This window comes from Rattus norvegicus, chromosome 18, assembly GCF_021556685.1.
Source record: "Rattus norvegicus strain SHRSP/BbbUtx chromosome 18, alternate assembly SHRSP_T2T, whole genome shotgun sequence".
Taxonomy (NCBI): domain Eukaryota; kingdom Metazoa; phylum Chordata; class Mammalia; order Rodentia; family Muridae; genus Rattus; species Rattus norvegicus.
In genome coordinates this window covers 36,861,201-38,014,633 of record NC_141551.1, presented here as the reverse complement: position 1 = coordinate 38,014,633, position 1,153,433 = coordinate 36,861,201, and the positions used below count along the sequence as shown (strand labels likewise).

General features: G+C 39.3%; 3 protein-coding genes and 1 pseudogene across 12 annotated transcripts; 2 read left to right on the top strand and 2 right to left on the bottom strand.

Moving 5' to 3' along the window:
- Window positions 1-610,625: 610,625 nt before the first annotated feature.
- Ythdc2 (YTH N6-methyladenosine RNA binding protein C2) lies at window positions 610,626-675,891 on the bottom strand. Of its 3 annotated transcripts, NM_001427202.1 has the most exons (30): window positions 675,514-675,891; window positions 674,160-674,250; window positions 671,244-671,440; window positions 669,715-669,914; window positions 666,516-666,682; window positions 664,830-664,932; window positions 663,685-663,841; window positions 660,254-660,361; window positions 658,858-659,006; window positions 656,823-656,958; window positions 653,500-653,626; window positions 653,239-653,304; window positions 650,128-650,306; window positions 649,813-649,909; window positions 649,636-649,723; window positions 649,472-649,552; window positions 646,113-646,195; window positions 643,248-643,353; window positions 641,516-641,635; window positions 640,955-641,227; window positions 639,942-640,068; window positions 638,247-638,452; window positions 637,743-637,938; window positions 628,122-628,231; window positions 626,243-626,535; window positions 623,976-624,153; window positions 618,145-618,348; window positions 617,055-617,237; window positions 612,688-612,775; window positions 610,627-612,594 (listed from the first exon to the last, which is right to left on the bottom strand). In NM_001427202.1, the coding sequence occupies exons 1-29, from the start codon at window positions 675,710-675,712 to the stop codon at window positions 612,695-612,697; spliced, it is 4,305 nt and encodes a 1,434-aa protein (NP_001414131.1). In that variant the 5' UTR covers window positions 675,713-675,891; the 3' UTR covers window positions 610,627-612,594; window positions 612,688-612,694. The 3 variants fall into 3 exon arrangements, with proteins under 3 accessions (XP_087448965.1, XP_087448966.1, NP_001414131.1); XM_087592839.1 differs by lacking the exons at window positions 664,830-664,932; window positions 666,516-666,682; window positions 669,715-669,914; ... (1 more) ...; window positions 674,160-674,250; window positions 675,514-675,891 and having other exon boundaries at window positions 610,626-612,594; window positions 662,961-663,841; XM_087592840.1 differs by lacking the exons at window positions 660,254-660,361; window positions 663,685-663,841; window positions 664,830-664,932; ... (3 more) ...; window positions 674,160-674,250; window positions 675,514-675,891 and having other exon boundaries at window positions 610,626-612,594; window positions 656,823-656,954; window positions 658,858-658,936.
- Mcc (MCC regulator of WNT signaling pathway) lies at window positions 675,464-1,148,093 on the top strand. Of its 5 annotated transcripts, none has more exons than XM_087592842.1 (20): window positions 675,464-676,200; window positions 687,128-687,405; window positions 759,413-759,657; window positions 801,268-801,479; window positions 1,019,802-1,019,915; window positions 1,042,360-1,042,502; window positions 1,064,448-1,064,590; window positions 1,078,301-1,078,464; window positions 1,080,463-1,080,669; window positions 1,096,239-1,096,385; window positions 1,097,383-1,097,472; window positions 1,098,825-1,098,973; window positions 1,103,975-1,104,115; window positions 1,108,642-1,108,745; window positions 1,113,073-1,113,256; window positions 1,123,065-1,123,299; window positions 1,126,492-1,126,698; window positions 1,129,497-1,129,594; window positions 1,141,952-1,142,074; window positions 1,143,432-1,148,093. In XM_087592842.1, exons 2-20 carry the CDS (start codon window positions 687,197-687,199, stop codon window positions 1,143,610-1,143,612), a joined length of 3,096 nt encoding a protein of 1,031 aa, XP_087448968.1. In that variant the 5' UTR covers window positions 675,464-676,200; window positions 687,128-687,196; the 3' UTR covers window positions 1,143,613-1,148,093. The 5 variants fall into 5 exon arrangements, with proteins under 5 accessions (XP_087448968.1, XP_087448967.1, XP_087448969.1 ...); XM_087592841.1 differs by having other exon boundaries at window positions 675,464-676,230; XM_087592843.1 differs by lacking the exon at window positions 759,413-759,657.
- Window positions 695,388-869,160, bottom strand: LOC147999768 (uncharacterized). Of its 4 annotated transcripts, XM_087593678.1 has the most exons (4): window positions 868,481-868,801; window positions 857,437-857,498; window positions 856,759-856,786; window positions 852,155-852,408 (listed from the first exon to the last, which is right to left on the bottom strand). In XM_087593678.1, exons 1-4 carry the CDS (start codon window positions 868,714-868,716, stop codon window positions 852,336-852,338), a joined length of 399 nt encoding a protein of 132 aa, XP_087449804.1. In that variant the 5' UTR covers window positions 868,717-868,801; the 3' UTR covers window positions 852,155-852,335. The 4 variants fall into 4 exon arrangements, 3 of the variants coding, with proteins under 3 accessions (XP_087449806.1, XP_087449805.1, XP_087449804.1); XM_087593680.1 differs by lacking the exons at window positions 852,155-852,408; window positions 856,759-856,786; window positions 857,437-857,498 and adding exons at window positions 695,388-696,103; window positions 731,441-731,510 and having other exon boundaries at window positions 868,481-869,160; XM_087593679.1 differs by lacking the exons at window positions 852,155-852,408; window positions 856,759-856,786; window positions 857,437-857,498 and adding exons at window positions 720,440-721,186; window positions 731,441-731,510 and having other exon boundaries at window positions 868,481-869,160.
- On the top strand, window positions 1,086,640-1,087,309 carry LOC147999767 (S-phase kinase-associated protein 1 pseudogene; annotated as a pseudogene).
- Window positions 1,148,094-1,153,433: the final 5,340 nt, after the last annotated feature.

The window sequence follows — 1,153,433 nt, the reverse complement described above, 5'->3', positions numbered from 1 at the left end:
AGGAACGGACTCTAAGTATCATGGTGAATTCAGTAGGTTCCCAATAGGATTCGCATGTAATAAGCTTGTTGTTCAAGATAGAGCAACGTTTTAAGGTACGGAAACACTGTTTCTCTGTGAATTCAGTTAGTTCCCAGTAGCAGGCTCTTGTAATATGCCTACTTCCAAAGATTTATCAAAATTTGGTGTGCCGAATCTGAGTAACATGGTGAATTCGGTTAGTCCCAATAGGCCGCAGTAGTAATAAGTGGACTGTTCGGGATATAGAAAAATTTTCACGAATGGAATCAAAATTTCTAGGCGAATTCAGTGAGTTCCCAATGAGACATGCTTGTGTGAGTGTGCTTTTCAATATGTAACAACATTTTAAGGAATGGATTCTAAGTATCATGGTGAATGCAGTAGGTTCCCAATAGGATTCGCATGTAATAAGCTTGTTATTCAAGATAGAGCAGCGTTTTAAGGAACGGAAACACTGTTCTCTGTGAATTCAGTTAGTTCCCAGTAGCAGGCTCTTGTAATATGCGTACTTCCAAAGATTTATCAAAATTTGGTGTGCCGAATCTGAATAACATGGTGAATTCGGTTAGTTCCCAATAGGCCGCAGTAGTAATAAGTGGACTGTTCGGGATATAGAAAAATTTTCACGAATGGAATCAAAATTTCTAGGCGAATTCACTGAGTTCCCAATGGGACATGCTTGTATGAGTGTGCTTTTCAATATGTAACAACATTTTAAGGAACGGACTCTAAGTATCATGGTGAATTCAGTAGGTTCCCAATAGGATTCGCATGTAATAAGCTTGTTATTCAAGATAGAGCAATGTTTTAAGGAACGGAAACACTGTTTCTCTGTGAATTCAGTTAGTTCCCAGTAGCAGGCTCTTGTAATATGCTACTTCTAAAGATTTATCAAAATTTGGTGTGCCGAATCTGAGTAACATGGTGAATTCGGTTAGTTCCCAATAGGCCGCAGTAGTAATAAGTGGACTGTTCGGGATATAGAAAAATTTTCACGAATGGAATCAAAATTTCTAGGCGAATTCAGTGAGTTCCCAAAGGGACACGCTTGTATGAGTGTGCTTTTCAATATGTAACAACATTTTAAGGAACGGACTCTAAGTATCATGGTGAATTCAGTAGGTTCCCAATAGGATTCGCATGTAATAAGCTTGTTATTCAAGATAGAGCAGCGTTTTAAGGTACGGAAACACTGTTTGTCTGTGAATTCAGTTAGTTCCCAGTAGCAGGCTCTTGTAATATGCGTACTTCTAAAGATTTACCAAAATTTGGTGTGACGAATCTGAGTAACATGGTGAATTCGGTTTGTTCCCAATAGGCCGCAGTAGTAATAAGTGGACTGTTCGGGATATAGAAAAATTTTCACGAATGGAATCAAAATTTCTAGGCGAATTCAGTGAGTTCCCAATGGGACATGCTTGTATGAGTGTGCTTTTCAATATGTAACAACATTTTAAGGAACGGACTCTAAGTATCATGGTGAATTCAGTAGGTTCCCAATAGGATTCGCATGTAATAAGCTTGTTGTTCAAGATAGAGCAACGTTTTAAGGTACGGAAACACTGTTTCTCTGTGAATTCAGTTAGTTCCCAGTAGCAGGCTCTTGTAATATGCGTACTTCCAAAGATTTATCAAAATTTGGTGTGCCGAATCTGAGTAACATGGTGAATTCGGTTAGTTCCCAATAGGCCGCAGTAGTCATAAGTGGACTGTTCGGGATATAGAAAAATTTTCACGAATGGAATCAAAATTTCTAGGCGAATTCAGTGAGTTCCCAATGGGACATGCTTGTGTGAGTGTGCTTTTCAATATGTAACAACATTTTAAGGAATGGATTCTAAGTATCATGGTGAATGCAGTAGGTTCCCAATAGGATTCGCATGTAATAAGCTTGTTATTCAAGATAGAGCAGCGTTTTAAGGAACGGAAACACTGTTTCTCTGTGAATTCAGTTAGTTCCCAGTAGCAGGCTCTTGTAATATGCGTACTTCCAAAGATTTATCAAAATTTGGTGTGCCGAATCTGAATAACATGGTGAATTCGGTTAGTTCCCAATAGGCCGCAGTAGTAATAAGTGGACTGTTCGGGATATAGAAAAATTTTCACGAATGGAATCAAAATTTCTAGGCGAATTCACTGAGTTCCCAATGGGACATGCTTGTATGAGTGTGCTTTTCAATATGTAACAACATTTTAAGGAACGGACTCTAAGTATCATGGTGAATTCAGTAGGTTCCCAATAGGATTCGCATGTAATAAGCTTGTTATTCAAGATAGAGCAATGTTTTAAGGAACGGAAACACTGTTTCTCTGTGAATTCAGTTAGTTCCCAGTAGCAGGCTCTTGTAATATGCTACTTCTAAAGATTTATCAAAATTTGGTGTGCCGAATCTGAGTAACATGGTGAATTCGGTTAGTCCCAATAGGCCGCAGTAGTAATAAGTGGACTGTTCGGGATATAGAAAATTTTCACGAATGGAATCAAAATTTCTAGGCGAATTCAGTGAGTTCCCAAAGGGACACGCTTGTATGAGTGTGCTTTTCAACATGTAACAACATTTTAAGGAACGGACTCTAAGTATCATGGTGAATTCAGTAGGTTCCCAATAGGATTCGCATGTAATAAGCTTGTTATTCAAGATAGAGCAGCGTTTTAAGGTACGGAAACACTGTTTCTCTGTGAATTCAGTTAGTTTCCAGTAGCAGGCTCTTGTAATATGCGTACTTCTAAAGATTTATCAAAATTTGGTGTGCCGAATCTGAGTAACATGGTGAATTCGGTTAGTTCCCAATAGGCCGCAGTAGTAATAAGTGGACTGTTCGGGATATAGAAAAATTTTCACGAATGGAATCAAAATTTCTAGGCGAATTCAGTGAGTTCCCAAAGGGACACGCTTGTATGAGTGTGCTTTTCAATATGTAACAACATTTTAAGGAACGGACTCTAAGTATCATGGTGAATTCAGTAGGTTCCCAATAGGATTCGCATGTAATAAGCTTGTTATTCAAGATAGAGCAGCGTTTTAAGGAACGGAAACACTGTTTCTCTGTGAATTCAGTTAGTTCCCAGTAGCAGGCTCTTGTAATATGCGTACTTCTAAAGATTTATCAAAATTTGGTGTGACGAATCTGAGTAACATGGTGAATTCGGTTAGTTCCCAATAGGCCGCAGTAGTAATAAGTGGACTGTTCGGGATATAGAAAAATTTTCACGAATGGAATCAAAATTTCTAGGCGAATTCACTGAGTTCCCAATGGGACATGCTTGTGTGAGTGTGCTTTTCAATATGTAACAACATTTTAAGGAACGGACTCTAAGTATCATGGTGAATTCAGTAGGTTCCCAATAGGATTCGCATGTAATAAGCTTGTTGTTCAAGATAGAGCAACGTTTTAAGGTACGGAAACACTGTTTCTCTGTGAATTCAGTTAGTTCCCAGTAGCAGGCTCTAGTAATATGCGTACTTCTAAAGATTTATCAAAATTTGGTGTGCCGAATCTGAGTAACATGGTGAATTCGGTTAGTCCCAATAGGACACAGTAGTAATAAGTGGACTGTTCGGGATATAGAAAAATTTTCACGAATGGAATCAAAATTTCTAGGCGAATTCAGTGAGTTCCCAATGGGACATGCTTGTATGAGTGTGCTTTTCAATATGTAACAACATTTTAACGAACGGACTCTAAGTATCATGGTGAATTCAGTAGATTCCCAATAGGATTGGCATGTAATAAGCTTGTTATTCAAGATAGAGCAGCGTTTTAAGGTACGGAAACACTGTTTCTCTGTGAATTCAGTTAGTTCCCAGTAGCAGGCTCTTGTAATATGCGTACTTCTAAAGATTTATCAAAATTTGGTGTGCCGAATCTGAGTAACATGGTGAATTCGGTTAGTTCCCAATAGGCCGCAGTAGTAATAAGTGGACTGTTCGGGATATAGAAAAATTTTCACGAATGGAATCAAAATTTCTAGGCGAATTCAATGAGTTCCCAATGGGACATGCTTGTATGAGTGTGCTTTTCAATATGTAACAACATTTTAAAAAGGGACTCTAAGTATCATGGTGAATTCAGTAGGTTCACAATAGGATTCGCATGTAATAAGCTTGTTATTCAAGATAGAGCAGCGTTTTAAGGAACGGAAACACTGTTTCTCTGTGAATTCAGTTAGTTCCCAGTAGCAGGCCTTTGTAATATGCGTACTTCTAAAGACTTATCAAAATTTGGTGTGCCGAATCTGAGTAACATGGTGAATTCGGTTAGTTCCCAATAGGCCACAGTAGTAATAAGTGGACTGTTCGGGATATAGAAAAATTTTCACGAATGGAATCAAAATTTCTAGGCGAATTCAGTGAGTTCCCAATGGGACATGCTTGTATGAGTGTGCTTTTCAATATGTAACAACATTTTAAGGAACGGACTCTAAGTATCATGGTGAATTCAGTAGGTTCCCAATAGGATTCGCATGTAATAAGCTTGTTATTCAAGATAGAGCAGCGTTTTAAGGAACGGAAACACTGTTTCTCTGTGAATTCAGTTAGTTCCCAGTAGCAGGCTCTTGTAATATGCTACTTCTAAAGATTTATCAAAATTTGGTGTGCCGAATCTGAGTAACATGGTGAATTCGGTTAGTCCCAATAGGCCGCAGTAGTAATAAGTGGACTGTTCGGGATATAGAAAATTTTCACGAATGGAATCAAAATTTCTAGGCGAATTCAGTGAGTTCCCAAAGGGACACGCTTGTATGAGTGTGCTTTTCAACATGTAACAACATTTTAAGGAACGGACTCTAAGTATCATGGTGAATTCAGTAGGTTCCCAATAGGATTCGCATGTAATAAGCTTGTTATTCAAGATAGAGCAGCGTTTTAAGGTACGGAAACACTGTTTCTCTGTGAATTCAGTTAGTTTCCAGTAGCAGGCTCTTGTAATATGCGTACTTCTAAAGATTTATCAAAATTTGGTGTGCCGAATCTGAGTAACATGGTGAATTCGGTTAGTTCCCAATAGGCCGCAGTAGTAATAAGTGGACTGTTCGGGATATAGAAAAATTTTCACGAATGGAATCAAAATTTCTAGGCGAATTCAGTGAGTTCCCAAAGGGACACGCTTGTATGAGTGTGCTTTTCAATATGTAACAACATTTTAAGGAACGGACTCTAAGTATCATGGTGAATTCAGTAGGTTCCCAATAGGATTCGCATGTAATAAGCTTGTTATTCAAGATAGAGCAGCGTTTTAAGGAACGGAAACACTGTTTCTCTGTGAATTCAGTTAGTTCCCAGTAGCAGGCTCTTGTAATATGCGTACTTCTAAAGATTTATCAAAATTTGGTGTGACGAATCTGAGTAACATGGTGAATTCGGTTAGTTCCCAATAGGCCGCAGTAGTAATAAGTGGACTGTTCGGGATATAGAAAAATTTTCACGAATGGAATCAAAATTTCTAGGCGAATTCAGTGAGTTCCCAATGGGACATGCTTGTGTGAGTGTGCTTTTCAATATGTAACAACATTTTAAGGAACGGACTCTAAGTATCATGGTGAATTCAGTAGGTTCCCAATAGGATTCGCATGTAATAAGCTTGTTGTTCAAGATAGAGCAACGTTTTAAGGTACGGAAACACTGTTTCTCTGTGAATTCAGTTAGTTCCCAGTAGCAGGCTCTAGTAATATGCGTACTTCTAAAGATTTATCAAAATTTGGTGTGCCGAATCTGAGTAACATGGTGAATTCGGTTAGTCCCAATAGGACACAGTAGTAATAAGTGGACTGTTCGGGATATAGAAAAATTTTCACGAATGGAATCAAAATTTCTAGGCGAATTCAGTGAGGTCCCAATGGGACATGCTTGTATGAGTGTGCTTTTCAATATGTAACAACATTTTAACGAACGGACTCTAAGTATCATGGTGAATTCAGTAGGTTCCCAATAGGATTGGCATGTAATAAGCTTGTTATTCAAGATAGAGCAGCGTTTTAAGGAACGGAAACACTGTTTCTCTGTGAATTCAGTTAGTTCCCAGTAGCAGGCCTTTGTAATATGCGTACTTCTAAAGACTTATCAAAATTTGGTGTGCCGAATCTGAGTAACATGGTGAATTCGGTTAGTTCCCAATAGGCCGCAGTAGTAATAAGTGGACTGTTCGGGATATAGAAAAATTTTCACGAATGGAATCAAAATTTCTAGGCGAATTCAGTGAGTTCCCAATGGGACATGCTTGTATGAGTGTGCTTTTCAATATGTAACAACATTTTAAGGAACGGACTCTAAGTATCATGGTGAATTCAGTAGGTTCCCAATAGGATTCGCATGTAATAAGCTTGTTATTCAAGATAGAGCAGCGTTTTAAGGAACGGAAACACTGTTTCTCTGTGAATTCAGTTAGTTCCCAGTAGCAGGCCTTTGTAATATGCGTACTTCTAAAGACTTATCAAAATTTGGTGTGCCGAATCTGAGTAACATGGTGAATTCGGTTAGTTCCCAATAGGCCGCAGTAGTAATAAGTGGACTGTTCGGGATATAGAAAAATTTTCACGAATGGAATCAAAATTTCTAGGCGAATTCAGTGAGTTCCCAATGGGACATGCTTGTATGAGTGTGCTTTTCAATATGTAACAACATTTTAAGGAACGGACTCTAAGTATCATGGTGAATTCAGTAGGTTCCCAATAGGATTCGCATGTAATAAGCTTGTTATTCAAGATAGAGCAGCGTTTTAAGGAACGGAAACACTGTTTCTCTGTGAATTCAGTTAGTTCCCAGTAGCAGGCTCTTGTAATATGCTACTTCTAAAGATTTATCAAAATTTGGTGTGCCGAATCTGAGTAACATGGTGAATTCGGTTAGTCCCAATAGGCCGCAGTAGTAATAAGTGGACTGTTCGGGATATAGAAAATTTTCACGAATGGAATCAAAATTTCTAGGCGAATTCAGTGAGTTCCCAAAGGGACACGCTTGTATGAGTGTGCTTTTCAACATGTAACAACATTTTAAGGAACGGACTCTAAGTATCATGGTGAATTCAGTAGGTTCCCAATAGGATTCGCATGTAATAAGCTTGTTATTCAAGATAGAGCAGCGTTTTAAGGTACGGAAACACTGTTTCTCTGTGAATTCAGTTAGTTTCCAGTAGCAGGCTCTTGTAATATGCGTACTTCTAAAGATTTATCAAAATTTGGTGTGCCGAATCTGAGTAACATGGTGAATTCGGTTAGTTCCCAATAGGCCGCAGTAGTAATAAGTGGACTGTTCGGGATATAGAAAAATTTTCACGAATGGAATCAAAATTTCTAGGCGAATTCAGTGAGTTCCCAAAGGGACACGCTTGTATGAGTGTGCTTTTCAATATGTAACAACATTTTAAGGAACGGACTCTAAGTATCATGGTGAATTCAGTAGGTTCCCAATAGGATTCGCATGTAATAAGCTTGTTATTCAAGATAGAGCAGCGTTTTAAGGAACGGAAACACTGTTTCTCTGTGAATTCAGTTAGTTCCCAGTAGCAGGCTCTTGTAATATGCGTACTTCTAAAGATTTATCAAAATTTGGTGTGCCGAATCTGAGTAACATGGTGAATTCGGTTAGTTCCCAATAGGCCGCAGTAGTAATAAGTGGACTGTTCGGGATATAGAAAAATTTTCACGAATGGAATCAAAATTTCTAGGCGAATTCAGTGAGTTCCCAATGGGACATGCTTGTGTGAGTGTGCTTTTCAATATGTAACAACATTTTAAGGAACGGACTCTAAGTATCATGGTGAATTCAGTAGGTTCCCAATAGGATTCGCATGTAATAAGCTTGTTGTTCAAGATAGAGCAACGTTTTAAGGTACGGAAACACTGTTTCTCTGTGAATTCAGTTAGTTCCCAGTAGCAGGCTCTAGTAATATGCGTACTTCTAAAGATTTATCAAAATTTGGTGTGCCGAATCTGAGTAACATGGTGAATTCGGTTAGTCCCAATAGGACACAGTAGTAATAAGTGGACTGTTCGGGATATAGAAAAATTTTCACGAATGGAATCAAAATTTCTAGGCGAATTCAGTGAGTTCCCAATGGGACATGCTTGTATGAGTGTGCTTTTCAATATGTAACAACATTTTAACGAACGGACTCTAAGTATCATGGTGAATTCAGTAGGTTCCCAATAGGATTGGCATGTAATAAGCTTGTTATTCAAGATAGAGCAGCGTTTTAAGGTACGGAAACACTGTTTCTCTGTGAATTCAGTTAGTTCCCAGTAGCAGGCTCTTGTAATATGCGTACTTCTAAAGATTTATCAAAATTTGGTGTGCCGAATCTGAGTAACATGGTGAATTCGGTTAGTTCCCAATAGGCCGCAGTAGTAATAAGTGGACTGTTCGGGATATAGAAAAATTTTCACGAATGGAATCAAAATTTCTAGGCGAATTCAATGAGTTCCCAATGGGACATGCTTGTATGAGTGTGCTTTTCAATATGTAACAACATTTTAAAAAGGGACTCTAAGTATCATGGTGAATTCAGTAGGTTCCCAATAGGATTCGCATGTAATAAGCTTGTTATTCAAGATAGAGCAGCGTTTTAAGGAACGGAAACACTGTTTCTCTGTGAATTCAGTTAGTTCCCAGTAGCAGGCCTTTGTAATATGCGTACTTCTAAAGACTTATCAAAATTTGGTGTGCCGAATCTGAGTAACATGGTGAATTCGGTTAGTTCCCAATAGGCCGCAGTAGTAATAAGTGGACTGTTCGGGATATAGAAAAATTTTCACGAATGGAATCAAAATTTCTAGGCGAATTCAGTGAGTTCCCAATGGGACATGCTTGTATGAGTGTGCTTTTCAATATGTAACAACATTTTAAGGAACGGACTCTAAGTATCATGGTGAATTCAGTAGGTTCCCAATAGGATTCGCATGTAATAAGCTTGTTATTCAAGATAGAGCAGCGTTTTTAGGAACGGAAACACTGTTTCTCTGTGAATTCAGTTAGTTCCCAGTAGCAGGCCTTTGTAATATGCGTACTTCTAAAGACTTATCAAAATTTGGTGTGCCGAATCTGAGTAACATGGTGAATTCGGTTAGTTCCCAATAGGCCGCAGTAGTAATAAGTGGACTGTTCGGGATATAGAAAAATTTTCACGAATGGAATCAAAATTTCTAGGCAAATTCAGTGAGTTCCCAATGGGACATGCTTGTATGAGTGTGCTTTTCAATATGTAACAACATTTTAAGGAACGGACTCTAAGTATCATGGTGAATTCAGTAGGTTCCCAATAGGATTCGCATGTAATAAGCTTGTTATTCAAGATAGAGCAGCGTTTTAAGGAACGGAAACACTGTTTCTCTGTGAATTCAGTTAGTTCCCAGTAGCAGGCTCTTGTAATATGCGTAATTCTAAAGATTTATCAAAATTTGGTGTGCCGAATCTGAGTAACATGGTGAATTCGGTTAGTTCCCAATAGGACGCAGTAGTAATAAGTGGACTGTTCGGGATATAGAAAAATTTTCACGAATGGAATCAAAATTTCTAGGCGAATTCAGTGAGTTCCCAATGGGACATGCTTGTGTGAGTGTGCTTTTCAATATGTAACAACATTTTAAGGAACGGACTCTAAGTATCATGGTGAATTCAGTAGGTTCCCAATAGGATTCGCATGTAATAAGCTTGTTGTTCAAGATAGAGCAACGTTTTAAGGTACGGAAACACTGTTTCTCTGTGAATTCAGTTAGTTCCCAGTAGCGGGCTCTAGTAATATGCGTACTTCTAAAGATTTATCAAAATTTGGTGTGCCGAATCAGAGTAACATGGTGAATTCGGTTAGTTCCCAATAGGCCGCAGTAGTAATAAGTGGACTGTTCGGGATATAGAAAAATTTTCACGAATGGCATCAAAATTTCTAGGCAAATTCAGTGAGTTCCCAATGGGACATGCTTGTATGAGTGTGCTTTTCAATATGTAACAACATTTTAAGGAACGGACTCTAAGTATCATGGTGAATTCAGTAGGTTCCCAATAGGATTCGCATGTAATAAGCTTGTTATTCAAGATAGAGCAGCTTTTTTAGGAACGGAAACACTGTTTCTCTGTGAATTCAGTTAGTTCCCAGTAGCAGGCTCTTGTAATATGCGTACTTCTAAAGATTTATCAAAATTTGGTGTGCCGGTTCTGAATAACATGGTGAATTCGGTTAGTTCCCAATAGGCCGCAGTAGTAATAAGTGGACTGTTCGGGATATAGAAAAATTTTCACGAATGGAATCAAAATGTCTAGGCGAATTCAGTGAGTTCCCAATGGGACATGCTTGTATGAGTGTGCTTTTCAATATGTAACAACATTTTAAGGAACGGACTCTAAGTATCATGGTGAATTCAGTAGGTTCCCAATAGGATTCGCATGTAATAAGCTTGTTATTCAAGATAGAGCAGCGTTTTAAGGAACGGAAACACTGTTTCTCTGTGAATTCAGTTAGTTCCCAGTAGCAGGCTCTTGTAATATGCGTACTTCCAAAGATTTATCAAAATTTGGTGTGCCGAATCTGAGTAACATGGTGAATTCGGTTAGTTCCCAATAGGCCGCAGTAGTAATAAGTGGACTGTTCGGGATATAGAAAAATTTTCACGAATGGAATCAAAATTTCTAGGCGAATTCAGTGAGTTCCCAATGGGACATGTTTGTGTGAGTGTGCTTTTCAATATGTAACAACATTTTAAGGAATGGATTCTAAGTATCATGGTGAATGCAGTAGGTTCCCAATAGGATTCGCATGTAATAAGCTTGTTATTCAAGATAGAGCAGCGTTTTAAGGAACGGAAACACTGTTCTCTGTGAATTCAGTTAGTTCCCAGTAGCAGGCTCTTGTAATATGCGTACTTCCAAAGATTTATCAAAATTTGGTGTGCCGACTCTGAATAACATGGTGAATTCGGTTAGTTCCCAATAGGCCGCAGTAGTAATAAGTGGACTGTTCGGGATATAGAAAAATTTTCACGAATGGAATCAAAATTTCTAGGCGAATTCACTGAGTTCCCAATGGGACATGCTTGTATGAGTGTGCTTTTCAATATGTAACAACATTTTAAGGAACGGACTCTAAGTATCATGGTGAATTCAGTAGGTTCCCAATAGGATTCGCATGTAATAAGCTTGTTATTCAAGATAGAGCAATGTTTTAAGGAACGGAAACACTGTTTCTCTGTGAATTCAGTTAGTTCCCAGTAGCAGGCTCTTGTAATATGCTACTTCTAAAGATTTATCAAAATTTGGTGTGCCGAATCTGAGTAACATGGTGAATTCGGTTAGTTCCCAATAGGCCGCAGTAGTAATAAGTGGACTGTTCGGGATATAGAAAAATTTTCACGAATGGAATCAAAATTTCTAGGCGAATTCAGTGAGTTCCCAAAGGGACACGCTTGTATGAGTGTGCTTTTCAATATGTAACAACATTTTAAGGAACGGACTCTAAGTATCATGGTGAATTCAGTAGGTTCCCAATAGGATTCGCATGTAATAAGCTTGTTATTCAAGATAGAGCAGCGTTTTAAGGTACGGAAACACTGTTTGTCTGTGAATTCAGTTAGTTCCCAGTAGCAGGCTCTTGTAATATGCGTACTTCTAAAGATTTACCAAAATTTGGTGTGACGAATCTGAGTAACATGTTGAATTCGGTTTGTTCCCAATAGGCCGCAGTAGTAATAAGTGGACTGTTCGGGATATAGAAAAATTTTCACGAATGGAATCAAAATTTCTAGGCGAATTCAGTGAGTTCCCAATGGGACATGCTTGTATGAGTGTGCTTTTCAATATGTAACAACATTTTAAGGAACGGACTCTAAGTATCATGGTGAATTCTGTAGGTTCCCAATAGGATTCGCATGTAATAAGCTTGTTGTTCAAGATAGAGCAACGTTTTAAGGTACGGAAACACTTTTTCTCTGTGAATTCAGTTAGTTCCCAGTAGCAGGCTCTTGTAATATGCGTACTTCCAAAGATTTATCAAAATTTGGTGTTCCGAATCTGAGTAACATGGTGAATTCGGTTAGTCCCAATAGGCCGCAGTAGTAATAAGTGGACTGTTCGGGATATAGAAAAATTTTCACGAATGGAATCAAAATTTCTAGGCGAATTCAGTGAGTTCCCAAAGGGACACGCTTGTATGAGTGTGCTTTTCAATATGTAACAACATTTTAAGGAACGGACTCTAAGTATCATGGTGAATTCAGTAGGTTCCCAATAGGATTCGCATGTAATAAGCTTGTTATTCAAAATAGAGCAGCGTTTTAAGGTACGGAAACACTGTTTCTCTGTGAATTCAGTTAGTTCCCAGTAGCAGGCTCTTGTAATATGCGTACTTCTAAAGATTTATCAAAATTTGGTGTGCCGAATCTGAGTAACATGGTGAATTCGGTTAGTTCCCAATAGGCCGCAGTAGTAATACGTGGACTGTTCGGGATATAGAAAAATTTTCACGAATGGAATCAAAATTTCTAGGCGAATTCAGTGAGTTCCCAAAGGGACACGCTTGTATGAGTGTGCTTTTCAATATGTAACAACATTTTAAGGAACGGACTCTAAGTATCATGGTGAATTCAGTAGGTTCCCAATAGGATTCGCATGTAATAAGCTTGTTATTCAAGATAGAGCAGCGTTTTAAGGAACGGAAACACTGTTTCTCTGTGAATTCAGTTAGTTCCCAGTAGCAGGCTCTTGTAATATGCGTACTTCTAAAGATTTATCAAAATTTGGTGTGCCGAATCTGAGTAACATGGTGAATTCGGTTAGTCCCAATAGGACGCAGTAGTAATAAGTGGACTGTTCGGGATATAGAAAAATTTTCACGAATGGAATCAAAATTTCTAGGCGAATTCAGTGAGTTCCCAATGGGACATGCTTGTATGAGTGTGCTTTTCAATATGTAACAACATTTTAACGAACGGACTCTAAGTATCATGGTGAATTCAGTAGGTTCCCAATAGGATTCGCATGTAATAAGCTTGTTATTCAAGATAGAGCAGCGTTTTAAGGTACGGAAACACTGTTTCTATGTGAATTCAGTTAGTTCCCAGTAGCAGGCTCTTGTAATATGCGTACTTCTAAAGATTTATCAAAATTTGGTGTGCCGAATCTGAGTAACATGGTGAATTCGGTTAGTTCCCAATAGGCCGCAGTAGTAATAAGTGGACTGTTCGGGATATAGAAAAATTTTCACGAATGGAATCAAAATTTCTAGGCGAATTCAATGAGTCCCCAATGGGACATGCTTGTATGAGTGTGCTTTTCAATATGTAACAACATTTTAAAAAGGGACTCTAAGTATCATGGTGAATTCAGTAGGTTCCCAATAGGATTCGCATGTAATAAGCTTGTTATTCAAGATAGAGCAGCGTTTTAAGGAACGGAAACACTGTTTCTCTGTGAATTCAGTTAGTTCCCATTAGCAGGCCTTTGTAATATGCGTACTTCTAAAGACTTATCAAAATTTGGTGTGCCGAATCTGAGTAACATGGTGAATTCGGTTAGTTCCCAATAGGCCGCAGTAGTAATAAGTGGACTGTTCGGGATATAGAAAAATTTTCACGAATGGAATCAAAATTTCTAGGCGAATTCAGTGAGTTCCCAATGGGACATGCTTGTATGAGTGTGCTTTTCAATATGTAACAACATTTTAAGGAACGGACTCTAAGTATCATGGTGAATTCAGTAGGTTCCCAATAGGATTCGCATGTAATAAGCTTGTTATTCAAGATAGAGCAGCGTTTTAAGGAACGGAAACACTGTTTCTCTGTGAATTCAGTTAGTTCCCAGTAGCAGGCCTTTGTAATATGCGTACTTCTAAAGACTTATCAAAATTTGGTGTGCCGAATCTTAGTAACATGGTGAATTCGGTTAGTTCCCAATAGGCCGCAGTAGTAATAAGTGGACTGTTCGGGATATAGAAAAATTTTCACGAATGGAATCAAAATTTCTAGGCAAATTCAGTGAGTTCCCAATGGGACATGCTTGTATGAGTGTGCTTTTCAATATGTAACAACATTTTAAGGAACGGACTCTAAGTATCATGGTGAATTCAGTAGGTTCCCAATAGGATTCGCATGTAATAAGCTTGTTATTCAAGATATAGCAACGTTTTAAGGAACGGAAACACTGTTTCTCTGTGAATTCAGTTAGTTCCCAGTAGCAGGCTCTTGTAATATGCGTAATTCTAAAGATTTATCAAAATTTGGTGTGCCGAATCTGAGTAACATGGTGAATTCGGTTAGTTCCCAATAGGCCGCAGTAGTAATAAGTGGACTGTTCGGGATATAGAAAAATTTTCACGAATGGAATCAAAATTTCTAGGCGAATTCAGTGAGTTCCCAATGGGACATGCTTGTGTGAGTGTGCTTTTCAATATGTAACAACATTTTAAGGAACGGACTCTAAGTATCATGGTGAATTCAGTAGGTTCCCAATAGGATTCGCATGTAATAAGCTTGTTATTCAAGATAGAGCAGCTTTTTTAGGAACGGAAACACTGTTTCTCTGTGAATTCAGTTAGTTCCCAGTAGCAGGCTCTTGTAATATGCGTACTTCTAAAGATTTATCAAAATTTGGTGTGCCGGTTCTGAATAACATGGTGAATTCGGTTAGTTCCCAATAGGCCGCAGTAGTAATAAGTGGACTGTTCGGGATATAGAAAAATTTTCACGAATGGAATCAAAATGTCTAGGCGAATTCAGTGAGTTCCCAATGGGACATGCTTGTATGATGTGCTTTTCAATATGTAACAACATTTTAAGGAACGGACTCTAAGTATCATGGTGAATTCAGTAGGTTCCCAATAGGATTCGCATGTAATAAGCTTGTTATTCAAGATAGAGCAGCGTTTTAAGGAACGGAAACACTGTTTCTCTGTGAATTCAGTTAGTTCCCAGTAGCAGGCTCTTGTAATATGCGTACTTCCAAAGATTTATCAAAATTTGGTGTGCCGAATCTGAGTAACATGGTGAATTCGGTTAGTTCCCAATAGGCCGCAGTAGTAATAAGTGGACTGTTCGGGATATAGAAAAATTTTCACGAATGGAATCAAAATTTCTAGGCGAATTCAGTGAGTTCCCAATGGGACATGCTTGTGTGAGTGTGCTTTTCAATATGTAACAACATTTTAAGGAATGGATTCTAAGTATCATGGTGAATGCAGTAGGTTCCCAATAGGATTCGCATGTAATAAGCTTGTTATTCAAGATAGAGCAATGTTTTAAGGAACGGAAACACTGTTTCTCTGTGAATTCAGTTAGTTCCCAGTAGCAGGCTCTTGTAATATGCTACTTCTAAAGATTTATCAAAATTTGGTGTGCCGAATCTGAGTAACATGGTGAATTCGGTTAGTTCCCAATAGGCCGCAGTAGTAATAAGTGGACTGTTCGGGATATAGAAAAATTTTCACGAATGGAATCAAAATTTCTAGGCGAATTCAGTGAGTTCCCAAAGGGACACGCTTGTATGAGTGTGCTTTTCAATATGTAACAACATTTTAAGGAACGGACTCTAAGTATCATGGTGAATTCAGTAGGTTCCCAATAGGATTCGCATGTAATAAGCTTGTTATTCAAGATAGAGCAGCGTTTTAAGGTACGGAAACACTGTTTCTCTGTGAATTCAGTTAGTTCCCAGTAGCAGGCTCTTGTAATATGCGTACTTCTAAAGATTTACCAAAATTTGGTGTGACGAATCTGAGTAACATGTTGAATTCGGTTTGTTCCCAATAGGCCGCAGTAGTAATAAGTGGACTGTTCGGGATATAGAAAAATTTTCACGAATGGAATCAAAATTTCTAGGCGAATTCAGTGAGTTCCCAATGGGACATGCTTGTATGAGTGTGCTTTTCAATATGTAACAACATTTTAAGGAACGGACTCTAAGTATCATGGTGAATTCAGTAGGTTCCCAATAGGATTCGCATGTAATAAGCTTGTTGTTCAAGATAGAGCAACGTTTTAAGGTACGGAAACACTGTTTCTCTGTGAATTCAGTTAGTTCCCAGTAGCAGGCTCTTGTAATATGCGTACTTCCAAAGATTTATCAAAATTTGGTGTGCCGAATCTGAGTAACATGGTGAATTCGGTTAGTCCCAATAGGCCGCAGTAGTAATAAGTGGACTGTTCGGGATATAGAAAAATTTTCACGAATGGAATCAAAATTTCTAGGCGAATTCAGTGAGTTCCCAAAGGGACACGCTTGTATGAGTGTGCTTTTCAATATGTAACAACATTTTAAGGAACGGACTCTAAGTATCATGGTGAATTCAATAGGTTCCCAATAGGATTCGCATGTAATAAGCTTGTTATTCAAGATAGAGCAGCGTTTTAAGGTACGGAAACACTGTTTCTCTGTGAATTCAGTTAGTTCCCAGTAGCAGGCTCTTGTAATATGCGTACTTCTAAAGATTTATCAAAATTTGGTGTGCCGAATCTGAGTAACATGGTGAATTCGGTTAGTTCCCAATAGGCCGCAGTAGTAATAAGTGGACTGTTCGGGATATAGAAAAATTTTCACGAATGGAATCAAAATTTCTAGGCGAATTCAGTGAGTTCCCAAAGGGACACGCTTGTATGAGTGTGCTTTTCAATATGTAACAACATTTTAAGGAACGGACTCTAAGTATCATGGTGAATTCAGTAGGTTCCCAATAGGATTCGCATGTAATAAGCTTGTTATTCAAGATAGAGCAGCGTTTTAAGGAACGGAAACACTGTTTCTCTGTGAATTCAGTTAGTTCCCAGTAGCAGGCTCTTGTAATATGCGTACTTCTAAAGATTTATCAAAATTTGGTGTGCCGAATCTGAGTAACATGGTGAATTCGGTTAGTTCCCAATAGGCCGCAGTAGTAATAAGTGGACTGTTCGGGATATAGAAAAATTTTCACGAATGGAATCAAAATTTCTAGGCGAATTCAGTGAGTTCCCAATGGGACATGCTTGTGTGAGTGTGCTTTTCAATATGTAACAACATTTTAAGGAACGGACTCTAAGTATCATGGTGAATTCAGTAGGTTCCCAATAGGATTCGCATGTAATAAGCTTGTTATTCAAGATAGAGCAGCGTTTTAAGGAACGGAAACACTGTTTCTCTGTGAATTCAGTTAGTTCCCAGTAGCAGGCCTTTGTAATATGCGTACTTCTAAAGACTTATCAAAATTTGGTGTGCCGAATCTGAGTAACATGGTGAATTCGGTTAGTTCCCAATAGGCCGCAGTAGTAATAAGTGGACTGTTCGGGATATAGAAAAATTTTCACGAATGGAATCAAAATTTCTAGGCAAATTCAGTGAGTTCCCAATGGGACATGCTTGTATGAGTGTGCTTTTCAATATGTAACAACATTTTAAGGAACGGACTCTAAGTATCATGGTGAATTCAGTAGGTTCCCAATAGGATTCGCATGTAATAAGCTTGTTATTCAAGATAGAGCAACGTTTTAAGGAACGGAAACACTGTTTCTCTGTGAATTCAGTTAGTTCCCAGTAGCAGGCTCTTGTAATATGCGTAATTCTAAAGATTTATCAAAATTTGGTGTGCCGAATCTGAGTAACATGGTGAATTCGGTTAGTTCCCAATAGGCCGCAGTAGTAATAAGTGGACTGTTCGGGATATAGAAAAATTTTCACGAATGGAATTCAAAATTTCTAGGCGAATTCAGTGAGTTCCCAATGGGACATGCTTGTGTGAGTGTGCTTTTCAATATGTAACAACATTTTAAGGAACGGACTCTAAGTATCATGGTGAATTCAGTAGGTTCCAAATAGGATTCGCATGTAATAAGCTTGTTATTCAAGATAGAGCAGCTTTTTTAGGAACGGAAACACTGTTTCTCTGTGAATTCAGTTAGTTCCCAGTAGCAGGCTCTTGTAATATGCGTACTTCTAAAGATTTATCAAAATTTGGTGTGCCGGTTCTGAATAACATGGTGAATTCGGTTAGTTCCCAATAGGCCGCAGTAGTAATAAGTGGACTGTTCGGGATATAGAAAAATTTTCACGAATGGAATCAAAATGTCTAGGCGAATTCAGTGAGTTCCCAATGGGACATGCTTGTATGAGTGTGCTTTTCAATATGTAACAACATTTTAAGGAACGGACTCTAAGTATCATGGTGAATTCTTTAGGTTCCCAAGAGGATTCGCATGTAATAAGCTTGTTATTTAAGATAGAGCAGCGTTTTAAGGAACGGAAACACTGTTTCTCTGTGAATTCAGTTAGTTCCCAGTAGCAGGCTCTTGTAATATGCGTACTTCCAAAGATTTATCAAAATTTGGTGTGCCGAATCTGAGTAACATGGTGAATTCGGTTAGTTCCCAATAGGCCGCAGTAGTAATAAGTGGACTGTTCGGGATATAGAAAAATTTCACGAATGGAATCAAAATTTCTAGGCGAATTCAGTGAGTTCCCAATGGGACATGCTTGTGTGAGTGTGCTTTTCAATATGTAACAACATTTTAAGGAATGGATTCTAAGTATCATGGTGAATGCAGTAGGTTCCCAATAGGATTCGCATGTAATAAGCTTGTTATTCAAGATAGAGCAATGTTTTAAGGAACGGAAACACTGTTTCTCTGTGAATTCAGTTAGTTCCCAGTAGCAGGCTCTTGTAATATGCTACTTCTAAAGATTTATCAAAATTTGGTGTGCCGAATCTGAGTAACATGGTGAATTCGGTTAGTTCCCAATAGGCCGCAGTAGTAATAAGTGGACTGTTCGGGATATAGAAAAATTTTCACGAATGGAATCAAAATTTCGAGGCATTCAGTGAGTTCCCAAAGGGACTCGCTTGTATGAGTGTGCTTTTCAATATGTAACAACATTTTAAGGAACGGACTCTAAGTATCATGGTGAATTCAGTAGGTTCCCAATAGGATTCGCATGTAATAAGCTTGTTATTCAAGATAGAGCAGCGTTTTAAGGTACGGAAACACTGTTTCTCTGTGAATTCAGTTAGTTCCCAGTAGCAGGCTCTTGTAATATGCGTACTTCTAAAGATTTACCAAAATTTGGTGTGACGAATCTGAGTAACATGGTGAATTCGGTTTGTTCCCAATAGGCCGCAGTAGTAATAAGTGGACTGTTCGGGATATAGAAAAATTTTCACGAATGGAATCAAAATTTCTAGGCGAATTCAGTGAGTTCCCAATGGGACATGCTTGTATGAGTGTGCTTTTCAATATGTAACAACATTTTAAGGAACGGACTCTAAGTATCATGGTGAATTCAGTAGGTTCCCAATAGGATTCGCATGTAATAAGCTTGTTGTTCAAGATAGAGCAACGTTTTAAGGTACGGAAACACTGTTTCTCTGTGAATTCAGTTAGTTCCCAGTAGCAGGCTCTTGTAATATGCGTACTTCCAAAGATTTATCAAAATTTGGTGTTCCGAATCTGAGTAACATGGTGAATTCGGTTAGTCCCAATAGGCCGCAGTAGTAATAAGTGGACTGTTCGGGATATAGAAAAATTTTCACGAATGGAATCAAAATTTCTAGGCGAATTCAGTGAGTTCCCAAAGGGACACGCTTGTATGAGTGTGCTTTTCAATATGTAACAACATTTTAAGGAACGGACTCTAAGTATCATGGTGAATTCAATAGGTTCCCAATAGGATTCGCATGTAATAAGCTTGTTATTCAAGATAGAGCAGCGTTTTAAGGTACGGAAACACTGTTTCTCTGTGAATTCAGTTAGTTCCCAGTAGCAGGCTCTTGTAATATGCGTACTTCTAAAGATTTATCAAAATTTGGTGTGCCGAATCTGAGTAACATGGTGAATTCGGTTAGTTCCCAATAGGCCGCAGTAGTAATAAGTGGACTGTTCGGGATATAGAAAAATTTTCACGAATGGAATCAAAATTTCTAGGCGAATTCAGTGAGTTCCCAAAGGGACACGCTTGTATGAGTGTGCTTTTCAATATGTAACAACATTTTAAGGAACGGACTCTAAGTATCATGGTGAATTCAGTAGGTTCCCAATAGGATTCGCATGTAATAAGCTTGTTATTCAAGATAGAGCAGCGTTTTAAGGAACGGAAACACTGTTTCTCTGTGAATTCAGTTAGTTCCCAGTAGCAGGCTCTTGTAATATGCGTACTTCTAAAGATTTATCAAAATTTGGTGTGCCGAATCTGAGTAACATGGTGAATTCGGTTAGTTCCCAATAGGCCGCAGTAGTAATAAGTGGACTGTTCGGGATATAGAAAAATTTTCACGAATGGAATCAAAATTTCTAGGCGAATTCAGTGAGTTCCCAATGGGACATGCTTGTGTGAGTGTGCTTTTCAATATGTAACAACATTTTAAGGAACGGACTCTAAGTATCATGGTGAATTCAGTAGGTTCCCAATAGGATTCGCATGTAATAAGCTTGTTGTTCAAGATAGAGCAACGTTTTAAGGTACGGAAACACTGTTTCTCTGTGAATTCAGTTAGTTCCCAGTAGCAGGCTCTAGTAATATGCGTACTTCTAAAGATTTATCAAAATTTGGTGTGCCGAATCTGAGTAACATGGTGAATTCGGTTAGTCCCAATAGGACGCAGTAGTAATAAGTGGACTGTTCGGGATATAGAAAAATTTTCACGAATGGAATCAAAATTTCTAGGCGAATTCAGTGAGTTCCCAATGGGACATGCTTGTATGAGTGTGCTTTTCAATATGTAACAACATTTTAACGAACGGACTCTAAGTATCATGGTGAATTCAATAGGTTCCCAATAGGATTCGCATGTAATAAGCTTGTTATTCAAGATAGAGCAGCGTTTTAAGGTACGGAAACACTGTTTCTCTGTGAATTCAGTTAGTTCCCAGTAGCAGGCTCTTGTAATATGCGTACTTCTAAAGATTTATCAAAATTTGGTGTGCCGAATCTGAGTAACATGGTGAATTCGGTTAGTTCCCAATAGGCCGCAGTAGTAATAAGTGGACTGTTCGGGATATAGAAAAATTTTCACGAATGGAATCAAAATTTCTAAGCGAATTCAGTGAGTTCCCAAAGGGACACGCTTGTATGAGTGTGCTTTTCAATATGTAACAACATTTTAAGGAACGGACTCTAAGTATCATGGTGAATTCAGTAGGTTCCCAATAGGATTCGCATGTAATAAGCTTGTTATTCAAGATAGAGCAGCGTTTTAAGGAACGGAAACACTGTTTCTCTGTGAATTCAGTTAGTTCCCAGTAGCAGGCTCTTGTAATATGCGTACTTCTAAAGATTTATCAAAATTTGGTGTGCCGAATCTGAGTAACATGGTGAATTCGGTTAGTTCCCAATAGGTCGCAGTAGTAATAAGTGGACTGTTCGGGATATAGAAAAATTTCACGAATGGAATCAAAATTTCTAGGCGAATTCAGTGAGTTCCCAATGGGACATGCTTGTGTGAGTGTGCTTTTCAATATGTAACAACATTTTAAGGAATGGATTCTAAGTATCATGGTGAATGCAGTAGGTTCCCAATAGGATTCGCATGTAATAAGCTTGTTATTCAAGATAGAGCAATGTTTTAAGGAACGGAAACACTGTTTCTCTGTGAATTCAGTTAGTTCCCAGTAGCAGGCTCTTGTAATATGCTACTTCTAAAGATTTATCAAAATTTGGTGTGCCGAATCTGAGTAACATGGTGAATTCGGTTAGTTCCCAATAGGCCGCAGTAGTAATAAGTGGACTGTTCGGGATATAGAAAAATTTTCACGAATGGAATCAAAATTTCGAGGCGAATTCAGTGAGTTCCCAAAGGGACACGCTTGTATGAGTGTGCTTTTCAATATGTAACAACATTTTAAGGAACGGACTCTAAGTATCATGGTGAATTCAGTAGGTTCCCAATAGGATTCGCATGTAATAAGCTTGTTATTCAAGATAGAGCAGCGTTTTAAGGTACGGAAACACTGTTTCTCTGTGAATTCAGTTAGTTCCCAGTAGCAGGCTCTTGTAATATGCGTACTTCTAAAGATTTACCAAAATTTGGTGTGACGAATCTGAGTAACATGGTGAATTCGGTTTGTTCCCAATAGGCCGCAGTAGTAATAAGTGGACTGTTCGGGATATAGAAAAATTTTCACGAATGGAATCAAAATTTCTAGGCGAATTCAGTGAGTTCCCAATGGGACATGCTTGTATGAGTGTGCTTTTCAATATGTAACAACATTTTAAGGAACGGACTCTAAGTATCATGGTGAATTCAGTAGGTTCCCAATAGGATTCGCATGTAATAAGCTTGTTGTTCAAGATAGAGCAACGTTTTAAGGTACGGAAACACTGTTTCTCTGTGAATTCAGTTAGTTCCCAGTAGCAGGCTCTTGTAATATGCGTACTTCCAAAGATTTATCAAAATTTGGTGTTCCGAATCTGAGTAACATGGTGAATTCGGTTAGTCCCAATAGGCCGCAGTAGTAATAAGTGGACTGTTCGGGATATAGAAAAATTTTCACGAATGGAATCAAAATTTCTAGGCGAATTCAGTGAGTTCCCAAAGGGACACGCTTGTATGAGTGTGCTTTTCAATATGTAACAACATTTTAAGGAACGGACTCTAAGTATCATGGTGAATTCAATAGGTTCCCAATAGGATTCGCATGTAATAAGCTTGTTATTCAAGATAGAGCAGCGTTTTAAGGTACGGAAACACTGTTTCTCTGTGAATTCAGTTAGTTCCCAGTAGCAGGCTCTTGTAATATGCGTACTTCTAAAGATTTATCAAAATTTGGTGTGCCGAATCTGAGTAACATGGTGAATTCGGTTAGTTCCCAATAGGCCGCAGTAGTAATAAGTGGACTGTTCGGGATATAGAAAAATTTTCACGAATGGAATCAAAATTTCTAGGCGAATTCAGTGAGTTCCCAAAGGGACACGCTTGTATGAGTGTGCTTTTCAATATGTAACAACATTTTAAGGAACGGACTCTAAGTATCATGGTGAATTCAGTAGGTTCCCAATAGGATTCGCATGTAATAAGCTTGTTATTCAAGATAGAGCAGCGTTTTAAGGAACGGAAACACTGTTTCTCTGTGAATTCAGTTAGTTCCCAGTAGCAGGCTCTTGTAATATGCGTACTTCTAAAGATTTATCAAAATTTGGTGTGCCGAATCTGAGTAACATGGTGAATTCGGTTAGTTCCCAATAGGCCGCAGTAGTAATAAGTGGACTGTTCGGGATATAGAAAAATTTTCACGAATGGAATCAAAATTTCTAGGCGAATTCAGTGAGTTCCCAATGGGACATGCTTGTGTGAGTGTGCTTTTCAATATGTAACAACATTTTAAGGAACGGACTCTAAGTATCATGGTGAATTCAGTAGGTTCCCAATAGGATTCGCATGTAATAAGCTTGTTGTTCAAGATAGAGCAACGTTTTAAGGTACGGAAACACTGTTTCTCTGTGAATTCAGTTAGTTCCCAGTAGCAGGCTCTAGTAATATGCGTACTTCTAAAGATTTATCAAAATTTGGTGTGCCGAATCTGAGTAACATGGTGAATTCGGTTAGTCCCAATAGGACGCAGTAGTAATAAGTGGACTGTTCGGGATATAGAAAAATTTTCACGAATGGAATCAAAATTTCTAGGCGAATTCAGTGAGTTCCCAATGGGACATGCTTGTATGAGTGTGCTTTTCAATATGTAACAACATTTTAACGAACGGACTCTAAGTATCATGGTGAATTCAATAGGTTCCCAATAGGATTCGCATGTAATAAGCTTGTTATTCAAGATAGAGCAGCGTTTTAAGGTACGGAAACACTGTTTCTCTGTGAATTCAGTTAGTTCCCAGTAGCAGGCTCTTGTAATATGCGTACTTCTAAAGATTTATCAAAATTTGGTGTGCCGAATCTGAGTAACATGGTGAATTCGGTTAGTTCCCAATAGGCCGCAGTAGTAATAAGTGGACTGTTCGGGATATAGAAAAATTTTCACGAATGGAATCAAAATTTCTAGGCGAATTCAGTGAGTTCCCAAAGGGACACGCTTGTATGAGTGTGCTTTTCAATATGTAACAACATTTTAAGGAACGGACTCTAAGTATCATGGTGAATTCAGTAGGTTCCCAATAGGATTCGCATGTAATAAGCTTGTTATTCAAGATAGAGCAGCGTTTTAAGGAACGGAAACACTGTTTCTCTGTGAATTCAGTTAGTTCCCAGTAGCAGGCTCTTGTAATATGCGTACTTCTAAAGATTTATCAAAATTTGGTGTGCCGGTTCTGAGTAACATGGTGAATTCGGTTAGTTCCCAATAGGCCGCAGTAGTAATAAGTGGACTGTTCGGGATATAGAAAAATTTTCACGAATGGAATCAAAATTTCTAGGCGAATTCAGTGAGTTCCCAATGGGACATGCTTGTGTGAGTGTGCTTTTCAATATGTAACAACATTTTAAGGAACGGACTCTAAGTATCATGGTGAATTCAGTAGGTTCCCAATAGGATTCGCATGTAATAAGCTTGTTATTCAAGATAGAGCAGCTTTTTTAGGAACGGAAACACTGTTTCTCTGTGAATTCAGTTAGTTCCCAGTAGCAGGCTCTTGTAATATGCGTACTTCTAAAGATTTATCAAAATTTGGTGTGCCGGTTCTGAGTAACATGGTGAATTCGGTTAGTTCCCAATAGGCCGCAGTAGTAATAAGTGGACTGTTCGGGATATAGAAAAATTTTCACGAATGGAATCAAAATGTCTAGGCGAATTCAGTGAGTTCCCAATGGGACATGCTTGTATGAGTGTGCTTTTCAATATGTAACAACATTTTAAGGAACGGACTCTAAGTATCATGGTGAATTCAGTAGGTTCCCAATAGGATTCGCATGTAATAAGCTTGTTATTCAAGATAGAGCAGCGTTTTAAGGAACGGAAACACTGTTTCTCTGTGAATTCAGTTAGTTCCCAGTAGCAGGCTCTTGTAATATGCGTACTTCCAAAGATTTATCAAAATTTGGTGTGCCGAATCTGAGTAACATGGTGAATTCGGTTAGTTCCCAATAGGCCGCAGTAGTAATAAGTGGACTGTTCGGGATATAGAAAAATTTTCACGAATGGAATCAAAATTTCTAGGCGAATTCAGTGAGTTCCCAATGGGACATGCTTGTGTGAGTGTGCTTTTCAATATGTAACAACATTTTAAGGAATGGATTCTAAGTATCATGGTGAATGCAGTAGGTTCCCAATAGGATTCGCATGTAATAAGCTTGTTATTCAAGATAGAGCAGCGTTTTAAGGAACGAAAACACTGTTCTCTGTGAATGCAGTTAGTTCCCAGTAGCAGGCTCTTGTAATATGCGTACTTCCAAAGGTTTATCAAAATTTGGTGTGCCGAATCTGAATAACATGGTGAATTCGGTTAGTTCCCAATAGGCCGCAGTAGTAATAAGTGGACTGTTCGGGATATAGAAAAATTTTCACGAATGGAATCAAAATTTCTAGGCGAATTCACTGAGTTCCCAATGGGACATGCTTGTATGAGTGTGCTTTTCAATATGTAACAACATTTTAAGGAACGGACTCTAAGTATCATGGTGAATTCAGTAGGTTCCCAATAGGATTCGCATGTAATAAGCATGTTATTCAAGATAGAGCAGCGTTTTAAGGAACGGAAACACTGTTTCTCTGTGAATTCAGTTAGTTCCCAGTAGCAGGCTCTTGTAATATGCGTACTTCCAAAGATTTATCAAAATTTGGTGTGCCGAATCTGAGTAACATGGTGAATTCCGTTAGTTCCCAATAGGCCGCAGTAGTAATAAGTGGACTGTTCGGGATATAGAAAAATTTTCACGAATGGAATCAAAATTTCTAGGCGAATTCAGTGAGTTCCCAAAGGGACACGCTTGTATGAGTGTGCTTTTCAATATGTAACAACATTTTAAGGAACGGACTCTAAGTATCATGGTGAATTCAGTAGGTTCCCAATAGGATTCGCATGTAATAAGCTTGTTATTCAAGATAGAGCAGCGTTTTAAGGAACGGAAACACTGTTTCTCTGTGAATTCAGTTAGTTCCCAGTAGCAGGCTCTTGTAATATGCGTACTTCTAAAGATTTATCAAAATTTGGTGTGCCGAATCTGAGTAACATGGTGAATTCGGTTAGTTCCCAATAGGCCGCAGTAGTAATAAGTGGACTGTTCGGGATATAGAAAAATTTTCACGAATGGAATCAAAATTTCTAGGCGAATTCAGTGAGTTCCCAATGGGACATGCTTGTATGAGTGTGCTTTTCAATATGTAACAACATTTTAACGAACGGACTCTAAGTATCATGGTGAATTCAGTAGGTTCCCAATAGGATTCGCATGTAATAAGCTTGTTATTCAAGATAGAGCAGCGTTTTAAGGAACGGAAACACTGTTTCTCTGTGAATTCAGTTAGTTCCCAGTAGCAGGCTCTTGTAATATGCGTACTTCCAAAGATTTATCAAAATTTGGTGTGCCGAATCTGAGTAACATGGTGAATTCGGTTAGTTCCCAATAGGCCGCAGTAGTAATAAGTGGACTGTTCGGGATATAGAAAAATTTTCACGAATGGAATCAAAATTTCTAGGCGAATTCAGTGAGTTCCCAATGGGAAATGCTTGTGTGAGTGTGCTTTTCAATATGTAACAACATTTTAAGGAATGGATTCTAAGTATCATGGTGAATGCAGTAGGTTCCCAATAGGATTCGCATGTAATAAGCTTGTTATTCAAGATAGAGCAGCGTTTTAAGGAACGGAAACACTGTTCTCTGTGAATTCAGTTAGTTCCCAGTAACAGGCTCTTGTAATATGCGTACTTCCAAAGATTTATCAAAATTTGGTGTGCCGAATCTGAATAACATGGTGAATTCGGTTAGTTCCCAATAGGCCGCAGTAGTAATAAGTGGACTGTTCGGGATATAGAAAAATTTTCACGAATGGAATCAAAATTTCTAGGCGAATTCACTGAGTTCCCAATGGGACATGCTTGTATGAGTGTGCTTTTCAATATGTAACAACATTTTAAGGAACGGACTCTAAGTATCATGGTGAATTCAGTAGGTTCCCAATAGGATTCGCATGTAATAAGCTTGTTATTCAAGATAGAGCAATGTTTTAAGGAACGGAAACACTGTTTCTCTGTGAATTCAGTTAGTTCCCAGTAGCAGGCTCTTGTAATATGCGTACTTCTAAAGATTTATCAAAATTTGGTGTGCCGAATCTGAGTAACATGGTGAATTCGGTTAGTTCCCAATAGGCCGCAGTAGTAATAAGTGGACTGTTCGGGATATAGAAAAATTTTCACGAATGGAATCAAAATTTCTAGGCGAAATCAGTGAGTTCCCAAAGGGACACGCTTGTATGAGTGTGCTTTTCAATATGTAACAACATTTTAAGGAACGGACTCTAAGTATTATGGTGAATTCAGTAGGTTCCCAATAGGATTCGCATGTAATAAGCTTGTTATTCAAGATAGAGCAGCGTTTTAAGGTACGGAAACACTGTTTGTCTGTGAATTCAGTTAGTTCCCAGTAGCAGGCTCTTGTAATATGCGTACTTCTAAAGATTTACCAAAATTTGGTGTGACGAATCTGAGTAACATGGTGAATTCGGTTTGTTCCCAATAGGCCGCAGTAGTAATAAGTGGACTGTTCGGGATATAGAAAAATTTTCACGAATGGAATCAAAATTTCTAGGCGAATTCAGTGAGTTCCCAATGGGACATGCTTGTATGAGTGTGCTTTTCAATATGTAACAACATTTTAAGGAACGGACTCTAAGTATCATGGTGAATTCAGTAGGTTCCCAATAGGATTCGCATGTAATAAGCTTGTTGTTCAAGATAGAGCAACGTTTTAAGGTACGGAAACACTGTTTCTCTGTGAATTCAGTTAGTTCCCAGTAGCAGGCTCTAGTAATATGCGCACTTCTAAAGATTTATCAAAATTTGGTGTGCCGAATCTGAGTAACATGGTGAATTCGGTTAGTCCCAATAGGACGCAGTAGTAATAAGTGGACTGTTCGGGATATAGAAAAATTTTCACGAATGGAATCAAAATTTCTAGGCGAATTCAGTGAGTTCCCAATGGGACATGCTTGTATGAGTGTGCTTTTCAATATGTAACAACATTTTAACGAACGGACTCTAAGTATCATGGTGAATTCAGTAGGTTCCCAATAGGATTCGCATGTAATAAGCTTGTTATTCAAGATAGAGCAGCGTTTTAAGGTACGGAAACACTGTTTCTCTGTGAATTCAGTTAGTTCCCAGTAGCAGGCTCTTGTAATATGCGTACTTCTAAAGATTTATCAAAATTTGGTGTGCCGAATCTGAGTAACATGGTGAATTCGGTTAGTTCCCAATAGGCCGCAGTAGTAATAAGTGGACTGTTCGGGATATAGAAAAATTTTCACGAATGGAATCAAAATTTCTAGGCGAATTCAATGAGTTCCCAATGGGACATGCTTGTATGAGTGTGCTTTTCAATATGTAACAACATTTTAAAAACGGACTCTAAGTATCATGGTGAATTCAGTAGGTTCCCAATAGGATTCGCATGTAATAAGCTTGTTATTCAAGATAGAGCAGCGTTTTAAGGAACGGAAACACTGTTTCTCTGTGAATTCAGTTAGTTCCCAGTAGCAGGCCTTTGTAATATGCGTACTTCTAAAGACTTATCAAAATTTGGTGTGCCGAATCTGAGTAACATGGTGAATTCGGTTAGTTCCCAATAGGCCGCAGTAGTAATAAGTGGACTGTTCGGGATATAGAAAAATTTTCACGAATGGAATCAAAATTTCTAGGCGAATTCAGTGAGTTCCCAATGGGACATGCTTGTATGAGTGTGCTTTTCAATATGTAACAACATTTTAAGGAACGGACTCTAAGTATCATGGTGAATTCAGTAGGTTCCCAATAGGATTCGCATGTAATAAGCTTGTTATTCAAGATAGAGCAGCGTTTTAAGGAACGGAAACACTGTTTCTCTGTGAATTCAGTTAGTTCCCAGTAGCAGGGTCTTGTAATATGCGTACTTCCAAAGATTTATCAAAATTTGGTGTGCCGAATCTGAGTAACATGGTGAATTCGGTTAGTTCCCAATAGGCCGCAGTAGTAATAAGTGGACTGTTCGGGATATAGAAAAATTTTCACGAATGGAATCAAAATTTCTAGGCGAATTCAGTGAGTTCCCAATGGGACGTGCTTGTGTGAGTGTGCTTTTCAATATGTAACAACATTTAAAGGAATGGATTCTAAGTATCATGGTGAATGCAGTAGGTTCCTAATAGGATTCGCATGTAATAAGCTTGTTATTCAAGATAGAGCAGCGTTTTAAGGAACGGAAACACTGTTTCTCTGTTAATTCAGTTAGTTCCCAGTAGCAGGCTCTTGTAATATGCGTACTTCCAAAGATTTATCAAAATTTGGTGTGCCGAATCTGAGTAACATGGTGAATTCGGTTAGTTCCCAATAGGCCGCAGTAGTAATAAGTGGACTGTTCGGGATATAGAAAAATTTTCACGAATGGAATCAAAATTTCTAGGCGAATTCAATGAGTTCCCAATGGGACATGCTTGTATGAGTGTGCTTTTCAATATGTAACAACATTTTAAAAACGGACTCTAAGTATCATGGTGAATTCAGTAGGTTCCCAATAGGATTCGCATGTAATAAGCTTGTTATTCAAGATAGAGCAGCGTTTTAAGGAACGGAAACACTGTTTCTCTGTGAATTCAGTTAGTTCCCAGTAGCAGGCCTTTGTAATATGCGTACTTCTAAAGACTTATCAAAATTTGGTGTGCCGAATCTGAGTATCATGGTGAATTCGGTTAGTTCCCAATAGGCCGCAGAAGTAATAAGTGGACTGTTCGGGATATAGAAAAATTTTCACGAATGGAATCAAAATTTCTAGGCGAATTCAGTGAGTTCCCAATGGGACATGCTTGTATGAGTGTGCTTTTCAATATGTAACAACATTTTAAGGAACGGACTCTAAGTATCATGGTGAATTCAGTAGGTTCCCAATAGGATTCGCATGTAATAAGCTTGTTATTCAAGATAGAGCAGCGTTTTAAGGAACGGAAACACTGTTTCTCTGTGAATTCAGTTAGTTCCCAGTAGCAGGCTCTTGTAATATGCGTACTTCCAAAGATTTATCAAAATTTGGTGTGCCGAATCTGAGTAACATGGTGAATTCGGTTAGTTCCCAATAGGCCGCAGTAGTAATAAGTGGACTGTTCGGGATATAGAAAAATTTTCACGAATGGAATCAAAATTTCTAGGCGAATTCAGTGAGTTCCCAATGGGACGTGCTTGTGTGAGTGTGCTTTTCAATATGTAACAACATTTAAAGGAATGGATTCTAAGTATCATGGTGAATGCAGTAGGTTCCCAATAGGATTCGCATGTAATAAGCTTGTTATTCAAGATAGAGCAGCGTTTTAAGGAACGGAAACACTGTTCTCTGTGAATTCAGTTAGTTCCCAGTAGCAGGCTCTTGTAATATGCGTACTTCCAAAGATTTATCAAAATTTGGTGTGCCGAATCTGAGTAACAAGGTGAATTCGGTTAGTTCCCAATAGGCCGCAGTAGTAATAAGTGGACTGTTCGGGATATAGAAAAATTTTCACGAATGGAATCAAAATTTCTAGGCGAATTCACTGAGTTCCCAATGGGACATGCTTGTATGAGTGTGCTTTTCAATATGTAACAACATTTTAAGGAACGTACTCTAAGTATCATGGTGAATTCAGTAGGTTCACAATAGGATTCGCATGTAATAAGCTTGTTATTCAAGATAGAGCAGCGTTTTAAGGAACGGAAACACTGTTTCTCTGTGAATTCAGTTAGTTCCCAGTAGCAGGCTCTTGTAATATGCGTACTTCCAAAGATTTATCAAAATTTGGTGTGCCGAATCTGAGTAACATGGTGAATTCGGTTAGTTCCCAATAGGCCGCAGTAGTAATAAGTGGACTGTTCGGGATATAGAAAAATTTTCACGAATGGAATCAAAATTTCTAGGCGAATTCAGTGAGTTCCCAATGGGACATGCTTGTGTGAGTGTGCTTTTCAATATGTAACAACATTTTAAGGAATGGATTCTAAGTATCATGGTGAATGCAGTAGGTTCCCAATAGGATTCGCATGTAATAAGCTTGTTATTCAAGATAGAGCAGCGTTTTAAGGAACGGAAACACTGTTCTCTGTGAATTCAGTTAGTTCCCAGTAGCAGGCTCTTGTAATATGCGTACTTCCAAAGATTTATCAAAATTTGGTGTGCCGAATCTGAATAACATGGTGAATTCGGTTAGTTCCCAATAGGCCGCAGTAGTAATAAGTGGACTGTTCGGGATATAGAAAAATTTTCACGAATGGAATCAAAATTTCTAGGCGAATTCACTGAGTTCCCAATGGGACATGCTTGTATGAGTGTGCTTTTCAATATGTAACAAAATTTTAAGGAACGTACTCTAAGTATCATGGTGAATTCAGTAGGTTCCCGATAGGATTCGCATGTAATAAGCTTGTTATTCAAGATAGAGCAATGTTTTAAGGAACGGAAACACTGTTTCTCTGTGAATTCAGTTAGTTCCCAGTAGCAGGCTCTTATAATATGCGTACTTCTAAAGATTTATCAAAATTTGGTGTGCCGAATCTGAGTAACATGGTGAATTCGGTTAGTTCCCAATAGGCCGCAGTAGTAATAAGTGGACTGTTCGGGATATAGAAAAATTTTCACGAATGGAATCAAAATTTCTAGGCGAATTCAGTGAGTTCCCAAAGGGACACACTTGTATGAGTGTGCTTTTCAATATGTAAGAACATTTTAAGGAACGGACTCTAAGTATCATGGTGAATTCTGTAGGTTCCCAATAGGATTCGCATGTAATAAGCTTGTTATTCAAGATAGAGCAGCGTTTTAAGGAACTGAAACACTGTTTCTCTGTGAATTCAGTTAGTTCCCAGTAGCAGGCTCTTGTAATATGCGTACTTCTAAAGATTTATCAAAATTTGGTGTGCCGAATCTGAGTAACATGGTGAATTCGGTTAGTTCCCAATAGGCCGCAGTAGTAATAAGTGGACTGTTCGGGATATAGAAAAATTTTCACGAATGGAATCAAAATGTCTAGGCGAATTCAGTGAGTTCCCAATGGGACATGCTTGTATGAGTGTGCTTTTCAATATGTAACAACATTTTAAGGAACGGACTCTAAGTATCATGGTGAATTCAGTCGGTTCCCAATAGGATTCGCATGTAATAAGCTTGTTATTCAAGATAGAGCAGGGTTTTAAGGAACGGAAACACTGTTCTCTGTGAATTCAGTTAGTTCCCAGTAGCAGGCTCTTGTAATATGCGTACTTCCAAAGATTTATCAAAATTTGGTGTGCCGAATCTGAGTAACATGGTTAATTCGGTTAGTTCCCAATAGGCCGCAGTAGTAATAAGTGGACTGTTCGGGATATAGAAAAATTTTCACGAATGGAATCAAAATTTCTAGGCGAATTCAGTGAGTTCCCAATGGGACATGCTTGTATGAGTGTGCTTTTCAATATGTAACAACATTTTAAGGAACGGACTCTAAGTATCATGGTGAATTCAGTAGGTTCCCAATAGGATTCGCATGTAATAAGCTTGTTATTCAAGATAGAGCAGCGTTTTAAGGAACGGAAACACTGTTTCTCTGTGAATTCAGTTAGTTCCCAGTAGCAGGCTCTTGTAATATGCGTACTTCCAAAGATTTATCAAAATTTGGTGTGCCGAATCTGAGTAACATGGTGAATTCGGTTAGTTCCCAATAGGCCGCAGTAGTAATAAGTGGACTGTTCGGGATATAGAAAAATTTTCACGAATGGAATCAAAATTTCTAGGCGAATTCAGTGAGTTCCCAATGGGACGTGCTTGTGTGAGTGTGCTTTTCAATATGTAACAACATTTAAAGGAATGGATTCTAAGTATCATGGTGAATGCAGTAGGTTCCCAATAGGATTCGCATGTAATAAGCTTGTTATTCAAGATAGAGCAGCGTTTTAAGGAACGGAAACACTGTTCTCTGTGAATTCAGTTAGTTCCCAGTAGCAGGCTCTTGTAATATGCGTACTTCCAAAGATTTATCAAAATTTGGTGTGCCGAATCTGAGTAACAAGGTGAATTCGGTTAGTTCCCAATAGGCCGCAGTAGTAATAAGTGGACTGTTCGGGATATAGAAAAATTTTCACGAATGGAATCAAAATTTCTAGGCGAATTCACTGAGTTCCCAATGGGACATGCTTGTATGAGTGTGCTTTTCAATATGTAACAACATTTTAAGGAACGTACTCTAAGTATCATGGTGAATTCAGTAGGTTCCCAATAGGATTCGCATGTAATAAGCTTGTTATTCAAGATAGAGCAGCGTTTTAAGGAACGGAAACACTGTTTCTCTGTGAATTCAGTTAGTTCCCAGTAGCAGGCTCTTGTAATATGCGTACTTCCAAAGATTTATCAAAATTTGGTGTGCCGAATCTGAGTAACATGGTGAATTCGGTTAGTTCCCAATAGGCCGCAGTAGTAATAAGTGGACTGTTCGGGATATAGAAAAATTTTCACGAATGGAATCAAAATTTCTAGGCGAATTCAGTGAGTTCCCAATGGGACATGCTTGTGTGAGTGTGCTTTTCAATATGTAACAACATTTTAAGGAATGGATTCTAAGTATCATGGTGAATGCAGTAGGTTCCCAATAGGATTCGCATGTAATAAGCTTGTTATTCAAGATAGAGCAGCGTTTTAAGGTACGGAAACACTGTTCTCTGTGAATTCAGTTAGTTCCCAGTAGCAGGCTCTTGTAATATGCGTACTTCCAAAGATTTATCAAAATTTGGTGTGCCGAATCTGAATAACATGGTGAATTCGGTTAGTTCCCAATAGGCCGCAGTAGTAATAAGTGGACTGTTCGGGATATAGAAAAATTTTCACGAATGGAATCAAAATTTCTAGGCGAATTCACTGAGTTCCCAATGGGACATGCTTGTATGAGTGTGCTTTTCAATATGTAACAAAATTTTAAGGAACGTACTCTAAGTATCATGGTGAATTCAGTAGGTTCCCAATAGGATTCGCATGTAATAAGCTTGTTATTCAAGATAGAGCAATGTTTTAAGGAACGGAAACACTGTTTCTCTGTGAATTCAGTTAGTTCCCAGTAGCAGGCTCTTATAATATGCGTACTTCTAAAGATTTATCAAAATTTGGTGTGCCGAATCTGAGTAACATGGTGAATTCGGTTAGTTCCCAATAGGCCGCAGTAGTAATAAGTGGACTGTTCGGGATATAGAAAAATTTTCACGAATGGAATCAAAATTTCTAGGCGAATTCAGTGAGTTCCCAATGGGACGTGCTTGTGTGAGTGTGCTTTTCAATATGTAACAACATTTAAAGGAATGGATTCTAAGTATCATGGTGAATGCAGTAGGTTCCCAATAGGATTCGCATGTAATAAGCTTGTTATTCAAGATAGAGCAGCGTTTTAAGGAACGGAAACACTGTTCTCTGTGAATTCAGTTAGTTCCCAGTAGCAGCTCTTGTAATATGCGTACTTCCAAAGATTTATCAAAATTTGGTGTGCCGAATCTGAGTAACAAGGTGAATTCGGTTAGTTCCCAATAGGCCGCAGTAGTAATAAGTGGACTGTTCGGGATATAGAAAAATTTTCACGAATGGAATCAAAATTTCTAGGCGAATTCACTGAGTTCCCAATGGGACATGCTTGTATGAGTGTGCTTTTCAATATGTAACAACATTTTAAGGAACGTACTCTAAGTATCATGGTGAATTCAGTAGGTTCCCAATAGGATTCGCATGTAATAAGCTTGTTATTCAAGATAGAGCAGCGTTTTAAGGAACGGAAACACTGTTTCTCTGTGAATTCAGTTAGTTCCCAGTAGCAGGCTCTTGTAATATGCGTACTTCCAAAGATTTATCAAAATTTGGTGTGCCGAATCTGAGTAACATGGTTAATTCGGTTAGTTCCCAATAGGCCGCAGTAGTAATAAGTGGACTGTTCGGGATATAGAAAAATTTTCACGAATGGAATCAAAATTTCTAGGCGAATTCAGTGAGTTCCCAATGGGACATGCTTGTATGAGTGTGCTTTTCAATATGTAACAACATTTTAAGGAACGGACTCTAAGTATCATGGTGAATTCAGTAGGTTCCCAATAGGATTCGCATGTAATAAGCTTGTTGTTCAAGATAGAGCAACGTTTTAAGGTACGGAAACACTGTTTCTCTGTGAATTCAGTTAGTTCCCAGTAGCAGGCCTTTGTAATATGCGTACTTCTAAAGACTTATCAAAATTTGGTGTGCCGAATCTTAGTAACATGGTGAATTCGGTTAGTTCCCAATAGGCCGCAGTAGTAATAAGTGGACTGTTCGGGATATAGAAAAATTTTCACGAATGGAATCAAAATTTCTAGGCAAATTCAGTGAGTTCCCAATGGGACATGCTTGTATGAGTGTGCTTTTCAATATGTAACAACATTTTAAGGAACGGACTCTAAGTATCATGGTGAATTCAGTAGGTTCCCAATAGGATTCGCATGTAATAAGCTTGTTATTCAAGATATAGCAACGTTTTAAGGAACGGAAACACTGTTTCTCTGTGAATTCAGTTAGTTCCCAGTAGCAGGCTCTTGTAATATGCGTAATTCTAAAGATTTATCAAAATTTGGTGTGCCGAATCTGAGTAACATGGTGAATTCGGTTAGTTCCCAATAGGCCGCAGTAGTAATAAGTGGACTGTTCGGGATATAGAAAAATTTTCACGAATGGAATCAAAATTTCTAGGCGAATTCAGTGAGTTCCCAATGGGACATGCTTGTGTGAGTGTGCTTTTCAATATGTAACAACATTTTAAGGAACGGACTCTAAGTATCATGGTGAATTCAGTAGGTTCCCAATAGGATTCGCATGTAATAAGCTTGTTATTCAAGATAGAGCAGCTTTTTTAGGAACGGAAACACTGTTTCTCTGTGAATTCAGTTAGTTCCCAGTAGCAGGCTCTTGTAATATGCGTACTTCTAAAGATTTATCAAAATTTGGTGTGCCGGTTCTGAATAACATGGTGAATTCGGTTAGTTCCCAATAGGCCGCAGTAGTAATAAGTGGACTGTTCGGGATATAGAAAAATTTTCACGAATGGAATCAAAATGTCTAGGCGAATTCAGTGAGTTCCCAATGGGACATGCTTGTATGAGTGTGCTTTTCAATATGTAACAACATTTTAAGGAACGGACTCTAAGTATCATGGTGAATTCAGTAGGTTCCCAATAGGATTCGCATGTAATAAGCTTGTTATTCAAGATAGAGCAGCGTTTTAAGGAACGGAAACACTGTTTCTCTGTGAATTCAGTTAGTTCCCAGTAGCAGGCTCTTGTAATATGCGTACTTCCAAAGATTTATCAAAATTTGGTGTGCCGAATCTGAGTAACATGGTGAATTCGGTTAGTTCCCAATAGGCCGCAGTAGTAATAAGTGGACTGTTCGGGATATAGAAAAATTTTCACGAATGGAATCAAAATTTCTAGGCAAATTCAGTGAGTTCCCAATGGGACATGCTTGTATGAGTGTGCTTTTCAATATGTAACAACATTTTAAGGAACGGACTCTAAGTATCATGGTGAATTCAGTAGGTTCCCAATAGGATTCGCATGTAATAAGCTTGTTATTCAAGATAGAGCAACGTTTTAAGGAACGGAAACACTGTTTCTCTGTGAATTCAGTTAGTTCCCAGTAGCAGGCTCTTGTAATATGCGTAATTCTAAAGATTTATCAAAATTTGGTGTGCCGAATCTGAGTAACATGGTGAATTCGGTTAGTTCCCAATAGGCCGCAGTAGTAATAAGTGGACTGTTCGGGATATAGAAAAATTTTCACGAATGGAATTCAAAATTTCTAGGCGAATTCAGTGAGTTCCCAATGGGACATGCTTGTGTGAGTGTGCTTTTCAATATGTAACAACATTTTAAGGAACGGACTCTAAGTATCATGGTGAATTCAGTAGGTTCCCAATAGGATTCGCATGTAATAAGCTTGTTATTCAAGATAGAGCAGCTTTTTTAGGAACGGAAACACTGTTTCTCTGTGAATTCAGTTAGTTCCCAGTAGCAGGCTCTTGTAATATGCGTACTTCTAAAGATTTATCAAAATTTGGTGTGCAGGTTCTGAATAACATGGTGAATTCGGTTAGTTCCCAATAGGCCGCAGTAGTAATAAGTGGACTGTTCGGGATATAGAAAAATTTTCACGAATGGAATCAAAATGTCTAGGCGAATTCAGTGAGTTCCCAATGGGACATGCTTGTATGAGTGTGCTTTTCAATATGTAACAACATTTTAAGGAACGGACTCTAAGTATCATGGTGAATTCAGTAGGTTCCCAATAGGATTCGCATGTAATAAGCTTGTTATTTAAGATAGAGCAGCGTTTTAAGGAACGGAAACACTGTTTCTCTGTGAATTCAGTTAGTTCCCAGTAGCAGGCTCTTGTAATATGCGTACTTCCAAAGATTTATCAAAATTTGGTGTGCCGAATCTGAGTAACATGGTGAATTCGGTTAGTTCCCAATAGGCCGCAGTAGTAATAAGTGGACTGTTCGGGATATAGAAAAATTTCACGAATGGAATCAAAATTTCTAGGCGAATTCAGTGAGTTCCCAATGGGACATGCTTGTGTGAGTGTGCTTTTCAATATGTAACAACATTTTAAGGAATGGATTCTAAGTATCATGGTGAATGCAGTAGGTTCCCAATAGGATTCGCATGTAATAAGCTTGTTATTCAAGATAGAGCAATGTTTTAAGGAACGGAAACACTGTTTCTCTGTGAATTCAGTTAGTTCCCAGTAGCAGGCTCTTGTAATATGCTACTTCTAAAGATTTATCAAAATTTGGTGTGCCGAATCTGAGTAACATGGTGAATTCGGTTAGTTCCCAATAGGCCGCAGTAGTAATAAGTGGACTGTTCGGGATATAGAAAAATTTTCACGAATGGAATCAAAATTTCGAGGCGAATTCAGTGAGTTCCCAAAGGGACACGCTTGTATGAGTGTGCTTTTCAATATGTAACAACATTTTAAGGAACGGACTCTAAGTATCATGGTGAATTCAGTAGGTTCCCAATAGGATTCGCATGTAATAAGCTTGTTATTCAAGATAGAGCAGCGTTTTAAGGTACGGAAACACTGTTTCTCTGTGAATTCAGTTAGTTCCCAGTAGCAGGCTCTTGTAATATGCGTACTTCTAAAGATTTACCAAAATTTGTTGTGACGAATCTGAGTAACATGGTGAATTCGGTTTGTTCCCAATAGGCCGCAGTAGTAATAAGTGGACTGTTCGGGATATAGAAAAATTTTCACGAATGGAATCAAAATTTCTAGGCGAATTCAGTGAGTTCCCAATGGGACATGCTTGTATGAGTGTGCTTTTCAATATGTAACAACATTTTAAGGAACGGACTCTAAGTATCATGGTGAATTCAGTAGGTTCCCAATAGGATTCGCATGTAATAAGCTTGTTGTTCAAGATAGAGCAACGTTTTAAGGTACGGAAACACTGTTTCTCTGTGAATTCAGTTAGTTCCCAGTAGCAGGCTCTTGTAATATGCGTACTTCCAAAGATTTATCAAAATTTGGTGTGCCGAATCTGAGTAACATGGTGAATTCGGTTAGTCCCAATAGGCCGCAGTAGTAATAAGTGGACTGTTCGGGATATAGAAAAATTTTCACGAATGGAATCAAAATTTCTAGGCGAATTCAGTGAGTTCCCAAAGGGACACGCTTGTATGAGTGTGCTTTTCAATATGTAACAACATTTTAAGGAACGGACTCTAAGTATCATGGTGAATTCAATAGGTTCCCAATAGGATTCGCATGTAATAAGCTTGTTATTCAAGATAGAGCAGCGTTTTAAGGTACGGAAACACTGTTTCTCTGTGAATTCAGTTAGTTCCCAGTAGCAGGCTCTTGTAATATGCGTACTTCTAAAGATTTATCAAAATTTGGTGTGCCGAATCTGAGTAACATGGTGAATTCGGTTAGTTCCCAATAGGCCGCAGTAGTAATAAGTGGACTGTTCGGGATATAGAAAAATTTTCACGAATGGAATCAAAATTTCTAGGCGAATTCAGTGAGTTCCCAAAGGGACACGCTTGTATGAGTGTGCTTTTCAATATGTAACAACATTTTAAGGAACGGACTCTAAGTATCATGGTGAATTCAGTAGGTTCCCAATAGGATTCGCATGTAATAAGCTTGTTATTCAAGATAGAGCAGCGTTTTAAGGAACGGAAACACTGTTTCTCTGTGAATTCAGTTAGTTCCCAGTAGCAGGCTCTTGTAATATGCGTACTTCTAAAGATTTATCAAAATTTGGTGTGCCGAATCTGAGTAACATGGTGAATTCGGTTAGTTCCCAATAGGCCGCAGTAGTAATAAGTGGACTGTTCGGGATATAGAAAAATTTTCACGAATGGAATCCAAATTTCTAGGCGAATTCAGTGAGTTCCCAATGGGACATGCTTGTGTGAGTGTGCTTTTCAATATGTAACAACATTTTAAGGAACGGACTCTAAGTATCATGGTGAATTCAGTAGGTTCCCAATAGGATTCGCATGTAATAAGCTTGTTGTTCAATATAGAGCAACGTTTTAAGGTACGGAAACACTGTTTCTCTGTGAATTCAGTTAGTTCCCAGTAGCAGGCTCTAGTAATATGCGTACTTCTAAAGATTTATCAAAATTTGGTGTGCCGAATCTGAGTAACATGGTGAATTCGGTTAGTCCCAATAGGACGCAGTAGTAATAAGTGGACTGTTCGGGATATAGAAAAATTTTCACGAATGGAATCAAAATTTCTAGGCGAATTCAGTGAGTTCCCAATGGGACATGCTTGTATGAGTGTGCTTTTCAATATGTAACAACATTTTAACGAACGGACTCTAAGTATCATGGTGAATTCAATAGGTTCCCAATAGGATTCGCATGTAATAAGCTTGTTATTCAAGATAGAGCAGCGTTTTAAGGTACGGAAACACTGTTTCTCTGTGAATTCAGTTAGTTCCCAGTAGCAGGCTCTTGTAATATGCGTACTTCTAAAGATTTATCAAAATTTGGTGTGCCGAATCTGAGTAACATGGTGAATTCGGTTAGTTCCCAATAGGCCGCAGTAGTAATAAGTGGACTGTTCGGGATATAGAAAAATTTTCACGAATGGAATCAAAATTTCTAGGCGAATTCAGTGAGTTCCCAATGGGACATGCTTGTGTGAGTGTGCTTTTCAATATGTAACAACATTTTAAGGAACGGACTCTAAGTATCATGGTGAATTCAGTAGGTTCCCAATAGGATTCGCATGTAATAAGCTTGTTGTTCAAGATAGAGCAACGTTTTAAGGTACGGAAACACTGTTTCTCTGTGAATTCAGTTAGTTCCCAGTAGCAGGCTCTAGTAATATGCGTACTTCTAAAGATTTATCAAAATTTGGTGTGCCGAATCTGAGTAACATGGTGAATTCGGTTAGTCCCAATAGGACGCAGTAGTAATAAGTGGACTGTTCGGGATATAGAAAAATTTTCACGAATGGAATCAAAATTTCTAGGCGAATTCAGTGAGTTCCCAATGGGACATGCTTGTATGAGTGTGCTTTTCAATATGTAACAACATTTTAACGAACGGACTCTAAGTATCATGGTGAATTCAGTAGGTTCCCAATAGGATTCGCATGTAATAAGCTTGTTATTCAAGATAGAGCATCGTTTTAAGGTACGGAAACACTGTTTCTCTGTGAATTCAGTTAGTTCCCAGTAGCAGGCTCTTGTAATATGCGTACTTCTAAAGATTTATCAAAATTTGGTGTGCCGAATCTGAGTAACATGGTGAATTCGGTTAGTTCCCAATAGGCCGCAGTAGTAATAAGTGGACTGTTCGGGATATAGAAAAATTTTCACGAATGGAATCAAAATTTCTAGGCGAATTCAGTGAGTTCCCAATGGGACATGCTTGTGTGAGTGTGCTTTTCAATATGTAACAACATTTTAAGGAACGGACTCTAAGTATCATGGTGAATTCAGTAGGTTCCCAATAGGATTCGCATGTAATAAGCTTGTTATTCAAGATAGAGCAGCTTTTTTAGGAACGGAAACACTGTTTCTCTGTGAATTCAGTTAGTTCCCAGTAGCAGGCTCTTGTAATATGCGTACTTCTAAAGATTTATCAAAATTTGGTGTGCCGGTTCTGAGTAACATGGTGAATTCGGTTAGTTCCCAATAGGCCGCAGTAGTAATAAGTGGACTGTTCGGGATATAGAAAAATTTTCACGAATGGAATCAAAATGTCTAGGCGAATTCAGTGAGTTCCCAATGGGACATGCTTGTATGAGTGTGCTTTTCAATATGTAACAACATTTTAAGGAACGGACTCTAAGTATCATGGTGAATTCAGTAGGTTCCCAATAGGATTCGCATGTAATAAGCTTGTTATTCAAGATAGAGCAGCGTTTTAAGGAACGGAAACACTGTTTCTCTGTGAATTCAGTTAGTTCCCAGTAGCAGGCTCTTGTAATATGCGTACTTCCAAAGATTTATCAAAATTTGGTGTGCCGAATCTGAGTAACATGGTGAATTCGGTTAGTTCCCAATAGGCCGCAGTAGTAATAAGTGGACTGTTCGGGATATAGAAAAATTTTCACGAATGGAATCAAAATTTCTAGGCGAATTCAGTGAGTTCCCAATGGGACATGCTTGTGTGAGTGTGCTTTTCAATATGTAACAACATTTTAAGGAATGGATTCTAAGTATCATGGTGAATGCAGTAGGTTCCCAATAGGATTCGCATGTAATAAGCTTGTTATTCAAGATAGAGCAGCGTTTTAAGGAACGAAAACACTGTTCTCTGTGAATGCAGTTAGTTCCCAGTAGCAGGCTCTTGTAATATGCGTACTTCCAAAGGTTTATCAAAATTTGGTGTGCCGAATCTGAATAACATGGTGAATTCGGTTAGTTCCCAATAGGCCGCAGTAGTAATAAGTGGACTGTTCGGGATATAGAAAAATTTTCACGAATGGAATCAAAATTTCTAGGCGAATTCACTGAGTTCCCAATGGGACATGCTTGTATGAGTGTGCTTTTCAATATGTAACAACATTTTAAGGAACGGACTCTAAGTATCATGGTGAATTCAGTAGGTTCCCAATAGGATTCGCATGTAATAAGCATGTTATTCAAGATAGAGCAGCGTTTTAAGGAACGGAAACACTGTTTCTCTGTGAATTCAGTTAGTTCCCAGTAGCAGGCTCTTGTAATATGCGTACTTCCAAAGATTTATCAAAATTTGGTGTGCCGAATCTGAGTAACATGGTGAATTCCGTTAGTTCCTAATAGGCCGCAGTAGTAATAAGTGGACTGTTCGGGATATAGAAAAATTTTCACGAATGGAATCAAAATTTCTAGGCGAATTCAGTGAGTTCCCAAAGGGACACGCTTGTATGAGTGTGCTTTTCAATATGTAACAACATTTTAAGGAACGGACTCTAAGTATCATGGTGAATTCAGTAGGTTCCCAATAGGATTCGCATGTAATAAGCTTGTTATTCAAGATAGAGCAGCGTTTTAAGGAACGGAAACACTGTTTCTCTGTGAATTCAGTTAGTTCCCAGTAGCAGGCTCTTGTAATATGCGTACTTCTAAAGATTTATCAAAATTTGGTGTGCCGAATCTGAGTAACATGGTGAATTCGGTTAGTTCCCAATAGGCCGCAGTAGTAATAAGTGGACTGTTCGGGATATAGAAAAATTTTCACGAATGGAATCAAAATTTCTAGGCGAATTCAGTGAGTTCCCAATGGGACATGCTTGTATGAGTGTGCTTTTCAATATGTAACAACATTTTAACGAACGGACTCTAAGTATCATGGTGAATTCAGTAGGTTCCCAATAGGATTCGCATGTAATAAGCTTGTTATTCAAGATAGAGCAGCGTTTTAAGGAACGGAAACACTGTTTCTCTGTGAATTCAGTTAGTTCCCAGTAGCAGGCTCTTGTAATATGCGTACTTCCAAAGATTTATCAAAATTTGGTGTGCCGAATCTGAGTAACATGGTGAATTCGGTTAGTTCCCAATAGGCCGCAGTAGTAATAAGTGGACTGTTCGGGATATAGAAAAATTTTCACGAATGGAATCAAAATTTCTAGGCGAATTCAGTGAGTTCCCAATGGGAAATGCTTGTGTGAGTGTGCTTTTCAATATGTAACAACATTTAAAGGAATGGATTCTAAGTATCATGGTGAATGCAGTAGGTTCCCAATAGGATTCGCATGTAATAAGCTTGTTATTCAAGATAGAGCAGCGTTTTAAGGAACGGAAACACTGTTCTCTGTGAATTCAGTTAGTTCCCAGTAACAGGCTCTTGTAATATGCGTACTTCCAAAGATTTATCAAAATTTGGTGTGCCGAATCTGAATAACATGGTGAATTCGGTTAGTTCCCAATAGGCCGCAGTAGTAATAAGTGGACTGTTCGGGATATAGAAAAATTTTCACGAATGGAATCAAAATTTCTAGGCGAATTCACTGAGTTCCCAATGGGACATGCTTGTATGAGTGTGCTTTTCAATATGTAACAACATTTTAAGGAACGGACTCTAAGTATCATGGTGAATTCAGTAGGTTCCCAATAGGATTCGCATGTAATAAGCTTGTTATTCAAGATAGAGCAATGTTTTAAGGAACGGAAACACTGTTTCTCTGTGAATTCAGTTAGTTCCCAGTAGCAGGCTCTTGTAATATGCGTACTTCTAAAGATTTATCAAAATTTGGTGTGCCGAATCTGAGTAACATGGTGAATTCGGTTAGTTCCCAATAGGCCGCAGTAGTAATAAGTGGACTGTTCGGGATATAGAAAAATTTTCACGAATGGAATCAAAATTTCTAGGCGAATTCAGTGAGTTTTAAGGTACGGAAACACTGTTTCTCTGTGAATTCAGTTAGTTCCCAGTAGCAGGCCTTTGTAATATGCGTACTTCTAAAGATTTATCAAAATTTGGTGTGCCGAATCTGAGTAACATGGTGAATTCGGTTAGTTCCCAATAGGCCGCAGTAGTAATAAGTGGACTGTTCGGGATATAGAAAAATTTTCACGAATGGAATCAAAATGTCTAGGCGTATTCAGTGAGTTCCCAATGGGACATGCTTGTATGAGTGTGCTTTTCAATATTTAACAACATTTTAAGGAACGGACTCTAAGTATCATGGTGAATTCAGTAGGTTCCCAATAGGATTCGCATGTAATAAGCTTGTTATTCAAGATAGAGCAGCGTTTTAAGGAACGGAAACACTGTTTCTCTGTGAATTCAGTTAGTTCCCAGTAGCAGGCTCTTGTAATATGCGTACTTCTAAAGATTTATCAAAATTTGGTGTGCCGAATCTGAGTAACATGGTGAATTCGGTTAGTTCCCAATAGGCCGCAGTAGTAATAAGTGGACTGTTCGGGATATAGAAAAATTTTCACGAATGGAATCAAAATTTCTAGGCGAAATCAGTGAGTTCCCAAAGGGACACGCTTGTATGAGTGTGCTTTTCAATATGTAACAACATTTTAAGGAACGGACTCTAAGTATCATGGTGAATTCAGTAGGTTCCCAATAGGATTCGCATGTAATAAGCTTGTTGTTCAAGATAGAGCAACGTTTTAAGGTACGGAAACACTGTTTCTCTGTGAATTCAGTTAGTTCCCAGTAGCAGGCTCTAGTAATATGCGCACTTCTAAAGATTTATCAAAATTTGGTGTGCCGAATCTGAGTAACATGGTGAATTCGGTTAGTCCCAATAGGACGCAGTAGTAATAAGTGGACTGTTCGGGATATAGAAAAATTTTCACGAATGGAATCAAAATTTCTAGGCGAATTCAGTGAGTTCCCAATGGGACATGCTTGTATGAGTGTGCTTTTCAATATGTAACAACATTTTAACGAACGGACTCTAAGTATCATGGTGAATTCAGTAGGTTCCCAATAGGATTCGCATGTAATAAGCTTGTTATTCAAGATAGAGCAGCGTTTTAAGGTACGGAAACACTGTTTCTCTGTGAATTCAGTTTGTTCCCAGTAGCAGGCTCTTGTAATATGCGTACTTCTAAAGATTTATCAAAATTTGGTGTGCCGAATCTGAGTAACATGGTGAATTCGGTTAGTTCCCAATAGGCCGCAGTAGTAATAAGTGGACTGTTCGGGATATAGAAAAATTTTCACGAATGGAATCAAAATTTCTAGGCGAATTCAATGAGTTCCCAATGGGACATGCTTGTATGAGTGTGCTTTTCAATATGTAACAACATTTTAAAAACGGACTCTAAGTATCATGGTGAATTCAGTAGGTTCCCAATAGGATTCGCATGTAATAAGCTTGTTATTCAAGATAGAGCAGCGTTTTAAGGAACGGAAACACTGTTCTCTGTGAATTCAGTTAGTTCCCAGTAGCAGGCTCTTGTAATATGCGTACTTCTAAAGATTTATCAAAATTTGGTGTGCCGAATCTGAGTAACATGGTGAATTCGGTTAGTTCCCAATAGGCCGCAGTAGTAATAAGTGGACTGTTCGGGATATAGAAAAATTTTCACGAATGGAATCAAAATTTCTAGGCGAAATCAGTGAGTTCCCAAAGGGACACGCTTGTATGAGTGTGCTTTTCAATATGTAACAACATTTTAAGGAACGGACTCTAAGTATCATGGTGAATTCAGTAGGTTCCCAATAGGATTCGCATGTAATAAGCTTGTTGTTCAAGATAGAGCAACGTTTTAAGGTACGGAAACACTGTTTCTCTGTGAATTCAGTTAGTTCCCAGTAGCAGGCTCTAGTAATATGCGCACTTCTAAAGATTTATCAAAATTTGGTGTGCCGAATCTGAGTAACATGGTGAATTCGGTTAGTCCCAATAGGACGCAGTAGTAATAAGTGGACTGTTCGGGATATAGAAAAATTTTCACGAATGGAATCAAAATTTCTAGGCGAATTCAGTGAGTTCCCAATGGGACATGCTTGTATGAGTGTGCTTTTCAATATGTAACAACATTTTAACGAACGGACTCTAAGTATCATGGTGAATTCAGTAGGTTCCCAATAGGATTCGCATGTAATAAGCTTGTTATTCAAGATAGAGCAGCGTTTTAAGGTACGGAAACACTGTTTCTCTGTGAATTCAGTTAGTTCCCAGTAGCAGGCTCTTGTAATATGCGTACTTCTAAAGATTTATCAAAATTTGGTGTGCCGAATCTGAGTAACATGGTGAATTCGGTTAGTTCCCAATAGGCCGCAGTAGTAATAAGTGGACTGTTCGGGATATAGAAAAATTTTCACGAATGGAATCAAAATTTCTAGGCGAATTCAATGAGTTCCCAATGGGACATGCTTGTATGAGTGTGCTTTTCAATATGTAACAACATTTTAAAAACGGACTCTAAGTATCATGGTGAATTCAGTAGGTTCCCAATAGGATTCGCATGTAATAAGCTTGTTATTCAAGATAGAGCAGCGTTTTAAGGAACGGAAACACTGTTTCTCTGTGAATTCAGTTAGTTCCCAGTAGCAGGCCTTTGTAATATGCGTACTTCTAAAGACTTATCAAAATTTGGTGTGCCGAATCTGAGTAACATGGTGAATTCGGTTAGTTCCCAATAGGCCGCAGTAGTAATAAGTGGACTGTTCGGGATATAGAAAAATTTTCACGAATGGAATCAAAATTTCTAGGCGAATTCACTGAGTTCCCAATGGGACATGCTTGTATGAGTGTGCTTTTCAATATGTAACAACATTTTAAGGAACGGACTCTAAGTATCATGGTGAATTCAGTAGGTTCCCAATAGGATTCGCATGTAATAAGCTTGTTATTCAAGATAGAGCAGCGTTTTAAGGAACGGAAACACTGTTTCTCTGTGAATTCAGTTAGTTCCCAGTAGCAGGCTCTTGTAATATGCGTACTTCCAAAGATTTATCAAAATTTGGTGTGCCGAATCTGAGTAACATGGTGAATTCGGTTAGTTCCCAATAGGCCGCAGTAGTAATAAGTGGACTGTTCGGGATATAGAAAAATTTTCACGAATGGAATCAAAATTTCTAGGCGAATTCAGTGAGTTCCCAATGGGACGTGCTTGTGTGAGTGTGCTTTTCAATATGTAACAACATTTAAAGGAATGGATTCTAAGTATCATGGTGAATGCAGTAGGTTCCTAATAGGATTCGCATGTAATAAGCTTGTTATTCAAGATAGAGCAGCGTTTTAAGGAACGGAAACACTGTTCTCTGTGAATTCAGTTAGTTCCCAGTAGCAGGCTCTTGTAATATGCGTACTTCCAAAGATTTATCAAAATTTGGTGTGCCGAATCTGAGTAACAAGGTGAATTCGGTTAGTTCCCAATAGGCCGCAGTAGTAATAAGTGGACTGTTCGGGATATAGAAAAATTTTCACGAATGGAATCAAAATTTCTAGGCGAATTCACTGAGTTCCCAATGGGACATGCTTGTATGAGTGTGCTTTTCAATATGTAACAACATTTTAAGGAACGTACTCTAAGTATCATGGTGAATTCAGTAGGTTCCCAATAGGATTCGCATGTAATAAGCTTGTTATTCAAGATAGAGCAGCGTTTTAAGGAACGGAAACACTGTTTCTCTGTTAATTCAGTTAGTTCCCAGTAGCAGGCTCTTGTAATATGCGTACTTCCAAAGATTTATCAAAATTTGGTGTGCCGAATCTGAGTAACATGGTGAATTCGGTTAGTTCCCAATAGGCCGCAGTAGTAATAAGTGGACTGTTCGGGATATAGAAAAATTTTCACGAATGGAATCAAAATTTCTAGGCGAATTCAATGAGTTCCCAATGGGACATGCTTGTATGAGTGTGCTTTTCAATATGTAACAACATTTTAAAAACGGACTCTAAGTATCATGGTGAATTCAGTAGGTTCCCAATAGGATTCGCATGTAATAAGCTTGTTATTCAAGATAGAGCAGCGTTTTAAGGAACGGAAACACTGTTTCTCTGTGAATTCAGTTAGTTCCCAGTAGCAGGCCTTTGTAATATGCGTACTTCTAAAGACTTATCAAAATTTGGTGTGCCGAATCTGAGTATCATGGTGAATTCGGTTAGTTCCCAATAGGCCGCAGTAGTAATAAGTGGACTGTTCGGGATATAGAAAAATTTTCACGAATGGAATCAAAATTTCTAGGCGAATTCAGTGAGTTCCCAATGGGACATGCTTGTATGAGTGTGCTTTTCAATATGTAACAACATTTTAAGGAACGGACTCTAAGTATCATGGTGAATTCAGTAGGTTCCCAATAGGATTCGCATGTAATAAGCTTGTTATTCAAGATAGAGCAGCGTTTTAAGGAACGGAAACACTGTTTCTCTGTGAATTCAGTTAGTTCCCAGTAGCAGGCTCTTGTAATATGCGTACTTCCAAAGATTTATCAAAATTTGGTGTGCCGAATCTGAGTAACATGGTGAATTCGGTTAGTTCCCAATAGGCCGCAGTAGTAATAAGTGGACTGTTCGGGATATAGAAAAATTTTCACGAATGGAATCAAAATTTCTAGGCGAATTCAGTGAGTTCCCAATGGGACGTGCTTGTGTGAGTGTGCTTTTCAATATGTAACAACATTTAAAGGAATGGATTCTAAGTATCATGGTGAATGCAGTAGGTTCCCAATAGGATTCGCATGTAATAAGCTTGTTATTCAAGATAGAGCAGCGTTTTAAGGAACGGAAACACTGTTCTCTGTGAATTCAGTTAGTTCCCAGTAGCAGGCTCTTGTAATATGCGTACTTCCAAAGATTTATCAAAATTTGGTGTGCCGAATCTGAGTAACAAGGTGAATTCGGTTAGTTCCCAATAGGCCGCAGTAGTAATAAGTGGACTGTTCGGGATATAGAAAAATTTTCACGAATGGAATCAAAATTTCTAGGCGAATTCACTGAGTTCCCAATGGGACATGCTTGTATGAGTGTGCTTTTCAATATGTAACAACATTTTAAGGAACGTACTCTAAGTATCATGGTGAATTCAGTAGGTTCCCAATAGGATTCGCATGTAATAAGCTTGTTATTCAAGATAGAGCAGCGTTTTAAGGAACGGAAACACTGTTTCTCTGTGAATTCAGTTAGTTCCCAGTAGCAGGCTCTTGTAATATGCGTACTTCCAAAGATTTATCAAAATTTGGTGTGCCGAATCTGAGTAACATGGTGAATTCGGTTAGTTCCCAATAGGCCGCAGTAGTAATAAGTGGACTGTTCGGGATATAGAAAAATTTTCACGAATGGAATCAAAATTTCTAGGCGAATTCAGTGAGTTCCCAATGGGACATGCTTGTGTGAGTGTGCTTTTCAATATGTAACAACATTTTAAGGAATGGATTCTAAGTATCATGGTGAATGCAGTAGGTTCCCAATAGGATTCGCATGTAATAAGCTTGTTATTCAAGATAGAGCAGCGTTTTAAGGAACGGAAACACTGTTCTCTGTGAATTCAGTTAGTTCCCAGTAGCAGGCTCTTGTAATATGCGTACTTCCAAAGATTTATCAAAATTTGGTGTGCCGAATCTGAATAACATGGTGAATTCGGTTAGTTCCCAATAGGCCGCAGTAGTAATAAGTGGACTGTTCGGGATATAGAAAAATTTTCACGAATGGAATCAAAATTTCTAGGCGAATTCACTGAGTTCCCAATGGGACATGCTTGTATGAGTGTGCTTTTCAATATGTAACAAAATTTTAAGGAACGTACTCTAAGTATCATGGTGAATTCAGTAGGTTCCCAATAGGATTCGCATGTAATAAGCTTGTTATTCAAGATAGAGCAATGTTTTAAGGAACGGAAACACTGTTTCTCTGTGAATTCAGTTAGTTCCCAGTAGCAGGCTCTTATAATATGCGTACTTCTAAAGATTTATCAAAATTTGGTGTGCCGAATCTGAGTAACATGGTGAATTCGGTTAGTTCCCAATAGGCCGCAGTAGTAATAAGTGGACTGTTCGGGATATAGAAAAATTTTCACGAATGGAATCAAAATTTCTAGGCGAATTCAGTGAGTTCCCAAAGGGACACACTTGTATGAGTGTGCTTTTCAATATGTAAGAACATTTTAAGGAACGGACTCTAAGTATCATGGTGAATTCTGTAGGTTCCCAATAGGATTCGCATGTAATAAGCTTGTTATTCAAGATAGAGCAGCGTTTTAAGGAACTGAAACACTGTTTCTCTGTGAATTCAGTTAGTTCCCAGTAGCAGGCTCTTGTAATATGCGTACTTCTAAAGATTTATCAAAATTTGGTGTGCCGAATCTGAGTAACATGGTGAATTCGGTTAGTTCCCAATAGGCCGCAGTAGTAATAAGTGGACTGTTCGGGATATAGAAAAATTTTCACGAATGGAATCAAAATGTCTAGGCGAATTCAGTGAGTTCCCAATGGGACATGCTTGTATGAGTGTGCTTTTCAATATGTAACAACATTTTAAGGAACGGACTCTAAGTATCATGGTGAATTCAGTCGGTTCCCAATAGGATTCGCATGTAATAAGCTTGTTATTCAAGATAGAGCAGGGTTTTAAGGAACGGAAACACTGTTCTCTGTGAATTCAGTTAGTTCCCAGTAGCAGGCTCTTGTAATATGCGTACTTCCAAAGATTTATCAAAATTTGGTGTGCCGAATCTGAGTAACATGGTTAATTCGGTTAGTTCCCAATAGGCCGCAGTAGTAATAAGTGGACTGTTCGGGATATAGAAAAATTTTCACGAATGGAATCAAAATTTCTAGGCGAATTCAGTGAGTTCCCAATGGGACATGCTTGTATGAGTGTGCTTTTCAATATGTAACAACATTTTAAGGAACGGACTCTAAGTATCATGGTGAATTCAGTAGGTTCCCAATAGGATTCGCATGTAATAAGCTTGTTATTCAAGATAGAGCAGCGTTTTAAGGAACGGAAACACTGTTTCTCTGTGAATTCAGTTAGTTCCCAGTAGCAGGCTCTTGTAATATGCGTACTTCCAAAGATTTATCAAAATTTGGTGTGCCGAATCTGAGTAACATGGTGAATTCGGTTAGTTCCCAATATCCGCAGTAGTAATAAGTGGACTGTTCGGGATATAGAAAAATTTTCACGAATGGAATCAAAATTTCTAGGCGAATTCAGTGAGTTCCCAATGGGACGTGCTTGTGTGAGTGTGCTTTTCAATATGTAACAACATTTAAAGGAATGGATTCTAAGTATCATGGTGAATGCAGTAGGTTCCCAATAGGATTCGCATGTAATAAGCTTGTTATTCAAGATAGAGCAGCGTTTTAAGGAACGGAAACACTGTTCTCTGTGAATTCAGTTAGTTCCCAGTAGCAGGCTCTTGTAATATGCGTACTTCCAAAGATTTATCAAAATTTGGTGTGCCGAATCTGAGTAACAAGGTGAATTCGGTTAGTTCCCAATAGGCCGCAGTAGTAATAATTGGACTGTTCGGGATATAGAAAAATTTTCACGAATGGAATCAAAATTTCTAGGCGAATTCACTGAGTTCCCAATGGGACATGCTTGTATGAGTGTGCTTTTCAATATGTAACAACATTTTAAGGAACGTACTCTAAGTATCATGGTGAATTCAGTAGGTTCCCAATAGGATTCGCATGTAATAAGCTTGTTATTCAAGATAGAGCAGCGTTTTAAGGAACGGAAACACTGTTTCTCTGTGAATTCAGTTAGTTCCCAGTAGCAGGCTCTTGTAATATGCGTACTTCCAAAGATTTATCAAAATTTGGTGTGCCGAATCTGAGTAACATGGTGAATTCGGTTAGTTCCCAATAGGCCGCAGTAGTAATAAGTGGACTGTTCGGGATATAGAAAAATTTTCACGAATGGAATCAAAATTTCGAGGCGAATTCAGTGAGTTCCCAATGGGACATGCTTGTGTGAGTGTGCTTTTCAATATGTAACAACATTTTAAGGAATGGATTCTAAGTATCATGGTGAATGCAGTAGGTTCCCAATAGGATTCGCATGTAATAAGCTTGTTATTCAAGATAGAGCAGCGTTTTAAGGAACGGAAACACTGTTCTCTGTGAATTCAGTTAGTTCCCAGTAGCAGGCTCTTGTAATATGCGTACTTCCAAAGATTTATCAAAATTTGGTGTGCCGAATCTGAATAACATGGTGAATTCGGTTAGTTCCCAATAGGCCGCAGTAGTAATAAGTGGACTGTTCGGGATATAGAAAAATTTTCACGAATGGAATCAAAATTTCTAGGCGAATTCACTGAGTTCCCAATGGGACATGCTTGTATGAGTGTGCTTTTCAATATGTAACAAAATTTTAAGGAACGTACTCTAAGTATCATGGTGAATTCAGTAGGTTCCCAATAGGATTCGCATGTAATAAGCTTGTTATTCAAGATAGAGCAATGTTTTAAGGAACGGAAACACTGTTTCTCTGTGAATTCAGTTAGTTCCCAGTAGCAGGCTCTTATAATATGCGTACTTCTAAAGATTTATCAAAATTTGGTGTGCCGAATCTGAGTAACATGGTGAATTCGGTTAGTTCCCAATAGGCCGCAGTAGTAATAAGTGGACTGTTCGGGATATAGAAAAATTTTCACGAATGGAATCAAAATTTCTAGGCGAATTCAGTGAGTTCCCAATGGGACGTGCTTGTGTGAGTGTGCTTTTCAATATGTAACAACATTTAAAGGAATGGATTCTAAGTATCATGGTGAATGCAGTAGGTTCCCAATAGGATTCGCATGTAATAAGCTTGTTATTCAAGATAGAGCAGCGTTTTAAGGAACGGAAACACTGTTCTCTGTGAATTCAGTTAGTTCCCAGTAGCAGGCTCTTGTAATATGCGTACTTCCAAAGATTTATCAAAATTTGGTGTGCCGAATCTGAGTAACAAGGTGAATTCGGTTAGTTCCCAATAGGCCTCAGTAGTAATAAGTGGACTGTTCGGGATATAGAAAAATTTTCACGAATGGAATCAAAATTTCTAGGCGAATTCACTGAGTTCCCAATGGGACATGCTTGTATGAGTGTGCTTTTCAATATGTAACAACATTTTAAGGAACGTACTCTAAGTATCATGGTGAATTCAGTAGGTTCCCAATAGGATTCGCATGTAATAAGCTTGTTATTCAAGATAGAGCAGCGTTTTAAGGAACGGAAACACTGTTTCTCTGTGAATTCAGTTAGTTCCCAGTAGCAGGCTCTTGTAATATGCGTACTTCCAAAGATTTATCAAAATTTGGTGTGCCGAATCTGAGTAACATGGTTAATTCGGTTAGTTCCCAATAGGCCGCAGTAGTAATAAGTGGACTGTTCGGGATATAGAAAAATTTTCACGAATGGAATCAAAATTTCTAGGCGAATTCAGTGAGTTCCCAATGGGACATGCTTGTATGAGTGTGCTTTTCAATATGTAACAACATTTTAAGGAACGGACTCTAAGTATCATAGTGAATTCAGTAGGTTCCCAATAGGATTCGCATGTAATAAGCTTGTTGTTCAAGATAGAGCAACGTTTTAAGGTACGGAAACACTGTTTCTCTGTGAATTCAGTTAGTTCCCAGTAGCAGGCTCTAGTAATATGCGTACTTCTAAAGATTTATCAAAATTTGTTGTGCCGAATCTGAGTAACATGGTGAATTCGGTTAGTCCCAATAGGCCGCAGTAGTAATAAGTGGACTGTTCGGGATATAGAAAAATTTTCACGAATGGAATCAAAATTTCTAGGCGAATTCAGTGAGTTCCCAATGGGACATGCTTGTATGAGTGTGCTTTTCAATATGTAACAACATTTTAACGAACGGACTCTAAGTATCATGGTGAATTCAGTAGGTTCCCAATAGGATTCGCATGTAATAAGCTTGTTATTCAAGATAGAGCAGCGTTTTAAGGTACGGAAACACTGTTTCTCTGTGAATTCAGTTAGTTCCCAGTAGCAGGCTCTTGTAATATGCGTACTTCTAAAGATTTATCAAAATTTGGTGTGCCGAATCTGAGTAACATGGTGAATTCGGTTAGTTCCCAATAGGCCGCAGTAGTAATAAGTGGACTGTTCGGGATATAGAAAAATTTTCACGAATGGAATCAAAATTTCTAGGCGAATTCAGTGAGTTCCCAATGGGACATGCTTGTATGAGTGTGCTTTTCAATATGTAACAACATTTTAAGGAACGGACTCTAAGTATCATGGTGAATTCAGTAGGTTCCCAATAGGATTCGCATGTAATAAGCTTGTTATTCAAGATAGAGCAGCGTTTTAAGGAACGGAAACACTGTTTCTCTGTGAATTCAGTTAGTTCCCAGTAGCAGGCTCTTGTAATATGCGTACTTCCAAAGATTTATCAAAATTTGGTGTGCCGAATCTGAGTAACATGGTGAATTCGGTTAGTTCCCAATAGGCCGCAGTAGTAATAAGTGGACTGTTCGGGATATAGAAAAATTTTCACGAATGGAATCAAAATTTCTAGGCGAATTCAGTGAGTTCCCAATGGGACGTGCTTGTGTGAGTGTGTTTTTCAATATGTAACAACATTTAAAGGAATGGATTCTAAGTATCATGGTGAATGCAGTAGGTTCCCAATAGGATTCGCATGTAATAAGCTTGTTATTCAAGATAGAGCAGCGTTTTAAGGAACGGAAACACTGTTCTCTGTGAATTCAGTTAGTTCCCAGTAGCAGGCTCTTGTAATATGCGTACTTCCAAAGATTTATCAAAATTTGGTGTGCCGAATCTGAGTAACAAGGTGAATTCGGTTAGTTCCCAATAGGCCGCAGTAGTAATAAGTGGACTGTTCGGGATATAGAAAAATTTTCACGAATGGAATCAAAATTTCTAGGCGAATTCACTGAGTTCCCAATGGGACATGCTTGTATGAGTGTGCTTTTCAATATGTAACAACATTTTAAGGAACGTACTCTAAGTATCATGGTGAATTCAGTAGGTTCCCAATAGGATTCGCATGTAATAAGCTTGTTATTCAAGATAGAGCAGCGTTTTAAGGAACGGAAACACTGTTTCTCTGTGAATTCAGTTAGTTCCCAGTAGCAGGCTCTTGTAATATGCGTACTTCCAAAGATTTATCAAAATTTGGTGTGCCGAATCTGAGTAACATGGTGAATTCGGTTAGTTCCCAATAGGCCGCAGTAGTAATAAGTGGACTGTTCGGGATATAGAAAAATTTTCACGAATGGAATCAAAATTTCTAGGCGAATTCAGTGAGTTCCCAATGGGACATGCTTGTGTGAGTGTGCTTTTCAATATGTAACAACATTTTAAGGAATGGATTCTAAGTATCATGGTGAATGCAGTAGGTTCCCAATAGGATTCGCATGTAATAAGCTTGTTATTCAAGATAGAGCAGCGTTTTAAGGAACGGAAACACTGTTCTCTGTGAATTCAGTTAGTTCCCAGTAGCAGGCTCTTGTAATATGCGTACTTCCAAAGATTTATCAAAATTTGGTGTGCCGAATCTGAATAACATGGTGAATTCGGTTAGTTCCCAATAGGCCGCAGTAGTAATAAGTGGACTGTTCGGGATATAGAAAAATTTTCACGAATGGAATCAAAATTTCTAGGCGAATTCACTGAGTTCCCAATGGGACATGCTTGTATGAGTGTGCTTTTCAATATGTAACAAAATTTTAAGGAACGTACTCTAAGTATCATGGTGAATTCAGTAGGTTCCCAATAGGATTCGCATGTAATAAGCTTGTTATTCAAGATAGAGCAATGTTTTAAGGAACGGAAACACTGTTTCTCTGTGAATTCAGTTAGTTCCCAGTAGCAGGCTCTTATAATATGCGTACTTCTAAAGATTTATCAAAATTTGGTGTGCCGAATCTGAGTAACATGGTGAATTCGGTTAGTTCCCAATAGGCCGCAGTAGTAATAAGTGGACTGTTCGGGATATAGAAAAATTTTCACGAATGGAATCAAAATTTCTAGGCGAATTCAGTGAGTTCCCAATGGGACGTGCTTGTGTGAGTGTGCTTTTCAATATGTAACAACATTTAAAGGAATGGATTCTAAGTATCATGGTGAATGCAGTAGGTTCCCAATAGGATTCGCATGTAATAAGCTTGTTATTCAAGATAGAGCAGCGTTTTAAGGAACGGAAACACTGTTCTCTGTGAATTCAGTTAGTTCCCAGTAGCAGGCTCTTGTAATATGCGTACTTCCAAAGATTTATCAAAATTTGGTGTGCCGAATCTGAGTAACAAGGTGAATTCGGTTAGTTCCCAATAGGCCGCAGTAGTAATAAGTGGACTGTTCGGGATATAGAAAAATTTTCACGAATGGAATCAAAATTTCTAGGCGAATTCACTGAGTTCCCAATGGGACATGCTTGTATGAGTGTGCTTTTCAATATGTAACAACATTTTAAGGAACGTACTCTAAGTATCATGGTGAATTCAGTAGGTTCCCAATAGGATTCGCATGTAATAAGCTTGTTATTCAAGATAGAGCAGCGTTTTAAGGAACGGAAACACTGTTTCTCTGTGAATTCAGTTAGTTCCCAGTAGCAGGCTCTTGTAATATGCGTACTTCCAAAGATTTATCAAAATTTGGTGTGCCGAATCTGAGTAACATGGTGAATTCGGTTAGTTCCCAATAGGCCGCAGTAGTAATAAGTGGACTGTTCGGGATATAGAAAAATTTTCACGAATGGAATCAAAATTTCTAGGCGAATTCAGTGAGTTCCCAATGGGACATGCTTGTGTGAGTGTGCTTTTCAATATGTAACAACATTTTAAGGAATGGATTCTAAGTATCATGGTGAATGCAGTAGGTTCCCAATAGGATTCGCATGTAATAAGCTTGTTATTCAAGATAGAGCAGCGTTTTAAGGAACGGAAACACTGTTCTCTGTGAATTCAGTTAGTTCCCAGTAGCAGGCTCTTGTAATATGCGTACTTCCAAAGATTTATCAAAATTTGGTGTGCCGAATCTGAATAACATGGTGAATTCGGTTAGTTCCCAATAGGCCGCAGTAGTAATAAGTGGACTGTTCGGGATATAGAAAAATTTTCACGAATGGAATCAAAATTTCTAGGCGAATTCACTGAGTTCCCAATGGGACATGCTTGTATGAGTGTGCTTTTCAATATGTAACAAAATTTTAAGGAACGTACTCTAAGTATCATGGTGAATTCAGTAGGTTCCCAATAGGATTCGCATGTAATAAGCTTGTTATTCAAGATAGAGCAATGTTTTAAGGAACGGAAACACTGTTTCTCTGTGAATTCAGTTAGTTCCCAGTAGCAGGCTCTTATAATATGCGTACTTCTAAAGATTTATCAAAATTTGGTGTGCCGAATCTGAGTAACATGGTGAATTCGGTTAGTTCCCAATAGGCCGCAGTAGTAATAAGTGGACTGTTCGGGATATAGAAAAATTTTCACGAATGGAATCAAAATTTCTAGGCGAATTCAGTGAGTTCCCAAAGGGACACACTTGTATGAGTGTGCTTTTCAATATGTAAGAACATTTTAAGGAACGGACTCTAAGTATCATGGTGAATTCTGTAGGTTCCCAATAGGATTCGCATGTAATAAGCTTGTTATTCAAGATAGAGCAGCGTTTTAAGGAACTGAAACACTGTTTCTCTGTGAATTCAGTTAGTTCCCAGTAGCAGGCTCTTGTAATATGCGTACTTCTAAAGATTTATCAAAATTTGGTGTGCCGAATCTGAGTAACATGGTGAATTCGGTGAGTTCCCAATAGGCCGCAGTAGTAATAAGTGGACTGTTCGGGATATAGAAAAATTTTCACGAATGGAATCAAAATGTCTAGGCGAATTCAGTGAGTTCCCAATGGGACATGCTTGTATGAGTGTGCTTTTCAATATGTAACAACATTTTAAGGAACGGACTCTAAGTATCATGGTGAATTCAGTCGGTTCCCAATAGGATTCGCATGTAATAAGCTTGTTATTCAAGATAGAGCAGGGTTTTAAGGAACGGAAACACTGTTCTCTGTGAATTCAGTTAGTTCCCAGTAGCAGGCTCTTGTAATATGCGTACTTCCAAAGATTTATCAAAATTTGGTGTGCCGAATCTGAGTAACATGGTTAATTCGGTTAGTTCCCAATAGGCCGCAGTAGTAATAAGTGGACTGTTCGGGATATAGAAAAATTTTCACGAATGGAATCAAAATTTCTAGGCGAATTCAGTGAGTTCCCAATGGGACATGCTTGTATGAGTGTGCTTTTCAATATGTAACAACATTTTAAGGAACGGACTCTAAGTATCATGGTGAATTCAGTAGGTTCCCAATAGGATTCGCATGTAATAAGCTTGTTGTTCAAGATAGAGCAACGTTTTAAGATACGGAAACACTGTTTCTCTGTGAATTCAGTTAGTTCCCAGTAGCAGGCTCTAGTAATATGCGTACTTCTAAAGATTTATCAAAATTTGGTGTGCCGAATCTGAGTAACATGGTGAATTCGGTTAGTCCCAATAGGACGCAGTAGTAATAAGTGGACTGTTCGGGATATAGAAAAATTTTCACGAATGGAATCAAAATTTCTAGGCGAATTCAGTGAGTTCCCAATGGGACATGCTTGTATGAGTGTGCTTTTCAATATGTAACAACATTTTAACGAACGGACTCTAAGTATCATGGTGAATTCAGTAGGTTCCCAATAGGATTCGCATGTAATAAGCTTGTTATTCAAGATAGAGCAGCGTTTTAAGGTACGGAAACACTGTTTCTCTGTGAATTCAGTTAGTTCCCAGTAGCAGGCTCTTGTAATATGCGTACTTCTAAAGATTTATCAAAATTTGGTGTGCCGAATCTGAGTAACATGGTGAATTCGGTTAGTTCCCAATAGGCCGCAGTAGTAATAAGTGGACTGTTCGGGATATAGAAAAATTTTCACGAATGGAATCAAAATTTTTAGGCGAATTCAGTGAGTTCCCAATGGGACATGCTTGTATGAGTGTGCTTTTCAATATGTAACAACATTTTAAGGAACGGACTCTAAGTATCATGGTGAATTCAGTAGGTTCCCAATAGGATTCGCATGTAATAAGCTTGTTATTCAAGATAGAGCAGCGTTTTAAGGAACGGAAACACTGTTTCTCTGTGAATTCAGTTAGTTCCCAGTAGCAGGCTCTTGTAATATGCGTACTTCCAAAGATTTATCAAAATTTGGTGTGCCGAATCTGAGTAACATGGTGAATTCGGTTAGTTCCCAATAGGCCGCAGTAGTAATAAGTGGACTGTTCGGGATATAGAAAAATTTTCACGAATGGAATCAAAATTTCTAGGCGAATTCAGTGAGTTCCCAATGGGACGTGCTTGTGTGAGTGTGCTTTTCAATATGTAACAACATTTAAAGGAATGGATTCTAAGTATCATGGTGAATGCAGTAGGTTCCCAATAGGATTCGCATGTAATAAGCTTGTTATTCAAGATAGAGCAGCGTTTTAAGGAACGGAAACACTGTTCTCTGTGAATTCAGTTAGTTCCCAGTAGCAGGCTCTTGTAATATGCGTACTTCCAAAGATTTATCAAAATTTGGTGTGCCGAATCTGAGTAACAAGGTGAATTCGGTTAGTTCCCAATAGGCCGCAGTAGTAATAAGTGGACTGTTCGGGATATAGAAAAATTTTCACGAATGGAATCAAAATTTCTAGGCGAATTCACTGAGTTCCCAATGGGACATGCTTGTATGAGTGTGCTTTTCAATATGTAACAACATTTTAAGGAACGTACTCTAAGTATCATGGTGAATTCAGTAGGTTCCCAATAGGATTCGCATGTAATAAGCTTGTTATTCAAGATAGAGCAGCGTTTTAAGGAACGGAAACACTGTTTCTCTGTGAATTCAGTTAGTTCCCAGTAGCAGGCTCTTGTAATATGCGTACTTCCAAAGATTTATCAAAATTTGGTGTGCCGAATCTGAGTAACATGGTGAATTCGGTTAGTTCCCAATAGGCCGCAGTAGTAATAAGTGGACTGTTCGGGATATAGAAAAATTTTCACGAATGGAATCAAAATTTCTAGGCGAATTCAGTGAGTTCCCAATGGGACATGCTTGTGTGAGTGTGCTTTTCAATATGTAACAACATTTTAAGGAATGGATTCTAAGTATCATGGTGAATGCAGTAGGTTCCCAATAGGATTCGCATGTAATAAGCTTGTTATTCAAGATAGAGCAGCGTTTTAAGGAACGGAAACACTGTTCTCTGTGAATTCAGTTAGTTCCCAGTAGCAGGCTCTTGTAATATGCGTACTTCCAAAGATTTATCAAAATTTGGTGTGCCGAATCTGAATAACATGGTGAATTCGGTTAGTTCCCAATAGGCCGCAGTAGTAATAAGTGGACTGTTCGGGATATAGAAAAATTTTCACGAATGGAATCAAAATTTCTAGGCGAATTCACTGAGTTCCCAATGGGACATGCTTGTATGAGTGTGCTTTTCAATATGTAACAAAATTTTAAGGAACGTACTCTAAGTATCATGGTGAATTCAGTAGGTTCCCAATAGGATTCGCATGTAATAAGCTTGTTATTCAAGATAGAGCAATGTTTTAAGGAACGGAAACACTGTTTCTCTGTGAATTCAGTTAGTTCCCAGTAGCAGGCTCTTATAATATGCGTACTTCTAAAGATTTATCAAAATTTGGTGTGCCGAATCTGAGTAACATGGTGAATTCGGTTAGTTCCCAATAGGCCGCAGGAGTAATAAGTGGACTGTTCGGGATATAGAAAAATTTTCACGAATGGAATCAAAATTTCTAGGCGAATTCAGTGAGTTCCCAAAGGGACACACTTGTATGAGTGTGCTTTTCAATATGTAAGAACATTTTAAGGAACGGACTCTAAGTATCATGGTGAATTCTGTAGGTTCCCAATAGGATTCGCATGTAATAAGCTTGTTATTCAAGATAGAGCAGCGTTTTAAGGAACTGAAACACTGTTTCTCTGTGAATTCAGTTAGTTCCCAGTAGCAGGCTCTTGTAATATGCGTACTTCTAAAGATTTATCAAAATTTGGTGTGCCGAATCTGAGTAACATGGTGAATTCGGTTAGTTCCCAATAGGCCGCAGTAGTAATAAGTGGACTGTTCGGGATATAGAAAAATTTTCACGAATGGAATCAAAATGTCTAGGCGAATTCAGTGAGTTCCCAATGGGACATGCTTGTATGAGTGTGCTTTTCAATATGTAACAACATTTTAAGGAACGGACTCTAAGTATCATGGTGAATTCAGTCGGTTCCCAATAGGATTCGCATGTAATAAGCTTGTTATTCAAGATAGAGCAGGGTTTTATGGAACGGAAACACTGTTCTCTGTGAATTCAGTTAGTTCCCAGTAGCAGGCTCTTGTAATATGCGTACTTCCAAAGATTTATCAAAATTTGGTGTGCCGAATCTGAGTAACATGGTTAATTCGGTTAGTTCCCAATAGGCCGCAGTAGTAATAAGTGGACTGTTCGGGATATAGAAAAATTTTCACGAATGGAATCAAAATTTCTAGGCGAATTCAGTGAGTTCCCAATGGGACATGCTTGTATGAGTGTGCTTTTCAATATGTAACAACATTTTAAGGAACGGACTCTAAGTATCATGGTGAATTCAGTAGGTTCCCAATAGGATTCGCATGTAATAAGCTTGTTGTTCAAGATAGAGCAACGTTTTAAGGTACGGAAACACTGTTTCTCTGTGAATTCAGTTAGTTCCCAGTAGCAGGCTCTAGTAATATGCGTACTTCTAAAGATTTATCAAAATTTGGTGTGCCGAATCTGAGTAACATGGTGAATTCGGTTAGTCCCAATAGGACGCAGTAGTAATAAGTGGACTGTTCGGGATATAGAAAAATTTTCACGAATGGAATCAAAATTTCTAGGCGAATTCAGTGAGTTCCCAATGGGACATGCTTGTACGAGTGTGCTTTTCAATATGTAACAACATTTTAACGAACGGACTCTAAGTATCATGGTGAATTCAGTAGGTTCCCAATAGGATTCGCATGTAATAAGCTTGTTATTCAAGATAGAGCAGCGTTTTAAGGTACGGAAACACTGTTTCTCTGTGAATTCAGTTAGTTCCCAGTAGCAGGCTCTTGTAATATGCGTACTTCTAAAGATTTATCAAAATTTGGTGTGCCGAATCTGAGTAACATGGTGAATTCGGTTAGTTCCCAATAGGCCGCAGTAGTAATAAGTGGACTGTTCGGGATATAGAAAAATTTTCGCGAATGGAATCAAAATTTCTAGGCGAATTCAATGAGTTCCCAATGGGACATGCTTGTATGAGTGTGCTTTTCAATATGTAACAACATTTTAAAAACGGACTCTAAGTATCATGGTGAATTCAGTAGGTTCCCAATAGGATTCGCATGTAATAAGCTTGTTATTCAAGATAGAGCAGCGTTTTAAAAACGGAAACACTGTTTCTCTGTGAATTCAGTTAGTTCCAAGTAGCAGGCCTTTGTAATATGCGTACTTCTAAAGACTTATCAAAATTTGGTGTGCCGAATCTGAGTAACATGGTGAATTCGGTTAGTTCCCAATAGGCCGCAGTAGTAATAAGTGGACTGTTCGGGATATAGAAAAATTTTCACGAATGGAATCAAAATTTCTAGGCGAATTCACTGAGTTCCCAATGGGACATGCTTGTATGAGTGTGCTTTTCAATATGTAACAAAATTTTAAGGAACGTACTCTAAGTATCATGGTGAATTCAGTAGGTTCCCAATAGGATTCGCATGTAATAAGCTTGTTATTCAAGATAGAGCAATGTTTTAAGGAACGGAAACACTGTTTCTCTGTGAATTCAGTTAGTTCCCAGTAGCAGGCTCTTATAATATGCGTACTTCTAAAGATTTATCAAAATTTGGTGTGCCGAATCTGAGTAACATGGTGAATTCGGTTAGTTCCCAATAGGCCGCAGGAGTAATAAGTGGACTGTTCGGGATATAGAAAAATTTTCACGAATGGAATCAAAATTTCTAGGCGAATTCAGTGAGTTCCCAAAGGGACACACTTGTATGAGTGTGCTTTTCAATATGTAAGAACATTTTAAGGAACGGACTCTAAGTATCATGGTGAATTCTGTAGGTTCCCAATAGGATTCGCATGTAATAAGCTTGTTATTCAAGATAGAGCAGCGTTTTAAGGAACTGAAACACTGTTTCTCTGTGAATTCAGTTAGTTCCCAGTAGCAGGCTCTTGTAATATGCGTACTTCTAAAGATTTATCAAAATTTGGTGTGCCGAATCTGAGTAACATGGTGAATTCGGTTAGTTCCCAATAGGCCGCAGTAGTAATAAGTGGACTGTTCGGGATATAGAAAAATTTTCACGAATGGAATCAAAATGTCTAGGCGAATTCAGTGAGTTCCCAATGGGACATGCTTGTATGAGTGTGCTTTTCAATATGTAACAACATTTTAAGGAACGGACTCTAAGTATCATGGTGAATTCAGTCGGTTCCCAATAGGATTCGCATGTAATAAGCTTGTTATTCAAGATAGAGCAGGGTTTTATGGAACGGAAACACTGTTCTCTGTGAATTCAGTTAGTTCCCAGTAGCAGGCTCTTGTAATATGCGTACTTCCAAAGATTTATCAAAATTTGGTGTGCCGAATCTGAGTAACATGGTTAATTCGGTTAGTTCCCAATAGGCCGCAGTAGTAATAAGTGGACTGTTCGGGATATAGAAAAATTTTCACGAATGGAATCAAAATTTCTAGGCGAATTCAGTGAGTTCCCAATGGGACATGCTTGTATGAGTGTGCTTTTCAATATGTAACAACATTTTAAGGAACGGACTCTAAGTATCATGGTGAATTCAGTAGGTTCCCAATAGGATTCGCATGTAATAAGCTTGTTGTTCAAGATAGAGCAACGTTTTAAGGTACGGAAACACTGTTTCTCTGTGAATTCAGTTAGTTCCCAGTAGCAGGCTCTAGTAATATGCGTACTTCTAAAGATTTATCAAAATTTGGTGTGCCGAATCTGAGTAACATGGTGAATTCGGTTAGTCCCAATAGGACGCAGTAGTAATAAGTGGACTGTTCGGGATATAGAAAAATTTTCACGAATGGAATCAAAATTTCTAGGCGAATTCAGTGAGTTCCCAATGGGACATGCTTGTACGAGTGTGCTTTTCAATATGTAACAACATTTTAACGAACGGACTCTAAGTATCATGGTGAATTCAGTAGGTTCCCAATAGGATTCGCATGTAATAAGCTTGTTATTCAAGATAGAGCAGCGTTTTAAGGTACGGAAACACTGTTTCTCTGTGAATTCAGTTAGTTCCCAGTAGCAGGCTCTTGTAATATGCGTACTTCTAAAGATTTATCAAAATTTGGTGTGCCGAATCTGAGTAACATGGTGAATTCGGTTAGTTCCCAATAGGCCGCAGTAGTAATAAGTGGACTGTTCGGGATATAGAAAAATTTTCGCGAATGGAATCAAAATTTCTAGGCGAATTCAATGAGTTCCCAATGGGACATGCTTGTATGAGTGTGCTTTTCAATATGTAACAACATTTTAAAAACGGACTCTAAGTATCATGGTGAATTCAGTAGGTTCCCAATAGGATTCGCATGTAATAAGCTTGTTATTCAAGATAGAGCAGCGTTTTAAAAACGGAAACACTGTTTCTCTGTGAATTCAGTTAGTTCCAAGTAGCAGGCCTTTGTAATATGCGTACTTCTAAAGACTTATCAAAATTTGGTGTGCCGAATCTGAGTAACATGGTGAATTCGGTTAGTTCCCAATAGGCCGCAGTAGTAATAAGTGGACTGTTCGGGATATAGAAAAATTTTCACGAATGGAATCAAAATTTCTAGGCGAATTCACTGAGTTCCCAATGGGACATGCTTGTATGAGTGTGCTTTTCAATATGTAACAACATTTTAAGGAACGTACTCTAAGTATCATGGTGAATTCAGTAGGTTCCCAATAGGATTCGCATGTAATAAGCTTGTTATTCAAGATAGAGCAATGTTTTAAGGAACGGAAACACTGTTTCTCTGTGAATTCAGTTAGTTCCCAGTAGCAGGCTCTTGTAATATGCGTACTTCCAAAGATTTATCAAAATTTGGTGTGCCGAATCTGAGTAACATGGTTAATTCGGTTAGTTCCCAATAGGCCGCAGTAGTAATAAGTGGACTGTTCGGGATATAGAAAAATTTTCACGAATGGAATCAAAATTTCTAGGCGAATTCAGTGAGTTCCCAATGGGACATGCTTGTATGAGTGTGCTTTTCAATATGTAACAACATTTTAAGGAACGGACTCTAAGTATCATGGTGAATTCAGTAGGTTCCCAATAGGATTCGCATGTAATAAGCTTGTTGTTCAAGATAGAGCAACGTTTTAAGGTACGGAAACACTGTTTCTCTGTGAATTCAGTTAGTTCCCAGTAGCAGGCTCTAGTAATATGCGTACTTCTAAAGATTTATCAAAATTTGGTGTGCCGAATCTGAGTAACATGGTGAATTCGGTTAGTCCCAATAGGACGCAGTAGTAATAAGTGGACTGTTCGGGATATAGAAAAATTTTCACGAATGGAATCAAAATTTCTAGGCGAATTCAGTGAGTTCCCAATGGGACATGCTTGTATGAGTGTGCTTTTCAATATGTAACAACATTTTAACGAACGGACTCTAAGTATCATGGTGAATTCAGTAGGTTCCCAATAGGATTCGCATGTAATAAGCTTGTTATTCAAGATAGAGCAGCGTTTTAAGGTACGGAAACACTGTTTCTCTGTGAATTCAGTTAGTTCCCAGTAGCAGGCTCTTGTAATATGCGTACTTCTAAAGATTTATCAAAATTTGGTGTGCCGAATCTGAGTAACATGGTGAATTCGGTTAGTTCCCAATAGGCCGCAGTAGTAATAAGTGGACTGTTCGGGATATAGAAAAATTTTCGCGAATGGAATCAAAATTTCTAGGCGAATTCAATGAGTTCCCAATGGGACATGCTTGTATGAGTGTGCTTTTCAATATGTAACAACATTTTAAAAACGGACTCTAAGTATCATGGTGAATTCAGTAGGTTCCCAATAGGATTCGCATGTAATAAGCTTGTTATTCAAGATAGAGCAGCGTTTTAAAAACGGAAACACTGTTTCTCTGTGAATTCAGTTAGTTCCAAGTAGCAGGCCTTTGTAATATGCGTACTTCTAAAGACTTATCAAAATTTGGTGTGCCGAATCTGAGTAACATGGTGAATTCGGTTAGTTCCCAATAGGCCGCAGTAGTAATAAGTGGACTGTTCGGGATATAGAAAAATTTTCACGAATGGAATCAAAATTTCTAGGCGAATTCACTGAGTTCCCAATGGGACATGCTTGTATGAGTGTGCTTTTCAATATGTAACAACATTTTAAGGAACGTACTCTAAGTATCATGGTGAATTCAGTAGGTTCCCAATAGGATTCGCATGTAATAAGCTTGTTATTCAAGATAGAGCAATGTTTTAAGGAACGGAAACACTGTTTCTCTGTGAATTCAGTTAGTTCCCAGTAGCAGGCTCTTGTAATATGCGTACTTCTAAAGATTTATCAAAATTTGGTGTGCCGAATCTGAGTAACATGGTGAATTCGGTTAGTTCCCAATAGGCCGCAGTAGTAATAAGTGGACTGTTCGGGATATAGAAAAATTTTCACGAATGGAATCAAAATTTCTAGGCGAATTCAGTGAGTTCCCAAAGGGACACACTTGTATGAGTGTGCTTTTCAATATGTAAGAACATTTTAAGGAACGGACTCTAAGTATCATGGTGAATTCTGTAGGTTCCCAATAGGATGCGCATGTAATAAGCTTGTTATTCAAGATAGAGCAGCGTTTTAAGGAACGGAAACACTGTTTCTCTGTGAATTCAGTTAGTTCCCAGTAGCAGGCTCTTGTAATATGCGTACTTCTAAAGATTTATCAAAATTTGGTGTGCCGAATCTGAGTAACATGGTGAATTCGGTTAGTTCCCAATAGGCCGCAGTAGTAATAAGGGGACTGTTCGGGATATAGAAAAATTTTCACGAATGGAATCAAAATTTCTAGGCGAATTCAGTGAGTTCCCAAAGGGACACGCTTGTATGAGTGTGCTTTTCAATATGTAACAACATTTTAAGGAACGGACTCTAAGTATCATGGTGAATTCAGTAGGTTCCCAATAGGATTCGCATGTAATAAGCTTGTTATTCAAGATAGAGCAGCGTTTTAAGGAACGGAAACACTGTTTCTTTGTGAATTCAGTTAGTTCCCAGTAGCAGGCTCTTGTAATATGCGTACTTCTAAAGATTTATCAAAATTTGGTGTGCCGAATCTGAGTAACATGGTGAATTCGGTTAGTTCCCAATAGGCCGCAGTAGTAATAAGTGGACTGTTCGGGATATAGAAAAATTTTCACGAATGGAATCAAAATTTCTAGGCGAATTCAGTGAGTTCCCAATGGGACATGCTTGTATGAGTGTGCTTTTCAATATGTAACAACATTTTAACGAACAGACTCTAAGTATCATGGTGAATTCAGTAGGTTCCCAATAGGATTCGCATGTAATAAGCTTGTTATTCAAGATAGAGCAGCGTTTTAAGGAACGGAAACACTGTTTCTCTGTGAATTCAGTTAGTTCCCAGTAGCAGGCTCTTGTAATATGCGTACTTCCAAAGATTTATCAAAATTTGGTGTGCCGAATCTGAGTAACATGGTGAATTCGGTTAGTTCCCAATAGGCCGCAGTAGTAATAAGTGGACTGTTCGGGATATAGAAAAATTTTCACGAATGGAATCAAAATTTCTAGGCGAAATCAGTGAGTTCCCAAAGGGACACGCTTGTATGAGTGTGCTTTTCAATATGTAACAACATTTTAAGGAACGGACTCTAAGTATCATGGTGAATTCAGTAGGTTCCCAATAGGATTCGCATGTAATAAGCTTGTTATTCAAGATAGAGCAGCGTTTTAAGGAACGGAAACACTGTTTCTCTGTGAATTCAGTTAGTTCCCAGTAGCAGGCTCTTGTAATATGCGTACTTCTAAAGATTTATCAAAATTTGGTGTGCCGAATCTGAGTAACATGGTGAATTCGGTTAGTTCCCAATAGGCCGCAGTAGTAATAAGTGGACTGTTCGGGATATAGAAAAATTTTCACGAATGGAATCAAAATTTCTAGGCGAATTCAGTGAGTTCCCAATGGGACATGCTTGTATGAGTGTGCTTTTCAATATGTAAGAACATTTTAACGAACGGACTCTAAGTATCATGGTGAATTCAGTAGGTTCCCAATAGGATTCGCATGTAATAAGCTTGTTATTCAAGATAGAGCAGCGTTTTAAGGAACGGAAACACTGTTTCTCTGTGAATTCAGTTAGTTCCCAGTAGCAGGCTCTTGTAATATGCGTACTTCCACAGATTTATCAAAATTTGGTGTGCCGAATCTGAATAACATGGTGAATTCGGTTAGTTCCCAATAGGCCGCAGTAGTAATAAGTGGACTGTTCGGGATATAGAAAAATTTTCACGAATGGAATCAAAATTTCTAGGCGAATTCACTGAGTTCCCAATGGGACATGCTTGTATGAGTGTGCTTTTCAATATGTAACAACATTTTAAGGAACGGACTCTAAGTATCATGGTGAATTCAGTAGGTTCCCAATAGGATTCGCATGTAATAAGCTTGTTATTCAAGATAGAGCAGCGTTTTAAGGAACGGAAACACTGTTTCTCTGTGAATTCAGTTAGTTCCCAGTAGCAGGCCTTTGTAATATGCGTACTTCTAAAGACTTATCAAAATTTGGTGTGCCGATCTGAGTAACATGGTGAATTCGGTTAGTTCCCAATAGGCCGCAGTAGTAATAAGTGGACTGTTCAGGATATAGAAAAATTATCACGAATGGAATCAAAATTTCTAGGCGAATTCAGTGAGTTCCCAATGGGACATGCTTGTATGAGTGTGCTTTTCAATATGTAACAACATTTTAAGGAACGGACTCTAAGTATCATGGTGAATTCAGTAGGTTCCCAATAGGATTCGCATGTAATAAGCTTGTTATTCAAGATAGAGCAGCGTTTTAAGGAACGGAAACACTGTTTCTCTGTGAATTCAGTTAGTTCCCAGTAGCAGGCTCTTGTAATATGCGTACTTCCACAGATTTATCAAAATTTGGTGTGCCGAATCTGAATAACATGGTGAATTCGGTTAGTTCCCAATAGGCCGCAGTAGTAATAAGTGGACTGTTCGGGATATAGAAAAATTTTCACGAATGGAATCAAAATTTCTAGGCGAATTCACTGAGTTCCCAATGGGACATGCTTGTATGAGTGTGCTTTTCAATATGTAACAACATTTTAAGGAACGGACTCTAAGTATCATGGTGAATTCAGTAGGTTCCCAATAGGATTCGCATGTAATAAGCTTGTTATTCAAGATAGAGCAGCGTTTTAAGGAACGGAAACACTGTTTCTCTGTGAATTCAGTTAGTTCCCAGTAGCAGGCCTTTGTAATATGCGTACTTCTAAAGACTTATCAAAATTTGGTGTGCCGATCTGAGTAACATGGTGAATTCGGTTAGTTCCCAATAGGCCGCAGTAGTAATAAGTGGACTGTTCAGGATATAGAAAAATTATCACGAATGGAATCAAAATTTCTAGGCGAATTCAGTGAGTTCCCAATGGGACATGCTTGTATGAGTGTGCTTTTCAATATGTAACAACATTTTAAGGAACGGACTCTAAGTATCATGGTGAATTCAGTAGGTTCCCAATAGGATTCGCATGTAATAAGCTTGTTATTCAAGATAGAGCAGCGTTTTAAGGAACGGAAACACTGTTTCTCTGTGAATTCAGTTAGTTCCCAGTAGCAGGCTCTTGTAATATGCATACTTCTAAAGATTTATCAAAATTTGGTGTGCCGAATCTGAGTAACATGGTGAATTCGGTTAGTTCCCAATAGGCCGCAGTAGTAATAAGTGGACTGTTCGGGATATAGAAAAATTTTCACGAATGGAATCAAAATTTCTAGGCGAAATCAGTGAGTTCCCAAAGGGACACGCTTGTATGAGTGTGCTTTTCAATATGTAACAACATTTTAAGGAACGGACTCTAAGTATCATGGTGAATTCAGTAGGTTCCCAATAGGATTCGCATGTAATAAGCTTGTTATTCAAGATAGAGCAGCGTTTTAAGGAACGGAAACACTGTTTCTCTGTGAATTCAGTTAGTTCCCAGTAGCAGGCTCTTGTAATATGCGTACTTCTAAAGATTTATCAAAATTTGGTGTGCCGAATCTGAGTAACATGGTGAATTCGGTTAGTTCCCAATAGGCCGCAGTAGTAATAAGTGGACTGTTCGGGATATAGAAAAATTTTCACGAATGGAATCAAAATTTCTAGGCGAATTCAGTGAGTTCCCAATGGGACATGCTTGTATGAGTGTGCTTTTCAATATGTAAGAACATTTTAACGAACGGACTCTAAGTATCATGGTGAATTCAGTAGGTTCCCAATAGGATTCGCATGTAATAAGCTTGTTATTCAAGATAGAGCAGCGTTTTAAGGAACGGAAACACTGTTTCTCTGTGAATTCAGTTAGTTCCCAGTAGCAGGCTCTTGTAATATGCGTACTTCCACAGATTTATCAAAATTTGGTGTGCCGAATCTGAATAACATGGTGAATTCGGTTAGTTCCCAATAGGCCGCAGTAGTAATAAGTGGACTGTTCGGGATATAGAAAAATTTTCACGAATGGAATCAAAATTTCTAGGCGAATTCACTGAGTTCCCAATGGGACATGCTTGTATGAGTGTGCTTTTCAATATGTAACAACATTTTAAGGAACGGACTCTAAGTATCATGGTGAATTCAGTAGGTTCCCAATAGGATTCGCATGTAATAAGCTTGTTATTCAAGATAGAGCAGCGTTTTAAGGAACGGAAACACTGTTTCTCTGTGAATTCAGTTAGTTCCCAGTAGCAGGCTCTTGTAATATGCGTACTTCTAAAGATTTATCAAAATTTGGTGTGCCGAATCTGAGTAACATGGTGAATTCGGTTAGTTCCCAATAGGCCGCAGTAGTAATAAGTGGACTGTTCGGGATATAGAAAAATTTTCACGAATGGAATCAAAATTTCTAGGCGAATTCAGTGAGTTCCCAAAGGGACACACTTGTATGAGTGTGCTTTTCAATATGTAAGAACATTTTAAGGAACGGACTCTAAGTATCATGGTGAATTCTGTAGGTTCCCAATAGGATGCGCATGTAATAAGCTTGTTATTCAAGATAGAGCAGCGTTTTAAGGAACGGAAACACTGTTTCTCTGTGAATTCAGTTAGTTCCCAGTAGCAGGCTCTTGTAATATGCGTACTTCTAAAGATTTATCAAAATTTGGTGTGCCGAATCTGAGTAACATGGTGAATTCGGTTAGTTCCCAATAGGCCGCAGTAGTAATAAGGGGACTGTTCGGGATATAGAAAAATTTTCACGAATGGAATCAAAATTTCTAGGCGAATTCAGTGAGTTCCCAAAGGGACACGCTTGTATGAGTGTGCTTTTCAATATGTAACAACATTTTAAGGAACGGACTCTAAGTATCATGGTGAATTCAGTAGGTTCCCAATAGGATTCGCATGTAATAAGCTTGTTATTCAAGATAGAGCAGCGTTTTAAGGAACGGAAACACTGTTTCTTTGTGAATTCAGTTAGTTCCCAGTAGCAGGCTCTTGTAATATGCGTACTTCTAAAGATTTATCAAAATTTGGTGTGCCGAATCTGAGTAACATGGTGAATTCGGTTAGTTCCCAATAGGCCGCAGTAGTAATAAGTGGACTGTTCGGGATATAGAAAAATTTTCACGAATGGAATCAAAATTTCTAGGCGAATTCAGTGAGTTCCCAATGGGACATGCTTGTATGAGTGTGCTTTTCAATATGTAACAACATTTTAACGAACGGACTCTAAGTATCATGGTGAATTCAGTAGGTTCCCAATAGGATTCGCATGTAATAAGCTTGTTATTCAAGATAGAGCAGCGTTTTAAGGAACGGAAACACTGTTTCTCTGTGAATTCAGTTAGTTCCCAGTAGCAGGCTCTTGTAATATGCGTACTTCCAAAGATTTATCAAAATTTGGTGTGCCGAATCTGAGTAACATGGTGAATTCGGTTAGTTCCCAATAGGCCGCAGTAGTAATAAGTGGACTGTTCGGGATATAGAAAAATTTTCACGAATGGAATCAAAATTTCTAGGCGAAATCAGTGAGTTCCCAAAGGGACACGCTTGTATGAGTGTGCTTTTCAATATGTAACAACATTTTAAGGAACGGACTCTAAGTATCATGGTGAATTCAGTAGGTTCCCAATAGGATTCGCATGTAATAAGCTTGTTATTCAAGATAGAGCAGCGTTTTAAGGAACGGAAACACTGTTTCTCTGTGAATTCAGTTAGTTCCCAGTAGCAGGCTCTTGTAATATGCGTACTTCTAAAGATTTATCAAAATTTGGTGTGCCGAATCTGAGTAACATGGTGAATTCGGTTAGTTCCCAATAGGCCGCAGTAGTAATAAGTGGACTGTTCGGGATATAGAAAAATTTTCACGAATGGAATCAAAATTTCTAGGCGAATTCAGTGAGTTCCCAATGGGACATGCTTGTATGAGTGTGCTTTTCAATATGTAAGAACATTTTAACGAACGGACTCTAAGTATCATGGTGAATTCAGTAGGTTCCCAATAGGATTCGCATGTAATAAGCTTGTTATTCAAGATAGAGCAGCGTTTTAAGGAACGGAAACACTGTTTCTCTGTGAATTCAGTTAGTTCCCAGTAGCAGGCTCTTGTAATATGCGTACTTCCACAGATTTATCAAAATTTGGTGTGCCGAATCTGAATAACATGGTGAATTCGGTTAGTTCCCAATAGGCCGCAGTAGTAATAAGTGGACTGTTCGGGATATAGAAAAATTTTCACGAATGGAATCAAAATTTCTAGGCGAATTCACTGAGTTCCCAATGGGACATGCTTGTATGAGTGTGCTTTTCAATATGTAACAACATTTTAAGGAACGGACTCTAAGTATCATGGTGAATTCAGTAGGTTCCCAATAGGATTCGCATGTAATAAGCTTGTTATTCAAGATAGAGCAGCGTTTTAAGGAACGGAAACACTGTTTCTCTGTGAATTCAGTTAGTTCCCAGTAGCAGGCCTTTGTAATATGCGTACTTCTAAAGACTTATCAAAATTTGGTGTGCCGATCTGAGTAACATGGTGAATTCGGTTAGTTCCCAATAGGCCGCAGTAGTAATAAGTGGACTGTTCAGGATATAGAAAAATTATCACGAATGGAATCAAAATTTCTAGGCGAATTCAGTGAGTTCCCAATGGGACATGCTTGTATGAGTGTGCTTTTCAATATGTAACAACATTTTAAGGAACGGACTCTAAGTATCATGGTGAATTCAGTAGGTTCCCAATAGGATTCGCATGTAATAAGCTTGTTATTCAAGATAGAGCAGCGTTTTAAGGAACGGAAACACTGTTTCTCTGTGAATTCAGTTAGTTCCCAGTAGCAGGCTCTTGTAATATGCATACTTCTAAAGATTTATCAAAATTTGGTGTGCCGAATCTGAGTAACATGGTGAATTCGGTTAGTTCCCAATAGGCCGCAGTAGTAATAAGTGGACTGTTCGGGATATAGAAAAATTTTCACGAATGGAATCAAAATTTCTAGGCGAAATCAGTGAGTTCCCAAAGGGACACGCTTGTATGAGTGTGCTTTTCAATATGTAACAACATTTTAAGGAACGGACTCTAAGTATCATGGTGAATTCAGTAGGTTCCCAATAGGATTCGCATGTAATAAGCTTGTTATTCAAGATAGAGCAGCGTTTTAAGGAACGGAAACACTGTTTCTCTGTGAATTCAGTTAGTTCCCAGTAGCAGGCTCTTGTAATATGCGTACTTCTAAAGATTTATCAAAATTTGGTGTGCCGAATCTGAGTAACATGGTGAATTCGGTTAGTTCCCAATAGGCCGCAGTAGTAATAAGTGGACTGTTCGGGATATAGAAAAATTTTCACGAATGGAATCAAAATTTCTAGGCGAATTCAGTGAGTTCCCAATGGGACATGCTTGTATGAGTGTGCTTTTCAATATGTAAGAACATTTTAACGAACGGACTCTAAGTATCATGGTGAATTCAGTAGGTTCCCAATAGGATTCGCATGTAATAAGCTTGTTATTCAAGATAGAGCAGCGTTTTAAGGAACGGAAACACTGTTTCTCTGTGAATTCAGTTAGTTCCCAGTAGCAGGCTCTTGTAATATGCGTACTTCCACAGATTTATCAAAATTTGGTGTGCCGAATCTGAATAACATGGTGAATTCGGTTAGTTCCCAATAGGCCGCAGTAGTAATAAGTGGACTGTTCGGGATATAGAAAAATTTTCACGAATGGAATCAAAATTTCTAGGCGAATTCACTGAGTTCCCAATGGGACATGCTTGTATGAGTGTGCTTTTCAATATGTAACAACATTTTAAGGAACGGACTCTAAGTATCATGGTGAATTCAGTAGGTTCCCAATAGGATTCGCATGTAATAAGCTTGTTATTCAAGATAGAGCAGCGTTTTAAGGAACGGAAACACTGTTTCTCTGTGAATTCAGTTAGTTCCCAGTAGCAGGCCTTTGTAATATGCGTACTTCTAAAGACTTATCAAAATTTGGTGTGCCGAATCTGAGTAACATGGTGAATTCGGTTAGTTCCCAATAGGCCGCAGTAGTAATAAGTGGACTGTTCAGGATATAGAAAAATTATCACGAATGGAATCAAAATTTCTAGGCGAATTCAGTGAGTTCCCAATGGGACATGCTTGTATGAGTGTGCTTTTCAATATGTAACAACATTTTAAGGAACGGACTCTAAGTATCATGGTGAATTCAGTAGGTTCCCAATAGGATTCGCATGTAATAAGCTTGTTATTCAAGATAGAGCAGCGTTTTAAGGAACGGAAACACTGTTTCTCTGTGAATTCAGTTAGTTCCCAGTAGCAGGCTCTTGTAATATGCATACTTCTAAAGATTTATCAAAATTTGGTGTGCCGAATCTGAGTAACATGGTGAATTCGGTTAGTTCCCAATAGGCCGCAGTAGTAATAAGTGGACTGTTCGGGATATAGAAAAATTTTCACGAATGGAATCAAAATGTCTAGGCGAATTCAGTGAGTTCCCAATGGGACATGCTTGTATGAGTGTGCTTTTCAATATGTAACAACATTTTAAGGAACGGACTCTAAGTATCATGGTGAATTCAGTAGGTTCCCAATAGGATTCGCATGTAATAAGCTTGTTATTCAAGATAGAGCAGCGTTTTAAGGAACGGAAACACTGTTTCTCTGTGAATTCAGTTAGTTCCCAGTAGCAGGCTCTTGTAATATGCGTACTTCCAAAGATTTATCAAAATTTGGTGTGCCGAATCTGAGTAACATGGTGAATTCGGTTAGTTCCCAATAGGCCGCAGTAGTAATAAGTGGACTGTTCGGGATATAGAAAAATTTTCACGAATGGAATCAAAATTTCTAGGCGAATTCAGTGAGTTCCCAAAGGGACACGCTTGTATGAGTGTGCTTTTCAATATGTAACAACATTTTAAGGAACGGACTCTAAGTATCATGGTGAATTCAGTAGGTTCCCAATAGGATTCGCATGTAATAAGCTTGTTATTCAAGATAGAGCAGCGTTTTAAGGAACGGAAACACTGTTTCTCTGTGAATTCAGTTAGTTCCCAGTAGCAGGCTCTTGTAATATGCGTACTTCTAAAGATTTATCAAAATTGGGTGTGCCGAATGTGAGTAACATGGTGAATTCGGTTAGTTCCCAATAGGCCGCAGTAGTAATAAGTGGACTGTTCGGGATATAGAAAAATTTTCACGAATGGAATCAAAATTTCTAGGCGAATTCAGTGAGTTCCCAATGGGACATGCTTGTGTGAGTGTGCTTTTCAATATGTAACAACATTTTAACGAACGGACTCTAAGTATCATGGTGAATTCAGTAGGTTCCCAATAGGATTCGCATGTAATAAGCTTGTTATTCAAGATAGAGCAGCGTTTTAAGGAACGGAAACACTGTTTCTCTGTGAATTCAGTTAGTTCCCAGTAGCAGGCTCTTGTAATATGCGTACTTCCAAAGATTTATCAAAATTTGGTGTGCCGAATCTGAGTAACATGGTGAATTCGGTTAGTTCCCAATAGGCCGCAGTAGTAATAAGTGGACTGTTCGGGATATAGAAAAATTTTCACGAATGGAATCAAAATTTCTAGGCGAATTCAGAGAGTTCCCAATGGGACATGCTTGTGTGAGTGTGCTTTTCAATATGTTACAACATTTTAAGGAATGGATTCTAAGTATCATGGTGAATGCAGTAGGTTCCCAATAGGATTCGCATGTAATAAGCTTGTTATTCAAGATAGAGCAGCGTTTTAAGGAACGGAAACACTGTTCTCTGTGAATTCAGTTAGTTCCCAGTAGCAGGCTCTTGTAATATGCGTACTTCCAAAGATTTATCAAAATTTGGTGTGCCGAATCTGAGTAACATGGTGAATTCGGTTAGTTCCCAATAGGCCGCAGTAGTAATAAGTGGACTGTTCGGGATATAGAAAAATTTTCACGAATGGAATCAAAATGTCTAGGCGAATTCAGTGAGTTCCCAATGGGACATGCTTGTATGAGTGTGCTTTTCAATATGTAACAACATTTTAAGGAACGGACTCTAAGTATCATGGTGAATTCAGTAGGTTCCCAATAGGATTCGCATGTAATAAGCTTGTTATTCAAGATAGAGCAGCGTTTTAAGGAACGGAAACACTTTCTCTGTGAATTCAGTTAGTTCCCAGTAGCAGGCTCTTGTAATATGCGTACTTCCAAAGATTTATCAAAATTTGGTGTGCCGAATCTGAGTAACATGGTGAATTCGGTTAGTTCCCAATAGGCCGCAGTAGTATTAAGTGGACTGTTCGGGATATAGAAAAATTTTCACGAATGGAATCAAAATTTCTAGGCGAAATCAGTGAGTTCCCAAAGGGACACGCTTGTATGAGTGTGCTTTTCAATATGTAACAACATTTTAAGGAACGGACTCTAAGTATCATGGTGAATTCAGTAGGTTCCCAATAGGATTCGCATGTAATAAGCTTGTTATTCAAGATAGAGCAGCGTTTTAAGGAACGGAAACACTGTTTCTCTGTGAATTCAGTTAGTTCCCAGTAGCAGGCTCTTGTAATATGCGTACTTCTAAAGATTTATCAAAATTTGGTGTGCCGAATCTGAGTAACATGGTGAATTCGGTTAGTTCCCAATAGGCCGCAGTAGTAATAAGTGGACTGTTCGGGATATAGAAAAATTTTCACGAATGGAATCAAAATTTCTAGGCGAATTCAGTGAGTTCCCAATGGGACATGCTTGTATGAGTGTGCTTTTCAATATGTAACAACATTTTAACGAACGGACTCTAAGTATCATGGTGAATTCAGTAGGTTTCCAATAGGATTCGCATGTAATAAGCTTGTTATTCAAGATAGAGCAGCGTTTTAAGGAACGGAAACACTGTTTCTCTGTGAATTCAGTTAGTTCCCAGTAGCAGGCTCTTGTAATATGCGTACTTCCAAAGATTTATCAAAATTTGGTGTGCCGAATCTGAATAACATGGTGAATTCGGTTAGTTCCCAATAGGCCGCAGTAGTAATAAGTGGACTGTTCGGGATATAGAAAAATTTTCACGAATGGAATCAAAATTTCTAGGCGAATTCACTGAGTTCCCAATGGGACATGCTTGTATGAGTGTGCTTTTCAATATGTAACAACATTTTAAGGAACGGACTCTAAGTATCATGGTGAATTCAGTAGGTTCCCAATAGGATTCGCATGTAATAAGCTTGTTATTCAAGATAGAGCAGCGTTTTAAGGAACGGAAACACTGTTTCTCTGTGAATTCAGTTAGTTACCAGTAGCAGGCCTTTGTAATATGCGTACTTCTAAAGACTTATCAAAATTTGGTGTGCCGAATCTGAGTAACATGGTGAATTCGGTTAGTTCCCAATAGGCCGCAGTAGTAATAAGTGGACTGTTCGGGATATAGAAAAATTTTCACGAATGGAATCAAAATTTCTAGGCGAATTCAGTGAGTTCCCAATGGGACATGCTTGTATGAGTGTGCTTTTCAATATGTAACAACATTTTAACGAACGGACTCTAAGTATCATGGTGAATTCAGTAGGTTCCCAATAGGATTCGCATGTAATAAGCTTGTTATTCAAGATAGAGCAGCGTTTTAAGGAACGGAAACACTTTCTCTGTGAATTCAGTTAGTTCCCAGTAGCAGGCTCTTGTAATATGCGTACTTCCAAAGATTTATCAAAATTTGGTGTGACGAATCTGAGTAACATGGTGAATTCGGTTAGTTCCCAATAGGCCGCAGTAGTAATAAGTGGACTGTTCGGGATATAGAAAAATTTTCACGAATGGAATCAAAATTTCTAGGCGAATTCAGTGAGTTCCCAAAGGGACACGCTTGTATGAGTGTGCTTTTCAATATGTAACAACATTTTAAGGAACGGACTCTAAGTATCATGGTGAATTCAGTAGGTTCCCAATAGGATTCGCATGTAATAAGCTTGTTATTCAAGATAGAGCAGCATTTTAAGGAACGGAAACACTGTTTCTCTGTGAATTCAGTTAGTTCCCAGTAGCAGGCTCTTGTAATATGCGTACTTCTAAAGATTTATCAAAATTTGGTGTGCCGAATCTGAGTAACATGGTGAATTCGGTTAGTTCCCAATAGGCCGCAGTAGTAATAAGTGGACTGTTCGGGATATAGAAAAATTTTCACGAATGGAATCAAAATTTCTAGGCGAATTCAGTGAGTTCCCAATGGGACATGCTTGTATGAGTGTGCTTTTCAATATGTAACAACATTTTAACGAACGGACTCTAAGTATCATGGTGAATTCAGTAGGTTCCCAATAGGATTCGCATGTAATAAGCTTGTTATTCAAGATAGAGCAGCGTTTTAAGGAACGGAAACACTGTTTCTCTGTGAATTCAGTTAGTTCCCAGTAGCAGGCTCTTGTAATATGCGTACTTCCAAAGATTTATCAAAATTTGGTGTGCCGAATCTGAATAACATGGTGAATTCGGTTAGTTCCCAATAGGCCGCAGTAGTAATAAGTGGACTGTTCGGGATATAGAAAAATTTTCACGAATGGAATCAAAATTTCTAGGCGAATTCACTGAGTTCCCAATGGGACATGCTTGTATGAGTGTGCTTTTCAATATGTAACAACATTTTAAGGAACGGACTCTAAGTATCATGGTGAATTCAGTAGGTTCCCAATAGGATTCGCATGTAATAAGCTTGTTATTCAAGATAGAGCAGCGTTTTAAGGAACGGAAACACTGTTTCTCTGTGAATTCAGTTAGTTACCAGTAGCAGGCCTTTGTAATATGCGTACTTCTCAAGACTTATCAAAATTTGGTGTGCCGAATCTGAGTAACATGGTGAATTCGGTTAGTTCCCAATAGGCCGCAGTAGTAATAAGTGGACTGTTCGGGATATAGAAAAATTTTCACGAATGGAATCAAAATTTCTAGGCGAATTCAGTGAGTTCCCAATGGGACATGCTTGTATGAGTGTGCTTTTCAATATGTAACAACATTTTAAGGAACGGACTCTAAGTATCATGGTGAATGCAGTAGGTTCCCAATAGGATTCGCATGTAATAAGCTTGTTATTCAAGATAGAGCAGCGTTTTAAGGAACGGAAACACTGTTCTCTGTGAATTCAGTTAGTTCCCAGTAGCAGGCTCTTGTAATATGCGTACTTCCAAAGATTTATCAAAATTTGGTGTGCCGAATCTGAGTAACATGGTGAATTCGGTTAGTTCCCAATAGGCCGCAGTAGTAATAAGTGGACTGTTCGGGATATAGAAAAATTTTCACGAATGGAATCAAAATTTCTAGGCGAATTCACTGAGTTCCCAATGGGACATGCTTGTATGAGTGTGCTTTTCAATATGTAACAACATTTTAAGGAACGTACTCTAAGTATCATGGTGAATTCAGTAGGTTCCCAATAGGATTCGCGTGTAATAAGCTTGTTATTCAAGATAGAGCAGCGTTTTAAGGAACGGAAACACTGTTTCTCTGTGAATTCAGTTAGTTCCCGGTAGCAGGCTCTTGTAATATGCGTACTTCCAAAGATTTATCAAAATTTGGTGTGCCGAATCTGAGTAACATGGTGAATTCGGTTAGTTCCCAATAGGCCGCAGTAGTAATAAGTGGACTGTTCGGGATATAGAAAAATTTTCACGAATGGAATCAAAATTTCTAGGCGAATTCAGTGAGTTCCCAATGGGACATGCTTGTGTGAGTGTGCTTTTCAATATGTAACAACATTTTAAGGAATGGATTCTAAGTATCATGGTGAATGCAGTAGGGTCCCAATAGGATTCGCATGTAATAAGCTTGTTATTCAAGATAGAGCAGCATTTTAAGGAACGGAAACACTGTTCTCTGTGAATTCAGTTAGTTCCCAGTAGCAGGCTCTTGTAATATGCGTACTTCCAAAGATTTATCAAAATTTGGTGTGCCGAATCTGAATAACATGGTGAATTCGGTTAGTTCCCAATAGGCCGCAGTAGTAATAAGTGGACTGTTCGGGATATAGAAAAATTTTCACGAATGGAATCAAAATTTCTAGGCGAATTCAGTGAGTTCCCAATGGGACATGCTTGTATGAGTGTGCTTTTCAATATGTAACAACATTTTAAGGAACAGACTCTAAGTATCATGGTGAATTCAGTAGGTTCCCAATAGGATTCGCATGTAATAAGCTTGTTATTCAAGTTAGAGCAATGTTTTAAGGAACGGAAACACTGTTTCTCTGTGAATTCAGTTAGTTCCCAGTAGCAGGCTCTTGTAATATGCGTACTTCTAAAGATTTATCAAAATTTGGTGTGCCGAATCTGAGTAACATGGTGAATTCGGTTAGTTCCCAATAGGCCGCAGTAGTAATAAGTGGACTGTTCGGGATATAGAAAAATTTTCACGAATGGAATCAAAATTTCTAGGCGAATTCAGTGAGTTCCCAAAGGGACACACTTGTATGAGTGTGCTTTTCAATATGTAAGAACATTTTAAGGAACGGACTCTAAGTATCATGGTGAATTCTGTAGGTTCCCAATAGGATTCGCATGTAATAAGCTTGTTATTCAAGATAGAGCAGCGTTTTAAGGAACGGAAACACTGTTTCTCTGTGAATTCAGTTAGTTCCCAGTAGCAGGCTCTTGTAATATGCGTACTTCTAAAGATTTATCAAAATTTGGTGTGCCGAATCTGAGTAACATGGTGAATTCGGTTAGTTCCCAATAGGCCGCAGTAGTAATAAGTGGACTGTTCGGGATATAGAAAAATTTTCACGAATGGAATCAAAATGTCTAGGCGAATTCAGTGAGTTCCCAATGGGACATGCTTGTATGAGTGTGCTTTTCAATATGTAACAACATTTTAAGGAACGGACTCTAAGTATCATGGTGAATTCAGTAGGTTCCCAATAGGATTCGCATGTAATAAGCTTGTTATTCAAGATAGAGCAGCGTTTTAAGGAACGGAAACACTGTTTCTCTGTGAATTCAGTTAGTTCCCAGTAGCAGGCTCTTGTAATATGCGTACTTCCAAAGATTTATCAAAATTTGGTGTGCCGAATCTGAGTAACATGGTGAATTCGGTTAGTTCCCAATAGGCCGCAGTAGTAATATGTGGACTGTTCGGGATATAGAAAAATTTTCACGAATGGAATCAAAATTTCTAGGCGAATTCAGTGAGTTCCCAAAGGGACACGCTTGTATGAGTGTGCTTTTCAATATGTAACAACATTTTAAGGAACGGACTCTAAGTATCATGGTGAATTCAGTAGGTTCCCAATAGGATTCGCATGTAATAAGCTTGTTATTCAAGATAGAGCAGCGTTTTAAGGAACGGAAACACTGTTTCTCTGTGAATTCAGTTAGTTCCCAGTAGCAGGCTCTTGTAATATGCGTACTTCTAAAGATTTATCAAAATTTGGTGTGCCGAATCTGAGTAACATGGTGAATTCGGTTAGTTCCCAATAGGCCGCAGTAGTAATAAGTGGACTGTTCGGGATATAGAAAAATTTTCACGAATGGAATCAAAATTTCTAGGCGAATTCAGTGAGTTCCCAATGGGACATGCTTGTATGAGTGTGCTTTTCAATATGTAACAACATTTTGACGAACGGACTCTAAGTATCATGGTGAATTCAGTAGGTTCCCAATAGGATTCGCATGTAATAAGCTTGTTATTCAAGATAGAGCAGCGTTTTAAGGAACGGAACAGTGTTTCTCTGTGAATTCAGTTAGTTCCCAGTAGCAGGCTCTTGTAATATGCGTACTTCCAAAGATTTATCAAAATTTGGTGTGCCGAATCTGAGTAACATGGTGAATTCGGTTAGTTCCCAATAGGCCGCAGTAGTAATAAGTGGACTGTTCGGGATATAGAAAAATTTTCACGAATGGAATCAAAATGTCTAGGCGAATTCAGTGAGTTCCCAATGGGACATGCTTGTGTGAGTGTGCTTTTCAATATGTAACAACATTTTAAGGAATGGATTCTAAGTATCATGGTGAATGCAGTAGGTTCCCAATAGGATTCGCATGTAATAAGCTTGTTATTCAAGATAGAGCAGCGTTTTAAGGAACGGAAACACTGTTCTCTGTGAATTCAGTTAGTTCCCAGTAGCAGGCTCTTGTAATATGCGTACTTCCAAAGATTTATCAAAATTTGGTGTGCCGAATCTGAGTAACATGGTGAATTCGGTTAGTTCCCAATAGGCCGCAGTAGTAATAAGTGGACTGTTCGGGATATAGAAAAATTTTCACGAATGGAATCAAAATGTCTAGGCGAATTCAGTGAGTTCCCAATGGGACATGCTTGTATGAGTGTGCTTTTCAATATGTAACAACATTTTAAGGAACGGACTCTAAGTATCATGGTGAATTCAGTAGGTTCCCAATAGGATTCGCATGTAATAAGCTTGTTATTCAAGATAGAGCAGCGTTTTAAGGAACGGAAACACTGTTTCTCTGTGAATTCAGTTAGTTCCCAGTAGCAGGCTCTTGTAATATGCGTACTTCCAAAGATTTATCAAAATTTGGTGTGCCGAATCTGAGTAACATGGTGAATTCGGTTAGTTCCCAATAGGCCGCAGTAGTAATAAGTGGACTGTTCGGGATATAGAAAAATTTTCACGAATGGAATCAAAATTTCTAGGCGAAATCAGTGAGTTCCCAAAGGGACACGCTTGTATGAGTGTGCTTTTCAATATGTAACAACATTTTAAGGAACGGACTCTAAGTATCATGGTGAATTCAGTAGGTTCCCAATAGGATTCGCATGTAATAAGCTTGTTATTCAAGATAGAGCAGCGTTTTAAGGAACGGAAACACTGTTTCTCTGTGAATTCAGTTAGTTCCCAGTAGCAGGCTCTTGTAATATGCGTACTTGTAAAGATTTATCAAAATTTGCTGTGCCGAATATGAGTAACATGGTGAATTCGGTTAGTTCCCAATAGGCCGCAGTAGTAATAAGTGGACTGTTCGGGATATAGAAAAATTTTCACGAATGGAATCAAAATTTCTAGGCGAATTCAGTGAGTTCCCAATGGGACATGCTTGTATGAGTGTGCTTTTCAATATGTAACAACATTTTAACGAACGGACTCTAAGTTTCATGGTGAATTCAGTAGGTTCCCAATAGGATTCGCATGTAATAAGCTTGTTATTCAAGATAGAGCAGCGTTTTAAGGAACGGAAACACTGTTTCTCTGTGAATTCAGTTAGTTCCCAGTAGCAGGCTCTTGTAATATGCGTACTTCCAAAGATTTATCAAAATTTGGTGTGCCGAATCTGAGTAACATGGTGAATTCGGTTAGTTCCCAATAGGCCGCAGTAGTAATAAGTGGACTGTTCGGGTTATAGAAAAATTTTCACGAATGGAATCAAAATTTCTAGGCGAATTCAGTGAGTTCCCAAAGGGACACGCTTGTATGAGTGTGCTTTTCAATAGGTAACAACATTTTAACGAACGGCCTCTAAGTATCATGGTGAATTCAGTAGGTTCCCAATAGGATTCGCATGTAATAAGCTTGTTATTCAAGATAGAGCAGCGTTTTAAGGAACGGAAACACTGTTTCTCTGTGAATTCAGTTAGTTCCCAGTAGCAGGCTCTTGTAATATGCGTACTTCCAAAGATTTATGAAAATTTGGTGTGCCAAATCTGAGTAATATGGTGAATTCGGTTAGTTCCCAATAGGCCGCAGTAGTAATAAGTGGACTGTTCGGGTTATAGAAAAATTTTCACGAATGGAATCAAAATTTCTAGGCGAATTCAGTGAGTTCCCAATGGGACATGCTTGTATGAGTGTGCTTTTCAATATGTAACAACATTTTAAGGAATGGATTCTAAGTATCATGGTGAATGCAGTAGGTTCCCAATAGGATTCGCATGTAATAAGCTTGTTATTCAAGATAGAGCAGCGTTTTAAGGAACGGAAACACTGTTCTCTGTGAATTCAGTTAGTTCCCAGTAGCAGGCTCTTGTAATATGCGTACTTCCAAAGATTTATCAAAATTTGGTGTGCCGAATCTGAGTAACATGGTGAATTCGGTTAGTTCCCAATAGGCCGCAGTAGTAATAAGTGGACTGTTCGGGATATAGAAAAATTTTCACGAATGGAATCAAAATTTCTAGGCGAATTCAGTGAGTTCCCAATGGGACATGCTTGTATGAATGTGCTTTCAATATGTAACAACATTTTAAGGAACGGACTCTAAGTATCATGGTGAATTCAGTAGGTTCACAATAGGATTCGCATGTACTAAGCTTGTTATTCAAGATAGAGCAGCGTTTTAAGGAACGGAAACACTGTTTCTCTGTGAATTCAGTTAGTTCCCAGTAGCAGGCTCTTGTAATATGCGTAGTTCTAAAGATTTATCAAAATTTGGTGTGCCGAATCTGAGTAACATGGTGAATTCGGTTAGTTCCCAATAGGCCGCAGTAGTAATTAGTGGACTGTTCGGGATATAGAAAAATTTTCACGAATGGAATCAAAATTTCTAGGCGAATTCAGTGAGTTCCCAAAGGGACACGCTTGTATGAGTGTGCTTTTAAATATGTAACAACATTTTAAGGAACGGACTCTAAGTATCATGGTGAATTCAGTAGGTTCCCAATAGGATTCGCATGTAATAAGCTAGTTATTCAAGATAGAGCAGCGTTTTAAGGAACGGAAACACTGTTTCTCTGTGAATTCAGTTAGTTCCCAGTAGCAGGCTCTTGTAATATGCGTACTTCTAAAGATTTATCAAAATTTGGTGTGCCGAATCTGAGTAACATGGTGAATTCGGTTAGTTCCCAATAGGCCGCAGTAGTAATAAGTGGACTGTTCGGGATATAGAAAAATTTTCACGAATGGAATCAAAATGTCTAGGCGAATTCAGTGAGTTTCCAATGGGACATGCTTGTATGAGTGTGCTTTTCAATATGTAAGAACATTTTAAGGAACGGACTCTAAGTATCATGGTGAATTCAGTAGGTTCCCAATAGGATTCACATGTAATAAGCTTGTTATTCAAGATAGAGCAGCGTTTTAAGGAACGGAAACACTGTTTCTCTGTGAATTCAGTTAGTTCCCAGTAGCAGGCTCTTGTAATATGCGTACTTCCAAAGATTTATCAAAATTTGGTGTGCCGAATCTGAGTAACATGGTGAATTCGGTTAGTTCCCAATAGGCCGCAGTAGTAATAAGTGGACTGTTCGGAATATAGAAAAATTTTCACGAATGGAATCAAAATTTCTAGGCGAATTCAGTGAGTTCCCAATGGGACATGCTTGTATGAGTGTGCTTTTTAATATGTAACAACATTTTAAGGAATGGATTCTAAGTATCATGGTGAATGCAGTAGGTTCCCAATAGGATTCGCATGTAATAAGCTTGTTATTCAAGATAGAGCAGCGTTTTAAGGAACGGAAACACTGTTCTCTGTGAATTCAGTTAGTTCCCAGTAGCAGGCTCTTGTAATATGCGTACTTCCAAAGATTTATCAAAATTTGGTGTGCCGAATCTGAATAACATGGTGAATTCGGTTAGTTCCCAATAGGCCGCAGTAGTAATAAGTGGACTGTTCGGGATATAGAAAAATTTTCACGAATGGAATCAAAATTTCTAGGCAAATTCACTGAGTTCCCAATGGGACATGCTTGTATGAGTGTGCTTTTCAATATGTAACAACATTTTAAGGAACGGACTCTAAGTATCATGGTGAATTCAGTAGGTTCCCAATAGGATTCGCTTGTAATAAGCTTGTTATTCAAGATAGAGCAATGTTTTAAGGAACGGAAACACTGTTTCTCTGTGAATTCAGTTAGTTCCCAGTAGCAGGCTCTTGTAATATGCGTACTTCTAAAGATTTATCAAATTTGCTGTGCCGAATCTGAGTAACATGGTGAATTCGGTTAGTTCCCAATAGGCCGCAGTAGTAATAAGTGGACTGTTCGGGATATAGAAAAATTTTCACGAATGGAATCAAAATTTCTAGGCGAATTCAGTGAGTTCCCAATGGGACATGCTTGTATGAGTGTGCTTTTCAATATGTAACAACATTTTAAGGAACGGACTCTAAGTATCATGGTGAATTCAGTAGGTTCCCAATAGGATTCGCATGTAATAAGCTTGTTATTCAAGATAGAGCAGCGTTTTAAGGAACGGAAACACTGTTTCTCTGTGAATTCAGTTATTCCCAGTAGCAGGCTCTTGTAATATGCGTACTTCCAAAGATTTATCAAAATTTGGTGTGCCGAATCTGAGTAACATGGTGAATTCGGTTAGTTCCCAATAGGCCGCAGTAGTAATAAGTGGACTGTTCGGGATATAGAAAAATTTTCACGAATGGAATCAAAATTTCTAGGCGAATTCAGTGAGTTCCCAATGGGACATGCTTGTATGAGTGTGCTTTTCAATATGTAACAACATTTTAAGGAACGGACTCTAAGTATCATGGTGAATTCAGTAGGTTCCCAATAGGATTCGCATGTAATAAGCTTGTTATTCAAGATAGAGCAGCGTTTTAAGGAACGGAAACACTGTTTCTCTGTGAATTCAGTTAGTTCCCAGTAGCAGGCTCTTGTAATATGCGTACTTCCGAAGATTTATCAAAATTTGGTTTGCCGAATCTGAGTAACATGGTGAATTCGGTTAGTTCCCAATAGGCCGCAGTAGTAATAAGTGGACTGTTCGGGATATAGAAAAATTTTCACCAATGGAATCAAAATTTCTAGGCGAATTCAGTGAGTTCCCAAAGGGACACGCTTGTATGAGTGTGCTTTTCAATATGTAACAACATTTTAAGGAACGGACTCTAAGTATCATGGTGAATTCAGTAGGTTCCCAATAGGATTCGCATGTAATAAGCTTGTTATTCAAGATAGAGCAGCGTTTTAAGGAACGGAAACACTGTTTCTCTGTGAATTCAGTTAGTTCCCAGTAGCAGGCTCTTGTAATATGCGTACTTCTAAAGATTTATCAAAATTTGGTGTGCCGAATCTGAGTAACATGGTGAATTCGGTTAGTTCCCAATAGGCCGCAGTAGTAATAAGTGGACTGTTCGGGATATAGAAAAATTTTCACGAATGGAATCAAAATGTCTAGGCGAATTCAGTGAGTTCCCAATGGGACATGCTTGTATGAGTGTGCTTTTCAATATGTAACAACATTTTAAGGAACGGACTCTAAGTATCATGGTGAAATCAGTAGGTTCCCAATAGGATTCGCATGTAATAAGCTTGTTATTCAAGATAGAGCAGCGTTTTAAGGAACGGAAACACTGTTTCTCTGTGAATTCTGTTAGTTCCCAGTAGCAGGCTCTTGTAATATGCGTACTTCTAAAGATTTATCAAAATTTGGTGTGCCGAATCTGAGTAACATGGTGAATTCGGTTAGTTCCCAATAGGCCGCAGTAGTAATAAGTGGACTGTTCGGGTTATAGAAAAATTTTCACGAATGGAATCAAAATTTCTAGGCGAATTCAGTGAGTTCCCAAAGGGACACGCTTGTATGAGTGTGCTTTTCAATATGTAACAACATTTTAACGAACGGACTCTAAGTATCATTGTGAATTCAGTAGGTTCCCAATAGGATTCGCATGTAATAAGCTTGTTATTCAAGATAGAGCAGCGTTTTAAGGAACGGAAACACTGTTTCTCTGTGAATTCAGTTAGGTCCCAGTAGCAGGCTCTTGTAATATGCGTACTTCCAAAGATTTATGAAAATTTGGTGTGCCGAATCTGAGTAACATGGTGAATTCGGTTAGTTCCCAATAGGCCGCAGTAGTAATAAGTGGACTGTTCGGGATATAGAAAAATTTTCACGAATGGAATCAAAATTTCTAGGCGAATTCAGTGAGTTCCCAATGGGACATGCTTGTATGAGTGTGCTTTTCAATATGTAACAACATTTTAAGGAACGGACTCTAAGTATCATGGTGAATTCAGTAGGTTCCCAATAGGATTCGCATGTAATAAGCTTGTTATTCAAGATAGAGCAGCGTTTTAAGGAACGGAAACACTGTTTCTCTGTGAATTCAGTTAATTCCCAGTAGCAGGCTCTTGTAATATGCGTACTTCCAAAGATTTATCAAAATTTGGTGTGCCGAATCTGAGTAACATGGTGAATTCGGTTAGTTCCCATTAGGCCGCAGTAGTAATAAGTGGACTGTTCGGGATATAGAAAAATTTTCACGAATGGAATCAAAATTTCTAGGCGAATTCAGTGAGTTCCCAATGGGACATGCTTGTATGAGTGTGCTTTTTAATATGTAACAACATTTTAAGGAATGGATTCTAAGTATCATGGTGAATGCAGTAGGTTCCCAATAGGATTCGCATGTAATAAGCTTGTTATTCAAGATAGAGCAGCGTTTTAAGGAACGGAAACACTGTTCTCTGTGAATTCAGTTAGTTCCCAGTAGCAGGCTCTTGTAATATGCGTACTTCCAAAGATTTATCAAAATTTGGTGTGCCGAATCTGAATAACATGGTGAATTCGGTTAGTTCCCAATAGGCCGCAGTAGTAATAAGTGGACTGTTCGGGATATAGAAAAATTTTCACGAATGGAATCAAAATTTCTAGGCAAATTCAGTGAGTTCCCAATGGGACATGCTTGTATGAGTGTGCTTTTCAATATGTAACAACATTTTAAGGAACGGACTCTAAGTATCATGGTGAATTCAGTAGGTTCCCAATAGGATTCGCATGTAATAAGCTTGTTATTCAAGATAGAGCAGCGTTTTAAGGAACGGAAACACTGTTTCTCTGTGAATTCAGTTAATTCCCAGTAGCAGGCTCTTGTAATATGCGTACTTCCAAAGATTTATCAAAATTTGGTGTGCCGAATCTGAGTAACATGGTGAATTCGGTTAGTTCCCATTAGGCCGCAGTAGTAATAAGTGGACTGTTCGGGATATAGAAAAATTTTCACGAATGGAATCAAAATTTCTAGGCGAATTCAGTGAGTTCCCAATGGGACATGCTTGTATGAGTGTGCTTTTTAATATGTAACAACATTTTAAGGAATGGATTCTAAGTATCATGGTGAATGCAGTAGGTTCCCAATAGGATTCGCATGTAATAAGCTTGTTATTCAAGATAGAGCAGCGTTTTAAGGAACGGAAACACTGTTCTCTGTGAATTCAGTTAGTTCCCAGTAGCAGGCTCTTGTAATATGCGTACTTCCAAAGATTTATCAAAATTTGGTGTGCCGAATCTGAATAACATGGTGAATTCGGTTAGTTCCCAATAGGCCGCAGTAGTAATAAGTGGACTGTTCGGGATATAGAAAAATTTTCACGAATGGAATCAAAATTTCTAGGCAAATTCAGTGAGTTCCCAATGGGACATGCTTGTATGAGTGTGCTTTTCAATATGTAACAACATTTTAAGGAACGGACTCTAAGTATCATGGTGAATTCAGTAGGTTCCCAATAGGATTCGCATGTAATAAGCTTGTTATTCAAGATAGAGCAATGTTTTAAGGAACGGAAACACTGTTTCTCTGTGAATTCAGTTAGTTCCCAGTAGCAGGCTCTTGTAATATGCGTACTTCTAAAGATTTATCAAAATTTGCTGTGCCGAATCTGAGTAACATGGTGAATTCGGTTAGTTCCCAATAGGCTGCAGTAGTTATAAGTGGACTGTTCGGGATATAGAAAAATTTTCACGATTGGAATCAAAATTTCTAGGCGAATTCAGTGAGTTCCCAAAGGGACACACTTGTATGAGTGTGCTTTTCAATATGTAAGAACATTTTAAGGAACGGACTCTAAGTATCATGGTGAATTCAGTAGGTTCCCAATAGGATTCGCATGTAATAAGCTTGTTATTCAAGATAGAGCAGCGTTTTAAGGAACGGAAACACTGTTTCTCTGTGAATTCAGTTAGTTCCCAGTAGCAGGCTCTTGTAATATGCGTACTTCTAAAGATTTATCAAAATTTGGTGTGCCGAATCTGAGTAACATGGTGAATTCGGTTAGTTCCCAATAGGCCGCAGTAGTAATAAGTGGACTGTTCGGGATATAGAAAAATTTTCACGAATGGAATCAAAATTTCTAGGCGAATTCAGTGAGTTCCCAATGGGACATGCTTGTATGAGTGTGCTTTTCAATATGTAACAACATTTTAAGGAACGGACTCTAAGTATCATGGTGAATTCAGTAGGTTCCCAATAGGATTCGCATGTAATAAGCTTGTTATTCAAGATAGAGCAGCGTTTTAAGGAACGGAAACACTGTTTCTCTGTGAATTCAGTTAGTTCCCAGTAGCAGGCTCTTGTAATATGCGTACTTCCAAAGATTTATCAAAATTTGGTTTGCCGAATCTGAGTAACATGGTGAATTCGGTTAGTTCCCAATAGGCCGCAGTAGTAATAAGTGGACTGTTCGGGATATAGAAAAATTTTCACCAATGGAATCAAAATTTCTAGGCGAATTCAGTGAGTTCCCAAAGGGACACGCTTGTATGAGTGTGCTTTTCAATATGTAACAACATTTTAAGGAACGGACTCTAAGTATCATGGTGAATTCAGTAGGTTCCCAATAGGATTCGCATGTAATAAGCTTGTTATTCAAGATAGAGCAGCGTTTTAAGGAACGGAAACACTGTTTCTCTGTGAATTCAGTTAATTCCTAGTAGCAGGCTCTTGTAATATGCGTACTTCCAAAGATTTATCATAATTTGGTGTGCCGAATCTGAGTAACATGGTGAATTCGGTTAGTTCCCATTAGGCCGCAGTAGTAATAAGTGGACTGTTCGGGATATAGAAAAATTTTCACGAATGGAATCAAAATTTCTAGGCGAATTCAGTGAGTTCCCAATGGGACATGCTTGTATGAGTGTGCTTTTTAATATGTAACAACATTTTAAGGAATGGATTCTAAGTATCATGGTGAATGCAGTAGGTTCCCAATAGGATTCGCATGTAATAAGCTTGTTATTCAAGATAGAGCAGCGTTTTAAGGAACGGAAACACTGTTCTCTGTGAATTCAGTTAGTTCCCAGTAGCAGGCTCTTGTAATATGCGTACTTCCAAAGATTTATCAAAATTTGGTGTGCCGAATCTGAATAACATGGTGAATTCGGTTAGTTCCCAATAGGCCGCAGTAGTAATAAGTGGACTGTTCGGGATATAGAAAAATTTTCACGAATGGAATCAAAATTTCTAGGCAAATTCAGTGAGTTCCCAATGGGACATGCTTGTATGAGTGTGCTTTTCAATATGTAACAACATTTTAAGGAACGGACTCTAAGTATCATGGTGAATTCAGTAGGTTCCCAATAGGATTCGCATGTAATAAGCGTGTTATTCAAGATAGAGCAATGTTTTAAGGAACGGAAACACTGTTTCTCTGTGAATTCAGTTAGTTCCCAGTAGCAGGCTCTTGTAATATGCGTACTTCTAAAGATTTATCAAAATTTGCTGTGCCGAATCTGAGTAACATGGTGAATTCGGTTAGTTCCCAATAGGCTGCAGTAGTTATAAGTGGACTGTTCGGGATATAGAAAAATTTTCACGATTGGAATCAAAATTTCTAGGCGAATTCAGTGAGTTCCCAAAGGGACACACTTGTATGAGTGTGCTTTTCAATATGTAAGAACATTTTAAGGAACGGACTCTAAGTATCATGGTGAATTCAGTAGGTTCCCAATAGGATTCGCATGTAATAAGCTTGTTATTCAAGATAGAGCAGCGTTTTAAGGAACGGAAACACTGTTTCTCTGTGAATTCAGTTAGTTCCCAGTAGCAGGCTCTTGTAATATGCGTACTTCTAAAGATTTATCAAAATTTGGTGTGCCGAATCTGAGTAACATGGTGAATTCGGTTAGTTCCCAATAGGCCGCAGTAGTAATAAGTGGACTGTTCGGGATATAGAAAAATTTTCACGAATGGAATCAAAATTTCTAGGCAAATTCAGTGAGTTCCCAATGGGACATGCTTGTATGAGTGTGCTTTTCAATATGTAACAACATTTTAAGGAACGGACTCTAAGTATCATGGTGAATTCAGTAGGTTCCCAATAGGATTCGCATGTAATAAGCTTGTTATTCAAGATAGAGCAATGTTTTAAGGAACGGAAACACTGTTTCTCTGTGAATTCAGTTAGTTCCCAGTAGCAGGCTCTTGTAATATGCGTACTTCTAAAGATTTATCAAAATTTGCTGTGCCGAATCTGAGTAACATGGTGAATTCGGTTCGTTCCCAATAGGCTGCAGTAGTTATAAGTGGACTGTTCGGGATATAGAAAAATTTTCACGATTGGAATCAAAATTTCTAGGCGAATTCAGTGAGTTCCCAAAGGGACACACTTGTATGAGTGTGCTTTTCAATATGTAAGAACATTTTAAGGAACGGACTCTAAGTATCATGGTGAATTCAGTAGGTTCCCAATAGGATTCGCATGTAATAAGCTTGTTATTCAAGATAGAGCAGCGTTTTAAGGAACGGAAACACTGTTTCTCTGTGAATTCAGTTAGTTCCCAGTAGCAGGCTCTTGTAATATGCGTACTTCTAAAGATTTATCAAAATTTGGTGTGCCGAATCTGAGTAACATGGTGAATTCGGTTAGTTCCCAATAGGCCGCAGTAGTAATAAGTGGACTGTTCGGGATATAGAAAAATTTTCACGAATGGAATCAAAATTTCTAGGCGAATTCAGTGAGTTCCCAATGGGACATGCTTGTATGAGTGTGCTTTTCAATATGTAACAACATTTTAAGGAACGGACTCTAAGTATCATGGTCAATTCAGTAGGTTCCCAATAGGATTCGCATGTAATAAGCTTGTTATTCAAGATAGAGCAGCGTTTTAAGGAACGGAAACACTGTTTCTCTGTGAATTCAGTTAGTTCCCAGTAGCAGGCTCTTGTAATATGCGTACTTCCAAAGATTTATCAAAATTTGGTTTGCCGAATCTGAGTAACATGGTGAATTCGGTTAGTTCCCAATAGGCCGCAGTAGTAATAAGTGGACTGTTCGGGATATAGAAAAATTTTCACCAATGGAATCAAAATTTCTAGGCGAATTCAGTGAGTTCCCAAAGGGACACGCTTGTATGAGTGTGCTTTTCAATATGTAACAACATTTTAAGGAACGGACTCTAAGTATCATGGTGAATTCAGTAGGTTCCCAATAGGATTCGCATGTAATAAGCTTGTTATTCAAGATAGAGCAGCGTTTTAAGGAACGGAAACACTGTTTCTCTGTGAATTCAGTTAATTCCCAGTAGCAGGCTCTTGTAATATGCGTACTTCCAAAGATTTATCAAAATTTGGTGTGCCGAATCTGAGTAACATGGTGAATTCGGTTAGTTCCCAATAGGCCGCAGTAGTAATAAGTGGACTGTTCGGGATATAGAAAAATTTTCACGAATGGAATCAAAATTTCTAGGCGAATTCAGTGAGTTCCCAATGGGACATGCTTGTATGAGTGTGCTTTTTAATATGTAACAACATTTTAAGGAATGGATTCTAAGTATCATGGTGAATGCAGTAGGTTCCCAATAGGATTCGCATGTAATAAGCTTGTTATTCAAGATAGAGCAGCGTTTTAAGGAACGGAAACACTGTTCTCTGTGAATTCAGTTAGTTCCCAGTAGCAGGCTCTTGTAATATGCGTACTTCCAAAGATTTATCAAAATTTGGTGTGCCGAATCTGAATAACATGGTGAATTCGGTTAGTTCCCAATAGGCCGCAGTAGTAATAAGTGGACTGTTCGGGATATAGAAAAATTTTCACGAATGGAATCAAAATTTCTAGGCAAATTCAGTGAGTTCCCAATGGGACATGCTTGTATGAGTGTGCTTTTCAATATGTAACAACATTTTAAGGAACGGACTCTAAGTATCATGGTGAATTCAGTAGGTTCCCAATAGGATTCGCATGTAATAAGCTTGTTATTCAAGATAGAGCAATGTTTTAAGGAACGGAAACACTGTTTCTCTGTGAATTCAGTTAGTTCCCAGTAGCAGGCTCTTGTAATATGCGTACTTCTAAAGATTTATCAAAATTTGCTGTGCCGAATCTGAGTAACATGGTGAATTCGGTTAGTTCCCAATAGGCTGCAGTAGTTATAAGTGGACTGTTCGGGATATAGAAAAATTTTCACGATTGGAATCAAAATTTCTAGGCGAATTCAGTGAGTTCCCAAAGGGACACACTTGTATGAGTGTGCTTTTCAATATGTAAGAACATTTTAAGGAACGGACTCTAAGTATCATGGTGAATTCAGTAGGTTCCCAATAGGATTCGCATGTAATAAGCTTGTTATTCAAGATAGAGCAGCGTTTTAAGGAACGGAAACACTGTTTCTCTGTGAATTCAGTTAGTTCCCAGTAGCAGGCTCTTGTAATATGCGTACTTCTAAAGATTTATCAAAATTTGGTGTGCCGAATCTGAGTAACATGGTGAATTCGGTTAGTTCCCAATAGGCCGCAGTAGTAATAAGTGGACTGTTCGGGATATAGAAAAATTTTCACGAATGGAATCAAAATTTCTAGGCGAATTCAGTGAGTTCCCAATGGGACATGCTTGTATGAGTGTGCTTTTCAATATGTAACAACATTTTAAGGAACGGACTCTAAGTATCATGGTGAATTCAGTAGGTTCCCAATAGGATTCGCATGTAATAAGCTTGTTATTCAAGATAGAGCAGCGTTTTAAGGAACGGAAACACTGTTTCTCTGTGAATTCAGTTAGTTCCCAGTAGCAGGCTCTTGTAATATGCGTACTTCCAAAGATTTATCAAAATTTGGTTTGCCGAATCTGAGTAACATGGTGAATTCGGTTAGTTCCCAATAGGCCGCAGTAGTAATAAGTGGACTGTTCGGGATATAGAAAAATTTTCACCAATGGAATCAAAATTTCTAGGCGAATTCAGTGAGTTCCCAAAGGGACACGCTTGTATGAGTGTGCTTTTCAATATGTAACAACATTTTAAGGAACGGACTCTAAGTATCATGGTGAATTCAGCAGGTTCCCAATAGGATTCGCATGTAATAAGCTTGTTATTCAAGATAGAGCAGCGTTTTAAGGAACGGAAACACTGTTTCTCTGTGAATTCAGTTAGTTCCCAGTAGCAGGCTCTTGTAATATGCGTACTTCTAAAGATTTATCAAAATTTGGTGTGCCGAATCTGAGTAACATGGTGAATTCGGTTAGTTCCCAATAGGCCGCAGTAGTAATAAGTGGACTGTTCGGGTTATAGAAAAATTTTCACGAATGGAATCAAAATTTCTAGGCGAATTCAGTGAGTTCCCAAAGGGACACGCTTGTATGAGTGTGCTTTTCAATATGTAACAACATTTTAACGAACGGACTCTAAGTATCATGGTGAATTCAGTAGGTTCCCAATAGGATTCGCATGCAATAAGCTTGTTATTCAAGATAGAGCAGCGTTTTAAGGAACGGAAACACTGTTTCTCTGTGAATTCAGTTAGTTCCCAGTAGCAGGCTCTTGTAATATGCGTACTTCCAAAGATTTATGAAAATTTGGTGTGCCGAATCTGAGTAACATGGTGAATTCGGTTAGTTCCCAATAGGCCGCAGTAGTAATAAGTGGACTGTTCGGGTTATAGAAAAATTTTCACGAATGGAATCAAAATTTCTAGGCGAATTCAGTGAGTTCCCAATGGGACATGCTTGTATGAGTGTGCTTTTCAATATGTAACAACATTTTAAGGAATGGATTCTAAGTATCATGGTGAATGCAGTAGGTTCCCAATAGGATTCGCATGTAATAAGCTTGTTATTCAAGATAGAGCAGCGTTTTAAGGAACGGAAACACTGTTCTCTGTGAATTCAGTTAGTTCCCAGTAGCAGGCTCTTGTAATATGCGTACTTCCAAAGATTTATCAAAATTTGGTGTGCCGAATCTGAGTAACATGGTGAATTCGGTTAGTTCCCAATAGGCCGCAGTAGTAATAAGTGGACTGTTCGGGATATAGAAAAATTTTCACGAATGGAATCAAAATTTCTAGGCGAATTCAGTGAGTTCCCAATGGGACATGCTTGTATGAATGTGATTTCAATATGTAACAACATTTTAAGGAACGGACTCTAAGTATCATGGTGAATTCAGTAGGTTCACAATAGGATTCGCATGTACTAAGCTTGTTATTCAAGATAGAGCAGCGTTTTAAGGAACGGAAACACTGTTTCTCTGTGAATTCAGTTAGTTCCCAGTAGCAGGCTCTTTTAATATGCGTAGTTCTAAAGATTTATCAAAATTTGGTGTGCCGAATCTGAGTAACATGGTGAATTCGGTTAGTTCCCAATAGGCCGCAGTAGTAATTAGTGGACTGTTCGGGATATAGAAAAATTTTCACGAATGGAATCAAAATTTCTAGGCGAATTCAGTGAGTTCCCAAAGGGACACGCTTGTATGAGTGTGCTTTTAAATATGTAACAACATTTTAAGGAACGGACTCTAAGTATCATGGTGAATTCAGTAGGTTCCCAATAGGATTCGCATGTAATAAGCTAGTTATTCAAGATAGAGCAGCGTTTTAAGGAACGGAAACACTGTTTCTCTGTGAATTCAGTTAGTTCCCAGTAGCAGGCTCTTGTAATATGCGTACTTCTAAAGATTTATCAAAATTTGGTGTGCCGAATCTGAGTAACATGGTGAATTCGGTTAGTTCCCAATAGGCCGCAGTAGTAATAAGTGGACTGTTCGGGATATAGAAAAATTTTCACGAATGGAATCAAAATGTCTAGGCGAATTCAGTGAGTTCCCAATGGGACATGCTTGTATGAGTGTGCTTTTCAATATGTAACAACATTTTAAGGAACGGACTCTAAGTATCATGGTGAAATCAGTAGGTTCCCAATAGGATTCGCATGTAATAAGCTTGTTATTCAAGATAGAGCAGCGTTTTAAGGAACGGAAACACTGTTTCTCTGTGAATTCTGTTAGTTCCCAGTAGCAGGCTCTTGTAATATGCGTACTTCCAAAGATTTATCAAAATTTGGTGTGCCGAATCTGAGTAACATGGTGAATTCGGTTAGTTCCCAATAGGCCGCAGTAGTAATAAGTGGACTGTTCGGGTTATAGAAAAATTTTCACGAATGGAATCAAAATTTCTAGGCGAATTCAGTGAGTTCCCAAAGGGACACGCTTGTATGAGTGTGCTTTTCAATATGTAACAACATTTTAACGAACGGACTCTAAGTATCATGGTGAATTCAGTAGGTTCCCAATAGGATTCGCATGCAATAAGCTTGTTATTCAAGATAGAGCAGCGTTTTAAGGAACGGAAACACTGTTTCTCTGTGAATTCAGTTAGTTCCCAGTAGCAGGCTCTTGTAATATGCGTACTTCCAAAGATTTATCAAAATTTGGTGTGCCGAATCTGAGTAACATGGTGAATTCGGTTAGTTCCCAATAGGCCGCAGTAGTAATAAGTGGACTGTTCGGGTTATAGAAAAATTTTCACGAATGGAATCAAAATTTCTAGGCGAATTCAGTGAGTTCCCAATGGGACATGCTTGTATGAGTGTGCTTTTCAATATGTAACAACATTTTAAGGAATGGATTCTAAGTATCATGGTGAATGCAGTAGGTTCCCAATAGGATTCGCATGTAATAAGCTTGTTATTCAAGATAGAGCAGCGTTTTAAGGAACGGAAACACTGTTCTCTGTGAATTCAGTTAGTTCCCAGTAGCAGGCTCTTGTAATATGCGTACTTCCAAAGATTTATCAAAATTTGGTGTGCCGAATCTGAGTAACATGGTGAATTCGGTTAGTTCCCAATAGGCCGCAGTAGTAATAAGTGGACTGTTCGGGATATAGAAAAATTTTCACGAATGGAATCAAAATTTCTAGGCGAATTCAGTGAGTTCCCAATGGGACATGCTTGTATGAATGTGATTTCAATATGTAACAACATTTTAAGGAACGGACTCTAAGTATCATGGTGAATTCAGTAGGTTCACAATAGGATTCGCATGTACTAAGCTTGTTATTCAAGATAGAGCAGCGTTTTAAGGAACGGAAACACTGTTTCTCTGTGAATTCAGTTAGTTCCCAGTAGCAGGCTCTTGTAATATGCGTAGTTCTAAAGATTTATCAAAATTTGGTGTGCCGAATCTGAGTAACATGGTGAATTCGGTTAGTTCCCAATAGGCCGCAGTAGTAATTAGTGGACTGTTCGGGATATAGAAAAATTTTCACGAATGGAATCAAAATTTCTAGGCGAATTCAGTGAGTTCCCAAAGGGACACGCTTGTATGAGTGTGCTTTTAAATATGTAACAACATTTTAAGGAACGGACTCTAAGTATCATGGTGAATTCAGTAGGTTCCCAATAGGATTCGCATGTAATAAGCTAGTTATTCAAGATAGAGCAGCGTTTTAAGGAACGGAAACACTGTTTCTCTGTGAATTCAGTTAGTTCCCAGTAGCAGGCTCTTGTAATATGCGTACTTCTAAAGATTTATCAAAATTTGGTGTGCCGAATCTGAGTAACATGGTGAATTCGGTTAGTTCCCAATAGGCCGCAGTAGTAATAAGTGGACTGTTCGGGATATAGAAAAATTTTCACGAATGGAATCAAAATGTCTAGGCGAATTCAGTGAGTTTCCAATGGGACATGCTTGTATGAGTGTGCTTTTCAATATGTAACAACATTTTAAGGAACGGACTCTAAGTATCATGGTGAATTCAGTCGGTTCCCAATAGGATTCGCATGTAATAAGCTTGTTATTCAAGATAGAGCAGCGTTTTAAGGAACGGAAACACTGTTTCTCTGTGAATTCAGTTAGTTCCCAGTAGCAGGCTCTTGTAATATGCGTACTTCCAAAGATTTATCAAAATTTGGTGTGCCGAATCTGAGTAACATGGTGAATTCGGTTAGTTCCCAATAGGCCGCAGTAGTAATAAGTGGACTGTTCGGAATATAGAAAAATTTTCACGAATGGAATCAAAATTTCTAGGCGAATTCAGTGAGTTCCCAATGGGACATGCTTGTATGAGTGTGCTTTTTAATATGTAACAACATTTTAAGGAATGGATTCTAAGTATCATGGTGAATGCAGTAGGTTCCCAATAGGATTCGCATGTAATAAGCTTGTTATTCAAGATAGAGCAGCGTTTTAAGGAACGGAAACACTGTTCTCTGTGAATTCAGTTAGTTCCCAGTAGCAGGCTCTTGTAATATGCGTACTTCCAAAGATTTATCAAAATTTGGTGTGCCGAATCTGAATAACATGGTGAATTCGGTTAGTTCCCAATAGGCCGCAGTAGTAATAAGTGGACTGTTCGGGATATAGAAAAATTTTCACGAATGGAATCAAAATTTCTAGGCGAATTCACTGAGTTCCCAATGGGACATGCTTGTATGAGTGTGCTTTTCAATATGTAACAACATTTTAAGGAACGGACTCTAAGTATCATGGTGAATTCAGTAGGTTCCCAATAGGATTCGCCTGTAATAAGCTTGTTATTCAAGATAGAGCAATGTTTTAAGGAACGGAAACACTGTTTCTCTGTGAATTCAGTTAGTTCCCAGTAGCAGGCTCTTGTAATATGCGTACTTCTAAAGATTTATCAAATTTGCTGTGCCGAATCTGAGTAACATGGTGAATTCGGTTAGTTCCCAATAGGCCGCAGTAGTTATAAGTGGACTGTTCGGGATATAGAAAAATTTTCACGATTGGAATCAAAATTTCTAGGCGAATTCAGTGAGTTCCCAAAGGGACACGCTTGTATGAGTGTTCTTTTCAATATGTAAGAACATTTTAAGGAACGGACTCTAAGTATCATGGTGAATTCTGTAGGTTCCCAATAGGATTCGCATGTAATAAGCTTGTTATTCAAGATAGAGCAGGGTTTTAAGGAACGGAAACACTGTTTCTCTGTGAATTCAGTTAGTTCCCAGTAGCAGGCTCTTGTAATATGCGTACTTCTAAAGATTTATCAAAATTTGGTGTGCCGAATCTGAGTAACATGGTGAATTCGGTTAGTTCCCAATAGGCCGCAGTAGTAATAAGTGGACTGTTCGGGATATAGAAAAATTTTCACGAATGGAATCAAAATTTCTAGGCGAATTCAGTGAGTTCCCAATGGGACATGCTTGTATGAGTGTGCTTTTCAATATGTAACAACATTTTAAGGAACGGACTCTAAGTATCATGGTGAATTCAGTAGGTTCCCAATAGGATTCGCATGTAATAAGCTTGTTATTCAAGATAGAGCAGCGTTTTAAGGAACGGAAACACTGTTTCTCTGTGAATTCAGTTAATTCCCAGTAGCAGGCTCTTGTAATATGCATACTTCCAAAGATTTATCAAAATTTGGTGTGCCGAATCTGAGTAACATGGTGAATTCGGTTAGTTCCCAATAGGCCGCAGTAGTAATAAGTGGACTGTTCGGGATATAGAAAAATTTTCACGAATGGAATCAAAATTTCTAGGCGAATTCAGTGAGTTCCCAATGGGACATGCTTGTATGAGTGTGCTTTTTAATATGTAACAACATTTTAAGGAATGGATTCTAAGTATCATGGTGAATGCAGTAGGTTCCCAATAGGATTCGCATGTAATAAGCTTGTTATTCAAGATAGAGCAGCGTTTTAAGGAACGGAAACACTGTTCTCTGTGAATTCAGTTAGTTCCCAGTAGCAGGCTCTTGTAATATGCGTACCTCCAAAGATTTATCAAAATTTGGTGTGCCGAATCTGAATAACATGGTGAATTCGGTTAGTTCCCAATAGGCCGCAGTAGTAATAAGTGGACTGTTCGGGATATAGAAAAATTTTCACGAATGGAATCAAAATGTCTAGGCGAATTCAGTGAGTTTCCAATGGGACATGCTTGTATGAGTGTGCTTTTCAATATGTAAGAACATTTTAAGGAACGGACTCTAAGTATCATGGTGAATTCAGTAGGTTCCCAATAGGATTCACATGTAATAAGCTTGTTATTCAAGATAGAGCAGCGTTTTAAGGAACGGAAACACTGTTTCTCTGTGAATTCAGTTAGTTCCCAGTAGCAGGCTCTTGTAATATGCGTACTTCCAAAGATTTATCAAAATTTGGTGTGCCGAATCTGAGTAACATGGTGAATTCGGTTAGTTCCCAATAGGCCGCAGTAGTAATAAGTGGACTGTTCGGAATATAGAAAAATTTTCACGAATGGAATCAAAATTTCTAGGCGAATTCAGTGAGTTCCCAATGGGACATGCTTGTATGAGTGTGCTTTTTAATATGTAACAACATTTTAAGGAATGGATTCTAAGTATCATGGTGAATGCAGTAGGTTCCCAATAGGATTCGCATGTAATAAGCTTGTTATTCAAGATAGAGCAGCGTTTTAAGGAACGGAAACACTGTTCTCTGTGAATTCAGTTAGTTCCCAGTAGCAGGCTCTTGTAATATGCGTACTTCCAAAGATTTATCAAAATTTGGTGTGCCGAATCTGAATAACATGGTGAATTCGGTTAGTTCCCAATAGGCCGCAGTAGTAATAAGTGGACTGTTCGGGATATAGAAAAATTTTCACGAATGGAATCAAAATTTCTAGGCGAATTCACTGAGTTCCCAATGGGACATGCTTGTATGAGTGTGCTTTTCAATATGTAACAACATTTTAAGGAACGGACTCTAAGTATCATGGTGAATTCAGTAGGTTCCCAATAGGATTCGCATGTAATAAGCTTGTTATTCAAGATAGAGCAATGTTTTAAGGAACGGAAACACTGTTTCTCTGTGAATTCAGTTAGTTCCCAGTAGCAGGCTCTTGTAATATGCGTACTTCTAAAGATTTATCAAATTTGGTGTGCCGAATCTGAGTAACATGGTGAATTCGGTTAGTTCCCATTAGGCCGCAGTAGTTATAAGTGGACTGTTCGGGATATAGAAAAATTTTCACGATTGGAATCAAAATTTCTAGGCGAATTCAGTGAGTTCCCAATGGGACATGCTTGTATGAGTGTGCTTTTCAATATGTAACAACATTTTAAGGAACGGACTCTAAGTATCATGGTGAATTCAGTAGGTTCCCAATAGGATTCGCATGTAATAAGCTTGTTATTCAAGATAGAGCAGCGTTTTAAGGAACGGAAACACTGTTTCTCTGTGAATTCAGTTAATTCCCAGTAGCAGGCTCTTGTAATATGCATACTTCCAAAGATTTATCAAAATTTGGTGTGCCGAATCTGAGTAACATGGTGAATTCGGTTAGTTCCCAATAGGCCGCAGTAGTAATAAGTGGACTGTTCGGGATATAGAAAAATTTTCACGAATGGAATCAAAATTTCTAGGCGAATTCAGTGAGTTCCCAATGGGACATGCTTGTATGAGTGTGCTTTTTAATATGTAACAACATTTTAAGGAATGGATTCTAAGTATCATGGTGAATGCAGTAGGTTCCCAATAGGATTCGCATGTAATAAGCTTGTTATTCAAGATAGAGCAGCGTTTTAAGGAACGGAAACACTGTTCTCTGTGAATTCAGTTAGTTCCCAGTAGCAGGCTCTTGTAATATGCGTACCTCCAAAGATTTATCAAAATTTGGTGTGCCGAATCTGAATAACATGGTGAATTCGGTTAGTTCCCAATAGGCCGCAGTAGTAATAAGTGGACTGTTCGGGATATAGAAAAATTTTCACGAATGGAATCAAAATGTCTAGGCGAATTCAGTGAGTTTCCAATGGGACATGCTTGTATGAGTGTGCTTTTCAATATGTAAGAACATTTTAAGGAACGGACTCTAAGTATCATGGTGAATTCAGTAGGTTCCCAATAGGATTCACATGTAATAAGCTTGTTATTCAAGATAGAGCAGCGTTTTAAGGAACGGAAACACTGTTTCTCTGTGAATTCAGTTAGTTCCCAGTAGCAGGCTCTTGTAATATGCGTACTTCCAAAGATTTATCAAAATTTGGTGTGCCGAATCTGAGTAACATGGTGAATTCGGTTAGTTTCCAATAGGCCGCAGTAGTAATAAGTGGACTGTTCGGAATATAGAAAAATTTTCACGAATGGAATCAAAATTTCTAGGCGAATTCAGTGAGTTCCCAATGGGACATGCTTGTATGAGTGTGCTTTTTAATATGTAACAACATTTTAAGGAATGGATTCTAAGTATCATGGTGAATGCAGTAGGTTCCCAATAGGATTCGCATGTAATAAGCTTGTTATTCAAGATAGAGCAGCGTTTTAAGGAACGGAAACACTGTTCTCTGTGAATTCAGTTAGTTCCCAGTAGCAGGCTCTTGTAATATGCGTACTTCCAAAGATTTATCAAAATTTGGTGTGCCGAATCTGAATAACATGGTGAATTCGGTTAGTTCCCAATAGGCCGCAGTAGTAATAAGTGGACTGTTCGGGATATAGAAAAATTTTCACGAATGGAATCAAAATTTCTAGGCGAATTCACTGAGTTCCCAATGGGACATGCTTGTATGAGTGTGCTTTTCAATATGTAACAACATTTTAAGGAACGGACTCTAAGTATCATGGTGAATTCAGTAGGTTCCCAATAGGATTCGCATGTAATAAGCTTGTTATTCAAGATAGAGCAATGTTTTAAGGAACGGAAACACTGTTTCTCTGTGAATTCAGTTAGTTCCCAGTAGCAGGCTCTTGTAATATGCGTACTTCTAAAGATTTATCAAATTTGCTGTGCCGAATCTGAGTAACATGGTGAATTCGGTTAGTTCCCAATAGGCCGCAGTAGTTATAAGTGGACTGTTCGGGATATAGAAAAATTTTCACGATTGGAATCAAAATTTCTAGGCGAATTCAGTGAGTTCCCAAAGGGACACGCTTGTATGAGTGTTCTTTTCAATATGTAAGAACATTTTAAGGAACGGACTCTAAGTATCATGGTGAATTCTGTAGGTTCCCAATAGGATTCGCATGTAATAAGCTTGTTATTCAAGATAGAGCAGGGTTTTAAGGAACGGAAACACTGTTTCTCTGTGAATTCAGTTAGTTCCCAGTAGCAGGCTCTTGTAATATGCGTACTTCTAAAGATTTATCAAAATTTGGTGTGCCGAATCTGAGTAACATGGTGAATTCGGTTAGTTCCCAATAGGCCGCAGTAGTAATAAGTGGACTGTTCGGGATATAGAAAAATTTTCACGAATGGAATCAAAATTTCTAGGCGAATTCAGTGAGTTCCCAATGGGACATGCTTGTATGAGTGTGCTTTTCAATATGTAACAACATTTTAAGGAACGGACTCTAAGTATCATGGTGAATTCAGTAGGTTCCCAATAGGATTCGCATGTAATAAGCTTGTTATTCAAGATAGAGCAGCGTTTTAAGGAACGGAAACACTGTTTCTCTGTGAATTCAGTTAATTCCCAGTAGCAGGCTCTTGTAATATGCATACTTCCAAAGATTTATCAAAATTTGGTGTGCCAAATCTGAGTAACATGGTAAATTCGGTTAGTTCCCAATAGGCCGCAGTAGTAATAAGTGGACTGTTCGGGATATAGAAAAATTTTCACGAATGGAATCAAAATTTCTAGGCGAATTCAGTGAGTTCCCAATGGGACATGCTTGTATGAGTGTGCTTTTTAATATGTAACAACATTTTAAGGAATGGATTCTAAGTATCATGGTGAATGCAGTAGGTTCCCAATAGGATTCGCATGTAATAAGCTTGTTATTCAAGATAGAGCAGCGTTTTAAGGAACGGAAACACTGTTCTCTGTGAATTCAGTTAGTTCCCAGTAGCAGGCTCTTGTAATATGCGTACCTCCAAAGATTTATCAAAATTTGGTGTGCCGAATCTGAATAACATTGTGAATTCGGTTAGTTCCCAATAGGCCGCAGTAGTAATAAGTGGACTGTTCGGGATATAGAAAAATTTTCACGAATGGAATCAAAATTTCTAGGCAAATTCAGTGAGTTCCCAATGGGACATGCTTGTATGAGTGTGCTTTTCAATATGTAACAACATTTTAAGGAACGGACTCTAAGTATCATGGTGAATTCAGTAGGTTCCCAATAGGATTCGCATGTAATAAGCTTGTTATTCAAGATAGAGCAATGTTTTAAGGAACGGAAACACTGTTTCTCTGTGAATTCAGTTAGTTCCCAGTAGCAGGCTCTTGTAATATGCGTACTTCTAAAGATTTATCAAAATTTGCTGTGCCGAATCTGAGTAACATGGTGAATTCGGTTAGTTCCCAATAGGCCGCAGTAGTTATAAGTGGACTGTTCGGGATATAGAAAAATTTTCACGATTGGAATCAAAATTTCTAGGCGAATTCAGTGAGTTCCCAAAGGGACACACTTGTATGAGTGTGCTTTTCAATATGTAAGAACATTTTAAGGAACGGACTCTAAGTATCATGGTGAATTCAGTAGGTTCCCAATAGGATTCGCATGTAATAAGCTTGTTATTCAAGATAGAGCAGCGTTTTAAGGAACGGAAACACTGTTTCTCTGTGAATTCAGTTAGTTCCCAGTAGCAGGCTTTTGTAATATGCGTACTTCTAAAGATTTATCAAAATTTGGTGTGCCGAATCTGAGTAACATGGTGAATTCGGTTAGTTCCCAATAGGCCGCAGTAGTAATAAGTGGACTGTTCGGGATATAGAAAAATTTTCACGAATGGAATCAAAATTTCTAGGCGAATTCAGTGAGTTCCCAATGGGACATGCTTGTATGAGTGTGCTTTTCAATATGTAACAACATTTTAAGGAACGGACTCTAAGTATCATGGTGAATTCAGTAGGTTCCCAATAGGATTCGCATGTAATAAGCTTGTTATTCAAGATAGAGCAGCGTTTTAAAAAACGGAAACACTGTTTCTCTGTGAATTCAGTTAGTTCCCAGTAGCAGGCTCTTGTAATATGCGTACTTCCAAAGATTTATCAAAATTTGGTTTGCCGAATCTGAGTAACATGGTGAATTCGGTTAGTTCCCAATAGGCCGCAGTAGTAATAAGTGGACTGTTCGGGATATAGAAAAATTTTCACCAATGGAACCAAAATTTCTAGGCGAATTCAGTGAGTTCCCAAAGGGACACGCTTGTATGAGTGTGCTTTTCAATATGTAACAACATTTTAAGGAACGGACTCTAAGTATCATGGTGAATTCAGTAGGTTCCCAATAGGATTCGCATGTAATAAGCTTGTTATTCAAGATAGAGCAGCGTTTTAAGGAACGGAAACACTGTTTCTCTGTGAATTCAGTTAGTTCCCAGTAGCAGGCTCTTGTAATATGCGTACTTCCAACGATTTATGAAAATTTGTTGTGCCGAATCTGAGTAACATGGTGAATTCGGTTAGTTCCCAATAGGCCGCAGTAGTAATAAGTGGACTGTTCGGGTTATAGAAAAATTTTCACGAATGGAATCAAAATTTCTAGGCGAATTCAGTGAGTTCCCAATGGGACATGCTTGTATGAGTGTGCTTTTCAATATGTAACAACATTTTAAGGAATGGATTCTAAGTATCATGGTGAATGCAGTAGGTTCCCAATAGGATTCGCATGTAATAAGCTTGTTATTCAAGATAGAGCAGCGTTTTAAGGAACGGAAACACTGTTCTCTGTGAATTCAGTTAGTTCCCAGTAGCAGGCTCTTGTAATATGCGTACTTCCCAAGATTTATCAAAATTTGGTGTGCCGAATCTGAGTAACATGGTGAATTCGGTTAGTTCCCAATAGGCCGCAGTAGTAATAAGTGGACTGTTCGGGATATAGAAAAATTTTCACGAATGGAATCAAAATTTCTAGGCGAATTCACTGAGTTCCCAATGGGACATGCTTGTATGAGTGTGCTTTTCAATATGTAACAACATTTTAAGGAACGGACTCTAAGTATCATGGTGAATTCAGTAGGTTCCCAATAGGATTCGCATGTAATAAGCTTGTTATTCAAGATAGAGCAAAGTTTTAAGGAACGGAAACACTGTTTCTCTGTGAATTCAGTTAGTTCCCAGTAGCAGGCTCTTGTAATATGCGTACTTCTAAAGATTTATCAAAATTTGGTGTGCCGAATCTGAGTAACATGGTAAATTCGGTTAGTTCCCAATAGGCCGCAGTAGTAATAAGTGGACTGTTCGGGATATAGAAAAATTTTCACGAATGGAATCAAAATTTCTAGGCGAATTCACTGAGTTCCCAATGGGACATGCATGTATGAGTGTGCTTTTCAATATGTAACAACATTTTAAGGAACGGACTCTAAATATCATGGTGAATTCAGTAGGTTCCCAATAGGATTCGCATGTAATAAGCTTGTTATTCAAGATAGAGCAATGTTTTAAGGAACGGAAACACTGTTTCTCTGTGAATTCAGTTAGTTCCCAGTAGCAGGCTCTTGTAATATGCGTACTTCTAAAGATTTATCAAAATTTGGTGTGCCGAATCTGAGTAACATGGTGAATTCGGTTAGTTCCCAATAGGCCGCAGTAGTAATAAGTGGACTGTTCGGGATATAGAAAAATTTTCACGAATGGAATCAAAATTTCTAGGCGAATTCAGTGAGTTCCCAATGGGACATGCTTGTATGAGTGTGCTTTTCAATATGTAACAACATTTTAAGGAACGGACTCTAAGTATCATGGTGAATTCAGTAGGTTCCCAATAGGATTCGCATGTAATAAGCTTGTTATTCAAGATAGAGCAGCGTTTTAAGGAACGGAAACACTGTTTCTCTGTGAATTCAGTTAGTTCCCAGTAGCAGGCTCTTGTAATATGCGTACTTCCAAAGATTTATCAAAATTTGGTTTGCCGAATCTGAGTAACATGGTGAATTCAGTTAGTTCCCAATAGGCCGCAGTAGTAATAAGTGGACTGTTCGGGATATAGAAAAATTTTCACGAATGGAATCAAAATGTCTAGGCGAATTCAGTGAGTTCCCAATGGGACATGCTTGTATGAGTGTGCTTTTCAATATGTAACAACATTTTAAGGAACGGACTCTAAGTATCATGGTGAAATCAGTAGGTTCCCAATAGGATTCGCATGTAATAAGCTTGTTATTCAAGATAGAGCAGCGTTTTAAGGAACGGAAACACTGTTTCTCTGTGAATTCTGTTAGTTCCCAGTAGCAGGCTCTTGTAATATGCGTACTTCTAAAGATTTATCAAAATTTGGTGTGCCGAATCTGAGTAACATGGTGAATTCGGTTAGTTCCCAATAGGCCGCAGTAGTAATAAGTGGACTGTTCGGGTTATAGAAAAATTTTCACGAATGGAATCAAAATTTCTAGGCGAATTCAGTGAGTTCCCAAAGGGACACGCTTGTATGAGTGTGCTTTTCAATATGTAACAACATTTTAACGAACGGACTCTAAGTATCATGGTGAATTCAGTAGGTTCCCAATAGGATTCGCATGTAATAAGCTTGTTATTCAAGATAGAGCAGCGTTTTAAGGAACGGAAACACTGTTTCTCTGTGAATTCAGTTAGTTCCCAGTAGCAGGCTCTTGTAATATGCGTACTTCCAAAGATTTATGAAAATTTGGTGTGCCGAATCTGAGTAACATGGTGAATTCGGTTAGTTCCCAATAGGCCGCAGTAGTAATAAGTGGACTGTTCGGGTTATAGAAAAATTTTCACGAATGGAATCAAAATTTCTAGGCGAATTCAGTGAGTTCCCAAAGGGACACGCTTGTATGAGTGTGCTTTTCAATATGTAACAACATTTTAACGAACGGACTCTAAGTATCATGGTGAATTCAGTAGGTTCCCAATAGGATTCGCATGTATTAGCTTGTTATTCAAGATAGAGCAGGGTTTTAAGGAACGGAAACACTGTTTCTCTGTGAATTCAGTTAGTTCCCAGTAGCAGGCTCTTGTAATATGCGTACTTCTAAAGATTTATCAAAATTTGGTGTGCCGAATCTGAGTAACATGGTGAATTCGGTTAGTTCCCAATAGGCCGCAGTAGTAATAAGTGGACTGTTCGGGATATAGAAAAATTTTCACGAATGGAATCAAAATTTCTAGGCGAATTCAGTGAGTTCCCAATGGGACATGCTTGTATGAGTGTGCTTTTCAATATGTAACAACATTTTAAGGAACGGACTCTAAGTATCATGGTGAATTCAGTAGGTTCCCAATAGGATTCGCATGTAATAAGCTTGTTATTCAAGATAGAGCAGCGTTTTAAGGAACGGAAACACTGTTTCTCTGTGAATTCAGTTAATTCCCAGTAGCAGGCTCTTGTAATATGCATACTTCCAAAGATTTATCAAAATTTGGTGTGCCGAATCTGAGTAACATGGTGAATTCGGTTAGTTCCCAATAGGCCGCAGTAGTAATAAGTGGACTGTTCGGGATATAGAAAAATTTTCACGAATGGAATCAAAATTTCTAGGCGAATTCAGTGAGTTCCCAATGGGACATGCTTGTATGAGTGTGCTTTTTAATATGTAACAACATTTTAAGGAATGGATTCTAAGTATCATGGTGAATGCAGTAGGTTCCCAATAGGATTCGCATGTAATAAGCTTGTTATTCAAGATAGAGCAGCGTTTTAAGGAACGGAAACACTGTTCTCTGTGAATTCAGTTAGTTCCCAGTAGCAGGCTCTTGTAATATGCGTACCTCCAAAGATTTATCAAAATTTGGTGTGCCGAATCTGAATAACATGGTGAATTCGGTTAGTTCCCAATAGGCCGCAGTAGTAATAAGTGGACTGTTCGGGATATAGAAAAATTTTCACGAATGGAATCAAAATTTCTAGGCAAATTCAGTGAGTTCCCAATGGGACATGCTTGTATGAGTGTGCTTTTCAATATGTAACAACATTTTAAGGAACGGACTCTAAGTATCATGGTGAATTCAGTAGGTTCCCAATAGGATTCGCATGTAATAAGCTTGTTATTCAAGATAGAGCAATGTTTTAAGGAACGGAAACACTGTTTCTCTGTGAATTCAGTTAGTTCCCAGTAGCAGGCTCTTGTAATATGCGTACTTCTAAAGATTTATCAAAATTTGCTGTGCCGAATCTGAGTAACATGGTGAATTCGGTTAGTTCCCAATAGGCCGCAGTAGTTATAAGTGGACTGTTCGGGATATAGAAAAATTTTCACGATTGGAATCAAAATTTCTAGGCGAATTCAGTGAGTTCCCAAAGGGACACACTTGTATGAGTGTGCTTTTCAATATGTAAGAACATTTTAAGGAACGGACTCTAAGTATCATGGTGAATTCAGTAGGTTCCCAATAGGATTCGCATGTAATAAGCTTGTTATTCAAGATAGAGCAGCGTTTTAAGGAACGGAAACACTGTTTCTCTGTGAATTCAGTTAGTTCCCAGTAGCAGGCTCTTGTAATATGCGTACTTCTAAAGATTTATCAAAATTTGGTGTGCCGAATATGAGTAACATGGTGAATTCGGTTAGTTTCCAATAGGCCGCAGTAGTAATAAGTGGACTGTTCGGGATATAGAAAAATTTTCACGAATGGAATCAAAATTTCTAGGCGAATTCAGTGAGTTCCCAATGGGACATGCTTGTATGAGTGTGCTTTTCAATATGTAACAACATTTTAAGGAACGGACTCTAAGTATCATGGTGTATTCAGTAGGTTCCCAATAGGATTCGCATGTTATAAGCTTGTTATTCAAGATAGAGCAGCGTTTTAAGGAACGGAAACACTGTTTCTCTGTGAATTCAGTTAGTTCCCAGTAGCAGGCTCTTGTAATATGCGTACTTCCAAAGATTTATCAAAATTTGGTTTGCCGAATCTGAGTAACATGGTGAATTCGGTTAGTTCCCAATAGGCCGCAGTAGTAATAAGTGGACTGTTCGGGATATAGAAAAATTTTCACCAATGGAATCAAAATTTCTAGGCGAATTCAGTGAGTTCCCAAAGGGACACGCTTGTATGAGTGTGCTTTTCAATATGTAACAACATTTTAAGGAACGGACTCTAAGTATCATGGTGAATTCAGTAGGTTCCCAATAGGATTCGCATGTAATAAGCTTGTTATTCAAGATAGAGCAGCGTTTTAAGGAACGGAAACACTGTTTCTCTGTGAATTCAGTTAGTTCCCAGTAGCAGGCTCTTGTAATATGCGTACTTCTAAAGATTTATCAAAATTTGGTGTGCCGAATCTGAGTAACATGGTGAATTCGGTTAGTTCCCAATAGGCCGCAGTAGTAATAAGTGGACTGTTCGGGATATAGAAAAATTTTCACGAATGGAATCAAAATGTCTAGGCGAATTCAGTGAGTTCCCAATGGGACATGCTTGTATGAGTGTGCTTTTCAATATGTAACAACATTTTAAGGAACGGACTCTAAGTATCATGGTGAAATCAGTAGGTTCCCAATAGGATTCGCATGTAATAAGCTTGTTATTCAAGATAGAGCAGCGTTTTAAGGAACGGAAACACTGTTTCTCTGTGAATTCTGTTAGTTCCCAGTAGCAGGCTCTTGTAATATGCGTACTTCTAAAGATTTATCAAAATTTGGTGTGCCGAATCTGAGTAACATGGTGAATTCGGTTAGTTCCCAATAGGCCGCAGTAGTAATAAGTGGACTGTTCGGGTTATAGAAAAATTTTCACGAATGGAATCAAAATTTCTAGGCGAATTCAGTGAGTTCCCAAAGGGACACGCTTGTATGAGTGTGCTTTTCAATATGTAACAACATTTTAACGAACGGACTCTAAGTATCATGGTGAATTCAGTAGGTTCCCAATAGGATTCGCATGTAATAAGCTTGTTATTCAAGATAGAGCAGCGTTTTAAGGAACGGAAACACTGTTTCTCTGTGAATTCAGTTAGTTCCCAGTAGCAGGCTCTTGTAATATGCGTACTTCCAAAGATTTATGAAAATTTGGTGTGCCGAATCTGAGTAACATGGTGAATTCGGTTAGTTCCCAATAGGCCGCAGTAGTAATAAGTGGACTGTTCGGGTTATAGAAAAATTTTCACGAATGGAATCAAAATTTCTAGGCGAATTCAGTGAGTTCCCAAAGGGACACGCTTGTATGAGTGTGCTTTTCAATATGTAACAACATTTTAACGAACGGACTCTAAGTATCATGGTGAATTCAGTAGGTTCCCAATAGGATTCGCATGTATTAGCTTGTTATTCAAGATAGAGCAGGGTTTTAAGGAACGGAAACACTGTTTCTCTGTGAATTCAGTTAGTTCCCAGTAGCAGGCTCTTGTAATATGCGTACTTCTAAAGATTTATCAAAATTTGGTGTGCCGAATCTGAGTAACATGGTGAATTCGGTTAGTTCCCAATAGGCCGCAGTAGTAATAAGTGGACTGTTCGGGATATAGAAAAATTTTCACGAATGGAATCAAAATTTCTAGGCGAATTCAGTGAGTTCCCAATGGGACATGCTTGTATGAGTGTGCTTTTCAATATGTAACAACATTTTAAGGAACGGACTCTAAGTATCATGGTGAATTCAGTAGGTTCCCAATAGGATTCGCATGTAATAAGCTTGTTATTCAAGATAGAGCAGCGTTTTAAGGAACGGAAACACTGTTTCTCTGTGAATTCAGTTAATTCCCAGTAGCAGGCTCTTGTAATATGCATACTTCCAAAGATTTATCAAAATTTGGTGTGCCAAATCTGAGTAACATGGTGAATTCGGTTAGTTCCCAATAGGCCGCAGTAGTAATAAGTGGACTGTTCGGGATATAGAAAAATTTTCACGAATGGAATCAAAATTTCTAGGCGAATTCAGTGAGTTCCCAATGGGACATGCTTGTATGAGTGTGCTTTTTAATATGTAACAACATTTTAAGGAATGGATTCTAAGTATCATGGTGAATGCAGTAGGTTCCCAATAGGATTCGCATGTAATAAGCTTGTTATTCAAGATAGAGCAGCGTTTTAAGGAACGGAAACACTGTTCTCTGTGAATTCAGTTAGTTCCCAGTAGCAGGCTCTTGTAATATGCGTACCTCCAAAGATTTATCAAAATTTGGTGTGCCGAATCTGAATAACATTGTGAATTCGGTTAGTTCCCAATAGGCCGCAGTAGTAATAAGTGGACTGTTCGGGATATAGAAAAATTTTCACGAATGGAATCAAAATTTCTAGGCAAATTCAGTGAGTTCCCAATGGGACATGCTTGTATGAGTGTGCTTTTCAATATGTAACAACATTTTAAGGAACGGACTCTAAGTATCATGGTGAATTCAGTAGGTTCCCAATAGGATTCGCATGTAATAAGCTTGTTATTCAAGATAGAGCAATGTTTTAAGGAACGGAAACACTGTTTCTCTGTGAATTCAGTTAGTTCCCAGTAGCAGGCTCTTGTAATATGCGTACTTCTAAAGATTTATCAAAATTTGCTGTGCCGAATCTGAGTAACATGGTGAATTCGGTTAGTTCCCAATAGGCCGCAGTAGTTATAAGTGGACTGTTCGGGATATAGAAAAATTTTCACGATTGGAATCAAAATTTCTAGGCGAATTCAGTGAGTTCCCAAAGGGACACACTTGTATGAGTGTGCTTTTCAATATGTAAGAACATTTTAAGGAACGGACTCTAAGTATCATGGTGAATTCAGTAGGTTCCCAATAGGATTCGCATGTAATAAGCTTGTTATTCAAGATAGAGCAGCGTTTTAAGGAACGGAAACACTGTTTCTCTGTGAATTCAGTTAGTTCCCAGTAGCAGGCTTTTGTAATATGCGTACTTCTAAAGATTTATCAAAATTTGGTGTGCCGAATCTGAGTAACATGGTGAATTCGGTTAGTTCCCAATAGGCCGCAGTAGTAATAAGTGGACTGTTCGGGATATAGAAAAATTTTCACGAATGGAATCAAAATTTCTAGGCGAATTCAGTGAGTTCCCAATGGGACATGCTTGTATGAGTGTGCTTTTCAATATGTAACAACATTTTAAGGAACGGACTCTAAGTATCATGGTGAATTCAGTAGGTTCCCAATAGGATTCGCATGTAATAAGCTTGTTATTCAAGATAGAGCAGCGTTTTAAAAAACGGAAACACTGTTTCTCTGTGAATTCAGTTAGTTCCCAGTAGCAGGCTCTTGTAATATGCGTACTTCCAAAGATTTATCAAAATTTGGTTTGCCGAATCTGAGTAACATGGTGAATTCGGTTAGTTCCCAATAGGCCGCAGTAGTAATAAGTGGACTGTTCGGGATATAGAAAAATTTTCACCAATGGAACCAAAATTTCTAGGCGAATTCAGTGAGTTCCCAAAGGGACACGCTTGTATGAGTGTGCTTTTCAATATGTAACAACATTTTAAGGAACGGACTCTAAGTATCATGGTGAATTCAGTAGGTTCCCAATAGGATTCGCATGTAATAAGCTTGTTATTCAAGATAGAGCAGCGTTTTAAGGAACGGAAACACTGTTTCTCTGTGAATTCAGTTAGTTCCCAGTAGCAGGCTCTTGTAATATGCGTACTTCCAAAGATTTATGAAAATTTGTTGTGCCGAATCTGAGTAACATGGTGAATTCGGTTAGTTCCCAATAGGCCGCAGTAGTAATAAGTGGACTGTTCGGGTTATAGAAAAATTTTCACGAATGGAATCAAAATTTCTAGGCGAATTCAGTGAGTTCCCAATGGGACATGCTTGTATGAGTGTGCTTTTCAATATGTAACAACATTTTAAGGAATGGATTCTAAGTATCATGGTGAATGCAGTAGGTTCCCAATAGGATTCGCATGTAATAAGCTTGTTATTCAAGATAGAGCAGCGTTTTAAGGAACGGAAACACTGTTCTCTGTGAATTCAGTTAGTTCCCAGTAGCAGGCTCTTGTAATATGCGTACTTCCCAAGATTTATCAAAATTTGGTGTGCCGAATCTGAGTAACATGGTGAATTCGGTTAGTTCCCAATAGGCCGCAGTAGTAATAAGTGGACTGTTCGGGATATAGAAAAATTTTCACGAATGGAATCAAAATTTCTAGGCGAATTCACTGAGTTCCCAATGGGACATGCTTGTATGAGTGTGCTTTTCAATATGTAACAACATTTTAAGGAACGGACTCTAAGTATCATGGTGAATTCAGTAGGTTCCCAATAGGATTCGCATGTAATAAGCTTGTTATTCAAGATAGAGCAAAGTTTTAAGGAACGGAAACACTGTTTCTCTGTGAATTCAGTTAGTTCCCAGTAGCAGGCTCTTGTAATATGCGTACTTCTAAAGATTTATCAAAATTTGGTGTGCCGAATCTGAGTAACATGGTAAATTCGGTTAGTTCCCAATAGGCCGCAGTAGTAATAAGTGGACTGTTCGGGATATAGAAAAATTTTCACGAATGGAATCAAAATTTCTAGGCGAATTCACTGAGTTCCCAATGGGACATGCATGTATGAGTGTGCTTTTCAATATGTAACAACATTTTAAGGAACGGACTCTAAATATCATGGTGAATTCAGTAGGTTCCCAATAGGATTCGCATGTAATAAGCTTGTTATTCAAGATAGAGCAATGTTTTAAGGAACGGAAACACTGTTTCTCTGTGAATTCAGTTAGTTCCCAGTAGCAGGCTCTTGTAATATGCGTACTTCTAAAGATTTATCAAAATTTGGTGTGCCGAATCTGAGTAACATGGTGAATTCGGTTAGTTCCCAATAGGCCGCAGTAGTAATAAGTGGACTGTTCGGGATATAGAAAAATTTTCACGAATGGAATCAAAATTTCTAGGCGAATTCAGTGAGTTCCCAATGGGACATGCTTGTATGAGTGTGCTTTTCAATATGTAACAACATTTTAAGGAACGGACTCTAAGTATCATGGTGAATTCAGTAGGTTCCCAATAGGATTCGCATGTAATAAGCTTGTTATTCAAGATAGAGCAGCGTTTTAAGGAACGGAAACACTGTTTCTCTGTGAATTCAGTTAGTTCCCAGTAGCAGGCTCTTGTAATATCCGTACTTCCAAAGATTTATCAAAATTTGGTTTGCCGAATCTGAGTAACATGGTGAATTCGGTTAGTTCCCAATAGGCCGCAGTAGTAATAAGTGGACTGTTCGGGATATAGAAAAATTTTCACGAATGGAATCAAAATGTCTAGGCGAATTCAGTGAGTTCCCAATGGGACATGCTTGTATGAGTGTGCTTTTCAATATGTAACAACATTTTAAGGAACGGACTCTAAGTATCATGGTGAAATCAGTAGGTTCCCAATAGGATTCGCATGTAATAAGCTTGTTATTCAAGATAGAGCAGCGTTTTAAGGAACGGAAACACTGTTTCTCTGTGAATTCTGTTAGTTCCCAGTAGCAGGCTCTTGTAATATGCGTACTTCTAAAGATTTATCAAAATTTGGTGTGCCGAATCTGAGTAACATGGTGAATTCGGTTAGTTCCCAATAGGCCGCAGTAGTAATAAGTGGACTGTTCGGGTTATAGAAAAATTTTCACGAATGGAATCAAAATTTCTAGGCGAATTCAGTGAGTTCCCAAAGGGACACGCTTGTATGAGTGTGCTTTTCAATATGTAACAACATTTTAACGAACGGACTCTAAGTATCATGGTGAATTCAGTAGGTTCCCAATAGGATTCGCATGTATTAGCTTGTTATTCAAGATAGAGCAGGGTTTTAAGGAACGGAAACACTGTTTCTCTGTGAATTCAGTTAGTTCCCAGTAGCAGGCTCTTGTAATATGCGTACTTCTAAAGATTTATCAAAATTTGGTGTGCCGAATCTGAGTAACATGGTGAATTCGGTTAGTTCCCAATAGGCCGCAGTAGTAATAAGTGGACTGTTCGGGATATAGAAAAATTTTCACGAATGGAATCAAAATTTCTAGGCGAATTCAGTGAGTTCCCAATGGGACATGCTTGTATGAGTGTGCTTTTCAATATGTAACAACATTTTAAGGAACGGACTCTAAGTATCATGGTGAATTCAGTAGGTTCCCAATAGGATTCGCATGTAATAAGCTTGTTATTCAAGATAGAGCAGCGTTTTAAGGAACGGAAACACTGTTTCTCTGTGAATTCAGTTAATTCCCAGTAGCAGGCTCTTGTAATATGCATACTTCCAAAGATTTATCAAAATTTGGTGTGCCAAATCTGAGTAACATGGTGAATTCGGTTAGTTCCCAATAGGCCGCAGTAGTAATAAGTGGACTGTTCGGGATATAGAAAAATTTTCACGAATGGAATCAAAATTTCTAGGCGAATTCAGTGAGTTCCCAATGGGACATGCTTGTATGAGTGTGCTTTTTAATATGTAACAACATTTTAAGGAATGGATTCTAAGTATCATGGTGAATGCAGTAGGTTCCCAATAGGATTCGCATGTAATAAGCTTGTTATTCAAGATAGAGCAGCGTTTTAAGGAACGGAAACACTGTTCTCTGTGAATTCAGTTAGTTCCCAGTAGCAGGCTCTTGTAATATGCGTACCTCCAAAGATTTATCAAAATTTGGTGTGCCGAATCTGAATAACATTGTGAATTCGGTTAGTTCCCAATAGGCCGCAGTAGTAATAAGTGGACTGTTCGGGATATAGAAAAATTTTCACGAATGGAATCAAAATTTCTAGGCAAATTCAGTGAGTTCCCAATGGGACATGCTTGTATGAGTGTGCTTTTCAATATGTAACAACATTTTAAGGAACGGACTCTAAGTATCATGGTGAATTCAGTAGGTTCCCAATAGGATTCGCATGTAATAAGCTTGTTATTCAAGATAGAGCAGCGTTTTAAGGAACGGAAACACTGTTTCTCTGTGAATTCAGTTAGTTCCCAGTAGCAGGCTTTTGTAATATGCGTACTTCTAAAGATTTATCAAAATTTGGTGTGCCGAATCTGAGTAACATGGTGAATTCGGTTAGTTCCCAATAGGCCGCAGTAGTAATAAGTGGACTGTTCGGGATATAGAAAAATTTTCACGAATGGAATCAAAATTTCTAGGCGAATTCAGTGAGTTCCCAATGGGACATGCTTGTATGAGTGTGCTTTTCAATATGTAACAACATTTTAAGGAACGGACTCTAAGTATCATGGTGAATTCAGTAGGTTCCCAATAGGATTCGCATGTAATAAGCTTGTTATTCAAGATAGAGCAGCGTTTTAAAAAACGGAAACACTGTTTCTCTGTGAATTCAGTTAGTTCCCAGTAGCAGGCTCTTGTAATATGCGTACTTCCAAAGATTTATCAAAATTTGGTTTGCCGAATCTGAGTAACATGGTGAATTCGGTTAGTTCCCAATAGGCCGCAGTAGTAATAAGTGGACTGTTCGGGATATAGAAAAATTTTCACCAATGGAACCAAAATTTCTAGGCGAATTCAGTGAGTTCCCAAAGGGACACGCTTGTATGAGTGTGCTTTTCAATATGTAACAACATTTTAAGGAACGGACTCTAAGTATCATGGTGAATTCAGTAGGTTCCCAATAGGATTCGCATGTAATAAGCTTGTTATTCAAGATAGAGCAGCGTTTTAAGGAACGGAAACACTGTTTCTCTGTGAATTCAGTTAGTTCCCAGTAGCAGGCTCTTGTAATATGCGTACTTCCAAAGATTTATGAAAATTTGTTGTGCCGAATCTGAGTAACATGGTGAATTCGGTTAGTTCCCAATAGGCCGCAGTAGTAATAAGTGGACTGTTCGGGTTATAGAAAAATTTTCACGAATGGAATCAAAATTTCTAGGCGAATTCAGTGAGTTCCCAATGGGACATGCTTGTATGAGTGTGCTTTTCAATATGTAACAACATTTTAAGGAATGGATTCTAAGTATCATGGTGAATGCAGTAGGTTCCCAATAGGATTCGCATGTAATAAGCTTGTTATTCAAGATAGAGCAGCGTTTTAAGGAACGGAAACACTGTTCTCTGTGAATTCAGTTAGTTCCCAGTAGCAGGCTCTTGTAATATGCGTACTTCCCAAGATTTATCAAAATTTGGTGTGCCGAATCTGAGTAACATGGTGAATTCGGTTAGTTCCCAATAGGCCGCAGTAGTAATAAGTGGACTGTTCGGGATATAGAAAAATTTTCACGAATGGAATCAAAATTTCTAGGCGAATTCACTGAGTTCCCAATGGGACATGCTTGTATGAGTGTGCTTTTCAATATGTAACAACATTTTAAGGAACGGACTCTAAGTATCATGGTGAATTCAGTAGGTTCCCAATAGGATTCGCATGTAATAAGCTTGTTATTCAAGATAGAGCAAAGTTTTAAGGAACGGAAACACTGTTTCTCTGTGAATTCAGTTAGTTCCCAGTAGCAGGCTCTTGTAATATGCGTACTTCTAAAGATTTATCAAAATTTGGTGTGCCGAATCTGAGTAACATGGTAAATTCGGTTAGTTCCCAATAGGCCGCAGTAGTAATAAGTGGACTGTTCGGGATATAGAAAAATTTTCACGAATGGAATCAAAATTTCTAGGCGAATTCACTGAGTTCCCAATGGGACATGCATGTATGAGTGTGCTTTTCAATATGTAACAACATTTTAAGGAACGGACTCTAAATATCATGGTGAATTCAGTAGGTTCCCAATAGGATTCGCATGTAATAAGCTTGTTATTCAAGATAGAGCAATGTTTTAAGGAACGGAAACACTGTTTCTCTGTGAATTCAGTTAGTTCCCAGTAGCAGGCTCTTGTAATATGCGTACTTCTAAAGATTTATCAAAATTTGGTGTGCCGAATCTGAGTAACATGGTGAATTCGGTTAGTTCCCAATAGGCCGCAGTAGTAATAAGTGGACTGTTCGGGATATAGAAAAATTTTCACGAATGGAATCAAAATTTCTAGGCGAATTCAGTGAGTTCCCAATGGGACATGCTTGTATGAGTGTGCTTTTCAATATGTAACAACATTTTAAGGAACGGACTCTAAGTATCATGGTGAATTCAGTAGGTTCCCAATAGGATTCGCATGTAATAAGCTTGTTATTCAAGATAGAGCAGCGTTTTAAGGAACGGAAACACTGTTTCTCTGTGAATTCAGTTAGTTCCCAGTAGCAGGCTCTTGTAATATCCGTACTTCCAAAGATTTATCAAAATTTGGTTTGCCGAATCTGAGTAACATGGTGAATTCGGTTAGTTCCCAATAGGCCGCAGTAGTAATAAGTGGACTGTTCGGGATATAGAAAAATTTTCACGAATGGAATCAAAATGTCTAGGCGAATTCAGTGAGTTCCCAATGGGACATGCTTGTATGAGTGTGCTTTTCAATATGTAACAACATTTTAAGGAACGGACTCTAAGTATCATGGTGAAATCAGTAGGTTCCCAATAGGATTCGCATGTAATAAGCTTGTTATTCAAGATAGAGCAGCGTTTTAAGGAACGGAAACACTGTTTCTCTGTGAATTCTGTTAGTTCCCAGTAGCAGGCTCTTGTAATATGCGTACTTCTAAAGATTTATCAAAATTTGGTGTGCCGAATCTGAGTAACATGGTGAATTCGGTTAGTTCCCAATAGGCCGCAGTAGTAATAAGTGGACTGTTCGGGTTATAGAAAAATTTTCACGAATGGAATCAAAATTTCTAGGCGAATTCAGTGAGTTCCCAAAGGGACACGCTTGTATGAGTGTGCTTTTCAATATGTAACAACATTTTAACGAACGGACTCTAAGTATCATGGTGAATTCAGTAGGTTCCCAATAGGATTCGCATGTATTAGCTTGTTATTCAAGATAGAGCAGGGTTTTAAGGAACGGAAACACTGTTTCTCTGTGAATTCAGTTAGTTCCCAGTAGCAGGCTCTTGTAATATGCGTACTTCTAAAGATTTATCAAAATTTGGTGTGCCGAATCTGAGTAACATGGTGAATTCGGTTAGTTCCCAATAGGCCGCAGTAGTAATAAGTGGACTGTTCGGGATATAGAAAAATTTTCACGAATGGAATCAAAATTTCTAGGCGAATTCAGTGAGTTCCCAATGGGACATGCTTGTATGAGTGTGCTTTTCAATATGTAACAACATTTTAAGGAACGGACTCTAAGTATCATGGTGAATTCAGTAGGTTCCCAATAGGATTCGCATGTAATAAGCTTGTTATTCAAGATAGAGCAGCGTTTTAAGGAACGGAAACACTGTTTCTCTGTGAATTCAGTTAATTCCCAGTAGCAGGCTCTTGTAATATGCATACTTCCAAAGATTTATCAAAATTTGGTGTGCCAAATCTGAGTAACATGGTGAATTCGGTTAGTTCCCAATAGGCCGCAGTAGTAATAAGTGGACTGTTCGGGATATAGAAAAATTTTCACGAATGGAATCAAAATTTCTAGGCGAATTCAGTGAGTTCCCAATGGGACATGCTTGTATGAGTGTGCTTTTTAATATGTAACAACATTTTAAGGAATGGATTCTAAGTATCATGGTGAATGCAGTAGGTTCCCAATAGGATTCGCATGTAATAAGCTTGTTATTCAAGATAGAGCAGCGTTTTAAGGAACGGAAACACTGTTCTCTGTGAATTCAGTTAGTTCCCAGTAGCAGGCTCTTGTAATATGCGTACCTCCAAAGATTTATCAAAATTTGGTGTGCCGAATCTGAATAACATTGTGAATTCGGTTAGTTCCCAATAGGCCGCAGTAGTAATAAGTGGACTGTTCGGGATATAGAAAAATTTTCACGAATGGAATCAAAATTTCTAGGCAAATTCAGTGAGTTCCCAATGGGACATGCTTGTATGAGTGTGCTTTTCAATATGTAACAACATTTTAAGGAACGGACTCTAAGTATCATGGTGAATTCAGTAGGTTCCCAATAGGATTCGCATGTAATAAGCTTGTTATTCAAGATAGAGCAGCGTTTTAAGGAACGGAAACACTGTTTCTCTGTGAATTCAGTTAGTTCCCAGTAGCAGGCTCTTGTAATATGCGTACTTCTAAAGATTTATCAAAATTTGGTGTGCCGAATCTGAGTAACATGGTGAATTCGGTTAGTTCCCAATAGGCCGCAGTAGTAATAAGTGGACTGTTCGGGATATAGAAAAATTTTCACGAATGGAATCAAAATGTCTAGGCGAATTCAGTGAGTTCCCAATGGGACATGCTTGTATGAGTGTGCTTTTCAATATGTAACAACATTTTAAGGAACGGACTCTAAGTGTCATGGTGAAATCAGTAGGTTCCCAATAGGATTCGCATGTAATAAGCTTGTTATTCAAGATAGAGCAGCGTTTTAAGGAACGGAAACACTGTTTCTCTGTGAATTCAGTTAGTTCCCAGTAGCAGGCTCTTGTAATATGCGTACTTCTAAAGATTTATCAAAATTTGGTGTGCCGAATCTGAGTAACATGGTGAATTCGGTTAGTTCCCAATAGGCCGCAGTAGTAATAAGTGTACTGTTCGGGATATAGAAAAATTTTCACGAATGGAATCAAAATGTCTAGGCGAATTCAGTGAGTTCCCAATGGGACATGCTTGTATGAGTGTGCTTTTCAATATGTAACAACATTTTAAGGAACGGACTCTAAGTATCATGGTGAAATCAGTAGGTTCCCAATAGGATTCGCATGTAATAAGCTTGTTATTCAAGATAGAGCAGCGTTTTAAGGAACGGAAACACTGTTTCTCTGTGAATTCAGTTAGTTCCCAGTAGCAGGCTCTTGTAATATGCGTACTTCTAAAGATTTATCAAAATTTGGTGTGCCGAATCTGAGTAACATGGTGAATTCGGTTAGTTCCCAATAGGCCGCAGTAGTAATAAGTGGACTGTTCGGGATATAGAAAAATTTTCACGAATGGAATCAACATTTCTAGGCGAATTCAGTGAGTTCCCAAAGGGACACGCTTGTATGAGTGTGCTTTTCAATATGTAACAACATTTTAAGGAACGGACTCTAAGTATCATGGTGAATTCAGTAGGTTCCCAATAGGATTCACATGTAATAAGCTTGTTATTCAAGATAGAGCAGCGTTTTAAGGAACGGAAACACTGTTTCTCTGTGAATTCAGTTAGTTCCCAGTAGCAGGCTCTTGTAATATGTGTACTTCCAAAGATTTATCAAAATTTGGTGTGCCGAATCTGAGTAACATGGTGAATTCGGTTAGTTCCCAGTAGGCCGCAGTAGTAATAAGTGGACTGTTCGGGATATAGAAAAATTTTCACGAATGGAATCAAAATTTCTAGGCGAATTCAGTGAGTTCCCAAAGGGACACGCTTGTATGAGTGTGCTTTTCAATATGTAACAACATTTTAAGGAACGGACTCTAAGTATCATGGTGAATTCAGTAGGTTCCCAATAGGATTCGCATGTAATAAGCTTGTTATTCAAGATAGAGCAGCGTTTTAAGGAACGGAAACACTGTTTCTCTGTGAATTCAGTTAGTTCCCAGTAGCAGGCTCTTGTAATATGCGTACTTCCAAAGATTTATCAAAATTTGGTGTGCCGAATCTGAGTAACATGGTGAATTCGGTTAGTTCCCAATAGGCCGAAGTAGTAATAAGTGGACTGTTCGGGTTATAGAAAAATTTTCACGAATGGAATCAAAATTTCTAGGCGAATTCAGTGAGTTCCCAAAGGGACACGCTTGTATGAGTGTGCTTTTCAATATGTAACAACATTTTAAGGAACGGACTCTAAGTATCATGGTGAATTCAGTAGGTTCCCAATAGGATTCGCATGTAATAAGCTTGTTATTCAAGATAGAGCAGCGTTTTAAGGAACGGAAACACTGTTTCTCTGTGAATTCAGTTAGTTCCCAGTAGCAGGCTCTTGTAATATGCGTACTTCTAAAGATTTATCAAAATTTGGTGTGCCTAATCTGAGTAACCTGGTGAATTCGGTTAGTTCCCAATAGGCCGCAGTAGTAATAAGTGGACTGTTCGGGATATAGAAAAATTTTCACGAATGGAATCAAAATGTCTAGGGGAATTCAGTGAGTTCCCAATGGGACACGCTTGTATGAGTGTGCTTTTCAATATGTAACAACATTTTAAGGAACGGACTCTAAGTATCATGGTGAATTCAGTAGGTTCCCAATAGGATTCGCATGTAATAAGCTTGTTATTCAAGATAGAGCAGCGTTTTAAGGAACGGAAACACTGTTTCTCTGTGAATTCAGTTAGTTCCCAGTAGCAGGCTCTTGTAATATGCGTACTTCCAAAGATTTATGAAAATTTGTTGTGCCGAATCTGAGTAACATGGTGAATTCGGTTAGTTCCCAATAGGCCGCAGTAGTAATAAGTGGACTGTTCGGGTTATAGAAAAATTTTCACGAATGGAATCAAAATTTCTAGGCGAATTCAGTGAGTTCCCAATGGGACATGCTTGTATGAGTGTGCTTTTCAATATGTAACAACATTTTAAGGAATGGATTCTAAGTATCATGGTGAATGCAGTAGGTTCCCAATAGGATTCGCATGTAATAAGCTTGTTATTCAAGATAGAGCAGCGTTTTAAGGAACGGAAACACTGTTCTTGGGAATTCAGTTAGTTCCCAGTAGCAGGCTCTTGTAATATGCGTACTTCCCAAGATTTATCAAAATTTGGTGTGCCGAATCTGAGTAACATGGTGAATTCGGTTAGTTCCCAATAGGCCGCAGTAGTAATAAGTGGACTGTTCGGGATATAGAAAAATTTTCACGAATGGAATCAAAATTTCTAGGCGAATTCACTGAGTTCCCAATGGGACATGCTTGTATGAGTGTGCTTTTCAATATGTAACAACATTTTAAGGAACGGACTCTAAGTATCATGGTGAATTCAGTAGGTTCCCAATAGGATTCGCATGTAATAAGCTTGTTATTCAAGATAGAGCAATGTTTTAAGGAACGGAAACACTGTTTCTCTGTGAATTCAGTTAGTTCCCAGTAGCAGGCTCTTGTAATATGCGTACTTCTAAAGATATATCAAAATTTGGTGTGCCGAATCTGAGTAACATGGTAAATTCGGTTAGTTCCCAATAGGCCGCAGTAGTAATAAGTGGACTGTTCGGGATATAGAAAAATTTTCACGAATGGAATCAAAATTTCTAGGCGAATTCACTGAGTTCCCAATGGGACATGCATGTATGAGTGTGCTTTTCAATATGTAACAACATTTTAAGGAACGGACTCTAAATATCATGGTGAATTCAGTAGGTTCCCAATAGGATTCGCATGTAATAAGCTTGTTATTCAAGATAGAGCAATGTTTTAAGGAACGGAAACACTGTTTCTCTGTGAATTCAGTTAGTTCCCAGTAGCAGGCTCTTGTAATATGCGTACTTCTAAAGATTTATCAAAATTTGGTGTGCCGAATCTGAGTAACATGGTGAATTCGGTTAGTTCCCAATAGGCCGCAGTAGTAATAAGTGGACTGTTCGGGATATAGAAAAATTTTCACGAATGGAATCAAAATTTCTAGGCGAATTCAGTGAGTTCCCAAAGGGACACGCTTGTATGAGTGTGCTTTTCAATATGTAACAGCATTTTAAGGAACGGACTCTAAGTATCATGGTGAATTCAGTAGGTTCCCAATAGGATTCGCATGTAATAAGCTTGTTATTCAAGATAGAGCAGCATTTTAAGGAACGGAAACACTGTTTCTCTGTGAATTCAGTTAGTTCCCAGTAGCAGGCTCTTGTAATATGCGTACTTCTAAAGATTTATCAAAATTTGGTGTGCCGAATCTGAGTAACATGGTGAATTCGGTTAGTTCCCAATAGGCTGCAGTAGTAATGAGTGGACTGTTCGGGATATAGAAAAATTTTCACGAATGGAATCAAAATGTCTAGGGGAATTCAGTGAGTTCCCAATGGGACATGCTTGTATGAGTGTGCTTTTCAATATGTAACAACATTTTAAGGAACGGACTCTAAGTATCATGGTGAATTCAGTAGGTTCCTAATAGTATTCGCATGTAATAAGCTTGTTATTCAAGATAGAGCAGAGTTTTAAGGAACGGAAACACTGTTTCTCTGTGAATTCAGTTAGTTCCCAGTAGCAGGCTCTTGTAATATGCGTACTTCCAAAGATTTATCAAAATTTGGTGTGCCGAATCTGAGTAACATGGTGAATTGGGTTAGTTCCCAATAGGCCGCAGTAGTAATAAGTGGACTGTTCGGGATATAGAAAAATTTTCACGAATGGAATCAAAATTTCTAGGCGAATTCACTGAGTTCCCAATGGGACATGCTTGTATGAGTGTGCTTTTCAATATGTAACAACATTTTAAGGAACGGACTCTAAATATCATGGTGAATTCTGTAGGTTCCCAATAGGATTCGCATGTAATAAGCTTGTTATTCAAGATAGAGCAATGTTTTAAGGAACGGAAACACTGTTTCTCTGTGAATTCAGTTAGTTCCCAGTAGCAGGCTCTTGTAATATGCGTACTTCTAAAGATTTATCAAAATTTGGTGTGCCGAATCTGAGTAACGTGGTGAATTCGGTTAGTTCCCAATAGGCCGCAGTAGTAATAAGTGGACTGTTCGGGATATAGAAAAATTTTCACGAATGGAATCAAAATTTCTAGGCGAATTCAGTGAGTTCCCAAAGGGACACACTTGTATGAGTGTGCTTTTCAATATGTAACAACATTTTAAGGAACAGACTCTAAGTATCATGGTGAATTCAGTAGGTTCCCAATAGGATTCGCATGTAATAAGCTTGTTATTCAAGATAGAGCAGCGTTTTAAGGAACGGAAACACTGTTTCTCTGTGAATTCAGTTAGTTCCCAGTTGCAGGCTCTTGTAATATGCGTACTTCTAAAGATTTATCAAAATTTGGTGTGCCGAAAATGAGTAACATGGTGAATTCGGTTAGTTCCCAATAGGCCGCAGTAGTAATAAGTGGACTGTTCGGGATATAGAAAAATTTTCACGAATGGAATCAAAATGTCTAGGCGAATTCAGTGAGTTCCCAATGGGACATGCTTGTTTGAGTGTGCTTTTCAATATGTAACAACATTTTAAGGAATGGACTCTAAGTATCATGGTGAATTCAGTAGGTTCCCAATAGGATTCGCATGTAATAAGCTTGTTATTCAAGATAGAGCATCGTTTTAAGGAACGGAAACACTGTTTCTCTGTGAATTCAGTTAGTTCCCAGTAGCAGGCTCTTGTAATATGCGTACTTCCAAAGATTTATCAAAATTTGGTGTGCCGAATCTGAGTAACATGGTGAATTCGGTTAGTTCCCAATAGGCCGCAGTAGTAATAAGTGGACCGTTCGGGATATAGAAAAATCTTCACGAATGGAATCAAAATTTCTAGGCGAATTCAGTGAGTTCCCAAAGGGACACGCTTGTATGAGTGTGCTTTTCAATATGTAACAACATTTTAAGGAACGGACTCTAAGTATCATGGTGAATTCAGTAGGTTCCCAATAGGATTCACATGTAATAAGCTTGTTATTCAAGATAGAGCAGCGTTTTAAGGAACGGAAACACTGTTTCTCTGTGAATTCAGTTAGTTCCCAGTAGCAGGCTCTTGTAATATGTGTACTTCCAAAGATTTATCAAAATTTGGTGTGCCGAATCTGAGTAACATGGTGAATTCGGTTAGTTCCCAGTAGGCCGCAGTAGTAATAAGTGGACTGTTCGGGATATAGAAAAATTTTCACGAATGGAATCAAAATTTCTAGGCGAATTCAGTGAGTTCCCAAAGGGACACGCTTGTATGAGTGTGCTTTTCAATATGTAACAACATTTTAAGGAACGGACTCTAAGTATCATGGTGAATTCAGTAGGTTCCCAATAGGATTCGCATGTAATAAGCTTGTTATTCAAGATAGAGCAGCGTTTTAAGGAACGGAAACACTGTTTCTCTGTGAATTCAGTTAGTTCCCAGTAGCAGGCTCTTGTAATATGCGTACTTCTAAAGATTTATCAAAATTTGGTGTGCCGAATCTGAGTAACATGGTGAATTCGGTTAGTTCCCAATAGGCCGCAGTAGTAATAAGTGGACTGTTCGGGATATAGAAAAATTTTCACGAATGGAATCAAAATGTCTAGGCGAATTCAGTGAGTTCCCAATGGGACATGCTTGTATGAGTGTGCTTTTCAATATGTAACAACATTTTAAGGAACGGACTCTAAGTGTCATGGTGAAATCAGTAGGTTCCCAATAGGATTCGCATGTAATAAGCTTGTTATTCAAGATAGAGCAGCGTTTTAAGGAACGGAAACACTGTTTCTCTGTGAATTCAGTTAGTTCCCAGTAGCAGGCTCTTGTAATATGCGTACTTCTAAAGATTTATCAAAATTTGGTGTGCCGAATCTGAGTAACATGGTGAATTCGGTTAGTTCCCAATAGGCCGCAGTAGTAATAAGTGTACTGTTCGGGATATAGAAAAATTTTCACGAATGGAATCAAAATGTCTAGGCGAATTCAGTGAGTTCCCAATGGGACATGCTTGTATGAGTGTGCTTTTCAATATGTAACAACATTTTAAGGAACGGACTCTAAGTATCATGGTGAAATCAGTAGGTTCCCAATAGGATTCGCATGTAATAAGCTTGTTATTCAAGATAGAGCAGCGTTTTAAGGAACGGAAACACTGTTTCTCTGTGAATTCAGTTAGTTCCCAGTAGCAGGCTCTTGTAATATGCGTACTTCTAAAGATTTATCAAAATTTGGTGTGCCGAATCTGAGTAACATGGTGAATTCGGTTAGTTCCCAATAGGCCGCAGTAGTAATAAGTGGACTGTTCGGGATATAGAAAAATTTTCACGAATGGAATCAAAATTTCTAGGCGAATTCAGTGAGTTCCCAAAGGGACACGCTTGTATGAGTGTGCTTTTCAATATGTAACAACATTTTAAGGAACGGACTCTAAGTATCATGGTGAATTCAGTAGGTTCCCAATAGGATTCACATGTAATAAGCTTGTTATTCAAGATAGAGCAGCGTTTTAAGGAACGGAAATACTGTTTCTCTGTGAATTCAGTTAGTTCCCAGTAGCAGGCTCTTGTAATATGTGTACTTCCAAAGATTTATCAAAATTTGGTGTGCCGAATCTGAGTAACATGGTGAATTCGGTTAGTTCCCAGTAGGCCGCAGTAGTAATAAGTGGACTGTTCGGGATATAGAAAAATTTTCACGAATGGAATCAAAATTTCTAGGCGAATTCAGTGAGTTCCCAAAGGGACACGCTTGTATGAGTGTGCTTTTCAATATGTAACAACATTTTAAGGAACGGACTCTAAGTATCATGGTGAATTCAGTAGGTTCCCAATAGGATTCGCATGTAATAAGCTTGTTATTCAAGATAGAGCAGCGTTTTAAGGAACGGAAACACTGTTTCTCTGTGAATTCAGTTAGTTCCCAGTAGCAGGCTCTTGTAATATGCGTACTTCCAAAGATTTATCAAAATTTGGTGTGCCGAATCTGAGTAACATGGTGAATTCGGTTAGTTCCCAATAGGCCGAAGTAGTAATAAGTGGACTGTTCGGGTTATAGAAAAATTTTCACGAATGGAATCAAAATTTCTAGGCGAATTCAGTGAGTTCCCAAAGGGACACGCTTGTATGAGTGTGCTTTTCAATATGTAACAACATTTTAAGGAACGGACTCTAAGTATCATGGTGAATTCAGTAGGTTCCCAATAGGATTCGCATGTAATAAGCTTGTTATTCAAGATAGAGCAGCGTTTTAAGGAACGGAAACACTGTTTCTCTGTGAATTCAGTTAGTTCCCAGTAGCAGGCTCTTGTAATATGCGTACTTCTAAAGATTTATCAAAATTTGGTGTGCCTAATCTGAGTAACCTGGTGAATTCGGTTAGTTCCCAATAGGCCGCAGTAGTAATAAGTGGACTGTTCGGGATATAGAAAAATTTTCACGAATGGAATCAAAATGTCTAGGGGAATTCAGTGAGTTCCCAATGGGACACGCTTGTATGAGTGTGCTTTTCAATATGTAACAACATTTTAAGGAACGGACTCTAAGTATCATGGTGAATTCAGTAGGTTCCCAATAGGATTCGCATGTAATAAGCTTGTTATTCAAGATAGAGCAGCGTTTTAAGGAACGGAAACACTCTTTCTCTGTGAATTCAGTTAGTTCCCAGTAGCAGGCTCTTGTAATATGCGTACTTCCAAAGATTTATGAAAATTTGTTGTGCCGAATCTGAGTAACATGGTGAATTCGGTTAGTTCCCAATAGGCCGCAGTAGTAATAAGTGGACTGTTCGGGTTATAGAAAAATTTTCACGAATGGAATCAAAATTTCTAGGCGAATTCAGTGAGTTCCCAATGGGACATGCTTGTATGAGTGTGCTTTTCAATATGTAACAACATTTTAAGGAATGGATTCTAAGTATCATGGTGAATGCAGTAGGTTCCCAATAGGATTCGCATGTAATAAGCTTGTTATTCAAGATAGAGCAGCGTTTTAAGGAACGGAAACACTGTTCTTGGGAATTCAGTTAGTTCCCAGTAGCAGGCTCTTGTAATATGCGTACTTCCCAAGATTTATCAAAATTTGGTGTGCCGAATCTGAGTAACATGGTGAATTCGGTTAGTTCCCAATAGGCCGCAGTAGTAATAAGTGGACTGTTCGGGATATAGAAAAATTTTCACGAATGGAATCAAAATTTCTAGGCGAATTCACTGAGTTCCCAATGGGACATGCTTGTATGAGTGTGCTTTTCAATATGTAACAACATTTTAAGGAACGGACTCTAAGTATCATGGTGAATTCAGTAGGTTCCCAATAGGATTCGCATGTAATAAGCTTGTTATTCAAGATAGAGCAATGTTTTAAGGAACGGAAACACTGTTTCTCTGTGAATTCAGTTAGTTCCCAGTAGCAGGCTCTTGTAATATGCGTACTTCTAAAGATTTATCAAAATTTGGTGTGCCGAATCTGAGTAACATGGTAAATTCGGTTAGTTCCCAATAGGCCGCAGTAGTAATAAGTGGACTGTTCGGGATATAGAAAAATTTTCACGAATGGAATCAAAATTTCTAGGCGAATTCACTGAGTTCCCAATGGGACATGCATGTATGAGTGTGCTTTTCAATATGTAACAACATTTTAAGGAACGGACTCTAAATATCATGGTGAATTCAGTAGGTTCCCAATAGGATTCGCATGTAATAAGCTTGTTATTCAAGATAGAGCAATGTTTTAAGGAACGGAAACACTGTTTCTCTGTGAATTCAGTTAGTTCCCAGTAGCAGGCTCTTGTAATATGCGTACTTCTAAAGATTTATCAAAATTTGGTGTGCCGAATCTGAGTAACATGGTGAATTCGGTTAGTTCCCAATAGGCCGCAGTAGTAATAAGTGGACTGTTCGGGATATAGAAAAATTTTCACGAATGGAATCAAAATTTCTAGGCGAATTCAGTGAGTTCCCAAAGGGACACGCTTGTATGAGTGTGCTTTTCAATATGTAACAGCATTTTAAGGAACGGACTCTAAGTATCATGGTGAATTCAGTAGGTTCCCAATAGGATTCGCATGTAATAAGCTTGTTATTCAAGATAGAGCAGCGTTTTAAGGAACGGAAACACTGTTTCTCTGTGAATTCAGTTAGTTCCCAGTAGCAGGCTCTTGTAATATGCGTACTTCTAAAGATTTATCAAAATTTGGTGTGCCGAATCTGAGTAACATGGTGAATTCGGTTAGTTCCCAATAGGCTGCAGTAGTAATGAGTGGACTGTTCGGGATATAGAAAAATTTTCACGAATGGAATCAAAATGTCTAGGGGAATTCAGTGAGTTCCCAATGGGACATGCTTGTATGAGTGTGCTTTTCAATATGTAACAACATTTTAAGGAACGGACTCTAAGTATCATGGTGAATTCAGTAGGTTCCTAATAGTATTCGCATGTAATAAGCTTGTTATTCAAGATAGAGCAGAGTTTTAAGGAACGGAAACACTGTTTCTCTGTGAATTCAGTTAGTTCCCAGTAGCAGGCTCTTGTAATATGCGTACTTCCAAAGATTTATCAAAATTTGGTGTGCCGAATCTGAGTAACATGGTGAATTGGGTTAGTTCCCAATAGGCCGCAGTAGTAATAAGTGGACTGTTCGGGATATAGAAAAATTTTCACGAATGGAATCAAAATTTCTAGGCGAATTCACTGAGTTCCCAATGGGACATGCTTGTATGAGTGTGCTTTTCAATATGTAACAACATTTTAAGGAACGGACTCTAAATATCATGGTGAATTCTGTAGGTTCCCAATAGGATTCGCATGTAATAAGCTTGTTATTCAAGATAGAGCAATGTTTTAAGGAACGGAAACACTGTTTCTCTGTGAATTCAGTTAGTTCCCAGTAGCAGGCTCTTGTAATATGCGTACTTCTAAAGATTTATCAAAATTTGGTGTGCCGAATCTGAGTAACATGGTGAATTCGGTTAGTTCCCAATAGGCCGCAGTAGTAATAAGTGGACTGTTCGGGATATAGAAAAATTTTCACGAATGGAATCAAAATTTCTAGGCGAATTCAGTGAGTTCCCAAAGGGACACACTTGTATGAGTGTGCTTTTCAATATGTAACAACATTTTAAGGAACAGACTCTAAGTATCATGGTGAATTCAGTAGGTTCCCAATAGGATTCGCATGTAATAAGCTTGTTATTCAAGATAGAGCAGCGTTTTAAGGAACGGAAACACTGTTTCTCTGTGAATTCAGTTAGTTCCCAGTTGCAGGCTCTTGTAATATGCGTACTTCTAAAGATTTATCAAAATTTGGTGTGCCGAAAATGAGTAACATGGTGAATTCGGTTAGTTCCCAATAGGCCGCAGTAGTAATAAGTGGACTGTTCGGGATATAGAAAAATTTTCACGAATGGAATCAAAATGTCTAGGCGAATTCAGTGAGTTCCCAATGGGACATGCTTGTTTGAGTGTGCTTTTCAATATGTAACAACATTTTAAGGAATGGACTCTAAGTATCATGGTGAATTCAGTAGGTTCCCAATAGGATTCGCATGTAATAAGCTTGTTATTCAAGATAGAGCATCGTTTTAAGGAACGGAAACACTGTTTCTCTGTGAATTCAGTTAGTTCCCAGTAGCAGGCTCTTGTAATATGCGTACTTCCAAAGATTTATCAAAATTTGGTGTGCCGAATCTGAGTAACATGGTGAATTCGGTTAGTTCCCAATAGGCCGCAGTAGTAATAAGTGGACCGTTCGGGATATAGAAAAATCTTCACGAATGGAATCAAAATTTCTAGGCGAATTCAGTGAGTTCCCAAAGGGACACGCTTGTATGAGTGTGCTTTTCAATATGTAACAACATTTTAAGGAACGGACTCTAAGTATCATGGTGAATTCAGTAGGTTCCCAATAGGATTCACATGTAATAAGCTTGTTATTCAAGATAGAGCAGCGTTTTAAGGAACGGAAACACTGTTTCTCTGTGAATTCAGTTAGTTCCCAGTAGCAGGCTCTTGTAATATGTGTACTTCCAAAGATTTATCAAAATTTGGTGTGCCGAATCTGAGTAACATGGTGAATTCGGTTAGTTCCCAGTAGGCCGCAGTAGTAATAAGTGGACTGTTCGGGATATAGAAAAATTTTCACGAATGGAATCAAAATTTCTAGGCGAATTCAGTGAGTTCCCAAAGGGACACGCTTGTATGAGTGTGCTTTTCAATATGTAACAACATTTTAAGGAACGGACTCTAAGTATCATGGTGAATTCAGTAGGTTCCCAATAGGATTCGCATGTAATAAGCTTGTTATTCAAGATAGAGCAGCGTTTTAAGGAACGGAAACACTGTTTCTCTGTGAATTCAGTTAGTTCCCAGTAGCAGGCTCTTGTAATATGCGTACTTCTAAAGATTTATCAAAATTTGGTGTGCCGAATCTGAGTAACATGGTGAATTCGGTTAGTTCCCAATAGGCCGCAGTAGTAATAAGTGGACTGTTCGGGATATAGAAAAATTTTCACGAATGGAATCAAAATGTCTAGGCGAATTCAGTGAGTTCCCAATGGGACATGCTTGTATGAGTGTGCTTTTCAATATGTAACAACATTTTAAGGAACGGACTCTAAGTGTCATGGTGAAATCAGTAGGTTCCCAATAGGATTCGCATGTAATAAGCTTGTTATTCAAGATAGAGCAGCGTTTTAAGGAACGGAAACACTGTTTCTCTGTGAATTCAGTTAGTTCCCAGTAGCAGGCTCTTGTAATATGCGTACTTCTAAAGATTTATCAAAATTTGGTGTGCCGAATCTGAGTAACATGGTGAATTCGGTTAGTTCCCAATAGGCCGCAGTAGTAATAAGTGTACTGTTCGGGATATAGAAAAATTTTCACGAATGGAATCAAAATGTCTAGGCGAATTCAGTGAGTTCCCAATGGGACATGCTTGTATGAGTGTGCTTTTCAATATGTAACAACATTTTAAGGAACGGACTCTAAGTATCATGGTGAAATCAGTAGGTTCCCAATAGGATTCGCATGTAATAAGCTTGTTATTCAAGATAGAGCAGCGTTTTAAGGAACGGAAACACTGTTTCTCTGTGAATTCAGTTAGTTCCCAGTAGCAGGCTCTTGTAATATGCGTACTTCTAAAGATTTATCAAAATTTGGTGTGCCGAATCTGAGTAACATGGTGAATTCGGTTAGTTCCCAATAGGCCGCAGTAGTAATAAGTGGACTGTTCGGGATATAGAAAAATTTTCACGAATGGAATCAAAATTTCTAGGCGAATTCAGTGAGTTCCCAAAGGGACACGCTTGTATGAGTGTGCTTTTCAATATGTAACAACATTTTAAGGAACGGACTCTAAGTATCATGGTGAATTCAGTAGGTTCCCAATAGGATTCACATGTAATAAGCTTGTTATTCAAGATAGAGCAGCGTTTTAAGGAACGGAAACACTGTTTCTCTGTGAATTCAGTTAGTTCCCAGTAGCAGGCTCTTGTAATATGTGTACTTCCAAAGATTTATCAAAATTTGGTGTGCCGAATCTGAGTAACATGGTGAATTCGGTTAGTTCCCAGTAGGCCGCAGTAGTAATAAGTGGACTGTTCGGGATATAGAAAAATTTTCACGAATGGAATCAAAATTTCTAGGCGAATTCAGTGAGTTCCCAAAGGGACACGCTTGTATGAGTGTGCTTTTCAATATGTAACAACATTTTAAGGAACGGACTCTAAGTATCATGGTGAATTCAGTAGGTTCCCAATAGGATTCGCATGTAATAAGCTTGTTATTCAAGATAGAGCAGCGTTTTAAGGAACGGAAACACTGTTTCTCTGTGAATTCAGTTAGTTCCCAGTAGCAGGCTCTTGTAATATGCGTACTTCCAAAGATTTATCAAAATTTGGTGTGCCGAATCTGAGTAACATGGTGAATTCGGTTAGTTCCCAATAGGCCGAAGTAGTAATAAGTGGACTGTTCGGGTTATAGAAAAATTTTCACGAATGGAATCAAAATTTCTAGGCGAATTCAGTGAGTTCCCAAAGGGACACGCTTGTATGAGTGTGCTTTTCAATATGTAACAACATTTTAAGGAACGGACTCTAAGTATCATGGTGAATTCAGTAGGTTCCCAATAGGATTCGTATGTAATAAGCTAGTTATTCAAGATAGAGCAGCGTTTTAAGGAACGGAAACACTGTTTCTCTGTGAATTCAGTTAGTTCCCAGTAGCAGGCTCTTGTAATATGCGTACTTCTAAAGATTTATCAAAATTTGGTGTGCCTAATCTGAGTAACCTGGTGAATTCGGTTAGTTCCCAATAGGCCGCAGTAGTAATAAGTGGACTGTTCGGGATATAGAAAAATTTTCACGAATGGAATCAAAATGTCTAGGGGAATTCAGTGAGTTCCCAATGGGACATGCTTGTATGAGTGTGCTTTTCAATATGTAACAACATTTTAAGGAACGGACTCTAAGTATCATGGTGAATTCAGTAGGTTCCTAATAGTATTCGCATGTAATAAGCTTGTTATTCAAGATAGAGCAGAGTTTTAAGGAACGGAAACACTGTTTCTCTGTGAATTCAGTTAGTTCCCAGTAGCAGGCTCTTGTAATATGCGTACTTCCAAAGATTTATCAAAATTTGGTGTGCCGAATCTGAGTAACATGGTGAATTCGGTTAGTTCCCAATAGGCCGCAGTAGTAATAAGTGGACCGTTCGGGATATAGAAAAATCTTCACGAATGGAATCAAAATTTCTAGGCGAATTCAGTGAGTTCCCAATGGGACATGCTTGTATGAGTGTGCTTTTCAATATGTAACAACATTTTAAGGAACGGACTCTAAGTGTCATGGTGAAATCAGTAGGTTCCCAATAGGATTCGCATGTAATAAGCTTGTTATTCAAGATAGAGCAGCGTTTTAAGGAACCGAAACACTGTTTCTCTGTGAATTCAGTTAGTTCCTAGTAGCAGGCTCTTGTAATATGCGTACTTCTAAAGATTTATCAAAATTTGGTGTGCCGAATCTGAGTAACATGGTGAAATCGGTTAGTTCCCAATAGGCCGCAGTAGTAATAAGTGGACTGTTCGGGATATAGAAAAATTTTCACGAATGGAATCAAAATGTCTAGGCGAATTCAGTGAGTTCCCAATGGGACATGCTTGTATGAGTGTGTTTTTCAATATGTAACAACATTTTAAGGAACGGACTCTAAGTATCATGGTGAAATCAGTAGGTTCCCAATAGGATTCGCATGTAATAAGCTTGTTATTCAAGATAGAGCAGCGTTTTAAGGAACGGAAACACTGTTTCTCTGTGAATTCAGTTAGTTCCCAGTAGCAGGCTCTTGTAATATGCGTACTTCTAAAGATTTATCAAAATTTGGTGTGCCGAATCTGAGTAACATGGTGAATTCGGTTAGTTCCCAATAGGCCGCAGTAGTAATAAGTGGACTGTTCGGGATATAGAAAAATTTTCACGAATGGAATCAAAATTTCTAGGCGAATTCAGTGAGTTCCCAAAGGGACACGCTTGTATGAGTGTGCTTTTCAATATGTAACAACATTTTAAGGAACGGACTCTAAGTATCATGGTGAATTCAGTAGGTTCCCAATAGGATTCACATGTAATAAGCTTGTTATTCAAGATAGAGCAGCGTTTTAAGGAACGGAAACACTGTTTCTCTGTGAATTCAGTTAGTTCCCAGTAGCAGGCTCTTGTAATATGTGTACTTCCAAAGATTTATCAAAATTTGGTGTGCCGAATCTGAGTAACATGGTGAATTCGGTTAGTTCCCAGTAGGCCGCAGTAGTAATAAGTGGACTGTTCGGGATATAGAAAAATTTTCACGAATGGAATCAAAATTTCTAGGCGAATTCAGTGAGTTCCCAAAGGGACATGCTTGTATGAGTGTGCTTTTCAATATGTAACAACATTTTAAGGAACGGACTCTAAGTATCATGGTGAATTCAGTAGGTTCCCAATAGGATTCGCATGTAATAAGCTTGTTATTCAAGATAGAGCAGCGTTTTAAGGAACGGAAACACTGTTTCTCTGTGAATTCAGTTAGTTCCCAGTAGCAGGCTCTTGTAATATGCGTACTTCTAAAGATTTATCAAAATTTGGTGTGCCGAATCTGAGTAACATGGTGAATTCGGTTAGTTCCCAATAGGCCGCAGTAGTAATAAGTGGACTGTTCGGGATATAGAAAAATTTTCACGAATGGAATCAAAATGTCTAGGCGAATTCAGTGAGTTCCCAATGGGACATGCTTGTATGAGTGTGCTTTTCAATATGTAACAACATTTTAAGGAACGGACTCTAAGTATCATGGTGAAATCAGTAGGTTCCCAATAGGATTCGCATGTAATAAGCTTGTTATTCAAGATAGAGCAGCGTTTTAAGGAACGGAAACACTGTTTCTCTGTGAATTCTGTTAGTTCCCAGTAGCAGGCTCTTGTAATATGCGTACTTCCAAAGATTTATCAAAATTTGGTGTGCCGAATCTGAGTAACATGGTGAATTCGGTTAGTTCCCAATAGGCCGCAGTAGTAATAAGTGGACTGTTCTGGTTATAGAAAAATTTTCACGAATGGAATCAAAATTTCTAGGCGAATTCAGTGAGTTCCCAAAGGGACACGCTTGTATGAGTGTGCTTTTCAATATGTAACAACATTTTAACGAACGGACTCTAAGTATCATGGTGAATTCAGTAGGTTCCCAATAGGATTCGCATGTAATAAGCTTGTTATTCAAGATAGAGCAGCGTTTTAAGGAACCGAAACACTGTTTCTCTGTGAATTCAGTTAGTTCCCAGTAGCAGGCTCTTGTAATATGCGTACTTCCAAAGATTTATCAAAATTTGGTGTGCCGAATCTGAGTAACATGGTGAATTCCGTTAGTTCCCAATAGGCCGCAGTAGTAATAAGTGGACTGTTCGGGTTATAGAAAAATTTTCACGAATGGAATCAAAATTTCTAGGCGAATTCAGTGAGTTCCCAAAGGGACACGCTTGTATGAGTGTGCTTTTCAATATGTAACAACATTTTAACGAACGGACTCTAAGTATCATGGTGAATTCAGTAGGTTCCCAATAGGATTCGCATGTAATAAGCTTGTTATTCAAGATAGAGCAGCGTTTTAAGGAACGGAAACACTGTTTCTCTGTGAATTCAGTTAGTTCCCAGTAGCAGGCTCTTGTAATATGCGTACTTCTAAAGATTTATCAAAATTTGGTGTGCCGAATCTGAGTAACATGGTTAATTCGGTTAGTTCCCAATAGGCCGCAGTAGTAATAAGTGGACTGTTCGGGATATAGAAAAATTTTCACGAATGGAATCAAAATTTCTAGGCGAATTCAGTGAGTTCCCAATGGGACATGCTTGTATGAGTGTGCTTTTCAATATGTAACAACATTTTAAGGAATGGATTCTAAGTATCATGGTGAATGCAGTAGGTTCCCAATAGGATTCGCATGTAATAAGCTTGTTATTCAAGATAGAGCAGCGTTTTAAGGAACGGAAACACTGTTCTCTGTGAATTCTGTTAGTTACCAGTAGCAGGCTCTTGTAATATGCGTACTTCCAAAGATTTATCAAAATTTGGTGTGCCGAATCTGGGTAACACGGTGAATTCGGTTAGTTCCCAATAGGCCGCAGTAGTAATAAGTGGACTGTTCGGGATATAGAAAAATTTTCACGAATGGAATCAAAATTTCTAGGCGAATTCACTGAGTTCCCAATGGGACATGCTTGTATGAGTGTGCTTTTCAATATGTAACAACATTTTAAGGAACGGACTCTAAATATCATGGTGAATTCAGTAGGTTCCCAATAGGATTCGCATGTAATAAGCTTGTTATTCAAGATAGAGCAATGTTTTAAGGAACGGAAACACTGTTTCTCTGTGAATTCAGTTAGTTCCCAGTAGCAGGCTCTTGTAATATCGTACTTCTAAAGATTTATCAAAATTTGGTGTGCCGAATCTGAGTAACATGGTGAATTCGGTTAGTTCCCAATAGGCCGCAGTAGTAATAAGTGGACTGTTCGGGATATAGAAAAATTTTCACGAATGGAATCAAAATTTCTAGGCGAATTCAGTGAGTTCCCAAAGGGACACACTTGTATGAGTGTGCTTTTCAATATGTAAGAACATTTTAAGGAACGGACTCTAAGTATCATGGTGAATTCAGTAGGTTCCCAATAGGATTCGCATGTAATAAGCTTGTTATTCAAGATAGAGCAGCGTTTTAAGGAACGGAAACACTGTTTCTCTGTGAATTCAGTTAGTTCCCAGTTGCAGGCTCTTGTAATATGCGTACTTCTAAAGATTTATCAAAATTTGGTGTGCCGAAAATGAGTAACATGGTGAATTCGGTTAGTTCCCAATAGGCCGCAGTAGTAATAAGTGGACTGTTCGGGATATAGAAAAATTTTCACGAATGGAATCAAAATGTCTAGGCGAATTCAGTGAGTTCCCAATGGGACATGCTTGTATGAGTGTGCTTTTCAATATGTAACAACATTTTAAGGAATGGACTCTAAGTATCATGGTGAATTCAGTAGGTTCCCAATAGGATTCGCATGTAATAAGCTTGTTATTCAAGATAGAGCAGCGTTTTAAGGAACGGAAACACTGTTTCTCTGTGAATTCAGTTAGTTCCCTGTAGCAGGCTCTTGTAATATCGTACTTCCAAAGATTTATCAAAATTTGGTGTGCCGAATCTGAGTAACATGGTGAATTCGGTTAGTTCCCAATAGGCCGCAGTAGTAATAAGTGGACCGTTCGGGATATAGAAAAATCTTCACGAATGGAATATAAATTTCTAGGCGAATTCAGTGAGTTCCCAAAGGGACACGCTTGTATGAGTGTGCTTTTCAATATGTAACAACATTTTAAGGAACGGACTCTAAGTATCATGGTGAATTCAGTAGGTTCCCAATAGGATTCGCATGTAATAAGCTTGTTATTCAAGATAGAGCAGCGTTTTAAGGAACGGAAACACTGTTTCTCTGTGAATTCAGTTAGTTCCTAGTAGCAGGCTCTTGTAATATGTGTACTTCCAAAGATTTATCAAAATTTGGTGTGCCGAATCTGAGTAACATGGTGAATTCGGTTAGTTCCCAGTAGGCCGCAGTAGTAATAAGTGGACTGTTCGGGATATAGAAAAATTTTCACGAATGGAATCAAAATTTCTAGGCGAATTCAGTGAGTTCCCAAAGGGACACGCTTGTATGAGTGTGCTTTTCAATATGTAACAACATTTTAAGGAACGGACTCTAAGTATCATGGTGAATTCAGTAGGTTCCCAATAGGATTCGCATGTAATAAGCTTGTTATTCAAGATAGAGCAATGTTTTAAGGAACGGAAACACTGTTTCTCTGTGAATTCAGTTAGTTCCCAGTAGCAGGCTCTTGTAATATGCGTACTTCTAAAGATTTATCAAAATTTGGTGTGCCGAATCTGAGTAACATGGTGAATTCGGTTAGTTCCCAATAGGCCGCAGTAGTAATAAGTGGACTGTTCGGGATATAGAAAAATTTTCACGAATGGAATCAAAATTTCTAGGCGAATTCAGTGAGTTCCCAAAGGGACACACTTGTATGAGTGTGCTTTTCAATATGTAAGAACATTTTAAGGAACGGACTCTAAGTATCATGGTGAATTCAGTAGGTTCCCAATAGGATTCGCATGTAATAAGCTTTTTATTCAAGATAGAGCAGCGTTTTAAGGAACGGAAACACTGTTTCTCTGTGATATAGTTAGTTCCCAGTTGCAGGCTCTTGTAATATGCGTACTTCTAAAGATTTATCAAAATTTGGTGTGCCGAAAATGAGTAACATGGTGAATTCGGTTAGTTCCCAATAGGCCGCAGTAGTAATAAGTGGACTGTTCGGGATATAGAAAAATTTTCACGAATGGAATCAAAATGTCTAGGCGAATTCAGTGAGTTCCCAATGGGACATGCTTGTATGAGTGTGCTTTTCAATATGTAACAACATTTTAAGGAATGGACTCTAAGTATCATGGTGAATTCAGTAGGTTGCCAATAGGATTCGCATGTAATAAGCTTGTATTTCAAGATAGAGCAGCGTTTTAAGGAACGGAAACACTGTTTCTCTGTGAATTCAGTTAGTTCCCAGTAGCAGGCTCTTGTAATATCGTACTTCCAAAGATTTATCAAAATTTGGTGTGCCGAATCTGAGTAACATGGTGAATTCGGTTAGTTCCCAATAGGCCGCAGTAGTAATAAGTGGACCGTTCGGGATATAGAAAAATCTTCACGAATGGAATCAAAATTTCTAGGCGAATTCAGTGAGTTCCCAAAGGGACACGCTTGTATGAGTGTGCTTTTCAATATGTAACAACATTTTAAGGAACGGACTCTAAGTATCATGGTGAATTCAGTAGGTTCCCAATAGGATTCGCATGTAATAAGCTTGTTATTCAAGATAGAGCAGCGTTTTAAGGAACGGAAACACTGTTTCTCTGTGAATTCAGTTAGTTCCCAGTAGCAGGCTCTTGTAATATCGTACTTCTAAAGATTTATCAAAATTTGGTGTGCCGAAAATGAGTAACATGGTGAATTCGGTTAGTTCCCAATAGGCCGCAGTAGTAATAAGTGGACTGTTCGCAATATAGAAAAATTTTCACGAATGGAATCAAAATGTCTAGGCGAATTCAGTGAGTTCCCAATGGGACATGCTTGTATGAGTGTGCTTTTCAATATGTAACAACATTTTAAGGAATGGACTCTAAGTATCATGGTGAATTCAGTAGGTTCCCAATAGGATTTGCATGTAATAAGCTTGTTATTCAAGATAGAGCAGCGTTTTAAGGAACGGAAACACTGTTTCTCTGTGAATTCAGTTAGTTCCCAGTAGCAGGCTCTTGTAATATCGTACTTCCAAAGATTTATCAAAATTTGGTGTGCCGAATCTGAGTAACATGGTGAATTCGGTTAGTTCCCAATAGGCCGCAGTAGTAATAAGTGGACCGTTCGGGATATAGAAAAATCTTCACGAATGGAATATAAATTTCTAGGCGAATTCAGTTAGTTCCCAAAGGGACACGCTTGTATGAGTGTGCTTTTCAATATGTAACAACATTTTAAGGAACGGACTCTAAGTATCATGGTGAATTCAGTAGGTTCCCAATAGGATTCGCATGTAATAAGCTTGTTATTCAAGATAGAGCAGCGTTTTAAGGAACGGAAACACTGTTTCTCTGTGAATTCAGTTAGTTCCTAGTAGCAGGCTCTTGTAATATGTGTACTTCCAAAGATTTATCAAAATTTGGTGTGCCGAATCTGAGTAACATGGTGAATTCGGTTAGTTCCCAGTAGGCCGCAGTAGTAATAAGTGGACTGTTCGGGATATAGAAAAATTTTCACGAATGGAATCAAAATTTCTAGGCGAATTCAGTGAGTTCCCAAAGGGACACGCTTGTATGAGTGTGCTTTTCAATATGTAACAACATTTTAAGGAACGGACTCTAAGTATCATGGTGAATTCAGTAGGTTCCCAATAGGATTCGCATGTAATAAGCTTGTTATTCAAGATAGAGCAATGTTTTAAGGAACGGAAACACTGTTTCTCTGTGAATTCAGTTAGTTCCCAGTAGCAGGCTCTTGTAATATGCGTACTTCTAAAGATTTATCAAAATTTGGTGTGCCGAATCTGAGTAACATGGTGAATTCGGTTAGTTCCCAATAGGCCGCAGTAGTAATAAGTGGACTGTTCGGGATATAGAAAAATTTTCACGAATGGAATCAAAATTTCTAGGCGAATTCAGTGAGTTCCCAAAGGGACACACTTGTATGAGTGTGCTTTTCAATATGTAAGAACATTTTAAGGAACGGACTCTAAGTATCATGGTGAATTCAGTAGGTTCCCAATAGGATTCGCATGTAATAAGCTTGTTATTCAAGATAGAGCAGCGTTTTAAGGAACGGAAACACTGTTTCTCTGTGATATAGTTAGTTCCCAGTTGCAGGCTCTTGTAATATGCGTACTTCTAAAGATTTATCAAAATTTGGTGAGCCGAAAATGAGTAACATGGTGAATTCGGTTAGTTCCCAATAGGCCGCAGTAGTAATAAGTGGACTGTTCGGGATATAGAAAAATTTTCACGAATGGAATCAAAATGTCTAGGCGAATTCAGTGAGTTCCCAATGGGACATGCTTGTATGAGTGTGCTTTTCAATATGTAACAACATTTTAAGGAATGGACTCTAAGTATCATGGTGAATTCAGTAGGTTGCCAATAGGATTCGCATGTAATAAGCTTGTTATTCAAGATAGAGCAGCGTTTTAAGGAACGGAAACACTGTTTCTCTGTGAATTCAGTTAGTTCCCAGTAGCAGGCTCTTGTAATATCGTACTTCCAAAGATTTATCAAAATTTGGTGTGCCGAATCTGAGTAACATGGTGAATTCGGTTAGTTCCCAATAGGCCGCAGTAGTAATAAGTGGACCGTTCGGGATATAGAAAAATCTTCACGAATGGAATCAAAATTTCTAGGCGAATTCAGTGAGTTCCCAAAGGGACACGCTTGTATGAGTGTGCTTTTCAATATGTAACAACATTTTAAGGAACGGACTCTAAGTATCATGGTGAATTCAGTAGGTTCCCAATAGGATTCGCATGTAATAAGCTTGTTATTCAAGATAGAGCAGCGTTTTAAGGAACGGAAACACTGTTTCTCTGTGAATTCAGTTAGTTCCCAGTAGCAGGCTCTTGTAATATGTGTACTTCCAAAGATTTATCAAAATTTGGTGTGCCGAATCTGAGTAACATGGTGAATTCGGTTAGTTCCCAGTAGGCCGCAGTAGTAATAAGTGGACTGTTCGGGATATAGAAAAATTTTCACGAATGGAATCAAAATTTCTAGGCGAATTCAGTGAGTTCCCAAAGGGACACGCTTGTATGAGTGTGCTTTTCAATATGTAACAACATTTTAAGGAACGGACTCTAAGTATCATGGTGAATTCAGTAGGTTCCCAATAGGATTCGCATGTAATAAGCTTGTTATTCAAGATAGAGCAGCGTTTTAAGGAACGGAAACACTGTTTCTCTGTGAATTCAGTTAGTTCCCAGTAGCAGGCTCTTGTAATATGCGTACTTCTAAAGATTTATCAAAATTTGGTGTGCCGAATCTGAGTAACATGGTGAATTCGGTTAGTTCCCAATAGGCCGCAGTAGTAATAAGTGGACTGTTCGGGATATAGAAATATTTTCACGAATGGAATCAAAATGTCTAGGCGAATTCAGTGAGTTCCCAATGGGACATGCTTGTATGAGTGTGCTTTTCAATATGTAACAACATTTTAAGGAACGGACTCTAAGTATCATGGTGAAATCAGTAGGTTCCCAATAGGATTCGCATGTAATAAGCTTGTTATTCAAGATAGAGCAGCGTTTTAAGGAACAGAAACACTGTTTCTCTGTGAATTCAGTTAGTTCCCAGTAGCAGGCTCTTGTAATATGCGTACTTCCAAAGATTTATCAAAATTTGGTGTGCCGAATCTGAGTAACATGGTGAATTCGGTTAGTTCCCAATAGGCCGCAGTAGTAATAAGTGGACTGTTCGGGATATAGAAAAATTTTCACGAATGGAATCAAAATTTCTAGGCGAATTCACTGAGTTCCCAATGGGACATGCTTGTATGAGTGTGCTTTTCAATATGTAACAACATTTTAAGGAACGGACTCTAAGTATCATGGTGAATTCAGTAGGTTCCCAATAGGATTCGCATGTAATAAGCTTGTTATTCAGGATAGAGCAGCGTTTTAAGGAACGGAAACACTGTTTCTCTGTGAATTCAGTTAGTTCCCAGTAGCAGGCTCTTGTACTATGCGTACTTCTAAAATTTATCAAAATTTGGTGTGCCGAATCTGAGTAACATGGTGAATTCGGTTAGTTCCCAATAGGCCGCAGTAGTAATAAGTGGACTGTTCGGGATATAGAAAAATTTTCACGAATGGAATCAAAATTTCTAGGCGAATTCAGTGAGTTCCCAAAGGGACACACTTGTATGAGTGTGCTTTTCAATATGTAAGAACATTTTAAGGAACGGACTCTAAGTATCATGGTGAATTCAGTAGGTTCCCAATAGGATTCGCATGTAATAAGCTTGTTATTCAAGATAGAGCAGCGTTTTAAGGAACGGAAACACTGTTTCTCTGTGAATTCAGTTAGTTCCCAGTTGCAGGCTCTTGTAATATGCGTACTTCTAAAGATTTATCAAAATTTGGTGTGCCGAATCTGAGTAACGTGGTGAATTCGGTTAGTTCCCAATAGGCCGCAGTAGTAATAAGTGGACTGTTCGGGATATAGAAAAATTTTCACGAATGGAATCAAAATGTCTAGGCGAATTCAGTGAGTTCCCAATGGGACATGCTTGTATGAGTGTGCTTTTCAATATGTAACAACATTTTAAGGAATGGACTCTAAGTATCATGGTGAATTCAGTAGGTTCCCAATAGGATTCGCATGTAATAAGCTTGTTATTCAAGATAGAGCAGCGTTTTAAGGAACGGATTCACTGTTTCTCTGTGAATTCAGTTAGTTCCCAGTAGCAGGCTCCTGTAATATGCATACTTCCAAAGATTTATCAAAATTTGGTGTGCCGAATCTGAGTAACATGGTGAATTCGGTTAGTTCCCAATAGGCCGCAGTAGTAATAAGTGGACCGTTCGGGATATAGAAAAATTTTCACGAATGGAATCAAAATTTCTAGGAGAATTCAGTGAGTTCCCAAAGGGACACGCTTGTATGAGTATGCTTTTCAATATGTAACAACATTTTAAGGAACGGACTCTAAGTATCATGGTGAATTCAGTAGGTTCCCAATAGGACTCGCATGTAATAAGCTTGTTATTCAAGATAGAGCAGCGTTTTAAGGAACGGAAACACTGTTTCTCTGTGAATTCAGTTAGTTCCCAGTAGCAGGCTCTTGTAATATGTGTACTTCCAAAGATTTATCAAAATTTGGTGTGCTGAATCTGAGTAACATGGTGAATTCGGTTAGTTCCCAATAGGCCGCAGTAGTAATAAGTGGACTGTTCGGGATATAGAAAAATTTTCACGAATGGAATCAAAATGTCTAGGCGAATTCAGTGAGTTCCCAATGGGACATGCTTGTATGAGTGTGCTTTTCAATATGTAACAACATTTTAAGGAACGGACTCTAAGTATCATGGTGAAATCAGTAGGTTCCCAATAGGATTCGCATGTAATAAGCTTGTTATTCAAGATAGAGCAGCGATTTAAGGAACGGAAACACTGTTTCTCTGTGAATTCAGTTAGTTCCCAGTAGCAGGCTCTTGTAATATGCGTACTTCCAAAGATTTATCAAAATTTGGTGTGCCGAATCTGAGTAACATGGTGAATTCGGTTAGTTTCCAATAGGCCGCAGTAGTAATAAGTGGACTGTTCGGGATATAGAAAAATTTTCACGAATGGAATCAAAATGTCTAGGCGAATTCAGTGAGTTCCCAAAGGGACACGCTTGTATGAGTGTGCTTTTCAATATGTAACAACATTTTAAGGAACGGACTCTAAGTATCATGGTGAATTCAGTAGGTTCCCAATAGGATTCGCATGTAATAAGCTTGTTATTCAAGATAGAGCAGCGTTTTAAGGAACGGAAACACTGTTTCTCTGTGAATTCAGTTAGTTCCCAGTAGCAGGCTCTTGTAATATGCGTACTTCCAAAGATTTATCAAAATTTGGTGTGCCGAATCTGTGTAACATGGTGAATTCGGTTAGTTCCCAATAGGCCGCAGTAGTAATAAGTGGACTGTTCGGGATATAGAAAAATTTTCACGAATGGAATCAAAATTTCTAGGCGATTCAGTGAGTTCCCAATGGGACATGCTTGTATGAGTGTGCTTTTCAATATGTAACAACATTTTAAGGAATGGATTCTAAGTATCATGGTGAATGCAGTTGGTTCCCAAGAGGATTCGCATGTAATAAGCTTGTTATTAAAGATAGAGCAGCGTTTTAAGGAACGGAAACACTGTTCTCTGTGAATTCAGTTAGTTCCCAGTAGCAGGCTCTTGTAATATGCGTACTTCCAAAGATTTATCAAAATTTGGTGTGCCGGATCTGAGTAACATGGTGAATTCGGTTAGTTCCCAGTAGGCCGCAGTAGTAATAAGTGGACTGTTCGGGATATAGAAAAATTTTCACGAATGGAATCAAAATTTCTAGGCGAATTCACTGAGTTCCCAATGGGACATGCTTGTATGAGTGTGCTTTTCAATATGTAACAACATTTTAAGGAACGGACTCTAAGTATCATGGTGAATTCAGTAGGTTCCCAATAGGATTCGCATGTAATAAGCTTGTTATTCAAGATAGAGCAATGTTTTAAGGAACGGAAACACTGTTTCTCTGTGAATTCAGTTAGTTCCCAGTAGCAGGCTCTTGTAATATGCGTACTTCTAAAGATTTATCAAAATTTGGTGTGCCGAATCTGAGTAACATGGTGAATTCGGTTAGTTCCCAATAGGCCGCAGTAGTAATAAGTGGACTCTTCGGGATATAGAAAAATTTTCACGAATGGAATCAAAATTTCTAGGCGAATTCAGTGAGTTCCCAAAGGGACACACTTGTATGAGTGTGCTTTTCAATATGTAAGAACATTTTAAGGAACGGACTCTAAGTATCATGGTGAATTCAGTAGGTTCCCAATAGGATTCGCATGTAATAAGCTTGTTATTCAAGGTAGAGCAGCGTTTTAAGGAACGGAAACACTGTTTCTCTGTGAATTCAGTTAGTTCCCAGTAGCAGGCTCTTGTAATATGCGTACTTCTAAAGATTTATCAAAATTTGGTGTGCCGAATCTGAGTAACATGGTGAATTCGGTTAGTTCCCAATAGGCCGCAGTAGTAATAAGTGGACTGTTCGGGATATAGAAAAATTTTCACGAATGGAATCAAAATGTCTAGGCGAATTCAGTGAGTTCCCAATGGGACATGCTTGTATGAGTGTGCTTTTCAATATGTAACAACATTTTAAGGAATGGACTCTAAGTATCATGGTGAATTCAGTAGGTTCCCAATAGGATTCGCATGTAATAAGCTTGTTATTCAAGATAGAGCAGCGTTTTAAGGAACGGAAACACTGTTTCTCTGTGAATTCAGTTAGTTCCCAGTAGCAGGCTCTTGTAATATGCGTACTTCCAAAGATTTATCAAAATTTGGTGTGCCGAATCTGAGTAACATGGTGAATTCGGTTAGTTCCCAATAGGCCGCAGTAGTAATAAGTGGACCGTTCGAGATATAGAAAAATTTTCACGAATGGAATCAAAATTTCTAGGCGAATTCAGTGAGTTCCCAAAGGGACACGCTTGTATGAGTGTGCTTTTCAATATGTAACAACATTTTAAGGAACGGACTCTAAGTATCATGGTGAATTCAGTAGGTTCCCAATAGGATTCGCATGTAATAAGCTTGTTATTCAAGATAGAGCAGCGTTTTAAGGAACGGAAACACTGTTTCTCTGTGAATTCAGTTAGTTCCCAGTAGCAGGCTCTTGTAATATGCGTACTTCCAAAGATTTATCAAAATTTGGTGTGCCGAATCTGAGTAACATGGTGAATTCGGTTAGTTCCCAATAGGCCGCAGTAGTAATAAGTGGACTGTTCGGGATATAGAAAAATTTTCACGAATGGAATCAAAATTTCTAGGCGAATTCAGTGAGTTCCCAATGGGACATGCTTGTATGAGTGTGCTTTTCAATATGTAAGAACATTTTAAGGAATGGATTCTAAGCATCATGGTGAATGCAGTAGGTTCCCAATAGGATTCGCATGTAATAAGCTTGTTATTCAAGATAGAGCAGCGTTTTAAGGAACGGAAACACTGTTTCTCTGTGAATTCAGTTAGTTCCCAGTAGCAGGCTCTTGTAATATGCGTACTTCTAAAGATTTATCAAAATTTGGTGTGCCGAATCTGAGTAACATGGTGAATTCGGTTAGTTCCCAATAGGCCGCAGTAGTAATAAGTGGACTGTTCGGGATATAGAAAAATTTTCACGAATGGAATCAAAATTTCTAGGCGAATTCACTGAGTTCCCAATGGGACATGCTTGTATGAGTGTGCTTTTCAATATGTAACAACATTTTAAGGAACGGACTCTAAATATCATGGTGAATTCAGTAGGTTCCCAATAGGATTCGCATGTAATAAGCTTGTTATTCAAGATAGAGCAATGTTTTAAGGAACGGAAACACTGTTTCTCTGTGAATTCAGTTAGTTCCCAGTAGCAGGCTCTTGTAATATGCGTACTTCTAAAGATTTATCAAAATTTGGTGTGACGAATCTGAGTAACATGGTGAATTCGGTTAGTTCCCAATAGGCCGCAGTAGTAATAAGTGGACTGTTCGGGATATAGAAAAATTTTCACGAATGGAATCAAAATTTCTAGGCGAATTCAGTGAGTTCCCAAAGGGACACACTTGTATGAGTGTGCTTTTCAATATGTAAGAATATTTTAAGGAACGGACTCTAAGTATCATGGTGAATTCAGTAGGTTCCCAATAGGATTCGCATGTAATAAGCATGTTATTCAAGATAGAGCAGCGTTTTAAGGAACGGAAACACTGTTTCTCTGTGAATTCAGTTAGTTCCCAGTTGCAGGCTCTTGTAATATGCGTACTTCTAAAGATTTATCAAAATTTGGTGTGCCGAATCTGAGTAACATGGTGAATTCGGTTAGTTCCCAATAGGCCGCAGTAGTAATAAGTGGACTGTTCGGGATATAGAAATATTTTCACGAATGGAATCAAAATGTCTAGGCGAATTCAGTGAGTTCCCAATGGGACATGCTTGTATGAGTGTGCTTTTCAATATGTAACAACATTTTAAGGAATGGACTCTAAGTATCATGGTGAATTCAGTAGGTTCCCAATAGGATTCGCATGTAATAAGCTTGTTATTCAAGATAGAGCAGCGTTTTAAGGAACGGAAACACTGTTTCTCTGTGAATTCCGTTAGTTCCCAGTAGCAGGCTCTTGTAATATGCGTACTTCCAAAGATTTATCAAAATTTGGTGTGCCGAATCTGAGTAACATGGTGAATTCGGTTAGTTCCCAATAGGCCGCAGTAGTAATAAGTGGACCTTTCGGGATATAGAAAAATTTTCACGAATGGAATCAAAATTTCTAGGCGAATTCAGTGAGTTCCCAAAGGGACACGCTTGTATGAGTGTGCTTTTCAATATGTAACAACATTTTATGGAACGGACTCTAAGTATCATGGTGAATTCAGTAGGTTCCCAATAGGATTCGCATGTAATAAGCTTGTTATTCAAGATAGAGCAGCGTTTTAAGGAACGGAAACACTGTTTCTCTGTGAATTCAGTTAGTTCCCAGTAGCAGGCTCTTGTAATATGTGTACTTCCAAAGATTTATCAAAATTTGGTGTGCCGAATCTGAGTAACATGGTGAATTCGGTTAGTTCCCAATAGGCCGCAGTAGTAATAAGTGGACTGTTCGGGATATAGAAAAATTTTCACGAATGGAATCAAAATTTCTAGGCGAATTCACTGAGTTCCCAAAGGGACACGCTTGTATGAGTGTGCTTTTCAATATGTAACAACATTTTATGGAACGGACTCTAAGTATCATGGTGAATTCAGTAGGTTCCCAATAGGATTCGCATGTAATAAGCTTGTTATTCAAGATAGAGCAGCGTTTTAAGGAACGGAAACACTGTTTCTCTGTGAATTCAGTTAGTTCCCAGTAGCAGGCTCTTGTAATATGTGTACTTCCAAAGATTTATCAAAATTTGGTGTGCCGAATCTGAGTAACATGGTGAATTCGGTTAGTTCCCAATAGGCCGCAGTAGTAATAAGTGGACTGTTCGGGATATAGAAAAATTTTCACGAATGGAATCAAAATTTCTAGGCGAATTCACTGAGTTCCCAATGGTACATGCTTGTATGAGTGTGCTTTTCAATATGTAACAACATTTTAAGGAACGGACTCTAAGTATCATGGTGAATTCAGTAGGTTCCCAATAGGATTCGCATGTAATAAGCTTGTTGTTCAAGATAGAGCAACGTTTTAAGGTACGGAAACACTGTTTCTCTGTGAATTCAGTTAGTTCTCAGTAGCAGGCCTTTGTAATATGCGTACTTTTAAAGATTTATCAAAATTTGGTGTGCCGAATCTGAGTAACATGGTGAATTCGGTTAGTTCCCAATAGGCCGCAGTAGTAATAAGTGGACTGTTCGGGATATAGAAATATTTTCACGAAGGGAATCAAAATTTCTAGGCGAATTCAGTGAGTTCCCAAAGGGACACGCTTGTATGAGTGTGCTTTTCAATATGTAACAACATTTTAAGGAACGGACTCTAAGTATCATGGTGAATTCAGTAGGTTCCCAATAGGATTCGCATGTAATAAGCTTGTTATTCAAGATAGAGCAGCGTTTTAAGGAACAGAAACACTGTTTCTCTGTGAATTCAGTTAGTTCCCAGTAGCAGGCTCTTGTAATATGCGTACTTCCAAAGATTTATCAAAATTTGGTGTGCCGAATCTGAGTAACATGGTGAATTCGGTTAGTTCCCAATAGGCCGCAGTAGTAATAAGTGGACTGTTCGGGATATAGAAAAATTTTCACGAATGGAATCAAAATGTCTAGGCGAATTCAGTGAGTTCCCAATGGGACATGCTTGTATGAGTGTGCTTTTCAATATGTAACAACATTTTAAGGAATGGACTCTAAGTATCATGGTGAATTCAGTAGGTTCCCAATAGGATTCGCATGTAATAAGCTTGTTATTCAAGATAGAGCAGCGTTTTAAGGAACGGAAACACTGTTTCTCTGTGAATTCAGTTAGTTCCCAGTAGCAGGCTCTTGTAATATGCGTACTTCTAAAGATTTATCAAAATTTGGTGTGCCGAATCTGAGTAACATGGTGAATTCGGTTAGTTCCCAATAGGCCGCAGTAGTAATAAGTGGACTGTTCGGGATATAGAAAAATTTTCACGAATGGAATCAAAATTTCTAGGCGAATTCACTGAGTTCCCAATGGTACATGCTTGTATGAGTGTGCTTTTCAATATGTAACAACATTTTAAGGAACGGACTCTAAATATCATGGTGAATTCAGTAGGTTCCCAATAGGATTCGCATGTAATAAGCTTGTTATTCAAGATAGAGCAATGTTTTAAGGAACGGAAACACTGTTTCTCTGTGAATTCAGTTAGTTCCCAGTAGCAGGCTCTTGTAATATGCGTACTTCTAAAGATTTATCAAAATTTGGTGTGACGAATCTGAGTAACATGGTGAATTCGGTTAGTTCCCAATAGGCCGCAGTAGTAATAAGTGGACTGTTCGGGATATAGAAAAATTTTCACGAATGGAATCAAAATTTCTAGGCGAATTCAGTGAGTTCCCAAAGGGACACACTTGTATGAGTGTGCTTTTCAATATGTAAGAATATTTTAAGGAACGGACTCTAAGTATCATGGTGAATTCAGTAGGTTCCCAATAGGATTCGCATGTAATAAGCATGTTATTCAAGATAGAGCAGCGTTTTAAGGAACGGAAACACTGTTTCTCTGTGAATTCAGTTAGTTCCCAGTTGCAGGCTCTTGTAATATGCGTACTTCTAAAGATTTATCAAAATTTGGTGTGCCGAATCTGAGTAACATGGTGAATTCGGTTAGTTCCCAATAGGCCGCAGTAGTAATAAGTGGACTGTTCGGGATATAGAAATATTTTCACGAATGGAATCAAAATGTCTAGGCGAATTCAGTGAGTTCCCAATGGGACATGCTTGTATGAGTGTGCTTTTCAATATGTAACAACATTTTAAGGAATGGACTCTAAGTATCATGGTGAATTCAGTAGGGTCCCAATAGGATTCGCATGTAATAAGCTTGTTATTCAAGATAGAGCAGCGTTTTAAGGAACGGAAACACTGTTTCTCTGTGAATTCCGTTAGTTCCCAGTAGCAGGCTCTTGTAATATGCGTACTTCCAAAGATTTATCATAATTTGGTGTGCCGAATCTGAGTAACATGGTGAATTCGGTTAGTTCCCAATAGGCCGCAGTAGTAATAAGTGGACCGTTCGGGATATAGAAAAATTTTCACGAATGGAATCAAAATTTCTAGGCGAATTCAGTGAGTTCCCAAAGGGACACGCTTGTATGAGTGTGCTTTTCAATATGTAACAACATTTTATGGAACGGACTCTAAGTATCATGGTGAATTCAGTAGGTTCCCAATAGGATTCGCATGTAATAAGCTTGTTATTCAAGATAGAGCAGCGTTTTAAGGAACGGAAACACTGTTTCTCTGTGAATTCAGTTAGTTCCCAGTAGCAGGCTCTTGTAATATGTGTACTTCCAAAGATTTATCAAAATTTGGTGTGCCGAATCTGAGTAACATGGTGAATTCGGTTAGTTCCCAATAGGCCGCAGTAGTAATAAGTGGACTGTTCGGGATATAGAAAAATTTTCACGAATGGAATCAAAATTTCTAGGCGAATTCACTGAGTTCCCAATGGGACATGCTTGTATGAGTGTGCTTTTCAATATGTAACAACATTTTAAGGAACGGACTCTAAATATCATGGTGAATTCAGTAGGTTCCCAATAGGATTCGCATGTAATAAGCTTGTTATTCAAGATAGAGCAATGTTTTAAGGAACGGAAACACCGTTTCTCTGTGAATTCAGTTAGTTCCCAGTAGCAGGCTCTTGTAATATGCGTACTTCTAAAGATTTATCAAAATTTGGTGTGCCGAATCTGAGTAACATGGTGAATTCGGTTAGTTCCCAATAGGCCGCAGTAGTAATAAGTGGACTGTTCGGGATATAGAAAAATTTTCACGAATGGAATCAAAATTTCTAGGCGAATTCAGTGAGTTCCCAAAGGGACACACTTGTATGAGTGTGCTTTTCAATATGTAAGAACATTTTAAGGAACGGACTCTAAGTATCATGGTGAATTCTGTAGGTTCCCAATAGGATTCGCATGTAATAAGCTTGTTATTCAAGATAGAGCAGCGTTTTAAGGAACGGAAACACTGTTTCTCTGTGAATTCAGTTAGTTCCCAGTTGCAGGCTCTTGTAATATGCGTACTTCTAAAGATTTATCAAAATTTGGTGTGCCGAATCTGAGTAACATGGTGAATTCGATTAGTTCCCAATAGGCGGCAGTAGTAATAAGTGGACTGTTCGGGATATAGAAAAATTTTCACGAATGGAAACAAAATGTCTAGGCGAATTCAGTGAGTTCCCAATGGGACATGCTTGTATGAGTGTGCTTTTCAATATGTAACAACATTTTAAGGAACGGACTCTAAGTATCATGGTGAATTCAGTAGGTTCCCAATAGGATTCGCATGTAATAAGCTTGTTATTCAAGATAGTGCAGCGTTTTAAGGACCGGAAACACTGTTTCTCTGTGAATTCAGTTAGTTCCCAGTAGCAGGCTCTTGTAATATGTGTACTTCCAAAGATTTATCAAAATTTGGTGTGCCGAATCTGAGTAACATGGTGAATTCGGTTAGTTCCCAATAGGCCGCAGTAGTAATAAGTGGACCGTTCGGGATATAGAAAAATCTTCACGAATGGAATCAAAATTTCTAGGCGAATTCAGTGAGTTCCCAAAGGGACACGCTTGTATGAGTGTGCTTTTCAATATGTAACAACATTTTAAGGAACGGACTCTAAGTATCATGGTGAATTCAGTAGGTTCCCAATAGGATTCGCATGTAATAAGCTTGTTATTCAAGATAGAGCAGCGTTTTAAGGAACAGAAACACTGTTTCTCTGTGAATTCAGTTAGTTCCCAGTAGCAGGCTCTTGTAATATGCGTACTTCCAAAGATTTATCAAAATTTGGTGTGCCGAATCTGAGTAACATGGTGAATTCGGTTAGTTCCCAATAGGCCGCAGTAGTAATAAGTGGACTGTTCGGGATATAGAAAAATTTTCACGAATGGAATCAAAATGTCTAGGCGAATTCAGTGAGTTCCCAATGGGACATGCTTGTATGAGTGTGCTTTTCAATATGTAACAACATTTTAAGGAATGGACTCTAAGTATCATGGTGAATTCAGTAGGTTCCCAATAGGATTCGCATGTAATAAGCTTGTTATTCAAGATAGAGCAGCGTTTTAAGGAACGGAAACACTGTTTCTCTGTGAATTCAGTTAGTTCCCAGTAGCAGGCTCTTGTAATATGCGTACTTCTAAAGATTTATCAAAATTTGGTGTGCCGAATCTGAGTAACATGGTGAATTCGGTTAGTTCCCAATAGGCCGCAGTAGTAATAAGTGGACTGTTCGGGATATAGAAAAATTTTCACGAATGGAATCAAAATTTCTAGGCGAATTCACTGAGTTCCCAATGGGACATGCTTGTATGAGTGTGCTTTTCAATATGTAACAACATTTTAAGGAACGGACTCTAAATATCATGGTGAATTCAGTAGGTTCCCAATAGGATTCGCATGTAATAAGCTTGTTATTCAAGATAGAGCAATGTTTTAAGGAACGGAAACACTGTTTCTCTGTGAATTCAGTTAGTTCCCAGTAGCAGGCTCTTGTAATATGCGTACTTCTAAAGATTTATCAAAATTTGGTGTGACGAATCTGAGTAACATGGTGAATTCGGTTAGTTCCCAATAGGCCGCAGTAGTAATAAGTGGACTGTTCGGGATATAGAAAAATTTTCACGAATGGAATCAAAATTTCTAGGCGAATTCAGTGAGTTCCCAAAGGGACACACTTGTATGAGTGTGCTTTTCAATATGTAAGAATATTTTAAGGAACGGACTCTAAGTATCATGGTGAATTCAGTAGGTTCCCAATAGGATTCGCATGTAATAAGCATGTTATTCAAGATAGAGCAGCGTTTTAAGGAACGGAAACACTGTTTCTCTGTGAATTCAGTTAGTTCCCAGTTGCAGGCTCTTGTAATATGCGTACTTCTAAAGATTTATCAAAATTTGGTGTGCCGAATCTGAGTAACATGGTGAATTCGGTTAGTTCCCAATAGGCCGCAGTAGTAATAAGTGGACTGTTCGGGATATAGAAAAATTTTCACGAATGGAATCAAAATGTCTAGGCGAATTCAGTGAGTTCCCAATGGGACATGCTTGTATGAGTGTGCTTTTCAATATGTAACAACATTTTAAGGAACGGACTCTAAGTATCATGGTGAATTCAGTAGGTTCCCAATAGGATTCGCATGTAATAAGCTTTTTATTCAAGATAGTGCAGCGTTTTAAGGAACGGAAACACTGTTTCTCTGTGAATTCAGTTAGTTCCCAGTAGCAGGCTCTTGTAATATGCGTACTTCCAAAGATTTATCAAAATTTGGTGTGCCGAATCTGAGTAACATGGTGAATTCGGTTAGTTCCCAATAGGCCGCAGTAGTAGTAAGTGGACTGTTCGGGATATAGAAAAATTTTCACGAATGGAATCAAAATGTCTAGGCGAATTCAGTGAGTTCCCAATGGGACATGCTTGTATGAGTGTGCTTTTCAATATGTAACAACATTTTAAGGAACGGACTCTAAGTATCATGGTGAATTCAGTAGGTTCCCAATAGGATTCGCATGTAATAAGCTTGTTATTCAAGATAGAGCAGCGTTTTAAGGAACGGAAACACTGTTTCTCTGTGAATTCAGTTAGTTCCCAGTAGCAGGCTCTTGTAATATGCGTACTTCAAAAGATTTATCAAAATTTGGTGTGCCGAATCTGAGTAACATGGTGAATTCGGTTAGTTCCCAATAGGCCGCAGTAGTAATAAGTGGACTGTTCGGGATATAGAAAAATTTTCACGAATGGAATCAAAATTTCTAGGCGAATTCAGTGAGTTCCCAAAGGGACACGCTTGTATGAGTGTGCTTTTCAATATGTAACAACATTTTAAGGAACGGACTCTAAGTATCATGGTGAATTCAGTAGGTTCCCAATAGGATTCGCATGTAATAAGCTTGTTATTCAAGATAGAGCAGCGTTTTAAGGAACGGAAACACTGTTTCTCTGTGAATTCAGTTAGTTCCCAGTAGCAGGCTCTTGTAATATGCGTACTTCTAAAGATTTTTCAAAATTTGGTGTGCCGAATCTGAGTAACATGGTGAATTCGGTTAGTTCCCAATAGGCCGCAGTAGTAATAAGTGGACTGTTCGGGATATAGAAAAATTTTCACGAATGGAATCAAAATGTCTAGTCGAATTCAGTGAATTCCCAATGGGACATGCTTGTATGAGTGTGCTTTTCAATATGTAACAACATTTTAAGGAACGGACTCTAAGTATCATGTTGAATTCAGTAGGTTCCCAATAGGATTCGCATGTAATAAGCTTGTTATTCAAGATAGTGCAGCGTTTTAAGGAACGGAAACACTGTTTCTCTGTGAATTCAGTTAGTTCCCAGTAGCAGGCTCTTGTAATATGCGTACTTATAAAGATTTATCAAAATTTGGTGTGCCGAATCTGAGTAACATGGTGAATTCGGTTAGTTCCCAATAGGCCGCAGTAGTAATAAGTGGACTGTTCGGGATATAGAAAAATTTTCACGAATGGAATCAAAATTTCTAGGCGAATTCACTGAGTTCCCAATGGGACATGCTTGTATGAGTGTGCTTTTCAATATGTAACAACATTTTAAGGAACGGACTCTAAATATCATGGTGAATTCAGTAGGTTCCCAATAGGATTCGCATGTAATAAGCTTGTTATTCAAGATAGAGCAATGTTTTAAGGAACGGAAACACCGTTTCTCTGTGAATTCAGTTAGTTCCCAGTAGCAGGCTCTTGTAATATGCGTACTTCTAAAGATTTATCAAAATTTGGTGTGCCGAATCTGAGTAACATGGTGAATTCGGTTAGTTCCCAATAGGCCGCAGTAGTAATAAGTGGACTGTTCGGGATATAGAAAAATTTTCACGAATGGAATCAAAATTTCTAGGCGAATTCAGTGAGTTCCCAAAGGGACACACTTGTATGAGTGTGCTTTTCAATATGTAAGAACATTTTAAGGAACGGACTCTAAGTATCATGGTGAATTCAGTAGGTTCCCAATAGGATTCGCATGTAATAAGCTTGTTATTCAAGATAGAGCAGCGTTTTAAGGAACGGAAACACTGTTTCTCTGTGAATTCAGTTAGTTCCCAGTTGCAGGCTCTTGTAATATGCGTACTTCTAAAGATTTATCAAAATTTGGTGTGCCGAATCTGAGTAACATGGTGAATTCGGTTAGTTCCCAATAGGCCGCAGTAGTAATAAGTGGACCGTTCGGGATATAGAAAAATCTTCACGAATGGAATCAAAATTTCTAGGCGAATTCAGTGAGTTCCCAAAGGGACACGCTTGTATGAGTGTGCTTTTCAATATGTAACAACATTTTAAGGAACGGACTCTAAGTATCATGGTGAATTCAGTAGGTTCCCAATAGGATTCGCATGTAATAAGCTTGTTATTCAAGATAGAGCAGCGTTTTAAGGAACAGAAACACTGTTTCTCTGTGAATTCAGTTAGTTCCCAGTAGCAGGCTCTTGTAATATGCGTACTTCCAAAGATTTATCAAAATTTGGTGTGCCGAATCTGAGTAACATGGTGAATTCGGTTAGTTCCCAATAGGCCGCAGTAGTAATAAGTGGACTGTTCGGGATATAGAAAAATTTTCACGAATGGAATCAAAATGTCTAGGCGAATTCAGTGAGTTCCCAATGGGACATGCTTGTATGAGTGTGCTTTTCAATATGTAACAACATTTTAAGGAATGGACTCTAAGTATCATGGTGAATTCAGTAGGTTCCCAATAGGATTCGCATGTAATAAGCATGTTATTCAAGATAGAGCAGCGTTTTAAGGAACGGAAACACTGTTTCTCTGTGAATTCAGTTAGTTCCCAGTAGCAGGCTCTTGTAATATGCGTACTTCCAAAGATTTATCAAAATTTGGTGTGCCGAATCTGAGTAACATGGTGAATTCGGTTAGTTCCCAATAGGCCGCAGTAGTAATAAGTGGACAGTTCGGGATATAGAAAAATTTTCACGAATGGAATCAAAATTTCTAGGCGAATTCAGTGAGTTCCCAAAGGGACACGCTTGTATGAGTATGCTTTTCAATATGTAACAACATTTTAAGGAACGGACTCTAAGTATCATGGTGAATTCAGTAGGTTCCCAATAGGACTCGCATGTAATAAGCTTGTTATTCAAGATAGAGCAGCGTTTTAAGGAACGGAAACACTGTTTCTCTGTGAATTCAGTTAGTTCCCAGTAGCAGGCTCTTGTAATATGTGTACTTCCAAAGATTTATCAAAATTTGGTGTGCCGAATCTGAGTAACATGGTGAATTCGGTTAGTTCTCAATAGGCCGCAGTAGTAATAAGTGGACTGTTCGGGATATAGAAAAATTTTCACGAATGGAATCAAAATGTCTAGGCGAATTCAGTGAGTTCCCAATGGGACATGCTTGTATGAGTGTGCTTTTCAATATGTAACAACATTTTAAGGAACGGACTCTAAGTATCATGGTGAATTCAGTAGGTTCCCAATAGGATTCGCATGTAATAAGCTTGTTATTCAAGATAGAGCAGCGTTTTAAGGAACGGAAACACTGTTTCTCTGTGAATTCAGTTAGTTCCCAGTAGCAGGCTCTTGTAATATGCGTACTTCCAAAGATTTATCAAAATTTGGTGTGCCGAATCTGTGTAACATGGTGAATTCGGTTAGTTCCCAATAGGCCGCAGTAGTAATAAGTGGACTGTTCGGGATATAGAAAAATTTTCACGAATGGAATCAAAATTTCTAGGCGATTCAGTGAGTTCCCAATGGGACATGCTTGTATGAGTGTGCTTTTCAATATGTAACAACATTTTAAGGAATGGATTCTAAGTATCATGGTGAATGCAGTTGGTTCCCAATAGGATTCGCATGTAATAAGCTTGTTATTAAAGATAGAGCAGCGTTTTAAGGAACGGAAACACTGTTCTCTGTGAATTCAGTTAGTTCCCAGTAGCAGGCTCTTGTAATATGCGTACTTCCAAAGATTTATCAAAATTTGGTGTGCCGAATCTGAGTAACATGGTGAATTCGGTTAGTTCCCAATAGGCCGCAGTAGTAATAAGTGGACTGTTCGGGATATAGAAAAATTTTCACGAATGGAATCAAAATTTCTAGGCGAATTCACTGAGTTCCCAATGGGACATGCTTGTATGAGTGTGCTTTTCAATATGTAACAACATTTTAAGGAACGGACTCTAAGTATCATGGTGAATTCAGTAGGTTCCCAATAGGATTCGCATGTAATAAGCTTGTTATTCAAGATAGAGCAATGTTTTAAGGAACGGAAACACTGTTTCTCTGTGAATTCAGTTAGTTCCCAGTAGCAGGCTCTTGTAATATGCGTACTTCTAAAGATTTATCAAAATTTGGTGTGCCGAATCTGAGTAACATGGTGAATTCGGTTAGTTCCCAATAGGCCGCAGTAGTAATAAGTGGACTCTTCGGGATATAGAAAAATTTTCACGAATGGAATCAAAATTTCTAGGCGAATTCAGTGAGTTCCCAAAGGGACACACTTGTATGAGTGTGCTTTTCAATATGTAAGAACATTTTAAGGAACGGACTCTAAGTATCATGGTGAATTCAGTAGGTTCCCAATAGGATTCGCATGTAATAAGCTTGTTATTCAAGGTAGAGCAGCGTTTTAAGGAACGGAAACACTGTTTCTCTGTGAATTCAGTTAGTTCCCAGTAGCAGGCTCTTGTAATATGCGTACTTCTAAAGATTTATCAAAATTTGGTGTGCCGAATCTGAGTAACATGGTGAATTCGGTTAGTTCCCAATAGGCCGCAGTAGTAATAAGTGGACTGTTCGGGATATAGAAAAATTTTCACGAATGGAATCAAAATGTCTAGGCGAATTCAGTGAGTTCCCAATGGGACATTCTTGTATGAGTGTGCTTTTCAATATGTAACAACATTTTAAGGAATGGACTCTAAGTATCATGGTGAATTCAGTAGGTTCCCAATAGGATTCGCATGTAATAAGCTTGTTATTCAAGATAGAGCAGCGTTTTAAGGAACGGAAACACTGTTTCTCTGTGAATTCAGTTAGTTCCCAGTAGCAGGCTCTTGTAATATGCGTACTTCCAAAGATTTATCAAAATTTGGTGTGCCGAATCTGAGTAACATGGTGAATTCGGTTAGTTCCCAATAGGCCGCAGTAGTAATAAGTGGACCGTTCGAGATATAGAAAAATTTTCACGAATGGAATCAAAATTTCTAGGCGAATTCAGTGAGTTCCCAAAGGGACACGCTTGTATGAGTGTGCTTTTCAATATGTAACAACATTTTAAGGAACGGACTCTAAGTATCATGGTGAATTCAGTAGGTTCCCAATAGGATTCGCATGTAATAAGCTTGTTATTCAAGATAGAGCAGCGTTTTAAGGAACGGAAACACTGTTTCTCTGTGAATTCAGTTAGTTCCCAGTAGCAGGCTCTTGTAATATGCGTACTTCCAAAGATTTATCAAAATTTGGTGTGCCGAATCTGAGTAACATGGTGAATTCGGTTAGTTCCCAATAGGCCGCAGTAGTAATAAGTGGACTGTCCGGGATATAGAAAAATTTTCACGAATGGAATCAAAATTTCTAGGCGAATTCAGTGAGTTCCCAATGGGACATGCTTGTATGAGTGTGCTTTTCAATATGTAAGAACATTTTAAGGAATGGATTCTAAGCATCATGGTGAATGCAGTAGGTTCCTAATAGGATTCGCATGTAATAAGCTTGTTATTCAAGATCGAGCAGCGTTTTAAGGAACGGAAACACTGTTTCTCTGTGAATTCAGTTAGTTCCCAGTAGCAGGCTCTTGTAATATGCGTACTTCTAAAGATTTATCAAAATTTGGTGTGCCGAATCTGAGTAACATGGTGAATTCGGTTAGTTCCCAATAGGCCGCAGTAGTAATAAGTGGACTGTTCGGGATATAGAAAAATTTTCACGAATGGAATCAAAATTTCTAGGCGAATTCACTGAGTTCCCAATGGGACATGCTTGTATGAGTGTGCTTTTCAATATGTAACAACATTTTAAGGAACGGACTCTAAATATCATGGTGAATTCAGTAGGTTCCCAATAGGATTCGCATGTAATAAGCTTGTTATTCAAGATAGAGCAATGTTTTAAGGAACGGAAACACTGTTTCTCTGTGAATTCAGTTAGTTCCCAGTAGCAGGCTCTTGTAATATGCGTACTTCTAAAGATTTATCAAAATTTGGTGTGCCGAATCTGAGTAACATGGTGAATTCGGTTAGTTCCCAATAGGCCGCAGTAGTAATAAGTGGACTGTTCGGGTTATAGAAAAATTTTCACGAATGGAATCAAAATTTCTAGGCTAATTCAGTGAGTTCCCAAAGGGACACACTTGTATGAGTGTGGTTTTCAATATGTAAGAACATTTTAAGGAACGGACTCTAAGTATCATGGTGAATTCAGTAGGTTCCCAATAGGATTCGCATGTAAGAAGCATGTTATTCAAGATAGAGCAGCGTTTTAAGGAACGGAAACACTGTTTCTCTGTGAATTCAGTTAGTTCCCAGTTGCAGGCTCTTGTAATATGCGTACTTCTAAAGATTTATCAAAATTTGGTGTGCCGAATCTGAGTAACATGGTGAATTCGGTTAGTTCCCAATAGGCGGCAGTAGTAATAAGTGGACTGTTCGGGATATAGAAAAATTTTCACGAATGGAATCAAAATGTCTAGGCGAATTCAGTGAGTTCCCAATGGGACATGCTTGTATGAGTGTGCTTTTCAATATGTAACAACATTTTAAGGAATGGACTCTAAGTATCATGGTGAATTCAGTAGGTTCCCAATAGGATTCGCATGTAATAAGCTTGTTATTCAAGATAGAGCAGCATTTTAAGGAACGGAAACACTGTTTCTCTGTGAATTCCGTTAGTTCCCAGTAGCAGGCTCTTGTAATATGCGTACTTCCAAAGATTTATCAAAATTTGGTGTGCCGAATCTGAGTAACATGGTGAATTCGGTTAGTTCCCAATAGGCCGCAGTAGTAATAAGTGGACCGTTCGGGATATAGAAAAATTTTCACGAATGGAATCAAAATTTCTAGGCGAATTCAGTGAGTTCCCAAAGGGACACGCTTGTATGAGTGTGCTTTTCAATATGTAACAACATTTTATGGAACGGACTCTAAGTATCATGGTGAATTCAGTAGGTTCCCAATAGTATTCGCATGTAATAAGCTTGTTATTCAAGATAGAGCAGCGTTTTAAGGAACGGAAACACTGTTTCTCTGTGAATTCAGTTAGTTCCCAGTAGCAGGCTCTTGTAATATGTGTACTTCCAAAGATTTATCAAAATTTGGTGTGCCGAATCTGAGTAACATGGTGAATTCGGTTAGTTCCCAATAGGCCGCAGTAGTAATAAGTGGACTGTTCGGGATATAGAAAAATTTTCACGAATGGAATCAAAATTTCTAGGCGAATTCACTGAGTTCCCAATGGGACATGCTTGTATGAGTGTGCTTTTCAATATGTAACAACATTTTAAGGAACGGACTCTAAATATCATGGTGAATTCAGTAGGTTCCCAATAGGATTCGCATGTAATAAGCTTGTTATTCAAGAAAGAGCAATGTTTTAAGGAACGGAAACACTGTTTCTCTGTGAATTCAGTTAGTTCCCAGTAGCAGGCTCTTGTAATATGCGTACTTCTAAAGATTTAACAAATTTGGTGTGCCGAATCTGAGTAACATGGTGAATTCGGTTAGTTCCCAATAGGCCGCAGTAGTAATAAGTGGACTGTTCGGGATATAGAAAAATTTTCACGAATGGAATCAAAATTTCTAGGCGAATTCAGTGAGTTCCCAAAGGGACACACTTGTATGAGTGTGCTTTTCAATATGTAAGAACATTTTAAGGAACGGACTCTAAGTATCATGGTGAATTCAGTAGGTTCCCAATAGGATTCGCATGTAATAAGCATGTTATTCAAGATAGAGCAGCGTTTTAAGGAACGGAAACACTGTTTCTCTGTGAATTCAGTTAGTTCCCAGTTGCAGGCTCTTGTAATATGCGTACTTCTAAAGATTTATCAAAATTTGGTGTGCCGAATCTGAGTAACATGGTGAATTCGGTTAGTTCCCAATAGGCCGCAGTAGTAATAAGTGGACTGTTCGGGATATAGAAAAATTTTCACGAATGGAATCAAAATGTCTAGGCGAATTCAGTGAGTTCCCAATGGGACATGCTTGTATGAGTGTGCTTTTCAATATGTAACAACATTTTAAGGAATGGACTCTAAGTATCATGGTGAATTCAGTAGGTTCCCAATAGGATTCGCATGTAATAAGCTTGTTATTCAAGATAGAGCAGCGTTTTAAGGAACGGAAACACTGTTTCTCTGTGAATTCCGTTAGTTCCCAGTAGCAGGCTCTTGTAATATGCGTACTTCCAAAGATTTATCAAAATTTGGTGTGCCGATTCTGAGTAACATGGTGAATTCGGTTAGTTCCCAATAGGCCGCAGTAGTAATAAGTGGACCGTTCGGGATATAGAAAAATTTTCACGAATGGAATCAAAATTTCTAGGCGAATTCAGTGAGTTCCCAAAGGGACACGCTTGTATAAGTGTGCTTTTCAATATGTAACAACATTTTATGGAACGGACTCTAAGTATCATGGTGAATTCAGTAGGTTCCCAATAGGATTCGCATGTAATAAGCTTGTTATTCAAGATAGAGCAGCGTTTTAAGGAACGGAAACACTGTTTCTCTGTGAATTCAGTTAGTTCCCAGTAGCAGGCTCTTGTAATATGTGTACTTCCAAAGATTTATCAAAATTTGGTGTGCCGAATCTGAGTAACATGGTGAATTCGATTAGTTCCCAATAGGCCGCAGTAGTAATAAGTGGACTGTTCGGGATATAGAAAAATTTTCACGAATGGAATCAAAATTTCTAGGCGAATTCAGTGAGTTCCCAAAGGGACACGCTTGTATAAGTGTGCTTTTCAATATGTAACAACATTTTATGGAACGGACTCTAAGTATCATGGTGAATTCAGTAGGTTCCCAATAGGATTCGCATGTAATAAGCTTGTTATTCAAGATAGAGCAGCGTTTTAAGGAACGGAAACACTGTTCTCTGTGAATTCAGTTAGTTCCCAGTAGCAGGCTCTTGTAATATGCGTACTTCCAAAGATTTATCAAAATTTGGTGTGCCGAATCTGAGTAACATGGTGAATTCGGTTAGTTCCCAATAGGCCGCAGTAGTAATAAGTGGACCGTTCGAGATATAGAAAAATTTTCACGAATGGAATCAAAATTTCTAGGCGAATTCAGTGAGTTCCCAAAGGGACACGCTTGTATGAGTGTGCTTTTCAATATGTAACAACATTTTAAGGAACGGACTCTAAGTATCATGGTGAATTCAGTAGGTTCCCAATAGGATTCGCATGTAATAAGCTTGTTATTCAAGATAGAGCAGCGTTTTAAGGAACGGAAACACTGTTTCTCTGTGAATTCAGTTAGTTCCCAGTAGCAGGCTCTTGTAATATGCGTACTTCCAAAGATTTATCAAAATTTGGTGTGCCGAATCTGAGTAACATGGTGAATTCGGTTAGTTCCCAATAGGCCGCAGTAGTAATAAGTGGACTGTTCGGGATATAGAAAAATTTTCACGAATGGAATCAAAATTTCTAGGCGAATTCAGTGAGTTCCCAATGGGACATGCTTGTATGAGTGTGCTTTTCAATATGTAAGAACATTTTAAGGAATGGATTCTAAGCATCATGGTGAATGCAGTAGGTTCCTAATAGGATTCGCATGTAATAAGCTTGTTATTCAAGATCGAGCAGCGTTTTAAGGAACGGAAACACTGTTTCTCTGTGAATTCAGTTAGTTCCCAGTAGCAGGCTCTTGTAATATGCGTACTTCTAAAGATTTATCAAAATTTGGTGTGCCGAATCTGAGTAACATGGTGAATTCGGTTAGTTCCCAATAGGCCGCAGTAGTAATAAGTGGACTGTTCGGGATATAGAAAAATTTTCACGAATGGAATCAAAATTTCTAGGCGAATTCACTGAGTTCCCAATGGGACATGCTTGTATGAGTGTGCTTTTCAATATGTAACAACATTTTAAGGAACGGACTCTAAATATCATGGTGAATTCAGTAGGTTCCCAATAGGATTCGCATGTAATAAGCTTGTTATTCAAGATAGAGCAATGTTTTAAGGAACGGAAACACTGTTTCTCTGTGAATTCAGTTAGTTCCCAGTAGCAGGCTCTGGTAATATGCGTACTTCTAAAGATTTATCAAAATTTGGTGTGCCGAATCTGAGTAACATGGTGAATTCGGTTAGTTCCCAATAGGCCGCAGTAGTAATAAGTGGACCGTTCGGGATATAGAAAAATTTTCACGAATGGAATCAAAATTTCTAGGCGAATTCAGTGAGTTCCCAAAGGGACACGCTTGTATGAGTGTGCTTTTCAATATGTAACAACATTTTATGGAACGGACTCTAAGTATCATGGTGAATTCAGTAGGTTCCCAATAGTATTCGCATGTAATAAGCTTGTTATTCAAGATAGAGCAGCGTTTTAAGGAACGGAAACACTGTTTCTCTGTGAATTCAGTTAGTTCCCAGTAGCAGGCTCATGTAATATGTGTACTTCCAAAGATTTATCAAAATTTGGTGTGCCGAATCTGAGTAACATGGTGAATTCGGTTAGTTCCCAATAGGCCGCAGTAGTAATAAGTGGACTGTTCGGGATATAGAAAAATTTTCACGAATGGAATCAAAATTTCTAGGCGAATTCACTGAGTTCCCAATGGGACATGCTTGTATGAGTGTGCTTTTCAATATGTAACAACATTTTAAGGAACGGACTCTAAATATCATGGTGAATTCAGTAGGTTCCCAATAGGATTCGCATGTAATAAGCTTGTTATTCAAGATAGAGCAATGTTTTAAGGAACGGAAACACTGTTTCTCTGTGAATTCAGTTAGTTCCCAGTAGCAGGCTCTTGTAATATGCGTACTTCTAAAGATTTAACAAATTTGGTGTGCCGAATCTGAGTAACATGGTGAATTCGGTTAGTTCCCAATAGGCCGCAGTAGTAATAAGTGGACTGTTCGGGATATAGAAAAATTTTCACGAATGGAATCAAAATTTCTAGGCGAATTCAGTGAGTTCCCAAAGGGACACACTTGTATGAGTGTGCTTTTCAATATGTAAGAACATTTTAAGGAACGGACTCTAAGTATCATGGTGAATTCAGTAGGTTCCCAATAGGATTCGCATGTAATAAGCTTGTTATTCAAGATAGAGCAGCGTTTTAAGGAACGGAAACACTGTTTCTCTGTGAATTCAGTTAGTTCCCAGTTGCAGGCTCTTGTAATATGCGTACTTCTAAAGATTTATCAAAATTTGGTGTGCCGAATCTGAGTAACATGGTGAATTCGGTTAGTTCCCAATAGGCGGCAGTAGTAATAAGTGGACTGTTCGGGATATAGAAAAATTTTCACGAATGGAATCAAAATGTCTAGGCGAATTCAGTGAGTTCCCAATGGGACATGCTTGTATGAGTGTGCTTTTCAATATGTAACAACATTTTAAGGAACGGACTCTAAGTATCATGGTGAATTCAGTAGGTTCCCAATAGGATTCGCATGTAATAAGCTTGTTATTCAAGATAGTGCAGCGTTTTAAGGAACGGAAACACTGTTTCTCTGTGAATTCAGTTAGTTCCCAGTAGCAGGCTCTTGTAATATGTGTACTTCCAAAGATTTATCAAAATTTGGTGTGCCGAATCTGAGTAACATGGTGAATTCGGTTAGTTCCCAATAGGCCGCAGTAGTAATAAGTGGACTGTTCGGGATATAGAAAAATTTTCACGAATGGAATCAAAATTTCTAGGCGAATTCAGTGAGTTCCCAAAGGGACACACTTGTATGAGTGTGCTTTTCAATATGTAAGAACATTTTAAGGAACGGACTCTAAGTATCATGGTGAATTCAGTAGGTTCCCAATAGGATTCGCATGTAATAAGCATGTTATTCAAGATAGAGCAGCGTTTTAAGGAACGGAAACACTGTTTCTCTGTGAATTCAGTTAGTTCCCAGTTGCAGGCTCTTGTAATATGCGTACTTCTAAAGATTTATCAAAATTTGGTGTGCCGAATCTGAGTAACATGGTGAATTCGGTTAGTTCCCAATAGGCCGCAGTAGTAATAAGTGGACTGTTCGGGATATAGAAAAATTTTCACGAATGGAATCAAAATGTCTAGGCGAATTCAGTGAGTTCCCAATGGGACATGCTTGTATGAGTGTGCTTTTCAATATGTAACAACATTTTAAGGAATGGACTCTAAGTATCATGGTGAATTCAGTAGGTTCCCAATAGGATTCGCATGTAATAAGCTTGTTATTCAAGATAGAGCAGCGTTTTAAGGAACGGAAACACTGTTTCTCTGTGAATTCCGTTAGTTCCCAGTAGCAGGCTCTTGTAATATGCGTACTTCCAAAGATTTATCAAAATTTGGTGTGCCGAATCTGAGTAACATGGTGAATTCGGTTAGTTCCCAATAGGCCGCAGTAGTAATAAGTGGACCGTTCGGGATGTAGAAAAATTTTCACGAATGGAATCAAAATTTCTAGGCGAATTCAGTGAGTTCCCAAAGGGACACGCTTGTATAAGTGTGCTTTTCAATATGTAACAACATTTTATGGAACGGACTCTAAGTATCATGGTGAATTCAGTAGGTTCCCAATAGGATTCGCATGTAATAAGCTTGTTATTCAAGATAGAGCAGCGTTTTAAGGAACGGAAACACTGTTTCTCTGTGAATTCAGTTAGTTCCCAGTAGCAGGCTCTTGTAATATGTGTACTTCCAAAGATTTATCAAAATTTGGTGTGCCGAATCTGAGTAACATGGTGAATTCGATTAGTTCCCAATAGGCCGCAGTAGTAATAAGTGGACTGTTCGGGATATAGAAAAATTTTCACGAATGGAATCAAAATTTCTAGGCGAATTCAGTGAGTTCCCAATGGGACATGCTTGTATGAGTGTGCTTTTCAATATGTAACAACATTTTAAGGAATGGATTCTAAGCATCATGGTGAATGCAGTAGGTTCCCAATAGGATTCGCATGTAATAAGCTTGTTATTCAAGATAGAGCAGCGTTTTAAGGAACGGAAACACTGTTTCTCTGTGAATTCAGTTAGTTCCCAGTTGCAGGCTCTTGTAATATGCGTACTTCTAAAGATTTATCAAAATTTGGTGTGCCGAATCTGAGTAACATGGTGAATTCGGTTAGTTCCCAATAGGCGGCAGTAGTAATAAGTGGACTGTTCGGGATATAGAAAAATTTTCACGAATGGAATCAAAATGTCTAGGCGAATTCAGTGAGTTCCCAATGGGACATGCTTGTATGAGTGTGCTTTTCAATATGTAACAACATTTTAAGGAACGGACTCTAAGTATCATGGTGAATTCAGTAGGTTCCCAATAGGATTCGCATGTAATAAGCTTTTTATTCAAGATAGTGCAGCGTTTTAAGGAACGGAAACACTGTTTCTCTGTGAATTCAGTTAGTTCCCAGTAGCAGGCTCTTGTAATATGCGTACTTCCAAAGATTTATCAAAATTTGGTGTGCCGAATCTGAGTAACATGGTGAATTCGGTTAGTTCCCAATAGGCCGCAGTAGTAGTAAGTGGACTGTTCGGGATATAGAAAAATTTTCACGAATGGAATCAAAATGTCTAGGCGAATTCAGTGAGTTCCCAATGGGACATGCTTGTATGAGTGTGCTTTTCAATATGTAACAACATTTTAAGGAACGGACTCTAAGTATCATGGTGAATTCAGTAGGTTCCCAATAGGATTCGCATGTAATAAGCTTGTTATTCAAGATAGAGCAGCGTTTTAAGGAACGGAAACACTGTTTCTCTGTGAATTCAGTTAGTTCCCAGTAGCAGGCTCTTGTAATATGCGTACTTCCAAAGATTTATCAAAATTTGGTGTGCCGAATCTGAGTAACATGGTGAATTCGGTTAGTTCCCAATAGGCCGCAGTAGTAATAAGTGGACTGTTCGGGATATAGAAAAATTTTCACGAATGGAATCAAAATTTCTAGGCGAATTCAGTGAGTTCCCAAAGGGACACGCTTGTATGAGTGTGCTTTTCAATATGTAACAACATTTTAAGGAACGGACTCTAAGTATCATGGTGAATTCAGTAGGTTCCCAATAGGATTCGCATGTAATAAGCTTGTTATTCAAGATAGAGCAGCGTTTTAAGGAACGGAAACACTGTTTCTCTGTGAATTCAGTTAGTTCCCAGTAGCAGGCTCTTGTAATATGCGTACTTCTAAAGATTTTTCAAAATTTGGTGTGCCGAATCTGAGTAACATGGTGAATTCGGTTAGTTCCCAATAGGCCGCAGTAGTAATAAGTGGACTGTTCGGGATATAGAAAAATTTTCACGAATGGAATCAAAATGTCTAGTCGAATTCAGTGAATTCCCAATGGGACATGCTTGTATGAGTGTGCTTTTCAATATGTAACAACATTTTATGGAACGGACTCTAAGTATCATGGTGAATTCAGTAGGTTCCCAATAGTATTCGCATGTAATAAGCTTGTTATTCAAGATAGAGCAGCGTTTTAAGGAACGGAAACACTGTTTCTCTGTGAATTCAGTTAGTTCCCAGTAGCAGGCTCTTGTAATATGTGTACTTCCAAAGATTTATCAAAATTTGGTGTGCCGAATCTGAGTAACATGGTGAATTCGGTTAGTTCCCAATAGGCCGCAGTAGTAATAAGTGGACTGTTCGGGATATAGAAAAATTTTCACGAATGGAATCAAAATTTCTAGGCGAATTCACTGAGTTCCCAATGGGACATGCTTGTATGAGTGTGCTTTTCAATATGTAACAACATTTTAAGGAACGGACTCTAAATATCATGGTGAATTCAGTAGGTTCCCAATAGGATTCGCATGTAATAAGCTTGTTATTCAAGAAAGAGCAATGTTTTAAGGAACGGAAACACTGTTTCTCTGTGAATTCAGTTAGTTCCCAGTAGCAGGCTCTTGTAATATGCGTACTTCTAAAGATTTAACAAATTTGGTGTGCCGAATCTGAGTAACATGGTGAATTCGGTTAGTTCCCAATAGGCCGCAGTAGTAATAAGTGGACTGTTCGGGATATAGAAAAATTTTCACGAATGGAATCAAAATTTCTAGGCGAATTCAGTGAGTTCCCAAAGGGACACACTTGTATGAGTGTGCTTTTCAATATGTAAGAACATTTTAAGGAACGGACTCTAAGTATCATGGTGAATTCAGTAGGTTCCCAATAGGATTCGCATGTAATAAGCTTGTTATTCAAGATAGAGCAGCGTTTTAAGGAACGGAAACACTGTTTCTCTGTGAATTCAGTTAGTTCCCAGTTGCAGGCTCTTGTAATATGCGTACTTCTAAAGATTTATCAAAATTTGGTGTGCCGAATCTGAGTAACATGGTGAATTCGGTTAGTTCCCAATAGGCGGCAGTAGTAATAAGTGGACTGTTCGGGATATAGAAAAATTTTCACGAATGGAATCAAAATGTCTAGGCGAATTCAGTGAGTTCCCAATGGGACATGCTTGTATGAGTGTGCTTTTCAATATGTAACAACATTTTAAGGAACGGACTCTAAGTATCATGGTGAATTCAGTAGGTTCCCAATAGGATTCGCATGTAATAAGCTTGTTATTCAAGATAGTGCAGCGTTTTAAGGAACGGAAACACTGTTTCTCTGTGAATTCAGTTAGTTCCCAGTAGCAGGCTCTTGTAATATGTGTACTTCCAAAGATTTATCAAAATTTGGTGTGCCGAATCTGAGTAACATGGTGAATTCGGTTAGTTCCCAATAGGCCGCAGTAGTAATAAGTGGACTGTTCGGGATATAGAAAAATTTTCACGAATGGAATCAAAATTTCTAGGCGAATTCAGTGAGTTCCCAAAGGGACACACTTGTATGAGTGTGCTTTTCAATATGTAAGAACATTTTAAGGAACGGACTCTAAGTATCATGGTGAATTCAGTAGGTTCCCAATAGGATTCGCATGTAATAAGCATGTTATTCAAGATAGAGCAGCGTTTTAAGGAACGGAAACACTGTTTCTCTGTGAATTCAGTTAGTTCCCAGTTGCAGGCTCTTGTAATATGCGTACTTCTAAAGATTTATCAAAATTTGGTGTGCCGAATCTGAGTAACATGGTGAATTCGGTTAGTTCCCAATAGGCCGCAGTAGTAATAAGTGGACTGTTCGGGATATAGAAAAATTTTCACGAATGGAATCAAAATGTCTAGGCGAATTCAGTGAGTTCCCAATGGGACATGCTTGTATGAGTGTGCTTTTCAATATGTAACAACATTTTAAGGAATGGACTCTAAGTATCATGGTGAATTCAGTAGGTTCCCAATAGGATTCGCATGTAATAAGCTTGTTATTCAAGATAGAGCAGCGTTTTAAGGAACGGAAAAACTGTTTCTCTGTGAATTCCGTTAGTTCCCAGTAGCAGGCTCTTGTAATATGCGTACTTCCAAAGATTTATCAAAATTTGGTGTGCCGATTCTGAGTAACATGGTGAATTCGGTTAGTTCCCAATAGGCCGCAGTAGTAATAAGTGGACCGTTCGGGATATAGAAAAATTTTCACGAATGGAATCAAAATTTCTAGGCGAATTCAGTGAGTTCCCAAAGGGACACGCTTGTATAAGTGTGCTTTTCAATATGTAACAACATTTTATGGAACGGACTCTAAGTATCATGGTGAATTCAGTAGGTTCCCAATAGGATTCGCATGTAATAAGCTTGTTATTCAAGATAGAGCAGCGTTTTAAGGAACGGAAACACTGTTTCTCTGTGAATTCAGTTAGTTCCCAGTAGCAGGCTCTTGTAATATGTGTACTTCCAAAGATTTATCAAAATTTGGTGTGCCGAATCTGAGTAACATGGTGAATTCGATTAGTTCCCAATAGGCCGCAGTAGTAATAAGTGGACTGTTCGGGATATAGAAAAATTTTCACGAATGGAATCAAAATTTCTAGGCGAATTCAGTGAGTTCCCAAAGGGACACGCTTGTATAAGTGTGCTTTTCAATATGTAACAACATTTTATGGAACGGACTCTAAGTATCATGGTGAATTCAGTAGGTTCCCAATAGGATTCGCATGTAATAAGCTTGTTATTCAAGATAGAGCAGCGTTTTAAGGAACGGAAACACTGTTCTCTGTGAATTCAGTTAGTTCCCAGTAGCAGGCTCTTGTAATATGCGTACTTCCAAAGATTTATCAAAATTTGGTGTGCCGAATCTGAGTAACATGGTGAATTCGGTTAGTTCCCAATAGGCCGCAGTAGTAATAAGTGGACCGTTCGAGATATAGAAAAATTTTCACGAATGGAATCAAAATTTCTAGGCGAATTCAGTGAGTTCCCAAAGGGACACGCTTGTATGAGTGTGCTTTTCAATATGTAACAACATTTTAAGGAACGGACTCTAAGTATCATGGTGAATTCAGTAGGTTCCCAATAGGATTCGCATGTAATAAGCTTGTTATTCAAGATAGAGCAGCGTTTTAAGGAACGGAAACACTGTTTCTCTGTGAATTCAGTTAGTTCCCAGTAGCAGGCTCTTGTAATATGCGTACTTCCAAAGATTTATCAAAATTTGGTGTGCCGAATCTGAGTAACATGGTGAATTCGGTTAGTTCCCAATAGGCCGCAGTAGTAATAAGTGGACTGTTCGGGATATAGAAAAATTTTCACGAATGGAATCAAAATTTCTAGGCGAATTCAGTGAGTTCCCAATGGGACATGCTTGTATGAGTGTGCTTTTCAATATGTAAGAACATTTTAAGGAATGGATTCTAAGCATCATGGTGAATGCAGTAGGTTCCTAATAGGATTCGCATGTAATAAGCTTGTTATTCAAGATCGAGCAGCGTTTTAAGGAACGGAAACACTGTTTCTCTGTGAATTCAGTTAGTTCCCAGTAGCAGGCTCTTGTAATATGCGTACTTCTAAAGATTTATCAAAATTTGGTGTGCCGAATCTGAGTAACATGGTGAATTCGGTTAGTTCCCAATAGGCCGCAGTAGTAATAAGTGGACTGTTCGGGATATAGAAAAATTTTCACGAATGGAATCAAAATTTCTAGGCGAATTCACTGAGTTCCCAATGGGACATGCTTGTATGAGTGTGCTTTTCAATATGTAACAACATTTTAAGGAACGGACTCTAAATATCATGGTGAATTCAGTAGGTTCCCAATAGGATTCGCATGTAATAAGCTTGTTATTCAAGATAGAGCAATGTTTTAAGGAACGGAAACACTGTTTCTCTGTGAATTCAGTTAGTTCCCAGTAGCAGGCTCTTGTAATATGCGTACTTCTAAAGATTTATCAAAATTTGGTGTGCCGAATCTGAGTAACATGGTGAATTCGGTTAGTTCCCAATAGGCCGCAGTAGTAATAAGTGGACCGTTCGGGATATAGAAAAATTTTCACGAATGGAATCAAAATTTCTAGGCGAATTCAGTGAGTTCCCAAAGGGACACGCTTGTATGAGTGTGCTTTTCAATATGTAACAACATTTTATGGAACGGACTCTAAGTATCATGGTGAATTCAGTAGGTTCCCAATAGTATTCGCATGTAATAAGCTTGTTATTCAAGATAGAGCAGCGTTTTAAGGAACGGAAACACTGTTTCTCTGTGAATTCAGTTAGTTCCCAGTAGCAGGCTCATGTAATATGTGTACTTCCAAAGATTTATCAAAATTTGGTGTGCCGAATCTGAGTAACATGGTGAATTCGGTTAGTTCCCAATAGGCCGCAGTAGTAATAAGTGGACTGTTCGGGATATAGAAAAATTTTCACGAATGGAATCAAAATTTCTAGGCGAATTCACTGAGTTCCCAATGGGACATGCTTGTATGAGTGTGCTTTTCAATATGTAACAACATTTTAAGGAACGGACTCTAAATATCATGGTGAATTCAGTAGGTTCCCAATAGGATTCGCATGTAATAAGCTTGTTATTCAAGATAGAGCAATGTTTTAAGGAACGGAAACACTGTTTCTCTGTGAATTCAGTTAGTTCCCAGTAGCAGGCTCTTGTAATATGCGTACTTCTAAAGATTTAACAAATTTGGTGTGCCGAATCTGAGTAACATGGTGAATTCGGTTAGTTCCCAATAGGCCGCAGTAGTAATAAGTGGACTGTTCGGGATATAGAAAAATTTTCACGAATGGAATCAAAATTTCTAGGCGAATTCAGTGAGTTCCCAAAGGGACACACTTGTATGAGTGTGCTTTTCAATATGTAAGAACATTTTAAGGAACGGACTCTAAGTATCATGGTGAATTCAGTAGGTTCCCAATAGGATTCGCATGTAATAAGCTTGTTATTCAAGATAGAGCAGCGTTTTAAGGAACGGAAACACTGTTTCTCTGTGAATTCAGTTAGTTCCCAGTTGCAGGCTCTTGTAATATGCGTACTTCTAAAGATTTATCAAAATTTGGTGTGCCGAATCTGAGTAACATGGTGAATTCGGTTAGTTCCCAATAGGCGGCAGTAGTAATAAGTGGACTGTTCGGGATATAGAAAAATTTTCACGAATGGAATCAAAATGTCTAGGCGAATTCAGTGAGTTCCCAATGGGACATGCTTGTATGAGTGTGCTTTTCAATATGTAACAACATTTTAAGGAACGGACTCTAAGTATCATGGTGAATTCAGTAGGTTCCCAATAGGATTCGCATGTAATAAGCTTGTTATTCAAGATAGTGCAGCGTTTTAAGGAACGGAAACACTGTTTCTCTGTGAATTCAGTTAGTTCCCAGTAGCAGGCTCTTGTAATATGTGTACTTCCAAAGATTTATCAAAATTTGGTGTGCCGAATCTGAGTAACATGGTGAATTCGGTTAGTTCCCAATAGGCCGCAGTAGTAATAAGTGGACTGTTCGGGATATAGAAAAATTTTCACGAATGGAATCAAAATTTCTAGGCGAATTCAGTGAGTTCCCAAAGGGACACACTTGTATGAGTGTGCTTTTCAATATGTAAGAACATTTTAAGGAACGGACTCTAAGTATCATGGTGAATTCAGTAGGTTCCCAATAGGATTCGCATGTAATAAGCATGTTATTCAAGATAGAGCAGCGTTTTAAGGAACGGAAACACTGTTTCTCTGTGAATTCAGTTAGTTCCCAGTTGCAGGCTCTTGTAATATGCGTACTTCTAAAGATTTATCAAAATTTGGTGTGCCGAATCTGAGTAACATGGTGAATTCGGTTAGTTCCCAATAGGCCGCAGTAGTAATAAGTGGACTGTTCGGGATATAGAAAAATTTTCACGAATGGAATCAAAATGTCTAGGCGAATTCAGTGAGTTCCCAATGGGACATGCTTGTATGAGTGTGCTTTTCAATATGTAACAACATTTTAAGGAATGGACTCTAAGTATCATGGTGAATTCAGTAGGTTCCCAATAGGATTCGCATGTAATAAGCTTGTTATTCAAGATAGAGCAGCGTTTTAAGGAACGGAAACACTGTTTCTCTGTGAATTCCGTTAGTTCCCAGTAGCAGGCTCTTGTAATATGCGTACTTCCAAAGATTTATCAAAATTTGGTGTGCCGAATCTGAGTAACATGGTGAATTCGGTTAGTTCCCAATAGGCCGCAGTAGTAATAAGTGGACCGTTCGGGATGTAGAAAAATTTTCACGAATGGAATCAAAATTTCTAGGCGAATTCAGTGAGTTCCCAAAGGGACACGCTTGTATAAGTGTGCTTTTCAATATGTAACAACATTTTATGGAACGGACTCTAAGTATCATGGTGAATTCAGTAGGTTCCCAATAGGATTCGCATGTAATAAGCTTGTTATTCAAGATAGAGCAGCGTTTTAAGGAACGGAAACACTGTTTCTCTGTGAATTCAGTTAGTTCCCAGTAGCAGGCTCTTGTAATATGTGTACTTCCAAAGATTTATCAAAATTTGGTGTGCCGAATCTGAGTAACATGGTGAATTCGATTAGTTCCCAATAGGCCGCAGTAGTAATAAGTGGACTGTTCGGGATATAGAAAAATTTTCACGAATGGAATCAAAATTTCTAGGCGAATTCAGTGAGTTCCCAATGGGACATGCTTGTATGAGTGTGCTTTTCAATATGTAACAACATTTTAAGGAATGGATTCTAAGCATCATGGTGAATGCAGTAGGTTCCCAATAGGATTCGCATGTAATAAGCTTGTTATTCAAGATAGAGCAGCGTTTTAAGGAACGGAAACACTGTTTCTCTGTGAATTCAGTTAGTTCCCAGTTGCAGGCTCTTGTAATATGCGTACTTCTAAAGATTTATCAAAATTTGGTGTGCCGAATCTGAGTAACATGGTGAATTCGGTTAGTTCCCAATAGGCGGCAGTAGTAATAAGTGGACTGTTCGGGATATAGAAAAATTTTCACGAATGGAATCAAAATGTCTAGGCGAATTCAGTGAGTTCCCAATGGGACATGCTTGTATGAGTGTGCTTTTCAATATGTAACAACATTTTAAGGAACGGACTCTAAGTATCATGGTGAATTCAGTAGGTTCCCAATAGGATTCGCATGTAATAAGCTTTTTATTCAAGATAGTGCAGCGTTTTAAGGAACGGAAACACTGTTTCTCTGTGAATTCAGTTAGTTCCCAGTAGCAGGCTCTTGTAATATGCGTACTTCCAAAGATTTATCAAAATTTGGTGTGCCGAATCTGAGTAACATGGTGAATTCGGTTAGTTCCCAATAGGCCGCAGTAGTAGTAAGTGGACTGTTCGGGATATAGAAAAATTTTCACGAATGGAATCAAAATGTCTAGGCGAATTCAGTGAGTTCCCAATGGGACATGCTTGTATGAGTGTGCTTTTCAATATGTAACAACATTTTAAGGAACGGACTCTAAGTATCATGGTGAATTCAGTAGGTTCCCAATAGGATTCGCATGTAATAAGCTTGTTATTCAAGATAGAGCAGCGTTTTAAGGAACGGAAACACTGTTTCTCTGTGAATTCAGTTAGTTCCCAGTAGCAGGCTCTTGTAATATGCGTACTTCCAAAGATTTATCAAAATTTGGTGTGCCGAATCTGAGTAACATGGTGAATTCGGTTAGTTCCCAATAGGCCGCAGTAGTAATAAGTGGACTGTTCGGGATATAGAAAAATTTTCACGAATGGAATCAAAATTTCTAGGCGAATTCAGTGAGTTCCCAAAGGGACACGCTTGTATGAGTGTGCTTTTCAATATGTAACAACATTTTAAGGAACGGACTCTAAGTATCATGGTGAATTCAGTAGGTTCCCAATAGGATTCGCATGTAATAAGCTTGTTATTCAAGATAGAGCAGCGTTTTAAGGAACGGAAACACTGTTTCTCTGTGAATTCAGTTAGTTCCCAGTAGCAGGCTCTTGTAATATGCGTACTTCTAAAGATTTTTCAAAATTTGGTGTGCCGAATCTGAGTAACATGGTGAATTCGGTTAGTTCCCAATAGGCCGCAGTAGTAATAAGTGGACTGTTCGGGATATAGAAAAATTTTCACGAATGGAATCAAAATGTCTAGTCGAATTCAGTGAATTCCCAATGGGACATGCTTGTATGAGTGTGCTTTTCAATATGTAACAACATTTTAAGGAACGGACTCTAAGTATCATGTTGAATTCAGTAGGTTCCCAATAGGATTCGCATGTAATAAGCTTGTTATTCAAGATAGTGCAGCGTTTTAAGGAACGGAAACACTGTTTCTCTGTGAATTCAGTTAGTTCCCAGTAGCAGGCTCTTGTAATATGCGTACTTATAAAGATTTATCAAAATTTGGTGTGCCGAATCTGAGTAACATGGTGAATTCGGTTAGTTCCCAATAGGCCGCAGTAGTAATAAGTGGACTGTTCGGGATATAGAAAAATTTTCACGAATGGAATCAAAATTTCTAGGCGAATTCACTGAGTTCCCAATGGGACATGCTTGTATGAGTGTGCTTTTCAATATGTAACAACATTTTAAGGAACGGACTCTAAATATCATGGTGAATTCAGTAGGTTCCCAATAGGATTCGCATGTAATAAGCTTGTTATTCAAGATAGAGCAATGTTTTAAGGAACGGAAACACCGTTTCTCTGTGAATTCAGTTAGTTCCCAGTAGCAGGCTCTTGTAATATGCGTACTTCCAAAGATTTATCAAAATTTGGTGTGCCGAATCTGAGTAACATGGTGAATTCGGTTAGTTCCCAATAGGCCGCAGTAGTAATAAGTGGACCGTTCGGGATATAGAAAAATTTTCACGAATGGAATCAAAATTTCTAGGCGAATTCAGTGAGTTCCCAAAGGGACACGCTTGTATGAGTGTGCTTTTCAATATGTAACAACATTTTATGGAACGGACTCTAAGTATCATGGTGAATTCAGTAGGTTCCCAATAGTATTCGCATGTAATAAGCTTGTTATTCAAGATAGAGCAGCGTTTTAAGGAACGGAAACACTGTTTCTCTGTGAATTCAGTTAGTTCCCAGTAGCAGGCTCTTGTAATATGTGTACTTCCAAAGATTTATCAAAATTTGGTGTGCCGAATCTGAGTAACATGGTGAATTCGGTTAGTTCCCAATAGGCCGCAGTAGTAATAAGTGGACTGTTCGGGATATAGAAAAATTTTCACGAATGGAATCAAAATTTCTAGGCGAATTCACTGAGTTCCCAATGGGACATGCTTGTATGAGTGTGCTTTTCAATATGTAACAACATTTTAAGGAACGGACTCAAAATATCATGGTGAATTCAGTAGGTTCCCAATAGGATTCGCATGTAATAAGCTTGTTATTCAAGATAGAGCAATGTTTTAAGGAACGGAAACACTGTTTCTCTGTGAATTCAGTTAGTTCCCAGTAGCAGGCTCTTGTAATATGCGTACTTCTAAAGATTTAACAAATTTGGTGTGCCGAATCTGAGTAACATGGTGAATTCGGTTAGTTCCCAATAGGCCGCAGTAGTAATAAGTGGACTGTTCGGGATATAGAAAAATTTTCACGAATGGAATCAAAATTTCTAGGCGAATTCAGTGAGTTCCCAAAGGGACACACTTGTATGAGTGTGCTTTTCAATATGTAAGAACATTTTAAGGAACGGACTCTAAGTATCATGGTGAATTCAGTAGGTTCCCAATAGGATTCGCATGTAATAAGCTTGTTATTCAAGATAGAGCAGCGTTTTAAGGAACGGAAACACTGTTTCTCTGTGAATTCAGTTAGTTCCCAGTTGCAGGCTCTTGTAATATGCGTACTTCTAAAGATTTATCAAAATTTGGTGTGCCGAATCTGAGTAACATGGTGAATTCGGTTAGTTCCCAATAGGCGGCAGTAGTAATAAGTGGACTGTTCGGGATATAGAAAAATTTTCACGAATGGAATCAAAATGTCTAGGCGAATTCAGTGAGTTCCCAATGGGACATGCTTGTATGAGTGTGCTTTTCAATATGTAACAACATTTTAAGGAACGGACTCTAAGTATCATGGTGAATTCAGTAGGTTCCCAATAGAATTCGCATGTAATAAGCTTGTTATTCAAGATAGTGCAGCGTTTTAAGGAACGGAAACACTGTTTCTCTGTGAATTCAGTTAGTTCCCAGTAGCAGGCTCTTGTAATATGTGTACTTCCAAAGATTTATCAAAATTTGGTGTGCCGAATCTGAGTAACATGGTGAATTCGGTTAGTTCCCAATAGGCCGCAGTAGTAATAAGTGGACTGTTCGGGATATAGAAAAATTTTCACGAATGGAATCAAAATTTCTAGGCGAATTCAGTGAGTTCCCAAAGGGACACACTTGTATGAGTGTGCTTTTCAATATGTAAGAACATTTTAAGGAACGGACTCTAAGTATCATGGTGAATTCAGTAGGTTCCCAATAGGATTCGCATGTAATAAGCATGTTATTCAAGATAGAGCAGCGTTTTAAGGAACGGAAACACTGTTTCTCTGTGAATTCAGTTAGTTCCCAGTTGCAGGCTCTTGTAATATGCGTACTTCTAAAGATTTATCAAAATTTGGTGTGCCGAATCTGAGTAACATGGTGAATTCGGTTAGTTCCCAATAGGCCGCAGTAGTAATAAGTGGACTGTTCGGGATATAGAAAAATTTTCACGAATGGAATCAAAATGTCTAGGCGAATTCAGTGAGTTCCCAATGGGACATGCTTGTATGAGTGTGCTTTTCAATATGTAACAACATTTTAAGGAATGGACTCTAAGTATCATGGTGAATTCAGTAGGTTCCCAATAGGATTCGCATGTAATAAGCTTGTTATTCAAGATAGAGCAGCGTTTTAAGGAACGGAAACACTGTTTCTCTGTGAATTCCGTTAGTTCCCAGTAGCAGGCTCTTGTAATATGCGTACTTCCAAAGATTTATCAAAATTTGGTGTGCCGAATCTGAGTAACATGGTGAATTCGGTTAGTTCCCAATAGGCCGCAGTAGTAATAAGTGGACCGTTCGGGATATAGAAAAATTTTCACGAATGGAATCAAAATTTCTAGGCGAATTCAGTGAGTTCCCAAAGGGACACGCTTGTATAAGTGTGCTTTTCAATATGTAACAACATTTTATGGAACGGACTCTAAGTATCATGGTGAATTCAGTAGGTTCCCAATAGGATTCGCATGTAATAAGCTTGTTATTCAAGATAGAGCAGCGTTTTAAGGAACGGAAACACTGTTTCTCTGTGAATTCAGTTAGTTCCCAGTAGCAGGCTCTTGTAATATGCGTACTTCCAAAGATTTATCAAAATTTGGTGTGCCGAATCTGAGTAACATGGTGAATTCGGTTAGTTCCCAATAGGCCGCAGTAGTAATAAGTGGACTGTTCGGGATATAGAAAAATATTCACGAATGGAATCAAAATTTCTAGGCGAATTCAGTGAGTTCCCAATGGGACATGCTTGTATGAGTGTGCTTTTCAATATGTAACAACATTTTAAGGAATGGATTCTAAGCATCATGGTGAATGCAGTAGGTTCCTAATAGGATTCGCATGTAATAAGCTTGTTATTCAAGATCGAGCAGCGTTTTAAGGAACGGAAACACTGTTTCTCTGTGAATTCAGTTAGTTCCCAGTAGCAGGCTCTTGTAATATGCGTAATTCTAAAGATTTTTCAAAATTTGGTGTGCCGAATCTGAGTAACATGGTGAATTCGGTTAGTTCCCAATAGGCCGCAGTAGTAATAAGTGGACTGTTCGGGATATAGAAAAATTTTCACGAATGGAATCAAAATGTCTAGTCGAATTCAGTGAATTCCCAATGGGACATGCTTGTATGAGTGTGCTTTTCAATATGTAACAACATTTTAAGGAACGGACTCTAAGTATCATGTTGAATTCAGTAAGTTCCCAATAGGATTCGCATGTAATAAGCTTGTTATTCAAGATAGTGCAGCGTTTTAAGGAACGGAAACACTGTTTCTCTGTGAATTCAGTTAGTTCCCAGTAGCAGGCTCTTGTAATATGCGTACTTATAAAGATTTATCAAAATTTGGTGTGCCGAATCTGAGTAACATGGTGAATTCGGTTAGTTCCCAATAGGCCGCAGTAGTAGTAAGTGGACTGTTCGGGATATAGAAAAATTTTCACGAATGGAATCAAAATTTCTAGGCGAATTCAGTGAGTTCCCAATGGGACCTGCTTGTATGAGTGTGCTTTTCAATATGTAACAACATTTTAAGGAACGGACTCTAAGTATCATGGTGAATGCAGTAGGTTCCCAATAGGATTCGCATGTAATAAGCTTGTTATTCAAGATAGTGCAGCGTTTTAAGGAACGGAAACACTGTTTCTCTGTGAATTCAGTTAGTTCCCAGTAGCAGGCTCTTGTAATATGCGTACTTCCAAAGATTTATCAAAATTTGGTGTGCCGAATCTGAGTAACATGGTGAATTCGGTTAGTTCCCAATAGGCCGCAGTAGTAGTAAGTGGACTGTTCGGGATATAGAAAAATTTTCACGAATGGAATCAAAATTTCTAGGCGAATTCAGTGAGTTCCCAATGGGACATGCTTGTATGAGTGTGCTTTTCAATATGTAACAACATTTTAAGGAATGGATTCAAAGTATCATGGTGAATGCAGTAAGTTCCCAATAGGATTCGCATGTAATAAGCTTGTTATTCAAGATAGAGCAGCGTTTTAAGGAACGGAAACACTGTTCACTGTGAATTCAGTTAGTTCCCAGTAGCAGGCTCTTGTAATATGTGTACTTCCAAAGATTTATCAAAATTTGGTGTGCCGAATCTGAGTAACATGGTGAATTCGGTTAGTACCCAATAGGCCGCAGTAGTAATAAGTGGACTGTTCGGGATATAGAAAAATTTTCACGAATGGAATCAAAATTTCTAGGCGAATTCAGTGAGTTCCCAATGGGACATGCTTGTATGAGTGTGCTTTTCAATATATAACAACATTTTAAGGAATGGATTCTAAGCATCATGGTGAATGCAGTAGGTTCCCAATAGGATTCGCATGTAATAAGCTTGTTATTCAAGATAGAGCAGCGTTTTAAGGAACGGAAACACTGTTTCTCTGTGAATTCAGTTAGTTCCCAGTTGCAGGCTCTTGTAATATGCGTACTTCTAAAGATTTATCAAAATTTGGTGTGCCGAATCTGAGTAACATGGTGAATTCGGTTAGTTCCCAATAGGCGGCAGTAGTAATAAGTGGACTGTTCGGGATATAGAAAAATTTTCACGAATGGAATCAAAATGTCTAGGCGAATTCAGTGAGTTCCCAATGGGACATGCTTGTATGAGTGTGCTTTTCAATATGTAACAACATTTTAAGGAACGGACTCTAAGTATCATGGTGAATTCAGTAGGTTCCCAATAGGATTCGCATGTAATAAGCTTTTTATTCAAGATAGTGCAGCGTTTTAAGGAACGGAAACACTGTTTCTCTGTGAATTCAGTTAGTTCCCAGTAGCAGGCTCTTGTAATATGCGTATTTCCAAAGATTTATCAAAATTTGGTGTGCCGAATCTGAGTAACATGGTGAATTCGGTTAGTTCCCAATAGGCCGCAGTAGTAATAAGTGGACTGTTCGGGATATAGAAAAATTTTCACGAATGGAATCAAAATGTCTAGGCGAATTCAGTGAGTTCCCAATGGGACATGCTTGTGTGAGTGTGCTTTTCAATATGTAACAACATTTTAAGGAACGGACTCTAAGTATCATGGTGAATTCAGTAGGTTCCCAATAGGATTCGCATGTAATAAGCTTGTTATTCAAGATAGAGCAGCGTTTTAAGGAACGGAAACACTGTTTCTCTGTGAATTCAGTTAGTTCCCAGTAGCAGGCTCTTGTAATATGCGTACTTCCAAAGATTTATCAAAATTTGGTGTGCCGAATCTGAGTAACATGGTGAATTCGGTTAGTTCCCAATAGGCCGCAGTAGTAATAAGTGGACTGTTCGGGATATAGAAAAATATTCACGAATGGAATCAAAATTTCTAGGCGAATTCAGTGAGTTCCCAATGGGACATGCTTGTATGAGTGTGCTTTTCAATATGTAACAACATTTTAAGGAATGGATTCTAAGCATCATGGTGAATGCAGTAGGTTCCTAATAGGATTCGCATGTAATAAGCTTGTTATTCAAGATCGAGCAGCGTTTTAAGGAACGGAAACACTGTTTCTCTGTGAATTCAGTTAGTTCCCAGTAGCAGGCTCTTGTAATATGCGTAATTCTAAAGATTTTTCAAAATTTGGTGTGCCGAATCTGAGTAACATGGTGAATTCGGTTAGTTCCCAATAGGCCGCAGTAGTAATAAGTGGACTGTTCGGGATATAGAAAAATTTTCACGAATGGAATCAAAATGTCTAGTCGAATTCAGTGAATTCCCAATGGGACATGCTTGTATGAGTGTGCTTTTCAATATGTAACAACATTTTAAGGAACGGACTCTAAGTATCATGTTGAATTCAGTAAGTTCCCAATAGGATTCGCATGTAATAAGCTTGTTATTCAAGATAGTGCAGCGTTTTAAGGAACGGAAACACTGTTTCTCTGTGAATTCAGTTAGTTCCCAGTAGCAGGCTCTTGTAATATGCGTACTTATAAAGATTTATCAAAATTTGGTGTGCCGAATCTGAGTAACATGGTGAATTCGGTTAGTTCCCAATAGGCCGCAGTAGTAGTAAGTGGACTGTTCGGGATATAGAAAAATTTTCACGAATGGAATCAAAATTTCTAGGCGAATTCAGTGAGTTCCCAATGGGACCTGCTTGTATGAGTGTGCTTTTCAATATGTAACAACATTTTAAGGAACGGACTCTAAGTATCATGGTGAATGCAGTAGGTTCCCAATAGGATTCGCATGTAATAAGCTTGTTATTCAAGATAGTGCAGCGTTTTAAGGAACGGAAACACTGTTTCTCTGTGAATTCAGTTAGTTCCCAGTAGCAGGCTCTTGTAATATGCGTACTTCCAAAGATTTATCAAAATTTGGTGTGCCGAATCTGAGTAACATGGTGAATTCGGTTAGTTCCCAATAGGCCGCAGTAGTAGTAAGTGGACTGTTCGGGATATAGAAAAATTTTCACGAATGGAATCAAAATTTCTAGGCGAATTCAGTGAGTTCCCAATGGGACATGCTTGTATGAGTGTGCTTTTCAATATGTAACAACATTTTAAGGAATGGATTCAAAGTATCATGGTGAATGCAGTAAGTTCCCAATAGGATTCGCATGTAATAAGCTTGTTATTCAAGATAGAGCAGCGTTTTAAGGAACGGAAACACTGTTCACTGTGAATTCAGTTAGTTCCCAGTAGCAGGCTCTTGTAATATGCGTACTTCCAAAGATTTATCAAAATTTGGTGTGCCGAATCTGTGTAACATGGTGAATTCGGTTAGTTCCCAATAGGCCGCAGTAGTAATAAGTGGACTGTTCGGGATATAGAAAAATTTTCACGAATGGAATCAAAATTTCTAGGCGATTCAGTGAGTTCCCAATGGGACATGCTTGTATGAGTGTGCTTTTCAATATGTAACAACATTTTAAGGAATGGATTCTAAGTATCATGGTGAATTCAGTAGGTTCCCAATAGGATTCGCATGTAATAAGCTTGTTATTAAAGATAGAGCAGCGTTTTAAGGAACGGAAACACTGTTCTCTGTGAATTCAGTTAGTTCCCAGTAGCAGGCTCTTGTAATATGCGTACTTCCAAAGATTTATCAAAATTTGGTGTGCCGAATCTGAGTAACATGGTGAATTCGGTTAGTTCCCAATAGGCCGCAGTAGTAATAAGTGGACTGTTCGGGATATAGAAAAATTTTCACGAATGGAATCAAAATTTCTAGGCGAATTCACTGAGTTCCCAATGGGACATGCTTGTATGAGTGTGCTTTTCAATATGTAACAAATTTTAAGGAACGGACTCTAAGTATCATTGTGAATTCAGTAGGTTCCCAATAGGATTCGCATGTAATAAGCTTGTTATTCAAGATAGAGCAATGTTTTAAGGAACGGAAACACTGTTTCTCTGTGAATTCAGTTAGTTCCCAGTAGCAGGCTCTTGTAATATGCGTACTTCTAAAGATTTATCAAAATTTGGTGTGCCGAATCTGAGTAACATGGTGAATTCGGTTAGTTCCCAATAGGCCGCAGTAGTAATAAGTGGACTCTTCGGGATATAGAAAAATTTTCACGAATGGAATCAAAATTTCTAGGCGAATTCAGTGAGTTCCCAAAGGGACACACTTGTATGAGTGTGCTTTTCAATATGTAAGAACATTTTAAGGAACGGACTCTAAGTATCATGGTGAATTCAGTAGGTTCCCAATAGGATTCGCATGTAATAAGCTTGTTATTCAAGATAGAGCAGCGTTTTAAGGAACGGAAACACTGTTTCTCTGTGAATTCAGTTAGTTCCCAGTAGCAGGCTCTTGTAATATGCGTACTTCTAAAGATTTATCAAAATTTGGTGTGCCGAATCTGAGTAACATGGTGAATTCGGTTAGTTCCCAATAGGCCGCAGTAGTAATAAGTGGACTGTTCGGGATATAGAAAAATTTTCACGAATGGAATCAAAATGTCTAGGCGAATTCAGTGAGTTCCCAATGGGACATTCTTGTATGAGTGTGCTTTTCAATATGTAACAACATTTTAAGGAATGGACTCTAAGTATCATGGTGAATTCAGTAGGTTCCCAATAGGATTCGCATGTAATAAGCTTGTTATTCAAGATAGAGCAGCGTTTTAAGGAACGGAAACACTGTTTCTCTGTGAATTCAGTTAGTTCCCAGTAGCAGGCTCTTGTAATATGCGTACTTCTAAAGATTTATCAAAATTTGGTGTGCCGAATCTGAGTAACATGGTGAATTCGGTTAGTTCCCAATAGGCCGCAGTAGTAATAAGTGGACTGTTCGGGATATAGAAAAATTTTCACGAATGGAATCAAAATTTCTAGGCGAATTCACTGAGTTCCCAATGGGACATGCTTGTATGAGTGTGCTTTTCAATATGTAACAACATTTTAAGGAACGGACTCTAAATATCATGGTGAATTCAGTAGGTTCCCAATAGGATTCGCATGTAATAAGCTTGTTATTCAAGATAGAGCAATGTTTTAAGGAACGGAAACACTGTTTCTCTGTGAATTCAGTTAGTTCCCAGTAGCAGGCTCTTGTAATATGCGTACTTCTAAAGATTTATCAAAATTTGGTGTGCCGAATCTGAGTAACATGGTGAATTCGGTTAGTTCCCAATAGGCCGCAGTAGTAATAAGTGGACTGTTCGGGATATAGAAAAATTTTCACGAATGGAATCAAAATTTCTAGGCTAATTCAGTGAGTTCCCAAAGGGACACACTTGTATGAGTGTGCTTTTCAATATGTAAGAACATTTTAAGGAACGGACTCTAAGTATCATGGTGAATTCAGAGGTTCCCAATAGGATTCGCATGTAATAAGCATGTTATTCAAGATAGAGCAGCGTTTTAAGGAACGGAAACACTGTTTCTCTGTGAATTCAGTTAGTTCCCAGTTGCAGGCTCTTGTAATATGCGTACTTCTAAAGATTTATCAAAATTTGGTGTGCCGAATCTGAGTAACATGGTGAATTCGGTTAGTTCCCAATAGGCCGCAGTAGTAATAAGTGGACTGTTCGGGATATAGAAAAATTTTCACGAATGGAATCAAAATGTCTAGGCGAATTCAGTGAGTTCCCAATGGGACATGCTTGTATGAGGGTGCTTTTCAATATGTAACAACATTTTAAGGAACGGACTCTAAGTATCATGGTGAATTCAGTAGGTTCCCAATAGGATTCGCATGTAATAAGCTTGTTATTCAAGATAGAGCAGCATTTTAAGGAACGGAAACACTGTTTCTCTGTGAATTCCGTTAGTTCCCAGTAGCAGGCTCTTGTAATATGCGTACTTCCAAAGATTTATCAAAATTTGGTGTGCCGAATCTGAGTAACATGGTGAATTCGGTTAGTTCCCAATAGGCCGCAGTAGTAATAAGTGGACCGTTCGGGATATAGAAAAATTTTCACGAATGGAATCAAAATTTCTAGGCGAATTCAGTGAGTTCCCAAAGGGACACGCTTGTATGAGTGTGCTTTTCAATATGTAACAACATTTTATGGAACGGACTCTAAGTATCATGGTGAATTCAGTAGGTTCCCAATAGTATTCGCATGTAATAAGCTTGTTATTCAAGATAGAGCAGCGTTTTAAGGAACGGAAACACTGTTTCTCTGTGAATTCAGTTAGTTCCCAGTAGCAGGCTCTTGTAATATGTGTACTTCCAAAGATTTATCAAAATTTGGTGTGCCGAATCTGAGTAACATGGTGAATTCGGTTAGTTCCCAATAGGCCGCAGTAGTAATAAGTGGACTGTTCGGGATATAGAAAAATTTTCACGAATGGAATCAAAATTTCTAGGCGAATTCACTGAGTTCCCAATGGGACATGCTTGTATGAGTGTGCTTTTCAATATGTAACAACATTTTAAGGAACGGACTCTAAATATCATGGTGAATTCAGTAGGTTCCCAATAGGATTCGCATGTAATAAGCTTGTTATTCAAGATAGAGCAATGTTTTAAGGAACGGAAACACTGTTTCTCTGTGAATTCAGTTAGTTCCCAGTAGCAGGCTCTTGTAATATGCGTACTTCTAAAGATTTAACAAATTTGGTGTGCCGAATCTGAGTAACATGGTGAATTCGGTTAGTTCCCAATAGTCCGCAGTAGTAATAAGTGGACTGTTCGGGATATAGAAAAATTTTCACGAATGGAATCAAAATTTCTAGGCGAATTCAGTGAGTTCCCAAAGGGACACACTTGTATGAGTGTGCTTTTCAATATGTAAGAACATTTTAAGGAACGGACTCTAAGTATCATGGTGAATTCAGTAGGTTCCCAATAGGATTCGCATGTAATAAGCTTGTTATTCAAGATAGAGCAGCGTTTTAAGGAACGGAAACACTGTTTCTCTGTGAATTCAGTTAGTTCCCAGTTGCAGGCTCTTGTAATATGCGTACTTCTAAAGATTTATCAAAATTTGGTGTGCCGAATCTGAGTAACATGGTGAATTCGGTTAGTTCCCAATAGGCGGCAGTAGTAATAAGTGGACTGTTCGGGATATAGAAAAATTTTCACGAATGGAATCAAAATGTCTAGGCGAATTCAGTGAGTTCCCAATGGGACATGCTTGTATGAGTGTGCTTTTCAATATGTAACAACATTTTAAGGAACGGACTCTAAGTATCATGGTGAATTCAGTAGGTTCCCAATAGGATTCGCATGTAATAAGCTTGTTATTCAAGATAGTGCAGCGTTTTAAGGAACGGAAACACTGTTTCTCTGTGAATTCAGTTAGTTCCCAGTAGCAGGCTCTTGTAATATGTGTACTTCCAAAGATTTATCAAAATTTGGTGTGCCGAATCTGAGTAACATGGTGAATTCGGTTAGTTCCCAATAGGCCGCAGTAGTAATAAGTGGACTGTTCGGGATATAGAAAAATTTTCACGAATGGAATCAAAATTTCTAGGCGAATTCAGTGAGTTCCCAAAGGGACACACTTGTATGAGTGTGCTTTTCAATATGTAAGAACATTTTAAGGAACGGACTCTAAGTATCATGGTGAATTCAGTAGGTTCCCAATAGGATTCGCATGTAATAAGCATGTTATTCAAGATAGAGCAGCGTTTTAAGGAACGGAAACACTGTTTCTCTGTGAATTCAGTTAGTTCCCAGTTGCAGGCTCTTGTAATATGCGTACTTCTAAAGATTTATCAAAATTTGGTGTGCCGAATCTGAGTAACATGGTGAATTCGGTTAGTTCCCAATAGGCCGCAGTAGTAATAAGTGGACTGTTCGGGATATAGAAAAATTTTCACGAATGGAATCAAAATGTCTAGGCGAATTCAGTGAGTTCCCAATGGGACATGCTTGTATGAGTGTGCTTTTCAATATGTAACAACATTTTAAGGAATGGACTCTAAGTATCATGGTGAATTCAGTAGGTTCCCAATAGGATTCGCATGTAATAAGCTTGTTATTCAAGATAGAGCAGCGTTTTAAGGAACGGAAACACTGTTTCTCTGTGAATTCCGTTAGTTCCCAGTAGCAGGCTCTTGTAATATGCGTACTTCCAAAGATTTATCAAAATTTGGTGTGCCGAATCTGAGTAACATGGTGAATTCGGTTAGTTCCCAATAGGCCGCAGTAGTAATAAGTGGACCGTTCGGGATATAGAAAAATTTTCACGAATGGAATCAAAATTTCTAGGCGAATTCAGTGAGTTCCCAAAGGGACACGCTTGTATAAGTGTGCTTTTCAATATGTAACAACATTTTATGGAACGGACTCTAAGTATCATGGTGAATTCAGTAGGTTCCCAATAGGATTCGCATGTAATAAGCTTGTTATTCAAGATAGAGCAGCGTTTTAAGGAACGGAAACACTGTTTCTCTGTGAATTCAGTTAGTTCCCAGTAGCAGGCTCTTGTAATATGTGTACTTCCAAAGATTTATCAAAATTTGGTGTGCCGAATCTGAGTAACATGGTGAATTCGGTTAGTTCCCAATAGGCCGCAGTAGTAATAAGTGGACTGTTCGGGATATAGAAAAATTTTCACGAATGGAATCAAAATTTCTAGGCGAATTCAGTGAGTTCCCAATGGGACATGCTTGTATGAGTGTGCTTTTCAATATGTAACAACATTTTAAGGAATGGATTCTAAGCATCATGGTGAATGCAGTAGGTTCCCAATAGGATTCGCATGTAATAAGCTTGTTATTCAAGATAGAGCAGCGTTTTAAGGAACGGAAACACTGTTTCTCTGTGAATTCAGTTAGTTCCCAGTTGCAGGCTCTTGTAATATGCGTACTTCTAAAGATTTATCAAAATTTGGTGTGCCGAATCTGAGTAACATGGTGAATTCGGTTAGTTCCCAATAGGCGGCAGTAGTAATAAGTGGACTGTTCGGGATATAGAAAAATTTTCACGAATGGAATCAAAATGTCTAGGCGAATTCAGTGAGTTCCCAATGGGACATGCTTGTATGAGTGTGCTTTTCAATATGTAACAACATTTTAAGGAACGGACTCTAAGTATCATGGTGAATTCAGTAGGTTCCCAATAGGATTCGCATGTAATAAGCTTTTTATTCAAGATAGTGCAGCGTTTTAAGGAACGGAAACACTGTTTCTCTGTGAATTCAGTTAGTTCCCAGTAGCAGGCTCTTGTAATATGCGTACTTCCAAAGATTTATCAAAATTTGGTGTGCCGAATCTGAGTAACATGGTGAATTCGGTTAGTTCCCAATAGGCCGCAGTAGTAGTAAGTGGACTGTTCGGGATATAGAAAAATTTTCACGAATGGAATCAAAATGTCTAGGCAAATTCAGTGAGTTCCCAATGGGACATGCTTGTATGAGTGTGCTTTTCAATATGTAACAACATTTTAAGGAACGGACTCTAAGTATCATGGTGAATTCAGTAGGTTCCCAATAGGATTCGCATGTAATAAGCTTGTTATTCAAGATAGAGCAGCGTTTTAAGGAACGGAAACACTGTTTCTCTGTGAATTCAGTTAGTTCCCAGTAGCAGGCTCTTGTAATATGCGTACTTCCAAAGATTTATCAAAATTTGGTGTGCCGAATCTGAGTAACATGGTGAATTCGGTTAGTTCCCAATAGGCCGCAGTAGTAATAAGTGGACTGTTCGGGATATAGAAAAATTTTCACGAATGGAATCAAAATTTCTAGGCGAATTCAGTGAGTTCCCAATGGGACACGCTTGTATGAGTGTGCTTTTCAATATGTAACAACATTTTAAGGAACGGACTCTAAGTATCATGGTGAATTCAGTAGGTTCCCAATAGGATTCGCATGTAATAAGCTTGTTATTCAAGATAGAGCAGCGTTTTAAGGAACGGAATCACTGTTTCTCTGTGAATTCAGTTAGTTCCCAGTAGCAGGCTCTTGTAATATGCGTACTTCTAAAGATTTTTCAAAATTTGGTGTGCCGAATCTGAGTAACATGGTGAATTCGGTTAGTTCCCAATAGGCCGCAGTAGTAATAAGTGGACTGTTCGGGATATAGAAAAATTTTCACGAATGGAATGAAAATGTCTAGTCGAATTCAGTGAATTCCCAATGGGACATGCTTGTATGAGTGTGCTTTTCAATATGTAACAACATTTTAAGGAACGGACTCTAAGTATCATGTTGAATTCAGTAGGTTCCCAATAGGATTCGCATGTAATAAGCTTGTTATTCAAGATAGTGCAGCGTTTTAAGGAACGGAAACACTGTTTCTCTGTGAATTCAGTTAGTTCCCAGTAGCAGGCTCTTGTAATATGCGTACTTATAAAGATTTATCAAAATTTGGTGTGCCGAATCTGAGTAACATGGTGAATTCGGTTAGTTCCCAATAGGCCGCAGTAGTAGTAAGTGGACTGTTCGGGATATAGAAAAATTTTCACGAATGGAATCAAAATTTCTAGGCGAATTCAGTGAGTTCCCAATGGGACATGCTTGTATGAGTGTGCTTTTCAATATGTAACAACATTTTAAGGAACGGACTCTAAGTATCATGGTGAATGCAGTAGGTTCCCAATAGGATTCGCATGTAATAAGCTTGTTATTCAAGATAGTGCAGCGTTTTAAGGAACGGAAACACTGTTTCTCTGTGAATTCAGTTAGTTCCCAGTAGCAGGCTCTTGTAATATGCGTACTTCCAAAGATTTATCAAAATTTGGTGTGCCGAATCTGAGTAACATGGTGAATTCGGTTAGTTCCCAATAGGCCGCAGTAGTAGTAAGTGGACTGTTCGGGATATAGAAAAATTTTCACGAATGGAATCAAAATTTCTAGGCGAATTCAGTGAGTTCCCAATGGGACATGCTTGTATGAGTGTGCTTTTCAATATGTAACAACATTTTAAGGAATGGATTCAAAGTATCATGGTGAATGCAGTAAGTTCCCAATAGGATTCGCATGTAATAAGCTTGTTATTCAAGATAGAGCAGCGTTTTAAGGAACGGAAACACTGTTCACTGTGAATTCAGTTAGTTCCCAGTAGCAGGCTCTTGTAATATGCGTACTTCCAAAGATTTATCAAAATTTGGTGTGCCGAATCTGAGTAACATGGTGAATTCGATAGTTCCCAATAGGCCGCAGTAGTAATAAGTGGACTGTTCGGGATATAGAAAAATTTTCACGAATGGAATCAAAAAATCTAGGCGAATTCAGTGAGTTCCCAATGGGACATGCTTGTATGAGTGTGCTTTTCAATATGTAACAACATTTTAAGGAACGGACTCTAAGTATCATGGTGAATTCAGTATGTTCCCAATAGGATTCGCATGTAATAAGCTTGTTTTTCAAGATAGTGCAGCGTTTTAAGGAACGGAAACACTGTTTCTCTGTGAATTCAGTTAGTTCCCAGTAGCAGGCTCTTGTAATATGCGTACTTCCAAAGATTTATCAAAATTTGGTGTGCCGAATCTGAGTAACATGGTGAATTCGGTTAGTTCCCAATAGGCCGCAGTAGTAGTAAGTGGACTGTTCGGGATATAGAAAAATTTTCACGAATGGAATCAATATGTCTAGGCTAATTCAGTGAGTTCCCAATGGGACATGCTTGTATGAGTGTGCTTTTCAATATGTAACAACATTTTAAGGAACGGACTCTAAGTATCATGGTGAATTCAGTAGGTTCCCAATAGGATTCGCATGTAATAAGCTTGTTATTCAAGATAGAGCAGCGTTTTAAGGAACGGAAACACTGTTTCTCTGTGAATTCAGTTAGTTCCCAGTAGCAGGCTCTTGTAATATGCGTACTTCCAAAGATTTATCAAAATTTGGTGTGCCGAATCTGAGTAACATGGTGAATTCGGTTTGTTCCCAATAGGCCGCAGTAGTAATAAGTGGACTGTTCGGGATATAGAAAAATTTTCACGAATGGAATCAAAATGTCTAGGCGAATTCAGTGAGTTCCCAAAGGGACATGCTTGTATGAGTGTGCTTTTCAATATGTAACAACATTTTAAGGAACGGACTCTAATTATCATGGTGAATTCAGTAGGTTCCCAATAGGATTCGCATGTAATAAGCTTGTTATTCAAGATAGAGCAGCGTTTTAAGGAACGGAAACACTGTTTCTCTGTGAATTCAGTTAGTTCCCAGTAGCAGGCTCTTGTAATATGCGTACTTCTAAAGATTTATCAAAATTTGGTGTGCCGAATCTGAGTAACATGGTGAATTCGGTTAGTTCCCAATAGGCCGCAGTAGTAATAAGTGGACTGTTCGGGATATAGAAAAATTTTCACGAATGGAATCAAAATGTCTAGGCGAATTCAGTGAGTTCCCAATGGGACATGCTTGTATGAGTGTGCTTTTCAATATGTAACAACATTTTAAGGAACGGACTCTAAGTATCATGGTGAATGCAGTAGGTTCCCAATAGGATTCGCATGTAATAAGCTTGTTATTCAAGATAGTGCAGCGTTTTAAGGAACGGAAACACTGTTTCTCTGTGAATTCAGTTAGTTCCCAGTAGCAGGCTCTTGTAATATGCGTACTTCCAAAGATTTATCAAAATTTGGTGTGCCGAATCTGAGTAACATGGTGAATTCGGTTAGTTCCCAATAGGCCGCAGTAGTAGTAAGTGGACTGTTCGGGATATAGAAAAATTTTCACGAATGGAATCAAAATGTCTAGGCGAATTCAGTGAGTTCCCAATGGGACATGCTTGTATGAGTGTGCTTTTCAATATGTAACAACATTTTAAGGAATGGATTCAAAGTATCATGGTGAATGCAGTAGGTTCCCAATAGGATTCGCATGTAATAAGCTTGTTATTCACGATAGAGCAGCGTTTTAAGGAACGGAAACACTGTTCTCTGTGAATTCAGTTAGTTCCCAGTAGCAGGCTCTTGTAATATGCGTACTTCCAAAGATTTATCAAAATTTGGTGTGCCGAATCTGAGTAACATGGTGAATTCGGTTAGTTCCCAATAGGCCGCAGTAGTAATAAGTGGACTGTTCGGGATATAGAAAAATTTTCACGAATGGAATCAAAATGTCTAGGCGAATTCAGTGAGTTCCCAATGGGACATGCTTGTATGAGTGTGCTTTTCAATATGTAACAACATTTTAAGGAACGGACTCTAAGTATCATGGTAAATTCAGTAGGTTCCCAATAGGATTCGCATGTAATAAGCTTGTTATTCATGATAGTGCAGCGTTTTAAGGAACAGAAACACTGTTTCTCTGTGAAATCAGTTAGTTCCCAGTAGCAGGCTCTTGTAATATGCGTACTTCCAAAGATTTATCAAAATTTGGTGTGCCGAATCTGAGTAACATGGTGAATTCGGTTAGTTCCCAATAGGCCGCAGTAGTAGTAAGTGGACTGTTCGGGATATAGAAAAATTTTCACGAATGGAATCAAAATGTCTAGGCGAATTCAGTGAGTTCCCAATGGGACATGCTTGTATGAGTGTGCTTTTCAATATGTAACAACATTTTAAGGAACGGACTCTAAGTATCATGGTGAATTCAGTAGGTTCCCAATAGGATTCGCATGTAATAAGCTTGTTATTCAAGATAGAGCAGCGTTTTAAGGAACGGAAACACTGTTTCTCTGTGAATTCAGTTAGTTCCCAGTAGCAGGCTCTTGTAATATGCGTACTTCCAAAGATTTATCAAAATATGGTGTGCCGAATCTGAGTAACATGGTGAATTCGGTTAGTTCCCAATAGGCCGCAGTAGTAATAAGTGGACTGTTCGGGATATAGAAAAATTTTCACGAATGGAATCAAAATTTCTAGGCGAATTCAGTGAGTTCCCAAAGGGAAACGCTTGTATGAGTGTGCTTTTCAATATGTAACAACATTTTAAGGAACGGACTCGAAGTATCATGGTGAATTCAGTAGGTTCCCAATAGGATTCGCATGTAATAAGCTTGTTATTCAAGATAGTGTAGCGTTTTAAGGAACGGAAACACTGTTTCTCTGTGAATTCAGTTAGTTCCCAGTAGCAGGCTCTTGTAATATGCGTACTTCCAAAGATTTATCAAAATTTGGTGTGCCGAATCTGAGTAACATGGTGAATTCGGTTAGTTCCCAATAGGCCGCAGTAGTAGTAAGTGGACTGTTCGGGATATAGAAAAATTTTCACGAATGGAATCAAAATTTCTAGGCGAATTCAGTGAGTTCCCAATGGGACATGCTTGTATGAGTGTGCTTTTCAATATGTAACAACATTTTAAGGAATGGATTCAAAGTATCATGGTGAATGCAGTAGGTTCCCAATAGGATTCGCATGTAATAAGCTTGTTATTCAAGATAGAGCAGCGTTTTAAGGAACGGAAACACTGTTCTCTGTGAATTCAGTTAGATCCCAGTAGCAGGCTCTTGTAATACGCGTACTTCCAAAGATTTATCAAAATTTGGTGTGCCGAATCTGAGTAACATGGTGAATTCGGTTAGTTCCCAATAGGCCGCAGTAGTAGTAAGTGGACTGTTCGGGATATAGAAAAATTTTCACGAATGGAATCAAAATGTCTAGGCGAATTCAGTGAGTTCCCAATGGGACATGCTTGTATGAGTGTGCTTTTCAATATGTAACAACATTTTAAGGAACGGACTCTAAGTATCATGGTGAATGCAGTAGGTTCCCAATAGGATTCGCATGTAATAAGCTTGTTATTCAAGATAGTGCAGCGTTTTAAGGAACGGAAACACTGTTTCTCTGTGAATTCAGTTAGTTCCCAGTAGCAGGCTCTTGTAATATGCGTACTTCCAAAGATTTATCAAAATTTGGTGTGCCGAATCTGAGTAACATGGTGAATTCGGTTAGTTCCCAATAGGCCGCAGTAGTAGTAAGTGGACTGTTCGGGATATAGAAAAATTTTCACGAATGGAATCAAAATTTCTAGGCGAATTCAGTGAGTTCCCAATGGGACATGCTTGTATGAGTGTGCTTTTCAATATGTAACAACATTTTAAGGAATGGATTCAAAGTATCATGGTGAATGCAGTAGGTTCCCAATAGGATTCGCATGTAATAAGCTTGTTATTCAAGATAGAGCAGCGTTTTAAGGAACGGAAACACTGTTCTCTGTGAATTCAGTTAGTTCCCAGTAGCAGGCTCTTGTAATATGCGTACTTCCAAAGATTTATCAAAATTTGGTGTGCCGAATCTGAGTAACATGGTGAATTCGGTTAGTTCCCAATAGGCCGCAGTAGTAATAAGTGGACTCTTAGGGATATAGAAAAATTTTCACGAATGGAATCAAAATGTCTAGGCGAATTCAGTGAGTTCCCAATGGGACATGCTTGTATGAGTGTGCTTTTCAATATGTAACAACATTTTAAGGAACGGACTCTAAGTATCATGGTGAATTCAGTAGGTTCCCAATAGGATTCGCATGTAATAAGCTTGTTATTCAAGATAGTGCAGCGTTTTAAGGAACGGAAACACTGTTTCTCTGTGAATTCAGTTAGTTCCCAGTAGCAGGCTCTTGTAATATGCGTACTTCCAAAGATTTATCAAAATTTGGTGTGCCGAATCTGAGTAACATGGTGAATTCGGTTAGTTCCCAATAGGCCGCAGTAGTAGTAAGTGGACTGTTCGGGATATAGAAAAATTTTCACGAATGGAATCAAAATTTCTAGGCGAATTCAGTGAGTTCCCAATGGGACATGCTTGTATGAGTGTGCTTTTCAATATGTAACAACATTTTAAGGAATGGATTCAAAGTATCATGGTGAATTCAGTAGGTTCCCAATAGGATTCGCATGTAATAAGCTTGTTATTCAAGATAGAGCAGCGTTTTAAGGAACGGAAACACTGTTCTCTGTGAATTCAGTTAGTTCCCAGTAGCAGGCTCTTGTAATATGCGTACTTCCAAAGATTTATCAAAATTTGGTGTGCGGAATCTGAGTAACATGGTGAATTCGGTTAGTTCCCAATAGGCCGCAGTAGTAATAAGTGGACTGTTCGGGATATAGAAAAATTTTCACGAATGGAATCAAAATGTCTAGGCGAATTCAGTGAGTTCCCAATGGGACATGCTTGTATGAGTGTGCTTTTCAATATGTAACAACATTTTAAGGAACGGACTCTAAGTATCATGGTGAATTCAGTAGGTTCCCAATAGGATTCGCATGTAATAAGCTTGTTATTCAAGATAGTGCAGCTTTTTAAGGAACGGAAACACTGTTTCTCTGTGAATTCAGTTAGTTCCCAGTAGCAGGCTCTTGTAATATGCGTACTTCCAAAGATTTATCAAAATTTGGTGTGCCGAATCTGAGTAACATGGTGAATTCGGTTAGTTCCCAATAGGCCGCAGTAGTAGTAAGTGGACTCTTCGGGATATAGAAAAATTTTCACGAATGGAATCAAAATGTCAAGGCGAATTCAGTGAGTTCCCAATGGGACATGCTTGTATGAGTGTGCTTTTCCATATGTAACAACATTTTAAGGAACGGACTCTAAGTATCATGGTGAATTCAGTAGGTTCCCAATAGGATTCGCATGTAATAAGCTTGTTATTCAAGATAGAGCAGCGTTTTAAGGAACGGAAACACTGTTCTCTGTGAATTCAGTTAGTTCCCAGTAGCAGGCTCTTGTAATATGCGTACTTCCAAAGATTTATCAAAATTTGGTTTGCGGAATCTGAGTAACATGGTGAATTCGGTTAGTTCCCAATAGGCCGCAGTAGTAATAAGTGGACTGTTCGGGATATAGAAAAATTTTCACGAATGGAATCAAAATGTCTAGGCGAATTCAGTGAGTTCCCAATGGGACATGCTTGTATGAGTGTGCTTTTCAATATGTAACAACATTTTAAGGAACGGACTCTAAGTATCATGGTGAATTCAGTAGGTTCCCAATAGGATTCGCATGTAATAAGCTTGTTATTCAAGATAGTGCAGCGTTTTAAGGAACGGAAACACTGTTTCTCTGTGAATTCAGTTAGTTCCCAGTAGCAGGCTCTTGTAATATGCGTACTTCCAAAGATTTATCAAAATTTGGTGTGCCGAATCTGAGTAACATTGTGAATTCGGTTAGTTCCCAATAGGCCGCAGTAGTAGTAAGTGGACTGTTCGGGATATAGAAAAATTTTCACGAATGGAATCAAAATGTCTAGTCGAATTCAGTGAGTTCCCAATGGGACACGCTTGTATGAGTGTGCTTTTCAATATGTAACAACATTTTAAGGAACGGACTCGAAGTATCATGGTGAATTCAGTAGGTTCCCAATAGGATTCGCATGTAATAAGCTTGTTATTCAAGATAGTGCAGCGTTTTAAGGAACGGAAACACTGTTTCTCTGTGAATTCAGTTAGTTCCCAGTAGCAGGCTCTTGTAATATGCGTACTTCCAAAGATTTATCAAAATTTGGTGTGCCGAATCTGAGTAACATGGTGAATTCGGTTAGTTCCCAATAGGCCGCAGTAGTAGTAAGTGGACTGTTCGGGATATAGAAAAATTTTCACGAATGGAATCAAAATTTCTAGGCGAATTCAGTGAGTTCCCAATGGGACATGCTTGTATGAGTGTGCTTTTCAATATGTAACAACATTTTAAGGAATGGATTCAAAGTATCATGGTGAATGCAGTAGGTTCCCAATAGGATTCGCATGTAATAAGCTTGTTATTCAAGATAGAGCAGCGTTTTAAGGAACGGAAACACTGTTCTCTGTGAATTCAGTTAGTTCCCAGTAGCAGGCTCTTGTAATATGCGTACTTCTAAAGATTTATCAAAATTTGGTGTGCCGAATCTGAGTAACATGGTGAATTCGGTTAGTTCCCAATAGGCCGCAGTAGTAATAAGTGGACTGTTCGGGATATAGAAAAATTTTCACGAATGGAATCAAAATGTCTAGGCGAATTCAGTGAGTTCCCAATGGGACATGCTTGTATGAGTGTGCTTTTCAATATGTAACAACATTTTAAGGAACGGACTCTAAGTATCATGGTGAATGCAGTAGGTTCCCAATAGGATTCGCATGTAATAAGCTTGTTATTCAAGATAGTGCAGCGTTTTAAGGAACGGAAACACTGTTTCTCTGTGAATTCAGTTAGTTCCCAGTAGCAGGCTCTTGTAATATGCGTACTTCCAAAGATTTATCAAAATTTGGTGTGCCGAATCTGAGTAACATGGTGAATTCGGTTAGTTCCCAATAGGCCGCAGTAGTAGTAAGTGGACTGTTCGGGATATAGAAAAATTTTCACGAATGGAATCAAAATTTCTAGGCGAATTCAGTGAGTTCCCAATGGGACATGCTTGTATGAGTGTGCTTTTCAATATGTAACAACATTTTAAGGAAAGGACTCTAAGTATCATGGTGAATTCAGTAGGTTCCCAATAGGATTCGCATGTAATAAGCTTGTTATTCAAGATAGAGCAGCGTTTTAAGGAACGGAAACACTGTTTCTCTGTGAATTCAGTTAGTTCCCAGTAGCAGGCTCTTGTAATATGCGTACTTCCAAAGATTTATCAAAATTTGGTGTGCCGAATCTGAGTAACATGGTGAATTCGGTTAGTTCCCAATAGGCCGCAGTAGTAGTAAGTGGACTGTTCGGGATATAGAAAAATTTTCACGAATGGAATCAAAATTTCTAGGCGAATTCAGTGAGTTCCCAATGGGACATTCTTGTATGAGTGTGCTTTTCAATATGTAACAACATTTTAAGGAACGGACTCTAAGTATCATGGTGAATGCAGTAGGTTCCCAATAGGATTCGCATGTAATAAGCTTGTTATTCAAGATAGAGCAGCGTTTTAAGGAACGGAAACACTGTTTCTCTGTGAATTCAGTTAGTTCCCAGTAGCAGGCTCTTGTAATATGCGTACTTCCAAAGATTTATCAAAATTTGGTGTGCCGAATCTGAGTAACATGGTGAATTCGGTTAGTTCCCAATAGGCCGCAGTAGTAGTAAGTGGACTCTTCGGGATATAGAAAAATTTTCACGAATGGAATCAAAATGTCAAGGCGAATTCAGTGAGTTCCCAATGGGACATGCTTGTATGAGTGTGCTTTTCCATATGTAACAACATTTTAAGGAACGGACTCTAAGTATCATGGTGAATTCAGTAGGTTCCCAATAGGATTCGCATGTAATAAGCTTGTTATTCAAGATAGAGCAGCGTTTTAAGGAACGGAAACACTGTTCTCTGTGAATTCAGTTAGTTCCCAGTAGCAGGCTCTTGTAATATGCGTACTTCCAAAGATTTATCAAAATTTGGTGTGCGGAATCTGAGTAACATGGTGAATTCGGTTAGTTCCCAATAGGCCGCAGTAGTAATAAGTGGACTGTTCGGGATATAGAAAAATTTTCACGAATGGAATCAAAATGTCTAGGCGAATTCAGTGAGTTCCCAATGGGACATGCTTGTATGAGTGTGCTTTTCAATATGTAACAACATTTTAAGGAACGGACTCTAAGTATCATGGTGAATTCAGTAGGTTCCCAATAGGATTCGCATGTAATAAGCTTGTTATTCAAGATAGTGCAGCGTTTTAAGGAACGGAAACACTGTTTCTCTGTGAATTCAGTTAGTTCCCAGTAGCAGGCTCTTGTAATATGCGTACTTCCAAAGATTTATCAAAATTTGGTGTGCCGAATCTGAGTAACATGGTGAATTCGGTTAGTTCCCAATAGGCCGCAGTAGTAGTAAGTGGACTCTTCGGGATATAGAAAAATTTTCACGAATGGAATCAAAATGTCAAGGCGAATTCAGTGAGTTCCCAATGGGACATGCTTGTATGAGTGTGCTTTTCCATATGTAACAACATTTTAAGGAACGGACTCTAAGTATCATGGTGAATTCAGTAGGTTCCCAATAGGATTCGCATGTAATAAGCTTGTTATTCAAGATAGAGCAGCGTTTTAAGGAACGGAAACACTGTTCTCTGTGAATTCAGTTAGTTCCCAGTAGCAGGCTCTTGTAATATGCGTACTTCCAAAGATTTATCAAAATTTGGTGTGCGGAATCTGAGTAACATGGTGAATTCGGTTAGTTCCCAATAGGCCGCAGTAGTAATAAGTGGACTGTTCGGGATATTGAAAAATTTTCACGAATGGAATCAAAATGTCTAGGCGAATTCAGTGAGTTCCCAATGGGACATGCTTGTATGAGTGTGCTTTTCAATATGTAACAACATTTTAAGGAACGGACTCTAAGTATCATGGTGAATTCAGTAGGTTCCCAATAGGATTCGCATGTAATAAGCTTGTTATTCAAGATAGTGCAGCGTTTTAAGGAACGGAAACACTGTTTCTCTGTGAATTCAGTTAGTTCCCAGTAGCAGGCTCTTGTAATATGCGTACTTCCAAAGATTTATCAAAATTTGGTGTGCCGAATCTGAGTAACATGGTGAATTCGGTTAGTTCCCAATAGGCCGCAGTAGTAGTAAGTGGACTGTTCGGGATATAGAAAAATTTTCACGAATGGAATCAAAATGTCTAGTCGAATTCAGTGAGTTCCCAATGGGACACGCTTGTATGAGTGTGCTTTTCAATATGTAACAACATTTTAAGGAACGGACTCTAAGTATCATGGTGAATTCAGTAGGTTCCCAATAGGATTCGCATGTAATAAGCTTGTTATTCAAGATAGTGCAGCGTTTTAAGGAACGGAAACACTGTTTCTCTGTGAATTCAGTTAGTTCCCAGTAGCAGGCTCTTGTAATATGCGTACTTCCAAAGATTTATCAAAATTTGGTGTGCCGAATCTGAGTAACATGGTGAATTCGGTTAGTTCCCAATAGGCCGCAGTAGTAGTAAGTGGACTGTTCGGGATATAGAAAAATTTTCACGAATGGAATCAAAATTTCTAGGCGAATTCAGTGAGTTCCCAATGGGACATGCTTGTATGAGTGTGCTTTTCAATATGTAACAACATTTTAAGGAATGGATTCAAAGTATCATGGTGAATGCAGTAGGTTCCCAATAGGATTCGCATGTAATAAGCTTGTTATTCAAGATAGAGCAGCGTTTTAAGGAACGGAAACACTGTTCTCTGTGAATTCAGTTAGTTCCCAGTAGCAGGCTCTTGTAATATGCGTACTTCCAAAGATTTATCAAAATTTGGTGTGCCGAATCTGAGTAACATGGTGAATTCGGTTAGTTCCCAATAGGCCGCAGTAGTAATAAGTGGACTGTTCGGGATATAGAAAAATTTTCACGAATGGAATCAAAATGTCTAGGCGAATTCAGTGAGTTCCCAATGGGACATGCTTGTATGAGTGTGCTTTTCAATATGTAACAACATTTTAAGGAACGGACTCTAAGTATCATGGTGAATTCAGTAGGTTCCCAATAGGATTCGCATGTAATAAGCTTGTTATTCAAGATAGTGCAGCGTTTTAAGGAACGGAAACACTGTTTCTCTGTGAATTCAGTTAGTTCCCAGTAGCAGGCTCTTGTAATATGCGTACTTCCAAAGATTTATCAAAATTTGGTGTGCCGAATCTGAGTAACATGGTGAATTCGGTTAGTTCCCAATAGGCCGCAGTAGTAGTAAGTGGACTCTTCGGGATATAGAAAAATTTTCACGAATGGAATCAAAATGTCAAGGCGAATTCAGTGAGTTCCCAATGGGACATGCTTGTATGAGTGTGCTTTTCCATATGTAACAACATTTTAAGGAACGGACTCTAAGTATCATGGTGAATTCAGTAGGTTCCCAATAGGATTCGCATGTAATAAGCTTGTTATTCAAGATAGAGCAGCGTTTTAAGGAACGGAAACACTGTTTCTCTGTGAATTCAGTTAGTTCCCAGTAGCAGGCTCTTGTAATATGCGTACTTCCAAAGATTTATCAAAATTTGGTGTGCGGAATCTGAGTAACATGGTGAATTCGGTTAGTTCCCAATAGGCCGCAGTAGTAATAAGTGGACTGTTCGGGATATAGAAAAATTTTCACGAATGGAATCAAAATGTCTAGGCGAATTCAGTGAGTTCCCAATGGGACATGCTTGTATGAGTGTGCTTTTCAATATGTAACAACATTTTAAGGAACGGACTCTAAGTATCATGGTGAATTCAGTAGGTTCCCAATAGGATTCGCATGTAATAAGCTTGTTATTCAAGATAGAGCAGCGTTTTAAGGAACGGAAACACTGTTTCTCTGTGAATTCAGTTAGTTCCCAGTAGCAGGCTCTTGTAATATGCGTACTTCCAAAGATTTATCAAAATTTGGTGTGCCGAATCTGAGTAACATGGTGAATTCGGTTAGTTCCCAATAGGCCGCAGTAGTAGTAAGTGGACTGTTCGGGATATAGAAAAATTTTCACGAATGGAATCAAAATGTCTAGGCGAATTCAGTGAGTTCCCAATGGGACACGCTTGTATGAGTGTGCTTTTCAATATGTAACAACATTTTAAGGAACGGACTCTAAGTATCATGGTGAATTCAGTAGGTTCCCAATAGGATTCGCATGTAATAAGCTTGTTATTCAAGATAGAGCAGCGTTTTAAGGAACGGAAACACTGTTTCTCTGTGAATTCAGTTAGTTCCCAGTAGCAGGCTCTTGTAATATGCGTACTTCCAAAGATTTATCAAAATATGGTGTGCCGAATAGAGTAACATGGTGAATTCGGTTAGTTCCCAATAGGCCGCAGTAGTAATAAGTGGACTGTTCGGGATATAGAAAAATTTCCACGAATGGAATCAAAATTTCTAGGCGAATTCAGTGAGTTCCCAAAGGTACACGCTTGTATGAGTGTGCTTTTCAATATGTAACAACATTTTAAGGAACGGACTCTAAGTATCATGGTGAATTCAGTAGGTTCCCAATAGGATTCGCATGTAATAAGCTTGTTATTCAAGATAGTGCAGCGTTTTAAGGAACGGAAACACTGTTTCTCTGTGAATTCAGTTAGTTCCCAGTAGCAGGCTCTTGTAATATGCGTACTTCCAAAGATTTATCAAAATTTGGTGTGCCGAATCTGAGTAACATGGTGAATTCGGTTAGTTCCCAATAGGCCGCAGTAGTAGTAAGTGGACTGTTCGGGATATAGAAAAATTTTCACGAATGGAATAAAAATTTCTAGGCGAATTCAGTGAGTTCCCAATGGGACATGCTTGTATGAGTGTGCTTTTCAATATGTAACAACATTTTAAGGAACGGACTCTAAGTATCATGGTGAATTCAGTAGGTTCCCAATAGGATTCGCATGTAATAAGCTTGTTATTCAAGATAGTGCAGCGTTTTAAGGAACGGAAACACTGTTTCTCTGTGAATTCAGTTAGTTCCCAGTAGCAGGCTCTTGTAATATGCGTACTTCCAAAGATTTATCAAAATTTGGTGTGCCGAATCTGAGTAACATGGTCAATTCGGTTAGTTCCCAATAGGCCGCAGTAGTAGTAAGTGGACTGTTCGGGATATAGAAAAATTTTCACGAATGGAATCAAAATTTCTAGGCGAATTCAGTGAGTTCCCAATGGGACATGCTTGTATGAGTGTGCTTTTCAATATGTAACAACATTTTAAGGAATGGATTCAAAGTATCATGGTGAATGCAGTAGGTTCCCAGTAGGATTCGCATGTAATAAGCTTGTTATTCAAGATAGAGCAGCGTTTTAAGGAACGGAAACACTGTTCTCTGTGAATTCAGTTAGTTCCCAGTAGCAGGCTCTTGTAATATGCGTACTTCCAAAGATTTATCAAAATTTGGTGTGCCGAATCTGAGTAACATGGTGAATTCGATTAGTTCCCAATAGGCCGCAGTAGTAATAAGTGGACTGTTCGGGATATAGAAAAATTTTCACGAATGGAATCAAAATGTCTAGGCGAATTCAGTGAGTTCCCAATGGGACACGCTTGTATGAGTGTGCTTTTCAATATGTAACAACATTTTAAGGAACGGACTCTAAGTATCATGGTGAATTCAGTAGGTTCCCAATAGGATTCGCATGTAATAAGCTTGTTATTCAAGATAGAGCAGCGTTTTAAGGAACGGAAACACTGTTTCTCTGTGACTTCAGTTAGTTCCCAGTAGCAGGCTCTTGTAATATGCGTACTTCCAAAGATTTATCAAAATTTGGTGTGCCGAATCTGAGTAACATGGTGAATTCGGTTAGTTCCCAATAGGCCGCAGTAGTAGTAAGTGGACTCTTCGGGATATAGAAAAATTTTCACGAATGGTATCAAAATGTCAAGGCGAATTCAGTGAGTTCCCAATGGGACATGCTTGTATGAGTGTGCCTTTCCATATGTAACAACATTTTAAGGAACGGACTCTAAGTATCATGGTGAATTCAGTAGGTTCCCAATAGGATTCGCATGTAATAAGCTTGTTATTCAAGATAGAGCAGCGTTTTAAGGAACGGAAACACTGTTTCTCTGTGAATTCAGTTAGTTCCCAGTAGCAGGCTCTTGTAATATGCGTACTTCCAAAGATTTATCAAAATTTGGTGTGCGGAATCTGAGTAACATGGTGAATTCGGTTAGTTCCCAATAGGCCGCAGTAGTAATAAGTGGACTGTTCGGGATATAGAAAAATTTTCACGAATGGAATCAAAATGTCTAGGCGAATTCAGTGAGTTCCCAATGGGACATGCTTGTATGAGTGTGCTTTTCAATATGTAACAACATTTTAAGGAACGGACTCTAAGTATCATGGTGAATTCAGTAGGTTCCCAATAGGATTCGCATGTAATAAGCTTGTTATTCAAGATAGTGCAGCGTTTTAAGGAACGGAAACACTGTTTCTCTGTGAATTCAGTTAGTTCCCAGTAGCAGGCTCTTGTAATATGCGTACTTCCAAAGATTTATCAAAATTTGGTGTGCCGAATCTGAGTAACATGGTGAATTCGGTTAGTTCCCAATAGGCCGCAGTAGTAGTAAGTGGACTCTTCGGGATATAGAAAAATTTTCACGAATGGAATCAAAATGTCAAGGCGAATTCAGTGAGTTCCCAATGGGACATGCTTGTATGAGTGTGCTTTTCCATATGTAACAACATTTTAAGGAACGGACTCTAAGTATCATGGTGAATTCAGTAGGTTCCCAATAGGATTCGCATGTAATAAGCTTGTTATTCAAGATAGAGCAGCGTTTTAAGGAACGGAAACACTGTTTCTCTGTGAATTCAGTTAGTTCCCAGTAGCAGGCTCTTGTAATATGCGTACTTCCAAAGATTTATCAAAATTTGGTGTGCCGAATCTGAGTAACATGGTGAATTCGGTTAGTTCCCAATAGGCCGCAGTAGTAATAAGTGGACTGTTCGTTATATAGAAAAATTTTCACGAATGGAATCAAAATTTCTAGGCGAATTCAGTGAGTTCCCAAAGGGACACGCTTGTATGAGTGTGCTTTTCAATATGTAACAACATTTTAAGGAACGGACTCTAAGTATCATGGTGAATTCAGTAGGTTCCCAATAGGATTCGCATGTAATAAGCTTGTTATTCAAGATAGTGCAGCGTTTTAAGGAACGGAAACACTGTTTCTCTGTGAATTCAGTTAGTTCCCAGTAGCAGGCTCTTGTAATATGCGTACTTCCAAAGATTTATCAAAATTTGGTGTGCCGAATCTGAGTAACATGGTGAATTCGGTTAGTTCCCAATAGGCCGCAGTAGTAGTAAGTGGACTCTTCGGGATATAGAAAAATTTTCACGAATGGAATCAAAATGTCAAGGCGAATTCAGTGAGTTCCCAATGGGACATGCTTGTATGAGTGTGCTTTTCCATATGTAACAACATTTTAAGGAACGGACTCTAAGTATCATGGTGAATTCAGTAGGTTCCCAATAGGATTCGCATGTAATAAGCTTGTTATTCAAGATAGTGCAGCGTTTTAAGGAACGGAAACACTGTTTCTCTGTGAATTCAGTTAGTTCCCAGTAGCAGGCTCTTGTAATATGCGTACTTCCAAAGATTTATCAAAATTTGGTGTGCCGAATCTGAGTAACATGGTGAATTCGGTTAGTTCCCAATAGGCCGCAGTAGTAATAAGTGGACTGTTCGGGATATAGAAAAATTTTCACGAATGGAATCAAAATTTCTAGGCGAATTCAGTGAGTTCCCAAAGGGACACGCTTGTATGAGTGTGCTTTTCAATATGTAACAACATTTTAAGGAACGGACTCTAAGTATCATGGTGAATTCAGTAGGTTCCCAATAGGATTCGCATGTAATAAGCTTGTTATTCAAGATAGAGCAGCGTTTTAAGGAACGGAAACACTGTTTCTCTGTGAATTCAGTTAGTTCCCAGTAGCAGGCTCTTGTAATATGCGTACTTCTAAAGATTTATCAAAATTTGGTGTGCCGAATCTGAGTAACATGGTGAATTCGGTTAGTTCCCAATAGGCCGCAGTAGTAATAAGTGGACTGTTCGGGATATAGAAAAATTTTCACGAATGGAATCAAAATGTCTAGGCGAATTCAGTGAGTTCCCAATGGGACATGCTTGTATGAGTGTGCTTTTCAATATGTAACAACATTTTAAGGAACAGACTCTAAGTATCATGGTGAATTCAGTAGGTTCCCAATAGGATTCGCATGTAATAAGCTTGTTATTCAAGATAGTGCAGCGTTTTAAGGAACGGAAACACTGTTTCTCTGTGAATTCAGTTAGTTCCCAGTAGCAGGCTCTTGTAATATGCGTACTTCCAAAGATTTATCAAAATTTGGTGTGCCGAATCTGAGTAACATGGTGAATTCGGTTAGTTCCCAATAGGCCGCAGTAGTAGTAAGTGGACTGTTCGGGATATAGAAAAATTTTCACGAATGGAATCAAAATTTCTAGGCCAATTCAGTGAGTTCCCAATGGGACATGCTTGTATGAGTGTGCTTTTCAATATGTAACAACATTTTAAGGAATGGATTCAAAGTATCATGGTGAATGCAGTAGGTTCCCAATAGGATTCGCATGTAATAAGCTTGTTATTCAAGATAGAGCAGCGTTTTAAGGAACGGAAACACTGTTCTCTGTGAATTCAGTTAGTTCCCAGTAGCAGGCTCTTGTAATATGCGTACTTCCAAAGATTTATCAAAATTTGGTGTGCCGAATCTGAGTAACATGGTGAATTCGGTTAGTTCCCAATAGGCCGCAGTAGTAATAAGTGGACTGTTCGGGATATAGAAAAATTTTCACGAAAGGAATCAAAATGTCTAGGCGAATTCAGTGAGTTCCCAATGGGACATGCTTGTATGAGTGTGCTTTTCAATATGTAACAACATTTTAAGGAACGGACTCTAAGTATCATGGTGAATTCAGTAGGTTCCCAATAGGATTCGCATGTAATAAGCTTGTTATTCAAGATACTGCAGCGTTTTAAGGAACGGAAACACTGTTTCTCTGTGAATTCAGTTAGTTCCCAGTAGCAGGCTCTTGTAATATGCGTACTTCTAAAGATTTATCAAAATTTGGTGTGCCGAATCTGAGTAACATGGTGAATTCGGTTAGTTCCCAATAGGCCGCAGTAGTAGTAAGTGGACTGTTCGGGATATAGAAAAATTTTCACGAATGGAATCAAAATGTCTAGGCGAATTCAGTGAGTTCCCAATGGGACATGCTTGTATGAGTGTGCTTTTCCATATGTAACAACATTTTAAGGAACGGACTCTAAGTATCATGGTGAATTCAGTAGGTTCCCAGTAGGATTCGCATGTAATAAGCTTGTTATTCAAGATAGAGCAGCGTTTTAAGGAACGGAAACACTGTTTCTCTGTGAATTCAGTTAGTTCCCAGTAGCAGGCTCTTGTAATATGCGTACTTCCAAAGATTTATCAAAATTTGGTGTGCCGAATCTGAGTAACATGGTGAATTCGGTTAGTTCCCAATAGGCCGCAGTAGTAATAAGTGGACTGTTCGGGATATAGAAAAATTTTCACGAATGGAATCAAAATTTCTAGGCTTATTCAGTGAGTTCCCAAAGGGACACGCTTGTATGAGTGTGCTTTTCAATATGTAACAACATTTTAAGGAACGGACTCTAAGTATCATGGTGAATTCAGTAGGTTCCCAATAGGATTCGCATGTAATAAGCTTGTTATTCAAGATAGAGCAGCGTTTTAAGGAACGGAAACACTGTTTCTCTGTGAATTCAGTTAGTTCCCAGTAGCAGGCTCTTGTAATATGCGTACTTCCAAAGATTTATCAAAATTTGGTGTGCCGAATCTGAGTAACATGGTGAATTCGGTTAGTTCCCAATAGGCCGCAGTAGTAATAAGTGGACTGTTCGGGATATAGAAAAATTTTCACGAATGGAATCAAAATGTCTAGGCGAATTCAGTGAGTTCCCAATGGGACATGCTTGTATGAGTGTGCTTTTCAATATGTAACAACATTTTAAGGAACGGACTCGAAGTATCATGGTGAATTCAGTAGGTTCCCAATAGGATTCGCATGTAATAAGCATGTTATTCAAGATAGTGCAGCGTTTTAAGGAACGGAAACACTGTTTCTCTGTGAATTCAGTTAGTTCCCAGTAGCAGGCTCTTGTAATATGCGTACTTCCAAAGATTTATCAAAATTTGGTGTGCCGAATCTGAGTAACATGGTGAATTCGGTTAGTTCCCAATAGGCCGCAGTAGTAGTAAGTGGACTGTTCGGGATATAGAAAAATTTTCACGAATGGAATCAAAATTTCTAGGCCAATTCAGTGAGTTCCCAATGGGACATGCTTGTATGAGTGTGCTTTTCAATATGTAACAACATTTTAAGGAATGGATTCAAAGTATCATGGTGAATGCAGTAGGTTCCCAATAGGATTCGCATGTAATAAGCTTGTTATTCAAGATAGAGCAGCGTTTTAAGGAACGGAAACACTGTTCTCTGTGAATTCAGTTAGTTCCCAGTAGCAGGCTCTTGTAATATGCGTACTTCCAAAGATTTATCAAAATTTGGTGTGCCGAATCTGAGTAACATGGTGAATTCGGTTAGTTCCCAATAGGCCGCAGTAGTAATAAGTGGACTGTTCGGGATATAGAAAAATTTTCACGAATGGAATCAAAATGTCTAGGCGAATTCAGTGAGTTCCCAATGGGACATGCTTGTATGAGTGTGCTTTTCAATATGTAACAACATTTTAAGGAACGGACTCTAAGTATCATGGTGAATTCAGTAGGTTCCCAATAGGATTCGCATGTAATAAGCTTGTTATTCAAGATAGTGCAGCGTTTTAAGGAACGGAAACACTGTTTCTCTGTGAATTCAGTTAGTTCCCAGTAGCAGGCTCTTGTAATATGCGTACTTCCAAAGATTTATCAAAATTTGGTGTGCCGAATCTGAGTAACATGGTGAATTCGGTTAGTTCCCAATAGGCCGCAGTAGTAGTAAGTGGACTGTTCGGGATATAGAAAAATTTTCACGAATGGAATCAAAATTTCTAGGCGAATTCAGTGAGTTCCCAATGGGACATGCTTGTATGAGTGTGCTTTTCAATATGTAACAACATTTTAAGGAATGGATTCAAAGTATCATGGTGAATGCAGTAGGTTCCCAATAGGATTCGCATGTAATAAGCTTGTTATTCAAGATAGAGCAGCGTTTTAAGGAACGGAAACACTGTTCTCTGTGAATTCAGTTAGTTCCCAGTAGCAGGCTCCTGTAATATGCGTACTTCCAAAGATTTATCAAAATTTGGTGTGCCGAATCTGAGTAACATGGTGAATTCGGTTAGTTCCCAATAGGCCGCAGTAGTAATAAGTGGACTGTTCGGGATATAGAAAAATTTTCACGAAAGGAATCAAAATGTCTAGGCGAATTCAGTGAGTTCCCAATGGGACATGCTTGTATGAGTGTGCTTTTCAATATGTAACAACATTTTAAGGAACGGACTCTAAGTATCATGGTGAATTCAGTAGGTTCCCAATAGGATTCGCATGTAATAAGCTTGTTATTCAAGATACTGCAGCGTTTTAAGGAACGGAAACACTGTTTCTCTGTGAATTCAGTTAGTTCCCAGTAGCAGGCTCTTGTAATATGCGTACTTCTAAAGATTTATCAAAATTTGGTGTGCCGAATCTGAGTAACATGGTGAATTCGGTTAGTTCCCAATAGGCCGCAGTAGTAGTAAGTGGACTGTTCGGGATATAGAAAAATTTTCACGAATGGAATCAAAATGTCTAGGCGAATTCAGTGACTTCCCAATGGGACATGCTTGTATGAGTGTGCTTTTCCATATGTAACAACATTTTAAGGAACGGACTCTAAGTATCATGGTGAATTCAGTAGGTTCCCAATAGGATTCGCATGTAATAAGCTTGTTATTCAAGATAGAGCAGCGTTTTAAGGAACGGAAACACTGTTTCTCTGTGAATTCAGTTAGTTCCCAGTAGCAGGCTCTTGTAATATGCGTACTTCTAAAGATTTATCAAAATTTGGTGTGCCGAATCTGAGTAACATGGTGAATTCGGTTAGTTCCCAATAGGCCGCAGTAGTAATAAGTGGACTGTTCGGGATATAGAAAAATTTTCACGAATGGAATCAAAATTTCTAGGCTTATTCAGTGAGTTCCCAAAGGGACACGCTTGTATGAGTGTGCTTTTCAATATGTAACAACATTTTAAGGAACGGACTCTAAGTATCATGGTGAATTCAGTAGGTTCCCAATAGGATTCGCATGTAATAAGCTTGTTATTCAAGATAGAGCAGCGTTTTAAGGAACGGAAACACTGTTTCTCTGTGAATTCAGTTAGTTCCCAGTAGCAGGCTCTTGTAATATGCGTACTTCCAAAGATTTATCAAAATTTGGTGTGCCGAATCTGAGTAACATGGTGAATTCGGTTAGTTCCCAATAGGCCGCAGTAGTAATAAGTGGACTGTTCGGGATATAGAAAAATTTTCACGAATGGAATCAAAATGTCTAGGCGAATTCAGTGAGTTCCCAATGGGACATGCTTGTATGAGTGTGCTTTTCAATATGTAACAACATTTTAAGGAACGGACTCTAAGTATCATGGTGAATTCAGTAGGTTCCCAATAGGATTCGCATGTAATAAGCTTGTTATTCAAGATAGTGCAGCGTTTTAAGGAACGGAAACACTGTTTCTCTGTGAATTCAGTTAGTTCCCAGTAGCAGGCTCTTGTAATATGCGTACTTCCAAAGATTTATCAAAATTTGGTGTGCCGAATCTGAGTAACATGGTGAATTCGGTTAGTTCCCAATAGGCCGCAGTAGTAGTAAGTGGACTGTTCGGGATATAGAAAAATTTTCACGAATGGAATCAAAAATTCTAGGCGAATTCAGTGAGTTCCCAATGGGACATGCTTGTATGAGTGTGCTTTTCAATATGTAACAACATTTTAAGGAATGGATTCAAAGTATCATGGTGAATGCAGTAGGTTCCCAATAGGATTCGCATGTAATAAGCTTGTTATTCAAGATAGAGCAGCGTTTTAAGGAACGGAAACACTGTTCTCTGTGAATTCAGTTAGTTTTCAGTAGCAGGCTCTTGTAATATGCGTACTTCCAAAGATTTATCAAAATTTGGTGTGCCGAATCTGAGTAACATGGTGAATTCGGTTAGTTCCCAATAGGCCGCAGTAGTAGTAAGTGGACTGTTCGGGATATAGAAAAATTTTCACGAATGGAATCAAAATGTCTAGGCGAATTCAGTGAGTTCCCAATGGGACATGCTTGTATGAGTGTGCTTTTCCATATGTAACAACATTTTAAGGAACGGACTCTAAGTATCATGGTGAATTCATTAGGTTCCCAATAGGATTCGCATGTAATAAGCTTGTTATTCAAGATAGAGCAGCGTTTTAAGGAACGGAAACACTGTTTCTCTGTGAATTCAGTTAGTTCCCAGTAGCAGGCTCTTGTAATATGCGTACTTCCAAAGATTTATCAAAATTTGGTGTGCCGAATCTGAGTAACATGGTGAATTCGGTTAGTTCCCAATAGGCCGCAGTAGTAATAAGTGGACTGTTCGGGATATAGAAAAATTTTCACGAATGGAATCAAAATTTCTAGGCTTATTCAGTGAGTTCCCAAAGGGACACGCTTGTATGAGTGTGCTTTACAATATGTAACAACATTTTAAGGAACGGACTCTAAGTATCATGGTGAATTCAGTAGGTTCCCAATAGGATTCGCATGTAATAAGCTTGTTATTCAACATAGAGCAGCGTTTTAAGGAACGGAAACACTGTTTCTCTGTGAATTCAGTTAGTTCCCAGTAGCAGGCTCTTGTAATATGCGTACTTCCAAAGATTTATCAAAATTTGGTGTGCCGAGTCTGAGTAACATGGTGAATTCGGTTAGTTCCCAATAGGCCGCAGTAGTAATAAGTGGACTGTTCGGGATATAGAAAAATTTTCACGAATGGAATCAAAATTTCTAGGCGAAATCAGTGAGTTCCCAATGGGACATGCTTGTATGAGTGTGCTTTTCAATATGTAACAACATTTTAAGGAACGGATTCTAAGTATCATGGTGAATGCAGTAGGTTCCCAATAGGATTCGCATGTAATAAGCTTGTTATTCAAGATAGAGCAGCGTTTTAAGGAACAGAAACACTGTTCTCTGTGAATTCAGTTAGTTCCCAGTAGCAGGCACTTGTAATATGCGTACTTCCAAAGATTTATCAAAATTTGGTGTGCCGAATCTGAGTAACATGGTGAATTCGGTTAGTTCCCAATAGGCCGCAGTAGTAATTAGTGGACTGTTCGGGATATAGAAAAATTTTCACGAATGGAATCAAAATTTCTAGGCGAACTCAGTGAGTTCCCAATGGGACATGCTTGTATGAGTGTGCTTTTCAATATGTAACAACATTTTAAGGAACGGACTCTAAGTATCGTGGTGAATTCAGGAGGTTCCCAATAGGATTCGCATGTAATAAGCTTGTTATTCAAGATAGAGCAGCGTTTTAAGGAACGGAAACACTGTTTCTCTGTGAATTCAGTTAGTTCCCAGTAGCAGGCTCTTGTAATATGCGTACTTCTAAAGATTTATCAAATTTGGTGTGCCGAATCTGAGTAACATGGTGAATTCGGTTAGTTCTCAATAGGCCGCAGTAGTAATAAGTGGACTGTTCGGGATACAGAAAAATTTTCACGAATGGAATCAAAATTTCTAGGCGAATTCAGTGAGTTCCCAATGGGACATGCTTGTATGAGTGTGCTTTTCAATATGTAACAACATTTTAAGGAACGGACTCTAAGTATCATGGTGAATTCAGTAGGTTCCCAATAGGATTCGCATGTAATAAGCTTGTTATTCAAGATAGAGCAGGGTTTTAAGGAACGGAAACACTGTTCTCTGTGAATTCAGTTAGTTCCCAGTAGCAGGCTCTTGTAATATGCGTACTTCCAAAGATTTATCAAAATTTGGTGTGCCGAATCTGAGTAACATGGTGAATTCGGTTAGTTCCCAATAGGCCGCAGTAGTAATAAGTGGACTGTTCGGGATATAGAAAAATTTTCACGAATGGAATCAAAATTTCTAGGCGAATTCAGTGAGTTCCCAATGGGACATGCTTGTATGAGTGTGCTTTTCACTATGTAAGAACATTTTAAGGAACGGACTCTAAGTATCATGGTGAATTCAGTAGGTTCCCAATAGGATTCGCATGTAATAAGCTTGTTATTCAAGATAGAGCAGCGTTTTAAGGAACGGAAACACTGTTTCTCTGTGAATTCAGTTAGTTCCCAGTAGCAGGCTCTTGTAATATGCGTACTTCTAAAGATTTATCAAAATTTGGTGTGCCGAATCTGAGTAACATGGTGAATTCGGTTAGTTCCCAATAGGCCGCAGTAGTATTAAGTGGACTGTTCGGGATATAGAAAAATTTTCACGAATGGAATCAAAATTTCTAGGCGAATTCAGTGAGTTCCCAATGGGACATGCTTGTATGAGTGTGCTTTTCAATATGTAACAACATTTTAAGGAACGGACTCTAAGTATCATGGTGAATTCAGTAGGTTCCCAATAGGATTCGCATGTAATAAGCTTGTTATTCAAGATAGAGCAACGTTTTAAGGAACGGAAACACTGTTTCTCTGTGAATTCAGTTAGTTCCCAGTAGCACGCTCTTGTAATATGCGTACTTCTAAAGATTTATCAAAATTTGGTGTGCCGAATCTGAGTAACATGGTGAATTCGGTTAGTTCCCAATAGGCCGCAGTAGTAATAAGTGGACTGTTCGGGATATAGAAAAATTTTCACAAATGGAATCAAAATTTCTAGGCGAATTCAGTGAGTTCCCAAAGGGACACGATTGTATGAGTGTGCTTTTCAATATGTAACAACATTTTAAGGAACGGACTCTAAGTATCATGGTGAATTCAGTAGGTTCCCAATAGGATTCGCATGTAATAAGCTTGTTATTCAAGATAGAGCAGCGTTTTAAGGAACGGAAACACTGTTTCTCTGTGAATTCAGTTAGTTCCCTGTAGCAGGCTCTTGTAATATGCGTACTTCTAAAGATTTATCAAAATTTGGTGTGCCGAATCTGAGTAACATGGTGAATTCGGTTAGTTCCCAATAGGCCGCAGTAGTAATAAGTGGACTGTTCGGGATATAGAAAAATTTTCACGAACGGAATCAAAATTTCTAGGCGAACTCAGTGAGTTCCCAATGGGACATGCTTGTATGAGTGTGCTTTTCAATATGTAACAACATTTTAAGGAACGGACTCTAAGTATCGTGGTGAATTCAGTAGGTTCCCAATAGGATTCGCATGTAATAAGCTTGTTATTCAAGATAGAGCAGCGTTTTAAGGAACGGAAACACTGTTTCTCTGTGAATTCAGTTAGTTCCCAGTAGCAGGCCTTTGTAATATGCGTACTTCTAAAGACTTATCAAAATTTGGTGTGCCGAATCTGAGTAACATGGTGAATTCGATTAGTTCCCAATAGGCCGCAGTAGTAATAAGTGGACTCTTCGGGATATAGAAAAATTTTCACGAATGGAATCAAAATTTCTAGGCGAATTCAGTGAGTTCCCAATGGGACATGCTTGTATGAGTGTGCTTTTCAATATGTAACAACATTTTAAGGAACGGACTCTAAGTATCATGGTGAATTCAGTAGGTTCCCAATAGGATTCGCATGTAATAAGCTTGTTATTCAAGATAGAGCAACGTTTTAAGGAACGGAAACACTGTTTCTCTGTGAATTCAGTTAGTTCCCAGTAGCAGGCTCTTGTAATATGCGTACTTCTAAAGATTTATCAAAATTTGGTGTGCCGAATCTGAGTAACATGGTGAATTCGGTTAGTTCTCAATAGGCCGCAGTAGTAATAAGTGGACTGTTCGGGATATAGAAAAATTTTCACGAATGGAATCAAAATTTCTAGGCGAATTCAGTGAGTTCCCAATGGGACATGCTTGTATGAGTGTGCTTTTCAATATGTAACAACATTTTAAGGAACGGACTCTAATTATCATGGTGAATTCAGTAGGTTCCCAATAGGATTCGCATGTAATAAGCTTGTTATTCAAGATAGAGCAGGGTTTTAAGGAATGGAAACACTGTTCTCTGTGAATTCAGTTAGTTCCCAGTAGCAGGCTCTTGTAATATGCGTACTTCCAAAGATTTATCAAAATTTGGTGTGCCGAATCTGAGTAACTTGGTGAATTCGGTTAGTTCCCTATAGGCCGCAGTAGTAATAAGTGGACTGTTCGGGATATAGAAAAATTTTCACGAATGGAATCAAAATTTCTAGGCGAATTCAGTGAGTTCCCAATGGGACATGCTTGTATGAGTGTGCTTTTCAATATGTAACAACATTTTAAGGAACGGACTCTAAGTATCATGGTGAATTCACTAGGTTCCCAATAGGATTCGCATGTAATAAGCTTGTTATTCAAGATAGAGCAACGTTTTAAGGAACGGAAACACTGTTTCTCTGTGAATTCAGTTAGTTCCCAGTAGCACGCTCTTGTAATATGCGTACTTCTAAAGATTTATCAAAATTTGGTGTGCCGAATCTGAGTAACAATGTGAATTCGGTTAGTTCCCAATAGGCCACAGTAGTAATAAGTGGACTGTTCGGGATATAGAAAAATTTTCACGAATGGAATCAAAATTTCTAGGCGAATTCAGTGAGTTCCCAAAGGGACACGATTGTATGAGTGTGCTTTTCAATATGTAACAACATTTTAAGGAACGGACTCTAAGTATCATGGTGAATTCAGTAGGTTCCCAATAGGATTCGCATGTAATAAGCTTGTTATTCAAGATAGAGCAGCGTTTTAAGGAACGGAAACACTGTTTCTCTGTGAATTCAGTTAGTTCCCTGTAGCAGGCTCTTGTAATATGCGTACTTCTAAAGATTTATCAAAATTTGGTGTGCCGAATCTGAGTAACATGGTGAATTCGGTTAGTTCCCAATAGGCCGCAGTAGTAATAAGTGGACTGTTCGGGATATAGAAAAATTTTCACGAATGGAATCAAAATTTCTAGGCGAATTCAGTGAGTTCCCAATGGGACATGCTTGTATGAGTGTGCTTTTCAATATGTAACAACATTTTAAGGAACGGACTCTAAGTATCATGGTGAATTCAGTAGGTTCCCAATAGGATTCGCATGTAATAAGCTTGTTATTCAAGATAGAGCAGCGTTTTAAGGAACGGAAACACTGTTTCTCTGTGAATTCAGTTAGTTCCCAGTAGCAGGCTCTTGTAATATGCGTACTTCTAAAGATTTATCAAATTTGGTGTGCCGAATATGAGTAACATGGTGAATTCGCTTAGTTCCCAATAGGCCGCAGTAGTAATAAGTGGACTGTTCGGGATATAGAAAAACTTTCACGAATGGAATCAAAATTTCTAGGCGAATTCAGTGAGTTCCCAATGGGACATGCTTGTATGAGTGTGCTTTTCAATATGTAACAACATTTGAAGGAACGGACTCTAAGTGTCATGGTGAATTCAGTAGGTTCCCAATAGGATTCGCATGTAATAAGCTTGTTATTCAAGATAGAGCAGCGTTTTAAGGAACGGAAACACTGTTTCTCTGTGAATTCAGTTAGTTCCCAGTAGCAGGCTCTTGTAATATGCGTACTTCTAAAGATTTATCAAAATTTGGTGTGCCGAATCTGAGTGACATGGTGAATTCGGTTAATTCCCAATAGGCCGCAGTAGTAATAAGTGGACTGTTCCGGATATAGAAAAATTTTCACGAATGGAATCAAAATGTCTAGGCGAATTCAGTGAGTTCCCAATGGGACATGCTTGTATGAGTGTGCTTTTCAATATGTAACAACATTTTAAGGAACGGACTCTAAGTATCATGGTGAATTCAGTAGGTTCCCAATAGGATTCGCATGTAATAAGCTTGTTATTCAAGATAGAGCAGCGTTTTAAGGAACGGAAACACTGTTTCTCTGTGAATTCAGTTAGTTCCCAGTAGCAGGCTCTTGTAATATACGTACTTCTGTAGATTTATCAAAATTTGGTGTGCCGAATCTGAGTAACATGGTGAATTCGGTTAGTTCCCAATAGGCCGCAGTAGTAATAAGTGGACACTTCGGGATATAGAAAAATTTTCACGAATGGAATCAAAATTTCTAGGCGAATTCAGTGAGTTCCCAATGGGACACGCTTGTATGAGTGTGCTTTTCAATATGTAACAACATTTTAAGGAACGGACTCTAAGTATCATGGTGAATTCAGTAGGTTCCCAATAGGATTCGCATGTAATAAGCTTGTTATTCAAGATAGAGCAACGTTTTAAGGAACGGAAACACTGTTCTCTGTGAATTCAGTTAGTTCCCAGTAGCAGGCTCTTGTAATATGCGTACTTCCAAAGATTTATCAAAATTTGGTGTGCCGAATCTGAGTAACATGGTGAATTCGGTTAGTTCCCAATAGGCCGCAGTAGTAATAAGTGGACTGTTCGGGATATAGAAAAATTTTCACGAATGGAATCAAAATTTCTAGGCGAATTCAGTGAGTTCCCAATGGGACATGCTTGTATGAGTGTGCTTTTCAATATGTAAGAACATTTTAAGGAACGGACTCTAAGTATCATGGTGAATTCAGTAGGTTCCCAATAGGATTCGCATGTAATAAGCTTGTTATTCAAGATAGAGCAGCGTTTTAAGGAACGGAAACACTGTTTCTCTGTGAATTCAGTTAGTTCCCAGTAGCAGGCTCTTGTAATATGCGTACTTCCAAAGATTTATCAAAATTTGGTGTGCCGAATCTGAGGAACATGGTGAATTCGGTTAGTTCCCAATAGGCCGCAGTAGTAATAAGTGGACTGTTCGGGATATAGAAAAATTTTCACGAATGGAATCAAAATTTCTAGGCGAATTCAGTGAGTTCCCAATGGGACATGCTTGTATGAGTGTGCTTTTCAATATGTAACAACATTTTAAGGAACGGACTCTAAGTATCATGGTGAATTCAGTAGGTTCCCAATAGGATTCGCATGTAATAAGCTTGTTATTCAAGATAGAGCAACGTTTTAAAGAACCGAAACACTGTTTCTTTGTGAATTCAGTTAGTTCCCAGTAGCAGGCTGTTGTACTATGCGTACTTCTAAAGATTTATCAACATTTGGTGAGACGAATCTGAGTAACATGGTGAATTCGGTTAGTTCCCAATAGGCCACAGTAGTAATAAGTGGACTCTTCGGGATATAGAAAAATTTTCACGAGCGGAATCAAAATTTCTAGGCAAATTGAGTGAGTTCCCAATGGGACATGCTTGTATGAGTGTGCTTTTCAATATAGAGCAACATTTTAAGGAACGGAATCTAAGTATCATGGTGAATACAGTAGGTTCCCTATAGGATTCGCATGTGATAAGCTTGTTATTCAAGATAGAGCAACGTTTCAACGAACTGAAACAGTGTTTCTCTGTGAATTCAGTTAGTTCCCAGTAGCACGCTCTTGTAATATGCGTACTTCTAAAGATTTATCAAAATTTGGTGAGCCGAATCTGAGTAACATGGTGAATTCGGTTAGTTCCCAATAGGCCGCAGTAGTAATAAGTGGACTGTTCGGGATATAGAAAAATTTTCACGAATGGAATCAAAATGTCTTGGCGAATTCAGTGAGTTCCCAAAGGGACATGCTTGTATGAGTGTGCTTTTCACTATGTAAGAACATTTTAAGGAACGGACTCTAAGTATCATGGTGAATTCAGTAGGTTCCCAATAGGATTCGCATGTAATAAGCTTGTTATTCAAGATAGAGCAGCGTTTTAAGGAACGGAAACCCTGTTTCTCTGTGAATTCAGTTAGTTCCCAGTAGCAGGCTCTTGTAATATGCGTACTTCTAAAGATTTATCAAAATTTGGTGTGCCGAATCTGAGTAACATGGTGAATTCGGTTAGTTCCCAATAGGCCGCAGTAGTATTAAGTGGACTGTTCGGGATATAGAAAAATTTTCACGAATGGAATCAAAATTTCTAGGCGAATTCAGTGAGTTCCCAATGGGACATGCTTGTATGAGTGTGCTTTTCAATATGTAACAACATTTTAAGGAACGGACTCTAAGTATCATGGTGAATTCACTAGGTTCCCAATAGGATTCGCATGTAATAAGCTTGTTATTCAAGATAGAGCAACGTTTTAAGGAACGGAAACACTGTTTCTCTGTGAATTCAGTTAGTTCCCAGTAGCACGCTCTCGTAATATGCGTACTTCTAAAGATTTATCAAAATTTGGTGTGCCGAATCTGAGTAACATGGTGAATTCGGTTAGTTCCCAATAGGCCGCAGTAGTAATAAGTGGACTGTTCGGGATATAGAAAAATTTTCACAAATGGAATCAAAATTTCTAGGCGAATTCAGTGAGTTCCCAAAGGGACACGATTGTATGAGTGTGCTTTTCAATATGTAACAACATTTTAAGGAACGGACTCTAAGTATCATGGTGAATTCAGTAGGTTCCCAATAGGATTCGCATGTAATAAGCTTGTTATTCAAGATAGAGCAGCGTTTTAAGGAACGGAAACACTGTTTCTCTGTGAATTCAGTTAGTTCCCTGTAGCAGGCTCTTGTAATATGCGTACTTCTAAAGATTTATCAAAATTTGGTGTGCCGAATCTGAGTAACATGGTGAATTCGGTTAGTTCCCAATAGGCCGCAGTAGTAATAAGTGGACTGTTCGGGATATAGAAAAATTTTCACGAACGGAATCAAAATTTCTAGGCGAACTCAGTGAGTTCCCAATGGGACATGCTTGTATGAGTGTGCTTTTCAATATGTAACAACATTTTAAGGAACGGACTCTAAGTATCATGGTGAATTCAGTAGGTTCCCAATAGGATTCGCATGTAATAAGCTTGTTATTCAAGATAGAGCAGCGTTTTAAGGAACGGAAACACTGTTTCTCTGTGAATTCAGTTAGTTCCCAGTAGCAGGCCTTTGTAATATGCGTACTTCTAAAGACTTATCAAAATTTGGTGTGCCGAATCTGAGTAACATGGTGAATTCGATTAGTTCCCAATAGGCCGCAGTAGTAATAAGTGGACTCTTCGGGATATAGAAAAATTTTCACGAATGGAATCAAAATTTCTAGGCGAATTCAGTGAGTTCCCAATGGGACATGCTTGTATGAGTGTGCTTTTCAATATGTAACAACATTTTAAGGAACGGACTCTAAGTATCATGGTGAATTCAGTAGGTTCCCAATAGGATTCGCATGTAATAAGCTTGTTATTCAAGATAGAGCAACGTTTTAAGGAACGGAAACACTGTTTCTCTGTGAATTCAGTTAGTTCCCAGTAGCAGGCTCTTGTAATATGCGTACTTCTAAAGATTTATCAAAATTTGGTGTGCCGAATCTGAGTAACATGGTGAATTCGGTTAGTTCTCAATAGGCCGCAGTAGTAATAAGTGGACTGTTCGGGATATAGAAAAATTTTCACGAATGGAATCAAAATTTCTAGGCGAATTCAGTGAGTTCCCAATGGGACATGCTTGTATGAGTGTGCTTTTCAATATGTAACAACATTTTAAGGAACGGACTCTAATTATCATGGTGAATTCAGTAGGTTCCCAATAGGATTCGCATGTAATAAGCTTGTTATTCAAGATAGAGCAGGGTTTTAAGGAACGGAAACACTGTTCTCTGTGAATTCAGTTAGTTCCCAGTAGCAGGCTCTTGTAATATGCGTACTTCCAAAGATTTATCAAAATTTGGTGTGCCGAATCTGAGTAACTTGGTGAATTCGGTTAGTTCCCAATAGGCCGCAGTAGTAATAAGTGGACTGTTCGGGATATAGAAAAATTTTCACGAATGGAATCAAAATTTCTAGGCGAATTCAGTGAGTTCCCAATGGGACATGCTTGTATGAGTGTGCTTTTCAATATGTAACAACATTTTAAGGAACGGACTCTAAGTATCATGGTGAATTCACTAGGTTCCCAATAGGATTCGCATGTAATAAGCTTGTTATTCAAGATAGAGCAACGTTTTAAGGAACGGAAACACTGTTTCTCTGTGAATTCAGTTAGTTCCCAGTAGCACGCTCTTGTAATATGCGTACTTCTAAAGATTTATCAAAATTTGGTGTGCCGAATCTGAGTAACAATGTGAATTCGGTTAGTTCCCAATAGGCCACAGTAGTAATAAGTGGACTGTTCGGGATATAGAAAAATTTTCACGAATGGAATCAAAATTTCTAGGCGAATTCAGTGAGTTCCCAAAGGGACACGATTGTATGAGTGTGCTTTTCAATATGTAACAACATTTTAAGGAACGGACTCTAAGTATCATGGTGAATTCAGTAGGTTCCCAATAGGATTCGCATGTAATAAGCTTGTTATTCAAGATAGAGCAGCGTTTTAAGGAACGGAAACACTGTTTCTCTGTGAATTCAGTTAGTTCCCTGTAGCAGGCTCTTGTAATATGCGTACTTCTAAAGATTTATCAAAATTTGGTGTGCCGAATCTGAGTAACATGGTGAATTCGGTTAGTTCCCAATAGGCCGCAGTAGTAATAAGTGGACTGTTCGGGATATAGAAAAATTTTCACGAATGGAATCAAAATTTCTATGCGAACTCAGTGAGTTCCCAATGGGACATGCTTGTATGAGTGTGCTTTTCAATATGTAACAACATTTTAAGGAACGGACTCTAAGTATCATGGTGAATTCAGTAGGTTCCCAATAGGGTTCGCATGTAATAAGCTTGTTATTCAAGAGAGAGCAGCGTTTTAAGGAACGGAAACACTGTTTCTCTGTGAATTCATTAGTTCCCAGTAGCAGGCCTTTGTAATATGCGTACTTCTAAAGACTTATCAAAATTTGGTGTGCCGAATCTGAGTAACATGGTGAATTCGATTAGTTCCCACTAGGCCGCAGTAGTAATAAGTGGACTGTTCGGGATATAGAAAAATTTTCAAGAATGGAATCAAAATTTCTAGGGGAATTCAGTGAGTTCCCAATGGGACATGCTTGTATGAGTGTGCTTTTCAATATGTAACAACATTTTAAGGAACGGACTCTAAGTATCATGGTGAATTCAGTAGGTTCCCAATAGGATTCGCATGTAATAAGCTTGTTATTCAAGATAGAGCAACGTTTTAAGGAACGGAAAAACTGTTTCTCTGTGAATTCAGTTAGTTCCCAGTAGCAGGCTCTTGCAATATGCGTACTTCTAAAGATTTATCAAAATTTGTTGTGCCGAATCTGAGTAACATGGTGAATTCGGTTAGTTCCCAAGAGGCCGCAGTAATAATAAGTGGACTGTTCGGGATATAGAAAAATTTTCACGAATGGAATCAAAATGTCTAGGCGAATTCAGTGAGTTCCCAATGGGACATGCTTGTATGAGTGTGCTTTTCAATATGTAACAACATTTTAAGGAACGGACTCTAAGTATCATGGTGAATTCAGTAGGTTCCCAATAGGATTCGCATGTAATAAGCTTGTTATTCAAGATAGAGCAGCGTTTTAAGGAACGGAAACACTGTTTCTCTGTGAATTCAGTTAGTTCCCAGTAGCAGGCTCTTGTAATATGCGTACTTCTAAAGATTTATCAAATTTGGTGTGCCGAATCTGAGGAACATGGTGAATTCGGTTAGTTCCCAATAGGCCGCAGTAGTAATAAGTGGACTGTTCGGGATATAGAAAAATTTTCACGAATGGAATCAAAATTTCTAGGCGAATTCAGTGAGTTCCCAATGGGACATGCTTGTATGAGTGTGCTTTTCAATATGTAACAACATTTGAAGGAACGGACTCTAAGTGTCATGGTGAATTCAGTAGGTTCCCAATAGGATTCGCATGTAATAAGCTTGTTATTCAAGATAGAGCAGCGTTTTAAGGAACGGAAACACTGTTTCTCTGTGAATTCAGTTAGTTCCCAGTAGCAGGCTCTTGTAATATGCGTACTTCTAAAGATTTATCAAAATTTGGTGTGCCGAATCTGAGTGACATGGTGAATTCGGTTAGTTCCCAATAGGCCGCAGTAGTAATAAGTGGACTGTTCCGGATATAGAAAAATTTTCACGAATGGAATCAAAATGTCTAGGCGAATTCAGTGAGTTCCCAATGGGACATGCTTGTATGAGTGTGCTTTTCAATATGTAACAACATTTAAGGAACGGACTCTAAGTATCATGGTGAATTCAGTAGGTTCCCAATAGGATTCGCATGTAATAAGCTTGTTATTCAAGATAGAGCAGCGTTTTAAGGAACGGAAACACTGTTTCTCTGTGAATTCAGTTAGTTCCCAGTAGCAGGCTCTTGTAATATACGTACTTCTGTAGATTTATCAAAATTTGGTGTGCCGAATCTGAGTAACATGGTGAATTCGGTTAGTTCCCAATAGGCCGCAGTAGTAATAAGTGGACACTTCGGGATATAGAAAAATTTTCACGAATGGAATCAAAATTTCTAGGCGAATTCAGTGAGTTCCCAATGGGACACGCTTGTATGAGTGTGCTTTTCAATATGTAACAACATTTTAAGGAACGGACTCTAAGTATCATGGTGAATTCAGTAGGTTCCCAATAGGATTCGCATGTAATAAGCTTGTTATTCAAGATAGAGCAACGTTTTAAGGAACGGAAACACTGTTCTCTGTGAATTCAGTTAGTTCCCAGTAGCAGGCTCTTGTAATATGCGTACTTCCAAAGATTTATCAAAATTTGGTGTGCCGAATCTGAGTAACATGGTGAATTCGGTTAGTTCCCAATAGGCCGCAGTAGTAATAAGTGGACTGTTCGGGATATAGAAAAATTTTCACGAATGGAATCAAAATTTCTAGGCGAATTCAGTGAGTTTCCAATGGGACATGCTTGTATGAGTGTGCTTTTCAATATGTAAGAACATTTTAAGGAACGGACTCTAAGTATCATGGTGAATTCAGTAGGTTCCCAATAGGATTCGCATGTAATAAGCTTGTTATTCAAGATAGAGCAGCGTTTTAAGGAACGGAAACACTGTTTCTCTGTGAATTCAGTTAGTTCCCAGTAGCAGGCTCTTGTAATATGCGTACTTCCAAAGATTTATCAAAATTTGGTGTGCCGAATCTGAGGAACATGGTGAATTCGGTTAGTTCCCAATAGGCCGCAGTAGTAATAAGTGGACTGTTCGGGATATAGAAAAATTTTCACGAATGGAATCAAAATTTCTAGGCGAATTCAGTGAGTTCCCAATGGGACATGCTTGTATGAGTGTGCTTTTCAATATGTAACAACATTTTAAGGAACGGACTCTAAGTATCATGGTGAATTCAGTAGGTTCCCAATAGGATTCGCATGTAATAAGCTTGTTATTCAAGATAGAGCAACGTTTTAAAGAACCGAAACACTGTTTCTTTGTGAATTCAGTTATTTCCCAGTAGCAGGCTGTTGTACTATGCGTACTTCTAAAGATTTATCAAAATTTGGTGAGACGAATCTGAGTAACATGGTGAATTCGGTTAGTTCCCAATAGGCCACAGTAGTAATAAGTGGACTCTTCGGGATATAGAAAAATTTTCACGAGCGGAATCAAAATTTCTAGGCAAATTGAGTGAGTTCCCAATGGGACATGCTTGTATGAGTGTGCTTTTCAATATAGAGCAACATTTTAAGGAACGGAATCTAAGTATCATGGTGAATTCAGTAGGTTCCCTTAGGATTCGCATGTGATAAGCTTGTTATTCAAGATAGAGCAACGTTTCAACGAACTGAAACAGTGTTTCTCTGTGAATTCAGTTAGTTCCCAGTAGCACGCTCTTGTAATATGCGTACTTCTAAAGATTTATCAAAATTTGGTGAGCCGAATCTGAGTAACATGGTGAATTCGGTTAGTTCCCAATAGGCCGCAGTAGTAATAAGTGGACTGTTCGGGATATAGAAAAATTTTCACGATTGGAATCAAAATTTCTAGGGGAATTCAGTGAGTTCCCAATGGGACATGCTTCTATGAGTGTGCTTTTCAATATAGAGCAACACTTTAAGGAACAAAATCTAAGTATCATCGTGAATTCAGTAGGTTCGCAATAGGATTCGCATGTAATAAGCTTGTTATTCAAGATAGAGCAACGTTTCAACGAACTGAAACACCGTTTCTCTGTGAATTCAGTTAGTTCCCAGTAGTAGGCTCTTGTACTATGTCTACTTCTAAAGATTTATGAAAATTTGGTGAGCCGAATCTGAGTAACATGGTGAATTCGGTTAGTTCCCAATAGGCCGCAGTAGTAATAAGTGGACTGTTCGGGATATAGAAAAATATTCACGAATGGAATCAAAATTTTAGGCGAATTCAGTGAGTTCCCAATGGGACATGCTTGTATGAGTGTGCTTTTCAATATAGAGCAATATTTTAAGAACGGAATCTAAGTATCATGGTGAATTCAGTAGGTTCCCAATAGGATTCTCATGTAATAAGCTTGTTATTCAAGAAAGAGCAACGTTTCAAAGAACCGAAACACTGATTCTTTGTGAATTCAGTTAGTTCCCAGTAGCAGGCTGTTGTAATATGCGTACTTCTAAAGATTTATGAAAATTTGGTGAGCCGAATCTGAGTAACATGGTGAATTCGGTTATTTCCCAATAGGCCGCGGTAGTAATAAGTGGACTGTTCGGGATATAGAAAAATTTTCACGAATGGAATCAAAATTTCTAGGCGAATTCAGTGAGTTCCCAATGGGACATGCTTTATGAGTGTGCTTTTCAATATAGAGCAACATTTTAAGGAACAGAATATAAGTATCACGGTGAATTCAGTAGGTTCCCAATAGGATTCGCATGTGATAAGCTTGTTATTCAAGATAGAGCAACGTTTTAACGAACTGAAACAGTGTTTCTCTGTGAATTCAGTTAGTTCCCAGTAGCACGCTCTTGTAATATGCGTACTTCTAAAGATTTATGAAAATTTGGTGAGCCGAATCTGAGTAACATGGTGAATTCGGTTAGTTCCCAATAGGCCGCGGTAGTAATAAGTGGACTGTTCGGGATATAGAAAAATATTCACGAATGGAATCAATATTTCTAGGCGAATTCAGTGAGTTCCCAAAGGGACATGCTTGTATGAGTGTGCTTTTCAATATAGAGCAACATTTTGAGGAAAGGAAATTAAGTATCATGGTGAATTCAGTAGGTTCGCAATAGGATTCGCATGTAATAAGCTTGTTATTCAAGACAGAGCAACGTTTCAACGAACTGAAACACTGTTTCTCTGTGTATTCAGTTAGTTCCCAGTAGTAGGCTCTTGTACTATATCTACTTCTAAAGATTTATGAAAATTTGGTGAGCCGAATCTGCGTAACATGGTGAATTCGGTTAGTTCCCAGTAGGCCGCGGTAGTAATAAGTAGATTGTTCGTGATATAGAAAATTTTCACGAACGGAATCAAAATTTCTAGGCTAATTCAGTGAGTTCCCAATAGGACATGATTGTATGAGTGTGCTTTTCAATATAGAGCAACATTTTAAGGAACGGACTCTAAGTATCATGGTGAATTCAGTAGGTTCCCAATAGGATTCGCATGTAATAAGCTTGTTATTCAAGATAGAGCAGCGTTTTAAGGAACGGAAACACTGTTTCTCTGTGAATTCAGTTAGTTCCCAGTAGCAGGCTCTTGTAATATGCGTACTTCCAAAGATTTATCAAAATTTGGTGTGCCGAATCTGAGGAACATGGTGAATTCGGTTAGTTCCCAATAGGCCGCAGTAGTAATAAGTGGACTGTTCGGGATATAGAAAAATTTTCACGAATGGAATCAAAATTTCTAGGCGAATTCAGTGAGTTCCCAATGGGACATGCTTGTATGAGTGTGCTTTTCAATATGTAACAACATTTTAAGGAACGGACTCTAAGTATCATGGTGAATTCAGTAGGTTCCCAATAGGATTCGCATGTAATAAGCTTGTTATTCAAGATAGAGCAACGTTTTAAAGAACCGAAACACTGTTTCTTTGTGAATTCAGTTATTTCCCAGTAGCAGGCTGTTGTACTATGCGTACTTCTAAAGATTTATCAAAATTTGGTGAGACGAATCTGAGTAACATGGTGAATTCGGTTAGTTCCCAATAGGCCACAGTAGTAATAAGTGGACTCTTCGGGATATAGAAAAATTTTCACGAGCGGAATCAAAATTTCTAGGCAAATTGAGTGAGTTCCCAATGGGACATGCTTGTATGAGTGTGCTTTTCAATATAGAGCAACATTTTAAGGAACGGAATCTAAGTATCATGGTGAATTCAGTAGGTTCCCTTAGGATTCGCATGTGATAAGCTTGTTATTCAAGATAGAGCAACGTTTCAACGAACTGAAACAGTGTTTCTCTGTGAATTCAGTTAGTTCCCAGTAGCACGCTCTTGTAATATGCGTACTTCTAAAGATTTATCAAAATTTGGTGAGCCGAATCTGAGTAACATGGTGAATTCGGTTAGTTCCCAATAGGCCGCAGTAGTAATAAGTGGACTGTTCGGGATATAGAAAAATTTTCACGATTGGAATCAAAATTTCTAGGGGAATTCAGTGAGTTCCCAATGGGACATGCTTCTATGAGTGTGCTTTTCAATATAGAGCAACACTTTAAGGAACAAAATCTAAGTATCATCGTGAATTCAGTAGGTTCGCAATAGGATTCGCATGTAATAAGCTTGTTATTCAAGATAGAGCAACGTTTCAACGAACTGAAACACCGTTTCTCTGTGAATTCAGTTAGTTCCCAGTAGTAGGCTCTTGTACTATGTCTACTTCTAAAGATTTATGAAAATTTGGTGAGCCGAATCTGAGTAACATGGTGAATTCGGTTAGTTCCCAATAGGCCGCAGTAGTAATAAGTGGACTGTTCGGGATATAGAAAAATATTCACGAATGGAATCAAAATTTTAGGCGAATTCAGTGAGTTCCCAATGGGACATGCTTGTATGAGTGTGCTTTTCAATATAGAGCAATATTTTAAGAACGGAATCTAAGTATCATGGTGAATTCAGTAGGTTCCCAATAGGATTCTCATGTAATAAGCTTGTTATTCAAGAAAGAGCAACGTTTCAAAGAACCGAAACACTGATTCTTTGTGAATTCAGTTAGTTCCCAGTAGCAGGCTGTTGTAATATGCGTACTTCTAAAGATTTATGAAAATTTGGTGAGCCGAATCTGAGTAACATGGTGAATTCGGTTATTTCCCAATAGGCCGCGGTAGTAATAAGTGGACTGTTCGGGATATAGAAAAATTTTCACGAATGGAATCAAAATTTCTAGGCGAATTCAGTGAGTTCCCAATGGGACATGCTTTATGAGTGTGCTTTTCAATATAGAGCAACATTTTAAGGAACAGAATATAAGTATCACGGTGAATTCAGTAGGTTCCCAATAGGATTCGCATGTGATAAGCTTGTTATTCAAGATAGAGCAACGTTTTAACGAACTGAAACAGTGTTTCTCTGTGAATTCAGTTAGTTCCCAGTAGCACGCTCTTGTAATATGCGTACTTCTAAAGATTTATGAAAATTTGGTGAGCCGAATCTGAGTAACATGGTGAATTCGGTTAGTTCCCAATAGGCCGCGGTAGTAATAAGTGGACTGTTCGGGATATAGAAAAATATTCACGAATGGAATCAATATTTCTAGGCGAATTCAGTGAGTTCCCAAAGGGACATGCTTGTATGAGTGTGCTTTTCAATATAGAGCAACATTTTGAGGAAAGGAAATTAAGTATCATGGTGAATTCAGTAGGTTCGCAATAGGATTCGCATGTAATAAGCTTGTTATTCAAGACAGAGCAACGTTTCAACGAACTGAAACACTGTTTCTCTGTGTATTCAGTTAGTTCCCAGTAGTAGGCTCTTGTACTATATCTACTTCTAAAGATTTATGAAAATTTGGTGAGCCGAATCTGCGTAACATGGTGAATTCGGTTAGTTCCCAGTAGGCCGCGGTAGTAATAAGTAGATTGTTCGTGATATAGAAAATTTTCACGAACGGAATCAAAATTTCTAGGCTAATTCAGTGAGTTCCCAATAGGACATGATTGTATGAGTGTGCTTTTCAATATAGAGCAACATTTTAAGGAACGGTTATCTAAGTATCATGGTGAATTCAGTAGGTTTCCAATAGGATTCGCATGTGATAAGCTTGTTATTCAAGATAGAGCAACGTTTTAACGAACTGAAACAGTGTTTCTCTGTGAATTCAGTTAGTTCCCAGTAGCACGCTCTTGTAATATGCGTACTTCTATAGATTTATCAAAATTTGGTGAGCCGAATCTGAGTAACATGGTGAATTCGGTTAGTTCCCAATAGGCCGCAGTAGTAATAAGTGGACTGTTCGGGATATAGAAAAATTTTCACGAATGGAATCAAAATTTCTAGGGGAATTCAGTGAGTTGCCAATGGGACATGCTTCTATGAGTGTGCTTTTCAATATAGAGCAACATTTTAAGGAACAGAATCTAAGTATCATGGTGAATTCAGTAGGTTCCCAATAGGATTCGCATGTAATAAGCTTGTTATTCAAGATAGAGCAACGTTTTAAAGAACTGAAACACTGTTTCTTTGTGAATTCAGTTATTTCCCAGTAGCAGGCTGTTGTACTATGCGTACTTCTAAAGATTTATCAAAATTTGGTGAGACGAATCTGAGTAACATGGTGAATTCGGTTAGTTCCCAATAGGCCACAGTAGTAATAAGTGGACTCTTCGGGATATAGAAAAATTTTCACGAGCGGAATCAAAATTTCTAGGCAAATTGAGTGAGTTCCCAATGGGACATGCTTGTATGAGTGTGCTTTTCAATATAGAGCAACATTTTAAGGAACGGAATCTAAGTATCATGGTGAATTCAGTAGGTTCCCTTAGGATTCGCATGTGATAAGCTTGTTATTCAAGATAGAGCAACGTTTCAACGAACTGAAACAGTGTTTCTCTGTGAATTCAGTTAGTTCCCAGTAGCACGCTCTTGTAATATGCGTACTTCTAAAGATTTATCAAAATTTGGTGAGCCGAATCTGAGTAACATGGTGAATTCGGTTAGTTCCCAATAGGCCGCAGTAGTAATAAGTGGACTGTTCGGGATATAGAAAAATTTTCACGAACGGAATCAAAATTTCTAGGCGAACTCAGTGAGTTCCCAATGGGACATGCTTGTATGAGTGTGCTTTTCAATATGTAACAACATTTTAAGGAACGGACTCTAAGTATCATGGTGAATTCAGTAGGTTCCCAATAGGATTCGCATGTAATAAGCTTGTTATTCAAGATAGAGCAGCGTTTTAAGGAACGGAAACACTGTTTCTCTGTGAATTCAGTTAGTTCCCAGTAGCAGGCCTTTGTAATATGCGTACTTCTAAAGACTTATCAAAATTTGGTGTGCCCAATCTGAGTAACATGGTGAATTCGATTAGTTCCCAATAGGCCGCAGTAGTAATAAGTGGACTCTTCGGGATATAGAAAAATTTTCACGAATGGAATCAAAATTTCTAGGCGAATTCAGTGAGTTCCCAATGGGACATGCTTGTATGAGTGTGCTTTTCAATATGTAACAACATTTTAAGGAACGGACTCTAAGTATCATGGTGAATTCAGTAGGTTCCCAATAGGATTCGCATGTAATAAGCTTGTTATTCAAGATAGAGCAACGTTTTAAGGAACGGAAACACTGTTTCTCTGTGAATTCAGTTAGTTCCCAGTAGAAGGCTCTTGTAATATGCGTACTTCTAAAGATTTATCAAAATTTGGTGTGCCGAATCTGAGTAACATGGTGAATTCGGTTAGTTCTCAATAGGCCGCAGTAGTAATAAGTGGACTGTTCGGGATATAGAAAAATTTTCACGAATGGAATCAAAATTTCTAGGCGAATTCAGTGAGTTCCCAATGGGACATGCTTGTATGAGTGTGCTTTTCAATATGTAACAACATTTTAAGGAACGGACTCTAATTATCATGGTGAATTCAGTAGGTTCCCAATAGGATTCGCATGTAATAAGCTTGTTATTCAAGATAGAGCAGGGTTTTAAGGAACGGAAACACTGTTCTCTGTGAATTCAGTTAGTTCCCAGTAGCAGGCTCTTGTAATATGCGTACTTCCAAAGATTTATCAAAATTTGGTGTGCCGAATCTGAGTAACTTGGTGAATTCGGTTAGTTCCCAATAGGCCGCAGTAGTAATAAGTGGACTGTTCGGGATATAGAAAAATTTTCACGAATGGAATCAAAATTTCTAGGCGAATTCAGTGAGTTCCCAATGGGACATGCTTGTATGAGTGTGCTTTTCAATATGTAACAACATTTTAAGGAACGGACTCTAAGTATCATGGTGAATTCACTAGGTTCCCAATAGGATTCGCATGTAATAAGCTTGTTATTCAAGATAGAGCAACGTTTTAAGGAACGGAAACACTGTTTCTCTGTGAATTCAGTTAGTTCCCAGTAGCACGCTCTTGTAATATGCGTACTTCTAAAGATTTATCAAAATTTGGTGTGCCGAATCTGAGTAACAATGTGAATTCGGTTAGTTCCCAATAGGCCACAGTAGTAATAAGTGGACTGTTCGGGATATAGAAAAATTTTCACGAATGGAATCAAAATTTCTAGGCGAATTCAGTGAGTTCCCAAAGGGACACGATTGTATGAGTGTGCTTTTCAATATGTAACAACATTTTAAGGAACGGACTCTAAGTATCATGGTGAATTCAGTAGGTTCCCAATAGGATTCGCATGTAATAAGCTTGTTATTCAAGATAGAGCAGCGTTTTAAGGAACGGAAACACTGTTTCTCTGTGAATTCAGTTAGTTCCCTGTAGCAGGCTCTTGTAATATGCGTACTTCTAAAGATTTATCAAAATTTGGTGTGCCGAATCTGAGTAACATGGTGAATTCGGTTAGTTCCCAATAGGCCGCAGTAGTAATAAGTGGACTGTTCGGGATATAGAAAAATTTTCACGAATGGAATCAAAATTTCTATGCGAACTCAGTGAGTTCCCAATGGGACATGCTTGTATGAGTGTGCTTTTCAATATGTAACAACATTTTAAGGAACGGACTCTAAGTATCATGGTGAATTCAGTAGGTTCCCAATAGGGTTCGCATGTAATAAGCTTGTTATTCAAGAGAGAGCAGCGTTTTAAGGAACGGAAACACTGTTTCTCTGTGAATTCATTAGTTCCCAGTAGCAGGCCTTTGTAATATGCGTACTTCTAAAGACTTATCAAAATTTGGTGTGCCGAATCTGAGTAACATGGTGAATTCGATTAGTTCCCACTAGGCCGCAGTAGTAATAAGTGGACTGTTCGGGATATAGAAAAATTTTCAAGAATGGAATCAAAATTTCTAGGGGAATTCAGTGAGTTCCCAATGGGACATGCTTGTATGAGTGTGCTTTTCAATATGTAACAACATTTTAAGGAACGGACTCTAAGTATCATGGTGAATTCAGTAGGTTCCCAATAGGATTCGCATGTAATAAGCTTGTTATTCAAGATAGAGCAACGTTTTAAGGAACGGAAAAACTGTTTCTCTGTGAATTCAGTTAGTTCCCAGTAGCAGGCTCTTGCAATATGCGTACTTCTAAAGATTTATCAAAATTTGTTGTGCCGAATCTGAGTAACATGGTGAATTCGGTTAGTTCCCAAGAGGCCGCAGTAATAATAAGTGGACTGTTCGGGATATAGAAAAATTTTCACGAATGGAATCAAAATGTCTAGGCGAATTCAGTGAGTTCCCAATGGGACATGCTTGTATGAGTGTGCTTTTCAATATGTAACAACATTTTAAGGAACGGACTCTAAGTATCATGGTGAATTCAGTAGGTTCCCAATAGGATTCGCATGTAATAAGCTTGTTATTCAAGATAGAGCAGCGTTTTAAGGAACGGAAACACTGTTTCTCTGTGAATTCAGTTAGTTCCCAGTAGCAGGCTCTTGTAATATGCGTACTTCTAAAGATTTATCAAATTTGGTGTGCCGAATCTGAGGAACATGGTGAATTCGGTTAGTTCCCAATAGGCCGCAGTAGTAATAAGTGGACTGTTCGGGATATAGAAAAATTTTCACGAATGGAATCAAAATTTCTAGGCGAATTCAGTGAGTTCCCAATGGGACATGCTTGTATGAGTGTGCTTTTCAATATGTAACAACATTTGAAGGAACGGACTCTAAGTGTCATGGTGAATTCAGTAGGTTCCCAATAGGATTCGCATGTAATAAGCTTGTTATTCAAGATAGAGCAGCGTTTTAAGGAACGGAAACACTGTTTCTCTGTGAATTCAGTTTGTTCCCAGTAGCAGGCTCTTGTAATATGCGTACTTCTAAAGATTTATCAAAATTTGGTGTGCCGAATCTGAGTGACATGGTGAATTCGGTTAGTTCCCAATAGGCCGCAGTAGTAATAAGTGGACTGTTCCGGATATAGAAAAATTTTCACGAATGGAATCAAAATGTCTAGGCGAATTCAGTGAGTTCCCAATGGGACATGCTTGTATGAGTGTGCTTTTCAATATGTAACAACATTTAAGGAACGGACTCTAAGTATCATGGTGAATTCAGTAGGTTCCCAATAGGATTCGCATGTAATAAGCTTGTTATTCAAGATAGAGCAGCGTTTTAAGGAACGGAAACACTGTTTCTCTGTGAATTCAGTTAGTTCCCAGTAGCAGGCTCTTGTAATATACGTACTTCTGTAGATTTATCAAAATTTGGTGTGCCGAATCTGAGTAACATGGTGAATTCGGTTAGTTCCCAATAGGCCGCAGTAGTAATAAGTGGACACTTCGGGATATAGAAAAATTTTCACGAATGGAATCAAAATTTCTAGGCGAATTCAGTGAGTTTCCAATGGGACATGCTTGTATGAGTGTGCTTTTCAATATGTAAGAACATTTTAAGGAACGGACTCTAAGTATCATGGTGAATTCAGTAGGTTCCCAATAGGATTCGCATGTAATAAGCTTGTTATTCAAGATAGAGCAGCGTTTTAAGGAACGGAAACACTGTTTCTCTGTGAATTCAGTTAGTTCCCAGTAGCAGGCTCTTGTAATATGCGTACTTCCAAAGATTTATCAAAATTTGGTGTGCCGAATCTGAGGAACATGGTGAATTCGGTTAGTTCCCAATAGGCCGCAGTAGTAATAAGTGGACTGTTCGGGATATAGAAAAATTTTCACGAATGGAATCAAAATTTCTAGGCGAATTCAGTGAGTTCCCAATGGGACATGCTTGTATGAGTGTGCTTTTCAATATGTAACAACATTTTAAGGAACGGACTCTAAGTATCATGGTGAATTCAGTAGGTTCCCAATAGGATTCGCATGTAATAAGCTTGTTATTCAAGATAGAGCAACGTTTTAAAGAACCGAAACACTGTTTCTTTGTGAATTCAGTTATTTCCCAGTAGCAGGCTGTTGTACTATGCGTACTTCTAAAGATTTATCAAAATTTGGTGAGACGAATCTGAGTAACATGGTGAATTCGGTTAGTTCCCAATAGGCCACAGTAGTAATAAGTGGACTCTTCGGGATATAGAAAAATTTTCACGAGCGGAATCAAAATTTCTAGGCAAATTGAGTGAGTTCCCAATGGGACATGCTTGTATGAGTGTGCTTTTCAATATAGAGCAACATTTTAAGGAACGGAATCTAAGTATCATGGTGAATTCAGTAGGTTCCCTTAGGATTCGCATGTGATAAGCTTGTTATTCAAGATAGAGCAACGTTTCAACGAACTGAAACAGTGTTTCTCTGTGAATTCAGTTAGTTCCCAGTAGCACGCTCTTGTAATATGCGTACTTCTAAAGATTTATCAAAATTTGGTGAGCCGAATCTGAGTAACATGGTGAATTCGGTTAGTTCCCAATAGGCCGCAGTAGTAATAAGTGGACTGTTCGGGATATAGAAAAATTTTCACGATTGGAATCAAAATTTCTAGGGGAATTCAGTGAGTTCCCAATGGGACATGCTTCTATGAGTTGCTTTTCAATATAGAGCAACACTTTAAGGAACAAAATCTAAGTATCATCGTGAATTCAGTAGGTTCGCAATAGGATTCGCATGTAATAAGCTTGTTATTCAAGATAGAGCAACGTTTCAACGAACTGAAACACCGTTTCTCTGTGAATTCAGTTAGTTCCCAGTAGTAGGCTCTTGTACTATGTCTACTTCTAAAGATTTATGAAAATTTGGTGAGCCGAATCTGAGTAACATGGTGAATTCGGTTAGTTCCCAATAGGCCGCAGTAGTAATAAGTGGACTGTTCGGGATATAGAAAAATATTCACGAATGGAATCAAAATTTTAGGCGAATTCAGTGAGTTCCCAATGGGACATGCTTGTATGAGTGTGCTTTTCAATATAGAGCAATATTTTAAGAACGGAATCTAAGTATCATGGTGAATTCAGTAGGTTCCCAATAGGATTCTCATGTAATAAGCTTGTTATTCAAGAAAGAGCAACGTTTCAAAGAACCGAAACACTGATTCTTTGTGAATTCAGTTAGTTCCCAGTAGCAGGCTGTTGTAATATGCGTACTTCTAAAGATTTATGAAAATTTGGTGAGCCGAATCTGAGTAACATGGTGAATTCGGTTATTTCCCAATAGGCCGCGGTAGTAATAAGTGGACTGTTCGGGATATAGAAAAATTTTCACGAATGGAATCAAAATTTCTAGGCGAATTCAGTGAGTTCCCAATGGGACATGCTTTATGAGTGTGCTTTTCAATATAGAGCAACATTTTAAGGAACAGAATATAAGTATCACGGTGAATTCAGTAGGTTCCCAATAGGATTCGCATGTGATAAGCTTGTTATTCAAGATAGAGCAACGTTTTAACGAACTGAAACAGTGTTTCTCTGTGAATTCAGTTAGTTCCCAGTAGCACGCTCTTGTAATATGCGTACTTCTAAAGATTTATGAAAATTTGGTGAGCCGAATCTGAGTAACATGGTGAATTCGGTTAGTTCCCAATAGGCCGCGGTAGTAATAAGTGGACTGTTCGGGATATAGAAAAATATTCACGAATGGAATCAATATTTCTAGGCGAATTCAGTGAGTTCCCAAAGGGACATGCTTGTATGAGTGTGCTTTTCAATATAGAGCAACATTTTGAGGAAAGGAAATTAAGTATCATGGTGAATTCAGTAGGTTCGCAATAGGATTCGCATGTAATAAGCTTGTTATTCAAGACAGAGCAACGTTTCAACGAACTGAAACACTGTTTCTCTGTGTATTCAGTTAGTTCCCAGTAGTAGGCTCTTGTACTATATCTACTTCAAAAGATTTATGAAAATTTGGTGAGCCGAATCTGCGTAACATGGTGAATTCGGTTAGTTCCCAGTAGGCCGCGGTAGTAATAAGTAGATTGTTCGTGATATAGAAAATTTTCACGAACGGAATCAAAATTTCTAGGCTAATTCAGTGAGTTCCCAATAGGACATGATTGTATGAGTGTGCTTTTCAATATAGAGCAACATTTTAAGGAACGGTTATCTAAGTATCATGGTGAATTCAGTAGGTTTCCAATAGGATTCGCATGTGATAAGCTTGTTATTCAAGATAGAGCAACGTTTTAACGAACTGAAACAGTGTTTCTCTGTGAATTCAGTTAGTTCCCAGTAGCACGCTCTTGTAATATGCGTACTTCTATAGATTTATCAAAATTTGGTGAGCCGAATCTGAGTAACATGGTGAATTCGGTTAGTTCCCAATAGGCCGCAGTAGTAATAAGTGGACTGTTCGGGATATAGAAAAATTTTCACGAATGGAATCAAAATTTCTAGGGGAATTCAGTGAGTTGCCAATGGGACATGCTTCTATGAGTGTGCTTTTCAATATAGAGCAACATTTTAAGGAACAGAATCTAAGTATCATGGTGAATTCAGTAGGTTCCCAATAGGATTCGCATGTAATAAGCTTGTTATTCAAGATAGAGCAACGTTTTAAAGAACTGAAACACTGTTTCTTTGTGAATTCAGTTATTTCCCAGTAGCAGGCTGTTGTACTATGCGTACTTCTAAAGATTTATCAAAATTTGGTGAGACGAATCTGAGTAACATGGTGAATTCGGTTAGTTCCCAATAGGCCACAGTAGTAATAAGTGGACTCTTCGGGATATAGAAAAATTTTCACGAGCGGAATCAAAATTTCTAGGCAAATTGAGTGAGTTCCCAATGGGACATGCTTGTATGAGTGTGCTTTTCAATATAGAGCAACATTTTAAGGAACGGAATCTAAGTATCATGGTGAATTCAGTAGGTTCCCTTAGGATTCGCATGTGATAAGCTTGTTATTCAAGATAGAGCAACGTTTCAACGAACTGAAACAGTGTTTCTCTGTGAATTCAGTTAGTTCCCAGTAGCACGCTCTTGTAATATGCGTACTTCTAAAGATTTATCAAAATTTGGTGAGCCGAATCTGAGTAACATGGTGAATTCGGTTAGTTCCCAATAGGCCGCAGTAGTAATAAGTGGACTGTTCGGGATATAGAAAAATTTTCACGATTGGAATCAAAATTTCTAGGGGAATTCAGTGAGTTCCCAATGGGACATGCTTCTATGAGTGTGCTTTTCAATATAGAGCAACACTTTAAGGAACAAAATCTAAGTATCATTGTGAATTCAGTAGGTTCGCAATAGGATTCGCATGTAATAAGCTTGTTATTCAAGATAGAGCAACGTTTCAACGAACTGAAACACCGTTTCTCTGTGAATGCAGTTAGTTCCCAGTAGTAGGCTCTTGTACTATGTCTACTTCTAAAGATTTATGAAAATTTGGTGAGCCGAATCTGAGTAACATGGTGAATTCGGTTAGTTCCCAATAGGCCGCAGTAGTAATAAGTGGACTGTTCGGGATATAGAAAAATACTCACGAATGGAATCAAAATTTTAGGCGAATTCAGTGAGTTCCCAATGGGACATGCTTGTATGAGTGTGCTTTTCAATATAGAGCAATATTTTAAGAACGGAATCTAAGTATCATGGTGAATTCAGTAGGTTCCCAATAGGATTCTCATGTAATAAGCTTGTTATTCAAGAAAGAGCAACGTTTCAAAGAACCGAAACACTGATTCTTTGTGAATTCAGTTAGTTCCCAGTAGCAGGCTGTTGTAATATGCGTACTTCTAAAGATTTATGAAAATTTGGTGAGCCGAATCTGAGTAACATGGTGAATTCGGTTATTTCCCAATAGGCCGCGGTAGTAATAAGTGGACTGTTCGGGATATAGAAAAATTTTCACGAATGGAATCAAAATTTCTAGGCGAATTCAGTGAGTTCCCAATGGGACATGCTTTATGAGTGTGCTTTTCAATATAGAGCAACATTTTAAGGAACAGAATATAAGTATCACGGTGAATTCAGTAGGTTCCCAATAGGATTCGCATGTGATAAGCTTGTTATTCAAGATAGAGCAACGTTTTAACGAACTGAAACAGTGTTTCTCTGTGAATTCAGTTAGTTCCCAGTAGCACGCTCTTGTAATATGCGTACTTCTAAAGATTTATGAAAATTTGGTGAGCCGAATCTGAGTAACATGGTGAATTCGGTTAGTTCCCAATAGGCCGCGGTAGTAATAAGTGGACTGTTCGGGATATAGAAAAATATTCACGAATGGAATCAATATTTCTAGGCGAATTCAGTGAGTTCCCAAAGGGACATGCTTGTATGAGTGTGCTTTTCAATATAGAGCAACATTTTGAGGAAAGGAAATTAAGTATCATGGTGAATTCAGTAGGTTCGCAATAGGATTCGCATGTAATAAGCTTGTTATTCAAGACAGAGCAACGTTTCAACGAACTGAAACACTGTTTCTCTGTGTATTCAGTTAGTTCCCAGTAGTAGGCTCTTGTACTATATCTACTTCTAAAGATTTATGAAAATTTGGTGAGCCGAATCTGCGTAACATGGTGAATTCGGTTAGTTCCCAGTAGGCCGCGGTAGTAATAAGTAGATTGTTCGTGATATAGAAAATTTTCACGAACGGAATCAAAATTTCTAGGCTAATTCAGTGAGTTCCCAATAGGACATGATTGTATGCATGTGCTTTTCAATATAGAGCAACATTTTAAGGAACGGTTATCTAAGTATCATGGTGAATTCAGTAGGTTTCCAATAGGATTCGCATGTGATAAGCTTGTTATTCAAGATAGAGCAACGTTTTAACGAACTGAAACAGTGTTTCTCTGTGAATTCAGTTAGTTCCCAGTAGCACGCTCTTGTAATATGCGTACTTCTATAGATTTATCAAAATTTGGTGAGCCGAATCTGAGTAACATGGTGAATTCGGTTAGTTCCCAATAGGCCGCAGTAGTAATAAGAGGACTGTTCGGGATATAGAAAAATTTTCACGAATGGAATCAAAATTTCTAGGGGAATTCAGTGAGTTGCCAATGGGACATGCTTCTATGAGTGTGCTTTTCAATATAGAGCAACATTTTAAGGAACAGAATCTAAGTATCATGGTGAATTCAGTAGGTTCCCAATAGGATTTGCATGTAATAAGCTTGTTATTCAAGATAGAGCAACGTTTCAACGAACTGAAACACTGTTTCTCTGTGAATTCAGTTAGTTCCCAGTAGTAGGCTCTTGTACTATGTCTACTTCTAAAGATTTATGAAAATTTCCGGAGCCGAATCTGAGTAACGTTGTGAATTCGGTTAGTTCCCAATAGGCCGCAGTAGTAATAAGTGGACTGTTCGGGATATAGAAAAATATTAACGAATTGAATCAAAATTTCTAGGCGAATTCAGTGACTTCCCAATGGGACATGCTTTTTTGAGTGTGCTTTTCAATATAGAGCAACGTTTTAAGGAACGGAATCTAAGTATCAAGGTGATTTCAGTAGGTTCACAATAGGATACGCATGTAATAAGCTTGTTATTCAAGATAGAGCAACGTTTTAACGAACTGAAACAGTGTTTTCTGTGAATTCAGTTAGTTCCCAGTAGCACGCTCTTGTAATATGCGTACTTCTAAAGATTTATCAAAATTTGGTGAGCCGAATCTGAATAACATGGTGAATTCGGTTAGTTCCCAGTAGGCCGCAGTAGTAATAAGTGGACTGTTCGGGATATAGAAAAATTTTCACGAATGGAATCAAAATTTCTAGGCGAATTCAGTGAGTTCCCAATGGGACATGCTTGTATGAGTGTGCTTTTCAATATAGAGCAACATTTTAAGGAACGGAATCTAAGTATCATGGTGAATTCAGTAGGTTCCCAATAGGATTCGCATGTGATAAGCTTGTTTTTCAAGATAGAGCAACGTTTTAACGAACTGAAACAGTGTTTCTCTGAATTCAGTTAGTTCCCAGTAGCATGCTCTTGTAATATGCGTACTTCTAAAGATTTATGAAAATTTGGTGAGACGAATCTGAGTAACATGGTGAATTCAGTTAGTTCCCAATAGGCCGCAGTAGTAATAAGTGGACTCTTCGGGATATAGAAAAATTTTCACGAATGGAATCAAAATTTCTAGACGAATTCAGTGAGTTCCCAATGGGACATGCTTGTATGAGTGTGCTTTTCAATATAGAGCAACATTTTAAGGAACGGAATCTAAGTATCATGGTGAATTCAGTAGGTTCCCAATAGGATTCGCATGTGATAAGCTTGTTATTCAAGATAGAGCAACATTTTAACGAACTGAAACACTTTCTCTGTGAATTCAGTTAGTTCCCTTTAGTAGGCTCTTGTATATGTCTACTTCTAAAGATTTATGAAAATTTGGTGAGCCGAATCTGAGTAACATGGTGAATTCGGTTAGTTCCCAAAAGGCCGCGGTAGTAATAAGTGGACTGTTCGGGATATAGAAAAATTTTCACGAATGGAATCAAAATTTCTAGGCGAATTCAGTGAGTTCCCAATGGGACATGCTTGTATGAGTGTGCTTTTCAATATGTAACAACATTTTAAGGAACGGACTCTAAGTATCATGGTGAATTCAGTAGGTTCCCAATAGGATTCGCATGTAATAAGATGTTATTCAAGATAGAGCAGCGTTTTAAGGAACGGAAACACTGTTTCTCTGTGAATTCAGTTAGTTCCCAGTAGCAGGCTCTTGTAATATGCGTACTTCTAAAGATTTATCAAAATTTGGTGTGCCGAATCTGAGTAACATGGTGAATTCGGTTAGTTCCCAATAGGCCGCAGTAGTAATAAGTGGACTGTTCGGGATATAGAAAAATTTTCACGAATGGAATCAAAATTTCTAGGCGAATTCAGTGAGTTCCCAATGGGACATGCTTGTATGAGTGTGCTTTTCAATATGTAACAACATTTTAAGGAACGGACTCTAAGTGTCATGGTGAATTCAGTAGGTTCCCAATAGGATTCGCATGTAATAAGCTTGTTATTCAAGATAGAACAGCGTTTAAAGGAACGGAAACACTGTTTCTCTGTGAATTCAGTTAGTTCCCAGTAGCAGGCTCTTGTAATATGCGTACTTCTAAAGATTTATCAAAATTTGCTGTGCCGAATCTGAGTAACATGGTGAAATCGGTTACTTCCCATTAGGCCGCAGTAGTAATAAGTGGACTGTTCGGGATATAGAAAAACTTTCACGAATGGAATCAAAATTTCTAGGAGAATTCAGTGAGTTCCCAATGGGACATGCTTGTATGAGTGTGCTTTTCAATATGTAACAACATTTTAAGGAACGGACTCTAAGTATCATGGTGAATTCAGTAGGTTCCCAATAGGATTCGCATGTAATAAGATGTTATTCAAGATAGAGCAGCGTTTTAAGGAACGGAAACACTGTTTCTCTGTGAATTCAGTTAGTTCCCAGTAGCAGGCTCTTGTAATATGCGTACTTCTAAAGATTTATCAAAATTTGGTGAGACGAATCTGAGTAACATGGTGAATTCGGTTAGTTCCCAATAGGCCACAGTAGTAATAAGTGGACTCTTCGGGATATAGAAAAATTTTCACGAGCGGAATCAAAATTTCTAGGCAAATTGAGTGAGTTCCCAATGGGACATGCTTGTATGAGTGTGCTTTTCAATATAGAGCAACATTTTAAGGAACGGAATCTAAGTATCATGGTGAATTCAGTAGGTTCCCTTAGGATTCGCATGTGATAAGCTTGTTATTCAAGATAGAGCAACGTTTCAACGAACTGAAACAGTGTTTCTCTGTGAATTCAGTTAGTTCCCAGTAGCACGCTCTTGTAATATGCGTACTTCTAAAGATTTATCAAAATTTGGTGAGCCGAATCTGAGTAACATGGTGAATTCGGTTAGTTCCCAATAGGCCGCAGTAGTAATAAGTGGACTGTTCGGGATATAGAAAAATTTTCACGATTGGAATCAAAATTTCTAGGGGAATTCAGTGAGTTCCCAATGGGACATGCTTCTATGAGTGTGCTTTTCAATATAGAGCAACACTTTAAGGAACAAAATCTAAGTATCATCGTGAATTCAGTAGGTTCGCAATAGGATTCGCATGTAATAAGCTTGTTATTCAAGATAGAGCAACGTTTCAACGAACTGAAACACCGTTTCTCTGTGAATGCAGTTAGTTCCCAGTAGTAGGCTCTTGTACTATGTCTACTTCTAAAGATTTATGAAAATTTGGTGAGCCGAATCTGAGTAACATGGTGAATTCGGTTAGTTCCCAATAGGCCGCAGTAGTAATAAGTGGACTGTTCGGGATATAGAAAAATACTCACGAATGGAATCAAAATTTTAGGCGAATTCAGTGAGTTCCCAATGGGACATGCTTGTATGAGTGTGCTTTTCAATATAGAGCAATATTTTAAGAACGGAATCTAAGTATCATGGTGAATTCAGTAGGTTCCCAATAGGATTCTCATGTAATAAGCTTGTTATTCAAGAAAGAGCAACGTTTCAAAGAACCGAAACACTGATTCTTTGTGAATTCAGTTAGTTCCCAGTAGCAGGCTGTTGTAATATGCGTACTTCTAAAGATTTATGAAAATTTGGTGAGCCGAATCTGAGTAACATGGTGAATTCGGTTATTTCCCAATAGGCCGCGGTAGTAATAAGTGGACTGTTCGGGATATAGAAAAATTTTCACGAATGGAATCAAAATTTCTAGGCGAATTCAGTGAGTTCCCAATGGGACATTTTTATGAGTGTGCTTTTCAATATAGAGCAACATTTTAAGGAACAGAATATAAGTATCACGGTGAATTCAGTAGGTTCCCAATAGGATTCGCATGTGATAAGCTTGTTATTCAAGATAGAGCAACGTTTTAACGAACTGAAACAGTGTTTCTCTGTGAATTCAGTTAGTTCCCAGTAGCACGCTCTTGTAATATGCGTACTTCTAAAGATTTATGAAAATTTGGTGAGCCGAATCTGAGTAACATGGTGAATTCGGTTAGTTCCCAATAGGCCGCGGTAGTAATAAGTGGACTGTTCGGGATATAGAAAAATATTCACGAATGGAATCAATATTTCTAGGCGAATTCAGTGAGTTCCCAAAGGGACATGCTTGTATGAGTGTGCTTTTCAATATAGAGCAACATTTTGAGGAAAGGAAATTAAGTATCATGGTGAATTCAGTAGGTTCGCAATAGGATTCGCATGTAATAAGCTTGTTATTCAAGACAGAGCAACGTTTCAACGAACTGAAACACTGTTTCTCTGTGTATTCAGTTAGTTCCCAGTAGTAGGCTCTTGTACTATATCTACTTCTAAAGATTTATGAAAATTTGGTGAGCCGAATCTGCGTAACATGGTGAATTCGGTTAGTTCCCAGTAGGCCGCGGTAGTAATAAGTAGATTGTTCGTGATATAGAAAATTTTCACGAACGGAATCAAAATTTCTAGGCTAATTCAGTGAGTTCCCAATAGGACATGATTGTATGAGTGTGCTTTTCAATATAGAGCAACATTTTAAGGAACGGTTATCTAAGTATCATGGTGAATTCAGTAGGTTTCCAATAGGATTCGCATGTGATAAGCTTGTTATTCAAGATAGAGCAACGTTTTAACGAACTGAAACAGTGTTTCTCTGTGAATTCAGTTAGTTCCCAGTAGCACGCTCTTGTAATATGCGTACTTCTATAGATTTATCAAAATTTGGTGAGCCGAATCTGAGTAACATGGTGAATTCGGTTAGTTCCCAATAGGCCGCAGTAGTAATAAGAGGACTGTTCGGGATATAGAAAAATTTTCACGAATGGAATCAGAATTTCTAGGGGAATTCAGTGAGTTGCCAATGGGACATGCTTCTATGAGTGTGCTTTTCAATATAGAGCAACATTTTAAGGAACAGAATCTAAGTATCATGGTGAATTCAGTAGGTTCCCAATAGGATTTGCATGTAATAAGCTTGTTATTCAAGATAGAGCAACGTTTCAACGAACTGAAACACTGTTTCTCTGTGAATTCAGTTAGTTCCCAGTAGTAGGCTCTTGTACTATGTCTACTTCTAAAGATTTATGAAAATTTCCGGAGCCGAATCTGAGTAACGTTGTGAATTCGGTTAGTTCCCAATAGGCCGCAGTAGTAATAAGTGGACTGTTCGGGATATAGAAAAATATTAACGAATTGAATCAAAATTTCTAGGCGAATTCAGTGACTTCCCAATGGGACATGCTTTTTTGAGTGTGCTTTTCAATATAGAGCAACGTTTTAAGGAACGGAATCTAAGTATCATGGTGATTTCAGTAGGTTCACAATAGGATACGCATGTAATAAGCTTGTTATTCAAGATAGAGCAACGTTTTAACGAACTGAAACAGTGTTTTCTGTGAATTCAGTTAGTTCCCAGTAGCACGCTCTTGTAATATGCGTACTTCTAAAGATTTATCAAAATTTGGTGAGCCGAATCTGAATAACATGGTGAATTCGGTTAGTTCCCAGTAGGCCGCAGTAGTAATAAGTGGACTGTTCGGGATATAGAAAAATTTTCACGAATGGAATCAAAATTTCTAGGCGAATTCAGTGAGTTCCCAATGGGACATGCTTGTATGAGTGTGCTTTTCAATATAGAGCAACATTTTAAGGAACGGAATCTAAGTATCATGGTGAATTCAGTAGGTTCCCAATAGGATTCGCATGTGATAAGCTTGTTTTTCAAGATAGAGCAACGTTTTAACGAACTGAAACAGTGTTTCTCTGAATTCAGTTAGTTCCCAGTAGCATGCTCTTGTAATATGCGTACTTCTAAAGATTTATGAAAATTTGGTGAGACGAATCTGAGTAACATGGTGAATTCAGTTAGTTCCCAATAGGCCGCAGTAGTAATAAGTGGACTCTTCGGGATATAGAAAAATTTTCACGAATGGAATCAAAATTTCTAGACGAATTCAGTGAGTTCCCAATGGGACATGCTTGTATGAGTGTGCTTTTCAATATAGAGCAACATTTTAAGGAACGGAATCTAAGTATCATGGTGAATTCAGTAGGTTCCCAATAGGATTCGCATGTGATAAGCTTGTTATTCAAGATAGAGCAACATTTTAACGAACTGAAACACTTTCTCTGTGAATTCAGTTAGTTCCCTTTAGTAGGCTCTTGTATATGTCTACTTCTAAAGATTTATGAAAATTTGGTGAGCCGAATCTGAGTAACATGGTGAATTCGGTTAGTTCCCAAAAGGCCGCGGTAGTAATAAGTGGACTGTTCGGGATATAGAAAAATTTTCACGAATGGAATCAAAATTTCTAGGCGAATTCAGTGAGTTCCCAATGGGACATGCTTGTATGAGTGTGCTTTTCAATATGTAACAACATTTTAAGGAACGGACTCTAAGTATCATGGTGAATTCAGTAGGTTCCCAATAGGATTCGCATGTAATAAGATGTTATTCAAGATAGAGCAGCGTTTTAAGGAACGGAAACACTGTTTCTCTGTGAATTCAGTTAGTTCCCAGTAGCAGGCTCTTGTAATATGCGTACTTCTAAAGATTTATCAAAATTTGGTGTGCCGAATCTGAGTAACATGGTGAATTCGGTTAGTTCCCAATAGGCCGCAGTAGTAATAAGTGGACTGTTCGGGATATAGAAAAATTTTCACGAATGGAATCAAAATTTCTAGGCGAATTCAGTGAGTTCCCAATGGGACATGCTTGTATGAGTGTGCTTTTCAATATGTAACAACATTTTAAGGAACGGACTCTAAGTGTCATGGTGAATTCAGTAGGTTCCCAATAGGATTCGCATGTAATAAGCTTGTTATTCAAGATAGAACAGCGTTTAAAGGAACGGAAACACTGTTTCTCTGTGAATTCAGTTAGTTCCCAGTAGCAGGCTCTTGTAATATGCGTACTTCTAAAGATTTATCAAAATTTGCTGTGCCGAATCTGAGTAACATGGTGAAATCGGTTACTTCCCAATAGGCCGCAGTAGTAATAAGTGGACTGTTCGGGATATAGAAAAACTTTCACGAATGGAATCAAAATTTCTAGGAGAATTCAGTGAGTTCCCAATGGGACATGCTTGTATGAGTGTGCTTTTCAATATGTAACAACATTTTAAGGAACGGACTCTAAGTATCATGGTGAATTCAGTAGGTTCCCAATAGGATTCGCATGTAATAAGATGTTATTCAAGATAGAGCAGCGTTTTAAGGAACGGAAACACTGTTTCTCTGTGAATTCAGTTAGTTCCCAGTAGCAGGCTCTTGTAATATGCGTACTTCTAAAGATTTATCAAAATTTGGTGTGCCAAATCTGAGTAACATGGTGAATTCGGTTACTTCCCAATAGGCCGCAGTAGTAATAAGTGGACTGTTCGGGATATAGAAAAATTTTCACGAATGGAATCAAAATTTCTAGGCGAATTCACTGAGTTCCCAATGGGACATGCTTGTATGAGTGTGCTTTTCAATATGTAACAACATTTTAAGGAACGGACTCTAAGTGTCATGGTGAATTCAGTAGGTTCCCAATAGGATTCGCATGTAATAAGCTTGTTTTTCAAGATAGAACAGCGTTTTAAGGAACGGAAACACTGTTTCTCTGTGAATTCAGTTAGTTCCCAGTAGCAGGCTCTTGTAATATGCGTACTTCTAAAGATTTATCAAAATTTGGTGAGCTGAATCTGAGTAACATGGTGAATTCGGTTAGTGCCCTATAGGCCGCAGTAGTAATAAGTGGACTGTTCGGGATATAGAAAAACTTTCACGAATGGAATCAAAATTTCTAGGCGAATTCAGTGAGTTCCCAATGGGACATGCTTGTATGAGTGTGCTTTTAAATATGTAACAACATTTTAAAGGAACGGACTCTAAGTGTCATGGTGAATTCAGTAGGTTCCCAATAGGATTCGCATGTAATAAGCTTGTTATTCAAGATAGAGCAGCGTTTTAAGGAACGGAAACACTGTTTCTCTGTGAATTCAGTTAGTCCCCAGTAGCAGGCTCTTGTAATATGCGTACTTCTAAAGATTTATCAAAATTTGGTGTGCCAAATCTGAGTAACATGGTGAATTCGGTTAGTTCCCAAGAGGCCGCAGTAGTAATAAGTGGACTGTTCGGGATATAGAAAAACTTTCACGAATGGAATCAAAATTTCTATGCGAATTCAGTGAGTTCCCAATGGGACACGCTTGTATGAGTGTCCTTTTCAATATGTAACAACATTTTAAGGAACGGACTCTAAGTATCATGGTGAATTCAGTAGGTTCCCAATAGGATTCGCATGTAATAAGCTTGTTATTCAAGATAGAGCAGCGTTTTAAGGAACGGAAACACTGTTTCTCTGTGAATTCAGTTAGTTCCCAGTAGCAGGCTCTTGTAATATGCGTACTTCTAAAGATTTATCAAAATTTGGTGTGCCGAATCTGAGTAACATGGTGAATTCGGTTAGTTCCCAATAGGCCGCAGTGGTAATAAGTGGACTGTTCGAGATATAGAAAAATTTTCACGAATGGAATCAAAATTTCTAGGCGAATTCAGTGAGTTCCCAATGGGACACGCTTGTATGAGTGTGCTTTTCAATATGTAACAACATTTTAAGGAACGGACTCTAAGTATCATGGTGAAATCAGTAGGTTCCCATAGGATTCGCATGTAATAAGCTTGTTATTCAAGATAGAGCAGCGTTTTAAGGAACGGAAACTCTGTTTCTCTGTGAATTCAGTTAGTTCCCAGTAGCAGGCTCTTGTAATATGCGTACTTCTAAAGATTTATCAAAATTTGGTGTGCCGAATCTGAGTAACATGGTGAATTCGGTTAGTTCCCAATAGGCCGCAGTAGTAATAAGAGGACTGTTCGGGATATAGAAAAATTTTCACGAATGGAATCAAAATGTCTAGGCGAATTCAGTGAGTTCCCAATGGGACATGCTTGTATGAGTGTGCTTTTCAATATGTAACAACATTTTAAGGAACGGACTCTAAGTATCATGGTGAATTCAGTAGGTTCCCAATAGGATTCGCATGTAATAAGCTTGTTATTCAAGATAGAGCAGCGTTTTAAGGAACGGAAACACTGTTTCTCTGTGAACTCAGTTAGTTCCCAGTAGCAGGCTCTTGTAATATGCGTACTTCTAAAGATTTATCAAAATTTGGTGTCCTGAATCTGAGTAACATGGTGAATTCGTTTAGTTCCCAATAGGCCGCAGTAGTAATAAGAGGACTGTTCGGGATATAGAAAAATTTTCACGAATGGAATCAAAATTTCTAGGCGAATTCAGTGAGTTCCCAATGGGACATGCTTGTATGAGTGTGCTTTTCAATATGTAACAACATGTTAAGGAACGGACTCTAAGTATCATGGTGAATTCAGTAGGTTCCCAATAGGATTCTCATGTAAAAAGCTTGTTATTCAAGATAGAGCAGCGTTTTAAGGAACGGAAACACTGTTTCTCTGTGAATTCAGTTAGTTCCCAGTAGCAGGCTCTTGTAATATGCGTACTTCTAAAGATTTATCAAAATTTGGTGTGCCGAATCTGAGTAACATGGTGAATTCGGTTAGTTCCCTATAGGCCGCAGTAGTAATAAGTGGACTGTTCGGGATATAGAAAAACTTTCACGAATGGAATCAAAATATCTAGGAGAATTCAGTGAGTTCCCAATGGGACATGCTTGTATGAGTGTGCTTTTCAATATGTAACAACATTTTAAAGGAACGGACTCTAAGTGTCATGGTGAATTCAGTAGGTTCCCAATAGGATTCGCATGTAATAAGCTTGTTATTCAAGATAGAGCAGCGTTTTAAGGAACGGAAACACTGTTTCTCTGTGAATTCAGTTAGTCCCCAGTAGCAGGCTCTTGTAATATGCGTACTTCTAAAGATTTATCAAAATTTGGTGTGCCAAATCTGAGTAACATGGTGAATTCGGTTAGTTCCCAAGAGGCCGCAGTAGTAATAAGTGGACTGTTCGGGATATAGAAAAACTTTCACGCTGGAATCAAAATTTCTATGCGAATTCAGTGAGTTCCCAATGGGACACGCTTGTATGAGTGTGCTTTTCAATATGTAACAACATTTTAAGGAACGGACTCTAAGTATCATGGTGAATTCAGTAGGTTCCCAATAGGATTCGCATGTAATAAGCTTGTTATTCAAGATAGAGCAGCGTTTTAAGGAACGGAAACACTGTTTCTCTGTGAATTCAGTTAGTTCCCAGTAGCAGGCTCTTGTAATATGCGTACTTCTAAAGATTTATCAAAATTTGGTGTGCCGAATCTGAGTAACATGGTGAATTCAGTTAGTTCCCAATAGGTCGCAGTGGTAATAAGTGGACTGTTCCAGATATAGAAAAATTTTCACGAATGGAATCAAAATTTCTAGGCGAATTCAGTGAGTTCCCAATGGGACACGCTTGTATGAGTGTGCTTTTCAATATGTAACAACATTTTAAGGAACGGACTCTAAGTATCATGGTGAAATCAGTAGGTTCCCATAGGATTCGCATGTAATAAGCTTGTTATTCAAGATAGAGCAGCGTTTTAAGGAACGGAAACTCTGTTTCTCTGTGAATTCAGTTAGTTCCCAGTAGCAGGCTCTTGTAATATGCGTACTTCTAAAGATTTATCAAAATTTGGTGTGCCGAATCTGAGTAACATGGTGAAATCGGTTAGTTCCCAATAGGCCGCAGTAGTAATAAGAGGACTGTTCGGGATATAGAAAAATTTTCACGAATGGAATCAAAATGTGTAGGCGAATTCAGTGAGTTCCCAATGGGACATGCTTGTATGAGTGTGCTTTTCAATATGTAACAACATTTTAAGGAACGGACTCTAAGTATCATGGTGAATTCAGTAGGTTCCCAATAGGATTCGCATGTAATAAGCTTGTTATTCAAGATAGAGCAGCGTTTTAAGGAACGGAAACACTGTTTCTCTGTGAATTCAGTTAGTTCCCAGTAGCAGGCTCCTGTAATATGCGTACTTCTAAAGATTTATCAAAATTTGGTGTGCCGAATCTGAGTAACATGGTGAATTCGGTTAGTTCCCAATAGGCCGCAGTAGTAATAAGAGGACTGTTCGGGATATAGAAAAATTTTCACGAATGGAATCAAAATTTCTAGGCGAATTCAGTGAGTTCCCAATGGGACATGCTTGTATGAGTGTGCTTTTCAATATGTAACAACATGTTAAGGAACGGACTCTAAGTATCATGGTGAATTCAGTACGTTCCCAATAGGATTCGCATGTAATAAGCTTGTTATTCAAGATAGAGCAGCATTTAAGGAACGGAAACACTGTTTCTCTGTGAATTCAGTTAGTTCCCAGTAGCAGGCTCTTGTAATATGCGTACTTCTAAAGATTTATCAAAATTTGGTGTGCCGAATCTGAGTAACATGGTGAATTCGGTTAGTTCCCAATAGGCCGCAGTAGTAATAAGTGGACTGTTCCGGATATAGAAAAATTTTCACGAATGGAATCAAAATTTCTAGGCGAAATCAGTGAGTTCCCAATGGGACATGCTTGTATGAGTGTGCTTTTCAATATGTAACAACATTTTAAGGAACGGACTCTAAGTATCATGGTGAATTCAGTAGGTTCCCAATATGATTCGCATGTAATAAGCTTGTTATTCAAGATAGAGCAGTGTTTTAAGGAACGGAAACACTGTTTCTCTGTGAATTCAGTTAGTTCCCAGTAGCAGGCTCTTGTAATATGCGTACTTCTGAAGATTTATCAAAATTTGGTGTGCCGAATCTGAGTAACATGGTGAATTCGGTTACTTCCCAATAGGCCGCAGTAGTAATAAGTGGACTGTTCGGGATATAGAAAAATTTTCACGAATGGAATCAAAATTTCTAGGCGAATTCAGTGAGTTCCCAATGGGACATGCTTGTATGAGTGTGCTTTTCAATATGTAACAACATTTTAAGGAACGGACTCTAAGTATCATGGTGAATTCAGTAGGTTCCCAATAGGATTCTCATGTAAAAAGCTTGTTATTCAAGATAGAGCAGCGTTTTAAGGAACGGAAACACTGTTTCTCTGTGAATTCAGTTAGTTCCCAGTAGCAGGCTCTTGTAATATGCGTACTTCTAAAGATTTATCAAAATTTGGTGTGCCAAGTCTGAGTAACATGGTGAATTCGGTTAGTTCCCAATAGGCCGCAGTAGTAATAAGTGGACTGTTCTGGATATAGAAAAATTTTCACCAATGGAATCAAAATTTCTAGGCGAATTCAGTGAGTTCCCAATGGGACATGCTTGTATGAGTGTGCTTTTCAATATGTAACAACATTTTAAGGAACGGACTCTAAGTATCATGGTGAATTCAGTAGGTTCCCAATAGGATTCGCATGTAATAAGCTTGTTATTCAAGATAGAGCAGCGTTTTAAGGAACGGAAACACTGTTTCTCTGTGAATTCAGTTAGTTCCCAGTAGCAGGCTCTTGTAATATGCGTACTTCTAAAAATTTATCAAAATTTGGTGTGCCGAATCTGAGTAACATGGTGAATTCGGTTAGTTCCCAATAGGCCGCAGTAGTAATAAGTGGACTGTTCGGGATATAGAAAAATTTTCACGAATGGAATCAAAATTTCTAGGCGAATTCAGTGAGTGCCCAATGGGACATGCTTGTATGAGTGTGCTTTTCAATATGTAACAACATTTTAAGGAACGGACTCTGAGTATCATGGTGAATTCAGTAGGTTCCCAATAGGATTCGCATGTAATAAGCTTGTTATTCAAGATAGAGCAGCGTTTTAAGGAACGGAAACACTGTTTCTCTGTGAATTCAGTTAGTTCCCAGTTGCAGGCTCTTGTAATATGCGTACTTCTAAAGATTTATCAATATTTGGTGTGCCGAATCTGAGTAACATGGTGAATTCGGTTACTTCCCAATAGGCCGCAGTAGTAATAAGTGGACTGTTCGGGATATAGAAAAACTTTCACGAACGGAATCAAAATTTCTAGGCGAATTCAGTGAGTTCCCAATGGGACATGCTTGTATGAGTGTGCTTTTCAATATGTAACAACATTTTAAGGAACGGACTCTAAGTGTCATGGTGAATTCAGTAGGTTCCCAATAGGATTCGCATGTAATAAGCTTGTTATTCAAGATAGAACAGCGTTTAAAGGAACGGAAACACTGTTTCTCTGTGAATTCAGTTAGTTCCCAGTAGCAGGCTCTTGTAATATGCGTACTTCTAAAGATTTATCAAAATTTGCTGTGCCGAATCTGAGTAACATGGTGAATTCGGTTACTTCCCAATAGGCCGCAGTAGTAATAAGTGGACTGTTCGGGATATAGAAAAACTTTCACGAATGGAATCAAAATTTCTAGGAGAATTCAGTGAGTTCCCAATGGGACATGCTTGTATGAGTGTGCTTTTCAATATGTAACAACATTTTAAGGAACGGACTCTAAGTATCATGGTGAATTCAGTAGGTTCCCAATAGGATTCGCATGTAATAAGATGTTATTCAAGATAGAGCAGCGTTTTAAGGAACGGAAACACTGTTTCTCTGTGAATTCAGTTAGTTCCCAGTAGCAGGCTCTTGTAATATGCGTACTTCTAAAGATTTATCAAAATTTGGTGTGCCAAATCTGAGTAACATGGTGAATTCGGTTACTTCCCAATAGGCCGCAGTAGTAATAAGTGGACTGTTCGGGATATAGAAAAATTTTCACGAATGGAATCAAAATTTCTAGGCGAATTCAGTGAGTTCCCAATGGGACATGCTTGTATGAGTGTGCTTTTCAATATGTAACAACATTTTAAGGAACGGACTCTAAGTGTCATGGTGAATTCAGTAGGTTCCCAATAGGATTCGCATGTAATAAGCTTGTTTTTCAAGATAGAACAGCGTTTTAAGGAACGGAAACACTGTTTCTCTGTGAATTCAGTTAGTTCCCAGTAGCAGGCTCTTGTAATATGCGTACTTCTAAAGATTTATCAAAATTTGGTGAGCCGAATCTGAGTAACATGGTGAATTCGGTTAGTGCCCTATAGGCCGCAGTAGTAATAAGTGGACTGTTCGGGATATAGAAAAACTTTCATGAATGGAATCAAAATTTCTAGGCGAATTCAGTGAGTTCCCAATGGGACATGCTTGTATGAGTGTGCTTTTCAATATGTAACAACATTTTAAAGGAACGGACTCTAAGTGTCATGGTGAATTCAGTAGGTTCCCAATAGGATTCGCATGTAATAAGCTTGTTATTCAAGATAGAGCAGCGTTTTAAGGAACGGAAACACTGTTTCTCTGTGAATTCAGTTAGTCCCCAGTAGCAGGCTCTTGTAATATGCGTACTTCTAAAGATTTATCAAAATTTGGTGTGCCAAATCTGAGTAACATGGTGAATTCGGTTAGTTCCCAAGAGGCCGCAGTAGTAATAAGTGGACTGTTCGGGATATAGAAAAACTTTCACGAATGGAATCAAAATTTCTATGCGAATTCAGTGAGTTCCCAATGGGACACGCTTGTATGAGTGTGCTTTTCAATATGTAACAACATTTTAAGGAACGGACTCTAAGTATCATGGTGAATTCAGTAGGTTCCCAATAGGATTCGCATGTAATAAGCTTGTTATTCAAGATAGAGCAGCGTTTTAAGGAACGGAAACACTGTTTCTCTGTGAATTCAGTTAGTTCCCAGTAGCAGGCTCTTGTAATATGCGTACTTCTAAAGAATTATCAAAATTTGATGTGCCGAATCTGAGTAACATGGTGAATTCGGTTAGTTCCCAATAGGCCGCAGTGGTAATAAGTGGACTGTTCGAGATATAGAAAAATTTTCACGAATGGAATCAAAATTTCTAGGCGAATTCAGTGAGTTCCCAATGGGACACGCTTGTATGAGTGTGCTTTTCAATATGTAACAACATTTTAAGGAACGGACTCTAAGTATCATGGTGAAATCAGTAGGTTCCCATAGGATTCGCATGTAATAAGCTTGTTATTCAAGATAGAGCAGCGTTTTAAGGAACGGAAACTCTGTTTCTCTTTGAATTCAGTTAGTTCCCAGTAGCAGGCTCTTGTAATATGCGTACTTCTAAAGATTTATCAAAATTTGGTGTGCCGAATCTGAGTAACATGGTGAATTCGGTTAGTTCCCAATAGGCCGCAGTAGTAATAAGAGGACTGTTCGGGATATAGAAAAATTTTCACGAATGGAATCAAAATGTCTAGGCGAATTCAGTGAGTTCCCAATGGGACATGCTTGTATGAGTGTGCTTTTCAATATGTAACAACATTTTAAGGAACGGACTCTAAGTATCATGGTGAATTCAGTAGGTTCCCAATAGGATTCGCATGTAATAAGCTTGTTATTCAAGATAGAGCAGCGTTTTAAAGAACGGAAACACTGTTTCTCTGTGAACTCAGTTAGTTCCCAGTAGCAGGCTCTTGTAATATGCGTACTTCTAAAGATTTATCAAAATTTGGTGTGCCGAATCTGAGTAACATGGTGAATTCGGTTAGTTCCCAATAGGCCGCAGTAGTAATAAGAGGACTGTTCGGGATATAGAAAAATTTTCACGAATGGAATCAAAATTTCTAGGCGAATTCAGTGAGTTCCCAATGGGACATGCTTGTATGAGTGTGCTTTTCAATATGTAACAACATGTTAAGGAACGGACTCTAAGTATCATGGTGAATTCAGTAGGTTCCCAATAGGATTCTCATGTAAAAAGCTTGTTATTCAAGATAGAGCATCGTTTTAAGGAACGGAAACACTGTTTCTCTGTGAATTCAGTTAGTTCCCAGTAGCAGGCTCTTGTAATATGCGTACTTCTAAAGATTTATCAAAATTTGGTGTGCCGAATCTGAGTAACATGGTGAATTCGGTTAGTTCCCTATAGGCCGCAGTAGTAATAAGTGGACTGTTCGGGATATAGAAAAAATTTCACGAATGGAATCAAAATATCTAGGAGAATTCAGTGAGTTCCCAATGGGACATGCTTGTATGAGTGTGCTTTTCAATATGTAACAACATTTTAAAGGAACGGACTCTAAGTGTCATGGTGAATTCAGTAGGTTCCCAATAGGATTCGCATGTAATAAGCTTGTTATTCAAGATAGAGCAGCGTTTTAAGGAACGGAAACACTGTTTCTCTGTGAATTCAGTTAGTCCCCAGTAGCAGGCTCTTGTAATATGCGTACTTCTAAAGATTTATCAAAATTTGGTGTGCCAAATCTGAGTAACATGGTGAATTCGGTTAGTTCCCAAGAGGCCGCAGTAGTAATAAGTGGACTGTTCGGGATATAGAAAAACTTTCACGAATGGAATCAAAATTTCTATGCGAATTCAGTGAGTTCCCAATGGGACACGCTTGTATTAGTGTGCTTTTCAATATGTAACAACATTTTAAGGAACGGACTCTAAGTATCATGGTGAATTCAGTAGGTTCCCAATAGGATTCGCATGTAATAAGCTTGTTATTCAAGATAGAGCAGCGTTTTAAGGAACGGAAACACTGTTTCTCTGTGAATTCAGTTAGTTCCCAGTAGCAGGCTCTTGTAATATGCGTACTTCTAAAGATTTATCAAAATTTGGTGTGCCGAATCTGAGTAACATGGTGAATTCAGTTAGTTCCCAATAGGTCGCAGTGGTAATAAGTGGACTGTTCCAGATATAGAAAAATTTTCACGAATGGAATCAAAATTTCTAGGCGAATTCAGTGAGTTCCCAATGGGACACGCTTGTATGAGTGTGCTTTTCAATATGTAACAACATTTTAAGGAACGGACTCTAAGTATCATGGTGAAATCAGTAGGTTCCCATAGGATTCGCATGTAATAAGCTTGTTATTCAAGATAGAGCAGCGTTTTAAGGAACGGAAACTCTGTTTCTCTGTGAATTCAGTTAGTTCCCAGTAGCAGGCTCTTGTAATATGCGTACTTCTAAAGATTTATCAAAATTTGGTGTGCCAAGTCTGAGTAACATGGTGAATTCGGTTAGTTCCCAATAGGCCGCAGTAGTAATAAGAGGACTGTTCGGGATATAGAAAAATTTTCACGAATGGAATCAAAATGTCTAGGCGAATTCAGTGAGTTCCCAATGGGACATGCTTGTATGAGTGTGCTTTTCAATATGTAACAACATTTTAAGGAACGGACTCTAAGTATCATGGTGAATTCAGTAGGTTCCCAATAGGATTCGCATGTAATAAGCTTGTTATTCAAGATAGAGCAGCGTTTTAAGGAACGGAAACACTGTTTCTCTGTGAATTCAGTTAGTTCCCAGTAGCAGGCTCCTGTAATATGCGTACTTCTAAAGATTTATCAAAATTTGGTGTGCCGAATCTGAGTAACATGGTGAATTCGGTTAGTTCCCAATAGGCCGCAGTCGTAATAAGAGGACTGTTCGGGATATAGAAAAATTTTCACGAATGGAATCAAAATTTCTAGGCGAATTCAGTGAGTTCCCAATGGGACATGCTTGTATGAGTGTGCTTTTCAATATGTAACAACATGTTAAGGAACGGACTCTAAGTATCATGGTGAATTCAGTACGTTCCCAATAGGATTCGCATGTAATAAGCTTGTTATTCAAGATAGAGCAGCATTTAAGGAACGGAAACACTGTTTCTCTGTGAATTCAGTTAGTTCCCAGTAGCAGGCTCTTGTAATATGCGTACTTCTAAAGATTTATCAAAATTTGGTGTGCCGAATCTGAGTAACATGGTGAATTCGGTTAGTTCCCAATAGGCCGCAGTAGTAATAAGTGGACTGTTCCGGATATAGAAAAATTTTCACGAATGGAATCAAAATTTCTAGGCGAAATCAGTGAGTTCCCAATGGGACATGCTTGTATGAGTGTGCTTTTCAATATGTAACAACATTTTAAGGAACGGACTCTAAGTATCATGGTGAATTCAGTAGGTTCCCAATATGATTCGCATGTAATAAGCTTGTTATTCAAGATAGAGCAGTGTTTTAAGGAACGGAAACACTGTTTCTCTGTGAATTCAGTTAGTTCCCAGTAGCAGGCTCTTGTAATATGCGTACTTCTGAAGATTTATCAAAATTTGGTGTGCCGAATCTGAGTAACATGGTGAATTCGGTTACTTCCCAATAGGCCGCAGTAGTAATAAGTGGACTGTTCGGGATATAGAAAAATTTTCACGAATGGAATCAAAATTTCTAGGCGAATTCAGTGAGTTCCCAATGGGACATGCTTGTATGAGTGTGCTTTTCAATATGTAACAACATTTTAAGGAACGGACTCTAAGTATCATGGTGAATTCAGTAGGTTCCCAATAGGATTCTCATGTAAAAAGCTTGTTATTCAAGATAGAGCAGCGTTTTAAGGAACGGAAACACTGTTTCTCTGTGAATTCAGTTAGTTCCCAGTAGCAGGCTCTTGTAATATGCGTACTTCTAAAGATTTATCAAAATTTGGTGTGCCAAGTCTGAGTAACATGGTGAATTCGGTTAGTTCCCAATAGGCCGCAGTAGTAATAAGTGGACTGTTCGGGATATAGAAAAATTTTCACCAATGGAATCAAAATTTCTAGGCGAATTCAGTGAGTTCCCAATGGGACATGCTTGTATGAGTGTGCTTTTCAATATGTAACAACATTTTAAGGAACGGACTCTAAGTATCATGGTGAATTCAGTAGGTTCCCAATAGGATTCGCATGTAATAAGCTTGTTATTCAAGATAGAGCAGCGTTTTAAGGAACGGAAACACTGTTTCTCTGTGAATTCAGTTAGTTCCCAGTAGCAGGCTCTTGTAATATGCGTACTTCTAAAGATTTATCAAAATTTGGTGTGCCGAATCTGAGTAACATGGTGAATTCGGTTAGTTCCCAATAGGCCGCAGTAGTAATAAGTGGACTGTTCGGGATATAGAAAAATTTTCACGAATGGAATCAAAATTTCTAGGCGAATTCAGTGAGTGCCCAATGGGACATGCTTGTATGAGTGTGCTTTTCAATATGTAACAACATTTTAAGGAACGGACTCTGAGTATCATGGTGAATTCAGTAGGTTCCCAATAGGATTCGCATGTAATAAGCTTGTTATTCAAGATAGAGCAGCGTTTTAAGGAACGGAAACACTGTTTCTCTGTGAATTCAGTTAGTTCCCAGTAGCAGGCTCTTGTAATATGCGTACTTCTAAAGATTTATCAATATTTGGTGTGCCGAATCTGAGTAACATGGTGAATTCGGTTACTTCCCAATAGGCCGCAGTAGTAATAAGTGGACTGTTCGGGATATAGAAAAACTTTCACGAACGGAATCAAAATTTCTAGGCGAATTCAGTGAGTTCCCAATGGGACATGCTTGTATGAGTGTGCTTTTCAATATGTAACAACATTTTAAGGAACGGACTCTAATTGTCATGGTGAATTCAGTAGGTTCCCAATAGGATTCGCATGTAATAAGCTTGTTATTTAAGATAGAGCAGCGTTTTAAGGAACGGAAACACTGTTTCTCTGTGAATTCAGTTAGTTCCCAGTAGCAGGCTCTTGTAATATGCGTACTTCTAAAGATTTATCAAAATTTGCTGTGCCGAATCTGAGTAACATGGTGAATTCGGTTACTTCCCAATAGGCCGCAGTAGTAATAAGAGGACTGTTCGGGATATAGAAAAATTTTCACGAATGGAATCAAAATTTCTAGGCGAATTCAGTGAGTTCCCAATGGGACATGCTTGTATGAGTGTGCTTTTCAATATGTAACAACATTTTAAGGAACGGACTCTAAGTATCATGGTGAATTCAGTAGGTTCCCATAGGATTCGCATGTAATAAGCTTGTTATTCAAGATAGAGCAGCGTTTAAAGGAACGGAAACACTGTTTCTCTGTGAATTCAGTTAGTTCCCAGTAGCAGGCTCTTGTAATATGCGTACTTCTAAAGATTTATCAAAATTTGGTGTGCCGAATCTGAGTAACATGGTGAATTCGGTTAGTTCCCAATAGGCCGCAGTAGTAATAAGTGGACTGTTCCGGATATAGAAAAATTTTCACGAATGGAATCAAAATTTCTAGGCGAAATCAGTGAGTTCCCAATGGGACATGCTTGTATGAGTGTGCTATTCAATATCTAACAACATTTTAAGGAACGGACTCTAAGATTCATGGTGAATACAGTAGGTTCCCAATGTGATTCGCATGTAATAAGCTTGTTATTCAAGATAGAGCAGCGTTTTAAGGAACGGAAACACTGTTTCTCTGTGAATTCAGTTAGTTCCCAGTAGCAGGCTCTTGTAATATGCGTACTTCTAAAGATTTATCAAAATTTGGTGTGCCGAATCTGAGTAACATGGTGAGTTCGTTTAGTTCCCAATAGGCCGCAGTAGTAATAAGTGGACTGTTCGGGATATAGAAAAATTTTCACGAATGGAATCAAAATGTCTAGGCGAATTCAGTGAGTTCCCCATGGGACATGCTTGTATGAGTGTGCTTTTCAATATGTAACAACATTTTAAGGAACGGACTCTAAGTATCATGGTGAATTCAGTAGGTTCCCAATAGGATTCGCATGTAATAAGCTTGTTATTCAAGATAGAGCAGCGTTTTAAGGAACGGAAACACTGTTTCTCTGTGAATTCAGTTAGTTCCCAGTAGCAGGCTCTTGTAATATGCGTACTTCTAAAGATTTATCAAAATTTGGTGTGCCGAATCTGAGTAACATGGTGAATTCGGTTAGTTCCCAATAGGCCGCAGTAGTAATAAGTGGACTGTTCGGGATATAGAAAAACTTTCACGAATGGAATCAAAATTTCTAGGCGAATTCAGTGAGTTCCCAATGGGACATGCTTGTATGAGTGTGCTTTTCAATATGTAACAACATTTTAAGGAACGGACTCTAAGTATCATGGTGAATTCAGTAGGTTCCCAATAGGATTCGCATGTAATAAAGTTGTTATTCATGATAGAGCAGCGCTTTAAGGAACAGAAACACTGTTTCTCTGTGAATTCAGTTAGTTCCCAGTAGCAGGCTCTTGTAATATGCGTACTTCTAAAGATTTATCAAAATTTGGTGTGCCGAATCTGAGTAACATGGTGAATTCGGTTAGTTCCCAATAGGCCGCAGTAGTAATAAGAGGACTGTTCGGGATATAGAAAAATTTTCACGAATGGAATCAAAATTTCTAGGCGAATTCAGTGAGTTCCCAATGGGACATGCTTGTATGAGTGTGCTTTTCAATATGTAACAACATTTTAAGGAACGGACTCTAAGTATCATGGTGAATACAGTAGGTTCCCAATGTGATTCGCATGTAATAAGCTTGTTATTCAAGATAGAGCAGCGTTTTAAGGAACGGAAACACTGTTTCTCTGTGAATTTAGTTAGTTCCCAGTAGCAGGCTCTTGTAATATGCGTACTTCTAAAGATTTATCAAAATTTGGTGTGCCGAATCTGAGTAACATGTTGAATTCGGTTACTTCCCAATAGGCCGCAGTAGTAATAAGTGGACTGTTCGGGATATAGAAAAACTTTCACGGCCGGAATCAAAATTTCTAGGCGAATTCAGTGAGTTCCCAATGGGACATGCTTGTATGAGTGTGCTTTTCAATATGTAACAACATTTTAAGGAACGGACTCTAATTGTCATGGTGAATTCAGTAGGTTCCCAATAGGATTCGCATGTAATAAGCTTGTTATTCAAGATAGAGCAGCGTTTTAAGGAACGGAAACACTGTTTCTCTGTGAATTCAGTTAGTTCCCAGTAGCAGGCTCTTGTAATATGCGTACTTCCAAAGATTTATCAAAATTTGGTGTGCCGAATCTGAGTAACATGGTGAATTCGGTTAGTTCCCAATAGGCCGCAGTAGTAATAAGAGGACTGTTCGGGATATAGAAAAATTTTCACGAATGGAATCAAAATTTCTAGGCGAATTCAGTGAGTTCCCAATGGGACATGCTTGTATGAGTGTGCTTTTCAATATGTAACAACATTTTAAGGAACGGACTCTAAGTATCATGGTGAATTCAGTAGGTTCCCATAGGATTCGCAAAGTAATAAGCTTGTTATTCAAGATAGAGCAGCGTTTTAAGGAACGGAAACACTGTTTCTCTGTGAATTCAGTTAGTTCCCAGTAGCAGGCTCTTGTAATATGCGTACTTCTAAAGATTTATCAAAATTTGGTGTGCCGAATCTGAGTAACATGGTGAATTCGGTTAGTTCCCAAAAGGCCGCAGTAGTAATAAGTGGACTGTTCCGGATATAGAAAAATTTTGAATGGAATCAAAATTTCTAGGCGAAATCAGTGAGTTCCCAATGGGACATGCTTGTATGAGTGTGCTATTCAATATGTAACAACATTTTAAGGAACGGACTCTAAGATTCATGGTGAATACAGTAGGTTCCCAATGTGATTCGCATGTAATAAGCTTGTTATTCAAGATAGAGCAGCGTTTTAAGGAACGGAAACACTGTTATTCTGTGAATTCAGTTAGTTCCCAGTAGCAGGCTCTTGTAATATGCGTACTTCTAAAGATTTATCAAAATTTGGTGTGCCGAATCTGAGTAACATGGTGAGTTCGGTTAGTTCCCAATAGGCCGCAGTAGTAATAAGTGGACTGTTCGGGATATAGAAAAATTTTCACGAATGGAATCAAAATTTCTAGGCGAATTCAGTGAGTTCCCCATGGGACATGCTTGTATGAGTGTGCTTTTCAATATGTAACAACATTTTAAAAAACGGACTCTAAGTATCATGGTGAATTCAGTAGGTTCCCAATAGGATTCGCATGTAATAAGCTTGTTATTCAAGATAGAGCAGCGTTTTAAGGAACGGAAACACTGTTTCTCTGTGAATTCAGTTAGTTCCCAGTAGCAGGCTCTTGTAATATGCGTACTTCTAAAGATTTATCAAAATTTGGTGTGACAAATCTGAGTAACATGGTGAATTCGGTTAGTTCCCAATAGGCCGCAGTAGTAATAAGTGGACTGTTCGGGATATAGAAAAATTTTCACGAATGGAATCAAAATGTCTAGGCGAATTCAGTGAGTTCCCAATGGGACATGCTTGTATGAGTGTGCTTTTCAATATGTAACAACATTTTAAAAAACGGACTCTAAGTATCATGGTGAATTCAGTAGGTTCCCAATAGGATTCGCATGTAATAAGCTTGTTATTCAAGATAGAGCAGCGTTTTAAGGAACGGAAACACTGTTTCTCTGTGAATTCAGTTAGTTCCCAGTAGCAGGCTCTTGTAATATGCGTACTTCTAAAGATTTATCAAAATTTGGTGTGCCGAATCTGAGTAACATGGTGAATTCGGTTAGTTCCCAATAGGCCGCAGTAGTAATAAGTGGACTGTTCGGGATATAGAAAAATTTTCACGAATGGAATCAAAATTTCTAGGCGAATTCAGTGAGTTCCCAATGGGACATGCTTGTATGAGTGTGCTTTTCAATATGTAACAACATTTTAAGGAACGGACTCTAAGTATCATGGTGAATTCAGTAGGTTCCCAATAGGATTCGCATGTAATAAGCTTGTTATTCATGATAGAGCAGCGCTTTAAGGAACAGAAACACTGTTTCTCTGTGAATTCAGTTAGTTCCCAGTAGCAGGCTCTTGTAATATGCGTACTTCTAAAGATTTATCAAAATTTGGTGTGCCGAATCTGAGTAACATGGTGAATTCGGTTAGTTCCCAATAGGCCGCAGTAGTAATAAGAGGACTGTTCGGGATATAGAAAAATTTTCACGAATGGAATCAAAATTTCTAGGCGAATTCAGTGAGTTCCCAATGGGACATTCTTGTATGAGTGTGCTTTTCAATATGTAACAACATTTTAAGGAACGGACTCTAAGTATCATGGTGAATACAGTAGGTTCCCAATGTGATTCGCATGTAATAAGCTTGTTATTCAAGATAGAGCAGCGTTTTAAGGAACGGAAACACTGTTTCTCTGTGAATTCAGTTAGTTCCCAGTAGCAGGCTCTTGTAATATGCGTACTTCTAAAGATTTATCAAAATTTGGTGTGCCGAATCTGAGTAACATGGTGAATTCGGTTACTTCCCAATAGGCCGCAGTAGTAATAAGTGGACTGTTCGGGATATAGAAAAACTTTCACGGCCGGAATCAAAATTTCTAGGCGAATTCAGTGAGTTCCCAATGGGACATGCTTGTATGAGTGTGCTTTTCAATATGTAACAACATTTTAAGGAACGGACTCTAATTGTCATGGTGAATTCAGTAGGTTCCCAATAGGATTCGCATGTAATAAGCTTGTTATTCAAGATAGAGCAGCGTTTTAAGGAACGGAAACACTGTTTCTCTGTGAATTCAGTTAGTTCCCAGTAGCAGGCTCTTGTAATATGCGTACTTCCAAAGATTTATCAAAATTTGGTGTGCCGAATCTGAGTAACATGGTGAATTCGGTTAGTTCCCAATAGGCCGCAGTAGTAATAAGAGGACTGTTCGGGATATAGAAAAATTTTCACGAATGGAATCAAAATTTCTAGGCGAATTCAGTGAGTTCCCAATGGGACATGCTTGTATGAGTGTGCTTTTCAATATGTAACAACATTTTAAGGAACGGACTCTAAGTATCATGGTGAATTCAGTAGGTTCCCATAGGATTCGCAAAGTAATAAGCTTGTTATTCAAGATAGAGCAGCGTTTTAAGGAACGGAAACACTGTTTCTCTGTGAATTCAGTTAGTTCCCAGTAGCAGGCTCTTGTAATATGCGTACTTCTAAAGATTTATCAAAATTTGGTGTGCCGAATCTGAGTAACATGGTGAATTCGGTTAGTTCCCAAAAGGCCGCAGTAGTAATAAGTGGACTGTTCCGGATATAGAAAAATTTTGAATGGAATCAAAATTTCTAGGCGAAATCAGTGAGTTCCCAATGGGACATGCTTGTATGAGTGTGCTATTCAATATGTAACAACATTTTAAGGAACGGACTCTAAGATTCATGGTGAATACAGTAGGTTCCCAATGTGATTCGCATGTAATAAGCTTGTTATTCAAGATAGAGCAGCGTTTTAAGGAACGGAAACACTGTTATTCTGTGAATTCAGTTAGTTCCCAGTAGCAGGCTCTTGTAATATGCGTACTTCTAAAGATTTATCAAAATTTGGTGTGCCGAATCTGAGTAACATGGTGAGTTCGGTTAGTTCCCAATAGGCCGCAGTAGTAATAAGTGGACTGTTCGGGATATAGAAAAATTTTCACGAATGGAATCAAAATTTCTAGGCGAATTCAGTGAGTTCCCCATGGGACATGCTTGTATGAGTGTGCTTTTCAATATGTAACAACATTTTAAGGAACGGACTCTAAGTATCATGGTAATTCAGTAGGTTCCCAATAGGATTCTCATGTAAAAAGCTTGTTATTCAAGATAGAGCAGCATTTTAAGGAACGGAAACACTGTTTCTCTGTGAATTCAGTTAGTTCCCAGTAGCAGGCTCTTGTAATATGCGTACTTCTAAAGATTTATCAAAATTTGGTGTGACAAATCTGAGTAACATGGTGAATTCGGTTAGTTCCCAATAGGCCGCAGTAGTAATAAGTGGACTGTTCGGGATATAGAAAAATTTTCACGAATGGAATCAAAATGTCTAGGCGAATTCAGTGAGTTCCCAATGGGACATGCTTGTATGAGTGTGCTTTTCAATATGTAACAACATTTTAAAAAACGGACTCTAATTATCATGGTGAATTCAGTAGGTTCCCAATAGGATTCGCATGTAATAAGCTTGTTATTCAAGATAGAGCAGCGTTTTAAGGAACGGAAACACTGTTTCTCTGTGAATTCAGTTAGTTCCCAGTAGCAGGCTCTTGTAATATGCGTACTTCTAAAGATTTATCAAAATTTGGTGTGCCGAATCTGAGTAACATGGTGAATTCGGTTAGTTCCCAATAGGCCGCAGTAGTAATAAGTGGACTGTTCGGGATATAGAAAAATTTTCACGAATGGAATCAAAATTTCTAGGCGAATTCAGTGAGTTCCCAATGGGACATGCTTGTATGAGTGTGCTTTTCAATATGTAACAACATTTTAAGGAACGGACTCTAAGTATCATGGTGAATTCAGTAGGTTCCCAATAGGATTCGCATGTAATAAGCTTGTTATTCATGATAGAGCAGCGCTTTAAGGAACAGAAACACTGTTTCTCTGTGAATTCAGTTAGTTCCCAGTAGCAGGCTCTTGTAATATGCGTACTTCTAAAGATTTATCAAAATTTGGTGTGCCGAATCTGAGTAACATGGTGAATTCGGTTAGTTCCCAATAGGCCGCAGTAGTAATAAGAGGACTGTTCGGGATATAGAAAAATTTTCACGAATGGAATCAAAATTTCTAGGCGAATTCAGTGAGTTCCCAATGGGACATTCTTGTATGAGTGTGCTTTTCAATATGTAACAACATTTTAAGGAACGGACTCTAAGTATCATGGTGAATACAGTAGGTTCCCAATGTGATTCGCATGTAATAAGCTTGTTATTCAAGATAGAGCAGCGTTTTAAGGAACGGAAACACTGTTTCTCTGTGAATTCAGTTAGTTCCCAGTAGCAGGCTCTTGTAATATGCGTACTTCTAAAGATTTATCAAAATTTGGTGTGCCGAATCTGAGTAACATGGTGAATTCGGTTACTTCCCAATAGGCCGCAGTAGTAATAAGTGGACTGTTCGGGATATAGAAAAACTTTCACGGCCGGAATCAAAATTTCTAGGCGAATTCAGTGAGTTCCCAATGGGACATGCTTGTATGAGTGTGCTTTTCAATATGTAACAACATTTTAAGGAACGGACTCTAATTGTCATGGTGAATTCAGTAGGTTCCCAATAGGATTCGCATGTAATAAGCTTGTTATTCAAGATAGAGCAGCGTTTTGAGGAACGGAAACACTGTTTCTCTGTGAATTCAGTTAGTTCCCAGTAGCAGGCTCTTGTAATATGCGTACTTCTAAAGATTTATCAACATTTGGTGTGCCGAATCTGAGTAACATGGTGAATTCGGTTAGTTCCCAATAGGCCGCAGTAGTAATAAGAGGACTGTTCGGGATATAGAAAAATTTTCACGACTGGAATCAAAATTTCTAGGCGAATTCAGTGAGTTCCCAATGGTACATGCTTGTATGAGTGTGCTTTTCAATATGTAACAACATTTTAAGGAACGGACTCTAAGTATCATGGTGAATTCAGTAGGTTCCCAATAGGATTCGCAGGTAATAAGCTTGTTATTCAAGATAGAGCAGCGTTTTAAGGAACGGAAACACTGTTTCTCTGTGAATTCAGTTAGTTCCCAGTAGCAGGCTCTTGTAATATGCGTACTTCTAAAGATTTATCAAAATTTGGTGTGCCGAATCTGAGTAACATGGTGAATTCGGTTAGTTCCCAATAGGCCGCAGTAGTAATAAGTGGACTGTTCCGGATATAGAAAAATTTTCACGAATGGAATCAAAATTTCTAGGCGAAATCAGTGAGTTCCCAATGGGACATGCTTGTATGAGTGTGCTTTTCAATATGTAACAACATTTTAAGGAACGGACTCTAAGTATCATGGTGAATACAGTAGGTTCCCAATGTGATTCGCATGTAATAAGCTTGTTATTCAAGATAGAGCAGCGTTTTAAGGAACGGAAACACGGTTTCTCTGTGAATTCAGTTAGTTCCCAGTAGCAGGCTCTTGTAATATGCGTACTTCTAAAGATTTATCAAAATTTGGTGTGCCGAATCTGAGTAACATGGTGAATTCGGTTAGTTCCCAATAGGCCGCAGTAGTAATAAGAGGACTGTTCGGGATATAGAAAAATTTTCACGAATGGAATCAAAATTTCTAGGCGAATTCAGTGAGTTCCCAATGGGACATGCTTGTATGAGTGTGCTTTTCAATATGTAACAACATTTTAAGGAACGGACTCTGAGTATCATGGTGAATTCAGTAGGTTCCCAATAGGATTCGCATGTAATAAGCTTGTTATTCAAGATAGAACAGCGTTTTAAGGAACGGAAACACTGTTTCTCTGTGAATTCAGTTAGTTCCCAGTAGCAGGCTCTTGTAATATGCGTACTTCTAACGATTTATCAAAATTTGGTGTGCCGAATCTGAGTAACATGGTGAATTCGGTTACTTCCCAATAGGCCGCATTAGTAATAAGTGGACTGTTCGGGATATAGAAAAACTTTCACGAACGGAATCCAAATTTCTAGGCGAATTGAGTGAGTTCCCAATGGGACATGCTTGTATGAGTGTGCTTTTCAATATGTAACAACATTTTAAGGAACGGACTCTAATTGTCATGGTGAATTCAGTAGGTTCCCAATAGGATTCGCATGTAATAAGCTTGTTATTCAAGATAGAGCAGCGTTTTAAGGAACGGAAACACTCTTTCTCTGTGAATTCAGTTAGTTCCCAGTAGCAGGCTCTTGTAATATGCGTACTTCTAAAGATTTATCAAAATTTGGTGTGCCGAATCTGAGTAACATGGTGAATTCGTTTAGTTCCCAATAGGCCGCAGTAGTAATAAGAGGACTGTTCGGGATATAGAAAAATTTTCATGAATGGAATCAAAATTTCTAGGCGAATTCAGTGAGTTCCCAATGGGACATGCTTGTATGAGTGTGCTTTTCAATATGTAACAACATTTTAAGGAACGGACTCTAAGTATCATGGTGAATTCAGTAGGTTCCCAATAGGATTCGCATGTAATAAGCTTGTTATTCAAGATAGAGCAGCGTTTTAAGGAACGGAAACACTGTTTCTCTGTGAATTCAGTTAGTTCCCAGTAGCAGGCTCTTGTAATATGCGTACTTCTAAAGATTTATCAAAATTTGCTGTGCCGAATCTGAGTAACATGGTGAATTCGGTTAGTTCCCAATAGGCCGCAGTAGTAATAAGTGGACTGTTCCGGATATAGAAAAATTTTCACGAATGGAATCAAAATTTCTAGGCGAAATCAGTGAGTTCCCAATGGGACATGCTTGTATGAGTGTGCTTTTCAATATGTAACAACATTTTAAGGAACGGACTCTAAGTATCATGGTGAATACAGTAGGTTCCCAATGTGATTCGCATGTAATAAGCTTGTTATTCAAGATAGAGCAGCGTTTTAAGGAACGGAAACACGGTTTCTCTGTGAATTCAGTTAGTTCCCAGTAGCAGGCTCTTGTAATATGCGTACTTCTAAAGATTTATCAAAATTTGGTGTGCCGAATCTGAGTAACATGGTGAATTCGGTTAGTTCCCAATAGGCCGCAGTAGTAATAAGTGGACTGTTCGGGATATAGAAAAACTTTCACGAATGGAATCAAAATTTCTAGGCGAATTCAGTGAGTTCCCAATGGGACATGCTTGTATGAGTGTGCTTTTCAATATGTAACAACATTTTAAGGAACGGACTCTAAGTATCATGGTGAATTCAGTAGGTTCCCAATAGGATTCGCATGTAATAAGCTTGTTATTCATGATAGAGCAGCGCTTTAAGGAACAGAAACACTGTTTCTCTGTGAATTCAGTTAGTTCCCAGTAGCAGGCTCTTGTAATATGCGTACTTCTAAAGATTTATCAAAATTTGGTGTGCCGAATCTGAGTAACATGGTGAATTCGGTTAGTTCCCAATAGGCCGCAGTAGTAATAAGAGGACTGTTCGGGATATAGAAAAATTTTCACGAATGGAATCAAAATTTCTAGGCGAATTCAGTGAGTTCCCAATGGGACATGCTTGTATGAGTGTGCTTTTCAATATGTAACAACATTTTAAGGAACGGACTCTGAGTATCATGGTGAATTCAGTAGGTTCCCAATAGGATTCGCATGTAATAAGCTTGTTATTCAAGATAGAACAGCGTTTTAAGGAACGGAAACACTGTTTCTCTGTGAATTCAGTTAGTTCCCAGTAGCAGGCTCTTGTAATATGCGTACTTCTAACGATTTATCAAAATTTGGTGTGCCGAATCTGAGTAACATGGTGAATTCGGTTACTTCCCAATAGGCCGCAGTAGTAATAAGTGGACTGTTCGGGATATAGAAAAACTTTCACGAACGGAATCCAAATTTCTAGGCGAATTGAGTGAGTTCCCAATGGGACATGCTTGTATGAGTGTACTTTTCAATATGTAACAACATTTTAAGGAACGGACTCTAATTGTCATGGTGAATTCAGTAGGTTCCCAATAGGATTCGCATGCAATAAGCTTGTTATTCAAGATAGAGCAGCGTTTTAAGGAACGGAAACACTGTTTCTCTGTGAATTCAGATAGTTCCCAGTAGCAGGCTCTTGTAATATGCGTACTTCTAAAGATTTATCAAAATTTGGTGTGCCGAATCTGAGTAACATGGTGAATTCGTTTAGTTCCCAATAGGCCGCAGTAGTAATAAGAGGACTGTTCGGGATATAGAAAAATTTTCATGAATGGAATCAAAATTTCTAGGCGAATTCAGTGAGTTCCCAATGGGACATGCTTGTATGAGTGTGCTTTTCAATATGTAACAACATTTTAAGGAACGGACTCTAAGTATCATGGTGAATTCAGTAGGTTCCCAATAGGATTCTCATGTAAAAAGCTTGTTATTCAAGATAGAGCAGCGTTTTAAGGAACGGAAACACTGTTTCTCTGTGAATTCAGTTAGTTCCCAGTAGCAGGCTCTTGTAATATGCGTACTTCTAAAGATTTATCAAAATTTGGTGTGCCAAATCTGAGTAACATGGTGAATTCGGTTAGTTCCCAATAGGCCGCAGTAGTAATAAGTGAACTGTTCGGGATATAGAAAAATTTTCACGAATGGAATCAAAATGTCTAGGCGAATTCAGTGAGTTCCCAATGGGACATGCTTGTATGAGTGTGCTTTTCAATATGTAACAACATTTTAAGGAACGGACTCTAAGTATCATGGTGAATTCAGTAGGTTCCCAATAGGATTCGCATGTAATAAGCTTGTTATTCAAGATAGAGCAGCGTTTTAAGGAACGGAAACACTGTTTCTCTGTGAATTCAGTTAGTTCCCAGTAGCAGGCTCTTGTAATATGCGTACTTCTAAAGATTTATCAAAATTTGGTGTGCCGAATCTGAGTAACATGGTGAATTCGGTTAGTTCCCAATAGGCCGCAGTAGTAATAAGTGGACTGTTCCGGATATAGAAAAATTTTCACGAATGGAATCAAAATTTCTAGGCGAAATCAGTGAGTTCCCAATGGGACATGCTTGTATGAGTGTGCTTTTCAATATGTAACAACATTTTAAGGAACGGACTCTAAGTATCATGGTGAATACAGTAGGTTCCCAATGTGATTCACATGTAATAAGCTTGTTATTCAAGATAGAGCAGCGTTTTAAGGAACGGAAACACTGTTTCTCTGTGAATTCAGTTAGTTCCCAGTAGCAGGCTCTTGTAATATGCGTACTTCTAAAGATTTATCAAAATTTGGTGTGCCAAATCTGAGTAACATGGTGAATTCGGTTAGTTCCCAATAGGCCGCAGTAGTAATAAGTGGACTGTTCGGGATATAGAAAAATTTTCACGAATGGAATCAAAATGTCTAGGGGAATTCAGTGAGTTCCCAATGGGACATGCTTGTATGAGTGTGCTTTTCAATATGTAACAACATTTTAAGGAACGGACTCTAAGTATCATGGTGAATTCAGTAGGTTCCCAATAGGATTCGCATGTAATAAGCTTGTTATTCAAGATAGAGCAGCGTTTTAAGGAACGGAAACACTGTTTCTCTGTGAATTCAGTTAGTTCCCAGTAGCAGGCTCTTGTAATATGCGTACTTCTAAAGATTTATCAAAATTTGGTGTGCCGAATCTGAGTAATATGGTGAATTCAGTTAGTTCCCAATAGGCCGCAGTAGTAATAAGTGGACTGTTCCGGATATAGAAAAATTTTCACGAATGGAATCAAAATTTCTAGGCGAAATCTGTGAGTTCCCAATGGGACATGCTTGTATGAGTGTGCTTTTCAATATGTAACAACATTTTAAGGAACGGACTCTAATTATCATGGTGAATACAGTAGGTTCCCAATGTGATTCGCATGTAATAAGCTTGTTATTCAAGATAGAGCAGCGTTTTAAGGAACGGAAACACTGTTTCTCTGTGAATTCAGTTAGTTCCCAGTAGCAGGCTCTTGTAATATGCGTACTTCTAAAGATTTATCAAACTTTGGTGTGCCGAATCTGAGTAACATGGTGAATTCGGTTACTTCCCAATAGGCCGCAGTAGTAATAAGTGGACTGTTCGGGATATAGAAAAACTTTCACGGACGGAATCAAAATTTCTAGGCGAATTCAGTGAGTTCCCAATGGGACATGCTTGTATGAGTGTGCTTTTCAATATGTAACAACATTTTAAGGAACGGACTCTAATTGTCATGGTGAATTCAGTAGGTTCCCAATAGGATTCGCATGTAATAAGCTTGTTATTCAAGATAGAGCAGCGTTTTAAGGAACGGAAACACTGTTTCTCTGTGAATTCAGTTAGTTCCCAGTAGCAGGCTCTTGTAATATGCGTACTTCTAAAGATTTATCAAAATTTGGTGTGCCGAATCTGAGTAACATGGTGAATTCGGTTAGTTCCCAATAGGTCGCAGTAGTAATAAGAGGACTGTTCGGGATATAGAAAAATTTTCACGAATGGAATCAAAATTTCTAGGCGAATTCAGTGAGTTCCCAATGGGACATGCTTGTATGAGTGTGCTTTTCAATATGTAACAACATTTTAAGGAACGGACTCTAAGTATCATGGTGAATTCAGTAGGTTCCCAATAGGATTCGCATGTAATAAGCTTGTTATTCAAGATAGAGCAGCGTTTTAAGGAACGGAAACACTGTTTCTCTTTGAATTCAGTTAGTTCCCAGTAGCAGGCTCTTGTAATATGCGTACTTCTAAAGATTTATCAAAATTTGGTGTGACAAATCTGAGTAACATGGTGAATCCGGTTAGTTCCCAATAGGCCGCAGTAGTAATGAGTGGACTGTTCGGGATATAGAAAAACTTTGCGAATGGAATCAAAATTTCTAGGCGAATTCAGTGAGTTCCCAATGGGACATGCTTGTATGAGTGTGCTTTTCAATATGTAACAACATTTTAAGGAACGGACTCTAAGTATCATGGTGAATTCAGTAGGTTCCCAATAGGATTCGCATGTAATAAGCTTGTTATTCATGATAGAGCAGCGCTTTAAGGAACAGAAACACTGTTTCTCTGTGAATTCAGTTAGTTCCCAGTAGCAGGCTCTTGTAATATGCGTACTTCTACAGATTTATCAAAATTTGGTGTGCCGAATCTGAGTAACATGGTGAATTCGGTTAGTTCCCAATAGGCCGCAGTAGTAATAAGAGGACTGTTCGGGATATAGAAAAATTTTCACGAATGGAATCAAAATTTCTAGGCGAATTCAGTGAGTTCCCAATGGGACATGCTTGTATGAGTGTGCTTTTCAATATGTAACAACATTTTAAGGAACGGACTCTGAGTATCATGGTGAATTCAGTAGGTTCCCAATAGGATTCGCATGTAATAAGCTTGTTATTCAAGATAGAACAGCATTTTAAGGAACGGAAACACTGTTTCTCTGTGAATTCAGTTAGTTCCCAGTAGCAGGCTCTTGTAATATGCGTACTTCTAACGATTTATCAAAATTTGGTGTGCCGAATCTGAGTAACATGGTGAATTCGGTTACTTCCCAATAGGCCGCAGTAGTAATAAGTGGACTGTTCGGGATATAGAAAAACTTTCACGGACGGAATCAAAATTTCTAGGCGAATTCAGTGAGTTCCCAATGGGACATGCTTGTATGAGTGTGCTTTTCAATATGTAACAACATTTTAAGGAACGGACTCTAATTGTCATGGTGAATTCAGTAGGTTCCCAATAGGATTCGCATGTAATAAGCTTGTTATTCAAGACAGAGCAGCGTTTTAAGGAACGGAAACACTGTTTCTCTGTGAATTCAGTTAGTTCCCAGTAGCAGGCTCTTGTAATATGCGTACTTCTAAAGATTTATCAAAATTTGGTGTGCCGAATCTGAGTAACATGGTGAATTCGTTTAGTTCCCAATAGGCCGCAGTAGTAATAAGAGGACTGTTCGGGATATAGAAAAATTTTCACGAATGGAATCAAAATTTCTAGGCGAATTCAGTGAGTTCCAAATGGGACATGCTTGTATGAGTGTGCTTTTCAATATGTAACAACATTTTAAGGAACGGACTCTAAGTATCATGGTGAATTCAGTAGGTTCCCAATAGGATTCTCATGTAAAAAGCTTGTTATTCAAGATAGAGCAGCGTTTTAAGGAACGGAAACACTGTTTCTCTGTGAATTCAGTTAGTTCCCAGTAGCAGGCTCTTGTAATATGCGTACTTCTAAAGTTTTATCAAAATTTGGTGTGCCGAATCTGAGTAACATGGTGAATTCGGTTAGTTCCCAATAGGCCGCAGTAGTAATAAGTGGACTGTTCGGGATATAGAAAAATTTTCACGAATGGAATCAAAATTTCTAGGCGAAATCAGTGAGTTCCCAATGGGACATGCTTGTATGAGTGTGCTTTTCAATATGTAACAACATTTTAAGGAACGGACTCTAAGTATCATGGTGAATACAGTAGGTTCCCAATGTGATTCGCATGTAATAAGCTTGTTATTCAAGATAGAGCAGCGTTTTAAGGAACGGAAACACTGTTTCTCTGTGAATTCAGTTAGTTCCCAGTAGCAGGCTCTTGTAATATGCGTACTTCTAAAGTTTTATCAAAATTTGGTGTGCCGAATCTGAGTAACATGGTGAATTCGGTTAGTTCCCAATAGGCCGCAGTAGTAATAAGTGGACTGTTCGGGATATAGAAAAATTTTCACGAATGGAATCAAAATTTCTAGGCGAATTCAGTGAGTTCCCAATGGGACATGCTTGTATGAGTGTGCTTTTCAATATGTAACAACATTTTAAGGAACGGACTCTAAGTATCATGGTGAATTCAGTAGGTTCCCAATAGGATTCTCATGTAAAAAGCTTGTTATTCAAGATAGAGCAGCGTTTTAAGGAACGGAAACACTGTTTCTCTGTGAATTCAGTTAGTTCCCAGTAGCAGGCTCTTGTAATATGCGTACTTCTAAAGATTTATCAAAATTTGGTGTGACAAATCTGAGTAACATGGTGAATTCGGTTAGTTCCCAATAGGCCGCAGTAGTAATAAGTGGACTGTTCGGGATATAGAAAAATTTTCACGAATGGAATCAAAATGTCTAGGCGAATTCAGTGAGTTCCCAATGGGACATGCTTGTATGAGTGTGCTTTTCAATATGTAACAACATTTTAAGGAACGGACTCTAAGTGTCATGGTGAATTCAGTAGGTTCCCAGTAGGATTCACATGTAATAAGCTTGTTATTCAAGATAGAGCAGCGTTTTAAGGAACGGAAACACTGTTTCTCTGTGAATTCAGTTAGTTCCCAGTAGCAGGCTCTTGTAATATGCGTACTTCTAACGATTTATCAAAATTTGGTGTGCCGAATCTGAGTAACATGGTGAATTCGGTTACTTCCCAATAGGCCGCAGTAGTAATAAGTGGACTGTTCGGGATATAGAAAAACTTTCACGAATGGCATCAAAATTTCTAGGCGAATTCAGTGAGTTCACAATGGGACGTGCTTGTATGAGTGTGCTTTTCAATATGTAACAACATTTTAAGGAACGGACTCTAAGTATCATGGTGAATTCAGTAGGTTCCCAATAGGATTCGCATGTAATAAGCTTGTTATTCATGATAGAGCAGCGCTTTAAGGAACAGAAACACTGTTTCTCTGTGAATTCAGTTAGTTCCCAGTAGCAGGCTCTTGTAATATGCGTACTTCTAAAGATTTATCAAAATTTGGTGTACCGAATCTGAGTAACATGGTGAATTCGGTTAGTTCCCAATAGGCCGCAGTAGTAATAAGAGGACTGTTCGGGATATAGAAAAATTTTCACGAATGGAATCAAAATTTCTAGGCGAATTCAGTGAGTTCCCAATGGGACATGCTTGTATGAGTGTGCTTTTCAACATGTAACAACATTTTAAGGAACGGACTCTGAGTATCATGGTGAATTCAGTAGGTTCCCAATAGGATTCGCATGTAATAAGCTTGTTATTCAAGATAGAACAGCGTTTTAAGGAACGGAAACACTGTTTCTCTGTGAATTCAGTTAGTTCCCAGTAGCAAGCTCTTGTAATATGCGTACTTCTAACGATTTATCAAAATTTGGTGTGCCGAATCTGAGTAACATGGTGAATTCGGTTACTTCCCAATAGGCCGCAGTAGTAATAAGTGGACTGTTCCGGATATAGAAAAATTTTCACGAATGGAATCAAAATTTCTAGGCGAATTCAGTGAGTTCCCAATGGGACATGCTTGTATGAGTGTGCTTTTCAATATGTAACAACATTTTAAGGAACGGACTCTAAGTATCATGGTGAATACAGTAGGTTCCCAATGTGATTCGCATGTAATAAGCTTGTTATTCAAGATAGAGCAGCGTTTTAAGGAACGGAAACACTGTTTCTCTGTGAATTCAGTTAGTTCCCAGTAGCAGGCTCTTGTAATATGCGTACTTCTAAAGATTTATGAAAATTTGGTGTGACAAATCTGAGTAACATGGTGAATTCGGTTAGTTCCCAATAGGCCGCAGTAGTAATAAGTGGACTGTTCGGGATATAGAAAAATTTTCACGAATGGAATCAAAATGTCTAGGCAAATTCAGTGAGTTCCCAATGGGACATGCTTGTATGAGTGTGCTTTTCAATATGTAACAACATTTTAAAAAACGGACTCTAAGTATCATGGTGAATTCAGTAGGTTCCCAATAGGATTCGCATGTAATAAGCTTGTTATTCAAGATAGAGCAGCGTTTTAAGGAACGGAAACACTGTTTCTCTGTGAATTCAGTTAGTTCCCAGTAGCAGGCTCTTGTAATATGCGTACTTCTAAAGATTTATCAAAATTTGGTGTGCCGAATCTGAGTAACATGGTGAATTCGGTTAGTTCCCAATTGGCCGCAGTAGTAATAAGTGGACTGTTCGGGATATAGAAAAACTTTCACGAATGGAATCAAAATTTCTAGGCGAATTCAGTGAGTTCCCAATGGGACATGCTTGTATGAGTGTGCTTTTCAATATGTAACAACATTTTAAGGAACGGACTCTAAGCATCATGGTGAATTCAGTACGTTCCCAATAGGATTCGCATGTAATAAGCTTGTTATTCATGATAGAGCAGCGCTTTAAGGAACAGAAACACTGTTTCTCTGTGAATTCAGTTAGTTCCCAGTAGCAGGCTCTTGTAATATGCGTACTTCTAAAGATTTATCAAAATTTGGTGTGCCGAATCTGAGTAACATGGTGAATTCGGTTAGTTCCCAATAGGCCGCAGTAGTAATAAGAGGACTGTTCGGGATATAGAAAAATTTTCACGAATGGAATCAAAATTTCTAGGCGAATTCAGTGAGTTCCCAATGGGACATGCTTGTATGAGTGTGCTTTTCAATATGTAACAACATTTTAAGGAACGGACTCTAAGTATCATGGTGAATACAGTAGGTTCCCAATGTGATTCGCATGTAATAAGCTTGTTATTCAAGATAGAGCAGCGTTTTAAGGAACGGAAACACTGTTTCTCTGTGAATTCAGTTAGTTCCCAGTAGCAGGCTCTTGTAATATGCGTACTTCTAAAGATTTATCAAAATTTGGTGTGCCGAATCTGAGTAACATGGTGAATTCGGTTACTTCCCAATAGGCCGCAGTAGTAATAAGTGGACTGTTCGGGATATAGAAAAACTTTCACGGCCGGAATCAAAATTTCTAGGCGAATTCAGTGAGTTCCCAATGGGACATGCTTGTATGAGTGTGCTTTTCAATATGTAACAACATTTTAAGGAACGGACTCTAATTGTCATGGTGAATTCAGTAGGTTCCCAATAGGATTCGCATGTAATAAGCTTGTTATTCAAGATAGAGCAGCGTTTTAAGGAACGGAAACACTGTTTCTCTGTGAATTCAGTTAGTTCCCAGTAGCAGGCTCTTGTAATATGCGTACTTCTAAAGATTTATCAAAATTTGGTGTGCCGAATCTGAGTAACATGGTGAATTCGGTTAGTTCCCAATAGGCCGCAGTAGTAATAAGAGGACTGTTCGGGATATAGAAAAATTTTCACGAATGGAATCAAAATTTCTAGGCGAATTCAGTGAGTTCCCAATGGGACATGCTTGTATGAGTGTGCTTTTCAATATGTAACAACATTTTAAGGAACGGACTCTAAGTATCATGGTGAATTCAGTAGGTTCCCAATAGGATTCGCATGTAATAAGCTTGTTATTCAAGATAGAGCAGCGTTTTAAGGAACGGAAACACTGTTTCTCTGTGAATTCAGTTAGTTCCCAGTAGCAGGCTCTTGTAATATGCGTACTTCTAAAGATTTATCAAAATTTGGTGTGCCGAATCTGAGTAACATGGTGAATTCGATTAGTTCCCAATAGGCCGCAGTAGTAATAAGTGGACTGTTCCGGATATAGAAAAATTTTCACGAATGGAATCAAAATTTCTAGGCGAAATCAGTGAGTTCCCAATGGGACATGCTTGTATGAGTGTGCTTTTCAATATGTAACAACATTTTAAGGAACGGACTCTAAGTATCATGGTGAATACAGTAGGTTCCCAATGTGATTCGCATGTAATAAGCTTGTTATTCAAGATAGAGCAGCGTTTTAAGGAACGGAAACACTGTTTCTCTGTGAATTCAGTTAGTTCCCAGTAGCAGGCTCTTGTAATATGCGTACTTCTAAAGATTTATCAAAATTTGGTGTGCCGAATCTGAGTAACATGGTGAATTCGGTTAGTTCCCAATAGGCCGCAGTAGTAATAAGTGGACTGTTCGGGATATAGAAAAACTTTCACGAATGGAATCAAAATTTCTAGGCGAATTCAGTGAGTTCCCAATGGGACATGCTTGTATGAGTGTGCTTTTCAATATGTAACAACATTTTAAGGAACGGACTCTAAGTATCATGGTGAATTCAGTAGGTTCCCAATAGGATTCGCATGTAATAAGCTTGTTATTCATGATAGAGCAGCGCTTTAAGGAACAGAAACACTGTTTCTCTGTGAATTCAGTTAGTTCCCAGTAGCAGGCTCTTGTAATATGCGTACTTCTAAAGATTTATCAAAATTTGGTGTGCCGAATCTGAGTAACATGGTGAATTCGGTTAGTTCCCAATAGGCCGCAGTAGTAATAAGAGGACTGTTCGGGATATAGAAAAATTTTCACGAATGGAATCAAAATTTCTAGGCGAATTCAGTGAGTTCCCAATGGGACATGCTTGTATGAGTGTGCTTTTCAATATGTAACAACATTTTAAGGAACGGACTCTGAGTATCATGGTGAATTCAGTAGGTTCCCAATAGGATTCGCATGTAATAAGCTTGTTATTCAAGATAGAACAGCGTTTTAAGGAACGGAAACACTGTTTCTCTGTGAATTCAGTTAGTTCCCAGTAGCAGGCTCTTGTAATATGCGTACTTCTAACGATTTATCAAAATTTGGTGTGCCGAATCTGAGTAACATGGTGAATTCGGTTACTTCCCAATAGGCCGCAGTAGTAATAAGTGGACTGTTCGGGATATAGAAAAACTTTCACGAACGGAATCCAAATTTCTAGGCGAATTGAGTGAGTTCCCAATGGGACATGCTTGTATGAGTGTGCTTTTCAATATGTAACAACATTTTAAGGAACGGACTCTAATTGTCATGGTGAATTCAGTAGGTTCCCAATAGGATTCGCATGTAATAAGCTTGTTATTCAAGATAGAGCAGCGTTTTAAGGAACGGAAACACTGTTTCTCTGTGAATTCAGTTAGTTCCCAGTAGCAGGCTCTTGTAATATGCGTACTTCTAAAGATTTATCAAAATTTGGTGTGCCGAATCTGAGTAACATGGTGAATTCGTTTAGTTCCCAATAGGCCGCAGTAGTAATAAGAGGACTGTTCGTGATATAGAAAAATTTTCATGAATGGAATCAAAATTTCTAGGCGAATTCAGTGAGTTCCCAATGGGACATGCTTGTATGAGTGTGCTTTTCAATATGTAACAACATTTTAAGGAACGGACTCAAAGTATCATGGTGAATTCAGTAGGTTCCCAATAGGATTCGCATGTAATAAGCTTGTTATTCAAGATAGAGCAGCGTTTTAAGGAACGGAAACACTGTTTCTCTGTGAATTCAGTTAGTTCCCAGTAGCAGGCTCTTGTAATATGCGTACTTATAAAGATTTATCAAAATTTGGTGTGCCGAATCTGAGTAACATGGTGAATTCGGTTAGTTCCCAATAGGCGGCAGTAGTAATAAGTGGACTGTTCCGGATATAGAAAAATTTTCACGAATGGAATCAAAATTTCTAGGCGAAATCAGTGAGTTCCCAATGGGACATGCTTGTATGAGTGTGCTTTTCAATATGTAACAACATTTTAAGGAACGGACTCTAAGTATCATGGTGAATTCAGTAGGTTCCCAATAGGATTCTCATGTAAAAAGCTTGTTATTCAAGATAGAGCAGCGTTTTAAGGAACGGAAACACTGTTTCTCTGTGAATTCAGTTAGTTCCCAGTAGCAGGCTCTTGTAATATGCGTACTTCTAAAGATTTATCAAAATTTGGTGTGCCGAATCTGAGTAACATGGTGAATTCGATTAGTTCCCAATAGGCCGCAGTAGTAATAAGTGGACTGTTCCGGATATAGAAAAATTTTCACGAATGGAATCAAAATTTCTAGGCGAAATCAGTGAGTTCCCAATGGGACATGCTTGTATGAGTGTGCTTTTCAATATGTAACAACATTTTAAGGAACGGACTCTAAGTATCATGGTGAATACAGTAGGTTCCCAATGTGATTCGCATGTAATAAGCTTGTTATTCAAGATAGAGCAGCGTTTTAAGGAACGGAAACACTGTTTCTCTGTGAATTCAGTTAGTTCCCAGTAGCAGGCTCTTGTAATATGCGTACTTCTAAAGATTTATCAAAATTTGGTGTGCCGAATCTGAGTAACATGGTGAATTCGGTTAGTTCCCAATAGGCCGCAGTAGTAATAAGTGGACTGTTCGGGATATAGAAAAACTTTCACGAATGGAATCAAAATTTCTAGGCGAATTCAGTGAGTTCCCAATGGGACATGCTTGTATGAGTGTGCTTTTCAATATGTAACAACATTTTAAGGAACGGACTCTAAGTATCATGGTGAATTCAGTAGGTTCCCAATAGGATTCGCATGTAATAAGCTTGTTATTCATGATAGAGCAGCGCTTTAAGGAACAGAAACACTGTTTCTCTGTGAATTCAGTTAGTTCCCAGTAGCAGGCTCTTGTAATATGCGTACTTCTAAAGATTTATCAAAATTTGTTGTGCCGAATCTGAGTAACATGGTGAATTCGGTTAGTTCCCAATAGGCCGCAGTAGTAATAAGAGGACTGTTCGGGATATAGAAAAATTTTCACGAATGGAATCAAAATTTCTAGGCGAATTCAGTGAGTTCCCAATGGGACATGCTTGTATGAGTGTGCTTTTCAATATGTAACAACATTTTAAGGAACGGACTCTGAGTATCATGGTGAATTCAGTAGGTTCCCAATAGGATTCGCATGTAATAAGCTTGTTATTCAAGATAGAACAGCGTTTTAAGGAACGGAAACACTGTTTCTCTGTGAATTCAGTTAGTTCCCACTAGCAGGCTCTTGTAATATGCGTACTTCTAACGATTTATCAAAATTTGGTGTGCCGAATCTGAGTAACATGGTGAATTCGGTTACTTCCCAATAGGCCGCAGTAGTAATAAGTGGACTCTTCGGGATATAGAAAAACTTTCACGAACGGAATCCAAATTTCTAGGCGAATTGAGTGAGTTCCCAATGGGACATGCTTGTATGAGTGTGCTTTTCAATATGTAACAACATTTTAAGGAACGGACTCTAATTGTCATGGTGAATTCAGTAGGTTCCCAATAGGATTCGCATGTAATAAGCTTGTTATTCAAGATAGAGCAGCGTTTTAAGGAACGGAAACACTGTTTCTCTGTGAATTCAGTTAGTTCCCAGTAGCAGGCTCTTGTAATATGCGTACTTCTAAAGATTTATCAAAATTTGGTGTGCCGAATCTGAGTAACATGGTGAATTCGTTTAGTTCCCAATAGGCCGCAGTAGTAATAAGAGGACTGTTCGTGATATAGAAAAATTTTCATGAATGGAATCAAAATTTCTAGGCGAATTCAGTGAGTTCCCAATGGGACATGCTTGTATGAGTGTGCTTTTCAATATGTAACAACATTTTAAGGAACGGACTCAAAGTATCATGGTGAATTCAGTAGGTTCCCAATAGGATTCGCATGTAATAAGCTTGTTATTCAAGATAGAGCAGCGTTTTAAGGAACGGAAACACTGTTTCTCTGTGAATTCAGTTAGTTCCCAGTAGCAGGCTCTTGTAATATGCGTACTTATAAAGATTTATCAAAATTTGGTGTGCCGAATCTGAGTAACATGGTGAATTCGGTTAGTTCCCAATAGGCGGCAGTAGTAATAAGTGGACTGTTCCGGATATAGAAAAATTTTCACGAATGGAATCAAAATTTCTAGGCGAAATCAGTGAGTTCCCAATGGGACATGCTTGTATGAGTGTGCTTTTCAATATGTAACAACATTTTAAGGAACGGACTCTAAGTATCATGGTGAATACAGTAGGTTCCCAATGTGATTCGCATGTAATAAGCTTGTTATTCAAGATAGAGCAGCGTTTTAAGGAACGGAAACACTGTTTCTCTGTGAATTCAGTTAGTTCCCAGTAGCAGGCTCTTGTAATATGCGTACTTCTAAAGTTTTATCAAAATTTGGTGTGCCGAATCTGAGTAACATGGTGAATTCGGTTAGTTCCCAATAGGCCGCAGTAGTAATAAGTGGACTGTTTGGGATATAGAAAAATTTTCACGAATGGAATCAAAATTTCTAGGCGAATTCAGTGAGTTCCCAATGGGACATGCTTGTATGAGTGTGCTTTTCAATATGTAACAACATTTTAAGGAACGGACTCTAAGTATCATGGTGAATTCAGTAGGTTCCCAATAGGATTCTCATGTAAAAAGCTTGTTATTCAAGATAGAGCAGCGTTTTAAGGAACGGAAACACTGTTTCTCTGTGAATTCAGTTAGTTCCCAGTAGCAGGCTCTTGTAATATGCGTACTTCTAAAGATTTATCAAAATTTGGTGTGCCAAATCTGAGTAACATGGTGAATTCGGTTAGTTCCCAATAGGCCGCAGTAGTAATAAGTGGACTGTTCGGGATATAGAAAAATTTTCACGAATGGAATCAAAATGTCTAGGCGAATTCAGTGAGTTCCCAATGGGACATGCTTGTATGAGTGTGCTTTTCAATATGTAACAACATTTTTAGGAACGGACTCTAAGTATCATGGTGAATTCAGTAGGTTCCCAATAGGATTCGCATGTAATAAGCTTGTTATTCAAGATAGAGCAGCGTTTTAAGGAACGGAAACACTGTTTCTCTGTGAATTCAGTTAGTTCCCAGTAGCAGGCTCTTGTAATATGCGTACTTCTAAAGATTTATCAAAATTTGGTGTGCCGAATCTGAGTAACATGGTGAATTCGGTTAGTTCCCAATAGGCCGCAGTAATAATAAGTGGACTGTTCCGGATATAGAAAAATTTTCACGAATGGAATCAAAATTTCTAGGCGAAATCAGTGCGTTCCCAATGGGACATGCTTGTATGAGTGTGATTTTCAATATGTAACAACATTTTAAGGAACGGACTCTAAGTATCATGGTGAATACAGTAGGTTCCCAATGTGATTCGCATGTAATAAGCTTGTTATTCAAGATAGAGCAGCGTTTTAAGGAACTGAAACACTGTTTCTCTGTGAATTCAGTTAGTTCCCAGTAGCAGGCTCTTGTAATATGCGTACTTCTAAAGATTTATCAAAATTTGGTGAGCCAAATCTGAGTAACATGGTGAATTCGGTTAGTTCCCAATAGGCCGCAGTAGTAATAAGTGGACTGTTCGGGATATAGAAAAATTTTCACGAATGGAATCAAAATGTCTAGGCGAATTCAGTGAGTTCCCAATGGGACATGCTTGTATGAGTGTGCTTTTCAATATGTAACAACATTTTAAGGAACGGACTCTAAGTATCATGGTGAATTCAGTAGGTTCCCAATAGGATTCGCATGTAATAAGCTTGTTATTCAAGATAGAGCAGCGTTTTAAGGAACGGAAACACTGTTTCTCTGTGAATTCAGTTAGTTCCCAGTAGCAGGCTCTTGTAATATGCGTACTTCTAAAGATTTATCAAAATTTGGTGTGCCGAATCTGAGTAACATGGTGAATTCGGTTAGTTCCCAATAGGCCGCAGTAGTAATAAGAGGACTGTTCGGGATATAGAAAAATTTTCACGAATGGAATCAAAATTTCTAGGCGAATTCAGTGAGTTCCCAATGGGACATGCTTGTATGAGTGTGCTTTTCAATATGTAACAACATTTTAAGGAACGGACTCTGAGTATCATGGTGAATTCAGTAGGTTCCCAATAGGATTCGCATGTAATAAGCTTGTTATTCAAGATAGAACAGCGTTTTAAGGAACGGAAACACTGTTTCTCTGTGAATTCAGTTAGTTCCCAGTAGTAGGCTCTTGTAATATGCGTACTTCTAACGATTTATCAAAATTTGGTGTGCCGAATCTGAGTAACATGGTGAATTCGGTTACTTCCCAATAGGCCGCAGTAGTAATAAGTGGACTGTTCGGGATATAGAAAAACTTTCACGAACGGAATCCAAATTTCTAGGCGAATTGAGTGAGTTCCCAATGGGACATGCTTGTATGAGTGTGCTTTTCAATATGTAACAACATTTTAAGGAACGGACTCTAATTGTCATGGTGAATTCAGTAGGTTCCCAATAGGATTCGCATGTAATAAGCTTGTTATTCAAGATAGAGCAGCGTTTTAAGGAACGGAAACACTGTTTCTCTGTGAATTCAGTTAGTTCCCAGTAGCAGGCTCTTGTAATATGCGTACTTCTAAAGATTTATCAAAATTTGGTGTGCCGAATCTGAGTAACATGGTGAATTCGTTTAGTTCCCAATAGGCCGCAGTAGTAATAAGAGGACTGTTCGTGATATAGAAAAATTTTCATGAATGGAATCAAAATTTCTAGGCGAATTCAGTGAGTTCCCAATGGGACATGCTTGTATGAGTGTGCTTTTCAATATGTAACAACATTTTAAGGAACGGACTCTAAGTATCATGGTGAATTCAGTAGGTTCCCAATAGGATTCGCATGTAATAAGCTTGTTATTCAAGATAGAGCAGCGTTTTAAGGAACGGAAACACTGTTTCTCTGTGAATTCAGTTAGTTCCCAGTAGCAGGCTCTTGTAATATGCGTACTTCTAAAGATTTATCAAAATTTGGTGTGCCGAATCTGAGTAACATGGTGAATTCGGTTAATTCCCAATAGGCGGCAGTAGTAATAAGTGGACTGTTCCGGATATAGAAAAATTTTCACGAATGGAATCAAAATTTCTAGGCGAAATCAGTGAGTTCCCAATGGGACATGCTTGTATGAGTGTGCTTTTCAATATGTAACAACATTTTAAGCAACGGACTCTAAGTATCATGGTGAATACAGTAGGTTCCCAATGTGATTCGCATGTAATAAGCTTGTTATTCAAGATAGAGCAGCGTTTTAAGGAACGGAAACACTGTTTCTCTGTGAATTCAGTTAGTTCCCAGTAGCAGGCTCTTGTAATATGCGTACTTCTAAAGTTTTATCAAAATTTGGTGTGCCGAATCTGAGTAACATGGTGAATTCGGTTAGTTCCCAATAGGCCGCAGTAGTAATAAGTGGACTGTTCGGGATATAGAAAAATTTTCACGAATGGAATCAAAATTTCTAGGCGAATTCAGTGAGTTCCCAATGGGACATGCTTGTATGAGTGTGCTTTTCAATATGTAACAACATTTTAAGGAACGGACTCTAAGTATCATGGTGAATTCAGTAGGTTCCCAATAGGATTCTCATGTAAAAAGCTTGTTATTCAAGATAGAGCAGCGTTTTAAGGAACGGAAACACTGTTTCTCTGTGAATTCAGTTAGTTCCCAGTAGCAGGCTCTTGTAATATGCGTACTTCTAAAGATTTATCAAAATTTGGTGTGCCAAATCTGAGTAACATGGTGAATTCGGTTAGTTCCCAATAGGCCGCAGTAGTAATAAGTGGACTGTTCGGGATATAGAAAAATTTTCACGAATGGAATCAAAATGTCTAGGCGAATTCAGTGAGTTCCCAATGGGACATGCTTGTATGAGTGTGCTTTTCAATATGTAACAACATTTTTAGGAACGGACTCTAAGTATCATGGTGAATTCAGTAGGTTCCCAATAGGATTCGCATGTAATAAGCTTGTTATTCAAGATAGAGCAGCGTTTTAAGGAACGGAAACACTGTTTCTCTGTGAATTCAGTTAGTTCCCAGTAGCAGGCTCTTGTAATATGCGTACTTCTAAAGATTTATCAAAATTTGGTGTGCCGAATCTGAGTAACATGGTGAATTCGGTTAGTTCCCAATAGGCCGCAGTAATAATAAGTGGACTGTTCCGGATATAGAAAAATTTTCACGAATGGAATCAAAATTTCTAGGCGAAATCAGTGAGTTCCCAATGGGACATGCTTGTATGAGTGTGCTTTTCAATATGTAACAACATTTTAAGGAACGGACTCTAAGTATCATGGTGAATACAGTAGGTTCCCAATGTGATTCGCATGTAATAAGCTTGTTATTCAAGATAGAGCAGCGTTTTAAGGAACGGAAACACTGTTTCTCTGTGAATTCAGTTAGTTCCCAGTAGCAGGCTCTTGTAATATGCGTACTTCTAAAGATTTATCAAAATTTGGTGAGCCAAATCTGAGTAACATGGTGAATTCGGTTAGTTCCCAATAGGCCGCAGTAGTAATAAGTGGACTGTTCGGGATATAGAAAAATTTTCACGAATGGAATCAAAATGTCTAGGTGAATTCAGTGAGTTCCCAATGGGACATGCTTGTATGAGTGTGCTTTTCAATATGTAACAACATTTTAAGGAACGGACTCTAAGTATCATGGTGAATTGAGTAGGTTCCCAATAGGATTCGCATGTAATAAGCTTGTTATTCAAGATAGAGCAGCGTTTTAAGGAACGGAAACACTGTTTCTCTGTGAATTCAGTTAGTTCCCAGTAGCAGGCTCTTGTAATATGCGTACTTCTAAAGATTTATCAAAATTTGGTGTGCCGAATCTGAGTAACATGGTGAATTCAGTTAGTTCCCAATAGGCCGCAGTAGTAATAAGTGGACTGTTCCGGATATAGAAAAATTTTCACGAATGGAATCAAAATTTCTAGGCGAATTCAGTGAGTTCCCAAAGGGACACGATTGTATGAGTGTGCTTTTCAATATGTAACAACATTTTAAGGAACGGACTCTAAGTATCATGGTGAATTCAGTAGGTTCCCAATAGGATTCGCATGTAATAAGCTTGTTATTCAAGATAGAGCAGCGTTTTAAGGAACGGAAACACTGTTTCTCTGTGAATTCAGTTAGTTCCCTGTAGCAGGCTCTTGTAATATGCGTACTTCTAAAGATTTATCAAAATTTGGTGTGCCGAATCTGAGTAACATGGTGAATTCGGTTAGTTCCCAATAGGCCGCAGTAGTAATAAGTGGACTGTTCGGGATATAGAAAAATTTTCACGAATGGAATCAAAATTTCTAGGCGAATTCAGTGAGTTCCCAATGGGACATGCTTGTATGAGTGTGCTTTTCAATATGTAACAACATTTAAGGAACGGACTCTAATTGTCATGGTGAATTCAGTAGGTTCCCAATAGGATTCGCATGTAATAAGCTTGTTATTCAAGATAGAGCAGCGCTTTAAGGAACGGAAACACTGTTTCTCTGTGAATTCAGTTAGTTTCCAGTAGCAGGCTCTTGTAATATGCGTACTTCTAAAGATTTTTCAAAATTTGGTGTGCCGAATCTGAGTAACATGGTGAATTCGGTTAGTTCCCAATAGGCCGCAGTAGTAATAAGAGGACTGTTCGGGATATAGAAAAATTTTCACGAATGGAATCAAAATTTCTAGGCGAATTCAGTGAGTTCCCAATGGGACATGCTTGTATGAGTGTGCTTTTCAATATGTAACAACATTTTAAGGAACGGACTCTAAGTATCATGGTGAATTCAGTAGGTTCCCAATAGGATTCGCATGTAATAAGCTTGTTATTCAAGATAGAGCAGCGTTTTAAGGAACGGAAACACTGTTTCTCTGTGAATTCAGTTAGTTCCCAGTAGCAGGCTCTTGTAATATGCGTACTTCTAAAGGTTTATCAAAATTTGGTGTGCCGAATCTGAGTAACATGGTGAATTCAGTTAGTTCCCAATAGGCCGCAGTAGTAATAAGTGGAATGTTCCGGATATAGAAAAATTTTCACGAATGGAATCAAAATTTCTAGGCGAAATCTGTGAGTTCCCAATGGGACATGCTTGTATGAGTGTGCTTTTCAATATGTAACAACATTTTAAGGAACGGACTCTAAGTATCATGGTGAATACAGTAGGTTCCCAATGTGATTCGCATGTAATAAGCTTGTTATTCAAGATAGAGCAGCGTTTTAAGGAACGGAAACACTGTTTCTCTGTGAATTCAGTTAGTTCCCAGTAGCAGGCTCTTGTAATATGCGTACTTCTAAAGATTTATCAAAATTTGGTGTGCCGAATCTGAGTAACATGGTGAATTCGGTTACTTCCCAATAGGCCGCAGTAGTAATAAGTGGACTGTTCGGGATATAGAAAAACTTTCACGGACGGAATCAAAATTTCTAGGCGAATTCAGTGAGTTCCCAATGGGACATGCTTGTATGAGTGTGCTTTTCAATATGTAACAACATTTTAAGGAACGGACTCTAATTGTCATGGTGAATTCAGTAGGTTCCCAATAGGATTCGCATGTAATAAGCTTGTTATTCAAGATAGAGCAGCGTTTTAAGGAACGGAAACACTGTTTCTCTGTGAATTCAGTTAGTTCCCAGTAGCAGGCTCTTGTAATATGCGTACTTCTAAAGATTTATCAAAATTTGGTGTGCCGAATCTGAGTAACATGGTGAATTCGGTTAGTTCCCAATAGGCCGCAGTAGTAATAAGAGGACTGTTCGGGATATAGAAAAATTTTCACGAATGGAATCAAAATTTCTAGGCGAATTCAGTGAGTTCCCAATGGGACATGCTTGTATGAGTGTGCTTTTCAATATGTAACAACATTTTAAGGAACGGACTCTAAGTATCATGGTGAATTCAGTAGGTTCCCAATAGGATTCGCATGTAATAAGCTTGTTATTCAAGATAGAGCAGCGTTTTAAGGAACGGAAACACTGTTTCTCTGTGAATTCAGTTAGTTCCCAGTAGCAGGCTCTTGTAATATGCGTTCTTCTAAAGATTTATCAAAATTTGGTGTGACAAATCTGAGTAACATGGTGAATCCGGTTAGTTCCCAATAGGCCCCAGTAGTAATGAGTGGACTGTTCGGGATATAAAAATATTTTCACGAATGGAATCAAAATGTCTAGGCGAATTCAGTGAGTTCCCAATGGGACATGCTTGTATGAGTGTGCTTTTCAATATGTAACAACATTTTAAGGAACGGACTCTAAGTATCATGGTGAATTCAGTAGGTTCCCAATAGGATTCGCATGTAATAAGCTTGTTATTCAAGATAGAGCAGCGTTTTAAGGAACGGAAACACTGTTTCTCTGTGAATTCAGTTAGTTCCCAGTAGCAGGCTCTTGTAATATGCGTACTTCTAAAGATTTATCAAAATTTGGTGTGCCGAATCTGAGTAACATGGTGAATTCGGTTAGTTCCCAATAGGCCGCAGTAGTAATAAGTGGACTGTTCGGGATATAGAAAAACTTTGCGAATGGAATCAAAATTTCTAGGCGAATTCAGTGAGTTCCCAATGGGACATGCTTGTATGAGTGTGCTTTTCAATATGTAACAACATTTTAAGGAACGGACTCTAAGTATCATGGTGAATTCAGTAGGTTCCCAATAGGATTCGCATGTAATAAGCTTGTTATTCATGATAGAGCAGCGCTTTAAGGAACAGAAACACTGTTTCTCTGTGAATTCAGTTAGTTCCCAGTAGCAGGCTCTTGTAATATGCGTACTTCTACAGATTTATCAAAATTTGGTGTGCCGAATCTGAGTAACATGGTGAATTCGGTTAGTTCCCAATAGGCCGCAGTAGTAATAAGTGGACTGTTCGGGATATAGAAAAATTTTCACGAATGGAATCAAAATTTCTAGGCGAATTCAGTGAGTTCCCAATGGGACATGCTTGTATGAGTGTGCTTTTCAATATGTAACAACATTTTAAGGAACGGACTCTGAGTATCATGGTGAATTCAGTAGGTTCCCAATAGGATTCGCATGTAATAAGCTTGTTATTCAAGATAGAACAGCATTTTAAGGAACGGAAACACTGTTTCTCTGTGAATTCAGTTAGTTCCCAGTAGCAGGCTCTTGTAATATGCGTACTTCTAACGATTTATCAAAATTTGGTGTGCCGAAACTGAGTAACATGGTGAATTCGGTTACTTCCCAATAGGCCGCAGTAGTAATAAGTGGACTGTTCGGGATATAGAAAAACTTTCACGGACGGAATCAAAATTTCTAGGCGAATTCAGTGAGTTCCCAATGGGACATGCTTGTATGAGTGTGCTTTTCAATATGTAACAACATTTTAAGGAACGGACTCTAATTGTCATGGTGAATTCAGTAGGTTCCCAATAGGATTCGCATGTAATAAGCTTGTTATTCAAGATAGAGCAGCGTTTTAAGGAACGGAAACACTGTTTCTCTGTGAATTCAGTTAGTTCCCAGTAGCAGGCTCTTGTAATATGCGTACTTCTAAAGATTTATCAAAATTTGGTGTGCCGAATCTGAGTAACATGGTGAATTCAGTTAGTTCCCAATAGGCCGCAGTAGTAATAAGTGGAATGTTCCGGATATAGAAAAATTTTCACGAATGGAATCAAAATTTCTAGGCGAAATCTGTGAGTTCCCAATGGGACATGCTTGTATGAGTGTGCTTTTCAATATGTAACAACATTTTAAGGAACGGACTCTAAGTATCATGGTGAATACAGTAGGTTCCCAATGTGATTCGCATGTAATAAGCTTGTTATTCAAGATAGAGCAGCGTTTTAAGGAACGGAAACACTGTTTCTCTGTGAATTCAGTTAGTTCCCAGTAGCAGGCTCTTGTAATATGCGTACTTCTAAAGATTTATCAAAATTTGGTGTGCCGAATCTGAGTAACATGGTGAATTCGGTTACTTCCCAATAGGCCGCAGTAGTAATAAGTGGACTGTTCGGGATATAGAAAAACTTTCACGGACGGAATCAAAATTTCTAGGCGAATTCAGTGAGTTCCCAATGGGACATGCTTGTATGAGTGTGCTTTTCAATATGTAACAACATTTTAAGGAACGGACTCTAATTGTCATGGTGAATTCAGTAGGTTCCCAATAGGATTCGCATGTAATAAGCTTGTTATTCAAGATAGAGCAGCGTTTTAAGGAACGGAAACACTGTTTCTCTGTGAATTCAGTTAGTTCCCAGTAGCAGGCTCTTGTAATATGCGTACTTCTAAAGATTTATCAAAATTTGGTGTGCCGAATCTGAGTAACATGGTGAATTCGGTTAGTTCCCAATAGGCCGCAGTAGTAATAAGAGGACTGTTCGGGATATAGAAAAATTTTCACGAATGGAATCAAAATTTCTAGGCGAATTCAGTGAGTTCCCAATGGGACATGCTTGTATGAGTGTGCTTTTCAATATGTAACAACATTTTAAGGAACGGACTCTAAGTATCATGGTGAATTCAGTAGGTTCCCAATAGGATTCGCATGTAATAAGCTTGTTATTCAAGATAGAGCAGCGTTTTAAGGAACGGAAACACTGTTTGTCTGTGAATTCAGTTAGTTCCCAGTAGCAGGCTCTTGTAATATGCGTACTTCTAAAGATTTATCAAAATTTGGTGTGCCGAATCTGAGTAACATGGTGAATCCGGTTAGTTCCCAATAGGCCGCAGTAGTAATGAGTGGACTGTTCGGGATATAGAAATATTTTCACGAATGGAATCAAAATGTCTAGGCGAATTCAGTGAGTTCCCAATGGGACATGCTTGTATGAGTGTGCTTTTCAATATGTAACAACATTTTAAGGAACGGACTCTAAGTATCATGGTGAATTCAGTAGGTTCCCAATAGGATTCGCATGTAATAAGCTTGTTATTCAAGATAGAGCAGCGTTTTAAGGAACGGAAACACTGTTTCTCTGTGAATTCAGTTAGTTCCCAGTAGCAGGCTCTTGTAATATGCGTACTTCTAAAGATTTATCAAAATTTGGTGTGCCGAATCTGAGTAACATGGTGAATTCGGTTAGTTCCCAATAGGCCGCAGTAGTAATAAGTGGACTGTTCGGGATATAGAAAAACTTTGCGAATGGAATCAAAATTTCTAGGCGAATTCAGTGAGTTCCCAATGGGACATGCTTGTATGAGTGTGCTTTTCAATATGTAACAACATTTTAAGGAACGGACTCTAAGTATCATGGTGAATTCAGTAGGTTCCCAATAGGATTCGCATGTAATAAGGTTGTTATTCATGATAGAGCAGCGCTTTAAGGAACAGAAACACTGTTTCTCTGTGAATTCAGTTAGTTCCCAGTAGCAGGCTCTTGTAATATGCGTACTTCTACAGATTTATCAAAATTTGGTGTGCCGAATCTGAGTAACATGGTGAATTCGGTTAGTTCCCAATAGGCCGCAGTAGTAATAAGAGGACTGTTCGGGATATAGAAAAATTTTCACGAATGGAATCAAAATTTCTAGGCGAATTCAGTGAGTTCCCAATGGGACATGCTTGTATGAGTGTGCTTTTCAATATGTAACAACATTTTAAGGAACGGACTCTGAGTATCATGGTGAATTCAGTAGGTTCCCAATAGGATTCGCATGTAATAAGCTTGTTATTCAAGATAGAACAGCATTTCAAGGAACGGAAACACTGTTTCTCTGTGAATTCAGTTAGTTCCCAGTAGCAGGCTCTTGTAATATGCGTACTTCTAACGATTTATCAAAATTTGGTGTGCCGAATCTGAGTAACATGGTGAATTCGGTTACTTCCCAATAGGCCGCAGTAGTAATAAGTGGACTGTTCGGGATATAGAAAAACTTTCACGGACGGAATCAAAATTTCTAGGCGAATTCAGTGAGTTCCCAATGGGACATGCTTGTATGAGTGTGCTTTTCAATATGTAACAACATTTTAAGGAACGGACTCTAATTGTCATGGTGAATTCAGTAGGTTCCCAATAGGATTCGCATGTAATAAGCTTGTTATTCAAGATAGAGCAGCGTTTTAAGGAACGGAAACACTGTTTCTCTGTGAATTCAGTTAGTTCCCAGTAGCAGGCTCTTGTAATATGCGTACTTCTAAAGATTTATCAAAATTTGGTGTGCCGAATCTGAGTAACATGGTGAATTCGTTTAGTTCCCAATAGGCCGCAGTAGTAATAAGAGGACTGTTCGGGATATAGAAAAATTTTCACGAATGGAATCAAAATGTCTAGGCGAATTCAGTGAGTTCCCAATGGGACATGCTTGTATGAGTGTGCTTTTCAATATGTAACAACATTTTAAGGAACGGACTCTAAGTATCATGGTGAATTCAGTAGGTTCCCAATAGGATTCTCATGTAAAAAGCTTGTTATTCAAGATAGAGCAGCGTTTTAAGGAACGGAAACACTGTTTCTCTGTGAATTCAGTTAGTTCCCAGTAGCAGGCTCTTGTAATATGCGTACTTCTAAAGTTTTATCAAAATTTGGTGTGCCGAATCTGAGTAACATGGTGAATTCGGTTAGTTCCCAATAGGCCGCAGTAGTAATAAGTGGACTGTTCGGGATATAGAAAAATTTTCACGAATGGAATCAAAATTTCTAGGCGAAATCAGTGAGTTCCCAATGGGACATGCTTGTATGAGTGTGCTTTTCAATATGTAACAACATTTTAAGGGACGGACTCTAAGTATCATGGTGAATACAGTAGGTTCCCAATGTGATTCGCATGTAATAAGCTTGTTATTCAAGATAGAGCAGCGTTTTAAGGAACGGAAACACTGTTTCTCTGTGAATTCAGTTAGTTCCCAGTAGCAGGCTCTTGTAATATGCGTACTTCTAAAGATTTATCAAAATTTGGTGTGCCGAATCTGAGTAACATGGTGAATTCGGTTAGTTCCCAATAGGCCGCAGTAGTAATAAGTGGACTGTTCGGGATATAGAAAAATTTTCACGAATGGAATCAAAATGTCTAGGCGAATTCAGTGAGTTCCCAATGGGACATGCTTGTATGAGTGTGCTTTTCAATATGTAACAACATTTTAAGGAACGGACTCTAAGTATCATGGTGAATTCAGTAGGTTCCCAATAGGATTCGCATGTAATAAGCTTGTTATTCAAGATAGAGCAGCGTTTTAAGGAACGGAAACACTGTTTCTCTGTGAATTCAGTTAGTTCCCAGTAGCAGGCTCTTGTAATATGCGTACTTCTAAAGATTTATCAAAATTTGGTGTGCCGAATCTGAGTAACATGGTGAATTCGGTTAGTTCCCAATTGGCCGCAGTAGTAATAAGTGGACTGTTCGGGATATAGAAAAACTTTCACGAATGGAATCAAAATTTCTAGGCGAATTCAGTGAGTTCCCAATGGGACATGCTTGTATGAGTGTGCTTTTCAATATGTAACAACATTTTAAGGAACGGACTCTAAGTATCATGGTGAATTCAGTAGGTTCCCAATAGGATTCGCATGTAATAAGCTTGTTATTCATGATAGAGCAGCGCTTTAAGGAACAGAAACACTGTTTCTCTGTGAATTCAGTTAGTTCCCAGTAGCAGGCTCTTGTAATATGCGTACTTCTAAAGATTTATCAAAATTTGGTGTGCCGAATCTGAGTAACATGGTGAATTCGGTTAGTTCCCAATAGGCCGCAGTAGTAATAAGAGGACTGTTCGGGATATAGAAAAATTTTCACGAATGGAATCAAAATTTCTAGGCGAATTCAGTGAGTTCCCAATGGGACATGCTTGTATGAGTGTGCTTTTCAATATGTAACAACATTTTAAGGAACGGACTCTAAGTATCATGGTGAATACAGTAGGTTCCTAATGTGATTCGCATGTAATAAGCTTGTTATTCAAGATAGAGCAGCGTTTTAAGGAACGGAAACACTGTTTGTCTGTGAATTCAGTTAGTTCCCAGTAGCAGGCTCTTGTAATATGCGTACTTCTAAAGATTTATCAAAATTTGGTGTGCCGAATCTGAGTAACATGGTGAATCCGGTTAGTTCCCAATAGGCCGCAGTAGTAATGAGTGGACTGTTCGGGATATAGAAATATTTTCACGAATGGAATCAAAATGTCTAGGCGAATTCAGTGAGTTCCCAATGGGACATGCTTGTATGAGTGTGCTTTTCAATATGTAACAACATTTTAAGGAACGGACTCTAAGTATCATGGTGAATTCAGTAGGTTCCCAATAGGATTCGCATGTAATAAGCTTGTTATTCAAGATAGAGCAGCGTTTTAAGGAACGGAAACACTGTTTCTCTGTGAATTCAGTTAGTTCCCAGTAGCAGGCTCTTGTAATATGCGTACTTCTAAAGATTTATCAAAATTTGGTGTGCCGAATCTGAGTAACATGGTGAATTCGGTTAGTTCCCAATAGGCCGCAGTAGTAATAAGTGGACTGTTCGGGATATAGAAAAACTTTGCGAATGGAATCAAAATTTCTAGGCGAATTCAGTGAGTTCCCAATGGGACATGCTTGTATGAGTGTGCTTTTCAATATGTAACAACATTTTAAGGAACGGACTCTAAGTATCATGGTGAATTCAGTAGGTTCCCAATAGGATTCGCATGTAATAAGGTTGTTATTCATGATAGAGCAGCGCTTTAAGGAACAGAAACACTGTTTCTCTGTGAATTCAGTTAGTTCCCAGTAGCAGGCTCTTGTAATATGCGTACTTCTACAGATTTATCAAAATTTGGTGTGCCGAATCTGAGTAACATGGTGAATTCGGTTAGTTCCCAATAGGCCGCAGTAGTAATAAGAGGACTCTTCGGGATATAGAAAAATTTTCACGAATGGAATCAAAATTTCTAGGCGAATTCAGTGAGTTCCCAATGGGACATGCTTGTATGAGTGTGCTTTTCAATATGTAACAACATTTTAAGGAACGGACTCTGAGTATCATGGTGAATTCAGTAGGTTCCCAATAGGATTCGCATGTAATAAGCTTGTTATTCAAGATAGAACAGCATTTCAAGGAACGGAAACACTGTTTCTCTGTGAATTCAGTTAGTTCCCAGTAGCAGGCTCTTGTAATATGCGTACTTCTAACGATTTATCAAAATTTGGTGTGCCGAATCTGAGTAACATGGTGAATTCGGTTACTTCCCAATAGGCCGCAGTAGTAATAAGTGGACTGTTCGGGATATAGAAAAACTTTCACGGACGGAATCAAAATTTCTAGGCGAATTCAGTGAGTTCCCAATGGGACATGCTTGTATGAGTGTGCTTTTCAATATGTAACAACATTTTAAGGAACGGACTCTAATTGTCATGGTGAATTCAGTAGGTTCCCAATAGGATTCGCATGTAATAAGCTTGTTATTCAAGATAGAGCAGCGTTTTAAGGAACGGAAACACTGTTTCTCTGTGAATTCAGTTAGTTCCCAGTAGCAGGCTCTTGTAATATGCGTACTTCTAAAGATTTATCAAAATTTGGTGTGCCGAATCTGAGTAACATGGTGAATTCGTTTAGTTCCCAATAGGCCGCAGTAGTAATAAGAGGACTGTTCGGGATATAGAAAAATTTTCACGAATGGAATCAAAATGTCTAGGCGAATTCAGTGAGTTCCCAATGGGACATGCTTGTATGAGTGTGCTTTTCAATATGTAACAACATTTTAAGGAACGGACTCTAAGTATCATGGTGAATTCAGTAGGTTCCCAATAGGATTCTCATGTAAAAAGCTTGTTATTCAAGATAGAGCAGCGTTTTAAGGAACGGAAACACTGTTTCTCTGTGAATTCAGTTAGTTCCCAGTAGCAGGCTCTTGTAATATGCGTACTTCTAAAGTTTTATCAAAATTTGGTGTGCCGAATCTGAGTAACATGGTGAATTCGGTTAGTTCCCAATAGGCCGCAGTAGTAATAAGTGGACTGTTCGGGATATAGAAAAATTTTCACGAATGGAATCAAAATTTCTAGGCGAAATCAGTGAGTTCCCAATGGGACATGCTTGTATGAGTGTGCTTTTCAATATGTAACAACATTTTAAGGGACGGACTCTAAGTATCATGGTGAATACAGTAGGTTCCCAATGTGATTCGCATGTAATAAGCTTGTTATTCAAGATAGAGCAGCGTTTTAAGGAACGGAAACACTGTTTCTCTGTGAATTCAGTTAGTTCCCAGTAGCAGGCTCTTGTAATATGCGTACTTCTAAAGATTTATCAAAATTTGGTGTGCCGAATCTGAGTAACATGGTGAATTCGGTTAGTTCCCAATAGGCCGCAGTAGTAATAAGTGGACTGTTCGGGATATAGAAAAATTTTCACGAATGGAATCAAAATGTCTAGGCGAATTCAGTGAGTTCCCAATGGGACATGCTTGTATGAGTGTGCTTTTCAATATGTAACAACATTTTAAGGAACGGACTCTAAGTATCATGGTGAATTCAGTAGGTTCCCAATAGGATTCGCATGTAATAAGCTTGTTATTCAAGATAGAGCAGCGTTTTAAGGAACGGAAACACTGTTTCTCTGTGAATTCAGTTAGTTCCCAGTAGCAGGCTCTTGTAATATGCGTACTTCTAAAGATTTATCAAAATTTGGTGTGCCGAATCTGAGTAACATGGTGAATTCGGTTAGTTCCCAATTGGCCGCAGTAGTAATAAGTGGACTGTTCGGGATATAGAAAAACTTTCACGAATGGAATCAAAATTTCTAGGCGAATTCAGTGAGTTCCCAATGGGACATGCTTGTATGAGTGTGCTTTTCAATATGTAACAACATTTTAAGGAACGGACTCTAAGTATCATGGTGAATTCAGTAGGTTCCCAATAGGATTCGCATGTAATAAGCTTGTTATTCATGATAGAGCAGCGCTTTAAGGAACAGAAACACTGTTTCTCTGTGAATTCAGTTAGTTCCCAGTAGCAGGCTCTTGTAATATGCGTACTTCTAAAGATTTATCAAAATTTGGTGTGCCGAATCTGAGTAACATGGTGAATTCGGTTAGTTCCCAATAGGCCGCAGTAGTAATAAGAGGACTGTTCGGGATATAGAAAAATTTTCACGAATGGAATCAAAATTTCTAGGCGAATTCAGTGAGTTCCCAATGGGACATGCTTGTATGAGTGTGCTTTTCAATATGTAACAACATTTTAAGGAACGGACTCTAAGTATCATGGTGAATACAGTAGGTTCCTAATGTGATTCGCATGTAATAAGCTTGTTATTCAAGATAGAGCAGCGTTTTAAGGAACGGAAACACTGTTTGTCTGTGAATTCAGTTAGTTCCCAGTAGCAGGCTCTTGTAATATGCGTACTTCTAAAGATTTATCAAAATTTGGTGTGCCGAATCTGAGTAACATGGTGAATCCGGTTAGTTCCCAATAGGCCGCAGTAGTAATGAGTGGACTGTTCGGGATATAGAAATATTTTCACGAATGGAATCAAAATGTCTAGGCGAATTCAGTGAGTTCCCAATGGGACATGCTTGTATGAGTGTGCTTTTCAATATGTAACAACATTTTAAGGAACGGACTCTAAGTATCATGGTGAATTCAGTAGGTTCCCAATAGGATTCGCATGTAATAAGCTTGTTATTCAAGATAGAGCAGCGTTTTAAGGAACGGAAACACTGTTTCTCTGTGAATTCAGTTAGTTCCCAGTAGCAGGCTCTTGTAATATGCGTACTTCTAAAGATTTATCAAAATTTGGTGTGCCGAATCTGAGTAACATGGTGAATTCGGTTAGTTCCCAATAGGCCGCAGTAGTAATAAGTGGACTGTTCGGGATATAGAAAAACTTTGCGAATGGAATCAAAATTTCTAGGCGAATTCAGTGAGTTCCCAATGGGACATGCTTGTATGAGTGTGCTTTTCAATATGTAACAACATTTTAAGGAACGGACTCTAAGTATCATGGTGAATTCAGTAGGTTCCCAATAGGATTCGCATGTAATAAGGTTGTTATTCATGATAGAGCAGCGCTTTAAGGAACAGAAACACTGTTTCTCTGTGAATTCAGTTAGTTCCCAGTAGCAGGCTCTTGTAATATGCGTACTTCTACAGATTTATCAAAATTTGGTGTGCCGAATCTGAGTAACATGGTGAATTCGGTTAGTTCCCAATAGGCCGCAGTAGTAATAAGAGGACTGTTCGGGATATAGAAAAATTTTCACGAATGGAATCAAAATTTCTAGGCGAATTCAGTGAGTTCCCAATGGGACATGCTTGTATGAGTGTGCTTTTCAATATGTAACAACATTTTAAGGAACGGACTCTGAGTATCATGGTGAATTCAGTAGGTTCCCAATAGGATTCGCATGTAATAAGCTTGTTATTCAAGATAGAACAGCATTTCAAGGAACGGAAACACTGTTTCTCTGTGAATTCAGTTAGTTCCCAGTAGCAGGCTCTTGTAATATGCGTACTTCTAACGATTTATCAAAATTTGGTGTGCCGAATCTGAGTAACATGGTGAATTCGGTTACTTCCCAATAGGCCGCAGTAGTAATAAGTGGACTGTTCGGGATATAGAAAAACTTTCACGGACGGAATCAAAATTTCTAGGCGAATTCAGTGAGTTCCCAATGGGACATGCTTGTATGAGTGTGCTTTTCAATATGTAACAACATTTTAAGGAACGGACTCTAATTGTCATGGTGAATTCAGTAGGTTCCCAATAGGATTCGCATGTAATAAGCTTGTTATTCAAGATAGAGCAGCGTTTTAAGGAACGGAAACACTGTTTCTCTGTGAATTCAGTTAGTTCCCAGTAGCAGGCTCTTGTAATATGCGTACTTCTAAAGATTTATCAAAATTTGGTGTGCCGAATCTGAGTAACATGGTGAATTCGTTTAGTTCCCAATAGGCCGCAGTAGTAATAAGAGGACTGTTCGGGATATAGAAAAACTTTCACGGCCGGAATCAAAATTTCTAGGCGAATTCAGTGAGTTCCCAATGGGACATGCTTGTATGAGTGTGCTTTTCAATATGTAACAACATTTTAAGGAACGGACTCTAAGTATCATGGTGAATTCAGTAGGTTCCCAATAGGATTCTCATGTAAAAAGCTTGTTATTCAAGATAGAGCAGCGTTTTAAGGAACGGAAACACTGTTTCTCTGTGAATTCAGTTAGTTCCCAGTAGCAGGCTCTTGTAATATGCGTACTTCTAAAGTTTTATCAAAATTTGGTGTGCCGAATCTGAGTAACATGGTGAATTCGGTTAGTTCCCAATAGGCCGCAGTAGTAATAAGTGGACTGTTCGGGATATAGAAAAATTTTCACGAATGGAATCAAAATTTCTAGGCGAAATCAGTGAGTTCCCAATGGGACATGCTTGTATGAGTGTGCTTTTCAATATGTAACAACATTTTAAGGAACGGACTCTAAGTATCATGGTGAATTCAGTAGGTTCCCAATAGGATTCGCATGTAATAAGCTTGTTATTCAAGATAGAGCAGCGTTTTAAGGAACGGAAACACTGTTTCTCTGTGAATTCAGTTAGTTCCCAGTAGCAGGCTCTTGTAATATGCGTACTTCTAAAGATTTATCAAAATTTGTTGTGCCGAATCTGAGTAACATGGTGAATTCGGTTAGTTCCCAATAGGCCGCAGTAGTAATAAGTGGACTGTTCGGGATATAGAAAAACTTTCACGAATGGAATCAAAATTTCTAGGCGAATTCAGTGAGTTCCCAATGGGACATGCTTGTATGAGTGTGCTTTTCAATATGTAACAACATTTTAAGGAACGGACTCTAAGTATCATGGTGAATTCAGTAGGTTCCCAATAGGATTCGCATGTAATAAGCTTGTTATTCATGATAGAGCAGCGCTTTAAGGAACAGAAACACTGTTTCTCTGTGAATTCAGTTAGTTCCCAGTAGCAGGCTCTTGTAATATGCGTACTTCTAAAGATTTATCAAAATTTGGTGTGCCGAATCTGAGTAACATGGTGAATTCGGTTAGTTCCCAATAGGCCGCAGTAGTAATAAGAGGACTGTTCGGGATATAGAAAAATTTTCACGAATGGAATCAAAATTTCTAGGCGAATTCAGTGAGTTCCCAATGGGACATGCTTGTATGAGTGTGCTTTTCAATATGTAACAACATTTTAAGGAACGGACTCTGAGTATCATGGTGAATTCAGTAGGTTCCCAATAGGATTCGCATGTAATAAGCTTGTTATTCAAGATAGAACAGCGTTTTAAGGAACGGAAACACTGTTTCTCTGTGAATTCAGTTAGTTCCCAGTAGCAGGCTCTTGTAATATGCGTACTTCTAAAGATTTATCAAAATTTGGTGTGCCGAATCTGAGTAACATGGTGAATTCGGTTAGTTCCCAATAGGCCGCAGTAATAATAAGTGGACTGTTCCGGATATAGAAAAATTTTCACGAATGGAATCAAAATTTCTAGGCGAAATCAGTGAGTTCCATATGGGACATGCTTGTATGAGTGTGCTTTTCAATATGTAACAACATTTTAAGGAACGGACTCTAAGTATCATGGTGAATACAGTAGGTTCCCAATGTGATTCGCATGTAATAAGCTTGTTATTCAAGATAGAGCAGCGTTTTAAGGAACGGAAACACTGTTTCTCTGTGAATTCAGTTAGTTCCCAGTAGCAGGCTCTTGTAATATGCGTACTTCTAAAGATTTATCAAAATTTGGTGAGCCAAATCTGAGTAACATGGTGAATTCGGTTAGTTCCCAATAGGCCGCAGTAGTAATAAGTGGACTGTTCGGGATATAGAAAAATTTTCACGAATGGAATCAAAATGTCTAGGCGAATTCAGTGAGTTCCCAATGGGACATGCTTGTATGAGTGTGCTTTTCAATATGTAACAACATTTTAAGGAACGGACTCTAAGTATCATGGTGAATTCAGTAGGTTCCCAATAGGATTCGCATGTAATAAGCTTGTTATTCAAGATAGAGCAGCGTTTTAAGGAACGGAAACACTGTTTCTCTGTGAATTCAGTTAGTTCCCAGTAGCAGGCTCTTGTAATATGCGTACTTCTAACGATTTATCAAAATTTGGTGTGCCGAATCTGAGTAACATGGTGAATTCGGTTACTTCCCAATAGGCCGCAGTAGTAATAAGTGGACTGTTCGGGATATAGAAAAACTTTCACGGACGGAATCAAAATTTCTAGGCGAATTCAGTGAGTTCCCAATGGGACATGCTTGTATGAGTGTGCTTTTCAATATGTAACAACATTTTAAGGAACGGACTCTAATTGTCATGGTGAATTCAGTAGGTTCCCAATAGGATTCGCATGTAATAAGCTTGTTATTCAAGATAGAGCAGCGTTTTAAGGAACGGAAACACTGTTTCTCTGTGAATTCAGTTAGTTCCCAGTAGCAGGCTCTTGTAATATGCGTACTTCTAAAGATTTATCAAAATTTGGTGTGCCGAATCTGAGTAACATGGTGAATTCGTTTAGTTCCCAATAGGCCGCAGTAGTAATAAGAGGACTGTTCGGGATATAGAAAAACTTTCACGGCCGGAATCAAAATTTCTAGGCGAATTCAGTGAGTTCCCAATGGGACATGCTTGTATGAGTGTGCTTTTCAATATGTAACAACATTTTAAGGAACGGACTCTAAGTATCATGGTGAATTCAGTAGGTTCCCAATAGGATTCTCATGTAAAAAGCTTGTTATTCAAGATAGAGCAGCGTTTTAAGGAACGGAAACACTGTTTCTCTGTGAATTCAGTTAGTTCCCAGTAGCAGGCTCTTGTAATATGCGTACTTCTAAAGTTTTATCAAAATTTGGTGTGCCGAATCTGAGTAACATGGTGAATTCGGTTAGTTCCCAATAGGCCGCAGTAGTAATAAGTGGACTGTTCGGGATATAGAAAAATTTTCACGAATGGAATCAAAATTTCTAGGCGAAATCAGTGAGTTCCCAATGGGACATGCTTGTATGAGTGTGCTTTTCAATATGTAACAACATTTTAAGGAACGGACTCTAAGTATCATGGTGAATTCAGTAGGTTCCCAATAGGATTCGCATGTAATAAGCTTGTTATTCAAGATAGAGCAGCGTTTTAAGGAACGGAAACACTGTTTCTCTGTGAATTCAGTTAGTTCCCAGTAGCAGGCTCTTGTAATATGCGTACTTCTAAAGATTTATCAAAATTTGTTGTGCCGAATCTGAGTAACATGGTGAATTCGGTTAGTTCCCAATAGGCCGCAGTAGTAATAAGTGGACTGTTCGGGATATAGAAAAACTTTCACGAATGGAATCAAAATTTCTAGGCGAATTCAGTGAGTTCCCAATGGGACATGCTTGTATGAGTGTGCTTTTCAATATGTAACAACATTTTAAGGAACGGACTCTAAGTATCATGGTGAATTCAGTAGGTTCCCAATAGGATTCGCATGTAATAAGCTTGTTATTCATGATAGAGCAGCGCTTTAAGGAACAGAAACACTGTTTCTCTGTGAATTCAGTTAGTTCCCAGTAGCAGGCTCTTGTAATATGCGTACTTCTAAAGATTTATCAAAATTTGGTGTGCCGAATCTGAGTAACATGGTGAATTCGGTTAGTTCCCAATAGGCCGCAGTAGTAATAAGAGGACTGTTCGGGATATAGAAAAATTTTCACGAATGGAATCAAAATTTCTAGGCGAATTCAGTGAGTTCCCAATGGGACATGCTTGTATGAGTGTGCTTTTCAATATGTAACAACATTTTAAGGAACGGACTCTGAGTATCATGGTGAATTCAGTAGGTTCCCAATAGGATTCGCATGTAATAAGCTTGTTATTCAAGATAGAACAGCGTTTTAAGGAACGGAAACACTGTTTCTCTGTGAATTCAGTTAGTTCCCAGTAGCAGGCTCTTGTAATATGCGTACTTCTAAAGATTTATCAAAATTTGGTGTGCCAAATCTGAGTAACATGGTGAATTCGGTTAGTTCCCAATAGGCCGCAGTAGTAATAAGTGGACTGTTCGGGATATAGAAAAATTTTCACGAATGGAATCAAAATGTCTAGGCGAATTCAGTGAGTTCCCAATGGGACATGCTTGTATGAGTGTGCTTTTCAATATGTAACAACATTTTTAGGAACGGACTGTAAGTATCATGGTGAATTCAGTAGGTTCCCCTAGGATTCGCATGTAATAAGCTTGTTATTCAAGATAGAGCAGCGTTTTAAGGAACGGAAACACTGTTTCTCTGTGAATTCAGTTAGTTCCCAGTAGCAGGCTCTTGTAATATGCGTACTTCTAAAGATTTATCAAAATTTGGTGTGCCGAATCTGAGTAACATGGTGAATTCGGTTAGTTCCCAATAGGCCGCAGTAATAATAAGTGGACTGTTCCGGATATAGAAAAATTTTCACGAATGGAATCAAAATTTCTAGGCGAAATCAGTGAGTTCCATATGGGACATGCTTGTATGAGTGTGCTTTTCAATATGTAACAACATTTTAAGGAACGGACTCTAAGTATCATGGTGAATACAGTAGGTTCCCAATGTGATTCGCATGTAATAAGCTTGTTATTCAAGATAGAGCAGCGTTTTAAGGAACGGAAACACTGTTTCTCTGTGAATTCAGTTAGTTCCCAGTAGCAGGCTCTTGTAATATGCGTACTTCTAAAGATTTATCAAAATTTGGTGAGCCAAATCTGAGTAACATGGTGAATTCGGTTAGTTCCCAATAGGCCGCAGTAGTAATAAGTGGACTGTTCGGGATATAGAAAAATTTTCACGAATGGAATCAAAATGTCTAGGCGAATTCAGTGAGTTCCCAATGGGACATGCTTGTATGAGTGTGCTTTTCAATATGTAACAACATTTTAAGGAACGGACTCTAAGTATCATGGTGAATTCAGTAGGTTCCCAATAGGATTCGCATGTAATAAGCTTGTTATTCAAGATAGAGCAGCGTTTTAAGGAACGGAAACACTGTTTCTCTGTGAATTCAGTTAGTTCCCAGTAGCAGGCTCTTGTAATATGCGTACTTCTAAAGATTTATCAAAATTTGGTGTGCCGAATCTGAGTAACATGGTGAATTCGGTTAGTTCCCAATAGGCCGCAGTAGTAATAAGAGGACTGTTCGGGATATAGAAAAATTTTCACGAATGGAATCAAAATGTCTAGGCGAATTCAGTGAGTTCCCAATGGGACATGCTTGTATGAGTGTGCTTTTCAATATGTAACAACATTTTTAGGAACGGACTCTAAGTATCATGGTGAATTCAGTAGGTTCCCAATAGGATTCGCATGTAATAAGCTTGTTATTCAAGATAGAGCAGCGTTTTAAGGAACGGAAACACTGTTTCTCTGTGAATTCAGTTAGTTCCCAGTAGCAGGCTCTTGTAATATGCGTACTTCTAAAGATTTATCAAAATTTGGTGTGCCGAATCTGAGTAACATGGTGAAATCGGTTAGTTCCCAATAGGCCGCAGTAATAATAAGTGGACTGTTCCGGATATAGAAAAATTTTCACGAATGGAATCAAAATTTCTAGGCGAAATCAGTGAGTTCCCAATGGGACATGCTTGTATGAGTGTGCTTTTCAATATGTAACAACATTTTAAGGAACGGACTCTAAGTATCATGGTGAATTCAGTAGGTTCCCAATAGGATTCGCATGTAATAAGCTTGTTATTCAAGATAGAGCAGCGTTTTAAGGAACGGAAACACTGTTTCTCTGTGAATTCAGTTAGTTCCCAGTAGCAGGCTCTTGTAATATGCGTACTTCTAAAGATTTATCAAAATTTGGTGTGCCGAATCTGAGTAACATGGTGAATTTGGTTAGTTCCCAATAGGCCGCAGTAGTAATAAGAGGACTGTTCGGGATATAGAAAAATTTTCACGAATGGAATCAAAATTTCTAGGCGAATTCAGTGAGTTCCCAATGGGACATGCTTGTATGAGTGTGCTTTTCAATATGTAACAACATTTTAAGGAACGGACTCTAAGTATCATGGTGAATTCAGTAGGTTCCCAATAGGATTCGCATGTAATAAGCTTGTTATTCAAGATAGAGCAGCGTTTTAAGGAACGGAAACACTGTTTCTCTGTGAATTCAGTTAGTTCCCAGTAGCAGGCTCTTGTAATATGCGTACTTCTAAAGATTTATCAAAATTTGGTGTGACAAATCTGAGTAACATGGTGAATCCAGTTAGTTCCCAATAGGCCGCAGTAGTAATGAGTGGACTGTTCGGGATATAGAAATATTTTCACGAATGGAATCAAAATGTCTTGGCGAATTCAGTGAGTTCCCAATGGGACATGCTTGTATGAGTGTGCTTTTCAATATGTAACAACATTTTAAGGAACGGACTCTAAGTATCATGGTGAATTCAGTAGGTTCCCAATAGTATTCGCATGTAATAAGCTTGTTATTCAAGATAGAACAGCGTTTTAAGGAACGGAAACACTGTTTCTCTGTGAATTCAGTTAGTTCCCAGTAGCAGGCTCTTGTAATATGCGTACTTCTAAAGATTTATCAAAATTTGGTGTGCCGAATCTGAGTAACATGGTGAATTCGGTTAGTTCCCAATAGGCCGCAGTAGTAATAAGTGGACTGTTCGGGATATAGAAAAACTTTCACGAATGGAATCAAAATTTCTAGGCGAATTCAGTGAGTTCCCAATGGGACACGCTTGTATGAGTGTGCTTTTCAATATGTAACAACATTTTAAGGAACGGACTCTAAGTATCATGGTGAATTCAGTAGGTTCCCAATAGGAATCGCATGTAATAAGCTTGTTATTCAAGATAGAGCAGCGTTTTAAGGAATGGAAACACTGTTTCTCTGTGAATTCAGTTAGTCCCCAGTAGCAGGCTCTTGTAATATGCGTACTTCTAAAGATTTATCAAAATTTGGTGTGCCTAATCTGAGTAACATGGTGAATTCGGATAGTTCCCAATAGGCCGCAGTAGTAATAAGTGGACTGTTCGGGATATAGAAAAATTTTCACGAACGGAATCAAAATTTCTAGGCGAATTCAGTGAGTTCCCAAAGGGACACGCTTGTATGAGTGTGCTTTTCAATATGTAACAACATTTTAAGGAACGGACTCTAAGTATCATGGTGAATTCAGTTGGTTCCCAATAGGATTCGCATGTAATAAGCTTGTTATTCAAGATAGAGCAGCGTTTTAAGGAACGGAAAAACTGTTTCTCTGTGAATTCAGTTAGTTCCCAGTAGCAGGCTCTTGTAATATGCGTACTTCTAAAGATTTATCAAAATTTGGTGTGCCGAATCTGAGTAACATGGTGAATTCGGTTAGTTCCCAATAGGCCGCAGTAGTAATAAGTGGACCGTTCGGGATATAGAAAAATTTTCACGAATGGAATCAAAATGTCCAGGCGTATTCTGTGAGTTCCCAATGGGACATGCTTGTATGAGTGTGCATTTCAATATGTAACAACATTTTAAGGAACGGACTCTAAGTATCATGGTGAATTCAGTAGGTTCCCAATAGGATTCACATGTAATAAGCTTGTTATTCAAGATAGAGCAGCGTTTTAAGGAACGGAAACACTGTTTCTCTGTGAATTCAGTTAGTTCCCAGTAGCAGGCTCTTGTAATATGCGTACTTCTAAAGATTTATCAAAATTTGGTGTGCCGAATCTGAGTAACATGGTGAATCCGGTTAGTTCCCAATAGGCCGCAGTAGTAATAAGTGGACTGTTCGGGATATAGAAAAATTTTCACGAATGGAATCAAAATTTCTAGGCGAATTCAGTGAGTTCCCAATGGGACATGCTTGTATGAGTGTGCTTTTCAATATGTAACAACATTTTAAGGAACGGACTCTAAGTATCATGGTGAATTCAGTAGGTTCCCAATAGGATTCGCATGTAATAAGCTTGTTATTCAAGTTAGAGCAGCGTTTTAAGGAACGGAAACACTGTTTCTGTGTGAATTCAGTTAGTTCCCAGTAGCAGGCTCTTGTAATATGCGTATCTAAAGATTTATCAAAATTTGGTGTGCCAAATCTGAGTAACATGGTGAATTCGGTTAGTTCCCAATAGGCCGCAGTAGTAATAAGTGGACTGTTCGGGATATAGAAAAATTTTCACGAATGGAATCAAAATGTCTAGGCGAATTCAGTGAGTTCCCAATGGGACATGCTTGTATGAGTGTGCTTTTCAATATGTAACAACATTTTTAGGAACGGACTCTAAGTATCATGGTGAATTCAGTAGGTTCCCAATAGGATTCGCATGTAATAAGCTTGTTATTCAAGATAGAGCAGCGTTTTAAGGAACGGAAACACTGTTTCTCTGTGAATTCAGTTAGTTCCCAGTAGCAGGCTCTTGTAATATGCGTACTTCTAAAGATTTATCAAAATTTGGTGTGCCGAATCTGAGTAACATGGTGAAATCGGTTAGTTCCCAATAGGCCGCAGTAATAATAAGTGGACTGTTCCGGATATAGAAAAATTTTCACGAATGGAATCAAAATTTCTAGGCGAAATCAGTGAGTTCCCAATGGGACATGCTTGTATGAGTGTGCTTTTCAATATGTAACAACATTTTAAGGAACGGACTCTAAGTATCATGGTGAATACAGTAGGTTCCCAATGTGATTCGCATGTAATAAGCTTGTTATTCAAGATAGAGCAGCGTTTTAAGGAACGGAAACACTGTTTCTCTGTGAATTCAGTTAGTTCCCAGTAGCAGGCTCTTGTAATATGCGTACTTCTAAAGATTTATCAAAATTTGGTGAGCCAAATCTGAGTAACATGGTGAATTCGGTTAGTTCCCAATAGGCCGCAGTAGTAATAAGTGGACCGTTCGGGATATAGAAAAATTTTCACGAATGGAATCAAAATGTCCAGGCGTATTCTGTGAGTTCCCAATGGGACATGCTTGTATGAGTGTGCATTTCAATATGTAACAACATTTTAAGGAACGGACTCTAAGTATCATGGTGAATTCAGTAGGTTCCCAATAGGATTCACATGTAATAAGCTTGTTATTCAAGATAGAGCAGCGTTTTAAGGAACGGAAACACTGTTTCTCTGTGAATTCAGTTAGTTCCCAGTAGCAGGCTCTTGTAATATGCGTACTTCTAAAGATTTATCAAAATTTGGTGTGCCGAATCTGAGTAACATGGTGAATCCGGTTAGTTCCCAATAGGCCGCAGTAGTAATAAGTGGACTGTTCGGGATATAGAAAAATTTTCACGAATGGAATCAAAATTTCTAGGCGAATTCAGTGAGTTCCCAATGGGACATGCTTGTATGAGTGTGCTTTTCAATATGTAACAACATTTTAAGGAACGGACTCTAAGTATCATGGTGAATTCAGTAGGTTCCCAATAGGATTCGCATGTAATAAGCTTGTTATTCAAGTTAGAGCAGCGTTTTAAGGAACGGAAACACTGTTTCTGTGTGAATTCAGTTAGTTCCCAGTAGCAGGCTCTTGTAATATGCGTATCTAAAGATTTATCAAAATTTGGTGTGCCAAATCTGAGTAACATGGTGAATTCGGTTAGTTCCCAATAGGCCGCAGTAGTAATAAGTGGACTGTTCGGGATATAGAAAAATTTTCACGAATGGAATCAAAATGTCTAGGCGAATTCAGTGAGTTCCCAATGGGACATGCTTGTATGAGTGTGCTTTTCAATATGTAACAACATTTTTAGGAACGGACTCTAAGTATCATGGTGAATTCAGTAGGTTCCCAATAGGATTCGCATGTAATAAGCTTGTTATTCAAGATAGAGCAGCGTTTTAAGGAACGGAAACACTGTTTCTCTGTGAATTCAGTTAGTTCCCAGTAGCAGGCTCTTGTAATATGCGTACTTCTAAAGATTTATCAAAATTTGGTGTGCCGAATCTGAGTAACATGGTGAAATCGGTTAGTTCCCAATAGGCCGCAGTAATAATAAGTGGACTGTTCCGGATATAGAAAAATTTTCACGAATGGAATCAAAATTTCTAGGCGAAATCAGTGAGTTCCCAATGGGACATGCTTGTATGAGTGTGCTTTTCAATATGTAACAACATTTTAAGGAACGGACTCTAAGTATCATGGTGAATACAGTAGGTTCCCAATGTGATTCGCATGTAATAAGCTTGTTATTCAAGATAGAGCAGCGTTTTAAGGAACGGAAACACTGTTTGTCTGTGAATTCAGTTAGTTCCCAGTAGCAGGCTCTTGTAATATGCGTACTTCTAAAGATTTATCAAAATTTGGTGAGCCAAATCTGAGTAACATGGTGAATTCGGTTAGTTCCCAATAGGCCGCAGTAGTAATAAGTGGACTGTTCGGGATATAGAAAAATTTTCACGAATGGAATCAAAATGTCTAGGCGAATTCAGTGAGTTCCCAATGGGACATGCTTGTATGAGTTTGCTTTTCAATATGTAACAACATTTTAAGGAACGGACTCTAATTGTCATGGTGAATTCAGTAGGTTCCCAATAGGATTCGCATGTAATAAGCTTGTTATTCAAGATAGAGCAGCGTTTTAAGGAACGGAAACGCTGTTTCTCTGTGAATTCAGTTAGTTCCCAGTAGCAGGCTCTTGTAATATGCGTACTTCTAACGATTTATCAAAATTTGGTGTGCCGAATCTGAGTAACATGGTGAATTCGGTTAGTTCCCAATAGGCCGCAGTAGTAATAAGAGGACTGTTCGGGATATAGAAAAATTTTCACGAATGGAATCAAAATTTCTAGGCGAATTCAGTGAGTTCCCAATGGGACATGCTTGTATGAGTGTGCTTTTCAATATGTAACAACATTTTAAGGAACGGACTCTAAGTATCATGGTGAATTCAGTAGGTTCCCAATAGGATTCGCATGTAATAAGCTTGTTATTCAAGATAGAGCAGCGTTTTAAGGAACGGAAACACTGTTTTTCTGTGAATTCAGTTAGTTCCCAGTAGCAGGCTCTTGTAATATGCGTACTTCTAAAGATTTATCAAAATTTGGTGTGACAAATCTGAGGAACATGGTGAATCCGGTTAGTTCCCAATAGGCCGCAGTAGTAATGAGTGGACTGTTCGGGATATAGAAATATTTTCACGAATGGAATCAAAATGTCTAGGCGAATTCAGTGAGTTCCCAATGGGACATGCTTGTATGAGTGTGCTTTTCAATATGTAACAACATTTTAAGGAACGGACTCTAAGTATCATGGTGAATTCAGTAGGTTCCCAATAGTATTCGCATGTAATAAGCTTGTTATTCAAGATAGAACAGCGTTTTAAGGAACGGAAACACTGTTTCTCTGTGAATTCAGTTAGTTCCCAGTAGCAGGCTCTTGTAATATGCGTACTTCTAAAGATTTATCAAAATTTGGTGTGCCGAATCTGAGTAACATGGTGAATTCGGTTAGTTCCCAATAGGCCGCAGTAGTAATAAGTGGACTGTTCGGGATATAGAAAAACTTTCACGAATGGAATCAAAATTTCTAGGCGAATTCAGTGAGTTCCCAATGGGACACGCTTGTATGAGTGTGCTTTTCAATATGTAACAACATTTTAAGGAACGGACTCTAAGTATCATGGTGAATTCAGTAGGTTCCCAATAGGAATCGCATGTAATAAGCTTGTTATTCAAGATAGAGCAGCGTTTTAAGGAATGGAAACACTGTTTCTCTGTGAATTCAGTTAGTCCCCAGTAGCAGGCTCTTGTAATATGCGTACTTCTAAAGATTTATCAAAATTTGGTGTGCCTAATCTGAGTAACATGGTGAATTCGGATAGTTCCCAATAGGCCGCAGTAGTAATAAGTGGACTGTTCGGGATATAGAAAAATTTTCACGAACGGAATCAAAATTTCTAGGCGAATTCAGTGAGTTCCCAAAGGGACACGCTTGTATGAGTGTGCTTTTCAATATGTAACAACATTTTAAGGAACGGACTCTAAGTATCATGGTGAATTCAGTTGGTTCCCAATAGGATTCGCATGTAATAAGCTTGTTATTCAAGATAGAGCAGCGTTTTAAGGAACGGAAAAACTGTTTCTCTGTGAATTCAGTTAGTTCCCAGTAGCAGGCTCTTGTAATATGCGTACTTCTAAAGATTTATCAAAATTTGGTGTGCCGAATCTGAGTAACATGGTGAATTCGGTTAGTTCCCAACAGGCCGCAGTAGTAATAAGTGGACCGTTCGGGATATAGAAAAATTTTCACGAATGGAATCAAAATGTCCAGGCGTATTCTGTGAGTTCCCAATGGGACATGCTTGTATGAGTGTGCATTTCAAAATGTAACAACATTTTAAGGAACGGACTCTAAGTATCATGGTGAATTCAGTAGGTTCCCAATAGGATTCACATGTAATAAGCTTGTTATTCAAGATAGAGCAGCGTTTTAAGGAACGGAAACACTGTTTCTCTGTGAATTCAGTTAGTTCCCAGTAGCAGGCTCTTGTAATATGCGTACTTCTAAAGATTTATCAAAATTTGGTGTGCCGAATCTGAGTAACATGGTGAATCCGGTTAGTTCCCAATAGGCCGCAGTAGTAATAAGTGGACTGTTCGGGATATAGAAAAATTTTCACGAATGGAATCAAAATTTCTAGGCGAATTCAGTGAGTTCCCAATGGGACATGCTTGTATGAGTGTGCTTTTCAATATGTAACAACATTTTAAGGAACGGACTCTAAGTATCATGGTGAATTCAGTAGGTTCCCAATAGGATTCGCATGTAATAAGCTTGTTATTCAAGTTAGAGCAGCGTTTTAAGGAACGGAAACACTGTTTCTGTGTGAATTCAGTTAGTTCCCAGTAGCAGGCTCTTGTAATATGCGTACTTCCAAAGATTTATCAAAATTTGGTGTGCCGAATCTGAGTAACATGGTGAATTCGGTTAGTTCCCAATAGGCCGCAGTAGTAATAAGTGGACTGTTCGGGATATAGAAAAATTTTCACTAATGGAATCAAAATTTCTAGGCGAATTCAGTGAGTTCCCAGTGGGACATGCTTGTAAGAGTGTGCTTTTCAATATGTAACAACATTTTAAGGAACGGACTCTAAGTATCATGGTGAATTCAGTAGGTTCCCAATAGGATTCGCATGTAATAAGCTTGTTATTCAACATAGAACAGCGTTTTAAGGAACGGAAACACTGTTTCTCTGTGAATTCACTTAGTTCCCAGTAGCAGGCTCTTGTAATATGCGTACTTCTAAAGATTTATCAAAATTTGGCGTGCCGAAACTGAGTAACATGGTGAATTCGGTCAGTTCCCAATAGGCCGCAGTAGTAATAAGTGGACTGTTCGGGATATAGAAAAACTTTCACGAATGGAATCAAAATTTCTAGGCGAATTCAGTGAGTTCCCAATGGGACATGCTTGTATGAGTGTGCTTTTCAATATGTAACAACATTATAAGGAACGGACTCTAAGTATCATGGTGAATTCAGTAGGTTCCCAATAGGATTCGCATGTAATAAGCTTGTTATTCAAGATAGAGCAGCGTTTTAAGGAACGGAAACACTGTTTCTCTGTGAATTCAGTTAGTTCCCAGTAGCAGGCTATTGTAATATGTGTACTTCTAAAGATTTATCAAAATTTGGTGTGCCGAATCTGAGTAACATGGTGAATTCCGTTAGTTACCAATAGGCCGCAGTAGTAATAAGTGGACTGTTCGGGATATAGAAAAATTTTCACGTATGGAATCAAAATTTCTAGGCGAATTCAGTGAGTTCCCAATGGGATATGCTTGTATGAGTGTGCTTTTCAATATGTAACAACATTTTAACGAACGGACTCTAAGTATCATGGTGAATTCAGTAGGTTCCCAATAGGATTCGCATGTAATAAGCTTGTTATTCAAGATAGAGCAACGTTTTAAGGAACGGAAACACTGTTTCTCTGTGAATTCAGTTAGTTCCCAGTAGCAGGCTCTTGTAATATGCGTACTTCTAAAGATTTATCAAAATTTGGTGTGCCGAATCTGAGTAACATGGTGAATTCGGTTAGTTCCCAAGGCCGCAGTAGTAATAAGTGGACTGTTCGGTATATAGAAAAATTTTCACGAATGGAATCAAAATTTCTAGGCGAATTCAGTGAGTTCCCAATGGGACACGCTTGTATGAGTGTGCTTTTCAATATGTAACAACATTTTAAGGAATGGACTCTAAGTATCATGGTGAATTCAGTAGGTTCCCAATAGGATTCGCATGTAATAAGCTTGTTATTCAAGATAGAGCAGCGTTTTAAGGAATGGAAACACTGTTTCTCTGTGAATTCAGTTAGTCCCCAGTAGCAGGCTCTTGTAATATGCGTACTTCTAAAGAATTATCAAAATTTGGTGTGCCTAATCTGAGTAACATGGTGAATTCGGATAGTTCCCAATAGGCCGCAGTAGTAATAAGTGGACTGTTCGGGATATAGAAAAATTTTCACGAACGGAATCAAAATTTCTAGGCGAATTCAGTGAGTTCCCAAAGGGACACGCTTGTATGAGTGTGCTTTTCAATATGTAACAACATTTTAAGGAACGGACTCTAAGTATCATGGTGAATTCAGTTGGTTCCCAATAGGATTCGCATGTAATAAGCTTGTTATTCAAGATAGAGCAGCGTTGTAAGGAACCGAAACACTGTTTCTCTGTGAATTCAGTTAGTTCCCAGTAGCAGGCTCTTGTAATATGCGTACTTCTAAAGATTTATCAAAATTTGGTGTGCCGAATCTGAGTAACATGGTGAATTCGGTTAGTTCCCAATAGGCCGCAGTAGTAATAAGTGGACTGTTCGGGATATAGAAAAATTTTCACGAATGGAATCAAAATTTCTAGGCGAATTCAGTGAGTTCCCAATGGGACATGCTTGTATGAGTGTGCTTTTCAATATGTAACAACATTTTAAGGAACGGACTCTAAGTATCATGGTGAATTCAGTAGGTTCCCAATAGGATTCGCATGTAATAAACTTGTTATTCAAGATAGAGCAGCGTTTTAAGGAACGGAAACACTGTTTCTCTGTGAATTCAGTTAGTTCCCAGTAGCAGGCTCTTGTAATATGCGTACTTCTAAAGATTTATCAAAATTTGGTGTGCCGAATCTGAGTAACATGGTGAATTCGGTTAGTTCCCAACAGGCCGCAGTAGTAATAAGTGGACCGTTCGGGATATAGAAAAATTTTCACGAATGGAATCAAAATGTCCAGGCGTATTCTGTGAGTTCCCAATGGGACATGCTTGTATGAGTGTGCATTTCAATATGTAACAACATTTTAAGGAACGGACTCTAAGTATCATGGTGAATTCAGTAGGTTCCCAATAGGATTCACATGTAATAAGCTTGTTATTCAAGATAGAGCAGCGTTTTAAGGAACGGAAACACTGTTTCTCTGTGAATTCAGTTAGTTCCCAGTAGCAGGCTCTTGTAATATGCGTACTTCTAAAGATTTATCAAAATTTGGTGTGCCGAATCTGAGTAACATGGTGAATCCGGTTAGTTCCCAATAGGCCGCAGTAGTAATAAGTGGACTGTTCGGGATATAGAAAAATTTTCACGAATGGAATCAAAATTTCTAGGCGAATTCAGTGAGTTCCCAATGGGACATGCTTGTATGAGTGTGCTTTTCAATATGTAACAACATTTTAAGGAACAGACTCTAAGTATCATGGTGAATTCAGTAGGTTCCCAATAGGATTCGCATGTAATAAGCTTGTTATTCAAGTTAGAGCAGCGTTTTAAGGAACGGAAACACTGTTTCTGTGTGAATTCAGTTAGTTCCCAGTAGCAGGCTCTTGTAATATGCGTATCTAAAGATTTATCAAAATTTGGTGTGCCAAATCTGAGTAACATGGTGAATTCGGTTAGTTCCCAATAGGCCGCAGTAGTAATAAGTGGACTGTTCGGGATATAGAAAAATTTTCACGAATGGAATCAAAATGTCTAGGCGAATTCAGTGAGTTCCCAATGGGACATGCTTGTATGAGTGTGCTTTTCAATATGTAACAACATTTTTAGGAACGGACTCTAAGTATCATGGTGAATTCAGTAGGTTCCCAATAGGATTCGCATGTAATAAGCTTGTTATTCAAGATAGAGCAGCGTTTTAAGGAACGGAAACACTGTTTCTCTGTGAATTCAGTTAGTTCCCAGTAGCAGGCTCTTGTAATATGCGTACTTCTAAAGATTTATCAAAATTTGGTGTGCCGAATCTGAGTAACATGGTGAAATCGGTTAGTTCCCAATAGGCCGCAGTAATAATAAGTGGACTGTTCCGGATATAGAAAAATTTTCACGAATGGAATCAAAATTTCTAGGCGAAATCAGTGAGTTCCCAATGGGACATGCTTGTATGAGTGTGCTTTTCAATATGTAACAACATTTTAAGGAACGGACTCTAGGTATCATGGTGAATACAGTAGGTTCCCAATGTGATTCGCATGTAATAAGCTTGTTATTCAAGATAGAGCAACGTTTCAAAGAACCGAAACACTGATTCTTTGTGAATTCAGTAGTTCCCAGTAGCAGGCTGTTGTAATATGCGTACTTCTAAAGATTTATCAAAATTTGGTGAGCCGAATCTGAGTAACATGGTGAATTCGGTTAGTTCACAATAGGCCGCGGTAGTAATAAGTGGACTGTTCGGGATATAGAAAAATTTTCACGAATGGAATCAAAATTTCTAGGCGAATTCAGTGAGTTCCCAATGGGACATGCTTGTATGAGTGTGCTTTTCAATATAGAGCAACGTTTTAAGGAACAGAATATAAGTATCACGGTGAATTCAGTAGGTTCCCAATAGGATTCGCATGTGATAAGCTTGTTATTCAAGATAGAGCAACGTTTTAACGAACTGAAACAGTGTTTCTCTGTGAATTCAGTTAGTTCCCAGTAGCACGCTCTTGTAATATGCGTACGTCTAAAGATTTATCAAAATTTGGTGAGCCGAATCTGAGTAACATGGTGAATTCGGTTATTTCCCAATAGGCTGCAGTAGTAATAAGTGGACTGTTAGGGATATAGAAAAATTTTCACGAATGGAAGCAAAATTTCTAGGGGAATTCAGTGAGTTCCCAATGGGACATGCTTCTATGAGTGTGCTTTTCAATATAGAGCAACATTTTAAGGAACGGAATCTAAGTATCATGGTGAATTCAGTAGGTTCGCAATAGGATTCGCATGTAATAAGCTTGTTATTCAAGATAGAGCAACGTTTCAACGAACTGAAACACTGTTTCTCTGTGAATTCAGTTAGTTTCCAGTAGTAGGCTCTTGTACTATGTCTACTTCTAAAGATTTATGAAAATTTGTTGAGCCGAATCTGAGTAACATGGTGAATTCGGTTAGTTCCCAATAGGCCGCAGTAGTAATAAGTGGACTGTTCGGGATATAGAAAAATTTTCACGAATGGAATCAAAATTTCTAGGGGAATTCAGTGAGTTGCCAATGGGACATGCTTCTATGAGTGTGCTTTTCAATATAGAGCAACATTTTAAGGAACAGAATCTAAGTATCATGGTGAATTCAGTAGGTTCCCAATAGGATTCGCATGTAATAAGCTTGTTATTCAAGATAGAGCAACGTTTTAAAGAACCGAAACACTGTTTCTTTGTGAATTCAGTTAGTTCCCATTAGCAGGCTGTTGTAATATGCGTACTTCTAAAGATTTATCAAAATTTCGTGTGCCGAATCTGAGTAACATGATGAATTCGGTTAGTTCCCAATATGCCGCAGTAGTAATAAGTGGACTGTTCGGGATATAGAAAAATTTTCACGAATGGAATCAAAATTTCTAGGGGAATTCAGTGAGTTCCCAATGGGACATGCTTCTATGAGTGTGCTTTTCAATATAGAGCAACATTTTAAGGAACAAAATCTAAGTATCATGGTGAATTCAGTAGGTAAGCAATAGGATTCGCATGTAATAAGCTTGTTATTCATGACAGAGCAACGTTTCAACGAACTGAAACACTGTTTCTCTGTAAATTCAGTTAGTTCCCAGTAGTAGGCTATTGTACTATGTCTACTTCTAAAGATTTATCAAAATTTCCGGAGCAGAATCTGAGTAACGTTGTGAATTCGGTTAGTTCCCGATAGGCCGCAGTAGTAATTAGTGGACTGTTCGGGATATAGAAAAATATTAACGAATGGAATCAATATTTCTAGGGGAATTCAGTGAGTTCCCAATGGGACATGCTTGTATGAGTGTGCTTTTCAATATAGAGCAACATTTTAAGGAACGGAATCTAAGTATCATGGTGAATTCAGTAGGTTCGCAATAGGATTCTCATGTAATAAGCTTGTTATTCAAGACAGAGCAACGTTTCAACAAACTGAAACACTGTTTCTCTGTAAATTCAGTTAGTTCCCAGTAGCAGGCTCTTGTAATATGCGTACTTCTAAAGATTTATCAAAATTTGGTGAGCCGAATCTGAGTAACATGGTGAATTCGGTTAGTTCCCAATAGGCCGCAGTAGTAATAAGTGGACTCTTCGGGATATAGAAAAATTTTCACGATTGGAATCAAAATTTCTAGGGGAATTCAGTGAGTTCCCAATGGGACATGCTTCTATGAGTGTGCTTTTCAATATAGAGCAACATTTTAAGGAACAAAATCTAAGTATCATCGTGAATTCAGTAGGTTCGCAATAGGATTCGCATGTAATAAGCTTGTTATTCAAAATAGAGCAACGTTTCAACGAACTGAAACACCGATTCTCTGTGAATTCAGTTAGTTCCCAGTAGTAGGCTCTTGTACTATGTCTACTTCTAAAGATTTATGAAAATTTGGTGAGCCGAATCTGAGTAACATTGTGAATTGGGTTAGTTCCCAATAGGCCGCAGTAGTAATAAGTGGACTGTTCGGGATATAGAAAAATATTCACGAATGGAATCAAAATTTTAGGCGAATTCAGTGAGTCCCAATGGGACATGCTTGTATGAGTGTGCTTTTCAATATAGAGCAACATTTTAAGAACGGAATCTAAGTATCATGGTGAATTCAGTAGGTTCCCAATAGGATTCTCATGTAATAAGCTTGTTATTCAAGAAAGAGGAACGTTTCAAAGAACCGAAACACTGATTCTTTGTGAATTCAGTTAGTTCCCAGTAGCAGGCTGTTGTAATATGCGTACTTCTAAAGATTTATGAAAATTTGGTGAGCCGAATCTGAGTAACATGGTGAATTCGGTTAGTTCCCAATAGGCCGCGGTAGTAATAAGTGGACTGTTCGGGATATAGAAAAATATTCACGAATGGAATCAATATTTCTAGGCGAATTCAGTGAGTTCCCAAAGGGACATGCTTGTATGAGTGTGCTTTTCAATATAGAGCAACATTTTGAGGAAAGGAAATTAAGTATCATGGTGAATTCAGTAGGTTCGCAATAGGATTCGCATGAAATAAGCTTGTTATTCAAGACAGAGCAACGTTTCAACGAACTGAAACACTGTTTCTCTGTGTATTCAGTTAGTTCCCAGTAGTAGGCTCTTGTACTATATCTACTTCTAAAGATTTATGAAAATTTGGTGAGCCGAATCTGAGTAACATGGTGAATTCGGTTAGTTCCCAGTAGGCCGCGGTAGTAATAAGTAGACTGTTCGGGATATAGAAAATTTTCACGAACGGAATCAAAATTTCTAGGCGAATTCAGTGAGTTCCCAATAGGACATGCTTGTATGAGTGTGCTTTTCAATATAGAGCAACATTTTAAGAAACGGAATCTAAGTATCATGGTGAATTCAGTAGGTTTCCAATAGGATTCGCATGTGATAAGCTTGTTATTCAAGATAGAGCAAAGTTTTAACGAACTGAAACAGTGTTTCTCTGTGAATTCAGTTAGTTCCCAGTAGCACGCTCTTGTAATATGCGTACTTCTATAGATTTATCAAAATTTGGTGAGCCGAATCTGAGTAACATGGTGAATTCGGTTAGTTCCCAATAGGCCTCAGTAGTAATAAGTGGACTGTTCGGGATATAGAAAAATTTTCACGAATGGAATCAAAATTTCTAGGGGAATTCAGTGAGTTGCCAATGGGACATGCTTCTATGAGTGTGCTTTTCAATATAGAGCAACATTTTAAGGAACAGAATCTAAGTATCATGGTGAATTCAGTAGGTTCCCAATAGGATTTGCATGTAATAAGCTTGTTATTCAAGATAGAGCAACGTTTCAACGAACTGAAACAGTGTTTCTCTGAATTCAGTTAGTTCCCAGTAGTAGGCTCTTGTACTATGTCTACTTCTAAAGATTTATCAAAATTTCCGGAGCCGAATCTGAGTAACGTTGTGAATTCGGTTAGTTCCCAATAGGCCGCAGTAGTAATAAGTGGACTGTTCGGGATATAGAAAAATATTAACGAATGGAATCAAAATTTTTAGGCGAATTCAGTGACTTCCCAATGGGACATGCTTTTTTGAGTGTGCTTTTCAATATAGAGCAACGTTTTAAGGAACGGAATCTAAGTATCATGGTGATTTCAGTAGGTTCCCAATAGGATACGCATGTAATAAGCTTGTTATTCAAGATAGAGCAACGTTTTAACGAACTGAAACAGTGTTTTCTGTGAATTCAGTTAGTTCCCAGTAGCACGCTCTTGTAATATGCGTACTTCTAAAGATTTATCAAAATTTGGTGAGCCGAATCTGAATAACATGGTGAATTCGGTTAGTTCCCAGTAGGCCGCAGTAGTAATAAGTGGACTGTTCGGGATATAGAAAAATTTTCACGAATGGAATCAAAATTTCTAGGCGAATTCAGTGAGTTCACAATGGGACATGCTTGTATGAGTGTGCTTTTCAATATAGAGCAACATTTTAAGGAACGGAATCTAAGTATCATGGTGAATTCAGTAGGTTCGCAATAGGATTCCCATGTAATAAGCTTGTTATTCAAGATAGAGCAACGTTTTAACGAACTGAAACAGTGTTTCTCTGTGAATTCAGTTAGTTCCCAGTAGCACGCTCTTGTAATATGCGTACTTCTATAGATTTATCAAAATTTGGTGAGCCGAATCTGAGTAACATGGTGAATTCGGTTAGTTCCCAATAGGCCGCAGTAGTAATAAGTGGACTGTTCGGGATATAGAAAAATTTTCACGAATGGAATCAAAATTTCTAGGGGAATTCAGTGAGTTGCCAATGGGACATGCTTCTATGAGTGTGCTTTTCAATATAGAGCAACATTTTAAGGAACAGAATCTAAGTATCATGGTGAATTCAGTAGGTTCGCAATAGGATTCCCATGTAATAAGCTTGTTATTCAAGATAGAGCAACGTTTTAACGAACTGAAACAGTGTTTCTCTGTGAATTCAGTTATTTCCCAGTAGCAGGCTGTTGTAATATGCGTACTTCTAAAGATTTATGAAAATTTGGTGAGACGAATCTGAGTAACATGGTGAATTCGGTTAGTTCCCAATAGGCCGCAGTAGTAATAAGTGGACTCTTCGGGATATAGAAAAATTTTCACGAATGGAATCAAAATTTCTAGGCGAATTCAGTGAGTTCCCAATGGGACATGCATGTATGAGTGTGCTTTTCAATATAGAGCAACATTATAAGGAACGGAATCTAAGTATCATGGTGAATTCAGTAGGTTCCCAATAGGATTCTCATGTGAGAAGCTTGTTATACAAGATAGAGCAACGTTTCAACAAACTGAAACACTGTTTCTCTGTGAATTCAGTTTGTTCCCAGTAGAAGGCTCTTGTACTATGTCTACTTCTAAAGATTTATGAAAATTTGGTGAGCCGAATCTGAGTAACATGGTGAATTCGGTTAGTTCCCAATAGGCCGCGGTAGTAATAAATGGACTGTTCGGGATATAGAAAAATTTTCACGAATGGAATCAAAATTTCTAGGCGAATTCAGTGAGTTCCCAATGGGACATGCTTGTATGAGTGTGCGTTTCAATATAGAGCAACGTTTTAAGGAACGGAATCTAAGTATCATGGTGATTTCAGTAGGTTCCCAATAGGAATCGCATGTAATAAGCTTGTTATTCAAGATAGAGCAACGTTTTAACCTACTGAAACAGTGTTTCTTTGTGAATTCAGTTAGTTCCCAGTAGCAGGCTCTTGTAATATGCGTACTTCTAAAGATTTATCAAAATTTGGTGAGCCGAATCTGAGTAACATGGTGAATTCGGTTAGTTCCCAATAGGCCGCAGTAGTAATAAGTGGACTGTTCGGGATATAGAAAAATATTCACGAATGGAATCAAAATTTCTAGGGGAATTCAGTGAGTTTCCAATGGGACATGCTTGTATGAGTGTGCTTTTCAATATAGAGCAATATTTTAAGGAACGGAATCCAAGTATCATGGTGAATTCAGTAGGTTCGCAATAGGATTCGCATGTAATAAGCTTGTTATTCAAGACAGAGCAACGTTTCAACGAACTGAAACACTGTTTCTCCGTAATTTCAGTTAGTTCCCAGTAGCAGCCTCTTCTACTATGTCTACTTCTGAAGATTTATCAAAATTTGGTGAGCCGAATCTGAGTAACATGGTGAATTCGGTTAGTTCCCATTAGGCCGCAGTAGTAATAAGTGGACTGTTCGGGATAGAGAAAAATTTTCACGAATGGAATCAAAATTTTAGGCGAATTCAGTGAGTTCCCAATGGGACATGCTTGTATGAGTGTGCTTTTCAATATAGAGCAACATTTTAAGGAACGGAATCTAAGTATCATGGTGAATTCAGTAGGTTCCCAATAGGATTCGCATGTGACAAGCTTGTTATTCAAGATAGAGGAACGTTTTAGCGAACTGAAACACTGTTTCTCTGTGAATTCAGTTAGTTCCCAGTAGTAGGCTCTTCTACTATGTCTACTTCTAAAGATTTATGAAAATTTGGTGAGCCGAATATGAGTAACATGGTGAATTCGGTTAGTTCCCAATAGGCCGCGGTAGTAATAAGTGGACTGTTCGGGATATAGAAAATTTTCACGAATGGAATCAAAATTTCTAGGCGAATTCAGTGAGTTCCTAATGGGACATGCTTGTTTGAGTGTGCTTTTCAATATATAGCAACATTTTAAGGAACGGAATCTAAGTATCATGGTGAATTCAGTAGGTTCCCAATAGGATTCGCATGTAATAAGCTTGTTATTCAAGATAGAGCAACGTTTTAAAGAACCGAAACACTGTTTCTTTGTGAATTCAGTTATTTCCCAGTAGCAGGCTGTTGTAATATGCATAATTCTAAAGATTTATCAAAATTTGGTGAGCCGAATCTGAGTAACATGGTGAATTCGGTTAGTTCCCAATAGGCCGCAGTAGTAATAAGTGGACTGTTCGGGATATAGAAAAATATTCACGAATGGAATCAAAATTTCTAGGGGAATTCAGTGAGTTTCCAATGGGACATGCTTGTATGAGTGTGCTTTTCAATATAGAGCAACATTTTAAGGAACGGAATCTAAGTATCCTGGTGAATTCAGTAGGTTCGCAATAGGATTCGCATGTAATAAGCTTGTTATTCAAGACAGAGCAACGTTTCAACGAACTGAAACACTGTATCTCTGTAAATTCAGTTAGTTCCCAGTAGCAGGCTCTTGTACTATATCTACTTCTAAAGATTTATCAAAATTTGGTGAGCCGAATCTGAGTAACATGGTGAATTCGTTAAGTTCCCAGTAGGCCGCAGTAGTAATAAATGGACTGTTCGGGATATAGAAAAATTTTCACGAATAAAATCAAAATTTCTAGGCGAATTCAGTGAGTTCCCAATGGGACATGCTTGTATGAGTGTGCTTTTCAATATAGAGCAACATTTTAAGGAACGGAATCTAAGTATCATGGTGAATTCAGTAGGTTCCCAATACGATTCGCATGTGATAAGCTTTTTATTCAAGATAGAGCAACGTTTTAACGAACTGAAACAGTGTTTTCTGTGAATTCAGTTAGTTCCCAGTAGCACGCTCTTGTAATATGCGTACTTCTAAAGATTTATCAAAATTTGGTGAGCCGAATCTGAGTAACATGGTGAATTCGGTTAGTTCCCAATAGGCCGCGGTAGTAATAAGTGGACTGTTCGGGATATAGAAAAATTTTCACGAATGGAATCAAAATTTCTAGGCGAAATCAGTCAGTTCACAATGGGACATGCTTGTTTGAGTGTGCTTTTCAATATAGAGCAACATTTTAAGGAATGGAATCTAAGTATCATGGTGAATTCAGTAGGTTCGCAATAGGATTCGCATGTAATAAGCTTGTTATTCAAGACAGAGCAATGTTACAACGAACTGAAACGCTGTTTCTCTGTAAATTCAGTTAGTTCCCAGTAGTAGGCTCTTGTACTATGTCTACTTCTAAAGATTTATCAAAATTTTGTGAGCTGAATCTGAGTAACATGGTGAATTCGGTTAGTTCCCAGTAGGCCGCAGTAGTAATAAGTGGACTGTTCGGGATATAGAAAAATTTTCACGAATGGAATCAAAATTTCTAGGCGAATTCAGTGAGTTCCCAATGGGACATGCTTGTATGAGTGTGCTTTTCAATATAGAGCAACATTTTAAGGAACGGCCTCTAAGTATCATGGTGAATTCAGTAGGTTCCCAATAGGATTCGCATGTGATAAGCTTGTTATTCAAGATAGATCAACGTTTCAACGAAATGAAACCCTGTTTCTCTGTGAATTCAGTTAGTTCACAGTAGTAGGCTCTTCTACTATGTCTACTTCTAAAGATATATGAAAATTTGGTGAGCCGAATCTGAGTAACATGGTGAATTCGGTTAGTTCCCAATAGGCCGCAGTAGTAATAAGTGGACTGTTCGGGATATAGAAAAATTTTCACGAATGGAATCAAAATTTCTAGGGGAATTCAGTGAGTTTCCAATGGGACATGCTTGTATGAGTGTGCTTTTCAATATAGAGCAACAATTTAAGGAACGGAATCTAAGTATCATGGTGAATTCAGTAGGTTCGCATAGGATTCGCATGTAATAAGCTTGTTATTCAACAGAGCAACGTTTCAACGAACTGAAACACTGTTTCTCTGTAAATTCATTTAGTTCCCAGTAGCATGCTCTTGTACTATGTCTACTTCTAAAGATTTATCAAAATTTGGTGAGCCGAATCTGAGTAACATGGTGAATTCGGTTAGTTCCCAGTAGGCCGCAGTAGTAATAAGTGGACTGTTCGGGATATAGAAAAATTTTAAAGAATGGAATCAAAATTTCTAGGCGAATTCAGTGAGGTCCCAATGGGACATGCTTGTATGAGTGTGCTTTTCAATATAGAGCAACATTTTAAGGAACGGAATCTAAGTATCATGGTGAAATCAGTAGGTTCCCAATAGGATTCGCATGTAATAAGCTTGTTATTCAAGATAGAGCAACGTTTTAAAGAACCGAAACACTGTTTCTTTGTGAATTCAGTTATTTCCCAGTAGCAGGCTGTTGTAATATGCGTACTTCTAAAGATTTATCAAATTTGGTGAGCCGAATCTGAGTAACATGGTGAATTCGGTTAGTTCCCAATAGGCCGCTGTAGTAATAAGTGGACTCTTCGGGATATAGAAAAATTTTCACGAATGGAATCAAAATTTCTAGGCGAATTGAGTGACTTCGCAATGGGACATGCTTGTATGAGTGTGCTTTTCAATATAGAGGAACATTTTAAGGAACGGAATCTAAGTATCATGGTGAATTCAGTAGGTTCCCAATAGGATTCGCATGTGATAAGCTTGTTATTCAAGATAGAGCAACGTTTCAACGAACTGAAACAGTGTTTCTCTGTGAATTCAGTTAGTTCCCAGTAGCATGCTCTTGTAATATGCGTACTTCTAAAGATTTATCAAAATTTGGTGAGCCGAATCTGAGTAACATGGTGAATTCGGTTAGTTCCCAATAGGCCGCAGTAGTAATAATTGGACTGTTCGGGATATAGAAATAATTAACGAATGGAATCAAAATTTCTAGGCAAATTCAGTGACTTCCCAATGAGACATGCTTGTTTGAGTGTGCTTTTCAATATAGAGCAACATTTTAAGGAACGGAATCTAAGTATCATTGTGAATTAAGTAGGTTCCCAGTAGGATTCGCATGTAATAAGCTTGTTATTCAAGATAGAGCAACGTTTTAAAGAACCGAAACACTGTTTCTTTGTGAATTCAGTTATTTCCCAGTAGCAGGCTCTTGTAATATGCGTAATTCTAAAGATTTATGAAAATTTGAAGAGACGAATCTGAGTAACATGGTGAATTCGGTTAGTTCCCAATAGGCCGCAGTAGTAATAAGTGGACTCATCGGGATATAGAAAAATTTTCACGAATGGAATCAAAATTTCCAGGCGAATTGAGTGAGTTCCCAATGGGACATGCTTGTATGAGTGTGCTTTTCAATATAGAGGAACATTTTAAGGAACGGAATCTAAGTATCATGGTGAATTCAGTACGTTCCCAATAGGATTCGCATGTGATAAGCTTGTTATTCAAGATAGAGCAACGTTTCAACGAACTGAAACACTGTTTCTCTGTGAATTCAGTTAGTTCCCAGTAGTAGGCTCTTGTACTATGTCTACTTCAAAAGATTTATGAAAATTTGGTGAGCCGAATCTGAGTAACATGGTGAATTCGGTTAGTTCCCAGTAGGCCGCGGTAGTAATAAGTGGACTGTTCGGGATATAGAAAAATTTTCACGAATGGAATCAAAATTTCTAGGCGAATTCATTGAGTTCCCAATGGGACATGCTTGTATGAGTGTGCTTTTCAATATAGAGGAACATTTTAAGGAACGGAATCTAAGTATCATGGTGAATTCAGTAGGTTCCCAATAGGATTCGCATGTGATAAGCTTGTTATTCAAGATAGAGCAACGTTTTAACGAACTGAAACACTGTTTCTCTGTGAATTCAGTTAGTTCCCAGTAGTAGGCTCTTGTACTATGTCTACTTCTAAAGATTTATGAAAATTTGGTGAGCCGAATCTGAGTAACATGGTGAATTCGGTTAGTTCCCAATAGGCTGCGGGAGTAATAAGTGGACTCTTCGGGATATAGAAAAATTTTCACGAATGGAATCAAAATTTCTAGGCGAATTCAGTGAGTTCCCAATGGGACATGCTTGTATGAGTGTGCTTTTCAATATAGAGCAACGCTTTAAGGAACGGAATCTAAGTATCATGGTGAATTCAGTAGGTTCCCAATAGGATTCCCATGTGATAAGCTTGTTATTCAAGATAGGGCAATGTTTCAACGAACTGAAACAGTGTTTCTCTGTGAATTCAGTTAGTTCCCAGTAGCATGCTCTTGTAATATGCGTACTTCTAAAGATTTATCAAAATTTGGTGAGCCGAATCTGAGTAACATGGTGAATTCGGTTAGTTCCCAATAGGCCACGGTAGTAATAAGTGGACTGTTCGGGATATAGAAAAATTTTCACGAATGGAATCAAAATTTCTAGGCGAAATCAGTCAGTTCACAATGGGACATGCTTGTTTGAGTGTGCTTTTCAATATAGAGCAACATTTTAAGGAACGGAATCTAAGTATCATGGTGAATTCAGTAGGTTCGCAATAGGATTCGCATGTAATAAGCTTGTTATTAAAGACAGAGCAACGTTACAACGAACTGAAACGCTGTTTCTCTGTAAATTCAGTTAGTTCCCAGTAGTAGGCTCTTGTACTATGTCTACTTCTAAAGATTTATCAAAATTTTGTGAGCCGAATCTGAGTAACATGGTGAATTCGGTTAGTTCCCAGTAGGCCGCAGTAGTAATAAGTGGACTGTTCGGGATATAGAAAAATTTTCACGAATGGAATCAAAATTTCTAGGCGAATTCAGTGAGTTCCCAATGGGACATGCTTGTATGAGTGTGCTTTTCAATATAGAGCCACATTTTAAGGAACGGCCTCTAAGTATCATGGTGAATTCAGTAGGTTCCCAATAGGATTCGCATGTGATAAGCTTGTTATTCAAGATAGAGCAACGTTTCAACGAAATGAAACACTGTTTCTCTGTGAATTCAGTTAGTTCACAGTAGTAGGCTCTTCTACTATGTCTACTTCTAAAGATTTATGAAAATTTGGTGAGCCGAATCTGAGTAACATGGTGAATTCGGTTAGTTCCCAATAGGCCGCAGTATTAATAAGAGGACTGTTCGGGATATAGAAAAATTTTCACTAATGGAATCAAAATTTCTAGGGGAATTCAGTGAGTTCCCAATGGGACATGCTTGTATGAGTGTGCTTTTCAATATAGAGCAACATTTTAAGGAACGGAATCTAAGTATCATGGTGAATTCAGTAGGTTCCCAATAGGATTCGCATGTGATAAGCTTGTTATTCAAGATAGAGCAACGTTTTAACGAACTGAAACAGTGTTTCTCTGTGAATTCAGTTAGTTCCCAGTAGCACGCTCTTGTAATATGCGTACTTCTAAAGATTTATCAAAATTTGGTACCCGAATCTGAGTAACATGGTGAATTCGGTTAGTTCCCAATAGGCCGCAGTAGTAATAAGTGGACTGTTCGGGATATAGAAAAATTTTCACGAATGGAATCAAAATTTCTAGGGGAATTCAGTGAGTTTCCAATGGGACATGCTTGTATGAGTGTGCTTTTCAATATAGAGCAACATTTTAAGGAACGGAATCTAAGTATCATGGTGAATTCAGTAGGTTCGCAATAGGATTCGCATGTAATAAGCTTGTTATTCAACAGAGCAACGTTTCAACGAACTGAAACACTGTTTCTCTGTAAATTCAGTTAGTTCCCAGTAGCAGGTCTTGTACTCTATCTACTTCTAAAGATTTATCAAAATTTGGTGAGCCGAATCTGAGTAACATGGTGAATTCGGTAAGTTCCCAGTAGGCCGCAGTAGTAATAAATGGACTGTTCGGGATATAGAAAAATTTTCACGAATGGAATCAAAATTTCTAGGCGAATTCAGTGAGTTCCCAATGGGACATGCTTGTATGAGTGTGCTTTTCAATATAGAGCAACATTTTAAGGAACGGAATCTAAGTATCATGATGAATTCAGTAGGTTCCCAGTACGATTCGCATGTGATAAGCTTGTTATTCAAGATAGAGCAACGTTTTAACGAACTGAAACAGTGTTTCTCTGTGAATTCAGTTAGTTCCCAGTAGCACGCTCTTGTAATATGCGTACTTCTAAAGATTTATCAAAATTTGGTGAGCCGAATCTGAGTAACATGGTGAATTCGGTTAGTTCCCAATAGGCCGCGGTAGTAATAAGTGGACTGTTCGGGATATAGAAAAATTTTCACGAATGGAATCAAAATTTCTAGGCGAAATCAGTCAGTTCACAATGGGACATGCTTGTTTGAGTGTGCTTTTCAATATAGAGCAACATTTTAAGGAACGGAATCTAAGTATCATGGTGAATTCAGTAGGTTCGCAATAGGATTCGCATGTAATAAGCTTGTTATTGAAGACAGAGCAACGTTACAACGAACTGAAACGCTGTTTCTCTGTAAATTCAGTTAGTTCCCAGTAGTAGGCTCTTGTACTATGTCTACTTCTAAAGATTTATCAAAATTTTGTGAGCCGAATCTGAGTAACATGGTGAATTCGGTTAGTTTCCAGTAGGCCGCAGTAGTAATAAGTGGACTGTTCGGGATATAGAAAAATTTTCACGAATGGAATCAAAATTTCTAGGCGAATTCAGTGAGTTCCCAATGGGACATGCTTGTATGAGTGTGCTTTTCAATATAGTGCAACATTTTAAGGAACGGCCTCTAAGTATCATGGTGAATTCAGTAGGTTCCCAATAGGATTCGCATGTGATAAGCTTGTTATTCAAGATAGAGCAACGTTTCAACGAAATGAAACACTGTTTCTCTGTGAATTCAGTTAGTTCACAGTAGTAGGCTCTTCTACTATGTCTACTTCTAAAGATTTATGAAAATTTGGTGAGCCGAATCTGAGTAACATGGTGAATTCGGTTAGTTCCCAATAGGCCGCAGTATTAATAAGTGGACTGTTCGGGATATAGAAAAATTTTCACTAATGGAATCAAAATTTCTAGGGGAATTCAGTGAGTTCCCAATGGGACATGCTTGTATGAGTGTGCTTTTCAATATAGAGCAACATTTTAAGGAACGGAATCTAAGTATCATGGTGAATTCAGTAGGTTCCCAATAGGATTCGCATGTGATAAGCTTGTTATTCAAGATAGAGCAACGTTTTAACGAACTGAAACAGTGTTTCTCTGTGAATTCAGTTAGTTCCCAGTAGCACGCTCTTGTAATATGCGTACTTCTAAAGATTTATCAAAATTTGGTGACCCGAATCTGAGTAACATGGTGAATTCGGTTAGTTCCCAATAGGCCGCAGTAGTAATAAGTGGACTGTTCGGGATATAGAAAAATTTTCACGAATGGAATCAAAATTTCTAGGGGAATTCAGTGAGTTTCCAATGGGACATGCTTGTATGAGTGTGCTTTTCAATATAGAGCAACAATTTAAGGAACGGAATCTAAGTATCATGGTGAATTCAGTAGGTTCGCATAGGATTCGAATGTAATAAGCTTGTTATTCAACAGAGCAACGTTTCAACGAACTGAAACACTGTTTCTCTGTGAATTCAGTTAGTTCCCAGTAGCATGCTCTTGTAATATGCGTACTTCTAAAGATTTATCAAAATTTGGTGAGCCGAATCTGAGTAACATGGTGAATTCGGTTAGTTCCCAATAGGCCGCGGTAGTAATAAGTGGACTGTTCGGGATATAGAAAAATTTTCACGAATGGAATCAAAATTTCTAGGCGAAATCAGTCAGTTCACAATGGGACATGCTTGTTTGAGTGTGCTTTTCAATATAGAGCAACATTTTAAGGAACGGAATCTAAGTATCATGGTGAATTCAGGAGGTTCGCAATAGGATTCGCATGTAATAAGCTTGTTATTCAAGACAGAGCAACGTTACAACGAACTGAAACGCTGTTTCTCTGTAAATTCAGTTAGTTCCCAGTAGTATGCTCTTGTACTATGTCTACTTCTAAAGATTTATCAAAATTTTGTGAGCCGAATCTGAGTAACATGGTGAATTCGGTTAGTTCCCAGTAGGCTGCAGTAGTAATAAGTGGACTGTTCGGGATATAGAAAAATTTTCACGAATGGAATCAAAATTTCTAGGCGAATTCAGTGAGTTCCCAATGGGACATGCTTGTATGAGTGTGCTTTTCAATATAGAGCAACATTTTAAGGAACGGCCTCTAAGTATCATGGTGAATTCAGTAGGTTCCCAATAGGATTCGTATGTGATAAGCTTGTTATTCAAGATAGAGCAACGTTTCAACGAAATGAAACACTGTTTCTCTGTGAATTCAGTTAGTTCACAGTAGTAGGCTCTTCTACTATGTCTACTTCTAAAGATTTATGAAAATTTGGTGAGCCGAATCTGAGTAACATGGTGAATTCGGTTAGTTCCCAATAGGCCGCAGTATTAATAAGTGGACTGTTCGGGATATAGAAAAATTTTCACTAATGGAATCAAAATTTCTAGGGGAATTCAGTGAGTTCCCAATGGGACATGCTTGTATGAGTGTGCTTTTCAATATAGAGCAACATTTTAAGGAACGGAATCTAAGTATCATGGTGAATTCAGTAGGTTCCCAATAGGATTCGCATGTGATAAGCTTGTTATTCAAGATAGAGCAACGTTTTAACGAACTGAAAGAGTGTTTCTCTGTGAATTCAGTTAGTTCCCAGTAGCACGCTCTTGTAATATGCGTACTTCTAAAGATTTATCAAAATTTGGTACCCGAATCTGAGTAACATGGTGAATTCGGTTAGTTCCCAATAGGCCGCAGTAGTAATAAGTGGACTGTTCGGGATATAGAAAAATTTTCACGAATGGAATCAAAATTTCTAGGGGAATTCAGTGAGTTTCCAATGGGACATGCTTGTATGAGTGTGCTTTTCAATATAGAGCAACAATTTAAGGAACGGAATCTAAGTATCATGGTGAATTCAGTAGGTTCGCATAGGATTCGAATGTAATAAGCTTGTTATTCAACAGAGCAAAGTTTCAACGAACTGAAACACTGTTTCTCTGTAAATTCATTTAGTTCCCAGTAGCATGCTCTTGTACTATGTCTACTTCTAAAGATTTATCAAAATTTGGTGAGCCGAATCTGAGTAACATGGTGAATTCGATTAGTTCCCAGTAGGCCTCAGTAGTAATAAGTGGACTGTTCGTGATATAGAAAAATTTTCACGAATGGAATCAAAATTTCTAGGCGAATTCAGTGAGTTCCCAATGGGACATGCTTGTATGAGTGTGCTTTTCAATATAGAGCAACATTTTAATGAATGGAATCTAAGTATCATGGTGAAATCAGTAGGTTCCCAATAGGATTCGCATGTAATAAGTTTGTTATTCAAGATAGAGCAACGTTTTAAAGAACCGAAACACTGTTTCTTTGTGAATTCAGTTATTTCCCAGTAGCAGGCTGTTGTAATATGCGTACTTCTAAAGATTTATCAAATTTGGTGAGCCGAATCTGAGTAACATGGTGAATTCGGTTAGTTCCCAATAGGCCGCAGTAGTAATAAGTGGACTCTTCGGGATATAGAAAAATTTTCACGAATGGAATCAAAATTTCTAGGCGAATTGAGAGAGTTCCCAATGGGACATGCTTGTATGAGTGTGCTTTTCAATATAGAGGAACATTTTAAGGAACGGAATCTAAGTATCATGGTGAATTCAGTAGGTTCCCAATAGGATTCGCATGTGATAAGCTTGTTATTCAAGATAGAGCAACGTTTTAACGAACTGAAACACTGTTTCTCTGTGAATTCAGTTAGTTCCCAGTAGTAGGCTCTTGTACTATGTCTACTTCTAAAGATTTATGAAAATTTGGTGAGCCGAATCTGAGTAATATGGTGAATTCGGTTAGTTCCCAATAGGCTGCGGTAGTAATAAGTGGACTCTTCGGGATATAGAAAAATTTTCACGAATGGAATCAAAATTTCTAGGCGAATTCAGTGAGTTCCCAATGGGACATGCTTGTATGAGTGTGCTTTTCAATATAGAGCAACGCTTTAAGGAACGGAATCTAAGTATCATGGTGAATTCAGTAGGTTCCCAATAGGATTCCCATGTGATAAGCTTGTTATTCAAGATAGGGCAATGTTTCAACGAACTGAAACAGTGTTTCTCTGTGAATTCAGTTAGTTCCCAGTAGCATGCTCTTGTAATATGCGTACTTCTGAAGATTTATCAAAATTTGGTGAGCCGAATCTGAGTAACATTGTGAATTCGGTTAGTTCCCAATAGGCCGCAGTAGTAATAAGTGGACTGTTTGGGATATAGAAAAATATTCACTAATGGAATCAAAATTTCTAGGGGAATTCAGTGAGTTTCCAATGGGACATGCTTGTATGAGTGTGCTTTTCAATATAGAGCAACATTTTAAGGAACGGAATCTAAGTATCATGGTGAATTCAGTAGGTTCGCAATAGGATTCGCATGTAATAAGCTTGTTATTCAAGACAGAGCAACGTTTCAACGAACTGAAACACTGTTTCTCTGTAAATTCAGTTAGTTCCCAGTAGCAGGTCTTGTACTCTATCTACTTCTAAAGATTTATCAAAATTTGGTGAGCCGAATCTGAGTAACATGGTGAATTCGGTAAGTTCCCAGTAGGCCGCAGTAGTAATAAATGGACTGTTCGGGATATAGAAAAATTTTCACGAATGGAATCAAAATTTCTAGGCGAATTCAGTGAGTTCCCAATGGGACATGCTTGTATGAGTGTGCTTTTCAATATAGAGCAACATTTTAAGGAACGGAATCTAAGTATCATGATGAATTCAGTAGGTTCCCAATACGATTCGCATGTGATAAGCTTGTTATTCAAGATAGAGCAACGTTTTAACGAACTGAAACAGTGTTTCTCTGTGAATTCAGTTAGTTCCCAGTAGCACGCTCTTGTAATATGCGTACTTCTAAAGATTTATCGAAATTTGGTGAGCCGAATCTGAGTAACATGGTGAATTCGGTTAGTTCCCAATAGGCCGCGGTAGTAATAAGTGGACTGTTCGGGATATAGAAAAATTTTCACGAATGGAATCAAAATTTCTAGGCGAAATCAGTCAGTTCACAATGGGACATGCTTGTTTGAGTGTGCTTTTCAATATAGAGCAACATTTTAAGGAACGGAATCTAAGTATCATGGTGAATTCAGTAGGTTCGCAATAGGATTCGCATGTAATAAGCTTGTTATTCAAGACAGAGCAACGTTACAACGAACTGAAACGCTGTTTCTCTGTAAATTCAGTTAGTTCCCAGTAGTAGGCTCTTGTACTATGTCTACTTCTAAAGATTTATCAAAATTTTGTGAGCCGAATCTGAGTAACATGGTGAATTCGGTTAGTTCCCAGTAGGCCGCAGTAGTAATAAGTGGACTGTTCGGGATATAGAAAAATTTTCACGAATGGAATCAAAATTTCTAGGCGAATTCAGTGAGTTCCCAATGGGACATGCTTGTATGAGTGTGCTTTTCAATATAGAGCAACATTTTAAGGAACGGCCTCTAAGTATCATGGTGAATTCAGTAGGTTCCCAATAGGATTCGCATGTGATAAGCTTGTTATTCAAGATAGAGCAACGTTTCAACGAAATGAAACACTGTTTCTCTGTGAATTCAGTTAGTTCACAGTAGTAGGCTCTTCTACTATGTCTACTTCTAAAGATTTATGAAAATTTGGTGAGCCGAATCTGAGTAACATGGTGAATTCGGTTAGTTCCAAATAGGCCGCAGTATTAATAAGTGGACTGTTCGGGATATAGAAAAATTTTCACTAATGGAATCAAAATTTCTAGGGGAATTCAGTGAGTTCCCAATGGGACATACTTGTATGAGTGTGCTTTTCAATATAGAGCAACATTTTAAGGAACGGAATCTAAGTATCATGGTGAATTCAGTAGGTTCCCAATAGGATTCGCATGTGATAAGCTTGTTATTCAAGATAGAGCAACGTTTTAACGAACTGAAACAGTGTTTCTCTGTGAATTCAGTTAGTTCCCAGTAGCACGCTCTTGTAATATGCGTACTTCTAAAGATTTATCAAAATTTGGTGACCCGAATCTGAGTAACATGGTGAATTCGGTTAGTTCCCAATAGGCCGCAGTAGTAATAAGTGGACTGTTCGGGATATAGAAAAATTTTCACGAATGGAATCAAAATTTTTAGGGGAATTCAGTGAGTTTCCAATGGGACATGCTTGTATGAGTGTGCTTTTCAATATAGAGCAACAATTTAAGGAACGGAATCTAAGTATCATGGTGAATTCAGTAGGTTCGCATAGGATTCGAATGTAATAAGCTTGTTATTCAACAGAGCAACGTTTCAACGAACTGAAACACTGTTTCTCTGTAAATTCATTTAGTTCCCAGTAGCATGCTCTTGTACTATGTCTACTTCTAAAGATTTATCAAAATTTGGTGAGCCGAATCTGAGTAACATGGTGAATTCGGTTAGTTCCCAGTAGGCCGCAGTAGTAATAAGTGGACTGTTCGGGATATAGAAAAATTTTCACGAATGGAATCAAAATTTCTAGGCGAATTCAGTGAGTTCCCAATGGGACATGCTTGTATGAGTGTGCTTTTCAATATAGAGCAACATTTTAATGAATGGAATCTAAGTATCATGGTGAAATCAGTAGGTTCCCAATAGGATTCGCATGTAATAAGCTTGTTATTCAAGATAGAGCAACGTTTTAAAGAACCGAAACACTGTTTCTTTGTGAATTCAGTTATTTCCCAGTAGCAGGCTGTTGTAATATGCGTACTTCTAAAGATTTATCAAATTTGGTGAGCCGAATCTGAGTAACATGGTGAATTCGGTTAGTTCCCAATAGGCCGCAGTAGTAATAAGTGGACTCTTCGGGATATAGAAAAATTTTCACGAATGGAATCAAAATTTCTAGGCGAATTGAGTGAGTTCCCAATGGGACATGCTTGTATGAGTGTGCTTTTCAATATAGAGCAACGCTTTAAGGAACGGAATCTAAGTATCATGGTGAATTCAGTAGGTTCCCAATAGGATTCCCATGTGATAAGCTTGTTATTCAAGATAGGGCAACGTTTCAACGAACTGAAACAGTGTTTCTCTGTGAATTCAGTTAGTTCCCAGTAGCATGCTCTTGTAATATGCGTACTTCTAAAGATTTATCAAAATTTGGTGAGCCGAATCTGAGTAACATGGTGAATTCGGTTAGTTCCCAATAGGCCGCAGTAGTAATAAGTGGACTGTTCGGGATATAGAAATAATTAACGAATGGAATCAAAATTTCTAGGCGAATTCAGTGACTTCCCAATGGGACATGCTTGTTTGAGTGTGCTTTTCAATATAGAGCAACATTTTAAGGAACGGAATCTAAGTATCATGGTGAATTAAGTATGTTCCCAGTAGGATTCGCCTGTAATAAGCGTGTTATTCAAGATAGAGCAACGTTTTAAAGAACCGAAACACTGTTTCTTTGTGAATTCAGTTATTTCCCAGTAGCAGGCTGTTGTAATATGCGTACTTCTAAAGATTTATGAAAATTTGGTGAGACGAATCTGAGTAAATGGTGAATTCGGTTAGTTCCCAATAGGCCGCAGTAGTAATAAGTGGACTCATCGGGATATAGAAAAATTTTCACGAATGGAATCAAAATTTCTAGGCGAATTCACTGAGTTCCCAATGGGACATGCTTGTATGAGTGTGCTTTTCAATATAGAGGAACATTTTAAGGAACGGAATCTAAGTATCATGAGAATTCAGTAGGTTCCCAATAGGATTCGCATGTGATAAGCTTGTTATTCAAGATAGAGCAACGTTTCAACGAAATGAAACACTGTTTCTCTGTGAATTCAGTTAGTTCACAGTAGTAGGCTCTTCTACTATGTCTACTTCTAAAGATTTATGAAAATTTGGTGAGCCGAATCTGAGTAACATGGTGAATTCGGTTAGTTCCCAATAGGCCGCGGTAGTAATAAGTGGACTGTTCGTGATATAGAAAAATTTTCACGGATGGAATCAAAATTTCTAGGCGAAGTGAGTGAGTTCCCAATGGGACATGCTTGTATGAGTGTGCTTTTCAATATAGAGCAACGTTTTAAGGAACGGAATCTAAGTATCATGGTGATTTCAGTAGTTTCCCAATAGGAATCGCATGTAATAAGCTTGTTATTCAAGATAGAGCAACGTTTTATCGAACTGAACCAGTGTTTCTTTGTGAATTCAGTTAGTTCCCTGTAGCAGGCTCTTGTAATATGCGTAATTCTAAAGATTTATCAAAATTTGGTGAGACGAATCTGAGTAACATGGTGAATTCGGTTAGTTCCCAATAGGCCGCAGTAGTAATAAGTGGACTGTTCGGGATATAGAAAAATATTCACTAATGGAATCAAAATATCTAGGGGAATTCAGTGAGTTCCCAATGGGACAAGCTTCTATGAGTGTGCTTTTCAATATAGAGTAACATTTTAAGGAACGAAATCTAAGTATCATGGTGAATTCAGTAGGTTCCCAATAGGATTCGCATGTGATAAGCTTGTTATTCAAGATAGAGCAACGTTTTAACGAACTGAAACAGTGTTTCTCTGTGAATTCAGTTAGTTCCCAGTAGCACGCTCTTGTAATATGCGTACTTCTAAAGATTTATCAAAATTTGGTGAGCCGAATCTGAGTAACATGGTGAATTCGGTTAGTTCCCAATAGGCCGCAGTAGTAATAAGTGGACTGTTCGGGATATAGAAAAATTTTCACGAATGGAATCAAAATTTCTAGGGGAATTCAGTGAGTTTTCAATGGGACATGCTTGTATGAGTGTGCTTTTCAATATAGAGCAACATTTTAAGGAACGGAATCTAAGTATCATGGTGAATTCAGAAGGTTCGCATAGGATTCGCATGTAATAAGCTTGTTATTCAACAGAGCAACGTTTCAACGAACTGAAACACTGTTTCTCTGTAAATTCATTTAGGTCCCAGTAGCATGCTCTTGTACTATGTCTACTTCTAAAGATTTATCAAAATTTGGTGAGCCGAATCTGAGTAACATGGTGAATTCGGTTAGTTCCCAGTAGGCCGCAGTAGTAATAAGTGGACTGTTCGGGATATAGAAAAATTTTCACGAATGGAATCAAAATTTCTAGGCGAATTCAGTGAGTTCCCAATGGGACATGCTTGTATGAGTGTGCTTTTCAATATAGAGCAACATTTTAAGGAACGGAATCTAAGTATCATGGTGAAATCAGTAGGTTCCCAATAGGATTCGCATGTAATAAGCTTGTTATTCAAGATAGAGCAACGTTTTAAAGAACCGAAACACTGTTTCTTGGTGAATTCAGTTATTTCCCAGTATCAGGCTGTTGTAATATGCGTACTTCTAAAGATTTATCAAAATTTGGTGAGACGAATCTGAGTAACATGTTGAATTCGGTTAGTTCCCAATAGGCCGCAGTAGTAATAAGTGGACTCTTCGGGTTATAGAAAAATTTTCACAAATGGAATCAAAATTTCTAGGCGAATTGAGTGAGTTCCCAATGGGACATGCTTGTATGAGTGTGCTTTTCAATATAGAGGAACATTTTAAGGAACGGAATCTAAGTATCATGAGAATTCAGTAGGTTCCCAATAGGATTCCCATGTGATAAGCTTGTTATTCAAGATAGAGCAACGTTTCAACGAACTGAAACACTGTTTCTCTGTGAATTCAGTTAGTTCCCAGTAGTAGGCTCTTGTACTATGTCTACTTCTAAAGATTTATGAAAATTTGGTGAGCCGAATCTGAGTATCATGGTGAATTCGGTTAGTTCCCCATAGGCCGCGGTAGTAATAAGTGGACTGTTCGGGATATAGAAAAATATTCACGAATGGAATCAAAATTTCTAGGGAAATTCAGTGAGTTTCCAATGGGACATGCTTGTATGAGTGTGCTTTTCAATGTAGAGCAACATTTTAAGGAACGGAATCTAAGTATCATGGTGAATTCCGTAGGTTCGCAATAGGATTCGCATGTAATAAGCTTGTTATTCAAGACAGAGCAACGTTTCAACGAACTGAAACACTGTTTCTCTGTGAATTCAGTTAGTTCCCAGTAGCAGGCTCTTGTCATATGCGTAATTCTAAAGATTTATCAAAATTTGGTGAGCCGAATCTGAGTAACATGGTGAATTCGGTTAGTTCCCAGTAGGCCGCAGTAGTAATAAGTGGACTGTTCGGGATATAGAAAAATTTTCACGAATGGAATCAAAATTTCTAGGCGAATTCAGTGAGTTTCCAATGGGACATGCTTGTATGAGTGTGCTTTTCAATATAGAGCAACGTTTTAAGGAACGGAATTTAAGTATCATGGTGATTTCAGTAGGTTCCCAATAGGAATCGCATGTGATAAGCTTGTTATTCAAGTTGAGCAACGTTTTAACGAACTGAAACAGTGTTTCTTTGTGAATTCAGTTAGTTCCCAGTAGCAGGCTCTTGTAATATGCGTAATTCTAAAGATTTATCAAAATTTGGTGAGCCGAAACTGAGTAACATGGTGAATTCGGTTAGTTCCCAATAGGCCGCAGTAGTAATAAGTGGACTGTTCGGGATATAGAAAAATATTCACGAATGGAATCAAAATTTCTAGGGGAATTCAGTGACTTCCCAATGGGACATGCTTGTTTGAGTGTGCTTTTCAATATAGAGCAACATTTTAAGGAACGGTATCTAAGTATCATGGTGAATTAAGTAGGTTCCCAGTAGGATTCGCATGTAATAAGCTTGTTATTCAAGACAGAGCAACGTTTCAACGAACTGAAACACTGTTTCTCTGTGAATTCAGTTAGTTCCCAGTAGCAGGCTCTTGTACTATATCTACTTCTAAAGATTTTTCAAAATTTGGTGAGCCGAATCTGAGTAACATGGTGAATTCGGTTAGTTCGCAGTAGGCCGCAGTAGTAATAAATGGACTGTTCGGGATATAGAAAAATTTTCACGAATGGAATCAAAATTTCTAGGCGAATTCAGTGAGTTCCCAATGGGACATGCTTGTATGAGTGTGCTTTTCAATATAGAGCAACATTTTAAGGAACGGAATCTAAGTATCATGGTGAATTCAGTAGGTTCCCAATACGGTTCGCATGTGATAAGCTTGTTATTCAAGATAGAGCAACGTTTTAACGAACTGAAACAGTGTTTCTCTGTGAATTCAGTTAGTTCCCAGTAGCACGCTCTTGTAATATGCGTACTTCTAAAGATTTATCAAAATTTGGTGAGCCGAATCTGAGTAACATGGTGAATTCGCTTAGTTCCCAATAGGCCGCGGTAGTAAAGAGTGGACTGTTCGGGATATAGAAAAATTTTCACGAATGGAATCAAAATTTCTAGGCGAATTCAGTGAGTTCCCAATGGGACATGCTTGTTTGAGTGTGCTTTTCAATATAGAGCAACATTTTAAGGAACGATATCTAAGTATCATGGTGAATTCAGTGGGTTCGCAATAGGATTCGCATGTAATAAGCTTGTTATTCAAGACAGAGCAACGTTACAACGAACTGAAACACTGTTTCTCTGTAAATTCAGTTAGTTCCCAGTAGTAGGCTCTTGTACTATGTCTACTTCTAAAGATTTATCAAAATTTCCGGAGCCGAATCTGAGTAACGTTGTGAATTCGGTTAGTTCCAAATAGGCCGCAGTAGTAATAAGTGGACTGTTCGGGATATAGAAAAATTTTCACGAATGGAATCAAAATTTCAAGGCGAATTCAGTGACTTCCCAATGGGACATGCTTGTATGAGTGTGCTTTTCATTATAGAGCAACGTTTTAAGGAACGACATCTAAGTATCATGGTGATTTCAGTAGGTTCCCAATAGGAATCGCATGTAATAAGCTTGTTATTCAAGATAGAGCAACGTTTTAACGAACTGAAACAGTGTTTCTTTGTGAATTCAGTTAGTTCCCAGTAGCAGGCTCTTGTAATATGCGTAATTCTAAAGATTTATCAAAACTTGGTGAGCCGAATCTGAGTAACATGGTTAATTCGGGTAGTTCCCAATAGGCCGCAGTAGTAATAAGTGGACTGTTCGGGATATAGAAAAATATTCACGAATGGAATCAAAATTTCTAGGGGAATTTGTGAGTTTCCAATGCGACATGCTTGTATGAGTGTGCTTTTCAATATAGAGCAACATTTTAAGGAACAGAATCTAAGTATCATGGTGAATTCAGTAGGTTCGCAATAGGATTCGCATGTGATAAGCTTGTTATTCAAGATAGAGCAACGTTTCAACGAACTGAAACACTGTTTCTCTGTGAATTCAGTTAGTTCCCAGTAGTAGGCTCTTGTACTATATCTACTTCTAAGATTTATGAAAATTTGGTGAGCCGAATCTGAGTAACATTGTGAATTCGGTTAGTTCCCAATAGGCCGCATTAGTAATAAGTGGACTGTTCGGGATATAGAAAAATATTCACGAATGGAATCAAAATTTTAGGCGAATTCAGTGAGTTCCCAATGGGACATGCTTGTATGAGTGTGCTTTTCAATATAGAGCAACATTTTAAGGAACGGAATCTAAGTATCATGGTGAATTCAGTAGGTTCCCGATAGGATTCGCATGTGATTAGCTTGTTATTCAAGATAGAGCAACGTTTCAACGAACTGAAACACTGTTTCTCTGTGAATTCAGTTAGTTCCCAGTAGTAGGCTCTTGTACTATGTGTACTTCTAAAGATTTATGAAAATTTGGTGAGCCGGATCTGAGTAACATGGTGAATTCGGTTAGTTGCCAATAGGCCGCAGTAGTAATAAGTGGACTCTTTGGGATATAGAAAAATTTTCACGAATGGAATCAAAATTTCTAGGCGAATTGAGTGAGTTCCCAATGGGACATGCTTGTATGAGTGTGCTTTTCAATATAGAGCAACGTTTTAAGTAACGGAATCTAAGTATCATGGTGTTTTCAGTAGGTTCCCAATAGGAATCGCATGTAATAAGCTTGTTATTAAAGATAGAGCAACGTTTTAACGAACTGAAACAGTGTTTCTTTGTGAATTCAGTTAGTTCCCCGTAGCAGGCTTTTGTAATATGCGTAATTCTAAAGATTTATCAAATATGGTGAGCCGAATCTGAGTAAATGGTGAATTCGGTTAGTTCCCAATAGGCCGCAATAGTAATAAGTGGACTGTTCGGGATATAGAAAAATATTCACGAATGGAATCAAAATTTCTAGGGGAATTCAGTGAGTTTCCAATGGGACATGCTTGTATGAGTGTGCTTTTCAATATAGAGCAACGTTTTAAGGAACGGAATCTAAGTATCATGGTGATTTCAGTAGTTTCCCAATAGGAATCGCATGTAATAAGCTTGTTATTCAAGATAGAGCAACGTTTTAACGAACTGAAACAGTGTTTCTTTGTGAATTCAGTTAGTTCCCAGTAGCAGGCTCTTGTCATATGCGTAATTCTAAAGATTTATCACATTTGGTGAGCCGAATCTGAGTAACATGGTGAATTCGTTTAGTTCCCAATAGGCCGCAGTAGTAATAAGTGGACTGTTCGGGATATAGAAAAATATTCACTAATGGAATCAAAATTTCTAGGGGAATTCAGTGAGTTCCCAATGGGACAAGCTTCTATGAGTGTGCTTTTCAATATAGAGTAACATTTTAAGGAACGGAATCTAAGTATCATGGTGAATTCAGTAGGTTCCCAGTAGGATTCGCATGTAATAAGCTTGTTATTCAAGATAGAGCAACGTTTTAAAGAACCGAAACACTGTTTCTTTGTGAATTCAGTTATTTCCCAGTAGCAGGCTGTTGTAATATGCGTACTTCTAAAGATTTATGAAAATTTGGTGAGACGAATCTGAGTAACATGGTGAATTCGGTTAGTTCCCAATAGGCCGCAGTAGTAATAAGTGGACTCATCGGGATATAGAAAAATTTTCACGAATGGAATCAAAATTTCTAGGCGAATTGAGTGAGTTCCGAATGGGACATGCTTGTATGAGAGTGCTTTTCAATATGGAGGAACATTTTAAGGAACGGAATCTAAGTATCATGGTGAATTCAGTAGGTTCCCAATAGGATTCGCATGTGATAAACTTGTTATTCAAGATAGAGCAACGTTTCAACGAACTGAAACACTGTTTCTCTGTGAATTCAGTTAGTTCCCAGTACTAGGCTCTTGTACTATGTCTACTTCTAAAGATTAATGAAAATTTGGTGAGCCGAATCTGAGTAACATGGTGAATTCGGTTAGCTCCCAATAGGCCGCGGTAGTAATAAGTGGACTGTTCAGGATATAGAAAAATTTTCACGAATGGAATCAAAATTTCTAGGCGAATTGAGTGAGTTCCCAATGGGACATGCTTGTATGAGTGTGCTTTTCAATATAGAGCAACGTTTTAAGGAACGGAATCTAAGTATCATGGTGATTTCAGTAATTTCCCAATAGGAATCGCATGTAATAAGCTTGTTATTCAAGATAGAGCAACGTTTTAACGAACTGAAACAGTGTTTCTTTGTGAATTCAGTTAGTTCCCAGTAGCAGGCTCTTTTAATATGCGTAATTCTAAAGATTTATCAAAATTTGGTGAGCCGAATCTGAGTAACATGGTGAATTCGGTTAGTTCCCAATAGGCCGCAGTAGTAATAAGTGGACTGTTCGGGATATAGAAAAATATTCACTAATGGAATCAAAATACTAGGGGAATTCAGTGAGTTCCCAATGGGACATGCTTCTATGAGTGTGCTTTTCAATATAGAGCAACATTTTAAGGAACGGAATCTAAGTATCATGGTGAATTCAGTAGGTTCCCAATAGGATTCGCGTGTGATAAGCTTGTTATTCAAGATAGAGCAACGTTTTAACGAACTGAAACAGTGTTTCTCTGTGAATTTATTTACCAGTTGCACGCTCTTGTAATATGCGTACTTCTAAAGATTTATCAAAATTTGGTGAGCCGAATCTGAGTAACATGGTGAATTCGGTGAGTTCCCAATAGGCCGCAGTAGTAATAAGTGGACTCTTCGGGATATAGAAAAATTCTCACGAATGGAATCAAAATTTCTAGGCGAATTGAGTGAGTTCCCAATGGGACATGCTTGTATGAGTGTGCTTTTCAATATAGAGCAACGTTTTAAGGAACGGAATCTAAGTATCATGGTGATTTCAGTAGGTTCCCAATAGGAATCGCATGTAATTAGCTTGTTATTAAAAATAGAGCAACGTTTTAACGAACTGAAACAGTGTTTCTTTGTGAATTCAGTTAGTTCCCCGTAGCAGGCTCTTGTAATATGCGTAATTCTAAAGATTTATCAAATTTGGTGAGCCGAATCTGAGTAAATGGTGAATTCGGTTAGTTCCCAATAGGCCGCAATAGTAATAAGTGGACTGTTCGGGATATAGAAAAATATTCACGAATGGAATCAAAATTTCTAGGGGAATTCAGTGAGTTTCCAATGGGACATGCTTGTATGAGTGTGCTTTTCAATATAGAGCAACGTTTTAAGGAACGGAATCTAAGTATCATGGTGATTTCAGTAGTTTCCCAATAGGAATCGCATGTAATAAGCTTGTTATTCAAGATAGAGCAACGTTTTAACGAACTGAAACAGTGTTTCTTTGTGAATTCAGTTAGTTCCCAGTAGCAGGCTCTTGTCATATGCGTAATTCTAAAGATTTATCAAAATTTGGTGAGCCGAATCTGAGTAACATGGTGAATTCGGTTAGTTCCCAATAGGCCGCAGTAGTAATAAGTGGACTGTTCGGGATATAGAAAAATATTCACTAATGGAATCAAAATTTCTAGGGGAATTCAGTGAGTTCCCAATGGGACAAGCTTCTATGAGTGTGCTTTTCAATATAGAGTAACATTTTAAGGAACGGAATCTAAGTATCATGGTGAATTCAGTAGGTTCCCAATAGGATTCGCATGTGATAAGCTTGTTTTCAAGATAGAGCAACGTTTTAACGAACTGAAACAGTGTTTCTTTGTGAATTCAGTTAGTTCCCAGTAGCAGGCTCTTGTAATATGCGTACTTCTAAAGATTTATCAAAATTTGGTGAGCCGAATCTGAGTAACATGGTGAATTCGGTTAGTTCCCAATAGGCCGCAGTAGTAATAAGTGGACTGTTCGGAATATAGAAATAATTAACGAATGGAATCAAAATTTCTAGGCGAATTCAGTGACTTCCCAATGGGACATGCTTGTTTGAGTGTGCTTTTCAATATAGAGCAACATTTTAAGGAACGGTATCTAAGTATCATGGTGAATTAAGTAGGTTCCCAGTAGGATTCGCATGTAATAAGCTTGTTATTCAAGATAGAGCAACGTTTTAAAGAACCGAAACACTGTTTCTTTGTGAATTCAGTTATTTCCCAGTAGCAGGCTGTTGTAATATGCGTACTTCTAAAGATTTATGAAAATTTGGTGAGACGAATCTGAGTAACATGGTGAATTCGGTTAGTCCCCAATAGGCCGCAGTAGTAATAAGTGGACTCATCGGGATATAGAAAAATTTTCACGAATGGAATCAAAATTTCTAGGCGAATTGAGTGAGTTCCCAATGGGACATGCTTGTATGAGTGTGCTTTTCAATATGGAGGAACATTTTAAGGAACGGAATCTAAGTATCATGGTGAATTCAGTAGGTTCCCAATAGGATTCGCATGTGATAAGCTTGTTATTCAAGATAGAGCAACGTTTCAACGAACTGAAACACTGTTTCTCTGTGAATTCAGTTAGTTCCCAGTAGTAGGCTCTTGTACTATGTCTACTTCTAAAGATTTATGAAAATTTGGTGAGCCGAATCTGAGTAACATGGTGAATTCGGTTAGTTCCCAATAGGCCGCGGTAGTAATAAGTGGACTGTTCAGGATATAGAAAAATTTTCACGAATGGAATCAAAATTTCTAGGCGAATTGAGTGAGTTCCCAATGGGACATGCTTGTATGAGTGTGCTTTTCAATATAGAGCAACGTTTTAAGGAACGGAATCTAAGTATCATGGTGATTTCAGTAGTTTCCCAATAGGAATCGCATGTAATAAGCTTGTTATTCAAGATAGAGCAACTTTTTAACGAACTGAAACAGTGTTTCTTTGTGAATTCAGTTAGTTCCCAGTAGCAGGCTCTTGTAATATGCGTAATTCTAAAGATTTATCAAAATTTGGTGAGCCGAATCTGAGTAACATGGTGAATTCGGTTAGTTCCCAATAGGCCGCAGTAGTAATAAGTGGACTGTTCGGGATATAGAAAAATATTCACTAATGGAATCAAAATACTAGGGGAATTCAGTGAGTTCCCAATGGGACATGCTTCTATGTGTGTGCTTTTCAATATAGAGCAACATTTTAAGGAAGGGAATCTAAGTATCATGGTGAATTCAGTAGGTTCCCAATAGGATTCGCGTGTGATAAGCTTGTTATTCAAGATAGAGCAACGTTTTAACGAACTGAAACAGTGTTTCTCTGTGAATTTATTTACCAGTTGCACGCTCTTGTAATATGCGTACTTCTAAAGATTTATCAAAATTTGGTGAGCCGAATCTGAGTAACATGGTGAATTCGGTGAGTTCCCAATAGGCCGCAGTAGTAATAAGTGGACTCTTCGGGATATAGAAAAATTTTCACGAATGGAATCAAAAATTCTAGGGGAATTCAGTGAGTTCCCAATGGGACATGCTTCTATGAGTGTGCTTTTCAATATATAGCAACATTTTAAGGAACAGAATCTAAGTATCACGGTGAATTCAGTAGGTTGGCAATAGGATTCGCATGTGATAAGCTTGTTATTCAAGATAGAGCAAAGTTTCAACGAACTGAAACACTGTTTCTCTGTGAATTCAGTTAGTTCCCAGTAGTAGGCTCTTGTACTATATCTACTTCTAAAGATTTATCAAAATTTTGTGTGCCGAATCTGAGTAACATGGTGAATTCGGTTAGTTCCCAGTATGCCGCAGTAGTAATAAGTGGACTGTTCGGGATATAGAAAAATTTTCACGAATGGAATCAAAATTTCTAGGCGAATTGAGTGAGTTCCCAATGGGACATGCTTGTATGAGTGTGCTTTTCAATATAGAGCAACATTTTAAGGAACGGAATCTAAGTATCATGGTGAATTCAGTAGGTTCCCGATAGGATTCGCATGTGATTAGCTTGTTATTCAAGATAGAGCAACGTTTCAACGAACTGAAACACTGTTTCTCTGTGAATTCAGTTAGTTCCCAGTAGTAGGCTCTCGTACTATGTGTACTTCTAAAGATTATGAAAATTTGGTGAGCCGGATCTGAGTAACATGGTGAATTCGGTTAGTTGCCAATAGGCCGCAGTAGTAATAAGTGGACTCTTTGGGATATAGAAAAATTTTCACGAATGGAATCAAAATTTCTAGGCGAATTGAGTGAGTTCCCAATGGGACATGCTTGTATGAGTGTGCTTTTCAATATAGAGCAACGTTTTAAGGAACGGAATCTAAGTATCATGGTGATTTCAGTAGGTTCCCAATAGGAATCGCATGTAATAAGCTTGTTATTAAAGATAGAGCAACGTTTTAACGAACTGAAACAGTGTTTCTTTGTGAATTCAGTTAGTTCCCCGTAGCAGGCTCTTGTAATATGCGTAATTCTAAAGATTTATCAAATTTGGTGAGCCGAATCTGAGTAAATGGTGAATTCGGTTAGTTCCCAATAGGCCGCAATAGTAATAAGTGGACTGTTCGGGATATAGAAAAATATTCACGAATGGAATCAAAATTTCTAGGGGAATTCAGTGAGTTTCCAATGGGACATGCTTGTATGAGTGTGCTTTTCAATGTAGAGCAACATTTTAAGGAACGGAATCTAAGTATCATGGTGAATTCCGTAGGTTCGCAATAGGATTCGCATGTAATAAGCTTGTTATTCAAGACAGAGCAACGTTTCAACGAACTGAAACACTGTTTCTCTGTAAATTCAGTTAGTTCCCAGTAGCAGGCTCTTGTACTATGTCTACTTCTAAAGATTTATCAAAATTTGGTGAGCCGAATCTGAGTAACATGGTGAATTCGGTTAGTTCCCAGTAGGCCGCAGTAGTAATAAGTGGACTGTTCGGGATATAGAAAAATTTTCACGAATGGAATCAAAATTTCTAGGGGAATTCAGTGAGTTCCCAATTGGACATGCTTCTATGAGTTTGCTTTTCAATATAGAGCAACGTTTTAAGGAACGGAATCTAAGTATCATGGTGAATTCAGTAGGTTCCCAATAGGATTCGCATGTAATAAGCTTGTTTTCAAGATAGAGCAACGTTTTAACGAACTGAAACACTGTTTCTTTGTGAATTCAGTTAGTTCCCAGTAGCAGGCTCTTGTAATATGCGTACTTCTAAAGATTTATCAAAATTTGGTGAGCCGAAACTGAGTAACATGGTGAATTCGGTTAGTTCCCAATAGGCCGCAGTAGTAATAAGTGGACTGTTCGGGATATAGAAAAATTTTCACGAATGGAATCAAAATTTCTAGGCGAATTCAGTGAGTTTCCAATGGGACATGCTTGTTTGAGTGTGCTTTTCAATGTAGAGCAACATTTTAAGGAACGGAATCTAAGTATCATGGTGAATTCAGTAGGTTCGCAATAGGATTCGCATGTAATAAGCTTGTTATTCAAGACAGAGCAACGTTACAACGAACTGAAACACTGTTTCTCTGTAAATTCAGTTAGTTCCCAGTAGTAGGCTCTTGTACTATGTCTACTTCTAAAGATTTATCAAAATTTGGTGAGCCGAATCTGAGTAACGTGGTGAATTCGGTTAGTTCCCAGTAGGCCGCAGTAGTAATAAGTGGACTGTTCGGGATATAGAAAAATTTTCACGAATGGAATCAAAATTTCTAGGGGAATTCAGTGAGTTCCCAATGGGACATGCTTCTATGAGTTTGCTTTTCAATATAGAGCAACGTTTTAAGGAACGGAATCTAAGTATCATGGTGAATTCAGTAGGTTCCCAATAGGATTCGCATGTAATAAGCTTGTTTTCAAGATAGAGCAACGTTTTAACGAACTGAAACACTGTTTCTTTGTGAATTCAGTTAGTTCCCAGTAGCAGGCTCTTGTAATATGCGTACTTCTAAAGATTTATCAAAATTTGGTGAGCCGAAACTGAGTAACATGGTGAATTCGGTTAGTTCCCAATAGGCCGCAGTAGTAATAAGTGGACTGTTCGGGATATAGAAAAATTTTCACGAATGGAATCAAAATTTCTAGGCGAATTCAGTGAGTTTCCAATGGGACATGCTTGTTTGAGTGTGCTTTTCAATGTAGAGCAACATTTTAAGGAACGGAATCTAAGTATCATGGTGAATTCAGTAGGTTCGCAATAGGATTCGCATGTAATAAGCTTGTTATTCAAGACAGAGCAACGTTACAACGAACTGAAACACTGTTTCTCTGTAAATTCAGTTAGTTCCCAGTAGTAGGCTCTTGTACTATGTCTACTTCTAAAGATTTATCAAAATTTCCGGAGCCGAATCTGAGTAAATGGTGAATTCGGTTAGTTCCCAATAGGCCGCAGTAGTAATAAGTGGACTGTTCGGGATATAGAAAAATATTCACGAATGGAATCAAAATTTCTAGGGGAATTCAGTGAGTTTCCAATTGTACATGCTTGTATGAGTGTGCTTTTCAATGTAGAGCAACATTTTAAGGAACAGAATCTAAGTATCATGGTGAATTCCGTAGGTTCGCAATAGGATTCGCAAGTAATAAGCTTGTTATTCAAGACAGAGAAACGTTTCAACGAACTGAAACACTGTTTCTCTGTAAATTCAGTTAGTTCCCAGTAGCAGGCTCTTGTACTATGTCTACTTCTAAAGATTTATCAAAATTTGGTGAGCCGAAACTGAGTAACATGGTGAATTCGGTTAGTTCCCAATAGGCCGCAGTAGTAATAAGTGGACTGTTCGGGATATAGAAAATTTTCACGAATGGAATCAAAATTTCTAGGCGAATTCAGTGAGTTCCCAATGGGACATGCTTGTATGAGTGTGCTTTTCAATATAGAGCAACATTTTAAGGAACGGAATCTAAGTATCATGGTGAATTCAGTAGGTTCGCAATAGGATTCGCATGTAATAAGCTTGTTATTCAACAGAGCAACGTTTCAACGAACTGAAACACTGTTTCTCTGTAAATTCAGTTAGTTCCCAGTAGTAGGCTCTTGTACTATGTCTACTTCTAAAGATTTATCAAAATTTTGTGTGCCGAATCTGAGTAACCTGGTGAATTCGGTTAGTTCCCAGTAGGCCGCAGTAGTAATAAGTGGACTGTTCGGGATATAGAAAAATTTTCACGAATGGAATCAAAATTTCTAGGCGAATTGAGTGAGTTCCCAATGGGACATGCTTGTATGAGTGTTCTTTTCAATATAGAGCAACATTTTAAGGAACGGCCTCTAAGTATCATGGTGAATTCAGTAGGTTCCCAATAGGATTCGCATGTGATAAGCTTGTTATTCAAGATAGAGCAATGTTTCAACGAACTGAAACACTGTTTCTCTGTGAATTCAGTTAGTTCCCAGTAGTAGGCTCTCGTACTATGTCTACTTCTAAAGATTTATGAAAATTTGGTGAGCCGAATCTGAGTAACATGGTGAATTCGGTTAGTTCCCAATAGGCCGCAGTAGTAATAAGTGGACTGTTCGGGATATTGAAAAATTTTCACGAATGGAATCAAAATTTCTAGGCGAAATCAGTGAGTTCCCAATGGACATGCTTGTATGAGTGTGCTTTTCAATATAGAGCAACATTTTAAGGAACGGAATCTAAGTATCATGGTGAATTCAGTAGGTTCCCAATAGGATTCGCATGTGATAAGCTTGTTATTCAAGATAGAGCAACGTTTTAACGAACTGAAACAGTGTTTCTCTGTGAATTCAGTTAGTTCCCAGTAGCACGCTCTTGTAATATGCGTACTTCTAAAGATTTATCAAAATTTCTTGAGCCGAATCTGAGTAACATGGGGAATTCGGTTAGTTCCCAATAGGCCGCAGTAGTAATAAGTGGACTGTTCGGGATATAGAAAAATTTTCACGAATGGAATCAAAATTTCTAGGCGAATTCAGTGAGTTTCCAATGGGACATGCTTGTTTGAGTGTGCTTTTCAATGTAGAGCAACATTTTAAGGAACGGAATCTAAGTATCATGGTGAATTCAGTAGGTTCGCAATAGGATTCGCATGTAATAAGCTTGTTATTCAAGACAGAGCAACGTTACAACGAACTGAAACACTGTTTCTCTGTAAATTCAGTTAGTTCCCAGTAGTAGGCTCTTGTACTATGTCTACTTCTAAAGATTTATCAAAATTTGGTGAGCCGAATCTGAGTAACGTGGTGAATTCGGTTAGTTCCCAGTAGGCCGCAGTAGTAATAAGTGGACTGTTCGGGATATAGAAAAATTTTCACGAATGGAATCAAAATTTCTAGGGGAATTCAGTGAGTTCCCAATGGGACATGCTTCTATGAGTTTGCTTTTCAATATAGAGCAACGTTTTAAGGAACGGAATCTAAGTATCATGGTGAATTCAGTAGGTTCCCAATAGGATTCGCATGTAATAAGCTTGTTTTCAAGATAGAGCAACGTTTTAACGAACTGAAACACTGTTTCTTTGTGAATTCAGTTAGTTCCCAGTAGCAGGCTCTTGTAATATGCGTACTTCTAAAGATTTATCAAAATTTGGTGAGCCGAAACTGAGTAACATGGTGAATTCGGTTAGTTCCCAATAGGCCGCAGTAGTAATAAGTGGACTGTTCGGGATATAGAAAAATTTTCACGAATGGAATCAAAATTTCTAGGCGAATTCAGTGAGTTTCCAATGGGACATGCTTGTTTGAGTGTGCTTTTCAATGTAGAGCAACATTTTAAGGAACGGAATCTAAGTATCATGGTGAATTCAGTAGGTTCGCAATAGGATTCGCATGTAATAAGCTTGTTATTCAAGACAGAGCAACGTTACAACGAACTGAAACACTGTTTCTCTGTAAATTCAGTTAGTTCCCAGTAGTAGGCTCTTGTACTATGTCTACTTCTAAAGATTTATCAAAATTTCCGGAGCCGAATCTGAGTAAATGGTGAATTCGGTTAGTTCCCAATAGGCCGCAGTAGTAATAAGTGGACTGTTCGGGATATAGAAAAATATTCACGAATGGAATCAAAATTTCTAGGGGAATTCAGTGAGTTTCCAATTGTACATGCTTGTATGAGTGTGCTTTTCAATGTAGAGCAACATTTTAAGGAACAGAATCTAAGTATCATGGTGAATTCCGTAGGTTCGCAATAGGATTCGCAAGTAATAAGCTTGTTATTCAAGACAGAGAAACGTTTCAACGAACTGAAACACTGTTTCTCTGTAAATTCAGTTAGTTCCCAGTAGCAGGCTCTTGTACTATGTCTACTTCTAAAGATTTATCAAAATTTGGTGAGCCGAATCTGAGTAACATGGTGAATTCGGTTAGTTCCCAGTAGGCCGCAGTAGTAATAAGTGGACTGTTCGGGATATAGAAAATTTTCACGAATGGAATCAAAATTTCTAGGCGAATTCAGTGAGTTCCCAATGGGACATGCTTGTATGAGTGTGCTTTTCAATATAGAGCAACATTTTAAGGAACGGAATCTAAGTATCATGGTGAATTCAGTAGGTTCGCAATAGGATTCGCATGTAATAAGCTTGTTATTCAACAGAGCAACGTTTCAACGAACTGAAACACTGTTTCTCTGTAAATTCAGTTAGTTCCCAGTAGTAGGCTCTTGTACTATGTCTACTTCTAAAGATTTATCAAAATTTTGTGTGCCGAATCTGAGTAACATGGTGAATTCGGTTAGTTCCCAGTAGGCCGCAGTAGTAATAAGTGGACTGTTCGGGATATAGAAAAATTTTCACGAATGGAATCAAAATTTCTAGGCGAATTGAGTGAGTTCCCAATGGGACATGCTTGTATGAGTGTTCTTTTCAATATAGAGCAACATTTTAAGGAACGGCCTCTAAGTATCATGGTGAATTCAGTAGGTTCCCAATAGGATTCGCATGTGATAAGCTTGTTATTCAAGATAGAGCAATGTTTCAACGAACTGAAACACTGTTTCTCTGTGAATTCAGTTAGTTCCCAGTAGTAGGCTCTCGTACTATGTCTACTTCTAAAGATTTATGAAAATTTGGTGAGCCGAATCTGAGTAACATGGTGAATTCGGTTAGTTCCCAATAGGCCGCAGTAGTAATAAGTGGACTGTTCGGGATATTGAAAAATTTTCACGAATGGAATCAAAATTTCTAGGCGAAATCAGTGAGTTCCCAATGGACATGCTTGTATGAGTGTGCTTTTCAATATAGAGCAACATTTTAAGGAACGGAATCTAAGTATCATGGTGAATTCAGTAGGTTCCCAATAGGATTCGCATGTGATAAGCTTGTTATTCAAGATAGAGCAACGTTTTAACGAACTGAAACAGTGTTTCTCTGTGAATTCAGTTAGTTCCCAGTAGCACGCTCTTGTAATATGCGTACTTCTAAAGATTTATCAAAATTTCTTGAGCCGAATCTGAGTAACATGGGGAATTCGGTTAGTTCCCAATAGGCCGCAGTAGTAATAAGTGGACTGTTCGGGATATAGAAAAATTTTCACTAATGGAATCAAAATTTCTAGGGAATTCAGTGAGTTTCCTTGGGACATGCTTGTATGAGTGTGCTTTTCAATATAGAGCAACATTTTAAGGAACGGAATCTAAGTATCATGGTGAATTTAGTAGGTTCGCATAGGATTCGCATGTAATAATCTTGTTATTCAACAGAGCAACGTTTCAACGAACTGAAACACTGTTTCTCTGTAAATTCAGTTAGTTCCCAGTAGCATGCTCTTGTACTATGTCTACTTCTAAAGATTTATCAAAATTTGGTGCGCCGAATCTGAGTAACATGGTGAATTCGGTTAGTTCCCAGTAGGCCGCAGTAGTAATAAGTGGAATGTTCGGGATATAGAAAAATTTTCACGAATGGAATCAAAATTTCTAGGGGAATTCAGTGAGTTCCCAATGGGACATGCTTCTATGAGTTTGCTTTTCAATATAGAGCAACATTTTAAGGAACGGAATCTAAGTATCATGGTGAATACAGTAGGTTCCCAATAGGATTCGCATGTAATAAGCTTGTTTTCAAGATAGAGCAACGTTTTAACGAACTGAAACACTGTTTCTTTGTGAATTCAGTTAGTTCCCAGTAGCAGGCTCTTGTACTATGCGTACTTCTAAAGATTTATAAAATTTGGTGAGCCGAATCTGAGTAACATTGTGTATTCGGTTAGTTCCCAATAAGCCACAGTAGTAATAAGTGGACTGTTCGGGATATAGAAAAATTTTCACGAATGGAATCAAAATTTCTAGGCGAATTCTGTGACTTCCCAATGGGACATGCTTGTTTGAGTGTGCTTTTCAATATAGAGCAACATTTTAAGGAACGGAATCTAAGTATCATGGTGAATTCAGTAGGTTCCCAGTAGGATTCGCATGTAATAAGCTTGTTATTCAAGATAGAGCAACGTTTTAAAGAACCGAAACACTGTTTCTTTGTGAATTCAGTTATTTCCCAGTAGCAGGCTGTTGTAATATGCGTACTTCTAAAGATTTATGAAAATTTGGTGAGACGAATCTGAGTAACATGGTGAATTCGGTGAGTTCCCAATAGGCCGCAGTAGTAATAAGTGGACTCTTCGGGATATAGAAAAATTCTCACGAATGGAATCAAAATTTCTAGGCGAATTGAGTGAGTTCCCAATGGGACATGCTTGTATGAGTGTGCTTTTCAATATAGAGGAACATTTTAGGGAACGGAATCTAGGTATCATGGTGAATTCAGTAGGTTCCCAATAGGATTCGCATGTGATAAGCTTGTTATTCAAGATAGAGCAACGTTTCAACGAACTGAAACACTGTTTCTCTGTGAATTCAGTTAGTTCCCAGTAGTAGGCTCTTGTACTATGTCTACTTCTAAAGATTTATGAAAATTTGGTGAGCCGAATCTGAGTAACATGGTGAATTCGGTTAGTTCCCAATAGGCCGCGGTAGTAATAAGTGGACTGTTCGGGATATAGAAAAATTTTCACGAATGGAATCAAAATTTCTAGGCGAATTGAGTGAGTTCCCAATGGGACATGCTTGTATGAGTGTGCTTTTCAATATAGAGCAACGTTTTAAGGAACGGAATCTAAGTATCATGGTGATTTCAGTAGTTTCCCAATAGGAATCGCATGTAATAAGCTTGTTATTCAAGATAGATCAACGTTTTAACGAACTGAAACAGTGTTTCTTTGTGAATTCAGTTAGTTCCCAGTAGCAGGCTCTTGTAATATGCGTAATTCTAAAGATTTATCAAATTTGGTGAGCCGAATCTGAGTAAATGGTGAATTCGGTTAGTTCCCAATAGGCCGCAGTAGTAATAAGTGGACTGTTCGGGATATAGAAAAATATTCACGAATGGAATCAAAATTTCTAGGGGAATTCAGTGAGTTTCCAATGGTACATGCTTGTATGAGTGTGCTTTTCAATGTAGAGCAACATTTTAAGGAACAGAATCTAAGTATCATGGTGAATTACGTAGGTTCGCAATAGGATTCGCATGTGATAAGCTTGTTATTCAAGATAGAGCAACGTTTTAACGAACTGAAACAGTGTTTCTCTGTGAATTCAGTTAGTTCCCAGTAGCACGCTCTTGTAATATGCGTAGTTCTAAAGATTTATCAAAATTTGGTGAGCCGAATCTGAGTAACATGGTGAATTCGGTTAGTTCCCAGTAGGCCGCAGTAGTAATAAGTGGACTGTTCGGGATATAGAAAAATTTTCACAAATGGAATCAAAATTTCTAGGCGAATTCAGTGAGTTCCCAATGGGACATGCTTGTATGAGTGTGCTTTTCAATATAGAGCAACATTTTAAGGAACGGAATCTAAGTATCATGGTGAATTCAGTAGGTTCCCAATAGGATTCGCATGTGATAAGCTTGTTATTCAAGATAGAGCAACGTTTCAACGAACTGAAACACTGTTTCACTGTGAATTCAGTTAGTTCCCAGTACTAGGCTCTTGTACTATGTCTACTTCTAAAGATTTATGAAAATTTGGTGAGCCGAATCTGAGTAACATGGTGAATTCGGTTAGTTGCCAATTGGCCGCAGTAGTAATAAGTGGACTGTTTGGGATATAGAAAAATTTTCACGAATGGAATCAAAATTTCTAGGCGAATTCAGTGAGTTCCCTATGGGACATGCTTGTTTGAGTGTGCTTTTCAATATAGAGCAACATTTTAAGGAACGGAATCTAAGTATCATGGTGATTTCAGTAGTTTCCCAATAGGAATCGCATGTAATAAGCTTGTTATTCAAGATAGAGCAACGTTTTAACGAACTGAAACAGTGTGTCTTTGTGAATTCAGTTAGTTCCCAGTAGCAGGCTCTTGTAATATGCGTAATTCTAAAGATTTATCAAATTTGGTGAGCCGAATCTGAGTAAATGGTGAATTCGGTTAGTTCCCAATAGGCCGCAGTAGTAATAAGTGGACTGTTCGGGATATAGAAAAATATTCACGAATGGAATCAAAATTTCTAGGGGAATTCAGTGAGTTTCCAATGGTACATGCTTGTATGAGTGTGCTTTTCAATGTAGAGCAACATTTTAAGGAACAGAATCTAAGTATCATGGTGAATTCCGTAGGTTCGCAATAGGATTCGCAAGAAATAAGCTTCTTATTCAAGACAGAGAAACGTTTCAACGAACTGAAACACTGTTTCTCTGTAAATTCAGTTATTTCCCAGTAGCAGGCTCTTGTACTATGTCTACTTCTAAAGATTTATCAAAATTTGGTGAGCCGAATCTGAGTAACATGGTGAATTCGGTTAGTTCCCAGTAGGCCGCAGTAGTAATAAGTGGACTTTTCGGGATATAGAAAATTTTCACAAATGGAATCAAAATTTCTAGGCGAATTCAGTGAGTTCCCAATGGGACATGCTTGTATGAGTGTGCTTTTCAATATAGAGCAACATTTTAAGGAACGGAATCTAAGTATCATGGTGAATTCAGTAGGTTCGCAATAGGATTCGCATGTAATAAGCTTGTTATTCAACAGAGCAACGTTTCAACGAACCGAAACACTGTTTCTCTGTAAATTCAGTTAGTTCCCAGTAGTAGGCTCTTGTACTATGTCTACTTCTAAAGATTTATCAAAATTTTGTGTGCCGAATCTGAGTAACATGGTGAATTCGGTTAGTTCCAAGTAGGCCGCAGTAGTAATAAGTGGACTGTTCGGGATATAGAAAAATTTTCACGAATGGAATCAAAATTTCTAGGCGAATTGACTGAGTTCCCAATGGGACATGCTTGTATGAGTGTTCTTTTCAATATAGAGCAACATTTTAAGGAACGGCCTCTAAGTATCATGGTGAATTCAGTAGGTCCCCAGTAGGATTCGCATGTGATAAGCTTGTTATTCAAGATAGAGCAATGTTTCAACGAACTGAAACACTGTTTCTCTGTGAATTCAGTTAGTTCCCAGTAGTAGGCTCTCGTACTATGTCTACTTCTAAAGATTTATGAAAATTTGGTGAGCCGAATCTGAGTAACATGGTGAATTCGGTTAGTTCCCAATAGGCCGCAGTAGTAATAAGTGGACTGTTCGGGATATTGAAAAATTTTCACGAATGGAATCAAAATTTCTAGGCGAATTCAGTGAGTTCCCAATGGACATGCTTGTATGAGTGTGCTTTTCAATATAGAGCAACATTTTAAGGAACGGAATCTAAGTATCATGGTGAATTCAGTAGGTTCCCAATAGGATTCGCATGTGATAAGCTTGTTATTCAAGATAGAGCAACGTTTTAACGAACTGAAACAGTGTTTCTCTGTGAATTCAGTTAGTTCCCAGTAGCACGCTCTTGTAATATGCGTAGTTCTAAAGATTTATCAAAATTTGGTGAGCCGAATCTGAGTAACATGGTGAATTCGGTTAGTTCCCAGTAGGCCGCAGTAGTAATAAGTGGACTGTTCGGGATATAGAAAAATTTTCACAAATGGAATCAAAATTTCTAGGCGAATTCAGTGAGTTCCCAATGGGACATGCTTGTATGAGTGTGCTTTTCAATATAGAGCAACATTTTAAGGAACGGAATCTAAGTATCATGGTGAATTCAGTAGGTTCCCAATAGGATTCGCATGTGATAAGCTTGTTATTCAAGATAGAGCAACGTTTCAACGAACTGAAACACTGTTTCACTGTGAATTCAGTTAGTTCCCAGTACTAGGCTCTTGTACTATGTCTACTTCTAAAGATTTATGAAAATTTGGTGAGCCGAATCTGAGTAACATGGTGAATTCGGTTAGTTGCCAATTGGCCGCAGTAGTAATAAGTGGACTGTTTGGGATATAGAAAAATTTTCACGAATGGAATCAAAATTTCTAGGCGAATTCAGTGAGTTCCCAATGGGACATGCTTGTTTGAGTGTGCTTTTCAATATAGAGCAACATTTTAAGGAACGGAATCTAAGTATCATGGTGATTTCAGTAGTTTCCCAATAGGAATCGCATGTAATAAGCTTGTTATTCAAGATAGAGCAACGTTTTAACGAACTGAAACAGTGTGTCTTTGTGAATTCAGTTAGTTCCCAGTAGCAGGCTCTTGTAATATGCGTAATTCTAAAGATTTATCAAATTTGGTGAGCCGAATCTGAGTAAATGGTGAATTCGGTTAGTTCCCAATAGGCCGCAGTAGTAATAAGTGGACTGTTCGGGATATAGAAAAATATTCACGAATGGAATCAAAATTTCTAGGGGAATTCAGTGAGTTTCCAATGGTACATGCTTGTATGAGTGTGCTTTTCAATGTAGAGCAACATTTTAAGGAACAGAATCTAAGTATCATGGTGAATTCCGTAGGTTCGCAATAGGATTCGCAAGTAATAAGCTTCTTATTCAAGACAGAGAAACGTTTCAACGAACTGAAACACTGTTTCTCTGTAAATTCAGTTAGTTCCCAGTAGCAGGCTCTTGTACTATGTCTACTTCTAAAGATTTATCAAAATTTGGTGAGCCGAATCTGAGTAACATGGTGAATTCGGTTAGTTCCCAGTAGGCCGCAGTAGTAATAAGTGGACTTTTCGGGATATAGAAAATTTTCACAAATGGAATCAAAATTTCTAGGCGAATTCAGTGAGTTCCCAATGGGACATGCTTGTATGAGTGTGCTTTTCAATATAGAGCAACATTTTAAGGAACGGAATCTAAGTATCATGGTGAATTCAGTAGGTTCGCAATAGGATTCGCATGTAATAAGCTTGTTATTCAACAGAGCAACGTTTCAACGAACTGAAACACTGTTTCTCTGTAAATTCAGTTAGTTCCCAGTAGTAGGCTCTTGTACTATGTCTACTTCTAAAGATTTATCAAAATTTTGTGTGCCGAATCTGAGTAACATGGTGAATTCGGGTAGTTCCAAGTAGGCCGCAGTAGTAATAAGTGGACTGTTCGGGATATAGAAAAATTTTCACGAATGGAATCAAAATTTCTAGGCGAATTGAGTGAGTTCCCAATGGGACATGCTTGTATGAGTGTTCTTTTCAATATAGAGCAACATTTTAAGGAACGGCCTCTAAGTATCATGGTGAATTCAGTAGGTCCCCAGTAGGATTCGCATGTGATAAGCTTGTTATTCAAGATAGAGCAATGTTTCAACGAACTGAAACACTGTTTCTCTGTGAATTCAGTTAGTTCCCAGTAGTAGGCTCTCGTACTATGTCTACTTCTAAAGATTTATGAAAATTTGGTGAGCAGAATCTGAGTAACATGGTGAATTCGGTTAGTTCCCAATAGGCCGCAGTAGTAATAAGTGGACTGTTCGGGATATTGAAAAATTTTCACGAATGGAATCAAAATTTCTAGGCGAATTCAGTGAGTTCCCAATGGACATGCTTGTATGAGTGTGCTTTTCAATATAGAGCAACATTTTAAGGAACGGAATCTAAGTATCATGGTGAATTCAGTAGGTTCCCAATAGGATTCGCATGTGATAAGCTTGTTATTCAAGATAGAGCAACGTTTTAACGAACTGAAACAGTGTTTCTCTGTGAATTCAGTTAGTTCCCAGTAGCACGCTCTTGTAATATGCGTACTTCTAAAGATTAATCAAAATTTCTTGAGCCGAATCTGAGTAACATGGGGAATTCGGTTAGTTCCCAATAGGCCGCAGTAGTAATAAGTGGACTGTTCGGGATATAGAAAAATTTTCACTAATGGAATCAAAATTTCTAGGGAATTCAGTGAGTTTCCTTGGGACATGCTTGTATGAGTGTGCTTTTCAATATAGAGCAACATTTTAAGGAACGGAATCTAAGTATCATGGTGAATTTAGTAGGTTCGCATAGGATTCGCATGTAATAAGCTTGTTATTCAACAGAGCAACGTTTCAACGAACTGAAACACTGTTTCTCTGTAAATTCAGTTAGTTCCCAGTAGCATGCTCTTGTACTATGTCTACTTCTAAAGATTTATCAAAATTTGGTGCGCCGAATCTGAGTAACATGGTAAATTCGGTTAGTTCCCAGTAGGCCGCAGTAGTAATAAGTGGAATGTTCGGGATATAGAAAAATATTCACGAATGGAATCAAAATTTCTAGGGGAATTCAGTGAGTTTCCAATGGTACATGCTTGTATGAGTGTGCTTTTCAATGTAGAGCAACATTTTAAGGAACAGAATCTAAGTATCATGGTGAATTACGTAGGTTCGCAATAGGATTCGCATGTGATAAGCTTGTTATTCAAGATAGAGCAACGTTTTAACGAACTGAAACAGTGTTTCTCTGTGAATTCAGTTAGTTCCCAGTAGCACGCTCTTGTAATATGCGTAGTTCTAAAGATTTATCAAAATTTGGTGAGCCGAATCTGAGTAACATGGTGAATTCGGTTAGTTCCCAGTAGGCCGCAGTAGTAATAAGTGGACTGTTCGGGATATAGAAAAATTTTCACAAATGGAATCAAAATTTCTAGGCGAATTCAGTGAGTTCCCAATGGGACATGCTTGTATGAGTGTGCTTTTCAATATAGAGCAACATTTTAAGGAACGGAATCTAAGTATCATGGTGAATTCAGTAGGTTCCCAATAGGATTCGCATGTGATAAGCTTGTTATTCAAGATAGAGCAACGTTTCAACGAACGGAAACACTGTTTCACTGTGAATTCAGTTAGTTCCCAGTACTAGGCTCTTGTACTATGTCTACTTCTAAAGATTTATGAAAATTTGGTGAGCCGAATCTGAGTAACATGGTGAATTCGGTTAGTTCCCAATAGGCCGCAGTAGTAATAAGTGGACTGTTTGGGATATAGAAAAATTTTCACGAATGGAATCAAAATTTCTAGGCGAATTCAGTGAGTTCCCAATGGGACATGCTTGTTTGAGTGTGCTTTTCAATATAGAGCAACATTTTAAGGAACAGAATCTAAGTATCATGGTGATTTCAGTAGTTTCCCAATAGGAATCGCATGTAATAAGCTTGTTATTCAAGATAGAGCAACGTTTTAACGAACTGAAACAGTGTGTCTTTGTGAATTCAGTTAGTTCCCAGTAGCAGGCTCTTGTAATATGCGTAATTCTAAAGATTTATCAAATTTGGTGAGCCGAATCTGAGTAAATGGTGAATTCGGTTAGTTCCCAATAGGCCGCAGTAGTAATAAGTGGACTGTTCGGGATATAGAAAAATATTCACGAATGGAATCAAAATTTCTAGGGGAATTCAGTGAGTTTCCAATGGTACATGCTTGTATGAGTGTGCTTTTCAATGTAGAGCAACATTTTAAGGAACAGAATCTAAGTATCATGGTGAATTCCGTAGGTTCGCAATAGGATTCGCAAGTAATAAGCTTCTTATTCAAGACAGAGAAACGTTTCAACGAACTGAAACACTGTTTCTCTGTAAATTCAGTTAGTTCCCAGTAGCAGGCTCTTGTACTATGTCTACTTCTAAAGATTTATCAAAATTTGGTGAGCCGAATCTGAGTAACATGGTGAATTCGGTTAGTTCCCAGTAGGCCGCAGTAGTAATAAGTGGACTGTTCGGGATATAGAAAATTTTCACGAATGGAATCAAAATTTCTAGGCGAATTCAGTGAGTTCCCAATGGGACATGCTTGTATGAGTGTGCTTTTCAATATAGAGCAACATTTTAAGGAACGGAATCTAAGTATCATGGTGAATTCAGTAGGTTCGCAATAGGATTCGCATGTAATAAGCTTGTTATTCAACAGAGCAACGTTTCAACGAACTGAAACACTGTTTCTCTGTAAATTCAGTTAGTTCCCAGTAGTAGGCTCTTGTACTATGTCTACTTCTAAAGATTTATCAAAATTTTGTGTGCCGAATCTGAGTAACATGGTGAATTCGGTTAGTTCCAAGTAGGCCGCAGTAGTAATAAGTGGACTGTTCGGGATATAGAAAAATTTTCACGAATGGAATCAAAATTTCTAGGCGAATTGAGTGAGTTCCCAATGGGACATGCTTGTATGAGTGTTCTTTTCAATATAGAGCAACATTTTAAGGAACGGCCTCTAAGTATCATGGTGAATTCAGTAGGTTCCCAATAGGATTCGCATGTGATAAGCTTGTTATTCAAGATAGAGCAATGTTTCAACGAACTGAAACACTGTTTCTCTGTGAATTCAGTTAGTTCCCAGTAGTAGGCTCTCGTACTATGTCTACTTCTAAAGATTTATGAAAATTTGGTGAGCCGAATCTGAGTAACATGGTGAATTCGGTTAGTTCCCAATAGGCCGCAGTAGTAATAAGTGGACTGTTCGGGATGTTGAAAAATTTTCACGAATGGAATCAAAATTTCTAGGCGAATTCAGTGAGTTCCCAATGGACATGCTTGTATGAGTGTGCTTTTCAATATAGAGCAACATTTTAAGGAACGGAATCTAAGTATCATGGTGAATTCAGTAGGTTCCCAATAGGATTCGCATGTGATAAGCTTGTTATTCAAGATAGAGCAACGTTTTAACGAACTGAAACAGTGTTTCTCTGTGAATTCAGTTAGTTCCCAGTAGCACGCTCTTGTAATATGCGTACTTCTAAAGATTTATCAAAATTTGGTGAGCCGAATCTGAGTAACATGGGGAATTTGGTTAGTTCTCAATAGGCCGCAGTAGTAATAAGTGGACTGTTCGGGATATAGAAAAATTTTCACTAATGGAATCAAAATTTCTAGGGAATTCAGTGAGTTTCCTTAGGACATGCTTGTATGAGTGTGCTTTTCAATATAGAGCAACATTTTAAGGAACGGAATCTAAGTATCATGGTGAATTTAGTAGGTTCGCATAGGATTCGCATGTAATAAGCTTGTTATTCAACAGAGCAACGTTTCAACGAACTGAAACACTGTTTCTCTGCAAATTCAGTTAGTTCCCAGTAGCATGCTCTTGTACTATGTCTACTTCTAAAGATTTATCAAAATTTGGTGCGCCGAATCTGAGTAACATGGTGAATTCGGTTAGTTCCCAGTAGGCCGCAGTAGTAATAAGTGGAATGTTCGGGATATAGAAAAATTTTCACGAATGGAATCAAAATTTCTAGGGGAATTCAGTGAGTTCCCAATGGGACATGCTTCTATGAGTTTGCTTTTCAATATAGAGCAACATTTTAAGGAACGGAATCTAGGTATCATGGTGAATACAGTAGGTTCCCAATAGGATTCGCATGTAATAAGCTTGTTTTCAAGATAGAGCAACGTTTTAACGAACTGAAACACTGTTTCTTTGTGAATTCAGTTAGTTCCCAGTAGCAGGCTCTTGTACTATGCGTACTTCTAAAGATTTATAAAATTTGGTTGAGCCGAATCTGTGTAACATTGTGTATTCGGTTAGTTCCCAATATGCCACAGTAGTAATAAGTGGACTGTTCGGGATATAGAAAAATTTTCACGAATGGAATCAAAATTTCTAGGCGAATTCAGTGACTTCCCAATGGGACATGCTTGTTTGAGTGTGCTTTTCAATATAGAGCAACATTTTAAGGAACGGAATCTAAGTATCATGGTGAATTCAGTAGGTTCCCAGTAGGATTCGCATGTAATAAGCTTGTTTTCAAGATAGAGCAACGTTTTAAAGAACCGAAACACTGTTTCTTTGTGAATTCAGTTATTTCCCAGTAGCAGGCTGTTGTAATATGCGTACTTCTAAAGATTTATGAAAATTTGGTGAGACGAATCTGAGTAACATGGTGAATTCGGTTACTTCCCAATAGGCCGCAGTAGTAATAAGTGGACTCTTCGGGATATAGAAAAATTTTCACGAATGGAATCAAAATTTCTAGGCGAATTGAGTGAGTTCCCAATGGGACATGCTTGTATGAGTGTGCTTTTCAATATAGAGGAACATTTTAAGGAACGGAATCTAAGTATCATGGTGAATTCAGTAGGTTCCCAATAGGATTCGCATGTGATAAGCTTGTTATTCAAGATAGAGCAACGTTTCAACGAACTGAAACACTGTTTCTCTGTGAATTCAGTTAGTTCCCAGTAGTAGGCTCTTGTACTATGTCTACTTCTAAAGATTTATGAAAATTTGGTGAGCCGAATCTGAGTAACATGGTGAATTCGGTTAGTTCCCAATAGGCCGCGGTAGTAATAAGTGGACTGTTCGGGATATAGAAAAATTTTCACGAATGGAATCAAAATTTCTAGGCGAATTGAGTGAGTTCCCAATGGGACATGCTTGTATGAGTGTGCTTTTCAATATAGAGCAACGTTTTAAGGAACGGAATCTAAGTATCATGGTGATTTCAGTAGTTTCCCAATAGGAATCGCATGTAATAAGCTTGTTATTCAAGATAGAGCAACGTTTTAACGAACTGAAACAGTGTGTCTTTGTGAATTCAGTTAGTTCCCAGTAGCATGCTCTTGTAATATGCGTAATTCTAAAGATTTATCAAATTTGGTGAGCCGAATCTGAGTAAATGGTGAATTCGGTTAGTTCCCAATAGGCCGCAGTAGTAATAAGTGGACTGTTCGGGATATAGAAAAATATTCACGAATGGAATCAAAATTTCTAGGCGAATTCAGTGAGTTCCCAATGGGACATGCTTGTATGAGTGTGCTTTTCAATATAGAGCAACATTTTAAGGAACGGAATCTAAGTATCATGGTGAATTCAGTAGGTTCCCAATAGGATTCGCATGTGATAAGCTTCTTATTCAAGATAGAGCAACGTTTCAACGAACTGAAACACTGTTTCACTGTGAATTCAGTTAGTTCCCAGTACTAGGCTCTTGTACTATGTCTACTTCTAAAGATTTATGAAAATTTGGTGAGCCGAATCTGAGTAACATGGTGAATTCGGTTAGTTGCCAATTGGCCGCAGTAGTAATAAGTGGACTGTTTGGGATATAGAAAAATTTTCACGAATGGAATCAAAATTTCTAGGCGAATTCAGTGAGTTCCCAATGGGACATGCTTGTTTGAGTGTGCTTTTCAATATAGAGCAACATTTTAAGGAACGGAATCTAAGTATCATGGTGAATTCAGTATGTTCGCAGTAGGATTCGCATGTAATAAGCTTCTTATTCAAGATAGAGCAACGTTTTAAAGAACCGAAACACTGTTTCTCTGTGAATTCAGTTATTTCCCAGTAGCAGGCTGTTGTAATATGCGTACTTCTAAAGATTTATGAAAATTTGGTGAGCCGAATCTGAGTAACATGGTGAATTCGATTAGTTCCCAATAGGCCGCGGTAGTAATAAGTGGACTGTTCGGGATATAGAAAAATTTTCACGAATGGAATCAAAATTTCTAGGCGAATTGAGTGAGTTCCCAATGGGACATGCTTGTATGAGTGTTCTTTTCAATATAGAGCAACGTTTTAAGGAACGGAATCTAAGTATCATGGTGATTTCAGTAGTTTCCCAATAGGAATCGCATGTAATAAGCTTGTTATTCAAGATAGAGCAACGTTTTAACGAACTGAAAAACTGTTTCTTTGTGAATTCAGTTACTTCCCAGTAGCAGGCTGTTGTACTATGTCTACTTCTAAAGATTTATCAAAATTTGTTGAGCTGTATCTGAGTAACATGGTGAATTCGGTTAGTTCCCAGTAGGCCGCAGTAGTAATAAATGGACTGTTCGGGATATAGAAATATATTCACGAATGGAATCAAAATTTCTAGGGGAATTCAGTGAGTTTCCAATGGGACATGCTTGAATGAGTGTGCTTTTCAATGTAGAGCAACATTTTAAGGAACGGAATCTAAGTACCATGGTGAATTCAGTAGGTTCCCAATAGGATTCGCATGTGATAAGCTTGTTATTCAAGATAGAGCAACGTTTCAACGAACTGAAACACTGTTTCTCTGTGAATTCAGTTAGTTCCCAGTAGTAGGCTCTTGTACTATGTGTACTTCTAAAGATTTATGAAAATTTGATGAGCCGGATCTGAGTAACATGGTGAATTCGGTTAGTTGCCAATAGGCCGCAGTAGTAATAAGTGGACAGTTTGGGATATAGAAAAATTTTCACGAATGGAATCAAAATTTCTAGGCGAATTCAGTGAGTTCCCAATGGGACATGCTTGTATGAGTGTGCTTTTCAATATAGAGCAACGTTTTAAGGAACGGAATCTAAGTATCATGGTGATTTCAGTAGGTTCCCAATAGGAATCGCATGTAATAAGCTTGTTATTCAAGATAGAGCAACGTTTTAACGAACTGAAACAGTGTTCCTTTGTGAATTCAGTTAGTTCCCAGTAGCAGGCTCTTTTAATATGCGTAATTCTAAAGATTTATCAAAATTTGGTGAGCCGAATCTGAGTAACATGGTGAATTCGGTTAGTTCCCAATAGGCCGCAGTAGTAATAAGTGGACTCTTCGGGATATAGAAAAATATTAACGAATGGAATCAAAATTTCTAGGCGAATTCAGTGACTTCCCAATAAGACATGCTTGTTTGAGTGTGCTTTTCAATATAGAGCAACATTTCAAAGTACGTAATCTTAGTATCATGGTGAATTCAGTAGGTTCCCAATAGGATTCTCATATAATAAGCTTGTTATTCAAGATAGAAGAACGTTTTAAAGAACCGAAACACTGTTTCTTTGTGAATTCAGTTATTTCCCAGTAGCAGGCTGTTGTAATATGCGTACTTCTAAAGATTTATCAAAATTTGGTGAGACGAATCTGAGTAACATGGTGAATTCGGTTAGTTCCCAGTAGGCCACAGTAGTAATAAGTGGACTCTTTGGGATATAGAAAAATTTTCACGAATGGAATCAAAATTTCTAGGGGAATTCAGTGAGTTCCCAATGGGACATGCTTGTATGAGTGTGCTTTTCAATATAGAGCAACATTTTAAGGAACGGAATCTAAGTATCATGGTGAATTCAGTAGGTTCCCAATAGGATTCGCATGTGATAAGCTTGTTATTCAAGATAGAGCAACGTTTCAACGAACTGAAACACTGTTTCTCTGTGAATTCAATTAGTTCCCAGTAGTAGGATCTTGTACTATGTGTACTTCTATAGATTTATGAAAATTTGGTGAGCCGGATCTGAGTAACATGGTGAATTCGGTTAGTGCCAATAGGCCGCAGTAGTAATAAGTGGACTGTTTGGGATATAGAAAAATTTTCACAAATGGAATCAAAATTTCTAGGCTAATTCAGTGAGTTTCCAATGGGACATGCTTGTATGAGTGTGCTTTTCAATATAGAGCAACATTTTAAGGAACGGAATCTAAGTATCATGGTGAATTCAGTATGTTCCCTATAGGATTCACATGAGATAAGCTTGTTATTCAAGATAGAGCAACGTTTCAATGAACTGAAACACTGTTTCTCTGTGAATTCAGTTAGTTCCCAGTAGTAGGCTCTTGTACTATGTGTACTTCTATAGATTTATGAAAATTTGGTGAGCCGGATCTGAGTAACATGGTGAATTCGGTTAGTTGCCAATAGGCCGCAGTAGTAATAAGTGGACTGTTTGGGATATAGAAAAATTTTCACGAATGGAATCAAAATTTCTAGGCGAATTGAGTGAGTTCCCAATGGGACATGCTTGTTTGAGTGTGCTTTTCAAATATAGAGCAACATTTTAAGGAACGGAATCTAAGTATCATGGTGAATTCAGTAGGTTCCCAGTAGGATTCACATGTAATAAGCTTGTTATTCAAGATAGAGCAACGTTTTAAAGAACCGAAACACTGTTTCTTTGTGAATTCAGTTATTTCCCAGTAGCAGGCTGTTGTAATATGCGTACTTCTAAAGATTTATGAAAATTTGGTGAGACGAATCTGAGTAACATGGTGAATTCGGTTAGTTCCCAATAGGCCGCAGTAGTAATAAGTGGACTATTCGGGATTTAGAAAAATTTTCACGAATGGAATCAAAATTTCTAGCCGAATTCAGTGAGTTCCCAATGGGACATGCTTGTATGAGTGTGCTTTTCAATATAGAGCAACATTTTCAGTAACGGAATCTAAGTATCATGGTGAATTCAGTAGGTTCCCAATAGGATTCGCATGTGATAAGCTTGTTATTCAAGATAGAGCAACGTTTCAACGAACTGAAACACTGTTTCTCTGTGAATTCCGTTAGTTCCCAGTAGTAGGCTCTTGTACTATGTGTACTTCTAAAGATTTATGAAAATTTGGTGAGTCGGATCTGAGTAACATGGTGAATTCGGTTAGTTGCCAATAGGCCGCATTAATAATAAGTGGACTGTTCGGGATATAGAAAAATATTCACTAATGGAATCAAAATTTCTAGGGGAATTCAGTGAGTTTCCAATGGGACATGCTTGTATGAGTGTGCTTTTCAATATAGAGCAACATTTTAAGGAATGGAATCTAAATATCATGGTGAATTCAGTAGGTTCGCAATAGGATTCGCATGTAATAAGCTTGTTATTCAAGACAGAGCAACGTTTCAACGAACTGAAACACTGTTTCTTTGTGAAATCAGTTAGTTCCCAGTAGTAGGCTCTTGTACTATGTGTACTTCTAAAGATTTATGAAAATTTGGTGAGCCGGATCTGAGTAACATGGTGAATTCGGTTAGTGCCAATAGGCCGCAGTAGTAATAAGTGGACTGTTTGGGATATAGAAAAATTTTCACGAATCTAATCAAAATTTCTAGGCGAATTCAGTGACTTCCCAATGGGACATGCTTGTATGAGTGTGCTTTTCAATATAGAGCAACATTTTAAGGAACGGAATCTAAGTATCATGGTGATTTCAGTAGGTTCCCAATAGGATTCGCATGTAATAAGCTTGTTATTCAAGATAGAGCAACGTTTTAACGAACTGAAACAGTGTTTCTTTGTGAATTCAGTTAGTTCCCAGTAGCAGGCTCTTGTACTATGTGTACTTCTATAGATTTATGAAAATTTGGTGAGCCGGATCTGAGTAACATGGTGAATTCGGTTAGTTGCCAATAGGCCGCAGTAGTAATAAGTGGACTGTTTGGGATATAGAAAAATTTTCACGAATGGAATCAAAATTTCTAGGCGAATTCAGTGAGTTCCCAATGGGACATGCTTGTTTGAGTGTGCTTTTCAATATAGAGCAACATTTTAAGGAACGGAATCTAAGTATCATGGTGAATTCAGTAGGTTCCCAGTAGGATTCGCATGTAATAAGCTTGTTATTCAAGATAGAGCAACGTTTTAACGAACCAAAACACTGTTTCTTTGTGAATTCAGTTATTTCCCAGTAGCAGGCTGTTGTAATATGCGTACTTCTAAAGATTTATGAAAATTTGGTGAGACGAATCTGAGTAACATGGTGAATTCGGTTAGTTCCCAATAGGCCGCAGTAGTAATAAGTGGACTATTCGGGATTTAGAAAAATTTTCACGAATGGAATCAAAATTTCTAGGCGAATTCAGTGAGTTCCCAATGGGACATGCTTGTATGAGTGTGGTTTTCAATATAGAGCAACATTTTCAGTAACGGAATCTAAGTATCATGGTGAATTCAGTATGTTCCCAATAGGATTCGCATGTGATAAGCTTGTTATTCAAGATAGAGCAACGTTTCAACGAACTGAAACACTGTTTCTCTGTGAATTCAGTTAGTTCCCAGTAGTAGGCTCTTGTACTATGTGTACTTCTAAAGATTTATGAAAATTTGGTGAGTCGGATCTGAGTAACATGGTGAATTCGGTTAGTTGCCAATAGGCCGCAGTAGTAATAAGTGGACTGTTCGGGATATAGTAAAATATTCACTATTGGAATCAAAATTTCTAGGGGAATTCAGTGAGTTTCCAATGGGACATGCTTGTATGAGTGTGCTTTTCAATATAGAGCAACATTTTAAGGAACGGAATCTAAATATCATGGTGAATTCAGTAGGTTCGCAATAGGATTCGCATGTAATAAGCTTGTTATTCAAGACAGAGCAACGTTTCAACGAACTGAAACACTGTTTCTCTGTAAATTCAGTTAGTTCCCAGTAGCAGGCTGTTGTACTATGTCTACTTCTAAAGATTTATCAAAATTTGTTGAGCTGTATCTGAGTAACATGGTGAATTCGGTTAGTTCCCAGTAGGCCGCAGTAGTAATAAATGGACTGTTCGGGATATAGAAAAATATTCACGAATGGAATCAAAATTTCTAGGGGAATTCAGTGAGTTTCCAATGGGACATGCTTGTATGAGTGTGCTTTTCAATGTAGAGCAACATTTTAAGGAACGGAATCTAAGTATCATGGTGAATTCAGTAGGTTCCCAATAGGATTCGCATGTGATAAGCTTGTTATTCAAGATAGAGCAACGTTTCAACGAACTGAAACACTGTTTCTCTGTGAATTCAGTTAGTTCCCAGTAGTAGGCTCTTGTACTATGTGTACTTCTAAAGATTTATGAAAATTTGGTGAGCCGGATCTGAGTAACATGGTGAATTCGGTTAGTGCCAATAGGCCGCAGTAGTAATAAGTGGACTGTTTGGGATATAGAAAAATTTTCACGAATCTAATCAAAATTTCTAGGCGAATTCAGTGACTTCCCAATGGGACATGCTTGTATGAGTGTGCTTTTCAATATAGAGCAACGTTTTAAGGAACGGAATCTAAGTATCATGGTGATTTCAGTAGGTTCCCAATAGGATTCGCATGTAATAAGCTTGTTATTCAAGATAGAGCAACGTTTTAACAAACTGAAACAGTGTTTCTTTGTGAATTCAGTTAGTTCCCAGTAGCAGGCTCTTGTAATATGCGTAATTCTAAAGATTTATCAAAATTTGGTGAGCCGAATCTGAGTAACATGGTGAATTCGGTTAGTTCCCAATAGGCCGCAGTAGTAATGAGTGGACTGTTCGGGATATAGAAAAATATTAAGGAATGGAATCAAAAATTCTAGGCGTATTCAGTGACTTCCCAATGGGACAACTTGTTTGAGTGTGCTTTTCAATATAGAGCAACATTTCAAGGTACGGAATCTTAGTATCATGGTGAATTCAGTAGGTTCCCAATAGGATTCGCATGTAATAAGCTTGTTATTCAAGATAGAGAAACGTTTTAAAGAACCGAAAAACTGTTTCTTTGTGAATTCAGTTATTTCCCAGTAGCAGGCTGTTGTAATATGCGTACTTCTAAAGATTTATCAAAATTTGGTGAGACGAATCTGAGTAACATGGTGAATTCGGTTAGTTCCCAATAGGCCGCAGTAGTAATAAGTGGACTCTTCGGGATATAGAAAAATTTTAACGAATGGAATCAAAATTTCTAGGGGAATTCAGTGAGTTCCCAATGGGACATGCTTCTATGAGTGTGCTTTTCAATATAGAGCAACATTTTAAGGAACAGAATCTAAGTATCATGGTGAATTCAGTAGGTTCGCAATAGGATTCGCATGTAATAAGCTTGTTATTCAAGATAGAGCAACGTTTCAACGAACTGAAACACTGTTTCTCTGTGAATTCAGTTAGTTCCCAGTAGTAGGCTCTTGTACTATATCTACTTCTAAAGATTTATGAAAATTTGGTGAGACGAATATGAGTAACATGGTGAATTCGGTTAGTTCCCAATAGGCCGCAGTAGTAATAAGTGGACTGTTCGGGCTATAGAAAAATATTCACGAATGGAATCAAAATTTTAGGCGAATTCAGTGAGTTCCCAATGGGACATGCTTATATGAGTGTGCTTTTCAATATAGAGCAACATTTTAAGGAACGGAATCTAAGTATCATGGTGAATTCAGTAGGTTCCCAATAGGATTCGCATGTGATAAGCTTGTTATTCAAGATAGAGCAACGTTTCAACGAACTGAAACACTGTTTCTCTGTGAATTCAGTTAGTTCCCAGTAGTAGGCTCTTGTAATATGTCTACTTCTAAAGATTTATGAAAATTTGGTGAGCCGAATCTGAGTAACATGGTGAATTCGGTTAGTTCCAAGTAGGCCGCAGTAGTAATAAGTGGACTGTTCGGGATATAGAAAAATTTTCACGAATGGAATCAAAATTTCTAGGCGAATTCAGTGAGTTCCCAATGGGACATGCTTGTATGAGTGTGCTTTTCAATATAGAACAACATTTTAAGGAACAGAATCTAAGTATCATGGTGAATTCAGTAGGTTCGCAATAGGATTCGCATGTGATAAGCTTGTTATTCAAGATAGAGCAACGTTTTAACGAACTGAAACAGTGTTTCTCTGTGAATTCAGTTAGTTCCCAGTAGCACGCTCTTGTAATATGCGTACTTCTAAAGATTTATCAAAATTTGGTGGGCCGAATCTGAGTAACATGGTGAATTCAGTTAGTTCCCAATAGGCCGCAGTAGTAATAAGTGGACTGTTCGGGATATAGGAAAATATTAACGAATGGAATCAAAAATTCTAGGCGTATTCAGTGACTTCCCAATGGGACAACTTGTTTGAGTGTGCTTTTCAATATAGAGCAACATTTCAAGGTACGGAATCTTAGTATCATGGTGAATTCAGTAGGTTCCCAATAGGATTCGCATGTAATAAGCTTGTTATTCAAGATAGAGCAACGTTTTAAAGAACCGAAAAACTGTTTCTTTGTGAATTCAGTTATTTCCCAGTAGCAGGCTGTTGTAATATGCGTACTTCTAAAGATTTATCAAAATTTGGTGAGACGAATCTGAGTAACATGGTGAATTCGGTTAGTTCCCAATAGGCCGCAGTAGTAATAAGTGGACTCTTCGGGATTTAGAAAAATTTTCACGAATGGAATCAAAATTTCTAGGGGAATTCAGTGAGTTCCCAATGGGACATGCTTCTATGAGTGTGCTTTTCAATATAGAGCAACATTTTAAGGAACAGAATCTAAGTATCATGGTGAATTCAGTAGGTTCGCAATAGGATTCACATGTGATAAGCTTGTTATTCAAGATAGAGCAACGTTTCAACGAACTGAAACACTGTTTCTCTGGGAATTCAGTTAGTTCCCAGTAGTAGGCTCTTGTACTATGTGTACTTCTATAGATTTATGAAAATTTGGTGAGCCGGATCTGAGTAACATGGTGAATTCGGTTAGTTGCCAATAGGCCACAGTAGTAATAAGTGGACTGTTTGGGATATAGAAAAATTTTCACGAATGGAATCAAAATTTCTAGGCGAATTCAGTGAGTTCCCAATGGGACATGCTTGTATGAGTGTGCTTTTCAATATAGAGCAACAATTTAAGGAACGGAATCTAAGTATCATGGTGAATTCAGTAGGTTCCCAGTAGGATTCGCATGTAATAAGCTTGTTATTCAAGATAGACCAACGTTTTAAAGAACCGAAACACTGTTTCTTTCTGAATTCAGTTATTTCCCAGTAGCAGGCTGTTGTAATATGCGTACTTCTAAAGATTTATGAAAATTTGGTGAGACGAATCTGAGTAACATGGTGAATTCGGTTAGTTCCCAATAGGCCGCAGTAGTAATAAGTGGACTATTCGGGATATAGAAAAATTTTCACGAATGGAATCAAAATTTCTAGGCGAATTCAGTGAGTTCCCAATGGGACATCCTTGTATGAGTGTGGTCTTCAATATAGAGCAACATTTTCAGTAACGGAATCTAAGTATCATGGTGAATTCAGTAGGTTCCCAATAGGATTCGCATGTGATAAGCTTGTTATTCAAGATAGAGCAACGTTTCCACGAACTGAAACACTGTTTCTCTGTGAATTCAGTTAGTTCCCAGTAGTAGGCTCTTGTACTATGTGTACTTCTAAAGATTTATGAAAATTTGGTGAGTCGGATCTGAGTAACATGGTGAATTCGGTTAGTTGCCAATAGGCCGCACTAGTAATAAGTGGACTGTTCGGGATATAGAAAAATATTCACTAATGGAATCAAAATTTCTAGGGGAATTCAGTGAGTTTCCAATGGGACATGCTTGTATGAGTGTGCTTTTCAATATAGAGCAACATTTTAAGGAACGGAATCTAAATATCATGGTGAATTCAGTAGGTTCGCAATAGGATTCGCATGTAATAAGCTTGTTATTCAAGACAGAGCAACGTTTCAACGAACTGAAACACTGTTTCTCTGTAAATTCAGTTAGTTCCCAGTAGCAGGCTGTTGTACTATGTCTACTTCTAAAGATTTATCAAAATTTGTTGAGCTGTATCTGAGTAACATGGTGAATTCGGTTAGTTCCCAGTAGGCCGCAGTAGTAATAAATGGACTGTTCGGGATATAGAAAAATATTCACGAATGGAATCAAAATTTCTAGGGGAATTCAGTGAGTTTCCAATGGGACATGCTTGTATGAGTGTGCTTTTCAATGTAGAGCAACATTTTAAGGAACGGAATCTAAGTATCATGGTGAATTCAGTAGGTTCCCAATAGGATTCGCATGTGATAAGCTTGTTATTCAAGATAGAGCAACGTTTCAACGAACTGAAACACTGTTTCTCTGTGAATTCAGTTAGTTCCCAGTAGTAGGCTCTTGTACTATGTGTACTTCTAAAGATTTATGAAAATTTGATGAGCCGGATCTGAGTAACATGGTGAATTCGGTTAGTTGCCAATAGGCCGCAGTAGTAATAAGTGGACAGTTTGGGATATAGAAAAATTTTCACGAATGGAATCAAAATTTCTAGGCGAATTCAGTGAGTTCCCAATGGGACATGCTTGTATGAGTGTGCTTTTCAATATAGAGCAACGTTTTAAGGAACGGAATCTAAGTATCATGGTGATTTCAGTAGGTTCCCAATAAGAATCGCATGTAATAAGCTTGTTATTCACGATAGAGCAACGTTTTAACGAACTGAAACAGTGTTTCTTTGTGAATTCAGTTAGTTCCCAGTAGCAGGCTCTTTTAATATGCGTAATTCTAAAGATTTATCAAAATTTGGTGAGCCGAATCTGAGTAACATGGTGAATTCGGTTAGTTCCCAATAGGCCGCAGTAGTAATAAGTGGACTCTTCGGGATATAGAAAAATATTAACGAATGGAATCAAAATTTCTAGGCGAATTCAGTGACTTCCCAGTGGGACATGCTTGTTTGAGTCTGCTTTTCAATATAGAGCAACATTTCAAAGTACGTAATCTAAGTATCATGGTGAATTCAGTAGGTTTCCAATAGGATTCGAATGTGATAAGCTTGTTATTCAAGACAGAGCAACGTTACAACGAACTGAAACACTGTTTCTCTGTAAATTCAGTTAGTTCCCAGTAGTAGGCTCTTGTACTATGTCTACTTCTAAACAGTTATCAAAATTTCCGGAGCCGAATCTGAGTAACGTTGTGAATTTGGTTAGTTCCAAATAGGCCGCAGTAGTAATAAGTGGAGTTTTCGGGATATAGAAAAATTTTCACAAATGGAATCAAAATTTCTAGGCGAATTCAGTAACTTCCCAATGGGACATGCTTGTTTGAGTGTGCTTTTCAATATAGAGCAACATTTTAAGGAACGGAATCTAAGTATCATGGTGAATTCAGTAGGTTCCCAATAGGATTCGCATGTGATAAGCTTGTTATTCAAGATAGAGCAACGTTTTAACGAACTGAAACAGTGTTTCTCTGTGAATTCAGTTAGTTCCCAGTAGCACGCTCTTGTAATATGCGTACTTCTAAAGATTTATCAAAATTTGGTGAGCCGAATCTGAGTAACATGGTGAATTCGGTTATTTCCCAATAGGCCATAGTAGTAATAAGAGGTCTTTTCGGGATATAGAAAAATATTCACGAATGGAATCAAAATTTCTAGGCGAATTCAGTGAGTTCCCAATGGGACATGCTTGTATGAGTGTGCTTTTCAATATAGAGCAACATTTTAAGGAACGGAATCTAAGTATCATGGTGAATTCAGTAGGTTCGCAATAGGATTCGCATGTAATAAGCTTGTTATTCAAGACAGAGCAACGTTTCAACGAACTGAAACACTGTTACTCTGTAAATTCAGTTAGTTCCCAGAGGTAGGCTCTTGTACTATGTCTACTTCTAAAGATTTATCAAAATTTCCAGAGCCGAATCTGAGTAACGTTGTGAATTCGGTTAGTTCCCACTAGGACACAGTAGTAATAAGTGGACTGTTCGGGATATAGAAAAATATTAACGAATGGAATCAAAATTTCTAGGCGAATTCAGTGACTTCCCAATGGGACATGCTTTTTTGAGTGTGCTTTTCAATATAGAGCAACATTTTAAGGAACGGAATCTAAGTATCATGGTGAATTCAGTAGGTTCCCAATAGGATTCGCATGTAATAAGCTTGTTATTCAAGATAGAGCAACGTTTTAAAGAACCGAAACACTGTTTCTTTGTGAATTCAGTTATTTCCCTGTAGCAGGGTGTTGTAATATGCGTACTTCTAAAGATTTATGGAAATTTGGTGAGACGAATCTGAGTAACATGGTGAATTCTGTTAGTTCCCAATAGGCCGCAGTAGTAATAAGTGGACTCTTCGGGATATAGAAAAATTTTCACGAATGGAATCAAAATTTCTAGGCGAATTGAGTGAGTTCCCAATGGGACATGCTTGTATGAGTGTGCTTTTCAATATAGAGCAACATTTTAAGGAACAGAACCTAAGTATCATGGTGAATTCAGTAGGTTCCCAATAGGATTCGCATGTGATAAGCTTGTTATTCAAGATAGAGCAACGTTTTAACGAACTGAAACCGTGTTTCTCTGTGAATTCAGTTAGTTCCCAGTAGCACGCTCTTGTAATATGCGTACTTCTAAAGATTTATCAAAATTTGGTGATCCGAATCTGAGTAACATGGTGAATTCGGTTAGTTCCCAATAGGCCGCAGTAGTAATAAGTGGACTCTTCGGGATATAGAAAAATTTTCACGAATGGAATCAAAATTTATAGGCGAATTCAGTGAGTTCCCAATGGGACATGCTTCTATGAGTGTGCTTTTCAATATAGAGCAACATTTTAAGGAACAGAATCTAAGTATCATGGTGAATTCAGTAGGTTCGCATAGGATTCGCATGTAATAAGCTTGTTATTCAACAGAGCAACGTTTCAACGAACTGAAACACTGTTTCTCTGTAAATTCAGTTAGTTCCCAGTAGCATGCTCTTGTACTATGTCTACTTCTAAAGATTTATCAAAATTTGGTGAGCCGAATCTGAGTAACATGGTGAATTCGGTTAGTTCCCAGTAGGCCGCAGTAGTAATAAGTGGACTGTTCGGGATATAGAAAAATTTTCACGAATGGAATCAAAATTTCTAGGCGAATTCAGCGAGTTCCCAATGGGACATGCTTGTATGAGTGTGCTTTCAATATAGAGCAACATTTTAAGGAACGGAATCTAAGTATCATGGTGAATTCAGTAGGTTCGCAATAGGATTCGCATGTAATAAGCTTGTTTTCAAGATAGAGCAACGTTTTAACGAACTGAAACAGTGTTTCTTTGTGAATTCAGTTAGTTCCCAGTAGCAGGCTCTTGTAATATGCGTACTTCTAAAGATTTATGAAAATTTGGTGAGACGAATCTGAGTAACATGGTGAATTCGGTTAGTTCCCAATAGGCCGCAGTAGTAATAAGTGGACTCTTCGGGATATAGAAAAATTATCACGAATGGAATCAAAATTTCTAGGCGAATTGAGTGAGTTCCCAATGGGACATGCTTGTATGCGTGTGCTTTTCAATATAGAGCAACATTTTAAGGAACGGAATCTAAGTATCATGGTGAATTCAGTAGGTTCGCAATAGGATTCGCATGTAATAAGCTTGTTATTCAAGACAGAGCAACGTTTCAACGAACTGAAACACTGTTTCTCTGTAAATTCAGTTAGTTCCCAGTTGTAGGCTCTTGTCCTATGTCTACTTCTAAAGATTTATCAAAATTTCCCTAGCCGAATCTGAGTAACGTTGTGAATTCGGTTAGTTCCCAATAGGCCGCGGTAGTAATAAGTGGACTGTTCGGGATATAGAAAAATATTAACGAATGGAATCAAAATTTCTAGGCGAATTCAGTGACTTCCCAATGGGACATGCATGTTTGAGTGTGCTTTTCAATATAGAGCAACATTTTAAGGAACGGAATCTAAGTATCATGGTGAATTCAGGAGGTTCCCCATAGGATTCGCATGTAATAAGCTTGTTATTCAAGATACAGAAACGTTTTAAAGAACCGAAACACTGTTTCTTTGTGAATTCAGTTATTTCCCAGTAGCAGGCTGTTGTAATATGCGTACTTCTAAAGATTTATCAAAATTTGGTGAGCCGAATCTGAGTAACATGGTGAATTCGGTTAGTTCCCAATAGGCCGCTGTAGTAATAAGTGGACTCTTCGGGATATAGAAAAATTTTCAGGAATGGAATCAAAATTTCTAGGCGAATTGATTGAGTTCCCAATGGGACATGCTTGTGTGAGTGTGCTTTTCAATATAGAGCAACATTTTAAAGAACGGAATCTAAGTATCATGGTGAATTCAGTAGGTTCCCAATAGGATTCGCATGTGATAAGCTTGTTATTCAAGATAGAGCAACGTTTTAACGAACTGAAACAGTGTTTCTCTGTGAATTCAGTTAGTTCCCAGTAGCACGCTCTTGTAATATGCGTACTTCTAAAGATTTATCAAAATTTGGTGAGCCGAATCTGAGTAACATGGTGAATTCGGTTAGTTCCCAATAGGCCGCAGTAGTAATAAGTGGACTCTTCGGGATATAGAAAAATTTTCACGAATGGAAACAAAATTTCTAGGGGAATTCAATGAGTTCCCAATGGGACATGCTTCTATGAGTGTGCTTTTCAATATAGAGCAACATTTTAAGGAACAGAATCTAAGTATCATGGTGAATTCAGTAGGTTCGCAATAGGATTCACATGTAATAAGCTTGTTATTCAAGATAGAGCAACGTTTCCACGAACGGAAACACTGTTTCTCTGTGAATTCAGTTAGTTCCCAGTAGTAGGCTCTTGTACTATATCTACTTCTGAAGATTTTGAAAATTTGGTGAGCCGAATCTGGGTAACATGGTGAATTCGGTTGGTTCCCAATAGGCCGCAGTAGTAATAAGTGGACTGTTCGGGCTATAGAAAAATATTCACGAATGGAATCAAAATTTTAGGCGAATTCAGTGAGTTCCCAATGGGACATGCTTATATGAGTGTGCTTTTCAATATAGAGCAACATTTTAAGGAACGGAATCTAAGTATCATGGTGAATTCAGTAGGTTCCCAATAGGATTCGCATGTGATAAGCTTGTTATTCAAGATAGAGCAACGTTTCAACGAACTGAAACACTGTTTCTCTGTGAATTCAGTTAGTTCCCAGTAGTAGGCTCTTGTAATATGTCTACTTCTAAAGATTTATGAAAATTTGGTGAGCCGAATCTGAGTAACATGGTGAATTCGTTTAGTTCCCAATAGGCCGCAGTAGTAATAAGTGGACTGTTCGGGATATAGAAAAATATTCACGAATGGAATCAAAATTTCTAGTCGAATTCAGTGACTTCCCAATGGGACATGCTTGTTTGAGTGTGCTTTTCAATATAGAGCAACATTTTAAGGAACGGAATCTAAGTATCATGGTGAATTCAGTAGGTTCCCAATAGGATTCTCATGTAATAAGCTAGTTATTCAAGATAGAGCAACGTTTTAAAGAACCGAAACACTGTTTCTTTGTGAATTCAGTTAGTTCCCAGTAGCAGGCTGTTGTAATATGCGTACTTCTAAAGATTTATGAAAATTTGGTGAGCCGAATCTGAGTAACATTGTGAATTCGGTTAGTTCCCAATAGGCCGCGGTAGTAATAAGTGGACTGTTCGGGATATAGAAAAATTTTCACGAATGGAATCAAAATTTCTAGGCGAATTCAGTGAGTTCCCAATGGGACATGCTTGTATGAGTGTGCTTTTCAATATAGAACAACATTTTAAGGAACAGAATCTAAGTATCATGGTGAATTCAGTAGGTTCGCAATAGGATTCGCATGTGATAAGCTTGTTATTCAAGATAGAGCAACGTTTTAACGAACTGAAACAGTGTTTCTCTGTGAATTCAGTTAGTTCCCAGTAGCACGCTCTTGTAATATGCGTACTTCTAAAGATTTATCAAAATTTGGTGGGCCGAATCTGAGTAACATGGTGAATTCAGTTAGTTCCCAATAGGCCGCAGTAGTAATAAGTGGACTGTTCGGGATATAGGAAAATATTAACGAATGTAATCAAAAATTCTAGGCGTATTCAGTGACTTCCCAATGGGACAACTTGTTTGAGTGTGCTTTTCAATATAGAGCAACATTTCAAGGTACGGAATCTTAGTATCATGGTGAATTCAGTAGGTTCCCAATAGGATTCGCATGTAATAAGCTTGTTATTCAAGATAGAGCAACGTTTTAAAGAACCGAAAAACTGTTTCTTTGTGAATTCAGTTATTTCCCAGTAGCAGGCTGTTGTAATATGCGTACTTCTAAAGATTTATCAAAATTTGGTGAGACGAATCTGAGTAACATGGTGAATTCTGTTAGTTCCCAATAGGCCGCAGTAGTAATAAGTGGACTCTTCGGGATATAGAAAAATTTTCACGAATGGAATCAAAATTTCTAGGGGAATTCAGTGAGTTCCCAATGGGACATGCTTCTATGAGTGTGCTTTTCAATATAGAGCAACATTTTAAGGAACAGAATCTAAGTATCATGGTGAATTCAGTAGGTTCGCAATAGGATTCACATGTGATAAGCTTGTTATTCAAGATAGAGCAACGTTTCAACGAACTGAAACACTGTTTCTCTGGGAATTCAGTTAGTTCCCAGTAGTAGGCTCTTGTACTATGTGTACTTCTATAGATTTATGAAAATTTGGTGAGCCGGATCTGAGTAACATGGTGAATTCGGTTAGTTGCCAATAAGCCGCAGTAGTAATAAGTGGACTGTTTGGGATATAGAAAAATTTTCACGAATGGAATCAAAATTTCTAGGCGAATTCAGTGAGTTCCCAATGGGACATGCTTGTTTGAGTGTGCTTTTCAATATAGAGCAACATTTTAAGGAACGGAATCTAAGTATCATGGTGAATTCAGTAGGTTCCCAGTAGGATTCGCATGTAATAAGCTTGTTATTCAAGATAGAGCAACGTTTTAAAGAACCGAAACACTGTTTCTTTCTGAATTCAGTTATTTCCCAGTAGCAGGCTGTTGTAATATGCGTACTTCTAAAGATTTATGAAAATTTGGTGAGACGAATCTGAGTAACATGGTGAATTCGGTTAGTTCCCAATAGGCCGCAGTAGTAATAAGTGGACTATTCGGGATATAGAAAAATTTTCACGAATGGAATCAAAATTTCTAGGCGAATTCAGTGAGTTCCCAATGGGACATCCTTGTATGAGTGTGGTCTTCAATATAGAGCAACATTTTCAGTAACGGAATCTAAGTATCATGGTGAATTCAGTAGGTTCCCAATAGGATTCGCATGTGATAAGCTTGTTATTCAAGATAGAGCAACGTTTCAACGAACTGAAACACTGTTTCTCTGTGAATTCAGTTAGTTCCCAGTAGTAGGCTCTTGTACTATGTGTACTTCTAAAGATTTATGAAAATTTGGTGAGTCGGATCTGAGTAACATGGTGAATTCGGTTAGTTGCCAATAGGCCGCACTAGTAATAAGTGGACTGTTCGGGATATAGAAAAATATTCACTAATGGAATCAAAATTTCTAGGGGAATTCAGTGAGTTTCCAATGGGACATGCTTGTATGAGTGTGCTTTTCAATATAGAGCAACATTTTAAGGAACGGAATCTAAATATCATGGTGAATTCAGTAGGTTCGCAATAGGATTCGCATGTAATAAGCTTGTTATTCAAGACAGAGCAACGTTTCAACGAACTGAAACACTGTTTCTCTGTAAATTCAGTTAGTTCCCAGTAGCAGGCTGTTGTACTATGTCTACTTCTAAAGATTTATCAAAATTTGTTGAGCTGTATCTGAGTAACATGGTGAATTCGGTTAGTTCCCAGTAGGCCGCAGTAGTAATAAATGGACTGTTCGGGATATAGAAAAATATTCACGAATGGAATCAAAATTCCTAGGGGAATTCAGTGAGTTTCCAATGGGACATGCTTGTATGAGTGTGCTTTTCAATGTAGAGCAACATTTTAAGGAACGGAATCTAAGTATCATGGTGAATTCAGTAGGTTCCCAATAGGATTCGCATGTGATAAGCTTGTTATTCAAGATAGAGCAACGTTTCAACGAACTGAAACACTGTTTCTCTGTGAATTCAGTTAGTTCCCAGTAGTAGGCTCTTGTACTATGTGTACTTCTAAAGATTTATGAAAATTTGATGAGCCGGATCTGAGTAACATGGTGAATTCGGTTAGTTGCCAATAGGCCGCAGTAGTAATAAGTGGACAGTTTGGGATATAGAAAAATTTTCACGAATGGAATCAAAATTTCTAGGCGAATTCAGTGAGTTCCCAATGGGACATGCTTGTATGAGTGTGCTTTTCAATATAGAGCAACGTTTTAAGGAACGGAATCTAAGTATCATGGTGATTTCAGTAGGTTCCCAATAAGAATCGCATGTAATAAGCTTGTTATTCACGATAGAGCAACGTTTTAACGAACTGAAACAGTGTTTCTTTGTGAATTCAGTTAGTTCCCAGTAGCAGGCTCTTTTAATATGCGTAATTCTAAAGATTTATCAAAATTTGGTGAGCCGAATCTGAGTAACATGGTGAATTCGGTTAGTTCCCAATAGGCCGCAGTAGTAATAAGTGGACTCTTCGGGATATAGAAAAATATTAACGAATGGAATCAAAATTTCTAGGCGAATTCAGTGACTTCCCAGTGGGACATGCTTGTTTGAGTCTGCTTTTCAATATAGAGCAACATTTCAAAGTACGTAATCTAAGTATCATGGTGAATTCAGTAGGTTTCCAATAGGATTCGAATGTGATAAGCTTGTTATTCAAGACAGAGCAACGTTACAACGAACTGAAACACTGTTTCTCTGTAAATTCAGTTAGTTCCCAGTAGTAGGCTCTTGTACTATGTCTACTTCTAAACATTTATCAAAATTTCCGGAGCCGAATCTGAGTAACGTTGTGAATTTGGTTAGTTCCAAATAGGCCGCAGTAGTAATAAGTGGAGTTTTCGGGATATAGAAAAATTTTCACAAATGGAATCAAAATTTCTAGGCGAATTCAGTAACTTCCCAATGGGACATGCTTGTTTGAGTGTGCTTTTCAATATAGAGCAACATTTTAAGGAACGGAATCTAAGTATCATGGTGAATTCAGTAGGTTCCCAATAGGATTCGCATGTGATAAGCTTGTTATTCAAGATAGAGCAACGTTTTAACGAACTGAAACAGTGTTTCTCTGTGAATTCAGTTAGTTCCCAGTAGCACGCTCTTGTAATATGCGTACTTCTAAAGATTTATCAAAATTTGGTGAGCCGAATCTGAGTAACATGGTGAATTCGGTTATTTCCCAATAGGCCATAGTAGTAATAAGAGGTCTTTTCGGGATATAGAAAAATATTCACGAATGGAATCAAAATTTCTAGGCGAATTCAGTGAGTTCCCAATGGGACATGCTTGTATGAGTGTGCTTTTCAATATAGAGCAACATTTTAAGGAACGGAATCTAAGTATCATGGTGAATTCAGTAGGTTCGCAATAGGATTCGCATGTAATAAGCTTGTTATTCAAGACAGAGCAACGTTTCAACGAACTGAAACACTGTTACTCTGTAAATTCAGTTAGTTCCCAGAGGTAGGCTCTTGTACTATGTCTACTTCTAAAGATTTATCAAAATTTCCAGAGCCGAATCTGAGTAACGTTGTGAATTCGGTTAGTTCCCACTAGGACACAGTAGTAATAAGTGGACTGTTCGGGATATAGAAAAATATTAACGAATGGAATCAAAATTTCTAGGCGAATTCAGTGACTTCCCAATGGGACATGCTTTTTTGAGTGTGCTTTTCAATATAGAGCAACATTTTAAGGAACGGAATCTAAGTATCATGGTGAATTCAGTAGGTTCCCAATAGGATTCGCATGTAATAAGCTTGTTATTCAAGATAGAGCAACGTTTTAAAGAACCGAAACACTGTTTCTTTGTGAATTCAGTTATTTCCCTGTAGCAGGGTGTTGTAATATGCGTACTTCTAAAGATTTATGGAAATTTGGTGAGACGAATCTGAGTAACATGGTGAATTCTGTTAGTTCCCAATAGGCCGCAGTAGTAATAAGTGGACTCTTCGGGATATAGAAAAATTTTCACGAATGGAATCAAAATTTCTAGGCGAATTGAGTGAGTTCCCAATGGGACATGCTTCTATGAGTGTGCTTTTCAATATAGAGCAACATTTTAAGGAACAGAACCTAAGTATCATGGTGAATTCAGTAGGTTCCCAATAGGATTCGCATGTGATAAGCTTGTTATTCAAGATAGAGCAACGTTTTAACGAACTGAAACAGTGTTTCTCTGTGAATTCAGTTAGTTCCCAGTAGCACGCTCTTGTAATATGCGTACTTCTAAAGATTTATCAAAATTTGGTGATCCGAATCTGAGTAACATGGTGAATTCGGTTAGTTCCCAATAGGCCGCAGTAGTAATAAGTGGACTCTTCGGGATATAGAAAAATTTTCACGAATGGAATCAAAATTTATAGGCGAATTCAGTGAGTTCCCAATGGGACATGCTTCTATGAGTGTGCTTTTCAATATAGAGCAACATTTTAAGGAACAGAATCTAAGTATCATGGTGAATTCAGTAGGTTCGCATAGGATTCGCATGTAATAAGCTTGTTATTCAACAGAGCAACGTTTCAACGAACTGAAACACTGTTTCTCTGTAAATTCAGTTAGTTCCCAGTAGCATGCTCTTGTACTATGTCCTCTTCTAAAGATTTATCAAAATTTGGTGAGCCGAATCTGAGTAACATGGTGAATTCGGTTAGTTCCCAGTAGGCCGCAGTAGTAATAAGTGGACTGTTCGGGATATAGAAAAATTTTCACGAATGGAATCAAAATTTCTAGGCGAATTCAGCGAGTTCCCAATGGGACATGCTTGTATGAGTGTGCTTTCAATATAGAGCAACATTTTAAGGAACGGAATCTAAGTATCATGGTGAATTCAGTAGGTTCGCAATAGGATTCGCATGTAATAAGCTTGTTTTCAAGATAGAGCAACGTTTTAACGAACTGAAACAGTGTTTCTTTGTGAATTCAGTTAGTTCCCAGTAGCAGGCTCTTGTAATATGCGTACTTCTAAAGATTTATGAAAATTTGGTGAGACGAATCTGAGTAACATGGTGAATTCGGTTAGTTCCCAATAGGCCGCAGTAGTAATAAGTGGACTCTTCGGGATATAGAAAAATTATCACGAATGGAATCAAAATTTCTAGGCGAATTGAGTGAGTTCCCAATGGGACATGCTTGTATGCGTGTGCTTTTCAATATAGAGCAACATTTTAAGGAACGGAATCTAAGTATCATGGTGAATTCAGTAGGTTCGCAATAGGATTCGCATGTAATAAGCTTGTTATTCAAGACAGAGCAACGTTTCAACGAACTGAAACACTGTTTCTCTGTAAATTCAGTTAGTTCCCAGTTGTAGGCTCTTGTACTATGTCTACTTCTAAAGATTTATCAAAATTTCCCTAGCCGAATCTGAGTAACGTTGTGAATTCGGTTAGTTCCCAATAGGCCGCGGTATTAATAAGTGGACTCTTCGGGATATAGAAAAATTTTCAGGAATGGAATCAAAATTTCTAGGCGAATTCAGTAACTTCCCAATGGGACATGCTTGTATGAGTGTGCTTTCAATATAGAGCAACATTTTAAGGAACGGAATCTAAGTATCATGGTGAATTCAGTAGGTTCGCAATAGGATTCGCATGTAATAAGCTTGTTATTCAAGATACAGAAACGTTTTAAAGAACCGAAACACTGTTTCTTTGTGAATTCAGTTATTTCCCAGTAGCAGGCTGTTGTAATATGCGTACTTCTAAAGATTTATCAAAATTTGGTGAGCCGAATCTGAGTAACATGGTGAATTCGGTTAGTTCCCAATAGGCCGCTGTAGTAATAAGTGGACTCTTCGGGATATAGAAAAATTTTCAGGAATGGAATCAAAATTTCTAGGCGAATTGATTGAGTTCCCAATGGGACATGCTTGTGTGAGTGTGCTTTTCAATATAGAGCAACATTTTAAAGAACGGAATCTAAGTATCATGGTGAATTCAGTAGGTTCCCAATAGGATTCGCATGTGATAAGCTTGTTATTCAAGATAGAGCAACGTTTTAACGAACTGAAACAGTGTTTCTCTGTGAATTCAGTTAGTTCCCAGTAGCACGCTCTTGTAATATGCGTACTTCTAAAGATTTATCAAAATTTGGTGAGCCGAATCTGAGTAACATGGTGAATTCGGTTAGTTCCCAATAGGCCGCAGTAGTAATAAGTGGACTCTTCGGGATATAGAAAAATTTTCACGAATGGAAACAAAATTTCTAGGGGAATTCAATGAGTTCCCAATGGGACATGCTTCTATGAGTGTGCTTTTCAATATAGAGCAACATTTTAAGGAACAGAATCTAAGTATCATGGTGAATTCAGTAGGTTCGCAATAGGATTCACATGTAATAAGCTTGTTATTCAAGATAGAGCAACGTTTCCACGAACGGAAACACTGTTTCTCTGTGAATTCAGTTAGTTCCCAGTAGTAGGCTCTTGTACTATATCTACTTCTGAAGATTTTGAAAATTTGGTGAGCCGAATCTGGGTAACATGGTGAATTCGGTTGGTTCCCAATAGGCCGCAGTAGTAATAAGTGGACTGTTCGGGATATAGAAAAATATGAACGAATGGAATCAAAATTTTAGGCTAATTCAGTGAGTTCCCAATGGGACATGCTTGTATGAGTGTGTTTTTCAATATAGAGCAACATTTTAAGGAACGGAATCTAAGTATCATGGTGATTTCAGTAGGTTCCCAATAGGATTCGCATGTGATAAGCTTGTTATTCAAGATAGAGCAACGTTTCAACGAACTGAAACACTGTTTCTCTGTGAATTCAGTTAGTTCCCAGTAGTAGGCTCTTGTACTATGTCTACTTCTAAAGATTTATGAAAATTTGGTGAGCCGGATCTGAGTAACATGGTGAATTCGGTTAGTTCCCAATAGGCCGCGGTAGTAATAAGTGGACTGTTCGGGATATAGAAAAATTTTCACGAATGGAATCAAAATTTCTAGGCGAATTCAGTGAGTTCCCAATGGGACATGCTTGTATGAGTGTGCTTTTCAATATAGAGCAACATTTTAAGGAAAAGAATCTAAGTATCATGGGGAATTCAGTAGGTTCCCAATAGGATTTGCATGTAATAAGCTTGTTATTCAAGATAGAGCAAAGTTTCAATGAACTGAAACACTGTTTCTCTGTGAATTCAGTTAGTTCCCAGTAGTAGGCTCTTGTACTATGTCTACTTATAAAGATTTATGAAAATTTGTTGAGCCGAATCTGAGTAACATGGTGAATTCGGTTAGTTCCCAATAGGCCGCAGTAGTAATAAGTGGACTGTTCGGGATATAGAAAAATATTAACGAATGGAATCAAAATTTTAGGCGAATTCAGTGTGTTCCCAATGGGACATGCTTGTATGAGTGTGCTTTTCAATATAGAGAAACATTTTAAGGAAAGGAATCTAAGTATCATGGTGAATTCAGTAGGTTCCCAATAGGATTCGCATGTGATAAGCTTGTTATTCAAGATAGAGCAACGTTTTAACGAACTGAAACAGTGTGTCTCTGTGAATTCAGTTAGTTCCCAGTAGCACGCTCTTGTAATATGCGTACTTCTAAAGATTTATCAAAATTTGTTGAGCCGAATCTGAGTAACATGGTGAATTCGGTTAGTTCCCAATAAGCCGCAGTAGTAATAAGTGGAATGTTCGGGATATAGAAAAATATTCACGAATTGAATCAAAATTTCTAGGCGAATTCAGTGAGTTCCGAATGGGACATGCTTGTATGAGTGTGCTTTTCAAAATAGAGCAACATTTTAAGGAACGGAATCTAAGTATCATGGTGAATTCAGTAGGTTCGCAATAGGATTCGCATGTAATAAGCTTGTTATTCAAGACAGAGCAACGTTTCAACGAACTGAAACACTGTTTCTCTGTAAATTCAGTTAGTTCTTGTAGTAGTAGGCTCTTGTAATATGCGTACTTCTAAAGATTTATCAAAATTTGGTGAGCCGAATCTGAGTAACATGGTGAATTCAGTTAGTTCCCAATAGGCCCCAGTAGTAATAAGAGGACTGTTCGGGATATAGAAAAATTATCGCGAATTGAATCAAAATTTCTAGGCTAATTCAGTGAGTTCCCAATGGGACATGCTTGTATGAGTGTGCTTTTCAATATAGAGCAACATTTTAAGGAACGGAATCTAAGTATCATGGTGAATGCAGTAGGTTCCCAATAGGATTCGCATGTGATAAGCTTGTTATTCAAGATAGAGCAACGTTTTAACGAACTGAAACAGTGTTTCTCTGTGAATTCAGTTAGTTCCCAGTAGCACGCTCTTGTAATATGCGTACTTCTAAAGATTTATCAAAATTTGGTGAGCCGAATCTGAGTAACATGGTGAATTCGGTTAGTTCCCAATAAGCCGCAGTAGTAATAAGTGGACTCGTCGGGATATAGAAAAATTTTGACGAATGGAATCAAAATTTCTAGGGGAATTCAGTGAGTTCCCAATGGGACATGCTGCTATGAGTGTGCTTTTCAATATAGAGCCACATTTTAAGGAACAGAATCTAAGTATCATGGTGAATTCATTAGGTTCGCAATAGGATTCGCATGTAATAAGCTTGTTATTCAAGATACAGCAACGTTTCAAGAACTGAAACACTGTTTCTCTGTGATTTCAGTTAGTTCCCAGTAGTAGGCTCTTGTACTATGTCTACTTCTAAAGATTTATGAAAATTTGGTGAGCCGAATCTGAGTAACATGGTGAATTCGGTTAGTTCCCAATCGGCCGCAGTAGTAATAAGTGGAGTCTTCAGGATATAGAACAATATTCACGAATGGAATCAAAATTTCTAGGCGAATTCAGTGAGTTCCCAATGGGACATGCTTGTATGAGTGTGCTTTTCAATATAGAGCAACATTTTAAGGAACGGAATCTAAGTATCATGGTGAATTCAGTAGGTTTCCAATAGGATTCGAATGTGATAACCTTGTTATTCAAGATAGAGCAACGTTTCAACGAACTGAAACACTGTTTCTCTGTGAATTCAGTTAGTTCCCAGTAGTAGGCTCTTGTACTATGTCTACTTCTAAAGATTTATGAAAATTTGGTGAGCCGAATCTGAGTAACATGGTGAATTCGGTTAGTTCCCAATAGGCCGCAGTAGTAATAAGTGGACACTTCGGGATATAGAAAAATTTTCACGAATGGAATCAAAATTTCTAGGCGAATTCAGTGATTTCCCAATGGGACATGCTTGTATGAGTGTGCTTTTCAATATAGAGCAACATTTTAAGGAACGGAATCTAAGTATCATGGTGAATTCAGTAGGTTCCCAATAGGATTCGCATGTGATAAGCTTTTTATTCAAGATAGAGCAACGTTTCAACGAACTGAAACAGTGTTTCTCTGTGAATTCAGTTAGTTCCCAGTAGCACGCTCTTGTAATATGCGTACTTCTAAAGATTTATGAAAATTTGGTGAGCCGCATCTGAGTAACATGGTGAATTCGGTTAGTTCCCAATAGGCCGCAGTAGTAATAAGTGGACTGTTCGGGATATAGAAAAATTTTCACGAATGGAATCAAAATTTCTAGGGGAATTCAGTGAGTTCCCAATGGGACATGCTTCTATGAGTTTTCTTTGCAATATAGAGCAACATTTTAAGGAACAGAATCTAAGTATCATGGTGAATTCAGTAGGTTCGCAATAGGATTCGCATGTAATAAGCTTGTTTTCAAGATAGAGCAACGTTTTAACGAACTGAAACAGTGTTTCTTTGTGAATTCAGTTAGTTCCCTTTAGCAGGCTCTTGTAATATGCGTACTTCTAAAGATTTATCAAAATTTGGTGAGCCGAATCTGAGTAACATGGTGAATTCGGTTAGTTCCCAATAAGCCGCAGTAGTAATAAGTGGACTCGTCGGGATATAGAAAAATTTTCACGAATGGAATCAAAATTTCTAGGGGAATTCAGTGAGTTCCCAATGGGACATGCTGCTATGAGTGTGCTTTTCAATATAGAGCCACATTTTAAGGAACAGAATCTAAGTATCATGGTGAATTCATTAGGTTCGCAATAGGATTCGCATGTAATAAGCTTGTTATTCAAGATACAGCAACGTTTCAAGAACTGAAACACTGTTTCTCTGTGATTTCAGTTAGTTCCCAGTAGTAGGCTCTTGTACTATGTCTACTTCTAAAGATTTATGAAAATTTGGTGAGCCGAATCTGAGTAACATGGTGAATTCGGTTAGTTCCCAATAGGCCGCAGTAGTAATAAGTGGAGTCTTCGGGATATAGAAAAATATTCACGAATGGAATCAAAATTTCTAGGCGAATTCAGTGAGTTCCCAATGGGACATGCTTGTATGAGTGTGCTTTTCAAAATAGAGCAACATTTTAAGGAACGGAATCTAAGTATCATGGTGAATTCAGTAGGTTCGCAATAGGATTCGCATGTAATAAGCTTGTTATTCAAGACAGAGCAACGTTTCAACGAACTGAAACACTGTTTCTCTGTAAATTCAGTTAGTTCTTGTAGTAGTAGGCTCTTGTAATATGCGTACTTCTAAAGATTTATCAAAATTTGGTGAGCCGAATCTGAGTAACATGGTGAATTCGGTTAGTTCCCAATAGGCCGCAGTAGTAATAAGTGGACTGTTCGGGATATAGAAAAATATTAACGAATGGAATCAAAATTTCTAGGCGAATTCAGTGACTTCCCAATGGGACATGCTTGTTTGAGTGTGCTTTTCAATATAGAGCAACATTTTAAGGAACGGAATCTAAGTATCATGGTGAATTCAGTAGGTTCCCAATAGGATTCGCATGTGATAAGCTTGTTATTCAAGATAGAGCAACGTTTTAACGAACTGAAACAGTGTTTCTCTGTGAATTCAGTTAGTTCCCAGTAGCACGCTCTTATAATATGCGTACTTCTAAAGATTTATCAAAATTTGGTGAGCCGAATCTGAGTAACATGGTGAATTCGGTTAGTTCCCAATAGGCCCCAGTAGTAATAAGAGGACTGTTCGGGATATAGAAAAATTTTCACGAATGGAATCAAAATTTCTAGGCGAATTCAGTTAGTTCCCAATGGGACATGCTTGTATGAGTGTGCTTTTCAATATAGAGCAACATTTTAAGGAACGGAATCTAAGTATCATGGTGAATTCAGTAGGTTCCAAATAGGATTCGCATGTGATAAGCTTGTTATTCAAGATAGAGCAACGTTTTAACGAACTGAACAGTGTTTCTCTGTGAATTCAGTTAGTTCCCAGTAGCACGCTCTTGTAATATGCGTACTTCTAAAGATTTATCAAAATTTGGTGACCCGAATCTGAGTAACATGGTGAGTTCAGTTAGTTCCCAATAGGCCCCAGTAGTAATAAGAGGACTGTTCGGGATATAGAAAAATTATCGTGAATTGAATCAAAATTTCTAGGCTAATTCAGTGAGTTCCCAATGGGACATGCTTGTATGAGTGTGCTTTTCAATATAGAGCAACATTTTAAGGAACGGAATCTAAGTATCATGGTGAATGCAGTAGGTTCCCAATAGGATTCGCATGTGATAAGTTTGTTATTCAAGATAGAGCAACGTTTTAACGAACTGAAACAGTGTTTCTCTGTGAATTCAGTTAGTTCCCAGTAGCACGCTCTTGTAATATGCGTACTTCTAAAGATTTATCAAAATTTGGTGAGCCGAATCTGAGTAACATGGTGATTTCGGTTAGTTCCCAATAAGCCGCAGTAGTAATAAGTGGACTCGTCGGGATATAGAAAAATTTTCACGAATGGAATCAAAATTTCTAGGGGAATTCAGTGAGTTCCCAATGGGACATGCTGCTATGAGTGTGCTTTTCAATATAGAGCCACATTTTAAGGAACAGAATCTAAGTATCATGGTGAATTCATTAGGTTCGCAATAGGATTCGCATGTAATAAGCTTGTTATTCAAGATACAGCAACGTTTCAAGAACTGAAACACTGTTTCTCTGTGATTTCAGTTAGTTCCCAGTAGTAGGCTCTTGTACTATGTCTACTTCTAAAGATTTATGAAAATTTGGTGAGCCGAATCTGAGTAACATGGTGAATTCGGTTAGTTCCCAATAGGCCGCAGTAGTAATAAGTGGAGTCTTCGGGATATAGAAAAATATTCACGAATGGAATCAAAATTTCTAGGCGAATTCAGTGAGTTCCCAATGGGACATGCTTGTATGAGTGTGCTTTTCAATATAGAGCAACATTTTAAGGAACGGAATCTAAGTATCATGGTGAATTCAGTAGGTTTCCAATAGGATTCGAATGTGATAAGCTTGTTATTCAAGATAGAGCAACGTTTCAACGAACTGAAACACTGTTTCTCTGTGAATTCAGTTAGTTCCCAGTAGTAGGCTCTTGTACTATGTCTACTTCTAAAGATTTATGAAAATTTGGTGAGCCGAATCTGAGTAACATGGTGAATTCGGTTAGTTCCCAATAGGCCGCAGTAGTAATAAGTGGACTCTTCGGGATATAGAAAAATTTTCACGAATGGAATCAAAATTTCTAGGCGAATTCAGTGATTTCCCAATGGGACATGCTTGTATGAGTGTGCTTTTCAATATAGAGCAACATTTTAAGGAACGGAATCTAAGTATCATGGTGAATTCAGTAGGTTCCCAATAGGATTCGCATGTGATAAGCTTTTTATTCAAGATAGAGCAACGTTTCAACGAACTGAAACAGTGTTTCTCTGTGAATTCAGTTAGTTCCCAGTAGCACGCTCTTGTAATATGCGTACTTCTAAAGATTTATGAAAATTTGGTGAGCCGCATCTGAGTAACATGGTGAATTCGGTTATTTCCCAATAGGCCGCAGTAGTAATAAGTGGACTGTTCGGGATATAGAAAAATTTTCACGAATGGAATCAAAATTTCTAGGGGAATTCAGTGAGTTCCCAATGGGACATGCTTCTATGAGTTTTCTTTTCAATATAGAGCAACATTTTAAGGAACAGAATCTAAGTATCATGGTGAATTCAGTAGGTTCCCAGTAGGATTCGCATGTAATAAGCTTGTTATTCAAGATAGAGCAACGTTTTAAAGAACAGAAACACTGTTTCTTTTTGAATTCAGTTATTTCCCAGTAGCAGGCTGTTGTAATATGCGTACTTCTAAAGATTTATCAAAATTTGGTGAGACGAATCTGAGTAACATGGTGAATTCGGTTAGTTCCCAATAGCCCGCAGTAGTAATAAGTGGACTCTTCGGGATATAGAAAAATTATCACGAATGGAATCAAAATTTCTAGGCGAATTGAGTGAGTTCCCAATGGGACATGCTTGTAAGAGTGTGCTTTTCAATATAGAGCAACATTTTAAGGAAAAGAATCTAAGTACCATGGTGAATTCAGTAGGATCCCAATAGGATTTGCATGTAATAAGCTTGTTATTCAAGATAGAGCAAAGTTTCAATGAACTGAAACACTGTTTCTCTGTGAATTCAGTTAGTTCCCAGTAGTAGGCTCTTGTACTATGTCTACTTCTAAAGATTTATGAAAATTTGGTGAGCCGCATCTGAGTAACATGGTGAATTCGGTTAGTTCCCAATAGGCCGCAGTAGTAATAAGTGGACTCTTCGGGATATAGAAAAATATTCACGAATGGAATCAAAATTTTAGGCGAATTCAGTGTGTTCCCAATGGGACATGCTTGTATGAGTGTGCTTTTCAATATAGAGAAACATTTTAAGGAACGGAATCTAAGTATCATGGTGAATTCAGTAGGTTCCCAATAGGATTCGCATGTGATAAGCTTGTTATTCAAGATAGAGCAACGTTTTAACGAACTGAAACAGTGTGTCTCTGTGTATTCAGTTAGTTCCCAGTAGCACGCTCTTGTAATATGCGTACTTCTAAAGATTTATCAAAATTTGTTGAGCCGAATCTGAGTAACATGGTGAATTCGGTTAGTTCCCAATAGGCCGCAGTAGTAATAAGTGGAATGTTCGGGATATAGAAAAATATTCACGAATTGAATCAAAATTTCTAGGCGAATTCAGTGAGTTCCGAATGGGACATGCTTGTACGAGTGTGCTTTTCAAAATAGAGCAACATTTTAAGGAACAGAATCTAAGTATCATGGTGAATTCAGTAGGTTCGCAATAGGATTCGCATGTAATAAGCTTGTTATTCAAGACAGAGCAACGTTTCAACGAACTGAAACACTGTTTCTCTGTAAATTCAGTTAGTTCCCAGTAGTAGGCTCTTGTAATATGCGTACTTCTAAAGATTTATCAAAATTTGGTGAGCCGAATCTGAGTAACATGGTGAATTCGGTTAGTTCCCAATAAGCCGCAGTAGTAATAAGTGGACTGTTCGGGATATAGAAAAATATTAACGAATGGAATCAAAATTTCTAGTCGAATTCAGTGACTTCCCAATGGGACATGCTTGTTTGAGTGTGCTTTTCAATATAGAGCAACATTTTAAGGAACGGAATCTAAGTATGATGGTGAATTCAGTAGGTTCCCCATAGGATTCGCATGTAATAAGCTTGTTATTCAAGATAGAGCAACGTTTTAAAGAACCGAAACACTGTTTCTTTGTGAATTCAGTTATTTCCCAGTAGCAGGCTGTTGTAATATGCGTACTTCTAAAGATTTATCAAAATTTGGTGAGACGAATCTGAGTAACATGGTGAATTCGGTTAGTTCCCAATAGGCCGCAGTAGTAATAAGTGGACTCTTCGGGATATAGAAAAATTTTCACGAATGGAATCAAAATTTCTAGGCGAATTGAGTGAGTTCCCAATGGGACATGCTTGTATGAGTGTGCTTTTCAATATAGAGGAACATTTTAAGGAACGGAATCTAAGTATCATGGTGAATTCAGTAGGTTCCCAATAGGATTCGAGTTGTGATAAGCTTGTTATTCAAGATAGAGCAACGTTTCAACGAACTGAAACACTGATTCTCTGTGAATTCAGTTAGTTCCCAGTAGTAGGCTCTTGTACTATGTCTACTTCTAAAGATTTATGAAAATTTGGTGAGCCGAATCTGAGTAACATGGTGAATTCGGTTAGTTCCCAATAGGCCGCGGTAGTAATAAGTGGACTGTTCGGGATATAGAAAAATTTTCAACAATGGAATCAAAATTTCTAGGCGAATTCAGTGAGTTTCCAATGGGACATGCTTGTATGAGTGTGCTTTTCAATATAGAGCAACATTTTAAGGAACGGAATCTAAGTATCATGTTGAATTCAGTAGGTTCCCAATAGGATTCGCATGTGATAAGCTTTTTATTCAAGATAGAGCAACGTTTCAACGAACTGAAACAGTGTTTCTCTGTGAATTCAGTTAGTTCCCAGTAGCACGCTCTTGTAATATGCGTAATTCTAAAGATTTATGAAAATTTGGTGAGCCGAATCTGAGTAACATGGTGAATTCGGTTAGTTCCCAATAGGCCGCAGTAGTAATAAGTGGACTGTTCTGGATATAGAAAAATTTTCACGAATGGAATCAAAATTTCTAGGGGAATTCAGTGAGTTCCCAATGGGACATGCTTCTATGTTTTGCTTTTCAATATAGAGCAACATTTTAAGGAACAGAATCTAAGTATCATGGTGAATTCAGTAGGTTCGCAATAGGATTCGCATGTAATAAGCTTGTTTTCAAGATAGAGCAACGTTTTAACGAACTGAAACAGTGTTTCTTTGTGAATTCAGTTAGTTCCCAGTAGCAGGCTCTTGTAATATGCGTACTTCTAAAGATTTATCAAAATTTGGTGAGCCGAATCTGAGTAACATGGTGAATTCGGTTAGTTCCCAATAGGCCGCAGTAGTAATAAGTGGATTGTTCGGGATATAGAAAAATATTAACGAATGGAATCAAAATTTCTAGGGGAATTCAGTGACTTCCCAATTGGACATGCTTGTTTGAGTGTGCTTTTCAATATAGAGCAACATTTTAAGGAATGGAATCTAAGTATTATGGTGAATTCAGTAGGTTCCCAGTAGGATTCGCATGTAATAAGCTTGTTATTCAAGATAGAGCAACGTTTTAAAGAACTGAAACAGTGTTACTCTGTGAATTCAGTTAGTTCCCGGTAGCACGCTGTTGTAATATGCGTACTTCTAAAGATTTATCAAAATTTGGTGAGACGAATCTGAGTAACATGGTGAATTCGGTTAGTTCCCAATAGGCCGCAGTAGTAATAAGTGGACTCTTCGGGATATAGAAAAATTATCACGAATGGAATCAAAATTTCTAGGCGAATTCAGTGTGTTCCCAATGGGACATGCTTGTATGAGTGTGCTTTTCAATATAGAGAAACATTTTAAGGAACGGAATCAAAGTATCATGGTGAATTCAGTAGGTTCCCAATAGGATTCGCATGTGATAAGCTTGTTATTCAAGATAGAGCAACGTTTTAACGAACTGAAACAGTGTGTCTCTGTGAATTCAGTTAGTTCCCAGTAGCACGCTCTTGTAATATGCGTACTTCTAAAGATTTATCAAAATTTGGTGAGCCGAATATGAGTAACATGGTGAATTCTGTTAGTTCCCAATAGGCCGCAGTAGTAATAAGTGGAATGTTCGGGATATAGAAAAATATTCACGAATTGAATCAAAATTTCTAGGCGAATTCAGTGAGTTCCCAATGGGACATGCTTGTATGAGTGTGCTTTTCAATATAGAGCAACATTTTAAGGAACGGAATCTAAGTATCATGGTGAATTCAGTAGGTTCGCAATAGGATTCGCATGTAATAAGCTTGTTATTCAAGACAGAGCAACGTTTTAACGAACTGAAACAGTGTTTCTCTGTGAAGTCAGTTAGTTCCCAGTAGCACGCTCTTGTAATATGAGTACTTCTAAAGATTTATCAAATTTGGTGAGCCGAATCTGAGTAACATTGTGAATTCGGTTAGTTCCCAATAGGCCCCAGTAGTAATAAGTGGACTCTTCGGGATATAGAAAAATTTTCACGAATGGAATCAAAATTTCTAGGGGAATTCAGTGAGTTCCCAGTGGGACATGCTTCTATGAGTGTGCTTTTCAATATAGAGCAACATTTTAAGGAACAGAATCTAAGTATCATGGTGAATTCAGTAGGTTCCCAATAGGATTTGCATGTAATAAGCTTGTTATTCAAGATAGAGCAACGTTTCAACGAACTGAAACACTGTTTCTCTGTGAATTCAGTTAGTTCCCAGTAGTAGGCTCTTGCACTATGTCTACTTCTAAAGATTTATGAAAATTTGGTGAGCCGAATCTGAGTAACATGGTGAATTCGGTTAGTTCCCAATAGGCCGCAGTAGTAATAAGTGGACTATTCGGGATATAGAAAAATATTCACGAATGGAATCAAAATTTTAGGCGAATTCAGTGTGTTCCCAATGGGACATGCTTGTATGAGTGTGCTTTTCAATATAGAGAAACATTTTAAGGAACGGAATCAAAGTATCATGGTGAATTCAGTAGGTTCCCAATAGGATTCGCATGTGATAAGCTTGTTATTCAAGACAGAGCAACGTTTCAACGAACTGAATCACTGTTTCTCTGTAAATTCAGTTAGTTCCCAGTTGTAGGCTCTTGTTCTATGTCTACTTCTAAAGATTTATCAAAATTTGGTGAGCCGAATCTGAGTAACATGGTGAATTCGGTTAGTTCCCAATAGGACGCAGTAGTAATAAGAGGACTGTTCGGTATATTGAAAAATTTTCACGAATGGAATCAAAATTTCTAGGCGAATTCAGTGAGTTCCCAATGGGACATCCTTGTATGAGTGTGCTTTTCAATATATAGCAACATTTTAAGGAACGGAATTTAAGTATCATGGTGAATTCAGTAGGTTCGCAATAGGATTCGCATGTGATAAGCTTGTTATTCAAGATAGAGCAACGTTTTAACGAACTGAAACAGTGTTTCTCTGTGAATTCAGTTAGTTCCCTGTAGCACGCTCTTGTAATATGCGTACTTCTAAAGATTTATGAAAATTTGGTGAGCCGAATCTGAGTAACATGGTGAATTCGGTTAGTTCCCAATAGGCCGCAGTAGTAATAAGAGGACTTTTCGGGATATAGAAAAATATTCACGAATGGAATCAAAATTTCTAGGCGAATTCAGTGAGTTCCCAATGGGACATGCTTGTATGAGTGTGCTTTTCAATATAGAGCAACATTTTAAGGAACGGAATCTAAGTATCATGGTGAATTCAGTAGGTTCGCAATAGGATTCGCATGTAATAAGCTTGTTATTCAAGACAGAGCAACGTTTTAACGAACTGAAACAGTGTTTCTCTGTGAATTCAGTTAGTTCCCAGTAGCAGGCTCTTGTACTATGTCTACTTCTTAAGATTTATCAAAATTTCCGGAGCCGAATCTGAGTAACGTTGTGAATTCGTTACTTCCCAATAGGCCGCAGTAGTAAGAAGTGGACTGTTCGGGATACAGAAAAATTTTCAGGAATGGAATATAAATTTCTAGGCAAATTCAGTTAGTTCCCAATGGGACATGCTTGTATGAGTGTGCTTTTCAATATAGAGCAACATTTTAAGGAACAGAATCCAAGTATCATGGTGAATTCAGTAGGTTCCCAATAGGATTTGCATGTAATAAGCTTGTTATTCAAGATAGAGCAACGTTTCAACGAACTGAAACACTGTTTCTCTGTGAATTCAGTTAGTTCCCATTAGTAGGCTCTTGTACTATGTCTACTTCTAAAGATTTATGAAAATTTGGTGAGCCGAATCTGAGTAACATGGTGAATTCGGTTAGTTCCCAATAGGCCGCAGTAGTAAGAAGTGGACTATTCGGGATATAGAAAAATATTCACGAATGGAATCAAAATTTTAGGCGAACTCAGTGTGTTCCCAATGGGACATGCTTGTATGAGTGTGCTTTTCAATATAGAGAAACATTTTAAGGAACGGAATCAAAGTATCATGGTGAATTCAGTAGGTTCCCAATAGGATTCGCATGTGATAAGCTTGTTATTCAAGATAGAGCAACGTTTTAACGAACTGAAACAGTGTGTCTCTGTGAATTCAGTTAGTTCCCAGTAGCACGCTCTTGTAATATGCGTACTTCTAAAGATTTATCAAAATTTGGTGAGCCGAATATGAGTAACATGGTGAATTCTGTTAATTCCCAATGGGCCGCAGTAGTAATAAGTGGACTGTTCGGGATATAGAAAAATTTTCACGAATGGAATCAAAATTTCTAGGGGAATTCAGTGAGTTCCCAATGGGTCATGCTTCTATGAGTTTGCTTTTCAATATAGAGCAACATTTTAAGGAACAGAATCTAAGTATCATGGTGAATTCAGTAGGTTCGCAATAGGATTCGCATGTAATAATCTTGTTATTCAAGACAGAGCAACGTTTTAACGAACTGAAACAGTGTTTCTTTGCGAATTCAGTTAGTTCCCAGTAGCAGGCTCTTGTACTATGTCTACTCCTTAAGATTTATCAAAATTTCCGGAGCCGAATCTGAGTAACGTTGTGAATTCGTTACTTCCCAATAGGCCGCAGTAGTAAGAAGTGGACTGTTCGGGATACAGAAAAATTTTCAGGAATGGAATATAAATTTCTAGGCAAATTCAGTGAGTTCCCAATGGGACATGCTTGTATGAGTGTGCTTTTCAATATAAAGCAACATTTTAGGAACGGAATCTAAGTATCATGGTGAATTCAGTAGGTTTCAAATAGGATTCGCATGTGATAAGCTTGTTATTCAAGATAGAGCAACGTTTCAACGAACTGAAACACTGTTTCTCTGTGAATTCAGTTAGTTCCCAGTAGTAGGCTCTTGTACTATGTCTACTTCTAAAGATTTATGAAAATTTGGTGAGCCGAATCTGAGTAACATGGTGAATTCGGTTAGTTCCCAATAGGCCGCGGTAGTAATAAGTGGACTGTTCGGGATATAGAAAAATTTTCACGAATGGAATCAAAATTTCTAGTCGAATTCAGTGAGTTCCCAATGACATGCTTGTATGAGTGTGCTTTTCAAAATAGAGCTACATTTTAAGAACGGAATCTAAGTATCATGGTGAATTCAGTAGGTTCCCAATAGGATTCGCATGTATGAAGATTGTTATTCAAGATAGAGCAACGTTTCAACGAACTGAAACACTGTTTCTCTGTGAATTCAGTTAGTTCCCAGTAGCAGGCTCTTGTACTATGTCTACTTCTAAAGATTTATCAAAATTTCCAGATCCGAATCTTAGTAACATGGTGAATTCGGTTAGTTCCCAATAGGCCGCAAGTAAGAAGTGGACTGTTCGGGATATAGAAAATTTACACGAATGGAATCAAAATTTCTAGGCGAATTCAGTGAGTTCCCAATGGGACATGCTTGTATGAGTGTGCTTTTCTATATAATGCAACATTTTAAGGAACAGAATCTAAGTATCATGGTGAATTCAGTAGGTTCCCAATAGGATTCGCATGTGATAAGCTTGTTATTCAAGATAGAGCAACGTTTTAACGAACTGCAACAGTGTTTCTCTGTGAATTCAGTTAGTTCCCAGTAGCACGCTCTTGTAATATGCGTACTTCTAAAGATTTATGAAAATTTGGTGAGCCGAATCTGAGTAACATGGTGAATTCGGTTAGTTCCCAATAGGCCCCAGTAGTAATAAGAGGACTGTTCGGGATATACAAAAATTTTCAACAATGGAATCAAAATTTCTAGACAAATTCAGTGATTTCCCAATGGGACATCCTTGTATGAGTGTGCTTTTCAATATATAGCAACATTTTAAGGAACGGAATTTAAGTATCATGGTGAATTCAGTAGGTTCGCAATAGGATTCGCATGTGATAAGCTTGTTATTCAAGATAGAGCAACGTTTTAACGAACTGAAACAGTGTTTCTCTGTGAATTCAGTTAGTTCCCAGTAGCACGCTCTTGTAATATGCGTACTTCTAAAGATTTATCAAAATTTGGTGAGCCGAATCTGAGTATCATGGTGAATTCGGTTAGTTCCCAATAGGCCGCAGTAGTAATAAGAGGAATTTTCGGTATATAGAAAAATATTCACGAATGGAATCAAAATTTCTAGGCGAATTCAGTGAGTTCCCAATGGGACATTCTTGTATGAGTGTGCTTTTCAATATAGAGCAACATTTTAAGGAACGGAATCTAAGTATCATGGTGAATTCAAGGTTCGCAATGGGATTCGCATGTAATAAGCTTGTTATTCAAGACAGAGCAACGTTTTAACGAACTGAAACAGTGTTTCTTTGTGAATTCAGATAGTTTCCAGTAGCACGCTCTTGTACTATGTCTACTTCTAAAGATTTATCAAAATTTGGTGAGACGAATCTGAGTAACATGGTGAATCTGGTTAGTTCCCAATAGGCCGCAGTAGTAATAAGTGGACTCTTCGGGATATAGAAAAATTTTCACGAATGGAATCAAAATTTCTAGACGAATGCAGTGAGTTCATAATGGGACATGCTTGTATGAGTGTGCTTTTCAATATAGAGCAACATTTTAAGGAACGGAATCTAAGTATCATGGTGAATTCATTAGGTTCCCAATAGGATTCGCATGTGATAAGCTTGTTATTCAAGATAGAGCAACGTTATAACGAACTGATACAGTGTTTCTCTGTGAATTCAGTTAGTTCCCAGTAGCACGCTCTTGTAATATGCGTACTTCTAAAGATTTATCAAAATTTGGTGAGCCAAATCTGAGTAACATGGTGAATTCGGTTAGTTCCCAATAGGCCGCAGAAGTAATAAGAGGACTGTTTGGAATATAAAAAAATTTTCACGAATGGAATCAAAATATCTAGGGGAATGCACTGAGTTCCCAATGGGACATGATTGTAAGACTGTGCTTTTCAATATAAAGCAACATTTTAAGGAACGGACTCTAAGTATCATGGTGAATTCAGTAGGTTCCCAATAGGATTCGCATGTAATAAGCTTGTTATTCAAGATAGAGCAACGTTTTAACGAACTGAAACACTGTTTCTTTGTGAATTCAGTTAGTTCCCAGTAGCAGGCTCTTGGAATATGCGTACTTCTAAAGATTTATCAAAATTTGGTGACCCGAATCTGAGAAACATGGTGAATTCGGTTAGTTCCCAATAGGCCGCAGTAGTAATAAGTGGACTGTTCGTGATATAGAAAATTTTCACGAATGGAATCAAAATTTCTAGGCGAATTCAGTGAGTTCCCAATGCGACATGCTTGTATGAGTGTGCTTTTCTATATAATGCAACATTTTAAGGAACGGAATTTAAGTATCATGGTGAATTCAGTAGGTTTCCAATAGGATTCTCATGTAATAAGCTTGTTATTCAAGATAGAGCAACGTTAAACGAACTGAAACACTGTTTCTCTGTGAATTCAGTTAGTTCCCAGTAGTAGACTCTTGTACTATGTCTACTTCTAAAGATTAATCAAAATTACCGGATCCGAATCTGAGTAACATGGTGAATTCGGTTAGTTACCAATAGGCCGCAGTAGTAATAAGTGTACTGTTCGGGATATAGAAAATTTACACGAATGGAATCAAAATTTCTAGGCGAATTCAGTGAGTTCCCAATGGGACATGCTTGTATGAGTGCGCTTTCTATATAATTCCACATTTTAAGGAACGGAATCTAAGTATCATGGTGAATTCAGTAGGTTCCCAATAGGATTCGCATGTAATAAGCTTGTTATTCAAGATAGAGCAACGTTTCAACGAACCGAAACACTGTATCTCTGTGAATTCAGTTAGTTCCCAGTAGCAGGCTCTTGTACTATGTCTACTTCTAAAGATTTATCAAAATTTGGTGAGCCGAATCTGAGTAACATGGTGAATTCGGTTAGTTCCCAATAGGCCGCAGTATTAATAAGTGGACTGTTCGGGTTATTGAAAAATTTTCACGAATGGAATCAAAATTTCTAGGGGAATGCAGTGAGTTCCCAATGGGACATGCTTGTATGACTGTGCTTTTCAATATAGAGCAACATTTTAAGGAACGGAATCTAAGTATCATGGTGAATTCAGTAGGTTCCCAATAGGATTCGCATGTAATAAGTGTGTTATTCAAGATAGAGCAACGTTTTAACGAACTGAAACACTGTTTCTCTGTAAATTCGGTTAGTTCCCAGTAGCAGGCTCTTGTACTATGTCTACTTCTAAAGATTTATTTAAATTTGGTGAGCCAATTCGGAGTAACATGGTGAATTCGGTTATTTCCCAATAGGCCGCAGTAGTAATAAGTGGACTGTTCGGGATATAGAAAAATTTTCACGAATGGAATCAAAATTTCTAGGGGAATTCAGTGAGTTCCAAATGGGACATGCTTGTATGAGTGTGCTTGTCAATATACAGCAACATTTTTAGGAACGGAATCTAAGTATCCTGGTGAATTCAGTAGTTCGCAATAGGATTCACATGTAATAAGCTTGTTATTCAAGACAGAGCAACGTTTCAACGAAATGAAACACTGTTTCTCTGTGAATTCAGTTAGTTCCCAGTAGCAGGCTCTTCTACTATGTCTACTTCTAAAGATTTATCAAAATTTGGTGAGCCGAATCTGAGTAACATAGTGAATTCGGTTAGTTCCCAATAGTCCGCAGTAGTAATAAGTGGACTGTTCGGGATATAGAAAAATTTTCACGAATGGAATCAAAATGTCTAGGCGAATTCAGTGAGTTCCCAATTGGACATGCTTATATGAGTGTGCTTTCAATATAGAGCAACATTTTAAGGAACGGAATATAAGTATCATGGTGAATTCAGTAGGTTCGCAATAGGATTCGCATGTAATAAGCTTGTTATTCAAAATAGAGCAACGTTTCAACGAACTGAAACACTGTTTCTCTGTGAATTCAGTTAGTTCCCAGTAGTAGGCTCTTGTACTATGTCTACTTCTAAAGATTTATCAAAATTTCCCGTTCAGAATCTGAGTAACATGGTGAATTCGGTTAGTTCCCAATAGGCCGCAGTAGTAATAAGTGGACTGTTCGGGATATAGAAAATTTACACGAATGGAATCAAAATTTCTAGGCGAATTCAGTGAGTTCCCAATGGGACATGATTGTATGACTGTGCTTTTCAATATAGAGCAACATTTTAAGGAACGGAATCTAAGTATCATGGTGAATTCAGTAGGTTCCCAATAGGATTCGCATGTAATAAGTTTGTTATTCAAGATAGAGCAACGTTTTAACGAACTGAAACACTGTTTCTTTGTGAATTCAGTTAGTTCCCAGTAGCAGGCCCTTGTAATATGCGTACTTCTAAAGATTTATCAAAATTTGGTGAGACGAATCTGAGTAACATGGTGAATTCGGTTAGTTCCCAATAGGACGCAGTAGTAATAAGTGGACTGTTCGGGATATAGAAAAATATTCACGAATGGAATCAAAATTTCTAGGCGAATTCAGTGAGTTCCCAATGGGATATGCTTGTATGAGTGTGCTTTTCAATATAGAGCAACATTTTTAGGAACGGAATCTAAGTATCCTGGTGAATTCAGTAGGTTCGCAATAGGATTCGCATGTAATAAGTTTGTTATTCAAGACAGAGCAACGTTTCAACGAACTGAAACACTGTTTCTCTGTAAATTCGGTTAGTTCCCAGTAGCAGGCTCTTGTACTATGTCTACTTCTAAAGATTTATCAAAATTTGGTGAGCCGAATCTGAGTAACGTGGTGAATTCGGTTAGTTCCCAATAGGCCGCAGTAGTAATAAGTGGACTGTTCGGGATATAGAAAATTATTCACGAATGGAATCAATATTTCTAGGCGAATTCAGTGAGTTCCAAATGGGATATGCTTTTATGAGTGTGCTTGTCAATATAGAGCAACATTTTTAGGAACGGAATCTAAGTATCCTGGTGAATTCAGTAGGTTCGCAATAGGATTCGCATGTAATAAGCTTGTTATTCAAGACAGAGCAACGTTTCAACGAAATGAAACACTGTTTCTCTGTGAATTCAGTTAGTTCCCAGTAGCAGGCTCTTGTACTATGTCTACTTCTAAAGATTTATCAAAATTTGGTGAGCCGAATCTGAGTAACATGGTGAATTCGGTTAGTTCCCAATAGGCCGCAGTAGTAAGAAGTGGACTGTTCGGGATATAGAAAAATTTTCACGAATGGAATCAAAATTTCTTAGGGAATTCAGTGAGTTCCCAATGGGACATGCTTATATGAGTGTGCTTTTCAATATAGAGCAACATTTTAAGGAACGGAATCTAAGTATCATGGTGAATTCAGTAGGTTCGCAATAGGATTCGCATGTAATAAGCTTGTTATTCAAGATAGAGCAACGTTTCAACGAACTGAAACACTGTTTCTCTGTGAATTCAGTTAGTTCCCAGTAGTAGGCTCTTGTACTATGTCTACTTCTAAAGATTTATCAAAATTTCCGGATCCGAACCTGAGTAACATGGTGAATTCGGTTAGTTCCCAATAGGCCGCAGTAGTAAGAAGAGGACTGTTCGGGATATAAAAAATTTACACGAATGGAATCAAAATTTCTAGGCGAATTCAGTGAGTTCCCAATGGGACATGCTTGTATGAGTGTGCTTTTCTATATAATGCAACATTTTAAGGAACGAAATCTAAGTATCATGGTGAATTCAGTAGGTTCCCAATAGGATTCGCATGTAATAAGCTTGTTATTCAAGATAGAGCAACGTTTTAAAGAACCGAAACACTGTTTCTTTCTGAATTCAGTTATTTCCCAGTAGCAGGCTGTTGTAATATGCGTACTTCTAAAGATTTATGAAAATTTGGTGAGCCGAATCTGAGTAACATGGTGAATTCGGTTAGTTCCCAATAGGCCGCAGTAATAATAAGTGGACTGTTCGGGATATAGAAAAATTTTCACGAATGGAATCAAAATTTCTAGGGGAATGCAGTGAGTTCCCAATGAGACATGCTTGTATGAGTGTGCTTGTCAATATAGAGCAACATATTTAGGAACGGAATCTAAGTATCCTGGTGAATTCAGTAGGTTCGCAGTAGGATTCGCATGTAATAAGCTTGTTATTCAAGACAGAGCAACGTTTCAACGAACTGAAACACTGTTTCTCTGTAAATTCAGTTAGTACCCAGTAGCAGGCTCTTGTACTATGTCTACTTCTAAAGATTTATCAAAATTTGGTGAGCCGAATCTGAGTAACATGGTGAATTCGGTTAGTTCCCAATAGGCCGCAGTAGTAATAAGTGGACTGTTCGGGATATAGAAAAATTTTCACGAATGGAATCAAAATTTCTAGGGGAATTCAGTGAGTTCCCAATGGGACATGCTTCTATGAGTGTGCTTTTCAATATAGAGCAATATTTTAAGGAACGGAATCTAAGTATCATGGTGATTGCAGTAGGTTACCAATAGGATTCTCATGGAATAAGCTTGTTATTCAAGATAGAGCAACGTTTTAACGAACTGAAACACTGTTTCTCTGTGAATTCAGTTAGTTCCCAGTAGTAGGCTCTTGTACTATGCCTACTTCTAAAGATTTATCAAATTTTCCAGATCCCAACCTGAGTAACATGGTGAATTCAGTTAGTTCCCAATAGGCCGCAGTAGTAAGAAGAGGACTGTTCGGGATATAGAAAATTTACACGAATGAATCAAAATTTCAAGGCGAATTCAGTGAGTTCCCAATGGGACATGCTTGTATGAGTGTGCTTTTCTATATAATACAACATTTTAAGGAACGAAATCTAAGTATCATGGTGAATTCAGTAGTTTCCCAATAGGATTCGCATGTAATAAGCTTGTTATTCAAGATAGAGCAACGTTTCAACGATCTGAAACACTGTATCTCTGTGAATTCAGTTAGTTCCTAGTAGCAGGCTCTTGTACTATGCCTACTTCTAAAGATTTATCAAAATTTCCTGAGCCGAATCTGAGTAACGTGGTGAATTCGGTTAGTTCCCAATAGGCCGCAGTAGTAATAAGTGGACTGTTCGGGATATAGAAAAATATTCACGAATGGAATCAAAATTTCTAGGCGAATTCAGTGAGTTCCCAATGGGACATGCTTGTATGAGTGTGCTTGTCAATATAGAGCAACATTTTTAGGAACGGAATCTAAGTAACCTGGTGAATTCAGTAGGTTCGCAATAGGATTCGCATGTAATAAGCTTGTTATTCAAGACAGAGCAACGTTTCAACGAACTGAAACACTGTTTCTCTGTAAATTCAGTTAGTACCCAGTAGCAGGCTCTTGTACTATGTCTACTTCTAAAGATTTATCAAAATTTGGTGAGCCGAATCTGAGTAACATGGTGAATTCAGTTAGTTCCAAATAGGCGGCAGTAGTAATAAGTGGACTGTTCGGGATATAGAAAAATTTTCACGAATGGAATCAAAATTTCTAGGGGAATTCAGTGAGTTCCCAATGGGACATGCTTCTATGAGTGTGCTTTTCAATATAGAGCAACATTTTAAGGAACGGAATCTAAGTATCATGGTGAATTCAGTAGGTTCGCAATAGGATTCGCATGTAATAAGCTTGTTATTCAAGATAGAGCAACGTTTCAACGAACTGAAACACTGTATCTGTGAATTCAGTTAGTTCCCAGTAGTAGGCTCTTGTAATATGTCTACTTTAAAGATTTATCAAAATTTGGTGACACGAATTTGAGTAACATGGTGAATTCGGTTAGTTCCCAATAGGCCGCAGTAGTAAGAAGTGGACTGTTCGGGATATAGAAAAATTTTCACGAATGGAATCAAAATTTCAAGGCGAATTCAGTGAGTTCCCAATGGGACATGCTTGTATGAGTGTGCTTTTCAATATGTAACAACATTTTAAGGAACGGACTCTAAGTATCACGGTGAATTCAGTAGGTTCCCAATAGGATTCGCATGTAATAAGCTTGTTATTCAAGATAGAGCAGCGTTTTAAGGAACGGAAACACTGTTTCTCTGTGAATTCAGGTAGTTCCCAGTAGCAGGCTCTTGTAATATGCGTACTTCTAAAGATTTATCAAAATTTGGTGTGCCGAATCTGAGTAACATGGTGAATTCGGTTAGTTCCCAATAGGCCGCAGTAGTAATAAGTGGACTGTTCGGGATATAGAAAAATTTTCACGAATAAAATCAAAATTTCTAGGCGAATTCAGTGAGTTCCCAAAGGGACTCGCTTGTATGAGTGTGCTTTTCAATATGTAACAACATTTTAAGGAACGGACTCTAAGTATCATGGTGAATTCAGTAGGTTCCCAATAGGATTCGCATGTAATAAGCTTGTTATTCAAGATAGAGCAGCGTTTTAAGGAACAGAAACACTGTTTCTCTGTGAATTCAGGTAGTTCCCAGTAGCAGGCCCTTGTAATATGCGTACTTCTATAGATTAATCAAAATTTTTGAGACGAATCTGAGTAACATGGTGAATTCGGTTAGTTCCCAATAGGCCGCAGTAGTAATAAGTGGACTGTTCGGGATATAGAAAAATTTTCACGAATGGAATCAAAATTTCTAGGGGAATTCAGTGAGTTCCCAATGGGACATGCTTCTATGAGTGTGCTTTTCAGTATAGAGCAACATTTCAAGGAACGGAATATAAGTATCATGGTGAATTCAGTAGGTTCGCAATAGGATTCGCATGTAATAAGCTTGTTATTCAAGATAGAGCAACGTTTCAACGAACTGAAACACTGTTTCTCTGTGAATTCAGTTAGTTCCCAGTAGTAGGCTCTTGTACTATGTCTACTTCTAAAGATTTATCAAAATTTGGTGAGCCGAATCTGAGTAACATGGTGAATTCGGTTAGTTCCCAATAGGCCGCAGTAGTAAGAAGTGGACTGTTCGGGATATAGAAAAATTTTCACGAATGGAATCAAAATTTCTAGGCGAATTCAGTGAGTTCCCAATGGGACATGCTTGTATGAGTGTGCTTTTCAATATAGAGCAACGTTTTAAGGAACGGAATCTAAGTATCATGGTGATTGCAGTAGGTTCCCAATAGGATTCTCATGGAATAAGCTTGTTATTCAAGATAGAGCAACGTTTTAACGAACTGAAACAGTGTTTCTTTGTGAATTCAGTTAGTTCCCAGTAGCAGGCTCTTGGAATATGCGTACTTCTAAAGATTTATCAAAATTTGGTGACCCGAATCTTAGTAACATGGTGAATTCGGTTAGTTCCCAATAGGCCGCAGTAGTAATAAGTGGACTGTTCTGGATATTGAAAAATTTTCACGAATGGAATCAAAATTTCTAGGCGAATTCAGTTAGTTCCCAATGCGACATGCTTGTATGAGTGTGCTTTTCTATATAATGCAACATTTTAAGTAACGGGATCTAAGTATCCTGGTGAATTCAGTAGGTTCGCAGTAGGATTCGCATGTAATAAGCTTGTTATTCAAGACAGAGCAACGTTTCAACGAACTGAAACACTGTTTCTCTGTGAATTCAGTTAGTTCCCAGTAGTAGGCTCTTGTACTATGTCTACTTCTAAAGATTTATCAAAATTTCCAGATCCGAATCTGAGTAACATGGAATTCAGTTAGTTCCCAATAGGCGGCAGTAGTAAGAAGAGGACTGTTCGGGATATAGAAAATTTACACGAATGGAATCAAAATTTCTAGGCGAATTCAGTGAGTTCCTAATGGGACATGCTTATATGAGTGTGCTTTTCAATATAGAGCAACATTTTAAGGAAAGGAATCTAAGTATCATGGTGAATTCAGTAGGTTCCCAATAGGATTCGCATGTAATAAGCTTGTTATTCAAGATAGAGCAAAGTTTCAACGAACTGAAACACTGTATCTCTGTGAATTCAGTTAGTTCCCAGTAGCAGGCTCTTGTACTATGTCTACTTCTAAAGATTTATCAAAATATGGTGAGCCGAATCTGAGTAACATGGTGAATTCGGTTAGTTCCCAATAGGCCGCAGTAGTAATAAGTGGACTGTTCGGGATATAGAAAAATTTTCACGAATGGAATCAAAATTTCTAGGGGAATGCAGTGAGTTCCCAATGGGACATGATTGTATGTTTGTGCTTTTCAATATAGAGCAACATGTTAAGGAACGGAATCTAAGTATCATTGTGAATTCAGTAGGTTCACAATAGGATTCGCATGTAATAAGCTTGTTATTCAAGACAGAGCAACGTTTCAACGAACTGAAACACTGTTTCTCTGTGAATTCAGTTAGTTCCCAGTAGCAGGCTGTTGTAATATGCGTACTTCTAAAGATTTATCAAAATTTTTGAGACGAATCTGAGTAACATGGTGAATTCGGTTAGTTCCCAATAGGCCACAGTAGTAATAAGTGGACTCTTCGGGATACAGAAAAATTTTCACGAATGGAATCAAAATTTCTAGGCGAATTCAGTGAGTTCCCAATGGGACATGCTTGTATGAGTGTGCTTTTCATATAGAGCAACATTTTAAGGAACGGAATCTAAGTATCATGGTGAATTCAGTAGGTTCCCAATAGGATTCGCATGTTATAAGCTTGTTATTCAAGATAGAGCAACGTTTCAACGAACTGAAACACTGTTTCTCTGTGAATTCAGTTTGTTCCCAGTAGTAGGCTCTTGTACTATGTCTACTTCTAAAGATTTATGAAAATTTGGTGAGCCGAATCTGAGTAACATGGTGAATTCGGTTAGTTCCCAATAGGCCGCGGTAGTAATAAGTGGACTGTTCGGGATATAGAAAAATTTTCACGAATGGAATCAAAATTTCTAGGCGAATTCAGTGAGTTCCCACTGGGACATGCTTGTATGAGTGTGCTTTTCAATATAGAGCAACATTTTAAGGAACGGAATCTAAGTATCATGGTGATTTCAGTTGGTTCCCAATAGAAATCGTATGTAATAAGCTTGTTATTCAAGTTGAGCAACGTTTTAACGAACTGAAACAGTGTTTCTTTGTGAATTCAGGTAGTTCCCAGTAGCAGGCTCTTGTAATATGCGTACTTCTAAAGATTTATGAAAATTTGATGAGCCGAATCTGAGTAATATGGTGAATTCGGTTAGTTCCCAATAGGCCGCAGTAGTAATAAGTGGACTGTTCGGGATATAGAAAAATTTTCACGAATGGAATCAAAATTTCTAGGGGAATTCAGTGAGTTCGCAATGGGACATGCTTCTATGAGTGTGCTTTTCAATATAGAGCAACATTTTAAGGAACAGAATCTAAGTATCATGGTGAATTCGATAGGTTCGCAATATGATTCGCATGTAATAAGCATGTTTTCAAGATAGAGCAACGTTTTAACGAACTGAAACAGTGTTTCTTTGTGAATTCTGTTAGTTGCCCGTAACAGGCTCTTGTAATATGCGTACTTCTAAAGATTTATCAAAATTTGGTGAGCCGAATCTGAGTAACATGGTGAATTCTGTTAGTTCCCAATAGGCCGCAGTAGTAATAAGTGGACTGTTCGGGATATAGAAAAATATTAACGAATGGAATCAAAATTTCTAGGCGAATTCAGTGAGTTCCCAATGGGACATGCTTGTTTGAATGTGCTTTTCAATATAGAGGAACATTTTAAGGAACGGAATCTAAGTATCATGGTGAATTCAGTAGGTTCCCAATAGGATTCGCATAGGATAAGCTTGTTATTCAGGATAGAGCAACGTTTCAACGAACTGAGACACTGTTTCTCTGTGAATTCAGTTAGTTCCCAGTAGTAGGCTCTTGTACTATGTCTACTTCTAAAGATTTATGAAAATTTGGTGAGCCGAATCTGAGTAACATGGTGAATTCGGTTAGTTCCCTATAGGCCGCAGTAGTAATAAGTGGACTGTTCGGGATCTAGAAAAATATTCACGAATGGAATCAAAATTTTAGGCGAATTCAGTGAGTTCCCAATGGGACATGGTTGTATGAGTGTGCTTTTCAATATAGAGCAACATTTTAAGGAACGGAATCTAAGTATCATGGTGAATTCAGTAGGTTCCCAATAGGATTCGCATGTGATTAGCTTGTTATTCAAGATAGAGCAACGTTTCAACGAACTGAAACACTGTTTCTCTGTGAATTCAGTTAGTTCCCAGTAGTAGGCTCTTGTACTATGTCTACTTCTAAAGATTTATCAAAATTTGGTGAGCCGAATCTGAGTAACATGGTGAATTCGGTTAGTTCCCAATAGGCCGCGGTAGTAATAAGTGGACTGTTCGGGATCTAGAAAAATTATCACGAATGGAATCAAAATTTCTAGGCGAATTCAGTGAGTTCCCAATGGGACATGCTTGTATGAGTGTGCTTTTCAATATAGAGCAACGTTGTAAGGAACGGAATCTAAGTATCAAGGTGAATTCAGTAGGTTCCCAATAGGATTCGCATGTGATAAGCTTGTTATTCAAGATAGAGCAACGTTTTAACGAAATGAAACACTGTTTCTCTGTGAATTCAGTTAGTTCCCAGTAGCACGCTCTTGTAATATGCGTACTTCTAAAGATTTATGAAAATTTGATGAGCCGAATCTGAGTAACATGGTGAATTCGGTTAGTTCCCAATAGGCCGCAGTAGTAATAAGTGGACTGTTCGGGATATAGAAAAATTTTCACGAATGGAATCAAAATTTCTAGGGGAATTCAGTGAGTTCCCAATGGGACATGCTTCTATGAGTTTGCTTTTCAATATAGAGCAACATTTTAAGGAACAGAATCTAAGTATCATGGTGAATTCAGTAGGTTCGCAATAGGATTCGCATGTAATAAGCTTGTTTTCAAGATAGAGCAACGTTTTAACGAACTGAAACAGTGTTTCTTTGTGAATTCAGTTAGTTCCCAGTAGCAGGCTCTTGTAATATGCGTACTTCTAAAGATTTATCAAAATTTGGTGAGCCGAATCTGAGTAACATGGTGAATTCGGTTAGTTCCCAATAGGCCGCAGTAGTAATAAGTGGACTGTTCGGGATATAGAAAAATTTTCACGAATGGAATCAAAATTTCTAGGCGAATTCAGTGAGTTCCCAATGGGACATGCTTGTATGAGTGTGCTTTTCAATATAGAGCAACATTTTAAGGAACAGAATATAAGTATCATGGTGAATTCAGTAGGTTCCCAATAGGATTCGCATGTGATAAGCTTGTTATTCAAGATAGAGCAACGTTTCAACGAACTGAAACACTGTTTCTCTGTGAATTCAGTTAGTTCCCAGTAGTAGGCTCTTCTACTATGTCTACTCCTAAAGATTTATGAAATTTGGTGAGCCGAATCTGAGTAACATGGTGAATTCGGTTAGTTCCCAATAGGCCGCAGTAGTAATAAGTGGACTGTTCGGGATATAGAAAAATATTCACGAATGGAATCAAAATTTTAGGCGAATTCAGTGAGTTCCCAATGGGACACGCTTGTATGAGTGTGCTATTCAATATAGAGCAACATTTAAGGAACGGAATCTAAGTATCATGGTGAATTCAGTAGATTCCCAATAGGATCGCATGTGATAAGCTTGTTATTCAAGATAGAGCAACGTTTTAACGAACTGAAACAGTGTTTCTCTGTGAATTCAGTTAGATCCCAGTAGCACGCTCTTGTAATATGCGTGCTTCTAAAGATTTATCAAAATTTGGTGAGCCAAATCTGAGTAACATGGTTAATTCGGTTAGTTCCCAATAGGCCGCAGTAGTAATAAGTGGACTGTTCAGGATATAGAAAAATATTAACGAATGGAATCAAAATTTCTAGGCGAATTCATTGACTTTCCAATGGGACATGCTTGTTTGAGTGTGCTTTTCAATATAGAGCAACATTTTAAGGAACGGAATCTAAGTATCATGGTGAATTCAGTAGGTTCCCAATAGGATTCGCATGTGATAAGCTTGTTATTCAAGATAGAGCAACGTTTTAACGAACTCAAACAGTGTTTCTCTGTGAATTCAGTTAGATCCCAGTAGCACGCTCTTCTAATATGCGTACTTCTATAGATTTATCAAAATTTGGTGAGCCGAATCTGAGTAACATTGTGAAATCGGTTAGTTCCCAATAGAACGCAGTAGTAATAAGTGGACTGTTCGGGATATAGAAAAATTTTCACGAATGGAATCAAAATTTCTAGAAGAATTCAGTGAGTTCCCAACTGGACATGCTTCTATGAGTTTGCTTTTCAATATACAGCAACATTTTAAGGAACAGAATCTAAGTATCATGGTGAATTCAGTAGGTTCGCAATAGGATTCGCATGTAATAAGCTTGTTATTCAAGACAGAGCAACGTTTCAACAAACTGAAACACTGTTTCTCTGTGAATTCAGTTAGTTCCCAGTAGTAGGCTCTTCTACTATGTCTACTTCTAAAGATTTATCAAAATTTGGTGAGCCGAATCTGAGTAACATGGTGAATTCTGTTAGTTCCCAATAGGCCGCAGTAGTAATAAGTGGACTGTTCGGGATATAGAAAAATATTCACGAATGGAATCAAAATTTTAGGCGAATTCAGTGAGTTCCAAATGGGACATGCTTGTATGAGTGTGCTTTTAAATATAGAGCAACATTTTAAGGAACGGAATCTAAGTATCATGGTGAATTCAGTAGGTTCCCAATAGGATTCGCATGTGATAAGCTTGTTATTCAAGATAGAGCAACGTTTTAACGAACTGAAACAGGGTTTCTCTGTGAATTCAGTTAGTTCCCAGTAGCACGCTCTTGTAATATACGTACATCTAAAGATTTATCAAAATTTGGTGAGCCGAATCTGAGTAACATGGTGAATTCGGTTAGTTCCCAATAGGCCGCAGTAGTAATAAGTGGACTATTCGGGAAATAGAAAAATATTCACGAATGGAATCAAAATTTCTAGGCGAATTCAGTGAGTTCCCAATGGGACATGCTAGTATGAGTGTGCTTTTCAATATAGAGCAACATTTTGAGGAACGGAATCTAAGTATCATGGTGAATTCAGTAGGTTCGCAAAAGGATTCGCATGTAATAAGCTTGTTATTCAAGACAGAGCAACGTTTCAACGAACTGAAACACTGTTTCTCTGTAAATTCAGTTAGTTCCCAGTAGTCGGCTCTTGTCCTATGTCTACTTCTAAAGATTTATCAAAATTTCCGGAGCCGAATCTGAATAACGTTATGAATTCGGTTAGTTCCCAATAGGCCGAGTAGTAATCAGTGGACTGTTCGGGTTATAGATAAATTTTCACGAATGGAATCAAAATTTCTAGGCGAATTGAGTGAGTTCCAAATGGGACATGCTTGTATGAGTGTGCTTTTCAATATAGAGCAACATTTTAAGGAACAGAATCTAAGTATCATGGTGAATTCAGTAGGTTCCCAAAAGGATTCGCATGTTATAAGCTTGTTATTCAAGACAGAGCAACGTTTCAACGAACTGAAACACTGTTTCTCTGTAAATTCAGTTAGTTCCCAGTAGTAGGCTCTTGTCCTATGTCTACTTCTAAAGATTTATCAAAATTTGGTGAGCCGAATCTGAGTAACATGGTGAATCCTGTTCGTTCCCAATAGGCCGCAGTAGTAATAAGTGGACTGTTCGGGATATAGAAAAATTTTCACGAATGGAATCAAAATTTCTAGGCGAATTCAGTGAGTTCTCAATGGGACATGCTTGTATGAGTGTGCTTTTCAATATAGAGCAACATTTAAAGGAACAGAATTTAAGTATCATGGTGAATTCAGTAGGTTCCAAATAGTATTCGCCAGTAATAAGCATGTTATTCAAGATAGAGCAACGTTTTAACGAACTGAAACATTGTTTCTTTGTGAATTCAGTTAGTTCCCAGTAGCACATTCTTGTAATATAGGTACTTCTAAAGATTTATCAAAATTGGTGAGCCGAATCTGAGTAACATGGTGAATTCGGTTAGTTCCCAATAGGCCGCAGTAGTAATAAGAGGACTATTCGGGATATAGAAAAATTTTGACGAATGGAATCAAAATTTCTAGGCGAATTCAGTGAGTTCCCAATGGGACATGCTTGTATGAGTGTGCTTTTCAATATAGAGCAACATTTTAAGGAACGGAATCTAAGTATCATGGTGAATTCAGTAGGTTCCCAATAGGATTCGCATGTGATAAGCTTGTTATTCAAGATAGAGCAACGTTTTAACGAACTGAAACAGTGTTTCTCTGTGAATTCAGTTAGTTCCCAGTAGCACGCTCTTGTAATATGCGTACTTCTAAAGATTTATCAAAATTTGGTGAGCCGAATCTGAGTAACATGGTGAATTCGGTTAGTTCCCAATAGGCCGCAGTAGTAATAAGAGGACTGTTCGGTATATAGAAAAATTTTCACGAATGGAATCAAAATTTCTAGGCGAATTGAGTGAGTTCCCAATGGGACATGCTTGTATGAGTGTGCTTTTCTATATAGAGCAACATTTTAAGGAACGGAATCTAAGTATCATGGTGAATTCAGTAGGTTCCCAATAGGATTCGCATGTGATAAGCTTGTTTTTCAAGATAGAGCAACATTTAAACGAACTGAAACACTGTTTCTCTGTGAATTCAGTTAGTTCCCAGTAGTAGGCTCTTGTACTATGTCTACTTCTAAAGATTTATGAAAATTTGGTGAGCCGAATCTGAGTAACATGGTGAATCCTGTTCGTTCCCAATAGGCCGCTGTAGTAATAAGTGGACTGTTCGGGATATAGAAAAATTTTCACGAATGGAATCAAAATTTCTAGGCGAATTCAGTGAGTTCCCAATGGGACATGCTTGTATGAGTGTGCTTTTCAATATAGAGCAACGTTTTAAGGAACAGAATCTAAGTATCATGGTGATTTCATTAGGTTCCCAATAGGATTCGCATGTAATAAGCTTGTTATTCAATAGAGCAACGTTTTAACGAACTGAAACAGTGTTTCTCTGTGAATTCAGTTAGTTCCCAGTAGCACGCTCTTGTAATATGCGTACTTCTAAAGATTTATCAAAATTTGGTGAGCCGAATCTGAGTAACATGGTGAATTCGGTTAGTTCCCAATAGGCCGCAGTAGTAATAAGTGGACTGTTCGGGATCTAGAAAAATATTCACGAATGGAATCAAAATTTTAGGCGAATTCAGTGAGTTCCCAATGGGACATGGTTGTATGAGTGTGCTTTTCAATATAGAGCAACATTTTAAGGAACGGAATCTAAGTATCATGGTGAATTCAGTAGGTTCCCAATAGGATTCGCATGTGATTAGCTTGTTATTCAAGATAGAGCAACGTTTCAACGAACTGAAACACTGTTTCTCTGTGAATTCAGTTAGTTCCCAGTAGTAGGCTCTTGTACTATGTCTACTTCTAAAGATTTATCAAAATTTGGTGAGCCGAATCTGAGTAACATGGTGAATTCGGTTAGTTCCCAATAGGCCGCGGTAGTAATAAGTGGACTGTTCGGGATCTAGAAAAATTATCACGAATGGAATCAAAATTTCTAGGCGAATTCAGTGAGTTCCCAATGGGACATGCTTGTATGAGTGTGCTTTTCAATATAGAGCAACGTTGTAAGGAACGGAATCTAAGTATCAAGGTGAATTCAGTAGGTTCCCAATAGGATTCGCATGTGATAAGCTTGTTATTCAAGATAGAGCAACGTTTTAACGAAATGAAACACTGTTTCTCTGTGAATTCAGTTAGTTCCCAGTAGCACGCTCTTGTAATATGCGTACTTCTAAAGATTTATGAAAATTTGATGAGCCGAATCTGAGTAACATGGTGAATTCGGTTAGTTCCCAATAGGCCGCAGTAGTAATAAGTGGACTGTTCGGGATATAGAAAAATTTTCACGAATGGAATCAAAATTTCTAGGGGAATTCAGTGAGTTCCCAATGGGACATGCTTCTATGAGTTTGCTTTTCAATATAGAGCAACATTTTAAGGAACAGAATCTAAGTATCATGGTGAATTCAGTAGGTTCGCAATAGGATTCGCATGTAATAAGCTTGTTTTCAAGATAGAGCAACGTTTTAACGAACTGAAACAGTGTTTCTTTGTGAATTCAGTTAGTTCCCAGTAGCAGGCTCTTGTAATATGCGTACTTCTAAAGATTTATCAAAATTTGGTGAGCCGAATCTGAGTAACATGGTGAATTCGGTTAGTTCCCAATAGGCCGCAGTAGTAATAAGTGGACTGTTCGGGATATAGAAAAATTTTCACGAATGGAATCAAAATTTCTAGGCGAATTCAGTGAGTTCCCAATGGGACATGCTTGTATGAGTGTGCTTTTCAATATAGAGCAACATTTTAAGGAACAGAATATAAGTATCATGGTGAATTCAGTAGGTTCCCAATAGGATTCGCATGTGATAAGCTTGTTATTCAAGATAGAGCAACGTTTCAACGAACTGAAACACTGTTTCTCTGTGAATTCAGTTAGTTCCCAGTAGTAGGCTCTTCTACTATGTCTACTCCTAAAGATTTATGAAATTTGGTGAGCCGAATCTGAGTAACATGGTGAATTCGGTTAGTTCCCAATAGGCCGCAGTAGTAATAAGTGGACTGTTCGGATATAGAAAAATATTCACGAATGGAATCAAAATTTTAGGCGAATTCAGTGAGTTCCCAATGGGACACGCTTGTATGAGTGTGCTATTCAATATAGAGCAACATTTAAGGAACGGAATCTAAGTATCATGGTGAATTCAGTAGATTCCCAATAGGATCGCATGTGATAAGCTTGTTATTCAAGATAGAGCAACGTTTTAACGAACTGAAACAGTGTTTCTCTGTGAATTCAGTTAGATCCCAGTAGCACGCTCTTGTAATATGCGTGCTTCTAAAGATTTATCAAAATTTGGTGAGCCAAATCTGAGTAACATGGTTAATTCGGTTAGTTCCCAATAGGCCGCAGTAGTAATAAGTGGACTGTTCAGGATATAGAAAAATATTAACGAATGGAATCAAAATTTCTAGGCGAATTCATTGACTTTCCAATGGGACATGCTTGTTTGAGTGTGCTTTTCAATATAGAGCAACATTTTAAGGAACGGAATCTAAGTATCATGGTGAATTCAGTAGGTTCCCAATAGGATTCGCATGTGATAAGCTTGTTATTCAAGATAGAGCAACGTTTTAACGAACTCAAACAGTGTTTCTCTGTGAATTCAGTTAGATCCCAGTAGCACGCTCTTCTAATATGCGTACTTCTAAAGATTTATCAAAATTTGGTGAGCCGAATCTGAGTAACATTGTGAATTCGGTTAGTTCCCAATAGAACGCAGTAGTAATAAGTGGACTGTTCGGGATATAGAAAAATTTTCACGAATGGAATCAAAATTTCTAGAAGAATTCAGTGAGTTCCCAACTGGACATGCTTCTATGAGTTTGCTTTTCAATATACAGCAACATTTTAAGGAACAGAATCTAAGTATCATGGTGAATTCAGTAGGTTCGCAATAGGATTCGCATGTAATAAGCTTGTTATTCAAGACAGAGCAACGTTTCAACAAACTGAAACACTGTTTCTCTGTGAATTCAGTTAGTTCCCAGTAGTAGGCTCTTCTACTATGTCTACTTCTAAAGATTTATCAAAATTTGGTGAGCCGAATCTGAGTAACATGGTGAATTCTGTTAGTTCCCAATAGGCCGCAGTAGTAATAAGTGGACTGTTCGGGATATAGAAAAATATTCACGAATGGAATCAAAATTTTAGGCGAATTCAGTGAGTTCCAAATGGGACATGCTTGTATGAGTGTGCTTTTAAATATAGAGCAACATTTTAAGGAACGGAATCTAAGTATCATGGTGAATTCAGTAGGTTCCCAATAGGATTCGCATGTGATAAGCTTGTTATTCAAGATAGAGCAACGTTTTAACGAACTGAAACAGGGTTTCTATGTGAATTCAGTTAGTTCCCAGTAGCACGCTCTTGTAATATACGTACATCTAAAGATTTATCAAAATTTGGTGAGCCGAATCTGAGTAACATGGTGAATTCGGTTAGTTCCCAATAGGCCGCAGTAGTAATAAGTGGACTATTCGGGAAATAGAAAAATATTCACGAATGGAATCAAAATTTCTAGGCGAATTCAGTGAGTTCCCAATGGGACATGCTAGTATGAGTGTGCTTTTCAATATAGAGCAACATTTTGAGGAACGGAATCTAAGTATCATGGTGAATTCAGTAGGTTCGCAAAAGGATTCGCATGTAATAAGCTTGTTATTCAAGACAGAGCAACGTTTCAACGAACTGAAACACTGTTTCTCTGTAAATTCAGTTAGTTCCCAGTAGTCGGCTCTTGTCCTATGTCTACTTCTAAAGATTTATCAAAATTTCCGGAGCCGAATCTGAATAACGTTATGAATTCGGTTAGTTCCCAATAGGCCGAGTAGTAATCAGTGGACTGTTCGGGTTATAGAAAAATTTTCACGAATGGAATCAAAATTTCTAGGCGAATTGAGTGAGTTCCAAATGGGACATGCTTGTATGAGTGTGCTTTTCAATATAGAGCAACATTTTAAGGAACAGAATCTAAGTATCATGGTGAATTCAGTAGGTTCCCAAAAGGATTCGCATGTTATAAGCTTGTTATTCAAGACAGAGCAACGTTTCAACGAACTGAAACACTGTTTCTCTGTAAATTCAGTTTGTTCCCAGTAGTAGGCTCTTGTCCTATGTCTACTTCTAAAGATTTATCAAAATTTGGTGAGCCGAATCTGAGTAACATGGTGAATCCTGTTCGTTCCCAATAGGCCGCAGTAGTAATAAGTGGACTGTTCGGGATATAGAAAAATTTTCACGAATGGAATCAAAATTTCTAGGCGAATTCAGTGAGTTCCCAATGGGACATGCTTGTAGGAGTCTGCTTTTCAATATAGAGCAACATTTTGTGGAACGGAATCTAAGTATCATGGTGAATTCAGTAGGTTCCCAATAGGATTCGCATGTAATAAACTTGTTATTCAAGATAGAGCAACGTTTTAACGAACTGAAACACTGTTTCTCTGTGAATTCAGTTAGTTCCCAGTAGCCTGCTCTTGTACTATGTGTACTTTTAAAGATTTATCAAAATTTGGTGAGCCGAATCTGAGTAACATGGTGAATTCGGTTAGTTCCCAGTAGGCCGCAGTAGTAATGAGTGGACTGTTCGGGATATAGAAAAATTTTCACGAATGGAATCAAAATTTCTAGGCGAATTCAGTGAGTTCCCAATGGGACATGCTTCTATGAGTGTGCTTTTCAGTATAGAGCAACATTTCAAGGAACGGAATATAAGTATCATGGTGAATTCAGTAGGTTCCAATAGGATTCTCATGTAATAAGCTTGTTATTCAAGATAGAGCAACGTTTTAACGAACTGAAACACTGTTTCTCTGTGAATTCAGTTAGTTCCCAGTAGCCTGCTCTTGTACTATGTGTACTTTTAAAGATTTATCAAAATTTGGTGAGCCGAATCTGAGTAACATGATGAATTCGGTTAGTTCCCAGTAGCCCGCAGTAGTAATGAGTGGACTGTTCGGGATATAGAAAAATTTTCACGAATGGAATCAAAATTTCTAGGCGAATTCAGTGAGTTCCCAATGGGACATGCTTATATGAGTCTGCTTTTCAATATAGAGCAACATTTTGTGGAACGGAATCTAAGTATCATGGTGAATTCAGTAGGTTCCCAATAGGATTCGCATGTAATAAGCTTGTTATTCAAGATAGAGCAACGTTTTAACGAACTGAAACACTGTTTCTCTGTGAATTCAGTTAGTTCCCAGTAGCCTGCTCTTGTACGATGTCTACTTTTAAAGATTTGTCAAAATTTGGTGAGCCGAATCTGAGTAACATGGTGAATTCGGTTAGTTCCCAGTAGGCCGCAGTAGTAATGAGTGGACTGTTCGGGATATAGAAAAATTTTCACGAATGGAATCAAAATTTCTAGGCGAATTCCGGAGGTTCCCAATGGGACATGCTTGTATGAGTGTGCTTTTCAATATAGAGCAACATTTTAAGGAACGGAATCTAAGTATCATGGTGAATTCAGTAGGTTCCCAATAGGATTCGCATGTGATAAGCTTGTTATTCAAGATAGAGCAACGTTTTAACGAACTGAAACAGTGTTTCTCTGTGAATTCAGTTAGTTCCCAGTAGCACGCTCTTGTAATATGCGTACTTCTAAAGATTTATCAAAATTTGGTGAGCCGAATCTGAGTAACATGGTGAATTCGGTTAGTTCCCAATAGGCCGCAGTAGTAATAAGAGGACTGTTCGGTATATAGAAAAATTTTCACGAATGGAATCAAAATATCTAGGCGAATTGAGTGAGTTCCCAATGGGACATGCTTGTATGAGTGTGCTTTTCTATATAGAGCAACATTTTAAGGAACGGAATCTAAGTATCATGGTGAATTCAGTAGGTTCCCAATAGGATTCGCATGTGATAAGATTGTTTTTCAAGATAGAGCAACATTTAAACGAACTGAAACACTGTTTCTCTGTGAATTCAGTTAGTTCCCAGTAGTAGGCTCTTGTACTATGTCTACTTCTAAAGATTTATGAAAATTTGGTGAGCCGAATCTGAGTAACATGGTGAATCCTGTTCGTTCCCAATAGGCCGCTGTAGTAATAAGTGGACTGTTCGGGATATAGAAAAATTTTCACGAATGGAATCAAAATTTCTAGGCGAATTCAGTGAGTTCCAAATGGGACATGCTTGTATGAGTGTGCTTTTCAATATAGAGCAACGTTTTAAGGAACAGAATCTAAGTATCATGGTGATTTCATTAGGTTCCCAATAGGATTCGCATGTAATAAGCTTGTTATTCAAGATAGAGCAACGTTTTAACGAACTGAAACAGTGTTTCTCTGTGAATTCAGTTAGTTCCCAGTAGCACGCTCTTGTAATATGCGTACTTCTAAAGATTTATCAAAATTTGGTGAGCCGAATCTGAGTAACATGGTGAATTCGGTTAGTTCCCAATAGGCCGCAGTAGTAATAAGTGGACTGTTCGGGATATAGAAAAATATTCACGAATGGAATCAAAATTTCTAGGGGAATTCAGTGAGTTTCCAATGGGACATGCTTGTATGAGTGTGCTTTTCAATATAGAGCAACATTTTAAGGAACGGAATCTAAGTATCATGGTGAATTCAGTAGGTTCGCAATAGGATTCGCATGTAATAAGCTTGTTATTCAAGACAGAGCAACCTTTCAACGAACTGAAACATTGTTTCTCTGTAAATTCAGTTAGTTCCCAGTAGCAGGCTCTTGTACTATGTCTACTTCTAAAGATTTATCAAAATTTGGTGAGCCGAATCTGAGTAACATGGTGAATTCGGTTAGTTCCCAGTAGGCCGCAGTAGTAATAAATAGACTGTTCGGGTTATAGAAAAATTTTCACGAATGGAATCAAAATTTCTAGGCGAATTCAGTGAGTTCACAATGGGACATGCTTGTATGAGTGTGCTTTTCAATATAGAGCAACATTTTAAGGAACGGAATCTAAGTATCATGGTGAATTCAGTAGGTTCCCAATACGATTCGCATGTGATAAGCTTGTTATTCAAGATAGAGCAACGTTTTAACGAACTGAAACAGTGTTTCTCTGTGAATTCAGTTAGTTCCCAGTAGTAGGCTCTTGTACTATATCTACTTCTAAAGATTTATGAAAATTTGGTGAGCCGAATCTGAGTAACATGGTGAATTCGGTTAGTTCCCAATAGGCCGCGGTAGTAATAAGTGGACTGTTCGGGATATAGAAAAATTTTCACGAATGGAATCAAAATTTCTAGGCGAATTCAGTGAGTTCACAATGGGACATGCTTGTTTGAGTGTGCTTTTCAATATAGAGCAACATTTTAAGGAACGGAATCTAAGTATCATGGTGAATTCAGTAGGTTCCCAATAGGATTCGCATGTGATAAGCTTGTTATTCAAGATAGAGCAACGTTTCAACGAACGGAAACACTGTTTCTCTGTGAATTCAGTTAGTTCCCAGTAGTAGGCTCTTGTACTATATCTACTTCTAAAGATTTATGAAAATTTGGTGAGCCGAATCTGAGTAACATGGTGAATTCGGTTAGTTCCCAATAGGCCGCGGTAGTAATAAGTGGACTGTTCGGGATATAGAAAAATTTTCACGAATGGAATCAAAATTTCTAGGCGAATTCAGTGAGTTCCCAATGGGACATGCTTGTATGAGTGTGCTTTTCAATATAGAGCAACGTTTTAAGGAACGGAATCTAAGTATCATGGTGATTTCAGTAGGTTCCCAATAGGAATCGCCTGTAATAAGCTTGTTATTCAAGTTGAGCAAGGTTTTAACGAACTGAAACAGTGTTTCTTTGTGAATTCAGTTAGTTCCCAGTAGCAGGCTCTTGTAATATGAGTAATTCTAAAGATTTATCAAAATTTGGTGAGCCGAATCTGAGTAACATGGTGAATTCGGTTAGTTCCCAATAGGCCGCAGTAGTAATAAGTGGACTGTTCGGGATATAGAAAAATATTCACGAATGGAATCAAAATTTCTAGGGGAATTCAGTGAGTTTCCAATGGGACATGCTTGTATGAGTGTGCTTTTCAATATAGAGCAACGTTTTAAGGAACGGAATCTAAGTATCATGGTGAATTCAGTAGGTTCGCAATAGGATTCGCATGTAATAAGCTTGTTATTCAAGACAGAGCAACGTTTCAACGAACTGAAACACTGTTTCTCTGTAAATTCAGTTAGTTCCCAGTAGCAGGCTCTTGTACTATGTCTACTTCTAAAGATTTATCAAAATTTGGTGAGCCGAATCTGAGTAACATGGTGAATTCGGTTAGTTCCCAGTAGGCCGCAGTAGTAATAAATAGACTGTTCGGGATATAGAAAAATTTTCACGAATGGAATCAAAATTTCTAGGCGAATTCAGTGAGTTCCCAATGGGACATGCTTGTTTGAGTGTGCTTTTCAATATAGAGCAACATTTTAAGGAACGGAATCTAAGTATCATGGTGAATTCAGTAGGTTCCCAATACGATTCGCATTTGATAAGCTTGTTATTCAAGATAGAGCAACGTTTTAACGAACTGAAACAGTGTTTCTCTGTGAATTCAGTTAGTTTCCAGTAGCACGCTCTTGTAATATGCGTACTTCTAAAGATTTATCAAAATTTGGTGAGCCGAATCTGAGTAACATGGTGAATTCGGTTAGTTCCCAATAGGCCGCGGTAGTAATAAGTGGACTGTTCGGGATATAGAAAAATTTTCACGAATGGAATCAACATTTCTAGGCGAATTCAGTGAGTTCACAATGGGACATGCTTGTTTGAGTGTGCTTTTCAATATAGAGCAACATTTTAAGGAACGGAATCTAAGTATCATGGTGAATTCAGTAGGTTCGCAATAGGATTCGCATGTGATAAGCTTGTTATTCAAGATAGAGCAACGTTTCAACGACTGAAACACTGTTTCTCTGTGAATTCAGTTAGTTCCCAGTAGTAGGCTCTTGTACTATGTCTACTTCTAAAGATTTATGAAAATTTGTTGAGCCGAATCTGAGTAACATGGTGAATACGGTTAGTTCCCAATAGGCCGCGGTAGTAATAAGTGGACTGTTCGGGATATAGAAAAATTTTCACGAATGGAATCAAAATTTCTAGGCGAATTCAGTGAGTTCCCAATGGGACATGCTTGTATGAGTGTGCTTTTCAATATAGAGCAACGTTTTAAGGAACGGAAACTAAGTATCATGGTGATTTCAGTAGGTTCTCAATAGGAATCGCATGTAATAAGCTTGTTATTCAAGACAGAGCAACGTTACAACGAACTGAAACACTGTTTCTCTGTAAATTCAGTTAGTTCCCAGTAGTAGTCTCTTGTACTATGTCTACTTCTAAAGATTTATCAAAATTTCCGGAGCCGAATCTGAGTAACGTTGTGAATTCGGATAGTTCCCAATAGGCCGCAGTAGTAATAAGTGGACTGTTCGGGATATAGAAAAATTTTCACGAATGGAATCAAAATTTCTAGGCGAATTCAGAGCCTTCCCAATGGGACATGCTTGTTTGAGTGTGCTTTTCAATATAGAGCAACATTTTAAGGAACGGAATCTAAGTATCATGGTGAATTCAGTAGGTTCCCAAGAGGATTCGCATGTAATAAGCTTGTTATTCAAGATAGAGCAACGTTTTAAAGAACCAAAACACTGTTTCTTTGTGAATTCAGTTATTTCCCAGTAGCAGGCTGTTGTAATATGCGTACTTCTAAAGATTTATGAAAATTTGGTGAGACGAATCTGAGTAACATGGTGAATTCGGTTAGTTCCCAATAGGCCGCAGTAGTAATAAGTGGACTCTTCGGGATATAGAAAAATTTTCACGAATTGAATCAAAATTTCTAGGGGAATTCAGTGAGTACCCAATGGGACATGCTTCTATGAGTGTGCTTTTCAATATAGAGCAACATTTTAAGGAACAGAATCGAAGTATCATGGTGAATTCAGTAGGTTCGCAATAGGATTCGCATGTAATAAGCTTGTTATTCAAGATAGAGCAAAGTTTCAACGAACGGAAACACTGTTTCTCTGTGAATTCAGTTAGTTCCCAGTAGTAGGCTCTTGTACTATATCTACTTCTAAAGATTTTGAAAATTTGTTGAGCCGATTCTGAGTAACATGGTGAATTCGGTTAGTTCCCAATAGGCCCCAGTAGTAATAAGTGGACTGTTCGGAATATAGAAAAATATTCATGAATGGAATCAAAATTTTAGGCTAATTCAGTGAGTTCCCAATGGGATATGCTTGTATGAGTGTGCTTTTCAATATAGAGCAACATTTTAAGGAACGGAATCTAAGCATCATGGTGAATTCAGTAGGTTCCCAATACGATTCGCATGTGATAAGCTTGTTATTCAAGATAGAGCAACGTTTTAACGAACTGAAACAGTGTTTCTCTGTGAATTCAGTTAGTTCCCAGTAGCACGCTCTTGTAATATGCGTACTTCTAAAGATTTATCAAAATTTGGTGAGCCGAATCTGAGTAACATGGTGAATTCGGTTAGTTCCCAATAGGCCGCAGTAGTAATAAGTGGACTCTTCGGGATATAGAAAAATTTTCACGAATGGAATCAAAATTTCTAGGGGAATTCAGTGAGTACCCAATGGGACATGCTTCTATGAGTGTGCTTTTCAATATAGAGAAACATTTTAAGGAACAGAATCTAAGTATCATGGTGAATTCAGTAGGTTCGCAAAAGGATTCGCATGTAATAAGCTTGTTATTCAAGATAGAGCAACGTTTCAACGAACGGAAACACTGTTTCTCTGTGAATTCAGTTAGTTCCCAGTAGTAGGCTCTTGTAGTATATCTACTTCTAAAGATTTTGAAAATTTGGTGAGCCGAATCTGAGTAACATGGTGAATTCGGTTAGTTCCCAATAGGCCGCAGTAGTAATAAGTGGACTGTTCGGGATATAGAAAAATTTTCACGAATGGAATCAAAATTTCTAGGCGAATTCAGTGAGTTCCCAATGGGACATGCTTGTATGAGTGTGCTTTTCAATATAGAGCAACGTTTTCAGGAACGGAATCTAAGTATCATGGTGATTTCAGTAGGTTCCCAATAGGAATCGCATGCAATAAGCTTGTTATTCAAGACAGAGCAACGTTACAACGAACTGAAACACTGTTTCTCTGTAAATTCAGTTAGTTCCCAGTAGTAGGCTCTTGTACTATGTCTACTTCTAAAGATTTATCAAAATTTCCGGAGCCGAATCTGAGTAACATGGTGAATTCGGTTAGTTCCAAATAGGCCGCAGTAGTAATAAGTGGACTGTTCGGGATATAGAAAAATTTTCACGAATGGAATCAAAATTTCTAGGCGAATTCAGTGACTTCCCAATGGGACATGCTTGTTTAAGTGTGCTTTTCAATATAGAGCAACATTTTAAGGAACGGAATCTAAGTATCATGGTGAATTCAGCAGGTTCCCAATAGGATTCGCATGTAATAAGCTTGTTATTCAAGATATAGAAACGTTTTAAAGAACCGAAACACTGTTTCTTTGTGAATTCAGTTATTTCCCAGTAGCAGGCTGTTGTAATATGCGTACTTCTAAAGATTTATGAAAATTTGGTGAGACGAATCTGAGTAACATGGTGAATTCGGTTAGTTCCCAATAGGCCGCAGTAGTAATAAGTGGACTCTTCGGGATATAGAAAATTTTTCACGAATTGAATCAAAATTTCTAGGCGAATTGAGTGAGTTCCCAATGGGACATGCTTGTATGAGTGTGCTTTTCAATATAGAGCTACATTTTAAGGAACAGAATCTAAGTATCATGGTGCATTCAGTAGGTTCCCTATAGGATTCGCATGTGATAAGGTTGTTATTCAAGATAGAGCAACGTTTTAACGAACTCAAACAGTGTTTCTCTGTGAATTCAGTTAGTTCCCAGTAGCAGGCTCTTGTACTATGTCTACTTGTAAAGATTTATCAAAATTTGGTGAGCCGAATCTGAGTAACATGGTGAATTCGGTTAGTTCCCAGTAGGCCGCAGTAGTAATAAATAGACTGTTCGGGATATAGAAAAATTTTCACGAATGGAATCAAAATTTCTAGGCGAATTCAGTGAGTTCCCAATGGGACATGCTTGTTTGAGTGTGCTTTTCAATATAGAGCAACATTTTAAGGAACGGAATCTAAGTATCATGGTGAATTCAGTAGGTTCCCAATACGATTCGCATGTGATAAGCTTGTTATTCAAGATAGAGCAACGTTTTAACGAACTGAAACAGTGTTTCTCTGTGAATTCAGTTGGTTTCCAGTAGCACGCTCTTGTAATATGCGTACTTCTAAAGATTTATCAAATTTTGGTGAGCCGAATCTGAGTAACATGGTGAATTCGGTTAGTTCCCAATAGGCCGCGGTAGTAATAAGTGGACTGTTCGGGATATAGAAAAATTTTCACGAATGGAATCAACATTTCTAGGCGAATTCAGTGAGTTCACAATGGGACATGCTTGTTTGAGTGTGCTTTTCAATATAGAGCAACATTTTAAGGAACGGAATCTAAGTATCATGGTGAATTCAGTAGGTTCGCAATAGGATTCGCATGTGATAAGCTTGTTATTCAAGATAGAGCAACGTTTCAACGACTGAAACACTGTTTCTCTGTGAATTCAGTTAGTTCCCAGTAGTAGGCTCTTGTACTATGTCTACTTCTAAAGATTTATGAAAATTTGTTGAGCCGAATCTGAGTAACATGGTGAATACGGTTAGTTCCCAATAGGCCGCGGTAGTAATAAGTGGACTGTTCGGGATATAGAAAAATTTTCACGAATGGAATCAAAATTTCTAGGCGAATTCAGTGAGTTCCCAATGGGACATGCTTGTATGAGTGTGCTTTTCAATATAGAGCAACGTTTTAAGGAACGGAAACTAAGTATCATGGTGATTTCAGTAGGTTCTCAATAGGAATCGCATGTAATAAGCTTGTTATTCAAGACAGAGCAACGTTACAACGAACTGAAACACTGTTTCTCTGTAAATTCAGTTAGTTCCCAGTAGTAGTCTCTTGTACTATGTCTACTTCTAAAGATTTATCAAAATTTCCGGAGCCGAATCTGAGTAACGTTGTGAATTCGGATAGTTCCCAATAGGCCGCAGTAGTAATAAGTGGACTGTTCGGGATATAGAAAAATTTTCACGAATGGAATCAAAATTTCTAGGCGAATTCAGAGCCTTCCCAATGGGACATGCTTGTTTGAGTGTGCTTTTCAATATAGAGCAACATTTTAAGGAACGGAATCTAAGTATCATGGTGAATTCAGTAGGTTCCCAAGAGGATTCGCATGTAATAAGCTTGTTATTCAAGATAGAGCAACGTTTTAAAGAACCAAAACACTGTTTCTTTGTGAATTCAGTTATTTCCCAGTAGCAGGCTGTTGTAATATGCGTACTTCTAAAGATTTATGAAAATTTGGTGAGACGAATCTGAGTAACATGGTGAATTCGGTTAGTTCCCAATAGGCCGCAGTAGTAATAAGTGGACTCTTCGGGATATAGAAAAATTTTCACGAATTGAATCAAAATTTCTAGGGGAATTCAGTGAGTACCCAATGGGACATGCTTCTATGAGTGTGCTTTTCAATATAGAGCAACATTTTAAGGAACAGAATCGAAGTATCATGGTGAATTCAGTAGGTTCGCAATAGGATTCGCATGTAATAAGCTTGTTATTCAAGATAGAGCAAAGTTTCAACGAACGGAAACACTGTTTCTCTGTGAATTCAGTTAGTTCCCAGTAGTAGGCTCTTGTACTATATCTACTTCTAAAGATTTTGAAAATTTGTTGAGCCGATTCTGAGTAACATGGTGAATTCGGTTAGTTCCCAATAGGCCGCAGTAGTAATAAGTGGACTGTTCGGAATATAGAAAAATATTCATGAATGGAATCAAAATTTTAGGCTAATTCAGTGAGTTCCCAATGGGATATGCTTGTATGAGTGTGCTTTTCAATATAGAGCAACATTTTAAGGAACGGAATCTAAGCATCATGGTGAATTCAGTAGGTTCCCAATACGATTCGCATGTGATAAGCTTGTTATTCAAGATAGAGCAACGTTTTAACGAACTGAAACAGTGTTTCTCTGTGAATTCAGTTAGTTCCCAGTAGCACGCTCTTGTAATATGCGTACTTCTAAAGATTTATCAAAATTTGGTGAGCCGAATCTGAGTAACATGGTGAATTCGGTTAGTTCCCAATAGGCCGCAGTAGTAATAAGTGGACTGTTCGGGATATAGAAAAATTTTCACGAATGGAATCAAAATTTCTAGGGGAATTCAGTGAGTACCCAATGGGACATGCTTCTATGAGTGTGCTTTTCAATATAGAGAAACATTTTAAGGAACAGAATCTAAGTATCATGGTGAATTCAGTAGGTTCGCAATAGGATTCGCATGTAATAAGCTTGTTATTCAAGATAGAGCAACGTTTCAACGAACGGAAACACTGTTTCTCTGTGAATTCAGTTAGTTCCCAGTAGTAGGCTCTTGTAGTATATCTACTTCTAAAGATTTTGAAAATTTGGTGAGCCGAATCTGAGTAACATGGTGAATTCGGTTAGTTCCCAATAGGCCGCAGTAGTAATAAGTGGACTGTTCGGGATATAGAAAAATTTTCACGAATGGAATCAAAATTTCTAGGCGAATTCAGTGAGTTCCCAATGGGACATGCTTGTATGAGTGTGCTTTTCAATATAGAGCAACGTTTTCAGGAACGGAATCTAAGTATCATGGTGATTTCAGTAGGTTCCCAATAGGAATCGCATGCAATAAGCTTGTTATTCAAGACAGAGCAACGTTACAACGAACTGAAACACTGTTTCTCTGTAAATTCAGTTAGTTCCCAGTAGTAGGCTCTTGTACTATGTCTACTTCTAAAGATTTATCAAAATTTCCGGAGCCGAATCTGAGTAACATGGTGAATTCGGTTAGTTCCAAATAGGCCGCAGTAGTAATAAGTGGACTGTTCGGGATATAGAAAAATTTTCACGAATGGAATCAAAATTTCTAGGCGAATTCAGTGACTTCCCAATGGGACATGCTTGTTTAAGTGTGCTTTTCAATATAGAGCAACATTTTAAGGAACGGAATCTAAGTATCATGGTGAATTCAGCAGGTTCCCAATAGGATTCGCATGTAATAAGCTTGTTATTCAAGATAGAGAAACGTTTTAAAGAACCGAAACACTGTTTCTTTGTGAATTCAGTTATTTCCCAGTAGCAGGCTGTTGTAATATGCGTACTTCTAAAGATTTATGAAAATTTGGTGAGACGAATCTGAGTAACATGGTGAATTCGGTTAGTTCCCAATAGGCCGCAGTAGTAATAAGTGGACTCTTCGGGATATAGAAAATTTTTCACGAATTGAATCAAAATTTCTAGGCGAATTGAGTGAGTTCCCAATGGGACATGCTTGTATGAGTGTGCTTTTCAATATAGAGCTACATTTTAAGGAACAGAATCTAAGTATCATGGTGCATTCAGTAGGTTCCCTATAGGATTCGCATGTGATAAGGTTGTTATTCAAGATAGAGCAACGTTTTAACGAACTCAAACAGTGTTTCTCTGTGAATTCAGTTAGTTCCCAGTAGCACGCTCTTCTAATATGCGTACTTCTAAAGATTTATCAAAATTTGGTGAGCCGAATCTGAGTAACATGGTTAATTCGGTTAGTTCCCAATAGGCCGCAGTAGTAATAAGTGGACTGTTCGGGATATAGAAAAATATTCACGAGTGGAATCAAAATTTCTAGGCGAATTCAGTGAGTTCCCAATGGGACATGCTTGTATGAGTGTGCTTTTCAATATAGAGCAACATTTTGAGGAACGGAATCTAAGTATCATGGTGAATTCAGTAGGTTCGCAATAGGATTCGCATGTAATAAGCTTGTTATTCAAGACAGAGCAACGTTACAACGAACTGAAACACTGTTTCTCTGTGAATTCAGTTAGTTCCCAGTAGTAGGCTCTTGTACTTTATCTACTTCTAAAGATTTATCAAAATTTGGTGAGCCGAATCTGAGTAACATGGTGAATTCGGTTAGTTCCCAGTAGGCCGCAGTAGTAATAAGTGAACTGTTCGGGATATAGAAAAATTTTCACGAATGGAATCAAAATTTCTAGGCGAATTCAGTGAGTTCCCAATGGGACATGCTTGTATGAGTGTGCTTTTCAATATAGAGCAACATTTTAAGGAACGGATTCTAAGTATCATGGTGAATTCAGTAGGTTCCCAGTAGGATTCGCATGTGATAAGCTTGTTATTCAAGATAGAGCAACGTTTTAACGAACTGAAACAGTGTTTCTCTGTGAATTCAGTTAGTTCCCAGTAGCACACTCTTGTAATATGCGTACTTCTAAAGATTTATCAAAATTTGGTGAGACGAATCTGAGTAACATGGGGAATTCGGTTAGTTCCCAATAGGCCGCAGTAGTAATAAGTGGACTGTTCGGGATATAGAAAAATATTCAGAATGGAATCAAAATTTCTAGGCGAATTCAGTGAGTTCCCAATGGGACATGCTTGTGTGAGTGTGCTTTTCAATATTGAGCAACATTTTAAGGAACGGAATCTAAGTATCATGGTGAATTCAGTAGGTTCGCAATAGGATTCGCATGTAATAAGCTTGTTATTCAAGACAGAGCAACGTTTCAACGAACTGAAACACTGTTACTCTGTAAATTCAGTTAGTTCCCAGAGGTAGGCTCTTGTACTATGTCTACTTCTAAAGATTTATCAAAATTTCCAGAGCCGAATCTGAGTAACGTTGTGAATTCGGTTAGTTCCCACTAGGACACAGTAGTAATAAGTGGACTGTTCGGGATATAGAAAAATATTAAAGAATGGAATCAAAATTTCTAGGCGAATTCAGTGACTTCCCAATGGGACATGCTTTTTTGAGTGTGCTTTTCAATATAGAGCAACATTTTAAGGAACGGAATCTAAGTATCATGGTGAATTCAGTAGGTTCCCAATAGGATTCGCAGGTAATAAGCTTGTTATTCAAGATAGAGCAACGTTTTAAAGAACCGAAACACTATTTCTTTGTGAATTCAGTTAGTTCCCAGTAGCAGGCTGTTGTAATATGCGTACTTCTAAAGATTTATGAAAATTTGGTGAGACGAATCTGAGTAACATGGTGAATTCGGTTAGTTCCCAATAGGCCACAGTAGTAATAAGTGGACTCTTCGGGATACAGAAAAATTTTCACGAATGGAATCAAAATTTCTTGGCGAATTCAGTGAGTTCCCAATGGGACATGCTTGTATGAGTGTGCTTTTCAATATAGAGCAACATTTTAAGGAACGGAATCTAAGTATCATGGTGATTTCAGTTGGTTCCCAATAGAAATCGTATGTAATAAGCTTGTTATTCAAGTTGAGCAACGTTTTAACGAACTGAAACAGTGTTTCTTTGTGAATTCAGTTAGTTCCCAGTAGCAGGCTCTTGTAATATGCGTACTTCTAAAGATTTATTAAAATTTGATGAGCCGAATCAGAGTAATATGGTGAATTCGGTTAGTTCCCAATAGGCCGCAGTAGTAATAAGTGGACTGTTCGGGATATAGAAAAATTTTCACGAATGGAATCAAAATTTCTAGGGGAATTCAGTGAGTTCCCAATGGGACATGCTTCTATGAGTGTGCTTTTCAATATAGAGCAACATTTTAAGGAACAGAATCTAAGTATCATGGTGAATTCAGTAGGTTCTCAATATGATTCGCATGTAATAAGCATGTTTTCAAGATAGAGCAACGTTTTAACGAACTGAAACAGTGTTTCTTTGTGAATTCAGTTAGTTCCCAGTAGCAGGCTCTTGTAATATGCGTACTTCTAAAGATTTATCAAAATTTGGTGAGCCGAATCTGAGTAACATGGTGAATTCGGTTAGTTCCCAATAGGCCGCAGTAGTAATAAGTGGACTGTTCGGGATATAGAAAAATATTAACGAATGGAATCAAAATTTCTAGGCGAATTCAGTGACTTCCCAATGGGACATGCTTGTTTGAATGTGCTTTTCAATTAGAGCAACATTTTAAGGAACGGAATCTAAGTATCATGTTGAATTCAGTAGGTTCCCAGTAGGATTCGCATGTAATAAGCTTCTTATTCAAGATAGAGCAACGTTTTAAAGAACCGAAACACTGTTTCTTTGTGAATTCAGTTATTTCCCAGTAGCAGGCTGTTGTAATATGCGTACTTCTAAAGATTTATGAAAATTTGGTGAGACGAATCTGAGTAACATGGTGAATTCGGTTAGTTCCCAATAGGCCGCAGTAGTAATAAGTGGACTCTTCGGGATATAGAAAAATTTTCACGAATCGAATCAAAATTTCTAGGGGAATTCAGTGAGTTCCCAATGGGACATGCTTCTATGAGTGTGCTTTTCAATATAGAGCAACATTTTAAGGAACGGAATCTAAGTATCATGGTGAATTCAGTAGGTTCCCAATAGGATTCGCATGTGATTAGCTTGTTATTCAAGATAGAGCAACGTTTCAACGAACTGAAACACTGTTTCTCTGTGAATTCAGTTAGTTCCCAGTAGTAGGCTCTTGTACTATGTCTACTTCTAAAGATTTATGAAAATTTGGTGAGCCGAATCTGAGTAACATGGTGAATTCGGTTAGTTCCCAATAGGCCGCGGTAGTAATAAGTGGACTGTTCGGGATATAGAAAAATTTTCACGAATGGAATCAAAATTTCTAGGCGAATTCAGTGAGTTCCCAATGGGACATGCTTGTATGTGTGTGCTTTTCAATATAGAGCAACGTTGTAAGGAACGGAATCTAAGTATCAAGGTGAATTCAGTAGGTTCCCAATAGGATTCGCATGTGATAAGCTTGTTATTCAAGATAGAGCAACGTTTTAACGAAATGAAACACTGTTTCTCTGTGAATTCAGTTAGTTCCCAGTAGCACGCTCTTGTAATATGCGTACTTCTAAAGATTTATGAAAATTTGATGAGCCGAATCTGAGTAACATGGTGAATTCGGTTAGTTCCCAATAGGCCGCAGTAGTAATAAGTGGACTGTTCGGGATATAGAAAAATTTTCACGAATGGAATCAAAATTTCTAGGGGAATTCAGTGAGTTCCCAATGGGACATGCTTCTATGAGTTTGCTTTTCAATATAGAGCAACATTTTAAGGAACAGAATCTAAGTATCATGGTGAATTCAGTAGGTTCGCAATAGGATTCGCATGTAATAAGCTTGTTTTCAAGATAGAGCAACGTTTTAACGAACTGAAACAGTGTTTCTTTGTGAATTCAGTTAGTTCCCAGTAGCAGGCTCTTGTAATATGCGTACTTCTAAAGATTTATCAAAATTTGGTGAGCCGAATCTGAGTAACATGGTGAATTCGGTTAGTTCCCAATAGGCCGCAGTAGTAATAAGTGGACTGTTCAGGATATAGAAAAATATTAACGAATGGAATCAAAATTTCTAGGCGAATTCAGTGACTTCCCAATGGGACATGCTTGTTTGAATGTGCTTTTCAATATAGAGCAACATTTTAAGGAACGGAATCTAAGTATCATGGTGAATTCAGTAGGTTCCCAGTAGGATTCGCATGTAATAAGCTTCTTATTCAAGATAGAGCAACGTTTTAAAGAACCGAAACACTGTTTCTTTGTGAATTCAGTTATTTCCCAGTAGCAGGCTGTTGTAATATGCGTACTTCTAAAGATTTATGAAAATTTGGTGAGACGAATCTGAGTAACATGGTGAATTCGGTTAGTTCCCAATAGGCCGCAGTAGTAATAAGTGGACTCTTCGGGATATAGAAAAATTTTCACGAATCGAATCAAAATTTCTAGGGGAATTCAGTGAGTTCCCAATGGGACATGCTTCTATGAGTGTGCTTTTCAATATAGAGCAACATTTTAAGGAACAGAATCTAAGTATCATGGTGAATTCAGTAGGTTCGCAATAGGATTCGCATGTGATAAGTTTGTTATTCAAGGTAGAGCAACGTTTCAACGAACTGAAACGCTGTTTCTCTGTGAATTCAGTTAGTTCCCAGTAGTAGGCTCTTGTACTATATCTACTTCTAAAGATTTATGAAAATTTGGTGAGCCGAATCTGAGTAACATTGTGATTTCGGTTAGTTCCCAATAGGCCGCAGTAGTAATAAGTGGACTGTTCAGGATATAGAAAAATATTCACGAATGGAATCAAAATTTTAGGCGAATTCAGTGAGTTCCCAATGGGACATGCTTGTATGAGGGTGCTTTTCAATATAGAGCAACATTTTAAGGAACAGAATCTAAGTATCATGGTGAATTCAGTAGGTTCCCAATAGGATTCGCATGTGATTAGCTTGTTATTCAAGATAGAGCAACGTTTCAACGAACTGAAACACTGTTTCTCTGTGAATTCAGTTAGTTCCCAGTAGTAGGATCTTGTACTATGTGTACTTCTAAAGATTTATGAAAATTTGGTGAGCCGGATCTGAGTAACATGGTGAATTCTGTTAGTTGCCAATAGGCCGCAGTAGTAATAAGTGGACTGTTTGGGATATAGAAAAATTTTCACGAATGGAATCAAAATTTCTAGGCGAATTGAGTGAGTTCCCAATGGGACATGCTTGTATGAGTGTGCTTTTCAATATAGAGCAACGTTTTAAGGAACGGAATCTAAGTATCATCGTGATTTCAGTAGGTTCCCAATAGGAATCGCATGTAATAAGCTTGTTATTCAAGATAGAGCAACGTTTTAACGAACTGAAACAGTGTTTCTCTGTGAATTCAGTTAGTTCCCAGTAGCAGGCTCTTGTAATATGCGTAATTCTAAAGATTTATCAAATTTGGTGAGCCGAATCTGAGTAAATGTTGAATTCGGTTAGTTCCCAATAGGCCGCAGTAGTAATAAGTGGACTGTTCGGGATATAGAAAAATTTTCACGAATGGAATCAAAATTTCTAGGGGAATTCAGTGAGTTCCCAATGGGACATGCTTCTATGAGTTTGCTTTTCAATATAGAGCAACATTTTAAGGAGTAGAATCTAAGTATCATGGTGAATTCAGTAGGTTCGCAATAGGATTCGCATGTAATAAGCTTGATTTCAAGATAGAGCAAAGTTTTAACGAACTGAAACAGTGTTTCTTTGTGAATTCAGTTAGTTCCCAGTAGCAGGCTCTTGTAATATGCGTACTTCTAAAGATTTATCAAAATTTGGTGAGCCGAATCTGAGTAACATGGTGAATTCGGTTAGTTCCCAATAGGCCGCAGTAGTAATAAGTGGACTGTTCGGGATATAGAAAAATATTAACGAATGGAATCAAAATTTCTAGGCGAATTCAGTGACTTCCCAATGGGACATGCTTGTTTGAATGTGCTTTTCAATATAGAGCAACATTTTAAGGAACGGAATCTAAGTATCATTGTGAATTCAATAGGTTCCCAATAGGATTCGCGTGTGATAAGCTTGTTATTCAAGATAGAGCAACGTTTTAACGAACTGAAACAGTGTATCTCTGTGAATTTAGTTAGTTCCCAGTTGAACGCTCTTGTAATATGCGTACTTCTAAAGATTTATCAAAATTTGGTGAGCCGAATCTGAGTAACATGGTGAATTCGTTTAGTTCCCTATAGGCCCCAGTACTAATAAGAGGACTGTTCGGGATATAGAAAAATTTTCACGAATGGAATCAAAATTTCTAGGCGAATTCAGTGAGTTCCCAATGGGACATGCTTGTATGAGTGTGCTTTTCAATATAGAACAACATTTTAAGGAACGGAATCTAAGTATCATGGTGAATTCAGTAGGTTCCCAATAGGATTCACATGTAATAAGCTTGTTATTCAAGATAGAGCAACGTTTTAACGAACTGAAACAGTTTTTCTCTGTGAAGTCAGTTAGTTCCCAGTAGCACGCTCTTGTAATATGCGTACTTCTAAAGATTTATCAAAATTTGGTGAGCCGAATCTGAGTAACATGGTGAATTCGGTTAGTTCCCAATAGGCCGCAGTAGTAATAAGTGGACTCTTCGGGATATAGAAAAATTTTCACGAATGGAATCAAAATTTCTAGGCGAATTCAGTGAGTTCACAATGGGACATGCTTGTTTGAGTGTGCTTTTCAATATAGAGCAACATTTTAAGGAACGGAATCTAAGTATCATGGTGAATTCAGTAGGTTCGCAATAAGATTCGCATGTAATAAGCTTGTTATTCAAGACAGAGCAACGTTACAACGAACTGAAACACTGTTTCTCGGTAAATTCAGTTAGTTCCCAGTAGTAGGCTCTTGTACTATGTCTACTTCTAAACATTTATCAAAATTTCCGGAGCCGAATCTGAGTAACGTTGTGAATTCGGTTAGTTCCAAATAGGCCGAAGTAGTAATAAGTGGACTGTTCGGGATATAGAAAAATTTTCACAAATGGAATCAAAATTTCTAGGCGAATTCAGTAACTTCCCAATGGGACATGCTTGTTTGAGTGTGCTTTTCAATATAGAGCAACATTTTAAGGAACGGAATCTAAGTATCATGGTGAATTCAGTAGGTTCCCAATAGGATTCGCATGTAATAAGCTTGTTATTCAAGATAGAGCAACGTTTTAAAGAACCGAAACACTGTTTCTTTGTGAATTCAGTTATTTCCCAGTAGCAGGGTGTTGTAATATGCGTACTTCTAAAGATTTATGAAAATTTGGTGAGACGAATCTGAGTAACATGGTGAATTCTGTTAGTTCCCAATAGGCCGCAGTAGTAATAAGTGGACTCTTCGGGATATAGAAAAATTTTCACGAATGGAATCAAAATTTCTAGGCGAATTGAGTGATTTCACAATGGGACATGCTTGTATGAGTGTGCTTTTCAATATAGAGCAACATTTTAAGGAACAGAACCTAAGTATCATGGTGAATTCAGTAGGTTCCCAATAGGATTCGAATGTGATAAGCTTGTTATTCAAGATAGAGCAACGTTTTAACAAACTGAAACAGTGTTTCTCTGTGAATTCAGTTAGTTCCCAGTAGCACGCTCTTGTAATATGCGTACTTCTAAAGATTTATCAAAATTTGGTGAGCCGAATCTGAGTAACATGGTGAATTCGGTTAGTTCCCAATAGGCCGCAGTAGTAATAAGTGGACTCTTCGGGATATAGAAAAATTTTCACGAATGGAATCAAAATTTCTTGGCGAATTCAGTGAGTTCCCAATGGGACATGCTTGTATGAGTGTGCTTTTCAATATAGAGCAACATTTTAAGGAACGGAATCTAAGTATCATGGTGATTTCAGTTGGTTCCCAATAGAAATCGTATGTAATAAGCTTGTTATTCAAGTTGAGCAACGTTTTAACGAACTGAAACAGTGTTTCTTTGTGAATTCAGTTAGTTCCCAGTAGCAGGCTCTTGTAATATGCGTACTTCTAAAGATTTATTAAAATTTGATGAGCCGAATCTGAGTAATATGGTGAATTCGGTTAGTTCCCAATAGGCCGCAGTAGTAATAAGTGGACTGTTCGGGATATAGAAAAATTTTCACGAATGGAATCAAAATTTCTAGGGGAATTCAGTGAGTTCCCAATGGGACATGCTTCTATGAGTGTGCTTTTCAATATAGAGCAACATTTTAAGGAACAGAATCTAAGTATCATGGTGAATTCAGTAGGTTCTCAATATGATTCGCATGTAATAAGCATGTTTTCAAGATAGAGCAACGTTTTAACGAACTGAAACAGTGTTTCTTTGTGAATTCAGTTAGTTCCCAGTAGCAGGCTCTTGTAATATGCGTACTTCTAAAGATTTATCAAAATTTGGTGAGCCGAATCTGAGTAACATGGTGAATTCGGTTAGTTCCCAATAGGCCGCAGTAGTAATAAGTGGACTGTTCGGGATATAGAAAAATATTAACGAATGGAATCAAAATTTCTAGGCGAATTCAGTGACTTCCCAATGGGACATGCTTGTTTGAATGTGCTTTTCAATTAGAGCAACATTTTAAGGAACGGAATCTAAGTATCATGTTGAATTCAGTAGGTTCCCAGTAGGATTCGCATGTAATAAGCTTCTTATTCAAGATAGAGCAACGTTTTAAAGAACCGAATCACTGTTTCTTTGTGAATTCAGTTATTTCCCAGTAGCAGGCTGTTGTAATATGCGTACTTCTAAAGATTTATGAAAATTTGGTGAGACGAATCTGAGTAACATGGTGAATTCGGTTAGTTCCCAATAGGCCGCAGTAGTAATAAGTGGACTCTTCGGGATATAGAAAAATTTTCACGAATCGAATCAAAATTTCTAGGGGAATTCAGTGAGTTCCCAATGGGACATGCTTCTATGAGTGTGCTTTTCAATATAGAGCAACATTTTAAGGAACGGAATCTAAGTATCATGGTGAATTCAGTAGGTTCCCAATAGGATTCGCATGTGATTAGCTTGTTATTCAAGATAGAGCAACGTTTCAACGAACTGAAACACTGTTTCTCTGTGAATTCAGTTAGTTCCCAGTAGTAGGCTCTTGTACTATGTCTACTTCTAAAGATTTATGAAAATTTGGTGAGCAGAATCTGAGTAACATGGTGAATTCGGTTAGTTCCCAATAGGCCGCGGTAGTAATAAGTGGACTGTTCGGGATATAGAAAAATTTTCACGAATGGAATCAAAATTTCTAGGCGAATTCAGTGAGTTCCCAATGGGACATGCTTGTATGTGTGTGCTTTTCAATATAGAGCAACGTTGTAAGGAACGGAATCTAAGTATCAAGGTGAATTCAGTAGGTTCCCAATAGGATTCGCATGTGATAAGCTTGTTATTCAAGATAGAGCAACGTTTTAACGAAATGAAACACTGTTTCTCTGTGAATTCAGTTAGTTCCCAGTAGCACGCTCTTGTAATATGCGTACTTCTAAAGATTTATGAAAATTTGATGAGCCGAATCTGAGTAACATGGTGAATTCGGTTAGTTCCCAATAGGCCGCAGTAGTAATAAGTGGACTGTTCGGGATATAGAAAAATTTTCACGAATGGAATCAAAATTTCTAGGGGAATTCAGTGAGTTCCCAATGGGACATGCTTCTATGAGTTTGCTTTTCAATATAGAGCAACATTTTAAGGAACAGAATCTAAGTATCATGGTGAATTCAGTAGGTTCGCAATAGGATTCGCATGTAATAAGCTTGTTTTCAAGATAGAGCAACGTTTTAACGAACTGAAACAGTGTTTCTTTGTGAATTCAGTTAGTTCCCAGTAGCAGGCTCTTGTAATATGCGTACTTCTAAAGATTTATCAAAATTTGGTGAGCCGAATCTGAGTAACATGGTGAATTCGGTTAGTTCCCAATAGGCCGCAGTAGTAATAAGTGGACTGTTCAGGATATAGAAAAATATTAACGAATGGAATCAAAATTTCTAGGCGAATTCAGTGACTTCCCAATGGGACATGCTTGTTTGAATGTGCTTTTCAATATAGAGCAACATTTTAAGGAACGGAATCTAAGTATCATGGTGAATTCAGTAGGTTCCCAGTAGGATTCGCATGTAATAAGCTTCTTATTCAAGATAGAGCAACGTTTTAAAGAACCGAAACACTGTTTCTTTGTGAATTCAGTTATTTCCCAGTAGCAGGCTGTTGTAATATGCGTACTTCTAAAGATTTATGAAAATTTGGTGAGACGAATCTGAGTAACATGGTGAATTCGGTTAGTTCCCAATAGGCCGCAGTAGTAATAAGTGGACTCTTCGGGATATAGAAAAATTTTCACGAATCGAATCAAAATTTCTAGGGGAATTCAGTGAGTTCCCAATGGGACATGCTTCTATGAGTGTGCTTTTCAATATAGAGCAACATTTTAAGGAACAGAATCTAAGTATCAGGGTGAATTCAGTAGGTTCGCAATAGGATTCGCATGTGATAAGTTTGTTATTCAAGGTAGAGCAACGTTTCAACGAACTGAAACGCTGTTTCTCTGTGAATTCAGTTAGTTCCCAGTAGTAGGCTCTTGTACTATATCTACTTCTAAAGATTTATGAAAATTTGGTGAGCCGAATCTGAGTAACATTGTGAATTCGGTTAGTTCCCAATAGGCCGCAGTAGTAATAAGTGGACTGTTCAGGATATAGAAAAATATTCACGAATGGAATCAAAATTTTAGGCGAATTCAGTGAGTTCCCAATGGGACATGCTTGTATGAGTGTGCTTTTCAATATAGAGCAACATTTTAAGGAACGGAATCTAAGTATCATGGTGAATTCAGTAGGTTCCCAATAGGATTCGCATGTGATTAGCTTGTTATTCAAGATAGAGCAACGTTTCAACGAACTGAAACACTGTTTCTCTGTGAATTCAGTTAGTTCCCAGTAGTAGGATCTTGTACTATGTGTACTTCTAAAGATTTATGAAAATTTGGTGAGCCGGATCTGAGTAACATGGTGAATTCTGTTAGTTGCCAATAGGCCGCAGTAGTAATAAGTGGACTGTTTGGGATATAGAAAAATTTTCACGAATGGAATCAAAATTTCTAGGCGAATTGAGTGAGTTCCCAATGGGACATGCTTGTATGAGTGTGCTTTTCAATATAGAGCAACGTTTTAAGGAACGGAATCTAAGTATCATCGTGATTTCAGTAGGTTCCCAATAGGAATCGCATGTAATAAGCTTGTTATTCAAGATAGAGCAACGTTTTAACGAACTGAAACAGTGTTTCTCTGTGAATTCAGTTAGTTCCCAGTAGCAGGCTCTTGTAATATGCGTAATTCTAAAGATTTATCAAATTTGGTGAGCCGAATCTGAGTAAATGTTGAATTCGGTTAGTTCCCAATAGGCCGCAGTAGTAATAAGTGGACTGTTCGGGATATAGAAAAATTTTCACGAATGGAATCAAAATTTCTAGGGGAATTCAGTGAGTTCCCAATGGGACATGCTTCTATGAGTTTGCTTTTCAATATAGAGCAACATTTTAAGGAACAGAATCTAAGTATCATGGTGAATTCAGTAGGTTCGCAATAGGATTCGCATGTAATAAGCTTGATTTCAAGATAGAGCAAAGTTTTAACGAACTGAAACAGTGTTTCTTTGTGAATTCAGTTAGTTCCCAGTAGCAGGCTCTTGTAATATGCGTACTTCTAAAGATTTATCAAAATTTGGTGAGCCGAATCTGAGTAACATGGTGAATTCGGTTAGTTCCCAATAGGCCGCAGTAGTAATAAGTGGACTGTTCGGGATATAGAAAAATATTAACGAATGGAATCAAAATTTCTAGGCGAATTCAGTGACTTCCCAATGGGACATGCTTGTTTGAATGTGCTTTTCAATATAGAGCAACATTTTAAGGAACGGAATCTAAGTATCATTGTGAATTCAATAGGTTCCCAATAGGATTCGCGTGTGATAAGCTTGTTATTCAAGATAGAGCAACGTTTTAACGAACTGAAACAGTGTATCTCTGTGAATTTAGTTAGTTCCCAGTTGAACGCTCTTGTAATATGCGTACTTCTAAAGATTTATCAAAATTTGGTGAGCCGAATCTGAGTAACATGGTGAATTCGTTTAGTTCCCTATAGGCCCCAGTACTAATAAGAGGACTGTTCGGGATATAGAAAAATTTTCACGAATGGAATCAAAATTTCTAGGCGAATTCAGTGAGTTCCCAATGGGACATGCTTGTATGAGTGTGCTTTTCAATATAGAACAACATTTTAAGGAACGGAATCTAAGTATCATGGTGAATTCAGTAGGTTCCCAATAGGATTCACATGTAATAAGCTTGTTATTCAAGATAGAGCAACGTTTTAACGAACTGAAACAGTTTTTCTCTGTGAAGTCAGTTAGTTCCCAGTAGCACGCTCTTGTAATATGCGTACTTCTAAAGATTTATCAAAATTTGGTGAGCCGAATCTGAGTAACATGGTGAATTCGGTTAGTTCCCAATAGGCCGCAGTAGTAATAAGTGGACTCTTCGGGATATAGAAAAATTTTCACGAATGGAATCAAAATTTCTAGGCGAATTCAGTGAGTTCACAATGGGACATGCTTGTTTGAGTGTGCTTTTCAATATAGAGCAACATTTTAAGGAACGGAATCTAAGTATCATGGTGAATTCAGTAGGTTCGCAATAAGATTCGCATGTAATAAGCTTGTTATTCAAGACAGAGCAACGTTACAACGAACTGAAACACTGTTTCTCGGTAAATTCAGTTAGTTCCCAGTAGTAGGCTCTTGTACTATGTCTACTTCTAAACATTTATCAAAATTTCCGGAGCCGAATCTGAGTAACGTTGTGAATTCGGTTAGTTCCAAATAGGCCGAAGTAGTAATAAGTGGACTGTTCGGGATATAGAAAAATTTTCACAAATGGAATCAAAATTTCTAGGCGAATTCAGTAACTTCCCAATGGGACATGCTTGTTTGAGTGTGCTTTTCAATATAGAGCAACATTTTAAGGAACGGAATCTAAGTATCATGGTGAATTCAGTAGGTTCCCAATAGGATTCGCATGTAATAAGCTTGTTATTCAAGATAGAGCAACGTTTTAAAGAACCGAAACACTGTTTCTTTGTGAATTCAGTTATTTCCCAGTAGCAGGGTGTTGTAATATGCGTACTTCTAAAGATTTATGAAAATTTGGTGAGACGAATCTGAGTAACATGGTGAATTCTGTTAGTTCCCAATAGGCCGCAGTAGTAATAAGTGGACTCTTCGGGATATAGAAAAATTTTCACGAATGGAATCAAAATTTCTAGGCGAATTGAGTGATTTCACAATGGGACATGCTTGTATGAGTGTGCTTTTCAATATAGAGCAACATTTTAAGGAACAGAACCTAAGTATCATGGTGAATTCAGTAGGTTCCCAATAGGATTCGAATGTGATAAGCTTGTTATTCAAGATAGAGCAACGTTTTAACAAACTGAAACAGTGTTTCTCTGTGAATTCAGTTAGTTCCCAGTAGCACGCTCTTGTAATATGCGTACTTCTAAAGATTTATCAAAATTTGGTGAGCCGAATCTGAGTAACATGGTGAATTCGGTTAGTTCCCAATAGGCCGCAGTAGTAATAAGTGGACTCTTCGGGATATAGAAAAATTTTCACGAATGGAATCAAAATTTCTAGGCGAATTCAGTGAGTTCCCAATGGGACATGCTTCTATGAGTGTGCTTTTCAATATAGAGCAACATTTTAAGGAACAGAATCTAAGTATCATGGTGAATTCAGTAGGTTCGCATAGGATTCGCATGTAATAAGCTTGTTATTCAACAGAGCAACGTTTCAACGAACTGAAACACTGTTTCTCTGTAAATTCAGTTAGTTCCCAGTAGCATGCTCTTGTACTATGTCTACTTCTAAAGATTTATGAAAATTTGGTGAGCCGAATCTGAGTAACATGGTGAATTCGGTTAGTTCCCAGTAGGCCGCAGTAGTAAGAGGTGGACTGTTCGGGATATAGAAAAATTTTCACGAATGGAATCAAAATTTCTAGGCGAATTCAGCGAGTTCCCAATGGGACATGCTTGTATGAGTGTGCTTTTCAATATAGCGCAACATTTTAAGGAACGGAATCTAAGTATCATGGTGAATTCAGTAGGTTCCCAATAGGATTCACATGTGATAAGCTTGTTATTCAAGATAGAGCAACGTTTTAACGAACTGAAACACTGTTTCTCTGTGAATTCAGTTAGTTCCCAGTAGCACGCTCTTATAATATGCGTACTTCTAAAGATTTATGAAAATTTGATGAGCCGAATCTGAGTAACATGGTGAATTCGGTTAGTTCCCAATAGGCCGCAGTAGTAATAAGTGGACTGTTCGGGATATAGAAAAATTTTCACGAAAGGAATCAAAATTTCTAGGGGTTTCAGTGAGTTCCCAATGGGACATGCTTCTATGAGTTTGCTTTTCAATATAGAGGAACATTTTAAGGAACAGAATCTAAGTATCATGGTGAATTCAGTAGGTTCACAATAGGATTCGCATGTAATAAGCTTGTTTTCAAGATAGAGCAACGTTTTAACGAACTGAAACAGTGTTTCTTTGTGAATTCAGTTAGTTCCCAGTAGCAGGCTCTTGTAATATGCGTACTTCTAAAGATTTATCAAAATTTGGTGAGCCGAATCTGAGTAACATGGTGAATTCGGTTAGTTCCCAATAGGCCGCAGTAGTAATAAGTGGACTGTTCGGGATATAGAAAAATATTAACGAATGGAATCAAAATTTCTAGGCGAATTCAGTGACTTCCCAATGGGACATGCTTGTATGAGTGTGCTTTTCAAAATAGAGCAACATTTTAAGTAACGGAATCTAAGTATCATGGTGAATTCAGTAGGTTCCCAGTAGGATTCGCATGTAATAAGATTCTTATTCAAGATAGAGCAACGTTTTAAAGAACCGAAACACTGTTTCTTTGTGAATTCAGTTATTTCCCAGTAGCAGGTTGTTGTAATATGCGTACTTCTAAAGATTTATGAAAATTTGGTGAGACGAATCTGAGTAACATGGTGAATTCGGTTAGTTCCCAAAAGGCCGCAGTAGTAATAAGTGGACTCTTCGGGATATAGAAAAATTTTCACGAATGGAATCAAAATTTCTAGGCGAATTGAGTGAGTTCCCAATGGGACATGCTTGTATGAGTGTGCTTTTCAAAATAGAGCCACATTTTAAGGAACGGAATCTAAGTATCATGGTGAATTCAATAGGTTCCCAATAGGATTCGCGTGTGATAAGCTTGTTATTCAAGATAGAGCAACGTTTTAACGAACTGAAACAGTGTTTCTCTGTGAATCTAGTTAGTTCCCAGTTGCACGCTCTTGTAATATGCGTACTTCTAAGGATTTATCAAAATTTGGTGAGCCGAATCTGAGTAACATGGTGAATTCGATTAGTTCCCAATAGGCCCCAGTAGTAATAAGAGGACTGTTCGGGATATAGAAAAATTTTCACGAATGGAATCAAAATTTCTAGGCGAATTCAGTGAGTTCCCAATGGGACATGCTTGTATGAGTGTGCTTTTCAATATAGAGCAACATTTTAAGGAACAGAATCTAAGTATCATGGTGAATTCAGTAGGTTCGCAATAGGATTCGCATGTGATAAGTTTGTTATTCAAGATAGAGCAACGTTTCAACGAACTGAAACGCTGTTTCTCTGTGAATTCAGTTAGTTCCCAGTAGTAGGCTCTTGTACTATATCTACTTCTAAAGATTTATCAAAATTTGGTGAGCCGAATCTGAGTAACATGGTGAATTCGGTTAGTTCCCAGTAGGCCGCAGTAGTAGTAAATGGACTGTTCGGGATATAAAAAAATTTCCACGAATCGAATCAAAATTTCTAGGCGAATTCAGTGAGTTCCCAATGGGACATGCTTGTATGAGTGTGCTTTTCAATATAGAGCAACATTTTAAGGAACGGAATCTAAGTATCATGGTGAATTCAGTAGGTTCCCAATACGATTCGCATGTGATAAGCTTGTTATTCAAGATAGAGCAACGTTTTAACGAACTGAAACAGTGTTTCTCTGTGAATTCAGTTAGTTCCCAGTAGCACGCTCTTGTAATATGCGTACTTCTAAAGATTTATCAAAATTTCGTGAGCCGAATCTGAGTAACATGGTGAATTCGGTTAGTTCCCAATAGGCCGCGGTAGTAATAAGTGGACTGTTCGGGATATAGAAAAATTTTCACGAATGGAATCAAAATTTCTAGGCGAATTCAGTGAGTTCACAATGGGACATGCTTGTTTGAGTGTGCTTTTCAATATAGAGCAACATTTTAAGGAACGGAATCTAAGTATCATGGTGAATTCAGTAGGTTCGCAATAAGATTCGCATGTAATAAGCTTGTTATTCAAGACAGAGCAACGTTACAACGAACTGAAACACTGTTTCTCTGTAAATTCAGTTAGTTCCCAGTAGTAGGCTCTTGTACTATGTCTACTTCTAAACATTTATCAAAATTTCCGGAGCCGAATCTGAGTAACGTTGTGAATTTGGTTAGTTCCAAATAGGCCGCAGTAGTAATAAGTGGCGTTTTCGGGATATAGAAAAATTTTCACAAATGGAATCAAAATTTCTAGGCGAATTCAGTAACTTCCCAATGGGACATGCTTGTTTGAGTGTGCTTTTCAATATAGAGCAACATTTTAAGGAACGGAATCTAAGTATCATGGTGAATTCAGTAGGTTCGCAATAGGATTCGCATGTAATAAGCTTGTTATTCAAGATAGAGCAACGTTTTAAAGAACCGAAACACTGTTTCTTTGTGAATTCAGTTATTTCCCAGTAGCAGGGTGTTGTAATATGCGTACTTCTAAAGATTTATGGAAATTTGGTGAGACGAATCTGAGTAACATGGTGAATTCTGTTAGTTCCCAATAGGCCGCAGTAGTAATAAGTGGACTCTTCGGGATATAGAAAAATTTTCACGAATGGAATCAAAATTTCTAGGCGAATTGAGTGAGTTCCCAATGGGACATGCTTGTATGAGTGTGCTTTTCAATATAGAGCAACATTTTAAGGAACAGAACCTAAGTATCATGGTGAATTCAGTAGGTTCCCAATAGGATTCGCATGTGATAAGCTTGTTATTCAAGATAGAGCAACGTTTTAACGAACTGAAACAGTGTTTCTCTGTGAATTCAGTTAGTTCCCAGTAGCACGCTCTTGTAATAAGCGTACTTCTAAAGATTTATCAAAATTTGGTGAGCCGAATCTGAGTAACATGGTGAATTCGGTTAGTTCCCAATAGGCCGCAGTAGTAATAAGTGGACTCTTCGGGATATAGAAAAATTTTCACGAATGGAATCAAAATTTATAGGCGAATTCAGTGAGTTCCCAATGGGACATGCTTCTATGAGTGTGCTTTTCAATATAGAGCAACATTTTAAGGAACAGAATCTAAGTATCATGGTGAATTCAGTAGGTTCGCATAGGATTCGCATGTAATAAGCTTGTTATTCAACAGAGCAACGTTTCAACGAACTGAAACACTGTTTCTCTGTAAATTCAGTTAGTTCCCAGTAGCATGCTCTTGTACTATGTCTACTTCTAAAGATTTATCAAAATTTGGTGAGCCGAATCTGAGTAACATGGTGAATTCGGTTAGTTCCCAGTAGGACGCAGTAGTAATAAGTGGACTGTTCGGGATATAGAAAAATTTTCACGAATGGAATCAAAATTTCTAGGCGAATTCAGCGAGTTCCCAATGGGACATGCTTGTATGAGTGTGCTTTTCAATATAGAGCAACGTTTTAAGGAACGGAATCTAAGTATCATGGTGAATTCAGTAGGTTCGCAATAGGATTCGCATGTAATAAGCTTGTTTTCAAGATAGAGCAACGTTTTAACGAACTGAAACAGTGTTTCTTTGTGAATTCAGTTAGTTCCCAGTAGCAGGCTCTTGTAATATGCGTACTTCTAAAGATTTATGAAAATTTGGTGAGACGAATCTGAGTAACATGGTGAATTCGGTTAGTTCCCAATAGGCCGCAGTAGTAATAAGTGGACTCTTCGGGATATAGAAAAATTATCACGAATGGAATCAAAATTTCTAGGCGAATTGAGTGAGTTCCCAATGGGACATGCTTGTATGAGTGTGCTTTTCAATATAGAGCAACATTTTAAGGAACGGAATCTAAGTATCATGGTGAATTCAGTAGGTTCGCAATAGGATTCGCATGTAATAAGCTTGTTATTCAAGACAGAGCAACGTTTCAACGAACTGAAAACTGTTTCTCTGTAAATTCAGTTAGTTCCCAGTAGTAGGCTCTTGTACTATGTCTACTTCTAAAGATTTATCAAAATTTCCAGAGCCGAATCTGAGTAACGTTGTGAATTCGGTTAGTTCCCACTAGGACACAGTAGTAATAAGTGGACTGTTCGGGATATAGAAAAATATTCAGAATGGAATCAAAATTTCTAGGCGAATTCAGTGAGTTCCCAATGGGACATGCTTGTGTGAGTGTGCTTTTCAATATTGAGCAACATTTTAAGGAACGGAATCTAAGTATCATGGTGAATTCAGTAGGTTCGCAATAGGATTCGCATGTAATAAGCTTGTTATTCAAGACAGAGCAACGTTTCAACGAACTGAAACACTGTTACTCTGTAAATTCAGTTAGTTCCCAGAGGTAGGCTCTTGTACTATGTCTACTTCTAAAGATTTATCAAAATTTCCAGAGCCGAATCTGAGTAACGTTGTGAATTCGGTTAGTTCCCACTAGGACACAGTAGTAATAAGTGGACTGTTCGGGATATAGAAAAATATTAAAGAATGGAATCAAAATTTCTAGGCGAATTCAGTGACTTCCCAATGGGACATGCTTTTTTGAGTGTGCTTTTCAATATAGAGCAACATTTTAAGGAACGGAATCTAAGTATCATGGTGAATTCAGTAGGTTCCCAATAGGATTCGCAGGTAATAAGCTTGTTATTCAAGATAGAGCAACGTTTTAAAGAACCGAAACACTATTTCTTTGTGAATTCAGTTAGTTCCCAGTAGCAGGCTGTTGTAATATGCGTACTTCTAAAGATTTATGAAAATTTGGTGAGACGAATCTGAGTAACATGGTGAATTCGGTTAGTTCCCAATAGGCCACAGTAGTAATAAGTGGACTCTTCGGGATACAGAAAAATTTTCACGAATGGAATCAAAATTTCTTGGCGAATTCAGTGAGTTCCCAATGGGACATGCTTGTATGAGTGTGCTTTTCAATATAGAGCAACATTTTAAGGAACGGAATCTAAGTATCATGGTGATTTCAGTTGGTTCCCAATAGAAATCGTATGTAATAAGCTTGTTATTCAAGTTGAGCAACGTTTTAACGAACTGAAACAGTGTTTCTTTGTGAATTCAGTTAGTTCCCAGTAGCAGGCTCTTGTAATATGCGTACTTCTAAAGATTTATTAAAATTTGATGAGCCGAATCAGAGTAATATGGTGAATTCGGTTAGTTCCCAATAGGCCGCAGTAGTAATAAGTGGACTGTTCGGGATATAGAAAAATTTTCACGAATGGAATCAAAATTTCTAGGGGAATTCAGTGAGTTCCCAATGGGACATGCTTCTATGAGTGTGCTTTTCAATATAGAGCAACATTTTAAGGAACAGAATCTAAGTATCATGGTGATTTCAGTAGGTTCTCAATATGATTCGCATGTAATAAGCATGTTTTCAAGATAGAGCAACGTTTTAACGAACTGAAACAGTGTTTCTTTGTGAATTCAGTTAGTTCCCAGTAGCAGGCTCTTGTAATATGCGTACTTCTAAAGATTTATCAAAATTTGGTGAGCCGAATCTGAGTAACATGGTGAATTCGGTTAGTTCCCAATAGGCCGCAGTAGTAATAAGTGGACTGTTCGGGATATAGAAAAATATTAACGAATGGAATCAAAATTTCTAGGCGAATTCAGTGACTTCCCAATGGGACATGCTTGTTTGAATGTGCTTTTCAATTAGAGCAACATTTTAAGGAACGGAATCTAAGTATCATGTTGAATTCAGTAGGTTCCCAGTAGGATTCGCATGTAATAAGCTTCTTATTCAAGATAGAGCAACGTTTTAAAGAACCGAAACACTGTTTCTTTGTGAATTCAGTTATTTCCCAGTAGCAGGCTGTTGTAATATGCGTACTTCTAAAGATTTATGAAAATTTGGTGAGACGAATCTGAGTAACATGGTGAATTCGGTTAGTTCCCAATAGGCCGCAGTAGTAATAAGTGGACTCTTCGGGATATAGAAAAATTTTCACGAATCGAATCAAAATTTCTAGGGGAATTCAGTGAGTTCCCAATGGGACATGCTTCTATGAGTGTGCTTTTCAATATAGAGCAACATTTTAAGGAACGGAATCTAAGTATCATGGTGAATTCAGTAGGTTCCCAATAGGATTCGCATGTGATTAGCTTGTTATTCAAGATAGAGCAACGTTTCAACGAACTGAAACACTGTTTCTCTGTGAATTCAGTTAGTTCCCAGTAGTAGGCTCTTGTACTATGTCTACTTCTAAAGATTTATGAAAATTTGGTGAGCCGAATCTGAGTAACATGGTGAATTCGGTTAGTTCCCAATAGGCCGCGGTAGTAATAAGTGGACTGTTCGGGATATAGAAAAATTTTCACGAATGGAATCAAAATTTCTAGGCGAATTCAGTGAGTTCCCAATGGGACATGCTTGTATGTGTGTGCTTTTCAATATAGAGCAACGTTGTAAGGAACGGAATCTAAGTATCAAGGTGAATTCAGTAGGTTCCCAATAGGATTCGCATGTGATAAGCTTGTTATTCAAGATAGAGCAACGTTTTAACGAAATGAAACACTGTTTCTCTGTGAATTCAGTTAGTTCCCAGTAGCACGCTCTTGTAATATGCGTACTTCTAAAGATTTATGAAAATTTGATGAGCCGAATCTGAGTAACATGGTGAATTCGGTTAGTTCCCAATAGGCCGCAGTAGTAATAAGTGGACTGTTCGGGATATAGAAAAATTTTCACGAATGGAATCAAAATTTCTAGGGGAATTCAGTGAGTTCCCAATGGGACATGCTTCTATGAGTTTGCTTTTCAATATAGAGCAACATTTTAAGGAACAGAATCTAAGTATCATGGTGAATTCAGTAGGTTCGCAATAGGATTCGCATGTAATAAGCTTGTTTTCAAGATAGAGCAACGTTTTAACGAACTGAAACAGTGTTTCTTTGTGAATTCAGTTAGTTCCCAGTAGCAGGCTCTTGTAATATGCGTACTTCTAAAGATTTATCAAAATTTGGTGAGCCGAATCTGAGTAACATGGTGAATTCGGTTAGTTCCCAATAGGCCGCAGTAGTAATAAGTGGACTGTTCAGGATATAGAAAAATATTAACGAATGGAATCAAAATTTCTAGGCGAATTCAGTGACTTCCCAATGGGACATGCTTGTTTGAATGTGCTTTTCAATATAGAGCAACATTTTAAGGAACGGAATCTAAGTATCATGGTGAATTCAGTAGGTTCCCAGTAGGATTCGCATGTAATAAGCTTCTTATTCAAGATAGAGCAACGTTTTAAAGAACCGAAACACTGTTTCTTTGTGAATTCAGTTATTTCCCAGTAGCAGGCTGTTGTAATATGCGTACTTCTAAAGATTTATGAAAATTTGGTGAGACGAATCTGAGTAACATGGTGAATTCGGTTAGTTCCCAATAGGCCGCAGTAGTAATAAGTGGACTCTTCGGGATATAGAAAAATTTTCACGAATCGAATCAAAATTTCTAGGGGAATTCAGTGAGTTCCCAATGGGACATGCTTCTATGAGTGTGCTTTTCAATATAGAGCAACATTTTAAGGAACAGAATCTAAGTATCATGGTGAATTCAGTAGGTTCGCAATAGGATTCGCATGTGATAAGTTTGTTATTCAAGGTAGAGCAACGTTTCAACGAACTGAAACGCTGTTTCTCTGTGAATTCAGTTAGTTCCCAGTAGTAGGCTCTTGTACTATATCTACTTCTAAAGATTTATGAAAATTTGGTGAGCCGAATCTGAGTAACATTGTGAATTCGGTTAGTTCCCAATAGGCCGCAGTAGTAATAAGTGGACTGTTCAGGATATAGAAAAATATTCACGAATGGAATCAAAATTTTAGGCGAATTCAGTGAGTTCCCAATGGGACATGCTTGTATGAGGGTGCTTTTCAATATAGAGCAACATTTTAAGGAACAGAATCTAAGTATCATGGTGAATTCAGTAGGTTCCCAATAGGATTCGCATGTGATTAGCTTGTTATTCAAGATAGAGCAACGTTTCAACGAACTGAAACACTGTTTCTCTGTGAATTCAGTTAGTTCCCAGTAGTAGGATCTTGTACTATGTGTACTTCTAAAGATTTATGAAAATTTGGTGAGCCGGATCTGAGTAACATGGTGAATTCTGTTAGTTGCCAATAGGCCGCAGTAGTAATAAGTGGACTGTTTGGGATATAGAAAAATTTTCACGAATGGAATCAAAATTTCTAGGCGAATTGAGTGAGTTCCCAATGGGACATGCTTGTATGAGTGTGCTTTTCAATATAGAGCAACGTTTTAAGGAACGGAATCTAAGTATCATCGTGATTTCAGTAGGTTCCCAATAGGAATCGCATGTAATAAGCTTGTTATTCAAGATAGAGCAACGTTTTAACGAACTGAAACAGTGTTTCTCTGTGAATTCAGTTAGTTCCCAGTAGCAGGCTCTTGTAATATGCGTAATTCTAAAGATTTATCAAATTTGGTGAGCCGAATCTGAGTAAATGTTGAATTCGGTTAGTTCCCAATAGGCCGCAGTAGTAATAAGTGGACTGTTCGGGATATAGAAAAATTTTCACGAATGGAATCAAAATTTCTAGGGGAATTCAGTGAGTTCCCAATGGGACATGCTTCTATGAGTTTGCTTTTCAATATAGAGCAACATTTTAAGGAACAGAATCTAAGTATCATGGTGAATTCAGTAGGTTCGCAATAGGATTCGCATGTAATAAGCTTGATTTCAAGATAGAGCAAAGTTTTAACGAACTGAAACAGTGTTTCTTTGTGAATTCAGTTAGTTCCCAGTAGCAGGCTCTTGTAATATGCGTACTTCTAAAGATTTATCAAAATTTGGTGAGCTGAATCTGAGTAACATGGTGAATTCGGTTTGTTCCCAATAGGCCGCAGTAGTAATAAGTGGACTGTTCGGGATATAGAAAAATATTAACGAATGGAATCAAAATTTCTAGGCGAATTCAGTGACTTCCCAATGGGACATGCTTGTTTGAATGTGCTTTTCAATATAGAGCAACATTTTAAGGAACGGAATCTAAGTATCATTGTGAATTCAATAGGTTCCCAATAGGATTCGCGTGTGATAAGCTTGTTATTCAAGATAGAGCAACGTTTTAACGAACTGAAACAGTGTATCTCTGTGAATTTAGTTAGTTCCCAGTTGAACGCTCTTGTAATATGCGTACTTCTAAAGATTTATCAAAATTTGGTGAGCCGAATCTGAGTAACATGGTGAATTCGTTTAGTTCCCTATAGGCCCCAGTACTAATAAGAGGACTGTTCGGGATATAGAAAAATTTTCACGAATGGAATCAAAATTTCTAGGCGAATTCAGTGAGTTCCCAATGGGACATGCTTGTATGAGTGTGCTTTTCAATATAGAACAACATTTTAAGGAACGGAATCTAAGTATCATGGTGAATTCAGTAGGTTCCCAATAGGATTCACATGTAATAAGCTTGTTATTCAAGATAGAGCAACGTTTTAACGAACTGAAACAGTTTTTCTCTGTGAAGTCAGTTAGTTCCCAGTAGCACGCTCTTGTAATATGCGTACTTCTAAAGATTTATCAAAATTTGGTGAGCCGAATCTGAGTAACATGGTGAATTCGGTTAGTTCCCAATAGGCCGCAGTAGTAATAAGTGGACTCTTCGGGATATAGAAAAATTTTCACGAATGGAATCAAAATTTCTAGGCGAATTCAGTGAGTTCACAATGGGACATGCTTGTTTGAGTGTGCTTTTCAATATAGAGCAACATTTTAAGGAACGGAATCTAAGTATCATGGTGAATTCAGTAGGTTCGCAATAAGATTCGCATGTAATAAGCTTGTTATTCAAGACAGAGCAACGTTACAACGAACTGAAACACTGTTTCTCGGTAAATTCAGTTAGTTCCCAGTAGTAGGCTCTTGTACTATGTCTACTTCTAAACATTTATCAAAATTTCCGGAGCCGAATCTGAGTAACGTTGTGAATTCGGTTAGTTCCAAATAGGCCGAAGTAGTAATAAGTGGACTGTTCGGGATATAGAAAAATTTTCACAAATGGAATCAAAATTTCTAGGCGAATTCAGTAACTTCCCAATGGGACATGCTTGTTTGAGTGTGCTTTTCAATATAGAGCAACATTTTAAGGAACGGAATCTAAGTATCATGGTGAATTCAGTAGGTTCCCAATAGGATTCGCATGTAATAAGCTTGTTATTCAAGATAGAGCAACGTTTTAAAGAACCGAAACACTGTTTCTTTGTGAATTCAGTTATTTCCCAGTAGCAGGGTGTTGTAATATGCGTACTTCTAAAGATTTATGAAAATTTGGTGAGACGAATCTGAGTAACATGGTGAATTCTGTTAGTTCCCAATAGGCCGCAGTAGTAATAAGTGGACTCTTCGGGATATAGAAAAATTTTCACGAATGGAATCAAAATTTCTAGGCGAATTGAGTGATTTCACAATGGGACATGCTTGTATGAGTGTGCTTTTCAATATAGAGCAACATTTTAAGGAACAGAACCTAAGTATCATGGTGAATTCAGTAGGTTCCCAATAGGATTCGAATGTGATAAGCTTGTTATTCAAGATAGAGCAACGTTTTAACAAACTGAAACAGTGATTCTCTGTGAATTCAGTTAGTTCCCAGTAGCACGCTCTTGTAATATGCGTACTTCTAAAGATTTATCAAAATTTGGTGAGCCGAATCTGAGTAACATGGTGAATTCGGTTAGTTCCCAATAGGCCGCAGTAGTAATAAGTGGACTCTTCGGGATATAGAAAAATTTTCACGAATGGAATCAAAATTTCTTGGCGAATTCAGTGAGTTCCCAATGGGACATGCTTGTATGAGTGTGCTTTTCAATATAGAGCAACATTTTAAGGAACGGAATCTAAGTATCATGGTGATTTCAGTTGGTTCCCAATAGAAATCGTATGTAATAAGCTTGTTATTCAAGTTGAGCAACGTTTTAACGAACTGAAACAGTGTTTCTTTGTGAATTCAGTTAGTTCCCAGTAGCAGGCTCTTGTAATATGCGTACTTCTAAAGATTTATTAAAATTTGATGAGCCGAATCTGAGTAATATGGTGAATTCGGTTAGTTCCCAATAGGCCGCAGTAGTAATAAGTGGACTGTTCGGGATATAGAAAAATTTTCACGAATGGAATCAAAATTTCTAGGGGAATTCAGTGAGTTCCCAATGGGACATGCTTCTATGAGTGTGCTTTTCAATATAGAGCAACATTTTAAGGAACAGAATCTAAGTATCATGGTGAATTCAGTAGGTTCTCAATATGATTCGCATGTAATAAGCATGTTTTCAAGATAGAGCAACGTTTTAACGAACTGAAACAGTGTTTCTTTGTGAATTCAGTTAGTTCCCAGTAGCAGGCTCTTGTAATATGCGTACTTCTAAAGATTTATCAAAATTTGGTGAGCCGAATCTGAGTAACATGGTGAATTCGGTTAGTTCCCAATAGGCCGCAGTAGTAATAAGTGGACTGTTCGGGATATAGAAAAATATTAACGAATGGAATCAAAATTTCTAGGCGAATTCAGTGACTTCCCAATGGGACATGCTTGTTTGAATGTGCTTTTCAATTAGAGCAACATTTTAAGGAACGGAATCTAAGTATCATGTTGAATTCAGTAGGTTCCCAGTAGGATTCGCATGTAATAAGCTTCTTATTCAAGATAGAGCAACGTTTTAAAGAACCGAAACACTGTTTCTTTGTGAATTCAGTTATTTCCCAGTAGCAGGCTGTTGTAATATGCGTACTTCTAAAGATTTATGAAAATTTGGTGAGACGAATCTGAGTAACATGGTGAATTCGGTTAGTTCCCAATAGGCCGCAGTAGTAATAAGTGGACTCTTCGGGATATAGAAAAATTTTCACGAATCGAATCAAAATTTCTAGGGGAATTCAGTGAGTTCCCAATGGGACATGCTTCTATGAGTGTGCTTTTCAATATAGAGCAACATTTTAAGGAACGGAATCTAAGTATCATGGTGAATTCAGTAGGTTCCCAATAGGATTCGCATGTGATTAGCTTGTTATTGAAGATAGAGCAACGTTTCAACGAACTGAAACACTGTTTCTCTGTGAATTCAGTTAGTTCCCAGTAGTAGGCTCTTGTACTATGTCTACTTCTAAAGATTTATGAAAATTTGGTGAGCCGAATCTGAGTAACATGGTGAATTCGGTTAGTTCCCAATAGGCCGCGGTAGTAATAAGTGGACTGTTCGGGATATAGAAAAATTTTCACGAATGGAATCAAAATTTCTAGGCGAATTCAGTGAGTTCCCAATGGGACATGCTTGTATGTGTGTGCTTTTCAATATAGAGCAACGTTGTAAGGAACGGAATCTAAGTATCAAGGTGAATTCAGTAGGTTCCCAATAGGATTCGCATGTGATAAGCTTGTTATTCAAGATAGAGCAACGTTTTAACGAAATGAAACACTGTTTCTCTGTGAATTCAGTTAGTTCCCAGTAGCACGCTCTTGTAATATGCGTACTTCTAAAGATTTATGAAAATTTGATGAGCCGAATCTGAGTAACATGGTGAATTCGGTTAGTTCCCAATAGGCCGCAGTAGTAATAAGTGGACTGTTCGGGATATAGAAAAATTTTCACGAATGGAATCAAAATTTCTAGGGGAATTCAGTGAGTTCCCAATGGGACATGCTTCTATGAGTTTGCTTTTCAATATAGAGCAACATTTTAAGGAACAGAATCTAAGTATCATGGTGAATTCAGTAGGTTCGCAATAGGATTCGCATGTAATAAGCTTGTTTTCAAGATAGAGCAACGTTTTAACGAACTGAAACAGTGTTTCTTTGTGAATTCAGTTAGTTCCCAGTAGCAGGCTCTTGTAATATGCGTACTTCTAAAGATTTATCAAAATTTGGTGAGCCGAATCTGAGTAACATGGTGAATTCGGTTAGTTCCCAATAGGCCGCAGTAGTAATAAGTGGACTGTTCAGGATATAGAAAAATATTAACGAATGGAATCAAAATTTCTAGGCGAATTCAGTGACTTCCCAATGGGACATGCTTGTTTGAATGTGCTTTTCAATATAGAGCAACATTTTAAGGAACGGAATCTAAGTATCATGGTGAATTCAGTAGGTTCCCAGTAGGATTCGCATGTAATAAGCTTCTTATTCAAGATAGAGCAACGTTTTAAAGAACCGAAACACTGTTTCTTTGTGAATTCAGTTATTTCCCAGTAGCAGGCTGTTGTAATATGCGTACTTCTAAAGATTTATGAAAATTTGGTGAGACGAATCTGAGTAACATGGTGAATTCGGTTAGTTCCCAATAGGCCGCAGTAGTAATAAGTGGACTCTTCGGGATATAGAAAAATTTTCACGAATCGAATCAAAATTTCTAGGGGAATTCAGTGAGTTCCCAATGGGACATGCTTCTATGAGTGTGCTTTTCAATATAGAGCAACATTTTAAGGAACAGAATCTAAGTATCAGGGTGAATTCAGTAGGTTCGCAATAGGATTCGCATGTGATAAGTTTGTTATTCAAGGTAGAGCAACGTTTCAACGAACTGAAACGCTGTTTCTCTGTGAATTCAGTTAGTTCCCAGTAGTAGGCTCTTGTACTATATCTACTTCTAAAGATTTATGAAAATTTGGTGAGCCGAATCTGAGTAACATTGTGAACTCGGTTAGTTCCCAATAGGCCGCAGTAGTAATAAGTGGACTGTTCAGGATATAGAAAAATATTCACGAATGGAATCAAAATTTTAGGCGAATTCAGTGAGTTCCCAATGGGACATGCTTGTATGAGTGTGCTTTTCAATATAGAGCAACATTTTAAGGAACGGAATCTAAGTATCATGGTGAATTCAGTAGGTTCCCAATAGGATTCGCATGTGATTAGCTTGTTATTCAAGATAGAGCAACGTTTCAACGAACTGAAACACTGTTTCTCTGTGAATTCAGTTAGTTCCCAGTAGTAGGATCTTGTACTATGTGTACTTCTAAAGATTTATGAAAATTTGGTGAGCCGGATCTGAGTAACATGGTGAATTCTGTTAGTTGCCAATAGGCCGCAGTAGTAATAAGTGGACTGTTTGGGATATAGAAAAATTTTCACGAATGGAATCAAAATTTCTAGGCGAATTGAGTGAGTTCCCAATGGGACATGCTTGTATGAGTGTGCTTTTCAATATAGAGCAACGTTTTAAGGAACGGAATCTAAGTATCATCGTGATTTCAGTAGGTTCCCAATAGGAATCGCATGTAATAAGCTTGTTATTCAAGATAGAGCAACGTTTTAACGAACTGAAACAGTGTTTCTCTGTGAATTCAGTTAGTTCCCAGTAGCAGGCTCTTGTAATATGCGTAATTCTAAAGATTTATCAAATTTGGTGAGCCGAATCTGAGTAAATGTTGAATTCGGTTAGTTCCCAATAGGCCGCAGTAGTAATAAGTGGACTGTTCGGGATATAGAAAAATTTTCACGAATGGAATCAAAATTTCTAGGGGAATTCAGTGAGTTCCCAATGGGACATGCTTCTATGAGTTTGCTTTTCAATATAGAGCAACATTTTAAGGAACAGAATCTAAGTATCATGGTGAATTCAGTAGGTTCGCAATAGGATTCGCATGTAATAAGCTTGATTTCAAGATAGAGCAAAGTTTTAACGAACTGAAACAGTGTTTCTTTGTGAATTCAGTTAGTTCCCAGTAGCAGGCTCTTGTAATATGCGTACTTCTAAAGATTTATCAAAATTTGGTGAGCCGAATCTGAGTAACATGGTGAATTCGGTTAGTTCCCAATAGGCCGCAGTAGTAATAAGTGGACTGTTCGGGATATAGAAAAATATTAACGAATGGAATCAAAATTTCTAGGCGAATTCAGTGACTTCCCAATGGGACATGCTTGTTTGAATGTGCTTTTCAATATAGAGCAACATTTTAAGGAACGGAATCTAAGTATCATTGTGAATTCAATAGGTTCCCAATAGGATTCGCGTGTGATAAGCTTGTTATTCAAGATAGAGCAACGTTTTAACGAACTGAAACAGTGTATCTCTGTGAATTTAGTTAGTTCCCAGTTGAACGCTCTTGTAATATGCGTACTTCTAAAGATTTATCAAAATTTGGTGAGCCGAATCTGAGTAACATGGTGAATTCGTTTAGTTCCCTATAGGCCCCAGTACTAATTAGAGGACTGTTCGGGATATAGAAAAATTTTCACGAATGGAATCAAAATTTCTAGGCGAATTCAGTGAGTTCCCAATGGGACATGCTTGTATGAGTGTGCTTTTCAATATAGAACAACATTTTAAGGAACGGAATCTAAGTATCATGGTGAATTCAGTAGGTTCCCAATAGGATTCACATGTAATAAGCTTGTTATTCAAGATAGAGCAACGTTTTAACGAACTGAAACAGTTTTTCTCTGTGAAGTCAGTTAGTTCCCAGTAGCACGCTCTTGTAATATGCGTACTTCTAAAGATTTATCAAAATTTGGTGAGCCGAATCTGAGTAACATGGTGAATTCGGTTAGTTCCCAATAGGCCGCAGTAGTAATAAGTGGACTCTTCGGGATATAGAAAAATTTTCACGAATGGAATCAAAATTTCTAGGCGAATTCAGTGAGTTCACAATGGGACATGCTTGTTTGAGTGTGCTTTTCAATATAGAGCAACATTTTAAGGAACGGAATCTAAGTATCATGGTGAATTCAGTAGGTTCGCAATAAGATTCGCATGTAATAAGCTTGTTATTCAAGACAGAGCAACGTTACAACGAACTGAAACACTGTTTCTCGGTAAATTCAGTTAGTTCCCAGTAGTAGGCTCTTGTACTATGTCTACTTCTAAACATTTATCAAAATTTCCGGAGCCGAATCTGAGTAACGTTGTGAATTCGGTTAGTTCCAAATAGGCCGAAGTAGTAATAAGTGGACTGTTCGGGATATAGAAAAATTTTCACAAATGGAATCAAAATTTCTAGGCGAATTCAGTAACTTCCCAATGGGACATGCTTGTTTGAGTGTGCTTTTCAATATAGAGCAACATTTTAAGGAACGGAATCTAAGTATCATGGTGAATTCAGTAGGTTCCCAATAGGATTCGCATGTAATAAGCTTGTTATTCAAGATAGAGCAACGTTTTAAAGAACCGAAACACTGTTTCTTTGTGAATTCAGTTATTTCCCAGTAGCAGGGTGTTGTAATATGCGTACTTCTAAAGATTTATGAAAATTTGGTGAGACGAATCTGAGTAACATGGTGAATTCTGTTAGTTCCCAATAGGCCGCAGTAGTAATAAGTGGACTCTTCGGGATATAGAAAAATTTTCACGAATGGAATCAAAATTTCTAGGCGAATTGAGTGATTTCACAATGGGACATGCTTGTATGAGTGTGCTTTTCAATATAGAGCAACATTTTAAGGAACAGAACCTAAGTATCATGGTGAATTCAGTAGGTTCCCAATAGGATTCGAATGTGATAAGCTTGTTATTCAAGATAGAGCAACGTTTTAACAAACTGAAACAGTGTTTCTCTGTGAATTCAGTTAGTTCCCAGTAGCACGCTCTTGTAATATGCGTACTTCTAAAGATTTATCAAAATTTGGTGAGCCGAATCTGAGTAACATGGTGAATTCGGTTAGTTCCCAATAGGCCGCAGTAGTAATAAGTGGACTCTTCGGGATATAGAAAAATTTTCACGAATGGAATCAAAATTTCTAGGCGAATTCAGTGAGTTCCCAATGGGACATGCTTCTATGAGTGTGCTTTTCAATATAGAGCAACATTTTAAGGAACAGAATCTAAGTATCATGGTGAATTCAGTAGGTTCGCATAGGATTCGCATGTAATAAGCTTGTTATTCAACAGAGCAACGTTTCAACGAACTGAAACACTGTTTCTCTGTAAATTCAGTTAGTTCCCAGTAGCATGCTCTTGTACTATGTCTACTTCTAAAGATTTATGAAAATTTGGTGAGCCGAATCTGAGTAACATGGTGAATTCGGTTAGTTCCCAGTAGGCCGCAGTAGTAAGAGGTGGACTGTTCGGGATATAGAAAAATTTTCACGAATGGAATCAAAATTTCTAGGCGAATTCAGCGAGTTCCCAATGGGACATGCTTGTATGAGTGTGCTTTTCAATATAGCGCAACATTTTAAGGAACGGAATCTAAGTATCATGGTGAATTCAGTAGGTTCCCAATAGGATTCACATGTGATAAGCTTGTTATTCAAGATAGAGCAACGTTTTAACGAACTGAAACACTGTTTCTCTGTGAATTCAGTTAGTTCCCAGTAGCACGCTCTTATAATATGCGTACTTCTAAAGATTTATGAAAATTTGATGAGCCGAATCTGAGTAACATGGTGAATTCGGTTAGTTCCCAATAGGCCGCAGTAGTAATAAGTGGACTGTTCGGGATATAGAAAAATTTTCACGAAAGGAATCAAAATTTCTAGGGGTTTCAGTGAGTTCCCAATGGGACATGCTTCTATGAGTTTGCTTTTCAATATAGAGGAACATTTTAAGGAACAGAATCTAAGTATCATGGTGAATTCAGTAGGTTCACAATAGGATTCGCATGTAATAAGCTTGTTTTCAAGATAGAGCAACGTTTTAACGAACTGAAACAGTGTTTCTTTGTGAATTCAGTTAGTTCCCAGTAGCAGGCTCTTGTAATATGCGTACTTCTAAAGATTTATCAAAATTTGGTGAGCCGAATCTGAGTAACATGGTGAATTCGGTTAGTTCCCAATAGGCCGCAGTAGTAATAAGTGGACTGTTCGGGATATAGAAAAATATTAACGAATGGAATCAAAATTTCTAGGCGAATTCAGTGACTTCCCAATGGGACATGCTTGTATGAGTGTGCTTTTCAAAATAGAGCAACATTTTAAGTAACGGAATCTAAGTATCATGGTGAATTCAGTAGGTTCCCAGTAGGATTCGCATGTAATAAGATTCTTATTCAAGATAGAGCAACGTTTTAAAGAACCGAAACACTGTTTCTTTGTGAATTCAGTTATTTCCCAGTAGCAGGTTGTTGTAATATGCGTACTTCTAAAGATTTATGAAAATTTGGTGAGACGAATCTGAGTAACATGGTGAATTCGGTTAGTTCCCAAAAGGCCGCAGTAGTAATAAGTGGACTCTTCGGGATATAGAAAAATTTTCACGAATGGAATCAAAATTTCTAGGCGAATTGAGTGAGTTCCCAATGGGACATGCTTGTATGAGTGTGCTTTTCAAAATAGAGCCACATTTTAAGGAACGGAATCTAAGTATCATGGTGAATTCAATAGGTTCCCAATAGGATTCGCGTGTGATAAGCTTGTTATTCAAGATAGAGCAACGTTTTAACGAACTGAAACAGTGTTTCTCTGTGAATCTAGTTAGTTCCCAGTTGCACGCTCTTGTAATATGCGTACTTCTAAGGATTTATCAAAATTTGGTGAGCCGAATCTGAGTAACATGGTGAATTCGATTAGTTCCCAATAGGCCCCAGTAGTAATAAGAGGACTGTTCGGGATATAGAAAAATTTTCACGAATGGAATCAAAATTTCTAGGCGAATTCAGTGAGTTCCCAATGGGACATGCTTGTATGAGTGTGCTTTTCAATATAGAGCAACATTTTAAGGAACAGAATCTAAGTATCATGGTGAATTCAGTAGGTTCGCAATAGGATTCGCATGTGATAAGTTTGTTATTCAAGATAGAGCAACGTTTCAACGAACTGAAACGCTGTTTCTCTGTGAATTCAGTTAGTTCCCAGTAGTAGGCTCTTGTACTATATCTACTTCTAAAGATTTATCAAAATTTGGTGAGCCGAATCTGAGTAACATGGTGAATTCGGTTAGTTCCCAGTAGGCCGCAGTAGTAGTAAATGGACTGTTCGGGATATAAAAAAATTTCCACGAATCGAATCAAAATTTCTAGGCGAATTCAGTGAGTTCCCAATGGGACATGCTTGTATGAGTGTGCTTTTCAATATAGAGCAACATTTTAAGGAACGGAATCTAAGTATCATGGTGAATTCAGTAGGTTCCCAATACGATTCGCATGTGATAAGCTTGTTATTCAAGATAGAGCAACGTTTTAACGAACTGAAACAGTGTTTCTCTGTGAATTCAGTTAGTTCCCAGTAGCACGCTCTTGTAATATGCGTACTTCTAAAGATTTATCAAAATTTCGTGAGCCGAATCTGAGTAACATGGTGAATTCGGTTAGTTCCCAATAGGCCGCGGTAGTAATAAGTGGACTGTTCGGGATATAGAAAAATTTTCACGAATGGAATCAAAATTTCTAGGCGAATTCAGTGAGTTCACAATGGGACATGCTTGTTTGAGTGTGCTTTTCAATATAGAGCAACATTTTAAGGAACGGAATCTAAGTATCATGGTGAATTCAGTAGGTTCGCAATAAGATTCGCATGTAATAAGCTTGTTATTCAAGACAGAGCAACGTTACAACGAACTGAAACACTGTTTCTCTGTAAATTCAGTTAGTTCCCAGTAGTAGGCTCTTGTACTATGTCTACTTCTAAACATTTATCAAAATTTCCGGAGCCGAATCTGAGTAACGTTGTGAATTTGGTTAGTTCCAAATAGGCCGCAGTAGTAATAAGTGGCGTTTTCGGGATATAGAAAAATTTTCACAAATGGAATCAAAATTTCTAGGCGAATTCAGTAACTTCCCAATGGGACATGCTTGTTTGAGTGTGCTTTTCAATATAGAGCAACATTTTAAGGAACGGAATCTAAGTATCATGGTGAATTCAGTAGGTTCCCAATAGGATTCGCATGTAATAAGCTTGTTATTCAAGATAGAGCAACGTTTTAAAGAACCGAAACACTGTTTCTTTGTGAATTCAGTTATTTCCCAGTAGCAGGGTGTTGTAATATGCGTACTTCTAAAGATTTATGGAAATTTGGTGAGACGAATCTGAGTAACATGGTGAATTCTGTTAGTTCCCAATAGGCCGCAGTAGTAATAAGGGGACTCTTCGGGATATAGAAAAATTTTCACGAATGGAATCAAAATTTCTAGGCGAATTGAGTGAGTTCCCAATGGGACATGCTTGTATGAGTGTGCTTTTCAATATAGAGCAACATTTTAAGGAACAGAACCTAAGTATCATGGTGAATTCAGTAGGTTCCCAATAGGATTCGCATGTGATAAGCTTGTTATTCAAGATAGAGCAACGTTTTAACGAACTGAAACAGTGTTTCTCTGTGAATTCAGTTAGTTCCCAGTAGCACGCTCTTGTAATAAGCGTACTTCTAAAGATTTATCAAAATTTGGTGAGCCGAATCTGAGTAACATGGTGAATTCGGTTAGTTCCCAATAGGCCGCAGTAGTAATAAGTGGACTCTTCGGGATATAGAAAAATTTTCACGAATGGAATCAAAATTTATAGGCGAATTCAGTGAGTTCCCAATGGGACATGCTTCTATGAGTGTGCTTTTCAATATAGAGCAACATTTTAAGGAACAGAATCTAAGTATCATGGTGAATTCAGTAGGTTCGCATAGGATTCGCATGTAATAAGCTTGTTATTCAACAGAGCAACGTTTCAACGAACTGAAACACTGTTTCTCTGTAAATTCAGTTAGTTCCCAGTAGCATGCTCTTGTACTATGTCTACTTCTAAAGATTTATCAAAATTTGGTGAGCCGAATCTGAGTAACATGGTGAATTCGGTTAGTTCCCAGTAGGACGCAGTAGTAAGAAGTGGACTGTTCGGGATATAGAAAAATTTTCACGAATGGAATCAAAATTTCTAGGCGAATTCAGCGAGTTCCCAATGGGACATGCTTGTATGAGTGTGCTTTTCAATATAGAGCAACGTTTTAAGGAACGGAATCTAAGTATCATGGTGAATTCAGTAGGTTCGCAATAGGATTCGCATGTAATAAGCTTGTTTTCAAGATAGAGCAACGTTTTAACGAACTGAAACAGTGTTTCTTTGTGAATTCAGTTAGTTCCCAGTAGCAGGCTCTTGTAATATGCGTACTTCTAAAGATTTATGAAAATTTGGTGAGACGAATCTGAGTAACATGGTGAATTCGGTTAGTTCCCAATAGGCCGCAGTAGTAATAAGTGGACTCTTCGGGATATAGAAAAATTATCACGAATGGAATCAAAATTTCTAGGCGAATTGAGTGAGTTCCCAATGGGACATGCTTGTATGAGTGTGCTTTTCAATATAGAGCAACATTTTAAGGAACGGAATCTAAGTATCATGGTGAATTCAGTAGGTTCGCAATAGGATTCGCATGTAATAAGCTTGTTATTCAAGACAGAGCAACGTTTCAACGAACTGAAAACTGTTTCTCTGTAAATTCAGTTAGTTCCCAGTAGTAGGCTCTTGTACTATGTCTACTTCTAAAGATTTATCAAAATTTCCCTAGCCGAATCTGAGTAACGTTGTGAATTCGGTTAGTTCCCAATAGGCCGCGGTAGTAATAAGTGGACTGTTCGGGATATAGAAAAATATTAACGAATGGAATCAAAATTTCTAGGCGAATTCAGTGACTTCCCAATGGGACATGCATGTTTGAGTGTGCTTTTCAATATAGAGCAACATTTTAAGGAACGGAATCTACGTATCATTGTGAATTCAGTAGGTTCCCCATAGGATTCGCATGTAATAAGCTTGTTATTCAAGATACAGAAACGTTTTAAAGAACCGAAACACTGTTTCTTTGTGAATTCAGTTATTTCCCAGTAGCAGGCTGTTGTAATATGCGTACTTCTAAAGATTTATCAAAATTTGGTGAGCCGAATCTGAGTAACATGGTGAATTCGGTTAGTTCCCAATAGGCCGCAGTAGTAATAAGTGGACTCTTCGGGATATAGAAAAATTTTCAGGAATGGAATCAAAATTTCTAGGCGAATTGAGTGAGTTCCCAATGGGACATGCTTGTGGGAGTGTGCTTTTCAATATAGAGCAAGATTTTAAAGAACGGAATCTAAGTATCATGGTGAATTCAGTAGGTTCCCAATAGGATTCGCATGTGATAAGCTTGTTATTCAAGATAGAGCAACGTTTTAACGAACTGAAACAGTGTTTCTCTGTGAATTCAGTTAGTTCCCAGTAGCACGCTCTTGTAATATGCGTACTTCTAAAGATTTATCAAAATTTGGTGAGCCGAATCTGAGTAACATGGTGAATTCGGTTAGTTCCCAATAGGCCGCAGTAGTAATAAGTGGACTGTTCGGGATATAGAAAAATTTTCACGAATGGAAACAAAATTTCTAGGGGAATTCAATGAGTTCCCAATGGGACATGCTTCTATGAGTGTGCTTTTCAATATAGAGCAACATTTTAAGGAACAGAATCTAAGTATCATGGTAAATTCAGTAGGTTCGCAATAGGATTCACATGTAATAAGCTTGTTATTCAAGATAGAGGAACGTTTCCACGAACGGAAACACTGTTTCTCTGTGAATTCAGTTAGTTCCCAGTAGTAGGCTCTTGTACTATATCTACTTCTGAAGATTTTGAAAATTTGGTGAGCCGAATCTGGGTAACATGGTGAATTCGGTTGGTTCCCAATAGGCCGCAGTAGTAATAAGTGGACTGTTCGGGATATAGAAAAATATGAACGAATGGAATCAAAATTTTAGGCTAATTCAGTGAGTTCCCAATGGGACATGCTTGTATGAGTGTGTTTTTCAATATAGAGCAACATTTTAAGGAACGGAATCTAAGTATCATGGTGAATTCAGTAGGTTCCCAATAGGATTCGCATGTGATAAGCTTTTTATTCAAGATAGAGCAACGTTTCAACGAACTGAAACACTGTTTCTCTGTGAATTCAGTTAGTCCCCAGTAGTAGGCTCTTGTACTATGTGTACTTCTAAAGATTTATGAAAAAATGGTGAGCCGGATCTGAGTAACATGGTGAATTCGGTTAGTTCCCAATAGGCCGCAGTAGTAATAAGTGGACTGTTTGGGACATATAAAAATTTTCACGAATGGAATCAAAATTTCTAGGCGAATTCAGTGAGTTCCCAATGGGACATGCTTGTATGAGTGTGCTTTTCAATATAGAGCAACGTTTTAAGGAACGGAATCTAAGTATCATGGTGATTTCAGTAGGTTCCCAATAGGATTCGCATGTGATAAGCTTGTTATTCAAGATAGAGCAACGTTTCAACGAACTGAAACACTGTTTCTCTGTGAATTCAGTTAGTTCCCAGTAGTAGGCTCTTGTACTATGTCTACTTCTAAAGATTTATGAAAATTTGGTGAGCCGAATCTGAGTAACATGGTGAATTCGGTTAGTTCCCAATAGGTCGCGGTAGTAATAAGTGGACTGTTCGGGATATAGAAAAATTTTTACGAATGGAATCAAAATTTCTAGGCGAATTCAGTGAGTTCCCAATGGGACATGCTTGTATGAGTGTGCTTCTCAATATAGAGCAACATTTTAAGGAACGGAATCTAAGTATCATGGTGAATTCAGTAGGTTCCCAGTAGGATTCGCATGTAATAAGCTTGTTATTCAAGATAGAGCAACGTTTTAAAGAACCGAAACACTGTTTCTTTGTGAATTCAGTTATTTCCCCGTAGCAGGCTGTTGTAATATGCGTACTTCTAAAGATTTATGAAAATTTGGTGAGACGAATCTGAGTAACATGGTGAATTCGGTTAGTTCCCAATAGGCCGCAAGAGTAATAAGTGGACTCTTCGGGATATAGAAAAATTATCACGAATTGAATCAAAATTCCTAGGCGAATTGAGTGAGTTCCCAATGGGACATGCTTGTATGAGTGTGCTTTTCAATATAGAGCAACATTTTAAGGAAAAGAATCTAAGAACCATGGGGAATTCAGTAGGTTCCCAATAGGATTTGCATGTAATAAGCTTGTTATTCAAGATAGAGCAAAGTTTCAATGAACTGAAACACTGTTTCTCTGTGAATTCAGTTAGTTCCCAGTAGTAGGCTCTTGTACTATGTCTACTTATAAAGATTTATGAAAATTTGTTGAGCCGAATCTGAGTAACATGGTGAATTCGGTTAGTTCCCAATAGGCCGCAGTAGTAATAAGTGGACTGTTCGGGATATAGAAAAATATTCACGAATGGAATCAAAATTTTAGGCGAATTCAGTGTGTTCCCAATGGGACATGCTTGTATGAGTGTGCTTTTCAATATAGAGAAACATTTTAAGGAAAGGAATCTAAGTATCATGGTGAATTCAGTAGGTTCCCAATAGGATTCGCATGTGATAAGCTTGTTATTCAAGATAGAGCAACGTTTCAACGAACTGAAACACTGTTTCTCTGTGAATTCAGTTAGTCCCCAGTAGTAGGCTCTTGTACTATGTGTACTTCTAAAGATTTATGAAAAAATGGTGAGCCGGATCTGAGTAACATGGTGAATTCGGTTAGTTCCCAATAGGCCGCAGTAGTAATAAGTGGACTGTTTGGGACATAGAAAAATTTTCACGAATGGAATCAAAATATCTAGGCGAATTCAGTGAGTTCCCAATGGGACATGCTTGTATGAGTGTGCTTTTCAATATAGAGCAACGTTTTAAGGAACGGAATCTAAGTATCATGGTGATTTCAGTAGGTTCCCAATAGGATTCGCATGTGATAAGCTTGTTATTCAAGATAGAGCAACGTTTCAACGAACTGAAACACTGTTTCTCTGTGAATTCAGTTAGTTCCCAGTAGTAGGCTCTTGTACTATGTCTACTTCTAAAGATTTATGAAAATTTGGTGAGCCGAATCTGAGTAACATGGTGAATTCTGTTAGTTCCCAATAGGTCGCGGTAGTAATAAGTGGACTGTTCGGGATATAGAAAAATTTTTACGAATGGAATCAAAATTTCTAGGCGAATTCAGTGAGTTCCCAATGGGACATGCTTGTATGAGTGTGCTTCTCAATATAGAGCAACATTTTAAGGAACGGAATCTAAGTATCATGGTGAATTCAGTAGGTTCCCAGTAGGATTCGCATGTAATAAGCTTGTTATTCAAGATAGAGCAACGTTTTAAAGAACCGAAACACTGTTTCTTTGTGAATTCAGTTATTTCCCCGTAGCAGGCTGTTGTAATATGCGTACTTCTAAAGATTTATGAAAATTTGGTGAGACGAATCTGAGTAACATGGTGAATTCGGTTAGTTCCCAATAGGCCGCAATAGTAATAAGTGGACTCTTCGGGATATAGAAAAATTATCACGAATTTAATCAAAATTCCTAGGCGAATTGAGTGAGTTCCCAATGGGACATGCTTGTATGAGTGTGCTTTTCAATATAGAGCAACATTTTAAGGAAAAGAATCTAAGTACCATGGGGAATTCAGTAGGTTCCCAATAGGATTTGCATGTAATAAGCTTGTTATTCAAGATAGAGCAAAGTTTCAATGAACTGAAACACTGTTTCTCTGTGAATTCAGTTAGTTCCCAGTAGTAGGCTCTTGTACTATGTCTACTTATAAAGATTTATGAAAATTTGTTGAGCCGAATCTGAGTAACATGGTGAATTCGGTTAGTTCCCAATAGGCCGCAGTAGTAATAAGTGGACTGTTCGGGATATAGAAAAATATTCACGAATGGAATCAAAATTTCTAGGCGAATTCAGTGTGTTCCCAATGGGACATGCTTGTATGAGTGTGCTTTTCAACATAGAGAAACATTTTAAGGAAAGGAATCTAAGTATCATGGTGAATTCAGTAGGTTCCCAATAGGATTCGCATGTGATAAGCTTGTTATTCAAGATAGAGCAACGTTTTAACGAACTGAAACAGTGTGTCTCTGTGAATTCAGTTAGTTCCCAGTAGCACGCTCTTGTAATATGCGTACTTCTAAAGATTTATCAAAATTTGGTGAGCCGAATCTGAGTAACATGGTGAATTCGGTTAGTTCCCAATAAGCCGCAGTAGTAATAAGTGGAATGTTCGGGATCTAGAAAAATATTCACGAATTTAATCAAAATTTCAAGGCGAATTCAGTGAGTTCCGAATGGGACATGCTTGTATGAGTGTGCTTTTCAAAATAGAGCAACATTTTAAGGAACGGAATCTAAGTATCATGGTGAATTCAGTAGGTTCGCAATAGGATTCGCATGTAATAAGCTTGTTATTCAAGACAGAGCAACGTTTCAACGAACTGAAACACTGTTTCTCTGTAAATTCAGTTAGTTCTTGTAGTAGTAGGCTCTTGTAATATGCGTACTTCTAAAGATTTATCAAAATTTGGTGAGCCGAATCTGAGTAACATGGTGAATTCGGTTAGTTCCCAATAGGCCGCAGTAGTAATAAGTGGACTGTTCGGGATATAGAAAAATATTAACGAATGGAATCAAAATTTCTAGGCGAATTCAGTGACTTCCCAATGGGACATGCTTGTTTGAGTGTGCTTTTCAATATAGAGCAACATTTTAAGGAACGGAATCTAAGTATCATGGTGAATTCAGTAGGTTCCCAATAGGATTCGCATGTGAAAAGCTTGTTATTCAAGATAGAGCAACGTTTTAACGAACTGAAACAGTGTTTCTCTGTGAATTCAGTTAGTTCCAAGTAGCACGCTCTTGTAATATGCGTACTTCTAAAGATTTATCAAAATTTGGTGAGCCGAATCTGAGTAACATGGTGAATTCGGTTAGTTCACAATAAGCCGCAGTAGTAATAAGTGGACTCGTCGGGATATAGAAAAATTTTCACGAATGGAATCAAAATTTCTAGGCGAATTCAGTGACTTCCCAATGGGACATGCTTGTTTGAGTGTGCTTTTCAATATAGAGCCACATTTTAAGGAACAGAATCTAAGTATCATGGTGAATTCATTAGGTTCGCAATAGGATTCGCATGTAATAAGCTTGTTATTCAAGATACAGCAACGTTTCAAGAACTGAAACACTGTTTCTCTGTGATTTCAGTTAGTTCCCAGTAGTAGCCTCTTGTACTATGTCTACTTCTAAAGATTTATGAAAATTTGGTGAGCCGAATCTGAGTAACATGGTGAATTCGGTTAGTTCCCAATAGGCCGCAGTAGTAATAAGTGGAGTCTTCGGGATATAGAAAAATATTCACGAATGGAATCAAAATTTCTAGGCGAATTCAGTGAGTTCCCAATGGGACAGGCTTGTATGAGTGTGCTTTTCAATATAGAGCAACATTTTAAGGAACGGAATCTAAGTAACATGGTGAATTCAGTAGGTTTCCAATAGGATTCGAATGTGATAAGCTTGTTATTCAAGATAGAGCAACGTTTCAACGAACTGAAACACTGTTTCTCTGTGAATTCAGTTAGTTCCCAGTAGTAGGCTCTTGTACTATGTCTACTTCTAAAGATTTATGAAAATTTGGTGAGCCGAATCTGAGTAACATGGTGAATTCGGTTAGTTCCCAATAGGCCGCAGTAGTAATAAGTGGACTGTTCGGGATATAGAAAAATATTAACGAATGGAATCAAAATTTCTAGGCGAATTCAGTGACTTCCCAATGGGACATGCTTGTTTGAGTGTGCTTTTCAATATAGAGCAACATTTTAAGGAACAGAATCTAAGTATCATGGTGAATTCAGTAGGTTCCCAGTAGGATTCGCATGTAATAAGCTTGTTATTCAAGATAGAGCAACGTTTTAAAGAACAGAAACACTGTTTCTTTTTGAATTCAGTTATTTCCCAGTAGCAGGCTGTTGTAATATGCGTACTTCTAAAGATTTATGAAAATTTGGTGAGACGAATCTGAGTAACATGGTGAATTCGGTTAGTTCCCAATAGGCCGCAGTAGTAATAAGTGGACTCTTCGGGATATAGAAAAATTATCACGAATGGAATCAAAATTTCTAGGCGAATTGAGTGAGTTCCCAATGGGACATGCTTGTATGAGTGTGCTTTTCAATATAGAGCAACATTTTAAGGAAAAGAATCTAAGTACCATGGTGAATTCAGTAGGTTCCCAATAGGATTTGCATGTAATAAGCTTGTTTTCAAGATAGAGCAAAGTTTTAACGAACTGAAACAGTGTTTCTTTGTGAATTCAGTTAGTTCCCAGAAGCAGGCTCTTGTAATATGCGTACTTCTAAAGATTTATCAAAATTTGGTGAGCCGAATCTGAGTAACATGGTGAATTCGGTTAGTTCCCAGTAGGCGCAGTAGTAATAAGTGGACTGTTCGGGATATAGTAAAATATTAACGAATGGAATCAAACTTTCTAGGCGAATTCAGTGACTTCCCAATGGGACATGCTTGTTTGAGTGTGCTTTCAATATAGAGCAACTTTTTAAGGTACGGAATCTAAGTATCATGGTAAATCAGTAGGTTCCCAATAGGATTCGCATGTAATAAGCTTGTTATTCAAGATAGAGCAACGTTTTAAAGAACCGAAACAGTGTTTCTTTGTGAATTCAGTTATTTCCCAGTAGCAGGCTGTTGTAATATGCGTACTTCTAAAGATTTATCAAAATTTGGTGAGACGAATCTGAGTAACATGGTGAATTCGGTTAGTTCCCAATAGGCCGCAGTAGTAATAAGTGGACTCTTCGGGATATAGAAAAATTTTCACGAATGGAATCAAAATTTCTAGGCGAATTGAGTGAGTTCCCAATGGGACATGCTTGTATGAGTGTGCTTTTCAATATAGAGGAACATTTTAAGGAACGGAATCTAAGTATCATGGTGAATTCAGTAGGTACCCAATAGGATTCGAGTTGTGATAAGCTTGTTATTCAAGATAGAGCAACGTTTCAACGAACTGAAACACTGATTCTCTGTGAATTCAGTTAGTTCCCAGTAGTACGCTCTTGTACTATGTCTACTTCTAAAGATTTATGAAAATTTGGTGAGCCGAATCTGAGTAATATGGTGAATTCGGTTAGTTCCCAATAGGCCGCGGTAGTAATAAGTGGACTGTTCGGGATATAGAAAAATTTTCAACAATGGAATCAAAATTTCTAGGCGAATTCAGTGAGTTTCCAATGGGACATGCTTGTATGAGTGTGCTTTTCAATATAGAGCAACATTTTAAGGAACGGAATCTAAGTATCATGGTGAATTCAGTAGGTTCCCAACAGGATTCGCATGTGATAAGCTTTTTATTCAAGATAGAGCAACGTTTCAACGAACTGAAACAGTGTTTCTCTGTGAATTCAAATAGTTCCCAGTAGCACGCTCTTGTAATATGCGTACTTCTAAAGATTTATGAAAATTTGGTGAGCCGAATCTGAGTAACATGGTGAATTCGGTTAGTTCCCAATAGGCCGCAGTAGTAATAAGTGGACTGTTCTGGATATAGAAAAATTTTCACGAATGGAATCAAAATTTCTAGGGGAATTCAGTGAGTTCCCAATGGGACATGCTTCTATGAGTTTGCTTTTCAATATAGAGCAACATTTTAAGGAACAGAATCTAAGTATCATGGTGAATTCAGTAGGTTCGCAATAGGATTCGCATGTAATAAGCTTGTTTTCAAGATAGAGCAACGTTTTAACGAACTGAAACAGTGTTTCTTTGTGAATTCAGTTAGTTCCCAGTAGCAGGCTCTTGTAATATGCGTACTTCTAAAGATTTATCAAAATTTGGTGAGCCGAATATGAGTAACATGGTGAATTCTGTTAGTTCCCAATAGGCCGCAGTAGTAATAAGTGGACTGTTCGGGATATAGAAAAATTTTCACGAATGGAATCAAAATTTCTAGGGGAATTCAGTGAGTTCCCAATGGGACATGCTTGTATGAGTGTGCTTTTCAATATAGAGCAACATTTTAAGGAACGGAATCTAAGTATCATGGTGAATTCAGTAGGTTCGCAATAGGATTCGCATGTAATAAGCTTGTTATTCAAGACAGAGCAACGTTTCAACGAACTGAATCACTGTTTCTCTGTAAATTCAGTTAGTTCCCAGTAGCAGGCTCTTGTAATATGCGTACTTCTAAAGATTTATCAAAATTTGGTGAGCCGAATCTGAGTAACATGGTGAATTCGGTTAGTTCCCAATAGGACGCAGTAGTAATAAGAGGACTGTTCGGTATATTGAAAAATTTTCACAAATGGAATCAAAATTTCTAGGCGAATTCAGTGAGTTCCCAATGGGACATCCTTGTATGAGTGTGCTTTTCAATATATAGCAACATTTTAAGGAACGGAATTTAAGTATCATGGTGAATTCAGTAGGTTCGCAATAGGATTCGCATGTGATAAGCTTGTTATTCAAGATAGAGCAACGTTTTAACGAACTGAAACAGTGTTTCTCTGTGAATTCAGTTAGTTCCCTGTAGCACGCTCTTGTAATATGCGTACTTCTAAAGATTTATCAAAATTTGGTGAGCCGAATCTGAGTAACATGGTGAATTCGGTTAGTTCCCAATAGGCCACAGTAGTAATAAGAGGACTTTTCGGGATATAGAAAAATATTCACGAATGGAATCAAAATTTCTAGGCGAATTCAGTGAGTTCCCAATGGGACATGCTTGTATGAGTGTGCTTTTCAATATAGAGCAACATTTTAAGGAACGGAATCTAAGTATCATGGTGAATTCAGTAGGTTCGCAATAGGATTCGCATGTAATAAGCTTGTTATTCAAGACAGAGCAACGTTTTAACGAACTGAAACAGTGTTTCTTTGTGAATTCAGTTAGTTCCCAGTAGCAGGCTCTTGTACTATGTCTACTTCTTAAGATTTATCAAAATTTCCGGAGCCGAATCTGAGTAACGTTGTGAATTCGTTACTTCCCAATAGGCCGCAGTAGTAAGAAGTGGACGGTTCGGGATACAGAAAAATTTTCAGGAATGGAATATAAATTTCTAGGCAAATTCAGTGAGTTCCCAATGGGACATGCTTGTATGAGTGTGCTTTTCAATATAGAGCAACATTTTAAGGAACGGAATCTAAGTATCATGGTGAATTCAGTAGGTTTCAAATAGGATTCGCATGTGATAAGCTTGTTATTCAAGATAGAGCAACGTTTCAACGAACTGAAACACTGTTTCTCTGTGAATTCAGTTAGTTCCCAGTAGTAGGCTCTTGTACTATGTCTACTTCTAAAGATTTATGAAAATTTGGTGAGCCGAATCTGAGTAACATGGCGAATTCGGTTAGTTCCCAATAGGCTGCGGTAGTAATAAGTGGACTGTTCGGGATATAGAAAAATTTTCACGAATGGAATCAAAATTTCTAGTCGAATTCAGTGAGTTCCCAATGACATGCTTGTATGACTGTGCTTTTCAATATAGAGCAACATTTTAAGGAACGGAATCTAAGTATCATGGTGAATTCAGTAGGTTCCCAATAGGATTCGCATGTAAGAAGATTGTTATTCAAGATAGAGCAATTTTCAACGAACTGAAACACTGTTTCTCTGTGAATTCAGTTAGTTCCCAGTAGCAGGCTCTTGTACTATGTCTACTTCTAAAGATTTATCAAAATTTCCAGATCCGAATCTGAGTAACATGGTGAATTCGGTTAGTTCCCAATAGGCCGCAAGTAAGAAGTGGACTGTTCGGGATATAGAAAATTTACACGAATGGAATCAAAATTTCTAGGCGAATTCAGTGAGTTCCCAATGGGACATGCTTGTATGAGTGTGCTTTTCAATATAGAGCAACATTTTAAGGAACGGAATCTAAGTATCATGGTGAATTCAGTAGGTTCCCAATAGGATTCGCCTGTGATAAGCTTGTTATTCAAGATAGAGCAACGTTTTAACGAACTGAAACAGTGTTTCTCTGTGAAGTCAGTTAGTTCCCAGTAGCACGCTCTTGTAATATGAGTACTTCTAAAGATTTATCAAATTTGGTGAGCCGAATCTGAGTAACATTGTGAATTCGGTTAGTTCCCAATAGTCCCCAGTAGTAATAAGTGGACTCTTCGGGATATAGAAAAATTTTCACGAATGGAATCAAAATTTCTAGGGGAATTCAGTGAGTTCCCAATGGGACATGCTTCTATGAGTGTGCTTTTCAATATAGAGCAACATTTTAAGGAACAGAATCTAAGTATCATGGTGAATTCAGTAGGTTCCCAATAGGATTTGCATGTAATAAGCTTGTTATTCAAGATAGAGCAACGTTTCAACGAACTGAAACACTGTTTCTCTGTGAATTCAGTTAGTTCCCAGTAGTAGGCTCTTGCACTATGTCTACTTCTAAAGATTTATGAAAATTTGGTGAGCCGAATCTGAGTAACATGGTGAATTCGGTTAGTTCCCAATAGGCCGCAGTAGTAATACGTGGACTATTCGGGATATAGAAAAATATTCACGAATGGAATCAAAATTTTAGGCGAATTCAGTGTGTTCCCAATGGGACATGCTTGTATGAGTGTGCTTTTCAATATAGAGAAACATTTTAAGGAACGGAATCAAAGTATCATGGTGAATTCAGTAGGTTCCCAATAGGATTCGCATGTGATAAGCTTGTTATTCAAGACAGAGCAACGTTTCAACGAACTGAATCACTGTTTCTCTGTAAATTCAGTTAGTTCCCAGTAGCAGGCTCTTGTACTATGTCTACTTCTAAAGATTTATCAAAATTTGGTGAGCCGAATCTGAGTAACATGGTGAATTCGGTTAGTTCCCAATAGGACGCAGTAGTAATAAGAGGACTGTTCGGTATATTGAAAAATTTTCACGAATGGAATCAAAATTTCTAGGCGAATTGAGTGAGTTCCCAATGGGACATGCTTGTATGAGTGTGCTTTTCAATATAGAGCAACATTTTAAGGAACGGAATTTAAGTATCATGGTGAATTCAGTAGGTTCGCAATAGGATTCGCATGTGATAAGCTTGTTATTCAAGATAGAGCAACGTTTTAACGAACTGAAACAGTGTTTCTCTGTGAATTCAGTTAGTTCCCTGTAGCACGCTCTTGTAATATGCGTACTTCTAAAGATTTATGAAAATTTGGTGAGCCGAATCTGAGTAACATGGTGAATTCGGTTAGTTCCCAATAGGCCGCAGTAGTAATAAGAGGACTTTTCGGGATATAGAAAAATATTCACGAATGGAATCAAAATTTCTAGGCGAATTCAGTGAGTTCCCAATGGGACATGCTTGTATGAGTGTGCTTTTCAATATAGAGCAACATTTTAAGGAACGGAATCTAAGTATCATGGTGAATTCAGTAGGTTCGCAATAGGATTCGCATGTAATAAGCTTGTTATTCAAGACAGAGCAACGTTTTAACGAACTGAAACAGTGTTTATTTGTGAATTCAGTTAGTTCCCAGTAGCACGCTCTTGTAATATGTCTACTTCTTAAGATTTATCAAAATTTCCGGAGCCGAATCTGAGTAACGTTGTGAATTCGTTACTTCCCAATAGGCCGCAGTAGTAAGAAGTGGACTGTTCGGGATACAGAAAAATTTTCAGGAATGGAATATAAATTTCTAGGCAAATTCAGTTAGTTCCCAATGGGACATGCTTGTATGAGTGTGCTTTTCAATATAGAGCAACATTTTAAGGAACAGAATCCAAGTATCATGGTGAATTCAGTAGGTTCCCAATAGGATTTGCATGTAATAAGCTTGTTATTCAAGATAGAGCAACGTTTCAACGAACTGAAACACTGTTTCTCTGTGAATTCAGTTAGTTCCCATTAGTAGGCTCTTGTACTAAGTCTACTTCTAAAGATTTATGAAAATTTGGTGAGCCGAATCTGAGTAACATGGTGAATTCGGTTAGTTCCCAATAGGCCGCAGTAGTAATAAGTGGACTATTCGGGATATAGAAAAATATTCACGAATGGAATCAAAATTTTAGGCGAATTCAGTGTGTTCCCAATGGGACATGCTTGTATGAGTGTGCTTTTCAATATAGAGAAACATTTTAAGGAACGGAATCAAAGTATCATGGTGAATTCAGTAGGTTCCCAATAGGATTCGCATGTGATAAGCTTGTTATTCAAGATAGAGCAACGTTTTAACGAACTGAAACAGTGTGTCTCTGTGAATTCAGTTAGTTCCCAGTAGCACGCTCTTGTAATATGCGTACTTCTAAAGATTTATCAAAATTTGGTGAGCCGAATATGAGTAACATGGTGAATTCTGTTAGTTCCCAATAGGCCGCAGTAGTAATAAGTGGACTGTTCGGGATATAGAAAAATTTTCACGAATGGAATCAAAATTTCTAGGGGAATTCAGTGAGTTCCCAATGGGACATGCTTCTATGAGTTTGCTTTTCAATATAGAGCAACATTTTAAGGAACAGAATCTAAGTATCATGGTGAATTCAGTAGGTTCGCAATAGGATTCGCATGTAATAAGCTTGTTATTCAAGACAGAGCAACGTTTTAACGAACTGAAACACTGTTTCTCTGTGAATTCAGTTAGTTCCCAGTAGCAGGCTCTTGTACTATGTCTACTTCTAAAGATTTATCAAAATTTCCAGATCCGAATCTTAGTAACATGGTGAATTCGGTTAGTTCCCAATAGGCCGCAAGTAAGAAGTGGACTGTTCGGGATATAGAAAATTTACACGAATGGAATCAAAATTTCTAGGCGAATTCAGTGAGTTCCCAATGGGACATGCTTGTATGAGTGTGCTTTTCTATATAATGCAACATTTTAAGGAACGGAATCTAAGTATCATGGTGAATTCAGTAGGTTCCCAATAGGATTCGCATGTGATAAGCTTGTTATTCAAGATAGAGCAACGTTTTAACGAACTGCAACAGTGTTTCTCTGTGAGTTCAGTTAGTTCCCAGTAGCACGCTCTTGTAATATGCGTACTTCTAAAGATTTATGAAAATTTGGTGAGCCGAATCTGAGTAACATGGTGAATTCGGTTAGTTCCCAATAGGCCCCAGTAGTAATAAGAGGACTGTTCAGGATATAGAAAAATTTTCAACAATGGAATCAAATTTTTAGGCGATTTTAGTGAGTTGCCAATGGGACATGCTTGTATGAGTGTGCTTTTCAATATAGAGCAACATTTTAAGGAACGGAGTCTAAGTATCATGGTGAATTCAGTAGGTTCCCAATAGGATTCGCCTTTGATAAGCTTGTTATTCAAGATAGAGCAACGTTTTAACGAACTGAAACAGTGTTTCTCTGTGAAGTCAGTTAGTTCCCAGTAGCAAGCTCTTGTAATATGCGTACTTCTAAAGATTTATCAAAATTTTTGAGACGAATCTGAGTAACATGGTAAATTCGGTTAGTTCCCACTAGGCCCCAGTAGTAATAAGTGGACTCTTCGGGATATAGAAAAATTTTCACGAATGGAATCAAAATTTCTAGGCGAATTGAGTGAGTTCCCAATGGGACATGCTTCTATGAGTGTGCTTTTCAATATAGAGCAACATTTTAAGGAACAGAATCTAAGTATCATCGTGAATTCAGTAGGTTCCCAATAGGATTCGCAGGTAATAAGCTTGTTATTCAAGATAGAGCAACGTTTCAACGAACTTAAACACTGTTTCTCTGTGAATTCAGTTAGTTCCCAGTAGTAGGCTCTTGTACTATATCTACTTCTAAAGATTTATGAAAATTTGGTGAGCCGAATCTAAGTAACATGGTGAATTCGGTTAGTTCCCAATAGGCCGCAGTAGTACTAAGTGGACTGTTCGGGATATAGAAAAATATTCACGAATGGAATCAAAATTTTAGGCGAATTCAGTGTGTTCCCAATGGAACATGCTTGTATGAGTGTGCTTTTCAATATAGAGCAACATTTTAAGGAACGGAATCTAAGTATCATGGTGAATTCAGTAGGTTCCCAATAGGATTCGCATGTGATAAGCTTGTTATTCAAGATAGAGCAACGTTTTAACGAACTGAAACAGTGTTACTCTGTGAATTCAGTTAGTTCCCGGCAGCACGCTCTTGTAATATGCGTAGTTCTAAACATTTATCAAAATTTGTTAAGCCGAATCTGAGTAACATGGTGAATTCGGTTAGTTCCCAATAGGCCGCAGTAGTAATAAGTGGACTGTTCGGGATATAGAAAAATTTTCACGAATGGAATCAAAATTTCTAGGGTAATTCAGTGAGTTCCCAATGGGACATGCTTCTATGAGTGTGCTTTTCAATATAGAGCAACATTTTAAGGAACGGAATCTAAGTATCATGGTGAATTCAGTAGGTTTCCAATAGGATTCGCATGTGATAAGCTTGTTATTCAAGATAGAGCAACGTTTCAACGAACTGAAACAGTGTTTCTTTGTGAATTCAGTTAGTTCCCAGTAGCAGGCTCTTGTAATATGCGTACTTCTAAAGATTTATCAAAATTTGGTGAGCCGAATCTGAGTAACATGGTGAATTCGGTTAGTTCCCAATAGGCCGCAGTAGTAATAAGTGGACTGTTCGGGATATAGAAAAATATTCACGAATGGAATCAAAATTTCTAGGCGAATTCAGTGAGTTCCCAATGGGACATGCTTGGATGAGTGTGCTTTTCAATATAGAGCAACATTTTAAGGAACGGAATCTAAGTATCCTGGTGAATTCAGTAGGTTCGCAATAGGATTCGCATGTAATAAGCATGTTATTGAAGACAGAGCAAAGTTCCAACGAACTGAATCACTGTTTCTCTGTAAATTCAGTTAGTTCCCAGTAGCAGGCTCTTGTACTATGTCTACTTCTAAAGATTCATCAAAATTTGGTGAGCCGAATCTGAGTAAAATGGTGAATTCGGTTAGTTCCCAATAGGACGCAGTAGTAATAGGAGGACTGTTGGGGATATTGAAAAATTTTCACGAATGGAATCAAAATTTCTAGGCGAATTCAGTGAGTTCCCAATGGGACATCCTTGTATGAGTGTGCTTTTCAATATATAGCAACATTTTAAGGAACGGAATTTAAGTATCATGGTGAATTCAGTAGGTTCGCAATAGGATTCGCATGTGATAAGCTTGTTATTCAAGATAGAGCAACGTTTTGACGAACTGAAACAGTGTTTCTCTGTGAATTCAGTTAGTTCCCAGTAGCACGCTCTTGTAATATGCGTACTTCTAAAGATTTATCAAAATTTGGTGAGCCGAATCTGAGTATCATGGTGAATTCGGTTAGTTCCCAATAGGCCGCAGTAGTAATAAGAGGAATTTTCGGTATATAGAAAAATATTCACGAATGGAATCAAAATTTCTAGGCGAATTCAGTGAGTTCCCAATGGGACATGCTTGTATGAGTGTGCTTTTCAATATAGAGCAACATTTTAAGGAACGGAATCTAAGTATCATGGTGAATTCAAGGTTCGCAATGGGATTCGCATGTAATAAGCTTGTTATTCAAGACAGAGCAACGTTTTAACGAACTGAAACAGTGTTTCTTTGTGAATTCAGATAGTTTCCAGTAGCACGCTCTTGTACTATGTCTACTTCTAAAGATTTATCAAAATTTGGTGAGACGAATCTGAGTAACATGGTGAATCTGGTTAGTTCCCAATAGGCCGCAGTAGTAATAAGTGGACTCTTCGGGATATAGAAAAATTTTCACGAATGGAATCAAAATTTCTAGACGAATGCAGTGAGTTCATAATGGGACATGCTTGTATGAGTGTGCTTTTCAATATAGAGCAACATTTTAAGGAACGGAATCTAAGTATCATGGTGAATTCAGTAGGTTCCCAATAGCATTCGCATGTGATAAGCTTGTTATTCAAAATAGAGCAACGTTATAACGAACTGATACAGTGTTTCTCTGTGAAGTCAGTTAGTTCCCAGTAGCACGCTCTTGTAATATGCGTACTTCTAAAGATTTATCAAAATTTGGTGAACCAAATCTGAGTAACATGGTGAATTCGGTTAGTTCCCAATAGGCCGCAGTAGTAATAAGAAGACTGTTTGGAATATAAAAAAATTTTCACGAATGGAATCAAAATATCTAGGGGAATGCACTGAGTTCCCAATGGGACATGATTGTAAGACTGTGCTTTTCAATATAGAGCAACATTTTAAGGAATGGACTCTAAGTATCATGGTGAATTCAGTGGGTTCCCAATAGGATTCGCATGTAATAAGCTTGTTATTCAAGATAGAGCAACGTTTTAACGAACTGAAACACTGTTTCTTTGTGAATTCAGTTAGTTCCCAGTAGCAGGCTCTTGGAATATGCGTACTTCTAAAGATTTATCAAAATTTGGTGACCCGAATCTGAGAAACATGGTGAATTCGGTTAGTTCCCAATAGGCCGCAGTAGTAATAAGTGGACTGTTCGGGATATAGAAAATTTACACGAATGGAATCAAAATTTCTAGGCGAATTCAGTGAGTTCCCAATGCGACATGCTTGTATGAGTGTGCTTTTCTATATAATGCAACATTTTAAGGAACGGAATTTAAGTATCATGGTGAATTCAGTAGGTTTCCAATAGGATTCTCGTGTAATAAGCTTGTTATTCAAGATAGAGCAACGTTAAACGAACTGAAACACTGTTTCTCTGTGAATTCAGTTAGTTCCCAGTAGTAGACTCTTGTACTATGTCTACTTCTAAAGATTAATCAAAATTACCGGATCCGAATCTGAGTAACATGGTGAATTCGGTTAGTTACCAATAGGCCGCAGTAGTAATAAGTGTACTGTTCGGGATATAGAAAATTGACGAATGGAATCAAAATTTCTAGGCGAATTCAGTGAGTTCCCAATGGGACATGCTTGTATGAGTGCGCTTTCTATATAATTCCACATTTTAAGGAACGGAATCTAAGTATCATGGTGAATTCAGTAGGTTCCCAATAGGATTCGCATGTAATAAGCTTGTTATTCAAGATAGAGCAACGTTTCAACGAACCGAAACACTGTATCTCTGTGAATTCAGTTAGTTCCCAGTAGCAAGCTCTTGTACTATGTCTACTTCTAAAGATTTATCAAAATTTGGTGAGCCGAATCTGAGTAACATGGTGAATTCGGTTAGTTCCCAATAGGCCGCAGTATTAATAAGTGGACTGTTCGGGTTATTGAAAAATTTTCACGAATGGAATCAAAATTTCTAGGGGAATGCAGTGAGTTCCCAATGGGACATGCTTGTATGACTGTGCTTTTCAATATAGAGCAACATTTTAAGGAACGGAATCTAAGTATCATGGTGAATTCAGTAGGTTCCCAATAGGATTCGCATGTAATAAGTGTGTTATTCAAGATAGAGCAACGTTTTAACGAACTGAAACACTGTTTCTCTGTAAATTCGGTTAGTTCCCAGTAGCAGGCTCTTGTACTATGTCTACTTCTAAAGATTTATTTAAATTTGGTGAGCCCATTCTGAGTAACATGGTGAATTCGGTTATTTCCCAATAGGCCGCAGTAGTAATAAGTGGACTGTTCGGGATATAGAAAAATTTTCACGAATGGAATCAAAATTTCTAGGGGAATTCAGTGAGTTCCAAATGGGACATGCTTGTATGAGTGTGCTTGTCAATATACAGCAACATTTTTAGGAACGGAATCTAAGTATCCTGGTGAATTCAGTAGTTCGCAATAGGATTCACATGTAATAAGCTTGTTATTCAAGACAGAGCAACGTTTCAACGAAATGAAACACTGTTTCTCTGTGAATTCAGTTAGTTCCCAGTAGCAGGCTCTTCTACTATGTCTACTTCTAAAGATTTATCAAAATTTGGTGAGTCGAATCTGAGTAACATAGTGAATTCGGTTAGTTCCCAATAGTCCGCAGTAGTAATAAGTGGACTGTTCGGGATATAGAAAAATTTTCACGAATGGAATCAAAATTTCTAGGGGAATTCAGTGAGTTCCCAATTGGACATGCTTATATGAGTGTGCTTTTCAATATAGAGCAACATTTTAAGGAACGGAATCTAAGTATCATGGTGAATTCAGTAGGTTCGCAATAGGATTCGCATGTAATAAGCTTGTTATTCAAAATAGAGCAACGTTTCAACGAACTGAAACACTGTTTCTCTGTGAATTCAGTTAGTTCCCAGTAGTAGGCTCTTGTACTATGTCTACTTCTAAAGATTTATCAAAATTTCCCGTTCAGAATCTGAGTAACATGGTGAATTCTGTTAGTTCCCAATAGGCCGCAGTAGTAATAAGTGGACTGTTCGGGATATAGAAAATTTACACGAATGGAATCAAAATTTCTAGGAGAATTCAGTGAGTTCCCAATGGGACATGATTGTATGACTGTGCTTTTCAATATAGAGCAACATTTTAAGGAACGGAATCTAAGTATAATGGTGAATTCAGTAGGTTCCCAATAGGATTCGCATGTAATAAGTTTGTTATTCAAGATAGAGCAACGTTTTAACGCACTGAAACACTGTTTCTTTGTGAATTCAGTTAGTTCCCAGTAGCAGGCCCTTGTAATATGCGTACTTCTAAAGATTTATCAAAATTTGGTGAGACGAATCTGAGTAACATGGTGAATTCGGTTAGTTCCCAATAGGCCGCAGTAGTAATAAGTGGACTGTTCGGGATATAGAAAAATATTCACGAATGGAATCAAAATTTCTAGGCGAATTCAGTGAGTTCCCAATGGGATATGCTTGTATGAGTGTGCTTTTCAATATAGAGCAACATTTTTAGGAACGGAATCTAAGTATCCTGGTGAATTCAGTAGGTTCTCAATAGGATTCGCATGTAATAAGTTTGTTATTCAAGACAGAGCAACGTTTCAACGAACTGAAACACTGTTTCTCTGTAAATTCGGTTAGTTCCCAGTAGCAGGCTCTTGTACTATGTCTACTTCTAAAGATTTATCAAAATTTGGTGAGCCGAATCTGAGTAACGTGGTGAATTCGGTTAGTTCCCAATAGGCCGCAGTAGTAATAAGTGGACTGTTCGGGATATAGAAAAATATTCACGAATGGAATCAATATTTCTAGGCGAATTCAGTGAGTTCCAAATGGGATATGCTTTTATGAGTGTGCTTGTCAATATAGAGCAACATTTTTAGGAACGGAATCTAAGTATCCTGGTGAATTCAGTAGGTTCGCAATAGGATTCGCATGTAATAAGCTTGTTATTCAAGACAGAGCAACGTTTCAACGAAATGAAACACTGTTTCTCTGTGAATTCAGTTAGTTCCCAGTAGCAGGCTCTTGTACTATGTCTACTTCTAAAGATTTATCAAAATTTGGTGAGCCAAATCTGAGTAACATGGTGAATTCGGTTAGTTCCCAATAGGCCGCAGTAGTAATAAGTGGACTGTTCGGGATATAGAAAAATTTTCACGAATGGAATCAAAATATCTAGGGGAATTCAGTGAGTTCCCAATGGGACATGCTTATATGAGTGTGCTTTTCAATATAGAGCAACATTTTAAGGAACGGAATCTAAGTATCATGGTGAATTCAGTAGGTTCGCAATAGGATTCGCATGTAATAAGCTTGTTATTCAAGATAGAGCAACGTTTCAACGAATTGAAACACTGTTTCTCTGTGAATTCAGTTAGTTCCCAGTAGTAGGCTCTTGTACTATGTCTACTTCTAAAGATTTATCAAAATTTCCGGATCCGAACCTGAGTAACATGGTGAATTCGGTTAGTTCCCAATAGGCCGCAGTAGTAAGAAGAGGACTGTTCGGGATATAGAAAATTTACACGAATGGAATCAAAATTTCTAGGCGAATTCAGTGAGTTCCCAATGGGACATGCTTGTATGAGTGTGCTTTTCTATATAATGCAACATTTTAAGGAACGAAATCTAAGTATCATGGTGAATTCAGTAGGTTCCCAATAGGATTCGCATGTAATAAGCTTGTTATTCAAGATAGAGCAAGGTTTCAACGAACCGAAACACTGTATCTCTTTGAATTCAGTTAGTTCCCAGTAGCAGGCTCTTGTACTATGTCTACTTCTAAAGATTTATCAAAATTTGGTGAGCCGAATCTGAGTAACATGGTGAATTCGGTTAGTTCCCAATAGGCCGCAGTAGTAATAAGTGGACTGTTCGGGATATAGAAAAATTTTCACGAATGGAATCAAAATTTCTAGGGGAATGCAGTGAGTTCCCAATGAGACATGCTTGTATGAGTGTGCTTGTCAATATAGAGCAACATATTTAGGAACGGAATCTAAGTATCCTGGTGAATTCAGTAGGTTCGCAGTAGGATTCGCATGTAATAAGCTTGTTATTCAAGACAGAGCAACGTTTCAACGAACTGAAACACTGTTTCTCTGTAAATTCAGTTAGTACCCAGTAGCAGGCTCTTGTACTATGTCTACTTCTAAAGATTTATCAAAATTTGGTGAGCCGAATCTGAGTAACATGGTGAATTCGGTTAGTTCCCAATAGGCCGCAGTAGTAATAAGTGGACTGTTCGGGATATAGAAAAATATTCACGAATGGAATCAATATTTCTAGGCGAATTCAGTGAGTTCCAAATGGGATATGCTTTTATGAGTGTGCTTGTCAATATAGAGCAACATTTTTAGGAACGGAATCTAAGTATCCTGGTGAATTCAGTAGGTTCGCAATAGGATTCGCATGTAATAAGCTTGTTATTCAAGACAGAGCAACGTTTCAACGAAATGAAACACTGTTTCTCTGTGAATTCAGTTAGTTCCCAGTAGCAGGCTCTTGTACTATGTCTACTTCTAAAGATTTATCAAAATTTGTTGAGCCTAATCTGAGTAACATGGTGAATTCGGTTAGTTCCCAATAGGCCGCAGTAGTAAGAAGTGGACTGTTCGGGATATAGAAAAATTTTCACGAATGGAATCAAAATTTCTTAGGGAATTCAGTGAGTTCCCAATGGGACATGCTTATATGAGTGTGCTTTTCAATATAGAGCAACATTTTAAGGAACGGAATCTAAGTATCATGGTGAATTCAGTAGGTTCGCAATAGGATTCGCATGTAATAAGCTTGTTATTCAAGACAGAGCAACGTTTCAACGAACTGAAACACTGTTTCTCTGTGAATTCAGTTAGTTCCCAGTAGTAGGCTCTTGTACTATGTCTACTTCTAAAGATTTATCAAAATTTCCGGATCCGAACCTGAGTAACATGGTGAATTCGGTTAGTTCCCAATAGGCCGCAGTAGTAAGAAGAGGACTGTTCGGGATATAAAAAATTTACACGAATGGAATCAAAATTTCTAGGCGAATTCAGTGAGTTCCCAATGGGACATGCTTGTATGAGTGTGCTTTTCTATATAATGCAACATTTTAAGGAACGAAATCTAAGTATCATGGTGAATTCAGTAGGTTCCCAATAGGATTCGCATGTAATAAGCTTGTTATTCAAGATAGAGCAAGGTTTCAACGAACCGAAACACTGTATCTCTTTGAATTCAGTTAGTTCCCAGTAGCAGGCTCTTGTACTATGTCTACTTCTAAAGATTTATGAAAATTTGATGAGCCGAATCTGAGTAACATGGTGAATTCGGTTAGTTCTCAATAGGCCGCAGTAGTAATAAGTGGACTGTTCGGGATATAGAAAAATTTTCACGAATGGAATCAAAATTTCTAGGGGAATGCAGTGAGTTCCCAATGAGACATGCTTGTATGAGTGTGCTTGTCAATATAGAGCAACATATTTAGGAACGGAATCTAAGTATCCTGGTGAATTCAGTAGGTTCGCAGTAGGATTCGCATGTAATAAGCTTGTTATTCAAGACAGAGCAACGTTTCAACGAACTGAAACACTGTTTCTCTGTAAATTCAGTTAGTACCCAGTAGCAGGCTCTTGTACTATGTCTACTTCTAAAGATTTATCAAAATTTGGTGAGCCGAATCTGAGTAACATGGTGAATTCGGTTAGTTCCCAATAGGCCGCAGTAGTAATAAGTGGACTGTTCGGGATATAGAAAAATTTTCACGAATGGAATCAAAATATCTAGGGGAATTATGTGAGTTCCCAATGGGACATGCTTCTATGAGTGTGCTTTTCAATATAGAGCAACATTTTAAGGAACGGAATCTAAGTAACATGGTGAATTCAGTAGGTTCGCAATAGGATTCGCATGTAATAAGCTTGTTATTCAAGATAGAGCAACGTTTCAACGAACTGAAACACTGTATCTGTGAATTCAGTTAGTTCCCAGTAGTAGGCTCTTGTACTGTGTCTACTTCTAAAGATTTATCAAAATTTGGTGAGCCGAATCTGAGTAACATGGTGAATTCGGTTAGTTCCCAATAGGCCGCAGTAGTAAGAAGTGGACTGTTCGGGATATAGAAAAATTTTCACGAATGGAATCAAAATTTCTAGGCGAATTCAGTGAGTTCCCAATGGGACATGCTTGTATGAGTGTGCTTTTCAATATAGAGCAACGTTTTAAGGAACGGAATCTAAGTATCATGGTGATTGCAGTAGGTTACCAATAGGATTCTCATGGAATAAGCTTGTTATTCAAGATAGAGCAACGTTTTAACGAACTGAAACACTGTTTCTCTGTGAATTCAGTTAGTTCCCAGTAGTAGGCTCTTGTACTATGCCTACTTCTAAAGATTTATCAAAATTTCCAGATCCGAACCTGAGTAACATGGTGAATTCAGTTAGTTCCCAATAGGCCGCAGTAGTAAGAAGAGGACTGTTCGGGATATAGAAAATTTACACGAATGAATCAAAATTTCTAGGCGAATTCAGTGAGTTCCCAATGGGACATGCTTGTATGAGTGTGCTTTTCTATATAATGCAACATTTTAAGGAACGAAATCTAAGTATCATGGTGAATTCAGTAGTTTCCCAATAGGATTCGCATGTAATAAGCTTGTTATTCAAGATAGAGCAACGTTTCAACGATCTGAAACACTGTATCTCTGTGAATTCAGTTAGTTCCTAGTAGCAGGCTCTTGTACTATGCCTACTTCTAAAGATTTATCAAAATTTCCTGAGCCGAATCTGAGTAACGTGGTGAATTCGGTTAGTTCCCAATAGGCCGCAGTAGTAATAAGTGGACTGTTCGGGATATAGAAAAATATTCACGAATGGAATCAAAATTTCTAGGCGAATTCAGTGAGTTCCCAATGGGACATGCTTGTATGAGTGTGCTTGTCAATATAGAGCAACATTTTTAGGAACGGAATCTAAGTAACCTGGTGAATTCAGTAGGTTCGCAATAGGATTCGCATGTAATAAGCTTGTTATTCAAGACAGAGCAACGTTTCAACGAACTGAAACACTGTTTCTCTGTAAATTCAGTTAGTACCCAGTAGCAGGCTCTTGTACTATGTCTACTTCTAAAGATTTATCAAAATTTGGTGAGCCGAATCTGAGTAACATGGTGAATTCAGTTAGTTCCAAATAGGCCGCAGTAGTAATAAGTGGACTGTTCGGGATATAGAAAAATTTTCACGAATGGAATCAAAATTTCTAGGGGAATTCAGTGAGTTCCCAATGGGACATGATTCTATGAGTGTGCTTTTCAATATAGAGCAACATTTTAAGGAACACAATCTAAGTATCATGGTGAATTCAGTAGGTTCGCAATAGGATTCGCATGTAATAAGCTTGTTATTCAAGATAGAGCAACGTTTCGACGAACTGAAACACTGTATCTGTGAATTCAGTTAGTTCCCAGTAGTAGGCTCTTGTAATATGTCTACTTCTAAAGATTTATCAAAATTTGGTGACACGAATCTGAGTAACATGGTGAATTCGGTTAGTTCCCAATAGGCCGCAGTAGTAAGAAGTGGACTGTTCGGGATATAGAAAAATTTTCACGAATGGAATCAAAATTTCTAGGCGAATTCAGTGAGTTCCCAATGGGACATGCTTGTATGAGTGTGCTTTTCAATATGTAACAACATTTTAAGGAACGGACTCTAAGTATCACGGTGAATTCAGTAGGTTCCCAATAGGATTCGCATGTAATAAGCTTGTTATTCAAGATAGAGCAGCGTTTTAAGGAACGGAAAAACTGTTTCTCTGTGAATTCAGGTAGTTCCCAGTAGCAGGCCCTTGTAATATGCGTACTTCTATAGATTAATCAAAATTTTTGAGACGAATCTGAGTAACATGGTGAATTCGGTTAGTTCCCAATAGGCCGCAGTAGTAATAAGTGGACTGTTCGGGATATAGAAAAATTTTCACGAATGGAATCAAAATTTCTAGGGGAATTCAGTGAGTTCCCAATGGGACATGCTTCTATGAGTGTGCTTTTCAGTATAGAGCAACGTTTTAAGGAACGGAATCTAAGTATCATGGTGATTGCAGTAGGTTCCCAATAGGATTCTCATGGAATAAGCTTGTTATTCAAGATAGAGCAACGTTTTAACGAACTGAAACAGTGTTTCTTTGTGAATTCAGTTAGTTCCCAGTAGCAGGCTCTTGGAATATGCGTAATTCTAAAGATTTATCAAAATTTGGTGACCCGAATCTGAGTAACATGGTGAATTCGGTTAGTTCCCAATAGGCCGCAGTAGTAATAAGTGGACTGTTCTGGATATTGAAAAATTTTCACGAATGGAATCAAAATTTCTAGGCGAATTCAGTTAGTTCCCAATGCTACATGCTTGTATGAGTGTGCTTTTCTATATAATGCAACATTTTAAGGAACGGAATCTAAGTATCCTGGTGAATTCTGTAGGTTCGCAGTAGGATTCGCATGTAATAAGCTTGTTATTCAAGACAGAGCAACGTTTCAACGAACTGAAACACTGTTTCTCTGTGAATTCAGTTAGTTCCCAGTAGTAGGCTCTTGTACTATGTCTACTTCTAAAGATTTATCAAAATTTCCAGATCCGAATCTGAGTAACATGGAATTCAGTTAGTTCCCAATAGGCCGCAGTAGTAAGAAGAGGACTGTTCGGGATATAGAAAATTTACACGAATGGAATCAAAATTTCTAGGCGAATTCAGTGAGTTCCAAATGGGACATGCTTGTATGAGTGTGCTTTTCAATATAGAGCAACATTTTAAGGAAAGGAATCTAAGTATCATGGTGAATTCAGTAGGTTCCCAATAGGATTCGCAAGTAATAAGCTAGTTATTCAAGATAGAGCAAAGTTTCAACGAACTGAAACACTGTATCTCTGTGAATTCAGTTAGTTCCCAGAAGCAGGCTCTTGTACTATGTCTACTTCTAAAGATTTATCAAAATATGGTGAGCCGAATCTGAGTAACATGGTGAATTCGGTTAGTTCCCAATAGGCCGCAGTAGTAATAAGTGGACTGTTCGGGATATAGAAAAATTTTCACGAATGGAATCAAAATTTCTAGGGGAATTCAGTGAGTTCCCAATGGGACATGCTTGTATGAGTGTGCTTTTCAGTATAGAGCAACATTTCAAGGAACGGAATATAAGTATCATGGTCAATTCAGTAGGTTCGCAATAGGATTCGCATGTAATAAGCTTGTTATTCAAGATAGAGCAACGTTTCAACGAACTGAAACAGTGTTTCTCTGTGAATTCAGTTAGTTCCCAGTAGTAGGCTCTTGTACTATGTCTACTTCTAAAGATTTATCATAATTTGGTGAGCCGAATCTGAGTAACATGGTGAATTCGGTTAGTTCCCAATAGGCCGCAGTAGTAAGAAGTGGACTGTTCGGGATATAGAAAAATTTTCACGAATGGAATCAAAATTTCTAGGCGAATTCAGTGAGTTCCCAATGGGACATGCTTGTATGAGTGTGCTTTTCAATATAGAGCAACGTTTTAAGGAACGGAATCTAAGTATCATGGTGATTGCAGTAGGTTCCCAATAGGATTCTCATGGAATAAGCTTGTTATTCAAGATAGAGCAACGTTTTAACGAACTGAAACAGTGTTTCTTTGTGAATTCAGTTAGTTCCCAGTAGCAGGCTCTTGGAATATGCGTACTTCTAAAGATTTATCAAAATTTGGTGACCCGAATCTGAGTAACATGGTGAATTAGGTTAGTTCCCAATAGGCCGCAGTAGTAATAAGTGGACTCTTCGGGATATAGAAAAATTTTCACGAATCGAATCAAAATTTCTAGGGGAATTCAGTGAGTTCCCAATGGGACATGCTTCTATGAGTGTGCTTTTCAATATAGAGCAACATTTTAAGGAACAGAATCTAAGTATCATGGTGAATTCAGAAGGTTCGCAATAGGATTCTCATGTGATAAGTTTGTTATTCAAGATAGAGCAACGTTTCAACGAACTGAAACGCTGTTTCTCTGTGAATTCAGTTAGTTCCCAGTAGTAGGCTCTTGTACTATATCTACTTCTAAAGATTTATGAAAATTTGGTGAGCCGAATCTGAGTAACATTGTGAATTCGGTTAGTTCCAAATAGGCCGCAGTAGTAATAAGTGGACTGTTCAGGATATAGAAAAATATTCACGAATGGAATCAAAATTTTAGGCGAATTCAGTGAGTTCCCAATGGGACATGCTTATATGAGTGTGCTTTTCAATATAGAGCAACATTTTAAGGAACGGAATCTAAGTATCATGGTGAATTCAGTAGGTTCCCAATAGGATTCGCATGTGATTAGCTTGTTATTCAAGATAGAGCAACGTTTCAACGAACTGAAACACTGTTTCTCTGTGAATTCAGTTAGTTCACAGGAGTAGGATCTTGTACTATGTGTACTTCTAAAGATTTATGAAAATTTGGTGAGCCGGATCTGAGTAACATGGTGAATTCGGTTAGTTGCCAATAGGCGGCAGTAGTAATAAGTGGACTGTTTGGGATATAGAAAAATTTTCACGAATGGAATCAAAATTTCTAGGCGAATTGAGTGAGTTCCCAATGGGACATGCTTGTATGAGTGTGCTTTTCAATATAGAGCAACGTTTTAAGGAACGGAATCTAAGTATCATGGTGATTTCAGTAGGTTCCCAATAGGAATCGCATGTAATAAGCTTGTTATTCAAGATAGAGCAACGTTTTAACGAACTGAAACAGTGTTTCTCTGTGAATTCAGTTAGTTCCCAGTAGCAGGCTCTTGTAATATGCGTAATTCTAAAGATTTATCAAATTTGGTGAGCCGAATCTGAGTAAATGGTGAATTCGGTTAGTTCCCAATAGGCCGCAGTAGTAATAAGTGGACTGTTCGGGATATAGAAAAATATTCACGAAGGGAATCAAAATTTCTAGGGGAATTCAGTGAGTTTCCAATGGGACATGCTTGTATGAGTGTGCTTTTCAATGTAGAGCAACATTTTAAGGAACGGAATCTAAGTATCATGGTGAATTCCGTAGGTTCGCAATAGGATTCGCATGTAATAACCTTGTTATTCAAGACAGAGCAACGTTTCAACGAACTGAAACACTGTTTCTCTGTAAATTCAGTTAGTTCCCAGTAGCAGGCTCTTGTACTATGTCTACTTCTAAAGATTTATGAAAATTTGGTGAGCCGAATCTGAGTAACATGGTGAATTCGGTTAGTTCCCAATAGGCCGCGGTAGTAATAAGTGGACTGTTCGGGATATAGAAAAATATTCACGAATGGAATCAAAATTTCTAGGCGAATTCAGTGAGTTCCCAATGGGACATGCTTGTATGAGTGTGCTTTTCAATATAGAGCAACGTTTTAAGGAACGGAATCTAAGTATCATGGTGATTTCAGTAGGTTCCCAATAGGATTCGCATGTGATAAGCTTGTTATTCAAGATAGAGCAACGTTTTAACGAACTGAAACAGTGTTTCTCTGTGAATTCAATTAGTTCCCAGTAGCACGCACTTGTAATATGCGTACTTCTAAAGATTTATGAAAATTTGATGAGCCGAATCTGAGTAACATGGTGAATTCGGTTAGTTCCCAATAGGCCGCAGTAGTAATAAGTGGACTGTTCGGGATACAGAAAAATTTTCACGAATGGAATCAAAATTTCTAGGGGAATTCAGTGAGTTCCCAATGGGACATGCTTCTATGAGTTTGCTTTTCAATATAGAGCAACATTTTAAGAAACAGAATCTAAGTATCATGGTGAATTCAGTAGGTTCGCAATAGGATTCGCATGTAATGAGCTTGTTTTCAAGATAGAGCACAGTTTTAACGAACTGAAACAGTGTTTCTTTGTGAATTTAGTTAGTTCCCAGTAGCAGGCTCTTGTAATATGCGTACTTCTAAAGATTTATCAAAATTTAGTGAGCCGAATCTGAGTAACATGGTGAATTCGGTTAGTTCCCAATAGACCGCAGTAGTAATAAGTGGACTGTTCGGGATATAGAAAAATATTAACGAATGGAATCAAAATTTCTAGGCGAATTCAGTGACTTCCCAATGGGACATGCTTGTTTGAATGTGCTTTTCAATATAGAGCAACATTTTAAGGAACGGAATCTAAGTATCATTGTGAATTCAATAGGTTCCCAATAGGATTCGCGTGTGATAAGCTTGTTATTCAAGATAGAGCAACGTTTTAACGAACTGAAACAGTGTTTCTCTGTGAATTTAGTTAGTTCCCAGTTAAACGCTCTTGTAATATGCGTACTTCTAAAGATTTATCAAAATTTGGTGAGCCGAATCTGAGTAACATGGTGAATTCGGTTAGTTCCCTATAGGCCCCAGGACTAATAAGAGGACTGTTCGGGATATAGAAAAATTTTCACGAATGGAATCAAAATTTCTAGGCGAATTCAGTGAGTTCCCAATGGGACATGCTTGTATGAGTGTGCTTTTCAATATAGAGCAACATTTTAAGGAACGGAATCTAAGTATCATGGTGAATTCAGTACGTTCCCAATAGGATTCACATGTAATAAGCTTGTTATTCAAGATAGAGCAACGTTTTAACGAACTGAAACAGTTTTTGTCTGTGAAGTCAGTTAGTTCCCAGTAGCACGCTCTTGTAATATGCGTACTTCTAAAGATTTATCAAAATTTGGTGAGCCGAATCTGAGTAACATGGTGAATTCGGTTAGTTCCCAATAGGCCGCAGTAGTAATAAGTGGACTCTTCGGGATATAGAAAAATTTTCACGAATGGAATCAAAATTTCTAGGCGAATTCAGTGAGTTCACAATGGGACATGCTTGTTTGAGTGTGCTTTTCAATATAGAGCAACATTTTAAGGAACGGAATCTAAGTATCATGGTGAATTCAGTAGGTTCGCAATAAGATTCGCATGTAATAAGCATGTTATTCAAGACAGAGCAACGTTACAACGAACTGAAACACTGTTTCTCTGTAAATTCAGTTAGTTCCCAGTAGTAGGCTCTTGTACTATGTCTACTTCTAAACATTTATCAAAATTTCTGGAGCCGAATCTGAGTAAAGTTGTGAATTCGGTTAGTTCCAAATAGGCCGCAGTAGTAATAAGTGGACTGTTCGGGATATAGAAAAATTTTCACAAATGGAATCAAAATTTCCAGGCGAATTCAGTAACTTCCCAATGGGACATGCTTGTTTGAGTGTGCTTTTCAATATAGAGCAACATTTTAAGGAACGGAATCTAAGTATCATGGTGAATTCAGTAGGTTCCCAATAGGATTCGCATGTAATAAGCTTGTTATTCAAGATAGAGCAACGTTTTAAAGAACCGAAACACTGTTTCTTTGTGAATTCAGTTATTTCCCAGTAGCAGGGTGTTGTAATATGCGTACTTCTAAAGATTTATGAAAATTTGGTGAGACGAATCTGAGTAACATGGTGAATTCTGTTAGTTCCCAATAGGCCGCAGTAGTAATAAGTGGACTCTTCGGGATATAGAAAAATTTTCACGAATGGAATCAAAATTTCTAGGCGAATTGAGTGAGTTCACAATGGGACATGCTTGTATGAGTGTGCTTTTCAATATAGAGCAACATTTTAAGGAAGAGAACCTAAGTATCATGGTGAATTCAGTAGGTTCCCAATAGGATTCGCATGTGATAAGCTTGTTATTCAAGATAGAGCAACGTTTTAACGAACTGAAACAGTGTTTCTCTGTGAATTCAGTTAGTTCCCAGTAGCACGCTCTTGTAATATGCGTACTTCTAAAGATTTATCAAAATTTGGTGAGCCGAATCTGAGTAACATGGTGAATTCGGTTAGTTCCCAATAGGCCGCAGTAGTAATAAGTGGACTCTTCGGGATATAGAAAAATTTTCACGAATGGAATCAAAATTTCTAGGCGAATTCAGTGAGTTCCCAATGGGACATGCTTCTATGAGTGTGCTTTTCAATATAGAGCAACATTTTAAGGAACAGAATCTAAGTATCATGGTGAATTCAGTAGGTTCGCATAGGATTCGCATGTAATAAGCTTGTTATTCAACAGAGCAACGTTTCAACGAACTGAAACACTGTTTCTCTGTAAATTCAGTTAGTTCCCAGTAGCATGCTCTTGTACTATGTCTACTTCTAAAGATTTATCAAAATTTGGTGAGCCGAATCTGAGTAACATGGTGAATTCGGTTAGTTCCCAGTAGGCCGCAGTAGTAAGAAGTGGACTGTTCGGGATATAGAAAAATTTTCACGAATGGAATCAAAATTTCTAGGCGAATTCAGCGAGTTCCCAATGGGACATGCTTGTATGAGTGTGCTTTTCAATATAGAGCAACATTTTAAGGAACGGATCTAAGTATCATGGTGAATTCAGTAGGTTCGCAATAGGATTCGCATGTAATAAGCTTGTTTTCAAGATAGAGCAACGTTTTAACGAACTGAAACACTGTTTCTCTGTGAATTCAGTTAGTTCCCAGTAGCAGGCTCTTGTACTATGTCTACTTCTAAAGATTTATCAAAATTTCCAGATCCGAATCTGAGTAACATGGTGAATTCGGTTAGTTCCCAATAGGCCGCAGTAGTAATAAGTGGACTGTACGGGATATAGAAAAATTTTCACGAATGGAATCAAAATTTCTAGGGGTTTCAGTGAATTCCCAATGGGACATGCTTCTATGAGTTTGCTTTTCAATATAGAGGAACATTTTAAGGAACAGAATCTAAGTATCATGGTGAATTCAGTAGGTTCACAATAGGATTCGCATGTAATAAGCTTGTTTTCAAGATAGAGCAACGTTTTAACGAACTGAAACAGTGTTTCTTTGTGAATTCAGTTAGTTCTCAGTAGCAGGCTCTTGTAATATGCGTACTTCCAAAGATTTATCAAAATTTGGTGAGCCGAATCTGAGTAACATGGTGAATTCGGTTAGTTCCCAATAGGCCGCAGTAGTAATAAGTGGACTGTTCGGGATATAGAAAAATATTAACGAATGGAATCAAAATTTCTAGGCGAATTCAGTGACTTCCCAATGGGACATGCTTGTATGAGTGTGCTTTTCAAAATAGAGCAACATTTTAAGTAACGGAATCTAAGTATCATGGTGAATTCAGTAGGCTCCCAGTAGGATTCGCATGTAATAAGCTTCTTATTCAAGATAGAGCAACGTTTTAAAGAACCGAAACACTGTTTCTTTGTGAATTCAGTTATTTGCCAGTAGCAGGCTGTTGTAATATGCGTACTTCTAAAGATTTATGAAAATTTGGTGAGACGAATCTGAGTAACATGGTGAATTCGGTTAATTCCCAAAAGGCCGCAGTAGTAATAAGTGGACTCTTCGGGATATAGAAAAATTTTCACGAATGGAATCAAAATTTCTAGGCGAATTGAGTGAGTTCCCAATGGGACATGCTTGTATGAGTGTGCTTTTCAAAATAGAGCCACATTTTAAGGAACGGAATCTAAGTATCATGGTGAATTCAATAGGTTCCCAATAGGATTCGCGTGTGATAAGCTTGTTATTCAAGATAGAGCAACGTTTTAACGAACTGAAACAGTGTTTCTCTGTGAATCTAGTTAGTTCCCAGTTGCACGCTCTTGTAATATGCGTACTTCTAAAGATTTATCAAAATTTGGTGAGCCGAATCTGAGTAACATGGTGAATTCGGTTAGTTCCCAATAGGCCCCAGTAGTAATAGGAGGACTGTTCGGGATATAGAAAAATTTTCACGAATGGAATCAAAATTTCTAGGCGAATTCAGTGAGTTCCCAATGGGACATGCTTGTATGAGTGTGCTTTTCAATATAGAGCAACATTTTAAGGAACAGAATCTAAGTATCATTGTGAATTCAGTAGGTTCGCAATAGGATTCGCATGTGATAAGTTTGTTATTCAAGATAGAGCAACGTTTCAACGAACTGAAACGCTGTTTCTCTGTGAATTCAGTTAGTTCCCAGTAGTAGGCTCTTGTACTATATCTACTTCTAAAGATTTATGAAAATTTGGTGAGCCGAATCTGAGTAACATTGTGAATTCGGTTAGTTCCCAATAGGCCGCAGAAGTAATAAGTGGACTGTTCAGGATATAGAAAAATATTCACGAATGGAATCAAAATTTCTAGGCGAATTCAGTGAGTTCCCAATGGGACATGCTTGTATGAGTGTGCTTTTCAATATAGAGCAACGTTTTAAGGTTCGGAATCTAAGTATCATGGTGATTTCAGTAGGTTCCCAAAAGGAATCGCATGTAATAAGCTTGTTATTCAAGATAGAGCAACGTTTTAACGAACTGAAACAGTGTTTCTTTGTGAATTCAGTTAGTTCCCAGTAGCAGGCTCTTGTAATATGCGTAATTCTAAAGATTTATAAAATTTGGTGAGCCGAATCTGAGTAAATGGTGAATTCGGTTAGTTCCCAATAGGCCGCAGTAGTAATAAGTGGACTCTTCGGGATATAGAAAAATATTCACGAACAGAATCAAAAGTTCTAGGGGAATTCAGTGAGTTTCCAATGGGACATGCTTGTATGAGTGTGCTTTTCAATGTAGAGCAACATTTTAAGGAACTGAATCTAAGTATCATGGGGAATTCCGTAGGTTCGCACTAGGATTCGCATGTAATAAGCTTGTTATTCAAGACAGAGCAACGTTTCAACGAACTGAAACAGTGTTTCTCTGTAAATTCAGTTAGTTCCCAGTAGCAGGCTCTTGTACTATATCTACTTCTAAAGATTTATCAAAATTTGGTGAGCCGAATCAGAGTAACATGGTGAATTCTGTTAGTTCCCAGTAGGCCGCAGTAGTAATAAATGGACTGTTCGGGATATAAAAAAATTTCCACGAATGGAATCAAAATTTCAAGGCGAATTCAGTGAGTTTCCAATGGGACATGCTTGTATGAGTGTGCTTTTCAATATAGAGCAACATTTTAAGGAACGGAATCTAAGTATCATGGTGAATTCAGTAGGTTCCCAATACGATTCGCATGTGATAAGCTTGTTATTCAAGATAGAGCAACGTTTTAACGAACTGAAACAGTGTTTCTCTGTGAATTCAGTTAGTTCCCAGTAGCACGCTCTTGTAATATGCGTACTTGTAAAGATTAATCAAAATTTCGTGAGCCGAATCTGAGTAACATGGTGAATTCGGTTAGTTCCCAATAGGCCGCGGTAGTAATAAGTGGACTGTTCTGGATATAGAAAAATTTTCACGAATGGAATCAAAATTTCTAGGCGAATTCAGTGAGTTCACAATGGGACATGCTTGTTTGAGTGTGCTTTTCAATATAGAGCAACATTTTAAGGAACGGAATCTAAGTATCATGGTGAATTCAGTAGGTTCGCAATAAGATTCGCATGTAATAAGCTTGTTATTCAAGACAGAGCAACGTTACAACGAACTGAAACACTGTTTCTCTGTAAATTCAGTTAGTTCCCAGTAGTAGGCTCTTGTACTATGTCTACTTCTAAACATTTATCAAAATTTCCGGAGCCAAATCTGAGTAACGTTGTGAATTCGGTTAGTTCCAAATAGGCCGCAATAGTAATAAGTGGACTGTTCGGGATATAGAAAAATTTTCACGAATGGAATCAAAATTTCTAGGCGAATTCAGTAACTTCCCAATGGGACATGCTTGTTTGAGTGTGCTTTTCAATATAGAGCAACATTTTAAGGAACGGAATCTAAGTATCATGGTGAATTCAGTAGGTTCCCAATAGGATTCGCATGTAATAAGCTTGTTATTCAAGATAGAGCAACGTTTTAAAGAACCGAAACACTGTTTCTTTGTGAATTCAGTTATTTCCCAGTAGCAGGGTGTTGTAATATGCGTACTTCTAAAGATTTATGAAAATTTGGTGAGACGAATCTGAGTAACATGGTGAATTCTGTTAGTTCCCAATAGGCCGCAGTAGTAATAAGTGGACTCTTCGGGATATAGAAAAATTTTCACGAATGGAATCAAAATTTCTAGGCGAATTGAGTGAGTTCCCAATGGGACATGCTTGTATGAGTGTGCTTTTCAATATAGAGCAACATTTTAAGGAACAGAACCTAAGTATCATGGTGAATTCAGTAGGTTCCCAATAGGATTCGCATGTGATAAGCTTGTTATTCAAGATAGAGCAACGTTTTAACAAACTGAAACAGTGTTTCTCTGTGAATTCAGTTAGTTCCCAGTAGCACGCTCTTGTAATATGCGTACTTCTAAAGATTTATCAAAATTTGGTGAGCCGAATGTGAGTAACATGGTGAATTCGGTTAGTTCCCAATAGGCCGCAGTAGTAATAAGTGGACTCTTCGGGATATAGAAAAATTTTCACGAATGGAATCAAAATTTCTAGGCGAATTCAGTGAGTTCCCAATGGGACATGCTTCTATGAGTGTGCTTTTCAATATAGAGCAACATTTTAAGGAACAGAATCTAAGTATCATGGTGAATTCAGTAGATTCGCATAGGATTCGCATGTAATAAGCTTGTTATTCAACAGAGCAACGTTTCAACGAACTGAAACACTGTTTCTCTGTAAATTCAGTTAGTTACAAGTAGCATGCTCTTGTACTATGTCTACTTCTAAAGATTTATCAAAATTTGGTGAGCCGAATCTGAGTAACATGGTGAATTCGGTTAGTTCCCAGTAGGCCGCAGTAGTAATAAGTGGACTGTTCGGGATATAGAAAAATTTTCACGAATGGAATCAAAATTTCTAGGCGAATTCAGCGAGTTCCCAATGGGACATGCTTGTATGAGTGTGCTTTTCAATATAGAGCAACATTTTAAGGAACGGAATCTAAGTATCATGGTGAATTCAGTAGGTTCGCAATAGGATTCGCATGTAATAAGCTTGTTTTCAAGATAGAGCAACGTTTTAACGAACTGAAACAGTGTTTCTCTGTGAATTCAGTTAGTTCCCAGTAGCACGCTCTTGTAATATGCGTACTTCTAAAGATTTATGAAAATTTGGTGAGCCGAATCTGAGTAACATGGTGAATTCGGTTAGTTCCCAATAGGCCGCAGTAGTAATAAGTGGACTCTTCGGGATATAGAAAATTTTTCACGAATGGAAACAAAATTTCTAGGGGAATTCAATGAGTTCCCAATGGGACATGCTTCTATGAGTGTGCTTTTCAATATAGAGCAACATTTTAAGGAACAGAATCTAAGTATCATGGTGAATTCAGTAGGTTCGCAATAGGATTCGCATGTAATAAGCTTGTTATTCAAGATAGAGCAACGTTTCCACGAACGGAAACACTGTTTCTCTGTGAATTCAGTTAGTTCCCAGTAGTAGGCTCTTGTACTATATCTACTTCTAAAGATTTTGAAAATTTGGTGAGCCGAATCTGGGTAACATGGTGAATTCGGTTGGTTCACAATAGCCCGCAGTAGTAATAAGTGGACTGTTCGGGATATAGAAAAATATAACGAATGGAATCAAAATTTTAGGCTAATTCAGTGAGTTCCCAATGGGACATGCTTGTATGAGTGTGTTTTTCAATATAGAGCAACATTTTAAGGAACGGAATCTAAGTATCATGGTGAATTCAGTAGGTTCCCAATAGGATTCGCATGTGATAAGCTTGTTATTCAAGATAGAGCAACGTTTCAACGAACTGAAACACTGTTTCTCTGTGAATTCAGTTAGTCCCCAGTAGTAGGCTCTTGTATTATGTGTACTTCTAAAGATTTATGAAAATTTGGTGAGCCGGATCTGAGTAACATGGTGAATTCGGTTAGTTCCCAATAGGCCGCAGTAGTAATAAGTGGACTGTTTGGGACATAGAAAAATTTTCACGAATGGAATCAAAATTTCTAGGCGAATTCAGTGAGTTCCCAATGGGACATGCTTGTATGAGTGTGCTTTTCAATATAGAGCAACGTTTTAAGGAACGGAATCTAAGTATCATGGTGATTTCAGTAGGTTCCCAATAGGATTCGCATGTGATAAGCTTGTTATTCAAGATAGAGCAACGTTTCAACGAACTTAAACACTGTTTCTCTGTGAATTCAGTTAGTTCCCAGTAGTAGGCTCTTGTACTATGTCTACTTCTAAAGATTTATGAAAATTTGGTGAGCCGAATCTGAGTAACATGGTGAATTCGGTTAGTTCCCAATAGGCCGCGGTAGTAATAAGTGGACTGTTAGGGATATAGAAAAATTTTCACGAATGGAATCAAAATTTCTAGGCGAATTCAGTAACTTCCCAATGGGACATGCTTGTTTGAGTGTGCTTTTCAATATAGAGCAACATTTTAAGGAACGGAATCTAAGTATCATGGTGAATTCAGTAGGTTCCCAATAGGATTCGCATGTAATAAGCTTGTTATTCAAGATAGAGCAACGTTTTAAAGAACCGAAACACTGTTTCTTTGTGAATTCAGTTATTTCCCAGTAGCAGGGTGTTGTAATATGCGTACTTCTAAAGATTTATGAAAATTTGGTGAGACGAATCTGAGTAACATGGTGAATTCTGTTAGTTCCCAATAGGCCGCAGTAGTAATAAGTGGACTGTTCGGGATATAGAAAAATTTTCAGGAATGGAATCAAAATTTCTAGGCGAATTGAGTGAGTTCCCAATGGGACATGCTTGTATGAGTGTGCTTTTCAATATAGAGCAACATTTTAAGGAACAGAACCTAAGTATCATGGTGAATTCAGTAGGTTCCCAATAGGATTCGCATGTGATAAGCTTGTTATTCAAGATAGAGCAACGTTTTAACGAACTGAAACAGTGTTTCTCTGTGAATTCAGTTAGTTCCCAGTAGCACGCTCTTGTAATATGCGTACTTCTAAAGATTTATCAAAATATGGTGAGCCGAATCTGAGTAACATGGTGAATTCGGTTAGTTCCCAATAGGCCACAGTAGTAATAAGTGGACTCTTCGGGATATAGAAAAATTATCACGAATGGAATCAAAATTTCTAGGCGAATTGAGTGAGTTCCCAATGGGACATGCTTGTATGAGTGTGCTTTTCAATATAGAGCAACATTTTAAGGAACGGAATCTAAGTATCATGGTGAATTCAGTAGGTTCGCAATAGGATTCGCATGTAATAAGCTTGTTATTCAAGACAGAGCAACGTTTCAACGAACTGAAACACTGTTTCTCTGTAAATTCAGTTAGTTCCCAGTAGTAGGCTCTTGTACTATGTCTACTTCTAAAGATTTATCAAAATTTCCGGAGCCGAATCTGAGTAACGTTGTGAATTCGGTTAGTTCCCAATAGGCCGCGGTAGTAATAAGTGGACTGTTCGGGATATAGAAAAATATTAACGAATGGAATCAAAATTTCTAGGCGAATTCAGTGACTTCCCAATGGGACATGCATGTTTGAGTGTGCTTTTCAATATAGAGCAACATTTTAAGGAACGGAATCTAAGTATCATGGTGAATTCAGTAGGTTCCCCATAGGATTCGCATGTAATAAGCTTGTTATTCAAGATACAGAAACGTTTTAAAGAACCGAAACACTGTTTCTTTGTGAATTCAGTTATTTCCCAGTAGCAGGCTGTTGTAATATGCGTACTTCTAAAGATTTATCAAAATTTGGTGAGCCGAATCTGAGTAACATGGTGAATTCGGTTAGTTCCCAATAGGCCGCAGTAGTAATAAGTGGACTCTTCGGGATATAGAAAAATTTTCAGGAATGGAATCAAAATTTCTAGGCGAATTGAGTGAGTTCCCAATGGGACATGCTTGTGTGAGTGTGCTTTTCAATATAGAGCAACATTTTAAAGAACGGAATCTAAGTATCATGGTGAATTCAGTAGGTTCCCAATAGGATTCGCATGTGATAAGCTTGGTATTCAAGATAGAGCAACGTTTTAACGAACTGAAACAGTATTTCTCTGTGAATTCAGTTAGTTCCCAGTAGCACGCTCTTGTAATATGCGTACTTCTAAAGATTTATCAAAATTTGGTGAGCCAAATCTGAGTAACATGGTGAATTCGGTTAGTTCCCAATAGGCCGCAGTAGTAATAAGTGGACTCTTCGGGATATAGAAAAATTTTCACGAATGGAAACAAAATTTCTAGGGGAATTCAATGAGTTCCCAATGGGACATGCTTCTATGAGTGTGCTTTTCAATATAGAGCAACATTTTAAGGAACAGAATCTAAGTATCATGGTGAATTCAGTAGGTTCGCAATAGGATTCGCATGTAATAAGCTTGTTATTCAAGATAGAGCAACGTTTCCACGAACGGAAACACTGTTTCTCTGTGAATTCAGTTAGTTCCCAGTAGTAGGCTCTTGTACTATATCTACTTCTAAAGATTTTGAAAATTTGGTGAGCCGAATCTGGGTAACATGGTGAATTCGGTTGGTTCACAATAGGCCGCAGTAGTAATAAGTGGACTGTTCGGGATATAGAAAAATATGAACGAATGGAATCAAAATTTTAGGCTAATTCAGTGAGTTCCCAATGGGACATGCTTGTATGAGTGTGTTTTTCAATATAGAGCAACATTTTAAGGAACGGAATCTAAGTATCATGGTGAATTCAGTAGGTTCCCAATAGGATTCGCATGTGATAAGCTTGTTATTCAAGATAGAGCAACGTTTCAACGAACTGAAACACTGTTTCTCTGTGAATTCAGTTAGTCCCCAGTAGTAGGCTCTTGTACTATGTGTACTTCTAAAGATTTATGAAAATTTGGTGAGCCGGATCTGAGTAACATGGTGAATTCGGTTAGTTCCCAATAGGCCGCAGTAGTAATAAGTGGACTGTTTGGGACATAGAAAAATTTTCACGAATGGAATCAAAATTTCTAGGCGAATTCAGTGAGTTCCCAATGGGACATGCTTGTATGAGTGTGCTTTTCAATATAGAGCAACGTTTTAAGGAACGGAATCTAAGTATCATGGTGATTTCAGTAGGTTCCCAATAGGATTCGCATGTGATAAGCTTGTTATTCAAGATAGAGCAACGTTTCAACGAACTGAAACACTGTTTCTCTGTGAATTCAGTTAGTTCCCAGTAGTAGGCTCTTGTACTATGTCTACTTCTAAAGATTTATGAAAATTTGGTGAGCCGAATCTGAGTAACATGGTGAATTCGGTTAGTTCCCAATAGGCCGCGGTAGTAATAAGTGGACTGTTCGGGATATAGAAAAATATGAACGAATGGAATCAAAATTTCTAGGCGAATTCAGTAACTTCCCAATGGGACATGCTTGTTTGAGTGTGCTTTTCAATATAGAGCAACATTTTAAGGAACGGAATCTAAGTATCATGGTGAATTCAGTAGGTTCCCAATAGGATTCGCATGTAATAAGCTTGTTATTCAAGATAGAGCAACGTTTTAAAGAACCGAAACACTGTTTCTTTGTGAATTCAGTTATTTCCCAGTAGCAGGGTGTTGTAATATGCGTACTTCTAAAGATTTATGAAAATTTGGTGAGACGAATCTGAGTAACATGGTGAATTCTGTTAGTTCCCAATAGGCCGCAGTAGTAATAAGTGGACTGTTCGGGATATAGAAAAATTTTCAGGAATGGAATCAAAATTTCTAGGCGAATTGAGTGAGTTCCCAATGGGACATGCTTGTATGAGTGTGCTTTTCAATATAGAGCAACATTTTAAGGAACAGAACCTAAGTATCATGGTGAATTCAGTAGGTTCCCAATAGGATTCGCATGTGATAAGCTTGTTATTCAAGATAGAGCAACGTTTTAACGAACTGAAACAGTGTTTCTCTGTGAATTCAGTTAGTTCCCTGTAGCACGCTCTTGTAATATGCGTACTTCTAAAGATTTATCAAAATTTGGTGAGCCGAATCTGAGTAACATGGTGAATTCGGTTAGTTCCCAATAGGCCGCAGTAGTAACAAGTGGACTCTTCGGGATATAGAAAAATTTTCACGAATGGAATCAAAATTTCTAGGCGAATTCAGTGAGTTCCCAATGGGACATGCTTGTATGAGTGTGCTTTTCAATATAGAGCAACATTTTAAGGAACAGAATCTAAGTATCATGGTGAATTCAGTAGATTCGCATAGGATTCGCATGTAATAAGCTTGTTATTCAACAGAGCAACGTTTCAACGAACTGAAACACTGTTTCTCTGTAAATTCAGTTAGTTCCCAGTAGCATGCTCTTGTACTATGTCTACTTCTAAAGATTTATGAAAATTTGGTGAGCCGAATCCGAGTAACATGGTGAATTCTGTTAGTTCCCAGTAGGCCGCAGTAGTAAGAAGTGGACTGTTCGGGATATAGAAAAATTTTCACGAATGGAATCAAAATTTCTAAGCGAATTCAGCGAGTTCCCAATGGGACATGCTTGTATGAGTGTGCTTTTCAATATAGAGCAACATTTTAAGGAACGGAATCTAAGTATCATGGTGAATTCAGTAGGTTCGCAATAGGATTCGCATGTGATAAGCTTGTTTTCAAGATAGAGCAACGTTTTAACGAACTGAAACAGTGTTTCTTTGTGAATTCAGTTAGTTCCCAGTAGCAGGCTCTTGTAATATGCGTACTTCTAAAGATTTATGAAAATTTGGTGAGACGAATCTGAGTAACATGGTGAATTCGGTTAGTTCCCAATAGGCCGCAGTAGTAATAAGTGGACTCTTCGGGATATAGAAAAATTATCACGAATGGAATCAAAATTTCTAGGCGAATTGAGTGAGTTCCCAATGGGACATGCTTGTATGAGTGTGCTTTTCAATATAGAGCAACATTTTAAGGAACGGAATCTAAGTATCATGGTGAATTCAGTAGGTTCGCAATAGGATTCGCATGTAATAAGCTTGTTATTCAAGACAGAGCAACGTTTCAACGAACTGAAACAGTGTTTCTCTGTGAATTCAGTTAGTTCCCAGTAGTAGGCTCTTGTACTATGTCTACTTCTAAAGATTTATCAAAATTTCCGGAGCCGAATCTGAGTAACGTTGTGAATTCTGTTAGTTCCCAATAGGCCGCGGTAGTAATAAGTGGACTGTTCGGGATATAGAAAAATATTAACGAATGGAATCAAAATTTCTAGGCGAATTCAGTGACTTCCCAATGGGACATGCATGTTTGAGTGTGCTTTTCAATATAGAGCAACATTTTAAGGAACGGAATCTAAGTATCATGGTGAATTCAGTAGGTTCCCCATAGGATTCGCATGTAATAAGCTTGTTATTCAAGATACAGAAACGTTTTAAAGAACCGAAACACTGTTTCTTTGTGAATTCAGTTATTTCCCAGTAGCAGGCTGTTGTAATATGCGTACTTCTAAAGATTTATCAAAATTTGGTGAGCCGAATCTGAGTAACATGGTGAATTCGGTTAGTTCCCAATAGGCCGCAGTAGTAATAAGTGGACTCTTCGGGATATAGAAAAATTTTCAGGAATGGAATCAAAATTTCTAGGCGAATTGAGTGAGTTCCCAATGGGACATGCTTGTGTGAGTGTGCTTTTCAATATAGAGCAACATTTTAAAGAACGGAATCTAAGTATCATGGTGAATTCAGTAGGTTCCCAATAGGATTCGCATGTGATAAGCTTGGTATTCAAGATAGAGCAACGTTTTAACGAACTGAAACAGTATTTCTCTGTGAATTCAGTTAGTTCCCAGTAGCACGCTCTTGTAATATGCGTACTTCTAAAGATTTATCAAAATTTGGTGAGCCGAATCTGAGTAACATGGTGAATTCGGTTAGTTCCCAATAGGCCGCAGTAGTAATAAGTGGACTCTTCGGGATATAGAAAAATTTTCACGAATGGAAACAAAATTTCTAGGGGAATTCAATGAGTTCCCAATGGGACATGCTTCTATGAGTGTGCTTTTCAATATAGAGCAACATTTTAAGGAACAGAATCTAAGTATCATGGTGAATTCAGTAGGTTCGCAATAGGATTCGCATGTAATAAGCTTGTTATTCAAGATAGAGCAACGTTTCCACGAACGGAAACACTGTTTCTCTGTGAATTCAGTTAGTTCCCAGTAGCAGGCTCTTGTACTATGTCTACTTCTAAAGATTTATCAAAATTTCCAGATCCGAATCTGAGTAACATGGTGAATTCGGTTAGTTCCCAATAGGCCGCAAGTAAGAAGTGGACTGTTCGGGATATAGAAAATTTACACGAATGGAATCAAAATTTCTAGGCGAATTCAGTGAGTTCCCAATGGGACATGCTTGTATGAGTGTGCTTTTCTATATAATGCAACATTTTAAGGAACGGAATCTAAGTAGCATGGTGAATTGAGTAGGTTCCCAATAGGATTCGCATGTGATAAGCTTGTTATTCAAGATAGAGCAACGTTTTAACGAACTGCAACAGTGTTTCTCTGTGAATTCAGTTAGTTCCCAGTAGCACGCTCTTGTAATATGCGTACTTCTAAAGATTTATGAAAATTTGGTGAGCCGAATCTGAGTAACATGGTGAATTCGGTTAGTTCCCAATAGGCCGCAGTAGTAATAAGTGGACTGTTTGGGACATAGAAAAATTTTCACGAATGGAATAAAAATTTCTAGGCGAATTCAGTGAGTTCCCAATGGGACATGCTTGTATGAGTGTGCTTTTCAATATAGAGCAACGTTTTAAGGAACGGAATCTAAGTATCATGGTGATTTCAGTAGGTTCCCAATAGGATTCGCATGTGATAAGCTTGTTATTCAAGATAGAGCAACGTTTTAACGAACTGAAACAGTGTGTCTCTGTGAATTCAGTTAGTTCCCAGTAGCAGGCTCTTGTACTATGTCTACTTCTTAAGATTTATCAAAATTTCCGGAGCCGAATCTGAGTAACGTTGTGAATTCGTTACTTCCCAATAGGCCGCAGTAGTAAGAAGTGGACTGTTCGGGATACAGAAAAATTTTCAGGAATGGAATATAAATTTCTAGGCAAATTCAGTGAGTTCCCAATGGGACATGCTTGTATGAGTGTGCTTTTCAATATAGAGCAACATTTTAAGGAACGGAATCTAAGTATCATGGTGAATTCAGTAGGTTTCAAATAGGATTCGCATGTGATAAGCTTGTTATTCAAGATAGAGCAACGTTTCAACGAACTGAAACACTGTTTCTCTGTGAATTCAGTTAGTTCCCAGTAGTAGGCTCTTGTACTATGTCTACTTCTAAAGATTTATGAAAATTTGGTGAGCCGAATCTGAGTAACATGGTGAATTCGGTTAGTTCCCAATAGGCCGCGGTAGTAATAAGTGGACTGTTCGGGATATAGAAAAATTTTCACGAATGGAATCAAAATTACTAGTCGAATTCAGTGAGTTCCCAATGACATGCTTGTATGAGTGTGCTTTTCAATATAGAGCAACATTTTAAGGAACGGAATCTAAGTATCATGGTGAAATCAGTAGGTTCCCAATAGGATTCGCATGTAAGAAGATTGTTATTCAAGATAGAGCAACGTTTCAACGAACTGAAACACTGTTTCTCTGTGAATTCAGTTAGTTCCCAGTAGCAGGCTCTTGTACTATGTCTACTTCTAAAGATTTATCAAAATTTCCAGATCCGAATCTGAGTAACATGGTGAATTCGGTTAGTTCCCAATAGGCCGCAGTAGTAATAAGTGGACTGTACGGGATATAGAAAAATTTTCACGAATGGAATCAAAATTTCTAGGGGTTTCAGTGAATTCCCAATGGGACATGCTTCTATGAGTTTGCTTTTCAATATAGAGGAACATTTTAAGGAACAGAATCTAAGTATCATGGTGAATTCAGTAGGTTCACAATAGGATTCGCATGTAATAAGCTTGTTTTCAAGATAGAGCAACGTTTTAACGAACTGAAACAGTGTTTCTTTGTGAATTCAGTTAGTTCTCAGTAGCAGGCTCTTGTAATATGCGTACTTCCAAAGATTTATCAAAATTTGGTGAGCCGAATCTGAGTAACATGGTGAATTCGGTTAGTTCCCAATAGGCCGCAGTAGTAATAAGTGGACTGTTCGGGATATAGAAAAATATTAACGAATGGAATCAAAATTTCTAGGCGAATTCAGTGACTTCCCAATGGGACATGCTTGTATGAGTGTGCTTTTCAAAATAGAGCAACATTTGAAGTAACGGAATCTAAGTATCATGGTGAATTCAGTAGGCTCCCAGTAGGATTCGCATGTAATAAGCTTCTTATTCAAGATAGAGCAACGTTTTAAAGAACCGAAACACTGTTTCTTTGTGAATTCAGTTATTTCCCAGTAGCAGGCTGTTGTAATATGCGTACTTCTAAAGATTTATGAAAATTTGGTGAGACGAATCTGAGTAACATGGTGAATTCGGTTAATTCCCAAAAGGCCGCAGTAGTAATAAGTGGACTCTTCGGGATATAGAAAAATTTTCACGAATGGAATCAAAATTTCTAGGCGAATTGAGTGAGTTCCCAATGGGACATGCTTGTATGAGTGTGCTTTTCAAAATAGAGCCACATTTTAAGGAACGGAATCTAAGTATCATGGTGAATTCAATAGGTTCCCAATAGGATTCGCGTGTGATAAGCTTGTTATTCAAGATAGAGCAACGTTTTAACGAACTGAAACAGTGTTTCTCTGTGAATCTAGTTAGTTCCCAGTTGCACGCTCTTGTAATATGCGTACTTCTAAAGATTTATCAAAATTTGGTGAGCCGAATCTGAGTAACATGGTGAATTCGGTTAGTTCCCAATAGGCCCCAGTAGTAATAGGAGGACTGTTCGGGATATAGAAAAATTTTCACGAATGGAATCAAAATTTCTAGGCGAATTCAGTGAGTTCCCAATGGGACATGCTTGTATGAGTGTGCTTTTCAATATAGAGCAACATTTTAAGGAACAGAATCTAAGTATCATTGTGAATTCAGTAGGTTCGCAATAGGATTCGCATGTGATAAGTTTGTTATTCAAGATAGAGCAACGTTTCAACGAACTGAAACGCTGTTTCTCTGTGAATTCAGTTAGTTCCCAGTAGTAGGCTCTTGTACTATATCTACTTCTAAAGATTTATGAAAATTTGGTGAGCCGAATCTGAGTAACATTGTGAATTCGGTTAGTTCCCAATAGGCCGCAGTAGTAATAAGTGGACTGTTCAGGATATAGAAAAATATTCACGAATGGAATCAAAATTTCTAGGCGAATTCAGTGAGTTCCCAATGGGACATGCTTGTATGAGTGTGCTTTTCAATATAGAGCAACGTTTTAAGGTTCGGAATCTAAGTATCATGGTGATTTCAGTAGGTTCCCAAAAGGAATCGCATGTAATAAGCTTGTTATTCAAGATAGAGCAACGTTTTAACGAACTGAAACAGTGTTTCTTTGTGAATTCAGTTAGTTCCCAGTAGCAGGCTCTTGTAATATGCGTAATTCTAAAGATTTATAAAATTTGGTGAGCCGAATCTGAGTAAATGGTGAATTCGGTTAGTTCCCAATAGGCCGCAGTAGTAATAAGTGGACTCTTCGGGATATAGAAAAATATTCACGAACAGAATCAAAATTTCTAGGGGAATTCAGTGAGTTTCCAATGGGACATGCTTGTATGAGTGTGCTTTTCAATGTAGAGCAACATTTTAAGGAACTGAATCTAAGTATCATGGGGAATTCCGTAGGTTCGCACTAGGATTCGCATGTAATAAGCTTGTTATTCAAGACAGAGCAACGTTTCAACGAACTGAAACAGTGTTTCTCTGTAAATTCAGTTAGTTCCCAGTAGCAGGCTCTTGTACTATATCTACTTCTAAAGATTTATCAAAATTTGGTGAGCCGAATCTGAGTAACATGGTGAATTCTGTTAGTTCCCAGTAGGCCGCAGTAGTAATAAATGGACTGTTCGGGATATAAAAAAATTTCCACGAATGGAATCAAAATTTCAAGGCGAATTCAGTGAGTTTCCAATGGGACATGCTTGTATGAGTGTGCTTTTCAATATAGAGCAACATTTTAAGGAACGGAATCTAAGTATCATGGTGAATTCAGTAGGTTCCCAATACGATTCGCATGTGATAAGCTTGTTATTCAAGATAGAGCAACGTTTTAACGAACTGAAACAGTGTTTCTCTGTGAATTCAGTTAGTTCCCAGTAGCACGCTCTTGTAATATGCGTACTTCTAAAGATTAATCAAAATTTGGTGAGCCGAATCTGAGTAACATGGTGAATTCGGTTAGTTCCCAATAGGCCGCGGTAGTAATAAGTGGACTGTTCTGGATATAGAAAAATTTTCACGAATGGAATCAAAATTTCTAGGCGAATTCAGTGAGTTCACAATGGGACATGCTTGTTTGAGTGTGCTTTTCAATATAGAGCAACATTTTAAGGAACGGAATCTAAGTATCATGGTGAATTCAGTAGGTTCGCAATAAGATTCGCATGTAATAAGCTTGTTATTCAAGACAGAGCAACGTTACAACGAACTGAAACACTGTTTCTCTGTAAATTCAGTTAGTTCCCAGTAGTAGGCTCTTGTACTATGTCTACTTCTAAACATTTATCAAAATTTCCGGAGCCAAATCTGAGTAACGTTGTGAATTCGGTTAGTTCCAAATAGGCCGCAATAGTAATAAGTGGACTGTTCGGGATATAGAAAAATTTTCACGAATGGAATCAAAATTTCTAGGCGAATTCAGTAACTTCCCAATGGGACATGCTTGTTTGAGTGTGCTTTTCAATATAGAGCAACATTTTAAGGAACGGAATCTAAGTATCATGGTGAATTCAGTAGGTTCCCAATAGGATTCGCATGTAATAAGCTTGTTATTCAAGATAGAGCAACGTTTTAAAGAACCGAAACACTGTTTCTTTGTGAATTCAGTTATTTCCCAGTAGCAGGGTGTTGTAATATGCGTACTTATAAAGATTTATGAAAATTTGGTGAGACGAATCTGAGTAACATGGTGAATTCTGTTAGTTCCCAATAGGCCGCAGTAGTAATAAGTGGACTCTTCGGGATATAGAAAAATTTTCACGAATGGAATCAAAATTTCTAGGCGAATTGAGTGAGTTCCCAATGGGACATGCTTGTATGAGTGTGCTTTTCAATATAGAGCAACATTTTAAGGAACAGAACCTAAGTATCATGGTGAATTCAGTAGGTTCCCAATAGGATTCGCATGTGATAAGCTTGTTATTCAAGATAGAGCAACGTTTTAACGAACTGAAACAGTGTTTCTCTGTGAATTCAGTTAGTTCCCAGTAGCACGCTCTTGTAATATGCGTACTTCTAAAGATTTATCAAAATTTGGTGAGCCGAATGTGAGTAACATGGTGAATTCGGTTAGTTCCCAATAGGCCGCAGTAGTAATAAGTGGACTCTTCGGGATATAGAAAAATTTTCACGAATGGAATCAAAATTTCTAGGCGAATTCAGTGAGTTCCCAATGGGACATGCTTCTATGAGTGTGCTTTTCAATATAGAGCAACATTTTAAGGAACAGAATCTAAGTATCATGGTGAATTCAGTAGATTCGCATAGGATTCGCATGTAATAAGCTTGTTATTCAACAGAGCAACGTTTCAACGAACTGAAACACTGTTTCTCTGTAAATTCAGTTAGTTACAAGTAGCATGCTCTTGTACTATGTCTACTTCTAAAGATTTATCAAAATTTGGTGAGCCGAATCTGAGTAACATGGTGAATTCGGTTAGTTCCCAGTAGGCCGCAGTAGTAATAAGTGGACTGTTCGGGATATAGAAAAATTTTCACGAATGGAATCAAAATTTCTAGGCGAATTCAGCGAGTTCCCAATGGGACATACTTGTATGAGTGTGCTTTTCAATATAGAGCAACATTTTAAGGAACGGAATCTAAGTATCATGGTGAATTCAGTAGGTTCGCAATAGGATTCGCATGTAATAAGCTTGTTTTCAAGATAGAGCAACGTTTTAACGAACTGAAACAGTGTTTCTCTGTGAATTCAGTTAGTTCCCAGTAGCACGCTCTTGTAATATGCGTACTTCTAAAGATTTATGAAAATTTGGTGAGCCGAATCTGAGTAACATGGTGAATTCGGTTAGTTCCCAATAGGCCGCAGTAGTAATAAGTGGACTCTTCGGGATATAGAAAATTTTTCACGAATGGAAACAAAATTTCTAGGGGAATTCAATGAGTTCCCAATGGGACATGCTTCTATGAGTGTGCTTTTCAATATAGAGCAACATTTTAAGGAACAGAATCTAAGTATCATGGTGAATTCAGTAGGTTCGCAATAGGATTCGCATGTGATAAGCTTGTTATTCAAGATAGAGCAACGTTTCAACGAACGGAAACACTGTTTCTCTGTGAATTCAGTTAGTTCCCAGTAGTAGGCTCTTGTACTATATCTACTTCTAAAGATTTTGAAAATTTGGTGAGCCGAATCTGGGTAACATGGTGAATTCGGTTGGTTCACAATAGGCCGCAGTAGTAATAAGTGGACTGTTCGGGATATAGAAAAATATAACGAATGGAATCAAAATTTTACGCTAATTCAGTGAGTTCCCAATGGGACATGCTTGTATGAGTGTGTTTTTCAATATAGAGCAACATTTTAAGGAACGGAATCTAAGTATCATGGTGAATTCAGTAGGTTCCCAATAGGATTCGCATGTGATAAGCTTGTTATTCAAGATAGAGCAACGTTTCAACGAACTGAAACACTGTTTCTCTGTGAATTCAGTTAGTCCCCAGTAGTAGGCTCTTGTACTATGTGTACTTCTAAAGATTTATGAAAATTTGGTGAGCCGGATCTGAGTAACATGGTGAATTCGGTTAGTTCCCAATAGGCCGCAGTAGTAATAAGTGGACTGTTTGGGACATAGAAAAATGTTCACGAATGGAATCAAAATTTCTAGGCGAATTCAGTGAGTTCCCAATGGGACATGCTTGTATGAGTGTGCTTTTCAATATAGAGCAACGTTTTAAGGAACGGAATCTAAGTATCATGGTGATTTCAGTAGGTTCCCAATAGGATTCGCATGTGATAAGATTGTTATTCAAGATAGAGCAACGTTTCAACGAACTTAAACACTGTTTCTCTGTGAATTCAGTTAGTTCCCAGTAGTAGGCTCTTGTACTATGTCTACTTCTAAAGATTTATGAAAATTTGGTGAGCCGAATCTGAGTAACATGGTGAATTCGGTTAGTTCCCAATAGGCCGCGGTAGTAATAAGTGGACTGTTCGGGATATAGAAAAATTTTCACGAATGGAATCAAAATTTCTAGGCGAATTCAGTAACTTCCCAATGGGACATGCTTGTTTGAGTGTGCTTTTCAATATAGAGCAACATTTTAAGGAACGGAATCTAAGTATCATGGTGAATTCAGTAGGTTCCCAATAGGATTCGCATGTAATAAGCTTGTTATTCAAGATAGAGCAACGTTTTAAAGAACCGAAACACTGTTTCTTTGTGAATTCAGTTATTTCCCAGTAGCAGGGTGTTGTAATATGCGTACTTCTAAAGATTTATGAAAATTTGGTGAGACGAATCTGAGTAACATGGTGAATTCTGTTAGTTCCCAATAGGCCGCAGTAGTAATAAGTGGACTGTTCGGGATATAGAAAAATTTTCAGGAATGGAATCAAAATTTCTAGGCGAATTGAGTGAGTTCCCAATGGGACATGCTTGTATGAGTGTGCTTTTCAATATAGAGCAACATTTTAAGGAACAGAACCTAAGTATCATGGTGAATTCAGTAGGTTCCCAATAGGATTCGCATGTGATAAGCTTGTTATTCAAGATAGAGCAACGTTTTAACGAACTGAAACAGTGTTTCTCTGTGAATTCAGTTAGTTCCCAGTAGCACGCTCTTGTAATATGCGTACTTCTAAAGATTTATCAAAATATGGTGAGCCGAATCTGAGTAACATGGTGAATTCGGTTAGTTCCCAATAGGCCGCAGTAGTAATAAGTGGACTCTTCGGGATATAGAAAAATTATCACGAATGGAATCAAAATTTCTAGGCGAATTGAGTGAGTTCCCAATGGGACATGCTTGTATGAGTGTGCTTTTCAATATAGAGCAACATTTTAAGGAACGGAATCTAAGTATCATGGTGAATTCAGTAGGTTCGCAATAGGATTCGCATGTAATAAGCTTGTTATTCAAGACAGAGCAACGTTTCAACGAACTGAAACACTGTTTCTCTGTAAATTCAGTTAGTTCCCAGTAGTAGGCTCTTGTACTATGTCTACTTCTAAAGATTTATCAAAATTTCCGGAGCCGAATCTGAGTAACGTTGTGAATTCGGTTAGTTCCCAATAGGCCGCGGTAGTAATAAGTGGACTGTTCGGGATATAGAAAAATATTAACGAATGGAATCAAAATTTCTAGGCGAATTCAGTGACTTCCCAATGGGACATGCATGTTTGAGTGTGCTTTTCAATATAGAGCAACATTTTAAGGAACGGAATCTAAGTATCATGGTGAATTCAGTAGGTTCCCCATAGGATTCGCATGTAATAAGCTTGTTATTCAAGATACAGAAACGTTTTAAAGAACCGAAACACTGTTTCTTTGTGAATTCAGTTATTTCCCAGTAGCAGGCTGTTGTAATATGCGTACTTCTAAAGATTTATCAAAATTTGGTGAGCCGAATCTGAGTAACATGGTGAATTCGGTTAGTTCCCAATAAGCCGCAGTAGTAATAAGTGGACTCTTCGGGATATAGAAAAATTTTCAGGAATGGAATCAAAATTTCTAGGCGAATTGAGTGAGTTCCCAATGGGACATGCTTGTGTGAGTGTGCTTTTCAATATAGAGCAACATTTTAAAGAACGGAATCTAAGTATCATGGTGAATTCAGTAGGTTCCCAATAGGATTCGCATGTGATAAGCTTGGTATTCAAGATAGAGCAACGTTTTAACGAACTGAAACAGTATTTCTCTGTGAATTCAGTTAGTTCCCAGTAGCACGCTCTTGTAATATGCGTACTTCTAAAGATTTATCAAAATTTGGTGAGCCAAATCTGAGTAACATGGTGAATTCGGTTAGTTCCCAATAGGCCGCAGTAGTAATAAGTGGACTCTTCGGGATATAGAAAAATTTTCACGAATGGAAACAAAATTTCTAGGGGAATTCAATGAGTTCCCAATGGGACATGCTTCTATGAGTGTGCTTTTCAATATAGAGCAACATTTTAAGGAACAGAATCTAAGTATCATGGTGAATTCAGTAGGTTCGCAATAGGATTCGCATGTAATAAGCTTGTTATTCAAGATAGAGCAACGTTTCCACGAAAGGAAACACTGTTTCTCTGTGAATTCAGTTAGTTCCCAGTAGTAGGCTCTTGTACTATATCTACTTCTAAAGATTTTGAAAATTTGGTGAGCCGAATCTGGGTAACATGGTGAATTCGGTTGGTTCACAATAGGCCGCAGTAGTAATAAGTGGACTGTTCGGGATATAGAAAAATATGAACGAATGGAATCAAAATTTTAGGCTAATTCAGTGAGTTCCCAATGGGACATGCTTGTATGAGTGTGTTTTTCAATATAGAGCAACATTTTAAGGAACGGAATCTAAGTATCATGGTGAATTCAGTAGGTTCCCAATAGGATTCGCATGTGATAAGCTTGTTATTCAAGATAGAGCAACGTTTCAACGAACTGAAACACTGTTTCTCTGTGAATTCAGTTAGTCCCCAGTAGTAGGCTCTTGTACTATGTGTACTTCTAAAGATTTATGAAAATTTGGTGAGCCGGATCTGAGTAACATGGTGAATTCGGTTAGTTCCCAATAGGCCGCAGTAGTAATAAGTGGACTGTTTGGGACATAGAAAAATTTTCACGAATGGAATCAAAATTTCTAGGCGAATTCAGTGAGTTCCCAATGGGACATGCTTGTATGAGTGTGCTTTTCAATATAGAGCAACGTTTTAAGGAACGGAATCTATCATGGTGATTTCAGTAGGTTCCCAATAGGATTCGCATGTGATAAGCTTGTTATTCAAGATAGAGCAACGTTTTAACGAACTGAAACAGCGTGTCTCTGTGAATTCAGTTAGTTCCCAGTAGCAGGCTCTTGTACTATGTCTACTTCTTAAGATTTATCAAAATTTCCGGAGCCGAATCTGAGTAACGTTGTGAATTCGTTACTTCCCAATAGGCCGCAGTAGTAAGAAGTGGACTGTTCGGGATACAGAAAAATTTTCAGGAATGAAATATAAATTTCTAGGCAAATTCAGTGAGTTCCCAATGGGACATGCTTGTATGAGTGTGCTTTTCAATATAGAGCAACATTTTAAGGAACGGAATCTAAGTATCATGGTGAATTCAGTAGGTTTCAAATAGGATTCGCATGTAATAAGCTTGTTATTCAAGATAGAGCAACGTTTCAACGAACTGAAACACTGTTTCTCTGTGAATTCAGTTAGTTCCCAGTAGTAGGCTCTTGTACTATGTCTACTTCTAAAGATTTATGAAAATTTGGTGAGCCGAATCTGAGTAACATGGTGAATTCGGTTAGTTCCCAATAGGCCGCGGTAGTAATAAGTGGACTGTTCGTGATATATAAAAATTTTAACGAATGGAATCAAAATTACTAGTCGAATTCAGTGAGTTCCCAATGACATGCTTGTATGAGTGTGCTTTTCAATATAGAGCAACATTTTAAGGAACGGAATCTAAGTATCATGGTGAATTCAGTAGGTTCCCAATAGGATTCGCATGTAAGAAGATTGTTATTCAAGATAGAGCAATGTTTCAACGAACTGAAACACTGTTTATCTGTGAATTCAGTTAGTTCCCAGTAGCAGGCTCTTGTACTATGTCTACTTCTAAAGATTTATCAAAATTTCCAGATCCGAATCTGAGTAACATGGTGAATTCGGTTAGTTCCCAATAGGCCGCAAGTAAGAAGTGGACTGTTCGGGATATAGAAAATTTACACGAATGGAATCAAAATTTCTAGGCGAATTCAGTGAGTTCCCAATGGGACATGCTTGTATGAGTGTGCTTTTCTATATAATGCAACATTTTAAGGAACGGAATCTAAGTAGCATGGTGAATTCAGTAGGTTCCCAATAGGATTCGCATGTGATAAGCTTGTTATTCAAGATAGAGCAACGTTTTAACGAACTGCAACAGTGTTTCTCTGTGAATTCAGTTAGTTCCCAGTAGCACGCTCTTGTAATATGCGTACTTCTAAAGATTTATGAAAATTTGGTGAGCCGAATCTGAGTAACATGGTGAATTCGGTTAGTTCCCAATAGGCCGCAGTAGTAATAAGTGGACTGTTTGGGACATAGAAAAATTTTCACGAATGGAATAAAAATTTCTAGGCGAATTCAGTGAGTTCCCAATGGGACATGCTTGTATGAGTGTGCTTTTCAATATAGAGCAACGTTTTAAGGAACGGAATCTAAGTATCATGGTGATTTCAGTAGGTTCCCAATAGGATTCGCATGTGATAAGCTTGTTATTCAAGATAGAGCAACGTTTTAACGAACTGAAACAGTGTGTCTCTGTGAATTCAGTTAGTTCCCAGTAGCAGGCTCTTGTACTATGTCTACTTCTTAAGATTTATCAAAATTTCCGGAGCCGAATCTGAGTAACGTTGTGAATTCGTTACTTCCCAATAGGCCGCAGTAGTAAGAAGTGGACTGTTCGGGATACAGAAAAATTTTCAGGAATGGAATATAAATTTCTAGGCAAATTCAGTGAGTTCCCAATGGGACATGCTTGTATGAGTGTGCTTTTCAATATAGAGCAACATTTTAAGGAACGGAATCTAAGTATCATGGTGAATTCAGTAGGTTTCAAATAGGATTCGCATGTGATAAGCTTGTTATTCAAGATAGAGCAACGTTTCAACGAACTGAAACACTGTTTCTCTGTGAATTCAGTTAGTTCCCAGTAGTAGGCTCTTGTACTATGTCTACTTCTAAAGATTTATGAAAATTTGGTGAGCCGAATCTGAGTAACATGGTGAATTCGGTTAGTTCCCAATAGGCCGCGGTAGTAATAAGTGGACTGTTCGGGATATAGAAAAATTTTCACGAATGGAATCAAAATTACTAGTCGAATTCAGTGAGTTCCCAATGACATGCTTGTATGAGTGTGCTTTTCAATATAGAGCAACATTTTAAGGAACGGAATCTAAGTATCATGGTGAATTCAGTAGGTTCCCAATAGGATTCGCATGTAAGAAGATTGTTATTCAAGATAGAGCAACGTTTCAACGAACTGAAACACTGTTTCTCTGTGAATTCAGTTAGTTCCCAGTAGCAGGCTCTTGTACTATGTCTACTTCTAAAGATTTATCAAAATTTCCAGATCCGAATCTGAGTAACATGGTGAATTCGGTTAGTTCCCAATAGGCCGCAAGTAAGAAGTGGACTGTTCGGGATATAGAAAATTTACACGAATGGAATCAAAATTTCTAGGCGAATTCAGTGAGTTCCCAATGGGACATGCTTGTATGAGTGTGCTTTTCTATATAATGCAACATTTTATGGAACGGAATCTAAGTATCATGGTGAATTCAGTAGGTTCCCAATAGGATTCGCATGTGATAAGCTTGTTATTCAAGATAGAGCAACGTTTTAACGAACTGAAACAGTGTGTCTCTGTGAATTCAGTTAGTTCCCAGTAGCAGGCTCTTGTACTATGTCTACTTCTTAAGATTTATCAAAATTTCCGGAGCCGAATCTGAGTAACGTTGTGAATTCGTTACTTCCCAATAGGCCGCAGTAGTAAGAAGTGGACTGTTCGGGATACAGAAAAATTTTCAGGAATGGAATGTAAATTTCTAGGCGAATTCAGTGAGTTCCCAATGGGACATGCTTGTATGTGTGTGCTTTTCAATATAGAGCAACATTTTAAGGAACGGAATCTAAGTATCATGGTGAATTCAGTAGGTTTCAAATAGGATTCGCATGTGATAAGCTTGTTATTCAAGATAGAGCAACGTTTCAACGAACTGAAACACTGTTTCTCTGTGAATTCAGTTAGTTCCCAGTAGTAGGCTCTTGTACTATGTCTACTTCTAAAGATTTATGAAAATTTGGTGAGCCGAATCTGAGTAACATGGTGAATTCGGTTAGTTCCCAATAGGCCGCGGTAGTAATAAGTGGACTGTTCGGGATATAGAAAAATTTTCACGAATGGAATCAAAATTACTAGTCGAATTCAGTGAGTCCCAATGACATGCTTGTATGAGTGTGCTTTTCAATATAGAGCAACATTTTAAGGAACGGAATCTAAGTATCATGGTGAATTCAGTAGGTTCCCAATAGGATTCGCATGTAAGAAGATTGTTATTCAAGATAGAGCAATGTTTCAACGGACTGAAACACTGTTTCTCTGTGAATTCAGTTAGTTCCCAGTAGCAGGCTCTTGTACTATGTCTACTTCTAAAGATTTATCAAAATTTCCAGATCCGAATCTGAGTAACATGGTGAATTCGGTTAGTTCCCAATAGGCCGCAAGTAAGAAGTGGACTGTTCGGGATATAGAAAATTTACACGAATGGAATCAAAATTTCTAGGCGAATTCAGTGAGTTCCCAATGGTACATGCTTGTATGAGTGTGCTTTTCTATATAATGCAACATTTTAAGGAACGGAATCTAAGTATCATGGTGAATTCAGTAGGTTCCCAATAGGATTCGCATGTGATAAGCTTGTTATTCAAGATAGAGCAACGTTTTAACGAACTGCAACAGTGTTTCTCTGTGAATTCAGTTAGTTCCCAGTAGCACGCTCTTGTAATATGCGTACTTCTAAAGATTTATGAAAATTTGGTGAGCCGAATCTGAGTAACATGGTGAATTCGGTTAGTTCCCAATAGGCCCCAGTAGTAATAAGAGGACTGTTCGGGATATAGAAAAATTTTCAACAATGGAATCAAAATTTTAGGCGAATTCAGTGAGTTCCCAATGGGACATGCTTGTATGAGTGTGCTTTTCAATATAGAGCAACATTTTAAGGAACGGAATCTAAGTATCATGGTGAATTCAGTAGGTTCCCAATAGGATTCGCCTGTGATAAGCTTGTTATTCAAGATAGAGCAACGTTTTAACGAACTGAAACAGTGTTTCTCTGTGAAGTCAGTTAGTTCCCAGTAGCACGCTCTTGTAATATGAGTACTTCTAAAGATTTATGAAAATTTGGTGAGCCGAATCTGAGTAACATTGTGAATTCGGTTAGTTCCCAATAGGCCCCAGTAGTAATAAGTGGACTCTTCGGGATATAGAAAAATTTTCACGAATGGAATCAAAATTTCTAGGGGAATTCAGTGAGTTCCCAATGGGACATGCTTCTATGAGTGTGCTTTTCAATATAGAGCAACATTTTAAGGAACAGAATCTAAGTATCATGGTGAATTCAGTAGGTTCCCAATAGGATTTGCATGTAATAAGCTTGTTATTCAAGATAGAGCAACGTTTCAACGAACTGAAACACTGTTTCTCTGTGAATTCAGTTAGTTCCCAGTAGTAGGCTCTTGCACTATGTCTACTTCTAAAGATTTATGAAAATTTGGTGAGCCGAATCTGAGTAACATGGTGAATTCGGTTAGTTCCCAATAGGCCGCGGTAGTAATAAGTGGACTATTCGGGATATAGAAAAATATTCACGAATGGAATCAAAATTTTAGGCGAATTCAGTGTGTTCCCAATGGGACATGCTTGTATGAGTGTGCTTTTCAATATAGAGAAACATTTTAAGGAACGGAATCAAAGTATCATGGTGAATTCAGTAGGTTCCCAATAGGATTCGCATGTGATAAGCTTGTTATTCAAGACAGAGCAACGTGTCAACGAACTGAATCTCTGTTTCTCTGTAAATTCAGTTAGTTCCCAGTAGCAGGCTCTTGTACTATGTCTACTTCTAAAGATTTATCAAAATTTGGTGAGCCGAATCTGAGTAACATGGTGAATTCGGTTAGTTCCCAATAGGACGCAGTAGTAATAAGAGGACTGTTCGGTATATTGAAAAATTTTCACGAATGGAATCAAAATTTCTAGGCGAATTCAGTGAGTTCCCAATAGGACATGCTTGTATGAGTGTGCTTTTCAACATAGAATAACATTTTAAGGAACGGAATCTAAGTATCATGGTGAATTCAGTAGGTTCCCAATAGGATTCACATGTAATAAGCTTGTTATTCAAGATAGAGCAACGTTTTAACGAACTGAAACAGGTTTTCTCTGTGAATTCAGTTAGTTTCCTGTAGCACGCTCTTGTAATATGCGTACTTCTAAAGATTTATGAAAATTTGGTGAGCCGAATCTGAGTAACATGGTGAATTCGGTTAGTTCCCAATAGGCCGCAGTAGTAATAAGAGGACTTTTCGGGATATAGAAAAATATTCACGAATGGAATCAAAATTTCTAGGCGAATTCAGTGAGTTCCCAATGGGACATGCTTGTATGAGTGTGCTTTTCAATATAGAGCAACATTTTAAGGAACGGAATCTAAGTATCATGGTGAATTCAGTAGGTTCGCAATAGGATTCGCATGTAATAAGCTTGTTATTCAAGACAGAGCAACGTTTTAACGAACTGAAACAGTGTTTCTTTGTGAATTCAGTTATTTCCCAGTACCAGGCTCTTGTACTATGTCTACTTCTTAAGATTTATCAAAATTTCCGGAGCCGAATCTGAGTAACGTTGTGAATTCGTTACTTCCCAATAGGCCGCAGTAGTAAGAAGTGGACTGTTCGGGATACAGAAAAATTTTCAGGAATGGAATATAAATTTCTAGGCAAATTCAGTGAGTTCCCAATGGGACATGCTTGTATGACTGTGCTTTTCAATATAGAGCAACATTTTAAGGAACGGAATCTAAGTATCATGGTGAATTCAGTAGGTTTCAAATAGGATTCGCATGTGATAAGCTTGTTATTCAAGATAGAGCAACGTTTCAACGAACTGAAACACTGTTTCTCTGTGAATTCAGTTAGTTCCCAGTAGTAGGCTCTTGTACTATGTCTACTTCTAAAGATTTATGAAAATTTGGTGAGCCGAATCTGAGTAACATGGTGAATTCGGTTAGTTCCCAATAGGCCGCGGTAGTAATAAGTGGACTGTTCGGGATATAGAAAAATTTTCACGAATGGAATCAAAATTACTAGTCGAATTCAGTGAGTTCCCAATGACATGCTTGTATGAGTGTGCTTTTCAATATAGAGCAACATTTTAAGGAACGGAATCTAAGTATCATGGTGAATTCAGTAGGTTCCCAATAGGATTCGCATGTAAGAAGATTGTTATTCAAGATAGAGCAACGTTTCAACGAACTGAAACACTGTTTCTCTGTGAATTCAGTTAGTTCCCAGTAGCAGGCTCTTGTACTATGTCTACTTCTAAAGATTTATCAAAATTTCCAGATCCGAATCTGAGTAACATGGTGAATTCGGTTAGTTCCCAATAGGCCGCAAGTAAGAAGTGGACTGTTCGGGATATAGAAAATTTACACGAATGGAATCAAAATTTCTAGGCGAATTCAGTGAGTTCCCAATGGGACATGCTTGTATGAGTGTGCTTTTCTATATAATGCAACATTTTATGGAACGGAATCTAAGTATCATGGTGAATTCAGTAGGTTCCCAATAGGATTCGCATGTGATAAGCTTGTTATTCAAGATAGAGCAACGTTTTAACGAACTGAAACAGTGTGTCTCTGTGAATTCAGTTAGTTCCCAGTAGCAGGCTCTTGTACTATGTCTACTTCTTAAGATTTATCAAAATTTCCGGAGCCGAATCTGAGTAACGTTGTGAATTCGTTACTTCCCAATAGGCCGCAGTAGTAAGAAGTGGACTGTTCGGGATACAGAAAAATTTTCAGGAATGGAATGTAAATTTCTAGGCGAATTCAGTGAGTTCCCAATGGGACATGCTTGTATGTGTGTGCTTTTCAATATAGAGCAACATTTTAAGGAACGGAATCTAAGTATCATGGTGAATTCAGTAGGTTTCAAATAGGATTCGCATGTGATAAGCTTGTTATTCAAGATAGAGCAACGTTTCAACGAACTGAAACACTGTTTCTCTGTGAATTCAGTTAGTTCCCAGTAGTAGGCTCCTGTACTATGTCTACTTCTAAAGATTTATGAAAATTTGGTGAGCCGAATCTGAGTAACATGGTGAATTCGGTTAGTTCCCAATAGGCCCCGGTAGTAATAAGTGGACTCTTCGGGATATAGAAAAATTTTCACGAATGGAATCAAAATTTCTAGGGGAATTCAGTGAGTTCCCAATGACATGCTTCTATGAGTGTGCTTTTCAATATAGAGCAACATTTTAAGGAACAGAATCTAAGTATCATGGTGAATTCAGTAGGTTCCCAATAGGATTTGCATGTAATAAGCTTGTTATTCAAGATAGAGCAACGTTTCAACGAACTGAAACACTGTTTCTCTGTGAATTCAGTTAGTTCCCAGTAGTAGGCTCTTGCACTATGTCTACTTCTAAAGATTTATGAAAATTTGGTGAGCCGAATCTGAGTAACATGGTGAATTCGGTTAGTTCCCAATAGGCCGCGGTAGTAATAAGTGGACTATTCGGGATATAGAAAAATATTCACGAATGGAATCAAAATTTTAGGCGAATTCAGTGTGTTCCCAATGGGACATGCTTGTATGAGTGTGCTTTTCAATATAGAGAAACATTTTAAGGAACGGAATCAAAGTATCATGGTGAATTCAGTAGGTTCCCAATAGGATTCGCATGTGATAAGCTTGTTATTCAAGACAGAGCAACGTGTCAACGAACTGAATCTCTGTTTCTCTGTAAATTCAGTTAGTTCCCAGTAGCAGGCTCTTGTACTATGTCTACTTCTAAAGATTTATCAAAATTTGGTGAGCCGAATCTGAGTAACATGGTGAATTCGGTTAGTTCCCAATAGGACGCAGTAGTAATAAGAGGACTGTTCGGTATATTGAAAAATTTTCACGAATGGAATCAAAATTTCTAGGCGAATTCAGTGAGTTCCCAATGGGACATGCTTGTATGAGTGTGCTTTTCAACATAGAATAACATTTTAAGGAACGGAATCTAAGTATCATGGTGAATTCAGTAGGTTCCCAATAGGATTCACATGTAATAAGCTTGTTATTCAAGATAGAGCAACGTTTTAACGAACTGAAACAGGTTTTCTCTGTGAATTCAGTTAGTTTCCTGTAGCACGCTCTTGTAATATGCGTACTTCTAAAGATTTATGAAAATTTGGTGAGCCGAATCTGAGTAACATGGTGAATTCGGTTAGTTCCCAATAGGCCGCAGTAGTAATAAGAGGACTTTTCGGGATATAGAAAAATATTCACGAATGGAATCAAAATTTCTAGGCGAATTCAGTGAGTTCCCAATGGGACATGCTTGTATGAGTGTGCTTTTCAATATAGAGCAACATTTTAAGGAACGGAATCTAAGTATCATGGTGAATTCAGTAGGTTCGCAATAGGATTCGCATGTAATAAGCTTGTTATTCAAGACAGAGCAACGTTTTAACGAACTGAAACAGTGTTTCTTTGTGAATTCAGTTATTTCCCAGTACCAGGCTCTTGTACTATGTCTACTTCTTAAGATTTATCAAAATTTCCGGAGCCGAATCTGAGTAACGTTGTGAATTCGTTACTTCCCAATAGGCCGCAGTAGTAAGAAGTGGAGTGTTCGGGATACAGAAAAATTTTCAGGAATGGAATATAAATTTCTAGGCAAATTCAGTGAGTTCCCAATGGGACATGCTTGTATGAGTGTGCTTTTCAATATAGAGCAACATTTTAAGGAACAGAATCTAAGTATCATGGTGAATTCAGTAGGTTCCCAATAGGATTTGCATGTAATAAGCTTGTTATTCAAGATAGAGCAACGTTTCAACGAACTGAAACACTGTTTCTCTGTGAATTCAGTTAGTTCCCATTAGTAGGCTCTTGTACTATGTCTACTTCTAAAGATTTATGAAAATTTGGTGAGCCGAATCTGAGTAACATGGTGAATTCGGTTAGTTCCCAATAGGCCGCAGTAGCAATAAGTGTACTATTCGGGATATAGAAAAATATTCACGAATGGAATCAAAATTTTAGGCGAACTCAGTGTGTTCCCAATGGGACATGCTTGTATGAGTGTGCTTTTCAATATAGAGAAACATTTTAAGGAACGGAATCAAAGTATCATGGTGAATTCAGTAGGTTTCCAATAGGATTCGCATGTGATAAGCTTGTTATTCAAGATAGAGCAACGTTTTAACGAACTGAAACAGTGTGTCTCTGTGAATTCAGTTAGTTCCCAGTAGCACGCTCTTGTAATATGCGTACTTCTAAAGATTTATCAAAATTTGGTGAGCCGAATATGAGTAACATGGTGAATTCTGTTAGTTCCCAATAGGCCGCAGTAGTAATAAGTGGAATGTTCGGGATATAGAAAAATATTCACGAATTGAATCAAAATTTCTAGGCGAATTCAGTGAGTTCCCAATGGGACATGCTTCTATGAGTGTGCTTTTCAATATAGAGCAACATTTTAAGGAACGGAATCTAAGTATCATGGTGAATTCAGTAGGTTCGCAATAGGATTCGCATGTAATAAGCTTGTTATTCAAGACAGAGCAACGTTTCAACGAACTGAATCACTGTTTCTCTGTAAATTCAGTTAGTTCCCAGTAGCAGGCTCTTGTACTATGTCTACTTCTAAAGATTTATCAAAATTTGGTGAGCCGAATCTGAGTAACATGGTGAATTCGGTTAGTTCCCAATAGGACGCAGTAGTAATAAGAGCACTGTTCGGTATATTGAAAAATTTTCACAAATGGAATCAAAATTTCTAGGCGAATTCAGTGAGTTCCCAATGGGACATCCTTGTATGAGTGTGCTTTTCAATATATAGCAACATTTTAAGGAACGGAATTTAAGTATCATGGTGAATTCAGTAGGTTCGCAATAGGATTCGCATGTGTTAAGCTTGTTATTCAAGATAGAGCAACGTTTTAACAAACTGAAACAGTGTTTCTCTGTGAATTCAGTTAGTTCCCTGTAGCACGCTCTTGTAATATGTGTACTTCTAAAGATTTATCAAAATTTGGTGAGCCGAATCTGAGTAACATGGTGAATTCGGTTAGTTCCCAATAGGCCATAGTAGTAATAAGAGGACTTTTCGGGATATAGAAAAATATTCACGAATGGAATCAAAATTTCTAGGCGAATTCAGTGAGTTCCCAATGGGACATGCTTGTATGAGTGTGCTTTTCAATATAGAGCAAGATTTTAAGGAACGGAATCTAAGTATCATGGTGAATTCAGTAGGTTCGCAATAGGATTCGCATGTAATAAGATTGTTATTCAAGACAGAGCAACGTTTTAACGAACTGAAACAGTGTTTCTTTGTGAATTCAGTTAGTTCCCAGTAGCAGGCTCTTGTACTATGTCTACTTCTAAAGATTTATCAAAATTTGGTGAGCCGAATCTGAGTAACATGGTGAATTCGGTTAGTTCCCAATAGGACGCAGTAGTAATAAGAGGACTGTTCGGTATATTGAAAAATTTTCACGAATGGAATCAAAATTTCTAGGCGAATTCAGTGAGTTCCCAATGGGACATGCTTGTATGAGTGTGCTTTTCAATATAGAATAACATTTTAAGGAACGGAATCTAAGTATCATGGTGAATTCAGTAGGTTTCCAATAGGATTCACATGTAATAAGCTTGTTATTCAAGATAGAGCAACGTTTTAACGAACTGAAACAGTTTTTCTCTGTGAATTCAGTTAGTTCCCAGTAGCACGCTCTTGTAATATGCGTACTTCTAAAGATTTATGAAAATTTGGTGAGCCGAATCTGAGTAACATGGTGAATTCGGTTAGTTCCCAATAGGCCGCAGTAGTAATAAGAGGACTTTTCGGGATATAGAAAAATATTCACGAATGGAATCAAAATTTCTAGGCGAATTCAGTGAGTTCCCAATGGGACATGCTTGTATGAGTGTGCTTTTCAATATAGAGCAACATTTTAAGGAACGGAATCTAAGTATCATGGTGAATTCAGTAGGTTCGCAATAGGATTCGCATGTAATAAGCTTGTTATTCAAGACAGAGCAACGTTTCAACGAACTGAATCACTGTTTCTCTGTAAATTCATTAGTTCCCAGTAGCAGGCTCTTGTACTATGTCTACTTCTAAAGATTTATCAAAATTTGGTGAGACGAATCTGAGTAACATGGTGAATTCGGTTAGTTCTCAATAGGACGCAGTAGTAATAAGAGGACTGTTCGGTATATTGAAAAATTTTCAGAAATGGAATCAAAATTTCTAGGCGAATTCAGTGAGTTCCCAATGGGACATCCTTGTATGAGTGTGCTTTTCAATATATAGCAACATTTTAAGGAACGGAATTTAAGTATCATGGTGAATTCAGTAGGTTCGCAATGGGATTCGCATGTGATAAGCTTGTTATTCAAGATAGAGCAACGTTTTAACGAACTGAAACAGTGTTTCTCTGTGAATTCAGTTAGTTCCCTGTAGCACGCTCTTGTAATATGTGTACTTCTAAAGATTTATCAAAATTTGGTGAGCCGAATCTGAGTAACATGGTGAATTCGGTTAGTTCCCAATAGGCCATAGTAGTAATAAGAGGACTTTTCGGGATATAGAAAAATATTCACGAATGGAATCAAAATTTCTAGGCGAATTCAGTGAGTTCCCAATGGGACATGCTTGTATGAGTGTGCTTTTCAATATAGAGCAACATTTTTAGGAACGGAATCTAAGTATCATGGTGAATTCAGTAGGTTCGCAATAGGATTCGCATGTGATAAGCTTGTTATTCAAGATAGAGTAACGTTTTAACGAACTGAAACAGTGTTTCTCTGTGAATTCAGTTAGTTCCCTGTAGCACGCTCTTGTAATATGCGTACTTCTAAAGATTTATCAAAATTTGGTGAGCCGAATCTGAGTAACATGGTGAATTCGGTTAGTTCCCAATAGGCCATAGTAGTAATAAGAGGACTTTTCGGGATATAGAAAAATATTCACGAATGGAATCAAAATTTCTAGGCGAATTCAGTGAGTTCCCAATGGGACATGCTTGTATGAGTGTGCTTTTCAATATAGAGCAACATTTTAAGGAACGGAATCTAAGTATCATGGTGAATTCAGTAGGTTCGCAATAGGATTCGCATGTAATAAGCTTGTTATTCAAGACCGAGCAACGTTTTAACGAACTGAAACAGTGTTTCTTTGTGAATTCAGTTAGATCCCAGTAGCAGGCTCTTGTACCATGTCTACTTCTTAAGATTTATCAAAATTTCCGGAGCCGAATCTGAGTAACGTTGTGAATTCGTTACTTCCCAATAGGCCGCAGTAGTAAGAAGTGGACTGTTCGGGATACAGAAAAATTTTCAGGAATGGAATATAAATTTCTAGGCAAATTCAGTGAGTTCCCAATGGGACATGCTTGTATGAGTGTGCTTTTCAATATAGAGCAACATTTTAAGGAACAGAATCTAAGTATCATGGTGAATTCAGTAGGTTCCCAATAGGATTTGCATGTAATAAGCTTGTTATTCAAGATAGAGCAACGTTTCAACGAACTGAAACACTGTTTCTCTGTGAATTCAGTTAGTTCCCATTAGTAGGCTCTTGTACTATATCTACTTCTAAAGATTTATGAAAATTTGGTGAGCCGAATCTGAGTAACATGGTGAATTCGGTTAGTTCCCAATAGGCCGCAGTAGCAATAAGTGTACTATTCGGGATATAGAAAAATATTCACGAATGGAATCAAAATTTTAGGCGAATTCAGTGTGTTCCCAATGGGACATGCTTGTATGAGTGTGCTTTTCAATATAGAGCAACATTTTAAGGAACGGAATCAAAGTATCATGGTGAATTCAGTAGGTTCCCAATAGGATTCGCATGTGATAAGCTTGTTATTCAAGATAGAGCAACGTTTTAACGAACTGAAACAGTGTGTCTCTGTGAATTCAGTTAGTTCCCAGTAGCACGCTCTTGTAATATGCGTACTTCTAAAGATTTATCAAAATTTGGTGAGCCGAATATGAGTAACATGGTGAATTCTGTTAGTTCCCAATAGGCCGCAGTAGTAATAAGTGGAATGTTCGGGATATAGAAAAATATTCACGAATTGAATCAAAATTTCTAGGCGAATTCTGTGAGTTCCCAATGGGACATGCTTGTATGAGTGTGCTTTTCAATATAGAGCAACATTTTAAGGAACGGAATCTAAGTATCATGGTGAATTCAGTAGGTTCGCAATAGGATTCGCATGTAATAAGCTTGTTATTCAAGACAGAGCAACGTTTCAACGAACTGAATCACTGTTTCTCTGTAAATTCAGTTAGTTCCCAGTAGCAGGCTCTTGTACTATGTCTACTTCTAAAGATTTATCAAAATTTGGTGAGCCGAATCTGAGTAACATGGTGAATTCGGTTAGTTCCCAATAGGACGCAGTAGTAATAAGAGGACTGTTTGGTATATTGAAAAATTTTCACAAATGGAATCAAAATTTCTAGGCGAATTCAGTGAGTTCCCAATGGGACATCCTTGTATGAGTGTGCTTTTCAATATATAGCAACATTTTAAGGAACGGAATTTAAGTATCATGGTGAATTCAGTAGGTTCGCAATAGGATTCGCATGTGATAAGCTTGTTATTCAAGATAGAGCAACGTTTTAACGAACTGAAACAGTGTTTCTCTGTGAATTCAGTTAGTTCCCTGTAGCACGCTCTTGTAATATGCGTACTTCTAAAGATTTATCAAAATTTGGTGAGCCGAATCTGAGTAACATGGTGAATTCGGTTAGTTCCCAATAGGCCATAGTAGTAATAAGAGGACTTTTCGGGATATAGAAAAATATTCACGAATGGAATCAAAATTTCTAGGCGAATTCAGTGAGTTCCCAATGGGACATGCTTGTATGAGTGTGCTTTTCAATATAGAGCAACATTTTAAGGAACGGAATCTAAGTATCATGGTGAATTCAGTAGGTTCCCAATAGGATTCGCATGTAATAAGCTTGTTATTCAAGACAGAGCAACGTTTTAACGAACTGAAACAGTGTTTCTTTGTGAATTCAGTTAGTTCCCAGTAGCAGGCTCTTGTACTATGTCTACTTCTTAAGATTTATCAAAATTTCCGGAGCCGAATCTGAGTAACGTTGTGAATTCGTTACTTCCCAATAGGCCGCAGTAGTAAGAAGTGGACTGTTCGGGATACAGAAAAATTTTCAGGAATGGAATATAAATTTTTAGGCAAATTCAGTGAGTTCCCAATGGGACATGCTTGTATGAGTGTGCTTTTCAATATAGAGCAACATTTTAAGGAACGGAATCTAAGTATCATGTTGAATTCAGTAGGTTTCAAATAGGATTCGCATGTGATAAGCTTGTTATTCAAGATAGAGCAACGTTTCAACGAACTGAAACACTGTTTCTCTGTGAATTCAGTTAGTTCCCAGTAGTAGGCTCTTGTACTATGTCTACTTCTAAAGATTTATGAAAATTTGGTGAGCCGAATCTGAGTAACATGGTGAATTCGGTTAGTTCCCAATAGGCCGCGGTAGTAATAAGTGGACTGTTCGGGATATAGAAAAATATTCACGAATGGAATCAAAATTTTAGGCGAATTCAGTGTGTTCCCAATGGGACATGCTTGTATGAGTGTGCTTTTCAATATAGAGAAACATATTAAGGAACGGAATCAAAGTATCATGGTGAATTCAGTAGGTTCCCAATAGGATTCGCATGTGATAAGCTTGTTATTCAAGATAGAGCAACGTTTAACGAACTGAAACAGTGTTTCTCTGTGAATTCAGTTAGTTCCCTGTAGCACGCTCTTGTAATATGCGTACTTCTAAAGATTTATGAAAATTTGGTGAGCCGAATCTGAGTAACATGGTGAATTCGGTTAGTTCCCAATAGGCCGCAGTAGTAATAAGAGGACTTTTTGGGATATAGAAAAATATTCACGAATGGAATCAAAATTTCTAGGCGAATTCAGTGAGTTCCCAATGGGACATGCTTGTATGAGTGTGCTTTTCAATATAGAGCAACATTTTAAGGAACGGAATCTAAGTATCATGGTGAATTCAGTAGGTTCGCAATAGGATTCGCATGTAATAAGCTTGTTATTCAAGACAGAGCAACGTTTTAACGAACTGAAACAGTGTTTCTTTGTGAATTCAGTTAGTTCCCAGTAGCAGGCTCTTGTACTATGTCTACTTCTTAAGATTTATCAAAATTTCCGGAGCCGAATCTGAGTAACATTGTGAATTCGTTACTTCCCAATAGGCCGCAGTAGTAAGAAGTGGACTGTTCGGGATACAGAAAAATTTTCAGGAATGGAATATAAATTTCTAGGCAAATTCAGTGAGTTCCCAATGGGACATGCTTGTATGAGTGTGCTTTTCAATATAGAGCAACATTTTAAGGAACGGAATCTAAGTATCATGGTGAATTCAGTAGGTTTCCAATAGGATTCGAATGTGATAAGCTTGTTATTCAAGATAGAGCAACGTTTCAACGAACTGAAACACTGTTTCTCTGTGAGTTCAGTTAGTTCCCAGTAGTAGGCTCTTGTACTATGTCTACTTCTTAAGATTTATCAAAATTTCCGGAGCCGAATCTGAGTAACATTGTGAATTCGTTACTTCCCAATAGGCCGCAGTAGTAAGAAGTGGACTGTTCGGGATACAGAAAAATATTCACGAATGGAATCAAAATTTCTAGGCAAATTCAGTGAGTTCCCAATGGGACATGCTTGTATGAGTGTGCTTTTCAATATAGAGCAAGATTTTAAGGAACGGAATCTAAGTATCATGGTGAATTCAGTAAGTTTCCAATAGGATTCAAATGTGATAAGCTTGTTATTCAAGATAGAGCAACGTTTCAACGAACTGAAACACTGTTTCTCTGTAAGTTCAGTTAGTTCCCAGTAGTAGGCTCTTGTACTATGTCTACTTCTAAAGATTTATGAAAATTTGGTGAGCCGAATCTGAGTAACATGGTGAATTCGGTTAGTTCCCAATAGGCCGCAGTAGTAATAAGTGGACTCTTCGGGATATAGAAAAATATTCACGAATGGAATCAAAATTTCTAGGCGAATTCAGTGAGTTCCCAATGGGACATGCTTGTATGAGTGTGCTTTTCAATATAGAGCAACATTTTAAGGAACGGAATCTAAGTATCATGGTGAATTCAGTAGGTTTCCAATAGGATTCGCATGTGATAAGCTTGTTATTCAAGATAGAGCAATGTTTCAACGAACTGAAACAGTGTTTCTTTGTGAATTCAGTTAGTTCCCAGTAGCAGGCTCTTGTAATATGCGTACTTCTAAAGATTTATCAAAATTTGGTGAGCCGAATCTGAGTAACATGGTGAATTCGGTTAGTTCCCAATAGGCCGCAGTAGTAATAAGTGGAATGTTCGGGATATAGAAAAATATTCACGAATTGAATCAAAATTTCTAGGCGAATTCTGTGAGTTCCCAATGGGACATGCTTGTATGAGTGTGCTTTTCAATATAGAGCAACATTTTAAGGAACGGAATCTAAGTATCCTGGTGAATTCAGTAGGTTCGCAATAGGATTCGCATGTAATAAGCATGTTATTGAAGACAGAGCAAAGTTCCAACGAACTGAATCACTGTTTCTCTGTAAATTCAGTTAGTTCCCAGTAGCAGGCTCTTGTACTATGTCTACTTCTAAAGATTCAACAAAATTTGGTGAGCCGAATCTGAGTAACATGGTGAATTCGGTTAGTTCCCAATAGGACGCAGTAGTAATAAGAGGACTGTTGGGGATATTGAAAATTTTCACGAATGGAATCAAAATTTCTAGGCGAATTCAGTGAGTTCCCAATGGGACATCCTTGTATGAGTGTGCTTTTCAATATATAGCAACATTTTAAGGAACGGAATCTAAGTATCATGGTGAATTCAGTAGGTTCGCAATAGGATTCGCATGTGATAAGCTTGTTATTCAAGATAGAGCAACGTTTTAACGAACTGAAACAGTGTTTCTCTGTGAATTCAGTTAGTTCCCAGTAGCACGCTCTTGTAATATGCGTACTTCTAAAGATTTATCAAAATTTGGTGAGCCGAATCTGAGTATCATGGTGAATTCGGTTAGTTCCCAATAGGACGCAGTAGTAATAAGAGGAATTTTCGGTATATAGAAAAATATTCACGAATGGAATCAAAATTTCTAGGCGAATTCAGTGAGTTCCCAATGGGACATGCTTGTATGAGTGTGCTTTTCAATATAGAGCAACATTTTAAGGAACGGAATCTAAGTATCATGGTGAATTCAGTAGGTTCGCAATGGGATTCGCATGTAATAAGCTTGTTATTCAAGACAGAGCAACGTTTTAACGAACTGAAACAGTGTTTCTTTGTGAATTCAGATAGTTTCCAGTAGCAGGCTCTTGTACTATGTCTACTTCTAAAGATTTATCAAAATTTCCGGAGCCGATTCTGAGTAACCTTTTGAATTCGGTTAGTTCCCAATAGGCCGCAGTAGTAAGAAGTGGACTGTTCGGGATACAGAAAAATTTTCAGGAATGGAATCAAAATTTCTAGGCAAATTCAGTGAGTTCCCAATGGGACATGCTTCTATGAGTGTGCTTTTCAATATAGAGCAACATCTTAAGGAACAGAATCTAAGTATCATGGTGAATTCAGTAGTTTCGCAATAGGATTCGCATGTAATAAGCTTGTTATTCAAGATAGAGCAACGTTTCAACGAACTTAAACACTGTTTCTCTGTGAATTCAGTTAGTTCCCAGTAGCAGGCTCTTGTACTATATCTACTTCTAAAGATTTATGAAATTTGGTGAGCCGAATCTAAGTAACATGGTGAATTCTGTTAGTTCCCAATAGGCCGCAGTAGTACTAAGTGGACTGTTCGGGATATAGAAAAATATTCACGAATGGAATCAAAATTTTAGGCGAATTCAGTGAGTTCCCAATGGGACATGTGTATGAGTGTGCTTTTCAATATAGAGCAACATTTTAAGGAACGGAATCTAAGTGTCATGGTGAATTCAGTAGGTTCCCAATAGGATTCGCATGTAATAAGCTTGTTATTCAAGATAGAGCAACGTTTTAACGAACTGAAACAGTGTTACTCTGTGAATTCAGTTAGTTCCCGGTAGCACGCTGTTGTAATAAGCGTACTTCTAAAGATTTATCAAAATTTGGTGAGACGAATCTGAGTAACATGGTGAATTCGGTTAGTTCCCAATAGGCCGCAGTAGTAATAAGTGGACTGTTCGGGTTATAGAAAAATATTCATGAATGGAATTAAAATTTCTAGGCGAATTCAGTGAGTTCCCAATGGGACATGCTTGTATGAGTGTGCTTTTCAATATAGAGCAACATTTTAAGGACGGAATCTAAGTATCGTGGTGAATTCAGTAGGTTTGCAATAGGATTCGCATGTAATAAGCTGTTTTTCAAGACACAGCAACGTTTCAACGAACTGAAACAGTGTTTCTCTGTAAATTCAGTTAGTTCCCAGTAGTAGGCTCTTGTACTATGTCTACTTCTAAAGATTTATCAAAATTTCCGGAGCCGAATCTGAGTAACGTTGTGAATTCGGTTAGTTCCCAATAGGCCGCAGTAGTAATAAGTGGACTGTTCGGGATATAGAAAAATATTCACGAATGGAATCAAAATTTCTATGCGAATTCAGTGACTTCCCAAATGGACATTCTTGTTTGAGTGTGCTTTTCAATATAGAGCAACATTTTAAGGAACGGAATCTAAGTATCACGGTGAATTCACTAGGTTCCCAATAGGATTCTCATGTAATAAGCTTGTTATTCAAGATAGAGCAATGTTTTAAAGAACCGAAACATTGTTTCTTTGTGATTTAGTTATTTCCCAGTAGCAGGCTGTTGTAATATGCGTACTTCTAAAAATTTATCAAAATTTGGTGAGACAATCTGAGTAACATGGTGAATCTGGTTAGTTCCCTATAGGCCGCAGTAGTAATAAGTGGACTCTTCGGGATATAGAAAAATTTTCACGAATGGAATCAAAATTTCTAAACGAATGCAGTGAGTTCCCAATGGGACATGCTTGTATGAGTGTGCTTTTCAATATAGAGCAACATTTTAAGGAACGGAATCTAAGTATCATGGTGAATTCAGTAGGTTCCCAATAGGATTCGCATGTGATAAGCTTGTTATTCAAGATAGAGCAACGTTTTAACGAACTGAAACAGTGTTTCTCTGTGAAGTCTGTTAGTTCCCAGTAGCACGCTCTTGTAATATGCGTACTTCTAAAGATTTATCAAAATTTGGTGAGCCAAATCTGAGTAACATGGTGAATTCGGTTAGTTCCCAATAGGCCGCAGTAGTAATAAGAGGACTGTTTGGAATATAAAAAAATTTTCACGAATGGAATCAAAATATCTAGGGGAATGCACTGAGTTCCCAATGGGACATGATTGTAAGACTGTGCTTTTCAATATAGAGCAACATTTTAAGGAACGGACTCTAAGTATCATGGTGAATTCAGTAGGTTCCCAATAGGATTCGCATGTAATAAGCATGTTATTCAAGATAGAGCAACATTTTAACGAACTGAAACACTGTTTTTTTGTGAATTCAGTTAGTTCCCAGTAGCAGGCCCTTGTAATATGCGTACTTCTAAAGATTTATCAAAATTTTTGAGACGAAACTGAGTAACGTTGTGAATTCGGTTAGTTCCCAATAGGCCACAGTAGTATTAAGTGGACTGTTCGGGATATAGAAAAATATTCACGAATGGAATCAAAATTTCTAGGCGAATTCAGTGACTTCCCAATGGGACATGCTTGTATGAGTGTGCTTTTCAATATAGAGCAACATTTTAAGGAACGGAATCTAAGTATCATGGTGAATTCAGTAGGTTCGCAATAGGATTCGCATGTAATAAGCTTGTTATTCAAGACAGAGCAACGTTTCAACGAACTGAATCACTGTTTCTTTGTGAATTCAGTTATTTCCCAGTAGCAGGCTCTTGTACTATGTCTACTTCTTAAGATTTATCAAAATTTCCGGAGCCGAATCTGAGTAACGTTGTGAATTCGTTACTTCCCAATAGGCCGCAGTAGTAAGAAGTGGAGTGTTCGGGATACAGAAAAATTTTCAGGAATGGAATATAAATTTCTAGGCAAATTCAGTGAGTTCCCAATGGGACATGCTTGTATGAGTGTGCTTTTCAATATAGAGCAACATTTTAAGGAACAGAATCTAAGTATCATGGTGAATTCAGTAGGTTCCCAATAGGATTTGCATGTAATAAGCTTGTTATTCAAGATAGAGCAACGTTTCAACGAACTGAAACACTGTTTCTCTGTGAATTCAGCTAGTTCCCATTAGTAGGCTCTTGTACTATGTCTACTTCTAAAGATTTATGAAAATTTGGTGAGCCGAATCTGAGTAACATGGTGAATTCGGTTAGTTCCCAATAGGCCGCAGTAGCAATAAGTGTACTATTCGGGATATAGAAAAATATTCACGAATGGAATCAAAATTTTAGGCGAAATCAGTGTGTTCCCAATGGGACATGCTTGTATGAGTGTGCTTTTCAATATAGAGAAACATTTTAAGGAACGGAATCAAAGTATCATGGTGAATTCAGTAGGTTCCCAATAGGATTCGCATGTGATAAGCTTGTTATTCAAGATAGAGCAACGTTTTAACGAACTGAAACAGTGTGTCTCTGTGAATTCAGTTAGTTCCCAGTAGCACGCTCTTGTAATATGCGTACTTCTAAAGATTTATCAAAATTTGGTGAGCCGAATATGAGTAACATGGTGAATTCTGTTAGTTCCCAATAGGCCGCAGTAGTAATAAGTGGAATGTTCGGGATATAGAAAAATATTCACGAATTGAATCAAAATTTCTAGGCGAATTCAGTGAGTTCCCAATGGGACATGCTTCTATGAGTGTGCTTTTCAATATAGAGCAACATTTTAAGGAACGGAATCTAAGTATCATGGTGAATTCAGTAGGTTCGCAATAGGATTTGCATGTAATAAGCTTGTTATTCAAGACAGAGCAACGTTTCAACGAACTGAATCACTGTTTCTCTGTAAATTCAGTTAGTTCCCAGTAGCAGGCTCTTGTACTATGTCTACTTCTAAAGATTTATCAAAATTTGGTGAGCCGAATCTGAGTAACATGGTGAATTCGGTTAGTTCCCAATAGGACGCAGTAGTAATAAGAGGACTGTTCGGTATATTGAAAAATTTTCACAAATGGAATCAAAATTTCTAGGCGAATTCAGTGAGTTCCCAATGGGACATCCTTGTATGAGTGTGCTTTTCAATATATAGCAACATTTTAAGGAACGGAATTTAAGTATCATGGTGAATTCAGTAGGTTCGCAATAGGATTCGCATGTGATAAGCTTGTTATTCAAGATAGAGCAACGTTTTAACGAACTGAAACAGTGTTTCTCTGTGAATTCAGTTAGTTCCCTGTAGCACGCTCTTGTAATATGTGTACTTCTAAAGATTCATCAAAATTTGGTTAGCCGAATCTGAGTAACATGGTGAATTCGGTTAGTTCCCAATAGGCCATAGTAGTAATAAGAGGACTTTTCGGGATATAGAAAAATATTCACGAATGGAATCAAAATTTCTAGGCGAATTCAGTGAGTTCCCAATGGGACATGCTTGTATGAGTGTGCTTTTCAATATAGAGCAACATTTTAAGGAACGGAATCTAAGTATCATGGTGAATTCAGTAGGTTCGCAATAGGATTCGCATGTAATAAGCTTGTTATTCAAGACAGAGCAACGTTTTAACGAACTGAAACAGTGTTTCTTTGTGAATTCAGTTAGTTCCCAGTAGCAGGCTCTTGTACTATGTCTACTTCTAAAGATTTATCAAAATTTGGTGAGCCGAATCTGAGTAACATGGTGAATTCGGTTAGTTCCCAATAGGACGCAGTAGTAATAAGAGGACTGTTCGGTATATTGAAAAATTTTCACGAATGGAATCAAAATTTCTAGGCGAATTCAGTGAGTTCCCAATGGGACATGCTTGTATGAGTGTGCTTTTCAATATAGAATAACATTTTAAGGAACGGAATCTAAGTATCATGGTGAATTCAGTAGGTTCCCAATAGGATTCACATGTAATAAGCTTGTTATTCATGATAGAGCAACGTTTTAACGAACTGAAACAGTTTTTCTCTGTGAATTCAGTTAGTTCCCTGTAGCACGCTCTTGTAATATGCGTACTTCTAAAGATTTATGAAAATTTGGTGAGCCGAATCTGAGTAACATGGTGAATTCGGTTAGTTCCCAATAGGCCGCAGTAGTAATAAGAGGACTTTTCGGGATATAGAAAAATATTCACGAATGGAATCAAAATTTCTAGGCGAATTCAGTGAGTTCCCAATGGGACATGCTTGTATGAGTGTGCTTTTCAATATAGAGCAACATTTTAAGGAACGGAATCTAAGTATCATGGTGAATTCAGTAGGTTCGCAATAGGATTCGCATGTAATAAGCTTGTTATTCAAGACAGAGCAACGTTTCAACGAACTGAATCACTGTTTCTCTGTAAATTCATTAGTTCCCAGTAGCAGGCTCTTGTACTATGTCTACTTCTAAAGATTTATCAAAATTTGGTGAGACGAATCTGAGTAACATGGTGAATTCGGTTAGTTCTCAATAGGACGCAGTAGTAATAAGAGGACTGTTCGGTATATTGAAAAATTTTCACAAATGGAATCAAAATTTCTAGGCGAATTCAGTGAGTTCCCAATGGGACATCCTTGTATGAGTGTGCTTTTCAATACATAGCAACATTTTAAGGAACGGAATTTAAGTATCATGGTGAATTCAGTAGGTTCGCAATGGGATTCGCATGTGATAAGCTTGTTATTCAAGATAGAGCAACGTTTTAACGAACTGAAACAGTGTTTCTCTGTGAATTCAGTTAGTTCCCTGTAGCACGCTCTTGTAATATGTGTACTTCTAAAGATTTATCAAAATTTGGTGAGCCGAATCTGAGTAACATGGTGAATTCGGTTAGTTCCCAATAGGCCATAGTAGTAATAAGAGGACTTTTCGAGATATAGAAAAATATTCACGAATGGAATCAAAATTTCTAGGCAAATTCAGTGAGTTCCCAATGGGACATGCTTGTATGAGTGTGCTTTTCAATATATAGCAACATTTTTAGGAACGGAATCTAAGTATCATGGTGAATTCAGTAGGTTCGCAATAGGATTCGCATGTGATAAGCTTGTTATTCAAGATAGAGCAACGTTTTAACGAACTGAAACAGTGTCTCTCTGTGAATTCAGTTAGTTCCCTGTAGCACGCTCTTGTAATATGCGTACTTCTAAAGATTTATCAAAATTTGGTGAGCCGAATCTGAGTAACATGGTGAATTCGGTTATTTCCCAATAGGCCATAGTAGTAATAAGAGGACTTTTCGGGATATAGAAAAATATTCACGAATGGAATCAAAATTTCTAGGCGAATTCAGTGAGTTCCCAATGGGACATGCTTGTATGAGTGTGCTTTTCAATATAGAGCAACATTTTAAGGAACGGAATCTAAGTATCATGGTGAATTCAGTAGGTTCGCAATAGGATTCGCATGTAATAAGCTTGTTATTCAAGACCGGCAACGTTTTAACGAACTGAAACAGTGTTTCTTTGTGAATTCAGTTAGATCCCAGTAGCAGGCTCTTGTACCATGTCTACTTCTTAAGATTTATCAAAATTTCCGGAGCCGAATCTGAGTAACGTTGTGAATTCGTTACTTCCCAATAGGCCGCAGTAGTAAGAAGTGGACTGTTCGGGATACAGAAAAATTTTCAGGAATGGAATATAAATTTCTAGGCAAATTCAGTGAGTTCCCAATGGGACATGCTTGTATGAGTGTGCTTTTCAATATAGAGCAACATTTTAAGGAACAGAATCTAAGTATCATGGTGAATTCAGTAGGTTCCCAATAGGATTTGCATGTAATAAGCTTGTTATTCAAGATAGAGCAACGTTTCAACGAACTGAAACACTGTTTCTCTGTGAATTCAGTTAGTTCCCATTAGTAGGCTCTTGTACTATATCTACTTCTAAAGATTTATGAAAATTTGGTGAGCCGAATCTGAGTAACATGGTGAATTCGATTAGTTCCCAATAGGCCGCAGTAGCAATAAGTGTACTATTCGGGATATAGAAAAATATTCACGAATGGAATCAAAATTTTAGGCGAATTCAGTGTGTTCCCAATGGGACATGCTTGTATGAGTGTGCTTTTCAATATAGAGCAACATTTTAAGGAACGGAATCAAAGTATCATGGTGAATTCAGTAGGTTCCCAATAGGATTCGCATGTGATAAGCTTGTTATTCAAGATAGAGCAACGTTTTAACGAACTGAAACAGTGTGTCTCTGTGAATTCAGTAGTTCCCAGTAGCACGCTCTTGTAATATGCGTACTTCTAAAGATTTATCAAAATTTGGTGAGCCGAATATGAGTAACATGGTGAATTCTGTTAGTTCCCAATAGGCCGCAGTAGTAATAAGTGGAATGTTCGGGATATAGAAAAATATTCACGAATTGAATCAAAATTTCTAGGCGAATTCTGTGAGTTCCCAATGGGACATGCTTGTATGAGTGTGCTTTTCAATATAGAGCAACATTTTAAGGAACGGAATCTAAGTATCATGGTGAATTCAGTAGGTTCGCAATAGGATTCGCATGTAATAAGCTTGTTATTCAAGACAGAGCAACGTTTCAACGAACTGAATCACTGTTTCTCTGTAAATTCAGTTAGTTCCCAGTAGCAGGCTCTTGTACTATGTCTACTTCTAAAGATTTATCAAAATTTGGTGAGCCGAATCTGAGTAACATGGTGAATTCGGTTAGTTCCCAATAGGACGCAGTAGTAATAAGAGGACTGTTCGGTATATTGAAAAATTTTCACAAATGGAATCAAAATTTCTAGGCGAATTCAGTGAGTTCCCAATGGGACATCCTTGTATGAGTGTGCTTTTCAATATATAGCAACATTTTAAGGAACGGAATTTAAGTATCATGGTGAATTCAGTAGGTTCGCAATAGGATTCGCATGTGATAAGCTTGTTATTCAAGATAGAGCAACGTTTTAACGAACTGAAACAGTGTTTCTCTGTGAATTCAGTTAGTTCCCTGTAGCACGCTCTTGTAATATGCGTACTTCTAAAGATTTATCAAAATTTGGTGAGCCGAATCTGAGTAACATGGTGAATTCGGTTAGTTCCCAATAGGCCATAGTAGTAATAAGAGGACTTTTCGGGATATAGAAAAATATTCACGAATGGAATCAAAATTTCTAGGCGAATTCAGTGAGTTCCCAATGGGACATGCTTGTATGAGTGTGCTTTTCAATATAGAGCAACATTTTAAGGAACGGAATCTAAGTATCATGGTGAATTCAGTAGGTTCCCAATAGGATTCGCATGTAATAAGCTTGTTATTCAAGACAGAGCAACGTTTTAACGAACTGAAACAGTGTTTCTTTGTGAATTCAGTTAGTTCCCAGTAGCAGGCTCTTGTACTATGTCTACTTCTTAAGATTTATCAAAATTTCCGGAGCCGAATCTGAGTAACGTTGTGAATTCGTTACTTCCCAATAGGCCGCAGTAGTAAGAAGTGGACTGTTCGGGATACAGAAAAATTTTCAGGAATGGAATATAAATTTTTAGGCAAATTCAGTGAGTTCCCAATGGGACATGCTTGTATGAGTGTGCTTTTCAATATAGAGCAACATTTTAAGGAACGGAATCTAAGTATCATGTTGAATTCAGTAGGTTTCAAATAGGATTCGCATGTGATAAGCGTGTTATTCAAGATAGAGCAACGTTTCAACGAACTGAAACACTGTTTCTCTCTGAATTCAGTTAGTTCCCAGTAGTAGGCTCTTGTACTATGTCTACTTCTAAATATTTATGAAAATTTGGTGAGCCGAATCTGAGTAACATGGTGAATTCGGTTAGTTCCCAATAGGCCGCGGTAGTAATAAGTGGACTGTTCGGGATATAGAAAAATTTTCACGAATGGAATCAAAATTTCTAGTCGAATTCAGTGAGTTCCCAATGACATGCTTGTATGAGTGTGCTTTTCAATATAGAGCAACATTTTAAGGAACGGAATCTAAGTATCATGGTGAATTCAGTAGGTTCCCAATAGGATTCGCATGTAAGAAGATTGTTATTCAAGATAGAGCAACGTTTCAACGAACTGAAACACTGTTTCTCTGTGAATTCCGTTAGTTCCCAGTAGCAGGCTCTTGTGCTATGTCTACTTCTAAAGATTTATCAAAATTTCCAGATCCGAATCTGAGTAACATGGTGAATTCGGTTAGTTCCCAATAGGCCGCAAGTAAGAAGTGGACTGTTCGGGATATAGAAAATTTACACGAATGGAATCAAAATTTCTAGGCGAATTCAGTGAGTTCCCAATGGGACATGCTTGTATGAGTGTGCTTTTCTATATAATGCAACATTTTAAGGAACGGAATCTAAGTATCATGGTGAATTCAGTAGGTTACCAATAGGATTCGCATGTGATAAGCTTGTTATTCAAGATAGAGCAACGTTTTAACGAACTGCAACAGTGTTTCTCTGTGAATTCAGTTAGTTCCCAGTAGCACGCTCTTGTAATATGCGTACTTCTAAAGATTTATGAAAATTTGGTGAGCCGAATCTGAGTAACATGGTGAATTCGGTTAGTTCCCAATAGGCCCCAGTAGTAATAAGAGGACTGTTCGGGATATAGAAAAATTTTCAACAATGGAATCAAAATTTTAGGCGAATTCAGTGAGTTCCCAATGGGACATGCTTGTATGAGTGTGCTTTTCAATATAGAGCAACATTTTAAGGAACGGAATCTAAGTATCATGGTGAATTCAGTAGGTTCCCAATAGGATTCGCCTGTGATAAGCTTGTTATTCAAGATAGAGCAACGTTTTAACGAACTGAAACAGTGTTTCTCTGTGAAGTCAGTTAGTTCCCAGTAGCACGCTCTTGTAATATGCGTACTTCTAAAGATTTATCAAAATTTGGTGAGCCGAATCTGAGTAACATTGTGAATTCGGTTACTTCCCAATAGGCCCCAGTAGTAATAAGTGGACTCTTCGGGATATAGAAAAATTTTCACGAATGGAATCAAAATTTCTAGGGGAATTCAGTGAGTTCCCAATGGGACATGCTTCTATGAGTGTGCTTTTCAATATAGAGCAACATTTTAAGGAACAGAATCTAAGTATCATGGTGAATTCAGTAGGTTCCCAATAGGATTTGCATGTAATAAGCTTGTTATTCAAGATAGAGCAACGTTTCAACGAACTGAAACACTGTTTCTCTGTGAATTCAGTTAGTTCCCAGTAGTAGGCTCTTGTACTATGTCTACTTCTAAAGATTTATGAAAATTTGGTGAGCCGAATCTGAGTAACATGGTGAATTCGGTTAGTTCCCAATAGGCCGCAGTAGTAATAAGTGGACTATTCGGGATATAGAAAAATATTCACGAATGGAATCAAAATTTTAGGCGAATTCAGTGTGTTCCCAATGGGACATGCTTCTATGAGTGTGCTTTTCAATATAGAGAAACATATTAAGGAACGGAATCAAAGTATCATGGTGAATTCAGTAGGTTCCCAATATGATTCGCATGTGATAAGCTTGTTATTCAAGATAGAGCAACGTTTAACGAACTGAAACAGTGTTTCTCTGTGAATTCAGTTAGTTCCCTGTAGCACGCTCTTGTAATATGCGTACTTCTAAAGATTTATGAAAATTTGGTGAGCCGAATCTGAGTAACATGGTGAATTCGGTTAGTTCCCAATAGGCCGCAGTAGTAATAAGAGGACTTTTTGGGATATAGAAAAATATTCACGAATGGAATCAAAATTTCTAGGCGAATTCAGTGAGTTCCCAATGGGACATGCTTGTATGAGTGTGCTTTTCAATATAGAGCAACATTTTAAGGAACGGAATCTAAGTATCATGGTGAATTCAGTAGGTTCGCAATAGGATTCGCATGTAATAAGCTTGTTATTCAAGACAGAGCAACGTTTTAACGAACTGAAACAGTGTTTCTTTGTGAATTCAGTTAGTTCCCAGTAGCAGGCTCTTGTACTATGTCTACTTCTTAAGATTTATCAAAATTTCCGGAGCCGAATCTGAGTAACATTGTGAATTCGTTACTTCCCAATAGGCCGCAGTAGTAAGAAGTGGACTGTTCGGGATACAGAAAAATTTTCAGGAATGGAATATAAATTTCTAGGCAAATTCAGTGAGTTCCCAATGGGACATGCTTGTATGAGTGTGCTTTTCAATATAGAGCAACATTTTAAGGAACGGAATCTAAGTATCATGGTGAATTCAGTAGGTTTCCAATAGGATTCGAATGTGATAAGCTTGTTATTCAAGATAGAGCAACGTTTCAACGAACTGAAACACTGTTTCTCTGTGAGTTCAGTTAGTTCCCAGTAGTAGGCTCTTGTACTATGTCTACTTCTTAAGATTTATCAAAATTTCCGGAGCCGAATCTGAGTAACATTGTGAATTCGTTACTTCCCAATAGGCCGCAGTAGTAAGAAGTGGACTGTTCGGGATACAGAAAAATTTTCAGGAATGGAATATAAATTTCTAGGCAAATTCAGTGAGTTCCCAATGGGACATGCTTGTATGAGTGTGCTTTTCAATATAGAGCAAGATTTTAAGGAACGGAATCTAAGTATCATGGTGAATTCAGTAGGTTTCCAATAGGATTCAAATGTGATAAGCTTGTTATTCAAGATAGAGCAACGTTTCAACGAACTGAAACACTGTTTCTCTGTAAGTTCAGTTAGTTCCCAGTAGTAGGCTCTTGTACTATGTCTACTTCTAAAGATTTATGAAAATTTGGTGAGCCGAATCTGAGTAACATGGTGAATTCGGTTAGTTCCCAATAGGCCGCAGTAGTAATAAGTGGACTCTTCGGGATATAGAAAAATATTCACGAATGGAATCAAAATTTCTAGGCGAATTCAGTGAGTTCCCAATGGGACATGCTTGTATGAGTGTGCTTTTCAATATAGAGCAACATTTTAAGGAACGGAATCTAAGTATCATGGTGAATTCAGTAGGTTTCCAATAGGATTCGCATGTGATAAGCTTGTTATTCAAGATAGAGCAATGTTTCAACGAACTGAAACAGTGTTTCTTTGTGAATTCAGTTAGTTCCCAGTAGCAGGCTCTTGTAATATGCGTACTTCTAAAGATTTATCAAAATTTGGTGAGCCGAATCTGAGTAACATGGTGAATTCGGTTAGTTCCCAATAGGCCGCAGTAGTAATAAGTGGAATGTTCGGGATATAGAAAAATATTCACGAATTGAATCAAAATTTCTAGGCGAATTCTGTGAGTTCCCAATGGGACATGCTTGTATGAGTGTGCTTTTCAATATAGAGCAACATTTTAAGGAACGGAATCTAAGTATCCTGGTGAATTCAGTAGGTTCGCAATAGGATTCGCATGTAATAAGCATGTTATTGAAGACAGAGCAAAGTTCCAACGAACTGAATCACTGTTTCTCTGTAAATTCAGTTAGTTCCCAGTAGCAGGCTCTTGTACTATGTCTACTTCTAAAGATTCAACAAAATTTGGTGAGCCGAATCTGAGTAACATGGTGAATTCGGTTAGTTCCCAATAGGACGCAGTAGTAATAAGAGGACTGTTGGGGATATTGAAAATTTTCACGAATGGAATCAAAATTTCTAGGCGAATTCAGTGAGTTCCCAATGGGACATCCTTGTATGAGTGTGCTTTTCAATATATAGCAACATTTTAAGGAACGGAATCTAAGTATCATGGTGAATTCAGTAGGTTCGCAATAGGATTCGCATGTGATAAGCTTGTTATTCAAGATAGAGCAACGTTTTAACGAACTGAAACAGTGTTTCTCTGTGAATTCAGTTAGTTCCCAGTAGCACGCTCTTGTAATATGCGTACTTCTAAAGATTTATCAAAATTTGGTGAGCCGAATCTGAGTATCATGGTGAATTCGGTTAGTTCCCAATAGGACGCAGTAGTAATAAGAGGAATTTTCGGTATATAGAAAAATATTCACGAATGGAATCAAAATTTCTAGGCGAATTCAGTGAGTTCCCAATGGGACATGCTTGTATGAGTGTGCTTTTCAATATAGAGCAACATTTTAAGGAACGGAATCTAAGTATCATGGTGAATTCAGTAGGTTCGCAATGGGATTCGCATGTAATAAGCTTGTTATTCAAGACAGAGCAACGTTTTAACGAACTGAAACAGTGTTTCTTTGTGAATTCAGATAGTTTCCAGTAGCAGGCTCTTGTACTATGTCTACTTCTAAAGATTTATCAAAATTTCCGGAGCCGATTCTGAGTAACCTTGTGAATTCGATTAGTTCCCAATAGGCCGCAGTAGTAAGAAGTGGACTGTTCGGGATACAGAAAAATTTTCAGGAATGGAATCAAAATTTCTAGGCAAATTCAGTGAGTTCCCAATGGGACATGCTTCTATGAGTGTGCTTTTCAATATAGAGCAACATCTTAAGGAACAGAATCTAAGTATCATGGTGAATTCAGTAGTTTCGCAATAGGATTCGCATGTAATAAGCTTGTTATTCAAGATAGAGCAACGTTTCAACGAACTTAAACACTGTTTCTCTGTGAATTCAGTTAGTTCCCAGTAGCAGGCTCTTGTACTATATCTACTTCTAAAGATTTATGAAATTTGGTGAGCCGAATCTAAGTAACATGGTGAATTCTGTTAGTTCCCAATAGGCCGCAGTAGTACTAAGTGGACTGTTCGGGATATAGAAAAATATTCACGAATGGAATCAAAATTTTAGGCGAATTCAGTGAGTTCCCAATGGGACATGTGTATGAGTGTGCTTTTCAATATAGAGCAACATTTTAAGGAACGGAATCTAAGTGTCATGGTGAATTCAGTAGGTTCCCAATAGGATTCGCATGTAATAAGCTTGTTATTCAAGATAGAGCAACGTTTTAACGAACTGAAACAGTGTTACTCTGTGAATTCAGTTAGTTCCCGGTAGCACGCTGTTGTAATAAGCGTACTTCTAAAGATTTATCAAAATTTGGTGAGACGAATCTGAGTAACATGGTGAATTCGGTTAGTTCCCAATAGGCCGCAGTAGTAATAAGTGGACTGTTCGGGTTATAGAAAAATATTCATGAATGGAATTAAAATTTCTAGGCGAATTCAGTGAGTTCCCAATGGGACATGCTTGTATGAGTGTGCTTTTCAATATAGAGCAACATTTTAAGGACGGAATCTAAGTATCGTGGTGAATTCAGTAGGTTTGCATTAGGATTCGCATGTAATAAGCTTGTTATTCAAGACACAGCAACGTTTCAACGAACTGAAACAGTGTTTCTCTGTAAATTCAGTTAGTTCCCAGTAGTAGGCTCTTGTACTATGTCTACTTCTAAAGATTTATCAAAATTTCCGGAGCCGAATCTGAGTAACGTTGTGAATTCGGTTAGTTCCCAATAGGTCGCAGTAGTAATAAGTGGACTGTTCGGGATATAGAAAAATATTCACGAATGGAATCAAAATTTCTATGCGAATTCAGTGACTTCCCAAATGGACATTCTTGTTTGAGTGTGCTTTTCAATATAGAGCAACATTTTAAGGAACGGAATCTAAGTATCACGGTGAATTCAGTAGGTTCCCAATAGGATTCTCATGTAATAAGCTTGTTATTCAAGATAGAGCAATGTTTTAAAGAACCGAAACATTGTTTCTTTGTGATTTAGTTATTTCCCAGTAGCAGGCTGTTGTAATATGCGTACTTCTAAAAATTTATCAAAATTTGGTGAGACAATCTGAGTAACATGGTGAATCTGGTTAGTTCCCAATAGGCCGCAGTAGTAATAAGTGGACTCTTCGGGATATAGAAAAATTTTCACGAATGGAATCAAAATTTCTAAACGAATGCAGTGAGTTCCCAATGGGACATGCTTGTATGAGTGTGCTTTTCAATATAGAGCAACATTTTAAGGAACGGAATCTAAGTATCATGGTGAATTCAGTAGGTTCCCAATAGGATTCGCATGTGATAAGCTTGTTATTCAAGATAGAGCAACGTTTTAACGAACTGAAACAGTGTTTCTCTGTGAAGTCTGTTAGTTCCCAGTAGCACGCTCTTGTAATATGCGTACTTCTAAAGATTTATCAAAATTTGGTGAGCCAAATCTGAGTAACATGGTGAATTCGGTTAGTTCCCAATAGGCCGCAGTAGTAATAAGAGGACTGTTTGGAATATAAAAAAATTTTCACGAATGGAATCAAAATATCTAGGGGAATGCACTGAGTTCCCAATGGGACATGATTGTAAGACTGTGCTTTTCAATATAGAGCAACATTTTAAGGAACGGACTCTAAGTATCATGGTGAATTCAGTAGGTTCCCAATAGGATTCGCATGTAATAAGCATGTTATTCAAGACAGAGCAACGTTTCAACGAACTGAAACACTGTTTCTCTGTAAATTCAGTTAGTTCCCAGTAGCAGGCTCTTGTACTATGTCTACTTCTAAAGATTTATCACAATTTGGTGAGCCGAATCTGAGTAACATGGTGAATTCGGTTAGTTCCAAATAGGCCGCAGTAGTATTAAGTGGACTGTTCGGGATATAGTAAATTTTCACGAATGGAATCAAAATTTCTAGGCGAATTCAGTGAGTTCCCAATGGGACATGCTTGTATGAGTGTGCTTTTCAATATAGAGCAACGTTTTAAGGAACGGAATCTAAGTATCATGGTGTTTGCTGTAGGTTCCCAATAGGATTCACATGTAATAAGCTTGTTATTCAAGATAGAGCATCGTTTTAACTTACTGAAACACTGTTTCTTTGTGAATTCAGTTAGTTCCCAGTAGCAGGCTCTTGGAATATGCGTACTTCTAAAGATTTATCAAAATTTGGTGACCCGAATCTGAGAAACATGGTGAATTCGGTTAGTTCCCAATAGGCCGCAGTAGTAATAAGTGGACTGTTCGTGATATAGAAAATTTTCACGAATGGAATCAAAATTTCAAGGCGAATTCAGTGAGTTCCCAATGCGACATGCTTGTATGAGTGTGCTTTTCTATATAATGCAACATTTGAAGGAACGGAATCTAAGTATCATGGTGAATTCAGTAGGTTTCCAATAGGATTCTCATGTAATAAGCTTGTTATTCAAGATAGAGCAACGTTAAACGAACTGAAACACTGTTTCTCTGTGAATTCAGTTAGTTCCCAGTAGTAGACTCTTGTACTATGTCTACTTCTAAAGATTAATCAAAATTACCGGATCCGAATCTGAGTAACATGGTGAATTCGGTTAGTTCCCAATAGGCCGCAGTAGTAATAAGTGTACTGTTCGGGATATAGAAAATTTACACGAATGGAATCAAAATTTTTAGGCGAATTCAGTGAGTTCCCAATGGGACATGCTTGTATGAGTGCGCTTTCTATATAATTCCACATTTTAAAGAAAGGAATCTAAGTATCATGGTGAATTCAGTAGGTTCCCAATAGGATTCGCATGTAATAAGCTTGTTATTCAAGATAGAGCAACGTTTCAACGAACCGAAACACTGTATCTCTGTGAATTCAGTTAGTTCCCAGTAGCAGGCTCTTGTACTATGTCTACTTCTAAAGATTTATCAAAATTTGGTGAGCCGAATCTGAGTAACATGGTGAATTCGGTTAGTTCCCAATAGGCCGCAGTATTAATAAGTGGACTGTTCGGGTTATTGAAAAATTTTCACGAATGGAATCAAAATTTCTTGGGGAATGCAGTGAGTTCCCAATGGGACATGCTTGTATGACTGTGCTTTTCAATATAGAGCAACATTTTAAGGAACGGAATCTAAGTATCATGGTGAATTCAGTAGGTTCCCAATAGGATTCGCATGTAATAAGTGTGTTATTCAAGATAGAGCAACGTTTTAACGAACTGAAACACTGTTTCTCTGTATATTCGGTTAGTTCCCTGTAGCAGGCTCTTGTCCTATGTCTACTTCTAAAGATTTATCAAAATTTCCTGAGCCGAATCTGAGTAACGTGGTGAATTCGGTTAGTTCCCAATAGGCCGCAGTAGTAATAAGTGGACTGTTCGGGATATAGAAAAATATTCACGAATTGAATCAATATTTCTAGGCGAATTCAGTGAGTTCCAAATGGGAAATGCTTGTATGAGTGTGCTTGTCAATATAGAGCAACATTTTTAGGAACGGAATCTAAGTATCATGGTGAATTCAGTAGGTTCACAATAGGATTCGCATGTAATAAGCTTGTTATTCAAGACAGAGCAACGTTTCAACGAAATGAAACACTGTTTCTCTGTGAATTCAGTTAGTTCCCAGTAGCAGGCTCTTGTACTATGTCAACTTCTAAAGATTTATCAAAATTTGGTGAGCCGAATCTGAGTAACATGGTGAATTCGGTTAGTTCCCAATAGGCCGCAGTAGTAATAAGTGGACTGTTCGGGATATAGAAAAATTTTCAGGAATGGAATCAAAATTTCTAGGCAAATTCAGTGAGTTCCCAATGGGACATGCTTGTATGAGTGTGCTTTTCAATATAGAGCAACATTTTTAGGAACGGAATCTAAGTATCCTGGTGAATTCAGTAGGTTCGCAATAGGATTCGCATGTAATAAGTTTGTTATTCAAGACAGAGCAACGTTTCAACGAACTGAAACACTGTTTCTCTGTAAATTCGGTTAGTTCCCAGTAGCAGGCTCTTGTACTATGTCTACTTCTAAAGATTTATCAAAATTTCCTGAGCCGAATCTGAGTAACATGGTGAATTCGTTTAGTTCTTAATAGGCTGCAGTAGTAATAAGTGGACTGTTCGGGATATAGAAAAATTTTCACGAATGGAATCAAAATTTCTAGGCGAATTCAGTGAGTTCCCAATGGGACATGCTTGTATGAGTGTGCTTGTCAATATAGAGCAACAATTTTAGGAACGGAATCTAAGTATCCTGGTGAATTCAGTAGGTTCGCAATAGGATTCGCATGTAATAAGCTTGTTATTCAAGACAGAGCAACGTTTTAACGAACTGAAACACTGTTTCTCTGTAAATTCAGTTAGTACACAGTAGCAGGCTCTTGTACTATGTCTACTTCTAAAGATTTATCAAAATTTGGTGAGCCGAATCTGAGTAAATTGGTGAATTCGGTTAGTTCCCAATAGGCCGCAGTAGTAATAAGTGGACTGTTCGGGAAATAGAAAAATTTTCACAAAGGAATCAAAATTTCTAGGCGAATTCAGTGACTTCCCAATGACATGCTTGTATGACTGTGCTTTTCAATATAGAGCAACATTTTAAGGAACGGAATCTAAGTATCATGGTGAATTCAGTAGGTTCCCAATAGGATTCGCATGTAATAAGTTTGTTATTCAAGATAGAGCAACGTTTTAACGAACTGAAACACTGTTTCTTTGTGAATTCAGTTAGTTCCCAGTAGCAGGCCCTTGTAATATGCGTACTTCTAAAGATTTATCAAAATTTGGTGAGTCGAATCTGAGTAACATGGTGAATTCGGTTAGTTCCCAATTGGCCGCAGTAGTATTAAGTGGACTGTTCGGGATATAGAAAAATTTTCACGAATGGAATCAAAATTTCTTGGGGAATTCAGTGAGTTCCCAATGGGACATGCTTGTATGAGTGTGCTTTTCAATATAGAGCAACATTTTTAGGAACGGAATCTAAGTATCCTGGTGAATTCAGTAGGTTCGCAATAGGATTCGCATGTAATAAGTTTGTTATTCAAGACAGAGCAACGTTTCAACGAACTGAAACACTGTTTCTCTGTAAATTCGGTTAGTTCCCAGTAGCAGGCTCTTGTACTATGTCTACTTCTAAAGATTTATCAAAATTTCCTGAGCCGAATCTGAGTAACGTGGTGAATTCGGTTAGTTCCCAATAGGCTACAGTAGTAATAAGTGGACTGTTCGGGATATAGAAAAATTTTCACGAATGGAATCAAAATTTCTAGGCGAATTCAGTGAGTTCCCAATGGGACATGCTTGTATGAGTGTGCTTGTCAATATAGAGCAACAATTTTAGGAACGGAATCTAAGTATCCTGGTGAATTCAGTAGTTTCGCAATAGGATTCGCATGTAATAAGCTTGTTATTCAAGACAGAGCAACGTTTTAACGAACTGAAACACTGTTTCTCTGTAAATTCAGTTAGTACACAGTAGCAGGCTCTTGTAGTATGTCTACTTCTAAAGATTTATCAAAATTTGGTGAGCCGAATCTGAGTAAATTGGTGAATTCGGTTAGTTCCCAATAGGCCGCAGTAGTAATAAGTGGACTGTTCGGGATATAGAAAAATATTCACGAATGGAATCAAAATTTCTAGGCGAATTCAGTGAGTTCCCAATGGGATATGCTTGTATGAGTGTGCTTTTCAATATAGAGCAACATTTTTAGGAACGGAATCTATGTATCCTGGTGAATTCAGTAGGTTCGCAATAGGATTCGCATGTAATAAGTTTGTTATTCAAGACAGAGCAACGTTTCAACGAACTGAAACACTGTTTCTCTGTAAATTCGGTTAGTTCCCAGTAGCAGGCTCTTGTACTATGTCTACTTCTAAAGATTTATCAAAATTTGGTGAGCCGAATCTGAGTAACGTGGTGAATTCGGTTAGTTCCCAATAGGCCGCAGTAGTAATAAGTGGACTGTTCGGGATATAGAAAAATATTCACGAATGGAATCAATATTTCTAGGCGAATTCAGTGAGTTCCAAATGGGATATGCTTGTATGAGTGTGCTTGTCAATATAGAGCAACATTTTTAGGAACGGAATCTAAGTATCATGGTGAATTCAGTAGGTTCGCAATAGGATTCGCATGTAATAAGCTTGTTATTCAAGATAGAGCAACGTTTCAACGAACTGAAACACTGTTTCTCTGTGAATTCAGTTAGTTCCCAGTAGTAGGCACTTGTACTATGTCTACTTCTAAAGATTTATCAAAATTTCCGGATCCGAACCTGAGTAACATGGTGAATTCGGTTAGTTCCCAATAGGCCGAGGTAGTAAGAAGAGGACTATTCGGGATATAGAAAATTTACACGAATGGAATCAAAATTTCTAGGCGAATTCAGTGAGTTCCCAATGGGACATGCTTGTATGAGTGTGCTTTTCTATATAATGCAACATTTTAAGGAACGAAATCTAAGTATCATGGTGAATTCAGTAGGTTCCCAATAGGATTCGCATGTAATAAGCTTGTTATTCAAGATAGAGCAAGGTTTCAACGAACCGAAACACTGTATCTCTTTGAATTCAGTTAGTTCCCAGTAGCAGGCTCTTGTACTATGTCTACTTCTAAAGATTTATCAAAATTTGGTGAGCCGAATCTGAGTAACATGGTGAATTCGGTTAGTTCCCAATAGGCCGCAGTAGTAAGAAGAGGACTGTTCGGGATATAGAAAATTTACACGAATGAATCAAAATTTCTAGGCGAATTCAGTGAGTTCCCAATGGGACATGCTTGTATGAGTGTGCTTTTCAATATAGAGCAACATTTTTAGGAACGGAATCTAAGTATCCTGGTGAATTCAGTAGGTTCGCAATAGGATTCGCATGTAATAAGTTTGTTATTCAAGACAGAGCAACGTTTCAACGAACTGAAACACTGTTTCTCTGTAAATTCGGTTAGTTCCCAGTAGCAGGCTCTTGTACTATGTCTACTTCTAAAGATTTATCAAAATTTCCTGAGCCGAATCTGAGTAACGTGGTGAATTCGGTTAGTTCCCAATAGGCTGCAGTAGTAATAAGTGGACAGTTCGGGATATAGAAAAATTTTCACGAATGGAATCAAAATTTCTAGGCGAATTCAGTGAGTTCCCAATGGGACATGCTTGTATGAGTGTGCTTGTCAATATAGAGCAACAATTTTAGGAACGGAATCTAAGTATCCTGGTGAATTCAGTAGGTTCGCAATAGGATTCGCATGTAATAAGCTTGTTATTCAAGACAGAGCAACGTTTTAACGAACTGAAACACTGTTTCTCTGTAAATTCAGTTAGTACACAGTAGCAGGCTCTTGTACTATGTCTACTTCTAAAGATTTATGAAAATTTGGTGAGCCGAATATGAGTAAATTGGTGAATTCGGTTAGTTCCCAATAGGCCGCAGTAGTAATAAGTGGACTGTTCGGGAAATAGAAAAATTTTCACGAATGGAATCAAAATTTCTAGGCGAATTCAGTGACTTCCCAATGACATGCTTGTATGACTGTGCTTTTCAATATAGAGCAACATTTTAAGGAACGGAATCTAAGTATCCTGGTGAATTCAGTAGGTTCGCAATAGGATTCGCATGTAATAAGTTTGTTATTCAAGATAGAGCAACGTTTTAACGAACTGAAACACTGTTTCTTTGTGAATTCAGTTAGTTCCCAGTAGCAGGCCCTTGTAATATGCGTACTTCTAAAGATTTATCAAAATTTGGTGAGACGAATCTGAGTAACATGGTGAATTCGGTTAGTTCCCAATAGGCCGCAGTAGTAAGAAGTGGACTGTTCGGGATATAGAAAAATATTCACGAATGGAATCAAAATTTCTAGGCGAATTCAGTGAGTTCCCAATGGGATATGCTTGTATGAGTGTGCTTTTCAATATAGAGCAACATTTTTAGGAACGGAATCTAAGTATCCTGGTGAATTCAGTAGGTTCGCAATAGGATTCGCATGTAATAAGTTTGTTATTCAAGACAGAGCAACGTTTCAACGAACAGAAACACTGTTTCTCTGTAAATTCGGTTAGTTCCCAGTAGCAGGCTCTTGTACTATGTCTACTTCTAAAGATTTATCAAAATTTGGTGAGCCCTATCTGAGTAACGTGGTGAATTCGGTTAGTTCCCAATAGGCCGCAGTAGTAATAAGTGGACTGTTCGGGATATAGAAAAATATTCACGAATGGAATCAATATTTCTAGGCGAATTCAGTGAGTTCCAAATGGGACATGCTAGTATGAGTGTGCTTGTCAATATAGAGCAACATTTTTAGGAACGTAATCTAAGTATCCTGGTGAATTCAGTAGGTTCGCAATAGGATTCGCATGTAATAAGCTTGTTATTCAAGACAGAGCAACGTTTCAACGAAATGAAACACTGTTTCTCTGTGAATTCAGTTAGTTCCCAGTAGCAGGCTCTTGTACTATGTCTACTTCTAAAGATTTATCAAAATTTGGTGAGCCGAATCTGAGTAAATTGGTGAATTCGGTTAGTTCCCAATAGGCCGCAGTAGTAAGAAGTGGACTGTTCGGGATATAGAAAAATTTTCACGAATGGAATCAAAATTTCTAGGGGAATTCAGTGAGTTCCCAATGGGACATGCTTATATGAGTGTGCTTTTCAATATAGAGCAACATTTTAAGGAACGGAATCTAAGTATCATGGTGAATTCAGTAGGTTCCCAATAGGATTCGCATGTAATAAGCTTGTTATTCAAGATAGAGCAAGGTTTCAACGAACCGAAACACTGTATCTCTTTGAATTCAGTTAGTTCCCAGTAGCAGGCTCTTGTACTATGTCTACTTCTAAAGATTTATCAAAATTTGGTGAGCCGAATCTGAGTAACATGGTGAATTCGGTTAGTTCCCAATAGGCCGCAGTAGTAATAAGTGGACTGTTCGGGATATAGAAAAATTTTCACGAATGGAATCAAAATTTCTAGGGGAATGCAGTGAGTTCCCAATGAGACATGCTTGTATGAGTGTGCTTGTCAATATAGAGCAACATTTTTAGGAACGGAATCTAAGTATCCTGGTGAATTCAGTAGGTTCGCAGTAGGATTCGCATGTAATAAGCTTGTTATTCAAGACAGAGCAACGTTTCAACGAACTGAAACACTGTTTCTCTGTAAATTCAGTTAGTACCCAGTAGCAGGCTCTTGTACTATGTCTACTTCTAAAGATTTATCAAAATTTGGTGAGCCGAATCTGAGTAACATGGTGAATTCGGTTAGTTCCCAATAGGCCGCAGTAGTAATAAGTGGACTGTTCGGGATATAGAAAAATTTTCACGAATGGAATCAAAATTTCTAGGCGAATTATGTGAGTTCCCAATGGGACATGCTTCTATGAGTGTGCTTTTCAATATAGAGCAACATTTTAAGGAACGGAATCTAAGTAACATGGTGAATTTAGTAGGTTCGCAATAGGATTCGCATGTAATAAGCTTGTTATTCAAGATAGAGCAACGTTTCAACGAACTGAAACACTGTATCTGTGAATTCAGTTAGTTCCCAGTAGTAGGCTCTTGTACTATGTCTACTTCTAAAGATTTATCAAAATTTGGTGAGACGAATCTGAGTAACATGGTGAATTCGGTTAGTTCCCAATAGGCCGCAGTAGTAAGAAGTGGACTGTTCGGGATATAGAAAAATTTTCACGAATGGAATCAAAATTTCTAGGCGAATTCAGTGAGTTCCCAATGGGACATGCTTGTATGAGTGTGCTTTTCAATATAGAGCAACATTTTAAGGAACGGAATCTAAGTAACATGGTGAATTTAGTAGGTTCGCAATAGGATTCGCATGTAATAAGCTTGTTATTCAAGATAGAGCAACGTTTCAACGAACTGAAACACTGTATCTGTGAATTCAGTTAGTTCCCAGTAGTAGGCTCTTGTACTATGTCTACTTCTAAAGATTTATCAAAATTTGGTGAGACGAATCTGAGTAACATGGTGAATTCGGTTAGTTCCCAATAGGCCGCAGTAGTAAGAAGTGGACTGTTCGGGATATAGAAAAATTTTCACGAATGGAATCAAAATTTCTAGGCGAATTCAGTGAGTTCCCAATGGGACATGCTTGTATGAGTGTGCTTTTCAATATAGAGCAACGTTTTAAGGAACGGAATCTAAGTATCATGGTGATTGCAGTAGGTTACCAATAGGATTCTCATGGAATAAGCTTGTTATTCAAGATAGAGCAACGTTTTAACGAACTGAAACACTGTTTCTCTGTGAATTCAGTTAGTTCCCAGTAGTAGGCTCTTGTACTATGCCTACTTCTAAAGATTTATCAAAATTTCCAGATCCGAACCTGAGTAACATGGTGAATTCAGTTAGTTCCCAATAGGCCGCAGTAGTAATAAGTGGACTGTTCGGGATATAGAAAAATTTTCACGAATGGAATCAAAATTTCTAGGCGAATTCTGTGAGTTCCCAATGGGACATGCTTCTATGAGTGTGCTTTTCAATATAGAGCAACATTTTAAGGAACGGAATCTAAGTAACATGGTGAATTTAGTAGGTTCGCAATAGGATTCGCATGTAATAAGCTTGTTATTCAAGATAGAGCAACGTTTCAACGAACTGAAACACTGTATCTGTGAATTCAGTTAGTTCCCAGTAGTAGGCTCTTGTACTATGTCTACTTCTAAAGATTTATCAAAATTTGGTGAGACGAATCTGAGTAACATGGTGAATTCGGTTAGTTCCCAATAGGCCGCAGTAGTAAGAAGTGGACTGTTCGGGATATAGAAAAATTTTCACGAATGGAATCAAAATTTCTAGGCGAATTCCTTGAGTTCCCAATGGGACATGCTTGTATGAGTGTGCTTTTCAATATAGAGCAACGTTTTAAGGAACGGAATCTAAGTATCATGGTGATTGCAGTAGGTTACCAATAGGATTCTCATGGAATAAGCTTGTTATTCAAGATAGAGCAACGTTTTAACGAACTGAAACACTGTTTCTCTGTGAATTCAGTTAGTTCCCAGTAGTAGGCTCTTGTACTATGCCTACTTCTAAAGATTTATCAAAATTTCCAGATCCGAACCTGAGTAACATGGTGAATTCAGTTAGTTCCCAATAGGCCGCAGTAGTAAGAAGAGGACTGTTCGGGATATAGAAAATTTACACGAATGAATCAATATTTCTAGGCGAATTCAGTGAGTTCCCAATGGGACATGCTTGTATGAGTGTGCTTTTCTATATAATGCAACATTTTAAGGAACAGAATCTAAGTATCATGGTGAATTCAGTAGGTTCCCAATAGGATTCGCATGTAATAAGCTTGTTATTCAAGATAGAGCAACGTTTCAACGAACTGAAACACTGTATTTCTGTGAATTCAGTTAGTTCCCAGTAGCAGGCTCTTGTACTATGTCTACTTCTAAAGATTTATCAAAATTTGGTGAGCCGAATCTGAGTAACATGGTGAATTCGGTTAGTTCGCAATAGGCCGCAGTAGTAATAAGTGGACTCTTCGGGATATAGAAAAATTTTCACGAATGGAATCAAAATTTCTAGGGGAATGCAGTGAGTTCCCAATGGGACATGATTGTATGACTGTGCTTTTCAATATAGAGCAACATTTTAAGGAACGGAATCTAAGTATCATGGTGAATTCAGTAGGTTCCCAATAGGATTCGCATGTGATAAGCTTGTTATTCTAGATAGAGCAACGTTTTAACGAACTGAAACACTGTTTTTTTGTGAATTCAGTTAGTTCCCAGTAGCAGGCCCTTGTAATATGCGTACTTCTATAGATTAATCAAAATTTTTGAGACGAATCTGAGTAACATGGTGAATTCGGTTAGTTCCCAATAGGCCGCAGTAGTAATAAGTGGACTGTTCGGGATATAGAAAAATATTCACGAATGGAATCAAAATTTCTAGGCGAATTCAGTGAGTTCCCAATGGGACATGCTTGTATGAGTGTGCTTGTCAATATAGAGCAACATTTTTAGGAACGGAATCTAAGTATCCTGGTGAATTCAGTAGGTTCGCAGTAGGATTCGCATGTAATAAGCTTGTTATTCAAGACAGAGCAACGTTTCAACGAACTGAAACACTGTTTCTCTGTAAATTCAGTTAGTTCCCAGTAGCAGGCTCTTGTATTATGTCTACTTCTAAAGATTTATCAAAATTTGGTGAGTCGAATCTGAGTAACATGGTGAATTCGGTTAGTTCACAATAGGCCGCAGTAGTAATAAGTGGACTGTTCGGGATATAGAAAAATTTTCACGAATGGAATGAAAATATCTAGGGGAATTCAGTGAGTTCCCAATGGGACATGCTTCTATGAGTGTGCTTTTCAATATAGAGCAACATTTTAAGGAACGGAATCTAAGTATCATGGTGAATTCAGTAGGTTCGCAAAAGGATTCGCATGTGATAAGCTTGTTATTCAAGATAGAGCAACGTTTCAACGAACTGAAACACTGTTTCTCTGTGAATTCAGTTAGTTCCCAGTAGTAGGCTCTTGTACTATGTCTACTTTTAAAGATTTATCAAAATTTGGTGAGCCGAATCTGAGTAACATGGTGAATTCGGTTAGTTCCCAATAGGCCGCAGTAGTAAGAAGTGGACAGTTCGGGATATAGAAAAATTTTCACGAATGGAATCAAAATTTCTAGGCAAATTCAGTGAGTTCCCAATGGGACATGCTTGTATGAGTGTGCTTTTCAATATAGAGCAACGTTTTAAGGAACGGAATCTAAGTATCATGGTGATTGCAGTAGGTTCCCAATAGGATTCACATGTAATAAGCTTGTTATTCAAGATAGAGCAAAGTTTTAATGGACTGAAACAGTGTTTCTTTGTGAATTCAGTTAGTTCCCAGTAGCAGGCTCTTGGAATATGCGTACTTCTGAAGATTTATCAAAATTTGGTGTGCCGAATCTGAGTAACATGGTGAATTCGGTTAGTTCCCAATAGGCCGCAGTAGTAATAAGTGGACTGTTCGGGATATAGAAAAATATTCACGAATGGAATCAAAATTTCTAGGCGAATTCAGTTAGTTCCCAATGCGACATGCTTGTATGAGTGTGCTTTTCTATATAATGCAACATTTTAAGGAACGGAATCTAAGTATCCTGGTGAATTCAGTAGGTTCGCAGTAGGATTCGCATGTAATAAGCTTGTTATTCAAGACAGAGCAACGTTTCAACGAACTGAAACACTGTTTCTCTGTGAATTCAGTTAGTTCCCAGTAGCAGGCTCTTGTACTATGTCTACTTCTAAAGATTTATCAAAATTTCCAGATCCGAATCTGAGTAACATGGTGAATTCAGTTAGTTCCCAATAGGCCGCAGTAGTAAGAAGAGGACTGTTCGGGATATAGAAAATTTACACGAATGGAATCAAAATTTCTAGGCGAATTCAGTGATTTCCCAATGGGACATGCTTGTATGAGTGTGCTTTTCTATATAATGCAACATTTTAAGGAACAGAATCTAAGTATCATGGTGAATTCAGTAGGTTCCCAATAGGATTCGCATGTAATAAGCTTGTTATTCAAGATAGAGCAAAGTTTCAACGAACTGAAACACTGTATCTCTGTGAATTCAGTTAGTTCCCAGTAGCAGGCTCTTGTACTATGTCTACTTCTAAAGATTTATCAAAATTTGGTGAGCCGAATCTGAGTAACATGGTGAATTCGGTTAGTTCCCAATAGGCCGCAGTAGTAATAAGTGGACTGTTCGGGATATAGAAAAATTTTCACGAATGGAATCAAAATTTCTAGGGGAATGCAGTGAGTTCCCAATGGGACATGATTGTATGACTGTGCTTTTCAATATAGAGCAACATTTTAAGGAACGGAATCTAAGTATCATGGTGAATTCAGTAGGTTCGCAATAGGATTCGCATGTAATAAGCTTGTTATTCAAGATAGAGCAACGTTTTAACGAGCTGAAACACTGTTTCTTTGTGAATTCAGTTAGTTCCCAGTAGCAGGCCCTTGTAATATGCGTACTTATAAAGATTTATCAAAATTTCCAGATCCGAATCTGAGTAACATGGTGAATTCAGTTAGTTCCCAATAGGCCGTAGTAGTATTAAGTGGACTGTTCGGGATATAGAAAATTTTCACGAATGGAATCAAAATTTCTAGGCGAATTCAGTGAGTTCCCAATGCGACATGCTTGTATGAGTGTGCTTTTCTATATAATGCAACATTTTAAGGAACGGAATCTAAGTATCATGGTGAATTCAGTAGGTTCCCAATAGGATTCGCATGTAATAAGCTTGTTATTCAAGATAGAGCAACGTTTCAACGAACTGAAACACTGTTTCTCTGTGAATTAAGTTAGTTCCCAGTAGCAGGCTCTTGTACTATGTCTACTTCTAAAGATTTATCAAAATTTCCAGATCCGAATCTGAGTAACATGGTGAATTCAGTTAGTTCCCAATAGGCCGCAGTAGTAAGAAGAGGACTGTTCGGGATATAGAAAATTTACACGAATGGAATCAAAATTTCTAGGCGAATTCAGTGAGTTCCCAATGGGACATGCTTGTTTGAGTGTGCTTTTCTATATAATGCAACATTTTAAGGAACGGAATCTAAGTATCATGGTGAATTCAGTAGGTTCCCAATAGGATTCGCATGTAATAAGCTTGTTATTCAAGATAGAGCAACGTTTCAACGAACTGAAACACTGTATCTCTGTGAATTCAGTTAGTTCCCAGTAGCAGGCTCTTGTACTATGTCTACTTCTAAAGAATTATCAAAATTTGGTGAGCCGAATCTGAGTAACATGGTGAATTCGGTTAGTTCACAATAGGCCGCAGTAGTAATAAGTGGACTGTTCGGGATATAGAAAAATTTTCACAAATGGAATCAAAATTTCTAGGGGAATGCAGTGAGTTCCCAATGGGACATGATTGTATCACTGTGCTTTTCAATATAGAGCAACATTTTAAGGAACGGAATCTAAGTATCATGGTGAATTCAGTAGGTTCCCAATAGGATTCGCATGTGATAAGCTTGTTATTCAAGATAGAGCAACGTTTTAACGAGCTGAAACACTGTTTCTTTGTGAATTCAGTTAGTTCCCAGTAGCAGGCCCTTGTAATATGCGTACTTCTATAGATTAATCAAAATTTTTGAGACGAATCTGAGTAACATGGTGAATTCGGTTAGTTCCCAATAGGCCGCAGTAGTAATAAGTGGACTGTTCGGGATATAGAAAAATTTTCACGAATGGAATCAAAATTTCTAGGGGAATTCAGTGAGTTCTCAATGGGACATGCTTCTATGAGTGTGCTTTTCAATATAGAGCAACATTTTAAGGAACGGAATCTAAGTATCATGGTGAATTCAGTAGGTTCGCAATTGGATTCGCATGTAATAAGCTTGTTATTCAAGGTACAGCAACGTTTCAACGAAGTGAAAAACTGTTTCTCTGTGAATTCAGTTAGTTCCCAGTAGTAGGCTCTTGTACTATGTCTACTTCTAAAGATTTATCAAAATTTGGAGAGCCGAATCTGAGTAACATTGTGAATTCGGTTAGTTCCCAATAGGCCGCAGTAGTAATAAGTGGACTGTTCGGGATATAGAAAAATTTTCACGAATGGAATCAAAATTTCTAGGCAAATTCAGTGAGTCCCCAATGGGACATGCTTGTATGAGTGTGCTTTTCAATATAGAGCAACGTTTTAAGGAACGGAATCTAAGTATCATGGTGATTGCAGTAGGTTCCCAATAGGATTCACAAGTAATAAGCTTGTTATTCAAGATAGAGCAACGTTTTAACGGACTGAAACAGTGTTCCTTTGTGAATTCAGTTAGTTCCCAGTAGCAGGCTCTTGTACTATGTCTACTTCTAAAGATTTATCAAAATTTGGTGAGCCGAATCTGAGTAACATGGTGAATTCGGTTAGTTCCCAATAGGCCGCAGTAGTAATAAGTGGACTGTTCGGGATATTGAAAAATTTCACGAATGGAATCAAAATTTCTAGGCGAATTCAGTGAGTTCCTAATGCGACATGCTTGTATGAGTGTGCTTTTCTATATAATGCAACATTTTAAGGAACGTAATCTAAGTATCCTGTTGAATTCAGTAGGTTCGCAGTAGGATTCACATGTAATAAGCTTGTTATTCAAGACAGAGCAACGTTTCAACGAACTGAAACACTGTTTCTCTGTGAATTCAGTTAGTTCCCAGTAGTAGGCTCTTGTACTATGTCTACTTCTAAAGATTTATCAAAATTTCCAGGTCCGAATCTGAGTAACATGGTGAATTCAGTTAGTTCCCAATAGGCCGCAGTAGTAAGAAGAGGACTGTTCCGGATATAGAAAATTTACATGAATGGAATCAAAATTTCTAGGCGAATTCAGTGAGTTCCAAATGGGACATGCTTGTATGAGTGTGCTTTTCTATATAATGCAACATTTTAAGGAACGGAATCTAAGTATCATGGTGAATTCAGTAGGTTCGCAATAGGATTCGCATGTATTAAGCTTGTTATTCAAGATAGAGCAAAGTTTCAACGAACTGAAACACTGTATCTCTGTGAATTCAGTTAGTTCCCAGTAGCAGGCTCTTGTACTATGTCTACTTCTAAAGATTTATCAAAATTTGGTGAGCCGAATCTGAGTAACATGGTGAATTCGGTTAGTTCCCAATAGGCCGCAGTAGTAAGAAGTGGACTGTTCGGGATATAGAAAAATTTTCACGAATGGAATCAAAATTTCTAGGGGAATGCAGTGAGTTCCCAATGACATGATTATATGACTGTGCTTTTCAATATAGAGCAACATTTTAAGGAACGGAATCTAAGTATCATGGTGAATTCAGTAGGTTCGCAATAGGATTCGCATGTAATAAGCGTGTTATTCAAGATAGAGCAACGTTTTAACGAGCTGAAACACTGTTTCTTTGTGAATTCAGTTAGTTCCCAGTAGCAGGCCCTTGTAATATGCGTACTTCTAAAGATTTATAAAAATTTTTGAGACGAATCTGAGTAACATGGTGAATTCGGTTAGTTCCCATGGGCCGCAGTAGTAATAAGTGGACTGTTCGGGATATAGAAAAATATTAACGAATGGAATCAAAATTTCTAGGCGAATTCAGTGAGTTCCCAATGGGACATGCTTGTATGAGTGTGCTTTTCAATATAGAGCAACATTTTAAGGAACGGAATCTAAGTATCATGGTGAATTCAGTAGGTTCGCAATAGGATTCGCATGTGATAAGCTTGTTATTCAAGATAGAGCAACGTTTTAACGAACTGAAACAGTGTTTCTTTGTGAATTCAGTTAGTTCCCATTAGCAGGCTCTTGGAATATGCGTACTTCTAAAGATTTATCAAAATTTGGTGACCCGAATCTGAGTAACATGGTTAATTCGGTTAGTTCCCAATAGGCCGCAGTAGTAATAAGTGGACTGTTCGGGATGTAGAAAATTTTCACGAATGGAATCAAAATTTCTAGGCGAATTAGTGAGTTCCCAATGCGACATGCTTGTATGAGTGTGCTTTTCTATATAATGCAACATTTTAAGGAACGGAATCTAAGTATCATGGTGAATTCAGTAGGTTCCCAATAGGATTCGCATGTAATAAGCTTGTTATTCAAGATAGAGCAACGTTTCCACGAACTGAAACACTGTTTCTCTGTGAATTAAGTTATTTCCCAGTAGCAGGCTCTTGTACTATGTCTACTTCTAAAGATTTATCAAAATTTCCAGATCCGAATCTGAGTAACATGGTGAATTCGGTTAGTTCCCAATAGGCCGCAGTAGTAAGAAGTGGACTGTTTGGGATATAGAAAATTTACACGAATGGAATCAAAATTTCTAGGCGAATTCAGTAGGTTCCCAATGCGACAGGCTTGTATGAGTGTGCTTTTCTATATAATGCAAAATTTTAAGGAACAGAATCTAAGTATCATGGTGAATTCAGTAGTTTCCCAATAGGATTCGCATGAAATAAGCTTGTTATTCAAGATAGAGCAACGTTTCAACGAACTGAAACACTGTATCTCTGTGAATTCAGTTAGTTCCCAGTAGCAGGCTCTTGTACTATGTCCACTTCTAAAGATTTATCAAAATTTGGTGAGCCGAATCTGAGTAACATGGTGAATTCGGTTAGTTCCCAATAGGCCGCAGTAGTAATAAGTGGACTGTTCGGGATACAGAAAAATTTTCACGAATGGAATCAAAATTTCTAGGGGAATGCAGTGAGTTCCCAATGGGACATGATTGTATGACTGTGCTTTTCAATATAGAGCAACATTTTAAGGAACGGAATCTAAGTATCATGGTGAATTCAGTAGGTTCCCAATAGGATTCGCATGTGATAAGCTTGTTATTCAAGATAGAGCAACGTTTTAACGAACTGAAAGACTGTTTCTTTGTGAATTCAGTTAGTTCCCAGTAGCAGGCCCTTGTAATATGAATACTTCTATAGATTAATCAAAATTTTTGAGACGAATCTGAGTAACATGGTGAATTCGGTTAGTTCCCAATAGGCCGCAGTAGTAATAAGTGGACTGTTCGGGATATAGAAAAATATTCAAGAATGGAATAAAATTTCTAGGCGAATTCAGTGAGTTCCCAATGGGACATGCTTGTATCAGTGTGGTTTTCAATATAGAGCAACATTTTAAGGAACGGAATCTAAGTATCCTGGTGAATTCAGTAGGTTCGCAATAGGATTCGCATGTAATAAGCTTGGTATTAAAGATAGAGCAACGTTTTAACGAACTGAAACACTGTTTCTGTTTGAATTCAGTTAGTTCCCAGTAGTAGGCACTTGTACTATGTCTACTTCTAAAGATTAATCAAAATTTCCGGATCCGAATCTGAGTAACGTGGTGAATTCGGTTAGTTCCCAATAGGCCGCAGTAGTAATAAGTGGACTCTTCGGGATATAGAAATATTTTCACGAATGGAATCAAAATTTCTAGGCGAATTGAGTGAGCTCCCTATGGGACATGCTTGTATGAGTGTGCTTTTCAATATAGAGCAACATTTTAAGGAACGGAATCAACGTATCATGGTGAATTCAGTAGGTTCCCAATAGGATTCGCATGTGATAAGCTTGTTATTCAAGATAGAGCAACGTTTTAATGAACTGAAACAGTGTTTCTCTGTGAATTCAGTTAGTTCCCAGTAGCACGCTCTTGTAATATGCGTACTTCTAAAGATTTATCAAAATTTGCTGAATCGAATCTGAGTAACATGGTGAATTCGGTTAGATCCCAATAGGCCGCTGAAGTAATAAGTGGACTGTTCGGGATATTGAAAACTTTCACGAATGGGATCAAAATTTCTAGGCGAATTCAGTGAGTTCCCAATGGGACATGCTTGTATGAGTGTGCTTTTCAATATAGAGCAACATTTTAAGGAACAGAATCTAAGTATCATGGTGAATTCAGTAGGTTCGCAATAGGATTCGCATGTAATAAGCTTGTTATTCAAGATAGAGCAACGTTTCAACGAACTGAAACACTGTTTCTCTGTGAATTCAGTTAGTTCCCAGTAGTAGGTTCTTGTACTATGTCTACTTCTAAAGACTTATGAAAATTTGGTGAGCCGAATCTGAGTAACGTGGTGAATTCGGTTAGTTCCCAATAGGCCGCAGTAGTAATAAGTGGACTGTTCGGGATATAGAAAAATATTCACGAATGGAATCAAAATTTCTAGGCGAATTGAGTGAGTTCCCAATGGGACATGCTTGTATGAGTGTGCTTTTCAATATAGAGCAACATTTTAAGGAACGGAATCTAAGTATCATGGTGAATTCAGGAGGTTCCCAATAGGATTCTGATGTAATAAGCTTGCTATTCAAGATAGAGCAACGTTTTAACGAACTGAAGCACTGTTTCTTTGTGAATTCAGTTAGATCCCATTAGCAGGCTCTTGTAATATGCGTACTTCTAAAATTTATCAAAATTTGGTGAGCCGAATCTGAATAACATGGTGAATTGGGTTAGTTCCCAATAGGCTGCAGTAGTATTAAGTGGACTATTCAAGATATAAAAAATTTTCATGAATGGAATCAAAATTTCTAGGCGAATTCAGTGAGTTCCCAATGGGACATGCTTGTATGAGTGTGCTTTTCAATATAGAGCAACATTTTAAGGAACGGAATCTAAGTATCATGGTGAATTCAGTAGGTTCCCAATAGGATTCTCATGTAATAAGCTTGTTATTCAAGATAGAGCAATGTTATAAAGAACCGAAACACTGTTTCTTTGTGAATTCAGTTATTTCCCAGTAGCAGGCTGTTGTAATATGCGTACTTCTAAAGATTTATCAAAATTTGGTGAGACGAATCTGAGTAACATGGTGAATTCGCTTAGTTCCCAATAGGCCGCAGTAGTAATAAGTGGACTCTTCGGGATATAGAAAAATTTTCACGAATGGAATCAAAATTTCTAGGGGTTATTCAGTGAGTTCCCAATGGGACATGCTTCTATGAGTGTGCTTTTCAATATAGAGCAACATTTTAAGGAACAGAATCTAAGTATCATGGTGAATTCAGTAGGTTCGCAATAGGATTCGATGTAATAAGCTTGTTATTCATTGGGCAACGTTTCAACGAAATGAAACACTGTTTCTCTGTGAATTCAGTTAGTTCCCAGTAGTAGGCTCTTGTACTATGTCTACTTCTAAAGATTAATCAAAATTTCCGGATCCGAATTTGAGTAACATGGTGAATTCGGTTAGTTCCGAATAGGCCGCAGTAGTAATAAGTGGACTGTGCGGGATATAGAAAATTTACACGAATGGAATCAAAATTTCTAGGCAAATTCACTGAGTTCCCAATGGGACATGCTTGTATGAGTGTGCTTTTCTATATAGTGCAACATTTAAGGAAAGGAATCTAAGTATCATGGTGAATTCAGTAGGTTCCCAATAGGATTCGCATGTAATAAGCTTGTTATTCAAGATAGAGCTACGTTTCAACGAACTGAATCACTGTATCTCTGTGAATTCAGTTAGTTCCCAGTAGCAGGCTCTTGTACTATGCCTACTTCTAAAGATTTATCAAAATTTGGTGAGCCGAATCTAAGTAACATGGTGAATTCGGTTAGTTCCCAATAGGCCGCAGTAGTAATAAGTGGACTGTTCGGGATATAGAAAAATTTTCACGAATGGAATCAAAATATCTAGGCGAATTCAGTGAGTTCCCAATGGGACTTGCTTGTATGAGTGTGCTTTTCAATATAGAGCAACGTTTTAAGGAACGGAATCTAAGTATCATGTTGATTTCAGTAGGTTCCCAATAGGATTCGCATGTAATAAGCTTGTTATTCAAGATAGAGCAACGTTTTAATGAATTGAAAAAGTGTTTCTTTTTGAATTGAGTTAGTTCCAGTAGCAGGCTCTTGGAATATCCGTACTTCTAAAGATTTATCAAAATTTGGTGAGACGAATCTGAGTAACATGGTGAATTCGGTTAGTTCCCAATAGGCCGCAGTAGTAATAAGTGGACTGTTCGGGATATAGAAAAATATTCACGAATGGAATCAAAATTTCTAGGCAAATTCAGTGAGTTCCCAATGGGACATGCTTGTATGAGTGTGCTTTTCATTATAGAGCAACATTTTAAGGAACGGAATCTAAGTATCATGGTGAATTCAGTAGGTTCCCAATAGGATTCTCATGTAATAAACTTGTTATTCAAGATAGAGCAACGTTTTAACGAACTGAAACACTGTTTCTCTGTGAATTCAGTTAGTTCCCAGTAGTAGGCTCTTGTACTATGTCTACTTCTAAAGATTTATCTAAATTTCCGGATCCGAATCTGAGTAACATGGTGAATTCGGTTAGTTCCCAATTGGCCGCAGTAGTAATAAGTGGACTGTTCGGGATCTAGAAAATTTACACGAATGGAATCAAAATTTCTAGGCGAATTCATTGAGTTCCCAATCGGACATGCTTGTATGAGTGTGCTTTTCTATATAATGCAACATTTTAAGGAACGGAATCTAAGTATCATGGTGAATTCAGTAGGTTCCCAATAGGATTCGGATGTAATAAGCTTGTTTTTCAAGATAGAGCAACGTTTCAACGAACTGAAACACTGTATCTCTGTGAATTCAGTTAGTCCCAGTAGCAGGCTCTTATGCTATGTCTACTTCTAAAGATTTATCAAAATTTGGTGAGCCGAATCTGAGTAACATGGTGAATTCGGTTAGTTCCCAATAGGCCGCAGTAGTAAAAAGTGGACTGTTCGGGATATAGAAAAATATTCACGAATGGAATCAAAATTTCTAGGCGAATTCAGTGAGTTCCCAATGGGACATGCTTGTATGAGTGTGCTTTTCATTATAGAGCAACATTTTAAGGAACGGAATCTAAGTATCATGGTGAATTCAGTAGGTTCCCAATAGGATTCTCATGGAATAAGCTTGTTATTCAAGATAGAGCAACGTTTTAACGAACTGAAACACTGTTACTCTGTGAATTCAGTTAGTTCCCAGTGTCAGTCTCTTGTACTATGTCTACTTCTAAAGATTTATCAAAATTTGGTGAGCCTAATCTGAGTAACATGGTGAATTCGCTTACTTCCCAATAGGCCGCAGTAGTAATAAGTGGACTGTTCGGGATATAAAAAAATATTCAAGAATGGAATCAAAATTTCTAGGCGAATTCAGTGAGTTCCCAATGGGACATGCTTGTATGAGTGTGGTTTTCAATATAGAGCAACATTTTAAGGAACGGAATCTAAGTATCATGGTGAATTCAGTAGGTTCCCAATAGGATTCGCATGTGATTAGCTTGTTATTCAAGATAGAGCAACGTTTCAACGAACTGAAACACTGTTTCTATGTGAATTCAGTTAGTTCCCAGTAGCAGGCTCTTGTACTATGCCTACTTCTAAAGATTTATCAAAATTTGGTGAGCTGAATCTGAGTAACATGGTGAATTCGGTTAGTTCCCAATAGGCCGCAGTAATATTAAGTGGACTGTTCGAGATATAGAAAAATTTTCACGAATGGCATCAAAATTTCTAGGCGAATTCAGTGAGTTCCCAATGGCACATGCTTGTATGAGTGTGCTTTTCAATATAGAGCAACATTTTAAGGAACGGAATCTAAGTATCATGTTGATTTCAGTAGGTTCCCAATAGGATTCTCATGTAATAAGCTTGTTATTCAAGATAGAGCAATGTTATAAAGAACCGAAACACTGTTTCTTTGTGAATTCAGTTATTTCCCAGTAGCAGGCTGTTGTAATATGCGTACTTCTAAAGATTTATCAAAATTTGTTGAGACGAATCTGAGTAACATGGTGAATTCGCTTAGTTCCCAATAGGCCGCAGTAGTAATAAGTGGACTCTTCGGGATATAGAAAAATTTTCACGAATGGAATCAAAATTTCTAGGGGTTATTCAGCGAGTTCCCAATGGGACATGCTTCTATGAGTGTGCTTTTCAATATAGAGCAACATTTTAAGGAACAGAATCTAAGTATCATGGTGAATTCAGTAGGTTCGCAATAGGATTCGCATGTAATAAGCTTGTTATTCATTGGGCAACGTTTCAACGAAATGAAACACTGTTTCTCTGTGAATTCAGTTAGTTCCCAGTAGTAGGCTCTTGTACTATGTCTACTTCTAAAGATTAATCAAAATTTCCGGATCCGAATTTGAGTAACATGGTGAATTCGGTTAGTTCCGAATAGGCCGCAGTAGTAATAAGTGGACTGTGCGGGATATAGAAAATTTACACGAATGGAATCAAAATTTCTAGGCAAATTCAGTGAGTTCCCAATGGGACATGCTTGTATGAGTGTGCTTTTCTATATAGTGCAACATTTAAGGAAAGGAATCTAAGTATCATGGTGAATTCAGTAGGTTCCCAATAGGATTCGCATGTAATAAGCTTGTTATTCAAGATAGAGCTACGTTTCAACGAACTGAAACGCTGTATCTCTGTGAATTCAGTTAGTTCCCAGTAGCAGGCTCTTGTACTATGCCTACTTCTAAAGATTTATCAAAATTTGGTGAGCCGAATCTAAGTAACATGGTGAATTCGGTTAGTTCCCAATAGGCCGCAGTAGTAATAAGTGGACTGTTCGGGATATAGAAAAATTTTCACGAATGGAATCAAAATTTCTAGGCGAATTCAGTGAGTTCCCAATGGGACATGCTTGTATGAGTGTGCTTTCTATATAAGGCAACATTTTAAGGAAAGGAATCTAAGTATCATGGTGAATTCAGTAGGTTCCCAATAGGATTCGCATGTAATAAGCTTGTTATTCAAGATAGAGCAACGTTTCAACGAACTGAAACACTGTATCTCTGTGAATTCAGTTAGTTCCCAGTAGCAGGCTCTTGTACTATGTCTACTTCTAAAGATTTATCAAAATTTGGTGAGCCGAATCTGAGTAACATAGTGAATTCGGTTAGTTCCCTATAGGCCGCAGTAGTAATAAGTGGACTGTTCGGGATATAGAAAAATTTTCACGAATGGAATCAAAATATCTAGGCGAATTCAGTGAGTTCCCAATGGGACTTGCTTGTATGAGTGTGCTTTTCAATATAGAGCAACGTTTTAAGGAACGGAATCTAAGTATCATGTTGATTTCAGTAGGTTCCCAATAGGATTCGCATGTAATAAGCTTGTTATTCAAGATAGAGCAACGTTTTAATGAATTGAAAAAGTGTTTCTTTTTGAACTGAGTTAGTTCCAGTAGCAGGCTCTTGGAATATCCGTACTTCTAAAGATTTATCAAAATTTGGTGAGACGAATCTGAGTAACATGGTGAATTCGGTTAGTTCCCAATAGGCCGCAGTAGTAATAAGTGGACTGTTCGGGATATAGAAAAATATTCACGAATGGAATCAAAATTTCTAGGCAAATTCAGTGAGTTCCCAATGGGACATGCTTGTATGAGTGTGCTTTTCATTATAGAGCAACATTTTAAGGAACGGAATCTAAGTATCATGGTGAATTCAGTAGGTTCCCAATAGGATTCTCATGTAATAAACTTGTTATTCAAGATAGAGCAACGTTTTAACGAACTGAAACACTGTTTCTCTGTGAATTCAGTTAGTTCCCAGTAGTAGGCTCTTGTACTATGTCTACTTCTAAAGATTTATCTAAATTTCCGGATCCGAATCTGAGTAACATGGTGAATTCGGTTAGTTCCCAATTGGCCGCAGTAGTAATAAGTGGACTGTTCGGGATCTAGAAAATTTACACGAATGGAATCAAAATTTCTAGGCGAATTCATTGAGTTCCCAATCGGACATGCTTGTATGAGTGTGCTTTTCTATATAATGCAACATTTTAAGGAACGGAATCTAAGTATCATGGTGAATTCAGTAGGTTCCCAATAGGATTCGGATGTAATAAGCTTGTTTTTCAAGAAAGAGCAACGTTTCAACGAACTGAAACACTGTATCTCTGTGAATTCAGTTAGTTCCCAGTAGCAGGCTCTTATGCTATGTCTACTTCTAAAGATTTATCAAAATTTGGTGAGCCGAATCTGAGTAACATGGTGAATTCGGTTAGTTCCCAATAGGCCGCAGTAGTAAAAAGTGGACTGTTCGGGATATAGAAAAATATTCACGAATGGAATCAAAATTTCTAGGCGAATTCAGTGAGTTCCCAATGGGACATGCTTGTATGAGTGTGCTTTTCATTATAGAGCAACATTTTAAGGAACGGAATCTAAGTATCATGGTGAATTCAGTAGGTTCCCAATAGGATTCTCATGGAATAAGCTTGTTATTCAAGATAGAGCAACGTTTTAACGAACTGAAACACTGTTACTCTGTGAATTCAGTTAGTTCCCAGTGTCAGTCTCTTGTACTATGTCTACTTCTAAAGATTTATCAAAATTTGGTGAGCCGAATCTGAGTAACATGGTGAATTCGCTTACTTCCCAATAGGCCGCAGTAGTAATAAGTGGACTGTTCGGGATATAAAAAAATATTCAAGAATGGAATCAAAATTTCTAGGCGAATTCAGTGAGTTCCCAATGGGACATGCTTGTATGAGTGTGGTTTTCAATATAGAGCAACATTTTAAGGAACGGAATCTAAGTATCATGGTGAATTCAGTAGGTTCCCGATAGGATTCGCATGTGATTAGCTTGTTATTCAAGATAGAGCAACGTTTCAACGAACTGAAACACTGTTTCTATGTGAATTCAGTTAGTTCCCAGTAGCAGGCTCTTGTACTATGCCTACTTCTAAAGATTTATCAAAATTTGGTGAGCTGAATCTGAGTAACATGGTGAATTCGGTTAGTTCCCAATAGGCCGCAGTAATATTAAGTGGACTGTTCGAGATATAGAAAAATTTTCACGAATGGCATCAAAATTTCTAGGCGAATTCAGTTAGTTCCCAATGGGACATGCTTGTAGGAGTGTCCTTTTAATATAGAGCAACATATTAAGGAACGGAATCTAAGTATCATGGTGAATTCAGGAGGTTCCCAATAGGATTCTGATGTAATAAGCTTGTTATTCAAGATAGAGCAACGTTTTAACGAACTGAAACACTGTTTCTTTGTGAATTCAGTTAGATCCCATTAGCAGGCTCTTGTAATATGCGTACTTCTAAAATTTATCAAAATTTGGTGAGCCGAATCTGAATAACATGGTGAATTGGGTTAGTTCCCAATAGGCCGCAGTAGTATTAAGTGGACTATTCAAGATATAAAAAATTTTCATGAATGCAATCAAAATTTCTAGGCGAATTCAGTGAGTTCCCAATGGGACATGCTTGTATGAGTGTGCTTTTCAATATAGAGCAACATTTTAAGGAACGGAATCTAAGTATCATGGTGAATTCAGTAGGTTCCCAATAGGATTCGCATGTAATAAGATTGTTATTCAAGATGGAGCAACGTTTTAACGACTAAAACAGTGTTTCTTTGTGAATACAGTTAGTTCCCAGTAGCAGGCTCTTGTAATATGCGTACTTCTAAAGATTTATCAAAATTTGGTGAGCTGAATCTGAGTAACATGGTGAATTCGGTTAGTTCCCACAGGCCGCAGTAGTATTAAGTGGACTGTTTGAGATATAGAAAAATTTTCACGAATGGAATCAAAATTTCTAGGGGAATGCAGTGAGTTTCCAATGGGACATGATTGTATGACTGTGCTTTTCAATATAGAGCAACATTTTAAGGAACGGAATCTAAGTATCATGGTGAATTCAGTAGATTCCCAATAGGATTCTGATGTAATAAGCTTGTTATTCAAGATAGAGCAATGTTTTAACGAACTGAAACACTGTTTCTTTGTGAATATAGTTAGTTCCCAGTAGCAGGCTATTGTAATATGCGTACTTCTAAAGATTTATCAAAATTTGGTGAGCCGAATCTGAGTAACATGATGAATTCGGTTAGTTCCCAATAGGCCGCAGTAGTAATAAGTGGACTGTTCGGGATATAGAAAAATATTCACGAATGGAATCAAAATTTCTAGGCGAATTCAGTGAGTTCCCAATGGGACATGGTTGTATGAGTGTGCTTTTCAATATATAACAACATTTTAAGGAACGGAATCTAAGTATCATGGTGAATTCAGTAGGTTCCCAATAGGATTCTGATGTAATAAGCTTGTTGTTCAAGATAGAGCAACGTTTTAACGAACTGAATCACTGTTTCTTTGTGAATTCAGTTAGTTCCCATTAGCAGCCTCTTGTAATATGCGTACTTCTAAAGATTGATCAAAATTTGGTGAGCCAAATCTGAGTAACATGGTGAATGGAGTTAGTTCCCAATAGGCCGCAGTAGTATTGAGTGGACTGTTCGAGATATAGAAAAAATTTCACGAATGGAATCAAAATTTCTAGGCGAATTCCGTAAGTTCTCAATGGGACATGCTTGTAGGAGTGTGCTTTTCAATATAGAGCAACATTTTACGAACGTAATCTAAGTATCATGGTGAATTCAGTAGGTTCCCAATAGGATTCCCATGTAATAAGATTGTTATTCAAAATAGAGCAACGTTTTAACGATCTGAAACACTGTTTCTCTGTGAAATCAGTTAGTTCCCAGTAGCAGGCTCTTGTAATATGCGTACTTCTAAAGATTTATCAAAATTTGGTGAGCCGAATCTGAGTAACATGGTGAATTGGATTAGTTCCCAATAGGCCGCAGTAGTATTAAGCGGACTGTTCGAGATATAGAAAAATTTTCACGCATGGAATCAAAATTTCTAGGCGAATTCAGTGAGTTGCCAATGGGACATGCTTGTATGAGTGTGCTTTTCAATATATAACAACATGTTAAGGAACGGAATCTAAGTATCATGGTGAATTCAGTAGGTTCCCAATAGGATTCTGATGTAATAAGGTTGTTATTCAAGATAGAGCAACGTTTTAACGAACTGAAACACTATTTCTATGTGAATTCAGTTAGTTCCCAGTAGCAGGCTCTTGTACTATGTATACTTCTAAAGATTTATCAAAATTTGGTGAGCCGTATCTGAGTAACATGGTGAATTCGGTTAGTTCCCAATAGGCCGCAGTAATATTAAGTGGACTGTTCGAGATATAGAAAAATTTTCACGAATGGCATCAAAATTTCTAGGCGAATTCAGTTAGTTCCCAATGGGACATGCTTGTAGGAGTGTCCTTTTAATATAGAGCAACATATTAAGGAACGGAATCTAAGTATCATGGTGAATTCAGGAGGTTCCGAATAGGATTCTGATGTAATAAGCTTGTTATTCAAGATAGAGCAACGTTTTAACGAACTGAAACACTGTTTCTTTGTTAATTCAGTTAGATCCCATTAGCAGGCTCTTGTAATATGCGTACTTCTAAAATTTATCAAAATTTGGTGAGCCGAATCTGAATAACATGGTGAATTGGGTTAGTTCCCAATAGGCCGCAGTAGTATTAAGTGGACTATTCAAGATATAAAAAATTTTCATGAATGGAATCAAAATTTCTAGGCGAATTCAGTGAGTTCCCAATGGGACATGCTTGTATGAGTGTGCTTTTCAATATAGAGCAACATTTTAAGGAACGGAATCTAAGTATCATGGTGAATTCAGTAGGTTCCCAATAGGATTCGCATGTAATAAGATTGTTATTCAAGATGGAACAACGTTTTAACGACTAAAACAGTGTTTCTTTGTGAATACAGTTAGTTCCCAGTAGCAGGCTCTTGTAATATGCGTACTTCTAAAGATTTATCAAAATTTGGTGAGCTGAATCTGAGTAACATGTTGAATTCGGTTAGTTCCCACAGGCCGCAGTAGTATTAAGTGGACTGTTTGAGATATAGAAAAATTTACACGAATGGAATCAAAATTTCTAGGGGAATGCAGTGAGTTTCCAATGGGACATGATTGTATGACTGTGCTTTTCAATATAGAGCAACATTTTAAGGAACGGAATCTAAGTATCATGGTGAATTCAGTAGATTCCCAGTAGGATTCTGATGTAATAAGCTTGTTATTCATGATAGAGTAACGTTTTAACGAACTGAAACACTGTTTCTTTGTGAATATAGTTCGTTCCCAGTAGCAGGCTCTTGTAATATGCGTCCTTCTAAAGATTTATCAAAATTTGGTGAGCCGAATCTGAGTAACATGATGAATTCGGTTAGTTCCCAATAGGCCGCAGTAGTAATAAGTGGACTGTTCGGGATATAGAAAAATATTCACGAATGGAATCAAAATTTCTAGGTGAATTCAGTGAGTTCCCAATGGGACATGGTTGTATGAGTGTGCATTTCAATATATAACAACATTTTAAGGAACGGAATCTAAGAATCATGGTGAATTCAGTAGGTTCCCAATAGGATTCTGATGTAATAAGCTTGTTGTTCAAGATAGAGCAACGTTTTAACGAACTGAAACACTGTTTCTTTGTGAATACAGTTAGTTCCCAGTAGCAGGCTCTTGTCCTATGTCTACTTCTAAAGATTTATCAAAATTTGGTGTGCCGAATCTGAGTAACATGGTGAATTAGGTCAGTTCCCAATCGGCCGCAGTAGTATTGAGTGGACTGTTCGAGATATAGAAAAATTTTCACGAATGGCATCAAAATTTCTAGGCGAATTCAGTTAGTTCCCAATGGGACATGCTTGTAGGAGTGTCCTTTTAATATAGAGCAACATATTAAGGAACGGAATCTAAGTATCATGGTGAATTCAGGAGGTTCCCAATAGGATTCTGATGTAATAAGCTTGTTATTCAAGATAGAGCAACGTTTTAACGAACTGAAACACTGTTTCTTTGTGAATTCAGTTAGATCCCATTAGCAGGCTCTTGTAATATGCGTACTTCTAAAGATTTATCAAAATTTGGTGAGCCGAATCTGAGTAACATGGTGAATTCGGTTAGTTCCCAATAGGCCGCAGTAGTATTAAGTGGACTATTCAAGATATAAAAAATTTTCATGAATGGAATCAAAATTTCTAGGCGAATTCAGTGAGTTCCCAATGGGACATGCTTGTATGAGTGTGCTTTTCACTATAGAGCAACATTTTAAGGAACGGAATCTAAGTATCATGGTGAATTCAGTAGGTTCCCAATAGGATTCGCATGTAATAAGATTGTTATTCAAGATGGAGCAACGTTTTAACGACTAAGACAGTGTTTCTTTCTGAATACAGTTAGTTCCTAGTAGCAGGCTCTTGTAATATGCGTACTTCTAAAGATTTATCAAAATTTGGTGAGCTGAATCTGAGTAACATGGTGAATTCGGTTAGTTCCCACAGGCCGCAGTAGTATTAAGTGGACTGTTTGAGATATAGAAAAATTTTCACGAATGGAATCAAAATTTCTAGGGGAATGCAGTGAGTTTCCAATGGGACATGATTGTATGACTGTGCTTTTCAATATAGAGCAACATTTTAAGGAACGGAATCTAAGTATCATGGTGAATTCAGTAGGTTCCCAATAGGATTCTGATGTAATAAGCTTGTTATTCAAGATAGAGCAATGTTTTAACGAACTGAAACACTGTTTCTTTGTGAATATAGTTAGTTCCCAGTACCAGGCTTTTGTAATATGCGTACTACTAAAGATTTATCAAAATTTGGTGAGCCGAATCTGAGTAACATGATGAATTCGGTTAGTTCCCAATAGGCCGCAGTAGTAATAAGTGGACTGTTCGGGATATAGAAAAATATTCACGAATGGAATCAAAATATCTAGGCGAATTCAGTGAGTTCCCAATGGGACATGCTTGTATGAGTGTGCTTTTCAATATATAACAACATTTTAAGGAACGGAATCTAAGTATCATGGTGAATTCAGTAGGTTCCCAATAGGATTCTGATGTAATAAGCTTGTTGTTCAAGATAGAGCAAAGTTTTAACGAACTGAAACACTGTTTCTTTGTGAATTCAGTTAGTTCCCATTAGCAGCCTCTTGTAATATGCGTACTTCTAAAGATTTATCAAAATTTGGTGAGCCGAATCTGAGTAACATGTTTAATGGGGTTAGTTCCCAATAGGCCGCAGTAGTATTGAGTGGACTGTTCGAGATATAGAAAAATTTTCACGAATGGAATCAAAATTTCTAGGCGAATTCCGTAAGTTCTCAATGGGACATGCTTGTAGGAGTGTGCTTTTCAATATAGAGCAACATTTTACGAACGTAATCTAAGTATCATGGTGAATTCAGTAGGTTCCCAATAGGATTCGCATGTAATAAGCTTGTTTTCAAGATAGAGCAACGTTTTAACGAACTGAAACAGTGTTTCTTTGTGAATTCAGTTAGTTCCCATTAGCAGGCTCTTGTAATATGCGTACTTCTAAAGATTGATCAAAATTTGGTGAGCCGAATCTGAGTAACATGGTGAATTCGGTTAGTTCCCAATAGGCCGCAGTAGTAATAAGTGGACTGTTCGGGATATAGAAAAATTTTCACGAATGGAATCAAAATTTCTAGGCGAATTCACTGAGTTCCCAATGGGACATGCTTGTATGAGTGTGCTTTTCAATATAGAGCAATATTTTAAGGAACGGAATCTAAATATCATGGTGAATTCAGTAGGTTCCCAATAGGATTCTGATGTAATAAGCTTGTTATTCAAGATAGAGCAACGTTTTAACGATCTGAAACACTGTTTCTCTGTGACATCAGTGAGTTCCCAGTAGCAGATTCTTGTAATATGCGTACTTCTAAAGATTTATCAAAATTTGTTGAGCCGAATCTGAGTAACATGGTGAATTCGGTGAGTTCCCAATAGGCCGCAGTAGTAATAAGTGGACTGTTCGGTATATAGAAAAATTTTCACGAATGGAATCAAAATTTCTAGGCGAATTCAGTGAGTTCCCAATTGGACATGCTTGTATGAGTGTGCTTTTCAATATATAACAACATTTTAAGGAACGGAATCTAAGTATCATGGTGAATTCAGTAGGTTCCCAATAGGATTCTGATGTAATAAGCTTGTTGTTCAAGATAGAGCAACGTTTTAAAGAACTGAAACACTGTTTCTTTGTGAATTCAGTTAGTTCCCATTAGCAGGCTCTTGTAATATGCGTACTTCTAAAGATTTATCAAAATTTGGTGAGCCGAATCTGAGTAACATGATGAATTCGGTTAGTTCCCAATAGGCCGCAGTAGTAATAAGTGGACTGTTCGGGATATAGAAATATATTCACGAATGGAATCACAATATCTAGGCGAATTCAGTGAGTTCCCAATGGGACATGGTTGTATGAGTGTGCTTTTCAATATAGAGCAACATTTTACGAACGGAATCTAAGTATCATGGTGAATTCAGTAGGTTCCCAATAGGATTCGCATTTAATAAGCTTGTTGTTCAAGATAGAGCAACGTTTTAACGAACTGGAACAGTGTTTCTTTGTTAATTCAGTTAGTTCCCAGTAGCAGGTTCTTGTAACATGCGTACTTCTAAAGATTTATCAAAATTTGGTGAGCCGAATCTGAGTAACATGGTGAATTGGATTAGTTCCCAATAGGCCGCAGTAGTATTAAGCGGACTGTTCGTTATATAGAAAAATTTTCACGCATGGAATCAAAATTTCTAGGCTGATTCAGTGAGTTGCCAATGGGACATGCTTGTATGAGTGTGCTTTTCAATATATAACAACGTGTTAAGGAACGGAATCTAAGTATCAAGGTGAATTCAGTAGGTTCCCAATAGGATTCTGATGTAATAAGCTTGTTATTCAAGATAGAGCAACGTTTTAACGAACTGAAACACTGTTTCTAAGTGAATTCAGTTAGTTCCCAGTAGCAGGCTCTTGTACTATGTATACTTCTAAAGATTTATCAAAATTTCGTGAGCCGAATCTGAGTAACATGGTGAATTCGGTTAGTTCCCAATAGGCCGCAGTAATATTAAGTGGACTGTTCGAGATATAGAAAAATTTTCACGAATGGCATCAAAATTTCTAGGCGAATTCAGTTAGTTCCCAATGGGAAATGCTTGTAGGAGTGTCCTTTTAATATAGAGCAACATATTAAGGAACGGAATCTAAGTATCATGGTGAATTCAGGAGGTTCCCAATAGGATTCTGATGTAATAAGCTTGTTATTCAAGATAGAGCAACGTTTTAACGAACTGAAACACTGTTTCTTTGTGAATTCAGTTAGATCCCATTAGCAGGCTCTTGTAATATGCGTACTTCTAAAATTTATCAAAATTTGGTGAGCCGAATCTGAATAACATGGTGAATTGGGTTAGTTCCCAATAGGCCGCAGTAGTATTAAGTGGACTATTCAAGATATAAAAAATTTTCATGAATGGAATCAAATTTCTAGGCGAATTCAGTGAGTTCCCAATGGGACATGCTTGTATGAGTGTGCTTTTCAATATAGAGCAACATTTTATGGAACGGAATCTAAGTATCATGGTGAATTCAGTAGGTTCCCAATAGGATTCGCATGTAATAAGATTGTTATTCAAGATGGAGCAACGTTTTAACGACTAAAACAGTGTTTCTTTGTGAATACAGTTAGTTCCCAGTAGCAGGCTCTTGTAATATGCGTACTTCTAAAGATTTATCAAAATTTGGTGAGCTGAATCTGAGTAACATGGTGAATTCGGTTAGTTCCCACAGGCCGCAGTAGTATTAAGTGGACTGTTTGAGATATAGAAAAATTTTCACGAATGGAATCAAAATTTCTAGGGGAATGCAGTGAGTTTCCAATGGGACATGATTGTATGACTGTGCTTTTCAATATAGAGCAACATTTTAAGGAACGGAATCTAAGTATCATGGTGAATTCAGTAGATTCCCAATAGGATTCTGACGTAATAAGCTTGTTATTCAAGATAGAGCAACGTTTTAACGAACTGAAACACTGTTTCTTTGTGAATATAGTTAGTTCCCAGTAGCAGGCTCTTGTAATATGCGTACTTCTAAAGATTTATCAAAATTTGGTGAGCCGAATCTGAGTAACATGATGAATTCGGTTAGCTCCCAATAGGCCGCAATAGTAATAAGTGGACTGTTCGGGATATAGAAAAATATTCACGAATGGAATCAAAATTTCTAGGCGAATTCAGTGAGTTCCCAATGGGACATGGTTGTATGAGTGTGCTTTTCAATATATAACAACATTTTAAGGAACGGAATCTAAGTATCATGGTGAATTCAGTAGGTTCCCAATAGGATTCTGATGTAATAAGCTTGTTGTTCAAGATAGAGCAACGTTTTAACGAACTGAAACACTGTTTCTTTGTGAATTCAGTTAGTTCCCATTAGCAGCCTCTTGTAATATGCGTACTTCTAAAGATTGATCAAAATTTGGTGAGCCAAATCTGAGTAACATTGTGAATGGGGTTAGTTCCCAATAGGCCGCAGTAGTATTGGGTGGACTGTTCGAGATATAGAAAAATTTTCACGAATGGAATCAAAATTTCTAGGCGAATTCCGTAAGTTCTCAATGGGACATGCTTGTAGGATTGTGCTTTTCAATATAGAGCAACATTTTACGAACGTAATCTAAGTATCATGGTGAATTCAGTAGGTTCCCAATAGGATTCCCATGTAATAAGCTTGTTATTCAAGATAGAGCAACGTTTTAACGAACTGAAACACTGTTTCTATGTGAATTCAGTTAGTTCCCAGTAGCAGGCTCTTGTACTATGTATACTTCTAAAGATTTATCAAAATTTGGTGAGCCGAATCTGAGTAACATGGTGAATTCGGTTAGTTCCCAATAGGCCGCAGTAATATTAAGAGGACTGTTCGAGATATAGAAAAATTTTCACGAATGGCATCAAAATTTCTAGGCGAATTCAGTTAGTTCCCAATGGGACATGCTTGTAGGAGTGTCCTTTTAATATAGAGCAACATATTAAGGAACGGAATCTAAGTATCATGGTGAATTCAGGAGGTTCCCAATAGGATTCTGATGTAATAAGCTTGTTATTCAAGATAGAGCAACGTTTTAACGAACTGAAACACTGTTTCTTTGTGAATTCAGTTAGATCCCATTAGCAGGCTCTTGTAATATGCGTACTTCTAAAATTTATCAAAATTTGGTGAGCCGAATCTGAATAACATGGTGAATTGGGTTAGTTCCCAATAGGCCGCAGTAGTATTAAGTGGACTATTCAAGATATAAAAAATTTTCATGAATGGAATCAAAATTTCTAGGCGAATTAGGTGAGTTCCCAATGGGACATGCTTGTATGAGTGTGCTTTTCAATATAGAGCAACATTTTAAGGAACGGAATCTAAGTATCATGGTGAATTCAGTAGGTTCCCAAAAGGATTCTGATGTAATAAGCTTGTTGTTCAAGATAGAGCAACGTTTTAACGAACTGAAACACTGTTTCTTTGTGAATTCAGTTAGTTCCCATTAGCAGCCTCTTGTAATATGGGTACTTCTAAAGATTGATCAAAATTTGGTGAGCCAAATCTGAGTAACATGGTGAATGAGGTTAGTTCCCAATAGGCCGCAGTAGTATTGAGTGGACTGTTCGAGATATAGAAAAATTTTCACGAATGGAATCAAAATTTCTAGGCGAATTCCGTAAGTTCTCAATGGGACATGCTTGTAGTAGTGTGCTTTTCAATATAGAGCAACATTTTACGAACGTAATCTAAGTATCGTGGTGAATTCAGTAGGTTCCCAATAGGATTCTGATGTAATAAGCTTGTTATTCAAGATAGAGCAACGTTTTAACGATCTGAAACACTGTTTCTCTGTGACATCAGTTAGTTCCCAGTAGCAGATTCTTGTAATATGCGTACTTCTAAACATTTATCAAAATTTGGTGAGCCGAATCTGAGTAACAAGGTGAATTCGGTTAGTTCCCAATAGGCCATAGTAGTATTAAGGGGACTGTTCGAGATACAGAAAAATTTTCACGAATGGAATCAAAATTTCTAGGCGAATTCAGTGAGTTCCCAATGGGACATGCTTCTATGAGTGTGCTTTTCAATATAGAGCAACATTTGAAGGAACGGAATCTAAATATCCTGGTGAATTCAGTAGGTTCGCAATAGGATTCGCATGTAATAAGCTTGTTATTCAAGATAGTGCAACGTTTTAACGAACTGAAACACTGTTTCTTTGTGAATTCAGTTAGTTCCCATTAGCAGGCTCTTGTAATATGCGTACTTCTAAACATTTATCAAAATTTGGTGAGCCGAATCTGAGTAACATGGTGAATTGGGTTAGTTCCCAATAGGCCGCAGTAGTATTGAGTGGACTGTTCGAGATATAGAAAAATTTTCACGAATGGAATCAAAATTTCAAGGCGAATTCAGTGAGTTCCCAATGGGACATGCTTGTATGAGTGTGCTTTTCAATATAGAGCAACATTTTACGAAAGTAATCTAAGTATCATGGTGAATTCAGTAGGTTCCCAATAGGATTCCCATGTAATAAGCTTGTTATTCAAGATAGAGGAACGTTTTAACGATCTGAAACACTGTTTCTCTGTGAAATCAGTTAGTTCCCAGGAGCAGGCTCTTGTAATATGCGTACTTCTAAAGATTTATCAAAATTTGGTGAGCCGAATCTGAGTAACATGGTGAATTCGGTTAGTTCCCAATAGGCCGCAGTAGTAATAAGTGTACTGTTCGGGATATAGAAAAATTTTCACGAATGGAATCAAAATTTCTAGGGGAATGCAGTGAGTTTCCAATGGGACATGATTGTATGAGTGTGCTTTTCAATATAGAGCAACATTTTAAGGAACGGAATCTAAGTATCGTGGTGAATTCAGTAGGTTCCCAATAGGATTCTGATGTAATAAGCATGTTATTCAAGATAGAGCAACGTTTTAACGAACTGAAACACTGTTTCTTTGTGAATTCAGTTAGTTCCCATTAGCAGGCTCTTGTAATATGCGTACTTCTAAAGATTGATCAAAATTTGGTGAGCCGAATCTGAGTAACATGGTGAATTCGGTTAGTTCCCAATAGGCCGCAGTAGTAATAAGTGGACTGTTAGGGATATAGAAAAATTTTCACGAATGGAATCAAAATTTCTAGGCGAATTCACTGAGTTTCCAATGGGACATGCTTGTATGAGTGTGCTTTTCAATATAGAGCAATATTTTAAGGAACGGAATCTAAGTATCATGGTGAATTCAGTAGGTTCCCAATAGGATTCTGATGTAATAAGCTTGTTATTCAAGATAGAGCAACGTTTTAACGATCTGAAACACTGTTTCTCTGTGACATCAGTTAGTTCCCAGTAGCAGATTCTTGTAATATGCGTACTTCTAAAGATTTATCAAAATTTGTTGAGCCGAATCTGAGTAACATGGTGAATTCGGTGAGTTCCCAATAGGCCGCAGTAGTAATAAGTGGACTGTTCGGTATATAGAAAAATTTTCACGAATGGAATCAAAATTTCTAGGCGAATTGAGTGAGTTCCCAATTGGACATGCTTGTATGAGTGTGCTTTTCAATATATAACAACATTTTAAGGAACGGAATCTAAGTATCATGGTGAATTCAGTACGTTCAAAATAGGATTCTGATGTAATAAGCTTGTTATTCAAGATAGAGCAACGTTTTAAGGAACGGAAACACTGTTTCTTTGTGAATTCAGTTAGTTCCCAGTAGCAGGCTCTTGTATTATGCGTACTTCTAAAGATTTATCAAAATTTGGTGAGCCGAATCTGAGTAACATGGTGAATTGGTTTACTTCCCAATAGGCGGCAGTAGTATTAAGTGGACTGTTTAGATACAGAAAAATTTTCACGAATGGAATCAAAATTTCTAGGCGAATTCAGTGAGTTCCCAAAGGGACGTGCTTGTACGAGTGTCCTTTTAATATAGAGCAACATTTTAAGGAACGGAATCTAAGTATCATGGTGAATTCAGTAGGTTCCCAATAGGATTCTGATGTAATAAGCTTGTTATTCAAGATAGAGCAACGTTTTAACGAACTGAAACACTGTGTCTCTGTGAATTCAGTTAGTTCCCATTAGCAGGCTCTTGTAATATGCGTACTTCTAAAGATTTATCAAAATTTGGTGAGCCGAATCTGAGTAACATGGTGAATTCGGTTAGTTCCCAATAGGCCGCAGTAGTATTAAGTGGACTGTTCGAGATATAGAAAAATTTTCAGGAATGGAATCAAAATTTTTAGGCGAATTCAGTGAGTTCCCAATGGGACATGCTTGTATGAGTGTGCTTTTCAATATAGAGCAACATTTTAAGGAACGGAATCTAAGTATCCTGGTGAGTTCAGTAGGTTCCCAATAGGATTCTCATGTAATAAGCTTGTTATTCAATATAGAGCAACGTTTTAACGAACTGAAACACTGTCTCTCTGTGAAATCAGTTAGTTCCCAGTAGCAGGCTCTTGTAATATGCGTACTTCTAAAGATTTATCAAAATTTGGTGAGCCGAATCTGAGTAACATGGTGAATTCGGTTAGTTCCCAATAAGCCGCAGTAGTAATAAGTGTACTGTTCGGGATATAGAAAAATTTTCACGAATGGAATCAAAATTTCTAGGCGAATTCAGTGAGTTCCCAATGGGACATGATTGTATGAGTGTGCTTTTCAATATAGAGCAACATTTTAAGGAACGGAATCTAAGTATCATGGTGAATTCAGTAGGTTCGCAATAGGATTCTCATGTAATAAGCTTGTTATTCAAGATAGAGCAACGTTTTAACGAACTGAAACACTGTTTCTTTGTGAATTCAGTTAGTTCCCAGTAGCAGGCTCTTGTACTATGTCTACTTCTAAAGATTTATAAAAATTTCCGGAGCCGAATCTGAGTAACATGGTGAATTCGGTTAGTTCCCAATAGGCCGCAGTAGTATTAAGTGGACTGTTCGGGATATAGAAAAATATTCACGAATGGGATCAAAATTTCTAGGAGAATTCAGTGAGTTCCCAATGGGATATGCTTGTATGAGTGTGCTTTTCAATATAGAGCAGCATTTTAAGGAACGGAATCTAAGTATCATGGTGAATTCAGTAGTTTCCCAATAGGATTCACATGTAATAAGCTTGTTATTCAAGATAGTGCAACGTTTTAAAGAACCAAAACACTGTTTCTTTGTGAATTCAGTTAGTTCCCAGTAGCAGGCTCTTGTAATATGCGTACTTCTAAAGATTTATCAAAATCTGGTGAGCCGAATCTCAGTAATATGGTACATTGTTTTAGTTCCCAATAGGCGGCAGTAGTATTAAGTGGACTGGTCGGGATATAGAAAAATATTCACGAATGGTTCAAAATTTCTATGCGAATTCAGTGAGTTCCCAATGGGACATGCTTCTATGAGTGTGCTTTTCAATATAGAGCTACTTTTGAAGGAACGGAATCTAAGTATCCTGGTGAATTCAGTAGGTTCGCAATAGGATTCGCATGTGATAAGCTTGTTATTCAAGATAGAGCAACGTTTTAACGAACTGAAACACTGTTTCTCTGTGAATTCAGTTAGTTCCCATTAGCAGGCTCTTGTAATATGAGTACTTCTAAAGATTTATCAAAATTTGGTGAGCCGAATCTGAGTAACATGGTGAATTCGGTTAGTTCCCAATAGGCCGCAGTAGTATTAAGGGGACTGTTCGGGATACAGAGAAATTTTCACGAATGGAATTAAAATTTCTAGGCGAATTCATTGAGTTCCCAATGGGACATGCTTGTATGAGTGTGCTTTTCAATATGTAACAACATTTTAAGGAACGGAATCTAAGTATCATGGTGAATTCAGTAGGTTCGCAATAGGATTCACATGTAATAAGCTTGTTATTCAAGATGGAGCAACGTTTTAACGAACTGAAACAGTGTTTCTTTGTGAATACAGTTAGTTCCCAGTAGCAGGCGCTTGTAATATGCGTACTTCTAAACATTTATCAAAATTTGGTGAGCCTAATCTGAGTAATATGGTGAATTCGGTTAGTTCCCACAGGCCCAGTAGTATTAAGTGGACTGTTCGTGATATAGAAAAATTTTCACGAATGGAATCAAAATTTCTAGGCGAATTCAGTGAGTTCCCAATGGGACATGTTTGTATGAGTGTGCTTTTCAATATAGAGCAACATTTTAAGGAACGGAATCTAAGTATCATGGTGAAATCAGTAGGTTCCCAATAGGATTCTCATGTAATAAGCTTGTTATTCAAGATAGAGCAACGTTTTAACGAACTGAAAAACTGTTTCTCTGTGAAATCAGTTAGTTCCCAGTAGCAGGCTCTTGTAATATTCGTACTTCTAAAGATTTATAAAAATTTGGTGAGCCGAATCTGAGTAACTTGGTGAATTCGGTTAGTTCCCAATAGGCCGCAGTAGTATTAAGTGGACTGTTCGGGATATAGAAAAATTTTCACGAATGGAATCAAAATTTCTAGGCGAATTCAGTGAGTTCCCAATGGGACACGCTTGTATGAGTGTGCTTTTCAATATAGAGAAACATTTTAAGGCACGGAATCTAAGTATCATGGTGAAATCAGTAGGTTCCCAATAGGATTCTCATGTAATAATCTTGTTATTCAAGATAGAGCAACGTTTTAACGAACTGAAAAACTGTTTCTTTGTGAATTCAGTTACTTCCCAGTAGCAGGCTCTTGTACTATGTCTACTTCTAAAGATTTATCAAAATTACCGGAGCCGAATCTGAGTAACATGGTGAATTCGGTTAGTTCCCAATAGGCCGCAGTAGTATTAAGTGGACTGTTCGGGATATAGAAAAATATTCACGAATGGGATCAAAATTTCTAGGCGAATTCAGTGAGTTCCCAATGGGATATGCTTGTATGAGTGTGCTTTTCAATATAGAGCAGCATTTTAAAGAACGGAATCTAAGTATCATGGTGAATTCAGTAGTTTCCCAATAGGATTCACATGTAATAAGCTTGTTATTCAAGATAGAGCAACGTTTTAAAGAACCAAAACACTGTATCTTTGTGAATTCAGTTAGTTCCCAGTAGCAGGCTCTTGTAATATGCGTACTTCTAAAGATTTATCAATATTTGGTGAGCCGAATCTCAGTAACATGGTGAATTGTTTTAGTTCCCAATAGGCGGCAGTAGTATTAAGTGGACTGTTTAGATACAGAAAATTTTTCACGAATGGAATCAAAATTTCTAGGCGAATTCAGTGAGTTCCCAATGGGACATGCTTGTATGAGTGTCCTTTTAATATAGAGCAACATTTTAAGGAACGGAATCTAAGTATCATGGTGAATTCAGTAGGTTCCCAATAGGATTCGCATGTAATAAGCTAGTTATTCAAGATAGAGCAACGTATTAACGAACTGAAACAGTGTTTCTTTGTGAATACAGTTAGTTCCCAGTAGCAGGCTCTTGTACTATGTCTACTTCTAAAGATTTATCAAAATTTCCGGAGCCGAATCTGAGTAACATGGTGAATTGGGTTAGTTCCCAATAGGCCGCAGAGGTGTTAGGTGGACTGTTCGAGATATAGAAAAATTTTCACGAATGGAATCAAAATTTGTAGGCGAATTCAGTGAGTTCCCAATGGGACATGCTTGTTTGAGTGTGCTTTTCAATATAGAGCAACATTTTATGAAATGGAATCTAAGTATCATGGTGAATTCAGTAGGCTCCCAATAGGATTCTCATGTAATAAGCTTGTTATTCAAGATAGAGAAACGTTTTAACGAACTGAAACACTGTTTCTTTGGGAATTCAATTACTTCCCAGTAGCAGGCTCTTGTACTATGTCTACTTCTAAAGATTTATCAAAATTTCCGGAGCCGAATCTGAGTAACATGGTGAATTCTGTTAGTTCCCAATAGGCCGCAGTAGTATTAAGTGGACTGTTCGGGATATAGAAAAATATTCATGAATGGAATCAAAATTTCTCGGCGAATTCAGTGAGTTCCCAATGGGACATGCTTCTATGAGTGTGCTTTTCAATATAGAGCAACATTTTAAGGAACGGAATCTAAGTATCATGGTGAATTGAGTAGGTTCCCAGTAGGATTCGTATGTACTAAGCTGGTTATTCAAGATAGAGCAACGTTTTAACGAACTGAAACACTGTTTCTTTGTGAATTCAGTTAGTTCCCAGTAGCAGGCTCTTGTAATATACGAACTTCTAAAGATTTATCAAAATTTTGTGAGCCGAATCTGAGTAACATGGTGAATTCGGTTAGTTCCCAATAGGCCGCAGTAGTATTAAGGGGATTGTTCGAGATACAGAAAAATTTTCACGAATGGAATCAAAATTTCTAGGCGAATTCAGTGAGTTCCCAATGGGACATGCTTGTATGAGTGTGCTTTTCAATATAGAGCAGCATTTTAAGGAACGGAATCTAAGTATCATGGTGAATTCAGTAGGTTCCCAATAGGATTCTCATGTAATAAGCTTGTTATTCAAGATAGAGCAACGTTTTAACGAACTGAAACACTGTTTCTTTGTGAATTCAGTTAGTTCCCAGTAGCAGGCTCTTGTAATATACGAACTTCTAAAGATTTATCAAAATTTGGTGAGCCGAATCTGAGTAACATGGTGAATTCGGTTAGTTCCCAATAGGCCGCAGTGGTAATAAGTGGACTGTTCGGGATATAGAAAAATATTCACGAATGGAATCAAAATTTCTAGGCGAATTCATTGAGTTCCCAATGGGACATGCTTGTATGAGTGTGCTTTTCAATATAGAGCAACATTTTAAGGAACGGAATCTAAGTATCATGGTGAATTCAGTAGGTTCGCAATAGGATTCACATGTAATAAGCTTGTTATTCAAGATGGAGCAACGTTTTAACGAACTGAAACAGTGTTTCTTTGTGAATACAGTTAGTTCCCAGTAGCAGGCGCTTGTAATATGCGTACTTCTAAACATTTATCAAAATTTGGTGAGCCGAATCTGAGTAATATGGTGAATTCGGTTAGTTCCCACAGGCCCAGTAGTATTAAGTGGACTGTTCGAGATATAGAAAAATTTTCACGAATGGAATCAAAATTTCTAGGCGAATTCAGTGAGTTCCCAATGGGACATGTTTGTATGAGTGTGCTTTTCAATATGTAACAACATTTTAAGGAACGGACTCTAAGTATCATGGTGAATGCAGTAGGTTCCCAATAGGATTCTCATGTAATAAGCTTGTTATTCAAGATAGAGCAACGTTTTAACGAACTGAAAAACTGTTTCTCTGTGAAATCAGTTAGTTCCCAGTAGCAGGCTCTTGTAATATTCGTACTTCTAAAGATTTATAAAAATTTGGTGAGCCGAATCTGAGTAACTTGGTGAATTCGGTTAGTTCCCAATAGGCCGCAGTTGTATTAAGTGGACTGTTCGGGATATAGAAAAATTTTCACGAATGGAATCAAACTTTCTAGGCGAATTCAGTGAGTTCCCAATGGGACACGCTTGTATGAGTGTGCTTTTCAATATAGAGCAACATTTTAAGGCACGGAATCTAAGTATCATGGTGAATTCAGTAGGTTCCCAATAGGATTCTCATGTAATAATCTTGTTATTCAAGATAGAGCAACGTTTTAACGAACTGAAAAACTGTTTCTTTGTGAATTCAGTTACTTCCCAGTAGCAGGCTCTTGTACTATGTCTACTTCTAAAGATTTATCAAAATTACCAGAGCCGAATCTGAGTAACATGGTGAATTCGGTTAGTTCCCAATAGGCCGCAGTAGTATTAAGTGGACTGTTCGGGATATAGAAAAATATTCACGAATGGGATCAAAATTTCTAGGCGAATTCAGTGAGTTCCCAATGGGATATGCTTGTATGAGTGTGCTTTTCAATATAGAGCAGCATTTTAAGGAACGGAATCTAAGTATCATGGTGAATTCAGTAGTTTCCCAATAGGATTCACATGTAATAAGCTTGTTATTCAAGATAGAGCAACGTTTTAAAGAACCAAAACACTGTATCTTTGTGAATTCAGTTAGTTCCCAGTAGCAGGCTCTTGTAATATGCGTACTTCTAAAGATTTATCAATATTTGGTGAGCCGAATCTCAGTAACATGGTGAATTGTTTTAGTTCCCAATAGGCGGCAGTAGTATTAAGTGGACTGTTTAGATACAGAAAATTTTTCACGAATGGAATCAAAATTTCTAGGCGAATTCAGTGAGTTCCCAATGGGACATGCTTGTATGAGTGTCCTTTTAATATAGAGCAACATTTTAAGGAACGGAATCTAAGTATCATGGTGAATTCAGTAGGTTCCCAATACGATTCGCATGTAATAAGCTAGTTATTCAAGATAGAGCAACGTATTAACGAACTGAAACAGTGTTTCTTTGTGAATACAGTAGTTCCCAGTAGCAGGCTCTTGTACTATGTCTACTTCTAAAGATTTATCAAAATTTCCGGAGCCGAATCTGAGTAACATGGTGAATTGGGTTAGTTCCCAATAGGCCGCAGTAGTGTTAAGTGGACTGTTCGAGATATAGAAAAATTTTCACGAATGGAATCAAAATTTGTAGGCGAATTCAGTGAGTTCCCAATGGGACATGCTTGTTTGAGTGTGCTTTTCAATATAGAGCAACATTTTATGAAATGGAATCTAAGTATCATGGTGAATTCAGTAGGCTCCCAATAGGATTCTCATGTAATAAGCTTGTTATTCAAGATAGAGAAACGTTTTAACAAACTGAAACACTGTTTCTTTGGGAATTCAATTACTTCCCAGTAGCAGGCTCTTGTACTATGTCTACTTCTAAAGATTTATCAAAATTTCCGGAGCCGAATCTGAGTAACATGGTGAATTCTTTTAGTTCCCAATAGGCCGCAGTAGTATTAAGTGGACTGTTCGGGATATAGAAAAATATTCACGAATGGAATCAAAATTTCTCGGCGAATTCAGTGAGTTCCCAATGGGACATGCTTCTATGAGTGTGCTTTTCAATATAGAGCAACATTTTAAGGAACGGAATCTAAGTATCATGGTGAATTGAGTAGGTTCCCAGTAGGATTCGTATGTACTAAGCTGGTTATTCAAGATAGAGCAACGTTTTAACGAACTGAAACACTGTTTCTTTGTGAATTCAGTTAGTTCCCAGTAGCAGGCTCTTGTAATATACGAACTTCTAAAGATTTATCAAAATTTTGTGAGCCGAATCTGAGTAACATGGTGAATTCGGTTAGTTCCCAATAGGCCGCAGTAGTATTAAGGGGATTGTTCGAGATACAGAAAAATTTTCACGAATGGAATCAAAATTTCTAGGCGAATTCAGTGAGTTCCCAATGGGACATGCTTGTATGAGTGTGCTTTTCAATATAGAGCAGCATTTTAAGGAACGGAATCTAAGTATCATGGTGAATTCAGTAGGTTCCCAATAGGATTCTCATGTAATAAGCTTGTTATTCAAGATAGAGCAACGTTTTAACGAACTGAAACACTGTTTCTTTGTGAATTCAGTTAGTTCCCAGTAGCAGGCTCTTGTAATATACGAACTTCTAAAGATTTATCAAAATTTGGTGAGCCGAATCTGAGTAACATGGTGAATTCGGTTAGTTCCCAATAGGCCGCAGTGGTAATAAGTGGACTGTTCGGGATATAGAAAAATATTCACGAATGGAATCAAAATTTCTAGGCGAATTCAGTGAGTTCCCAATGGGACATGCTTGTATGAGTGTGCTCTTCAATATAGAGCAACATTTTAAGGAACGGAATCTAAGTATCATGGTGAATTCAGTAGGTTCCCAATACGATTCGCATGTGATAAGCTTGTTATTCAAGATAGAGCAACGTTTTAACGAACTGAAAAACTGTTTCTCTGTGAAATCAGTTAGTTCCCAGTAGCAGGCTCTTGTAATATGCGTACTTCTAAAGATTTATAAAAATTTGGTGAGCCGAATCTGAGTAACTTGGTGAATTCGGTTAGTTCCCAGTAGGCCGCAGTAGTATTAAGTGGACTGTTCGGGATATAGAAAAATTTTCACGAATGGAATCAAAATTTCTAGGCGAATTCAGTGAGTTCCCAATGGGACATGCTTGTATGAGTGTGCTTTTCAATATAGAGCAACATTTTAAGGAACGGAATCTAAGTATCATGGTGAATTCAGTAGGTTCCCAATAGGATTCTGATGTAATAAGCTTGTTATTCAAGATAGAGCAACGTTTTAACGAAATGAAACACTGTTTCTTTGTGAATTCAGTTAGTTCCCAGTAGCAGGCTCTTGTAATATACGAACTTCTAAAGATTTATCAAAATTTGGTGAGCCGAATCTGAGTAACAAGGTGAATTCGGTTAGTTCCCAATAGGCCATAGTAGTATTAAGGGGACTGTTCGAGATACAGAAAAATTTTCACGAATGGAATCAAAATTTCTAGGCGAATTCAGTGAGTTCCCAATGGGACATGCTTGTATGAGTGTGCTTTTCAATATAGAGCAGCATTTTAAGGAACGGAATCTAAGTATCATGGTGAATTCAGTAGTTTCCCAATAGTATTCACATGTAATAAGCTTGTTATTCAAGATAGAGCAACGTTTTAAAGAACCAAACACTGTTTCTTTGTGAATTCAGTTAGTTCCCATTAGCAGGCTCTTGTAATATGCGTACTTATAAGATTGATCAAAATTTGGTGAACCGAATCTGAGTAACATGGTGAATTGGTTTAGTTCCCAATAGGCGGCAGTAGTATTAAGTGGACTGTTTAGATACAGAAAAATTTTCACGAATGGAATCAAAATTTCTAGGCGAAGTCAGTGAGTTCCCAATGGGACATGCTTGTACGAGTGTCCTTTTAATATAGAGCAACATTTTAAGGAACGGAATCTAAGTATCATGGTGAATTCAGTAGGTTCCCAATAGGACTCGCATGTAATAAGCTTGTTATTCAAGATAGAGCAACGTTTTAACGAACTGAAACACTGTTTCTCTGTGAATTCAGTTAGTTCCCATTAGCAGGCTCTTGTAATATGAGTACTTCTAAAGATTTATCAAAATTTGGTGAGCCGAATCTGAGTAACATGGTGAATTCGGTTAGTTCCCAATAGGCCGCAGTAGTATTAAGTGGACTGTTCGAGATATAGAAAAATTTTCAGGAATGGAATCAAAATTTTTAGGCGAATTCAGTGAGTTCCCAATGGACATGCTTGTATGAGTGTGCTTTTCAATATAGAGCAACATTTTAAGGAACGGAATCTAAGTATCCTGGTGAGTTCAGTAGGTTCCCAATAGGATTCTCATGTAATAAGCTTGTTATTCAATATAGAGCAACGTTTTAACGAACTGAAACACTGTTTCTCTGTGAAATCAGTTAGTTCCCAGTAGCAGGCTCTTGTAATATGCGTACTTCTAAAGATTTATCAAAATTTGGTGAGCCGAATCTGAGTAACACGGTGAATTCGGTTAGTTCCTAATAAGCCGCAGTAGTAATAAGTGGACTGTTCGGGATATAGAAAAATTTTCACGAATGGAATCAAAATTTCTAGGTTTATTCAGTGAGTTCCCAATGGGACATGCTTGTATGAGTGTGCTTTTCAATATAGAGCAACATTTTAAGGAACGGAATCTAAGTATCATTGTGAATTCAGTAGGTTCCCAATAGGATTCTGATGTCATAAGCTTGTTATTCAAGATAGAGCAACGTTTTAACGAACTGAAAAACTGTCTCTTTGTGAATTCAGTTAGTTCCCAGTAGCAGGCTCTTGTAATATGCGTACTTCTAAAGAATTATCAAAATTTGGTGAGCCGAATCTGAGTAACATGGTGAATTCGGTTAGTTCCCACAGGCCGCAGTAGTATTAAGTGGACTGTTCGAGATATAGAAAAATTTTCACGAATGGAATCAAAATTTCTAGGCGAATTCAGTGAGTTCCCAATGGGACATGCTTGTATGAGTGTGCTTTTCAATATAGAGCAACATTTTAAGGAACGGAATCTAAGTATCATGGTGAATTCAGTAGGTTCCCAATAGGATTCTGATGTAATAAGCTTGTTATTCAAGATAGAGCAACGTTTTAACGAACTGAAACACTGTTTCTTTGTGAATTCAGTTAGTTCCCAGTAGCAGGCTCTTGTAATATACGAACTTCTAAAGATTTATCAAAATTTGGTGAGCCGAATCTGAGTAACATGGTGAATTCGGTTACTTCCCAATAGGCCGCAGTAGTAATAAGTGGACTGTTCGGGATATAGAAAAATATTCACGAATGGTTCAAAATTTCTAGGCGAATTCAGTGAGTTCCCAATGGGACATGCTTCTATGAGTGTGCTTTTCAATATAGAGCAACATTTGAAGGAACGGAATCTAAATATCCTGGTGAATTCAGTAGGTTCGCAATAGGATTCGCATGTAATAAGCTTGTTATTCAAGATAGTGCAACGTTTTAACGAACTGAAACACTGTTTCTTTGTGAATTCAGTTAGTTCCCATTAGCAGGCTCTTGTAATATGCGTACTTCTAAACATTTATCAAAATTTGGTGAGCCGAATCTGAGTAACATGGTGAATTCGGTTAGTTCCCACAGGCCCAGTAGTATTAAGGGGACTGTTCGAGATACAGAAAAATTTTCACGAATGGAATCAAAATTTCTAGGCGAATTCAGTGAGTTCCCAATGGGACATGCTTGTATGAGTGTGCTTTTCAATATAGAGCAGCATTTTAAGGAACGGAATCTAAGTATCATGGTGAATTCAGTAGGTTCCCAATAGTATTCACATGTAATAAGCTTGTTATTCAAGATAGAGCAACGTTTTAAAGAACCAAACACTGTTTCTTTGTGAATTCAGTTAGTTCCCATTAGCAGGCTCTTGTAATATGCGTACTTATAAGATTGATCAAAATTTGGTGAACCGAATCTGAGTAACATGGTGAATTGGTTTAGTTCCCAATAGGCGGCAGTAGTATTAAGTGGACTGTTTAGATACAGAAAAATTTTCACGAATGGAATCAAAATTTCTAGGCGAAGTCAGTGAGTTCCCAATGGGACATGCTTGTACGAGTGTCCTTTTAATATAGAGCAACATTTTAAGGAACGGAATCTAAGTATCATGGTGAATTCAGTAGGTTCCCAATAGGACTCGCATGTAATAATCTTGTTATTCAAGATAGAGCAACGTTTTAACGAACTGAAAAACTGTTTCTTTGTGAATTCAGTTACTTCCCAGTAGCAGGCTCTTGTACTATGTCTACTTCTAAAGATTTATCAAAATTACCGGAGCCGAATCTGAGTAACATGGTGAATTCGGTTAGTTCCCAATAGGCCGCAGTAGTATTAAGTGGACTGTTCGGGATATAGAAAAATATTCACGAATGGGATCAAAATTTCTAGGCGAATTCAGTGAGTTCCCAATGGGATATGCTTGTATGAGTGTGCTTTTCAATATAGAGCAGCATTTTAAAGAACGGAATCTAAGTATCATGGTGAATTCAGTAGTTTCCCAATAGGATTCACATGTAATAAGCTTGTTATTCAAGATAGAGCAACGTTTTAAAGAACCAAAACACTGTATCTTTGTGAATTCAGTTAGTTCCCAGTAGCAGGCTCTTGTAATATGCGTACTTCTAAAGATTTATCAATATTTGGTGAGCCGAATCTCAGTAACATGGTGAATTGTTTTAGTTCCCAATAGGCGGCAGTAGTATTAAGTGGACTGTTTAGATACAGAAAATTTTTCACGAATGGAATCAAAATTTCTAGGCGAATTCAGTGAGTTCCCAATGGGACATGCTTGTATGAGTGTCCTTTTAATATAGAGCAACATTTTAAGGAACGGAATCTAAGTATCATGGTGAATTCAGTAGGTTCCCAATAGGATTCGCATGTAATAAGCTAGTTATTCAAGATAGAGCAACGTATTAACGAACTGAAACAGTGTTTCTTTGTGAATACAGTTAGTTCCCAGTAGCAGGCTCTTGTACTATGTCTACTTCTAAAGATTTATCAAAATTTCCGGAGCCGAATCTGAGTAACATGGTGAATTGGGTTAGTTCCCAATAGGCCGCAGTAGTGTTAAGTGGACTGTTCGAGATATAGAAAAATTTTCACGAATGGAATCAAAATTTGTAGGCGAATTCAGTGAGTTCCCAATGGGACATGCTTGTTTGAGTGTGCTTTTCAATATAGAGCAACATTTTATGAAATGGAATCTAAGTATCATGGTGAATTCAGTAGGTTCCCAATAGGATTCTCATGTAATAAGCTTGTTATTCAAGATAGAGAAACGTTTTAACGAACTGAAACACTGTTTCTTTGGGAATTCAATTACTTCCCAGTAGCAGGCTCTTGTACTATGTCTACTTCTAAAGATTTATCAAAATTTCCGGAGCCGAATCTGAGTAACATGGTGAATTCTGTTAGTTCCCAATAGGCCGCAGTAGTATTAAGTGGACTGTTCGGGATATAGAAAAATATTCATGAATGGAATCAAAATTTCTCGGCGAATTCAGTGAGTTCCCAATGGGACATGCTTCTATGAGTGTGCTTTTCAATATAGAGCAACATTTTAAGGAACGGAATCTAAGTATCATGGTGAATTGAGTAGGTTCCCAGTAGGATTCGTATGTACTAAGCTGGTTATTCAAGATAGAGCAACGTTTTAACGAACTGAAACACTGTTTCTTTGTGAATTCAGTTAGTTCCCAGTAGCAGGCTCTTGTAATATACGAACTTCTAAAGATTTATCAAAATTTTGTGAGCCGAATCTGAGTAACATGGTGAATTCGGTTAGTTCCCAATAGGCCGCAGTAGTATTAAGGGGATTGTTCGAGATACAGAAAAATTTTCACGAATGGAATCAAAATTTCTAGGCGAATTCAGTGAGTTCCCAATGGGACATGCTTGTATGAGTGTGCTTTTCAATATAGAGCAGCATTTTAAGGAACGGAATCTAAGTATCATGGTGAATTCAGTAGGTTCCCAATAGGATTCTCATGTAATAAGCTTGTTATTCAAGATAGAGCAACGTTTTAACGAACTGAAACACTGTTTCTTTGTGAATTCAGTTAGTTCCCAGTAGCAGGCTCTTGTAATATACGAACTTCTAAAGATTTATCAAAATTTGGTGAGCCGAATCTGAGTAACATGGTGAATTCGGTTAGTTCCCAATAGGCCGCAGTGGTAATAAGTGGACTGTTCGGGATATAGAAAAATATTCACGAATGGAATCAAAATTTCTAGGCGAATTCATTGAGTTCCCAATGGGACATGCTTGTATGAGTGTGCTTTTCAATATAGAGCAACATTTTAAGGAACGGAATCTAAGTATCCTGGTGAGTTCAGTAGGTTCCCAATAGGATTCTCATGTAATAAGCTTGTTATTCAATATAGAGCAACGTTTTAACGAACTGAAACACTGTTTCTCTGTGAAATCAGTTAGTTCCCAGTAGCAGGCTCTTGTAATATGCGTACTTCTAAAGATTTATCAAAATTTGGTGAGCCGAATCTGAGTAACACGGTGAATTCGGTTAGTTCCTAATAAGCCGCAGTAGTAATAAGTGGACTGTTCGGGATATAGAAAAATTTTCACGAATGGAATCAAAATTTCTAGGTTTATTCAGTGAGTTCCCAATGGGACATGCTTGTATGAGTGTGCTTTTCAATATAGAGCAACATTTTAAGGAACGGAATCTAAGTATCATTGTGAATTCAGTAGGTTCCCAATAGGATTCGCATGTAATAAGCTTGTTATTCAAGATAGAGCAACGTTTTAACGAACTGAAACACTGTTTCTCTGTGAATTCAGTTAGTTCCCAGTAGCAGGCTCTTGTAATATGCGTACTTCTAAAGATTTATCAAAATTTGCTGAGCCGAATCTGAGTAACATGGTGAATTCGGTTAGTTCCCAATAGGCCGCAGTAGTATTAAGTGGAATGTTCGAGATATAGAAAAATGTTCAGGAATGGAATCAAAATTTTTAGGCGAATTCAGTGAGTTCCCAATGGGACATGCTTGTATGAGTGTGCTTTTCAATATAGAGCAACATTTTAAGGAACGGAATCTAAGTATCCTGGTGAGTTCAGTAGGTTCCCAATAGGATTCTCATGTAATAAGCTTGTTATTCAATATAGAGCAACGTTTTAACGAACTGAAACACTGTTTCTCTGTGAAATCAGTTAGTTCCCAGTAGCAGGCTCTTGTAATATGCGTACTTCTAAAGATTTATCAAAATTTGGTGAGCCGAATCTGAGTAACACTGTGAATTCGGTTAGTTCCTAATAAGCCGCAGTAGTAATAAGTGGACTGTTCGGGATATAGAAAAATTTTCACGAATGGAATCAAAATTTCTAGGTTTATTCAGTGAGTTCCCAATGGGACATGCTTGTATGAGTGTGCTTTTCAATATAGAGCAACATTTTAAGGAACGGAATCTAAGTATCATGGTGAATTCAGTAGGTTCCCAATAGGATTCGCATGTAATAAGCTTGTTATTCAAGATAGAGCAACGTTTTAACGAACTGAAAAACTGTCTCTTTGTGAATTCAGTTAGTTCCCAGTAGCAGGCTCTTGTAATATGCGTACTTCTAAAGAATTATCAAAATTTGGTGAGCCGAATCTGAGTAACATGGTGAATTCGGTTAGTTCCCACAGGCCGCAGTAGTATTAAGTGGACTGTTCGAGATATAGAAAAATTTTCACGAATGGAATCAAAATTTCTAGGCGAATTCAGTGAGTTCCCAATGGGACATGCTTGTATGAGTGTGCTTTTCAATATAGAGCAACATTTTAAGGAACGGAATCTAAGTATCATGGTGAATTCAGTAGGTTCCCAATAGGATTCTGATGTAATAAGCTTGTTATTCAAGATAGAGCAACGTTTTAACGAACTGAAACACTGTTTCTTTGTGAATTCAGTTAGTTCCCAGTAGCAGGCTCTTGTAATATACGAACTTCTAAAGATTTATCAAAATTTGGTGAGCCGAATCTGAGTAACATGGTGAATTCGGTTAGTTCCCAATAGGCCGCAGTAGTAATAAGTGGACTGTTCGGGATATAGAAAAATATTCACGAATGGTTCAAAATTTCTAGGCGAATTCAGTGAGTTCCCAATGGGACATGCTTCTATGAGTGTGCTTTTCAATATAGAGCAACATTTGAAGGAACGGAATCTAAATATCCTGGTGAATTCAGTAGGTTCGCAATAGGATTCGCATGTAATAAGCTTGTTATTCAAGATAGTGCAACGTTTTAACGAACTGAAACACTGTTTCTTTGTGAATTCAGTTAGTTCCCATTAGCAGGCTCTTGTAATATGCGTACTTCTAAACATTTATCAAAATTTGGTGAGCCGAATCTGAGTAACATGGTGAATTGGGTTAGTTCCCAATAGGCCGCAGTAGTATTAAGGGGACTGTTCGAGATACAGAGAAATTTTCACAAATGGAATTAAAATTTCTAGGCGAATTCAGTGAGTTCCCAATGGGACATGCTTGTATGAGTGTGCTTTTCAATATAGAGCAACATTTTAAGGAACGGAATCTAAGAATCATGGTGAATTCAGTAGGTTCCCAATAGGATTCGCATGTAATAAGCTTGTTATTCAAGATAGAGCAACGTTTTAACGAACTGAAACACTGTTTCTCTGTGAATTCAGTTAGTTCCCAGTAGCAGGCTCTTGTAATATGCGTACTTCTAAAGATTTATCAAAATTTGCTGAGCCGAATCTGAGTAACATGGTGAATTCGGTTAGTTCCCAATAGGCCGCAGTAGTAATAAGTGGACTGTTCGGGATATAGAAAAATATTCACGAATGGTTCAAAATTTCTAGGCGAATTCAGTGAGTTCCCAATGGGACATGCTTGTATGAGTGTGCTTTTCAATATAGAGCAACATTTGAAGGAACGGAATCTAAATATCCTGGTGAATTCAGTAGGTTCGCAATAGGATTCGCATGTAATAAGCTTGTTATTCAAGATAGAGCAACGTTTTAACGAACTGAAACACTGTTTCTTTGTGAATTCAGTTAGTTCCCATTAGCAGGCTCTTGTAATATGCGTACTTCTAAATATTTATTAAAATTTGGTGAACCGAATCTGAGTAACATGGTGAATTGGGTTAGTTCCCAATAGGCCGCAGTAGTATTAAGGGGACTGTTCGAGATACAGAGAAATTTTCACGAATGGAATTAAAATTTCTAGGCGAATTCAGTGAGTTCCCAATGGGACATGCTTGTATGAGTGTGCTTTTCAATATAGAGCAACATTTTAAGGAACGGAATCTAAGTATCATGGTGAATTCAGTAGGTTCCCAATAGGATTCGCATGTAATAAGCTTGTTATTCAAGATAGAGCAACGTTTTAACGAACTGAAACACTGTTTCTCTGTGAATTAAGTTAGTTCCCAGTAGCAGGCTCTTGTAATATGCGTACTTCTAAAGATTTATCAAAATTTGCTGAGCCGAATCTGAGTAACATGGTGAATTCGGTTAGTTCCCAATAGGCCGCAGTAGTATTAAGTAGACTGTTCGAGATATAGAAAAATTTTCAGGAATGGAATCAAAATTTTTAGGCGAATTCAGTGAGTTCCCAATGGGACATGCTTGTATGAGTGTGCTTTTCAATATAGAGCAACATTTTAAGGAACGGAATCTAAGTATCATGGTGAATTCAGTAGGTTCCCAATAGGATTCTGATGTAATAAGCTTGTTATTCAAGATAGAGCAACGTTTTAACGAACTGAAACACTGTTTCTTTGTGAATTCAGTTAGTTCCCATTAGTAGGCTCTTGTAATATGCGTACTTCTAAAGATTTATCAATATTTGGTGAGCATAATCTGAGTAACATGGTGAATTGGGTTAGTTCCCAATAGGCCGCAGTAGTATTAAGGGGACTGTTCGAGATACAGAAAAATTTTCACGAATGGAATCAAAATTTCTAGGCGAATTCAGTGAGTTCCCAATGGGACATGCTTGTATGAGTGTGCTTTTCAATATGTAACAACATTTTAAGGAACGGAATCTAAGTATCATGGTGAATTCAGTAGGTTCGTAATAGGATTCGCATGTAATAAGCTTGTTATTCAAGATGGAGCAACTTTTTAACGAACTGAAACAGTGTTTCTTTGTGAATACAGTTAGTTCCCAGTAGCAGGCTCTTGTACTATGTCTACTTCTAAAGATTTATCAAAATTTCCGGACCCGAATCTGAGTAACATGGTGAATTCGGTCAGTTCCCAATAGGCTGCAGTAGTAATAAGTGGACTGTTCGGGATATAGAAAAATATTCACGAATGGAATCAAAATTTCTAGGCGAATTCAGTGAGTTTCCAATGGGACATGCTTGTATGAGTGTGGTTTTCAATATAGAGCAACATTTTAAGGAACGGAATCTAAGTATCATGGTGAATTCAGTAGGTTCCCAATAGGATTCGCTTGTAATAAGCTTGTTATTCAAGATAGAGCAACGTTTTAAAGAACCGAAACTCTGTTTCTTTGTGAATTCAGTTAGTTTCCAGTAGCAGGCTCTTGTAATATGCGTACTTCTAAAGATTTATCAAAATTTGGTGAGCCGAATCTGAGTATATAAACTGCTTGCAATGAATTAAGAATAATAAATTTAAAATTCTGTCAAAATGGAAGGACTGACGGATATCAGGTTTCTCAGGTACTATTTTCTACAAAGATATGGGAAAGTGATAACTGACAAACAGCAAGTATTTCATGTTTGGTAGGTCTGGCTTTTGAAGATGAGGTACTCTTTCAATATTCACAAAAAGTTTCAGCATATAAATCTCCACTTTCAAATAGTTAATTGTCAACCATTTTTATGCTAAAGTGTTTAAAGGTTTTATACTAAACACTTCTTGACATTTTTGCCATTGAAAGAAGGTTACTGACATATGTATGGTGGATATTCTTCAAGGTAACTGAAATTCATTGATTTCTCAGAAAGTATTATTAGTTATGGCTACACTTTAGTCTTATGCAAGTTTGAAACAAAAAACCCATAAAGACTATAATTATAAAATAATTAAAATGTTGCTACACGGGAGCGGGAAAAGATATTTTACGTACACAAGATCTGAATAACTTTATAGTATTTCATTTAATAAGTATGTTTAAAATTCATTTCTTCAAAAGACAGTACTTTAATTACATTCAAATTATATCCACTCTACCAACAAGCCCATCATTTATTTACAAGGTTAGATATTACAAAACAAGAAACATTTAAACAAGTTTTATTTCTTTAAAAGTTCTTCCAAATTTAGAATCCTGAAAACCTCTACATATATACCTTAAAAAATGTATACATTTTCAGGAAAATTGTAAGTTTCAAAAGAAATGTAATACACATACAATGAAGCATAATTTACTTTGGCTCAGCTATACAGGTATGTCTCAAAGTGTATGAATGAGTGGGTGTGTGTGTACATATATGCATTCATATATCATATATATATGTATATATGTCTATATATGTATATATACATCACAATTTCTAATATAGGCAAAAGTTCTAGCTGGTATCTTAAAGCAATGCATCAATACATTTTCTCAGAGAAAGTAGAAGAGTTCTCAAGGCTTCATGCCAATCCATGATTTTTCACATCTTTGCCCTCAAATACTGAACAAGACATTTGTTTTCTTTTTCATCTTTAAATTAAATTTATTTTCAAATGCTATGAAAAGTACCATCAAGCCTCTCCATTTAGAATTCAGTAACAAAGACGTGTCTGATGTTTAAGGATAAACACTTCTACTTTATTTTCAAAGAGTATCAAAAAAGAAAAAAAAACAAAAAAACAAACAAAACCTGTAACCAATGGTGGTAAAGAAATCAAAGAAAGTAACTCTGAGATGGTAAAGAGACATGAGACTTAGTTAACATAGACTTAGAAAAATAAATGCCCCATTGACATAAAATAGGTGAGAGAAAAAGACTAAAAAATAATTGGAAAAAGACATAAAGAATTATGGGTTGTGAGAGCTTTAGTTTCAAAGATATACTGTACCCAAGCTATCAATAACTGCTGAGCATTTTTTAAAACTTGTATGAATTTCCATAAATTTTAGTTGTTTTAAATTGGGTTTCTGTAGCAAAACAAAGAGGTCATAATAGTAATAGTTATGTGAAAGTTGCTTCATAGAATTAAAAAAAAAAGGATGAATATATTGTACGTAAGATTAAAAGAGACAAGATTAGGAATGAAATTAAGCACTGATCTCATCAAAAGTAGAGAGAAATTACCTTTCTTCAGATTTTATCTCATTCTGTAATCAGAGAAAATAGCACTCCTTCTGTTTTCTTTACTGTATCTCAGGTTAAAAATATCAATGAATAGCCCTTATGTACACTTGTTCTATAAGAGATAATCTAAAGTTTTAGTGTGTTGGCTTATTTTTTTTGTTTTAATGAAAAAACCTAAGAGCTGAATCTTCCAGAATGGTTCTTAGATGTAGTGATATATCTATGACTTTCCTGAATTAAAAAGTAAGGCTGGAGAGATGACTCAGCCATTAAAGGATAGGCTCATAACCAAAAAGTCAACAATAAGAGTTTGGCATATCAGGCAGTGGTGGTGCAAGGCTTTAATTCCAGCAGTCAGGAGGCAAAAGCGGGCAGATATCTGTGAGTTCGAGGTCACCCTGGTCTTATAGAGCTAGTTCCAAGACAGTTGAGGCTACACAAAGAAAGAAACCCTATCTGGATAAAACAAAAAGAAAAAAATTTGGCATCAACAGTCATTAACTGAATATTTTAAAGAAATGCTTACATTCAAATTAAATTAAATTAAGTGCTGTTGTATCAAATACCAAAATTGCTATTTTGTTCATCTGAAACAGATAATTAACAAACATTATATAATAATTTCCTAAAAACCACTACAAAAATTTAAATTATCTTTTCCTCTATTCATACAGATGATGATTCTGAAGGAATACTTTATGCTATAAATCCACTCATGGCATACAACACTTCATCAAGGTTTTCAGAAAAATCAGTGCATTCTGTAGCTACAACAGGCACAATGCTCTTCCATAGCCAGGAGTTCTGAAAAGTTTAAAGAAAAAAGGTAAATAATCTGAAAGTCATCCTAAAGATAACAAATACTGGTAATAGTGCTCAAACTGAATATTGTATGACCTGAATATCAATCAGATGTAGTTTTTTCCCCCAATGGGAGACGCTCCCATAACTGGAGTAACTGTTCCCCAACCAGAGGTTCTAGCTCCTAGACAAGGAAAAAGAGAAAATAATCATTAAAACAATATCTGGGCTGACAGTTTTTAATCAGTATACATATATGTAGACAAAAAGGCAAAAAAAGTCACTTTAAATTTCACCTTTACAAAGTCAGATCTGCTAATATTAAATGGTTAATAACATTTCTTTTCTTTCTTTCTTTTTTTTTTTTATTAACTTGAATATTTCTTATATACATTTCGAGTGTTATTCCCTTTCCCGGTTTCCGGGCATACATCCCCCTAATCCCTCCCCCTCCCCTGTTTGTGGGTGTTCCCCTTCCCATCCTCCCCCCATTGCCGCCCTCCCCCCAACAATCTAGTTCACTGGGGGTTCAGTCTTAGCAGGACCCAGGGCTTCCCCTTCCACTAGTACTCTTACTAGGATATTCATTGCTACCTATGGGGTCAGAGTCCAGGGTCAGTCCATGTATAGTCTTAGGTAGTGGCTTAGTCCCTGGAAGCTCTGGTTGCTTGGCATTGTTGTACATATGGGGTCTCGAGCCCCTTGTTAATAACATTTCTAATTCTCTGCTTTTATAAAGTCGACATTTAAATTTGAATTCTACTTAATGTGAAAAATCTTACAGTTTTATAACAAACTGGCAAAAGATTTCCAGGTTATCTCTCAATTTTGTCTAGATGGAAACAAATTTTCAACACACATTCATGACAAAAGTCCTGGAAAGAATAGGAACTCAAGGCCCATACCTAAACATAGTAAAAGTCATATACACCAAACCAGTAGCTAACATTAAACTAAATGGAGAGAAACTTGAAGCAATCCCACTAAAATCAGGGACAAGACAAGGCTGCCCACTCTCTCCCTACTTATTCAATATAGTTCTTGAAGTTCTAGCCAGAGCAATCAGACAACAAAAGGAGCCAAAGGGATACAGATTGGAAAAGAAGAAGTCAAAATATCACTATTTGCAAACCACATGATAGTATATTTAAGTGATCCCAAAAGTTCCACCAGAGAACTACTAAACCTGATAAACATCTTCAGCAAAGTGGCTGGGTATAAAATTAACTCAAATAAATCAGTAGACTGCCTCTACACAAAAGAGAAACAAGCCGAGAAAGAAATTAGGGAAACGACATCCTTCATAACAGTCTCAAATAATATAAAGTACCTAGGTGAGACTTTAACTAAGCAAGTCAAAGATCTGTACGATAAGAACTTCAAGCTTCTGAAGAAAGAAATTGAAGATCTCAGAAGATGGAAAGATCTCCCATGCTCATGGATTGGCAGGATTAATATAGTAAAAATGGCTATTTTACCAAAAGTGATCTACAGATTCAACGCAATCCCCATCAAAATACCAATCCAATTCTTCATAGAGTTAGACAGAACAATTTGCAAATTCATCTGGAACAACAAAAAACCCAGGAGAGCTAAAACTATTCTCAACAATAAAAGGACTTCCGGGGGAATCACTATCCCTGAACTCAAGCAGTATTACAGAGCAATAGTAATAAAAACTGCATGGTATTGGTACAGAGACAGACAGACAGACCAGTAGAATAGAATTGAAGACCCAAAAAGGAACCCACACACCTAAGGTCACTTGATTTTTGACAAAGGAGCCAAAACTATTCAGTGGAAAAATAGATAGCATTTTCAGCAAATGGTGCTGGTTCAACTGGAGGTCAACATGGACAAGAATGCAGATCGATCCATTCTTATCACCCTGTACAAAGCTTAAGTCCAAGTGGATCAAGGACCTCCACATCAAACCAGATACACTCAAAGTAATAGAAGAAAAACTTGGGAAGAATCTCGAACACATGGGCACTGGAGAAAATTTCCTGAACAAAATACCAATGGCTTATGCTCTAAGATCAAGAATCAACAAATGAAATCTCATAAAACTGCAAAAGTTCTGTAAGGAAAAGGACACTCTGATTAGGACAAAACGGCAACCAACAAATTGGGAAAAGATCTTTACCAATCATACAACTGATAGAGGGCTTATATCCAAAATATACAAAGACCCCATGAAGTTAGACTGCAGGGAGACAAATAACCCTATTAAAAAATGGGATTCAGAGCTAAACAAAGAATTCACAGCTGAGGAATGCCGAATGGCTGAGAAACATGTAAAGAAATGTTCAACATCTTTAGTCATAAGGGAAATGCAAATCAAAACAACCCTGAGATTTCACCTCACACCAGTCAGAATGGCAAAGATCAAAAACTGAGGTGAAGGCAGATGCTGGCAAGGATGTGGAGAAAGAGGAACACTCCTCCATTGTAGGTGGGATTGCAGACTGGTACAACCATTCTGGAAATCAGTCTGGAGGTTCCTCAGAAAATTGGACATTGAACTACCGGAGGACCCAGCTATACCTCTCTTAGGCATATACCCAAAAGATGCCCCAACATATAAAAAAGACACGTGCTCCACTATGTTCATCGCAGCCTTATTTATAATAGCCAGAAGCTGGAAAGAACCCAGATGCCCTTCAACAGAGGAATGGATACAGAAAATGTGGTACATCTACACAATGGAATATTACTCAGCTATCAAAAACTTTATGACTTTATGAAATTCATAGGCAAATGGATGGAACTGGAAAATATCATCCTGAGTGAGGTAACCCAATCACAGAAAAACACACATGGTATGCACTCATTGATAAGTGGATATGAGCCCAAATGCTCGAATTGCCCTAGATGTATAGAACACATGAAACTCAAGAAGGATGACCAAAATGCGAGTGCTTCACCCCTTCTTTAAAAGGGGAACAAGAATACCCTTGGGAGGGAATAGGGAGGCAAACTTTAGAACAGAGGCAGAAGGAACACCCATTCAGAGCCTGCCCCACATTTGTCCCATACCTCTACAGCCACCAAACTAGCTAAGATGGATGAAGCAAAGAAGTGAATCAACAGGAACCAGATGTAGATCTCTCCTGAGAGACACAGCCAGAGTACAGCAAATACATACGCGAATGTCATCATTAAACCACTGAACTGAGAATGGGACCCCCGTTGAAGGAATCTTAGAAAGGACTGAAAGAGCTTGAAGGGGCTTGATACCCCATATGAACAACAATGCCAACCAACCAGAGCTTCCAGAGACTAAGCCACTACCCAAAGAATATACATGGGCTGATCCTGGTCTCCAACCTCATAGGTAGCAGTGAATAGCCTAGTAAGAGCACCAGTAGAAGGGGAAGCCCTTGGTCCTGCCAAGACTGAACCCCCAGTGAACGTGATTGTTGTGGGGAGGGCGGTAATGGGGGGAGGATGAGAGGGGAAAACCCATAGAAAAGGGGAGTGGAGGGGTAGGGGGATGTTGGCCCGGAAACCGGGAAAGGGAATAACAATCGAAATGTAAATAAGAAATACCCAATTTAATAAAGATTAAAAAAAAAATAAAAGAAACTATATAGAATCACAAAAAAAAAAAAATAAGAGAAATGGAGATTCAACAACATTCAATTTAAACTTCTAAAGGTTTGAAACCCAGATGTTTCTAGGCCTTCTCCCCAAAATAAAGCATCTTAAGTGACTTCCTAATCTTACCTTAAAAATTATTTAACTTTAAATCAAAATTAATAAATTAAAATATCAGAACATGAATAAAAATAAGGCTACTTTTTTTTTTTGGGTCCTCCTGTGGCATGTGTGTTACCTCTAAAGAGCACAAAGAAAGAACTCAACTCTTATCGCAGGGTAGTTTGAAGTAAGCCACAATGCTTCAAATAAATTATTTGAATATAATTTTGGTAAAGCTGACCCTGGAATATGCTTCCTTAATGTAAACTTGGATCAAGAGTTCACTGTACTTTTGGTAAGAACAGACTACATGATGCAGCCTGCATAGCATTATGGCATTATTTGTTAACTCTCATAGTGCTGCTAGTTTAAATGTACAAAGACAGCATCAAAAAAGCAAAGGACCCTGAAATAAAGGAAGTCACTAGAATATTACAAGGCTGCTATTTATATAATGTGCTTAAACAACAAGGAAGCTGACAATGCTGTCAAACAACCGCAGGATGGTGATCTGGTCATACATGTCGTTACACAACAGAAACCTAACCAAGTGTCTTAGGAGAGATTTCATAAAACAAGATTTTAACAAAATGTATAAAGAATATATAAGACATCTGGAAGCACACTTTTATGTTTTTTATAAACCAAAACCACTGTTGCTCATGTGCATAATGGTATCTACAATTTATATTTATACATTTGAACAGTAACAACAACAACAACAAAATCAGAAGAAAATAATGTAAGATGTCGGTATATACCTGCCCATCTCTGCTTATCTGTACTTTCTTGTTGTCATTCCAAGGATTGAGTAAATGGTGTGCAAACTGAAAGGGAAGGCTTTCTTTGCGTATCCATTCCACTTTGAATACTCCACCTAGTCCAGCTGACCCCCAGTCTTGGCTCTTCTCCCTTCCTATCTCAGAAGACATCCTAGAAAATCCCTGTACAAAAGTGAGGGAAAAGGATGAGAGCAAAGATGATATTAAAATATCTATATCTGATAAGGCTAATTATTTTTAAAGAATTTTAAAGAAAAGATCTAATATCAAAATAATGCAAATTTATCAAGAACCAAAAAGAGTTGCTTTACCAAATTTTGGAAGATAAATTCTAGCCTAATATAATTTCAAATCTTAACAGTTTCTTTGTAATGTATCAACAGTTATAAATCAGCATTTATATAAAAATACAATAAGCAAGCCTATAATTTTATTTATGACTACTATAACTATGAAATAATTCAGCACTTTTAAAGTTCAGATATACATAAATTCAAATTAATGTTAAGAAACTGTTTCAGAGTTAGCAATGACTCAATGGTGAAGAGCACTACCTGCTCTTCCAGAGAACCTAGGATCTATTCCCAGCACCCACGTGGTAGCTCTATGAACATCTGTAACTCTAGTTCCAGGGGATCTGACTCCCTCCTCTTCGGATCTCCACAGGTACTGCATGCACCTGGTGCACAGACTGACATGCAGGCAAAACACTCATACAACATAACATAATTTCAATTCTTTTCTAAAAAGAATCATGGTCTTTTTGTTGTCAATAACATTACCAGTCCATATAAACATTTACGAAGGCAAAGGTTCTTGTATTTAATCCACTAACAGATCCAAAGTTTCTGTCAGAAGAACTACTCATTAGGCAACATCCTAGTGAGTCAAGGTAAAGGGGTTCTATCTGGCCCTTGCAGAAATGTGGAATAGACCTCACCACCAGTCCCACTACAGACAATTTTCTTGGACAATGGAAAGCTAGGCTTTGGTTTTGGTTTTTCTCTGATCTTGAGAGTCTAACTTATAAGCAAAACAAAGCCCATTTTATTGATTCAGGATGGCTTACCTGGAAATGTCCAGATCCTTGAACAGAAAATACCAAGTAAACCATGCTGCTCTCCCAAAACGCTCGATTTAGCTTCCGCTCATTACTAGGGGTTGTAGACCAGATACCCTTCTGCTGAGAAATTTCAAGGTTTCTCAGATTGCTACTCTTCATTATGAAGTAACGAATAGGCATATTTGGTCTTGGTGAAGGAGATTTTGAGCCCTATGAAAGAATGCATAAGTTCTTGAAAGGTAATTTGACCTTTCAAACACAGTAGGCTCTCATAAATAACAACTTGATAAACATGTAAATGTTACCAAATATCCAACAAATGCAAACTAAACCTTTTCATGGCTTAATCAAAAAGCCAAAAAGAAGCACTTATTTCCAAAGCAGCTAAAATGTATTGTACCAAGTAACTATTAATTTTAATTTACACTTAGAATGAATTATCATGTTTTATAAAACTTCCTATTCTGAAAACAAAATGACAATTATTCCAGTTTACTGTCTTAAGTCAATTTTAAGATGATAAAACAGAACAGTCTGATGATCTCACTGGCATCATAGGGACTAGAATGAGTATAGTAATGTAAAAAGGAGTTATACAAAGTCCCAGAGGAACTGCAGAAGAATCACCAAAAGTGAGTCGCTAGGCACGGACCTGATCAATAGTTCACATAAAATGGGCTGTGAGTAGGCAAAGACTAGAAGGAAAGCAGCACACTAACTAAATAACTCCCACATCTCACAAGTGCTTGGGAATACTTGGTATCCTCAGCCAGAGCAGATACCTTGTAATATAAAGTGCCCCTGCCCTTAGAAGAGTCAAACCCTAGTACTAGAAAGAAACTAGTAACAGAATAAAAACTCCTCAGAACCTACTGTAGCACTTCTTTTAATCCAACCTCAAAAGAACTAAACCAGTAAGGTAGTTCAGCAAGTTAAAGGGCATGCCAAGAAAACATAATAATGTAAGTTTGATCCCTGGAACCCATGGTGGAAGAAGAGAACTAACTCCTGAAAGTTGTCTTCTGACCTTCATATAGTTGCCTTGGCATGTGGGTGCACACACACACAAGCTTATACATGCACATGCACACATACAAATAATTTTTTGAAAGTTAAAAAAGTATTAATTTTTATTTACCTCGATAGTAGAACAAAATCTAGCACTATTTAAGGGAACACACTCACACATACACACACACATATGAAAATCTAGCAGCCAAAGAAATTTATAAGAAATATGAAAAAAATAAAGAATAGGATGTATAACCAGGAAAAAAATCAATACAAGCAGACTGAGAGCAGATTTCGGAGACAGTAGACAAGAATGGCAAAATACCTATAAAAAATCAAGGGAATGATGTTTTAGAAGGTAAAGGAAAACATGATCACCATAAAAAGCATTATTTTTTAAATAGCAGGTGATATTAAAGACACAAGGGGAATCTTGAGACATAAAATAATAACTGCAAATAATGACATTACAAAAAATGAATAGTTTACCCTCTTAAACTAAAGGTATCATTGAATGAAGAGTACAGAGAGAATCTCGTGTCCCTGTGGATGTGGCATGTGTCAATGATTATCTGATGGCCTATGGCTTAGGGAGGAAATAGGAGGTGTAACATCCAGGAGATAGAAAGAATTCTGGGATAATGCCAGATGTAGGAGATTTGCCCCAGAAGCTGTAATGAGACAGACATATGATACATAAGCACAAGTAGCCAACCACAAGGCAGAATGTAGATTAAAATAAGTGTGTTATTTTATGTTATGATCTAATCAGAGCAGAGTCTAGCTATATGGCCAAGGTATTTTAAAATATATTTTGAGTCTTATTTCTGGGTGCATAGGAATGGAAAGAATAAGGACCAAATTTCCACAGAAGAGATAGCAATATAATTACCTAAAATGAAGCCAAGAGGGAGATAGGATTAGAAAGAAAATTTTAAAAAGAACTATGAAATATTGAGTGATCCTATATACTCACATACACAGATATAGACACACACACACAGATACCAAGCAAGAGCTCCAGAAAAGAGGAAGGGTAGATATGAGAACTAGTGTGAAGAAATAATAGGCTTAGACTTTTAAAAAGCAGATGGAATTTATTGATAAATTGAAAACGAGAATCATAGGAGGCAATACCAAAACCCAGTTCCTTAAAAACAATGATTAAAAAGAAAATCCTAAATACAGCTAAAGGAAACAAGGACCAGTAAACCTCCCATCAATAGTTCCTGGGTTCTAAACACTTACCCTTTATATCCACAAATAAAGGTAGTACTCAACCCACCAAAAAAACTTTTTGCACCAGCCAGAGGCTTTTGCATCCACAACTGGTCAAAATGCAAAGAATAACTAACTGTTGGAGTCCCAGTCACAAATGATACATATACAATGCAAAACCTTTTGCAGGATATTTGATCACACAGTGAACCTGAAGATTGTGTTATTTACTGGGGGAAAAAACTTTCTAGTTATAGTGTGGCTCAGCTCTTAACACATACGTTTAATCCCTCTGGCTGGAATACATACATGCCCTTAGTACACACTTTTAATCCCAAACAACGAAAGTAAAGTAAGCTTATAGAAGGAAGCACCCATGTTTGAGAGTGACATCTGAGTGACAAAGTGATGAATCAGAGAAAGATTTGACAGAATAGGATATGCAGAACTCTCACAAGAACAGAGAGAAAAAAAGAGGCTACTAAGAGAGACCAGTGTGAAAGAAAGGAAGCAGTTTTATGAGGACGGTTGTACAGAGACAAATTGCAGAAAGAGAACAAGTTAGACACATGTGAAGACAGAACGGCCCAGAGAATGAAAAGGAGTCAGAAGATCAGAACAGATTGCTAGAGTTAGTTTGAGGCCAAGCGGAGCAATTCTGGAGAAATGGAGAAGCCAGATTGAATTAATCAAGTTTGGAGAGGCGTTTCAGCAAGAACAGCTGATTTAAACCAGCCAGCCAGAGCTCAGAAAGAACTACGGAGGGTGAGCTTATTCACCAATAAGCCTCCAAGATGACAATTAAAGCAGGAGAATAAAAGATACTTTAACAAACCCTTATACCTAAAGCTCAGGGAACATCACTGAAGAAGGGGCAGAAATATTCTAGGAGCAACAGGGGACCAGTATAGCCAGCGTTTTGGCTACTTTGTGGGTTCTTTTTTCTTTTACCCTTCTCTACCTCTCTTCCTCAGCATATCAACTCCCTACTACTAGGTAGGAGAGGAAAAAAAAAAGGTTAGAGGGGAAAGTGGCCAACTTTCATGGAGAGCAGGGGTTGAGTTCCTTGAACAAGTTTGATTTTCACTGTCAGTGTATCTAATTTCTTCTTTTTGTCTCTTCACACACAACTACTTGACAAATCAGAACAAGCCACACCAACAGCATCCAACCACCAATTGCTCAACCAGCCCCTTCTATTAAGGTTCTAGCATTTATATATCCTCTGAAAAGTCCCCAGAATTCCAAACATCACACACTCACAGAAACTATCCTGAACTGGCATAACCATGCCCCTGCTAGAGCACTAGGCAAACCACAGTCACATGCTGTGAAGCAATCCCATAGCACAAAAACATATTCCCATATTTCAGTGTTTTTAGAAACAGAAATTCTCAATACAAACCAGGGTGCCTGCTGCTAGATAGTGTCTTATACACATGATAGAAAATCTACTCCACCCATGAAATCTCAATAATATGGTTATATAACCAAGACCTGGATTAAAAAAAAGTACAAACTGACATGACTATGTGGACGGGGGGATAATTTTGCAAGGCCTTGTCTCTAGATAGAGTGCTGTAGGCAATAGATGGCTGTGGAATAAACAAAAATCAGTTTTCACATGGACAAAGCCCCTGATAGGTACCATAATAGGGTATATGTACATCGGTATATGTGTAATAATAGTTACAGAAGAAGAGATCATGAATTTGAGAGGGAGTGGTATGGTCATAGAAGTTGTAGGAGTGGAGAGTTTGAGGGGTAGAATTTATAAAATTCTCAAAAATAATTAAATTTCAAAATGTCTTTACTAGTGAATTCTACCACAAGGAAAGGAGAAAATAACACCAATTTTGTTGTAAGGGACTTTTGTTGTCAGTGTTGTTCATGAGGGATATTATTCAGTACTCCTGTTTATTTCTTGTAGAGTTTTAAACTCTTGTAGAGTTTTAAAACAAGGCGTAATAATTTGAATGAGAATGGCCCACATAGGCTTATGCATTTGAATGCCTAGTCATCAGTTGGTGGACTGTTTGAGATGAATTAGCTGAATTAGGTGTGGTCTTGTTGGAGGAAATGTGCCACTGAGGTTGGACTGAAGTTTCAAAAAACAAAAACACAAGCCAGGCTGTTTCTCTCTCTTTTCAAGCTACCTTTGGTTCAGCTACCACCACAGTAACCATGCCTGTCTGCCACCATGTTCCCCACCATGACTGCAATGGACTAATCTTCTGAAATTGTAAGCAAGTCCCCATTTAAATCATTTCTTGTTTAAGAGTTGTCTTGATCATGGTGTCTCTTCATAGAACAGTAACTAGGCATTCAAATAAGTGAGACCATGGTGGTCATACTCATTCTAAACATTATACCTGGTTGCAAAACTCTGTTACAAAAGTAACGCAAGAAAAATAGAGTACTGAATAACAACATGGGGGTAGGATGGGGAGGGGAACATCCATATAGAAGGAGAGGAGGAGGGGTTAGGGGGATGTTGGCCTGGAAACCGGGAAAGGGAATAACAATTGAAGTGTAAATAAGAAATACCCAATTTAATAAAGATGGAGAAAAAAATAAAAAATAAAATCAAAAGCTGCTTGAAGAAAAAAAACAGTATAGATGAACTTTAAAGTACTGCATTAAGTAAAATAAACTAGACAGAAAAGCAGAATTTCACTTACAAGATATTTAAGAAAAATGAACAGTGATTACTGGGCTACTAAGGTAACAGAGATGTTGGTGCTAACTGTGGTGTCAGTACACAGTTAGATACATTTGCCAAAATCACTAAGTTGTTCAGTTTAAACTGATAGTTTCTCTATTTTTCTATTTCTATATTTACTTGTTTATGTGAAGAGGGGACTGCTCATATCACAGCACATTCATATAGAAAAGACAACCTGTGGGACTCCAGTCTCTCACTCAACCATCAGGTCCCAGGAATCAAACTCAAGTCACAAGGGGTGGCGGAAAGCACTTTCACCCACTGAGCCATCTCAATATCAAGCACTTTCACCCACTGAGCCATCTCAATATCACTTAAACTAGTAAGATTTTTTGAACAAAGAATACCTTAGGAAAGGCATTTAAAATACCCCTACATACAAAATAAAACCTAAGAATACAAATTCACTTTCTTCTTATTTAGCAAGTGTTCAGCAGACATTGTTCATCGAATCACAACTATGGAGCTCACCATCATACTCTTAGTCACATTCCAGTACCATGAGTAAAAAGAAGCACATGTGAAACCATTCACATCATTAGTTTTAAAAGACAGTTTCCAATCCCATATCAAAATTTTCTGTCTTCTATTTTATGAGTTTAAAATAATCATTGAGCCACAGAAAACACTTGAAAAAATTATAAAACAAAATTTTTATCAATGTAGTATTCTTGTTTAAACTAAAAACTTCTAGAGATATGAAGAAGAAAAAAATAGGCTGTATAGAGCTATATGCGATTGATAACTAATCAGTGAGATTAAAATATAGTGTTAGTATTTAGAACACAGGCCAGTTATTACAAAGGTACATGGTTATAATTCTGTATAATTACAACTATGAAATATGCTGCGAACCTTCTGAGACAGACTGTAGCTGCCCTACCTTTCCTGAGGATGGAGGAGAGGGGCTAGCACAAGGACTTGGGTAACTGCTGCTGTCTGTGGATTTCACAGACGATTGATCTGACCGGTCATCCGTGCTCCGTTTAGGATGTAAAATGCCTCTATCTTTGTACTTCTGAGGTGGATGTAAGGCAGGAGATGGAGATTTCATCAGTACTCTTGAGCAAGAAGAAGCACAGGTCAGTTATATATAAGTTTATAGTACAAAGAGAATGCTATTTCCATCCAAAATCCCAATGTCTACAATGTATGAAACACTTTTAAGAAAAATTCATTTTTTTCTATTAATCATCAAAAAGAAAAAAAAACAAATTAAAACTGGGCTAGGAGTGTAACTTAGTGATATAGCACTGCCTAAGGCCCTGGGTTTAATCCCCAGCATCAATGAATAAATAATAAAATATATAAATAAACTCAGAAATAAGAAAGAGTTGAGGAGTAGGAACACAGCTCAGTTAGTAGAGTGCTTATTGTATATTGTGTTTGAATATAAAACATCATCATTGGCTCAACACTGGTACCCAACTGGTAACCTTGTTCAGCAAAAACTGGAGACTTATTGGAAAAAATAAGCCACTGGGGCAAGCTCTGAGACTTTATGCCTCACTACACTTCTTGTTCTTTGATGAAATGTGAGTAGCCAACTTCCTGTTCCTACTTCCATGCCTTTCCTCCCTGTTGCCATGTCTTCTCCACCAGGATGGGCAAGCTGCCTTCTGTCAAGTATTTTATCATGGCAACATAAAAGAAATTGATATACCATGCAATCATGAGGATCTGAATTCTAAAAAGATAGAAAGCTGGGTGCGGCAGCATGTCTCTAATCTCAGAACTAGGATGCCACAGAGAAGCAAATCCTTGGATCTTGCTCCCCAGCTCCCCAAATATGTGAGGTGTAAGTTTACTGAGAGACCAAGTCTCAAAAATGAAGGTGGAAATATACTAAAGAAGGCATCCAATTTCAATTTCTGACATTTCTCATGCGTACACGCTCCCTCCCCCCAACACTCCAATCTCCCACCACCCCCAAAAGCCCCACAGACTATAGGGTACATTTAAATGTGAAGTAAGTCACATTTTGAAAAATAAGAAATGGTATTGTGTAAAACTAAAAATCATACTGTGCTAACATGAGAAGAATACTGGACTAGAGCAGACAGAAATCTATATATTAGAGCAATAACTGTACAACTATCTAACATATAATCCTGTTCATGTCTCTGAACTTTAAATTATTTGTTATATTAAAATGTGATCTTAGTTGTTTTCTTTATTTACATTCCAGGTTTACATGGAAAAATATTTGGTAATTGCTACGGTTTGAATTTTACATAAAAGTAATGAGTTGAAAAAAATAAATAAAAGGTTATCTTAGATGAATTCTAAGATTTTCCTAAAATTCTAGAAATGCCATAAATATATCATTTAAGGTTTTCTTTAATTTTAAAAAATGTACAGTATGTACTCTGTGGTACAATCAGACAGTATATTCTGGTTGCAGTGTAAGGTTTCTAATACCATCTAAAAACACTCTGTGAAAACAAGGGATATAATCAAACCATGAAAGCTAACTATTAATTCACAGAGAATAAACAGAGTATAAGATTGAATGATATAATCTGGAAAAAGGCAAGCCCAATATGCTGGGCATCTCACAGTAGCACTGACCTAGTCTCCTCCAAAAGGTAATTAAAAATACAAAAACAAAAAACCCTTAACACCCTACCTTAACCCATGGATTTAAATAAATCTACAATTTATGGCAAGTGGGAAAATTGCAGTTTTGCTAGAATGAAAAAACTGTGTTTTCTGGCCTGCTGTCCTCACATTTGGCAGGCATGCAATGCACCACTGAACAGGCAGCATACTCTTCAGTCGGAATGCTAGCCTATAACACCGACAGTAGGTAGTGGTGTAGGGCAACCCTTCTTTAAACAGCACTGTCAGCTAGGCGTCTAGGAATAATGTCATCTGACACATACATGCCCACTAAGATGGATCATTTTAGAATTTGCTATCTTCCAAAGACACTTTAAATTTATAAATTCTGGTTATGCAACATTTTTAGCTTTTTCCTGAATGACTAGCCTTATTAAATCATAAGCACCTGCTTAAAATCATTTCCATTCCCTTAGTACTTATAAGAAATATCTTTAATAAACTCAATATTCAATATTTAATGAAATAGTATAAATAGTTCACTGTCCTGGAGAAAACGTATCTATCTAAAAAAAATTGCAGATTTACCTTTCTGCAGCAGTAGATCCATCAGAAAACTCAGTGTCAGCTGAACTTTTCCTACTATTATTAGATCTCCAGGATGAAGCCAAAGGAAGTTCTTCTGAAGACATGGGTCTTGGCCTCTGGCCAATTCCAGATGGTTGCTGTAAACCAGCAGACTGCTCTTCAGTGCTTAATACAGCTATAATTGCTCGTATGGTAGCTTCATCGACTTGAGACCAAGGTTTAGATGGCGCTCTCATTCGGCGTAAAAACAAGCTATGCCACTTCTGTCTGAGCTGTAGCAATAAACTGGCAGCCTGTAATCAATTCAAATACAAGTAAAATGGATATCACATATGTAAGGAGTTTCTTTATATATTAGTTATGGCCTACAACTATCTCTAGTGAACTATCTTACATTCAATATAATTTTCTATTCATTTCTTTCATTCATTCTGTTGTATAATTGAAAATTTTAGTCATCATATTCTAGGTACTACTAATGCAGAATGAAACAAAACAGCAAACACAGGGGAAAGTAAGCATTGCAGATGATATGTGTTGTTAATACTGAAAAAGCACTATGTGGGGTAAACAAGGAAAGATGTACTTAGTCTATTCATTTCATCTACAGACCATCCAAATGGTGACGGCCAGGAGGCACAAAGGAATATATAACATAGAGACAGACTTGAGAGATATAAGTGCTGTCAGTTCTAAATCTACACAGAGAAATAGCAGAAATTGTGCAGAGTGAAGAAAAGAGCAAGGTACATAGAGGTAGAAAATTTAAAGTACAAGCACCTAAAATGTAAAGAAATGACCACAAAGGCAGAAGAACAAAAAAGGGTTTACTTAACACCAAAAATTTGGAGCGGGATTGAGGAGGAAAAAAAAAAAATAAACGGAGACTGCAGAATTAAAAAGGGAGTCAGTACACAGTAGCAGGAAGTATGAGAGAAGATTATCAGAGAGAGACTGAAGTGTAACATGGAAGGCACACTGGTCTTTGGCAAATGCAATTTGATTGGTGTGAATGGGAATAAGATTGCAGTATGCTCACATGATACATACATGAATAAATAGAGCAACAGTTAAGAGTAACCTGACCCAGTGCTGACCACTCACAGTTCGGTAGCCACCCCAAAATTAACAGAGAGTGATTATTAAAAAAGACCAACAATAACAAAAGTCTGTCAAGAAAATCTTAAATATGAATAGTAAAATTGTATCTCTCCCAATTCACTTATGAAAATAAAAAAGGAATGAATGTCTTTCTTCAGAAATGGTAAAAATAAATGGTGCTCTGTACTCTATACTCAATATTTTATATTTCCAGAAATATTAAAATATTACTACTATGGCTTAGGCGGTTTTGATCCCTGTAAAAATTCACATTGCAACAGTGCAACCGTGTTGGATGGTAAGACCTTAAGGAGCTGACACTGCCTGACACCCTTCTGAAAAGGCTTGAGCGATGGAGACTTTCTCCCCTGCCCTTCAGCTTTCCATCATGCATGGCATACCATTCTTCACCACTGATGGCACAGGGTTTAAGGTGTCACCTGGTAGAGAAGTAATTCCCACCAGCACCATAATCTTAGACTGAAGAATATCTGCTTATTACAAATTACCCAGCCCATGGTACTCTGCTGTAACAACACAAATAGAATGAGATGAATGCCATACATAGACACTTGGGCCATATCTATGTTGTTCTGCATCCTCTGACAAAGAAAAACATCATGTGGCAGAGAATGCATGAAAGGTCTATGAAAACTGAAAACCAAGCCAAAGGTATTTTTTAATATTAAAGAATCAATATTGAAGATAGAAATTTTAATGTGCTATCTCAATTCATATTAACTAAAAGAAATTTATGTCCTATTACAAAGCAACTTACCTCTGGCTCTAACTTGAAGTTAAGCCATTCATCAAGTTTCAAAGCAGCCAAATTGGCGGTAGTTCTATCTTCCATCTCACTGTCACTGCTATCATTGGGAATGCCATCCGCTGTCACAACACACATTGGAAAATTAACCTCCATTTAATATTACAAAATGGCAGCGAGCAGCAGGACAGATACTCCTCCTTACAGTCTAACAGTTCATGTGGGACGTTCATAAAATCAAACGGAATATAAACTTAATCTAAATATATAAAATACAAACAAACAAGATGTCTCAGCACTGCACAAGTATTGTTTGATGCCCAGAACCCATGGAGGAAGAAGAGACTACAAAAATATGCCCGATCTTTATGACAAAGTACTACTGATTTTAATACACGGTATAGATAAATACAACATACTGAACTTTCTGAGAAAAAAATTAATTAAAATGAAAAAAAGGAGCTGTTGCATTCAAAAGTGAATTCAAGACAACTCCTGAATTATAAAAAGAGGGATAATTATCAAAAAATATTTTAGCAATATAAGGGCAACAAAGCATTACAGGTAGGTCTTTCCCTAACACACTAACTCTACATGATAACAAAAGCACTAAATGAGGGTACAGAGTAAATGTAATTAATAGCTATATTGAAAAAGATATAGAATATACCCAAAGCTTAAAGATTCCAAATTTAAGAGGCATCTTTAAGCATTCTAAAAAGGTTTAATAAGTACTATTTAATAAGTAGTGCAGATAAAAGAGAAACACTCCCAGAAGGGGAGGGAAATACTTTAGCACAAGTCTAACTCATTAAGAAAAATAAATCTTAAAAGTTAAATTATAGAAAGCAAAAACAGTATTTATCACTGCAACTGAAGAATTACATTTCTTGCTCTGAAAGTAATTAGTGTAAGATTAATCAATCTGAATATACAGTAATCTAAACAACTTAAAATGTGATCAAAAGGATAAGAGCTTTAAAGCTAAAAGCCATTTTCCTAGGCTAGCAGGATTAATATTGTGAAAATGCCTAAACTATTAAAAAGCAATCTATAAATTCAATATGATCTCTACTGAGATTTCAAAGAACAGAGCTAAAATTGAAGAACAGAGCTAAACTAAAAGAAAAAAATCCTAAAATTAATATGGAAATACATACACATACAAATAAAAAATCATCCAAAAATGGATAAAAAAGCAGCTTTAAGCAGAAAGAATACAGTTGAAGATCTCAATGTTACTCAACCTCAAACTATGTTACGAAGTCACAATGATAAAGACAGCATGGAATTCACACAAACGCAAACATGTAACAGATGACTAATGGATGCCACAGATCACCTAGAGACAAACCCAAACAGCTATGGACACCTAACTTTTAACAAAGGTAAAACCACCACCACCAACAACAAAGAAACAAAAACCCACCAAACCCCACAGGAATAAAAGGAAGCCTTTGCAACAAATAGTACTTACAAACTTGATTATCTACTGGCAGAATGAAATTAGATATGCATCTCTCACTCTGCATAAAAATCAACTTAAAGTAGACCAAAGACTTTAACCTAAAACAAAATACGCTTAGAACACTAAAGAAAATCACAGGGAAAATACATCAAGACATATGCCAAATTCCTGAATAGAGTCCCCATAGCACAGGAAAAGAGCCTCATCAACTGACAAATGTGATTACATAAAAAATTTCTGTACAGCAAAACAATTTATCAAAACAGCCTTCAGAAAGGGCTTAATTTCTAAAATAAATAATGGCAAAAATTAAGCAAACAAGCAAACTCCTGCCAATCAATACTGGCCAATGATCTTAAAAAAGTTCTCAAAAGAAACAACATAAACATGGACTAGTTCCTTCCAGCCCACAACTTCTGTAAGCCTGGTTGTGATGCACCTCCCAGCACCCAGGAGGTGCATCACAACCAGGCTCACAGAAGAGACACTCCCACTCCCACCCCATACCCCCAATCCCAACACCTGGCCTAACTGAGACTCCTACGGGCAGTCATTAAAAGTCTCCCAAATAAACAAACAAGTCCAGGGCTACATGGTTTTAGTGCAGAATTCTATCAGGCCTTCAAAGAAGACCTAATACCAATACTTCTCAAACTATTCCACAAAACAGAAACAGAAGGAATACTACCTCCTTATTCATTCTATGAAGCCAATTATTCTGGTACCTAAAGACCCAACAAAGAAAGAGAACTTCAGACAAATTTCACTTATGAATATCGATGCAAAAATTCTCAATAAAATTGTAGCAAAGAGAATCCAAGAATACCTCAAAACCATCATTCACAACTAAGTAGGCTTTATTCCAGGAATGCAGGTATGGTTCAATATACAGAAATCCATCACCATAATCCACTGCTTAAAGGAAAAAAAAATCACAGGATCATCTCATTGGAATCAATGGATCAATGGAATAGTATAAGACCCAGAAATAAACCCACACACCTATGGTCACTGGATCTTTGACATAGAAGCCAAAACCATACAGGAGGGAAAAATCACTTCAACAAGTAGTCTAACTTGCTGTCTGCATGTAGAATGCAAATTGGCCCATATTTATCACCCTGCACAAAGCTCAAGTCAAGTGGGTATAGGACCTCAACATAAAACCAGATACACTAAATCTAATAGAAGAGAAAGTGTGAAATGGGCACAGGGGAAAATTTTCTGAACAGAACATAAATGGCTCAGGCTCTAAGATCAACAATTGAAAAACTGGGACCTCATGAAACTGAAAAGCTTCTGTAAAACAAAGGATATTGTCAAAAGGACAAAACAGCAACCTACAGATTTGGAAAAGATCTTTATCAACCCTACATCCAATTAGAGGGCTGATATCCAAAATATACAAAGAACTCAAGAAGTTAGACTCCAGAAAACCAAATAACCCAATTAAAAAATGGGGTACAGAGCTAAACAAAAAATTCTCAACTGAGGAATACCAAATGGCTGAGAAGTACCTTAAGAAATGTTCAACATCCTTAGTCATCAGGAAAATGAAAATCAAAACAGCTCTGAGATTCCACCTTAAATCAATCAGAATGGCTAAGAAAAAAAAACTAAGGTGATAGCATATGCCGGAGAGGATATGGAGAAAGAGGAACACTCCTCCATTGCTGATGAGATTGCAATCTGGTGAACCACTTTGGAAATCAATCTGGTGGTTCAGAAAATTGGAAATACTTCTACCTGAGGACCCTGCTATACCACTTCTGGGCATATGCCCAAAAGATACTCTAACATATAACAAGAACATGTGCTCCACTATGCTCATAACAATCTTATTTATTATAGCCAGAAGCTGGAAAGAACTCAGATGTCCTTCAACAGAGGAATTGATACAGAAAATGTGGTACATTTACACAATGGAGTACTACTCAGCTATTAAAAACATCATGAAATTTGCAGACAAATAGATGGAACTAGAAAATGTCATCTTGAATGAGGTAACCCAAACCCAAAAGCACATAATGGTATGTACTCACTGTTAAGTGGATATTATTCTAAAGCTCAGAATACCCATGATACACAATTCACAGACCATATGAAGCCTAACAAGAAGGAAGACCAAAGTGTGGATGCTTCAAACTCACTTAAAAGGAGGAACAATATAATCATGGGAGGCAGAGGGAGGGAGGGATCTGGGTGGGTGAGGGAAGGGGGAGGAAAAAGAGGGGGCAGGACCAGGTATGGGAAGAGCCAGGAGAGGAGTCCAGAGGGTCAGGAGAATGAATAAAAATAAGTAGCAGTGGGGGTTGGGGAACTTGGGAGAACCACTATAAAGTCTCAGATGTCAGGAATGCAAGAGGCTCCCAGGACCCAATGGGGATGACACTAGCTGAAATACACAACAGCAGGGAGACTGAACCTCAAGAGACCACCTCCAGTAGATAGTCATGGCCCCCAGTTGAGGGATTTTTTCACCCAGATTTAAAGGAAATGCAGGGGAAAAAATAGAGCAGAGGCTGAAGGAAAGGCCATCCAGAGACTGCCCCACCTTAGGATCCATTCCATTTGTAGACATCAAACCCTGACACTATTGCTGATGTCAAGATTTGTTTGCAAACAGGAGTCTAGTATGGCTGTCCTCTGAAAGGCTCTGCCAGCATCTAAGACAGATGCAGATACAGCCAACCATTGGACTGAGCCAGGGTTCCCCAATGAATGAATGTTGTGGTTTTCCCTGAAGTTACTGTATTTTGATGCTAATTCCACTGCCCCAAGGACAGCTGCCTAGTCAAGGACTCAGAACTCAGGTGACTTCACCAGAACCACCTCTCCATTGAATTTGTAAAGTACTGGTGAGGGGCAGGTACAGGATAGAAGGAGGCCTGTCATTGGAGGAGAAGGAAGGATGGGTGGGAGAGAAGTTTGAAGGAAGAGGAGAAGACTAAGAGGAGAAGAAGAGACGGAGAGAGGGGAGAAGCCATGGCAGGTGATGTTAAGATTCTGCTCTGTGTATTTACAGGTTGTTATTAATGTTCTCAAGGGATGGATGGTACTGGGCTTTGTATGTTTAAGTGGGCAATTATATCTTACCAATTGGATCTAAGATTATTGTGTTGTGTGTTCTTTTATGTAAAGGTTTGAGTGTAGGAAAGTGTGTGGCTGGGCTGTGATATCCGCCAAGATATCTAGAAGATATCTTGGGACACCGCGGCGTGGACCTAGCAGGGTAAAAGACTATTACTTATTTATTTATATATTTTTACAACAGATGGTGCGCCAAGGTGATGGACAAGAATCCACTAGGAATCCTGAGAGTTGAGAGAAAGTTTTTATTTTCTAAGTAAGAGGAGGCTGGCGCCATGTTAAGTCATGTGATATCTTAAGCACAGGGAATTCAAACAAAGAAAGGGAAAGCCACTCTGGCTGACAGGCTGTAGGTCCCCTGCTGTGTGATAAATAATGACAGATCACAGAGTCAGAGATTAAAAGCTGCTTTTTAAAGAAAGTTGTTTAGAAAGTCTTTCAGGATACTCATATTCTTTTTAACATGGGCTCCACGGGAATTTTGGGTTGAAATCCTAGTTAGACAAGCTACCTCTTAATTACAGGTATTATTAAAAGGTGATTGAGTTTGTTTTTAGAAAGAAGAGAGTAAAGAGATTACCTGAATTAAGTGGGGATTTTCATCCACAGTTCAGAACTTAGGGAAAAATTAGTCACTAACTCCAAGTAGAGAGTTGTGATGAAACGTCTGTAACACCAAGGAGAGTGAATGCAGGCATATATTTTAGAAGTTATTAAGGTTAAAGAAAAATCTGTGGCTCTGGGTAGAGAGCTTAACAGATTGAGATATTTTGGGCTAAAGTCCTGGTTTGATGTGTTGCTTATTGATACTGGAATTGATAAAAGGTATTTGGTTTGTTTTATGAATTACACCACTAAAGGGCATATAGCTCGTTGATGCCGGCTAGTGAGGGTTTGTGGTGACTTTTGATATATACCACAACAGGAAGCTCGAATTCTCTTAACGTGGGCTCCACGGGAACTTTGGGATAATTTCCCGATATCAAAGAGTACAAAAGCCTATCAGGCTCATTGTTTAGCTTACTTCCTTTTTTAAAAAACTGTTTAATATTCATGATGGCTGTGACTTTGAGTTTTATGGTTATATTATTACTCTGGGAGAGAGTTCAAGATACAAGCTTTTCTGGTTTAAGACTAAGGAATACAGTATTTTGGGAGAAAGATTTTGTCTTTGTGTTTTTAAAAAGTGTGATTAGGCTCTGGAAACCTCACAGAGTCATACTGATCAGATGTGATAGAGGTAGACCGCCTGAAAAATTTATTCAGGAGAATCAAACAAAAAGATATCTCGATTCTAAACTTTTGTCTTCAGAGTTGTATTTTACAGAGTGTGCCTACTTGGAATCCTGGTCTCAAGGACTTTCAGCTGGGTCCAGTCAGGATACATCCTGCTACAGCATTTGCTTCATTCTTCCTACCCCCTACCCCTAAGGATATCTCGACGCCCATGAACAGCTTGAAGAAGTTATAGAGGAGTCGTCGTCCCAATTCCCTGGACTTTAGGGGGGCTGAAAGTGGTTATTCTAAAATTGTTTTTCTGAGGTACTTAAAATTGGTTGTAATTTAACTGGGAGGAATTAGCTAGATTGAATTGTATGGTCATAATCTCATTTGGTAACTAAGCTAAAATCATATCTTTGCTTTGATATAAAATTTATTTGTTAAAAGAGTTTAAAAGTACAAGGTTTAGAGCCAGTCCTTTTATTGTTGTCATTATAAATTTCTGAGTTGATTACACCTGTGAGTTAAGATTCAAATAGCAAAGTCATGGCTCTGAGTTTGTGAGAGTACTTTCAAGATAAAATTTAGGATATGGAGACAACAGTCCAGATTGTCTTATATAGGGAGATGGTTTTCAAAAACGTCAGAAATGCACAAAATTTGAGATTTAAAGTTATTTATCTTTTGTTGAGACATATCTGCTCCTAACAGTTACCCTTTGGTGGATTTAATGAAGAATGTGAACATCTCTACCTCCAGGTGAGGCAATACTTTGTGGCTAGGCAGCCACTACACAAAACTGCCTGTTTCATCTGCAGACTAGTACTGTCCAGAAAAGGACAAATTATGCAGAATAGTTGACTGATAAACTCTGCCAAGACAGGGTGATCAGCCCTTCAAAATCTGCATTTCAAGAGTCTGTCAGTTGATTTTGGGCCAGAAGGCTGAAGATTTGTGCTCACATGTTGCTAACAGGGGACTGTGCTTTGTATGTTTAAGTGGGCAATTATATCTTACCAATTGGATCTAAGATTATTGTGTTGTGTGTTCTTTTATGTAAAGGTTTGAGTGTAGGAAAGTGTGTGGCTGGGCTGTGTTTCCGCCAAGATACCTAGCAGATATCTTGGGGCACCGTGGTACAGAGCTAGCAGGGTAAAAGACACCGTTACTCTTTATTATTCTTATACTTTTACAACAACAAATGAACTATGGGAAAGCCTGAAGAAGCTGAAGGCGATTGCAACTTCATAGGAAGAACAACAATATCAACCAACCAGACCCCCTAGAGCTCCCAGAAACTAAACCACCAACCAAAGAGTACACATGGGCGGGTCCATGGCTCCTGCTACATATGTAGCAGAAGACTGCCTTATCTCCCATCAGTGGGAGGGAAGGCTCTTGGTCCTGAGGAGGCTTGATACCCCAGAGAAGGTGAATGATAGAGGAGTAAGACACAAGTGGGTGGGTAGGCAGAGGAGCACTGTCTTAGAGGCAAAGAGGAGGTGGAAGGGTGGGAGGGCTTTGGAGGGGAGACATTTGAAATGTAACAAATAAAATGATAATTAAAAAACAAAATAAGCACTAAACACTTTAGAAAGTCTTCAACATTTATCCACCAAAAATGCAAATTAAAACTACACTGAGATTCGATTTCATCCTTGTCAGAATGGCCATCATCAAACAAAAGGAAAAAGAAAAAGAAAACAAAGACAATAAATGCTGGCAAGGTTGGATAAAAAGAGACATCATCTAGTAAAGCCACTGTGGAAATCAGGGTGGGGGGATCTCAAAAAGCTAATCTAGAAGTAGCATATGCCCAGCTATACCAACCATATGCATATACTCAAGAGTTCCTTGTATCCTACTGTAGAGCTGTGTTGATCTATTCTTTTCACAAGTGCAAGGAAGTGGAATCAGCCTAAATGTTCATCAATAGAGCAATGGAAATGTGGAATATAACTACAATGGGAGTTGCCCCACCCCAGAGAAACATGGAAAATCCATGGAACTGGAAAACATGTTAAGCAAGGTAAATCCAGCCTCTAACTGTGCAGATCCTATCCTCTGTTAAATATGTCTATCTAGATAATAGTGAATATAGACAAGGGCCAGAAAACTAGAACAGAGTCTATTTGACTGGGAGAAAAAAAGAAAAGAGCCTTAAGGGCAAGGGAAGACAATACAACAGAAGGGAAGCGAAGCCTGTGGTCAGAAGTTATTGAGAGGCAGGGTATTGAGAGGAAGGCAGAGAGATGAGAGCAGAGTAGCACTGCACAGAATCAACTAAGCATGTATGAAAACCCCAGATGGAAACCTATAAGCTAATTTATACAATAAAATAGTGATACAAAATTAAAATATATTTCAAGTTTTATAGAAAAAGAGCATGTAATTTAAGTAAATGGGTAAAAGATGAAATAAACAATTCAGTAAGAAATAAATGACTATAAGGAGATTTATTTCTTAAAAAGAATAGAACCAAAAGAGCAAAGGAAATCTTTAATTTTTTAAAAATAGCATTCTAAAAATCTACCAAAACCTAACTAACAAAATGAATGAATGAATAAATAAATAAACAAACAAACAAACAAATAGTCATTTACTCAAGATGGCCTGGATATAAGGAAGAGCCATAACATTTACATGCTTTTTATAAGTAATTACTTGATATATATTAAACCAAGGAAATTATTAAATAAATGAAAAGAAGGAACGATAGCAATGAACCAAGACTCCCACCATAGCCACTCTCTTAGGAGTTACTTGCCATGTATTTTTGGGAGTGGGGGTTGAAACGGTACCTCATTGTGTAGCCCTGACTAGAACTCACTGTGTAAACCAGACTGTCCTTGAACTTACAACACTCCTGACTGCCTCTGCCACCTAAGGGATAGAATTACAACGGGGTATTACTATACTGGGTTCCTATCATGTCAATCCTACTATCATGAAATTCTGAGCTCATCTGTCATTGACACTCTTCTCGACAAGACAACTGATAAACACCATATTACAAAACCCAACCTACAATTTTCAGTCTATATTTTTTCATTCAAATAACAGTTAACAGAACCAACCATTTTTTAAAATATATTTACCTTTAACACTTTTTTCCTCTTCTCTAAAAACTTATGCCTTTAAAATATTTACAATCTGATAACTCTGAAATGTGTACTTTCCACACCTCTTTCCTAAATCTAAGAGATACAGATAGCCAAACACCTAACATCACTTCACTTAGGGTCTCCTAATTATCTCAGCCTTAAACATACCTAAAAAGACCTCTTGTCTTATAATGTATACAGCCCCTAGGTTTCTTCCTACATTCCTTCTAGTTTTTCAATCTCAAATAAGTGGTAACATGGGCTCCATGATTAAGGATGTCAGAGCACATTCACAATGACCAGAGTTAGGATTCCAGCACACACAGTAACACAGCAGGTGTTTTGCCCACAGAAAATCATGGAGCTTTTCTGCCTCCCAGCCTAGCTGAGAAAGCACAAGCCACAGGTTTAGGGAGAGCCTGCCTCAAAGGAACAGGCAGCATGAATGACAGATGAAGACACCTAATGCTATCTTCTGACATTCCTCCAACACTTGCACATTTATATTCTTATACACCCCAACATACAAAATAAACAAAAATGGGCATCATTACTCAGCAACCTAAAATTAAAATATATAAGTAGAAAAACATATTAAAATGTATTTGCATAAAGGTAAGAATATTACTTTCTAAAATATAACTCAGTATTTTCTGTGTCATGCTATAAACAAACCACACAAATTTTTATATTTTATGATACTGACTTAGTTTATTTCATATACATTTTACTTCTTTATACGACATTTACCTCTAAAGGATGAAGGTTCCTGAAGAGCGTTACTTGTCAGTCTGGCTGGTCCACAGAACACCAGAACAGTAACAGGTGTCACTGCTGAACAACATCTGATATTAGCAATTCTATGGGCTCTGGTCATTTCATCATAAATAAGCCAATCTGTGGGCAATGCCTGAATTGCTGCAGCCTGACCATTGGCTGGAGGAATCTATTAAGATAGTTAAAAAAATTAATCCCTTAATTATTCATAATACTTTAAGTTCTTTAGTAAAACAAATAATGCACGTTAGTATTCAAAAACAGAAGCAAGCCCTTGTTCTTCTGGTTTATACAGATTCCCTCACTACTTTTCCAATGTTACTTCTAACATTTATTATTTATTTATTATTAGTTATTTCTAAGATTTAATATTTTATTATATATATTTTCCAAATTATCTTGCTAAAGCAGAAGTAGTTGGAGTATTTTTGTTTATCTTCACTACCACAGGGTCTAAGAGCATTAAAAATGTTTTACCTTTTTGTACTGAGGCTGACTGAGAACTGAAGTGGGATGAAAGCGTACTTTTTTTTCCTTTGGCCCTGTCAATACTACATTCTCTCTGTCCACATGGACTAAATTAGGATACATGCCTGCTACCAATGCAGCTTTAACAACAGCCCAATTCTCGGAGTTTGTGTTAACATCTCGAATGTCACCACCACCTCGTGCTCTAACAAAACCTAGGTGGACAAAAAGAGTACACTAATCTTTTATATTACACAAAAGGCACTTTAACATTTATGTACATTTAACAACAAGAAACTGTAACATCATATAACATCTAACTCCATGATTAATACTATCCACTTTGGCAAGTGTGAAGTATAGAACTAATAAAGCAAAGTTTAGATCTGTTCAGGCTAGATTAGGTATATGAGCTATTGGGAAAAGATATCATATGTAACCCCGACCAAATGGATTTCCCCGTTTGTTGTCCTGAGCATTTGGGATGTTGGTAGTGGCTATTATGCCTCACTCTATATGTACATTCTTCGGTAAAACCATTGATCAGTTGCTGTGTTGGTTAGCTTTTTGTCAACCTGACAAGCTGTAGTCATCTAAGAAGGGGGAACCTCACTTAAGAAAATATCCCCAACAGACTGGCCTGTTGACAAGTCTGTGAGGTATTTTCTTGATTTCTGATTGCTGTGGAAGGGGTAGTCCATTTTGGGCAGTGCCATCACTTGGCAGGTAGTCCTGGATGGTGCAGAAAGCAGGCTGAGCAAGCAATGAAGAAGAAGTCAGCAAGCAACAGTTTTCCAGAGCCTCTGTCTAGTTCCTGTCCTGACTTCCTATGGTGACATAACAACTAAAAGGTGAAATAAGCCTATTCTTCCCCAGGTTGCTTTTAATCGTGGTCTTTATCATAGCAAAAGAAACCAAATTAGACACTGCTATCATAAACATTCTCCAAGTTTACAACTTGAAACCCAAACCATTCTTTTCACTTTTATCAATATTTTCATTTTCTCAAACATCAACTCTAAAGGTATGGTTAAGTATGTAGGCTGTATGCTAAAATTTTAAAACTCCTTCATATTTTCGCATATTTGAAACAAATCTAAATTCTTAATTATCTTGTTTCCTCTCATACTTAGACTAACCTATAAAACCAAATTTGGATACTAATGATTATCACTTCAGTTAACTATGTTACTTAAAAAAACAGAAACAAAACAAAACCATCAAAGAAGCCATTCTAAAAGAAAACAGAAACATTAGAGTCCTCTCAAAAAATTGTACTTTCAAGTTATTACCAATCATTTTAGTGTTCCACATGTATGTAGCAGCCATGTTAATCTACCTAAATTCTTATAATTGCAATTTTACAGATAAATCTAAGAGTCAAAAGTAAATATAACAAATTATATATAAATTAATCATTAACAAAAATTAGAATTTGCTCTGCCAACATTATCAAAAGGGTATACTGATCATGCTCATATACTTTTACACACAGTTTTACATATATACTTCATAAAGTTTCACACAAGCAGTATAATATTTTACTTCATCAATAAGCAAAGTACAGAAGAGAAAAGATAGAGAAGTGCACACATCAGCTCATGAATATAGACTTACAGTGTGATGTAAAGAGAACAGGAACTAGCATCACTTTAAATCTGGAAACATGAAATAAAATTATGGTGCTATGTAGGAAAACCTTACCTGATGCTCTAAGCTGACCAAGCAACTGTGTTCTCATGCCTATAATGATTTCCATAGTAGCTTGTGAAAGAAAATTCTTTTCACAAAAGGCTCGCTCCCACCCATCACTTCGTGCTTTCTGCCATGCCTACAAAAGAAAAAGAAAAAAAAACAAATAAACAACAACAACAACAACAACAAAAAACCCACAGAATATCTACCAATCACATCTAAATGAGGGAACAAAGTAATGCCACTGTATTAATCACTCCAGGTAAAGTATTATCCTGATAGTTTTACAAAAGTCTAATATTTTATAATCAAATTAGACATTGTCATTTAGTTTATATACAACTGCTATCATGGCAATTGAGTTTCAAATTCTCCCATATACTCCGTTTTGCTCTCATTTTGATATTCATGGCCTCTTTCTTCGTTGTTACATGTACACACACACACACACACACACACACACACACACACACACTCACTCTTAAATATAAAATGCTCAATCTGTATAATGTATGTACATTTTCAGGGCTGACCATTGGGTATTGAATAGTGAGTTGGGGAGTTCTTTCCTGGAGAAGACTATTTTTCCCACTCTCAGTCTTCTTTACTTGCCTGTACTTTGTGTAGAGTTGAGGCCTCATGGTCTTTTCCCATCCACTTCTGCTCTACTGATAAAATATAACTTCTGAGACTGGAGGTGGCTCAGTAGTTAAGAGCATTTGTTGCTCTGTGGAGGACCCAGGTTCAGGTTCTAAGCACTGACAGGGTGGCTCATAACCATCTGTAACCCTACTTCCAGGGAATCAAACCCTGCTTCCTTCCTCCACAGACACCAGGTCCACACGCAGAAAAAATACTCATATAAAAATAAATAAATCTTAAATAAAAGTAAATCAATGCAGCTTCCCAAGTAGAACAAAATTAACAGAGTATTTAATATTTATTTTAATTTTTAAATTGCTACACCTGCCCCAGAATGTATTAAATACAGCATGTTCAACAATAAACAAAAGTAATAGTACCTGAAATGCTCTCAGAAGTGCCATGTGGTCACTGAAAGTCCCTGCCGTGAAACGTTTCCTACAAAGCATAGCTGCACGTTTTTGAGAGGCCTGGGTAGGCAGTACAAAAGGATCACGATAAGCTAGCGTGCAGGCGATTGTAAGGATGGGGTCCAGACACTTTAAAACAACAGCACACAGGACCATTTTCCCAAGATGTGGTTCTACTGGCAAATCAGCCAAATGATAGCCAAGTTCAGTCAGATCTTCCCATGCATCCATTGCATCTATTGTCTAGGCAAAAGGATGAAAAAAAGATTGACATAGCCCAAAATTATGCTTAAATTAAAAACCCAGTGAGTATGAAATAATGCAAATGTTCTTTTGCTATCATATTATGTAAAAATATTTTGTATTAAATGTATACATATAATAACTATATCTACCATTTTAAATTATAAAGGCACTCAAGTATTAATCAAGTAACAATTTTTAAAAGAATAAAATTATTTAAAACATATGCTCATGTAGCTTAAATTTTAAGTTGAAAAAACAAACAAGTAAAATAATTACAATACCAACCTTGAGCATCTGAACAGCGTTTCTTACAATTAAGGCTGGAGGTGGTTCAGGAGCTTTCATAAGGAAGTCAGCAATGGTACAATTGACTGGGGCTAACAGCTTGGTATGCAAACAAAGCTCCTGTAAACCACGATGGCAAAACAATTATGAAGAGCAAAACTCTAACACTGACTTTTATATTAAAACAGCCAAGAGAACTATGTGTCCCAATCACAAACTAGCAAAGACTCAGAGTCAAAGGAATGTGGGAAGAACATCTTCAGTGAAACTTGCTTGTAACACCCTCAATCAGCTTATACCAAAATGATCACTGCCCCTTCTGGCAACATTTTTTTCACCATTTTTACCCACACTCTCAAAGAGAAACTAACCAGACAGTAAGTCACTTTCTTCCCTTTATGATCACTTCATTCTATCATCTTTTTCCATTCAACAAATATCCAGGAGCTTTTGACAGTTAGGCATATGCCTGCTTTTCTGTAGTTTATAGTAAAGTGAAAACCAGACCTTAGATTACTTTAGCACATCATTATTTATAATTACTTACATCTGTGCTAAGTGCTATGAAGGATACTGGGTACTACAGGCATGGGGGCAGTGCATACATTGTAATTAAGTTCGAGAAGGAGCTGGAGAAGGAGGCTAGAAGTGAAAGACAGTTTCCAAGAAGAAATGACACACTAAGATGTATATAATAGGAGTTTAATCATAAAGTAAGTAAGGGAAAGGAATTTAGAAATTGGTTAGCACACATGAAAGCAAAAGAAATAAATATAACTTTAAAGAACACAAAATCTAATGAGAGTAGAATCATGAGGATAAGGGATTGGAAACATTGAAGAGTTTATTTAGTAATTTAGGTTCCAAAAGTTTTTAATTATAAATCAGAGGAAGAAAAAAATCTTGCAAAGACATTGGGAATAGGAAACCATGGGGATATGAATGTCAAAAACATGATTCTGTATCTAGAAAGTATCTAGGCTAAGAGACTAAAAAACCAACGGGGGCTGGACAGATGGCTGAGTGGTTAAAGGACTTGCTGCAGAGCAGTGGAGCCAGGCTAAGTTCCCAGCACCACATCAGGCAGCTTAGAGCATTCTGCCTCTCTACCTCCAGGGGACATGAGGACACGTGCTGGCTTCTAAAGGCAACACATACATGGGCATGCTTACATGCAGACACACAAACTTGCACATAAAAATAAAATAGAATGAGCCAATCTTTCAAAGACAGAATCAAACTGATATTCTTCTAGTTTTCCATGAAGACAGAAAACTCAAAGAAAAGCAATGAAGATTTGGAGATCTCAGTAAATACAGAATTACAAGGGTAGAGGCTCAGCATCTTACATTATGCTATTGGGATTACCTTCTACAACTTAAATGATTTAGTTTCTAATTCTATCTAGAATTTTCAAAACCCAAACTACATATCTGAGACTCTTACAATGCTAGAATTAAGTGCGCACGCGTGTGTGCGCGCACACACACACAAACACACACACACAAACACACACACACACAAACACACACACACTTTGGAATGGCTCCCATAATGTATTCCAATAACTTGAAAAACTATCTGAAGGTTCTTTATTGTGATATATCCCACTTCATAAAACTTATGATTTTACTTTGTAAACTGAATTTATTCAAGCTCAATCAGTAGAAACTGAAATGGGACCTGTTTGCTCTGCTCACCCACACACAAAGTCTTAGAGCTGTAGGTCTACCTGCAATGGCATTCTCAAGAGTTCTGGAGTCTGAAATTCCAGCATGTTCTGAAATCGAAGTCTACTAAACAGTCGGAAACAAATTCCAGGTCTACATCGTCCAGCTCTTAAAATAAAACATAAAATTAAGACTCAGATAAGGAATAAAGACAATAATAATGAAACTTCACACTAATGTGATTTAGGAGATAGAAGAGTGAATCATGATCAAGACATCTGAGTTCTAATCTTTATTTGACCCCCATGAATACATTTAAAAGGTGTTTTGTGCTCTGGGACTCAATATTATTTACTGAGCAAGATTCACAAATATGCCATCTACAGTTATAGGTAAAAACAAACAAAAAACCAAAGGTAGTAATATAAACTGGAAATCAAGTGAAATTCAAAGCATAAATGCTTAGTAATTTAAATGTCAATCAATTTCACTGAGATGGTATCAGGCAGTGTGTTCAGGCCCACTGATCAGAGTTGTGGGTTACATAACAACAGAGCTCTGACATTTACCCCATCACCACAGAGACAGTTTTTGGAAAGATCAGAAAACATAGTGAAGCAGTCTCCTTTTAGTTCTCCTAATCAGAGAAATAGCTAGTGTCTGGATGGATGACAGATACTTCCAACCTTATGGAGTTCACAATCCAGAAAGGATAAAGGCAAAAAAATACAACGGTACATAATCTGATGTTCCACCCAAATCTCCTGATGTTTATTATAAGCCTACACTTCAGAAGCTTCTTGGACAGCTCCACCTAGACTTTCTAGTCAACTAAGACACATGGCGTCCAAAGGTATTTATTCTTCTCAACAGAATTCTTACCAACCTCTCTATCTGACAACTAATTTTCTAACTGCCCAATTTTCTAAAACATCCTGGATAACATTTAATTTTTTAATTCTACTATTATGTGTTTGGGGGGTTGTGTGCATAGATATGCCATAGAGTCAGCGAGCAACTTTCAAGAATAGATTCTCTCCTTTTACCATGGGTTCCAGGACTAAACTCAGGTTTGCAGCCTTGCATGGCAAGTGCTTATAGGACCCCCCCCCCCTTATTTTTAATCAATCCAGCATTTTTAATATTACAAGATTCCTTACCCCTCACCTCATACATATAAAAACATGCCCAATATTACTTTAGTATATCTCAAATTGTCCATCTCTGTTTTCAACCTGCTACAATAATCCTATCCGCTGTCTCTCTCTTATGGAAATGAAACTACTAATAAACCCATTCTCTAAAGAGCTGAAAAGAATGCTAGCTAGCATCATATCACCACTTTTTTAGATAGCCCAAGGGCTATCTAAGAGTGACTTCTGCTGGTGTGGAGGACCCAAGTTCCCTCCTTATAAACTCCAGCTCCAGGAGTTTAGCACTTCTGGCCTCCACAAAGCACCTACATACACTATCACTATAAAAAAATAAAAATGGTCCTTAAGAACTTGTTCAAAACTTCAGGTTATTTTTGACCATCTTCTTTCAGATTAAACTAAATAAACAACTTTTGTGCTCATTTTGACCCATGTGCCTTTATCTGACTCTTCCTTAACCTTTCAGGAATGCCTTTCCTTAATTCATCTTTTTCCTTATGTTCCTTAAATTCATGCAGCACTCCTCTAGGAGCAATATCCTGTTACACTAATTCAACATGGATTATAGCACTGATGTTTAACTATGTTAATCCTATCCATGAGCATGAAGATCTTTCCATCTTCTGCTATCTTCTTCAATTTCCTTCTTCAAAGACTTGAAGCTTTTATCATACGGGTCTTTTACTTGCTTGGTTAGAGTTGCTCCAAGATACTTTATTTTACTTGTGACTATTGTGAAGGGTGTTGTTTCCCTGATTTCTTTCTCAGCTCGTTTGTCATTTGTATAAACAAGGGTTGCCGGTTTGTTATTGTTGTTCTTGTTGGTTGATTTGGTTTGGTTTTGAGTTGATCTGTACCCAGCCACTTTGCCAAAAGAAGTTCCATGGTAGAATTTTTCGGGTTGCTTATATATATACTGTATCATCTACAAATATTAATATTTTTGACTTCTTCCTTTACAATTTGTAATGCTTTTATCTTCTTAAGTTGTCTTATTACTCTAGGTAGAACTTCAAGTGTTATATTGAATAGATATATAGAGAGTAAACAGCCTTGTCTTATTCCTGATTTTAGTGGAATTGTTTTGAGTTTCTCTCCATTCAATTTGATGTGGACTACAGGCTTGCTGTAAATTGTCTTTATTATGTTTGAGTATGCCCCCCACCCCCAAAAAACCTTTAAGACCAATTTGTGCTATCCAAAACATGGTCAACTTAAGCAGGAGCCACAACCTTGAAGAAAGCCCCTCCCTCTCCCAGCGGCTAACAGCTGCCAATAGCTCCACAGGTACAAGTGGGGATATGTGCTCAATTCCCCTCTCCCTCCATGCTGATGTTTGATGTAACTTGGGCTGGCAACATAGCTCAATTTAACTTTTGAAAAATTACCCCAAAAGGACCAGTAAGATAGCTTAGGGGTTATAAGCATTTGTCATCAAGCCCAGACCTTAGTTCTATTCTCAGGAACTACATGGTAGTTTCAATTCCTGAAAGATATAATCTTAATACTACACGTGTGCCATAGCAGGTATATGCCTCTGACAAACATTCAAAATAAATTAAGTAAAGGAATGTAATTTAAATTTTTCTAGTTATTTTTAAAGTATCAAAACAGTTTGCTTGGCAAAGACACTATAAAATTAAGACTACTATGAAAACTAACATAAAAGGAAGACTATATGACAAATATGTAATGCATATGGTAATATTACTATCACAGGCAATTAGATAAGTAGAAATTATGCATGTAATTATAACATAAAATGTACATTACCTGCCTTTGCGCTGTATGGCACTAGCTTTGGAAATCCATACCATTTTTAACATTGTAACAAAATTCAGTGCATCAAAGGATTTCTGTAATATTTAAATCATTTTTATGTTAAAACATGATCTATAAATAATGAGGATATAAAAATATTACCGACATATTTTTACATACAGAGTTAAATTTAAAGTCCTCTCTTGACTAGAAGAAACTGTTTCTTAAAAATTCAGGTTTCCTGGTTATAAGTACTCTAATAAAAAACAGTAAATGGCCAACTAAACTTAGAAGACCTATACAACTCCCCATGCCGTACTGTGCAGAGCTGTTTGTAGTTCTCTACTACAGCTTAATAATTGATTCTCAAGAGATACCAAGACTTTATTGTGACATCAACATGGCTACCTAGACATAAACTGAACAAGAACAACATCAACAGACATTTTGCCATGGAATGGAGAAAGCCTGCTGGGCCTCAACTCTAGACCAAGAAATACAGGTAACTGGGGAATACTGAGAGCAGAAGACATGGCCTTCCCCAGACAAGAACACACCAATTAGTGGTCAGTCCTGAGATCACATAAGTACAGATTATATTATACACACTAAGCAGGATGGATTCATATATTTAGGAATGTGTGTGTGTGTGTGTGTGTGTGTGTGTGTGTGTGAAACAATGAAAAAGAGGTCATAAATTTGAAACAGGGAGTAGCCAGGGATGAGTCAGAGGAAAGAAAGGAAAGAGAGGAAATGATGTGATTATCGTGTCAAAAAAAATAAATAAAACCTTTAAACAACAAAACAAAGTGTAAAAATGTAAAAATAGGTTTCTCTGATAATTATTTTTATCATATTATATCATTTTAAGAAATAGGAGTGACAAAAAAAAGATATTTGCTGAGATACTTCTCAAGAAGTAAATTTCTATAAAAATAATTTACCAAACAAAACATTTCAAAGTAAAGCATTTTTAACCCTTTCTACTTAACATCCTGCTGAGTTACCAAGAAGTAAACCTTTCCTGAGTATTTCAAAGGAAAATATAAAAAGATGCCAGCCTGCCTCAAAGTGCCTAAAGTGAATGAATATCTATCTTCTGGAGGAGTAATTTTTTGTTTGTTTTTGTTTGTTTTGTTTTTTTTTGAGACTGTGTAGCTTTGGCTGCCCTGGAACTCACTCTGTAGACCAGGCTGGCCTCAAACACAGAGGTCTGCCTGCTTCTACCTTACAAGAGCTTGGATTATATGCATGAACAACCACCACCTGGCTATGAGAAATATTTTTAAATATGTATCTAAGTAAAATACATTATTTCAAGCATTCAGTGTCCTTGTTTTCTCTTATAAAAATTAATTACAGAGAGCAAATATAATGTATTCTTTAATAAGTTTAGTAAGGGACTTTTGAAAATATGCTGCTTAGCTTGTAATATTTGTTTTATTTGTGAGTTTTGTATATAAAATAACTTCTGATACTATCTCTGCATAAGTCATGATTTGATAACACCTAAAGAAATTAATTTCTAAAATACTTCTTTCAGATTTAAATAATTTAAGAGCAATAAATCTGCACATTTTGTTTTCTCCTCTCTGAGACAAGTTCTTGCCATGTAGCCAAGCTAGCTTTGAACCCTAAACTGTCCTATATCAATCTCCCCAATGCAGGGAACACAGGTATGCAGCACATCTGGTAAGTGTTGATATTTAAAGGCTTAGCACTTATTTTTATTGACACTATCATAGGAGAAACAGTTTATTCTTCCTTTAAAATGAATTTGACCAAAATCTATAATAAATTTTATTCTCTGTAAGATAAACCTAAAATTATATTGGAAACATTAATTTTAACACTAAAAATTACTTATATCTGCTTAGTCATCTCTTCCTTAAAACCAATTACCTCTATTATATGATCTACCAAAATTAGTAGCACTGGAACTGTTTGCCATGTTAATACTGAAAGGATGTAGGATGATGTCATTATGCAGGTGAAGGCAGGTACAAGGTAAAACAAGGCCTGTCATTGGACAAAAAGGAAGGATGGGTGGGAGAGAAGTTTTAGAGAAGAGGAGGAGACTGAGAGAACATGGAGGCGGATTCCTCTCTGAACGTTTACGGGTTGTTATGAATATTCTTAAGGTATGGATGTGTACAGGGCTTTGTCTGTATAGATGGGCAGTTATATATTTATCAACTGGATCAGAGGATATTGTGTTGTGTGTTCTTTCATGTGGTGATTTAACTGAATTCAAGAGAGTATGTGGTGGCTAGAGACACTAGGGTGCCATGGAATTGGGATGTGTATATCTGGTATGGTGGCAACTTGCCTTGGGAACTAGATAGGTAGAGGGATTGTTACCAGGCTCAGAGAGAAGCCATCAGCAGTGTGATATGGGATGGAGCAAAGCGGGTGAGACGCTTTGCTGACTGAGATGAAGATATCTGCCAGATATCTTGGGGCATTGTGGTACCAGACCTAGAGTGGGATAAAAGGCAGCTTTTTATTTTAACTTTACAGCAACAAAAGGAAACAAATGTTATCACTTATTTATCATAGAAGTTTATCTTTGCAAAGAGACCAGTAGTAAATATTGTAGACTTTGAGGCCTTTGCTGCAATTTATGAAATGCCATAATGGTATGAAAGAACCAACAGATAGCCAGGTAGGGATCTGCACTGTTGAATGAATGTTGTGGTGTTCACCCTGATTTATGTTGTTCTTGGTTGTTATGTATATGTCTGTGCATATGTGTGGGTGAGTGTGCATCTGGAAGCCACAGGTCCACAGCATACATTTTTTCCAATTGCTCTCCACTATAGTTTTTGAGACAGCTCTGGAGCTCACTGATTTGTCTCCATCTTCCTAGCATTGGGGATTGCAAGGACAAAGTGACGTGCTCACCCTTTTACTTAGGTGATGGGGACTGGAACTCTGGTTCTCACACTTAAAGAACTGAGCCATTCGCCCCAGCTCTAGTTCCCTGGATTTTGTTTTCCTTTGTTAATCAAGGTTCTCTTAATAAAAATCTTCAAAACATCTACTATACACTATCTATGAGGCATTAGATGATATCAATGAACAAGAGGAATACGACCCATCCCCACATATAGGAGGAAAACAGAAAATATATAATCATATTGCCACAATGTGACAAATTTTTACTGTAACTATTCGAACTCTTTACTTTCATAGTAGTAGTTAGTTTTTGTTTAATTTGCTGGAACACCAAAATATATCTCACATACTAAATCTAAGCTAAAATAGTTTAGTAAAAACAACATACATTGCGTTAAATTTATCTATAAATTTTCCCATAAATGAATTCTTTTAGTCTTTATTAAGTACAAATATAACATCTTTATACATACCTCTTTCACCTTACCAGAATCTATAACAAAGACAACATCATTGACAGTGATGCTTGTTTCAGCAATATTGGTGGAAAGGATCTGCAATGGAATATTATTTTATGATTAGCATGAAAATAGAATAAGAAATTAAAACAGAACATAAAGGATCTTATGATGCTTACTATTTTTCGGACACCTGCAGGTGGATTTTTTAATACCTTCTTTTGATCAGATGTCTGCATATTTGAATGAAGCATAAAGACTTGATATCTGTTTACAATTAAAAAGAAAAAATGTACTGTAGTACCTGTCTGTGAGTATAAGGAACAAGTACGAGTCTTTATCTATGTGTATTTTACCTATGTGTATTGTCAGCAAAACGCTTGTCATCAAAGAGGATGCGATCCCTCAAACCAACAATTTCATCATATCCAGGTAGAAAAATTAATATTGCACCTTGGAGAAAAACATTTTTAATATTTAGTCTTATGAAATCAAACACAATCAACAAAACTACTCATAAAGAATAATATGATGTGGTTTTAGATATTGATATAGGATTATAAAAGAATCACTATTTGCATATGACTATCAACAGAATTACAGAAAAATTTTTACAACCAAACACTAATTTTTCAATAGAGTTTCCTCCAGTTCTTTCAAACAGTACTCACCAGCATCACAACTATGGCAGATATTATATAGAAGATGCATGATCAAATCCAAGTCTACCTTTTCATCATCAAAACTATGATGGTAAGCTTTCAACAGCTCTCTGTCTTCTGCACTGAGGTCATTTCCATTGGTTTGAACCAAGGAACTTTCGTCTAGATTTCCAAATTCCAATGAAGCACTAAGAAAAATACCAAATTAGTTTCTATTGAAAAAAGTAAGACTTAAGACCAAGGTTTCTCATTATTCCCAATGAATTCCCAATATACACTAGGGATGTTGCCACTTCATGTATTATCTATAGTCAATTTGTGTGTTGATTGTAAGCATATTATTCAATTAAACTTAAGAAGTACTTTTAGAAAAATTATAAACTGAAGGTACTTTATTAAAAAATACAAAAATGGCCTATAAATATATCAAGATGCTTAACATGAATTGTCACTAAGGAAATATAATCCCAAACTATAAAAGTGCCATTCCACAACTAAAAGGCTAACATCAAAAAGGCAGTTAAGTTATATGGATGGTACAGAAATACTAAAACACTCCTAGAAAAAATGTAGACTGATACAGAAATTTTGGAATACTGGCAGTTCTCCAAATGATAAACACAGTGTTTACCACATCGCCTAGCAATTTCATCCCTGGGTACAGATGGAAGAGAAATGGAAATAGATGAATAAATGGATGGATGGATGGATGGATGGATGGATGGATAAATAGATGGGTGGATGGATGGGTGGATGGATAGATGAATGGATAGACAGGGTTAGATATCTATATTAACTGTCAATTTAAATATTTGTGTTCCTATTTATAGTAGTCAAGAATGAAAATAACCCAAATATTCATAAACTGACAAACCATGGCATATCAACAGAAGGGTCTATTGGTTGGAAATAAAACACATAAACTTTGAAATTTGTGAAATTAAAGAGAAAAGCTACAAGACTACATATCATATTGCTCTATTTACACACACTGCACAGAACAGACTAAGTTACAGAAAGAGGAAATAAACTAGTGGCTAGCCTAAGAACTAGGAAAGTTAGGTGGGAAAGTTTTGTGTGTAATTAAAATGCTCTACTATTGACTGTGGTGACTCTGAACACTTAAAAAATAGTCACTAACTGTGAATTAAGGCACAGGCAATATTTCAATAAATTTTATAAAATGAAGTTTTTTTATGGTCTTGAATAAAGTGCCTTTGCTACATTTTAACCTCAAACTCCATTATTTAAGTTTTTTGAGAATTTTTTTTTTTTTTGTTCTTTTTTTCGGAGCTGGGGACCGAACCCAGGGCCTTGCGCTTCCTAGGCAAGCGCTCTACCACTGAGCTAAATCCCCAACCCCTTTTGAGAATTTTTAATGTAGGAAATATAGCTATATGAGTTTTTAAATAGGATAAAATAAAATACAAGCCATCAATGTATTACAAAATACATTAAAATCTACTTTAGTATCTAAAAAATCTGTGAAATTTATCTAAATAGCTGACTAAAATTATCTAAAATTTCTAATGAAAGATAATTTGGGACCAGAGACATAGATCTATGAAAGAATGTTCATATAGCATGTTCATGTCCTGGGTCCAATCTTCAGACAGACAGACACACACACACATACAGACACACACACTCCCTGAGGGAAATACACCCATATTGCACTGGTGGTTTTTCTTGTTTTGTTTGTTAGTCAAAATAATATATGCAGTATTAATAAGAAAAATAAGTTCATGAAAATTTAATTAAAACCCACAGTCACATGATCCAGGTCCCTTTTCAATATTTTTAGCCATTTCTTTTTATTTACTGCCATATATCTGCTACTATATTTCAATGTATGGTCTGTACCTTTTATTAAACCCATTTTCGGTTTGATAACTTATCCCCACTTCCCAGTGTACCCAGTAACCTGATGGTCAAAGTTTAAGCCTAAAGTCTCTATAGCTTGATTGCTAATGAACCTCCCATTCCTGCCAAAGAGGAAGAAACATCATGTGGGTACAGGAGATGGTCTGGCATGCTATAAACATATCAAAGAGAACATATTTTAGCCCTTTGTCCTTAAAAGGTCATGGAACAAGTATATACAGAGTTCTGACACTAAAATGAGCTTGTTTCTCACTGGTACTGTGAGTTGCCTTAGCTTTGCTAAGTTAGTTATTTCTAATCAGCATGAAATACCTACTATATCAAAACATATTAAGAAAATCCATCAGCTACTTCATGTCCTCTCTGCTTGTTGGTTTCAAACTTCCATTTTTTTCAAGATCTATTTTTATTTATGTGTATATGTATGGTGTGTGCTTGGAGGCCAGTGAGAGCATCAAACACCTTGGAGCTAGAATTATAAAAAGTCTTGAGTCCCCTTATATGAGTGCTGAAATCTGTAGGAAGCACTCTTAACCACTGAGTTATCTACATGAGCCCCAAAATGTTCATACTTTAAAAAAAAAAAAATCACCATTCTAGTGAAGTGTAGGTGAAATACAGAGACAAACATACATTTGAATCTACCATGTCTTGGATGTGTGTATATATGTGTTTATGGATTTATGCACGATCACCTGTGTATAGGTGTTCATGTGCATGTGAGCATTATGTATGGAAGCCAGGGGTCAACCTCATTTTTCATTTCTTAGATATCATCCCCATTTTTTTGAATCGGGGTCTCTTCCTGGGGCATGGAGCTTGCCCAGTAAACAGTAGGTTGGGTAGTCAGGGAGTTCCATTCATCTTCCTGTCTCCATCTCTCTAGTACTGAGACTACAAAAATGTACCATCACATGGGCTTTTATGTGGGCTCTGGAGACCAAAGTTAGGTCCTCCTGCTTGCTCAGTGAGCACATTACTGACTGACCTACCTGCCCATTCTCCATATACAATGTTTAAGTGGAAATATCCTTTCCAAATTTCCAAAGAAATTTTTAAATAAGGTAAATTTAATAGAATATATCTTATTAACAATCTGAAGAAAATTATTTTACCATTACAAAAGTAAATCTCCAGGTAAAAAAGTATAAGTGCCTTGCCTTTTATAGACTCTGATTTACTTGGCTTAGATTTTTTTATAAGGTAGAATTAATTTTAAATAATGTAAGGTTTTACCTGTAAGATTCTAGAAGATCCACAATTTCAGTCTGTCCAAAGTGCTTAGCCCAATCTAAAGCCATCCTGCAAATTTCAAAGATATCAGACTGAGAAATAATTTGTTTTCAAATTACGTAACTAGTCACTCAAAATTATTTAGTCAGTTGTGCAATCAGTTACTATATAAGAGATTATAAAATAAGGACAATCATAAGAAAATTTCAAAGGTATGTGAAACTACATCATGATATACAAAGAATGGATACAATCTAAAATTACCAGCCATTTGATGCTTTACTGTGTACATTGGCTCCCATACTAATTAATTGCTCTACTTGGCTCGTAAAACCCCGTCCTGCCGCAACCATCAGAGCTGTTGCACTGGTCTCACTATGCCTATAATCAACTAAAAGAAGAAAAAGATATGTTAAATGTTCAAATATCAAAGACTTCCATTGTTTTAGTTAAGTAGTAGAACTGACTATCACAATTAATCTATGACTGGTTCCTTCATTTTAAATGACAGCGACATTATATAACTTTCAACTCTCCCATTCACAAAGAAATCCGAGATGTTCTGGCATAAACAGGGTAGAATAAAGTCTATCTTTGGAAGAATATGAAGACATTATTTAAAGTTTCTTAATTATATAATTAAGAAAAAAAGAAAGCTATTGGCTTGCAGAACCCTTCAATGCTTTTTATCTACATATTGCCATGTTTACTAGATAACAGGATATAGAATTTAAAAAATTAATTAATAAATTAATTAACTGCTTTATTAATATTTTAAAGCAATGTAGTAGACAAAGCGATAAACCAACAATAGGTTGAATTAATAAACATATAAATATAGTAATTTTAACTGCCAGCAGTGGTGTCATTGCTCACATTTAATCCCCCAACTAAGGAAGCAGGGGCAGGAAAACACTGAGTTAGAGGACAGTCTGGTCTACAGAGTGAGTTCCAGGACAACCAGAGCTATACAGCAAACCCCTGTCTCAATAGATAGATAGATAGACAGACAGACAGACAGACAGACAGACAGATCGTAATTTTAAAAAGAATAGAAGCTTTTAGGTCAACAGACCTAGTATATCCTAAGGTGTTCACTAAGAAAATAAGCTCAGAACCAGAGAGTATGTGTTTAAATTTTTTTACATTTATTTACTAATTTGAGGAACACATGACATGGCATCTGTGAGGGCAGAGAATAACCTGAGAGGAGTCTGTTCTCTCTTTCCCCTACATAGAATCTGAGAATCAAAAATCATATCCTTGGGCTTTACAGTAAGCCTTTATTCCCACTGTGCAATCTCCCCAGTCCCAGCTATATTTCTTGAGAAGGTTTATAAGTTAATTTACATTCAAAAGTGATGCAAACCAGGGAAATTAGGGACTAGATAGGTATCAAAATAAAGTAAGTATGGTTGGTTGAGAAAACCTTAAAAGGGAAAACTAACTTCACAGTTTAGAAATAGAAAGTCTTTCAGATATAAACACACACTAAATCTCTTGGCACATCAGAAGCAGAAAGAGACAGATGGTATATATTAGCATATTAATGGACAATTAAAACAATACAAAGTTAAAAATCACCCTCATATAAGAATGTTGCAAGGTATGGTGGTGGTATCCACATTTAACTACAGCACTTAGGCAGCTGAGGCAGGAAGATCGTGAGTATAAGGTTGGGCTGATTTACACAGCCAAATCCTCTCCAATAAGCAAACAAACAAACCCACAAGAAAAAAGAAGAAAGGAAAGGAGAGAGGCAAGGAGCTTCCTGTCACTTTCCATATCAGACATTACCATCTGATAAAAATGCTTAAAAGTAGCATTATTGAACAAGCATGTAAGCACTTATTATGATCCTTGGGACCAAGAGGTGAGTAAAACTGACCAAATTCTGCCTTCACAGAGTTTGCATTCTAGTGTAAGATGGGTAGTGAACAATAATAATAAATTACAAATGATTAAAACCATTAAAAATTAACAAAGTAGAGTAACAAAATAGTAAGCAAAGGATACGGTTTTATTAACCAAAGAAGCCTCTATGAGAGGCAATAACTAACCAAAGGCCTAGAAGGCAGGGTCAGTGAAATGGCTTAGCAAGGAAAGGCGATTGCCCACCAGGCTTGACCTGAAAACTAGGCATATCCCAGAACCCACAGAGAGGAAAGACAAACAAATCCTACTTGTTTTTCACCTTCAAAAATTGGCCATAGCATGTGTGCACCCAAATACACACATTTGGCAGTAAGAACACAGCAGGACAGGAAGCAGGGATGGGCCATAAAAGACTGAAGGCTCACCCAGTGTTAACTTCCTCTAACAAGGTTCTATTTCCAAAAGATTCCACAACTTCCCCAGCAGTGCCACAGGCAAGGACCAAATATTCAAACGCATGTGCCTACAGTAAACATTTCAAATTTAAAGCCCCAATAGTCCCAATTATGTAAAGGACTTTGAGGGTTTTTTTTCTTCACAGTATTATCAGACGCAATTGAAAACTACTAGGCCAATGGTGCTGCCCACAGTGGGCCTGGGTCTTGTTACACCAATTCCGGCAATCCTCCCACAGACCAACCCAATGCAGATAATCACTCATTGAGAATCTCTTTCCAAGGTGATTTAAGATTAGGTCAAACTAACAAAGCTAACCATCATAGCCATTGATAGACAGCCATTAATGATTAACATCTAAAAAATAAATGTAAACAGAAATAATAAAATGAAGGTCCGTGTACTTGAAGATGGGGGTTGGGGGTACTTTCTGCCAGAAAAATCTAAAATTAATAGATTAAAAAATTTTTTTTCTCCTAAGAAAAAAAAGGAAATTTCCTGAGGAGCCTGAGGCTGCTGCTAGCTGTACAAAGTGCAGCACAAAGAAAAAGAAAAAGTCCCAGAAGGCGCAGGAAGATTAGAACGTACTTGCTTGTTGGGAGGGGCATACGTTATGGTGGCAGTTCCCGCCCATGATAAACCCCAATAAAAAACACAAAACCAGGAAAAAAAAAAATTTTAAAAGCCAAGTGGAAACATCAGAAGCTAAAGAAAGTGTTTAAAAAAACAGAATCGTTAATAATTTTAACACTACCTAGAAACCTACAGAATTATATCTGTTCATATCTGGTTGCCAATATCCATTAAAATCAACTAGTAAAACAAGGATAACTCATTAATGAAGACATATCCCATGACATAATTTGTTAGTGGATGTAGATCAGAACCTGAGTCCATACACTTAAATGAAAAAAAAATTCATCATTTACTAAATGACTCCAGGAATCCCAAAGTTATTACCCATTTTTCATCCATTTCTTTTTCAATCACAAACCTCGTTGAGATACTTTTTTCTGCAGCACAGGGTCAATGACCAGATTAATATAGATACATACAACACAAATTTATAAAAGCATTTTGGTAAATAACTGTTGTATCTGGGGGAGTTTAGGAAATCTCTCTGAAGATACTAACAAAATTTTAAACAATATAAAGCCTTCCAAAATAAAATCAATGACAGTAAATAAAATGCGCCATACATACTTTTTAAAGATTGTATTTGTACCACAAATAATGGCAAGGGAAAATAAACTTACCACTAACATTTTCAGTTAAAATAAGATGAAAGACCTGAGCAAAAGCATCGACATCTTTATGTAGCCATATGTCAGAAAGGCAGGCATCCATTTCCTTGATTAACCATGGTTCAAGGCAATTCACATCTTTTTCTGTCTTTTAAAAACAAAAAAGCAAAGATTATAAATTATTTAATTGCTTAATATCTGTTTGCTGCTGAGGTGCCCTTCCCATAAACAGTGCTGGAGAGCTTGCTCTGGTGATGTGGATAAGGGGAGCCGACTGCTGCCAGGCTCAGCTACCACCCAAGCCAGGTCCACCCAAAATCTGTGTCCTCTAAGAACAGTGAGACTGCAGGATCGCCATGACACAGGGCAACAACAGAAAAACTGAGAAGAGTCCCGAGGAGATGCAACATTGATAGTGTCACAGAACCCAGAGATCTCAAACCAGACCAACCAAGATGTGTAGACAGAGGGATAAACTGTGGGACATTATGTGAGATAGCTTACACATTGAGATGTTTCCTGTGCTTTATTTTTTCTTGTTGTTGGCGTGCGTGTGTGTGTGTGTGTGTGTGTGTGTGTGTGTGTGTGTGTATGCATGTATGTATTGGTTTGTTTTGTTTTTTGCAGGAGAGATTGCAAGGGTGAAAGACAGATATGAGGGAACCCCTGGGACTGGGGTACAACATGATGTAAAACAAAGAATCAATAAAAAATTAAAAAAAATATATTTGCTGCAAAGAAAATAAAATGCCTACAATCATCAGAGGAACTAGATAACATATAGCATACATATGCTATCACTAATTTCATCTTTCAAACATTATCTTTCATAATACTGAATTACAATCATCTTTTATCTGAAAATGAGCTTGTCGACAAAGAACCATGATCCAGCCACAAGAACTAATTAATTGTTTAGTGGTAAGTAGCACAGGTTTCTTTTCCAGCTACTTCAGAGAAAACATTACCCTAGAACTTCTTAACACTAAACCGGTTTTGCTTTGTATCAAGCACATTTATAATCCCAGCAACTGAAGAAGTTGAGGCAGAAGAATAAAAGTTTCCTTGTATTGGCTACCCCATGCTACATCGCACGTTCCAGACAACTTGGGCTGTCTCAAAAGCCCAAAAGAATTTCTTTTCTTACCCCTACCCCTACCCCTACCCCTACCCCTACCCCTACCCCTACCCCTACCCCTACCCCTACCCCTACCCCTACCCCTACCCCTCAAAGCAGCACTGCTGGCAGGGAAACAGATTCCACCAAGCTTTAGAGATTTCTCCTATGTATAGTGTCCAATGTGGTTCTTAAAAACACAAGTTTACACAGTCAAATTCGTGGCCTGGAGAGACTGCTCAGCCATTAAAGACTAGGCTCATAGTCAAAATGTCAAAATGATGATTGCTAACTCAAATGGATCTTCCCTACAGTAAACAATTTTAAAACATCCTTCAGAAGCCTCTTTTAAAACTCAAGTATAATTCTTCTGGATATATCAGAATTAAAATACTAGTATAGAATGTTAAGCACTGTCTATCTTCTCATAAAAAAAAAAAAAAAGCACTAAATTTGGGACTGAAGAGACAGTTCAGCAGTTAGGAGCACTTGCAGCTTTTACAGAGGACCCAAGTCCGGTTCCCAGCAGCACTTACATGGTGGAGCATAATCACCCATAACTCCAGTTCCAGAGGATCCCATTCCCTGCCTCTGAAGGTATCTACACCAATGTGCACACAAATGCATGCAGGCAAAACATTCTTACATATGAAGTAAAAAGAAATAAATCTTTTTTTAAAATAGCTAAAATATGTTTCTAAAGACTAAGTTAGGGATCATAAGTATAGCTTAGTAGTGCTTACATGGCCCTAGATTTACTCTCCAACCCTCTAAAAAATGAAGAATTAGGTTATTCTGAAAATATGTTATAGTCTAAAACAAAGAAATTTATCCTCTAGTAACAAAATAAAAAGTACTATTACTTCATTAAAGTTGTTTAACCTACAAAATTTTTACTCAAAATATCATTATGAACCAGTAACATCTTACCAGCTGACTGAAGACAGCATCACCTCCATCATCCAATAAGTCATACTCCTCAGACACACTAGCAACAGCTCTCTGTCTCTGAGATTCAGGCTTGAAAGTATTCTCTTGAGCTGAGTACCATTCTGTGAGGGTGGTCTGTTGCTTTTCCTCTAAATTAGAAAAGAAAAAATAAATAAGTATTTGGCCCTTTCCTTTTGATAACGTATTCCTTTTGCTTAAACAAATAAACCTAAGTGAATGTTGTATCACTTAAAAGTGGGCTTTACGTTGGAGTCGCTTTTAAAAATTACAGTGAGTCTTTGATAAAGTTGTTGTAATATAATAAAGCTACATAAAAACATTCATTCTTCTATCAGTAAAGATTTGGCTTCTAACCCAGAAATTCAGAAACAACATCTTTACCTGTGCTGTATCTACTATATAAATTATTGACTAATACAGCACTTTGTATTAAATTATTTATTAAACTTATATCATCATGTCAACTGTTTGACATATAAAAATCAGAAGTTCCAAACATTTTAACATCTACAAGTTTCATAATTTACATATCAGACACAATGAACTTTTGCAGTGATACAGGGAATTGTTAATTACATATTCAAGTGGAAGATCAAGAATTTTGTGCCTATGATCATACATAGTAAAAAAAGAAATAAGACTACAAAAAGTATACTATAAAAGGAATATAAACTTCAGATAATTCATACACTGAAACACAGAGTGCCACTGTAAGAACTTCTTAAGGCAAGTATTGATAAAATGGAAATAAAAACACAACCCTATAATAATACTGATTTGTAAATCTTTCTGGGAATAGAAAACATGCTGCAATTCTAGCATTTAGTAGGCAGAGGGAAAAGATTAACCAAGTTTCAGGCCTATGTGAGCTATAAAGTGAGATTATGTCTCGGAAAATAAATTGTAAAACTTGGAAAGAAAACCAAGCCTGCCGTCATCATTTAGAGAATCCTTTGACCCTTCCCATCCATTTCTTAATTCTACCCACTGAGGTAAGCTGTGTAGAGACAGCATACATTTCACTGCTTTCTTAAATCACTATGATTCAAGATTCAGACTCACTTAACCTCAATCCCAGCATGCATCCCAGCATCCCAATTCTGTGATCTCTCTTGGCACAACATGCTTATGGTGCATAGGCATACATGTGAGCAAAACACTCACACATTTAATAACAATAAACAAATCTTTCTTTAAAAAGTGTATTTGGGACAAAAATTATCACATAATTTTACCTAATTATATGCAAGAGAATATATGTTCAAGTGTACTAGTTCTTTTGTAAGCTTAAGATAGTAAAGGTGAACTTATAATCTTACACAGAAATAATTTAATAATTATCAATAGCAAATTCTTAAGAAAAAAAAAACCCTACCTCGTTGCTTTTCCTTTTTGTACTTTAACATTTCTTTGTTTGTATATCCGGTAGTTCTTAAAATATCTTCCAGAAACATTTCTTTTACTTCAAATGGTCTTCCCTGTACTAAAGAATAAGAATTTTTAAATATCTAATTTGCATCCTATAGATAATTCACAAAACAGAATTCCTACATTTAATGAAGCATCTTGTACTATGCAAAAGTTGTTCCAAATCTCTAGTGGCTCTCCTGATGCTTCCTGTTAACTGTAACTTTTCTCTCTATAGACAGCAATCTAGAATGGACAACTGGCTTCCTAGTCTAGACAAGTGCTCACATGCTTTCCCCTACTGCTTACTACCTACTTGCCATGAGCCTGCCATCACATGAAGGGCCAGGAATACGCTCTCTTACTCCCCTCTTACCACCTCTTGCTCTTTGTTCTTCACTGCTCTTGCCCCCTTTCCCATCCCCCCACCCCCCATGTGCCCATGGCCAGCTGCCTTTCCACTCCTCTACTCTTCCTTTCTTATTAAACCTCTCCACATGGAAAAAGGAAAAAACAAACAAACAAAAAAAAAAAAAACAGGAATACTGTGCTAAGTACAAATAGCAGTACTTCCTACTTCTGTGAGGCAGGGAGGACTAGCAACATGAAAAGAGAATGGAAAAAGAATGCTGTGCAAAATCTAATGAAAAAGTCCTATAAGAAAGAAGTACAGGATGTTGTGACAGTTTACCAAAGAGTGACCACAACAAGAAAATATTTTTACTGATTCATGAAGGAGGAGGCAAAACAACTGGCTTCACAGAAAGTAAGTAGTATATGAAGAAAATAAAACATACACAAAGTCACTAGAGTGGAACCAAAATGAGGCTGTTTTCAAGAAACTAAAAGGCAAGCAGAAAAATAAGAGAGAAGTTGAAGACAGAGAAATGAATGAAGTCATATTAAGGAGCTGTGTCCTGAAATAAAGGTCATTGAAGACTTGGTGTTCAACATCAACAAAATTTTACTTCACAAAGAATCATAATGGCAATAATTTGAAAAATTAATTTTAAAAAACCAGAATAAAACCATACCAGGCAACAACATGTATAGTAGGTCAGGTAATACATGAAGTCAGGTTAAATAATAATGATAATGAAGATTTAAGATATCTAAAAACCTAGATAGATTATTGAAACAGGAAAATGAAGAGAAATCATAATTACATCTGTTATGAAAATAATTTTTTTAAGTTGGCTTGCCCAACAAGAGTATTTCTTTGAAAATCAAGGAAAGCTAAAGAGAAATAAGTTGACCCGTGAAAGCTGACATTTCCTTTCACACTATCAAAGGTGAGAAGTCAAATCTGACTTTCAGTTAGCACAGGTATCAACTGTATGTGCTCAATCATCCAAGGAAATGCTACTACCACACAAATGTACAACTTTGAGATTTAAATAACTTTAGGTATCACCCAAAATATGCAAGACAAAAAGAAACCAAAATTTATACACTAAATATCCAGCTTTGGACATATTAGAAGTGATGTCTATAAATTTTACATCCAAAACTCTGGAGAATAATCATTAGTACACAACAGAAAATAGAAGCCACGAGCATTGGGGTGGGGGAGGGGGCAATTAAATGTGCATCTGTCATAGCTAGTAGAGTTGTAAAAAAAAAAAAACAGAAAGAAAATAAGAATGAATAGAAACAGACAGGAAAGAGATTAAGGGAACAAAGGCATATATATATATACATATATATAGATATGTATGTATGTATGTGTGTATATATATCAGTACATGCAAATGAAAAGAAGCCCAGGGAGAAAACACAATAATGTAGAAGACTCAAGAAGCAATGATCCCAATCAGAGATCTGAGAATTCACACACACACAAAAACCATGAGATGTCATAGAATATATATATAAAACTTTTGCCTAAAAACTAAATATTGGGCTTAGTAATTAAATTACTGCCAAAATAATATTGCTAAAAATTCCTAAATGGTGTTCCACGTTAGATAGGAGAGAATCAATTCCCATAAGCTGCCCTATGAACTGCTCTCAAGTACTACAGCATCTGTGTGTGCGTGCATGTATGCACGTGTGCACACACGTGCACACACACACGTACACACACACAGATACAAAAATGAATAAAATTATTTTTCAATAAAAATGTTAAGTGAACAGGTCTTAACAATTCAAAAATGTAAATCAGTCATCCTTTAGTCCTTCAGATAATTTGTACAGTGAATCTATTCATAAAGTAATGATGAGGAGACCTCTGGATACAATGGTAGACTAGAAGATACCTTCCTTTGACCTGAAGAAGACCAAGATAAGAAAATTAAGTATGGGCTTTGAAAACATACAAGGGAAGTCCTAGTATGGTTGAAATGTAGTGAAACAAAACCAAAAACAAGGAGAAAGGATGCACAGGTCTCTAGCAGATGGAAGGGAAGCAGAGCCACATGCAGAAGATAAACTGGCCAGCCCAGGAGAAAAGGGGCTACAGTTTTTCTACCCAAAGAACTCAATTCCAGTTTTATTACTGGGACATATGACTTCTCTAGCAGGACAGGTGAGGAGTGGAAAGGGCCTCCTCCCACCCCACTTAGAGGTGGTGGGTAATACTAATAGAAAATCTAACTGGAAGATTCTATGCTCCTACTCGACCCCAGGGGGCTGAAGCAGCCCTGTAAGGAGAAGAAAGGAAATCATCTTACAGGGCAATTCCATTGTGCTCCCTTTCCTTTGCTAAGTCATGCATCTGAGAAGGTGATATTTTAACTGATTCTGCACTTCCGTAAATAAATGTCATAGCTAAAGAAAAAAGAGAAAATAGAAAATCAATTAAAAGTGACAAAACTTGGGGGACCTGAAATCAAAATTATTCAAGTGAGAATTCAGTAAGTAAGGTTGAATTCAAACTGCAATTCTCAGGATGAGAGACAACATAAAGAGGTAGCTGGGCCAGATGCTGACAAGACAAAATGTGAAGGAAATAAGAGGTATAGCTCAAGCAGTAAAGTGTACAGGGAAAGGAAGCCTAATGATGGTGGCTTAGAATAGACCTCACTGAGAATAAGTGGAGTTTGACAGCCCTGAGTCTGGGGTTTGCAACTGGATGAACAAGACGGTATAGAAGACTGTTTCAAGGGAGCAAGCAATAAAGTGCAGCGCGGTGTTTAAAGAGAAACACAGGACAAAAAGAAGCTCATTTCTTTTTAATGTTAGATCACTGAATTTGCTATACGGCATCAGAGAGCTACAAATGCAAAAGAGAGGTCAAAGTAGAGGCAGACTACTGTAAAGCTGTCTCATGGGAAACATAAATGCATATCCTCTTCTTCAGAGTATTTCAAGTTTCTGTTAAAAATTAAGAATTAAAAAACATAATCACACTACAAAGTTTTATTTCAAAGAAATTATAGAAAATAACAGTCATACTATATATCACTGGACAACTTCCAAAATATCTTATGAAGAGATTCACATCCAAAGCAGCACTAGAAAGAATTAATTTCAAAGTTGGGTGCTTTTGCAACAAATCTCTTAACTTTGTAAGTAAAAAATCACTGAATCGATCCCTTTCATGCACTTCATCCTGCAACAAACAGAAAGAGAAACAAAACCATGGGTCAGGTAAAAAACACTGTGGACAATTCATCTTCATCAGAAAACATTGCTGGATTTATATTGTTCAAATTAAATAAGGAAAGGTCAATCAATACCACAGATCAGTTTGCATTATGCATAATACAGAAATCATCATACATTAACAACTTACTGTAAATGACAAAGTACTACTCTTTTTCATAGACTGTAAAACTACGAAAACTATTAAAAACTCTAAATTATCTCAGTCTATTAAATGCAGTCTTAACATAAAATCAATTTAAATATATGTCTGGCTAGGCATGGTAGCTCATCCTTGTAATCTCAGCTGCTGAGGAGGCTGAAGCTAGAAGATGGTAAAATGAAGCCTAAAGAATATAGCAAAAGCCTGTCTCAAACCAAGGCAAAAATTAAATAAAGAAAAATCCGTGTATATGTAACTTTTAGTACTAGGGTCAAGTGAGAGCTCTGGTTAGGCAAGGTTTCCAAAGCATGGCTTATTAAAGACTACTACAACTCAATCTACTTTTTACTGAATCAAACTTGAAAAATAAGCTTAGAATATTTTAGTAATAGAGTAGTTTTTACCTAACAAATAGCTAATTAATTTTGCAACTTAACCACAAAATTAAATGACTATAAAGTATATAGTTGCAATTTGTAAATCTGTGATATTAAAGGATTAATTAGAAAGCTAATTATAGAGGCTAAAACTTTCTAGAAAATTCTAATTATGTACATCATTGTCATAGATAAGCACTATATTTCAAAAACCATCCTATATGGTTATTTCTGCAATAAAACCGAAAGGTAATAGCACCTTTATATAAGATATATTTCTAGTAATTATACCAAATTACCTTGAACACAATGTACTAAAAACAATAATTCATTTTCCTTTTACTCTAAAGATATCATTATGTAATTAAATATTAAGCTGTCTCAGCAACACATGGCAAATTCAGCAATATTCTTACCACAATAACATGAGTCACAGTTGACAATGTGCTATCACCTGCCATCAATGTACGAAGCAATACCCCATTAGTGCAAAATGTCAGAAGTGTCTTTGGTGAAACCCTTTTTAAAAATCAAAATGAAGTGCACAATTATAAATCTTTTACATCATTAAAATACAACTACTTTAAACGTTTGCTGTATATACAGTTTAACAAATATTATGAATATAATATGTATACTATTATTTTGAGTATTATGAATACACTGGTATATGTGGCTTGTTAGAAAAGTTATATGTATGTAATGTCTAACAATCACAAATTTCATCAATAACAGCTTTTAATTACATATTTTGTTAAAGAATATAAGAAGTTTAAAAACTTTAAAAATTTTAATTCAGTTAAAAAAATTAGAGTAAAAGTGAAAAAACTTTATTGCTACAAACCAAGAAATGCTAACATTGTCAGAAGTCTACAACTTAAACATCCTCAGTCTAGAAATCCAAACTCTCAGATGTCTCACTTCAGATTTCAGACACTCCATAAGCTAAAGAAGTAAAGTTTACTTTACAATAATATCCAAATCCAAACTATTCTAAAATCTGATGCACTTGTTCCCAAGCACTGTGAATAAGGGATACTCAGTTATACACTATCACTAAAACTGAATAACTAACTCAACTTACTAAGTTGAGTTCCTATCTCAACTCAGTAAATCAATATTCTAGACTTTAGATGGTACAGTACCCTCAATAAAAAGCCAACTAAGTCTCAGTAAGGTGAAACAGCATATACTTGATCGTAACACTGAAATAGGATTTATACTACAGCTCAGCTGTTCAAAACCTCATTAAGTTTAGGTATGGTTTCAATATCTGAATACAGATTTACTGATAACAAAACTATCAGTTAACTTTTTGTCTTCTGTGACCTTTAGTTTTTTTATGTATTAAATAAAACATAACTAAATCTGGCACAGCCATATCTAATGGGAACAGTGAAAGCCATAAAGCCAGCATGGGCACCTGACAAAGATCCAGCAACATGCCATCACCATCATGCCATCTTCCACGTGTTGCATACTTACAGGGCTTTTAGTATTTACACAATTTGGGGAAATTGGGTTGATGGGAAATTGCTTATGATTCATTCATGCCTTCTCCCAGGAGTACTGGACTCTAAGCTTCCCCAGGAAAGTCCTAAGCATACAACCCCTCCCGCTTTTAGGAAGATATCCTTATCTGACGCTACTAGAAAGGTCTTCCTTATGCACTAGAGAAAGAGGGAGAATTAAGTGGTCAGCTCTGAACCCATGAACAACAAAACTGGACTTAGCAGGTCATCTTGAGCTATTTGTGCACATGTATGTAACAATAATAAAAAGGGTATCATTTGAGAAAGTGTGGAACATGGGAGGGGATGGCTGGAGGGAGGAAAGGGAGAGGGAAATGACTTATGCTGGGAACCATCCCCAGCAATGGCCAGCTGAACTCCATGCCTGACTCACCTCTCCCTCTCAGACTCCTTATCTCCTCTGCAGACCTGGCCACTGCCTCTCTCCAGAGTCATTCATTCTGTGTTCTCTGTCCAAGGGTAGGACTTTCCCCCTCCCATTTCACATGATTATTTAATCCTCTATTTTTAGTTAAATATATACACATAGCTAGCTTAACACATGATAAAAGATAAGAAGACTGTCTTTACCTGCTTTCTAATCGGATCTGATAACCAATTGTTTGACCAATCCTTTCCCTTCTCTCTGCAGCAACTCTTTCAGCCACAGCAATAGCTGCTAATCGTCTCGGTTGAGTACAAAATATTCGGCAGGGGATGCCATTTTTAAAGCAATCATCTAACAGGAACTGAGGAATCTAAACCAAAAATTTTAAAACACCATAAAATGATACTCATTTTATATACCCAGAAATATCAAACCAAATCAAATAAAAATCAAATTTCAAATTTCCATCCTATGTCAAGACATTAATCTTCAAGTCAATAAGTCTCATACAACTGCTAAGAATCAATGAGAAAGTGTAGTTGTAAAAGATTTTTGTTCACATTGAAAACTAAACATAAATGTTTTAAATGAAATGTACCAAGAAATATTTAAGGTAAAAAAAGACCTTCAAATACTATTGAAAACCAAAAAGGATCAGAGTATACTGAGAAATGTAATTTTGGATATTAATGGTCATTATTGTAGGTTAACTTCCCCCAAAATATGGATGAAAGCAATGAAATGACAAAGTCCCACAGGGATTTTAATAGTCAAAATCATCAAGAAAATAAAAATACCTGATAATCCTAGAATGTCAGATACTTTTCTATGATAAAATTCAGGAGGGTCAAAAATATTTAAAGTAAGAAGTCCTATTGGGAATAGAAAGATGGCTCAGTAGTTAAGAGCACTCACTATCCTTCCTGAGGACCTGGGTTCATTCAATTCCCAGCATACATTGAAGTTCACAATCATCTGTAACTCCAGACCCTGAGGATCTGAGACCTTCATCTGTTCTCTGTGGGCACTGCATGCATGTGGTACAAAATCATACTGAGATAACTCAGAGCCAGAAAGACAAGTGCTGTAAATTCTCTCTCACACATGTATGATAACTACAGTGTGAATTGTAATACCAACAGAAGGGAGTAAACTAAGGGCAATGAGGGTAGGAGGGTTCAAGGGGAAGGACATAGAACACATTGGAAAGGAATGTGTAATGGAATAAGAAGGGTTCAATGGATGTGGGGAAGCAGGGAGCAAGGTAGAGGAGAGAGTATGAGAAGAAATAACACTAAAGACCTCTAAAAATGCTACTTGAAAACCTACTACTGTACAAGCTTCCTAAAATACTTACCCATTATATAAAAGGAGTTTAAATGGAGTTGCCTATTATGAGGGACAATGCTTCTCCCAGACACCAAGTGTTCTCAAAAAGAACAGTGGGGTTATATCTTTTTGAGTCGTTGGTCAGTGGGGTTCCATTACATTACAGATTATTGCCACCATTGTTGGTTACCCTCCAGAACTTGGTGAGACCCTATTACTGAAGATACCACATATTTGAGGCACAGGACATAGAAAAATCAAGCTGGTGCTGACCTGAAAGCATTCTCCTACTGACCAGTGCTAAGATACTATGCATGTTACTAGGGGAGAAAAATAATCAATAGTCTTACCCAGACTTGAGTCCTATGAGCTATAATAACTAATGGCCTAGCAAGATACAACCACTGCAACAACAGTGGTGTCAATTTTATGGAAGTACACCACTAATTACTGCTCTGTAAGACAGAACTCATGCCTGCTATTGCTAAATGGGCCAAAATCCTAACGCTGGCTAGATCATAGGCCCTGGACAATGATTTTAAAAAGTATTATTCTGTTAAATGGATATAGTAAAAAGTTCCCCTGTTCTTATTTTTATACATGTAGGTCAGTATATCTCTAAACCCTGTCAGAGAAGCTTCTTTACCCAGTAGAGTGTGATTCCCAGAGAGACCTACAACTGGCCAATGTGCAGAGAATAAAAGAGTATAGAGTGCTCAGCTCTATATAGGGCAGCAATATCACACTCTACCCCAAAGCTCAAGAATCACTGTAACCAGAACAGAAAGACTCTAACAGCCACAGGCGTAGATTTCTGCAGCCAAACACTATTTTCTAAACATGTCTGTGCTACTGTACCCAGTACTGTACATAGAAGCTGTGACTACTTGCATAAGATCTGCACAAGATCAAGCCAGTCAAAATCTCAGCATGGATATGAGAAAGGCTCATTAAGTTCTACTGATGGCTGGTGGTAAAAGAAAAGTCAGTTTTCTACAGGGATGCAGTCCCTGAGAGGCATACTAAGTGAACTGAGTAGGTTTTTTAAAAGTACATCAAGTTGGGAAGAAATCCTGGCAAGGGATGGGAGAGAATTAGAGGGGAAGGAAAGATAGATTTAATTAAAATGCATTATAAGCATGTATAAAATTCTAAAAAAAATGAATAAATTCTTTCAGTTTCTCTCCATGTCACTTATAAACGTGAATAAGGACAATACTGAAAAAATATTTTACTTCCTGAAACTGGCTAAAGTCTTCTTTAAATTCTGTCTAGGTTTGTGGTACACAGAACAGAAACATCACGAAAAATTTTAGTGGCATCTTAGCATTAAAGTAAATCCTACCAGTAAGAGCTAGTTAGTATTTTATATAAGGCATTCTATAAAGATTATCTCTAAATCTCACTCTAAAATGAACTAAGTATCAGTTCCATTTTATAAATGAAAAACAGGCTTACAATAGTTTACAGGGTTACAATGCTAGATGAAGAGTTCATGTCTAATAGATAAAATAATAGGAATTTGATTTCCAGGCTGTCTCCCAAAATAAAAAAATCACATAACTTCTGTTTCTTAAAAAGCAAATGAACTAGTTTAAAAATAAATATAAGGCAGAGTGTGGAGGTACACGCCTTTAGTCCCAGTATTCAGAGGCAGCAACTGAAGATCTCTGTGAGTTCCAACCCAGCCTGTTCTACATAGTAAGTGTCAGGACAGACAGAACTATACAGAAAGACCCTGTCTCAAAAACAAATAAATAGGGTTGGGGATTTAGCTCAGTGGTAGAGCGCTTGCCTAGGAAGCGCAAGGCCCTGGGTTCGGTCCCCAGCTCCGAAAAAAAAAAGAACCAAAAATAAATAAATAAATAAATAAATAAATAAATAAATAAAGTAATAAAGTAATAAAGACTTCCTTCCTATAGATTCTTTATATGCACTCAGGAACAATCTGTGTATGGAATAACTAAGTAGAATAACCAGAGGTTCGTTTGTACACATAGTATAAATTTGACATAAAACTATGAAATGGAATAACTTTGATTTCCTCCTGTAAACAATAAAGAAAAAACAAACCTGTGTGGTCTTTCCAGACCCAGTTTCTCCTACAATCAAAACTACTTTATTTTCCTTAATTATTTTAACAATTTCTTCTTGTTTCTCAAAAACTGGTAAAGACTGCCTGAATGAGTCAAATTCAGACTCTCCCCTTTTCACAGGAACTTGAGGTATGCCATTGTTGAGTCGCCCGCTTGTCTTGCTCATTTCTCGGTTTTCTTCAAAAGTGAATAAACAGACAGAAAGTTTATGATCAACACTGACATGACACATTAAAAATGGAGCTACATAATTTCCTGTGCTCCTCTGAATGTTCTTCTCTCCTGTCTTTACTACCCAGCACCTCAGCTACCACCCTCCTGCATGTGTGAGTTTACAGACTACCAGTTTCAGCAATTACACGGAGTCTTTCTCTAGTGTTTCCAATGCATAATGTATAAACACCAAAATTAATTACTCCATAATCACTAAACAAAACATAAATTATTTTCACATTTATCATAAAGCTTCTATCAGTAATGTCAAAACATTTTTTAAGCAGGAAATAATGTGCATTGTAAAACCTGTTACAGATAATATAACATTACAAAATAGAAAAATACATGGTTAAAATGACACATGTACAATTAAATGACTAATAGAATAATATTTGTAAATACAAAGTTCTAATGATTAATGAATTTTCCAACTCAGCATTTCAGCCAATATTCACATATGACAAAGCAGGTATTCACATATGACAAAGAAAGTATTGTCCAAATAGCTCAAACTATTTCTGTATTCACACTTAAGATACTTTCTTTACGGCCCAGGATATAGCTCAATGGTAGAATGCTTGCAGACCCCATGAACCCCACATATCAAAACAACCAAACCTTTAAAGATAAAGATTTGATATCTAGGATCATGTATGCTCTATGAGCTATGGACCTGCTCCTGAACACAACAATAACCACGTAAGTCTACACTGGGCAGTTAGATCACTTTCTTACCTTGGAAGCTATTTTTTGAATAAAATGATGACTTCATTTTATAATTCATATATCAACTGTCTGAGTAATCTAGCATACAGAAGATTCTTCCCCACCCCTTCTCAGAAGCCAAAGCCCCAGTTTAAAGCACCACACGGAAGATTAGCACATCAAGGCACTGAGTGACACAGAAAGTCACAGACTCTGGAGTCACATCTCAGCAGTGTTCAGTGGCTAGCTAAGCTTGAATGGATCATTTCACTCTTCTGAACTCCAGCTTCTACATCGCTCACATCTTACCACCCAGAGGTTGCTTCTGTGAGGCTAGGAGTGAGGATACTGCCAAGCACATGCGAACAGGAGCTCTTATCACAATCTTTAAAAAACTTGGCTCAATTGAACAATATGCCTTAATACTTTATTCCAAAACCTCCATTAATCTTAGTCACCTCTAATACACTATTAAAACTGAAAAAAAATTTGTACCATATTAGCTCTCAAAATTAAATCTAAGGTGGGAAAAAAATAATCTCTAAGTAAGAGAGTAAATAAGGCAGCTCCCTGGAAAATACATACCAGCTTCAACTGCAAACACATTTCCTCTTTCTGTTTTAGGTAGAAGTTCAGTACGTTCTTTATTGGTGACAGGAAATCTCTGAATTAGGCTCCTAACAGCATGTTTTGTATTATGAGTCAAATTACAGGTCATCATTGCATGAGCTGTTTCTGATCCATCTTTCTTCTTCACAGTTAGGTATCTATTTGCTCCCTTTCTGAATATTAATAGAAATAATTTATTTACTATACATAGTTGGCTTATTCACACATGATGTATGCCTACTTAGAAAATAATCTCAAACGAAACAATGAAAAAAATTCTGAGATATTAAAAGTCCCCCCCAAAAAACAATAAAAAACAATAAAGTAGTAAAAAAGGAGTATCTTCAATTAAAATATCAAAGTACTACAAACCTATTCCTTAAATCAACAATAACAAATGGGGAAAAAAGCCTAATTTATCCATAAATATTAAAATTTATATTTAGCAGACTTCTTGGTAGGTACAACCTCGCCAGTTAAAACATACCGGGAAGCATATAAAGGTGGTAAAATCTAAACAAAAGTCCCTAAATATATTGAAAAGGTGATGGCTGACTGTTCATAATAATATGTCCCACAGGATGCTTTGGAAACGTGTTTATCACATTCCCAGGAGAGCCTGGTAAAAGAGCCATTTTTAATAGCTGAAGCTCAACTGTGTAACACAGCTTTGCCATTAATTACTTGAAGCACATTCTTTGTAAATGAAAAGAATTTTTTCCCCAAAACTTGTGACTATACAACTCTGTCATAGCTCAAGTTCCTGACTGTCTGTCTAATTCATAAAGAACTGACCATATCTTTTCTGTCTTCTTTATAAAACCAAGAGTCCCAGGTAAAATGTTATAAACACAATAAGTCCCAAATGTACTCCGAAAGGTTTAATAATATATGCCTGAATTTAGTCAAGTTGGACTTATTAAAGCACAGACTTGGGTGGGAATCCTAGCTTTACTGTTTGTTAGTGGTGAGAACATAAGTAAACTATGAATAGCTCTAAACCCAAGTTAATAATACCTACTTTCAAGTTGATTAAGAAGTTAGATGTAAATTATAGCATCTGTCACAAAACAGACTTTAAATAAGTGAAAGCTATTACAATAAAAAATAATTTCATAGTTAATGAAAATATTTCATACAACACTTTCATTTGATAATGTAACTATTATAATGAAATCAGCAACGGAACCACAAATTGGTGAAAATAATATTTTCTGATTTCCCCAATTTTCATTATATTTAAATTTTGTCACTAATATCTTCCCCATAAGAATATTAAACTAGAGTCAGACTTGCTGACAACCCTGACAACCTGAGGTCAATCCTGGGAATCCACATGATAGATGGAGAGAACCAACTTCTGCAAGTTGCCAGTGGACAATCATACATGTGCCACAGCATGTGTGCACATGTTTGTGTCCTCACATGTATAAATCCATAAGTGTAAAATAAAGAAGATATAAAGAACATTAAACTGAGGGCTACACTGTAGTTTTTGCTGTAGGTCTTCTAAGTACAGCTCTTACTTTACTAACATTTAAATTTCTGCATGTTCCTTAGTGAATACCAGAATGAACTGTACGCTCTCAATGCTGTCACCTGCCCTGATAAGATAAATTGGTCTAAATTAGCGTGTGGTGACATCTAACTGTATTTGCAGCACTCCAGAGGTGAGAATCATAGACTTCAAGGCTAGCCTGGGCTACCTGAAACTTTGAATCAAGAGAAAAAAACCTGATCTAAAAATTGTCATTTCCACAGCAAACTGGAATCACTAGATTCTAAACATATTCTCTGTAGTAGGTTCTTTTCCCCTGTGTTGTTCCTCATTGTCTGAAATTTCGGTGCATAAAGGGGCAACTATTCATTTCCCTGTGCTGTTCACTTCATAAAATTTTAACCACACAGGATAGAAATAATGTTGGAATGAAATAAGCATGACAAAAGAAGTTTGAGGTTGGTGGTCTTTTTAATTAACTATATAATCAAAAGTATATCATTTTAATTCTATAACACTGTATCCTGGTTAATATCTCTTAACATGTCCGTGATACCAAGATGCTTTAATTTCTCCAAAGATATCTTGTGAAGCTTTGTTATGTTTTACCTTTGCCTAATTTTTTTTTTCTGAAAATACTCATAATTCATGAACTTTCACCAGACACTATGGTAGAGGCTATGATTACAAAACTGAATAAATAGTGGTCTTTCCTGAAGCCCAAAACCAAACTGATAAATCAAACTAAAACTTCTCTAACAGACTACATCTGTGTCTATAAATAAGCAGGTTCAAGTTTACATTTCCACTGAAAAGTATCTGTCATTTACAGACCAAGAACCTAACATGAAAAATGAAACTATATTCACCTTTTAAAAATATTTATACTTCTGAACATGTATAAATTCGGGGATCCACAGGAAGGTCATTGAACAACTACTAGTAGTCCATTCTCTCCTTTCCCCTACTTAAGGCTCGGTCTCTCTTATTTCTACCTCTGTGTAAACTTCTGGCCCATTCTGCAGTCTCCTGCTCCCATTTCACCATAGGAGTACGTAGTTACCATTGTTTTAACCACGGTGAGCTTTACTTGTCTCTCTTTGCTCAGGGCAGGTTCTGTGGATGGAACTCAGGTTGTTTGGCTTATACAACAGATGCTTTACAAGATGAGCTGCATCCCAGGAGCTAACTTATGTATGTTCTGCACCTGGGAGGTAAGGTGGATTGGAAGAAGAAAAGCTGATCTTGGTATAGACCTAAACGAGTTTATCTATACATACTATTTATAAGAATGTAAAGTTAAAACAGAAACAATGATTTAAATGTAGTCAGACACATGCATACTTTTCTGTAGTAAATATTTTTGAACAAAGTAAGAAAAGTTGTACACTTACCCTTTACTTTTAGAAACTAAACCAAGAGATTGACTTAGTCGGTGAATAAAAGCTCTTTCCGTACTGGTCAGAGAAGAAGGAAATTCCATTTCTACATAGGAAAAAAGGTTCCACTTATAGACAATTACAGGTATAAAAATGAAAAATACATATAAGTATAAATCAAATTACACATTTTATATGAAAAATGTATTTACTCAGTAACTCACACCTAATAGGATTCTGATACTAACTATTAATATTTATTTACTTAATTGTGAGAGAGAGAGAGAGTGTGTGTGTGTGTGTGTGTGTGTGAGAGAGAGAGAGAGAGAGAGAGAGAGAGAGAGAACCATATATGTGCACTGACCACAGGTCAGAAGAAGCATCAGATCCCCTGAAGCTGACTTGATGGTTTTGAGCCATCATCGGGTGCTGAGAATCAAACCTGGGACTTCTGCAAGAGGAACTACTGAGCCATCTCTTCAGCCCAGAATTCTGATATTATGAAGTTACACATACAACCTAAATATGATAAAGGACTTGAAAGTTCATCAAAGATTACTACCTGTGTTGAGATCGATATAACTATGGACATATTTTATCAATTTAAATTATTCTTGCCTTGCTTAACAAAATTCTATTTCCTTCAATAATGAGGTATGTTCATTCAAGCATTAAGAATTCTCAAACTGAAACTCCCATGTTTCTGTTCTCAAAACTGTAGAGGGCTCTTCCTCAATATTTCAGACTGGATTTGTTGTGACATTTTGCCAAGGCTTTGCTGCTGTTAAAAATATATGTTCAAAACCTTTTCAGACAATAAGCCTCAGCAGCAAGGGTCTACTAGCTATCCCAGCAAATTAAAATGAGCATTCAACAGTAAACTCAGTTGTATATTATGAGGCCTGTACTAAATAGGTATCTGACCTGATAAAGTACAAAACACACAAGTTTGTGTTTGATTTGATGCATCTAGAATTTCAATAAAGTCTATAAATACAATAAATTCAAAGCCTCCTCTGAAGTTTTTTAAGCTTAAAATAAGGCTACACCTCAATAATGAGGAAGACAGTGGGGGCTTAATAACTCCTTAAAAAAAATAACGTTGACTTAGCAGCCTTGGGTTGCAGAAAAGTACCTGAGGACATTTTCCCACCTGGGAGTAACCTAGCCTTTCCACCTTCTGATGCCTTAACTTCTGATTCTCTATCCTCCCTAAACTCACCGACCCACTGGGCTTCCCACTCGGTGACCAACAGTCACTAGACGGCGCTGGTTTCGCCTCTGCGGCCCGGCTCTGGGTTCCTCTGCCCATCAGGGGCGGGCCTGGGGGCGGGTGTCAGCCCGCAAGGTCCCCCGTCAGAATCCTCACCTCTCTGGTCACCGTATCGGAAGCGCTCCAGAGCAATGTTGACAGCGATCTTCACCTCCTCGTCGATACGAATGTCTTTGAGGCCTTTGGCCCGGCCACCGCTTCCAGGACCACACGAAGCCGGGCCGCCGCCACCGCCTCCGGTGCCGCCTCCGCTAGGAGCTGGCGGACGCGGCGAGACGCTGCTCGGCCTGGACATGGCCCTGAGGAGAAGCTCGCTCCGCGTGGGAGCGGCCAGGCCTGCTGCCAGCGAGCAGTGACAGAGACAGAGAGCCCGTGGGAGCGCGGCGGACCTACCGCTAGAAAGTCAACGCCGGGAGAGACTAGCGGGAAAGCGTCACTCACAGTAGCGGTGAAAGCGAAAGCGCTGGCACCACTACAGCCCAGAGAAGCCTTGGGTGCGCGGGTGATGACGTCAAGAGTGAGCGCCGCGCACGGCCCCAGAACGCGGGACCTCTGACTATGCTGGAGCAGCCCCGGGGGATGCGGTCCCTGGAGGCTGTAATGCGGTCCTCACGACCCTGAGGCTTTGGTTGTCAAAAAATATCATTAAATTGGAGGACATATTATTCGGTTATCCACTGGATCATTTAATGCTTCATTCCTTTCTTCAGAGCGGGCTTCTGCCCAGCGCTTGATTCACAAACTCGAACACTCTGGAAACAAGGGTTTTACCGCAATTCTGAGGTTCGTGGTCCAGTGGGTCAAATAAGTACAGTGAGTAGACCACTTGGTTTGATTTTAAGTAACGACTAACTTCTTAATGTATGTCTTTCATTCTGAAACACATTGAAAACTTGGTTACCTGAAATAAAGATCTAACTGTGTTTTACCTCGAAACCCTAAAAAGTGGTAACAGTCCTTAAACGTTAAAAGAAAAATGCTTATATGATAGTTATTAAAGTGTTCACTGTTTTAGGTAACAGCCCATCGTGAGTGTGGAACGCATAGCAATGAGAATAGTTATGTTTTGTGGCAAGATTAAGTTTAAGGAGGAACTTATCAAGAGTTGCGGGAGGAGGGGGGGGGGTTGGGGACAGAAGGTGGCAAATGCCTTTAATCCCAGAACTTGGGAGGCAGAGGTAGGTGAATCTCTTAAGTTTGATGCCAGCCCTGTCTACAGAGTGAGTTCTAGAATAGCCAAGGCTATAAGAGAAACCCTGTCTCAAAAAACAAACAAAAAAGGAGTTGGGAAGATTATGAGAATTGCCATTGGTTCAAATAGAGTCCTATGAACATAAATCTAATTCCAATGACCTGAATTGCTTCCACTGTAGTGCCACTATTGTCACTCTCCGAAGAGCAACAGACATGATTGTTTCCTTTTTTCAAAATGAGAACCAGAGTGTACTAAGATGCCCTCATATGCAGCCTTCCAGTTTCTCTCCTCTGCAACTAGAACAAACCATAAATTTCTCAATATCAAGAGCACTCAAGATCTTCTAGGATACCTACACTCACGGTGATGCTAACACTTACCCTCACACTGCTCAGATACACTTAATTTTGTTGTTTGGTTTTTGTCTTGCATGGTTTTTGTCTTGGAGAAGGCAGTCTTCCTCTGAGAATTCCTCTGTACCATAGTTTAAAACATAATTGTGGCCCTTACACAGGCATGCTTTCAAATCTTGTGTTATCATTTGCAACATTTGAAAGTATCTTATTTTCTCTTGCAAAAGTTATAAACTACTAAGAAAATGAATGTTATCTTGAATTGTCCTCATTCCTTCACACGAGTAATTTTCTCTCATGTAGCCTGGTCTACAGAGCAAGTCCCAGGACAGCCATGGCTATACAGAGTAAACTGTCTCCAAAAAAAAGAAAAAAGAAAAAAAAAGAAAGAAGGGAAAAAGAAAAGAAAAGGAGGGGCAGGGAAAAGGAAGGAAGGAAAAATAGAAAAGAATTGGTATTTCAACTCTCAGAACTTTTTAGTTGTTGTCTTTGGGCTACCTATTTCTTTGATTAGTTTTGATAAGTAGGGATGAAACTAAACTAACTCTGTCCCTATCTAAAACAAGTAACTAGCTCTGAGGTAGACTAAGAGAATTCCCAGAAGATATATTACAAACTTTGTTTTGAAGAACCAGAAAATATACCACAGAGAACAATTTTCTCCAGCACCAACAAAGAAAAGGCCATGGTAACGATACACATCTACACAGAAGCTGAGCAGAGGAGCCCTTCAGAGTCATTCACAGTTTGGATTCTGTCAAATGAGTCTGTGTATTCACAGGTTGGATTTTTTTGATAGATGGGATCTTACCCAAAGGGCACCTTTCTTCTATCCCAGTGTAACTGGTTTCACTCTAGAGGTATATGTAGTCTCAATTATAGCGGTTTTCTCTGCACCTGCCTTATTTGCAGCTTCACACTGCCTTGCACTCCTTTCCTTAGCAAACCACATTTCTCAGATCTTACTGTTCAGACTCAGTGTCTCAAACAGGCTGTAGATTTATATCAGAGGGGTACGTAATAACCACGCCACAGCTTGAATGATACCGTATCTTTGAATTTCCTCCAACAATTTAGTCCACTTCTTTTGTTGTTGTTGTTGTTGTTGTTGTTGTTGTTGAGTTTCACTCAGTTTCTTAGGACTTGAGCAATATGAACCCAGATTCTTTGCCAGAATATAATCCAAATGGTCTTTAGCCCAGTTCTTGACTCAATCTTTGCTCTCCACTAACCTGAAACTACACATTAGTAGGTCAGCCACAAGGTGGTAGTATAAAGCTATCTTTTGCCTGAAATCCCATTTTATATCACTAATTTCTACATAGAGCTTCCGTGAACTATTTTAGCAGTAACTGTTAAAAAAAAATAAGATAGCCACAGTGGGGTAAAGCGACACATAATTAAAACCATAAAACTAAACTCTTCAGAAAATGCTGTCGACTGGTTTTTGTCCTTCCTCCTTTTCTTACCCGCAACTATGTCATTAGATACCTTAATTATCATTCAAAACATCAAAAACTAGCATATTTCACACATGTTTTTAAAATTTATTATATCCCACAAATACTTAAAAAGACTAAAAGACATGTATTCTTATATTTTAAACTTTTGAAATTCTTCTTTAGAGGATATGTTATAACATATGGAGAATACCCTTAAACTATATTATGAACACTAAAATCCCAGTCCCCAATGTGAATGAGTACAGCATGTTAGGAAATGTGCAGCATAGCAGACAGAGCACCTGTTATCTTCAGGGGAAGACTGAAGAAAGAAGGAAAACTCCCTTCCCCTAGCAGTTCTTGCAGTTCCCCCTTTTCATTGTTTATCTTTTTCATTCGATGTGGTATTAAGAGACATAAGAGGGGGTTGTGGATTTAGCTCAGTGGTAGAGCGCTTGCCTAGGAAGCGCAAGGCCCTGGGTTCGGTCCCCAGCTCCGAAAAAAAAGAACCAAAAAAAAAAAAAAAAAAAAGAGAGAGAGAGAGAGAGACATAAGAGGAGAGAAGAGAGTGGGAAAATCGCACAGGAAGAATTCGCTATGCAGAACAGTTCTGTGTAAGAGAAGTCACCATGTCACAACACAAAATGAAAAACTCCTGCTTGGGCTTTGCATGCAGTGTTACAATGGAGCTTTTTCACTGGGGTTTACGGTTTTCTTGTTTGAAATGAGTTTGATCCCTCACTGAATATGGTTGTTCAATTTAAACACAAATACCCAGGCTCCTTACAAGACATATGTAGCTAGGGATGACTTAAATTCAACTCACATCAAACATCTGCCAAGTGGTTCACAGCTAGCCCAACACACCAGAGTAGAGGTGGAGAGGGATGGAAAGCCAGTCACCTGGAGGAGTGCTAAGAAAATGCTGATGATGCATAGCCATGTGTAGTCAGCTCGCTCCAAATATCCCCTGCAGGGTTTGCCACAGAATAAGAAACGTTTTTCCTGCATCTGAGCATGGGATTTGGAATAGAAACCATCAGTCTGGAGCCATAGCTCAGCAATTTTCAAAGCAATTGTTGCTTTGGGCTCTGAAAATGAGCCTTTGCCATGAGGACCTGGGTTTGGTACCCAGGATCCACATAATGGTTAACAACAGTCTGTAACTAAATTTAGTTCTTAATCACCATGCAAGGAACCTTGTAGAATAAAGAGTGCTTTGGCTTACAGTTCCAGAGTGTGAGTCCATGATGGCAGAGTGAAAGCAGGGTGGTAAGAGCAGGAAGCTGAGGGCTCACATCATGTTCTCTAAGAATGAAGCTGGGAGAGCACACTGGCACTGGTACTAGGCTTTGAAACATTAAAACCTGCCCCCAGTGCATACTTCCTCCAGAAAGGCCACACCTCTGAACCTTGCCCAAATAATGCTACTAATTGGGGACCACAAGTTTAAATACCTGAGAATATAGGAGATCTTGTTCAAGCAACAATGCTGTAATCCAAGGGAGAGGGAGCACCCTCTTCTGGCCTTGAGGCCACAGCATGTACATGGCGCATGGATATACATGCAGGCAACACTCATACACATTAAGTTTTAAAAGAATGGAAAATATTTTAAAAGAGGATCTGGTGACATCTGATCTCAAACAATAAATGTGCTGAAATGTGATATGTAAGCTGATATTGTTGCCATATATAAATTCCATTGGGCTCTTTCCAGGAGTGCATGTCCTAAATGAATAATTTACAAAACCCCTATGAAATTAATGTTATTATAATCTCTGTTTTGCAGACATTTACCCCAAACCAGTCTATGCCATATACATTTTGAAATATATTTGGATAGAAATAACTCACCTCCCCATTCCCTGAATAAACTCTATTCTATACTAAACAAACAAACAAACAAACAAAAAAATCAACTCTCACTCTCTTGCTCTTGCTCCTGCTTCCTCTTGCCCCTTTGTCTCTTCTCTCCCCCCTCCCCGTTCCCCTCCCCCACTTCTCTCCACTTGCTCATGGCCTGCCTCTACTCCTCTGCTTCTCTACTCTACTCTCTCTCTTTCTCTGCCCTACTGCCCTCTTATCTCCCCTCCCCATGCCCTGAATAAACTCTATTCAATACTAAAAAAAAGAAAAGAAAAGAAATTGTCCACCAGGGGGAGGTTTTATGGTTGTTAAATAGGAGAAGAAACATTACTTTTCATTGTGTGTACATGCAGCTCAAAGTATTTGTGTGTGTGTGTGTGTGTGTGTTGGGTGGGTGGGTGGGTGGGGTTCTAGGTTGCTAATAGCTTTCTACAGTCATTGCTAGAATAGGGGTTCATAATACATGATCATAATACATGTCGGTGATGTTCTAGGGTCACTAAGTGCATTGTTAGAAAGCAGGTGTGTGTACAGCCTAAGCGAAGTGGAGTCCTACTTGCTAAAATATTTCTAATACCTTCCTACCTTTGATTCTTAATGAAGGTGATAAATCACATTACAGGACACAGAATATACCATAAACCAAAAACTTTATGTCGGCTATGTCCTCAAAAAGAAGGTCACATAGGTCTGTGAAGAAGTTAGAAACAGGAGTAATCACTTTTAATTGAATTCCAATTATTGATTTCATAATTTTGTTCCTGCTACCACTAAAACTCTGGGCTCAGTGTTTGATGTTCTGATATTCCAAAGTACTAATTCTCCAGCAACAATACAGCAAGAGTTTCATGTACTCCCTGGAGGCTTTGTGTTCCTTATGTCCAGAAGTCATCAGTAAAGAAGAGTCCTCCTGGCTGAGTAAGTGAGCCGGATCATGAAGAGGAACAGAGCTTCCTCTTCAAATCCAGTTAGGGAGGAGCATATTTAGAGTACAGGCAACTGCTGTGGATAACTCCTGGCATTCTCCCATCCAGTTCTAAGAGTAAATGCACATGTGCAGCCATGTCAGGCTTGGCAGAAATGAGCACGTGGGTTGTGCCAATTGGCAAGTAGCCTAAGTCTGCTCTCTGAGAGAGAGGCAAGTCAAGATTCATTAGTATAGGAAGGAAAGAAAAATTATCCGTTGGGACCCCAAGATCTGAAGCTGTGATAAAGACTAGAGTTCTCTCACTAAATTTCCTCTTTTAAGGTCCTGCAAGAAGGACTGGGATGTAGTATCCTGGTATATAGAGCCACCATTCAACATTTTTAAAAAGTCCTAGGAGTTAAAGAGCTAGTTAAGAGCTCTTATAATTCTAACAGAGAACCTGAATTCAGTTCCCAGAACCCATGTGTCAGGCCACAACCATCTATAGCTCCAGTTCTAGGGAATATGATTCCCTTTTCTGGTCTCTGCGGACACTAGGTGTGCACATTGTATACATACATACACACAAACACACATACACATGAAATAAAAAGAAAAATTTAAATGTTAAAAAAAAATTCCCCCAGAGATGGAAGCTCTTCAAAATCCAGGAATAGTTCTTTCCCAATCTGAAATGGACCCACATGACTTAGGGATGGACTTGTGGGGAGATGCACTACTTAGCTCTCCCTCCAGACAGGAGCTTGCGTCTCAGCAGTTAAGAATGCTGTCATAAATCCTTCAGCTGTTAACCCCTTTGGGAAACTCACGATACTATGGAGACACCTTTCCTGTGCTATAAATCTAGATTCTCTGGATCTCTGTCTGATGATCACCTAAAGCATGAGTGTAAAGGCCTAGACATTCTGTATTTATGACGGATAACCTAGTAGATTGGGCAGACACGCAGTTGCTGCCATCTCGACCCCAATCTCCAGAATCTATAAAATGTCCTCATGGCAAAACTGCAGATAGAATCAGTGTTGCTAGTTGGCTGGCCTTGAAGTACACATAATCTTCAGTGATTTGGGTGAGACCAGTGTTCATGGGGCCCTCAAATAAGAGGATGAAAAGTTAATCACATTTGAAAACACTCATCAGTTCCCTTTGAAGACTGTAAGAGTCAAGGAATGCAGACATCCTCCAACAGCTGGCAAAGAGAATGGATTTCTACCTCAGGAACATGTCCAGCCAACACTTAGATCTTAACTCAATGAGACTCATTTCAGAATTTGGGCCTCCAGAACTGGATCATAAGAAATATATCGTTAAAAATAATAAAACTGTGCTCTGGACGTTTGTTGCAGCAGCCATATAAAATGAATCCAGTCTGTCTTAGAATTCTCTGTAAGGAGCTGGAGAGATGCCTCAATGCTTCAGAGCACCTGTTGCCCTGGCTGAGGACCTAGGTTCAGTTCCTAACACTTCCATAATATGGAACCCTACTCCCTATATCTGGCTAACAACCAGCTGTAATTCCGGTTCCAGGGGATCCAACACCCTCTTCTGCCCACTGGGGGGTACCAGGCATAATGTGGTGCAATATATACATATATACATAGACACTATACATATATACACATATATACTATGCACATATGTACATATATGTACATATATACACACATATGCACATATATACATATGTACATCACATATACATATATAATACACATGCACATATATGTGTATGTATATATATACATGTGTACATATATATACATATACAAATATACATATATACATATGCCAGAACTCTCAAACACATAAAATAAGCAACTCTAACATACAGAAAAAAATTCTGTCATCTAGAACCTGGGCACTCTCAGGCTTGCATCACAATGCAGCTCTCCCCATTGTCTCATCCTGCTTCCTATGCTTTTTCCACCTAGGTTGAAGTATTTAATATCTTATACCTGAAACTGCCTTGTTCGTGGCTGGTGGTTATGAGCTCAACTCCAGCTGCTTCCTGTACTTGGGCCCCCTATGTAGCCTATTTGAGTTGAATTACATCTTCCACCTCCCACATACTCTTCTACCTCTCACACAATGGCTAAAGTGTAAATAAATAAATAAATAAATAAATAAATAAATAAGATATATTATATATATTATATATTATAGTGAATGAATGAATGAATGAATGAATAAGATAGTTAGGGTATATCCTCAGTACATTGCATTAAGGGAGCTTCAAAGGGCATCAATAACTTGTGATAAGAACTTTGTAAAAGTTGACTTGACTTCCTTGACTTTACCTCAGTATTTTCTCTCAGAAATTTGCAGCCTCATTTAATGATAATTGACACTAACAGACAAGAGAGGCTGGAAGACAATTCACAATTTCACCATAGGATTCTTCCTTACATGTTGTGTACTTCAAACTAAGAAAGCCCTGGGAGAGTGAGGTGACTTTTGGAAAGTTACAGGAATTTTGCAAAGGTTATTATACTAAGAAAAAACATGAGGGGGGTTGCAGACAGCTCCAAGGAACCCTGCTCCAGCATTTGCATGTAGTCTTGGTGCGTTTAAGAGTTTGGAAGCATGAGCAAGAGATAATTAGGTTTGCAAAGTGCTTTACTCACTTCCTTTAACTGGTAACTTTACATAAATGAGTCCATGTACCTTGCAATATTTGTAGATACATTGAAATGCTCTACATAAATATGGAAGGAAATTATAACTGAGAAGAATAAAAGCAAAACTAGAGAAGGAGAAGAAAGCTGTGCACCCACTTCAAATAAATGCATAGACCTTTCAGAATTATGACATAAACAGCAGTTATATTTATGGCCATGGCTATTGCTCCTGTTCCAAGTTCCTAGCTTATGTTTGTCATCTTATATTCATATGGCATCTCTAGCCTCCATTACCTTGCAAATATCATCCTCTCACATAACCTCTTCAGTGTAAATTTCACATGTTTTATATCAACTCAGAAACAAAATCTCCTATGAAAAGTTGAATCTATTTGATTAGCCATTTCTAAGTTATCCAAGCATAGGAAAATGGTGTTTAGGAAATTTGTCAAGATCCTCTTTAAGAATATTCAGATTTAATCTAAAATTACTTAGATGTAAATCTCAAGAGCTATTGTACACATTCTCTAATAAGAAAAACATTGTCTTAGAAATATTACCAGTTGGTAGTTAAATCTCTACTTTCTGTAGACATGAAGTTACAGAAAGACCCACTTAAAACTTGGAAAGATTTCTGGGTTTCCAGGCCCCTTTATACATTTTATATCTAGAAAAAATACTTTTAAATCTCAAATCACAGTGTCAAGGTGGGTTTGAAGGCTGTGGTGGTCGGCATAGGTATGGCCCCCATAGACTCTAGTGTTTGAATGCTTGGCCTATAGGGGAGTGGCACTATTAGGAGTTGTGGCCTTGTTGGAGTAGGTGTGGTCTTGTTAAAGGAAGTGTTAGTGTTGGGGTGGGCTTTGGGGTCTCCTATGCTCAAGCTGTGCCCAGTGTGGCAAATAGTCTCCTTCTCCTACCTGTGAATCGAGATGTAGAACTCTTGGCTTCTCCAGCACCATGTCTGCCTGCACACTGCCATGCTTCCTGCCGTGATGATAATAAATTAGATTTCTGAAACCGTAAGCCATTCTCAAAATAAGTGTTTTCCTTTATAAGAGTTGCCATGCTCATGATATATTTTTTCCACAATAAAGCCCAAACTAAGACAAAGGCAAACAACTCTTGTGATGACAAAGATTTTATTCTATAAAAATTGAAACATAAAAGTTTAAATTTTGTACAATATAAGCATGCCCCTTCAGAATATTGATGGTGTTGGTAGCACCTTTTTGGCAAATATTATTGGGTATATTTGCAACATTTTTCTAAAGAGATATTCCATTTGTGGGAAATATTAATACAATTTCCTATCAAAGGGTTAGATGAGACAAAGAAAGCTCCGTCTTTAAAGACATTTGTAAAGATGCCATCTGGCAAAACCTCTTCTCTAGTCAGTATTTCTGTAAGGTCAAAATATGTGGTCAAGGCTACTTCCTATTCTCAAAAGGTATGCTTTGATTATCGGCTGTGCTGATGTATGAGGCCAAATTCTGACCATTCACAGTGAGAAATGGACCCCTGTCCATTAGGAATAAAAACCCAGAGTAACCCCTCATGTGCATGGCTGTAACCTTTTACAGAAATAAAACTTTAAAAAAAGATTTGTTTGTGTGTGGTTATGAATGTGTTGTGAGCATGGCTGGTGACCACAGGAATCAGCAGAAGGCTCTAGATTCCCTGGAACTGGATTCAAGGATGGTTGTAAGCGGCTATGCTGGTGGTTGGAACCAAACCTAGGTTCTCTGCAAGAACAGCAACTGCTCTCCATTGCTGAGCCATCTCTTCTGTCCAGAAGTCAAACTTTTTGCCTGGTTGGAGTTTTTGATTTTGTGGTTACTTTTTGAGACACCAGACTCATTTCTAACACACTCACTATCTGATTACAAGTACCTCAAATATCTGAAATGTTTGGAACTTGCAGAACTAAAAAGAACTAAAGTAGGAATAGTTAGATGGAATGAAAAGAAAGAGAAAAGGGCAAAGATCCCTTCCTGCTGACCTTGTAGTCAATGCCAAGAGAGATGGACTTATTCCAAGTACTTACTGCTAAACAAATACACCACCCTAAAATTCAATGATTTAAAACCACGACAGACCTTTATAGTTATCATCAGAGCTCTGGAGTGTTGGCTAAGCTCTGATAGGCTCTGGTTTTACTTATGGATTTGCAATATCTAGAGAAAGCATATCTCATTCATATCTGGCTCCAGGTCAGAGAAGGCCCAAACATCTGGAGGCTGTTTGACATCTTTAGTTTTTACATGGTCTCTTTGCATGGATTCTCCAGCAGAGCAGCTTCTGGATAGACAAACTTCTTTCAGAGAGGATTGTAGTATCCAAGGTTCTTGTCCCCCAAAGAAAGACGGGTAGAATCCACTACTATTTTAAAGCCAGCTTCAGAAGTCAAGGTAGTTACAAAGTCCCAGCCAGGTTCAGGAGGAGAAAGCATTCTCCACCTTCTGATGAGACATGTTTTTAAACTACCTCAGAACTTCATAGACCCCTGGCAGAAAGCCTGGAACAGAATAATGAATCATTCACTAAACCACAAGTTGTTTGGTTATGGTTCCTTTGCCTCTTGCTATGATAGGTTAGTGTGGTGTTTAAGGGCTCCTGATCTGGAGTTATGAATGCCTAGGCTTGCCTCTATGCTAACACAAGGCTTGGAACCTGGAGCAAGTCTAAGTACCTCAGCAACCCTACCTGCGAATCAGGATTGGTGTTCACTGAGCTCGCAGCTGTAGCTAGGTGTTGTCCTGCATTGTGTACTATCTCTTTTATCCTTAAGATAACCCGTTAACTTTATCTACTTCCCAAGTGAGGGGTTTTCTAGATCTGTGGTGTGATGTGATTTAGGCAATTGGGATAAAGTCGATTGCAGCCAGCCCAGCAGAGCACTGTTACCAGAAACCGATCCAAAGTGCAGAACAATCCCACTGAAAGGCAGATCATTCCAGTGAAAGACAAATTTGGGCTAAGTTTAGTTGCATGTCAGATGCAAACTTTAAAATGCCAGCCTTTCTGGGTCTCATTCCGGGCGGCAGAATCAGAATCCAGCACGCTCTGGAAAGTGGGATCACACGCAGAGTTTTGAGCCAGCAACGTGGGAATCCTGTCCCAGGCCCCCAGCCCACCCCCCTGCACACCCGCACGAAAAGGAATCCCCTACTCTGCGCACTAGTGCCAGAAGATCACCGCGGTCTGCCTGAATCATCCCTTAGTGTCAGAGGTCTGAAGTCTTCTTTGGCCTCCAGGTAGGCATCCCAGGTTCTGTGATTTCCAGAGCAAATCTCATTCCGCAGGTGCCACTTGGGCGATTGCGGTAAAACCCGGAAAGGTGGAATCCGTCGCTCCTGGGGCGGCCACTGGGCATGCTCCGTCGTCGGGCAGGTTCAGGGCTGTCCGCAGCTGTGAGCAGTGCAGGTCCTGCTGTTCCTCCCTGGGGCGGGAGCGCGATGGCGGCTGCAAGCGCTTGCAGCAGCAACGGTAGCAGCAGCGACACGTCCAGCACCGACGAGGAGGAGCGTCTGCGGCGGCTCTTCCAGACGTGCGACAGCGACGGCGATGGCTTCATCAGCTGGTAAGCGACCCTCCCAACTTCAGCCAAGTTCCTGGCGCGCTCGCTAGGAAAGTTTGGTTCCCGGAGCTGTGGCTAGGCCACAGAGTCAAGGGCCTCTTCAGGCTGCCTGCGGGTCCCAGATAGAAGGCGCTGCTCTCCTGGGGCTGCTGAGACACCACAGGCTCCAGGGCGCGGTGGAGGACAGGTGGGCAACCCAGGTAGGGGCGCTGTCAGTGAGACTCATGCAGAAAAATAACTTAGGAAAAACACCCGAATCCCAAACTTAGAGTCCAGGGAGAATTTGTCCCCAAGTAGCAATGTGAACACACTACTCTAGGGCACAGGAAGCCACCAGGAACAAGCTAGGGTTTGAAGAGTCTGAAATATAGACCCTCCCTACTCCCCACCCCGTTCAAAGGTGTGTCCTCTCACCTCTATTCACTGTTAGCTTCAAGAGAGATCTAGGCCTGGTGATGTGGTTTAGCCTACAGCCCTGGATCAAATGATGAGTACTGCCCATATCTGTAAGCCTTAGAAGCTGAAGGTGAAGTGCAGACTGTAAAGTTGCAATCTGTTTTTATGGGGGAAAAAAGTTTGCTCCGAATTTTGGATTGCCTTCAACAAAGCAGGCAGTCTAGCTTTTGTATACTCCCTTTCTTTAAACACTGTCTTGGGGATGCTCAATATCCATTCGGGAAATTTGAGGGTGCTCGCTTGCCATTTGACCTTGCCTACCTAAAGGAAACAGGAATCAAGGAATATTTTCTTACTGAAAAGCTCTCTGAAATAGGTAATAAATTACCTGCAACAATTTGGCAGGTACAAAAAACATCATTAATTTGAGACTTGATTCAATTATCAATGTTGATGAAGTTTTCTTATTTATTTTTGCAAAAACGTTAAAAATACTATAAAGACAGAAAAAGTAGTAATTCTGTTCTGAAATGAAAACAGTATGCAACTCCGATAGATTCCCACCTAGGGTGTTATGGGTTTTGCTTTCGCTTTTCTTCATTTGCTTATTTGTTTTTTTTTTTCATTTTTTCCTCCATCTTTATTAACTGGGGTATTTATTATTTACATTTCAATTGTTATTCCCTTTCCCGGTTTCCAGGCCAACATCCCCCTAACCCCTCCAACTCCCCTTCTCTATGGGTGTTCCCCACCCCATCCTACCTCATTACCTCCCTCCCCCCAACAATCACGTTCACTGGGGGTTCAGTCTTGGCAGGACCAAGGGCTTCCCCTTTCACTGGTGCTCTTACTAAGCTATTCATTGCTACCTATGCAGTTGGTGCCCAGGGTCAGTCCATGTACAGTCTTTGGGTAGTGGCTTAGTCCCTGGAAGCTCTGGTTGCTTGGCATTGTTGTTCATATGGGGTCTGAAGCCCCTTCAAGCTCTTTCAGTCCTTTCTCTGATGCCTTCAACAGGGGTCCCATTCTCAGTTCAGTGGTTTGCTGCTGGCATTCACCTATGTATTTGCTGTATTGTGGCTGTGTCTCTCAGGAGAGATCTACATTCAGTTCCTGTCAGCCCGCACATCTTTGCTTCATCCACCTTATCTAGTTTGGTGGCTGTATATGTGTGGGCCACATGTGGGGCAGGCTCTGAATGGGTGTTCCTTCAACCTCTGTTCTAAACTTTGCCTCCCTATTCCCTCCCAAGGGTATTCATGTTCCCCTTCTAAAGAAGGAATGAAGCATCCACATATTGGTCATCCTTCTTGAGTTTCATGTGTTCTGTGCATCTAGGGTAATTCGAGCATTTGGGCTAATATCCACTTATCAGTGAGTGCATGCTATGTGTGTTTTTCTGTGATTGGGTTACCTCACTCAGGATGATATTTTCCAGTTCCATCCATTTCCCTATGAATTTCAAAAAGTCATTGTTTTTGATAGTTGAGTAATATTCCATTGTGTAGATGTACCACATTTTCTGTATCCATTCCTCTGCTGAGGGGCATCTGGGTTCTTTCCAGCTTCTGGCTATTATAAATAAGGTTGCTATGAACATAGTGGAGCATGTCTCTGTTATATGCTGGGGCATATTTGGGTATATGCCCAAGAGAGGTATAGCTGGGTCTTCAGGTAGCTCAATGTCCAATTTTCTGAGGAACCTCCAGACTGATTTCCAGAATGGTTGTACCAGTCTGCAATTCTACCAACAATGGAGGAGTATTCCTCTTTTTCCACATCCTGGCCAGCATCTGCTGTCACCTGAGTTTTTGATCTTAGCCATTCTGACTGGTGTGAGGTGAAATCTCAGGATTGTTTTGATTTGCATTTCCCTTATGACTAAAGATGGTGAACATTTCTTTAGGTGTTTCTCAGTCATTCGGCATTCCTCAGCTATGAATTCTTGGTTTAGCTCTGAATCCCAATTTTTAATATTTTATATTTTAATTTGTCTCCCTGCAGTCTAACTTCGTGAGTTCTTTGCATATTTTGGATATAAGCCCTCTATCAGTTGTAGGATTGGTAAAGATCTTTTCCCAGTCTGTTCGTTGCTATTTGTCCTAACAATAGTGTCCTTTGCCTTACAGAAGCTTGGCAGTTTTATGAGATCCCATTTTTTGATTCTTGATCTTAGAGCATAAGGCATTGGTGTTTTGTTCAGGAAATTTTCTCCAGTGCCCAGGTGTTAAAGATTCTTCCCCACCTTTTCTTCTGTTAGTTTGAGTGTATCTGGATTGATGTGGAGGTCCTTGATCCACTTGGACTTGAGCTTTGTACAGGGTGTTAAGAATGGATCAATCTGCATTCTTCTACATGCTGACCTCTAGTTGAACCAGCACCATTTGCTGAAAATACTTTTTTCCATTGGATGGTTTTGGCTCCTTTGTCAAAAATCAAGTGACCATAGGTGTGTGGGTTCATTTCTGGGTCTTCAATACTATTCCACTGGTCTATGTCTGTCTCTGTACCAATACCATACATTTTTTTTATCACTATTGCTCTGTAATATTGCTTGAGTTCAGGGAAGTGATTCCCCCAGACCTCCTTTTATTGTTGAGGATAGTTTTAGCTCTCCTGGGTTTTTTGTTATTCCAGAAGAATTTGCAAATTGTTCTGTCTAACTCTATGAAGAATTGGGTTGGATTTTTAATGGGGATTGCATTGAATCTGTAGATCAGTTTTGGTAAAATGGCCATTTTTACTATATTAATCCTGCCAATCCATGAGCATGGGAGATCTTTCCATCTTCTGAGATCTTCTTCAATTTCTTTCTTCAGAGGCTTGAAGTTCTTATAATACAGATCTTTCACTTGATTGGTTAAAGTTACACGGTGGTATTTTATATTAATTGGGACTATTATGAAGGGTGTCATTTCCCTAATTTCTTTCTCGACTTGTTTCTCTTTTGTGTAGAGGAAGGCTACTGATTTATTTGAGTTAATTTTATACCCAGTTACTTTGCTGAAGGTGTTTATCAGGTGTAGTAGTTCTCTGGTAGAACTTTTGGGATCACTTAAGTATACAATCATATCGTCTGCAAGTAGTGATATTTTGACTTCTTCCTTTCCAATCTGTAATCCCTTGATCTCCTTTTGTTGTCTGATTGCTCTGGCAAGACTTCGAGAACTATATTGAATAAGTAGGGAGAGAGTGGGCAGCCTTGTCTAGTCCCTGATTTTAGTGGGATTGCTTCAAGTTTCTCTCCATTTAGTTTAATATTAGCTACTGGTTTGTTGTATATGGCTTTTACTATGTTTAGGTATAGGCCTTGAAATCCTGTTCTTTTCAGGACTTTTATCATGAAGGGGTGTTGAATTTTGTCAAATGCTTTCTCAGCATCTAATGAAATGATCATGTGGTTTTTATCTCTCAGTTTGTTTATATAGTGGATTACATTGATGGTTTTCCATATATTAAACCATCCCTGCATCCCTGGAATGAAGCCTACTTTATTATGATGCATGATTCTTTTGATGTGCTCTTGGATTCGGTTTGCAAGAATTTTATTAAGTATCTTTGTGTCGATATTCATAAGGGAAATTGGTCTGAAGTTCTCTTTCTTCATTGGTTCTTTGTGTGGTTTAGGTGTAAGAGTAATTGTGGCTTCATAGAAGGAATTCGGGAGCGCTCCATCTGTTTCAATTTTGTGGAATAATTTGGATAGTATTGGTATGAGGTCTTCTATGACGTTCTGATAGAATTCTGCACTGAACCCATCAGGACCTGGGCTCTTTTTGGTTGGGAGAATTTTAATGACTGCTTCTATTTCTTTAGGAGTTATGGGGTTGTTTAAATGGTTTATTTGTCACAGATTTAACTTAGGTACCTAGTATCTATCTAGGAAATTGTACATTTCCTGCAGATTTCAAGTTTTGTTGAATATAGGCTTTTGCAGTAGGATCTGATGATTTTTTTTTTAATTTCCTCTGACTCGGTTGTTATGTCTCCCTTTTCATTTCTGATTTTGTTAATTTGGACACACTCTCTGTGTTTTCTCGTTAGTCTGGCTAAGGGTTTACCTATCTTGTTGATTTTCTCAAAGAACCAGCTTTTGGTTCTGTTGATTTTTGTATAGTACTTTTGCTTCTACTTGGTTGATTTCAGCTCTGAGTTTGATTATTTCCTGCCTTCTACTCCTCCCGGTTGTATTTGCTTCTTTTTGTTCTAGAGCTTTTAGGTGTGCTGTCAAGTTGCTGATCCATGCTCTCTCCTGTTTCTTGCTGCAGGCACTCAGAACTATGAGTTTTCCCCTTAGCACAGCTTTCATTGTGTCCCATAAGGTTGGGTATGTTGTACCTTCACTTTCATTAAATTCGAAGAAGTCCTTAATTTCTTTCTTTATTTCTTCCTTGACCAGGTTATCATTGAGTTGAGCATTTTCAACTTCCATGTATATGTGGACATTCTTTCCTTATTGTTATTGAAGGCCAGCTTTAGCCTGCAGTGGTCTGATAGGACGCAAGGGATTATTTCTATCTTTCTGTATCTGTTAAGGCCTCTTTTATGACCGATTATATTGTCAGTTTTGGAGAAAGTACCAGGAGGTGGTGAACAGAAGGTGTATTCTTTTGTTTTAGGATAGAATGTTCTATAAATATCTGTTAAATCCATTTGGTTCATGACGTCTCTTAGTTTGTCTATGTCTTTGTTTAATTTCTGTTTCCATGATCTGTCCATTGATGAGAGTGGGGTGTTGAAATCTCCTACTATTATTGTGTGAGGTACAATGTGTGCTTTGAGCTTTAGTAAGGTTTCTTTTATGTATGTAGGTGCCCTTGTATTTGGAGCATAGATATTTAGGATTGAGAGCTCATCTTGGTGGATTTTTCCTTTGATGAATATGAAGTGTCCTTCCTTATCTTTTTTGATGACTTTTGGTTGAAAATCAATTTTATTCGATATCAGCATGCCTACCCCAGCTTGCTTTTTCAGACCATTTCCTTAGAAAGTTGTTGTCCAACCTTTTACTCTGAGGTAGTGTCTGTCTTTGTTTCTGAGGTGTGTTTCCTGTAGGCAGCAAAATGTTGGGTCCTCATTGTGTATCCAGTTTATTAATCTATGTCTTTTTATTGGGGAATTGAGTCCATTGATGTTGAGAGATATTAAGAAATAGTAATTGTTGCTTCCTGTTTTATTGGTGGTTGGATGTGAGATTATGTTTGTGCTTGTCTTCTCTTTGTTTTCTTGCAAGACAATTAGTTGCTTTTTCTAGGGTGTAGCTTGCCTCCTTGTGTTGGACTTTACCCTTCATTATCCTTTGTAGAGCTGGATTTGTAGAAAGATATTCTGTAAATTTGGTTTTGTCATGGAATATCTTGGTTTCTCCATCTATGTTAATTGAGAGTTTTATTGGATACAGTAACCTGGGCTGGCATTTGTGTTCTCTTACGGTCTGTATGACATCTGTCCAGGATCTTCTAGCTTTCATAGTCTCTGGTGAGAAATCTGGTACAATTCTGATATGTCTGCCTTTATGTGTTACTTGATCTTTTCCCCTTACTGCTCTTAATATTCTTTCTTTGTTTTGTGCATTTGGTGTTTTGACTATTATGTGATGGGAGGAGTTTCTTTTCAGGTCCAATCTATGTGGAATTCTGTAGGTTTCTTGTATGTCTGTGGGCATCTCTTTCTTTAGGTTAGGGAAGTTTTCTTCTATGGTTTTGTTGAAGATATTTACTGGTCCTTTGAGCTGGGAGTCTTCACTCTCTTCTATACCTATTATCCTTAGGTTTGATCTTCTCATTGTGTCCTAGATTCCCTGTATGTTTTGGGTCAGTAGCTTTTTTCATTTTCCATTATCTTTGACAGTTGTGTCGATGATTTCTATGGAATCTTCTGCTCCTTTATTCTCTCTTCTATCTCTTGTATTCTGTTGGTGATGCTTGTATGTACAGCTCCTTGTCTCTTCCTTTGGTTTTCTATATCCAGGGTTGTCTCCCTTTGTGCTTTCTTTATTGCTTCTATTTCCATTTTTAATTCCTTCACCTGTTTGATTGTGTTTTCCTGTATTTCTTTCAGAGACTTTTGAATTTTTTTCTCTATAGGCTTCTGCTTATTTATTTGTGTTTTCCTGCATTTCTCTAAGGGAGTTCTTTATGTCTTTCTTAAAGTCCTCCATCATCATGATCAAATGTGATTTTAAATCTAGATCTTGCTTTTCTGGTGTGTTTGGATATTCATTGTTTGCTTTGGCCGGAGAATAGGTCTCCGATGATGCCATGTAGTCTTGGTTTCTGTTGCTTGGGTTCCTGCGCTTGCCTCTGGCCATCTGATTGTCTCTGGTGTTACTTTGTTCTGCTATTTCTGACAGTGGTTAGACTGTCCAATAGGCCTGTGTGTCAGGAGTGCTGTAGACCTGTTTTCCTATTCTCTTTCACCCCTTTATGGGAACAAAGTGTTCTGCTCTCAGGCATGTAGTCGTTCCTGTCTACTGGTCTTCAAGTGTTCCTGTGGGTGTGTGTTCTGAGTCCACCATGCATTTCACTTGGAGCAGTAAAGTTGGCCCTACCAGAGGTCTCAGGCCTCAAGTCGCTTCTCAGAGCCAGGTGTCAGCTCTCGGTGAGGGCAGGAACCAGAAGGGTCTACCCTGCTTTTGCTCAAGACCCTGTGTATAGGGGGCCCAGATAGCACTAGGCGTTTTCCTCTAGAATCAGAAATGCGGGCAGAGAACAGTCTCCTCTGGCTTTCCAGGCATGTCTGTCCCTCTGATGGTCAAGATCTCCCTCCCACCGGATTTGGGTGCAGGGAGCTTTTTGACTGGGTCCCTTCAGATCCGGGTGGTGTCTTGACCACTGCGTTGAGTGCCCCTATCTTCCTGTTCTCAGAGGCCCTGTACAGTTTCCTCTTGGGCCAGGGAGGTGGGCAGGGGTCGGCAGAACTGGTGGTCTCTCCTGCCCTGCAGTCTCAGGAGTGCCCACCTGTCTGGGTGGTGAGCTCTCTTTCCCATGGGGTTTGGTAGCAGGGAATTGTGGGCCGGGCTCAGCGAGGTTTTGGCCCCAGCTAGAAACTGGAAGTGCCCAGTCCCAGAGGAATTTTGCCTTTGTGCGTCCTGAGTCCACCAGGCAGGTCACTTGGAGCAGAAAAATTGATCTTACCTCTGGTCTTGAGCCTGGAGTCTCTTCTCAGAGCCGGGTTTCAGCTCTCTGTGAGGGCAGCAACCAGAAGGTCCTGCCCAGCCTTTGCTCGGGACCCTGTGCACAGGGGGCCCAGATGGCACTAGGAGTTTTCCTCTAGAATCAGAGGAAATGTGGGCAGAGAGTAGTCTCCTCTGGCTTCCCAGGCGTGTCTGCCCCTCTGAAGTTCTAGCTCTCCCTCCCATGGGATATGTGTGCAGGGAGCTGTTTGACCAGGTCCCTTCAGCTGTTTTTTATTTTTTTTATTTATTTTTTTCATTTGTAGCTTGAATTCAATGTTGTGATTTTTTTTAATTTTATTATAGTCTGTGCTTTAGGGCTATTATAGTTGTGGTTTTGGGTGTAGTCTATAGTTTGCCTATGTGAAAGGACATTTTCTCACTGTAATAATAATAAAAGCAGTCTACATTCAAGTTGGAGTGCAAAAGGAATTTAATTTCACACAAGCAAGAATGCATACAGGAAATTAACAACGTTCTTATCTTACCCTTCCTAATTTGGCCCATTAATATGCTGCTGTATGTGATCTAGACTTAACTGCTTAAATACTAATTTTAGTTTTGATAATGGATCTATTTATCCTAGACAATAATGAATTCTCTAAACAAAGTCTGAGGACTTTGTTTTGAAAATTGAAAACTTCCTTCATTAAACACGAGAGTTGGAGTTTCTACACTGAAACCTTATCAATGCCACAGGGCCATCAGTGCCCAGCTTCCTTCTTCCTTTCCCCAGCACGATTCTTCATAGAAAGTACCCATAATTATCTCACAACACAAAGATAATTGACCTAGCTCCAGCTTCACCCCCAAGTTCTAGAGGAAGATATAAAAGAGCAGTGTCTATATTATTGCAACAAGACTTACCCATACGTTATTTTTCAAATTACAACCCTTTTGCCACCTCTCTTTGCAACAGCATGTGAGGGAAATTGTAATTCACCTAGGTACAGTGATCCATAAACAAAATCTGAGTTCCTTCACTAAGAACAAGCAGTAGGTCTTGGATCGGAAAGTAGTGATCAGTCCATGTAAGCTCCCCTCCTCCAGAATAATCTTCACTTGACGATATTGGCTCTAGTCCTCTACATAGTCCTTATCCTAAACTGGGGCAGGCTGGCAGCCTTATGTCTGGAGGAAAGAAAATGAAAAGAGAGAAGCAGTCAGGGTGAATGTCAGAGTTAAAAGATGGGACTTCCTGCTATCAATGTTCTCCTGGCATAGTCTTCCCCACCAGGAAAGATGCTGGCTAACTGAAGATTCTTGGGATTGGCGATTCTAGTAAGGAACCTCTAAACTGCCAAAGGGATGCAGAACCATCCCCAATCAGTAGCTGAGATGGTCCACGAAATTATCGTCAAGCATCTTATCCTGGACAGGACAGGATTGGGGTTGTGCAGTGATTTTGAGGCAGGCTCTTCTAGTACACTTCCTTAGTATTATAATGACTTATCGCCCTGTTTCACAGTAGTGAATTCTGGACCCCATGTGTCATATCATAGGAAGTAGTAGGGGTTAGGTTTTGTCTTTTCTCTTCAATAAAAAGCAAAAAGAAGCTGCTGCTTCTTCTGCTTCTGCTGCTTCTGCTTCTGCTTCTTCTTCTTCTTCTTCTTCTTCTTCTTCTTCTTCTTCTTCTTCTTCTTCTTTCTCTCTCTCTCTCTCTCTTTCTCTCTGTGTGTGTATGTGTTGTGCAAATGTAGGTGTTCATGTCAGTGTGTGCATATGTGTGCTTTCACATATATGGAAACCTTCATGTATATGGTAACCAGAGGTTGACATCAGGTTTATTTATTTTTAAAGCTTTTTAACTTGTGATTTTTATTTATGTATATGTATCTGTGTATGAGTATGTGTAGTAATAAACATTAAAAAAAGAATCTCTACCATCCCGTGCTATTGCCAGTACTAGTGGGCCACATGGCATCTGCAGGGTATTTTCAATCAGCAAAGCATCTCAACCAATAAGCTCCCAATCTCCATCCTATGCTGCTTCTGACTACCATCTGAGCCTGGCAGCAGCCACCCCCTTGCAACTCTATCCAAGACGGGCCGCCACCACACCAGTTCCATACAGAGTCCACCTATCTCACAGCTTTCTTTGGACTCTGCTCACATTCCCAGCATCTGCCCCCTGTGGTTATCATCACAACTTCCAGTAGCCTGTTAAAAGCAAAGCCCAATAAGCTTATAATTTAGCAATCAGATTTATACCTTAAATTAATTATCATTCCACAAAATGTCTATACAATAAACTCACAACCAATTGATAATGATATAAACTGCCCACCTAGATAAGACAAATTGTCCTATATAAGTCCATCCCTTAAGAAATATTCATAACTACCTGTGGCCATTTAAGGCCATATGGATCTGGGTCATCCTTCTCTTGGGTCTTTTTTTTCTCCTTTCTCCCACCTTACAAAAACTGTCCTGCCTTACTTTTTTCACTGCCCAATCACAGGCCTTGACTTATCTTGTGCCTGTCTTCACCTGCATAAAGACAATAATCTACAAGTATGTGCACATGAGTTCACATGAGTTCCTGCAGAAGCTGGAAGTGTTACATCCCTACTGAAGTTGAAGTTACATAATTGTGAGCCACCTATCTTGAGTGTTGGAAAATGACCTCCAGTCCTCTCTGTCATGGCTGGTGGGAATTGACTTCTAGTCCTCTGGAAAATGGGTATGTTCTCTTAACTGTTGAGTCTTTTCTCTAGTCCCTTCTCTTTTTTTGAGACAGGGTCTTTTACTGACCATGAAGCTCAGTGATTTACTGGCAGGATGGTGAGATCGAGAGATCCTAACATCTCCACTTCTTCAAACCTGAAATTGATAATATGAGTGCATGTCAGAGACCAGCTATTTATGTGGGTGCTAGTGACCCCAACTCAGTTCCTTGTGCTTGCATCATGAACACTTCAGGAATGAAGCTGCCCATTTTGAGCATATCTGACAAATATCTAAAGCCTAATACATAACCTTCCCCCTAAATCTCAGCTCAACTTTGGTGCACTGAAAACTGGACAACCCAAAACCTATAGTCTTTGGATCTCATTTCCCCATCATTCTCATTGCTCCAAACCATAGCAACCACTAATCAATTGTTTGTCTCTCTTCTGGATATTCCATATAAATGGAATTATATACGCTCTTTTGTGATTGTGGTGTTCGTTTTCCAGTTAGCTAACGCTTTCAAGTTTCTGCCTGTTTTAGTATGTATCAATGCTTTGTTACTTCTTATGGCAGTCATATTTCATTGCAATGATACAACATATGCTGTTTGTTCATCAAATGAGGGACATGTGACTACTGTTTCTGTCTTTTGATGACGTAAGTGATGCTGTCATGAACATTCATGTACACGTTCTTGTGCATGCATATTTACTTTTATTCCTAAGTATATTCCTCGAAGTAGAGTTCCTGAGTATAATGGAAATTCTAGGTTTAAGTTTTTGGAGAAGTCTTAGCTAGCTCTTCAGAGCACTTGCCCCATTTCACATCCCTACAAGCAGTTCTACCTTCTGTGTATCTTCATGGCACTAATTATTTATGGTCACCCTGCTATGCATATAGAGGTACCCCATGATAGCTTTGTTTAGCATTTTCCTAATGGCTAATGATATTGAACATCTTACTGTGTCATTATTGGCTATTTGTGTGTGTTCTTTGGAGAAGTGTCTGTTCCATTTAAAAATTTTGTTATTTATCTTTTCGTTATTAAGTTACAAAATTGCAAAGCACACCCCCAAAGTTGATCTTTAAAGAAGAAAGTTTATTTCCTTATATCAAAATGGGTTCACTCTATCACACTGATATTCTCTATAATAGTAACAAACTTTGTTTTCTAAAACATTCTTTTCACCCTGTAAATTTCAAGGTTATTTACAAATTTGATTGTTGCTATTATTCTACACTGGCTTCTGCGAGGGCAATAAGCTCTGTGTTTTGTTAAAACCCATACCTGCCATAGTTTATGATGGTATAGCACACTCAGCCAATTCCAATGGAGAAATGATCAAGTATAATCAGTGGTATATGTGTTCTTATATATTGAAAAATTGTCTGGGCATTTTTATTTTCAAACATCTTTTATCTTTATAAAATATATCAAGTGTGCATGTATTTGATACAAGGATCTTTTCCTTTAAAATGACTTCCTCTCTTATATAGAAGGTATTCCTGTCAATTTTTTGAAAAATACACAAATGTACAAAAACAAAATCCCAATTATTCATGATCCTGTCACCAAGGAGTATCACTTGTTTCCCCCAGTGACATATAGAGCATGTCAATCCTCTAGTACATTATAAATGATTGGATTTTTGGGAAGGCATCCGATGCTCATGGATAGGAAAATAGTGTTTTTAAGTTCACTCACTAAACAAGTTGGTTTACAAATTCAACTGTGTGAATATACTGAAAAATATTCGTCTCATTAAACTAGGATGAATTTTTTTTAATGTGTGAATCATTGCTCAACAAAGCTGCTCTCTTGTCCTAATTTTGTCTGTTTCAAACCTGTGCAGATCTTGTGTGTGCTGTCAGAGTCTCTGTGAGATCTCTGTGATATTCTGTGAGTATCAACCCTGTTTGGAAAATACTGTTTCTCTGACATCATCCACCACATCTGGGTTCTTATAACCCTTCTGCCTCCTCTTCCTCATCTATCCCTGAGTCTTGATAGGAAAGTTTGATAAACATATACTGCTTTCAAATGAGTGCTCCTAAGTCTCTCACACTCTGCACATTTTACAGCAGTAGGTTTCTGTGTTAATTCCCATCTAACACAATTAGAAACTTCACTAATGAGGTCTGAGTGATACACTCAGCTATGGCTATAACAATGTCAGTAGGAGTCATTTTATTGCCATGTTCCCTTAGCAGAATAATTGTCGCAAGTTTTCCCCTAGAGCCTATGACCCCTCTAGTTTCCAGGTTCTTGGCTACTTTAAGTATGTTAGGGTTGGGTCCTATATCCAGGAAAAAAGTGGTTGGTTATTAGAAGTGTCATGCTACTTGTATGAGAGATCAGATAACAACTTGTGGTAGTCATTTCTCTCCTTCTGCCATGTGGGCCTTCCTCTTCTATCTTAGTTAGGGTTTTACTGGTGTGAACAGACACCATGACCAAGGCAACTCTTATAAGGACAATATTTAATTGGAGATGGCTTACAGGTTCAGAGGTCCACTATCACCAAGGCAGCAGCACGGCAGCACCCAGGCAGGCATGATAGAAGAACTAAGAGTTCAACATCTTGTTCCGAAGGCAAACAGAAGACTGACTCCCATGTGGTTAGGAGGAGGGTCTCTTTGCCCACCCCCACAGTGACCAGTGACGCACTTCCTCCAACAAGGCTACACCTACTTCAACAAGGCCACACCTCCTAATAGTACCACTCCCTGTGCCAAACATATTCAAACCACTGCATCCTCTTGGTTTCCCTCTGACTTATCTCACTTGTCCTCTCCCTGATTTTTTTTCACTTTATAAACATCATGCTCTTAAAGACAAAACCTAGGGTTTGAGAGTACTGAGCACTTAGCACTAAGATACACCTCCAGGTTGCTAGTGGAGTCTAATGACTGTGTGTGCTTATAGAAGCTAAAGTTGAGTCACTCCGTTTTTTATGTATTCTTTGCAACAGGACTTAATATCTTTTTGAGAACCTTTTCTATCACATATACAATCCATCTAACACAAGAGAATGTGATTTCTTCTAAAGACTATTACGTTTTAATTACTAGCCCTCTATAGTGAGGATGATTCCATGTTCTAATTGGCATCTTGGCATTGGCAGATGTGGCATTTACAATCTTGGTGCAGGCATTTGCATTCTAAATGAAGTTATATTGGGATTTCAGCTGGAGATAGTCTTTGTTGCTTAGTAAATCAAAAATTTCTTCAAATCTTAGTCCCAAAGAGGAAACCCTATGGAGGGGGAAGGGCATTTCCTTGGAGAACAGTTAATTGTCAGTTTCTCATTGTCAGTTCAAAATATCAGCTTAAATATGCAAATGAGCCATTACCAAAATCATGCCATTGATTATTGATGACTCTTACTGGTGGGAGAAGCAAAAAGACAGATACCTTAACCTGAATTTGTTTCATAGTCATAAATAGATGAAATTTGCTCTGAGAATATTGCCGGTGGGCCACCTACTCTTATAAAGAACTTGTTGGCAGTTTTATATGTATTCTAGGCAAGAGATGAAAATAATGGGGCTCATCCCTACTTAAGATTTTTTAAACTGTATCTCTCTAACCAGAACTACTGTGGTATTATTCTAACCCTCTGGGTTGACTCTTTCAGGCCAATCCACTGACACTGAAGTTGATTTTCTATAATATGAAACAGAACAGACCTCCTTTACAATCCTGTAGCCTTTGCCTGTTCTTTTCAGAGAAGTTCAAACTCCTTCTTGGGGCATTTAATTTAAGGTCTTTGCCTGTTGCACAGCAACTGTACTATCTCTCCACACATTCCTCTCACACTCCAGCTTTCAGTGCTACCAGGCTGCTCCAAGCACCAAGCTCAGCATCTGCATCCCCTCTAGAAGTGCCCTTCTCTCCATCTGCCTACTCAACGAGCATTTTCTCATTTTTTCTTCCTCTTTGGCCATTTTCCTAAAGCTTGCTCCTTCTACACCCCTGCACCAGCATGCCTCATTGTCTCTTGTACTTCCCTTTTTCCCGGTACTCAGAACAGATTTATACACTCAGTGCCATAAGGAAGCTTTCTGTTAATCAACTGAAGCATGTTTTATTGTGTAATGGCCACTTCAACTGTTTGAAAACTTTTATGAACAGATTGGTTTTAAATTCAATTTAGAAGATATTTTGTTACTTACATTTAGAAATACATGCACTCTTTGAAAAAACGGAATCCAAAATACTACGATAACAGAATTCAGTTGTCCTGTTACAGAATCACCATGTGTCTTTAATCAAACTCATGTAAGACTCTCTAATCTTATTCTTGGACTTTTTATATCATGTTTTCAAGATAGAAATACCTTGATTTGATGAGTTATCAATACCAGCACAGTGTTTTAGTGGTAGCATATTCTTATAGAAAGGCATACTATTTTAGTTAGTTTAGTTAGTTAGAACAAACCTTCATGAATCCATACTTTCTCTCTAAAGTAGTTTTTGTTCAATAACCTAGATAAGCAAAGCGTTTTTTAAAAGCATTGAGCTGCTAGCTAGAATTTGTTTTAATCAGCCCCTGAATGTAGGTTATGAGATAGAGGAGACCCTAAAACTACTCCAAGCTTTGTTTCTAGTTATTAAAATTGGATAGAGAGTTGCCTTCATCATTCAGAGTGTATGAAGTACAAAGATTATCAAGTCAACATTTTTTACCTCTTCATACATAGTCTATCTTCTGATACTGTGGATATTCACAGTACGTTTTTCAAGTAACAAGTTAACGTAAACTAAATTGTAGAGTCTCAATATTTACTTAGCTTTTCCCCTCCACTAGAGTGTAAGATTCATGAATGTGACAATAGCCTCTTGGTATTTTTCACAGCGCCTGACACCATCCTTGTATATATAGAGATGTTAAGTCAACATTGAATGATGGACTTACACTTCAGGTAATTAATTAAGGTAATTGATAAATAATTAAGTTCATTACTGAATTTTTGAGGTCCGTACATGTTTGCCAGATGATGCAGAGGAAATCAGGGTTCTTAGTCTAATTAATAAAATAATTATAAGGACAGACTCAAGTGGAAGCTCAAGGACAATTTCATCACAGTTTAAAAGAAAGGAAGAGAGAGAGAGAGAGAGAGAGAGAGAGAGAGAGAGAGAGAGAGAGAGAGAAAGAGAAAGAGAGAGAGAGAGACCAAGGAAGGCCAACTGCCAATCTCAGCTGCTTGGAGAGGAAAATGGAGGAAAGAAAAAGTCATCCCATTTGAGTTACTGGCATTGAGGTCCACACAAGCCAAAGAAGGGGGTTAGAGAGTAATAAGTACTAGAAAAAGCACACTTAGGCTCTGGCCAGCCTCTAAAAGAAGGGGAGAGAGGGGGAGAGAGGGGGAGAGAGGGGGAGAGAGAGGGAGGGAGGGAGGGAGGGAGAGAGAGAGAGAGAGAGAGAGAGAGAGAGAGAGAGAGAGAGAGAGAGAGAGAGAGGTGCTTTGATGTCACTGGGATGGTATTATTAGTTTGCAGTGTCTGATCTTGCAGTTCTGCTGTGAGAGCCAGGTCTAACCCAGGAGCTTTCCTGGCTGTTGAAACTGCTCTGTGTGTCTATAGACCAACTTTTAGCAGCATCCAAATTTAAGGCAGCAAGCTGCATTGTCTCAGGAGTTTCGTTGGGATTCAACAGGCTGCATAGAAGCTGGGTTTCTGTATGGCCTGCTCCTGTGCAGCTCTGTTGATGCAGTGCCAGCTGTCGGGGATGCTGAGTACCCTGTAGGCTCACAGTCTTCCTATTGCTGCTAATGGGGAGAAGCATCATCTGGATTTTAGTTCTCTGATTGGCCAGGCTTGAGTGTGTGTTCAGAGTGATTGGGAGGAAAGGAGACAATACTGACAAGAGAAGTCACAGAGAAAGGGATAGCATTCAAATATTAGTTAATAAAAAAGTAAATAGTCCTGGTCAAAGAGAAATGTCCTGTGACTTCTTTCTTGGAGAGATCCACACTGAAAAAGTACCTCAGAGTATAGGCTAGAGCATCAGGTTTGACCTACTTCTATAGAAGTAGGCATTTCCAATGGCAAGAGGATCCTTTCTTGTAATATTTTTTCCTAAAACCACTCTGACAGTAAGAAAAAACTAAAAACAAGTTACAAACATTTAGGGAGTTTTGCATCCTTAAACAAAACCTTGTTTCTGATATAAGTGCTTTGTGTATGTAGAACTCTTCTAAGCTGCTGTTTAGCCTGTTGCCTCAGATACTTCTGCATTCTTGTATATTGTGGGAACAAAGCAGAAAAGTATAACTCCATTCCTTGTCCTAACTTATATACCTTTCTGCGTGTGTCTCTCTGTCTCTCTCCTCCCTCCCTATTTCTGTCTCTGTGGCTGTCTCTCCTTCCCCACCTCCCTGTAAGTGTGTGTTTGTGTATGTGCATGTATGAGTCCATGTGTTTGTGTGTGTTCCATGTTAATTCTAGGAGTCTTTCTTGTCATGGAATATCTGAACTGTCTATTTTCCTTTGAAGTGTTTGCCTGGTTTTGGACTCTTTGACCACATTAGGGTGGCTTAATGTAGAATAATATTTCAGCAATGTTAAGTTTTGCAGGTAGCATATGATTGCTAGGTGCTTCTGCTATGTGGGTCCCTCAAATTAGGATTTCCGTGGCCCCATCAGTATAAGTAAAACAGTATTTTTAGGTCAAATTAAAGCCAGTCAACACAGAATTCATTTTCAAAAGATGTATTTTCCTGAGTCTTTATTCATATAATTCATGTACACACACAGGCACACATGCACACATGCATACACAATGTATGCACAGAGAGAGACACAAACACAGAGACAGAGAGATAGAATGACAGAGAAACAGAGAGAGACCCTGCCTCCTTCTGTGTTTCCTCTGCTATGCAGCTCCAGCCCTCATCCTCCTTGGCTCTCTCCTTTTGCCCACATCCTCTTAAGAAAGCTGTCTGAGAGATGCTAATATAGGGCAAGCTTGAACTGGACATCTGATCTCAGGATGAGGGACTATCAATCAATAACTCTGACACACAACCAGTGGCACTTTGTTACGTGAAAAGTCTTTTATCTTCCAAGCCTTTCATCTAGGTAATTTGAAGATTCCTGTGGTCATTAGGAGACCCTTGGAACTGAGGTCTTATTAAACAGGGCAGATGGCTTTGACTTTTGCCCTTACTGGCAGATAACCATGGAGTTATATATAACCCTGCTAATCAGAGCCCTATGTCCTTTCTCCATGTGTAACCCCTCAAGTCCTCATGTCTAATTCCTAGTAGTTGACTCAGTACATCAGTAGTCCTATGTTTCTATTTTACTATCTCATATGAGAAGACAGCCCAGATTACTCTGCCCTTACACAGTTATTCAAATGCCTCATTCAGAAGTTGCATGATTTTTGTATTTGAGATTCACATTCTGTCATACCGCATCCCATCACTGGTACCTTGATATTACTAAAGGATCTATTCTTTCTATGGACAAGTGGAGTCCTAACTATGTATATCCCCAGACTCACTCAGAAGCTAACACTTAGAGTCACCAAGGGCAAACCTATTACTCAAGTGTGGTGACATGATCTAGCTACAAACCCAGCCCTGGGGGACTTAAAACAGGAAGATACTGAATTCAAGGTCAGGCCAGGTATGTATGTATTCTTTCCTTTCTCTGACGAATGTGTTCTAATATATAACAAAAAAAAGACAAAATATTTAAATAACTCCCAAAACATAATGTGTGTTCATTGATATAAGTACATGTATATGAATTCATATACATTCATATGTTCTTATGAATGTATATAGTGCATATATGAGTGTATTTTAATTCTCAAGTCATTTTATAGGTAGTAAAACTTTTAAAATTGTCTTCTAAAGCAAATATTAAATACTCCAACTTCCAGATGATACAGGAACATCTTTGAAATTTCCATGCACTTCTTATGTAATTTTTATCAGTTTTGAAGTAGGCACACATAGTAAAAACCTTTAAAATCATTAGTTAAAGCAGTCTCACCTAGAAATTTGTTATGGATGTCATTTGCTGAAAGAGAAAACTCACTGAGGAAACTGCCTCTTTGCCTTAGAGCCTTGCTTTTGCAACAGATTATATAATTTGCATGAACGCAAAAACAAGGAAAGCAATTTGCTTTTTAAAAGTGGGTTGGGGTTTTTCTTGTTAAGGTTTACATTTTAGTTTTCTATGTATTACTGCTTTGCCTGAATGTTGTGTGTACTACAAGTATGCAGTACCCCTGAAAGACAGAAGAGGGCATCAGATACTCTACAACTGGCATTATAGATTGCTATGAGCAACAATATGGATGCTGGAAACCAAACCTGGGTCCTCTGCAAGAACAGCAGTGTTCTTCACCACTGAGCCATCTCTCCAGCCCCTGCAATATAATTTTAGTAAGGAGTAGTAATAAAGTTGAAATTTCTAGTTTCTTTGGAGACTTGGTTAGGTTATAATGATATTTTGCTGGGGAAGAAAGATGAAAGAATGTTTTTACCAAAACAGACACATGAAAGAATGTTTTGCAGAAGCAGACATGGGTGAAGTGATGTTTTGCTATAGCACATATGTGAAAGGACACATGTTGTTTAGAATGAATATAAATATGACTCCACAGACAGTGGGAGCTCAGGCACTGGTTCACCTTGCTCCACTCACTAGTCTTTGCGGATGACACACATGTATGGTTAGTTTATCTTACATTGTGTTGCTGAGCTTCACTTGTGGTGACTTCATAGAGAAGAACTCACCAGAAAACTTCTCATGAGGTTCCTACAGCTTCTTGTCACTTCTGCAGACTCGAGCCAATTGGGGAGCCTTGCATGTTCCCCTGGATTAAACTGCTGTTGCTGATTTGTGTTGTGTTATCTGCCCAGCGGACTGGACTGCAGCTGTTGATTCACATTTGGTGTTTGCTAGTGCAGTAGACTGAGAAAAAGGAAGATTGGAATCACCCCCAAAGAACTATTTTTATACAGGTCCACTCCCCCTGTATCCTAATAACCTCTATTTTCCACTAGAAAATGAAGGGGAGGTTAAACCCTTATTTAAGTAGGTTTCAAAAAATAAATGCCTTCAGTGGAATGTGGGTGATTTAGAGGTACTTAAAAATTCTTTAATATACACTTGGTAGCTTAATAATTTTTAAGTTATATTATTAGCAATTATTTAAATAACCAACCAGAAATAGTCTGAAGCCTAAAACCTTTGCCCCCTTAGCTACTGGACCTCTTCACAGGGATCTTCCCTGGGACTTTCTCCTGACATCCCATCCATCTGACCTAAGGAGACACATGAAAGGATGGAAAACCTCTTAAGGCAGGCCTGATGCCTTTGCTGAGACTTTAAATGCCTTCCACAGGAGGTTCAAAGCCAGAAGGAATGCCTTTGCTGAGCAAGGTCAAAGAGTCTGCGGCAGTGCTATGTGCTCACTGCTGTGAAGCCACATTGATGAAAGCCTGGGTTGACAGTCCATTTGAGGTTCAGTTACATGAACCTCAATGAAAAATAAAATGAAAGTCTTAAATAATCTTCGCTTGTTCAAAATAGCCATTTTACAACAGTGTTTAGGGGCAGAAGTTAATGTGCATACCTATGTGTTCACATGAGTGAGTGAATGAGTGTGTGTGTGTGTGTGTGTGTGTGTGTGTGTGTGTGTGTGTGTGTGTACCTTCTTAAGAGCTGGGAATAGCTGGTATTTTATGTGAGTTAGGTCTTGGAGGAGTTTTATACCTCAAAGAGTCTCAGTTGTATGTCTGTCTAAAGAAAAAGTTTAATTGGGTGCTCACTCGATGTGCTTTCAAGCTGGGAGATTCAATAAAGCTTCCTGTACTTTCTCTGCCAAGTGGCTCCCTGCCATTAACAGTCATCAGCAAGGAGCCATGTTCAGCCAGTTATTTACAGTACTGCTTGGGGTATATTTTATCAGCCGACATTGTGCTAACATTGAGAATGTTAGCATTCGGCAGATTACTAAGTCAAATTAACGGCAGTTATATGCAATCCCAATTTTATTGTTGTGTCCCAAATAAAGGACACATAAAGCTGCAGTTGACAATGAAGACATCACCTAAAACCTACACCTGACTGTGTGTTTATAATGAAACCACAAATATGGACTTAGAGAATTAATGGAAAACTGGCATGTTCCCTGTAGTGGTTTGAATAGTTTCGGCCCCCATAGACTCATATATTTGAATATGCTTGTCCCAGAGAGTGGCACTATTAGGATGTGTGGTCTGAAAAAGCTCAAATTACCCAAGATGCAATCTACAGACCACAGGAAGCTCAAGAAGAAGGATGACCAAAATGCAGATGCTTCCACTCCTTCTTAAAAGGGGGGAGAAATATTCATAGGAGGGGATATGGAAACAAAGTTTAGAGAAGTGACTCAAGGAATGGCCATTCAAGCCTGGCACACATGTGGGCCATATATATACAGCCACCAAAACTAGATAAGATTGATGAAGCTAAAAAAATGCATGAGGAAAGGGACTGGATATAGATCTCTCCTGAGAGACACATCCAGAGCATGTCCAATACAGAGGCCAATGCTAGCAGCAAACCACTGAACTGAGAACAGGACCCCCTTCAGGGGAGAGGAATCAGAGGAAGTAGTAAAAGAGTTGAAGGAGCTTGCAACCCCATAAGAACAACAATGCCAACCAACCAGAGCTTCCAGGGATTAAACCACTACCGAAAGACTATATATGGACTGACCCAGGGCTCCAACTGCATATGTAGCAGAGAATAGCCTTGTTGGGGCACCAGTGGAAGGGGAAGCCCTTGGTCATGCCAAGGTTGGACCCTCAGTGCAGGGGGATATGGGGGAGAGCAATAAGGAGAATACTCGTATGGGGAGGGGTGGAGGGAAGGGGGTCTTATGGACAGGAAACTGGGAAGGAGAATAACTTTTGAAATGTAAGTAAAGAAATATATAATAAAAACTTCCTTCCTTAAATAGGAGAAACCATAAAAAAAGGGAGGTATGTCCTTGCTGGAGTAGGTATAGTCTTGTTCGAGGAAGTGTGTCATTGTGGAGTGGACTTTGAGACCCTCCTACTAGCTGCCTGGATGTCAGTCTGCCCTGGCTGCAGTCAGATCAAGACACAGAACTCTTAGCTCCTTCTCCAACTCTGTGTCTACCTGCACGATGCCATGCTTCCTGCAATGATTTTAATGGACTGAACCTCTGAAACAGTAAGCTAGTTAAAATTAACGGTTATCCCATATAAGAGTTGTTTTGGTCATAGTGTCTCTTCACAGTAATAAAACCCCTAACTAAGACAGTTCCCTATCGGAGTTCCAATTGTATAATGTGATAGATTATCTGCAAATATCATTCTTATTAATTTGGTCACTGTTACAAAACACTATAAAGTAGGTAGTTCAATATAGCAGAAATTGGGCTTGAGAGATGAGGGCTCAGAGTTGATTACCACGTATTGCTTTTCTACAGGATCTGTGTTCAGTTCATAGCAACCAACTGTGGCTCCCAATTACTTGTAACTACAAGCTCTAGAGAATCCAATGTCCTCTTCTGGTTTCCGTGGGCACCTTCCTATATTTATACATGAATAAAAATAATAGGTAATAGCTAAGGGTGTGTGTGAGTCCCGGTGCTAGTTCTAGGCACACATAGCTATGTCTGGCTTTTTACTGGGGGCCAGGAATTTCAATTCTGGTCTTCATGCTGGCAGAGCAAGCACTCTTATTGAATGAGCCATCTTCCCAACCCTTTGAATATTTTTCTTGGTGTTTTCCCCCTTTTCTTTCAACTTTTTCCTTTGTAAATTTGCTACAACGTGACTATACACACATATATGTATTTGTTTATTTGCAAATATGGGAGTATTTCACTATTTGAAAGTGTCTCCACTAAATTACCTAACGAAAATCATATAAATAGTAACAGGATTTGACATGACATATAGACTGTTACTTGCTTTTCACTGTAATTCTCAAAGTTACATAAACATAAAAGGCATGGAACAATGCTAACAGAAAGCAGTTAAGTGCAAATTCCTAGTATGATGATGTGGGACCATTCCCCTTCCAGTAGTCTCTGCACTAAACTAATCCCATCTCCTCTGAGCTCTCTGCACATAGTCTTCATCAGGTAATAGCTGTTAGTGTACAGGCTTCCTATGCAATGACCTTCACCTTAGTGGGCTCAAACGAATAAAGGGTAAAGCACCCCATCCAGTATGCTTACATCTTTGCAATTGAATAGGAATTTTCATTTTTGCTTATGCATTCCACTTAAGGGGAGCCAGCAGTGTTTGCATGCACTGGCGTATGAATAGGAAAGGAAAATAAACAATCGTGGAAACAGACAGATTAATGAAAATGAAAGGAGCAGGAAGGATTCATGAGGAAGAGGGACCCCAAGGATAAATCTGAAAAGCCCTCTGTTGATATATTTTGTAAAAATAAAAAATAAAAAAAAATCCTCAGCTACAGCAACTACACAACATTTTCTGGGGCACATGGAGCACGCACACCAGGAAGGAGGCAGCTTGGGAGGAGTCGGTTTTAAAAAGTACATGGAAAGGAATCCTGAATCCGCTCTGGACTGAGTGGAAATTCTGAACTGCCTTCACAGCATTTCTTAGTACAGTATATGCTGTGCAAACATTTGTGAAACTGCTTCAAAACCTTCGGGTCTCATAAGGGTCATGATGAGCAAATGATCTTTGCCAAAATGCTTTATCTCCTGGGTTCCCCCTATATTTCTGTTCATGATGCTGAAAGGTTTGTGGGCAGCATATCAGTCATTGGTGGCTATTTGCCAGAAAGAACTGTTGAGTCCCCCCAGGAATAGGCCTGCATCTAACCCCATGGCAGCAGTTAGCTCGTCTTTGCCATCTCCCAGGAATCCTCTGCACCTCTGTCTGTCTGTGGTCTCCTGGTTTGCTAAAGGCAGCACTTTGGGCAGTGATTCGTAAATCAACTCAAGGTAAGTAACTTTCAACAAGGTAGCATTAAATGTTATTTTACCTCAACTCCACATTTAATTTCCACTGTGGATTTTTCTGACTTTGGGAAATAACCCAAAAAAATTTTTTTCTTAGCAACTTTGGGGAGGGTACACACAGGAAAGGGCCCTCTAATGTCCACAATATTATATCTCCTTGTGGGACACAGGGGCTCATTATGTAGCCCAGGTACACCTTGAACTTCCCATCCTCTTCCTTTTGCCTCTCCAGTGCTAGCATTGAGGTATTCTGCACTGTGCCTGGCCTGGAAAAAAATAAAAACAAAACAAAACAAAAAAACTTTAAAGACCTACTAATAATTGACAATCTATTTGGTGAGCTGTACACAATACAGATGTAGAATGGAAAGTAAATTTTCAGAATACAAAATGTCAAACTTTACATGGAAACATGCATTCTACCTGTATAAGACCCAGATCTTGGGTTTTGTCTTTGTTTACACTTTTTCATCCCATATAGGACTATAAATTTGATGGGGAAAATAAAGGATTTCTAATCTGGCCATATGCTGTAAAATTGTGGTTTTGCAGTGGTTTGAAGACACTGCCATGATTAAGCTGAGGCTACAGTAACCACAGAGCTAAAATCATGCCCCAGTTTTGTTCCCCTTACCTCTGAAAGCTGTATGTACACTGTCCTGGACTTAGCAACCAGAGCTCATCACAGCCTTATCACAGAAGCTGCCCTGCTGCTGCTTCCAATTTGAATACCCTTATCTTGTTCTGCTGCATCCTGCCAAAAAAAGAAGGAAGAATTTCTGGGAAGCCAACTTCTTGTGGATCCTGTTGTCTTTGGAGGAGACCAGACAAAAATCATCCTGGGAAGGGTACTTGGCTTCTGCTGAGAGAATATTCTTCATCTATATTGTTAAAGGAATGAATGGCTATATGGAGGGCCCTTTTTAGCCTCCAAATATACAGTTGAACTTTTTCTATTATTGTTCATCTGATTTTATTATTGTTCTTTCTTCCGTGCCCCATTCCTGCTTTTCAAAAATACAGAAATATCATTGTTAGGACATTCTTTCTCAGGTATTGAACTACCTTCATAGCTAATCTCTTGTCCAGAATAGGGTAAACTACTGGGTAAACATATTTTATTATCCATTAAGTGGTGTTTATCCAAATTCTTGTTTAGGCATCACAATTACCTGTCTAGATATGTCCTATAAATTCAACTCCTGTTTAATTATTAAATTTATGTATCTAAAATTTAATTTTGGGTCATTTGTTGGAGCTGGAGAAACAGGAGGTCAGTGGCTAGAGGTGCTTGTTATAGAAGTGTGAGGAATTTGGATCCTCAGAACCCACATTGGAAGCTAGCTGTGAGAGCTTGCACCTATAGTCCCAGCACTAAGAGGGAAAGACAGGAGAATTTTAGGGTTCATTGGACAGAAATCCAGTTCAATTGTTGAGCCCAAGGTTCATGGAGAGAACCTATCTCAAAAATAAGGCAGAGAGTGGAAGAAGAAGACATCCAAAGGGCCTCCACATGTGCATACATAGAAACAAACGCCAGCACATGCATGCACACACATGCACATACATTCATATACCCCCCAACACAATATAAGGCATCTCAGTGTTCAGTTTATGTACCCGAATATACATTACAGACTTTCACTGAGGGAAAAATATCAAACACAAGATTGATAAGACCAAAAGCAAATGTTCCCTCGTTTGTGAAATTACTCTGGAGACATTGAAGACCTCTTGTTTTTAGGTACTTTCTTTTCCGTTCTCATTAAAAGCTGAGGACTTTAGAGTACCTATTTTAAAGATTTTTTTAATCCCAGAAAAGAAAATAGTGAGGAGGAATATCCATATGTATAAAATGGACTGCTTATTCCTGCCATCAATACAAGCTAAGGCTTAGCAATAATCACCGAGGTCTATAAGCAAGCATTCCAGCCAGAGAGGCAGAGCATCCAGTATGAAGGGTGGGAGACTGCAGGGATCTCCAGGGCACAGATGTCTGTGTGTCAGGAGGACCTGTGTGTCTGGGGAAGCATTTACTAGTACCCTTTCACTTGAGAACATTACTGCCTTTCTTTGCTCTTTTGCCCGAATTCTTGCAGTCTGGTTTTGCTTAAGCCTAATATTTAAACAAAATGTTTATCCTGGAAAGGCTTTTCTGATGTGAAGCCAGTTGTGTCTGCAACCATGATCTTTTTGCAATTTATGTATCCTTCCCAGACTCATAGCTCTTCCCCATATGTTTCCCCTTCAAAGGTTGTGCACCAGAAGGATAGGAGAAAAAACTAACCCCACTGACAGTGTGGCACCCGCCCACCCCCTGGACACTTATCTCCTGAAAGGGGCTCAGAGGCTTCTCATAATTAAAACATTTGGCATCTGAGACTAGACACATGGCAGAAAAATTCTACTGTGAGATATGTATTCTGTGCTTTATTTACAGTGACCGTGAACCTACACTTAATACAATTGTTCCTGCAATAGCTTTCATTTTCCTTCCTGCTCCTATTCCCTCTTTCCAGCCTCTCTTCTTCCTACTTCTAATAAGAGCCAGATTCAGCCTATCTGACTCCTGAATGTGAGCAAAGCTACAGTTGTTTCTCTCTGTTATCATTTGGAAATGGAATCTTACTGTATTATACAGGTTTGTCTCAAAATCCTAGGCCCAGGTGATGCTCCGGTCTTACCTCCCAAGTAAATGAGACCATTACTCAGTAGCTCTCTTCCAGAGACTGCCTAGGAATGGGGCAGTTGGCCTCCTATCTCAAAATGTTCTTCCTCAGTACCCCACATGAATAGGTAATCCTCCTAGAAGTCATAGATTACTAAACAAAAACTCCAGGGATGGATGTGATATAGCCCCCCTTTGAGTTGTTCAGGGAGTTTAGGAGTCCAGGTAGCCTCCAGAACACCCAGGCTTTTGCCATCACTCCTGGTGGCCTTCCAGAACTACATGGTGAGACTCGACTGCTGACAGTACTACGTTGGTTGAAGAGTGTAGAGAATCCAAGCTAGATTGGAACTGGGAGCTTCTTCCTTCCTTTCATAGTACTATTATTCATCTGAATGTGAGGCTTGGAGAATGCCAGCAAACAGTGTTCCTCCATGGTTTCTGCTTCCATCTCTTACCTTGAGTTTCTGCCTCTGCTTCCCATTGTGGAGGACTGTCCATTGTAAGCTGAAATGAACTCTTCCTAGTCTAAGATGTTCTTGGTCATGGTGTTTATCTCAGCAATGGAGGGTAAAGTGGGGCAACCATGGGTAGTGGAAGGGTCCAGAACCATTTCTGAAGAACTCTTGCCAATTAATGATTGCTGGGAGAAGGTTTATCCTTTGCATCAGTGATGTATCTACCTGTGCTGGAGCTCACGCTCCACCCTCCAACTCATGTGCATTCAATTCCAGCTCAGGCTCAGTCAAGCAACCCTGATAAACTCAGTGGACCAAAAAAGGGGGACACAGAAGATGTCTGCAATTGGTAGCGACTTGCAAATAAAAAAAATCATTTTCTCTGAGAGTCTTACTGGGGAAACAACCCACTCTTAAGGATAAGCCTTATTATGATCAGCAGTAGAACCCAATGGCGTCATTGGAGGTTCCTTGCTCATAAAGTTAAATCAGAGTCATTTCAAAAACCATACAGGTCCTTTGAATATCAGATTCTTGAGTGTGTAAATGTATGTGTCTTTGTATCTATATGTGTTTCTTGTGCTATTTCTTTGACTGTGTGTGTGTGTGTGTGTGTGTTCTGTGATATTATGATCTGTTTGTTATTTGATCTATCTTATTTTTTAATTATTATTAGATACCTATTTTCTAAGGAGAGATAAAAAAAAAGGCATGACTCTGGATGGGAAGGGAGGTTGGAAAGAATTGGAAGTACTATGGGAATGGAAGACCATAATCGGAATATACTTTTTTTTCAATGCAATCGAATTAGAGTCTCTTTATTACAAACTCGGGCTTGGGCTCTCCTCCAGCCCAATCCTAACACAGCATGATGGGAAGGTGGAGCAGCCTCAAACCCTCAGCAGGACAAGGTATTATAGGAAATGGGAGTAAGTGAGGGGTGTCCACTCCCGCAAGTATCTAATAGAATAATTATAAGCCGACAGGTGGGCGCTCAAAACCAAGACCATATACAGTCACAAATGGGCTGAAAGCACATCTGAAACAATCAGACTAATCTTTGATTGAGTGTTTCTAGGAAGTAGCTAGGGAGTAAATCTGGGGTATGGGTCAAGGACAATCCAAGGAGTCCTTCCTGGTACTTGGTGTAACTTGGGTTCAGCTGCAGGTCAAGTTCTCAGGCTTTTTTTTTTCTTCTTTACTTTTTTTCATCTTTATTAAATTGGGTATTTCTTTTTTACATTTCAATTGTTATTCCCCTTCCCAGTTTCCTGGGCAACGTCCCCCTAAGCACTCCCATTCCCCTTCTCTATGGGCGTTTCCATCCCCGTCCTCCCCCCATTGCCGCCCTCCCCCCAACAATCACGTTCCCTGGGGGTTCAGTCTTGGCAGGACCAAGGGCTTCCCCTTCCACTGGTGCTCCTACTAGGCTATTCATTGCTACCTATGAGGTTGGAGCCCAGGGTCAGTCCATGTACAGTCTTTGGGTAGTGACTTAGTCCCTGGAAGCTCTGGTTGGGTGGCATTGTTGTTCATATCGGGTCTCAAGCCCCTTCAAGCTCTTTCAGTTCTTTCTAAGATTCCTTCAACGGGGGTCCCATTATCAGTTCAGTGGTTTAATGATGGCATTTGCCTATGTATTTGCTGTATTCTGGCTGTGTCTCTCAGGAGAAATCTACATCTGGTTCCTGTCGGCCTGCACTTCTTTGCTTCATCCATCTTATCTAGTTTGGTGGCTGTATATGTATGGGCCACATGTGGGGCAGGCTCCGAATATGTGCCTATGTTCTAAACTTTGCCTCCCTATTCTCTCCCAAGGGTATTCTTGTACAAAGGGGTAAAGAAGGAGTGACACATTCACATTTTGGTCATCCTACTTGAGTCTAGGGTAATTCGAGCATTTGGGCTAATATCCACTTATCAATGAGTGCATACCATGTGTGTTTTTCTGTGATTGGGTTACCTCACTCAGAATGATATTTTCCAGTTCCCTCCACTTGCCTATGAATTTCACAAAGTCATAAAGTTTCTGATAGCTGAGTAATATTCCATTGTGTAGATGTACCACATTTGCTGTATCCATTCCTCTGCTGAAGGGCATCTGGGTTCTTTCTAGCTTCTGGCTATTAGAAATAAGGCTGCTATGAACATAGTGGAGTACGGGTCTTTGTTTTATGTTGGGGCATCTTTTGTGTATATGCTCAAGAGAGGTATAGCTGGGTCCTCAGGTAGTTCAATGTCCAAGTTTTTGAGGCACCTCCAGACTGATTTCCAGAATGGTTTACCAGTCTGCAATCCCACCAACAATGGAGGAGTGTTCCTCTTTCTCCACATCTTGGCTAGCATTTGCTGTCACCTGAGTTTTTGATCTTAGCCATTCTGACTGGTGTGAGGTGAAATCTCAGGGTTGTGTTGATTTGCATTTCCCTTATGAATAAAGATGTTGAACATTTCTTTAGGTGTTTATCAGTCATTCGGCATTCCTCAGCTGTGAATTCTCTGTTTAGCTCTGAACCCCATTTTTAAAAGGGTTATTTGTCTCCCTGCAGGCTAAATTCTTGAGTTCTTTGTATGTTTTGGATATAAGCCCTCTATCAGTTGTAGGGTTGGTAACGATCTTTTCCCAATCTGTTGGTTGCCATTTTGTCCTAACAACAGTGTCCTTTGCCTTACAGAAGCTTGGCAGTTTTATGAGATCCCATTAGTCCATTCTTGATCTTAGAGCATAAGGCATTGGTGTTTTGTTCAGGAAATTTTCTCCAGTGCCCATGTGTTCAAGATTCTTCCCCACTTTTTCTTCTATTAGTTTGAGTGTATCTGGATTGATGTGGAGGTCCTTGATCCACTTGGACTTAAGCTTTGTACAGGGTGATAAGAATGGATCGATCTGCATTTTTCTACATGCTGACCTCCAGTTGAACCAGCACCATTTGCTGAAAATGCTATCTTTTTTTCCATTGGATGGTTTTGGCTCCTTTGTAAAAAAAACAAATAACCAAGGTATGTGGGTTCATTTCTGGGTCTTCAATACTATTCCACTGGTCTAAATGTCTGTCTCTGTACCAATACCATGCAGTTTTTATCACTATTGCTCTGTAATACTGCTTTAGTTCAGGGATAGTGATTCCCCGAGAAGTCCTTTTATTGTTGAGTATAGTTTTAACTATCCTGGGTTGTTTGTTATTCCAGATGAATTTGCAAATTGTTCTGTCTAACTCTATGAAAAATTGGGTTGGAATTTTGATGGGGATTGCATTGAATCTGTAGATCGCTTTTGGTAAAATGGCCATTTTTGCTGTATTAATCCTGCCAATCCATGAGCATGGGAGATCTTTCAATCTTCTGAGATCTTCATCAAATTCTTTCTTCAGAGGCTTGAAGTTCTTATAATACAGATCTTTCACTTGCTTGGTTGTACCTTCATTTTCATTAAATTCGAAGAAATCTTTAATTTCTTTCTTAATTCTTCCTTGACCAGGTTATCATTGAGTAGAGCATTGTTCAATTTCCATGTATATGTGGGTGTTTTTCCCTTATTGCTGTTGAAGACCAGCTTTAGCCCATAGTGGTCTGATAGGACGCATGGGATTATTTCTATCTTTCTGTAGCTGTGGAGGCCTGTTTTATGACTGATTTTATGGTAAATTTTGGAGAGAGTACCATAAGGTGGTGAGAAGAAGGTATATCCTTTTGTTTTAGAATAGAATGTGCTATAAATATTTGTTAAGTACATTTAGTTCATGACTTCTCTTAGTCTGTCTGTCTTTGCTTAATTTCTGTTTCCATGATCTGTCCATTGATGAGAGTGGGGTGTTGAAATCTCCTACTACTATTGTGTGAGGTGCAATGTGTGCTTTGAGCTTTAGTAAGGTTTCTTTTATGTATGTAGGTGTCCTTGTATTTGGAGCATATTTAGGATTCAGAGTTCATCTTAGTGGATTTTTCCTTTGATGAAGATGAAGAGTCCTTCCTTATCTTTTTTGATGATTTTTGGTTGAAAATCAATTTTATTCAATATTAAAATTGCTACTCCATCTTGCTTCTTCAGACCATTTGCTTGGAACATTGTTTTCCAGCCTTTCACTCTGAGGTAGTGCGTGTCTTTGTCTCTGAGGTGTGTTTCCTATAGGCAGCAAAGTGCAGGGTCCTCATTGCGGATCCAGTTTGTTAATCTATGTCTTTTGATTGGGGAATTGAGTCCATTCATGTTGAGAGATATTAAGGATTAGTGATTGTTGCTTCCTGTTATATTCGTATTTGGATGTGAGGTTATGTTTGTGTGCTTTTCTTCTCTTTCTTTTGTTGCCAAGATGATTAGTTTCTTGCTTTTTCTAGGGTGTAGCTTGCCTCCTTATGTTGGGCTTTACCATTTATTATCCTTTGTAGTGCTGGATTTGTAGAAAGATATTGTGTAAATTTGGTTTTGTCATGGAATATCTTGGTTTCTCCATCTATGTTAATTGAGAGTTTTGCAGGATACAGTAACCTGGGCTGGCATTTGTGTTCTCTTAGGTTCTGTATGTCATCTGTCTAGGATCTTCTGGCTTTCATGGTCTCTGGTGAGAAGTCTGGTGTGATTCTGATAGGTCTGCCTTTATATGTTACTTGACCTTTTTCCCTTACTGCTTTTAATATTCTTTCTTTGTTTTGTGCATTTGGTGTTTTGACTATTATGTGACAGGAGGAGTTTCTTTTCTTGTCCAATCTATTTGGATTCCTGTAGGCTTCTTGTATGTTTATGGGCATCTCTTTCTTCAGGTTAGGGAAGTTTTCTTCTATGATTTTGTTGAAGATATTTATTGATCCTTTGAGTTGGGAGTCTTCACTCTCTTCTATACCTATTATCCTTAGGTTTGATCTTCTCATTGAGTCCTGGATTTCCTGTATGTTTTGGACAATTAGCTCTTTCCATTTTACATTATCTTTGACAGTTGTGTCGATGATTTCTATGGAATCTTCTGCTACTGAGATTCTCTCTTCTATCTCTTGTATTCTGTTGGTGATGCTTGTATGTACGGCTCCTTGTCTCTTCCTTTGGTTTTCTATATCCAGGGTTGTCTCCCTTGGTGTTTTCTTTATTGCTTCTATTTCCATTTTTAATTCCTTCACTTGTTGGATTTTGTTTTCCTGGAATTCTTTCAGGGATTTTTTGATTCCTTGCTGTAGGCTTCTACTTGTTTATTTATGTTTTCCTGTGTTTCCCTAAGTGTGTTCATGTCTTTCTTGAAGTCCTCCAGCATCATGATCAAATATGATTTTGAAACTAGATCTTGCTTTTCTGGTGTGTTTGGATATTCCATGTTTGTTTTGGTGGGAGAATTGGGCTCCGATGATGGCATGTAGTCTTGGTTTCTGTTGCTTGGGTTCCTGCACTTGTCTGTTGTCATCACATTGTCTCTTGTGTTACCTTGTTCTGCTATTTCTGACAGTGGCTAGACTGTTCTCTAGGCCTGTGTGTCAGGAGTGCTGTAGACAATTTTCCTGTTTTCTTTCAGCCAGTTATGGGAACAGAGTGTTCTGCTTTCTGGCGGGTAGTCTTTCCTGTCTACTTGTCTTCAGCTGTTCCTGTGGGCATGTGTCCTAAGTCCACCAGGCAGGTCACTTGGAGCAGAAAAGTTGGTCTTACCTCTAGTCCTGTGGCTGAAGTTGCTCCTGGGGGGGGGGGGGGCTGCTTTTGAGCTCTCTGTGATGGTGGTAACCAGGAAGGCCTGTGCCACCTTTTCCAGGGGACCCCGTGCACCGGGATCCCAGATGGCATTAGGTGTTTTCCTCTAGATTCAGAAATGTGGGCAGAGTGTAGTCTCTTCTGGTTTCCCAGGCGTGTCTTCCCCTCTGAAGGTTTAGCTCTCCCTCCCACGGGATTTGGGTTCAGGGAGCTGTTGATCAGGTCCCTTCAGTTCCATGCAGTGTCGGGACCACAGCGGACCTGCAGTTTGAGTGCCCAGAATATACTTGATAGGAAAAAAATCCATTTTTTTTCAATAAAAGAGAAAAGGGGAACGTTAATCCCCCTATTCTTATATGGGACGGATACTTGCTGGGAAGAAGAACTTCAGTGGGAGATGGAGGGAGGTAAGTGAGAGGGAGTGACAGGAGTGAAAAATGAATGAAAATTATAAAATGATATATGTGTAGTTGTCAAAAAATAAAAATAAACTTCAAAATGTTCTCCACTGGTGGGCCACTGTGTGGCCAGATACTGATGGAGTTTCAGCAGAAGTTCAGGGTTCATCTCAGAGGTAGTTGTGTCAGAGCACATGGAGGGGGAGGGAAGGGGAGGAGGTTGGGGAGGGGGAGACAGAGGGCGGGGAAGGGAGAGAGGGGGGGAGGGGGGAGAAAACAGGAAGCCTGTGTTTGAATTCTAGGCAATTTAATATTTTCTGTGATTTTTTTAAAAGACGGATGTATTTTTTTTTAAAAAGAACTACAACTAATCAACCTTTGCTTCATGCTTTCAGTCTATAACTACTGACCCATCTGTCTCTTCCTTTTTCTTGCTTTCATTTCTAAACATGAACTCTTTATATGCTTTAGGTTTCTTATTCCTTTTATTAAAAGTTATTTATTTATTTATGATTTGTATGTGTGTGCACACTCGCATATGTGTGATATGAGTTAATATGTACCATATGCAAGGCAGCATCAATGTAAGATGCAAGAAAAGGACCACAAGAAACAGTATATAGAATTCTGAGTTTTATTTTTTCCCATTATATCCCAATTGAAGCTTCCTTTTCTGCCTCACCTCCAAGTTCTGCCCCCATGAACCCTCCTCCATTACATCTCCTCCTGTCCTAAGAGAAGAGAAAGCCCTGGGACATCTAGTTGCAACAGGACTAAGCACCTCCTCTCCCACTAAGGCTCAACTAGGCAGTCCAGCTAGGGGAAAGGGATCCAATGAGAGGCAACAAAGGAAAATACAACCCCTACTCCTATTGTTAGGGTATCCACATGAAGACCAAGGTACAAATGTGTAGGAATTTCTAGGTCCGGCCCCTTCATGCTCCTCAGTTGGTGATTCAGTTTCAGAGTTCCCATGGACCCAGATTGGTTGACTTTGTAGCTCTTCCTGTGGTGTTCTTAAATCCTCTGTCTCACTCAATTTTTCCCCTACTCCTTCACAAGAATCCCTGTGTTCTGCTTGATGCTTGTCTATAGGTCTCTGTATCTGCTTCCATGTGCTGCTGGATGAAGCCTCTCAGGAGACAGTTATGCTAGATTCCTATCTGCAGACATAACAGAGTATCATTAAAAGTGTCTGTCACATGGGATGGGCCTCAAGTTGGGACAGTCAATTGGTGAGCCACTCCCTCAGTCTCTCCTCATCTTTATGCCTGCACATCTTATAGGAAGAAAAATTTTGGGGTTGAAGGTTTTATGGGTGGGTTGACATTCTCATCTTTCCACTGGAAGTCCTGTTTGGATGAAAAACCTAGAACAAGAATAACAGATGCAAGCATCACCAACAGAATACAGGAGTTGGAAAAGAGAATCTCTGATATAGAAGATATGATAGAAGAAATTAACACATCAAAGAAAATCTTAAATCTAAAAAATTCCTGACACAAAACACCCAGAAAATGTGGGACACTACAAAAAGACCTAACCTAAGAATAATATAAGAAGGTGAAGTGTCCCAGCTCCAAGGACCAGAAAATATTTTCAATAAAGTCTTAGAAGAAAATGTTTCCAGCCTAAGGAAAAAGATGCCTATAAACATACAAGAAGCGTACAGAATGCCAATTATATTGGACCAGTAAAGAAAATCCTCTCGTCACATAATAATCAAAACACAAAGCTTACAAAACAAAGAAAGTATATTAAAAGCTGCAAGGAGAAAAGCCAAGTAACATACAAAGGCAGACTATGAGAATTGCATCTGAATTCTCAATAGAGATATTAAAAGCTAGTAGGGCCTAGATAGATATCTTATAGCTTCTAAGACACCACAGATGTCAATCTAGACTACTATACCTAGTAAAATGTTCAATCTCCATAAGTGAAGAAAACAAGATAGTACAAGACAAACCCAAATTTAAATAGTATTTATTCATAAATCCAACCCCACAGAAAATACTTGAAGGAAAACTCCAACTCAAGGCAGTTAACTATACACAAGAAAACAGGAAATAAATAATTCCACACCAGTGAAAACACACACGCACACACACACACACACATACATAAACACACACACACACACACACACACACAACCAACATCACAATAACAGGAATAACAATCATCGCTCATTAGTAGCTCTCTACATCAATGGACTCAATTCCCCAATAAAAAAAGCATGGGATAAGAGAATGTATGCTAAAACAGGATCCATCATTCTGCTGTATACAAGTAACACACTTCACCAACAAAGATAGACATTACCTCAGAGTAAAAGGCTACAAAAAAAGTTTTCCAAGCAAATGGACCTAAAAATCAAGCTGTAATATAACACTTTGAAGGAGCTCCACATGCTGACTTCTTACTAAAGCCCTGGGCATCAGGACGCTAGACTGCCATTGTTTCTCAGTGTTAGAGAAGTAACAGCCAAGCACAATGAAATGCCTCAAGAGTCATGCAAAATTCTAATCAGAAATTTACATGAATCAAGGAAAGAGGAAATCTTGGATTGTCCTGGTGGCTCCCTCCATTTATAAGCATGTATGTTCTCCTGGAACACATTGAAATTAGTGTGCTACATTGTATTCATGCCATAAGTGCACAAAGCTTGTCCAAGGTACTAGCTGATTTGGTTTCTCCTGAGAACTTTTACTGTCTAGCAGGCAGCCACATTCCTGTCTTGTCCTCACACTGCAAAGGAATTGGAATTGGGGAAGACAGACAGATACAGAGCAGGAGAGAATGTGTCAACCAAGTCCTTTGTCCAGTTTTAGTGTTGCTTTCCCCACAGGATCCTTTCACAGGATATGTATCTGGTCTGGTAGTTTTCACTCTATTGGTCCTTGGTTCATGTATTTGAAAATATGCCTGTTAAGTTAGCTCTCAGCCATGTTGTTTCCAAATCCTGTGTGCCTCTCACCATGTGGAACTCTCTCAGAATAGACCCAGTATTCTGCCACCCTGAACTGAATATCATCAGTGGTCACACAAGACTTGTCAAATGAGTACATATGCTATTCTTGGGTTAAGAGCACTGTCCTACTGAATAAGGGAAGGAATTTTACAAAACAGGGTTCTAAAGAAGAAGTTGAGGGAAGGTAGAAGCGAAAAGCAAAAAGGGAAAAGACATGATCCAACTGAGAGTAGTAAGGAAGAGCTTAGCTTACCTCTGTGTTAGTCAGCTTAGTCTACCTTCTTGGACAGAAGACCCTAGGCTGAGTGGTTTAAACAGCAGAAGATTATTTTCTCAGAGTTCTAAAGACTCAAGTCCAACAAGATGCTAGCTGATTTAGTTCCTTGTGAGAGTTCTTACTGGCTAGCCAGAAGCCACATTCTTGCCTTGTCCTCACATTACAGAGGAATGGGAGGTGGGGAAAACAGACGGAGATAGAGAGCAGGGAAGACTATATCAACCTCCTTTATCACTTCTTCCAGGAACATGCTAAAGACCCTGATTCCAGAAACAGTCATATTGGTAACTAAGACTTTAACATATAAATGAGGAACACAATTCACTACATTCCATACTATTCCTGTCTAAAACAAACAAACTACGCACAAAAGTTTCTTTTTTTCCCCCAATAAGCTTCCTCGCCCCCAACTGTTTTGATTTAAAAAAAAAAAAGGCTCATTGGAGAGTTGGAGAGGAGATAGAGATATGTAACTAGAGATACACGTTCCAAGCAGCAGAATTTCCTTCATGTATGTTAGTTGTTATCAGCAGGACTGGGAAGCTGTCTAGCCCCAAATTATTTGGGGTATCAAAGGTACTTCTTTATTGAGAGCTTACACTTTATTTAATATGTTTTGAACTGTGAAAAAATGAACCCTAAATTTATGGTTGGTTGAAATTACCATACTTTTTAAGTAGGAAGTCAGACTATGGAATAAAGTTCCCCTACGTTCTTCCTTTTTTTTTTTTTTTTGTCTTTTTTTTTTCTTTTTTCTTTTTTTTTCAGAGCTGGGGACCGAACCCAGGGCCTTGCACTGGCAAGCGCTCTACTGCTGAGCTAAATCCCCAACCCCTCCCTAAGTTCTTCCTTAAGATGGGATTCTTCAGTTGAGTATTGTCCTAAAACATACTTGCCAAAAATCAGAATGGTTTTGTTGAAAGGCTGAGAAACTGACTCATGGTACAGTGTCTGCCATGCATGCACAAGGACCTAAATTCGTCATAATCCATATAAAAATCTAGGAGATATTAATCCTGTGAAATCAGCAGTGGGGAGAGTAGAGAGAGGCAGATTCCTGGACCCCATTGCTTGCCAGCCTAGCCAAATGGATGAGCTATGTATCCAGTGGAAGACTCTCAAAAAATTTAAGTGAAGAACAGTAGAGGGAAGACTGATGCCACCCTTGACAAATGTTTAGGAGGGACCTCTTTCTATAGAGGTAGGTGTGGTTTCCATAACCTTCCTGGATTGTTTTTCACTAAAGTTTGTGTTCATTTGGCAGCATGAGCAGAGGGGTTAAGAAGATGGAACATAACTCACTGTTGTATAAGTGCCCCTTAATATTTAGCTGTTAATTAGTTTGGTTAGGTTTAATGATCTAATTTAATAACAATATTCCTACTGAGAGTTTTATTGAGTATAAATTCTTAAATTTAATAATCGAAAACATGTCTGTGGAGTGTTAATAATAGTTTCAGAGAGTAAAATCCTGGAAGGTTATGTGTAATGGATTAATTAAATAAGAAAGCACAAAATACTTTTCAAACTGATTGTGTAATTATCTCTGCTTTGGATGAATGAATTAAATAGACCATCCCAAATGCCGTTTGTGTATATTAATTTACAAGCACCATCCAAAGCTAACGAAATTAGATCTGATGGAAACACACACAGCAAAATATCTGCTTGACAGACAAGTGCTTTGTTTTCTGTACTAATTCATTAAGTTGAATAACTTGATTTTCTTACATGATGTCAACAGTATGTTTCCTCCATATAGGGAAACTAGAGGGAACTCTTCAATCCATTTCAAAACAGCAGTAGCTTAGAACAGCAGTGGTTTTGCATAAGCATTTGGGAAATTTTTTTTTCCCAACCTGAGCATTTCCCATTCACATCTCCAGTGCCATTACCCCTCCCGGCCTCCGGGCAAACATCCCCCCAATCCCTCCCCCCCTCTATGAGCGCTACCCTCCCCATCTCCCCCCACTGCCGCCCTCCCCCCAACAATCACGTTCACTGGGGGTTCAGTCCCAGCGGGACCAAGGGCCTCCCCTTCCACTGGTGATCTCACTAGGACACTCACTGCCACCCATGAGGTCAGAGTCCAGGGTCAGTCCATGTATAGTCCTCAGGCAGTGGCTCAGTCCCTGGAAGCCCTGGCTGCTCGGCATTGTTGTCCATAAGGGGTCTCGAGCCCCTTCAAGCTCCCCCAGTTCCCTCTCTGATTCCCTCAACGGGGGTCCTATTCTCAGTTCAGTGGTCTGCCGCTGGCATTCGCCTCTGCATTTACTGTACTCTGGCAGTGTCTCTCAGGAGAGATCTACATCCGGCTCCTGTTGGCCTGCACTTCTTTGCTTCATCCATCTTGTCTAATTGAATGGCTGTATATGTATGGGCCACATGTGGGGCAGGCTCTGAATGGGTGTTCCTTCTGTGTCTGTTTTAATCTTTGCCTCTCTATTCCCTGCCAAGGGTACTCTTGTTCCCCTTTCAAAAAAGGAGTGAAGCATTCACATTTTGATCATCCGTCTTGAGTTTCATGTGTTCTATGCATCTAGGGTAATTCAAGCATTTGGGCTAATAGCCACTTATCAATGAGTGCATACCATGTGTGATTTTCTGTGATTGGGTCACCTCACTCAGGATGATATTTTCCAGTTCCAACCATTTGTCTATGAATTTCATAAAGGCATTGTTTTTGATAGCTGAGCAATATTCCATTGTGTAGATGTACCACATTTTCTGTATTGGGAAATGTTTTTAATTATTTTAATTGCATATTAGTAAAATGACACAAACTTCTTATAGTTTTTTATCAAAGTAAGCAATTCATTTAAATTAGATAAGGATTTTTTAGGCCAGCTGTGAACGTCATTTAAGTAATATATTCAAGAATAATTTTTAGCAAATTTTTGAGGTGTGGTTTATAATTCTTTATGCTAACAAACTGTCCCAGGGGAGGTCTGTCCCTCAATTTTCATGTCTACATAATAGGGCTAGAAAAATGCAAATTAGGATGTGGTAAAGCAATATGCAATTGAGTATGTAGACTTGAGTTCTCCAGAGTCCTCAAAGGCAATTGCATCTGAGGATGACTTTTGTGAGTTTTGTTTCCAGGGGTAATTATTCCAAACAGGAGTCTAGGGAGAAAATATTGAGCTCATTTTGCATTCCCTTTGGGCTACACAGGAGTGGGGATTGAGCTTTCTAAATTCTAAAAAGATTAGAAGTTGTAATTGCCAATGAATCCATTCCTACCACATTGAGAAATATGTTTATTTTATTTGAGACATCAATAATCCCAGAATAAGCCTGACACAATACTGGACCCTGCAATTTCTTAGACCTGGAGGCTGAAGCTGAGGCGGCGGGGGAGGGGGAATCATAAGTTCAAGGCCAGTGAATAAGGATAGGGAGTTAATGATACTGTCAATAAATCATTTTCCTTTACTTGTTTTTTTGGTGTTAGAAACTAAACCCAGAACCTCTCTCATATCAGACAAGTGCTCCATGAAACACTCCAGATCCCTCCCTTTTTCCTATCCTTGAGCCATCCTGACAATGTTCTCAGACTTGTTACCTCAAGATCACGAGGTGGTTCTGCCCGTACAGGTGTTCTGCATTTCCAGGTACTGTATTACAGGTATGAAGAAGAGGCTATATTACTTTCTCAGGATCCTTCAATATTTGTTTCATTGTATCTATTATTCAATGGAGCAAATGCCTCACAATTTAACAAGTGACTTTGGAAAGTTATGTCCAGGATCCAGGCAGGACCAATATTCTGAAGGAAATGAATGACCTGGGGCTCTTAGATACAATACCCACTGCTGACTTGTTGTTTGTCAAGCTTCCAAGTTTTCAGTTTTGGTTCTTCCATGGTCCTCATCTGGTAGGTTCAGCCTGATGCTGACCCTTAGCTCAAGGGGAATATAAATAATGAAAGTTCTGCTCCCTGGGCCTAAATGTCATCTTGTGTTGGCTGCCAAGCAGTCTCTGACCTCATTTCAGATACCAAGTCACCTGTGGCCTTGTTTCCTGGTCCTAAGCCCATTCCTTAGGAACCCATTCAACTCCTTGAGGACCGGTTTGCCTAGTTCTCATTTGCCTTCCTCCCCTAGGCTAATGCATGCTGGCTTGGCTTCAGAGAATCACCAGGCCCTGTGATAGATGGTCTCTGACCTCTATCCGCTCATCTTTCTCACATACCTAAATCTTATCAAAATTCTTAATTGAAATGGCATTCTTCTGTTCATCTTTCCTGTGCCTTCTTTTCCAAATAATACTGATCACACTTTTACGATGTGTTGTCTCATGTTGGTCCCTAAAGTCTATAACTTCCTTATATTACTTTCTCTTACAGTGTTCATTGATAATAGATATTGATAGATAGATATTGATTTCTACTAAAAAACAAAGTACATTTTGCATCTTCCTTCAAATGCATGCCCTCTTTCCCTTTATGTGCACTAATCACAACTGTGCACTATCAGATCAATGCTCAGACTTTTTGTTACATAAGCGAAAACCAGTTGCAGCAAACATTGCATAAGTAGAAAATAAGCCATTGGTACTGGAGGAGTCAGAAGTTCCTGTTAGGTCCTAGTCAATATATAACCTCCTCTTATTATATGTATTGATGTTTAAAGATACTATGCTTAATATGTATTACTGATTCACTGGCACTGAACTTAGCACCAACAGCACTTCAACCCATTCCTGAATGATGATCATCTAAGCAATTATCTCTGTAAGCTTAGGAAACTAGACAGGGCTTTGGCACTGTGCATGGTATGACATCAACAGCAAAACATATAAAGCCATCTGTATAAACACTTGGCACTACATAGACTGTGAAAAGGACAGTGACTTGCAGATTACCATTGTTCTAGATGGATTTCTATTGGTGTGATGAGGTGCTGCCAAAAACAGCTTGGGGAGAAAGGATTTGTTTGGCTTACAGGTTACAGTCCACTATCAAAGGAAGCCAAACTAGGAATTTGAGATAGGAACCGAGAGACAGAAATTGAATCAGAGACCATAAAGAGACATTTTTGTACCGCCTTGCTTTCCCTGGCTTGCTCAGCTACCTTTCTTATATAGCCCAGACCCACTTTCTCAGGAATACTACTGCCCACAGTAGACAGAGCCCTCCTATAACAATTAGCAATTAAGAAAATGCCTTATAGACATACCCACAGCCAATCTGATGATTCAACACTTCTTGAACTGAGAGTCCCTCTTTCCAGTTGTCTCTCGTTTGTGTAAAGTTGACAGGAACTAACCAGAACCTCCAGTGTTGATATAGATATGAGACAAAAGAAAGACTGCTATCATCTGTAACTGGTAACAGTAAAACTGACTGAGTCTTTCTACACAGTGGATTAGCAGGTGCAAGTTTTCAATCATGGTTGTTTTGATAACATTAATCCCACCCCCAGGAATTTACCAAAAGGGAATTAATCAGAAAAAAATCTTTTTTGTTTTATTTTTGTTTTAGGGTTTTTACTTTGTTTTTAAAGCCAGGGTTTCTCTGTGTAACAGCCCTGGCTGTCCTGAAACTCACTTTGTAAACCTCAATATTTTAAATTTGTATTATGTTTTGCAACTACAAGGAATTTTTTTCCTGCAACTACAAGATTTAAAAACATATATAACTGTATTTAGTACCATGACAAGATGTTTACAATTTTTGATGTGTAAAATGTGCAATCTATAAAACAGTCTTTTAGTATTATTTAATTTAGAAGGATAGATATGCAGGGATAGATACAGAGATGTATCATTAGAGAAATAAATGCCAGCACATATATAATATACACACCTAAATGTAAACCTGTGTATCTATACTTCTCAATACTTAGCTATCTACCCAGAACAATCACTGTAAGGATTCTTTCATGTTTATAGATTTATTTATTTATTTACTTATTTGCTGGGTTATTTACTTGTTTATGCTTGTATGAGGTTGTGTGCATTGTTTGTATACTGGTGCCCACAAAGGCCAGAAGAAAGCATCATATCCCCTGGAACTGGACTTTTAGGTGGTTGAGAGCTAGCATTTGGGTGCTGGGAACTATCCCAGCTCCCCTGCAGGACCAGTAAGCTCTCTTATGCACTGGGTTGTATAGGAAAGCAAGCTGAGCATGTATGTAAAGCAGAACAGTAGGCGATGTTCCCACGTTTCTTCAGTTTCTACCTCCAGCTGCCTGTCTGCCCTAAGTTCCTGCCCTACTTCCCTGATGACAGACTGTTTGTAACCCTTCCCTTCCCCTCCAGACCCACCCCTTTTGATCATGGCATTTTGTCACAGCCACGGAAAGCAAATGGGGGCCTGGGTTTTGCAGACAAAGTCACAGAGACTGAGATAAAGTGCCACATCTAGAAAGGGCAGAGATAGGAATTCAGCCTCTCTCAGAGAACAGAGAATACTTTCTGTCTGACCCAGTCACAATAGATTCACCTTCCAGCTTCCTGAACTGCTTTCATTTTCTAACTTTCACTTTGAGTCCCTAGAGAACAAGTGCATTTGGACCAAGTCTCAGTGGCTTTATAGCTGACAAGTTACCCAGTATTGCCCCATAATCCTGAGTCTCTTTACCAGCAGAAGGGAGGTAATAATAGTCTCCACACATTGATTATAGAGATTGTATAAAGTGGCAAGTACAAAGTGGGAGTTGAATAAATAATAATTATGTTGACTTATTCTGGAGTTAAAATCACTGTATACATAATTTTCAATTCTGCTTTCACTCTTAAGCAGTTTACTGCAAATGTTCATTTTGTTGTCCTCGATCTTCACACTTGTGTTTGGGGCTATATCTGGTTGCACCAACTTTACAGTTAATTACTCATCCACTGCATGAGCAACAATTAAGTTATATTACTTATTTTTTGCTGTGTGAAAGGACAGCCGTTTTAAGGAGCATATCTGAGTTAAATTTTTTAATGCCGTTGTTTTTGGTCTTGAGTTAATTGTTTGGGATTTCTGTAAATAACAATACCGCTTTTGCAGGCCAAGCTGAAGATTAATAAAGACAAACAACAGTTATAGAAGTCCTAGTGCTTTGCCAGTTACAGCATGCATTGTTAATATGGCTTAGTTCTTCCCCCTCCACACCATGGAAGTGGGGCTCACGAAGAGGGACCTTTGAGCAGACTTCACATGGCCTTGGCCCTGCTTTTTACAGTTCTTATGAATGCAAGCACACGTTCCTTTACATGAGAGTTTTCCTCATGTAGCTCTTTGCTCAAAACTACTGTAGAACATTCTCAGCAACTCTCAATTCCCTACATAAGAGTCAATTAAACCAACATGAAGTCTCAGACTTTCCTTCCTGTTTTTAAACATTCTGAATGACTATGTCTAGACTGATTTGAAACATGGCATGATTATGCTCTCACTGGTGGAACCCATGTAGAGAACAAATAGCACTAGAAAGAACTCTTTCTCCTGTCAAGTGGGGCAGTGGGCAGAGCACCAATGAAGAGTTTGAGTGGGAGCAATCTGCACTGTATTTACATAACACAATCTACCTTACAATAGAATGTGTCTTACTTGGGTAATTTAAGAAAATTCCATGGGACCCAAGTTAACATTCTATGGCCTTGATAATTGCTATTCCTAGTTCAAAATCAGATTTTCACGTGCATAAAAAGCCTTAAACTCACAAGCTTTTTCCTAAAGCTGAAAGGAAACACAACAGCCTAGAGCTGGATCCTAAGATGCAAATTGTAGGAAAGATTTGTCTGTAATTAACTTAGAAAGTACTGTTTGCGTTTAACTTCACCAAAATTCTTCAGGATGAGCAAGAGAAGGAGCGAGGCTTTTAACACACACACACACACACACACACACACACACTCACACACAAACACACACACTCACACACAAACACACACACTCACACACAAACACACACACACACTCACACACAAACACACACACACACACAAAGTAGTAATTTTGAAGATGAACCTGTGAGCTTTTAATTCATACTTCACTTTGGAGTAATTAGACCTTGAATTATCTAGCCTTTGAGATGTAATTATTTACAAAAGACATGGAGTCTGGAGAGCATCTTGATTTTCTGGGAGAAAAGCTGCTTTACATCCATCATCATAACACAATGTTCAGAAGCAGAGTTGTGTGACTAGAGTCTTACAAATAATGTTGTCTTAACATCAACAAAGAGCCTCGTCGTACAAAAGCCACAGCATCTTTTATGAGTCTCGCCTTTATCCACCTATCACTTTGCCTACTAGATATTGAATACTTTCTATCTTTACTACATTTGAGAAGTGAAAAGCATTTAAATTTCCCAACCACCAGATAATTCATTAGATTGCATTTAAATATCATAATGGTATTTATTGTATAATTAACTCACCTGTAAATGCTTGGATGGTTGTGCACTGATCGTCTCATGGCAGAGTATGAATTGCAAGCCACTGGAAACTCTGAAAGGACAAGAACCAGAGTCACTGCCACCGATCCCCTTTACAGAGGCATCTGAGTTTCCTCTTGGTAAGATTGGCTGCCAAAGCTAATCTCCTGGGATGGTTTTGTCTACTATTGCTCATTGGATACCAGGATTCAGACTCCCATCATAGAAGTGGCATTTAGCAGCATTTTAAAGTGATGTATACTATGCAAAGTTTGATTGCCAGGAAGTGGGGCGGGGCAGAGGTCAGTGAGATGGCTGAATCAGAAGTTAATGGAGCTGTCTTTGATCCCCTAGACTCATATGGTGGAAAGAGAGGATAGCTTCTAGAAGCTGGCCTCGGATTGCCACACATGCATGTGTCACACACACACACACACACACACACACACACACACACACACACACACACACACACAGGAAATCAAAATGAAATTTTTTTGTTATAAGGGTAGCTTGGTGAACAAGTCTCAGCTCTGTCCCTGTCCCATCCCTAGAGGCAAATCCCAATGTCTTCCTGTGCACCACCATTGCCTAATGCTCCTGCTGCAGCTCTCTCTTTTATTTCCTTTTTATTTTTTTTTGTGTTGATGAGTAGTATCCAAATTATGTATCCAAATTAGATACTTAAGTATAGGAAGTTAAATTCTTTTAGGTTCACCAGACATCACTGGAAAGATCGGAAAAGTAATATAAAGCATGCCATTAAAATTCCAATAAAAAATTCCAATAGCCTGGTTGTTATGACTGCCACCATTTTCAATACCAATTCTGGTTCTAGATTATTGATATTTATTGAATTGTCTTGCTTTCATTTTAATGTATTAGAGTTTGCTGTTGTGGATGTGATTGATCCAGATCCCACATTCATGCACAAATCCTAGATCATTTTACTAAGAGTTCCTCAGAAAATAGGAAGATCATAATATGCTCCTGAAGCCATCAAACACCCCAGACTCTTTATATCCCAAGGTCAAGTACACAATTATTTCTAGAGGTTTTGGATATTTCACATGAGTTTATGATAGGGCTTGAATTATTACCTTTCTTGTATTTGTTGTTGTTGATGTTAACATACTTGTACGTGATGTAAATGTGGACACTCACAGACCACAGCATACCTGTGGAGGTCACAGGAAAACTTCCTGGAATTGGCTCTTCTGTTCCACCTTCACATAGGCTGTGTAGATCTAAGTCAGGTCCTCAGTCTTAGATGGGAAGTGCTTCACCAAGTAAGACATATTTTTTTCCTCCATCTTTATTAACTTGAGTATTTCTTGCTTCCATTTCAATTGTTATTCCCTTTCCCAAGACCTGTGCCTGGTGGACTCAGGATACATGCCCACAGGAATACCTGAAGACCAGTAGACAGGAACGACTACATGCCTGAGAGCAGAACACTCTGTTCCCATAACTGGCTGAAAGAGAACAGGAAAACAGGTCTACAGCACTCCTGACACACAGGCCTATAGGACGGTCTAACCACTGTCAGAAATAGCAGAACAAGATAACACCAGAGACAACGTGATGACAAGAGGCAAGTGCAGGAACCCAAGCAACAGAAACCAAGACTACATGGATATATCGGAGCCCAATTCCCCCACCAAAGCAAACAATGAATATCCAAACACCCCAGAAAAGCAAGATCTAGATTTAAAATCACATTTGATCATGATGATGGAGGACTTCAAGAAAGACATAAAGAACTCCCTTAGAGAAACGCAGGAAAACATAAATAAACAAGTAGAAGCCTATAGAGAGGAATCACAAAAATCCCTGAAAGAATTCCAGTAAAACACAATCAAACAGAATAACAATATTGTTATTCCCTTTCCCGGTTTCCTGGCCAACATCCCCCTAACCTCTCCCCCTTCTCTTCTATATGGGTGTTCCTCACCCCATCGTCCCCCCATTGCCATCCTCCCCACCCAACAATCACATTCACTGGGGGTTCAGTCTTGGCAGGACCAAGGGCTTCCCATTCCGCTGGTGCTCTTACTAGGCTATTCATTGCTACCTATGAGGTTTGAGCCTAGGGTCAATCCATATACAGTCTTTGGGTAGTGTCTTAGTCCCTGGAAGCTCTGGTTGGAGGGCATTGCTGTTCATATGGGGTCTCAAGCCCCTTCAAGCTCTTTAAATCCTTTCTCTGATGCCTGCAACAGGGATCCCATTCTCAGTTCAGTGGTTTGCTGCTGGAATTCGCCTATGTATTTGCCTTAGTCTGACTGTGTCTCTCAGGAGAGCTCTATATCTGGTTCCTGTCAGCCTGCACTTCTTTGCTTCATCCATCTTATCTAGTTCGGTGGCTGTATATGTGTGGGCCACATGTGGGGCAAGCTCTGAATGGGTGTTCCTTCAGCCTCTGTTCTAACCTTTGCCTCCATATTCCCTGCCAAGGGTATTCTTGTTCCCCTTTTAAAGAAGGAGTGAAGGACTCACATTTTGGTCACCCTTCTTGATTTTCATGTGTTCTCTATATCTAGGGTAATTCGAGCATTTGGGCTAATATCTATATATCAATGAGTGCATACCATGTGTGTTTTACTGTGATTGGGATACTTCACTCAGGATAATATTTTCCAGATCCATCCATTTGCCTATGAATTTCATAAAGTCATTGTTTTGATAGCTGAGTAGTATTCCATTGTGTAGATGTATCACAGTTTCTGTATCCATTCCTCTGTTGAAGAACATCTGGGTTCTTCCCAGCTTCTGCCTATTATAAGTAAGGTTGCTATAAACATAGTGGAGCATGTGTCTCTGTTATATGTTGGGGCATATTTGGTATGCCTAAGAGCGGTATAGCTAGGTCCTCAGGTAGTTCAATGTCCAATTTTCTGAGGAACCTCCAGACTGAGTTCCAGAATGGTTGTACCAGTCTGCAATCCCACCAACAATGGAGGAGTGTTCCTCTTTCTCCACATCCTCGCGAGCATTTGCTGAGTTTTTGATCTTAGACATTCTGACTGGTATGAGGTGAAATCTCAGGGTTGTTTTGATTTGCATTTCCCTTATGACTAAAGATGTTGAACATTTCTTTGGGTGTTTATCAGCCATTCAGCATTCCTCAGCTGTGAATTCGTTGTTTAGCTCTGAACCCCATTTTTAATTGGGTTATTTGTCTCCCTGCAGTCTAACTTCATGAGTTCTATGTATATTTTGGATATAAGCCCTCTATCAATTGTAGGATTGGTAAAGATCTTTTTCCAAACTGTTGGTTGCCATTTTGTCCTAACAACAGTGTTCTTTGTCTTACAGAAACTTTGCAGTTTTATGAGATCCCATTTTTCGATTCTTGGTCTTAGAGCATAAGCCATTTGTGTTTTGTTCAGGAAATTTTCTCCAGTGCCCATGTGTTCAAGATTCTTCCCCACTTTTTCTTCTATTAGTTTGAGTGTATCTGGATTGATGTGGAGGTCCTTGATCCACTTGGACTTAAGCTTTGTACAGGGTGTTAAGAATGGATCGATCTGCATTCTTCTACATGCTGACCTCCAGTTGAACCAGCACCATTTGCTGAAAATGCTATCTTTTTTCCATTGGATGGTTTTGGCTCCTTTGTCAAAAATCAAGTGACCATAGGTGTGTGGGTTCATTTCTGGATCTTCAATTCTATTCCACTGGTCTATGTCTGTCTCTGTACCAATACCATACAGTTTTTATCACTATTGCTCTGTAATACTGCTTTAGTTCAGGGATAGTGATTCCCCGAGAAGTCTTTTTATTGTTGAGGATAGTTTTAGCTATCCTGGGTTTTTCGTTATTCTTGATGAATTTGCAAATTGTTCTGTCTAATTCTATGAAGAATTGGGCTGGAATGTTGATGGGGATTGCATTGAATCTGTAGATCGCTTTTGGTAAAATTACCATTTTTACTATGTTAATCCTGCCAATCCATGAGCATGGAAGATCTTTCAATCTTCTGAGATCTTCTTCAATTTCTTTCTTCAGAGGCTTGAAGTTTTATAATACAGATCTTTCACTTTCTTGGTTGAAGTTACACCGAGGTATTTTATATTATTTGGGACTATTATGAAGGGTGTTGTTTCCCTAATTTCTTTCTTGGCTTGTTTCTCTTTTTGTAGAGGAAAGCTACTGGTTTGTTTGAGTTAATTTTATAACCCGTAATTTGCTGAAGGTGTTTTTCAGGTTTATTAGTTCTCTGGTGGAACTTTTTGGATCACTTAAGTATACAATCATATCGTCTGCAAATATTGACATTTTGACTTCTACCTTTCCTATCTGTATCCCTTTTATTTCCTTTTATTTTCTGGTTGCTCTGGCTAGGAGTTCAAGAACTATATTGAATAAGTAGGGAGAGAGTGGGCAGCCTTGTCTAGTCCCCAATTTTAGTGGGATTGCTTCAAGTTTCTCTCCATTTAGTTTAATATCAGCTACTGGTTGCCGAACATGGCTTTTACTATGTATAGGTATGGGCCTTCAATTCCTGTTCTTTGAAGGACTTTTAGCATGAAGGGGTGTTTAATTTTGTCAAATGCTTTCTCAGCATCTAATGAAATGATCATGTAGATTTTATCTTTCAGTTTATTTATACAGTGGCTTACTTTGATTGTTTTCCATATATTAAAACATCCCTGCATGCCTGGAATGAAGCCTACTTGAACAGGATGGATGATTGTTTTGTTTTGTTTTGTTTTTTTAATTAACTTGAGTATTTCTTATATACATTTCGAGTGTTATTCCCTTTCCCGGTATCCGGGCAAACATCCACCTCCCCCCTCCTCTTCCTTATGGGTATTCCCCTCCCAACCCTCCCCCCATTGCCGCCCTCCCCCCCACAGTCTAGTTCACTGGGGGTTCAGTCTTAGCAGGACCCAGGGCTTCCCCTTCCACTGGTGCTCTTACTAGGATATTCATTGCTACCTATGAGGTCAGAGTCGAGGGTCAGTCCATGTATAGTCTTTAGGTAGTGGCTTAGTCCCTGGAAGCTCTGGTTGCTTGGCATTGTTGTACATATGGGGTCTCGAGCCCCTTCAAGCTCTTCCAGTTCTTTCTCTGATTCCTTCAACGGGGGTCCTATTCTCAGTTCAGTGGTTTGCTGCTGGCATTCGCCTCTGTATTTGCTGTATTCTGGCTGTGTCTCTCAGGAGCGATCTGCATCCGGCTCCTGTCAGTCTGCACTTCTTTGCTTCATTCATCTTGTCTAATTGGGTGGCTGTATATGTATGGGCCACATGTGGGGCAGGATCTGAATGGGTGTTCCTTCAGTCTCTGTTTTAACCTTTGCCTCTCCCTTCCCTGCCAAGGGTATTCTTTTTCCTCATTTAAAGAAGGAGTAAAGCATTCACATTTTGATCATCCATCTTGAGTTTCGTTTGTTCTAGGGATCTAGGGTAATTCAAGCATTTGGGCTAATAGCCATTTATCAATGAGTGCATACCATGTATGTCTTTCTGTGATTAGGTTAGCTCACTCAGGATGATATTTTCCAGTTCCAACCATTTGCCTACGAATTTCATAAACTCGTTGTTTTTGATAGCTGAGTAGTATTCCATTGTGTAGATGTATCACAGTTTCTGTATCCATTCCTCTGTTGAAGAACATCTGGGTTCTTCCCAGCTTCTGCCTATTATAAGTAAGGTTGCTATAAACATAGTGGAGCATGTGTCTCTGTTATATGTTGGGGCATATTTGGGTATATGCCCAAGAGAGGTATAGCTAGGTCCTCAGGTAGTTCAATGTCCAATTTTCTGAGGAACCTCCAGACTGAGTTCCAGAATGGTTTTACCAGTCTGCAATCCCACCAACAATGGAGGAGTGTTCCTCTTTCTCCACATCCTCGCCAGCATCTGCTGTCACCTGAGTTTTTGATCTTCGCCATTCTCACTGGTGTGAGGTGAAATCTCAGGGTTGTTTTGATTTGCATTTCCCTTATGACTAAAGATGTTGAACATTTCTTTAGGTGTTTCTCAGCCATTCGGCATTCCTCAGCTGTGAATTCTTTGTTTAGCTCTGAACCCCATTTTTTAATAGGGTTATTTGTTTCCCTGCGGTCTAACTTCTTGAGTTCTTTGTATATTTTGGATATAAGGCCTCTATCTGTTGTAGGATTGGTAAAGATCTTTTCCCAATCTATTGGTTGCCGTTTTGTCCTAACCACAGTGTCCTTTGCCTTACAGAAGCTTTGCAGTTTTATGAGATCCCATTTGTTGATTCTTGATCTTAGAGCATAGCCATTGGTGTTTTGTTCAGTAAATTTATTCCAGTGCCCATGTGTTCCAGATGCTTCCCTAGTTTTTCTTCTATTAGTTTGAGTGTATCTGGTTTGATGTGGAGGTCCTTGATCCACTTGGACTTAAGCTTTGTACAGGGTGATAAGCATGGATCGATCTGCATTCTTCTACATGTTGACCTCCAGTTGAACCAGCACCATTTGCTGAAAATGCTATCTTTTTTCCATTGGATGGTTTTGGCTCCTTTGTCAAAAATCAAGTGACCATAGGTGTGTGGGTTCATTTCTGGGTCTTCAATTCTATTCCACTGGTCTATGTCTGTCTCTGTACCAATACCATACAGTTTTTGTCACTATTGCTCTGTAATACTGCTTTAGTTCAGGGATAGTGATTCCCCGAGAAGTCTTTTTATTGTTGAGGATAGTTTTAGCTATCCTGGGTTTTTCGTTATTCTTGATGAATTTGCAAATTGTTCTGTCTAATTCTATGAAGAATTGGGCTGGAATGTTGATGGGGATTGCATTGAATCTGTAGATCGCTTTTGGTAAAATTGCCATTTTTACTATGTTAATCGTGCCAATCCATGAGCATGGGAGATCTTTCCATCTTCTGAGGTCTTCTTCAATTTCTTTCCTCAGTGTCTTGAAGTTCTTATTGTACAGATCTTTTACTTGCTTGGTTAAAGTCACACCGAGGTACTTTATATTATTTGGGTCTATTATGAAGGGTGTCGTTTCCCTAATTTCTTTCTCGGCTTGTTTCTCTTTTGTATAGAGGAAGGCAACTGATTCATTTGAGTTAATTTTATACCCAGTCACTTTGCTGAAGTTGTTTATCAGCTTTAGTAGTTCTCTGGTGGAACTTTTGGGATCACTTAAATATACTATCATGTCATCTGCAAATAGTGATATTTTGACCTCTTCTTTTCCGATCTGTATCCCCTTGATCTCCTTTTGTTGTCTGATTGCTCTGGCTAGAACTTCAAGAACTGTATTGAATAAGTAGGGAGAGAGTGGGCAGCCTTGTCTAGTCCCTGATTTTAGTGGAATTGCTTCAAGTTTCTCTCCATTTAGTTTAATGTTACCAACTGGTTTGCTGTATATGGCTTTTACTATGTTTAGGTATGGGCCTTGAATTCCTATTCTTTCCAGGACTTTTATCATGAAGGGGTGTTGAATTTTGTCAAATGCTTTCTCAGCATCTAATGAAATGATCATGTGGTTTTGTTCTTTCAGTTTGTTTATATAATGGATCATATTGATGGTTTTCCGTATATTAAACCATCCCTGCATGCCTGGGATGAAGCCTACTTGATCATGGTGGATGATTGTTTTGATGTGCTCTTGAATTCGGTTTGCCAGAATTTTAGTGAGTATTTTTGCGTCGATATTCATAAGGGAAATTGGTCTGAAGTTCTCTTTCTTTGTTGTGTCTTTGTGTGGTTTAGGTATAAGAGTAATTGTGGCTTCGTAGAAGGTATTCAGTAGTGATCCATCTGTTTCAATTTTGTGGAATAATTTGGATAATATTGGTATGAGGTCTTCTATGAAGGTTTGATAGAATTCTGCACTAAACCCGTCTGGACCTGGGCTCTTTTTGGTTGGGAGACCTTTAATGACTGCTTCTATTTCCTTAGGAGTTATGGGGTTGTTTAACTGGTTTATCTGTTCCTGATTTAACTTCGGTACCTGGTATCTGTCTAGGAAATTGTCCATTTCCTGAAGATTTTCAAGTTTTGTTGAATATAGGTTTTTATACTAAGATCTGATGATTTTTTGAATTTCCTCTGAATCTGTAGTTATGTCTCCCTTTTCATTTCTGATTTTGTTAATTTGGACGTACTCTTTGTGTCCTTTCGTTAGTCTGGCTCGAGGTTTATCTATCTTGTTGATTTTCTCAAAGAACCAACTTTTGGTTCTGTTGATTCTTTCTATGGTCCTTTTTGTTTCTACTTGGTTGATTTCAGCTCTGAGTTTGATTATTTCCTGCCTTCTACTCCTCCTGGGTGTATTTGCTTCTTTTTGTTCTAGAGCTTTTAGGTGTGCTGTCAAGCTGCTGACATATTCTCTTTCCTGTTTCTTTCTGCAGGCACTCAGAGCTATGAGTGTTCCTCTTAGCACAGCTTTCATTGTGTCCCATAAGTTTGGGTATGTTATACCTTCATTTTCAATAATTCTAAAAAGTTTTTAATTTCTTTCTTTATTTCTTCCTTGACCAGGTTATCATTGAGTAGAGCATTGTTCAATTTCCACGTATATGTGGGCATTCTTCCCTTATTGTTATTGAAGACCAGTTTTAGGCCGTGGTGGTCCGATAGCACGCATGGGATTATTTCTGTCTTTCTGTACCTGTTGAGGCCCGGTTTTTGACCAATTATATGGTCAATTTTGGAGAAAGTACCATGAGGAGCTGAGAAGAAGGTATATCCTTTTGCTTTAGGATAGAATGTTCTATAAATATCCGTTAAGTCCATTTGGCTCATGACTTCTCTTAGTCCGTCTACATCTCTGTTTAATTTCTGTTTCCATGATCTGTCCATTGATGAGAGTGGTGTGTTGAAATCTCCCACTATTATTGTGTGAGGTGCAATGTGTGTTTTGAGCTTTAGTAAGGTTTCTTTTACGTATGTAGGTGCCCTTGTATTTGGGGCATAGATATTTAGGATTGAGAGTTCATCTTGGTGGATTTTTCCTTTGATGAATATTAAGTGTCCTTCCTTATCTTTTTTGATGACTTTTAGTTGAAAATTGATTTTATTTGATATTAGAATGGCTACTCCAGCTTGCTTCTTCTGACCATTTGCTTGGAAAGTTGTTTTCCAACCTTTCACTCTGAGGTAGTGTCTGTCTTTGTCTCTGAGGTGTGTTTCCTGTACGCAGCAGAATGCAGGGTCCTCGTTGCGTATCCAGTTTGTTAATCTATTTCTTTTTATTGGGGAATTGAGGCCATTGATGTTGAGAGATATTAAGGAATAGTGATTATTGCTTCCCGTTATATTCATATTTGGATGTGAGGTTATGTTTGTGTGCTTTCATTCTCTTTGTTTTGTTGCCAAGACGATTAGTTTCTTGCTTCTTCTAGGGTATAGCTTGCCTCCTTATGTTGGACTTTACCATTTATTATCCTTTGTAGTGCTGGATTTGTAGAAAGATATTGTGTAAATTTGGTTTTGTCATGGAATATCTTGGTTTCTCCATCTATGTTAATTGAGAGTTTTGCAGGATACAGTAACCTGTGCTGACATTTGTGTTCTCTTAGGGTCTGTATGACATCAGTCCAGGATCTTCTGGCCTTCATAGTTTCTGGCGAGAAGTCTGGTGTGATTCTGATAGGTCTGCCTTTATATGTTACTTGACCTTTTTCCCTTACTGCTTTTAATATTCTTTCTTTATTTTGTGCATTTGGTGTTTTGACAATTATGTGACGGGAGGTGTTTCTTTTCTGGTCCAATGTATTTGGAGTTCTGTAGGCTTCTTGTATGCCTATGGGTATCTCTTTTTTTAGGTTAGGGAAGTTTTCTTCTATGATTTTGTTGAAGATATTTACTGGTCCTTTGAGCTGGGAGTCTTCACTCTCTTCTATACCTATTATCCTTAGGTTTGATCTTCTCATTGAGTCCTGGATTTCCTGTATGTTTTGGACCAGTAGCCTTTTCTGCTTTACATTATCTTTGACAGTTGAGTCAATGATTTCTATGAAATCTTCTGCTCCTGAGATTCTCTCTTCCATCTCTTGTATTCTGTTGGTGAAGCTTGTATCTACAGCTCCTTGTCTCTTCTTTTGGTTTTCTATATCCAGGGTTGTTTCCATGTGTTCTTTCTTGATTGCTTCTATTTCCCTTTTTAATTCCTTCAACTGTTTGTTTGTGTTTTCCTGGAATTCTTTCAGCGATTTTTGTGACTCCTCTCTATGGGCTTCTACTTGTTTATTTATGTTTTCCTGGAATTCTTTCAGGGATTTTTGCGATTCCTTTTTGTAGGCTTCTACTTGTTTATTAATGTTTTCCTGTGTTTCTCTAAGGGAGTTCTTCACGTCTTTCTTGAAGTCCTCCAGCATCATGATCAAATATGATTTTGAAACTAGATCTTGCTTTTCTGGTGTGTTTCGATATTCCATGTTTGTTTTGGTGGGAGAATTGGGCTCCGATGATGCCATGTAGTCTTGGTGTCTGTTGCTTGGGTTCCTGCGCTTGCCTCTCGCCATCAGATTATCTCTAGTGTTACTTTGTTCTGCTATTTCTGACAGTGGCTAGACTGTCCTATAAGCCTGTGTGTCAGGAGTGCTGTAGACCTGTTTTCCTCTCTTTCAGTCAGTTATGGGGACAGAGTGTTCTGCTTTCGGGCGTGTAGTTTTTCCTCTCTACAGGTCTTCAGCTGTTCCTGTGGGCCTGTGTCTTGAGTTCACCAGGCAGGTCACTTGCAGCAGAATAGTTGGTCTTACCTGTGGTCCTGAGGCTCAAGTTCGCTCGCGGGGTGCTGCCCTCGGGCTCTCTGTGGCGGCAGCAACCAGGAAGATCTGTGCCGCCCTTTCTGGGAGCTTCAGTGCATCAGGGTTCCAGATGGCCTTTGGTGTTTTCCTCTGGCGTCTGAGATGTATGTGCAGAGAGCAGTCTCTTCTGGTTTCCCAGGCTTGTCTGCCTCTCTGAAGGTTTAGCTCTCCCTCCCACGGGATTTGGGTGCAGAGAACTGTTTATCCGGTCTGTTTCCTTCAGGTTCCGGCGGTGTCTCAGGCAGGGGTCCTGCCGCTCCTGGGCCCTCCCCCACGGGAGCCCAGAGGCCTTATACAGTTTCCTCTTGGGCCAGGGATGTGGGCAGGGGTGGGCAGTGTTGGTGGTCTCTTCTGCTCTGCAGCCTCAGGAGTGCCCACCTGACCAGGCGGTGAGGTCTCTCTCCCACGGGGTCTGCGTTTTTTTTTTCTCTATTCTTTTTTTTTTTTCCGGAGCTGGGGACTGAACCCAGGGCCTTGCGCTTGCTAGGCAAGCGCTCTACCACTGAGCCAAATCCCCAACCCCAGATGATTGTTTTGATGTGCTCTTGGATTCAGTTTGCAAGAATTTTATTGAATATTTTTGCGTCAATATTCATAAAGGAAATTGGTCTGAAGTTCTCTTTCTTCTTGTGGCCTTTGTATGGTTTAGGTATAAGAGTAATTGTGGCTTCATAGACGGAATTCGGTAGCACTCCATCCGTTTCAATTTCGTGGAATAGTTTGGATAATATTGGTGGGGTTGTTTAAATGGTTTATCTGTTCCTGATTTAACTTCAGTACCTGGTATCTGTCTACGAAATTGTCCATTTCATCCAGATTTTCAAGTTTAATGAATGTAGGCTTTTGTAGTAGGATCTGATGATTTTTTTAATTTCCTCTGGCTCGGTTGTTATGTCTCCCTTTTCTTTTCTGATTCTGTTAATTTAGACACACTCTCTGTGTCCTCTCATTGCTCTGGCTAAGGGTTCATCTATCTTGTTGATTTTCTCAAAGAACCAACTTTTGGTTCTCTTGATTCTTTGTATAGTCCTTTTTGTTTCTACTTGGTTGATTTCAACTCTGAGTTTGATTATTTCCTGCCTTCTACTCCTCCTGGGTGTGTTTGCTTCTTTTTGTTCTAGAGCTTTTAGGTGTGCTGCCAAGCTGCTGATATATGCTCTCTCCTGTTTCTTTCTGCAGGCACTCAGAGCTGTGATTTTTCCTCTTAGCACAGCTTTCATTGTGTCCCATAGGTTTGTGTATGTTGTACCTTCATTTTCATTAAATTCTAACTAGTCTTTAATTGCTTTCTTTATTTCTTCCTTGACCAGTTTATCATTGATTGAGCATTATTCAACTTCCATGTATTTGTGGGCATTCTTTCCTTATTTTTTTGAAGACCAGCTTTAGCCCTTGGTGGTATGATAGGACACATGGGATTATTTCTATCTTTCTGTATCTGTTGAGGCCTGTTTTATGACCGATTATATGGTCAATTTTGGAGAAAGTATCATGAGGTGGTGAGAAGAAGGTATATCCTTTTGTTTTAGGATAGAATGTTCTATAAATATCTGTTCTATAAATATCATTTGGTTTATGACTCTTAGTCTGTCTATGTCTCTGTTTAATTTCTGTTTCCATGATCTGTCTATTGATGAGAGTGGGGTGTTGAAATCTCCTACTAATATTGTGTGAGGTCCAATGTATGCTTTGAGCTTTAGTAAGATTTATTTTATGTGTGTGGGTGCCCTTGTATTTGGAGCATAGATATTTAGAATTGAGAGTTCTTCTTGGTGGATTTTTCGTTTGATGAATATGAAGTGTCCTTCCTTATCTTTTTTGATGACTTTTGGTTGAAAATCGATTTTATTCGGTATTAGAATGGCTACTCCATCTTGCTTCTTCAGACCATTTGCTTGGAAAATTGTTTTGCTCTGAGTTAATGTCTGTCTTTGTCTCTGATGTGTGTTTCCTTTAAGCAGCAAAATGCTGGGTCCTCATTGCATACCAAGTTTGTTAATCTGTGTCTTTTTATTGGGGAATTGAGTCCATTGATGTTGAGAGATATTAAGGATTTGTGATTGTTGCTTTCCTGTTATATTCACGTTTGGATGTGAGATTATGTTTGTGCTTGTCTTCTCTTTGTTTTGTTGCAAAACGATTAGTTTCTTGCTTTGTCTAGGGCGTAACTTGCCTACTTGTTTTGGGATTTACCATTTATTATCCTTTGTAGGACTGGATTTGTAGAAAGATATTGTGTAAATTTGTTTTTGTCATGCAATATCTTGGTTTCTCCACCTATGTTGATTGAGAGTTTTGCTGGAAACAGCAACCTGTGCTGGCATTTGTGTTCTCATACGTTCTGTATGACATCTGTCCAGGATCTTCTGGATTTCATGGTCTCTGGTGAGAAGTCTGGTGGAAAGTTGATAGGTCTGCCTTTTCGTATTACTGATCTTTTCCCCTTACTACTTTTAATATTCATTTTTTTGTGTGTGCATTTGGTGTTTTGACTATTATGTGACAGATGGAGTTTCTTTTCTGGTCCAATCTATTTGGAGTCCTGTAGGCTTCTTGTATGTTTATGGGCATCTCTTTCTTTAGGTTAGGGAAGTTTTCTTCTATGATTTTGTTGAAGATATTTACTGGTCCTTTGAGTTGGGAGTCTTCACTCTCTTCTCTACCTATTATCCTTTGCTTTGATTTCATTGTGTCATGGATTTCCTGTATGTTTTGGGCCAGTAGCCTTTTCCGTTTTACATTATCTTTGACAGTTGAGTCAATGATTTCTATGAAATCTTCTGCTCCTGAGAGTCTCTATTATATCTCTTGTATTCTGTTGGTGATGCTTATATGTACAGCTGCTTGTCTCTTCCTTTGGTTTTCTATATCCAGGGTTGTCTCCCTTTATGATTTCTTTATTGCTTCTATTTCCATTTTTAATTCCTTCACCTGTTTGTGTTTTCCTCGAATTCTTTCAGGGATTTTTGTGATTCCTCTCTATAGGCTTCTACTTGTTTATTTATGTTTTCCTGCGTTTCTCTAAGGGAGTTCTTTATGTCTTTCTTGAAGTCCTTCATCATCATGATCAAATGTGATTTTAAATCTAGATCTTGCTTTTCTGGGGTGTTTGGATATTCATTGTTTGCTTTGGTGGGAGAATTGGGCTCCGATGATGCCATGTAGTCTTGGTTTCTGTTGCTTGGGTTCCTGCGCTTGTCTCTTGTCATCACATTGTCTCTGGTGTTACCTTGTTCTGCTATTTCTGACAGTGGTTAGACCGTCCTATAGGCCTGTGTGTCAGGAGTGCTGTAGATCTGTTTTCCTGTTCTCTTTCAGCCAGTTATGGGAACAGAGTGTTCTGCTCTCAGGCATGTAGTCGTTCCTGTCTACTGGTCTTCAGGTATTCCTGTGGGCATGTGTCCTGAGTCCACCAGGCACATCACTTGGAAAAGAAAAGTTGGTCTTACCTCTGGTCTCGGGCCTGGAGTCTCTTCTCAGAGCTGGGTTTCAGCTCTCCATGAAGGAGGCAACCAGAAGGGCCTGCCCAGCCTTCGCTCGGGATCCTATGCCTAGGGGGCCCAGATGGAGCTAGGTATTTTCCTCTAGAGTCAGAAATGTGGGCAGAGAGTAGCCTCCTCTGGCTTCCCTGGTGTGTCTGCCCCTCTGAAAGTCTAGCTCTCCATCCCACGGGATTTGAGTGCAGGGGCAGGTCCCTCTTTTAAACTTGAGTCATTTCCTAGGTTCTGCTACAGTTCCACCACATTCTGTTAATGGTTATTCCTTATTCATCACACCATATGGTCATAGCATCATTTACTTTTAGCTTCTCCTGTGTTGTTAGCTGAAGTCTAATTGTTTTGCTGCATTAAGTGGCAGTTCCTTCCTTGTTTTGTATACATCAACTTATCAGTAGAGGACACACATTGATAAATGAAATTGATGGATCAGACAAAAGGAACATGCATTTCTCATCTTAACAAATGCCACAGACTTTAATTAGTATAATGAGTTACGCTGCCCACAGCAAGAGCAATGGGGCAATGGAGGTGCATGTGCTGGTAAGGAGTAGGCCTGGCCTTTGACCATAGCAGGTGTTTCGTATTCCGTTGTTGTTTGTCTTTTTGATCTATTGCAGAGTCCAGATCTACCAGCTCACCTGTGGAACATTAGTGACTTCCTTATTTGCACTGAGGACTCACTTTCCAACATTGTATCCATTTTCTACTATTTGAGGACATTGCTTATAGGAAATAAGATCACTCCGACTGTGTTGACTCATAGAAAAGAGAATTGAAAGAAGTGTTAATATTTTGGAAGCCCACTGTTTTAAATAAAGTCTAATAATACCTAATATTCCTTAGTGGGGGAGGGGCCGTGATGCTAAAGTAAATGATGGGCCAGCTACATAGTGCAGTGCTTTAAGGTTCTGTGGGGTTAGTCAGTTTTCCTTGGTTGGGAAATCATAAGGCTTCTTCCTATCCTCAAATAAAGAGGCACACTGACAGTTTGGGAAATCATAAGGCTTCTTCCTATCCTCAAATAAAGAGGCACACTGACAGTTTGAATGTTAATGATAAAGTGCTGGTGGTACTATCTTCTATCACTTCATCTCTGTGCCACTCTGCTATTCAGCCACCATGTTCTCACTGTGGGAGGGAGCTCCTGACAGCAATTGATTCTCTGCATCTTCCTCTCTTCCCTTCTACCACATCTGTTTTCCCTCTCCTTCCAGGCGGTTCTGATTACTCCAGTTGGAACATAACCACTACCATTTCAGCAGTATAGCTCAGCTATGAGGTGTCACAGCAAGCCCCTCTTGACTTTTCTATCTGTAGATTCCCCTCTCCACCCTTGGTGTCTTATTATCTGTGATATTTTCATCCCAAATTCCAAGATGAAGAGAGCCATTCTTACTCAGTCATGTGGAGCAGAACATGTTCACAGCGCCCACAATGTATAATGACATGGTTGATTAGGGGATATGATGCTTTAATTAGGATTTGGACTTTTAGCTCATGAGTATTTTTAAGTAAGGAACCTTGGTGGCATTTCTGTAGGGTGTGTCATCTATATAGGGTTTATACACGTGGGTGTTACTCCTGTGTACCCTTTGCTTGGAGAGATATATCAAGGTAAACAATGATGATACGGTACCTCTGATGGTGGCATCCCAAGTTCCTTGGATTTCTGTTCCTCCCCACCTTTGTAACTGGCGTCTTATTTGTGGAGAAAGGAACTGTTCTGACCTGGCTCATGTCATCTAGGAGAGTGTTACTTTGAATGGGTTCCTCCTTAGTGCTATTCTTGCCTAGTAGCATTCAGAAACTGTCCCTACATTCTTGCAGAATTGAATCCAGTATTAAAAACTGAATCTGGGGGCTGGAGAAATGGCTCAGCAGTTCAAGTTACTGGCTGGAGGACTTGTGTGCTATTCTTTGCACTAACACAGTGGCTAACAGTGGTCTGCAACTCCAATCCTTAGGAATCTAATGCTCTTCTCTGGCCACTGAAAGTACTGATATGCCCATGGTGCACAAGCAAACATACACAAACAAAACCCCCATGCACATAAAAATAAATTACTAAAAAATAAATTTGTATTTTCTGTGATTCAGAAAATGTTTTTCCTTAATAACTTACTCTATTCAACAAATCATTAATTGATCTGAGATTCAATCTTTTAAATAATTCAAAAATGTCTTCAAATTCCAGTGATTCTGTTGTTTGTTAGTGTTATAGTTTATATATGCTCAGCCCAGGGAGTAATTCCTTTAAATTCCAGTGATACTGTTGTTTGTCAGTGTTATGGCTTGTATATACTCGGCCTAGGGAGGGGCACTGTTAGAAGGTATGGCCTTGTTGGAGTAGGTATGTCACGGTGGGCATGGGTTTAAGACCCTCACCCTAGCTGCCTGGAAGTCAGTCTTCCACTAGCAGCCTTCAGATGAAGATGTAGAACTCTTAGTTCTGCCAGCACCTTGTTCCTGCCTTGATAATAATGGATTGAACCTCTGAACCTGCAAGCCAGACCCAATTAAATGTTGTCTTTTAGACTTGCATTGGTCATGGTGTCTGTTCACAGCAGTAAAACCCTAACTAAGACAGTCAGGAAGTTTCGTTGCTGTGGTGAGACCATTGCCTTTGTTTGCTTTGGATGCATGACAGGTAAGCTCTCCAGTGAGACATGAGGAAAGGAGACACACCACAGGGTCTTTTGGTTAGGCAGCTGTTTGTGCTTGACTGCTATTAGAGCTCCTCATTTCTGTTATCAGGTTTCAAGCCCTCAGTTTTTCATGTCAGGATATTTTTATTAGGTTTCCAAGAGAGTGAGTATAAATAAGAGTGAAAATCACACATGGAAAGGCAAGTGACATTTCCCTCATGCTAGGTTTGCCCCAATGTTACTTTTCTGCCCCCAACAACCATTTTCACACATGGAAAGGCAAGTGACATTTCCCTCATGCTAGGTTTGCCCCAATGTTACTTTTCTGTCCCCAACAACCATTTATATTTTATTTTCCCAGATATTGACATTTTAAGTTAATTCTCAGAAAATCTGGAATAACCTAGTGTCATTTTCTAAAACTGGAGACCACTTTGAAGATACCCATGAAAATTTTAATGGAATGACTTTGAAAAAAAAAACCCAAAACCAAAACAAGCAAGCAGACCAAAAACCTATGACCTTCCTGTGAGCTGAATGCTTTTAAAAGGTTTTAGGAGTTTGCGAGTGGTATGTAATGGGCAAAATTGAGAAAAAGAAATAAAAGATATCTAAGGACATTTACAAGTGTCACAGAGGCAGCCACAGGGAGAAGTGTGTTTCTATCCAGGTTGTGGTGTGATCATAGGAGCCAACGTAATCACAGGGGACATCTATTTGGCTCAGAGCAGAGCTATAGAGGAAGATCAGCCATACAGTTTGTGAAGCAAGAAAAACAGAGTATGAGAGAGAGAGAGGGAGAGAGAAAGAGAGAGAGAGAGAGAGAGAGAGAGAGAGAGAGAGAGAGAGAGAGAAGGACACAGAGAGAAAGAGAGGAAGAGGAAATTAAAATAGTAACAGTGAGCTGAGAGGCTAGAACCTCTGTGGATGAACTTTCACCTTGAAAAGTCAGGATACTGAATATGTATGTAGCTCTGTGATAGACATTGCCTCAGTCTTACATTTGCATGGGAGCCTGGGCTCGAACCCCATCACTGAAGAAAACACATAAGAACAGGGAGTGGGGGAAATCCAGCATGTATTTGGAATTAGCATTACAATATCACTGCCTCATCTATTACGTAAATAGCATTTAGTAAAAGTTTTTGCTATATTCTCTTGTTCTTAAATATTTTACATTTTTACTCATCATTATTATTATAAGAGGGAGGTGGCAGCATGCGCTCCATTGCAAACCTGTAGCGATCAATGGTCAACTTCTTCTATCAGGGTAGCAGGGACCAAACCATGTCACCAGGCTTTCATGGGAAGGCTTTTTATCCACGGAGCTACCTTGCCAGCCTTTATCTCAATTACCTATTTCCTATCTACAAGAAAAAGTAAATATAATTTCAAGTTATAATTCATAGCAGGTTGTAATATTTGGCAGCTTAATTACACATTGCAATATAAATAAGTTCTTGAGATAAAAAATAAAAATGACTTCCTGCCTAGATGTAATTGTGTTTTTCATAATAATGATGCAATGTATGTCATTTTCCCAGGAGAGGAGGACCCAGAATAAGCTGAAGGGATAACAATATTGGTAGTGTTACCTTAACAATTCTTAGAGATAATTTTCAAATGTTGATACAGTTTCCAAATACTGAGAATGACTTACCCATTTGTCATGCAAACTCCAAATGCTCCAAATATTTATTAGTTAGTATATACTCACTGCAATGTGTCACATTTGTCCCTATGGTTACCAAATCCACGTTCTTTGTTCATTTGTGGATGCATCAACTTGTGGAATCTTGAGCATAATTCCAGGAACCAGAACAGGTTCCATTTATTTACATTCCCTGGAATGTGCAGAGAATATCTAAATTATTGTATGGAATAATATGTCTAAAACACCTTTGAAATGCAGGTGTCTCAACTGAGTATAATACCCACCCCACACACCAGGAATGGTTGAGATTGTTTCTGAGATATTTTTACAAATTATTCATAGAAATAAACTGAATCTTGCTTAACATAAAATGACACTTTCCTGTTTTAAAAAACAAAAACTATCCTAAAGGGGAAACACATTGAAATATTTTTTCCCATTGGAATATCAACAGGAAATGCCAAGAGAAGAGTTGCTTGGAGAATGGAGTGTCACGAAAATAAGCATAAGTAAAGAAAAGTATAGAGTAAGTGTGTGTGTGTGTGTGTGTGTGTGTGTGTGTGTGTGTGTGCGCACGCGTGCATACGCGCATGTACACAGGAACATGTAAAAGCCAGGGGTCAGCTTCAAGTGTTCTTCCATAGGAGACATCCACTCATTTGAGGAAGAACTAGATTTTTCTTTCATTGGCTCGGAGCTCTCAAGTAGGTTAGACTGGCTTGCTAGCAAGCCCCAGGATTTCCTGTCTCCTCCTTCTTAATGCTGGGGTTACAAGCACACCTTTTCACACTGCGAGCTCAGTTTCTCATGTTTGTGTTATATTGTTAGCATTATCCTGACTGAACTGTGCTCCCAGCCCATACAATGCTTGCTTTCTTTACCTAGAACTATATGTAATATAGATAGTTCCCTTGCTTGACTGGTATTATTGCCTGAAGCTATTTGAAAACAATGCACTCTATTTTCTTTTCCCGGTGCTAGCCAGTTGAACTTCCTATGATAATTAAAATAGACATGTATCTCAGATGGAGATTCCTTTTCTACTCCTGAGTTTGAAAGCTCAGAGTTTGATCCATGTCATGACAGTGGTGGTAGTGGGGTGGAGGCAGAGAGGGGGAAAAGGGAGTAGTGGAGAGTTCTATATCTGAATCCTCATGCTGCACCTGAGAGGCTCATCTCAGAGAATCCAGCTCAGCCTGCGCTATATAGTAAAGTGCTATCTAAAAAAGAAAATATAATCTATGTTGTCTGGTGCAGTACTATACCTGAGCATTTAAAAGGTTAAGCTAGCACATCTGAGGAACAATATTTTTAATACTGTTTCTAGGTTTAATTATTTTAAATTAGAATTTAAAGTATTTTAAGGTTTTATTTAGGTTTATTTATTTAGGTTTAATTAATGTAAATGCAAACTTAATCATCTGTTGCTACTGCCTGTCATGTCGAACAGGAAGGCACAAGAGATACTAATTTACACGGATTAAAATAGATGCCAGATTAGAGCATTTTAAGGAGTCTGGTGATTAGAACCTGGCTGGTGTTTCAATATTTCATTTTTTTTAAAAAACATTATACTATAAATCAGTTGCCTTGATGTATTCTTTCTTTCAATCTTAACATCTTGTTTTGTCATCCTGTTTTTTCTGTATTTTTTTTAAACCAGTGGTCATAGCTAATAAGCACTTTTTTCAGTGGGTCAAGCTACTGCAGCTGCCATTTCATGGGAAATGGACATAGGGAGAGAATGAATGCTCAGACGACCCCGAGCCAGGCTCCCACGTTGCTCTGCAGACCTGTAAGCACTTACAGACTGTCCCAGGGAGACATTTCATGCAGTGCGAGGTGTCTTTGTTTAGGTAATGGTCACAGTTAGCTTTGCCCATCTTCTATGATAGTTCATGTCCTTATATCATGTATGTTTAGATTACAGCTGACCTTTTAAAATAAAGACTGACTTTTAAAATGTGACATTTTAGTCATAGCCATGTCTTTTATCTTTCTTTTTTAAAAAAATGACATGTTATTTACTCCTTGGGAATTTCATACCTGTACAAAGCATACTTTGGCCATCTTCCATCTCCCTTCAAGTCCTCCCCAACATGATCTCTCTCAACTTAACAACTCACTGTGTGTTGGTTTGAATATATTCGACCCATGGGAAGTGCTGCCATAGGTGTGGCCTTGCTGGAGGAAGTGTGTTACTGTGGGGTTGGTTTGAGAGGTCTCCTATGGTCACACTGGCTGTGCCCAGTGTGGAAAAGAGTCTTCTCCTGGCTGACTTTGGATCAAGATATAGAACTTTCAGCTCCTCCAGCCCCATGTCTGACTGGAAATTGCCATGCTTCTGCCATGCTGATGATGGACTGGACCTCTGGGACTTTAAGCCAGCCCTAATTAAAGGTCTTCCTTTGTAAGAGTTGCTGGGTACTGCAGACCCAAAGATGAGCAAAATGTGCTATGTCCTTTAGAAATTTATAGTCTGCTACAGGCTTGCAAGTTTGTTCTCTGAATGGCCACAAAGTATGCATTTTTAATTTTATGGAAACTATCATCTCTGTCAGAGCTATTCAGATATACCATGATAGTCAGAAAGCTACCATAGATCAAGGAGTATTCTGTACTGCAATAATTAAACTTATGAAAACTTGCAACGATCTGGACTTGGCAAGAAACCTTCAACGATGATCTCTGATCTATTATAAGAGACCAATTAATTAACAGATCAATGAATGTTGTAGAGTAAGTGAGCAATCAGAGCCCAGGTGCTTTCACGAATTAGCAAAAGGACATCAAATTAACCTGGTAAGTACATGAGGGACACAGGGAGGATTTCTGAAGGTGTCCATGTCAGCTGTGAAACAGAGACTAGAGATTGGAGAAAGAGAGAGAAGAGGTGATCTAACCAGAGGGACTGTGTACAAAGCAAACACATGTAAAGAAAGGTGCCTATTATGCAATCAAAGAGGAATCCAGTGCATCTCTAGTAAAGGCGACTTTAGCATCGAAATGAGGCTAGTGAGGCAAGGCCAGACAAACTTCAATGGGCCACAGCTATGAAGCAGAACACACTGATATTCTACTGAAAGTCTCAGGGTCATAGGAACGCAAATAACAGATTGTGAATGGGCAGGCACATCACAATTTGTTAGTTCCCCACCAGAAAGAGAATACCCTATACTGAAAATTTCACAGTTCACTAAGTAGAAAGCAATGCTGGTGTTAAGAATGACCAGGAGAGATGACTCACTCTTCCAGAGGACCTGGGTTCAATTTCCAGCACCTATGTGGCAGGTTACAGCCATCTGTAATGCTAGTTCCAAAAGATATGATTCCCTTTTCTGAACTCCACAAGCATCAGGCACAAATGTAGTGTACAAACATACATGTAGACAAAACACTCATAACACAAATTAATTAAATAATAAAGAATGTCATAACTTTTTTTAAAGTATGACCAGTAAGGACAATCAAGGTGAAGCAGAAAGAGTAATATCAGAAATGGAATGACCAGTTCTTGCCAACTGATTAGGTATGGGGATGACTCTGAAGGAAGCTTCTAGATGACTAGCCAATGCAATAAGATGCTATCATTTGTGTAGACAGGAAGAATGAATGCATTTATGAAAGACTTTGGATTTGATTTAAATACATGGTGTTGACATGTAGTCACCTAGTGGAAAGTAGATTGCCTGTAATTTTAACATAACATTACAAATGGGGACCAGATATGGTGGTGCACACCGGCAATCCTAACACTTTGAGGTGAAGGTAGGAGGATCTGGAGTTCAAGGTCACTCTCAACTGAATGAGGAGCCCCAGGTCAGCCTAGGGGTCCATAAAGCCCTGTCTCCAAAAGGTTACAAATGTTTAGTATACTCTGTTTGCACATTTAATCAATTCCCTTCCTCTTCCTCACATTTTAAAATTAATCAATTTATTTATATAGAATGCCACATCTCCTCCAGGTCCCCCCTCACAGAGATCTACCACCACTGAGATTTTTAAGATCATTTTAAAAACAAAGGGCATATTCTATGATAAGGGAAATAATTTTTAGGGAAAAATGTCAGTATTTTTAAAATTGACTACTTTTAGTTTTTGTGTTTTTTAATTTTATTTTACTCTTGACTCATTCACTTTTCATCCCACTCAATGTCCCCTTCCAGGTCATTGTCACCCCTTCCCACAATCCTCCCATATGTCTCCTCTCCTCTGAGAAGGTGGGTCTCCCCTGGATATCTCTATGCCCCGATACTTCAAATCTCTGCGAGGCTAGGTGCTTCCTCTCTCACTGAGGCCAGACAAAGCCCAGCTAGAAGAACATATCCCACATACAGGCAACAGCTTTTGGGATAGCCCTGACTCCAGTTTTTTGGGACCCACATGAAAACCAAACTGCACATCTGCTATATATGTACAGGGGACCTAGGTCTAGCCTGTGTATGTTCTTTGGTTGGTGGTTCTGACTCTGCGAGCCCCAAGGGTTGAGGTTAGTTGGCTCTGTTGGTGTATGGAAGATATTTATGCTTGATGGCCTTATCTTATTACTTATACAGAAACCCTATAAATCCATATGCAGTGTGTATCAGTCTGGGTGTTGATAGAACAGGGTTAGGATAGTGCTTGTGTCATTTCTCAATTTGATATTTTCTCACTACTCACTATTGTCTGGGAAATCCATTTTAGAATTATGTCTTTCAAAAGTTCTATTCTGTTGTATTTCTATGCCAGATTGTGTCTCAGTTTACACATATACATCAACACACAAATTTCTCCGTGATAGGCATCTGTGCACACCACCTCTGTTTCTTAGCTTCCTTGCTTGAAAAATAAAGATAACAGTAGTACCAGTCTTATATGGAGATTGTGAGAATGAGATTAATGTGTGTGTATAATACGTAATATATACACCATATACATACACATACATAAATTCAGGGCTCGGGCCCTGACATACTAAACATCTAATATGCATCAGCTATTTTTGTCAGTATGATGGTTCGCATTAGGATTCAGCTGTTCCAGTTCTTTGTTATTGTGCTGGTCTCTAAGGACACACAGAGAAGTGTTACACAGTTACATGAGATTCTTTAGCACATGTAAACAGAAGGTTATTATTTGATTAGTGAGTGTGTTAGACACTCCTCTTCTTGCTGTGACTAAAGTGCTTGAACTTAAGGGATGAAGGGTTTACTTTGCCTAGGGTTCTGGGCTATAGTCCATCATATTAGGGAGGACGAGGCAGCTGGTCATGGTGCATCAGGGTCAGGGAGCATAGAGAGATGGATGCTTGTCTTTACGGACCTTTCTCCTTTTCCTTTTAAATTCAGCCAGGACTCCAGCCCATGGATTAGAACTACCCTAAATATGTGTGTGTGTGTGTGTGTGTGTGTGTGTGTGTGTGTGTGTGTGTGTGTGTGTGTGTGTTTGTGTGTGTTCCTCAATTAATTTAATCTGGTTAATCCAACATAGAAGTGGACAGAAATTTGTTTCTATGGTGATTCTAAATCCCTTCAGTTTGACACTCAAGATTAACCACCAGAGATGGTGTTTATGGTGTCATTGCAAAACTCCTCTCCAGAGATGTGGTGACTGCTTTTCTTCCTGCCATGCCATGTGCCAGTCCGTACTCCTTTGCCAGCACTTAGTAATTCTGAGGACACTACCTGAGGAGTGTTATGTATATTGAAATAGAACCTGATTTTTAAAATTGGTTTCTTCTGCATTTTCCTCACATCTGTAAGACTGATCATGTTTTCACATGCTTATCCACCGCTCAGCTTTCCATCGGGTTGGCTAATCACATTGATTGCCCATTTTTCTACTACCCCCCTTCTTATATTGTAGGAATTTTTTACATTCCTAGATAATAATCATTTTATGTCCTAATGCAAATTATGCTATCGACATATTTGACTTCTTTGAAAATGTAAAGTTATTACTTTTACCAAAATCATTCATAGAAATGATTTGAAGAAAAGATACAGAGGAGTTTGTGAAAATCATAAAACTCTGGTCTGACCTTCCTCTCTATGCCCATTGCTACACCTTAGAATTATATATATATATATATATATATATATATATATATATATATATATATATATGTATATATATATACATACACACACACACACACACACATACATATTTGAGACAGTGTCTTCCTATGTAGTTTTGGCTGTCCTGCAACTCACTTATGAAGACCAGACTGAGTTCAGATTCATAGAGATAACTCCTGAGTACTGTATTAAAGGCATGCACAACCATGACAAATTTGAAGGTAAATTTTCTAAACCTAAGGTTCCCATTCACTTTCTTTTTTCTTTTTTAATGCTCACATCTCCAAATCCAAGATTTGAACAAAATCTCTTTGCTCTGGGTTGTGAATGGGAAGGTAGCTTAAGTTCCACTTCAGTTCTCACTGCCAATCACAGCAGTTTGATCACACACCAGTACCTGGGTTGTTTCTGTTGCTCCTTATAAGCTCCTGGTTCAATAGACTAAGCATGGACCATCAGAGCCTCCATGGTCTGTCAACATGTTCCCATGTCTCTTTTTTTTTATTAGGGGGTGATTCATAGCATGATAGTAAATTTCTTTGTGGTACATTGTAACTTCTTACTCAACCTTGATACATTAAATACTCTTTAGTGGAGTGACAGATTTGAAGAATGAGCTAGTTTATAAAAGCACAAACATAAAAAGTTAGGAGCCATTGTTAATGGATGTCATTTTGTGAAACGATTATACTTAATCGCCTTATCTTGGATTCTTGCTTAGAAAAGCAAGACACTAGAAACTATTAATCTAGAAACTATTGATCAGCTCTCTTAATTTTATACCATAAATTTTTTCTTTATAATACAACGGATTTCTAAAATTATGCAGTTGGCAAATTCTTTCTTGTAATTTAGACTTTTTTTTCTTTATTAACTTGAGTATTTCTTATTTACATTTCAATTGTTATTCCCTTTCCCGGTTTCCAGGCCAACATCCTCCTAACCCCTCCTCCTCCCCTTCTATCTGGGTGTTCCCCTCCCCATCCTCCCCCCATTACTTCCCTCCCCCCAACAATCACGTTCACTGGGGGTTCAGTCTTAGCAGGACTAAGGGCTTCCCCTTCCACTGGTGCTCTTACTAGGCTATTCATTGCTACCTATGAGGTTGGAGCCCAGGGTCAGTCCATGTATAGTCTTTGTGTAGTAGCTTAGTCCCTAGAAGCTCTGGTTGGTTGGCATTGCTGTTCATATGGGGTCTCGAGCACCTTCAAGCTCTTCCAGTCCTTTCTAAGTTTCCTTCAACGGGGGGTCCCGTTCTCAGTTCGGTGGTTTGCTGCTGGCATTCACCTATGTATTTGCTGTATTCTGGCTGTGTCTCTCAGGAGAGATCTACATCTGGTTCCTGTCAGCCTGCACTTCTTTGCTTCATCCATCTTATCTAGTTTGGTGGTTGTATATGTATGGGCCACATGTGGGGCAGGCTCTGAATGGGTATTCCTTCTGCCTCTGTTCTAAAATTTGCCTCCCTTTTCCCTGCCAAGGGTATTCTTGTTCCCCTTTTGAAGAAGGAGTGAAGCATTCACATTTTGGTCATCCTTGAGTTTCATGTGTTCTGTGCATCTAGGGTAATTCAAGCATTTGGGCTAATAGCCACTTATCAATGAGTGCATACCATGTGTGTTTTTCTGTGATTGGGTTACCTCACTCAGGATGATATTTTCCAGTTCCATCCATTTGCCTATGAATTTCATAGTCAATGTTTTGATAGCTGAGTAGTATTCCATTGTGTAGATGTGCCACCTTTTCTCTATCCATTCCTCTGTTGAAGAACATCTAGGTTCTTTCCAGCTGCTGCCTATTATAAATAAGGCTGCTATGAACATAGTGGAACATGTATCTTTGTTATATGTTGGGGCATCTTTTGGGTATATGCCGAAGAGAGGTATAGCTGGGTCCTCAGGTAGTTCAATGTCCAATTTTCTGAGGAACCTAGAGACTGATTTCCAGAATGGTTGTACCAGTTTGCAATTCCACCAACAATGGAGGAGTATTCCTCTTTTTCCACATCCTGGCCAGCATCTGCTGTCACCTGAGTTTTTGATCTTAGCCATTCTCACTGGTGTGAGGTGAAATCTCAGGATTGTTTTGATTTGCATTTCCCTTATGACTAAAGATGTTGAACATTTCTTTAAGTGTTTCTCAGCCATTCGGCATTTCTCAGCTGTGAATTCTTTGTTTAGCTCTGAACCCCATTTTTAGTAAGGTTATTTGTCTCCCTGCAGTCTAACTTCATGAGTTCTATGTATATTTTGGATATAAGCCCTCTGTCAATTGTAGGATTGGTAAAGATCTTTCCCCAAACTGTTGGTTGCCATTTTGTCCTAACAACAGTGGCCTTTGTCTTACAGAAACTTTGCAGTTTTATGAGATCCCATTTTTCGATTCTTGGTCTTAGAGCATAAGCCATTGGTGTTTTGTTCAGGAAATTTTTTCCAGTGCCCATGTGTTCCACATGCTTCCCTAGTTTTTCTTCTATTAGTTTGAGTGTGTCTGGTTTGATGTGGAGGTCCTTGATCCACTTGGACTTAAGCTTTGTACAGGGTGATAAGCATGGATCGACCTGCATTCTTCTACATGTTGCCCTCCAGTTGAACCAGCACCAATTGCTGAAAATGCTATCTTTTTTTCCATTGGATGGTTTTGGCTCCTTTGTCAAAAATCAAGTGACCATAGGTGTGTGGGTTCATTTCTGGATCTTCAGTTCTATTCCATTGGTCTATCTGTCTGTCTCTGTACCAATACCATGCAGTTTTTATCACTATTGCTCTGTAATACTGCTTGAGTTCAGGGATAGTGATTCCCCCAGAAGACCTTTTATTGTTGAGGATAGTTTTAGCTATCCTGGGTTTTTTGTTAAGGAACTGTCTTTTTTATATTCCAATTACTGCCTTTGCGAGTCATGGTGCTGCACTGTACAGAAAGAAAGAAATTTTAAGGTCTTTAATTTGAAAGGAATGAAGATAGCAAGTTCAGAAGGATAGGAAGAAAAAAGAAGAAAGGGGTACCAGTACTGTCACCCTTCTAAATGGCAAATATTTTTGTCTAGAAAACCCAGATGAAACAGACTTTTGCTTGTTTTGGTGGAGACAGGGTCTCAATATGTAGCTCCAACTGGCTTGGAACTGGATATGTAGATCAGATTGGAGTTGAACTCAGAGATCCACCTGCCTCTGTCTTTCCAGTGTCAGGATTAAAGATGTGAGCCCAAACACTCAGTCACATGACTTTGTACACTACCGATTTTCTGGAAGCAATGGGAAAGTTTAAAATCAGTATACTATAGCAAGTGCATTTAAGAAACAGTTTTGTTTTGTTTTCACTCCTGACTTTTCCTAGCCCTTCTGTCATGGCCTCCTGTGTTCACTCCCACAGGAATGACTTGCTAATGGTCTGCCGACAGGTGAATATGGAAGAGTCAGTGGCTGAGATCATGAGCCAACTGGGCACAGATGAGAACGGGAAGATTTCCTTCCAAGACTTCACAAGGTGCCACACGCAGCTTGTTAGAGAGATTAGGAAGGAGGAAGTAGACCTGTTCATGAAGTCAGACAAGTCTGGTAAAAAGAAGCTGAGGGAAAGAATCACTTCCTGGCCTACGAGAAGTGACAACAGTCTGGGTAGGTATGGCCAAGTGTCAGTATGATCATGCCCCTTTGTCCCTGCAACATTAAACCAAGTGGTCGCCCCTGTCCCCTTGTGTTCATCTGAGACTTCCCTCCGGGTGACAGCTTATCTCCATTGGCTTTTTGCTTCCTAGCTTTTTTGTCTTTCAGATCAATTCTCACATTTTCCAGCTACAATAGTCCTTTTAAATTCAAATCTCTGGAGAACCACGTGTGATGCCAAAGGTCTGTAATCCCAGTGCTGAGGGGCAGGAGGCAGGGAGATTGTGAGTTTGAGTCCAGTCTAGATGATACAGCAAGACCAAGAGAGGGGGTGGGAGGATAGACAATGCAAAAGCTTGGGAAAGACTAACTTTATCAGTAGTCCTAGGATCTGCTTAGTATAGAGTTAGTTAAAATCCATCTACTTTTTAATAGATAATTTCCTCCTTTTGCGGATGTTATAATTTCTTCTGGTACAAGACAAGCCATTATAAAGGAAGTTATTAACAATTTTGATAATAACACCGGTGATAAAAAGTGACATTTCTTACACATTCTTTAGAGTACTCAAGTATAGGTATATCTTTTAAATTTTATTTAATTTTATTTTACGTGCATTGGTGTGAAGGGATCAGATACTATGGAACTGGAGTTACAGACAGTTATAAGCTGCCATGTGGTTCTGGGAATTGAACTGCAGGTCCTTTGAAAGAGCAGCCAGCACTCTTACCCACTGAGACATCTTGCCAGACCCATCTATTATGGGTTTTTTTTTAATGTTTGAAATCTTACACTACTGAAAAGCAAAAAGATGCCTTAAAAAGTAGATGGAACAAAGGGGCAAGAAAAACATAAGTATTCTACATATATTTTGTTTTTAGAGCAGGTTGGTCTTGAACTGCCTGAATGCTTCAGTTAAAAGTACGTACCACCATGCCTAGCCCTTCAGGGATTTTTTAAACCTGGAAACTGTCTCCTAGATCATTTCTCAGTTTTATGCTTTCAAGTCAAAGAAAAATGGTCAGTTCACATTGATTTTCCATCAGTTGTTTCAGTTAGGAAGTTTTGTAGGTGCCACACCATACAGATGGGTGTGGGAGAGGATACCTAGACCAATGTTCCTGACAATGTGTCATGGCAACTTTTGATTTTTGTTTTTGATTGTTTGTTTTTCAACTTGATCAAAGCTAGTAATCTGATATGAGAAACCTCAGTTAGGGAAAATCCCTCCATCAGATTGCCAATAAGCTCCTCTGTGGGGAATTTTTTTGATTAATGATTGATGTGGGAGGGTCTACCTCACTGGTGACAGTGCCATGCATGGGCATCTGGTCCTGGACTGTATAAGAAAGCAAACTGAGCAAGCCATGGGGAAGCAAGACAATAGGCCTCTGCTTCAGCTTCTGCTACAGGTTCCTGTCTTGAGTCCCTGCTGTGAATTCCTTTCATGATGGACTGAATGTAAACTCTAACATCAAAGAGGCCCTTTCCTCCCCAAATTGCTTTTGGTCATAGTCTTTATTATAGCAATAGAAAACATACTAGGCCACAGTGGAGTCATTAGAGCATTATTATTGAGTCACTGAAACAATAAAAATGTCATATTCCTGCCAGGCCTTACTACCAATATGGATTGCTCTGTAGCTCCAAAGGCTATTACAGTAATGTATGTGCTCTCAGCAAAATTTGTATACATGTTTTATTTTGAAATATTTTTCTTAACATTAAAGTAATATATGTTCACTGTAGAAAATTATGTTGGGAAAGGTAAACAATATAAAATAAAAATCATTTTAACATCACCATATAGGAATAATAAACAGTGATACATTTGGTATGTTGGCTTCTGAAGTCTTTCGTGGTTTCTGTTTCTCCATCTTTGTCTGTCTCTGTCTGTCTGTCTGTCTGTCTGTCTTTCATTGTCTCTTGCACTGTCTTCTTGGCTATGTCCCTCTGCGTGTGGTTTGTTTGTTTGTTTATTCTGCTTATTTTTCTTCTTTCCTTCCTTCTATCCTTCCTTCCTTCCTTCTTCCCTCCCACTTATTGGGTAGTAAGGACTCATCCCAGAGCTTTTGTTTGGTATCTTAAAGCTTTTCCCTTCACTTCTTCATAGTTTTATATATAATATTTGAAGACACAGTGTACAATGATTGCCTAACATAAAATGACACTGAATAAATATTAAATGAAGGAATGAAATTATTTCATTCTGCCTTGCTTTCTTTCTTTCCTTCTTTCTTTCTTTCTTTTTCTTTTCAGAACACAGATTTCTTGTATAAATACAAGTGCGTGTTTACACACTCTAAATGTATGTGTTGTGGGAGTTAAACCATGAAATATCTCAATAGTTTAATGCTATAGAGTCATTAAAACAATGGGTAAATGCATTTTCAATATGGATGTGACTGTTACAAGGCCTTTTTGTTTGGTTCTGTTCTATTTTCTAAGACAGAATCTCACTGTGTAGCCTTGGCTCACCTAGAACTCACTATGTACACCAGGCTGGCTTTAAACATACAGTAATCCTCCTGACTCTGCCTGCCCAGTGCTGGGGTTATGGGTGTATACCACCACAGCAAACTAACATTTTTCTAATTTTTATGTAATTGAAGCTGATACAAATCCTAAAAGGGAATTTCGAAAAACATTGATGGTAACATCACATTGGTTTAATCCCACAAAATTGCCTCAATAGAGAAAAGGCTGAAAAATAATTGTCTTTCAGCTTTTGATATAAATTCATGCTCTTGAAAGAGAAGAAGTGAGTGAAAAGAGATAATTACAACACATATCATGAATTGAGAAAAACAAAACAAATAATTAAACAAACCAGACAGAAGCTGTGAAACCCCCTACCAGTTTATTCTGGTCCTTGATGCTTCAGTCTGAGTGTGAATCTTTTTGTCACTTGTAGTGCCAACATAACACTCTACAAATCACTTCAACTCTCTGTGTCTCTACTTTCTCAAGTGTAGAATAGGGACAAATATTATTTGCAGAGAATGAGTTAATACACAGGTACAACTAGCAATGGCCAGTTCATACTGAGAACTGAGTGCAAGCATATTGGGCCATTGTGCATTACTTTTGATGAAATACTGAGACAAGACAGCTTTATAAAGAAAGTTTATTTAGATCACAGTTCTTAAGGTTTGAGTGCTTGCATCTGGGAATGTTCTTAGGTGTTTTCATTTGGCCTCATGGTTATAAACATGTGCATTTTAGTGCCAGTGATTTGTATATATATTTCCATGGGGTCTAGAATAAGCTAAAAGTCATATGTATTCCTGCATCACTCATAAGCATCCCAACCTGAATGCAATTAAATATAATAACTTCATTTCCTTCTATATGCTTTCTCTAAAGCCCATTCCTCCCAAAGCTATCATGATTTGGGAAATATTCAAGTCTAAGAAATGTCCCTGTCTACTTCTTTTCTCAAGCTTAAAAGTCCCATTGATGACTCTGACTCCTTCTGTCTTTTTAGTTTTTATTTTTATCATTTTATATGTATAAGTGTTTTACATGCATGTACATCTGTGTACCATATGTGTGTCTGGTGCCCAGAGAGATGGTGACCCTTCATGTGGATGCTGGGAATCAAACCTGGATCCTTTGTAAGAATCACACATTCTCTTGATCACTGTGCCAACTTTCCAGCCATCCACTGAGTCTTTTGCCAAGTAGACCCAGAACTTTGCTCTCCTGCACCATGTTGTCTAAATGACTACTATATCTGTAGGTGCCTATAAAGATTACTTAAAGTGCATTTCTACTTCTTTCCTACTCCCAACATTGTGTTCTCTGCTCTGAAGTCATGTTTGTCTTTTAACTCTGTGAAAACATGTTAAGACTAGGTCCATGTCTTTAATATTCTGCATGCTCCTTATCTCCACAAATCCAAAGTCTGGCCCATGCTTGCTATTCTGATTTGATCTCGGTGACTTACACTGTATATTCTGCTCTGGCTTTCCTGCTATTATTCCAATTCAGCAAATTCAGCCAGCTCCTCTGATTTAAAACAATGTTTTCTGCAACCTTCTTATAGTATGATTGGTTTTTTCCCTGTTACTCAGATTCAACTTACTGATAGGCTATCAGGACAGCCTTTCTCAAGCTAAAGCTCCCTCCCTTCATTTACATTTTCAAGCTTTCTTGCCCACTAACTGCATATCACATGGCCTTCCCTGACACTACAGTATGGATCTACCCCCTTCGCCCCCATACAAGAAAGCTTCTATGAGAGTACTGATGCCCTTGACTTTCTCTTTTGCTCCAACACTCCAGCATTGTAGCATTTAATAATGGTTGTCCATTTAATAGTATCCAGAATTCTTTAGGAGGCAAACCTCTGGGTGTGTCTATGGAAGACTTTCTACAAGGCTGAATGTGGTTAGAACCATCCCATGACTTGGAGATCTGCTCTGAATAAAAAAGATAAAATGAGCTGAGACCACAGCATTCATCTCTCTCTTGCTGCCTGACTGCAGAGGCTGTCATGCCTCAAATTCCTGCCAGGATAGGCTGCATCCTCAAGTTGTGAGCCAAAAGTAAACCCTGCTTTCCTTAATTTTTTTTTATGTACTTTGTCACAACAATAAGAAAGGGAACTAGTAAGGCATTTAGAAGAGTACCTGACTTTTGGGAGATGCTTGATGAGGAGATGATAAATGAATATGTGTGGACTACATCATGAGCATGGACCTTTAGGGATGCACAAAAGTGCAGTGCAAAGTTTCAGACATTAACAAATTAACAGTTTAATTGTAGAGGAAAGTATAACATGAGAAATTCAATTACAGAGCTGCAACTTGAACTCAGTCTCCTACACATTCTAGGCAAGTAGTGCTGAGCTATGTCAGTCCTGGCAATGACACTCAGATTACAAAATATGAGACACTGCACTTATATCGTCTGTAACCAGAGTTGAAAATACTGTGAGCATGAACTTTAAGAAAATGTAGGGATTTTACCTGTGGCTATAAAATGTAGGGATTTTTCTCTAAGATAGAGAAAAATAAAAAGAATGTCGAGCTGTCATGTGAAAAGCCTAAAAAACCTTGAGTTTTATGATTAACTGTCAGAGAAACTTTATTGTTGGCTCTGACATTTCACAGCACATGCATAGCAGGGAATCGAGTTGGCAGAAAAAGAACTGTCAAAACATTACATGCTCAACTTGGAAGAGGGATTTCAATAGATTCATTTATCCCAAGTGTTTCCTGTGGAATGGTGATTTCAAGGGAAGATCATAAATATTGTGAGAAGAAAGGATTCCTTTGTCAAAGAATCTGAAAAGTTTGGGTTAAAGCAGATTAATAGGATTTTTTTTCTGCAAGATGTTCCAGAATGTTTTTTAATGCGCTAATGCTTCTTGGGACTCTCCTGGAGAGGAATAAAATACATCACAGTTCCCTTGCTTAATTGACCATAGATCTTTACTCACAGAGCATTCTTGGCTCGAATATAGTTTGGGGAAAAAATAGGGAACCAGCACAACTAGGAATTACTACATTTTCATATTCATTTAAAGTCATCTTAAAAGTAATATCTTTACCAACAGACTTCAGCTGTATAGTTTGGTAATTAAAGCCATGGCAATAACAAATGGTTAAATTTACTAATATTTACTGTGTGCACTAGATGACTTTTAGGCAATTGACTTGTATTATGTGCTTGAAAGATACCAGGTCACCACTGAGTTCCTATTTGACTCAGGGTAGGTGCCTAATTATTCTGATTTTCATTTTACTTCCTTAAGTCTAAAGTTAGAGTATAAACTTTTATATTATAGTATGGTTGGGAAGATCTAATAAGCTACCACCTGTGAAGCACCTATGCAGCGCTTACTGATAGTAGGCTTTCAATAAGTGATAGTTCCCATAATGATTATCACTGTACTGACAAGTTAATAGTAGGCTCCTTCTCCCTTAGAGGAGGAAAGAGGCTCTAAGCCAAGCAAAGTGTGAAGAACATTGAAATGTTGAAAGAGATGATTCGTTGGGTCCCTAGCAACTTCAGTTTAAGAGTGGCAACTCATGTAGCTCAAGGTATCAGTGAGCTCACCAGGTCACAGAGAGTAAACTTTTGATCCTCCTACTTTTGCCCATGAATGTTGGTGTAATAAGTGTGTCTTGCCATCCCCAGTTCCAAGTAATTCTAACATAAGACGTTAGATAACCAGGATACAAGTTAAAATGAGCACTATTGTCTGGTCAAATTAGAAGGACCATTCCAAGAAATTGCAAGCACATAGTTTCCAGGGTCTTGAAGAAAGATAGGAAGTCAACTCATGTTAGCACACACCCATTTATTCATCAGCCAAGTGACTACTCTGCTAGATGAAAACAACTGAGTGTTCCGTAACTGCTTGGATTTCTTCTCCTTAGTATACAGTTACAGGCTGTAGAACCTTCTAGGGAAGAACTGAAGAAAGGCTGAAAGTAAAAATCTTAGGTATTTTAGGAAAGTCCCTCAGAGGAATCCCTTTATTCAAGGGGTTCAGGATTTGAAAACTGGCTCAAGCCTGGACATTGTTTCACAGACTAAGATTCTTATCATGACAATTCAAGGGAGCCTTTAAAAATTTATTTGTGAAAATTTCTGCTTACAGAGATCAAACAAAAACTTAGTAGGCTTCTTAACTATTTCATTCCTGAAAAGATCATGAGTGGTTAACCAATACCAAAGGGCCACACAAGCAATGCCATTGTAAAAATTCCTTTACCTGTGCAGTCTATAATGCTAACTAACCTTGCCTTTGCCCTGGGCTACTCATCTCTGCTGCTACCCACCTAGCGCCTGCTACTTTGGGGCCTAATTAAACCCACTGTGTTTAACACATCAGTCGAGCAGCAGCATCTCGCCTTCCAGAATTCTTCACCCTATCCCCCCATTTGCTTCTGAGAAGTTGCTCCCCCACTCTCCCACCCACACTCCTCATGCCTGCCAGCATCCTCCTTCCCTGGGGCATCAAGTTTATACAGGATTCGGGGCACCTTCTCCCACTGAGGCCAGACTATGCAGTCCTCTGGTACATATGTGCTGGGGGCCATGGACCAGCCCATGTATGCTTTTTGGTTAGTGTCTTAGTCTCTGGGAACTCTGAGGGGGTCCAAGTTAGTTGATACTGTTGTTCTTCCTATGGGGATGCAATCCTATTCAGCTCCTTCAGTTTTTCTCCCTAACTCTTACATAAGGGTCCTTGCGTTCAGTCAACAGTGGTTGGCTGTAAGGATGTGCATCTGTCTCAGTGAGCTGCTGGTAGGGCTCTCAGTGGACAGCCATGCTGGACTCCTGTCTGCAAGCACAACATGTCGTCAAGGTTTGGATCCTGCACATCCCAAGTAGGGCAGTCACTTGATCTCCTTTCCTTCAATCTCTTCTCCATTTCTGTTCCTGCATTTCCTTTATACAGGAACAATTGTGGTCAAACATTTTGAGGATCGGTGGGTGGTCCCATGCCTCAACTGGGGGCCCTGGCTATTTACTGGAGGTGGTCTCTTCAGGTTCCATCTCCCCACTATTGGACATTTCCACTAAGGTCATCCCCATTGATTCCTGGGAGCCTCTCACATCCCAGATCTCTAGGACTTTCTAGAGGTCACCCCCCACACACAAACATACACGGCTACATGTTCCCATTTATTCTCCTAGCCCTGTGGGATTCAATCTTGTCTCCCCCCACATACCTGATGTCACTGACCACTTATCACATGCAAGGCTCTTTGCTATTTGCCAGGAATTCATAATCTACAAGCTAAGAGAGAAATAGAAGTGAATAATGGAAGACAACAGGAGTCAAGACTACAGTGCATGCCCAGGATAGAACAAAAGCACACACACCCTTAAGATGTCCACTTGTTCAGTAGAAAACTTAGTATTTTGCTTTATGACATGCAAAACATGTATCTTCAGGTTCCCATTTACATATGCATATACATCAATGCTATTCATCTTTATTATAATATTTTGAGGATTGGGGTACACATATACAAAGAGGAGAAAGGAGCAAGATTTACAAGACTAATGGTGGGCATGTGTGCCTGCTCAGCACCCATTCTCTGTCAAGTAGTGCCAAGACCTTGACTTCCAGGTCCTTCTCTGCAACTCTCAGTCCATATGATAACAGGACATCACCCCACCAAAATTTGACAGCTTGATCATGTGATGTTGCCTGATGTTGCCCCCTTTCCCCTCCTCCTCTCTCCTACCCAAGTCCCCCTCTCAATCTATCTCCTGTGATTATTTTGTTTTCCCTTCTAAGTGGGACTGAAGTATCTACCCTTGGGCTTTTCTTCTTGTTTCATACAGTCTGTAAGTTGTGGCTAATATCCAGCTATCAGTGAGTACATTCCATGCATGTCCTTTTGAGTCTGGATTACTTCATTCACACTTTTCCTTTTATCCAGAGCTTCTAGAAACAGTCAGCTAGCTTGTCACTGTCTTTATTTTTACCCAAAGTCAAAAGTTTTATGTACAGAGTCACAAAATTCCTTGTTCCCCATAAACCCTTCAAATATTTTTATTTAGAGAATACTTTATTAGTTTTTGTAATTAAATCCATGTAGATAAGACCTTACATATTTAATATAGTATGTTACCCCTGTACAAATGGGAAAAAATTAAGTTCAACATTTCTAGACCAATATGGCTGTTAATTTCTGTACATTCTGTACAGTGCCAACTCAACTCAGTAAACTGGGATGCTTTTTTCCAAAGTTGAAAGCACAGCTAAAGTTTCCAAAAGTTCAAATTTTACATATATATATATATATATATATATATATATATATATATATATATATAGAGAGAGAGAGAGAGAGAGAGAGAGAGAGAGAGAGAATAATAGCAGTATGTTAAGCAAGAATTGCTTTTCCAGGTTCTTCAGTCATTTGAACAAATTTCTAGAGACATACAACACACTCCATTAAAAAAACAAAAGTAAAATAAAAAAAACAGCACAGTTCTGTTACTCTTGTGGTACCTGGCACCATTTTATTTTACATTAGCTTCTCAATTATCATTTACCATTGGCTTTCCTTGGTCCCCATGCTACCAGAGGAGTCTTTAGTTAGCTATAGGTGTCACTGAATTGTCTCTCCGAGATTTAGGCTGAGTCTTCCCAACTAGAAGGATCCAATAAAAGAAAATCTGTAATAGGCATGCCCAGGTGCTTGGGTTTTATTTGATTCCAGATGTACTCAAGTTGACAACCCAAATCACCCATCACCCACCCCCACAAATATCCACCAGGTCCTGACACAGGTTTCCAGATGAATGTTACTCTTAACATTTATTCTACATCTTTTTCTGTGCACATGAATTATTTTCTAATTCTTAAAACTGTTTAATACTTGAATGAATTTTTTTTCATTCTAATTGGATTGGCCTAAAATGTAAAATTCTGGCTACAAATCAAAGTGATTTACATCCCCTTTGAGCACTGAGTGAGCAATTAACAATTAGCAGAGATGACCAGGCAACTGGACCCCCACAGGGCTACATCCAGAGTCTTACATACCATCCATCTTTCACATGGGTGACTTACCTCTTCCTTCAGAATTGGCTTTCTTATTATGGCCTCTAATGAGCTCAAGCTTACACTCATTTTAGAGTAACATAAAAAAGTGATTTTTTTCTTCTAATCCATTATCATTAAAGAGGGGATACTAGGTCCACCTATATATTTGAAATTTTCACTGTAGCCAGAATACAGTTGTTAAGATATTGGCCAGGCTTTAGATCACATGATCAAGTTGTTGAATTTTGGTGGGGTGATGTCCTGTTATCATATGGACTGAGAGTTGCAGAGAAGGACCTGGAAGTCAAGGTCTTGGCACTACTTGATGGAGAATGGGTGCTGAGCAGGCAGAAATAAAACATGCCCACCACTGGTCTTGTAAATCTTGCTCCCTTCTCCTCTTTGTATATGTGTTCCCCTTATCCTCAAAATACTATAATAAAGATGAATAGCATTGATGTATATGCATATGTAATTGGAAACCTGAAGATACCTGTTTTGCATGTCATAAAGCAAAATACTAAGTTTTCTACTGAACAAGTGGACATCTTAAGGGTGTGTGTGCTTTTGTTCTATCCTGGGCATGCATTGTAGTCTTGACTCCTGTTGTCTTCCATTATTCACTTCTATTTCTCTCTTAGCTTGTAGATTATGAATTCCTGGCAAATAGCAAAAGAGCCTTGTATGTGATAAGTTGTCAGTGACTAATTAATCAATAAATGAGAATATCAGTAAACAAGTTTGATATTCACAACACCTAGTCTCAGGGATGGCAACTGTGGTGAGTTGAATAGGATCTAGTCATCAGGGACTGGTACTACTTGAGTGGAAATTATGAGGTATGGGATGATGAGGAAGTGTGTCACTGGCCCTGAGCTTTGGGGTTTCAAATGCTCAAGGCAGGCCTAGCCTTTTCTTTTCCTGTTGCCTAAGCTGTAGAGATGGAAGACTCTTAGCTTCTTGTCCAGCATGCTTATTTGTTCTTTTAGGTCACTGAGTTTTATAGTGGCTTGTAATGGAACAGTAAATGTGATGTGCATGAGAATTATCCTTTAGAAGTTTGTGAAATTAGAAGGAAACAAGACAAAATTATGACTACAGCTAATAAAGCATTAAAAGTCATCCAATGGAAAATGGGTAATGTCAAGAAAATATGCCATAGAAGAAAAGGAAAATAACCATGGGAAGACATGAAGTCAAAATGAAGAATATCAGGAAGTAACTGAAAAAAAAACTTAAGGATGTAGAGATGAAGGGATGTCCCCAGGAAGCAGCAAAGACTGCGAAGCACTTACTAGAATATGTAGCTTATCATCAAATTAAGTTTCTTTTCTTCATACAAAAGCCTGTGACCATCTAGGAGCTGCTGGCAGCATGTAAGGATAAAGAATTCTAAAAGCCCCAAGATGAAAATGTTCATTTTCTTGAGCATTGAGTTAACTGATTATTTGGTTGGAAACTGTGCACATTGGTATTTTGCTTGCAAAAAAATGGATTAAAGCAAATGCTGACATATAGGGAGAATTGAGAATGCAAGTGAATTTTCTAGATATAGTAAGAGACTTCAAAAGAAATATCGAGCTTGGAGGTGATTGTATTTATTTCCTAGACTTCATGACTCTCTTCTGCCTTTGCTGGGCTTTAGTGGAAAAGATTAAGATGCACTGTGTTGAAGGGACCCCTGAAAAGCATGAAGCTCAAAGCTTATGTCTCTTCTGCTTTGTTACTGCTGCTGACCTTTTGGGCATCTTGACGTTAGAGCTCCCATTGCTTTGGTATCAGGCAATGACTTTGAAAACCCATCTGAGTCAAGAAGGAAAAAGAACTTTAGGCTGCCTGAACACTGCTAAGATTTCCAGCAAAGGTGCTTTGGTTGATTGTTTGGTGCTTGTTTTGTTTTGTTTTTGGATTAGCTGTTGCAGTCATGTGAGTGTGTGTGTGTGTGTGTGTGTGTGTGTGTGTGTGTGTGTGTGTGTACACATGTGTGCCCCAACTCAACATATAGAGGGAAGCAATTCTGAAGTGCAAATTCATTAACACAGGGAAATCAAGACTATCCAGAGGTAGTTTACATGAGTGGCAAACCTTGCTTTCAAGTTATGAGCATAATTAAAGGTTTAATGACAATATCCTTAATAAATAGTGTTTTGTAACCTGTGAGACCAGCAGCATCCATTTAAACGGGATATTTTTATGTTCAGATTAAATGAAAATATGGAGTACTAGACTAGGAAATGTATTTAGACTTAGGTTAAGTCATGTCTTGAAGAGAAACTAAGAGATCTTGTGAAGAGAAGCAAATAATTCTGACACCTTCTCACTCCTGGCCCACTAACTTAGCTTCATTAGATATGCAAAGCACTGTGGGTTCTCAGATTCTAGGACCCACATACTAAAATGTAAGCAAAAATCATCTAGTGAATGTAAAGCCAATAGGCAACTCTAACCTCAGCTAAGTAAGGACATTGAGAGTCAAGTGTATGCTACTTATCAGAATTAATGAAAAGCTTGTCTTCAATATTTTCAGTCAATATTTATTTTTAATAATATAATAATAATAGCATTTCCTAGTGTGAGCTCTAGACTCCATATTTATGACCTCCAATTTCATTGGTGGTATACTGGATATCTTTACATTTTGTGTTCACTGCAGAATGGGGGAAATATAGGGCAATATAGACAAAGAAAGAATAGATCTTTTTCTAAACTTCTGAGACAGCACTATGAGGTCACTGAAGTCTGAGCTATTCCTTAAGATGGTGAATATTTTACATTCATCTGGTAGATTACCTTCCTGTGAGATTTAATGTTATTTATAGCTGTCTAAATTCTTTTAAAATGATGTGTCAAGCAGTACAAACCCGTACCACAACTCTCTCATTCTGCCTTTTTCTGGCCTGCTTCTCATTGCTTTCTGCTTACTTGCCTTTTGATCCCTTTTCTTTTTAAAGCTGCTTCCCAGTGGCCTTTGCTTTGGGCAGCAGAAGAGAAAAGGTTCCTGAGAACCCAGGTGTGTTTATCTCAGGTGTGGATCTGGCATGAAGGGCACCACCAGTGATTATCTGTGTTGATGAGACCTTTTGAACCACAAAGGAACACAATAAAACCATTCACCTCTTTTCCCTCTCCATCATGGTTTAACTGAAGCAATTCATTAAGTGTCACTAAATGGGTTGCTGGAGCTGTTCCAATTTCAGTGGCAGTGATACAACTTGGCATAATGTTAGATGCTTTTCATGGAAGAAAAGTGATTGCTGGCTGAGATAAAGGCTGGGTCTGCTCACAGAAACTGTTTGGTTTGGCTTGACTGTTCCATTGTCCATTGTTTCTTCTGGAGAATCTGCCAATCACCATATAATCGCTAAGCCTCAGGAAGGTTTTATTTTGCTTCCTTCTTATCTCCCAAAAGAGGACTGCAGATTCTTTGGAGAACACAGAAGAAAAAGCATTAGTAAGTGACTGTTAAAGTCAGTGAAATTTACATAGCTGTTTTGGAAGAATTTTGTATGGCTTCCAATCGATCCATTTTCATATGCCACATACAGGAAAACCATTTTTGCTTGTAGTTAAGAGTCAGAATCTGGCGCCTTGCATGTGCACGAAGGTCTCATTTCAGAGATGCGTATCTTTCAGTTCTAAAACTTTTTTTCCCATGCAAAAAATTAGCATGACAGGTTTCTTTCTTGGTTTATAGAGCCACCTTTGATGTCTATGACTTCAGAGCTTGTTAAATGTTTGCCTTGATTACAAGATTACATTTCAGAGGCTCTGTGAATTCTTTGGATTTCAGCCTATGGATAGTGTAGAGGCCCAAACATGAATTTCTAGGTCATAGTTGGAGTCTGGAACAGGACAAGAGCAGAAATAGGACTTGGGCTTCTACTATGGATGTCTTCCTCCTAGCACACCATTGTGTTCTTTCTCCCCATGTTCTCTGCTCTATGAAGAAAACCCTAGAACTGAGGGCTTTAAAATTACTTGGTGGGTGTGTGTGTGTGTGTGTGTGTGTGTGTGTGTGTGTGTGTGTGTGTGACCTTTGTTTGGAGAAATGCTACCTGAGACTCCTAAAGAGTCAGTGCAGTCTGTTTTACTGTTTTTATTTTATTTTTTACTTCGTTGTGATCTGGGCTGATATAAAAATACCACAGCTTGGGTAGTTTATGAACAATTGAAATTTATTTCTTACTCTTCTGGAAGCTGGGGAGTCTAAAGTCAAGATGTCAGCCTGTGTATCCCACAGCAGTGATTTCTGCACATCTATGCCCACTGCTATTGTATTCATAAGAGTTAAGAAATAGAATCAGCCCAGAGGGTTTTCAGCTAATGTATGGACTCAGTGCTTAAGGAAAGTGAAATTTTACAAAGATAGGGGAAATTCTGAAGTGTTATAGTGAGTGAGGTAGCAGGCTCAGCAAGACACATGCCTATTTAGCCTCTCTTATTTGCAAACCCTACCTCCAAGTTGTGTGATTCCTGTGCTTAAGCTGTATTGAGTCTTCATAGAAGCCAGAAAATAAGAAAGGACCATGGTAGATTGAACGAGGAAGAAGAGGCCTGAAGAAGGCCATGGTAAACCACATGTGACATGAAAGTTGAGTGGGGAAAATACTAGAAGAAAGGGGTAAACAGTGGCAGGGACAGATAAGATGTGCAGGGAGTGTCACCCGAAACCAAGGATATATAGAAAAGCTACATAGAAACAGATGATTTGATAATCATTTAAAAATATAATTGTTAAGTTGATGTCTTAGTTAAGGTTGCTATTGCTGCAATGAAACACCATGGCCAAAGCAACTTGAGGAGGAAATGATTTATTCAGCTTACACTTCCATCACTGTCCACCATTGAAGGAGGTCAGGATAGGAACTCAAACAAAGCACAATCTGGAGGCAGAAGGTGATGCTGAGGCCATGGAGGGGTGCTGCTGCTGGCTTGCTTCATTGGTTTGTTCAGCCTGCTTTCTTATGGAACCCCAGACCACAATCCCAGAGATGGCTGAGCTGTTTTTCATCAATCAGTAATTAAGAAAATCTTGCAGTAAAAATAAAAAATGGTGGAACCAGTTCCTGCACATACCCTGGAGGTCGATAGGTCTGGCTCCTACGGGCCATTGGAGCTAGCACTAATTAATCTCAGGGGCTCCACCCTGCCCCCATCTACTTTCTGATCTGCTGTCCAAGAGCCATTCCAACACAGCATCCTGTCAGGCCACCCTCCCCTCACTCACAACTCTCTTGGCTGGTTTCCACCACACCAGGCATACACATCCCAATTTTGTGGTGAGGGCCCAGTGCATCCAGCCACCATACACTCTCTTGAACTCAATTAAGTTGCCACATGAAAGAACACATCACACAATATCCTCTGATCCAATTGTTAAGATAGAATTTGCCCATCTAGACAACACAAAATCCTGTACATTCATCCCTTAAGAATAGTCATAACAATCTGTAATGTGTGCATAGAGGAATCTTAACGTCTGATCATGTTCTTTCAGGTACCTCCTCCTCACTCTGGCCTCCTCTCCTCTCTAAAACTTTTCTCCTGCCCATCCTTTCCTCTCGTCTAATGACAGGCCTTGTTCTATCCTGTACCTGCCTTCATCTGTATAATGACATCAACCCACAAGAAAATGCCCTACAGGCTTGCCTATAGCCCTGATCTTATATAGGCATTTTCTCAATCGAGGTTCCTTCCTTTCAAATAACTCTAGCTTACGTTGAGTGGACATAAAACTACCTAGCACAGTTGAGGAAAAATTACTGCTCAGTAAGTAAAGCCTCTTGTCAATCATCCTGATAACATCAGTTTAATTTCTAGAATTCACATGGTAGAAAAAGAGAATCATCTACTCTAAGTTGTCCTTCCAATGTCCATATGTGCACTGTGACATATATGCACATGTACGTAAACACACACACACACACACACACACACACACACACACAACTATCATTTTAGAGCTGCTAAATTCCTCTAAGATGAGAAAACAAAGTAGAAAAGAGCACGGAGACTCCCAAAAAGAACACACAAAACACCCTGAGTTAGTATATGCTAAGCAAGATTACATTTGTTTAGAAAATGATTATTAATATTCTGTATACACTAATGCTGGAAATCAATATGGCAGGAATTATTCCATGATCAGCTATTTCCCCCAAATAATGACACAGAGACCTTTTAACATTTCAAAGCTTAGGTCTTAGCTGGGCAAACTCAAAACTAGCTCAGCTAAATTAACTCAGGCACCTAGTTTCATCCAGCCATAACTTCCAGAGCCATAGTCAAGCCCTCCTATCATGTCTTCTAGAAAAAGGCCTTCCTCTTCCTTCTTCCGAGAGCCCCTTTCTCCCTTCCAGGAAGCCCCAGCTAACACCTCCTGCTTTAATTGGCCATAAGATTTTTATTAAAGCCAATAAGAGAATGCCTCAGGTAGGTTAGGAAGGACAACTTCACACAAAATAGCCCAACAGACATTCATGAAGAAAAGAACAGTAAGAAAAGCCATTTCTCATAATGCCAGGGAGTGTGCAGAGGAAACAATATAAATAAACATGGGAATGTCTTCCAGAAGGAGGAGCAGCAGGATAAGGGACTAAAGCACACTGGGCTGGCCAGAGGTCTTACATATATTCACATATAATATTAATATATATTATATTATATATTGCATATAATCCCTATGTGTTACATATATTCCATTATATATATATATATATATATGAGAGACATATACATAATCATAAAAATTCTATTAGAGATAGGATAATTTCAAAATGATAAAGGTATACATTTTTGACAAAGATGTAACAAATTAAAAATTGTCTGTAGCTCAAAGTCCCATGATTTTTAAAATATCAGGTGAAATGTCACTTAAGCATTTCTGAAGTAAAAAGCTTCCTGAGTCTTAGTGTATATTCAAAAGCAAAAGAAAGTGTTAAGTATCCATTCCAAAAAAAGAGTTGACAGCAAAGTAAACACAAAAGGTAAGAAAATATAATGAAGGTTAGAAAAATAAATTATCAGATATAAAAACGAGTAAAGATGGTTACTTAAAAAATTGATAAAGAGATACCGCCCGGATCTGAAGGGATCCAGTCAATAGCTCCCTGCACCTAAATCCCATGGGAGGGAGAGTTAACCTTCAAAGGGGCCGACACGCCTGGGAAGCCAGAAGAGACTACACTCTGCCCACAGTTCTGACTCCAGAGGAAAACACTTAACACCATCTGGGACCCCTGTGCATAGGGGTCCAGAGAAAAGGCAGGGCAGGCCGTTCTGGTTGCCGCCCTCAGAGAGAGCTCAAATGCAGCCACCCAGGAGCTACTTCAGCTCCAGTATCAGAGGTAAGACCAACTTTTCTGCTCCAGGTGACCTGCCTGGTGGACTCAGGAGTCACGCCCACAGGAACAGCTGAAGACCAGTAGGCAGGAAAGACTGCACGCCTGAAAGCAAAACACTCTGTTCCCATAACTGGCTGAAAGAAAACAGGAAAACAGGTCTACAGCACTCCTAACACACAGGCCTATAGGAAGGTCTAAACACTGTCAGAAATAGCAGAACAAGGTAACACCAGAGACAACCTGATGGTGAGAGGCAAGCACAGGAACCCACCCAACAGAAACCAAGAATACATGGCATCATAGGAGGTCAATTCTCCCACCAAAGCAAACACTGAATATCCAAACACACCAGAAAAGCAAGATCTTGATTTTAAATCACATTTGATCATGATGATGGAGGACTTTAAGAAAGACATAAAAAACTCCCATAGAGAAATGCAGGAAAACATAAATAAACAAGTAGAAGCCTATAGAGAAGAATCACAAAAATCCCTGAAAGAATTACATGAAAACACAATCAAAAAGGTGAAGGAATTAAAAATGGAAATAGAAGCAATAAAGAAAGTAAAAAGGGAGACAACCCTGAATATAGAAAACCAAACGAAGAGACAAGGAGCCGCAGATACAAGCATCACCGACAGAATACAAGAGATAGAAGAGAGACTCTCAGGAGCAGAAGATTCCATAGAAATCATTGACACAACTGTTAAAGCTAATGTAAAATGGAAAAAGCTACTGGTCAAAAACATACAGGAAATCCAGGACTCAATGAGAAGATCAAACTTAAGGATAATACGTATAGAAGAGAGTGAAGACTCCCAACTCAAAGGACCAGTAAATATCTTCAACAAAATCATAAAAGAAAATTTCCCTAACATAAAGAAAGAGATGCCCATAGGCATACAAGAAGCCTACAGAACTCCAAATAGATTGGACCAGAAGAGAAGCTCCTCCCGTCACATAATAGTCAAAACAACAAATGCACAAAACAAAGAAAGAATATTAAAGGCAGTAAGGAAAAAGGGTCAAGTAACATATAAAGGCAGACCTATCAGAATCACACCAGACTTCTGACCAGAGACTATGACAGCCAGAAGATCCTGGACAGATGTCATACAGACCGTAAGAGAACACAAATGCCAGCCCAAGTTACTGTATGCAGCAAAACCCTCAAATAACATAGATGGAGAAACCAAGATATTCCATGAGAGAACCAAATTTACACAGTATCTTTCTACAAATCCAGCGCTACAAAGGATAATAAACGGTAAAGCCCAACATGAGGAGGCAAGCTACACCCTAGAAAAAGCAAGCATCTAATCGTCTTGGCAACAAAACAAGAGAAGAAAAGCACACAGACATAATCTCACATCTAAATACGAATATAACAGGAAGCAATAATCACTATTCCTTAATATCTCTCAACATGAATGGACTCAATTCCCCAATAAAAAGACGCAGATCAACACACTGGATACCCAATGGGGACCCTGCATTCTGCCACCTACAAGAAACACATTTCAGAGAAAAAGACAGACACTACCTCAGAATGAAAGCCTGGAAAAAAAAAACTTTCCAAGCAAATGGTCTGAAGAAGCAAGATGGAGTAGCCATTCTAATATCGAATAAAATAGATTTTCAGCGAAAAGTCATCAAAAAAGATAAGGAAGGACACTTCATATTCATCAAAGGAAAAATCCACCAAGACGAACTCTCAATCCTAAATATCTATGCTCCAAATACAAGAGCACCTACATACATAAAAGAAACCTAGACCCAGAAATGAACCCACACACCTATGGTCACTTGATTTTTGACAAAGGAGCCAAAACCATCCAATGGAAAAAAGATAGCATTTTCAGCAAATGGTGCTGGTTCAACTGGAGGGCAACATGTAGAAGAATGCAGGTCGATCCATGCTTATCACCCTGTACAAAGCTTAAGTCCAAGTGGATCAAGGACCTCCACATCAAACCAGACACACTCAAACTAATAGAAGAAAAACTAGGGAAGCATCTGGAACACATGGGCACTGGAAAAAATTTCCTGAACAAAACACCAATGGCTTATGCTCTAAGATCAAGAATCGACAAATGGGATCTCATAAAACTGCAAAGCTTCTGTAAGGCAAAGGACACTGTGGTTAGGACAAAACGGCAACCAACAGATTGGGAAAAGATCTTCACCAATCCTACAACAGATAGAGGCCTTATATCCGAAATATACAAAGAACTCAAGAAGTTAGACCGCAGGGAGACAAATAACCCTATTAAAAAATGGGGTTCAGAGCTAAACAAACAAATCACAGCTGAGGAATGCCGAATGGCTGAGAAACACCTAAAGAAATGTTCAACATCTTTAGTCATAAGGGAAATGCAAATCAAAACAACCTGAGATTTCACCTCACACCAGTGAGAATGGCTAAGATCAAAAACTCAGGTGACAGCAAATGCTGGCGAGGATGCGGAGAAAGAGGAACACTCCTCCATTGTTGGTGGGGTTGCAGACTGGTACAACCATTCTGGAAATCAGTCTGGAGGTTCCTCAGAAAATTGGACACTGAACTGCCTGAGGATCCAGCTATACGTCTCTTGGGCATATACCCAAAAGATGCCCCAACATATAAAAAAGACACGTGCTCCACTATGTTCATCGCAGCCTTATTTATAATAGCCAGAAGCTGGAAAGAACCCAGATGCCCTTCAACAGAGGAATGGATACAGAAAATGTGGTATATCTACACAATGGAATATTACTCAGCTATCAAAAACAATGACTTTATGAAATTCGTAGGCAAATGGTTGGAACTGGAAAATATCATCCTGAGTGAGCTAACCCAATCACAGAAAGACATACATGGTATGCACTCACTGATAAGTGGCTATTAGCCCAAATGCTTGAATTACCCTGGATGCCTAGAACAAATGAAACTCAAGACGGATGATCAAAATGTGAATGCTTCACTCCTTCTCTAAAAGGGGAACAAGAATACCCTTGGCAGGGAAGAGAGAGGCAAAGATTAAAACAGAGACTGAAGGAACTCCCATTCAGATCCTGCCCCACATGTGGCCCATACATATACAGCCACCCAATTAGACAAGATGGATGAAGCAAAGAAGTGCAGACCAACAGGAGCCGGATGTAGATCGCTCCTGAGAGACCCGGCCAGAATACAGCAAATACAGAGGCGAATGCCAGCAGCAAACCACTGAACTGAGAATAGGACCCCCGTTGAAGGAATCAGAGAAAGAACTGGAAGAGCTTGAAGGGGCTCGAGACCCCAAAAGTACAACAATGCCAAGCAACCAGAGCTTCCAGGGACTAAGCCACTACCTAAAGACTATACATGGACTGACCCTGGACTCTGACCTCATAGGTAGCAATGAATATCCTAGTAAGAGCACCAGTGGAAGGGGAAGCCCTGGGTCCTGCTAAGACTGAACCCCCAGTGAACTAGACTGTTGGGGGGAGGGCGGCAATGGGGGGAGGGGAACACCCATAGGGAAGGGGAGGGGGGAGGGGGATGTTTGCCCAGAAACCGGGAAAGGGAATAACACTCGAAATGTATATAAGAAATACTCAAGTTAAAAAAAAAAAAAGAAACCTTGCTAAAGGTCAAAGCACACATTGTACCTCACACGATAATAGTAGGAGATTTCAAAACCCCACTCTCATCAATGGACAGATCATGGAAACAGAAATTAAACAAAGACATAGGCAGACTAAGAGACGTCATGAACCAAATGGATTTAACAGATATTTATAGAACATTCTATCCTAAAACAAAAGGATATACCTTCTATTCACCACCACATGGTACTTTCTCCAAAATTGCCCATATAATTGGTCATAAAACAGGCCTCAACAGATACAGAGAGATAGAAATAATCCCATGCATCTTATCAGACCACCACAGGCCAAACCTGGTCTTCAATAACAATAAAGGAAGAATGCCCACATATACATGGAAGTTGAACAATGCTCTACTCAATGATAACCTGGTCAAGGAAGAAATAAAGAGAAATATTAAAGACGTCTTAGAATTTAATGAAAATGAAATTACAACATATACAAACTTATGGTACACAATGAAAGCTGTGCTAAGATGAAAACTCATAGCTGTAAGTGCCTGCAGAAAGAAACAGGAGAGATCATATATCAGCAGCTTGCCAGCACACCTACAACCTCTTGAACAAAAAGAAACAAATACAACCTGGAGTAGTAGAAGGCAGAAAACATTCCAAATCAGAGCTGAAATCAATCAAGTAGAAACAAATACGACTATACAAAGAATCAACAGAACCAAAAGCTGGTACTTTGAGAAAATCAACAAGATAGATAAACCCTTAGCCAGACTAACCAGAGGACACAGAGAGTGTGTCCAAATTAACAAAATCAGAAATGAAAACGGAGACATAACTACAGAATCAGAGGAAATTCCAAAAAATCATCAGATCCTACTACAAAACCTATATTCAACAAAACTTGAAAATCTGCAGGAAATGGACAATTTCCTAGACAGATACCAGGTACCAAAGTTAAATCAGAAGCAGATAAAACATTTAAACAACCCTATAACTCCTAAAGAAATAGGAGCAGTCATTAAAGGTCTCCCAACCAAAAAGAACCCAGGTCCAGATGGGTTCAGTGCCAAATTCTATCAGACCTTCATAGAAGACCTCATCCAAAGTGTTCCACAAAATTGAAACAGATGGAGTGCTACTGAATTCCTTCTATGAAGCCACAATTACCCTTATCCCTATACTACACAAAGACCTAACAAAGAAAGAGAACTTCAGACCAATTTCCCTTATGAATAATATCGACGCAAAAGAACTCAATAAAAGTCCTGCAAACTAAATTCAAGAGCACATCAAAACAATCATCCATCCTGATCAAGTAGGCTTCATCCCAGGCATGCAGGGATGGTTTAATATATGGAGAACCATCAACGTAATCCACTGTATAAACAATCTGAAAGACAAAAACCACATGATCATTTCATTAGATGCTGAGAAATCATTTGACAAAATTCAACACCCCTTCATGATAAAAGTCCTGGAAAGAATAGGAATTCAAGGCCCATACCTATACGTAGTAAAAGCCATATACAGCAAACCACTAGCTAGTATTAAACTAAATGGAGAGAAACTTGAAGTAGTCCCACTAAAATTAGGGACTAGACAAGGCTACCCACTCTCTCCCTACTCATTCAATATCGTTCTTTAAGTTCTAGCCAGAGCAATCAGACAACAAAAGGAGATCAAAGGGATACAAATTGGAAAAGGAGAAGTCAAAATATCACTATTTGCAGATGATATGATAGTATATTTAAGTGATCCCAAAGTTCTACCAGAGAACTACTAAACCTGATAAACAACTTTAGTGAAGTGGCTAGGTCTAAAATTAACTCAAATAAGTCAGTCTCTTTCCTCTACACAAAAGAGAAATAAGCCAAGAAAGAAATTAGGGAAACAACACCCTTCATAATAGTCCCAAATAATATAAAATACCTCGGTGTGACTTTAACCAAACAAGTGAAAGGTCTGTATGTTAAGAAGTTCAAACCTCTGAAAACTCATAGCGCTGAGTGCCTGCAGAAAGAAACAGGAAAGAGCATATGTCAGCAGCTTGACAGCACACCTAAAAGCTCTAGAACAAAAAGAAGCAAATACACCCAGGAGGAGTAGAAGGCAGGAAATAATCAAACTCAGAGCTGAAATCAACCAAGTAGAAACAAAAAGGACCATAGAAAGAATCAACAGAACCAAAAGTTGGTTCTTTGAGAAAATCAACAAGATAGATAAACCCTTAGCCAGACTAACGAGAGGACACAGAGAGTGCGTCCAAATTAACAAAATCAAAAATGAAAAGGGAGACATAACTACAGATTCAGAGGAAATTCAAAAAATCATCAGATCTTACTATAAAAACCTATATTCAACAAAACTTGAAAATCTTCAGGAAATGGACAATTTCCTAGACAGATACCAGGTATCGAAGTTAAATCAGGAACAGATAAACCAGTTAAACAACCCCATAACTCCTAAGGAAATAGAAGCAGTCATTAAAGGTCTCCCAACCAAAAAGAGCCCAGGTCCAGACGGGTTTAGTGCAGAATTCTATCAAACCTTCATAGAAGACCTTATACCAATATTATCCAAACTATTCCACAAAATTGAAACAGATGGAGCCCTACCGAATTCCTTCTATGAAGCCACAATTACTCTTATACCTAAACCACACAAAGACCCAACAAAGAAAGAGAACTTCAGACCAATTTCCCTTATGAATATCGACGCAAAAATACTCAATAAAATTCTGGCAAACCGAATTCAAGAGCACATCAAAACAATCATCCACCATGATCAAGTAGGCTTCATCCCAGGCATGCAGGGATGGTTTAATATAAGGAAAACCATCAACGTGATCCATCATATAAACAAACTGAAAGAACAGAACCACATGATCATTTCATTAGATGCTGAGAAAGCATTTGACAAAATTCAACACCCCTTCATGATAAAAGTCCTGGAAAGAATAGGTATTCAAGGCCCATACCTAAACATAGTAAAAGCCATATACAGCAAACCAGTTGCTAACATTAAACTAAATTGAGAGAAACTTGAAGCAATCCCACTAAAATCAGGGACTAGACAAGGCTGCCCACTCTCTCCCTACTTATTCAATATAGTTCTTGAAGTTCTAGCCAGAGCAATCAGACAACAAAAGGAGATCAAGGGGATACAGATCGGAAAAGAAGAGGTCAAAATATCACTATTTGCAGACGACATGATAGTATATTTAAGTGATCCCAAAAGTTCCACCAGAGAACTACTAAAGCTGATAAACAACTTCAGCAAAGTGGCTGGGTATAAAATTAACTCAAATAAATCAGTTGCCTTCCTCTATACAAAAGAGAAACAAGCCGAGAAAGAAATTAGGGAAACGACACCCTTCATAATAGACCCAAATAATATAAAGCACCTCGGTGTGACTTTAACCAAGCAAGTAAAAGATCTGTACAATAAGAACTTCAAGACACTGAGGAAAGAAATTGAAGAAGACCTCAGAAGATGGAAAGATCTCCCATGCTCATGGATTGGCAGGATTAATTTAGTAAAAATGGCCATTTTACCAAAAGCAATCTACAGATTCAATGCAATCCCCATCAAAATACCAATCCAATTCTTCAAAGAGTTAGACAGAACAATTTGCAAATTCATCTGGAATAACAAAAAACCCAGGATAGCTAAAGCTATACTCAACAATAAAAGGACTTCAGGGGGAATCACTATCCCTGAACTCAAGCAGTATTACAGAGCAATAGTGATAAAAACTGCATGGTATTGGTACAGAGACAGACAGATAGACCAATGGAATAGAATTGAAGACCCAGAAATGAACCCACACACCTATGGTCACTTGATTTTTGACAAAGGAGCCAAAACCATCCAATGGAAAAAAGATAGCATTTTCAGCAAATGGTGCTGGTTCAACTGGAGGGCAACATGTAGAAGAATGCAGATCGATCCATGCTTATCACCCTGTACAAAGCTTAAGTCCAAGTGGATCAAGGACCTCCACATCAAACCAGACACACTCAAACTAATAGAAGAAAAACTAGGGAAGCATCTGGAACACATGGGCACTGGAAAAAATTTCCTGAACAAAACACCAATGGCTTATGCTCTAAGATCAAGAATCGACAAATGGGATCTCATAAAACTGCAAAGCTTCTGTAAGGCAAAGGACACTGTGGTTAGGACAAAACGGCAACCAACAGATTGGGAAAAGATCTTTACCAATCCTATAACAGATAGAGGCCTTATATCCAAAATATACAAAGAACTCAAGAAGTTAGACCGCAGGGAAACAAATAACCCTATTAAAAAATGGGGTTCAGAGCTAAACAAAGAATTCACAGCTGAGGAATGCCGAATGGCTGAGAAACACCTAAAGAAATGTTCAACATCTTTAGTCATAAGGGAAATGCAAATCAAAACAACCCTGAGATTTCACCTCACACCAGTGAGAATGGCTAAGATCAAAAACTCAGGTGACAGCAGATGCTGGCGAGGATGTGGAGAAAGAGGAACACTCCTCCATTGTTGGTGGGATTGCAGACTGGTAAAACCATTCTGGAAATCAGTCTGGAGGTTCCTCAGAAATTTGGACATTGAACTGCCTGAGGATCCAGCCATACCTCTCTTGGGCATATACCCAAAAGATGCCTCAACATATAAAAGAGACACGTGCTCCACTTTGTTCATCGCAGCCTTATTTATAATAGCCAGAAACTGGAAAGAACCCAGATGCCCTTCAACAGAGGAATGGATACAGAAAATGTGGTACATCTACACAATGGAATATTACTCAGCTATCAAAAACAACGAGTTTATGAAATTCGTAGGCAAATGGTTGGAACTGGAAAATATCATCCTGAGTGAGCTAACCCACTCACAGAAAGACATACATGGTATGCACTCATTGATTAGTGGCTATTAGCCCAAATGCTTGAATTACCCTAGATCCCTAGAACAAAGGAAACTCAAGACGGATGATCAAAATGTGAATGCTTCACTCCTTCTTTAAATGAGGAAAAAGAATACCCTTGGCAGGGAAGGGAGAGGCAAAGATTAAAACAGAGACTGAAGGAACACCCATTCAGAGCCTGCCCCACAGGTGGCCCATACATATACAGCCACCCAATTAGACAAGATGGATGAAGCAAAGAAGTGCAGACCGACAGGAGCCGGATGTAGATCGCTCCTGAGAGACACAGCCAGAATACAGCAAATACAGAGGCGAATGCCAGCAGCAAACCACTGAACTGAGAATAGGACCCCCGTTGAAGGAATCAGAGAAAGAACTGGAAGAGCTTGAAGGTGCTCGAGACCCCAAAAGTACAACAATGTCAAGCAACCAGAGCTTCCAGGGACTAAGCCACTACCTAAAGACTATACATGGACTGACCCTGGACTCTGTCCCCATAGGTAGCAATGAATATCCTAGTAAGAGCACCAGTGGAAGGGGAAGCCCTGGGTCCTGCTAAGACTGAACCCCCAGTGAACTAGACTATGCGGGGAGGGTGGCAATGGGGGGAGGTTTGGGAGGGGAACACCCATAAGGAAGGGGAGGGGGGAGGGTGATGTTTGTCCGGAAACCGGGAAAGGGAATAACACTTGAAATGTATATAAGAAATACTCAAGTTAATAATAAAAAAAAATAAAAAATAAAAAAAAAAGAACTTCAAACCTCTGAAGAAAGAACTTGAGGATCTCAGAAGATTGAAAGATCTCCCATGCTCATGGATTGGAAGGATTAATATAGTAAAAATGGCCCTTTTTTCAAGAGTGATGTACAGATTCAATGCAATCCCCATCAAAATACAAATCCAATTCTTCAGAGAGTTAGACAGAACAATTTGCAAATTCATCTGGAATAACAAAAAACCCAGGATAGCTAAAACTATTCTCAACAATAAAGGATTTCCTGGGGAATCACTATCCCTGTACTCCAGCAGTATTATAGAGCAATAGTGATAAAAGCTGTATGGTATTGGTACAGAGACAGACATAGACCAGTGGAATAGAATTGAAGACCCAGAAATGAACCCACACACCTATGGTCACTTGATTTTTGACAAAGGAGCCAAAACCATCCAATGGAAAAAAGATAGCATTTTCAGCAAATGGTGCTGGTTCAACTGGAGGTCAACATGTAGAAGAATGCAGATCGATCCAATCTTATCACCCTGTACAAAGCTTAAGCCCAAGTGGATGAAGGACCTCCACATCAAACCAGATATACTCATACTAGTAGAAGAAAAAGTGGGGAAGGACCTTGAACACATGAGCACTGGAGAAAATTTCCTGAACAAAACACCAATGGCTTATGCTCTAAGATCAAGAATCGACAAATGGGATCTCATAAAACTGCAAAGCTTCTGTAAGGCAAAGGACACTCTTGTTAGGACAAAATGGCAACCAACAGATTGGGAAAAGATCGTTACCAACCCTACAACTGATAGAGGGCTTATATCCAAAATATACAAAGAACTTAAGAAGTTAGACTGCAGGGAGACAAATAACCCGATTAAAAATGGGGTTCAGTTGGGGATTTAGCTCAGTGGTAGAGCACTTGCCTAGCAATCTCAAGGTCCTGGGTTCGGTCCTCAGCTCCGAAAAAAAAATGGAGTTCAGAGCTAAACAAAGAATTCACAATTGAGGAATGCCGAATGGCTGAGAAACTCCTAAAGAAATGTTCAACATCTTTAGTCATAAGGGAAATACAAATCAAAACAACCCTGAGGTTCTACCTCACACCAGTCAGAATGGCTAAGGTCAAAAATTCAGGTAACAGCAGATGCTGGCCAGGTTGTAGAAAAAGAGGAACACTCCTCCATTGTTGGTAGAATTGCAGACTGGTACAACCATTCTGGAAATCAGGCTGGAGGTTCCTCAGAAAATTGGACATTGAACTACCTGAGGACCCAGCTATACCTCTCTTGGGAATATACCCAAAAGATGCCCCAACATATAACAAAGACACGTGCTCCACTATGTTCATAGCAGCCTTATTTATAATAGCCAGAAGCTGGACAGAACCCAGATGCCCTTTAACAGAGGAATGGATACAGAAAAGGTGGTACAGCTACACAATGGTATATTACTCAGCTATCAAAAACAATGATTTTATGAAATTCATAGGCAAATGGATAGAACTGGAAAATATCATCCTGAGTGAGGTAACCTAATCACAGAAAAACACACATGGTATGCACTCATTTGAGCAATTAGCCCAAATGCTCAAATTACCCTAGATCCAAAGTACACATGAAACTCAAGAAGGACAACCAAAATGTGAATGCCTCACTCCTTCTTTAAAAGGGGAACAATAACACCCTTGGGAGGGAATAGTTAGGCAAAGTTTAGAACAGAGGCAAAAGGAACACCCATTCAGAGCCTACCCCATATGTGGCCCATACATATGCAGCCACCAAACTAGATAAGATGGATGAAGCAAAGAAGTGCAGGCCAACAGGAACCGGATGTATATTTCTTGAGAGACACAGCCAGATTACAGCAAATACATAGGCGAATGCCATCATTAAAACCACTGAACTGAGAACACAACCCCTGTTGAAGGAATCTTAGAAAGGACTGAAAGAGCTTGAAGGGGCTTGAGATCCCATATGAACAGCAATGCCAACCAACCAGAGCTTCCAGGGACTAAGCCACTACCCAAAGTCCATACATGGACTCACCCTGGGGTCCAACCACATAGGTAGCAATGAATAGCCTAGTAAGAGCACCAGTGAAAGAGGAAGCCCTTGGTCCTGCCAAGACTGAACCCCCAGTGTTGGGGGGAGGGCGGTAATGGGGGGAGGATGGGGAGGGGAATAGAGAAGTGGAAGGGGATGGGTTAAGGGGTGTTGGCCCAGAAATCCCTAAAGGGAATAACAATTGAAATGTAAATAAGAAATACCCAAGTTAATAAAGATGAAAAAAAAAAAAAGAATGCTTTTCACCAAGCCTGAAGACCCACCCAATTCAATCCCTGAACCCCATGTGTTGTTTTCTGACTTCCACAACCTCCACACTTACACAGTGAATATTTAAAAAGATTCTCTTTTAATCTTCCTTTTTGGATGATCATATAGGTAGAACCGGGGAATAACCTTGCATTGAGAAAGATGGGAAGGAAGGAGGTCTGTTAGGAACTAGACACAGGAAGACTTGAGCCTGACAGGCTTTTGTGTTTTCCTCTAGGAAAAGAGCTCAGTGGGATAATTTATGTTCATTGTGCATGAAGCTGCGGCATCCCTCAGTCCCTGGTACCTCACAAAAAGAAAAAAGCCCATAGGTGCCTTCTATCCTTGTCATATCACACATGCAATTAAAGATTCAAATAAAAAATAATTGATAAAAATTGCCAACTCTCTGGGAAAAATGCTAAAGTTAAAAAAGAAAAGACACAAATTTCTTGTTTTTTGGGTTTTTGGGGGGGGGCAGGGGGTCTAATTATTCAGGTTCCCAGGCAGCTGATACTGTAGTTGTAGGCTATGTCACCTAGCACAAATCATTGTTAAAGGCAGGTGGAGGTGGGGTGGTGTCTGTCAGACAGCCAGAATAGACAGCTGAACGTAAATGTTTCCCTGATGAACAGGCAATCCGTTACCAAATGAAGTCCAGGAATATACTCCAGGTGGATGCTTGGAGGAGAAAACAGGGCTCCCCCAGTGGCTGTTTTTCATACCAGGACAGCACAGCTGCTAGACACTGTTGTTAGACATGTCTGGAACTTTTGGTTGGAAGTACACCGGGCTAGTGAGAGGTCATGTGCAATATGACGGCTTCACATATGTATAACTGAATCAGCTGTATGCCAGCTAGCCAAGTATACAAGCCATGGGGCCAAGAGAGGGGTTTCTCTAGCCAGTATCAGGAGGCAAGGGGAGATGCTGCTATGTATGCTACAGTCATAAAACCACAAGGAAACATTGGGAGTAGCTTTCTGAAAATATTGTTAAAATTTTAGAAGAGACAGGCATGTTTATCAGAAAAAATAGTATAAAAGTGATTCGTTAAAGAATATAAAATCTGGGGGATTCTATAACAACAAATAAAATTGTAACAATGATTTAAAAAGAATCTTCCCAATAGGCCCAGATAGCTTCAATCCTAAAAGCTACCTAAGGCCCAATGAGCAAGTAATTGCACTTCTGTGTAGACTCACACACATCTTAATACCAAAAACATCACGGGGTGCATGCCTTTAATCCCAGCACTTAGAGAAAGAGGCAGAGTATCTCTGATGAGTTTGAGGTCAGCCTGGTCTATGTAGAAAGTTTCAGGACAAACTAGAACTCCATCATGAGATACTGTCTCAAGGAAAACAAACAAACAAAAAAAAAACCCCACAATAAACAAAAAACCAGAACCCTCCCCCCAAAAAACAAACAATAGAAAGAAAGAAGGAAAGAAGAAAGAAACAAAGGAAGAAAGAAGGAAGATAGAAATAGGAAATGAAATGAAAGAAAAGACAAGGAAAGGAAAGGAAAGGAAAGGAAAGGAAAGGAAAGGAAAGGAAAGGAAAGGAAAGGAAAGGAAAGGAAAGGAAAGGAAAGGAAAGGAAAGGAAAGGACTCAATCCCCACAAGGACACAGAGAGTGAAATTACAAAGCAACTCTACTTTTCAACCAAGATACAAAAATTATAAACCAATACTAGTGAGTCATAAACAGCCGTGTATACAGAACATGCCATGCATTTCTAGTTGGAAATGAAAAGTGGGTTAACATTTACATTATCATATACTTAGGTGATATAGTCCACCCCATTAAAAAAGCAAATGAAGGGTAAAAATCCCAACCTTTTAGGAATAAAGTATAATAGTTCTTTTTTTGCTATAAAGCTAGACTTGGAATCATTTTATTTCTATTTACATATTTTCCTCCCTGGCAGTTGCCATTAGGATTAGGCTGAGTTTCAGCCAAGAAATAGGGCAGGTCCTCTGGGCATGCCAGCCAGTGCTTGTGTGGCATGCTTCTCTTCACAGCGAGCGAGTCTGGGTGAGCCATGTCCCTGTCCACACCCTCCCGTCAACGGTAGCTAAAAGAATGACACCCAGGATTATCTAATATCTAGGTCTTCCATATTCCTTGTAAGAGAGGGAAATTGCAATGTAATATCCCAAACCAGTTCAGGAGCCTAAGGGACCAAGCCTTCTGTCCAGTTCAATAAAATTTAGATAACAGTTCTTCCTATTTTAGGCTCTTCTTTGTAACGCTCTTCCCTAAAGTTTCCTCTGAATTCTTTAGCCCTGAATCAACCTCCTTGCTTATTCCCTTCATCTAGTTTAGACAACCCAAGATAATAAGCTGCCAAGTATTATTTTAATTGTTTTGTAGAAGGTTAAAGATGCTAGCCTCAGCTGTGCTTCCCTAACTAAATTATTAACTGCCAAAGGGCACACGCTTCGCCTTTTATATTAAATTTGGTGCAGAGGAGAACAATAGAAACTAGAGCTGGAAGAGAATTATAAAGTGTTTATTCCCCCAGCCTGTGGAGAAGTACATCAAGGACTGTTGAACTTGCTGGTGCACAGCAGGGTGTTTAAAAATATCCACTAATGGTGATGGTGCAATAAACACACTTCAGTGTGAAAAATGCACTTCCTGGCTTCTTTTTCTTGTCACCCATTAGCAGTATGAGGGAGATGAAGGGAGAGAGATTGAAGCTCCTAATAATGCATCTCTCGCTCTATTTTGACGGTTACATTGACACTCAGGACATTGCCCCTAGCAAGAATACATAAGACAAAACACAGCTAGAATAAGATACCAATAAGTACCAGTATAAAGCTAGCCTAGGGCAAACACAACTAACTTATCACCGAAGAGGTAAAGCTGTTAAGGTCCCCTTAACAAAGCAAGTGCTTTATGTCTATGTTTTCTGGTAAAGAATGAATAAGCAGCATTTATCTATCCCCTATCTCAGGCACAGATGTTTAGATAATTGGCCTGTATTTGCTATCAGATTTGAAGTCAGAGAGGTCTGTGTCCTTTGTGGGAACCAGGATCCTGAATTTGGTGCTAAGCACTGGTTGAATTTAATAAATGAGCAACCTCTGTGTTGATCCTTTAGCGGACAAAGTACCTTCCTGCTGCTTCTGTTGTCACGGTACTATTGAGACACAGTAAGCATGTTGTGACAGGAAACTCTGACACCTGGAAGGCAATTTGTTCATGTTCTCCTGTAATTCTTCCTCTTGTGTTAGCTCTGGATTCAGAGGGGTAGATGCTTCTGGAACTTGGAAAAGAGAATTTCCTTTCTTGCCACTGAAGGTCATAAATGAAGCAATGTTCTTTGAACCATCCACATAATTGAAAGATACATTACCATTACCTGTACTCAGCATCACATGGTACTATTAATAGAGGCACCAGGTCCTTAAGACACTGTACTGTCTTCTTCCTGCACTGGGATGAGAGAAGCCATTCTTCACATAAAGGATGAACAGGAAGAAAGGTAGAGGGATCCTGGCCACTGAATGGGTCCATTATATCTGTCATAACTTCCCAGCTTCTAAACTGCCACCATCATAGAGATGGGCATGTTCCTCACTGAGCTAGCCTCTGCTTTAGGAAAGGTGACTTTCCTAAGAGTTGCCCAAGTAGAACAAGGAAGCAAAGTATATCCAACCCAGAACCAAAGACTGTTTTTATTTTTATTTATTTTGTCTTGTGTGAGTGTGTGTGTGTGTGTGTGTGTGTGTGTGTGTGTGTGTGTAAATGTATGGGTATGTATGAGTCAGAGGCCAACTTGTAAGTATCAGCTCTTTCTATATGTGATACCCAGGGACTGAACTCATGTCATTAGGCTAGATGACAAGTACCCTTACCTGCTGAGCCATCTCACCAGCCTCAGGGCACATTAATGGAATAGTTCATAATCAGAGTAAAGTAACTTTTGGCATTGGCATACTGGTTTTTTTCACTTTGTTTACATTACTATTTATTAAGTTTGATATTTCAGGCATTAGTTATGTGTCCAAGGTTTTGTTTTATAAGAATTACTAATCATAGCACCTACTTTGCAGGAGCTGAGCAAGTTCCTGTCTCCTGTGTCTCTGCTCACTGTGCCTAAAATGGATGGAATAAATGTGACCACATAACTGTTAACATTTACAGATATTGTCTTAGGTTCTCCTCATGTTTTCATTTGATTTCTGTCCACCCTCATTTTAAAAGCAAGGAGATTGTCATGAAGGTTGAATGACCTGATAAAGTTCTCATTTGACTTTAAGCTATATAACTAGAAAACACTAATTCTATCTTTTTCCCCTCCCTTCCTTTTTCTCCTTCCTTCAGACAGGATATCTCTATATAACTCTTGCTGTCCTGGAACTCACTATGTTGACCAGGCTGTTCTTGAACTCAGAGACCCAGCCACTTCTGCCTCCTGAGTGCTGGTATTACAGTCATTGGTCACCACACCTGACAAAAATCCCAATTATTCTTTAATTATGATTCCAAGAAAAAATAAGAAAGCAATATTCCTAAAATTAAGATTAAAGAAAAATATCTTGTTTTAAAAAATTGGAAAAAATAATTGCTATTCATAGACTACATAGACTATAGTACAGAGTAATACACACACACACACACACACACACACACACACACACACACACACACTGCTTTGCCTATAGTCAGGAGTTCTGTTATTGCCTTTAAGGTGAATTCAAGTACACCAAAGGAGGTGTTCTGGGAAGATGGCAGAACACCTTTAGTGAATAAGCACAGTAATTGCAGGCCTTGGAGCCCAACCTGGGTGGCATTTGGAAGATGAGATTAGAGTACTAGCCTGTAGCTGCCAAGTACCTACAGTGCAAGAATTGCCATGCTCGGCATTCTTTCTGTTCCAGCTTTCTCCCAGAGCGGGACTTTCCCAGCTGCATTTTATAAACAAGCCAAACTGACATGTGTTCTTTGCTTTTCCTTTGTTTTCTGAGGGAACGAGCCCTTCATGACTGAACCCAGGGTTCAATAGCTAAGCTCCCACTTTACTACTTAGCTACATATCCATCCCTGTGCTATTCTGACTAACAAAATGTTTATACTTTCTACTGTCTGCCTTTAACACTCAGTATTCAATCTTACTATTGTAAAGACACATAGGTCTATCACCGGAGAGCCCTGCAGAGATGCAATGGCTGGTAAGATGGCTTTGTTTGGCTTTGTATATGTAGGGATGGCACTGAACCTCAGTCTAGGGATGCCAGACAGTCAGATTCCTACTCTGAGAGCAGCTGCTTAGTGGTTGTTATAGACAGAACATTTTCACAAGTGAACAGAAGAATGCTGACCATTTCTGCTTCAACCAACCAAGGATGTCTATCTATTCATTATACATGTCTTAGTGATAAAAGATGTTATAAAAAAAAACAGAAGGGAGAGGTAGTGTGTGGTTCAGTGATAGGGCACTGATTTAGCAAGTGTAAGACCCTGGATTTGATCCCAACACACAGAAAAAAAGAAAAGACTCAGAATCTTCAGATGCTATCACACTTGAGACAACATTAAAAAAAATCTAAGCAGCAATAAACATTGACACTTCATACTCATTCATTAAATATTTCTGGTTCTCACCTTCTGGGCATGTAGTAAAGACAGAGTAATGTGGATCCCATCAGGGTTGAGTGGGCCCATTGAGCTACATTAGGCCAGTGGGGTATGTGCCATTTTATGCAAGAATGCTCATTTGTCCATGGATCATTCTCTTCCTGAGTTTACCGATGTACAAATGTTGAACACAATCCATATCATATGGAAATCACACTTTATCCCCTTTTTGTTGAAAATAGGTTTTCTATCTCTCTTATATTATATCCTGATTTTAGTTTCTCCTCTCTCTACTCCTCCCAGTTCCTCCCCACCTCCTACCATCCCATCAGGGTCCACTCCATTTCTGCCTCTCGGAAAAGAACAGGCTTCTAAGAGATAGCAACAAAACAGAACAAAATAAAATATACTATGATAAAACAAAACCCAGCTCACTGAAGTTGGACAAATCAAGCCAAAAGAAGGAGAAGAGTCCAAGAGAAAGCACAAGAACTAGAGGCGCATGCTTGTACACACTCAGGAAGCCTTTTATGTATTAAAAAAAAAAAACCCACTGAGCTGGAAGCCATAATGCATGCTAAGGACTTGGTACAGACACACACAAGCCCAGTGCATGATGCCTCCATGTTTGTGAGTTCATATGTGCTTTAATTCGGTTGCTTTAGAAGGCCTTGTTTTCTGGTATCCACGTCGTACATTCCTTCTGGCTCTTACACTCTTTCTGCCTCCCGTAGGAGTTTGGAGGGGCATGGCTGATTGAGGCATCCCATTGAAGAATGTGCTCCAAGGTGCTGTGGGTGTAATGTCTGGCTGTGGGTCTCTGTATTTGTTCAGATCTGCTTCAGGAAAAAGGGTCTCTGATGAAAGCTGAATAAAGCACTGATCTATAGGTTTGGCAGAATATGGTTAGGAGTCATTTTATTTCTCTTTATTTTTGAGTAGTAGTATTTGGTTTTACCTTATGTCCCTGAGGTATCTAGTCTTAGGTTTTCGGTCACCCAAGCAGTGTTAGGTATCGATCTTAAGGCCTTAAACCCAATCGGACTTTAGTTGACTGCTTCCACAAGCTTTGTCTGACATTCCTTTGCATATTTTCCAGCCAGCAGCATTGTACATCAAAGAGTTGTGGCTGGGTTGGTAATCTACAGAGTCCCTTCCCATACCAAAGACACCAGAACATAGGAATGAAGACTCTATGTTGGCACCAGCTTGACCTCTCCATCTTCAATGAATTATATGGCTGTCATCTTCAGCAATGGGGCTTTCCTGTCAGTTTGGGAAGAGCAACAGCCTGATTTGTTTGGGGATTTCCATGGGACCTCTAAGTCCAACAACTCAATTGGATGCCATCCAGTTTAAAATCACTCAATATTTCTTTGACTTAACAGTTCTGGTAAATATTAAGATATCAACAACTGGGAGAGTTGTAGCCTAATGGTACATTCACCAAATTCCTTCTCTCAAGGAGCAACTGCTGTGGGGAAAGAACATTCATGTCAATACAGAAAATGGAATTACAGAGAGAATAAAGAATTCTTCTCCTGGCACTGTAGAGTGAATGACAAAGTATTGTTAAAGAGAGGACTAATAAACCTCCTTCCTCAGTGCTACAGTGAGGAAGGAAGTACTCCCAATGCCCCAGATATGTCTTCAAACCTATTCCAGCCTTTCATCACAAGTCAAGCTCTTTAAAATGAAGATTTCTATTTTTATTGGATATTTTTTATTTACATTTCAAATGTCATTTCCTTTCCCGGTTTCCTGGTCATAAGCCCACTTTCCATCCCCCTCCCACTTCTATAAGGGTATTCCCCTGCCTCAACCATCTCCCCTTCCCACTCCACCTGATATTTCCCTGTACTGGGGGTGGTCTAGCCTTGGCAGGGCCAAGGGCTTCTTCTCCCATTGGTGCCCAACAAGGCTATCCTCTGCCACATATGCAGCTGGAGCCATGGGTCTGTCCAGGTATATTCTTTGGGTGGTGATTTAGTCCCTGGGTTCTCTGTTTGGTTGGTATTGTTGTCCTTATGGGGTTGCAAGCCCCCTTCAGCTCCTTCAATCCTTTCTCTAACTCCTCCAATGGGGACTGCATTCTCAGTTCCATGGTTTCCTGCTAGCATTCGCCTTTGTATTTGACATGCTCTGGCTGAGCCTCTCAGCAGACAGATATATCAGGCTCCTGTCAGATGCACTTCTTGGCTTTATCAATATTATCTAGTTTTGGTGGCTGTATATATATCTATGGACCGTATACCCAGGTGGGACAGACTCTAACTGGCCATTCCTTCAGTTTCTACTCCAAATTTTGTCTCCATATCCCCTCCTATGAATATTTTTGTTCGCCCTTTTAAGAAGGGCTAAAGCATCCATACTTTGGTCATCCTTCTTCTTGAGCTTCATGTGGCCTGTGGATTATATCTTGGGTAATTCGATCTTTTGGGCTAATATCCACTCATCAGTGAATGTATATATACATCAGTGAATGTATACCATGTGTTTTGTTTTGTTTTGTTTTGTGATTGGGTTACCTCACTCAGGATGATATTTTCTAGTTCAATCCATTTGCCTATGAATTTCATGAAGTCATTGTTTTTGATAGCTGAGTATTGTGTAGATATACCACATTCTCTGTATTCATTCCTCTGTTGAAGGGCATCTGGGTTCTTTCCAGCTTCTGGCTATTATAAATAAGGCTGCTATGAACATAGTGGAGCATGTGTCCTTGTTGTATATTAGAGCACCATTTGGGTATATGACCAGGGGTGGTATAGCTGGGTCTTCAGGTAGTACAATGTCCAATGTACAAGAACCTCCAGACTTATTTCCAGCTTGCAATCCCACCAACAATGGAGGAGTGTTCCTCTTTCTCTACATCCTCACCAGCATCTGTTGTCTCCTGAGTTTTTTATCTTAGCCATTCTGACTGGTGTGAGGTAGAATCTCAGGGTTGTTTTGATTTGCATTTCTCTGATGACTAATGATGTTGAACATTTCTTTAAGTACTTTTCAGCCATTTGATACTCCTCAGTTGAGAATTCTTTGTTTCGCTCTGTACCCCTTTTTTAATAGGGTTATTTGGCTCTCTGGAGTCTAACTTCTTGAGTTCTTTGTATATTTTGGGTATTATCTCTCTATCAGATGTAGGATTGGTAACGATCTTTTCCCAATCTGTTAGTTGCTGATTTGTCCTAATGACAGTGTCCTTTGCCTTACAGAAGCTTTGCAGTTTTATGAGGTACCATTTATAGGTTCTTGATCTTAGAGTATAAGTCATTGCTAGTTTGTTAAGGAAAATTTCGCCAGTGCCCATGTGTTTGAGGCTCTTCCCCACTTTTTCTTCTATTAGTTTGAATGTATTTGGTTTGATGTGGAGGTCCTTAATCCAGTTAGATTTAAGCTTTGTACATGGTGATAAGAATGCGTCAATTTGCATTCTTCTACATGCTGACCTCCAGTTGAACCAGCACCATTTGCTGAAAATGCTATCTTTTTTCCATTGGATGGTTTTGGCTCCTTTGTCAAAAATCAAGTGACCATAGGTGTGTGGGTTCACTTCTGTGTCTTCGATTCTATTTCACTGATCTACCTGCCTGTCTTTGTACCAATACCATACACTTTTTTCACTATTGCTCTGTAATATTGCTTTAGGTCAGGGATGGTGATTCCCCCAGAAGCCCTTCTATTGTTGAGGATAGTTTCGATATCCTGAGTTTTTTGTTATTCCAAATGAATTTTCAAATTACTCCTTCTAACTCTATGAAGAATTAAGTTGGAATTTTGATGGGGATTGCATTGAATCTGTAGATTGCTTTTGGCAAAATGGCCATCTTTACTATATTGATCCTGATGATCCATGAGCATGGAAGATCTTTCTGTCTTCTGAGATCTTCCTCAATTTCTTTCTTCAGAGACTTGAAGTTCTTGTCATACAGATATTTCACTTGCTTGATTAAAGAAAGTCACACTGAAGTATTTTATGATATTTGTGACTATTGTGAAGGGTGTCATTTCTCTAATTTCTTTCTCAGCCTGTTTATCCTTCAAGTAGAGGAAGGCTATGGATTTGTTTGAGTAAATTTATACCCATCCATTTTCCTGAAGTTGCTTTTCAGGCTTAGTAGTTCTCTGGAGGAACTTGAAGATTTCTATTTTTAATCGAATTAGCATGTTACTGTTTCTTGTATCTGTTGAGGGACAGGCAAGCAGAAAGGATGGGAGGAAGGGAGAAAGACAACCATGAGGAAAGGGAGAAAGAGTCTTCAGTCTTTTCTTTCTTGATGCTCAGGAACCAGCAGAAATTAAAAAGGAGCTGAGCAGAGAGAGTGGCAAGAGGTTCAAGCCACCAGGAGCCACCAGGCACATAAAGTCCAGAAAGATGATCATCACACCTTTGCTTTTGAAGTTTTTTTCAGTTAAATAATTCCACCTGCCTGATTAGGTTTTGTCTTGAGAATGGTGCTTCCTCTCCAAGAAAATCTGCTGAGAACATAGACAAAAAGAGCATACTGCTATATTTCTGTGTCTTTCCTTTTTTATGTTGTATGAATGCATATTGACTGACTTGTTCCTTAGCAGGATGTTCCAGTTGCTCAGGATCACTTCAGCAGGAGTATGAACCAATGAGTAAGACCTTTGTGTGCTGATAAATATGAAGCAGTTGGATAGAGCTGCTTGCAACTGGGTGAAGACCTATGAGCATGGCATACTTTATGCTTCATTCGACCGGCTCATCCCAGTACTATTACATTTTATTTGCAAGTCAGGCTTTCAGTTGCCATAAAGAAAAAATGTGTGTGTTATTTATTTTGATATTTTAAAGTAGTACACATTTGCTTTTCCAGATTAAAGAATGAAACCTTGGGGCACTAAAACTATGCATAATTTAGCAATATGTTCACTAAATGTTTATTGAAGGTCTCATATATCACAGACCTGTGTGCAGTGCTAGGGATAGTATGGATGTAGGAAGAAAGAAGACCTAGGTGTGTACTTGTGTTGTGTGTGAAGGCCATCTAGACATTCACTCTAGTAGACGAGATCTACTGTTCAACTCTGATCTCATTCAGTTTCCTGTCTCATAATGCTGGGGCCATGGCAAAAACCCCTGAGGTAATCAGGCAACTAGCAAAGCATGGACAAGAACAGGGAGGGGAAGGACAGATAATTTGAACCCACATCAAAATAAAGCCTTCCTTATAAAAATAACGGGTCTAGAGAGATAGCCCATGGTTATGAGCAACTGTTACTCCAGCTGACCACCAGAATTTGGTTCTGAGCACTCACTTCCCCCTGCTGCCCTCTCCCGGTCTGTGAAGGCATCTGCAATCATGTCTACATGCAAATACATAACATAAATAAACTCTTTAAAAATTAATAATTGAAGGCTGGAGAGATGGCTCAGTGGTTAAGAGCACTGACTGCTCTTTCAAAAGTCCTGAGTATAATTCCAAGCAGTCACATGGTGACTTACAACCATCTGTAATGGGATCAGATGCCTCTTTCTGTTGTGTCTGATGACAGCATATTCATATACATAAAAATTAATAAATGATAGACTGTTTACTAAAAGAGACATTGAGGTCTGGAGACATATCTCAATGCTGGACTGTTGGCTTAGCATTTAAGGCTGTATGTTTTAGCAAGCATAGTACCACCATTACTTTAAACAAAGGCAAGGTGAAACAGACCCTGAACAAACATGGCAACAGTTCTGTATTCTTTGATACAAAAATGGCTGATATATCTAGTCATACAGCACAGTATGAAACTTCTGGGCCAAACAAGATAATTAGAGAATAGTAGTGGTAAAACGTATGAAGACAGTTTTCCAAATCACAATGATTAGCTTCAGCAATAATCCACAAAATGGAGATTGTATATTCATGTCTGAACCACCAGTCCACAATTTGTAGTTTGCCATAAGTCACTGTACTCGAATCACAAAATAGTTTGCTTATATTCTCATTTCACAATACAATATTTTGTTATAACTGAAAGTCCTATATATAAAAAAATTGCAAAACTCCGCAGCCAGGAGCTACAATTTAGCACGCTTCTTACTGAGTACCCAGTACTTAGCACTGTGCCTGTTGATCTTGATCATGTATCTGCCACCCAACATTTGTGAACATGCCTCCTTTATTTTAAAATGGCTTATTTGGGGCTGAAGAGATGGCTCAGCAGTTGAGAGCATTGACTGCTCTTCCAGGGGTCCTGAATTTAGTTCCCGGCAACCACATAGTGACTCACAACCACCTGTAATGGGATCTGATGGCCTCTTCTGGTTTGTCTGAAGACAATGACAGTGTATTCACATTCATAAATCATTAAATAAGTAAATACATGAATAAATACATAAATAAATAAATCTTTTAAAAAAATGATTTACCTAACAAAGTCCTACCTTTCTATAAAACTTTTCCAGCCCTCTTTGTAACTAAGATAGAGGTCCCACTTATCACATGTACTTAAAAGAGACTTCTGTTTTGAAGTACAATCCAAGGCAGTAGGATTTTCTCCTAGTCTAGTTTTTCTACCAAAGGCAACAATGGAAGCCTAGGGTTTTAGCTCCTCTTCCAGATCCGAGTTTCATTACACATTTGTATTGCATTACAATCATTAGTACCATTAGATTTTAATCTGTTGTAATGGGTAACACCCAAGTCTTCTAACCAATACACAAAGAATTGTATCAAACACAGTGGTTCTCAGACCTTTTGGGAGTCAAACAAGGGGTTACTAAGGGGTTGCCCGAGACCATCAGAAACAAAGATATTTATATCATAATTCATGACAGTAGCAAACTTACAGTTATGAAATAACAACAAAATAATTATATGGGGGGTTACCATAACATGAGGAACTCTATTAAAGGGTCACAACATTATGAAGGTAGAGAACCACTGTAATAGAAGCTACATTCCTATTCACACAAAGTAAAAACACAGGGCAGTTAGCATGAGCAGACCACTCCCCATGAGAGATGATTTAGGGATCTAGGCATCTTTCATCTTTTGGCTCTACCATAGGAACTATGTGACTTTCCAAGTGCTGATCCCACCTGGATTCTACCAGAAGGCAAAGGGGCATGGGGTAATCACACTGAGGGGCTTATGTGAAGACCTGGATGTGAGACTTGTCAGTTTGTCCTTAGTCTGTTGCCACTCAACTGTGTGGCTGCGTCTAATACCAACAGAGCCCAGCTTTCTCCAGGCGAGAGGTATCAGGAAGTCCTGGTTAAGTCTATACCTTGTGTCCTTCTTCCTCAGAATCACCAGCAAGCACTAAGTCAACATAATAACCAAGCACAAATCACAGACAGATGTGGCTTTAGTTTGCATTTCTTTTCTTACTTGGCTTTCCTGTGCTCCCCCTGCCCCCCATAAGTTTTTGTGTTGGGGAGGGCATGCGTATTCACTGCACAGTTATTTCTGAATTCTTTACTTAAATTGCTTTTACCTTCAGGCTGCCTTTGTGTCAATTTGAAAGGGAAAGTGCTCAGCAGGCAGCCTGAGAGCCACATGCTGGCACCTGGAAGACTCAGAAGCTTCAAATCATCGCTTCCTGACCACCCCCAGGCTAATGAAAGAAATGTCTTTTTATTTTCCCTGCATCTCTTGGACTAGGTGCTTTGTCAGCAACCAGGGAGAGCTGGGCGTATGATTCAGGTGCCAGGGATCTCCAGAGCCCCGACTTGCAGAGCCAGCTGCCCCTCCAGAAGCTGCTGGAGTATGGTGAAAGCTCTTTGCCTCAGCAGGCTGTGCTCCACAAGCTTCTCACGCAGTCCCCGAATTTTGGCACTTCTACAGGCGGAAGCTATCTAGAGCTGGCCAGTACCGTGAGTACTTCTCTGTTCACTGAACACGTTTTCTGACCTGTCTGAATTCCAATACCAATATTTTAATATTAAGCTCCAAGGGGTATACTGAGTATTGTCTTTTCTTTCGAGCTAAATATTGTACTATTTCAATTGCTGCTGGTATTGTTGAGCATTCCGCAGTTTTTAGTACTTAAGGGCTTAGGAACTTCCGTTCCTGCTATAACAATAGAGCAGGCTTCTAAATGGTGTTTTGATTAACTCTTTCTTGTAGAGTCTGATTTACTCAAGTCTACCACAGCTCTTCTATAACACTCCTGTGGTACCAGACATTATAGACCAACACAATTCTTTCTGTTTCTGAATTTGGACATTACTCCTTTGGAAAAAAGGAAAGAAAACATGTTTCATTGGAAGTTTGATTAATGTTCAGGCTTATACTTTTAAGGTTATTTCCATGGGAAAACTTAGTAGTAATCAATGCTGACTGTCTTGGGGAAAGAATTATTGGCTTCCTTAAGTCAGAGTTGAGGGATGAGGGTGTGTGGTTGATGACTGTCTCCCTTTCAGAGACATACTGAGATTATTATCTAAATTCTGTGGGAGTTTCCTCCCTCCCCTCTCCCCTCCTTCTCTCCTTTACTCCTTCCCTCCTTCCTTCTTCCCTCTTTCCCTCCTTCCCTCCCTCCCTTCTAACCTCCCTCCACCCCCTTCCTGGCTCTTAAAATTTAAGTTTGAACAGATGATAGCACGTTTATAACCGTGATGCCCAGTTTGCTCTGATAAAGGCTGCAGACTCATAAGGACATGTTATAGCATATTTTCTAGTCATATGTTTTGGAGGGAGATGTTTGAAAAAGTTAATAATCATAAGACTCTTGAAATAATGAAAATGCAAAAATTATAGAAACCCTTAATGACATTCTACAAAATTCCTGACCAGTATTTGTCAAAACCACTAAGGTTATTAAAACCAAGGAAAGTCTGGGAGGAGAAACTTTTGGTCTACAAAGGTATAACCTAAATACAACATCATTCCTTTGGTGAGATTCTGGATAATAAAAATCTAAGGAGACCCAGGGAATATACTCTCATTGATAGATAATGTTGCATCCTGAACTGTGACAAAGATCATCAAATAAATAATATAACATGATAATAAATGAGTCAAACTTGGAACGCTACTTTGGAACTTTTCTATAAGTCTAAAGCTGTTCACAAAGTTAAAATGTTTTTAAAATTTAAAATATGAAGAGCACCTGTACATACAATCCTTTTCTGGACATGATTATGTCTCTAAGGCCTGTCAAATCATCTGTGGTTATTGTACTATTTCTTCTTGACCACCCTTCAAGGACAACCTTATACAGTTTGAACAATGAATATAACTATTGTACCTGTTTCCTCTGTGTTCAATAGACCAGGAAATTGGTGGTAAATATGTCTGGCATGGGTCTAAATTTAGCTATGCATGTTACAATCACTTCCAGCAGACTGAGTCTTCCCTATACTACATCAACTGAGCTTTGTAGCTCATCAACAATCTTTGTAGCTCAAAGATTACCCTGTACTTCTGATCCCACTGCCTCCACCCCCTGAATTCTAAGACTGTTGGCACTTACCATCATGCCTGGGCTATACAGTGCTGGGAATTCAACCCATGATAGTGTACAGGCTAAGCAAGCACTCTAGCAATTGAGCTACAATCCCTAACCCCTGATGTCATTTTCAAGATAGTTAATGCCATAGCAATATAGATGACTTTAAAATCATTATACATTATACACTGTGGAACACCATAGGAGCTTTCTATTTCAAAGTGGATCTGCAGTACCTGGCTTTCCAGCAACATCCTGAGTGGACTCCTATGGTCCTATCTCTCCTTAGCAGAAGCAGGTACAATCTCCAGGTTTCATCTGGCTGGGTCTTCTGAGTTTTGTGATCAAAGGACTCAAGATAATGAGTTCTTATATGCTTCATACATTTCCCCTCCCTGAGTGGATGGTGCTTAAGATTGTCTCAGCAGATGCTAGCTTGATAAAGTCTCCCTTAAATGCCAGGTTTGTGTGGTGCCATTTCTCTTGACATGTGAACCTACATGTTCATAACAGATCAAAAAATGGAAACCACCAAAGGCCAACCACTGGGGTTACTTACAGGAATATAAGTGAGAAGATATACAGGAGCAGAAATAACTCAAAGACAGCTTCATCAACCAAAGCCCACCCCAATGTGAGTGGCAGCATCCAAAAGCTGGAAACCTGTGTTTACTATATAGCCTACAGACAACTCATTGGTTTGTAGACTCTCTCTTTTAGGCAGCTCCAGTGGTCTGAGTCTCTTCTCAGTCACTCAGCTGATTTCTGCAAAAGGCAGCCCTGTTGGTTAGAGAGTTTCTTTCAGAGTCTTTACAGTGTATATAAGATTGGGGAGAGAGGGATCTTGAAAATCTGGTCAGTTTTGGGAACATCCTGAAGTTTTTGAATTGAGTACTTCCTGAGTGATAGCAAGCTTTCTAGCTGGATAGAATCTTTTGCTTCCTCTGGAAAATTTTGTTTTAATGAGTTTCCTTCCAAGACAGATGGTTTTATCACGGAGGAAATTCTTATGCAATACCAGGCACTCAGCTCCTATAATAGCAGTTAGTGTACTTCAGCTTATAGACCTTTCTGTTTGTCTATGGCTATCAAAACCTGTGAAAGATAACCGTGATATGTGTTGGCAGATAATCATTGTAACACACTGAACAAGTTAGAAGTGATTCAATAGCACAAGTATTTAACAAGTACACATATGACCAAATAAATAAATAAAACTGAACATACTAAAGGTCATCCTTTGTGAGAACCTGTATAAATACAGACACTGAAGTGCTATGATGGCCATATATTCTCACAGAGAGGAAAACAGAAAATTTTAACTAAGGTTGAACCTTATTATGTGTTTAAACCTTGGTACAGGAGGTTGAGCTCCCAATTTTCCACTCCTTCCTATGTCCACATCATTTCTGATGCAACTTTGGAGTCTTCTTGTCCCATGAGAAATAATAGTCATTGTGTCAACCATTGAATTTGTGGAGGGGGGTTCATTACGCAGCCACCATTTTTTTCTGAGACTGCTCACAGGGATCCACGATCCCAGTTTGAGAAATAGCCTTGTGTGTGGTCAGAGAAAGCAAAATAGCCTCTTGAATTGCCATGCTCAAGCAATCCCTGTATTTATAAAGTCATATTAAAAGTAATTTATGTTCCTTCTAAAACAAAGTCCTGAACTAATAAAATTAAGTTGTGTTTAAAAACAGCTAGAAGCAAAAGACATTGGTCAGCATCCAACTTGGAGATGGAAAACACACAGTAATTCACTCAGGGGAAGGCTAATATAAGCAATATTAATGAGTAGCATAGCATGGTCACAAATGGAGAAAGAAAGCTCTAGTAAGTTCACGAATAACACAGGGAAAGAGCAGCACCATATCTCAGCCAGTCAAGAAACACATTTGGAAGCAGGTTCTCACACTGCCAGGGGCTGATTCAACCTTTGAGGGGATCATGGTACCCACTGGGCAATATAAAAGTTCCTGGTAGGATGGACAAACAGATGAGCAGCCCTCTAGAGTACCAACCCAACTTGCTGGGATGCCATCCATCCTTGAGGAACATCCTCAATACTTGCTAAACATCACTAAGATGCTGACTCCAGAATAGCAGTGAAATTCCTTAGAAAGACTGCTTAAATGACAAAACTCTTTCCAAGAATGAACAGCCCAGATGTCCTGCAATGCTGGTCTCCACAGGAGAGAGCACAATGAGGTTGGGATTTCTAGCTTCATTCAGTGTCCCTTTAGCATTCTCTATTGCCAGAGAAGCAAATTTTGCAGTTCCCTCCATAGTATGAAACAGGAGAAAGAAGGGTAAATCGGAGGTAAGAGGGAGAAAGCCATACCTGGCATAGGCTTGTTTTCATCATTGGGAAACTTCTGGGAGATTCATACACAGCATTTTACTTTCTAAGTCCCACAGCCTCTCAATACTGTTACAATGGCAGTTAAGTTTTGGCATGAGTTCTGAGATATTCAAGCCAAAGCAGGTACCAAGTACAGGAGCAGAACAAAACGATGCTGTTAACAGGCAGTTGCATGGAAGAGGCAGGGTGGCACAAATGATTTAGGACACAAGTGATTAATCATAAGGGACATACTTCACACAAATGTAGAAGCTAGCCAAGGACTCAGAAAATCTTAAAGAGGAAATCCAGTAGATCTGTAGTGCTATAAGCCTGGTACACCAGGTTGTTAAGGAGCAGATTAGCAACAATCAAGGTAAATTGCCCTGTGCTCGGCACCTGCTTTGGTGTGAATTTTTTCTCCAAAACTCATGCAGAAATTTAATTGCCATGATAACAATATTAAAAGTGAGGAGCTTTAAAAGATAATTGGGCTCCAAGGGATCCACCTTTGGAGGCAGAATCAGTGCCATATTAAAAAAAAAAAAGGAAAGCGTGCCAAGCGTCATGGTGCACACCTTTAATCTCAGCACGCAGGAGACAGAGGAAGGTGTCCAAGCTATCCAGGTCTACATAGCAAGCTCCAGACCAGCCAAGGCTACATAGTGATACCCTGTTTCAAAAGCCAAAATTATACACACACACACGGATATATATATATATATATATATATATATATGCGGGTATGTATGTATATATATATAATTATAAATTATATATACACACATACACACATGTGGGTGGATAGATAGATAGATAGATAGATAGATAGATAGATAGATAGATAGATAGATAGATAGATAGTTGGAAGAGTGTGCCTACCCCTTGCAATAAAGAAAAAAACATTGTCAAATGCTGGCATTTGATATTGGACTTCCCAGCCTTGAAAGTACTTATGCACTTATGAGTGCGTAAGTGTCTGTTTATTATAAGTTACCAATCATCCAGTATTCTGTGATTCTGTGATATCCCCACAAAGTAGACTAAGACTGAGTCTCAAAACAGGTATCAAGGGTGACTTCTTTATGCCTAACTTTTGAATTTCACAAAAGATCTCTCTCTCTCCAGTATGACTGTGCAGAACAACCCGGGGAAGAAAGTGCTATGAAGCTTGTTTCTTCTTAGTTGAATGGGTGTGGTTCTGAAGTACTACAGAATGACAGCCACAAGGAACAGTGAGAGTCTGGTAAAGCAGGAAGGTGAGAAGAAAATGCCTAGTCTCTGAAAATGTTTCTCCAAAGATTTGTAACTACCCAGTAATGTTAAAGTTTTGAAACAGTGATATACTTAAGGACTATGATACATAAAACATGATATTTTATAGGTAGAACACCAATAAACTTTTGAACAAAATATAAATTTCTGTGTACATTGTTTCAGCCATAATGTCATTGAAATGGCCTTAGCTTTGGCATGTTCACTAATAAAAGAACTAATTGATGTGAATTAAAATCGCACTTTAAAAGAAACCATACACATGATATGAAGTGTTTAAATGAAACAATTCAATGGGAAGCAACAGCCATGACTTTTCTCTTTATTTCTCCTCACAAGTTGTATGTATGTATGTATGTATGTATGTATGTATGTATGTATGTGTATTCTTTTTAGTTAGTGATGTTATGTCCTTGGATTGTTTTTAAGATAGGGACATTTTTACTTTTCCTTCATTGGTTTTAAGATGCTCTGATCATCAAGGAGTTGCCAAACCTGGGGTTAACATCTTGAAGTCTCTGGCCTAGAGGACTTGTGTGAGCTTTGTGGCCATTAGCACCCTATTCTGGGCACTCTTCAGCTGCAAATAAATTCTTCAGCACAACTTGTAACCCTTCAGATTTTTGGGAAATGGAATAATAAGTACAAAAGGGGGGATGGAGATTTGTTTTGTTTTGAGAAAACGGCCAAGGAACAATCTAGACATTTCAAAAACTTTGTCCCTTCTAAATGATTGAGATTGATTTTTCTTTTTGTAGGATTTGCTCCCATTTGAGTTCTCATTTATCAGACACAGCAGCTATCAATGAAGAAATATATCATGTTATGTTTCCCCATAGTTTCCAATGATGGCTCAAAACGCTAAGCTGGCCTCCTTTGCAGATGAAGAGAGCTCTGTCCTTCTAGGCTGCTCAAGTCTGCCTTCCTCTAGCTTGCACAATTACGCTTTAATTTTGTCTACTTCCTTTTAATTTTTTTCTATATTTGCTTATTTTGTATGTTGGTATGCATGTATTGTGCGCATGCACAATGGAAGGTGCACATATCCTGGAACATTTGAGCACTTCTCTCCTTCCACCTGGTGAGTCCCAGGGATCGAACTGTGATCCATAGGCTTAGCAGCACACACCTCTAAGACTATCTCATAAGAACAATTTTACTATTCTTGACATTTAATTTTGTACACTTTTTAAAAAAAAGGATTTACATTTTTAAAAGAAGAAAAGGTTTTTGTGAGTGATGTGGGTTAAGTTGTATAAATTTTAAAAGCCAACAGGGCTGAACAGATAGCTTGGCAGTTGAAGAGAGCACAATGCTCTTGCAGGGGATCCAAGTTCAGTTCCCAGCACTCTTATGAAACAGCGCACAGCTGCAGATAATTCTAGCTCAAAGTGATCTGACATCCTGGCCTGGCTTTAGTGGGGATCTGTACTCATGCACGCACGCACATACACACGCACGCACACATGTGCACTCACACTCAAAATTTAAAATAAGAGAAATAAATGAAAGTCAACAAAGCATTTCCCTAGCATGCATAAGGTCCTGAATGTGATCTCCAGCACTGTATTAAACAAACCAAAGATATTGAGTGACCAAATTTTGTTACTCGATGACTCCCAACAGTCAGACTCTATAGAGCCTTTTCTTTCATCCTGATAACATACCTGGGAATGAGAAGTTAAAATAGAACTGTGTCTATGTGAGTTCTATTTATAGATATGGCTCCTGGTAGGGAACCATGCTCCAGTGGAAAGCCCCATATCTAGGAATGTATGGGCCACAGGAATTAGACTTGGGAGAGTTATGAAAAATAAAAGCAGGAACAAGGGGAGTGGATCTGGGAGGGGGTATGAACAAAATATATTGTAGGCCTACATTAAATTTTCAAATAATAAAAATCTTATATTTAACAATAAATAAACAAATGAGATCTGTGTTGTTATAATCTGTCACATGCTCCTATGTTTTGAAAAGCCATTTATTAGCTGAGCTTCGCTGAGTATAACTTTCTGACTTCTGCCACTTTGAAGACAACTTTGCAGGCTTCAGTGTGAGAAACAATTCCTATTCTTATGGGGACACTCTTATTTTTGCTTCAACCTGTAGTGAGAATTTTGGTTTCTTTAAAAAAAGGAAACACAGAAATGTCGGAGGAATATGGCTTTGTTTTAATTCCAGGTATGATCCCAGTTGCTTTAGATTGTCCACAGCAGCTGACTATGATTTGCCTCATGCTGTAGCATGGGTGTGATTTTGACAGCTGTAAATAGTTTTTAGAAGTGTATGACATTTGGAATTTTGGGGACTTTTGAAAGGGTATATAAATGCTAGAGCCCCAGGAGGATCTGTGGTGGCGGCCATTGCTGATGGCTGCTGTTTTAGTTTGTCAAGTGGTCATGAGCAAAGAAATGAGAAAATAAATTGGATATCCTACATCAAAGATCATACTTGCCCCATGGTACTCTACACCCCTAATCAGCAGGAAGTCATCTAGCAATACCACCACCACCTTTCTCCTCTAGCCTTCTTTCTCTCCTACCTAGTGTTGGGGAATTGGGAAGGTAGAATAGAGGTAGAAAAGAGTGGTAGAAAAAGGAATCCATAAAGTAGCCAAAACTCTGACTACATTAAAAATTTCATGAACTTTATATGCTCTTTGGTTTGTTTTCCCTTTCTTTCACTTCAGTTGTAGGATACTCAGGGACACACACAAGAGAGAGAGATGGGGAGTGGTATATAAAGCTACCAATGTTTGAAAGTAAAATAAAAATAACATAACAGTGGGCACCTTTTCTTTTTTTTATTTTTATTTATTTATTTTTTTTATTAACTTGAGTATTTCTTATATACATTTCGAGTGTTATTCCCTTTCCCGGTTTCCGGGCAAACATCCCCCTCCCCCCTCCCCTTCCTTATGGGTGTTCCCCTCCCAACCCTCCCCCCATTGCCGCCCTCCCCCCATAGACTAGTTCACTGGGGGTTCAGTCTTAGCAGGACCCAGGGCTTCCCCTTCCACTGGTGCTCTTACTAGGATATTCATTGCTACCTATGGGGTCAGAGTCCAGGGTCAGTCCATGTATAGTCTTTAGGTAGTGGCTTAGTCCCTGGAAGCTCTGGTTGCTTGGCATTGTTGTACTTTTGGGGTCTCGAGCCCCTTCAAGCTCTTCCAGTTCTTTCTCTGATTCCTTCAATAGGGGACCTATTCTCAGTTCAGTGGTTTGCTGCTGGCATTCGCCTCTGTATTTGCTGTATTCTGGCTGTGTCTCTCAGGAGCGATCTACATCCGGCTCCTGTCGGTCTGCACTTCTTTGCTTCATCCATCTTGTCTAATAGGGTGGCTGTATATGTATGGGCCAAATGTGGGGCAGGCTCTGAATGGGTGTTCCTTCAGTCTCTGTTTTAATCTTTGCCTCTCCCTTCCCTGCCAAGGGTATTCTTTTTCCTCATTTAAAGAAGGAGTGAAGCATTCACATTTTGATCATCCGTCTTGAGTTTCGTTTGTTCTAGGCATATAGGGTAATTCAAGCATTTGGGCTAATAGCCACTTATCAATGAGTGCATACCATGTATGTCTTTCTGTGATTGGGTTAGCTCACTCAGGATGATATTTTCCAGTTCCAACCATTTGCCTACGAATTTCATAAACTTGTTGTTTTTGATAGCTGAGTAATATTCCATTGTGTAGATGTACCACATTTTCTGTATCCATTCCTCTGTTGAAGGGCATCTGGGTTCTTTCCAGCTTCTGGCTATTATAAATAAGGCTGCGATGAACATAGTGGAGCACGTGTCTCTTTTATATGTTGGGGCATCTTTTGGGTATATGCCCAAGAGAGGTATAGCTGGATCCTCAGGCAGTTCAATGTCCAATTTTCTGAGGAACCTCCAGACTGATTTCCAGAATGGTTTTACCAGTCTGCAATCAGTGGGCACCTTTTCAAGCCACATTAAAGCTGTGAAAGGTCATCCAGTGTTGTGGTTTTGAATATGTTTGGACCATAGAATGGCACTATTTGGAGATGTGGCTTTGTTGGAGTAGGTGTGTCACTATGGGCACATGCTTTCAGATCCTCATCCTAGCTTCCTGGAAGCCAGTCTTCTCTTAGTTGCCTTCAGATGAAAATGTAGAAATCTTAGTTTCTCCTGTACCACACTTGCCTGGACATTGCCATGCTCCTGCCTTGATAATAGACTGAACCTCTGAGCCTATAAGGCAGCTCCAATTAAATGTTGACTTTACAAGAGTTGCCTTGGTCATGGTGTCTGTTCACAGCAGTAAAACCCTCACTAAGACATCCAGTCATAGTTTGGTTTGTCTTGGGAGTCTCTGTTTACTAGGATACAGACTGTGAATACAGATGTTCATTTGCATTATATATTGATACATTATTAATGACTTTGATTTGATCAGGATGTAAACTATAGTTTGGCCCTCAGGAATTAAAAGCCCCACAATCTAGCAGCCATTTTGTAAATAACTCTGCAATTTGTTATTTTAATTTTAATAAGTTCAGGTATATAGCCGTTGCCATTTTCCCCAAGAATCCACATGAGAAGTGAAAACTACTTATTTGGATACTTACATGCCATCTGAGAATGCAGAGGTGGTTTACTGGGGTATATTTAATCCTTCATACTGATCGAGTTAGTAAAATCTTCATGAGTACATTTAACAAATGAAAAGCTCTGCAGATCCTTCCTAGTATCTCAAGTTTTTTTCATATATGGGAAAAAACACTCTCTGCTTAAATTCTTACTCTCTTACCCTCCTCATCATCAGGTGTTCAGTGATGACCTTGCCTGCTTCCTTCACTTCTGGTTCAGAGAGCTTGACTTTCTCTCTTCCTCTTATCCATCTCCCTCTTCCTGGCAGTGGCTGAGATTTATTTACAGCTTCCTGTCCTGTTATTTTTCTCTCAAACTCCAGTAAAATTGCTCTTGGGTTTTTTTTTAAATTATGTTGCTAGCATAAATTTGACATTTTATGCTCTAACATCTTGTGGACATTATAATACTTTGAAGGGAAGAACATTAAATCTAGTAACAAGCCTTCTTTTTCCCTTTTTACTTTTTTGTTGCTGTTTTCTTTTTTCCCTTCTAGGGGATTTGCAAAGGCCTCTCTTGATGTATGTGAACATGGAGGTGTTCTTGAATGATTACTGCTTTATTATTTGCATAAATCTAGAGTGTAGGCTGTAGTGATTGTTATTACTGGACAGGTTCTTGGTTCCTGGTTACCTAGTTGAACTTGCTTTGGCCTTATTCCCTTTGCCATGACTCAGCTCCTGTTTCTTCCTTGTAACAAATGAAAGAAGTGACTAGGTAAAGGGGTGGCAGAAAACTCCCTTCTTTCCCTCTGGCCACTGAGTCAGGCTCTGGAGGTAGAACATGGCTGTCCTCAATTGGCAACAAATTCACAAAGGGCATACATGCCATTCTCACAGCCACCAGGCACCTGTGTGGCCATTTCATGCTCCTGGGTGGCAGTGGCTCTCAGACATATTACGAGTTGCTTCTCTCCTACCATATGGGTTCAGAGATCAAACTCAGGTTGTCAGGATTGGTAATAAGAGCCTGCACCATACACTGGTCCAGAAATGTATTATTTTTCCACTCCACATTTATTCTCATAAAATATGATTTTGTGGGCCAATCACATTTTGAAAGATTGAGATTTATTGACTCTCCCAGTGTCACCATCATTTCATCAATGAAAGGTACTTGTTTGCACCACACGTAGGTAGGGTCGAGTATTAAGTTTCTATCTGTATAAGTCAATGAATAAAAACTCAAATTTAATTTCATGGAAATCCTATTTTTGCTTCTCACATTTCTTCATTAATGGAAAGAAGTCCCTCCACGAGTGCCAGGATGTGTACTTCCGTGATACACTCTGCACTTTCAGCACTACAGAAAAGTAATTTAAGTTTTTCTTAAACTCTGTGTTCCAATAATGTAGCAGTAATAATATTTTCCCCATAATCATGACAAGAATTAAACTGAACAGTGCACAGAAAGGGCATAATATAATTCTTTGTGAAAGACTGTGTGCCAAGAGCAATGATGGTATTCCAACAATGCTATGCTACTGATTTTTTTCCAATCTTATTAGAAAAAAATCTTGATGTTTTTGAGTAGATAAAGATGGAACAACATTTAAAGATGGAAATCAGAAAGTTACTGAAGTAGGTTCTAAGATTTGTAATAATGCCTACCAGTCACCTTTTTATGGGTGAGAGGCTGCAATTGAAAACGATATTCATTTTTTTACATGGAGAATTCATGTGGAAAAACCAGTCATGAAAGAAGGCAATAATTTTAGTTAACAGATGAAAGACTCTGCAATATGTGGCATGTCATTTGAGCTCACTGAGAAGAAGCTGGCTTTGAAAGTCATATTGTCTCTCCTCCCTCTTCAAACCTAAGCATATTTGTCTCAAAGTGTCTTCCAAGGCCCCTGGTCAAGGGATAGGCTGAACCCCTTGACCCTATGACAGGGAGGGAAGAAAAAGGGTAAGGCATTGTGTCCTGCAGATGACTAGAAGGCAAGCCATTTCCTGCAGAGATTACTTATTTCAGAATGAAATTGTGTCTACAGGGGGAAAAGAGACGCTAGAAACTCAGTCAGGAGATGCTCCTCTGTGAATAGAAAGTGTATTAGAAACTCCAGCTAACCACCTCAGCTACTTTGGTCGGCTTCTGCTGCATGTTGCAAGCACCTAATTTAATGTCATCCTGTTGGTATCAGTTCTTTTGTTTGGATGCTTCATCTGAGGGAATTTTGCCCAGGACACTATCAAGATACCCATTTGACGGCGAATGGGACATCCCTAGTTGGTTTCTGCTGGGTGTTTTGAGCACTCAACATGATGATGTTTTACTATCTGCTGCCTTTATCTGCCACTTCCCATTTGGCTTGCTATATACTCAGTAAGATCACTCATTCAGAACTGAAAGGGTGACCACCATAGATCATTGTCCCCTGGTTTAGAACAAGGCCATTGAAAACAAAACAAAACAAAACAAAACAATAGACTGTCTGAGCCTGCCATTTCAGGAACCAGATTATGAGGGCCTAGAGCAAAACCTTTGCTGAAGTTCACTTGGACAGAAGGAGAACCCTATACTAGGGCAGATTTGGAGGTGACCACTACCCTGGCACACGTTAGTTATGAAATACAGTAAGTACCTTTTCCCATTTGCTAACTTGTTAGTCTGAAAAAGGAGAATACATTTTGGGGTCAGTGAATTGGCTCAGAGGGGAAGGGTACTTGTCATGAAACCTGACAACCTGAGCTTTACCTCTGAATCCATATGGTAGGAGAGAACCAACTCCCACAAATTGTCCTCCACACATCATGGAACACACACTGACTACAAACAAGTGTTAGTGGTTTTCTTTTTTTTAAGTCCATGTTGAAGACCTTATAGGAAAACTAACACTGATAACTAGTGAGGTGGGTAGTTATTAAATGTCCTGGTTTTTTATTGTTGTTATTGTTTTTATTTTCAAAACAGGGTTTCTTTATGTAGCCCTGGCTGTCTTGGGAACTCAATGTGGAAACCAGGCTGCCTCAAACTCAGAGATGCACCTGGCTCTGCCTCTTGAGTGCTGGGATTAAAGATGTTCACCATCACCAACTGGCCTAAATGTCCTTATGATGACAGTTCCCATTAGTTTTGAGGGTGTTTTGCTGGGCAGTTCCACAGAGCATCACTCTTCCTGTCTTTGGGATAACCATCTCTGACAAAAGGATGCTGAGTGTTTTGAGTACACACAGGAGGGCAGTGGTCCCATTTCTAGACACCTGATAGTATCCAGATCTCTGCATTTCTGTCTTTCATTTCATGTTGTGCAGAGGAAGGGAGTTTCCTACACACAAAACAAATGATACTTGTGTCTAGAGTGTGGCTTGGTGGCAACCTGTCTGTCATTGCTGTGGTTTCTTCTCCATCTTTCTTCCAATAACTTATCTGAATGGATCTTTAATCATGGGGATATTACTAACTTTTTCATTTTGAAATAGGGTCTCACTATGTAGTGCTAGCTAGCCTGGAACTTGCTAAAGAGCTCTGAGGTTAAAGGCACTTAACAGCACTCTGGATAGTATTAAAACTTAGTGACACTTTTTTTTAAAAAAAAAGAAAAGGCAGAGAAGAAAGGATTGTACATTCTCAACCTAGTATAATAGTGTTTGCTAGCTTCATGTTTTTGTATCTGAAAATACATCTGTGGAATAAGAATGGCGGGTAAGAAAGTAGGGTCTTTTTGTGTTTGCTTGAGCTTCTAACTCTGCAGAACTGTTTCTTCTCTATGCTAACATAGGAAAACCCTGCTTCTGTTCACTGTTTCACCACCCCTTTCCTCTCATCATAAATAGCAGGAAGCCCAGCTTGCTGGAGCAGGAGTAAGCTAATTTATCGTTAAAAGAGTGGGCATAGAAAAATGTGGCTAGGGCTGGAGAGGTGGCTCAGTGGTTAAGAGCACTGACTGCTCTTCCAGAGGTCCTGAGTTCAATTCCCAGCAACCACATGGTGGCTCACAACCATCTGTAATGAGATCGGACGCCCTCTTCTGGTGCATCTGAAGACAGTTACAGTGTACTCATATATAATAAATAAATAAATCTAAAAAAAAAAAAAAGAAAAGAAAAATGGGGCTAGGGACAGTTAAACCCCCAGCCCATATGTTTTCAGAGAGAGGAGAGGAGGAGAGGGAGAGGGAGAGGGAGAGGGAGAGGGAGAGGGAGAGGGAGAGGGAGAGGGAGAGGGAGAGGGAGAGGGAGAGGGAGAGGGAGAGGGAGAGGGAGAGGGAGAGGGAGAGGGAGAAACAAATTATGTCTGCCTTTGATAGACAGAGGGACCTAAATAAGGACTTCTTTATTTTTACTTTGTTTTATTGTCAAATTCATTCTTTGAAAAGAATAGCCCTTCAAACTGGCTCTTGGATTTGTGAAAATTATGCATAGAATGAACTTTAAGGAATTTGACTATATATATATATATATGGCAGTTTGAGAGTGTGTTTCTCTCTCTCTCTCTCTCTCTCTCTCTCTCTCTCTCTCTCTCTCTCTCTGTGTGTGTGTGTGTGTGTGTGTGCGCGCGAGCGCGCCCGCGCGCGCTCCTGTGTAACTGCATTTGCTCGCTGTTTTTTGTTTTTTTGTTTTTTTGTTTTTTTTTATTAACTTGAGTATTTCTTATATACATTTCAAGTGTTATTCCCTTTCCCAGTTTCCGGGCAAACATCCCCCTCCCCCCTCCCCTTCCTTATGGGTGTCCCCCTCCCAACCCTCACCCCATTGCCGCCCTCCCCCCATAGTCTAGTTCACTGGGGGTTCAGTCTTAGCAGGACCCAGGGCTTCCCCTTCCACTGGTGCTCTTACTAGGATATTCATTGCTACCTATGAGGTCAGAGTCCAGGGTCAGTCCATGTATAGTATTTAGGTAGTGGCTTAGTCCCTGGAAGCTCTGGTTGCTTGACATTGTTGTACTTTTGGGGTCTCGAGCCCCTTCAAGCTCTTCCAGTTCTTTCTCTGATTCCTTCAACGGGGGACCTATTCTCAGTTCAGTGGTTTGCTGCTGGCATTCGCCTCTGTATTTGCTGTATTCTGGCTGTGTCTCTCAGGAGCGATCTACATCCGACTCCTGTCGGTCTGCACTTCTTTGCTTCATCCATCTTGTCTAATTGGGTGCCAGTATATGTATGGGCCACATGTGGGGCAGGCTCTGAATGGGTGTTCCTTCAATCCCTGTTTTACTCTTTGCCTCTCTCTTCCCTGCCAAGGGTATTCTTGTTCCCCTTTTAAAGAAGGAGTGAAGCATTCACATTTTGATCATCCGTCTTGAGTTTCATTTGTTCTAGGCATATAGGGTAATTCAAGCATTTGGGCTAATAGCCACTTATCAATGAGTGCATACCATGTATGTCTTTCTGTGATTGGGTTAGCTCACTCAGGATGATATTTTCCAGTTCCAACCATTTGCCTACAAATTTCATAAACTCGTTGTTTTTGATAGCTGAGTAATATTCCATTGTGTAGATGTACCACATTTTCTGTATCCATTCCTCTGTTGAAGGGCATCTGGGTTCTTTCCATTTTCTGGCTATTATAAATAAGGCTGCAATGAACATAGTGGAGCACGTGTCTCTTTTATATGTTGAGGCATCTTTTGGGTATATGCCCAAGAGAGGTATAGCTGGATCCTCAGGCAGTTCAATGTCCAATTTTCTGAGGAACCTCCAGACTGATTTCCAGAATGGTTTTACCAGTCTGCAATCCCACCAACAATGGAGGAGTGTTCCTCTTTCTCCACATCCTCGCCAGCATCTGCTGTCACCTGAGTTTTTGATCTTAGCCATTCTCACTGGTGTGAGGTGAAATCTCAGGGTTGTTTTGATTTGCATTTCCCTTATGACTAAAGATGTTGAACATTTCTTTAGGTGTTTCTCAGCCATTCGGCATTCCTCAGCTGTGAATTCTTTGTTTAGCTCTGAACCCCATTTTTTAATAGGGTTATTTGTTTCCCTGCGGTCTAACTTCTTGAGTTCTTTGTATATTTTGGATATAAGGCCTCTATCTGTTGTAGGATTGGTAAAGATCTTTTCCCAATCTGTTGGTTGCCGTTTTGTCCTAACCACAGTGTCCTTTGCCTTACAGAAGCTTTGCAGTTTTATGAGATCCCATTTGTCGATTCTTGATCTTAGAGCATAAGCCATTGGTGTTTTGTTCAGGAAATTTTTTCCAGTGCCCATGTGTTCCAGATGCTTCCCTAGTTTTTCTTCTATTAGTTTGAGTGTGTCTGGTTTGATGTGAAGGTCCTTGATCCACTTGGACTTAAGCTTTGTACAGGGTGATAAGCATGGATCGATCTGCATTCTTCTACATGTTGCCCTCCAGTTGAACCAGCACCATTTGCTGAAAATGCTATCTTTTTTCCATTGGATGGTTTTGGCTCCTTTGTCAAAAATCAAATGACCATAGGTGTGTGGGTTCATTTCTGGGTCTTCAATTCTATTCCATTGGTCTATCTGTCTGTCTCTGTACCAATACCATGCAGTTTTTATCACTATTGCTCTGTAATACTGCTTGAGTTCAGGGATAGTGATTCCCCCTGAAGTCCTTTTATTGTTGAGGATAGCTTTAGCTATCCTGGGTTTTTTTGTTATTCCAGATGAATTTGCAAATTGTTCTGTCTAACTCTTTGAAGAATTGGATTGGTATTTTGATGGGGATTGCATTGAATCTGTAGATTGCTTTTGGTAAAATGGCCATTTTTACTAAATTAATCCTGCCAATCCATGAGCATGGGAGATCTTTCCATCTTCTGAGGTCTTCTTCAATTTCTTTCCTCAGTGTCTTGAAGTTCTTATTGTACAGATCTTTTACTTGCTTGGTTAAAGTCACACCGAGGTACTTTATATTATTTGGGTCTATTATGAAGGGTGTCGTTTCCCTAATTTCTTTCTCGGCTTGTTCCTCTTTTGTATAGAGGAAGGCAACTGATTTATTTGAGTTAATTTTATACCCAGCCACTTAGCTGAAGTTGTTTATCAGCTTTAGTAGTTCTCTGGTGGAACTTTTGGGATCACTTAAATATACTATCATGTCATCTGCAAATAGTGATATTTTGACCTCTTCTTTTCCGATCTGTATCCCCTTGATCTCCTTTTGTTGTCTGATTGCTCTGGCTAGAACTTCATGAACTATATTGAATAAGTAGGGAGAGAGTGGGCAGCCTTGTCTAGTCCCTGATTTTAGTGGGATTGCTTCAAGTTTCTCTCCATTTAGTTTAATGTTAGCAACTGGTTTGCTGTATATGGCTTTTACTATGTTTAGGTATGGGCCTTGAATTCCTATTCTTTCCAGGACTTTTATCATGAAGGGGTGTTGAATTTTGTCAAATGCTTTCTCAGCATCTAATGAAATGATCATGTGGTTCTGTTCTTTCAGTTTGTTTATATAATGGATCACGTTGATGGTTTTCCATATATTAAACCATCCCTGCATGCCTGGGATGAAGCCTACTTGATCATGGTGGATGATTGTTTTGATGTGCTCTTGGAGGATTCGGTTTGCCAGAATTTTAGTGAGTATTTTTGCATCGATATTCATAAGGGAAATTGGTCTGAAGTTCTCTTTCTTTGTTGTGTCTTTGTGTGGTTTAGGTATAAGAGTAATTGTGGCTTCATAGAAGGAATTCGGTAGTGCTCCATCTGTTTCAATTTTGTGGAATAGTTTGGATAATATTGGTATGAGTTCTTCTATGAAGGTTTGATAGAATTCTGCACTAAACCCGTCTGGACCTGGGCTCTTTTTGGTTGGGAGACCTTTAATGACTGCTTCTATTTCCTTAGGAGTTATGGGGTTGTTTAACTGGTTTATCTGTTCCTGATTTAACCTCGATACCTGGTATCTGTCTAGGAAATTGTCCATTTCCTGAAGATTTTCAAGTTTTGTTGAATATAGGTTTTTATAGTAAGATCTGATGATTTTTTGAATTTCCTCTGAATCTGTAGTTATGTCTCCCTTTTCATTTCTGATTTTGTTAATTTGGACGCATTCTCTGTGTCCTCTCGTTAGTCTGGCTAAGGGTTTATCTATCTTGTTGATTTTCTCAAAGAACCAACTTTTGGTTCTGTTGATTCTTTCTATGGTCCTTTTTGTTTCTACTTGGTTGATTTCAGCTCTGAGTTTGATTATTTCCTGCCTTCTACTCCTCCTGGGTGTATTTGCTTCTTTTTGTTCTAGAGCTTTTAGGTGTGCTGTCAAGCTGCTGACATATGCTCTTTCCTGTTTCTTTCTGCAGGCACTCAGCGCTATGAGTTTTCCTCTTAGCACAGCTTTCATTGTTTCCCATAAGTTTGGGTATGTTGTATCTTCATTTTCATTAAATTCTAAAAAGTTTTTAATTTCTTTCTTTATTTCTTCCTTGACCAGGTTATCATTGAGTAGAGCATTGTTCAATTTCCACGTATATGTGGGCATTCTTCCCTTATTGTTATTGAAGACCAGTTTTAGGCCGTGGTGGTCCGATAGCTCGCATGGGATTATTTCTATCTTTCTGTACCTGTTGAGGCCCGTTTTTTGACCAATTATATGGTCAATTTTGGAGAAAGTACCATGAGGAGCTGAGAAGAAGGTATATCCTTTTGCTTTAGGATAGAATGTTCTATAAATATCCGTTAAGCCCATGTGGCTCATGACTTCTCTTAGTCTGTCGACATCACTGTTTAATTTCTGTTTCCATGATCTGTCCATTGATGAGAGTGGTGTGTTGAAATCTCCCACTATTATTGTGTGAGGTGCAATGTGTGCTTTGAGCTTTAGTAAGGTTTCTTTTACGTATGTAGGTGCCCTTGTATTTGGGGCATAGATATTTAGGATTGAGAGTTCATCTTGGTGGATTTTTCCTTTGATGAATATGAAATGTCCTTCCTTATCTTTTTTGATGACTTTTAGTTGGAAATTGATTTTATTTGATATTAGAATGGCTACTCCAGCTTGCTTCTTCTGACCATTTGCTTGAAAAGTTGTTTTCCAGCCTTTCACTCTGAGGTAGTGTCTGTCTTTGTCTCTGAGGTGTGTTTCCTGTAGGCAGCAGAATGCAGGGTCCTCGTTGTGTATCCAGTTTGTTAATCTATGTCTTTTTATTGGGGAGTTGAGGCCATTGATATTGAGAGATATTAAGGAATAGTGATTATTGCTTCCCGTTATATTTATATTTGGATGTGAGGTTATGTTTGTGTGCTTTCATTCTCTTTGTTTTGTTGCCAAGATGATTAGTTTCTTTCTTCTTCTAGGGTACAGCTTGCCTCCTTATGTTGGGCTTTACCATTTATTATCCTTTGTAGTGCTGGATTTGTGGAAAGATATTGTGTAAATTTGGTTTTGTCATGGAATATCTTGTTTTCTCCATCAATGTTAATTGAGAGTTTTGCAGGATACAGTAACCTGGGCTGGCATTTGTGTTCTCTTAGGGTCTGTATAACATCAGTCCAGGATCTTCTGGCCTTCATAGTTTCTGGCGAGAAGTCTGGTGTGATTCTGATAGGTCTCCCTTTATATGTTACTTGACCTTTTTCCCTTACTGCTTTTAATATTCTTTCTTTATTTTGTGCGTTTGGTGTTTTGACAATTATGTGACGGGAGGTGTTTCTTTTCTGGTCCAATCTATTTGGAGTTCTGTAGGCTTCTTGTATGTCTATGGGTATCTCTTTTTTTAGGTTAGGGAAGTTTTCTTCTATGATTTTGTTGAAGATATTTACTGGTCCTTTGAGCTGGGAGTCTTCACTCTCTTCTATACCTATTATCCTTAGGTTTGATCTTCTCATTGAGTCCTGGATTTCCTGTATTTTTTGGACCAGTAGCTTTTTCCGCTTTACATTATCTTTGACAGTTGAGTCAATGATTTCTATGGAATCTTCTGCTCCTGAGATTCTCTCTTCCATCTCTTGTATTCTGTTGGTGAAGCTCCTTGTCTCTTCTTTTGGTTTTCTATATCCAGGGTTGTTTCCATGTGTTCTTTCTTGATTGCTTCTATTTCAATTTTTAATTCCTTCAACTGTTTGATTGTGTTTTCCTGGAATTCTTTCAGGGATTTTTGTGTCTCCTCTCTATGGGCTTCTACTTGTTTATTTATGTTTTCCTGGAATTCTTTCAGGGATTTTTGTGTCTCCTCTCTATGGGCTTCTACTTTTTTATTTATGTTTTCCTGGAATTCTTTCAGGCATTTTTGCGATTCTTTCAGGCATTTTTGCGATTCCTCTCTGTAGGCTTCTACTTGTTCTCTAAGAGAGTTCTTCACGTCTTTCTTGAAGTCCTCCAGCATCATGATCAAAAATGATTTTGGAAGTAGATATTGCTTTTCTGGTGTGTTTGGATATTCCATGTTTGTTTTGATGGGAGAATTGGGCCGGATGATACCATGTAGTCTTGGTTTCTGTTGCTTGGGTTCCTGCGCTTGCCTCTCGCCATCAGATTATCTCTAGTGTTACTTTGTTCTGCTATTTCTGACAGTGGCTAGACTGTCCTATAAGCCTGTGTGTCAGGAGTGCTGTAGACCTGTTTTCCTCTCTTTCAGTCAGTTATGGGGACAGAGTGTTCTGCTTTCGGGCGTGTAGTTTTTCCTCTCTACAGGTCTTCAGCTGTTCCTGTGGGCCTGTGTCTTGAGTTCACCAGGCAGCTTTCTTGCAGCAGAAAAGTTAGTCTTACCTGTGGTCCCAAGGCTCAAGTTCGCTCGTGGGGTGCTACCCACGGGCTCTCTGCAGCGGCAGCAACCAGGAAGACCTGTGCCGCCCCTTCCAGGAGCTTCAGTGCACCAGGGTTCCAGATGGTCTTTGGCTTTTTCCTCTGGCGTCTGAGATGTGTGTGCAGAGAGCAGTCTCTTCTGGTTTCCCAGGCTTGTCTGCCTCTCTGAAGGTTCAGCTCTCCCTCCCACGGGATTTGGGTGCAGAGAACTGTTTATCCGGTCTGTTTGGTTTTTTTTTTTTAATATTTATTTGTTTTTATGTATGAGGATTCTATCTGCAGGTATACCTGCATGCCAGAAGAAGGCATCAGATACCATTATAGATGGTTGTAAGCCACCATGTGGTTGCTAGAGTTGAACTCAGAACCTCTAAAAGAGCAGCCAGTGCTTTTAACCGCTGAGCCACTGGAAAATCCTGCTCACTGTTTTTATGCTTAGTAATAGTTTATAGAGAAGACCTCATTTGGCTTTATCTAGCCAGAGACCTGGGTGGAAGGAAGAACTCTTGGACCCTTTTAGCAGCCTGTGGTCTATGATTCAGGGATCAGTATACTGTCTACATTTCTTTCAATGTTGTAAATCTCTCTTGAGCACTTGGTCTATATCATATAATATACAAAGATAATCCAAGTGCAACACAATGTATATATAGTTATTATGCATGTGCTGATGAAGACCTTGAAGTTTAGAAAGATTTAGTGGAATGCAATCAAGAAAGATATGAAGCCAACTTCATTAGACCTCAGGGCTCCATCTTCTCCCCACTCATTTAGGCAACAGAGGATGCCTCAACAATACTATGGGAGAAATAATTCCTTCTCCTGACCCACCCTATAAAAACAGTGCTGTGTCTCACATACCCTGTCTTATTCCTTTATAGGAACACAAATGATACCCAGCTTTTCTAAGGTTAGCCTAGGTAAACTGCATGCATGTGTGCACGAGCGCACACAAACACACACACACACTTGCAATCATGCACATTCCACATTTGCACATGTGTGCTTGGGCACACACACACACACACACACACACACAAAGTGGATTTTCATCTTTCTGATTTTGTAGAAGATATTGTTGCTACAGCATAATTGAATACCTTTGAGTCTTATGCTGGGGCCGCCTGACACAGCTGTGCAATTATTTATCCACAGGTGATGGGGGAGTTAAATGAGAAAGGAAATGTACCTGCAACTTTAATGCATTTGGAGGCATCTATCAAAGACACATTTGGAACCCAGAGACCTCCGTCTTATTGCCAGCTATTCTACAGGCTTTCTCAAGTAGCTTTAAAAGTGCAGAGAAAGGAGTTTGTGATGAGAAAGTTTGGCTGCTCCTTACCTTCTTAGTAGATTTTTTTTTTTTAGGGACAGAGGAGTAGGGTCCCATCTTCAGCCTTGTCTCCGTTATCTTTTAGGTATAACCTTGTGCTATGGAAAGGGGAAAGGGTATTTCTAAGAAACAGATTCAGGCAGAAAAACATGTGTTTCTATAATCCCATGCATAACTGACCACATGTGTAATGTGTTCTGTATGTGTAAAATATGGAAAAAAATCACTTTATTTAATTAATACGTTGCTGGCCCCTCTTGAAACCTGACACTTCCTAGCTCTCTGTCCGTTGTCATCTATTGTTCCATTTGCTGTTCCTGTGGGAGAAAAAAGGTCCCACACATTCTCAAGACTACCTGAGGTACCACTCACTCACAAGACTACTTGACCGTGAGCCCAGGAAGCAAACATATTGGAGCTGAAGAGTGAAGAGATGGCTCGGATGGTAAAGTGCTTGCCATATGAGCATGGGGTCCAGAGTTTAATCCCCAACACACACACACACACACACACACACAAACACACACACACACATACACACAGAGGAATCAGGCACAGTGGTGCCTGCTTGTAATCCCAATAATTTTGGGGAGCTGGGGGCTGAAAGATTCCTGGGGCTTTTTGGCCAGGCAGTCAAGCTGAGTCAGCAAGCTCCAGATTGAGTGAAGGAATCTGTCTTTCAAAGTAGGATGAAGAGGAGTTGAGGAGCATAACCATCATCGACCTCTAGCATCCACACTTACATGCACACATGTACATGCACCCCTGTATGCATGTGTGCAAACACATCAAAAACCAAGAAGCAAGCATTGTTAAGTACAAAGCCAGAAAAAAAAAACCTGACAATCTTCAAGTTCTATAATTGATTCTTCTTATACTGGAAAGAGCAGGAACTTGTTAGTTCTTAGATTTTATTTCTTATTTGTAGATGTCACCATATTTTTTCACATCAAGGAATGATTATTTTTATAAGACAAATACCAACAGCTCCTCTGTTCTCAGTTTGAGTTTCTGCTTTTCCCATCTCTAGTACCAGAAGTAGAATTTGCAACCCTAGAAACATGGAGACATCAGATGAGAGTGGGTGAGCAGGTAGAGAAGAGATAAAAGCCTGTAATCTGAGATTCTGGAGTGTCTCCAGAAGGCAAATTTGTCCAAAATAGACTTGGAAGCTCTTTGCTTAAGAGGCACTGTGTGTTTGGGGAAGGGGAGGGGGCAGTCACATGTAATATGACTCTTTGTCTATGTCTTTATAGCTTATTGAAATCCAATAAGGGCTCATTGATTAAGAGCACTGACTTCTCCTCCAGTAAGTCCTGAGTTCAATTCCCAGCAACAACATGATGACTCACAACCATCTGTAATGGGATCAGATGCCCTCTTCTGGTGTGTCTGAAGATTGTGACAGTGTACTCACATACATAAAATAAATAAATCTTTCTTGAAAAATCCAGTTTAATTAAAAAAATTTCTTTTTTGGTCATTACACAGTCCAAATCTGGGGTACAATAAAGCAAACCCAGAGATGTCTTTCAAAACTTGTAGAACATAATTCCAACCCTTTTTGGATTCTAAAGTTGCTATTAAGAATTTGATGTTTTCCTGATGGGTTTGCCTCTGTGTTTTCACTTCTTGATGTTTTCAATGTTTCTCTTTATTCTGCATATTTAGTGGTTTAGATGTACTATGATGAAGGAAGGGTTTTTACTGTTGTTATTGTTGTTGTTTTGATCCTGACTCTTTAGTCTTTTTAGTGTCCACCCCAATCAATGAAATAGTACCTGTATTTTGCAAGTTTTATTGAAAATATTTTCTATATCTTCAGAACAGGATTCTTTATCTCTCTTTTATCCATGATCCTTTGGGTTGTCCTTTGCATTGTCTCGTGAACATCTTGAGGCACAGCCCAGACCTCTTACTAACTTACCTTTGTCCTCATTAGCCTGTTTTCATTCTTCTACTTTGTCTTCAGATTCAGATATTATGTGCCCTCTGCCCCTTGATCTATTCTATTGTGGGGCTTTACACAAACTTCTGATTTGGCTTGGTTTCTCTTTTTATTCCCAATAATTAGGTTTAACATCCCTTTGACCTTTCTATCTCTTTATTGAATTCCTCTTTTATATATTATATACAATACTATATATTCTGCCATTGGCATTCTCTTGGAATTTGTTACAACTACCTTCTATTTACATTGCATTAAACACACCAATGATCTGTCTTTTGAATTTGTGGTGGAGGGCATATAATCCACCTCCTTGGAGGTCATTACTGTAGGGCAAATACTGTTTGGAGGAGTAATGTTGTTTCAGTTGCATATTTCTTATATTTTTTGACTAACACACCTGGAACTAGCCCATTAAATTTATTCAGTTCCCTCATTTTTATAAAGTTTATACCACCCTGTTCTTTCAGACAGTGTCTTACATGGTCAAGAAAAGCCAGATTCTTCAAGGGACCTAGATTGGGATACTGTTGTGTGCTGTAATATCTTCCATGAAGCAAATGATTTTCAATTGAAGAATTAAGATATTCACAAGTACCTGTAAGATTTGTTGTTATTTGTTTGTTTCTTGGGCCAGCACCACAGACAGATTCAGAGCAGTTGCCTAAAGGCAGCTGAAATCTTAGAAATGTCTTGTAATCATATGAAACTTACAGTGACTGGTGTCCACGAGAAGCATCATTAGTTCCAAGTCAGGTCTAGGTTGGTGAAAACAGGAACTTAGGTGATTGGAACAAGCAGAATTTGGTGTACTTATTCAGCCATATCTTGTTCTGCATTTATAAATCCAACTTACACGTATTTTATGAATTACCTTCTCTGTCTCAGTCGCTACAACAATGGCAAAGGTTTGTAAGGATTTTTAACAGAAGAAGCACTAAAAATTGTCTCCAAGTGTAATCCAAAAACACCTCTCTTTTCTTACTCCTCTAATTTATTTTTCTCAATTGGAGATCTGAAAACAGTGCCCACAAGCCTGAGGTGTGGCCCAGCATTAGACTCTAGCACACACACAGTCACAGCAGCAGTCCTCAGCACTACACACACACACACAGAGCCAGTTGTTCTCTACATAATGAACAGTCCTCCAGTTTGATTTTCCTGTTCTAATAAGGTGAGGAGGTAAGCTGAAATTAAGGAAATGAGTATTTCTAATGTGGCGATTCAAAGTGACAGTTGCAGGCTTGAATAGATTGCCTTCCCATTCTCAGAAAAAGCTAGAGGTAGTAGCTTGGCTACCACTTGTCTCCTTTGTGTATTTTATATCTTCAAATGAACTAAAATCAGTATTTATGATTTTATAATAAAAATCATTTTAAAAGGCTTAGTTTAAATCAGGTGTGCATGCACACACACAAACACAGAGAGAGAGCGAGAGAGAGAGAGACAGACAGAGACAGAGACAGAGAGACTTGTATGTTTTAATATAGGCACCATCTCTTAGGATTGCTTTTATTGTATTCCATTCATTTTTACATGTTATGTTTCTACTTTCAATCTTTTATTTTAATTTTGAATTTCTTGATTTCTTCAATGACCCATTCATTATTCAATGATGTGTTGTTGGATCTCCATGAGTTTATATAGTCCTACAGTTTCTCTTGCCATTGAGTTCTTTGATCTATTAATATTAGATAGAAAATAAATTTTTTTCAATTTTTCCTATATTTTTTGAAACCTGTTTTGTGACCCTATATATGACCTACTCCAGAGAAAGACTTATGACTTTCTGAGAGCATCCACATTCTTCAATGTTTGGTTAGAACATTCTGTAGATGCCCCATAGGTCAGTTTGCTCGATACTGTCAGTTAGCTCTAATTATCACAATGGCCTTTTGTCAAGGCGAGAGCAGGGTGCTAAATCACTCACTATTATTGTGTTGGGTTTCATTATGATTTTACATCATTTCTCCCTCAATTGGGTGCAACTGTGTTTAGTGTGTTTATGTTTAGAATTACCCTCTTGATGGATTATTCTCTTAATCAGTATAAAGTAACTTTATTTCTCTCTCATGACTAGTTTTAATTTAAAACAAATTCTGACATTAGACTGGGTACACCTGCTTATTTCCTGATCTCTTTTGTTAGAATCTCATTTTCCATTCCTTTACTCTAAGGTAGTGTCCATCATTGATGATGAGTTATGTCTCTTGGAGGCATCAAACAGAGGGACCCCATCCCCTCTTTTATTTTTTTATTTTTTCTTCCATCTTTATTAACTTGAGTATTTCTTATTTACATTTCGATTATTATTCCCCATCCTGGTTTCTGGGCCAACATCCCCCTAGCCCCTACCCCTTCCCTTGTCTATGGGTGTTCCCCTCCCAATCATCCCCTCATTACCGCCCTCCCCCCAACAATCATGTTCACTGGAGGTCCAGCCTTGGCAGGACCCAGGGCTTCCCCTTCCACTGGTGCTCTTACTAGGATATTCATTGCTACCTATGAGGTCAGAGTCCAGGGTCAGTCCATGTGTAGTCTTTAGGTAGTGGCTTAGTCCCTGGAAGCTCTGGTTGCTTGGCATTGTTGTTCATATGGGGCCTCAAGACCCTTCAGCTCTTTCAATCCTTTCTCTGATTCCTTCAACGGGGGTCCCATTCTCAGTTCATTCGCCTATGTATTTGCCATATTCTGGCTATGTCTCTCAGGAGAGATCTACATCTGGTTCCTGTCAGCCTGCACTTCTTTGCTTCATCCATCTTATCTAGTTTGGTGGCCCCACTCCCTTTAATCCACGTCATTCATCTGTATCTTTTTTATTGGTAACTGAGATCATTAATATTCAGCAGCACTACTCTGTAGTGTTCGGTGTTTCCATAATTCCATTTAGTCTGTTATTGTTCTATTGTGGTATTTTCTTTCCTCCACAGTCTCTAGGGTGTGTTTATCATTCTCTTTAGTTTGAATAACTTCTTTCAGAATCCTCTATAGGCATGGATTAACATCCACACATTCCTGGAGCCTGCTTTAGTCTGCTTTAATCGTGGAAAGATTTTCTTTTTCTTTCAGGACTGGGTTTTATAGTCTGGGTTAACAGCTGTGGCCTCTCAGAAATCAGGCTGCCTATTCCAAACTCCACTTGCCTTGAAAGTTTCTGATAAGAAATCAACTTTTATTCTGTTAGGATTATCTTTATAAGTTTCTTAATGTTTCTCTTTTGATATACTTTCTTTCAACATTTTATCTTTAATATGACTTTTTTTCCTGGCCCTGTCTATTTGGTATTCTATATGCCTCTTGTACTGAGATAGGTATCTCTTTCCCTATGTTTGAAAATTTTACTCATATTTTTTAAAATATCTTTTTTATGCCATTGGCATGGAAACTCTTCTTTGTCTATGCCAATAATTCCTAGTTTTGTTTTTATTCCTCATTTCCTAATGATCTTCCATGTTCCATCTTTACTATTTTTTTTAGAAGTTATTCATTTCATGCACAAGCAATTAATACCAACTGGACTTGGTAGTCTCTAAAATAAGAAGACATGAAGGTATGAAGGGACTCTAGGGGAGGAGAATGGGGGAGAATTTGGACTGGATATGATCAAGACACATTATATGCACTGGATATGATCAAGATATACTGTTTACATTGGATATGACCAAGATACATTGTATACATGTAAGATGTCAAAGAATAAAAGGTACAGTTTTGTTTGTTTGACCCTAGCACTTAGGAGCTAAGTCTGGGCCCCATGCCTGGTACCCACACAGTGCAAAAAAAAGGTATCGGATCCCATGGGACTGGCATTGAAGAGGATTGTGAGTCTACTTGGAAAGCATTCTGTGTTCTTAATCACATTGTACCAAACTCTCCAGTTCCCATATATACTTAAAAAACTATGGGAAAAATTTGGGGGGGTGAGATGACAGTGACAGAGCTTTTAGCCCCTTGTCTTTAGTCTTTCTCCTCCACCCTCACCCCTGCCCCCTGTGATTCATTCTATTTATGAGACTTCCCACTGAGCCTTTTTTTCTCATTGAAATTTTTACCTCTAGCATTTCAATTTAGTTCTCTTTAGTATTTCTACTTTTTTGTCAAATTCCATTTTCATATCCTGTATTGACTTATTTCATTCAGCTGTTTGTATGTGTTCTTGTATTTATTCTGGAGTTTAGATAGTCTTTGATTTCTTGGAACAAATTTTTAATCATTCTTTTGTATCCTTTATCTAGAATGTCATTTAAGTCAGTCTCACCAGGGCCATTGCTGTGAGATTGGTAATTTCTTCAAGGAGACAGACAAGTTGTCGTGTGTGTGTGTGTGTGTGTGTGTGTGTGTGTGTGTGTGTGTGTGTGTGTTTGTGTGTGTGTGTTTGTGTGTGGTTTGTGTGTGTGTGTGTGTGTGTGTGTGTGTGTGTGTACTACTTGTGCTTTTGTGTTGGCACTTGTACATGTGCAGTTGGATTACTGGTTGCATTTTTTGTTTGTTTTGTTTCTTATATTGGACCTGTTTGCAATGTTCAATGGGGTCTAAATTGTATAGGGCAGAGCTATCTATTTTTTCCTACTAGATTGTTGTTTATAGCACCAGGCTGTATTCCAGTTCTCCTTCAGAGGAGAACACTTTCTTCAACAATAGCCACTATTTAGGGGAGGATAAACGGATAAACTCAGAGGAGTATTGGTCAGTTACAAAACATGTATCCCTTCAGTACCAGTAATTGTAGGGAATAGAGTAGTAGTACCTATAGTACTTGGTATATATATATATATATATATATATATATATATATATATATATATATATATATAGTGGGTATTGGTAGAAAAGAAAGAAATTGATTAAGACACAAAGAAACACTAATGATTCGTGTTGGGTTGATAGAATGTAGAGTGGGGGAGATAAATAGATAAGAGAATGATATGGAGAAACTATTTGAGGTAAGATGACAGACTTTTTGCTAAAGGTAGCCTGAAAAGGTGATTAATATTAATCCTAGGACTTAGAAGGCAGAGGCAGGCAAATCTCTGTGAGCTCTAGGCCAGCCTTTTCTATATAGAGTTCCAGAACAGCTACAGCTGCACTGTGAGACTTTGTATAAATAAATAAATAAATAAATAAATAAATAAATAAATAAATAAATACATACATACATACATACATACATACATACATACATAAAATTAATTAAGTTAAATGTTGTCAGGTAATGTGGAACGGGGTAAGATATTGTCACTGCCCTTCCTATCTTCCAATGCCAATTCCTCAGTCTTAACCCCAGCCCTGTAGTAGCCTAACTGTGTGCGTGTTGAAGGAATGTTCTCCTCTTCCTCTCTGCTCCAAATCCCAGGGAACCCTGAGGATTTTCTACGCAGCCAGCCTTCATCCCTCACCACATCCCTTTGTCTCAGCGACCAATACCTGGAGGCACTATGCCTAGAAGCCCATTGACCATGTATGTGGAACCCCACTGGCCATGTGTGAAGAACAAGGTAGGCAATCTTCACTCTCCTTCCTGTCCTCCAATTCCAGTTCTGCCATCTCATCCCCAGCAGCCTGTTCACCCTTTCTGACTCTTACTTCCTGGGGACTTGGTCAAACCTCCTAGAAGACCCAGCTTTTCACCATCCAGTGAACCTTTCAGTACCATCCCTCCTTTAGCTCACCTGAATTCCTTTGTATTTCTATTCCTATTCCTGTTCTTATTCCTATTCCTATTCCTATTCCTATTATTTCTGTATTCCTATCTTTAACACATAGAAATGCATTCTACCTGATATCACCGGCAGCCACACATGGGAGGGATTCAGAAGCACTTCCTACAACGCAGCCCACAATATTCCTAATCATATCCCTAAACTCCAGAGAGTGCAACAGAAACTAAGGAAGGAACACTGACCCAAAATAAAGACAAGACCAGATATCAATAACTAGACTCAAAATCATCTCAAACCCAGATGCCTAGATACACTGAAAAAACACAACCAGCAGCAACCAAACACAAAGGCATGCAAGTTCATGAAAGAAACACTACTATATTATACATTATATAGTGAACCACATCTTGACCCTCATACAAATAGCAGGAAACTTCAATACCCCTTCTCATGAATGTATGGGTTATCTAGACAAAACCTAAATGGAAAAATGTTGAAGCTAAATGGTGTCATAAACCAAATGAACCTAACGGATTTACAGAACATTTCACCCAAACACAAGAGAATATATGCATCTTCTCAGCATCTTAAGGAACTGTCTCCAATATGTAACATACACTTGGACACAAAGCAAATCTCAACAGATATATCCTGCATCCTATCAGACACTGTGGATTAAAGCTGGATATGAACAACAACAGGAAACAAACTTATGGAAACTGAACAGCTCACTACTAAATAGAAAAAATGGGCTCAAGACAAAAATCAAAGACGTTTTTTAGAATTACATGAAAATGGAAACACAGCATATCCGAATGAATGGGATACAATGAAGGAGGCTCTAAGAGGCAAGTTCACAGAACTAAGTGTCTACAATTTAAAAAAATAAAGATCTCATATTAGCAACTTCATGGTACATCTGAAAACTCTAGAAGAAAAAGAAGAAATCACACCCAAAAGGAGTAGACAGCAAGAAACAGTCAAACTGTTTCAATCAATCAATCAAATAATAAAATAAATTCAAATAATAAAATAAATAAAGTTAAATCAATAAAATAAAATCAATAAAATAAAATTAAAAATTACAAAGAATCAATGAAACAAAGAGTTGGTTCTTTGAGAAAATCAATAAGATTGACAAACCCTTTCCCAAATTAACTAAAAGGCTGGAATAAAAGATCAAAATTAGAGACAAAGTGGGGAGATAACAACAAGCACTGAGGAGATGTAGGGAATCATAAGGACATGATTTAAAACCCTGCACTCCACCAATTGGAAAATCTTTCTTTTTTTGATTGATATATACACCAACCAAAGTCAAATCAAGATCATATAATCAACTGAAATAGACCCATAACTCCTAATGAAATAAAAGAAGTAATTAAGAGTCTCCGGACTTAAAGAAAAAAATCCCAGTGTCAGATGGATTCAGTGCAGAATTCTTCAGACCTTCAAAGAATTAGTGACAATATTCCCCAAATTATCCCACAATCAGAATAGAAGAAACATTGCCTAATTCTTTTTAAGAGTCCACAGTTACCCTAATACATAAACCACATAAAGACCCAACAAAGAAAGAGAATTACAGACCAATTTCCCCTATAAACACAGGTGCAAAGATTCTCAATAAAATAATCACAAACTGAATCCAAGAACATACCAAAACTATTTACCCACCATGATCAAGTATGCTTCATCAGAGATTCAGGGGTGGTCCAACATATGTAAATTGATAAATGTAAACCACCTTATAAACAAACTCAAAGACAGAAGCCACATGCAGAAAAGGCCTTTGATAATAACCACTTCCCTTTCATGATAAAAGTTCTGGAGAGGGTAGGGATACAAGTGACATATCTCAATATAATAAAGGCAATTCACAGCAAGACCACAAGCATATACCCTTAAAATCCAGCAGGATTGATACACATATGAACTCACAGAGACTATGACAGCAGTCTCTGTATGTATCTCTGTGGCACAACTTTCATGAAAGGTGCCCACAGAGTCCAGGAGATGGCCCCAGATTCCCTGGAACTGGAGTTACTGACAGTTGTGAGCCACCCATTTCTGGCCACAGAGTAGGTGTTGGGAACCAAACCTGCATGCTATGGAAGAGCAGTCATGACTTAACCACTGAACCATCCCTCCAGACTAGTGGGTCTTCATGTTCTGTAACACCATCACACATAAGTAGAAAGTATTTGAAAATGTCTAACAAATTATTAATAATTGTTTTCAATTATCAATTGTCTCTAACTTTTTCTCTCTATCTTCTTATATAATTCCTAATGCACTGGTGCTCGATTAATATTTATAGAATGAATAAGAAGCATTATCTTCTATGTCAACCAATTGTTTAACATAAGAGTTAGGTAGGCAGATACAAAATTAATGCCTCTGGCTTGTTGACTTCATTCAGTTAACTTTAACTGAATAATTGAATTGGAGCAAGAGAAATAGAGTCCATCTTTATTTACTAAAATACTTAACATCTATTTTAGCTGCAAATCATACAAGTTGTATTTTCTCCTAACTTGGTGATTCACTTTAGGCAAAACTATTTATACTTACCTTATGAAGAATTTTCTATTGAGTAATTTTATATAATTCAATAATTTGCCTTTCAATAAGTGCAAATAAATTTATAAAAAGACATTTAAATGCAGATCATTAAACTAAACTCTGTCACACTCATGTTAGATATTCAGTAGGTAGGGACAGTTTGAGACCACAATGCAATGGTTTCATATTATATATAGGATTTTTTAAAGTAGTATAACAAAGGAAGAAAAAGACTTTTATTTAGTGTGGTCCAAAAATCCATAGCATCCATACCACTCTGGACTTGTCAAAAATACAAATGTTGTAGTCATCCCAGAAGTAGCTCTCTGATGATTCACAGGCATGGTGCTCATTTGAAATTAACCTAAAAGGCTTTACCTTTTTTAGAAATTTTAATAGAACTAAAATATAATTATATCATTTCTTTCCCACCTAATCCAACCTCTCCTACCCCCTTTCAAATTCATGGCCTCTTATTCTTTATTACTGTTACGTATGTTAATAAATACATAAATGCAAACTGCTGAGTCCATTAGTGTTGTTTGCCTGTATGTTTTTTCTTTTTCTTTTTTTTTTTTTTTTTCGGAGCTGGGGACCGAACCCAGGGCCTTGCATTTGCTAGGCAAGCGATCTACCGCTGAGCTAAATCCCCAACCCCTGCCTGTATGTTTTTATATGTGTGGTTTTAGGGCTTACAATTTGGGTTGTCCATCCATTTGGGACTCATCTCTGGGGAAGACTAATTCGTCTTCTCTCAACAGTTTTTAACTGCTTGTAGCTCTTCATCTAAGGATAGGTCCCATGGTTTTACTTTTAAGGATGCTGTTTGACATCTGGAAGAAAAAGAACATTTGCCCTTCCAGAGCCAAGTTCAGATGAAAGGATGGTACCGTCTTATACTGAGTGTGTTTCTGTGCGAGAGGTGCAGACATGTGTTTTATATGTTGACCATATCCTGTCCCCCTCCCTCCTGGATTATTCTACTCCTTGTGTGGTAGATTCTTTTGGAATCCAGAAGTTTCTCCTTTCAAACAGCTCCCCTAAACACCACTCAGAGCTATGAGTTTTCCTCTTAGCACAGCTTTCATTGTGTCCCATAAGTTTGAGTATGTTGTACTTACATTTTCATTAAATTCTAAAAAGTCTTTAACTTCTTTCTTTATTTCTTCCTTGACCAGGTTATCATTGAGTAGAACATTGTTCAACTTCCATGTATATGTAGGCGTTCTTCCCTTATTGTTATTGAAGACAAGCTTTCGCCCATGGTGGTGTGATAAGACACATGGGATTATTTCTATCTCTCTGTATCTGTTGAGGCCTGTTTTCTGACCAATTATATGGTCAATGTTGGAGAAAATACCGTGAGGTGGTGAAAAGAATGTAAATCCTTTTCTTTTAGGATAGAATGTTCTATAAATATGTTAAGTCCATTTGGTTCATGACTTCTCTTAGTCTGTCTATGTGTCTGTTTAATTTCTGTTTCCATGATCTGTCCGTTGATGAGAGTGGGGCGTTGAAATTTCCTACTATTATTGTGTGAGGTGCAATATGTGCTTTGAGCTTTAGGGAGGTTTATTTTACGTATGTAGGTGCCCTTGTATTTGGAGCATAGATATTTAGGTTTGAGAGTTCATCGTGGTGGATTTTTCCATTGATGAAGTGTCCTTCCTTATCTTTTTTGATGACTTTTAGTTAAAAATCGATTTTATTCGATATTAGAATTGTTTCTCCAGCTTTCTTCTTCAGCCCATTTGCTTGGAAAGTTGTTTTCCAGCCTTTCACTCTGAGGTAGTGTCTGTCTTTGTCTCTGAGTGTGTTTCCTGTAGGCAGCAGAATTCAGGGTCCTCATTGTGTATCCAGTTTGTTAATCTATGTCTTTTTATTGGGGAGTTGAGACCATTGATGTTGAGAAATATTAAGGAATAGTGATTGTTGCTTCCTGTTATATTCGTATTTGGATGTGAGATTATGTTTGTGAGCTTTCCTTCTCTTTGTTTTGTTGCCAAGGCAATTAGTTTCTTGCTTTTTCTAGGGAGTAGCTTGCCTCCTTATGTTGGACTTTACCATTTATTATCCTTTGTAGTGCTGGATTTGTAGAAAGCTATTGTATAAATTTGTTTCTGTCATGGAATATCTTGGTTTCTCCATCTATGTTAATTGAGAGTTTTGCTAAATACAGCAACCTGGTCTGGCATTTGTATTCTCTTAGGATCTGTATGACATCTGTCCAGGATCTTTTGGCTTTCATAGTCTCTGGTCAGAAGTCTGGTGTGATTCTGATAGGTCTGCCTTTATATGTTACTTGACCTTTTCCCCTTACTGCATTTAATATTCTTTCTTTATTTTGTGCATTTGATGTTTGGACTATTATGTGACGGGAGGAGTTTCTTTTCTGGTCCAATCTATTTGGAGTTCTGTAGGCTTCTTGTATGTTTATGGGTATCTTTTTCTTTAGGTCAGGGATGTTTTCTTCTATGATTTTGTTGAAGATATTTACTGGTCCTTGGAGCAGGGAGTCTTCACTCTCTTCTATACCTATTATCCTTAGGTTTGATCTTCTCATTGAGTCCTGGATTTCCTGTGCATTTCAGATCAGAAGATTTATATGTTTTACATTATCTTTGACCATTGTGTCAATGATTTCTATGGAATTTTCTTCTCCTGAGATTCTCTCTTCTATTTCTTGTATTCTGTTGGTGATGCTTGTATCTATGGCTCTTTGTCTCTTCCTTTGGTTTTCTATATCCAGGGTTGTTTCCCTTTGTGCTTTCTTTATTGCTTCTATTTCCATTTTTTTTTATTAACTTGAGGATTTCTTATATACATTTCGAGTGTTATTCCCTTTCCCGGTTTCCGGGCAAACATCCCCCTCCCCCCTCCCCTTCCTCATGGGTGTTCCCCTCCCCACCCTGCCCCCATTACCGCCCTGCCCCCAACACTCTAGTTCACTGGGGGTTCAGTCTTAGCAGGACCCACGGCTTCCCCTTCCACTGGTGCTCTTACTAGGATATTCATTGCTACCTATGAGGTCAGAGTCCAGGGTCAGTCCATGTATACTCTTTAGGTAGTGGCTTAGTCCCTGGAAGCTCTGGTTGCTTGGCATTGTTGTACATATGGGGTCTCAAGCCCCTTCAAGCTCTTCCAGTTCTTTCTTTGATTCCTTCAACGGGGGTCCTATTCTCAGTTCAGTGGATTGCTGCTGGCATTCGCCTCTATATTTGCTGTATTCTGGCTGTGTCTCTCAGGAGCGATCTACATCCGACTCCTGTCGGTCTGCACTTCTTTGCTTCATCCATCTTGTCTAATTGGGTGCCAGTATATGTATGGGCCACATGTGGGGCAGGCTCTGAATGGGTGTTCCTTCAGTCCCTGTTTTACTCTTTGCCTCTCTCTTCCCTGCCAAGGGTATTCTTGTTCCCCTTTTAAAGAAGGAGTGAAGCATTCACATTTTGATCATCCGTCTTGAGTTTCATTTGTTCTAGGCATATAGGGTAATTCAAGCATTTGGGCTAATAGCCACTTATCAATGAGTGCATACCATGTATGTCTTTCTGTGATTGGGTTAGCTCACTCAGGATGATATTTTCCAGTTCCAACCATTTGCCTACAAATTTCATAAAGTCATTGTTTTTGATAGCTGAGTAATATTCCATTGTGTAGATGTACCACATTTTCTGTATCCATTCCTCTGTTGAAGGGCATCTGGGTTCTTTCCAGCTTCTGGCTATTATAAATAAGGCTGCGATGAACATAGTGGAGCACGTGTCTTTTTTATATGTTGGGGCATCTTTTGGGTATATGCCCAAGAGAGGTATAGCTGGATCCTCAGGCAGTTCAATGTCCAATTTTCTGAGGAACCTCCAGACTGATTTCCAGAATGGTTGTACCAGTCTGCAATCCCACCAACAATGGAGGAGTGTTCCTCTTTCTCCGCATCCTTGCCAGCATTTGCTGTCACCTGAGTTTTTGATCTTAGCCATTCTCACTGGTGTGAGGTGAAATCTCAGGGTTGTTTTGATTTGCATTTCCCTTATGACTAAAGATGTTGAACATTTCTTTAGGTGTTTCTCAGCCATTCGGCATTCCTCAGCTGTGAATTGTTTGTTTACTTCTGAACCCCATTTTTTAATAGGGTTATTTGTCTCCCTGTGGTCTAACTTCTTGAGTTCTTTGTATATTTTGGATATAAGGCCTCTATCTGTTGTAGGATTGGTGAAGATCTTTTCCCAATCTGTTGGTTGCCGTTTTGTCCTAACCACAGTGTCCTTTGCCTTACAGAAGCTTTGCAGTTTTATGAGATCCCATTTGTCGATTCTTGATCTTAGAGCATAAGCCATTGGTGTTTTGTTCAGGAAATTTTTTCCAGTGCCCATGTGTTCCAGATGCTTCCCTAGTTTTTCTTCTATTAGTTTGAGTGTGTCTGGTTTGATGTGGAGGTCCTTGATCCACTTGGACTTAAGCTTTGTACAGGATGATAAGCATGGATCGACCTGCATTCTTCTACATGTTGCCCTCCAGTTGAACCAGCACCAATTGCTGAAAATGCTATCCTTTTTCCATTGGATGGTTTTGGCTCCTTTGTCAAAAATCAAATGACCATAGGTGTGTGGGTTCATTTCTGGGTCTTCAATTCTATTCCATTGGTCTATCTGTCTGTCTCTGTACCAATACCATGCAGTTTTTATCACTATTGCTCTGTAATACTGCTTGAGTTCAGGGATAGTGATTCCCTCTGAAGTCCTTTTATTGTTGAGGATAGTTTTAGCTATCCTGGGTTTTTTTGTTATTCCAAATGAATTTGCAAATTCTTCTGTCTAACTCTTTGAAGAATTGGATTGATATTTTGATGGGGATTGCATTGAATCTGTAGATCGCTTTTGGTAAAATGACCATTTTTACTATATTAATCCTGCCAATCCATGAGCATGGGAGATCTTTCCATGTTCTGAGGTCTTCTTCAATTTCTTTCCTCAGTGTCTTGAAGTTCTTTTTTTTTTAAATATTTTATTTATTTATTATATATGAGTACATTGTAGCTGTCTTCAGACACACCAGAAGAGGGCATCAGATTTCATTACAGATGGTTGTGAGCCACCATGTGGTTGCTGGGATTTGAACTCAGGACCTCGGGAAGAACAGTCGGTGCTCTTAACTGCTGAGCCATCTCTCCAGCCCTGAAGTTCTTATTGTACAGATCTTTTACTTGCTTGGTTAAAGTCACACCGAGGTACTTTATATTATTTGGGTCTATTATGAAGGGTGTCGTTTCCCTAATTTCTATCTCGGCTTGTTTCTCTTTTGTGTAGAGGAAGGCTACTGATTTCTTTGAGTTAATTTTATACCCAGCCACTTTGCTGAAGTTGTTTATCAGCTTTAGTAGTTCTCTGGTGGAACTTTTGGGATCACTTAAATATACTATCATGTCATCTGCAAATAGTGATATTTTGACTTCTTCTTTTCCGATCTGTATCCCCTTGACCTCCTTTTGTTGTCTGATTGCTCTGGCTAGAACTTCAAGAACTATATTGAATAAGTAGGGAGAGAGTGGGCAGCCTTGTCTAGTCCCTGATTTTAGTGGGATTGCTTCAAGTTTCTCTCCATTTAGTTTAATGTTAGCAACTGGTTTGCTGTATATGGCTTTTACTATGTTTAGGTATGGGCCTTGAATTCCTATTCTTTCCAGGACTTTTATCAGGAAGGGGTGTTGAATTTTGTCAAATGTTTTCTTAGCATCTAATGAAATGATCATGTGGTTTTGTTCTTTAAGTTTGTTTATATAATGGATCACGTTGATGGTTTTCCGTATATTAAACCATCCCTGCATGCCTGGGATGAAGCCTACTTGATCATGGTGGATGATTGTTTTGATGTGCTCTTGGATTCGTTTGCCAGAATTTTATTGAGTATTTTTGCATCGATATTCATAAGGGAAATTGGTCTGAAGTTCTCTTTCTTTGTTGGGTCTTTGTGTGGTTTAGGTATAAGAGTAATTGTGGCTTCATAGAAGGAATTCGGTAGTGCTCCATCTGTTTCAATTTTGTGGAATAGTTTGGATAATATTGGTATGAGGTCTTCTATGAAGGTCTGATAGAATCCTGCACTAAATCCATCTGGACCTGGGCTCTTTTTGGTTGGGAGACCTTTAATGACTGCTTCTATTTCCTTATGAGTTATGGGGTTGTTTAACTGGTTTATCTGTTCCTGATTTAACTTCGGTACCTGGTATCTGTCTAGGAAATTGTCGATTTCCTGCAGATTTTCAAGTTTTGTTGAATATAGGCTTTTATAGTAAGATCTGATGATTTTTTGAATTTCCTCTGAATCTGTAGTTATGTCTCCCTTTTCATTTCTGATTTTGTTAATTTGGACACACTCTCTGTGTCCTCTCATTAGTCTGGCTAAGGGTTTATCTATCTTGTTGATTTTCTCAAAGAACTAACTTTTGGTTCTGCTGATTCTTTCTATGGTCCTCTTTGTTTCTACTTGGTTGATTTCAGCTCTGAGTTTGATTATTTCCTGCCTTCTACTCCTCCTGGGTGTATTTGCTTCTTTTTGTTCTAGAGCTTTTAGGTGTGCTGTCAGACTGCTGACATATGCTCTTTCCTGTTTCTTTCTGCAGGCACTCAGCACTATGAGTTTTCCTCTTAGCACAGCTTTCATTGTGTCCCATAAGTTTGGGTATGTTGTACCTTCATTTTCATTAAATTGTAAAAAGTTTTTAATTTCTTTCTTTATTTCTTCCTTGACCAGGTTATCATTGAGTAGAGCATTGTTCAATTTCCACGTATATGTGGGCATTCTTCCTTGATTGTTATTGAAGACCAGTTTTAGGTCGTGGTGGTCCGATAGCACGCATGGGATAATTTCTATCTTTCTGTACCTGTTGAGGACAGTTTTTTGACCAATTATATGGTCAATTTTGGAGAAAGTTCCATGAGGAGCTGAGAAGAAGGTACATCCTTTTGCTTTAGGATAGAATGTTCTATAAATATCTGTTAAGTCCATTTGTCTCATGACTTCTCTTAGTCTGTCTACATCGCTGTTTAATTTCTGTTTCCATGATCTGTCCATTGATGAGAGTGGGGTGTTGAAATCTCCCACTATTATTGTGTGAGGTACAATGTGTGTTTTGAGCTTTAGTAAGGTTTCTTTTACGTATGTAGGTGCCCTTTTATTTGGGGCATAGATATTTAGGATTGAGAGTTCATCTTGGTGGATTTTTCCTTTGATGAATATGAAATGTCCTTCCTTATCTTTTTTGATGACTTTTAGTTGAAAATTGATTTTATTTGATAATAGAATGGCTACTCCAGCTTGCTTCTTCTGACCATTTGCTTGGAAAGTTGTTTTCCAGCCTTTCACTCTGAGGTAGTGTCTGTCTTTGTCTCTGAGGTGTGTTTCCTGTAGGCAGCAGAATGCAGGGTCCTCGTTGTGTATCCAGTTTGTTAATCTATGTCTTTTTCTTGGGGAGTTGAGGCCATTGATGTTTAGAGATATTAAGGAATAGTGATTATTGCATCCTCTTATATTCATATTTGGATGTGAGATTATGTTTGTGTGCTTTTCTTCTCTTTGTTTTGTTGCCAAGACGATTAGTTTCTTGCTTCTTCTAGGGTATAGCTTGCCTCCTTATGTTGGGCTTTACCATTTATTATCCTTTGTAGTGCTGGATTTGTAGAAAGATATGGTGTAAATTTGGTTTTGTCATGGAATATCTTGGTTTCTCCATCTATGTTAATTGAGAGTTTTGCAGGATACAGTAACCTGGGCTGGCATTTGTGTTCTCTTACGGTCTGTATGACACCAGTCCAGGATCTTCTGGCCTTTGTAGTTTCTGGCGAGAAGTCTGGTGTTATTCTGATAGGTCTGCCTTTATATGTTGCTTGACCTTTTTCCCTTACTGCTTTTAATATTCTTTATTTTGTGCGTTCGGTGTTTTGACTATTATGTGACGGGAGGTGTTTCTTTACTGGTCCAATCTATTTGGAGTTCTGTAGGCTTCTTGTATGCCTATGGGTATCTCTTTTTTTAGGTTAGGGAAGTTTTCTTCTATGATTTTGTTGAAGATATTTACTGGTCCTTGGAGCGGGGAGTCTTCACTCTCTTCTATACCTATTATCCTTAGGTTTGATCTTCCCATTGAGTCCTGGATTTCCTGTATGTTTTGGATCAGTAGCTTTTTCTTCTTTACATTATCTTTGACAGTTGAGTCAATGATTTCTATGGAATCTTCTGCTCCTGAGATTCTCTCTTCCATCTCTTGTATTCTGTTGGTGAAGCTTGTATCTACAGCTCCTTGTCTCTTCTTTTGTTTTTCTATATCCAGGGTTGTTTCCATTGTGTTCTTTCTTGATTGCTTCTATTTCCATTTTTAATTCCTTCAGCTGTTTGATTGTGTTTTCCTGGAATTCTTTCAGGAATTTTTGTGACTCCTCTCTATGGGCTTCTACTTGTTTATTTATGATTTCCTGGAATTCTTTCAGGGATTTTTGTGACTCCTCTCTATGGGCTGCTACTTGTTTATTCATGATTTCCTGGAATTCTTTCAGGGATTTTTGCGATCCTCTCTGTAGGCTTCTACTTGTTCTCTAAGGGAGTTCTTTATGTCTTTCTTGAAGTCCTCCAGCACCATGATCAAATATGATTTTGAAACTAGATCTTGCTTTTCTGGTGTGTTTGGCTATTCCATGTTTGTTTTGATGGGAGAATTGGGCTCCGATGGTGCCATGTAGTCTTGGTTTCTGTTGCTTGGGTTCCTGCGCTTGCCTCTCGCCATCAGATTATCTCTAGTGTTGCTTTGTTCTGCTATTTCTGACAGTGGCTAGACTGTCCTATAAGCCTGTGTGTCAGGAGTGCTGTAGACCTGTTTTCCTGTTTTCTTTCAGCCTGTTATGGGGACAGAGTGTTCTGCTTTTGGGCATGTAGTTTTTCCTCTCTACAGGTCTTCAGGCGGTGTCTCAGGCGCAGGGGTCCTGCCGCTCCTGGGCCCTCCCCCACGGGAACCCAGAGGCCTTATACAGTTTCCTCTTGGGCCAGGGATGTGGGCAGGGGTGGGCAGTGTTGGTGGTCTCTTCCGCTCTGCAGCCTCAGGAGTGCCCGCCTGACCAGGCGGTGAGGTCTCTCTCCCACGGGGTCAGGGAGCAGAGAGCTGCTGCAGGCCGGGATCCGCGAGTGTGGGACTCCCGGTAAACACAGGGAGTGCCCGGTCCTAGAGGAATTCTGTCTCTGTGTGTCCTGAGTTCACCAGGCAGGTCACTTGCAGCAGAAAAGTTGGTCTTACCTGTGGTCCCAAGGCTCAAGTTTGCTCGCGGGGTGCTGCCCACGAGCTCTCTGTGGCGGCAGCAAGCAGGAAGCTCTATTTCCATTTTTAATTCCTTCACCTGTTTGATTGTGTTTTCCTGTAATTCTTTCAAGTATTTTTGTGATTCCTCTCTATAGGCTTCTAATTGTTTATTTATATTTTCCTGCATTTCTCTAAGGGAGTTCTTCATGTCTCTCTTGAAGTCCTCCAGCATCATGATCAAATGTGATTTTAAATCTAGATCTTGCTTTTCTGGTGTGTTTGGATATTCAGTGTTTGCTTTGGTGGGAGAACTGGGCTCCAATGATGCCATGTAGTCTTGGTTTCTGTTGCTTGGATTCCTGTGCTTGCTTCTTGCCATCAGGTTGTCTCTGGTCTTACCTTGTTCTGCAATTTCTGACAGTGGCTAGACCATCCTATAGGCCTGTGTGTCAGGAGTGCTGTAGACCTGTTTTCCTCTTTTCTTTCTGCCAATTATGGGAACATAGTGTTCTGCTTTCGGGCATGTAGTCTTTCCTACCTACTGGTCTTCAGCTGTTCCTGTGCGCCTGTGTCCTGAGTCCACTAGGCAAGTTGATTGGAGCAGAAAAGTTGGTCTTACCTGTGGTGGTATGGCTCAAGTTGCTCATGGCGGGTCTGCTTTTGAGCTATTGGTGACGGCGGCAACCAGGAGGGCCTGTGCCGCCTTTTCCTGGGGACCCCATGCACCGGGGTCCCAGATGGCGTTTGGTGTTTTCTTCTGGAGTCAGAAGTGTGGGCAGAGTGTAGTCTCTTCTGGTTTCCCAGGCGTGTCTGCCCCTCTGAAGGTTTAGCTCTCCCTCCCACTGGATTTGGGTGCAGAGAACTGTTGACCTTTCAGGTCCGGGCGGTGTCTGGACCACAGAGGACCTGCGCTCGAGTTCCCCTATCTTCCGGTTCCCAGAAGCCCTAAACAGTTTCCTCTTGGGCCAGGGATGTGGGCAGGGGTGGGCAGTATTGCTGGTCTCTCCTCCTCTGCAGTCTCAGGAGTGCCCACTTGTCCGGGCTGTGAGCTCTCTGTCCCAAGGGGTTTGGGAGCAGTGAGCTGGGGGCAGGGATCAGTGAGGTTGGGGCTCCAGCTAGTATTTTCTGATTTTAAAAAGAAACTTTACTATAGAAAGTGAATTTTTGAGTCTTCTTCCTGGACTTGAGACAAATAGTTCTGTTTTTTACAGATTTGAGCAGATGGCATACAAGTGGCTCATCCCTCCTGGGTCTGTCTGCATTGTTGACAGTACCAGCTCTGCTGCTGTGAGAGTATTTCATTAACTCAGAGGAAAATAATTACTGAGCCTCAGTAGCTGGTGGATGTCATCACATGCCTCCGTGTTTCCTTTTAAATAAAGATGTGGCTGTGGGAAAGTGGACCAGCTAACTCTTCTAAAGCTATGTATACACTGTGTCAATGAGGGAAGTACAGGACAGTATACCTGAAATACTTGACAAAATATTAACAGTGTTATGTTCAGTAGTCTAGCTAGGCAATCACGTCAGTTCTGTGTCCCCACTGCCAACATCTGCTCAAAAATATTTGAAAGCAACTAAGTTTTTTTTAAATGATATTACTTATACATAGACTTATCCAGTGTTTTTTACTCAACACTTTTTTTTTAACTCTGGTATTAATTAAACTAGTTTCTGGCTCCTGAAAAATATAAAGTCTAAGCGCTGTGCTTTCCTTATTCTAAAATAAACATACATTTCCTCAGAAATGTAAATATTTTGAAGAACTCGAGGCTCATTGGTAGAGAGACTGCTCTGCCAGTTAAGCCTGCTCCACACAGAGCCCCACTGAAGAGTATTTGTTTGTGTTTATGTTTCTTAGCTTCTCAGGTTCATTATCTCAGGCAGGATTGTCATGCACATAATTTCACCATCATTTGAAAAATCTGTTTCGTGTCATGACAAATGGCAATCCTCTAACTTTCGGAGTATTTCCCACTTATAATTCATTTTTCTGTCTGCCACAGTAGCTGTTTTAAAAACAAGAAATATATTATGTATATGTGTCTTTTGGCTACTCTGTTCGACACAAGCAGTCAGCTTTTTTAGATTTTCATGATGATCTTGGTATTTTAATAAATGTGGTTTCAGGAATGAAAGCATTTTTTTCTTAGAATTCAGAAGCCCACAATGAAATTATGCTGAAGAATGACTAGTAGACTTTCTAGTTCAAGAAGTCTCTAATACTTCCCCAACTCTCAGAGCCATTTAAGGAAAGGCAGGTCAGGCATGATGGTGCACACTTGTAGTCCTAGCTGAAATAGAGGGGAAGAATGATTTTGTATCAGGCTTGTGAGAGTTTATTGAATAACAACTACAAAGATTTCTCCTTAATGACTGCATCGTATCAGGACTGAGATCTTTACATCAGCAAAGTGCCTGCCTCATAAGCATACAGACCTGACTTCGGATCCCTAGTACCCTTGTAAATAAAAGCCTGGTGACATGGTACACTTCTGTGATCCTAGTGCTGGAGGGAGTAGGCCTCAGACACAGGATGATCTCTGGAGATTATAAGCTAGGCAGGGGGTTGGGGGTTTAGCTCAGTGGTAGAGCACTTGCCTAGCAAGCGCAAGGCCCTGGGTTCGGTCCCCAGCTCTGAAAAAAAGAAAAAAAAAAAAGAACCAGCAACTATAAGCTAGGCAGTCCAGCCAAACTGATGAGCTCTAGGTTCAGTGAGAGACCATAAATCAAATAATAGATACATAGATGATAGATAGATGATAGATAGATAGATAGATAGATAGATCGATGATAGGTAGATAGATGATATTAGATGGATGAGTGAATAGATGATTGATAATGGATAATACATAGATGATAGACAGGTAGATGGATGACAGATGTATAGATGATTAGATAGATGTTTTATGACTAGATAGATAATAGATAGATGATAGATAATAGATAGATGATAGATGATAGGTAGATAGGTAGAAAGATAGATAATGGATGGATGAATAGATGATAGATAGATAATAGACAGACAGGCAACAGGCAACAGGCAAAGCACTGATGAGATGGCTCAAGGAAGTAAAGGTGCTTGCCATGCAAGCTTAGTGACTTGAGTTTGATCCTCAGAACCCACTGAAAGGTAGGATAGAACTGACTTCTCAGTGGTCCTCTGGGCTCCTCCACACAAATCCCTCCCTTGCATCAGACACATACACATCACACACAATAAAATAAGTAAACAAATAAAATTTTAAAATAAGGTATGAAGTGGTAAAAGAAAACACAAGAGGTGAACTTCTAGTATCTATGTGCACACACACGGACCCATACAGAGATGCATATACAAATGATTAATATTTTTTTCTTCTTAAACAGTATCATACACAAAAGATCGCCTTAGGAAACAGCTTCGTGGTTGGGAACAGGCTTTGGACTCAGTCAGATGTGGAATTTGCATCTTTGTTAGGCATTTGCTAGCTTTCTGATGTGAAGGAAATGTTTCACCCCTCTGGGATTTAGTTGTCTTCATCTGGAAATGAGACTCGCAGTGATTGCTGCATGGAGTGTCTGCAATACAGTGCTCTAAAAATGGATGTGCTTATACTGCGGCTCCCTGGAGCTTCCAAACCCTTCAAGACGTACTCAAATACAGCCAACTCCTACAGTGAAATATCAATAATTGAAATCATCTGACCTTCACCTTTTTATAATTGATTTGCTGCTTTCTCCTTAAGATTCATAAGGCTCTGCGGCCTTTGTAGGCATCTTATGATATGGAAATGGTGAGAAATCTTCATTTGTAAGACTGTTTAAGTATGAAGGCTCTAATTATATCCTGACTATACTTCTCCTTTTGATAGTCAGACAATGGCTGTAGGCTCTCCGGGCATCCTGAATGATGTACCTTCCCTGACTTTGTATCTTCATTAGCTCCCCCTTTGGCATCGTTAAACACATGTGGACCACATTTACAACTTTCAAGCCATGTGCTACAATCCCAGTTTTAAATTCCATCTGTGGGGTGAAGGCTTTATGGGAAACACTGTACTACACAGTTGTGAATATGCTGAGGTCAGTCCATGCTGAGCACAGGACAGCTCTGTCCCTATCCTTACCACATATATGTGCCTTGTTTGCAATATAGTCTTTAACCTTTAGCCATAAACATCTTCTTTCTGACTATCAGTCATGGAAACAACTGCTGGTATGTGTCTGAGTGATGGCATCTTGGATCAAACAGACATGCCCATTAAGTGCAAAATAAATCTGCCAGTGTACATTTAATATTATGCAATAAAATGCACTTTCCCAACAAACTCAGAATTTGCAACCTAAGCCTGTTCCCTGAAGGGATGTGTTTGAATAGAAGACTTTTTTTTAAGTGTATTGGCTAAGAGAAAATTTAATTCATATGCTGCAGTATGTCAGGCATCTGAGTTCTGGCATTCAGCTAATCATTGTCTTGAATTGTGCATTTAATCAAGTTCCTTCATTTAATCTAAGTATTTCTCTCAAAATCTAGTATCCCATTTTAAAGAAAACCCTCACCTCATATTTCTTTTGCTTAGTACCTACTTTTGTGAGGCCTGATGAAGGCAGTCAGTGAAGTGAATCTAATTTGGGCGGTTGAATACCAGGAGGAATCAGGAAGACTGCATAGGCCGTTGCCTTCATTTACACACCTTTGTCCAAGAGATATTTTTCACCATACTTTTGCATCTGTTATTTCCATTTCTCTTTGCTTAAAATAAAAGGGAATGAATGGTGCTAAATGAAATGAAAGCATGCATGCAAGCGAACACACACACACACACACACACACACACACACGAAGTCAGTCATTACACTGAATGTATTGGACAGGTCTTACATGTCTGCTTGGTAGGGGAAGAGTGGTTTACCATACTCTCTTGATACAGAGCCAGCATGTAATAGAGTTTATTTGTTCAGAGTGGGGCATCAGGTGTAATAGAATCAGGCATTATGTTTCTTTGACCCTAGTTTTTATATCCCCATAGTTGCACATTCATTCACTTTGCAGATATAAATTAAAAGTGGAGATGAGAGATTAGATGTGCCTAGGCTCATGTGGGCTTTGTGAAATGTAGTTTCTCTCACTCTTAGATCTTAGTGAATCGTGGCAGAAATATAAATGACCTGTAACTAAATATTCAGCACTTGTGAGATTTCAATTCTGTTTGTTGGCTTTGCTAGCAGATGAGGCTTGGCAAGCTGACTTCTCTATTTTTCTTATTATTTGTGCATTCAAATTAGTTAGCAATGCAAAGCTTTAAAGAAACATTATCAATCTATGTTTATAGTCTTTCATCTGTGAGTTTGACTAATGTTAAGTAGAGTTTCCTACTTAATACAACAAAAATCTCCTAAGGTGTCCTTTTTCCTCCTTTTCCTTCTTCACATTCTTCCTGTGCACTATCCTGGGCATTTTATAAGATGAGATGATACAAAAATCCCATTTTTTTTCTTGCCACTTGTTAAGAAATAGTGAATGAAAAGCATTTGGCTCTTCAGGTTCCACCAAGACTTGTTATATGACATAATTAAAACTTGACATTCTTAATCCAATGTGTGTGGTAGGATTTAGGCTGAAACTGAACTATTAAAATGTATCATATTTTTGTATTCATTCTATTCAATGAAATACTTTATTGTGTCTTAATTTAATATCCATAATTTGGTGAATGCTATCTATCTCCACAATTACATCCAGTACATGAAGGGTATCCAAGCTTTTATAATGAAAGCAGCCATGCCTTTGAAGCAAAGGTCACTGGCATGGATGTTGTTAGAAGCTTGGACATTTCCTAGCAGAAATGATAGGATAAAGAGAATTATGAGACAGAAGTAAATTGTGGGTTTGTGTTTATCATCTCAGTACTTTAAAAGCTCTTTGCTCAAAAATAAGGATCACAAATTTATGTGCACAGAATACGAATACTGAGAGTTTGTGGTATGTTAAGTTGTGTTTTGTTCTTATTTATTTATTTTATGTATATGATTACATTGTTGCTGTCTTCAGACACACCAGAAGAGGGCAATGGATCCCATTACAGATAGTTGTGAGTCACTATGTGGTTGCCAAGAATTGAACTCAAGACCTCTGGAAGAATAGCCAATATTCCTAACCACTGAGCCAGCCCTAGTGCGCTGTTTGTTTTTAAGATTTATTTATTTTTATGTGGATTGGTGTTCTGCCTGCATGACTGTGCAAAGGTGCCAGATCCTCTGGACCTGGAATTACAGACAGTTGTGAGCTGCCAGGTGGGTGCTGGGAGTTGAACCTGGGTCCTCTGGAAGAGCAGCCAGTGCTCTTAACTGCTGAGTCATCTCTCTAGCCCTATAGTGCATTTTGTTAAAAGACAGGGGTTTTTTTGTATATTAACATTGACCATAGCTCATTGTCTGCTAACTCCACAAACCAAGATAGCATGAATATCTTAGTTTTCTTTCTATTACTGTGTTAAAACACCATGACCAAAAGTGACTTGAGGATGAAAGGGATTACTTCATCTTACAGCATAAAGTCTATCATGAAAGGAAATCTGGGCAAGAACTCAAGGCAGAAACCTGGAGGCAGAAACCTGAAGGCAAAAACTGAAGCAGAAACCATGGAAAAGTGTTACTGACTTGCTCAGCCTGCTTTTCTATACAACTAGGACCACATGGCCAGAGTGGCACCACCCATAATGATATGGGCCCTCCCAAATAAATCATTAATTAAGAAAACATCCCACAGTCTTGCCTACAAGCCAATTCCTTGATTGAAATTCCATCTTCCAGATATGTCTAGGTTTGTGTCAAGTTGACAAAGCCAACCAGGACAATAAGAATCCAGGAAAATCAGCAAAACTTGGGAAAACAGTGAGTAGTCACAAATCTTCAGGCTGACCTCTCAGAGGTTGGGTTTTGAAACAGTGGGGCCAAAGGTAGGAAGATGCAAGTCCCCAGCTCCTATTTTTTTAGGCATATTTTAGCTGGGGATATTGACATATGCCTTTGATCCCAGCACTTGGGAGGCAAAGCAGGTAGATCTTTGTGGGTTAAGGTCAGCCTGGTCTACAGTTAGTTCCAGGACAGCCAGGGATACTTACTGCAAGCCTGTCTTAGAAAAACAAAAACAGAAACAATTTGTTTCTGTAATTTGTTGCATGTAGTTTCATCTATCACCTTTGCTCCAGGAAGTAGTTCACTACCAGGCTCCGTCCAGCTTCCCTTTTTGCTCTACCTGCTCTTGTTCTGGAAAGTGGCCTCACACTACCAGCTCCTACGCGGCTTTCCTTGAAAACTCAGACAAAAGACACATACACAGTTTGTTTCTTTACAACTTGCCTTCTTGGCACAATTGCTGGGCACTATTTCTTGCCTAGAAAAGTGTGTGCTTACTAACTTATTATCTCCATCTTTCCACCTGCCCTAAACTTCAGTGGCTAGTCCTTAGGCCCTGTCAAACATCTCTGGCCACTCACCTGTAGTGGTGGCCATAGGCCACTGCTCCCCCTACCCCAATACCTCACATGATTTCTGTGTTCTTCTCCCTCTAAAGCATGGCAAAAACCCCCTCTCTTTCTTTGCAGTTCCCTTTCCTCCTGGGACTGGAAAGTCCTGCCTGTATCTTCCTCCCAGCAATTGCCCCCCCCCCACCTTCTTTACTAACAAATCAAGAACCAATTGAGGAACAGGACCTTAGCTTCAGAACCACCCCCTTCATTAATTGATATATTTTTATTGTGCATGGCATTGGCTTTCATAAGGTCATTTCCATGCAAGTATATAATGTGCTCTGAGTATATGCTCCCCAATAACTCTCTCCTCTCCTATCTTCCTTCTCCTCCCCCTTTTTCCTCTTCATTTTCTTCGACAGTTTTGCCTATTCTTTCATGTCAACACACACACACACACACACACACACACACACACACACACACACACGATTTTATAAATTGTAATTGTAGGTTATATGATATACAGAATATCTAAATGTGACTCCCACAAAGGTTGAGAACCATTGTTTTAGAGGGACCTCTGTATTGCTTTTTATTCTGTCTAGACTAGTGTATAGTTAGCTCTGTTTGTCCTACCCTTGCCAACACTTACTACTATTTGATTTTGTTTTGTTGTGAGACAGGGTCTTTCTACATAGCCCTGACTGTCATAGAACTCACTAGGTAGATAAGGCTCTCCTCAAACTCAGAAAGATCCATACCACAACCGGCTGCTACTTGTTAATGACTGACATTCTGACTGGGGTGAGATGGATGTCAATTCAATTTTATTTATATTGCTCTGATAACTAGTGATATTGCCTATTTTCCCATGTGGTCATTGCCCATATGTATTTCGTATTTGGGGAGCTGTCTTCTCATTTCATTAGTCTAATTTCTGACAGCATTTTTTCTCATCATATTATTTACCTATTTAAATCACACCATTTGCATCTATCTGGATTAACAATGAGGCCTTTCTTTTATGACCAAAGTCATAGGAGTGAATCTCTCCTACTAGACTGTGAACAGATCAAGAATAGGAGTATTGTCTTTGCTTCTCTCCAGGGCCTACTAGATTACTTGTCCCAGGCTCATTCACTCATTGACTCTCCCAGTCATTTACTTATTCTAATCTGGATCCTCTCAATGAATGTTTATTGAACAAGTGGGTGGATAATCTTCTTTTAGAGGCTGTGAAAATCATGGGTAAATGTCAAGTTGTCTAATAAGAAATTCCTTATGTACCTTATAACAAAATACACATATTTTCAGTGTGCATGGCATTGAGTTCCATAAAGGACATTTCCATGAGAGTATATAATGTGTCTGGAGCAAATGATCCCCATAAGTCCCCTCCTCTCTGTTTTCTGTCTTCTGCAATGTTGGACCTTTTGTGAGAAGATCCATAGTTACTGCCCATCTAAACCCAGCATTTCTCACAGTTCTTTGGATCAAGTCTCAGGTCCTTCGTGTGGTCTCTGAGGCTTTCTGCTTATTTTATTTATTGCTTATCCTCCCACCTGCCCCACCTGCACTATTCCCTTCCTGTCCAAGTTCCAGCCATGTTTGCTTGTAAATAATGCATATGGTATTCCTACAATTTCAGTAACCCCATTCCCTATTCTCAGTTAGTTAATTTCTGTACATCTTTTTTTATTTTTAACACACGTGTATGAGTTTTAGAGAGAGAGGGAGTGTGTGTGTGTGTATGTGTGTGTGTGTGTGTGTGTGTGTGTGTGTGTGTGTATGTGTGTTGCACAATAATACAGGTGCTTGAGGAAGCCAGAACAGGCTATTGTATCCCCTAAAACTGTACTTACAGGGACTTGTGAAACATCCCATATATGTTCTAGGAATTGAACTCCAGTGTTTCAGAAAAGCATCAGATATCTTTTAAATCTAAGATCACACATCTTTCGTTTCCTTATTTTAATTTTTTTCAGGTTGTAATGTTACATGTGTGCTTCATTTGCCTCTACATCTATGCATGCAGTGCCAACAGAGGCCAGAAGAGGGTGTCAGCCCCCCTCCCCACTGGTGAATGGAATTTCATGATTGTGAGCCACCACATGGGTGCCTGGAGTTGAAGGGAGGGCCTCTTCAGAAGAGCCTTCAGTGCTCTTAACTGCAGAGCCATTTCTCCAGGCTGACAGGTCTGTTTCTTAGGCCAGGTAGTAGTGGTGCATGTGTTTCTCTTGAAAAGCAAAAGAAAACAAAAACTGTTCTTTGATTTCCTAACCCAGCTAGGTTAAAGAAACTATTGCTTATCGTGAGAGAACACTCTGCAATTGTCATCTGATACTTATTTTTATGACTAAGTGATGTGTCAAGTATCTGTTGCTACAGCAAGATTGTATGACAAGGCATCCATAGAGAGTGGAATGGTAATCAACAGTTTGCTGCTGATCTCTCTGGGATCAGTTGTGGGCTATCAGGCAACTATTACTCTTAGCTATCATGGGTGTGGACTCATTCATATACCTAAAGATAAACTGGCTGATGGTTGCTCTAATAGGGAAAGAGGAGCAACAGATTCACAAGTCTCATTCATGCTCCAGAAGGCTGGATCAGCCAGATTCTCATAGTAGTGGCAAATGTGTAAGCAAAAACAGAAAAATGTCTCGAGGAGGTAAACCATACTTATGAATTATGTTATGCACTGAAGTCCGAGTTCTGGGTAAAAGGCCTTTACCAGGCTATCTTTGGATATGAGATGGAAAGCTCACTTGAAGGCAATGATGGCATATCTCTTTGTAGTTGTCATTATATATTTAGTGCCTAACATGATGTTTGACCTATAGTGAATAATAACTATTTCTTGGACAAATAAGGAAGGAGTATAAAACATTAATTTGATACTGTTATCTCAATCATCTAAATAAATGGTCAATTTAAAAAGTTTCCTTATTAGGAAGGTAGTTCAAAATCGTTTTTCATTTCTTGTTTGTTTGTTTTCCTGACTTCTTTAATTCCTTGTATTACTACAAGTAAATCTGTCTGTGAACTATGGTTAGCTTTTGTTCCCATATGGTCCAGCTCTGCTACTGTATGAATCATTTTTATATCATGACAAAAGTACATTAAAAGAAAGAAGGACTATTTTGGCTTCAAGGACTTGGTGTGACATGGTCAGCAGCTCAGAGCATGGTAGTGGAGCATGTGGCAGAGGCTTTTCACACTGTGCTAGGCCAGGAAACAGAGGAAAGTAGGAGCCAGATTTGGGAGCAGTCTTCAGTGGCCTAGCCTAAAGACTTCTCGTTAGCCTGTACCTCCTGGAACTTCCATGATCTTCTCAAGCAGCACCACCAACAGGGGAAGAAGCATATAAGATGTGACCTAGAATACCCTATTGCCACCAATGCTAGCACTGTGGGAAATAATATCAAATGAGCTGTCTGAGGAAGGGGACACAATTTTGTATTTTGGAAGTGAGGGGGCAAAACAAAATAATAAAATAAACAAAAACTTAAGTTTTCAAATATTTGCACAAAGTTTATCATGATTTCATTATTAAGTGTACTTCCCCATGCTCATCTGTTGAAGCTTAAGTCCCTATATTGCTGGGTTGTTTATGAGGGTTCTAGATTGATCCAATGACTGGCAACATGACTGAGAAGTTACAGGAGTATGAGTGTGTGTGAGTGTGTGTGTGTGTGTGTGTGTGTGTCTGTCTGTCTGTCTATCTGTCTGTCCACCCTGACTGGAGAAGATTGGTCACTGGGGACAAGTCTTTGAGTATCTAGGCCTGAGACTCTCCCTTTACATCTCTTGGCTTCTCGGTTGCAATGCTATAAGCAGTCCCTGCCACATTTTCTGTTGCCATGGTATTCTGCCTAACCATAGCATGGATATACAGAGCCACTGTGCTTGAGCTAAACCATGGAAACCCTGAGCTAAAATAAATCTTTCCTCCTTTAAATTGTTTCTCTGGTATCTGTCACAGTGATGGAAAATCTAACATGCAAAAAGTCTTCTGGAAACTTTCCCTTGAGCCAATGGTACTATCATTAGATATACTGCTGTCACCAAGAGCCACAGATTGGGGAGATTTATAAGGAACAGAAATTTACTTCTCAGAGTTCTCCAGAATTGGAAGTGCAAGATCAAGTTGCCGGTGGGATTGGTGCCTAGAGAAGACCACCATGTTACCACACCCTCTGAAAAGAAAAAAGGCTGTATCCACACATTTCACAGACTCCAGTTGTATAAAATGTTAGTGCTGTGGCTGTTTAATTAAAAAAAAGTCCAGAGGTTCCTGCAATGGAAGACCAGGCAGGGGAGAACATTGCTGATATGAAGCTGTAGTGATATACCAACTGGGTAAGAATACTTTCTGTTTTCTAATCCTGAAATAGCCATTCCAACTCTGCTTTGTACTTCGTTTGATACTTAATTGATAATTTATGGGTGATTACCCATAAATGGAGCTGATAAGGCCAGAAGTGTTGATGATTCAGAGAGGAGAAAGATCAATGTTAGGACAGGAGTTAGGAATTAAGAAGATGCTCCTGGCAATGGGCAGAGAGACACCTTGTTGCTGGTTTTACATCAGTCAGGACAGAGCAGATGGCAGTCCCTTGTTCATGGATGCCTGGCTTGGTGTTTATAATTCATAAAACATCAAATCTAGGCAGTGCAGTGTGGAAGGAGAAAGACAGAGATCTGTGGCCCATCATGCTACCTACAGCCCTGTCCTCCAAGTGCACTGCACAGACGGGCCACAGACACCTGCTTGCTGACATGTCATGGAGCATGGATGGAGGATGTTACCAGGGGCCTGCCTGCCCCATGGCCAGCCTGCAGCAGAAGCCACTGCAATGTGCTAGTGTGTGGTGGTCAAATGAGAGAGAAAGAGAAGTGGGGCAGCTTCTCTTGATCATGAAGAGAGTGGAATTGGAAATTTGAGGGTGGAGAAGAGTAGCCTGTTGTGAGTGGCCAGCCTTGCCAAATAAGGCCATGGTGAGGTTTCAGCTACAGCTGTCCCTGAGGGACATGTCTTCCACTTCAAAAGTCCACTTCATGGCTATGCAGTGGCAGGAGTTAGTGTTGTTGTCTGTGGTCATATTACAATTAGAGAGCAGGGGCATGTCCCTGGCTGGGGCAGCCACTGGTGAGCACCTGGATGTCCAGAGTCTGTGCAGAGTGGCCCTGCCCTTCACTGGATGAAGCTGGTACTCTATAGAGCTGGCCCCATCTCTCACTGCTGGCAGCACTTGGATTAGTGGGTACTACACCTCACCCTGGCAGCACAGAGGCAACCCTGGTGCTGGGGGTACAGGTGAACTAGCCTGAAGGTGAGAGCCCAAAAGCTGGTCCCACCACTAGTCTGACTTGAGGTGGCATGGTTGTGGGAGTGATACCTCTTCTATAACCCTCACTACCTACAGCAGCTGAGAGAGCTGGCCCTGGAATCATGAAAGCAGGTGTCCCTGTCCCTCTCTGGCTGCAGCACTCAGGAGAGCAGAGCCCTACACCTTACCTGGGCAACACAATGAAGCTGGCCCTGATGGTGAAGGCAAAGGTAAGCTAGCCTCAAGTATGTGAGTGCAGGAGAGTTGGCCCAGCTCCTCACGGGGTGCAGCACTTAGGTGAATGGGCCTCAGACCTTTACTGGGCACTACAGTGGTGCTGGCTCTGTAGTCATACAGACTGGTGAGCCAGTCCTGAGGGCATGAAGGTGGGAGAGTTGACCCTGCCTCCTGCTGTTTGAGGCACTGGGTGGCCTAGCCAGAGCAGTACTGGAAAGCTCCCTGTGGTGGCATGGATAAGGGAGAGCTGGAGACCCAGGCCCAGATCCATGGCTCTGAGATGGCCCACCCCAAAATCTACATCATCTACAAATGGTTGGGACTCGTGAAAGGGCCAGTCCTGCTGATTCAAAACTGCAGGATTTCCATGACACAGGGCAACAACAGGATAACTTCAAGGAGTCCTGGTGAGGATATAATTTTTTGATGGTGTCGCAGAAGCCAGAAATCTCAAACCAGACAAATCACTGCATTAAACATTTGTGATATACCTTGGGACATCCTATAACATATGACAGCTTCCATGATGAGATGTTTTCTATGCATTGGTGGTGGTGATAGTGTGTGTGTGTGTGTGTGTGTGTGTGTGTGTGTGTGTGTGTGTCTTACTTTGAGGGAAGGTTTGCAAGGGCAAAGTGCAGATATGAGGGAGATGAGCAGGACTGTGGTGCATGATGTGAAACTCACAATGAATCAGTAGAGAACTAAAAATAGAAAGATAAGAGGAGCATATGGCTAACACTATAATCGGGGAGGAAGAGTGGGGGGAAATGTGGGGCGAACTTGACAGTCATAAGAATAAGAACCATGGGGCTGGGTAGAAGCTTTACACTGAAATAATTAGAGATAAAACTGACTGGAGGATGAAGAGCACAAATGAATATTGTCCCTGAAGACCAGCAACAAGGCAAGCATGTCTTCTCTGTTTGTGTCAACATTATATTGGCATTGCTAGCCAGAGTAAGTAGGTAAGGAAAAGAAATAGAAGACATGCGTTTAAAGAAGAAAAACTATACCTTTCTTTGCAGAAGACTTTGCAGATGACTATGAAATAGAAAAAAAAAAGTTAGAGAAGATTTCAAGATATAAAATCAATATACCAGAAATTAGTTTATTTTTATATGTTGGCAATGAATTATCTGAAAATTAAATAAATCAAGACTATTTAAATTAGATCAGGTTTTTAGAGAAAAAGCCTGTTGGTGGTGGCACACCCCTTTAATTCCAACTTTTGAGTGACAGAGGCAGGCAGATCTTTGAGTTTGAGGCCAGCTGGTCTACAGAGTGAGTTCACGATGCCCAGGGCTACACAGAAAAATCCTGTCTCAAAAGGAGAGAGAGAGAGAGAGAGAGAGAGAGAGAGAGAGAGAGAGAGGAAGAAGAAGAGGGGGAGGAAGAGGAGAGAAGAGTAGAGGAGAGGAGAAGAGAGGAGAGGAGAGGAGAGGAGAGGAGAGGAGAGGAGAGGAGAGGAGAGGAGAGGAGAGGAGAGGAGAGGGAGGAGAAAGAAGGGGGGAGAAGAGGAGGAGGAGAAATAAAATATGTAGTAATAAATTTAATGGGAGACATATAAAACAGTTCAAAAACAGTTTTATGAAATCAAAGACCCAGGTAAATGAAGAGACAGACCCCATACGTGGGTCAGCAGACTTAATATTAAGAGGTAAATGTCTCCAAGTTCTGCCCTCTTTACATACCTCCAGCTTGATTCCAAAAATTCATGTTGAAACACAAGAGGCTTAGAACAGCCAAAACAACCCTGAAACAGAACAAATCAGACAATACTTTCTGTTTTTAAAACAGAAAACAAAAAAAATACCCCCAAATTAATTAAGATCATGAAATACTGGCACAAAGATAGACATAGAGACATATGGAGCACATTTGTGACTCTATAAATAAACATACTTACAGTCAATAGGTTTTGGCAAGGGTGCCAAAAACAATTTATTGTGAGAAAAGAGTAACATTTCCAATAAATAATGCCAGAATAACTGGATATTTAAAAAAATGAAGTGTCGGGGTTGGGGATTTAGCTCAGTGGTAGAGCGCTTGCCTAGGAAGCGCAAGGCCCTGGGTTCGGTCCCCAGCTCCAAAAAAAAAAAAAAAAAAAGAACCAAAAAAAAATGAAGTGTGGGAAACTGAGAATATATCTCAATGATAGAGCATAGACTGCCATGCACAAGGCCCCGGGTTGAGCCCCAGCAATGCAAACACACACACAGGCACATACACACACACACACACACACACACACACACACACACACACACACACACGGACATAAAACTGTAATTCAACATGGATCACCATCCCCAACATAAAATCAAAACTGTAAAGTTATTAGGAGAAAAATAAGCTATGTGATCTTACCTCAGGAAATAGTTTATTGACTGTTACAACAAAAGCATAGTGACAAAATATCCAATAGAAACAAGTGTGGGCAAAGGACTTGGGCTCACAGTTTCAGAGATCCCAGTCCATACCACGGGCTCTGCTGATTCTTGGCCCATGGGAAGGCCAAGGATCATGGTAGCAGAAACCTGTGCAGGAAGAGGAGACTGATCACTTAGTGGTGGGCAGGAAGCAGAGAGAGTGCTGAAGAGAAAAAAAGATAGGAGTAAATGAAGGTATATATTTCAATGGCATGTATGTACTCAGGGATTTATTGCCTCCAAACTAGCCTACCTTCTATAGTTCTTCACCCTCAAAAGTCTATTCAGATTTTGTACCCATCAGTGGATTAAACACTTATTCGGTTATAACCCTCATGATCTAATCCTCTCTAGAAACATCCTCACAGACGGACATGAAGGCTGTGCTGGGCTTCAATAATCTTCTAGGTGTCTCTCAACCCAATCGAGTTGATGAGCAAGATTAACTGTCACAGTAAGAACATTCAGGTAAACTGGGCGTCGTCAGCATTTATACATTTTATACTTCAACGATCTCTATGAAGAGAGGAGAAAGACAATCTGTGGAACAGAAAGGAAATGGGGGTTTGTATGTGATAAGGGTCCAATTTCCAGGAGTAAATAAATAAATAAAGATTTTAAAAAGGTAACCCAATTTAAAATATTTTGGGCTGGAGATGTAGCTCACTGAGGCCCTGGGTTCTGAAGAGAAAATGTAAGAAGCCAATAAGCACACATGTTGTTCAATATTATCAGACTTTAGAGTAATGCAAATAAAAAGCATCTGGCTATCATTTAAAAAGAAATAGTGCCAAGGATGTCCAAGAGATGAAAACACAAACATTGCTAATGGGAATTTTTAAAAGGGCAGCCATCTTGGAAATTTTCTTAAATTGTGAAACAAAAAGCTTGCCCTATTGCTGTGTAATTCTCCTTCTAAGTACATACACCCCACACCCTGGAAATTGAAAACATGCCTTCAGAGAAAAACTTGCTAATATGTATTTCTAGAAGCATTATGAGACTAGTCAGCAAGTGGGAATGACTCATAAGCTGGTACCTGGATAAAGAAACCATGATATGCACACAATACTAGGGCAAGAAAAAGGCTCGAGGTGTGAATATACACCCCAACCTGTATGAGCCTCTAAAATACACTACGTGGAAGCAGAGGGCTACAAGGGTACATGTTTTGTCTTTCCATGACATGTCCCAAATAGGCAAATTCATAGCAACACAGTTGTATACCTTCATCCTATCTCTCCGTCCTTGTTGGAACATGGTCCAGGAATGTAGTTATGTGAGAATTCTGAGTGCCTGTGAGAATACTCCCAGAACTCAAAAGCCTCATGATCTCAGTTTTTTCAAAACATGGAACTGTTCTTGAAATGTGTTTTTATGCTCCTCCCAGGCGTAGCAGATAGGACCGAGTTTCCTTCTTACTACTATTCAAGTAAATGTTTAAACTATCCTCCATGTGCCTCTATGGAAAGACATTTTTGCTTTGTTCAGCTTTGTCCTTGTCCTTGGACATGGCTTGAACTCTCGAGAACTTTACTCAGGTGACCTTTCTCAATGCTCAGAGTAAAAACTGTCTGAAGCTCTGAATAACATTGGCTATTGCCTGAGACTTGAGTCCGCCTAATTTACTGGTTCTATTCTCCTACATCCCACAATCTCTGGAGCCTTGACAGCTCCTTTTTATACCCCATCCCTCCCTTTTATTTTCCTCTCCAATATTGGAGCTAAAAATTCAGTGCTGCCACTTCTAATCAAGTGTTATGCTTTGGAGTTACCTTTTTTGGTTTACATGTATTAAATGTTTTTGATACATGAATTGTATTTCAACAAAACATTAAAATATAACTTAACATAACATGATACAAAGCTATATACTTTGTAGGAAAATATCTGTGCTAGAGTATACAAAATGACTTAGACTTGAATCATATCATTCAGTTAACTTATTAAAACAACACTTGGATGCTGTATAAAGCAGAGGGAGAGGGAAGGACTTAAATGACTGGAAGAGAAGGGGAAGAATTGGAAATTACTACAATGACTAGACTCCATTGTAGGCTTCTGTTTTTCAAAACCTACTTTGAATAAGGGTTCTCAATTGCATAGAGCCCCTCCTCTTCTAGCCTACTGTCCAAAAGTAGGGGAGAAAAGATAGTAAACAGGACAAAGGGATGTGGACCTGTTTAGAAGTAGTTCTTAACAGTCGATTCCAATCTTCCTTGGTCAGGATTACAGCAGTCCAGTTTAGTAGCGTCAGGATATCAAACAGGAATCAAGAGCTAGCTAGTCAAACACTCTTGTCACTGTCCATTGAGTCTTATTTATACTTTCTCCAACATCACATGATGTCCTTCTACAGGTCTTGCCTCGGCAAAACCCCCATGAGAGTCTGCATCACGTGACAAGGTGAAAAACTTCCACTTCATCCCATTTACAGAAGCCGTAATTAAAGTTAGCTTTAAAAAGATTTATTTATACTTCCTTATTTTATCTGTGTGTACATGGCAAGAGGCACGCACATACCATGAAACACATGTGGAGGTCAGAGGACAACTTGACAGGAGTCAGTTCTGTCTTCCAACCATGTGGACTGGAGGATGGAAGGTGGGTGGTTACCCATGATGATGGTTACCTTTCCTAGATAAGCTATCGTGCCAGCCTTGAAGTTTGATTTTGGTGAAAAGCAACAAATTCAGTTTAGATGTAGTTTTATGGTGATGGTACTCAATGAAACTGTTCAGTAGTCACATAAAAAGATAATGGCTTAAAACATAACCGAACAACAAAAAACAAAACACAAGGGCATAAGGAAGGGTAATGGCAGAAGATTCCAATTTGAGAGCATTTGCTTAGAGGGGCAACCTGAGCAAACCAATTAGGAAAGCCTGGGAGAAGGCAAGAGCCTATTCCTCATGTCTCAGTGTGTCCCAATAGGAAGCCCTCACTACTGAAGTCTATTCTTGAAGATTTCGTAGTCTCAGAGCCTGTAAAAGTGACTTTCTTTTGCCACAGACCGTCCTTCCTCCTCTCAGCTTGGTACAATGCCATTTTGTCATTAGTTATATAAGGCACACACATTACTTCTTTGTCCCTCTCCCTTTGTAGTGCTAGAGATCAGAACCCAGTACACTTTACCTGGGTGAGTTCTCTTATCTTCCTCCCGTTCCCATCTGTCTGTGCTTCTTTTTTAGTTATTGCTATGCTGCATTCCAGCAAAAGGAGTGATGGGATGGTTCTGTTTTAGCCTACAGAGCTCCAGAAATAACAGGGGACAGGCATTTGGAATTCATTTAAGTTCAGAATATTCAAAATTTTACTAGATTTATCTTTCCACACCTACTTAATACATAGTTTTATTTTCCACTGACATAGGCAGGTACTCCTCTTTTAAAAAAAAATCAAAAATCAAAAAACAACAACCAAAAAAAAAAAACCTTCCTAGGGGTTTCCAAATTTCGAACCTCCATTGATCAGTTTTCCTCCCTCATGGAGAAGAATCTGATGTGGAGTAAAGAGATCTGGAGTACAGTTGAATAAATGAAAGATTCTCAGGACATTGATAATGACAGGGATACCTATGTGGTCTCTAAAAAAAAAAGCTCACGTCCTGCAATGAGGTAGCAAAACTCACATTGCAATTTCCCATGGATAATGGCAGGGATGTTTGGTGGAAAATTACTCTAGATAATTAGAGTGTGTGGGTTGGGTGTGTGGTAGCCCATGAAAGCCATCAGAGAGCCCACTAGTGCTTGCTTCCCTCAGGTTTGTTTGCAGTTGGAAAGAAAATGAAGGTTTTTGTTTGCTTGTTCACTGTGTGAGACTTAATCTGGAAATAGTTTTCAAATACTTGTTTTCTTAGAAATTTTAAACATCAACCAAACAAATTGTGTAGGGCATTCCAGCTATGTCTCAACGATAAGCCACTGAGTCTAAAGCAGGGTAGCCCACAGAAGGAGCCTGGCACACATTGACAGGTTTCACTACTACTTGAGCTCAGGGCAGTATACTTCTCAAAGTTATCTTCAGGTGCCTTTTCACATTTTCTGTCCTTGATCCGTCTGGTCCACTTAAATGATTTCTCTTCTGGAGGTCACCAGTGGTCTCTAGGAACAAACGTTTCACTGACAACTCTGCTAGCCTCTTGCTAGCATTCTACATAGGTTTCCACCCTTCTAGAAGCAGCCTCTCCACCTCTGCACTATTATGTCCACAGCTGGTCTGGTCCTTTCTGAGTTTTCTTCCTTGATCTCGTTGAATTCTTTATTATTGTTGTTGTTAGTTAGTTATTTTATTTATTTACATCCCAAATGTTGCCCCTCCCGAGCTCCCCGTTGTGGAGTTCTTCCCCATTCCTTAGCTATTAAAACAAGGACATCTTGTTCTAACTAGCCTGGAAATATGACAGCATCTCTGTGGTGAGTCTTGGGACTGAGCTCTGCATTCTCTATTCTCTCCTGGGGTGAATACATATATCCTGGCTTTCACCATCAACTATAAACTTTATGTTGGAGATGGCCAAATCATCACTATACCCCCAACCCTCCCTGACCCTAAGACTCAGATCTTCAAGTGTATTTCTTTATGTGCCAAACAGGAGGTTTAATTTTACTTATTTATTTACTCATCTCTTTGTCATTATTGGGGTTGAAACCACAGTCTCATATATGCTGGGCAAATTCACAACCACTAAGGTATCTCCCCAGCCCCAGAAACTCAAATTTAATACATCTAAGACAGAAGCCTTGGTTCCTTAAAAACTGGCCCTTCTCTCTTGGTTCAGTCTCCAAACTGGTAGTCATCCATGACTTTCTCCCTCTGTCTTATGACCTATAACCAAGCATTCATTGAAGCCTAGACGATTTTACCTAAAAACTACATCTCAAATCAACCCATTTCTTTTTTTTAAAGAATTGTTTATTTATCTTACATATATGAATACACTGTCTCTGTCTTCAGACACACCAGAAGAGGGCATTGGATCCCATTACAGATGGTTGTGAGACACCATGTGGTTGCTGGGATTTGAACTCAGTACCTCTGAGTCAGTGCTCTTAACTGCTGAGCCCCAGCCCTAAATCAACCATTTCTTACCATCCTGATTGATTTCCCCCAGGTCACAAGCATCCCTGATCTGCAACAGCCTTTCCTAGTTTCTTGTTCTGCCTTATGAGCACTGGAACCCATGCTTGGCACAGAAGGCAGAGACAGCCCACATGAACTTGTTTATTAGGAAGATTTTCAAAGATGTATAACAGGATAGAAAGTATTTACCTGTCACTCAGTTTTAACGGTTATTAGTTAAACTATGTCAGTTTGTTTCATCAATAACTCATCCATTCCCTGCCTTCTGTAATTGACAAAAAGGCCAGACCTTTTATTGTTTCCACCTTAAGTATTTCAATATATATCTTTAAAAGGACACTTTATAATGTGACCACCTGATGATTGACATATCTGAAATTAATAATCTTTCTATCATTTCATGCATAGGTGTGTTTTGCCTGTGAGATTGTCTGTGTAATATATTCCATACCTGCTGCCTGTGGAGGCCAGAAGAGGGCATCCGATCCTCTGGAATGGAGTTAGAGATGTTTGTGTGCTGCCTTTGTGAGTGCTAGAAATTGAGTATGAATCTGCTGGAGAAGCAGTCAGCACTCTCGACCACTGAGCCATCACTCCAGCCCAAATAATTTCTTAAAATAATTGAATATATTAAAAGTATGTGTCTGAATGTAAATATAATTTTCATTTGTAATATTTTTGAGCTATCTTCTTGTGAAGCTGACCTTAGACATTTGATTATCCTACCTCAGTCTCCAACATTATCAGATGACAGCTGTGTGCCATGTGTGCCACCACAACTGGCTTAAATGTCATACTTTTTATCGCTCATCATTTTCACAGTGTAAGTGACGATCCCATTAAAGTGCGCACACTGCAACTGGTTAATATGTTCTGTGTGTCCATGGGATTCTATAGAGTTCTACCTCTTTTGATCTCTCACTTTCTTACCTGTTTTCTTCCTTATAATTTATAAGGCTTGGATCCTGGAGAATTATAGTCTAGATATTGTCTATTGCATTTCTGTGTATAACAAAGCTCTTTTTCTTACATTAAAACTGCTAATATAGCCTGATAGGTGGCAGTATTTTCTTCCACTACTATCATGTATCTGTCTTTTTGTAATGTTAGCAGCACTATGCTAAAGGCTGAATCTATGAAATTAGTCTATTAAAATGAGAATCGTCTATTAAGTATATTGATACATCTAAAAATCCTTAGTTCCTTAAAATCTGGTCCTCCTCTTTGTTCAATCCCTAAACTGGTAGTCATCCATGACTTTCTCCCTCTGTCTTATGACCTATATATCCAAGCATACTAACATCCAAGAGGAATTTTCTTTGGCTTGCTTTTCATGTCATCCAGTGGTGTACTCTGTAGAGGAATGAACCTTTGGTAGTGTGAATGAGAATGGTTCCTATTTTTGAGTACATGTTTCCCATTTGGTGGAACTATTAGGAAAAGATTAGGAGGTGTGTGGCCTTGCAAGTGTGTCACTAAGGTCAGGATTTGTGGTTTCAAGATTCATGTGATTTCTGGAGTTCTCTGCTTCCTGCATGTGGATCAAGCTGTGAGCGTTCAGATTTCTGGTTACTGGGCCCTTACTTCACCATCATGGGCTCTACCCCTCTGACAGTGTGAGCCCAATTAAACGCTTTTATTTATAAGTTACATTGGTCCTGGTGTCTTATCACAGTCGTGGGGAAAAAACTAATACAGCAACTACTTTTGAAAAATGTAAATTGTACAAATGAAAATATAGGAGTTGGGTCTTGTCTCTGCCCTGCTGAGCATGCTCTGTACTGACTATTACCAACTTCTTCCATTGATATTTTCTAGCATGTTCCGCCACACTGTCCACCTTTAACTGACAGTTCAAACTTACTAACATAGAGGTTCACAATGTTTCCTAGCCTGGCCTTGAACTAAGTCTTACTACAGGAGCACCCTCATTTCTAGGAATACAGGTATATACGGAAGTACACTATGCCTGAATGTCCTAAGGCATTTACTCTTTGTGTTTCCCTTACCTCCTTAAGACTTCCCACCTCAGCTGACAATCAAAATAATCCCCTACAGACATACCCACAGGCCAACCTGATCCAGATAGTTAATTATTGACACTTTCTTTCCAGATGATTCCAGGTTGTATCAAGATGACAGTTAAAACTAACCAGTATACCTTCTTTTCCACCAAAATATCTGCCTGCTCTCTATGTATAGATTCTCTTGCATATGTCTTTTTATCCCTTGCCTCTTTATAATTCAGTAGCCTTTTCCTGACCTGTAATAGTCCAATCACAATAGTCCATTTTCTACTTTCAACTTACCCCATCTACTGCTGCCAGACAGTGATGAGGTCACCTCTTCTGTGGAGGTAAGTATTGAAGGCATGACTTTGAAGAAAATCTCATACAGGTAGTTAATATCATCCTTAGAAATATTCTCTAGACTCAGGACTGGACAGTTAGATCAGCAGTTAAGAGCATTGGCTATTCTTCCAAGGGACATAGGTTCAATTCCCAGCACCCATATGGCAGTTCACAGCTGTGTGCAAATCCAGCTCCAGGGAATTCAAGGCATACACACGTAGCCAGAAAACTCATGCACATAAAACAAAAGAAAAAGAAAAGGAAATGTCCTCCAGAGTATAGAATATTTCATTTCTTATTATAATTAACATTGCTAGCTTTTTGTCTTCTTTAGGAGCAAATTCTGCTTTGACTTGGTTAGATAGTAAATAAAGGCATCCATTTGGTTTTGGTAGCTGTACTGGCTGATTTCCTGTGTCAACTTGACACAAACTGGAGTTATCACAGAGAACAGAGCCTTCCTTGAGGAAATGCCTCCATGAGATCCAGTTGTAAGGCATTTTCTGAATTAGTGATCGAGGGTAAGAGGGCCCATTGTGGGTGGGGCCATCCCTGGGCTAGTAGTCTTGGTTTCTATAAGAAGGCAAGCTGAGCAAGCCAGGGGAAGCAATCCAGTAAGCAGCATCCCTCCGTGGCCTCTGCATCAATCAGCTCCTGCCTCCAAGTTCCTGCTCTGTGTGAGTTCCAGTCCTGACTTCCTTCGGTGATGAACAGCAATGTGGAAGTGTAAGCTGAATAAACCCTTTCCTCCCCAACTTGCTTTGTGTGCATGATGTTTTGTACAAACCTTAACTAAGACAGTAGCATTAAAACAGCACTTGTTTAATTCATTTTTTACATTTTCTTTTATACTACATGTATACAGGTTGAGCATTTATAATCTGAAAATCTGAAACCTTTGAACAGAGACACAGTGTTTTTTTGTTTTGTTATTGTTGTTGCTAAAAAAAAAAATGGATTCCAGGCTGGAGAGATGGTTCAGCAGTTAAGAGCATTGACTACTCTTCCAGAGGTCCTGAGTTCAATTCCCAGCAACCACATGGTGGCTCACAATCATCTGTAGTGGGATCTGATGCCCTCTTCTCGTGTGTCTTAAACAGTGTACTCGCATACATAAAATAAATAAATAAATACATAAAATACATAAATCTGTTTAAAAATGGATTCCAAAGGCTAGGCGTGGCTCAGATGGTTGTGTACTTGCTTGGGAGGAACAAGGTTCTGAGTTTGGTCTCTAGCACCAAAAAGTTAACAAATCTGAATCCTCTCTGGGTATCATAAGACTTTTCTCAAAATTGCAAAACAAAGCAAAAATAAGCAATACAAAAACAAACAAAGCCAAAAACAAAACAGGAAAACCAAATTCTGGAGTATTTCATGTCTTGGATTTTCATCTTAAGGAGACTCAAACCATAGTTTGTAAAATAGTCCAAACTCAGAAAACCTTAAAATTGGACACACTTCCAGTCCCATACATTTGGGGCAAAGGACAGTCAGCTTGGACACTACCTCCAACTTCAGACATGGTGAGTTCAGGACATGTTTTAAGTGTCATGTCTTCCTAACCCCTCCCCACATGGAAGGTTCTGCAGCCTGGCAGTTCCCAGTTTATCCCTGCCCAGTCTCTGTTAGGAAATGAATGAATTAAACAGGAAGGGCTTGAGTAAGAAGACATATGCAAATATGGCCCCTTTGTGCCATCTTAAGACAAAAATAAACATCCTATTTGAGTTTTTAAAAATAGACTTTGGGTTGGAACAATACAACAGCTTTTTCATAGAAGGCTCCAGGAAATGACAAGGTCTGCCTAGAGGTGGAGATATTTTCTTCCCATTGTGTGAGGAGAGACTGGTGAGGCTAAGCAGTCATGCAGCCCTCCTGTTTTAAAGGATCCCAGATGTGGGACTTTATCACACCAGCCCTCTCCTGGCCATTTATTTTATTTTACTGCCACAGGTTCTCATTAAGTTGGATAGGCTGGCCTTGAACTCACTGTGCAGCAGAAGCAGGCCTTGAACATGTGATCTTCTTGCTTTCAAGCTATGATTACAAGCCAAGGTCATCACTCACCAGGCTTGGAAGACTTTTTATTTATAAAAGACTTCAGGTAACCCTTCTTTCCCAGAGCATTCACCATGTACACTGAGAGTTTCATCCTAAGGGAATGCGAAGCCTGATTGGACATACCGGTCCTTTTGAGCTTTTCTAATTCATACTCCAATCTCCAGAAAGAAACAACCCAGCTCTGCCAAGATAACAGTGATATTTGTTTATAACTAGTTCTTGTTATTTAACCCAGGTTAGCCTCGAACTCCTATTCCCTGTCTCTGCTAATTTACTGCTAAGCTGAGTTGAGGTGTGTGTGTTTTTAATAAAAGCAGGGAGATTGGAGAGGACACGAACACTCGAGTGTCTTAAATCTTTCAAGGGCTTGGCATGTTTTATCTTGGTTATGGACGTGTAGAGAATGCACTCTGCCCTAGCCACATAAAGTGGGAGCCTGACTTAGACTAATCAGGGAAAATGACTGTCCCACACTCTTGTAAAATCTTAATGTAGCGTGAGAACCGCTCAGCGCTGGCCAACATACGATGTTCAGGTTTGCCTTGACCTTATTGAATCATGGAAAGCGGCTGGTAACAGGGAAGGTTTTTTTCAATTTCCTGCACGATTACTCAGGTGGCTTTTCCTGTTCCTTCTCTCCCTTCTGGACCTGGGTCCTGTAATTACTATAGCAGAGACCTGGAAGGATGCCTGCTCTCCCAGCACGGTCTCCTCTGTTCCCTCCCCCAACCCTTTTCTCCTGGCCCCGCCTCCGCCGCGCAGCCCTTAGCCAGCAGTTAGACAGCTGTGTTCAATCAGAAACCACTTACAACTCCAGACGATTCAAAGAGGGAAACTTCAGCGTGAAGTGCTGCTCGGCTCCGGATCTCTCCAGCTCTTTCCTCCGGGGAACCCTAGGCACACATCGTCCTCGCACCGGTGCCCAGGCTTCTCCCGGTGGGTGCCAGAGCTCTGCTGGGCGCCGGCGCGAACTGCCCGCCTGCCGGGTAATGGGGATCTGCGTGGAACTGTTGTAGAAGGGGCGAGGCGGCGCGGAGGGTGGCATCGCCCAGGGACTCCGCAGTGAGCGCGCGGGCAGGTCCCGGCGCCGGCTCGGCCGCTGCAGCTGCTGCGAGCGCAACCCGCTGCCCAGCCTCCCGCGGCTATGGCTCGCTGGTGAGATTCCAGCCAGACTTTCCGTGCCGAGCTTCTCCATCCCTTCTGGCCTCGCTGCTGTCCTGGGTGAAAATGGCTGTCTAGACTGCAATGTGCTGGAAGGGAGTAAGCCCGGGCTATCTAGCCTAAGCCCGCTCCTACGCTCGGAAGTCTGGGGACGAGCCCGGCTCTGAAAAGTGCAGGCATGAATTCTGGAGTTGCGGTGAAATATGGAAACGATTCCTCAGCTGAGCTGAGCGAGGTAAGAAACTGTTGAGGTCCGGAGCTCGGGTTTCGGTGCCTCGGCTTCCCGCATCAATTCCAGTCTTTCCCCCACCCCACCTCTAGTGAGTCTGGGAGCATCGCAACTGAAGATTGATGGATTTTCCGGATCTTGTTTTAACTTGTGTTACTCAGGATCTGACCTGAACTGGCTTAATATTTCGCTGAGAGGCTTAGAAAAGAAACAACTCTCTCCCCAGCCACCTAGGCTTTTTATTCCTTAGAGTCGGGACCCCAGTTCCTTCACTCCCTCCTCTACTATTGATATGCTACATTCCTTGTAGCAGTGGGAACGTTATGCTTAAAGCCTCAGCAACTAATTTGGTGGAGCTGGGAAAATGGTGGTGCTGGAGACCCGGAAAGGACGGGTTACTAAACCTCTTACTTGCTGTTCAGGCAAGGTGGTTCCTTCCTGGGTAGAGATGAATGACCTGCTGGATGGAGGGGGGTGGGGAAGAAGCACATCAAAGCTGCTTGGAACTTTATTTCCTGCCAGGGTCTGGACTCCTGTGTCTTTGAGGCCACATTTGCAATTCCTGGGCTTACTCTGAAGTGTTAAGAGACCAGCTTTGAAATTAGATAAAGCTGCATCAAACAGTATGTAAATATGTGAGCAGTAAGTTTCTCAAAGCCATTTTTTGTGTGTGGGGGAGATAGTTTAAGGGATGTCTGCCCTCCCATGTAGTAAAGTTTTAGGGATGTCTGCCTCCAGGTAATATATGAAAAGTGCCTGGAAACCTATAAAACTGCATGTTCCAAGGAATATGAGGTCTGTATGCTTACTTTGGGCCCTTGGGGATCCTTCTTAATAACTTGCCTGGGTATGGTGGCCCTAGTCTTAAAGGTCACCTGTGCCGCTTAAAGGTGAGACTGAAGAGAGGAAAGGGAGATCGGAGGAGGGAAATGGGAAATGAAAAAGAGCGGGAAGCAGGCATTGGTGATGTCAGAAACATCAGGAAAAGTGAAAGGATGCCACTCCTGCAAAGGAGGGACTGTTGATGAGAAAAATCCAGGGATGAGTGCAGTAAACCCTAGCATGCCGTGGGTATAACCTATCGTGAAGGAATAACCTTCATGGTGCCCCGTATCATGCCTCTGTGCAATTACCGCCATAGTCTGGAATAGCATTTTGAGGTGTTAGCTATAGGAAACAGAGACTTGTCCTAACCCCCATGTTTACACCTCTGTGATGTGGAAGGCTGCAGAAACGATGAGTGAGGATATAATTTTCAAATGGAAGTGAGCGAGGAGACATGAGGAACTAGGTGAGTTCTGCCAATTTTATATTTAGGGCAATGTGTCAGAGCTGAACTAGAATCCAGAGTCATGCTTCAGAACTAACCCATCTAAGAAGCATTCAGCTGAGATTCTAGGACCACTTAATAATCAAAAGCCACTAATGGTTATCTCCTGGAGAGGATTTTGAAAGCCCCTTTCGTTAAGTCTCTCTAATTATCAGGTTCAACTCTGTCACCTAGAGGTGCTTTGTTGAAGCGGCTAGGAAGAATATAACACAGCACAGAGATACGGTTTTACTTGAATACCAGAAGCATTGCCAGTGAACTCAGAGAGTTTGGGACACTGGGACTGGGAGAAAGCTGCTCGTTCTTGACCTAAACTGTATTAATTAATCCTTGTAAAGCAAATGGAAGGGTTGATGGTGCTCTGTGGTCTTGGATTGGCCAGAAAAATCGTACTTAATATTACATGGCATGTTCTTGTTCTCAATGAAACCCATCACAATCTCTGCCAACCATGTTCTCATCAGTGTCTGCTCTTGTCCTCTGGATGTGTCTATTCAGATTTTTTACCATCCTTGGAACCAATTCTGGTTCCCAGGACCTAGTTCTTCTGTCCCCATCCAGTTCTACACACACACACACACACACACACACACACACACAATCTACTGCCCATGTTATCTTGAAGGTTACATGGTTGCCATAGCCAATAGATGAGATTTATTATCTTCACTTCTGTACTTAGAAACTTGGTAGGGCAAGAAACGGGTATGTGATCCATTTCTATGAACCCTGAATGGCAGTTCAATTTATGTGGAGAATGACTCTGTCAATTATTCTTTCTATAACATCCATACATACACTTATTTATTTGTATTTCTCATGCTGGGTCTTTAGTATAGAGTTTCTTTTCTTCCTTATTTTGCTGTTGGTGTTGTTTGTTTTAACATTGGTTTCCCTTTGATGCATGCCAGGCGACCCTCTCCTACTCATTGGTTGATGACTCTTCCTCCTCACCTGGAAGCATGGTTAATAAAACCCTCAGGGTTTCCCTTTTGTATTCTGTATTACCCAAGAGTGTGGAGGAAGTCTGGAGGTCATCGGAGGGGTCAAATGCTGGGTCAGATGCCTGTTGTTCACCAGGCATTTGTGAAACAGGGCAGTCCCTGAAAGGACCAGCACTGTCCCAGTGTAATCAATCCCTTACTGTGATTCACTTGTGAGCTTTAACCCTTCTTCAGGCGTCTTCTCTCTATAGCCATGAGAGGCGCTCTTTGACAATGCTGTTGATACTCAATGAGAGGGAGTGACTTTTGTTCGTTTCTAGATGAAATGAAACATGCTAATACCCTAGTAGGAACAGCAAACTTTTCTTTAGTGACCAATGGAGGAATTGCTCTCTGCCCTGGAGACAACTGTGGTAGTATGGCTACCAGGCCAATGAGGTTGAGAGACCTAGGGCTGAATATTCACTGTTGGTTGCTTTGCAAGTATAAGGAATAGGATGGAAGAAAATAGGAAATTCCTCAATGTGTCCCTTTTGTCTGTTTAAATTGATTTGTAATTCTTTAGTTTGAATCATAGCATTTCTAGATCCCATGAATTGATTACAGAGAGTAAATCGCCGCTAACTACTACGATCATTCAATCAAGTTCGAACAGACAAAAGCAGCAGTAAGAATACACGGAGAAAAACTTGAGAAGCAAGAATTGCCAACTTGTCTTCTTAGCTGCTCCCCATTCCAGTCAAAAAGTGCGGAAATATTTTTATTTTTTTTAATGTGAGGTTAAAGAAGAATTTCAGCATCAACCAAATTAAAAATACCTTGAAAATTAAACGATGCACTATTAGTGATCAACTCCTCCCCTCAATAAAAATCAGGGAGCAGAATGAGTAGAATGGCCACACTTCCAGTAACATTAAATTAATTCTGCCAATTCAGAATTTCTGTCAAGGGAGAGCTTTGGTATCTTCCTCATTGGCTTGGGTTTGGGCCAACAATTTGCTGTCTCTGAAAAACTTGTGTGGCCAGTAGAGAGTGAGACTCATTTCCCCATCCATCATTCTGCTTGGCTCTTAGACATATTCATGCTTTGGAAAGAAAATGTCTTGAGATGCAACAGAATCAAGACTCAACTCAAGTTCACTCATCCTTGAGGAATAGCTGTCTGTTTGATTTGCCTGTCTGGTAGACAGCTACCTATTTATGTGAAAACATCAAAATGTGTTTTTAAAATTTCCCATTTCTTGGTAATCCTTAAAGACACTGGAGACAAAGAACTGTTATTTTCTTAAAGAATTTTCTAAAGCAATCAATTTTTCTTCCTTGCACTTTTTTTTTTTATTATCAAAATCTATTCACTTTATTAAGCACTCCAAAGAGCTAGATGGTATTAACATGGAAAACTAAACATCCTGAAACGGCTTCCTTGAATCGATGGGTTCTTTTTTTTTTTTTTTTTTTTCTTTTTTTTTTTTAATTTTATTTTATTTTATTTTTATTATCTTGAGTATTTCTTATATACATTTCAAGTGTTATTCCCTTTCCCGGTTTCCGGACAGACATCACCCTCCCCCCTCCCCTTCCTTGTGGGTGTTCCCCTCCCAAACCTCCCCCCATTGCCAACCTCCCCGCATAGTCTAGTTCACTGGGGGTTCAGTCTTAGCAGGACCCAGGGCTTCCCCTTCTACTGGTGCTCTTACTAGGATATTCATTGCTACCTATGGGGACAGAGTCCAGGGTCAGTCCATGTATAGTCTTTAGGTAGTGGCTTAGTCCCTGGAAGCTCTGGTTGCTTGACATTGTTGTACTTTTGGGGTCTCGAGCACCTTCAAGCTCTTCCAGTTCTTTCTCTGATTCCTTCAACGGGGGACCTATTCTCAGTTCAGTGGTTTGCTGCTGGCATTCGCCTCTGTATTTGCTGTATTCTGGCTGTGTCTCTCAGGAGCGATCTACATCCGGCTCCTGTCGGTCTGCACTTCTTTGCTTCATCCATCTTGTCTAATTGGGTGGCTGTATATGTATGGGCCACCTGTGGGGCAGGCTCTGAATGGGTGTTCCTTCAGTCTCTGTTTTAATCTTTGCCTCTCCCTTCCCTGCCAAGGGTATTCTTTTTCCTCATTTAAAGAAGGAGTAAAGCATTCACATTTTGATCATCCGTCTTGAGTTTCCTTTGTTCTAGGGATCTAGGGTAATTCAAGCATTTGGGCTAATAGCCACTTATCAATGAGTGCATACCATGTATGTCTTTCTGTGAGTGGGTTAGCTCACTCAGGATGATATTTTCCAGTTCCAACCATTTGCCTACGAATTTCATAAACTCGTTGTTTTTGATAGCTGAGTAATATTCCATTGTGTAGATGTACCACATTTTCTGTATCCATTCCTCTGTTGAAGAGCATCTGGGTTCTTTCCAGCTTCTGGCTATTATAAATAAGGCTGCGATGAACATAGTGGAGCACGTGTCTCTTTTATATGTTGAGGCATCTTTTGGGTATATGCCCAAGAGAGGTATGGCTGGATCCTCAGGCAGTTCAATGTCCAATTTTCTGAGGAACCTCCAGACTGATTTCCAGAATGGTTTTACCAGTCTGCAATCCCACCAACAATGGAGGAGTGTTCCTCTTTCTCCACATCCTCGCCAGCATCTGCTGTCACCTGAGTTTTTGATCTTAGCCATTCTCACTGGTGTGAGGTGAAATCTCAGGGTTGTTTTGATTTGCATTTCCCTTATGACTAAAGATGTTGAACATTTCTTTAGGTGTTTCTCAGCCATTCGGCATTCCTCAGCTGTGAATTCTTTGTTCAGCTCTGAACCCCATTTTTTAATAGGGTTATTTGCTTCCCTGCGGTCTAACTTCTTGAGTTCTTTGTATATTTTGGATATAAGGCCTCTATCTGTTATAGGATTGGTAAAGATCTTTTCCCAATCTGTTGGTTGTCGTTTTGTCCTAACCACAGTGTCCTTTGCCTTACAGAAGCTTTGCAGTTTTATGAGATCCCATTTGTCGATTCTTGATCTTAGAGCATAAGCCATTGGTGTTTTGTTCAGGAAATTTTTTCCAGTGCCCATGTGTTCCAGATGCTTCCCTAGTTTTTCTTCTATTAGTTTGAGTGTGTCTGGTTTGATGTGGAGGTCCTTGATCCACTTGGACTTAAGCTTTGTACAGGGTGATAAGCATGGATCGATCTGCATTCTTCTACATGTTGCCCTCCAGTTGAACCAGCACCATTTGCTGAAAATGCTATCTTTTTTCCATTGGATGGTTTTGGCTCCTTTGTCAAAAATCAAGTGACCATAGGTGTGTGGGTTCATTTCTGGGTCTTCAATTCTATTCCATTGGTCTATCTGTCTGTCTCTGTACCAATACCATGCAGTTTTTATCACTATTGCTCTGTAATACTGCTTGAGTTCAGGGATAGTGATTCCCCCTGAAGTCCTCTTATTGTTGAGGATAGCTTTAGCTATCCTGGGTTTTTTGTTATTCCAGATGAATTTGCAAATTGTTCTGTCTAACTCTTTGAAGAATTGGATTGGTATTTTGATGGGGATTGCATTGAATCTGTAGATTGCTTTTGGTAAAATGGCCATTTTTACTAAATTAATCCTGCCAATCCATGAGCATGGGAGATCTTTCCATCTTCTGAGGTCTTCTTCAATTTCTTTCCTCAGTGTCTTGAAGTTCTTATTGTACAGATCTTTTACTTGCTTGGTTAAAGTCACACCGAGGTACTTTATATTATTTGGGTCTATTATGAAGGGTGTCGTTTCCCTAATTTCTTTCTCGGCTTGTTTCTCTTTTGTATAGAGGAAGGCAACTGATTTATTTGAGTTAATTTTATACCCAGCCACTTAGCTGAAGTTGTTTATCAGCTTTAGTAGTTCTCTGGTGGAACTTTTGGGATCACTTAAATATACTATCATGTCGTCTGCAAATAGTGATATTTTGACCTCTTCTTTTCCGATCTGTATCCCCTTGATCTCCTTTTGTTGTCTGATTGCTCTGGCTAGAACTTCAAGAACTATATTGAATAAGTAGGGAGAGAGTGGGCAGCCTTGTCTGGTCCCTGATTTTAGTGGGATTGCTTCAAGTTTCTCTCCATTTAGTTTAATGTTAGCAACTGGTTTGCTGTATATGGCTTTTAATATGTTTAGGTATGGGCCTTGAATACCTATTCTTTCCAGGACTTTTATCATGAAGGGGTGTTGAATTTTGTCAAATGCTTTCTCAGCATCTAATGAAATGATCATGTGGTTCTGTTCTTTCAGTTTGTTTATATGATGGATCACGTTGATGGTTTTCCTTATATTAAACCATCCCTGCATGCCTGGGATGAAGCCTACTTGATCATGGTGGATGATTGTTTTGATGTGCTCTTGAATTCGGTTTGCCAGAATTTTATTGAGTATTTTTGCGTCGATATTCATAAGGGAAATTGGTCTGAAGTTCTCTTTCTTTGTTGGGTCTTTGTGTGGTTTAGGTATAAGAGTAATTGTGGCTTCATAGAAGGAATTCGGTAGGGCTCCATCTGTTTCAATTTTGTGGAATAGTTTGGATAATATTGGTATAAGGTCTTCTATGAAGGTTTGATAGAATTCTGCACTAAACCCGTCTGGACCTGGGCTCTTTTTGGTTGGGAGACCTTTAATGACTGCTTCTATTTCCTTAGGAGTTATGGGGTTGTTTAACTGGTTTATCTGTTCCTGATTTAACTTCGATACCTGGTATCTGTCTAGGAAATTGTCCATTTCCTGAAGATTTTCAAGTTTTGTTGAATATAGGTTTTTATAGTAAGATCTGATGATTTTTTGAATTTCCTCTGAATCTGTAGTTATGTCTCCCTTTTCATTTCTGATTTTGTTAATTTGGACGCACTCTCTGTGTCCTCTCGTTAGTCTGGCTAAGGGTTTATCTATCTTGTTGATTTTCTCAAAGAACCAACTTTTGGTTCTGTTGATTCTTTCTATGGTCCTTTTTGTTTCTACTTGGTTGATTTCAGCTCTGAGTTTGATTATTTCCTGCCTTCTACTCCTCCTGGGTGTATTTGCTTCTTTTTGTTCTAGAGCTTTTAGGTGTGCTGTCAAGCTGCTGACATATGCTCTTTCCTGGTTCTTTCTGCAGGCACTCAGCGCTATGAGTTTTCCTCTTAGCACAGCTTTCATTGTGTCCCATAAGTTTGGGTATGTTGTACCTTCATTTTCATTAAATTGTAAAAAGTTTTTAATTTCTTTCTTTATTTCTTCCTTGACCAGGTTATCATTGAGTAGAGCATTGTTCAATTTCCACGTATATGTGGGCATTCTTCCCTTATTGTTATTGAAGACCAGTTTTAGGCCGTGGTGGTCCGATAGCACGCATGGGATTATTTCTATCTTTCTGTACCTGTTGAGGCCTGTTTTTTGACCAATTATATGGTCAATTTTGGAGAAAGTACCATGAGGAGCTGAGAAGAAGGTATATCCTTTTGCTTTAGGATAGAATGTTCTATAAATATCCGTTAAGCCCATTTGGCTCATGACTTCTCTTAGTCTGTCTACGTCTCTGTTTAATTTCTGTTTCCATGATCTGTCCATTGATGAGAGTGGGGTGTTGAAATCTCCTACTATTATTGTGTGAGGTGCAATGTGTGCTTTGAGCTTTAGTAAGGTTTCTTTTACGTATGTAGGTGCCCTTGTATTTGGGGCATAGATATTTAGGATTGAGAGTTCATCTTGGTGGATTTTTCCTTTGATGAATATGAAGTGTCCTTCCTTATCTTTTTTGATGACTTTTAGTTGGAAATTGATTTTATTTGATATTAGAATGGCTACTCCAGCTTGCTTCTTCCGACCATTTGCTTGGAAATTTGTTTTCCAGCCCTTTACTCTGAGGTAGTGTCTGTCTTTGTCTCTGAGGTGTGTTTCCTGTAGGCAGCAGAATGCAGGGTCCTCGTTGTGTATCCAGTTTGTTAATCTATGTCTTTTTATTGGGGAGTTGAGGCCATTGATGTTGAGAGATATTAAGGAATAGTGATTATTGCTTCCCCTTATATTCATATTTGGAAGTGAGGTTATGTTTGTGTGCTTTCATTCTCTTTGTTTTGTTGCCAAGATGATTAGTTTCTTGCTTCTAAGGTATAGCTTGCCTCCTTATGTTGGGCTTTACCCTTTATTATCCTTTGTAGTGCTGGACTTGTAGAAAGATATTGTGTAAATTTGGTTTTGTCATGGAATATCTTGGTTTCTCCATCTATGTTAATTGAGAGTTTTGCAGGATACAGTAACCTGGGCTGGCATTTGTGTTCTCTTAGGGTCTGTATGACATCTGTCCAGGATCTTCTGGCCTTCATAGTTTCTGGCGAAAAGTCTGGTGTGATTCTGATAGGTCTGCCTTTATATGTTACTTGACCTTTTTCCCTTACTGCTTTTAATATTCTTTCTTTATTTTGTGCGTTTGGTGTTTTGACAATTATGTGACGGGAGGTGTTTCTTTTCTGGTCCAATCTATTTGGAGTTCTGTAGGCTTCTTGTATGCCTATGGGTATCTCTTTTTTTAGGTTAGGGAAGTTTTCTTCTATGATTTTGTTGAAGATATTTACTGGTCCTTTGAGCTGGGAGTCTTCATACTCTTGTATACCTATTATCCTTAGGTTTGATCTTCTCATTGAGTCCTGGATTTCCTGTATGTTTTGGACCAGTACCTTTTTCCGCTTTACATTATCTTTGACAGTTGAGTCAATGATTTCTATGGAATCTTCTGCTCCTGAGATTCTCTCTTCCATCTCTTGAATTCTGTTGGTGAAGCTTGTATCTACAGCTCCTTGTCTTTTCTTTTGATTTTCTATGTCCAGGGTTGTTTCCATGTGTTCTTTCTTGATTGCTTCTATTTCCATTTTTAATTCCTTCAACTGTTTGATTGTGTTTTCCTGGAATCCTTTCAGGGATTTTTGCGATTCCTTTCTGTAGGCTTCTACTTGTTCTCTAAGGGAGTTCTTTATGTCTTTCTTGAAGTCCTCCAGCATCATGATCAAATATGATTTTGAAACTAGGTCTTGCTTTTCTGGTGTGTTTGGATATTCCGTGTTTGCTTTGGTGGGAGAATTGGGCTCCGATGATGCCATGTAGTCTTGGTTTCTGTTGCTTGGGTTCCTGCGCTTGCCTCTCGCCATCAGATTATCTCTAGTGTTACTTTGTTCTGCTATTTCTGACAGTGGCTAGACTGTCCTATAACCTGTGTGTCAGGAGTGCTGTAGACCTGTTTTCCTGTTTTCTTTCAGCCAGTTATGGGGACAGAGTGTTCTGCTTTCGGGCGTGTAGTTTTTCCTCTCTACAGGTCTTCAGCTGTTCCTGTGGGCCTGTGTCTTGAGTTCACCAGGCAGGTTTCTTGCAGGGGAAAAGTTGGTCCTACCTGTGGTTCCAAGGCTCAAGTTTGCTCGTGGGGTACTGCCTAAGTCCTCTCCACTGTGGCAGCAACCGGGAAAATCTGTGCCGCTCCTTCCGGGAGCCTCCGTGCACCAGGGTTTCAGATGACGTTTGGTGTTTTCCTCTGGCGCCTGGATGTGCACAGAGTGCAGTCTCCTCTGGTCTCCCAGGCGTGTCCGCCTGTCTGAAGGTTCAGCTCTCCCTCCCACGGGATTTGGGTGCAGAGAACTGTTTATCCGGTCTGTTTCCTTCAGGTTCCGGCAGTGTCTCAGACGCAGGGGTCCTGCCGCTCCCGGGCCCTCCCCCATGGGAACCCAGAGGCCCTATACAGTTGCCTCTTGGGCCAGGGATGTGGGCAGGGGTGGGCAGTGTTGGTGGTCTCCTCCGCTCTGCAGCCTCAGGAGTGCCCACCTGATCAGGCGGTGAGGTCTCTCTCCCACGGGGTTTGGGAGCAGAGAGCTGCTGCGGTCCGGGATCCGCCGGTGTGGGACTTCCAGTAAACACAGGAAGTGCCCAGCCTTAGAGGAATTTTGCCTCTGTGTGTCCTGAGTTCACCAGGCAGGTTTCCTGCAGGGGAAAAGTTGGTCCTACCTGCAGTTCCAAGGCTCAAGTTTGCTCGTGGGGTACTGCCTAAGTCCTCTCCGCTGTGGCAGCAACCGGGAAGATCTGCGCCGCTCTTTCCAGGAGCCTCCGTGCACCAGGGTTCCAGATGGCGTTTGGTGTTTTCCTCTGGCGCCTGGATGTGCACAGAGTGCAGTCTCTTTTGGTTTCCCAGGCGTGTCCGCCTCTCTGAAGGTTCAGCTCTCCCTCCCACGGGATTTGGGTGCAGAGAACTGTTTATCTGGTCTGTTTCCTTCAGGTTCCGGCAGTGTCTCAGGCGCAGGGGTCCTGCCGCTCCCGGGCCCTCCCCTATGGGAACCCAGAGGCCTTATACAGTTGCCTCTTGGGCCAGGGATGTGGGCAGGGGTGGGCAGTGTTGGTGGTCTCCTCCGCTCTGCAGCCTCAGGAGTGCCCACTTGATCAGGCGGTGAGGTCTCTCTCCCACGGGGTTTGGGAGCAGAGAGCTGCTGCGGTCCGGGATCCGCCGGTGTGGGACTTCCCTCTTCCTTGCACTTTTAACATGACTTGAACAGTGAATGGGCAGAAATTCTCCATCACTGCTTTGCAAAGACTGCTCACTGCTGAGGGTAAGAGTGCTTCTGTCCATTTCCTCAAAGTATTCCTTCATCAGTTCTGCGTGCTTGAGTAGAACATAGTCAGTACTTCAGGCATCCCTCCTTTACTTGCTGTGCAACATCTAAATGCCTGCCACTTTACTGACACTAATTAAGACGCTGACTTGCAGGGAAGAAAGTTGTTCCTTTCCTAAATTATTTGTGTGACCGATGTGTATGTAGCCATTTTCATGGATACCCTTATTCTTCACCGCAGATTAATTAACATCAGTATTGCAAACAGCTTGAAAGATTTGCCCACACCCTGTATTTTGTATGCCTCTGTCTTTATAGAATCACACAGCACTGTAATAAATTGCTTAGTGTGGATCCTAGACCACAAACATCAAGACAGCCATGCCAAAGACAATATGGAGTCCTGGTGCCTAGGTGGTTGTCCTACAGATGTTTGAATTAATGGAGATCTACTGCTTTCCTCCCTGCAACAGGTTGGTTGACTGATACTGTACACATATACAGAGAGATATATAACTGTAGAAACATGTATGAATAAAGCAAAATAAATCATTTTTTAAAATAGCAGTCTTATTCATGTTTGGCAACACTCAATGTGGATTACTTATGACTGGGACCAGAGCAAGAGGCTTAAACACGTGGCTGACAGGTTGGACTTGCCTCAGAGCTGGCAAAGAAGCTCAGTTCTCTTCCATATAGCTTTCTCCATTTGCTGCTTGGGGTTTCTGTTTGTCTTGGCAGGCCTGGCTATAACCTTCTGAGGGGTTTTTGGGGGTGGGGGTGGAGTATGGCGAGTTAATGAGGTAAGCTCTTGAGAAGCCCAGGTTAGTCTTGATTTTCCTATGTTGCCTCTTGATTTCACATGTTGGAATTCTAAGCATGTGCCACCATACCCAATTTGTGTAGTGTTGAGGATCAAAACCAGGGGTTCTGTGTGTTTCAGTTCCATCCCCAGCCCTGCTGCCAGTTTTCATAAGTGTATGGTTGGCACAGGGTTGCTATTTTGTTTGGGTCAGCTGTGTGGCTGGCCCAAAGTTAAAGGAATGAAGAAATGGATTCCACATCTCCTAGATAGAAGTGACAGAGAACATATGTAATCTACCTCAGAGGCCACAAAATGACAGAGACTGTCTGGGCCCGGGTCCCATAGTTCCGATATCTGGTAACAGTTGCAATGGTTTTATGTTTTAGTTTTTCTTTTAGAGACTTGTAGCAGCTAGCATTTTCTAAGCACTTCCAGAGAACTAGGCATGCTGAATTGGAAAACAAATCTCCTGAGAGACATTGCCACAGTCATGATACAGATACAGAAATGAGACATTTGAGAGAGGCATACATACATACATACATACATACATACATACATACATACATGCATACATACATCAGGCTGGTGAGATAGCCTCAGTGGACTATATCCACCACTCAAGCCTAATGACTGGAGTTCAGTCTCTAGAACCCACCATGGGAGATATAACTCCTGAAAGTCGAAGCTCGTCCTCTGATTTCCACACTTCGACATATGCACCACAGTCACACGAAAAGGTGACAAACTTTACCAAGGCTGAGCAGCCTGGGGAAAGGGAGGCCCTGGCGGTGCATGCTGGGGCTGGCTTCCTCTAGAGAGTGGCACCATTCAGAGCTGGTTCCTTTCAATAGCTTCTGTTACAGTGCTCATCTTGGAATCACATTCTCTTAGAAGGGAACATTTTGTTTAATAAACCTGTTTAACTCGATTTGTATCGTAATCCCGAGCCGTGCTCAGATATGTGTTTTTGATAACAATGAAATGGATATGGTTAGAATGAAGCCTTCCAGAGCTGAAGAATTCCAGGCATTGAGTTTCCGGAGTCTGAAAAGAGACACAGATAAGAGTGGAATGACCCTCATTTAACAGAGGAGGTAGACACAACAGCCCTTGGCTGCACCAAAGGCACCCGAGGACCTCAGCTTTGATATTTGAGCACTGTCACCAGAACTGGTGCTCCTCCCAACCCTGCAGGCAGAACTCTGGTTCCTATTAGAGGTGGTCAAATCTCTGTGGGGCAGAGAGGACTGAGGCTGGTGAGGTTGGCCGATAAGGCTCTGTGTGGCTAGAGTGTACTGTCACAGTTAGGCCATGACTCAGACCCAGTGGAAGAGCAGTGGATGGAGCCAAAGACATGGTGTCTGTGGCTGGAACTAGGTGGATGTCAAAGTAACAGGGGGAAGGGAGAAAGTGGGATATAAGAACAGGCTGGCTGGTTACAGGTTAGACTGATGACAGAAGAGGTGTGAGGGAAGCAGGAGAGGGAGAGAAGGGGGAGGGGCAGAGGGAGGAGGGAGAGAGGGAAGGGGAGGAGGGAGAGAGAATATACAAGATCTCTGGGCTCAAGTGTGGGCTTGAAGCTTTTAACTCCTACCCAAGACTGTTTTAATCTTAAGGAAAGTGCCTGTTGGTACAAGACTTGAGATGCCAGGTGCCTAAATGGGCAGACTTACCTGGAGTAGAGGATGCTCTAGTGTGATACTTAGGAAATAAAGCCTTTAGTGAATTAGTGGTGTTTTCCCCAGTGCAACTCACAAGGAAGACTTCCTCCTAGGTGAGGAGGCAGCTGGAAGGCCTAATCTGCACTCACGCACTCAGGGCAACATTAATCTGTTGATCTTAGAAAAGCAGGATTATTTGTAATGTGTTACTTCACCATGGGAGAGGAGTTTGTGTTGGCAAAATTATAGAACTGGACAAGACTATAAATATATAAGTGAATAAATAAATACATAAAAATCCAAACTTGTTAGGATATAGGTTATTTGCCTGAGGGGATGTCATGATACATCTCATGTGTGGTTGTTTTGAACCCACCCCTTCCCTTATTAAACCAAATTCCCAGTAGTGCTCCCTCATTCTCTAAAGAAAAGTTATGTGGACTGGGCAAGCAAGTTACATTAGCAGAGCAAATATCACACATACCACAGAGTTTCTCTGTCTTTCGTATGACTGCCCTTTATCCCTTGCTGACTAAAAACAACTAAAGTTATTACATAAGAGGAAGAGAATTTTTTTTTGAAGGCTTGCATTGTCATAATAGGTGACTAAGGGTGTCTCTGTGCAAATCCTTCAAGATACTGCTTAAGTCAGCAATGATGTTACAGCCTGGAGAATGCAAACCCCTTAGGGGGAAAAAAACCCAAGCTAGCCACTATTAATTCATAAAGAGAACTGTAGGCTTGGCTCATTGACTTTGCAGTAGAAGCTCGGTTGGTTGGGAAGTACTGTGAAGCAGATCACTGATCATGAGATTTTATGAGTGTTTGGATGCCTGGTGAGACAAATGGGCAAGAGCCCAAAGGTTCCCATGTTTGATGAATGGTAACTAGAAATGTTTACAAAGCCTCATAGCATGAGTAGGTCAGTTATTCCCAATTGAACTTAGGAAATGTACTAGAGTAGTTATCAAGGGGAAGAATGCCAACATGGAAGGAGAGTGCCCCGAAGTTAGGAAAGCAACAGCATCTCCACTTGACTGATTGGAGAGTGTGGGAATAATTGCTTGCCACTACTTTCCTGTGAGTTTTATGAACCTGTTTGAAGAGTATCCTGGGTTTCCTTGGGCTCTTTCTTTTCCTCCACAACGCCTTGTGGCCTAAGCTAGTTCTACCTCTGCTCTTTTCTGTTCTGAACATATATTATAATGTACACATGTGTCTACCTCCTTAGGGACACCGTGAGTTCTTTACCAGTCTATCCTAAGCCAAGCCAATCACTTGAATTATATATATATATATATATATATATATATATATATATATATATATATTCTATTCGATAGGTGAGAGAATAGGACTTTGACAGACTTGTTCAGTGTGACAGGTGAGATGGCCGATGACTTTTCTATTTTGGTGAAAGTATGCAGTTGATGAAACATTGTTTGGCATTATGTCTGTGGCTTACTCTCTCTTCCTCACTTATTCATTCAGTAAATGTTGTATGCCAGATGCCACCTCAGGTCTGTAGACACAGTAAACATGAACAGATAGAGTCTTTGTTCTAATGAACCTTACATTCTAATGGGAGGCACACAATGCACACAAGCCAATGTATGCCCAGGGATATGTTCTAGGAAGAAAGAATGGGAGAAGGAAGGAGAGGGAGGGATACATTAACATCATCAGGGAAGACCTCTTTACTGGAGTCAGTGACTAAGCTCTGAAAAAAGGATGAAGCAGAGAAACAGAAAACAGGGACACTTTCTTCAGAGGCCAGAGTCTGCTTGGTGAGTTTAAGGGACATCAAGGTGATGAGCGCATGGAGCAAAGGAGCATGGGAGATGAGACCACACATGATACATGGAGCAAAGGACCATGGGAGGACTACAAATAGCACAGGAAGACAACAAAATCAGTGCCCATTACATCACCTAGGGCTTCTTAAACCTTGGGCAAGAATGTGGATCGCTCTAGAGAGTTTTGAATAAGACATTAGTCAGGGTTTCTATTCCTGTATAAAACATCGAGACCAAGAAGCAAGTTGGGAGGAAAGGGTTTATTCAGCTTACACATTCACATTGCTGTTCATCACCAAAGGAAGTCAGGACTAGAACTCACGCAGGGCAGGAACTTGGAGGCAGGAACTGATGCAGAGGCCATCGAGAGGTGCTGCTTTCCGGCTTGCTTCCCCTGGCTTGCTCAGCTTGCTTTCTTATAGAACCCAGGACTACCAGCCTAGGGGTGGCACCACCCACAATGGGTCCTCCCACCCTTCATCACTGATTGAGAAAATGCCTTAAGCTGAATTTCAAGGAGCCATTTTCTCAAGGGAGGCTCTTTTCTCTGTGATAACTCCAGCTTGTGCCAAGTTGACACAAAAAAAATCAGCCAGTGCATGCTGATTCTATTTTCATCCTTCACACACACACACACACACACACACACACACACACACACACACACACACACACACACCTCTGTACATGATGTATGTTGTGGGTGGTGTGTGGAAGTGATGGATGCGATGTGGGAAAGAGAAAGTATTAGCACATCCAGGGAGGTTGTATCCCCAGGGCAGTACGGTCCAGTGTCCAATGCTTGCTCTTTTGATAAACTTTTAAAATTTCATATTTTCTTTTTAATAACCACAGACAATTGTGCTATAAAAACTTAATTAGTTTTGGATATCTTCAGAATATTTGGATTTATTTTCCCCTTAAAAGGAATATTTGGAAGAACCAAGTGACAGGGACCCTGGCTGAGAGTGATTTGAAAATGGCCATACCTTGATTGGTGATTCAGTGCTGAGAGAACTGATGTAGATTCTGCCTTTCCTTCTGGTGACTTACATTTACATCCCCTCCCCCATCACGAGCCTCCATACCACTTGAGTGGTTTATACTAGATACAGCTCCAGAGAGATCTGAAAGCTGGTGCCTTCCTATTTGTGAAAAGCTGTTTGGCAATGATCTTGTGACCAAGACTTGCCTGGTAAGCATGCCATCAACAAAGTGTGCTTCTGTGTCTGTTCTAAGGATGCTTATCTCTGGTACATTGTCTTATCCAAACTTTTTTATTTTGTACACCTGATGAGGAAACTGAGGCCTGAAACTAGCTGGAAAAGAGAAGCAGAAATATAAAATACCCCTTTTTTCTTAGTTTAATATGCAGGTTTTCATCTTTTTCTGCCTCACTTTTAACTGCATCATTGGGTGTCCTCACTAAAGTACATATTTTATAATTCTATTTTAAGAGGAGAAATTCTAATTCCTCAGTGACTCTTGCCTACCTCCAACAGTTCCGTAGCTCACACTATTGAAATAATTGGACTTTAATGTTAGCTTTAACTTTGGTTTGGGGTGTACGGTAATCTGCTCTCAGTAGGTTTTTGTTGACACTGGTTGGTTATTGGGTCTTATCAGATTGAGAAATCCAGAAGAACACTAGTACTCTATTTGGGGTCTTTGAGGTGGACCACCTGCAGTGTGTCTGAGTGTGTGTGTGTGGGTAGTGGTGGTGGTGATGATGATGATGATGACAACGACGGTGATAACGATGATATGAATTCTTTATATATCCAGGGTATCAGCTGCTTTTGTTCCACGTCTGAATTTGTTTGCACTGGTCTTTGTACAATACTCTGTCGTTGGTATTTCCCCATGGAGTCGCAGTGAATTTAGAACGAGACTTGCAAGGGAACCACTTCTCTATTTAAAATAAATAGCTTTGTATGCTTATCCACAAGGGACTTCCAAGTCCTCAGGAGTGAGTGAGCAGCATGCATCTGGGGGTAATGGTACCTTTTGCAGATGGACAGTCAGCAGTTCTGTGTGGAAAGAGAAATCTTTAGTTACAAAAGCAGAGTTGAGAGTTCTGACCAGGACATGGGAAGAGTTGTGTTTTCCCACCTCATACTGCTTTGGCAGTCGCTAGAGAGGAATTCCAGGAGCTTTAGCAAGAGGGGCCTATGGAGAGTAGCCAAGAAGTCAGAGGCTGGTCTGTTAGATTAGATAGAGGTTATTTTTAATTTCTTGGTGCTCAGAATCTAATCCTGGCTAGACCAAAATCAAATTTATTTCCATGCTTGGTAGGGAGCATTCTGATTAAGTGTTTGGCTGAGACCAAACACACAGAACAGGAGGATTCAGGATGACTGTGGCTTTGCTGATTGTTAAACACCCCCACCCCTGGTGAGGAGGGAAAAGAGGGTGAGTTGGAACCAGGTCAGGAAGATTCATTCCTGACATGGAGTGGGTCCATTTAAAAGTCAGATTTGGGATTCATTCTTTATCTTTCACTCCTTTGTATGTCTTAAACTCTCTCTCTCTCTCTCTCTCTCTCTCTCTCTCTCTCTCTCTCTCTCTCTCTCTCCCTCCCTCCCTCCCTCCCTCCCTCTCTCTCCCCACTCTCTCCTTCTGTCCTTCCCTTCCCCTCTCTTTCTCTCTCTCTCCTGTCCCCCTCTCTCTTTCTCTTAGTCTCCTTCTTTTCCTCCCTCCTTCTCTCCCTCCTACTCTGTCCCAAAAATGCTTTCTGGACCTGTGTGTAATTACTGTGAAGGAAAATGTCTGATGCCTTCAAACCTTTTAGATCTCCAAGTGGCCAAAGGTGAATGTTTTTCTTATTTGGCATTAAAATGTCCTCAGCTAGCAATGGTGACATATGAGTGTCAGGATAATATGTTCAGTGGCTTAGAGAGGTCTCTGATTTTTGGCCACCCTTATTGACATCCCAGTGGTTCACGGCTCACCAGGTGTCTCTCTAAAATTATGTTTATAAAGCTGTGGCCCCTGGAATCAGATAAGCCTGCCACTTCCCAGCTAGGGCAACCTGTGAAATGCTACCTTGCTACGCTGTGCATTTCCTGTTGAAAGGCCGTGATAACAAGAGCATAGGCCCTCCCCATCATGAAGACCTGTGACATGACCCACTGTTTGTCATCTTGCACTCTGTGATTAGTGGGAGCTCTTTTAAACTATGGTGGTAGCAGTGATGACACAGCTCTCTACACTACTTGCTGGACAGTAAGTGCCAAGTGGAGAAGAGCTTTCTTTTTTTTTTTTTTTTTTTTTAAATGTATGTTACCATTGTTTATTTTTTAAGGGGACTCTTCTTTTCTTTTTTTTTTTTTTGTTCTTTTTTTCGGAGCTGGGGACCGAACCCAGGACCTTGCGCTTCCTAGGCAAGCACTCTACCACTGAGCTAAATCCCCAACCCCGAGAAGAGCTTTCTAAACAGAGGCATTAGTAGCTGTAACTGTGAACACTGATGGAATTTAAGACCAGGAATCCCGAGAGTCTCTGCTCGAGGATACTATTCCTCTCTTGACATTCACATCAGAAGTGTGAGACCTGGGAAAACATTGACACAGATATAGGCAAGTCTTGGGTGTGTTTATTCTTTTTGAAGAATGGTGATAGATTTGACTTGTCTTGTCTTTGGAAATGAAGGATATTGTCCTTAAAGAATGTTAATGAACTAATAAGTCTCAAGACTAATTGCTTTACATTTTCTTACTCTGTGTATTTGTGTGTGTGTGTGTGTGTGTGTGTGTGTGTGTGTGCACATTTTCACTCTGTGATTTTTCTGCTGTGGTGGTAGCAGTGATGACATAGCTCTCTACAGTGCTTGCTGGACAGTAAGTGCCAAGTGGACAGACCAGAAGTTGACAACTGGTGTCTTTCGCTCTCTGCAATTCATTTGAGACAAGGTCTCTCCTTGAACTTAGAGTTCACAGATTTGATTCGACTGTCTAGCTAGCAAGCTCGGGGCAGATCCTTCTTTCTATACATACTCAATGCTGGGATCATAGATGCGCCTTGTGTCCAACTTTTCACATAGGTACTGAGATTCAGACCCACGTTCTTGTACTTACATGGCTAGTACTTTACTGTCATCTCCCCACCCCCTAAATTTTTATTTCAAACTTGTTCTAACTTTGTCCTGTCTATTGTACTGGGCGAAGGAAAGCATGATAGGCTACTGTTCGTAGGGGCTATATAACAATTTCCCTCCAAACCGAGGTTATAGTAGTGTGGGTGGGATAGGAGATCTACTTTGGAGGGAATGACAGTGGGTGCAGGAGGAGGAACATCTGGAGTAAGCATGGATCCCAGTGAAGGAATTAGAGAGGGCTTGGGATGTGCCCCACAGCAATAAAAATCTTTTTTCCTCTGTGTACCTGGGCTTTATCTGAACATCAGAGGGTAAGAAGCTGTATAGTCTGCTGGCATTTTGAAGTTGGTTAGGAGTTTATTTTGTTTGCTAAGGGGAAGGAGTCAAGAGTGAGGTGAGGAGGACCCTGACCAAAGTCCTGTCTCCAGACCTTACCTAGCAGTATTTTTAACCTGGTCCTTTTCAGAGGTGGAGTTTTTTACACCCTTGACTCTATTTCCTGTTCATCTCTGCAGACTCTCTTCTGTCAATGTTTCTGTGTCTGTGGCATAAATACTTAGCTCTTAGCACTCTAACATGATCTGCTTCCCTGTTTATCTACCTTGGAATATCTCCCAAGAGCTTCTAGTTAGGGATGATCAATGACTGGAAAAGTGCTTTCTCCTCAGAGTGGTTTCTCAGTCCAAGTGACCAGATAAGTAATAGTTACCATGATAAGTGAAAAGTGAGAGTAAACTGATTAGTAGAAAGGGCTCACACCAGAGAGATAGAAGGGTCTTACACAGGATCAATAGAAAAGGCTCACACAGGGTACCTACATTCACATTCACTAGTGATGTGTAGCCAGAACTGTGCTCCAAGTTTCCTGTTCCCAAAAGGAGATCCTAGCTGCCTTTCCAGCCCTTTGCTTCTGAAACTGAGCTCCAAGCCCCAGCTCAGTGCACCTTCAGTACACTGGGATCAGAGAGCTCTGCTTCCTGCTGAATCCCACAGGTCTGAGTATGACTTTAGGTGTCCTCTCAAGAAGAGAAGAGCAGGATCTAATCTTGGTCTTCCAAGGACTGGAAATGTTGCACTGTGGGAAACATGATAACTGGTGAAGAGTGTAGACCACATCAGATGCTTAAGATCTTTCAACTTCACAATGGTACAAAAATGTTGCACTGTGGGAAACATGATAACTGGTGAAGAGTGTAGACCACATCAGATGCTTAAGATCTTTCAACTTCACAATGGTACAAAAATGGTTCAGTAGACACGACACTGTACATTTTGTTCTTTTCCTTACCTGCCAAAATGTAGTCCATTCTCTCTTGATGCTAGGCAGTGGCAAGTCATAGCTTCCAGTCAGCCATGAGACCTTGATGATAACCCACTCATAGTCTAGAGTGTACTCTGCTGCTAGGCTAGGTTATTCTAAGTTAGGTGGGATGAACACACTAGCTGATAGTATTTTCAACAAAGTCAGTTTATTAGAACGTAACCTCATGGTAAGTCAAGGGTATCTGTAACAGCTACTTTGCTGAAAGGCTGCCAGTGGAACAGTATGGTACCACATTGTTTGTCTCATCTTGTAGGCATTCCCTCCCTTTATTTGAAAAGCTAAATGTGGGATATGGGGAGATAGATGCCCCATTGGTGAGAGTGCTTGCTTTGTGAGTCTGATGTCCTCAGTTCGGACCCCCAGCATTCATGTAAATAGCTGGACAGGGTCACATATGTCTCCAGTCCCCGTGTTGGGGCAGTAGAGACAGGAGGATCTTTGGGGCTTAGTGGATAGCCAGGTGAGCCAAATCAGTGACCTATAGGTTCAGTAAGAGACCCTTACACTGGGCCTCAAGAAATAAACTGGGGGGGCTACTGAGGGAGACTATTGGCATTGACTGCTGGATTTGACATGCTCTTGAACACGTGTGCACACATGCAGCTGAATCATACTTTTAGAAACATGTTGCCTTACATACAACAAAACCGTAGTTGTTTGATGGTCCACAGCAACTAATGCTTGTGATATGCCAAAGCATCTTGCCACTGGTAATTGGCATCACTAAATGCATATGGCCCCTGTACATTCTGGTTAATGAAAAGTAAGATTGATAGCATTCTTGAGAATGGTAACCTAGTGCCTTTAATCTTATGAGAGCCTCTTTCCAGATTAGAAAAGATAATCTGTGGTTGTTGAAGGTTGGGGCTTTGTTTCCAGTTGAAGGTCAAGGGACTTGTTATCCATAACAGTATTCTATGTATAACAGTGTCCTGTATGAAATAAAAGCCTTTCTCATATAGAGGAAACTCCACACAGCAGTTAACATTCATTTGCAACTGACAGTAATATGTTAGTGGATTTTTGTGGGTAAATGATTCTTTTTTTTTATATCTGTACAATGTTTATTTTCTTTTTTTTTTATTAACTTGAGTATTTCTTATATACATTTCAAGTGTTATTCCCTTTCCCGGTTTCCCGGCAAACATCCCCCTCCCCCCTCCCCTTCCTTATGGGTATTCCCCTGCCAACCCTCACCCCATTGCCGCCCTCCCCCCAACAGTCTAGTTCACTGGGGGTTCAGTCTTAGCAGGACCCAGGGCTTCCCCTTCCACTGGTGCTCTTACTAAGATATTCATTGCTACCTATGAGGTCAGAGTCCAGGGTCAGTCCATGTATACTCTTTAGGTAGTGGCTTAGTCCCTGGAAGCTCTGGTTGCTTGGCATTGTTGTACATATGGGGTCTCAAGCCCCTTCAAGCTCTTCCAGTTCTTTCTCTGATTCCTTCAACGATGGTTCTATTCTCAGTTCAGTGGTTTGCTGCTGGCATTCGCCTCTGTATTTGCTGTATTCTGGCTGTGTCTCTCAGGAGCGATCAACATCCGGCTCCTGTCGGTCTGCACTTCTTTGCTTCATCCATCTTGTCTAATTGGGTGGCTGTATATGTATGGGCCACATGTGGGGCAGGCTCTGAATGGGTGTTACTTCAGTCTCTGTTTTAATCTTTGCCTCTCTCTTCCCTGCCAAGGGTATTCTTGTTCCCCTTTTAAAGAAGGCGTGAAACATTCACATTTTGATCATCTGTCTTGAGTTTCATTTGTTCTAGGCATCTAGGGTAATTCAAGCATTTGGGCTAATAGCCACTTATCAATGAGTGCATACCATGTATGTCTTTCTGTGATTGGGTTAACTCACTCAGAATGATATTTTCCAGTTCCAACCATTTGCCTACGAATTTCATAAACTCGTTGTTTTTGATAGCTGAGTAATATTCCATTGTGTAGATGTACCACATTTTCTGTATCCATTCCTCTGTTGAAGGGCATCTGGGTTCTTTCCAGCTTCTGGCTATTATAAATAAGGCTGCGATGAACATAGTGGAGCACGTGTCTTTTTTATACGTTGGGGCATCTTTTGGGTATATGCCCAAGAGAGGTATAGCTGGATCCTCAGGCAGTTCAATGTCCAATTTTCTGAGGAACCTCCAGACTGATTTCCAGAATGGTTGTACCAGTCTGCAATCTCACCAACAATGGAGAAATGTTCCTTTTTCTCTGCATCCTCGCCAGCATCTGCTGTCACCTGAGTTTTTGATCTTAGCCATTCTCACTGGTGTGAGGTGAAATCTCAGGGTTGTTTTGATTTGCATTTCCCTTATGACTAAAGATGTTGAACATTTCTTTAGGTGTTTCTCAGCCATTCGGCATTCCTCAGCTGTGAATTCTTTGTTTAGCTCTGAACCCCATTTTTTAATAGGGTTATTTGTCTCCCTGCGGTCTAACTTCTTGAGTTCTTTGTATATTTTGGATATAAGGCCTCTATCTGTTGTAGGATTGGTGAAGATCTTTTCCCAATCTGTTGGTTGCCGTTTTGTCCTAACCACAGTGTCCTTTGCCTTACAGAAGCTTTGCAGTTTTATGAGATCCCATTTTTTGATTCTTGATCTTAGAGCATAGCCATTGGTGTTTTGTTCAGTAAATTTATTCCAGTGCCCATGTGTTCCAGATGCTTCCCTAGTTTTTCTTCTATTAGTTTGAGTGTATCTGGTTTGATGTGGAGGTCCTTGATCCACTTGGACTTAAGCTTTGTACAGGGTGATAAGCATGGATCGATCTGCATTCTTCTACATATTGACCTTCAGTTGAACCAGCACCATTTGCTGAAAATGCTATCTTTTTTCCATTGGATGGTTTTGGCTCCTTTGTCAAAAATCAAGTGACCATAGGTGTGTGGGTTCATTTGTGGGTCTTCAATTCTATTCCATTGGTCTATCTGTCTGTCTCTGTACCAATACCATGCAGTTTTTATCACTATTGCTCTGTAATACTGCTTGAGTTCAGGGATAGTGATTCCCCCTGAAGTCCTTTTATTGTTGAGGATAGTTTTAGCTATCCTGGGTTTTTTGTTATTCCAGATGAATTTGCAAATTGTTCTGTCTAACTCTTTGAAGAATTGGATTGGTATTTTGATGGGGATTGCATTGAATATGTAGATCGCTTTTGGTAAAATGGCCATTTTTACTATATTAATCCATGAGCATGGGAGATCTTTCCATCTTCTGAGGTCTTCTTCAATTTCTTTCTTCAGTGTCTTGAAGTTCTTATTGTACAGATCTTTTACTTGCTTGGTTAAAGTCACACCGAGGAACTTTATATTATTTGGGTCTATTATGAAGGGTGTCGTTTCCCTAATTTCTATCTCGGCTTGTTTCTCTTTTGTGTAGAGGAAGGCTACTGATTTATTTGAGTTAATTTTATACCCAGCCACTTTGCTGAAGTTGTTTATCAGCTTTAGTAGTTCTCTGGTGGAACTTTTGGGATCACTTAAATATACTATCATATCATCTGCAAATAGTGATATTTTGACTTCTTCTTTTCCGATCTCTATCCCCTTGACCTCCTTTTGTTGTCTGATTGCTCTGGCTAGAACTTCAAGAACTATATTGAATAAGTAGGGAGAGAGTGGGCAGCCTTGTCTAGTCCCTGATTTTAGTGGGATTGCTTCAAGTTTCTCTCCATTTATTTTAATGTTAGCAACTGGTTTGCTGTATATAGCTTTTACTATTTTTAGGTATGGGCCTTGAATTCCTATTCTTTCCAGGACTTTTATCATGAAGAGGTGTTGAATTTTGTCAAATGCTTTCTCAGCATCTAATGAAATGATCATGTGGTTTTGTTTTTTCAGTTTGTTTATATAATGGATCACGTTGATGGTTTTCCGTATATTAAACTATCCCTGCATGCCTGGGATGAAGCCTACTTGATCATGGTGGATGATTGTTTTGATGTGCTCTTGGATTCGGTTTGCCAGAATTTTATTGAGTACTTTTGCGTCGATATTCATAAGGGAAATTGGTCTGAAGTTCTCTTTCCTTGTTGGGTCTTTGTGTGGTTTAGGTTCAAGAGTAATTGTGGCTTCATAGAAGGAATTCGGTAGTGCTCCATCTGTTTCAATTTTGTGGAATATTTTGGATAATATTGGTATGAGGTCTTCTGCACTAAACCCGTCTGGACCTGGGCTCTTTTTGGTTGGGAGACCTTTAATGACTGCTTCTATTTCCTTAGGAGTTATGGGGTTGTTTAACTGGTTTATCTGTTCCTGATTTAACTTCGGTACCTGGTATCTGTCCAGGAAATTGTCCATTTCCTGCAGATTTTCAAGTTTTGTTGAATATAGGCTTTTATAGTAAGATCTGATGATTTTTTGAATTTCCTCTGAATCTGTAGTTATGTCTCCCTTTTCATTTCTGATTTTGTTAATTTGGACACACTCTCTGTGTCCTCTCGTTAGTCTGGCTAAGGGTTTATCTATCTTGTTGATTTTCTCAAAGAACCAACTTTTGGTTCTGTTGATTCTTTCTATGGTCCTTTTTGTTTCTACTTGGTTAATTTCAGCTCTGAGTTTGATTATTTCCTGCCTTCTACTCCTCCTGGGTGTATTTGCTTCTTTTTGTTCTAGAGCTTTTAGGTGTGCTGTCAAGCTGCTGACATATGCTCTTTCCTGGTTCTTTCTGCAGGCACTCAGCACTATGAATTTTCCTCTTAGCACAGCTTTCATTGTGTCCCATAAGTTTGGGTATGTTGTACCTTCATTTTCATTAAATTCTAAAAAGTCTTTAATTTCTTTCTTTATTTCTTCCTTGACCAGGTTATCATTGAGTAGAGCATTGTTCAATTTCCACGTATATGTGGGCATTCTTCCCTTATTGTTATTGAAGACCAGTTTTAGGCCGTGGTGGTCCGATAGCACGCATGGGATTATTTCTATCTTTCTGTACCTGTTGAGGCCTGTTTTTTGACCAATTATATGGTCAATTTTGGAGAAAGTACCATGAGGAGCTGAGAAGAAGGTATATCCTTTTGCTTTAGGATAGAATGTTCTATAAATATCCGTTAAGCCCATTTGGCTCATGACTTCTCTTAGTCTGTCTACGTCTCTGTTTAATTTCTGTTTCCATGATCTGTCCATTGATGAGAGTGGGGTGTTGAAATCTCCTACTATTATTGTGTGAGGTGCAATGTGTGCTTTGAGCTTTAGTAAGGTTTCTTTTACGTATGTAGGTGCCCTTGTATTTGGGGCATAGATATTTAGGATTGAGAGTTCATCTTGGTGGATTTTTCCTTTGATGAATATGAAGTGTCCTTCCTTATCTTTTTTGATGACTTTTAGTTGGAAATTGATTTTATTTGATATTAGAATGGCTACTCCAGCTTGCTTCTTCCGACCATTTGCTTGGAAATTTGTTTTCCAGCCCTTTACTCTGAGGTAGTGTCTGTCTTTGTCTCTGAGGTGTGTTTCCTGTAGGCAGCAGAATGCAGGGTCCTCGTTGTGTATCCAGTTTGTTAATCTATGTCTTTTTATTGGGGAGTTGAGGCCATTGATGTTGAGAGATATTAAGGAATAGTGATTATTGCATCCTCTTATATTCATATTTGGATGTGAGTTTATGTTTGTGTGCTTTTCTTCTCTTTGTTTTGTTGCCAAGACGATTAGTTTCTTGCTTCTTCTAGGGTATAGCTTGCCTCCTTATGTTGGACTTTACCATTTATTATCCTTTGTAATGCTGGATTTGTAGAAAGATATTGTGTAAATTTGGTTTTGTCATGGAATATCTTGGTTTCTCCATCTATGTTAATTGAGAGTTTTGCAGGATACAGTAACCTGGGCTGGCATTTGTGTTCTCTTACGGTCTGTATGACATCAGTCCAGGATCTTCTGGCCTTCATAGTTTCTGGCGAAAAGTCTGGTGTGATTCTGATAGGTCTGCCTTTATATGTTGCTTGACCTTTTTCCCTTACTGCTTTTAATATTCTTTCTTTATTTTGTGCGTTTGGTGTTTTGACTATTATGTGACGGGAGGTGTTACTTTTCTGGTCCAATGTATTTGGAGTTCTGTAGGCTTCTTGTATGCCTATGGGTATCTCTTTTTTTAGGTTAGGGAAGTTTTCTTCTATGATTTTGTTGAAGATATTTACTGGTCCTTTGAGCTGGGAGTCTTCACTCTCTTCTATACCTATTATCCTTAGGTTTGATCTTCCCATTGAGTCCTGGATTTCCTGTATGTTTTGGACCAGTAGCTTTTTCCGCTTTACATTATCTTATACAGTTGAGTCAATGATTTCTATGGAATCTTCTGCTCCTGAGATTCTCTCTTCCATCTCCTGTATTCTGTTGGTGAAGCTTGTATCTACAGCTCCTTGTCTCTTCTTTTGGTTTTCTATATCCAGGGTTGTTTCCATGTTTTCTTTCTTGATTGCTTCTATTTCCATTTTTAATTCCTTCAACTGTTTGATTGTGTTTTCCTGGAATTCTTTCAGGAATTTTTGTGACTCCTCTCTATGGGCTTCTACTTGTTTATTTATGATTTCCTGGCATTCTTTCAGGGATTTTTGTGACTCCTCTCTGTAGGCTTCTACTTATTTAATTATGTTTTCCTGGAATTCTTTCAGGCATTTTTGTGATTCCTCTCTGTAGGCTTCTACTTGTTCTCTAAGGGAGTTCTTTATGTCTTTCTTGAAGTCCTCCAGCACCATGATCAAATATGATTTTGAAACTAGATCTTGCTTTTCTGGTGTGTTTGGATATTCCATGTTTGTTTTGATGGGAGAATTGGGCTCCGATGGTGCCATGTAGTCTTGGTTTCTGTTGCTTGGGTTCCTGCGCTTGCCTCTCGCCATCAGATTATCTCTAGTGTTGCTTTGTTCTGCTATTTCTGACAGTGGCTAGACTGTCCTATAAGCCTGTGTGTCAGGAGTGCTGTAGACCTGTTTTCCTGTTTTCTTTCAGCCTGTTATGGGGACAGAGTGTTCTGCTTTCGGGCATGTAGTTTTTCCTCTCTATAGGTCTTCAGCTGTTCCTGTGGGCCTGTGTCTTGAGTTCACCAGACAGGTCACTTGCAGCAGAAAAGTTGGTCTTACCTGTGGTCCCGAGGCTCAAGTTCGCTCTCGGGGTGCTGCCCAAGAGCTCTCCGTGGCGTCAGCAACCAGGAAGATATGTGCTGCCGTTTCTGGGAGCTTCAGTGCACCAGCGTTCCAGATGGCGTTTGGTGTTTTCCTCTGGCGTCCTAGATGTGTGTGCAGACTGCAGTCTCTTCTGTTTTCCCAGGCGTGTCTGCCTCTCTGAAGGTTTAGCTCTCCCTCCCATGGGATTTGGGTGCAGAATACTGTTTATCCAGTCTGTTTCCTTCAGGTTCCGGCGGTGTCTCAGATGCAGCGGTCCTGCCACTCCTGGGCCCTCCCCCATGGGAACCCAGAGGCCTTATACAGTTTCCTCTTGGGCCAGGTATGTGGGCAGGGGTGGGCAGTGTTGGTGGTCTCTTCCGCTCTGCAGCCTTAGGAGTGCCCACCTCACCAGGCGGTGGGGTCTCTCTCCCACGGTTTTCTGGGAGCAGAGAGCTGCTGCAGGCCTTGATCCTCGGGTGTGGGACTCCTGGTAAACACAGGAGGTGCCAGGTCCTAGAGGAATTCTGCCTCTGTGTCCCGAGATCACCAGGCAGGTCTCTTGCAGCAGAAAAGTTGGTCTTACCTGTGGTCCCGAGGCTCAAGTTTGGGTAAATGATTCTTAATCCAATAGGAATGATAGAGTTAAAATTCACTCAACTAATTTGAGGTTTTTTTTCTTTTAAGTGTCAGGGTTCATTGTGCCTTTATGGAGTTCATAAGATATTCCATCAAGTTTGGGTGACTGGTCAGAGTCATTCAAAATATCACACATTCAGATTCCCCAGGAGTAAAATTAACTCTTTATACAGGCAACCAATAACATGCTTTGGTGATTAGAGTGCCTTGGATCATTGTACTTCAGGGCTGGTTGGCAAAATTGCTCCCGCTTTGCACATACTTCACCACTGAGCTATTTCTCTAGTCCAGTGGTTCTCAACCTTTCTGATGCTGCAACCATTTAATTCAGTTCCTCATGTTGCGGTGACCCCCAAGCATAACATTATTTTTGTCGCTACTTCATTACTGTAATTTTGCTACTGTTGTGAATCAAAATGTAAATACCTGTGCTTTCCAATGGTCTTAGGTGACACCTGTAAAAGGGTCATTTAAGCCCCCAATAGAGGATTGCAACCCACAGGTTTAGTCTAGTCTCATACAGCATTGGATTATAAACTTCTGGACAGCAGAAGCTAGAATCTAAAGTAGTGAAAACCCAGGGAGCATTAGTAATGCATAGGAATAGGTCTCTATATGAGAAAGTTTTTTTTCATATAGGACACTATTATACATAGAATATTGTTATGGAGAACAATTCCTTTGACCTTAAAAAAAAACCCACCAATTAATATTTTTGAACTGTAGTTGGATAGAGGTGACAAACTGCAGGAAGCAAAGCTGTGAGAAGGGGCCAACTCTATCTTTAAGGGAAGATAAGAGGGAAGCCAAAGAGAGGTGTTGAGGGAGGGTAGGGGCTAGGCTGAATCAAGAAAACTTGCTTAAATGAAGCAATGGAGTGAGTATATTGTTGAGAGTTAGCTTCTGATCTCACGGGATGAAAAACAAGGATACCATGAGGCCCTGGGGGTGGTCTTTGTAAAGAAATCTAAAGACTATAAAGGTCATTTTTTTTAAAGACTAAACAATAGGCTATATAATAAATTGGAACCATCTGCTGTTTTACCCTGGTCTGCTTACTTTAGCTTGTGCCTGCTGCAGAGGAATGCCTTTCAAATGGTGAAGGAGTGGTGCAGGTATTGAGGAAGCAGCTGGGGCAGAGTTCACAGATCATCTGGCCAGGCAGCAGCTTCAGAGCCAGTCTGGGTTGCTGTTCTAGCTCCTGTCCCTGTTACTCATAGGGACCAGAGTGACTGTGGCCATTGTGGCCGTTTCTGATCCTTGGAGTATGAGGCTGGGGGTGAGCTTAAACCACAAAGAGAAACTAATTTTTAGAAAGATGTTTTGAAAAGGTATTTCCTTCGAATATCTAACAATATGACTCTCCGCTTACATACAACTGTCTCTAGGTAACTAATATTACTCTGCTCCTGCAGACTTTTCCATGGACCAATATCTATCTCTCTCTCTCTCTCTCTCTCTCTCTCTCTCTCTCTCTCTCTCTCTCTCTGCCTTGCATATGCTGTTAGAAATGAAAACAGTCTAAAGACACACTGTGCCTCAGTCTGATTATTTTGGCCCACTGAAACAATGGACACCAAGGAGAGTGGAATTTCCCCAAGAATCCTGCTGTGAAAAGGTGAAGGTAACTAGCAAGGCTGGGAACTTGTTTCCCAGAGAGAGAATTTCACACAATTCTAACAGCTTGTCAGACCGTCTTACAGAGAGGGTACTGAAGCCCAGACAATGGTGGGTCAATGGTGGGTGGGACCACACCTTCACCAGGACTGCTATTTAAACTTTGATCTCAGTTTAGGACCTCAAAGAAGACTGCAGGTTCATTGGATCTCTTTGTCTCTCGTCCCAATGTGGCCACATTGAAAAACAAAAAACCCTCCTTTTCCTGCTTTTTAGATTTGGCCTTTTTATTGGCTTATTGAGGAAGTGTAGCTGGATTTGGCTTAGGGCAAATATTGTGACCCCTAAGTTCTGGAACAGTCCAACCCCATACCCTGGGGACCAGCCTGAGATCCCTGGAGCACAGTGGAGTCTTTGCTGATCGAAGGAGCTGCCGAGGTTTATGCAGGTTCTCTCTGCTTTAGTGGTGACTTCCTGTAAATAGCAGGAAGATTATCACTTACAAGTCCCTAAATTGAACTGTCTGCTGAGTACACGTCTATAGTTACAGAGCTGACTTAATTTTTGTTTAAAGTGGGTATTACCAAGATGATCATCTAAAATATTTAACCCACTGACTTGGCAAACCATGCCATGTGATGGACTGAACAAGGGAACCTGAGGGACTATTTTTGAGTTAGAATGGAGGGTCTGTTACAGCCTCCCCCTCCACTGGGTGCCTCCTGCCCCCACCCCATTTCCCTGTTAGAAGCTCATTAATACATTAGCCTACTCTGAATGATCCCCTGGTTAGCAGCTCTAGTGACCAGGATAGTCAGGTTCTTACTGCTTTCTGGAAGTGAGGAAAAGCCTGCCTGCAAGCTGTGTGAGTGAAGCCATCTGCAAGCTGGCCTTGTTTTTCTCTGCTCCCATTCCTTTGACATGTTGAATGCCAGGCAGGAAACCCAGGATGGCACAGGAGCTGTCGGAACCTGGCTGACTAGCTAGAAATGTCATTCAGCACAAGTTTTTTCTCATGCATAAGATATACCATTCATTCAGAAATGTGTAGATTGTGGAAACTTGGATGATGAAAATATTTACACCCAATGATTCCAGTATGATGTGGAATGAGGCCCATCGGAGGGGACGGCTGTAGAAACCTGGCTGTTTGAATGGTGGAAAATAATTTCCAGAGCACTAGTCTGCCTTCAATTTTATTAGCTTTCGAAGTAGTTTTCAGTCCAAATTAAATTATCTGGGCTCAATCCAGATGCTTCCCTACTGGTTTTCCCTCCTTGCTGGAGAACCAAGTTGGCTTGCTAAGAATTGTACCATCAGTGGCAACGGAAAAGCAGGAACAGAGCAGCTTCCAATGCCTGTAATCGGGGTGCTGCTTCACCCTACTTCTTCATGTTGTCACAGCTCTACGAGGTGTCCTAGGAAGTACGTTCTGCATGTGCCTTGCCAGAAGTGAATCCTTGTTGGGGCTCTATAGTTCTAGTAGATACCGCTCTGCTTCACACAGCTGTTGAACACTGTTCAGAGATGTTTGAGTGGAGGTAGCTTCCCATAGATATCATTCATATATATATATGAACCCACAATTAGGGTAGAATTAGGATTATAATATGGTTGGCAGGCCTGGAAAGTATAAGATAGAGGTGTTATAAGAGTATATTTTTTAGCCTCCCCCAAATGACACCAACCATTGCTTGTACACAGTTTATTTTGAACAAGGAGATTCCTGATCATTGTTTTCATGGCATTCACACAGTGTTATTTATATTTTCCTTGACTAATAGAACTTGATTGTGAAAATAGTCTTTTTTTGTTGCCACTCCTTGCAGCTGGTTTTGCCTGGCCCCATCAAGTGCCAACTTAGTACCCATTCTGGGAAACTCATGTTGAGTTTCCTGTGTGCGCGCTCATTTATATATGCATTAAATGTATTAATGTGTCTGTGCCTGTGCCATGTTTTTCTTGTTTATTCTTTGTTTATTTCCGGAAGCTGGGGGTGGCTGGTACTTTGCCTTCTGCTCTGTTTTACCTAGCATATATAGTACCAGACATCAAGGAAAAGCCAGTAGAGAATGATGAGGCCATGTAGCAGGCACAGCACAGAATAAAGCATAAGGCCCTGATCTCCTTCTCCACAAAATATTGCTGAAGATCTCGAATCTCATCTGTAAACTCCTTCATGTGGTTGTTAGAAACCCTTGAACAAAGTAGGACTCTGCTGATCTATGGTATATTGAAGAGATTGTATGCATGCGGGATTTTGCCTGCTGGAAGGGGAAAGGACATGTTCGTGTATCCCAACTGTTGGTAGAAACTACCCAATGATTCTGCCATTGGTACTGAGTCTAATTTCCTATTTTAGAAGAGTTCTTTATTTTCCTTCCCACTCCAAAAACTTCTCTGGTGCCCCTTTCAGCACACAACACCAAGACAAGTAGAGCAGATTAGAAGATTCCTTTATTGTCATTCACTCCCTAACGATTTCATAACACTGAGTCAGCAGCACAGCAAGAAGCAGCAACAGCTTTGCTCCCAAGTTCTTGCCCCATTTCTACAGTTGCTGTGCCTAATGGCCTCAAGAAATGGGTGCCACCTGATTAATGAGGTGTGTGTGTGTGTGTGTGTGTGTGTGTGTGTGAGAGAGAGAGAGAGAGAGAGAGAGAGAGAGAGAGAGAGAGAGAGAGAGAGGAAGAGGAGAGAGAGATTGATTCTGTGCTGCCTACATACTGTAGTGGTTTTATTAGCTCTGAATTGAAAATTCAGATGAAGGAAGACAAAAGTAAAAGCAGCCTCATCAGATGTGATGAAGTAATTCCCTAGACTTGACTCACAGAATGTCTCTTTCCATTCTGAGCTTTATTGCTTTATCAGTTTTAAAAGAATCATTACTGTATCTTGTGGACAGAATCGGCTCATAAATCTCAAAAAAGCTAATTATGTTCTGTTACTAGTGTTGCCTGAATCTTGATGAGCTTCCCCCTGTTTCTAGGTTAGCTGTTGGAAAGATGGTGTGTGTGTGTGTGTGTGTGTGTGTGTGTGTGTGTGTGTGTGTGTGTGTAGCAACGTGGACAACTATGTCCTGGTAATTGCAAATCACTGAGAAAAGAATGATATTTTGCCATTAAAGGAGTTTTGTATCACTTGGTTATGCTAAAATGAGGGTGAGAGAGTCCAATATCAGATCAAAGAGGGTAATTATACTTCTTTATTATTTATGTAAATCTATTAGGGAAAGGAGAAGACAGAAGTACACATTACCCTGATAGGATATGAAACATTCTCCCTCTGTCACTCCCTCTCTTTCCCCTTCCCCTCTCTTTCTGTGTGTCTGTGTGTCTGTGTGTCTCTGCATGTGTTTGAGACTAAAACAGTAGCCATGTAGTATTTATATAGATGGTGGAGATACTTTAAAAAAAATCATACACAGAACAAATACGGCCATGCCACTCAGTCTCCTGTGTTAGAGACAACGTTTGCATGGTGGCTGCCTTACTTTCGAGTGCCTACTACGTGCCTCATTTGATAAAGATCTTGAAGCAGTGATTTAAATAACTTGCCTTAAGTCAAAACATAAACAGCAGAACCTCCAATATCTAACCCTATATTTCCCTTCCGGTAGTGACTGAAACCAAGACATAAACAAAAACTAAAAAGCAAATACAAACAAGCTAAAGATAAGCAACCTCTAATTTAAAAAATTGTATTACATTTTTATATGTATACAAGTGTACACAAGCCAAGGTGTGTGTGTGTGTGTGTGTGTGTGTGTGGTGTGTGTGTGTGTGTGTGTGTGTGTGTAGGTCAGAGGACAACTCATAGAGTCAGTTCTCTTCTTCCATCATGTGGATTCCTGGGATTGAACTCTGGTCCTCAGTGTTGGCTACAAGCCCCTTTACCCACTGAGCTATTCCTAGGTCAAGCAAATGGTAATTTTTAATGCAGAGAACTGTGCTGAAAGTAGCTATTTTTTGTTAAGCTAACCAGTCACTTTTGATTACACAAGCATTAGCATTTCTGGTAAAGTAATGAACAATCTCTGCTCTGGAATTTTGGAATCAGGGACTACGTTCCTTGGAGCAGGTCGGGATTGTAGGTCAGTCATTTATTTCTCCCAGATGCTAAGTTTCTAAGTTCTTACTAGGAGACTCTTCACCAAAGTAGGGAAAATGAAATTAAACGTCTTGGGGCTAAAGAGGTGGGAGTAGCAGGTTAGAGTTGCTTACTGCTCCTCCAGAGTTTTCAGTTCCAAATCAAGACCCACATCAGGCAGCTCACAACTGCTTGCAATTCAAGTTCTGGGGATCTGCCTTCTCTGACTGCTAAACTTTTGTTGGTAGACACACATCTAGACAAAATCAGCTTTTTAAAGAAAGGAAACATTCTCCTGCTTCCCTTTTAACTTTTTGCACTGGTGCTTGAAATCTATTACTGAACTGTATCTCCATTCATTTTACCCTCCCTCCTTCTCTCCTCCTCCACCTCTTTGAGATATGATCTAAGTAACCACTTGGCCTTGATTTCAGTTGAACTGTGTAGCCCTGGTGGTCCTAGAATGTGCAACCTTCCTGCCTCACTCTCCCGAGTGTTGGGATTATAGGTGTGTACCACTATGCCCCACTCTTTCTCAGCTTTCAACACAGAGGCCCTGTAACCATATTCTTACCTAATCTTGTAAGCTAAATGCTTCAAAAGAACCTTGTATTTAAAACTACAGAGCATCTTCATGTGCCATTGTGTGTAATAAAAGGGAATCTCTCAGGGAATGGGATGAGCGAGGAACAAGAAAGGCTATTTTGAGGGCTTTTTAATCACAGGAGGCCTTTAGGATTTTATTTTTGTTATTCTTTATTTCGTGTGACTCTCCTTTCTTATTATAATGACTTGAATAATTTGATGTGCGTCCAATGTAAGTCTGTCAATAATGGAGGTTAACCATTTAAATCAACACATGCTCCCATCTTGTTAGGAGGTTAAGGGAACATTTCTTCAGATGGACTGGCATAAGTTAAACAGTCTTGATCCATGAAAAAAAAAACCTGTCCCCCATTCCCATGAGCGCATACCCATTCATACACATGCATGTTTATGTGCCAGAGTACAACTTTTGGAGAAAGTTCTCTCCTTCTACCATATGGGCTCTGGGGCCCGAACTTAGGTCATCAGACTCTGAGGTGAATGAACATACTTAGCTCATGGGGTACCTTTGACACTCGTCTTTCATTTAACATCTGACAACCTGATGTGAAGGAAGGTGTATTAAGTCCTATAGCTCAGTTCTTTCACATCTTCCTCTGGGGTACTTTATGCTCATTTCCTTATTTTGGGAGGTTTATATTTCTCTTTCTTGTGTTTTATGTGTTTAAATGTTTCAGGAGTGTCACTGTCCCTTAGACAGAATGCACAGTTTTGCTTTGCTGTACTGTCTGGCCCTTGCCTCATCTCAGGATGGAATTCCGAGCTTGAAAAATCAAAGTAGCCTGACAGTGGGGTGTTCTCTGCTCCTTTTCAGCAATCATCTTTATTGTTGTTTACTTCTCCTGATTGCTGCTCTGACATTTGCATGAAAATTACCTAAGGCAGCTCAACTAGATAAATTAGTCCCTTTCTTAACAAATAAAAACCCATTGACATTTTGGCAGTGCTAAACTCATTAACTGCATTAGCCAGGAGCCCTGCTTTTACTGAAGAGGTATCCTGAGCATGTGACTGCAGGTTGGGGAAGATAAAGACCCAGACCGTACAGATCCTAATTAGCAAGTGTAATAAATGGCAAAAAAACGTTTGTGGGATTCCCTGAATAACATAATCAGATTTAGAAAGCTACCGCAATTGAATCATTTGGTTCAGCATGACTGTGGAAAAAAACCCATATTAGTCTAGAGATGGCAATGCTTGTTTGATGTGTTCAATAGCAGTAACTGAATTCAAGATGTTGTCTAACCATTTCTTATCATTCAGGGTCACATTGGAAAAGCTTACAGTAAGGAGTTGCATTGGTCAGAGCTTCCCCACAGGAAAGCCTGTGGTAGTCTAAAGGCAGCAGTTCCTACCTGAACAGAGACCTCTGGGCCCTGGCCTAGAAAAACAAGCATGCTGGTTGCTTTTGAGCAAAAAAGTCCATACAGGCTTGGGAAATCCTTGAGGCTGTAAAGCCCCGCCATCTCAGTCACCCTGCTAGCTATTGCCACAGCCACCAGCTTTTTGCTGCTGATTTTCTTCTGTCCCTTTGGTTTGTTTTGTTTCTCACCTTCCAGATGAATAAGTGTGGCCTTTATAGATCACAGGGATCTTGGTTAATCCTTCTGTCCTCCATTTAGCACTAGCCAATCGGTTTGCCATGGTGTAAAATCTCTGGCTCTTCTAATTTGGTGTCTTTTAACCTCTGATTTTGTTTTTCTCTTAAGCCCAGTGTTTGGATCTTTTAAAAGCCAGTTAAAACCAGTTTCCAGATCATCGAAGATTTACTAGCAGGTGTTTGAAATGCATCCACACCTCCCAAACAGAAAAGGTTTGGTTTTGGCAGTAGCTTCTGGGGTCCTGTTCTTCAGGTCTGTTGTTCCTATAATTGGTTACCTGAGACCATCAGCTTTAGCAAACAAGAAGTTTGTTTAACTCGTAGATTTGGAAGCTTAAGGTAGAAATGTCATGATGCAGGCTGGGGCTGAGGCTGGGGCTTTGTGGTTGGTAGTTGGTGGCTGGTCAAGCCCATGGGAGCGAAGATCCAGAGGAGGTTAAGTGAGGCTATGCTTGCCCTTTTTACATCACCCCTCTCAGGAGAGCCTCCAGAGCGGACAGTAACCTGAATGTCAAGGGAGTCGACTTACTATGGTGTGACAGTTTCAGAGAAATGTCATGATTTGAAGTGGTTAAGTGCAAGTGAGGAAAATGGCTCCGCATAGGAAAGTATTGTTCCTGCTGCTGCTGCTTCTGCTGCTGCTACTGGTGGTGGTGATGGTGATGGTGTGTATGTGTAGGGGGTGCTGGAGGGAGGGAGGGATGGAGGGAGAGAGAGAGATTAGATCAGGATGAGGTGGAGTTATTAGGGAGGGAAGGTGAGACTAAGGAGTTGAAGCCCCCCAGAGGTCCTCGAATCTGTGGTATGTGCACACTGAGTCGTGCACTAATGCATCTCCTCTTGGAAAACCCATTTCAGTATTAGCTGGGCATTGTGTGGAAGAATGTGCTTATGGGGAAGTGTCAGGCATCATAGGATTGGAGATGTGGCGAGAAGCAAAAGAAGAGAAGCCTTGTTTCTGTAAGTCAGCTTTGCCAGGGGGAAGCCTGTGGCCTGCAAGATTCAGTTGGGAAGGTGAGAGGCCCTGAGAAGGAGGGAGCAGTGGAATGTCAAAGATAGGAATGTAGCAGGTTTGGATTTTTTCTTTTTGAGGTTCTACTCAATTTGGCCATTTTCATGTGAATATACAATGTACTTTGAACAGTCCCCCATGTCCCCCATGTCCCTCCTGTCCCCCATCTTCCTTCCTTGTTGCCCCACATTAGTCCCTTAGATAATTTTGCTTCTGCTTTCATGTCATCTGAATGTACATGGTTTGCTTGCATCTGTATAAAATGCAAGAACCAAAGAAATGAGAGAAAACATGAAATATTTGTCTTTCTAAGACTGGCTGACTTTGCTTAATGGGGTAATCTTCATTTGTATTAAAGGTAAAACCACATTTAATAGCATTATTGAGATATGAGTCATATACACTTCGCTTATCTATATACAACATACAGTTCGGTGGTTTCTGCATATTTCCAGTTTAGAACATTTTGTCATTGCCAAAGAAACCCATTAGCAACCATTCCATGCCTTGGGGAAAGCATTTATCTCCTTCTGTGATTCTGAATTTTCCTATTCTGAAAACTGTATAATGTTGGCCTTCTGAATCCATGCATTCTGCATGTGTGGACTCAGGCAGCTGGGTCTGTCCTGGTTGGGTACATGCTTTTTCTTGTCATTATTCCTTAGACAATGCAGCACAGCTATTATATAGCATTTCCATGGTCCTGGATATTATATATTAATCTAGAGAGCTTTCAAAGTATATGGGAGAATTGGCCAATACATCCTTTTCTATACAAATTGCACATAAGGATCCTAGCATTTTCTTCTACAATTTCTTAACACTTGGTGTTTTGTGACTGGGTTTTATCATCTAGCGTTTTGTATTAGTTAATGTCTTGCAACAAGACACCCCCCCCCAAAAAAAAACCTTAAGGACTGAGGAGTTTGTTTTGGCTCACAGTGTGAGGTTAGGGTCTGTCCTGGCACAGGATGCTGTTGGCAGCAGCAAGCAGAGAGAGAGAGAGAGAGAGAGAGAGAGAGAGAGAGAGAGAGAGAGAGAGAGGACTACTTGTGGTCACTTGTCTTTCAATCCAGGAGCACAGCACATGCAATGGTGCCCACCACAGTTAGGGTCTGACTTCCCACCTCATTTAACTGAGTCCCTTAGTCACCTGCCATGCCCTGAGGTTTGTTTCCATGGTGATTGTAAATCCCATCAAATTGACAACCAAAATTAGCCAATCATGGTGTGTTTTCAAGTTTTATCTCTCTTATAGTATGTTTAAATATGTGACTAGGTTTTGATTTGGGATCCGATGGTTAGGACATGGTCCCCAGGGGAGTGGCTACCTCATGTAGTAAGTGAAAGGGAGGGCGTGACCTCAGTCACTATTGTGAAAATTAGCTGTGTGCATGAACACCAGTTGATTTATATGAGAGGGGGGGGAGGGGGAAGAGGAGGAGAGAGAAAGAGAGAGAGAGAGAGAGAGAGAGAGAGAGAGAGAGAGAGAGATGGGGGTGTTTATGGGGAGACTATAATGTTTTCCTAAAGAGAAGATAAGTTCTAGGAGTGAGGGGGTAAGATTTGGACACAACTGCATTTGGTTTGATGATGACACACGTGTGAGTCTGAAGAGTCTCTGAGGAAGTCACTTCCGTGCTGGGAGATAACACTGAGAGCTGAGGGAACTTTACAAAGGTCAGTTAGTGAGGGCTGAGGTCCAGTCTTCAGGTCTGCTTAAATAGAGACATAGTTGGAGGGGGAGGGAACAAGAAAGTACCCTTGGATGCTGGGGGAGTGCTAAACCTGTTTTGCTGAAATGGTTTAACGATGTGATCATTGCTAAATTCTCCTAATTAGTGAGCTGTTGGCCAAGTCATGTCTGTGCAAAATCCTCTGACCCAATTTACTATTGGCCCAGGGCCACATGTGCTAACTGGTTAGTAATTTAGGTTCTTAACTGAAAAAACAAAATGAAACAAAACAAAGTGTTCTGGCTTTAAAATGTGTCCTCCATCCTAGGTTGAGTCTGTGACATAATCTTTTTCAGATCATAGTTTTGTTTTGTTTTGTTTTTCTTTCCTTTTTGACTAGATCACTGGGGCTTAATTCTTATGTAAGAAAGTGTCTAAAGTGTGGAGGTGGTATCTTTAGATGTAAGATGGTACTGTCCATTTGCCACCCGTCCCTCTTCCAGATAAAGATGAACAGAACCACCTGTGAGTTACTGGGAATTTCCAGCCACTTGTTGCAAGGTTTGCTATGTTGTGCAACCATATGGAAAAGGTATAATTGAAGATTGTTAGGTGAACTGGAGAGTCCTGCTTTGGGAGTGACTTGCTAGTCTGCATTTATTTCTTGCCTTGGTTTCTTTCTTTTTTTCTTTCTCTCTCTTTTTCCCATTTGTTTTGTTTTGCTTTGTTTTTTGTTTTTCAAGACAGAGTTTCTCTGTATAGCCCTGATTGTCCTGGAACACACTCTGTAGACCAGGCTAGCCTCTAGACCAGGCTAGCCTCAAGCTCAGAGAACTCCACTTGTCAATACCTCCCCAGTGCTGGGATGAAAGGTGTGCGCCACCACAGCCCAGCCCTTTCTCAATTGCATTTTCAGAATTGGTTGTAATACTTTGGTGGTGGCTGAAGGATTGTGTGTATGGGAAAGAAGAGAAAGAAAGGCCAGGAAATGTAATATAAGCTGGAGATAGAATATGATCTGAGCTACAACCAAAAGTATTGATGCAATAAGAGCCAAGAGAAATAAACCTCATTTTCCATGGAGTTTTGCATGGTCCCTAGGATGCAAGTGAAGGCTGAAACTACTCCTACCCTGGCCGTGAAACAGGGGAGGGCTAACCCTGCTGGCATGTGATCTAGGGAACTTGTTCTATATCTGGGGAGGAATGTGGTGCTGAGAGGGTCCAGGCAAAGGATGGCCTAAGTTTCTCCTTACCCACAAGCAACCAGGACAGATGCAAAGGAACTTGTTGGACCTTTGCCTAAACTGACTCAGGTGGTTTAGGGACCTTGAAATGCAAAGTGTCCAAAATACCAGGCGATTTTTTTAGAACTGCTTTGGGGATGTACAGGAAACAGTATATGGGTTGAAAAGAGGGGGTTGCATATCTGACTGTGAACCCAGAGAAGCAGCTACTGAGGTCAAACAGATTCTGGGATATCTTTCCTTGGTTATTAGCTAGAAAGAAAGTATTTATTAAAATGAGAGAGGGGAGCCATGTAAAAAATACTTTACATGACTTTGTAGGTCATGTGGTCTGTCACATCCCTGCCCTCTGCTCCCAGAAGTAGGAGCACTCATAGACAACATGTAAATAAATGTTCATACTGTGTTCTAACTTTCAGACAGTGATATTTGAATTTCATATAGTTTTTGTATGGTATGAGGTTCTTTTGATATCTTTTTTTTATAAAAAAAATCTATTTAAAATGTGAATTCCCTTCTTTGCTTGCAGCCAACATAGATGTATGAGGTGGGTGGGTTTGACCTGTAGGCTGTAGCTGACAGATCTCTAGAATATCCTATGGAAGTAAGGGACTGTGTAATTTTTTTCTTATGGTGCTGAGGTGAGTGAGAAGAGCTGTGACAAGTGTATGCACTGAGAGTTCAGCCTTTGCATTAACCCCTAAGGACCTATGAACTGCTTGCTCTCATCTATCTAAACCATGGGGTAAAGGAAAGATCTTAAATTTGGTGAGCTGGTCTTACATGTGGGAACTAATGCTCAGCAGCCCACACCTTTGCCCGTTCTAAGTCACTCCAGTCACTGTGTGTGACTCCAGTCACTGTGTTAGGGGGAGAGTCAAGTACTATGGAAGATTTAAATAGAAAAACTGAGTTAATGGAGAGGTGCTCTTATAATCAACCTTCAGTGAACTGCACATGCTTTCTTAAGGTGTCCAGTCTGAGAGTCTGACACGTACACGCAGGAAACCATTGGCACAGTCAGGACAGTGAGCTGTGTTTACTTCCTGAAGTGGTCTCACCTCCTTCCCTTCTCCTTCCTCCTTCAGCTACTGATTGCCTTTTCCATCACTATATATAGTTTGTATTTTTTGGAGTTTTACATAGATAGAATTTTAAAACCGTTCTTTCATGCAACAGAATATTAAGAATATTGCCTGTGGCTGCACATGACAATAATTCAGTGGCTTTTGTTGTTATGGCCATTGTTGTTTTTATTGCTAAGTAGCATGCCACTGCACAGATACTCACAATTTCCTTGTTCATCTGTCAGCAGGCATTTGAATGGCTTCTTCTTTTGAGTGGTTTACAGTTCGTGGGTATCACAAGTCTTAACAGTTGCCTGTCTTCCCTTTATAGACACAGCTCTCACTTCCCCATAGTAAGTACCTAGGAGCAGATAATGTGGAAACAGAACCAGATGGAGAGTGTGTGTTTAACTTTCTGAGAAATTCCCAAACTCTTTTCCCCCAGTGGCTTTGTGGGAAGGCCCCTTCCTTCCCAGGTCCTTGCCAGCTAAGAGCGACTTCAGAAAGCAGCTCCAGGGGAACATCTACTTATAGGCTTTATGAGACCTCCAAAGTCACATCCCTAAAAATGACAGCACTGATATCTCCTGCCTCTTTTGTTTCCAGAACTCTTATATAGCAGGAAGAATCAACACTCCCCAAATGGAGTGTGAGACATATGTGAAGTAATAGATTGCAGTAGACCGCCTTCCCTGCCCCCATGCCTTTCCTTTTCCACCTTAAGTGTATATCAACTCTTTTTTCACCTTTCTTTTCTTTTTTTAAAGATTTATTCATTTATTATATATAAGTACACTGTAGCTGCCGTCAGACACACCAGAAGAGGGCATTGGATCTCTTTACAGATGGTTGTGAACCACCATGTGGTTGCTGGGAATTGAACTCAGGACCTCTGGAAGAGTAGTCGGTGCTCTTAACCGCTGAGCCACCTCTCCAGCCCCCTCTCCTTTCTTTTCTACCCCCTTCATTTCTTTTCCTTTCACTATGATCAAGCTTGAGACTCCATCTTGCACTGGGTGGAATGTAACTGCTTCCACAGAGTGAATGTTTCTTGAAGATAGGATTGCTTCTGGATGTTAATAACCCCTCTATTACTGGTTGTGTTACTGCTTTTACTTTTTGGACTAGCTTCCTCACAATGAAATTATTGCAACCTTTCTGCCCTGTCCTTGAAAGCCACTCTGAGGTATTGAGATATTACTGAAAACATGAACATTCTAGGTGGAAAGTTGAGCCTCCCATGAAAAGCCAGTTTTATAGTTTTATAGATGTTTCTTATATTGATCCCAAAGTCCATCCTCTGCCCAGGTGACTCTAGGCTGGCACTGGTTAATCAGCCATAGCATAGCTATGACCTGCTTCTATGATAGACAGTATCTGACTCAGAACAAGTGTTCTCAGATGTCTGTCTGTCTGTCTTCCTTCCCTCCCTCCCTCCGTGCCTCCCTCCCTCCCTCTTCTTTTTTTTCTTTTGATGTCTTCATACACTCTGGTCTTTTGCTCTCAGTTCCATTCCCATTCAGGTTCCATCTCATTACAGTAACTTGGGTGAGTGGAACTCCCTTCCAGGCATGAGCCAGGTTGCTAAGTTAGTTGCCCAGTCAGTGTTGCTAACTGATAGAAGGACTTGAAAGGAACACAATCTCAACTTCTGAGGATCTGTCTTGAGAACACCATCCTCCTAAGGGCAAAGGACGGGGGACTGCTTTCCAGTGCCTCTCTGCCAGGATGGTAGGGACTGTGACATTCTTACTGTTGGTGTCATGGTGTAAAACCAAAGCATGAGACAGGATTTCCTGGAGGGGAAATAGTGATAATAAAAAACTACACAGGTAGAAAAATGGGTTTCTCAAATTGAGTTGTGGGAAAATATGTCTGGAAGTGTGTCTCCATCTGCCTCCTCTGGTTGTGTTGGCATTCACTTGTGCTCTGAGCACACATGGAACCCTCTGCAAGGACAAGCTGGTTAATCTGGGTAGAGCAGTGGTTCTAAATGTGCGCCTCCCCAGAAGTATCAGCATCCCCTGGGAAGATGTTAGAGATGCAACTTATTGGGCCTTGATCCAGACTTACTAACTTGAAAATCAGGGCGTAGGGCTGAGGAATATTCTTAACAGGGCCCTCAGGGTGATTCTGAAACATGCCACAGTTATAGATCATCAGCTCACTTCTGTTTTTGGATCACAATTATTTTCTTAGCTGACAAGGAGTAGCTGCTTTCTTTCTTGTCATGAGAGTAAATCTCAGCAGGTGGATCTTTGGGAATTTGGGGCCTGCCTGGTCTACATAGTGAATTCTGGGCCAGCCCATAGTGAGACTCTGTAGACACCTCATTCCTGCCTTTGGAGATCAGGGTGGGGAATGATTAATGACTAGTGATATTTGCATCTAGAACTCTGTAATCCGTAACTGCTGATATTGAATATGGAGTTTTACAGGTAAGGCAGCAGATTAGAGAGGATGAAGGTGTAAAATATGGACAGTGACCAAATGAGTTTGCAAACAAGAACAGAGAACTGACAAATACAACTACCAGACCAGAGAAGAAAAGAAACTCTTTTCAACCAAGGATGGCCTTCCTTTACTTGATAGCAAGTGTAAGAGTTGAAACACTTAACAAGTTCAGGGTCATGGCCTGCTGTTAATTTTGTTTGAATCTTTTGATCTTGTGCTCATAGGCAAAACCAGAGACTTACAAAGCCAGTAAATATCTGGCATTCGAACAGGTCCTGTGCTCTGCATCAGTCTTTGTGGGAAGTTGTATGGACATACGAGAAGCTAGCACTTTGAATTGTGTTGGTTAATCTGCCTATATTGGCAGGTGGTTATACAAAACTTACAGACCCTTGATTTTTGAATGACCAGTTAGTTTGGTTACTCTTCAGCAGGAGTGGTGGAAGTAGATGTAAGGAATTACAAAGCACCCATCCCCTAGAGCAGTGGTTCACCACCTTCTAAATGCTGCAATCCACATAATTCCTCATGCCATGGCGACCCCCGACCATGAAGTTATTTTCATCGCTACTTCATAACTGTATTTTTTGCTACTGTTATGAATCATGTAAATATCTAGTGTTTTCTAATGGTCTTAGACAACCCCTATGGAAAGATTAATTGACCTTCAAAGGGGTTATGATACACAGGCTGAGAACCCTTGATCTAAAAAATTAATATTTCAGAATTTGGATTCAACCCATTTACTGTGTCGGTGTTGAAAGGAAGATGCCTTTTGGAAGCATGTATAAATATGTGCTTCTTTTTATCCTGTGTGCCACCAGACAGCACCTCATTTTCCCAGGTCGTCAGACTTGATAGGATTGCTAATTAATTCATTTCTTTGTGTGTCAGTTAAACTGAATCATATTCTTAAACATTGAATATAAACTGGAAGATTACACTTAACATCTAGACTGTAAATTCTTCTAGCAAGGAAATCAATGCTTCAGTGCAGAGAGATGGCTCACCAGCTAGGCACTGGCTGCTCATGCAGAGAATCCAAATTCAGTTCCCAGCATCTATGTCTGATGGCCTGTACCTGCAGCTCCAAGGGATCTGATGCCCTCCTCTGCCTTCTGAGAGCTTTTGTAGGCAGACACTTGTATACAAATAATTAAGGTCAAAACTATCAACAGAAATAGGTATCTGTTTCTGCATAAAAAATGAGGCTTGGGTTTCGATTTGGCACCATGTTACCCAGCACAGGAACACCTCAGGGAGAGATATGAGCATATAAGCTGGTTTTGCACTTATTTTCACTTTGGTTGGTGACCACATTCCACTATTGTTTTATTTTTGTAAACATAACTTGTTGTGAAGATGTAGCACGACTTTCCATTTCTTAAACACTGAAGTCTGCTTAAACTTGTTCAGATATGAAATCATGTCGAGAAAACACCTGGCTATTTGTCACCAGAGACAAAATTTGAGCTGTCAAGAGGAAAAGGGGAATTGACTGGATTTGAGAACAATCCAATACTTAAAGATATTTTATTAAGACTCATGTGTCTTAGTCAGAGTTTCTATTCCTTCACAAACATCAAGTTAAGGGAGGAAAGGGTTTCTTCAGCTTACACTTCCATATTGCTGTTCATCACCAAAGGAAGTCAAGACTGGAACTCAAGCAGGTCAGGAAGCAGGAGCTGATGCAGAGGCCATGGAGGAATGTTAGTTACTGGCTTGCTTCCCCTGGCTTGCTCAGCTTGCCTTCTTATAGAACCCAAGACTACCAGCCCAGGGACAGCACCACCCATAATGGGCTGAGTCCTGCCCCCTTGATCACTAGTTGAGAAAATGCCTTACAGCTGAGTCTCGTGGAGGCATTTCCTCAAGGGAGGCTCCTTTCTCTGTGATAACTCCAGCATGTGTCAAGTTGACACATAAAACCAGCCAGTACATCCCTCAAAGTGGTTTTGATCCACAGATTGAAAATAGGGCTTTGTTTGGTCTTCCAGTTGACTCTGTTTAATTTCCAGCATTGTATATAACTCCAGTTCCTGGGGATCCTATACCTTCTTTTGGCTTCTGAAGATTCTGCACACATATGGTGCATAAACATGCATGCAGGCAAAACGTACATTTATATCAAATAAGGATAAATAAAGTCCCTCCAAAAAAGAGCTTAAACTTTTTTTAAAGAAAATTAATCATTCCTATTGAAGCTGGATTCATGGCTCTTCTCAAGAAATTGGAAAGTGTGGTAACACACCAGAGGGTTCCTAGCTGTGTTAACTAGCTGTACCCAAGTGGCTACTCTCCATGCACAAGGGCCATATTTTTTCCACATGGCCCAGATAATACCAGTGTGTAGCTCTTGGCTGGTTTAGTTACAACCAGTAGTTCTTTGTGGCCAGAGACATCTCTCCGTAAAACATTTCAAGCTGTCTGTTGGAGTTTGAATAGGAAATGTTCTTTAGAAAGTTCTGTGTTTTAACACTTGGTTTCCAATTGTTGGTATTTTGTTATGTGGCCAAGGTTGGTCTGGAATTCTCTGTCCAAACTCACAGAGATTCACCTGCCTGTTTCCTAATTGGTGGGATTAGAGACCCTGACTTATGGTGACACTATTTTTGAAGGTTATGGAACCTTTAGGAGGTGGAGCCTTATGTGGTCAGTGGGTAATGGGGCATGGGAGGGACAGGCCTTGATGCTTAGCAGCCTTCCTGGACGTCCTGGCTTCTGTCTTCTTTCTGGCACTGGAAGTAATGTCACCAGGATGTGATACTGGAACCATGAGACGCTTCCTGTCATGATGGATCATATCCATTCTAAAACTAACACTCCTTCCCTTAAGTTGCCTCTTGCCAGATACTTGGTCTCAGCAGAGAATAAGAGGATTAACTAATACACCGACAGAAGACCTCTGTAGATTCTCCCCTTAGGATGCCTCATGGTGCTATTCTGTTTCTAAGTACAAATGTAAAGTGCAGACTGAAAACTGATCTTAACAGCTGTGGTCTGATTAGTTTAAGCAATAGTAACTTTTGATTAAGAAAAGAGCAGCTACTGCTGACTGAAAGTTAGGAAGACAATGCCTTTGGGCTTGACCAGATGATGTGAATTTTCCTGATTTCTGTGACCAGCATACCAGCCATTCACAAACCTTGGCATCACAACTAGGATTCTTGAGTTCATGCTGTTATCTGGGAAGATTAATTTGTTCAGTGCCAGGAAGTGGGGCTGGATAACATGGCTCTGAGTGACTTGAATGAATGCTCTGTCAATGAAAAAATGTAGAAAGAAATCCTTTGTAAGGGAAGGGCTGGGGAGAACATAGTTAGATGAGAGGGCTTATTGGAAGTGCCTGGATGCTTGGATTCTTACCTGTTTTGGGCCATGTTTTTCTAAGACCATCTTCCTAAGTTCCCATTGTGAGTATAGGTTAAACTTGGACTGACCCCAGAATTTCCAGTCTTTGCAACACAGGAAGTAGAAGGATACTGTTATCCATGCTGGGAGCCCAGACCGTTAGAAAAGGCCACATGTTTTCCAGTGTTTGGCTGCCTTCATCTTCAGTTGTGACCCATTGGATATTTGACCTGAATTCCCCGCACCACTTACCTAAACAGTTCCATGCACGGCTCAGGAAACGTGTGACATAACTTCATGAATGATGTTAAGATTCCAATAGCAAGACCACAGGATCATGGAAAAGGGTTAGAGGTGTAAGCCATTTAAATTTAAGATCATATATGTGTGAAGGCACTTGTCTTAGTATATAAAGGAGCAGGCAAGGAGAATGGGATGTTACCTTGGGATACTGCCTCAAAAATTTGTTTTTGAACCTTTCTGGCTCCCGATCATTCTGGGAGTCCTCTGTATAAGGTATTACCTTCCTTTCCCACATCCCCCTTTCCTTTTGCATGATCCAGGGGGGTGGAGCTGCAGTATCTCAGGAGCAATTTTCCCATTCCTGACATCTGAACTGTCATCTTTATTCTTCTCATCTTTGCTTGAGAGATTAGAGTTGACAGGGAAGGTACTTCACAGTGACTTTTCCCAGGGATAATGTGGCCTCTTGTCCCCCAGTAATGATAATAGCATTCTCCATAATTTAGGATGCTGGTGAACCTTCACTGACCAGCTCCATTCCTGTTTCCCAAGACCATTCTCAGACTAAGACAGGCAGCACTAGACTTGTGGAGAGAGAGAGTTCTGGTCTGATTTGATCTGGGTTTTAATGTGCCTGGGAAATTTCTCCTTTCTTGGTGTTTTTATTTTTTAGTGATGATTCCTAAATTCTGCAACATATATCTTACAGTATTGTTTGACTCCAGGGATCTCTAAAGACTAAGAGACTAAGATTGTAGTCTAAAGAGGCAAGTCTTAAGGCAGATCCAACAACCACAGAGCAATTTAGTAGATTGTGAAGACAAAGATGTTAGGGGATACATGGTGACATAACAGACAGTGAGAAGAGAGGCATCTGCCTGGTCCTAGAGAAATATGCTGAGTGAGGTACCAAACAGTGACAAAGATGTCATGCATACCCTGAACACCCAAGAATATTCACCGACAGCCTGATTTCTCTGAATGGTTTTTATGGGGTGCTCTAGGAAAGAGAAAGGGGGCCAGAGGAGAAGAAATCACTAAAGGAACAGCAATCCAGACACTGGCAGGGGAGAACAAGCTTTCTCAGGAAGAAGGCTTTGGTTTGCCCAAACTGAGAGGACGTCTTGTCTCCCCAGAAACCTATGAAGGGAAAGAAAAACTGGCCCAGATGATGAGATTGGGCCACAAGGACCTGTTTTCATCTGAGTTGACTTCAGTAAAATCAGAAAGTCTTACTGTCAACCTCATCTCCCTGATGACTGGCAGGACTTTTTGTGTTTTATTAACACCTAAGTGAATCTTGTCTGTGATTGACATCTTCAAAGAAGGATGGTTTTTGTAGTATAAACAAATGGGACTCAGTTCCACTCATCAGTTTACTCGTGCCTCTGAGTCCACCGAGGGGGTGACATCCAATCAGGCATCTGGATAAGAGTAAAGGTGTTTGTGTGTACAAGGGGGTTAGTGGTGGTGGTGATTGAGTAGGGGGAGTAAGTTAAGAAATTGTACTCATGCACTAGGGACCAGATTCTGTCCTTTTCTATGTCAAAAGGCTCCCGTTAGTGTGGAGAGAAAAATGACTTTGCCATTTAAAACCAATCTTGATAAATGTATTGAACAAACCAGACCTAACCTATGACGTGTGTGTGTGTGTGTGTGTGTGTGTGTGTGTGTGTGAGAGAGAGAGAGAGAGAGAGAGAGAGAGAGAGAGAGAGAGAGAGATTTAGAAGGTCAATCAGGTCAATACAAGAAAGTACAAAGCAGCTAGATAATTCCCTTACAATTTCTTCATAAATCTGCTTTGTCTAGATATAAATATGCTTTAATATTTCTGTATTTAATCAGGTAATGAGGATATGGTAATTCAAGGTTAAAACTGAATGGAACACGCACTCTATCCAAGGTCTATTCACCCCCTAGAGTGTTTGGATTTCTTGAGCATTTAATGCTACTGAGCTGTGAAACTCTTGCCTTCCTTCTTCCTTAAGTGCTCGTATTTTCTCTTAACATTCTCTCGAGACCTTCTCCCTTCCTCTGACCTCTGGTTTTGGGTGGGGTATGTGAGACTGAGTTCAGGACTCTTGGGGCAACTCACTCATGCCTAAGGCCCAGCTTTTAGCTCTGAACAACACTCCATATTGTCCTTTACAGAACTTTAGCTTAATATCCAATCTCTGCTAGGTGTATACTCATAGATGACAGTACTTAATCCTTTAGAGTATTCTTTCTTATGTCTCTTCTTCCTTCCAGCTTACCAGGTTACATCTGCACTTGCCTACATTGCCCAGTTTTTGCTTCCTTGCCCTGGTGCCACGTCTTCTGGCCTCTTGGGTATCTTTTCAAGTCCCCTTCCCCCCGTTTTGGCACCACTTTTCTTACCACTAAAACTTCTGACTAAGGAAGTGTCTGCCAGTAGGTATCTGAGTGGCTGCTTGGAATTATCTGGGCAATGAAAGCATCTCTGCTTCTCTGCTGACTCACCTGTATTCACTTTGCCCTTGAGTGTATCAGGAGGCACATCAGCATACATTTTAATGTATAGATTAGGGCCTGTGCTCTTGCCCCCCTCTCCAGTTTACTAAAGTGATTTTCGCCTATGATCTGCTCTCTCTCTGCCAACAGTCATGAGAGACCGCTTAGTGAAGGCTCCCTTTTCAACATTCCTATAAGGTTTCCTTTGTTTGTTTTGTCTACTTATTACCTATGTAACAATTTATGTGCACCTATGTACTACTGTGTGATTATGCCCCTGCCTATGTAATATTACTTCTTACAGCTCTATCTTCTCCAGGAGTTGAAGGCTGCTTAGTTTCCCAGTGTCTAACACACCTTCCTTTCACAAACTGTTTGAGGAGAGTGATAGAAAGAAAAGGCGCTGTAGTAGCCAGAACAAAGGACTAGGTGAAGAGAACCTCTAAAAGTCACAGGAAGCATGACCAAGTTTCCTCCTCCTTCCTGGCCTCAGCTTTTTTGTATCTTAGTCCCTGAGGATTCAGAGGAGGGCTAAGAGGCGGGGCACTGCAGCTTGGGCCACACCTTCCCGTTTTCTGGGATGAGACAGACTGAGGTTTACAGAGCAGCCTGGGAGTTAATGAAGGCAACTCAACTCAAGGGTGTAGCAGGAGGCTGTTTCCCCCAACTGTAACAACAGGAGTGATGAGACAGCCTTACAAAATGAATGGAACTCTGACAGCTGGAGACCAAAGACAGCCTCTCTCATTTTCTTGGCTCACAGCCACTGTCTGTATCCATAGAACTGCTTCCTCTTCCCAATTGATCCAGATGTCTGCTTAAGCCAGCAAACAGTGGGCACTTGGGAGAGGGTCTTTGGGCCTTCCTGATCTTCCCAAAATCACTGTCCCCCTCCACTGCTTGTCTGGAAATCATTGCTGAATTCCCCTTAGTTAAAATCACACCATGTCCATCTCTCCACAAGGGTCGCGGCCTCCTGGTTACACCATCCCTTTCCTGCTCACCAAAAAGAAACTTCAGTTCTCAAGAGAGTTTGTGTTTGGAAGAATGTAATTTTCAATTTGCCAATGAAAAAAAGGATGCCAGTGGGTGAAGATTTGTTTGCAACAAGTCTATGTTCTAGGACAAAACATGTGACATCCCATTTTAACTGTCTTTGGAGTCTTAAAACCCCTAGGATCTTGGTTTGCTGACAGTCTGGAAATTCTGGCTGAATGTTATTTTCTTTCCATTGTTTATCAAATTCCCTGCCAGTAAAATATCTTTTATTATTAAATTGAAATTTGTCTTTCCTAGCAAGACTTGGTTCCCTTTCGTTTCAGTATCTTTCCCTTGGGAAATATATGTGGCTAGGATCATATCTCAAAAAACCTATTTAACAAGATCTTTCCAAACCTCTGAAGTAACTCCAGTTCTCTTTGCTCTCCTTGTCACACAAAGCCCAGACATCAGGCATTTTTCTGATCTCATTAACTGCTGATTACACTGTTGGTTCTTATTCCTGGTGACTTCTGTTTATTTGTCTGTTTCCAAGTGACAGTGGCTATGACTGAATGATTTAAATTGTCTCAGTAGGAATTTTTTTTTTAATGACTTAAATCCCTTTGGATTTTCCTTTCATTTGAGGAAGGGGAGTCAGAAGGGAGAAAATAGAAGGCTGGGGCTTTGTGAGACATTTGTTCCTGTAAGGCAGCGAAGATGCATAGCCCAGGGAGGGTTGCTGTGTGAGAGCATAGCTTCACAGCCATTGCTAGGATTCCAAACCTGCTATTACCTAGTGGAACTTTTCTCATTACCTCTTCACCCTTGATTTCTCCAAAAAGATTCCAGCCAGGGCTAATTCCTATAGCCATCATCCCTGTGGCTGAGCAGTTGGGTTGCTGATGGGTTTTGAAGATTAATGTTCAGTTAGGTTTAAACAATAGTATAGTGAATGAGTAGGAGAATTTAAAGGTGAGATTTTGTCTATTTGTTTGTTTGTTTGTTCCTCAAGGTTCAGGTTGGATTGAACTTTCATGGGGATGGGGATGCTATTTTATATGAACATATAAGAAGTAAGAGCTACCCCAGTTGTTTATGTTTGTATATAGGTGTGTGTGTGTGTGTGTGTGTGTGTGTGTGTGTGTGTGTGTGTGTGTATGTATGTGTGTGTGTGTGTTGAGCCCATATTAACTTTTAAATATTAATTTCTTCGCTCATGGACAGAATTTGGTGGGTAAACAACAATGAAAGAACGTGGATTTTGCGAACAATTTGCTGCTGTGTTTATGGGAATATAGAGATTCAGTGTTTGTGGAGGCTACTAGAGGGCAATGTGGCTTTCCTAACCCTAGGAAGCATCTTTTCTTAATGTTCACTCTCTTTAATTCCAGTATCCAAGAGAAGAAGTCCTCAGAGCAGCTGAGTGAAATCGCTACCATGGGAGGAGAGTAAAAGTGGATTCACACTAGTTTTGTTTCCTTTTAGAGTCTGACATTTTCTCTCTCAGATTATATAAATTCTCAATCACAAGAGATATTCCGAGTAACCAAATGTCATATTTAGAAATGTTATTTAAAGGTTTTCTTTTTAAGCTAGGACTTCTGGAGATTTAAAATGTAAAATCCGAACTTCAGAGCACATGCTAAACACATTCTTGTTCCAATTCCAGAGATTTGTATCAAGTATTAGATAATTCAGAGTATTTCCTTCAGTTGTTCAAAGGAAAACAACAGAAAGACAAAAATAGGTTGTATTTGTTCCTGCTGGCTTCAGTATGTCTATGAGTAAATTGTGTGTGTGTGTGTGTGTGTGTGTGTGTGTGTGTGTGTGTGTATGATGAAAATTATTTAACTGCTCCATATTAAGGTGTGTATGTGTGTATGTGTTTCATGAAAGTGTGGATGACTGTCTTATACTAAAGTGTGTATTTCATGAAAGTATAGATGACTGCCCCATGTTTAAAGTAATTAAGACCAGCCTTATATTCCCTTTACATAGTTGTTTGAAGGTGAAAAACTGGATCCCATTAGAAAATTCATTTATTAATTTAAGTAAGCCATATCTATTAGAATCAATCATTTAAATTTAGATAAGTTTAACATTTCCAAATGTTGTTTCTAAAGAAACACCTAGTCATGTATTTGCAGGTTGCCTGTGCCTGTACTAGAGATGCCACCCTGGCACTGGTTACTGTTGTGATGTGTTGACTTGCAATGGATTCTAATCACTGCATGGCACCATGAACAAAGTCCCAAGGACTCAAGCTGGGAGCTAGGTCTGTGAGAGAAACAGGAAGGCTGTAGAGCAAGCAAAGCAGAGTAGAATAAGATGGATTACATGTTGACACTTGCCAAAGATTCTTGTGAGTGGTGGGGGAAGGAAAGGGGAACGAGGTTAGCACAAGAGGGGGAATCAGCAATGAAAAAGCAGCATTAGGTGTAGTTTGTAGGAGCTCACTTTCATTTTTACAGTTGCCTGATTTGTTTTCCTCTCTGTGAGAGGAATTCTGTAGATATGGTATTGAATCATTTTTGTCCTAACTAAAGCACCAGCCTACAAGTAGGCTTGGGAGACAACCAACCATTTGGCCATTTTATATCCACACAATTAGTAGGAATGTTTTCTGCTCTTGAGAGAGGCTTCCTCAAATCTTCCCCTTTGGAGATGTCTGCTGTCTTTAGCACTAAGGACAGCACAAATTTGAAGAAGGAAAAGAGCATCAGGTCCTGCTGCAGTTGGGATATCTTGTCCCCAGAGGAGTCAGTTTGTTAAAGTTTGGTCCTTGGTGTGCCAGGGTTGAGGTGAGATGGACCTTTAAGACGTAGGGGTTTATGGGTTCTGGGGGCATGGCCTTTGAGGATATTAAAGTAGTTCCTATAGGAAGTTAGCTTTCAGGAAAGAGTCATTAAATAGGAGCAAGCCTGACCATTCTCTAGCCTTGTCAGCTTTCTGTCTGGTAGTCTTTTCTCCCCTCTCCCACAGACCTCTGCTATGATGATGTCACAACTATGATGCCTTCACTAAAACTTGATTCCATGCTTTGAACCTCCAGAACCAGAAGCTAAATAAACCCTTTGAATGTAAGTAATAGCTTCAGGTATTTTGTTATAGTAACAGAAAACCAACAAATAACAACATTGTGATTCGGAGTTTATATTTTTATTTAATACCTCTCATCTTACCCAAATTCAAACTTGTCTGTGTCATGTGGTTTTCAAATCTACCTTGTCCACACATCTCTAATATTTAGGGAAGGTGGTCATGATGAGAGGGTGACATTCTTATATGTGTCAATTAATACAGAGATCAGGAAGCTCAGCTTCTCTCTCTCTTGATAAATTCCAGTTTCACCTTGCCTTCTCTTCTGTGGAACACAATCTCTCTAAACATGAGCCTCTTTGTGCTTCTGTGGGATCAAATTATTTTTCTTGGCTTCTTTCCTGCAGTTCTTTCGGTAGAAGTGGATAAGGTTTAACCTATAATCAGTCTGTCTTTCTAAAACTTGTTGAACTAAGTCCTTAACTAGCCAATTTCCTATTCCCTAGCTCTTACCTATTTCTGCCACTTCACCCCATCTTGGGAAGAGGAAGTGGTTACTATGTGGTCAGCCTGCTACATTTAGTCATAGATTAGTATTTACATACTCAAGAGAAATACTACAAGTTACTTGAGTTTTTCTACAGTTACATCAATATTCTGTATAGCTGAAAACTGCTATTGCTATGCCATGAAAACTATTTCAAAATAATTTCTGAACAGCACGTTATCAACAAAATAGAGCCCACTGGCTGGAAAAGTGTATCCTGTCTCCTAACTCCAGTGCTCTCAGTCAAATGAGCTCCCTTCTAGACTCAATTTCTTATTCTGTTAGTTAAAGTTAATCTGATGTCCCTTCCTTCCTTCCTTCCTTCCTTCCTTCCTTCCTTCCTTCCTTTCTTCCTCCTCCTCCCCACCTCCTCTCTGCTACCAAATTTAGTCACAGACCAGTGGGTTCTTTTGGAGTTTGCCATTTTGTGAATATTGCTACAGACAATTTAAGGAGGACAGCTTGTGGAAAATCCACACACCTATCATTCCTAAGTCTTTAATCCACACTTGGAGTTTCTCAGTCCTATAGAAGAAGAGTTGTTAGCACATTTGCAACATGGTGTGTGCTCCAGTTCTCAGTCCTCTGGTCAAGATGCTTTGATTGTGGGCACATATTCTGGCTAATTCTGATGCTTTTATATGCTATGCTCCAGTAATATAAACTGAATTGAAGTGCCCAGCATGTGCATTCTCTCTCTGTAGGTATGGGTTAGAAGCCTAGATATCCTTAACCTGACTCTGGAGGAAAGGAAATATGATATCTGTCCCATCTCCATCAAACCACCCTCACTATAAATAGTCCCACTGATTTTTTAACAAGCCATGCTAGAGCAAGCATCTCATTTGGTATGACTAACTGGATAAAGTAGAGAGTAGAAATGATGGCTATTATGATACATACATCCTGTTGACGTGAGAGGTCTGGACTGGTTCAACCCTCGTGCAACCTTATATACAAATTATACTCCTTCATAGGATCCTCAGTCCAATATAATCTGAATTCCGTCAACTGAAAGTTTAGAAGCATATTTTAAAGAAGTTTTCCAAAGAAACAAGGAGGTCAGCCTGTATAAGTCAAGGGGTGACCTTCTTGAGGTTCTAATGTGAGAATTGGGTATAGAATTCAGTCCACCTTGTCCTCTTTCCATGTATTGGTCAGGTTCAGTTCTCAATGCCAAGCTATTCACTGTCCTGGGAAAGAGGGAGATTGTGACTCTCTTTTTGAGGCAAAAACCTTGAATCATCAGTCAGAAGGAGCAGAATAGTTCTCAAAGGAATGCAGCTGAGTAATTTCTGTGCAGGAAAACACAAGAGCATTTTTGCCGCCTGCTTCACGATCATGGGAAGACTCAAGAGACTGAGAAAAGTGTGAACTTGACTTCAAAAGTGGGCACAAAGGGGTCTTTGGAGGGTGTGTGTGTATGTGCATGTGTATGACCAGATGAGATTTGTGTCTGGAATCTCATCTACATAGAAAGCCAATCATTCATAACCTCATCAGTGATCAGACACCAGGTAATGACCTGAGCTACAGGACCTGGCCGGTCTCTGTCTTCACTGTGAAGTCTTTGTACCACCTTGATTTAGCACCTTGGATTCAACCTCCATCCCATACCACCTATTTTCCTGAGGTATTTTTCACATTGTGCTGCATTTGTATATATTAGACTGTAAATCCCATATGGGTCTTATTACTAAGGTTTCTTTTCAGATGTGACTGAGCTGCATCCTGTGCCCTGAGACCATGGTTCCACAAATTGAGGAACAGGCATGCGTAGGTCTGTAAGTCAGATATTGAGCTGAGGAGACACGAGAAGAAGAGAACATCCATTGAAGTCCCCAGACAGCGAGAACTTTGAGGTTTCCTCTTAGAACTCATATCTGGAGATCCTCAGATTCTCACTACCCAGCAAACCTCTGAAATGACTCAGTCTAATAACATTCACTAGTAACAGGTTTATTCTCAGGGCTCTGAAACACATTTTTATAAAAATTTTTTGTTATTAACATGGAAATAAATAATACTGTGGGCCCCCATGCTGGAGGTTTTCCATGGAGATCTCTGGTTTGGCTAGATTGGCAGGTCCAGGAAAAAGGAGAACTCTGATAGGTGTTGTTTTGCCTCTGTTTTGGGCCAGGCTTAGCCAGCTGGAGATGGACTAGCCAGTGAGCAATGCAGGAGGGCTTCTGGCGGTGATTTTGGGAGAGCAGATCTCTTCCCCAAGTGGTGGTGTTACAGCTCTCAGGACAGAAGCTCTTAGATGACGGAGTGATTCTTGCACACCTTTAATTCTGAACATGACACTTAAATACAGTTTTTTTTGGATGAGTCAGACTGCATCTACATATTCTGGGGTATAATTCTGTCTCTATGACTGATCTGTCTTAAGCCTATGTAACCTGTGGTCATGTCCTCACCTGTGCAGTGAGGGGCTTGGGGCATTGCTCTACATGACTTGGTGTTCCAAACCTCTCTATAGGGGTTTGTGGGGTGCTGTGGCTAGTGACACCCTGATCCAGGAGGCTGGGAATGCACCTGCCGTCTCTTTTAGGGTTCCCGGAAATTTGACCTGTCTTGACCAGGAATCAGGTTACCTTTCACAACTCGCCGCTCCACAGAATACTGCTTAAGCTAATAGTCTATGAATTTCTTGGATTAACAAAAATTAAAGATGTAGGAGCATGCCTGAAATCCTAGCCTTTGGAAGGTAGAGGGGCAATCATGGGCAACAGGCCAGCCTGGGCTACATAACAAGACTATTTGAAAAGGTAAAAAATAGAAGCTAGCGATTTCATAGTTTGCTGTTTCTGATTTTAAAGGATCTACACATTGTATTAATGTTATGCATTCCTTAAGACAGAAACAAACTAGATGTTAAAGGACAAGATGAAAAATGAACAGGTAAATAAATATGTAGTCATTTGCACCTCCATGAATTAGCACAATTACCTCGTCTCTGGAACACTTCACTGAAATTGCTTGCATATTATAGAGTAAATTGGAATGATTCCCTGCCCTTATGCTATTTCCTCAGAGAGTGTTTTAAGTTCTAAACAAATGCTTCACCAAAACCTACATATAGAACGGCCATTGGCCTTCCTCCTCCCTGCCCCATCACTCTGAGGCTTGGACACAGGCACTGGGCATGCTAAGACGAGGTTGCCTGCTCCCCACTTCCACAGTACAATACCTAGTCTAGTTTTTTGGCTCTACTTACATGCATAGCATTGGTTTTTAAAGTTTAAAACAAACAATGGCAAAATCTTGACGTTCAGGTAACTTCATGAGCAATATTTTGTTTGCTTTTGTTCTTCTTTTGACGGGGGTGGGGGGGTTCGAGACAGGGATTTGCTGTGTTCCTATGGCTGTCCTGGAATTCACTGTTAGAGCAGGCTGGCTTCAGAGATCTGTTTGCTTCTGCCTCCAGAGTGATAGGATTAAAGGCATGCAACATCACACCTGGCAGCAAGATTTGTTGTAAGGAGCAAGGAGCTGGAGTTTTTTTCCATTGTTGTTTGGGGTTTTGTTTGTTTGTTTGTTTGTTTTTGCAGCTTTCTCAGAATTTTTGAAGGGAGAACTTGATTTGTTATGTTGGATGTTTAATTACTGGATAGGAAATAAGATGCTAATACTTTTGTTTGCGCTTTTTTTCCATTTAGTGGGGTTTCTCCAATGATGGAATTGCTCTTTTTATAGAACAGAATTAAAATTTCCACAAATGGCAATGTCATTAAAAACAAAAAGGAAACTACTGAAAACCCTTTAGTATGACTTGGGAATGTCTCTGTCTGTAGACAGGCATAAGAACCAGTGAGGTTGCATGAGCTCAAACCCCAGGAATCTCAGAAATTTGATAATAGCAAGAGTAGAGCCCCTTTCTACCTGTTTCTGTACCTGCTCTAGAACATGTAACCACGACACCCAACTGAGAGGACCACAGGCAGTAAATCATGAAGCCTAACACCTGGAGTTCTCCATGATAATGAGGTACTCAGATAGCTAATGACCTGGATGTTCTCATGCCCTTTCCCCAAGTGGTATATAATCCCTGGCTCCCCCCAGAATAAAGTGCATGCATTTACATCTACCCCCAAATAAAGCAATATGAACAAATAAGGATCATCTCAGCTACTTCATTAAAGATTGCCATAGGGAAGACCTTCCCCTAAAAAGCCACCTAAGACTCCCAAAGAAAGCTTTTCCCTTCTCTCACTTCTCTGGTATTCAGCACTCACTCCCAACCAGACCATACCCTGGTCATCTTGGGCTCTGCTTATCCCCTCCTGCCTGGTCTTCAGATGCCCCAAAGGGAAACGTGGACCATGGGTCCCAATTCCTGACTTTCTCTCCACTCAGGTGGCACACCAATGGTGCCTGGGTACTCAGAGAGGAGACCGGAAATGACAGCATTCATCCCAGACCCTGGGGTCCCAGACCCCTTTTTCCCCTTCTGGTTTGACTTATAGTCACGTCTGGCGCCCCAATGGGAAACACAGCTTGTGTACTCTCTGTTCTGCACTTTGCCCTACCTCCTCTGGGCAGGTATATCAGTGGTGCCAAGAAACCCAGCAGAGAGGCAGAATACAGTACCATAGAGGTGTTGAAACATAAATTGCTATTCTACTTTATCTTATGTTTTTAACTGTCAGGTGATTGTGATCCCAACTTCCTCAGCATCTGTTTCTGAGTTTGCACAGTTGTGTGTGCACCCTGATAGGTGCTGTCAACACTGCATGGGAAGCCCCACAGAGCTGTGTTTTTTATTCAGTTTTCAATTTTATTTGTTAGTGTGTATGTGAAGGATTATGTGTATGCTAGCATGTCTCATGCACATGGAGGTCAGACAGAACCAACTTTCTGTACTTGGTTCCCTCCTCCAGTCAAGGGATACATGTATCAAACTCAAGGCATTGGGGTTCTGTAGCAATGACCTTTACCCATGATGCCATGTTCACTGGTCCTAGAACTGCCTTCTTGATGTCCTTCTCAAAACAGAATCAAACACAAAAATCCCGACAGCGAAGAGGACTATCTGATTGCCTCCCACTGCCCACCACTGCAGCCCTCTTTCCATTTTTCCCTTTGTGTCACTTGTGATATTCTCATTCATAAAATTGTTTGCTGCCATGGTTGAAAAGTAATTCAATTCTAACATTTTGGGGATGAAATGTCCTTGGTGTTCCTGCTTTAGAAGAAACTACATCTCTGGAAACACACATCACACTTTATGACTGTGTTGAGTCTGAGAAATGTGGCTGTTTTTTAGTCAGTGTGGAGGTTTAGTGGACTGAAGTCTAGTCCATGGGGAAGCTCCAGATAACCCACAAAACTCTTCTTTGTCTAATATATAGCCGGCCTGTATGTAGTTTTTACTTAGGTTAGCCTTGTAGCTTATAATCATTTCATGGAAGTGATCCTTCATGACCTGATTTTATGACCTCCTAATTCTAGAGGCACTCGATTTTCTGGTTTTTCAATGAAAACAATTTTAACAGCAGAATGGACACGATGTTGGTAGTAAAATTTCAATAAAGAGGCTAGGTCTTTACCCCAGCCTATGGCATAAAATGTCTCTGAAAAGATCCTTGTCATATCAAAATGTTTTGGTTCTGTGATATATAGGAATTTCTTTGTGATTGATCTTGTGTCACAAACCTATGGTCTGAGCAGCTGGGAGGTAGAGACAGGAGCATCAGGGGTTCAAGGTCATCCATAGTAACATATGAGCCTGAAATTAATGTCCATTACATGAGAGATGCTGTTTCAACTGTCCTCTTAGCCAAAAATAATGTAATTTTATACTCATTAAAAGGCCAGTGAGATAGCTCAGTAGTTAAAGGTAATTGCCACCAAGGATGGTGGATGGCAAGAAACAAGTCCCAAGTCTCACAAGTTGTCCTTTGATTGACCTGTTGGTGTCCTGTGGCACACTCATGTGCATGTATACATTCAGGCACACAGACAGACAGACAGACACACACACACACACAGACCAAATTTTAAAAATGTTAAAAATCCTTAGTGATGTCAGTAGTATATTTATCCCACTTAAATGTTTATCTTCAAACCATGTAATTGCATGCCCAGTGATGTATTCCCTGAACATCTTTAGAACTGGAAGATTTCTTTGACTATTGATTTACAGGGACATGGTCCTGAACCAGTACCTTGTCCCCTAGTAAGCACTGAGTTAACTTGAGGAGAGGCCTCTGTTTTCTTCTCTGAGTGCTAACATGAGTGTTTATTTGGTCTCTCAGCTTGTAGGTCAGTGTGGTGATTTGAAAAAGAATGGCCCCCATAGGCTCATATATTTGAATGCTTAGTCATCAGGGAGTAGAAATTCTTGAGATGGATTAGGAGGTGTGGCTTTGTTGCAGTAGGCATCGCGTGTTGCTGGGGAAGTAGGTCACTGGATGTCATGTTGGGGTTTCAAGCCTACACCAGGTCCAGTCTTTCTCTCTCTCTCTCTCTCTCTCTCTCTCTCTCTCTCTCTCTCTCTCTCTCTCTCTTCCTTTCTCTCTTTCCCCTCCCTGTCACTGTCCCTATCCCTGTCCCTGTCTCTGTCTCTGTCTCCCTGCTGATCCAGATATAGAACTCTCAGCTACTTCTCCAGCACCATGTCTGCTTGAGTGCTGCCATGTTCCCTGCCAGCCTCAGTTAAATACTTTCCTTTGTAAGAGTTGTTGTGGTCATTGTATCTCTTCACACCAATAGAACTCTGACTAAGACATTTAGCTTTATGTTTTATTGCTAATTCTCAGAAAACCTCTGAGAATTGCTGTGTTTGTGCTTAGTGACTTGGATGGTGAAGACAAACACTTGTAACTTTGTATTCTTTGCCTAGCACCATCTTAGGTACTATATAATTCCAGAGCCTAATGAACCCTCAACTACCTCTGCAGCATGAGACCTAATTATCTCCATTTTTTCAGATAAAGAAACAGAGAAACAAAAAGAATTAAGTAACATGCCCATAGTAAGTGTAACAAATGAGATATAACTATGAGAATCTGAGTCCAGGGCCAGGGTCCACCTACTACTCTGGGCCTTGAAAATTTATCTGCTTCTAGCATTCCTAAGATATAATGAAATTTGTGTTGTAAATTGTTGTATCTTCCTCGGTTTGCATAGTAAATACAGCAACATCGGTTCAACTCCAGGGCATCACACATAAACTGGTCTCTTCTACCTTCTTAGGAATGCAGCTCAATTGTACCAGGACCTACTAGGAAATCCATCCTGCCTGGTTAGTAAACCACAGAAATGGTTGAGGGAAGCCGCCAGTGCTACTCAGTCTCTTCAGGTGTTCCTGACAGTCTGACGTACATTGGCTGTCTTCAGGTTCCCTGAACTAGAGTTAAGCTGGATGGATAGCATTAAGACTTCCATACTTTCTGCTTTTGCAGACCTGGAGCCTCAGCAGTGTCTGTAGTGGAAGAATGAGCCTAGCAAGTGGTTTGGCTCACTGGAAGAATACAAGTGGTGAAAGTGAGACACCAGTACAACTGAGCTGTCAGAGGACCTAGTGTGAAACCCACATTCGCCTTCTTATTTTCTCTTCCTCTCTTAACCTATAAGTACTATTGAGTATTTCAAGTTTTCAGGAGCTAAATTCTATTTAAGTATATATTTCTTATTCACATTTAAAACATTCCTATTACTTCAGCTGAAGAAACTTAAGTTACTTGCATGGCCAAATCAGATTTAATTCTCATTTGGAAATTCTTTTGGGAATGTAAACTGATACCTACATGTGTTCGATTACTGGAATCGAAGTAACAGGGAGGCAGGTATTTCATTTAGAGAAGGATACTTCTTGATTTATTGCCTCATGTGCTAAAATTTTTATCTTTTAAAGAATATGGAGTGGAAAGGATGAGGCCAGCACTTGTTCTCTGAATTGGTTTCCTTTTCCAGTGGAGTCTGCTTTGTTTTGAATAATTTAAAGTTCATACAGCACCTTTTACTGTGGGAGCAGAGTCATCTGCTTCTGAACATTTAAGAAAAACTGTGGAGGAGAGGTAGCATCAGGATTTAATGGGAAGAATTTTTTTTAGTCATTTTTAGCAGCTCCCAGAAGATAGGTTTGTCTGTCTGTCTGTCTGTCTGTCTGTCTGTCTGTCTGTGTGTGCATACATGTGTGGGTGTGTATGTGTGTCTCACACACATACACACAGACACAGACATGCACACACACAGACCCATACATACACATGCACAGACACACACAAACACACACACACACACCCTGAACCTCTGGAAGTCAGCTTTACAGGGCAGAATGATTACACCAACCTGGGTCCTGACTCACTACAAACCATTTATGTCTTTTTCTTGTATCTCCAGTCAGTAATCTTCAGTTCACCATTTGGTACAGACCGGCAGCAACATTTCATGCCTTGTATTTTCCTGGAGTCTGCATATCTGGGATCTATGCACAAGTGCCCTGTTATGAACAAGGCTGGGTGGGAAATAGAGTTTCCTTGAGGAAATAGGAAAGAGGAAGGCATCCTATTTTAACTCTGGTTGTTTTCTATATATAATACCTGGCTGTGCTCAGCATGGCCTTCTGGTTTTCTCTTCTGTTGAAAGTTGAAAACTTGAGAGATCTTGGCTGTGTCAAAAGCGAGTTTTGGGGGACCTACCTTGGTACCCCAACACATATTATGGCCCTGCGGTGTCCTTCAACTCTGCTGTGATGCAGACTTGCTGTATCCAGGCGTATTTCACAAAGGAAGGTGCAGGTGAGCTGAACTGTGTGTTGTTGCTGCAATGCTGTGCTGAGAGCTACCTTCTCAGCAGATGGAAGCATGTGATTTCATTCAAATATATTCTTAGGAGATTTCAGACTTCGAGCAATGCAAGTCAAGGTGGGGGATTCATTCCAGAGCTGAATGTGCAAATTGACTGTGGTCAAAGTAGAAGCTTTATTTAGAAGTACGTTTTGATGTTATTGTTGTTTGTTTGTTTGTTTGTTTGTTTGTTTTTGCCTTTTTTGGATTTTTTTGTTGTTTTGTTTTTTGGTATATATATATGTGTATATATATATGTATATATATATATACCAAATATACATGTATATATAATAGATTGTTTATATATAAACAATAGTTTGTATATTACAATTTGACTTTCTTATGTCCTTAAAAAATTATTAGACCATTTAGGTATCTCTGAATGTTCTCGTGTGTGTGTGTGTCTGTGTCTGTGTGTGTGTGTCCATGTGTGTGTGTGTGTGTCTGCTAACTAGGTTAGGCTAGCTGGCCACAGAGCCCCATGATCTGCCTGTCTCTGCCTCCCAGTGCTGGAATTTCAAATGTGCACCACCATACCTGGTATAACAAACATGTTAACCATTAAACTATCTCTCTAGGCCCCACAATGTATTTTTCCTGAACTATCACAGAATTCCTGAAAGTAGGCAAGTACCACTACATTCAGTGAGTCAACAAATATTTATCTCCCAGGTTCTTTTGGGTGCTGGGAAGAGTACTGTGGGTTTTTCCCATTAATTAATTTATTTATTCATTTCACATCCAGATCGCTGCCTCCCCTTTCCTCCCAGTTCCCACCCCACATAGTCCCTCCCCTTCTCCTTCTCCTTCACCTCTGAAAAGGAGGAGTCCCTCTCTCCCTGGGAACCAACTCACTCTGTCACTTCAAGTCACTGCAGGAGTACTACATCCTTTCCCACTGAGGCCAGATAAGACAGCCCAGTTAGGGGAGCAGGATCTACAGGCAGGCAACAGAGTCAAAGTAAGCTCCTACTCCAGTTGTGATGTGATGTTTAAGAACAGAACTTTGTGGTGGTTAGAATTGGAGTGTATTTGTATCTAGGGATTTAGAGCAGCCAAATATACTGTAAGTGATACAGGATGGATTCAGTATAAATTTTCAAGGAAATGTTAATTTAATAATAAATGTGCCTTTCTGTTCAAAAGTGGTGGAGCACACTGTTGACATCTGTCTGGGCTTGGGGAGGAGACAAAGAGACTGAAGAAGGAAAGGGAAGGCATGCAAGGATGCTAGCTAGTATCTTATCAAACAATATATCACAGAGAGATGGCCATTTTATTCCTCTTGTCAGCTCCTAGGTGGTTCTTGAATAATGTAAACATAAAATGGGATTTCAGAGCATCTGTCAGGTCATGGAGCTGCTTCTGCTACCATAATTGTGGCAGAAGCAGGCAGCATGATTGTTTCATTCATAACAGTGTGTAGTACATCCTAGCCTGAGATAGACCCCAGAGGCATTCTGGGCATAAGTCTAGTTAATTAAAATGGCTAAGGGAAACATCAAACCCTCTTAGTAGTGTTTCCCCTACATACGTGTCTTTAGCATTTGCACCTTATACAGTGGTGTACCAACCAATACACCTTTCCAGGTAAGTAAGTAATTCATCTGCTCCCCAGATAATTTGTTTCAAATAAACTTTTTTTCTCTGTTCTGCAATTCTCAATAAAGTCTGTCCCCCCTCAATTTCTTTCCTTCCAACTGACTCTTGGAGTCAGTTTTGGAAACTGATATTAATATTATAGGGACTTTTCATAAAATGAGTGTTTCAGGTTGCCCACAGGTGGACAGGTGGGCAGTCATAACAGTATAGACAGTTTCAAGTCCCTGTGTTGTATGCCCTACTAAAAGCAGAAAGCCAGTATAAATCCTATCACCATTTAGAGTGAGGGCTGACATTTCACATACAGCATTGCTGTTTGATCAGTCTTTCACAAACTGACCCTGACCCTTTTTTAGTTATTCAAGACAGGGTTTTTCTGTGCAGCCCTGGCTTGTCCTGGAACTCACTCTGTAGTAGACCAGACTGGCCTTGAACTCAGAGATTTGCCTTCCTCTGCCTCCTGTGAGTTAGGATTAAAAGTGTGAGCCACTGCTGTCAATCTTAACTCTGACTTTCAAAAATGATATGAAACGGGCAGGATTATCAGTCTCGAACAAGAACCATTGCTCTTTTGAGAGACATGATCTCAGTGACATCACATGAAGTTCAGATTAATACACTAGCAAAATTACTTTTAGAGGGCAGGTCCCAGCAGGTCTCCGGGTTTGAAGGAGTTAAATCTGTATTGGTGATAGAGGAAGAGGAACACATAGAAATTAAATTGCCCCCCTCCCTGCCCCCTACACCACAGGCTCTTTTGTCAAGGAGATTACCAATGTGAATGTCAAAAACCCTCACCCTGGGAGCCAAAAGGAGGTCTGAAGGCTGTCAGCATTTTTTGATGTTTTTCAACACATTAATGTTTTCCATGCATTAATCAAGACTGGGAGATGCTATGTTAGTGACATATGCTTCACCCCCACTCTCTATGAAGAGCTCTATGTGCTGATAATAACAAAGCTTTTAAAATGCAAACAAAATTCTAAATTTGTAAACCTTATTTCTTTCTTTTCCTTCCTTTTCCCTTTCCTTTTTTCTTTTTCTTTTTCTTTGTCTTTTCTCTTTCTTTCTTCTTTCTCTCTCTCTCTCTCTCTCTCTCTCTCTCTCTCTCTTTCTTTCTTTCTTTCTTTCTTTCTTTTTTTCTTTCTTTCTTTCTTTCTTCCTTTTTGAGAAGGTTTCCAATCTATAGACCAGGTTGTCCTTGAACTCAGAGATTTGTCTGCCTCTGCCTCCTGAATGCTGGAATTAAAGGCATATATCACCACCTTCCAGCTTGAGAAACAGTAATTCAGGATGTTTAGGAACATGAAGCACAATCATTGAGTGTGTACACACTGCCCTGAGCATATCTGAGTTCTGCAGGTTCAGTTCCACCCTTGCTAGCTGCAGCTCCCCCCTTTTCTCTTTAGGTACCTTCTCTCTCTCCTCTGCAGGTGTGTGTTTAGGCTTAGGCTCAAGCCATGGAGTAATAGGTTCCATGAACAGCATTATGCATCTGCTCTGTGGTCTTCCTGGACTTTGTCTTTTCACATTCCATTCTGCCCTTCTTTTAGGCAGAATGGTGATAGTGGCGGATTTAGGCACTGAGCACAGGGATGTAGCCATGTGAGGCTTTCATCTATCCAAGGATGGCTCATGCATTTTTCAGCACACTCTCCCTGTGGTAGTCATTTCTCTAGCATAGTGTTACCTGACTAATTTTAACAAGAAGTTTTTAAAGTACCTACTGTGTCCCAGACGCCAGAGGCTTCACATTCCCTATCCCATTCAATCGCCTTTGCAAGCCTCTGTGGTAGACACAAAGGTGGATTTATAGCATCAAGGCAAAAGCTCTGCCTGAAGATTCTTCTCCTCCTACTCGGCTACTTCCAATATTCTGAAAGGAACAAACTGCAGCTGCAAACAGTCTAAATCTGGAGGTAGATGCTCATATTGTAAGCTTCAGTTATCCCAAGTTCTGGTTCCACTCCTTGCTGGATACTTGTAATAATATCCATTTTATAGCTGAGAAGTTAAGGTCAAATAGGGAGTAGTAGAGCTTGGCTTTAAGCCCAGACCATCTGGCTCCAAGCCCCCATCAAGCATTTATCATAGGCTTTAGAGCTGTTCTTTGTTTTCTTTCCGATTATCTGTTTGAATGTTTTCCCTTATATAAATGTTACTTAGATTTAATTTGTAATTCAATAGTCTTAGCTTACAAATAAGTCCCTCCTTGCTTTAATAAAATGTCAAATATCTTCCATTAGAGTTAAACGGTCTGTGTTGATACACTGACCATATGTATATATAATCTGGCATTAGTCTGAATTTGAATGCTAATGTATGTATCTACTGAATATGCTGACAGACTCTCCAGTCTCCCTGTTGGAGCTCTCAGGAAATGGAATGGTCCAAAGGTGGCATCAAGAGACACCTAAAAGCTGACAGACTTGGTCAAGGGTGTGGACATGCCCGCTCTGCCTTTGATGTGTGCTAGTATCTGGCAAGCCAGTTCTGGAATGTGGATCCTGTGAGTCAGTTGAGTGGGACCTCTGATTCCAGCATCAGAGGATAGAATGGTATGCAGTCGTGTCAGGGTAAGCAGATTAAGCAGATCCTAGTAATACAAGTCTGGAAAGGAGTCCAGCTCATCCCCTACCCCCAGACAATGGATACATCACTAATCTTTAACAAAATCTTTATTTTAATTATTTGTAATTATGTATGTGTGCATACATTATGTATGTGTCAGCATGGATTTGTTCATGTGAGTGCCGGGGCCTCTGAGGCTGGAGGTATGAGATCTCCTAAAGCTAGAGTTACAGTCACTTCTGAGCTGTCTGACATGGGTGCTCAATAGCACTTGCTCTTAATTTCTTAGTCATTTGTCTTGCCCTGTGTTTTTCATACTTGTTAGGTTATTTGTTTGTTTTTCCCTTGAGGTTTTGTAAATTCAATAGTGGAAGTGATGAGTTTTATTTTTGCTTGTTAGAGTTCCCTTAAGGTAAAAGCTAGCCAATCATGTACCTTTTGTGCTTGAACTTGTGATATACCAGTGAGGTAGTTGAATTGTGTAGTTTATGAATTCATAGAACACTGCATCTGAAGCCAAGGGGCCATTTAAAATTTCAAACTATATAGGTCCTACAGAACTTAGTGTCCATTAATAAGTTATTGGTAATGAAAGAAGACATGAGTGTGAAATAGAATTAAATAAATGCTCACTGAGTATCAAGAAAACTGTGCTATTCTTTACTGTCTCAAAGCTCACTGCCTATTTTATCTCATGCACATTGGCAACTCGATAACTGTAGCTATTGTAGAGATTTTACTTGTAGCTTTCATAGCAGCTAAAATATTTTGTCAGTATTCTTTTGTAGAGGAAATTCCAGTTTAAAGATGCTATCTGGAGGTCAGAGAGTAATGAGAAAGCTCATTAGCACATTAGACGATAGGAACAAACATTAAAGAGGGCCATGACTAACAGGGGAAACATCCAGAACCCATGGCATGGGTCCGAAGAGTATTCCCATTGGTTTCTTTCACTTTAAGTGAACTTGCTAGAAAAAGACAACAGGCTCCTTCTTCTTCCTAAGACAGTTTTGGAAGTGATAGCATGTTTTCTAGGGAGTCACAAGGATGAGATACAAAAACTGAACTGCTGAGTTCAGTTAGTTGGAGTGTGATGGTTGGGGCTCTCTGCAACTGGGAGGTTGATGGGTCTCCTCTTCTCACTGGGCATTGATGGCCAAGCCTCTTGGTGCTTTGTTTTCACAGGGGAAGGTTTCTGGAATGAAGAGTTTTGAGGAGTACAATTTACACCAGCATGAGGACTTTAACATTGACTGCTGTCCATAAATTCTGTTGGGAAATTCCTGTCAGTGAAGCATTCGGTGGGATCCTCTCTTTAAAGTCAGAAGCCTTCACAAGCTTCGCTCATGGTTTTGGGCATCTGAAGAAGTGTGTATTTGGCAATATCTTGGTTTTCAGCTCAGTGGCTAGAAGAAAAACAGCAATCTGTGACCACGAACTTATACGGCACACTCATAGAGTGGAGATCAAACTAGTTACTAGGGTTATATCCATAGTGCATCAAGTATTCATCCTGTATCTTCAAAGAGGTTACAAGAGTATATTATTTTTCTGGTTCTCAGTAATTTTCCATATCATTCTGGATACTTTTATTATATTCTCCACTAAATTACCTTAGCTGTTCATGTTAATTTTTCTCCCCTTAATATCGAACCTTTAGGCAAGGTTCAGACTGTCCAAGACAATGGACAGCTTTACTCACTTCTCTGATCCTAACATTCTGCTACATTGGTTTTATTTCTGTTTACCTTTCCTCTGAATCTCTTAAAGGATCCTTGCTACACACTTGGAAGGTAATCTCTTAACTTGACAACCTGAGAATTTTCAGGAAAAACAGTTTTTGACTCGGATGAAGTGGTGTGGTAGTCTGTCATACAGATCAGTAGATACGTGGCATTCTTCTATATCAGTAGTCTCCATGCCCACTTCGGTTAACCAAGTTCAGGTGACACCCACCAGATTTCCTAACTTCCAACAACCCTCCTTCAGTAATTTTAGTCTCTGTCAGTGATTCTTTTAAAAGAAACATTTTTAATTCATTTTATGTGGATGGGTGTTTTGTCTGAATACATGTCTATAGACCATTTGCCTGCCTGGTGGTGTTTGTGAGCTACCACTAGGAAACAGAACCCTGAATTTCCTTAAGAACAGCCAGCGCTCAGCCACTGGACCATTTTCCCAGCCCCCTCTGACCATGATTCTTGACTGAATCGATTTCTATGGTACTTGTTAAATTGGCAGCTGTCTTTTCTATCATTTCTTAAAATTTATTGGCATCCATCTGTATAAGACTTCTGCTACCTTCTGCCTCAAAATCATTTTAGTATCAACACAAGTAGACAATCTAGAAAATATTTACGGTGTTATTAATCATCACTGTCATTCATTTTGAACTTCAAATTGTCTTTATTTGGCTAAGGGAGTGATGTTCTCTAGTTTAAAAAAATCAGTTATTTTTACTGTTTTAGTCATGTGTGTGTGCGCGCACAAGTGCAAGCATGTATATGTCTGTGTGTGCTTGTGTGTATTTGTTCATGTGTGTGCATGCATGCATGCTCCAGTGCACAGTCTGGAGACTGAAGGACAGCGTTGTGGACTATTCTCTCCTCTATTATGTGGAGTTCAGGGATCAAACTCAGATTGCCAGACTGGCGTGGTTATTTCCTTACCTGTAAATGCCAGCTACACACCCTTGTTTTGGTGGAAAAAATGGCTGAAAGAGTGTTTCATAGTCAAAGGTTTGTGAAGATTAAGGAGACTCCTAACTACTGTGGTGCACTAAAGGAGCCAGTCAGGGTAATAGAGATGTAGAAGACTCAGGTGGGCTATGGTAAGCATTTTCAGCTGGCCTCTTAACAGCCATTTGTGGATCTGCTATGGATCTGGAACTGGATTCTTTGTGTAGACCATTCCTACCCTGAGCAGCACAATTTGGAAAGATATATAAAGACACATATTTGTTACAAAAATGGTCCCCTGAAAACAAGACCATTAGGATTTTTGTGCAGGAATTATTTTTTCTTCCTCTTCGTACCTGTGCCCCTTTTTCTTTTGCCATACTTTAAAGTAGACTTTTCATATTTTTCCATCTTTATTAAATTGATACCCAATTTAATTAAATTAAATGTAAATTCTTATTTACATTTCAAATGTTATTCACTTTCCCGGTTTCCAGGCCAACACCCCCCTAGACGCTCCCCCTCTACTTCTATATGGGTGTTCCCCTCCCCATTTTCCCCCTATTACCACCTTCCCTTCAAGAATCCCATTCACTGGGGGTACAGCCTTGGCAGGACCAAGGGCTTCCCCTTCCACTGGTGCCCTACTAGACTATTGATTTCTACCTATGCAGTTGGAGCCAGGTTAGTTCTTGTATAGTCTTTGGGTAGTGGCTTAGTCCCTGGAAGCTCTGGTTGGTGGGCATTGTTGTTCATATGGGCTCTCGAGCCCCTTCAGCTCTTTCAATCCTTTCTCTGATTCCTTCAACGAGGGTCCTGTTCTCAGTTCAGTGGTTTGCTGCTGACATTCGCCTATGTATTTGCCGAATTCTGGCTGTGTCTCTCCAGAGAGATCTACATCCGGTTCCTGTCAGCCTGTACTTCTTTGCTTTATCCATCTTATCTAGTTTGGTGGCTGTATGTGTATGGGTCACATGTGGGGCAGGCTCTGAATGGGTATTCCTTCAGCCTCTGTACTAAACTTTGCCTCCCTATCCCATCCTAAGGGTATTCTTGTTCCCCTTTTATTTTTTTTATTTTTTTTTTTATGACCACATTCCTTGTATTAAATCTCCTGTTGCTTGGCCCTCAACCTTGATAATTTTATTTTTTTTTTTTTTTTTTATTTTTTTTTATTTTTTTTTATTATCTTGAGTATTTCTTATATACATTTCAAGTGTTATTCCCTTTCCCGGTTTCCGGACAGACATCACCCTCCCCCCTCCCCTTCCTTGTGGGTGTTCCCCTCCCAAACCTCCCCCCATTGCCACCCTCCCCGCATAGTCTAGTTCACTGGGGGTTCAGTCTTAGCAGGACCCAGGGCTTCCCCATCCACTGGTGCTCTTACTAGGATATTCATTGCTACCTATGGGGACAGAGTCCAGGGTCAGTCCATGTATAGTCTTTAGGTAGTGGCTTAGTCCCTGGAAGCTCTGGTTGCTTGACATTGTTGTACTTTTGGGGTCTCGAGCACCTTCAAGCTCTTCCAGTTCTTTCTCTGATTCCTTCAATGGGGGACCTATTCTCAGTTCAGTGGTTTGCTGCTGGCATTCGCCTCTGTATTTGCTGTATTCTGGCTGTGTCTCTCAGGAGCGATCTACATCCGGCTCCTGTCGGTCTGCACTTCTTTGCTTCATCCATCTTGTCTAATTGGGTGGCTGTATATGTATGGGCCACCTGTGGGGCAGGCTCTGAATGGGTGTTCCTTCAGTCTCTGTTTTAATCTTTGCCTCTCTCTTCCCTGCCAAGGGTATTCTTTTTCCTCATTTAAAGAAGGAGTGAAGCATTCACATTTTGATCATCCGTCTTGAGTTTCCTTTGTTCTAGGGATCTAGGGTAATTCAAGCATTTGGGCTAATAGCCACTTATCAATGAGTGCATACCATGTATGTCTTTCTGTGAGTGGGTTAGCTCACTCAGGATGATATTTTCCAGTTCCAACCATTTGCCTACGAATTTCATAAACTCGTTGTTTTTGATAGCTGAGTAATATTCCATTGTGTAGATGTACCACATTTTCTGTATCCATTCCTCTGTTGAAGGGCATCTGGGTTCTTTCCAGTTTCTGGCTATTATAAATAAGGCTGCGATGAACATAGTGGAGCACGTGTCTCTTTTATATGTTGAGGCATCTTTTGGGTATATGCCCAAGAGAGGTATGGCTGGATCCTCAGGCAGTTCAATGTCCAATTTTCTGAGGAACCTCCAGACTGATTTCCAGAATGGTTTTACCAGTCTGCAATCCCACCAACAATGGAGGAGTGTTCCTCTTTCTCCACATCCTCGCCAGCATCTGCTGTCACCTGAGTTTTTGATCTTAGCCATTCTCACTGGTGTGAGGTGAAATCTCAGGGTTGTTTTGATTTGCATTTCCCTTATGACTAAAGATGTTGAACATTTCTTTAGGTGTTTCTCAGCAATTCGGCATTCCTCAGCTGTGAATTCTTTGTTCAGCTCTGAACCCCATTTTTTAATAGGGTTATTTGTTTCCCTGCGGTCTAACTTCTTGAGTTCTTTGTATATTTTGGATATAAGGCCTCTATCTGTTGTAGGATTGGTAAAGATCTTTTCCCAATCTGTTGGTTGCCGTTTTGTCCTAACCACAGTGTCCTTTGCCTTACAGAAGCTTTGCAGTTTTATGAGATCCCATTTGTCGATTCTTGATCTTAGAGCATAAGCCATTGGTGTTTTGTTCAGGAAATTTTTTCCAGTGCCCATGTGTTCCAGATGCTTCCCTAGTTTTTCTTCTATTAGTTTGAGTGTGTCTGGTTTGATGTGGAGGTCCTTGATCCACTTGGACTTAAGCTTTGTACAGGGTGATAAGCATGGATCGATCTGCATTCTTCTACATGTTGCCCTCCAGTTGAACCAGCACCATTTGCTGAAAATGCTATCTTTTTTCCATTGGATGGTTTTGGCTCCTTTGTCAAAAATCAAGTGACCATAGGTGTGTGGGTTCATTTCTGGGTCTTCAATTCTATTCCATTGGTCTATCTGTCTGTCTCTGTACCAATACCATGCAGTTTTTATCACTATTGCTCTGTAATACTGCTTGAGTTCAGGGATAGTGATTCCCCCTGAAGTCCTCTTATTGTTGAGGATAGCTTTAGCTATCCTGGGTTTTTTGTTATTCCAGATGAATTTGCAAATTGTTCTGTCTAACTCTTTGAAGAATTGGATTGGTATTTTGATGGGGATTGCATTGAATCTGTAGATTGCTTTTGGTAAAATGGCCATTTTTACTATATTAATCCTGCCAATCCATGAGCATGGGAGATCTTTCCATCTTCTGAGGTCTTCTTCAATTTCTTTCCTCAGTGTCTTGAAGTTCTTATTGTACAGATCTTTTACTTGCTTGGTTAAAGTCACACCGAGGTACTTTATATTATTTGGGTCTATTATGAAGGGTGTCGTTTCCCTAATTTCTTTCTCGGCTTGTTTCTCTTTTGTATAGAGGAAGGCAACTGATTTATTTGAGTTAATTTTATACCCAGCCACTTTGCTGAAGTTGTTTATCAGCTTTAGTAGTTCTCTGGTGGAACTTTTGGGATCACTTAAATATACTATCATGTCGTCTGCAAATAGTGATATTTTGACCTCTTCTTTTCCGATCTGTATCCCCTTGATCTCCTTTTGTTGTCTGATTGCTCTGGCTAGAACTTCAAGAACTATATTGAATAAGTAGGGAGAGAGTGGGCAGCCTTGTCTAGTCCCTGATTTTAGTGGGATTGCTTCAAGTTTCTCTCCATTTAGTTTAATGTTAGCAACTGGTTTGCTGTATATGGCTTTTACTATGTTTAGGTATGGGCCTTGAATACCTATTCTTTCCAGGACTTTTATCATGAAGTGGTGTTGAATTTTGTCAAATGCTTTCTCAGCATCTAATGAAATGATCATGTGGTTCTGTTCTTTCAGTTTGTTTATATGATGGATCACGTTGATGGTTTTCCTTATATTAAACCATCCCTGCATGCCTGGGATGAAGCCTACTTGATCATGGTGGATGATTGTTTTGATGTGCTCTTGAATTCGGTTTGCCAGAATTTTATTGAGTATTTTTGCGTCGATATTCATAAGGGAAATTGGTCTGAAGTTCTCTTTCTTTGTTGGGTCTTTGTGTGGTTTAGGTATAAGAGTAATTGTGGCTTCATAGAAGGAATTCGGTAGGGCTCCATCTGTTTCAATTTTGTGGAATAGTTTGGATAATATTGGTATAAGGTCTTCTATGAAGGTTTGATAGAATTCTGCACTAAACCCGTCTGGACCTGGGCTCTTTTTGGTTGGGAGACCTTTAATGACTGCTTCTATTTCCTTAGGAGTTATGGGGTTGTTTACTTGTTCCCCTTTTAAAGAAGGAGTGAAACATCTGCATTTTGGTCATCCTTCTTGATTTTCATATGTTCTGTGCATCTAGGGTAATTCGAGCATTTGGGCTAATATCCACTTATCAATGAGTGCATACCATGTGTGTTTTTCTGTGAATTGGGTTATCTCACTCAGGATGATATTTTCCAGTTCCATCCATTTGCCTATGAATTACATAAAGTCATTGTTTTTGATAGCTGAGTAGTATTCCATTGTGTAGATGTACCATATTGTCTGTATCCATTCCTCTGTTGAAGGGCATCTGGGTTCTTTCCAACTTCTGGATATTATAAATAAGGCTGCTAAGAACTTAGTAGAGCATGTGTCTTTGTTATATGTTGGAGCATCTTTTGGGTATATGCCCAAGAGAGGTATAGCTGGGTCCTCAGGTAGTTCAATGTCCAATTTTCTGAGGCACCTCCAGACTGATTTCCAGAATGGTTGTACCAGTCTGCAATCCCATCAAACAATGGAGGAGTGTTCCTCTTTCTCCCCATCCTCGCTAGCATCTGTGGTCGCCAGAGTTTTTGAACTTAGCCATTCTGACTGGTGTGAAGTCGAATCTCAGGGTTATTTTGATTTGCATTTCCCTTATGACTAAAGATGTTGAACATTTTTCTAGATGCTTCTCAAACATTCAACATTCCTCAGCTGTGAATTCTTTGTTCAGCTCTGTACCCCATTTTTAATGGGGTTAATTGTCTCCCTGCAGTCTAACTTAGTGTGTTCTCTTTGTATATTATGGATATAAGCCCTCTGTTAGTTGTAGGATTGGTAAAGATCTTTTCTCAATCTGTTGGCTGCCTTTTTGTCCTAACAGTACTGTCCTTTCCCTTACAGAAGCTTTGTAGTTTTATGAGATTCCATTTGTTGATTCTTGATCTTAGAGCAGAAGCCATTGGTATTTTGTTCAGCAAATTTTCTCTAGTGCCCATGTGTTCGAGATGCTTCTCCACCTTTTCTTCTACTAGTTTGAGTGTATCTGGTTTGATGTGGAGTTCCTTGATCCACTTGGACTTAAGCTTTGTACAGGGTGATAAGCATGGATCGATCTGCATTCTTCTACATGCTGACCTCCAGTTGAACCAGCACCATTTGCTGAAAATGCTATCTTTTTTCCATTGGATGGTTTTGGCTCCTTTGTCAAAAATCAAGTGACCATAGGTGTGTGGGTTCATTTCTGGGTCTTCAATTCTATTCCATTGGTCTATCTATCTGTCTCTGTACCAATACCATGCAGTTTTTATCACTATTGCTCTGTAATACTGCTTGAGTTCAGGGATAGTGATTCCCCCTGAAGTCCTTTTATTGTTGAGGATAGTTTTAGCTATCCTGGGTTTTTTGTTATTCCAGATGAATTTGCAAATTGTTCTGTCTAACTCTTTGAAGAATTGGATTGGTATTTTGATGGGGATTGCATTGAATCTGTAGATCGCTTTTGGTAAAATGGCCATTTTTACTATATTAATCCTGCCAATCCATGAGCATGGGATATCTTCCCATCTTCTGAGATCTTCTTCAATTTCCTTCTTCAGAGTCTTGAAGTTCTTATCATACAGATCTTTGACTTGCTTGGTTAAACTCACTCTGAGGTATTTTATATTACTTGGGACTATTATGAAGGGTGTCGTTTCTCTAATTTCTTTCTCAGCTAGTATCTCTCTGGTGTAGAGAAAGGTTAATGATTTATTTGAGTTAATTTTATACCCAGCCACTTTGCTGAAGGTGTTTATCAGGTTTAGTAGTTCTCTGGTGGAACTTTTGGGATCACTTAAATATACTATCATATCATCTGCAAATAGTGATATTTTGACTGCAGCTTTTCCACTCTGTATACCTTGATCTCCTTTTGTTGTCTCATTGCTCTGGCTAGGATTTTGAGAACTATATTGAATAGGTAGGGAGAGAGTGGGCAGCCTTGTTTAGTCCCTGATTTTAGTGGGAGTGCTTCAAGATTCTCTCCATTTAGTTTAATATTAGCTAGTGGTTGCTGTATATGGCTTTTACTCTGTTTAGGTATGGGCCTTGAATTCCTATTCTTTCCAGGACTTTTATCATGAAGGGGTGTTGAATTTTGTCAAATGCTTTCTCAGCATCTAATGAAATGATCATGTGGTTTTTATCTTTCAGTTTGTTTATGTAATGGATTACGTTGATGGTTCTCTATATATTAAACCATCCCTGCATGCCTGGGATGAAGCCTACTTGATCATGGTGGATGATTGTTTTGATGTGCTCTTGGATTCGTTTTGCAAGAATTTTATTGAGTATTTTTGTGTTGATATTCATAAGGGAAATTGTTCTGAAGTTCTCTTTCTTTGTTGGGTCTTTGTGTGGTTTAGGCATAAGAGTAATTGTGGTTTCCTAGAAGGAATCCAGTAGTGCTCCATGTGTTTCAATTTTGTGGAATAGTTTGGATAGTATGAGTATGAGGTCTTCTATGAAGGTCTGATAGAATTCTGCACTGAACCCATCTGGACCTGGGCTCTTTTTGGTTGGGAGACCTTTAATGACTGCTTCTATTTCCTTAGGAGTTATGGGGTTGTTTAAATGGTTTATCTGTTCCTGATTTAACTTCGGTACCTGGTATCTGTCTAGGAAATTGTCCATTTCCTGCAGATTTTCAAGTTTTGTTGAATATAGGCTTTTGTAGTAGGATCTGATGATTTTTTTAATTTCCTCTGATTCTGTAGTTATGTCTCCCTTTTCATTTCTGATTTGTTAATTTGTACACACTCTCTGTGTCCTCTGGTTAGTATGGCTAAGGGTTTATCTGTCTTGTTGATTTTCTCAAAGAATCAACTTTTGGTTCTGTTGATTCTTTGTAGAGTCCTTTTTTTTCTACTTCATTGATTTCAGCTCTAAGTTTGATTACTTCCTGCCTTCTACTCCTCCTGGGTGTATTGGCTTCTTTTGGTTCTAGAACTTTTAGGTGTGCTATTAAGCTGCTGACATATGCTCTCTCCTGTGTCTTTCTGCAGGCACTCAGAGCTATGAGTTTTCCTCTTAGCACAGCTTTCATTGTGTCCCATAAGTTTGGGTATGTTGTACTTTCATTTTCATTAAATTCTATGAAGTCTTTAATTACTTTCTTTATTTCTTCCTTGACCAGGTTATCATTGAGTAGTGTGTTGTTCAACTTCCATGGATATGTGGGCGTTCTTCCCTTATTGTTATTGAAGACCAGCTTTAGCCTGTGGTGGTCTGATAGGACGCACAGGATTATTTCTATCTTTCTATATCTGTTGAGGCCTGTTTTATGACCAAGTATATGGTCGATTTTGGAGAAAGTACCATGAGGTGGTGAGAAGAATCTATATCCTTTTGCTTTAGGATAGAATGTTCTATAAATATCTGTTAAGTCTATTTGGTTCATGATTTCTCTTAGTCTGTCTATGTCTCTGTTTAATTTCTGTTTCCATGATCTGTCCATTGATGAGAGTGGGGTGTTGAAATCTCCTACTATTATTGTGTGAGGTGCAATGTGTGTTTTGAGCTTTAGTAAGGTTTCTTTTATGTATGTAGGTGCCCTTGTATTTGGAGCCTAGATATTTAGGATTAAGAGTTCATCTTGGTGGATTTTTCCTTTGATGAATATGAAGTGTCCTTCCTTATCTTTTTTGATGACTTTTGTTGAAAATCAATTTTATTCGATATTAGAATGGCTACTCCAGCTTGCTTTTTCAGACCATTTGCTTGTAAAGTTGTTTTCTAGCCTTTTACTCTGAGGTAGTGTCTGTCTTTGTCTTTGAGGTGTGTTTCTTGCAGGCAGCAAAATGCTTTTTCTTTATTGTGTATCCAGTTTGTTAATTTATGTCTTTTTATTGGGTAATTGAGACCATGGATATTGAGAGATATCAAGGAATAGTGATTATTGCTTCCTCTTATATTCATATTTGGAAGTGAGATTATGTTTGTGTGCTTGACTTCTTTGTTTTGTTGCAAAATGATTAGGTTCATGCTTTTTCTAGGGTGTAGCTTGTCTCCTTGTGTTGGGTTTTACCATTTATTATCCTTTGTAGGGCTAGATTTGTAGAAAGATATTGTGTAAATTTGGTTTTGTCATGGAATATCTTGGTTTCTCCATCTATGTTAATTGCGAGATTTTCCAGATACAGTAATCTGGGCTGGCATTCGTGTTCCCTTAGTGTCTGTATGACATCTGTCCAGGATCTTCTGGCTTTCATAGTGTCTGGTGAGAAGTCTGGTGTGATTCTGATAGGTCTGCCTTTATATGTTACTTGACCTTTTTTCCTTACTGCTTTTAATATTCTTTCTTTGTTTTGTGCATTTGGTGTTTTGACTATTATGTGATGAAGGAGTTTCTTTTCTGGTCCAATCTATTTGGAGTTCTGTAGGCTTCTTGTATGTTTTTGGATTTCTCTTTCTTTAGGTTTTGGAAATTTTATTTTATGATTTTGTTGAAGATATTTACTGGTCCTTTGAGTTGGGAATCTTCTCCTCTATACCTATTATCCTTAGGTTTGATCTTCTCATTGAGTCCTGGATTTCCTGTATGTTTTGGGCCAGTAGCTTTTTCTGTTCTACATTATCCTTAACAATTGTGTGGATGATTTTTATCGACTGTTCCGCTCCTGAGATTCTCTCTTCTATCTCTTGTATTCTGTTGTTGATGCTTGTATCTACATACTACCTGTCCCTTCCTTTCATTTTCTATATCCTGGGTTGTCTCCCTTAGTTCTTTTCTTTATTGTTTCTATTTTTGTTTTCTATTCCTTCACCTGTTTGATTGTGTTTTCCTATATTTCTTTCAGGGATTTTTGTGTTTCCTCTCTAAGGACTTCTACTTACTTACTTATATTTTCCTGCATTTGTCTAAGGGAGTTCTTTATGTCTTTCTTAAAGTCCTCCATAATCATGATCAAATGTCATTTTAAATCTAGATCTTGATTTTCTGATGTGTTTGGATATTCAGTGTTTGCTTTGGTGGGAGAATTGGGCTCTGATGATGCCGTGTAGTCTTGGTTTCTGTTGCTTGGGTTCCTGTGCTTACCTCTTGCCATCAGGTTGTCTCTGGTGTTACCTTGTTCTGCTATTTCTGACAGTGGCTTTACTGCCCCATAGCCCTGTTTGTCAGGAGTGCTGCAGTCCTGTTTTCCTGTTTTCTTTCAGCCAGTTATGGGAACAAGAGTGTTCTGCTTTCAAGCATGTAGTCGTTCCTGTCCACTGGCTTTCAGCTGTTCCTGTGGCATGTGTCCTGAGTCCACCAGGCAGTTCACTTGGAGCACAAAAGTTGGTCTTACCTTGGGTCTCAGGCCTGTAGTCGCTCCTTGGGGCTGGGTTTCAGCTCTCAGTGAGGTTAGTAACTGGAAGGGCCTTCTCCTATTTCTGGGTACCTGTTCACAGGGAGCCCTGATGATGCTAGGTGTTTTCTTCTAGAGTCAGAAATGTGGGCAGGGAGTAGTCTCCTCTGGTTTCCCATGTGTGTCTGCCCCTTTGAAGGTCTAGCTCTCCCTCCCACAGGATTTGGGTACAGGGAGCTGTTTGAAGGGGTCTGTTCAGATCCAGGTGCAGTGCAGTGCGTATCACAGGGGTACTGCAGCTTGACTGCCCCTAGCTTCCTGTTCCCAGAGGCCCTATACAGTTTTCTCTTGGGCCAGGGATGTGGGCAAAGTCTACTTTAGACTTTTCATGTCTACAGAGTCAGGGTTTGGATTGGTCCCCATATCAACTCAGAATGTTTTAATTCTTCCTTTGTGAACCTGAGTCTGAGTTTTGGCAATGATTACTCACTGAACAAATGTTTTAGTTGAAACATTATTTACTGTTGGATTTGCCTAAGTTTGGGCTTACTGGATGAAACCAGTTGTTCTATTGTTCTTGGCCTCTGTTCTGTTGTGCCTAATACCCATTACTGGTTAGAGTAGACCAGCCTTTAATCAGAAGAATGCATTGACCCGGGGGGAAAAGTTGGATTAATAATCTCCACATACAGTCTCTTCTTCCTGACAGGTGCTGTAGAGGAAGGGACAGAAAACAATAAATCTTTCGTTTTAAAGTCAATTTTATTTTTTTAATCATTGACATTTTCAGACAGTGTGGAGCATTTCCCACATTTCCATCTCAAGCTTGGGGGGTCATGTGCCGTCTGTCCTTCACTCTGAGTATGGGATATGTGCTGCCAGAGCAAAGCACAGAGAGTCTCAGGGGTGGAAAAAGAATACCCTTTACCTGTTTTTTTATGTTGAGAATGAAATACCCACCTCCTACTTTACCAGCATTCTAGATAGAAAAAAATTGTATAAGATTTGGAGCCTAGCCATGCAAATATTACAGACTATCTCAACGGTGTTCCTTCTAGGAGTGCCTTTAGCCTGGTATCAACTGTGAGTCATCTGCTGTTTGTTTAAGGACACAAACTAATAGGTTATAAGCTGTTCTATATAACCGTATTTATTTAAAATAGAGAAGTTGTTTCATCAGCAAATAAACCCTATAGCTGTAGGACAGGAGTTGAAGTCACATCTGCAAACTGTGGCATTAGCTTGTATCACCATAAGGGAGGGGGATCATGTCAGGAATGAATTATTTGGGAAGTGGATATATGGATTATCCCAGGAATTATACACTTAACACTGTGTGGGAGTAGTTCTCAACCTGTGCATCAAGACCTCCTGGGGGAGTCACATCAGATATCGTGCATAAGAGATATTTACATTATCATAACAGTAGCAAAATTAAAGTTATGAAGTAGCAACAAAATAATTTTATGGTTGGGACCATTACCACAACATGAGGTATTAAATGGTTATAACATTAGGAAGGTTGAGAACCACTGGCTTCTGACTAAGTCTCATATTTTGATTTCTTTAATGTTTTGGTGTTTCTTAGAATAAATGCCTGTCTTGGTGCCCTGGGTGCTGTAGAATGTATATGTAGGAGAAATGACTGAGGAACCTACTGGTGGTGATGGCTCTGTAGATAAGGAAATGGTTGGAGGTTTAGCTTTAATTCAAAGCAGATGAAAAGATGTATGGAAATTATTTACATTGTAACATCTTTTTTCTCTAGCAGACACTTTAGTAACCACAGACTCCCTCATTAAACCCTTAGTTCTTTCAAAGGTTGCAACATTTGGTTACATAGTTTAATTTGAAAAGGAAAGCATCCCTTAAAAGCCGGATCCTGCCTGTGGGATGTACCAGAACAATCTACTCAGATCCTCACTACCCCTCATCTTTGTGCAGGTTGTTTGTGGATTTCCTGTCGCTTATAAACTAAAATCTGAGGATATCTCCTTTTCCTCCACTAGTTTTGACTTTCTGGTTACATCAGTCCTTCATGAGGAACCCAGAAGAACTGTTGGTCCTTCCTGTACTTTCTATCCTGTTCTGTTTAGCAGCTTGTTATAGCTCTCTCACATTCACAGAGATCCTGAGCACATTTGTCTCTTCACTTCCACCCTTGAGTCATTAGATGAGTTAATTTGGATCCTTTCTAGCTCTGACATTCGCTAATTCTCACTGGTTCCTAAGATTCCAGTGAACATCTGTCTTGACTGTCCAGAATGTATCTATGGACCAGGCACAGGGCAGGTGCCTGGAATAGGTTCCCTGGCTCCCTGTTTCATCCTCATTGTAATTGTGTCAGCAGGCAAAGTCTCCATGGGGCTATAGCACAAAGTGACTATTGCAGTAGAGGTAGATGAAGATGTGTCTGTTTAGGGGAAGCATCCTGGAAAAATTTTCCACTTTCCAATAGTATTTGGTAAATGCCCGTAGTAAGATCACTAAAAGTGGGGTGGGGTGACATATGCTTCAACACTGAAAGGTAATTGGGAAGATTGCATTTGAGGACTTTAGACTGCTGACATTTAGAATACCTCTGTGGCAGGGCCTTAGAAGGAGATTCGTTAATATCAATTCATGCGTGATAACCTGTCACACTGGAGTCCAGTCAGCTTTGTGAGACTGCCTTTTTCCATCCAGAATTGCCACACCAACAATTTACTCCAAGTAAGGCAATCTCTGTGAGCGCTGTAGGGAGTCCACCAAATGCTACGCTGACATATCAGTTGTAGCTTCACCTCACACCCTTCAATTCTTCCGCCGTTCCTAGAGAATGATTGGAGGTAGGAGGATGGCCAATAGTCCTGCATTTCCTGAACCACCATGAGTATTTTAAGCCATAGACTGTACAACCCTTTGTTCAGTTTTTGGGCAAAGCCTTTCCCTATATTCCCTGGTTGGGTTTTCATCTGTGCAGGGCAGTGTTTGGGCTCGGAGAATCTTGCTGTACTCATAAGAGATTTGAAGTTAGTAGCAACTGTTTGGACTCTAGGAAAATCCCTCTTTGACCTTTCGTTTGAGGTTTCTTTGGCACCCATGCCATTTGAAAAGCTATTGTTTGATTAATGGTGCTGCATTTGGAATTTACACAGAGGAAAACACACTGTTGACTGAGCCTGGGGAGTCTTAAGAGGCTGCAGATCTTCCTGCAATGTAGTTTAAAAATTCAGTGGTTTTTGCCACTAGTAGAAGATGCTTAAAAATAAGGGCATTTGCTTTAAGGAAAACAGACACCTTCAGGTTTAGGCCCATCCAATTCAGAGTTGGGTAAGGAAACATAGTTTGTATCCACTGTACATTCTGAAAGGATAATGCCTCTTTTAAGATGTTCTGTGACTAGCATTTGGGTTATTGTTTGAAAGAGAAATGAAAAAGTACTGAGTGTAGTGTGTTTTCAGGAGTGTTACTGGGCAATGTTAGGATTCACATAGGGAAAGTTTCAAAAGTCCTCAGTTAGGAGCCGTGAAGAAAGTGACAGAATACTTGAGGGAAGGATCCCTTTTCAAGATAGATGTACTGAAAATGAAATAGGAATTTGTCGGTGTGATGGCAGCCTTAAACCAGATAACAGAAACACATCTGTGAAAGAATGATATATATTTCTTCAATCTACCCCCAAACCCTTCAGCACAACCAGTTTACTGACCACCTTCAAGGCATGCTGTAGGCTAGGAACTTCTTCTTCTCCATAAACGCAACCACTCAATAGTGTTGCAATGTGAATCTTCCCAGTTTATCTTTCCATTCCATGGGCATTTCTGTAGAAACTGATGATCAGATTCAAAATCCACATAGAAGTGCTAAAGTTGTTAAAGTGCAAATGAAGTTAGAAAAAGATGAATAAACTTGGGGATGCCAGACTTGTTATAAGATCCATCAAAACACTGAGGTTTAGAAATTAGACAGATACATGAAACTTAGTAAGAAGTCTAGATACAGAGCTGTAAAAGACATTCTGATTAAGGAGGAGCTGTAACATGGGAGCTCCAACCACCTTTTGTACAAATGATGTTGTAATGACTTCAAGAAAAAGAAAAAGCACCTCATGTATGTATGAACACACATGTATGTAAGAACAAACTCAAAGCTGGTATCAACTTCAGGAGCACAATGCAAATATATTCCCATGGTTTATATGTCTTAATTGGAGTTTATCAAATACGGTATAAAAAGCATGGAAAAATGAATAGCCCTTCATTAAAAGACTCAAGAGAAGGCAAATATCAGGGATAAAATGTTTGCAAAACATATCTGGCAAAAAACTTGTATCTTGATTGTATAATAAACCCTTACAGCTCAGCGATACAGAGAAATAACAGCCATTTTAAATAGTGTGCAACCCAGTATGGCACCACATTCATAACCCCAGCATTCTGAAGGCTAAGAAAGGAAGAATCTTAAATTCAAGTTTATCCTGGGCTACACAGTAAGGCAACTCTATCTCCAATCTCTCAAGGGTGTGCAAAAGAGTTGAACACTTTATCGGTTAAGAAGAATTGTCAAATGTGAAAAAAAAAAAGACAAAATGTTGCTTAGACATCAACAAAGTGTAAATATAGAACCATAGTGAGATGGCCCCACTGTCACTAGAATAGGCAAAATGAAAAAAGAATGAAGCAAGAACTAGAGTGAGCATGAGGCATCTTGAATGCTGATAAATGACTGGTATAACTGTTTTATATAGATATTTATTTTTATGTGTATGGGTGTTTTGCCTATGCATATGTATATATGCATACTACATTTGTGCAGTTCTTGTGGTGGTCAGAGAGGGTGAGGGATCCTCTGGAAGTTTAATTACAGACTGTAGGACACTGGAAATTGGACCTGAGTCCTGTGGAAGAGCAGCCAATGCTCTTAACTGCTGAGCCATGTCTTCTGCCCTGGAGTAACTGTTTTCTAAAGAGTTTGGTAATTTCATAGCCAGTTAACCATACAGGTATGTTACCACACAGTCATCAAGTGTGTTTCCCTGAGTGTCCATTTATAACAACCCTAACCTGGAAATACCTCAGACGTGGGTCAGGATAAACAAGCTATGGTATATACATACAATAAAAGCTATGCAGCAAACAAAAGAATTATTTATACACACAGGAATGTGGATATATCTCAAAATTCATATGCTAAGTGAAATAGGCCAGATGAATAGGATGAATAATTCTGCGAATGTGAAACTACATACAATATAAAGTGACTAACTGACCAAGACCAGACCAAAGGGAAGGGGAGCTCGTTGGCTCCCTATCAGGTGCTTACTTTCTTGATTGTGTGTGTGTGTGTGTGTGTGTGTGTGTGTGTGTGTGTGTGTAAGAGAGAGAGAGAGAGAGAGAGAGAGAGAGAGAAAGAAAGAAAGAAAACTTATAGTTGTATATTATAAATATACACGGTTTGTGATATGACTATCATACCTTAAAGCTGAAGGGAAAAGATGGGGTGCTGTATTCTCTAGATCTGTTTTGTGCCTAGAATACATATTTAATTATAATAGGCATTTTATAACAATTTCCTGTAGTGGGTTGCTGTTCAAAATAAATGCAGAGAGAAATAAACATGCTAGGAAAATGTTTGGAGAAACTACAGGCTCCATAAGTGTGGGCCTTACTCAGACTTAGGCAGCTAGAACCACTAGACAGATCCAATGTCTACTTCTTACCTTTGACAGACTAGCTTCCTTCTAGAAGAAAATATCTGAGCAGCAGGAGTTTGGTCTGATGGCGGCATAGACTCTCTGTACTCAGGAGTCGATCCAGAGAGACCTGTGATGTTCAATATGTGGATCAAGTGGAGTGTTCGGGCTTCTGGAGCCCAGCCTGTGACTGCAAGATTTGCTTCAACACAAAACAGGCCTACTTTTATTAGCTTCCCTTTCAGTTAATTAAATCTTTTTGGCAGATGGTTCTCTGGTTCACACTGGCACTCTATAGTTTTCTTGCCTGGGTCAAAGAAGAGAATATAATTTTGGTTTAAGGACACCTGACTAAATCCAGACCCTGAGTATTTACGCTCCCTGAGTATTTAGATTCTGATTACTAATGCATGTCTATTTCTCTGCTGGCTGTCTTAACTTGCTATTTTTAGAGTCCCCATGAGGAATGAGGTGTTCAGAAGGGCTGTGTGTTGCTTTGTTTTATTTATTTATTTATTTATTTATTTATTTATTTATTTATTTATTTTTCTTCAGGGACAGGCTCTTTTGGTCACTGGCCCAGGGCTTGTGGAGAGCAACCTTAATTTGAACCTTAATGGTTACAAAGCACACCCGGATATGGAAAACATCCATAGTTGGGAGCCCCAAATTTTCAGGATTTCTGGTTGAGGATTTCAAATTGTACCTTATCATACTATGTGGTCTATCAGAACTAAAACTAAACCAAATAAATACTGCCCCATCCCCAACCACCTCTCTCTAGTGGAGTTTTCTGCTATGTACAAATAATGAGCACAGGAGATTTTATAACTAACCCAAGCTGGGACTCACTATTAAAAATTTAAAACTGTGATTATCAGCAAATATTTTATTACTGATAAAAATGCAATATGAGCTCTAAGATGCTGTTTTTAACCTCATATTTCTTCAAATTATTTTACTTTCTGCTGTGCTGTGGATGGAAACCCAGGACTGGTTCAGGGCTGGGCGAGTATTAGGCCACTGAGATCTAGCCTAGACTTCCTTAATAGTTGAAAGCAAGTGCTTAGAAACAGTTCTAGGTATCTGTGGGCCACTGACTGTGAATGGGGATTGCTAGTGCTAATGAGTTACTTTTGGAATGCAGAACAGCCATTAGCCAGCCCCAAGGAAAGTGCTCTGCCTCTGGCCAAAGGCTGTTTCCTCTCACCTTCCTGTGTACACAGACAGCCAGGCACCTCCCCAACAATAGTTCCCAAGCTTACTTGCCACAACTGTATTCAATTTAAACCCCAGCATCCCAATGTCTAAAACCACCAAATAGATAAAGCAATGCACTGACGTCTCCTTCCAAATGCCCCTCCTGGGAAGGGCAGCAAATATTGGAAAACTTCTCTGGATACAGGGGCCAGGTGAAAACTGCTGTCTGTGTTTAGAGGTTTTGTATGCTTTTCTCTTTTAGACCTTCTACCTCTACTCCCATCAAGAAATCAAAACTTGGACTGGAATTATGTAGTAAATCTCAGTGTAGGTCCTTCCCAGGCTGCTCTTACAATCTATCAAGCTTTTATGTTAAGGAACAGTTATTACTTTAAAATTTGTAATTCTTCACGACTCAAAAATATACAAGGGATCATCCCCCTACATGTCTTGAGTATACCTTAGTGTACACAAAACAGATCGCCAAACATCCGGTATACAATTTAAAGGTTTGTGAACAGAAGAACTGTGTGAGAGAGAGGTCCTTTTTCTAAATGGCTTTTCTGTACTAAGCTGATTTATAATGTGGGGAAAAAAATAACTTCCCTAATTTACCTGGGTGCTTAGTTTTTACACTGGTGTTGGTGATGTCTACATGTTTGGTGCATTGGCTTTGTGAGGGGGAAAGCTGAAAGCACCGGTATTTAACTAATCACTCAGCCCCACCTTCTGCCCTCCTGGCAGAGTGGATATAATATCTGTAATCAGGAGAAAGTGGGGGCACTCAGCAGATCACACCATGCCCTTTGCCCCTTGTCTGACATTCAGCTCTGTTCCAGAGGCACTGCTCTGCCCTGCCCCCAACTTGTCAGCCCAGTGACAAAAACACAAGACAATCTCAGGAAGATAAAAAATATTTAAGGTGCCAAAGAAAAAAATGAAGTCAGGCGGTGGCTCCACCTATCCGGCATGCATTTAGGGTTGTTTGTCACGGACAGCACGTTCTGAGTCCAGTGTCACTTAGGGTGATTAGAAGTTCCATAGAGAGTCTCCCATTTCTCCCCTTCTCCCAGCCCCTCCCCTCCTTGAAGTCCCCTTCCACTATGGCTACTTTGGGGGAACCAGATGCTCAGTCAGTCAATACAACTCATTTCTAAACTGAAGGCTACAGTGTGTGGTCAGCATGGGGCCGATTAAGCTGCAGAAAATGTAGAAAGATTTTGTTTTACACATACTTTTCCCTCTCTCTGGCTTCCCAGACTGTGTTGTTGGGCTGGACAAGAAGAGTGCACACACATGCACTTATCCTTTCTGACTCTCCATTCTCTCCTGGAGACAGACAGGACTGCAATCCCATGACCAGCACTCTGGAGTCTCTCTGCCCACTCTCTGCTTGATGGTGCACACATTTAATCCCTGAACTTGAGAGGTAAAGGTGGGGAAATCATCGTGAGTTGGAAGCCAGCCTGGTCTACATAGCAAGCTCTACGCCAGTTAGGGCTACACAACTGAGGACACCCCTGTCCTCCCCAAACAAAAGATAAACAACAGTGCTGAAGATGTTCATCACAGTCAGAGTCACAGACAGATCATGAATTTAGGGACACAGGCAGAGGGCAGAGTCCAATCCCTAATTATTTAAGACTGCACTCTCCTTCTGTGCCTTCAGACCCTTCCAATGTTGTTTTATCCCATTGATGAGGGATGTGTGTGTGTGTGTTTACTCCATTTTGTATTTTCACATGTAGAGTGGCTCTCTTTTACTCTTCCATGTGATAACTTCCACCTTAAAGAGAGATGAGGTTATGAATATATACTTCAGTGTAAGAAAAACACACTGTATCAATGTGGCCTGAAGAATGACTTTAATCTGTGGTCCTTTTGGTAACCAAAATGTATTCACTAAAATTTTGTGGCTAAATTCCAAGCTATGTGGTGAAGTTATCAATTGACCACCGTGGTCAATTTCATTGAGAAAAGAACTTACGGAATTTGTCCTCCCCGCACAGCCCACATTTTTTGATGCTTTAGTTTAGGACCAATACTAATGCATTTAGATTTTCTTTCTCTCTTTTGGAGAATTTTATACATGTATACAATTAAATATATCCAACTTATATTTCCTCTCAAGCTTTTCCTTTACATCCCCTCAGAAGGTCATGTTTTTGTTTTCAGTTTTGGGGGGCTTTTTTGTTGTGTTTTTCGGAAGAACCCACTAAATCCAGCCTACAACTATCTGCGTGTGAGGCATCCACTGAAGCATGGGAAATCTAGCAGGGTAATGTTTTTTAATTGATGTAGCATCCCCCTCTCCCCCACCCAATTGTGTGACTCTGTGTTTGTCTGTGGAGGATGGGGGATCTGTCTCTTCTTTTAGATTTTGAGATTTTATTTTGCTTCCAGAGACAAGGACTCACTATATAGGCTAGGTTGGCCTTGAACTCATGATCTCTACCAGCCTCTACAGGGGTTGTATTATAGATACATATCACTATAGCTGACTCCAGGGTTTTACTTTTAATGACAGCTTTTAATCTGGCCTAGCTGCTTGTTTCTATAATTGAAAATGAGAATCTCCTACCCAAACCTGGGCCCTGGTTATAAAAGCTACGTTGTGATGCTATCCCACTGGTAGGGCTAACTCAGCCATATGATGGCCAATATCTCTGGAGCCTTTTACAGCAAGATAACTTGTTCATAAAAAATAACAGCCCCTACTTATTGAGCACTGCAGTTTCTCGGCTGAGTAGGAGAAACATGACAGATATTCCTGGTATCACAACTGCCCCTTAAGAGGGGTATTATCTTATAATCTAATCTTATAGATGGAGTAATTGAGCTCTGAGAACTGGTGTTTTGATATTCCCACAGCAAGACAGACTTCCAGCCCTTTCCTAGATATGCAACCTCTCTTCAGGGTTTCTTCGTTTTTACCCATGTTCCTTACAGGCTGCTGGATGGAACACAAGAGAATAGAAAATGGAAAAAAAATGGCTGAAGTAGTAGGTTTTCCCTTAAGGAACCTTGATCTTCTAGGGCCTTTGGTTGTGTTCACCTCTAAACTGTCCTGTGAAGACGCTAAACCCATTGTCATTTCCAGAATGGTTACTTCCCACCTGATCCTCTGCTGCCTTCTTGCTGGCCCCTGTCCTCAAAGACCCCAGTCTTGGGGTGAACCCAGGAGGGCTTCCAGATAATCACACCATAAGTCAGTGTTAGAGAAGTAGTGTTCATGGGAGCCATGTTGGAAGGAGAGAGAGAGAGAGAGAGAGAGAGAGAGAGAGAGAGAGAGAGAGAGAGAGAGAAATTGTAGGGAATGACTTATAGATACCCAGAGAACCCCAGGTAGCACTTTTTTTAATAAGATTTATTTATTCATTTATTATATATAAGTACACTGTAGCTGTCTTCAGATACACCAGAAAAGGGCATCGGATCTCTTTACAGATGGTTGTGAGCCACCATGTGGTTGCTGGGAATTGAACTCAGGACCTCTGGAAGAGTCAGCTCTTAACCGCTGAGCCATCTCTCCAGCCCCCCAGGTAACACTTTTATCAAAGAACATAACAACAGGATCCTACATAGGGAGAGTACTGAGGTCGAAAGAAAGAACAAGTTATGGAGAGGTCAAGGACTAACATGCCTTCCCTGTAAAGGGGCCAACTGTAAAATACAGCTAACTGGGTGGGGTGGGAAGGGGCATGTCTCATGGCCTAGTGGCCCAGCGCTGCCTTGCTGGACACTGCCATCCTTGGGGAGCTTTGAAGCAGTCCTAAAAGAGTAAACTGAATGAGCAGAGGGCACTTCATGCCTGGGCTGCAGCCCAGGGTGTTGTTCAGGGCCAAAGTTGGAGCTTTTATGATGTACAGCGCTGGGGTTTTGGTGAATTCACCTCATTGAGCATAGCCGTGTATTTAAAGTCTAGAATTGGAATGAAGAAGGAGAAGGGTCCAGGAAAGACAACACAAGGGCAGGAACCACAAGTCCCACACAGGGGGACGCTGACTTGGCCAGTGGGGTCCCTGGTGCTGTGTTGTATCCCTTTGGTTGTGCTTTTGAGCCCAGGAGTGAGAGGACTCAGGAAGCCAAGAGACAAATAAAATGTTGCACCCTACAGGGAAATTCTTTAGCTCTCAAAGACTTTAGGAATAACCAATGTGTCCTCTTCCGGTCAAAGTAGTTTCTGTTAAGTGAGTTAGAGAATCCTAAGTGACAGGGGTGACAAAGGAAAGTTGATGGTTCACTGTGAGCGCTCACGAAGGACATTATGTGCTGGGAGTAAAAAACCGACCTTTCAACAGGCAGCTTCAAAACCCGGAGGAATTATACTCTCACCCCCTCTCTGCCTGAAAAGACCTTGACATCTTAGAACCTGTGTTCTTTCTTACTGACTTTTGCTTTGGCACATTGCTGAAAACCCTTAGAACTGTCCAGCATCAAGAGTTCCAAGTGTTCTTCGGGTTTCATTACTATTCTCTCTCCCCTAAGAGAATTTGTTTATTATTCCAATATGTATACATGATTGTGCCCATGTAAACATGTGGTTGTCATGTCAACCTTCAGGGTTTGGTTTTCTACTTTTGTCTTTATAGGGGTCCTAGGGTTAAACTGGAATCATGAGGTGGCAAGAGCCCATCCCTATTCTCTCTTTCTTTAACTTTTTGTTGATTTTTTTGGTGACTTTCACATCATGTACCCCAGTCCCACTCATCTCCCGATTCCTTTGTACCCACCTTCCACCCTTGCAACTTCCTCTCCAAAAGAAAAAAAAATCATTTGGAAGCTGCAGTATCGAGTCTCAAATCTTTTAATACACACTGCTGTCAGTGTGCTTATGACACCTCATAACCATCTAGGTGCTTATGAGGACTTACTGGAAGGCATGATAGTATGAACTCTTGTGCCTTGCATTCAACACAGCTTCTTCCTCTCAGGCTTTGTCACCTATTTCTTTCCTTCCCGGTCACTTATCCCATAGGCCTGTGATCATACTCTGCTTAGTATTTGAGCACCTTGCCATTATTCTTGGCTAATTTACCATGTTTAGGTCTTGGAGGTTCCTTCTCCTGTGGGTGTAATTTTCCTGTGGCAGGTTAGGGGCTGGGGTGTAAGAGTGAGGTAAGGTGCAGAGATGCCAAGGAGTGGCAATGGCAGTATATCATTGCAGGGATTCCACGTGGCATAATTGCTTAGAGAAAGGTCTTGGTTTGCTCATCCTAAAGTACAAGTCATTGTCCATTTTCCTGGAAAAATAAGCTTTGCAGAATGCATTTTAAAAAACACAAAACCTAGCATACTATAATAGGAAGAAAGCACACTCCAAAGAAAGAAATGTTAGGGGGGTTGTTAAAAGTAAAACTAGAAGTACATAAAGGACCAGAAAGATTAGAATTGAGGAGACCAAGCAGTAAGTACCAAGGAGAAGGGTAATTGAAGAGTTAAATAGCATTTATTTGTTTATTTTTAAGTTTCTTCCTCCATGTTCCCTTTCAGCAGTTGTCAGAGCAGGAATAGATGACTGTGTGCTTCAGAATGTGTGATTTTACTCTCCTGCCCCACTGTGGGCAGGAGCTAGTTCTTGTCAGGTGCTGTGCTCACTGTGTCACACACACACACACACACACACACACACACCACAACACACAACACACACACAAACACACACACACACACACACACACACAAACACACACAGCATGACTCAGCTTAGTGCTGGGTCTGGACAACAAAGAAAGCACTTTTCTCCTCTCCTTCCAGGAAGGGTTGGGAGTTGGAAGAATGATACTGCAGTAATGGTAACTCGTGCAGGGTGTGGAAGGCAGGCTTGGGTTTGGATATTGGTACTGTAAAATGAAGGCAGCTGTAGTGTGTGTGTGTGTGTGTGTGTGTGTGTGTGTGTGTGTGTGTGTGTGTGTGTAAGAGAGAAAGAGAGAGAGAGAGAGAGAGAGAGAGAGAGAGAGAGAGAGAGAGAGAGAGAGAGAGAGAGAGAGAAACAGCCAAGACTGTTAGCATTATAGCCAAGCTGTCTGTCGTGTGTGGTACTGTTTGGGGAGGCTTTAAGAGATCAGGCCTCATGTGGCACTTGAATACTTTCCAAGAATGTTCTGCAGCCCTCTCTGTGGCTTTCTCTGGAGTGGAGCCAGGTCATAAAGCTTTGTCTGATGGTGGATGTCAACAACAAATGTCCATGTTCAGAAATGTGGATCAGGCAGCTTGGTAGGGAAGGGGGAACTGGTTTTCTGTTGTTTGTTTTGCCTTTCAGCCTGCAGTGGTTCTGCATTATCAATCCATAGCCTGGTAAGATGAATAATTCACCTAACTGTGTAATTGTATCTACTCCATTATTATTGAGAATCTAGTGGAATGCTAGTTATCGAATACTCTTTCATTGTTTTAAAAAGCAACATTTCAGCTGTGTGGAATGTCTGGTATCACCTGGATTACTATAACATCTCAGAGGTATTCTCTTAGGGAAGACATACATTCTGTGAGCTTGGGATATGACTTTTTTTATATGAGTGTTCAGATTCAGTACACATTACAATTTCTGTTCTCAAGAATGCACCATGTAAAACTGTTCTTGCCTACTGTGGTTCTAAAATTGAAGTTATATGCTGTGTTTGTTTCTTTGATAGAATTACATCATTCATGCATTCATCCCTTTGCTCATCATTCATTCATTAATGGTGGTGTGACTCAGGCCACCTTGTACCTGTGGAGTTAGTTCACAGGACAAATTATAGACGTCGACACCCAGAAACTACCTCTGGACTGTGTGAGGTTTCTAGTTAGGGTAGAGCTGTGCCCTGGAGGATGTATCAAAACTGGCAGACTCATACGTCATTGTCTGTCCCATGCTATTTTAAAGTCCTGTTTGGTCCTTTACTGACCATCATTTCCCCCCATTAGGAGCCTCCATTGATGGAAACATCAATCTTGATTTCTCATTCTCCCTGTGATCCCTCAAGTCAGACTGTTGTGTTTGACAGGGACTGGAATGAGTATCCAGCCTCTGTATAAACACTGGCTCCTTGGGCTACATATTTAATTTGTATGTGTGTTGGGGCAAGTGGTTGATAGCCTTATATCTTTATATTTCAAAATAAAATAGAAATCTAAAATGAAAACCTATGTGTATTGAATAGCACTATTCCCTATTAGAACCCCAAGTTAATATTAAATACTGAATAAGTATTTAAAAGAGAATATTTAGAAGAGGAATTACAAGGAAATATATTGAGATACCTTCTAAGACTTAGTATCATATGTATGAGTGTGTGTGTGTGTGTGTGTGTGTGTGTGTGGCTATGCACCCTATTTATGAAGTGCTGCTAGAAGCCAGTACGACTAGAGTTACAGACTTGAGCAGCCGTGTAAGTGCTGGGGTTTGAAACCAGGAAGAGCAGCTGGTACACTTAGACACAGAACCCTTGTTCCATCCCCAGCTTCCTAATTCTTGAAGAATTTGTTGAGAGGGGGAAAAGTCTGTTACTCTGTTTTGGATCTATAGCTTTACCTTCTCTGGACACAGGTTTGTTACTGTATTTTCTGACCTGATTTCTTACTTGGTTAATGCCAAAGTATGAGCTACAGGAGTTGAAGGTAATGATATAGACCAAACTGTGAGTGACTGAAGGTAATGAGTTAGACCAAACTGTGAGTGACTGAAGGTAATGAGTTAGACCAAACTCTGAGTGACTGAAGGTGACGAATTAGACTAAACTGTGAGTGACTAGAAGTAAGCAAGCAAGACAGTGTTCAACCACTTGTCTTAGAGCCCTTGCCTCTTTCACAGAAAGATGGCTATAATTAGCAGTACCATATTTGAAAGGACTGACAACATTACAGTCTAGATATGTTATCTATAAATTTCAAAGATGATATCAACCACTCATACTATTTTGCCTAGACTGGATATTTGTGTTGAATATGATGAAATCCAGACCAAAAATGGGAAATTCTCTTTCAAAATGAGTATGGAAGAATAGTGTTACTCAGCTAGGTGACAGCAGGCTCTGCATTCTAATGTTGGAATATAAGGACTTTTCTTGGATGAGGAAACCTATTATCCTCATCCATAGTCTTTCTACTGGTCAACAATTTAACATAAAGTACTTTGTCAGAATGAACTTTTCTATCATGTTGTTATAAAACAATTGTTGTAGTTATAAAGATAGTTATATGCCTGAAGCTTAGAGGAACTCAAGATAGATCGACCATGGAGTGTATGTATTCTGGTCTAGTCTGTGGTTTCCTGTTTCCTTTGTATCTTTTTGACTCTGTTAGAGAACCCAGTGAACTTGTACAGTTCACCTAGTTGATATAGTCAAACTTGTATTTTATTTTGGTTTTTCCCCTGGGTACGGCTTGACTGTTTGGGCAGCTCTAGATACAATGAGGGAACAACACCATTTTGGGGAATGAAAATTATATTTGAAGCCTTACTTCTACTCTGGAGGAGTTTTAATAAGTCTGCTTTTTATAACTTTAGGGTAAACATGTCAACTACTCCTTAAAGATCAGAATGAGTTTTGCATGTGTGAATTAATGAATTATTTAGAGTGTCAATCTGGGCCTGTACAGAGCTGTCAGGAGAACCCAGACACTTGACACTGAGTATGAGCTGCTATTTGGTATACAGATTCTATTAAAGCCCTAGTGACGGAAGCTGGTATTTGGAGAAGGTAATTGGAAAGGCCATATCTACTCATCCACTCTTTGAAGTCATGAATGTCAGGTATAGAACAGTGTGTGCATCACCTTACTTGTTAACCCCTGACCAATGGTCCCAGGATGCATGGCAGTGTTGGGCCCCTGAAGCTTACAGTGCCTTGTAGTTTTGAGGCACTAAGACATATATGATTTGCCTCTGGGTAAGACAGTGGGTAGCTTTGTAATTGCTCAAGTAAGAACTGTCTCTTAATGAACAGATGCGTTTATCTCCTCTATGATAGTCCTGTTCTGATGTTTCTGTTTATCTCCCTTTGCCTCAGTTTCTAGCAATTCTAAAGTGTGATTTCTCCTAGCATCAGAACATCTGCATTGGGTTTTAGGGTTCAAATGTTTCCTTCCAATCTCTTCTTCCTTTTACATTTCAAATGAAAATTAAAGGCCCATCCTATCTCAAAGAATCTGGGCCAGAAAGATTTAGGCTTTTGTTTGTTTTAGCCAAGGTCAACAGTCTTAACCAGGCAAGACTTGCCAGAGAGGCCAGCTTGAAATAACCTCTAAATGCTATCAAAGGGTGATTTTCCGTCTGCATCAGATTTCAGAACTTCATAGAGAAGCGTTTGTCTAATCAATCTGGGGAATGAATATGTAGATGCTAACCTCCTTTTCTTCCAGTTGCTCATTCAAGAACCTGATTTGAAATAAATATCTAGCTTACAAACAACTACCCCCTGTGACATGTCACAACTGTAGTTCCCTAAAGGTCCATACAGTAAATCGTGTACTAACTATGGCATGACCAGGAAGCAGTAAAACCTGGAAAGGGTGATACCTAATTTTGTGAGTGTGTGTGTCTGTGGTGTAAGACATGCAAATAGAAATGAGACTAAGAGGGGACGACGAGGTCTAAGAATATAGAACATAAAGGCAGAAGGGGAGAAAGGGAAAGGACCAGCATGTGTGAAGAAAGAAGCCAGGGAGGGAAAATAAAAGTATACTGATGAATGTAAAAAATGTCAATAGTGAAGCAAAACCAATTTCTCTATATCTTAAGCAAAATAATAATAATAATAATAATAATAATAATAATAATAATAATAATGAAAATAACAAATTGTTGTCATTTCTAAAAGAAAATCCCCAGGCTTGCCCACTTTGGTCATGTCTGTGCTTTGGCTAGATTAGTTTCCTTGCCTACAGAGACCAGGCTATCTCACAGGCACGAGTGTAAAGAAAGTAGAAACCACAGAACTGTGTAAGAAATGGTGGATTCTTGGCTATGCTGTCTTTGATGGGCACATACTGCTGGCGACAAAACATGTAACTTGGAAAATTCTCTCCTTCCAATGAGGTTACAATTAAACACTGTTGAAAATTCAAGACCCCCAGACCTGGGATCTGAGATGGAGAAGAGGGAAACATGATCTCCCTGTCTTCTCAGTAAAGGTCAGTTTGCTGGGGTTCACTTTTTATGTTTCTCTCACCTTTAACTCTAGCCTTGGGATCATAGTGGATTACACAGATATGCTCCCTTTCATATTGTTGGTTTGTAGCTGAAGAATTGTATGAGTGGACTTTTGGTGAATGAGTTCATACATAAGTGCCCTAGGAAACTGCCTTATTCAAGAGAGCCTTGCTGGAGGGGCATTTTAATTAGTGCTGTGCCCACGGTACACATCAAATAACGACATGGATAGACAAGGGAAATGAGATGGTTTCATTTCCCAAGAGGACTCTCTCATTCTTCCTCTCTTAGACACTCTCCTCTGAACTCAGGACAGACGGGTCCAGACCCTGCCTGCTCCTTGTAATTTACTACCACTGTGCTGCCTTCCTGTTAATGAAATAACACATACTCACTGCTCGCTGGGAACCAGGATCTGTGCCACACACCTCATGTCTCCTTTGTTGCTTGTAGCAGACCTGTGATATCAGCACACAATTGGGTTTGAAGAGGGAAAGACTTGCTTTCCTGGCCCAATAACACTCAAGCAATGTATCTGACTTCCAAATGCAGATCTGGTTCCAATAATTCTAGCTCCGGAATTTGTGTCTTCCAAAATAAAGGTCTGCCATGCCCTAGGGTCTGGTTGAGGAAGATGGCAGGTTAGGGAGGGGTAGAGAAATAGAGACAGGAGACCATGGTTAGCATCCAGTTGCCTCCTCTAAGGAAAGTGAGAAGCCACATTTGGTAATGGAATCTTTGTAGGTTTAACTCAGAAAGCCTGTAAACAAAGACTGGTTATTCCTCACACACCTTTAATCCCAGGCAGAGGTAGGCAGATCTCTGAGTTCTTCTAGGCCAGCTGGGTTCCACAACAGCCAGGGCTGCATGGTGAGACCCTGTCTCAGGGGGGAGAAGAAGACTGATATTCCTTCATACTGGGCATCAAACTTTAGAAAGGGGAGGGAAATTGCAGGAACAGAGCTAGTCAAGTGGGAAAGCTTATCCCGAAACAGTCTGTTTTCGTGATCTTAGTGATGTTGGTTCTTTTGCTCTTCTGATGAAATACATCATGTTCTAGCCATATTAATCTGAGAAGGGTTTTCCATGTTGCTATGTTCTGTATCGGTGGCAGAGACTTCTAACAGTAGACTCCATACGTTAGACTCCATAGCTTATCTTGACCTGTCATTTAACATGCAGGCTGTCTTTGAATCTTGTGCTTTGGTGGTGGCCTGCACTATGTAGTAGTAATCCTCCATCACAGTACTTCTGTTCTTAATGCCATGTGTGTAAATATGGCCGTGTCTCATCCCAGTAATTCACACTGTGCCTGCTTGAGTGGTGGTTGAATGTTGGTTAGCCAAGTTGCTATGTTAAAGCCACAAATGTTGCAAGTATAATCTCCACATGGGTGCGTATGTGGAGCCTTCTGAAAATAGTATGCACTTGCAGAGTATTCTGTGGTCCCTGGGTGGGTCAGCAAAGTGGAGGAGAGACAGAGTGTTCTGGTCCCAGTTGTTCTGAAAGCTCTTATTGATATGGGATTAGTCTCGGTGGAGACAACTGTGCTGTCACATGGGCATCAGGGCGATTGAGAAGAGTGACCAAAGGGAGGCCTGTGGGGGAAGGGACTGGCGCTGAGTCACTGAGTTCATTAAAAGGCTACAGAACAGGAGTGGAATTGGAGTGTGACTGGAGAGTCCTGTCCCTGAATGGTACAACCACCACATCTGTGCCCACACCTTAGGTAAGCTAACATCCAATCCATGCTGAGCAAGGGGGGACTGGAATCTTCATGTACAAGCTGGGGCTTACTGTCTACTCCATACCCCATCTTCTTCTTACCGGTTCAAAGGCCCTGGGTAGGATTAACATACAGGATCCTAGGTGGTCTCAGAGACCAGCCCCCAGTCCTGAACACTGGCTCTCAATACAGATTTCCTGGCTTGGTGGCTTAAACGTTCTGAATGGTAAAAATGCTTGCAATTTGTAAGCAGCCAGCAAAGTGATACTTTGCTAAATTGGAATAATTTTTAAAGTCGTTTTAAAACTTGGGGGTAAACTGATGTGGGTGAGAAAAATCAGGATTGAGAATATGCTACTGTGTTCTTCACGACACTGTATCGGTAAAAGTGTGAATCTTTTCTATGACTAGAAAAAAATTCATAAAGGGTTGTGGGTGGGGAGGTTACTGTGCTAGGGGCAAAGTAAGATGCATTTGAGAGACAGGAAATATGGGCAGAAAGTCATAAACTAATAAACAGTGTCTGTTCTCACTAAAAGTTGGGAATTACATAGTCTTTGGCTTTTAAGTGTAGTGTGTGTGTGTGTGTGTGTGTGTGTGTGTGTGTGTGTGTTCTTGTGTTAGTACTAGATGGAGCTAATATGTGTGCTTTTGGGTTCCCCCCATATAAATGAAAGCATATCTGAGTGTCAGTTAATGACTATACGCGCCCTAAAGGGAACCACTGAGGTAAGCCCATAGACTTATGTCCTCTCTCTATGTAGTCTACTGTCAAGAAAGATCAAAAGCTGCCAGTAGCTAGAGAGAGCCTTTCAAAGTGAACTCCAAAGGTAGGAGCCGCCACTGCCTTCATTTGGTTAGTCTTAAGATTAAAACAGCAGCTTCCTGGACCAGGCACACTTTTTTTCCTTCTTATAAAAGAAGCTAGTGAGAAGCGCTTTCCCTTTAAGCTGCCTGTCCAGAGGACAGTAGCTCTTTATTTCCTGCTTCCTCCCCTGTGCTTCCTTTATTTGTTTTGCAAAACTGCACTTTGAACTCAATTCATCACAGTTGGTTTGTAAGTGTCCAGGGCAAGGAAAGCAGATGCCTGGAGGCTTTGGCTAAGGAGGGTTAGGAGTGGAGCAGAGGGATGGAGGAGATGGCTTACTTATTATATATGACAGCCACCAAGGATTGGGAGCAAATGAGGAGACATGAAGAGAGCAGGATTGTGGTTACCCCTGGATACTGTTTGTTACCCCTTTTTAGCTAGAGAGTACTTCATTCCCTTGGTCTCAATTAGCTTAAGTTAGAATTTATTTAAATTTGTTCTATCTCTCTAGCAGAACAAGATTTTCCCTCAAAATCTTGGGAGGGGGTGGGTGTCTCAGATATTAATGAAATGACCTTGACCTAATCAACCATCTTGCACAATTAAATTCTTGTTTTAATGTATAATACCATCTAAACTTTAAGGTGTGAAGCATGAGCCAGAGAGCATTTTTAATATTTCTTTCACCTTTTCAGAAAATTTTTCAAAAAAATGAAAACAGGTAAAACATCGGCTATGCCATTCAAGAAATTTGTTTAGCAGAGTGTATAGGTTGGGAGAAAGGCAAAAGCTATCTGAAACCACCAGTGGGGAACTGTGGGTAAGTATTTCATGTGCATTAGGGTCTTTGGCTTGTAGCAGAGCTGGAAGCCAGATCGAAATGGTCCACTGATGTCTAATTCTAGAGTCATGCATGCAAAGGGATGCTGGGTACTCTTGCCTGGTGTGCAAGGGTTTTTGTAATCTTAGAACTTAACTCAATGCTTCACCTCAACCTGTTATATTCTGGTTAACTTGTGCATGACCCATAGCAGAGTATTAACCCATGGTTCACTAACAATCAAAGCTAATGGAGACAGGCAAGCATCTGTAGAGTTTCAGAGTTCCATTTGCTCATCCGTGTGAGGACTCTGACAGCTCTGACTTTACCGAGGAAGCTCTGGAAGTACTTGCCAGCACATCTGTATACCTTTGACAATACATATATATGTGTGCCATGTACATGTCTAGTGTCGTGGATCTGCTGGAACTGCATTCATAGACAGTTATGAGCAGCCATGTATATGCTGACAGTTAAACCTCTAGAGGAGGAGCCCCTAGTGTTCTTAACCATGAAGCCATTTCCTCACATACACACACACACACACACACACACACACACACACACACACACACACACGGCATTTCCCAGCCCCACCTTTTTGCTTGCTTTTTAATTTTGTAAATTGTATCCTATATGTCTGCGTGAATATTTGACTTGGGTAAGAGGCTTTCTGCATTTAGCTCAATGTGCTCTGTGAACCTAGGGTCTGATCTTGCTAAATGGTACATTAGATCTGGAAGAACACTTCTTTGCATTGATCCAAACTGCCTTAGTGTTGAAAAACCCTCTGCTTCTTGTCATTTGCATTGCTCTGGGTTAGGCCTCCCCTCCTATGGAGCCAGGTGGGCAGTGAGGCAACATGTGAGTCTCCTGCACAGCAGCTGCTCTCTACATCTGGATCCTTTTACTGGACAAAGCACACCTTCCTATGGCTGCGCACTCTCTCCCAGGCACTGTTGGATGAGATTGCCTTTCCTTTATAATCAGATTCACAATGTTCATCACTTGTAGACAGTGTATTTTATACTGATGATTTCATTTCTTCCTGTCAGGCTTGAAACCTTTTCTTTCTGTGGTAATCTATCCTAACTATTTACTTCTCTTATGGCTAGGTCTTAGGTTTGCTCTGCGTGTTTTCCTCCACCTCCCAAACTTCCCAGTAAGATACATTTACTTCTTCAGTTTGTCTATTACAAAATTTTTCCAGCCCTGCTTGTGAGATACCCTCTTTCTCTTCAGTTAGGAGCCATCCCTAGTGCCTCATACATATGTACCTAAATATAAAAACCCTCCTTTATATCACCTTGCATGGCTGTCAGCCCTGTCCTCTTCTGTCAGTTTCATCTGGAAGAATCCAGAACCCCCTCCCCCACCCCCAGCCCCACTTTGGATTGCAGGGCTCTCCCCAGGAACATGGCAAAGAGAAGATGAAGGTAGCCTGGAGGCCTTCAGTGTTGCTCTGTTGTTGTCTTAGAGTAGGTGGGGTTAGCCTGGATCATTATATCATCTGTCAGTCACTGCCCTTGCCTTGGGCTCTCATCAGTCTTGGTGAGTAGAAATCTCATCCTTTGGGATTCCTAGCAGCTTCTTACGACTCACAACATCCTGGGGACATCTGCAAATTTCTTGTGGGCCTAGGTTCCTGCTGTAGTATGTCTGCTTTGAACCTACCCACATCCCTGAACCCCCCCCCCTTTCTACCTTAAATAAGGCATCTCTTCTAAATCTACTAGTAACAAATCCTCATGAGGGGAAAAATCCTCATGGATGACTTTGTATTTCAGGGGACTAGGCACATTTTGTCTATTCAGTGTGCTTAGATTCCAAATTCCCAAGTGGCTTTGAGATGCGGGAATTCATCTAATAACTACATATATTATAGATTGTGTGGAAAGGGGCCACTCCTGGACCTCAGTGAGCAGAACCAGGGTAATTATGGTCTTTGCTCACATCCCATTGACCACCAGTCCATATAGAGCTCTTCTAGTTTATTTCTCTACGACAACTGACCCTTGAGAGTCTACTTCCAATACAGAAAGCACAGTGTAATCACAGTGACCTCTGCCTGTGCGAGTCTGTGCAAGTCTGGCTTGGGCCCCTGTATAGCCTCTCTCCCAACCACTATGCCATTTCCATGTGATATTTTCATGAATTTGAAATAACAATGAATTTCTAAAAGGCTGGTTGGGAAGTTACCTACTTCCTGACTTCCCTCTTTAGTTTGCAAGTTCTCTGAAGTTTGTTTTGATCATTCATGTCTGAACATCTACTCTATGGTGGGTGTTATGGTGGTCAGGGAAGACTAAAAATGACAGCCCTGTTGTCCTTCCACCCAGGGGGATGGTTCAAAACCCTTCACATTCAGAAGATTAGATAGCCAGCCACAAACTAGCCGAGCAGCCTTATGTGGGTAAGAACATCAGACTTACAGAACACTATGGGAAAGGAAGTCTACAGTGTTCCCATTGTTCTTGTCGTCCCTTCTTTACAAAGGTGCTCCACCTTTGTTTCATAGGCCTGTAGTCCATACATGCACACAGTGATCAACCACTTTCACATGCTGCTGGACACAAGTGCAATAATGTGACATGATGATACCTAAGAAGGAGTTTAATTTGCCTATCACAGCTTTATTAGAGGCTCCTCTAAATTTTGGCCGTCCTAAGTAAGCCATTTGTATAACCTAATTCTGCATGTGCATGTGCTTCTTGACGTACACCTATGGGTGTTGGCAGAGGTTGTTCCTTCCTAGTGTTTGGTGGCAAGAACAACTTGAGCACCCTTCCTCATACTACCTGCTTAAGGTGCTACTGTGGTCAAGAACTGATGGGGACATTTTCCTGAGGTCTACTACCATCTTCCCACAAAGAATGAAGTGCATGGTTCTGGCCTCCTTTGCTGTTCCCTTCAACAAACATTTCTATATATCTAGTCCACGCTCCATGCTGGGAAAGCCTATGGCACAACCACCATGTCAAAAGAGTCTGGATGCTGTTTAGCTTAGTGACCTGGTTTTACTCAGAGTTAAATGTTACTCTGCTGAGTAATGCTATTAAATTCAGATAAGTAGAGGTTCCCCACCCCAATTCTTCTGTGGGTCAGTGCTGGATATCTCACCATTTATTCAACAGTAAACTCCTCAAAGACATTTTATGTAAAGTCTTGCGCAAGCAGTGGATAAATTAGCACCATGTTGTTCTGCTGGGTTCTTGAATCTCTGTGACAAATTCAAGACATACTTAGTCATTTGTCAAGCATAACTATTTTGCTGTTATTCTCTGCTACGAAAACCAGAAAAATGTTTATTTTTCTTTGTGGGCTTGCAATTACAGAAGGAGTTCTTAGGCAACTGGGTAGTTTTAACCAAATGCTATTTCTGTAACTGTGTCATGGCTATTAGTGGTATTCTGTAAACAACAATACCCAGGTACAGATAACTGGAAAAAAGACTACCCACAAAACGTACTTTAAAAAAAATTCTTTAATCGTTTTTTTACAATCCAGTCTTTATCCCCCTCCCTGTCTACCCTCTAAGTATTCCACATCCCACATCTCTCTTCCCTCCCAATCTCCAAGAGGATGTCCCTACCCCACCAGACCTCCCCACTCCCTGACACAGCAAATCTCTCAAGGGTTAGGTGCATCTTCTCTGAGTCCATGTATATGTTGCTCTGCTGTGTATATGTTGGGAGCCTCATATCATCTGGTGTATGCTGTCTGGTTGGTGGCTCAGTGTCTTAGAGATTCTGGAGGTCCATGTTAGTTAAGACTACTAGTCCTCCTACAGGGTCACCTTCCTCCTCAGCTGCTTCCAGCTTTCCCCCAATTCAACCACAAGGGTTCTCAGCTTCTGTCCATTGGTTGGGTATAAGTATCTGCATCTGACTCTTTCAACTGCTTGTTGGGCCTCTCGGAGGGCAGTCATGCTAGGCTCCTGCATAAAACACACTTTTACAGAAAAGTAAGAAGTGTTACCTGAATAGTATTGTGGCTAATCATTCTTTACAAGGGAACTACATTAAAGGTGGACGTCCTGGTTGTATAACATTCATGAAAACAGACTCATGTGGCCCCATAAAGCATGTGTATGCATGAAAAGGAGAAATGAAAAAAAATACAATGGATGTGGAATTAAAGGTAGAATATGTGTTTTAAATATGACAAGACACAAAAGTTGGCATTTCCAAACATGAAAGGCCTCAAATTAGGAGGAGACATGACTAGCGAACAGATGAGTGATCAGCGACCACAAATGTGTTAACTTCAGAAGTGGAGTGGAGACCAGACTATTTTCAACAGCTCCTATCACCTCTCCTCAGCCCTGTGCCCTTGTTTCATACTTGTTCACCCTGATTCACAAATAGCTGAGGCTCAGGAGTGAGGCAGTGTTAGGAAGGGACTCTGCCACCATCACTAGGACACTAGAGAGCCCTCAGCCATCACCTTCCTCACTGTCCTAGCTCTGCCACTCCTCTGTCCATTCATCCTTCCTGGGTTCAGCTTCAAGCTGCCACAGAGAAGGGAGTGGACTAGCAGGAAGGCCTTCTTGAGTTCCTGTAAATATAGTGTTGTCCCAAGGCTCTGTTCACCATGGTGGCCACTGGTGTTCTTGTACAGACCATGGCTAAAGGAAGAGATGAGGATCCCCCTTATTATCCCCTGAAGGGACAGTGGGGAAGGTGAGCAGACAGGCCAAGGCTGTGCTGATAAAAACCCAGATGCAGGAGAGGTAGGGTCAGAAATAGGATTCATAGAATGATGTGGGAGCTGGCAGGGCAAGTCAAGTGTCCTCTCTTGACAGTGAATAGAAAGGAACATAGCATGACAGATAAACAGCCTCCCCTTCTGCCAGTGATATTGAGGCTGGAAATGCCACAGCAGGTGATTGTAATTTTTGCACTTGATGGTTTCTGCTCATTTCACAGTTTTCAACCACCTGCTGCAGACAGGCCCCACAGCCTGTGTAGACACCTGGCTATGCCATGTCCTCCTTATAATCTCTCCCATCCATGTCACAGGCCCTTGGCCTGGACCTGAAGTTGGTATGTATATGGCAAAAGGGCAGTGTTCACAGAAACCTTTCTGCCTTTCTGCCCTGAGAACTGGGGACACGCCGGTACTCTTACAACTATTCTTTGCCTGTGCAAGCCAGGAGGCACCCTTCCTAAAGGAACAGCTCTGAGCCTGTTATCACACACAGTGCTTGCTTCTGGTCACAGCTGTTTTCCAGTTCCAGATGCTATGATTGTGGATTGTTGGATGTTTCTGCAGGACAGAGTCCATGTCTGCTGTTTACCCCACCTGGACTATCTGTTGTGTCAGTTGGTTATCATCAGAAGAAAAGCAGACAGCTTATGGTTTTTCACTCTTTAGCCATAGTTCAGAAGCATTGCCCCTGCCTCTGTGGGCTTTGTTGTCTTTGTCTGTTTTTGTTTTGTTTTGAATGTGTCTTGATCTCTAACCATTTCTGAGGTTCTATGAGGGTCTTCCAATACTGCTAAGTCCTACAGCCTTTCCTTTCTCTATGTGATCTGTTCTCTCCACCTTGCTGGCCAAAGATCTAGAAGAACAATTGCCTGTCACCCCCAATTTCTTTCATCCTTCTCTGCAGACCTGTTAGCTCCTAACAGAAACAGAACAAGTGGCTTGTCAAATCCTTCATGACTTAGAAGAGCCTTGTGCTGTCTCCTCAAGTTATGTCACCCCATCTGAACAGTGGTGTTAGTGCATCTTACAGCCTCAGTTTCACTAATACTGTTATACCAGCTACATGCTGGATGTCTTAAGGCCTCATCGACACTTTAGCACATGTCCAGTTGCTAGTAACAGACTCAAGGTGGAAGGGTGATGGGCTGAGGGGGATCAGCCTGGGTCCTGCAGGCTGCGTTTCCTGAGTGGCCTTTTGGACCATTGTTCTAAGAAACCAGTGTGGCTATTTAGGTAACCTGTCTCCTGCAGACTTGGTCTCCTGTAGCAACCTAACAGTGATGCTATGGGGCTGCCTCTTTATGTGTGAAGGCACAATTAAGGCCACAGCTAGTAATAATCAAGATACTGGTCTTTGACAGCGAATTTGACTCCTATCCATGTCCTGAACAAAAGCGTTTCCGTTTTCAAATTGTGTAAGACGATCGGGAGACCTCTGTGTTAGCCAGGTTCTTGTTGCTGTGATAATACCTGAGGAAAACAATGCAGAGGTTTCCTGAAGAATACATGAAATAAATAAGTAGCTAGTTCCAATGTGCTGAGGGTCTGTCATATAATTTAAATCTAAATTGGAGTCACAACCCACAGGTTGAGAACTGCTTTAACACATGAGCCTTTGCAGAGGAACACTTAGATTTAAATTATAGGTCAGACCCTCAGCACATTGGAACTAGCTACTTAACTTATTTCATGTATTCTTCAGGAATTTATAAGGCAGTATAGCATAAGGTCACTGGATGTAGGGCTCAGTTACCTGCTTCTAAGTCAGTCAGAGTGATCTCGGATGATCTGTCTAGTTAACTTCTCTAACTAGTTGCCCTGAGCTCAACAGTAAACTGGCTGTGACTATCTAGAATGGTCATCATACCATCACTGTCAACTATCAACTGGTCCTCCCAGCCACTTCTCTTCAGTGTAAAAGTAAAACAGGTAAGCATGTCACTGCTCCTTTTTTTTTCTTATAAATCAAGGAGGTGGTCTCCAGTTAGTCTTTCACCAAGTACAACAGAAGGCTTCTGAGCTGTTACTTTAGCAAAGGGAGGTCCCAGCAGACTCTGGGCTAATGTTAGATTGTTGCATGAATGCTGGTTTGACATCTTTTGAAGCAAGAGGCCTTGACAATTTGTTTTGAGTGTCTCTTTTGGCTTGCTTGATGCTTCACTGCTTTGTGCAATACACACATTATATCTCACAGCTTAGTGGACATCACAGCCTGATGTCTTGGAAGGGATCCTCTCTCTAGGCCTTGCATTCAGAAACCTTCATTGCATGGAGTTCATCTTTGTTCCATGAAGAACATGGATTTCCTTCCTCATGTTTATTTTTCTGGTTTTTTTTTTTGTATCCATTGCTCATCTGTTTTAACACCTGTACTATTAGTATTCTTTGGTCTGCTTTTATAGTCAAGTGAGTTTGGAATTGGCCTGAGTAAAGGAGATAGTAGGTCTTGATTCCTGTCTCTTTCACTGGCTAGTCCTATGGCCTTGGGCACCTGACTCAGCCTTTGACTCAGCCACCTCCTACATAAAAGAGCAACGGTGTTCAAGAGGGACAGTGAACATGTGCTCTACTGCAGTTAATGTCAGATGGCTTTTTGTTGCCTGTGCCCTGGACAGCTCTCTGCCTGACCCTACCTGCCCTTGGAGGTTGGGGATGAGTTGGCACAGAGTCAACAAGGCAGACTTAGGGAGCAGGTGAGAAATATTTCAAGCTCCTCTGAGCACTGCTGCAAGCTCCTTAATACCTTCCACCCACGCCCCTATTGTTCCCAAGAATAGCATCTCTTCTAAACAGTTCCTGATTGGTTGGCATTCTTTGCATCCTTGGATTCTCAGGCAGTTCTCAATTAGGTCCTCTTTCAAGAGATGCTTTTGTAGTTACTCAGCACCCAGTGTTTACATAGAGGTGGCCCTGCTGTTCCTGCTACAGCTTTTCATACCAAAACCTTCTGTAAAAGATTTGTCACCTCAGTCTTAATTTTTTCCTCTCATCCCTGTGTTTTATGAAATGCTGTGTAACGTAGCCAGAAAGAATACCTTAGTGGTCCCTGCCAAGGTTGTCCCCTGAACAATCAAGCCATGCAAGAGAGGAAGGTATATTGGGAGGAAGGAAGGGGACTTGCAAAAGTGTAGTAGAGGTGGAGAAATAGGAGAGGAGGATAGAAAGAAAGAGGAAGAGAGGAAGAGGCCAGCTGGGAACATAGGGAAGAGAGAGGGATGATGGGGGAGAGAAGGGGAAAGGAGGGAGGGAGAGAGAAGCTGAGCACTCCTTATACACCTGGCTCCTGGCTCATACCTGGTAGTAGGAGATGCAAGCTGTTGCTCCTTAGCTGTTGGGCAGAGCCTAGAGGAACTGCTATTGCTAACACCCTCACCCCACCCCTTCTCTGCTTTGGTGTTGTTTGTAATGCACACTTCCTTAGTGAATATGCAAATGTAAACCCTGCGTCCTCTTGAAATTTTCTTACTACATAAGGTGACCACTACTACTACTGCCATGCCCCTGTAGCCTGTGGCCACTCTCAGGAGCTGTGTATTCAAACTGTTTGCAATTGTCTGGTAGGGCATGAAGCTGTGGTTCTTGTTACTTACTACCTAGAGTGCTAAAGACATCAGAATCGTTTTCGCTTTGTTTTGATAAACAGAAGAATTTAGTTTGTCCCCTAGTCCTTGTCCTATAAAGCTTGACCACCCCTAGTCATAGCTACCAGGAATTTGTAGCGAATGTGGGAAGGATTGCCAATAGCTTGGCCAAGCTGGCACTGATTCTAGCTCTATTTGTTATTTCAGTTCCCATCTGAGCTTAGGGCTCTTTGGATCTAAATAATGCATGGCCCCTTTTATATCCCATCCCAAAGCTGAGGCTGGGAGGCTCTTTTATGGCTTGCTTTATTGGCTTGTATTTATTTCTATGGAATGATAATGGGGTCACACTGAAGCAGGGTCACACACCAGATCTGCTGATGGTCCTCCTGCTAACATCTAAGAATGGAGGGAGACTTTGAAGGGCCTGGTGCATATGACCCCTTAGGATTCCTAATTTAGTGTGGCTTAACCATAATTTCTCCTCAAGAAAGAACTCATTTGGTTTTTGTAGGGAACAGTTATAGGTGTACACATATGCTTTTGTTAGTGTGTTCTATTACTGTCTTTTCTACTAAAATTTTGGAGCCCCAAGACAGGGAACCCTCCCCTGGCTAACTGTAAAATATGCTGGATTTCTTTGATCAGCTAGTGATTGAAGGATTTTTTTTCTATCTTTAGTGGCCAATCCTTGGTGGTAGTACCTTAAAAAGAAACAGGAATTCCCAGGGTTCCAGAGTCAATAAAAAGTAATTTAGTGACGAGTCCTGCTTTACATGGATTCAAAAGCCATGCTTTTGACTACCCCACAATGCATGCTTTCTTATTTGTGGTATTATCACAGTTTGAGGTTTTGTTTTGCTTTTTAAATTTTAAAATATAGGAACTTAGGGTTGGAAGATGACCCAGTGACTAAAAGCATGAACTGTTATTCCACATGACTTGAGAAAGAGTTCTCAGCATCTGTGTTTGGCTGTTGAACAGCCTGTATCTCTCTAAAGGCCATCTACTTTCAGTAAGGAGACTTCAGAGTCAGCTTTGAGATGGCGATAGTGTGGCTAGTGACTTTGACAGATATATAGGGATAGAAGGGTTTGACCTTAATATCAGTAGGGGTAGAGGTGGCTGAGGTAGAAGAAAATTTGGCAGTGAGGGGCAGGTGAAAAATGGATTAGAGTCCATAGGCAATAAATGTACAGATAACTTGGGACCAGTTGTTGAGGGGCCTTTTAGACCTACCTAGAGGCTAGTACTTCTTAAAATCCCCCTAAAGCAGAGCTTCTACTGGACAGCTGTCATGGGGTTGCCCTGTGTGCTTACTGTTGGGTGTCAAGCAGCATCCTTAGCGTCCTTCCTGTGTCTTGTATATTGAAACCAAGAATGTTTCAATATAGACCAAATGTGCCCTAGGAGGAACAAATAGACCCATGGTTGGGAACAACCATTCCCAAATATAGCATGCTTAGAACCTTGCAACAAGTAGTGATGGCTATAGTGACCTTCTAAGGGGTACATAACCATGATAACCATGGCCTAGTGCTTTTCTCTTGGGAACTGTATATATTTTCTACTTTCCCCCTCCAGTTTATCAGTGTTGGTCTTAAATATTAAATTCTCATTTACATCACATAAAGGTAGACAGGAGAACTAACTCCTTGTCTGTCATGCCTGATACCATAGATTTCATCCCCAGAACTAACAAAAAATAGATAGATAGATAGATAGATAGATAGATAGATAGATAGATAGATAGATCAGGGCAAGGTGTTCCAATAGGGCAGGCTTTACACCTGCAAAGGCCACGATGTTGATTAAGGAGGATGAGGGCAGTGGTCAAAGAAGGAAGCCACCTTCATTGCTAATTCAGTGTCAGACACCATGTCTGATACAGGCTTGCAGCTGCCAGAGTTCAGGTTGCTTAGACATTTTGGAACGCAGTTAAATGTTAAATCCATTCACATTTAACACAGGCTCCAGTGAGTAGACAAGGGTGTCAGGCAAACAAAACAAAATTTGTCAGTCGCCCCCTGACTTCATTAATCATGCCTTTTGAGAGTTTTGTTCACACATACTATGCAACCCAGTACACTGTCTGGGCTGCCCTGGTTTAAGAATCAGCCAAGGTAAAGGAACTGAACCAGGTGAAGTAAGATATAATCAGGTCACTAGTCACACAGTTACAATAATCTACTTTTGGGGACCCCCACCTCAACCAATCCAACCTGAGTAGCTACAGCTCCCATCAAACCTATGCACTGGGTTCATACATCCTGGTTACTCTGCCAGCTCTTCCCTGTAGAAAAAGAGATCGGTTTCTTGGTTTTCATTCTCCTGGTTGTTTTAATCTGAGTACACATTTATTTGTCTTTTTATAAAGTAGGGGGGGATTTCTAGTCTTCAAACTGTGTCTCTACCTGCCCAGAGCTCTGGCATCACCCCCCACCACTAGCCCTGGCTTAGTTCTCAATGAACTTAGTGTGAACTAGAATTCTTAAATCTTGTTGCTATGTTCTGCTGTCAAACCATATTTCTTTCTTAGCCTTATAGTAAATTATTTTAGCATGCTTGGAGACAGCAGTGACTCCTGAGCAATTGAAGTTGGAAAACTATTAGTTCCTCTGCATGGTTGGTACATAACTATAAAATTTTGGAATCACAACACCAGACTATTTGGGGATGTCAAACAAAATGGGTGGTCTCTTCTCGAGGACCTTTCTTTGGGGTTCAAGTCTGTGATCACAGAAGGGCCCTAGTTGCCTACTATGCTGTCAGAGCCATACATTATTTTCTGCAAATCCATGGAGTTATTTTATCCAGCCTCCCCTTTTATACAACTGCCCCCAGAATCCTTGGTATCCCAGAAAACTAAAACCTCACCTTGGAGACAGCTTGCAGTCCAGGATTCAACGTAGATGAACTCAGCCCCATTTTACATCCTCCTTGTAAAAGTGAGACCTGAGATTTGTTTCAGGCCAGTAATGTGGGACTGTGTGTGGTCACTGGGCCCTTCCTGGTTCTTTTCTTTCACAGAAGAACTTTGCTTTCCCTTTCGGCTAAAGAGCCTAGGGGATGAGGTTTGGGCTTTGACACTGGGGGAGGCTCTGGCAGTGATGCTTTCTTTGTTTCCATGTCAATGTCAGGACAACATTGATTCCTTTACATAACATTAAAAAATGTATAACTATCTGCCTTGATAGTAGAGAATTCTAGAATTGGATGACCTAGTTGTAACTGTCAGTTGTCTATTCTGTTAGTGTTATCTAAAGGTTTTAAACAAAAGTTATCTTTTATACTTTGAGACTTATTTGAGACTTGCCTCATATCAGGCCATCTCTTCTTTGGATATTTGTTCACTAAAAGCCTTTTTACACACTCTCTCTACATGATTATAGAAACTCAATAGTTAAGAAAACCATGTGCCACTGTACCAATCACTAAAATAAAGTTTTATAAATTGAAGTAATTTGTCTTTCATACTCCTTGGAACCAGTCCAGAAAACGAAACTCTTGTTTCTCAGTTAGGAAAAAACAAATAAACAAAACAAAACAAAAAGATGATTAAATTTGGTAGGAGGGTGGGGAAAACTTAAAAGCCTATACCGTAGCTTTTTAAAATGAACCTTAAATAGAAATGTATCAGTGGGTAAAGAAACTGGATTCCCCCATCATATTCTGGGTAAATTACTGATAGTGTCCACATCCATTTCTACAAATGCATGGTGCTAATAAGTGGAGAAATACTACATTAAAAACAAACTATAGCACTATGAGATTTCATGTCTTCAGAAGACCATTCTAAAAATTAAGTCCAGCAGTCTCCTCTGGGAGGGATAGAGATGGACGTTAGCACTGCTGAAGATGAGTTGATAGCTGTAAAGACAGAATTGAGAGGCGGGGTGGTGGAAACAGCCTGAGGAACTCCTCTTCTGTCATTGCTCATGACTCTGGCTTCCTGCTAGTTCTGTCTGCTGGGACTCTTCCTGGGCCCCTGTGCTCTCAAGTAGGGGATTTTGAAACTTCACCCTTCAACAGATGTAGGACTAGCTCCAGGAACAGCCAGATGCTGGTGGCCAGTACTGAAGGGAGTACTCCTATCCACACAGCTATGGCTAGAATATCATTTGTGGCTGAAAATGAATGTACCTTCTTCAAGCTTGTTCAGCACTTAAGTCCTGTGGAGACCTCAGGCCTCTCCTGAGGAGGGAGAGAGACCATTTACCAAATCCTGCGGACTTTTTAGTAGGGACATAACATCAGTTCTTCTTTCTTTTGAAATAGGAAAGAGTTTTCTGATAGGTTCTTTCTGACCTGGTGCCTAAAGGAAGATGAAGGAGATTTGCAGCAAGGGCAAAGTTGGAATTTAGGAAATGGCATTAGGAAAGAAAATGTTCCCTGCTCCTTCCTCCCAGCTCAAATGTTTCCAAGTTCTGCAAATTAGTGTTCTTTTCTCAGGAGTATGAAGATCTGCACTTTGGCTAACCTTCTAAATCAATACCAGTAAGGAGCAGATGGGCTGCTAAGAGGCCCAGAGCACCATCTGCAAAGACCCATCATCCAACAGTCATCCACTCTGGGTAAATCATACAGAGCTTTTGTTTAAGCTCTTTTGCACACCTGGACACCCTCCACCCCCACCCCGCCCCATCTCTCATTCTTCCTACCTGTTGAAATCCACCTTCCGAGCTCAGCTCTAAGAAAACCTTCTTAAATCTTCTCCATTGGGAACTGGATCCATCTCTCCTGTGCTTCCCTTGGCATCTGTTGAGTCTTTGCCGTGGCTATTATCTCAAGCAAGGACATGATTATTAGACATAGACCTCCTTCCATCTAAAAGGCCATCTTCACTGGATATGTATCAAATGCTCACTACACGCAGTCAACTGAAAGAAGGAAACCTAGGAGTTCACCATCGGGTGTGGAGACTGGCATGTGTCTTAGGGTTTCCATTGCTGTAACAAAACACCATGACCAAAAAGGCTAGTTGGGATAGAAAGGGTTTTTCTGCTTATACCTCCATATTGCTGTTCATCACAGAAGAAGCTCGGGCAGGACCTACAACAGGGCCCAAACCTGGAGGCAGGAGATGCTGCAAAGATAATGGAGGGATACTTTTTACTCACTTGCTCCATGTGACTTGCTCACTCTGCTTTCTTACAGAACCCAGGACCACCAGCCTATGGATGGCACCACTACAATGGGCTGGGCTCTCTCCCATGAGTCGCTAATTAACAAAATGCCTTCCTTACCTTTAGACCTTACATAGGTATTTTTCTCAATTGAGATTCCTCCCTGTAAATAACTCCAGTTTGTGTCAAGATGACATAAGACTAGCCAGGTTGCATGTAAACACTCACACACCCTTTTATTGGTTGCATAGTTTAGGGAGCTACAGTTGTTTCTGATTTCCATGTGAGTGTTTTATATAGTTTTTTGAGATCTTGTCTTTTGAAATGAGGACAGTGTTTCAGCTTTTAACCTCAGTCCCTTGCAGAATGCCTATTCCTCTATAGATACCTTATAAGTATGTTTTGAATTAGTAAGTCACTTAACATAAAGTTAGCAAAAATAGATAGATATCATTCACCACACTATGATACTAGGCCTAGTTCGAGTGCTATAATAGAACAGCAAGTCTACAGAGGTCACCCTGTGAGTTTTCAATGAAAAGACACCATAGTGTATGAAATACAGCTCAGCCTGTTCTCTTCCATAAAACCTCTCTTAAAACTAGTTCCCCCTTACATAGGATGTAAACCCACAGGTAAGGAATAACCTACAGGAAGCACAAGGAAGCTCCTGGCAGCCCCCTGAGCTGATAGGAGCAGGCCACATCTCTGCCCTGTTTATGCCACAGAGCCTATGTTGAGAGGAGCAGAGGATGCTGCTGAGCCAATAACACAGCTGACAAGGGGCTCAGAACACAGGACCAACATGGGTGTAAAGTTTTGTTGTCTTTCATTTTGGCTTGGGGGGGTCTTGACTTTTACATTTGAAGGATGGATCTACCTAGACCAATAAGTTTTAATTTTGAGAGTAAATAGTGCAAGCCCAGCACCTCATATTTATTTGTTAGCTATGTTAACTGTTTCTATTAGTTCATACACATTAATGTAATTCATCAAATTCTTCTAGATCTATTTCATCTCATATATTGAGGAACTGAGGCTGGAGACATTGAATGAACTTTGACCTCACTTTTATGACAGTACTAGCTGAAGCCACTGTACCTTCTCTCATTCTTGTTCCATTTTACAGTCACAGATGTAAGCCAACATCAGGAGAGATGACTTGGCCCAACTGTGAGAGTGTAGGCTTTTTAAAGGCACTGTGGTATTAATGTAATCAGTTTGGCCAGTCAAAAGCTTTATTAGTTTGACAAAATTATACATGGCTTTTCTGAATACTAGTAGTGTAAATGATGCTTTACAAAGTAGAATCCTGAATGGGGGTCAAGAAGGACAATAAATGACTTTACATCCTTGTAATTTAATTTTTCTAGTTAAAAAAGCAATTTATAGCTATCATGTCAGGGGCCTCTAAAGTCTCAGAATGGACAGACTATACATACATAGCCTCTGGGATTTACTAGGCTATCTTACATGATAGGTCCATATTGTTCAACAATGGGTATCTCACATTGGTGTCAACAAGAATCCAGTAGTTGTCAGCCCACAAAGATGGGATGTTGAAATAGTCCCAATCCGGGACTGATGTTCTAGAGCAGTGTTTCTCAGCCTTTTTATTTCTGTGACTCATTAACACAAGTTCTTCATGTTGTGGTGACCTCCAAACAAAACATTAGTTTTGTTCTTATTCCATAACTGTAGTTTTGTTACTGTTATGAATCATAATGTAAATAGTTTTTGGAGATACAGGGTCTCCAACTGAGTTGCAACCCACAAGTCGAGAACTACTATCCTAGACGATTCCTGTAGTCTCTATCTGGAGCCAGCATAAACTTAATGTAAGATCAGCAAAGGAATGCAGTAGCAACAGGGGCACATGGACTTGCCAACAAAAGCCAAAGCAAACAAGCAAAAAGCAAAAGTTTGTTTTCTAAGCTAGGTAGTGGTAGTGTTTGCCTTTTTTTTTTTTTTTTTTTTTTTTTTTTTTTGGAGCTGGGGACTGAACCCAGGGCCTTGTGCTTCCTAGGCAAGCGCTCTACCACTGAGCTAAATCCCCAACCCCAGTGTTTGCCTTTAATCACTTTAATCTTTCATTGGAAATAGTGGAGCTTGTCATGTTGCTAATCACAGTTCATCTCTGTATCTGAAAGTTGAAGAAAGAGCTTAAGAACTAGAAGACTCTTCCTCTTACCATCTGCTTGAGTCTCACCAAAGAAGCTAAATCAGGGTTGAAAGTATAGATATTGGGAGAAGGGGAGAGACGAAAGTGCTGCCACTGAGCAGTAAAGCAATGTTTTACAAGTGGGTTCCCTTTGCAACACATTCCATTTGTTTGAACCATGTTGTATTTATTTCGCTTCATTGGATTCTGAGCTGGAAGAAGCATTTTGAACACTTGAAATGTGTGACATTGTTAAATTGAAAGCATGGGAGGCAGAAGAATAATAGCAGCTGCTCAGAGGCAACGTTGGAAGATCGAGGATTTAAGCCTCTGGAGGAGCTAGGATTTGATGCGTGCAAAGCCCTACTTTTTGTCAAAGGGGCTGGTCTCTGGTTGATGCTCTCCAATTTTTCACTCAACAAAATACACAGTTTCTAATAGGTGTTATTTGTCAACAAATCCCAAATTGGAGAGCATGTACTTGTGGGCAATTGATTGGTAAATAAGATTTCCTTTGATTTTCCTCTTTGAGGAGGGGCAAACCTAGCCAGTCACTTCTGAGCACCAAGCTCTGCCCCAAAAGGTTTTCCCTGTTCCCAATAGCCAGCATGCTTTCCTCTAACAGCATTCAAGAAGACAAATGCTCCTGTGCTAGGCTGCAAATGGATTAAAGCCATGCTGATCCTCATCTGTCAGAACAATTAACATGAGGAAAACATTTGCCCTACTTACAACAGATGGGGAGGGGAGAGCTGGGGAGTTCAGTGGTGTCACTCATAAGATTAATGTGGCCCTATGGGCAGCAGAGAGCACTGGGTTTATTTTTCTGAGCATTATATAGATTTACAGAGATGACAGCACCAGCTAAAAGCACAGACTATGTTCCTAAAGGGTTTCTGTAGGACCCTAAAAGAGACAAGGAAAAAAATGTGACTGGGGTGTCTGGGGGTGCTTAAGAAAGATGGCTAGTGTTTCTTACTGTAAAGCAGGACTTATTGACCACTTTGTGTTCTCCTCACATTTAAGCCCTGTTGAATTCAAGGCTTAACAGCAACCTGACTTGCTCAAGGTTGTATAAATATTATTTTAAGAGTTTCATGTAATAAGTGGAAAAGACAGAAGTGGCTTCAATCACTTTGAAACCACAGCTCTGTGGAGAAGGGCTTCAAACCTGCCTGAATTCCACTAGAGATGGCTTTGTGCCATCTCTACATGGATACATGGAAAGGAAAACAGAATGCAGCAATAAAGGAGGCGATATCTAGAAGAGTTTTATTGTTCCCTGATAGAAGTGGCATGGGAGAAGGTGGAGGTTAACAGCACAGTATAGAAGACAGACTGCATGACACTATTTACCAGAGCACTGGATTAAATTTTAATTATAAGATGCCTAGAGAAGAAGGAATCCAGCCATCGGCAGAGGTACAGCAATCACTGGAAGGAATAGACTTGGGGGGAAAGGGGGAAATACCCATTTAGTGAGCCACTATGGCAGAGTGGTTTGTGAAATTGTTTCTTTCAAATATCCTTCCAGAAGAGACTCTCATGGGTAAGTTGTCTACCCTGGGACCCCTGCTTGCTGTTGTCTTCTGGTTTCTAAAATTCTTCATTCTCCCCACCATGACTTTGGTATTTGATTTGGACATTTAACCAGTTTGCTGGAAAATCTTCAGCACCGTCAGACATCCTGTGACCCAGGCTACTTGTTTCTAAACCAGACCAACAGCTAGGGAGAGTCTTTGAGCATCAAGAACAAATGCTTTGCAGGGTCTCCCCATGCACATCCTGCCTCAGCAGCCTGTCTTCCTCCTCAGTCTCTACTCATAACTCACCTTCTGAGCTGCTCTCTTTGTCTACCCAGTGCATGGTTTGATTCGATAGCCCCACTTCTGCCTCTTTCTATGCTAGCAACTGTTGGGACAATGGTTCATATGGACAGGATCCCCAGTATGTTTTTCTTTTGTTTCTGTTTCAAATGTGGAGGAAATCTTAGATAAGAGGGAGAAAAGATTCTGACCTGATTTGCAAACAAGGAAAGCATTTTTATATTTAGAGCACATTTTAAATTAGTGGAGATTAGATGCGACTTGAACTTGATTAAGGACACTTTAGTATATAAACTTGATTGCATTTGTTCAGCCATTAGGACAATAATAGGAAGTCTGTGTCCTCACTTGGGACAATCCATCCAAAACCCCACTAACTTAATAGTATACACATACTATGATAATAGCTTCTTTAAAAAAAAATAAACAGCCAACATGTAAGTTAAACACATTGAAAGGATCATGAAGACATCTAATAGTCATTGCAATTCTGACTTTTTCATATGTGAGCACCTTAAATGAGGTAATTTTAGTGGAGAAAATTGCTATCTGTTAATAATTGCCTATAACCATCTACAAAACCAAATAGCTGGTTTCAACATTGCCAGTTGTTTTTCAATATGATGACTGAGGTCTGTAAGTATTAAGGCCTAGGCTTTCCACCTTTGTGTCTGTTAGGGATTTGCAAGATGATTTCCTAACCATTGCTGCAAGTCCACATTGTGTAATTGTGCAAATAGCATGGTGACCTGCACGATGCTTGGTTTGGCTTTTCCATAGTTAACACTACAGGGGGATTGATTAATGCTAATCTTTAACATGGATCCTGCTTTCTGGTAGATAGAGTGCTGGGTGTTCTAGAAACAGACAACAATTTCCCATTCTCAGGAGTTAACAGACCAAATGCAGAAGGCTCAGCTCAAGAAGCAAGACCATAGAGATACTGTGAGTCAAGGCGTGGTGGGAAGCAGAGGGTTTCTGGAAGAGATACAGAAAGCACTGGAGGCAGAGAAGAGAGGCTGCTGCGTTTAGACCCTGTCGAGGAATTTGAACTTTTGTCTGAAGGTAGCCACTGGACAGTAGTGGTTGTTTCTACTTCCTCTTAGTGAGAGAGGGATATGCTTAGAATTGTATCACAGTGTTCATTATGCTTTGGAGAACTGTCAATGATGAAAGCTGGAAGCAGGAACCCTATTTAAAACCCTATTGCCTTGATTCAAGTAAGCAGTAGTCCTTCAACTAGCATGGTGATGGTGGGCATGCAGAGTGGACTGTTTCCAGAAAGATTTTTGAGGTGAGAATAACAGAAATTAAGAAGAATGAAAGTTATGAAGAAAGAACTTGTAAGGAACCCAAGCCCCTGACTTAGGCAAATGGTCCTCTATTACCTGGTTCTTGGCCTTATTTGTTTATTCAATTAAACTGGTTGGCTGACAGTCAATCTGGTGCATCTGTGGGGTGGTGGGCTTGCAAGGCAAGAAGGCAAGCTGAGTTTAGGGGTGTGGAGTCTGTTTTTCTGGTTAAGCCACTAAGATACATGGGCCTGGAGCACAAGGGAGGTGTTGACCCTTGTCCATGTTGATTTTGGAGATCAGTGTCTCATTCCTATGTGTTGGGGAATATTCTAGAGCTTAAGTAATAAATGTCTGGTTTTGCGAATTATGCTGCCAAAAATAGTCTTTGGGTTCCCAAGTGCTGCCCTCATTTACAGAAGTAAGTTTTTAAAGCTGGAGGTCGAGTAGCGCCTGTTAGTGTAGCTTTAGCCTGCTATAGCCTGCTCTATTGTGTTAATCCTTTCTGTTCTCTGGAAGTATTTTAATTTACAGGCAGAGGGCATTTGGGATGATTTCTTAGGGAGAAATTTAAATGCAAAACTACTTACCCAATTTAACACATCTTCCAGGGGAGGGGGAGACTATCTCTGATCCATTATAAGAAATGGATTTTTACCTTTCTTTCATTCTGTCCTTCTCTTTTCCTTACTTTCTCTCTTTTCTTTCTTTCTTTGCCTCCCTCCCTCCCTCCCTCCCTTCCTTCCTTCCTTCCTTCCTTCCTTCCTTCCTTCCTTCCTTCCTTCCTTCCTTCCTTCCTTCCTTTCTTTCCTGCCTTTTTGAGATTAGCCTGTTAGAACTTAACACAGGATGTAACTATCAAAAGTTGAGAGAATGTAGGTTTATTCCAGATGTTTGTGATCAGGGGCAGTAAAGTTGGGCCTGTTTAAAACAATAGTATTCAAGCATTTTCTTCTTTTTTAAAGAATTTATTTTCTCATTAATTGTGTGTGTGTGTGTGTGTGTGTGTGTGTGTGTGTGTGTGTGTGTGTGTGTAGGAGTATGGTATGTGCCTAGGAGACCAGAGATATTGATTGGGTTTCTCCAGAACTGGACTTACAGGTAGTTGAAAGCCACCTGATGTAGAACATTGGCACTGAACTATGGTCCTCTGCAAAGACATTGCACTCTAAATTGTAGACCCACCTCTCTAGCCCCTCAAACTTCTTTTTAAATCTACACTGTGCTAACCGCACACTAAATTCATTTCAAGATCCATTCATGGCCTGTGATCTATAGGTTGAAAAACATTCCTGAAAACTGCTCTAGGGGACAGAGCAATTGCACATGATCCTTATCTTTCTTAAAACAAAATACAGTTTCAAGTGTATTTTTATTTTTTTATTAAATTTTTATTAGATTTATTTTATTACTTACATTTCAAATGTTATTCCCCTTCCCAGTTTCCTGTCCATAAACCCCTATTCCCTCCCCTCCTCCTACCCCATACGGGTATTCCCCCTATACATTCCCCTTATAGTACCCTCCATATTCGGATGCAGGACCAAGGGCTTCCCCTTCCCCTGGTGCCTCAATAAGGCTATTCTCTGCTACATATGCAGTTGGAGCCCTGGGTCAGTCCATGTATATATAGTCTTTTGGTACTGGTTTAGTCCCTGGAAGCTCTGGTTGGTTGGCATTGCTGTCTTTATGGGGTTGCAAGCTCCTTCAATTCTTTCAATACTTCCTCTAATTTCCCCCAAGGGGGTCCTATTCTCAGTTCGGTGTTTAACACTGATGCCTGTATTGGACATGGTTTAGCTGTGTCTCTAAGAAGAGATCTATATCAGGTCCCTTTCAGCATGCGTTTTCTAGCTTCATCAATCTTATCTAGGTATGGTGGCTGTGTATATATGCGCCACATGTGGATTAGTCTCTGAATGGCCACTCCTTGACTCGCTGCTCTAAATTTTGCTTCCATATCCCCTCCTATGGATATTTTCACCGTTTTAAGAAGGAGCGGGAGCCTCCAAATTTTGGTCATCCTCCTTCTTAAGCTTCCTGTGGTCTGTGGATTGCATCTTGGGTAGTTCCAGCTTTTGGGCTAATATCCACTTATCAATGAGTGCATACCAAGTGTGTTTTTCTGTGATTGGGTTACCTCACTCAGGATGATATTTTCTAGTTCATTCCATTTGCCTATGAATTTCATAAAGTCATTGTTTTTGATAGGTGAATAGTACTCCATTGTGTAGATGTACCACATTTTTTGAATCCCTTCCTTTGTTGAAGGACATCAGGGTTCTTTCCAGCTTCTGGCTATTATAAATAAGGCTGCTATGAACATAGTGGAGCATGTGTCTTTGTTGTATGTTGGAGCATCTTTTGGGTATATGCACAGGAGAGGTATAGATGGTTCCTCAGGTACTGGAATGTCCAATTTTCTGAGGAACCTCCAGAGTGATTTCCAGAGAGGTCGTATCAGTTTGCAATCCCACCAACAGTGGAGGAGTGCTCCTTTTTCTCCACATCCTTGCCAGCATCTGCTGTCCTCTGAGTTTTTAATCTTAGTGATTCTGACTGGTGTGAGGTGAAATTTCAGGGTTGTTTTGATTTGCATTTCCCTTATGACTAAAGATGTTGAACATATCTTTAGGTGTTTCTCAGCCATTCAGCATTCCTCAGCTGTGAATTTTTTATTTAGCTCTGAAGACCATTTTTAATAAGGTTATTTGTCTCCCTGCAGTCTAACTTCATGAGTTCTTTGCATATTTTGGATATTTGAACTCTATCAGTTGTAGGATGGGTAAAGATCTTTTCCAAATCTATTGGGTGCCGTTTTGTCCTAATGACAGTGCTTTGTAGTTTGATGAGGTCCCATTTGTTGATTCTTGGTCTTAGGGCATGAGCCATTGGCGTTTTGTTCAGGAAAATTTCCCCAGTGTCCATGTGTTCGAGATTCTTCCCCACTTTTGCTTCTATTAGTTTGAGTGTATCTGGTTTGATGTGGAGGTCCTTGATCCACGTGGACTTAAGCTTTGTACAGGGTGTTAAGAATGGATCAATCTGCATTCTTCTACATGGTGACCTCCAGTTGAACCAGCACCATGTGTTGAAAATGCTATCTTTCTTCCATTGGATGGTTTTAGCTCCTTTGTCAAAGATGAAGTGACTCTTGGTGTGTGGGTTCATTTCTGGGTCTTCAATTCTATTCAACTGGTCTATTGGCCTGTCTCTGTGCCAATACCATACAATTTTTATGACTGCAGCTCTGTAATACTTCTTGAAGTAAGGTTTGGTGATTCCCCCAGAAGTTCTTTTACTGTTGAGTATAGTTTTCTCTATACTGGGTTTTTCTGTTAATCCAAATGAATTTGCAAATCACTCTTTCTATCTCTATAAAGAATTAAGTAGTAATTTTGATGGGGATTGCATTGAATCTGTAGATTGCTTTGGCAAAATGTCCATCTTTACTATATTAATCCTGCCAATTCATAAGCATGGAAGACCTTGCCATCTTCTGAGGTCTTCTTCAATTTCTTTCTTCAGAGGCTTGAGGTTGTTTTCTATCATACAGATTTTTCACTTGCTTGGTTAAAGTCACACTGAGGTAATTTATATTCTTTGGGGCTATTATAAATGGTGTGGTTTCCCTAATTTCTTTCTCGGCTTGTTTCTCTTTTGTGTAGAGGAAGGCTACTGATTTATTTGAGTTAATGTTATACCCAGTATAACATAATGTTGGGTCTTTGTGTGGTTTAGGTATAAGAGTAAATGTGCCTTCATAGAAGGAATTTGGTAGCTCTCCCTGTGTTTGAATTTTGTAGAATAGATTGGATAGTATTGGTATGAGGTCTTCTATGAAGGTCTGATAGAATTCTGCACTAAACCCATCTGGACCTGGGCTCTTTTTGGTTGGCAGACCTTTAATGACTGCTTCTATTTTGTTAGTAGTTATGGGGTTGTTTAACTGGTTTATCTGTTCCTGATTTAACTTCGGTACCTGGTATCTGTCTAGGAAATTGTCCATTTCCTGCAGATTTTCTACTTTTGTTGAATATAGGCTTTTGTAGTAGGATCTGATGATTTTTCGAAATACCTCTGATTCTGTAGTTATGTCTCCCTTTTCATTTCTGATTTTGTTAATTTGGACAGACTCTCTGTGTCCTCCCGTTAGTCTGGCTAAGGGTTTATCTATCTTGTTGACTTTCTCAAAGAACCAACTTTTGTTTCTGTTGATTCTTTCTATGGTCCTTTTTGTTTCTACTTGGTTGATTTCAGCTCTGAGTTTGATTATTTCCTGCCTTCTACTCTTCCTGGGTGTATTTGCTTCTCTTTGTTCTTGAGCTTTTATGTGTGCTGTCAAGTTGCTGATATATGCTCTCTCCTGTTTCTTTCTGTAGGCACTCAGAGTTATGAGTTTTCCTCTTAGTACGACTTTCATTGTGTCCCTTAAGGTTGGGTATGTTGTACCTTCATTTTCATTAAGTGCTAAGAAGTCTTTAATTTCTTTCTTTATTTCTTCTTTGACCAGGTTATCATTGAGTAGAGCATTGTTCAATTTCCATGTATATGTGGGTGTTCTTCCCTTATTGTTGTAGAAGACCACCTTTAGCTCATGGTGGTTTGATAGGACGCATGGGATTATTTCTATCTTTATGTATCTATTGATGCCTGATTTATGACCAATTATATGGTCTATTTTGGAGAAAGTACCATAAGGTGGTGAGAAGAAGGTATATCCTTTTTGTTTTAGGATATAATGTTCTATAAATATCTGTTAAGTCCATTTGGTTCATGACTTCTCTTAGTCTGTCTACGTCTCTGTTTAATTTCTGTTTCCATGATCTGTCCATTGATGAGAGTGGGGTGTTGAAATCTCCTACTATTATTGTGTGAGGTACAATGTGTGTTTTGAGCTTTAGTAAGGTTTCTTTTACGTATGTAGGTGCCCTTGTATTTGGGGCATAGATATTTAGGTTTGAGAGTTCATCTTGGTGGATTTTTCCTTTGATGAATATGAAGTATCCTTCTTTACCTTTTTTGATGACTTTTAGTTGAAAAATGATTTTATTTGATATTAGAATGGCTACTCCAGCTTGCTTCTTCCGACCATTTGCTTGGAAAGTTGTTTTCCAGCATTTCAATCTGAAGTAGTGTCTGCCTTTGTCTCTGAGGTGTGTTTCCTGTAGACAGCAGAATGCAGGGTCCTCGTTGCGCATCCAGTTTGTTAATCTTTTTATTGGGGAGTTGAGGCCATTGATGTTGAGAGATATTAAGGAATAGTGATTATTGGTTCCTGTTATATTCATATTTGGATGTGATGTTATGATTTGTGTGCTTTTCTTCTCTTTGTTTTGTTGCCAAGACTATTAGTTTCTTGCTTTTTCTAGGGTGTAGCTTGCCTTCTTATGTTGGGCTTTACCATTTATTATCCTTTATAGCGCTGAATTTGTAGAGAGATATTGTGTAAATTTGGTTTCGTCATGGAATATCTTGGTTTCTCCATCTATGTTAATTGAGAGTTTTGCAGGATACAGTAACCTGGGATGGCATTTGTGTTCTCTTAGGGTCTGTATGACATCTGTCCAGGATCTTCTGGCTTTCATAGTCTCTGCTGAGAAGTCTGGGATGATTCTGATAGATCTGCCTTTATATGTTTCTTGACCATTTTCCCTTACTGCTTTTAATATTCTTTCTTTATTTTGTGCATTTGGTGTTTTGACTTATTATGTGAAGGGAGGAGTTTCTTTTCTGGTCCAATCTATTTGGAGTTTTGTAGGCTTCTTGTATGTTTATGGGCATCTCTTTCTTTAGGTCAGGAAAGTTTTCTTCTATATTTTGTTGAAGATATTTACTCATCCTTTGAGCTGGGAGTCTTCACCTCTTCTATACCTATTATCCTTAGGTTTGATCTTCTCATTGAGTCCTAGATTTCCTGTATGTTTTGGACCAGTAGCTTTTTCCGTTTTACATTATCTTTGACCATTGTATCGATCACTTTTATGGAATCTTCTGCTCCTGAGATTTTCTCTTCTATCTCTTGTACTCTGTTGGTGATGCTTGTATCTTCAGCTCCTTGTCTCTTCCTTTGGTTTTTTATACCCAGGGTTGTTTCCATGTGTCCTTTCTTTATTGCTTCTATTTCCATGTTTAATTCCTTCACCTGTTTGGTTGTGTTTTCCTGGAATTCTTTCAGGGATTTTTGTGATTCCTCTCTATAGGCTTCTACTTGTTTATTTATGTTTTCCTGTGTTTCTCTAAGGGAGTTCTCCATGTCTTTCTTGAAGTCCTCCAGCATCATGATCAAATCTGATTTTAAATCTAGATCTTGCTTTTCATGTGTGTTTGGATAATCAGTGTTTGCTTTGGTGGAAGAATTGGGCTCCAATGATGCCACGTAGTCTTGGTTTCTGTTGCTTGGGTTCCTGCGCTTGCCTCTTGCCATCAGGTTGTCTCTGGTGTTAACTTGTTCTGCAATTTCTGACAGTGGCTAGACCTTCTTATAGGCCTGTGTGTCAGGAATGCTGTAGACCTGTTTTCCTGTTTTCTTTCAGCCAGTTATGGGAACAGAGTGTTCTGCTTTCGGGCGTGTAGTTTTTACTATCTACAGGTCTTCAGCTGTTCCTGTCGGCATGTGTCCTGTGTCTACCAGGCAGGTCGCTTGGAGCAGAAAAGTTGGTCTTACCTAAAAGTTGGTCTTACCTGTGGTCCCATGGCTCACGTTTCTCGTGGGGGCTGCTTTTGAGCTCTACGTGAGTGTGGCAACCAGGAGCGCCTGCACAGCCTTTTTCCAGAGACCCCGTACACTGGGATCCCAGATGGTGTTAGGTGTTTTCCTCTGGAATCAGAAATGTGGGCAGAGTGTAGTCTCTTCTGGCTTCCCAGGCGTGTCTCTCCACTGAAGGTTTAGCTCTCCTTCTCTCAGGATTTGGGTGCAGAGAGCTGTTGATCTGTCCCTTCAGGTCTGGGCGGTGTCTGGACCGCGGGTTACCTGCCGCTCCAGTGCCCATGTCTTCTGGTTCCCAGAGGCCATATACAGTTTCCTCTTGGGCCAGGGATGTGGGTTCGGGTGGGCAGTATTCGTGGTCTCTCCCGCTCTGCAGTCTCAGGAGTGCCCACCTGTCTGGGCAGTGAGCTCTCTCTCTCAAGGTGTTTGGGAGCAGGGAGCTGTGGGCCAGGATCAGAGATGTTCGGGCTCCATCCAAAAACTGGAAGTGTCCAGTCCCAGAGGAATTTTGCCTCGGTGTGTCTTGAGTCCACCAGGCAGGTCGCTTGGAGCAGAAAAGTTGGTCTTACTTGTGGTCCCTCGGCTCAAATTGCTCGTGCAGGGGGTGCTTTTGAGCTCTCTGTGAGGGCGGCAACCAGGAGAGCCTGCACTGCCTTTTTCCAGAGACCCCGTGCACTGGGGTCCCAGATGGCGTTAGGTGTTTTCCTGTGGAGTCAGAAATGTGGGCAGAGTGTAGTCTCTTCTGGCTTCCCAGGCGTGTCTCCCCGCTGAAGGTTTAGCTCTCCCTCCCAAGGGATTTGGGTACAGAGAACTGTTTGGTCCCTTCAGGTTTGGTCGGGGTCTGGACCAGTGGGGGGGAGGGGGGCTGCCGCTCCAGTCTCAAGTGTATTTTTAACAATGCCATGTGAGTGATCTCTAATTAATCTTGTTCCAGCAAATTTGCAGCCATGTACAAATCTCACACAGCCTTCTGCCCCAGTTATGGAACTAGTCAAACAAGGCTTTTGAAATTGATGCCTCTGTCATCATCTTTACTTTTCTGTCACTATTTCCCTTCAGTTTGAGTGGCTAATTGAATACTTACTACAGTGATCTAATTTGCATTCTCCCCATCAAACATGCCAATCTGTGAATAGCTACATTAACTTAGTCTTCCTGGAATGTACCCAAATGCTGAATGTGGATTTAGTTTCTGAGGGTTAGTCCATTATCATCATGGCAGAAAACATGGCGACACACAGGTAGACTTGGTGCTGGAGAAGGAACTGAGAGTTTCTACATCCAGATTGACAGGCAGCAGGAAGAGAAAGTCCCCGGGCCTGGCTTGAGCATTTGAAATCTCAAAACTCACCCCTAGTGACACACTTCCTCTAGCAATGTCAAACCTCCTAATGCCATTCCATAAGCAAAATATATGAGCCTATGGGGGCCATTTTCATTCAAACCAGCACATTCAGTGTTAAGGCAAGTGCCTGCTTGTTTGAACTGAATAATGTTCCCTTGGTATGAACTGTCCATTGTCATGTTTCTATGGTCTTCCATTCTTGAACTTGGAGAAATGGTATTAAATATTTTCTCATAGGATTTTCCCCCCTCTTTAGATGACAATTTTTTTTATTTCTTCAGTATTCAGACAGTTTCCCATCTTACTTTTCAAGGTCCCGATGTGGTGTAGATGACTGTACAAAGACTGTAAGATGGGTTATGGAGATAGGGAAGAGGGGCCTTCCTCATCTCTGGGTTCTCGGAACAGAGTAAATACCCAGCACTAGGACTTCCGTTGTGATAAGCAGACCAGATGCCTTTGAAGCTCTCTGTGCCTAGAAACCACACAGTGTCTGGAGAATTCTTTACTTGCTCTTGGGAGCTGCCCAATGACTAGCTGTTCAGTCATATGTGACACTGAGCCTTCTGTTTGGGTTTCTACGTTGTGCTTATATGTGCATTTTGGTCTTTGTTGTCTGATTGCTCAACTGAACTTTGACACATTTTGGGGTAACAATGCAAGCCAATGGGGATGGAGCGATAACACATTTTAAGCCTCTTCCTCTCCCTCCTCCTCCTCTTCCTCCTTCCTTTAGTCATTAGGTTGGAGAGAAAAACTCCTTATCTGACTGGAAATTATCTCCTACCTGTAAATACAGAGTAGGCATGCTTTGCAAACTTGTCTCAGGATGCAGTAATTGTGATTAGATGTTTTGTGCTAGCTGTAGGTGTCTGGCTAACTGTCCAGAACATGGCCAGACTCCCCTCACAAAACAGAAATCAGTCGTACATGCATCAGGTGTTTAATGCCAAAGCTTTGGAAACACATTTACCCAGTATCTCAATGGAGTTCCAGTTCATGATGCAGAAAACCCAAGAAGAGATGCAAACAACATTCACCCTACAAGCTTAGAGTTCTTGCTAGTACTTGGTCTAGAAGTATCTGCATCTGAGCCTCAGGATCCAAATACCCTTAAAGTTCAGCATCTCTGAAGGCTCTTGTGGAGCAAAGACCATAGATATAATTGCTTGCACTCTAAGTAAAATGCATTCACAGAGGAACTGCAGTCCCTAACATGACATTTTTTTTTTGTTTTGGTTGTGACAATATCTCTTTATGCAGACCTGATTGGCCTGAAACTCACTATGTAGACCAGGCTAGTCTCAAATTCACAGAGAATTTGCCTGCCTGGGGGGTGCTGGGATTAATGATGTTTACCACTATGCCTCGCATGGACATGACTTCTTATTAACCTTTGTAAACAAAGGCAGGCATATTAAATGGTGGTCAGGGTAACTGTAAAGAGTCAAGTGTGGCAGTGACCTGTAATGTGCCATGTGACATTTTCAACAAGCTTGTAATACAACACTTCTGTAAGCCCTGTTAGACTTCCATGTCCCTGGAAATTGGGGTGGAATCAACATTAGCACCCATAGGACAGATAAATAGGTGGGGGTAGAGACATATTGGGAACTGAGGTAATTTAGCAGTTGAAACCAAAGGAGAAGTGAGGCTCCCTTTCATTTATGCACTTCTGAGTTTTTCAGAAATGTAACTTCTTGAAAAACAGAAAAAATGTATGCTGCCTCATTCTACAGGAGAAATGTGATTCCACCACAGAGCAGAAAGAATGTCCATCAAAGAAGAAAATGAAATCTTGAATAAAAGAATCACTTAAATCTTATGATATAAACAAAGGAAAAATTAAGATAGCATATTAATTGTCTTTTTAAAAACAATATCTTATGTGTGGTGTGTGTATGTGCTTGTATATGTGCATCTATGTGTCTGTGTGCCTGTGTGTCTCTGTGTGCATGTCATGCATATGTGTGTGTGTGTCTGTGTGTGTGTGCCTGTGTCTGTAGTGCATTCTATGCAAGTTCATATGTCCCAAAATACATCATATGTGTAGCTGTAAAATTATAAAGAAGGGCTATCTTTTACTCCATACTAGATCCGACACTGCAATGCCTCAAGATATCTGGTAGATATCTTGCCAGAAACACACATCCCAATTTCCTGGTGGCATAGTGTCTCTAGCCGCCACACATTCTCTTAAACTTAAATTGCTACATGAAAGAACATACAACACAATAACCTCTGATCCAGTTGATAAGATATAATTGCTCACCTAAACATACAAAGCCCTATACACATCCATCCCTTAAGAATATTCATAACAACCTGTAAATACAGAGTGGAATTTTAATGCCAGTCTCCATGTTCTCTCCATGGCTTCTTCTCTTTCCCTCTTCAGTATCCTCCTCTTCCCTCAAACTTTTCTCCCACCCATCCTTCCTTCTCTTCCAATGACAGGCCTCATTCTATCTTGTACCTGCCTTCACCTGTGTAATGACATCATCCCACACATATGTGGAAGTCGAACAACAGCTTTGTACAGGTGGCCTCTCTATCCATCTTTATGTTGTTTCTGGAGATCCAACTCAGATCATCAAGCTGTGTGACACCCACCTAATCATCATTCCATCTCCTCATATTAACTACTTCTGCCCATAAAGATTTTGTCCCTGTCCTTGGAAAACAAATAACAACAACCAGAGAATCCTTTATGCATTTTGCTAAAAATCCTATAACATTTGTCTCAGAGTGTGGGTGTGTGGTTTACCTGTGTAGTTCTGCCATTGTAGCTGTATCTGAAGAATGAGGTACTTATCATCTCAGAAGAAATACTCTATGTAGCCAGAGTGAAGTTGGGCATTGCATAATATCTAGAACAGAATAGAAGCAGGTTATTTGTGCCAATCTTGTGCATATTGCTGGCTAGTATCTAAATTGCTTCTTGCTGTCTGAATAGCTACTATTAAAGAAATGAAGCAGTTTCTTTCCTAGACAGCCCTCTGGTTGTTCCTGCAAAACACTCACTTAGGAGAGCCTGGTCGCACAACTTTTCATTTTTCTTCTAGGGCATCCCACTTGCAGGGTGGAGGTGGTACACACCTTTCATCACAGCACTCAAAGGTAGAGACAGGTGGATCTCTGTGAGTTTGAGTCTAGCCTGTTCTATAGAGCTAGCTCTAGGATAGTGAGGGTTACACAGAGAAACCTTATTTTAGGGGGGAAGGGGGAAGAGGGAGAAGAGGGGGAAGAAGACGAAGAAGTTTTCTTCCCTTGTGTCTCCTCATAGTCACTATAGAGAACTTCTTTGGAACTTGTACACTGAAGCTCTTACCTCCATACCTGAGCAGTATAACAGGATCTGAATGAGAGTATTCTTTTGGGGATGCTTGCCGTTGCTGCTTGAGGATGACATTCAAGGATTTGACACAACTGGGCACAGAAAAACAAAAAACCCCATAAGGGAATGTCTTTCAAAGGACTATTTTGTTCTGTAAACCTTATTCTGTTCATTGCCATTTCCTTGTTTTTCATTCTCCTTCTGGGTTTCTTGGGTTCTGGAAGAATGATTGTCGGTGTGGTGTATATGGCATTTCCATCTGCTGTACTCTTCCCCTCCCACTTGGGTTCATTTCCTTCCCTCACCCTCCTTACTTATCACCCAGGAGATTCAAGCATAATTCATATTGCTATCTCCTCTTCCTCTGTCTCCAAGACAGAATATAATGGATTTGGGATGGTGACACTTCCAACATTTCTGTGATGGAGGCTCCTGGGATGCTCTGGGTCTGGAGCTGGGGAAAAGAGGAGAGGAGAGGAGGAAAACAGACTTTCCCTTGTTTAGTTTAGCCTTCTTCACTCAGCTTACACCATTTTCGATTGCTTCTACTGAGTTCCCTGCAGAATGTTACAGAGACCATCGCTGTCTGGGCAGATGCTTCCTCGTGACCTAGTATGCATTCTGCGTGCCCTTTGCCTTGCACACTGTATGACATAAAATTAAGCCAGGAACAGAGCTTTGCAACAAAGTCCGTGGCACACCCACACTCTCCCTTCCTCTCCCTTCCTCACCCCAGATCTTTTTGCTTCACCCCTGCCTGCTAGGAGAGTTTTAAGCAAAAGAGAGCAACAGGCACATCTGGAAAGCATGTTTTGCTATTCCCTGTGCCCACTATTTATTTTTGCATCCAATGTGTTCTAGAATTCAACTCACCATGGGACAAAATTTTACTGTCTTATGATTTACACCATATATGTGTTTCATCTTTGGTTTAAGACATGACCTTTCTATGTAGCTCAGAATACCTTCAAGCTCAAAGTCCCTCTGCCTCATCCTGGGTGATGGGATTATAGATATGCTCCCCATGCCTAGTTTTATACTTATCATCCAACATACTCTAAAAACGTATTTCTATGGAAGATAGCTTATATTTTTTTTACCAACCTTTTAAAAATGTGTGTTTCTGAGTCTCTATGCATTAGCTGTCATGGGGAATAAAGTTCAAGTGTTTTTGGTTTTGTTTCTTCCTAGAAAGTTTCAAGGAACAGGTCGTGTGATATGGTGATATAAAACTAAATGGATGTGAAAATAGGCTAAGCATCTGGAATTTATCTGGGAAAAGGCACATTTTTAGCAAAATCTTAAGACAGGCTGTACATGCGAGTAGGAATACCTTAGAACTTCCTTGTTGCCATGGTGATGAGCATGTACAACATAAATAAGCTGGAAGTAGGCTTGCAGTGGCTAGCAGTGGCCTACCTACCACTGCACCAGGTATGTGAAATGTGTCACAGTGAAACTCAGTGGCTGTTTCCCCTGGAAATGACTTGATGGTTTTATACATTTTTGGTGAACACAAAATCGCACCCAATGAATTTAATTCCTAGAATGAGATAGGTTCACTTACAAACTTTAAAAATCTTGGGTCAACGGGCAACTTCTGAATATTTAGGTTCCTTTAAGATGGTTATTGGATAAGATGGATAGTGCTAGATATTGTTTGTCTTTCCCGGAATGGGGAAATATGTCAATTCTGTAAAGAATCCAGACATTTGATTCAGATTTAAGGCATTAGTTCTCTTTATTTTTTCTGCACTAGCCTGTTGGGCTATGGGAAGGGATGCTATCTATCCCTTCTGGTGTCCATCTCTTGGAATCAATGCCCATCTTGGTTGCAGCCATTCTCTGTATAGTCTCAGACCCTGAAGATATGAAACCATCACAGGTCTTGGCTGCCACACATTGGAAAATGAAGCATGTTCCCATTGCTGTGAGGAATCACAGACAGAAAGCCTGTGTTGTGTGATGGCTTCTGGTTTGGTTTTTTTTTTTTTCACATGCAAAGAAGTGCCCTCTGTTATTTCTCTGTTTGCTGACTTAGCTTTTTGCCCCAGTGCATACTGGTATAAAATGAGAGAGCCATCAGACTGGAATGGATTCCAAGAGGCTGCATTCTATAAACTCCCAGGCAAGACTGCACCCACATTAGTGCAGGGAAAGGAGATTCATTCCTGTCTGGAAAGGTTTTCCAGGAGAGCAATTCCATAGCCCTGCCTACTGTCTAAGATGTAATGAGCTTCACTGTCAGCCTGCAGGCTTCATGCTGAAATGTAAACCCATTATCTCTTGCTGCATTAGCTGCTAGTACTTGGAGTTCAACCTGTGCTTGTCAGCTAGTGCTAATTTGTCCTCCCTCCTTTCCCTTGAAGCAGAGTAATCTCCTTCAGACTTGTTATACTTTCCTGGGAGCCCAGAACTAAGCTTGATGTCATTGAATGTGGCACTGAGATGGGTGGACAGACCAACTGGCAGGCTTCAGATACATAATCCCATTATACATTTCAAATGAGCTTTGCCCTGAAACTGTAACTTTACTAATACTCTCTCGTAATTGGTGTCTCAGAAGTTTGTGTCATGATAACTCTTTGGTCCTGAAGAGGCTTCTCCTGAATTATCAGGCAAAAGTTCTTTCAAGCCACTGTGTCGGGTCCCGAATCTAGTGATTCAGTGTGAATTCCTTCAGGGTGAGGCTCAGCTGGAACAGTTCAAGCCCTTATTTTTAGTGGTACCTGCAGCATCTCTCTTCACTATTGCACTTAGACATTCATCTCTGATCTTAGTCTGGGTTGGGACTATTCTAGTTCTAAATAGCTTAGAATAGTCTAGAATGCCTTCATTTGTTTTCCTTGCTCTCAGTAAACAAACTGAAGCAACTTTAGAGATCCTCTGGGATTGCATTCTAGTGCTTGTGTCTACAAGGAGTTAAGACTAGACAGGATAGACATGGAAGCAAACTCAGGGACTAGATGGACCTCTTCTACTATGCATGTTTTATCTAATGGTCAGGCTAGCTTCCTGAGTCTCAGAAAATACATAACCCTTCCTTGAGACTTTGCTTTTTACCTCTGTATAACTGCAGGAGAATTTTAGATCGAGAAGGAACCTATTCAGAAACTGTGAGGGATGAACATCTCATATGAGGTTCTGTCACCATGGTGGACAATGGGTTTGGAAGAAGCTTGCTTGCACTTGACTGCTGTGTGTTCTTGGCTAGAATCCAGGGCTTCCCCTTACTCAGAAACAACTGATACATATATACACCCAATGCAGTGTTTCCTGAACCTTCCACAGTAGGCTCTTGTTACCTTGCTTCTTCTCAGGGTGTTGAGAAGTACTTTCACAGCAGAAGAGTAAAGATTTAGGAGTCTTCTCTGTGTCTTTTACTGTCTCTTGCTGTCTCCCCTATAGTTAGTGAAGTTGCTACTATGCCTACTCTATTAGCTTGAGAGTTGGCCTGGGTACTGAGAGGAGGGAAAAAGAAAGAAAAAGAAAATTATTTCATAAGAGTGTGTGCTGGCAAGGTTTCAAATGATAAAATATAAGTGGAGGAGAAAAGGGAGGGTCCATGCTGTGTGTTAAAATAATGCTGAGCTGTTGCATGCCTGTCTGAATTGCTGTTGTGTTATGGTTTCTAGACACAAAGTGGGAGGACAGGCTGGCTTCAAGGAAGAAGCACTCCTCAAGGAAAGGGACTGGAATGCTGTCTAACCAGATGCAAACCACAGGCTTCTGTGGCTCCCTTGCACTGAGCTGCAGCTCAGACAGCTTTGGGATTTGGCAAGGGATTGAGAAGCACATAGGCCCTGACTGGACTAGTGCTGGCAGATGGGGGAGGGGATATCTGCTTTGGTGGGTGCATGGCTCACTCACAAGAACGGACTCCTTCCAGCTAGAACAGCTTTTGCTTGGCTCTAGACTTAAGCATGCCTTTGCCTGTGGCATAGCCTCTCCTTTCTTTAAACATCATCAAAGAGAGAACGTAAGAGCTTACTAGAGTATTTTTACCTCCCTGGTTATACTATATAGAGGGCAGTGATAGCATATAGGTTTATTTATAGTCTCCAGAATGCTTAGTAAGTAGGGGCAAGGAAATTAACCATGTTCATGGTGCAAAGAGGACATCAAAAAGCTACCTGGACACTTTGCAGAGGCAGCCTGGGAATGGTACCTGCATTTTGGTACCATTTATTGCAGACTTGCAAGTAGATATTTCAGCCAAAAAGGTGCCCTATATTAACCATACTGTTTCATACAAGATATAGTAAGTGTATTTAAAAAAAAACTTGTCAGCTTTTGTATAGCTGATAATGATCTGTAGATAATGTGGGTAAGGAGAATGTATGTTCTTTCTATTGGATTTTAATTTTTGTCTCAATTTATTCATTCAATAATCATTGTCTGTCTTGTCTACTGACTGGTTCCAAGACTCCTAATATTTCTCCCACCACAGAAGCCTCCTGGTAAAACCATTCATCCGAAACAAAAACCAAACCAAATCCATAATGTTAGATACTATCAAGTGCTGTGAAAAAGAAATAGAAAATAATAAAAGGCTAGAAAATGCTTGTGACTGAAGGAAAACTTGTCTCTCATGGTCAATGGGAAGTAGGTGGAGACAGTCAGAAGAATCAAAGGAATGTCTCATTTCTATAGGAAATAATAATCACCAAGTTATTGGATATGTATGTTCCTAATAGTGTGTGTGGGGGTTGTGTGTGTCAACCTCATACCCCCAGTGTATATCACACAGTTTTTCAGCTCACCTTTTACCTTCACTCTCATGAACAGGCCATTGTGTCCTAGATCACAGTAAATCTTTCATTTCTCTTTTGCCTTTGAGATACGGTATATGGTAGCTCTTTTTGAGGTTGGTGTGTATGTTTTGATCATCTCACCTCAAAGGACAGGAGCAAGCAGGAAGTGGGGTGTGGATTAGGTGTGGTAGGGTGATGTCTCTTCACAGACTGTCAGGGATTATTGTGCTGTGTGTGCCTTCCTGCCTACCTGCCCACCCAGTGGGATGGGGAGCTTGTGATTCAACTTCATGTGTTGAAAGGCAAAGTATAGATTACCATGATTAGTGTGATCTAGGTTGCCCTGTGGAAGAGTGTCAACTTGATTGTTTTACAAAGGATTGTGTAAAGTGGGAGACAGGAGAATGACCTACTATTGCCTTCAAAGTCCAATTTTTATCTTAGCACCTTTTAGGAGATAAAAGGAAGTCACATGTCCATGATGGGCACAGTGGTCAAAGCCATGCAGCTAGCTGTTGGGCAGCTGGCTTTGTGATCTAGAATTTTACCCGTAGCACTTGGTTCTACCTCTAGAACTTTGCATGCGTTAGCATTGTGCCCATTTACAGATGAGCAGAGTGAGGCTTCAGCTCTGTTCCCCAAGGACAGGGTTTTGTATGACCTTATCCATTATTTTGCTGCTCTCCTTAGTTGCCTAGACTCTGCTTTTCCCAATATTCTTCCTGTTCTGAGATCAAGGTGATCCAGGGTTGGATGACGCCAACTAGGTTAGGGTCATTTGCAAAGAGAGACAGTTTGAATCCCAATCTTTTCTTCTTTTCTATCCACTCACTTTCTCTGAAGCTATCAGCAAGGCTGTTCAAGAAGCCAGAAAGGAGTAGAGTCGAAGTCTATCTCCTCTCTCCAGGCTGGAGGCTTTGGATTAGCTACAGCAAGGATCTAGGAAGTAGCCCATCAATCCATCAGCATGCCTTGGGGAAATCAAGCCAGCCAGGGCTTGCCTGTGCCTTCACTGGAATAGGGGCATGTCCTGGCAGCAAGTCTTTGACAAGTATTTTATTTAAATGAAATAATGCATATTAAGGTATCATTAATAAGCTAGAAATACATTTAGAAATAATTGTCCTGAATTCTTGAGTAATCAACAGAACATCTGGTCCTGAACTTCAATTGACAGTCTGGAAGCATATACTTTGAGTGACAAGTGAAGCCCTGTGTGTGTTTGTGTGCATGTGTGCAGATGTACACACACATGTTCTCTGAACCTTCACCTGCTTTCCCCAACAAAAGACATTGTTTTCCTTCCTCTCTCTCTCTCTCTCTCTCTCTCTCTCTCTCTCTCTCTCTCTCTCTTTCTGTCTTATACACACACACACACACACACACACACACACACACACACACACACACACAAAAGCCCAGGGTCCTTCAGAGTGCTTCAGCCATCACTGTAAAATTACACTGGACTATTCCGATCTGTGGAGTTTATTGACTGTTGCACCATTAAAAGTACTTGGTTTTCTCTAGAATGGGCAATTCAATACCTCCTAATTGGATCGATATAAAAATTTATGAACAATGAAGTCCTTGTCAAGAAACTCTGTTACTCATGTTCATGTGATTCTCGGTGGGAGTTTCTGCCCCAGGGATCACATTTGTATTTAGTGTGCACTGAAATATTCATGTTCCTTGATTAGCTGGGCTTAATTGTTATATCCTTATCCACTCCATGATGTGTCATTAGAGTGCAGCCACCTTGAAATGTAAGCAGGGACTGCCTGTCTATTGCAGTATCATTTTGTCTGAATGTGTTTCTAAAACTCTTTGAATATCACTTAATTTTGTGTTCTTATTGAAAGAAAACAATACAAAATGTACTTCATGGAGAATACTGTTGCTAATATTTAATAGCAATAGTAATAGCTAGAATACACTTAAAATATAGATATAAATATTCTACTGATCAGATATTTTTATAGTTCAATATCTTATGATCAAAGTAAACAAACAGCTAGTATTTAAGAGGCACAGCCATTTGAAGGGAAATGTGGTTTTACAAGGGATCTGAGGACACTGGTGTGCCTGCCTTCATAGGTACCCAGACCTTGGGCAGGTGTCTTGGCACCATCACCTGTGAAACACATTCTTACCTAATGGTAACCTGGTATCTAAATGTTGAAAGGGCTTTCTGGAACTGGATTTTAACCTAGGTTCTCCAAGGAACGCCAAGGCTATTGACCTGTCAAGGGCATTGGCAGAAAAAATAAAGAGAGAAAAAGTTGCTACTTTGTGAGTTGACCAAGGGCAGCGGCAAGTGATTTGCATGCAGCATGCAATCTTGTAGATGATGCTTAATGAGGTTTGTTTTTTTTTTTTATCTTTATTAACTTGATTATTTCTTACTTACATTTCGATTGTTATTCTCCTTCCTGGTATCCGGGCCAACATCCCCCTAACCCCTCACCCTCCCTTTCTATAAGAGGTTCCCCTCCCCATCCTGCCCCATTACCACACTCCCCCCAACAATCACGTTCACTGGGGGTTCAGTCTTGGCAGGACCAAGGGCTTCCCCTTTCACTGGTGCTCTTACTAGGCTATTCATTGCTACCTATGAGGTTGGAGCCCAGGGTCAGTCCATGTATAGTCTTTGGGTAGTGGCTTAGTCCCTGGAAACTCTGGTTGGTTGGCATTGTTTTTCATATGGGGTCTCGAGTCCCTTCAAGCTCTTCCAGTCCTTTCTCTGATTCCTTCAACGGGGGTCCCGTTCTCAGTTCAGTGGTTTGCTGCTGGCATTCACCTATGTATTTACTGTGTTCTGGGTGTGTCTCTCAGGAGAGATCTATATCTGGTTCCTGTCAGCCTGCACTTCTTTGCTTCATCCATCTTATCTAGTTTGGTGGCTATATATGTATGGGCCACATGTGGGGCAGGCTCTGAATGGGTGTTCCTTCTGCATCTGTTCTAAACATTGCCTCCCTATTCCCTGACAAGGGTATTCTTGTTACCCTTTTCAAGAAGGAGTGAAGCATTCACATTTTGGTCATCCTTCTTGAGTTGTATGTGTTCTGTGCATCTAGGGCAATTCAAGCATTTGGGCTAATAGCCACTTATCAATGAGGGCATACCATGGGTGTTTTTCTGTGATTGGGTTACCTCACTAAGGATGATATTTTCCAGTTCCCTCCATTTGCCTAGGAATTTCATAAAGTCATTTTTTTTAATAACTTGAGTATTTCTTATATACATTTCGAGTGTTATTCCCTTTCCCGGTTTCAGGGCAAACATCCCCCTCCCCCATCCCATTCTTTATGGGTGTTCCCCTCCCCATCCTCCCCCCTTGTCACCCTCCCCGCAACAATCTAGTTCACTGGGGGTTCAGTCTTAGCAGGACCCAGGGCTTCCCCTTTCACTGGTGCTCTTACTAGGATATTCATTGCTACCTATGAGGTCAGAGTCCAGGTCAGTCCATGTATAGTCTTTAGGTAGTGGCTTAGTCCCTGGAAGCTCTGGTTGCTTGGCATTGTTGTACATATGGGGTCTCGAGCCCCTTCAAGCTCTTCCAGTTCTTTCTCTGATTCCTTCAACAGGGGTCCTATTCTCAATTCAGTGGTTTGCTGCTGGCATACGCCTCTGTGTTTGCTGTATTCTGGCTGTGTCTCTCAGGAGAGATCAACATCCGGCTCCTGTCGGCCTGCACTTCTTTGCTTCATCCATCTTGTCTAATTGGGTGGCTGTATATGCATGGGCCACATGTGGGGCAGGCTCTGAATGGGTGTTCCTTCTGTGTCTGTTTTAATCTTTGCCTCTCTATTCCCTGCCAAGGGTATTCTTGTTCCCCTTTTAAAGAAGGAGTGAAGCATTCACATTTTGATCATCTGTCTTGAGTTTCATTTGTTCTAGGCATCTAGGGTAATTCAAGCATTTGGGCTAATAGCCACTTATCAATGAGTGCATACCATGTGTGTTTTTCTGTGATTGGGTTAGCTCACTTAGGATGATATTTTCCAGTTCCGACCATTTGCCTAGGAATTTCATAAAGTCATTGTTTTTGATAGCTGAGTAATATTCCATTGTGTAGATGTACCACATTTTCTGTATCCATTCCTCTGTTGAAGGGCATCTGGGTTCTTTCCAGCTTCTGGCTATTATAAATAAGGCTGCAATGAACATAGTGGAGCACGTGTCTTTTTTATATGTTGGGGCATCTTTTGGGTATATGCCCAAGAGAGGTATAGCTGGATCCTCAGGCAGTTCAATGTCCAATTTTCTGAGGAACCTCCAGACTGATTTCCAGAATGGTTGTACCAGTCTGCAATCCCACCAACAATGGAGGAGTGTTCCTTGTTCTCCCCATCCTCGCAAGCATCTGCTGTCACCTGAGTTTTTGATCTTAGCCATTCTCACTGGTGTGAGGTGAAATCTCAGGGTTGTTTTGATTTGCATTTCTCTTATGACTAAAGATGTTGAATATTTCTTTAGGTGTCTCTCAGCCATTTGGCATTCCTTAGCTGTGAATTCTTTGTTTAGCTCTGAACCCCATTTTTTAATAGGGTTATTTGTCTCCCTGCGGTCTAACTTCTTGAGTTCTTTGTATATTTTGGATATACGGCCTCTATCTGTTGTAGGATTGGTAAAGATCTTTTCCCAATCTGTTGGTTGCCGTTTTGTCCTAACCACAGTGTCCTTTGCCTTACAGATGCTTTGCAGTTTTATGAGATCCCATTTGTCCATTCTTGATCTTAGAGCATAAGCCAATAGTGTTTTGTTCAGGAAATTTTTTCCAGTGCCCATGTGTTCCAGATGCTTCCCTAGTTTTTCTTCTATTAGTTTGAGTGTATCTGGTTTGATGTGGAGGTCCATGATCCACTTGGACTTAAGCTTTGTACAGGGTGATAAGCATGGATCGACCTGCATTCTTCTACATGTTGACCTCCAGTTGAACCAGCACCATTTGCTGAAAATGCTATCTTTTTTCCATTTGATGGTTTTGGCTCCTTTGTCAAAAATCAAGTGCCCATAGGTGTGTGGGTTCATTTCTGGGTCTTCAATTCTGTTCCATTGGTCTATCTGTCTGTCTCTGTACCAATACCATGCAGTTTTTATCACTCTTGCTCTGTAATACTGCTTGAGTTCAGGGATAGGGATTCCCCCTGAAGTCCTTTTATTGTTGAGGATAATTTTAGCTATCCTGGGTTTTTTGTCATTCCAGATGAATTTGCAAATTGTTCTGTCTAACTCTTTGAAGAATTGGATTGGTATTTTGATGGGGATTGCATTGAATCTGTAGATCGCTTTTGGTAAAATGGCCATTTTTTACTATCTTAATCCTGCCAATCCATGAGCATGGGAGATCTTTCCATCTTCTGAGGACTTCTTCAATTTCTTTCTTCAAAGTCTTGAAGTTCTTATTGTACAAATCTTTTACTTGCTTGGTTAAAGTCACACCAAGGTACTTTATATTATTTGGGTCTATTATGAAGGGTGTCGTTTCCCTAATTTCTTTCTCGGCTTGTTTCTCTTTTGTGTAGAGGAAGGCTACTGATTTATTTGAGTTAATTTTATACCCAGCAACTTTGCTGAAGTTGTCTATCAGCTTTAGTAGTTCTCTGGTGGAACTTTTAGGATCACTTAAATATACTATCATATCATCTGCAAAAAGTGATATTTTGACTTCTTCTTTTCAGATCTGTATCCCCTTGACCTCCTTTTGTTTTCTGATTGCTCTGGCTAGAAATTCAAGAACTATATTGAATAAGTAGGGAGAGAATGGGCAGCCTTGTCTAGTACCTGATTTTAGTTGGATTGCTTCAAGTTTCTCTCCATTTAGTTTAATGTTAGCAACTGGTTTGCTGTATATGGCTTTTACTATGTTTAGGTATGGGCCTTGAATTCCTATTCTTTCCAGGACTTTTATCATGAAGCTGTGTTGAATTTTGTCAAATGCTTTCTCAGCATCTAATGAAATGATCATGTGGTTTTGTTCTTTAAGTTTGTTTATATAATGGATCACGTTGATGGTTTTCCGTATATTAAACCATCCCTGCATGCCTGGGATGAAGCCTATTGATCATGGTGGATGATTGTTTTGATGTGCTCTTGGATTCAGTTTGCCAGAATTTTATTGAGTATTTTTGCGTCGATATTCATAAGGGAAATTGGTCTGAAGTTCTCTTTCTTTGTTGGGTCTTTGTGTGGTTTAGGTATAAGAGTAATTGTGGCTTCATAGAAGGAATTCGGTAGTGCTCCATCTGTTTCAATTTTGTGGAATAGTTTGGATAATATTGGTATGAGGTCTTCTATGAAGGTCTGATAGAATTCTGCACTAAACCCATCTGGACCTGGGCTCTTTTTGGTTGGGAGACCTTTAATGACTGCTTCTATTTCCTTAGGAGTTATGGGGTTGTTTAACTGGTTTATCTGTTCCTGATTTAACTTCGGTACCTGGTATCTGTCTAGAAAATTGTCCATTTCCTGCAGATTTTCTACTTTTGTTGAATATAGGCTTTTGTAGTAGGATCTGATGATTTTTCGAAATACCTCTGATTCTGTAGTTATGTCTCCCTTTTTATTTCTGATTTTGTTAATTTGGATACACTCTCTGTGTCCTCTTGTTAGTCTGGGTAAGGGTTTATCTATCTTGTTGATTTTCTCAAAGAACCAACTTTTGGTTCTGTTGATTCTATGGTCCTTTTTCTTTCTACTTGGTTGATTTCAGCTCTGAGTTTGATTATTTCCTGCCTTCTACTCCCCCTGGTTGTATTTCCTTCTTTTTGTTCTAGAGATTTTAGGTGTGCTGTCAAGCTGCTGACATATGCTCTTTCTCTTTCTTTCTGCAGGCACTGAGCGCTATGAGTTTTCAAAGTCATTGTTTTTGATAGCTGAGTAATATACCATTGTGTAGATGTACCACATTTTCTGTATCCATTCCTCTGTTGAAGGGCATCTGGGTTCTTTCCTGTTTCTGGCTATTATAAATAAGGCTGCTATGAACATAGTAGAACACGTGTTTTTGTAATATGTTGGGGCATCTTTTGGGTATTTGCCAAAGAGAGGTATAGCTGGGTCCTCACGTAGTTCAATGTCCAATTTCTGAGGAACCTCCAGACTGATTTCTAGATGGTTGTACCAGTTTGCAATCCCACCAACAATGGAGGAGTGTTCCTCTTTCTCCTCATCCTTGCCAACATTTGCTGTCACCTGAGTTTTTGATCTTACTCATTCTCACTGGTGTGAGGTGAAATCTCAGGGTTGTTTTGATTTGCATTTCCTTTATGTCTTTTTTTACTTTTTTTACATCTTTATGTTGAACATTTCTTTAGGTGTTTCTCAGCCATTTGGCATGCCTCAGCTGTGAATTCTTTGTTTAGCTCTGAACCCCATTTTTTTTTAAATTTAGAGAGTATTAGTTTTTGTAATCAAACCCACGTAGATAAGACCTTACATATTTAATACAGTGTGTTACCCCTGTACAAATGGAAAAAACTTAAGTTCAATATTTCTAGACCAATATGGCTGTTAATTTCTGTACAGTGCCAACTCAACACAGTAAACGGGGATACTTTTTTCCAAAGTTGACAGCACAGCTAAAGTTTCAAAAAATTCAAATTATATATCTGTATATATATTTATATTTATATAAAAAGACCAATAATAGCAGTGTGTTATGCATCAACAGCAGCAACAGCTTTTCCAGGTTCTGCGGTCATCGGAACAAAACTGTAGAGACATCCAGCACACTCCATTAAAAAAAAAAAAGTAAAAAAACAAAACCCGAGAAAACAGCACAGTTCTGTTACTCTTGTGGTACCTGGCACCATTTTTTTTTAGATTAGCTTCTCAATCATCATCTGGAAAGAAAACATTCTGAGCAACATCATTAAAAACAGCTCTGATAAAGCACGGTCACTACTACGTATCATAAAGCAGGTACAAGATATTTTACATCCACAGAGGTATGATACAGTACTGTCCTACATGTATAATACTAGAGGATACAATTTAAAAGGCATTATTTGAGACTTGATTCTACTTTTCCAGCAGAGGGCCCAAAGGATGGTGTGACACAGCTTTGTAAAGAAACATACTCTAGACAGGATTTCCTTTCACTAGTGGCACAGTTCTAAGGATTCATTCTCTCCATGAATGTCAGCTAAAACCGTTATTAAAAAAATGAAATATCCCTATAACAAAACCGTATAACCACCGGATTCACATGAAGATGACCTAGTGGAGACAAGCTGGACCTCACCTTACCAACAAGCTATCAAATCTGTTATATTTAAACAGTGAGACCTCCAAGGAAGGTGATGCCAAGTAGTGCTTCAAAGCTTCGGACCACAATCAAACACAGCATCCTTTTCAACAGAAGCAGAAGCTCATCTGAATATGCTCAAGGATGCTGACATCAACATTTAATCATCTCCTCACTCATCCAGGAAGAAGGGGAGATCAGTTACTACTGTACTTTATTGTGTTCAACCAAATCACCATGTTACAAAAGTAGCAAGCTGCCATAATAAAAAATAAGGCTCCTCTATCCAGCACCAGATAGCATCGTTTTACTTTCAAGCCTAGAAATTGCACACTTGTATATAAACCAACCGAAGATGAGGATTGAGAGTTCATCTTGGTGGATTTTTCCTTTGATGAATATGAAGTGTCCTTCCTTATCTTTTTTGATGACTTTTAATTGAAAATTGATTTTATTTGATTTTAGAATGGCTACTCCAGCTTGCTTCTTCTGACCATTTGCTTGGAAAGTTGTTTTCCAGCCTTTCACTCTGTGGTAGTGTCTGTCTTTGTCTCTGAGGTGTGTTTCCTGTAGGCAGCAGAATGCAGGGTCCTCATTGCGTATCCAGTTTGTTAATCTATGTCTTTTTATTGGGGAGTTGAGGCCATTGATGTTGAGAGATATTAAGGAATAGTGATTATTGCTTCCTGTTATATTCATATTTGGATGTGAGGTTATGTTTGTGTGCTTTTCTTCTCTTTGTTTTGTTGCCAAGATGATTAGTTTCTTGCTTCTTCTAGGGTATAGCTTGCCTCCTTATGTTGGGCTTTACCCTTTATTATCCTTTGTAGTGCTGGATTTGGAGAAAGATATTGTGTAAATTTGGTTTTGTCATGGAATATCTTGGTTTCTCCATCTATGTTAATTGAGAGTTTTGCAGGATACAGTAACCTGGGCTGGCATTTGTGTTCTCTTAGGGTCTGTATGACATCTGTCCAGGATCTTCTGGCCTTCATAGTTTCTGGCGAAAAGTCTGGTGTGATTCTGATAGGTCTGCCTTTATATGTTACTTGACCTTTTTCCCTTACTGCTTTTAATATTCTTTCTTTATTTTCTGCATTTGGTGTTTTGACTATTATGTGACGAGAGGACTTTCTTTTCTGGTCCAATCTATTTCTAGTTCTGTATGCTTCTTGTATGTTTATGGGCACCTCTTTCTTTAGGTTAGGGAAGTTTTCTTCCATGATTTTGTTGAAGATATTTACTGGTCCTTTGAGCTGGTAGTCTTTACTCTCTTCTATACCTATTATCCTTTGGTTTGATCTTCTCATTGAGTACTGGATTTCCTGTATGTTTTGGACCAGTCGCTTTTTCCGTTTTACATTTTCTTTCACCTTTGTGTCAGTGATTTCTATGGAATCTTCTGCTTCTGAGATTCTCTCTTCTATCTCTTGTATTCTGTTGGTGATGCTTGTATATATGGTTCCTTGTCTCTTCCTTCGGTTTTCTGTATCCAGGGTTGTTTCCATGTTTCTTTTCTTCATTGCTTCTGTTTCCATTTTTAATTCCTTCACCTGTTTGGTTGTGTTTTCCTGGAATTCTTTCACGGATTTTTGTGATTCCTCTCTTTAGGCTTCTACTTGTTTATTTATGTTTTCCTGCGTTTCTCTAAGGGAGTTCTCCATGTCTTTCTTGAAGTCCTCCATCATCATGATCAAATGTGATATAAAATCAAGATCTTGCTTTTCTGGTGTGTTTGGATATTCGGTGTTTGCTTTTGTGGGAGAATTGGGCTCCGATGATGCCATGTAGTCTTGGTTTCTGTTGCTTGGGTTCCTGTGCTTGCCTCTCGCCATCAGGTTGTCTCTGGTGTTACCTAGTTCTGCTATTTCTGACAGTGGCTAGACCATCCTAAAGGCCTGTGTTTCAGGAGTGCTGTCGACCTGTTTTCCTGTTTTCTTTCAACCAGTTATGGGAACAGAGTGTTCTGCTTTCAGGAGTGTAGTCTTTCCTGTCTACTGGTCTTCAACTGTTCCTGTGGGCGTGTGTCCTGAGTCCACCAGGCAGGTCGCTTGCAGCAGAAAAGTTGGTCTTACCTATGGTCCCGTGGCTGAAGTTGCTCGTGGGGGGCTGCTTTTGAGTTGTCTGTGAGGGCGCCAACCAGGAGGGCCTGCACCATCTTTTCCTGGAGCCCCAGTGCACAGGGGTCGGTGTTTTTTCCTCTGGAGTTAGAAATGTGGGCAAAGTGTAGTCTCTTCTGGCTTCCCAAGCGTGTCTGCCCCTCTGAAGGTTTAGCTCTCCCTGACAAGGGATTTGTGTGCAGATAACTGTTGAGTAGTTCCTTTCAGGTCCAGATGGTGTCTGGACTGCAGGGGATCTGCCGTTCGAGTGCCCCTATCTTCCAGTTCCCAGAGGCCATATACAGTTTCCTCTTGGGCCAGGGATGTGGGCAGGGGTGGGCAGTATTGGTGGTCTTTCTGCTCTGCAATCTCAGGAGTTCTCACCTGTCCAGGTGGTGATCTCTCTCTTCCAAGGGATTTGGGAGCAGTGAGCTATGGGCCGGGATCAACAAGGTCTTAATGAGTTTTAAGTTTCAAGCCTGAACAGCCTTTCTCAAAGTACTACACAGCAGGTGCATCTAGCTGGAATCCTAGTAGCAAATAGGTAGCCACCACACAGAGCCTGATTGTATCTATCTGGCTGGGGGCACTGCTCTTGCGCCAGGAATTTTTTTCTTTGTGTGTCTGAATTCAAGCTCCTGCAATGTAGACGGTCTAGGAGAGGTGTAGGAATGAAGCCACTTTTCTGTGCACTCATCCAGGCTGCCTGCAAGGACAGCTGGGACATGTGTAGTCATTCACTACTCTTAATGGCAGTGGACAGGCAAGGTGCTTGTGCTGCTATGTTGAAGCCCAGAGGAGTCTTAGAGATTTTGTACTACAAACCCATCTGCCAATACTTAAAACAAGAGCATTAGAAGGCAAGGAGACTCCCTGGATCTCACGCCCAGCTAAGTGCCTCATCGATGCCACTGGAAGGCTCTCCCATCTTCCTGCTCCCACCTGAGAGTACCACAGAAGTCTTGTCTTCCTACACCCCCACCCCCCAATACAGATCCCCTTCTCCATCCAACTGCATGCATACATGTACGCAGACATGCATGTTTAGGTGTCCCAAAGGCAAGAGAGCAACAACACACTGAAACTGGAGCTTTAGTGAAGTATGTAGTGGAGTAGACTTGAAGTTAGGGTTCCTTAGCTCTCTGCCCTGGGGCTGTTGTCCTACCCAACATTCATGCTTCGATTTCTTCATTGTCCAAAGAAGAGATGATGTCTGTCTCACAGCATTACCATGTGGGAATTAAACAAGATGCTGTATCCAGTGTCTTTGATGGAATAAAATGAAGTGTGGGAAGAGAATATCCCACCAACAGTGTGTGTTGAGTCAAGTTGAGTGGCACTCTCCTCTTACCCTTTAAGCGAAGAGGTCACTGTGTGAAAGAAAGGGTTGGCATTACCCATTGCCTTCCTTAAGATGTGAACTCAAAATGTGCATGGGAGGACCAGCGGTACACAGAGAGGACACAGTAGAAATTCCTTTATCCCACAGTGGAACAGAAGCATAAGCACCCTGATAGTGAATGGCATGGTTTCCACAAGAACCTCCTGACCCCAGCAGGCACAGGAAGAACAATAGCACCCTCAAAATGCACTCTAGATGAGCTTACCCCAGTAGGGCAGGAGAGCACAACCTATGGTGGGAGGTACCTAGCAGAACCGACGTTGTAAAGAGATGCTGCACATCACACAGTCTTCCATCTCCACTCTGCTGCTGGAGCCTTTGGCGCTTTGATGGCTAGGCTGCTCAAAGCTCCAAGTCCTAGAAAGATGAGCCAGGTGTCAGATACAGAGCCACGCAGCCTACACACAAGGGCTGGATGCTGATGGTTATAATGCAATGTTATAAGAGGTTGCTGGGTTAGCTCAACAGAGTAGGCTTGTGTTTGCAGCTTTATTGTTAGTAATAGCAGAATAGAGGTAAGGGCCCCCAGAGGCCACTCATCACATTGTAGGGCTGATGGATTCCAATGACATCTTAAAAAGTATGAAGCCTGCTGTCTCCTGGCTGATAATGTAAGGGGCTGCTCATCCACTTAGTGTGGAAAAACCTCCAGGAGAGTCTGTCTGCTCAGCCCTCACTTGGGCCCTAGGGCCAGACACCTTAGCTGTCAAAAGTTAAGCTAGCTCATCCTTATGGCTAGTTCTACTCATGGAATGAACTGTCTAAAAATAACAACTGCCTAACTTGACAATTACCTAACAGCTAAATGTCCAGGTGGTACATTGCATTTCAGTGCACATAGTACAGGAGAGTGTGAAGCTGACTCAGAAATAACCTAGAGAATCCACAGCTTTTATCACTAGAAACATGATAATGTTATGCCTGAAATCCAAATGTATACAGACTGTGACAAAGGTTCCACATCCACTTCGCATAGGCTCCTGGGGAACATTTCACAGATAGGACTATTAGATGGCCTAGCGGGTAAAAGCACTTGGCCACACAAACCTAAAAACCCAAGTTCAAAGCCTAGACACCATGATGGAAAGAGGAGACCAAACCCTGAAGGTTTTCTTCTGATCTTGCACCCTTTTGTGCCATGGCTTGCATTCACCCGTGCACACAGGCACAAGTAAAATGAAGAAGGAGGAGAAAAGAGATTAAATAATTATAATAATGAAATAAATTAAAGAGGCCTAACTTTGAAGTCTTGGGAAATGGCAGAAAACAGCAGTATGCTGTTGCCTGTGCTGCCACCAGGTACCATAGGCACCTCTGTGTGGTCTATGAAGGATTTAATCTGAGAAGCCTCTTTGTTACTGTTAGCTTTAAATGGGGCTGGCAAAGAGGAATGTCCATGTCTTGAGAGTTTCCTAGGGCTGTGGGGTGCAGGTAGGGGACCCCTGTTGGCAGTCCTGCCCTCTGTGCCTCTGCTGAGAAAGAGACAACAATGAACACATTTTATTCTGTCTTCTTTCTATCAAAAGGGCTGGCGATGGGGACATGGACTGAGACAGAAAAGAAAACAAGTCTTTTTAGTTATTATGCCTTTGCCTGACTTTCTATTGTTTCCTTAATACAAAAGATAACTCCCTTTACAAACTACTCATTGGATTAAAAGTACTGAGAACAAATTAGAACCTCAAGGCAGCCCTCCTTCCATTAGAAGTTCTCTTCTAGTTTATAGTTTGGTTACAATTCATTTCTCTCATCATGCATGAGAAATTCTTTTAAGTAAACTTTTTATCCATTAAAAAAACCTGAAAATTACTGTCATGTATGATCTTGTATAGGATAGCAGGGTGCTGTGTCATGCCTATAGTGTCTGGTGCTGTGTGAAGCCTTAAGACAGTGACTCCCTCTTGTACTTGCCCCAGCTGAGCACCAGAGGACCTACCCTTGTGTTCCTTGTCTTCAGAGCCTATGGTGTGTGAAGCAACATGGGGGTCACAAAGTTAACATCCGGCACAAATGTTTGTTAAATTGGAGGCACATAGGTAGATCTCAGCAAGTAGAAGCCATGCCTATGTATCTGCTCTTTCATGTTTGTCTGTAGAGGCCACCACCGAATTCAGAAGACTCTTTGAGACCTGGCTTCCATCAGGGTGCCTTCCATCTGAAGAGGCACTTGTCTGCCCTGTGTACATGCAGTGATCCAGAGAGCCAAGGGGACAAAAAGAGTATTTTGGCTCCCAGTTCGGCAGTCCCCCCAACAGTATGATGCTATTGTGGATTCTTCTGGTGTGACTATGGTGGAATTAGCGACTTTGTGTGTCTCCTATGTGACATAGTTCTTTACCTTGTGGGGAGGGTCAGTAGTATTTCATGCCAACTTGGTGATTTCATCGTCCGGAGCCCTGTAGACAGTCACAGATGTAAGAGAGTGAGCTAGGTAGGAAGCAGACCAGGCTCTCAGTTGGGACCCACCCATCTACACCCATGTCTCTTAAAGCACAGGTCAGTCGTCCATGTGTTTGATAATCCTCACCAGGGATTAGGTGGTGTGTATTCTCCAAGCACCACATAGCCAGATGACATGCCAGAATTGATGCTGGGGGACTTCAGCAACAACCCCAGACACCAAAGGGACTGAATCTTTCTCTTCAAACTCAAAACAAACCTCAAAAAGATTGTATAGTGTGGGAGCAAAGTGATATTTGTGTTAAGAAACTATCACATAAACCTTGTATCTGAATGGCAGAGTGACCTTTTCAGAGGGGCCCTCACCCTACACCAGACGAAAATACCACCAGATTGCTTGGCATTTCCTTTTTAAATTTCAAATGTTCCTGGTTTCAAATCAGTGATTGATCTGTTTATTTGTAGCCTGTGTGCAATTAAGTTAGTCACAGTGCTGGTGGAATCTAAAGAATGTAAGCTCTTTGAAGCCACTGCCCACCTCTGACACAGCCGGGCAGGGTGCAGAAAACCTGACTTTCGAAAGCTGAAGTGCAGGCGATCTTAAGAGCTGAACTGTGTACTGCCAGGACATGCCATCCTTAGTAAATATGTCTGCTCTCAACTCACATCAGTCCTGGGGGAAGCTGTAGAATGCTTATGAGAGGAAGAATTTCTTATGATTCCATTTCTAAATACATAGCACTGGGGGTACAGGAGGGGCAGGGGTGATTGGCCTGGGATACCCAGGCTACCAAGGGAAGGCAGGTGTCTACAGTGCCTGGGCAGGCAAAGGCTTCTGGGAGTTGCCTCTGAGTTGGGTGCAGAGGGGGTGTGTTGAATGTGTGTTGCGGTTCTCCCATCTTTGGCCTGGAGAACCAGAGAATCTCTAGCTGGGGCAGGAGCCTATGTAGCCAAATCCTGTAATCGGAATGCAGAGTTCAGATTCTGATCATAGGGCTTGCCTCCCCACTTAAAACTCCTAAAGAACTTTCATTCCAGCTTCTATTAACCTGAGCAAGATGGCTGGGGAATGGGGTCTGGCTGGATGCAGGTTTGCTCTTTGGAGCACAGCGTAACATCAGAAATCTGATTTTATTCTCAGTAAGAGTCTGCACATACTCAGGCAGTTGAGGCTCTCTGGTAAGGAAGGAGTCCATAGCAAGAAAACCAACAGAAGAACCAACTAATAAAATCAGCTCTCCCTTTCTTTGCTGAGGGATAGAAGGGCTGTCTATAGATTAGGCAAGCACTCCACCACTGAGCCGTATCCAGCCTTGATCTCCCTCCTTTCTTTGAGTCCATTGTACCTATAGATTTTTTTGTTCTGTTTTAATTAACTTGTAGGATTTTGTTTTGTTCTAGACAGGATTTTGCAATCCCCCTGCCTCAGTCTCCTGCTCAGACTTTGTCTGTTGTGTTGAATCAGGCCTCCTCATTCCTGTCAGCCAAGTAACACAGGAAAAGCACTTAGAATAAATAGCTACATTTCCTACCCTGAATTTACCATCTAATTCTGGTTCTACTCCTCAAATGAATGGCTTTCCCCATTCTCTGTAGAGTGACCCTATCATGACCATATCACCAGCTTGTATAAGACCCTAACTGAGGTCTGTTGTTCCTGAAATTAAGGCACTCCCATTCTTGGAAGTGTTGACTTTTGGGTGACATGGCTATTCTAATCACAGAAAGAACGGCAAGGAAATGAGCTTGTCTAACTGTGGGTACCTTTCCTCTGCCACCACAGCTCCACTTGGCAGCCCTGGCATCACTCAAGGGAGACATAGTAGAGCTGAACAAACGTCTGCAACAAACAGAGCGTGAACGAGACCTCCTGGAAAAGACGTTGGCCAAGGCACAGGTAAGGGACCTGGATGGGTGCTTTGTTTGTCTAATTTCTTTGTTTAAAAATGTCTGTCTGTCTGTCTGTCTGTCTGTCTGTCTGTCTGTCTGTCTGTCTCTCTCTCTCTCTCTCTCTCTGTGTGTGTGTATGTTTCAACACAACAAATGTAAACTTAGTGAGAAAAGGTTCTGGCTGGGCTACTAAAAATCAAACAAAGCAAAACAGACAGCATAGAGTAGATGGCTTAAGCATCAAACATATATTTCCTCTGGTTATAAATGATAGACATCATGGGGCCTGGCAATTTGGTTCCTAGTGATGCTGTCTCCCCAACTGGCTCCCCACATGATGGAGAGAACAAGGCTATTCCATTTGTTCTCTCTATAATAAGGCACAAATCCTATTTGTGAGGGATGTGCCCTCTTGAATCATTTTTCCTAAGTCCCACCTCCTATTATTATCACATTGGAAGCCCGTGGACTTAGAGTTGGATACAGATTCAGTGCCTAGCATTTTCACACCCAGCGTCTTCACACCCAGCAGCTTCACACCCTAGCACCTTCACACCCTAGCACCTTCACACCCTACCACCTTCACACCCTACCACCTTCACACCTAGCACCTTCACACCCTAGCACCTTCACACCCTTTTACACCTTAGCACCTTCACACCCTAGCACCTTTTCACCCTTTCACACCCTAGCATCTTTACACCCTAGCATCTTTACACCCTAGCACCTTCACACCTTGCACCTTCACACCCAGCATATTCACACCAGCACCTTCACACCCTAGCATCTTCACCCCCTAGCATCTTCATACCTAAAATCTTCACACCCTAGCACCTTCACACCCTAGCATTTTCACACCCACTGCACACATACAAGTCAGGAAACAGAATCTGCCTGCTGATCCACACAGCCTTCTGTCCAGTGTAATGTCCACACTTCACTTCCTATGAAGTTAACCTCTATGATGACTCTTATGCTGATATTTCTTGCTTCTTTACACTTTATCACTCCAGTTTGCATCCATAGACAGAAAGGGGTTATTCTTTTTTAATAAAAAAAGAATCAGTTTATCGTAATGAACTCAAGTAAATTATGATACAGCTAGTTTAAGTCTGCCACTGAAACATTTGATTAGACTCAAACTCCAGTATCTCAGTGAATTTCTATGCAGTTAAGTTGGCCATTTTTAAAACTGATAGTTTTACACCTCTAGTGTTAATATGCTTTTATTCACTTATCCACCTCATGAAAAATCTATGATGGAGCTAAAACTACAAAGAAGTGGCTTTATAACCTCTTTCATGATTTATGTGCCTTTTACCTGCATTCAATCCATCCTTGCCACACCATATTGCCCTCTCTGCTGTCTCTTTCCAAATGTCACGACACACACAAATACACACACACACACACACACACACACAAGCACACACACACACACACACACACACACACACACACACACACACACCTGCTTACATATACTCCTGTATAGGCTATGTTCTGCATTTGAGGGGGAACATGTGGATTTTTTTCTTTCTGCATTTAGGTGATCTTGATTAATATTGTTTTCAAGTCCATCTATTTTCCTGAAAATTTCATGATTTCATTTTTACTTATGGCTGACTATTATTACAGATTGCCAGGTTTAACCTTGTTCTTTTAGAAAGTAGGCATTTCCTTTAAATACCTAGACTACAAAGGCTTATTCTCCTTGCCTCCTTTGCCATTGAATAATGTTTGATAAGCGAGGCATTGCATCTGCCTAACCACACCTGCATGCTCGTGACTGCGAACTCATGGTGTAGTTCATCCCATCCTGCCTCTCCTGCTAGCCAGAGTTGAGGACAGATTCACATCCTGTCCCCTTGGAAAAGTTGTAAAATATATCCTTTCACCAGCAAACACACACTGGCTGCTGCCATTTCTTAGATATTAGCAGCTGTTGATATGTCATGCAAAAAAGTACAGTTCCTCATGTTGTGGTGACCCCAACCATATAGTTATTTCCATTGCTACTTCATAACTGTAATCTTGCTACTGTTATGAATCTTAATGTAAATATGTTTTCCGATGGCCTTGGGTGACCCTTGTGAAAGGGTCATTCAACCCTCCCCCATAGGTCATGACCCACAGGTTGAGAACCACTGGCAGACTTAAACTAGCTATATCATGAATTCATTTGAGTTCATTACAATAAAGTGGTTCTTTTTTATTAAAAAAGATTAAACCCTTTTTGCGCATTACTTCATTATGAGCCATGCCACATTAGTTGAATCATCCTTATGTTCCTGCTGGAGATGCGTTACTGGGAGATTTCCCACCTGCTGCTTGTTCAAACACGATACACCACCAAGGGGAATTTAAACCAGCACCTGAACTGGGCCATGTATTTAACCTCAAGAGGGTGCGTTGATTGGCTGTGATGCTCTGAAAGTGCTCTCTCATTTCTTAATATTATTAAGAATTTGTACATTTAAATATATTTGAATTTCAATCTGTTGCCATTATTTTCCTCATTAAAGCTCCAATGGTACTATTTTTAGCCAGGTGGAACCTTAGATTGCTTCTGAGTCTTCTGGCCTGTAGTACACAGCAACTCCAGACATTCGGAGACATTTTGTGCCCTCCAACTACAAGTGGCTGTTCTCTGAGGAGCCTGAGCTTTTCCCATTAGGCAGTATTTCTAGATTATTGCCTGGCTACTCAAGATGCTTGTTGCTTCTAGGTTGCTCATTGTATTGGGCCTCTTTTGTAGTCAGAAAGCTATTTTTTAAAATGTGTGTGTGTGTGTGTGTGTGTGTGTGTGCATGTTTTCAATTAATTATATATAAAGTTGAAGATAAAATAGCTTGGGAGTTCATATAAATCCCTCTGATGCAAAATCAGAGTGTGGTGCTTGCTTGTTTAAGTCCTGTTTTATGTCTGTATCTCCTTATTCATTTAAAATCCCACTTGTTTTGGTTACAGAGATGTTATAATTAGAATGCCCCATAATCACTCACTCGCCTTATTCCCATTATATATAAACAGGCTCAGAATAACAATCCCACTATGGCTAACATAGTCAATGAGAAGCTCTTCAAACACTTTCCCTTCAAGTCATGTAGACATTTGCAAGTAAGAACACCTTGCTCATGTTCTTAAAGCTCTTACACTAACTGGAGTAGTGGTTTTCAACCTGTGGGTTGCAACCCCAATCCTACATCAAATGTCCAGTAAGGATTTTTTATACCAGTGTCCTCCAACTTATAACTAGTTCCCTTTGAACAGACTCAATGGAAATATTTCTCCCCTAGGCCTTGAGTGCTGATAACACTATGTCTGTATGTCTGTGCCTGTACTTTTGGGAGTCAGTTTGCTGGACTGGAGGCCTCTTACTCATCTACTCCTCCTTGAAGTTGCTGGTGTCTTACTGTGTCGGGCATGCAGAGCCGCTGTGGGATGTAATAAGGACACACCTTGCTCATGTTCTTAAAGCTCTTACACTAACTGGAGTAGTGTTCTCAACCTGTGAGTCACAACCCCGGTCCTACATCAAATGTCCAGTATATCAGATATTCGTATTACAGTTTGTAACAGTAGTAAATTTATGGTTATGAAGTAGCAACAAACTAATTTTATGGCTGGGGATCACCAGAACCCGAGGAACTGTATTAAAAGGTCATAGTATTAGGGTGGTTGAGAGCCCCTGCTTAGTCAATATTCACAAGTTCTTTTTTACCTTTCTTCTTTTTCCTTCCTCTCATTGAACTAATTTTTTTCCTTCTCCATTTTAATAGTTTTACTATATTTAGTCTTTATAATTTATGCCTGTTTCTCAAATCTTTTCATGATTTTAAAACAGACTATTGTTTAGTTTTTCTCTGTGTAGGAGAAGCATTCTCATGTAGACTATTTTTATAATTAATGGGAAGACTCTTGGATTGTCTTTTTTTCTCATAAGGATTTGACTTCAATACTTTCCTAGGTTTTACATTGATGTGATATAAAAGTATAGTTTTCTTGAACTTATATTTATTTACTGACTTTCAAAGTTTTATTATTTAATGTGTGTGTGTATGTGTGTATGTGTGTGTGTGTTTGTGTGTGTGTGTGTGTGTGTGTGTGTGTGTGTGTGTGTGTGTGTATACATTTGGTGTGCCAGTAGAGAGTGTCAGATTCCCCTGGAGCTAGAATTACAGGCAGTTACAAGTTCCTAATGCAGGTGCTGTTTCTTTCTTTTGTTGTTTTGTTTTCTGTTTTGTTTTGTTGTTATTTTTTGTTTGTTTGATTTGTTTTAAACACTCTGAATTTTCTCTGGGCCAAGGTAAACTACCCTGAGCAGTCTGCTATCCTAGGGGGACCTCCACTCTCAGACCACCTCTCTTCCACCTCCATCAGACTCCTGAATCATACAGGAAAGTTTCCCTTCCCCGACCCATCTTCCCTGCTGGCTGAGCCTTCTGGGCTAAGCCAAACTGCCCTTAGCAGTCTGCCAGCCCAGGGGGACCACCATTCTCCCAGTGCCTCTCCTCCACCACTGTCAGATTTCTGAATCATTCAGACAGGAACATGTTGTCCTGTGAGAGCCTCCACCAAGCAGCTGACTCAGAAAGATGGATGGAGTTCAGAATTCTTAAGGAAAACAGGAGGAAAAATTGAGGGCCTTGAAGGGTATGGGAACTCCATAGGAAGACCAACAGAGTCAACTAGCCTGGACCCTTGGGGCTCTCAGAGTCTAAACTACCAACCAAAGAACATACACAGGCTAGACCTAGGCCTCCCCGCTCATATGTAGCAGATGTGCAGATTGGTCTTCATGTGGATCCCAAACAACTGGAATGGGGGCTATTCCAAAAGCTGTTGCCTGTAATGGGTTATGGTCTTCTAGCTGGGATCCCTTGTCTGGCTTTAGTGAGAGATGAAGTGCATAGCCTCAGAGAGACTTGATGTGCCAGGGTAAGGGGATACTCAGGGTGCCCCCACCTTCCCAGAGAAGAAGAGAAGAGGGGAAGGATTAAGGGAGGAGGTACCTGGGAGGGGGAAGAGAATAGGATGTAAAGTGAATAAGCAAAAAATGTAAAAAATAATAAATAAAAAAAACCAAAACACAAAAACCACTCTGAATCACCACATTTTATGAAAGAACTGAGCATGTATTTGTGCAGTGCAATTCAAAGAACTTGAACTTAGAAAACCAGATACCAGCAGGTGCGAATGAACCAGCACCCCTGGTAGATCTCAGTGGTGTCAGTGTTGGCAGACTCAGGGTCAAGATTGAGTCTAATGAGTGAAAAACTTATTAGATCAAACTGGGCTCCTTTGTGACAGTAATCTGCATGTGTACTTGCTGAGCCATCTCTACACCCCCAACCCCCTTAGACTAAGGAGCTGGGGATTATGAAGGTGATCTAGGAGAATTACAAGTGCTGAGTCTGCTTGAGCAACGGGAAGAGCTCAAGGTCAAACTGAACAACCCAAGGAGCCTCTGTCTCAAAAGATTGCAGAAAGGTCTGTGTTGACCCTCAGAGGTGGACCATCTGGCTTTCACAAATCCCCAGCTTCAGTCCTCACCCATCCAAGGGAAGAAGCTTGTCAGTGGCACACTGTGGTAGTGAGTTGCTTACTTGTCTCTAAGGCAGGTGATGCTTAATAACTCAAGAGTATCTCCAACATGAGTCAGTCCTCTTGCCTCAGTGTCTCGGATCCTGGGATTACAGGCCAGTACCATCATGCCTGACTTTACATGGCTACTCCCAAGTACATCCTATCATCCTCTCACTATTATATCACTTCCATAGTCAGGAAGGAGGAGCCGAAGAAAACATGTACAACTAGAGAAAAAGGAAACCATTTTCAGTTTTGTTGCAGACACCATTCTAGAAGGTTTTGGAAAATGTTAGGAAGCTCTCCTGTCTCACAGTAAAGATGTCTTGAATCTGGTGGAAGGCTAAGGGAGAGTGGCCTTATGCTCAGTCAGCTACCTTCACATTTGACAGGCAGCCAGGCAGATGACCCTGCTCCAACCCAAGGTCATATGAACTGCTGAGCACGGCCGATAGTTCTCTTTCCATGCTGCAGGATTCTCTGCGTGACAGTTTGGGGGTCTGTTGTTGTTTGTTTGTTTTTTTTAAACTCAGATGATTGATTGTGAAAGAACAAACACAAGTAATAGCATTATATAGTCAGTAACCAGCCTTGATGAACCAGAATCAGATTACGTTCTGGTAAAGAGAAAGAGCTAGATCTATAGCACTGTAGATTCCAAAACAGTAAAATGGTATTTAAAAGCTGCTCTGTGACTTGCACTTATCCAAAGCCCACCACTGTTGGCAGTTATTACTGGTAAGGTGGCTGCCCGGCTTCCCCCACCCCGCCCCCCCACTGTGCGTGCCATTTTTCTTTCCTCCCCACCTTACCCTTCTCACTATTGAACCTTAAAGCATGACCATTATGATATTTATTGGGATTGGTGTGTGCGAAGACAACACCATTTTTCCAGGGGACAGTAAAAGATAATAGAAAACTTTGCTCGGATCCTGGGGGCTTATTTGGGTGTAAGCAGTCTCACATAATAGCTTTTGATGGCTGTTCTTACCCGATGATACCAATCACGCTCGAAAGTCACCAACTTGTATTTGCCTTTGTGCACCAGTCTTAAAAATCACCTTGTGCACACTTCACTAGAGAGATGCCTTTGGAATTACAAAACGAAACAAGAAAATAAAAACTCTAAGATCTGGGAAAGAGAGCATGAGAAAATGTCAGGCTAGCTATTCTGATTCCCTCATGAAGATGAATTTAGTCTAGATAGGATAAATGCAACGAGCTGACTGTGCCCTGCTCTCTTGTTATGCGTTTTGGTAAATGATGTGTGCTTGAAGCTATCCTGGCTTCTGGGAGAGCAAATGCACACGAAGTTTCTTCTGTGGCTGGAGAAAGTTTTACCATCTCCGAATACTATAGGATAATGATTAAACAAAATTGTAGATGGTAAATGGTGGTTACCTTCACTGGAGATCCCCAGAAGAAATCCAGCATCCGTTCGATAATTATTGATAACACAGGAATTGGTTGAATAACAATAGACTTCCCATGTTAGGACTGTGCAATCCATCCTAAATAGAATTTTACAAATAGCCCTAGGATGGAAGTGAAGAACTGTGTAAGCAGCCAACGAGATGGGAAAGACAGGATTGGTTTTCTGCTACTTTGCTGTGCAACAAGTGTAATACAAGGGTCACATCCCTAACTTTGCCATTGAGCCCCTGCACAGACCTGTGCTTGCTTGCACATGTGTCCCCATTCAAAGCAGTGGTGCGACAAGATGCTTCCTGTTTTGAAGTTCTCTATCACCCTAAAGCAAGCCCCCTGAGTTGTCATACCCTGGCTTTTAAGAAAGAAAACATCTTTTTTCTGAGATGAAGCACTTTGCAGGCGTTTTCTTTGTTAGCACCTCTGTTCTTTCTTGTTTGTGAATAGCATTCTGTGGTAACATAATGACCACTCCAGCTCTGTGCTTCTCCATGGCGTGTGCCTTTGTCTCCCTTTCCCCAGCTTGCTTTCTTCTAAGGAGGACTGTGGAATCAGAATTGGCTTACCCTAAGTACTATGAGTTGTGACGAGCCCAGTGTGACCCTGAGAAAGTATCGTCTCATCCTGCCATATTTCAAAGGGAGAGGTGCTGACCCCTTTTCCAGGAAGGCAGAGGGGTTAACACATTAATGGCAGTGTTGTATTTTTCAAGAAGCCAGCTCTTAAGTTTGACAGCTGAGACAAATGCAATGATTAGAGATCATTGGCCTCAGTGGGGTAAGGTAAAACCCAGCAAAGATCATTAACAAAATGGTAAAGCTCGTCAGTGTCACCACACTGCTCAGGCTTTTCCAGTGGGTCTCATATGCCCAGGCAGGGCTGGCTCAAGGGTGGCTCTAGGCTTGATTTGGGATTGAATCACTAGCAGAGATGTGTCTAGAAGGTTTTTTCCTTAGCAGTTGAAATGATGCTGTTGCTTTGTTTTTACTTAATTTTTATCATATTTTTGTTTATATCTGATGCATATATGTTGGTGCGCACACATGCCACAGTGTACCTGTGAAGGCCAGAGGACAACTTACAGGACTTGGTTCTCTCCTTCCATAGTGTGGCTCCAAGACATGGAATGCAAGTCCTGCGGCTTACCCACAAGCACCTTCACCTTTTGCGCCTTCTTACTGGCCCCATGTTTGTTTTTATTAAACATTATTGTGCATTGGCAACCCCAGCACATGGACTTCTATTCCTCCCTCAACATGACAAGGTTAAAGTTTAGAAATGTGGATCAGGTACATATATTACATAGCAGATAGAAATCCAGGAAAAACAAAGCACTCTGGTATTTAACCACAAGCTCAAAGCCTGTGGCTATAGGGAAAATCTAGATTCCCAGTGACATTGACCTCTAGAAACATTGAGGCAAGCCACTGCAGCCACATGGTCTCTGGCTTTGGTTTTCTGGTAGCATCAGTCAGAAATTGAACTTAGAATCGGTGGAGAGAGAGCCCAGAATGCAATTACTGCAGTAACACACAGAAAAGCAGAGGGACGTAGTTTCAAGCTATTTCTTGCTTTTTTCATTGGAAATGTAGCAGACATTTGCATATGGTAAGGCAAAGAAAATAATAATAACCAGTTGGTAAGGGTCCCATGAGAAAAACTCTTGTTATTCCTTCCTGGTACCTGGTAAATCATCACAAAATGATTGACAGGTAGGGGGAGCTGCTAACAGAAGCCAGCGTTACCCAGATTCACACTGTGTGAACTTGGGTGCTTCTGTCCTCTTTAAGGATAAAGATGGAGATGTCTACATCTTCTAGCTCCTGTCTGGTACTATTGGGTATAAAATTTCCTGGTGTTTATTGTGGCCCTGAAGAAGCGGGGAGAGGTGAAGGAGGGAGATTATGGATTCAGTTCCCAGATGACTCAAACAGAATTAGACATTTTTTTTTTGTTGTTGGTTTGCTCTTGTCGTTTTGTTGTTTGCTTATTTGTTTTAGCAGTTTGTGACTGTGATCAGGGTTACAATCAATAAAACAGTCACTTCAGGTTGAGTCTGTTTTCCCATGTACAAAATGATTTGATCAGTCAGGATATTAGGCAGTAATAGCAAGCAATTCTAGATATCAAATATCTTACTAGGAGCTCATGGAAAGGTGCAGGGGTGTGGCAGTGTGTGTGGAGTGTGTGTGGGGTGGACGAATGCACACCCATGCTTGCTACACCTCACCTGGGCACCCAAGTTCATTGAGCTTCTATCCTCTGCAGTTACTACTGACCATGACCAGGAGAAGGACATGTGATAAGTCCTACAAGAGTTCCCAATACAAAAAGGCATGTAATTGCTCATCTCATTGGTCAGAACAGATTACAGGGCCTATATTAGCTTCGAGGAAGAAGAAAAGTACAGGTCCATTCCCGCAAAGAAAGAGCAATATCAAGTGCTGTGAAGGCCCTGCTGGCTGTTTATCTTCCAGGTGGAGCCTCACTGACTGTGGGAGAGACAGAGACACCATTTAAAACAGGATTGTGTGCATGGATTTATTAAAACCTGGCAGATCTTTTAGATCTTTCATCATCATAAACATTGCACATGGGTAACTAGAAACTTAGAAAGTCCATTTGAAATGTTTTCCAAACAAATGTAATTAATGATGTAATATACCAAAGCTTTTAGGACATAACAAAACCAATATTAAGCAGGATGCTTATGACAATTTAGGCCTATATTTTTAAAAAGAGAAATCTCACAAAAAGGACAAAAAAATAAAACAAAATAACCAAGCCATCACTGTATATCAGGATGTTTAAAAAACCTAGAACAAGCTGAACTCAAAATTAGAAGAAAAGACGTCAAGGTCAAAGCAGAAATAAATGAAATGGAGCCCAAGAATACACAAAGGACCCTCAAAACAAAGAGATGGTTCCTGACAGCTACAATAGACTCTTGGCTAGGTTAAAATAAAAAAGATAAACAAAATCGGAGATAAACAAACTGAGACTGCATTTCTGCCTTGTCACTTGTGGTCATTCACTACAGATTATCATGAATGAGTAAGTGCCTTAACAGTCTATGAGATGCTGCCGATGCCTGGATGTAAACACTTTCCAGAGGTGGAACCCACATTGCCCACATATTCTCACCACTGACTTAAGTCCATGTTTCTTATTCTCCAAAACCCCAGGATTCTGTTAGTCCATTTGATGATAGTGACCACAGCTCCCTTCAAAGTGCTTGTCATAGATCCTTCCCCCGTGACACTAGGTAGTCTCTTAGACATTTGGGGCAATCCAGAGATGTCTGACATTTGTTAAGGGAAACACTAAATCAGAGAGACTTCCTAGTACTTTCAAAAAAAATCATACTTGTGGGAAAATGTAGGGATGTGAGCCAAACATCTTTGCCCTCTGCTAAGAATGTTGTTTCCCCCTGACTTCCCTCCTGTTAGCTGCAAGTGTTGTGCCTGATGGAGTTCAGGCTCCCTGTAGTCTCTTGTTCCTGCACTCCCCTCCAGGCAGACGTTTCAGCTGGAAGCCTGGGCAAAGGTGGTTCAGCACCACATGTCACCCTCCCCTTCTCCATCTGGTATCTCTGAAACAGGATCTTCATTTAGAGTAGGCCAGAGCAGTCCACAAGGATGCCTGTGCTGTCTCACCCTGGCTTTTAAGTCTAAGCACTGAACCTCTTCCTTCATGGTGGGGTTCTGCAATTTCTTGACTGGCTTGGTGGTGACAATGACCTAGTCCCATAGAGATTGAAGACAAGGAAGAATGGGGGAGGGATGATGGAAGCTCAGGAAGCTCCTATGAGAAGCATCCCACAGAAAATGATCTAGCAAACTGGGTATTGAAAGCCAGCGTGACCATGGCAAAGTACAAAGCAGAGACTGGCATTATTCTGCCAGTCTTTCCAGTTCGATCACACAAAAGCATGCACTCTGTAGGTGTATGAATAGAACACACACACTATTCGGGGGTGGGAATAAAGACCAGCAGCAAGAGCTCATAGATGCCCCTTGGGAACAGAGGGGGAACAGATTCTACCCTTAGATGTTTCAGAGAAAGAGAGGGTCTGTTTATTTGGTAACCCAAGGGAGTTTTAACAGACTGACATTTTGTGAACTTCTCCCAAAGATTAGCGGATCATGGGTGAGGTCCTGAAATGCATGAAACAGGGTTCCTCTTTTAGGTGAGGCTTCCACATAGATGTGGCTTTCTTTGGTGTTTGGGATTAAACACAGGACCTCACCTTTACTACACATAAGCTGTGCTACTGAGCTGTATCCCCAGCCCTTTATATATTTATTTATTTTTCTTTTCTTTTTTTTTATTAACTTGAGTATTCCTTATTTACATTTCGAGTGTTATTCCCTTTCACGGTTTATGGGCCAACATCCCCCTAACCCCTCCGCCTCCCCTTCTTTATGGGTATTCCCCTCCCCATCCTCCCCCCATTGCCGCCCTCACCCCAACAATCACGTTCACTGGGGGTTCAGACTTAGCAGGACCCAGGGCTTCCCCTTACACTGGTGATCTTACTAGGATATTCAATGCTACCTATGAGGTCAGAGTCCAGGGTCAGTCCATGTATACTCTTTAGATAGTGGCTTAGTCCCTGGAAGCTCTGGTTGCTTGGCATTGTTGTTCATATGGGGTCTCGAGCCCCTTCAAGCTTTCCAGTTCTTTCTCTGATTCCTTCAACGGGGGGTCCCGTTCTCAGTTCAGTGGTTTGCTGCTGGCATTCGCCTCTGTATTTGCTGTATTCTGGTTGTGTCTCTCAGGAGAGATCTACATCTGGCTCCTGTCGGCCTGCACTTCTTTGCTTCATCCATCTTGTCTAATTGGGTGGCTGTATATGTATGGGCCACATGTGGGGCAGACTCTGAATGGGTGTTCCTTCTGTGTCTGTTTTAATCTTTGCCTCTCTATTCCCTGCCAAGGGTATTCTTGCTCCCCTTTTAAAGAGGGAGTGAAACATTCACATTTTGATCATCCGTCTTGAGTTTCATGTGTTCTAGGCATCTAGGGTAATTCAAGCATTTGGGCTAATAGCCACTTATCAATGAGTGCATACCATGTGTGTTTTTCTGTGATTGGGTTACCTCACTCAGGATGATATTTTCAGGTTCCAAACATTTGCCTACAAATTTCATAAAATCATTGTTTTTGATAGCTGAGTAATATTCCATTGTGTAGATGTACCATATTTTCTGTATCCATTCCTCTGTTGAAGGGCATCTGGGTTCTTTCCAGCTTCTGGCTATTATAAATAAGGCTGCTATGAACATTGTGGAGCACGTGTCTTTTTTATGTGTTGGGGCATCTTTTGGGTATATGCCCAGGAGAGATATAGCTGGATCCTCAGGCAGTTCAATGTCCAATTTTCTGAGGAACCTCTGGACTGATTTCGAGATGATTGTACCAGTCTGCAATCCCACCAACAATGGAGGAGTGTTCCTCTTTCTCCACATCCTCGCCAGCATTTGCTGTCACCTGAGTTTTTGATCTTAGCCATTCTCACTGGTGTGAGGTGAAATCTCAGGGTTGTTTTGATTTGCATTTCCCTTATGACTAAAGATGTTGAACATTTCTTTATGTGTTTCTCAGCCATTCGGCATTCCTCAGCTGTGAACTCTTTGTTCAGCTCTGAACCCCATTTTTTAATAGAGTTATTTGTCTCCCTGCGGTCTAACTTCTTGAGTTCTTTGTATATTTTGGATCTAAGGCCTCTATCTGTTGTAGGAGTGGTAAAGATCTTTTCCCAATCTGTTGGTTGCCGTTTTGTCCTAACCACAGTGTCCTTTGCCTTACAGAAGCTTTGCAGTTTTATGAGATCCCATTTGTCCATTCTTGATCTTAGAGAATAAGCCATTGGTGTTTTGTTCAGGAAATTTTCTCCAGTGCCCATGTGTTTGAGATGCTTCCCTAGTTTTTCTTCTATTAGTTTGAGTGTGTCTGGTTTGATGTGGAGGTCCTTGATCCACTTGGACCTAAGCTTTGTACAGGGTGATAAGCATGGATCGATCTGCATTCTTCTTCATGCTGACCTCCAGTTGAACCAGCACCATTTGCTGAAAATGCTATCTTTTTTCCATTTGATGGTTTTGGCTCTTTTGTCAAAAATCAAGTGCCCATAGGTGTGTGGGTTCATTTCTGGGTCTTCAGTTCTGTTCCATTGGTCTACCTCTCTGTCTCTGTACCAATACCATGCAGTTTTTATCACTATTGCTCTGTAATACTGCTTGAGTTCAGGGATAGTGATTCCCCCTGAAGTCCTTTTATTGTTTAGGATAGTTTTAGGTATCCTGGGTTTTTTGTTATTCTTGATGAATTTGCAAATTGTTCTAACTCTTTGAAGAAATGGATTGGTATTTTGATGGGAATTGCATTGAATCTGTAGATCGCTTTTGGGAAAATGGACATTTTTACTATATTAATCCTGCCAATGCATGAGCATGGGAGATCTTTCCATCTTCTGAGGTCTTCTTCAACTTCTTTCTTCAGAGTCTTGAAGTTCTTATTGTACAGATCTTTTACTTGCTTGGTTAAAGTCACACCGAGGTACTTTATATTATTTGGGTCTATTATGAAGGGTGTCATTTCCCTAATTTCTTTCTCAGTTTGTTTCTCTTTTGTGTAGAGGAAGACTCCTGATTATTTGAGTTAATTTTATACCCAGCCACTTTGCTGAAGTTGTTTATCAGCTTTAGTAGTTCTCTGGTGGAACTTTTGGGATCACTTAAGTATACTATCATATCATCTGCAAATAGTGATATTTTGACTTCTTCTTTTCCGATCTGTATCCCCTTGACCTCCTTTTGTTGTCTGATTGCTCTGGCTAGAACTTCAAGAAGTATATTGAATGAGTAGAGAGAGAGTGGGCAGCCTTATCTAGTCCCTGATTTTAGTCGGATTGCTTCAAGTTTCTCTCCATTTAGTTTAATGTTAGCAACTGATTTGCTTTATATGGCTTTTACTATGTTTAGGTATGGGCCTTGAATTCCTATTCTCTCCAGGACTTTTATCATGAAGGGGTGTTGAATTTTGTCAAATGCTTTCTCAGCATCTAATGAAATGATCGTGTGGTTTTTATCTTTCAGTTTGTTTATATATTGGATAATGTTGTTGGTTTTCCGTATATTAAACCATCCCTGCATGCCTGGGATGAAGCCTACTTGATCGTGGTGGATGATTGTTTTGATGTGCTCTTGGATTCGGTTTGCCAGAATTTTATTGAGTATTTTTGCGTTGATATTCTTAAGGGAAATTGGCCTGAAGTTCTCTTTCTTTGTTGGGTCTTTGTGTGGTTTAGGCGTAAGAGTAATTGTGGCTTCATAGAAGGAATTCGGTAGTGCTCCATCTGTTTCAATTTTGTGGAATAGTTTGGATAATATTGGTATGAGGTCTTCTATGAAGGTCTGATAGAATTCTGCACTAAACCCGTATCCCCAGCCCTTTAAAAGTGACCTTTGTTCCATGCTCATCCTCACCTCTCTGGATCCCCTGATTCTCAGTTTGAGTTTGAGTGGGCGTTCTTTGGTGTTGAGACTATAGTTGAACACAGTGGTTCACATCAGTGTCCTTCATAAAGAATGAATCCTATGAAGCTTATGATGGAGCAGTCAAAAAACCTTGCCTGCCCTAATCTTGTTTCAAGAGCTCAGAGGATCCCCAGGTTCCGGCTGTTGGTGATATCATTGGGAACATAGAAGGTAGGGTCTATGAGGGAGTAGGTAAGAAGCCTTAACCTTTTCCTGCCACATGGCTTGAAAACACCCACCTGCAGAGCTGGCTGGAGATCGCATATGGCTCTTGGCATTCAGAAAACCTTGTTGAAAGTGAAATTAAAATTTCCCTGCAGGACAGGAAATTAATAACCACCGAGTGTAGCAGATAAGGCCAGACCTAGACCACTTGTTCCATCACCTAAGATGTTTTATTGTTCTGTAAATGATCATCTGCTACTGCCTAAGGAGAATTGAGGAGGGCAGAAAGAAATGATGGTGGATAGATTCCTCCTGGTTTAAATTTCCTCTGCAAAAATGTTTTCATAGTATGCAGTGATTCTTGCCCCATCAATGCATAGGCATGGGGAAGCTTCGGGCACTTTTTTGTCATTATTTCTATAAAGCAGCCTTCATGGCTCTGACATGTCACCATTTCCTCATCTGACAACACTTCTAGATCATCCACAGTGAGCTGAGCCATATGCCACCAGGGTGCGGGCGATGGCTAGGGATAAATAATGGAATATCTAATGTCTGCCTTCTGGGAGTTTACAGTATGGAAGAAGAGGATATTGGATAGCATGAACTAGACCCCTACCCCAAGCAGAACACCCATTCTATCACTTAGTGGTTTTGATTGAAAAATACTGTCAAAAAATGGAACAAAGTGGTGGAAGAAAGTAACGGACAGCTCTTTGAGGCTGTGGATAACTCAGCTTTATGCAAACTTACGTGCATTACTTGGGGGCATTCACTCAAGATTCAGAATCTATGAACTAATCTGATGAACTCCTGCCCATTTTTTGGTTAGGAGCAAGCAGTGACTCTGCAGAGGGTGGAAGGGACGGGAGAAGTGTTAGGAAGAGAAAGCCTAGTATATCCTCCCAAGGCATTGGAGCTACAAGGGTTAGTTTGGGGTTAGAGCAAGTTCCTGTTTTTGTTTGGGCACTCCAGTTTTTTGTTTTTGTTTTTTTTAAGATTTATTCATTTATTATATATAAGTACACTGTTGCTGTCTTCATTTACACCAGAAGAGGGCATCGGATCTCTTTACAGATGGTTGTGAGCCACCATGTGGTTGCTGGGAATTGAACTCAGGACCTCTGGAAGAGTAGTCGGGTGCTCTCTGAGCCATCTGAGCCATCTCTCCACCCCTGGGCACTCCAGTTTTTTTTTTTTTTTTTTTTTATTATTAACTTGAGTATTTCTTATATACATTTCGAGTGTCATTCCCTTTCCCGGTTTCCGGGCAAACATCCCCCTCCCCCCTCCCCTTCCTTATGGGTGTTCCCCTCCCAACCCTCCCCCCATTGCCGCCCTCCCCCCATAGACTAGTTCACTGGGGGTTCAGTCTTAGCAGGACCCAGGGCTTCCCCTTCCACTGGTGCTCTTACTAGGATATTCATTGCTACCTATGGGGTCAGAGTCCAGGGTCAGTCCATGTATAGTCTTTAGGTAGTGGCTTAGTCCCTGGAAGCTCTGGTTGCTTGGCATTGTTGTACTTTTGGGGTCTCGAGCCCCTTCAAGCTCTTCCAGTTCTTTCTCTGATTCCTTCAATAGGGGACCTATTCTCAGTTCAGTGGTTTGCTGCTGGCATTCGCCTCTATATTTGCTGTATTCTGGCTGTGTCTCTCAGGAGCGATCTACATCCGGCTCCTGTCGGTCTGCACTTCTTTGCTTCATCCATCTTGTCTAATTGGGTGGCTGTATATGTATGGGCCACATGTGGGGCAGGCTCTGAATGGGTGTTCCTTAAGTCTCTGTTTTAATCTTTGCCTCTCCCATCCCTGCCAAGGGTATTCTTTTGCCTCATTTAAAGAAGGAGTGAAGCATTCACATTTTGATCATCCGTCTTGAGTTTCGTTTGTTCTAGGGATCTAGGGTAATTCAAGCATTTGGGCTAATAGCCACTTATCAATGAGTGCATACCATGTATGTCTTTCTGTGATTGGGTTAGCTCACTCAGGATGATATTTTCCAGTTCCAACCATTTGCCTACGAATTTCATAAACTCGTTGTTTTTGATAGCTGAGTAATATTCCATTGTGTAGATGTACCACATTTTCTGTATCCATTCCTCTGTTGAAGGGCATCTGGGTTCTTTCCATTTTCTGGCTATTATAAATAAGGCTGCGATGAACATAGTGGAGCACGTGTCTCTTTTATATGTTGAGGCATCTTTTGGGTATATGCCCAAGAGAGGTATAGCTGGATCCTCAGGCAGTTCAATGTCCAATTTTCTGAGGAACCTCCAGACTGATTTCCAGAATGGTTTTACCAGTCTGCAATCCCACCAACAATGGAGGAGTGTTCCTCTTTCTCCGCATCCTCGCCAGCATCTGCTGTCACCTGAGTTTTTGATCTTAGCCAATCGCACTGGTGTGAGGTGAAATCTCAGGGTTGTTTTGATTTGCATTTCCCTTATGACTAAAGATGTTGAACATTTCTTTAGGTGTTTCTCAGCCATTCGGCATTCCTCAGCTGTGAATTCTTTGTTTAGCTCTGAACCCCATTTTTTAATAGGGTTATTTGTTTCCCTGCGGTCTAACTTCTTGAGTTCTTTGTATATTTTGGATATAAGGCCTCTATCTGTTGTAGGATTGGTGAAGATCTTTTCCCAATCTGTTGGTTGCCGTTTTGTCCTAACCACAGTGTCCTTTGCCTTACAGAAGCTTTGCAGTTTTATGAGATCCCATTTGTTGATTCTTGATCTTAGAGCATAAGCCATTGGTGTTTTGTTCAGGAAATTTTTTCCAGTGCCCATGTGTTTGAGATGCTTCCCTAGTTTTTCTTCTATTAGTTTGAGTGTGTCTGGTTTGATGTGGAGGTCCTTGATCCACTTGGACTTAAGCTTTGTACAGGGTGATAAGCATGGATCGATCTGCATTCTTCTACATGTTGCCCTCCAGTTGAACCAGCACCATTTGCTGAAAATGCTATCTTTTTTCCATTGGATGGTTTTGGCTCCTTTGTCAAAAATCAAGTGACCATAGGTGTGTGGGTTCATTTCTGGGTCTTCAATTCTATTCCATTGGTCTATCTGTCTGTCTCTGTACCAATACCATGCAGTTTTTATCACTATTGCTCTGTAATACTGCTTGAGTTCAGGGATAGTGATTCCCCCTGAAGTCCTTTTATTGTTGAGGATAGCTTTAGCTATCCTGGGTTTTTTGTTATTCCAGATGAATTTGCAAATTGTTCTGTCTAACTCTTTGAAGAATTGGATTGGTATTTTGATGGGGATTGCATTGAATCTGTAGATTGCTTTTGGTAAAATGGCCATTTTTACTATATTAATCCTGCCAATCCATGAGCATGGGAGATCTTTCCATCTTCTGAGGTCTTCTTCAATTTCTTTCCTCAGTGTCTTGAAGTTCTTATTGTACAGATCTTTTACTTGCTTGGTTAAAGTCACACCGAGGTACTTTATATTATTTGGGTATATTATGAAGGGTGTCGTTTCCCTAATTTCTTTCTCGGCTTGTTTCTCTTTTGTATAGAGGAAGGCAACTGATTTATTTGAGTTAATTTTATACCCAGCCACTTTGCTGAAGTTGTTTATCAGCTTTAGTAGTTCTCTGGTGGAACTTTTGGGATCACTTAAATATACTATCATGTCATCTGCAAATAGTGATATTTTGACCTCTTCTTTTCCGATCTGTATCCTTTTGATCTCCTTTTGTTGTCTGATTGCTCTGGCTAGAACTTCAAGAACTATATTGAATAAGTAGGGAGAGAGTGGGCAGCCTTGTCTAGTCCCTGATTTTAGTCGGATTGCTTCAAGTTTCTCTCCATTTAGTTTAATGTTAGCAACTGGTTTGCTGTATATGGCTTTTTCTATGTTTAGGTATGGGCCTTGAATTCCTATTCTTTCCAGGACTTTTATCATGAAGGGGTGTTGAATTTTGTCAAATGCTTTCTCAGCATCTAATCAAATGATCATGTGGTTCTGTTCTTTCAGTTTGTTTATATAATGGATCACGTTGATGGTTTTCCGTATATTAAACCATCCCTGCATGCCTGGGATGAAGCCTACTTGATCATGGTGGATGATTGTTTTGATGTGCTCTTGAATTCGGTTTGCTAGAATTTTATTGAGTATTTTTGCGTCGATATTCATAAGGGAAATTGGTTTGAAGTTCTCTTTCTTTGTTGTGTCTTTGTGTGGTTTAGGTATAAGAGTAATTGTGGCTTCGTAGAAGGAATTCGGTAGGGCTCCATCTGTTTCAATTTTGTGGAATAGTTTGGATAATATTGGTATGAGGTCTTCTATGAAGGTTTGATAGAATTCTGCACTAAACCCGTCTGGACCTGGGCTCTTTTTGGTTGGGAGACCTTTAATGACTGCTTCTATTTCCTTAGGAGTTATGGGGTTGTTTAACTGGTTTATCTGTTCCTGATTTAACTTCGATACCTGGTATCTGTCTAGGAAATTGTCCATTTCCTGAAGATTTTCAAATTTTGTTGAATATAGGTTTTTATAGTAAGATGTGATGATTTTTTGAATTTCCTCCGAATCTGTAGTTATGTCTCCCTTTTCATTTCTGATTTTGTTAATTTGGACACACTCTCTGTGTCCTCTCGTTAGTCTGGCTAAGGGTTTATCTATCTTGTTGATTTTCTCAAAGAACCAACTTTTGGTTCTGTTGATTCTTTCTATGGTCCTTTTTGTTTCTACTTGGTTGATTTCAGCTCTGAGTTTGATTATTTCCTGCCTTCTACTCCTCCTGGGTGTATTTGCTTCTTTTTGTTCTAGAGCTTTTAGGTGTGCTGTCAAGCTGCTGACATATGCTCTTTCCTGTTTCTTTCTGCAGGCACTCAGCGCTATGAGTTTTCCTCTTAGCACAGCTTTCATTGTGTCCCATAAGTTTGAGTATGTTGTATCTTCATTTTCATTAAATTCTAAAAAGTTTTTAATTTCTTTCTTTATTTCTTCCTTGACCAGGTTATCATTTAGTAGAGCATTGTTCAATTTCCACGTATATGTGGGCATTCTTCCCTTATTGTTATTGAAGACCAGTTTTAGGCCGTGGTGGTCCGATAGCACGCATGGGATTATTTCTATCTTTCTGTACCTGTTGAGGCCCGTTTTTTGACCAATTATATGGTCAATTTTGGAGAAAGTACCATGAGGAGCTGAGAAGAAGGTATATCCTTTTGCTTTAGGATAGAATGTTCTATAAATATCCGTTAAGTCCATTTGGCTCATGACTTCTCTTAGTCTGTCGACATCACTGTTTAATTTCTGTTTCCATGATCTGTCCATTGATGAGAGTGGGGTGTTGAAATCTCCCACTATTATTGTGTGAGGTGCAATGTGTGTTTTGAGCTTTAGTAAGGTTTCTTTTACGTATGTAGGTGCCCTTGTATTTGGGGCATAGATATTTAGGATTGAGAGTTCATCTTGGTTGATTTTTCCTTTGATGAATATGAAGTGTCCTTCCTTATCTTTTTTGATGACTTTTAGTTGGAAATTGATTTTATTTGATATTAGAATGGCTACTCCAGCTTGCTTCTTCTGACCATTTGCTTGGAAAGTTGTTTTCCAGCCTTTCACTCTGAGGTAGTGTCTGTCTTTGTCTCTGAGGTGTGTTTCCTGTAGGCAGCAGAATGCAGGGTCCTCGTTGCATATCCAGTTTGTTAATCTATGTCTTTTTATTGGGGAGTTGAGGCCATTGATATTGAGAGATATTAAGGAATAGTGATTATTGCTTCCCGTTATATTCATATTTGTATGTGAGGTTATGTTTGTGTGCTTTCATTCTCTTTGTTTTGTTGCCAAGACGATTAGTTTCTTGCTTCTTCTAGGGTATAGCTTGCCTCCTTATGTTGGGCTTTACCATTTATTATCCTTTGTAGTGCTGGATTTGTAGAAAGATATTGTGTAAATTTGGTTTTGTCATGGAATATCTTGGTTTCTCCATCAATGTTAATTGAGAGTTTTGCTGGATACAGTAACCTGGGCTGGCATTTGTGTTCTCTTAGGGTCTGAATGACATCAGTCCAGGATCTTCTGGCCTTCATAGTTTCTAGCGAGAAGTCTGGTGTGATTCTGATAGGTCTCCCTTTATATGTTACTTGACCTTTTTCTCTTACTGCTTTTAATATTCTTTCTTTATTTTCTGCATTTGGTGTTTTGACTATTATGTGACGAGAGGACTTTCTTTTCTGGTCCAATCTATTTCTAGTTCTGTATGCTTCTTGTATGTTTATGGGCACCTCTTTCTTTAGGTTAGGGAAGTTTTCTTCTATGATTTTGTTGAAGATATTTACTGGTCCTTTGAGCTGGGAGTCTTCACTCTCTTCTATACCTATTATCCTTAGGTTTGATCTTCTCATTGAGTCCTGGATTTCCTGTATGTTTTGGACCAGTAGCTTTTTCAGCTTTACATTATCTTTGACAGTTGAGTCAATGATTTCTATGGAATCTTCTGCTCCTGAGATTCTCTCTTCCATCTCTTGTATTCTGTTGGTGAAGCTTGTATCTACAGCTCCTTGTCTCTTCTTTTGGTTTTCTATATCCAGGGTTGTTTCCATGTGTTCTTTCTTGATTGCTTCTATTTCCATTTTTAATTCCTTCAACTGTTTGATTGTGTTTTCCTGGAATTCTTTCAGGGATTTTTGCGATTCCTCTCTGTAGGCTTTTACTTGTTTATTAATGTTTTCTTGTGCTTCCCTAAGTGTGTTCATATCTTTCTTGAAGTCCTCCAGCATCATGATCAAATATGATTTTGAAACTAGATCTTGCTTTTCTGGTGTGTTTGGATATTCCATGTTTGTTTTGGTGGGAGAATTGGGCTCCGATGATGGCATGTAGTCTTGGTTTCTGTTGCTTGGGTTCCTGTGCTTGCCTCTTGCCATCAGATTATCTCTAGTGTTACTTTGTTCTGCTATTTCTGACAGTGGCTAGACTGTCCTATAAGCCTGTGTGTCAGGAGTGCTGTAGACCTGTTTTCCTCTCTTTCAGTCAGTTATGGGGACAGAGTGTTCTGCTTTCGGGCGTGTAGTTTTTCCTCTCTACAGGTCTTCAGGTGTTCCTGTGGGCCTGTGTCTTGAGTTCACCAGGCAGCTTTCTTGCAGCAGAAAATTTGGTCTTACCTGTGGTTCCGAGGCTCAAGTTTGCTCGTGGGGTGCTGCCCAGGGGCTCTCTGCAGCGGCAGCAACCAGGAAGACCTGTGCCGCCCCTTCCGGGAGCTTCAGTGCACCAGGGTTCCAGATGGTCTTTGGCTTTTTCCTCTGGCGTCTGAGATGTGTGTGCAGGGAGCAGTCTCTTCTGGTTTCCCAGGCTTGTCTGCCTCTCTGAAGGTTTAGCTCTCCCTCCCACGGGATTTGGGTGCAGAGAACTGTTTATCCGGTCTGTTTCCTTCAGGGTCCGGCGGTGTCTCTGGCAGGGGTCCTGCCGCTCCCCCACGGGAGCCCAGAGGCCTTATACAGTTTCCTCTTGGGCCAGGGATGTGGGCAGGGGTGAGCAGTGTTGGTGGTCTCTTCTGCTCTGCAGCCTCAGGAGTTCCCACCTGACCAGGCGGTTGGGTCTCTCTCTCACCGGGTCTGGGAGCAGAGAGCTGCTGCGGGCCGGGATCCGCGGGTCGGCACTCCAGTTTTGAGAGTGATGGATTGAAGCCATAAAATGCAGAACCATTCTCCAAAACCCAAATCATTCTCAACACACCCACATGTCCGTCTTCTCCTCTTTGTTCTTGGCCCTAGTGTGAGCAGTCACACCTCATGAGAGAGCATGAAGATGTTCAGGAACGCACGACACTCCGCTATGAGGAGCGCATCACAGAGCTCCACAGCATCATTGCAGAACTCAACAAGAAGATAGACCGCTTGCAAGGTACCACCATCAGGTATGGCTGCTATTTAACCTGTGCTGGTCCTTGGTTGTGGTGGAGTTGAAGAGCCCCTGTGAGTCACTATGTGAGCCATATGCCTTGATCTCTGTTATCCTCTTCTGATTCTGATCCTCACAACCATCCTAGAAGGTAGACACGGTGGACTTCTGCTAAGGGTATAGAATCAGCAGTCAAGCAAAGTGCTTTATTAGCAAGTTCTAGGTGAATGTCTCTCAGTCTTAGAGACAGACAACAGTCTGATGCCCTTCCTGCCTCCTTTGGTCACCAAATTCTCTCCAGACTTTGTACCTCCCTTAGAGGTTCTGAGCCTCATGAATGTGGCTCACGGCTAAGCATTATATAGGATTCTAGATAATCTTTTAGTATTTTTTGCTTATCCCAAGTAGTTTATCAGTGGAGACACTTATCCTCTTACTAAATTCCTTAGGCAAGGCTTGACCCATCAGTTCACTGGTACAAAACCAAGGTTAAAAGGAATACTGAAGGAGAAGAGTTAGCGAAGAGAGGGGAGGTAGAGTTGGAACCAAAATATTCAAGTTTTGCTTCGTTATCAGTCTTTGAAGATACCTGTCAGGGAGTTCACCTCCCTGGCTTATTGGTCTATTTGGCTCCTTAGTCTGCAGCACGCAGTGCTCAGTTCTCTGCCTGTGCCCTGTGGCTCAAGGGGACTTGCTGAGGAGCTCACTCTGGTGGACAGGGAACATCCCGGTGCATTCCTTCCTGGAAAAGGGATGCTCTTTTCATGAAGCATTTGCATAAGCCATAATTAAAAGACTCTCAGAGGCAGCTACTTTGAGTCCTCCCTGGAGAAGCTCTGGCTCAGGAAACTTTGGATGCATTTTGTTCCAACTCTGAGAGTCGCAGTAATGATGGGGCTTCTTGGTGAGAATGCTGACAGGCATCTGTTTTCTGGGCAAAATCATGGAAAATTTTACATTGACTTGGAGCCGCACAATAAATTTCATGTTCCAATTTAAAACGTTAAGGTTTTAAAATTGTATCCTGGTCCACAGAGTGATTGTGGGTTAGAAATACATGAGCTACAAGAAAATTTTAGCCCAAAGAGATGATAATAGTAGATTTCAAAGAGCCTAACAGAGAACATTTGGCAAAGTGACAATTTCTATTAAAAATGAGTTTGCTGTTTAAAAACTCAAGAAGGTGACAGTGAATGGGTGTGGTCGGTTGTGAAAGTGCAGCACCTATCAAGGGAACAGCTCTATCTCAAAATGTTTAAACTGATGTAATAGCCAGACTGACTCACTTGGAAATGGTAAGCTATGTGACCATAAAGACATGTCAGTATCTCTGATTTAAAGGAAGTTCACATCTGTGCAGATGTCATGTTACTTTCTACCTGTTTTCATTATGCAAATAAGCTAGCTCCTCCTTGAGGGGATTCCTTACCTAGTTATGTGTTCTGTGGGCCAGTAAGACTGGGTTCTTCCTGGCTCTGAACTCCAGAGGCTAAGGCAGGGCCCCAGCCTCCAGCACTCGTGGAACTGTATTTTTCCTCTACTCCCTGTTGCTGTGGCAACCCCAGGAACAACACATGGTGGATGAATTCTTAACTACCTTGACATGCCCCAGGTGTAGAGGGCTGGTTGTCACATTAGTAAAGTGCCTCTGAAGCTAATCCTCTACTCTTCTTTTTTTTTAAGATTTATTTATTTTATTTTATGTATATTCATGCTTTATCTGTATGTATGCCTGCATGCCAGAAGAGGGCATTAGATCCCAGTATCGATGGTTGTTAAGCCACCTTATGGTTGCTGGGAATCAAACTTAGCCTCTGGAAGAACAGCTGGTGATCTTTAGTGCTGTGCTATCATTTCTCCAGCCTTATCCTCTACTTTTCAATAACCTAAGGTAAGGTAAAACCTGCACCTGTTTGTAGTATCCTTTTTGTGATAGCCAAGGATAAAGAGGGAGGGGGGAAGTGGAAGGACTGTCTATGTCTTCATCCTCAAACAACTCTGAGTTCTCCTTTCAAAAACCTACACCAAAAATGTTGGTTTTCATCCTTGCATCATCACGCTCTCGTAGATGACAAGTCTATAGGGAATGTACAGGTATGGAGAACAGGATAAGGGTTCCACAGTCAACCACATGGCTCTTTGGAGTATCCATGCTGTTGGTGTCTCACGAAGGAACATGGGAACAAAGGAGAAATAGTCTTTTTAAGAAAGATGTATCAGAAACCAAACTGGGTGGGCAAAGCACATGGGCACACGAAGTGTACTTGATTCTATTCCAATGTAGGTGGTGACTGTCTTTTCCCCACCATCTGGGATCTGACCTCATACTCTTTCAACATTGGTTAGTTTCACAAGATTCAAGGCAAAGGAGATGCAGGAAGGGACAAAGTGTAGTTAAATAAATGTTTTATTGGGTGGAGCGTACTAACACATTTATATAAAGGTCTATAAGGGAAGAGATAAAAAGATTTGCATAAAAGTCTTAACAAGGTGAGAGAAAATGAATTAAATTCCTTGTCCTAATTAGGTTTTATGCTGTTTGACAGAAAAGACTAGCATTTGATGTTTCTTAGAATGCCATTGAATTACAGAGGGAAGAAAAGTAGTTATTGTATTGGCTGGAGTGACAGGTGAGGGAGACACAGTGGGTAATTAGGATTGTGTTAGGAACCTGGAACTTGCTAGGCTACTGGCTAGAAATTGTTAACAGTTAAACTTAATAGGTTAGAGCAAGACAATAGAGGGGCAGACCTTTTAAGAATAAAGATTTTGAAATACTTTACTAGGGAAAACACTAATTCTGGGCTTGAGAGATGGTAGCTAAGAAAACTTGCTGCTCTTAAGGACCACATGAGTTTAATTCTTAGAACCTATATAGTGACTCACAGCACCTTTACTTCCAGTATGGGGGATCAGATATCTCCTATGACTTCCATTGGCACCAGGCACATACCATATGGTGTATATACATACATGAAAGGGAAATATATACATAAAATAAGTAAATCTTGAAAAAAGTAAGAATGAAAGAATTAATTATGACTAAAGTGAGGTACCGGCCAAGCCAAAAGAAACAGATTTCCTAGTAGGAAAAAAACAAAAAGGAAGTTTCCAGCCTCATGACCAGTTGTAGAAACAGTGGCTAAAGTATACTTCGTTTTCTGGCTTTGTATACATACATTTTGTTTCTCCTCTTGATTTTCTGCTACTTGTATATGAAGTGAAACATGTCACTTGGTGGCTAGGTTTGACAGTGTCTAGTCATGTCTGCCATTGGCTACAGGAGGTCCTCTGACAGTAGATATGGTAGCTGATATAAAGTGCTTCTCCCATCTTGAGGAGCAGATGAACTCATTCCATTGATGAGAGGGACAATTACAGAAGGCTAATGATGCCGTTGCTGTTGTGGTTGAGAAATTTAACTGATGTAGAGGACGTATTTGATGGTAACTGAGCGGTCATCAAGTGTAGACTATAATGACTGCCTTCTGGCCCAATTACCATTCCCTGCTCTTTTTCTGTTTCCTCAAAATCAAAGGGATTCTGGGCTCTAAGACTACTTTCCAGACCCCTTTCTCTGGTATTTCCTGGATTGCTTTCAGTCTGGTGATAAAATATGCCCACATGGATCTAGGAGAAAGTAGAGACATTAACCATCCCCACCAGGCCATGATAATGGCAGTAGATATGAAGATGCAAGGGTTTGCCTTGATTAGCCAGACACAAAGTTCTGAACAGATATATAACAGAAGCAACAGAGAGACCAGAGCTGGGGTGACAAGGCTGACAGCTCTTGGTGGCCACCACCCATTCACCTCTGTCTTATCCTTATTCTTCGACCAGCATTGCAAGCACAGACCTGCCTGGATGCAATGCTGTCTGCTTGAGCTTCTAGCACAGTTTGTTTTCCTAACTGATCCCTGCTGACTGCATCCTAAATCCCACATCCTAGGGGCAAACACCAAACGTTTTGTGTATATCTCCTTCTGAAATGTTTTCTGTTGAATCTTTTAAACAGCACACCACAGGCATTGTTTTATAATCTGTGCTTTTTCACTTCTGTGTATTGTGACTGCCTTTTAAAAGATGTTTAGTTTGACTTGGGGAGATTATATAATGGGATAGAAAATAGGAAACGAATATGAACGTAGAATACTTTGGATCCCAGAAGGAAAAAAGAATGATGTCTAAGCAAACTGAACATGAGATCATTTCTTTCCCATAAGCAACTCTTGTAACACCAGCCTTTCCTTGCTAACCCTCTCAACTCATCTCTGTTCTCTCCTTTCTTGGGAGAGCTCAGAACTCATTGCTGTCTTGCTTCTTGCCCCAGCAATTTACTCCAAAACCCCTTTTCCAATAGGCTGAAAGTTGCCTTCTGTCTTCTGCTCATCACCAGGGTGTGATGTTCATAGACGGGCTTTGCAGAGATGATTTGGGTCAGATGGAGTCACTAAGGTAGGGCTGCCATGGTGGGATCCTGCCCTCATAAGAAGAGACACCAGAGAGCTGGCGTCCTCCCAGCCATGTAATGACAGAATGAGAAGGCAAGCCATCTGCAAGCCAGAAAGAGGATCCATTCTGAAAATGACTGTGCTGCCAATGCATTTGGGCTTTCCAGCCTTCAGAAACATGAGAAGCCACATTTCTGTTGTTTAAGCCACCCAGTCTGTAGTATTCGGTTTTGGAAGCCTGAGCAGCATAAGATGCTAATGATTTCTCTGTCTTTCTCCCCAAGCTCCTCCCCTCCCCTTTCTTCTCTTACACCTTCCTCCCTCTCTTTTGCAATGCTGGATATAGAACCCAGAGACTTGCACATGCTCCACACATGGCCTCCCATGCCAGCCCACCAATTTTTATTTTTCTGTTTTTGAGATAGTGTCTAGCTGTATAACTATATATGTGGATATATATTCTCCATGTTTATTTTCTGTTGCTGTGAAAAGCAACTTGGGGAAGAAAAAAATTTCTTTTATCTTACAATTCTGCTATCAAGATAAGCTCAGGAAGGAACTCAAGGCAGGAGCTTGAAGCAGACACCACAGAGGAGGAATGCTACTTACAGGTTTCTTCATCTAGTCAGGACCCACTGACACTGACTGTTATAGCTGCCCAAAACTTGTGATTCTCTTGTCTTGGCCTCTTCTGCGAAGGTATTACAGGTGTGTCTAACCATGCTGCCCACTAATGGAGGACTTTTTTTTTTCATCTTTATTAACTTAGGTATTTCTTATTTACATTTCGATTGTTATCCCCTTTCCTGGTTTCCACGCCAACATCCCCCTAACCCCTCACCCTCTCCTTCTCTATGGGTGTTCCCTTCCCCATCCTCCCCCCATGACTGCCCTCCCCCCAACAATCACGTTCACTGGGGGTTCAGTCTTGACAGGACCAAGGGCTTCCCCTTCCACTGGTGCTCTTACTAGGCTATTCATTGCTACGTATGAGGTTGGAACCCAGAGTCAGTCCATGTTTAGTATTTGGGTAGTGGCTTAGTCCCTGGAAGCTCTGGTTCGTTGGCATTGTTGTTCATATGGGGTTGCAAGGCCCTTCAAGCTCTTCCAGTCCTTTCCCTGATTCCTTCAACAGGGGTCCTGTTCTCAGTTCAGTGATTTAATGATGGCATTCGCCTCTGTATTTGCTATATTCTGGCTGCATGTCTCAGGAACGATCTACATCCGGTTCCTGTCCGCCTGCACTTCTTTGCTTCATCCATCTTATCTAGTTTGGTGGCTGTATATGTATGGGCCACGTGTGGGGCAGACTCTGAGTGGGTGTTCCTTCTGCCTGCATTCTAAATTTTGCCTCTCTATTCCCTCCCAAGGGTATTCTTGTTTTGCATTTAAGGAAGTAGTAAAGCATTCACATTTTGGTCATCCTTCTTGATTTTCATGTGTTCTGTGCATCTAGGGTAATTCCAGCATTTGGGCCAATATCCACTTATCAGTGAGTGGATACCATGTGTGTTTTCCTGTGATTGGGTTACCTCATTCATGATGATATTTTCCAGTTTCATCCATTTGAATTTCATTGTTTTTGATAGCTGAGTAGTATTCCATTGTGTAGATGTACCACAACTTCTGTATCCATTTGTCTGTTGAAGGGCATCAGGGTTCTTTTCAGCTTCTGACTATTATAAATAAGGCTGCTATGAACATAGTGGAGTACGTGTATTTGTTATATGTGGGGTCATCTTTTCGGTATATGCCAAAGAGAGGTATAACTGGGTCCTCAGGTAGTTCACTGTCCAATTTTCTGAGGGACCTCCAGACTGATTTTGAGATGGTTGTACCAGTCTGCAATCCCACCAACAATGGAGGAGTGTTCCTCTTTCTCCACATCCTCGCCACCATTTGCTGTCACCTGAGTTTTTGATCTTAGTCATTGTCAATGGTGTGAGGTGAAATCTCAGGGTCGTTTTGATTTGCATTTCCCTTATGACTAAAGATGTTGAACATTTCTTTAGGTGTTTCTCAGCCATTCGGCATTCCTCAGCTCTGAATTATTTGTTCAGCTCTGAACCCCATTTTTCAATAGGATTATTTGTCTCCCTGAAGTCTAACGTCTTGAGTTCTTTGTATATTTTGGATATAAGGCCTCTATCTATTGTAGGATTGGTAAAGATCTTTTCCCAATCTGTTGGTTGCCGTTTTCTCCTAACAAAAGTGTCCTTTGTCTTACAGAACCTTTGCAGTTTTTTGAGATCCCATTTGTCGATTCTTGATCTTAGAGCATAAGCCATTGGTGTTTTGTTCAAGAAATTTTCTCCAGTGCCCATGTGTTCCAGATGCTTCCCCACCTTTTCTTCTATTAGTTTGAGTGTATCTGGTTTGATGTGGAGTTCCTTGATCCACTTGGATTAAAGCTTTGTACAGGGTGATAAGCATGGATCGACCTGCATTCTTTGTCATGCTGACCTCCAGTACAACCAGCACCATATGTTAAAAATGCTATCTTTTTTCCATTGGATGGTTTTGGTTCCTTGGTCAAAATTCAAGTGCCCATAGGTGTGTGGGTTCATTTCTGGGTCTTCAATTCTATTCCACTGGTCTATCTGTCTGTCTCTGTACCAATACCATGCAGTTTTTATCACTATTGCTCTGTAATACTGCTTGAGTTCAGGGACAGTGATTCCCCCTGAAGTCCTTTTATTGTTTAGGATAGTTTTAGCTAACCTGGGTTTTTTGTTATTCTAGATGAATTTGCAAATTGTTCTGTCTACCCCTCTAAAGAATTGGATTGGTATTTTGATGGGGATTGCATTGAATCTGTAGATCGCTTTTGGTAAAATGGCCATTTTTGCTATATTAATCCTGCCAATCCATGAGCATGGGAGATCTTTCCATCTTCTGAGGTCTTTTTCAAATTCTTTCTCCAGAGGCTTGAAGTTCTTATCTATCATACAGATCTTTCACTTGCTTGGTTAAAGTCACAGCAAGGTATTTTATAATATTTGGGACTATTATGAAGGGTGTCGTTTCCCTAATTTCTTTCTCAGCTTGTTTCTCTTATATGTAGAGGAAGGCTACTGATTTTTTTGAGTTAATTTTATACCCACTTTGCTGAAGGTTTTTATCAGGTTAGTAGTTCTCTGGTGGAACTTTTGGGATCACTTAAGTATACTATCACATCATCTGCAAATAGTGATATTTTGACTTCTTCTTTTCCTATCTGTATATCCCTGATCTCCTTTTGTTGTCTGATTGCTCTGGCTAGAACTTCAAGAACTATATTGAATAAGTAGGGAGAGAGTGGGCAGCCTTGTCTAGTCACCGATTTTAGTGGGATTGCTTCAAGTTTCTCTCCATTTAGTTTAATGTTACCTACTGGATTCCTGTATATGGCTTTTACTATGTTTAGGTATGGGCCTTGAATTCCTATTCTTTCCAGGACTTTTATCATGAAGGGGTGTTGAATTTTGTCAAATGCTTTCTCAGCATCTAATGAAATGATCATGTGGTTTTGTTCTTTCAGTTTGTTTATAAAATGGATTACATTGATGGTTTTCCATATATTAAACCATTCCCGCATGCCTGGGATGAAGCCTACTTGATCATGGTGGATGATTGTTTTGATGTGCTCTTGGATTCAGTTTGCCAGAATTTTATTGAGTATTTTTGCGTCGTTATTCATAAGGGAAATTGGTCTGAAGTTCTCTTTCTTTGTTGGGTCTTTGTGTGGTTTAGGTATAAGAGTAATTGTGGCTTCGTAGGAGGAATTTGGTAGTGCTCCATGTGTTTCAATTTTGTGGAATGGTTTGGATAATATTGGTATGAGGTCTTCTATGAAGGTCTGATAGAATTCTGCACTAAACCTGTCTGGACCTGGGCTCTTTTTGGTTGGGAGACCTTTAATGACTGCTTATATTTCCTTAGGAGTTATGGGGTTGTTTAGATGGTTTATCTGTTCCTGATTTAACTTCGGTACCTGGTATCTGTCTAGGAAATTGTCCATTTCCTGCTGATTTTCGACTTTTGTTGAATATAGGCTTTTGTAGTAGGATCTGATGATTTTTCGAAATACCTCTGATTCTGTAGTTATGTCTCCCTTTTCATTTCTGATTTTGTTAATTTGGACACACTCTCTGTGTCCTCTCATTGGTCTGGCTGAGGGTTTATCTATCTTGTTGATTTTCTCAAAGAACCAACTTTTGGTTCTGTTGATTCTTTCTATGGTCCTTTTTGTTTCTACTTGGTTGATTTCAGCTCTGAGTTTGATTATTCCCTGCCTTCCATCCCTCCTGGGTTCATTTGCTTCTTTTTGTTCTAGAGCTTTTAGGTGTGCTGTCAAGCTACTGATATATGCTCTCTCCTGTTTCTTTCTGCAGGCACTCAGAGCTATGAGTTTTCCTCTTAGCACAGCTTTCATTGTGTCCCATTAGGTATGTTGTACCTTCATTTTCATTAAATTCTGTGAAGTCTTTAATTTCTTTCTTTATTTCTTCCTTGACCAGGTTATCATTGAGTAGAGCATTGTTCAACTTCCATGTATATGTGGGCGTTCTTCCCTTGTTGTTGAAGACCAGATTTAGCCCATGATGGTCTGATAGGATGCACAGGATTATTTCTATCTTTCCATATCTATTGAGGCCTGTTTCATGACCAATTATATGGTCAATTTTGGAGAAAGTTCCAAGAGATGGTAAGAAGAAGGTATATCCATTTATTTTAGGATAGAATGTTCTATAAATATCTGTTAAGTCCATTTGGTTCATGACATTTCTTATTCTGTCTATGTCTCTGTTTAATTTCTGTTTCCACGATCTGTCCATTGATGCTTGTGGGGTGTTGAAATCTCCTACTATTATTGTGTGAGGTGCAATGTGTGCTTTCAGGTTTAGTAACGTTTCTTTTATGTATGTAGGTGCCCTATTTGGAGCATAGATATTTAGGATTGAGAGTTCATCTTGGTGGATTTTTCCTTTGATAAATATGTGTCTTTCCTTATCTTTTTTGATGACTTTTAGTTGAAAATCGATTTTATTCGATATTAGAATGGCTACTTCAGCTTGCTTCTTCGGACCATTTGCTTCGAAAGTTGTTTTCCATCCTTTCACTCTGAGGTAGTGTCTGTCTTTGTCTCTGAGGTGTGTTTCCTGTAGGCAGCAGGATTCAGGGTCCACATTGCATATCCAGTTTGTTAATCTGTGTCTTTTTATTGGGGAATTGAGTCCATTGATGTTGAGAGATATTAAGGAATAGTGATTGTTTTTTCCTGTTATATTAGTATTTGGATGTGAGATTATGTTTGTGTGCTTTTCTTCTCTTTGTTTTGTTGCCAAGACGATTATTTTCTTGCTTTTTCTATGATGTAGCTTGCCTCCTTATGTTGGACTTTACCATTTATTACCCTTTGTAGGGCTGGATTTGTAGAAAGATGTTGTATAAATTTGATTTTGTCATGGAATATCTTGGTTTCTCCATCTATGTTAATTGAGAGTTTTGCTGGATACAGTAACCTGGGCTGGCATTTGTGTTCTCTTAGGGTCTGTATGACAACTGTCCAGGATCTTCTGGCTTTCTTAGTCTCTGGTGAGATGTCTGGTGTGATTCTGATAGGTCTGCCTTTATATGTTACTTGACCTTTTTCTCTTACTTCTTTTAATATGCTTTCTTTATTTTGTGTATTTGGTGTTTTGACTATTATGTGATGAAGGAGTTTCTTTTCTGGTCCAATCTATTTGGAGTTCTGTATCCTTCTTGTATGTTTATGGGCATCTCTTTCTTTAGGTTAGGGAAGTTTTCTTCTATGATTTTGTTGAAGATATTTACTGGTCCTTGGAGCTGGGAGTCTTCACTCTCTTCTATACCTGTTATCCTTTGGTTTCATCTTCTCATTGACTCCTGGATTTCCTGTATGTTTTGGACCATTTGTCAATGATTTTTATGGAATCTTCTGCTCCTGAGATTCTCTCTTTTATCTCTTGTATTCTGTTGGTGATGCTTGTATCTACGGTTCCTTGTCTCTTCCTTTGGTTGTTCTATACCCAGGGTTGTTTCCCTGTGTCCTTTCTTTATTGCTTCTATTTCCATTTTTAATTCCTTCACCTGTTTGATTGTGTTTTCCTGGAATTCTTTCAGGAATTTTTGTGATTCCTCTCTATAGGCTTCTACTTGTTTATTTCTGTTTTCCTGCATTTCTCTAAGGGAGATCTTCATGTCTTTCTTGAAGTCCTCCAGCATCATGATCAAATCTGATTTTAAATCTAGATCTTGCTTTTCTGGTGTGTTTGAATATTCATTGTTTGCTTTAGTGGGAGAATTGGGCTCCGATGATGCCATGTAGTCTTGGTTTCTGTTGCTTGGCTTCCTGTGCTTGCCTCTTGCCATCAGGTTGTCTCTGGTGTTACCTTGTTCTGCTATTTCTGACAGTGGCTAGACTTTCCTATATGCCTGTGTGTCAGGAGTGCTGTTGACCTATTTTCCTGTTTTCTTTCAGCCAGTTATGGGAACAGGGTGTTCTGCTTTCGGGCGTGTAGTTTTTCCTGTCTACTGGTCTTCAGCTGTTTTTGTGGGTGTGTGTCCTGAGTCCACCAGGCAGGTCACTTGGAGCAGAAAGGTCTGGTCCCGTGGCTGAAGTTGCTCCTGGGGGGCTGCTTTTGAGCTCTCCATGAGGGCGACAACCAGGAGGGCCTGCTCTGCCTCCCCCCCACCCCCAACCTCTAGTGCATCAGGGTCCCAGATGGTGTTAGGTGTTTTCAGCTGGAGTCAGAAATGTCAGCAGAGTGTAGTCTCTGCTGGCTTCCCAGGTGTGTCTGCCCCTCTGAAGGTTTAGCTCTCCCTCCCAAGGGATTTGGGTACAGGGAGCTTTTGACCGGATCCCTTCAGGTTTGGGCGGTGTCTGGACTGCAGGGGACCTGGTGCTTGAGTGATGGATGACTTTTTAACTGAAAAGTCTAAATGTCCTTTTTTTGTTTTGGCTCCATTTCTTGGCACTGGGCCTAATCTCTCTCACTATCTCTACTGGAGGCCTCTTTGACCATTGAGAACACTGCCCTGCTGACTTCCATCCTCAGTCTTGGGTCACATGGTGGGTCCTTCTAACACCTTCCATCCTGGATAGCACCTTCCCCCCACTACTAACTCCCTGCATCTGTGATCTTTGTATCTGCACTGAACCCCTCTGCAGGAGCCCCCTCCCTGGGGAACAAGGCAATCTCTGATGTATCAGTCTCCTGTGGTGTGTCACCTAACAACTAGGTTTTCAGGACTGCTTCAGGACCCCCCACTATGCTTCATGACTTTTCAGTCCACACAGCAACCCTGTGCTGTGTCTCAAAGAGTGACCAAGACCACTTTATCTCCCTAACAAAATGTGCTGTTCTGTTTGAGAGCCCTAAAAGTGAACTAAAATCCAGAAAGATCATATTTCTGTTCCCCTTTCCTCCTGTGTGAATAGGAGGAGCACTGCTGAGTACAGTAAGTCCTTTTCTCTCGCCCTTGCATCAGATCTTAGGATAAGAATGGAATGTTATGCTATGGGTGCATATTTCCCTTGCTTAGTTGCTTACCTGAAGGCTCATAGATGAGCTCTGTCTTCCTCTCTGCTGTATGGGAAACAGGAAGGAGAAGTTCAGAAATCCACACTTTACCCACAATTTACCTCCTATTTTCTGCAATGGAATCTTTAAGCAAATTAAAAGGAATATGTTTCTTTCATTTATCAGCCATTTCAGGGAAGGTCTGCATTTCACTGTAAGCAAGATAGAATGTTGATCAATTTTTTAAAAACTGAAAAACCTATTGGCTCAAGTCCGGTGGGGTTGATAATTATAACTGACTGACAGCTATGAAAGCCAATGAGCAAACATCTAGGCTGTCTTCCAATTTGTGTCAAGCTCATGACAAAACTGGATGAACATGAAGTTAGCTTATGATGTTGTATTTCTCGACACTTTCAGCTACACAGAAACATCAGCTCCAAGTCAACAGCACATGAGAACTATACCTTTGTCAACTTTTCCCTTTTATGACTAAATAATTTTATGGTGAATGGAGTCCATAGGCCAAAATGTAAGATTATTATTTCATTGGTTCTAAAGTAAGGAATTAGGTTGCACTGTAAAATAATTGCATAATGTATCAGTCACAGCACATAACCATGTTTTGGATGTACTATTTTTAAAATATGCATTCGGGCTCTTCTGGCTTTTAGGAGTCTTCCATGTGACTTTCCTGCCACTGGTGATCATCATGTGTGTGCATGCTCTAGAACCTACCACTCTAGGATACTTAGTTATATTTTCTTTTTTTTTTATTAACTTGAGTATTTCTTATATACATTTCGAGTGTTATTCCCTTTCCCGGTTTCCGGGCAAACATCCCCCTCCCACCTCCCATTCCTTATGGGTGTTCCCTTTCCCACCCTCCCCCCATTGCCGCCATCCCCCCAACAGTCTAGTTCACTGGGGGTTCAGTCTTAGCAGGAACCAGGGCTTCCCCTGCCACTGGTAATCTTACTAGGATATTTATTGCTACCTATGAGGTCAGAGTCCACGGTCAGTCCATGTATAGTCTTCAGGTAGTGGCTTAGTGCCTGCAAGCTCTGGTTGTTTGGTATTATTGTACATATGGGGTCTCGAGCCCCTACAAGGTCTTCCAGTTCTTTCTCTGATTACTTCAACGGGGGTCCTATTCTCAGTTCATTGGTTTACTGCTGGCATTCGCCTCTGTATTTGCTGTATTCTGGCTGTGTCTCTCAGGAGCAATCTACATCCGGCTCCTGTCGGTCTGCACTTCTTTGCTTCATCCATCTTGTCTAATTGGGTGGCTGTATATGTATGGGCCACATGTGGGGCAGGCTCTGAATGGGTGTTCCTTCAGTCTCTGTTTTAATCTTTGCCTCTCTATTCCCTGCCAAGGGTATTCTTGTTCCCCTTTTAAGGAAGGAGTGAAGCATTCACATTTTGATCATCTGTCTTGAGTTTCATTTGTTCTAGGCATCTAGGGTAATTCAAGCATTTGGGCTAATAGCCACTTATCAATGAGTGCATACCATGTGTGTTTTTCTGTGATTGGGTTAGCTCACTCAGAATGATATTTTCAGGTTCCAAACATTTGCCTACGAATTTCATAAAGTCATTGTTTTTGATAGCTGAGTAATATTCCATTGTGTACCACATTTTCTGTATCCATTCCTCTGTTGAAGGGCATCTGGGTTCTTTCCAGCTTCTGGCTATTATAAATAAGGCTGCGATGAACATAGTGGAGCACGTGTCTTTTTTATATGTTGGGGCATCTTTTGGATATATGCCCAAGAGAGGTATAGCTGTATCCTCAGGCAGTTCAATGTCCAATTTTCTGAGGGACCTCCAGACTGATTTCCAGAATGGTTGTATCAGTCTGCAACCCCACCAACAATGGAGGAGTGTTCCTCTTTCTCCACATCCTCGCCAGCATCTGCTGTCACCTGAGTTTTTGATCTTAGCCATTCTCACTGGTGTGAGGTAAAATCTCAGGATTGTTTTGATTTGCATTTCCCTTATGAATTAAGATGGTGAACATTTCTTTAGGTGTTTCTCGGCCATTCCGCATTCCTCAGCTGTGAATTCTTTGTTTAGTTCTGAACCCCATTTTTAATAGGGTTATTTGTCTCCCTGTGGTCTAACTTCTTCAGTTCCTTGTATATGTTGGATATAAGGCCTCTATCTGTTGTAGGATTGGTAAAGATCTTTTCCCAATCTGTTGGTTGCCATTTTGTCCTAACAACAGTGTCCTTTGCCTTACAGAAGCTTTGCAGTTTTATGAGATCCCATTTGTCGATTCTTGATCTTAGAGCATAAGCAATTGGTGTTTTGTTCAGGAAATTTTTTCCAGTGCCCATGTGTTCCAGATGCTTCCTAGTTTTTCTTCTATTAGTTTGAGTGTGTCTGGTTTGATGTGGAGGTCCATGATCCACTTGGACTTAAGCTTTGTACAGGGTGATAAGCATGGATCGACCTGCATTCTTCTACATGTTGACCTCCAGTTGAACCAGCACCATTTGCTGAAAATGCTATCTTTTTTCCATTGGATGGTTTTGGCTCCTTTGTCAAAAATCAAGTGCCCATAGGTGTGTGGGTTCATTTCTGGGTCTTCAATTCTATTCCATTGGTCTATCTGTCTGTCTCTGTACCAATACCATGCAGTTTTATCACTATTGCTCTGTAATACTGCTTGAGTTCAGGGACAGTGATTCCCCCTGAAGTCCTTTTATTGTTGAGGATAGTTTTAGATATCCTGGGTTTTTTGTTATTCCAGATGAGTTTGCAAATTGTTCTGTCTAACTCTTTGAAGAATTGGATTGGTATTTTGATGGGGATTGCATTGAATCTGTAGATTGCTTTTGGTAAAATGGCCATTTTTACTATATTAATCCTGCCAATCCATGAGCATGGGAGATCTTTCCATCTTCTGAGGTCTTCTTCAACTTCTTTCTTCAGTGTCTTGAAGTTCTTATTGTACAGAACTTTTACTTGCTTGGTTAAAGTCACACTGAGGTACTTTATATTATTTGGGTCTATTATGAAGGGTGTCGTTTCCCTAATTTCTTTCTCGGCTTGTTTCTCTTTTGTGTAGAGGAAGGCTACTGATTTATTTGAGTTAATTTTATACCCACCACTTTGCTGAAGTTGTTTATCAGCTTTAGTAGTTCTCGGGTGGAACTTTTGGGATCACTTAAATATACTATCATATCATCTGCAAATAGTGATATTTTGACTTCTTCTTTTCCGATCTGTATCCCCTTGACCTCCTTTTGTTGTCTGATTGCTCTGGCTAGAACTTCAAGAACTATATTGAATAAGTAGGGAGAGAATGGGCAGCCTTGTCTAGTACCTGATTTTAGTGGGATTGCTTCAAGTTTCTCTCCATTTATTTTAATGTTACCAACTGGTCTGCTGTATATGGCTTTTACTATGTTTAGGTATGGGCCTTGACTTCTTATTCTTTCCAGGACTTTTATCATGAAGGGGTGTTGAATTTTGTCAAATGCTTTCTCAGCATCTAATGAAATGATCATGTGGTTTTGTTCTTTCAGTTTGTTTATATAATGGATCACGTTGATGGTTTTCCGTATATTAAACCATCCCTGCATGCCTGGGATGAAGCCTACTTGATCATGGTGGATGATTGTTTTGATGTGCTCTTGGATTTGGTTTGCCAGAATTTTATTGAGTATTTTTGCGTCGATATTCATAAGGGAAATTGGTCTGAAGTTCTCTTTCTTTGTTGGGTCTTTGTGTGGTTTAGGTATAAGAGTAATTGTGGCTTCATAGAAGGAATTCGGTAGTGCTCCATCTGTTTCAATTTTGTGGAATAGTTTGGATAATATTGGTATGAGGTCTTCTATGAAGGTCTGATAGAATTCTGTACTAAACCCATCTGGACCTGGGCTCTTTTTGGTTGGGAGACCTTTAATGACTGCTTCTATTTCCTTAGGAGTTATGGGGTTGTTTAGATGGTTTATCTGTTCCTGATTTAACTTCGGTACCTGGTATCTGTCTAGGAAATTGTCCATTTCCTGCTGATTTTCGACTTTTGTTGAATATAGGCTTTTGTAGTAGGATCTGATGATTTTTCGAAATACCTCTGATTCTGTAGTTATGTCTCCCTTTTCATTTCTGATTTTGTTAATTTGGATACACTCTCTGTGTTCTCTCGTTAGTCTGGCTAAGGGTCTATCTATCTTGTTGATTTTCTCAAAGAACCAACTTTTGGTTCTGTTGATTCTTTCTATGGTCCTTTTTGTTTCTATTTGGTTGATTTCAGCTCTGAGTTTGATTATTTCCTGCCTTCTACTCCTCCTGGGTGTATTTGCTTCTTTTTGTTCTAGAGCTTTTAGGTGTGCTGTCAGGCTGCTGACATATGCTCTTTCCTGTTTCTTTCTGCAGGCACTCAGCGCTATGAGTTTTCCTCTTAGCACAGCTTTCATTGTGTCCCATAAGTTTGGGTATGTTGTACCTTCATTTTCATTAAATTCTAAAAAGTCTTTAATTTCTTTCTTTATTTCTTCCTTGACCAGGTTATCATTGAGTAGAGCATTGTTCAATTTCCGCATATATGTGGGCATTCTTCCCTTATTGTTATTGAAGACCAGTGTTAGGCCGTGGTGGTCCACACCACACATGGGATTATTTCTATCTTTCTGTACCTGTTGAGGTCCGTTTTTTGACCAATTATATGGTCAATTTTGGAGAAAGTACCATGAGGAGCTGAGAAGAAGGTATATCCTTTTGCTTTAGGATAGAATGTTCTATAAATATCTGTTAAGTCCATTTGGCTCATGACTTCTCTTATTCTGTCTATGTCTCTGTTTAATTTCGTTTCCATGATCTGTCCATTGATGAGAGTGGAGTGTTGAAATCTCCTACTATTATTGTGTGAGGTGCAATGTGTGTTTTGAGCTTTAGTAAGGTTTCTTTTACGTATGTAGTTGCCCTTGTATTTGGGGCATAGATATTTAGGATTGAGAGTTCATCTTGGTGGACTTTTCCTTTGATGAATATGAAGTGTCCTTCCTTATCTTTTTTGATGAATTTTAGTTGAAAATTGATTTTATTTGATATTAGAATGGCTACTCCAGCTTGCTTCTTCTGACCATTTACTTGGAAAGTTGTTTTCCAGTCTTTCACTCTGAGGTAGTGTCTGTCTTTGTCTCTTAGGTGTGTTTCCTGTAGGCAGCAGAATGCAGGGTCCTCGTTGCGTATCCAGTTTGTTAATCTATGTCTTGTTATTGGGGAGATGAGGCCACTGATGTTGAGAGATATTAAGGAATAGTGATTATTGCTTCCTGTTATATTCATATTTGGATGTGAAGTTATGTTTTTGTGCTTTTCTTCTCTTTGTTTTGTTGCCAAGACGAGTAGTTTCTTGCTTCTTCTAGGGTATAGCTTGCCTCCTTATGTTGGGCTTTACCATTTATCATCCTTTGTAGTGCTGGATTTGTAGTAAGATATTGTGTAAATTTGGTTTTGTCATGGAATATCTTGGTTTCTCCATCTATGTTAATTGAGAGTTTTGCAGGATACAGTAACCTGGGCTGGCATTTGTGTTCTCTTACGGTCTGTATGACATCAGTCCAGGATCTTCTGGCCTTCATAGTTTCTGGCAAAAATTCTGGTGTGATTCTGATAGGTCTGCCTTTATATGTTACTTGACCTTTTTCCCTTACTGCTTTTAATACTCTTTCTTTATTTTGTGCGTTTGGTGTTTTGTCTATTATGTGATGGGAGGTGTTTCTTTTCTGGTCCAATCTATTTGGAGTTCTGTAGGCTTCTTGTCTGCCTATGGGTATCTCTTTTTTTAGGTTAGGGAAGTTTTCTTCTATGATTTTGTTGAAGATATTTACTGGTCCTTTGAGCTGGGAGTCTTCACTCTCTTCTATACCTATTATCCTTAGCTTTCATCTTCTCATTGAGTCCTGGATTTCCTGTATGTTTTGGACCAGTAGCCTTTTCCGCTTTACATTATCTTTGACAGTTGTGTCAATGATTTCTATGGAATCTTCTACTCCTGAGATTCTCTCTTCCATCTCTTGTATTCTGTTGGTGAAGCTTGTATCTACAGCTCCTTCTCTCTTCTTTTGGTTTTCTATATCCAGGGTTGTTTCCATGTGTTCTTTCTTAATTTCTTCTATTTCCATTTTTAATTCCTTCCACTGTTTGATTGTGTTTTCCTGGAATTCTTTCAGGGATTTTTGCGATTCCTCTCTGTAGGCTTCTACTTGTTTATTAATGTTTTCCTGTGTTTCTCTATTGGAGTTCTTCACGTCTTTCTTGAAGTCCTCCAGCATCATAATCAAATATGATTTTGAAACTAGATCTTGCTTTTCTGGTGTGTTTGGATATTCCATGTTTGTTTTGATGGGAGAATTGGGCTCCGATGATGCCATGTAATCTTGGTTTCTTTTGCTCGGGTTCCTGCGCTTGCCTCTCGCCATCAGATTATCTCTAGTGTTACTTTGTTCTGCTATTTCTGACAGTGGCAAGACTGTCCTATAAGCCTGTGTGTCAGGAGTGCTGTAGACCTGTTTTCCTGTTTTCTTTCAGCCAGTTATGGGGACAGAGTGTTCTGCTTTCGGGCATGTAGTTTTTCCTATCTACAGGCCTTCAGCTGTTCCTGTGGGCCTGTGTCTGGTGTTCACCAGGCAGGTCACTTGCAGCAGAAAAGTTGGTCTTACCTGTGGTCCCGAGGCTCAAGTTTGCTCGTGGGGTGCTGCCTACGAGTTCTCCTCTGTGGCAGCAACCAGGAAGATCTGCACCGCCGTTTTCGCGAGCTTCCGTGCACCAGGGTTCCAGATGGCGTTTGGTGTTTTCCTCTGGCGTCCGAGATGTGTGCAGGGTGCAGTCTCTTCTGGTTTCCCAGGTGTGTCTGCCTCTCTGAAGGTTTAGCTCTCCCTCCCACGGGATTTGGGTGCAGAGAACTGTTTATCAGGTAGATCCCTTCAGGTTCTGGCGGTGTCTCAGATGCAGTGGTCCTCCTGCTCTTGTGCCCTCCTCCACGGGAACCCAGAGGCCTTATACAGTTTCCTCTTTGTCCAGGGATGTGGGCAGGGGTAGGCAGTGTTGGTGGTCTCTTCCGCTCTGCAGCCTCAGGAGTGCCCACCTGACCAGGCGGTGAGGTCTCTCTCCCTCTGGTCTGGGAGCAGAGAGCTGCTGCGGGCCGGGATCCTCGGGTTTGGGACCCTTATTTATATTTTCTAATATAACTAGAAGCAAGTGTTAATGATTGCAAGTCTATACAAAGCCCCTTGAAGCTTCTTAGTATACAGAACTGCAGGCTTTTGGAATCCTGTGAGGTGATCTTTTACATCCCAAGGAGAGACACTTGATACTTGGTAATTTCATTTTAGCAACAACTATCCACTCCATTGATGACTCATTTATATACACTTTTATTTTTGTGTCTAAACACACTCATGTTGGGGAATTTATTCATATTTTCTTATCACTGGGATTACCAATGAATTTGGGGGAAGGAGACAGCCCTACCTCAAAGAAATAACCTGGTACAAGAGTAAGGGTTATTGTACAGGGAACAGGAAGATGGCTTGGTAAAAGCACTTGCTACCATGTTTTGTTTGTTTGTTTTGCTTCCTCTAATATAATAAATTCTCCTTTTGACCCACACTGCCCAGTCAAGCTCCTGCCCCACTTTGGTAACAGCTCTACTAAACACCTTGGTCAATACCTCAAAGCTCTGAGCTTCTGCTCATGCTCATTTTGTCTCTCAACCTGGAATGATGGTCCCTCTGTGTCCCTTCCTAGCACATCTCAAGTTAGAAAGGGTTGTGGATACATTTGTGTCCTGGAAGATGGCATCTATCCAGACTTTGCTTTCCTGTGTTCATCTTGGTTCTCTGATACCTTGAATGGGACCCTCAATTTGCTTTCATGACATGAAAGCCTCCAGCCCCAGGTGCCATTAGGAGTGTGAAATCATTCTCTTTCCCACTCACCCTGGAGGAGATGTCTCCCTCATTATGTTTCCTTCTCACACCCTCTCCCTCATTACTCCTTTAATCCCTGGAAGCAATTTGATATAGAGCAGATTTGGCAGGCGCCATGTGTTCAGAATCTGTCAAGCCAATTTTAAATTCTGACTAAAGGAAGAACTGATGTATCAGTTCACAAACAATTACCCTCTAGATCAAAAGGTGACTAATAAGAAGACTACTCTTTGTTTTCTCGCCTAAACCTGATTATTGTTGAGTCATGTAGATGTCTAAATAATTAACATTCATAGCTTATTAACCTGTTTTTATTTTTACCTTCACTCCCATTCTGATGCATACTTTGTATAGCCAGAGACTTTGTAAATAACTGTTGAAAATCTTCCTAGCTTTCTAAGTGGTTTTCTACAAAGTCTCTTATTTAGCATGGGCCACTTAAGAAGCATGAGAAGATTGCTTTGTTGAGGGAACCAAGAACTTTAGAGAGGCGTTAATGTTTATCTGATTTATCCCTCTTCCCCAAGCCACTCACTATCTTGGTCTACTCAGAACACAGACTTTGCATCCTCTATTCTCTGACAGCTTAAAATGAGGTTTAGGTTAGTGAGTATATTTTCTTCTTCGCTTTCTTTATTGATACCCTTTCCCTTAGACTAACTAGAAACTAGTGAGCTTTCTATGCCTGCAATTAAATCCCCTAACAATGTAGTCTTTGGGTTCATTTACAAAAGAAATGCTTCCAAGAGAATTATTGTCTCCTCTTCAGGTCTGTCTATGCCATATATGATGCTGTAATGCAGAGGAGCCAAGGCAGGCACTTTGAGATGCACATTCCAGTTAGAAGCTGTCCTGTTTGCTGATAGCATAGGTCTGAGGTTGAATAACCATGAAGGGCTGAGAAAAGATGAGTGAACGCATGGGGATAAAATAGCTGTGCTTCAGGGCTGCCCTCCATCTGTAAATGCAAAGAGAAAAACAGGGACACAGAGCTGGATGGAATCTCTCCTACAGTGTACCCTTCATACCCTACTCTTGGGGAACCTAAGCGTGGTATTTCTTAGTGTCCTATTAGGGTTTCTATTGCTGTAAAGAGACACCATGACAATGGCAAATTATATAAAAGTAAAAATGTAGTTTGGGCTGGCTTGCAGTTCAGAGGTTTAATCCATTATCATCATGGCAAGAAACATGGTGACATACAGGCAAACACGGTGCTGGAGAGGTAACTGAGAGTTCTACATCTGAATCAGCAGGCAGCAGAGAGACACTGGATCTGCCTTGAGCGTCTGAAACCTCAAAGCCCATCTTCAGTGACACAGTCACTCTGAAAGGCCACACCCACTTCAACAAGGCCAGAGCCACTCCAACAAGGCCACATCCACTCCAAGAAAGCCACACCCACTCCAACAAGGCCACACCTCTAATAGTGTCACTCTCTGAGTCTATGGGTCATTTTCATTCAAACCACCACATTTAGAAATGCCAATCTGCCCACCCAGAGTCCAGTTAAGCTGCACACATGAGATTTCTCAGTAGCTTCAACTCATCTTCTCTCTCTGTCAAGTTCTAGGAAGAAAGGCTTCACCGGGACCCTCCAAATGAGGGTGTGTAATTTGCAGTTTATCATATTCTTCATTGTTTTATTCAATTGTAGCCTCGATGTTAGTATACTGTGTTCTTTATTACCTCTTAATTTGAGGAAAAATAAAGAGCTCTGACCTTTCCAGGAAATCTTTGAAGAGACACATTTCTCATGGACTGCTGCATCAATTTCGTTCAGTACATAACTGTGTGAAAATACTGAAGCACAAGAAATTCTGAAGTTTTGCACACTACATCATCTTAGATATAACCATCTGTGAGGATTGAAAGGGACCCTAGTGCCTGCAGCCTGGAATAGAAAACTGTTTGCTTTTGAACATTCTTGCTTGTTCCTTACAAAATATATTTTCCAAGGACTCTCTGCACATCCTCCACCAATGGTGGCTGACTGCAGCTTCACTCAATGGTGAGTGGCTCTCTTTTTTTGCAGGGAGGAAGATGAGTACTCAGAACTTCGGTCAGAGCTCAGCCAGAGTCAACAAGAGGTCAATGAAGACTCCAGAAGTGTGGACCAAGACCAGACCTCTGTGTCCATCCCTGAGAACCAGTCTACTATGGTCACTGCTGACATGGGTGAGTCTTCCCAGGCCTCCTGCTTAGTTTCTCCTTTGTAAGGGAAACCTCAAAAATGCAAGACTCCCAAGTTAAGATTTAAACATTCAAGAAGTTTGATGATGGCACGAATATTCTTGGTTCACTATCATATTGGGCACAGAGAACCAGAGAGCCAAGTTAGCGTTCTTCTTTGCTAACCTCTGCTTTGAACATTCCAGAAGCAGGAAGATGTGTTAAAGACCATTGCAGTATTCCTAGTTATCGTTCTTCCACAGTTGCTGTGGTGGGAGTGGAAGGGATGGAATGGGTGGTAGTGCTTTACAGTAGAAGAAGCCAGGAGGGTTTTAGCTAAGAAGGAGGGATCCAAATGTCTTCACCATGTTGATCCAAGTGACTAAGAAGATGATCATATTCCTTGGTAAGAAATGTGTTTGAGAAACAAATTGAGAAAATGTTACTATTACAGTTTGAACTAGCAGCGAAATAGCCAAGTGGAGATATTTAATGAAGTGTTTTCAGCTGCAGGCCATGGCCTATCATTGGGTTTGGGAATTAGCATATAAAGTCTTTTAGAAAGAAAAGCAGGTAGGAAGGCAATAGAGCAACAGCACTGCTTTATAAATTTTGTTTTTTGCCAGGTAGCATGAAAGTTGGAGTTGAAGTGTCATAAACCACTAGTCTGCCTGGGAAGGCTTTCTGGAGTCTTTAGAGAGACTGCGATTGGAGTATTTGAAATTTTTTGAGCCTACATGATCTCTGTGATTGAACAGGCATGAAGTGAGAAGAGTGAAACTTTCCATGTCTTGGAGATAGATGTTCACAGGTAGTGAAGAGGTAGCAGAAGAACGAGAAGGATGAGAAGTATATTGAGTTTTCATGAGTTGGAAAGCAAGATTTTAATCAACTATTACACATATATTTATTTAATCATATACCCATATAGGTGCTATAACATCATAAACCATGGTATTGTGAAAATATCACCTGAATTCAATTAGTCTGAGGTCCTAGGAAATCTTGTTCCAGGAAGTAGCATGTAAACTAAGACTGGGAGAGTCTTTGGCAATTAAACATGTAGAGGAGGAGTTGAGGGCATTTTGTGAGGATAGAGAATATATTCAGGAAGGCAAAGAACCATTGTTATGCAAAAATGAAGGGTGCAGAGATAGGTAGGAACCAGCTCACTCAGTGTCTTGTAGAACATGTTGGAGTCTTTCCCCAAAGACCTATCAGAAGCTGCTTAAGGATTTAACAGTGGTGGGAAGCATGAGATAATCAGCTGCATTGTAAATCACTCCACAGTGTGGAGTGTGGAAAGTAAATCCAGAGATCAAGAGTGTGTTGGGGAAGCTTGTCAAGAAATCATTTAAAAAGTCTAGGTAGGCCAGATTGTTACAAGGAATAGTAAAGCGACAGTAGAAATGTAGGAAAAGAAGATGGGGATAGAAAAGTTATGATTCAGGTGAGATTTGCTTAAGAACTGGAAGAACTATAAAAGCAGAGGCATAAGTGTGGTGTCTTGTAAGATTCATGCACACAGTGCATGGGTGGTGAGGCCGCTCATCAATGTGGGAACATGGTGGGAGGGAGCAGGTGATTTACTCTCGGTTTTGCTGTTTTGCAAAGGGGAAAGAATGAGGCAGAGATTGATTGTCTTTTAGAGGTCATGAATTCGAGGTGTCTTGAGATATTTGGGTTAGAGATGCTTAAGAACATAATACATATTATTAAGAAGTCAAGCTGAGGGCTGGAGGCATGGCTCACCAGTTAAGAGCGCTGACTGTGCTTCCAGAGGTCCTGAGTTCAATTCCCAGTAACCACATGGTGGCTCACAACCATCTCTAATGGGATCCGATGCCCTCTTCTGTTGTGTCTAAAGATAGCTAAATGTACATAAAATAAATAAATCTTTTTTAAAAAGTCAACTTGAGTGGCTGGGATGCAGAAAATTTGTTGGGAGACATCCAGTTGTGGCTGAAGCAGCAGCTGAGGTGTGTGGACAAGTGAAGTCAGCTGGAGACTGAGACTTTGGGTCCACAGCTAGTAGCAGTACTTAGCAGAAGCCAGAGAATCTTCCTTTCAATTCAGTTCTAGTGTAAATGAATGTTCTTAGCAAACCTCAGAGTGTATGAGTGCCTGTGCTGACTTTGTCAATGTGGTAATATTTTCTTCTTATAGTATATGGAAATTCTAGATCATGCCATTACATGCATGGCTGACTACTCCACTAAACTTTACTAGGAAGTTGCATGGTGTTTGTTTCATCCTAGGGCCTGGCTAGAAGTATGTATTAAAAGATCCTATTGGAATGAATCAATGAATCAATGAATGAATCAATGAATCAATGAATGAATGTGGCTGGCTATGGGCCTGTCTGTGAGGAGTATCTTGGTGTTAAGATGTGATGGAGCAATAAGTACTCAGCAGTCTGAAATGGTAAGAAGGCATATAAGATGAATTTAGCCACATTAGACATTGAGAGGTGCATTCTAAGTGAGACCAGCTTAAACTACACACACGATAATGTGTACAAGAATGAAAGTCCTCCTCCTTGGTAGCTGGAAGATAAAGCTTCGGGTGTGTGTTCAAGTCGGTTTGCTTTATACCCAGGCTGTCTCCCTCAAGTACTTCTGAACCCAAGGTCAAGACTTAATGTTCTAACGCACACAGCCATCTGCTACCAGCCAACCCTTAGGCAAAGGTCTCTAAGTTCATAATAGGCATTGTAATTGTCTAGACTCAGCTGCTGCTTATTCCAGACTCCAGCATGCAGCCACAGGCAGCCAGGAGCAGTCAAACAAGTTCAAACATCCAACAGTCACATTGTCCCTGTCATTGCAGAGAACCAGGCCTACCCTGGCCCCTACATTTGTTTCTCTCGGATTGTATTTTATGAAATTAATAAGTGACCCACAGTCTGACAAAGTCACATAATTAAGTTTGGGAAATGCAGGCACAAACCCACTTCAATGGCCTTCTCTCCTGGGAGACGTCTCAGAGCTCCTGATATGACAGAGCATCTGTCGCACTGATTCCCCAAGGCAGGGGCTCACAGCTGTCTGTCTGCAGGGTGAGGCTTCTCCACCGTTCCTCATCATTCATCTCAAATGCTTTCTTCCACCCCGTACATCACTTGGAATTGTATGTTAATTGTACTGGGATCATCTTTCCTGGCAGTAGTGAGCCCTGTAGAAGCATGGCCTCTGTCTAACATCAGCATACAGGAGCCTTTAGTCATCTGTCTTCCAACGTCATGGGATGCTGCATTAGGTACCAAGTCTGCAAACTCACAGTGTGCTATGTTAGATAATAGGGCTGCCAACTCATAGTATGCTATTTTAGGTCACAGGGCTACAAACTAATTGTGTGCTGTGTAAAGTTCTGGCATTGCAAACTCACTGTGCGCTGCATTAGGTATCAAGGTTGAAAGGCACAGAGCCTGCCATCAGAGGGCTGTACTCCTATATTCAAATCTCTTAAACCAGGGCTGGCATCCAGACTCCTCGCCTGGGATAACATGAAGCCTGGAGCACTCACTACCACCATCCTTCTTTCCTCCTCTCTATCCTCTGGTTCTGATCACACTTCCCCTCTCTCACTGTCCCTCCAACCTGACCAGATTCCAGGATGTGTATAAGCTATCTATTCTGTTGGGAGTGCCTCTTACTACAACACACATGTAGCTTTCTCCTTCTCAAGTCTGCAGCATCCGTCTCATCCCCCCTTCCTCGAACCTGGCGTCTGTGGAAAGGCTACATTTTCTCCCCCCACCCCCTTGTATATTGCCAGTCATTGTCTTACACTAGAATGCAGACTGCATAGGGCAGGGATTTTGGATGACCTTATATGCCAATCTAATGGAGCTCAAGGACACATCAAGTATCTGATTAGCAATGGATGCCATCCTGCCCTTGTCACAGTCTTTGGGAGATGTGGATAGTTTGGTAGAAAAAACCCACAGTGGGGTAAGGAACTGCAAGGTGGGGGGCCCGGGAGGAAACTTCCCAGAGACCATGGCCGAGGGGATGCTTGAGGATTAAATGGAAAATGCTGAGGTTAAGGAAGAGTCAGGTATAAGAGGGTTCTCTGCCGAGTCCTTAAAGAAGGCAGCCACTTACGGGACAACTTGGCAAAGCTCGGTAAACTGGGGCAGAGTATAGTCAGCGTGTTTGTTGATTGGAACTGACTGCCTGCCTCTTCTTCCTTTGCCATTTTCCAATTAAATTGCTTCAATAGGGTAAAACGCTTCCATATATAAACACCATTATAGGAAATCATTAAAAACCATCCATTTCATTATGGTTGCTATATTTGTGAACCTGCATTAGGAACCCAGAGGTTTCCTCAAGCTGGATTTTAGATGCACTTTGCTGTAGTGTTTTTGCTGGTTTACCAAAACAGTAGCAGTCCATTATCTGTTCACTTCATCGAAACCCCTTTTTCTTTTCTTTGCAATCACCACCTGCCAGATCCTTGCTGACCCTTCAGGACAATGACTCCTGAGCATCCTCCCTGAACTTAGAGAACTAAACAAGCAACTTAGTCTTTTGATAACCTCAGCCATCGAATAAAGGAGAAAGTTCCCCAGCACAGTGCATTTGAAAGTGAATTCTATTACTTCTTTTCAAACCTTGTCACCGTTGTTTTGGAAGTCAAGGTGCCTAATCAGAAGAGGTAGGAGTCATCATTTAGATTTTTTTTAAATATTTAGCAGCACATTGGAATTTGCAGGTGGATGTAGCAGTCTGTATGCTCTGATAATCGCCTCTGTGTTGGGTAGTTCATCCATTCCTTGTGAAGAAGGCCCTGGAGTCTTGGCAGGATAGAAAACCTTAAGGAAGGAGAACTAAGAGGAGGTGGTTTCTTGTTGCCATGTCTGTGTAGATGACTTTTCTCCTGAATGCCCGTTTGAACAGTACAGCATGCCTGCAATTGTTGTCACAGCTTTCTGCCACCCTTTGAGGTCTCAGTACTGGTGAGAGAATTATGAGAGCAGCTGTGCAATCACCAGCACCTGGCCTAACCGTGGCACATTTGTAATAGAATGAAATGTGGTTGATCTCAGGATAGAAAGCAACATACACCAGCCAAATCATGCCAGCATGGCAACAGGAAGGAACACACAAGTGTGTGTGTGTGGGGGGGGAGAAGGTGAGGGAGAGGTAGAGCATGTTCCCACATTCCACTGTATGTGTGAGCATGCTTGCACGCGCCAGTGTGCATGCACACGTGGGCACACACAAGTGAGTGTGTGTTTACTGAATCACACATGTCAGGGTATGTGTAGTATCCCATCCTTCAGGCTCTTCCCTGGCTTCAGTAATAGAACTACTAAACCTTGCTGGAACCATGGCTTGTAAAACAACGACTCTAATCAGATCAGTCTTGTGTAACTTAGAGGGGTTCTGGTTTAGTATTTGGAGAGCTCTTTTGAGTCATAGTGAGAGAACATGTACTTTGCTGGAATTCAGCAGTGTTCATGCAGGAAACTGTGGCTGCTGTTGTGGTCAGTAGGGGTCATTTTGGAGGACAGCCAAGGAGGGATTTATACATGAAACCTGACTTTTTGGCATGACTGCAATCATGAAATATGTTGAATGTGAAAATCAGATTTTCCTGGCTTACTGGCTGATGAAGTCTAATGGCTTCAGAAAAAAAAATGTGTCAAGGAGCAGGAGCCAGCACAAGGACTATTCAAAAGGCAGCCTTAACAACCATCACATGGTTCTGGAAAACTTTGCTTCCTGGAATGCCTGGGTCACTTGTCTTCCCTCAGCACTGAAGAGTCAGATCATCTGTAACCTGCATGGGAAACTTTGAGAAACCAGCTACCAGGACAGTAGTGCTAGACAAGACTGAAATTTCAGTCTGACTAGTTAGTATAATAGGGTTGAGTATTGCCGGCAACATCTTCTCTTCAGGGAGAAATTAAGGGGGAACTTAATTTCTCCCAAGAGTTTTGCACTAAGCACCACCCTGAGGTCCAAGACCAAAGCGTGACTTTGGACATGGGTTCACCGGAAGCCCTACAAAGGTGACAATTTCCCTAGAGACCAGAGCCTGGTCCATTAAGAACTGTGTATAAGGTACTGGTGCATTGTCTCAGCAGCTAAGAGCATTTCTTGTTCTTGCAGAAGGCCAAGGTTAAAGCCTAACCCCCACGGTGGCTCATAGCTATCAGTAACTCTGTTTCCAGGGGATCCAATCCCTTCCTCTCCCTTTCACAGGTACCACACATGAACTGTGCTACACAGACATACATGCAAAGCCAAACACCCACACACCTACAATGCAAACAAAATAAAACAAAGAAGTTTGTAAAATATTAGCAGGGCTAATGAGCTGAAACAGCCACCAGCACTCTTTCTAGACTTTTTCTTGTAGAAAATACAGTTAAAAGCAGAAGCAGTTATCACTCTGCTTCAGTGAACTGTTTCTCTTACAGGCTACTACTGGTCAGTAAATTTTCATTCTCCTGAAGAGAACTGGGTGTGAACAAAGTAGGAACTGATCTTCAAAGTTTACTCAGGACAAGATCCCATGGCTGTAGGGGACTTTGGAATTCCTATTTTATTATAATAAGCCTTCTTTGGTTTCTAAACAGACCACATCTCCTCAGGTTGGTTTGTGTTTTCCTTGCTTGAAACTCATGACATATTTTGCCTTAAAACCAGGCCAGCTCTGAAAGTCTGTTTATTCTATTCTGGAAACAAAATCCAGACCCTTGCTAGTGTTCCCGCTCCTGCAGCTATAGTGGGGCACGTGAGTTCTCCAAGAAAGTACTTTTGCTGAAGCTTGGATACTAAAACATGCATGAGCATAAACACACACACACACACACACACACACACACACACACACACACACACACACACACACACACAAACGGTCACCCTTTGAACAAGGCTCTGGAGCTGCCATGGTGCTCAGCACTGAGAAAGGACCCTTCAAACCATTTCAGCATGAGAGTGCATGGGGGTGATCGTAGATGGGCACAGGAGCCTGAAACCATGGCAGAGGGCCTTGCAGACATAGCAAGGGCTGGAGTTCTTCTCAGATCATTCTTTGCATTCTTCAAACTTACTTTTTAGAGGTCCAGAAGGCAGTTCCAAGGATGTATCTTTCATATTGTCAAAACTTCACCCCCTACCTCAAAGATTTCTCCATCCTCTGCAGTGCTGAGGGTTACCTTGCTTTTACGTAATGTGGTGAAATGTGAAATTGGGGTCATTTTATATGCTGTGTAGGAGGCATTGTCAGTACTTTTGTATCAGAGGTTGGGGATACACATGACCTATGCCAGAGGAGGAACCTAAAAGGGACACCTAGGGCAGCTGGGCTGGCCTACTACGGAGGGATGCTTCATGTGGCTAAAGTGTGGCGATCCTTATGCCTTCATCTTTACAACCACATTTGCTGCCTCACAGAAGCAAACTGTCAGAAATATAACATGAAAACAGTACATATGAAAACCAGTCTCAGGCTGGTAAAACATCATTGAAACAGAGTGAACATGTAGCCTCCTTTTCACTGACAAGAGAAACACAGAAGTGAGACCTGGCAGGGGCAGAAGTAGCTTGCTGTCCCCAGGACCCTCAGCCTGAGTGTGCCTGTGTTATGCCCATTTGCCGGTGGCAGGGACACTTGCGAGGGATTTGCCCAACACTGAAAAGGGGATCTTTATGGTGGTGCCTGTCTTAGATTTGCTATCAATTCTGGATACAACTTACTTGGTTCTGAGAGAGAAAGAAGAAAGCTGTATTCACAAGTCAGGAAATGTCTAACCGGGCTAGTATGCTGGTGAGAGTGGGGGTCTTCTTACATGCTAGTCAGATCTCTCAACTACATGGCCCTTTCTTTAAACGGTGGCAGGACAATCCAAGTCTCTAAATCAGTGGTTCTCAACCTTTCTAATGCTGCAACCCTTTAATACAGGTCCTCATAGTGTGGTGACCCCCAACCATAAAATTATTTTTGTTGCTACTTTGTAACTGTAATTTTGCTACTGTTGTGAATGACATTGTAAACATCTGTGTTTCCTGATGGTATTAGGCAAGCCCCATAAAAGGGTCAGATGAAGGGGATCAGAAAGCAGAGGTTGAGTACAGCTGCCCTAAATCCACAGGAAAGTAGAACCAGACTGTCTATTCTCTGTTTGCTACCAGAAGTCTTATTGCTGTAAGTTACATTTAGAGAAGAGAGCAAAGTGTAGGAGCTTCAGACCCCAGCAGAGGTGGGCAGCAGCTAGCCTCACACACAGCCTTGGTGAACCATGAGCACATCAAGTCTGCGGAGCCAGCTGCTGACTGGTCTGAAGGTTGCCGGGCTGAATCCTGCACTTACAGTCCAAGAATAAATTGTATAAATAGAAGTATACATTGTAATGAACGTTTAACAGTAACAATGCATCAAACCCACTTTTAAATAAAAAAAAAAGAGTTGCAGACACTGAAGTTCATCAGGTTTGTAGACACATCTTTGGCTGTAACTGCCTGGTTTTCACCCTCGACTCGAAGAAGGAGTCTTTTCTGTTTATTTTTCCCTGTCCTGTTACAGAAAATTAAATACCAGAGGACCAAATGCTTAGATTATCTGAGCTTAGCCCTCTTGAGAACTCTCTTCATTGAAGGTTAATGTGCGAGGAACCCTTGAGGTCTGTAGTCTCCGTGACACTGGGCTAAGAGACAGTCTCATGGCTTCACAATGCATGTGAAATCTGTGTACCTAAGCTCTTGTAGACCTGTTTCCAAAACATACATTGTCTCACCTGTGAAACTGGAATGCTTCCTCCCTTCTGACAGGAGATAATTCACTTGTTTTCTGGCAGCCAGAAAGCTCAGGGCTCAAAAGACAAAATCAGCCCCACAGCTGAGCTGTTCTGGATTTGCTTCCAAAGCCATCTTCCCTGGTCCCACTGGCTCTGCACCCCTGTCATTGGTAGCTGCTTGTCAAAAGCAGCTAGTGTTTTCCTTTTAAGAGATGATATAAATAAGCCATGTTAAAGAACGCATATTGGACACAGAGAGCCTCCTGTCTCCTGGAGGTTAAGCAGAGCCATCACGTTACTTTGTCTACATAAAGCATTGCATTGCTGAAGGCCCCTCCATGCTGCCCTTCCTGGAGGTCCCTGATGTGTCCGCTGGAGTATGAACAAGCCCTTGTTCCTCCAAACGGCTCCATACATTTGTTCATGAACAGCCCCTCAGCTTCCTTCTGAACCAAGCCTAAACTTGGAGGTGTTTTCTACTTCGTGCATGCTTGTTAGCTTTTGTGTTCCTGTTGTATATATTGAAATATGTTTATTATTTGTATTATTATTATTTGTTATATCATACATCATATATATCATACACATCTTATACATATACAAAATCATGCTATACAACATGGCAAACATTTTTAAGTAAACAGTCCAGGGTTTTAAGTGCATCCATTATTAGCTGTCACTGCTATCCTGCTTATTCCCTAAAACCTACACACACAAAACAGTAATGGCCTGATATAGCTCTCCCAGCCTCTCTTCTGCTCTCTGTCTCTATGCATTTGCTTCTTCTAAACAGCTCACAAAACTACAATTTTGCATTTGTTCTTGGCTCATTTCCTATAACATAATGTTATTAAGGTTTATTCACATTCTAGTCACAGAACTAGCATACAAATCCCTTAATCTCTCAGAGTCCTTTCAGAGTTAATATCCCCCATTCACTTGCCCTCTGTTGACTCTTCTAATGGCTATAACAAGGAAGGCAGTATGCAGAGTTATGACTGTATGTCTAGAGAGACCTATTCTGGGTTGCTGTGATTGGTAACATGACCCTGGCTATAGAGAGCCTCTGCCATGGTTTCTGCTCTCCTGATAACCCCATGTAGCTTGGGTGAGTGAGCAAAAGTCATCAAGTCAAGACATCTCCCATGAGAGGCATCTATCTCATCTGCCTGTCCTGTGAGGTCATGAAGATGTGAGTGACCTGAGAGAGGGGCCATACTATGCTGTGAGGGGTACTGGCTCTGTTCTGGTTAACTGTGAATGCCACCTCCCCAAAGGACCTACTGCTCTATCTGAAGCACCTTGATGTTGCAATTATTGCCTTTTCATGCAGACTTTGGCTACCGTAGCCTTTGGTATCCAATGTTCAGTTTCTGGCTGGGGCTAGATTGTGTCAGATGAAGATGTTTCTAATTATTACAAGTGAATATATAGAAATATATACCACCTGTTCCCATCTTCCCTGTCTGGAGCAGTACTGATAAATGGGTGATGGTGGGAATGGGTGCTTGGTGACAGTGTCCTCGCACCCCTCCCCACATAGCACCCCACATCTATTCACACTAGCCTTGCCACCTCATTTTCCTTCAGTCTCTAAATAGAGCACAGTGGCAGAGGACAGTGACAAGTCAGTAGATAATTAGGGGAGTATATATGAGTAACAGACTGGGGGTAGGAGGTCATCATCTAGTGGGTATACATTTGCCTTCCTAAGACCAAAGAAAACATCTATAGCTCTCCTTTCAGAGCAGAGAGACACAGCATTTTTAACATTTGTTTGTTTGTTTGCGTGCAGGGTCTCCCGAACTCTAGACTGCCTCAAACACACTACATAGCTGAAGATGGCCTCCTCTCTCTACCTCTCTGGTGCTGGGCTTCCCAGGATGCACCAGTACATTAGGCTTTGCCTGTTCCCTTAAATGTCCCTCTCCCACCATTCTTCACTGACAAGACAGTGTGTCCCTGTGCTCTTTAGGGCCACATTTCCAGTCTGGTGGCAGGTTCCTCAGAGAAGGATGTTAGTGTTGGCGCCACACCTTTGTGAGCTTCTCAGAATCAAAGACAGTCTCTTTGTTCATCTAGGAACCCTGCTTTCAGACTGAGGTCAGAGCTCAGACACTATCGGACAATGGGGTGAGAAATATTGCCAGAATCCTTGCCCCTGCTCTTCCTTCTGTTCCCCAAGGCCTGGCCACCACCTTGCATCTGTACCCCGAGAACTGTTTAGCAGATATAACCAACACGACCTAGGTGGGCCTTGTAGGCAAAGTGTAGAATTGCTGAATATAAATCCATTTTTCTTAGCCCTATTGATAAGGACTTATGGATGCCGAAATGTGTGTTCATGCAGCCTGGACACCAGGCAACCAGCACCTGAGAATGAATGGTCATTCAGAGACTAGACTATGTGTTAACTGAATGAGCTGCTCTGCACTTGGACACTTTGCCTCAAGTTGGAGCTGAGCCCATGTCTTTCCTGTCCTGGGGAACTACTGTGATAACCCTCCTCCCTTCACCATCCCTTGTGCATAACAAGCAAGAAAAGCTTACCACCAATGTAAAGTATTCTAGTGCTGACAGAGTCTTGTTTCTCTGTGTTGCTGACTCAACTGTATCGTGCTGATTTTTACTCTTTTAAAATTGTTTTTGATTGTGTGCCCTGTTCTATTTTGAGATGCAGTGATGAGGAAGATCAAAGTCCCCTCTGATTATTCATGCATCTTTAAAAGGGGAAGATAATAGACATATATGTCATTATCAGATTGTGATGTTTGCCACAAACAAAACAGAGTGATGGGGTTGGGAGATGAGAGATGGAATGCCCATGCTCTGGTTAGGAGGACCTTGGTGGGGAAGCAGCATTTGAATTTCACAGTAAGTGGAAGAGAGTGTCAGCAAAGGAAGTAGCAGAGAGGCATCTGGGATAGATGAGCATTTGACATCTTCTAGTAGTAGTAGTAGTAGTAGTAGTAGTAGTAGTAGTAGTAGTAGTAGTAGAGTAGTAGTAGCAGCAGCAGCAACAGCAGCAGGAGGAGGAGGAGGAAGAGGAGGAGGAGGGAACACTAGGAGGGGATAGAGGACCAAAGCTTGTGATTCTTAACCATCCTCACATCAAAACAATTTGAGTAATGGAAAACATTTCCAGTCTCTAGGCCCCTCCCCCAGAGACCATACTTAATTAGCCTGGGTGGGGCCCTGGCATTGTCATTTTATAAATACTCCCCAAGGAATTTTATGGTGTAGCCCAGGCTGAGCACGAATCTCAAATATGCAGAGGTTTTTTTTTTTTTTTTCTTTCTCCCGACTGTGGTAAGGCGTTTGATCTTGGATCTTTGTTTAATGGTAAGGAATAAGGGAAGCCATTGGACAGTTTGTCCTAGGAAGGTGCCTTATCTGCCTTTAAAGAGGCCCACTCTTAACTGCCCTGTGGGGAGAGGAGGGAGGAAGTTACTCCAGGCACCAACTTGAAGAAGAATGTTAGTTTGGAACCCAGTGGTATCCGCAGATAGGAAGGTGGGTTGTTCAACTTGAGGATGAGTTTGGGAGGTTGAAGCTACATGACAGATTGGATTTAGGATGGGACACAAAGGTCCTTGAGGTTGCCTCAGAGTTGACCTGGGTAACTGGCTGGACAGTGGGTTCCATTTACAAGGGAGGTGGAGGGAAGAGGTGATGGTGAGGAGCAGATGGGATCATTGTATCAGCTGGAGAGAAAGCTTCCTGCTGGATTGTTCCCTAGGCGTGGGAAACCTAGATGTGGGAAATAAATGTGGACAGCCAAGTGAGGTTGGTTAAAATGTCCTGAGACATCACTTCCCATGATACTGAGCATTTTCCCACAGTGCCAAAGCTTAGCAAAACAAAAGGAAACAACAACAAAAAGTGTCCATGCTGGTGCATTGAACCTGTCTAGAAGTCAGACTGGGAAGATACCAATTTCTTGCATGAAGGAAACCCACTGGATTTAAGGATTGGCTACAATAATTGAAGAGTATGTAATGTACAGAAACAATGGGTGAAGAGTGGCTGATTTGCAAGGGGATATTTGTTTACAACAAAGCTATTTTGTAACATGTGTCTAACTCATATTATAAGTTATAGCCTTCCCTTGACCAGACACCAGGGTCCAGGAATTTTATAGCAACCCAGATAAAGTAAAGTTATTAGAATTTTTTATACTTACATGTAACAATGGAATTTGGTAGAAGTTTGTTACTCCCTCAGTGGGGGTAACGGATTAACCTGCATAGCTGGAGCTTTAGCAGTTGACATATGGACGGGGAGCAGATTGGAAGCTTACTGAAGGCAAGATTAGTTTTTATAATTTAGATTTTGTTAAATGTATACGTTATTTTTTTATATTCAGTGGTGTTTTGTCTATATGTACGTCTGTGTGAGGGTGTCAGATACCTTGGAACAGAAGTTACAGACAACTGTGAACTGCCGTGTGGATACTGAGAATTGAACCTGGGTCCTCCAGCGGAGCAGCCACTGCTCTTAACCAATGAACCATCTCTCCTGCCTCCAGTTTCTGTTTGTTACTATCAGTCAGCACTGCTCACTCTGAGTTTTGTTGTTGTTGTTGTTGAGTGAAGTTGTGAGATCTTTCATGAACTTCTGGAACTGGTCTTAGTCTGAATGGGTTGAGCAAGAGGGTTTGAAGAGGTTTATTGAAGTCTCTTCTGGGACACTTTTTGCTCTTAGTAGCAAGACTCAGTGTGGTTGCCCTTGGTTGAAAAGCAAGAGAATTTTGCATATTTAAAAGATGACAAAAGTCTAAAACTCCTTAATAAACAGTTTTTATTGGCTGCAAGCCTCAAGTAGCAGCCTGTGTGGAAAGGAAGGATGAAATTAACTTTGAAAATGCCATTGCTTCTAAGTGAGCCCTCATGGTGAGAGGAACTGAGAGTGGTCATTGCTGGTCGGCCTGTTTAATGGATTTTATCCTCATCTCCTCTTAGACAACTGCAGTGACTTGAACTCAGAACTGCAGAGAGTGCTGACTGGTCTGGAGAGCGTTGTCTGTGGCAGGAAGAAGAGCAGCTGCAGCCTCTCTGTGGCCGAGGTGGACAGGCACATTGAGCAGCTCACTACGGCCAGCGAGCACTGTGACTTGGCCATTAAGGTGAGCCTTCCTCCCTCTTTGCTCGGCTTTCTGAGGGGAGGGGAAGGGAGAGGGCAAACTCCTTTCTTGACATAAGACTTTCTAGAATACCTATTAGCCATTGAAAGCCATACAAACATATTGAGCCATCAGCTAGAAGCAGGAGCCCTATAAATATTTCTTGGGCTAAATTACTTCATGACAAACATTGGCTTGCACTAAAAAAGATGATTTACTTGGACATCATTACATTCACAGCATTAAGTCACATCATTTTGGTGTGGCCCACCAGAGCATTTTTTTCCCTTTTCTTTTTGAGATAGGATTTCAACATGTAGTCCTAACTGGCCTGGAACTGTAGGCCAAAGTGACCTCAAATTCATAGAAATCCACCTGCCCCTGCCTCCCAAGAATTGGATTAAAACTGTATGCCACTATGGCCAGCCACCATAGTATTCTTAAGTTGTAAGTTGACCTTAGAGGTTTTCTTACAGACTTGAGATTTCTAGAACCCAAATTTATGAGATAACAGTCTGTGCTGTCCAAATAGGGAAGGATAAGGGTCTAGCTGAGTCACCCCATCCCCAGCCAGTGTATCTGGGTCTCAGCCACACCTTTTTCCTTTACTTCTGAGCAAATATGGAGTGAGAGGAACAGCATGTGCACACCCTCGTCTCTTTTAGAATAATAGGGAAGTCAAGCCCTTCTTGATCCTGGGCCTTGGGAGTATTTCTATTACTTCACCATGGCTCAATGTCCTGGACCTTGCAGTCTCTACTTCCAAGTCTTACAGGAACAGTCTGGTCTGTCAGGAAGAATTCTGGATTTCCCAAGAGGATGGTTGTGCCTCTAGATGAATCACAAAATGCCATTCCAGCATTATTCTCCAGTTCCAGATGGGAAGGACTCACCCACTGGTGCTTCCTTCTCTGGAGTCTCACAAGTCCTAGATTTGATTGTAATGTTAACTTGAAACTCTGTTCTCCTCAGAGTGGGGAGAAGTTGGAGATGGGAAGGAACTTCTAATGACTAGCAATGGAGAAAGCAGAGACAAATAGACTATCTTGGATTTTAAAGGAAGGACAAAGGATCACTTAAGGAAAGAGTCAACAAGATTCGTGCCGCCTGTTTTCCTCTGGGGAACTGGCATGAGCCCTTGCAAGTGGCTGGCCACTACATGTTTAGTGTTGGGATTCTTCTGTTTCTCATCAGTATATGTTCTTTCCGCTCAGCAATTCCCCTTCTATTTAAAAACCATCTGGCCTAGGGTCTTTGTAAAGGACAATATGGATGAATAGTTTCAGAGCAAGCAGAGAAAGTTCTTCCTAATTGTATGTGTCTTCCTGGTTCTTTAATCCCATGTTTAAGGAACTCTTCAAATAATATTAATATTGTCTTCTATTTGTGTCATATCTATCATATTAACTAAATCAATCCCTGCTGTCAGGAACCTCCCTGGCAGGCCCAACCTTTCTAGGGTCACTGATGCTTTATTCTTGTCTTTGCCATCTTGGGACTGAACCTTATTCACACCATCTGAATTCTGATATGACACCAAGAGTGGGAAATGGTGATGTCACCTGCCTTACTGCTGAGTTTGCTCACACAAGGCCTGTAATTTAGGAAACTTACAATTAAACACTGTGCACAACCTGCAACCTCGTGTCTGTCACAGCATTTTCAGGATCACTCACTGGCCTACTGCCTGGATGCAAGTTGACCAGCTCTGGGGTTCCTTAAGGAAATAAACATTGTGTGGGCACCACACACACACTCAACACCAAGAAGGGAGGGACCCTGTTGTCCTTAACTCCAGGGATTGCTGAGTAGCACAAACTAGGATGCAGGCAAGTGACAGCCCCATCTAAGTCTGAGGAATGACCACATGCACAGTGACATCACTCGTGCATAAGGTTCTCCATTCAGCTTCTGGGCTCACAGTTCCTATGCAGCCTCTGTCCTTCTTGACCCCTTTCTCCATGGTAGTTAGCCTGCCTCTGATGTATGACTATTTTTCAGACAGTTGAGGAGATCGAGGGAGTCCTTGGTCGGGATCTGTATCCCAACCTGACTGAGGAGCGGTCCCGGTGGGAGAAAGAGCTGGCTGGATTGCGGGAAGAGAATGAAAGTCTGACAGCCATGCTGTGCAGCAAAGAGGAGGAGCTGAACCGAACCAAGGCCACTATGAATGCCATCCGTGAGGAGCGGGACAGGCTTCGGAGGCGGGTGAGCATGCAGCCAGACATGGCTTATGTCTGGGACTGGGGTGGTTGGACAGACAGAGCCTGGACTCTTAGGGAATCAGAGTCTTGGGATCTGTCTTGGGACTCACCAATTCTGATGTTGTTCATAAAAGTACTTCAAAGATTCTTAGGGGTAGAGCTAAGATTATAAATAAATTCTTCTCAGGAATCCTAAATCTGAGAGATGGTAAAATTATGTCCGGGCAGCAAATCTCAATCTACTTTACTGGGATGCATGTCTTCCATTAGCTCAATTAAAATATTCTGTTAAGACAGTCTAATGATATTTTATAATTGGAAAACATACAAATTCCTCTTCGTCCTTCACATTGTTCTTTAATAGAAGCTTCTCTCACTTATATCAAATAACATGAGCCTCTTCTGCAGATTATTGTAACTACATGTGTGAACAAGTGTCTGCGTACTGGAGTTTATGTAAGTGTACACATGCATTTGTGTAGTGTGCATATATGTGGGTTTGTACACTGTGTAGTGTGCATATATGTGGGTTTGCAAAGGTGTACATGAGAGAGTGGCAGGAATGTCCCGGTATCCCTGGAGGACTGGCACTTGAGAAATGTGGTGATAACACATATTTCTGTCGCTGAAGATGCTGATGGTCCAACATTGAAGCATCAACTTTTCCAATGATACATATCTACCTGCCAGGGCCTATAAGTTCTTTGTCTGCCTATGTCTTTGAACTTTGATGGGACTGAGGGTGGAAGGATTAATTCTTCTATCAGAAACAATTCTTTCTAAAATTCACTTTGAATTACAGGGCTTCCTTTCCTCTCTGTTTCAATTGAGGCAGTATAGGGAAGTTCCTCTCTAGTCATTTCCTGACAAGTGATTCTGTACAATCAGACACATCTTGTAGGCTCAAGGACCATTAACATTGCTGTGTCTCCTTAACCTAGGAAGTAACTTATTCTTCAATAAGGTTGTATGTAAATTTTTCTATTCTTTAAAAATCTATTTTTATTATTCTAATGGGGTGTGTGTGTGTGTGTGTGTGTGTGTGTGTGTGTGTGTGAGAGAGAGAGAGAGAGAGAGAGAGAGAGAGAGAGAGAGAGAGAGAGAGAGAGATTTGGACTTGACAGAGTACAGATGCCTGTGTAAGCCAGAGGTGTTGGATCCTTTGGAGTTGAAGTCACAGGTAGTTGTGAGCTGGCAGACATGGGTGCTGGGAACTGAATTCTGGTCCTCTGGAAGAACAATAAGCCAGTATTAACTGCTGAGTCATCTCTCCATGGCCTGCCATTCTGTTTTCAATCTGTGTACAGATATTCTCAATATTCATTGGGGGTAAATAGAGAATAAATTACTAGTTTTGAAGGTTGTCAGCTCTATCGCTCATTGTTGCTTATGTCACGTTAAAGAACTATTATCCTGCATCTATCTGGACATCTTCTTTCTGAGCTCATATAAACTTGTTTCTAGAAGCTGCCTGTATCATATTCTCCCTACTTGCATCAAGGGCTGTAAAACTTCCTACTCAGCAAAGACTTTGTCTGGGGATCCCTTTAAAGTTGCCTTTGCTTGGAGGCCTACAACACCTGTAATTTCCTGGGACACACTTCCAATCTTTATGACTGATAGTCTAATTAGGTGTGTGTGTTTGCTCTTACAGTGTGCATTCTTATAGTTCCTGTTCTGCAGCATTAATGTTGGCCTTAGGTCTAACCATTTCTTTATTTTAAAGTAAATTTATATTTATTTTAAAATAAATTTCTTTCTCTGATGTAAGTTACTAAAGCACAGAAGAGCCCTTGTTTATAACTAAAGAGAAAAAAAATGTCAGTCTTCCTTCTATCCAGAGATTTCTCCAGCTCTCGAGGTCAGCACCAAGAGCACCATACTGTGGGAGTGAACACATCATATAGCAGAGCCCATAATCCGACTGCTTGGGCTCACAGCCTGACCTGTAAAGGCATTGTACATCTTTGGCAAGACACCTGACCTCTCTATGCCTGTTTGTTTCATCATGAATTAAGGGTAGTGATGATGCCTGCTGCAGGAAGATTAAATAATTCTTACCATATAGTCACACTTGTCAGATACACAGTAAATGCTCAAAACTGAGGGGTGGTTGTTTGAGTAAAATCAAGATTTGAGTAATATGGACAATTTGCCTTTACACATTTTATCCATAAGAACTGTTAGATGTTTGAATGTCTCTAACCTGGACAGTGAATAATTGAATGTAAACACATGCACATCTGAGTACATACACATTCCTGTCAAAATATGTGTCATTTTACCCAGTTTTTTGTGCTGTTGTTACACTTTCTCTAAATGTATACAATGTACACCTCATTTATCTTCAAAGAACAAAATCTGAAGGAATATGTGTTTCTTCAAACATCCTCCAAAATTTGCATATTTACCTGTGAGTTGGAGTAACTTTTTATTCCTAGACAATTAGGAATCTTGAAGACTTTTCTAGATGCTTTTGATTGCCACTTTTGCAGACTTTGAGTACTGGAAGACTTCCACCCCACCATTACCCAACATATATCATTTCTCCAAAGAGGGATCAGTCACTTGTGGTTTTCTGTTTGCATAATCTGCAGCCTCTGAGAGTGAATAAGGTTCAGTTTTGTTTGTTTCTGTGAGTTTGCGTAATACATTGATTTTTGCCTTTCTGTCTCTGTTGCAGCTTTGAGATCCCAATTCATCACGTGGCCTGAAAAGCAATTGGGGCCATGGTCTTTTCCTTTGTCCATCTTTATTGCTTAGACTTTGACTACATCAATGAAATTGGTGCTTGTCCCCTGCCTGTAATTAAACCAAGTGCTCTCCGCAGGTCTTCTGAACCTTGTCCAAGATTTAATTAAATTAGGTCTTTAATGCAGTCAGTTAACAAATTGAGCTACTAGGAAGAGCAGTAACTAGAGGACAACAGGGAAATTTTTATTATTGGTCTCTGTTCATTATTAAATGAGGTTGTTTCTGAGTACCCTGTAATATAACCATTTATTTTCTCACACTTAAAAAAGCAGATTCAATCTCAAAGTAGAATTAATGACTCAAGAGAGGACTCACTTCTTTCTTCTTCCATTCATTTGTACTCCAAATAAATGCTTAGTCTGCTCTGGCCAAGTGAGGGGTCACAGTGATAAACTGGGTGCCACTCCTGGCTTCAGGGATAGTGGAGAATTGATACAATGTTCTAGGTTGATGGATATGGACAGTGAGCACATAGGTACACATAAAGCAGGCATGTGCCAGTAAGGTAATTTCTTCATACTGTTTGCACTTTTGACCTAAATTGCTTAGGTCAGCTGCCATGCAGCCAAAATGATCAATCTTTCCCTATTCTGTTTGGCAAAACAAGTATGCTGGAACCACAAAGCTGGTGAATCTACCCCCTGTTGAATCATAGACCTGAAACAAATAGATCTTTGGAAGACTTGTATTCTTTCAAAAGTTGTCTGTGTCCACAGCATAAGGTGCTAGTGCCAACAATTCTTCCTCATACCCTGCATCCTACCTGAGTTTTTTTCTGTGTGTCTTGAAGTGAGTTCCACACTCTTTTTCCATGGATGCCTGGACTCCCTCATCAGCACCATAATTGGCCAATAGAGCAGTAGAACTTTGCTGATGAAGGATACTTCCCTCCCTACTGTGTGATGGGGATCTTTAAGAGGAACCCCAAGTAAAGCTCTGGGTCTACCACCTTTCTGGGAGTGGTTCCAGGGTCCCTTAGGAAGGTAGTGCTGATACTTTGTGCTGAGAGAACACTAGAACTTCTTCCTGTTGTCACATTTGAGTTTGACCCTCCATCCTTGCCCTTGCTGTACCTGTGAGGGTGAATGGGACTGACACTTGACTATAAAGGAAATAGCCATCTGATTATTAAACATCTGGAAAGAAATTAGGAGAATAGGACAGTCCTCCTTTCTCCTATGTAGCCATTTGATAATCAGATCCAGGTACTTTCTGGGGCTTAAAGGAGAAGGGAGCACACCTGCCAAACCCTAGAGCTACAAAAACAGTTTTAATTTTCCTTCCCTATTTCGTGATCTGCTTCAAATACCTCAAATTGCTATTGGTGATAACATAACACTTGCCTAAAGTACTATGTGAGTTAACTTCATATGAATAAGCCTATATTTTCTGTACTTAGACTCTCATTTCACATTTATTTGAAGGCTCTGTGAAGGGACATGTGAAATCTCCACTAAGATTGGTTCTTTGCCAAATTGAAATCTGGACTCAAAGAAGGCAGCTTTGCATGTGGGAATAGACTGCCATTGTGTAGAACTTTTCTGGCCCAATGGGATTTACCCTTCTGTATCTTAGGTGTTCTCTCTCCCTTACCAGTTCCATTATACAGTGAAATTATGGGTTCCAATATACAGTGGTACCTGACATTGCAGGTATCTGTGAACATGACCACATGTAACTCCAAAACTCATTTGTTAATGGTCGATGGTGCCTTATTCCACTCGGGACCCCAGTGCCACCTTTAATTCATGCATGCCATTAATCCACAAATCACATTCATATGTGACTTACGATACTGATGGTCCTACAATCTGTATTTTTTTCCCTGTGTTGTCCTTGTTCCGCACCACAGCCTCTAGGCCTCCTGCTCAGGGTCCAGGAACAAATTAAAACAAAGTAGAATGGATGGCCACCAAATCCCTTCAGGCTTTCTGCTTCCCACAAACACAACAACATCTGGAGGCGTGGCTCCTTGATCAGGACAGTGCCTTGGGGATGTCCGAGCAGTCTGCTTGCTGAGTCCTTGGGTGCATGAGTTTTCTCCTTTACCAGGTCTTGCCAGTGGCCCCTTTGAATGCTTCTCAGGCCGTATACTCTGCAGAAGTGATGAGGATGCCTGACCCACACCACTCCTGGTTTTTGTCTCTCCCTTGCTGCTCTCTTCCCACAGTCTCTTGGCTTTGGTTTTCTAAGCCTGCATCTTTGGAAGTTCTTTTAGCAAAGATCTGGAAACAGTAACTATATCATCTTGAGAGTGTCTTGAGTTTTACTCAAAACTTTAAAAATTTTTTTAATCATCAAATTTATTTTGTAACTCATACATAAAAATATTAGTATTTTTACCCAGGATTGGAATTCCATGTAATGTTTTGAAACATATAACATTGGGTAATGTTAAAATCAGCTTAAATTTAGCTGTATCCTCAAACAGTTGTGATTTCTTAATGGGAAGACTATTCAAAGTTCGTTCTTCTTGCTCTTTGGAGGATATAGTACAATTGCCACCAGTAGTGGGCCTACACTGCAGAGCATACCAGAAATTCTGAGTCCTCGCTATAACTTAGAACCTATTAATTAATCCAACAGGTCCCATTAATCCTAACAGGTCCCATGCTAGCTCATTGCAAGCAGTATTCTACTTCCAACTTTATTTTTTACCTACTTTTTGCTTGTGTTCATGTGTAGTACATAGCTGTGTGTGTGTATGTGTGTATGTGTGTGTATACACATGCATGTGTGTGTATTGTATGTGTGTATTATGTATATGAATGTGTGTAAGCATGTGTGTGTACACTGTGGAGGCCTAAGGTTGATATCAGGAATCACATGCATATTTGTGTGTTATGTGTGTGTATTATGTGTATGAATGCATGTAAGCATGTGTGTGCATGTCGGAGAGGCCTAAGGTTGATATCAGGGATCATCTTTGGATCATTCTTGATGGAACCTGGAGCTTGCCAATGTGACTAGCCTTGTTAGCCAACTTGCTCTATCTGTGCCTTCCAGGGCTGCAGTTACAGGCAGGCCACTGTACCCTCCTTGAGTCTAGTCCTCCGGCTTGTGTAATAAGTACTTTAACTGCCGAACCACCTCTAGCCCTACTTTTAAACATACTATTTATTATTAGTTAGATTTAATTTTGATTCATTAAAGTATGCAAATGTATTAGTGGTAATGTGATGTTTCAGAGCATATATGGTGAGTCATGTGAAATCAAATTAGACTATCTGCTCAGGGTTTTTTGAGACTTTTGTTTGCTTGTGAACTCTGTCCATCAGCCTCCAGCCTGTGGTCTTGAGACAGAACACCATGCCTACAATAAAGTTGCAGAGTTCTGATGGAGAGATATTTGAAGTTGATGTACAAATTGCCAAACAATCTGTGACCATTAAGACCATGCTGGAAGATATGGGAATGGATGACGAGGGAGCTGATGGTCCTGGTCCTTTATCAAATGTTAGTGCAGCAATTCTAAAAGAAGGTCCTTCAGTGGTGCACCCAGCAGAAGGATGGCCCTCTGCTCTGAGGATGAGGAGAACAAAGAAAAGCGGACTGATGATATCACTGTTCAGGACCAAGGGTTCCTAAAAGTTGACCAAGGAACACTACTTGAACTTATTCTGGCTGCAAATTACTTAGACATTAAAGGTTTGCTTGATGTCACCTGGAAGACTGTGGCCAATATGATTAAGGGGAAAACTCTTGAGAAGATTCGTAAAACCTTCCATATCAAAAATGACTTCACTGTAGAGGTAGAGGCAGAGGCCCAGGTACCCAAAGAAAATCAACAGTGTGAAGAGAAGTGAACTACTATGCCTGTCACTGTAACACTAGAAGGGTTGCTCCAAATGCTAGTCGCACTGCTCTGCTTATAATTGTTAATATTAGAGATCAGTAGAAAAACACAGCCTTGTTCTCACTGCATGTGTAGTTCCCATACAGATCAGACCTTTGGTTGAGTTTCTTCTATGAGCAGAAGTTTCCTCTTCCCACCCACCTCCCCATTACTCTGAATAAAACCCAACTATTGGTTCTCTGTGGAAAGTGGCATTTTGGGCTCTCTCTTTCTGTAAAGTGATTTCTGCCTCTAGTTCATTGTCCAATTAACTTCAGTGAGCCTTTCAAAGTTGGCATTGTAAATAAACCAACTTAGGAGAAGTATGGTGAAATGGAATTAATAAAACATATTTGTTCTTGAATGGGAAACTGAAACAAGGCAACTTGGCATTAACCATGCGGATGTCTTCTGACCTCTATGCTGCTGGTAAGCTTGTGTGCAGCTGGGCACTCTTAAGTAGATCTGGAGCCTTGTTTTCTTTATTGTTTTTTTTTAGTTTTTAATCTTCTCAGTTTTGAAAATGTTACCTAGAGATTTAGTTTACTACTCAGCTTTTCAATTAAAAAAGACACTTACTTCATGTGGTATGTCATCTTTTTATCATCATTGTTCCTACATTGAGAAACACTATTTGCATGTAAAAATTAATTTAACCTTTAGCATTAAAGTATATGGTAAAATTCAGGAAATAGACATCGTAAGTACAAGATGCTTTTCAATAAAAAGTAGTACAATAGGTAGTTAAAAAAATAAAACAAACAAATAAAAAAAACCTAGAAGTTTCTTTTTTCCATCTGTTTGAAATCTACAGAGAATATTACCTGTGTAGTGGCTTGGATGAGAATGCCCCACATAGGCTCATGCCTTTGAATACTTGGGTAGAACTGTTGTGGAAGTGTTATGTGTATTTTTTTAATATGTTACTGCCTTTGGCCAAGGTCAGCTGCCCTATTAGCCCTTCTTGGCTTTTGTTTTGTTTTGTTTTGTTTTCCTGCCTTTCTCCTGGGAAGTAGTTGTAATATCAGTCCACTCCAAAGAACCCTCAGATAAAAGATACATACATGGAGTTAATTTTTTTTTATAATTTGTCTTTTTGGCACAATTGGTGAGCGCAGATATCTCCCACCTGGAAAAGTGTGTGTTTTCTAATTTATTCTCTGTCTCTCTACTTGCCTTAACTAGCTCCACCTAGCCCAGCCTGTAGCAGTGACCAGAAGCCCCAGCTCTCCACAAGACCTTACATAATTGTTGCACTCTTCTTCTTCCAAAACATGGCAGAAAGGGACTCCCCCTCTTCTCTGCTTCTGCCTTTCCTCCTGGGACCCAGATGTCCTGTCCGTATCTTCCGCCCAGCAACTGGCCCCAATCTTCTTTAATGACAAATCAAGAACTGATTGGACCACAGGATGTTAGTATCAGAACTTCCCCTTAGAGGGAAGGATTAGGATGTGTGGCCTTGTCAAAAGAGGAATGTCACTGAGGCTTGGCTTTGGGGTTCTAAACAAAACAAAACAAAAACAAAAACAAAAACTCTTGGCATTCCCAGTCCCCTTCCCTCCCTCCAACCCTCTCATTTTCCTCCCTCCTTCCCTTTGTCCCTCCCTCCTTCCCTCCCCTTTACTTGTGGGTAAGGATGTGAGGTCTTAGCTGCTCCTGCTGCCATGACTTTGATTCAGTATCATGTCTCTAACTCTCTGAAACTCTACACCTCCTATTCTATTCTTTCTTCTACAAGTTGTATTGATTGTGGTGTCTTATCACAGCAATAGAAAAGTAAGAAAGACCATTTCTAATCACCTTCTATGCAGTACATACCAGAGCTGATTTTCTCTAAGTAAATTTTACTATCTGCAGGTCCCCACCAACCCTACCCACTAACCTCTGGCCTTGGATAACTTCCACTCTACTCTCAACTTCTGAGAGATTAACTTTTTTTACACATGAGTGTTGCTCAGTGTTGATACATGTATCAGTTCCTATGGATGATGGAGCAACGTATCATCAACTTAATGGCTAAAATTCCTCAAATGTGGTCAGGCACTGGGGCCCATGTCTTCCATCCCTATACTTGGGATACAAAGGATGATCTCTGTGAGTCTGAGGCCAGGCTGCTTTAGTGAGTACCAGGCTACCCAGGGCTGTATAGTGAGACCCTATCTCAAACAACAACAAAACAAACAAACAAAACCACCTCATCACCCTACAGCTTTGGAAGTCAGAATCTAAAATGTGTCATGTTTACTGACTTCCCAGTGTCAGCAGGCCTGTGGGCTTCTGGAAGCTTGAGAGTTGTCCCCGTCTCTTCACAGCATCCAAGAGAAGCCTTGCCCCTCTTTCCAGCTTCTAGATGATCCACAGAGCATCCTTAAGACTCTACCTGACAGCTCTGTTTTCTTTCTTCCATAGCCTGGATAACCCTGGACCACCGATATCAACTTCTGTTTGCCATTTATAGGTATTGGGGATGAAGATGTGGCCTATAGTCTGCTGTGTATTAGATTTTATGATGACAGTTGTTTTTTTTTTCTAAAGCAGCATTAGATGTATTTTCTCAAGACTGTCAGTCATAATTGAAGACAAGGCACTACTGTAGTGAATGAGACAGATCAATATTCTTGCTTTCAGAGAACATTGTAAGCAGTCCTTTAAAATTTGATATTAGCCTTTCTGTGGTAGTTCACACCTGTCATTCCCTGGGCTCATGTGGCGGTTTCAGAACAGTGTGGGCTAGATACTGAGATTTGAGTGCAAGGGGCAGGGGTAGGGGGAGTTTGGCATTGCTTCTTACTGTTTATAAAAACTCCTTTTATTTCTTTAAGAATCCTGGATATATCTATTATAACATAGTCTGCTATGGTCATCTTTTTATCTGGAGCAGACTCTTCTGGGTTGGTTGACTGGGTTCCTTTCCTCCTCTCTAAAACTGTTACTCTACATCTGGCAGCTTCCTGGTCAAAAGCTCCAGTCTTCTCATCTCTAATGACACTAGGTTGAGTGAGTTACAAATTTGATATCTGAGGTAAAAAGCAGCTTGGCAGTATACACCAGTGTTAGATGATAATAAGGTCCTACAGTGTGCAGATAGCACAGACTTGAAACCCACTTCCAAATATGCTGTATCTTCGAGTTTTGAGTTATTGATTTAGAGATAGGGTTCAACCAAGCCAGGCTCAGACATATCATCCTTCCAACCTTCTTAATGCTGGGATTATAGAATTGTGCCACCCACACTTAGTTTGTGGCTTTTGTTTTTTTTACAGTTGCTACTTCTTCACAGCTCCAGAGAGATTCTCTGAGCTCACAGAATAGCACACTTTGTACACTTCTCACAGACAGATTTAGTAGGAGCCTTTGGGCTTTGTTGGACAGAGAACTGTTTGGCCCAGGAGTCTACTCCCTATTTCTTGCCCTCCTTCCTGTCCTCTATGTCAGCTTTTATGTCTGGCAGCTGGAGATCTTACTGCCTTTCTTTTACCCTGGTCAATGAGTTTCTCCCTCATTCTTTTCCAAGCAGTGGAGTTTCCATGCATCATGAGGAAGAGTTCCTGTTGGCCTTCTCTAAGGCTGTCTTAGGCTGAAGTTTTCAGTTGTGCTGTGCACAGTCACTAGGACAGCAACTTTTGGGCAGCTGTTTCCAGCCCTGCTGGAAATCTTGTGGGAATCTGTCAGTGTGAATCTAGTCCCTGCTGCCCATCTTGTCAGTAGACTGGTCAGCTCCCTTCAGATGCATCACATACACTCTTCTGTTTCTTCTCTCACTGTGGTGTCTCACTTCTATTTAGCCTTTTTGAAATTCATTCCATGCCTATTTCTATGAATTCCCTGTACACATTCTTCCCTCTTTTCTATCCATTGCTATTATTTTAAGAAGGTCTCCAGAGCTAGAAGATGATTTCTCAGACTTGACTTGAATGGCAAAGCAGCTGAGCCCTTGGTGCCAATGAGTAGGCTCGCCCTAGGTTTGCCTATCCATATCTTTTCTTACTTTATTACCCTAGTTCACACCTCTCCCTCATCTCTAACATCTGTTGATTCAGTCCGCTATACCTAGCAGAGAAAATACTCCATGATAAAAGAGTCCTGTTGTTCTCCACCTTCCCCCTTTCTGCAAATTCACCCTTCTTTCTGCCTGCCCATGCCCTCTTTTCCTGTTCCCTAGTGGAAAGGGGGCCCTTTCCCTACCCTTCACTGACCCTTTGCCCATGTGACTACACCTCCTTCCTCCCTAGGCCTTAGCCACACCCAGAATTACTAACTGTATCTTTCTGTTCCTCTTCCTTTAAGTTTCTCTTCCTTGCTTTCTTTCTTTCCTTCTTTCTTTCTTCCTCCCTTTCTTTCTTTCTTTCTTCTTCCCTTTCTTTCTTTCTTTCTTTCTTTCTTTCTTTCTTTCTTTCTTTCTTTAAGACAGCCTCTTTCTACATAGCCCTGGCTATCCTGGAACTCTCTATGTACACCAAACAGGAGTTTCACATGTCCAAAGTTGATATTCTTTCTTGAGGTGGAGAATTGGAAAGGACTTGTCTTGCTATTTTTATTCTTTCTTCATTGTTTGCAACCCCATCTCTTCCCATCCACACCATCAGTAAACATCTTACCTTTTGCTTTGGTCCATTTTCTTCTGTTAACCTAGTGAAACAAAACAGGCCCCAATATCCTTAAATGAGAACCAAAGAGAAGCAAGAGTCCACCTTCTTCTTCCTGTGTTGTGAAGGAGAGAGACACTTTTTCTCTTCTACAGTTGATGCTGCTTGTGAACTCTGTTTTTATGGAAGAGACCCATCATACTTTGCAAAATTTGGAGACTTGCCTTATACACTATCAGAGTCCCGGTGTTTGCAGCAGATCAATTTCTGTACATCTGCGTGGTTATTCACTATGCATTGAGCTTAAGAGAATCAAGAAAGTAGCCTCCCAGGGTCAGGAGCTGGGACTGAGGAAGCCACTTCAGAAGGGTTGTCAGAGTGATACGTGGTTTTCCTAGATACATCAGTCTTCCTTGGATACACTTTGAATCTTGGCTGTCCCACTTCTTTTTTTTTATCTTTATTAATTTGAGTATTTCTTATTTACATTTCAATTGTTATTCCCCTTCCCACTTTCCGGTCCAACATCCCCCTAGCCCCTACCCCTTCCCTTCTATATGGGCTTCCCCTCCCCATCCTCCCACCATTACCACCCTCTGCCCAACAATCATGTTCACTAGGTGTTCAGTCTTGGCAGGACCAAGGGCTTCCCCTTCCACTGGTGCTCTTACTAGGCTATTCATTGCTACCTATGAAGTTGGAACCCAGGGTCAGTCCATGTATAGTCTTTGGGTAGTGGCTTAGTCCCTGGAAGCTCTGGTTGGTTGGCATTGTTGTTCATATGGGGTCTCGAGCCCCTTCAAGCTCTTCCAGTCCTTTCTCTGATTCCTTCAACAGGGGTCCCGTTCTCAGTTCAGTGGTTTGCTGCTGGCATTTGCCTATGTATTTGCTGTATTCTGGGTGTATCTCTCAGGAGAGATCCACATCTGGTTCCTGTCGGCCTGCACTTCTTTGCTTCATCCCTCTTATCTAGTTTGGTGGCTGTATATGTATGGACCACATGTGGGCAGGCTTTGAATGGGTGTTCCACTTCTAAAATTGAAACAAAACGACACAACACAGAACAAGGACAGAAAGTTTCCTGTAGAGAAAAAGCCTATTTCCATTAATAAAACATCTTCAATAGAAGATGGGTTTATCAGGTAATTACTACAAATATAGAATTTAAAAAAATTTTAATTTTAATTTTAAATGTTACTTGTGTCTAGGAATTCCAAATCACAATGGGTGCAGCAGGGCTATGTCATCTCTACAGGCTAAAGGAAGCAGTCTTTGGTGCGTTTTTCAATTTCTGTATCTCATAGCTTTTGATTTGTAGCCATTCTCTATATTAATCTCCATGTGTCCTTCACTGGTCTCATATCTCTGGCACAGTCCCAATTCCTATTCTCATCCCTTTTAAGAAGCAGGTGTGGTATGAATTCTAAGTCCAGGATGATCTCCGAGATCTGTAGTGTCATCCCATCTACAGAGACTTTTGAAATAAAGTCACATTCCTAGGTATTGAATTGGGACATCACTTTTGAGGGAGTCTTGATCCAACCCATTCCCATGGGAGGAGTGAAAAAGGAAATCTAATGGCTGTTTACCTGTTCCCTGGTCCTTGCCCAAGATAACTTGGTTTATTGGGTGGCTTTCAGTTCTGGTATTAGGTCATTTAATTTCACCTCAAATCTGTAGGAGATAGTCAGGTAACCTTGTACTGCCTTTCTTTCTGTGTAGCTGACACTTCAGCTGCTTTTTTTTCTACTAATGAACACTGTCATTTAAAAGTAAGGCATAGTCCAAAAGGAAGGTATCAGCCATTAATTTTCATAGAGTCCATAGCTTTTAAAATGAGGGTGTATAGAATAGAAATTACTGGACCACATGAATGCACACGGGAAATGGCTGGAAGCAATTGCCTGAGAGCAGTTAGAAGGGGTGTGCTAACCTTTTCTGTTTAACCTACAGTGCTACTTAGCTTTTCCACAGTCAACATTCAGCACCTTTGTGATTAGAAGAGCAAATACTTCTGAAACATGGTTCATTTTAAATGATCTTTAAGATACTTGCTACAATTGTTTGTAGTTTTTTAAAAGCCAACTACAATTCTTGTACTAGAGAAATTGAGGCAGAGCAATTGCTGTAAGATCTAAGACCAGCCTGGGCTAAGGAAAAAGATCCTGATTTGAAAACAAAACAAAACAAAACAAAACAAAAAAACCCTAAGCAAGCAAAACAAGTACACTGACTGGTGACTTAGGAACAGGCCAGTGATGGCTTCCTGCTCCACTTAGACTACATGTAAGTTTTAGAATGATGCTAACTTTGTTAATTATTCAAAACCTTACTGCCCTTCCCCTCCCCCCTCTGCCCCATGGCCTGATGAACCTCCATACAAGCATTGCCATTGGTTTGTTAGGGACTATTCCAGAATAAACTTGCACCATGAATTCTATTTGTCTCCAGCAGGCATGTGCCTTTGCAGTCAGGTTATGTTTTGATTGCAGCCCTTGCTTCTGTTGTGTTGTGTGAACACTGGGCATTTCTAGCAATCCCCAGCTCTTGGAAGCCACAGCAAAGCATTAGGCTCTTTTGATCTGCCTCACTATCGAATACAATTTGCTCCAAGGGAATTTCCCTATTTTGGCTTATAATATGTTGATAAATTATTGAAACTTCAATTACTTTTGGTTCCCAAGATAGCAGGGTAGAGAAAGCCCAGACATTTAATATGAAAGCTTTCTAGAAGCTCTTAGTGAGGGGGGCTGTGTATCTGCTCTCTGCCCTTACCTGAAAGGGCTGTGACATCAAGAGCTAGCACTGAGGTTTGGTTCTGCTCTGCCTGTCTGTGATGCTTTGTACAATGCTTTGTAGCCTTGGGTCAGCTGCTCAAGGTATGGCTCTCCTGATGTCCAAAATTCATGTCTTTGGGGCACTCATTAGATATGAGTCCTGGCTTCATGCAATTCTGATAAATTTGAGCCATTGGGGTAGGCTTCTGCCACCCTGGTGTCTCACTGGTCCTGAAAAGGAGATCTGGTATACCATAAAGTTTAGAAAACCCTGCTCTAAGTGTCTAGGTGTGCCTTCCGGCTGCCTGCATCAGTCGCTTCATTCATGTGAGGTTTTGTGCACTGCAGTCGATCTGAAGCATCATAAACCAGGCTTTGTAGTGCTTCCTTGTAATTCTGAAGACAGGAGCTTCAGAAGTTCAAGGTCATCTTGGTTGCTTAGCAAGTTTGATAATAGTCCTGATACTCTGCTGGCAAAAGTGTGTCCACAGTTATCATAGAGTTTGCAAATGTCCCCACTTACTAAGATGTTTCTCCCCTTGGTGGCCACAGAGCAGTCACCACAGTTAAGTGAGATTTAGATATTCATTGTGGTATTAGTAGGGCATATTTTATTTTTTTTTTAATTTTATGTGTATGGGTATTTTTGGTGCATGTATGTGCCTGCTGCCTGTTTAGGTCAGAACAGGGCATCTGGTTATGGATACTTATGAGCTTCCATGTAAGTGCTTCAAATTGAGCTCTGGTCTCCTAGAAGAGCAGTCAGGCCTCTTAACACTAAGCCATCTCTCTAGTTTCCACTATTGTGTCTTAAATGTATTTACAGGGCCCCATTTTCTTTTGTTTTGGTTTGGTTTTTGCATGCTTTCTTCTTTAGATCTTCCTCCCTAACGTACCAGGAAGGCTCCGAGCATTGGTTCCATGGAGGAAAACTGCTGATGCCCTCACTGTCACTCCAGCTTGGTCTTACCTCTTTCCTAAAGCCCTGTCTCGAATAACTCAAGAGTTTGTCCAGTACTGCATATTCTCTAGATGCTGTGCGCACAGTGCAACCTCCCCATCCCTTCCCTACCCCAGCCATGCCTCTACCATGCCCACCCTGACGTGTTCTCCTTCAGAACCCAGTTCTCCTCTCATATACCTCTTTATATTCTCTGGAGTAGCTTCCAGTGGAGGCACAGTCTTCCCAAGCTCTCCTGCCTCCGAGCACACTAGACAGATGTTTCTAGCATATGTGATGTGATGTATGTGTGTGTGTGTGTGTGTGTGTGTGTGTGTGTGTGTGTGTGTAGACTCTTGTTCTCTATCTCTGTGTAGTCTCTGAGTTTCCTAAGAGTAGAGATCACATCCTTATTCGAGTTGCCCACTGCTGCATCAGATGCTTTTCTGCATACCTCCCTCCTGTGTTGGAAGCCTCTAACACTTAGGTTGCATATTCTCCTTCTCACTCTTAAGTAACAGATGAGTGATCAGCAATGAGTCCACTTAAGAATTCAGGAGCTTCAGTAGACTTGGCCAGCTGAGCATCACAGCCGAAAACTTTGCCATAGGCTGTCTGGCTCTTTTGCTCTTTTGCTCAGGAAACCGCCAACTCCATCTAAAGGGATGATTATGTTTTCAGGTCCGAGAGCTCCAAACTCGGCTGCAGAGTGTACAAGCTACTGGACCTTCTAGCCCGGGTCGCCTCACTCCTGCCAATCGCCCAATTAACCCCAGCACTGGGGAGCTAAGCACCAGCAGTAGCAGCAATGACATCCCCATCGCTAAGGTGAGCTCCCTGGAATGAGTCTGCTGGGGTTGGAACACTTCTTATCTAAAACACCCAGCTGTGGCTGAGCCCACCATTGTGCAGACATACCAGTGCACATCCTCTAGTGGCTTCCCCTGGGACTGAGTGTCAACTCCACCAAATCAAGCTGCAGAGAGCGATAACCCACTAATAGGTTTAAGTCTCTCTTACACGCAACCTGTATACCAGGTCTCATTAATCAACCTACTGGAAAATGTCAGAGCTGACAAGCCATTGTGGAGAGTTTTGTCAAGTACGACCTCACAGTGGATGGGTACTTGCTTTCAAGAAACCATCAGCCTTTGGATGACCCTGAGTGATGAAGCAATGAGTTCCCCCTCAGAAGAATGACAGCCATGCCAGGAAAAGAAATACATCACAGAGCTGAACATAGAGGTGCAGGCCTATAATTCCAGCAAAGGAGGCAGAGACAGGAGGATCAAGATGAGTTCCAGGTCATCCAGGAGTATGTAGTGAGACACTTTCACAAAAAGAGGAAAAAAAGAAAGAAAAGAAATACATTGTTACCAGTCGTTCTGCTTTTGGCAGCACTTCCTAAAAAGACCCTGTCACATGGTACAAATGGCAGTTGTCTTCCTGCCTGGCAGCACTAATAGTCTCCACAATAAAGCAGTTTCTCAACCTTCATGTTTAGTTAGTTAAGTAAAACCATTGTTTCCTGACCATGCATGAGTTTTGTCTCCTAAGGAACATTTTGAATGGTTACAACTGGAGTGCTGCTGGCGTCTTGTGGCTAGAAGCCAGAGATGCTATACAATAGCTCATGCTATCCCAGCTGAGGTAGAGAAGCTCCATTTTAAGTTTATGGCAACAGAATTGAGCCAGGAAATTCTTTTTTAAAGTGTTTTGATGAATCACTTCAGTTGACAGGGCTAAAAATTGTGTAAGCATTGTCTCAGTCTATAGGGGTGGCAGTGGCGTGGACTTTCTGATAATTTTATTTTATTTTTTTAAGATTGCCGAGAGAGTAAAGCTATCGAAGACGAGATCTGAATCCTCATCATCTGACAGACCAGTCCTGGGCTCAGAAATCAGTAGTGTTGGGGTGAGTGTCAGTGACAGGCAAGAGAAGAAGCAACCCTATACAGCCACCCACACCATGACTCCCAGAGGACAGAAATGTTGATGTTCATCTCCAACTTGTCATCAGTTAATTGGATAATAAATTATAAGGGTTTTATTCCACAGAGGCAAAGTCAAATGTATAAAGTTTCTAAATGATGAATTGCAACTTTAGCTTTAAGGTAGGTATCTCCCCTGATCCCGCCTCACACACTTGAAACATTCCAAAAAATTAATAACATTTGGTTAGTTAATGGTGATGCCAGTGGATGTCTTGAAGTATCTGCTTTTTATCATCATGGCTCACAGAGACCTCGGGAGTTGCAAAACTCCAAAAGAATGATCTCTTTGCACATAGAACTTGAAGGGGAACACACTGTCCAGGGAGTGGGGGCTGCTACCTTTGAAGTGGGGCCCAAAGCTAGCAGAGCATGGGTTGGACTTGACTGCTCGGTGTGAAGCTACAGAGCATGGGCTGGACCTGACTACTCAGTGTGAGTCTTCCTACTAGCATCTTTCACCTCCAGGGAGACTGAAGGCTGGTGAAATGACAATGGAGTAGTTTCCTGTTTTTGTTTTGTTTTGCTTAAAGATTTATTATTTATTTATTTATTTGTTTATTTATGCATGTGCTCTATCTGTATTTATACCTGTGTGCCAGAATAGGGTATCATATCCTAGGATAGACATTTATGATCCATCATGTGGTTGCTGGAAATTGAACTCAGGACCTCTGGAAGAGCAGTCAGTGCTCTTAACCACTGAGCCATCTTTCCAGCCCTATAGTTTCAGTTAAGGAGTGTGTTTTATGATTAGGCATGGAGCTGAGAGAGCTAGCTGTTTGATTCTAGGGCAAAAGGAAAGAGTCTAAAAAACAACCCAAAAACTCACTTTAATTTCCTAACTTAAAGTTTTGCATTGAGTAAAACCCACATGTCTTCAGATTCCATGCCAAACCCAAACTGTGAGGATAAAGGGGACAATGTCTTTCCTGGGCCACAGTCACAATCACCTAGATAGAAGAAGAAATTCCAGACTGCATTTACAGTGCTGAATTTTCAGGGCTCTAGGAGAACTGGTCTGTTTGCTGTTCTTCAGCATCAGCTATCCAGGAGGTGCAGCTGCAAGCTGAAGGTGTGTCCCATAGTACTCTCACAGCCATTTTTTAAGGCTCGACTTATACCAACTGAGACCCAGAGACTCAGAAGGGTAACTATCTGTTGGTGCCAAATTCTTAAGGAATCTTGGCTTTAGGTTGTCACACATGCAGATTGTGTCTGAGGACCATTGTTTCTGACCTGACCTCTCTGGGGGGAATTGTGTTCATTCGTACAGGTTTCCAGCAGTGTGGCAGAGCACCTGGCCCACTCACTTCAGGACTGCTCCAATATCCAGGAAATTTTTCAAACACTCTACTCACACGGATCTGCCATCTCTGAAAGCAAGATTAGAGAGTTTGAGGTGGAAACGGAGCGGTTGAATAGGTAAAGAAGCAGTCTGACATATTTCCCTGGAGGTGGGATGGGAGCTGCTTCCGACCCTCTTTCTAAAGGATCATCCAAATCAGCTTGTGAATTGAGACCTGGAACGAGATTACCAGACTGCTGGGGTTGACATGGAGATACGATGTGCTGTGGCAGACAGGGTTAACTTCAGAAGCCTGAGACAGACTTCACACAGGGCCTTGTGTGAAGGAAGGGCAGACCCATGCATTCTGACTGTGCAGTTACTCTTGTAAATCCTTAATCTTGTATGAACAATGAGCCCTGCCCCGCCTTCTCATTTCATGCTGGACCTTTTGAAGTACATTGCAAGTCCTGGGAGCGATCCACAGAGAACGTCAAGTAGGTCATAGATGGCTGCCAAGTGTGCTGGGCCAGTGCTGTGGAGAGTCCTGGAATGTTGAGTCAGTGTCAGGGGGTGCTTGTGTTTGCCAGAAGTAGCAAAAGCAGTGTGCTGGAATTCGTTCTTGGCATTGGTCCAACATGTTGGTCGAATTCCCTGCTCTTTCTGAGGGCTGTCTGCTTTTCTTTATGCACTTTGCTCGTGGACACAGGCCTGAGTCCCTACATTCTATCCTAACTGGAGGAGTTGACCATATACCAGCTTTATAAATTCTTCCCGATTCTCTCAATATAGACAGATGTAGTATGTACTCCTGCCCTTTGGTAAAGACAAGCTTAGTGCAGTCTTAGTGAGGAGGGAACTACTTCAAAGACTAAGAAGGACCACAGCCAAACCCGCTAACCACGCTGACTCAAACTCTGGTCTGTGATAACAGAATGACCCATTGAGCCATTTCCAAAAATGGTGTGGCTGCCTTGACTTAGCAGTCTTCAGGGAGAGCACAGGAAGAGCTTGGGAGGCTCATGAGCTAATCAAGAAGGAATGTGAGCACTAATTCCCATCTACCATTGCTTAATTCCATTCCTCTTGTGTGTGACAAAATGGAATAAATCAGACTAGCATGTTACTCCTCCCTGATATTAAACTGTTTTAGTTCTTGAGAACAAAGGAAATGTGGCGATCTAGGTCATCTCAAAGATTACTTTTTTTAAAATGAACATATGTGTATGTCTATGTCTATGTGGATATGAGCACAAGAGTACCAGGTACCTGTGGAAGCCAGAGACATCGGATCTCCCTGAAACTAGGATTTTAAGAGGCTGCAAGCTGACTACATAGGTACTGGGAATGGAACTTGGATCTTCTACAAGAAAAGTATGTGCTTTTAATTGATGAGCCATCTTCCCAGGCCCATTTAAATAATTTTTAATCTTGAAATTAAATGGTTTCCTTGTTAAATCCAAAGTCTTTTAGAATGTCAATTCTGATGGTTACCTCAACAACAAAGCAGAAACCTTTTTCTCCACTGGCCTTCCCAGGCTTAGACCTGAATCAGATATGCCCTTTGCAACTGAATAAAGCCATATGCCTTCAGGGAACACTCCCTTCAGCTGAAGGTCTCTGGGATTTCAAAGGTCTGCTTTGTTTCCCAACTTCTCAGTTATATGCACCCAGGAGAGAACAAAGAAGGGGCACTATTTAGTACTCTGCATGCAGGTTGTGTGTTTAGCTTCACATAATGGATGCTCACAGGAAATGTCTTAAGGTTCAACTTGTGAGGATTAGGCTCACCTCCCGTCTGCAGGGAGAAAACAAAGGCTCTGACTTGGAAAGTTGCGAGATGGAGTCCAGTGCAGTTATTCAACAGGCAGAAGTTCAGACCCTGCCCTTTCCCCTCCTCCTGTTGTTCTGTGATCATAGCTGTGGTCAGAATCTGGGGCTTCTTAGCAATACTGTCTTAATGACTGTTATTTTATTGTCTCAACATTAAAGGCCTATCACTCTTTAAAAAAAAAATAAGGCCAGTCTTTGACTCAGATTTCCTTGGTGTAGGGAAACGTACGAACACAAAACTGTAATTACTCATGTTGCACATCTGTGTTAAGCACCTACTGTGTGCTAGAGTACATGGCATGAAAAACAGGGAAGGGCCCTGATCTAATGAAGCATATGTTTTGTTAGGAAATGGCAGATGGAACACAGTAGAGGAAACATGAAGGAGGAGTAATTTGGACTCTGGAAGAATTGAGTTATTTATTTGTTATTGTTTTTCAGTTGGGTGCTAGATATTAAACCAAAGACCTTATATAAGCTATCCAGCCATTCTACCACTGAGCTGTATCCCTTGCCTGGGGGTTACTCCTTGATGAGTAGTGGTCCATGGAGGTGTCCCTAAATCAAAGAGGTTTATCGTGGGGTTTTAAGGACAAAGAGTAACCATGACAAGGTTGGAAGAGTCTTAATTCTGGGCTGGACAAAAATGGTGTGAAAGAAGAGCCATACAAAGACCAGTGGGACTGAGGTTGAAGGATGCACAGGAAGCAGGAGGACCACCAGGCAGAGGCTGGCATAGATGCAGAATCAGATTCTATAGCAGATTTTACTCTTTAGCCTAAATATAGTTAGAAGACGTTTTAAATGGGAAGAACAAAACCTGTTCTGCCTTCTGGAGCTTCGAGGTAGAAAGAGTGGGAGGAGAAAGATGATTGTGATGGGCCAGGAGCCACAGCAAATAATGGATGCATATAAGGGAAGCCTCAGCCATGTTAGGTCTGCCTTTAAGGAGAGTCTCTCAGAGATGCTCCCCTGCTAGCCTGTAATGCTAGGAGCATGGCAGTAGTGATTGCCAGTATGGGGAAGGTGAGGGGAAAGCAGGTTGAAGAAAATTGAACTCCCTGTCATTGAAACAGTGTGTGACCCCCAATGGAAATGCCAGGAGGCAGTTGATGTGTGGGACTGGCACTCAGAGGGTGGTGTGTGCTAGAAAAGATGAGAAGCCATGGAAACAGGGTTCCTCTTGGAATCGCAGACTGGATAGAAGCACCCACAGGGAGAGGGTCAACAGAAGCCTGAGCCCAAGGAAACACCAACCCTCACAGTCTTTACATTCAGAAGAAGATCAGTAGGGAGTGTCCTGACCAGAGCAAGGAAGGTGTCTCAGGCAAAGATGGTTTAGGCTTAGCCACATGTAGGTCAGTAAGTGGCTTCCAATTAGCAAGGACTGCTACACTGGAATTTTAAATCAGAGTGGGGACTATTGCAAGAAGCCACAATGAACAAAAGCTGAAAAGTGTGTGCTTCTAACACTTTACTTCCCCATCGGAGTCTTCATTTCTCTTCCAACAGACATGTCCCATGTAGGCAACTCCATTCTGCCCTAAGATTTATGCTTAAGGACAGTGGCTTCAACATGCCATCACCCTCAGGAGTCAATTGAATAGCTCTTGAAAACTTGATTCTATGAAGACTGTGAAAGAATGTGCTCTGTAGAAAATGAAGGATCACACTCAATGTCTAGGACAGAAAATGGAGAAGCTAAAGGATCTACGTTTCTTTTTTTTCTGACTTCCTCAAATTCATTGCTCTGAATATTCAGTTTTGCATTTGATATAAAAGAACCTGAAAGTTTTTAACTGCTGATTGTACCAGTCACTGGTGTTGCTGGACATCCAGCCTAAAAGGCCCTTTGGACATGATCACAGGTCTCTGGTCCATTTCCCACTTAAGGACAACCTAGTGGAATTCTCCTGATTGTTCACAAACTCACCTTTTGCTAGTGCTCTGTGGTGTGTGGTTAAGAGCACAGGATCTTGGTTGACCAGCCTGGTTAAGTTCCAAGTCAAGGTACTTGACCTTTCAATGTCTGAATGCATCTCCTTAGCTGGGTAACAGGTTTGATGATACGTGATTGGGCAGACTGATGGAGAAAGACCCAGCAAAGACTCAGCATGGATAGAGCAGTCATTATGACCATGGTGTGGTGTCTTGCCCCATGCAATGTGGCTTGTCACAGCATAGTTGGGGTTACACCGCTGTTATGGGGTGCCAAAGCTGTTGCTTATCTTATTATAGACTCATGGCCTCACACAGTACAGGCACATGGCATAGTTGAAGTATAACTGCGTACCAGAGTCTAATTTCTTTGTGGTTGTTGTCTTTTGTTTTTTGAGTCAGGGTCTCTCTACATAGCTGTGGCTGTCCTAGAACTCACTCAAAGTTAAAGAGATCTGCCTGCCTCCTGAGTTCTGGGATTAAGGATGAACACCATGACATCAGCCCTGTGTTTTTACTTTTTGCTTCCCACTGAACTCAATGATTATTTCATTTTGAGTCGTTCTGTGTCCGTTATACTTACTAAACTGCCCCGCAATGCCATATCATCTTTGTAATACATTCAGATGTTGCATATATGAATTCATGTGCATCTGTGTACATGTGGAATTAAAAAAAAAACCACCAAGTGCCTTTCTCAGTCACTCTCCACCTTCTTTTCATGAGGCAGGTTCTCTTACCTGAATCTGGAGCCAATTTGGCTAGGCTGTCTGGTGAGCAACCCCCTTGGCCTTCCCACAGCTGGGATTATAGATAGTGCCACTTTGCCTGGCTCTTAAGTGGTTGCAGGGGATTGAACTCAGCTCCTAGTGCTTTTGCCATGAGCATTTCACTTTCTTGAGCTGTGTCTCCACCCTCCCATATCACATGTGTTATATGTATGCCTCTGTGTGTATGTTTGTCTCTGGCACATGTATATGTTCATGTGTGTACTCACCCCTGCATGTATGCAGAAGTGTGAGAAGTTGACATCAGGCATCTTTCTCCATTGCTCTTCACCTTAGTTTTTGAGCTGGGGCCTCTCAGCAAACCCCGAGCTCACCAGGCTGGCTGGCTAGCAATCTCCAGGAAGCTGCCTAACTCTGGCCCCCAGTCCACATCACTAGAATTATGGGGGCACGCCACCATGCCTGTGCGGGGATCTGCACACAGATTCTCAGGCTGGCATGGCAAGCACCTAACCGCTGATCCTCTCCCTGCCATCATGCTCTCTTACCATCACCACCTGGCCTACTTGTGAGTGAGACAAGTTTTGGAATATTGGACCACAGTCCTGGGGTATAAAATCAATGTTTCTTTCTTTGTAGTCGTATTGAACACCTCAAATCGCAAAATGATCTTCTCACCATAACCCTGGAGGAATGTAAAAGCAACGCCGAAAGGATGAGCATGCTGGTGGGGAAGTACGAGTCCAATGCCACAGCCCTAAGGCTGGCCTTGCAGTACAGGTAGGAGAGCTAAAGAGGGGCAGACATCCCGGGTATGCTTTTAATTTTTTAACACTCATTTGTTTACATATTTACTCAAAATTAATAGTGTTATTAAGTAATTTATATGATTTATATAAATTTATACTTAGTCAAAATTAATATTATTAAATATATTTATATAACTGTATACTCAAAATTAATTAACATCAATTAATTTATATTATTTATATAAATATAACAAATTAATATTATTGATAAAAGCAATGAATTAATAGATCTAAAATTATTTTTCAAAATGTATTCAATTACTGTATGCGTGCATGCACGTATGAGTGCATACATGCCACATTGCAAATATGGAAGTCTGAAGACAACGTGAGAATCCATTCTCTCTTTCCACCATGTGGGTTCCAGATTTCCAACCCAGGTTGTCAGGCTTGGCTCTCTGTATGGCTTCACTCTCTGAGCCATCTCACTGGTCCATTCTCAGTGTCCTTGCAGCTACATTGTTACTTGTACATCTGTAGCAATCCTTAACATGAAAGGAAAGACAGAGCTGGGGGGCTTGGACCTGCAAATATTAGCATGGTTCATATTGAAAACCAATTAATGTCCCTCAGCAATTAAGGAGAATCAGATAATGGGTGTGGGAGTAGTGTTTGATATGTCCCCACTATTCCAATATGCCATCCAAAATATCAGTGGGGGAGGGGTGTCAGGGAGGTGGCTTAGGGGATAAAGGTACTCACTACCAAACCTGTTACTAACCTGATGACCTGAGTTCTAGTTTTGGAACTCACATGGTGGGAAGCAAATTGTCTTCTGACTTCCGGGCATGCACTGCAGTGCCCCCCCCCACATGTAATAAATAAGTGTAAAAAACTTATTTATCTATGTTAAAACATTCAGCTTCTGTGTTCTATTTCCATCTGTTCCTTCTGTTCTTCATTCACATGTATTTATTCAGTTTGTTACAGAATCTCTTTGTTTGCTTTCAGTCCCAGAGAGTGAACCCAGGGATTTGCACAACCTAGCCGAGTGCTCTCCCACTGTGCTGTGCTCCAAGCCTGGCATATTTTTGTTTGTTTTTGTTTTGTTTATTTTGTTTGAGACAGGATCTCTCTGTAGTAGCAGGGGCAATCTTGGAACTTGTTCTGTAGACCAGGCTAGCTTCAAACTCACAGAGATCTGCTTGCCTCTGCCTCCCGAGTACTGGAACTAAAGGCATGTGGCACCATTTACCAGTTATTTTGATTATTTTTAACTTACCTTTTTTTTTAATTTACAAACATTTTTCATGCAGTATATTTTGAGCATGTTTCCCCCTCTCTGAACTCTCAGATCCCCCCAGCTCTTTAATCACACACCTTTTCTTTCTCTCTCTCTACCCCCTACCCCCAATCTAAAAAACAAAAGCAAAAACCCATAAGAAGGAAAGCTAAAGGCCAATAAGACAAAGCAATGCATAAACAAAACAAAATAAAATCCAAAGTGCACATACAAAAAAGCCATGGAATCCATTTTATGTTGACTAACTACTCCTGGGCACAGGGCCTGCCCTGGAGTGTGTTTTGTACACCCAGTGACATTCCACTGGAAAAACAGATTTTCCCTTTTGGGAGCAGGTACTGGTTGCAGATAACTTTGCTTAGGAGTGAGAGCCCATGTCCACTTCTGGTGTTAGTGCTTGGGAGCCTGTCTGGCTTGACCCTGTGCAGGTCTTACACATGCCTGGCACAGTTTTTAAATGCCACATAATAGTCTGCATTTATCTCGGATGGCTGAATCCAAAGCTGCATATTTTATGCCTTTTACAGAGCTCACTTTTCTAAAAGACCTTTGAAGACACTGGGCATTAAAATAATTCAACAGTAAAGACTGTGATGCAGAGAATATTATCATTCATTGAATGCTTTCCTTGGTATAAAGTTCCAAAGTTGGATATGAGTATCGTCATAGCTCTTCAATTGGTTTCCATTAAAATAAGCCAGTTTACTAAAGGCATGGTGATGTGGCATACACCTTTAATCCCAACACTCCAAGGCAGGAGGCTCTCTGTGAGTTTGGAGCCAGCCTGGTCTACAGCGTGAGTTCTTGGACAGTGGCTACACAGAAAAAAACCCCGAGGAAGGAAGGAAGGAAGGAAGGAAGGAAGGAAGGAAGGAAGGAAGGAAGGAAGGAAGGAAAAGAAAAAGAAAGGTGGGAAGGAAGGAGGAAAGGAAGGAAGAAAGGAAGAAATTTTAAGAAACTGCAAGTAGGTAATAAGACTTTTCTTCTTCACCAGTTTTGGTATTATTTGTTTGCGTGATTGTTTTTTTCTTTTGAAAATTACACTTTTTTGGGTTTTACACCATTGCACAGATGTAGAGATCAGAAGACAATATGCAAAAGTGCAAAAGTTCCATTGTGTGGGTCCCCAGATCAAGCATCAGGCTGGGTAGCAAGTGCCTATAGTCACTGAGCCATTTCCCTGGCCTCGTTTATAATTTTAAAACCCATTTTTTTGGCTGGGGATTTAGCTCAGTGGTAGAGCGCTTGCCTAGCAACCACAAGGCCCTGGGCCCTGGGTTCGGTCCCCAGCTCCGGAAAAAAAAAGTGTAAATCGAAAACCCATTTTTTTAAAGCTGTAAAACTGTTACTGTCTTCTGAGGTCCTTAGTGGTGCCTCCCAAGTTCATGGCCAAGGTATCAGAGTGGAAGATTTTACCTCACTTAGCATCCTATACCATGTTCAGCATCACCTTAAGGAATGGTTGCTGCTTCAAAAATAAAATCTACCAACATAATGAGACCAATGCAGGCTGTCAGTCATAATGGTTTTCAGGTTCCCAGGCAAACTACGAGCTGTCCTTCCTGTAATAGTCTTTAACATGGGCCACTCTCCACCTTTGGTCTCGGGGAGCTGCACATGATTACCTTCTGAAGAATGAAGCACCCCTTGACTGCCTGCCTTTACAGGGAGCCGCTAGCACAATACTCTAGTGACCCTTTTCTTAACTCTTGGCTTGGGGAAGAGTGATGAGCACAAAAACAATCTAAACCAGATGGCTTTTCTGTTTTTGTCTCCGTAAATGTCGATTGAAGCAACATTTCCCTTGTTCAGCTTGGAGAAACTCATCAAGTATTTGCTCACAAAAGAAATCTTGCTGCTGTGGTCCTCTTGTCCTAAGAACAAGGGTGTCATGTGTTGTGTGTGTGTGTGTGTGTGTGTGTGTGTGTGTGGTGTGTAAGTAAGAGAGAGAGAAAGACGGAGAGACAGACAGAGGGGAGGGGGGAGGGAGGGGAGGGGAGAGGAGAGAAGAGGAGAGGAGAGGACAGGAGAGGACAGGAGAGGATGAATCTCATCTTGTTATATAGTCCAACCTGGCCTCAGACTTGAGACCCTCCTGCCTTAGCCCCCACATGTAGGAAACAGATCTGTGCCCTGTTATGACTAGCATGGAGACTGTTTTAGGACCCAGCTTGTATGCTCAGTGGATGATGGGCATAGAGAAGAATAACGTTTCCTTCTCTTAGACATCCAAACTCAGACTCTTATGGGAAACCTAACAGCATTTCATGAGGTTTTGAAGGAATCTGTATTTGCACATTCTATGGGGATGGAGCTGTTCTCTCTCTCTGCTCAGCACCATGATTACCTGCAGCCATTTGATGACAGTACATGGGTACTATGGCCACTGCACAGGAGGACATGAGGTTTCCATTTGAATTAACTTGAAATAGCCACATGTAACTATTGTCTACTGTACAGTATACATGTAGGTCAAAATGATTTTCTCCTTAAGAGGAGTTTTACTAGCTGTTGAGTGTTGCATGCCATGGTCAGGCATCTGTGAGTGACTTGGCTACCTGTGTGAAGCCTCTGGGCTCACAGGAAGTTCTGAAGGTCAGTGTCCGCTAGGGCTATTTCTGAAAGTTTGGCTAAGACCACTAGGACCTTCTTCCAAACAGACTCTGTCTCTCCAGAGACCTCAGTTTCTCTCTTGGCTATAGGCTAGAAGTCTTCATTCATCTCCACATAGGTCTCTTCAAAGGGTTGCTCAAGATGCCACCCACCCAAATCCTCAAAGAAGATGACCTGAGAGAGAACAAGAAGTGGGAGAACAATGGAAAGATAGAAGTCCTAGTGTTTTAAGAGCTGGGTGTGGCACGTCATCATTTCCATTAGTTATAGAGATCAACCCTGACAGTCAAGACAGTAGAAGAATATGTATGCCAGGATGAAGGCTCAGTAAGGGCTACTGTGGTATGAGTACCATAGGCATGTCTCGTGTCTTTCTTGACTTGTCATCAAAGGGGAACCAGTTTGCTCCTCCCTCTGTTGCTGGTGTATTTTTCTAGAACATTGTTTGTCTGTTTCTGTTTTTGTTTTTGTTTTTTAAAGAGGTGAACATCACAGCAAGTCGCTGGTTTGTCCCAGGAGTACTTCTGCATGGAATATTCTTCACTTTGTGGGTGGGGAGGCACTGGGCTGGAGTGGCACTGATGATAAGGATCATTGCCATTCCGAGCCATCACTGATACCAAGGTGTCCTCCTCTTGCAGTGAGCAGTGCATAGAAGCCTATGAACTCCTGCTGGCCCTGGCTGAGACAGAGCAGAGCCTTATCCTGGGGCAATTCCGGGCAGCTGGTGTGGGCTCCTCCCCTGGTAAGTGTCCCCTGAGTTCCTTCTGTGCTACTTCCCATCTTGTCCCCATTGTTGCTGGCATCAAGTCATCTCCCAGAAACAAGAAATCTCCTTGTCATTTGTGTTTTCCATTCTCACCCACGACTGAGTGTGTAAATTGTTTACATTGAATGAAGCAAGAACTGGAGTGGAAACCAGATCACAGACAAGTTAAAACAAACAAGCACTCTTAGGAAGTGAGTTCTCCTGGGCTGACAGGAGGAGCAGAGGGAGTGGGGCTCACTGTGTTGTTAAAGGAACCAGCGCATTGTGAAGCTGCCTGTGGAAGGTCCCTTTGCTGCTGCTGTGGCCAATGCCTGGACCGATTCTCTTGCCCCAGAGCTATAATTGGTCCCTAGGTTCAGTCTTGGGAATAACTTTAAAGCCTAGATCTCCACCTGCATATGTCTGAGGAGGAGAAAGGTAGCTTTATACCTGGTCTTGAAAGTTTTTCCTGGGCAGTAGGAGCGCAGGTGGGTGTGATGACCTTTGCACCTGTCTGCCATCTTGTCAAGTATCCTACTGGTCTGATTTGTACCTCAGACACTTCACCAGTAGTTCTCAGCTTTCCTAGTGCTCTGACCCTTTCATACAATTTATGTCGTGGTGAACCCCCAACATAAAATTATTTTTATTGCTACTTCATAACTATAATTTTGCTACTGTTATGAATCATAATGTAAATATCTGATATGCACCCTCCAAAGGTGTCTTGACCCATAGATTGAGAACTACTACTCTACACTGTTCCCCTAATTCTGCTCCTCTTAATTCGATGTAAGTAGAGCATGTAGGCTCCTTTACCACATTGCTAAAATGGAGCCAGTGACAGTGGCTCCAGGGCTTGCACTGGTATGAGGGGACCACAGTACAGTGCTGGAGAAGGAAGGAAAACATGGTAGCAATCTTGCCATACATTTAGTGTGCCCTGGACACAGGCTTACCAATGCTTTGTTGAAATAGCCTTTTGGGAGAAATAGCACTAATTCCATAAAACTCAAATGACCAGGTGCTTCCCAAACCCCCCACAGTGGGCAGAATGAACAATCCACGAGTCCTCCTGGATGGCCACTAGGCTGTCAAGAAGTTGCTTGGAACTGTAAGCTGGGGGGCAGGGAATAATAAATGGATAGCTTTTCAGTGGCTATGTGCTTCCAGTTGGCCTTGTCTCTCCAGGACATACCACCACAGAGGCCACCCCAGTGACACCTTCTAAATAAATCTCCTACACCTGCCACATCCCTTGTTGCTGCCTTTGTAAGGACCCTTGGGGTTTTCCTTCCTTGGCCTTAATACTCTGAGGAGTCAGAATCAGATCCCAAGGCAGGTAAACAAACAGCATTATTTTCCTTTCTTATACCTAGGTTCTCTAACAAGGGAGCATTTGTGCTTATTATAGGTGGCCGCTCTTCATTCCTCTTCTCCACCCTCTGGTCCTATCCAGTCCCCACCCCAGGCCCACTTTGGTTAATAATATTCAGAGCCCAGCCCAGCCCAGCCCAGAAGCAGAAACTCTGCCAACACTTCCATTAGAAACTTCATTTTTCAGGGTCTTTTAACTGAACCATAAAACTACTCCTCATATGAAACAGATTCTAAATGATCTTGGCCTGCTGTCAGTTTTTTTTTTTTTTAAATATAAGAAAACCATCAATTAAAGGAGAAAATCAGTCGTCCTAGTTTGTATCACAAGATGTCTTAACCTGTTCTATGAGTGAAAAGCATCTTTATTAGACTGGGGCCTACACAAAGTAATTACTTGGTAGGAGCAGAAATGGCTTAAATGAACCAGCATTTGAAATGTTTGCAATGATGGTGAAGCGTCCCATGTTTCCCTTATCATAGGGGACCCCTGCATGCATTAATAAGATGATACCATGCCTATTTTAGAACAGAATATGGAGAATAATCAACTGGTGAGCTGTTTATAAAAAAAAAATCCTAGTGGAAAGAAGAGATGAGGGGGAATGGCTGAAAGTCAGTTTGAGGGATGTCCTTTAGTATGGGAAGTACACCATACTGGAGAGTGTTCTACTATTCTCCATAGTGCCCTGATTTTTATACCTGCTGACACTGACAGTTGATCTGTCACTCTGCCCCAGGTACTATATAAACAAGACCTAGTTTGTGCCGTTTACTCACAGGGTCAATTACTGTTATTGCCTTTGTTTGTTATTGAATTCACACCACTCATTATGTTCATTTGAGAAGAAGGTTAAGCCCAGTGGTTTTCACACTATACCTTGGGGCACCAGAGGAGTGTTTGGGTTTCAACAATGGGCACAGAGGGTGGAGAAGTTGAGCTATGACCTAACCTCTGCCACTTCACCCAGCCACATTTATGTGTTTAATGTTCCCTATCTGAAGTTTCATTCCAAAAATATACATCTGTGTTGTGTGAGTGTCAAGCCAGTGGTTTGTTTGACCAAGACAGCTTTTGAATTGTTATGAAGACTTTGCTCTTTAGAGTATTTTCTTTCTTAGTCACTGTGCTATTGCTGTGAAGAGACACAATGACCCAAGCAACCCTTATGAAAGAAAGCATTTAATTGAGGGCATGCTTACAGTTTGTGGTTTAGCCCATTAACATCATAGTGAAGAGCATGGTACTGGATCTGAAGCTGAGAGATATATCCTGATCCATGGGCAGAAAGAGAAAGGGGTGCAGGGGATGGGGGTGGGACAGACAGAGGGGGCAAGAGACTGGGCCTGGCTTAGATTTTTGAAACATGAAAGCCCACCATCAGTATCATACTTTCCCCCACAAGTCATATCTATGACAAAAACCACACCTCCTATCCTTCTAATCCTTTAAAATAATAACACTCCCTGGTGATTAAACATTCAAAAACCTGCACCTATGGGAGTTATTCTTATTCAAACCATCACAAGTAGTTTTTGGTTTACAGCAAAGTCAAGAGGAAGTACATGGATATCCCATGTACATACGCAGCTTTCCCTATTAGTGATAACAGAGGTATCAGACATCATTGTCTTACAAAGTCCCTGTGCTCTATTAGAGTTCACCCCTGTTAAAAATTCCTTGGGTGTGGCAAGTGGACAATGACATGGACCCACCTCTGTAGCATTGTAAGTAGCCGCTTTATGCTTAGTGACTGTCATCTAGTGAAGACCCTCCAACTCTGCCTTCTCATTCTTCCTTCTCACTCTGCTCTACCAACCCTAAGAACAACTGTATTCATTTTATTTTGTTTTTCATTTTCATTTTATTTTCTTTCTTTTTTAAAATTTTATTTTGTTTTGTTTTGTTTTTTCCTAAGGGTTTCTTTGTGTGTAGTCCTGGCAGCCCAGGAACTTGCTCTGTAGTCCAGACTGACCTCAAACTCATAGAAATCTGCCTGCCTCTGCTTAGCAATGCCCAGCAAGTACTAGAATTAAAAGTGTGCGCCGCCACCACCCAGCTCCTTTTCTTTCTTTCTTTCTTTCTTCCTTTCTTTCTTTCTTTCTTTCTTTCTTCCTTCCTTCCTTCCTTCCTTTCTTTCTTTCTTTCTTTCTTTCTTTCTTTCTTTCTTTCTTTCTTTCTTTCTTTCTCTCTTTCTTTCATGTTCTAAGAGTCAAACCCAGTGCCTTTTACAAAGCTGGCAGGGGATCTACTCTTGAACCTCTTTGTGTTTGTGTGTAGTATATGCACATGTTCCTATGAATGGGTATGTGCACTTGTGTGTATGTGTGTGTGTGTGTATGTGTGTGTGTGTGTGTGTGTGTGTGTGTGTGTGTGTGTGTGTGCATGGGGAAACCAGAGGTTGATGTCAGAGTTTTGTATCATCTTCTACCTGATTGATTGATTGATTGATTGATTGATTTTTGAGACAGGATCCAACTGTATAGTCCTGGTTGGCATGAAATATGCTATGTAGACTATCTAACCTTGATCTAACAAAGAGATCTGTTTGTCTCTGCTATGCCTCTCTAGTTCTGGAATTAAGGGCACATATCATCACTCTATCTATAGACACATACACACATGTTTGTGTATGTGTACATGTATATGTGTATATGGAGACAGGTTGTTTCACTGAACATGGTGCTCCTCAGTTTGGTTAGCTTGGCTGTCTATTGAGCACCAGGTATCTGCCTATCTCCTCCTCATCTTCTCTCAAGTGCTGAGACTGCAGATGTATGCATGGTGCTCATTATTTAAAGTCAGGTACTTTACTGACAAATTCATCTTCTAAACCTCACTGAGCTTTTTTAATGTCTTTATAGTTCTACCTTTTCAGGATCATAGCTTTTGGGCTTTCCTGACTCCACCCACACCCATTAACCCATTGACTTCTTTGTGGTATAGGAGACCAGTCAGGGGATGAGAATATCACTCAGATGCTTAAGAGGGCTCACGACTGCCGGAAGACTGCTGAGAACGCCGCCAAAGCCCTGCTCATGAAGCTGGATGGCAGCTGTGGGGGAGCCTTCACAGTGGCTGGCTGCAGTGTGCAGCCCTGGGAGAGCCTGTCCTCCAACAGCCATACCAGGTACTGCTCCAGGCTCTGCCCTGCTCCTCTGCCTGCAGTGGGCTTCTCACTGGCCTGCTCTAGGAAACCATGTGATTTGGATAAAGCAGGTGGCTTCATGGTTACAGCCAAGAGCTATAAGGAGGGGTCAGTAAATGATGCTTCTGTGCAAAGTACAGTCCGGAGAGACAGGACTGTAGAATACGGTAGAGATAGAACAAGAGCACAGTCTCTGCCTTACACTCTTCTCCCTATACTGCTCTGTTCTCTGTGGCTTTATTATTCTCCATTTCTAGGAATTACCTGGAGTGACTAAGGCTCACTGCTGAAAGACCCAGCCTACCTTAAGCTGGCTCCCTAATCCACTCTCCTTCCTTGTGCCCTTGTCTTCCAAGAGCTCTTCCATGGCTAGAGGCCCTCCCATCTCCCATCAAGTGAGGCTGTATTTACAGCACCTCTTAAGCAGACACTTAATCCTGAACCTCAGGTCACATTTTCCATCGGAGGCCTCTTAGAAGTGGTAGTGAAAGCAGTGGAGACTGAAGCGCTGTCCCTGGAGCAGGTTGATCTTCCTTGATGGGGGCAGGGCACAGGAATGAAGCCCCCTTGTAGCCTTTTTCTTTATCATTTCTTGCCACAGAAACTCTACTGTGATGCCCGCTCCCCTCTTTGCATGCCAGTCCTCAGGCCGGAATACAGTTGTTAGGTTCTTATTGGATTTCCTTTATGGAAAGCCAAGGTGGTTTACTCCAGTTTCACAGGTGACAACACCTTGGCTCAGAGATGTTTAATTGACTTGTTTAAGAGCACGTGACTGTTAAGAAGGGACTCTAGAACGTTGGCACCAAGCACAGTATCCCTCCTTCTCCCTGACACTGGATCTCAGGTCATACAAGACAGTCTGCTTCCAGGCAAGTGACAAGAGCTACATAAGGATCAATGGGATGTCTAACACCAAAGCACAAGCACTGATGTATTCTTGAAGCCTAAAAGCAACTTGATACCCCTGTCTCACACTGGAGGGTACCAGCCATCTGCCTCAGTATATCATAGACATATACTGGACCCCATGTCCCAGGAGGGAGCCCATTCCCAACCTTGCACTTGGCCACAAACACAAGAGGCTTTTTTTTCCTACACTTAGCAGCATGTGTCTTATTCAATAGCACATAGATTATAATTTTCCCCTTAAAGCTAGATTCTTAGGTTTAAATACAGAAGCAGGTGCCCTTCCCCATGATGTTTCCAGGTATTTATAATCTATCCTTCCCATGTTTGTTTATGTAGGTTTTCAGTGCCTGGCTCATCAGTGAGGCTGTTCTGTACAATTAGTGATTGTTAAGAGTTCACAGAAACTGTCTTGCTCAATTGTCTGCACACATCTCCCTTTTCCTGCAAATAATTCTGCTGTTTCTGAGTCAGAGATGACTCTGGAGTTCCACAAAAGTGAGAATAAATTTCTAACTTTCTATTTAGTGGAGATCTGATTTTCAATATTTGTTACAAGAGATATTTGGTGTATAGGTAAGTTTGTTTCATAGACCATTTTCTTGAGAAATTTAATTTTTAATATGTATTTCTTTAGGGTGAGAAAAATTCAGACTCTCTGCTTCCAATATTAAGCTTATTATTAGTCCTTATTAATCCCAGTACACCTGGGAGGCAGAGTCAGGCAGATTTCTGAGTTCAAGGCCAGCCTGGGCTACAGAGTGAGTTCCAGGACAGCCAAAACTACATGGAGAAAAAACCCTGTCTCAAAAAAAAAAATCTAAAAAACAAAAACAAAAACACCATCACCAAAAAAGAGCTCACTAAAGACTGACTGTTTAGGGTGAAGTGATTGCTATCCCGGCATGAGGACCCGAGTTCAGATCTCAGCACTCACATAGCTGCTGAGCAAGCGTGGTGGCTGCCTACCGTGTCAGTGCTCAAGAGGTAGGGATCGAGTAAGGAAGACACCCACATGCATGAACATACCCACACATGCACTACACACGTGCGTGAAGAGGGAGGTGGGTCTCCTTAACCAAGCTTAGTCTCAAATGGACCTTCCATCAAACACAGGCATTTAACTCTGATCCCACTAAAATGCTGTTTCCCCTCCTGCCCCCATCATAGAAGTTCAGAGCCTATAGAGAAGAATACACAGGGAATACCTGGGCTCTCCACCATCAGAAAACAGACACAGTTGGAGTGTCTATATGATAAACATAGATTCAGAACAAAGTTCCTAGCCATCGGACGACAATATTATCAGTATTTTTGTTTATAAGCCTTGGAATTCTGGCCCAAACACTGTCCTATGATAGGTTTTTCAAAAAAAGAAGGAAAATGGAGCTTTCTGAGCCAGGGCTTTGTGTGACCTAGTACACCCCCTTTCCTCCCGCTGTAACTGCCTTGCAGAGACTTGCAGTCAGTTACCAGCCCCTGCTGCCCAAGGTCTCAGAAAAGGAAGGCTCAGGTCAGGTCCCTGGAGGCATCTCATAGCTCCTGAGGACAGGAGGGTTAATGGATTTGGGAAGGAGGCGCCAAGGGTTGGTTATGCAGCAAAAGGATATGGATGAGAGGCACCCCTCAGAGGATGCTCTTAGCAGGATCCCAGCATGAAAGAGAAAAGAAGACATTTGTTGTTGTTGTTGTTGTTGTTGTTGTTGTTGTTGTTGTTGTTATTATTATTTTAAATTGCAGCTACAGCTCCATCAGGCATAGTTGTTGTTAATGGATAGAGCAGCCAGGTAAGGGCGATTGCCTTCCTAGCTTTGTCAACAGATCACAGCACAGAGGCAAATAGGCTGAATTGTCTATACATAGAGGTAGGTGCTATCAAGAAGCCTGCCCTGTGTGTCAAGCACTGGATTTTCTGTTTATTCTGTGGAAGCACATTAACTGATCCAATCCATGAGTGTACAGCGAAGCCATAGCAAGCATGCCCTCCTAGGAAGTGGAATGGAGGCTGTTTTCTTTCAGTAAAATGAACCCAGGGGTGATTTCAGCCTTGCTGTGAAGCCTCCTCAGCCCTTGGGTATGCTAAGATGCTAGCTGGCTGGTCATGCCATCCTTGGGCATGATTTCCAAACTGCAGTAGAGGGCAGTGAAATACCAGAAGGGCCTGGCCTACACCCTCTATACTAGTCCTGGCTGGGATAAGGTTTCAGAGGGCAGGAAAAATGGTTTTGACTAGTGGGGGACACTGTTGCAAAGGTGTGATGTCCAGTCAGTATAGGCCTCTGCCACTCCCAGCACCAGGCTTCAGGGAATGAGTTAGACAGGCTCAGCTGTTACAGTGTCAGTAAGCACCAGCACCCAACTGAGATATTCCGCAACATGACCGTGTGCTGATCTGATCCTGGTCACTTCTCCTTCTCCACACATGTGACTAGAGTAGCAATATGACTTGCTTTTTCTGTCCTTTTTAATTCTTCTTCTTAAGACCTAACTTTAGGAATCAGCCCAATCTATACACCCAATTTTTAAAAACAAACACTTAAGTCCTAACATGACAAAATGCAAAATATGCAATGTAGCTTCTCCATGCTAGGTTCTCTACCAGGAAAGTACTGCTGGGAAATACTTTGGGATAGAATTTCATACTACAACTGGGGTCTTATAAATTAATATTTGGTGTCACAAAGGACAGAAATGTGTAAAATAGCTTAAGAGGGACCCTGATTGAAAGACTATGGGACCCTATAAATGCCAAGATAAATGCCAGCTTTAGGCAGAGCACTGTCATACCTCTGAACAACATGTCCTGCCAGTCAGCAAGCTCACACACACCAGGCTCTGCATCGAGCTGTTGTGGCTCTGCACTGGCTGCCATTCTTGTCCTGTGGCAGCAGCCCTCCCTGGTGACAGAAAGGCAGCACACTACTTGTGTTTATGTACGAGGCTAACTGGTTTCATTGGTGCCAGAAGAAAAGCTCAGTGGCCATGCCTGGGTTGGGACCGTGTGGTTCTTTTAGTGACAGGGAAGTGGGTTGGGACCATGTGGTTCTTTTAGTGACAGGAAGTCAGAGATGACACCTGGTGCAGTGGAACAGGAGAAATGGCATTTGGCACCAGGGCTTAGTGTGAATGGTCGTGTCCAACAGCAGACAGGGTAGGCAGAGGGCAGAGTATGTTTTGGTTTGAGCCTGGCCCTCAGGCCTCTCTCTTGGACTGTAGCTAGCAACTCGAGAAAGTGAGTTTGCAGCAGAATGTTCTGGCAGTCAGCTGATGCAGAATAAACTATTTTGATAGGAGCTCCAAGAGAACAGAATCCCATGGCTCTTGGATTACTCCTGAGAAAACCAGGGCAAAGCACAGACAGGCATAGCTGGGTATGACTGGGATCTTCGTCTGCAGGCTTTCTTCTACTCTGCTCTCAGAGCATCTCCTGGCACCACCCCCCCCCCCCCCCAGAGGAGGGATCAGGCCTCCTGTAGAAAGTGATTTATTCCGCTTGACAGCTGAGCTCATCCTGCATTCCAAGCTGGGGGAGGTAATGGATGACTTAGCCCTCTCCTGGCAGTCAACAGCAGCCCTCAGGAGGCCAGAGGAAGGGCCAGTGGCTTCTCTTCCATTCACCATTAACATAATCATATTGGGCTGTGGAACATTAAGGGCATGAGGCATAACTGTAATTACCATCGCCTGGTCTGCTCCCTGCTGGTGTCCTAGAAGGGGGAAAGCTAGGCTGGTGGGGCGTAGGCTGTGGTGCTTGCCTTGAAATGTAACATTCCCCTGTAAGAGCAGTGAAAGCTCTTAGCTCCCAATAGGGTAAGATCTGTAAACTGGGGCATTCAGTACCTTTTTTTTTTCCTCTGTGAATAGCAAAGACAGTAGAAACCAAAGCCTTCCTTTCTGGCCAGTGAACAGCCTGCAGGTGAAGAAATCCAATATTCCCAGCCCACTCTCATTCTTCCAGAGGGGTCTTGGTGGTCTCTAAGGCCTTTGAGAACCTACTTCTCCTCCATTACAACTTCCCTGCACGGTGGCAGGTGCCTGACCTCTGGGGGACACTAAGGCTGGTGGTTGGCCTCTGAGTATAGCTGTCAGGAAAGTGTCCCTTGTCCTTTTTCCTCACCCAGAATGCATACTGGATAGCACATGGGTGGCACCAGCAGCTTGTCCTTCCTCTGCTCTGGGAAGTAGGAAGCACCTTTGTGCCTTTTGACCAAACCCAGATAAGTTAGGCAATTCCCCCTAGGCTGTGAGACTGGGGTGTGCCAGAAGAAGGCTGTGCAGGTGCAACTGACTTCAGGGACCTTCAGGTGCTCCAGCCATCATGGGCATCCACCTGAATAGCAAATAGTTGCCCCAGCCCTAGGAAAATGTGGGGACAGTCAATTAGTGACCAGTGAGTTTCCATTTTTTGCTGTCCTGGTGGCAGGCACAGCATGTAGTCTGTTTTAAGGAACAAATTCTTATCATCCCTTACTGCTCCCAGAGATCTTGACATTGTTTGTGGGTGTTGAGGGAAGGGCATGCCACCCTAGGTAAGACTGAAGCACTGAAGCAACTACCTCAGAGCTCAGAAGTAATGGGGTAGAATAGAATTCAAATGTATGTATCTCTCTCTCTCTCTCTCTCTCTCTCTCTCTCTCTCTCTCTCTCTCTCTCTCTCTCTCTCTCTCTCTGTTTTTGAGACAGAGTTTCTCTGTGTAGCCCTGGCTGGGATTCTGAGTGCTGAGTTGAACGGTGTTGGCTGCCACCACACAGCTCCATAGTATCTCTTTAGTATGGGCACAATAACTAGAGAGCCCTAGCTTTGAACTCGTTGATTTGCAATTTTTTATTTGAAACAAAAGTTAACAAGGGTACCTTAGTTATAGATGTCATAATTCCAAAACTAGCAGTCTGGACATAATATGCCCAAGTGTCACATGATGGCTGGCACATGGATGTTGGTGTTTGGTTTGGTAAATTATTTTTAAGGAAAGGAATGCCTTGTAGCTGAGTTAAGGTGTCGTGTGGGAAGACTTTATTGCTTTCAGCTGCCTGGCAGAGACACCCTGTTGTTCTTGCTTCATTGTGCAAACAGGGCTTGGGGAGCAGGCTCCACACTCCACCCTAGAGAATGCCAGATAAAGATGCTGCCTCCAGAACTGTCTTGAATTTCATTACTCCCTCACGAGGGGAACAGGAGTTTTCTGTCCCTTTGTCCCTGTTGAGTTTGTGGAGGTGAGCCCTACACTTAGGAGTCAGTGTGCCTGGTGTGCCTACCCCTAACTGTTTGCAGACAGGCCAGTGGTGAATGCCTCCAGACCTGCAGCATGTGCTCCAACATACCCCATGCTGCAGGCTATGCCCTGATCCCTTCCACAGCATGGTTCCTTAGGGGTTGCTAGAAGTAGTGCTGAGGCCTGAGAGGTGCTGGTATTTTCTTCTCATTCTTTCTAAAACATAACACACATGATGACACCTTGTTTTTATCTGTTTCTGCTTTCTCTGCTTATACCTACTCTAAGCTGCCATCACCCCCAAAATTCTTGGAGTGCCCCCTCCAGGACTTCCTCTCTGTCTCTTTCCCCTGGCCTCCTTGCACCTTTCCTCAGCATAGTCACAGACCTGAGAGGTACTGAGGACATTTAAGTCTGGCCAGGAGCTTCTCTTCTTCCAAGCACCCAAACTTATATCCATTCTAATCCTAGAGAAGATACTGTCTTCATAAACCCTTCATGAGAGGACACATCATTACCTTCTGCATACTAGAGACACACTGCACATATGCAGACATATGGCCGTTTCTCCTCTTGTGGTCAGCGACGCGGCACTTGGCCATAACTCCGCCTTGCTGGCCAAGCTTGTTGTTTGAGGTCTGTGTGTTCTGAGTTCTCAGCCTCCATTTACCTCCCTCCAGATATCCACAGGGCTCTCATTCTTGCCCCCTTTAGGTCTACTGGGTTGTAACATTATCCTATGGGTCTTTCCCTTTGCTATTTCAGATAAGATACCTATCTCCACCTTGCATTTCCCAGGTCTCTCCTTTCACTCTTCGTCATGATACATATCATACTATATAACATGCTTATCTCTGCTCTTAGAATATGAGTTCCACAAAGGTAGGGATTTTTCCAAGACCTTGAAAGGTGTCCTGCAGCAAACACCCCAACATTTCTGAAATAAATTATGAGGTTTATTGAGTGCTCATGGTGTTACTGATTTAATGGCCTTGTACCTCACATTGTTTTATTGTTACCGCAACTTTACAAAACATTTGTGTTTTCTCATGCCAAGAAACATGAGATCTATAGTGTGTAAGATGCTTGTGAGGTGAGGGTGGACATGTCAGCATGAGAGCTGCAAAGGACAAGAACCAGGGTGGTCAGTACATAGATATATATCATCTCTGTATAGATACTGCTACATGTGTGCCTTTATATACGGCGGTACCTGTTTCTGGACATACACAGACACAGGCAATCATTTGTAGGGACTTGAATATAGAGGCTGGGGGTGTCAGGACATTCAGGCCATACTGGAGCCCCCAAAGAAGAACTGTGGTTGAATCCTTTGTCTTAGATTGTCTGGAGGCAGAATCTCATCCTCTACATGTCTTCATGCACAGAAGGAAACCTATCCATCTCATGGTGACTACTCTCCTCTACCAATATTAACTGTCCAGCATCTAAAATCTACCCTCACAGTATCAGGTAGATATCTGTCTTGAAAATACCTGAATTCTGCAGCCCAACCTACATGGCATAGTAATTCCCTTTTCCAGTGTCCCAGAGGTGTTTAGACTGGTCAGGCTCATCCTGTTCACTCCACTGTCCAGGGCTATTGTTGGACCTGAACTGAGGGACAAAGCAAGACCACCCACCACCACCACACAGGCACATACATGCACACATGCACACATGCACAAGTACACACACACACACACACACACACACACACACACACACACACACACCACGGTTCTAGTGCCCAAGAGCTTCACATCCTAAAAGTTGTTCTTGGATGTGAAGACCACCCAGTTCTCAGGATGACCTCCACTTGTGGGGACAGAAGGATGATCAGTATAGCTCCAGCCCACACCTCTCTCACCTACAAGCCTTGCTTTCTTTTTTATTCTTTTTTATTTTTTTGAAACACAGTATTACTCTCTTGCATAGGCTGGCTTTCAACTCCCAGATTCTAAGGGTCTTCCTACCTCTATCTCTTTTTTTTCTTTTTTTTCTTTTTAAAGAATTATTTATTTTATGCATATGAGTAGTACACTGTTGCTGTCTTCAGACACACCAGAAGAGGGCATCAGATCCCACCACAGATGGTTGTGAGCCACCATGTGGCCGCCGGGAATTGAACTCAGGACCTCTGGAAGAGCACTCAGTGCTCCCAACCGCTGAGCCATCTCTCCAGCCCACCACACCAGATTCTTATGGTGTATTTTAAGTCCTGCCTCTATCTCTTAAGTGGCTGAGATTTCAACCATGAGCTACTGCATCTGGCCTTATCTTTTTCAACTTATTTAAATGTAGGGACTATGCCATACATGTGTTATATGCACCAGCGATTTTGATACCCTGGAACTAAAGGTCCAGATGTTTGTAACTTTATAGTTATAGTTACAGATGGGTTTGAACCGCTGTGTGAGAACTAGGAATCAAACTCAGGTGGTTTTGAGGAGCAAGTGCTTCTAATTGCTCAGCCAGCTTTCCAGCCTTGTCTTTGTCTTTTTAGCGATGTGTCCCATGCTGAGAACTGCCCTGGCTGTGCTGGAATGTTGTACCCATTTTCCTTATTTCAGTGTCAAGTGAAGAAGCAGAAACTGTGGACCACTCCCAGATCCTGTATAGCATTTAGCTCAAAAACTTAGGAAGAGGACAGAGCTGTGGAATGGTTCTGTATCAGGCTCTTTGCCTTGCATGACTTAGCAAGGCCCTCAGTGTCTCTTCACTTGAGCTTCTGGTTTAGAATACCAAACAATGGTGTTTTGTTGAGAACTGCTTGGGCCCTGCTTGTTCTTCTGCCATCAATTCCAAAGCAGTTGTGATCAGAGTGATCTGCAGACAGAAAGGAATACAAGAGCAGAGAATCCTGTGGGCCTTATTTGGAGCCAGTAGGGACAACTTGCCACAACTGGCTCAGTTTCCTCTTCGTGGTAGCTTGTTTTCTCCAACACTGGGGCCACAACAGGTCTGTGTTTACCTGGGCACTCCTTAAGTCTTACCATGCAGCATGAGCTACCAATGGCCATTAGAGCCAGTCAGAGTCCTGGTATGGACAACAAGATTGGGCTATGGCAGTCTGGAGAGAACCACTTTCAGCATGCTATCATGTTATACATACTTGCTTTTCATTGTATTATAAGCAAGAGGACTTATCAGGGAATACATATTCCTTCTAGTATGATTCCTTCCTACTCTCACTCTTGCAGGGGCTTTGTCACTCTCTGGGGTTCCTGTGTGCTAGGACTACATATGTACACCCATAGTTATAGGTCATGAGATAGGTTCTGTAGCTCCCATTATTAAGCACATCCCCATGTCTCCTGTTATTATTAGATGTGTTCCATTTTCTTTAATCCTTTTCCTCGTTTGACCATGATCTAAAATGTTTACATTGTTTTGTCTTTTTCACTCTTCCCATCATATGCTAAACTTAATCTTACTCCACATTACAGGAAACAGTTTTGTGTACAAGTGTCTTTACTTTTAAGGGAATAATATCTCGAAATTCATTTTTAAATTCTATACCATGATCTAAAGTGTATTTTCAGTACCCATTATTTGTGTCTCTGTGTGTGTATAATTATGTGTGTTTCCCCTAAATAATGTTGAGGAGCGGAGATAGGGTCTAGTGGTGATGACTTGGAAACATGGGGTTTCTCTTTGTTCCTCAGCACAACTAGCTCTACAGCCAGCAGCTGTGACACAGAATTCACTAAAGAAGATGAACAAAGGCTGAAGGATTATATCCAGCAGCTCAAGAATGACAGAGCTGCAGTCAAGCTGACCATGCTGGAGTTGGAGAGCATCCACATTGATCCACTCAGCTATGATGTCAAGCCAAGAGGCGACAGCCAGAGGCTGGACCTGGAGAATGCCGTGCTGATGCAGGAGCTGATGGCCATGAAGGTGAGCTGAAGGTTTCATTTGTTGGGCCTACCCAGAGGGATGCCTCACAGGCCTCTGTGAGCATGGCAGTAAGGTTAAGTTAGTCATTACCTCTGTCAGGGCAATAGCCTTTGGCGAAAGGGTGGCTTTACTTTGTCTGGAAGCCCTATGGTCTGGACTTTATTGGAAAGGCAGTTGACCTGTTCTGTGGAGTATCCCAGTTTAGTATGTGCCTGTCCAGGGTTATTAAGCTAAGACCCGCAGCTTCTGTCTATCCATGATGACCCCTGATCTCAATAGTGATAAAAGTCCTTGTTGGGCTCACCCATGTTGGTAGAAGCTGGAGCATGGAGAGACCATGACAAAGCCAGCTTAGCAATTGGCAAAAGGTCTGGTTTCCTGTCTCTCCTGGCCCTTAAGAGTTATTAAGTCTGTTTTTAGAATTGGGGCCCTCCAGTAAGAGTTGCAGAACAGTTCTGGCCAATGTCCTGTCAAGATTTAGGGCTCTTCACTCAAGGGCTCAGTTACCTGCCAGCATTTCTAGAGAAAAGGAAGCCACCTCAAGTGGTTAAGTTGCTATCCCTTCATCTTAGTGTACTCTACATCTCAGCAAGCGACAGCAGAAAGGAGGATGAATAGAGCAGCCCCCTGAGTCCTCAGTCAGCTCTGGATTGGGCTCCCAGACCCTGCCCATCACTTCTCTAAGATGCTGGTGCTTGAATCTGGGCACCAGCATCTTATAGGGCAGCAGAAATAGACTTGGGAACCCAGGCATCCCTCCTTGATACTAACCCCTGTTCCCCCTACTTGGCACTTATCTATTCAACCACTCAGCTCTGAGGGTTCACATTTCTCTGAGTCCTGACTCCCTATGAACTTGGCCTTGAGTATATAATCATAGTGAGTTTGTCCTAGGCAGGTTCCTTTTGCAGCTCTTGTAGCGTATTGCATGAGCCCGTAGCTTATCCTTCTTGTATTTGATCCAAACAGCATGTCTTCTTTTATCCAGAGACTAGGCATTTCCTTTATAAAGTTTAGCTAATATGGGTGTGACAGATTTACTGCTAATCTGGCCAAGGAAAGACATGTGTGTGCGTGCTGGTGTCTCGTGTGTGTGTGTGTGTGTGTGTGTGTGTGTGTGTGTGTAATGATGCTCTAATATCCCCTTTGACATTTAACGTTAACTGTACTCATCTTAGATAATCTTTTGAAGGTGTACAAGTGATGAAAACCTGGGAGAACCTGGGTCCTCAGGACCCAGAGCAGCAATTCTCCATGCTCTGACCTGGTTTTCCTCTTGAGTGCTTTAAGAAGGCTGATAATCAGCTCCATCTCCCTTTCCCTAACATGTTCAGTGTGTGCCAACCCACACATACACTAGCCAGTGGACCATGCTGGATTCACCATTTTGTTCCAGAATGATATTTCTGGTACATGATCTTTAGTGAATACCAATCATCTCTGGATGGTCTACTTGACATTTTTATAATCCACTCCTCCTTCCGAGTGTCTTGTCTTGTTAGGAGTCTTCCTATTCCTTTATCCCTTTAGGTGTCAGCAATCCTTGGCTTTCTAGTTTTTCACATTCTTGCATTTCTGCTCCCACACATGCAGAGTCACTTTTATTGCATATCCTAACCATGCATCCCTCAGAGAGACTTGTTTCCCTCTCTGTTGAGGGTGGAATGTGTGTGTCTGCCTTGGAGAGCATGTCTTCATAGGGTCTCATAGCCCAGGACTAAGGTTATCCTACATCCTTTGTGACTCGTGGATTGCAGTGGTCAGGTATTCATTTTTGGTATGATTTTTGGCACAGGGATTCTTGTACCATGCATATACAAGATTGAGATTTTAAGAGCTTCTTATTTCTCTTCTTATCTACAACTTGAGACATGACAAGTTTCCTTGCTTTACCTCCAGACAATCAGTTTCCCAGTGTCTCATTCAGGCAGCACAAGAATCTTTGCTCACCTAGGTGGTATCAGCATGGATGTCTGCTTCACAGAGGCCATGGTTTGCTCTTGTGTGGACCTAAAAGCACAGAGGTCAGGAACTACAGAGCAGTCTGTTGCCTCGGGCCACCTATGAGTCTCAACTGCAGACCTGTGTCTGTGTTTCTGACACTTGTGTGTTCTTTCCTTTCTGTAAGCTTGCTTTTACATGTGTGTTCTGAGAGAGACCATCTCATGAGCTCGGTATGCACAGTTGCCATAACCTTTGGAATCCTCCTTCTGATAGCAATAGATGAGAAGGCTGCTTCCAGTATAGGAGCACCTTCCATTCTGGATAAGTCTGGTTGTCTTGTTAAAGAGGGTTTGGCCTATTCCTCTGAGTGGTCACTGAGCCCAGTGACTTATGCATTCTGCCTGAAAGGCAATGCATTGGTGGGTACTCTCCAACTCCTTCTTTCTTTCAGAAGATTAAACACGTTCCTTTCCATGAACTCTTTAAGCAGTGTGGTATGTTCAACTGATTTCTGACTCCTAGTCAAGGATAGCATTGCCCTATTTTGGAGTCCCATCTTACTCCACAGAAAACAATCAGTTAAGCCGTTTAGGAGATTTTCAGAAGTTATCTACTGGTGAGTTGGTTCAGCATGCACTTGGCCCTATGGTTCAATTCCCAGCACTGAGCCACTGAAAGGACCTTATCTGATGAGTAATTTCCAGTGGAGGATTGCTCCTGCTAATTTCTGAAGCAGACAAGTACTAACTGATAGGATGCTATTCTAATTAGCACTGCTCAACTGGCATGGCTCAGCTGCAAAGAGACAAGAAAATGGACAAGAAAATGGCGCCATGGAAATGAAATGGGAATTAGAAGGAGCCCAGTCAGACCTCTTTGCATTGAGATTTCCTTTACAATGCTAGGCAGATGCACCTGAGCCTCTGCATCCAGAGAACTGATTTTTACCAAGGTATTTGAGATGTGTGCATCTGAGATCCTAATAGCACCGTATAAGCTTTTCTTTACACAGAAGTAAAGTCTGCTTGCCTGTGATTTCTACCCACAATTCTGCATTCTAGTCCCCAGGATGGCAAAGCACTTGGCCTGTCAGACATGTGGAGACAGCCAGCTTGTCCCAAGTTTTGGAGTAGTGTTTAGACTATGTACCTGTGGCTTATAGTCAGGTGGTCTGCACTCATTCGGCATGGCAGTCTTTTGGGCATACAGGGCAAAGCTGTCATTGGCTGTGTGTGCTTTGGGCCACAGGAGGAGATGGCTGAGCTGAAAGCCCAGCTCTATCTGCTGGAGAAAGAGAAGAAAGCCCTGGAGCTGAAGCTGAGCACGAGGGAAGCACAGGAGCAGGCCTATCTGGTGCACATCGAGCACCTCAAGTCTGAAGTGGAGGAACAGAAGGAGCAACGGATGCGGTCCCTGAGCTCCACAAGCAGCAGCGGCAAAGAGAAGCCTGGCAAGGTAGGGACAGGATGGCACGGGGACACCCTCAGTGCAGGCATTACCCCCTCCTCTACCTTGCCAATACGCTGTTGCCTCAGTTTCCTTGCTGTTTATATAGGCATAAGAGCTCATAAGAAACCAAATCCACCTTAAGAGGCAACATCTCCCATTGTATCCAGGCTCAAACATTTCCACACATCACAGTCTAATCAGAGGAGCAGTCTGTGCAGTTGTCTCACCCAGCAACTATGTGTTCTCCACATCGATCACTGGGCAGAGAACTGTTCCTTCTGCATTAGTCCCCTGTGTTTATCTCCCTTAGATCTCATGTCTCTGAGCAAGCAATACTAGTCTGCATTTATATGAGGAAAATATGGTTCCACAGAAGTAAGGGGTCTTGTTAATAAAAACGGCAGCATGGGGCTTAAACCACACCTGGCCTACAGGCTACTTCTGGTATCCCCCACCATCGCTACTCTCAGTGCCTCAGTAAGTAGGAACAGAAGGTGGAAGGGAAGCCTTCAATTACGAAGTGTACAGAGATAGGGCTTCTAGTGACAGTGATCATAAACCCGTACTTGAATAAATCCCTCTTTCCATGCCTCAGGGGCCTTTTCTAGAATCCAAGCTCTTCCTGTCATTTTGTATTTCCCTTCCACACATATGCATTGGAAAGATAGAAAACAAGAAGCTTTTAAGCCTAATACATTCTATCCCTCAGTCACTTGGGGAACTGCATGTTCAGCATATCACATTTAATATTCCTACTATGCAAGCTCCCCCTGACACCAGTGTGCTCAGATTCAGGATTTGCAAGCATATGCTGACTGGCTGATCATGTGAACAGCATCTCACAGTGCAACTGTAGGTATTGCAGGGTGTCTCCAGGAAAGTTGTGCACTTAGGAAGGAAGGGAGAATGCCACTGCTGTGTGGTATGAACTGTTGCTTCCTATGTAGCTAAGAAATCTGAAGCATGTTGCACCACCAGCCTCAGTGTCTGCTTCCCCACCTTGCTTTGCAGATAGATCCATGACGCTCACAGTCTGGCTCTCTGCTAAGCCAGGTGTCCTGAGACCCTAACGCACCCCCATCCATCCAACCAGAGCATATGCCAGGACCAAGGTGAACTGCTATAGGCTAGGAATTTATGCTGGGGGGCAGGATGGGGCTGCTGATGGACAAAGGTGTTCACAGTGCAGTTACAGGATGCCCTAAATGCACGTTTCAGCTTCCAGTGCCAATGTGAGGCCACAGTCACGGCATATAGATTGGGAGGTTGAGGACAGATTCTCTGAAGAAATGAGGATGGAATGGGTGCTAGAACAGAGGTCTGCAAGCCTTCCAGCAAGGTGAGGCTCTAAGACTCAGAGGAAAATGAATCAATATGTTAGCAAGAAGGCTCAACTCGCAGTCTTATCCCAGTCACAGTGGGGAATCAGGAATGGGCTTTGATGGGGCAGGAGTAGAGTTGACATGGCTCAAGATCTGAAAGATGCTATGCCAAGGGCAGTAGCACTCTGGCAGGGGCCATGTGCTGGTCTTTCATGTGATCATATCCAGGGTTTAAGAAGATGGTGCTCTCTCTTCTGTATACCTTCAGAATCTTTGCCTGGCCTTTTAAGCTTGTTGGTCAGTTTGGGACACAGCCCTTGACAGAGTACCCAGTGTCTGTCCGTGTATGTTCTTAGGGTGTGGCAGAAGGGACTCAGCAGGTTCTTGCCAAAGGCCCATGAACTGAACGTTCCCTCACAGCTCTCTGTGTTTATTTTGACTGAGAAGCACTGTGCCCTGTGGGGTGGCTTCAACACAGAGGCCTTTCTCTGACAGGAAAGGCCAGCTGGCTTTTGAAAACATCTCCATAAGAAGGTAATTCATAAAGGTGCCCTGTGGTTCCGGTTTGTGCCTCTGTTGACTACTTCAGTAAAGTCTTCCATCTAGGTGTACTTGTGGGAGGTAAGACCACCAGTCTAGGGAAGGGAGCCACCACGCTTTTGGTGAGCAGGGCTGAGAGAATATTCTTAGGTGTTTGTCCATTAAACCATCTCTACCAGAGATGAGTTTAATGAGTTCTTGGAACTACCCAAATGGTTCCTAGTTCCGACCCACACTGCATTAGGTTCTCTGCAGTTCTTGTCTGCATCTATCAAATATTATCACTTAAGTTCACAAGAGGCACTGCGGGTGATGTGGGAAGCCCTGTCTTTAAAGGTCTACAAAATGCTGGCCAGCTAGTGGTTATACATACCTTTAGTGGCAGCACTCAGGAGCCGGAGGGGAGGGTAAGCTTGTTTTCCTCTTCCTTGCCTGAGTTTTATGAATGATTACATGGGACATAATGAAGCTCCCCCAGCTAGAGATGGTGAGTTTTCTCTGAAAAGAGTGGTATCTGTCATCAAGGACATGTATTTGACTTCTAAAGAGACTCACCTGGAGCCAGAGGGCTGGGCTTTGAGGTTTGGATCCGTTAGCTTCTAGCTGGTAGCTGGGCAGAGTAACCCCAGTAACTTGGTTTCTTCTGTGATGAATGAGGACAGCAGAAGATAGCACATCTGCCTATGAGTGTCCTTCCTAGTGATGAGGGGAGTAGTTGTGGCAGGCTTAGACCAGTGCCACTGCAGTAAGGGGCTTCCTTATTTGGGGCAACACATGAAAGTAATGAAATATCTGGGAATAGATGAGATGATCAGATTTGCCCCCTAGCTTTCAATCAGCTGGACCGAGGCACTGCTGTCATGTGCCCCACAGCCGAGATGAACACTGAAGTGCCCTGGGTTCTGGCTCACATCTGACAATGAATATGCCTGTCCTCCTCAGGAGAGTGCTGATGCTGCCTCCCCAGCTTTGTCACTGGCTGAACTAAGGACTAACAGTGACAGTGAGCTGGCCACTGAGTTTGCCAACGCCATCCGACGGTAAGTAATCCTCACATCCTTGTGTTGTTCCTTTAAGCCGCAAAGGATTTTTGGTACTCTCACAGCTGCTCATTCCAGCTCTTCTAGGATCCCATGGGTCTGCCTGGATAGAAGATGGCTGGCTCTATGTGTTTTACTTGTGCCCCAACCTTGCAGGCTAGAAATGGATGACTCTGGTATTCTGAAAAGGGAGTGCTGGGTGTTGGCATATGTGCAGTCATTCCATTTGCAAAGTAAGAAAATCTCTTTCCTGGTTTACACGCTGTCACATTGGCTGGATCCTTCCAGATTCCGTAAATGGTGGTAAGGAAAACAGGTACCCTGCCTGGAAGACATCTTCAGTGGTACTCTCTTCTGCAGCATCAGTAGCGCTTGCCAATGGGAGCCCTCAGATCTTTACTCAGTTCTTGGGCATTTTCCAGCAATATCTCAGATTGTCTTCTCCCACATTCTACTTCATCCTTTCCAAAGAGAAAGAGATGCCAATTCATTTAGAACTGTCTTCCACACCCTAACTACCCACGCTTTCTATCACTTCCGTGCCCCTTAGTTGCTTTGGAGTCCTGAGGAAGTAACTGTACATTTTCTAATACATGAATTTAATTTTCCACGTGTGTGTGTTTAATTGACGCAGGGTAGTCACAAGGTGTTGTGAAATACAGTGTAGCATTTCATAACCTATCAGATAGGTTTTGCAGCTCACTTACTCTTTGGTTGTGGCTACTGGGTGGTCCAGCTCATATTTGTTTATTTATTTTGGTGCTGAAATCATCCTTTTAAACAAAGTGACATCCTCTTGCATTTTGGTGGGAATACTTATTGGATTTAATTCTTCACCTTCGTCTTGTCCCTAGCTGCCTGTTCCTTGAACTACTATTTGTTGTTTTACTAAGCATCATGGTCTGACTGTGGGTGGTGCCCTATCTCCCTTTGAGCATGCCTCCCCAGGGTTCTCTGAGATGCTATCTATCAAGTGTGTCAGTTCATCCACTGGGCTGTTTGCTCCTCCTGGCTGACAGTCACTGAGTCTGCCTATCTGACCCCAGCTTCTGGCCCTGTCTTGTTGAGACAGCTGGTGCTTTGATTGGGATCCCTCTTACTCTCCTTCCGGGGGCTCTGATATGCATCCTCAATTAAAGTTCCCTCTCTTAGGAAGAAGAAAACTGTCTGCTTTTCACTTTTCTTGGTTTCTGGTACTCAGGAACATTAGTTGCTTTCCCAAAAGCTTATGGAGTTTTACAGAACACTTTCTCCATTGACAGTGTACTCTCTGCTAACTTGATCCCACCGTGATCCCTGGTGTATTTTATACTGGTGGATCCGAAGTGGGCCTTATGGGGCCTTTTCTACCTTCCTAGTTTGCTCAAATCACCCAGTCCTTCTATTCAAGTTGGAATGGCCATGTGTTTCTTTCCAAGTACCTCTTGGGATGATGCTTCATTGTGATTGCTCAGTCTGGGGCAGGAAACGGGCACTGCAGAAGAATGTCTGAACAGAGCACTGTAACTTCTTTATGCCAAAGACGAGGATGAAAATCCCCTCTCCAGTTGGGGGAGGTCATTTGGATATTGTATCCGTAAAGTGAACTCCTACATTTTTCAAATTCCCAAAGCCCCAGAGGCTTTTGCTGGCACAAATAGGATTCCCGTTGTGCTGACTAAACATAACAAGATTGCATTTATCCCCTGTCATGATGGATTTCCAATAAGCAGCCCTAAGTCCGTTAGCATGGATTTCTAATCAAGAGCCAGATATATGGAGCCAAGAAAGAACTAGGGGAGCCTGAGGAAAAAGGAAAATAATGTAATTATATGGCAAATATAGCTTCAGAATGGGAATCATTGCACGAGGAAGCATAACCCAGACAGACACTCCAAGACTGAGGTTAGGGGATGTTTCTAATTTTAAAGCTGGAGTGAAAACAGACACCTTTTCTGAAGGTATCCATGCTGTCATTGACAGGTTAAGGTCAGGTGGGATGTTACCTGTGTTTTCAGAAGTTCTCTTCTTCTGGAGCAGAGCACTGTGGGCCAGGCTTCCTGCTGATCAGAAAAGTGTGGGTAGGAGTGGAGGGAAGAGCCAGGTCCCTTCCTGAGGAGAGCCACCCATTCTGAGGCAGACACTGCAACAGCAGCACCCCTGTCTATGTAACTGCCTTCACCCTTGAGCCCCTTGGCATGTCTCTATTCTTCTTTGGGGGTACAAAACCAGAACTCAGTATAGTCCCACTTTCTGTCTGGTTTTGTGCTATTTCCATGATCACCTGTTGTGCTGTATTGCCTCTAGTATGGCCCTGAAGGCCCCCTCTGGAAGACTGGGTTTCCAGTCATTTACAGGACATGTTTTCTAACCTGGGTCACCTAAATTTTACTATGAACTATGAACACGTCTCTGTCTGAAATCCATCTCTTACTAGGACCCAGCAGGACTTGTAAAATTTGGCAGAGTGAACTTTCAAAGCAAAGTGAATTGGGAAATGGCAGCCACAAGAAGGGAGTTATCAGAGATGCCTCTTCTCTGTGTGCAGATGTTGATTTCTGTGTGCAGATGTGGTTTTCTGTGTAGGCTGTCCTCCAGTCCTCAGCAAAGCAGGGTGGAGTTGGCTGCTTCATCTCCATCATAGTCAAGGGTGCAGGAGCAGGTGCACCGTAAGACTGGGGGCAGGACTGGATCAGCAAAACTGAGAGATCTCCAAGGTCACCCAGTAAGACTGCGGAAATGTTCTATGTCTTTGTGTGAGAGCCTCACTGCATACAAAACGGCAGAGTCAGGTTGGTACCAAGAAGTGAGCTGAACCCACGTCTGCATTTCATTCCAAGGACTCTACCTCCACAGTATGTACCAACCTGGGAAGATGGGACCCTTTTAACCCCAATGATCATATATCTGCCTGCCAATCCCAGGGGCAAGTTATGTGCTGTTGAGGATCAGACCTGGGAAGTGGCACTGTATGCTGATGAGGCCACGATGATTCAAAGGAAGGAAGCTGTTCTTTCTCCATATCAGGAAGCAGGGAATAACACACACACACACACACACACACACACACACACACATAAACACACATACACACACATACATACACACATACACATAGACATACACACACATACATACATACACACACATACACGTAGACATACACACATACATACATACACACACACACACACACACACATACACACATATACATACACACATCATCATGGCCTCTCATGACTGTACTGCCAGCAGCTGAAGGCAGAGTTTGAGAATAAGTCCTGCTCTCAGACAGCTGAATACTTCCATATTGACACAAACATTCACAGTTAACCAACCAATCACAATCCAGAATCTCAACTTGGAAGTCACAGTGCATTGTCTTTCCTTAGAGTCTCTTCCATCCTTTTCCACATGCTTTGCTTCCTCACCAGTTGAGCAAGTGCTCAAAACTCAGTGTCCAGCCATTTGTCACCTGCATCTGGTGTCCTGTCACCAAAATACCTTAATGTCCATTTCTGGTGAGAGTGCACTGGAGTGCTCCATCACCAAGTAGGGTGATGAGTCTCAGCAGCTGAGGTCGTCTCTAGAACTCAAGTAAATTCTTCTCTCTTGTTTCAAGTGCTTCTCAATCCAGTTTATAATCCAGCCATTCCAGGGAACTTCTCCTTCTGAGCTCAGACCCCACTCCCCTTCCTCATCTTCTTCCTTCAGAATATTTAACTCCAGAAACTTATGTCATCAGTCATCACCCAGTATATATCTGAGCCCCCATTGGTACTAAGTACCCATCAGTGTCCTTTGGGGCACTTGGCTGCTGATAAGACTTAAATTTTGGTGTCAGAGTTGCAAAATCAACGTATTTATGGAATCTCGGCCACGAGGGAGAACAAGATTACCATTTGTCTCAGGAGCTATACATGAATACGATGAAGAGAAAAGTGGTCAATTTGAGTGCAAAGCTTTTCAGCAGCGGCAGAATTTTCACCATTTTGTTAGTAGAACCATTACTTCAAAAGATGCATTTTAAAAAATATACACTTGCTGATTCTTCACATTCGGCTGATTTATTGTAGCAATCAAGCACTGGAGTGGTACTGAAATATTCCATAAACGCACCACGGATCTGCAAGATGTTAATGAAATACAGAGTGGGCATGTGGATCACTGAATTGAAATTGCCAAGGGTGTCCAGAGGGGAGGTAAAGACTGAGCTCCACTCAAGGGGTTGAAGTAGGTGCTGCTTGAGTAATTGATATTTCCTTTGTCACTATCTAGTGTTTCAAAAGCCTGGAGTGGCAGCCTCACCTGGAATTGCAGAAAGGCAGTGAGGAGCACCCTACTTCATGACAGTCATAGACAAGGGAGCAGTGTGTTAAATTCATTTCTTGGACACTAAAATCTCGTTCCTTGGGAAATCTGGGCAAAAGCACTAGCAACTATTTTTCACTGCAACTTCTGCAGCTCCAGCTACGCTCAGACAGAACAGCCATAGAACATCATTATCTGGGGACACTTAATCCTGGCTTTGCAGGCCTGTGATCATAACCAGACCCCTTGCTCATTGCACATTCTACCTATCCCCTTCATGAGTCACAAGATGCTTCAGCAAGATACATAAGCAGCCAGGCTCTACTGATGTGTGAATGCCAGCCAGCTGGCTGTAGGAAAGCGTCCTCACTGTGCCTCGGATTAGTCATGTGTATAGCAAACACAACAGTAATGCTGATCTCAAAGGTGCTGTGAGAACTCATTTTATCCTGGAAGAGGACTCAGAGACAGCAGTTCTCTGTTGCCAGGGTAGTCTAAATAGAAGCAGTTAAGATTATAACAATGGTGGGCATGAAGGAGAAAAAGAGCAAAGGAATCTAGTCTAGCCACAGTACGTCTAGCTGGCAGTGAGTAAGGGGAAGGAAATGACAAAGTACTGTGGGATCCTAAACTTGGGCTATTTGTCCAGTGTTTATGGTGGCTGAGAGGTAATATTTAAGCTGAAGGAAGACTGGAGAGTTGGCAGGATGTCTCAGAGTGGAGCCTTGAAAATGGAGATGAGCCCACACCCATCCTTCCAAGTAGCAGAAGAAAGCACCAGACTGGCTGTTGTATGAAAGTCAGATCAGGGAGTGCTGTTGGTCTGTATACTGGAGGCTATCAGTAGAGATCTCTGACCTGGTCCAGTGGGAAGGTTTGGGCAAAGGGGAAAGGCACCATGAGCTAGGGCGTGGAGGGGGAGGTGCCTCCACTGCCACTGCTGCTGCCACCACTTTAGGTGGTAAAAGCTTCAGGAGAACATTCTCTTCCTAGGCAGTATTACAGCCCTTGTGACAGATGCTCTCAAATGATGGAGTAATTCACGCACACCTTTATTCCTTCTGGATAGGATCTTATATATACCATTTTGGTTTGGGGTGGGCTGGATCTGATAGCAGGTGCTTCCTATTGGCTTGGCCTGATGAGGGGCTTAAGGGCACTGCCTGTACATGATTGATGGCCACAATTCTTTCTCTGGGGTGCTGTGGCTACATGATAGGGGTCTAGTTTCAGGAGCAGGCAAAGCTCCTACTGTCCTAGGGTCCCTGGGGCTTCAAGCCTTAGCGCAATCTTACCAGGCTTCCTCTTACAGTCTACTGCCCCACAGGGTGCCAAGGAAGAAGGAGAGAAGGTGAGCAGCAGGCTGCCATGCTTAGCATGGAGTAAAAGGATAGACCCAGTGGTGGTGGTGGTGGGAGAAGTATCGTCAAGTCAAGACTTGGGAGGGAGTTTGATAATGAATGTAGGTAGATGATAGAAGGCAGGGTCTGCCTACGGCTCCACACATGGTAAATAATGGTGTTGCCATTTGCCAACATGAGAAGTGTGATTCTGTATAGAATTTGAAACGTTCTCCTCTGGAAATTAAACTAATGATGGTTGCTAAGTGGGAGGTGTCCAATGGACAAGCCCAGAAATCTGAGGAAAGGCCTGGAGACAAAGATTTTGCCAGATGTAGGAAAATGAAGAACAAACTTAAAGGGTAAGAGATAAAAATCTTGTCTGAGCCAAAGTTCTAAGTAATCATCAATGTTCAGAAATAAAGTTTAAAGGAAAGACAGTACCAAAAAGAAAAAGAAAAAAAGAGTGGGACCCTGGAGTGTTGCATTGACCAACAGCCATGATACAATGAGTGTATGTGGCCTTGCAGGCCATTTTTATGGAGTGGAGTGCTGACTGGGAAAGTGAGTAAAACAGGACTTATATGGGCAGGTAATCCCCCAGGAATCCCAGCGACTGCTACTCCCTGCTGTTTAGTCAACATTCAGCTTTTGTGAATGGCTAAGGCCATGCAGTCCCTCCTCAGGATTGGATACTGACTCACCCCAGAGACTGACTTGAATCATAAATCACCACTACTGGCCATCTTAAAGGATGTTCAGGTCTCCTGCTTGTACACAGAGCTGTGATTCTGGTAGCCAGTCTGTGGGCAAGGCTTGCCTCAGAGGATTGTTTTCCAGTCCCTCCTCCTCCATCTTATAGGCTGGCTGACTTGGCTTTCCTTAGTGCCCTGATGCTCCCACCTCTTAAACCCTTTGTGGGTGCTCTGCTGCTTAGAACTGTGACAACACACACCAAGCCCAACCGCCTTCAATGACTATCAATAGTCTGGTTTTTGGTGAAGGCTAAATACTGGAGTGGGGAGACCTATAAATGAAACCTAGACAGGATGTCAGTCTTTGTGTCCTATTCCATAAATAGTTTTTCTGTTTTTAATTGATGGTACGAGTACCCAGACCACAGTGCACAAAATAGCAAGGAAGGGACTATCCAATTCCAGGCAATCCCCAGAACACTGTGAATGCATTCCTACTGAGGGGCAATTTAGTTTTAATTTTCCGCATGTGTGAAGCCTAAGAAATTGCTTGCATTGGCATGCTGTTTTACATACAGAAACCATATACATGGTTTCTTCCTTTTCTGAAGATCAAGAACATCTAGTTAGAAACTAGAATGAACAGGACATTAATAGTTGAGATTTCGAAGTGACTGAGGTAGGTGATCTGATTCTCAGAGTTCCAGGTCATCCTGTGAGTGAGAAAGCAGCCTGAGAAGTTTTTTTAATCTTTGTGAAGCTCAGGCCAGGCCCAGATTCATGACTTTGACCCAGAAAGGAATTTCAGGACAGCAGAGTTTGAAATTCTATGAAATACATTTCAAGCATAAAGGTTAGTTCTCCCAACTATAAATGCACCCAGAAAGACATAGCCAAGTTTGGTATTGTCTCACCAAGGCAGAAGATCAGAAAACTAGACATACCCAGTTGTGGGTCCAAGCACTTCAGGGGAGAATCACAATTTTCTCAGTGTTAACCATGCCTGCCATCTTGGTTCCTCTCAAGTTGCTCTACTGCCATTTCTTCTTTCTTTCTTTCTTTCTTTCTTTCTTTCTTTCTTTCTTTCTTTCTTTCTTCCTTCCTTCCTTCCTTTCTCTCTCTCTCTTTCTTTCTTTCTTCCTTTCTTTCTCTTTCTTTCTCTTTCCTTCTCTTTCTTTCTCTCTTTCCTCCTCTTTGTTTCTCTCTTTCTTTCTTTTTTTTGTGAATTTTTATATTAGAATATACAAGGCAATAGATTTTATTGCAGCTTCTTTACACATGTGACATTATGCTTTGTCCTCATTGTTACCCTCCCCCTCTGCCCTCCCCTGTGTCCCTGCTCTCCTGCCAACTGGTTTCCTTCCTCCCATAGTTAGTCCCCATTCCTTTTTTTTTTTAAAGTATGAGTGGTGTGTATGGTCTGTGCACACATCAGGATGTGGGTGTGGGTGTGGGTGTGTGCATACAAGTGGCGGTCAGTGTGAGATGTCCGGTGTCTTCCTCTACCTCTCTCCATCTTATTTACCTGAGATAGGGCCTCTCACTGTCCCTGCAGCCTGCTGTTTTGGTTAGGCTGTCTGATCACTGAACTCTAGAGCCTCTCCTCTGTCTTCTCCCAGATGTTGAGGTTACAAGCATGTAGAGTTTATGCTTATCTTTTCATGGGGCTGCTGGAGTTCCTCATGCTTACAAGCAAGTGTGTGTATCTACTGAGCCATCTCACCAGCCTTTTGCCTTCTTTTTTTTCCCATTAATTATTTATTCACTTTACAATCCAACCATAGCCCCTTCTCTTCTTCCAGTCCCCAGTCACATGACCCTTCCCTTTTCCCCCTCTCCCCCTCTCCTACACCTCTAGAAAGAGGGAAGTCCCTTCTCTGTATCAATCTACCCTGGTACTTTGAGTCATTGCAGGTACATCCTCTCCCACTGAGATCTGATAAAGCAGCTCAGTTAGCAGAGAAGGATCCACAGGCAGGAAACAGTCAGGGTAAGCCCCACTCCAGTTATTAGGGCCCCATAGAAAGGCCAGTCTGCACATCTGCTATGTATATGTGGGGGCCTAAGTCCAGCCCTTGTATGCTCTTTGCTTGGTGGTTTAGTCTCTGAGAGTCTCCAAGGGTCCAGGTTAGTTGACTCTGTTGGTCTTCTTGTGGAGTCCCCAGCCCCTCTGGGTTATACAAACTTTCCCCCAACTATTCCACAAGACTTCCTCAGCTCCTTCTAATATTTGGCTGTGGTTCTCTGCATCTGTTTCAGTTAGCTCTTGGGTGAAATCTCTCAGTGGGCTTCTGATTGTAACAGAGTATCTTTAACAGTGTCAGGGATTGGTTCTTGCCTGTGAGTTGGGCCTCAAGTTGGCCCAGTCAATGGTTGAACATTCCCACAGTCTCTACTTCATCTTTGTCCCTGTAGGGGACTTCTCATAGGCAGGACAAATTTTGGGTTGAAGGTTTTGTAGGTGGGTTGGTAATCTTATCCCTTCATTAGTAGCCCTGCCTGGTTTTACGAGGTGGTCTTTTCAGGCTCCATATTCCAGACTGCGACTGCTTGGAGTCTCAGCTAAAGTCTCCAGCATAAGTAAGCTGGAGGCACCTCTATTGACTGTCTCTGGAATGTTCTAGAGATACTCCCTCCTGACCCTCCTCTCCCAACATCTGATTCCCCTTCTTCTTCTCCCCATCCCCTCTCCCACTCAGTTCCCTCCCCTCATCCACCTCTGATGACAATTTTATTCACCCTTCTGCATGAGATTCAAGCATTCTCCCTTGGTTCCTCCTTATTAGCTTCTTTGGATCTGTGGTTTGTATCATGGATATGATGTACTTTATGACTAATATCCACTTATAAGTGAGTACATACCATGCATGTCCTTTTGGGTACGGAGTGCCTCACTCAGAATGATATTTTCTAGTTCCATTCATTTCCCTGCCAATGTCATGATGTCCTTGTTTTTAACAGCCAAGTCATATTCCATTGTATAAATAACCCACATTAAAAATAATTCATTCTTTGTTTGGGGGGGAACATCTGGGTTGTTTCCAGTTTCTGGCTATTACAAATAAACCTGTTATGAACATAGCAGAACAAGTGTCCTTGTGGTACAGAACATCTTTTGGGTATTTGCCTAGGAGTGGTATATCTGGGTCTTAAGTGTAGAACTATTCCCAAATTTTTAAGAAACCACCAAATTGATTTCCAGAGTGGTTGTACAAGTTTGCACTCCTACCAGCATGAAGAAGTGTTCCTTTCCCCACATCCTCGCCAGTATGTGAAATCACTTGAGTTTTTTATCTTATTCTGACAGGTGTAAGAATGGAATCTCAGATTCTCTTCAATTTGCATTTCCCTGATGACTAAGAATGTTGAATATTTCTTTGTGTTTCTCAGCCATTCAAGATTCCTGTTAAGAATTCTGTTTAGCTCTGTACCCCATATTTTAATTAGGTTATTTGGTTTGTTGGTGTCTAACTTCTTGAGTTCATTTTGGATATTAACCTTCTCACATGAACGGTTGATCAGGATCTTTCCCCAAACTGTAGGCTCTCATTTTGTCCTATTGATAGTGTCCTTTGTCTTACATAAGAAGCGAAGCTTTTCTCTTTCACAAGGTTCTGGGTTTTTTTTTTCTTTGTCCCTCTTCCATTTTTCTTTTTTGATAAATGAGATTGCAGAGCAACTCCAGATACTTTAGATTACACTCAGATCAGGTGAAACAAAGCGCCTGCACAAGGGCTTAGTAAACATGCTTTCCGTGTTTTGGGGGCTTAGAGGTTTTTTGAGTTTGTGGCTGGAATAGGAGAGAAGCTTCAAGCAGTTAAGTGTGCTAAATTCTTGATGCCTTGTCCACAGAAGGCTTCCACCAGAAGCCACTGGGTGAGGGGTCCCTTTCCCTCTATAATTCTCTATCTATCATTATCTAAGTTAAAAAGTCATACACGCCATTTAAAATTTCCTAGATTCTACATTAAAATGCAAAATGTAAAATTAATTTTAATAGCATAGATTGTAGATCAGGTTAAATACTTGCCCAAGGTTCAATTCCTAACATTGTTTTCTTAAATATGACTGAATATCACTATTATATGTACCTCAATATAACAATATTTTGGCATGTTATGGGGGTTTTCAAAATTTAGATATTTTAGTTTATCATTATTGCAGTTTCAAACTGAATTATTCATTTTATACTTATATGGCATCTCTTGACTTCTGCACTAAAAATATATATAATGCTACTTCGGTGTTCAGTTGTTGGGGTTCTGACAACTAATTTTCAACCTGATTTTTACTGTCCCCCTCAAAATAGCCAAATGAACCCAAGTTCAAGATGTAGACTCCTTTTTTGCATCCTCAAATAAGTGAAGTGGCATAGTTTTCCTGGTGTCTGCACTTCCTTTCCCTTGGGTAGATATGTAAGTAGTCCTAGGGGTTGCTTCTGAGCTCCCAGAGCTGATAATGTTCCATATCACCTCAGGTTGGGGATGAGCAGGTCTGAGAGCTTCTTTGCCTGGGAGGTGGGGAGGTCTATGAGGACCCAGGTGTCAGGGAAGAAAGCCCTTTGTGGGCAGCAGGTAGAAAAAAATGGAGGCGGTGGTGACAGATTCTCTGTCAAAAGTTTTTGTTATTAATTTGAGCTGATGATTATAGTTTTAGTTTTCTTCATGAGTTCTTTTTCCCCTTTTGTACAACTAACTTTATGACCTCTGTATTCACACAACACATGTATACACAGGTGCAATAACATGTTTATAGGAAAAGAAATAAAAAAAAACTATTAACAAAACGTAAACAAGTAACTTCTCAGCTGAAGTGGAATGAGTAGAGGAGCGCCCCTCATGCTTTCTGAATCTTGCATCAGCTGGAGGGTGGCTGCTTGAATGGCTTGGGGACAGAGGGAGGCCCTCTTTTCTAGGGAATGCTACTACTCCATGATCCCAGTGGGAGACATAGGTAAACCAGATTTCCTAGACACTGGTAGTGCTCAGAATAATCAGATTCCCCAGCGAGGGAGAGAGACGTAACCTCATTCCCACCTGCCCTGTGGCCAGCTGCCTTATAGCTAAGACCAGCGGAAGGACACAGTGAAGAATGAAGCCATACATCACAGGCTGGTTGGCTTTCTCCTTTACAACTTACTTGCGGGGAGGTTGTAAATACTTCCTCCTTTATCCATCAGTCTGGAGAGGTCAAACTGCCTAGATAGCTGAAATGTAAAAGATTAGATACTAGAGAAATCAAGAAAGGAAAATGTGGGTCAGAGTCACATGTGTGCCTTGGAATAGACTCTCCCATCCTGAGGTCACAATGGGTACAGCCATCTGAGTTTCTGTACCCCAATCTCTCTTTCCAAGCATCCTAAGCATCTCTGAAACCATTTAGTGGTCCAAGAACAGAAAACCCTGTGTAGCCTGGGTTTTCTCACATAATAATACAAAAATCAAATAGCCAAGCCTTTTCCTAATGCTTTAACCATTGATGAATCTATGGTAAGTTTTCTAGTATATCACCACAATAAATCCTATTCCTAACTGTTTTCATAAAAAAAAATATTCTCTATGTCCATGTCATCACATGCTGATCTGAATTTAGGCAGATTTTTTTCTTCTGCAGGCATTCCAATAGAATAGATATCGATTGATTCAAACATTCCCCCTGGTCTTTGTGTGCATGCCACAATGTGCTGTGCTGTGGTGGTCAGAAGACAAACTTAAGAGTGAATTCTTTACTTCCACTGTGTTGATTCTCAAAGTTGAACTTAGGCTAGCAGGCTTGGTTTGATAGCAAATGCATTTACCCACTGATCTAACATGCCAGTCCATCTATCCTTGATTATTGTAACAAAAGGTGAAGTGATTCCAAATTAATGAATGTACCTTTGTTAGAAATGTTTGCTCAGCCCAAGGGACACATGCTCCTAAACCCACCACTATCTTAACTTTCTGTGCTCTGCACCACTGACCCTTGGCCAGCTACGTTTGCCTCCTTCCCACCTCCTGATGGTTGTTGCTGTCTCTCTCTTTGGTACAGGGAAAAGAAGCTGAAGGCTAGAGTTCAAGAGCTGGTCAGCGCCTTGGAAAGACTCACCAAAAGCAGTGAAATCAGACACCAGCAGTCGGCAGAGTTTGTTAATGACCTGAAACGGGCCAACAGGTAAAAGCCCTGCACACCCCAGTGCTCCAACACAGGAAAGATCTTTTCTTGAACTCTCATGGGAAGTGACTGTATCTACAGATGACCAGAGACCCAGAAAATTAATGATGAGCTTCATTTCAGCTTAGAAAAATGAAGCCTGTTGTGGCCTCTCTTTGCCATTTCCCTATGGTAAAGATTCTGAGAAGTCAGGGGAAAAAGTAAAATCTGTTTTTGAGCCTGTGTTTTCAATTGGCAATCAAATCACCTAGTGGAGTAAAACTCCATCCAGTGGAACATTTTAGGGCACTTCAGACTACTCCAATTTAAAAGTCTCAAACATTTAGGGTATATAACCATATCTATATTTATATCTATCTCTATCTATCTATCTATCTATCTATCTATCTATCTATCTATCTATCTATCTATCTATCTGTCTATGAAGACTTCAGAGACTTTGTGCCTGTAAGGTATCTATTAATACGCCTTAGACACTAATCTGAAACAGACTTTTAAAAGTTTTTATTCATTTACAAAACTGAAGCTCAGTAGATATCACATTTTATGAAAAATACTGTTTTTAAAATTGTAATTATAATGGCACATTTTAGAGTTGTAAATATCACTGTTTACTAAGACACTGGATTATATAATCCACTCTGCCATCAACACAAGACCCCATGAATGAGGTTTTAGGAATCCCAGAAGGGTCTCTGTCTCTCTGTGTCTGTATGTGTGTGCTTGTGCAGGTGTGCATGTGTATTTTCCCCCTCAAGTCACTCTTTAGAAACTCCAGCTCATGGCATCACAGTATACCTGAAGGGAGCCAATGTTCTATTTTGAAGCAGAAAGAATATGGAGACATACTCAGGCTCATTTCTTGCCTTACTACAGTAGGTCTGGGACCAGAATGTAAGCCTATATTCTTTAGCTGATAGTATTTCCTTACAGTCAAAAGAATTAGAAGGTTTGAATAAGACCTCTGCCCTTGTCCTGGGTGAGATAACACTTTATGTAATGTATACTTGACCATCTGGAGCTAGCAGTCATGGAACAACTCCACCTACTAAAATTTCTAAAACTTAGCAACCTCTTTCTTATGTTTTGGATGGGGCCCCTTTGGGCTGTGTTTAACTCTTCTTACTGTGTTAGCTGTTGGGTAATTCTTCCTACAGCCTGATCCTGAATTAGTATGCTTAAGCCAGAATCCTAGACCTGGGCAGCTTATCACTGGACTTTGGATCCTTATTGGAGAGGCAGAGCAAGCTCTTCAGAGTAGCAAGCTCTAGCTAGACCTGGCAACACAGCTTGAAGCACAGGGTGTCGCTCATTCCTTGGGATGAATCCTTACTGGTTCCCCTCTGTTCCCACACAGCAATCTGGTAGCTGCCTATGAAAAAGCAAAGAAGAAGCATCAAAACAAGCTGAAGAAGCTGGAATCTCAGATGATGGCCATGGTGGAGCGACATGAGACCCAAGTGAGAATGCTGAAGCAGAGAATAGCACTGCTGGAGGAAGAGCATTCCAGGCCACATACCAACGAAACTTCACTGTAACAGGCACTATGGTGGCAAAGCTCTGCCCGCAAGAGGCTAACCTGGAGCAGCTCTGGAGCCCAAGGAAGGAGGGACTGTTGGGATGAAGAGTGGAAAGGGATAGAGGCTACAGGCTCCACCCTTGGGGGTGTGGGTATTGTGGATTATGTATGCATAGGTTCCAGCTGCTCTAGGCCTGGCCGCAAAGGGCATCTACAATGGCTTCAGCCACAAGATTAGCCACACCTTGTTTCTGCTTTCCCCATTACAGTTCTCAATTGTTCTGTGCTGCAGTGGGAATCCAAGCATTTGTGGATCTCCAAGACTCCCCACCCCCTCTTTCACAGGCTGTAGACTTTTCTTCCTCCCTCTTCCGAGGGAAAAGTGACTGCTTTGTGTCTCCAGTATCTAGGGCTAGTAGCTTACTGCAGCACATGGCTCTGCTTTCCAGGTCCCATGGTACCAGATTCCTGAGAAATGGTCATGAAGAGTTATTAGTTGGTAGTTACAGACCAAAGGATGCACCAAGTGTTGTCACTGAGCATCCTAGACACAGTGAAGATTCAAATAGAGCAGAACCAGGGCTCTATCTGACAGAGACAGTTCTGCTCAAGACAAATAAAAGCACCTTCCATTTTTATTTTAGAGGCAGGGCTAGGATTCCCTTCTAGCAAGAGTAAATTTAGAATACTCTTGATTTATGTAGACACCCAAGATTTTACCAGTTTTTTTTTTTTTTTCCAGAACAGAAAATACAGTATTAGCTCTCAGTTAGCCCAGGGTACTACGTAGCTCCTATTCTGAATCAAAACCTAAGCCACTTTAGCACCTATGGGCCCTGTCTCCCTAAAGGCAAGAGGATTTACACTGTTGAACAAGGAGACCCTTAGTGTACAAATTGTTCCCTTATATTTAACGGAGTACCACTGAACCTTTAGTCTCTGACTGGATGAGGGAATGGCTGATAGTGTCCTAAGTGAACTGGTGACTGGTTCAAAAGCAGGTTCAAAGAACCAGAACTCTGGGATGTATCCCAGATTCATTTAGTTCCTATTGTAGCCTTCACTGTTTTGCCTTCTGCTGTTCATGGATACAATTAAAGAACAGCTTGGCTTTTTAGCTTTTTTTCCCCTTCTGTAGCCCCCAACACTCTACTTCTCTGGTATGAGAAATGGGTCCAACTGCCGTGGTTATCTAGGGGAAAGATGCTGCATATATGGCAGTGCTGTTGCTGTAGATGCCTGGCTATGAGTGGGTACACTTCTAGAAAGCAGACACGAGTTCCTCAGCCTTTTGCACAACAGAGGAAGATACTCTGGCCTTCTCCTACGACAGACCCCGAAACGCTACAGCTCTTCCTTCTCAGACCAAGCCCTTCATGTGGCAAAGAGGAACACAAATGTGACTGGTTTGGGCCAAGGCCTGGCTTGCGAGTGTTGATGGCTTTCTAGCCTTCTGTCAACACCTGTAATGTTTTAGTATTCATGTTTTGGAGTACAGTTGTATTTTGTTATGCAGAAAATATGTAGGTACCTCTCTACCACCCCAAGGATTTAATAGGTAAAATTAGTTTTCAGTTTTTTTTTTTTTCTTCTTTTCTGGCTATACTCAAAAATGTCTGCCCTCGAGCAAATTGGGATAGGCATTGGCTGTCCTACTGGAGACACTACAGTCCAGAGTCCAGGTAAGGGATACTTGCTAGGCTTCCCATTCTGACCATGCAGACACAGTGATGGACAGCCGGTTATGCTCTAAGTGATTGAGAGCAGAATACTTAGATGTAAGTTAGGGAGGGAGGATAGGTTGCCTGCCGAGGTTTGCCCCCTTGTCCCCAGGCTGGAAAAATCTGAGAACCCAGACTTCTAGGTCCATAGTTCCTCCATAGGGAAGCCCCCAAAGCAATGATCCTACCTGGCCTTAGTCTGAGTTTCTAAGTACATAAATATATGGTGACTTGGTGAAAAATTCGGCAATGCCAAATTTTTGAATAAATGGGAAAGGGCTATATAATCTCCTTATATCTCTCAGTGTTGGTTGAGGGTGAATCAGCAGGCATTCGGTTATGTGAATTATAGAAGCTACTGATAAAATACATGACAGCAGGTGCCTAGGTAATTTTCCTTTTCGTTTAACCTGGCGCTTCCTGAACCTACTTTTAAATAGGAAATGGTTTCAATTAACATGTCTATTCCGGCAAACAAGATTATCTTGATTTTAATTTGTATGGGGTTAAAAACCCTTATTCATATTTTGAATTTTCCCCCAATTCCTCAGTATTCATAAAAAATACGCAGAAGGAAAAGGTCCTTCAGGAACCACTTCATAGTTTCCTTGGACTATACTCCCCATTCTGAACAGAGTTGAACAAACTCAACTCAGGGCAGCAGTAATAGGCGGAGACATCTATGACTGGCTCTAGTACACTGCAACAAAGCCCATGTGTACCAGCCAAATGTGCCTTGCCTTGTGACAGTAAGAAAGCCTCCACTGGAGTCACAACAAAGGCCGTCATGTGATCAGATAGTTGAGACCTATCCTTGCCCTGTCATACTCCAGGTGAACATGAGAACTGTCCCCAGTGGAAGCAGAGACCTTTCATTCACTCCATCATGTGCTGACAATGTGCTTGTTGCCTGAAACTGGATGCTACCTACCTACCTTTAACGAACACTTAGCTTTTATTAGCCTAAGTGTGCAGAGCCTTTCAGATGCATGTATATACATACAAGGTCTTCCTCAACACCTGCAGCAATCCTTTACAATGGCTTCAGAGAACTCTAAATTAGAGTTTTGGCAGGGTTCTTATAAGGAAGAGCAGGCCAAGACACACAGCCTTGGGTGTTTATTCTAAAAACTGTTAAGAGGAGGCTTAATAAGGACCTAGCCACTGTGAGGAAGACTTCTATTTCCTACACATAGATATTACCATAATAGAAAGGAAATGCTTCTCAGGTCTTTTCTTCATCACTGGCATGGATCAAAATTCCCAGGCCTCTGTTTTCCTCCATACACTACAGTCCACGAAAAATTCTATGCAACAACATAAATTTCATAAACTCCTTTAGAGCTGTCAGGAGTAAAGATTGTATTATGTTCAAGTGAAGGGCAGAGAGTAAGCGTGAAGACAGTAACAAAACCCCCACTCTGCTCTTATTGATCCAAACACTTCCAGTGATTAATGTTTAATTGGGAGTATGTCCAGTCATTATATGAATGTAGTGCCCTAAGTAAAAACAATCACATTCATTAAGTGTATACAGTGTCACTTTACTGAACGATGCTTAGTGTTCTTGGAGCCCAACAGAGAAATTCTTTGGCAGCTAAAATTTCTGCACTGATCTTCATTAAGGTATGGTCCTAGCAGGAAGTGGGGGTGGCCATGGGTTCAAGAGCTTAAGCAACAGTATTTTCCTTCTGCGGTACACTGCAGATATAATTCCGGAAGAAATCAGTAACTGATTTTGTTTAGCCAATGGAGCCTGGAAGACAGAGACTTAAGTGACAAAGAATGACAGAGCAGCACCTTGGTCACAGCTTGCAAACTTTTATAAAGCAGGAATGGCTTGCTACAAAACCCATCTCTACCCTTTCAGTGTTCAAGCAATCGAACCCCTGTGTTTACATAGGGTCAACTCTGAACCCATGGCCTCCTGTTTCACTTCGTTTTCTAAACACCTTTGTGTTCATCTGAGATGCTGTGACCCCAGCATAACTGAGCACGCTTGTAGAGAGGAATATTTTCAGACAGGCAAGCATTACAATTTTGGTAATCCACTATAACTGTAATACGTTGTCTAATATTTTGAAGATGTGTTCAAAAAGAAGTAAGAAGCTGCATCCCAGAACCAAGAGCCACTGCTGAGTAACGACACCCTTGACTTAATGTTTGGTCTTCCAAGTCTCTCATGTGATATTACCCCAAGTGCCCACTTAGCAGCACAGAGTCGGTTCTGTAGAGAACTCCACACCCATGTAGATGCTCTACCATTCTCCTCTTCCATGGTTGAGATGTGGAAGGGATTCTGTAGAGTCCGCAGCGTTCTTCTGCAGTGCTCCTGTTGGGGCACTTACCTTCCTGATGCAACAACTACAAATGTTCACTTCTATTTCTAATTTGCTTTTAGACATATTAACTTACTTTGCATGAAATTTAACTTTTTTATTAATTGAAAATGTTTTTTATACCACTTGAATTAGAAAATCCTGCTTGAATGCACTGTTCTTAAAGCACATCTGTCTGCTGCATCTGTCAGTACTGTTCTGCTTGTATGGAAAGTGTCATTTTAAAGTGGCTACTACACACTGTACTATACCTTGTCAGTTTTAGATTCACTTGTAGCTTTAAATGTTTCCAGATGCCTTTAGTTTTTAGCTGCTGTAAAATAGCTAATTTGTGTTATTTGATATAGAATTGTTTAAAAAAAAACGCCATTTATTTATACAGAGACATTTATAATATTTTACAAACGTTCTTATATTCTGAATAAATATTTCTACTTCCATTCTGTATCTGACTTTAATTAAAGAGAAAGGATGTTCTGTAGACGCATTTGCCTGACACACACAGAATACAAACCAGAGACTTTACACTGAATCAGGGGCTAAATCAGAAGAACGAGAAAACGACAAAATTCTCACTTATCCCCAATTTTTATTTGGCTATCTTCACTATCTTCACATACAGCATAAACAGAAGGTTCTTTATTGAACTTTTCAAAGATAAAAACAGAACAAAAATAAAAGTTTCAGGATGTCTAATGTAAAGTAGGAGATAGCAAGTAGTTTCACAGCACATCAGGGGTGCTGAAACACAGATTTTCTGCTACATGTGAAGAATTTTGGTAAGTTACATAGCTGAGGACTCAAAGAACAGTGAATTTCTCCTGCCTGGAGAGGCTGAAGCCTTTTACATACCTGCATTTTACACATCAGATGTTATCTCCTCTCCACCACTGTGCTCCAGCTTAAGAGCCCAAGCTGAATGGAGATGAAGGGGACACTGCCATGGGCCACTTTTATCTCTGAATAAATTCTACCTTTTATACTCCTATGGATGCAAACAATTTCGCATGTTTATCCTATACATTCCTAACCTTTTTGGTCCAGAGTAACAACCTGCAATAACCAGTAACAGCAGTGACTTACAGGAAGAAGTAAACAGAACAGGACCAAGGGTAATTCGTTAAAGACAGACCAAAGCTAACACAGTATTTGACAGAAAGGCAATGTGAGCAGCCTTCCATCACTGTCAATGCATTCTGTAAGGTATGCTTTTAGCTCCTAAATTAGTGTGAATCACATTAAAAAGCTTTTAGAAGTTACAGCACACTTACTGTTTAAAAGACAGCACTGCAGTTCTCTGTGGGAACACAGGTGTCAGTCACCCACATCTTGGGAAGTACAGTGCTCCAGCATCACTAATTCACACAGCTGAGTCACTGGAAATTTATGAGTCACACCAATGTAAGTGAAAAGCAGTTCCAATCATTCATATATGCCAAACTCAAGGGGGGTGTGGGGGGATGCAGGGAGCACACTGAATAAATCCAGCACTAAAGGATGTCACATTATAGTGAACACAAAGAGCTATTTTGGGGGTTCCTTTTTGGTTTCCTTAGATGTTTGACTAATAACTACAATAAAGCAAATATTTCCATATTACCACAGACATAATCACATAAAGGATTTGTTTACATCATCTTTCTCCAAATAATAAAATATAAAACATGGTTATAAGCTAGGCAAGGATTCTATGTTAAATCATTTCATAAGACAAAATCAATTCTAAAGCCTAGCTTTTCACTGAACAATGTATCATTAATGAAGTAATTTCACCCACACTCATGTGCCAGCTTTTTGTAGCTTCCATGACTCAGCACTTACAACTTAGATGCACTTAGATTGTTTGAAGACTACACAGTTCAGGAACATCAGGTCTTCATAACATAGTGTAAAATACTATAAACCAAAGACACAGTGCATAAACACAGACACATTTTATTCACTTTTGCACCCAAACTAAGCTGTAGGTTTCATTTTGTTAAATATTCCCCCACCCCCAGACAGGGTTTCTCAGTGTAATCCCTGGCTATCCTGAACTCCAGACTGGGTTGTCCTCAAACTCAAGAGATCCACCTGCCACTACCTCCCAAGTGCTGGGATTATGGGTATGCATCATCTCTACTGGCCTGATTTAAACATCTGAATTAAGAGAATATCACTTAAAATAGCTAGATATATGAACACTCATGAAGACTCATTACGGTTTCATTGAAGCCAACAGGTTAACTGAATTATACATAGGTCTAGTAAGTCAGTACTCATTTTTACAATTACCATGAAATTCAAAACTTATCAACAAATATAAAAAATAGTTTTCAAAAACTAAAACAAAGGTAATGGTTTTACTGTAATGATAGGGAAACTATTTGCTGAACTGAAAAGAAAATTACTATTTATCCTCTTGTCCTAATTTGAAACAATATATAAAATGATGAAAGGCTCAGTTCCTTGGATTCTTGCATTTAACACTTAATAGTTACTTGTCCGCCATTCAAACACAACCTAGAATGTGGTACATAGACATCAGTGAGACACAGGCTCCCGCAGCTCACACTTTTTTACAAGGCACCGTGCATGCCATGTGTCCGAGCCCACTGCCACTCAGACTTCAGAAGTACTGTTGCATCTCACCAGACATTCGTCAAGCCTCAGACACCAACCTCATGGCTGCGCCTCTCTGCTGAACACTGCAAAGGCTGTGCTAAATTTCTTAAAGCTTGAGAAATGGCTTTTAAAATGTACAGTTGTGTCCCAAGTGCTTCACCAGTCTACAGCTACTATTTAAAAGATTTGGATCAAATAATTAACATTAGAAAGCATTCAATCTTCTTCTTTAAAAGTTTACTCACTACCCTAAGAACTGAGTGTCGGGGAATGCTGCCCATTCCATTCGAAAACTACCAAAGAGAAGCTCAGAGTGGGTTTTTTTTTTTTTTTTGTTTTTGGTTTTTTTTTGTTGTTGTTGTTGTTCCCACACTGATTTCACAGCTATATACAATGACTGAGAGCACAGTCCTTCTAATCTACTTGAGACTCAGGAGTTAATGTTACAGCAAATTCTCATGGTGTCAGATGTATTAGAGACGTAGCACAAATAAAAAGCATGGGGATTCCTGAAATAGAGGCTCAGAAAAGGACATTCAGCAAACTAGTAACAACATCAACAAAAACTACAACCCCCAGAGCATGCTGGGGCCTTACCCCCCACTAAAGAGCCTAAGAGGACCAAGTCACACCCTGAAGCTGACACTCCAGTAGTTCCTTGTCTCAGACAACTCTTAAGTCAATGCTGCCCAACTAGCAGCATCTTGAGGTGAACTCCTTTTAAACTGTGACACAGAGACAGAACCCACCCTTCTGCTACACTGTGACCCATGATTAATGTAATCTCTTTATGACCAGCTTCAAATTAGATATTCCACCTGAATGTGTCTCCAAATGAAGCCTCTGATGCTTTAACACAAAGTACACAGGGAAAACCCAAACAAACCAACCCCTGGCAGAACTAAGTTGGCAGAAACGCCCTTACATCCAGTTGTATCCAGGAGGGTGGGCTGAGTCTTCATTTTTCAATGGCTGTAGAGTACAAGAGTGTCAAATGCTGTTTGTCACAAGGAAACTGCATCCACACGACTGTGCAACACTCTGGGCTACCTTGTTAACAACAGAGTGGTTAAGAGCACTTGTTGCTCTGCCAGAGGATCTGGGTTCTATTTCCAACACTCCAGTTCCAAGGAGAATCATCTGACACACTTTTTTTGGCCTCCTTGGGCACCAGGCACACATGTGGTATACATACAAATATACAGGCAAAACACACATACACATCAAAAGAAATTAAAGTAATAAAAACAAAACAAGACAAAACTCAGAGAGTCTAGAGCTTGGCAGAATCAACACAGAAAGGACTCAAGACACTGGTCTGTAGGATGAAAAGAATTCCATTAGCATCCATGGACTGCTTGGCAATCATACTTAGAAAACAATACTTCATGAGGAGTAGAAAAGGCCTGGGAAGACCTGCACTGTTCGGTCTGCTTGGGTGAGGCGCTGGCCTCACCTGGAGCGTCCTTCCTGGAAGCACTCAAGTGCCAGTAACGTGCAGTGGTCTCTTCCTCATGCTCCACTCAGCAACTGTTGACTTTTCAAGATCCTTTCCCACAACAGGTTTGAAAAACGGCAATATCCTTATGACAGATCTCATATTGCTCATCTCAACATGCCTCCTGACAGGCTTCAAGAGTGACAAGTCTACGTATACAGATAAAAAGATGAGGAGAGGCCTACTATAAACCTTGTTCTAGGCTTTTAAGAAACCATACAAACGTATTCTGAAGTGTTAGGACACCAGGAATGAGCCATTTTAGCCCAGCTTTACTGAGCTCTAGGAGTAATACTACATACATAAGGGTGAAGAATACCTTTAGACCTGGTAGTGGTGTCCTTTGTTGATGGTCAATTCTAGTTACAACATGTCTGAACCTCTTGTCTCAATAATAATACACAATAATCCAACTCAAAAACAGGAGGAAGTAGTATTAGTGAATACAACCACGAATAATAATACAAAGAAAATACTGCCTCAGAGAACATGGACACAACAGCTGTCATTAAAATCTCCCATGTGGCACACACAGACACAGCAAGGGCCAAGAGGCATTTTAGAAATAAAACCTGCCCAGTGACTTATCATTTCTAGGTGCCATCTCTCCTTACTGTTTAACTAATGCTAGAGAAACAGGACTGGTAAGGAATTTGGTAATGTTTTTTAAAGCACACAGGTGCCAGTCTTTGACATTTTTAGAAAACATAGTATTTTATAAAGGAATCTGATTCCTTAGATTCTTAGATTTGCATTTTTACTGACATTACATGTAAATTATTAAAACCTCCAAAAGCAAAAGCATACATAGCCAAGTCTTACAGCATAATATTAATCTGCTACATAGCTATATTATCTGTAATTACTAATTAGTATTTAATATAAAAATAATGATATAAAGGTCAAAGCAGCAAGCAATGACCACAATCCTGCTGACAGTTCTGGGCAACTATATTTCACATATTGGTACGAAACTCTATAGTTAGATCTTTCGACAGGTCTCACCAATTTGCTCAAAATATCAGATCTATTAGGTTATTCCGGCCCCGCCAAGTGCTCATGTCTCAGGATGGAACTGCTGTTTGAAGTCCTAGAGTCATTTACTCAATATTTCTTAACAAAAACTTACAGAAAGTATGTAAACTGAATCCTTTGTCTCTTCGAGTACAATGGTTAAGGACAAAGTTATTTAACATTCTTCAAACCACTGAAGTTACACAGAAAAGCACCTACAAACTTAGACTTAAAAAGATTCACAGTGCACTGCACCTTGGAACACATGCAGTTGGACCCTAAGAATGTTTAAAAGTGATTTCAATCTCACCTCTCAGATACAAATAAGGCCAACGTGTCTACTGTTCCATCTAGCGTCTTTAAAGGCAGCACTACACAGAAGCACACTATTGCATACTCAGCACCTTCATCACTAGATTCTATGAAGAAATGCTAACACAGCCCAGAGAGGAAATCCAGTCCTGTGCTAAATATGGTCTCTCAGATAACATGAACAGTGAAAAAGTATGTACACTGGACGTACATTGACAAGGACACCAAATTAACATCTTCTGCATAGTCACATCATATATACAGACCTTAATTCCTCTTTCAACATGCTTTTAACTTCAGACTGTTGAGAGAGCTAAAGCCCAAAGCTATCATAACTGCGACCCACTGACAA

Bases quoted from the DNA above. Each gene is read 5' to 3' on its own strand.
- Mcc (XM_087592842.1), top strand. From the start codon at position 687,197: ATGCTCCGTCGTCGGGCAGGTTCAGGGCTGTCCGCAGCTGTGAGCAGT. The intron at 759,658-801,267 runs GTAGGTATGGCC...CTCTTGGACTAG, and splicing joins GAGAAGTGACAACAGTCTGG to GTGCTTTGTCAGCAACCAGG. The intron at 1,096,386-1,097,382 runs GTGAGCTCCCTG...TATTTTTTTAAG, and splicing joins ATGACATCCCCATCGCTAAG to ATTGCCGAGAGAGTAAAGCT.
- Ythdc2 (NM_001427202.1), bottom strand. From the start codon at position 675,712: ATGTCCAGGCCGAGCAGCGTCTCGCCGCGTCCGCCAGCTCCTAGCGGA. The intron at 641,228-641,515 runs GTTGGTATTGTA...CCTTTTGCCTAG, and splicing joins ACGCTGTTCAGATGCTCAAG to ACAATAGATGCAATGGATGC. The intron at 638,453-639,941 runs GTAAGGTTTTCC...TTGTCCACCTAG, and splicing joins TGGTCAGCTTAGAGCATCAG to GTTTTGTTAGAGCACGAGGT.
- LOC147999768 (XM_087593679.1), bottom strand. From the start codon at position 868,866: ATGGAGAAGCTCGGCACGGAAAGTCTGGCTGGAATCTCACCAGCGAGC. The intron at 731,511-868,480 runs GTAAGTGGTTTC...TTGTCCTTTCAG, and splicing joins TCTTTGAATCGTCTGGAGTT to AGTTTCCAGTGGCTTGCAAT. The intron at 721,187-731,440 runs GTGAGTTAATTA...TTCTTGTTCTAG, and splicing joins AACCATCCAAGCATTTACAG to GTTTTTCATCCAAACAGGAC.